At 39.3% G+C, this 975,767-nt stretch overlaps 4 protein-coding genes and 2 long non-coding RNA genes across 37 annotated transcripts; 2 read left to right on the forward strand and 4 right to left on the reverse strand.

Annotated features, from left to right (window-relative positions):
- ELL2 (elongation factor for RNA polymerase II 2) lies at nucleotides 32,498-105,309 on the reverse strand. The gene is made up of 12 exons (XM_003123796.5): nucleotides 105,011-105,309; nucleotides 87,626-87,673; nucleotides 66,221-66,342; nucleotides 60,927-61,090; nucleotides 53,400-53,659; nucleotides 49,776-49,900; nucleotides 49,534-49,621; nucleotides 46,175-46,742; nucleotides 43,028-43,094; nucleotides 38,784-38,955; nucleotides 36,544-36,588; nucleotides 32,498-36,453 (listed from the first exon to the last, which is right to left on the reverse strand). The coding sequence occupies exons 1-12, from the start codon at nucleotides 105,155-105,157 to the stop codon at nucleotides 36,337-36,339; spliced, it is 1,923 nt and encodes a 640-aa protein (XP_003123844.2). The 5' UTR covers nucleotides 105,158-105,309; the 3' UTR covers nucleotides 32,498-36,336.
- Nucleotides 105,481-766,951, forward strand: LOC106508433. Its single transcript, XR_002342060.1, has 16 exons — nucleotides 105,481-105,737; nucleotides 114,254-114,455; nucleotides 121,111-121,178; nucleotides 191,591-191,657; nucleotides 260,046-260,175; nucleotides 339,908-339,995; nucleotides 506,909-507,025; nucleotides 544,388-544,496; nucleotides 614,106-614,303; nucleotides 694,375-694,457; nucleotides 695,392-695,497; nucleotides 697,052-697,130; nucleotides 719,213-719,256; nucleotides 764,842-765,030; nucleotides 765,784-765,848; nucleotides 766,896-766,951. It is a non-coding gene; the product is annotated as an uncharacterized LOC106508433 (long non-coding RNA).
- PCSK1 (proprotein convertase subtilisin/kexin type 1) lies at nucleotides 518,687-564,600 on the reverse strand (the record flags this gene model as incomplete). The annotated part of the gene is given in 14 exon segments (NM_214038.1): nucleotides 518,687-521,745; nucleotides 524,239-524,400; nucleotides 526,253-526,386; nucleotides 527,752-527,909; nucleotides 533,647-533,880; nucleotides 541,463-541,563; nucleotides 544,044-544,256; nucleotides 545,533-545,705; nucleotides 548,382-548,470; nucleotides 553,752-553,828; nucleotides 555,142-555,288; nucleotides 557,213-557,323; nucleotides 560,973-561,077; nucleotides 564,330-564,600. Coding segments are annotated over 14 exon segments (2,262 nt in total). The 3' UTR covers nucleotides 518,687-521,367.
- Nucleotides 769,631-892,516, forward strand: CAST (calpastatin). Of its 28 annotated transcripts, none has more exons than XM_021080941.1 (32): nucleotides 769,675-769,885; nucleotides 784,287-784,349; nucleotides 806,870-806,941; nucleotides 835,495-835,554; nucleotides 838,592-838,657; nucleotides 839,246-839,287; nucleotides 840,708-840,764; nucleotides 841,146-841,259; nucleotides 842,554-842,637; nucleotides 847,000-847,068; nucleotides 848,244-848,342; nucleotides 849,832-849,912; nucleotides 850,574-850,612; nucleotides 851,088-851,180; nucleotides 851,319-851,411; nucleotides 852,791-852,892; nucleotides 856,086-856,169; nucleotides 857,172-857,219; nucleotides 861,704-861,799; nucleotides 864,128-864,220; nucleotides 868,350-868,448; nucleotides 868,937-869,020; nucleotides 870,703-870,753; nucleotides 870,925-870,996; nucleotides 872,616-872,711; nucleotides 874,592-874,699; nucleotides 876,497-876,589; nucleotides 878,513-878,557; nucleotides 878,956-879,048; nucleotides 880,339-880,410; nucleotides 888,879-888,945; nucleotides 890,224-891,978. In XM_021080941.1, exons 1-31 carry the CDS (start codon nucleotides 769,811-769,813, stop codon nucleotides 888,927-888,929), a joined length of 2,394 nt encoding a protein of 797 aa, XP_020936600.1. In that variant the 5' UTR covers nucleotides 769,675-769,810; the 3' UTR covers nucleotides 888,930-888,945; nucleotides 890,224-891,978.
- On the reverse strand, nucleotides 869,036-889,064 carry LOC110259691. Of its 5 annotated transcripts, none has more exons than XR_002342058.1 (5): nucleotides 881,832-889,064; nucleotides 881,478-881,530; nucleotides 879,473-879,691; nucleotides 878,628-878,744; nucleotides 869,036-871,086 (listed from the first exon to the last, which is right to left on the reverse strand). It is a non-coding gene; the product is annotated as an uncharacterized LOC110259691 (long non-coding RNA). The 5 variants fall into 5 exon arrangements; XR_002342055.1 differs by having other exon boundaries at nucleotides 881,478-881,543; XR_002342056.1 differs by having other exon boundaries at nucleotides 869,036-870,009; nucleotides 881,478-881,543; nucleotides 881,832-889,063.
- On the reverse strand, nucleotides 892,321-928,959 carry ERAP1 (endoplasmic reticulum aminopeptidase 1). The gene is given in 21 exon segments (XM_021085396.1): nucleotides 892,321-894,049; nucleotides 898,218-898,299; nucleotides 898,829-898,969; nucleotides 899,457-899,618; nucleotides 900,777-900,961; nucleotides 901,815-901,971; nucleotides 903,389-903,572; nucleotides 904,140-904,219; nucleotides 905,912-906,066; nucleotides 907,594-907,665; nucleotides 907,813-907,944; nucleotides 911,329-911,460; nucleotides 912,621-912,734; nucleotides 913,074-913,228; nucleotides 913,998-914,118; nucleotides 916,912-917,045; nucleotides 920,132-920,273; nucleotides 921,727-921,732; nucleotides 922,132-922,289; nucleotides 922,292-922,669; nucleotides 928,837-928,959. Coding segments are annotated over 20 exon segments (2,829 nt in total). The 5' UTR covers nucleotides 922,653-922,669; nucleotides 928,837-928,959; the 3' UTR covers nucleotides 892,321-893,893.

Here is a 975,767-nt window from a genome sequence, read left to right on the forward strand (position 1 = left end):
TTGATTTGCATTTCTCTAATAAGGAGTGATGTTGAACATCTTTTCATGGTTTTTTGGCCATCTGTATGTCTTCTTTAGAGAATTGTCTGTTTAGATCTTCTGCCTATTTTTTGATGGGGTTGTTTGGTTTTTGGCATTGAGCTGCAGAAGGTGTTTATAAATTTTGGAGATTAATCCCTTGTCAGTTGATTCACTTGCAAAGATTTTCTCCCATCCTGTGTTTTTGTTTTATTTAGGGTTTCCTTTGCTGTGCAGAAGGGATCTTGTTTTATATCAGTAAAATTCACTCTCTGCTTATCAATGGTATTTAATAGAGTCTTCTCAAGATATCCACACAAGCTACTTAAGAAGAGAATTTCAGGAGTTCCTGTTGTGGCACAGTGGTTAACGAATCTGATTAGGAACCAAGAGGTTGTAGGTTCGATCCCTGGCCTGGCTCAGTGGGTTAAGGATCCGGTGTTGCCATGGGCTGTGGTGTAGGTTGCAGATGCGGCTAGGATCCTGAGATGCTGTGGCTGTGGCTGTGGCTGGCGGCTACAGCTCTGATTTGACTCTTAGCCTGGGAACCTCCATATGCAGCAGGAGCTGCCCTAGAAAAGGCAAAAAAAAAGAGAATTTCAACTCACAGTGACCCACCCAGTTATTCCATGAAGCCTCTGATTCCTTCCTCTCATCATTATTTCTTTAATCCACTGTCTTCTCTTGAGCCCCAAGACAGCAAATTTTCAGGCTGCAAAGCTGACAGAGGTGAAGACATATCTAAAAGTGCAAAGTTTATCAATTCCTACTGTGTAAAGAGAACTAGACAACAGACCACTTTGAGCAAATAGTTTCTGCCTCAGAGAATAGTCACTCAGACAGGATTTAAAAACTGTCCGTTTGTTTCACCTGACTGATAAAGTGACACATAAATACAGACAGAATTACAATGTAGGGGATTTGAAAAGGAAAAAAAAAAAGAAGTTAGTCATAATCTCATGGTCCAAAAGTAGTACTATTAACATTTTGATTTATTTCCTTTTGGGTTTTCATTTATTCATTTACTTATTCATTTCCTTCCTTCCTTCCTTCCTTCCTTCCCTTTCTTTCTCTCTCTCTCTCTCTCTCTCCCTTTCTTTTTTTCTTTCTTTGCTTTTTAGGGCTACACTTATGGCATAGGGAGTTTCCCAGGCTAGGGGTCAAATCAGAGGTACAGCTGCTGGCCTACACCACAGCCACAGCAACACAGAATCCAAGCTGCATCTGCGACCTACACCACATCACAGCTCACCACAGTCAGATCCTTACCCCACTGATTGAGGCCAGGGATTGAACCTGCAACCTCATGGTTCCTAGTTGGAATCGTTTCTGCTGTGCCACAATGGGAACTCTTACTTAATTCATTTTCAATTAACAAAAGTGGCAGATTTCTTTTTTCTTTTCTTTTCTTTTCTTTCTTTTTTTTTTTTTTTTGTCTTTTTGCTATTTCTTGGGCCATTCCCGCGGCATATGGAGGCTCCCAGGCTAGGGCTCAAATCGGAGCTGTAGCCGCCGGCCTACACCAGAGCCACAGCAACGGGGGAACCTACACCACAGCTCACAGCAACGCCAGATTCTTAACCCACTGAGCAAGGCCAGGGATCGAATCCACAACCTCATGGTTCCTAGTCGGATTCGTTAACCACTGCGCCATAACAGGAACTCCCAGATTTCATTTTTGAAAGGACAATAGGATTGAAGAAAAATTGAGCAGATAGTAAAAATATTTCCCATATACGCTCCTTGGCTGCCCTCAGCTCCCTGTTACTACCTTCCTGCATCAGTTGCCACGGCTGTTACCATTGATGAAGCCATAGAGAAGCACTGTTATTAAGGTTCATCATTTACACTAAGTTCACTCTTTGGGTTGAGCAGTTCCACGGGTTTTGACCAATGCATAAGATCATGCATCCATCACAACAGTGTCATACCCACTAGGTCCCCGTTTCTCTGTTATGTTGTCCAACTGGAATATACTTCAGCACACAGCTGTTTTTCTCTGTTTTTTTTTTTTTTTTTTTTTGCATCAGAGCCTAACAAGCCTTCTTTTACCTTATTATCTTGCCTCTACGTGTTGATGAACTCAAAAACACCCCGGCATACACCAGCCTAGACTTCACCATTCCCCTCCAGTCATAGCGCTGATGGTATTTCCCTTATCATATGGGATATTTAACAGTCAATTCGTGGAAATAGCTTTCCATGAACAAGATAACATTCAGGAAAAAAAAAAAAATCAATTTAGGAAGAATCGGTGCTGTGTGGCGTCCCCCAGCACCTCCCAGACAAAAGCCTTTTGTCTGAAGGCTTGGGGATGGTGCCACCTCGCAAGCACCAGTTTCCGCGTGGCTGCCCCAGTGGCAGGGGGATGGGCCTTCCCTGGAGGCCAGGGAGCAGGGAGAGTGGCTGGGTCCCAGCTTCCTGGCTCCTCCCAGGTAGGCTGTGCTTCAGCATCACAGCCCTCTCACGCCCACCCATCTGCTCCCTCCCAGCCTCTAGGTGGACATCTGGCACTGTTTTCTGTTGCCTTTAGGACTGGTTGGCTTCATGGGGAAATAAGCATTGGCGTTAGTGGATGTGAACTCCAGCCGTATGGGATGGCTGTAAGGAACATGTCACTCGGATTACCCAGCCGGGTCACATTGCCTCCCAGAAAAAACTGTCACGCTGTCCAGAAGGTTTTCACTCAAGGGCAAAAGACTGGCAACATCTCTTTGCCAGTTTTCGTATAAGTGCACGACAGCATTTATGAGATAATAGTACTTGGTTTTTGTTGTTGTTGTGGAAGCGATAACCAGCCAACTCAGCCTCTGCAGAGCCTGGAGCAGGACAGCATGTCTGCCTGCAGCTCGGTGCGGAGGGCATTTTTGCTCCTGCACAGGGCAAAGCTAGCCTCTCCCAAGTCCTCAGAGATGGTGCTGCCATGTGTGGTTCCTTGCGCCTGCCCTGTGTTCCACAACTGGTATGTGGCCCAGTCCACAATGCTGCTTTCCTCATCCCCCTGAGAAGGGCCCCAGCCGCCCTTCGGACCCGGTGCCTCCCCTTCAGAGATGCCCAGGCGAGCTCCGCCTGTAGGTCCTCTCATGGCCCTGGGAGGCCTTGTTTGTTTTTGCTGTCAGAGGCCAGTCTGTCCCCTGACCTCTGACCCAGAACTGTTTGTTCCAACCGATCCCAGTCTGTTGCCCTGGCTCAAAACAAAGTGGATGAAAGCTCTTTCCTCAGGCCCTGCTTTTTTGCCCGAGATGGGGGCAGTGAAAATGAGTGGTGTGATCATGTGGCTGATGAGTCACTTGGGGCCATAAATGACCAGAAAAATATACTCTAGTTTAGGGCCGAGTAGGGCACTAACAGCTGAAAAGCAGTAGAGCAAACGTTAAGATCATAGTTTTCCAGCCAAAGAGAACTGGGCTTCGGTCCTGCCTTGGACTCCTCTGAGCTGTGTAACCTTAGGCAGACCTCTTAACCTCTCTGGGCCTCGGTTTCCAAATCTGTAAAACAAGGTTGATCATAGTGCATATCTTATAGAGCAGTTGTAAAGATTATATGAAAACAAACAAAGCATCAACAACAAAACCCACAAAGGTAAGGCACCTACTGCCTGGCATAAGGAAGCTCTCAAGATACTATAGTGTTTATTTGGTCGCCAGGAAAATCCCAAAGGATCAATGTGTTGGGTCACTGGTGCTCCTAGCACCATCAGCAAACATGTCCACGTTGCCAAAGCAGTATCGCCCTTCCTCCAACACCTTTGCTTTGTCTTTCAGGTCTCCTGCTTCCACAAATGTCCATGGATCGAGGTCAGTAACCTCTTAGGCAGGGAAGGTCACCTCATGATTGTGACATACGTGAGCACATCTCTGAAGAGCCAATGAGGTTCTGGCAAAAACCCCCACAGGCTGACTTGTCTGAGTTTCCTGACATGCCCACTACCAGCCGCCTGGAAGCCGCTGAGGTTTGATTGCAGGCTGCTCCCTCCCACAGCTGGCTGGAGTTTACTTCATTTAGGAGTCAGCCCTTGATCTCCACGATGACAGCCAGTCCTGCCTGGCTGGGGGATTGTGACAGCCTTTGTTTCCATGTGGGCCAAGTCTTTTGACAAGAGGGGAAAGCTCATTAGTTAGCTGTCATCCTCAAACGTGGTTAGGTTATGAGTAATTCTACTAGGAGAGCCAGGGAGCTGGCAGCTCGTTCCATAGAGATTGTTTTATCTATTTGTACAGAGTAGTGGGAGATTAACTGGGATATTTTATGTAAAAGTCTCTGTCAACTGTGGATGTGCTTACAGATCCAGCAAGGGGGACGAAGATGATTCCGCTTTACCTACCTCTGGGAGGTCAGTGCAGACACACCTGAATATGCAACCTGGCTGTGCCTCCACGCGCGCGTGCACACACACACATGCATACACACACACACACACATGCACACACACACACACATGCACACACACACACACACATGCACACACACCACCCACATTCTATGGTGAGGAAAGGATGGTGTGTAGCCTCGAGGACAGGTTTGGATAAAGGGTGCCTATTTCTGCTATAATGTTTTGGTTCTCCTTCTCGGCAGGGCCCGGCTGTTGCCTCAAAGCCAAAAGCGCCAACAGGACTTTTTGGTCTCCGCGGTCAACTCCAGTCTGCTGCTCCATCACTCGGCTTCCAGCAGGTGGCGCTGCGTCCCGCGTAGGCCTGGCCCGCCAGTCTTAGCTCCCCGGCAGGCTCAAAAGATACCAAGAAGTCGGGAAGTGGTCCCCGCTCACGTAGAGCCGCTGCCTTGGCGAACGCAATTGATGACACAGCGGCCTGACGCGGACCTTTGTCAGAGAGATGGGATTTGGCGTTTCCGCAGAACGGAAAACAAAGTGCTTCTGCCTGCCGGGCCAGAGTTGACATTTGCTCACCATTGATTCCGGGACGTTTACAGGCAGCGTGAGTTCATGTGAAATTGCAGGACTTTGCCATGAGTCAGATTCACTTTCTGTAAATCAGAGTCAACATTACACTTCCCCGCCCCTTGGGCCATTACTTGAATTTTTAGTTCACCCGTTGTATTTGTACTGAGGAGATTCAAGTATTTCATAAGCACTTTTTTTTTTTTTAAAGGGCAACACCAACTTGGGACAGATTGGTTGTTTGAGATTTTTGTCAACTTCTACCCTTCTTCACTCAGTGAAACATATGAAGGAAATGAAAGAATCAAAATTCTGCCCTAATCCACTGTCTACATTCTTGTCTACGTGTTAAAAAAGCTCCAGGCCGATTGCCTCATCTATGCGTCTTGCTCCCTCCCACGCCTGGTCCAGTCATCATTGTCTCCATGAACAACCCCACCTGGGCTTCCTGCCAGAAAATGTTTTTCAAGTTTCGCTTGAATTTCTACATGACATACTTCTGAACATGTAAATACTACATAAGGCCAACCTATATGGGGAGCTAAGAATGACAACTTAGAATTCTCATTCTTTTTTTCAGGGCTGCGCCTGAGGCATGTGGAAGTTCCCCGGCCAGGGGTCAAATTGGAGCTCCAGTTGCCAGCCTACAGCAACGCGGGATCCGAGCTGTGTCTTCAACCCACACCACAGCTCACGGCAACGCCAGATCCTTAACTCATTGAGTGAGGCCAGGGATTGAATCTGCATCCTCACAAACACTGTGTTGTGTTTTTTGATTTTTGTTTTCTTTTTAACTTTTTTTTTTGTCTTTTCTGGGGCCGCACCAGTGGCATATGGAGGTTCCCAGGCTAGGGGTCTAATCTGAGCTGTAGCCGCCAGCCTACGCCACAGCCACAGCATGTGTTGTGTTTTTAACCTGTTGAGCCACAATGAGAACTCCAAGAATTCTCATTCTTTATGTGTGTACCATGTGTGTGTAGGTAGGTATTTTATGTGTCAACAGAAACAAATGCAAACTGATACTTGGCGAAGTAATAGATTATCATGATGCATCAGGACAGTAAAGTCACACACACACAATTACCCATTCTACCCCATTTTGGAAATGGGAAAACTGAAACTCCCAAGACCATGGTATGTCAGATGTGCAATTAGGTCTTCCAATTCCTGCCTTTAAACTTTTGCCTCTTTTCCTTTGTGTGGTGCCTGGGGACAGCCAGATGCTAGCCTGATAAGTGCCTCATTCCATTTTCAGGGGACCTGAGGTCAGGTGCCACCCCCAATTCCAGAAGCCTTGCCAAGCCAGTGCCAAGTTCCCCAACGATCAGGTGAGTGCTCTTCCCTGGTGAATCTGGTGTTTGTGACACATGTGGGCTGAGAAGCTGGCTGGCCTCTTGCTCAATATTCTCAAGTTGACAGCGTGGGTTTTCTGTAATTTGAGAGTGTGGCAGGGCAGCCAGGCATTTATCACACACCCCTCTTCTCTTCCTGAGGATTGTTTGCGTTATGGAGATTTCCTGGTGATATTTTTAGTGCCTGATTCTTCATGGTTGCTCAAGTTTTGGTGGCCGTGTTCCACTGACTAGCACAGATGCCCCTGCTAAAACTGATGGTTGTTGACGGGAAAGCCCGGGTACGGGCCCACAGCTTGCCTTATTGGTGTCAGCTGATTTTTCACATGTTTTCAGAGTTAACCTTCCAGAGTTACAGATTTTCCTTAGCCATCTGTCCTCATGCTGAGACAGAAAAAGGATGTCTTCTGGGGTAAAGCAAAGGGGATAGAGGCGGCGGATATTTACCCACCATTTTTTCCGGCTGTCCCCTCTCCCTGATGCTTGTTTCATGCCAGTTGGAGTTCCCCAAGCCCTGCGTCTGTGGGCAAGACTGCGGGAGGAAACCGCTGAGTCACAGCTTTGCTGCTTCTCTGTAATTACAAATTTTATCACCTCATCTGACATAGAAAGGGTGTTGGTTGGAAATAAAGTACATGTTGGGAATAAACTCTTTAGAAACGGGGAAAAAAAGGGCTTTTATAATGTGAAGGCTTTTTTTCAAAAGTCTGGAGCTAAGGTTATGAAGAAACGAAGTCATCTCCCCTTCCCACCTGTATAATTATGGAAATTAACACATCCGGTTGATAGCACTCTACAGTTGCAGTTCTGTCAATACATCTTCTGGATATTTTGTGGCGTGTTCTCTGCACACATGCCTGGCTAACACAGCATGCCAACCACCCCTCCCTGTCCTCTCTCCCTTCTTCTTTGCTGTGTACGCCGTCAAGACTATTCAGAATCACCTTCGCTATGAAATCTTCCTGTTCCCCTAGTAGATATCCCTTCATGCTATATTCTTTTGCTCTTGGAACTTAAAAAAACATGTTCTCAGAGTTCCCTGGTGGCCTAATGATTAAGGATCTAGTGTTGTTGCTGCTGTGGTGAGGGTTTGAGCCTTCATCTAGAAACTTCCATATGCCGTTCGTTGGTATGGCCAAAAACCCCAAAAACAAAAAAGCTCAATGTTCTCAGGTTATTCTCTGTGTACACCACATTGTCCACAGAGAAGTTCTTCCAGCCCCTACGCAATACCTGCTAATTCATTTTTTTTTTCCTACAATTTTTATTTATTTATTTATTTTGCTTTTTAGGGCCATACCCGAGGCGAATGGAAGTTTCCAGGCTAGGGGTCAAATTGGAGCTGCAGCTGCCAGCCTACACCACAGCCACAGCAATGTGGAATCTAAGCCGCATCTGCACCCTACACCACAGCTCATGGCAACGCTTCTCAGATCCTTAACCCACTGAACAAGGCCAGGGATGGAACCCACATCCTCATGGATAATAGATTCATTTCCTCTGAGCTACGACAGAAACTCCCTAAATTAATTTTTTTATTAAAGTGTAGTTGGTATGCAGTGCTGTGCCAGTTCCTGCTATACAGCAGAGTGACCCAGGCATACACATATATATATACATTATTTTTCTCATATTATCCTCCATCAAGTTCTATTCCAAGTGATTGGATATAGTTTCCTGTGCTATACAGTAACATATCCATTCTTATCCATTGCTTATCCATTCTAAATGTAATAGTTTGCGTCTACTAACCCCAAGCTACCATTCCATCCCACTCCCTCCCCCCTGCCCCTTGGCAACCACAAGTCTGTTCTCTATGTCTGTGAGTCTGTTTCTGTTGTGTGGATAGGTTCATTTGTGCCGTATTTTAGAAGCCTTTTTATTCTCCTTGTGGCCCTTCCTTCCATGGGGCAGTCTTAAGTATGAGTAGCATCTGATCTCAAATCTCTCTCATTTCCAGCTTCAACCAACTGGGTGCCCTCCCAGCCAAGCTAAGAACAAAGCCCCCTTTCCAAATACACAGTCTCCCCACATGGCCAGGGCGCACAAACTGATTCAGTTTCCTCTTCCTCCTCTACCCATCTATGACCTTGCTGATACCATCTCCTATTAGATGACAGATCCGGATATTTCTATTGCATGGTTGCTATTTGCCACATGCTTCCTGGACAGGTTTCCAGGTAACCTTAATGGCTGTGCTTCTGGGGAAGGAGGAGTAGAAAATAACTCACCTCTTGAGTAAGTGGTTTTAAAAATATAACAGCATTTAAAAGCTTTTAAAGAGCAGCTCTCTCCTCCAGGCCAATCCGGGCCCTGTTTGCTCTGCGATAGGAGCGCCTGTGATGCTTCGCACTTGGCAACCTCTGACGAGGACAGAAGGCAGATTTAAAGGCCAGAAGATTGATTTTTTCTGTGGAGGGCTTTCCGTGTGGGGCGTGGGAGAAAATCTCTTGGGGAAACAGTGGTCAGTGAGGCTCGCTTCGCCATATGCTCTTCATTCATGTGTGAGGCTGAACAAACTCTTTGTCCTGACAAGCCAATCCCAGACCACAGAGGTGGAGCAATTTATCCTGGAGGCCCTAAGGCAACGGGACTTGGAGGTGGGGGCTGTCATAGCTGTTCCTCCCACTCACATTTCCATCCAAAACTTGCAGGGGAAATGTCCCCCAGTTGCTTGGTGGTTTGCTTTGGTGTGGCCACCCAGGCTTACTTTGGTGCCACTGGATCCTGTGGTTCAAACTGGGCCTGACTGTCCGGTTTTGGAAATGGGGAGGCGTTTTCACCACTGCCAGGGCTTGGGTTTACCTTCCCTAGAGGCTTGAGCAAGAACCTCATGTTTACCAAATCCCAGGCTCATGATTCCTTCCTGTTAGGGCAGGAGGCAAAGTAGCAGGCATGTAATACCAAGGAGACATTGCAACTTCCGTCCCTTCGTTTCTGCTCCAACATAAAGATCCCAGGGAAAGAATAGGTATAGATGGGGTATTGGGGGCCAGGGGATGGTCCAATTGTGTGAGCTCAGCAAATATAATTTAAAAATTCTCACTGCAGATCAGATCATTAGATCTTCCATGTATAGTTTTATTTTTTCAAAATAAAACTCTTCTCAAAATTTTAAACCTAAGAGTTCTCGTCGTGGCGCAGTGGTTAACGAATCTGACTGGGAACCATCAAGTTGAGGGTTCAATCCCTGGCCTCCCTCAGTGGGTTAAGGATCTGGCGTTACCATGAGCTGCGGTGTAGGTCGCAGATGCGGCTCGGATCCCGAATTGCTGTGGCTCTGGTGTAGGCAGGTGGCTACAGCTCCTATTCTACTCCTAGCCTGGGAACCTCCATATGCCACAGGAGCGGCTCAAGAAAATGCAAAAAAAAGACAAAAAAAAATTAAAACCTATACTATATATATTTATTTAGCATTTTTAAAATTGAAGTGTGGTTCATTTACAATGTTGCATTAGTTTCAGGTGCACAGCAAAATGATTCAATTATACATATATACTTATTTTTCAGATGGTTTTCCCTTATGGGTTATTACAAAATATTGAGTATAATTCCCTGTGCTATACAGTAGGTCCTTGTTGGTTATCTGTTTTATATATAGTGGTGTGTAGATGTTAAATAAAAAAGTATAGGTAAATCCTACACTACATTTTAAATACTCTGGGCAATGTAGTGTTTTTTTAAGAAGTGCTATTGTGAGTCCTCTGAAAGATGTGCACTCTCTACCTGGTTTATTTTTTGTGCAAATTTATATATCACTACATTAGAGCTTTTTAAAATCAAGCATTCACACAGTATTTGGTAATGTCTACTAGCTGCTAAATCAACCCCAAATGTTCTCTAGGATTTTTTACCCTTTGGTGTTGCCTTGAGCTTAAAACCCCTCAACAGCAGTTGCTGTCCCTCCAAGTTCATTGTCGTGGACACAGAGGCGATGGGCTTTTCCACCTTGGTGTGCACACTACTTTTCAACGTTTAAGGAAGTCTTGGTTAACATTGCATCTCCTGGGTCTCAAAATTAAAAATATTAATGTCCATTTTATGTAGTGGGTCTTATGGGACCTAATTAAAATATGCACATGAATCTTCAGGAGACCTGGGAGATAGGAGTCATGCAGTATTTACCTGTGTGAAGAGGCAACCTTACATTTTTTGGTGTTCATCAGCTCTGTGAAAATAGACTCCAATCCACCACCAAAACATCAATTGGCTTTTTTTTTTTAACTCAATGAATTTTATTACATTTATAATTGTATCAATTGGCTTTAAAGAATGAAGGTACTGAATTTCTACAATTTCTTTAGGTAATTGGGATGGGTGGAACCAGAGGAGCTAAAGCATTCATAGTAAGGCAGATTGAGGTTCAGCATGTGTCAGATTTTGAGCAGGATGGCACTCCCTGAGTCACATCCACTCTGGGTGGAAGATTAACTGGGGAGTGAAAGGAGCAAAAACCAGTCTGTCAGATGTTAGAAAGCAGGGCCTGGGAGTTTGTGTCATGCAGTAAGGAATCCAACTAGTATCCATGAGGATGCGGGTTTGATCCCTGGCCTCACTCAGTGGGTTAAGGAGCTGGCGTGGCTGTGAGCTGTGGTGTAGGTCTTAGGTGTGGCTTGGATCTGATGTTGCTGTGGCTGTGGTGTAGACCGGCAGCTGTAGCTCTGATTGGACCCCTAGCCTGGGAATCTCCATGTTCCATTGGTGTGGCCCTAGAAAGCGGGGAAAAAAAAAAAAAGCTGCTGCAGCTCTGATTCAACAACTTCCATATGTCATAGGTGTTGCCCTAAAAAAAAGCAAAAAAAAGAAAGCAGGGGTCTGATGATGACCTATAGACTCCCCACAGATCAAAAATAAAAGATTCATTTTCTATCACCATCTATAATTCAAAATAAAGATTACTCAGGGCAACAACACAAATGTCTCTCATGGTAACTACCTAATTGATTCAAATGCTTGTAATTTCTCCTTTCTCTCAGAGTTGCTGCTGTCCTAAGCTTGGTTGGCCTGTTCCCTTGGTACACTTAGTGAGGGGGGGCAGGGGAGGTGGTCATTTGAGAGAATGTATGTGCAAGGCTAGGGACAGCTTTAGCTGGAGGGCAGCGCTCCTGTCCAGCCACGGGACAGACAGAATAAAGAGACAGACCCAGTGTAAGCTCTAGAGTGGGTGGGTTTCAGGTTGTCTAGAGCAGTTCCTTCTAGGTCCCATGCACCGGGTACTTAGTGTTGATTTGCACACATTCATTTTCTGGCTGGAAGGCTGGAGGCAAACAGCTCATTAGGAAAATAACCAAAGAGCTAAATATAATGAAGGATGTAGGCAGCAGATCCCAGACGGATGAGCATGGCTCACAGTCCTTCACGGGGGAGCAGAGGCCAGGCCAAAGCGATGCGTCCGTCCCTCAAAGGCCACTTATCTAGGGCTTTGTCAGACCAGGAAGGGAAAAGAGTTTCAAAGGGCCTTTTGTGGAACACACACAGCTCTGGCCCCTGAGATTCAAATCAGGATCTGGCAACTTGTGTAGCAACCGCTTGTAAGCACAATGCTTAGAAACCTGCCAGGGGCCCTCCATCCTTTTTTTTTTTTTCTCTTTCTCCCCTTTTCTTTTTAGGAGCATTAAGATTTCCCTGTAGCTAGGAAAGAGATCACTCACAAAGAAAACAAGACAAAAATAACCCAAAGCTGAAGTTATTCATTTATTGTTGAATAAAACCAAGGAATGTCAGATAGCATTTTTTGTTGGATATTATTCAGAAAACTATACAGGAAATTCACTTTTAAAACTTCAAGACACTATTATTTGCGTGGTGGGTCATACAGCCTAATGGGTAATGGAATGGAATGTTGCCCTCTTTCTCTCTCTCTCTCTCTATATATATACATATACCAACCTGTGAATAGATCAGCGATAAGCTTGTTAAACATGGAAATGTAACTTAGATTCTCAATTATTTTTGACCTCTGGTTTCTTCTGCTGGATCCTATGTTCCATTATCATTTCTTTCTTTTGCTCAGAGTGGCCAAGAATGCTTTTATGTCCTTTTCTATCTTCAGTGAGTGTTATAAACACTAGGAACTCGCTCTCTCAAGAAAACCTGGGATTTGTGCCTGTGTTTACAGTCCTTCCCACTCCCCGTGTCATTTAGTTTTCAATCAGCACACAGTTCTTGTTTGTTTACTTAGTCTTCCTAGATCTGCACCCTCCCGGGCTCTGGGCGCTTCTGATTTTCTGTTGTGAGGAGAAGCCCGTGCCTCAAGGGAAAAGCTGAGCTCCCTGCCCTGGCTGGTGCCCACTTTCTAGTCTGGGGTCTGGGGCTGGTCCTTTAGGTTTTCTGAGCTTCAGGTTTTGTAACTGTTTACAGAGTTCTGGACACTGAACAAAATAATGACTCTAAAGGCCCCACTCAGATGCAAATGATGTGTTATTATTAGTAAAGTTTCTATTTTATTCCAAGACAAAGGAACACTGGTCGTCATTCGTTTGGTATTTCTTTTATTCCTAGCACTCGTTTTACATGTTTTTCTCTTCTATTTCTGTCCATGGTTCTCTTCAAATTTCATAAATTTAAAGTGATGTCGTCATCATTGAGTCAAGACTCTGAGTCAGCCATTGAGAATATGAATCAGCTGAAATTAAAAGGGGCATCATCTCCAGTCCAGTAGGATCTGACACTATGGAGTCAATGTCTCTTGAAGACAAAGAACTGTCTTTGGGTTGTAAAATTCCAAGTGAAACCATAAGTCAGAGTAATAAGCTGGAACTTCTAGGGCAAAGACCTAGGGAACTCAATAGGCAAAGAATAAAGAGAGGAATTTACAAATAGCAGCAGAGGGCAGTTTTGAACCTGTAGGCCTGGTAACCTATAATCATCCTTGAAGACAGGAATATCATAACCTCAGCAAGCTGAATAAAGGAGGCCAACCAATGAATGAAGCCTATAGTTATGCAATGGCTTGCCTTGCAGTTCAAAAAGCTTGCTGACAATAGGTTCTCTTTCTCTCCAGCCTTTCATTGAGGTTTCTTGACCCAGGAAGGTTGAACACCTGTTGGAAGGCCATGCCTAAACCAAATTCCTTAAATATTGGTCTTTATCATCTGCCATGTTTCAGTTGTGATTGATGTATTTTATAAACCAGTGATTTAAGTTCTTCTGTGAGACCCTAGTACAGAGAGTCTCCATCTGAATTTAAGCTGTAGCCCCTTTGGAAGTCTGGTGGGGCCTGTGGACTGCTTTTCAGAAGGATGCTCTTAAAAGTATCAAACAGGATACTTTAGACACTAAGAAAGTCATTTATATTGAAGAATAGTAGCCTGGGCTTATTCTGATTCCTAAGCCCGAGTGTCCCTGGCCTCTTCCTGCTCCCACTCTCACATCTCATCTTCATGTGGGCCTTTGGTTGCTTACCTTTATTGTGCTGTGAGTCCACTTTTGTACTAGCCTTCCTGGCTTCCTTAAGGGCCTTGGAAAACCTCACTTCACAATGACTCTGAAAGTTGATTTTGACAAGTTCTCTAAAACATCGACTACCTGCTGTAAGGCTATCTGGTCACCTTAACAAAATCACAAAACATGTATACCTCGCCTCTAGTTCCCAAATGAATTTTACCTTTACTACTTGCCATGAAACAGAAGTATGCCCTTTGGAAGGAGCAGAGAAAGTTGTGTTTTATATGTAGACACACCAAGAAGATACAAGTAATGCTCTTTGTCTTAGTCCATGTGACTGTTCTTTGGGCCAGAAGCACAGAAGCCACTCTGGTGGGGGCACTCATCTTGTGTCCACAGACATCCTAGGGGCTCTTGGATGGAATTCCTGGGATCTATATATTTGGATGGGGTAAAGACTCATTCATTTATTTTCACTAACCTGTAACGACCTGTAACTGAAATTTGACATTTCTCTCAATTCTGAAGATAGGTAACAAACCACAGTAGTTACTTGTGACTTTGTCACCAACCATTGATGTCAATACCTTGAAACCATTAATATTCATCACCACTTTGAAAATATAATACTTACCAAACCTACCAGTAGATCACATTTAATGTATTAAGTATCTATGTGACTTTATGACTTCTTTTTTAGATGTGTTTGATAACTATTCTTCATGTAATTTCAGCTGCAGCTCCCACGTCTGGGGCAGTCACAGAGTGTGGGCCAAACGAGGATTTTTTTTCTTTTTTCCCATTTCATAGTGAACATATTTGCAATCACCACCTCCACACACACACACATGAGTAGAAACAAAACAAAACCTACTGTTTTGATTTGGGGAAACTTGTTTTGTTTTAGGAGCTTAAAGGAAGCAAAGAATGTACTGATGTCCATGGTTAGGCAATATTTGTATAGAATGTATGCTCAGGGAAGCAAAGGGATTTTACATATCTTAGAAGTAAGATGCTTTAACCTTTCAGTGACATAGGTTTTAATTCTGGCCTCATTTTTTTAAGGAGATGTTGCTATGATATTTCTTTCTTTTTTTTTTTTTTTTTTTTGTCTTTTGTCTTTTTTTTGTTGTTGTTGTTGTTGCTATTTCTTGGGCCACTCCCGCGGCATATGGAGATTCCCAGGCTAGGGGTTGAATCAGAGCTGTAGCCACCGGCCTACGCCAGAGCCACAGCAACGTGGGATCCGAGTCGCATCTGCGACCTACACCACAGCTCACGGCAACGCCAGATCCTTAACCCACTGAGCAAGGGCAGGGACCAAACCCGCAACCTCATGGTTCCTAGTCGGATTCGTTAACCACTGTGCCACGACGGGAACTCCGCTATGATATTTCTCTTTTAATATGCACTCCTTTCGGAGTTCCCATTGTGGCGCAGCAGAAACAAATCTGACTAGGAACCATAGGATGCAGGTTTGATCCCTGGCCTCACTCAGTGTGTTAACGATCTGGTGTTGCCGTGAGCGGTGGTGTAGGTTGCAGACGCAGCTCAGATTCTGTGTGGCTATGGTGTAGGTTGGTAGCTGTAGCTCTGATCAGCAACCCTAGCCTGGGAGCCTCCATGTGCTGCGGGTACAGCCCTAAAAAGCAAAAAAAAAAAAAAGTACGCCTTCCACAGTAAATTATATTGGCTTCAGTCAAATTTTATATACAGACATATATAATATATGTCTCTGTGTATATATGGATATCTGTAAGCTTCTCTTTGTACATGTTATTAGCTACTACCTGAATAAAGAAGCATCACCTGTAGAAAATAAAGGATAGTTAATCAAAGGGATGATGTCCACATGCTCATGTTTATTACTCACTTATTTGTTCCTGAGTCACACACACAGGATTTCCAAACAGATCTCTGAGGGAGCAGCCCATGCTTTGGTAAAGGTTGGGTCGAAACTGGGTGAGGGAATTGCTATGAAAAGAAGAGGAATTCAAGTTGTATGGTAGGTTTAGGAAAGGTAGAAGTGCCATCATTATTTAGAGAACAAGTGTACTTCTGAAAACGACTGCATTTCTTTTCTTTCTTTTTTTTTTTTTCTTTGTCTTTTTGTCTTTTCTAGGGCTGCTCCCATGGCACATGGACATTCGCAGGCTAGGGGTCGAATTGGAGCTGGTGCTGCTGTGGCTCTCAGAGCCACAGCAACGTGGGATCCGAGTCGCATCTGCGACCTACACCACAGCTCACGGCAACGCCAGATCCTTAACCCACTGAGCAAGGCCAGGGATCGAACCCACAACCTCATGGTTCCTGGTCAGATTCGTTAGCCACTGCACCACGTCAGGAACTCCAGCAACTGCATTTCTGAATGACACTACCTCTTGCTGGTGATGGAGGCACCATCACCTCCATCTCTGGGAGATGGGCCTGCTTGGCTGAAGGTGGGGATCTGGGAGCAGTGGTAGCTCCTCAGGTGCAGTGGGAATGTCATGGGGGCAAGGGGCCGGCTTTCCAGGTCAGCCTCACTGTCATCTGGGCCCTGGGCATTCTCAGACTTCTTTTTGGTTCCTGTGATTCTGAGAAGTGGTACAGTCTCACTCTGGTCCCATTCGGAGGCTCTCCAGCCACGCGAATGCCATTCTCTGCACTCATGTGTGGTGACACTGGCCCGTGGCCTCCCTCCATGTCCATGCCTGTGCCCAGAGGCATAATGGTTAAAGTCCCAGCCATGGTTCTAGCCAGGGATGTGGTCTCAGAATTCAAATATTGGGAAAAGACTGCCATGAGCTTTCCCTAGAACTCATCTTTGCAGTGTTTTGAACGAAATTGTGAAATATTTGGGGTCCTTTGCTCCCGAGAAAAATTTGTTTCCTGCTTGTCTTTATAGGAGCCATTTTCTTCCTGGAATTTTTTTTTTTTTTTCAAACCGCTGCACACAGCGTTCTGGGAGCAGCAGGAGGATTAAAAATGACCTTTAGCTGAGGAACCAGGCAGCACAACTACAGGAGATTCTGACCTATTTTCTTTTTATGTGTGTAATATCGCACCTCTGTGAAAAACACTGGCAAGGTCCTAAACCAGCCTCAAGCAGACACTAAATATTCTCAGAGAGATGGCCTTGAATCGGTAGAGAAGCTGTTTAAATACACACCCAGGGAAACCCAGTTCAGATATTATAGGTGTCTCCCATTCAAAGCAGGCGTTGAGATTTCTTTTTAAAGAACAGAATATGGGAGAAGGTGTGCATTATGATAATACCATTTCCTTATGCCAGGATTACTTGACAGTTTGAGGAGCACTTTTGTGATTGTCGTGTTTGATTTTTTTTAGAGATAAGGTTAATAGAACAGAGGTGTAGTTGAGTTACACGGTTATATAACAGATGTAATTAATAAAGAGGTAAAACACTCATCTTAAAAAAAAAAACTTCCTTTGTATTAAGTAGTTAATAGGACAGAAGAGCTGTGGCAAAAGATGAAGTGTGTTGAACCAATAGAGTTAATTCAGAAAGAAAATAAACACCTCCTATGAGCTAGGCACTGTGTCGGGACCTTGACATGCATTATTCCATTTGATTCTTACAATAGATTGAAAGTACTTAGTATTTTGCCACAGAAGAAACTGACGGTCAGAGAGGAGTGATTTCACGGAGGCATAAAGTAATTGTACAATCTGAGAGGTGAGCCCGTGTTTGTATTGTAAAGCTGGTTGTCTTGCCATCATACCACCCTACCTCATGTTACTTATGATGAATGTGGCCCATCCTTTCTTCTCTTTCCTTTTACCTTTTTTTATTTTTTAATTTGTTTTGGTCTTTTTGTCTTTTCTAAGGCTGTACCCGCGACGAGGAATATGGAGCTTCCCAGGCTAAGGGTCTAATCAGAGCTGTAGCTGCCGGCCTATGCCACAGCCACAGCAACACGGGATCCAAGCCACATCTGCGACCTGCACTGAAGCTCACGACAACAGGATACTTCACCCACTGAGCAAAGCCAGGGATCGAACCCGCAACCTCATGGCTCCTAGTCGGATTCATTAACCACTGAGCCATGACGGGAGCTCCTTCCTTTTAATTTTTTTTTTTCTAATTTTTTTTTTCTGATGGGAACTCCTCTTTCCTTTTAACTTTTATGGTCCCTTCACAGGGTGTGATCACATGCTCCACGGTGCCTTTGAGCATCATTATCACCGTCATTGTAATGGTGAACATTTGCTGACCCCTTTCAGCATCTTACTGCTGTTACAGATTTCTCATTTTACCCCTGGTATACTCTCTGTTCTTTGGAAGTAGGTCTGGAGCCTTACTCGTTTATGTATCTTAAGCAGTCTTGTACATACTGTTCTGCATCTAATAAATACTCATTAAATGTTTTTGAATGAAACTAAGTGAAGCAAAATGCTCACAATCCAGGGAGCCTATTAAAAAAAAAAAAAAAAGTTCCAGGAGTTCCTGTTGTGGTGCAGTGGTTAACGAATCCGACTAGGAACGATGAGGTTGCAGGTTCAATCCCTGGCCTTGCTCAGTGGGTTAAGGACCTGGTGTTGCCACGAGCTGCGGTGTAGGTCGCAGATGCAGCTCTGATCCCACGTTGCTGTGGCTCTGGTGTAGGCCGGTGGCTACAGCTCTCATTTGACCCCTAGCCTGGGAACCTGCATATGCCGCAGGAGCGGCCCTAGAAATGGCAGAAAGACAAAAAAAATAAAAATAAAAATACTGTTCCAGCTAAAGAATGGTTGTGTAAAGTTATATATTCTTTATGCCCTTCCATGAAACCTGCAAAAGGGATGAAGTTTAAAAGGATGAAATTTGGAGAGAAAAAATCCATCTGCAATGAAATTAGGAGATAGCTAAAATCTCAAATCACATTATCTGCCAGGTATGGTGTATCAGGACCGAGTCAAAGGAGGCTATAGAGAACTGAAACACACCTTCTGGCTTCCAATTAGGATTCAGATTTCTCTCAGTGAGGGCTGTAAAGGGCCCAGGTGCTGCTCTTTTTCTCAGAGCAAGTACTGAAGATGTGGGTGGGACACAAGAGAAATGCACCCCCGGGGAGAGGGGGTTGTTCTGCATTGTAGGGAAGTGAGGATGGTCAAAGAGACGGAAGCAAGTTACTGGGTAAGACGTGTTTATGTTTCCCCGGTAGAATTCCTATTGAGGTGAGGCAGAGAGATGAGAAAATGGTTCAGGACAACCCGCTCTGCAGTGGTTGATCAGATTCAAACAAGGGGCTACCAATAAATGCAAATAACCAACAAAAGATTCAGAGTCTCTATCATGATCTTTACTTGACGTCACTCAAGAGGTCACGGAATAAGGTGAATGTGGCTAAAAACTGCTGGGAGGGATCAGACCAGTCTGAAGCCTGTAGCTGCCTAGGGTTCTCCAAGCCAGGGAGAGAACTACATTAATTTCAGAGTCTAGTTTGTGTTTTCACGGAGACTTCAGCATACCAACATCCAAAGCAAATTAAAACCAAAAGGAGGAAAGAAACTCAACAATCAAAAGGCTGATGGAGAGGGAGTTCCCGTTGTGGTGCAGTGGAAACAAATCCAACTAGTGTCCATGAGGACGCAGATTGGATCCCTGGCCTGGCTCAATGGGTTGAGGATCTGGCATCGCTGAGAGCTGTGGTGTAGGTCCCAGACGTGGTTTGGATTCTGATTTGCTGTGGCTGTGGTGTAGGCTGGCAGCTGTAGCTTGGATTTGACCTTTAGCCTGGGAACTTCCATATGCTTTGGGTGTGGCCCTAAAAAAGGCAAAAAATAAGGGAAAAAAATGGCAGATAAAGAATAATACTATTAAGGATTATTTCAGCAAACCAAAGAATCCAAAGAATATCAGGTATGTATTTATCTCCATTCCCAAAGAAACTAAAAAAAATATGTCAGTGTTCCCATTGAGGTGCAGTAGAAATGAATCAAGCTAGTATTCATGAGGATTCAGTTTCGATCCCTGGTCTCTGCTCATTGGGTCGGGGATCTGGTGTTGCTTGTGAGCCTTGGTTAAGGTCGCAGAAGCGGCTTGGATTCTGTGTTGCTGTGGCTGTCAGGCAAACTAGCAGCTGTAGCTACAATTTGACCCCTAGCCTGGGAATTTCCATATGCTGCAGGTGTGGCCCTAAAAAGCAGGAAAAAAAAAAAAAAGTCTTTTTGAAGCAATTTAAAAATGAAATATAAGAGATCAGAGAAACATAGGCAAAAGAAGATTAAATATATGAGTCATGAAGAAAAGGTGATTAAAATACCATCCTAGAAATGAAAATCATAACAGATGTTTTTTAGAACAGATGTTGTTAAAAACATATTTAGTGATTTCTGGCTTTAAAACCCCCAACCAGGAGTTCCCTTCGTGGCTCAGTGGAAACAAATCTAACTAGTAGCCATGAGGATGCATGTTCAATCCCTGGCCTCACAGGGACATTGCCATGAGCTCTGGTGTAGGTTGAGGCTTGGATCTTGCTTTGCTCTGGCTGTGGTATAGCCTGGCAGCTGTAGCATGGATTCGAGGCTTGACCTGGGAACTTCCATATTCTGTGTGTGCAGCCCTAAAAAGACAATAATAATAAAAAGACCCCCTAACAAATGAAATTAAGTAGAAGGAAGATGTCAGCTACAAAGAGAGCCAACAGCCAGTCAGGGTAATGGTGTTCCCTGAAGCAGGGAACAGAGCAAATGCAGCAGTGACTCCACTGGTATAAAATATGATCTGACTCTGCAGGTGAAGAGATTTGGGGGAGGGGAACCTGATAATAGAATAATCAATTTAAAAACATCGTTAAGTCTAGTTATTGAAATTTAAACACAATATAAGAATTCCTAGGCCTTTAGGCGGAAAAAGCAAATTTCCTAGAAGGGGGAAAAGAGCAGGCTGATCTCGGATTTCTTGGCTGGGATATTCAGTTAGAGAAAAGAGTGGGAGTTCCCGTCGTGGCACAGTGGTTAACGAATCCGACTAGGAACCATGAGGTTGCGGGTTCGGTCCCTGCCCTTGCTCAGTGGGCTAACGATCCGGCGTTGCCGTGAGCTGTGGTGTAGGTCGCAGACGCGGCTCGGATCCCGCGTTGCTGTGGCTCTGGCGTAGGCCGGTAGCTACAGCTCCGATTCAACCCCTAGCCTGGGAACCTCCATATGCCGTGGGAGCGGCCCAAGAAATAGCAACAACAACAACAAAAAGACAAAAGACAAAAAAAAAAAAAAAAAAGAAAAGAGTGGACATCAGAACCCAGTTAACCGTAAAATGGAGCAAAATTAAGTAAGTCTCAGGAAAGGGGAAGGTTTAGTGTCACAGGACTGAGGCAGAACCTTGAATCCATGTAAATATAGAGCTAAACCAAATGTGTGTAAAGTTACGGTGAAAGAATAGAATGTAACCATTGTAAATCCTGAACATGTAAATGTATAAAAGGAACATGTGATATAATATGATGTAATAGGCCAAAGTAGTGGGTAAGGAAATTAGCATTTTTCTTCTTTCCTCATTCATAGCATCAAAGCTTGCTGAATTCAAGAAACAAAATATGCTTGATTGCTTTTAGAAATTGATGCACAATATTTAAAATTTTTGCATTTGTAAATGATTTCTGAACATCCTGTAAACACTTTGTGTTTTTTTTTCCTGCTTTAAAAGAGGACTTAGTGAGTAAGGCAAGGAGGAGATCATCAGCAGGGGAAGTGACTAAGGTTTTTTTTTTTGTCTTTTAATTTTTAGGGCCACACCCATGGCATATGGAGTTTCCCAGTCTAGGGGTCCAATGGGAGCTGTAGCCACTGGCCTGCGCCACAGCCACAGCAACTCGGAATCCGAGCCGTGTCTGTGACCTACACCACAGCTCACAGCAACGCTGGATCCTTAACCCACTGAGCGAGGCCAGGGATTGAACCTTGGTCTTCATGGGTGCTAGTTGGGTTTGTGAACTGCTGAGCCACGAAGGGAACTCCAAAAGTGACTAAGATTGGAGTCACTTAAAGAATTTCTCTGGCCATTGTTGGTGATGATTTCAGTTTGCCACTATTAGGAATAATCTGAATCACATTCAGGAGTGGTGAAATTCTGAAATTTGCATATTAAATGTGGATACCATGCAGCTGTTAAAAAGAATGAAACAAAGCCAACAGGGACTAGCATGGAGTCATGTTAAGTAATGTTGTTAAGTAAAAAAACTACGTTGCAGACCTGTTGTTTGATAGCCTGTTTGAATGGAAGAAAAAACTGTGCATGGATATATACTCTTAGTGACTCCCTCTGGAGCCTGAGGTAGGCAAGTGAGAACAGGGACTTCTACTTTTTACTTTATTATGTACTGTCTGAAATTTTTACAAGAGTAGCAATAGCTTTTTTTAATTTTTATTATTTTGGCTGCCTGGCAGCATGTGGCGTTCCTGGGCCAGGGATTACATCTGAGCTGCAGTTACAACTTAAACCAAAGCTTCGGCAACACTGGATCTTTTAACCCACTGTGCTGGGCCGGGGATTGAACCTGTCTTCTGGTGCTGTAGTGATGCTGCCAATCCTGTTATGCCACAGCGGGAACTCCTAGCTTTTTTTTTTTTTTTTTTAATAGGAAAGGCACATGTATAACTGTGGAACTATTACATATGTCTGAGCCTGATTTTTCCCAATACCTCTCAATCAAACAATTATAAAGCGAATTATATGATGGATCTGCTTTAAGACTGTTGTTCTGAATGGCTTTATTATTCTCATTTATTGGCTTTATAATTATATTGTATACATTTATGAAAAAAAAGACAAAGGATGAACTGTAGTGTTTTTATTGAAGGACCATAACAGTCATGGTCAGTGAGTTAAAAAGATAATCTGGGGAGTTCCTGTTGTGGCGCAATGGTTAACGAATCTGACTAGGAACCATGAGGTTGTGGGTTCGATCCCTGACCTTGCTCAGTGGTTAGGGATCCGGCATTGCCGTGAGCTGTGGTGTAGGTTGCAGACGTGGCTCGGATCCCGCATTGCTGTGGCTCTGGTGTAGCCCGGTGGCTGTAGCTCCGATTCAGCCCCTAGCCTGGGAACCTCCATATGCTGTGGGAAGTGGCCCTAGAAAAAAGGCGAAAAAGACAAAAAAAAAAAAAAAGATAATCTGGTGAAATTGATTTTTTGAGGGGTGCCCTTTACTGTTCTCTTCCCACTTAGGTAGACACAGTCTGGCTCTGATTAGAATTCTGGAGGAGGGGCCAGTTACCATAGTGGAGGAAGCCTGGGAGGGCCTTCAGTGATCTGTGGAATGGCCCCCACTCAAGGGTGCTGGTAGCAGAGAAGGGTTTTTTTTTTTTTCTTTTAGGGCCACACCCAGGGCATCTGGAAATTCCAGGCTAGGGGTTGAATCGGAGCTAAAGCTGGATCTGACCCATACCACAGCTCACTGCAATGCTGGATCCTTAACCCCTGAGCAGGTCCAGGGATTAAACCTGTGTCTTCGTGGATCCTAGTCGAAATTGTTACCACTGAGCCACAATGGAAATTCCTGAGAAGGTGTTTTAGAGCAGATTGAGGTGTTTACCTGGTCGAGGAAGCCTGGGCAATGAGGAATACCTGGCCCAGAGCACAGGTCAGGGAATGAATATTTTTTACTTCCTGTCTAAAAGGGATTTAGTACAGGAGTTCCCATCACGGAGCAGCAGAAATGAATCCAACTAGAAACCATGAGGTTGTAGGTTTGATCCCTGGCCTCCCTCCGTGCGTTAAGGATCCAGCACTGCTGTGAGCTGTGGTGTAGGTCACAGACGCGGCTCGGATCTGACTCTAGCTCCGTTTCGACCCCTAGCCTGGGAACCTCCATATGGTGTGGGTGCGGCTCTAGAAAGCAAAAAAAAAAAAAAGGGGGGGGGGGGAGGGGGTTACTTCAGTATCAGAGGAAAAACAATTTCAAGGAGGCCGAACTGACAGGAAGTGGGGTACAGTGGGGCAACAAGATATGCCTTCCTGTCCTAGCGCTGATACTACATGACCTGCGGCCTCTTGTCGTGGGATGTCTCACCTTCATGCTGTGAAGGGTTTAAAGGGAGAATGGAGAACACTTGCGAAAATGCTCAGACAAGGCACAAAGCATTGTATATTGTGAAGTTATCTTTAGGGAAATACCCACCTTGCCTCCCTACGTAGCCACATTGTCATTCTCAAAAGAGCTTTTCCCCAGCCTTTTGGCATCTTTGCCTCACCACTCTTGGTTTCCTGCTTGCCCACCAATTCCCTTGTTAGAGCCACACCACACAGATGACTTCCCTGGCTGCTGAAAACAGAGAGAATGGGTTGGCTGGTTTATTTTTTTTTTATTAATTTTTTTTATTATAGTTGATTTACAAAGTTCTGCCAATTTCTGCTGTACAGCAGTGACCCGGTCATACATATATACACACTCTTCTTTTCACATTACCTTCCATCATGGTCTGTTATAAGAGATTGGATATAGTTCCCTGTGCTCTACAGCAGAATCTCATTGCTCATCATTCTTCTCTCTTTTTTTTTTTTTTGGCCGTTCTGCAGCCTATGGAGCTCCCGGGCCAGGGATCAGATCCGAGCCGAGCTGTGAACTAAGTTGCAACTGCGGCAATGCTGGATCTTTAACCCACTGCGCCAGGCCGGGGATTGAACCCACGTCTCAGGACTCCCATGTCACTGTCGATCCTATGACACCACAGCGGGAGCTCCTGCTCATCCACTCTAAATGTAGTAGTTTACATCTATTAACCCCAAACTCCCAGTTCATCCACTCCCTCATCTCTCTTGGCAACCACAAGTCTGCTTTCCATTGTCTGTGGACTATTTCTGTTCTGTAGATAGGTTCATCTGTGCCATATTTTAGATTCCACAAATAAGTGATATATGCCATTTGTCTTTCTCTTTCTGACTTAGTAGGAGAATCTAGTTCCATCCATGTTGCTGTAAATGACATAATTTTGTTCTTTTTATGCTGAGTATTATTCCGCTGCATACAACATCTTCTTAATCCATTCATCTATGGATGGACATTTAGGTTATTTCCACGTCTTGGTTATTGTGAATAGTGCTGCAGTGAACTTAAGGGTGCATGTATCTTTTTCAGTGAAGTTTTTTCTGGAGATATATGCCCATCAGTGGGATTGGTGGATCAAATGGTTGTTCTATGTTTAGTTTTCTCAGAAACCTCCATACTGTTTTCCATAGTGGTTGTATTAATTTACATTCTCACCAACATGTAGGAGGCTTCCCTGGGTTGGCAGTTTTAATGGTAAAGATGTTTTCTTTTTCCCTCAGAGAAGCTGCTTCTGGCTGATAGGACTCTATCATGGTGGGTGAGACTTCTTGCTATAACTCCAGCCCCCTCCAGCAATGGAGGACACCTGCCAGTCCTGACTCCCTGTGAGCACCAGCCTCTGACCTCAGGGGAGACGGTGGGCTTGCTAATTCCTGGGGAAGGCAGTCTCTGTTCCTCCCCAGCCCAGACATTCCCATGTGAAAGCTCACAGACTGGTTTGGGGGTCACTGGCCACTAAACTGATATCTCTTTATTTTGAAAACTTTTCTCAGCACTCAGTAGCAATACGAGAAGGCCCTGGCGTTCCCATCGTGGTTCAGTGGTAACAAACCTGACTAGTATCCATGAGGACGTGGGTTTGATCCCTGGCCACACTCCATGGGTTAAGGATCCGTCATTGTCATGAGCTGCGGTGTAGGTCTCAGACGAGGCTCGGATTCCTCATTGCTGTGGCTGTGGTGTAGGCCAGCACTTACAGCCCTGATTCAACCCCTAGCCCAGGAACCTCCATATGCTGTGGGTATGGCCATAAAAAAGACCAAAAAAAAAAAAAAAAAAAAAAGAGAGAGAGAGAGAGAGAAGGCCACTAGGAAAGAACCTCAAGTACCAAACGCAGGTAATTCACATTTTTGTTCCACGGTGCATTCCAGCACCTAGCTCAGTGCCTAGGTGCAGGTGAATATCTATTGGATGAATGCAGGAATGCTGTGACTGAGCCTATATGACAGGGTTTAACATAGGATGCTTCCTGACAGCCGTGGTTGAAGTCACAAGACAGTAGATGGCATCTCCCCCCACAGGATAAAGCTAGAGGCTGGGTGGTAGAGGAGGTTATCAGATAGCCTCAGCTTTGGGAGTTCCCCTGGTGGCTCAGCGGGTTAAGGATCTGTGGTTGTCATGGCTGTGGCTCAGGTAACTGCTCTGGTGCGGTTTTGATCCCTAATCCAGGAACTTCTGCCTGCCAGAGGCAGAGAAAAAAACAGAGAGAAAGAAAAAAGAAAAGAGAAGCAAGAAGGAAACCACACCTTCAGCTTTGTTCCCCATCACTCCTGGCTCTCGCTGGCACAAGGGGTTGAAGTTGAGATGCCAGCTGGTGTGGGAAATCAGAGGGTGTCTATGGGGAGTTGGGAGTGTTTCCTCTCATCATAGGCAAGTGGTGGCAGCTTCGTGGAGACTGCATAGATGCTGGCAAGGATGTGGGGAAAAGGAAATCTGGCGGTAGGAACGTAAATTGGTGCAGCTACTACAGAAAACAGTACAGCCGTTCCTTATACAGTTAAAAATAGAACTAACCTAGGATCCAGCAGTGCCACTCTTGGATGTTTATCCAAAAGAACTGAGATTAAGTTCTCAAAGAGGTACCTAAGCACCCCCCCCCACCTCCAAGTTCACTGTAATACTTTTCACAATGGCTGAGATGTGGAAACCATCTGAACGTTCATTGACAAATGAATGGATGAAGAAAATGTGGTGTATAATACAGTGGAATACTATTCAGCTTTAAAAAAGAAATCCTTCCGTTTCTGAGAACATGAAAGCACCTGGAGGATGTTATGCTAAATGAAATAAGCCAGGCCGAGAAAGGCACATACAGTGTTTTCTCAATTATACATGGGCTCGAGATGGTCGAACTTACAGAAGCAGAGTGGAATGGTGATTACCAGGGGCTGGGGCTGAGGGGGGGATGGGGAGATGATAGTCAAAGAGAACCAGGTTCAGTTATACCAGATAAGTAAGTTCTCCAGATCCACTGCATAGCATAGTGCCTATAGTTAATGCTATATTGTCGACTTAACATTTGCTAAGAGGATGGATCTTATGTATTCTTATCGCATGCGAGCACACACACACAAATAATGATAATAAACGGGGCATTGGGAGGTGATGGATATTTGTGGCTCTGATGGTTTTGCAAATGTGTATGTACACTTACCTTCAAACTCAATGGGTTGTACACAATATGTACAGCTTTTTACATGCAATCATACCTCAGTAAAGTTTAAAAAAAAAAAAGGAAAACCTGACTTGTGACTCTGCAAGCTTAGGGGTTAGGGAACACAGAGGGGGCTGGTATCTGGTTCATGTCTGAACCCCCCTCCCCTGCCACCAAGCCCTGTAGCAGGGTGGAAGATGCACTTGGAATCACTGCACTTGCATAGGTAGCAGGCCCAAGTGCTTATGTTTGTTTGTGGCTGGGTTGGAAAGGTGATCAGAGACTAGATAGAACACCTCTAGTTGGCATCTTGGCATGGATCTTTAAAAAGGGGCTCTAAGCAGTCAGCTTCCTACCTGGAGAGGTAGGGGGTGTGCTTTTGGAGGGCCAGCCATAGGAGATGCCCTGACAACTCCCTGAGAGGCAGGAGAGCTCACCAGGGCTCTGAGGCACTTGGGGACGGGCTCTGACAATGCCTAGGGGAAGCTAAGGCTGGTTTTGGAGCACCATCAAATATGCCCTTCTGTCTCCCCACTACCTCTGTTCCTTCAACCCTGGGGATACTGACAGGTGGGAGGAGGGAGGATGGCAAGAAGCACCTGGATTTCAGCCTAAAGCAAGTGCCTAAGCTGAAGAGGGGAGAAGCTTTAATTGTAAACACATTTAAGAGTTTTGTCCAATTGTACCAGATTAGACTCATTAGTTCCTGAAATGAGACCTATGCTAAAGGTAACCGCAGGACTTACCATCTAAGAGTATCTGCCCTGGAGGAATTATAAGACCTGCCAGAGATTTCACCTCTGGGGACAGAGAAACAGCCACCAAAAATGGGTTTGTGAGATTGCCCTACCCAGTCCTTCTAGTTGGATGCAACAGTCTCTATTTCATCACATAACCATGCTAGGTAGCTGTTATCCTCATTTGTTGGCGATGATGGAAGGGTGATTCAGGGGCTGAGGCTAATTGCCCTGGGTCACAGGCTGGTAAACCTCAGAACCAGGATTCCGTGTTGTGTTCTTTGCTCTCTACACCACAGAGCACTTTCAGCTTCACTTCCAGACCTGGCATGTCTTGCCTGCAGGTCCCTGTTCTCCGCTGGCCTTCTCACCATGTGTAAGCCAATCAACTTTAACCAAAGAGGGGAAAGGAGAATATATGCAGGTTAGCAGAAGGGAGGAGCTGTAATAGCTGATTCAGGTGAGAGCAGTGAGCGGTGAGAAGGGAAGAGCAGGTGGGGTGGTGCTAATTGGCTACGGCAGCAACAAAGACTTGTCAACAGGGGTGGAGAGGGGACGGGAGTGTGAGGGTAGACAGGAGGCGCTTTGCCAGCAGTCCCCAGTGCCCCCTTACAGCTGTTCTCAGCTGCAGAGTCTGTAGCTCAGGTGGCCACAAGAGCCCTGGAGATCCTCTTGGCACCCCCTTGACAAGGCTGACTTAAACCAACTCTCTCCCTTGGCTGAAGAAGGGAAAGCTTACAGGTATAAGAGAGTCATTTTCACAGAAGACTTTTCCCCAAGCTTTATACCCCTAATGAACGTGTCAACCCCTTCAGGTAACTAGAAGGCAAGAAGCAGTTGGACTTACAGACATGGCTCTTTAAAAAACTCTCCCCCATGAAAATAAGTAGAAGAGAACTAATAGGCTATTAAAGTGGAGCCTTAGTTTGGAACAAATGCATCAGCATGATATCTAGGTTACCAGTAGCTGTGATGTTAAGAGAAGCTAATGTGTTTGACTCACGCAAAAACCTCACAGGTTTTCAGTTCTGGGTGGCTGCTTGTTGGGTCAGATATATTGCGGAAAAACTCTCCAAGTTGAAATAAAAGATGGAATGAGGTAAATAGAAAAGGAACGAAAAAATACAGAACCCCCCTATAGGTGCCAGGCACCACTCTACCTGTACGTTATCTCAATAGCCCTCTGGGGCAGGTACTACCCTCTGGGGCAGGTGCGACTGTACTCATGGTGGGAAGGGAGGCTGGAGGGCTTTGTAAACTGGCCCAGGCTTCCCAGCCTGACTGTGTGCTCTCAGCCACAGGTGGGATGGCGCCTCATGTTTGGCACGCTCCCCCTCTTCCCCATCTCTGTGTAACTTTCCAGCAGTGGCTGCTGGGCTGTTCTCAGCGCCCCCCTAGGAATGGAGTGTAAGCTCTAGGGTCTCACCCTGCTCTGTTGACTCTGGTTTTAGAAATCTTCATCATCTACTAAATGAAGACAGTTGTTTGTTCCAGGTTCCCTGCTAACTCAATCATTCCAGGAGTCCCAAAGTCCTTTGATTATCCTCAAAATATCTACTGCTTGGAAGGTTATGGAAGTGCTAAGCATAAAAAAATGGTCAATTAAAGTACACGTCCGGAGTTCCTGTCTTGGTGCAGCGGAAACGAATCTGACTGGAACCATGAGGTTTCGGGTTTGGTCCTGGCCTTGCTCAGTGGGTTAAAAGATCCGGCATTGCCGTGAGCTGTGGTGTAGGTGGCAGATGTGGCTCCAATCTTGCGTTGCTCTGGCTGTGGTGTAGGCGGATAGCTGTAGCTCCAATTGGACCCCTAGCCTGGGAACTTCCATATGCCGCAGGTGAGCCCCCCAAAAGCAAAGCAAAACAAAACAAAAAAACTCTGGGAAGATAAAGGGGCAAGGTGCACAAACCTGAATGGTGTAGCAGAGGAGTCATCCAAATCCTCTGGCCACATGAATTTTAAATGACATATAGGAATAACCTACCTTGTTGACTCTTTCAAGAAATTATTTTTCAGCGCCTTCTATATGCCAGGCACTAGGCCAGAAGCTGGGGACAAACTAGCAAACAAGGCAGTCTTTACTTTCTTGGAATTTATTTAATTAGTAACACAATTAGCACTTATCTATAACTGCAATAAATGCTGCACAGGAGAAGTATAAGATGAAAGAGAACGTACACGAGGGTGACCTGAGTTTAGTCTGAGAGTCAGAGAATGCTTCCAGGAGGAAGCGATGTGTAAGGGGAGCCCTTAAGGGTGAGGAGATTGAGCTAAGTGAGGAAGGGATGGAGCATAGACCTGGGGGTCCCAAGGGGACCCCAGGCAAGCACTGGGTAGGGCCCTGGGATAGGAGGAACAGGGGTTGCTGGAGAACCTGAAGGCAGGCCTGTTTGATGGGGTGGAGTGGGAGGAGCCCGAGATGAGCCTGGCTAGGTAGGTCATGCTGCCTTTCTATACCACAGTAAGGGATTCTGTAAGCCCACTGGGATCCATGCAGTGTAGAAAGACAGCCATTGCTTAGAAGGCCCAGCTTTAGCACTTAAACATTGTGGCTAGTTATATGGGCTCATTTTTAGGCAGCATTCTCCTATATTTCACAGATCAGACAAGGAATTCTACAGATGCCCAAATTGTCCCAAGTATCTAATTACAGTAAACACTAACCAGCCTGGCCGCCCCATTGAATTAAACAGGCAGGGGTTGTAAATAACACATCTCCACCGTCACACAGCAGGATCATCTGACCCCAACCTGCGAATTAAGCAATCATAAAGCCTCAGAGCCACCTACTGCCACTGCCAGCCTCCCGCACCAATCTCAGAAGGTAAAACCAGTGGGGCAGGTACAGGTAGGTCTAGCATTCAATAAAACAACCCCCAAATACTCCACCTTGAAACTTCAAGCCTCTCTCAACCTTTGGCCCCTCTGTAGTCAATCAGAGTTCACTCATTCTCACCTCGAAAAATCATGCTCCAATGAACACTCCCTATTGCACTCAGCCAGATGGCTGTTTTTGGAACTCCCAAGTTCTCTACAAACAGCAAATGAGCTTCTTCTATTCCCCAGTAACAAAGTATATTTCCACTATACACCTGAGAAAAGAAGTTGAGTTTAAAGACAAGTACAATGTCAAATGTCCAGTGGGGTGGGAGGGCCGCTGACACAATTCTCACCCAGGGAACCTCGTTCATCCGAGGCTCCTCATAAACTCAGCCAGAATCATGGCTGGCACTGACCATTCTGGGTTTTTAATACCAGTGCTTAATGGAGGTTTGCCTCCTTTCCTCTTCCATTAGTCCTTCAGAAGACTTGCAGGAGCTGTATGTTAAGGATCCAACTAGAATGTTATGTCTAATTCACAATGGATACCTCTTAGAGCTTTGGTCTGTTACTAAGACAGCCTTTTAATATGAAGAGAAAATGATGTGATTCCAAGACAGTAACCCTGCTTCTTCTCTTGACCTGCACCGCCCCCACCCCAATCTCCTCCCAAGAGTCTGCTGTTAAGACAGCACACATTCAGGAGTTCCTGTGGTGGCTCAGTGGTTAAAGAACCTGACTCGGACCCATGAGGATATGGGTTCGATCCCTGGCCTCGCTCAGCCAGTTAAGGATCCAGCATTGCTGTGAGCTGTGGTGTAGATCACAGACTCGGCTCAGATCTTGCATTGCTGTGGCTGTGGTGTAGGCTGGCAGCTGTAGTTCCGACTGGACCCCTAGCTTGGGAACTTCCATATGCCGCGGGTGCAGTCCTAAAGCCCCCCCCCCCCCGCCCCAAAAAAGAGAAGACAGCACACATTCAAAAATAAAGGAAACCTATCTTTTCTCAAAAGTATTTTGGCCTTCCTTCAAATTTATCATTTCTAACAAAATCAACTTATTGAGAATAATCCATTAGGTATCACCCCAATTCCCAGTTCTAGTCTCCTTGAATCAAGATTTAGCCTCTGTGGTGTTACTGGAATTGTCACTTTGTGATGGTTACCCTAACTCTAAATAGGTACCAACATATGTGGGGCAGTTGAGGACAAAGTGGTTGATAACACAGATTCTGGAGGCAGGCTTCCCAGGCTCCACCATTTGCTAGCTGTGTGACAGGCAACTTCTCCAAGACTCAGTTTACTTGTCTATAAAATGGGGATAGAAGTGCTACTTTCCTGGCCCGCTTGCCTCTCTCACAAGTATCCTAGCTTAATAAATCTATTTCTTGCCTATCACTTTGTCTTTCGCTGAATTCCTTCTGCACTGAGACACACACAAAGAACTGGAACTTCAGTAAGTCCAGACACCAGAACTAAACCCCCCCAACAAATGGATTTTTTTTTTTTTAAGCAAATGGAAGATGTTAATGAAGCATTTTTCATTCTGGAAAGGATCACCATCTTTGAAAAACAGTGAAAGCTTGCAGCTACTCTGATCCTTATCTGCGCCGTTTTTTACTCCTAAACTATAAAACCACCTCCTATTCTCTCCGGGGATGGGGGGGGGGCGCACACAGTCTTTAGGGCATTTGCCTGCTGTGACCCTCCTTTGCCTGGCAAAGCAATAAAGCTGTTTTTCCTCCTTCAAAATAAATTTAAAAATGGGGATAACAGGGTCGTGGTGAGGAGAAATGGGACAATACATACAAAGTGTGTGACTCACAGAAAACCCTCAATAAAAGGTAACTATGATTATTGTTCCCTGAGAAGATGTTGCTCCTGGAGGGCACGTCCTGTACCTGTAAAGCAGGCCAGGGGTCGTGGAGCAAACACCCTGTGCTCCCTCTTCCCACAGTCACCAGCAAGTAGTATCTCTGTCCCTGGCTAATTGTTTACATTAGGGCATCAGAGAGAACTCAGTTGTGGGGTTTTTTTTTTTTTTTTTTTTAAAGATAAAATTAAGAGCCTTGAAATGATACAAAGGAAAAACAAGTACCAGAATTGCAAAGTTAACATTTTTATTGAACTGAAATTGATGTAGAACAACATGGGCCACCATAGCTGCTGAGCTCAGTTAACAACTGAAAAGTCCCCGTGACATTTTACCTTCCTAACATGGTTTGGGTGGAACAGCTGAGAAACAGCGTATATTATATATATGTATATATATGTATATATATACATACATATTTTTAAACACTTCAAAATATTTTGAATGAGCCTCAGAGCCTTATTCAGTTTTCAGGTTACAAAGAGCATTGATAACATCTTCTGTTGCCTTCATTTAGTTGTGTCAGTTAATATCTTTTCCCAAAATGTCCCTCTCAAAGCGCTGGCTATACCTTTTCCCCATCCAGGACACAAGAAAAGGATTTAGTAACACTTAGGCAAGTCATAACCTGTAAGAACTTCAAAAGTAGTAAAGGCAAAAACCACACATATGTGACTCCACACTCACACTCCCAGAAAGACAATGAGCTTGGCTGAAGATTTCAGCCAAGTTCCAGAAGCAAAGGATGCACTAATGGAAGGGGTAAGGCAACCAAGCCGAGTGTTGGAACTGATGGACCATTTGTGTCTAAACCTCCTTTCAACATCTTGCTTCAAACAGGAAAATATACATTTGCTGTACAGAATAAGGTGAAATATTTTAAGGGAAAAGAAAACCTTTCTAAAGCTTAGAAGATAGGTTGGAAATGAAGGAAAATTAATACTGGATTTTGATAATCAATGCATGGATCAATGATATCAACTGACCACACCAATTACTTTTGTGAGAACAAGTACTGTAACTACTTAAGTACTGAAAATTAACCCCTCTAAAAATAACCAACAAGGTAGGACATGAAATCCTCACATAAAATAAAACCACATCTAGTTAATATTGTTTTTGGTTTATGTTAAACCAGCTGTTCATTCAATCTGGAGTTAAATTTATGGGTATTGGTAAAAAAAAAAAAAACCTTCAAGAGTGCTTCAGATTATTTTAATGAAATGTGATGAACAATTAAGAACAACTCATTTTTGACAATGCTAATTTACACTTACTATTTCTCTCTCAAAAACAAAACAAAAAACAAACACCTAAATAAATTCTACCAGAGTAACTGATACTAAGTGGCCACCCATTCCTGCAGCAGTTATTTGAGAGACTCTAAAAAACCTTGCAGTAGGAGATGAAGAATGATTATAAATATTTTAATAGGCTCATGCCCATTTTTCAAAAGAGATGCAGCCTCAGGTAATAGCAGATTCAGAGATTTACAGCTCTCATATTTGCAACTGACAGATACACATTTTGCAAGGATCTTCCCAGTGTACACAAGGAACATCTAAATTAAGGCTTTTTATAGGTAGGTGGTCAAGTCTATGGGTGTGCAATGCTGGATTTTCATAAAGCATCTCCAGCTTCCATTATTACCCAATTTGTAAACCAGAAGATGTGCTGATGTAGGTGGGTAGGAGCTCCAAGGGCTAAGAGCTAACCAACTGGAAGGCTTGGCTTGTTTGTAAACAAGTTCTGAAATAAGAGTTGGCAGTGAAACAATTGAGAGGGTGCCTCATATGATGTAGAGGGGGAAAGTGATTTGCACCTGCTGAAAGGGATGGGCTTTAAAAAAAAAGCCAGTAGTTCAATTTCACTTCAAGGCATGGAAATTTAGAGACCTAAAGGTTTAGTGTTACTTCCAAGCTAGTGGTTTTCACACTTTAGCTCGCAAAAGTCACTTTGGGGATTACTTACGAAAATGTAGATACGTGGGCCCTATCCCTAGAGATTCCAATTTGGGATATGCAAGTGGTGCAAGCACCTTGCTTTTGAGAAACACCACTCATAGCAAGTAGCAGCACACTAGCGATGATTAAAAGGCTGCGATGTCCAAGAAATGACACCAGTACCTATAGACAAGTTCCTCTGGAAATTCCACCATAATGATGTGAGGATCATATTTATCCTCAGTTAAGTGTCCTTTCCTATTTTGTTTTTCCAACTAAAAGTTTGAAATCAGTGAACACTTAATAATGATTGTACCAATTCTGAGGTAAAAGGAAGAGCACCAGGGATCTCAATGCCAAAAGAAAATCGAATTCCCTAGGAGGTCCATGCTACATAGAAATCAAATTTCTGTAGTAACGTTACAGAGTTCTAGGGCACTGGGTCTTGTTTCAGTCTTTTGAGATAGCATACTTTTACTGTATCATCTACTCTTTCCTGTTAATGTTTTAGAAGAACTCCAAAGGGAAAGTTTCATCCACATGCTGTCTCAGGTTTTCTAGATACCAACATTTTCTGGTTTACAGCGATACACAACAAAGTTATTTATTTATTTTTTTGGATGCTGGAGACAAACATCTTTATTTAAGATACCACCAAGATTTTGGCAAACATTTCAAAACATATTTGTAAACATAATGCTTCCCTTTTAAACTGGCAGCACTTGGAAAAAACAATACAACATGACAACACAACTTGAATCAACATTAGTTCAAAATCCTTATACTTATGACCACATAACTTATGTTCCCACATGATAAAACAAATGATAGTTTAAATCAACGTCAACAGATAAACTCCATGAAATGAAAGTTTGTGCTGTTTGATGAATCACAGTATGTTATGGTTAAATATATCCGCTCTTTTTTATACTCCTGGCACCCAGGATGAAAAAAAAATCTTTAAATATACATTTCATGTAGGTAATAGCTTCTTTGCATATCTCTCTTCAAAAAATACTTTATAGAAGTATATAAATAGGTTACCTACATGTTTAATTTTATAATTTTGCCCCAAAACTATAGATCTGTTTCATTTTCATAACATCAATTTTGCCCAACATTAATAAAGCTGACAAACTGTTGAAATGGAAATGCTTTTGTCTTCCACAATAGAAGTAGCAATTTGACAGAAAAAACAAAACAAAACAAAACAAACCCTACAGTAACACTCGTCAGTTGTTTCACCTGAGCGTTTGGCCTACTGAGAGTAGCAGCTTTTTTTCCTCCATGCACGCTCACACCCACACCACCTCTGCACACATACAGGTCGAGCACACGTTTTCAGACGCTGGTAGGCCACAGTGTGCTTCCCATTGCTCTCATCAAGTGGGAAGCAGTGTAGCTAATGATAAACCACACTAGGTACACAACTAGCAAACACCTTAAGGCAACCATTGCAATGGGGGGTTAACTTGCAGGGCGGATTTACTGTTCTAGATCAAGTCAGCCTATATACATATGTGTATATAGATCTATACACACACACACACATACTCATATACCTATTTCTTAACCCTCCAAAACAATGTTTTAATTTTTTTTTGTATTTTGTGCAAATTTCTAAATATTCTACCATTTAAGGCAAAGAGTTTGCATTAAGAAAGGTCAGAAAATAGGCTTATGTTTATCCAAAAGCATTTCACCTTGCACATGACTTTTTTTTCTTTTTTTTAAACACATAACTTAAGTGTGGACACTGGATCCCCCATATCTAAAAAAAAAAAAAAAAAAAAAAAAAATCATTTCTAATGACAAACACAGTTTTTTAAGGAAAAAAATTGATTTGAAGTATAGACACTGGATCTTCAATATCTTAAAAAAAAATTATTTCTATTGACAAACACAAGTCTTAAGGGGGAAAAGAGGACCAGAAAAAAGCAGCTTCAAAAATGCAAGGAAGCAAAGTAAAATAGAAAAAAAAAAAAAACAAAAAACAAAACTCAAGTTTACTAATACTGAAACTTTCAACAGGCGAAGTTTCATGTTTTAGAATTTGAGAGCAACTCATTTGGAATTTTAAATAAATAAGCTTAAGTTTATTCACATCTTCTGGTCCAAGCAGAGTTCTAGTGCCATGACTCTGCTTGCTGTTGGTCAAATTCACCTATTAGTCTCTTGATGTGAGCCAGCTTGTTATGAAGATACTCGCACCTGTATTTTTCTTCATGGTAATTGGGACTAGACTGTGGAGAAAGAAACGGTGAGGAATTAGACTGAGGAGTTTATAACACTTCCCAAGTAAAGGTCAGAAAACCCACAGTGTTCGTACCTACCTGCTTTATCTTCTGATATTCCTGTAAGACTTCTTCATGAACATTCTACAAAATTAATAATTACAAATCAGAAAAGAACATTTGTTTTCTTGGCAACATCGCTAACGCACAACTGGCAAGGGGGTGGGAAATATTGATGATGCAAGTGTAAATTGGTACAGCCTTTAAGGAAGGCAATTTGGCACCTGCTATCAAAATAGCAAATGCAAAACTGACTCAGCACTTACACTTTTCTCTCAGATTTGCTTGTGCCTGAGTGAAATGACACATGTACAAGGTTACTTGCTGCAGCACTGTTTGTTAAGCAAAAGAAAGTAAACAATATCTAAATGTCCATTAATCTGTACAGAGGAATACTAAGAGGCCATTAAAAGCAGGGGGAGTGCCTTATGTGCTCAAATAAAAAAATTCTCTATGATATATACTTAGTGAAAAATGCAAACTCTGGAACAATTTATACAGTTTGATATCATTTGTTTATAAGGGAGAAATAGAACAGTATATTCTTAGAATTCTGAATGAAATCAGATAAATAATGTGTCCTACCTTAACTTACTGGAACACAAGACAGTGGTGCATCTTATTATTGACGATATCTTAAGACTCAATTAAATATATTTGTGAATTTGCTTGTGCATATACATCTTAAACTCACACAGACCTCTGAAAGAATATATTGGAAACCAGTAATACTGACGGCCTCTAGGAGAAAAATCAAGTGGTGGGGAAAAGAACTAACCCTCATGTACCATATAACCTGATATATTATGGATCTAAGCAGCTTCCCAACACTTATATTTATTCTACACAACTCTATATCACTTCATTTTATGGATGGTAATGTCGAGATTTTTTTTTTTTCTTTTTAGGGCCACACCTGCAGCTAGGGGTTGAATTAGAGCTGCAGCCGCTGGCCTATGCCATAGCCACACCAGATCTGAGCTGCATCTGTGACCTATGCTGAAGCTCACGGAACGCTGGATCCTTAACCCACTGAAATTTAACCCGAATCCTCATGGATACTAATTGGGTTCTTAACTTGCTGTACAACAGCGGGAACTCTCAGGATTTTGAGAATTTTGAGGCAAGTTAGGTAACTTGCCCAAGGTCATACAAGTGGAATAGAGCTGGGTATCAAATACAAGCATCTGGCTTTGAGGCCTGCTCCTAACCACTGAACAATCCTTAGAATTACATTTTAGTTTAAATATAATCATGGTACACTGACAAATAACTATGGAAGAAAAATAACACCCAAACTACCATATCACTGACCTCCCACACCCCCAACCACCAACTCTTCTAGCAAAGTCTTCTGCCCTAAGCAGCTGGTTTAAAAGGTTAAGGCCTACTAATAGAAGAAATAATGAAGCTCTCAGACAAAGATGCTCTCAGGTGGTTTTCCCCATCTTGGGAAAACCCACCCATTTTCTCATGTAGGCACCTGTGAGAGCCAGTGTGAGAAAATGCACCACGAGTGGTGGTGAAGGCACTGGAGGCACCCCTGGCAGCTGTGAAATGTGGCCAAGTTATTGTCCTACACAAGGAGGGAAATATCCATTTATGCCAATCCTTGGCTAGGAATTCTAAGATCATTCAGTGGACAGGTCAGGCCTCTACTGCTCTTTGTCAGCTGTAATAATATTACCAGTTACTGCAGGCAAGTGAAAAGAGATTAATACCCATTAATAAACATCAGTCTCTGCAATAGCTGGAAGCACCATGCTTTTCTTCACTTCAGCCCCAAACCTGTGTGGTATTAAGTCCCTTTATATTCTAGGCCAGATTGAAGTTTAAAAAAAAATTTTATTTGAAATAGTTTTGGGAAATAGCACGAGATCTAAGAGCTATAGTCTGAGTTGAATTGTTTAATGTAGTCAGATATTTCAATGAATCTCAAATCTAGCTTTTTCTTTCCTATTTAGTTGTCTACATTTTCTCAATATACAACATATTATGTTACAATAAGTATTCAAGTATGTATTATATACTTTATACATATTATACAAAAATACAGCTTTTTCCCCCCACTGGAGGAAATACAGGCTCATTGTGCTCACTTACTTTCAAGAACTATTTCAAATACTGATTTTCCTAGCTAATTTAAACGAAGGCCCAAAGCTGCAGAGAGGCTGATCTATGACTTGCTCTGAAGGATAGTAGGATGCTGGGGGATGGGCAGGGCAGAGAAAGGAAGGTAAAATATGAAAGTCAGTCCATCTAGGCACAAATGTGTTTACCTGATACTCTTTTGAGCCCGGAGAAAGGCGCTTTCGTTGTGCGTCCAGTTTGATAAATCTTCTAGCCACTGTCTCCATCCTGGCATGCAAGGCCCTGTACTCATCATACTCAGCATTGAAGTCATCCTTGTAATTCTGGCGTTGCTCATAGGAGACAATGGCAATATATTTTCTAATAAGAAAAAAGATAAATGGAGAGTAGCTACAGAATAAATGTAACGCATGAGTCTGAGATTTAAACCAAGTATTTAGAAACTATATCCATGCGTGTTTCCCTGTATTGAATGCACTGCTTGCTGCTTTATCACTCCTTCACAGAATTCGAAGTGAAATTATCCCACAGGAGAGCTTAAGAGCTTCAGTGAAGGAGAGTAAATGTGGATTAAAAAAAAAAAAAAAATGGTGGCAATGAGGTTAAAGTGCAACCAGAAAATGACACAGATGTAGCTTCCTAAACCCTTCTCTACCCAAAATAATTTACTACCTCACTAGCGGTTGAGGCTAACCCATCTGTTACATGTCACATGGACACAGAAGGACTGGAGGGGTAACATGAAACCAGGAGAATGTCACACAGTCACTAAGTGCTGAAGGAGAAGCTCTCTCTAGACCTGCTGCTTTACGACTCTTTCAGCCTTTCACACCTGCTGCCAGCAAGGTGCCTCAGGCTTGTTCTTGTTCCTTCTGTCCCTTTCCTCCCATTTCTGACTAGGCAAACACATACAATACAAAAGGGGAATTGTTTTATCATTTAATAAAAATGAGGGGCCAGAAGAAAAAAGAAAAGGTAGATTTCTCTAGTTCTTTTCAAATACTTAATCATATTATGTCTAACAGAAAGCCGATTTTATACTGTTAGTTTAATGTTCTTAATAAAGAGGCCACATGTTTTATTTCAGGGTATGAATATCTCTGGTGAGTGAAGGCCATCCTCGCAGAGTGTCAGTTTATTCAGTGGTGGTAAAGAAATTAAAACATTTTAATATTGAAGTTAATATTTATTTGCGGATCTGGGTCTGGATCTTTGCACTCTGTGCTCGTGTCATGGAATGCAAAATTCCCTCGACTGAGATAAAGAGATTTCAAGGCAATTCGAGGCAGGTGGCAGGGGTGTCAGGTGCTCTGGGGGGGGGGGGGCGGCAGACATGTATACTCTTCTCTGTGGGAAGACCTTGGGAACTCAGTCCTCTCCAAAATGTTTTGTTTTGTTTTGCTTAATTTTTTTTTTTTTGTTGTTGTTGTTGTTGCTGCTATTTCTTGGGCTGCTCCCGCGGCATATGGAGGTTCCCTGGCTAGGGGTTGAATCGGAGCTGTAGCCACCGGCCTACGCCAGAGCCACAGCAACGTGGGATCCGAGCCGCGTCTGCAACCTACACCACAGTTCACGGCAACGCCGGATCGTTAACCCACTGAGCAAGGGCAGGGACCGAACCCGCAACCTCCTGGTTCCTAGTCGGATTCGTTAACCACTGCGCCACGATGGGAACTCCTGTTTTGTTTAATTTTAATTTTATTTTAATTTATTTGCTTTTTAGGGCCTGGCATATGGAGATTCCCAGGCTAGGGGTCTAATCGGAGCTACAGCTGCCAGCCACAGCCACAGCCACAGCAATGCCAGATCCAAGACAGTCTGCGACCTACACCACAGCTTACGGCAACGCCAGATCCTTAACCTGGATACTTAACCCACTGATCAAGGGCAGGGGTCGAACCTGCAACCTCATGGTTCCAAGTTGGATTTGTTTCCACTGCACCATGACGGGAACTTCCAGAATGGTTTTTAGACAGTTTTACTAGTTTTATTTCAAATGCAATAGCACTGATGCCCAGTTGGAAAAGGGAGAAAAGTAATGCAGTGAGCAATCTTAATATCCTCATTAAGATTTTTATTCATGCGGAGTTGGTGTGGAGGTTTAATTTTTTTTTTCTTTTCTTTTTTTTGTCTTTTTAGGGCCGAACCCATGGCATATGGAGGTTCCCAGGCTAGGGGTCTAATTGGAGCTGTTGCTGCTGGCCTACGCCTCAGCCACAGCAACGCTAGATCTGAGCCGCATCTTTGACCTACACCACAGCTCATGGCAACGCCAGATCCTTAACTCACTGAGCAAGGCCAGGGATCGAACCCGAAACCTCATGGTTCCTAGTTGGATTCATTTCCACTGTGCAACGGGAACTCTGAGGTTTAATTTTCTAAGTGTAATTGAGATGTTGGTGATAAGCATATGTAGGGAGAATGGCTAAACCAACGTGATGTGAAACTTGAGTTTAACTTATTATATAAAATATTTACCCTCCTTTCTCAAAATCACACCTGAGGCCACATACTCAATATTTTATTTATTAATTCCCTTAGGGAAAAGTACCAAACTGGCCAACAGTTATGTTGCTATTATAGAAAATTATTTGGTTATACTGGCATTTTAACAAAAAGCATTTCGCTATTTTTAACAAAAAATTGTTATGGTTCTGTAGTTGTCTCTTAAAGTGATGGAATAAAATGTTAAATAATTTGGATAATTTGCAACCACAAGTAACAGAACTATTCTTTAGGAATATTGTGGTTAATTATGAATTATTCAGAGGCTGATCATGAAAGGTTTTATAGTATGTCCTTTTGGTTTTCTTAAGAAACAAGTTGAAATTCTGTATTTTTAGTGATTTTTCTGAAAATTCATGCTTTCTCACCATTTTAAGAAAATTTGCAATATTTACATAGGATAGCTTTTGGTAAAATAAATTGCTTTTGCTTAAGTAAATTAAGCAAACGATCTTAGAAGAAATGTACTTTTGTGATTTTTAAAAGAGCTAAAAGTGACAAACACATAGAAATGCACTGAGGTGGAGATGCAGCAACCATCCATACATCAGTAAATTTAAAACAAGTTTTTAAATGCTGAATTAACTGCTGCAGTTGGCAAAACACAGCAACACCGTGAATCCATAGGGGAAAGGTTAGAATTATTTTTCAGTCTTCCCACATGATTCTGTCCTATGGGATAAGGATATATACTATTATACATATATTAAAAAAGGAATCCAAAATTTGTCGCAAGAGGATGAGAGGACAGTACTGCAGTTGTTATTTGAGGGAGCCAACTTTTACAAGACTTTTAAGGAAAAACATCGGTACAGGTGAACCCCCACATCAGTGGAGCCAGGCACTGCCCCCCATCCATCACTTCCTGGGCCAGCTTTTCCAAACTCTCGCATGGAACTCTAAAGCCATTTACTATCCTAGATCGAGAGAGTACTTACCATAGTTTCTTGGGTTCCTTTTAGATAAGAAAGAGATGATAACAAGCAGTACGGTTTCATGCTATATCATTCATTCCCCAGTAAGTATAGCTTTTACCACTACAGTTAAGCAAAAGTAACACAATTTAAGTATAAAATATTCCCTACTCTGGAAATGAACATTTCATGGGACATGGAGCTCTAAACCACATAAACTTTGTCCACCCTGAGATGTTACTAATAAAAAATGTTCACACAGCTCAGATTCCATTTTCCAGTCTACATTCAAGCTACTGGCACATTTGTTTATTTTCAAAGCTTTCTCTAGTCAAATCTGTTTGCTCTTTCACTCTCCATTTTTCCAAGCTCTTGCAACTTAATTATTTTCTTCTTATAGAAACCCTTAAGTCTGTAAGAAAAGCTAGAATTATGTGTTCAAGTTATAATTTCTGAGATAACCATTTACAAAAAAGTCCCCAGCTCAGCATTTAGTACCTCACTGTTGTCGTAAGAAAAACATTATAACCAGTATTAAAGTGAAATGATCAAATTTTACTGCTCTCTCAAAATTAATTTGAGGACAAAGCTTTATTTAAATAAAAAATCCATCTATCTCTACTGTGTATTAACTGCAGGGGTTTAAGCACTTTATCAGTAATAAACTGTCCCTTTGGGGGGCCTGAGACTGTGCATTGATGGACTGTCAGCTTTGAAGAGTCAGATCCCTGAGCTCTTCCATAATCAGATGCTTGGCCTGGCCCCAGAACAAAGGACAGGCTTCTCTGTACTTAAAGGCCACCAAGCAGAGCTCAGAGCAGAGGGAGGCACAACCTGCTCAAGCTGACAAGGGTGGACTGGGGACAAGCAAGCTTAATGGCAGTCTTTCCATTGCAGGGGTGGCCCTAGGACTCTATTTCTGGATCTCTTCTGATTTGCAAATTATGGGAAAAGAATTTGAAAACTTTCCAAAATTAAACAGTTCCCTCCAATGAGCAGACATCTGAACTTACATCAAATAATCCGGGAGTTCAATTGTTGAAGAAGGCTCGGTGGAGGCAGTGCAACCCTCTTTAACTCCTACGAAGAAAAAAAATTCAAGCGTTCACCAAACAGTATGGTTACAAAATGCCTATAATTCTAAAATAGATCAGAAACATCTGGAACACTTTTCCTCAAATTCTATTCTTCCATCTCAATAAGCAACAGTGAGCAAGGAATACAATTGAACACGAACAATAGAGGCCCTATGACCAGAGCCAGCAGAACCGAAGCCAGGCATTGAAAGCACCCTGGCTACTGCAGTGTCTGCACAATAAAGGAATTCCATCTTAACCCAAGGTCAATCTTCTATTCTTTCAACAACAGTTGTGGCATCTGCCCAGCAATTCAAAGACTGTGGTGGCAGATGCAGCCAGACAATGGGAGATACAAACTTTACATCAACATCTACTTTTCATAGGATTTGAACAAGGCAGATGAGATAATGAAGTCAGGTAGCAGACTGCTTCGATCACTGTATTTTTACTGCTATTCTTTTTGTATGCAGACAGTGGAACGGCGCAGGAAATTTTCCCATTGGTGTGAAGTAATTTAAAATAAGTTATTAGTGAACACCGATTGCTGATTTACATTCCTCTAATCTCTAGCCCTTATAAGACTATGTCGATTTGTTAAGAGGACAAAATAAACAGAAAAAGAGCCAATCACTCAGGGCTGTGCCGTGATAGTGTGTAAAATCCCTCAGGGTTCCATGTGTACCATTTCCAGAGAGTATGGTTTGACTTTTTATTAGGAATTTTTTATCATTCAAGGTAGAATTAAACTAATAATTCAAACCCTAACCCTGCCTGTTGGCAAAACATACATGTTCAATATAAAACAGGAGTGAGAATTTAATAATTTCTCGGTTTAATATTTTAAAGGATAAAGTACACTAAACAAATTATGCAGAGTCTGTGGGCTTATTGTGTATTTGATTCAGGCTTAGGTTAAAGGGCTTGTTTTTACAACTGCATGAGTCTTAAAGGAAAAGGCATCAAGTACATATCACCTGGGTTCTCCTTTGCCACAAACACCAGACAAATTCCAACAGATGCAGAGGATGTGGGTCTGACTCTATCCTCAGTTTGTGATACTCTTGATTGGCTTTGAAAGGAACTATATCCTCAGCGAGGGATGCAGAGACTAAGGCTTCCAACTCTGAGAAGACTCAAACCCTGCTATGGGTCTCTAGATTCTGGGATCCAGTCCTCCCAGCACCAGACTCTGACAGGCTTACCATCTTGATGGTGGAAAGTGTAGAGAGTGGGGCATACCCAGGAGCCTGGCTTACTAACTCTGCACAGGAAGTATTATTACATCTTGCCTTTTCCTGATCTGGCAGATTCCAGTCTGACAGTGTTTGAGAGAAAAAGCTTACACTTACCTCTTGGGCCACTATATGCTATCATGCTGATCTAAATATTTCAACAGATAAGCTCTGACATGCAGTTTACTCAATCTAGGTCAATAAAGGCATCATACTATTCCATAATCAAAGCTTCTCTCCTATGGTAAAAATGATCAGTTAAATCTAGGGATTACAGACTTGCAGTATTATGGGCAAATTATAGAAAGATAATATTCCTCAAACTCTAAATGTTACAGTACTTTTTCTAAAGTTTTACTTTCCTGGGGATATTTTACCTTAGCTATGCTAGGTTTAAAACTGGCAGCAATGAGGGAGTTCCCGTCGTGGCTGAGGGGTTAAGGAACCGGATTAGCATCCATGAGGATGCGGGTTCAATCCCTGGCCTCACTCAGTGGGTTAAGGATCCGGCGTTGCCATGAGCTGTGATGTAGGTTGAAGATGAGGCTCAAATCCCTCGTTGCTGTGGTTCTGGCATAGGCTGGCATCTACAGCTCTGATTGGACCCCTAGCCTGGGAATATCCATATGCCCCAGGTGCAGCCCTAAAAAGACAAAATAAATAAATAAATAAAATAGGCAGCAATGCTAAATGATGGGCTTGGATCTTCTATACGCTGGTATGCAAGACATTAAGTTTTAGAGGAGAATATGTATATGTTTTATGCAAAAAATCTAATTGTGTCTAGATCACTACATATCAGGTAAGTAGTCTTTCTATGATTAGCTTTTCTTCAGAGGTGAACCATTACTTTATGCTTCTTTGGGTTTTTATTTTTATTTTATTTTTTGTTTTTTGGGCCACACCCATGCCATATGGAGGTTCCTAGGCTAGGGGTCCAATCAGAGCTATAGCTGCCAGCCTACACCACAGCCGCAGCAAGGCAGGATCTGAGCCGTGTCTGTGACCCACACCACAGCTCATGGCAACGCCAGATACTGAACCCACTGAGTGAGGCCAGGGATCGAACCCGTAACCTCATGGTTCCTAGTTGGACTCATTTCCGATGCGCCACGACAGGAACACCTGCTTCTTTGGGTTTTTAGATATTTGGCTTTTAAAGCTTCCAAAAGTGCTTGAAGTGGTTAAATTTATTAATAACAACTGATGTTAGTTTACTAAAAGTGTTCTCAAAATTGAAGAAGAAAAAAAAAACCCCAGGCCCTATCAAGCTGATCAAGCTCTATCAAGCCTTGCTCAAGACAAACTGTTTTCACTCTGAATGAAGATGATGTTATCGGTCTGCGTACGTAACTTTACCTTCCTTGTTTTATAAAGAATTTGACATTTCCCCTGTGCTATTATTAATTAAAGCAGAGTTGACCTGGTTTCTTTGGCGAAGAAGGAAATGAGTATTTTTATTGCTAATTGTGTGTCTGGTTAAATCAGTTCAAGAATGGCACATAATAGGTCATGTTGAGGTTGCACAGTACTGTGACAGCTCTCGAAAAGACCAACAAAATCCACCTCTAAAAGGGGGTCTCTGGAGGACAGCAGGGTCATTTTCAAATGTCACCATCTTATTAACAAAATACAGAAACCATGTTTAGTAGCTGGCTGAAAAGGGACAGAAAATGACTGCTGTAAAATGCAAGAAAAAAATTGCTCAAAGGCATAATACTAAGGAAGGTCATTTGATTAAAAAAAAAAGCGTCACTAATTATAAACAGCATAATCTCACACTCATGATAGTCCTCTGCTCTTCCTGTTCATTTAACCCAGCTAGTTGGTTTTTACAAATGTAAAATACCTTCATTGGAATCTGGACTGGAATTGTTCAGCTTGGCAATTTCCTCTTCTCTTTTAAGGTCTTCTTCCTTTTCCTCAATCATTTCAATGTCATGCTTTTTTATTTGGTCCTTTTCCTTGTGTTTTTTAGACTTCTTCTTGGACTTTTTGTGAGACGAATGGTTTTCTTCCAAAGGCTTTGGACACTTTAGTAGAACTGAACCAGGGGGTAAGGTTTCCAGAGAAGTCCTAGAGGTATATTTGTCTTGCTGGTCCTCATAGATCCTACCGTTTTGACTAAAACTGTCAACAGGTAGGTCTTGAGTCCCCCGGCCTTCTGGAGTGCTAGGGGAATTGGAGTTAGAATTTACAGTCTGAGGAGGATTGGAGACAGGCAGGTGGGTTGAAGGCAGCGGTGGAGGGGTGGGGATGGCAGCGGCTGCAGGGGGCGTCGGGGGGCCTGCAGCAGATTTTTCACTGGAGGGATTCAAATGACCATTTAATGTTGGTGGCACTCTATTTGTCAGGTGAGATATTCGAGCTTTTTTATTCATTAAAGGATCAATGAAATCTGAATCTAAAAGCCGTTTCTGAGGGGGAAAAAACAGGGGGAAAAAATGAGCCAATTTGTACTAAAATTCAATACATGTGTCACTTGTTATTCTATGAACAACTGAGTGATCTTATTCATACTTAAATTTATAACCAATTTAAATTCACCACCGGTGTTGCAGTGACCATTCTCCAAGCTTAAGCACAAAAGATCTACAATAAGTTTTCACATCTACTGTAAAAAAAGCACAACCTGGCAGATATATATTTCTTGGAGTACTTATAATTTTGGATCATATGGCTCCACCCTAAGTTCCTTGAGAGATTTGGCCAATTTATGTGGATTATACCATAGAGGGTATGTTCAACACAGGTGGCCTCCTTCCTCTGCTGGCCACAACTGACCTAGTTATATTCAGTGAGAGGAGGAAGCAGTTTGTACCATTGTTGGTTGACAGAACCAATGAGGGTAGGTACAGAGCGATAAGACTACACTCGTTTAATCTCTTCTAATGTGCTAAGATGCTCCTATTAAGAATATTTTGTCTGCAATTTATTATTTTACTTAAGATGAGAACAACAAGCACCTTCAGAATAATTTCTCTACATATTGCTATCATTGCTGAAATACTGTCCATTTTTCCCCCTTAAATATCTCTCTTCACTGGATTAGAAGATAAGTCACTAACTAGCCCATAACAATGATATAGAATTACTGCTTCAAAATTTCTTTAAAATCATGCTAATATTATCCTAGTCCAGTAACAACAATAACAGTATTTAAAATGAAAAGGAAAATCAGATAGTTGAAAAGTACAAAGCATACATCTAATGTTATAATGTGGCTTAAACTTCAGCTTGAAAGAAAATAATAATCACATTAATTTATTCTGTTTTCAATTTAGCGCCATTGATCTCATGCTCAGTATATAATTAGAGTATAAGTAGCTTTATAGTAGTTGGCATTTGAGGTTTCTATAGAGAACATACATGCAGGGCCAGAATTGCTTTTATTTTGTTCCTCCTCTATTCCTCACAATAGGTTTCTAACATTTTCTGACATGTGAATAGCCTTTTTGCCCAGGGCATGCTTACTGTTCTCCAAACATCTGTCTCGCCTTCCTAAGCCTTAGGAGGGGGGTCCAGTGAGAGGAACACTCTGTCAGCAGCACTAGGATAGAGAGGGCTGTCTCACTGCCAGTTCCAAAGACCTGAGAGAGTTCAAGGCGGCCTGAGAACCATGTGGGCTTCAATTCTTTTATTGCCAAGGGTCTCCCCACCATGTTTCAACTGAATCTTCTGGGGGAAATCCTAAGCTGGAATGGAGTCTAACTGGAATATTCTGGTTGGTTTCTAATCAAAAAGGGCTTTAAGAAAATAGACACGAACGGAAGTTTCTGTCTTGGCACAGTGGAAGCAAATCTGACTAGGAACCATGAGGTTGCAGGTTCGATCCCTGGCCTCGCTCAGTGGGTTAAGGATCTGGCATTGCTGTGGCTGGGCAGCTGTAGCTCCAATTTGACCCCTAGCCTGGGAGCCTCAATATGCCTCCCAGTGCAGCCCTAAAAAGTGCAAAAAACAAAAACATGAAAATGGCAGAATTTTAATTTGCTTATTTAAAAAACACCTTCCCCCAAGAATATTTTCCTAGAATGTGCTTCACAAAAATTTAAGTATCTTCAATTTTCTATGTAATCTAAGACCTGATAAATCTTCCAGTTAGGATTGAGTAGAAAAGTAATTAATCTTGTAACAAAATGTAAACTTTAAGAATTTGAGAAGTTCCTAGAGTTCCCATCATGGCACAGCAGAAACGAATCCAACTAGAAACCATGAGGTTGCAGGTTCAATCCCTGGCCTTGCTCAGTGGGTTGAGGATCTGGTGTTGCCATGAGCTGTGGCATAGGTCGCAGACCTGGCTCGGATCTGGCATTGCTGTGGCTGTGGCATAGGCCAGCAGCAACAGCTCCAATTAGACCCCTAGCCTGGGAACTTCCAAATGCTGTGGGTGCAGCCCTAAAAGACAAAAGACAATTAAACAAACAAACAAAAAATTTAAGAAGTTCCTGTTGTGGCTCAGTGGGTTAAGAACCCAACTAATATCCATGAGGATGCGGGTTTGATCCCTGATGTTACTCAGTGGGTTAAAGGATCCAGCATTGCTGTGAGCTATGGTGGAGGCTGCAGATGTGGCTCGGATATGGTGCTGCTGTGGCTGTGTCTGCGGCCAGCAGCTGCAGCTTTGATTCAACCCCTTGCCCAGGAACTTCTATATGCTGTGGGTGTGGCTCTTAAAAACAAAACAAAACAAAACAAAAAGAATTTAAAAGGTAGGGAGTCCCATCGTGGCACAGCAGAAACGAATCCGACTAGGAACCATGAAGTTGCAGGTTCGATACCTGGCCTTGTTCAGTGGGTTAAGGATCCAGCGTTGCCCTGAGCTGTGGTGTATGTAGGTCACAGACAGGGCTTGGATCTGGTGCTGCTGTGGCTTTGGTGTAGGCCAGAAGCTGTAGCTCCAATTAGACCCCTAGCCTGGGAACCTCCATATGCCATGGGTGTGTCTCTGAAAAGAAAAGAGACAAAAAAAATAAAAAAATAAAAAAAAAGAAGGTAGACATTAAGTACTTTGACAAATAGTGCTATATAGTAGAAAAGAGTTCTGGGCTGTGAGCTGGGACCTGAATTCTAGAGCGAGCTTTGCCATGACCTTGGGTGGGGAAGCTGTGCAGCTTTTTTGGGTCTCATTTCTCTCATGTATAAATCAGACAACCTAAATAAGATGAGCCCCACAGTCCATTTCTATGATTATATAATTCTATGAAATACCTGAGGAGAAGATGCAGAGTCTCTGCTAGAACAAACAGGAGATTCTGAACGGCTGGTGCTGGCAGCATTCTGAGATGAATTTAGTTTTCTGCAAAGGGCACACATGTTCCAGTTAGGGAGACAATTTTCAAATGTTCATGACAAAGCCTACCCTTCGTTTTTCCTAAATCAACACTAAAATAACAGTAACTTAAATAATTACTTATTTGCATAATTTTTAAAGGGAAAAAGTAAGAGCTTACCTGGAGAGCACTGACTCTAATGACCGTCTGTCTATTTCATTGTATCCAGGCCAGTCTCTCTGAAGCTCTTTAAAAACATAATCCTTTAATGTGTATGAAAGGTCCTTGGGATTCAGATTGGCTACCTGGTACATGGTGTAAAAACAGAACATAGATCTTTTTACTACTTCCTAATATAAAAAAAGGCAAACTTTTAGATTTTTACTGAAAATAACTATACTAGTTGGCCCCATGGGACTTCTAGTTTTGCACATGCCAGGTCTCAGTATCAATGTACATTATACAAAAAGTGGAATAAGAGTTTTTTTTAAAAAATCAATTTTTTTCTAGCCAAAGGAATCCAAAAAAGTTTTGTTAACAACTTGATTATTTATTTCTGGCCCTTAACTCCATTACTTTTGAGTCACAGTACAAGTCATTGATCACTTGTATTAAGTACAAACCAAACAATGCTCATATGTTGGTTTACAAACTGTCCCTTCAGTAATCAACAGAAATATCTCCATAAATAGTATCAATTCTGATAACCATGTCTATCATTTTCTTGGCTTGCTAGCTTGCTCCTGATAGCTTCCAGTTCTCCTGAAGAACTACTTTTTCAAAATCGTTGAAATGCCCTCAAACCAATAAAGGTAAACAGAAACATGCACAGATTCGAGGGCCAAACTAAGTCATTTTCAAGGCTGGCAGAAATGTATTCTTGTCAGTTCCTACTGAAATGGTCTTTTTAATGACTTACACTTCTTTCTGTGTCTTTTAAAAGTACTATCAAATATAATAGGATAGTTAATGCTTTTTTCACAGCTCAGCTGAATACTATCATTAATGGTGATATGAAGTAGAAAATGATAGGCTTATCTTAGAAGTCTAATTTGTAAATAAATTAACATGAGGTACAACCAGATTTCTCAAAGTGGAATACAATGATCTTAGAATTTCTATTACGCTAGCTCCTAATTTACAACACCAGCTCCAGGTGTCCTTTGAACCTTAGACCCTGTATATAATGATCTACTGAATGAATATCCATCTCCATTTAGATATGTCTAGTAGACCTTTTCTAAACAGAATGTATTTAAGACAGGATTCCTGATACCCCTCCATATACTCCTTTCTTTTCTATCCTTCTCCATCTCAGTCAATGGCTCAATATCCATTCAGTTGCTCTATTCAGTTAGTTTGGGGTGAAGCCCAGAAACTGGCATTTTTTAAAAGCTCCCTAAGGGATTCTTTTTTTTTTTTTTTTTTTTTTTTTTTTTGTCTTTTTGCTATTTCTTGGGCCGCTCCCGCGGCATATGGAGGTTCCCAAGCTAGGGGTCGAATCGGAGCTATAGCCACAGGCCTACGCCAGAGCCACAGCAACATGGGATCCGAGCTGCGTCTGCAACCTACACTACAGCTCACGGCAACGCCGGATCGTTAACCCACTGAGCAAGGGCAGGGACCGAACCCGCAACCTCATGGTTCCTAGTCGGATTCGTTAACTACTGTGCCACGACAGGAACTCCCCTAAGGGATTCTAATAGGCAGTTGGGATGAGACTATGCTCTGGAGTCTACCAAATAATCAACAGTAATGACACTCATGTCCCACTTCCTCAGGAATTAAGGACACATTTAAAAATTATGTCTATACACATATTCATGACATGACTACTGACATATATCAGCAGTAGCCTCTGTGTGAACTGCCTCTGCCATCATCTTGCCCTCTCATTCTCTAACCTAGAAGGTAATTTACAACCTTTCTGGAGATTCAGTCATCAGATATTTTGTAACTTGAAACTTGGACCTCCCCGTTACCCCCAAATAAAAAACTGAACACACCCATCCACACCCTCATCCTCATTCATTCATCCTGTCTCTTAGGCTCTTTAAAGCTGCTATGTGACATATGGATTTAAATTAAGTATTTCTAAAAAGTGCTCAAATGACTTAATAAGATCCTTGAGACTGCCCCAGATGCCTTGGGGATTGATTAACCCAGAACTAGAGATTATGGTTTTACACTGCCATGACATTTGGCATCATGTCTTGAATATAAGAGAAAATAGATGAAAAGATAGACTTAAAAATATTATTCTTTGAATAATAGATGAAAACCTGCTGGTTTATTTATTTACTTTTAATGATGAAATTTAAGAACAATTTTGGAAATGTTACTGCTTTAGAAAAAATAAAGTGGACTACCATTTATAGTGGATTTAAATACTAATCAAATTTACAACCCAAAGTCGTTCTGAAAAATACAGAAAGTTACACTCTGACAAACTGCTGACTTTAACAAAATAATGACCTACTTATATACTTAAGCTTGTGATTATAAGGTGGGTGATCAGAGCTAATACTTTATGCATTCATACCCTTTAATGAAGACAGGTGACTGATTTTAACATACTCAATGGTAGAAAAAGGCAGAGTATTACAGGCAAAAAAAGAGCATGCAGGGAAAGACACATTCAACACTCTTTAGTAGGTAAAAATACACTAGCTTATACCAACTAAAGTCCAATTAAAAAAACACTATAACTTCACCTACATAAACCAATAAAAATTACAGCAATAGTTTAGGTAATTCAAGACTAAAAGCAGACAATAAAAACTTGTTTACATTGTTTTATTTATTTTATTTTTGCTTTTTACGGCTGCACCTGAGGCATATGGAGGTTCTCAGGCTAGGGGTCAAATTGGAGCTACAGCTGTTGGCCTACCCCACAGCCACAGCAATGCAGGATCTGAGCTGCGTCTGTGACCTATACCACAGCTCACGGCAACTCCAGATCCTTAACCCACTGAGTGAGGCGAGGGATCGAACCCACAACCTAATGGTTCCCAGTCAGATTTGTTTCCCCTGCACCATGATGGGAACTCCTTGTTTACTTTTAAAAATGGAATTTCAGGGTAAAATTTATTTAAGCCAAATAATGATAATGACTAATGACTCTTTTTTTCAAGAAGCCTTTAACTTATAAAACCTAGCATAAATGTCTACATTTCAGTTAGCTTTTTTTTTTTTTTTTTTTGTCTTTTTATTGTTGCCATTTCTTGGGCCGCTCCCGCGGCATATGGAGGTTCCCAGGCTAGGGGTCCAATCGGAGCTGTAGCCACCGGCCTACGCCAGAGCCACAGCAACGCGGGATCCAAGCCGCGTCTGCAACCTACACCACAGCTCACAGCAACGCCGGATTGTTAACCCACTATGCAAGGGCAGGGACCGAACCCGCAACCTCATGGTTCCTAGTCGTATTCGTTCACCACTGTGCCACATGGAACTCCTCAGTTAGCTTTTTTATTTATTTATTTATTTTTTTGCCAAGCCCAGGGCATGTAGAAGTTCCTAGGCCAGGGATTGAATCCATGCCACAGCTGTAACAAGAGCCACAGCAGTGACAATGCTGGATCCTTAACCCCCAAGCCATGAAGGAACTCCATTTCAGTTAGTTTTTAATTAAATGTGTAAAAGAACATGATTTAACTTAATAGTCGGGAGTTATATTTCATATACCATCCATCAAAAGGATCCTGAAATTTCTCTACCTCAATAATAATGATAACAGCAAGCCCTTCTTAAATGAACTCCCCAATATGAAGGTAAGAGGAGCGAACTCTCTCTAGTTGTCCTCACCTGTTGCAGAATTGCTCCGAGGGAGTTCTTGTCTTTCTGATTGACACCATCTTTCTGTAGTCGAGCCAGCAGCTCAGGTTTCTTGTAGGCCTTCAGTGCCAGTAAGTGAATCACCCTGTCCCTATATGGCCGCTGAGAAACACTGCTGCTGCCGTGTGTCTTTCGAATTGTATTTGCAGGGTTCATGGGGGTTGACCTTTTCCTCTCAGGCACTGCATCTGAAACAGCTTGAGGTGCTTTCCGAATTTGCACTCTTTTCCCTAAAGTCCAGTAGAAATGACATTGTTTCAAATTTGTGGGTAATAAGATAATGAGCATCTCAATTTCCATAACTCTGATTTAGGTAACTCTTCGTTTCTAGAAGGAATAAAGTCCTCATATTTCAGTTTTTACTTATAAAAGATATGCAAAAGAAAGCATTCTGAATAAACAGTCTAAAATATGGATTTGGATTTTTTTTTTTTTTTGGTTTACAGGGCCACGGGTGCACAGGGGATCCCAGGCTAGGGGTCATATTGGAGCTACAGCTGCTGGCCTACGCCATAGCCACAGCAATGTGGGATCCTTTACCCACTAAGCAGGGGCAGGGATCGAAAACCCACATGCTCATGGATACCAGTCAGGTTTGTTACCACTGAGCCACAACAGGAACTCCTGGACTTGGAATTTTTGATGGATTCATTTACTGGAATAAATATGCATTATGGAAGTATTTTAGCCAGTTAACTACACATGGATAAATTAGTGACATACACCATAGCAACACACTGGAAATTTTAAGGTTGTAGGCACTTGATATTAAATGGAAATAATTTCCATGCTCACCTGTACTATTTACAGAAATCTACATACTGTATGTCATTTCTTTGGCAGACATGAATACTGCAATCCTGTGAAATGTGAGAAATACCTATCTCACTAAGGACACATTCTTGATTTTTAGTCATTATCTTAATTTCACAGATTCAGAATCCACAAAGAGGGGAGTCAGGCATAATTTGGGGTCAACATCCTCCAGAGTATCCACGAATGATTCTTCTTCAACAGACCATAACAAACTTTAGGAGTCAAAAAGCAAAAATAAATAAACAAAACCAAGCAAGCAACGATACAATCTCAGAGGGCCAGAGAAGCAGATCTCTCCTCTGCAGTACTGAGGCTATACAGGTGAGTTAGAGGAATGGAAAGTGCATTTCTGCACAAGTCAGGGCCATTCAGTTTCTCTGCTGAAACTTAACAATGATAAGTATTTGGCAAGTGATTATTTCTAGAAAATACTGTGGGCTGTAGTGACCTGCCTACTGTGTGGATGTGTGAAGCCATCAGGACAAGGCCGGCCACTGACAACACCTGGTACCCATTCCTTTCTGAAGAAACAGAAATTGAAATGAAACTGTATTAGACCCTTACTTTATGATTTCTGAGGTGGAATCTCATAGTTTATTACTGAAGCCTCCAACTCTATGCCCACTGGTTAAAGAGGGGGAAGAATTGGTAATGACATACATTGATGAGCAACTGCATCAGGGAGAAGACTAGCCACTAGAAACAACGGATAAGTAAGAGCAGTCTCTTAAGTACTGGGGTCTTGGGTGAAAAGAGCTTTAATGGGGCAGGAACTTTATTGAATGGTAGAGTTCTGCCCATGCTGGGTTCCTGAGGCCTGGCCAGAGGAGCTGTTTGTTTGATACAATCCTACCTAGGGTAAAGGAGAAAGCATGATCTCCCTGGCTCTAATATTTCTTTACCGTCTAGTCTTAACCAAACCAATTCTAAATATCAGATCAAAATACTGGACAGTAAAGGAACTCAACATTAAAGGATCACTGCCCAGTGGTAAGAAATGCTATTAAGTTACAATTAGAGTTTTGGAGATAGATTTAGATCTGTATTTTTCTTCATTTGGAGACTACTATTTAGATCAAGGTCAGTTGGGCAGGGAACTAATATTTAATTTGCACCAGTTATGGGGTGGAGGGGGGCACTGTGTTAAGTCTCACAGTAACCTGATGAGGTAGGCAGGCCTTGGTCCCATTTCACAGATGAGCAAACTAAGGTTTCAGTGGGAGAAGTTCAAATGGCAAAGTGCTCACTTAGCATATGGAAGTTCTTCAATTAATACCCAAGTTTTCCTACTTGTTCTTTGTTGGAAAGGTTTTATGAACAAATGCCTAATGACTGCCTTTGCTTCATGTTAGGCGGTAAGCTTCCTGTAGGCAGGGTTGTGGCTGTTTTGTCTATCAGCAGATCTCAAACCAGATTTTGATGACTCACAAAATGAATGACGAGCAAAGCAAAGTGTCAAAGTGAATGACAGCAAGAGAACAGGCAGACGGCAGGAGCAGAATCAGGGTGGCCTGTCCTGTATTTTCCCACATCCCCAGGCTGCCAGAGTCTGGAGACATATTGAAATGTGTCTAACGTGGCGAAGGCAAACCTTCCAATCTACCACTTCTTAGTTGCAATGGTGGTTAGCAGACAGTACTATTCCTGGAAATTTTAATAGCAATTTGTGGAAAGAAAGAATAGAGTTAGGGTCACAAAAGTTTAGGAAACGCTAAAATTTCATACTCCCTTTCTCCTTGAAACCTGTTTAACTGCCACTTCTCCAAACTAAACTGACTATGGAGGCCTCCCCAACACCCTTCTCTGGGGAGGGGGATGGGCAGAGAATGGTTTTTAGCTAAGCTCATACACATCATGCCTAGCCATTTATAGGTCGCAGACACAGCTCGAATCTCACATTGCTGTAGCTGTGGCACAGGCTGGCAGCTACAGCTCCGATTTGACCCCCTAGCCTGGGAACTTCTATATGCTGTGGGTGTGGCCCTAAAAAAAAAAAAAAAAAAAAAAAAGGGAAAGCAGTATTACCACTATGTCCCAGGCTGCCCTACCTCTTCTGTAGGTCTTACCACCTCTGATCCTCCATTTTAGGAGAGTACTAGGTCTCCAGAATTCACTTCTCCCTGAAGCGGACATAGGACAGACAAATAAGGGAGCTCACCTTGCTCTTAAGAGGGTCTAAGTATGATATATGACAGGAAATTAGATATGGTCAAGGATATGATAGTGCTGGAGTCTTATTGGGGCCTAATGCTGAGCTGTTATCAGTCCATGAATCTTCTGGCCCCAAACTCTTACTTCATCTTTACCTCATTTTAAACAGCCAGTTATTCTTTCAAATGATGAGAAGAATCCAGCCACACTGGGCCACAGAATTTTATGCAAAGGTGACTTGCTCCCTGCCTCCCCATCAATTTGTGCCTATTCAACCAGGAAAGAGTCCTCTGGTTTAAGGTAAGGAAGGGTACAAATGAAGAAAACACAAGTGCCATAAACAGAGAACTGAGATGCTAAAGGGAAAAAAAAGTAGAGCAGGAAAATGTCAAGTTCAAAGTGGGCAGAAGAAAAGCTTTATTTTTATTTTTTACATTTGCTTTAGAAAAGCCCTTTTAATAAAACCCTTGGGAGAATCTAATTCTCTTCCCAGACCCAACTGCTAATCAATTCCCTGGACTCCCTTTATAAACAGCAGCAGTGGGTCCGACAGAGTTGGGTAATCTGGGACTATATCTGAACCATTGTTTCATAACAAGAAGCTAGAAGGAGTCCTCTTCTAGCTTCTTCATCTAACATGCAATGGTAAAAGTACTTAACCTTCCATCTAATGGCTCTGGTGAATAATCTGAAAGGCAGATATTAAAACAGACCATCAGAAAGAGAGTAGGGACCACAGCGGTCTTCGGCAGTTGTTTTTCTGTTCTCTGAAACCTAACCAGAAACCCTGGCAACTCTGACCTGAGAGTTTAAAAACACTGGCAGGACCTTGATGATGGTGTGACTCTGTCATGGTTAAGTACATAATCCGCTGCGGTGGAATCCATTTCCACTATTTAGCATTTGTGATCAAAAGGCTTACTATCAAAACATATATATACAAAAGTCACAGAATGTTAGAACGACAAAGGACCTTAGATGTTATCTAAATTCAAAGACATTTAATATTTGAGAAAATTAAGGTCTCCAGATATTAAATGATTTGTTCCAGGTCACTTAAACATGTACTAACTCATCAAAGATAAGGATGATGGGGCAGTTGGAAAACTGGAAAAAGGAGCCTAGAAATGAGGTTGATTGGGTTATTTTATATACCTGCATAGATATTAGCATGTTTACAAATTTGCAATTCATTTAATTTCTAGAAGTCAGTGAACAGATTTAGGATACTGGTAAACTAGAAGTGATTTTTTTTTTTAAACAAAGGGAAAGGATTATAACACAACAGTGCTCATCATTGATATAAATGGCATGACTAGAAGTGGAAACATTACTGAAGAATAACAATGTTTTCTAGGTTAAAGCTTCTCCTGACCCTCTCCAGGAAAAATACTCTTTTTTCTTTTTTTTTTTCCCAGCCCACTAGAGGGTTGCAGAAGCTCACACTTCTGGGTGCCTAGGCTGGTTAACCCCTAGGTGCACAGTCTTCCTTCCCTTAAACTGGGCTTGTGCCCTAACTCAACTGTCAGGGGCCTGGCATTATGCCACCACAACCCCACAGTGAGACTATCATTATTCCCATTTGTCCTCCACCCAGGCTGCTGTTATTAAAAGAAACTTTGTTCTGCAGGGGCTTGTAGGCTGGCAAAGGGGAGCTTTTGGTATCATTTTATGTGATACATTCAATTATGAATGAAAGAGATATCTCCTATTATGAAAAAAACAACTTGTTAATGAGGCCAAATTTATATTATCTGCCATTTGCTGATACCAGCAACATGATATGTAGGAGAGGTAGTCATAACCTACCTCTTAGGATAACTGTGAGATTTAGGTAAGTAATGACATGTAAAGTGCTAACTAGTGCCTTATGCCCAGAAAACACTCAGTAAGTGCTGAGTAATATTAGTTTTAAAGGGTGATTGACTAACATTTTAAAGAACCGAATGAGTCAGTTTTGAGAACTGAAAAAAGTAGGATACAAATTGAGCTGCCTAGAAAGAAACACGGTAAAGGCCTGGCAGTGGATAAAGTTGAAAGAAAAAAGATCAAAACATGCCATAACAAGAGCAAAAAATAAAATAAAAAAATAAAAATAAAAAACAAACAGCAGAAAAGCCAGTCAGGATATTTAGTCTTTTGCTCTACTGTATTCAGAACTGATCAGACCTTTCTTAAGAGTGGCATATGCAGTTCTGAATGCTGAGGTGAAGAACTGGAGGCAGTCCAGAGGAGAGCAATAAAAATAATTAAAGGGTTGGGATACAGGCCATATTAAGAAAAGTTAAAAGGAGCTGGGGTTATTTGACCTACAGAATAAAAGGATGAGGAGGTTAACGACAAGATTTAAGACGAGAGAAGAACACTGTGCTGTGATGTGCATAGCCCAGGGCACTAAGGACATAGCACAGAGAAGGCTCAACAGAGCTCTTGGCTGGCAGTGGCAGAGATGACTGCAGGGCTCTTCAAGGGACACATATGTATGCTGATCTTCTTTTTATTTTTGTTTTTTTTTGCTTTTTAGGGCTGCACTTACCGCATATGGAAGTTCCCAGGCGAGGGGTCAAATCAGAGCTGCAGTTGCCAGCCTGCGCCACAGCAACAGCAACGCGGGAACTGAGCTGTGTCTGCAACCTACACCACAGTTCATGGCAATGCTGGATCCTTAACCCACTGAGCGAGGCCAGGGATTGAACCCACATCCTCGTGCATAATATTCGGGTTTGTGACCCACTGAGCCATAATGGGAACTCCCTGTGTGCTCTTCTTAAAAAGGGTAGATGTAATCTGGTTCAGATTTAAATTTAGATAACCTCAAATTCTACATAGTCACTCATATATAATAATATACTATATATACAATATATATATATAAATTATTTGTAGTGCCAATAAGGAACCCTGCGAATTCTACAATTCCCATACCATTAGGGAATTTATGTATGGCCTCTGTGATACTGGGTATTGTTGAGAAGTGTGTCGTAAGCTGCAAATGAACTGTACCAATCTTAGCAAACAAAAACTCATGAACATAGGGGACACCCAAGGGTCTTTTAATGGAAAAGTATGGTGATCATCACTGATTTTCAAACTTGGGAATAAATCAGGGTAATAGTTTTCAACTGGTTATACTGAGTGGAAAAAAACATCATTTTGATGCCTTGAGTCTTCTACTTCTTTGTCAAACACACCAATTTGTCTCACTGTTTATAAACCGGTGGTATTGCACAGAGTTAAAAAAACACTCTCAAAGCAACAGGGACAGCAAGTTCCTAACTTGCACTTAAATTTAAGATCTTGCACATTTTAGAAACAACTGGAAGTCTAGCCTAGTAAAGTTAAATTAAGTTACTTGTGAGAAGAAAGAATAAAGAAAGGAGGTTGGAAGTTGTTACTTCATTCAGCAGGAAGGAGAAGATGAAAAATCTCATTGGTAGAAATTTACTGGGCAGGGAACTGGCCCTGTGGGTACAAATACCTGGGGAAGCCATGAATTGTTGTTAAACCAAACTAAATGTATCTAAGCTAAGCACCAAGTCCCAGGAGCAATGGCTCCGTTCCAAAGAAATACTTATTAAAGATACTTGTGGAGCTTCTCAAAGATGAATATATCGTAGCTGGGCCAGCAATGGGAAAATACAGAAGTAGGATTATACCAAACCATGAAAAGATGTTGATTAAAGGATCTGGTTATTCAAGACACCGTTTTTGTGAGCACTTAAGATTTCAAATTAATATCCTTTCATCATTTACTATCCAGTGACTTGTATTATTAAACTGACCAAAGCCTCACCAGTAGTTCATTCTCACTCTGGATAATTCTATTAGTGTTAATAGTCACTGTGAATGCCTCTTTAAAATTGGCAGGGTCACTGCTCATAAAAGAGAGATCATTTTGGCTGGTCTGGTCTTACTTCCCTTCGATCTGATGGGGATTTGAGTGAGCTGATGATAAAGATGATGGTGGTGGGGCAGAGTCTTAATTAATGGATAGATGAGGATCCGTAACAGAGATGACATCACAGCTGAGGTACCAAAGAGGCATCACCCTAATAGTTTGCTATAAGCACATTTTATACTTTTGCAATAAAAATTCCTTGTTGTGCAAAGATCCTTTGAAATTCTACTAATAGAAAACTCACAGGTTCTACTAATAGATTTTACCAGAAAAATAACACTACAGAAGTGCAATATGAGAACCATACTGTCCACCACTGAAATTATATCATCCAGTAGCAAAGAAAACACTATGGTACCACTATTACAATCTCACATAGTAAAGTAACTTGACCAGATCCCAGTAATGTTAAGTAATAAATAGGCAACAGAGGATTCAGGATTTATGAAATAAGTAAAACTTTTCAAAGTTTTAGTTATCAGCAGTATGAAAAGAACAAACGGCTTTTGACCATGATTTTCAAAATGTTCTGAAAACTAATTTCTGTGCTTTAAGTTAATATTACCGATATTTACCTACAGTGATCTTGAATTATTCCAACCAATGAGCAAGAAGAAGATATCTATACAAACCTACATATGGTCCACCAGGTTTGATAACTTTTGTGCTTCGGTTGCGGGATTCCTCCTCTGCCTGGGTCATTCTTTCTCGTGTCATTTGATACGAGTCATTTGTTGCACACACTGTAATTTTATCTTGTATAAATCCCAGGCAATTGAGCTGGGAAGCTCCAGAGCTGTTAAGTAAGATGGTGGCTTATTAGAGATGTCCCCTCATTTGCACAATAAAGGCAAGCAAGAATTGTATAATCCTAAAATCAGCAGCTTTAACAACTTTGCAATTCAGAATAACTAATATTACAAGTAAATTTTAAATAAGTAAAGCTTATTTAAAAATTTTTGTGTTTCCCTTCTTCATTTCATGTCACGTGTTTTTGCTTTTCCATATTCTAGATAGAATGGGTGAAATGAGCTCTCAGAGACCAGATCCATGAAATTTTGGGGAAAAAAAAAAAATCATTATTTGCAATGAAGACCAAAATCTTAATGGGCACGGTAGTTCTACTTTTATTTTTTTTAAAGAATTATCTAACAATGATGTGAGAATTGTTAAAAGTTTACTTTTAATGGAAACATAATATGCATGTTTTAGAACTGACGAGGTGAAATAGACCCACCATAAAGCTTTTTATTTTTAATAAGATATTAATTTTAAGACTAAAATATTGCCAAATATCAGTTTAATTTATTATTATTTGCCCAAATACCTTAAAATTTTTAACTTTATATTTACCATTTTGTTAAATCTCTATAATATGATCTGTGTTGATACAGCAAATACTGAAAAAATACGGGACAATATATTTTTGTGGAAACATTAAAAAAAAAAAAAACCCTTTAAATAATCATGAATACTGACACTGGCCAGGAAGAGAGCTTTGTGTTCAAAGTATTATGCCAATATTAGGGGATTCTGGTGACAGTTTTATTAGTATTTTAAAAAGAAAATTATTATGGCCTTAAAACAGACTAGAATATGGAAGTAATGAAAATGTCACCACAGCTCTGATACTATACTTCTAAACTTAATTGGAAGTAGCCTTGTTATGATGCTAAGAAATAAAGGTTGATAAAAATTTTATAAATTGCTAATAACTGTACAGATGCTATTTTAAAAAAATCAGTTTGTTCATCTCATAAATATTTATTGGGCAGAGATTGTGTGCCAGGCAATGTGTGAGGTACACAGGCTATGACAAAGACAGATGTGGTCCCTCCTTCAAGGAGCTATCTAGTGAGTTTCAAGGATGAGAACACTGGAAATTACAATGCAGTGTGACAGATGCCAGGGAGCAGGGACCCCCTCAATGTGTGCAGTACACAGGCTGTGACAAAGACAGATGTGGTCCCTCCTTCAAGGAGCTATCTATCTAATGAGTTTCAAGGATGAGAACACTGGAAATTACAATGCAGTGTGGCAAATGCCAGGGAGCAGGGACCCCCAGGAAGGTACTTCACCTGGACCTGTGGGCAAGGCAAAGGCTTCTTAGGGGAAGTGATTATCGAGCTGATCTAGAGGGAGGGTTAGACAAGAAGGAAGGACAGAAGAAAGGGATAACCAATGTGTGCAGGCCCAGAGGGAGCAAGAAGGTTTTCAGTGACCAAAGAGAGCTGGAAAGGACAATTAGAGGTGAGGCTGAAAAGAGGGTACAAGAAGTGCATTACATAGGGCTTTGGAGGTCATGGTATGGATTTTGGACTTTATTCCAAGAAGAAAAGAGACTGAAAACAGGAGAGAGAAATCTCACTTATACTGCAGAAAGATCAGTCTGGATGAAGAACAGATTGGGAGGAAGGGGGCACTCTTGTGTGAGCAGGAGACCAGTTAGGAGACTATCGAAGGATTACAAGCAAGAAGGGTAGGGCAGTGTGAAGGCACAACAGTAAATAGATTCCAGAGATAGTGAAGAGGCAGAATTGACTCTGGCAGGATTTGATTGGTGATTGCCATTAGCCATAGTGGGAGAGAGGTGGTAGTTGTCCTGGGGGAGTAGTAGTGGTGGTGGGGTTATTAGGTATGTGGAGTTGCCATTTATTAAGACACTGGAGTAGAGCTGGGAGAGAGTAAATGAATTAAGTCAGTGTTGGACATGGTGACTTTGAAGAACTGAGGAGCAGTCTCAGGAAGGAATAGACTGTGAATAATACAGATATTTAAAATAATCGATAAAAAGATGAAAAGACCACAGGAGATTAAAAAGGTACAGCCAAAGAGGTAGCAATATTGCTATTATGCCAATACAGGGGATTTCAGAAAAGCAGTGTGCCATAGAAGCCATGGGAATAGAATGCTTCAATCAGAGAACGGTCCATAGTGGGAAATGCTGGCAACAAGTCCAGAATAATAGGAACCAATAAGCATCCACTGGGTTCACGGGCAAGGAGGTCAAGGCCAGCTGCAGGTAGCATGTTCCTGTGGAATGGTGGGGACTAAAGCCAGACTTTGGGTCCAGAAGTGAGTGCAAGGGAGGTAGTTTCTATTTTCTTTTTTAATGAGGCAAACCTGAGCATGTATGAGTGCTGAAAAACCAATGAAAGGAGGGAAGGAAGGAGGGAGGAAGGTTTAACCCTCAGGAGAAGTGAGACGGAGAAGAGTATGAAGAAAAGAATGCGGTAAAGACTGCATTATGAAGGTCTAGGGGCAGGAATTTCAACATTTCCCCCTATTATTTACTAGTTTACCTGGTAAGAATAAGTTGAACCTACTGCCAATCATGATGAAGTTAGAGTTTACACCCACCCAAGGTCAAGAAACAAATCTTTGCATGAAAACAAAATAGAGGCTATAAACTCTGTGGGCAAGAAGGTCCTATCCAGAGTTCTCCACTCATCCCTTTTCAACTGAGTTACCTTAAAAGTTTAAATACTTTGACATAAATGTATACTTTGACATAAACATCCTTATAGTCTTCCTCTAGCCTAACTTACTGTTTTTCATGCTTGAGTGTGTATTACTTAACAGGGCTGATGTCCCAAATCATGTATTTTTACTAGGCCTGTGAATGGGCAGATTTAAGGAAATTTTGAAAGGTAATTTTGACTGTGGGATTTCCTCCAGTTTACATATAAGAAAAGTGAGGACCAAGGAGATTGAAAAAGAAAGATAAGAAAGGAGCCTAGTTATTAGGTATTTTTTGAACATCTTATCTCCATAAGATGATCAGCCAGCCCTGTAAGACTGAAAAAAAGGTGTAAGAGAGCCCCTGCTTTTGAGGAGCATGCACAACTGCCAGGAGAGACAAGATCAATGGAAAATAAAAATCAAATTGACTAGAAAAGGTGGAGCCAGATTATAAAAAGGTTTGCTTGTCAAGTCGAGACCTGGAAGTTTGAATGCTTTTGTTTTTATAGTGGCAAATTTCACTTTATATTCATACCACACTTGGATCATACTAGTGCATTTGTACCAATTTTCTCACAATAACTGTTTCTTTTCTGTTGTTGCATCATGTATAGTTTTGTAAAGTGACCTTAAATTCTCCAAATAAGCAAGGTAGAAATAAACACAAGGTATTTATGATGTAAGGGAGAACCCATACTACCTATGATAATAGGATTGGTTTTGAAGAGGGGGATTAAGTCCCTTAATAAAATTCCTAATGGGACATAGTTCAATTTAATGTCAAAATGTTCTCCCTATAATAAAATAATTCTCTGAAGACAAGTATTATAGGAGACAGCACAATGAGAAATCAGTATGCTCTGTGCTGTGTAAAGAACAATGGACTGGAAGTTAGGAGAACTCAGTTCTTATTCAGCCCAGTCACTAACTAACCAGCTATGTAATTGTGGATAAATCACTTGTGAGGTGAAGGAGTTGAACTACACAATCACCTAGGACTCTTTTACTTGGTAATTCTTTAACTATTACAATGCTATCCTATAGAACTTTCTGTAGCTGTGAAAATGACCTCTATTTGTGCTGTCCACTATGTTAGCCACTAGCCATGTGGTTATTGAGCCTGTAAAATGTGGTTAGTATGAGTGAAGAACTATATTTCATTTTTATCAACTGAAATGTAAATAGCCGCATGTGGCCAGTGGCCATCGCAATGAACAGTGCAGAAAAGTCTATATTATCCATAACATATGCAATTTATGCCAAAAAGTGTAAGTTTGGAGGTGGGCAAGCTTTAGAAAGCAAAAGTAATTTATACTCAAGGAAAATGGCAGATTAAGATAAGGCAAAAAGTTACTTAGTCACCTTTAATGGGAGGAGAACTTTAGAACTCTTTCAGTGAGGTGTCTTATTTTGTGTCTCTGCCTCCCATGCTCACTTGGAACACAGCTTTCCCCTCCTCCTTCTCCCCCACACAGCAAGTGCTCACACAGTTTCAAGTACTGCACAGATGAGAAGATAGGGATGGACGGCCGGGGAACTCTGGGCCAATGTCCATGTTTCTCAGGATGCTGGGGGCTCTAAGGCCTTGTCTTTATCTACAGGCAGAACAAACTCCCCCTATTCAAGGGGCCCATTCTTTAATCAGAAAAACCACAGCAAAGAAGAGTGAAACAAGTAGATTATTGTTTACAGAGGACCTAAGTAGATAAGGGTTTCATGGGTAACCTGGGCTGTGGGTGTGTGTTCTTATCTTCCTCCCTCCTCTCTTTTTTTTTTTTTTTTTAATCACAAGTGATTGCTATATTGGAGTTGATTTTTTTAGTTTCCATTCGGCTGCTGAATAAAGCTTTTTAAAAAGTTATTATTATATTTTTTTGGCGGAGCCTGCAGCATGCAGGAGTTCTGGGGCAGGGATTGAACTGGCCCCACAGCAGTGTCAACACCTGACCCTTAACCTGCTAGACCACTGGGGAACTGCATGAACAAAGCTTAAAAAAAAAAAAAAAACTATCTTAAAACAAGCCTTGCACAGGGAAAGAGGAAAGGGATATACAATATACACAGATGTTTTCCTCCTTTATCCATGAGCATAAGCCTTGAGGATACTATAAAGCACTCTTATTAATATTCAGTGACAAAAACAAAACAAAAAACAACACTCTCTTAAACTTGTGTTTAATTAGAACAAACAAAATGGACCATGTTTTATAGGTACAAAATCTGTACCTTAAAAATTCTTCAAGGATACAAATCTTAACATTTTTGTGACTGCATCCCACAGTGACAAATACATTATTTCTAGCACATAGTATGTGCTCAATAGTTCTCAAATAAACAAATGAGCTCTGCAATTCAAGTCAATAAATAGTTATGGAATGAATACTATGGATTTTATTGTTTAATTAAAAAAAGTAACCTCCAAGAAAAACTATTTTCCCTTTAGCATACCTTGAAACACACTTACCTGGAGAAGGTTTGCTGGATGCAGTCAAAGCTGCCCTGAGGGTTGTCTTTACCCACATTTGATAAATAGAAGTTAAAGGTATGCACTTCATTGGGGGGATCATTTTTAGGAATTTTGACAAGCTAAAAGAGGGGAGAAAGAGAGAAACACCTCAAGTTATAAATTTGCTATAGAATGATCTGATAACTGACTTCACCATTTTTCAAGAGATATTCATTCTTACCCAGGCCCTCTTGAGCATTTAAATTTGCAGCACTTCAAGGAATCTGACAAATATGTCTATATCTTACCATGTTCTTATTTCCATTTTCTACCCTAAAGTGTCAGTAATCATGTTGGCTCAGTAATTAGTTTATAAGAGGAACCCTCTTTTCAAACTAGCTATTGGTTACAGTTCATATGGAAGAACTTATTATAAAAAGGTCTTCATTTTTTGAGATACACAGGTTCTGTCTTTGGCTACATGACCCCCTGCTAAATAACTTCCAGATATTCAGATGGTCTCTGAGGTAGTCCATATCCCAATCTTTTGCTGTCTTATTACATCAAATTTTAATTTTGCTTCTTTGAGAATAACTAGCAGCATAAGGTGAATGCCATAATTATATTCACACCAAAATGCAGCTGGATGCCCTGTGATTCCCTTACTCATCCTCATGTTGACAGAACAAGGTCAGCAGCCTATAGAGAGGATTCTGCGGAGCACTCCAAGGCCAAGCCCTAGGCAACGCTATGAAACAGGCAGATGTTGTCTATGCTCTTGCTCAAGGTCTGGCTTCTCTACTAGATGAGAAGCCCCATAAGCAAAGGGATAGGGTTTCTCTAAATTACTGAGCCTCTATACCGGGCACATTTTACTAGCACATGATAGGAGCTTAGTGAACATCTATGAATAAATAACTGGAAATTTCTTTCAACTGCTCCACCCTTTCCAGCTTCCCTTGGGCCTACAGAGGCCACCATGGTGTTAGGTGATAATTATGAATACTATTCATTGGAAAGAATATAAAATATGACTTCCTGCTCTCCAGCTTCCAAATACACGGTTTTGGCAATTTAGTAGACAAGTAGGGAGGGAGAAAGTGTTTTCTAATTCTTTCTTCTCCCCTAAATTTGCTCTTTCCATCACTGGAAGATTAAGACTAAGAGGTAACTGGCTGCCAGATAAAGATAGATATGTACGTCACACTCATGAATGTGCTAGTAAGCATAAGCATGTAAAACCTCTGCTTGGCCCTGCAGGACATCCTACAGCTCTGACTTGCTCACTCTAAGAGTCCTAATCTTTTATCTAGAGAAAGTAATTTAAAGCCACCAATTCCATCCCACACCTCTCTCCCTAAAAGAGTGAAGAATGCTAAGAAAGGAGACAGTGTGCAGTGCTGGCACATAGTAGACAGATATGCAATAAATGTTTGCTGAAGGAATGAACAAACAAGAAGTCAAACATAAACATCTTTTCAAAGGAGATTCATTCAGAGGAACCATGTAGAACTTGAGAGGCTAAATTTCACCAAACATATTACTAAATATTAGATATTAGTAATGGAGGAATAAATTCATCCCTTTATGGCATGAATTTAAAATTATCTTTGAATTCCTATTTTTTAATATTAGTTCTAACTGCTAGAGTAGTTCTAATAGCTAGAGAAACAAGCTTGTACATTTATGATCTACTCTATAAATTATGTCCTTTGGGGACCCTAAAGTTACTCTTTTATTTCCCCAGATTTCCCCTAGTTCTAAAATGCTGCAACTTTGTGAATAAGTCTTAATTTACTCTGTAAGTATCAATCAGGCTGTCTTATTGGGCATGCAAACTTAACACCTAGTCAGCAACATACATTGGTGACATAAAATGAAATAATTTACTTCTTAATCCTATAGTCAGACTAGCCGTTTGGGAGACTAGACTTTCAGAGGTAACTCACCACTCCTCTTCTGATATACAGGAACCTATTCCACAGCTCGTCTAGATAGTAAAATAGGAATCTGTCTTTTCTTCTAGAATGGTTACAAAGCATTTTCTTGTAAGTTGGCCTTTGCCTTTATGGAATATGATGAGGGGGAGAAGAAATGAAATGACTGTTATCAGCTTCTGGAGACTGGGCTAACCAGAGCATGGGAAAAGAAATTCTGAGATCTGATTTAGAGACAATCTTGGAAGATTGTTCCTTTGTAGGATAGGAACTTTATCCGTTTTAATTATAATACTTTGAGCTTTTCCTATACATCAATGGGAATACATTTATATTTAGGGACCCATGGTCTAGCTGAAATTTTTAGCTAAATGCCTTAAGAATGAAATAGTATTTTAGAAGTATCAAACACTATTTGATTCCAAACAGCTTCTTATTCATGATGAGGAATACAAAAAATAGAAAAATATACTACTATAATCTGGGCAACTGGAAAAGTAGATTTTAATTTTCATTCCAAATATGAGAGGCTGAAAATCAAAGAGTTACCACAACCCTCCTCCCTAACTCCAGTTTGTCTTTGATAAAAAAGCTATGGAGACAAAGTTTTAAGAAACTTTCAGACATTTATAATTAACATAAACACTGTATACCAAGATGTGTAAGTGGAAGCTTCTAATTATTCTGAGACACAAGTTTAGGCATGTGGCACTGGAATACTTTCTGAAAGGTCATTTCAACAAGTCACAAACCTCCTATTTACAGAAGGATGTAGGGCAGAAGTGCAGTGTGCACACTGCTGCAAATTTCTCATACAGGCATGCCAACATCTGCTTCAGACCCACTGGTACTTTTGCTGCAGAGGTTTCTTCACTGGATTGAGGTTCATAAAAGATTAAAAATAGGACTATCAAGGTTTATTTTTTTCACTTATTTAAAATGAATGCTTTGTTCTCTAATGGGTATTACAAATGAGTTAAACTTACAGAAACTTTTGACAGAAATATATAAATTTGTTTTTTCTTTCAATTCCATAAGTTTTAATATTCAGCCTTTTCTACTAAGGCGATTGCAAATTGCTCAATGAAATGTTCATGACCCAGCAATACCACTGTTTGATATGACAACTCTTGGTCCTTAAAGCAGATCCATAGTGCTAGCAGAGCCTTTGAGACCTTCTAATTCAATTTCTCCATTTTACAGATTTGGAACAGAGAGAGGCTAGGTGACTTGCTCAAGGTTACAATTCTGTTTAAAACTGTAACCCCTGTACTCCTGACCTCCCAACCCTGGCTCTGTCTAAAACACTTAGTAACTGTACTACTTACAAATTTTGTTTATTGTCTTTCTCCCCTGATTAGAATATAATCCTTAGCAGGACAGAGGCTTTTGCCTGGTTTGTTCCCTATGTTGCCAGCATCTTGAATAGTGTGTGGCATAAAGTATTCACACTATAAATTTCTGTTAAATGAATAAAAATGGTGACTAAAGCCTCACCCAGGACTAGAACTGAAGTGTCTGCATTCTATACACCAATATTTACAAAGCATGTTGAAAAGTTTCCTTTTAAAGGGGGTTCTCAAATTTGGGAAATGGCAGATTAAACAAAGTCATTTACTTTGCTATAGGTTCTTTCATACTGAATAGTGTTTTTCCAATTTTTTATGACCTCAGAACCCACTTCCCTTCATTCCTACAGTATCTCAGGATGCTGGCTTGTGTCTTAATATTATTTGACTAATATATATATTATTTTACTGTGTATAAACTATAAATCTGGTTTGGATATAAAAGTTACTATAAACACTTAAACATTAAAATTGTCTGTTGTTCTTAAATCCTTTTCCTGACTCTTCATGATTCTGTGAGTTCCTAACAATCTAGAACATTTGTTTTAGCTGGATAAATGTATTTGCATGTACTGTTCAGTTTCCAGACGTTAGGGGCAGAATAAACCTAGAATCAGAACAGAAAATAGAAACCTCAACCTGAAACCCACAAGTCCTATTTTTCAAAGTAGAGCTGCAGTTATGACTTTAGGCCTAACATTATGGGTTTAGGGAAGGGGAAAAAAAAAGTCTCTCAGGTCAGTCCAGATGTCAAAACCAATGCTGAGGGGGGTGTGGGGGCGGGGTGGGAAGGGCCTCTTTCACTGGCAATAGAAAAAGTTAAGTATTAGAGAAATCAGTAAGATATAAATATTCCTACTGACAAGGAACGGCAGGGAGTGGAGGATCCCACATATATTATAAACATCTGAAATTTCCACATGATAGAGGCTTTACTGAGAGCAGAGCAAAATGCTAAATTTATCTGCATTGAGAGAAATATTGGTAGTTATCCAAAAAACTCAGGCCATATACCAATTAATATGAATAATTCAGAACAAAGTAAGTCCATTTATTTCCTTGCATTCTTCTTCTTTAGCAAGATGTACTAAGGAAAAAAGTAAAATAGTCTTTTCTCTTTATTTCTTCATATAGCTCCTTAAAACCAGTGTTAGAACTTCTTAAAAAGTTCTCAATCAAAAGGTATAATAGGTGAATACCAAGCTATCTTGGTTTGGTTACTTCCATGGGATACAGTCTTATTAGAAAAGTCATTCCTTTGAACTGCATTCTCATCCCTAATGTATTCTTTTACTTATGGTTGTTTTGGGGAAAACATCATTGATGTCAATATTTCAAAACTAATTTTAACTCGTTAAAAGTAAGCAAGCAATAACATCTGCAGTAGTAAAGTACTAATTTTTAAAAATTAAAAACACCTGAGTTGATATGTAACTGAACCTGAAAAAAAACGGTCTTGGGTAATTTTTGGCTCTCTTAATATGGTTTCTCTTTAATATGAAACCAGCCTTCTGAATGTTGGTATATCCGTAAGATGACAATGATTGATTTGTTCATTAATTCATTTATTTCATAAATATTAGCTGACTGCCTACTTGTCAGACACTATTCTAGGTTTCTGTGACACATTAATGAATAAAACCACAAAGATCCCTGCCATCGTAGCACACATGTACAGAAATTCAGGAGTGAGATGATGAGGGCTTTGACCAGGAGATTGGGAGAAGTGGGGGGATTCTGGACATATTTTGCAGGTAGAGGCAGAAGGATTCCTAGACATACTACTGACTGTGAGGAATGAAAGTGAGAGAGAAATCAAGGATGACGCCAAGGCATTTTCCCCTGGAAAAATGCAGTTGTTTGGGAGTGTGTGTGTGCACATACGCATGTGTGTGTTTATATGTGCATTTATTCTTGAATATAATGATGAGAACCTTAATGTAAATGAATACTATCAGCTAAGTGCACTAAAATACAACTGACCAATGCTGGTTTCACCAGCTAAAAAGGGGTTTCAAGGTGAGTTTTGTTATGACTCATTTTGCAGCTTCATGGCCAAAAATTATTTATAAGGGTCCAGGTGGCTGGGTGTAGCTGGTTGGTAGCTGAGTATTTCCAGGAAAAAAGGGGGGGATGACAGTTAGTGGCAGGGGAAAGATGCAAATAGCAGATACTAGAGGGCAGGGAACACTTATAGAGGCTATAGAGCATGAGAGAACAGAAAATCTGTATTTAAAAAATGCCTGCAAAATTGAGCTAAACGCCAAAGGAGCTTTTAGAAGAAAAGTGAGAGAACCACCAAGAGAATCTGAGAAGCTTGTCCAAAGTTCATGGCTGGGGCAAATCCACAAGACTTTCTTTGGTGGCAAAAACTGTTCAGTTCCCTAACTCTTATCCCAAAACTGCTTTTCATTTTCATTTTATTAATCAGTCCCTTTAGAAATTTAACTACATTCCGCCATATCGATGTCAATAGAAAAAGATTCTCATGCTACGTCTATATCTCCCACATCATCTATCTCCCAGTTAATAAACTACATTCATCTACTTTACTGAGGTTATTGGCATCTTGGGGAGTCAACCTTGACTCTTCCCTCTCCCATACCACCCCACCTCCCTCAGCATCCAGAAAATCACAAGCCCCAAATTTTACTTTCCAAATTATCTCTCAAATGTATGTTCACATCTCCTTCCTTTGTTTTGGCTCAATATCACCTTTTGCTTGGACATCTTGTGTTCTGGTCTCCACTTTTGTCCACCCTCGATCCCATCCTCTAATTATTCAGCTCTCAAAACTAGTTTCATAAAATGCCAATCTGACCAGGTCAATCCCAAGCATCATTATTTCTTTGTGGCTCCCTACTACTGATTGACTATATAATCTAAGCTTCTTAATAGGACATATGTGGTTCCTTCCCAGTAGACCTGGGCCTCACTCTCTGCCTGGTATTTGATGTCCCCACTTCTTGTCTTGGCTTGTGCCACTTATCCTTTATTTAACACTCAGCTCAGGAGCCCTTCCCTTCCCCAGTGAGATGGGTTCCCTTTTCTGTCCTCACAGCCCCTTGGGCTCACCTCTACTGCAGCCTTCACTGTACTGCATGCTACGTACTTGTTTATGTGTCTTCCTCCCCACTAGATCATGAGTTCTTGGGAGGCAGGGGCCATGGTTTTATTTTCATACATATCTTGAACATGATAGACAACCTAATAAATTATTTGTTGGATTCATCTGAATAAACTTGGGACTGGATTAAATTCACTCTGAAGAAGACTTACACCAGGAAAACTAAAAATTAGAGAGATATCTGAATCATATCATTTAAGAGTCTGTGGAGGAGATACCATTGTGGCTCAGTGGGTTAAGAGCCTGACTAGTATCCATGAAGATTCAGGTTTGATGCTTGGCCTTGCTCACTGGGTTAAGGACCTGGTGTCGCTGCAAACTGTGGCATGGGTTGCAGATGAGACTTGGATCTTGCGTTGCTATGGCTGTGCTGTAGGCCAGCAGCTGCAGCTCCAACTGGACCCTTACCCCAAGAACTTTCATACGCTGCAGGTATGGCCCTTAAAAAGAAAAAAACAAACAAACAGAAAAGAGTCTGTGGAAAACAAGGGCTCTCCAGAGCAAACAGAAATAAATAACAGAATGAAAGGAAGAAAAAAAAATCCCTAACAGCAGGTGCCATGTGGTATATACCTCAGGATAAGCAAGTTTCTTACCTCCTTGTGCTCTATTTAGCCCCCAAACCTAGGCCAAATGGTTGCCTAGATCTGTGGAACTTATTTATTTATTTGTTTTTTAGGGTCGCACCTGCAGCATATGAAAATTTCCAGGCTAAGGGTTGAATTGGAGCTGCAGTTGCCAGCCTATACCATGGGCACAGTAACTAAGGATCCGAGCTGTGTCTGTGACCTACACCACATCTCACAGCAACCCCAGATCCTTAACCCACAAAGTGAGGCCAGGGATTGAACTTGCATCGTCATGGGATTCTAGTCAGGTTTGTTACCGCTGAGTGATGGTGGGAACTCCATGTAGAACTTAAATTTGTTATACATTTTTTTAAAAGTACCTTCATCTTTATTAAAATACTCACAGAATACGCTGGCCTTACCAAATTCCATTTGAAAATATGATCCAGCATCTCTAAAACCACTTTACATTTTAAAGGACTTCAGAAAACCATACCAAATATTTCTAAACTTAGTAATTCTGGTCAATTAGGAAGCAGAATTTTGTTTAAAAAAAAGTTTGTTTCTCGGAAACAAAGCCCAAAACTGAATTCTATAAGAGAAAAAAATCTCAAATATGAATGTCACTTTCCAAATTTATTGTCAATCTTCTCTCCTTCTTGTTCTTCTGCATTCTTGGGGAAAGCTCTTTGTAATAGGTCAGGAGGAACTGCTAGTGAAACGTGGGTGGGAAGAGAAGTCATGTATGGCAGTCAGCAACAGTTGCGTAAACCTGGTAGGGTGGCGAGACTGGTACTTGACAGATGTGAACACTCAAGATTAACAGAAATTGCTAAAAGTGGCCCAGGCCCTCGTTTTGCAAAACACGTGGTTTCACTCAACTCAATCAATGTTGCCATGAAAACTTTAAAGTTCAATAATATAAATGGTATTTAAGTCTGAAAATATTTTCATATAGATTTGAAAATATATTCAACTCAATTTTCTGTTTTTCCAACACCAATATATTAAACTTTTTTTTTGAAAGCTACAGAACACTTTTTTTTTTCCTTCCAAATAAATCTTTTGGGGAAACCCACCATGTATTATTATTACAAATAGAGTCAGAGCTACTCTGGTTGAGGAAAGGGCTGACGAGGGACTGGGACTGCTGAGACAGCCACGTGGTAACATCATTTGTGGCTCTGGGGACCAAAGACACAAAACCATAGCTCTACACTAAGGAAACAGTACAACAACAAAAGGTACAATAGTCAGAGAATGTCATTTTATTAATTACATTTTAGTCATATCTTAAATGACACAAAAGAGTATACAAGTATGAACTCTTACACGTCATTTCTTGATGGGGATCAGTGCCACATTTTTGAAGGATACTGAACATAGGAAATGGTGTTCTTCTGCCTTATTCCTTTCCTTTTTAAAATGCTTTCTTTTCTTTCTTTCTTTCTTTTTTTTTTTTTTTTTTGTCTTTTTGCTATTTCTTGGGCCGCTCCCACAGCATATGGAGATTCCCAGGCTAGGGGTCAAATCCGAGCTGTAGCCGCCGGCCTATGCCAGAGCCACAGCAACTCGGGATCTGAGCTGCGTCTGCAACCTACACCACAGCTCACAGCAACGCCAGATCCTTAACCCACTGAGCGAGGCCAGGGATCGAACCCACAACCTCATGATTGCTAGTCAGATTCGTTAACCACTGCGCCACGACGAGAACTCCTTAAAATGCTTTCTTTGCTATTGGATCCCTTCTATTTCTAGTTCTAAGTTGGGTATATCTCAATGGTTTGAGAAGAAAAAATGAGGACTTTTCTTTCACACACAGATGACAAGGGAACAGGGCAATCAGACCATGCTAGATTATAGGCTCAGGAGCAACCCTGCCCTGTTTCCAGTGCTTGCTCCAGAACCTACCATCTGTGCTACCTTGGACAAGCAAGTTAACCTCATTACTTCTCAGTTTCCTCATCAGTAAAATGTGGATAATGATATTAATCACTTCATATGACTATTGGAGTTTAAAGAGGTAACTCATCTAAAGTGCTTGGCACAATGTCTAGCGCATGGCATATGTCCCAAAGTGTTTGATGATACAAAGACAGTATTAGAGAGCTCCCGCTCTGATTTTAGTGTGTTTGAGATAAGTGCACACATGCTTTCCTCAGCATAACGATGTATTTGATTTTTAAAGTAATTTTCATATGACAATGGACTGATAATAAGCACCCTGTGGATAATCAAAAGTTGGTAATATTTATTCTGAATCTTTGGTATTTACAAAAGTCAAGGGCTAGAAGCTTTCAAGATCAAACCTTAAGTGTTAGCTTAAATAAAATCCGAGGAAGCTGTCTGGGAAAACAACAACCAAAGACTAGCAATATTTCTAATTGTTTCAAACTCAACATATACAGATATAAGGTACAAGAATTAATCAGTCACAACAGGAGTCCATGGAAGGCTGAAAAATTACACTTGTTTCTACTCTAAAAGGGTAGCAAACACTGCTTCCCAGGTGCCTAACCACAAAAAAAAAAAAAAAAAAAAAAAAAGGCTGCCTTCAGAGCCCCCAGATCTAGATACAGCACAATAAAGAAACAAAGAAAACAGAATTAAGGGTTCTCATGAGAACCACAACTTTGTGACTTTAAATCATTCAGTTTTCATAAATGCAAACAATATTTTAAAGTTTTGGGGGGGTTGTGTGTGTCAAAGCTATAGGGTACCCTAAACCTACAGTATTTTAATTTTTATAGATCTCTTTTCCATATACTCTGAAAATACATTCCTAGATTCCATTTTATAAAATCTAGTTTCTTTTTCATAAAACTTATACTCAAGTTTTCATAAGTCAAATTCACTCACTAATTTTCTCCAAGCCTTCAAGAAGTAAAACTATTTCTGATTTTACAAGCTATTGCTATGCACAGTGCATCAAGAACTAAATTAGAAACTGCAGGTTTGATTTCTAACAGACTTGGCAGATCTAATGTAAATAAGAAGGCCTATCAAGTCTCCTAGATCAATTGATTTATTATTGTAAGACATACAAGACTAAAAATATTCATTTTAAAGATGGTATGCTAAAGCCATCAAACCTAGTCTTTCAATTAGAGAAAGAGATATGCTGGTAAGGAAGGGGCAAAGATATTTACATATAGACAACTAAGGTAATTACAGTATTTGAATAATTCATATCACAAAACTGTTGATTATCTTCTAGATAGTTATTTGATTCTGCTAGGGGGTAGACATCAGAAGTCCCTCCAGAATAATGAAACTATATGAGGTAGCAAAACATTTTATCCCCTTGGCAGTAATTCACTGCATTGTCGCTTAAAAGATAACAATAAAAACTAAGCTTCATGACTTCATGAAAACTGACCCTCATGACTCAATCACCTTAAATATTTTTGAAAAAGAAATAGCTTTTATTTTTACAGAATCTGAGATTCTGAAATTTAGACTTTATCCAAAATTGATCTTGGATTCATAATTATCTTATTTTTCAAGTTCTCAAAGGAACAGAACACTAACTTCTTTAAAAAGTAAAACAAAACACCAAACATCTCTAGTAGAAAGTTTTTTGTCATAGCCAAATACAAAACTTTTAAACAGCTATGGAGATGTCAGCATCATCTTACTGTTCAGTAGAAATGGAACACCCTCAAGTTCTGTCCCTCCTTCCTAATCGTGAAAATTGACCTTTAAAAAAAATTTTTTTTATTGGAGTATAGTTGATTTACACTATTGTGTTAGTTTTAGGTGTAGAGCAAAGTGATTCAGTTACACATATACATACATCCATTCTTTTTCAGATTCTGTGAAAGCCGACTTTAATGAATTACCAATACAGCTAGACTAAGAGAAAACTAAAAAGCATTCAGATTAGTCTTAAGAAAGAATTTCTTAGTATTGATTAGTAGAGTATTACTTCATTAATAACTATGACTATGCCTTACATTCTCACTCTAAAATAAGATATCCCCAACATAACTTATTGGGTAATTATTAAACACTCTAAACTTCTAAGTATTATAAAAGACTGTCCTCTTCCTATGGCTGCTTAATTGAGTACCAACCCTCTACTACTGCAGGTCCAACTTAGTTATCTTTAATCAGTTCTCTGTTGCATTCTGACTTTTATTGCTTGACGCTCCCTAAGAATCTTATCTTTTCAAATTCAACTACTACTTTTCATTCCCATAATCTCTCCTTTCTAGACTGGACCCATTCTTAGGATGCTTCACAGTACCACTGTTCCAAAATGTTAATTGTTAACTCAGAAAGGAAAGTGGCCTCATCTCCCATGTTCTTGATAACACCAGCGACTCTGCCTTTACCTTCTTTCCACTGGGAGATCACAGACGGGAGAAAACTTACTTTCTCTGCTGATAGATGACAAAGCAACTCATTAAGTAGTTGACTAGAAAGATACTTAGCTGGTGTCTAGGTATAGATAACTTTGAGTCCCGCCTTCTCTTTTCTTTGTCAGGCTGTTTTTTAAACCTTGAGTATTTGGGCCTTTCTCTTTGATTCTTGACATATTGAAACCTGGCATCTCAAAACATTCCTTTTATGTTTATAGACCAATTAGAAAATGCAGATAAATCTACCTCATTAGTAAGGGAGTTAGTAAAGCAATGACATTTTGGTGTTTAGCATTTAGTATTTTTTGTAGGTTTATATTTGTGTTTGTATGTATATAATATATATATATATATATTATATATACACATATAATTTTTTTTTTTTGGTCTTGTCTTTTTAGGGCAGCACCTGCCACATATGGGGGTTCCCAGGCTAGGGGTCTAACTGGAGCTGTAGCCACCGGCCTACACCAGAGCCACAGCAACGCCAGATCCAGCTGCTTCTTCAAGCTACACCACAGCTCACGGCAACGCTGGATCCTTAACCCACTGAGCAAGGCCAGGGATTGAACCTGAAACCTCATGGTTCCTAGTCGGATTCGTTAACCACTACACCACAACAGAAACTCCAGCCTGCCATTGTTCTTAATTAGTGTGAACAATATGTGGCAAAAGGAGCTTCAAATCCCCCAAATGTCAAAAATTAAAAGTATCGACACATAAGTATTCACAACTAAACCAGTATTCTTAACAACTGAGAGAGAATGGCTCTTTAAATGAGCCTTATAGCAGAGTCCCACCTATAAATACACCTTTTTTTCCTTCTCACTGCTGGACTGCTAAGTATAATTAGATCCTATAAAATGTCTTTGAAGCTATTTCTTGAAAAATCCTTTTGTTCTAAATCCCCAAATGCCACTGCCTCCTGGACACCTCCATCTTTCTAGAACATGGTGTGGAATATTATCTGAACACCTTATGTATAGCATGTCCCAAACCAAACACCCTGTGACTCCTGCCTCAATCTGTTCTCTCATCTATTTTAGATCTCGAATAATAGCCTCACCATCCAACCAAATGCTCTGTCATAAACATGGTGTCATCTTCAACTTCTCCCTTTCCTTACTTTCCATATATAAAGAAAAATAAATCAAGATAAGTACTGGATAAGCATATTAAAATGCAAATCTGATCACAAAACTCCCTGCCTAAATTAAAGAAAAAAATAATAATCTCCTGCAGTGTTTTTTAAACCATAGATTGTCCCATTGGAATGTTATAACATTATCTTAGTGGGTTGTGACTGGGATTCTTTTAAATTGAAATAGAATAGAAAATGTCAGAGTACACTGGTAAAGGATAAATATTGTGCCATGAAACTTTTAGTTTAGCTGTGTGAATGTGTACACCTAATATGTGTAAAGAGTTGCAGTATTATATGTTTTTTCTTACTGTGAATTGTTACTAAATGCACTTGAAAGCATCTATTGCAGTAGTTTTCTAGTATCGGGGAGGTCAGTGGTCCCCTTCAGAAAATGAAATTTATAAACCTTCTTCTGAGAAGAGAATGTATACATATCTATAAATGTGCATATTCTTATCAAAGTCTTAATCATAGAGAACCTAGATATCATAAGGAAATCTAGGGGAAGAAAATTTAAATCCAGATTTCCAGACCACACCAGACCCCCATGGAGATTATATATATAGATAAGAACTGATCACCAAGATGAAATTCAAGCTCCTTAAGAAGGTGAGAACATTTGCCACACCTGCTTACCTCTTCTCTGAGAGCTCCCTGACTGTCCCCCTTCCCCTTGCTTCTCAGAGAGGCATTCAACAAATGTTATGTGAAGTGAGAATAAAATGATCACTGAACATTTATTATAACAGACAAATCATCAGTGTAGTGAATCAGATGCCTAGATTTGTGTGCAGGCTCCTTCACTCACTAATTGTGTGAGCTTTAACAAGTGGTTTAACTTTAGAGCCATAGTTAATACCAGCAGAATGGAAATATCTGCTTCATGGCATATTTGTGAGGATTAAATATAAATAATATATGTAAAGTGCTTAGTATAGGAGTCTTAGCATGTAATAAATATTCAATGCATTCTAGCTATGATTATTAAAATTAACTGGAATCTATAAACAAAATAGAATAGATAACTGTGGGAGTTCCCGTCGTGGCTCAGTGGTTAACGAATCCGACTAGGAACCATGAGGTTGCAGGTTCGATCCCTGGCTTTGCTCAGTTGGTTAAGGATCCATCATTGTCATGAGCTGTGGTGTAGGTTGCAGATGCAGCTCGGATCTGGCATTGCTGTGGCTGTGGTGTAGGCCGGCAGTTACAGCTCCGATTCGACCCCTAGCCTGGGAACCTCCATATGCCTTGGGAGTGGCCCAAGAAATGGCAAAAAGACCAAAAAAAAAAAAAAAAAAAAAAAAGTGTACATTTAAATTATAAGACTAGTTAGATTTGATAATCACTCACCTGACAAGGGCAAGTTCATTAGCCTCAAAACATGTCTATGGGCTTTTCATAAGTCTTTTTCTTTTTTTTTTTTTGCCATTTCTTGGGCCACTTCCATGGCATATGGAGGTTCCCAGGGTAGAGGTCGAATCAGAGCTGTAGCCACCGGCCTATACCACAGCCACAGCAACGCCAGATCTGAGCCAGATCCAAGCCGAGTCTGCAGCCCACACCACAGCTCACAGCAACGCCAGATCCTTAACCCACAGAGCAAGGCGAGGGATCGAACCCGCAACCTCATGGTTCTTAGTCGGATTCGTTAACCACTGAGCCATGACGGGAACTCCCATAAAAGTCTTTAAGTCATTTCTTTAAGTCAGTAAAACTCTTCTAAACTTATTTTCAAAAGAAGTTACTTTTATAAGGTTTTTAGCCTAAAAAGAATTTAAGAACAATTTAATTTCATATTCTTGTTCCTTTTCCAGTTTAAATTACAATTCAAGAATGGTTACAAAAATATACCTTCCCTGTAAATTCTCCAGATTATGTAATATATGGAGCTAACAAGCAAACCAGTCAAGGGTGGGGTCAGGAAAGAAAACTTTTGAAAAGATTCTAATTAGATAAAATCTTATTGTAGAATATAGGAACTTTGTAAACACATCCACTGCATTGCTGTACTTACTGAATCAAAGATGCCAGCAAGGGTACTTTGTGATTTTATGTACCACTGTATAATATAAAATGCTGACAAACTATGACATAATACTAAGATGCTGTTGATAATGAGATTCATCTCATTCCTAAAGATGTTAAAAGAAGAAAACATGAAAACTTGGAATCAATGACATAATAGTAATTTGTTGTTGTTGTGTTAAATATTGTTTGAAATAAGATCTAGGGTTTGCACATATTCTGCTAAATTTTTTTTTTCCTGCTTTAAACTTTGACTTTTCTTTTAATAAGAATAGGGTCTTGCACATAGAAAGAGGTCAAAAGATATTTAAATAATGCTTGTGGTTCAAATTTAGGGGTGAGTTAGTTTTAAGAACCACAGGTGTTATAGAATGGTTAAAGATCACTATTTTCCAGGCTTAAATAAATGAATATTATTAAAGTGACAATTAAGTATCAAAAATTACACTAAACTGTCTTCTCAAAAAAATTAAAAAGTGACAATGTCTATAACAGATAACTGAATGTTAAAAGCTTCAGTTTTGGGTGGGAAAACAAAAAGGCGAAGTCTTCAGTGGCAGATTTTATTGATGGATGGTTTCAAGAACAAGAGCTGGTATTTCAAGGTCCTATTTACCTTTGTCTACACACTGTCTACCGTGGTCCTGGTACACAGCAAATATTCATTAATGCTTGTTGAATGAAGAAAGGAAGCTTAACTGACTGCTAAGAATGTAATCTGTAGTATTTATAGCAAGTTCAGATTTCAATCATAGTTCCAAGAGCTGCTTTCCAAAGTGACTGCAGTTGGGTGAAGGACAGAGCAGGATGGTTTTGTCTTCAACTCCTTTGTGATCATGTGTTTTGAGAGGCTTGTCCTGCTGTAGCCCACACTGAAGCCTTTGCAGTGTACTATGAAATAGTTTCCTCAGCCACCAGAAAAACACAAGTTTCCCTCCCACCCTCACCATTTTGCACTCTTGAGGGCCAGGGGTAGGCCAGACCTACTTTATGTCACCAGTAGCTGTAGTGGTACCTGGCCATGATATGAATTTAGCTTTTTGTTTTCCTGATTTAGAAACCCCCACAGGTAGTTCTTTTTCAGAAACGAAAGGAGAGCAGAGGTGTGTAGCAACATAAAATAGAGAAGTTGGTCAATTTACAATAGCTTCAAACTATGATTCAATTACTATTTGAGATAATAGCAGTTTCCAGAATGTGAGTCCATATCCCTGGCCAAATATGACACTTCACAAATATATATATGTGTGTGTGTGTGTATAATTATGGAAGTTATATACTACATATCATACATAAAATTTTATAATACAAGCTTTGATATATATCAAAGTTAAATATTTCTTTCAAATTGGGCAATTTACTATTGAATACCTTACTATTCATGTGGTTAAAAGATTAGAATTCAATGCAAATATCAAAATGTTATCTACATATGCCAACCAGTAGAATATTGGAAAAGTTAAAACAGAACTGCCATTACAAAAGTATTTAACACCCTTCTAGTATTAACTACATTCAGAGCTGAGTGTATAAAAGTAGCTGTTAGTCAGCAACCTTTGAGCAGACTGACTAAACACAACCATTGGCAAAACCAGTGGATTAGCCAAACCAAAAACAGCAGGGGAAAGCAGAGTGCAGGCATATCATCTAAGAAGGAATGGCAGTGTTGGGGATTTATTTTTATCTCCAATGCTGTTTCAAGCTGATAGTTATCTTTGCTTCCCAGGTATCAAGTAGATTAGAGAAGGGTAGTCTGCGGGAAGTATTTGTAGGTGAGTTGAAATTGCCTACTAATTTCAAATACTGTATAATTTAGTATTTCAATCCCAGTCTTCTCCCCAGCCCCCACCCAAAGAAAAATGAATAATTAACAAAATATTTCTGAATGCTTTGCTAAGTTTGGAAGTTAAGGAAAAAAAGAAAAAAAGAAAAATCCAGCTCTCTCTCCTTTAGAGTTGATGTATCTACTGCCAACATTTTATAATATTATTTCAGACTTTAAAGTTAGTTAAATGCTGATTTCATTTTCAGAAGGTCACTGTGCCTTTTTGGAAGGCATACATTTAAAACTTGTTTGGCTGGCTGTTCCTTGCTCATTCTTGGAAAAGGGTGTGACTCAGTATTTTACAGGAGACACGACATGGTACTTATAGAAAATATTTTCTATTTTCAGTCTTCATTTTAAGGTTAACTTCTAAATTACATATGCAAAATGAACTTCTATTTTCTAAAGCCTCTTGGATGGCTGAGTCTGAAGTAATTGCTATTCAATTAGAATTTTGGAACAACATTCTCATAACAAATATTGAGTTAATAATACTGAAGTCTGGAAACCTATTTACTGTGACAAAGTTAACATTATTTCTCACTGCCCTGGGACAATCATTCCCTGGACATGAGTCCCTGAAGTCCCAGCCAAGTCTACTTTGCAAGCCCACCACAGGCCAACAGATGTGGCCATTATTTGCTATTGAAAACCTTGCCACATCAGATTTTATGTGAATTATAATCATACCACATATCTACCTTTTTGTGTAGCCTTCTGTAATTTTACATGCCTATGTCCAGGATATATTTTGCCTCTACTGAAACCTTTGTTTAAAAAGCTGATTTATATCAAGCAGAAAAACATAAGCCTTGATCCTGAGAGTCCCCTGTTTCCATGGATGTTCTGAGAGGAGGGGTCTGGATAAGTCCTACATTATTATTTCTTTCCTGAGTATTAGTCTATACGTGTTTGTCAGATTTGGAGCTCTCTGAGGGCAGAGCCCATATCTTACTGTCCCCATGTCTTTGCACACTAAGCACTCAGCAAAGTACTTGGCACCAATAAAGGCTGAAAGAATGTTTATGTAACAAGTAAGAAACAGAACAATAAACCTATTAGCACATCTACTGGTTAGGTATCTGTTTATAGTTTATTGAATAATTATGTTAGTAGATAATTACATCAATAACAGCTGCCATGACTGAAAATACTGAGTTAACTTGCTTCCAGCACCTTCTCCTTTCAGAACTGTGCAGTACAGTGGGGAAATTTTTCCCTGGTAGTGTCAGGACCTAGACAGTAGTTACAGCTCTGTCTCCATCAGAGCTGTGTGTCTTTAGACAGGAAACTTTCAACAAACATAAAAATACACAGTAATTAGCTTTTTAAAACTTTACTGGAGTACACATTTGTGGAAATTTTTCACCTGCCACATTCTCAGTACCCAGTTAGAATATAAGAGACAGAACTAACCTGATTTGTATAAAGTGTACTTGACAATAAACATGCAGCTTTTGGAAACCAGGTGTATTATACCAATATACCCCTCTGAATGCTATGACTTGAGCACCTCAACACTGTAGCCATGTGAATCTTACCAGAGACTTTTTCTATTCAATTGGAATGGTTTATAAAAATGTATAATCCTAGGAAAACTTTAGTTATGAGTATCCTAGGTATGGATTAGAGGACTGTGAGGTAACTGGTTGAGCCATACTCTTCAAATTCAACATGGTAAGAGTTCCCATCATGACACAGCGGAAACGAATCTGACTAGGAACCATGAGGTTGTGGGTTCAATCCCTGGCCTTGATCAGTGGATTAAGGATCTGGCGTTGCCATGATTTGTGGTGTAGGTCACAGATGCGGCTCAGAACGGGCGTTCACCGTGGCTATGGCATAGGCCGGCAGCTGTATCTCTGATTAGACCCCTAGGCTGGGAACCTCCATAGGCAGGTTTGGTCCTAAAAAGCAAAAAATAAAAAAATTCAATAAGGTTGGAGTTTCCTTGTGGCACAGTGGGTTAATAAGGCTATGGTGTTGTCACTGCAGCGGCGTGGGTCCCTGCTGTGGCATGGGTTCAATCCCTGGCCTAGGGAACTTCCACATGCTGCAGGCATAGACCCAAAAAATAAATAAATAATAGTTCAACAAGGTATCTTTGGCTGATTTCGTCAGCTTCTGATATTCATGGTTTAGAAAACACAATCAACAGTTCCCATAGATATGTCAATGACCATTCAATTTCCTAAGTACCCTCTCTTCCACTAAGAGTCAGATGAAGTGTGAAAGACCAATCTTGCATTATTTTATAAAAGCTGCTGCCCAAACTGTGATAAAAATTCAGATAGTCAATGATTCTCAGAATTTTTACTCTTTTATAGCATATTGTTATACTTTTGTTCAATATTCCAGTCTGCATTTTTTTTTTTTTTAAGAAGAAAATGTCAAAGATGTTTGGGCACAAAAGTGGATACGCTTAAAAGCTAACCTGCCAAGACCCAAATTCTGACCTTCTAAAGACATTACTGAGGGGAAAAAAAATCTTATAATTAGTAACAAGGAACAGCATAACCATGCAGTGCTTGGCATCAGAGAAGCTGGAAATAATCTTAACAATGAATGTTCACTTTTAAAATGGTATTTTAATAATACTTCAGTTATATTTCAAATATGCCTACTCAGGATACTATCATGATAGTTAATCACATTTGATGTAAATTTGATATATTTGCGAAATTCTTTCTAGGAAAACTTTTTCAAAGTGCCTGAAATATTGTATTAAAAGACAACTAAAATTTCTCATTAAGAAAAACTATCCTTTGGGAAACCTTAATTTAAACCTTCCAATTTAGAGTCCTAAAAAATTTCCATATATGAAAGCTGTCAGTATACATCTTCAGAGTTTCCAATGCCATTGGCATAGGCAATGTTAAATTATCGTGGCTCTCAAGAAAAACAGAAGAACACTGTACAGAAGACCCTCACATTTGTGGCTCTGTGTATTCCCTGTGGGCTGTGCCAACCCACTCTCTCCCCTGTAATGACTCTTTGTTTTTACTAAGTCCCAAAGGGCTGGTGAGAGCTCTGCAAAGAGAAGTGGGGGGGGAGGGGTGGATGGAATGCAGCTGCAGACTCAGAAACAATGCTGAGTCCATATATTTTGTTCCCAGTTAGAATAATAAAAAGGGGACTGCGGTGGGGGGTGGAGGGATGGAGGAGACAGAACCCAGAAAAAGCAAGGTAGGGCCAAGTATCCCTTAGCTCTCAGGCTTCAGCACTCCCTCCGCCACACTCATACTCTACCAAGTCTGACAACCACTCATTTGGTTAAAAAGCTTATCTGTTAAAATTCAAACACCGGATTATGATTTAAACCTATCAGTCATTTATATCTAAATTTCTTTATCAGTGAACAATACTCTGGCAAGAGAGAATGGAGCTTGCAAAGATAAACCAAAGAAGCTTAGATAGATGAGGGAGCAAAGTTTGGGGGAGGTAGATTTCAGAAAAGGAGGTCCAAAGTTTCAAATAGAAACTGCTAGCTTTTCAATGGTGCCTACAGTGCCTAGGGCCTGAGGGCAACTGCTGTGCCAGAGAAAACCATATTCCTCTGAGTCTGCTAAAAGCAGCATGTGTTTGAATCAAGAGCTTGGAAGCCTGCACATATTGGTTCCTCATTACTCAGTCTAAACTGGTGCCTAAAATCATGTCCTTCACTGGTATGTCTCTGGCCTACAGGTCCCAACTGGGAGAATGAGAGAATTAAGGGAAGAAGCAGACATTGAGCAAAGGGGTCAGCTGCTTGCTTAGGAGGGAAAAGAAGCTCAAACACTACTCTCCTTTCCTAGGTACTGCCCTCTCTTCCCAGATAAACCTTTGCTGATAATGGGTAGCCCTGCAGAGCTCATGAACTCAGACCTGTCTCTGGAACATTCCTTCAGGTGTTATTGACACCATTAAAATTTGTAAGAAAATGCAAGAAGCCTTAAGTAAACAACCAAAATTAATACCTCAAAAACAGAATCAGTGTGCACCAAAGACTACCTAAAAAGCTATAAAGCAAAATTCAGAAGAATGCTTGTTCCAATTAGGATCCCAGTCATGAACACTCAATTACTGGAGGCAGAAAATTAAAAAAAAAAAAAAAAAAAAAAGACTTCATTGTAAAACTACCATATAGAAGCAACCCTCTGACATCCATACACAAACATCACCTTCAAGATAGCCTTCTCTAAGATTTGAAGTACTTTGAGCTGGTATTGAATGTACAATTAATTGCTTGACTCTTAAAAGGTTTTCAAGTTGTAAAGTTTAGCAAGACTGTATTTATTTACACTGAATTTTTGCATTTTGTGACATCAACAAAAATTCTCAAGTGTATAAATTTATCGTAAGCAGAAATATGATCTCTCCCTGCCTCAGGCTGCCTTTTCTCTACAGCTCTAATACCCATTTATAGGTATTCCAAATCTCCATACAACAGACAATATAGAGACAAATTCAGAAATATATATTATTTTAAGAAATGACTGAGTCTACTATTAATGTTAAATAGTAATAGCAATAATTAAGGAATAATACTGACACCACTCCTGGAAAGTTTATCATCTATTATAAACACAAAATTCATAGGTACATTTTACTAGGAATTATTATACTTTTAAATGCAGCAAGAAAAAAGACAACATTTTGTTTATTCTGTGTACTAGAAAAATTCAATTTTCTATTTATACATTTCATTTCCTAGTATATACAAAGATATTTAATCTATTGACAGCAAAGATTTGCTAATATTAACAACAAACACATAATCATAACTTGTCTGAAATTCTTAATTCTCTAATGGTTGCTTAATTATGGTAAACAAAATAAAATCTCTTAATGCTATGATGAATGTTGATTAGAAAATCAATTATCAATGATAAACTATTTTCAATAACTATATCTGAATTATTTTCAAATAAATCAAGAATAATTCAAGTCTTAAAGGTGTAAAAAATTAACATTTAGTCACAAAGTTCACAAAATATTGGTGACATTATATTAAGAGGCACAGATGAAAAGAAATTTTAAAAGTTAAATACAACAGTGTGTAAGAAAATTAGATTTTCTAGCTAAAAACAATAAGAGTACTCACCCCTTGCAGGCCTTGGAACTGAATTGAAGGTCGAAATGGAATTAAATTCTATTAAAAGAAACATAAGAGACAAACAGGTCAACCTTAGTTACTGTGACACAGAACTAAATGTTTCAATCTTAAATCTATGTATTTGGTCAGTGCTATAGTCTGTGAAAACCCTTACATTACATACTTAGGTTTATTATGTGTCATTATGTTAAGATGCCTTGATAAATGATATTGCACTATTGACGTTTCTCTGAATCATAGAACCGAAAGTATCTTTTGGCAGTGTAGCTAACCAGGTTTTTGAAAACAAATGACATGATTTAGTGAAAAATGATTAGTATACTAATTCAATTTTACATTAAAAATGTTTTTGCTTACTTCCTTGATAATGTTTTTTTAAAAGGGTGAGGGAAAGCAAGAGATAATTACAGGAACTTAGCAAAACTCTAACAAGATAGTAGAAATATAAAATTAAAATATTTGAGAATTTGGTTTCTATTTTCTCATGTTTTACCAGAGATTAGTTTTTAGTTCATTTAAACAGGTTACCAATTTTCTCCCAGATTCTCACCAAGAGAATATAATTTTTAACACAATGTTTTTTGAGCTCTTTCCTCTTCATAATTTAATATATTCTCATAGAGTTGTGTATTTAGAAGAAAAGCTGTAACTGTAAATATCTACCATAGTCTCAGGCATGATTTTCTGTACCCAAAGTCACCCTTATGTTTTTCTGTGGAAACTCTTTTCCAAATTGCTAACAGAAATTCATGGGAAAAATCAGATTTGGGTAATATTTTAATAGTAATACATCAGCCTGTAAACTCTTCTTCACATCCTCTTATCCAAATCCAATGCACAAAAGCAGTGTCTTCTGGTCTCATCTCTACCTTAAAAATACAGAGGCACCTGTGTGCCCTTCCCTCAGCCACTGCATGTTAACTACTACTACCACTTACTCCCTCCAACTTCTATACAGACTTACAAGTTTGCTAATCAGGATTATCATAAACTAAAGAGAAATAAGGAAAGGATAAATACTTTAAAGACAGATCATCTGAACATAAAACCAAGTGGTAGCATTAACCGTTCCTTTATTATTTATAAAAATGGATAAACATCTTCCTAGAGAAAACATAATAGATACTGTTACCATTGTTCTACCAATAAAATGATGTTCTACCATCATCTAACTTTAGATTTATCAGCAGAATCAAAGTACTAGTGGGTGACAAAATTTATTTCTTTGTGTGGGAGAAGTAAGTCTTTAAAAAAGGAAAGATAAAAATTTCCTTAGAGGGAAAAAACCTCACCCAGACCTGTCTTCCATAGCTAAACCTGAAGTAACGGCAGCTTGCCTGCAAAAGCCCTGAGGAGGCTCCCTCTGCTTGGAAGCAGGTGGTCCTACAATTTAGGTAACACAGCTCCAGCCTTCTAGCTTTCAGAAAATTTCAATCAGCCCTGCCTCCTGCTCCCTCTTCAAATCACAAACCCTGAACATTTCCTCTGAGGCTGGTTACACTGCTCCCCAACTCCTTGCAACCCAAAAGTTATCTTCAGCTCATCACTAGAATCTGAACTTCTCTATTACGTTCATCAATTCTTCCTGGTCAACAGCAACAACAAAATGCTAACTTTTCTCAATTTTCAAATTGCTCACAGCTTCCTTACACTTGGAGACACCAACCCTCCTAGCTCTGGTTATGCCTTTCATTTCAAAAGCTAGTGCCCTTCACTTTCCTCTTTCTAGATCTACTCCCTCCAGGAGGCTCATCTTGCCTATTTAGTGATGACTCTGAGTCTCCTTCCTTTTCCTCAACTTGGCATCTCTCCATAACCTGCAATTTATCACTGCCTAGGACATTTTGCATTAGAAACTCTCAATGACAGCAAAATTGGCAAATTTAATAAACTTACCCTCCTCCCACCGAACCTGCCCCTCTTTCCTACTTTGTGGCAAGTGTACTTCTATTTTTTTGGTTCTGCAGCCTCACAACCTTAAATTTAACTTAGCCTCTTCTCCCTCTCCCTGCACCATATTCTATTAGGCATATTGCTAGAATCCCAGAATTCAGGAAGAGTACGTGTTAGAAAGGATACTAGAAGCGACAAAGGCTCACGGGAAAGATGGATTTTGAGTAGCAATTTTGAAAAGACAAACTAAACTCCAGGGAGAGAGTGCTCTAAGCAAAAAAGCTAAGACACAGGAATGGGTACCGTGTGGCCAGAGGGCAGGTCTCTGGGTATTGAGTTCTTTGACACGTGATACATAACATAAAGGATGAGAACTGGACCTGGGGATCCCTGCCTAATCTCTCCTTGACCTCAAAATTTGTCTTCAGTTTTAGCTTCTATCCACTAAGAGAATAAATAAGACAGTAATTTAAATTGCAGTCCTCAGCATTTCAAAAGGTTTATCACCCTGTGAAATAACCCTGCCCTAATCCCCTCCATTACCCCTTTAGGGATGGCCTTTAGGTCTTGCCTTTGACGAGATAAACAATTGGAGGCAATTCTGATTTTTGGAATAAGAAAGTGAGGTGCTGATGGAAATGTTTCAGGGAAAGCAGCCTTCCAGTCCTGTGTAATAAAGAGAGAGATGAACTGGGGCTAGGGAAAAAGGTTAGACATCAGCTTCAGGGGATGTTTTATTTAGGAATACTCTGGTGATAAAGGCCTAAATTAGCATGACTTCATCTAGAGCAAACAGGATAGATGGTGGAATGAGCAGACATTCCTAAGCAAGAATGATAAAATGTTTTCCAAAAGCTTGAATATCAGGCATTAAAGAAAAAAGAAGCAAAGGTGGCTCTGGGCTCTACCCTAGACTAGCTTAGTTTCTACTTTAAAAGCTCTTAGCTTGTTTTAGGCCCTTATCACCAAGAGCCTAGACAAAGGCCTTCCTTCCTTACTTCAATTCCTTATAAATGCTGCTCAAATAGCTAGCAGAAGCTCTTTGCGACACCACCCTCAGCTTGTCACACAGCCTGCAGTGGGTTCTATCAAAGCAAAACAAACTCCTCCACATAGAAAACAGACTGTCCAGCTATAGAACCAATCAATTTCATCTTCTATGTCGTCCTATGGCTCAGCAGTGTTAACCTTTTTCAGTCTGTTTTATAAAACAATTTCCTCTCTATTTCTACCTCCTACTTGTCCCTTCAATCTGGCATACCTTCCCAAAGGTATTTTGGCAATCCATACTAATCACTTAACATTCAAGCTTAAGATTAATCTCCTCAGCTAGGCCTTCCTTTGGATAAATTAGGAATTCCATGTGTTAAGGACCCAATGCAGGTAAATGTGAAAGAGAATGGGTGTGAAGCAACAAGAAATGGTGAGTAGCCAGACAGTGAATGCCCAACTGAGAAAGGATTCAGATTTTAAAATGTTAAGCCTTTTTCTAGCCAAACAAAACTCTGCTGCCACCATTTTGCTAACTCTGATCTATGTCCACTTTGAGTTAACTACCATTAGCTGTGGTTTCTCCAGATGCCTATGTCTCAAGGTCCTACTACATGAGGGATGTATCTTTCATAGGTTGTCTTACTCCTAGTTGGTACAGAAGAGTCTAACACATATTTAATTTACAGGCATTTATCTACATTATGCTAAGTATATAAAAAGTATTATAAAGTCATTTTGGCTATATTCTCTTTACATATGCCGTATACAACTATACATATTATATACTTACAGATTACTGTTCAGGGTTATATAGACAAAACAATACCATTATGCTTGACACCAATTTAGGAACTTTCAAAAATAATTTTGACATTATTCAATCCTTTGTCTCATGACATGAATTTATAATCTAACCTCCTGAAATGCTTAGAGTTCTATCTGTATTGCTTGATTCCTCAACAGAAACGATACTTTGTTTTTATTTACATAGTTTTGTAATGTACAGAGTGTTTGGTTGGTTTTTTTGCCACACCTGCTACATATGGAAGTTCCCAGGGAACGGATGGAATCCAAGCCTCAGCTGCAACCTGTGCCACAATGTCTGTGGGAAAGCGAGATCCTTCACACACTGTGTCACTGTGGGACCTCTGTACAGAGCATTTGTATATCCATTATCTCAAGTGAGCTTCCTAAAACCAAACTTGGGTGGTAGGAAGGGATCATTAACCCCCATTTCAGAGGCAGATAAATGAGTCTCTAACAGGCAAAATTCATTGCTTAGGATCAACAAGCAGAATTGGATCTGAAATCCAGTCCTATGAATTCAAATCCCTTTCCTTTTCTCTTGCCTCTCTGAAACAGGTTACTTCCTAGTGCTGAACATTAAAAAGCAGTTAAATGCTCATTTAGTTCTGGCATTTTGTTTCCAAGGAAAATGCATTTCATAGAATCATTACAATTTCCAAGGTTCAGTTTCTCATTATATAAAAACTAAAAAGTAGGAGTTCCCATCGTGGTGCAGTGGAAATGAATCTGCCATGAGGTTGAGGCTTCGATCCCTGGCCTTGCTCAGTGGATTAAGGATATGGCATTGGCTTGATCTGTGGTGTAGGTTGCAGACACAGATCGGATCTGGCATTGCTGTGGCTCTGGTGTAGGCTGGCAGCAACAGCTCCGCATTAGACCCCTAGCCTGGGAGCCTCCATATGCCATGGGTGCGGCTCTTAAAAAAAAAAAAAAAAAAAAAAAAAGACAAAAGACAAAAAATAGGTTTGTCTCTTTCTTGTCTATCTTCTTCTTTTTGCTATAAGGACCCCCCCCCACACACATTATATATATATCTAGGTTAACATTTTTCATTAAAAAAATAAAACCCTCATCTACATAGTTGTGGGTACTTATCCAAACAGGACAAAATAGGATCACTGCTACTGAAAAACTCCTTTGAGATATCTGACAATTTAGAAGAGAAAATACATAAGAGAATTTCAAATATTTTATTGATTTTAAACCCCAATTTTAGACAAGAAGATGTCAGATACTAGGCTACAGTTGCTGAATGTTTTAAAAACTGCAACAAGAGGAGACAGCTAGAATGCTACACCAATTACTATGCATCTGACCACTGTGTTAATGGGCAAGGTACCAGGAATAAGTTCTAAAAGTCAATACCATTATAAGCAAGTGTCTCAAGCATGTTAGTTTTCCATCTAAATGTTTTTTAGTCTAACTTTAACTACACAAACATAACCTCAACTCACTATATATTTTTTAATGCAATTGGATTTTAAAAGACAATGTAATTACAGGTGGCCAAATATGATATGGCATGTTTTAGAATAATGTTTAACTTACTAAGTACATTTCCACTACAAATGAGTTTCAATAGGACTTCAACGTTTGATTTTTAGCTTTAATTAAATATTTGCACCAAGTAGCTCTTTTGAAAATCAAGTAATTGTAGGGTTTAACTGAAGAGTAGCCAAGCTATATATATATAAGATGGTGATGTAGAATCTTCATCCATCCAAGAAACACAATGCAGGCTGGAAGTGACTACGGAAATTCTTTTTGACAAATGATTTAACAACCGGATAAAGGTGATGTTTTGCATCAAAAGATTCTGCTAAACTCTTAGTTGGTTCACTGCTTTCAGAGTTCTTTGAATTAACCCTCTGTATTTCTTAAGAAATGTAGGGCATTCTTAAGCTTAGAATAAAAGTATAGACAATACCAAAATGCTAAAAAGTTTGGTTAGTCTTAACCTCTGTCATTATAAGCCAATTCTAATGCAACAAAAATTGCTCTATGACCAAATAAATCTATGTCCACTTATTTTCAGGGACTATTCCTCACACTGTATCAGGACTATAATTTACTAAGTAATTTTACTAAGTGATCTTAATTGTACTGAGTAATATTAATTTCTGACATGATTCTTTTAGGGTGGGAGAAAAGGAGCAAACCTCAGGTTTCTTTGGAGATAAATGAAAGAAAATTACTTATCCTATAAAAGTGGTTATAACCTTCTCTTGATTATTTACATACTGATCTTCCACATAGACAACTTAAACCTATGGTTGCTTTTTCTATCAGTCACAATTGTTTTTGTCAATATATAACCACAAGAAATAGCATTCTGGGGTTAGAAAAAGTGATTTCTCTAAGAAACACACTATAGAGATCTTTCTAATTGTATTGCCTGAGGTTAGAGACATACTTGTAATACCTTCAGTTTCCCTTCTGAGCCCATCATGGAGCTTTGATTCAACCCAAAGTTAACTCTTGAATTATTTAAAATAACCTATAGGCATTTATTAAATACTTAGTATTTATCTGAGTATCTAGCTGCATTATAAGTCATGATAAGAGTGAAAAAAAAATTCCAAAGTCAAATATAATTTTGGAACTTTATCAAAACCAGAAAACTTTCTATAAATGGTGATGGGCCACATGACTGCTTTAGGTGAGATTGTTTTAGGAAATGATCATAGCTACCTAGTTACTATTTATTGAGTGCTTAAAATGTGTCAGGCCAGTGTAATCATTTTTACTATCACCTCTGGGAATTCCCAATACACCCTTGAGGGGTAGATACTAGTATTTCTACTTCTCATGTAAATCCTGTGAATCACCTAAAGTTACACCAGCTAGTAAGTGACCTGGAGCTCAAACCCTGGCCTGTATCACTTTAAGAAGTGTGCTCTTGGAGTTCCTGTCCTGGCGCAGTGGTTAACCAATCCAACTAGGAACCATGAGGTTGCGGGTTCGGTCCCTGCCCTTGCTCAGTGGGTTAAGGATCTGGCTTTGCCGTGAGCTGTGGTGCAGGTCGCAGATGCGGCTCGGATCCTGCATTGCTGAGGCTCTGGCGTAGGCTGGTGACTATGGCTCCGAATGGACCCCTAGTCTGGGAACCTCCATATGGTGGGGGAGCGGCCCTAGAAAAGGCAAAAAGACAAGTAGAAAATAACAACAACAATAACAAACTATGCTCTTGCCCATCACTCTATACAGCTAGCTTTTCTCCTCCTCAACAGTAGTTATATAAAATGTGAAATATCTGAAAGCTAGAGAATTAAGAACTGATAGCTTTTTGAAGGATAATTGTTTTTGTCTTTCACTAAAGCTTAAGGATACATGGATTTGGCACATGTATCAGGCACATGAATTTGTTCTTATGTAAATAAATAGTAAAAATTATTTATGATTTATTCTGGGATATAGTATAAGATAAATCATTCTTTCCTAAAAGAGGTATACTTTACCATTTTAAGAATGTGTGGTTATAATTTTTTTATGAAGTCATTTAATTCTGCTCCTTAAAATATCACCTGATAAAGAAACCAAAGACTATCCAATAATTACATTTTAACCACTGTAATATCTACATATATGAAGGGAGAAAAGAGGAAGAAAAAAAAGATGGAGCTAAAGCAGAAAATAGCAGAGGAAATCAGATAGTTAATCCTGAAGAAATTAAATATATTCAACTTTCATCAAAAGCTAGTTATACATTTAGAATGATAGTATGAATGTGAAACTAGGAGGTAATTCAAATCTATCTTAATAAATGGTATCTCCTTTTTTGCCCCAATCTTTTATTAGATGATCCCATTCCTACTCCCACCTCCCAAAAGGAGATGGATTCATTAAGGTTCACAAAATCTAGTATTTTGCTTTGTGAGTTAATCCAACCTTACATACAGGACAAACTCCTCTGCAGATTTGGAAGAACCAGATTAAAGAGCATATAGAATAAAGAATACTTTTTTTCTAGCCATAACATAGAAAAGAATGAAATATAAAGGAGACTATCAAAACAGTAGTGAGAAGTCTAAAACCTAATCTATTTAACACAATTCTTGTTTTAAAAGATGGTTTCTGGAAAATGTAATTATCTGATGTAGGCCAATTTTTACAAATGAATTATTATCTTAAACCTTATTATTTCATACAACTCCTTAAAGGAACACAGAAGGCAAAAATCCAAACTGAGCAACCAGCTAAAAAGTTAGTCACTGTGAACCAGCCTTTATAACAATTCTTGAAGCAGGAGTTCCCATTGTGGCTCAGTGGTTAATGAATCCGACTAGGAACTATGGATTGCGGGTTCGATCCCTGGCCTCGCTCACTGGGTTAAGGATCTGGCGTTGCCATGAGCTGTGGTGTAGGTCGCAGACACAGCTTGGATCTGGCATTACTGTGGCTATGGCATAGGATGGCAGCTACAGCTCCAATTAGATCTCTAGCCTGGGAACATCCATATGCCACAGGTGCAGCCCTGAAAATACAAAAACAAACAAACAAAAAAAACAATTCTTGAAGCATAAAATCTCGTTTTTTTCCAAGAGAGAGATTAATGTGGACTTTATAATTGTGTAATAAGTTTACATGTCAAATCTGACTCTAAATACAAATGAAGATTTGTTATATGGGACCACGATATCTAGTGAAGCAGAAAGAGAAGCAGCAAAATAAACCTGGGTTGTAAGATGGAGATTATTTTTTAAATATTAGAAATTTATAAAATGAAGCATCTAAAATAAAGGGAGCCATTAGAAGGCTTGAAACTTGGAAACTAAATGATTACAATGTTTTAAAAAGATGAATCTTGCTGCTATGTGGAGAATGGATTATTGGGGGATGAGCGGAAGCTTGGGGGCTGGCTGTAAGTCCATGGCAGTGGTCCTTAAGAGAGATGATGGTGGCTGGGACTGGAGGGGTGGTGATGGATGAGGTTAGATTTCAGATGTTTGAAGAATGACAGAACTTGCTGATGGATCAACTAAGAAAAGAGGATTGAAATCAAGGAATACTGGCAAATTAATAGGTAACTAGAGACAAGTGTTGCCACTTACTGAGATGGAGAACAGTCATGAAGATGCAGGTCTGAGGAGTGAAATCAACAACTGTGTTTGGGTTTGCTAAGTTTGAGATAACCTGTTAAACTTTTTTTTTTACCATTTATTTATATATATATATATACATATATTTCTACTGTACAGCATGGTGACCCAGTTACACATAATGTATACACTCTTTTTTCTCACATTATGTGATCCATCATAAGTGACTAGACAGGGTTCCCAGTGCTACACAGCAGGATCTCATTGCTAATCCATGCCAAAGGCAATAGTCTGCATCTATTTACCCCAAGCTCCCAGTCCCTCCCAGTCCCTCCTCTCCTCCCTTGGCAACCACAAGTCTATTCTCCAAGTCCATGATTTTCGTTTCTGTGGAAAGGTTCCTTTGTGCCGTATGTTAGATTCAACATTGATTAAAAGATGAGGTGTTGGAAATTAGTGCCTGGAAATGGAGGAAGGTCAAAGCTGGAGATAAATATTTGGAAGTCATTAACATACAGATGACATTTAAATCCATAGGACTAAATTAACTCACCTAGTGAAGTGAACAGATAAAGAGAAGATAGCTGGGGTCTCTAACATTCATAGGTCAGTCACGCAGAAGATAATCAGCAAAGGAGACTAAGAATGGGCAGGGAAGTGGGAGGAAAATCGGGAAAGATTTCCCCATAGTTAACGGGATGCTATGATGCTGAGGTCAGGTAAGACAGGTACAGAGAGATGACCACTGGATTCGACAGCAAGGAAACTAGTCAGGTGTATTCTCAGGGGTGTGACAGACACACAACACAACTGGAGTGAGCCGAGCAGAGGATGGGAAACGAAAAATCAGACTCTACTTCTCAGACACAACCTCAAACATAATCCTTCTCTCTTTAGGTGTCTACTTGCACACAGATTTTATTGCATTTATATACTTTTTAAAAAAATGTCTGCTTGTTTCTACTAAAGCATGAGCACTTTCTTGATGTCAGGGTCCATCTGTGACTTAATTCAGCTTTCTATCTCCAGTGCCTAGTTCTATGCCCGGCACATGTCAGAAGATAAATAAATGTTGGCTAAATGAATAAATGAATATTTGATAGTTATAATTCTGACTACTATCTCTTATTCTTTTGTTAAAGAAAAATATCTTAAGACACTTAATTGAGTTTTTACCACATGGATGTTTTCTAGTTTTCTGAGGCATCATGGTTTCCAACAGTGAAAACCAAAAGCCATGATACTAAGTACATGTTTTTTAAAAACATACTAACACTTAAGTTGATAGGTAAGCATCACTATATGCTAGAGTATCTCAGAGAATCTTATTAGAAAGTTAGCATTTTCAAAATGATCCTTGAACTGTAAATCCAAGAACATTATAGTGAGTTACTTAATGATTCAATAATCACTCAGGACAGGAACCACAGAAGGTCTGATCTTCATGTTAAAATCAAATTTGATTTTCATATTATCTACTCTGTGACAGTCTTAAGTACATTTATTGAGGTTACTGAATAAAGAAAGCCTATAAAAATACAAACCCCTGTTCAAAACCAAAATTTCTCCCACATAGTAATTTCAACTTCCCCCAAAACATCATCAATCCCCCAAATTTCCATCCAAATGGAAAAGTTTGAGACACGTAAATAATATGGCATTGTTCTGGTCTAGTCTCAGACCCAAATATACTTCTTAAATATAAAACATCTAATCAAACCTAAGTCTCCTGGTCACTAAACAGAAGACTGAGTGAATGTTCACAAAAATGGTATTTTATCTGTACCTCCCGGCCCCCCACCAACTGCTTCTGACTTTCCTTTTTCTATTAAGGGTACCCCCTCCTAGTGCTGATGGTCAGAAATCTCAATTTAACCCTATTCCTATAAAACCTGTTAAATTCTATAGACTCTATTTATCTGTACTGTCTTGTCTCCCACTAATATCCTAGTTTAGATTCCACTCATCTCTAGCCTGGACTACATACTTCTTCCTAAGTTGTTTACTTCCTTCCAGCTTCATCTTATGTTTGTCATGCATACTGAGGCCTGAATAATCCTAAAGCATTAGTCAAATCACCTTAAATTTCTACTCAATGTCTCACCAGTTTTGAGAGAATCCTCTAACCTGCTCCAGTCTCCCTTCCCTCTCTTAAATCCAACTCTGTTTTCTCCCATACTCCAAGTGCAATAGGGTCTTCCTTGCAATTCTCAAAGCCTGCTCTGGCTTTTCTACTGCTGTCTTTTTCTTGCCTGTGCCATTCCCTCTGCTAGAGATGTGGTTCCCCATCTAGTCTCTGCCTGTTTAAATCCTTTAAGACCCACAGATGCTTTTTAGACTAATAAACATGTGGGATCCCCAACCAGAAAGAAGCTTGTGCTAATTTGATTCATGAATCTTTAAGGAACATGTAGTCTAATAAGATTTTCTCTTTTTATATCCTGTATTAAACTGCTAACCATGGAAATTCTAGATTTGGCCTTTGCTGGCAAACTATTAGTGGAGGTCCTTAGACCAGTTCTTTGTAAAGATTTAACAGGGCTTTCAAGTGCCATAATGCCACAGCAGAAATTACATACAGTAGATAAATTAGAAGGAAGGGAGGGAAGGAAATAAAAGAAAATTAAGGAAAAGTAAAGAAAGAACAATTCTCTTTGGTAAAACCTAACTGACTCATTTGGGCTGTAGAGACACAGTCATTATGCTTTTTTGGATTCTACTCCAGACCTGCTTTTCTAGATTTTTACATTAAGTCATGGGAAATGTCGTATGGAGCTGAGGTATGCAGGAGAATTAAATGTGTGGTTATATACATACTGTTTTCTTTATTCTAAAACTTAGCTCATCTTATATGCAGAAACGTCCATATCAGCACATTTCAGGGACATCTTCTCAAATACTCCCAAATACATTCGACCCTAACTGGCAAATAACTGGGCTAAACTCTGGTGCCAGGTTCCTGAGCTTCTCTGTAGTCCTAAAATCTTATTTTCCTCACTCTGCTGGCTTTATCACAAATTACCTAATAAGCACTAGGAGCACAGCTTCCATAGTTCTTTACAAGTGCAAATGGAGCAAATGGAAAGGTTGGATCTGGTGATTGTCCTTGATAAGCTTTCCGTAAGTCATTCCAAGAATTCTACGCCCCTTTCCTTTTAAATTCTTTTCTTGAACATGTTCCAATCCTTCACATATGTTCTTTCTTTCTTTTCTCAATTCTGGTGCCAAGGTTCCCTGTCTATCTCTTTAGGCAATCTGGCTACTGCTTTTCATTAGGAGGAGTACTCTTCTTTGCACCCGAACACCTGATTATTTGAATAAACTTTTCAAACACTTATTGCAAAATGAGGTACAAACTTGACCTCACTTGATAAAAAGCATTTAAGATCAAGTTCAATCTGATGAAGATGTATCTAAGTTACACTCAGTAAAATTAACTTATTTAAATTTAAACCGACTATCTTTAAAAACTGCAACAAAAGGAATCGGGTAAGGCAAACCCCATTGTTGTACTTAGTAAACATGTCAGCAGCGCTGGCAGCTCTGTGCTGGCAGATCTGGATGCTTCAGTGGTGCCTTAAGGTGAACAGAGTTTTCTGTATTTATAAAGCAGATTATAGAAGGAACACACAGGTACACAATCAAAATTGTTTGAGGGCAGGCACAAAAAGGAAGTTAGGGAAAAGTAAGGTATAAGACTTTTTGTGCCTTAAACCACAATGAATCAAAAGCTGATAAGTTCACTTGGTAGAAACAAAGGGAAGGAGAGCAGATCACCTATCCCATGACCTGTGGGAACAGTGATTTTAAAAGATCACAGAACACATTAAAGGTAACTCTGGTAAAGGACAGTAACTTTGGAGATTTAATTAAATAAGACTTTTTTATGCTTTGTTTGGAAATAACAGCATCTGATAATACTGAGAGATCGAGTTCCTTATGCAAAATTAGATACAAGCGTATTTGTACAAATTTTCAAAACACTATTATTTGCCTACAAGACACTAATGAAACAGGAAAAATTATTTAAAGCCAATAATTGGAGTTGACATGAGAATGTGTTAACAAAATCCTTCTTAAAGGCATCTCCTTTCTCATCTTCAGGCATAGAGAATGAATGCTCCCTGCCCCCAGACCCATCTATGCAAGACTTTTTTAGAGTCAGGTAAAGAGGAGAATATTATTTGAGCCACCATTTTTGAAATTTTGAGTAAACATTAAAAAAAAAAAATTAGGTTCAGCAATGACAGAATCTGAAAACAATATTTTGATAAGATTTTTGTTACTACAAAATGAGTTACTCAAATGTCACGATAAAGCCAGCTACATATTATGGAAGAAATTAGCTAAGACAAAATGTTAGAATTTTGAGATTTAAATAGTTTTAGGATACATTTGGGAGAAGTATGTAATTACAGTAATATATGCTCACTTAAAAAATGCAGGGCTTATATAGAACACAAATTCAGACATCAATTTAGAATGACTATAAAGTTGTAATATGTGATCTTATTTAGTAACTTGTACCTTTATTCAAAATTATTTACAGAAAAAAAGTAGCTTTGCAATACATACTAAATATCTGTATTTTTATGTTTGAGTTCATTCTGCAAACCATGAAAATAACTTTCCAGTTAATACTTTTTTCTTATATATAATTAACTTGAAACTGTTTCTGTATTCAAACAGAATGAAAAGCAACTTTTAGGAGATATTTACTGGAATTACAACTCCTATTCCTGGACTCAAAATGTCTCTATCTCTTAGCCTAGTCCCTGTTTAAAAGATTCCCAAGTTAGCATTCTTCATTTTTTTTCTCTAAAAATAGAAAACTTGAGTTTTCTAGGTCATTTAGGTTTGTCTTTTGAAACAGTAAGGAATTGTTTCCAATGAAAGATTCTGTTTCCATGAACTCTAATAATTTAAGATATTTGCTCAAATATATCTAAAGAACTTCTGTATTTAGCCCAAATCATAGTTTCCTAAAATTCCTACATTTACCTCCTTGAAGTGGATTAATTTAGGAGAGCAAATCCAATGGACAAAATAATATGGATAAAAATAACTCTGATGCTTAATTTAGGAAATTAACCTGTTGAAATTTCTGGCTCTTAGATAGTCATTAGAAGAGGAGGAATAAGTCATAAACTTATACAGGCCAAAGCCACTTGTCAAGCATCAAGCACCTTCCTATCTAAGCAGAGTTATGGCAGGGGGAGTTTTATATGAGAAGCTAAAGCCATTTCCCCTACCCTGACTCCCTCACCAAACCCCTCCCAAGAATGGGCTTAACCACCAGAAACTTCTTTCCAATTAGCCGATGCCAACATATTTCCAAACAACTACAATTTAATGTTAGGAGCTCTACTTTGATAAGGAAAGAAAGTGTGAAAAACCAAGTTATGTATCCTACTGGAGGATAAAAGCTCAGCCATATCCTGCTTCTGGCAAATTACTGTGTTGATTGGGGAGCCCTGGTCTGGCCCTAGTCTGGAGGAGGGGCACTGAGGACACACTGGAGGGAGGCTTAGCTGAACACACCAGAGGTTACTGTGGTAAGTACCAATAGTATCTCATTTCTTTTTCTTCAGTCTCTTCCCACCTTTCAGCCATCTGAAGTTAACAGTCCCACCTCAATTCCTGCTTTTCCAAGCACCGTAAAAAGTGCTTTTGTGACCTAAGCGACAGGCCTGGGGAAAGGAACTGGTTAAGTCAGAAACAAGGCAGTGTTCAACTGCAAAGGCCCAATCAGCTTATTTCTTTCTCCTCTCCCTGCATACTACTTACTGTTTCTACTGCCAGCTTTTCAGAAGAAAAGGGATCCAAGGAATACCTTAATCTACCTGTGTCCATAATCAGAAGGATAAAAGGACTTTGAGGTCTTCTCCCTTTCCTTTCTCTGCCTCTGTACAGATTGACTAGACCCATTGATTTGCCTGCACAAAGATGGAAACCCAGAAGTAATGTATTAATAGGCAATAGAAGTAGTCAGGAGAAAGGAAAAGCCATTGATTTCAGTAACTTTGACTATAACTTTTTAAAAATTAAAAAATCAAGAACTAAGTGGTGGGTTGGAAGAGGAAGAATTTTTGATTATCTCTTAGAAAATACTAGTATATAAATGTGGGGGCTTTTATAGTCAAAGCATTACAATTTAAAAAAATTAAATTTAATTTTATTGGAGTATAAATGAAAAATCATTCCAATTTTAATCCCAAGTTTGTAAACACTAAGGTGTAGGAGGCAGAAAGGAAAGTAGGAAAACAAATAGCACTCTCTTCCTGGGCAGAACAGTGAGCACTGGGGGCCTGTCACCTCACTCTCCCTGGGTACCATTCCTTCCCTGTGTGAACCTCTTACCCACCTCTTCCCTGTCAAACATACAGTGTCTGTCAATCTTGCTGTAATCAGCTGTACAGTTTGTCAGTTGTCCCCTCAAGGTGGCTGGCTGACCAATAGATGCCTATCCCCACCCTGTGTGTCATTCTTTATCTGCTCTGTAGGTCCGTTTCTGACTGGAGGTTGGCCTCCTCCTGCTGCCTTCTTCTTTTCCAGCCTGAGCATTTTTCTCTTTATACACCCTGACCTACCTTCTTCCCATTGTCATTCCTTCCCATGCTCTCCTCTTGGAAGAGGTAAGCTTATCTTTCCATCTTGCAGAGAGGGCTGAGTTTTGCTTCAGTGTCTGCCCCATAGCTCTGTCTACCTGTCTTGCTTCCCCCATATGGGCCTCCCACTCCATGGTGGTGCTGGCCTCTTCCCTGTCTGGGAGTAGCTATTGACACATGAGATTTATTTGTGTCTTCTTGTTTTCCTATTGCTGAGTGTACACTGACCTACCAGTCACACTTGAGACCTTTTTTCCCCCTGAGATTTCATGGTGTGGAGGAAAAGTTATCTTTCTCCCTGTGTCTGCACTCCTTCCTACACTCTCAAGTCTGAGTGTTTCTACCCTGTGCTTCTTGCGGGGGGGGGGGGGGGTTGGAGAAATAACACATATGCCCTGGAATGTACATCCATGTGTCCACTCAATTCTATGAGTACCATCTTGAGGGCACACTCATCTCTGAGTCTCTCCTGCTGTTTACATGTACACTATCATGTGAATTCATGTATTCATCAAACTGTGTACAACTGTGTGCCTCTTCCTGTGTGGAGGCTTATGTAGGGGGCCTCTCTGAAGGTAAGTCTCCCTTGGCCCAGGTTCACATTTGTGCGGTTTTGCCTCCAACTCATGCCTTCCATTTAAGCATTTAAAGTGCCTGGCACTAGTGGGAGCTCAACAGATGTTAATTCCTTTCTCCACTTTTATCTGAATAACTATGACTCTGCGTCTGGGTGTCCCTCTGGCCCTCTCTGCCTGTTTTATGAGATCAGTTCCTCGGAGCTTCTTTCCTTGGTATGGACTCGATTAATTGTCGGGACGCCTTGCGGGTTCTCTCCTCCGACTGGCTCTCTTCTCAGAGCAAATGCTACCGGCCCCTCAAATGGTATATTCCTCCCCTTGCGCGATGCGTCTACTCACTCCCGTCTCCCTCGCCCATACACAGTACTGCATGTCCATAAACGGCTTGCCCAGGCACTCCGTTGCGGAGTCTCTTCGCTATGTCTCCTACTCTCTCCTTCACTTTTTTTTTTTCCCCTTCCCAGCATGAAAACGTGTCCCTGGGTTTGTTCTCCAATTGCCGAGTAAGTGAGCCTTTGCGGTGCTCGAGTTGTGTGTGTGTCCGGGATGCGCCGGAGAGTGCGAAACCCGAGTCTGCCGGGGATGCAGTGTATTCCCCCCGCCCCGGCTCCACGTCTCCCGGTCGGTGAGTCTGCCTCAGACGCGACGCGGCTTTCGGGTATAAGGACCACGGAGAATCGCTCTCCTCAGTAACCGAAGTCTGTGCTCCCGGCTGAGCGCTGGGTGTGTGTGATTCCCGGTACTCCGTGCTGTGTCTCTGGGAACGCGAAGCGCCCGTGTACTCGAGTCCCTGGAAGTGCAAGGTGTGTCCCCCTCCTCCCTGGCACGCCAAGCGTCCGTGTCTCAGCCTTTGAGAGTACACGGTGTGCCCCCCCAACCTTCGCGAAGCGCCTGTGTCCCCAAGTCCCTGAGTACAATGTGTGTCCCACATTCATACGCGGAGGGCCAGTGTCCCTGACTTTTCGGATCCACGGTGGTACCCTCAAACCGCGAACGCCAAGTGCCTGCGAGTCCTCTTGTAAGTCGTTACCGAAGGCTGCCCTCCCCCCCCAACCCCCGCCCCGCCGCCATGGGCAGCACAGCCATCTCACTTGTCTCCCTGGTGCCTTTCTTTCCCGTTGGGACAGAAAAGGCAGAAAACCCGCGGGCGCCGTCGGAAAGTCCCGCAGCGGCAGCGCAGCGGAACCGCGGCTGCGGCTGCCTCGGCCCCGCCGCCAGGGGCCGCCCGCCCGCCCGCTTCCAACGCCCCGGCGCCCGGCTGGCCCGGGACGGCGGCGTTAGCTACTCTGCCCGGCCCTGCCCAGCTCTGCCGCCGCGGGCGCTGACGGCAGCCGCGGCAAGCCACCGCTCCGCCGGCCCCAAGCCAGGTGCCAAGACAAGAGGAGGCGCGGTGGGTCAGTGAGGGACGCCCTTTTCCTCCCTAAGCCCGGCCGGTCGGCCGACCGCCCAGCTCACCTTGTGGCTCTGGTAGGTCTCGAGCGCGCGGATCGCCGTCTCGGTGAGCTTCACATGCAGTACGGTGATGTTGTCCTGTCCAAGTCTCCCGCACGACAGCCCGTAGCGCTGCTCCTCCCGCAGGCCCGCCGCCCCCCCTGCCGCCATCTTAAACTCCCCCGGGTGCCGCCGCCGACGCCGCTCGGGCTCTAGGCTCCACTGCGGCCGCGGCTGCTCGGGCTTCTGCAGCCGCCGCCACAGCTACGGCCATCCCGCTGCTGACGTACTGTCATATACTGCGCGCAGCCAGACCTCGGGCTGCCACCGCCGCCACCCGCCCCACCCTCCGGCCTCGCGCCCCGCCCCGGGCTCGTCTCATTGGTCCCAGTTCCCCTCGGAGCCTCCCTCATTGGCCGCCCTCCACTCTCACAGGGGCGGAGCCCAAAGTCGCTGGAGTTTTGCTCCCGGGACGGGACGTCCGAGAGGTGAGAGGCTGACGTTGGGGTGACGCGCCAACTTAATCACACCTGACGTCACGTCTGGTCGTCTTGGCTCACCGGTCGCGATTGGCCAGGCTCGTTTGGGGGATCCCCTGCTAATTGGGTGCCCAGGTTGCCTGGTCCTGTTACCTGGAGTCGGAGCTCCGCCCCTTGGGGGGAGAGTAGTGGAGAGTCGGGAGTGTGGGGGGAATATTTCCTGCGCTGGTGGTCCTTGGAGAAGAGGATCCCCACCCAAAATAAGTGGCCAAGTAAGCCTAGTAAGGACTTTGTCCCCCGACGGGCTGGGTTAGCTTGTGGAGTAGGGGGCGTGCTGGTGAGGGAGGTCGTAGTAGGCGGAGTCACTGGAGAGTCTCTCCTCAAAATTTAGCGCTAGTATTGAGCGGATGAAATTGGGGAGGACGCCCTTCTTCGTCATTTCGCCCTAAATCTGAAGTTAGTGATTTAGCCCTTGGCTTTAAGATTTGTGCTAGATTGTGTGGAGCATCTTAAGTACAACACCATGCCTTAAATCTCCTTAGTGCGATGGGCATGGTATTATAGAAAACAGAATTTAAAGGTTTTTTTTTTCCACGCCATGCCCTCTTGTGATCCAGAGAAAAATAAACTGGAGTTCGCCGTGGGGGCAGGGTTGTGCTTTTTATGGGACTTGGAGAGGTGCTTAGGGTTGAGATGACATCTCCTTTCAAAGGGTTGTTAGAAGGGTATAAGTGTCCTTGACCTAAATTAAGAGAAGCATGGACATGGTTCTCTGGTTCGTTTGGGTTCTGTCCATTTCATTTGACAGGGATGTAGGAGAACCTTGCTAGAGTTTAAGCAATTGATGTTAGGTGGAGGAGATGGGTGTGTGAGGGGGTGCGGAGGCTGGACGTGCTTTCCATTCCTCGCGATGCTCCGCGTGTAGGCGTGGCTAAACCAAGGAGCCTAATCACCGCCCTCTTCAGGCTGCGTGTGGATGGACCGACACAGGCTTCCAGTCAGAGAGGATGAATTAACTGGGTGATCAGAAACACCGGAGGAAAACAAACCGTTAAAAGTCTTGAAATTGTTGCAAGGCAGTTTTTTGAAAATTACTTTAAAAAAATTGAGACGGTTGTTGTTTCCCTCAGATTGTAAAACCTTGTTGCGTTTTATAAGGATTCCCCAGAAAAATTTATAGGTACTTAATTAGTATTTCCCATACGTTTCAATTGGATAGAGCTATGATTTTCCAGAAAGTGGGAGTTTATCATGATTTCCTCAGCCCCCTTAATAAATACTCCAGCCTAAATCTACATTACCTCTTGACTCGGACCCTCAAGCATTTTAAGTGCATAATACAAATTACGGAAGGAATTCTCCTTCCAATAGTATATGAGTTAAGTGGAAACGCCTGCATTAAGGGTTGTGGCATCACAGGAGAGCATTTTTAAATCTGACTTTATTTCAATCCAGTAGATTTGGCTAGCAGTTAAACATGATTAACACTTGTTAATTTACTTTACTAGAGTGTTATCTTAAATTCATTGAAAAAATTAAGGCAATCACAAATTTGAGAAGTAATTTTATACTTGAATTATTCTTTTCTGCTGTTTGCTTTACACTGATAGGGAAGGTGTGACCACATATCTAAAGCTTTAATTATTTGGGGGGCGGGGGTGGGGGGGAGTTTGACCAGAACAAGTAAAACCTGTATCCCATTGCTTTTCTGATGAAGATGGGTAAATCCCCACCCACATGGCATCTACACTTGGCCTCCTCTTACTCAGAACTTCTGATGACATCCAAGGGGTGGGGGAGGAGCAAGGGTGGTTTTCATTCTAGTTTTCAAATGTCTGACCTGTAGCCCCTTAATAGAATTTCTTTTCTTAATTGTGGTTGGAAAAGTTTTCTCGTGCCCTGTTTTAGTGAGTAACCTAATCTTTGAGTAATATATTATTGTAGCGAGTTATTGTTTGTTTGTATTTTTCCCCTTTCGAACATTTCAACTATGGAAGGAAGCCATGACCGTGTACAAAGTAATAGGGTAATCTAGTTGTGTGTCTCTTCAGTGCATAGTACATATTATGCCTGCCTGAATCAAACAGGCAAGTTGTGATACTGATAAGGATAATTCACGGAGTTGATGAAAGGTGCTCTTTGGGAAGCTTGCCATTTTATAGATATGTTCTGTCATTATTCAGTTTAACAAACACTTACTGAATGCTAAATAAATGTAAAATGCTGTGAAAGATTTAAAACTTAAACAGCAGTCTCTTATTTTAAGGGATTTTCTGTTTGAATATGGGGAATGAACCAAAAAATCCAAAGGAGGGTGACTGGAAAATTAGTAAGTGTTGGAGTTCCCATTGTGGCTCAGGGGTAACAAACCTGAGTAGTATCCATGAGGATGTGGTTTCTGTCCCTGGCCTCACTCAGGAGGTTAAGGATCTGCCAGTGCCATGATCTGTAGTGTAGGTCGCAGATGCTACTCAGATTCTGTGTTGCTGTGGCTCTGATGGAAGCCAGCAGCTACACTCTGATTTAACCCCTATCCTGGGAACTTCCATATGCAGGCCCTAAAAAAACAGAAAAAAGAAATTAGTAAATGCTAATTTGGGTGGTAGTGGTGATGAGCTTAAAACTTCAGAGAAAACATCATCACTCTCTGGAGATGTTTTGTGGATGTGTAGAACTTGAACATTTCTTGAGGGTTGAATAGATTCTAGATAAGTAGAGGTGCTATAGATGGAGGCCAATTAAAAGTGATCTTAATGATTATTCTGGCTGAACTCATTCAGTATATGAATGAAGAAAGTGAGATACTGTTAATTTAAAGGCAACCTGCATAACCTATTACAACCAGGAGAGGCCAGGTCTGAATCGACTCTTGGAAGTGTTTGTCTGGTCACTACACTGAGCAGCTATTGTTTGGATTTAATAACTGAGAAGAAATTCTGTCTTATATGATAATTCAGGGCAAGAAAAAGGCAAAAAGGAAGTAACCTGGTTTGGGGCCAGCTCCATCTCTGATGTCTAGTGTGCAATGCAGACAGGGGTTGTGTGAACAACATCAGGGCCTTCCCTGGCCTTTAAGTGCTAGGCCACCCCTCATTCCAAGTTGCCACGTATTTAATGGCCATTTCTCACTTCTCCTTTGGAGCTGAGGTCACCAATTCAGATGGCTTCAGGGACCATTAGGACCTGAAACGATTAAAGCAGCCCAGATACTATGCCACAGGGACAAAGGTGCTGGCCTGTGGTAAGCAGGGAGTGTTTACAGGGTTCAGTGATTTCCTGGTCTGGTTGATTGTTCCAGGTGATCTTCTCATTTTTCAAGAAAAGCTGTAAATCAAAGATTTTTACATGAGCTCTCTGATTTTTATCTGTTGGCACTTACCTAAAAATTTCAGTAAACATTTGGTGGACATTAAAAAAGTCCCTGAGCCTGAGTTAGCCTACAGCTTTCTAGTTTTCAGTCTCTGCTTGAGTGATTTCCAGTGCTGAAGGCCATTCTGTCTCATAACATGTCTTAGGAGTTTTGTGAGATATTTCTTAAAGCCATTTGTAAAACAGTTTCTACTAATGTCTTAATACCAGGCAGTGGCTTCTGTTATGAAAAGAGCACACAGAAATTTATAGAGTTAGAGAGCAGAGAAGCTCTTTGGAATTTCCAGGTGGAATTTCTTTTCCTTTGAAATTCTCTCTCCCTGATGTCTCCTGCCCCCATCATGTTTGACCCTATACCATTATGTTGCTCTTCTTTCGAGACTTTGTCCAGCCCTCTTCAAAAATCTCCTTTCCTTGGACACAACTGAAGTAGATGCTTTTAAAGGAACTTTACTAAATATTTACAGAAAATAAAAGTGAAATACTTATGGGGGAATGTAAATATGCGTTGCCAAAACACAGATTTTTAAGCTGAACAATTGTTCTATCATGTGGGATTATTTTTTACTCTATTCCATTTTAAGTGTAAGACATGTCACATTGCATTATTTATTATCATCATCCAAATCTGTCTCTGAGCCCCCATTTCACTGTATGATTGAGTGATATAGCTTTTTTTTTTTTTTTTTTTTTTTTTTTTTTTTTGTCTTTTTGCCATTTCTTGGGCCTCTCCTGCAGCATATGGAGGTTCCCAGGCTAGGGGTCAAATCAGAGCTGTAGCCACCAGCCACACTAGAGCAACATGGGATCCGAGCCAAGTCTGCAACCTACACCACAGCTCATGGCCACGCCGGATCGTTAACCCATTGAGCAAGGCCAGGGATCGAACCTGCAACCTCATGGTTCCTAGTCGGATTCGTTAACCACTGTGCCATGACGGGAACTCCAATATATAGTTTATTCTTGAGAATTTCCCTTTAGGAAGGTTTGGGATTAGGTGCAGTCTAGATGGAAGGAACCAGGGGACCTGAGTTAAAACTGTATTTACGGAGTTCCCGTCGTGGCGCAGTGGTTAACGAATCCGACTAGGAACCATGAGGTTGCAGGTTCGGTCCCTGCCCTTGCTCAGTGGGTTAACGATCCGGCGTTGCCAGGAGCTGTGGTGTAGGTTGCAGACGCGGCTCGGATCCCGAGTTGCTGTGACTCTGGTGTAGGCCGGTGGCTACAGCTCCCATTCGACCCCTAGCCTGGGAACCTCTATATGCCGCGGGAGCAGCCCAAGAAATAGCAAAAAAAAGACAAAACAAATAAACAAAAAAAACAACTGTGTTTACATAGCAAACATACTGGTTTTACTTAGATTATGTGCTTATTCGGTGGTGGGGTTGAGGGTGGCATTGATAAAGATTATGAGAAGGGAGGCTGAAACTTCCCTAGTCACTATTTGGCACTGAAACATTCATGATGATTGTCTACATGATTTCCTGAAAGGTATAGCTCCTTTGGGAACTAGGGTACTAGGCCTAACTCATCTATCCAAGTACGTACTGTCCTGGGAAGTTGAAAAAACAGTGGATTTGGAATGTACCCGTCCTGGAACTGGCAGCCTCTGCCCCTTCTCAACCTTGGGGGAAGGTGTCCTAGCTCTAGCCTACTAACTCTGCACTCTCTTAGTCTCCAAAGTTCTTCACTCCTCTAGGAACCCCCTGGTTCTTTTCAAAATTTGTAATCTGGGAGGAAGAAAAGCACCCCCTCCTGCTAAACCCTCTCACATCCTTCTTCAGTTCAAATTCCTTCTTTCTCTCAGTGGTGCTTTGTAGAAGGTGAAGGAGGTAGGGTTCTCTCTCTTTCTTTCAGATGTATGGAAAATACAATTTTGGCTTCCTAAGACAGGTATCCAGTCTTGACTGATACCTTTCGGGGCTTCTTTCCTTCTTCGTTCTTATCTTTCCCCACTTGAAGAGCAGTCTCTATGAAGTTATATGTCCTTTGAAAGCAAAAAGGCTCAGGCTTAATTCTCTGCACACTGAGAAAATTCTTTCCTTCTGTACTGATTGAAAAAAATATCCTGTCCACAGAATTGCACAATATGGGGACCGAAGTGTCCCTTTCTCCCACATGATAATTGTTTTCATGGCTTTTCAATAGAGTGCAAAGTGCCCAGAAAAGTGTCAGATAAACTCTTGAGAATGAGAGGAGTGGTAAAAAGAGACCTCACAACTCTTACTCTTTCCATGCTGTTTTGTACTGAAAAGAAGCACATGTATTTCTAAGTAAACTGAGGCGGTAGAAGGACTAGAGGGCTCAAAATATCTGCTCAGCTTTTCACTTTAAAGCATGCTAATAGTGGACCAAATGCCATCAACATCAAGAACAATATTGAATAATTAATCATAGCTTATTCCAGATAGGGCTTTGCATTTTAAAAACAAATAAGATATATTATCTCTTTGAATTTTCTCTCTACACTATGAGGTAGTCATTGTTTCATACTCATTTTACCTTTAAGGTAATGAAGCTCAGAGAGGCTATGTATCACCTAGTTAGTAAGTAACAAAGCTTGGTTAGAACCTAAAATTTTCTTTTCCAAATTTAGCACTTCTGTCTTTGAACATGGTTGTACCTCTAAGGAATTATACTGAATGTGTCAGGTTGTTGCAGTAAAATTAAGAAGAAAGTGGGCTTCCAGTCATGGTGCAATGGAAATGACTCTGACGAGGAACCATGAGGTTTGGGGTTCGATCCCTGGCCTCGCTCAGTGGGTTAAAGATCCATGTTGCCGTGAGCTGTAGTGTAGGTCGCAGATACGTCTTGGATCTGGCATTGCTGTGGTTGTGGTGTAGACCGGCGGCTACAGCTCTGATTAGACCCCTAGCCTGGGAACCTACATGTCCCTCAGGTGCGGCACTAAAAAGACAAAAGACAAAAAAAAAAAAAAAAAAAAAAAAAAAAGAATAAAGTAATAGTTGGTTCTACTTTTGGAGACCAGTTGGGAGTTGGTTTTGTTTTTGGTCTTGAAAGCCAGAGTTAAGTCATTGGAATCACTCCTTCCACATAAATACCAAATGTTCTATTAAATAGTTAGAAGGTAAATAAAATGATCCATTCCACTTTGGTTTATGATAGCTAGCATATTGATTTCAATGAGATTTATGAAAGCTAATTCTGTTTTGATGTATGGTATAGATAATTTGTGATATGTTGGAATACTTGGTATAATAAATATGTGCATTGGTGCCCATTTGAAAGTGCTTATCTTATGATTTTAAATTATAAGTATTTACAGTTGTGATATTTTTGCTTTTGTTGCATGTTGTTCATATATATGATTTATTTGATGAGTCTTCGGTCAAAAACACAATCCCCAATGATCTCACTTTTTCCCATGGGAAAATACCACCCACTTTATAACATGGTTTCCAGAACATAATATCGCAAGAAATAGAAAGTATATATATCATACATATGAACAGAGATGATTTTCTGTTTTTACTTAGAGAATTGGAATTGCAGTTGTCCTGATCACACTTGTTTTCAGTCAGCCATTTATTAAGGTATCATATTTGATTTTTTGATCTGTTATGGCCTACTCTTTAGAAGCTTTTGCTGTTGCAGTGGATTTTGGGAGTTTTAAGTACCAACATGACCCTTCCAGGATAGAATAGTTACAGAATTAGAAAACTCTTTGCCTAAGTGGCGATCCCACTTTTTTTTTTTTTTTTTTTTTTTTGAGAGTATGGGTTTCTCCGTGTACTTACCGATGCTTTGTATTGTCAACTTTTTGGGTTTTGTTTTTAATTTTAGTCATTTTACGGGATGCATATTAGTGTCTCATTGTGGTTTTAGTTTGAATTTCCCTAAAGATAATAATGTAGGATACCTTTTTTGTATGCTTATTTGTCATTCTTATATCTTCTTTGTTGAAGGGCCTTTTAGATTTTTGGTCAGGTTTTTAAATTGAGTTGTCTTCTTATTGTTGAGGTTTGAAAATTCTTTATATAATTTAGATACAAGTTCTTTGTCAGATATGTGATTTGCAGATAAATTTTCCCCACAGCCTCTGGCTTATTTTTTAATTCATTTGAAGTATCTTTTACTGAGCAAAATGTATTGTTCTGTAGAGAAAAAAAAGTTTTTAATTTTAGTAAAGTCCAACTTATCAATTTTTTTTTAAGGTAGTGCTTTTGGTGTTATATCTAGGAACTCTTTGTCTAGCTCGAAGTCACAAAAATTTTCCATGTTTTCCTTAAATGTTTTACATTTACATTTAAGTCTGTGTCATATTTCAAGTTAATTTTTGTAAAAGATGTGAAATAAGTATCTAGGTTCATTTTTGTGTGTGTGTACATATTTACACCATTTGTTAAAAAGGTGGTCTTTTCTCCCTTGAATTGCCTTTGCATCTATGTCAGAAATCAATTGGCCATAGTATTTATATGGGTCTATTTCTGGACTCTATTTAATAAAGATCATGTGTCTATCCTTTTGCCAATACCATACATTTTCATGATTGTTATAGCTTTATAGAATTAACTTTATTTATTTATTTATTTATTTTTGGCCACACCTGTGGCATATGGAAGTTCCTGTCCAGGGGTTGAATCTGAGCCATAGCCGTGACCTACACCACAGCTGCAGTGATGCAGGATCCTTAACCCATTGTGCCAGGCCAGGGATCAAACCCTTGCCTCAACAGAGACCTGAGCCCTGCAGAGACAGTGCCACTGGATCCTTAACCTGCTACCCCACATGGGAACTCCTATAGAATTAACTTTAAATATCTCTGCAAGAAAGAAACAAATTTTCTGTAGCATTCTAATGAATTTCCTTTTTAATCTTATTATCCAAGCAAATGGATTATTTCTCAGTAATTCCAATGTGCTCTGTCTTCATTTAGTTTATATATATATATATATATATATTTTTTTTTTTTTTTTTTTTTTTTTTTTTTTTTTTTTGGTCTTTTTGCCTTTTCTAGGGCCGCTCCCGTGGCATATGGAGGTTCCCAGGCTAGGGGTCTAATCAGAGCTGTAGCCGCCGGCCTATACCACAGCCACAGCAATGTGGGATCCCAGCTGCATCTTCGACCTACACCACAGCTTACGGCAATGCCGGATCCTTACCCCACTGAGCAAGGCCAGGGATTAAACCTGCAGCCTCATGGTTCCTAGTCAGATTCGTTAACCACTGAGCCACGACGGGAACTCCCATTTAGTTTATATATTGATTATAAATGCAAAATGGACTGTAGTCATACTTCCTATATCCCTTCCCTGATAGAAAAAGACCCCTGTGGACTATTACATTTACTAGAGCTTTTTTTGCATCATAGTCAAAATGCAAAAAATTTGCAAAAGAATCATTTACTAAGCTACTACCTGCAAAAAATTCCTTTGATGGGCTTCCGCTCCTTTCACAGGTCCCACCACCATCAGCCAGAGCTGCCTGGACAGTGACACCCTACCACCCATTGACAACCAGCTTCCTGTCTTGTGGAGTGGCAGTTGGTGGAAGCCAGCTGTTATGATTCATACCATTTAAGAATTCTGCTTTTTGAGAAGTGACGCTAATGGAGCCAGGCTGAATGATGTCTGATTGGGAGAATTTTCTTTGTGAAAGAGGTTTGATTTCTAGTGCCTATTTTTTTTTTTTTTTTTTTTGACAGGTACATTCCAATTTTCTGTGTGAGCTCAGTTAGATAGATAAATGTTGTTTTCATCAAATGTTTGTGCTGGCTATTATTTCTTCCCGGAAAACAAACAAGCATGGAAACTTCCATTAAAAAAAAGTTTCTTGCCATTACCAGTTCTTTAATAGTTTTACAAATTTTCAGGCTTCTGATATTCTCTGAAAGGCAAAAAAAATTCTTTGCCCGGGACAGGATTACATTTTGGATTTGTTAAAATAATTCTCATGTGCCTGAGACGTTAGCCTCATATCCCTTGAGGCATGGTCTTTCTCTTGGGCTGCAGAAGCCAATTTCATCCTTGAGGTTTGTTTGTCATTGTGTTAGCTCAGACAGACTTTTGAATACCATGTAAAAGCAGAATATTAGGAGGTCAAAGAGGCTTGCCCCCATAGAGACAAGTTATGGTGCTATTCAGTCATTAAATACACTGAAAAGAAAAATAAAAAATCTAAAATATTTTTAGGGGAAAAGTATACTGGTTTTTATGTGATACTCCCAATTAACATTGGTTTTACTTCAGAGAAGATGAGAGAGCTTATATGATAAAGGAGAAAGACAGTGATTAAGTTCAGGACATACCAATCATAGTACCAGTTAAGGGGTGGGGAGCAGCCTTGAACAGGATGGACCAGATTTCTATAGTAATGCTGTGTGGCATCTATGCTACGTGCTGAATCATGCCACTAAATATGAGAAAGTCACATTGTAACAGGAATTTTTATAATACTGAGAAGTGCTGATTTCCTATAGCCAATTAAAGTTGTGCCAAAAGTTCAACATTTTATATTTTTTATTTTTATTTATTTATTTATTTTTGCTTTTTAGGGCCACACCTACAGCACATGGAAGTTCCCAGGCCAGGGGTCTAATTGGAGCTACAGCTGCTGGCCCACACCATAGCCATAGCAACACAGGACCCAAGCCGCGTCTGTGACCTACACCACAGCTCACGGCAACGCCAGATCCTTAACCCACTGAACAAGGCCAGGGCTCAAACCCGAAACCTCATGGTTCCTAGTTGGATTCATTTCCACTGAGCCACAATGGGAATTCCTCAACATTTTATAGCGTTATGTAGTAACAGGTGATTTTTAGTTTTGGTTTGGCGATAACCTAGGGCAGAAATTTTCAAACTTTAAAGTACATAAGGATCCCCCAGGGAGCTTGTTTACATTTAGGTCCCTAGGCTCTAGCCCTGAAGGTTTGGATTTAGCAGGTTTGGGAAGTGGCCAAGAATCTGCATTTTAACAACAACTTCACTCCATTTGGCATCCTGAGTCATCTCTTAAGAAGTTGTAAAATTCTCCCAACAAAAACTATTTTCCCTCAACTGAGTTTTTAAAATACTATTTCACTTAGCACAAGTAGGCATTATGAAACCTAATGACTGAGTTAGGTCAGAGTTCCAAAGAGATTAACAGTAACTAGTTTAGATTCCCTAGGTGTGAACTAAGATATATCATGCAATAAACAGTATACAGAAGCTTAAGTTAGATTTCTTTCAATTAGAAGTTATTAGTTTCCATTTCCAGGTCATCTGTGCATCCATAGATGGTATTAGATAAGGGAGTTAGACTAGGCATAGATACCTAGGGAATTTCACAAGGTTTTTTGTAATCATTTATTGCCTACTGTGCCCTTAATGATATTACTCAGGATCCCATTAAGTTAGCTGTGACTATAGTAATTGGTCCCTAGACAATAGCCAGAGGGTGTTGAATCCTGTGTCTCCACCCCATTCTGGTCCTGTTGGAGGCAAGATAGGATTGTTACAAATAATCCTTTCTGGGGACAAGGCTGCCTGTGCTCCAAAAGAGATTTCTCAAAACATAGCAGTAGTCCTTTGAGAATTGTCTTCTAATTTGGGCAGGCACATATGACCTACTTTTAAAAGTAATTTGAAAATGCCATCGAAGACAAGCAGTCAAACTCCAGATTCTCCATCAGGTATTCTGTAGAACTAGCACTGCATCCTTTCCATCTGCTCACATGAACAGCTTAAATATATTTTGGTTAGGGTTTTCGCCTCCCTTTATTGATATTTAGGTAAGAAGGAGAATTTCTAGTTTCTACAATGCAAGTAGTTTCTGGACTCAAAGCAACTGTACAGTTGAATATGATACAATTTAAATTGGTTCTTCCTATACTTAACAAAAGGAATCAGATTTGCTGACTTGGTGTTCAAATTCATGCAGAGTTAGAACACCTAAGGCAGAGGTTCTTTTCTCTCCTTGGAAGCCCTGTGCTTGTGGTTTGTTTAGTATCTTATGAAGCTTTTCTAATTTTTCAAAGCAAAACTTTGATAAGGCAAAGAGATTCATAGAATCCTCACCAGTTGGAAGGTACTTTAAAGAACATCCAATCTCACTTCTTATGTAATTTTTTTTATTGGCGAACCCTGGTATATGGAAGTTTTCCCGGCCAGGGATTGAATCCAAGCTGCAGCCTCTATCTGAGACGCAGCTACAACAATGCCAACCAGGCTGGAGGCACCAGGCTGGAGATCAGACCCATACCTTCACAACAACCTGAGCTGCTGTAGTCCTATTTTTAACCCACTTTACCTAATTTCTGAATCTCATCTTGCTTCTACTGTAACTCCCCCACTTAATTGTCAGGTTCTTAAGGGAGTTTTGATTTTTCTCATATGCATTTTATTCAAAACCAGATGATATTGATAATCAAGTTTAGGTTGAGGAAGAAGGCTTCATTTTATACACTTGGCCTAGATAAATATTTGTGAGTTTGATCATTAAGTTGGATTGGTTTTCTCATCCCCTCTTTTCCAGTCGCTTGGGTTTGGTTGCCACATTTCCTCAATTCAGATCCCTGCTCTATCACTTACTACTTGTGTGGTCCTGGGCAAGTTGCTTAATCTCTCAATAAATGATAACACAATCCTGATCGCTATCAGCCAGACCATGCTCTCTCTCTCTCTCTTTTTCTTTTTTTTTTGGCCATGCCCCACAGCATGTGAAGTTCCCAGGGCCAGAGATCAAACTTTTATGGCAGCAATGACCCGGATCCTTAACCCACTGTACCACAAGGGAACTCCTCAGACCATGCTCTCTCTCTCTCTCTCTCTCTCTCTCTCTCTCTTTTTTTTTTTTTTTTGTCTTTTTGCCTTTTCTAGGGCCACTCCCGTGGCATATGGAGGTTCCCAGGCTAGGGGTCTAATTGGAGCTGTAGCTGCCGGCCTACACCAGAGCCACAGCAACGTGGGATCTGAGCCATGTCTTCGACTTACACCACAGCTCACGGCAATGCCGGATCCTTAACCCACTGAGCAAGGCCAGGGATCAAACCCACAACCTCATGGTTCCTAGTCGGATTCATTAACCACTGAGCCACGATGGCACTCCCATGCTCTCTTGATTTTCATTGTTTGAGGGTATCTTTTGTAAAATTTCTTTCATTTCTATTTTACTGTTGCCTTTAGCTCTCTGTAAAATCAGTCTACATTTTCTGCATTTATTCATTTCTGACTATATCTTCTGAATGCATATATCCTGGCTAAGAGTTATATGGCAATATTCCAATCTCTGTGAAGATAGCTTGAAGGATTGTGAAACTGCATAGCATAATGCAGGCTGTGATGCAGTCTGGATTGATCCTGGATCTGCCACTTACTTCTGTTTGCCTCCTTAAGCCTCAGTTCCTCACAAGTAAAATTGAGAAGATAATAATACACATGTCATGAGGTGGTGTATTAAATGATGGTGTAAAAGTGCTTAGAAAGGTGACTAGTTTATAAAATTATCCATGCCCAAGCCCCACCCTAAGAACCTGATTCAGTTGATCTGTGATAGGGCTCAGGCATCTGTATATTTTAAAAAACGCTGGGTGACTCAAAGTTCCAGTGAGGATTGGGAACCACTGGGCTGGATTATTCCCAATGTCTAGTCTAATTAGCAGTTGTACCAACTTATATGCTTATGCTTCCTGTCTTTCTATTTTATAGTTTAAATTCTGTCTAGAAAGTACTGTGGGAAGACAGAAGTTATTTGAGAACTGTTGAAATAGGACAAATAAACAGCTATAATTATTTAGTATGTGTACACTGAATATACTTTATTATGGTGAAGTCCCCATAATTCTAAGTCAAGGAGTTTTTCAATTGAAAATATAATGAGTTTTTAGGCTATTTCAACTCACTGTCCTTCAACATAATATGGAAATCGCTGGTTTTAAAAAAACAAACTTCATGATTCAGTTAACAAAGTCAGGATATGTATGCTCATGTAGAGCAGAAGAGTTAATTAATAGGGTGTTTGGAGTCTGATACCTTGCAATGAATTTGGTTATCAGGTGGCGACTTAATTGGGCTGTTGAATGAATTAGCACTCTTTTAAATGTGGGAAGTTCACACTTAGCTTTATCACTCCTGTTAGTGAACTGGTGGCAGCACCCAAAAGATCAAAGTACGTTTCTGAAAAAAATCCAAGTAGTTCATATTAAAGAATAATGAGCATCAGAGGTATTAGAGCCCTGTCATGGAATGCTGTTAATGTCCGCTAGAATGTTCACTGCAGACAAACTGAGAAAATACAGAGAAATAGAAAGAAGAAAACTAAAATCACCTATAATTCCATACCCTAAAAAAACCATTACTAAGAATTTTATATACCAGCTCCTCCCAGCTGTAATTATATATATTCAGAGATTAAAATTGAGGTCATACTACAGATTACATTAAACTCACTGAGGGAGTTCCCATTGTGGCTCAGCAGGTTATGAATCTGAGTAGTAGCCATGAGGATGAGGGTTTGATTCCTGGCCTCACTCTGGAGGTTAAGGATCCGGTGTTGCCATGAGCTATGGTGTGGGTCACAGATGTGGCTAGGATCCTGTGTGGCTGTGGTGTAGGCTGGCAGCTACAACTCTGATTCAGCCCCTTGCCTGGGAATTTCCATATGCTTCAGGTACAGCCATAAAAAAAAAAATACAAACAAACTCACTAAGAGCACCTTGCAAGACATAATAACTTTAAAACTTTTGCTTTCTCTTCAGTTATACATGAAAAATGCTAATTAATAATTTATAAGTTCAAGATAAAGGTTATAAGTAAAAGGAAGACTGACACTGCCCAGGTGGGGTAGAGAAACAAGATAATGAAGAATAAATAATGTGTGTTATTTTTTTTTCTTTTTCTTTTTAGGGCCGCACCTGTGACATATGGAAGTTTTCAGGCTAGGGGTCGAATTGGAGCTGCAGCTCCCAGCCTACACTATAGCCACAGAAATATAAGATCCTAGCTGCATCTGCAACCTACACCACAGGTCATGGCAACACTGGATCCTTAACCCACTGAGCAAGGCCAGGGATGGAACCTGTATGCTCATGGATACTAGTCAGTCTCATTGCCACTGAGCCACAATAGAAACTTCCATGTGTTTTTTATTCATAAATTATTTATGGGGAAGAGTTGAAAAAGGCCATGATTTAAATTTATTTTTAGAAAAAGTGCAGTATCTCAAAAATGCTTCAGAGGGAATTGGCTTAAGTTCATTAGTGGCCTTTTAGAGTGGTCCAATGAGTAATTATTTTATAAGTGAATTAAGGAAGAACTAAGCATATAGGAATATAAATATAGCTTCTACACCCTTAAATCCTTTCTCTCTCTCTTCCCAGATTTTCTTCAAAATACTACTCCCCACCACCCCACCCCCGCCACCCATATTCTACCACTTAGGGATTTTAATTTGTAAAAGTAGCCTAGCATGAAAAAGGCATGGCATGCAAAAGTTACAGGGCCAGGGACTGAACCTACACCACAGCAGTGACAACACTGGATCCTTAACCTGATGAGTCACCAGAGAACTCTTATTCTTCTGTTTTAAAATGTAGAAAATATGGGAGTTCCTGCTGTGGTACTGTGGGTTAAGAATCTGACTGCATCTGCTTGGGTCACTGTGGAGGAGTTGGTTAGATCCCTGGGGCAGTGGAGTAACTGATCCTGACGTTGCGACAGCTGTGGCTCGAGAACTGGCCAAGAACTTCCATATGCCATTGATGTTGCCTTAAAAAATAAAAAGTAAACTGTAGAAAACATGAAAGCACACCTGGGTACTAGTAGGTATGAACACAAAGACCAGGGAGAGCTGTGCTAATAGTTCTTGTTGCTGGCTGAAATTTTCCATTTGGGAAAGCCTTTAAAGAGAGGGACAAGGAGTTCCTCCTGTGGCGCAGTGGGCTAATGATCTGGCTTGTCTCTGGTGGTGCCAGTTCAACTCCCGGCCTGGCACAGTGGGTTAAAGATCTGGTGTTGCTGCCCTCGTGGCATAGGTCACAGCTGTGGCTGGGATTCAGTCCCTGACCCAGGAACATCCATATGCCATAGGTGTTACCAAAAAAAAAAAAAAAAAAAAAAAAGAGAGAGGAGACAAGTAAACCTTATGTTGCTGCAGGATGTAGTTTCATTTCATGTAAACATTTGTGTACCTACCACCACAATCAAGAACTGTTCTCTCACCACAGGGAAACTTCCTCATGCTACCCCTTTAATTCATGCCCTCCAAAGATGTATACAGTACACTGATATTCTTAATAATTCATATAATAATAATGCCTATTCTTTTTTCTTTTAGTGAGAATTGTTTCTAGAATGCAGCAGACCATGAGCTTGGCAGTTCCAAGTGCACTGAAGCAATGAGAGGTAAGATGAAGCTTGGGGGCAAAAACAACACTGGTCATTAGACGGAAATACAACATTCCTTGTCCTAGTGTCCTCCGATCATTCTGAAGTGTGCCTTGCATGACAAAGGTCAAATGCAAATTTTGGGAAATCATTTTACTTAAAGGAGCTATGATGAAAAATAAGAATGCAATACATCCACTATATCTCCAGGATTTAGTGTAGAAATTGATAAATATTAATTGATAATGATGAAGTAAGATGTTTTTCATCATCAAGTTTAGAGGACTTGCTAATTGCTTTATCTGTGCATCAGAGAGCTTTAACTTCACTCATAAACTAAAACTTGTTACCTAAGAAATGCCCTGTAAAAAGGCAATGTCTATTAGAACTTTGGTCAATATGACTCATAACTATCAGCAGTCCCAAGAGACTATGCCTGCTTCTCTTTGTATGTTGGTGGTATAGGCTAGTGGTTAAGCACATTACTCTTATCAGTTGTGTGACCTTGGCTAAGTGACTTAACATCTCTGTGCCCCAGTTTTCTTATCTATAAACTGAAGATGATTGATTAGAGGACCTAACTCTAATCAGGCTTGGTACAAGGGTGAAGCACATAGAATAGTGCCTTGCAGAGTGTAAATGCTCTGTGTCAATCAATAGTATCATTAATATTAGGATACTAATCCTAATTTTTTTTTTTTTTCCATTTCTTGGGCCGCTCCCACAGCATATGGAGGTTCCCAGGCGAGGGGTTGAATTGGAGCTGTAGCTGCTGGCCTACGCCACAGCCACAGCAACGCAGGATCCTAGCCGTGTCTGCAATCTACATCACAGTTCATGGCAATGCCAGATCCTTAACCCACTGAGCAAGGCCAGGGATCGAACCCTCAACCTCAGGGTTCCTAGTGGGATTCATTAACCACTGAGCCACGACGGGAGCTCCACTAATCCTAATGTTAATGGGGATAATATCCTGATATTAATGGGTCAGTCTTGTGTGCCTCTTCTAACAGTTCCCCCAAATCTTGCTTCTTTTTATCCAAATTATTGATCTCAATGACTTCTATATTGAACATATATAAATTCTTAAAGATTTTGTTTTGTTTTGTTTTGTTTGCTTTTTAGGGCCACACTCTGGGCCTATGGAAGTTCCTAGGCTAGGGGTTGAATGGGAACTACAGCTGCCAGCCTACACCACAGCCACAGCAACATGGGATCTGAGCTGCAGCTCAGGACAACACTGAATCCTTAACCCACTGATCGAGGCCAGGGATCAAAGGATAGAACTCACATTCTCATGGATGCTAATCATATTCATTTCCACTGAGCCATGACGGGATCTCTGATAGATGTTCTTTTAAATGTAACCCTTCATTGTACAGACTAAGGTTAAGCACATAGATTTTGGGTTCAAGTCTCAATTCATACGAATTACAGACTAATTTTACAGCTTGGGGAAGGCACTTCCTTAAGTTATAGTTTTCTTATCTGTAAGGAAGGGTGGTAATAGTACTTCCCTCTTAAGCTTATTGTAAGGATTCAATGAATTAATTCATTTAAGGTTCTTGGCACATAGTTAGCACTTCATTAATATGGGCTGTTATTTTTTATTGATTGCTGGTATTCTCAGTAAGTGTAGATAGCCCATGAAGTTCCAGAGGTACTTGGGAGAAGTGACATTGAAACAGATATAAAAGAACATTTTTCCGGCTTAGAGATTGGTCACACCGTGGGGACAAAGGATTTGGATTGACTAACAGTGAAGATGCATAGGTGCTGCTAATTGTCCCCCATATCCATCCTCTTCGTCCTCTTGGTAATTAAACCCTGCCCCTTGCCAGTGTTAAGAGGGCACATGGTCAGTAGGGTCAGAAACCACATGTTCCCCGCATGCCTTGCAACTGGCTGTGGCCATATATTTCTGGCAATGGAATGTGCACAACTTCTGTACTTCCTGATGAATTGTTTGCTTTCTACTTCCTTGGTTTCCCCTTCCCTCTGCTGAGAAAAGTGATAGTCTGTTAACATGGTCAGGGACCAGCTTCTCCTATGCAAGCAAAGCCACAACCCAAGGGTTGGCAGAGCAACAACAGGGCAGCATTAATTTGACTCCCTGTATAGCTTTATGAAGTACAGCTGCCTTCTCCACAGTGGCTAGCCTGGGCTACACTGGACTGTTGATGCCACTATATTTTGTTGTCTCTTGATTATAGCAGTTTAGACTGTATCCTAACTAATTTATTAGGCCCGTCTCCAAAGGTGTGAATGCTAAGAAACGTGCATTCTAGCGAGATTCTCTAATAACTGTGATGCTAGCAATTTAGGGACCGTTCTTTGAAAAAAAAAAAACAATACCAATGTGCTCTAAAGATGTCTCCTTGCCTCTAAGCAAAATGTAAGTTTTGGAAGGCAATCTAGAATTTAGAAGATAAGATCTCCCTGTATTAAAATTTTATTGAATCGGAAGTGAAATTTGTTTAATGAATCTGAAATAATTAACATGCTATCTCATTTCATTTTGTGTTAGTAGTAAGTTACTTTTTAAGTTAAAACAATTGATTTTTGAAAATGAGTGCCCAAGATGTGTTTTATAACATTATTCATAATGACCAAAAAGTGTGAAAATAATTTGTTACTTATAAGGCATTTGTTTAATTCTAAATCTATATCATGGAATTAAAAGGATGAGGTAATTCTCTACATATTGACTAAGATGCTAAAAATAAATAAATATTGCAAATAGGGTTTCCCACTGTTGCGCAATGGAATTGGCCGCATCTTTGCAGCACCAGGACAGGTTTGATCCCAGGCCTACAGTAGTGGGTTAAAGGATCTGGCATTGCCTCAGCTGTAGCACAGGTTGCAACTGTGGCTTGGATCTATCCCTGGCCCAGGAAATCCATATGCCATAGGGTGGCCAAAAAGGAAAGAAAAATATTGCAAATAAAGAAGCAAGACCCAAAAGAACCCCTATGGTATGATTACATTTGTTTAAAAATCTGAAAACAGGAAAATTTACAGTCCTTAGTGATGTGTGCTTAGGTGGTAAAATTAAAAAGAAATACAAGAAACTGATTAAGTCAGGATAGTGGAAACCTTTGAGAAGGAGCAGGTAGTGATTAGGAATTGTGAAGAGGGCTTCTAAGAGGCTGGCAGTGTTTCACTTTTCAACCTGGGTGGTGACTGCAAGGGAGTTCACTTTGCTGTTTTGAACACTTACCTGTGTATATATTGATTTCACAATAAGAATCATATTTGATAACTACATTAACATATATATATTCTTTATATATTCATTGGTATTTTGGGCAAGTATGTGTATGTGTGTGTGTGTATTCTTAGAAAATTTCACAAAGGGTACACACAAAAAGAACTTTTGGCATTTTTTTATTACCTTTGGGTAGTGAGAATGTGGGATAGGGAAAATTTCACTTCGTATTTTCCAATTTGTGTTTTGACATAATTTGCATTTTCTCCATAATCATGTGTTACTTTGTTTTAAATACTCCCTCAGGAGTTCCCATTGTGCCTCAGTGGGTTAAGAACACTGCATAGTGTCTGTGAGGATGCAGATTCCTTCCTTGGCCTTGTTCATTGAGTTAAGGATCTGGTGTTACCACAAGCTGTGGAGTAGGCCCACAGCTGCAGCTCTGATTTGACCCTTAGCTTGGGAACCCATATGCTGCATGTGTAGCCCTAAAAAGAAACAAAGAAAAAAATACTCCCTCAAATATTCTATTTGAATATGATCATTCCATTTTTATATGCATGTTATTTGAATTTTCTTCATAATCATGTGTTACTTTAGAAATACTTTCTTAAAATTTGCATATGTGTACATCTGTGTATGCATATGTGTATACTGTGTGCACATATTTATATATGCTTGGAGAATTCTAGGATGATATTTATAAAATTCTAAACAGTAGTCACCTCTGAGGGGTATATCTGGAATAATGCATTAAAAGAGGGGAAAACTTTCTTTTTTTTAAATTTTATTTTATAATGATTTTTATTTTTTCCATTATAGCTATACAGCAAGGTGACCCGGTTACACATACATGCATACATTCTTTTTTCTCACATTATCATGCTTGATCATAAGTGACTAAATGTAGTTGCCAGTGCTATACAGCAAGATCTCACTGCTTATCCATTCCAAAGGCAGTAGTTTGTATCTATTAACCCCAAATTTCCAATCCATCCCACTCCCTCCCCCTCCCCCTTGGCAACCACAAGTCTCTTCTTCATGTACATGATTTTCTTTTCTGTGGAACGGTTCATTTGTGCCACATATTAGATTCCAGATATAAGTGATATCATACTATATTTGTCTTTCTCTTTCTGACATACTTCACTTAGTATGAGTCTCTAGTCCCATCCATATTGCTGTAAGTGGCATTATTTTGTTCTTTTTTATGGTTGAGTAGTATTCCATTGTGTATATATATATATATATATATATATATATATACCACATCTTCCTAATCCATTCATCTGTTGATAGACATTTGGGTTGTTTCCATGTCTTGGCTATTGTGAATAATGCTGTAATGAACATGCAGGTACATGTGTCTTTTCCAAGGAAAGTTTTGTCCTGATATATGCTCAAGAGTGGGATTGCTGGATCATATGGTAGTTCTATGTGTAGATTTCTAAGGTACCTCCATACAGTTTTCCATAGTGGTTGTACCAATTTACAGTCTCACCAGCAGTGTAGCAGGGTTCCCTTTCTCCACACCCTCTCTAGCATTTGTTATTTTTTTTTTTTTTTTTTTTTTTTTTTTTTTTTTTTTTTTTTTTTTTTTTTTTTTTGTCGGACTTCTAGCATTTGTAGTAGCCTGTGTGGACTTATTGATAGCCATTCTGACTGGTGTGAGGTGGTATCTCTTGGTAGTTTTGATTTGCATTTCTCTAATAATCAGGGATGTTGAGCATTGTTTCAAGTGTTTGTTGGCCATCTGTACATCTTCCTTGGAGAAATGTCTCTTCAGGTCCTTTGCCCATTTTTCAGTTGGGTTGTTGGCTTTTTTGCTGTTGAGTTGTATAAGTTTGTATGTTTTAGAGATTAGGCCCTTGTCAGCTGCATCATTTGAAACTATTTTCTCCCATTCTGTAAGTTGTCTTTTTGTTTTCTTTTTGGTTTCCTTTGCTATGAAAAAGCTGGTCAGTTTGCTTAGGTCCCATTGGTTTATTTTTGCTTTTATTTCTGTTGCTTTAGGAGGACCTGAGAAAACATTTGTTGATATCAGAGAATGTTTTGCCTATGTTCTCTTCTAGGAGTTTGATGGTGTCTTGTCTTACATTTAAGTCTTTAAGCCATTTTGAGTTTTTTTTTCATGCATGGTGTGGGGGTGTTTTCCAATTTCATTGATTTATATGCAGCTGTCCAGGTTTCCCAGCAATACTTGCTGAAAAGACTGTCTTTTTTCTATTTTATATTCTTGCCTCCTTTGTTGAAATTTAACTGACTGTAGTATTTCTGGGTTCTCTCTTCTGTTCCATTGGTCTGTCTGTCTGTTTTGGTACCAGTACCACACTGTCTTGATGACTGTGGCTTTGTAATATTTCCTGAAGTCTGGGAGAGTTATGCCTCCTGCTTGGTTTTTGCTAGAGGGGAGAACTTTCACTTTTTACCTTATATAGTTTAGAGTTGTTTGAATATTTTCTTTTACAGTGAACATGTATTACTCTAAAATTTATAGCGTACACCTAAGGTGGTATTTCAGCCTATTTTGTTCTATAGGCAGAATAGAGATAAGGAAGGGTTCTACTTAAAAATGTGTCTGATTTGGGGGTGAGAAAAGAATTGTCTATAGGAAAAGATACCATAGGAAAAAACCCTACTCCCTAACCCCAATACATAAATGCCAGAACCTCTGATAATGGGCTATTCTGATGGAATCTTTGAAATTATACCACCAAGATAGGGATCCTCAAAACCAAGCACAGGTCCTGACCTGTGGGAGGTATTTAAGAGTAATTTGTTGAATTTATCAGAGAACAGTACTATGTTTATTTATTTGTTTGTTTTGTTTATTCAGTCTTTTTAGGGCTGTACCACCCACAGCATATGGAGGTTCCCAGATTAGGGGTCGAACTGGAGCTATAGCCACCAGCCTACACCACAGCCACAGCAACACCAGATCCAAGCCGCTTCTGAAACCTACACTACAGCTCACAGCAAGGTGGGATCTTTAACCCACTGAGCAAGGCCAGGGATCGAACCTGCATCCTCATGGATACTAGTCGGATTCATTTCTGCTGAGCCATGATGGAAACTCCAGAAAAGAGTACAATGTTTAAATGACATGTCACCTACTAAACTTCCATGCTTGGTAATGCTCTATGCTTTGTGATATGTTACATGTTTTCTTAGTGAGAGGATTTAGAGGTAGAGAACATTATTGATAAGATACAAGTGAGTGATTTAATCTGCTTTTAAAAGCATAGGATACTTTTCAAATTGTTAATTAACAATGATATTATATCCTGGAGTTGCTGTCGTGGCTCAATGGTTAACGAATCCAACTAGGAACCTTGAGGTTGTGGGTTCGATCCCTGCCCTTGCTCAGTGGGTTAAAGATCTGGCGTTGCCGTGAGCTGTGGTGTAGGTTGCAGACGCGGCTTGGATCCTGTGTTGCTGTGGCTCTGGTGTAGGCCGGCAGCTATGGCTCTGTTTCGACCCCTAGCCTGGGAACCTCCACATGCTTCGAGAGCAGCCCAAGAAATGGCAAAAAGACAAAAAAAAAAAAAAAAAAAAAACCAAAAAACCCCAATGATATTATATCCTAATTGCTCTGTGAAGCTCTGGGTAAATGATCTAAAATTCAATAGGAATGACTCAGCCGGACAAGCAAAAAGCACTTGAAGACTAAATGTGGTATCGGGAAACAGCACTGGTATTAATCAAAGCTCTCATACTGAAACTCTGTGAGTAGTAGAAGTAGATTCAACATTGTGTTATTAATAATTAGATATTGCCAACAAATGATAATCAGTCATAATGTTTTGTTGGCAACAGATGCAGTCAAGTGTAGAGATGCAGAAATGCGCCACTTGCCAAAATAGAACTTTTCCTGCAATAATGTCCAGCGCAGATATAAAATTGGAATGCTAAAAACAGTAGCAATTTTCTATGAGTGACTCCTGAACACCTGAAGTGTAGGTAGTTTGAACTGAGATGTCCTTTGTCAAATACCCACTAAATTTTGAAGACTTAGTTTGAAAAGTAGAATGTAAACTGTTAATATTACTGTTAAAAATTAATGTTTTAATTTTGATTATATGTTGAAATGATAATATTTTGACTATATTGGGGTGAAAAAAGGATTAAAATTACCTTCGCCTGTTTCTTTTTATTTTTTATTTTAATTTTATTTTATATTATTTTCTTTTCTGGCCACCCCAAGGCGTATGGGAGTTACTGGGCCAGGGATCAGAGCTGAGCCACAGTTGCAACCTACACCACAGCAGCGGCAATGCTGGATCCTTTAACCCACTGTGCTGGACCGGAGGTTGAACCTGTCCTGGCACTGCAGAGACACCAGTGATCCTGTTGTGCCACAGTGGGAACTCCTCTTTTTATTTTTTTAAATGTGGTTGTTCAAAAATTTTAAATTACTAATGTGGCTCACATTTGTAGCTCACTTATGTTTCTGTTAGGCAGCACTGATACAGAAGGTTTGAATTCAAAGTGAACTAAGAATCAGTGTTTTCACCTCCCTCACTTTCCAGACAGTTTCCCTGCACTCCAGGGAGGGATGTGTTTTGTGCAAAGGCACAGAAATGGTTGGGAAGAAGTGAGGAGTAGAGTTTCTTTCTTTTGATTCTCTCTCTCCTGTTTTCTAGCTTACCTAATTGGCCCTAGTAGAAAATTTGAGGCCAGAGAAACAGACTTACTACACATTGGAGAGGGTGTTTCTTTAACCTTTTAAAAGCTAGACAGTGACTGAAAAAAATTCTAGAGATTTGGAATAGGATTGAATAGAAGTTTTTATTTATTTATTTATTTATTTATTTATTTATTTATTTTTTAGGGCTGTATCTGCACCATATGGAGGTTCCCAGGCTAGGGGTCAAATTGAATCAGACTTGCAACTGCCGGCCTGCAGCAACCTGGGATCCAAGCCACATCTAAAACCTTTGCTGCAGTTTGCAACAATGCCAGATCCTTACCCCACTGATTGAGGCCAGGGATCAAACTTGCATCCTCATGGACACTGTGTCCACTTCTTAATCTGCTGAACCACAAGGGGAACTCTGCAGTTAGAAGATATTTAACATTTTATTTTACATACCTCTGTGTTATTTTAAAGCCTTGGGCATATTACTACTATTAAGAAAGTGGGGGTGGAGGGTAGGCACAGGTGGCAAGGAGGGAAGGCCTGGGGTGGGGACTAGGGTGAAGCAGACAGATATGATTTGAAAGAAACCTTGGCTTGAAATTCAAGTCTGGAGATATTTGAAGTGGCTTTTTCTACCATTATCTTCTTTCATATCTCTAAACACCCTTAGCTAATTCCTTCTGCACTCTTTGGGGTGTCTTACATTACTAAAGCAAAATCTAATGCTACTAATTTTTTAATCTGCAGCTGTAGCTCAGAAAACCTATGTTTTCTCTACTTTTGTAAGCAGCAGGCCAAAAGAATGATTGGTGATTTCGTTTCAAGAGAATTCAAGTCCTGCCTCTTAAAGGGCACTTGCCAACATACTAGATATTTCTTTTTGAAGCCATTTGCTATAATCATCCTTGAATTTTTTTGCTCATAGCTTTCAGAGCTGTTACTTCTAAAGGCGGAGTCTTAGAACACAAGTTCATTTAGCTTCAGAACATACACAGCCTCCTTATTGGAGCAGCTGTGCTGAGTTCTTGAATGAAGAGATGATTTTCATAGTGCATTTTATAGCCACACACCATTCCTGAGGATAATTTAAATCACAAATTATTTTCATTTGTGTTCCTTTATTGTAGGAGACAGAGACATACTTGGCTAGTGTTAAAGGTAATGTTTATAGCAGCATTTTCTATTTTCGTGGCAATTTCCTTTGCACTGCTGACTTTCTTTTTAACCCCCAGAACCAGATTTGGTGGTCTTCTAACCAAAGATAAGGATAAATGCAAGTTTCCAGTGCCTATTAGGACTCTTGGAGTATGGTGTAAATTCCTCTACTTAATTTTTTGTCAGTAGTCTCATTTTTCCTTCTTATTTTATCACTTTTAAGCCTTTTCTACCCTGAAGCAAAAAATACAAGTATATCTAAGAGATTACAGGTTTGGTTCCAGATCACCACAATGAAAAGAATATCAAAATAAAGTGAATCAAATTAATTTTTTGATTCCCAAGAAAATATAAAAGTTACATTTACACTATACTGTAGCCTATTATGTGTGCAGTAACATTATGTCTAAAAAACAAGGTACATACCTTAATTTAAAGGTATTAATTTAAAGGTACTATATTGGGACTTCCTACTGTGGCTCACTGGGTTAAGACCCTGACATAGTATCCATGTGGATTTGATCTCTGGCCTTGCTCAGTGGGTTAAGGATGTGTTGTTGGGGCAAGCTGCAGGGTAGGTCACAGATGCAGCTCAGATTCGGCGTTGCTGTGGCTGTGGTGTAGGCCTTAATTGTAGCTCTGATTTGACCCCTAGCCCTGGGAACTTCCATATGCCACAGGTGTGGCCATAAAAAGAAAAAAATAAAAATAAGGATACTGTATTGGAATTCCCACCGTGGTGTAATGGGTTAAAAATCCAACTCCAGCAGCTGTGGTCACTGCAGAGGCATGAGTTGGATACCCAGTCTGGTGCAGTGGGTTAAAGGATCCGATGCTGCTGCAGCTGCAGCATAGGTTGCAGCTATGTCTCAGATTTTGTCCCTGTCCCAGGAACTTCCCATGCTGCAAGTGTGGCCACAAATAAATTTACTGTATTGCTAAAAAGTGCTAATAATCATCTGACCCTTCATTACTCACAGTAGAACTTTTTCAAAATTGGAGTCAATACTAGGGGGAGGAAAGAATTGGGAGGGTGAGAATAATATTTACACACTACCATATAAACTAGGTGTATAGCACAGGAAAATCTACTCAATTGTTTGTAATAACCTATATGGGAAAAAAAGAATGGCTGTGTTTATATGTATGACTGGTTCACTTTGCTGTACATCTGAAACTAATACAACATTGTAAGTCAACTATATGCCAATAAGATTACATTTTAAAAAAATTGGAGTGAATCCTCTCAAACCCTGCCTCTAAACTAAGTTTGCATAATATTCTAAATCCTATATTGTCATTTCAACAATTTTCAGAGCATGTTCTTTCTCAAGATCTACTTCTACCAGAACTAGAATCCATCTCAAGAAACCACTCTCTTTGCTCATCCATAGGAAACAACTCCTCATCTGTTCAAGTTTCTTCATGAGATTGCAGCAATTCAGTCACCTCTTCAGGCTCCACTTCTAATCCTAGCTCTCTTACTCTTTTCACCACATCTGCAGTTACTTCCTCTGCTGGAGTCTTGAACCCCTCAAAATCATTCTGGAGGTGGGAAGCAACTTCTTCCAAACCCCTGTTAGTGTTGTTATTTTGATGTTTCCTATGAATTGCAAGTGTCCCTAATGGCATAGAATGGTGAATCCTTTCCAGGAAGTTTTCAGTTGACTTGGCCCAGCTCCCTCAGAGGAGCCGCTATCTATAGCCTTACCAAATGTTCTTAAATAGTAAGACTTGAGGGACAAAATTACTTCTTGATCCATGGGCTGCAGATGTACTGGCAGGCACGAAAACACCATAAATCTCCTTGTACACTTCCGCTAGAGTTCTTGGGTGACTAGATGTCAGTGAGCAGTCATATTTTGAAAGGGATCTTTATTTTTGAGTGGTGGGCCTCAACAGTGGGCACAAAATATTGAGTAAACCCTGTTGTCAACAGATGTGCTTTCACCCAGGCTTTGTTCCATTTATAGAGCACAGGTAGAGTAGATGTAGCGTAATTCTTATGGGCTCCAGAATTTTTGAAATGATCCATGAAATTCCACTTTGAGTGACTAGCTGCATTATCCCCTAACAAAAGAGTCCTTTGAAGCTTTAAAGCCAAGGGTTGACTTTTCCTCTCTGGCTATGAAGGTCCTATATGACATCTTCTTCCAATAGAAGGGTGTTTCATTTACATTGAAAATATATTGATAAAGTTCCTGTTGTGGCCTAGTAGGTTATGAATCTGACTCATTTCCATGAGGATGCGGGTTCAAACCCTGGCCTTGCTTAGTGGGCTAAGAATCCAGCTAAGGCCCATGAGCTATGGTGTAGGTCACAAATGTGGCTTGGATCCCTGATTGCTGTGGTTGTGGTGTAGGCTGGCAGCTGCAGCTCTGATTCTATCCCTAACCTACGAACTTTCATATGCCACAGGTTTGGCCCCAAAAAGCAAAAAAAAAAAAAAAAAAAAAAATGTTGTTTAGTGTAGCTGCCATTATTAAAGTTTTTAGCTAGATTTTCTGTTATCTTTTGCTATATCTTCTATATGAGCTCTTGCTGCTTCACCTTGCATTTTGATGTTATGGATATGGCTTCTCTTTTAAAACCTCTTGAACCAACCTCTGCTAGCTTGAAACTTTTTCCTCAGCAGCTTCCTCACCTCTCATAGCCCTCATAGGATTTTAGACAGTTAGGGTATTGTTCTTTTTTTTTTTTTTTTTTGTCTTTTTTGTTGTTGTTGTTGTTGCTATTTCTTGGGCCGCTCCCACGGCTTATGGAGGTTCCCAGGCTAGGCGTTGAATCGGAGCTGTAGCCACCGGCCTACGCCAGAGCCACAGCAACGCAGGATCCGAGCCGCGTCTGCAACCTACGCCACAGCTCACGGCAACGCCGGATCGTTAACCCACTGAGCAAGGGCAGGGCCGAACCCGCAACCTCATGGTTCCTAGTCGGATTCGTTAACCACTGCGCCACGATGGGAACTCCAAGGTATTGTTCTTTATTAGGCTTTGACTTAAGGGAATGTTGTGGCTGCTTTGATTTTGTGTACAGTCCACTAAAGTTGTCTCTATGTCAGCAATAATAGTGTTTTGCTCTTTTAACATTCGTGTGATCACTAGAGTAGCATTTTTAATTCCCTTTAAGAACTTTTCATTTACAACTTGGCTAAGTTGTGCCAAAGGGCCTAAGTGTGCAAGAGGCCCAAGTGTCAGCCTATCTCAGCTTTTAACATGCCTTCCTCACTAGCTTAATCATTTCTAGCTTTTGATTTAAAGTGGGAGATGTCTGACGCTTCCTTTCACTTGAGAACTTAGAAGTCATTGTATGGTTATTAACAGGCTTAATTTCAATATTGTTGTGTCTCAGGGAATAGGGAGGCCTGAAGAGAGAGAGAGGTTAGGGAACTATCAGCCAGTCACTTAAGTAGTCAGAACACATACAGCTTTTATCAGGGAAGTTTGCCATCTTAACGGTTTATGGCTCCTCAAAACAATTACAGTAGTAACATCAAATATCACTGATCACAGATCACCAGAGCAATTGTCATCATAATGAAAAAGTTTGCTGTATAGTGAGAAACCGAAATGTGACACTGAGACATTAAGTGAGCAAATACTGTTGGAAAGCTGATGCTAGTAGACTTGTCAGACACACGGTTGCCATGAACCTCCAATTTGTATAAAATACAACATCTATAAAGTACAATAAAAGGAGATATGCCTATAATCCTGCCCTGGAGACTGATGTCATCTTCTCTACCTACTTTTGTGAATTATGTGCAAAGGTTCTAAAAGGACTTTTTGGTTTGATTTTTTAAAAACATATTTACCAAATACAGGTTCAGACAGGAATCTGAACCCATTCAGAAGCTGAATAATCTGTCTCTTGAATTCCCAAATCTGCTTTCATTCATTTCATAGTCATAATTTTAAGCACCAGGAGTTCCTGTTGTGGCTCAGTGGTTAACGAATCCGACTAGGAACCATGAGGTTGCGGGTTTGATCCCTGGCCTTGCTCAGTGGGTTAAGGATCTGGCATTGCCATGACCTGTGGCGTAGGTTGCAGACGCAGCTCGGATCCCAAGTTGCTGTGGCTCTGGCGTAGGCCGGCAGCTACAGCTCTGATTAGACCCCTAGCTTGGGAACCTTCATATGCCATGGGTGCGACTCTAAAAAAGGACAAAAGACAAAAAAAATAATTTTAAGCACCAATTATATGCAAGAGTAAGGTTACCTCTGTTAAAAGTAACATTGACAGCTCATCACATCATACACACATAAAAGATTGTGTAATTATGTTTGATGATGGATGTTAACTATACTTACTGTGATGGTCATTTTGCAATATATATAAATATTGTATCATTATGCTATATACCTGAAACTAATATAAGATTATATGTCAATTATATGTCAGTATGAAAAAAAAAGAGGTAACCTTGGCAGAGTGCAAAATGCTGCATAGAGGCCCTCAGACCACTCCTGAGGACTTTGGAGCAGTAGAAAGAGGAGAAGGAGAAGATGAAGCCAACAAGTGTGGGAGAGCCAAGCATTCCCATCTCTAGATATAGTTGCATTCTAAGAGCATTCCCATCTCTAGATATAGTCGCATGCTACACACTCTCAGCCTTTGTTGTTATTGGGCTTCTGAGTTGCTTCATGGGGCTTTAAAATCCCTTAGCTGAGCTTTCTTGACTTTTGCTTGTATGCCGACCCCACAGCACCAAAAGCTGTAGCATTTACATTTAAACCCATACCTGGGCCCTGGTCTCAGCTGCATTAAAACACCAGCTAAGTTGACCTCACCCTAGCTCAGAGTAGCTCTGAGTCATTTACTTTGATCTGCAAAAGGCAGGAGTGGCACACCTGTTAGTATTAAACTGTTAACCATGCTTAAGAGAAGAGGTGCAGGTAGCATTTCATCGCAGCCCCCTTTTGGAAATGGTTGTCCACGGCCAAGAGGCCTTGGTCACATCAGTGGTGTTGTACAGTGGAAGCTTCAGAGATGTGCATTTGCCTGAGCCCTGCCCCTGACCAATTAAATACGAATTATTGGGGCATGAGACATGGGGATGAATATTTTTGAAAAGCACACCAGTTAATATGCAGCCAGTGTTGAGAATAACTGGTAGTCAAAGCATCAGGCTTTGAGAGGGACAGACATGGGTGTAAAATCCAGAATTTATCACTTACTAGTTGTAAAGCCATGACCAAGTCACTTAATCTCTCTTAGCCTCAATTTCCTTTTCTGTAAAATGGGTACACCATTGTACCTTCCTCAAAGGTAGCTTTGTAGTACATAACAGATACTCAGTAAATGGTTGTTATTGAGATGATTCTAGAGCTATTCTGCCCAAATGAGAGCCATTATCTGTACGTGATTTTTAAAATGAGATAAAGTTAAAAAGTTTGTTCCTCCCATGTCCCACTATCCACATATCAAGTGCTCAGCAGCCACATGTGGCTAGTGGCTTCTTCTTTTTTTTTTTTTTACTTTTTTTGGGTCACACCTGCAGCATATGGAAATTCCCAGGCTAGGGACTGACTTGGAGCTGCAGCTGCTGGCCTGCACTGCAGCCACAACAATGTAGGATCTGAGCTGTGTCTGCGACCTACACCACAGCTCTTGGGCAACGCTAGATCCTTAACCCACTGAGCAAGGCCAGGGATCAAATCTGCATCCTCATGGATATTAGCCGGTTTTGTAACCCCTGAGCCACAACAGGAACTCTGCTAGTGGCTACTTTATTGGACTGCAGAGATGTTAAACATTTCCTACATCACAATAAGTTCTGTAGACTGGAAAATGATAGTCTCCAGGATTTGCTTCACTAAGAGCCACGTTTATTTAGAGAAAATTCATTTTTAACTCTGTTTTAGAAACCTGCTACATTTGTTTCTGTCAGGTAAAGAGCAGACCTTTTGTCTTGAGCAGAGAAGTGAAGGAAATCCAGGATCCAGCTCTTCTGTGGAGACTTTTTTTCTTGCTCCTATATACCTGTAAATGCGTTTACCTAGAAGTAAACAAACAAGTGGGAACATCTAATCGATTGTTCCAATAAGGATCTCTCTTCCCTTCCCTACCCAACAAGTTCTGAGGTCACACTTAGTATTTAGTCCATTTTTTGAGGTAGAACATTAACTTTTTCCTGCTCTATTTTTTTTACTACCATAGGCACTATTAGTGAAGTTGTGTGTGTGCGTGCACGTGCAAGTGTGTGCATGGGTGCGTGTGTGTGCAAGTGTGTTATGGCAGAAGGGGGAGGAAAGAGCACTGGGAAGGGAATCACTACATACTTGTCAGTGGAAAAGAAGGGCCGTAGATAGGATTGTTTTATGATTTTATTATCAGCAATGTTTATTTCAGGTATTTTGACATCTCTTCTACTCTAAAATTTCTTTAGTGTCATTAAAAATTTTTTTTTTAAATCTTGTTCTTTTTTTTTGTTGTTGTTGTTCTTTAGGGCACCTGTGGCACATGGGGGTTCCCAGGCTAGGGGTTTAATCAGAGCTGTTGCTGCCAGCCTACGCCAGATCCAAGCCACGTCTGCGACCTACACCACAGCTCATGGCAATGCTGGATCCTCAACCCACTGAGTGAGGCCAGGGATCGAACCCAAAACCTCATGGTTCCCAGTCAGATTTGTTAACCACTGAGCCACAACAGGATCTTGGTCTTTAGTGTCACTTTGATTTGCCTGAAGTGGGTAAGAGTTCAGGCACTAAAGTTAGACCTCACAAGTTCAAACCATGTTTTGGTGTTTAATGTTGAGTCTCCGTTTCTCTATTTATAAAATAGGATAAATGTTACTCTCTACATCTCATTGGATTATTTCAAGGATTAAATGAAAGAATATATGTAAATTTCTTAGTATAGTGACTAAAGTCAGATAGATGCTAAGTGAATTTTTAAAAATTATTTAGAGAAATGAAATGATATTTTATTGTCAGTAAACAGATGACATGATAATTTTAGCTATAGTAAGTTTAAAATACATATCTTCCTCAGGGGAGTTTTCTCTGTTTTAAAATGTAATACTCTTAGCCCCTTGTCATATCTTCTAGAGTGAGTAGGCTTCTTTGTTTCTCAAAGAACATTTATAGTTTCTGTGTTACATAAATGTTCCACTTGCACTACTGTACTTGTTTAGTTAAGCACAGGCCTGGCAGCTGGGGAAGTGTCAAAGTCTGAAGAGCAAATGTATTGTTGATTTGAATTACTCTGTGTTAAAAATTGCTAATATACCCAAGCAGTCTTACAAGCAAGGAAAGCAGTAGTTCTTAAAGGAAAAGCGATCACAGCCTGCCTCTTAAATTCACTGTATTTGTTTTGTCTTCCTGCAATGATGTTTTTGTTGGCAAAACTACTTTATTATTTTTTTAAATCTGAAAACATCGCAAGTCTTTTGGTTTTTTTAAATTATTCAGATGTTTCACACTCTTTGGTTTTGTTATGCAGTGTGACGGTGTGACATACTTGAAAGCTAACTCCCCAGGGAGTGGAAAGTGTTACCATTTATTTTTAGTAAGGAAGCTGGTATATTGGATCATATAGCTGCTTTCCCAGCTGAAATAACAGCAGATTGGTGCTGTTTGCATACTGTTAATTGCTGAAAGTTCTTAAACTAGTAAATAGGCCTGATTAACTGGAATCCAAATAGTAGCCCAAAGAGACCAGACAACTTTTGATAAGATAAATGCACTGGTAACCTTAAACATTCCCTTTGGGTTATCTGCCAATGGTATGAAGTGTTAAACTAAAAATATTTTTTTTATATTTAGAAAGAGTTTAGGGCAAATTGTTTGGGAGCAGGTTAAAGGTTTTTATGTATGATTTAGCAGACAAAAATAAGTAATTTTGGTCCTCTATCATTTGGCACATGAGAATTGAGCAGTAAAGGTGAACTAGTTCAAAGAATAAGTCCTGATTCATAAGATCACATTGTACCCTGTCGTTTCTGTTTGGGCAACTACAAACAAATATTAGTAATTCCAACAAGGGAATAATGATCTTTTATTTATTTATTTATTTACCTTTTTTACTTTTTAAAAAAGGATTTTCATTTTTTTCCCTTATAGCTGGTTTACAGTTTTCTGTCACTTTTCTACTGTACAGCAAGGTGACCCAGTCTCACATACATATATACATTCTTTTTTCTCACATTATCATGCTCTATCATGGGTGGCTAGATACAGTCCCCAGTGCTATACAGCAGGACCTCATTGCTTAAGGAATAATGATCTTTTAATAAATAAAACGAGATATAGGCTCTTATTAGGCATTTTAAATTTCAAAACTGGAGTGCTTTCTAGAATAAAACTCCACTTTTATTTTGAATTTGATATATTCATCAGAAAAACAACCCTAAAATTCCTTCCAGTTTCCAGGGTCTAGAGCATTTATATTAAAATTAAGCTTGCTTGAGATGTTTTATTTAATACATTTTAAATTATTTTAATTAAATATTGTACATGTGAACCATGTCATCCCCTTAACCCTGGGAGTGGAGCCTGGAACACAAAATAAATGACCAGAATGTGATATTGTGTCCAAAGAGTTAGGAGACAATTGCTTTTAGAGCACTACCAACTCACTTTGTGGACTTAGTTAAATATTTTAAACTCTCTGTGCCTGCTATTGATAAGGAAATTTTCTTATCAGTGAAGTACAGGGGGTCAACTCGTTTTCTAAAGTTTTTTTTCCCCTGGAGTTCCTTGTGTTGAAGTGGGTTAAGGAGCTGGTATTGTCAATGCAATGGCTTGAGTTTCTTTTATGACATGGGTTTGATCCCTGGCCCTGGGAACTTCTCCATGCTATGGGTGTGGCCAGTAAAAGGGGTTTTTTTTGTTTTGTTTTGTTTTTTTTTTGTTTTTTTTTTTTAGCTCAGAAATTCAATGTTAAGGTAAATTTTTATAAAAGTTAAAAAAAAAAAAAAAAAAAAAAAAAGGCCAGCTTCCATATCTTGGTTACTGTAAATAGTACTGTAATGAACATTGCGGTGCATGTGTCTTTTTGAATTTATGTTTTCATTTTTTTTCTGGACATATACCCAGGAGTGGAATTGCTGGATTATAGTAGTTCTATTTCTAGTTTTTAGAACATCTTTACTGTTTTCCACTGTGGCTGTACCAATTTACATTTCCATTAACAGTGTGTAAGAGTTCCACTTTCTCCACATTTATTTTTTGTCTTTTGTCCTTTTAGGGCTGCCCCTGTGGCATATGGAGGTTCCCAGGCTAGGGGTCTAATTGGAGCTGTTGCTGCTGGCCTACGCCAGAGCCACAGCAATGCCAAATCCGAGCCACGTCTGTGACCTACACCACAGCTCATGGCAACGCCAGATCCTTAACCCACTGAGTGAGGCTAGGGACGGAACCCGCAACCTCATGGTTCCTAGTTGAATTCGTTTCCACTGTGCCACGGCGGGAACTCCATTTTCTCCATATTCTTTCCAACATTTGTTACTTATAGACTTTTTGATGGTCACCATTCTGACAGGTGTGAGGTGATACCTCATTATTGTTTTGACTTGCATTTCCCTAATAATTAGTGATGTTGATTGAGCATCTCTTCATGTGCCTGTTTGTCATTTGTATATCATATTTGGAAAAATGTCTCTATTCAGGTCTTCTGCTCATTTTTTGATTGGGTTGTTTGCTTTTGATAGTGAGTTGTATGAGATGTTTATATATTTTAGATATTAAACCATTGTCAGTTATATCATTTGCAATTTTTTTTTCCATTCTATAGTTTGTCTTTTCATTTTGTTAATGTTTCCTTGGCTATGTGGAAGGTTAAAAGTTTAATTAGATCCTGTTTATTTTTGCTTTTATTTCTTTTGCCTTAGAAGACAGATCCAAAATATATTGCTATAATTTATGTCAAGGAGTGTTCTGCGTATGTTCTCTTCTAGGGGTTTTATGGTTTCAGAGTTTACATTTAGGTCTTTAATCCATTTTGAGTTTATTTTTGTACATGGTATTAGAGAATGTTCTAATTTCATTCTTTTACGTGTAGTTGTCCAGTTTTTCTAGGATACTTGTTGAAGAGACTGTCTTTTCCATTAAAATTTTTGGCTTCCTTTGTTGTAGATTAAATGCATAAACGTAATTTTTAAATGGCTGTGTGAATATGAATATAATTATTGCATTTCCTATTGAACATTTAAGTAGTATCAGGTTTTTTATTTTTACATTATAAATAGTGTTTTAGTGAAAATATTTGTATAAGGTCATTCTTCCTCTGACCCTATTTAGCATTATTTTCATTGGATAGGGTAGAAGTGGAATCACTAGGTCAAAGACAATAATTTTAAAGCTCTTGTGAATTTGTGTTCCAAAAGATTAACCAGACTGTATTACTATTAAAAATATATTACTCTACATTTTTACCACATTGTGGATAACATTGAATACTTTTACCAAGATTTTAATATGATCCCATGTTTGACCTTTTAGGATTTGCAATTTTAACCACATATAAAGCCACCAGTTTCATATAATCAAATTTATTTAACTCAGAAAAATTTCTCTTTCGTGATCACCATCTGTATGTTTGTCAGTTACTGGTGAACTGTAAGATTGCAAGTTGGCTTGGGACAGATAGTGATTATGACTTGATTCTAAGGGTATTTTAAGGATAATATAAATCTGTCCATCTTTTTCTCTCTGTCTACCTTTAAAAGGTATTTGAGGCAATGTTGGGTTCTGGTTTCAGTAATGCCTGAGTTAGATCTTGCTGAATTGAGCTTCTCCAAATAACAACTATAGACTCTGCAACATGTAAATAATAACAGCAACAATAATGATAATGCAGATACTTGAAGGTACAGGGCAGTGAACAGAAGCAGGCAGATCTTGGTGTGAAATACATGTTTAGAGGAGGTGAGAGAAATTAAAGAAGACCTAAATAAATAAAGAAATAAACCATATTTATGGGTTGAAAAACTCCGTTATTAAGATGGCAATTCTCTCCAGACTGACATGGAGAGTCATTACAAACCCAATCAAAATCAGAGCAGCCTTTTCAAAAGGAAATTGACTTCAAGGTTAACATCATTGTGATGCCATGTGGATAGTAGGTATCCACTGATATTATGTAATAAGAAATACACTTAACCTTTGTGGCATTCTTTCTGAAAACCCATGACCCTAGTTTAATCATGAGATAAACATCAGATAAACCAAACTGAGGGACAGTTTGCAGAATACTTGACTAGCACTCCTCAAGACCATTAAGAGCATGAATGAAAAACATGGAGCATCTGAGGAGAAGAGAGATGGGAAACATGCTAATTCAGTGCATTGTGGTATTCTAGAGTGAATCCTTGAACAGAAAGAGGATATTCATAGAAAAAGCAGTGAAATCCAAATAAAGTCCTCAGTTTAGTTAATAGCAATTACCAATATTGGTTTCTTAGTTTTGATAGATGTATCACAGTAAGGTAAGATAGTAACATTAGGGGAAACAGAAACTGGGTTAGGGATATGCAGGAACTCTCCATATTATTGTTTTAACTTTTCTGCAAATCTAAAATTACTTGTAAAGTTTAGCAAAGAAAAAAAAGAAATCGACAAGCTTGTCTGAGGATGTATGGAAAGGCAAAGGACTTCGATTAGCTGGAATAATATTGAAAAAGAAGAATGAGGTATCTAGACTACCTAATTTCATGACTTATTTTAAAGCTACAATAATCAAGACTGTGTGGTATTGGCGCAAGGATAGATACATGGAAATGGGACAGAATAGAGAGATCAGTAATAGATCCCCGCTTATAAGATCAAATGATTTTGAGGTCTAGTGGTTAGGATTCAGCACTTTCACTGCTATGGTCCAAGTTCAACCCCTGGCTGGGAACTGAGATCCTATATCAAGCCAATGCACACTGAGGCCAAAAAAAAAATTAAAAAACCAAATGATTTTTGAATAATGTGCTGAGGTAGTTCAGTGGGGGAAAGGATAGTCTTTTCTACAAATGGTGCTAGAAAAATTGAATATTTGTCTGGAAAAAATGAATTTTGATTTGATTCTCACATCAACTTTACACAAGAATTAATGTGACATGTGTTGTTGACCTAAATGTAAGAGCTAAAGCTATAAAACTTCTAAAAAAAAAAAAAAAAACATAGGAGAAAGTCTTTGTTGTATTGGGTTAGGCCAGTGGTTCACAACCAGGGTAAACTTGTCCTTCAAGGGACATTAGGCAATATACGGAGACATTTTTTTTTTTTTTTTTTTTTTTTTTGTCTCTTTAGGGCCTCACCCCTGGCATATGTAGGTTCCCAGGCTAGGGGTCTAATCGGAGATATAGCTGCCAGCCTATGCCAGAGCCACCGCCACACCAGATCCGAGTCACGTCTGCGACCTACACCACAGCTCATGGTGACTCCGGATCCTTAACCCACTGAGCGAGGCCAGGGATCAAACTCGCAACCTCATGGTTCTTAGTTGAATTCATTTCCGCTGCACCACAGTGGGAACTCCTGAAGACATTTTTGATTGTCACACTTGGAATGGGGATCATACTATTGGTGTTTAATGAACAGAGGCCAGATATCCTGATTAATGTCTTACGACACATAGGACAACCCACACAGGAAAGAATTATCTGTTCCAAAATGTCAGTAGTACAGAGGTTGAAAAAGCCTGGGTTAATCAGAGAGTTCTCAAATGGAGTTTAAAAAACCTGGATCATAAAAGGAAGCAACTGGCAAAATCAACTTTATGAACATTTAAGCCTTTGGAATGGATTAGCAATGAGATCCTGCTGTGTAGCACTGGGAACTATGTCTAGTCACTTATGATGGAGCATGATAATGTGTGAAAATAGAATGTGTACATATATGTGTAACTGGGTCACCATGCTGTACAGTAGAAAAAAATTGTATTGGGGAAATAATTATTAAAAAAATAATAAGAAAATAAAAAAAACCAAAACACTTTTGTTCCCTGGGTTATGCAGTTAAGAAAAATTATGAAAAGGCATCTCAGACCAGAAGGAGGTAGTTGCAAAACCTATCTTACCCAAGGTTTGGATTCAGAATATATAAAGAAATTTTAAAACCAATAATAAGAAAACAAGCAAGTTAATAAAAATAGACAAAGACTTTGAACAAATACTTCAAAAAAGAATATAAAATTATGTCCAATAAGCACATGAAAAGATATTCAGCATTACTAGTCATCAGGGAAATACAAATTACTGCACATCAGTAAAATGTCTAAAGCTAAAAAGCCTGGCAACACAAAATGTTGATAAAGATATGGAGTAATTTGAATCCCCATACATTGCTGGTAGGACTACAAAATAGTTGGCTACTTTGGAAAACAACTCAGCATTAGCTTATACAAAATCATATATTTACCATAGGGAGGGCCCAGGAGTCCTACTTCTTAAGCATGTGCCCATAAGAAATGAAAACATACGTCCATATAAAAACTTATATGTGAATGCCTGTATTACATTGTTCATAATAGCCTCAGTGGAACAATCCAATTGTCCATCAACTGGTTAATGGATAAACCAGTTGTGATATAACTATGCTATGGAATTCTATTTGGTAATAAGAAGCAATAAAATACTGATACACAACCACATGGATATATTGTAAAAACCTTATACTAAGTGAAAGAAGTCATAAAAGTATATTCTATATGGTCCCATTCATATGAAATTCTAGAAAAGGTAAAACTGTAGTGACAAAGTAGATCAGTGGTTGCCTGAAGCTGGGTGTCAAAGGGGTCAGCTGCAAAGAGGAAATTTTTTAGGGTGCTGGAAATATTCTATAATTTGATTGTAGTGATGATCCACAATTGATTATATACAATTGTGAAAAGTCATCAAACCATACATTTAAAGTGAGACAATTCTATGTTAAATTTAGGTGGTAGAAATATAAATTTAAAAAATAATTTGAGACTTTGGAATTAACACACTATTAAGACAATATGAACCAAACAACAAAGAGAAAAAAGTTAATTATATCAAAAAAGCCAACTAAAGGTAATTATTGCAGTTGAGCACTTAATTTAGCTTCAAGGCTCCTGGTGGCTAATATAAAAATGAAGACTGCATGTGCCATATACTTTTCATTATGTCATAAACGGAAGAGTATTTGCCTGTCAGAAGACTACCCATGGGGAGTTCCCATTGTGGCTCAGCAGGTTAAGAATGAAACATAGGGAGTTCCCTTTGTGGCTCAACGGTAATGAACCCCACTAGCATCCATGAGGACATGGGTTTGATCCCTGGCCTCATTCAGTGGGTTAAGAATCCCGGCATGGCCGTGAGCTATGGTGTAGGCTGCAGACACATCTCAGATCCCGAGTTGCTGTAGCTGTGGTGTAGACCTGCAGCTGCATCTCCACTTTGACCCCTAGCCCGGGAACTTCCATATACCACAGATGTGGCCCTGAAAAAAAAGAAAAAAAAAAAAAAAAGAAAGGAAATGTAAAAGACTACACATTTTTACAACCAGAAGAGTAATTTTCTGTGAGAATCTTTACATAAGAACATTAAGTACCACACTGGAAAGTATTTTAGAAATATTCTTCATATGGTTGATTCTTATACTGACCATGAAGAAATCAGCTTTTTTTTTTTTTTTTTTCCTGGAGGCAAAAGTAAAGTGCATAGCTTCCCATAGTTCAACCCCTTGGAACAGCTTTTTGGATGCCAATAACCTGATCAAGACAAATGATATGCGCTCCAGAGCAAAGAAGGTGTGGTCTCAGTCCATGGAGAAGGGCTGAGGTCTTATCTAAAAAGGAAGCCTTATGTATATACTGCCATTTGTATAAGAATAGAAGACCTACCCCAGTGGAACTCATCTTACCCCACATGGGGTTTCATACACTTACAAAGACATGCATTCTGTTGAATTCCTAAATTTTCTATCACAAGCAGAGAAGACAAATTCCACTGATAAGTATCATTAGTTACTTGCTGCTTCTATAGAACTTTAATATAGATCATGTACAATGTTTTAGTTTGAGCTGGTCTGCAGCATGCTAAACCTGCCAAATTATCTTCAAGATATAACCTCAGATAATTGCATTAGTTGACCTATTGAATACTTGAGTATTTTCCATCTGAATGCTACTGAAATTTGTATGTGGAAAATGAATATTTGGGTCTGGGCATACTTGATATTGCATGGTTAATTTCTGAAGCAGTTTATCAACAGATTCAGTTACTTGTGGTCTCAGGTCATTCGCAGAAGGGAGGATTTTTGCATTCCCATTTATTGTGCTAGTTCAGATTGTTTAGGTATGATTAAAGGAGAAGGGACTTTGGAAATAGTTATGTCATGTCCATTTGGGGGGTTAGAATATCTTTTGTGAAATGCTCATCCCTTCCTACTCTAAATACTTCTGCAAGGGACTAAATGTTTATGTCTCCCTAAAATTCATGTGTTGAAATCCCAATCCCCAAATGATAGTATTAGGAGGTGAGGCCTTTGTGAGATGATTAGTTCAGGAGGGCAGAGCCTTCTTGAATGGGCTTAGAGCCCTTATGAAAGAGACCATAGAGAGATCCCTCAGCCATGGAAAAGACAGTCTATGAACTAAGAAGTGAGCTCTCACTAGATACTGAATCTGCTGGGGCCTTGATATTGGATTTCTCAGCATCCAGAACTGTAAAAATGGTATCTGTGTTATTAGTAAACCATGCAGTTTAATGTATTTTTGTTATAGCAACCAGAGCAGATTAAGACAACTGCCTACATTCTTTGCATGCAAGACTCAGATCTGGGCAATAGGATTCCTGCTTACTCCTGGCCATAGTACGAAGCAGTGTAGCGGTGGGGCTAAAAGCCAGGGTTCTGGAGTTAGCCTTGGTGGTAGATAAATGACATTATGCTGTTCAAAATCTCTTGACCATCCTCTCCATGTTTTGATAGCTCCATTGTGAATTTCTCCTTCCCAAGGTAGCATAAAGACAAAACCAGGAGTTCCCGTCGTGGCGCAGTGGTTAACGAATCCGACTAGGAACCATGAGGTTGCGGGTTCGGTCCCTGCCCTTGCTCAGTGGGTTAATGATCCGGCGTTGCTGTGAGCTGTGGCGTAGGTTGCTGACGCGGCTCAGATCCCGCGTTGCTGTGGCTCTGGCGTAGGCCAGTGGCTACAGCTCCGATTCGACCCCTAGCCTGGGAACCTCCATATGCTGCAGGAGCGGCCCAAGAAATGGCAAAAAGACAAAACAAACAAACAAACAAACAAACAAAAAAAGACAAAACCAAAAAGGAGGTCCCGTTGTGGCTCAGTGGTTAATGAATTTGACTGGGAACCATGAGGTTGCGGGTTCGGTCCCTGGCCTTGCTCAGTGGGTTAAGGATCCAGTGTTGCTGTGAATTGTGGTGTAGGTTGCAGACGTGGCTCGAATCCAGTGTTGCTGTGGTTCTGGCGTAGGCTGGTGGCTGCAGCTCTGATTGGAGCCCTAGCCTGGGAACCTCCATGTGCCACGGGAGTGGCCCAAGAAATGGCAAAAAAGACAAAACAAACAAACAAAAACAAAAAAAGACAAAGCCAGAAAGCCACATTTCCCATTCTCTTCTGTAGCTAGTGTCTAGATATGTAGCTTAAATGGTACCAGTTTGCTGAATCAAGGAAGACCTTGGCTCAGAAGCGAGCCATGGGAAGAAATAGGCTGGTCACAAGACGTCATTCTGCTGGCTCCAGAATGGATGGCAGAAGCTAACTCTAAAATCAGCAGTGGCAGCAGTTTCTTGATTCATCCAGTTCTTGAGTGTGATGCTTAGAGAATCCTAAGACAAAGCTTCAAAACTGGTCAACTCAGCTTAAAGCTCTAGCCATAAGACACAACACAAGTATTTCCTCTATGATACTTTTCCTGACTCTGGCAGACCAATCTCATTCTCCTTTGAGCCCTCCTTTAACAGTGATCATTATTTTCATGATATTGATAATTTTATTGTGGTTTCTTTGGAGACTGTTTATTATAGAAGCTTACATGTAAAAATTATCAGCTCTGAGAACATTATACAAGGGCATTCTGGCATATAATTACCACCTGAACCTAACGGAGACATCTGTTGTTCTACTGTGTCACATTTGTTTGTGATGTTGGTCTCTTTAGGAACACAGCAATGATTCTCAGATTTCAGTGTACATAAAGATCGCCTGAAGAGTTGGTTAACATGTATATTCCTGGCTTCTATTTACAGAGATTCTGATTCATTTGGGCTGAAGGGATCCAGGAATCTGCATTTTAGTAACTCTTCAGTTTATTCAGATGCAAGTGGCCCACTGGCAATACTTTTATAAAAATTGAACTATACGTGAACTCTTTTTTTTTTGAACTCTTTACTTGTCTTTTATTTATCTCATTTGTCAGTGTTATCCCAGAACCTGGCACATGGTACGTACTCTATAAGTATTAGCTTAATCGCTGAGTATGTTCATTGCAGGGTAAATAGTAAAGGACAGAAATATTGAAAACAGTGACACTTCATCTGTACATGTTTTGTTTAAAATCTAAGAGTTCTTTAGAACCAAAGAAGCAAATTAAGTAATATTTTGACATACAGTGCTTCAGCAGCTTCTCTAAGGGTCACACTTCTGGTTCAGTGGGTTTCCCAGTAAAGCAGAATTCATTTCCCATGCATGATCAAACATAAGATACTACATAGTGATTTTTGATTCACATTTATCAGGGGAAATTGTACATATCTGACATGTTTATCACTAAAGAAGATATCTTTTTCCACAGCTTTAGTGCTAGTGTTCTGGCAGGACTTCCCTTCCTCCTGCTCTTCTAGTCCTCCTTTCTGTGACGCTATCTCTGGGTGACAGAGGCTTAAGTTTGAGAAAATGAGCATTTGTGAAATAGTACCTTCGAAGACACAATTATATATTGAGGCTGTGGAGATAACAGTCCACAAGGCTCAAATGAAAGCTCAGTTCTTTCTCCAGCTTCTGCTCTTTGCCCGAGTATGTTGGAGAAGTTAGGCACGATTACAGAGCCAACAGCAGGTGAGCATGGTTTGGCAAGAGAAGAGAGAGATCAGGAACAAAGATCTTTAGCTCAAAGCACTCAGAATAGTTGCACTCAGCCCCTGGCCCTGGTCAAGGAGCCTTGTGCTGCTCATTTGCAGGTGTGGGAATCCTGTCATGCAGTGTCTTGTTTGGAAGGCACCTCTTGCAGAAAAACTTTTTCAGTTTTCTCCCATCTGCATCCAGTAGGAACTTGTTATCTTCAGAAACTCTATTTCATAGTTACTTATGTGAATCCTATCTTTTCTGAAAACCTATCCACATTCTGAGGGCCATGTACCTGAATGGAATGCGGGCTCTATAAAAATGTGAATGTCAGAGGGGACATATTTCCCTGCTCTGAATGGAAAGACCGGGACAGGTATGCTAAAATATACTAGGAGATTTTGAGAAAGTTTTGGTGGGGAGTGGGTGAGGGTAAGAATCTTAAAGATAAGGAGAATAGAGAGTTTCGGGGTAATTGGTGGTATAGCTGTATAACAGAATACTAAATGACAGTGAAGGGAAGAATCTTTTCAATGGATGCATTTGTCTTTTTAAAAACACATAGCATGTTGTTCAATAAGTGGTGCTGGGAAAACTGGACAGCCACACGTAAAAGAATGAAATTAGAACACTCCCTAACACCATACACAAAAATAAACTCAAAATGGATTAAAGACCTAGATATAAGACCAAAGACTATAAAACTCTTAGAGGAAAACATAAGCCAAACACTCTCTGACATAAATGACAGCAATATCTTCTCAGATCCACCTCTTAATGACAGTAAAAACAAAAATAAACAAATGGGACCTAATTAAACTTAAACATTTCTGCACAGCAATGGAAACCCTAAACAAAATGAAAAGACAACCCACAGAATGGGAGAAAATATTTGCAAATGAATTGACTGACAAGGGATTAATATCCAAAATTTATAAATACCTTCTGCAGCTCCATACCAAAAAAACAAACAACCCCATCAAAAAATGGGCAGAAGATCTAAACAGACAATTCTCCAAAGAAGACATATGGATGGCCAAAAAACACATGAAAAAATGTTCAACATCACTCCTTATTAGAGAAATGCAAATCAAAACCACTCTGAGGTACCATCTTACACCAGCCAGAATGGCCATCATCAAAAAGTCTACAAACAATAAGTGCTGGAGAGGTGTGGAGAAAAAGGAACCCTATTACGCTGTTGGTGGAATTGGAAATTGGTGCAACCACTGTGGAAAGCAGTATGGAGATGCCTCAGAAAACTAAACGTAGAACTACCATTTGATCCAGCAATCCCACTTCTGGGCATCTACCCAGAGAAAACCACGACTCACAAAGACACATGCACTCCAGTGTTCATTGCAGCACTATTTACAATAGCCAAGACATGGAAACAACCTAAATGTCCATCGACAGAGGAGTGGATCAAGAAGATGTACATATACACAATGGAATATTACTCAGCCATTAAAAGGAATGGAATACTAGCATTTTTAGCAACATGGATAGACCTAGAAATTATCATGCTAAGTGAAGTCAGTTAGACAATGAGACACCAACATCAAATGCTTTCACTGACATGTGGAATCTGAAAAAAGGACACAATGAACTTCTTTGCAGAACAGATACTGACTCACAGACTTTGAAAAATTTATGGTCTCCAAAGGAGACAGTGGGGGGTGGGAGGATGTGCTGGGGTTGTGTGATGGAAATCCTATAAAATTGGATTGTGATGATCATTGTACAACTATAAATGTAATAAATTCATTGAGTAATAAATACAAAACAAAACAAAACAACAACGTAATGTGGGAGTTCTTATTGTGATGCAGCAGAAACAAATCTGACCAGTATCCATGAGGGCACGGGTTCAACCCTTGGCCTCCTTCAGTGGGTCAGGGATCTGGTGTTGCCATGAGCTGTGGTGTAGGTCGCAGATGCGGCTCAGATCCCTTGTTGCTGTGGCTGTGGCATAGGCCAGCAGCTGTAGCTTGGGTTCAGCCCCTAGCCTGGAAACTTCCACATGCCTAAAAAAAGCAAAAACAAACAAAACAAAACAAAAACCCACATAGTGATATATATATTAGACATCATAAAATTCATGCATTTAAAGTGTACAATTTAGTGATTACTAGTAACTTCACTGAGTGTCACAACATCGCTATAAATTGGTTCTTGAACATTTTCATCCTCCCACCATTTTCATCCCTCCCTCCCTTATGCCTATTTGCAATTATCCCCATTCCCATTCCCAGGCTCAGACAACTCCTAATCTATTTTATGCCTATAAATTTCCCTTTTATGGACACTTCATATAAATAGTATCATATAATATATGGTCTCTTGTGTCTGTCTTCTCTCTTTCTGCCTAATGTTTTTAAGTTCATCCGTGATGTATGTTGGGAGTTCCTTCATTTATTTTGTTGAATAGGATTCCATTATGTGGATATACCACAGTTAGTATATCTATTTACCTACTGATTGACAGTCAGGTTGTGTTTAGTTTAGGGCTTCTATGAATAATTCTGCTGTGAATATTTCAATGCCAAGTTTGGTATAGACACATGTTTTTATTTCTCTTGTATAGATGACTCGGAGTGAAACTGCTGGTACTTTTGTAGTCTCATGTTTAGCTTTTTGAGAAAACTGCTAAACTGTTTTTCATAGAGACTGCACCACTTTTTATTCTTAGTAGCAATGTATGAGGGGTTCCATTTCTCCAAACCTCACCAACATTCGCTATTGTCTGCCTTATTTATTATAACCATTCTAGTGGATGTGAAATGATATCTCATATTTGTTTAATTTGCATTTCCCCAATGACTGAAGATGTTGAACATCTTTTCATATCTTAGCTGTTACCATTTGCATATATTCTTTAGCGAAATATCAGCTCATATATTGTGCCCATTTTTTAGTGGGGTCATTTGTCTTTATTTTTTTTCATTTTTTTTTTCTGTCTTTTTGCCTTTTCTAGGTCCGCTCCCATGGCATATGGAGGTTCCCAGGCTAGGGGTCCAATTGGAACTGTAGCTGCCTGCCTACGCCAGAGCCACAGCAACACTGGATCCGAGCTGCGTCTGCAACCTACACCACAGCTCACAACAACGCTGGATCCCCAACCCACTGAGCAAGGGCAGGGATCGAACCCGCAACTTCATGGTTCCTAGTCGGATTCATTAACCACTGAGCCATGACGGGAACTCCGGGTCATTTGTCTTTATTACTGAGTTGTAGGTGTTTATTTGTATATTTTGGATGTAATTCCTTCATCATATATATACATATATTGGCAAATATTTTCTCACAGTCTGTAACTTGTTTTTTTATTTTATTAATGATGTGTTTTGTACTGTAAAAGTTTTAAAGTTTGATGAGGTCCAGGTTATCAAGTTTTTTTTTTTTAATGGAATGTTGTTTTAGTGATCATCTAAAAATAAGTGCCTAATTTAATACCTCAGGTATTTTCTTCTATATTTCTTTCTATTTGGCTCTTACATTTAAGTCTATGATCTGTCTGAGTTAATTTTCATATATGGTATAAGGTGAGGGTCTAAGTTCATCATCTTGCATGTAATATTCATTTCTTATCACTTGTCTTATAAACTGCCATCTATTGAGTACTTGGCTTTTCAGTAGACACGGGTGATACAAAGATGAATGTTATCATTTCCAACATTAAGTACAGCCTAGGGCGGTATATGTCCATAACCAAGGTGCATAAAACAGAGGGCCACACCAAGTCAAGCTCTGGTGGCCTCAAGAAGAATGAGTTAAAGTTAAGTGAGTGACTTTGGTGTTCCCAGGGAAAAAGGCCTGTATGTATTAGTCTAGTCTAGTGTAATGGTTTAAGCTTGCCTGGTGTCTTAACACATTAGTTTGTCACCATCTGTTTTAAGGCCTATCTCAAAAATTTTATGATGAATAAAGAATTCAAATACTGATATATGCTAATTTTTATTAAAAAATGCATTTGATATGCTTAGAGTGGGAGTTATAGTGATATCTTAGAATTGACCACATGCTAACTTACACCCCAAGAACATGTCTCCTGGGTACATACACACACACACACAAGTGCCTGAAGACTCTGGTTTAGTGGATGAACATTAGATTACAAATCAAGAAACTTAGTCCTGGGACTAACATGAATGGCCTTATGTTCTTGGGACATTACTTAACATCTCAGACCCTTAATTTTGCTTCCAATATAAAGTGGCAGTTCATTTCCAGTGTCTTTTCCCTAGAATATTCTATTTGTTCATTCGGTCAGCATTTACTGAGTACTCACTTTGTGCCAGGCACTGTGAGGCACTATAAAATAAAGGTCAAACAAAGGTGCTAGATAAGGAAGGATGTGAAAATAAATCATTAAAAAATTATGTTGCACATTTTATGCTAGTTCTATGATTTCTTGGGTCTGGAAATGCATATCTGTTCTGACTGGAGTTAACTGGGGAGAATCAAGCAAGAAGGAAAATGCCCTGCAGGAGATAATTCACAAATCAGAGGTGACAGGAATTCCAGTCAATATCAGCTGCAACCAAACTTTGGACAATGAGTTTTTTTTTTTTTCATATTGTGGAAAAAATATACATTTATTTCCCTAACAGAAGTAAAGGGGACAGGTATATTTGGGACTATATACTGGGTATCCAGTTCTTTTTGTTGTATTGAAAGCTATAATGGCTCTTTTTTATATATCAGGTTTTCCCAAATAGCAACCCTACACTATAAGACATTTTGTTAGGGAGTATTTTTTTAATATATTGAAGGAACATGAATCTGATAGAAATTAACTTCATGCTCCTGTTCCCAAACTTTTCTTTCAGATTCTGAGTCATATTCTCTAACACATTTTCTGAACTTCCTTTTGTAACTATAGCACCTTCAGACTTGAACCTAAATAATCTAATAGTCTTTCCTGTAATGTCCAGACAGTGAGCCTATGACATTTGAAAGCCTTTCAGACCAGGGGTGTCTGTGCTCCTTCCTCTTGAGTTTCCCCTCTGACTCTCCACTCTTTCGTTTCACACACTTCATTTTCTCATCTTGACAACACACAGTCTGGTACTGCTTATATGTGAGTAGTGGAACTGTTTGCAAAGTTATAAGAAAATTAAGCTATCATTACATCACATTCATTTAACTTTATAATCTTTATGTGTCAGGTGCACCATTTAGGAGCAACTGTTGTTCAAGTGTACTTACATGTTTTAATTATACATTGTGTTTTCAAAAAGCCTTGCCTTGCTCTATTAGGATGCCTTGTTGCAAGTACAGCAATCCAACTCAATTTAACTCAAGCAAAAAGAGAATGTATGGCTTTTTTAACCAGAAAGTCCAGGTGTGGAATCAACTTTTCCACAGCTATATAGAGGGACTCAACAGAATACCTGGCTCTCTGCCCTCTGTCACTCAGTTCAGCATTACTCTGGGTATTGGCCTCATTCTCTGATAGATTCTCTGTGTGTGGCAGTTGAGGATGGTCACTGGCATCTGCAGACTTATCTGGTCTTTATAAGTTCAGGTCAGAGGAAGAGAGATCCCATATCTGGGTCTCATCAGGGGACTCTTATTGGTTCTTTTAGAAGCATATGCTCACTCTGCACTGATCTCTCTGAATGGCAGAGGAAGGTATAAAGATTTACTAGTCTAGGAACTATCCCAGCTCATGAAGCCAGAGAAGAGTGAGGTTCTCTGATTGACAAACTCTCTAGATCCACATGGGGTGAAAGAGGAGCAAGTGCCTAGTAGATGCCAGGCAGACACAAACAACAGATGTCTACTACATTTGGTAAGGTGTTATTAAACACTTTTAAGTGAAAGGAGCACTGGCTTTCATTTGCTATAAAAGTGTAAAGCTGCTATTAAAAATATTGCTACATCTGTTTACCTCTGAAACCATTTTAAATATTCTAGGGATCTGTTTAACTCATTCTCTCTCAGTCTTACTTATGGTAATATAATATCTTCACTGAATTAACATTCACTGTTAGTTCTTTAATATCAGCTTTTGAATTTCAGCAAGTTTTTGTAAATATTCTTATTGTGACTGCTTGCACAGACTATGCTCATTTTGCAATAAAAAAATCACATATGTCCTAGTTGAGAGAGATCATTTAAAAATAGTTCCTCTTTGATAAATGTGTTGATGGTGTTTGTCTACTTAAAATTAAAAAACTTTTTTTTTCTTTTTTTCATTCTTGGCTGCCTCATGGCCTATGGAGCTCCCAGCCAAGTTGCAGATCTGAGCTGCAGCTGCAACCTAAGCTGCAGCCTTGGCAAGCTGGGGATCAAACCTGTGTCCCAGCACTCCCAAGATGCCACTGATCCCATTGCACCACAGCAGGAGCTTCTAGAAAACTTTTTTTGAATGGAATTTGTCTTAAATTCTTGCTAAGGACTACAAAAGAGTTTTTAAGTGACTACAGTTATAAGCTTGAGGTAAATCTCATTTTCCTCATATAAAACATTTTCAATTCTCAAATCTTGACCCTGATAAACTTTCTGATGGGGGAAAATTCCAAAACACTTATGAAAGAGAGAATTATATCCAGGCATTTTAAATAGCAGGTCCAAATACAGTAATCTTTTTTTTTTTTTTCTTCATACTCATAAATTAGGACAGCTCCAGCTTTTAAAATAGAGTAAGAAGAAGGGATGGCATACATACAGAACAAACCAACATTTAAATATAGCACATTAGAATTCTTTGCATATCAAAGACAAGTAATAAAATGTAAGTTGATTTTGGCTTTAGAAAAACATACTGGATGTTGGCTGGTCATGCCGTGTTGCCATCTTCTAGAGCTTGGCATGAGGCCTCTGTTATATGAAGAAAGAAGAGGTGAAATCATTACAAAAAAACCCTGCTGCATCGTTATCATTAAATCTCTTTGGACTATGTCCAATGTGGATACATTATATACAGAATTCCTATGTATGTGGTTAATTTTAGCAAGAATACATCTTGTTCCTTCAATCTACTGGCCATAAAATTAGAATCATTATGTGATAGAGCGACTTATTCCTAGGAAATATTTACTGAAATATTTAGTGGTAAAGGGCATGATGTCTTCAACTTGTTCTCAAATGGTTTACAGCCATCATAATAGTAACAGGATGTTCTGTCATCTAAATGTTTCATAGTTTATTTTATTGGTTCTATGTAGGAAATTACATGTGAAAGCAGATGAGAAATCTGGATAACCTCAACCCAGGTAACTGGGTTTTCATCAAGTGGTTTTATTAGTTGGCTTTAAATGCTATTATACATTTCAAAACTTTAGACCATCTTCCAAAATCAGCATACATACAAGAATTTGATTATTAGCTTTTTAGTACCATTTGGTTGTATTATCAGTTATATTGATTAAAAATAATTACCAGTTATATTGATTAAAAATAAAGTGAAAATCAGAGTTCCCATCGTGGTTCAGTGGTTTATGAACCCTACTAGTATCCATGAGGATGAGGGTTGGATCCCTGGCCTTGCTCAGTGGGTTAAGGATTTGGTGTTGCCATGAGCTGTGGTGTGGGTTGCAAACTAGGCTTGGGTCCTGTGTTGCTGTGGCTGTGGTGTAGGCCGGTCTGACCCCTAGCCTGGAAACCTCCATATGATGCAGGTGCGGCCCTAAAAAGACAAAAGACGAAAGACAAAAAAGTGAAAATCATAGCAGTCCAAAGTGAAATAAACCATTGAGGGATGTTAATAAGGCAAACTGGGTGTAGAGTATGTGGGAAGTCTATTGTCACAATTTTTCTGTAAATCTTAATCTGTTCTAAAAAATAAAGTCTCTTAAAAATTTAATTGGAGAAACAAGAAACAAAGAAGAGAGTATAATATAAGGTATACTATATCACATATTAAATATAGTATAATAAAGTTAATGAACATCTAAAGTACAGAAAGTAAAATTTATTTTATGATTGATTTTCAAAACAAAATATTCAAATAAAATATCACATTATTGTTAATAAATATTTTCTATACCTGTATGTCTTATATTTTGATTTTTTCACTGTTACTAGTTAATTTATTCTTTTTCATTAAAACCTATATTTTAACTAGTTAATGAATATCCATGTTTAAGATTAAGTGACTAACGTTTTTTTCATCAGTGGATTACTATTGGTTTGGATTGTGATTATTTAAGTTCACCTCTTTTCTCTCATTTAAAATAAACATCCTGAATCACTAAGAGCAGACTACCTTGGAAGTTGTGTAGGACTGGTTGGGGGCGAGGTGGTCAGTGAGCTTACGTAGCTAGGTCAAAATGTTGTGCTATCGCTTGTTAAGCATCTTGCTCTCCTGTTCCTCTCCATCTCTTTGGGTAAATGACAGACTAGTTTCATAGGAATTAAATGATTTATCTGCTGATCTAGAGGTAGAGTGGGGCTTAGAAGTCAAGCCTTCTGATGCCAGAAGCAAATGTGTAACTGTCTTGAGGCACCAAAGATATGTAGTGTTTACTGTTGCTGTCATCAGATCAGGCACTAAACTTTGAAAGTGTAAACTCTAGGATAGTGAGACTGACTTTGAAGGAAAACCGTGGTGAGCATACGGTGCTTGGATTGGGCTCTCTAGTAAGTTTTAAGGCAGTTTTACTTATTTACTTAGTACTTTCTATACTTTAAAAATCCTTTTTTATATTTTGAGAATTAGACGTTGCAGGAAACTTCTCTCATACCTGTTTTCTCTCTGTAGATCCAGTAAATGAAAATGATAGCCCTGCAATAGCTAAATATCTAAGCTTTAAAAACATTTTAAAAGCCATAATTGGCATAATAACCTGTAATTTTTTCCTCTTTTTTGGCATCACCCATTTTATATCTTGTACTTCCAGTTTCCCTCAATCACATAATTATCAGATATTCTTGTGGATTGTAAAAGGTGGTTTTGATGTCATATTCTTCAATTAATTGACAAGTTTGCTTCCATTACCTGTAATCTCTTGTTGCTTGTGCTTCCTGCCTATGGGACATAGTTTAGTTCAGTGGTACCCTTGGAGGACATTTGTCCTTGATTTGTTAACTTCCATACTAGTTTCTGGTCCAAGTTAAGAATCTTAGAGGTATTACAAAAAATGTTTTTCTTATTATACATGCAAATGAAGCTTCCTTAGGAGTAATGGTATTTCTGAGTGCAAGACTGGATTGACCATCTATTCTGTTGATTTTTACTCAATAAATAGTTGCCAAACATACTTCGTAAACTTCATTCTCTTGGTCATCCCCTTAACTTTGGACTTGGTTATAGGTCTTTTGCTGCTTGTTAGACACTGAATGTGTATGTTCCCTCAAAATTTATATGGTGAAGTCCTAACCCCTAATGTGATAGTATTTGGAGGTGAGGCCTTTGGGAAATATTTAGGTTTACGTACAGTCAAAAGGGTAGTGCCCCCATGATGGAATTAATGCTCTTGTATGAAAAGGAAAGACATAAGTGCCCTCTCATTAGCACATACTACGGAAAGGCCTTGCGGGCACACAATGAGAACACGGCTGTCAACGAGCAAGGAAGGCCTTCCTCAAGAGGCGAATCTGCCAGCACCTTGATCTTGGACTTCCTAGCCTCCAGAACTGTGAAATAAATGTTTGTTGTTTAAGCCACATATCAGTCCATGGTATTCTGTTATAGCAGCCCAGCTGTCTTAAGACACAGGCCTTTCCCAACTTCTCCAGTTTTGAGATTCAGTATAAGTTGAATAAAGCAATTAAACCTTAGCCAGCATTAAGAATTTGGAGGTGATATTCTCCTACCTCTTTTATATTTAACACTCATTCATTTTTCCTGATACCATACTCTAAAATACCATACTCTAATTTAAAAATAAATTATTTTTAGAGACAGTATCTTTATATTTGTGTCTTGTTTATCCTTTCATTTAGCCATGCCCAGCATTTTTTTTGACAACACTCTAAATTACTGCTGTAGTGTAAATATTTCACTTTCTCTGGTGTCCATTCCCCTCTAACCTGGTTAGAATGCCTTATTTTCCTTGGGAAATTACCTTTTGCCATTCTCACTTCCCAGCCCATGTGGTTGGATGGAGGGTTATCTCATTCATTGTTCCAGACCAGGACAGTCAGAGAAACTAATTGGTTCTGGAAAGGACCTTTGACTTATTTCAGGCCAATGGGAGACAGGTCAAGATCTTACTGAAATCACTGGGACAGAGGTCCAAGCCCAAAGAGAGGAAAACAATGCTGAGATATGTACAGAGGGAGAACATTCAGGTGATTATATTTGATTACCTGGATCCAGTTGTACCTGAATCTATATTGGACTTTTTGATCATGTGAGCCAGTAAATTTTTTCTTTGGCTTAGGTCAGTTTTAACTGGATCTTTATTCATTGTAACTGAAAGAGTACTAAGTAACATGATTACTAAATTCATGGACAGTTAGAAGCATGTAGAGATAGATGAAAGAGTCAAAATAGCCAGAAAGATCTTGGCTAAAAAGAAGAGTAACAACTAATAAAGTATGCTAGTGATAAATATAAGATTCCATACTTGCTCCAGATCATCAACTGGCCAAAATTAGGATGAGTCTGACATGGATTAATAGTTGCCTGTATAAAAAAAAAATTAGTGGTTTTATTGAAATTACTTTATTGAATCACAATTATTATTACTATTATTATTTTATTTTAGGGCCACACCCGCAGCATATGAAGGTTCCCAGGGGAGGGGTCATATCATAACTACAGCTGCTGGCCTACATCTCTCACAGCAACACCAGATCCTTAACCCACTGAGCGAGGCCAGGGATCAAACTTGCAACTTCATGGTTCCTAGTTGAATTAGTTTCCACTGTACCATGACGGGAACTCCTGAATTACAATTATTAATGCGATGAATTTGTCAAGAATATGTTGCATTCTGTACCATTAACCTAATCACCTATCCTGTGCTCACGCCACACTACTATATTGTCTTGATTACTGTAGCTATATTGTAAGGCTCAGAAATCAGATAGTGTAACTCTGCCAACTTTGTTCTTCTAAATTGTTGGCTAGTCTATGTCCTTTGCATTTCAATATAAATGAAGTTGTGGATTTCCTCAAATTAAAATGAATTATGGGAAAATTGCATAAGTTTTCAAGCTGGTGGGCATAGTGAATTATAAATTATTTTTAATGCCATTTTATAATTAACTGGTTAAAAAAATAATACCTGTTCTTTTTTTTAACAGTCCTATGGGAAAATAAGTATTGAAACATGCCTGGTCTTTATGAACCTATGCTGCATTGTACATGTATGGAGTAACACGTAAGATAGTGGTAATAGCATTTTGCTCTGGTGCAGGGGGAAGGTGGAGTGAAGGTCTGGTAAAGAAGACTTACTTTTTTTGTATGTTCTTGAAATCCTTTAAATTAAAAACAAATATAATAGCAATTTGCAAAACAAAATGTAATATGAATTATTAAGCTTGTATGTTTGAGATCTATCTCTAAATCAGAATTCTTTTGGACGCATGAAATCCGATCTGTTTCGTGACTACAGGTGCTGTGTATATCACGGTTAATGTCATGGAAGTTTGCCCTCTTTATTCCCTCTGTCAGCCAATTACTTGGACTTTAAGGAAATGTTAATTAATCAATCTCATAGTATGCATCTTTGATATACCTCTCAAACCTCTTATGACTGCTCTTTATTCCAAATAATTATGCTTCAGGGCTTACAGTTTTTCTTAAGTGCTTCCTGTTGTTGCTCAGCTTATCTTATAGTTCCTTGTATATCCTAATTTTAATTTATCCTGGCCTCATCTGTGAAAGGTATTAGGTAAAGTGTGGTCCAAAGTCTCTTCTAGTCCTTTGAGATCATAAATCTGTCTTCCTTTTTATTTCATTCCATTTACGATACAGATAGACAGAGATGACACAGTCTTCAGGACAAAATGTGACTTTCATAGCTTCAGAAAAGTTATGCTGGAGTTCCCTTCATGGCTCAGTGGTTAACAAATCCGACTAGGATACATAAGGATGCGGGTTTGATCCCTGGCCTCGCTCAGTGGGTTAAGGATTTGGCGTTGCTGTGCACTATGGTGTAGGTGGTATAGGCCAACAGCTATAGCTCGGATTCGACCACCTGCCTGGGAACTTCCATAAGCTGAGGGTGTGGTCCTAAAAAGCAATAAATAAATAAATAAATAAATAAAGAAAGAAAGAAAGAAAGAAAGATCCTCCTTAGACCTGTGATTCATTGTTCTAGCACTGGACTAGTTAACCAACAGATATGATACAGTGAATCACTGGCCCCTCCCTGCATCCACACTCTTGTCATGACTTTGTTGTGGGCAGAATGTACTTCCTCAACCCTTGACTTGCTTTGGCTAATGGCATATGGGCAGCGGTTGTGCCTTTTTCCAACCTGTGACTTAAGAGGCTTTGCATACTTCCATCAGTCATCATGAGCTTCTATTTCTGCTGGTTCAAGGAGAGTGAGAGTCATGTGGAGCAGACCTGCAGATCTGAATGAGAAGCAGGGCTACCCTAGGCACTGAAGCCTGAGGCAGAGCCTCTCAGTTGAGCCTAATTTGAATCAGCTGAATCCCACCTGATCTGTAGATCTTCAAGAATAAATAATTATTATGTCTTGGTGTGGTCTGTGACAACATTTTTGTAGCAATTTACTGATACAGCAGGTGCCATTGACTGATTTATCAAAATGTATTTTTAAAATAGGAAACACATCCTCATGGTTCAAAAGTAAAAATACAAAAAAGGTGTACAGTGAAATATTTGCTCCTGTCCTGTCCTCCATTCACCTGGGCCCCATCGGTGTTCTGCTACTGTAGATCATCCATTTTATTTGTTCCTTTTGTATCCTTCTAGAGTTTCTCTTCTCTTTTTTTCTCTTTTCGGCTGTGCCCCCAGCATGTAGACATTCCTGGGCCAGGGATTAAACCTGACTTATGGCAGTGGCAATGCCAAATCCTTAACTGCTAGGCCACCAGGCAACTCCCTAGGGCTTCTTTATGTGAATACAAATAGATATGTTTTACACTTTGCTTTTTTCATTTTATATATCCTTGATATATTTATGTTGCCTTTTTTTTTTTTTCTTTTTATGGCCAAACCTATAGTATATGGAAGTTCCTGGGCTTGGGGTTGAATTTGGAGCTACAGCTAAGGCCTATGCCACAGCCACAGCAACACCAGATCTGAGCCACATCTTTGACCTATGCTTCAGCTTATGGCAATATCACATCCTTAATATTTATATATCAGTATATAGAAAGCCTCCTTATTCCTTTTATTGCAACATTATATAGAATACCTTAGACATATTGTAGGTTTTGTTCCAGACCACAACAATAATTATTTCAATAAAGTGAATCATACTATTTGTTTGTTCCCCAGTACATATAAAAGTTATTTTTACACTATGCTGTGGTCTAGTAAGTGACCAAAGGCATTATGTCTAAAAAAAAACTATGAGAGAGAGGGAAGGAAGGCTAGACTGTGAATTTGGGGCTAGTAGATTCAAACTATTACATTCAGAATGGATAAGAATTAAGGTCCTACTGTATAGCATAGGGAACTATATCCAATCTCTTGAGATAGACCATGATGGAAGATTAAGGTAGTGTATGTATATGTATGACTGGGTCACTTTGCTGTACAGCAGAAATTGGCACATTATAAATCTACTATAATAAAAAAATTTTTAAAAAATAAGCCATATACAAATATAATCCTCAATGGGGAAAAACTGAAAGCCTTCTCACTCAAATCTGGAACAAGACAGGGATGCCCACTCTCACCACTGCTCTTCAACATAGTTTTGGAAGTCTTAGCCACAGCAATTAGACAAACAAAAGAAATAAAAGGCATCCATATAGGAAGAGAAGAGATCAAACTGTCACTGTATGCAGATGACATGATACTATACCTAGAAAACCCTAAGGACTCAACCCCAAAACTCCTTGAACTGATTAATAAATTCAGCAAAGTGGCAGGATATAAGATTAACATTCAGAAGTCAGTTGCATTTCTGTATACCAGCAATGAAACACTAGAAAAGGAATACAAAAAAATGATACCTTTTAAAATTGTACCTCACAAAATCAAATACCTCGGAATACACCTGACCAAAGAGGTAAAGGACCTATATGCCGAGAACTATAAAACTTTAATCAAAGAAATCAAAGAAGATGTAAAGAAATGGAAAGATATTCCATGTTCCTGGATTGGAAAAATCAATATTGTGAAAATGGCCATCCTACCCAAAGCAATCTACAGATTCAATGCAATCCCTATCAAATTACCCATGACATTGTTCACAGAACTAGAACAAACAATCCAAACATTTATATGGAACCATAAAAGACCCAGAATCGCCAAAGCAATCCTGAGAAACAAAAACCAAGCAGGAGGCATAACTCTCCCAGACTTCAAGAAATACTACAAAGCCACAGTCATCAAAACAGTGTGGTACTGGTATCAAAACAGACAGACAGACCAATGGAACAGAATAGAGAATCCGGAAATAAACCCTGACACCTATGGTCAATTAATCTTTGACAAGGGAGGCAGGAACATCAAATGGGAAAAGGAAAGTCTATTCAGCAAGCATTGCTGGGAAACCTGGACAGCTGTATGCAAAGCAATGAAACTAGAACACACCCTCACACCATGCACAAAAATAAACTCCAAATGGCTGAAAGACTTAAATATACGACAGGACACCATCAAACTCCTAGAAGAAAACATAGGCAAAACACTCTCTGACATCAACATCATGAATATTTTCTCAGGTCCGTCTCCCAAAGCAATAGAAATTAGAGCAAAAATAAACCCATGGGACCTCATCAAACTGAAAAGCTTTTGCACAGCAAAGGAAACCCAAAAGAAAACAAAAAGACAACTTACAGAATGGGAGAAAATAGTTTCAAATGATGCAACTGACAAGGGCTTAATCTCTAGAATATACAAGCAACTTATACAACTCAACAGCAAAAAACCCAATCAATCAATGGAAAAATGGGCCAAAGACCTGAATAGACATTTCTCCAAGGAAGATATACAGATGGCCAACAAACACATGAAAAAATGCTCAACATCGCTGATTATAAGAGAAATGCAAATCAAAACTACCATGAGATACCACCTCACACCAGTCAGAATGGCCATCATTAATAAATCGACAAATAACAAGTGCTGGAGGGGCTGTGGAGAAAAGGGAACCCTCCTGCACTGCTGGTGGGAATGTAAACTGGTACAGCCACTATGGAGAACAGTTTGGAGATACCTTAGAAATCTATACATAGAACTTCCATATGACCCCGCAATCCCACTCTTGGGCATCTATCCGGACAAAGCTCTACTTAAAAGAGACACATGCACCCGCATGTTCATTGCAGCCCTATTCACAATAGCCAGGACATGGAAACAATCCAAATGTCCATCGACAGAGGATTGGATTCGGAAGAAGTGGTATATATACACAATGGAATACTACTCAGCCATAAAAAAGGATGACATAATGCCATTTGCAGCAACATGGATGGAACTAGAGAATCTCATACTGAGTGAAATGAGCCAGAAAGACAAAGACAAATACCATATGATATCACTTATAACTGGAATCTAATATCCAGCACAAATGAACATCTCCTCAGAAAAGAAAATCATGGACTTGGAGAAGAGACTTGTGGTTGCCTGAAGGGAGGGGGAGGGAGTGGGAGGGATCGGGAGCTTGGGCTTATCAGACACAACCTAGAATAGATTTACAAGGAGATCCCGCTGAATAGCATTGAGAACTATGTCTAGATACTCATGTCGCAACAGAAGAAAGGGTGGGGGAAAAAACTGTAACTGCAATGTATACATCTAAGGATGACCTGACCCCCTTAGTGTACAGTGGGGAAAAAAAAAAAAAAAAAAAAAAAAAAAGCCATATAATTTAAAAATACCGTATTGCTAAAAAAATGCTAACTTTCATTTGAACCTTCAGCAAATTAAATTTTTTTTTGCTGGTGGAGGGTCTTGCCTGAATGTTGATGGCTGCTGACTGATCAAGGTGGTGGTGGCTGAAGGCTGGAGTATGTGTGGCAATTTCTCGAAATAAGACAATGCTGAAGTTTGCCACATCAACTGACTCTCAAGTTCATGAGCAATTTCTCTGTAGTATGCAGTGCTGTTTGATAGCATTTTACCCCCAGTAGAACTTTTTCAAAATCAAAGTCGATCTGTTCAAACCTTGCCTCTACTGTATCAACTAAGTTTGGGTAATATTCTAAATCCTATATTGTCATTTCAACAATTTTCAGAGCATGTTCTTTCTCAAGATCTACTTCTACCAGAACTAGAAGCCACTCTCTTTGCTCATCCATAGGAAACAACTCCTCATCTGTTCAAGTTTCTTCATGAGATTGCAGCAATTCAGTCACCTCTTCAGGCTCCACTTCTAATCCTAGCTCTCTTACTCTTTTCACCACATCTGCAGTTACTTCCTCTGCTGGAGTCTTGAACCCCTCAAAATCATTCTGGAGGTGGGAAGCAACTTCTTCCAAACCCCTGTTAGTGTTGTTATTTTGATGTTTCCTATGAATTGCAAGTGTCCCTAATGGCATAGAATGGTGAATCCTTTCCAGGAAGTTTTCAGTTGACTTGGCCCAGCTCCCTCAGAGGAGCCGCTATCTATAGCCTTACCAAATGTTCTTAAATAGTAAGACTTGAGGGACAAAATTACTTCTTGATCCATGGGCTGCAGATGTACTGGCAGGCACGAAAACACCATAAATCTCCTTGTACACTTCCGCTAGAGTTCTTGGGTGACTAGATGTCAGTGAGCAGTCATATTTTGAAAGGGATCTTTATTTTTGAGTGGTGGGCCTCAACAGTGGGCACAAAATATTGAGTAAACCCTGTTGTCAACAGATGTGCTTTCACCCAGGCTTTGTTCCATTTATAGAGCACAGGTAGAGTAGATGTAGCGTAATTCCTAAGGGTCTTAGAATTTTTGAAATGATTCATGAACTTTACCATGAAGTCACTGGCTACATTAGCCCCTAACAAGAGAATCAGCCTGCTTTTTGAAGGCTTAAAGCCAGGCATTGACTCTTGCTTTCTAGCTATGAAAGTACTATATGACATCTTCTTCCAAATAGAAGGTATTCCATCTCCATGAAAAATCTGTTGTTTAGTGTAGCAACCGTCATTATTTATCTTAGCTAAATCTTCTAGATAACTTGCTCCAGCTTCTACATGAGCACTTGCTGCTTTGCCTTGCACTTTAACATTACAGAGATAACTTTTTTTTCGTTAAACCTCACAAACCAACCTCTGCTTGAAACTTTTCTTTAGTAGCTTCCTCACTTTCACAGTCTTCATAGGGTTGAAAGATTTAGGGTCTTGCTTTGGGTTAGGGTTTGTTTTAAGGGGGTATTGTGGCTGGTTTCATCTAGCCAGACCACTAAAGCTGTCTCCATATCAGCAATATTGCTATTTTAGTCTCTTATTTGTGTTTTCACTGGAGTAGCATTTGTCATTTCCTTCAAGAACTTTCCTTTGCAAACTTGAATATTTGGTGCAGGAGATGTAGCTTTCAGCCTATCTCAGCTTTTGACATGCATTTCTCTCTAAGCTTAATCATTTCTAGCTTTCATTTGAAGTGAGCCAAGTATGACTCTTCCTTTAACTTGAATCCTTGGAGTCCACTGTAGGGTTATTAATTGGCCCAATTTCAATATTGTTGTGTCTCAGAGAATAGGAAAACCAGAGGAGAGAAGAGTGATGGAGGAATAGCCAGTCAGTGGAGCTGTCAGAACACACACACATTTATCCATCAAATTTATTGTCTTATATGGGTGTGGTCTTTAGCACCCTAAAACAATTACAGTGGTAACATCAAACATCACTGAGCACAGAGCACCATAACTAATATAACAACAATGAAAACATTTAAAATATTGTGAGAATTACCAAAATGTGACACTGAGACAGGAATGAGCAAAAGCTGTTGGAAAAATTATGCCGATAAATTTGTTCTTACATAGGGTTACCACAAACCTTCAATTTGTAAAAATTGCAATACCGTGTGAAGCACAGAAAAAGAGGTGTGCCTGTTTACCAATAAAAAAAAAAAATAGTACCCTATTACTAATTACCTACGATGGTCACTTGGTTTGTTTTCTATCTTTTACTGAAATGCAAATATGTCTGTATTATAAATTTTCAAGAAAAAGAAGATGTATGCAAATGAATTTTAATTTGGAAGAGATATTGTAAATATCTAATATCTTTTGCTTTAACCTGGATGAAGAGTGTAGTATTTCACACAGGAAGCCATCCTATTGACCTTCCAGAAGGACATAAAATAATATTTTCAGAGAGCTGACACCTATATACTAGAAAGTTCTCAGCACTTTAGAGTTATCAGCTTTTAAAATCTTCTTGCTACCCTCATCTTGAAGATGAAGAGATTTATGAGAAAGAAAGATGAGTGACTTGCTTGTCATTCAGCCAGAAAACAGTAGAGGTAGGATTCTAACTTAGGTAGATTTACTCTAGGCTAAGACAGCTAAGACATAACTTCTCTAAAATTACTTTTTTTTTTTCTTTTTTCTTTTTGTCTTTTGCCTTTTCTAGGGCCGCTCCTGCAGCATATGGAGGTTCCCAGGCTGGGGTCTAATCGGAGCCATAGCCACCAACCTATGCCACAGCCACAGCAACTTGGGATCCAAGCCGCCTCTGCGACCTACACCACAGCTCACGGCAATGCGGATCCTTAACCCCCTGAGCAAGGGCAGGGATCGAACCCACAACCTCGTGGTTCCTAGTCAGATTCGTTAACTACTGCACCACCATGGGAACTCCTAAAATTACTTTTAATGAAAGGTATAATTAAAGTCACATTACTATAATATTCTAAAGTATTTTTGGGATGTCCTATTTTGATGTTAGTTTTCAAAAATTAATCCATAAATTGTGTGTGTGTGTGTGTGTGTGTGTGTGTGTGTGTGTGTGTGTGTAGTTGGATGCTATCTGACTCTACCTATAGGACTTTAGGGAATTTCCACTTATAAAATTAAAGATATATTAGAAACCATTATGAACTGGAGTTACTTTTAAAATTCTGTGATTATAATTTCTGGTTGAATTTTTAGAAAATGTGTATTCTAAAATATGATTTGGAAAATGTATGTATGTTTCTACAATTTGCTAAATGGTTAACTCACCTTTGGCACAATTTTAAAAAATCACCTCCAATATATAGTCATTTAACACTTACATCATTTCTGTGAATTGTAGATATTAATATTCTGATTTTTATGGATGAGAAATTGAAGCTTAGAGACAGAGATTGATTTGCCCAGATAATGAAGATGATAATTATGTTGGGTAATATTTACTGGGAATTTACTGTATGTTAAGGACATAGCTACCATTTTATGTGGACCTATTTAATCTTCACAACACTTCTATGAATAATTACTCTTACTCTCCTCATTTTACACATGATAAGGATTTAAAGAAATTTAGAGACTTTCTCAAGGCTCTATAGCTAGGAAGTGCTAGGTAGGCACTTAATCCAGGTTTGTTTGTTTTGATGGTCAGTTTAATGTGTCACTTTAGCTAGGCTATGGTCCCCACAGTGACATTCATTCAAACACTAGACTAGGTGTTGCTGTGAAGGTTTTTTGTAGATGTGATTGAAGCCCATAATCATGTGATTTCAGCTAAGGGAGATCCTAGATAATCTGCATGCGTCTGACTCAATCAGTTGAAAGGTCATAAAAGCAGAGCTGAAGTTTCCCTGAAGAAGCCATTCTGCCTGCAGACTGCAGCTTCAGCTGCCTGAATTCCAGACTGCCCTTCTTGATGGTTTGCTTTATAGATTTCAGACTTGCCTAGCCAGCCCCTTATTCTTTGCAATAAATCTCTTAGTATAAGTCTCCTATTAGTTCTGTTTCTCTGATTGAATTCTGACTGATCCATTTGTCTAAATCCAAAGCTCAAGCACTAACCAGAATGCTATAATCATTCTTTGTGTGTGGCAAGTTAGGTATTTAAACCCAAGTCCAGATCTTGTGTTGCTGTGCATATGAATTGCACTTAACACTTCTCATACCCTGCCTCATACTGTTAGCATTTATATTTTGTACCTTCCAGCTTGATAAGCATTTTGAAGGCAGGTTTTGCTTATTTCCTTTTTCCTATATGTATATCAAGACCCACATCCCTGTTCTCAAAATGATTTCTGTCATACCTGCACAACTATTTGTCATTTGCCTTCTTGCTTCTGTCCTCTCAAATTTGGGGGCCACTGTTATTTTCCCCTTTCTAACTTTCATTTTTCTCTTTTGGTTGTTAACTTATAAGCTTTTTATAAGAACTCAGAACTTCAATCAATATTGCTGTGCCTGTCTTACCCATTATTAGGGAGTGTCCTGGGTAATGTACAACTTTCATGAGAGCTAGAGGTGATATTCTTTGAGAGTTGGGTGGAAATTTGATTTAGCTGTTTTAACCTGTGCTACACTTCTTCCAGGGTTGGACCTCTGACAAATATTGATAAGTAAAATAAAAAATTTTCAATTCCCTAATGAGTACAATTGGAATGGAAGGAACATGTTCCTTACTGTAGATAAGCCCTAATCGCAAGGTCAAAATGTTATCAAAGAGCAGATCTTAAGGGCTGATTAAATGATAGGTCCCAAAAGATAACACTTTTCTGTTTCTCTCTCTCTCTCTCTTTTTCTTCCTTCCTTCCTTCTTTTCCTTTCTTCTTTTTAGGGCTGAACCCACTGCAAACTCCCTATGAGTTTACTTCAGCTATAATAAAGACTACAACTTAAATTTTGACTCTGGTTAGAGATTAACACATTAATTTTTATTGTGTAGATGGATCATAGACTATGTGAACTGAGGTACAAAATCTGGAAATGTGTCTCACTTTCCTACATTTACAAAATTTATATTACATTTTACTTAGGGTATCTTTATTTTATATAGAATGTAGAACATACATCACGTTTTGAAAAACCCTGAAGCCATATAAAAGTCAAGATAATTATTTAAGTTACTCTAGGTAATTTAGCTGCTGGAACTGTGTTGCATTCCTTACTTTGCCCTGTGGAAAAAGCAGGTATCTATGCATGTAGTCCCCTTGCAATCTTTCTTTTCTTCTGCAAGAATTTTGTAAGGAATATTTCTCTACATTGAAGTCATGCAGAAGATATGTAAACATCCAACACTCTTTTTCAAATCTGTAAAGTATAAAGTTGAGCATGTTCAGCTTTTTTCAATAGAGGCTACCAAGGGAAAGGTGCAGAAAAATGATTTTGAAATCTAAACCGGTAAGATCCAATGCAAACTATCAGGAAGAACAAAGAAGGAATCAAACCTCATTTGTTTACTTCCAAATACAAACGACTTGATAAAGAGGCTTGTTTAGATTAAGTAAGGGTTGACTTGTGGCAGAGATGTCAATGATTATTACTGTTGAGCACACAAGGTTATAGAATGCTTCATTAATACTAGAGCCAATTTCTTTTCTGAAAGCACTTCCATTTGTGTTATCTCTAGACAATACAAAAGGGGCATTTCACCCCCAGAAAGTAAATAAAAATGATTATTCTGCATTGTTTTCATTGGTGTTAAATGTAACTGCTAACCCCATGACTTGTGCAAAGGGCAAGGTTGCCTTGAAACATTATAATTTCCCCAACATGATAGCATTTAAATAAGATCTATTAAAGAAAACTTTTGCAAGAGAGAATGGAACTCTGTAGAGGATGTAGCCCATTCCTGTCTTCCCCTAGTTACTCTCCTTGGTAGATACACTTAAGAGACCTCTCTAGTCTTTAAACTCATCTTTTTAGGATGCCTGAGTTTGAATCCTACTCCTCCACATTCTAGTTATGTGTTTGTGCCTAACAGTCAGGAGGGCTGTTTACTAATCTTCTCATCTTCTCCTTTGGGCTCATGGTAGGTTTGTACTTTTCCTCTTTGAAATAGGTCATGGCCATATGACTTGTAGGGAGGAGTTAGGACATAAGTCACAGTCTTTCTCTTCTCCCTGCATGGCAACCAGTTTCATTTCAGACAGCAAATACTTCATCCTTCTACAAAGAGCAGGGCCCTTGCCAAGACACATGGATAGGTAGCATGAATGAAAAATAAAACTGTTCTCTTAAACCACTGAGATTTTAGAGTTGTTTGTTATTATAATCTCATCTACCTATCCTTACTAACAAAATGACTTTGAATAACTACTTACCCTGTTAGTTTTTTTATCTGATAGATAGGCATAATAGTAGTACCTATACTGGGGTTTCACATGAGGACCAAATGAAATTATCTAGGTAAAGCACTTAGCAAGGTGTCTGGCACGTGATAAATCCTCAATCAATGTTGACTGCTATTATTAACTATCATTATTGTTATCTAGAATCTTGCGGGGTAAGATATTATATACTTCGAGATAACCAAAATTATCCTTTAAATGCAGCCTCTTAAGAATTACTTTCCTGGAGTTCCCGTCGTGGCACAGTGGTTAACGAATCCGACTAGGAACCATGAGGTTGTGGGTTCGGTCCCTGCCCTTGCTCAGCGGGTTAAGGATCCGGTGTTGCCGTGAGCTGTGGTGTAGGTTGCAGACTCGGCTCAGATCCTGCGTTGCTGTGGCTTTGGTGTAGCCCGGTAGCTGCAGCTCCGATTAGACCCCTAGCCTGGGAACCTCCATATGCCGTGGGAGCGGCCCAAAGAAATAGCAAAAAGGCAAAAAAAAAAAGAAAAAAAAAAAAGAAAGAATTACTTTCCTTACATACCTTTCTAAAAAATATATCACATTCTTTTCTTCCTTAAATGGAAATCTTAAGGACCTAGGTCCATCATTACGAATACCAGTTATTGTACTATAGTGTGATATAAATAGACTTCCTAAGGACTTAGGGTCATCATTATAAATATCCATTATTATACTGTAATGTGATACAGTTCAGGAACTTTGACATGTATAGGACATCTACTGTCATATTTTTGAGGTTTTGTGTATTTTCATGGCATTTTTTTCTTCTCTGTCTCCTCTTTGCTATTTTCATTGTACTTTTGACAAAATTTTCTTTCTAATCCTATTGATGGCTTAATGTAAGGCTTTCAATCTGCTGTAATTCTGGAAGTGATTAATCAGTTTTGTTAGAATCATACACAGCTTAAAAGAAATGAGCCTGAAGTAAGCGACCACTTGGTAGGTATATGTTACTATAATTCCTTATGGTAGTTGACTGGTATTTATTTTAAAAGAAAGAATCTCATCTAATCCTTCATTGCTATTGGAAAAGTTTCCACTCAATTGTAGTTAAGAAGCTAAACAGAATCTAAATTAGATAGTGTTCATATTACATCAACTTTGCCATCCAACAGAAATATGAGATCTGCATCACTAGTACACCACAGCTCAAATGAGCTTGAGTGCTTCTGGGGGTTCAGGGACCTGCCATTATTCCCTGCCTTTCAAGCCCACCCAAACTGAAAGTTAGAACTGGAATATATTACTACCATTCCTGTCATTTTCAGGAACCAAGGTGAGAAAGACCAGTAAGTGGGGGAAAGGAGGGTGAGGAAGGAGAGCAGATTTTCCAGATGCACTCCTGTTGTACAAATGGAAATGGAAATTTGTCATTACCACTTTCCAGCTTATTTGGGAGTATTACATGCAGAATTCTGAGTTGCCTACTATCATTATTAGTGTGTTGTGTATATTGGGCATTAAGGAAATAACATGATTTCTAATACACGATTATGTTGAATTATCAGGGCAAATGATTTCTGAAAAACAACAAAGGGTATGCTTTTATACATATACAACATTTGTCTTCTCATTGGCACCCCTTTCTCCTTTTTCTACAATAGCCCTTGGACTTTGCTTTTGGAGGGTGGGGTGGGGCAAAGCAAACCTGAGACCTTGACATGTCTACTTTCCTTCAGCCAGTCTAGATGGCTTAGACTTTATGTCTTAGAATTGGAATCATAAATGAAAAAATGACTCTAACAATTGGAATGGAATTGTAGCAGCAAAATCTTGAATTGGAAAAGAAAAGTTCATGAGCTTCTGCTGTCTAGACCTCCAGAACAGCCTGATTATTGACCTTTCCCATGGCTTCTGAGGGTGTATCACACCTTTCCAGAAATTTATTTTCTGGAAGGCAGCTATGCTCACCACTATACCACCAACACTCAGAAATTTATTTTCTGTGTTAGTCCATTTCTATTGCTTATAACCAAAAAATTTCTACACTATACAGTTTTGTGTTTTATATTTCACAGTGATGATTGGCATAAGTAAACATTTTGAATGTTATTTTGTCCTAAAACATACTGAATAGGATTAGAACAGAACTTTAATGATTATGAGTAAAGACAATTTCTACATTAGAAGGATATCTACCATTTATTGAGCACCACTACTTTCCAAGTACCATGCTAAATGCTTTATGTATATATGAGTACGTGTGTAGAGTTACTTGTTTTTAGATTATGTATGTATAAAACGTACTTGCCATTATGATGACTCAGCAAGTAAGATATTACTGTCCCTATTTTACACATGAAGAAGCTGTTAATTTGGCAAAGTCATACAACTAGAAAGTGGTGGAGCAAGAATTTATACCCAGATCTGGTTGCCATAACCACCATGATATATTGCCTCCCATCTCAGAAATAATGTGATCTTTCTGGACTCAATTTTAAGCCAATATCTGCTCAGAAATTAGGTATGTATTCTTTCTTTTTTAAAAAATAGGGCCCTGAAAGCAAAGAAGAATAAATGTTAATTTAAAAAAAGCAGATTTATAACACATCTCAAAAGTTAAAATGGTTGTAAATGGATCAGTCCTCTAGTCTTGTACTGTTACTACATTTGTTTCACATTTTGCTTTCACAAGAGAGATATTTAATTCAGTTACCCTAGATGATTCTAAGATTAGTCAGAACTTTATAATTTAAAATTTATTTAAATTTTAATTGAATTAGAATTTCATTTCCTATTTTGTTAGGATCTGGTATTTTTTCCCCCTGTTTCTTTATAAACTATTGCAAATCTAGAATGTGCATAATGCAGCATAAAGCAGGGAAACGAGTGAGATTGTTCAACTAAGGATCATTAGTAACCCTGGTATCATGAAATGAATGGAGAGAATTTTATATAACTATGGACTTTCTGAAATTCCTAAACATTTTACAGTGGAAAATTAGCTGACATGACATTTTCTTTCACACAAAAGAATAATTAAAATAATAACTACCTCTTTGTATTTAGGGTTCTAGAAGCATGCCACAAGAAATCAGCTTTGTGCTTAAAAAGTCTGGTCTTTCATTGTTTAAAGCTAGTGTTATTTACAAATCCTTATTGATCGGTGTTTCCCACTTTGACAATTTAGTTAATTTTTTGAAGTTTTTGCAAAATTTTCTAGGAAATGGCTTATATTAAAAGATGAATGAATGACTAATTTTCAATTAACTCAGATGATCTAATTAAACTTAATTATATAAAATACATTAATACCCAAACACTATTAAAATGAATTACTTAGATGCCAAAATATATGTCACAGTGTTAAGAATTATGCGTTTATGTAACAAAAATATCTAATTTCTATTATAAATATTTGCCAAAATACTGAGGCAGAATTATGAGACTTTGCATATAGTGCAAACACAATTGCATATTTAAAACAAGGCAAAAAAGGTATAGATAAGGCATCTAATGCAGCAGTGCTCCATGTATGCATAATCAAACATGAGAGAAAGCTATGTTCTGATTGTTCCGGGAATCCTCCAGAGTAGTAAGTATAGTTCTTAGAACTGTAGTTCTTCAACATGAATAGGTGTGTCTGTTCTTGACTCCTCTTAATTCTCAATATACAACACAATAATGAAGGAACAGGAATGGAACAAGGTTCTGTACCAGTCAGGGTTCTTCAGAGAAAGAGAACCAATATGTATATTACATTTACAGCTAGCTGGCTAGATATATTTTAAGGAATTGGTTCATGAGATTGTGGGGACTAACAAGCCTGAAATCTGTAGGGCAGATAAGCAGGCAGGCTAGAAACTCAGTCAGGAGTTGATGATTCATTTGTGAGGCAGAATTCTTTTTTCCTGGGAAACCTCAGTTTTTGGCTTAAGGATTTCAACTGATTGATGAGATCCACTCACATTATTGAGGATAATCTATACTCAAAGTCTGTTTTTTTTTTTTTTTTTTACAAAGTCTATTGATTACAGATATCAACCACATCTACAAAAGTATTTTCACAGCAACATCTAGATTAGTGTTTGATTTGGTCACTTGGTACTATAGCATAGCAGAGTTGACACACAGAGTAACCTGTCAGGAAATTTCTGTGTGGCAAGCATGGTGGTGGAATGCAGTCTGGAAATTTTTCAGACAAAGCCCAACCTGCTCAAGGGTAGCTGGGGAAAGGAGGTAAAACAAGTGTCATCTCTTGCCCCTTCTTCCCCCCAGGAATCCCCCACACTTTTACCTAGTGACTATGCAGCCACAGTGGTGAGCAGAGGGGAAGATGTGGTCTACATGAGCTAGGAAATGATGGTTTAATCATTTCTGCAAAACCTGGGTGTAAAGGGTCAGTATCTAGATGATTTATGACTGCTCTTGACAAATAGTTCTTGTGGGTCAGGTGGAAGGGTCATTTTTTGGTAAAAATGTGATGAGAGTGTAGATAAGGTTTTACTTTGAAATACCACTTGTGGATGCCGTTTGGGCCTCCCCTTTCACTCACCTTGGCCCAATAATAAATTAATACTATCAGACCAATAGCTAGTCTTAATTAAGACTAGTGGGGGATTTGAGGTTTTCATCTCTCTTGCTTTCTGAATCTCCGATATGTTTTCCTCTTTGACTACATTATGCTAAAAACTTGTGAACTGGGACACAGAAAACAGGAACAATAATGGAAAGACTGGGTCCTGGATAAGCATACAATTATTCACTATTTAAAAGTCTTGAAGGTATAATCCAAAATGTGGGTCATGGAAATTTTTAAGGACATGGCAATGTTATGAGACAATCTTACAGTCTTCTTTTGTGTAACAGGTCAGTTAAATAATGAAGGGTAAGATTGAAAAGTAAGACTTAAGCAACATGATAATGAGAAGGAATTTTGTTTCCAACTTTACCTTAAGCAACATGGATATTTAATAAAATCCCTTGGAAGTTACTTTCCTATTTCTCCCTAGAATAACTTGACCAATGAGAAAATGCAACATATAACCCACTAATAAAATAGTTACAAATAAACACAGACTTTCCTTTGTTTCAGAGTGATTTCATGCAAGAAATGAAATAACTAACGAAAGCCACAGTTATTATCGTCCAGTGAAGGCAAAGTATTTACTAAAACCATAACCCTTAAAGTTAACTGAAAATACTGCGGGAAGACTGCTGAGTATTTGCCCCAAGTGACTTTTTAGCAGTCTATACATCTATAATACTGTCAGAGTTTATTTTATTATTTTAAAGGTTTTCAATTTACTACTCATATCAGGACCAACAGTTAACAAGTTCAGTCATTTCTTTATTTACTCATGGTTAAAAAATAACTGAAAAACAATCCAAAGTTGGGGGAGAGAGAAGGAAGGAAAAGCATGCTTCCATGATGCCTTTCTAAAGGCAAAAAGTTAAAACATTCCTACACTTGAAAATGACTGAAATATTTTAATAATCTTTCACTTCCCAGATGAGGCCAGGTGGAAGCAATATGGCAGTGTTACTGGGAATTCCTGGGGCTTGGACAAGGCTTCAGAAGGGTTCCTTCCTTGGCTCCTCTCAACCACAAAGAAAAAGTGCTTTGTTTGCTCTAAAGAGAATTCAGGAGAAATACCCGCTGTTTTACAGCAGATAAAACTACTGAGGTATGTCTCTTCTAGCTAGAAGCAAGATAATGGACAGTTATTAGACCTCTACTTCTATTATATTACCTGATAAAAACAGATGAATTAGGCTCTCTACTTCTAACATATTACCTTGATTAAAAAAAAAAAAAAAGATTGATGCTATTTTGTATGAAGTAAAGACCTCAAAGCAATTTTGGCCTTGTTTTCATATGCAGGAAGAAAAATATAGATTTTTCCCTTCTCTGTTTCTAAGGCTACAGACTCAGGGTGTGCAGTGTATGCTTTCTCAGAACTTGATGGTACACTTTTTTTGCCAGGATAATCTCATCGATTCCAAATAGAGGTCAAGCCTTCTGGATGATTAAAATGTCATATACATACTTATGCTAGTTTATTTCTTAACACCTTAACAAATTTCTTTGCTCGTGAGTCTCATTTAGTAAAGCTTCTGATTGAGCCAGTGAACTAGTGCTTGATCATTTGAGTTTGAATGTAATTAGTCTAATGCTTTCCCATATTTCTCTCCACTGACTGAGTTTAATAAAAATCTTTCTCTGCCCTTCAGATACTCTGGGTAGAAAGTTCTCTTGTTTGAGACAAGACTAGCCAGTCCTTCCAGGCCCCATGGACGCTCAGCAACTTATGAGAATGAGGTGCCCCATTTGACTGTGTCCATCTTGAATTGCCATTTCCATTATGCCATTGCTTAAAATAGATGAAGACTCAAATGAGAAAAAAAAAAAAAAATCTACTGAAAACCTTCACTGCTGATTCAACTTAACAACAGTTATTTTGTGGGTTGTGATGTCAATGTCTAATTATTATAGTCCAATTTTGCTGTCTTTTAAAATACAAGGAAAATTGTGTAAAGAGTCAGGGACCAAATATCCTACACGTGTGCAGAGGAAAGCAGAGGAGGCAGGAAGCTAAATAAAAGTTTGGTCTGTGCCCACTAAATATGGGAGAAGTGAGAAAAAGGAGAGAGACACGTTACCATCATTCACTGGTTTGTCTAGGTTTTCAAGTTCCCAGCAGAACCAGGAAAGTCATTCTATAATAAACAAATGATTTCATGGTAATGAAGTTAAAAGTTGCAAAAAAGGAGTCAAGAAACTTGTCGGTACAGTAGAAAATGGACAGAACACTGTAAACCAGGTATGATGGAAAAAATAAAAATCATTAAAAAACAAAAGAAACTCGTCGGAAATATTTGTTTGTTTCCCTGGCTACTTGGTGTTCAGGTATAATTGAATGCTGAGAATAGATCCTTTATTTCTACTTAAAGAAATGTGATCGTATTAGAAAATGTATTTCCTAGTTCTGATGCCAGTCCGTGTTCAAAATACATGATCAGAGGAAAATATACCTTTTTCTAAAATTGGCCATGCTCTGTGGCCAAACTTAAGATTTTGCTAAGCCAGTGAAAATATTCCTAAGATTGCTGTAGTGCACTTTGCCCACCACGAAGCCAGTCTTTTTAACAAGTTTTGCACAACTTTGGAGAGAGTTCACTGGAGTACAGGTGCTCAGGTGTAAACACAGGATGTGAAATCATGTCAGGAGGCCAACTGGAATTTACACTTTTTTCCCAACATAAAAAAGCAAGGAGATTTTGAGTTAGTACCAGAGCTCAGGGAAAGCTTTCCCAAGAAGATACTATCAAGCTGAAATCTAAAAGACAGATTTTCTTCAGCCTCATGATTGACCAAGGTCGAAAAGCAAGAAAGAAAACAGAATGTAAGCTGCAGCTGAATGGCTCCCAATTAATTAAATCTTGAGTGTTTTCTATGTGTACAGTATGGGCTAAGCTCTGGGGATATAACGGTGTGCCAAAACATACTCAGACATGGTCTTCGTGTCAGTTCCTCTCTATGGAGGGAGACAAACACTAACCACATTACAGAAATAAGTATAAAATCATCGATCTGTTAAATAGAACAAGATGCTAGGGAAGCATATCCAAAGGGGATTTGATCTAATTGGGGAGGCTAAGGAAGTCTTTTCTGTAGAGGTTACAACAGAGCTGTTAAATGAGTCAAATGTCTAAGGAGAGGAGAGCATAGTGTTTCAGGCAAGGGAACAGCATGTATAAAAGTTTGATGGCCCATCCTCACTAGGGAGACTTTTCTTCTCACAAAGAATGTTGTACAACTTGTGAGAGTCTGAAGAATTTTTTTCAGTTCAAATTCCAAATAAATCATGAAGTGGCTGAAAGAGTAAATTAGCCAAGGCCTTACACCGGGCATGGGCAATAGGGATGAGCATGATTTTTTTTTTTTTTTTTTTTTTTTTTAATGGCCGTACCCATGGCATATGAAAGTTTCTGGGCCAGGGATTGAATCCCAGATGCAGCTGCAACATACACCTCAGCTGAGGCAATGTCCAATCCTTTAACCCACTGTGCTGAGCTGGGGTTTGGCCCCATGTCTCCATAGTGACCTGGGCTGCTATGGTCGGATTTTTAACCCACTGAGCCATAGCAGGAACTCTGGGGGTGGGTAGGGGGGCGACATAGAAGGAGAGTGATTTTCAGGTGCATTGAGGCAGTGGACTAAGAAAGGAGGAGAGGAAATATGGAAAGCTGAACTCAGTACCATACTTAGATCTGGGAAAAAGAGGCTCTGAGCCCTGTGCTCCCACAGTATCCTCAGATCACAAGTATATACAATACATAAGCAAGAAATCATTAGAAAACTGTAAGCAGTTCTGTCAATAAACATCCACGCTCGTGACTGACATGCATTAGACTAAAGGGAAACTCTTTTCCACATCTTTGAAGCTATCTCTTGAAAATGAAAGCAATTGCATCTGAATGCTATGAAGTATTATGGGTTATGCTACCCTCAACATGAGAAAAAGAGAATGCTTCAACCATCCAGGAAGGATTTGGTCAGCAGAAACACTTAAATAAGAGAAACGATAGATTAATTAACTTGTCAAATCCTTCCCATATGAATACAATAGGTACTTGCTTTAGGAAGTTTTATTTCCCACTAGTGCTGAGCATCCATTTTCTTGCTTTTCTCCATAGAAAGCAATTCATGGTTGTGGACTTACTCCAGATATGCTCAGTATTTGCAGTTATTGTATATGATGTCTGAGGAATATTTTGCGGTATTAAACAACTCAAATTGTTCTTAAATTTGTATGCATCTATGTCTAGATGTATTATACTTAAAGTGTGATACCCAGTTGTTAACACTGGCAACTAGTTGGACATTGAATGCTAGAAATCCAAATAGTTTTCTTTTATAAAATTGTTTAATAAGATTAATTAAATTTCCAAATATTAAAATAAAAATTTCAGCAGTATTTAATTTTACTTTATAACTTGATCTTCATTATATTTTATATATATTCATTGTATTTTATAGTTTACATTTTACCTTTTAATTTTAATAATTTTGTATATTTTAGAAGAAAAATAACTATTAACACATGAAAAATTTTCATTTTACTGCATTTAAAATTTATATTTTTGATTATGATACATTGAAATTTTATATTCTATATAACATTTTACTTCTAAATCTTTTAGATCATTGAGAATGATGGATAGTGAAGAATAGAGAATTGTGATAGAAATAGAGAATTCAAGAATAGAGATTAAAAAAGAAAAAAACGAGAGTTCCCGTCGTGGTGCAGTGGTTAACGAATCCGACTAGGAACCATGAGGTTGCCGGTTCGATCCCTGCCCTTGCTCAGTGGGTTAACGATCCGGCGTTGCCTTGAGCTGTGGTGTAGGTTGCAGACGCGGCTCGGATCCCGCGTTGCTGTGGCTCTGGCGTAGGCCGGTGGCTACAGCTCCGATTCAACCCCTAGCCTGGGAACCTCCATATGCCGAGGGAGCAGCCCAAGAAATAGCAACAATAACAACAACAACAACAACAACAAAAGACAAAAGACAAAAAAAAAAAAAAAAAAAAAAAAAAAAGAAAAAGAAAAAAACATGGAACGAAAAAAGAAATAGGAAATGTTCAAAGAAGAATTCTAGTTAATCTAAAAATGAAAATATAGAAACAGTGGAAATGAGCAGATTCTGTTGAGCATAACCCTAATAGAATTTGCAAACAAGAGATTCTAAGCTCTTATTTAACTACTGATCAAAACAATGCAAATTAGGAGTTCTCCTATGGCACAGCAGGTTAAGGATCTGGCATGGTTGCTGCAGTGGCTTGGGTCACTGCTGTGGTGTGGGTTCAATCCCTGGCCCAGGAATTTCCACATGCTGTGAGTGTGGCCAGAAACAAAAAACAATGCAAATTAATAAGAATGTCATTCTCATAAAATCTACAGGTTAGGTGGGTCAGATGTAAAATCCTTGTGACTTTATACTCTATATTAAATGGGGATTTTGTTACTAATTAAACAATGAAAATGAAAAAGCATCAATTTTATGTCAGTTTTGTCATGGAGAAACAACAAAAGTAACTATGGCTTGCCGTTTAGAAGGTAGAGAAATAACTGGTCTTGAAATCAGCAAATTCCGAAGAAATCCTCCAGATCATTTGACTGGATGATGTTCTTGGAAATGGTGAAGGTATGTCCTTGTGACAGTTTGAGAATGTTGCTAGTAAAACATATCCAGGTTTAAATTAATGATTACTATTTTCCATTGCATGAATGTGGCAGAATTTCTAATGTTTCATTTTATTCGAAAATTCTTTCAAATAGAAGGAGATTGTGAAACTGGCTTTTATATTCTCTATTTAGAAACTCTGTTATCACTGTTAAAGTATTTTACAACCAATCTTCATGATTGACTTCAATTAATGGATGTATTTGTGATAAGAAACAATTAAATTCTCAATTAAAATACCATGAAATGTCCCTTGCACACAAAAAAGTACACATGGAATTACTAGAACTAAAAAAGGAGTCAAACAAACAATAAAGAAAAGATAATATTCCACAAATAAAAGTAAATGTCAAACTAGTACATGGAGATAATCTTACTTAAAAAATAATATTGTGTGCCAGTATTCAGCCAAGTTTAATGATGCCTTTCATGGCAGAACAGCAAAATATTTATAGAACATAAAGGCAGATGTCTAGAATTTGTAGAAATGACTTTGAACTTTGATGAAAGACTGATCAGAAACTTAAGATGGGTAAAAAAATAATGAAACAAATGATAATTCTCTAGTAAGGAGAATTAAAAAATGAATATTAATATAAGAGATAGTAAAGTGAGATTAAAAGGTCATTCCTCTGAAGTTCTCTTCGTTGTGCAGCGGAAACAAATCTGACTAGAATCCATGAGGATGTAGGTTCAATCCCTGGCCTTGCTCAGTGGGCCGGGGATCAGCATTGCTGTGAGCTGTGGTGTAGACTGCAGACATGGTTCAGATCCGACAGTTGCTCTGGCTGTGGCGTAGGCTGGCAGCCATAGCTCCGATTGGACCCCTAGCCTGGGAACCTCCATATGCCACAGGTGCGGCCCTAAAAAGCGAAAAAAAAAAAAAAGTCATTTCTCAAATTTTAAAAAGCAATAATTATTCAGTTTAACTTGATTGTACCAGGATTAAGTATTGCTACGTAGATAATGTTAATTTACATATATGTCCAATGACCAGGAGAAGAAAACAAGTTAGTTTAAGCTAATGAATATTTCATTGGTTTCAGACTTGTTTTTAGAAGTAGAGCTTTTTACTTGAGGGAAGAATTAAAAAACTTCAATTTAGGCTCTAATTTAAAAGATTGTTGAGAGTAAAACTGTGGTACTGGTAGTAACATGGTTGATAACAATAAAGGTAATTTTGGTGAAAAATCCAGAAAGATTCTTAATGCCATTTACAACACATGGTTTGATGTTGTTACTAAGAGACATAGTCTCAAAACTGCTGATATTGTTGACATTCTTTTGAATAGTTTAAACATTATGTACAGTATTTTCAGGGTCTGTCCGAAGGTGGAACATACTGAGGAAAACACAGAATTTGACCTAATAGGTACTCATGGATAAACAATGGGAGCGCTGGTCAAATGCTGCTAAAGCAGTTAGATTTAAACAAGATTCAAAATTTACCAGAACAGTTAACTGAAATAAGAGAAAATTTCCCAAATAGTGAATTGTGATTTTTGGCAGAAAATGAAATTAATTTTGAGTATGTCTATGCACATATTTACTTGCTATTAATAATATTAGCAAAAGCTTAGGGGCAAAAATCTAAATTTGGCTACTTTTAAAAGGATTGAAAAACTTAAAATTTAAAGAAAGTGGTTTTTTATAAATAGAAACTGCATGTGCAAATGCAGCAGAAATGACAATCCAAAAAACTATAAAATAAAAATGAAGAAATAAAAATGTTCACATGACTACAAAGAAGATTCACATACCAAAAAAAAAAAAAAAAGTCCCCAAATTAACTTCTGTAAAGACTATTCTCTGGCCATTGGAGACCAAAGAAAGATTTGAACAAATTGAGGAATACTGCGGTTTTTGTTTTATTTATTTATTTATTTTTTGGTCTTTTTGCCTTTTCTAGGGCTGCACCAGAGGCATATGGAGGTTCCCAGGCTAGGGGTCTAATCAGAGCTGTAGCCACTGGCCTACACAGCCACAGCAACTCCAGATCTGAGCTACATCTGCGACCTACACCACAGCTCACAGCAATTCTGGATCCTTAACCCACTGAGCAAGGGCAGGGATCGAATCTGAAACCTCATGGTTCCTAGTCAGAGTCTTTAACTACTGAGCCACGATGGGAACTCCTGCTGTTTTTAATTTTTGTAATATTTCTGAATTTAAAAAATGTGAAAGCAGAAGAATTAAGAATTATTGTATGAATCTACATATTGTCTTAAGAAATCCTGGAAGTCACAATGTGAGAGTAACCTATGTAATTAAATTAAAACACTTTGTAATATTTTTGAGATGATAATTTATCATATGCCAACCATTACAGTGTTTGAACATTATATGTGAAATGAATATTCACTTCTGAGCTTAATGTTGCTTTACAAATTTAATTGACGATTCCACTTGCCACTATCTCAGCAAAGTTTCTCTAATGGGAATTAATAAAAAGTATGTAATAATTTCAACCCAAGAAAGGTCATCTAATTTGGTATTTCCTGTCAGAACTTAAATTATATGAAAATCTTGATTTAACAACATAATTTTGGTGAGCTAAAGGAAAGAAATATGTATTTTATGTAATAAACATATAATATTTGGAGTTCCCATCCATCATGGCTCAGTGGAAATGAATCTGACTAGTAACCATGAGGGTGCATGTTCCACACCTGGCTTTGCACAGTGGGTTAAGCATCGAGCATTGCTGTGAGCTGGGGTGTAGATCACAGATGCAGCTCTGATCTGGTGGTGTTGTGGCTGTGGTGTAGGCCTGTAGGCAGCTAGAACTCCGCTTGGACTCCTAGCCTGGGAACCTCCATAAGCCACAGATGCAGCCCTAAAAAGACAAAACGAACAAACAAACAAAAATATATAATATTTTATAAATTATAGATGTCTTATTTACTGATCCAAATACCACAGATACATGCAATGATTACATTTAATAGTCTTGGTTATTTTCCTGATTTTCAGTTATATAAAATCCATAGCTTTGTACATATTTAAAAAATTTTTATTGTTATGAGGTTGTTGAGGTAGGAGGATAAGACATATTTTAATAATTTTGTTAGCCTGATTTATAACTTTTAAACATGGGCCTCCATTTGTGTTCTTGCTTCAGTGCTACAAATGTGAAAGATAGACCTGGGTAAACTGCTTCTCTCATGTGCCTGAGATTTACCAGGTGAAGGGCAATGGACCTGCCTGTTAGAAAGTAGCCTGGAGGCCCATGCTTGGTCAGCCTCATTTAGGTTAATGATTTGTAGGATTGTGGTCAGCTTGGATTTAGGCCATAAGGATGTACAACAAGCAACACTATTTTTGATTTCTTGAAAGATTTAAAGCAGGATAGAAAGAGCTTAAGAATACCAGATACCTGGGGATGAGGTAAGGGGGAAGACATCACTTTTAAGTGGTTCTCTTTACCACCTTTTTCCCCCTTTTTTCCACCCACCCCACTTCTGGGACTTGCCACGCTAAAGACAAGTGCCCAAGAGCTAGATAATATTACCCAGGTTTAGCCCCAATGTTTGCAGAAACCACTCTTGCACTTGTCTAGCTGTCGAAGTTCCCTCATTTAGAAATTGTGTTAGAGTATTAACCCATTATTCCATATTGCTTAGATAGTAGTAGGTACAAATAATTAAAAAATACTTGGCAAAAATAAAGCCGAAATGAGTTGGCTGTGGGATATCCCTATAATACAGTGAAAATTTATCATTTCATTATGACCTGTTTGCTATACTTTGCTTACATGTTAATTCCTGTCTTGGAAATATTTTTATATGGATAATCAAGAAATTATCAGAAATTTTTTTTTGTCTTTTTAGAGCAGAACCCTGGGCATATGGAGGTTCCCAGGCTATGGGTCAAATCGGAGCTGTAGCCATCAGAGATTTAAATAAACTTTTTTTAGACCTAATTATGGGCAATAGGCTTCTTTTCTTAGAACATTACAGACCAAAAAAAAAAAAAAAAAAGAAATGAAAAAGAGAAAAATTTGTCTTGGACAGAGGAAAATTCAGTTCCATTTATTTCATTTATTTTCTCTCTCCAGGTCCTCTGGTGGTAAGTAACAGATGGTCCTTGTTTTATAGTTGATAAACCCATGAGCAAACATGTGCTTCATCTTTAGAAAGCAGACATAGTTTGTCATCAGAGACTGTATGTCAGTCTAGCTCAGCACTGAGCTGGATTTACAAAACCGCTTCTCCCTCCCACTTGGTAGATTATTTTATTTTTCAGTTGTACTGGTTCAAACAGCAAATTCATGTAGATATTTATTTAGTTGAAGTGACCTTGCCCTGCTATTTTTGTTCTGTTTTCAGTACCAGTCCTTGATAAAGCAAAATAAAAAGTTACCGATGTTTGGAAAGTATAATAACAAAAATCTTTAAAAAATATGTCATTTATTTTTAAATTTATTTAGAGAAAAAATCTTGCTTTTTTTTTTTTTTTTTTTTTTCTTCCTTCAGGTGACTGTGGAATATATCAATACAATAGAGGCAGATATCTACTGTGTTTTGTTTTCTCAGTCCATGTAATAGAAGCCTATAGTAGAAGTTCCTGTCGTGGTGCAGTGGTTAATGAATCCGATGAGGAACCATGAGGTTGTGGGTTCGATCCCTGGCCTCGCTCAGTAGCTTAAGGATCCAGCATTGCTGTGAACTGTGGTGTAGGTCGCAGATGCGACTCGGATCCTGTGTTGTGGTGGCTGTGGTGCAGGCCGATGGCTGCAGCTCTGATTAGACCCTTAGCCTGAGAACCTCCATATGCCGCGGGAGCGGCCCTAGAAAAGGCAAAAAAAAAAAAAAAAAAGCCTGTACTAAACTGTAGTAGTTACATATTGATATGTAACAGATTACTACAACAGTTGGTGGCTTAAAACAATAAACATTTACTATCTTACAGTTTCTATGAGTCAGGAATCTGGGAACACATGTGCTTGGGGGCTCTGACTTGGTGTGTCTCATGGGGCTGCAGTTAAGATGTCAGCTGGGACTGTAGTCATCTGAAGGATTGGTGCTGAAGGAGCTGCTTCCAGGATGGCTCATTCCCATCACTGCTGGCAATTCTCCACCATATGGGCCTTTCCGTGGGGCTGCTCAAGTATCCTTAACCTATGGGAGCTAGATTCTCCCAGAGTGAGTGACCTAGCCTTTGAAGCCACATGTCATTGTGTCCACTATATTTTATTGGTCATACAGACCAAACCTGATGTAATGTGTGAGGCAGAATATCAGAGTATGAATACTGGTCTCTGGGGGCCAGCTTGGAGACTGGCTACTACAAGCAGAATTCTCTTCAGAGCTCCAGCAACTAGGGTTAAAGACAAAATATACCCAGGAGAAGTTGTGTTATTTGATTTTTTTCAAGAACATTCCTTAGTCTTTGAGATATATACTGGTTATCATTTGGGCCTGGGAACCAAAAATGTCAGTCAGATTCTAGCTCTTGACTCTACCTATGGAAAAGGTTTGGTCTAAATCCAACTATCTCAGTTTGTTTTTCTTTACAATGGAGAAAATAATACACATCTGTCTATGCTTAGTAGATTTTATGCAAGATAAAAGCCTTAGTTTTAAGTATATCACCAGGCATATAAGAGCTAAACAAATGCCATTTTTCTTTTCTTCTTCGCCTCAAGATAACTGTAAAGCAAAATTTCCCAAGCATTGTGTAATGAAATACCACTTTTCATTTTGCCATCCTCCTAAAAACCCTGAATCTGTTGCTTCTGGCTAACTCTGGCCTCTTCCAGTGTGCCAAGCAAGTGTTAACTTTTTATATGTTTATCATAGAGAAAAAAAAATTGGGGGAAGCTCTTCTCTAAAAGAATATTTCTCTAAAACAGCCATTAGAAAAGACATCTGTTAAGGTACTCAGCATCTAATTATAACGGCTGGTCCCTAAGAGATCTATTTCAACACAGGCATGAGAACGTGTTTAGCAACATCTTAAAACAGTCTTCCTAAACTTTTCTGATCCTAATAGCGAAGATTCAGACCTAGGTAAGAATATCCAAGGGATGGAACTGGGAATCTGAAGTTTTAAAAAGACTCCTAAAATTCTTGATATTAGATAAATCTAGGAAACACTGCATCTGGTGAATTTACCTGTGGAAAATGTAGTGTGTGGAGTTGGCATAGAGGGGTTGGGCACTTAGAGAAGAGAGAGGGAAGTGCTGAGATTTTTTCACTTAGGAATTCTGGCACTGTCACTGGTTTAGCATTTCTAGATCTGCGTGTGTGTGTGTGTGTGTGTCTGCATGCGCGTGTGAAGTGGGGAGTGGGGCAGCTAACAATCTGTGGCTGTTGTGCTTGCAGTTCATTCACTGTTAACTCATGTAGGATGTGCTCACTATGTTTAAGACATCTTACCATGTAGTGGCCTTCCCCACCCTGCTTAACTACTTTGATATGATGAACCAGGCAAAACAAGTCTTCTTTCCCACTCCTCCTTTGATAGTATCACTCTAGCCGATTTGAGTTATGCCTACCATGGCCGGGCATGAAACGCAATGAAGGTAATTGACTACTTTAGAGTAATAGAGAAAAAGATCTCCAAGTATAAATTCAGTGGAAAAAAAAGAAAGGCAAGATAAAAAGCAGCATATATAATATTCTGCCTTTGTGTAAAAAAGAGGGAATTAAGATTATCTTTACCTATTATCATTTGCCTAAAGAAACTCTAGAAGAATACACAGCAAACTAATAAAAGAGAGATTATCTTGAGAGAAGTTGGGGGCAGGTAGGAAGATAAGACGCAAAGGTGAGAGTGAGACTTTTCACTATATACCATTTTTAACCAATGAATTTATTACCTTTTTAACAAAACAAAATATAACAAAATGCAGGTCAAACCAGACAAGAATGTGGACTGAATGTGGTACATGAACTGCCATTTGATACCTCCCTTAAATTCTGAAACTTCAATTATTGAAGTCTGAACCTTCGATTCCTTCATTCAATTCACATTTATTGTATACCTCCTAAGGCCCAGGCCTAATGTTCAGGGTCTGTCTCTGGTCTCAGGGAACTTTCTTTCTCTAGACTCTAGTGGCCTTTCTTGATCAATATTTAATTTTTTGGAGTTACCGTCGTGGCATAGCAGAAACAAATCCGATTAGGAACCATGAGGTTGCAGGTTCGATTCCAGGCCTTGCTCAATGGGTTAAGGAGCTGGCATTGCTGTGAACTGTGGTATAGATCGCAGATGAGGCTCAGATCTGATGGTGCTGTGGCTGTGGTATAGGCCTGCAGCTACAACTCCAGTTGGACCCCTAGCCTGGGAACCTCATTATGCCGCAAGTGCGGCCCTAAAAAAGCAAAAAAAAAAAAAAAAAAAAAAAAATCTTTTTATTGTTTTGGCAACTTAGACTAATATATGCTTCCAAGTTGAATCTCCAGTGCATAGGTAAGACTTGCTTGTAGATTAACAGTATATACTTGTAGACACAGAGTTAATATTTTAGGCCAAATGTATTTTGATCTTAATTATTTTGAAATGAACTCTTCTTAGCCTTGTTTATTCTATTGTTAGGCAAATACTTTATTATCTCAAGACAAAGTTAAATCCAAGCCAAGTCAAATTATTTCAAATCTAGATAAAATGAATATGTAGTCTTGAAGCTTAAATATATTTGCAAATAAAATGAGAGCAAAGCTTCTCAATAAAAGACAGGAAATATGACTAAAAAGAGGAGAATCAGCAATAAAATAGAAATCCAATTTATCTTCCATTGAAGGGAAAAAAATAGATACGACGTCCTCTTTGAATCTGGTAATCTAATGTCAACACTTATCTCTTCTGGAAGTGTATTTGACTTCTTTCTTCACTGTGTCCCCATCTCCCCAGCACCCCACATCCTTAGCTCCTGGAAATGTATAGTTCATGTAGAAAAACAACATGTTATGCCTTCTGGTAAAATGAAGACCTGTGTTGTTCCCCATGCCCCTATAAAAGTGCCAGTAGAAGTTTAGATTGTCTCAAATGTAGAAATATATTTCCCACTGTGACACTGGAAAACATTTCAGATTTCTGGATTCTTAAAGATTCTACTGCCTAAAAATTCGATTCCAATGTCTGCTTTGTTATGACTAATTGTTAGGCAAGCGGCAGAGTTAATTCAGGACTAACGTTACTGGTTTTAAACTGAGATTAATATTTTGAGGGAGTTCTCATTGTGGCTCAGTGGAAATGAATCTGACTAGCATCCATGATGACACAGGTTCGATCCCTGGTCTCATTCAGTGGGTTAAAGATCCAGCATTGCTGTAACGTGTGGTGTAGGTCGCAGACCTGGCTTGGACCTGAAGTTGCTGTGGTTGTGGTGTAGGCCAGCGGCTATAGTTCCGATTCGACCTCTGGCCTGGGAACCTCCATGTGCCACAGGTGCAGCCCTAAAAAAACAATTTTGTTTTTTTTTTGGGAAAGCCTTGCTGTCTCTATAGAGCAATATTTCTGATCAAAATGTTACCTCAAGAGCCACAGAAATTAAATAACTTTGAGAACAAAAAGATTCATTAACATTTTTATCATATATGCCTGGATAAATGATTTCTTCTAGGCAATAAAACAAACAAATAAAAAAACCCTTCACTACATGTTGTTTATAAAACTTGTTCTAGTTTGAGAGTTAATACTACATATGGTAGATTTTTGCATCTGTTTAAGTTATCTTTTACTACATTCTCCCCACTCCCCCACTCCCCAATTTAGTGACTTAAAATAGCAATTCACTGCTATCACTCATGGTTCTGTAGGTTGACTGGGGTGAGCTGAGCTTGGAGTTCTTGCTTGGAGCCTCTCATATGGTTGCAGTTACATGGAACTGAGACTAGAGTAATCTGAAGGCTTGAGTGGACTGTATACCTAAGATGGCTTCTTGACTCACATATTTGGCTCCTTGGCTAGAATGGCTGGAAGAGCTATAAGGTGGTATCTTTCTCTTTCTTTTTTTTCACATTACCTCTTCATGTGTCTGGCTTGAGATTCCCCACAGCACTGAAATCTCCAGGTAGTTAAAATTCTTACATGGGGACTGTTTCTCCCAGAGCAAATTGACTCTGGCCTAAGGCAAATCATTGAATTTCATCTCCCTGACCAGAATCTCCTTACTTGCAACCAAAAGTAAGAGAACTGTACCGCTTTGCTACGAGATAGTTTCAGTGGGCAGTGACTTAAGCCAGGGCAATCAGAGTAGTTGTAAGACTGTTAGAAAATCCCTCAGGCCTTGAACTTGAGTTTTTGTGAAGTGGGAGCTGCTACCTCTGTTTTTGCCATCAGAAGGGGAGAACTTGGAGGTGCCAGGAAGCACCAACTAGAGTCTGAGAAAGAAGCAAACAAAATGGGGAGTAACTGGTAGGGGTAGAGCAAAAAGATGGAAAAAATGAGCTGTGGGATGTTATGGAGCCCAGAATCCATCCCTACTCAGAGGAGCTCTGCCTCTGGAGATTTCCCTGTTATATAAGTCATAGTCTCTTTTTGGCTTAAGTCAGTTTGATTTGGGACTTTTTTGGTCCCTTACAATAGAAAAAGTTGTAATATAACAAAATAGTGCTTGTCTTCAAGTTTATTTTTATGTTAAATATGATCAGACTATTAATTGATTTAAATATTTCTACTTTTTTGGGGGCTGCTCTTTTTATTCCCAAATAATTCATTATCTATCTGAAGATGAATTTGGCAAAGAGTAAATTGGCTAATATGTTTATAGCACACAGGATGTGCCCAATAAATGTTAGATATTATTTATAATTATCATTTTAGCTTACTTTAAAGGGTTAAAACTTTGTTATGGCATTTCCCATCTGCTACTAAATATGCATGTAGTTATCAGTAAAAAATTAGAAGAATCATATAGCAAAGTGGCTAAAAGTGTGTGTTTTATAATCCATAGATCTGGGTTCAAATCTGGCCCTTGCTCCTCACTTGCTGGGTAGGAGTGCCTCATTTCATTCTCCTTCCTAAAAATTAGAATAAAATAGCTCATAAAGTAAAATTAAATCATGCTTGTGAAGGCTCAGTTTCAGTGCCTAACATAGAATATGTGTTCCATATTCAGTGTAATTATATTATTTTAGACTATGTGAAGATAAAATGCTGAAATTTTAATTAACCTATAAAAGACTTGTAAAATAAGTCAAGAATCTATGCAACATTGTATCTCATATCCATGTATCACCCATCCAAAAACTGATACAACAAAATTGTTCTAAAACTTATGAAATATATTTATTATAGAAGACATGACTGTTAATGTTTTGAAAATTTTTGCCTAACATACATTTTGTAAGATACAAGATTAAAACACTGATTCAAATGTGTTATGATACCTTATTGCTGGCAGATCATATTTGTTCAAAGTAAACTACATTATTCTAAAATTATATATGAGAAGTTCCTGTCATGGCTCAGTGGTTAATGAATCTGACTAGCATCCATGAAGACTCAGGTTCAATCCCTGGCCTTGTTCAGTTGGTTAAGGATCCAGCATTGCTGTGAGCTGTGGTGTAGGTTGCAGATGTGGCTCAGATCCTGTGTTGCTATGGCTATGGTGTAGGCTGGCAGCTAAAGCTCCAATTTGACCCCTAGCCTGGGAACCTCCATATGCTGCAGGTGTGGCCCTAAAAAAGAAAAAAAAATTATATAGGAACAAGCTGTACAATGCTTAACTGTAAGTTGAGAGATACTTGTTTGTTAGATGCTCAGTATCATAAAATTAACACAGTCAATAAAGGGCATCAAGCTGAAATTATTTAAGGTAAAGGGACTGAGAAATGGTATTATAGGAATCAATTTTAAATATAAAATAGCTTTTAAAGAACGAGTCGATGCTAATGTTTTAATTGTTGTAATGGGACCATTTTGGTTGCAGGTAAATAAATCCAGTGAAAATAATTTTCTCATCTGTTGGTTTGGAGGTAGGGTGGCTCCTGACTTAGTAATGTCCTGATGGACTCAGTTTTTTTCATCTTTCATCTAGCTCCCTTCCTGGTCACAAGATGGCTACAGCAGTTCCAGCTGTCACAAGCTCACACACAAATATCCAGGTAAGAAAAAAGGAACTCTTCCTTGTGTTTTTGTAGAAGAGCTAAGATGTTGCTTCAAAAGAAGTAGCTTTCCCACTCTTCCATCCTGTACAGCCTTCTCTTCAAGTCTTATTGGCCAGAACAAGGTCATAAGGGAAATAAAATTATCATGATTGATTTGGACGACCTGAGAGTCTCCTCTGGAGCTGGAGCACTCATCCATGTGGAAGAGCACAGGTAGTTGTCAGGGTAGAAGAAGGGAGTGGGTGCTGGGCAGGCAAACAATAGCCTGCTACACTGAAAAGCACCATCCCCCAAAATCAGAAAATGAATTCAGGAGTTCCCATCGTGGCACAGTGGTTAACGAATCCAACTAGGAACCATGAGGTTGCGGGTTCGGTCCCTGCCCTTGCTCAGTGGGTTAAGGATCCAGTGTTGCCGTGAGCTGTGGTGTAGGTTGCAGACGCAGCTCAGATCCCGAGTTGCTGTGGCTCTGGCGTAGGCTGGTGGCTACAGCTCCAATTTGACCCCTAGCCTGGGAACCTCCATATGCCGCGGGAACTGCCCAAGAAATAGCAAAAAGACAAAAAAAAAAGAAAACGAATTCAATAGATAAAAGCATAACATTAAATATCATGCAGTGGTTAGAGGAAATACATGTGCAGTAACATATGCAGATCTTAAAATCATAGTATTCAGTGAAAACAGTTGGAAAGAGAACAAAATCTTTTGTGTAGTTTTATGTTGCTTAAAAGTAGGTGAACACTGCTGTTAGAAGTGTAAACTGGTATAGCCACTTGAGAAAACTATTGGACATGATCTACTAAAGCTAAATAAAAGCATGCCCTACTTCCTAGTAGATTCGTCTTCTAAGGTATATACACATGCCTGTCTATGTGCACCAGACATACTGGAAATATAGCAACACCATTCATGATAGTCCCCTACTGGAAACTGACCACACAAGTGTCTGTCAACCAGAGAATGGGTAAATAAATGACGGTATATTTCCACAATGGAAGACTGTAGTGGACTAAGAATTCACTGGAAAACTATACAATGATGAGAATGAATGAATGAATGATGAATGACTGCTACATACTACAACTAATGAAAGAAGTCAGGTACTATAGAGTACTAACTATATGATTCTATTTACATAAATTTCAGAAAGTAGGCCAAGTTAATCTATAATGATAGGAATTAAGATAGTGGTTACCTTTTTGAGGAGGTCATAGTTTTGGGGATGGGCTTCTGGTGAGCTGGTAATATTTTATTTCTTAACGTTAGTGTTAGTTTTGTGGGTTTATTTGTGAAATCTCACCTAGCTGTATAATTATGATGTTCCTTTTTCTATGTGCATGTTAGACTTTTCTTTAAAAAAAAAATGCACATGCACAATAGCATTTATAAATGGGAATACAAAGAAAACTCAATCCCTGCCTTGATGGAGCTTAATTCTAATAGTAAAAATAAATGTAATAGTAATAACAGAGAGTAATACTTCAATAGCATAGATTGTGGGCCTAGATTGAATTATAACATATGAAATAGTTATTATTACCATCCCCACTTTATATTACTTTATTTTATTTTTTGCTTTTTATGGCCATACCCATGGCATATGGAGGTTCCCAGGCTAGGGGTCAAATCTGAGCTGTATCTGCTAGCCTATACCACAGCCACAGCAATGCAAGATCTGAGCTGCATCTGTGAACTCCATACACTGCAGCTCATGGCAACACCAGCTCCTTAACCAACTGAGCGAGGCCAGGGATTGAACCTGTGTCCTCATGGATGCTAGTCAGATTCGTTAACCGCTGAGCCATGACAGGGAACTCCCCATCCCCATTTTAGAGCTGAGGAAATTGAGGCACAGGACTGCCTGCTAAAGATCACATAGTAAGTAGTAGAGAAAGAATGCAATTGTAGTAACTCTATCTCTAGGGTCTGGCTGTTAACTAGGATGCCCAGTTGTGCCTCATTCTACTGAAGGAAAAAGACAAAAAACAAAGATAGATATAAAAAAATGAGAGTTCCTGTTGTGGCTCATTGGAAACGAATCTGAGTAGCATCACGAGGAAGCAGGTTTGACCTCTGGCCTTGCTCAATGGGTTAAGGATCTAGCATTGCTATAAGCTGTGGTATAGGTTGCAGATGTGGCTTGAATCCCGAGTTGCTGTGGTGTAGGTCTGTGGCTACATCTCTTATTTCACCCCTAGCCTGGGAACCTCCACATGCCTCTGGTATGGCCCTAAAAATACAAAAAAAAAAAAAAAAAAGTATCCCTTTACTTTACAATAACTGTAACTGCGAAAACCCAAAATACAGAGACAGAAAGTGATACAGAGGATTACTATTTAAAATAGGATAATTAGGGTAAATTCTCTCCCTCCCCTTTTTAAAACCAAAGTGGCATTTGTACAGAGACATGAAGGAAATGAATGAGCTATGTAGATATTTGAGCAGTAAGTGTGTTGGGCAGAAAAAACAGCAAGAACAAAGGCCTGGGGTGTACATATTAAGTTCAAGAAATAGCTAGGAGGCCAGAGTGGCTAAAGTAGAATGAGATGGGGGAGAGTGTAAAGAGATAAAGTCAGAGTTAGTGGGCACCAGGTCATGGATGGCCTTTATACTTTGTACTTTATAAGGATGTATACATATCCAATGATTGACATTGTAAACATATTAGAGTGAGTGCTTAGCATAGGGAGGGGGATGGTTGAAAGGCTCTTGACAAGGGAGGGACCTAGCACCAACCTGTTAGGTCAGCGGGTCATACGTATTATTAGCTGAATTCCATACCTGAGTTGTAGGGTAGAGACGGGAACAACTCTGGTGTAGTCTTCAACCAAAGAGGACTCTATGCTCCATAGCCACACCACCATAAATTATCCCAAAATAAAAACAATTGCATCAAATCTCCACTTCAGAGAAGAAAGGTATGCCTAAGTGTGTTAGGATTTCACCATTTCTGATGATTCATTCCCACGCAGGCAGCTGTATTTATAATGGTTAGCACTGCCTTTGGCCTGACACGTGGTATATGACATAGTTCCTAAAAAAAATTTTAACATAAATCTTAAAAACTTCAAGACTTAATGGTTTAATTTTTCTTAGAAATGTCAGACGTATTGACAAACTACATAAAATGATATTTAGAACGTTGTGATTTTTTCAGAACAAACATCCTGCATGAATACCAGTAAATCCTAAGAACCATCAAGCATCATTATTTATATTTAAATTAAATAGATTATTTTTTTTATCCAAAAAAGTTTATACTCCATTGGTAATATGAAAAATCTTGCTTAAGGTTAGAGACATTTTTTATTTTATTCAGGCTAATTATTGCAAATTTTACCTTCTTCTTTATTTTGGGGTTCTGATAACCCCCAAAATAGTATCTTTTAAAAAAGAACAATTGTAACAATTCAGATGAAACAATATTTAAAAGCATTGTATCCTAGGGGTTTAGAACTTGTACTTTAGACTTTATTAAGGATTTTGAAAGAAAAAAAGAGTAGGAAGAGAACCATTTACTGTGATTTGACTCTCAAATGAATGTTTAGATTTGAGATCTATATTAAAATGAAATTGTAAAAAGGGTAAGCCCTCTGCACATTAATTTATAATGCATCTGCTAATCTGTTCACTCTTTATTGATTCTCTCCTGAATGTCCAACACTGTGCTAAGTACCTAGAGTATGTTGATGAGAGAAAACAGACACAGTCCTGCCTTCAGAGTGCCACAGGCTAGCAGGGCTGTGGACAGTGGTAAAGTCATTACACAAGCACATATAAAACTGCAAGTGTGACAGGCACGGTGGAGGAGAGGCTCATGATGCCATGGAAGCCTGTGTGGAGGACTTTGGACCAGTCAGGTTGGTTAGGGAAGCCTGGTCTGTATACATGATGGTTACATACGGTAGGAATTAACTTGGTAAAGGAGGAAAGAAAAGAGAGTGAAAAATAGAGGGAAAACTCAAGTGATTAGAGGGAACATGGAACTGAAAGAAAGTCAGGAGGACTGGAATTCCCATTTAGAGAAAGGAAGAGTGTAGATGAAGGTTATGTTCATTCATTCACTTAATCAAAATGTATTGAACTACTACTATGTGCCACATCTTGTTCTAGGTGCTGGAAAAGAAAGAGCATTGACTTTGTTTTAAAAGTAAAGGCAAGACATTCAAAAGTATTCATTTTGTAGGGATGGGGATGGATCATATGGGTAAGATGACTGTATTTGTGTTTTGCAAAGTTACCTAGCTCCAAAATGGAAAATGGCAGAGAAGAGGCCACAGTGTATTCTGTGGACCAGCTAAGAAGCTATCTTGGTATTCCAGCTGAGAGACAAGGGCAACTTTCAGGAGGAAAGTGATGTTAGAGATGACCAGAAGTGTGGGCAGTTTCGAAAGATAGTTTAGGAAGCAAAATAGGACATGGCGATAGATTGAGAAGGGAAGGGAGGGAAATGTCAAGGATGTGTCTTGGAGTTCTAGCTTGTACAGCTTTATGAGTTATATAAAATAATCTCAATAGTAATAGTCAACGTTACCAACTGCTTTGACTTGAATTTTGGGGTGGTGAGGGACTGTGGGTGGAAATTACTGAGGTATAGTCTTTAGTCAAAGTAGAGTCCTTCCTCCAGCTCACCATAAGTGAACAACAGTGGTTGCCTTACTCACTTTTTTAAAAAATTGGACAGAGTAGACACGTCCTATGTATGTTAAAACTTCACTGGTGCTTTATGAGCTGCACTACTTTGGCCATGCAGTGTTTCCAAGAGTCCTTTTCTCTTTAGACACAGCATCTTCTGAAAAGAGTAAGACATAGTTTTTGAAAATAAGTATCCAAAGGAGGGGGTAACGTGAGGAGTGGAGCAGCGCATACCCCAGATTATCAACTGGGAGACAGGTAAGATCAAAGCTCAGAGCATGGAGATACAGTCTCAGGCTGGAGCATAGCGTGGGACATCTGGCCTGGCAGGAGATGAGGCTGAAGGTGCACTTTGCTAAAGTTTGACTTTACCCCAAGGGCAGCAGGGAGACTTTGAAAAAATTTAGGAAAATGTCAGGAATAAGATTAGATTTGCATTTTAGAAAAATAACTTTATAATAATGCAAGCTGTCCTTATTTTATGAACTTTTTCAGAATATTTATTTTCACAATAAAAATAATAGAAAAAGAAAGCTGATTTTGGGAGTTCCTGTCATGGCACAGTGGAAACAAATCTGACTAGGAATCATAAGGTTGCGGGTTTGATCCCTGGCCTTGCTCAGTGGGTTAAGGCTCTGGCGTTGCCGTGAGCTGTGGTGTAGGTTGCAGACATGGCTTGGATCTGGTATTGCTGTGGCTGTGGTGTAGACCGGTGGCTACAACTCTGATTAGACCCCTAGCCTGGGAACCTCCACGTGGTGAGGGTGCGGCCTTAAAAAGACAAAAAGACAAAAAAAAAAAAAAAGAAAGAAAGCTGATTGTGCCTGCAGTGTAGATTGGATTAGACTCGCAATATGAGGCAAAATGTAGGGAAACCAGTTAGAAAGCTATTGCTACAGGAGGTTGCTAAAATTCAGGAGAGGATGCAAACTTCTGAGCCAGGAAGATTTAATTAAAAAAATTTTTTTTTTTTTTTTAAGGTCTTGTCTTGTCTTTTCTTTTCTTTCTTTCTTTTTTTGCCTTTTTTGGGCCATTTCTTGGGTCGCTCCTGCAGCATATGGAGGTTCCCAGGCTAGGGGTCTAATGGGGCTGTAGCCACCGGCCTGCGCCAGAGCCACAGCAATGCAGGATCTGAGCTGGGTCTGCAACCTACACCACAGCTCAACGCCGGATCGTTAACCCACTGAGCAAGGGCAGGGATCAAACCCGCAACCTCCTGGTTCCTAGTCGGATTCGTTAACCACTGCACTACTACGGGAACTCCTAAAGAAAGAAAAAAAAAAAAAAATTTATGGCCCCACCCACGCACATGGAAGTTTCTGGGCCAGGAATTAAAACTGAGCTGCAGCAGTGACAACACTGGATCCTTTAACTCACTGCCCTGGGATGGGATCAAACCTGCACTTCCATGGCAACCCCAGCCACTGCAGTCAGATTCTTAACCCACTTCACCACAGCAGCAACTCCAGGAAGATTTAAATTTGGAGAGACCTAGTTCTGCAGCTTCTTGACTGTGTGAGCTTGGGCAGCTGTTTTTCTCTGGGTCTCAGTTTTTTCATCTGTAAAAATATGGCTAACAGTACTTCTGTACCTTATTGATTCTCCATTGTGAGAATTATGTATGTTGAGTTCTCAGCATATAGTACTCTCAGTAAATATAGTTCTTATTAATTTTAATGAGGAAAAGAGTCTAAATTAAGGCAGAAGCAATGGGAATGGAGAAGCTGGGAATACATGGCAATGATATTAAGGAGGTTGATTGTATAAACATCAGGGACTGATTGATGAATGTGGGAGAGCTGCCATAACTTCTCAGGGATCCCACTTGGGTGGAATTAGGCAGATGGTGATGCCATTCACTTGGAAAGAGAAATCAGGAGGGTCAGGTTATTGGTTTTGGGGGGAAAGGTTGGGAAGGAGGGGAATTATGTACTCATTATGGGACTGCTACCCTTGGGATGCACTGAAGACAGTTGACTGCATGGGTCTATAGCTCTGTGAGGAGGTGGGGCTTTAGAATGGATATTGGGGAGATGGAACTTTCTAAGGAGAATATGCTCAGAGTAGTGAGAAGAAGGCCAAGGTCAGGGTTATAGAGAGCATAAGCATTTTAATAGGACAGCAGCAGAACAGGAGGTAAAACAGTGGGGATGAGAAAAGGAAAATGGTCATTTATGTTAAAAGGAGAAGCAGGAATTATGAGCCAAGGGAGAAGAAAATTTCAAGAGGAAGAGAGTGGTTGATACTGCCATTTCCTTCAAAGAGGTCAGCTATTGTTTTCACAGAAAGGAAAAAAACAAAACAAAACATTTGATTTAGCAGTTGGGGTTGGGGTTACAGCTTTGCTAGAGACCCTTGAGTAAAGTGGTAGGGCTGGCATCCAGGTTGCCGTCTGTGGAAAAGTGGACAGGGAACAAGAAGGGGACATGGGGTGAAATTGTCCTCTGTCCTTTTTGTGAGGGAAAGAGAAAAAGAGGGATAGTGAAGTTTTGTTTGTTGGTTATAAGAATGAACTCTTGGGTGTGCGAGGAAGTAGCCAGACTAGAGAGAGAAAGAATAAGGTGACTCTGAACAATGTGGGAGGAGTGGAATTTACCGGCACAGGTGAAGGAATTAGCCAGAAACCAAAAACGAGAGGTCACTTCCTCTGGAATGAGAGAAAAGCTGGCACAGATGGGCACAGATAAAAATAGATAAGAGCGTGGGCTGGGGAGGTGTGAACTATTGAGGAAGTTCACACTGATGATCTCAATAGTCTTTGTGAAGAGTAGGGCCCTGGCCATGGCACAAGAAGCTTAGAAAGAGTGGCCTTGGCTTTACCAAGCTGTTTGGGGGCCAGAACAGTAAGTTTTCACAGGTGGGCTCCGGAAGGGATGGTTGAGTGGTGCTCCAGTCCCTGCTGGGGTTGAAGTTAGTTTGCTGCCCAGGTATCCTCCTCCAGTGTCCCTGATGCAGCCATATGGGACTGAGGAAGGGGCTGCTAGAGTGAAGGGATTCACAGGAGCATGGAAGGGCAGGGCTGAGTGTGTGCAGGAGCCAACTGGGAGGCAAAGGTGGAAGGATGCTCCTGGGTCCAGATGATTTAGGCCTTGGTGGAGAGCAGCTCTGGTTAGTGTGTGTTTAGGAATTTGAGGCCATGGTTTTAGCAAAACACATATCCTCACACTTAACACCTGTAATCTGAACAGAAGGGTGCAGGGTGGGGCCTGTAGTTATATCTACAGGGTTATTTTTAGTTAAATGGTCCACTAGTTGGTGGTCCCTCTTCTTTTCTCTTTCCTGGGAGGGGGCAGCAACTTAAAAAAAAAAACCAAAAAACCTAATTGAAAAGGAAATGATTTCTGTAATTTAAGGTCTCCGGACAATGAGAACATCAGAAAAGATCGTTAAATACTGATGAGACCAAAGCAGTATTTACAGAGGCATTACAAACACTGGCACACTGGGGGCCCTATTCTAAATTAAGTTAAAAAAAATCATTACAAGGCAATGCTTAAGTTATTCTTTCTTTTTTTCATAAACTGCTCTAAATCTTTTATATCTTAGTGAGAGGAAATAATATGGGTTATATGTAGCTATTGATACTGGATTTTTTTTATTCAGCTAGTGTGTGTGTGTGTGTGTGTGTGTGTTCACTAGTCCCTCTGTGTATTTTTTGGTATTAGATGTCAACTATGAGTGCTAAATAATATCTGTGGGTGTTAATATCAGTAGGTAAAATTCTCTTTGCAGTTAAACTTTTTCAATGATAGGAATAAAGTATTGAATCAAAACCGTTCAGGAATTTATCTTTCAAATGAAAATATTTTTAAAATTCTGGCAGGTGGGCAAAGTAAGCAGCCAGTCTAGGGTTGGATGTAACAGGATAGTTCTGGAAGGGGCCAGTCATACCAGTATATGTTTTCTGCCAAGTGCTGCCTTCTAAAAGGAGTGCTTGCCTCTTTTATGAGTTCCCTCCCTTGAACTGGTCTGGTTAGGGTAGGGAGGGAGTGCAGAGAGAAAAAAACCTTTTAGGGGATCCCATCAATGATACTCGTGGATGATTGGGTTATTGTGATGGCAGCCAGATTTCCTGCCAGAAGTCAACTTGGTGCTACATAGATGTCAGCAAATCACCACTGTTCTTAATAATCCCCAAATGAAGTACAAAAAAGCTGACTGTAGGAGAATAGATAAATATATTATCATTATTTCTCACAATGGAATATTTACTTGCAATGCATGAAAGTATAGATATCCACAACACTCAGATGAATCTTACAAAATGTTAGTGAAAAAAAAAGAAAATCCCAGAAACTATATATAGTACGGTAACATTTTTGTAGCATTTAAAAACAAGCAAAGGAATAATAAACCCAGAGTTCAGGACAGTGGTTACCCCTGAGGCGGTGAGGATGGAGGGCACACAGAGGGTGGTATGGGGAGAGAGAATAAATAAGTACTAGTTATTGTTAACATCATCGTTTGGGTTTGATGGTGTATTTGTAAGTGTTTACATGTTAAGCTAATACAAAGGAAATGAAGAGAGCCAGGAATGAATTGATGGAGGTGGTGCATCAGAAACTGAAGAAATAAATGTTTTCAGCAGCATGACATTGTGGGCAGCAAATATAACCATAACATGGGCCCTGTTGGCAAGCCCAGCCCTTCTCACCTGGTAAGCAAGACCAAAGAGCCTCTTCCTACAAGGCTTTACCTTCTAATATGAAGATGGACTGCAAACAGAGAATTTCATAAAGTCATAAGTGCCATGAAAGAAAAATAAAACCGAAAACATAACAGTATCTCTTTGTAAGGGTATGTGCAGGTATGTCTCTAGGATAGGCGCCCAGAAACAGATTAGTTGGATGGAAGAGTATGAATATTTTGATTTTTGATAGCTACTGCCAAATTGCTTTCCAAAAAAAAGGTTGTACTAATTTATATTTCCACAACCTTCTTTTCCCACATTCTTGCCAACATTGGTGATTATCAGTGATTATTAATCTTTTGGTTTGGCCAACTGGCAAAATATGGCATCTCATTTTTGCTTCAAACAACCAATTTTTAGATGAGCTTTTGGCATGGGAGTCATCAGTGAATGGAAGACTGTGCATATTTCTGTTCCATTATTGACAAATGAATGGCCGTACTTGTATTTGCCTATAGAGTCTTTGGGAACAGTTGTGCACTGTGTTTATAGATCTATTATTCTCTAATCCATTTGTTGGAAGCAGTGCTAACCTAATACACTTGGAGGGATGGAAGGGGAAGGAAGGGAGATTTATTCACTGCTTTTTTTATGTGGCAGGTGGTGGGCTAGGTGCTTTCATGTGTTCTCTCCTTTAGTTTCTTCTTCCTGGCAATCCTCTGAGGAAGTCTGGAGACCCAGAGAACTGAAGACTTGCCTTCGTCATGCTTTTAGAAAGTGATTTGGCTAGCTCTCACTTCATTTTTATACTTTCCCTGTTAAGCCTAACAGAGGACAGCACCATTTTAAGGAATTAGTCTTTTAATGGTTCTGCTCCAGTTATTTCCAACCTTGGCTATACATTGAAATCTCCCGGGGAACCTGAAAAAAATATTCACACCTGGGTCCTACTCCGAGAGATTCTGATGTAATTCGTCTGAGGTACACCCTGGACATTGCAATTAAAAAAAAAAAAAAAAAAAAAAAAACTCCCAGTGGATTCTTCTGTTTAGCCAAGGTTGAGAGCCACTGGTCTAATTCACTGATCTCTGGATTTCTTTATAGACTTGCATTCATTACCTCCAATTCAATTTTGAGACACTCTTCTGCCACCTTATATCCTAAAGGTTTTGCAACTTTTTTTTTTTTTTTGTTTATTTTGAGATGTTTGGAAAAATTCCATAATAGATTTTGGACTAATTGCAGATATCCTAGTGTGAGATGGGTACAAAGCCTGCATTACTAAATTGAGGTCAGGAATTGCTGAGCTAATTATTTCTTAGGTCTTTATTTTGCAGTTTTTAAAATCAGTAAACCAAATGCAGTATGACATAAGCTGTCTTCATTCTGAAGAAGAATATCAGCAAAATATTAATATCATTTATGACTTTTCATAAATATATTTTCATCTGTTATTGAAGGCCAAATCACACAGAACAAGGGAGCTCAAAAAGGGAAATATGTCAGCTGTATAGGTGAAATCATATTCAAATGCTATTCAGTTTTTCTGGGAATATTTACCCACTGCCCTATAAAAGTAAAATGCCTATGGATTGCCTACCACATATATGATGAGCTTAGTAAAATCATTTCCCCGTCTATGATATCAAGATGCTTTTCCCTACCTGCAGTACAGCTTTAAAAAAAACTAGACATAATTATTTTGGTGGCTCACATGGGGATCCTCATGATTCTTACCTGTTCAGCTGTTGTGGTTTATTCTTAATAAGTGTTGATTTTTGATACTGCGTTTCTTGGTGGTGTGGGCAGCAGTTATGGGAGAGCTGTGTGGTGATTTTAGCAGAGACCTTGTTTTTTTTCCTTTCCAAAGCACTTATCTTTTTCTTTTTGTCTTTTTGCCATTTCTTGGGCCGCTCCTGCAGCATGTGGAGGTTCCCAGGCTAGGGGTCGAATAGGAGCTGTAGCCACCAGCCTACGCCAGAGCCACAGCAACTCGGGATCTGAGCTGGGTCTGCAACCTACACCACAGCTCACGGCAACACTGGATCCTTAACCCACTGAGCAAGGCCAGGGATCAAACCACAACCTCATGGTTCCTAGTTGGATTCATTAACCACTGAGCCACGACAGGAACTCCCCAAAGCACTTATTATTACTGTTACTATTAATATTTTAAGTTGTAGGTTTTTTCCAAGCCAGTTTAATGTAACTCTGATTATAGAATCCTATTGGATTTCCGTGTGTTCTATAAAATTGTCACTTCTCCTTCCAGTCTTTTTTTCTTTTTTCTTTCAGCCATGCCAGGGGCATATGGAAGTTCTCAGGCTAGGGATCAAATCTGCGCCGCAGCAGTAACCCAAGCCTCAACAGTGACAATGCCAGTCCTTAACCATTCTTCTACCAGGGAACTCCCCAGGCTTCTTTCTATAAGTCTCAATGATCATGGCCTAGTCCTCAGATCATCTTTGTGAAGACCATGCACCAGGAAAGGCACCCAGCATGGTAGCATAGAAAAAGCCAAATTTGGTGGACTTTATTTTTAATTAAAAAAAAAATGATTGGTGGACTTTGCTTTTAGTTCCACATCAATGATTTCCTATGGAATTTTGAGTAATTCTGTGTCACGATTTCCCTAATCTATAAAATGAAGATAACAGCTCTCAAGGAGTAAACAATAGACTATTATGTGAAAGCACTTTGAAACGTATAAAGTGTGGTGTACTTCTATTTATTTTTAACTAGCCTATTTTCCTTCTAGTATCTGCAAAGCTGGTAAAATAAACCAGAAACCATCTTGAGGCTATACTCTAGTGTGTGACGAGTGTGTGAGATTGGAGTTAAAAGACCAGATATGGGAGTTCCTATCGTGGCTCAGTGGTTAACGAATCCGACTAGGAACCATGAGGTTGTGGGTTCAATCCCTGGCCTTGCTAAGTGGGTTAAGGATCCCGTGTTGCTATGGCTGTGGTGTAGGCCAGTGGCTACAGCTCCAATTCGACCCTTAGCCTGGGAACCTCCATATGTTGTGAGAGCGGCCCAAGAAAATGGCAAAAAGACAAAAAAAAAAAAAAAAAAAGACCAGATATGAATCAGGGCAAATCATTTCATCTCAGGCTTAGTTTCCATCTTTATTATTACTATTTTTTTTTTTTTTTTTTTTTTTTTTTTTTTTTTGCTTTTTAGGGCCGCATCCACGGCATTTGGAGGTTCCCAGGCTAGGGGTTGAATTGGAGCTATAGCTGCTGGCCTACACCACTGCCACAGCAATGCAGGATCTGAGCTGTGTCTGCAACTTACACCACAGTCAGATCCTTAACCCACGGAGCGAGGCCAGGGATGGAACCCTCAACCTCATGGTTCCTAGTTGGGCTTATTAACCACTGAGCCACAAAGGGAACTCCAGTTTCCATTTTTAAAATGAGAATAATAGATGCTGTATCAGCAGGTGGATGGATTAAATACATCATCAATATGAAAGTAATTTGTAAAGGGCAAAGCACCTCACAACCATTAGCTAATTCCTCTTTTAAATTTTGGGTGCATGACCCATCCTTGAAGTCATTAAGACTTTTCCTTCAAGTCAGGCATATCTCTCCTCAGCTCCAAGGCCCAGAATCCCAGTGCCGCCTCCAGAATCCCCACACTGTCTCCCATTATGCTATTTCTTCAATAAAGTCCTCCCATCTGAACACCTCTATTGTCTGACTTTTTCTTCTTACCCTTCTTTACTCCCACCCCTCTCCCAGATTATAGTGACATTTTCCTTCCCTGGGTTTTATTTACTTCATTATGAAATTACACTTCTATTAATATAGATTAAGATTACACTTACTTTTTTGCAGCTGAGTTATAGCTGCTTGTGGCTAGCATTTTAGATGACTAATCTGTTGATTATCCCAAAATAAATGTTACTAAATTGTGTTGTTCTTTCAGAGAGGATACTGTATTTTAGCAATGAACAGAGTACCAGAATCCACAGTAATGACAAATATAAGTATTGCAGATCTGTGTTACTTTTAAGGTAAACGTTTAAGGAGGGATGTGCCTTTTGTTATGATCCAAGGTACACCTTCTAGTCAGCTCCTCACTCTGCTGACTAGAGTGCTGCTCCTAGACAGGGAAAAAAAAAAAACTTCCCTCCCGCCCCTTTTTTTTTTGCTCTTTTAGGGCCACACTTGTTACATATGAAGGTTCCCAGGCTAGAGGTTGAATCAGAGCTGTAGCTACCTGCCTACGCCACAACCACAGCAACATGGGATCCAAGCTGTGTCTGCGACCTACACCACACCTCACAGCAATGGCAGATCCTTAATCCACAGAGCGAGGCCAGGGATTGAACCACATCCTCATGGATCCTAGCTGGGTTCATTAACTACTGAGCCATGACAGGAACATCTTTTTTTTTTTTTTTAATTCAGATGAAAAATTACTTAATAACATCTTGATTAAGACCATTTTAATAATATCATATAATATATTTTCATTCTTTTGTTGAACTTTGATTCAAATTCAAGGTGATAAACTTTCAAAATATTATACAAATCCCCTGAAACACAGGTATAATGTGACATCATTTTCCTTTAAAAAAAAATCCCAGGCACTTCAGTTCTTATCTTAATAGCATTCTGTGTTTTCTAACACCCCCCCCCAAAATGTTCCCCAATGTCTTCTTTAAAAAAAAAAAAAATTGCTTTTAGGTGGATATTCTCTTTAGCACAGAGTTCCTAAACTCAGCTGACTTCCTCTAGTCTTGTATACCAATGTAGAGCAGTTGATTTTTGAAGCTTTTTTGTGCACTCACAGGAAAAAATAAAAATGAGTAAAATACCAAACCAAACAAACATCTTGGATTATTCTAGACATTTTTCTTCCTGGGAGTTCTTTATCTTTTGCTTTCTTCCAGGTGTTTTGCTAAGTCATAAATTTTAACAACAAACGGATCTTCTACAGCCACTTTGTATGGGGGGAGTTACTTCTGAATAACTAATGACTTTTAAGGCATTCTTAATAAAAGCAGTGCCTGCTTCCCTTGGTCTGAAAGTGATGGTTTAGCCCCTACTCCAGTATTTTTTCCCAGATGAGGAAGAGGTGACAGTTTCCTTGATTTTACACAATGGCTTTATTGGGGTATTCTTGAGAAACAGTATGGAAAGCACATCCAGATAAGAGATAAGAAACATCTGAGTTGTATTGGTTAGTGAGCTGTTGCCATTTCATCTTTCAGATATTATTTATCCATGCTTTTGTTCTCTTGCCAAGGGGAGTAATAGGAGCAGTATTCCTGCCCTATTACCGAGCTTAGGAGGGTTTACGTATCTATATGTTATATATAGATGTTTAAGGAGGGGTAAAGGAAAAATTAGCCTCTTTTTTTTTCTTTTTTGGAGATTTCCTTCTTCTCTGGCCTGGGATGGTCTTAGTTCTTAACCCCTGACTTAGAAAAATAAGATTTTCAAGTGTGTTTCTGGTGGGGGGCGGTCCCCGCATCCCTGAGGGAACCTTGGATCGGATGCTTTCAGGGCAGGACTATCACTGCTGACTCTGGTGTCGAACAACTCTAATTGTTTGAAAGTTTTTCATTACATTGAGTTGAGGTCGGTTCCCTGTAATTTCCACCCACAAATCCTAGTCCTTCTTTCTGGAAAAACCCAGACCCTATATATTCATTCGACTTCCTTCCTCCTCATGGAGGCCTCTTCTTTCTGGAGTAACCACTCTCATACCTTTCAGCTTTTCTCCATAGGGCATTATTTTCAGACCTCTAATTGCTATTCTTAGGACTGAGTCTGGTTTTGATTTGTGCTCTTTAAAATATGAGGTTGAGAACTGAGTATCTCTCCAGATGTGGTCCATTATGGAATATATGGCAGAACCATAACATCTGCTAGCAACTACATGTCTATTAATAGAGACTAAATACATTTGCTTTCTTGATAGTTGCCTTTATACTCTTGACACATATTAAGCTTGGAAACAACTAACGCCCCTAACAACTAACGATGTTTTCTGCATGAAATGTTATCATATCAGGTCTCCTCTAGTCTGTGTTTGTGCAATTAAATATTTTGAACTGACATTTATCTATGTTAGATGTTATATTTCGGTTTCATTGTGGCAAGAGTTCTTGACCTTGTCCTTGATTGAAATCATTTGTGTACTTTCCTTGGTGTAAAAGAATAGTCTTAAGCATTTTGAAGGGTGGGTACCTTATTTTTCTAGAAATATCTGGCAAAAGAAGCATTGTTACTTGACCTTATCCTAGGTCTCCTTAAAAAAAAGTGTGTGTGTATGTGTGTGTGTGTGTGTGTGTGTGTGGTGTGGGCTTATACTACTTGGTAGATACTATGGTATACTATCTAGATCTCCCTTCAGAAGCAAGTTACTGATTTCTCTAGTAACTGGAACAGATGCAGGCTGAGGGCACTAAGCTAAGTCCCTCTGGGAATTGCCCTCAGCCAAAGATTTTTCTCACACAAATCATACCGCCTTCCCATGGGCAGCCCACATACAATAAAAATAAAGGCTCAAGCTCTTTGCTTTGAGGAAGGGCCATCCCAGCTCCATAGATTCCGGTGTGACAGCTAAGTCCTTTGTTGTGACTGAAGTGAAGTTTAACATTCTGTCCACACCTACTTCTTAGACTCCCCCAAAGGCATGGAACTCTAGGATCTTCCTCAATAAACTCTTTGCACTCAAATCTCCTTCAGAATATGTTTCCCAGAGAAACAGACCTAAGAGATTTGGTACCAGAAGTGCTTTGAGGAAGCTTCTCTAAAGTGGGATTTCAGAGCTGGGTTAGTGCAGACGGCTGGCAATGGCAGATAATCCCTATTATGAAGTAGCCATGCATTTGTTTACACATTAACTGGCGATGAACTGGGAGGGAATACCCAGGGAAGGGAAAGAACTGAGTGACGCCAACATTTGAGACTTTTGAGAGGTGACAATTAGAAGGACAATGGAATTGGATGGCTCTTGCTGAGTGTCATTAATGCATTAGAGAAAGACCATGCTTATTTACCATTGGAAGAGGAAGTGTAAAATTCAGGGAGCCTCCTTAGCAACAAATAATGAGACCTCTCCTGCAAGCCGGAGGGCGGAAAACACTGAAACCACAGCCAGTATTTAATTTGAAGAGTAGCATGTTTCCAGAAAAGTTTTAAGCCCCATTAAATTCGCTCTGCCAAGGCTGTATCACAAACTTTGCTAGGCCGTTTTTTTTAAATTTTAATTTCTATTTTTTTATCTTTTATTTTTTATTTAGCGAATTGGGAAAAGAATAAGACCTTAAACTTGAGATGGAAACAAACTGGGTTAATGCATCTAACCTTCCCTGAACCTTCTAGGCTTTTGCAAAAGTAACTTTTTCTTTCTGTTAGCGACTCCACCCCTTACCTTAAAGCAACACAGAGGCCTTTGCCATGCAAAACCACTTAAGTCCCATCCCCCTCAGATCCTGACCAATAGCTAGCTAGCATCAAGTCAAACAACCTGACCAGAGAGGTGTTGAATTTGCCAAGAAGGAAAAAGGGACTAAACCTGAAAGGACTTGCAGGACTCTGGAGGATGGATAATCATGAAGCTGCAGGCAACTGCCTTAATAAAAAAACCACAATCCTTTGCCCAGGTTTTTTTTGTTTGTTTGTTTGGGTTTTTTTTTTTTTTTTTTTTTTGTCTTTTTAGGGCCACACCCATAGCATATGGAGGTTCCCAGGCTAGGTGTCTAATCAAAGCTGTAGCTGCTGGCCTGCACCACAGCCACAGCCATGCCAGATCCAAGCCAAGTTTCCAACCTACACTATAGCTTACAGCAACACCAGATTCTTAACCCATGAGTTAGGTGAGGGATAGAAACTGCATCCTCATGGATGCTACTCAGATTTGTTTCTGCTGAGCCACGACAGGAACTCCTGTCCAGGTTTTGGATCTGAGCCAGTTTTCGGACTTGGAAGCCGTGAATTGAAGAAAGGCTTGGTCCTCAAGAAGACAAACCCTACAATAGCATGGCAGTGCCACTTCTAGTCCTTGCCCAAAGAACCTAAGGCCACTTTTTCTGGTAACTGTACACTGGAAAATGGGGAATACTCACATATTGAGGACTGTTGAGACAGGGTCCAAATTGATATTGATACCTAGGGATCTCTTGTGCCCTGCTGTGGGAGGTGGTATAGGGTGTTTGACAGCCAGTGATAAATGGAATCCTGGCTTAGATCTGGCTCACAGTGGCTCAAAGATCCACTGTGTGGTCACTTTCTGGGACTCTGAATGTATAATTGGAAGGAGTATATAGGTAGTTGGCAGAGCATCCTAATTGGCTATTTGTCCTATGGGATAAGTGTTGTCATACTGAGGAAGGCCAAGTAAAAGCCTCTGAAATTACCTCTCAACCCCAGCCGAAAGAGTAAATCAACAATAATATTATATTGGAGGCAATGGATAGAGATTACTCTTACCCTAAAGATACCTAAAGGATATAGTTGGTCTCTATCATATTTGCATTTCATTTACCAGACTTGTCTGCTCTCTTCAAAGGCTGTATAGATCTCAGAGGATTAGAATGGACTACACCACTCCACCAAGTAGTACCCCAATTGCAGCAGCTGTGCCAGATGTGGTATCTTTGTTAGAACAAAATAACACAGATTCAGGTACATGGTTAGTCTGGTGTCGTGTCTGTGTTCTTTCTCTTCTTTTTATCTTTTGTCTTTTTAAGGCCATACCTGTGGCAAATGGAAGTTCCCAGGCTACGCGTCGAATCAGAGCTATAGCTGTTGGCCTACACCACAGCCACAGCAACGCCAGATCCAAGCCGTGTCTGTGACCTGTACCACAGCTCACAGCAATGCCAGATTCTTAACTCACTGAGCAAGGTCAGGGATCAAGTCTGCACCCTCATGGATGCTAGTCAGATTCGTTTCTGCTGAGTCACAACGGGGACTCCTGTTCTTTCCCATTTTTAACATGAAGAAGGGTTAGAAACAATTTGTATTCACTAGGATAATAATAGGCCTAGGGTTATGTTAACTCTCCACCTCCAAACATACATGGTTCAAGGGGACATGCTCCATCTGAACATTCTGTTGCATATTACTCTCATCCTCTATATCAGTAATACCACACTAATCAGGCAGGATGAATAAGAAATGACAAATGTTGAAAGTGCTATTGGATGTATGTGTTTTAGATGTTGGAAAATAAACTCTATGAAGATTCAGGTGCTGTCACAATAGTGAAGTTTTTTGGAGTCCATTGATTTGGGGCATGCTGGAATATCTGTGCAAAATAAATAAATAAATAAATAAATAAGTTCTTGCATTTCAAGCTTTCTATTGCTAGGAAGTAAGTACAACATCTGTCAGCCCTCTTAAATTAATTCTGGAGGCAGTATATTGCGTATTCGGGAACATTTCTTCAACACATTTTCTGAAAGATATAAAAGGCTGCCATCCTTAAGTAGGGCCCATAGTAGGAAAGTGCTCTCTGCACTGGTTTTAGGCTATAGTGCAGGTGGCTTAGCTGCTTAGGCCATATGACCAAGCAGAATTTATGATGTAAGAGGTATTGCTGGTGGGAAAAGATTGCTGATGTGGAGTTTGTGGAAAGCCCCCTGTATTAGACTTTTCAGGCTGCCATGAGAAAATACCAGAGAGTGAGTGGCTTAGTGGAAAGTTATTTTCTCACAGATCTGAAGGCCAAAATTTCCAGATTAAGGTCCAGCAGAATCAGTTTCTGGTGAGAGCTCTCTTTCTGGCTTGCAGATGCCTGCCTTCTCACCTTCTCACTGTGTCCTCATAAAGCCTTTCCTCAGCATATGGAGGGAAGGAGGGAGGGGAGAAGGGAGAGAGAGAGAGAATGTGATTGTGAGTGAGCATGAGCTTGCTGGCATCTCTTCCTTTTTTTTTTTTTTTTTTTTTTTTTAATCTTTTTAGGGTTGTGGGCATATGGATGTTCCCAGGCTAGGGTTCAAATCAGAGCTACAGCTGCCAGCCTACACCACAGCCACAGCAGTGGAGGGATCTGAGCTATAGCTGCCGGCCTATACCACAGCTCATAGCAACGCCAGATCCTTAACCCACTGAGCGAGTCCAGGGAGTAAACCCATTAGTCGGGTTCATTATCCCTGAGCCACAACAGTAACTCTTCTGGTGTCTCTTCTTGTATATTAATCTTATTAAATCAGGGCCCCTACTTTCTAATTTCATTTAACCTTAATTACTTTTTTAAAGGACCCATCTCCAAATATAGCCCCACTTGGGATTAGAGCCTCAACAGACAAATTTGGGGAGACATAAACATTCAACCTTTAACATCTTCAAAAGAAACTTACAATGCAAACCCCTAACACATGCCATGTAATGAATTATCCATTTAATAAACAGCTCCTGGGTGCTACTAGGCCCCAAACTATGAGAAACTAAATGACCATGCAGCCGGAATTGCCTACCATGAACTCAGTTGGGTCATACCACCAAGTCTAAAGTCTGTGAGCCCAGCAGCAATCAATGGTAAATGAAAGTTGCACATTAATGAAGCCCATGTCCTTCCCCATTATTACATTGCTGCTTCTTTCTTAGCTCACACATGGGAGAGCTTTAGGGACAAGGGGTCCTTACGACTAGCTTGCAGAGGGGGAAATAAAAGGCTGAGCTTGATTCATAGATGAGTGGGTATAGGCCAAAAGTAGACTGCCACATTACCACCTCGTAGAGGTGGCCCTGAAAGACCGTGGGGAGGAAAATCCTCCCGGTGGGTGGAGTTTGGGGTGGTGACTTTTATTCATTGTGTGTGGGAAGAAGAGAAGCCTGAAGTAAGAATATAAACTCATAGGCTATGGAAAATGGTTTATCTGGTTGTTGAGGGGACTAGAAGGACAAAGATTAGAAGACAGGGATAAGGGGGTCTCAAGAGGAGTCTATAGATGGACACATGGGAGTAGGCACATAGTGTGACAATATTTATGTCATATGCTAACCTCCACCAGAGAGCGTCCATCCTGGAAGAGGCAGTAAATAACCAAGTAGATCAAATTGTTGCCACCTTGGGTCTTTGGACTCTTTAATCAATAGAAATTATTAAGAGGCCAGGGGAGAAATTCAGGCAAGGCTGCAGCATGAGGGAGCGAGAACAAGAAAGAGGTTCTCTTACTTGCTCCTCCAGGGGTGATGGTGGGCTGGGTCCTTAAATAGGGTGAGGGTGGGGGTGGATCAGTGGGTCAGGCAAGAAGAGTAGCTTAGGTAGTCTGCCCACCCCCTTGATGGTGCCGTGTGCAGGCATCATGCATAATACTCTGCTTTTTCTCCCGGCACCTCAGAAGTAGTAGCTGGGTTTTGGCCTTTTTGTGTCTTGTTCTTCCTAATTTGCATGCGGTTATTTTTAGTCCCTTAGAGTTTCCTTGTATTCTGTTGCTCAAGGAGATGTTTGTCCAGGTACAAGCACTCTAGTAAAGGGTCCCAGGTCCCAGATTTCAGTCTGTCTCAGAATGACTTACCCAATATCAGCCAATCTCTGTCTTTGGTCTTCTCAGTGCTGATGTAAAGGGAGTGTAAGAGGAATAACCATGGTGGCCGTGATGGAGGCTATGCATGAGCCCAATAGCATGAGCTCTCCTTCACAACATTCAGTTACTGCAGCTGCTGTAACATGGTGCCATGGATGGAGTGACTTATAAACAACAGAAGTTTATTTCTCACAGTTCTGGAGGTTGGAGGTCTAAGATCAAGGTGTCAGCATAGTCAAGTTCTGGCCTTCTTCCAGGCTGCAGGCTGCCAACTTCTCATTGTATCCTTATATGGTGGGGAGAAGAGAAAGGAAGTAAGCTCTCTTGTGAATCTCATATGGGCACTAATCCTATTCATGAGAGCTTTTCTCTCATGATCTCATCTCATCCTAATTACTTCTCAAAGGTCTAGCCTTCTAATATCACATTGGGGGGATAGGGTTTCAACATATGAATACTGGGGGACCAAATCTTTCAGTTTATAGCAGAGACCAATGCTGAGTCCCCTGTATGGCATCATCCCTCAAGAATACCTACAAGTAACTGGTGACAGCTTGATTACATTGGACCCTTTTCACCTTGGAATCAGCCTATGTTCTGGGTGTGGATTTGTCTTACCTTCCTGCAGGGCAATTAGCACCACCATCTCACAGCTAGAGAGTGTTTGATCCACCAGTACAGGGTATCAAACCAAAGTGCTAGGAACCCAGTCCCCTCAGGGATGAGGTATGGGTCACTCCATAAATTTCTGACACCAGAATTGCTGCTAGTTGAGGGTAAGAAGAATCTAGAATTAGTAATAGAGGAGAGATACAACTACAACGATAGCCTTGAGACCAGCTGCAGTGAGTTTGTGCCATTAAACTCTTTCAGCTTCCTCAGAAAAAGAGACCAATCAGCATCTTGGAAGGCTTTTCCCTAGAATGTATCATGTGAAGCCCGTGGATACAAGCTCACAGGTAGTGGGTGTGTGCACTGCTGAGATCCCTCCCTGAGGACTGAGGTACTCAGTTGCTGGACTATTGATGGCTGATAGTTCTCAGCTAAGTCCCTCTATAGACATCACTTTCAGATAAAGGGAGCCTCTTCACCCAAGGTCATGCCTCTCCCTAGGAAATAACCTGCATTGAATGACTGATCAATGTGGGGTTATAAAACTCAGTTCCTTGGCTCAAGTGGTGTAACTCAGAAGGACCATCCTAGCTCCAGATAACCCTGTGGGGTTAGTTGAGTCCTTTGTTACAATTGCTGTGCAGTTCAACTTCTTCCTGTGCTCTTTCCTAAATCCTTTACTCCTCCATAATCATTGATGTTAAGGGCCTTTCTCATGAACTTTCCTGCATAGAAACATCCATCTCAGAGTCCACTTCCCAGGGAACATAACTGAAGTCATACGGTGTCTTATCCTAGTAGATCAGCAAAGATCAGAGACTACATATGAAGTAAACACAACTGTACTGCAATATGCAATCGTGATATGTGGTCTTACTTAGTTGGGGAATGTAGTAGCCACTTTATATGCCTTATTTTATTTTACTTAATCCTTTTTAGCAACCCTGAATGTTATTCCTCAGTTACAGATGAGAGACTGAAGCATAGAGAAGTGAGGTGTGTTGCTGAATTCATACTTTGTAGTTAGTACTGAAGTTGGGATTAGAGGGTCATTATTCTGCCTTCAACTATACTGTTATAAAGGCTTTTAGATCACAGATTGTACATGTTTGCTGGAGGCTCCTAATCTATCCTTAGAACTGAGTATGTGAGACTGTGGGTAACGGCCTCCCAAGCAGTACATTATCCATTCTTGTTTTCCTGTAGGAAAGCTACTCTAGTGGTCATTGCAGCTTATCCTTTGGTGGAAAGAGGGGAGTACTTTAACTTCGTAATTTCTTCAGGTTAGTTTTAGCTGTTAAAGAATTTTAAGTGATCTCGATCTGTGTGTCCCATTGGCCATGAGAATGAGAGAGAAAATAGTAGCCAAGGGATAATAGTTTTTTCTACCTTGACTCCAGTATTGCTTGATGCTATTGACCAGGTGGTAACTGGAAGTCAGCCTTGGTTCTGTTGGTCCTTGTTGCCGAGGAGGAGATAGAACAGAGATTATGAACAGGAAGCAGAGAAAGTTAGAGATCCTAGTAAACCCAGAGTCTCAAGCCTCTATCTAAGTTTCTTTGCTCAAAGCTTACTTTGGTTGTATCATGTTGCAAATAAAGTTGGCGTTAGAGTACCACAGACAGCTGTTGAATGATGGGCAAAATATGTAATTGCAGCTCTCGTAAAGTTTTCGGTTTTGTACTTGATGATAATTAAATTTAAAAACTTCAGCTTTTAATGATCATAGAATGTGCTTCAAGCCCTGAGCAGGGGAGTAGTTATTGTGGTGAAGTCTCTTGGTGCTGTCTGTATATAGTTTATTACATTTGTGAAACTACTCTTAATTCAGCCTGATTTTCACCAGTGATGTTTTTTGTCTGTGGTTTGTATTATGTGGCCTACAGGGGAAAAAAGCCACCTGCTTAACTATTTAAATAGTCACAAGTTGGTAGTTTCCTGAAATGACCCAGTCTTACTTTCTCAGAAAGGTGAGAAATTCCTTTTTCTGGGAATTGATTTTTGCTGCTGATTCTTGCCCTCAGTGACATCTATGCTGGTATCTTATTTCCATGCTAAGTGAGATAAAATTAAAGCATAAAAATCAACAAAAAACTGCACCACAAAAAATATCCAGGCCAGATGTCCCCTTTGTTCAACTCCCTTTATCCTCCCTGCCCTGACCTCACATATTGGTAATGGCTATATATTAGGGTGTATTTCTGGCTTAAAATTTTTTAAGGCTAATAATTGTTTTCTGGTAGTTGATATTCCTGTTATCAATATTTCTTAGATATGATATTCTTCTAAAAATATTTTTATTTATTTTTATTTTCTTGGTCTTTTTAGGGCCGCACATGCGGCATATGGAGGTTCCCAGGCTAGGTGTTGAATTAGAGCAGTAGCTGCTGACCTACACCACAGCCACAACAACGCAGGATTCTTAACCCACTGAGCAAGGTCAGGGATTCAACCTGCTTCCTCCTGGATACCAGTCAGATTTGTTTCCACTGAGCCGTGTCAGGAACTCCCTAAAAATATTTTTAAAAAATCTCTAACAAGTGAATTCAGGAGTTCCCGTGGTGGCGCAGTGGTTAACGAATCCGACTAGGAACCATGAGGTTGCGGGTTCAGTCCCTGCCCTTGCTCAGTGGGTTAATGATCCGGCGTTGCCGTGAGCTGTGGTGTAGGTTGCAGACGCGGCTCGGATCCCACGTTGCTGTGGCTCTGGCGTAGGCTGGTGGCTACAGCTCCGATTAGACCCCATATGCCGCGGAAGCGGCCCAAAGAAATAGCAAAAAAAAGACAAAATAAATAATAAAATATCCTATGAACAAGCGGCCCAAAGAAATAGCAAAAAGAAAAAAAAAAACAAAAAAAAAAACAAGTGAATTCAAAAGGCTGGGGTTTGATGAGACGGGTAGTACACTTTTCCTTGGTGTAACTCAGGAAAACAGATCATTTTTTTCTGCTCGATTTTCCATCACTATTTCTTGGGACTTTGAAAGCATATCAGTGAGTCAAATCAGCTTCCCCAAATGTCAGTGGATTGAGCATAGCTAAGAATTATCATTTCTAAACTTTAATTTTTATTTGAAAAAAAGCTTCAGTGCTATGGAGAAAAAAATTACTGAGAAGAGAAGAAGAAAGCCGTTTGGGCTTTATATCCTGATACGGAATGGTGGTTACATTCATTGAGCCACATGTGTGGGACTTGGGATCTATATTGTACATATGTTACAGTAAAATAGAGCAAATTAATGTTTTCTAGTTTTGAAGGGTCTTTTATTTAGAACATGAGATGAAGTAAGGGAAAGAAAATGTTAAATTGTAAAGCACTATGGGACTTAAAGATAACATGATCTAGAAATATAACTAGCATATTTGGTTTTCAAAGTGGATTGTCCTCCACCCTCTAGCCCTGGAGCTTTTAAACTCTGCTTTAGTCCTTCAGTCTGGAGCAAGAGAGGGAGTTCCCTTTGCACTGAATGCTTCTTACCTCTGCCCTGGCTATGAGATTTAAAGGTTTAATTCTAGGTCAGTTAACCTGCAGATCTTTCTACAAAGTCTGTCACCTTGCTACGATGTCATGAAATAGCACATGTTGTATCTTGAATAATCATGGACAAAGATTCCAACAGTTGTGAGGGATTTCAGTGTAGTCATGGGCTGTATTCAGGAAATCTATTACAGAGATAGAATATGTCATAAGAGTGTAATGAGGATGAGAACAGGCTGGAACACTTACATTCCTGTTAACACTTTGTTAAGCATTTGTGGCAGAAATCTGCTAGTGCTGGCAGATTAATGAAGGGAGAAGAAGAAAAACTGCCTGTGAGTTCCAGACTAGGTCCATCATTAAAACAGATTTGAATGTCACTCAGACACCGGCAAGTTATAGTACCATCTTAGTGTGAATCCTGTCGAGAGCCTGTTGCCTTTTACTGGTGTGGAGTTTGATCTCTTATGATTTCGACTCTGTTTTCACCTCTGACTTTGTACTGTTCCATTCTTTCCCATAGCTTACTATTTGATCATACTTTCTCTAACTACTTTTTCTCTATTTATACTTCACTTTCCACCTTCTCCCTCCCCCCCCCCCTCTTCTTTTTCGGGCCCTGTGGCATTTGGAAGTTTCGGGGCTAGGGGTTGAATCAGAGCTACAGCTGCTGGCCTACACCGCAGTCACAGCAATGCTGGAATCTTAACCCACTGAGCGAGGCCAGGGATCAAACCCTCATCCTCACAGACACTATGTCGGGTTCTTAACCCGCTGAACCACAGCAAGAAGCCCTCCATCCCATTTTCAAGCCTCTTCCTGGCCTTAAGTCAGCTTGGGTGTAAATTCTTGCCTTTCCTCCTCTGACATCTACTTCTTCAGCAGCTAGCTCAAGTTTCATCTCTCTCACTACTTCACCCCATTATGGTCTTCCCTTCCTTCCTTCTTTCCTTCCTTCCTTCCTTCCTTCCTTCCCTCCCTCCCTCCCTCCCTCTTTCTTTCTTTCTTCCTTCCTTCCCTCCCTCTTTCTTTCTTTCTTTCTTTCTTTCTTTCTTTCTTTCTTTCTTTCTTTCTTTCTCCCTCCCTCCCTCCCTCCCTCCCCTTTCTTTCTTTCTTTCTCCCTCCCTCCCTCCTCTTTCTTTCTTTCTTTCTTTCTTTCTTTCTTTCTTTCTTTCTTTCTTTCTTTCTTTCTTCCTTCCTTCCTTCCTTCCTTCCTTCCTTCCTTCCTTCCTTCCTTCCCGTGTTATATGGAAGTTCCCAAGGCTGCAGGTCAAATTGGAACTGTAGCTGCCAGCGTACACCACAGCCACAGCAACACAGGATCTGAGCCGCAACTGCCACCCTACACCACAGCTCATGGCAATGCTGGATCCTTAGGCCACTGAGCGAGACCAGGGATGAAACCCTCACCTCATGGATACTAGTTGTTCATTACCACTGAGTCAGGACAGGAGCTCCTGGTCTCCCCTTTCTTGTTTGCTATAACTTTCAGTGTAGCATTCTATAATTTCTGACCTTATTTCTTAAGTGGTTCATGCGAATGGCTTATTTCTTCAACTTTTTTGGTAGAAAAACCTCACCTTCATTTCGTATCCATTTCAAGGGACTGCACATTGCTTTAGAGTTATTAGGTAATCAAAATATATCTGTGGAATGAACAAATAATGTATTCAAGGCTTCTACAATATCAGGTACTCAGTCTTTTGTTTAAAGTTAATGCCAAGTATAAATGAGTGCAGAAGGATATTATTTTCAATCTCAAGTAATCTCCTTCTTAGGGAATACTTTCTTTATGTACTTTTAATTTTCCTTTTGCAATTCAGTCTCACAAGAGAGGCCATGTGTAGGAAATCCTTTGTCCAATTTAGGCTTCCAATAAATACAGGTTTTAAATAATGCAATATGGATATGGCTCATTATAGTCTCTAAATAATTACCTGGACCCTTCAATAAGGGAAGTACATTTCTGACGGATCATTAGAAACACATTTGTGGTAGACTTTTAAGCCATTAATAATCATAGGGATTGTCTTAATTGCTTTTGGAGTAAAGAATTCTTTTGTAATACTCGAAGAACCACTTTCTAATTCATCTGTTTTGCTAGACTAGATTTTCTTAAATTGGCTTGCTTTAAAATGGGCATACTTGTGCTTTAAAAAGCTCCAGAGACCTTCCATCTATCTACAAATACAAAAATAGCAATAATGACCGACAGTCACCCCCTTCTCCCCTGTCAGTTATGAGGACTATTTAAGGTTCTTTCTTTTTCATGCTCTAGAAGTAATATGAGGTTTAAATTCGACTCCCTTTAATCTGAAACAGTGACTGAGCTCCAAACCACTTAGCAGCCTACTATTTTTCAATGGGAGGGGAAAACAGCGATATAATTTACTGTCCACATTTTATAGTTTTCCTTTTAAAAAAACCTGCTTACACAGTTCCTGTATTTGTAGAGACTGGAGAGTGAGATGTCTTTTAAATGCAGCCCTGGCTGGGCAATGCTGGGAAACTGAAAGCAGCTGACAGCCTACCCTGGCTGGTGCAAGGTGATGAGAGATAAGGGGCGATGGGAATAAAGTTGTCAGGGAAAGTGTGAGGCATCACAACAGGTTTGAGGAGCCAAAAGGGGAGCATAGTATGCGAAGGACAGAGGGCTATGGCTGGCCTTTGCTGCTGAGCTTAGGTGTACAGCTAGATAAGAATCGTGTCATCGTTTTAGTCAGGCAGCAGCATTTCCTGGGCACTGACTCACTGCTTGGGATTTTCTTTACCGTTCGTTACCCTATCTGAACCCCGGTCTCTTAAGAGATGCAGTCAAAAGAATCTCTGGTTCCTGAGGCCCCACTATCAGGATGATGTTCTACCCACCAGGACTTTGCTCACCCTCCTTGCCCCCTGCTCAATTATCTCACATTCTTCAGTAGTTTTCATCTTATCCTATTCACTTTATCTGTTCATTTCCGCTCATCCATTCATGAAGCAGTTACTGAACATCTACCATGGGAGACGCATTGTAGAGAAATAGTGTATTAGTCTGGGTTCCCAGAGAAACAGAATAGGATAACTATATCCTTTCTCCCTCTTCATATGATATATATATATATGTATATATATGATAATAGATCTCTGTATCTATCCGTCCATCCATCTAGTTGACCCTTGAACAACAGAGGGGGTAGAAGTGCAGTCTCCTGCACAGTCAAAAATTCATGTATAATTTTATAGTTGGCTCTTTGTATTCAAGGTTCTGCATCCAACCAACTGCAGATGGTGTAGTACTGTTGTACAGATGTATTGAAAAAACTCCATGTATAAATAAATGAACATGCATAGGTCAAACCCATGTTGTTCAAAGTCACACACACACCCATAAGATTGATCAATTTGTCTTTTCATCTATCTGGCCGCCATCTATCTAGATTCATTTCAAGCAGCTGCATTGTGGAGAATGGCAAGTTCAAAACACTCAGGGTAGGCTGACAGGCTAGAATCCAAGAAGAGTGGTTGTTGTAGCTCAAGTCCGAAGGCAGTCTGGAGGCTGCCTTCCCTCTTCCTTGTGGGACATCAGTCTTTTTTCTATTAAGGTCTTCAGTTGATTGGATGACACCCATCTAAATTATGGAAGGTAATTTGCTTTTCTCAAAATTCACTGATTTGAATGTTAATCTCATCTAAAAGATACTTTCACAGCAACATCTCAATTAGGGTACCATAGCCTAGCCAAGATGACACATAAAGTCAACCATCATGGGTCCTGTGAATCTTATAAAGGAAAGTAATTCTTGTCCTCAATGAATATATGTTTAATTAATTTACTTATTTAATCACATAAATAATAAAATTACTATAAGTCAGGTTGTGGGTCTTGTGATGAATTCTGTATCAGCTATCCACAAAGAGCTTTGGGAATCAAGGAGAAAGAATGATCATTTCTGACTGGGGGTGGGAAGAAAGGCTTTGTAAAAGTTCCAATTTGCAATGAATATTGAAATCTCAGTAAGATTTTACTCAATGAAAAAGGTAAGGACTGGGGGAGGGGAATACAGTCTAGATCCAGTTCATGAGTTCATGTATTCTCTAAAATTGTATCCAGCACAATTTCCATGCCTTGTCTTGTTTAGGTGCTGCTGGTGTGCAGCAGAGAAGACACATCCCTACCCAGGATAGATAAAGATAATATTTACTATTTGTTGAGTTCTGTTTACCATGTATTAGGTATTATGGCCAGTGTTTATAAGCATTATTTCAGTTATCGTCCTGCCACTTCATGGAAATGGTTCTCAATGGTGAAGTACAATATGACATCAGCTGACTACCAGGGGGTCTATTGAGCATACTCCAGGGAATAGGAAGGAAAGGTAGTTGCTGGGCTAGGAGGCTTGAGCTGAACTCGAGCTGACTGGCATTGTTTTTTCATTGCCTCATTTCTTCTGGGGCAGGCAGGACTTGAGGACAGCCTTAGCTCACGTTGCTGGTGATTCGGCAGGTGTTTTGGTATAGATGGAAGATGTGTGACAGCATCTAGAAGAACGGAATCTGTAATAATCTGCCTTTGATTCTTCACTAAATGTACTTTGACTGAAGTAATCACTCTTGTTATCCCATGGAAATCAAGCATTAGAGATGTTAAGTGAATTTCTCACAATTCTACAGCTAGTAAGTTGAGGTTCAACCACTGGCTGCCTGACACCAAAACTTGTGCTCTTTCCACTGAGCCAATTCCTTAACTCCCAGACTAATGGGAAACACAGTAAAAACTCTTTCTTCTCTTTTTTTCCCCATATTTTTCCATTAGTTTGGGTTGAATGGGAATTGCTTTTATTCTCTTGGCTGAGTCAATTCGCTGGCAGCTCACGGAAGTAGAATGTACTCAGAACCGGAAATCTGAAAAAACTGTGTTCAAGTCCCTACTCAGTTACTAACTATAGAATTATTAAAAAGTCAGATTCTACTCCTATTTTATTCCAGTTCTGCCAGTACTTCATGTTCCAGAGCCCTCACCTGTACCCACCATTTTCCTGGCTCTAGGGCTGGTCTCAGTCTTTGTAGACTTTACTGCCAGCCTCTACTCTACTTTTCTCTGTCTCTCTCATTTCTAGTCCCTTGTCTCATGTTGGATGTTATTTTTCCTCAGGGTTATGTACTTTTGTACCTGGCCTTTCCCCTTATCTGCTAATTTTAAAAAATACATGTCTAAAGAAATTCCTTATCTTTCAGAGGTATACACTAAAGTATTTATTAATGCAATGCTATGACTGGGATTTGATTCAAAATATTTGGGATGGGAGCAAGAGGGTGGGTATAAATGGAAAAATGACTGTTTATGCATTAATAATCATTGACGCTGATGAGTACATAAGGGCTCTTTATTCTTATTTTGTATATGTTTAGAATTTTCCACAAAAAAAGATTTTAATGAAAAAAGTTTGGGAGTTCTCTTGTGGCTCAGTGGGTTAAGGATCCACCTGGCATTTTCACTGCAGTGGCTCAGGTCACTGCTGTGGTGTGGGTACGATCCCTAGCCCCGGAATTTTGCATGCCGTGAGCATGGCCAAAAAAAATTTAAATGTATATATATAAATAAATTGAACTGATATAAAAAATGATTATGTATTACTGGTATAGATTATGGCAAAAACATAATATGGCAAAAATCATGCAGGTGATGTTTGAAAGTCTAAAGTGGGAAAAATACTAAGATAATAGAGAAGGAGCTTAGAATGAGTGGGGATAGTCAGCACTAGAATGTTAGAAGAACGAAATCTCCAGAATTCCATCATTTGGGGCTGACCCTCTTTGTAAAGGACTCCCTATGCTTTCCAGGGACTGAGGGGCTGGGGAGCAGGTAGGACTTGAGTGAAGAATTTGGAGACAGCTGTTGTGGGGAAGGGGAAGGAAGCCAGCTAGAGATAAGCTGCAGCTGAGGTTGGAGAAGGCAAGTCTACAATAGGGCTGCTCGCCAGTACCTTAGCAGTCTGAACAGTCTTCTAAGTGACTCTAGGGACCCTCAAGGGTGCTTCAGGTTTTCTGCAAAACAAAAGAAATCTTTTCTGTAAAACAGTGATGATGTAAACTCCCTGGAGAACCTATTTGTCTAGAAAATCTTTTTTATATACTGGGTTTCAGGAAAGATATTTTTGAAAAAAGTTTCACTGCTAAAATGTTGGACTAAATAACCATTATTCCTGGCATAGCTGTTCATTTTCTGGTGTGTGGTATGCACTTGCTGCTACTTTTGTTGTAAATGTTAGTGGTATATCCTGTATGATGCATATTGAATCCATCTCAAAGGGAGGAGAATTTTCTATGTGGCTATTGCTCTTTGGAGTGGCTTGTAGGTGTTTATCTGCCCTCTGTTTGGTTAAGGCAGGGTTTTCTATTTGTTTGTACACGCGCGCGCACACACGCGTGCGCACACACACACACACACACTCAATGTTGCATATAATTTCAAGGGTTCAAGGATCAGAGATCCCAGTTTAAATGTTGGATCTGCTCCACCTGGCATGGGGAACATGTCCATTTGTATTTAGCAAACAGAAGGCTCATTTTGGCTCTTAGAGATGATGAGCAGTATTGTCACTGAGATTGTTTATTCTTCAGTCTCTAATGTCAAAACTTGACCTTCTTATCTTGGTCTGAGAATTTACCAAAAGTTATTTGTTTGGGTCTGACTCAAAGTCTGTTATTCCTTTAATGTCACATAATTGGCTAAAATACAAAATACTTGTAACAGTATAACATGTCTACATAGTACAAATTGTATTTTATTTTGTATTTTGAAAGTAATTTGTGCAAAGACTTATACACAAATCAGTAATTGTGCTGCACATATTTAAGAAAGAGAAAGGAGTAATTTGACATCTTTTGAGGATTTAGAACATATTAGGTCCTCTGTGTGTAACTTATTAGGTCAACACAATATTGTCATTAGACAGATATTACTTTTTCTGTTTGAATGATGCAAAAACTAAGGTTCAGAAAGTCTAATAAATTTGCCTAAAATGACCAGTTAATGAGTGGCTGATCCAGCATTGAAACTCAGGTTTCTTTTAAGTTTTGCTTAACAGAGAACACTGGGTATTTATTGCTTTTTGACTGTATTCATTTCTTTCTTTTCTGGAGACTTGGTGCATCTGTTCCCTACTTCCATCCCAACCCTATCTTATGTTGTGCCGTTAAAATTATTAATCAAGTTACCCTGCCTCAAGACTCAAGCTGAGATAATCACATTCTCTTTTCGTTGTTTGAATCTTTCATGGAGCGTCTCAAAGATGGAAAACTTTGTTGGAACAATTTCTTTCTAGTGTTAACACCACGAATGAACTAACTGTTGACTCCCATTGCCTACCATCCCAGAGCTACCTTATTGGTTCTCTAGACTTCTTTTTAATTCTGTGAGCTATTCAATATCCTTAATAAACTCATTTCTTTTGTAAGTTATGTAGTACTTTGGGCTGAATTTTGCCCCCACCCCCCCACTCTTAAGTTGATGCCCTGACCTCTAATGTGATTGTGTTTGGAGATGGGGCCTTTGGGAGATAATTAGGTTTCAGCGCAGTCACAAAGCTTAGACCCTCATGAGGAGGTTAGTATCCTTACAGGAAGAGATACCAGAGAGCTTGCTTCCTCTGTCTGTTGTGTGTGGACACAGTGAGAGTGTGACTGTCTGCAGGCCATGAAGAGAGCCCTCACCTAGGAACCGAATTGGCCAGCACTTTTTTTTTTGTTTTTGTTTTTGTCTTTTTGCCTTTTCTAGGGCTGCTCCTGCAGCATATGGAGATTCCCAGGCTAGGGGTCGAATCAGAGCTGTAGCCACCGGCCTACGCCAGAGCCACAGCAACGTGGGATCCGAGCCACGTCTGCAACCTACACCACAGCTCACGGCAACGCCGGATCCTTAACCCACTGAGCAGGGCCAGGGACTGAACCCAAAACCTCATGGTTCCTGGTCGGATTCATTAACCACTGTGCCACGATGGGAACTCCTTGGCCAGCACTTTGGTCTTGGACTTCCCAGATTCCAAAACTGTAAGAAATAAATTCCTATTGTTGAAGCCACCCAATATGGTATTTTGTTGTGTGGCATCCCAAACAGACAAATATGGATATTTTCTGTTGCTTGCCACTACAGAATTGATTGCTATACAAAATGACTAGTGAGAGGACATATTGGAGTTTTTAGTATCTTGGTTCTGAGATGGGAGAGAAAGGAGGACAAAGGTCATATGGTAAATTTAGTGACTTACTATCATTTCTAGGAGGAAAACTTTTGTGAATAAGGAGGGAGTTGAATCTATTTCATAGTGTGGGATTTGGGAATTATTTATGGATTATGCTTATTCTTACTCGCATTGTGTCTTGTTTGCACATTTCTCAGTTCTAACTTGATCACAATTTAGCCCTGCATGGTGATAAACCAATGCTGAGTTAGAAAGTAAATTGGCCCAGGATAACTTTTCCTTCAGTCTGCAGAACTGGTGAAATGAAAGCTTATCCCTAAAAAGTGATCTGCCAGGAAGAAAAGCTGCACTGAAATGGGCACCTAAATTTTTCCTTCCTACTTGTTTGCTTTGGTCTTAAAGAATGTAAGAAATTCTTACTGCAGGAATTTCTTGACTGGCTTCCAATCACCTCTTCCTGACATAGGTTCATCTTTTATTTTTAGAGCTTTGTTTTGACCTATAAGTCTTCTAGCTCTGAGTAGTACATTCCATGAGATAATTCAATTCTGAGAAATCAAGCCAAGTGAAAATGAAATGTAAGGTTTTCCAACTTATGCTATACTTTTTATCTGCTTTTAAAGATGTGTATCTTCCCTCCAGGATTTCTTGGCATCATCTATATTTTTTCCCTCTTAGTTACGGAACATTTTGAGTTCGTTGGTAACCTAGAAATCATGCAGCCCACCCTTCTTATCTTACAGAAGAGGAAATAGAGACCTAGAGAAGAATCTGACTTTTTAATAATTTTATAGTTAGTTAGTAACTGAGTAGGGACTTGAACACAGTTTTTCAGATTTCCGGTTCTGAGTACATTCTACTTCCGTGAGCTGCCAGCGAATTGACTCAGCCAAGAGAATAAAAGCAATTCCCATTCAACCCAAACTAATGGAAAAATATGGGGAAAAAAAGAGAAGAAACAGAGTTTTCAGAGTATTGAGTTTCACTGAGCAAAAGGGAAAGATTTCAAGCCATGTGTAGGAAAGAGGCAGAGAGATGATGCTTTTTGGAAGGATTGCTTTTAAGCCTGCTGCCAGATTGCCTTATTCTCTGGGCAAGTACCTGCATGTTTATTTCATGGGTTAAATGTTTCTTTCAAGGTGAATGAAATACTGTCTCATTTCCTTGTGAACAAAAATTTTTAAAAGAATTTTTTCTCCTTAGGGGGTTGGACACATTAAATCCACTTGGTTTGAGTATCTATGTTGAAAACAGGCTAAGGGGCACCAGGACTTTATCCTGTTTCTCTAATTGGCTTCTTGCCTTCCTGTCTTGCAAGAAGTGACGTTCTCTAGGCGCCCTGTTCTTCCCCAGCTTGAGACTGAACATTCACTGTCCGCTCACTTGGTAGCTTTTCTCTTTCTGGGCAACCACGCCCTAGGTCAGGATGGCTTGTTTTCAGTCTAGAGCCAGCCGTTCCAGGACTACTTTTTCAGGGTTGGAAACCACAAATTTGAACCCTGAGGCAAAAGGCTGAGAATAAAAATGTAAAGAAAAATATCAAAGGACTTTTTTGTCAGGTTATTGCCTTTCTGTTTGAAACTGAGTCTGTCTTTAGTATTATTCAGTATCCCTGCTCTAAACATATTGCTTTAAAGAACATAGGATGAAAAGTCATAAATATTAAGTGAATACACACATCCCTCTCCTTTCGTCTAGATGACAAAAGCAAATATTAAAAAGGAGTAGGACAGTTGAAATTTGTAATCTTCCTTCTGAAGAAAAAGGCATTTCTTGATAACATGAAGGGCTTGGGTTCTCGGCCTGGGCTCCGAAGTCCCTTAGTGTGCAAATAAAAGGCAATGATCAAAGCAAACATTTTGGTGAGGAAAATAACTTCAGAGCCATCCTTACCATAATGGGTTGCGGAAGTTGAGTAATTAGTAGCTACAGAATTTAGAGCAGGGTTTTAGGAAGTCAGTCTCTAGTTGAAAGCATATGCCATGTCATGAGAATTTGCTATGCCATAAGAATATCCAGTGAATTCTTTCAAACAAAGAAAAAGAAAAAGGAAAGATAAATATCAAGTAAAATAATTGAAACCTTTGTTGTATTTTGGAAAGTTGGCTTTTTCCCCCTTGTGTTTAGATTATACTTATAAACCTTTGAATGATAAATCCCTGTGATTTTTAATAAAGGTCAACAACAATATAAACACACATTTAAAAATAATTCACAATCACATTTCCCTATTCAATGATACATATTTTTGCATAATAGTTTCTGTAGTTCTTTTCGTAGGCCTGTGTGTTTTATAATATTTACAACCACACTATTTTATATTATGCTTCTGTCATGTAACATTCTGTCTTTGAACATTCAAATTTCCAATTTTTATATCATATTAAAATATCATTTTAAATGATTGCATAATATTTTATATTACTTAAATTACTAACTTACACTATTGGCCCCTTAAATAACTTTCAATTTATTAAATTTTGTTTTAAAAATATATATGATATATTACAAATAACATTGCATTGAGCATCTTCATGTTTATAGATATTTATTTTATTAGTTTTGAATTACTGTCTCATAATTTTTTTTTTTTTTTTTTTTTTGGTTTTTTAAGACCGTACTCCAGGCATATGCTGTGTCTGAGACCTATACCACAGCTCATGGGCAACACTTGGATCCTTAACCCACTAAGCAAGGCCAGGGATCAAACCCACAACCTCATGGTTCTTAGTTGGATTCGTTTCTGCTACACCATGACAGGAACTCATACTTTCTCATAATTAAATCCCAAATGATGTATAATGATTAAAGATTATGAACATCTTTACAGTTCTTGCTATAGAACACTGTAACATGTTGCTTTCTAAAGTAATATGACCATATGACGTCCTCTGCAGTGTTACACATATTGGATATTACCATTTCTTTGTTTTAATTTGCATTTCTTTGATTATTACCAGAGTGAATGTTTTCCTGTGTGGATTTTGCTCTATTGTCTTTGCTAGTTGTATTTATTTGGATGTGCATTGTCTGTGACAGTTCAATGACTTATTTTTTTCCTGTTTAATAGTTTCTGAGAAGAACAGTACACTTTGATCTCTGGACACTTGGTTGTCTATTCTAAAGTGGTCTTCAGGCCAGGAACATTAGAACAATTTTTTCTTAGGTAAAATGTGTCGAAACCATTGCACTACAATTTTAGCTGAAATAACTATTTGTACCATGAGGAAACTATTCCACTTTCTCACTGTGTCCTCTGAGAGAGAAAGAAACCTCTCTGGTGGCTCTTCTTATGCAAACATTAATCCCATCATAGAGCTCCACCCTCATGACCTCATCTAACTGTAGTTACCTCCCACAGGCTCCATTTCCAAATATCACCACATTGGAGGTTAGGACTTCAACACATGAATTTGGGGGGTATGGGGTGGGGACACACCAACGTCCAGTCCATAACACGCCCCTTCTCCCTCAGGTCTCTCCAACCTCTATCCAATTACACATCCTCTTAATTAAGGGGAACTTGATGAGTGTTAAAGACAGAGGTAAAATTTCATGAGCACATGATTGAGCTTGTAAAAATCTAATCAATAGATATGGAACAAAATGAAACAAATAAAAGAACAGTGTATAAATAAAGTAGTTGGAGTATTTCACATGAGGGCCAGTCTCTAAGCATGATTTGTCCTGTGGGTATTGATGGTGGCATGCGGTTTCAAGAGTCCATTTGAAGGAGTATTTTTATGTCTTATAACTCATGCGTTCTGAAGTTCAGGTCTCCATCATAAATGATAGGGATGGAACTTCCTAATGCAGGGATGTTAGCAGTACTAGGAATTACAATTCTCTTTGGTGCCTTCTCTCTCCTCCGCCCCTCCTCCCAACTTCCCTTCCCTTCCCTCCTTCCTACCCACATCCCTTGCCCTAAGCTCCCACATACCAGCTGGCATCAGGGTAGTTTCACATCTGGTTATTTCTTTATTTTCTTTTGTGAGTCAGAAATGAATCAATATCCTGGCAAGGAGTTAAGAAGACTGGTCTTTCCAAAGAGTGTTTTGTAGGTAAATACAAACATGATAATTTGAGTGTTTAAAAACTTAAGCTTGAGTAGTTATTTTAGGATTAAAAAAATCCCGTTATTGATAATTTTTAAAATGCCATTAGTATGTAGAATCTGAATAAATCTTACTTGCACATGGTAAAATGCAAGCATTACAAAAAGGTGCACAGTGGAAAACAAATTTTCTTCCCATTCTACAATCCCAATTTTCTTTGTCTCTCCTTTTCTTGGAGGCACCCACTACTAATTTCTAGCTATCGCTCTATGGAAACACTTGTTATATAATCAATCCTAAGATTATTTATATAGCCCCCTCTTTTAAAAACTCAAACAGGAAATACTATATACACCTTGACTTTAATTCTTTTTTTTTTTTTTTTTGTCTTTTCTAGGGCCACTCCCGTGGCATATGGAGGTTCCCAGGCTAGGGGTCTAATCAGAGCTGTAGCCACAGGCCTACGCCAGAGCCACAGCAACACAGGATCCGAGCAGCATCTGCGACCTACACCACAGTTTACGGCAACGCCAGATCCTTAAGCCACTGAGCGAGGCTAGGGATTGAACCCACAACCTCATGGTTCCTAGTAAGATTTGTTAATCACTGCACCACGACGGGTACTCTTTTTTTTTTTTTTTTTTTTTTTTAATTTTAACTTAACTATATTATGATTCTTAGAAGTTGGTCCATATCGGCACGTATCATTTTATCCCATTCTTTTTACTGGCTGTTTGATGAGGATGTGCTCTAATTTATTAAATTAGCCCCCTATTAATAGGTATTTTGGTTATTTATAATCTTTTAAAAAATGAACCTAGTGAAAAGCCTTTATGTATGTATTTGTACCTTCGTGCAAGTATATTTGTAATATATTTGCATGCTGAATAATAACATGAGGAGAAATGTGCTATTGTAGTGGTTACAAATGGATTTTAGAGTTTTACCATCTACTACCTGCTTACCGCTCGTTAGCCGAGGGACAAGTTACTTCATTTTCTGTACCTCAGTTTCCTCATCTGTAAAATTGGTATAAATATTGGTATAAACAGTAGTACATACTTTGGAGACACAAATATTAAGGGAGCTAATACAGTGCAGCATTCTCACATCAGCATATAATATGTTCTCTATAAATTATCTTGTTGGGATAACTTCCTTAGAAGGCAGGACCTTATCTTTTAGAAGCATCAATGCTATTATGGGAGAATAACCTTTTTTTCCCCCCAAACTTAATAGAGAGGAACTCATTGCTAAGCTTGCTATAAGTACTGATATAACTGATGCTTAATTTTGGCTCAGTGGAGATGGCTGGGAAAGTAAATTGAGAGTAGGAGCTCCTGCCATAGGTAGAAGTGGGTGACTGAATTTAGTCTCATTTGCTTTTGAACACTGGATTAAAAGTCATCATTTTGGGCCTCACTGTCCTTGTCAATTACAGGGATCAGATTAAATGATTCCTAAAGTAACTTCCAACACAAACAATTATGTCTGTACTTATTCCATTCTCCAAATGAAATGTGATTGATATGGCTTAGACAATTGTGAGAGGTACGTTTAAATCCTGACTCATGCAACAGTGTCACTTTGCACATGTTGTTCCTTCTGTGTGGAATGACCTTCCCTCAAGTCTGAGCTTGTAGCTGAGCCCTGACTCATCCTCATAGACTTAGCTCTGACTGGGCTTTCACTGTGAAAACTTCCCTGGGTGCCCCAGCTCAGGTGTTCTCTCCCTTTGAGCTTTCTTAGCCCCTGTGCTATGTGGTGGGATAAGAGCTTTTAATTATTATCTGGTAGTTTTTATTTGTCACCCCAGACTCAGCTTTGGGATTGTGCCTTTGATGCATCAAGAGGGTGAGATGACACAGTCTTTTCTTGGAGTTTAAGTTTCAAAATCTGGCCCCTTCGGGGAATGAGAAGGTGCATGTATGTAAATAAACCAGTCACCAGTAGAGGACATGCTGAATGAGTAATGCTCCCATAGACCAGGAGAGAGAAAGTGCCCTGGACAGGAGGGAGCAAGGTGTGAGAAGACACTGGGGCAGCCGACAAAGTGAGGCCGTCTGCTGGGTCTTCTGGCCTGGTCCTTTCCCTGAACTCAGCATGGGAATAAGGGAAGGTACAGAAACCCCCCAGAAGTGTGCAGAATCCGAGCCCCGAGGGAACCAGAGTTTCCTTTCCTGGATAAAGCCTCGCGAGGTAGAAAGAGCCCAGAGAGGGCATGGCTGCACAGGGGACCTGGGCGCGCAGGCCTGAGGGAACTCACAGAGGTTCTGTAGAGCTCTGTATGGCACAGGAGCAGAGGGTGGTATTAGTGCTCTGAGAAGAGCAGGGAGGTGGAGAAGGGCTGAGGGTGGTCGTGCTGCATTTCTTGGGGGCCCAATGTGGTGTGGGAGCCACTGAATGGTTCCATGTACTGTAAAACGGCAAGGGAGTTAAAGAGAGTTGGACCCCAAGGTACTTTAGTTGGGGAACATAAACAGAATCAGCAGTGACCTGCATGGACCAACTCCTCAAGATCAGATGGAGGACATCTTAGTAAACACCTGGACCTGCTATTTACCCACTCACAACCTGTCCCTGAGAAGTGAGGATTCCCAATTCAACTGTGACTCTGTTTCCATAACCTAGAGACATGGTAGAACTTAAGTTTGATAGAATTTAAAAATGTTTAATAAAGATTCCTAAGACTTCTAATTCTTCTTTATTGCATCATAAACATTCAATTCTCTATCTGCTTCTCTGGGTCACAAACTCTTTGAGGAAAGGAACTAAGTCTTTATTTTTTGCTTAATTTTTCCCTATGCTTTGCAAGTGCTGACACAGAGAGGCCTAGAGTGAGCTTTTTGAATGAGTAAATGGACATTTACTGGATGACTGTTCTGTGCCACAACCTGTCCGAGGTGCCCTCACAGCCCTGTGAACTAGGCGTCATTATCTCCATTTTGCACATGACAAAACCAAGTGATGTAACCATTCCTGGGCAGCCGGGGGCAGATCTCACACTCAAACTCTTGGTCCTTTGACACCAGACTCCTTCCTAGGTAAAAATGATTCTTTTCTCTTCCTGTTTGAATATGACTCTGGAATAAGGATGAAAATTAGTTTTTCACTTGTTGTAGTAAATTTTTGAGTATTTCTTTATTATAAAGAGCAGAGTATTCTGTTCACTTTACTTTGCTTTTTGATTATAAATTAGAAAAAAGTACCTATCACAGAATGACCATGATACTACAAGCATAATAAAGGTACAGATAAAGCTTTGCTTTTTTTTTTTTTTTTTAGGGCCTTACTTGTGGCATATGGAGTTTCCCAGGCCAGGGGTCGAATCCGAGCTACAGCGCTGGCCTGTGCCACAGCCACAGCAAGGCAGGATCTGAGCCATGTCTGCGACCTACACAACTGCTTATGGCAATGCCAGATCCTTAACCCAATGAGCGAGACCAGGGATCAAACCCACAACCTCATGGTTCCTAGTCGGATTCATTTCCACTGTGCCACAATGGGAACTCCCAGATAAAGCTTAATATTCTTGCTAACACTGCCTTGTTTATTTGTAACAGAAATATATGTTCTTTGTACATGATATGTGAAATCCAAAAAGTATAAGAAGTTAGAATTCACTTTTAATTTCACTTCCTACAGATATTTTCAAAAATATATATTAAATATATTAAAATATTTAAAATTATATTTTAAAAATTATATTAAAAAGTTTAAATTATATTATGGTTAATTTACATTGTTGTGTTAATTTCTGCTGTATAGCAAAGTGATTCGGTTAAACATATTCTTTTCAATTATGGTTTATCACAGGATATTGAATATAGTTCCCTTTACTATACAGTAGGACCTTGTTGATTATCCATTCTATATATAATTATATATATATAATCCACCTCTTCCCCAACTCCCTCCCCTTTGGCAACCACAAGTCTATTCTTTGTATCTGTGAGTCTGTTTCTGTTTGTTAGATATGTTCATTTTGTGTCGAATTTTAGATTTCACATAAAAGTGATATCACATGGTAGATGCCCACTATTAACCTTCAGCTATATTTCATCCTGATTTAAGAAAGTTAGAAAATCGATACTGACACTTTGTTTATATGTCATTATATCAAGAGTTTCTGCACAGTATAGGGTGTTTAATGTTCATGGAACCAAATCTATTTAGTTTATGATGATGAGTAGGAGAAGTTATTAGAGTTAGGGTTCACAGGTAAATTGAGATACTCAATATGCAAATTCTTGCTTTAGATACTCTTCCAGAAAACTTAAAATTTCAAGGAAGGCAAAAATATGCATATAATCCAAGAAGACTATCAATTCAATTAAAATTGAATTGTAATTTGAAAAAACAAGAAGCCAATAAAAATCACCTATTGCATAGTTTATAAATGGTTTAACAGTTTTTCTGGAGGTAAGAGGGGCCTCATGTCCCAGAGGGATTTGAACACCTGGCCTCATTGTACCATCCATATTCATGGACAAATTTGCCACTTCATCCGTTTTTTTTTTTTTTTTTTTCTCTTTTTAACTCAAGAGAAAGGCTAGAAAGTCGGTCATGGGGCACAAGAGTGATTGAACAAGTGTAGCAACATCTCCCTCCCACCCCAGAGATGGTGAAACACTGGGCTACAACAAGGAGTAAAAGCGTAGCACATAATTTCCACTTCAAACTTTCTAGAAAATTAACATTTCTGTTTCAGGCCAATTAAAGAAGAAAGGTACCACCAAGGTAATAGACTCTTCTCAGAGTGAATGGAAACTGCTGTAGAATTGTTTTGGCTTGTTTCCATGGTGTTTTAGAAAGGAGGAGGCCTGGAGGGCACTCTAAATTGACTTGATGTTTTTAGGTTTTTGACATGTGGGGACTAATCTTATTTCCATGTCAATGTACCCTGTCAGCTGCTGCAGATTAAAATATGATTAGCCCTTCCCTTTAATTGGCCATGTAATAAACCCATCGTCCCCAAACCATGGCTTGGTGGTTCAGAGCACAGACTTGGAGCCAGACTGCCTGCGTTTGAATCCTAATTCTTCTCTTCATGGGCTTTGAGACTTGGGGCAATCTTTATGCCTCATTTTCCTATTTGTTCTTATCTCAGGGGGTGGTTTATAAGGATTAAATGAGTTGAAATGTGTAAAGCACTTTGAAGAATGCCTGGTACAGAGTAAGAACTATAAAAGTGTTAAATAAGGAATAATAGAATTAGGCTCCGCATTTGTGATCACTGTTGAACCAGAGGTAAAACAACTAACTGGGAGTGGGCTAATGACATATGGCTGACTTGGAAATCTCATAATAATGAAAAAATGCCAATGTTTTTGTGGCAAGCAAGTAACAGGCCAGTTAGGGCTGTTAGGGCTGAGTACTGCAGGGGTCTTCAAGCCCACAGGGTTGCTTCACTAGATATGGTCTCTTGGCGCTGGCCTAGGAATGAATGGGAAAACTGGGTTACTTTAGGAATAGGATGTGTTTATGAATGGGGGATTGGAATTTCTCAGACTACTTGAGATAGTGGGTGAGATAAACTAAATCTGGGGATAGATTGAAGATATCCAAGGTTATTCCTTCTTGCTAGGCTTTTGGGTAAGTCAGATCAAATTTGCATCTTTAATTTAGTTTCCATCAATTACCGTTTTGTTGGCTGCTATCACATAAGTCACATCTGGCTGATTGAATCAGAGTAGCACTGTGTTGGAAGTGAGAAAGCTCAAACAACCAAGAGGAAAGGCAAGGCCAGAGGTTTAGAAGGGTCAGGAATTATGGCCACTGGGGGTCTGGAAAGTAGGGACTCCTGGGTGGTCAATTCAGGATCAATTAGCCTCTTGTCCCATGTTCATATTCCAGAGATGGGAAATCTGATCTACTTTGCTTGCCCTAGGTACCCACCCCTTGGCTAGAGGGTAGGGCATCTTAATTGGCAATCACACTTGACTGTATCTGATGGAGCAGTTCCTCCAAAGCAAAATTAGGATGCTATTACCAGAAGAAGGAAGAAAGGAAGCAAAGTAGACAAAAACAAACGTCTACTGCACTGCTCTATGTTGCTTCAAGCAACTGATGAGGAAGACAGAATGCATAAGGAAATAAGGAGACATTGAACAGTTTGATTTTGAATCTTTCTCCTCTGTTCTAATTGCCTTTTTCTCTGACCTTTAAAGTATAGACTCCAAAGCCTGGACTTACATCAGAAGAAATCCTCAGATTCTGATGAAATTATCTCCTGATCCTACCATAGTCTAAAGGAAACAGCTTAAAACATATGAATTTTTTTTTTCTTCAAAATGGCAATAGTTGTCCTCCCATTAGATACTTACTGGGTGTCTACTATCTATCAATAAAAGATAAATAGCCCTCTCTCCTGCCTTGAGAAATTTATATTTGGGGAGGTAAGACAGACATATAAATTACATGATTACAGTATAATGTGGAGAATAGTATAATAGAGAAACAAAAAAAGATCCAGCTAAATCTGCCTGGTGGTTTCAGAAGAGGTGGTATTTGAAGTAGGTCTTGAAAAGTGAAGGTATTTATAATTTTAAATTGAAGCATTTAGTATAAAGACAAAATTGTGACCCCAAATTATAAACATTATTCACTTGCTGTCAGTGGCACCAATCTCATCTGCTGGCAGCATAAATATTGTTCTTTGGTCTTCTGAGGTTAAGAAATGAGCTCATCAAAAGAAAGTCAAAGACTGAGGAACAAATAAGCTGTTGCATTCCTAAATGATAACAATTTTAAACAAAGCCCTATTCCTAATAACTAGATGTAAAATGTGCCACATTCCTCCAGGGCTTCTGGAACCCCTCAGCAGCTGTCACTCATTGACTGGGCAGCTTGAGGGTCAGAGCTTCTGCTGGATCCAGCAGAGGTCTTGGGGGCTTGGGTCAGCTATTGACTTTTTAGTAGGGGAGCTCCTTTTGCATTTAACATTTCCGTCTTGGCTAGAACTATCTATAATATGCCTTTGGGTTAGCAATATGTCTGGATTTCAGTCTTCTGTAGCAACTGAAATGAGAGTCAGGGATACAGTGGTTAAAAAAAAAAGGATCCCCCCTCCCAAAAAAAAGGACTCAAAATTTTTACAGATAAGAAGAATCTCATTACAAAATAAGATAACACCAATTAGTAGATTATTCTTAACTAGTAAAACTATTGTCAGAATTTCCTATAATGGGAGGGTGTTTTCCTGTGCCAAATGAATATTCCTAGAATGTTGGAAAATATTTTTTCTCTTAGGTTGACATGCATACTTCACCTTGTTGCATGACGTGTGTCTCTATTAACTACCTCAGATCACTTTTTAGACCAAGGTGGGAAAACAAAGAAGAAATAAATGAGTAAAGAAATAAATAAGCTCCAGGAGTTCCCACCGTGGCTCAGTGGTTAACGAATCCGACTAAGAACCATGAGGTTGTGGGTTCGATCCCTGGCCTTGCTCAGTGGGTTGGGGATCTGGTATTGCCGTGAGCTGTGGTGTAGGCCGAAGACTCGGCTCAGATCCCGCGTTGCTGTGGCTGTGGCGTAGGCTGGTGGCTACAGTTCCAATTCAACCCCTAGCCTGGGAACCTCCATATGCCTTGGGAGCGGCCCAAGAAATGGCAAAAAGACAAAAAGACAAAAAAAAAAAAAAAAAAAAAAAAAAAGAAATAAATAAGATCCAAAAAATAGTCTATTAAAATTGCATTAATTATCTAATTTGAGTTAGTGAAAACTATCCAAAGTCCTATAGTGGTTCATTTGACTCAATTAGTTTTCTTCAGATAGACTAGTAGTTAGAAGACCTGAGTTTTGTCTTGGCTTTCCTCTCACCTACCTGTGTGAGTCTAGCTAAGATACTAAGAGGACCCTGATGGACAAATTGACCTCTGTGGAAATTTCTACATGATATGGTTGGACCTACCCTTTTAATATCCTTTCAACTCACTTATCAATTTACTTCAAGTGGTACTACTATTTAAAGCTGTCACATTCATATAATTTGTGAGCTTTAGCACAGACATATTTGATGGAGATCTACTTTTCATTTTAGTAAAAATTCCTACTATCTGTTGTGGTTGAAACCTCTCTGAAATAAAACTTAATTTAATTTAGGGAGTTCCCTGGGGGCTCAGTGGGTTAATGATCCAGCATTGTCATTGTTGCCGCTCTGGTTACTGCTGTAACGTGGATTTGACCTCTGGCCCAGGAACTTTGCATGCCAAGGGTGCCCCCCACCCCAAATTAATTGGAAGGATGTGAAGGCAAAAATAGCACCTCTGAAGGCTGTTGGTGGGCAAGGATAGTTTCTAGATTACCTGTGGATTTCCCATTTGTAGAAATGTCAAACAACTTGCTTAGTAGTTACATGCCTAGATTTCAATACTACTATATTTGATAGTATTCTCTAAGTGCTAGTGGGCTGACATCCTGAAGCATAATTTTTTTTTTTGCTTTTTAGGGCCACACTTGCGGCATATGGAGATTCCCAGGCTAGGGGTCCAGTCGGAGCTATAGCTGCTGGCCTATGCCACAGCTGCAGCAATGCAGGATCCAAACCACGTCTGCGCCGTACACCACAGCTCTCGGCAACACCATATCCTTAACTGAGCGAGGCCAGTGATCAAACCTGCAACCTCATGGTTTCTAGTCAGATTTGTTTCTGCTGCACCACAACAGGAACTCCAATCATAACTTTCAGATAGATTCAGTTTAAGTATTAAATTGTTTTATCATCAGAGGTTTTACTTACATTTTTCCAGAGTCACGTCAAGGTGTATAACATAGCAGAGCTAAGAGTATATGTGCATACATACATTTTTTTAAAAAAAAAACGTATTCTACCTAAAACTTGGAAAGTAAAATTTGAATTTAAACTTAATTATTTCCTTTTTTAAGGGTTCTTAATTTTCTTAATATTTCTGTTTTTCATAGATTCTTCTTCATTCTCACGCATGAAAACTTTATATCAGAGATACAAAGTAGAGAAGAGGTTCTGTGGAATGGAGGAAGAGAGATTAATTACAGAAATCCACATTGAGCCAAATGCTCCCTGGAATGTGATTTGAAGATGAATGTTCCAAATTATTTTTTCTCTGTCTAGATGACAGATTAATAAGGGAATCAATCAGTCAATCAAACTCAATCAATGAGAATGGAGCCATGTCTGAGCAGTGATGGATGATACTTGAGAGTGAATTAGTGACTGATTTGGAGAGATTTCAGAGGAGTAGAGCTAACAATGGCAAATCAGGTTAGCTTGTATGTATTGCTGACAGGATGCAGGCTGGGCAATAGCAGTTTCTATCCAACAGCCTCCAACTGCCTGTGAAGCTGACCCAGAGATTCCTTCATATCTGATAGATTGACACAAGTCTATCTGAAATCGTTTTTTTCAACCCTTGTAATTTTTATAATAATATGTATCAAGCCTAGAAACCTACATTTAAGTATCTGAATATATCTGCACAGAGGGAAACAACTCCCAACAATGCCTCATGACAGTATGCTGTCAGTTGCTAATTGGGAAGAAGCACATAATAATTAGAAGGCATTCTATTGCTTGCTGGGGGCTCTTTCCCTAAATGGTTAAAATATTCAACTCTATTGGGCAACTACCTGGTTTAAAAATCTTTGACAGGTGGTGTTAGCAATGCTTATTTACTTGTTCTTTTAGTCATATACTGTCTGTGCAAAAGCTCAAAAATCATGCCAAGCTACCAATGGTCACTACTGACATCTCATCACCTCATTACCTCCTTTAAAATTCCTTCCATGTCAATTCATCCTGCACACCTATCTAAGCTGCTGTCCTCTCCAGGCTATAGTGCCAGCAAGATCTTTTCTCTAGGGACTGACAATCAATACTTCAGCAAGGTGATTGCCAAGTAGTGGAGGAACATTTTGTAATAGATCCTTAAAGGACATCACATGCTGACTTTTAGCAGATTCAAGTAAGCAAAGACAGAGAGAATGTGTGTGGCTCACATTCTTTCAGCCGTTGAAGCTCAGGAATCCTGCCCGGATCCTATAGTTTTGATTGGACTGCACCACTGGATGGAGATATTAGTGTTGCAAATCCATTAGGGATTTATTCACTCTAGAAAATTTTTACAGTGGAAAGAAAACTATAGGGTCTTTCATTTTCTACTCTATTCATTTCCCCCTCATTTTAGTAGTTAGGAAACTGTTCAATACTTGGCAGTTTCTCTTTAGTCTTACATTTCTGTCATATTGTCCCTTCCCACACTCTTTTTTACCCAAGAAATAGGCAGAGTGTAGATTTTGAATGTTCCTGCCTATGGCAGGCATCTTCTTCCTGGCTTATAGCCTGCCCTGTCCTTGTTGTGCAGCAGGCTGGTGGGGTTACTGGAATACCTAGGGGTGACTTATGTGGCTCTGAGAGCACCCTGATGGATTGAGCTGACTAGTGACAACTAATTGCTTATTTTCAGGGATTTTCCCACTTTGCCAACATCATCCAATTGAGGGCCAGATGCTTTTTTTTTGGCCACATGCATGGCATGTGGAAGTTCCTGGGCTAGGAATCGAACCTATCACAAAGGTGACAATGTCAAATCCTTAACCTGCTGAGTTACCACGGAACTTGAGGACCAGATGCTTTTAGTCAATATCTTCTGCAGTTCAAAGAGGTCTAAAACTCTTACTTTACTCCAAGCATCTAATACATAGGCTTGAACAAATATGTTTCTCCTATTTACTCTGAAGGAAGAGTGTGACTTTTAAAGGAGTAGGTGAACATATAGGGTGCTTTTCTTTTCAACACAGAATGGAATACTGTTTTGGAAATAGTTGGGGAAGCAGACATGAGTATATACTTTAAGGACTGTAAATTGGTGCACACTTGATAGATGCAATTTGATTCTGCTATAGAGATTTAAAATGCATGTGCTTTTGACTGAGGAATTTCACTTTTTACCATGTATCTGCAAAGTATACCAGCATATGGGTTTGAGGGCAAATGTGTATTTATATAGCATTGTTTACAGCAGCAAAATTGGAAGCTATCTAAATGTCCATTTAATAGAGAACTTGTTAAATTATTGCATATCCATACAATAGCTTCTTTTAACAATTGTTAAAAGAATGAGGCAGATCTGTATGTAACAATGTGGAAAATTTCTAAGATAGACTATGTATCCTAAGAAGGGGTAGACAATGCTGCTATTTATGGAAAAAAGGGGGGAGCTGTATGCATACATGTGTATGATTGTGTATATGTAACCTATCTTGACTTTTTTTTTTTTTTTTTTTAGCTTTTTAGGGCCACACGCATGGCACATGGAAGTTCCCAGGCTAGTGGTCAAATTGGAGCTACAGCTGCTGGCCTACACCACAGCCACAGCAACGTGGGATCTAAGCCACGTCTGCAGCCTACACCATAGCTCATGGCAACGCTAGATCCCCAACCCACTGAGCCAGGCCAGGGATCAAACCCACGTCCTCATGGATACTATAGTCAGATTCATTTCTGCTTCGCCACAACCAGAACTCTATCTTGACTTATTATCAGCAGTTGACTCCGATGAAGGAATTGGGGCACTGAGAAAAAGTTGAGAAAGAGTTTTACTTTTCACTGTATGGCTTTTTATAAAGCTTTAAATGCTTTCCTTGTGCATGTAATTCCTATGCAATTAAGATGGTAATTAAACAAACAATAAATAAAGAGGTTAATTTTTCATCTCTTTAAGATTTCTTCTCATTGCTTGCTTTCCATAGAAGTGATCCTTTTCCTGATCACTGGGGTCAGGTGAACATTTAGTTCTGGCCCCGCTGATAGTTTTGTGATGCTCAGCAAATTACTTATTGTCCAGATTAATAATATCTAAAAATGATTAATAATATCTCAAGACTTGTGGGGCTTAAATAAGACAAGTTTCCTTGCATATTGCCTAGGACACAATTCTTAATGGGTCCTTGATTAAAGGAGATGATTCTTTGGGATGGATATTTCTAGCATCTTGTCATAACCCTAAACCTTCCTTTGCCCTTCTTTGAAGGCAAGTCTTCTCCTCATAGGACACTGAAGGTTTTATGGCTTATGCTGTTAAAACCAACAAAAATAGAGAAGATACCATAAGGCAAATAAACAAAGCCTCTTCTCCACTGGTGGTGTGATTCAAAACATATCTCCCATGAGGGCCTCAAGCTGGCATTAAAGCAGGTGGGGCCATGGTCCCACTAGCTTGAAGCATCCTCCCCAGGGCCCCTGAAGCTTTACAGTTCTTTGTGGCTGTGACCCTTAGGCCCCTCTGGGGTCCTCTTAGTTTGGCAGCTGCTTAGTCAGCCCAGGAGGACCAAACAGCCACTGAGCTATTCAGAGTCTTTTATCCCCTAGTCTCCTGGGGTCTTAACTTTCAGGAAGATGTGTTTTTGTTTTTTTTCCCCCTCCTTCTTTTTATTTTTAGTTTTCAAACATGTTCAAAATATCATTTCTGTTTTGGTGGGAAGGAGAGGGTACTTTCTGAATGAAGTACTCTGTGGGGGAACTGCTGTGGCAATGGAGTGTGTGTGTGTATATGTGTGTTTGTTTTTGGAGATCAGCAGAGAATCTGAAGAAGCCGAAGTGTTTTGTGTTGGTCCCACTGTGACCTTGGTCTAGTTGCCCTATACCACATCCTGGGTGGTTTTAAACATACCAACTCAAGATGCTGATGAAGGCAAAGGCCATGGCCTTGAATACATAGTGCTTTTGAGCTTTTACGTACATAGTGCTCTTGCTTTTAACAAGAGGCCTGTTAGCCATGCATTTATTCCAGCTTTTGGAATTTGTTCTGGTTTATAGGTTCACAGATACATCTTGACAATGGATATGTCCCTGTGGGTAGCAGAGACCACAGTACTTTGCACCTATCTCCGTTCCCACTTACCACATTGCATCAGTGTGTAGTGTAGGGCTATGGTGAATGGTGCTGGCTCTGGAGACAGACTGACCTAGATTTGAAAGTCAGTCTTGCTACTTTCTAGCTGGGTAGTCATAGTTGGTTTTGGCTGCTTTAACAGAATACCATAAACTAAGTGCTTATAAACAATAGAAATTTATTTCTTACCATTCTGAAGACTGAGTAGTCCAAGGTCAAGGCACTGGCAGTTTTGACATCTGGTGAGGGTCCACTCCCTCATAATCTTTTCCTGCTTGTGATCTCATAAGGTAGAGGAAGGAGTGAGAGATTTCTCTGTGATCTTTTCATAAGGGTACTAATCTGATTCTAATCATAGGTCGCACCTCCTAATACCATTGTAATAGGGGTTCACATTTCAACATACAAATTGGGGGGCTGGGAATAGAAACATTCGGATCATAGCACTTGAGTAAGTGCTTTCTCCCAAAGCCTTAGTTTCTCCAACTGTGATATAGGAATAATAATGGTACCTGCCCCACAGGGCTAGTGTACTCAGCACAATGCCTGGCACACAACAAGCCCTCAGTCAAGTGCAGTGCTAACTCAGACCCTGGCTATCTTTCCACTGAAATATGAATTGTTGCAGGGCAGACACTGTGTCTTCCCCTTTTCTTATATTCCAAGTGAGACATTACCTATGCACTTGATGACTAAATGAATGATGAATGAATGAATGAGATCCCCAAAGCAGAATCACAGTGTGACTGATTTTGTGACATATTTACCATTCTTATTTAATTGGCATCCTTGGGAGAACACCTTTTATGGTCATTTACTTCTTAATTACTCCTCTGCCCTTGGAAAACTCTCTGCTTCTATGTATTGTTCTATAAGGTGCCTTATAGGCACCACCCTGCCACTAACTAGCTTTGTGATCCTGGTTAAGCCACACAGTGTCTCTGCAATGAAGAAGCTGGACTAGGTGACCTCTCTGGTATCCTCTAGCTCTCTTTTGCTAGTTGCTTTCTTTCTCCTCCTCCTCCTTCTTCTTTTTCTTATCTTAAAGATACTCTCATTCTCAAGACCAATTGAGAAGAAAAGAAAAAAAGATCTCAGAGATTTATATAAGATTTTGTTAGTATTTCTTGTTACTTAAAATATAAATTTGATTAGAAAGTAGGAGAAATATTTTCTCAGGATTTTATGTGTAAAATTCTCTTAGGGGTACTCTGTGGCATGCAATATATATCTTTAGACTCTTTCCTCTCTAAACTTAAGTTAGGCATCTCTTAAGTTTTCATGTAGCATCATGACACACAAATTCAAGATCAGCTACTACTAAGTTGGTTCAGACTATATACATTATGACTTTCAAAAAGTGAAAACCAGGAGTTCCTGTCGTGGCACAGTGGTTAACGACTCCTACTAGGAACCTTGAGGTTGTGGGTTTGGTCCCCGGCCTTGCTCAGTGGGTTAAGGATCTGGTGTTGCTGTGAGCTGTGGTGTAGGTTACAGATGTGGCTCGGATCCCATGTTGCTGTGGCTCTGGCATAGGCTGGCAGCTACAGCTCCAATTGGACCCGAGCCTGGGAATCTCCATTTATGCCACAGAAGCAGCCTTAGAAAAGATCAAAAAAAAAAAAAAAAAAAAGTGAAAACCAATTAGTTTCCTCTTTTGTATCTGACCTAAAAGTTATTATAACATACTACATAATAAATGGGAGTAATTTGTTACCAACTTTCTTCCCAAATATTAATATTGGGATTATAAAGAGAAGGCACTATAGTTTTTCTATTTCCTCTTTACTTCTACTTTTCAGACATGACCAAGTTAGGCTCTGATGTTTTGTTGGCAGCTTTAGAATCATAGAAGAAGAGAGCTGGAGGAGACCATAGAGGTCATTCAGTCCAACCCCTTCATTTTGCAGAGACAACTATGTGGCTTAACCAGGATCACAAAGCTAGTTAGTGGCAGGGTGGTGCCTAGAAGCCTAATCTCCTAAATCATCGTTCAGTGATTTTTCTTTTTCTTTTCTTTATTTCCTCCCTTCTCCCTTCCTTCAAGTTGAATGCTGGGTTTTTTAGTTTTAATTTTATTTAATTTTTTTGGCTGCATACACAGCATGTGGAATTTCCTGGGCCAAGGATTGAACCCACACAGTAGCAGCAACCTGAGCTGCTGCAGTGACAATGCCAGATCTTTAATCCACTGTGCCAAGAGAACTTCATAGTGATTTTTCTAATTAATACAGTGACTTTTCTCCTATACCCAAGATTCCGATGTTGTTATTCTTTTTTTTTGGTCTTTTATTTTTTTAGGGTTGAACCCATGGCATATGGAGGTTCCCAGGTGAGGGGTCTAATCAGAGTTGTAGCCACCAGCCTACGCCACAGCCACAGCCATGCCAGATCCAAGCTGTATCTGTGACTTACACCACAGCTCATGGCAACACCAGATCCTTAACCCATTGAGCGAGGCCAGGAATTGAGCCTGCAACCTCATGCTTCCTAGTCGGATGTGTTAACCACTGAGCCATGACGAGAACTCCAAATGTTATTATTCTTTATTTAAATAATTTAAGAATCAATGGCAAAAGATTGATTTTATTGAGGGAATCCATTGGCAGTGATAAGAGTGTGCCAAATTATTAAAATGAGAGAAAGCAAAAAATAAAGGATCAGACAAAATGTGTTCAGATCATAACTGATATGAGGACCAACATTTTGTGTGTTAATTTACTATCCAGTTAAGATGAGTCTAATTCCCATGAAATGATTTGGTGAAGAATATATAGACATTTTGTGAAGTGATAGATTCTATGGTACAGAGAACATGTTTATTGAGAAGTGCAGGAGTGAAAGAAAGCTTCATGGAGGATGTAAAACTAAATCCAGGCCCTAAAGAAAGAGGAGGGTTAGGATATGCAGTTGGAGAAGCAGGGCATTTTATACCAGTGCAAGCAGCATGTGTGTGGTAGTGGAAGGGACAGTGAAGCAGTGTGGGTGTGTGTCGTGTGTGTTTGTGGAAGACTAGTGAGGAAGCCTGTCTGACTGGAAAATAAGGACAGGTTGGTAGGGTGGAGTCAGATTCTGAAGGACTGAAAGTCAGGTAGAAGAGGTCAGACTTGTAGATCACTGAGAGCTCACCTTGAATTTTGTGCTGAAGTGTGATTCTCTGGAGACTTGTTTGAAATGGTCACTTGGGCAGTTTGGTTTGAAGAGTCTGGATGGCTAGTTACCAGGCACTTGAGTATATAGGCAGGAGATGGTAAGATGGCAGAGGCAAGTGGAGATGGAAAAGAAGGAGAAAATATACAGACTTTCAAAGGAATAATCACTGGGGTAACTGTTTACATTTGGTAGGTCAAGAGAGGAAATTGTTCAAAGTTGGGTCCAAGGATTTTAACCTGGGTGACCAAGCTCAAAAAAATTGGTCTGTGTCCCTGAACTTCTTTTCTGGCTGAGACTAGAACTTGAGCTGGTCTCTCTATTAGAACCTATTCCTGTTTGGCAATCCGTCTTTCCCCACATCTCTTTTCTTCTTTTTTTTTTCTTTTCTGTCTTTTGGGGCCACACCCATGGCAAATGGAAGTTCCCAGGCTAGGAGTCCAATTGGAGCTGTAGCCACTGGCCTACACCACAGACGCAGCAGGATCCAAGCTGCATCTTCAACCTACACAACAGTTCACAGCAACGCTGGATCCTTAACCCACTGAGTGAGGCCAGGGATCAAACCTGAATCCTCATGGATGCTAGTCGGGTTCGTTAACTGCTGAGCCATGGTGGGAACTCCCTCTTTTCTTCTTGTTTCAGGTTACAGTGCTGTTGTATTAAAGGTGTGTCTCATTTCCCTTAAGGAAAAACAATATTTGTAAAAAGGTTCTTGGTTCCTTGCACCTGCCTTCTAATGATTGTTGACTTTGCCACTTAGTTATCTCATGGTTAAATATATAGAGAAAATCCCTGGAGCCCATTAATCTTTGCAGGTGAGAATGTATTTAATCTATGGAAGAAAACAACATTACCTACCTGGAATGTTTATTCTCTGACTAATAATTTGGTTACATCAATCCACCCTCTATGCCCAATGAGTTGCCAAAGGATTTTGTATTGAGGGAGCATTAGAAATGGTTTAATTCATGTATATAGCTAAAGGAGTCATTTGGGGGACCTTGGTTATACTGACTAGGAGACTGATGAAATTTTAAAAGATATATCTGCGTAGAGCCCTGCAGGTCTTGTATAACAGAGTGACATTTTTTTTCTGGTCCAAGGGACATTTTTTTTTTTTTTAATTGTAAAACCTTTTTATTTATTTATTTATATTTACTTATTTTTGTCTTTTTGCCATTTCTTGGGCTGCTCCTGAAGCATATGGAGGTTCCCAGGCTGGGGGTCTAATTGGAGCTATAGCCACCGGCCTACACCAGAGCCACAGCAACTCGGGATCCGAGCCGCGTCTGCAACCTACACCACAGCTCATGCAACGCCGGATCCTTAACCCGCTGAGCAAGGGCAGGGACCGAACCTCATGGTTCTAGTTGGATTCGTTAACCACTGTGCCACGACAGGAACTTCGAGGGACATTTCATTCTATCACTGCCATATCTCCTTCATTCTGGGAGAGGCCGAAAAGAAGATACATTAGAAGAGGGCTCTTCTACAAGTTTTCCTAATGCCAGCAAACATTTATGTAGTATAAATATTTAATTATTATTTAATCCTCATAGTAACTTTGTGATTATTTATAGATATAATTATCATTCTCATTTTACAGATAATGATACTAAGAAAGGCTGAGAGAGGTAAAATGAGACAGGTGTTAAACCTGTCATCTGGAGTTACTGTCGTAGCTCAGCAGTAAGGAACCCGACTAGTACCCATGAGGACATGGTTTCAATCCCTGGCCTCGCTCAGTGGGTTAAGGATCTGGTGTTGCCATGAGCTGTGGTGTAGGTTGCAGATGTGGCTCGGATCCCGAGTTGCTGTGGCTGTGGTGTAGGCTGGCAACTATAGCTCTGACTTGACTTCTAGCCTGGGATCTTCTATATGCTGCAGGTGTGGCCCTAAAAAGAGCACACACACAAAAAAATGTCATCTGACTTTAAATCCTGAATGCTTCTCATTCCACTCCACTGTGTAGAGCATGGGCAAGAAGTCAGGCTCACAGAAGCTGCCAACTTGTTTACATGTTTTATTTTTCAATTATGTGAACTGGTTCTTTATGGATTGTTTGGACTTGTCTATTACAGCAAGAAATTCAAAGGGCTGTATATTTCTTTCCACTAGCTATTGGCTCCTCTGAACTAATTATGCTTCAAGAGTCATCCTTACAGCTATTTAAATTATCCAGTAAATCTAAATTCTTGTTTTGCTTCTTATAAAGACCTGCTAGACTTTGGAGGAAAAAAAAAATGGGCGTTCAATTTCTCTCACTCTATTTAGCTGCCTGGAATGGTAACTTCTACCTGCTCTTTGGGACTTTGGCTCAAAGCCAAGGTGGTTGGGCATGGGAAGGGTTTAGGCTGTATCATGTGTCAGGCATTTTCACAGGGGCAGCATTTTGAGAAAAATGTCCCCACATGGCTGCAGGAAATGCTGGCTTGCAAACACACTTGATGTGGTTTTCTGTGATTTTACTCATTTTCCCTCCCCCCATTAGACTTTCTTGATCAGTTTGTCCTTTTGCCATATGTTACTCTAAGGTAGCATTGCACAAAAGGTGGCATGTTCTTTGGTTGAACGTGTGGACAATCATCAACATCACTCCTTTTGAATTCCAAGAAGATATTCTAGTCATCAAGGAAAATTTATCTGACATTTCTTACCATTGCATTCCTTGACTGGCGGAGACCTCGAGAAGGCCAGTTTATACTTTCTGTTTTGCCCTATCTTCTTGACATGGATCCATTAAAAACATCCTTGGAGAAAGAATCACATTTCATTAAACCCTTAAAGAGGATCTAACTTCTTTTTACTATTAATTCCAATGTTTAGCACTTAGATTCTATTTAAATAACAGAAAAAAGCAGATGACGGCAAAGCTGACCAACTCTCTGTAGCCATCTTCCTGTTTGTTTTGGCCCCTACACAACCAGTTGAATTGATTATGTAAATATCAGCTATTCATATGGAAGAAGACTGGATTATGTGACACTCAGGTCACAAAGAAAGTCCTTATTATCAGTAATTCATCTTTTGCCTTATCTCAATTTCTGAGGGTGTAATTCAGGTCAGTGTCCTCTGCAGCTGCCCTAAATGGATATGGGAATACCTTCCTGCCATCTACTGTGTACCAAACCTCTATATAGATTCTTATAGATGAGAAGAGCAACTTTGGATTCTTAGAATAAATCCTCTAGAGACCTCTTTGTGGCTTAAGTCATCCTAGGGACCTAAAGTTGTTCATTAGATGAAATTGCTTATAAACAATTTAGGACAAAGCCCAACAGTTTTAAGGATTTGGCAAAAATTAGCCATTGTTCCTTCTTTGAATAAGAAACCAGAGCTTAAAATGAGTCCTCCCCACAGAGGAGGACAAAGGAAAGTACAGAACAAGTCCAAGGTGATGGGAGCCGAGCCAAGCCATTGGCCTAATGATTCCCTCTAAACAATTGTTCTAACTTTAGGGAAGAGGCATTCTCAGTCACTACCCAAACACACCTCTGTGCGATACTGCAGTGCTAAATGATTTCATTTAACTGCTTGGTAATCTGTTTCCCATTTACCCATAGTTGACCTGGTCATTCTCAAATCCTGTTGTTTGAAGACACTGGCTTTAAGACCCTATTCCAGAGTTCCCAGTTCCCGTCGTGGCTCAGTGGTTAATGAATCCGACTAGGAACCATGAGGTTGTGGGTTCGATCCCTGGCATTGCTAAGTGGGTTGAGGATCCAGTGTTGCCCATGAGCTGTGGTGTGGGTCACAGAGGCGGCTTGGATCCCACGTTGCTGTGGCTATGGCGTAGGCTGGCGGCTACAGCTCTGTTTAGACCCCTAGCCTGAGGACCTCCATATGCCTCGGGTACAGCCCTAAAAAAAAGACAAAAAGATTAAAAAAAATAATAATAAGACCCTACTCCATTACCCTCTGCAGCAGAAGTGTCTGAGGCCAGATAGCTTCTATCACCTGAGAGAAGGGCTGTTCCTGCTTGCATCCAGCAGATCCCTAGAGTACCTGTTTAGATAACATGAGGTGAGAACCCCATACCAATGCTCTGAACAGACCAGTGGCATGGACTCCATCAGAACTGGCAAAAGGATGCAGCTCTTGGGGAATATTCCCATCATTGGACTCCTGTTGGTGATGTTTTCCATGTGTTCATGCATATGAATTGCAAGGATCACCTAAGTTTATCCAGGAAACTTGAAAAAAACCCCACAATTTTCTGTGCCCTACTACCTGAAATTCTGATCCAGTAAATTTGAGATAGGACCCAGGAAAGATTTTTAAAAGTTTGGTAGATTGTTCTAGGAGCCTTTGATCTAAGTAATTAAACTTTTCCAAAGGAATGATTGATTTATCCTGAGTGAATGTGGGAAGCTCTTTGAGCTCTTTTTTAACATTTCACTCACCTGTCTACAAATGTAATATTTTCCAGGGTTTAGAGGGCTCTGATTTAATTCTGTTATTAGCCCTTAGTGAATGAGCTGTACCTCCTACAAAGTTAATGGCAACACCAGGGTCTTTTGGGATTTTGAGGTAGGACAAGCTCTTCTTTTTTTTTTTTTTTTGTCTTTTTGCCTTTCCTAGGGCCGCTCCTGTGGCACATGAAGGTTCCCAGGCTAGGGGTCCAATTGGAGTCGTAGCCGCCAGGCTACATCAGAGCCACAGCAATGTGGGATCCGAGCTGTGTCTGCGACCTAGACCACAGCTCATGGCAATGCCGGATCCTTAACCCACTGAGCAAGGTCAGGGATTGAACCTGCAACCCCATGGTTCCCAGCCAGATTCATTAACCACTGCGCCACGACAGGAACTCCAGGACAAGCTCTTCTTAAGTCACCTTTAGTTTCTGAGATGTGGGCTGATGAACTACGCACAGGGTAGCAGTGTCTGTTCAGCCCATCTTCCCAGTCCCCCCGACCCCCACCCCCAGCAGGATCAGTGTCTTTTTTTGCCATAGTCTTGCCCAGGCCTAGAAGTAGGTTGATGGCCTTAGTCTTTATTCTCCTAGGCCTAGTATGAGTTCTGCCACAAGCAGGTTGGAACTGGTGTGACAGAGTGTTGTGTGACCTCTCTGTTGGAACCTGTCTTTCCTCTAACATGCTGGCTTCTGCCTGTGTTTACCAGCTTACCTTTCCAGTTCTTCACTGGGTCTGCAGCCAACCCTGAGTGTTAGCCCACTGGCCCTGCCCTGCTACCTTACTGCCTGGCTCTTGCCTCTTTTCCCCTGTGGCCTGCTCTCTGGATTCTCTACTGACTGATCCTGCAGCACATGGAGTGGAGTGTCCTGTGGGGCTAACAGTACATCTCTAGACTTAAACTGCTTGTGTTGAAAGCTGGCTCAGGCACCTAATTAGTTGGATGAGTGTGGGCAAGTGATCTAATCATTTAGTTTCTTCACCTTACTTTCTTCTTCTTTCCTACTTTATTTATTTGTAAAATGGAAGATTAATAGTATCAACCTCACAGAATCGTAAGAATTAAATAAGACAACACGTAAAATAGTTAAAGTGCTTCAGTGTAAGCTGTTCTCATTATGTTATTGTTGGCTTACTTGGAGTCATGAAACCATTGCCTACTTGACTCTAAATTTTGTCTGCCATATCGAGTTCACCACATCCTTTGGACATTGTCTACTGTGTTGCCCAGCACATGGGTTCCCAGCTGCTTATCCTCTCCCACCCTCCAACAAAGTCAGCTGTGTTCCCAGGGACCTTGAAAATATTTTGCCCATCCAGTTTCATTTATAACAATTCATTCTAGGGAGTTCCCCTTGTGGTTCAGCAGAAAGTAACCCAACTAGTATTCACGAGGATGCAGGTTCGATCCCTGTTCTCGCTCAGTGAGTTAAGGATCCGGCATTGCTGTGAGGGGTGGTATGGGCCGCAGACATGGCTTGGATCCTTCAGTGCTGTGGCTCTGGTGTAGGCCAGTGGCTACAGCTCCAGTTGGACCCCTAGCCTGGGAACCTCCATATGCCGAGGGAGTGGCTCAGGAAAAGGCAAAAAGACGAAAAACAAACAAACAAAAAAGTAAGATATATAACAATTCATTCTCTTCAGTTTTCTTGCTTTTTTATGACTGACTTGACCAAGTTCCTTCAACTTCATAAGCTTTAATTTCCACTCATTCATCTTTCTGCCTCCACTTTAAACCTTTTCCAAATTCTTTTCTCATTTAGTTACTTAAACCAAATGCAGTTTAAAAAGGCTACCAACCAAGCTGAGGGTGGTGGAAAGATTGTCTTGGGGTTTCTTCGTGCTTTCCCTGATTCGCATTCAGGAACATGCTAACGTGATGAAACTCAGAATGCAGATGCTTATGTGCTCACACTAGTAACTGAGAATTTTCTGTTTCATTGCATTCTTTTAGAAATATAAATACAATTTTCTTAAGAAACTGCCAAACTATTGTGAGAGGATTAGAGATAGGCTGCCTCCCTTCCCTGCAAACCACTGCCCATCATCAGGGGTTGGATAAGGAAATAATGATGAGATGAGAAAGAGCATTGTTATTTATTCAGTAAATATTTAATTAACACCATTTTCCCCCCCTGGGGGCGGGGGGTGGTGGTGCAGGCATTGGTCTAGGTGCTTAGGAGGAAATAAATCAATAAAAAACAAAGATCCATGTCTTGGAAATTCTCCATCCAAAAAGTAAACAAAATCAATAGTTGTTTCTTAATCAAAAAGATCTTTGTTAAAATTTGGAGGGTAGAAATATTTTAAGATGTGTTAAGATTTAAACAGATGGTCAAAGATTAGGAATTATGACATTTTAGAACATGCTTGGCAAAATCCAGATGTTTGTGATATTTTAATTAGTTAGCAATAAATGTAACAAGTAATGAACATGATCAGCATTTACTTTGATATTTTTTACATTTTCAAAAGTTAAATTGAATAATGATAGGTATATAATTTTATCCTGGTGATTTGGATTCTTCTAGAAAATGTTGATTAGCCTATGAGACTCTAAGGTAAATTGTGTGTAGTAAAATTTACAAATCCCTTTTGACAGTGAATCAGTCATCCTCTAAGTCTTTTGGATTAAAAAAAATCAGATCTTCGTGTATGATGATTTTCTGAGTAGTGGCAGAGGTGGTGCCCCTGTTTAAGACATTAAAGGTGATGGCGGCAAGAGTAGTGAGAGGGCAGGTGTAATAGTGCCTTAAAGATCGTTTTCACACATCTCTGCTGCAGGGTTGTCTGATAGATGTAGGGGTTATTTCAGGACATTCTGGGGGCAATAAAACTGACAGAGGCTATGTAAGAGAGAAAGTAGTTCCTTCTAGCCTTTAAAAATACAAATCACTCAGGAAAGAGTCATATCTTAATTCTTTTAAAACTAACATCTTAATAACATGGGAAAGAAAACCACATAAAACTGTGTTTTAAAATGGTTCTGATATTTTAGTATATTTAAATTACATGTTAAAATATTAAAAAGAGAAAAATAAAGCACAGCTCTTAAAAGAAATAGAGTGGAAATTTAGAAATTCAGAGCAATTCAACAAAATGTTATTGAAAATCCAGCCTGTATCCAGTATTTTGCCAAGACTCTGTGAATACAGAAGTTGGCTAAGACTCATCTCTAATTCTCAAAGAACTCCCAGTATGGGAAAGGGTGAGGGCAACATACCCAACACCAAATAAATACTGTTCAATGTTGTAGATGGTCTATAAGGCTAGATTTCCTCAAATTACAGTGGGGCGGAGAATGGGCTGGTTCTGGGAGTTATATTATCTAATTATCTTTCTCTTTTTACTCTCTAAAAAAAAAACTTATGGTTTAATTATATCTGTGGCTTTTTGTTCAAGTCATTTCAAATTCTTTTGAGAAGTAGGAGATGTCTTTTAATGGTCAATCAATAAAGGTAATCCTCTGATAAAGTAAAATTTGAATATACAAATCATATGAATCTTAAGCCATTATATATGAAACACTCCTCAAACAAATAGGCTGTTCAGGAAAAGTCTCAGAGTGAATTAGCTGGAAGGCTTATCCAAGGTCATGGTTTTTCCTGATTCAAAGAGATTCTCATTGGGTAATTTCCTTTCATTCATATATCGTCAGTCTCCTGTTCTTTTCATTCTAGCTGAGGCACAATGAATCTGATGTGAACTGGGAAGGGCAACTGTGAAGAAGGAGGATTCTCCAGGTGGGAAGGCTGTTGAAATTATAGTTCTGGGGAATAATAGGAGGGGGACAATGTGGTCTGCTAGGAGGTGTTTAAAAAGTTGAATCCCCTGTCTGATCCCAGGAACAAAGCAGAATGAGAAGGTAAGGTAAGATATCACTCAGCAGCTCCAAAGCACATGTATAGCCCAAATATTTCTAATTCTAAAAATGAAGACAGGGAGAAAGTTTGTTGCGGACTGAGAAGCAGCAAGCCTGCATTAAATTAAACAAGTGGTAACAGGAGTCAGAGTCATGTGATGGAAGGCACCAACTTATTTGTGTCAGTTTGCATTTCTTTAAATCTTATTTTATCTAGTTTTAAGAATATTTTATATTGTTTACAATTAGCAATGTTAATGAGTAGCTTTCCGTTTATATTTTTAGTTTAGTCAAATCTTCTTTTATACAAAAATAAAAACATTTGATTGTGTGCTAAATATTCTGAGAAACCTGTCTGGTTGAGGAGAAAGCCCACTGGAATACATGACTGTAATCCAGACTCCATTATGTGCTCTAGTGGCAGCAACACAAATTGCAGGCACAGTGATCCTGTCCAGAAAGAGTTAGCTAGCCTTGTAAACCCAAACCTACTGAGCGTTAGTAAACAGTAAATTATGGCAAGGATTGATTGGCAACCACTTCAAATCAAGAATGGAGCATACTATATTATAATTTCTTATTCCTCTATTTCCCTTGGTGTGATAAATTTTGTGAGAGCAGGGACTGATTTGACTTAAAAGTACATGTCCAGAGCCTAATAGTGTATGATGTAGGGTTGATATTTGAGAAAAGTTATTAAATTAACGAGATACTTGGGTAAGGGGTGGGGAGAGAAGCAGAAAGAGGGAGGTAGGAGGACCTCACATTTTAATTGAATTTATTTCCCAAATTTGCCTGGAATCCTCTTTGACTTTTCCCATGAGCCCATCTAGAAGAGCTTATTAAGTACTAAAGAGAGTCTTAATCTTAGTTTTCAAAGTATTGGTTTGTCTTTCTATTGACAGCATGTTTCTTAACAACAATGTTAGCAATTTGGTAGTTTCTTTGCAGTCCTAAAACTAAGAATCAGGGTAAAGATGTGAGCTCTCAGACCAAAATATATTTTCCATCACCTAAAATGCACAAAATTGAATAAGACTGTTGTCTCTAGGGAATTCTCAGCATGCAGTCCTGTCCATTTTATAGAGTGGGTAATGTAGCACCTTTATGAAAGTGCCTATTTAATTCATCTGAATTAAGTGGGAACAACAAACAGAGGAGTTTTAACCGCAGAGATAAAGTAACCGTCTGAATTGCAAAGCCAAGAAGGAGTCCAAGTTAATGGACACACATTAGGAAAGGCTTAGGAGAGCCCATTAGAAGAGGCAATGCAAAAATACAAAGTGGGGCTTACAAATGATCTTCTCCATGAGGATTAAGGATTAGTGCTTTGAAAATATGATAGCACATAGAGAAATAGCATTAAGAACTGAAAAAGCCATTTTCTAAAGCAGCCATTCTCACTCAGAGTGCGAAAGACGCCTTTTAGCTGAAGTGGCTTTTGCCATTGCCTGGTGCCAGGGAGCTGCAGCATTGGCAGGCAGCTTCACACGGCTCCTTCCCTGCAGGAGTGCCAGCAAGCAGAGGTTTCCAGAGCATGTCTGCACAGGAGACCAGAAAGTTCAGGTTCCTTAGGATCTAAATAAGGAGATTCATTCTGACTAAGATTCCTCCTTAGTCAATCCTTGATGACTCCAGAGACAGTGGCCCTATTGGTTTCATTATGTTATTTAAATGAACATATTGAAAATGTTAGTGGAACCCCATGATTAACTATATGCCAAGATAAGGTCAATTTTCCACACCTTTCGTCATCCTCAGTCTCTCTATTTTATATACGATTAGCCAGACTTCTTAGAGCCTCCTAGAATTTCAGTGAACAATCCCAGACCTCCAAGAAACATCTTTTATAAAAGTACTGTTTTTCAGTAACCAGCATATGAAAAGAAAAAACAGTTTGACCATCACCTCTCGGCAAAGGTACAACATTTTTAGACAGTAAATAAACAGAAGGTTGTTTTAAGGTGCAGTAAACCTGGGCAAAGGAAAGTAGTCTGGAAATGAATGCAAGAGCAGGAGGGATGGTGGAAAGGAAGGAGAAACCTGGGTGGCAATTCTACAGCCCTATGACCAGTGATGTCTGTGGACCAGTGACATCTGCAACTAATGATAGGACTCCAGGGCCACTCGTCCCCTCAACCCACTGAATTGTTAAAAGGATTCCCAGGTGATTTGTATGGACACCCATGTTTGAGAGCTTGGCTCTAGGAGTCCTGAGAGGCTGGGTTCTGAGTAGTAAATCTCCACTTGCTAGGGCTCTCAGACTTTGGTATGCATGAGAAACACCTGGGGAAGTTGCTTTTGTTTTTTGTCTTTTTAGGCTGCACCCGAGACATATGGAAGTTCCTAGGCTAGGGTCGAATTGGAGCTGCAGCTGCCAGCTTACGCCACAGCCCCACAGCAATGCAGGATCTGAGCCATATCTGCGAACTACACCACAGCTCACAGCAATGCCGGCCTCTTAACCCGCTGAATGAGGCCAGGGTTTGAACCTGCATACTCATGGGCACTAGACAGGTTTGTTACCGCTGCGCCATGATGGAAAAAAGGCAGATTCAGGGCCCAGTTCAAACAGGTTCTGATTCCATAAGCTTGTGTTGTACCTGGAAAATCTGTATTTCTAACAAATTTCCCAGGGGTTCTGGCACAGATGGTCATTGGACCACACTTTAAGAAACCTCTGCCACTGATATCAAGATCTGGCAAAGGAAGACTTTGCTTGCCAAAGAGAATCTATTGCAGCAGCAAGCCATTAAAAGCTTCCTGTCTGGAAAACTAATGGCGTTTCTTGTCTGAGACATGATAACTGGTTGTAGGACCCCCAGGCATTCAGCTTCCTAGCTTTATCCGTGTTCTAGTCACACTGAGCTCTCTGCTCTTTTCCAAAACTCACTTTGTGCTTCAACACCACAGTCTTTGTTGTGCTTTTTTCTGTGCAGCTTTCACAGTCTGAAGAGCTCTGTTTAGATTCTAGCTTAAGGCACATGCTAGTTGGGTGACCTTGGGCCAGTGATCACAATCTCTGACACTCTGTTTCCTCATGTGTAGAATGGGTATGGGAGTACCTGTCTTATGGAGTTCTTGCAACAATTACAAGAGAAATGGCCTGTGTAAAATTCACAGCATAGTGCATAGCATTTAGCAGACTTCAGTGCTTGATCACAACTACTGTTTGTACTATTTTTTTTCTTCCAGAACTTGCTCTTTGTAGCATTTGTTCACGAGTTCCCCTTATTTCCACTATGAATTGCTCATGTATCTGCATTCTCATAGTCCTTAAATATTTCTTTCTTTGTGTTCCTTATTGACCTGGGTTATTTGTTTATGTTCTATCTTTTCACTGAACTGCGAGCTCATCAAGATAAATAAACAACAACAATGAAAACAAACTCTGTCTTATCCTTTGTAGTTTAAGCACCTTTCACATAATAATAGTTAAGGCAAGGTGTTTGTTTATGTGCTACACACTGTTCTAAGCACTTTCAATAGTTAACTCATTTAATCCTCAGAGCAAGTCTATGAAGTAGATACTGCTATTATCTCCATTTTATGGATGAGAAACTAAAACACAGGGCGGGGGCAGGGGATGTTAAGTAACTTGTCCAAAGTCACACTGCTCAGTGGTAGACTTGTAATTTGAACCAGGGCAGTGTGGTTCCAGATTTCAGAGCTTAGCAGACCCTCAGTGAATTTGTTACTGCACTACTCTTTGAATATATTGACTTTAGGTGAGGTCCTTCCTCAGAAAATGGTGTTCTGAAGATGACACAGGAGCAAGTCAAATCATTGTTCAGTTTTCTGATATATCTTGCTTGCTCGTTTAAGTGTACAATTTGAGGAATTTTGGTAATTATGGATAGCTGCAAAATCTCCACCACAATCAGGATATAGAAAAACTCCCTCACCCTAGAAAGGACCTTGTGTCCCTTTGTAGTTGATCCTCTTTCCTGACCCCTGGGTCCAGGCAACCATTGATCTGCTTTCTGTCACTATGGTTTTACTTCTTCCAAAATGTCATATAAATGGAATCATACAATATGGTATTCTCTTGTGTCTGGAAAGTTTTGCTTAGCCTAAAGCTTTTGAGATTTATCTTTGTTATTGCTTATATCAGTAGCTTTTCTTTCTTATTGATAAGTAGTGTTTCATATTATACAGCAGCTATGATTTATTTATCCATTCACTACTTGATAAACGTTTGGCTTGTTTCCGGTTTTTGATGATTATGAGTGATGTTGCTATGAACATTTATGTATAAAAGTCTTTGTGTGAAAATATGCTTTCATTTCTTTTGGGTAAATACCTAGGTGTGGGGTGGCTGGGTTGTGTGACATATCTGTGTTTAACTTCATTAGATACTTCTACAACATTTTCCAAGTGGTTATGTACTCTTTTTTATTCTTTACAGCAATGTACTAGTGTTCTGATTTCTTCTCTTCTTGACAGCACTTGATATTTTCAGTTTATTTACTTTAGCTATTCCAGTGGCTGTTGGTGGTAGCTCACTGTGGTTTTAATTTGCATTTTCTTTTTAAAAAATTCATTCACTAATTATTAAAGTATAGTTGATTTACAATATGCCAATTTTGGCTATACAGCATAGTGGCCCAGTCACACTATATATACATTTTTTTTTTTCATAATATCTTCCATCATGTTCTATCCTAAGATATTGGATAAAGTTCCCTGTGGTGTACAGTAGGATCTCATTGCTTATCCATTCTAAATGTAATACATTATATCTACTAACCCCAAATTCCCCATCCATCCTACTCCCTCACCTCTTCCCCTTGGCAACCACAAGTCTGTTCTCTATGTCTGTGAGTCCAAGTTTCTGTTTTGTAGATAGGTTATTTGTTAATTTGCATTTTCTTAATGACTGATGATGTTGAACATCTTTTGTGGCCTATTGGCTGTTTGCATATCTTCTTCTGTGATTATATATTCAAATTTTTTGTTCATTTAAAAAATTGTGTTATTTGGATTTCCCATAGTGGCGGAAACTAATTCAACTAGGCACCATGAGATTTCAGGTTTGATCCCTAGCCTCCCTCCGTGGGTTAAGGATCTGGCTTTGCTGTAAGCTGTGGTGTAGTTCGAAGATGCAGCTTGGATCTGGTATTGCTGTGGCTCTGGTATAGTCCGGCAGCAACAGCTCCAATTAGACCCCTAGCCTGGGAACCTCCATATGCCAAGGGTGCAGCCCTAAAAAGACAAAAGACAAAAGACAAAAAAAAAAAAAAAATCGGGTTCTTTATCTTGTTAAAAAATTGATTTGCATATGTGTTTTCCATATACCCGAAGCATGTGGAAGTTCCCAGGCTAGGTGTCAAATTGGAGCTGTAGCTGCTGGCCTATGCCACAGCCACAGCAACACCAGATCTGAGCCATCTCTGTGACTTACACCACAGCTCATGGCAACGCCAGATCCCTAACCCTCTGAGCGAGGCCAGGGATAGAACCTGAGTCCTCATGGATGCTAGTCAGGTATGTTTCTGCTGAGCCACAATGGCAACTCCAAGAAAAAAATACTTTTAATATGACCCTTTGTCAAATACATGGTTTGCAAATATTTTCTCACAATCTGTGGCTTACACTTTCATTTTCCTAATTGTGTCTATTGAAATACAAACCTTTCAAATTTTGCTTAAATTCGTCTTATCCATTTTTTGTTTCACACTTTTTTTTTTTTTTTTTTTTGTCTTTTTGCCATTTCTTGGGCTGCTCCCGCGGCATATGGAGGTTTCCAGGCTAGGAATCCAATCAGTGCTGTAGCCTCCTGCCTACACCAGAGCCACAGCAAGGCGGGATCCGAGCCACCTCTGCAACCTACACCACAGCTCATGGCAACACCAGATCCTTAACCCACTGAGCAAGGCCAGGGATCGAACCCAAAACCTCATGGTTCCTAGTCGGATTCGTTAACCACTGAGCCACAACGGGAACTCCCTGTTTCGCACTTTTTGTGTTTTGTTTAAAAAACCTTTTCCTAATGCAATGTCAAAAGGATTTTCTTCTAGAAGTCTAATAGATTTTTACACATAGGTCTACCACCAAGTTAGCTTTGGATTTGACATGGAGATTGAAACCCTGCTTTCACTACAGTCCTCTTCTTGCTGATATGCCACATAGCTCACCGTGTAACCATGTCAGGTTTGGATGACCGTGTAGAAACTAGTATAAGAGAGCATGTGGGTGTGAGACTCAGGAGACCTTTTAAAGCTGGTAGCTATTCAATTCTCAAATCTGACAATAAATGGTATTGTTTAAATTAGGCTTGTAATTTTGTGTGTGTGTGTGTTGTATAGAAAGAGTGAGAGAAAAATATCTCACCATAGATATGGAGTTCTGGTAAATTTTTTGAGATCTTTAAACCATGGGTGGACAGATAATGCTTGAATCCAAGTTAGCTAGGTAGAAAAAGGATTTCTATACTTATGATGCCACATTTTGTTGAATTTTCTAAATATCAGACCAAGTGATATTGTTTGCTTGATTTTTTTCTTTTCTGCCCATTTCCAGGAGGCACAAAGTTCTTATTTGAAGAGAACAAACACTTTTCTTCTTGCAGCAAACCTGTGGGAAACAGGGAAGGACCAGTCTCAGGAAAACTTTTTAGCCTGATGTCTTTTTTCCTAGCCTGCCTTTTGCCCATAACCACTCCCACACGTTCTGTTCCTAAGATAGTCTGAAGTTTCAAAATGCCAACAAAAAATTCTCTGTCTTTAGGTTGTTTGGGATTGTTAATTATTGGTGGCAATGGATGAGTGTTCAGCACCTTGGAACTTTTGCAAAAGAAACTTAATAAGGATACGCTTGCTGTAGTTGGAAAGTATTTGATGAACAGCTGACCTTTCAAATGTTTACATGAATTGAATCTCTGAACTGCTAATGTTAGGAAGGTCCAAATTCTAATTCAGACTCAGACACTGAATCCCTTTGTAGGGAAAGCTTTTAAATATCTTCAGTTTTCTCATTTGTTTTTTTTTTTTAAAGGCTGACTTCACTCACCAATTAATTGGTTAATGTTTGCGAATGTTTTGAGAGGATAAAAAGCACTTTCTCAGAGCAGTGCCCTATCGTTCCCTCTCATGATTGTGGTTTGTCATCCACCTGAAGTAAGTGGGTAAGTCATGTACCAAGTTTGCATTGTAGAAAGGAAATGATTCTACAGATCCTTAACCACTGGATGAAAAAAATATGTTTCTTTCACGTGGAGTTTGTGAATAAGGCTTCCTCTGTTCTGAGGAAAAAATGCAAAAGGAAGCCTGCTTGTGTGGATTAGGTCACTTATGAATACCTTAAAAATATTTACATAAATCTCCACTGACTAACCAATTCTCTGAGCACATTCTGTAAAAATTTCTTCTCAAGTAATTTCTTTTGGAAATTCATATATATATATATATATATATATATATATATATTTTTTTTTTTTTTTTTTTTTTTGTCCCTTGTGTCTTACATGAGGCCTGGTGTTCACCATACTCAGTTGAATTAAAGAAGCCAATCCATGCAGCTAAAAGAACTTGGGGGATGGGCTGAGGAAGAAAGTTGGGGTTGAGGAATTCAGAAGGGCCTCCTTTCCATTGTGGCTTTTTTTTCCTCTGAGAGCCCGTTTCAACATATTTTTTTCCTTTGACTCAGTTGCTTCATTGCTTGAGTTCCTCTTTCCAGTGACCTGCTTTCCTCAGCAGCTGCCCCAGTTGACATGGCTGCCTCACCCTAAAGCAGTTCCACAACTTTTGCTCCGTGGTTCTGGACGTTATACAGAGAGAAAATCAGGGTACTTCTGAGTCTTCATTGAACATGTCATTTTTAAATTGTTCTAAAAGCACTGATTATTGTGGTTGCATCTGGAGTAAGAAGGTAATTCTTAGGGAATCCATGCCTTTGTCATAGATGTCATCTGGCTCCCACAAAAGGAAGGATGGATTGTGTTATTTTTGGAAACAGGAAGAAGAAATCCAGGCATCCGGCCCTCCCTGTTGAGGTCTGACCACTCCTTGAAGGAATGGAGAACAGAGGTCACATTTACGTGCTTTGCTTGACCTATGTAGCGTTCAAAAACTGAAAAACTACCACAAAACAAAACAAAAGCCCCAAACAACCCCCAAAACCCAAACTAAAGTTTTCAGCATTTAAAATCTACAGTTTTAAAAAAAAAATTGTATTGGGGAAATAACAATAAAATTTTTTTAAAAAAATCTAGAACTTTTGCATAAAAATTTGGAAACTTAGCTTCTTTTGAAATGTGAAACTCTGATATCTCTGGATTTGCATTCTGACCTGGTGACATTAACTATACTGGGGTACTGGCTGTGCCTTTGGGAGGTCTAAAGGCTCATATCACCACCTTACCACCTTGTTTCCTGGAGATCTGTAGGGTTTTACACTCAAAATAAAGGTCCAAATATATTATTAAATTAAATTAATTTTTTTTTTTTTTTTTTTTTTTTTTAGGGCTGCATGTGCGGCACATGGAGGTTCCCAGGCTAGGGGTCTAATGGGAGCTACAGCTGCCAGCCTACACCACAGCCACAGCAACGCAGGATCTGAACTGCGTCTGTGACCCACACCACAGTCTACAGCAATGCTGGATCCTTAACCCACTGAGCAAGGCCAGAGATCGAACCCTCAGTGGTTCCTAGTCAGATTCGTTTCCACTGCACCACAATGGGAACTCCCAAATATATTATTTTAAATCATTTTTTTCACTCTCTCTAGATAGTACCTTTCCTTTGAACAGGAAATAGACATGATAAAGTATGATAAGAGAATAAATGACTTTCTACCTTATTTTCCCATGTCTATTTCCTATTCTAAGAGCAGAGATTACCTAGCAAGAGTGAAAGGAATGATTTAAAATAATAGATTTGGACCTTTCTTCAGCTGTTTATAGTCAGCAATTCACAACGTTATCCAAATAATACAAATTCAAATATACCGATTCAAATATACCTCCCTTGATTCTGCTTAATGGAAGGTGTACATGTGTTACATATTCTTTGGATTAAAAAATTAAATATTTTTCAAAATTGCTTATCTAGACATTTAAGGCTTTTTAAGCAAAAACTTTTGTGTGACCACTTGACAGCTAAATAATCTCCACTGTAGTCTCTTGAGTACCAGGAGTATATTTATATCTAGAGAGGGGTAAAATGACAATTGAACATCATCAGTACCTTTTTACTGAAAAGCATGTGTCAATTTATGAGATGGCTTTTATTCTGAGATACCTTTTGTTTATGATTCCACCTTTATCCGCCTTATATAAGTTGTTTCCTAGACTAGTCTTCCTGGTGTTCATTCTTTGTTCCTGATAGCATCTCAATTTCCTTTTGGGCTCTTGTTGCTCTCACAGGTAATGCCGTCCTGGGAGTCTGGGGTCTGATGGTGGTAAATCAAGTCACCTGGATCCCCTCTAGGAAAGCCTTTGGTTCCTAGTCCCTATTGCTCCGTATGTGCCAGGAAATGGGCATATGACTAAAACTTGGAAGGCTGAAGTCACCTGGTTGTTTGAATATTGAGTGGAGTAGTGCCAAGTTAAAAGCAATGCTTAAAATTCATGCATCCCAGGGGTATTGCTCTGATGGTCAGATAGTTCCTGGCCGTGTTTCTATCCTGTTCTCAAGTCTAGTTCTCTAGTCTCCCCGTCAATCTCATGAGATTCCCCAATATTCTGTTTAATCTTCCTTTCTTTCTTTCTTATTCTTTCTTTCTTTCTTATTCTTTCTTTCTTTCTTCTTTCTTTCTTTCTTTCTTTCTTTCTTTCTTTCTTTCGGTAGAGTGGTTTTCTCTTGCATATAATCAGACAGTTCTAACAGATATATCCTGTCTTGTCATTTTGTCTGCTACTGCCCTAGTTCATTCCCCACCGTCTCTAACCTGGAATACTTAAATAGCCTCCTCACCAATCAACACAGATATATCTACAAAAACATAAGTCAAATCAAGTCACTCCTCTGCTCAAATCCTTCTACTGGCTCCCCACTTGGCTCTGAGTTAAGGTCAAAATCTTTACAATGTCTAGAAGGGCCCACTGTGATCTGTCCCCCTCTTGCCTTTGTGATCTCATCTCCTGCTACTATCTCCCTCCTGCCTATACTGGCCTCCTTGCTGGCCCTTGAATGACAGGTATACTCTAGTCCCAAGCATTTTTCTTCCTTATGCCTGATTATTTTTTCTCCACATGGCCCCTTTGGCTCAATCTCTTACCTTTGGATTTTTGTTCAGATATCACCTGCTTCTTGAGACCTTCATTGATCACCCTATTTAAATGATCAAGACCTTCTCACCACTGGCATTTCCTACCCACTTCACAGCTTATTTTAAAGTGTTATAGAACTTTCTCACCATCTGAAATACCATGTGATTTTCCTATTAATTTTTTAAAAATTGCTCACTTATGGTCACTGAAATGCAAGCTTCAAAAGGGCATATAATGTTCACTTCTGTATCACCACCATACAGAATAGTCCTTAGCACATTAATTTGTTGCATAAATGATATGCCCCTTGGGGGAGCAGTTATGTTTTGTCTGATAACATAATCCTTAATATGTAGCACAGTGCATGGTCAGAATAGGCACATGATGTTTATCTTTGTTGTTGAGCCTAGCTTCTTTAACTTTTAAAGAGGATGGAGTCATCAGGATCTAATCCTTTCGTGGTTTTGCTTTTGTTGATAAATAGTTCGTAACAATCACAGGGATAACCCCACCCAGTATTTGAGCTTATATTCATTTCGATGAAAAACAAAACAAAACAAAAAAAAATGGCAACCTGATCAGGACAGAACTTGCTTAAAGAAAGGCTCAGATTAGTTTCAGCAAGTTTACGTAGTCAGCATTTTAGAGGTGAAGCTCAGAGGTTGAATCAAGCCAAGAAATACAATTGATCATCCTAGTCTGCAAATTTCATTTGCAAGTTCAATTGAAGTGTAAGTGGAATGGGATCATGTTATTAGTTCTCTTAGAGGCACAGATTTTCAGGCTAGGAAAATGTGTGTGTGCTTGCCTAGTTAGGCAGACATGGACTGTCAACACAGTGTTCCCAGGGATAGTCCTAGGAGGGAAGGAAAGGATACAAGAAGGGACTATTCTAAGCAAGACGTTTGATCCCTTCATCCTCTTCTCCACACTCCCCCCTCCCCAGCAGACACCAATTAAACCAAATGGTTTTGGTATCGTGACGAAAAGATAAATATAATTCTCATCTAAATTCAGTCCATTCTTTAGTCAGAATATTTCTTTTTTTCCTTTTGCAATTAAGCATTGTAATTTTCTTTTCCTATTGCAAAATTGTGTCTTTTTAGGTTGGCAAGAGTTCAAATGGTATTAATCATAACTTTCTAAGTATTTAAGCTATTTCAGTGATTGACGAGAACTTCTGTGATTATAGGATACTGTTGAATAATGGGGCCTTTCAAAATCTCATTGGTAAGTTTCAATTTAGTTAGAGAAAAAAATCACAAAAGCAAAAATATAAGTTTTGAGAAACTACTTTTTTTAGCTTCAGACAAACAAACACTAGGTTGTGTTTTTCTTGTCAGAAGCAGAGGAAAGGTTTTGTGCAAACTTGGAAGAATACTGCTTAATAACTTCCTTATAACATGATGAGAAATTTTCCTTCCTGAGTTTCAGCAATTTTGAAATGCTGAGATACTTTCTTTTTTCTTTATAACTCATCTCTAGAACCCAGAGTTTTACTTGGATTGTGAATTCCCAAATACCAAGAGTGTTTTGAATTTATAACTTACTTTTTTAAATAAAAATAATGAAATGGTACTGGTAATATTTGAGTTAGAGAAATCCCAGTTAAGGTCAAATTCATCTTGTTTGATACCCACTATTAAAATGAAAACCATTTTAATGGGCCAGGGTGGTTCTGTTTGACCATGTATCTGAGAAAACAAGTATGGATCCCGCTAATGGGGGTAGAGAGTTGACTCTCAGACTTCATCTCCATATATCAATTGAAGAAATAAGACCACTATACAAACCTTCACACAAGAGTTTACTGTTTTTTGAGGGGAGGGGAGTGTTGTTTGGTTTTTGTTTTAGTCAAGCTTACACATTTATGGAAGTGGAATTTGTTATGTGAGTTTTTAACAGATAGTGAGATGGCAGCATCAATTTTCCATTTTTATTTTGTGTCTACTTCAAGAAATGTTCTTGTGCATGTGAGGTCAAATAAAGTAACTATCCAGACAGTGTTGCCATTTTCATCATTTATAAGATAATGTATAACTATAGTCAATGGAATAATTTGAATTTCCATTCTTAGTAACTTTTCCATTGTCAGAGCCTAATACATTGCTCAGCATTCAGTAGGTGCTTTATACCTGCTTGATAGGAATTTACTGAACTAATGGAATTGATTTTTACTATAATCTATAGAAAGGCATCTGTTATCTCTTTGATATATTCTTTTTTTAATACATTTTATTTTTTCCCTTATAGCTGGTTTACAGTGTTCTGTCAATTTTCTACTGTATAGCAAGGTGACCCAGTCACATATACATATATACATTCTTTTTCTCACATTATCCCCATCATGCTCCATCATAAGTGACTAGATATAGTTCCCAGGGTTATACAGCAGGAGGATCTCATTGCTTATCCATTCCAAAGGCAATAGATTGCATCTATTAACCCCAGATTCCCAGTCCATCCCACTCCGCCCCACCCCTTGGCAACCACAAGTCTGTTCTCCAAGTTTATGAGTTTCTTTTTTTTTAAATTAATCAATTAATTAATTAATTATTTAAAAAATTTTTTTTGCATTTTTTTTTTATTGCTCAAATGAATTTATCACATCTGTAGTTGTATAATGATCATAACAATCTGATTTCACAGGATTTCCATCCCACAGCCAGGCACATCCCCCCACCCCCCAAACTGTCTCCTCTGGAGACCATAAGTTTTTCAGTGTCTGTGAGTCAGCATCTATTCTGCAAAAAGTTCAGTCTGTCCTTTTTTCAGATTCCACATGTCAGTGAAAGCATTTGATGTTGGTGTCTCATTGTATGGCTGACTTCACTTAGCATGATAGTTTCTAGGTCCATCCATGTTGCTAAAAATGCCAGTATTCCATTCCTTTTAATGGCTGAGTAATATTCCATTGTGTATATGTACCACATCTTCTGGATCCACTTCTCTGTCAATGGACATTGAGGTTGTTTCCATGTCTTGGCTATTGTAAATAGTGCAGTAGCCACATTGGAGTACATGTGTCTTTGCGAGTCGTGGTTTTCTCTGGGTAGATGCCCAGGAGTGGGATTGCTGGATCAAATGGTAGTTCTATGTTTAGTTTTCTGAGGAATCTCCATACTGCTTTCCACAGTGGTTTCACCAATTTACAATCCCACCAACAATGTACTAGGGTTCCTTTTTCTCCACACCCTCTCCAGCACTTATTGTTTGTAGACTTTTTGATGATGGCCATTCTGGCTGGTGTAAGGTGGTACCTAAGAGTGGTTTTGATTTGCATCTCTCTCATAATGAGTGACGTTGAACATCTTTTCATGTATTTTTTGGCATCCATATGTCTTCTTTGGAGAATTGTCTATTTAGATCTTCTGCCCATTTTTTGATGGGGTTGTTTGTTTTTTTTGGTATGGAGCTGCAGAAGGTATTTATAAATTTTGGATATTAATCCCTTGTCAGTTGATTCACTTGCAAAGATTTTCTCCCATTCTGTGGTTTGTCTTTTTGTGTTGTTTAGGGTTTTCTTTGCTGTGCAGAAACTTTGAAGTTTGATTAGATCCCATTTGCTTATTTTTCTTTTTGTTGTCAATACCCTGAGAGGTGGATCTGAGAAGATGTTGTTGTCGTTTATGTCAGAGAGTGTTTGGCCTATGTTTTCCTCTAGGAGTTTTCTAGTCTCTGGTCTTATATCTAGGTCTTTAATCCATTTTGAGTTTATTTTTGTGTATGGTGTTAGGAAGTGTTCTAATTTCATTCTTTCCATGTGGCTGTCCAGTTTCCCCAGCACCACTTATTGAACAAGCTGTCCTTTCTCCATTGTATAGTCTTGCCTCCTTTGTCATAGATTAGTTGGCTGTAGGTGTGTGGGTGTAATTCTGGGCTTTCTATCCTGTTCCACTGATCTATATTTCTATCTTTGTGCCAGTACCATGCAGTTTTGACGACTTGCTTTGTAGTATAGTCTGAAGTCCAGGAGCCTGATTCCTCCAGCTCCATTTTTCTTTTTCAGGATGTCTTTGGCTATTCTGGGTCTTTTGTGCTTCCAAACAAACTTTAAAATATTTTGTTTGAGTTCTGTGAAAAACGTCCTTAGTAATTTGATAGGGATTGCATTGAATCTGTAGATTGCCTTAGGTAGTATAGTCATTTTGATAATATTAACTCTTCCAATCCATGAGCATGGTATATCTTTGCATCTATTTTGTCATCTTTGAATTCTTTCATCAGTGGCTTATAGTTTTCAGAGTACAGGTCTTTTGTGTCTTTAGGTAGGTTTACTCCTAGGTATTTTATTCTTTTGGATGCGATGGTAAACGGGATTGCTTCCTTAATTTCCTTTTCTGCTTTTTCATTGTTAGTATGTAGAAACACTGTCGATTTCTGTGTATTGATTTTGTATCCTGCGACTTTGCCAAATTCGTGGATGAGCTCTAACAGTTTTCTGGTGGAGTCTTTAGGATTCTCTAGGTATAGTATCATGTCATCTGCAAATAGCGATAGTTTTACTTCTTCCTTTCCAATTTGGATTCCTTTTATTTCTTTTACTTCTCCGATTGCTGTGGCTAGGAATTCCAAAACTATGTTGAAAAGTAGTGGTGAGAGTGGACATCCTTGTCTTGTTCCTGATCTCAGCGGGAATTCTTTCAGCTTTTCACCATTGAGAATGATGTTCTCTGTGGGTTTGTCGTATATGGCCTTTATCATGTTGAGGTAGGTTTCTGTTATGCCCACCTTCTGAAGGGTTTTTATCAGAAATGGGTGTTGGATTTTGTCAAAGGCTTTTTCCGTGTCTATTGGGAGGATCATATGGTTTTTATTCTTCAGTTTGTTAATGTGGTGTATCACACTGATGGATTTGTGGGTATTGAAGAACCCTTGCATCCCTGGGATAAATCCCACTTGATCATGATGTACAATCCTTTTAAAGTATTGTTGGATGTGGTTTGCTAGTATTTTATTGAGGATTTTTGCATCGATGTTCATCAGTGAAATTGGCCTATAGTTTTCCTTTTTTGCGGAGTTTTTGTCTGGTTTTGGTACCAGAGTGACAGTGGCCTCATAGAATGAGTTTGGGAGTATCCCTTCCTCTGCAATTTTTTGAAATAGTTTCAGAAGGAGAGGTGTCAGATCTTCTCTAAATGTTTGATAGAATTCGCCTGTGAAGCCATCTGGTCCTGGACTTTTGTTTGTTGGAAGTTTTTAAATCACAGTTTCAATTTCAGTTCTTGTGATTGGTCCGTTCATCTTTTCTATTTCATCTTGGTTTAGTCTTGGAAGATTGTACTTTTCTAATAATTTGTCCGTTTCTTTTAGGTTTTCCATTTTATTGGCATATAGTTGCATATAGTAGTCTCTTATGATCCTTTGTATTTCTGTGGTGTCCGTTGTTACTTCTCCTTTTTCTTTTCTAATTTTATTGATTTGAATCCTCTCTCTTTTTTGCATGATAAGTCTGGCTAGGGGTTTATCAATTTTGTTGATCTTTTCAAAGAACCAGTTTTTCGTTTCATTGATCTTTTCTATGGTTTTCTTTGTTTCTATTTCATTGATTTCTGCTCTGGATCTTTATGATTTCTTTACTTCTACTAACTTTAGGTCTTGTCTGTTCTTCTCTCTTGAGCTGCTTTAGATGTAAAGTTACCTTGTTTATTTGGGCTTTTTCTTGTTTCCTTAGGTGGGCTTGTATTGCTATAAACTTTCCTCTTAGAACGGCTTTTGCTGCATCCCATAGGTTTTGGAGTGTCGTATCTTTGTTGTCATTTGCTTCTGTGTATTTTTTAATTTCCTCTTTGATTTCTTCTGTGATCCATTGGTTGTTTAGTAGCATGTTGTTCAGTCTCCATGTGTTTGTGTTTTTTGCAGTTTTTTCTTGTTGTTGATTTCCAGTCGTATAGCTTTGTGGTTGGAAAAGATGCTTGATATGATTTCAATTTTCTTAAAGTTACTGAGGTTGGATTTGTAGCCCAGGATATGATCAATCTTAGAGAATGTTCCATGTGCACTTGAGAAGAATGTGTATTCTGTTGCTTTTGGATGAAATGTCTTATAAATATCAATGAAGTCCATCTGGTTTAATGCTTCATTCAGGGCGTGTGTTTCCTTATTGATTTTCTGTCTGGTTGATCTGTCCATTGCTGTAAGTGGGGTGTTAACGTCCCCCACTGTGATTGTGTTATTGTCGATTTCTCCTTTTAACGTTGTTAGCAGTTGCCTTATATATGGTGGTGAACCTGTGTTGGGTGCGTAGATATTTAAAATTGTTATATCATCTTCTTGGATTAATCCTTTGATCATTATGTAATGTTCTTCTTTGGCCCTTAAAATATTCTTCATTTTAAAGTCTATTTTGACTGATATGAGTATTGCTACTCCAGCTTTCTTTTGATCCCCATTTGCATGGAATATTTTCTTCCATCCTCTCACTTTCAATTTGTATGTGTCCCTAGAAGTGAAGCGGATCTCTTGAAGACAGCATATATATGGATCTTGTTTTTGTATCCATTCAGCCAGTCTATGTCTTTTGGCTGGGGTGTTTGCTCCATTCACATTTAAGGTAATTATTGATATGTATGTCCTTATTGCCATTTTATTAATTACCTTGGATTTGTTTTTGCTGCTCTTGTTCCTTTCCTTCTTCTCTTGTTCTTTTCTGCTATAGAAGTTCCTTTAGTATTTGTTGTAAGGCTGGTTTGGTGTTGCTGAATTCTCTCAGCTTTTGCTTATCTGAGAAGGTTTTGATTTCTCCTTCAAATCTGAACGAGAGCCTTGCTGGGTAGAGTAATCTTGGTTGGAGGTTTTTTCCTTTCATCATGCTGTCACACTGAGTATATCATGCCACTCCCTTCTGGCCTGCAGAGTTTCTGTTGAAAAATCTGCCAATAACCTTATTGGGGTTCCCTTGTATGTTACTTGTTTCTTTTCCCTAGCTGCTTTCAAGATTTTCTCTTTGTCTTTAATTTTGGTCAGTTTGATTAGTATGTGTCTTGGGGTGTTCCTCCTTGGGCTTATTTTATATGGTACTCATTGTGCTTCCTGGATTTGAGTGAGTGATTCCTTCCCCATGTTAGGGAAGTTTTTGGCTATTATCTCTTGGAATATTTTTTCTGTCTCCTCTCTCTCTTCTCCTTCTGGCACCCCTATAATATGGATGTTGGTGCATTTAACGTCATCCCAGAGTTCTCTGAGACTCTCTTCATTTGTTTTCAATCTTTTTTCTCTTTTCTCTTCTGCATCTGGATTTCCACTAATCTGTCCTCCACCTCGCTTATTCATTCTTCTGCCTCCTGTATTCTGCTGTTAGCTGCTTCTAGTGAATTTTTTATTTCAGTTATTGTATTTTGCATCTCTTCTTGTTTCAGTTTGATATCTTGTATCTCTTTGGTCAGTGTTTCCTGTAATTATCCATCTTTGCCTCCAGTTTATTTCCAATGTCTTGCATCATCTTCAACATCAACAGTATAAAGTCTTTTTCCTGGAGGCTGAGAATCTCCTCATGGCTTAGCTGTTTTTCTGGGGTTTTTTCTTTCTCCCTCATCTGAGTTATAGTTCTCTGTCTTTTCATTTTTATAGCTTTTTGGTGTGGTGACCATCTTACAGATACTAGAGTTGTAGCCTCTCTTACTTCTGATGTCTGACCCCTGTGGCTGAAGTCAGAATGGGGGCTTGGTGTAGGCTTCCTGATGGTAGGGGCTGATGCCTGCCCCTTGTAGGAGGAGCCGATTCTAATCCCTCTGGTGGGTGGGGCTTAGTCTGTGGATGGGATTAGAGGCAGCTGTGTGCCTGAGGGGTCTTTAGGTAGCCTGTTTACTGAGGGGTGGGGCTGTGATCCCACCTGGGTTGTTGTTTGCCCTGGGGATTCTCAGCAGCTGGCTGATGGGTGGGGCCAGATTTTCCCAAAATGGCCACCTCCAGAGAAAGACACTGCTGCTGAATATTCCCGAGAGCTTCGCTTTCAGTGTCCTTCCCTCACAACATGCCACGTTCACCCGTTTTCCCAGGATGTCCTCCAATAACTGTGGTCAGGTTTGACCCAGATTCCTATGGAGGCTTTGCTTTGCCCTGGGACTCAGTGCACGTGAAAGTCTGTGTGCACCTTTTAAGAATGGGGTCTCCGTTTCCCCCAGTCCCATGGAGCTCCTGCACACAAGCCCCACTGGCCTTCAATGCCAGATGCTCCAGGGCTCTTTCTCCCAGTGCCAGATCCCCACACGTGAGAGTTTGATGTGTGGCTCAGAACTCTCACTCCTGTAGGTGAGTCTCTGTGAACCAGTTAGTTTCCAGTCTGTGGAGCTTCCCACCTAGGAGCTATGGGGTAGTTTATATCGTGAAATCACCCCTCCTACGTCTTGATGTGGCCTCCTCTTTTTCTTCTGGAGTAGGGTATCTTTTTTAGGGTTTCTGGTCCATTTTGGTGAAGAGTGCTCAGTCTTTAGTTGTGAATTTTTTTGTTTTTAGGAGAGAAGTTGAGCTCCAGTCCTTCTATTCTGCCATCTTAATCCCATCCCCCCATGAGTTTCTTTTTGTGGAAAGTTTTATTTGTGCCCTATATTAGATTCCAGATATAAGTGATATGGTATTTGCCTTTCTCTTTCTGACTTACTTCCCTCAGTATGAGAGTCTCTAGTTCCATCCATGTTGCTGCAAATGGCATTATTTTGTTCTTTTTTATGGCTGAGTAGTATTCCATTGTGTATATATACCACATCTTCTTAATCCATTCATCTGTCAATGGACGTTTAGGTTGTTTCCATGTCTTGGCTATTGTGAATAGTGCTATAATTCTTTGATATATTCTGTTCTCCTTATTATGTCATTTAGAAGTTCTTAGGATACATGTATTAGTCTTTAACAGATCCCTGAATTTGAATAACTTTATAAGAAATGTTCATATTCATTATTTTAGCATGTTCTTACCCCACCTCTATGAAGTCAGGAGAGAGAGAAACCTAGAGGTTGAAATTGTTCATCATTCTTTATTCTGACCCCCTAGAGCAGTTCTTTATTTTTTTTACTAACCACATAGTGGGCATAATGAACACTTTATTAACCTCTAATAAAATGATTTCCCTCCTAAATGCTTATTGGTTCATACTATTAAAATAATGATAGTCAATTCAGAAATGAAGCTTCTGATACCTTTACATTGTTGGCATGAGTTTAAGGTTATATTTCAAATAACCGTTTTCCAAATTAAAGTTCAGCATGATGGAAAAATTGGCTCAAAAATCAACTATCTGCTTGAGGATTGTTAACTTGGTGGATTAGTTAGAGAGTTGTTTATTCCAAGTTGGGATTCTCATTGAAGGTTGATATATGCTCACAGATTACAGAATAGTTTTAATAGCAAATAGCAGAAGACATAATGGAAATGTCTTCTGAATTGTTAGACTAATGCACCTGTTTAACTCCTTGATGAGGAAAATTGAGAATTCTTCTATGTTAAAAATCTTATTTAAGGTTTGTAACATTGAAAAATGGCCTGTCTTTTCTTAAAATTGTTTGTTTCCCTCCCCACTTTGCCTATTCTGTGGTCTTTTTTTATTCTCTTCTCTTCAGGGTACTAAGGCCCGTGGTTCTATTCAGTTTCCTCTTCTTTCTTTGAATAATTTTTTTCTAGTTGGCTCTTTCAATAAGACAGGCAATATTTATTTGGTTGACTGATTGATTTTTCAGAATTTTAGACCTGAAAAAGTGTTAAGTTTCTCACTAAAATGTAATCATCCTGATCATCAAGTTTGTCCTTATGTGTGCTTAGACCAAACTTCCTCCATTTCCTAAATTTTTTTTTGTAAAGACAGAGCTAATTAATGCCACCAAAAACTTATTATTAAGGCAGTTAAATGTGACCATAGTCTTTTGTTTTGCTCTAAATGATTTAACCCCAAATCTTTAAACATTTTTTATTCTTTTTCCTCTTTAATACCCTTTAATTTCAAATATATTCAACTAAACACCCAAAAATGTGTCACTATGGTTTGGTGAAGGGTCTACATTGAGAAAATTCTGTGAAACTTTATCTTTTGTAAGGATATTGTTGAAGATGGTTTCATTCCATTTGTTACCCTATTTTGAAAGACTCTTGGAAAACACTCCTATCTTGCTTTAGTGCCAGCTAATTATTGATTTATTTTCTATCATAGGAATAGTACTGTGTGTAACTGATGAAGCTCATCTTTTCTGACATTTTGCCTTTTTAAAATTAACCTCATCTTTGGAGTTCCTGTCATGGCTCAGTGGTTAGCGAATCCGACTAGGAACCATGAAGTTGTGGGTTCGATCCCTGGCCTTGCTCAGTGGGTTAACCATCCGGCATTGCCGTGAGCTGCAGTGTATGTTGCAGACACGGCTCGGATCCTGCGTTGCTGTGGATCTGGCATAGGCCGGCAGCTAAAGCTCCAATTGGACCCCTAGCCTGGGAACCTCCATATGCCGCGGGAGCAGCCCTAGAAAAGGCAAAAAGACAAAGAAAAAAAATTAACCTCATCTTTGTTATTCTTTCTTTTTTACATTTACATTTTGGTTTAGTGACTTGGTATTTTAAATATTCTTGTAAGCTACCTTAGCTATTTCCTAAAATCAAGGTAGTATATAAAAGCTGTCAGGTCTGTAGGTATTAGAAGTATGGTATTCTACACAATAATTGCAGTTATCTTTTGTTCATCTCTGTGTGCTACACACTGTGCAAAAATCTTTGTAAATCATCTCTTTTAATCCCCACAGCAGTGCTATGCAGATGATTTTTTTTTTCTTTTTAGGTGAGAAAACTGAAGTGTAGAACATTTAAGGCCATAAAATTAGTAAATTAGGAAGCCAGGTTTTGAAATCAGTTGGACCTAATCTTGAACCCCAGTCTAATTACTTGAAAAAGATGAGTTGGTCTTCCATGTTTTGAAGGCTCATTGATGCATAGCTTTTGCATACTAGAAGAATAAATATGTTAGCTATTGAAATCTTCATGGGCAATGATATTTAAACAGTTCAATATCCTGGGCCTTTAAAATATGTTAAATAAATTAGCATTATTATCAAATGTCAAATTATAGATTAAAGAGGGCATAAGAGATGTTTTTACTTGCAGTCACCTCCGCGATAACTTTACCTGAACCGAATTAAAATTTGTGGAGATTGGTCAGAGGAGATCATTAGATACATTACTGCAAATTATGATTTTTTTTGCTGTGCCCATGGGATGTGGAAGTTCCCAGGTTGCTGCAGTGACTATGTAGGATCCTTAACCTGCTGTGCCACAGGAGAACTCTTGCAAATTATGATTTCTGTGAAATTGTGAAATTCAATTGCTCCTGTGAAGATAGATATTCTTAGGGATCAACTTTTATTGTTGTTGGTTTTAAAAGTGAATTGTAAATTCATGTGAAAATGAGCTAATATACTTGAATGTTGCCACTTCCTGTGGCTGAAAGTTGAAGTGATTTAGCTCAGCCACACCTCCTGTTGTACTGATGAATTGCAAAGGAGAAAAAGAAAGGGCAGCCTGCTTTCTTCTGCCCTTGATTGAGAAGTCTTTAGTTCTTTTTCTTTATTTTTGAGTATACATTATGGTCTTGGTACAGAATATTAAGTGACAAGAATAAGATGGTTTTTTTTTTTTTTTTCAGTCCTTTCTTCTCAATTCCTTTTATTTATTTTTTTCCTTTTTCTAACAGTTTTGGAAAGCATGCTCCTTCCAGGCATTTAAAAGCTTTTTTGGCATCTGATGCTGCCAGTGTTAACACTGGCAATTGGTGCAATTTACAATAGTGCATTAAATATAAATCTCATTTTTACATCATTTGCTTAAAGTTGATTTGTGATACACCTTTACTGGTAATGATAGATATGTATTATGAATTATTATGCATGTTTAGTCTATGCATTTAAACTACATGGAAGTAAGCAATTACATGTTTATTTAAGAAGTATTAATGCATCTCTACAACTTAATTTCGTCATGTCTCTTAGCTTTGTAAAACGCCATGATGAGTTTTTATGTCCTTGAGTTAGGTCATTTCCGTTCTGGGAAAGAGACACCAAGCAATTAGAATAAATGATTTTAAGTCATTTTTAGAATTTTAAATTAACTTCTGACATAAACCTTTCTCATCTGGGTAGAGTCTTTGTGGCTGCCTTGTTATCCTTGTGTGATTAGAATAGTGTTTATAGGCTATGTGAGCATGTAGCAGTTTATTTCAGATGTTTTGGGGTCCCCTGAGCAGTAGAGAGAAGCATAATATTTTCTAAGCTTTTCTGGGCTCTTTTTTTGAATGGAGGCATTTGTTTTGGTTTCAGCTGCACTGTATTTGATTTTAGTCTAACTGATGTTTCTCTGCCCTGGCCTCTGCACAGTTCTGTTTTCCTTAGAGCACTCACCTTCAGTGAGTCTAACTTTTCTCTTTGATTCCTTAGTTCTCTAGAGAGTTTCTGGCTTCTGGTTTATTTTTTTATTGTTGTTCTAGGGTCCTTGCCTTTACCAAATTAGATCTTTCCCCCGATTTGACCTTGCTTTTGAAAATAGAAGGAGAAAGTGATACTGTCCTCCAGCTTTTCTTAACTTCAGCTGAGGTTTGTGTGAGAGAACTAAGCTCTACAGAAGTTGATCTGAGTGGTCGTTTTTTCAAGTCTCCCAAGAGTGGTACTTAAAAGTTGGTACTCCTCTGGGTGTAAGGGGAGAAATTCATTCACTTTGTCCAATGGATGCCTTTGGGCATTAGGACTTAATTCCCTTGCAGAACCCTAATTTAGAAGGACAGTAAGACTGGCTTTGAATGCATATCAAACAAAGGAGGGGGTAAGATGACTGACACTCCTTTAGTGGCTGTGCTGCTGGGGTCATGTATGGGGACTTTAACGTATCATCTCGTTTAATGTTAGATTTGGCTTTAAAAGCTGTGAAAAACAGTTGGGACCACTGAGAGCTCTTCCGTTAGACCTTTCCTTATTTATTTATTTATTTTTTTAAAGGCTTATAGGAAACCCAGGCTAAGTTAAGAATATTTGATTCCTCTTGCAGCAGAAATGATAAAACAAAGACCCTGAGACCTCTGAGCTGCCTGATTATGTCCATTTGTACTCTTCTCTCTCCTTAGCATCTAGAGTTCCTGGCCTATTACAAGTGTACAGTAAATATTTTTCAATGAAATAAAACATAATCTAGACCAGACATACCACATGTATTTATATTTAATCTCCTCCAAGATAGTTTTACATGCTTTTATTTAAAATTGTAGATATTTTAGGGAGTTCCTGTTGTGGTGCCATGGAAACGAATCCACCATTGTCCATGAGGTTGCTGGTTCGATCCCTGGCCTCGGTCAGTGGGTTGGGGATCCACCGTTGCTCTGAGCTGTGTAGGTCACAGATGTGGCTTGGATCCTGTGTTGCTGTGGCTGTGGTGTAGGCTGGCAGCTGTAGCTCCAATTCAACCACTAGCCTGAGAATTTCCATGTGCTGCAGGTGTGGTCCTAAAAAGCAAAAAAAAAAAAAAAAAAAAAAAAAAATTTAGATATTTTAAACAGGTTATGAGTCTGATTACGGTCTCTCTGAGCCCTCAGATCTTCATTAAAGTAAGAAAAGATTCAGAGAATGCTGGATGTGAATGGAGTTGTTTTGTAAACTTGAAGGTAAGAAATGCAACAATCAATAGAAGCATGTATTTTTCACTAGAAGTCTGCTGTGAGAAGCTAGGATATCTTGGTTATCCAGGATAACCTCTGACTGATGCTGCACCAGATGAGATAAAGCAGAGATTACATCAGGACATGCTTCCCATCAGGAACTGTCATGAATCACTGCTTTTATTGGGAAGAAATTGTTCGCAATAATATGAAGACTTGATACAAGAATGACCATCTCTGGTGCAGGAATACATGAAATAAAAGAACTTGGTACCATTTCTAGACCCAGTTGAAAATAGATTTGGAATGACATCAGAAATGTTTTTCTGCATTATATGTACCAAGAACAATGTGACTTCAGTGACGAGAACTCTAGTGAAAACATGAAATCATTTAGAAAATGTAATAAGGTTTTGACAAGTATAAACATGTATACAATTTCAAAAACTATGAAGCTGTTTCTAAAAGATATTAACTGTTATAGTATTGTATTGATTACCTTAGTTTTTTTTCCCCCCAGAGTGTTGTATTGAAAGGCATCCCTTACAATTAATGGGGCTTTGTTTAAATCAGTATGGTCAACCCTGTGACATTATGTATAGCCTATTAATTTTGCTTTGAATAAATGTACCAAATAGAGAAGCAAACATCTATTTTAAAAATAAAAGGATGAAAGGAAAAAGGTTGAAGGGTGAGATAGGAGATGAGGACACAGGAGACAGAAACACAGGACAATGATGAAATCCTAAACCCTTGAGAACAAAAGAGAAATCTTGGAGAGATCTAGTTCTCTCAGGCCATAGAGCTGAGGGTTCAAGGATGTCTGCTCTAGATCCCCGGAATCTGGGAACCTCCACTGAAGTCTGGGTAACATTAGTCAGTGTCCTGAGTTATTCTCCCAATATTGTACCAACTTCTCCCCTACTTCCCATCCAACCCCCACCGTATATCCCATCATGTACACCAAAACCTAAGTCATTCTCAACACTGCTTTTTCCTTACCTCCTACAACCAGCACATCAGAAATTCTGAGGTTCTGTTTCCAAAACAAACTTTGAAACTATTTTTTTGTCTCCCATTCTACTGTCATTCCTAGTCCTAGGACACCATCGTTTCCTTCCTGGACAACTGCAAGAGAATCCAAATCTCCATTCTCACTGCCCTTTTCTCACTCTTGCCATCTATGCTTCTTCCTTCCATGGCAGAGAGATATATGAAAACTAAATAAAATCAAGATCCTTTTTTTTTGGCCATATCCATGGCATGAGGTAGTTCCCAGGCCAGGGACTGAACCTATGCCACAGCAACAACCTGGGCCATTGCAGTGACAACTCTGGACCCTTAACCCACTGCACTAGGAGAGAACTCCAGAATCAAGATTCTTGTTTGTTAAAAATCCACTATTAACCCTCAGGATTGCTAGGGGGATGCTGGCCCCTCACTCTGTGCCACCCACTCTCAATAGGCTCCAGCCACACTGCCTGCCTGTGTTTTGGGTCCAAGCTTTCTCCTGCCTTAGGTCTTTTGTCCTTGCTGCCTCCTGGACACATCCTTCTCCATCTAACCTGTCTTCATTTCATCCTTCCATGTTGGTTCAAATGTCCCTCCTTGGGGAGGTCTTCCCTTTCTATCCTACTGAAAATTGTCCCCATTTACCATATTGCTTTATTTCTTTCATAGCATTTGTTAAGCTCTGTAACTTGTTTATATTCTATTTCTCTTCAAGAGGCAGGAATCTCTGATTTTTTCATTGCTCTTATCTCATTGCCACTGTAGTAGAGGAGTCACTCCATAAATATTAGTTGAGTGAAAGAATTCTTTATTTTGACACTCTCTCTCCTTATGCTCAGAGAATTCATGCCTTGATAGCTTATATTTTGACTTTCATATAGCTTTTTCTGCTCCCCACACCAAATAAACCTCCTACAAATTGACTTGTGCTTAGGCCTCCAGTGGGGTGGGGAGTAATCCCTCTTGTCATCATAAGGACTCAGTCATGGCTGAGTTCCAGCAGGAGAACATATTGGGCTGAAACTGGGACTCTTGATACACATGTTTGTCATTAATCTTTATGCCAGTTATCATTCTTTGCCTCCAAAGTAAAGTGACTTTTCAAAGATGTGATACATAACTTAGCGATTTCTGAAAAACAAACGAACCTGAGACCATACTGCCCTTCCTGAAATGTTTTAATCAGAGAAGAGTTAGAAGACACTTAGGTGGTTAAAATGTATTTATATATTTTTGTCTTTTTTTTTTTTAGGGCCACACCCGAGGCATATGAAGTTCCCAGGCTAGGGATCTGATCGGAGCTGTAGCCACCTGCCTACAGCATAGCCACAGCAATTCCAGATCCAAGCCGTGTCTGTGACCTACACCACAGCTCACGGCAACTCCACATCCATAACCCACTGAGCAAGGCCAGGGATCGAACCTGCAACCTCATTAAAAGTATACTTTTTAAATTAAATATTTTTTTGTCTTCTTTTTCTTTTTTTGTTTTTTAGGGCTTCATCAGCAGCACATGGAGGTTCCCAGGCTAGGGGTCGAATCAGAGCTGTAGCCTCCAGCCTAAGCCAGAACCACAGCAACTCGGGATCTCAGCTGCATCTGTGACCTACACCACAGCTCACGGCCAATGCCAGTTCCTTAACCCACTGAGTGAGGCCAGGGATCGAACCCGCATCCTCATGGATGCCAGTTGGATTCGTTAACCACTGAGCCATGACGGGAACTCCCAATTTTTTATTTTTATTTTTGTCTTTGTCCCAATTTTTTAAATTAAATTTTTAAAAATAAATTTTTTAATTAAAAAATTTAATTGAAGTATAGTTGATTTATGACATCATGTTAGCTTCAGGTGTATAGCACAGGGATTCAGATATATCTGAATATATATATATACACACACATACATATATACATACATACATAGTTATGTGTATACTTCAGATTCTCTCCCCCTATAGGTTATTAAAAATATTAAGTATAGTTCCCTGTACTATACAGTAGGTCCTTGTTGGTTATCTATTTTATGTATAGTAGTGTGTATATGGTAATCCTAACCTCCTAATTTACACCTCTCCTCACTCCCCTTTCCCCTTTGGTAACTGTAAGTTTGTTTTCTATATCTGTGCATCTCTTTCTGTTTTGTAAATAAGTTCATTTGTATGTCTTTTTTTTAGGTTCCACATGTAAGCAATATCATATGATATTTGTCTTTGGCCAACTTCACTTAGTATGGTAATCTCTAGGTCCATCCATGTTGCTGCAAATGGCATTATTTCATTCTTTTTTTATGCCTGAGTAATATTCTGTGTATGTATACACACACACACATATACATGCATATATATGTGTGTGTATATCACACATGATACACACACACATATACATGCATACATATGTGTGTATATCACATCTTCTTTATCCATTCATCTTTTGATGGATATTTAGGTTGCTTTCATGTCTTGGCTATGGTGAATAGTGCTGCACTGAACACTGGGGTGCATGTATCTTTTTGAATTATGGTTTTCTCTGGATGTATGCTCAGGAGTGGGATTACAAGATCATATGATAGCTCTATTTTCATTTTTTTTAAGGAACTTCCATACTGTCTTCCATAGTGACTATATCAATAAATATTCCCATCAACAGTGTAGGAGGGTTCCCTTTTCTCCACACCCTCTCCAGCACTTATTATTTGTAGACTTTTGATGATAGCTATTGTGACTGGTGTAAAAGGTAAATTCTTTTGGATCTGAAGTTCTAATGTGGTTTTTTTGTTGTTGTTTTTTTCCTTTAAAAAAATTGATATCGCTGAAAAATTGTAAAATATTTGAAGTGTATGTTGTGATGATTTGATATGTGTATATATTGTGAAAGGATTTCACTTCACATATTGACCTTTTTTGGGTGAAGTTCCACTTTCTTAGCAAAATTTAATTATATAATACAGTGTTATCAACTATAATTACCATATTATACATTAGATATTCATACTTTATTGATTTTATAATTGACAGCTTATATCCTTTTACTAACCTCTTCCTACTTCCCCCTTTCCTCCCAGCCCTTGCAACTGCTTTTCTAACCTCTGTTCCTATCAGTTGTATTTTTTTTTCTTTGTTTTTTTTTTTTTTTTTTTTTTTTTTTTTTTTTTTTTGTCTTTTTTCTATTTCTTTGGTCTACTCCTGCGGCATATGGAGGTTCCCAGGCTAGGGGTTGAATCGGACCTGTAGCCACTGGCCTACGCCAGAGCCACAGCAACGTGGGATCCGAGCCGCGTCTGCAACCTACACCACAGCTCACGGCAATGCCGGATGGTTAACCCACTGAGCGAGGGCAGGGACCGAACCCGCAACGTCATGGTTCCTAGTTGGATTCGTTAACCACTGCGCCACGATGGTAACTCCTGGTTTTTGTTTTGTTTTGTTTTTTAGATTCCACATATTAGTGATACCACACAGTATTTGTCCTTCTCTGTTTCTCTTATTTTAAGTAGCATAATACCCACCAGATTCATTCATATTGTCACAAATAGCAGATTTCCTTCTTTTTAAAGGCTGAATAGTGTTATTTTGTATATACCATATTTTCTTTATCTGTTGATCCACTGATGGACACTTAGATTGATTCCATACCCTTGCTATTGCGAATAATACCGTAATAAACATGGAAGTGCAGATATCTCTTAAAGACAACAGTTTCATTTCCTTTGGATATATACCCAGAAGTAGGATAACTGGATTATATGGTACTTCTATTTCTAACTTTTGAGGAACATTCCTTACTGTTTCCCATGGTGGCTGTACCAGTTTACATTCACAGCAACAGCATAGGAGGGATCCCTTTTCTGCATATCCTCACCAGCATTTTTTAATCTCTTGTCTTTTTAGTAATGGCATTCTAAAAGGTTTGAGGTGAGCTCACTGTGGTTTTGATGTGCATTTCCCTGAGAATTAGTGATGTTGAGCATCATTTAATGTGTCTGTTTACCATTTCTGATTTCTTCTTTGGAAAAATGTCTATTTAGGACATTTGCCTGTTTTTAATTGAGTTATTTATTGTGTTGCTCTTCAGTTATATGAATTCCTTGTATATTTTGGACATTAACCCATTACTGGAAATGTGGTTTGCAAATATTTTCTCACATTCTGTAGGTTGCTTTTTAATATGATTGATGATTTCCTTTGTTTTGCAGAAACTTTTTAATTTGATGTAGTCCTCCTTGTTTGCTTTTGCTTTTGTTACCTTTGCTTGTGGTGTCATATCCCCCCCATATCACTGCCAAAACCAAAGTCAAGAAGCATGTCCCCTAAACTCTTTTAGGGTTTTTGTGGTTTCATGTCTTATGTTCAAATATTTAAGCCATTTTGAGTTGATTTTGATATCTGGTATAAAATAGGTCTTCAGTTTCATTTTGCATGTGGCTATCCAGTTTTCCCAACACTGCTATTGAATGGACTTTCCATTCTCTCATTGTATATTCTTTGCTCCTTTGTTATAAGTTAATTGACAGTACATGCAAGAATTTATTTCTGGGCTCTATTTTCTTTGTGTATCTATATATCTGTTTCTGTGCTAGTAGCATACTATTTTGATTATCATAGCTTTGTAATGTAGTTTGAAATCAGGATGTGTGATAACTTCAGCTGTGTTCTTCTTTCTCAGGATTGCTTTGGCTGTTAGGGTCTTTTTATGTTCCATACACATTTTAGAATTATTTTTTCTATTTTTGTGAAAAATTGGAATTTTGATAGGGATTGTGTTGAATCTGTAGATCACTGGGTAGTATGGACCTTTTAACACTATTAATTTTTCCCTGAGCAAAGAATATCTTTTCATTTACTTGTGTCTTCAATTTCTTTCACCAACATCTATAGTTTTTCATGTATAGGCATTTTACCTCCTTCATTAACTGTATTCCTAAGTATTTTATTCTTTTGAAGCAATTATAAATGAGATTTTCTTTCTTTCTTTCTTCCTTTCTTTTTTAGAGCTGCACCTGTAGCATATGGAAATTCTGGGGCTACGGGTTGAATTGGAGCTACAGCTGCTGGCCTACACCACAGCCACAGCAACACCATATCTGAGCTGCATTTGTGACCTGTGCTGTAGGTTGCAGCAATGCTGGATCCTTAACCCACTGTGCAAAGCCAGGATTGAACCTACATCCTCATAGACACTATGTTGGGTTCTTAACCCACTGACCCACAACAGGAACTCCTAGATTCTCTTTTTTTGTTTTTGTTTTTTTTTTTTTTTTTTTTTTTTTTTTGCCTTTTTGTCTTTTGTTGTTGTTGCTGTTGTTGTTGTTGCTATTTCTTGGGCCGCTCCTGCGGCATATGGAGGTTCCCAGGCTAGGGGTCCAATCGGAGCTGCAGCCACCGGCCTACGCCAGAGCCACAGCAACGCAGAATCCGAGCCGCGTCTGCAACCTCCACCACAGCTCATGGCAACGCCGGATGGTTAACCCACTGAGCAAGGGCAGGGACCGAACCCGCAACCTCATGGTTCCTAGTCGGATTCGTTAACCACTGCGCCACGACGGGAACTCCCCTAGATTCTCTTAATGCCTCTTTCTTTCTTTTCTTTTCTTTTTTTTTTTTCTTTCTGTCTTTCGTCCTTTTAGAGCTGCACCAGTCGCATTAGGAGGTTCCCAGGCTAGGGGTCTAATCAGAGCTACAGCTGCCGGCCTACCCCACAGCCACAGCAAAGCCAGATCCGAGCCACGTCTATGACCTACACCATAGTTCACAGCAATGCCAGATCCTTAACCCACTGAGCCAGGCCAGGGATCGAACCCACAATCCCATGGTTCCTAGTTGGATTTGTTTCTGCTGTGCCACAGCAGGAACTCCTTAATGCTTCTTTCTGATAGTTCATTATTAATACAGCTAATTTTTGTACATTGATTTTATATTTTTCAACTTTGCTGAATTCATTTATTAGTTTTAAAATTTTTTGTAGTTTTTTTAGGGTTTTTCATATATAGTATCATGTTATTTGCAAATGGAGACAGTTTTATGTCTTTGTTTTTCTGATTTGGATGACTTTTACTTCTTTTTCTTGCCTAATTCCTCTGGCTAGGGTTTCCAGTACTATATTGAATACAAGCGATGGGAGTAGGTATTCTTGTTTTGTTCCTGATCTTAGAGGAAAAGCTCTCACCTTTCACTATTGAGTATGATGTTGGCTGTGGGCTTGTCGTATATGGCCTTTATTATGTTGAAGTACATTCCCTTTATACCCAGTTTGTTGAGAGTTTTTATCATGAAAGATTGTTGAATTTTGTCAGATGCGTTTTCTGCACCTATTGAGATGAACATGTCATTTTCATTTTTCGTTTTGCTAAGGTGGTGTATGACGTTGATTTTGGATGCTCAATCATCCTTGCATCCTTGGAACAAATATCAACTTATTACAGTGTATGATTCTTTTAAAGTCCTGTTGAATTAGGTTTGCCAATATTTTGTTGAGTATTTTTGCATCTATGTTGATCACAGAGATTGGCCTGTAACCTTCTTTTCCTGTAGTGTCCTTGTCTGACTGGTATCTGGGTAATGCTAGCCTTGTAAAATGAATATGGAAATGTTCCTTTCTCTTCTGTTTTTTAGAAGAGTTTGAGAAAAAGTGGTTCTTCTTTAAATGTTTGGCAAGTTCACTAGTGAAGCCACCTGGTCTTGGACTTTTCTTTGTTGGGAGTTTTTTCAATAACTGAGAGATTTTTAATATCTTTAATAGTAATTGATCTGTTCAGATTTTCTATTTTTTCATAATTCAGTCTTTGTAGATTATATGTTTCTAAGAATTTATTCATTTCTTCTAGGTTGTCCAATGTATCGACATATAATAGTTCGTATTAGTTTCTTATGAAGCTTTATAATTCTGTGTTATCAGTTTTAATAGTTCCTCTTTCACTTCTAATTGTATTTTAGTGAGTCCTCTTTTTTTTTCTTGGTAAGTCTAGCTGGCTGTTTGTCTATTTTATCTTAAAACATAAGCACTCCACATAAGTTTTGATATGTTGTGTTTACATTTTCATTTTTTTCAAGATTTAAAAAAATCTCTTTTGATTTCTTCTTCAGTCCATTGATTGCTCAGTAGCATATTGTTTAATCTCCAACTACTTGTGAGTTTTCTAGTTTTCTTCTTGTGATTGATTTCTAGTTTCATACCAGTGTGATTAGAAAAGATTTTTCTTATGATTTTGCTCGTTTAAATTTATTAAAATTTGTTTATTAAAGCTTAACTAAATTTATTAATAAATGAAGTTAAATTTATTAAGACCTAACATATGATTTGCTCTGGAGAATGTTTCATGTGCACTTAAGAAAGGTATGTTTTCTGCTGTTGTTGGATGGAATAGATGCAATGAATGGATTCTATAGATGTATGTTAGATTTATCTAGTCTAACATTTTTGTTTTTTTTTTGTCTTTTTTTTTTTAGTGCCCCACCTGCTGCATATGGAGGTTCCCAGGCTAGGGGTCGAATCGGAGCTGTAGCTCCCAGCCTATGCCACAGCTACAGCAATGTGGGATTAGAGCCATATCTGCGACTCACACCACAGCTCACGGCAATGTGGGATCCTTAACCCACTGAGCGAGGCCAGGCAATGTGGGATCCTTAACCCACTGAGCGAGGCCAGGGATCCAACCCGGAACCTCTAGTAGGGTTCATTAACCACTAAGCCGTGTTGGGAACTCCCACTGAGCCACGACTGGAACTCCTAGTCTAACATAGTTTTAATGCCATGTTTCCTTATGATTTTCTGTCTGGATGATCTCTCCAGTGTTAAAGTGGGATATGGAAATGCCCTACTATTATTTTATTGCTGTCTATTTCTTCTTTCAGATCTGTTATTATTTGCTTTATATATTAGGTGCTTCTGTATTGGGTGCACAAATTTATACAAATGTTTTATTCTTTTGATAAATTGACCCCTTAATCATTACAAAATGACTTTTTGTTGTCTCTTGTTACTGTCTTTGACTTAAAGTCTATTTTGTCTGGTTTAAGTATAGATTCTTCTTTCTTTTGCCTTCCATTTGCATTAAATATATTTTCAATCCTTACACTTTAAAGCTTAAAGCTGAAGTAAGTCTTTTAGACAGCAAATTGTTGGGTCTTGTGTTTTTATCCATTCAGCCATTTTATGCTTTTTTGATTGGAGAATTAATCCATTTACATTTAAAGTAAGTATTTATAGGCATGAACACTATTCCCATTTTGTTCATTGTTTTCTGGTTATTTTGTAATTCCTTTGTCTCTTTATTCCTCTCTTGTTCTCTTCCTTTGTGATTTAGTGATTTTTGTAGCGATATATTTTGATCCTTTTTCTTTTTATTTTGTATATCTACTGTAGGTTTTTACTTTGTGGTTACCATGAGGCTTACATAAAACACTTATACTAATAATAGTTTGTTTTAGGTTAACAACAACTTAATTTCAGGTATACACAAAAACTACATTTTTACCCCCATTCATTTTATATTTTTTGATGTCATAATTTATGCTTTTTATATTGTATATACACTAATAAATTGTTTTAGTTACAGCTATTTTAATTCTTTTGTATTTTAAACTTTATACTGGAATTATATTACTACCACCATTACAATATTAGAATATTCTGTATTTAACTACATATTTACCTTTACCAGTGAATGTTATACTTTCATATGTTTTCCTGTTACTAGTTATCATCTTTCCAATACAGCTTTGGTTTTATGTTTGTATTTTCATTTTGACAGTATTCTAAAAAAAAAAAAAATTTACATGAGCATATTTTCGATCACCTAGAAACCCTTTTTCCTTTTTTTTTTTTTTCCCCATCCCACGACATATGGAGTTCCTGAGCCAGGGATCAGATCTGAGCCACATTTATGACCTACACTACAACTGTGGCAATGCTGGATCTTTTAACCTACTGCCAGGCTGAGGATTGAACCTGTGTCCTGTGCTGTGGAGATGCCACTGATCCTTTTGCGCCACAGCGGGATCTCTTAGAAACCTAATTTATAACTGAATTGTAGCAGGCTTGTAGTGCCCTCCTTTAAAATTGTGTTTGTGATTAATTCACAGCAAGTGAAGGCCAAATGATATTAGTTCCCTCAGTGATGAAACAGAGGTTTTGCCACAGTTTAGAGTCCTGCTCCTCAATCTTTGTTTCCATTACTCCTTTGTGATAAGCTGTCACAGAACATCGACTTTCTTTGGGTTTCAATGGCTGTCCTCAGGAACTCCTGGAAAAGCACAGTGGGGAAGTAAAGTGAATAGAACTCTACCCTTCCTCCCCTATATCCGTCCCTCCCATACCCTCCTGCCCCTTTCAAAAAAGCAGCTTTCTTTTTCTATTTTGTATATCAGTCTTCTTTGTAACAAGGGTTTCCTGATCTCAAAACAAGTTTTTAAAGCACTGGCCTAGACCATTGCAGTACCAGGTGAGAATTTAAAATATTATAGAACTTTGTATTAAAAACAATTGGCTAAAATTTGACTTTAGCCTTATTTTAAAAAACAAAGTATGGGGAAATCAGAACTATAAGCACAAGTAAGTTTCCATTTAAAGCAAAACAGCACACATTTCAGTTACATGAAGTTTTGGAGTAGGATACTTCACATCTCTCATGTTACAGAGAATTTTGTAGAAAACTTCTGGGCTCCTCAGGGAATCAGAGGCAGAGCCAAGACTAGAACCCAAGGTTCCCCACTCCTATTCTAGCACTTTTCCCATTATTCTGCCTCTTTCTCACACCCTTTTCTCTCAAAATTATTTACCTTAAAATTTGTAGGGAAAAATATGTTTTTTTAATGAGTGTTTTGAGGCATAATAACCAAAAGTATCCTTTGAACCAAAGTAGCCACATTTGCAAATATTCTCATTTTTCTTTGTCTGGTCACAGCTTGTTCTTTTCTACCTCTTCTCTTTGCTGCAACAAATGTCTCACATATTAGTAAGGCTTTTTAAACATTTTTGTTAATTTGTGTGATCCTTTGGAATTAAGATGTATAGGCATGTTTACAAAAGAACACATTGTAATTTTGCTGCCTCTGAGGCCTGACTCTTGCCTGACTACTTCTTAATATTTCAGTTAATCTAATCTGAAATAAACTGATATTCTTATTTGGTATGTAGATTCCTCTTTACCCTGCTCCTTGTAGCATGTTGTCTTTGGTCCACTTAAAACTTCATATATGGTCCAGTAGGTATGCTTCAAGCATGTTAATAAAGCTCTCATTCAGGAGTTTACTATTACTGAGCATCTTTTTTTTTTTTTTTTTGTCTTTTTTTAATATTTGCAGGATCGGTGCTAACCAAGCTGGCTATAAAACTGTAGTTTTATTTCTGTTTGTTCTTTTAGTCTGTGAAAACTCCGAAATTCTTCTTTTTTATGTTCATAGCTTCAAATTAATATTAGGTGTTTTTCTCTTGAAACCTTTCGTTATTCTCTTTAATTACTTTATTTCTAATTAATTGCCTTCCTCTATCCCTCTCTCCTTCCCTTGCCTCCTTCCTTCTAAACACATTCATTGACACTGCTTTGTGTCAAACAGTGTCCAATTATAACAGTAGCCAAATGTTTAATAATTAGATTAGTAGCTACAGATGCCATCTTCCATCTGTGTTGTTGAATGAAGTTTTGACTGTGTTGAGTACAGAAGAAATGAAGCTGTTCTCAAGTATTCCACTGGCTTTTCTCTCTTCTGGCTTTTTTTTTCTAGATTTACCCAGTTGGGTTTGTATTTATTCATTAAACCCTGTGACGCTTACTAACTGGACTTCTGGTTTCAGATATTACTCATGATTGTTGATGTCACCTAAATTCAGTTTACTGGTTTTGGTTTTCTTGTGTATGATCTACTTACATACACTGGACTTCATTTTATTTTTGAAAATGCTCTTTCTCTGAATTGTCACAACCAATTTGAACTCTTTTCCAACTTCTTGGAAGTTAACAATTGTATCCCCATGGAGGAAAATACAGACTTACCGGTTTTGTTCTCTCATGTAGGTCACTGATAAAAATAAACAACTTGATGCTTTTTCTCTTGATGCAGAAAGTAGGTTACTGTGGGCCCATAGAGAATATCTTCCCTTTTTGTGTTACAGTATTGCTTCTAGACAGTGATCATGTGAGTTATTGCTGCAGTTTTGGGATTCATTTTTCCCTGCACATTCCCCAGTTAAATGTAACATATGATAATCATGCTTGAGGTTTTATCTAATTTTAGAATATGTGTATATAAAAACTCCATTTTGACTCTTTTGTGGCAACTGATGTTATCAGCCAGATGTGAAGAATTCCAAAAATATTTAAACATAAAGGCACATTCAGAGGGTTTTAAAAAATAATTTCACACCATACATACTATTCTGTAGTTTTCTTTATTTTAAAAATTAAAAAATTTTTTTTGTCTTTTTAGGGCCACACCTGCAGCATATGGAGATTCCCAGGCTAGAAGTCAAATCAGAGCTATAGCTGCTGGCCTACACCACAGCCCCAGAAACACTAGATCCGAGCCACATCTGCAACCTATACTACAGCTCATGGCAATGCCGAATCCTTAACCACTGATCAAGGTCAGGGATCAAACCTGCGTTCCTCATGGATGCTGGTCAGATTCATTTCTGCTGAGCCACAACAGGAACTCCTATTGTTTTCTCTAACCACTTAAAATTACATTATGGCATCTCTTGAGGTTAATAGATAAACATTATACTCTTTTTAATAGCTGCATAATATTTTACAATGTGGATAATATTACAATTTATAACATTACTCTATTGATAGAAATTAAGGTTGTTCCTATTTTTTTTGCCACTAAAAATATCATATAACACACTTATGATATTACAATGGTAATTTTTATGCATATATATCTTTTTATTCTGGTGCTTTCATTGCAATAGGATAGATTCCCCAAAGTACATTTGCTAAGTCAAGGTATATGTGTTTTTATTGCAATAGATATTGCCACATTACTTTACAAAGGTTTTACATAGCAATTCATGTTTCCATCAGCATGTAGGACAGCATCCGTTTTTCTGCATTTTTCTAAACACTGGATATTTTTACTTTTTTAAACATAGGCCCAAACCTGATAGTTAAGAAACAGTATCACATTTTATTTTCTGTTTCCCTATGTCCACTGATAAAGTCAGTGTCTTTTTTTGGTTTGTTTGTTTAAGTTTTATGGCCATTTGGACTTCCTCTCCTGTGAGTATCCTGTGCATAGCCTTTGCTCATTCTTATTTTGAGTTGTTTGTTTTCTTCTTTTCAATTTGTAGTTCTTTATATTTTAGAACTAGTAATCTTGTATTTGTAATATTTTAAAAATAAACTTTTAATTTTAGAACAGTTTTCGATTTATAGAAAATTGTGAAGATAGTCCAGAGTTCCTTTATTACCCTCACCCTCTCTACCCCTAGTTTTCCCCTATTATTAGCATCTTACATTAGTTTGGCACATTTTGCCACAATTAATGAACCCAACTAATACATTATTATTAATTAAAGCTCATGCTTTATTCAAATATCTTTAGTTATTTCCCCTAATGTCCTTTTTCTGTTACAAGATACCATCTGGGAGACCACATTGCATTTAATTGTCATATCCCTTTAGGCTCCTCTGTGCTGTGAAATTTTCTCAGAATTTCTCAGTTTTTTGATAACCTTGACAATTTTAAGGAATACTATTCAGGTATTTGTAGAATGCCCCTCAGTTGAGATTTGTCTGTTTTTATCACAATTAGATTAGGGTTATGGGTATTTGGAAGGAAGATGACAGAGATAAAAGTGCCGCTGACATTGGATCATATCAAGGGTACAGTCCATCAACATGAATTATTATCTTTGGTGATCACCTTAATCACTTGGCTGAGATAGTGTTTGTTGTGTTTCCTCATTGTCAAGTTACCCTCGTCACTCCCCTTTCCGTACTAACTCTAGAAAGAAGTCACATGTGCAGCCCAAAAATATAAGGAGTGGGAAGTTATGATATACCTCTTTTGAGGGTGCAGTATTTATGTAAATTATTTGTAATTCTTCTGCAAGGGAGATTTATATCTTTCCCCCATTCATTTATTTATTCATACTCCAGTCATTATAAAAAAAATAATTTTTTTAGCAAGAATACTTCCTTATTGGTTCTACAAGATGCTCCAGTGTCATCTTGCGTATTTCCTGCCCCAGTCCTAAATTCACACACTTCTCCAAGGGATGTTGGTTGCTTTAGTAGGCAGTGATATTAGAGAATAACATCTGGCCCCATGTGAGCTGTTGGTATGGGTTCATCTGAGAGGGCAAGGAAATGTATATACATTCTATAGAAATGAATACATTTTTCTATGTGTAACTATCTGTGTCTATGTTACACTAACTGTAAGTTCATACTGATGTCTCCAACTCTAATCCATTACCACATGGATCATTCTAGTCTCCTCTAATTATTTGTAACCTCCAGCTCCAACAATGAGAAACCTGGCTTCCCCCCCCCCCCCCAATGACTATTCATTTTCTTAATTGTTCTGTTGTGTATAGGTGTATCAGAATTGTTAACCTGTATTTACACCCAGGGGAGACATTTTATTAGCAAGAGTTCAGTGGTTATGTCAGGGTTTTTTTGTTTGTTTGTTTGTTTGTTTTTTGCCTTTAGGCTTATAGATTCTACTCATTTCCATTTTTTAAGTTTAGGTCAGCACCTTTTGCCTCTGTTCCCTTCTATGAGGCTGTCTCAGACATTTATAATGCAGTTAGAATATTTTGTCACATTCTTCATTCCTCCCTTTTTTTTTTTTTTTTTGTCTTTTTAGGATTGCACCTGCAGCATATGGAAGTTCCAGGCTAGTTGTTGAATCAGAGCTGCAGATGCTGGCCTAGGATCCAAGCCATATCTGTGGCCTACACCACAGCTCATGGAATCACCAACCCACATCTTCCTCATGGATATTAGTCAAACCTGCTTCCTCATGGATATTAGTTAGGTTCGTTACCCCCGAGTCACAACTGAATTCCTGCATTCCCTTCCTGAGATTGCCTGATCTACTAAATCACATTTTTAAAATTTGTGTAAAGGTTCACTCAGTGCTGTAAAAGGCTATGGATTTTGGCAAATTCATAGTGTCATTTGTCCACCATTACTATACCATACAGAATATTTCAATACCCCCAAATCCCTGGTGCCTCATTTACTCAATTCTTTCTCCCTCCATAATCACTGATCTTTTTACCATTTCACTAGGTTTGCATTTTCTGGAATGTGATATAATTGGAATCACAGAGTTACTAGCCCTTTCACACTGGTTTCCTTTACTTAGCAATATATATTTAAGATTACCATGTCTTTTCATAGTTTTCTACATTATATCTTTTTTAAAATTACTGAATAAATTTCCATTATATCATATTTTACTTTTCCATTTATGTATTGAAGAATTTCTTGGTTGCTTGTGAATACAGCTGCTATAAACATTCAAGCGCACATTTTGGTGTGGAGATAAGTTTTCAGTTAGATAAATATCCAGGAGAGAAATTATTGGATCATATGATAAAACTAGGTCTAGCCTTTAAGAAGTTGTGAAAATGACTTCCAGAGCAGCTGTATTCACCAGCAAGAGTGAGCATTCCTGTTGCTTTGCATCCTAGCCAGCAGTTGGTATTATTTGGATTTTTTTTTTTTTAATGTTTACTGTGGCTTTATTTATAACTGCCCGAACAAGGAAGCACCTGGGATATCAACAGGTAAAAAGATCCTATATGGGGTACATCCAAGCAAGAGAATGTTATTCAGCGAAAAAAAGAAAAAATAAATGAGCTATGGAGCCATGAAGAGACATTTGGGGAAAAGTAAATGCTTATTACCAACTGAAGGAAGCTCTCAGGAAAGGTTACACATTTTATAATTCTAACTGTACAAGACATTCCAGAGAAGAAAAAACTATAGAAATAGCAAAAAGATCAGTGAGTTGCCAGGGGTTAAGGTGGAGCGAGAGAAGAACCCAGGGGTTTCTCATCCTAGGGCTTCCATAGCCCTGGTAGATTTCCTGAGATCCTGGGAGATCTGGCTTCCTTTGGGAAGAGTGATCAAGGCAGCAGCACCTTGGGCCTGATTCCACCATTTTCCAAGCTGTCGTGATTGCTCAGAGCATTATTATTATTATTATTATTATTATTATTATTACTATTATTTGCATTTCAACCATGCTGATAGTTATGTTGAGGTATCTCATTTCTGTTTTAATTCACAATTTCCTAATAACAAATGATATTGGTATTTTCATGCATTTATTTGACGTCTTTGGTAAGATGTCTCTTCCACTGTTTTACCCATATTTTAGTTGGGCTTTTTGTTTTCCTATTGATTGTTAAGGGTTTTTGTATGTTTTGTATATAAGTCCTTTCTCAGATGTGTATCTTGCAAATATTTTATCACAGTCTGCAGCTTGTCTTTTCATTCTCTTAAAAATGTCTTTGCAGAGCAGAGATTTTAATTTTAATAAAGTTCAACCTATCAATTTCTTCTTTCATGAGTTGTGCTTTGGGGTGCTGTGAATAAAATTCACCACTAAACCTAAGAACACAGGTATTCTCTTATGCTTTCTTCTAAAAGTTTTATAATTTTGAATTTTACATTTAGATCTGTGATCTATTTTGAGTTTACTGTTGTGAAAGGTGTAAGGTCTGTATCTAGGGAGTTGTATAAATTTTTGGCAAATGATTCTATTTTTTTCTAGCATCACCTGTTAAAAGAATATCCTTTTAAAATAAAATAGTCTTTGCTCCTTCATCAAATATTAGATGTTTGTATTTGTATAGGTCTATGTCTGCACTCTCTATTCTGTACATTGTCTATTATTTTGAGAATACCGCACTATCTTGATTACTGTAGCTTTAGAGTAAAGCTTGAAATTGGATACTGTGAGTTCTCCAACTTCGTTGTTCTTCTTTAGTATTGTGTTGGCCATTCTATGTCTTTTGCCTTTTCATATATACTTTTGAATCAGTTTTTCAATATTTGTGAAATAGCTTGGTTCATGTTTTATTGAGAGTACATTAAATTCATAGGCTAAACTGGGAAGAATTGGCATCTTAATGTTGAGAGTTTGTACACAGAGTATTTCTTCATTTACCTAGATTTTAAAAAAAATTTCTTCCATTAGAGTTTTGTAGTTTTCCATATACAGATTTTGTACATATACATAAGTATTTTATTTTATTTTATTTCTTAGTGCTATTTTAAGTGACACTGTTTTTTAAATTTCAAATTCCAGTTGATCATTGCTGCTGTACAGGAAGGAGGTTGATTTTTGTATATTATCCTAATGTCCTGTGACCTTCCTATACTTTCTTATTAGTTCCAAGAGCTTTTTGTTATTGCTGGGTTTTTTTGTGTATTTTTTTTTTTTCTTCATAGTCAATCATGTCATTGGCAAATAAATATGGTTTCATTTCCAATCTTTTTTTTTTTTTTTGGTTTGGTTTAAATTTTTTCCTCATCTTATTGTACTAACTAGGACTTTTAGTACAATAATGAATAGGAGTGGTAAGAGAGGGCACATTTGCTTAAGATCTAAGGGAGAAAACAACCAGTTGCTTCCCAGTAAATATAATTAGTTGTAGGTCTTTCATAGATATTCTTTATCAGTTTGAGGAGGTTCCTTCTATTCCTATTTCTCATTGATTTTGCAACTATTATCCCCTTTCTATAATTTGTCTTTATATTTTATTCTATCTTTTGTCATGTACACATCATTTTATACTTGTTTCCCAAGATTGCCATGTATAAGTACTCAGATAAATTTGAGCTTCTTTGTATCTCTTCCATTCTTCCTTTATTTCTCTCTATGATTCCTAAGACTTCTAAGTGGTCAAGCAAGTGGCTTAGGAGTTAGACTTCTTGGTTCAATTCCTAGGTATCCCTTTACTAGTTGTTTGATCTTGGACAAATTATTTTACCTCTCTGAGCCTTAATTTTCACTTCTGAAAAAGTTGGTATATTGTATCTTTCTTAATGAGTGTTTGTAACATATTTATAAGTACTTGATAAGTGGTTGCTGAAATGGAGAAAGTTACTGTACTTTTTCACTCTGAAAAACATTAAGATTATGTTTTCTAGCTGTGTGACATTTCTAGGGAATGAAAATGACCAGAATACAGTTTCATTTACATAACTGTTTTCTTCTGTGAGCAGAGAAATATTTTGGCCAAATTCTTTATCCATCCATGTTATACCACTGTTATAAATAATTAATCTTCCTTTAATTATAGCTTTGACCTGAATGATAGAGTGGTATTAAATTTTTGTTGTAGGAAAGCCTGATAGGGTCAGACTTTCACAGATATGTTTAAAATGTTGTGGCTATCACCTGGAAAATTGATTGCTTAAATGCTTTATGGGAATTATAAGTCAATGAAAAGAATGTTGTTAATGAGTTACTAACACACAAAAGAAAATTCTTAGTGTACCATTACTTCATTATGGACATTCAAGTGAGATTTGTAGTACCTGTACACACAGGTGGGCTGAGGTAGGGGTGTGGGGAGAAGTTGGTAACTGCTGTATTTCTTTGTCACAGTACTTATTTTATATTTCTCTGATTGACATCACAAATTAGGAATGACTTGGCTAGAAATAGCTAAGGTTCTGCTGGGAAGAGGATTTAATTGGGAATGTCCTCTTGGAATTTCTGAATTGAAGAAGTATGATTGTTGAAAGCATACCAAGTATCTGGAAAGTAATACTCGCCAACCATGTAAAACCAGCATGAATCCTGGGCTAGGAATTGAGCCATTTGGGTACTTAGGAGCCCATTATTTCCCTTGCTTTAAATTGCTTAACCTTTCTTGGTTTATTCAGACTTAAAACAGTAATCATACTTTCCATTATTTAGCTCACAGAGTGTTATAAGAACTGAACAGAAATAGGATTCCTCATTTGTTTTCCATTACTTATAGGCTGAAATCCAAATTCTTTAGCAATATCATAGTGGCTGAAAACACAGATTTTGGAGTCAGATAGTTGTTAATGAGCCCAGATTCTGACTGCCACACGTAGCCATGTTACTCGACCTTTCTAAGCTTCAGTTTCCTCATCTATAAAATAGAGATGATAATAGTTTTTCTCTCTTAAGGATTGGTGTGAGAATTAAATTGAGAATTGTGAGTACAAGGTAAGCACAAGGTTTGGTACATTTTATGTGTTCAGTAAATTGTAGCTGCTTGTGTCCGCATCACCATGATATATAAGGCCTTTGTTAGCTGGTCTTTCCAATCTCTGACTTGCTAAATCCACCCCTTGTTTATGCAGAATACACTTCCCTATTACAACACGATCCACTTATCTCCTGACTTTTCTGTACCATTAGACTGTGTCTCTTTGATGTCAGAAATGTTAGCCTATTCATGGTTGGATCCTTGTTAGTTAACATGAGACTGTATCCAGTTTACCCAAGAAAATTGTGTAGAATTAAGCTAATATAGGGATAATCATAAATAAATAAAAATAGGTCAGTGTACTGATAAAGTGAATGAAAATCCCCATGTATATGAGACATCTTAAACCAGTGGTCAATGGGCCAACCTAAGTATATAGACTTGTTTTGTTTGGTCTCTTGATGTTAAATCAAATCCGAGGAATTGACAATAAAAGTTTGAACTTCTGGCTTCTCTTGAAAAAGTTGGAGATCTAGCATTTGAACCTCCTTTGCTACATAGAAATGCTTGGTGTTCTCCAGGTAGACTCATTCTCCACTCAAATGATAAGCAGTGTAGACACTCCACAAAAAAGACTGTGTGGCCACCAGTGGAAAACTCCTATTTTCCTCCAGAAAAAGTGACTTGATTATTGCAGAATAGGGAAGAGTACTGCTCTTTATTCATTCTCAGCTAGGTAAGGCATAACTGATTGACCTGAAGAAGCAACAGCAGCCACCCACTGGGCATCCCAGTTCACCTAACCATATATTCTTTAAGATGTTTTTTGGTAAATTGAAAATCGTATTCCATCGCTACTGTTGATTTTGTTCTGAGCTCTTTTGAGAAGCATTACAGTTTATGAAGATGAGTTTGAGTTATTTATGGAGAAGGTAGCTTGTGTTAGATGAGGCCTATTCTTCTAAAGCCCTATGACAGAGGCAGATGGTGTTGGCTGTATAGCAGCAGGGTTCGGGGGCCATGTCACTCATGTTGGGAGGCTGTGTAGGAGAGAATTTAACATGAGTATCAGACTAGTTTATAGGTGGGATGTCTTTTTGGGGGATATTCATTCAAATTTTGAAGACTTGAATAATTAAATTAAATGTTTGTCATCTCTTGTGGCTGCAAGTACATCCCATAAATTCCCATGCTTATGAGAATATCCACAAAGAACAAGTGAAGATGACTTAGCAATAATCTAGTTAATTTGGTCAATGTAGGCACCTCAGTTGGTTATATCATATTCTGTTTTGAAACTTGATTTGTTTACATTTTTTTATTTACACTGACTAAATCGAGCATAAAATTGCCAGATCAGTTTACTCCATGTTTTACAGAGAAAGCATAAAAGCCAGATTAAGCAAATAGATAGTATTTTTCTCTGAGCAGAGTGTGGGAATTTGAGGTTCTTATCAGACTTTGAAACCTGTAAATGTTAAATTGTACTAGGTTGGCACTTCCTGCTTTTACTTGTCATTAAATTTATTTTCTTCTCCTGAAGCCCAAAGCAGACTTTCAACTGTATACCCATCCTTCAATGCACTGATGTGGGCAGAGACGTGGTAGAGTTGCAGCTGGAAAAATATTTAAAAATTTAATCAAGAAAACTTTGTATTATTCAGCTCAAGTACAGGAACAAACATGACTTCTGTGAAATTTGGCAACCTCTCATTTCTCTTTCAAAATGAAGCACATCCAAAACACTTTCATGAGGTATGTACTAATTGGCTCTTGCTGCTTGCTACTTATTGTGTTATTACCTAATCTTATCCATTCGGGTATCCGAAAGGAGACCCACTTTCAAGAGACAGGATGATTCAATGGATTGAGTACAAACCCTGACGTTTCAAGTCACTCTGGTGCTGGTGACTTACTTGCCAGCCTCTTGGGAATATGGGTCAGCATTACAATATCTGAATTTCAGTAAGGAACCTAATGTTTTTTTTTCCCCCACCTCCAGCATAAAGATATTAAAAGGACTTAAAGGTATATATCTGTAAAAGAAAATAATACAGTTCAGTGAGTATAAGAAATAATTGGAATGCATATGTAGATAATATTTATAAGAGGATGTAATAACAGAGTAATTCAATTTTCATTCCCACATGTGCATCTTTCTTATATAAGTAGTAACTCTACACAAACACTCTTAACTTCTTGTCTGGCCCATGAAATGAATTTGGTCAGTTAACTTAAATTCCACTGAGATGGAGATAGTCCTACAGGTATGCACTTTTCATATATGGCTGAAATCTTTTCTGAGAAGCCTTCTCCTAGTAATCTCCCCTGTCATATCCCAGACCAAGTTGAATTGCTCTTTTGTTGGTGATACCACTTAACTTTTCTTTTAGAATCTGTAACCCAGAGTTTCATCTTTCAGTTTTATTTAGGCTAGTTCCTAAAAAGAGTGCCTCAAGGGCAGGACCCAGCTTCTTCATCCTTGTATCTGCTAGGCCAAGTAGAGTGTCTAGTCCCCATCTACCTGCTCAATGCATGATTATTGAATGGATGAATCTAGGCATCAACAGTAGTGTTTTGATAACCACTTACTTTAATAAGGTTAAGTCACTTCAACTCAATAGACCTCAGACTTTTGCATCTGTGAAGATTTAGACTAGCAAGTAAAAAAAAGTTTTCTCACAGCTCCAAAATTTGACTCCATGATACTATGTTTCGTAAAACATAGCAAATATACATAACCTAAAATGTCTATGGCACCCTAGTATGAATGACGTGAGAAAAGAAAAAGATTCTGAGTTTGACCTGCTGAAGTATTATTGTTCAATTTTTATTTACTGATGTATTTATACTCATTTTTATTTCAGAAAATATTATAGCATAATTAGGTGATCAGATATTTAGGGAGCTGTTTATATATAAACATGTACTTGATAGAATGCCTCTGAAGATTATAGTAAAAAAAAATGGACAAAGATTTAAATAATGTACTTACAAAAAATTAAATAGTGAAAAGAAGTTAAAATCATAAAACATAACTAGGTGTCTTAATGGCCGGCAAACATCATCCATGACTGTTAGGATATGACTATTGTCCTAAGTGAAAATTTTTCCCTTTCTTGGAAATCTTACTGTTTGAAAGTTTGATCATCAAGAGTTTTGATATATTAAAAATTCCAGATAGAGAGGCTTCTGTACATATGGAACTGACTTTCTCTTAAATCCATATGACACCACTTATTATGATATGACTACTGGTTACCTTTCCTTAAAGATGTGAGGGACTGGCCAGAAAGGAATGTTAGAGCTTCCTTTTTTTAGGTCCTTTTAAGGTGCTGAAAGTCTTGTTTCTTCTCTGCCCAGGCCTGACTTGCCTTGGGGAGCTCAAAGCTGTAGGTCCTGTTTAGCAGCTGCTATTTACATGGGCTAACCAAGGTTTATATCCCAATTGCTTAGGTATCAGAACTCTCTAGTTGAGAAAACACCTGTGAAAAATTCAGTGATTCCTGTTCCAGGAGGGTTTTTATTTGAATTCTTGCTTACCACTCCTTCCTCTTTATTTTGGTCTTTGTTCTTCCTTCACCATCGCTCTCCATTCATTTGTTCATTTGTTCCTTCATAAACACATACTGGACATTTTCTTGTGTACCAAACACTTTGTTGAATCCTGAGGATAGACAGTGAAAGATATGCTCCTCATCATCTAAGAGCTTATTCCCCACTGTCATTTTTGGGGTGCAAGGTCCTTGCAAGATTGGTCCTTTTTTATTTTTAATCACTGGACATGTACTTATACTTTAAATGCTTAGCTTTTGATTCTTAGCTGTAAATAATTGACTCCTAAATTCTGTTAAGTATCTGTGAATGTCTATCAGCTAAAGCTGTCTTTAGCCATCATTAAAAGATATAACCACTTAATATTAGTTTTCCCTTATTTTGCAAATGTCTCTTTCAGCCAGAATTTCAGAACTAGAATAATTCTTTTGCAGCTTTAAGCTTTCTCTTAATAAGTTTCTAATCTCATTTGGTTACTATATTTGAGGGTGAATGTGGAAAGAAATTTTTTGTTTAGGTTACAAAATTTGACTCCTCTGTTAAACTTTATTGAAATCCTCTGATGAGACTATAAACTTCCTGCTTCCATTTCCTTTTCTTTCTCCTTAACAGTTTATGGGTATAGGAAACAAAAGACTTAGATTACCATTTGAAATTTATGCGATAGTTACTAGATAAATTATTGCAAGTATTCAGAATTGAGAATGGAAAAGCTGCCTATTGTAGCTAAGCTGAAGCAGACGGACATATTAGGAAAAAATCATTATAAGGAACCATAGGAGTCAGTTTGAGCAAAAGACAAGATAGATAGAAGTGAATGTTTTGATTCCTTATTGCTTCATAACTCTCCTCTTGCCCCTAATGCGGTGTCTTGAAACAACCATTCTTTAAAAACTGTCTTCTAATTCTCTGGATTGACTCGGTTCAGCTGAATGGTTCTTCTGCTTCACATGAAGTCCTCTGGAGCTGTAGCTACTTTGGATCTCAAATGGGCCAGAGTACTCCAGATGACCTACTTAGATAGTAGTGATGCTGGCCATCAGCTGGTAGCTTACAGCTAGGAAGCCGTGATTCTGCTAAGCATTCTCATTGTGGTTGCGTAGGCTTCTGTGTAGTGTGGTGGCTGAATTTCAAGAGGCAGGAAGTGGAGACTGCAAGTCCTTTTAAAGGCTAGCCCTGGAGTTTCCATCATGGTTCAGCATTTAACGAATCTGACTAGCATCCATAAGGACGCACGTTTTATCCCTGGCCTTGCTCAGTGGGTTAAGGATGCGGCATTGCTGTGAGCTGTGGTGTACGTCGCAGATGTGGCTCAGATCCTGCGTTGCTGTGGCTGGCAGCTATGGCTCCAATTAGACCCCTAGCCTGGGAACCTCCATATGCCTCAAGTGTGGCCTTAAAAAGCCAAAAAAAAAAAAAAAAAAAAAAAAAAGGCTAGCCCTGGAAGTAGCATAACTTCACTTCCCTTATATTCTACTGGTCAAAGCAGCCACAGGCCCAGCATATTTCTGTGGGAAAGAAATAGACTTCACTTCTCAGTGGGGGCTTTGACAAAGAAATTGCTTAATCAACTATACTAAATCTATACGTAACTAATGAATATAAACGCTAATGTTTGAAAAAAAGAGAGGGGCATAAAAAACACAAGCAATTTCAGCAATAGGTATCTATCAAATGCATGTGATATAAAGGGGGAAATTAGCTGCATGGTGTTCACTTTCAGTTGGGTTTGAGCAAAGGATACCTTAGAACATTGGTTCTCAAATTTAAGTGTTCAGAATTTCCAGGAGGGTGTGTTAAAACACAGATTGCTGAGCCTCACCCCCAGAATTTCTGAGTAAGCAGCCTGGGGCAGGACCTGGGAATTTGCATTTCTAACAAACCCCCGATGATGCTGATTCCACTGGTCTTTGGAACTGCACTTTGAGAACTACTGTCTTAGATTATGCATGGCCAGAAAAAGTGAGAAAATTAAAAAAAAAAAAAAAGACAAAAGAAGGAAATAGATTGTTTTTCCTCTAACGGTATTTTTTAAAAGCCAGTAGTATACATTTAAGTTTCAGGCCACCATGAACAAGTTAACATAGGGCCTTTATGTTTGTCATGCTTATTAATTCTAGCCCTGCAACATCAAGCCCTGAAATCTCATTAGCTTAAAACCACAAAGGTTTATTCTTACTTATGCAAAGTCCAATATGAGTCAGTAGCCTCCCTCGCTATGGCACTACAGTATCTGGAACAGGTGGCCCTCAGTGCTGCTGAAGCAGGGAAAGAGGGAAGAGAGATGAACAAAGTACTCTGGCTCTGAAATGCCTCAGCCTGGAAGTGACACAGGTCACCTTCTCTCAGAGTCCATTGGTCCAAACTAGTCACATGCTTTCATCCTAAATGCAAAAGAAGCTGGGAGATGTTGGGAAGCACCTGGATAGGTGGCAAGCCCTATCTCTGCTCTAGCATCCAACTAATAATAGTGTCCCCTATTCTGTGATTAGGCAGGGCTGGAAGTGGAAATAGCCCACCAACCCTCAAAACCATCTGTATACCTCTGCTTATAATTAGTTAAACATTACTGCTACTATTTTAAAATATTTATTCTCTTCTGTGAGTAATTTATGGTTTTATTTCCACTTTTCTTGAGGCAGTAAACTGAATGCCTAATGATATCACTACCTCAAAAGAAAAATCTATTGTTGGAGTTCCCATTGTGGCTCAGTGGTTAACAAATCCGACTAGGAACCATGAGGTTTGGGGTTTGATCCCTGGCCTTGCTTAGTGGGTTAAGGATCTGGTGTTGCCATGAGCTGTGGTGTAGGTCGCAGATGTGGCTCAGATCCCACGTTGCTGTGGCTGTGGTGTAGGCTGGCAGCTGCAGCTCCGATTTGACCCCTAGCCTGGGAACCTCCATGCTGCAAGTGCGGCCATAGAAAAGACCCCCCCCCAAAAAAAAATCTGTTGTGAATACCCTTTTCCCCCTTTTACAGATAACTTGATATCAAACCATTATAGTTGTTCTGTTAAAGACTGGTGAACATCATCATCTCTTCTTCTTCCCTAGTTTTGCCCAGCACATAATTCTTTAGGTACTTGTTGAACTGATTACTTAGGCTGCCTAAGTCTCAACAGATTGTGCTTATTGGTAACAGGGCATTATCCAGACTTTAAAACCATCTTGGGGGTATTTTTGAAAACAAAAGAATGGAATTTATTTTTATTCTATCCATACAAATCCTCTTGTTAAGCCAAGTATCAGATAACATGGAACAGAATATTGTCAGTGAGAAACAAAGCACAGGTTTGGTTTAATTTCTTCATTAGCTTCCCTCTTAGTCCTGTTGCCTATCTTTGAAATTCTTTTACAGGGCCTCCAGAAATATTGATACAGGTAAGTAAGACTCCAGACATATAAAAACTCTTTGGTAATGGGAAAGTAGTCCCTATTTTCCTCTGTAGATAAGAAGACTTTATTTGGCAGATAAAACCTTATGAACATGCTACACACCCAGTCTCAGTAGCTTTGAGGCAAATTTCCATTTCAGTTTTGTCTCTTAAATTCTGCAGGCTTAATTAACACCTCTGATATGTTCAAACAGTATGATGATGAGAAGTTTTCTGTAGAAAAATGCTTGACTGTAGCAGTCACCTGTCTTTGTTTGGTAAACTAAAACACTGTATGTCACAATTGTTAGAAAGCATCCGAGTTATGTGCTTTGATGCCTTAGTTATATGGTCTTGGTTTATACTTAGAATATTTATAGGACTTTTCCCCCCACAATTACTTAGTAGCTACCAGACAGACAGCTTCTTTACATTAATAAGTGACAAATCAGCGCAATTCTTCCCACTCAACAGATGAAGAAACCGAGACAATTTTGTGACTAGCCCAAAGCATACTGCTGAGTCAGGGGCAGCTTCAGGATTAAACTTTATATGTTCAGGCCAACACACCTTGTGTAACTCTGAAGTTAAATTCCTGGAGGCAGGAACACTCTCTTGTTTTAATATTTACTAAAACAATCAAATGATGTGCAGTTAAAAAAACTGGAGACTGGAGTTCCTCTCATGGTGCAGAGGAAATGAATATGACTAGGAACCATGAGGTTGCGGGTTTGATCCCTGGCCTTGAGATGTGGTGTAGGTCACAGATGCAGCTTGGATCTGGCATTGCTGTGACTGTGGCGTAGGCTGGCAGCCATAGCTCTGATTCAACCCCTAGCCTGCGACCCTCCGTATGCTGCGGGTGTGGCCCTAAAAAGCAAAAAAAAAAAAAAAAAAAGGAGGCTATTTAAATTGAGTTACATGATTCATCTCAGAAGTGTGGCTATAATCCCTTTCTTGGATGCATGAAGAAAGGCTTGAGAATACACAGAAGGCTGCCTAATGTAGTGGGAAGAGAGAGGTGCTGGAAGAAGCATGCCCCAGTGAGAGATGTGGGACCTTGGTCATGTACCTTAACTTCCCTAGAACCTCAGTGTCTTTGCTTATAAAATGTGAGGACTCAGGGTAGATGTTCTCTAAGGTCTAAATTTCCATTGCAGATTTTCCAAGATGTTATATTTGTGTTAGGAAGGATCCTCCTTAGGTTAATCTTAATATAACCCCAATTCCCATTCTTTTAAAGATTTATTTTTAAGTGTAGTTGCTCTTAAGAGACAACTTCCTTGTCTCTGACTTGGCATCTGGAATCTTCTTTCTGTCATCAGCTCTGCTGAAGAGCTCAGAAGGGAATTGGGGACTGAGGCTTGGCTGTGAGGAGGCTGAGTGTGCAGAGCAAGCACAAACTTGTGAGGCCAGGCTCTCTTCACAGCTCTGCTTTCCATTTTCCCAGAGTTGGAGGCTGAATTCTAAACCACCTCCTCCTACCACAGCACTTTGCTGATGGATGGAAGAAATCTTTGCGTGGGGAGAGTGTTCACCAGGTTATTTTGGTAGCAGCACTTGTATCTACCCTCACCCCCATGTACTTGGTTGGGTTTGCCATGGAAAGAGTCTGGGGGAATTTGCTTTTTAGACTTCTTCCTTTTCTCCCATCCTTGTGCCAAGTGAGAAGAAGAATGTGGCCACTTTGAAATACAGTGGAGCCTCCCTATTTCTCTGCCATTCCCTGTGGAAGGGAGCTTGGTGACCCTCATCAAGGGCAGAGCATGGGAATTGGAGTCCCTTTGAAGAATATTTTCTGCAGAGGTCCAGGCTTATTGCTGAATATCGCTCACCCAGAGGCCAATTTCACATCCTGCAAAAAAGCTCTGAGAGAACGTGTCAGCAGAACCAGCATTGCATGTCTAGACAAAGAATTGATATTAGCATCATCAGCCAGCATCCAATCTGTTAACTCTTGTGTAAGCATTTTATGTCTGTGCCTCAGGCATTTTTTGGCTTAAAATGAAAACTGTAGCTCTAAGATTTAGACTTAGGTTTTTCAGGAGGTTCTTTAAGGGTAGGGAATCACAAGATGCATTATTTCAAGATCAGATATTTTATTGATTAATACAAAAGTCTCTTCTTTGTTTTTTTCCTTCTTCAGTAAAATGGTGGCTTGTGTCATCACCATCTTCATTGTTTTATATATTCATTATTTTAAGAAGTGTTTATTCATTTATTATTTTTTGCTGCACTCAGTGGCATATAGAAGTTCCTAGGCCAGGGATCTAATCCAAGCCACATCTGCAACCTATACCACAGCTGCGGCAAACCTGCATCCTTAACCTACTGGAGTGAACCCATTCCCTAGCAGCCACCTGAGCTGGTGCAAAGACATCACCAGATCTTTAACCTGCTGTGTCACAGTGGGAACACCTTAAGAAGTATTTATTAAGCAGTCTCTTAAAACCTATACGGGGCATTCTGCTAGGCTCTGCTGATACCTTGGTGAATAAAACAGCTAAGGTCTCTGCCCCCCTGGAGTTTATAGCTTAATTAGGAGACTGACCACAAACAAGAGTAACAGGATATTTCTGTCTCAGTTTCGACTGAGGCACCAAAGAACAAAGCAGTAGGTGTCATGTTCCTTGGCTTTCCAAATTGAGGTGCTAGACTACCTCTGCAGGATTTACAGAGAGGGTACCTCAGAACTGGTTCTGCCAGCCTAACCTATGCTCCTCCCAGGGCATTGAAGAGAAGGCTCAGTGTTCTTGGAGTTTCAAATGCTGATAGGGAGAGTTCCTTTGAGGAGAGTTGTTTTGTGCTGGGTGCTTCTCCCCACTTCAGGGAGGGGCTGTTTGTCCCCTCGCTCACACTGGGAGGAGGATTCTAGGGAACTACTCAGAAAGAGCACTGTCCTGGGTTGCCTGGAGCTGGAGAACGGGGGTACTAACATCTGAGGCATCTCAGAGCATAGGCCTGAGTAGAAGAAATGGGACGGGGGGGGGGGGGGGTGGTTCCTGTTGTGCCTCAGCGGAGACCAATCCAATAAGGAACCATGTGGTTGCGGGTTCGATCCCTGGCCTCACTCAGTGGGTTAAGGATCTGGCGTTGTGGTGAGCTGTGGTGTAGGTTGCAGACTCAGCTCGGATCTTGTGTTGCTGTGACTATGGTGAAAGGTGGAAGCTGTAGCTGCGATTCGACCCTTAGCCTGGGAACCTCCATATGCCACAGTGTGGCCCTAAAAAGAAAAATAAAAAGAAGAATTAGAAGGTGTGATGTGGTGGTGAGGTTTGCAGCAGAGAAGCGGTGGCTGCATTAGGAATGCCAGCACTTTCTGAGTTGACTGGGCAAGAATTAACTGTGAGGAAAAAACAGATTGGGTTATCTTGAAAGAGCTTGCCAAGGAGGACCATATGGAGGGGTGAGATGACCTTGGGGGAAAAAATGGACCTCTGGGAGTTCCTATGAACTGTGAACTGTGAACTTCCATACACTGTGGGCCTAAAAACTAAAAGCTGGGCTTTGGAAACTTGGTTGTCATCCAAGTACAGAGAAACCAACCCAGATTACAGCCAGATCTGACAAGTTAGATCTATTTGCCCTTATTCTAATCCATCCCCTGCCCCAACCTGGAAGGGCCTGAATCCACAGCTAGCGAGATGGTGGGAGGTGGAGTGAGGAGAAAGTTGACAAGTATGCCTCCTAGGACAGTCTTGCATGCCTAAAGCAGATCTGAGCTGGCAGAGGGGACAAACTACAGGTTAATTTAGCTTTGAAGATTTGACATTAAAATCACCTGAGAAAAGGGACTATTTGGTCAAGACCAGGAAGTGACTAGGATAGCTTTGGGACCACTGAGAAATATTCCTCTAGTGACATTGATAGGACATGTGGAGGGAGAATATCAGAAGAAGCAGAGGTAGGAGAGGGTAAATTGCTTGCAGGTTATGCCATACTGATCCTGGCTCCTTTCATAACCAGGTTATCCTAGTCATTGAATAAAATGTGGAATTATAAAACCGTGTTCTTAAAGGGTAGTAGGGGAGGGGTAGTAGTGGTAGGGGCCCTATTGAGAGAACTTGACAAGGATGACTTCTGAGGAAACACTAACTAATCAGTGAGAGGGAGCCGGCCGTGCTGTGTTTGGTGGTAGCTAGGGGAAGGAGGTGCCTGCAGGGTTCAGGCAGAGGGGACAACATTTGAAAGTTTATGTGGCGTCATCTGATCGGCATCCAGTCAACATTCAGGTGGCTTCAACCAAGAATATTTTCATTCTTTGTGCAGAGTACTGAGTTAAATGCCAGGACTACATCAGGATAAGTGCCTCCTTCACTGAGGTTTAAGGCTTAATTGGTCAACATTGCAGGGTGGTGGTAGTAGGGCTAGGGAGGCGGGGGACAAAAAACAACTTTGATAAAGGTTAACATCTAAAGGCCATGAGGAGTAAAGGAGCTCCTTGCCTCTGCCCTCAAGCTCCTGATGGCCCCAGATAATGCTTTTTTTTTCTAAGAATTACCATGACAAGCAGCCTCCTACTGCGCTGGTGACCTTTTATGGAGTGTGAGGGCATTTGGGTAAAGAAACACAGTGCTACCCAGCAGTCCCTGGAGGGAGGGGGAACCTCTAAACTTGTTCTACAGCTCTGTTGTGCAAGACTTAGAAAAGACTGTTGTAAGTGTGCCATCCAAAATAATAGAGGTAAATGTAGACCACTGTCACCGGGGGGCAGATATGACTCCTCTCATTGACCCAATGATTGGAAAATTGGCTCACCTTCACCAGAATGGCGGCCTGGAGAAGGTCTGGGGAATGTGTCTGCAGGAGTGTGGACTCCTCCACTTAAAGCTCAGATCCAAGGGAGACAGTGACCTCAGCTAGTGCCAATGTGAGTGATACTTTCCCAGCCTGGCAGGGATTCCAGGTGACACTCAGTCTCTACCAGGAGATGTAGTGTCTCAGAGCAGAGCGCCCCAAGACCTTTGGGGGCTCTCAGGAGACAAAGGCTAACAGCTCCTGCTTTCAAGGAATACTCTGGTTGGGAGATAGAACCACCGTTGCCAACGTATTTGTTAGGCACACGTTCAGAGCCAACTCAAGGAGGTGAGAAAAGAGGTGAAATATGCTTCCTTGAATACCGGGAAGAGACAATACAATCTCAGTTACCTGAGTTTTCCATGTCTCTAGCTTTTAATTTTGTCTGTTTACTCTCCTGATAATATATGCTCAGCAGAGAAACTAGAAAGTGCAGACAGGGTAAGAAATCACCTATTTTTCATTTTTAAAGAATATATATAAATAGGGAAGCGACTTCTGAATTTTCGAAGAAAACATTTGTACTGTGTCTTTCCTTTTTTCCCACTGGTGGGGAGAAGAAATTTCCCCATTAGAGCCTATGCCCCTTAGAGAGGAACCAATCTCCAAACAAGCTGCCTCGTTCTCAGAAAGTTTTCAGTAAATATATTTGATAATCAAAGTTGAGTGGTTTAGGGATCTAAGAATATCGTTTAAAAAAATTGAATTGGAGTACATTGTAACTAGTCTTGTCTTGCCAGTTTTGTATATGAATATCAGACCTTAAGATATGCTCTTTGATACTCTTTAATTTATAAATACAGTGTTTCAAGTATCAGTTTTCAAGTCGATATTGTTATCCTCACGCATCCATTTTTCCCTTGGCAACACGCAATAGTAGAAAGAACATGAGCACTCGTCAAGCAACCTGCCTTTGAACACCAGCCTTGTAACCTGTAGATCCAGAGTCTGGAACTCTGCTCTAGATTCCTACTTTGCAGGGTCTCTCTGACCCTGAGATAGCCCTCCTTAAAGAAAGAAGTTGAGAGTCTGAGAACACATTTCCATCTGTACCCTCTGTCCCTCCACTTTTAGGACTTGAATTCTCTGCCCAAGGACTGCTGGGGCCTGGACAGGCTGGCTGGGCTTGTCCACCCAAGCAGGATGGGGCTTGACAGGGGTGGGTGTGGGGTGAGAGGAAAGGAGGAGGGGCAGTGGGCTGGGGAACTTCCATTTGTCCTCTATTTTTTTTTTCCAAATTTTTTTTATTGATGTATAGTTGATTTACAATGTGTTGATTTCTGCTATACAGCAAAATGATTTATATATATATGTATATGAATATATATAATGAATATATTGAATATATCCCATTATGGTTTATCATAGGCTATTGAATATAGTTCTCTATGCTATACAGTAGGACCTTGTTGTTTATCCATTCTGTATATAATAGTTTGCATCTCTTAACTTCCAACTCCTACTCCATCCCTCCTCCACCTCCTCTCCCCCTTGGCAACCACAAATTTGTTCTCTATGTCTGTGAATCCACTTCTGTTTCATAGATAAATTCATTTATATTTTAGATTCTACCTGTAGGTGCTATCTATGGTATTCGTTTTTCTATTATTTAGTATGATAATCTCTGGTTCTATTTATGTTGCTGCAACCATTTGTCTCATACTGGATCCTCAAAGTTTCAGAGATGGGTCTCTCACTTCTTACTCTGGGTCACACTGCTTATAAGTGACTTGACCTCTCTAAAGCTCATTTTTCTCCTTCGAAAATGTGCATGGGGAGTTCCATTGTAGTGCAGTGGGTTAAGAAAATGAATGCAGGACTTCCCGCTGTGATGCAGGGGGATCTTTGGTGTCTCTGTAGCTCTAGGATGCAGGTTTTATCCCTAGCCTGGTGCAGTGGGTTAAAGGATATGACATTGCCGCAGCTATGGCATAAGTTGGCTTGGATCTGATCCCCGGCCCAGGAACTCCATGTGCCATAGCGCTGCCAAAAAAAAAAAAAAAAAAAATTTTTAAATTTAAAGAAAAATCCAACTACAGTGGCTCTGTTGGAGGTAGGGGTTCAGTCCCGGTCAGCACAGAGGGTTAAAGGATTTGGTTTTGCCACAGCTGCTGCTACATAGGTTGCAATTGCAACTTGGATTCAGTCCCTGGCTGGGGAACTTCTTTTTTTTTTTTTTTTGTCTTTTTGCTATTTCTTGGGCCGCTCCCATGGCATATGGAGGTTCCCAGGCTAGGGGTTGAATCGGAGCTGTAGCCACCGGCCTACGCCAGAGCCATAGCAACTCAGGATCCGAGCCGCGTCTGCAACCTACACCACAGCTCACGGCAACGCCGGATCCTTAACCCACTGAGCAAGGGCAGGGACCGAACCCACAACCTCATGGTTCCTAGTCGGATTTGTTAACCACTGCGCCACGACGGGAACTCCTGGGGAACTTCCATATACTACATGTATGGGTATGGTGATTTAAAAAAAGAAAAAGGGTGTAAAAATTCCTATCTTACAATTTAAGAGTCAATTAGATTATTTTATAAACGTAATTGTATGGAACATAGTAAACAATAAACTCTTATCACTGCTACCAGTCATGGATAGAGTTTCAGGTTAAACTGAAAATGTCTGCTAAAGCCACCATACAATTGGAATGCACTTTAATTATATTATTAGCAGTATTTCACTAACAATTTTCCAAATTTACCTTGACACTTTGAAGAGTAGCTGTCAGATGTTTTGTAGAACATCCCTCAGTTGGAATTTGTCTGACAGTTTTCTCCTGATTAGGCGGGGCTTATGACTTTGGGGGAGGAAGACCAAAAAGTGCCATTCTCATCACATTGGAAGGGTACATACTATCAATATGCCTTATACTGATGTATGTTGACCTTGATCATCTGACTGTGGTAGTGTTTGTCAGGTTTCCCCACTGTAAAGTTACTCTTTTTATCCCTTTTCACTTTGTACTTGGAGGGAAATCACTCTGCACAACCTATACTTAAGGCGTGAAGAATTATGCTCCCCCTCCTAGAGCATGGAGTGTCTGTAAATTGTTTGCAATTTGTCTACATGGGTGGCTGGTCTCCTCTTTTCCGTAAGTCAGATTTTGCTTGCCAAATGCATTAAGAAATATTTTTCTTTTACAATTTCGGTATGGTGGGTAAGGGGTTATGGATTAGAACCAGCATTATATCTAAATTTTAAAAACCTTACAATGCTCACTGTACCCCCTGGTGACAGAAGAGACTGAGTTGGTGGTTCCTTATAGGAAGAAAGAATGGAAGGGACTCGTAAGAAGGGATAACGGTGGACAATCTCCGAGAGCCGTGGATGGTCTCTGCCCATCACACATGGCTTGGCTTCACTTTCCTAAGCAAGAAGTACATTTAGTTGTTTCCGTACTTTCATAACAAATTTATGCTGAAGGGAAATACTGGGAAATATGGTGATAACCAAGTCAGGAGTGTAAGTTTTAAAAAATAAGGCAAATTTTCCCTTTCATGCAATTTTTCAGAATTTCGGATGCACATTTTCACAGAAACTCTTTTTTTTTTTTTTTTTTTTTTTTTTTTGTCTTTTTGCCTTTTCTAGGGCCGCTCTTGCAGCATATGGAGGTTCCCAGGCTAGGGGTCGAATTGGAGCTGTAGCCACTGGCCTACCCGAGCCACAGCAATGCGGGATCCGAGCCACTTCTGCAACCTACACCACAGCTCACAGCAAGGCCGGATCCTTAACCCACTGAGCAAGGCCAGGGATTGAACCCGCAACCTCATGAATCCTAGTCAGATTCGTTAACCACTGCACCACGACGGGAACTCCAACAGAAACTCTTGCATTGGGATTATTCAGGACTGGGAGGGGTGTATACAGAAGAAAATGTAAGTGGTTCTTGCCCTGGGCATGCAGTCACCTCCCACAGTCACCAGAGACCTGCTCCACCTTCCTGCATTCCTGCCTCCCTTGGAGGTACCCACCCGAGGCAGCTCTTTGTGCCACACGGTTTCTTTCTAAGTCCTCTTTCTCCTCAACTCTCCTCACTCACCTCCCCTCCCAGACTGGGTGAGACCCTTTGAAGATTTTTAATTGTTCAGTCCTAGGTCCCCTGTGGTCTCTCTATGGGTTCGTAACTTCCTTCCCCAAGGGTAATATTCGAAGTATCTGACAATCTATGCCCTGGAGCCAGTCAGTTGTACCTCTTTAGGTACAGAGGGTCCAATGGAAGGAGTCTCACTGAAGGATGTGTGAGGGGGCATGGAAATGGCTGGGTGCAGCTGCAATTTACTAATCTGAAGAGGAATCTTTTTATATTTTAGCATGCAGGGGAAGTCAATATTATTAATGTATTTTGTATCATATTAGTCATAGGAGCCTCCCAAAATCAAGCTCTAGCCTCTACTTACTGGTTCCTGACATAACACTTACACACTCTCAGGGTTGACTTCCTAGCTTTTGGAGTTGCTCACTGATGCCCACAAGAAGGCGTCCATTTAATTAGGGTGACGAGGTGACCTAATATTGATGTTACTGTTCCCACTCACCCCTAAAGCCTAATGGCCAATGTCACTGTGGTCCTAGGTCTCACTCACAAGATGGTATGAGCCTGGGGCAGCACCAGAATCATTTAAAATGAGTTGATGAGAGTGTATCCGTAGTGATGTTTTTCCTACTTCAGCCTTCAAAGGAGCACAGGTCAGGAAATTTCTCTTCTATCGATTCCACTTGATCCTTCTCCAGCCTATGATTTCATTGTCTACAATTACATGCATCTCTTTAGTATACTATGATGATCCTATCTCTTCTGTTTAATTTAGAGGAATATCGTGGATGTCTTGAAAATGGTGCAAACTTCTGAGGAAAAGAAGTTATATAATTTAGATGATGAATAATCTTCAAATAACTCCCTGAATTTGAGTTCCAATTAGGGAGAAATAATTAAGCATGTTGGCATTGAAGAAATAAAATATTTCAAACCACTCTCTGATCTTGGTCACGTTTCTTTTTCAAAGTCTAAAAATTAAACATAATGATGGACTAGATAAATAAGTTTATTATTCACCATCTGGTTATGCTCCTTGATGAATTGACTGGAGTTTCTCAGAGACTTTCTTTTCAAAGGCCCCCCTGGGGCACAATCCCCTCAAGCCTGCTTTCTGTGGTGTCTTTAAACCACATGTCTGTGGGTTTAATTGCCTATAGCAGAGGCCTCCTTTTTGTCAAACTCTTCTATCCATAAAAAAAATTTGACTGCTTAAGTCTTATAATAGATTTTATAGATTTACTACCAAAATAATAATGTATGTTATAAAACTGTCTGCATAGTTCATTTGGAAATTTCTTATGTACTGCCTTCTGAAAATTTTCTATTTTGAATTGTTTTTTAAACAGTTAATTGTGATTTACATTCTTAATGGTTTATGTTTTTTTCCTTTCTGTGATTAAATTTTAAAATTAAGGTCAAGAATTAAAAAAAATAATTCTCTACAACAGAACTTTTTGCTTAATTGGATTCTCGTCAGATTTTGCTCCATTTGTGTGATCAGCAGCAAGCCACTTAACTTCCATGAGCCCTGCTTATCTCATCTGAAAAGGAAGGGCTTGGATGAGATGATCTCTAACATCCCTCCAGCTTTATAATTTGGATGATATGGTTTGATTTGGCAAATATCCCAGAGAGATGTTCTCTGAGTTTGAGAAGGCTGTCCTAATTTGACCATGGATGTTATGAATTTAGAAAACAACAAAAGCTCTTTTAGAAAACTCTCCAGAGACAAAAGCTCTGGGGGCTTGGTGTCCTAAACCATCTTTCTGCTGCATGGCTCAGACAGTAGGTTGGGGGGTACCACTGTGGAATGCCACACGCACAGCATAACAGCAGCAGGATGCTGGCTGCACATGTGAATCATGAAACCGTTGGTAACAGCTTATTTGTAAAGAGAACTTCAGCTGAGAGCTGAGTTCAATAATTTTTAGCCCAATATGCCAACAATTGGCCTCTTCACTTTGCTTGGTTGCATTATGTTAGAAATCCTTATTTTATTGTCTAATCCTTTGTGTGTGAGCTGTGGTGTTTAGAGAAATAGATGCATAAAAAGATACAAATCAAAATGTCATGTCCTGTGAACATACCTTAAGCTGATTATTTTAAATGTTTTCTTTCCTCAAGCAGGTGGATTTAGGACATGACAGTAATAATAAACACTCATCTAAAGAACAGATTTTGATCAAGGAAGTCTCCCATTGGTTCTCTATATAATCTTTACTCTGTTGGTTTTCCCAGGGCAAAAATGACACAAAGAAAACAGGCTACACCTCTTGAAATATAATACCAGTAAAACAAAACAAACTCCCCCAACTGAAAAATAAATAAATAAATAAAACAAAAGAAAACAAAACCCCCCAAAGCAAACAAAACCTCAAGACAAAAACTGTCCTAACTATGCAAACTAGAACTTAAATAAGAGTCTACCACACCTAGGCCAGCACCCATATCCTGTCTGTATCCTGGAAAGATTTATGACTAAGGAAAAACAGGAGAAAACATGAAAAGAATCAGTCATGGATTTTTAATTTGTAAGCACAGACTGATCCAGGGAAGACTTACAGCAAATTTTATTCCAGTGCCTCTTACTGTTTTTTATCATAAAATCTGTCTGTCAGCAACAGCCTTTGATTGCTTCTTTGGCCAATCTGAAATGCTAGGAGGATCCTTGTTTAACCTGTTTTTAATGACTGCATCTCTATGCCACCCTCACCATCATTTCATTTGTTTTGGGGACCAGAGATCTTTACTCACATTATATTTAAAGATAATATGATGGGGGGGGGTTGAGCAGTAATTATACAGGAAATGAAAAATCAAGAATCTTATATTTCTGTCCTAGGCAGGGACCATAAATTACAGTTCTGCCACAGCAGTCCTCTTTTCCATGGAATTATTGTTATGATAACACTGATGATAACACATTTGACATATTGTGTTGAAGATGCTCTATATTTGTCCTATAGAAAATATGAATGTGCAGTCAGCGTTGTCATCTAATTGTAAGCAGATGTAGATGTGGTGGTTAAACATGGGGAGATTTCCTCTGAAAAGTGGACAATATGTATTACATGAAAATGATTGTCAGCACTACTTTAAATAGATAAGGCTACCCTTAGTGAAAAGAATGTAGAATTAGTGTCAGTTGTTTTTATTTCATGCCTACATTTGGGTGTTAAAAGTAAGTCAGGTTGATTCCTTGATCATATGATTTAAATTCTTAGACTGATTCAGTAGCACTAATAATTTTGCATTTTGTGATTGCAGTTGTTCAAGCCAGCTGTTTTTCTTACCAGAAGTCTAGGAGCCAATTAAAGTCTGATGTAGACTTTCCTTCATATTTAAGAAGAATAAATTTAAATCATGATATTCCATTGTGGGGAAATTTTACCCTACACTGTCGTTTTTTTTTTTGCATTTTAGGGCCTCACCTGTGGTGTATGGAGGTCCCCAGGCTAGGGATCCAGTCAGAGCTACAGCTGCTGGCCTACACCACAGCCGCAGCCACAGCCACAGCAATGCAGGATCCAGACCACATCTGTGACCTACACCACAGCTCACAGCAATGCCAGATCCTTAACCTACTGAGTGAGGCCAGGGATCAAACCTACAACCTCATGGTTCCTAGTCAGATTCATTTCCCACTGCGCCACAATGGGAACTCCCCCTACTGTCATTTTTAAAAATGCCAGCGAAATCCACACACCATGTTCAGGGCTAAATACACAGAGAAGATGAGGACCATGCTTATACTTTATAGTATGGGTATCTGGAAGACTCTCTAAGTCAGCACCCTTTCTTCTGAGCTTTCTTCCCTCCCTACCTGGGAGAGCCAGTGTAGGTGGAGTTAGCCTTACTGTGGAGATGGTAGGTGAATCTCTTAAAAATGCTATTGTCCCCTATTATTTTCCCTTTTTAGACTTTGTCTATCTATCTATGATGTATATATTTGTGTGTGTGTGTGTATATATATATATATATATATATATATATATATAGGTAATTTACTCAGTTGATTAAAATGTCCTGAGTACATTTATGTACAAGGTATGTAGAAGATAGAAAAATAAATATCAGTGACTCCTTTAGCTTATAGAGATGTGTGGAAAAGGAGACATAGTCACCTACAAATATAATATATAGTAGAAAATGTCAAGTGTGATAAAAGGGAAAGAGCTGAAGTATTTTTTCCCTTGTACTAAAATGAAGCTATATTCTGGGTGCGGCCTCATACTGCTTCCAGTCTGGATAATTGATCCAGCTAGCCCATTGTCTAGCAGAATCTGTAACATTAGAACCTATGAGGAGTATATTTGCTGGAGTTGGCATTGCAAAATCACATCAGTAAAGTAGTTGACTGTTAACAATCCATCTATAAATCTTTCTTGAGTACCCACTATGTGCTGGGCCATGGGAATATGGAAGAAAACAAGCTGGATATGCTTCCTGCCCTCCAACAGTCTGTACATTGTTTTAGTGAAGAGCACAATCAACCAGAAAGCAGGAGAGATTGCAGAGAGAATAAATTGGTGGAAAAAAAAAAAAAGTAACTATACCTGGTTATGGTTATGCTTTAGGTTGACCAAGAATGTGAATAAATGCCATAAGCCTAGATCTTACATTTTCCTTTTTTTTCTCTCTCTCTCTCTGCATTGAATCTGTGAATTAGGTAGAAGTACCAGGAATTGTAGTGGCAGATAGATTCCAGAATGGTCCAGGATCTGCCATGAGGCATTGGGATGGGACATGAAGAACGGGAAATCTGGAAAGAGGCATATACATGGTTCTGTCCTGAAGATGCTGCCATTTATAGTTTTATATGTATAAAACCATAAGTAAATAAAATATACACATACATATTTTTTTTGAGAAGATTAGAAGTGGCTAAGGAGGAGAAAATGAGAGCTCTGAGAAGGGTCAGGCAAGCGGGTGATAGGAAAGGAGAAAGCAGCAGTTGAATCTGACAACTCAGCAAATTCTTCCAGTTTTTTTCCCTATTAGCTAAGGAGATAGTGTCTGTGTTGGTGATTAAGACCAGTGGAATGGAGAAAGGAGGGCAGAGCAGAAATCTGAGCCACAGTTGGGCTAAATGCCCTTCATGGGGGAGGGTATATGTGCCGAGAGGGGTAGAGATGGACTAAGGACAGATTTTAAACCAAAGAAGTCTATATGGAAATGTGTTAAGAACTTTAAAGAGTTAAGTAATGTAAGAATCAATTGTATTCATTGTTTGCATTATGTCTCAAGTCTGCCCTCTCTTCCTTTTCATCACTTTTCTTTTTCTTTTTTAAAGTACTAATCAGGACATATAAGTTCTTTTTTCCCTGCTGAATAACTTCTCTCCACCTAGCAGTCAGTGTGCTGGTAAAGAAAAAAAAATTTATGTTCATACATTTATTATATACTTTTCTGATATAAAGGATGTATAGGACACAATTTATAAATAACAAACTATACAATACTCTTTACTATAAATTTCATATAGCCAACTGTTTCTTACAGACTGCTTTTATTGATTTTTGATGAATTTCTATATTCTTAGCCCATCTGTGCTGGCAATTGAAAAAGCATAGTTTTGACATGAGTGTTGGTTACATTTTCATTTGTAAACAAGTAAAAAAAGGTGGATCAAAGATGACAACTGTCAGAACTTTGCTCGTTTGAGAGTGATATGATGATTTTGCTGAACTAGCTAGTAATTTTTGAGTACTGGAAGAATAATTCCTGAAGTTTTTTTTTTTTAATTTTTGTTTTGTTTTTTGTTTTATTCACCAAGTGTTTACTACAAATAGGACACACTTTTAAGTTTAATCTGCATTATTAACATTTTTTCACTTTCATTCTTCATTATTAAAGTTTTCATCACTTTCTTAAATATAGATGATTAACAAAACAGTAAATCAAGCCCTGATTGGTAGTTTTTGCCTATTTCTGTGATGTAAATGCTTCCATCATGATGTCAACTACAGTTGGCAATCAATGGGCATTGGTAAACCATGACACAGTATTGCCTCCATTTCAGATACAACAGATGTAAATCACCTCAAGAGCATAGATAACAATAAATGTAGTAATTAATTAGGAAATGATGAATTTTCAGTGTTTATGACCTTTACTATAATTTTTGTACTTAGTTTTAATATAATAAATTTAGCTGTAAGTTTCTATAATTTAATTTTTTTGTAATGGCAATGTTTAACAAATGATTGAAAAATTCCTCAAACTGTAACAGTTAGCTCTCTGGGGCCAGAATGAGTCTGCTTTACTATAGTGATGCATCTGCTTATTCCTACAGCAATGTATGTCCTCCAGATCATGTCCCAATTTCTGTGCCTTCTCTACTCTAACAGACCATCTAGGGGCCACTGAAGCAAATGAGTTGTTTAAGTGCTTCACACAGGAATCTCCTCTTAGAAGGGAAGTCTTCTGAGTTATATTAAAAAATGAGTGAATTTATAATTAATTTTATTTTGAAAAAATACAGAGAAAAGTATCTATCGATTATTTAAATCTATATATCTTCATTGAAGAGTGGCATTGGCAATTATGATGATTTTGATTGAATAGTGATTGCATAGTGTAAATAGGAAGCCGTACATACAAAGCTCAAACTTTTTGTCCTCATTTATGAATGCAGATTTCCAGGGAACTAAGAGACATAATTATAGGCTTTGTATAAGCAGTCTAGACTATTGGGAATACAACATTCTAGATTATTTCATTAGTGATCCCAAATGTGCATGGCGTGTGGATATGTGTAGTTTCTCTAAAGTGTGAATCTTGAACATGGACCAAGTCTCATAGGAAGTGAGTGAGTACCTATACCAGTCCAGACCATTCCAGTTCTGTTTATAGGCCTCAGTGCTTGGAAAGAGAAGAACATATTTCCAGAAAAATTAGGCTAGCTTCTACCTCTAATGTTGGATGTATATGGAAAAGCTCTAGGACTAAGAAATGGTCTTTGTGCATGTCTTAAATATTTCAGAATAAGTTAAAAAACACAGATGGAATTCCTGTTCTGGCTCAGCAGTAACAAACCTGACTAGAATCCATGAGGACATGGGTTTGATCCCTGGCCTTGCTAAGAGGGTTAAGGATATGGCATTACCATAAACTGTGGTGTAGGTCACAGACGTGACTGGGATCTGGCGTTGCTGTGGCTGTGGCGTAGGCTGGCAGCTTCAGCTCCTATTCGATCCTTAGCCTAGGAACCTCCCTATGTCACAGGTGTGGTTCCAAAACAAAGAACAAAAACAAACACAAAACAAAAAACACAGAAAGAATAATAATTCATTGTCAGATATATTATTTATTAGTATAAGTTGCAAACAACAGATTCCTTTTCAGTTAATTTAAACAGAGAAGGAAGCTATTTTAGAATAGTGTGTGGTTTGTAGATTCTCTAGGAGAGGCAGGGAATCAGGCTTGGAGGCCATACATTCAGGAACATGCTTACATAAGACACCATTGATTAAACCAGCTAAAGCTCTACTGCCACCATTGCTGGACACAGACATCATAACTTTCATTGCTAATTCTGGTCAGTGGATGTCAGATTTCTACACTGCAGCTCCAAAATGCTGGGCACCTATGCCACTACACTCACCAGAAGATGAGTTTTGGATGGTTCTGGCTTATGAATCCACAGCATTCTCTTATGAAACCAAGTTGTATGTGAGTGTTTCTTATTCGCAGTGGTAATGGCAGAGATACCACCAAGAAAGTGAGTTTCTGGCCTCCGCATCATAGAAGTGTAACAAAAAACCCCAAGACTCCTCAAACTCAGGAAGGATGTTAAAAGGATGCGGGGTTGCCACAAAAAGCAACAAAGATCTACTGCATCAGAACTAAAAAGAGTGAGATGCCAAATTGGATATAATGCACCCTCTAATGAGGTAGAAATTTTATGCATGTTTATTTGCAGTTGTGAAATTTCACAAGAGTCTGGTGTATAGCCCTCATGAATGTCAAAGGTTTTCTGTGCTGTGATATACAACATAAACAATTTTCAAAAAGTACAAGTAATTGTCACTGGAATAATGGTATTTACAAGGAATTTAATTAAAACTCATAAATTTAGCATTTGAAGTAAAATAGATAATATAGCGGCCTAACCAGAATACCCTCAAATGCTAATAACAGAAGTTCTAAAAATATGGCCCAAACAGATAAATATTATGACAGTATCTAGAGGATATCGGTAACTATTTGGGACATGGGATAGTAATTTTCTTTGTGTGAAGCTTTTGCAATATGAAAAATACTTTATATAAGTTGCTCTTTTGAACATGAAAAATTATGTTGTGTTTAAGCTACTATTTTCATTGTTATAGTTTAGCAATCTAACTCTTAGAGAAGTAAACTTTTTTTTTTAAGTTACATACCTACTAAGCAATTCATCTTGAACCCACATTTTCTACTTCAGATCTCATGAAGATAGTCACTCCAGAGAATCTGGGTAAAGGGCACCCTATCAAATCCAACACAGAGAAAGTCATGCAGAGAGATTTTGAGATTCCCAGAAGCCTCTTTGGGCTACCTAAACTTACCAGTTTTCTCTGCTCTGGGCGTTTGGTTCTATTCCACTAAAGGAATTCCACTTCTGCTTCTTTCTGGACTTTACACTACTAGGTCAACTTATTGCTATGAAAGATATCCTCTAATTTGCACCATCTATTAAACAATTGATCCAAAAGCATTTTCCAAATAGCTGTGAACAAGAAAGGTCCTTTGTTGGGTACTGCATTCACCGCTCCATACACTTCTGACAAATCACTACATATTGGATTATAAAGGTTTAATGTTTGGACACAGGCTGCAATTTTAGTTTGGCTGGTTTCCATGTAGTTAGAGTTAACAGTTTATATTGGAATACTTTTTTTTGGGGGGGGATCCTAATTTGTTTAAGAAATCTTAAACATGCTTCTGGCTTATGATTTGTACTCTTGTTAATCTTCTCTTTTCTAACCAATCAAAATGAGTAAAATGGTGAGTCCATATTTTGCCACAGAATTAATGAGATCTGATCACATACAATCCTTGCAATTCATCCCCCAAATGGGGTGTATGGTATTCTAACATTTCACCAAAATATGTATTTAAGCATTTTTGGCTTTTAATACATTAAAAAGCTTTCCTCCGCAATCAGTTCTTTTTATTTCAGATTTATCTAGACAAACTGATATTAATAGTTTACTATCAAGTCAATCAGAAGATAACATTTCGACTGGATTTTTTAAGGTATATGAAAAGATACTTAGCTTCAGATATATCCTTTTATGTATTACACCAGAAAAAATCAATATAAGCTTTTTAACTTTATGACATAGACTTTACTGACTCTTATTAATTAGTACTCTAACAGTAATATTCAGAAAATGTAGTATAAACTAATTACGATATAGTGCACTTAAGCGAATGAAGTCAGTTCAAAACACAGTAGCGGCTTTTCATTGGTCAGGATTCATTAGTTGATGAGAAGAGCCCACTGGTACATATGAATTTTTGATGATGTGCAAAGAGTTACCAGTTCTTTTTTCTGGGCAAAAAAAAAAGACTGTGGCAGTAAAACCATCCTCCTGGCCAAGATGGAAATTGCTTTAATGAGGTTCCTTGTTGCACACTTTTTTTTTTTTTTTTTTTTTTTGTCTTTTTTTGTCTTTTAGGGCTGAACCAGCAGCACATGGAGGTTCCCAGGCCAGGGGTCTAATTGGAGCTGCAGCCATCGGCCTACGCCACAGCCACAGCAATGCACGATCTGAGCTGCGTCTGCGACCTACACCACAGCTCACGGCAATGCCAGATCCTTAACCCACTGAGCAAGGCCAGGGATCGAATCCAAGTCCTCATGGAGGCTAGTCAGGTTTGCCAACCACTGAGCCATGACGGGAACTCCTTGCACACGTATTTTTAAAAATATTGAGCATCTGCGGAATATTGCCAAGCAATCATCTATGTTTTGGTGATGTATGGAACTGAACTGCATATGCAGGGTTCCTGCTTTCATGGACACTGTCATCTAAAGAGGAAGAAGTAGGAGTTCCCATTGTGGCTCAGTGGCTGTGAATCTGACTAGGAAGCATAAGGTTGCGGGTTTGATCCCTGGCCTTGCTCAGTGAGTTAAGGATCTGGCGTTGCCGTGAGCTGTGGTGTAGGTTGCAGACGAGGCTTGGATCCCGTGTTGCTGTGGCTCTGGCGTAGGCTAGCGGCTGCAGCTCCAACTCGATCCCTAGCCTGGGAACCTCCATATGTTGCGGGAGCTGCCCAAGAAATGGCAAAGTCAAAAAATAAAAATAAAATAAAATAAAGGGGAAGAAGTAAAACAAACTAGTTAACATAGAAGTGATTAAGACAATATCAAAGAAATTGACATAAAATGAAGAAGGCAAGCAGGGCAATGGGATAGAAAGTGTTTGGGGTAACTTTACCCAGGGATGGACAGTTATATCCTCTCTGAGGAGGTGATATTGTTGCTGAGACTTGAATAATAAGAAGCAGCTATCTTTGGAGCAATCTGTTAGCATTTCATGCAGTAACCATGCTTGTTTATGTTTTAATGGTTAGACCAGTGTGATGCTTCTACTCAATAAGTGCAATAAGCTCAGAGTTGTGTTAGTTTCCTCAAACTTATGTGACTTTCTTCTGATGTATCCTGATGCTTTTAAAACATTTTATGCCAGTACTAAGAGTACAGAGTTAAGTTCCTTATGAACTCCCATTTGAAGCCTAACTACTGTGAATAATTTCACATATATCATTATGGCTCTAGTTACATCACTGCTTTGCAGTAATGAAATCCATGTGGGTAAATGCTATCATGGTGGAAATCACCAGTGCTATAGCCTGTATTGCTCCATTTTGGAGACCAGGTAAGCCTTTCTGAAATAAGAGGCTGCTAAACTGGTACCTGAAGGACAACGAGGAGTTTCCCAGGCAAAGGAGAAAGGGAATAGGAGAGAAAAGTCTTCCACACAGAAGAACATGTGCAAAGGCCTCCAAGGAGAGAGAACATGGTATATTTAGGGAACCATAAATAATATGAATTTGGCTAAAATCTATAGCATGAGAGGAAAAGTGATGAGAGAAGACACTAGTTGGAGGCAATTACAGAGGGGCTGATAAGCCTTGTTGAGTCAGTAAGACTTTAAACTGAAGAAAAGGACAATATTCATTCATTCATTCATTCAACACATTTTTATTAAGCGCTTCTTGTGCACCGTGGACTGTTCTGGCACTGGGAATATATCAGTGAACAGACACAAGTCCCTGCCCTCATTCAGTCTACATTCTAGTGATGGGGAAGGGTGATAACAAACATAAATTCTTAATCAAGTAAGATGCCAAGGTGTGGAGGAAATCTGAGTTTGACACAATATGGAAATAATTTTCAACTGGGAACACTCGAGAGATCATAGGTTAACATCAAAGAATATATACATTGTTGACAATAGCATTTGAGATTTTGACGTACTTTTCACTTTTCTGAGTGAAACTAAACTACTGTTTCTCGGACACATGAACTGTCTTTTCCTTCCTCCCAAACCCCTTCTGAACAAGATTGCTCTATAAGTTTAAAATTCTTGAATGCTCAATAGAAAATATTAATTAAATAGAGACTTGAAGGTATACTAAGTAGCAAGTATACCATTGATACCTTAAAGTTATTGATATCTTATTGATATCTTAAAAGTTACCTGGAACTCCCTGAAATTTTTTGCAGAGATTCTTTAGTGATGTGCCTTTAAGCTTAGGGCTGCAGTGTCCAAATTTCTCTGTCATAAAACTTTCCAAAAATTGTACTAAATTTGGAGGAATATGCTATTACAATACTTACCAGTTCAAGGGAACATCTCATTTTCCAGTGCATTTGCCCTATAGTAATTAAGAGTTAGTCACATATGTGAGTTGAATTTAAGAAGTGAAGTTTTGTGGTTAAGCATATTTTTGATTATTATTATTATTATGGAGACAGTGGAATTAAGTTTAGCTTAAAAAAAAAAAAAAAAGCTACCCTTTACCAACAGGGTAGATTCTGCTGAGGCACTAACAGATTGCTCTAAAGATAAGTTCCAAATTGCCATCAACTTCCTATTTTTGAAGAGAAGAAAAGAATCCAATTTTAAGCCCTGTCTCTTTAAAACAAAATGCGAGGTGGTGAACTACGTGGCACTTTTGATTATATGTTGAAACTGCACTAAATCCCTGAAATCCAAGAGAATATTGCACTCTGGTTCTTTGTGCAGAATGCTCACATGAGTGCTCACAGGAACCAATCCAGAAGCAAATTGCTGCTGATAGTAACTGACAGCGTGAATTACTGCACTCCCAGAGACTCTGCCAGCATCAACCCGTATGATCTCACTTTTGCTCATATGGCAAGCAGAATTTGTGCATGTACTAGAACCAGCCTCCCAAGTTCAGGGAACAGCAAGGTTTTTCAGCTGTTATTTGAAAATAGCCAACACCTTTGAGATGAATCACTGTGGCATCTCATCAGCTCACCCTTATAAAACTGGGGAAGATTTTCCTTTGCTAAGTTTCTGACCCTAATCATGTAGAGTCTTTTTAAAAAAGGAGAAACTGACTCATCTGTTTGTCATATGAAAACCAGACAAGTCAATGAATGCAGAGGATAACATCAATTTTTCTTCCGCAAGAGAAATTGCCTCTGGGTCTACCCTTTGCTATGGTCCAACTGGAAGCATTTTGCTGCTAGTAATTGCTCTGTTGATTCATAACAACCTTCAGAAATCCTTCTCTAATTTGGAATGAGAATATTGAAAGAACTATGTTCTTTATTAGTAATGCTCAACTGAATTAAAATATATAGGATAGAAAATTCTGTACAAATGAATTTGTATTCTTATATACCAACATAAACAAGGTCACTAAAATATAACTCAAATACGAGAGGAACTCATCTTAAATATATACGGAAACAAAACAAAACAAAACAAAAAACACAGAGCTGGAGACATTCTTCCAAAGGATGAAGTCATGGACCCAATATCTACAACCCAAGATCAATCTTAAGATTTCTTCTCTTCAGTTTATTACAAAATTCACCTAAATAGTACCAAAATTATAGGGGAAAAACCCTTATGGTTTAATGCCTTTGCCCATCCTTAGCAATATAATCTACTGTTTCTGGGAAAACATAGACCTTCTGAGGTCTTGAACTCTGTTCCTGGCAGGTAAGAAGCCTTCCAGGTCATCTTTAAAGGCATATTTATTTTTAATTCTTAAGTCTACACATGTTTTCTGTTAATAAGTTGGAATCTTGAAGATTGTTTTTCGCTCTATTTATTTACCTTCCAAAGTACTCAGTTTGTTGGAAACAATAGTCCCTTTGAAAATGGGTGCTATTAAAGTAGAGGGGAAATAGCTTTTCTTTTTTCAGTCTGTGTTTTTGCTTTCACTAGAAGGGGTGATGAACTCAAGTCCTTGTAGGATATTTCTTGTGAGTTAGCACTGCTCCATGAAAGACAGGAAAAAATGGAAGAGCCTTATTTTTCATTGGCTAGTTGAAGGGAGGTTTGGGGATTGAATGATTTTTCTTGCCTGGGGAACGTCAGAGGTAGAAGATAGACACACGCAACATGGTATCATGAGGTAATACAGCAGGGTAGTGAGCACACATAAGACCGAGCACTTACGGATGTGCCATAGGCCTCTCCTGTTCAACAGACTCAGAACTCAGCCAATCACTTCTTGCTCCTCTTCCTGAGTTTCTGATCTCAGTGACAGTCTCACTGTCCACTATGGCAAGAAAGCAGAGAAACCTGGGGCTCCCTCTTGACTCCTGTCCCCTGTGCACCACAACTCACCCATAACTAAGTCCTATCACTTCTCACTCATTCACTCCTCTCAAATTCTCTTCCATTTGGTTGAATCCCATAATAAGTAAGCATGTCATCGTCTTTACAAATAGGTCTCCTATCTATCGCAGCCTTGTTCTCTCCCATCTCATATCTATGCTAACTAAAAGATACATCTGATCCTCTCATTCTTCTACTTAAAAGGATCCCTATTGCCTTTTAGAAAAAAGCAAAATTTAAAGTCCCTTGAATAACGCATTTACTCCTCAGTCAGCATTCTTTCTCCCTACCTTGCTTCCTCATAGTTTCTGTTTTGAATGCCCTTCCCTCATCCTTCTTTCTCTTGGATGTTCTTTCTTGCATCCATCAAGTTTTGACTCAGCTATTACCCTCCAGGAAACCTTCCCAAACCCTTTTCCCAGACCCCATTACAAAGTGTTTCCATCATACCTCTTTTGACAACTGTACATCACATATCTTGATAGCAGGTGCATTGTTTTTATGTTATAATTCTGCATCTAGCATAGTGCCTGGGACATTGCAGGGGAATGAATGCAGGGAAGAATCAGAGGAAGGCGCAGAGAAGGTTGGAGTTGAACCGACTTTCTCTTTTATTTTTTTCACTTTGCTGGCAATATATAATATTAGGATTTGGCTTACTATAAACAAGGTACATATATTTGAAAATTAATATAGAATGTTTTTAATGAAAAAAATTTAAATTACAGTTAGCCCTAGTAAGAACAATTGGCCCCTTTTATATCATTTCAGTGGCTAAGTCCTATTCAGAATTAATTTCTCCAAATTTCTGCATGATGTATTCACAAGACTCATCAATGTTTATTAAAGTCATGAACTGACTCACTCTTGAGGGAGGAATAAGATGATGTAGAGAAGAGTATTTGAGGCAGACGGAATGACATGTTCAGGGGAATGAGAGAGTTGCCGTGTTTAGAGAACTACAAGTGGTTTAGAGCTGCTAAAGAAGAAAAGGTGAGATACAGAATTTTGTGGTGTGAGCCATGTTCAGAATTATGACACAGTTGTTAGTCTGTGACCAGCTTCTCCCAAGGGTTGGAAGGGCTTCCTGCTCCTTTTCTTTTTATGTATGTATGTATTTTTTTTTTTTTTTTTTTTTTTGCTATTTCTTGGGCCACTCCCGCAGCATATGGAGGTTCCCAGGCTAGGGGTCTAATCAGAGCTGTAGCCACCGGCCTACACCAGAGCCACAGCAATGCAGGATCCGAGCCGCGTCTGCAACCTACACCACAGCTCACGGCAACGCCGGATCGTTAACCCACTGAGCAAGGGCAGGGACCGAACCCACAACCTCATGGTTCCTAGTCGGATTCGTTAACCACTGCGCCACGACGGGAACTCCTGTATGTATGTATTTTTATTTAATGTTTTTTATTTTTTTCCATTATAGCTGGTTTACTGTGTTCTCTCAGTTTTCTACTCTACAGCAAGATGACCCAGTCACACAACATATATAATGCTCCTTTTTCTGAGGTGCTAGTTATGGTTAAAATGAAGAAGTATCTAAATGGAATTACACCAAATAATATTCTTATGTATTTATATTTAACAAATTAGCCCTTTTGACACACACACAAAAATTATAATGCAGTTTAATGTTTTTGTATGAGAAATAATAGGGTACATATATGAGAAGTAATAGTATATATATATCTCATTCATAAACAAACAGACATATATATGAATGGCTATTTGTTTATAGTAGACTACAGAGGTGTGATTAGGTAATGGGACACAGGTTTAGATTTGTGAGACAAATATCTTCTGTTAATATTGCTGTGTACTAGAGCTCTGTTATGGCACAGCAAATTAAGGATCTGGTGTTGTCACTGCAGCAGCTTGGGTTGCTGCTGTGATTTGTGTTCAATCCCCGGCTTAGGAACTTCCACATCCTACGTGCCATCCCTCCCCCCTCCAAAAACTGACCAAATAATTGTTGTGTATCTCTGGGACTGTATGTAGAACCTTCTTGGAATGTTATATCAAAAGTCTAACTTTGAAAATATGATCTGGGAGCCAAATGGCCCTTCATAGCTCCCAGTCCCTTTTCCCCTTCTTACTGGTCCTGCTTGTGAAATATGTCATGCTGGAGGGATTTATTCCTGTTCTCTGCTTATTTCCCTTTTAACTGCTTAGAAGATGGCAGGAGAGAAAAAAAAAAAGTAAAAATTAGAAAAGGGAAAATTTGAAAGATGAGAATAGAAAAAGACATATTAATGAAAATGTTTAAAGATGATTAATATTGCTGACACAATGTTTTAGAAAAAAATAAAGTATATTCACAATTTCAAGAGTAGATCACTGGCTCAGTGGAAATATTTAATTACTATAGTTGAAGAAAATTGGCAAAGTATAATTTCTTCATGCAAACAGTGGATGCAGGAACAAGTAAATCCAGCTTGAATCAAGCTGGTGAGCAGACAAACCTCCCTGACTTGGCAGGCAGGTTCAGTTGTCCATCCTCCAGAATCCAGGGCAAGTCCAAACTGCATCTAGAATCATGCCGCCAAGCAAATCAGTTTATTTAAGATAATTGTTCTATATGCTAATGGATGTTTATATGCAAAGTTATTTCTAAATACCTTTTCTTTTTGTTTTTTACATCCTATTGTACTTGTTTTATCTTCTTGCTATCAGATAAAGAATGCATGAGTGTCTCTGAGAATATTCACAACAGGAAACATGGTTATATTTATAAAATGCTCAAGCCGGTCTTTTTTCATTCCCTGGTAGACTCTCTTAAAATCTTCATCTGGGATGAAATTTTCCAGATTAATTTGATTCAGTTTCATTAGAAAAGTCCAAAAGTTGCACATCAGGATTTTTCTTGTTCTGGAGTCAGTGGCAATATTTTTTCTTTAAAAATGAAAATTGGGTAAACCAACTATAATGGAAAGAATAAAAAATCATTAAAAAATAAAAAAAAATGTAAATTTGGGCAAATCTTGATGACTTTCCATATTCTAAACATCAGGGTCTCCTTTTGTCCTTTGACTCTTTCCTCTACTCTTACCTTCTGAAGTGGATATGGGACACCAGGCATCAAATGGTCTTGAGGAGCCACAGTTAACCTCCCAAGAAGTTTACCAATATTGGTAAGCCACCATTTGCTGGGTTTTTTTTCTCATTTCTCTCTATCATGTATCTGTGACTCAGGTTCTCATTTCTCAGAAGGAGAAAAGTGAGGTGCAGACAGCTGGAGCATCACTGGTGATTCAAGGGTAGAAGCAGATTTAAGAAAAATGCAACTTCCCCAACTTTTGATCTTGTGGTTTTATTTTTATTTTTCTCAATATTTTTTTTGTGGTTATTTCTTTATTAGAGAAATGGGGGGAAAATATCATTTTATACTTTAAGCGACTTTATATACAAGTAGCTGTAAAAAGGGCCAAGCTTGCAACATTTCATTTTTAGTTAGTTGCATAAATACACAGACATTAAAATAGACAGTTTAGAGGTTATAGCATCCTTTTTTGGTTGTTGTATAAACATACCAAGGAAGATTAGAAGTGGCAATTTCATTTGTTGTTTTTTTAAACAATTGGAAAACCTCAGTGACACTGGTTTTCAAAATACAATATTTATCTCATTTCTATAAAATAGGGAAGATAAGAGCTGTGTTAACTTCCTATTTATATGCATAACATTTAAAGTCCTCATGGTTGAAAAATTCCATCTTTATAAAACTTTCTCAGTGAGGTTCTTAATATTCTTGATAAAACTTTTGAGTCTTTCTCTTTTTCTCTTTTCTTGCACATTTTATGCCCTGGCAAATAGCCCTCTGGGTTAGAATTCCCTTCATAATTCCTAGGGTGTCTCCTAATTAGCCTGTTAGTAGTTTGTAGGGCACTATTGAGGAGCATGTTGTGATTTGAACTGAAGACTCTCCGCCAAATAAGAAGTCCTCCCTTGTGCTTGGGAGTACGGTCTGAAACCAAGGATGGGCTTCGTCCCTAGAACCCGCCTCTGGGTTGGGGTAAAGAAAGGGGGAAAGCGGCATTCTACTTCTACATAGGCACTGGCTAGTATGTAGGATTTAATTATAGGTGGATCTAGAAAAAGACCTTTAATCATGGAGTCTTGTTTGGAAAAGGACAGATTGCTTTTAAATCAAGGGTAGCCAAAGTTTTGAACTCTTCCAAATGTTAGTGTTATATGTCAGATTTTTGCCGTATAAATATTGAACATAAATGTGTAATATACAAAGGCTGATGGAGGATTTTAATGTAATATAATATCAATTAATGTATTTATTCAACTAATATTTATTGCGTATATTCCATAAGCCAGGTTCTGTAATAGATGCTGGTAGATGCTGATAGTCAGAAGCAAACACAACACAGTCTCTGCTCTAATACAGTCTATTTTAAAAATATGTCTTTGAATGTAAATATTAAGAGAGTACCTATTTAAAAATATTTCCTGTTTTTGCTTTGATAAAACCAAAACTATATATAAGTGGAGATTAGCTAATTACCATTTTCCTGGCTACTTTAACAGAACAAAAATGTGTACTTTTAATAATTATTTAATAATATAAATAATGTAAAAATTAAAATAGTTTGAAAAGAAATATTGTGTATTTTGGTAGCCAATATGTATACATTTTGTCCAAGTAGAAAAAAGTCTCAAGAAAAATAGATCCCTTAAAAGCTGTTTAGATTTATTTCAGACACACTGATAATTCTACATCTATTGCCAATAACTTAATTAAGAATTACTTTTAATTTCTTTGTTATCTTTGATTCTTTTCATATCCTCTCATTTTTCTTTCAGCATGGTATCGAGAAGAAAGAGCTTCTAGACCTGCATTTGAAAACTTGATTTAAGTCCAGGCTTTGTTCCTTGTGGTTTCATAACCTTGGGAAGTCACATTTACTCTATCTTGGCCCCGTTTCTTCATCTGTAAAATGATAGGATTATATTGAATAATAGTCAAGGTCCTTTCCAATTTTAACATTCTCTGGCTCTTTAATCTTCTGGACTTGAGGGCAGATTGCAGACATATGGACATGAGTACATATTGACATATATTATTAAAAATAGAAACTACCCAGAATTTTGGATTTAGTTGGAGTTATGAATGAATTCTGGTTTGCTTATACCACAACACAGACTTTTCTCTGCTAGATTTATACTTCACCCATTTGTATTTTCCGAGGACAATGCGTGTGTGTTGGTAAGCAAGGCATTTGAAATGAATGTAGCATTTAATCACAGAAATTCAGAGCCACTCCAAATTAGGGATACCAGAATTGCCATTGGCTAGAGCAGGTACAGCTCAGATAAAATTACATCCCAAGTCACAGCTGCAACACAGCACTAGCCAGCAGGCATCCTGTTGCCTCAAGGCCCAGGATCCCAGCTCACTTCTGACATCTTCTCACTTAGTCTTTCCTGATGCCTTCCTAAGTTGGAAACACTTGCTTCCTTCTTTATGCTCCAATTCACTTGCATTCAGTCTTGTATTAAAACTAGGTGCGTACAATTCTCTCTCGCTCAGCAGTTCCTTGGCCCCCTGAGAGAACATATCTGCCTCGTTTATGCCATGATACTTTGCATAAAGTAGATGCTCAGTCATTTTTGTTGAATAGTTCAACTCAGTGGCTGAGACTACTGGAATTAAAAACAACTACAAAAGTGTTGTGTTTTATTTCCTTTAAGCTCCAATACAAGGTTACAGCTTATCAGAGGTACTGAAATCTGACCTTGATAGTGGTGAATGGCACCCCATGAACAGCCTCATCTCTCCTAAAGTATTGAAGTCTTGGCAGCTCAGTCAAGCTGAAAACAGATTCTTGCTTGGGGTTTTGGAAGGAGACTCCAAATGCCTTTGTAGTTACCCAAGGGATGACACTCACCTTCGGTCAGCCCAGTCACTGATCCACTCTCCTACCCAGAGCTGTCTACACTCCCCCATAGAGCCTGGCCATGGGTCATGCTGTTTCCTCACATGATTCACTACTTGCTGTCTATATAGGCCTTTATAGTCTTAATGTTGCACACAAAAAGTGCTAGCCTGAGTAAAGAGTGAGACACTAAGTAAAAAAACCCATCTAGTATAGAAGGATTTAGTATAGTATCGTAAAATATACTGTTCTCTCTCCTTTTTTTTTTTTTTTTTTTAAGGCCTCACTTGCAGCCTACACCACAGCCACAGCAATGCCAGATCCAAGCTGTGACCTCAGGTCATGGCAACGCTGGATCCTTAACCCACTAAGCAAGACCAGGGATCGAACCCATAACCTCATGGATCCTAGTCGGATTTGTTAACCATTGAGCCACGAAGGGAATGCCCTCTCTCCTTTTTACAAATCACATTCTTCTCAGTTGAAATGCTTGTAACTTTTTCAGTGGTTTATTACATAAACATAGTAATATTTTTAAACTGTTGTTTCTTGATTAAATCAACTTTGATATTTTCCATTTCTGAATATTGTGGATTTATCTTATTTAGACACTACTCATTCTTTCTCCCATTATTTGGCACTATTTATTAATTTTAGATTTTCTATTGTTTCTTTTTCCAGGTCTGAGATAATAGTATGTTTTATTTCTCATTCCCTCAACTTTAGATGTATTTCTTGAATCAATACTGTACACGATTGCAAGACGATGATGATATTTGTTGGCTCTTTCAGTGTGATGGTTGTATCTTTCTATGTTTTCCTCATTTTTTAAAAATACACTTAACTCTATTTCTCTATTCTCCTTCTGGAACCCCACCGTGTTGAACATTGAACTTTGTGGATTGATATTTTGTGACTCTTGTCTTCTCTGTCATTTGTTTCATATTCTAATTTTTCCATTCTATGTTCTCATATTCTTTTTATCTTACTATCCTCTTATGAATTTTTGATTTTCAATTTTAAAAAAATTTAAGAGCTCTTACTGTGATCCGTCTCATTTTTGTAGATTCTTTTTCTTGTTTTTAAGGTTACAACATCATTTGTAAACTAATGAGGAGTCTAATTAGAATGAGAAAAACACTTATTCTGTTTTTTGCACTTCCACTATATTCTCCTGGGTCTATGGCTCTGATTTTATCTTGATCGGTTTTTTTTGATGCTGTTGTTCTTCCTCATATGTGTGGTAGTCCTTGCTTATCAGTTCCTATTTTAGGCTAAATGTTTAGGTTGTTTATTCCAGATTGGGATGCAGATTTCCTAGGATGCTCTTAGGCCTGTTTCTTTCCCCAGGATGCCTCTTCCCTGAATTGAAGACTCTTAGTATATATAGGTAGGGCTTGTAATCTGCAGGATTTTCGTAAGGGTGAGTGTGTGAGACCGGGAACCCAGAGTTCACACTAGCAGTCTACACTTTTCCTAGGCAGCTTACTCAATTCCTTTAGGTACCTACACTGCTTTTCTCTCATAAAAGTGAACACCGGGTTGCCTTTTATTCTGCATGCAGAGGTCCTGGGTATATTAGATGTATGAAAGTGTGTGTGTGTGTGTGTGTGTGTGTGTGTGTGTGAACTAGTGCAGCTATTTTATTGAATATCTTCAGTGACTCACTGTTTTCACCGTCCACCACTGTATCTGTTCCCTTTGAGCTGGGAGCCTCTCCAACATTCTATTGGAAATTAGGCTCCATGCTTTGTTGTGGCCCCTCCTGCTGTTTCGTGCTGCTGCCTCCTGTGCTCCATTTCACGTAGCCCTAGGATTCTGTCTGCTTTCCATTCCTAGGAATTTGTTGATTCATCTTTCTTGTTCTGTTTGTTGTGAAGGCTTCATTCTCTTGTGGATTTCTTTATTATCTTCCTCATTGTCTCAGGAAGAAGATAAGACAACCTGAGTTGTCAGCCCACTCTTCTGATCTGGAACTCCTTTCTCATACTCTTGCTATTGGTACTGCTTCCCAGTTTGATGAGTACTTCAGTGATCTTTTAAAGGAATTATTCTATAGAAAAATACTACCCTATAAAACTGTAAGCAGTTATAACTTCTATATCCAGCAGAAGCTGAAAACTACCATGCCTGAGGCATTTTAACTATATGACTCAATATTAACCAGTACATAGGGCTACATATGTGCCAGGCACTGCTCCAAGTACTTTACATATATTAACTCATTCAGTTGTTACACTAATACTATAAGGATAGCACTATAATTGTCCCCATTTTTACAGATGAGGAAACTGAGGCACAGAAAGGTTAACTAACTTGTGCAAGGTCACACAACTTATGAGTAAAAAAGCCAAGGTTCAAATTGCATCTCCTGAGACTTAGCTTTTAACCTTTATGCTACATTGCCTCTGATAATCATGTTATTAAAAAAATAAAAACATGAGGATAGAATAAATAAGGAATATCAAGTAATAGCTGATGAAATATATTCTTTAAGAAATACAGATTTTTTTGGAGTTTCCTTATGGCACAGTGGGTTAAGGATCCTGCGTTGTCACTGCAGCAGCCTGGTACCTGCTGTGGCATGGGTTCAGTCCCTGGCCTGGGAACCTTTACAGGCCATGGACACTGACAAAAAAAAAAAAAAAAGAAAGACATTTTCAAGAAGAGACAAAAAAAATGAATTTAATTCCATGGTAATGAGGAAGGCTGAATTATGGAATTATGTCTACACAATTAAAAATACTCTCAATGGAAGGCAGATGAGGAGTCAGGTAGAGAACCTTGCATATTTGCACTCTAAGCTGTCTGATAAGGGTGATAGCTGTGTAGATTGTGGATAGGAGAATATACATACAGAGAAAAAGGAATAGGGAGGAATTTCAAGAGAGTTAAAGCCAAGGATTAGCTGAGGCTCACAAAAACCACTAGAGACAGCAGCAGCAATCTTTAGAGCTATTTTCAGAACAATAGATAGATGAAAATTATAGGTCCATTGCTTGAGAATGAGGGTGTCATGTTGAAAGAAAACACTGTACTTCCGCTTTTTTTCTGCCTATACCAAGAAGAGTGACCTTTAAGCTGGCAGCATTGAGAGATCATTGTGTTAAGAGGTCATTGACATCCACCATAAGAGAAACTTAATGATAACTTAAATATTTTAGAGGAATTCAAATCCCAGGCCCAGACGAATTGCATTGTAGGCATTAAGCAGTCTCATTGATATGACCATAGTACTATTACATTCTTTGAGAAATTTTGGGAAACAGGGAAAAGAATTCAAAAGATTGGAGAAAGATTTGTAAGACCCCAATTTTCAAAAAGGGGAAGGTGGAAGATGATAGGTTATATAATGTGTTTTAAGTATGTGCTACCCTTTCCTGCAGGTACCTTTCAACTGAGCCTTTCTGTACAGGAAGATTTTACTTCCCAGCTCATCAGAAGGGCTTGGCCATGTGTCTTACTATGGCCAATGGAATGTAAGAAGTGACATTATGCTACTTCCAAGCAGAATCTTTAAAAAACACTGTTTTCTGCCATCATTGTTAAAATATATGTTATCAGTTGTTTGCATGACTGCATAGATGTTATATTTCTCAAGTTTACATAAGAGCCATTACATAAGACACTCTCTGGAAAAGAGATTCAATGTGTTGGATGGCAAAATTAGAATTGCAAATGATATAATCTGTTGAAAAGATACTGAAGCAAATGTGATAGAATATATAACTTGAAGTTGTGTTACTTGAATATATATGTAACTTGAAGTATTTTCAAACATCAGTTGTACTGGATGAAGGAGATCTGCTTGCTGAATTTCAGGTTAAAGCAGATAGTATGGATTGTTTCAAACCTCAAGTAATATCAGTTTGCTGGTGAAAGTGAATATGATCTGAAGCTATAATAATAATTGTTTAGTGTTCAGATCATTAAAGGGATTATTATGTGTTAGTATTATGCCCAGTTCTGGGTCCTATCCTTTAATAGGTATATTGATAAGACCCAAGATGTTGAGGTCAGTTTGTTGGGTAGAGTTGGACAGGTAGAGCAAGTGTGCCTAAACCTAAAACAGAGGACACCTGGTCTGTAAGAGAAAGGCTATCAGAGGAAGAGAGGAAAGTAGTTGCAAATGTGTCCACACCTAAGGGAGGAAGCTGGTTAAACATTTATATATCAAGAACTGCCTACCTGCTTTAATGCATTTGACCATACTCCTGCCTTCCTAATCAGCCCCGCTTCCTGGTGATATTAAGTTCTGAATACATAGAAGGGATGAATAGTGAATAAACATGTATCATGAAAGAGCTTTCTAACCCTGGTTGAACATCAGGATCATTTGGGGGAGCTTTAAAAAATACAGATACCAAGCCTCACCTCAGACCTACTAATTTCTGGTGGTGGGCCTCAGGAATGTGTATTTTCATAAAACTCTATTGAATCTAACGATTTGTGAGCCACTGTGTCATGTGAAGTGGTAGGTGTTCCACAGGCAAGAGTTGAAGGAGAGAACATTGGTACATCAGTACAGGAGGCAATATACCTTTAGGAATATTGGTTACCTGGGGCAGTGGTTCCCAGATTTTGGTCTTCAAGTACCAGTACAACTCTTAAAAGAAATAGGACTCATCAACACTGGATGGCTGACTAGTATAACAAACCAACCAACCATGCAAGCTACCTATTATCCCTACAGTTTCATTTACAACAAAAATTAAATTTCTAAAGGACCTGGCAGAACATAATATAGAAAAAAAGCCCAACAATCTCTTAGATCGAATGAACTTAGCCACTTTTCTGCTTTTACCATGGACTGTTGACAATTTCTTCACATTGTGCCATCATTTGGCATGTCAACATTTGAGAGGTAACAGTGTAGGGTGTGTGCAGTTCTATATGATCTCTGGCAACATGTTGCTCCATTGTTAGGGGGGTGAAGTGGCTCACAGCTGGGTTAGAGACCCTAGTTCTGACAGTGGTGGAGGGGAAGGCTCTGAAAAGAGAGTATTGACGGTACAGGAGAGCACAGGGATACCTTGGATGATAGAGCAATTGCTTGGGAAACCGGCTCTTTAGCTATAGAAGAAAAAAAAAAACGTATGGGTACCTGAAGTTAAATGCATTAAAATGCATGAAGCGCTTTCATATACATAATACCCCTTATTATGCCAGAGGGCAGAGCTGTAGACCTACAGGAGGAAACTGAAGCTGACCCGTTTCAATTTAAAGTAAACAAAAGCTTTCTGACAATCAGACCTTTTCAACAGACATTAACACACTATATGGAGATGGGATTATCCCCTCTGGAAGAGCTCAAAACTTAGAAATATGGTATATTAGGAGTTTGGGATTAACATATACACAGTACTATATATAAAATAGGTAAATAATAAGGACCTACTATATAGCACAGGGAACTCTACTCAATATCTTATAATAATTTATAATGGAAAAGAATCTAAAAAAGAATGTATATATTATATATATAATATATAATTATAACTGAATCACTTTACTATACAATTGAAACTAATACAACATTGTAAATTAACTCTACTTCATTTAAAAAATAAAAGAAATGTGGATTAAAGAGTACTGGACTAAAAAAACTAAGTTGTTTTCTAAGCCTGGTAGGCCTCAATAACACCTGGAAAGCCTTTGTTGGGGTGGGGGGGGCACCGGCGGCATATGGAGATTCCCAGGCTAGGGATCTAATTCTTTATGGCTTCAATCAACTGAATATATAAACATTGCTCAATTTTTTTGAAAGTCTAACCCTTGGGAAAATTTTTTCAATTATCCATTGAGCCATTCAATACCTTAGAAATATATTCTCATAAACACATTTTCTGTCTCTTCTTTTAACAGCAAGGCTCTATTTGCATGTTATTCATTTACATATTCAACAAAAACCTAATGGGAGCTAACTTTATGCCAGATACAATACTGGACATTGGGTAAACAAGATCTCTGCTCCCATGCATCAATGTTCTGATAAAAGGAAAGAGAAACAAACTTATAGGAAAATATATAAAGAGTTTCAGCTAGGGACAAGTGCTGTAAGGAAATTAAACGAATCGGATAGCTATTGGGGTACTCTTCTTTCTTTTTTATTTTTATTTATTTATTTTTGCTTTATAGGGCAGCACCCATGGCATATGGAAGTTCCCAGGCTAGGTGTCACATCAGAGCTCTATCTGGCAGCCTATGCCACAGCCACAGCCACAGTAACCTGGGATCCAAGCCTCATCTTCACGACACCACAGTTCACAGCAACGCCAGATCCTCTACCCACCAAGCGAGGCTAGAGATCGAACCTGCATGGATACTGGTTGGATTAGTTTCCAATCTAATCAGTCTCTTTGTAGAGAACAGACCACAGTCAGGTAAAAGTGGAATGAGGAAGACCAGCTGGAAGGCTGTAACATTGGTTCAGTCTAGAGATGATGGCTTTTTAGAGTAAAGTTTTTTGTGTGTTTTGTTTTTTGTCTTTTTGCCATTTCTTGGTCCACTCCAGCGGCACATGGAGTTTCCCAGGCTAGGGGTCGAATCGGAGCTGTAGCCACCAGCCTACACCAGAGCCACAGCAACACGGGATCTGAGCCATGTCTGCAACCTATACCACAGCTCACAGCAACGCCAGGTCCTTAACCCACTGAGCAAGGTCAGGAATCGAACCCGCATCCTCTGGTTCCTAGTCGGATTCGTTAACCACTGCGCCACAATGGGAACTCCTACAGTAAAACTTTGACTGAGGGAATGTTTGTCAAAATCACATGTATGACTCTTACAACATGATTCTTGAACTTGTATTTTTCAACCTTAATATGCAGGTGTCCAGCAAATATCATTAGTCATTTCTCCCTGCTCTTAGCTTACTGCTGCCCTTAGTTGAGAATTCCTAGGTTAGATGATTGTGCAGGACAACTTGGGCATTATCAGGCCAAATGGTATACATCCCAGTTAAAATCCAGAGAGTAATACTCAAGTTGTTTCTGCCATTTCCGATTTTCTTCCTACAGGTTCTCTTTCCCAATTTCTAACACTTAATTTTCTGTCCCCAGAGGAACACAGACTCCCAGCATCTCCCCTCTCATCTGCCAACCCTAAAAGACACATAGATCTTAATTTTTATGCTGTTGTTTTGAGGGATTTTTTTTTTTTTTTGGTATATAGAGGAACACAGAGATTAATATAAATAAAAATGTAGAAAATGCCTCAATTTATTCCAAAATAGGAAGGGAGGGTGAACAAGTTACCTTTCCATTTCATTAAATCCCAAGTACAACTGGAGGGGGTGGAACGTATTTTCAACATCTTTTTTTTTTTTCTTTTTTTAAGGGAAGTAATATGTTGACCTGGCTGTTGATAAGAAAATAATAAAATCTGGGAGTTTCCATTGTGTCTCAGCAGTTTAAGAACCCACCTAGGAGTTCCCGTCGTGGCGCAGTGGTTAACGAATCCGACTAGGAACCATGAGGTTGCGGGTTCGATCCCTGCCCTTGCTCAGTGGGTTAACGATCCGGCGTTGCCGTGAGCTGTGGTGTAGGTTGCAGACGCGGCTCGGATCCCGCGTTGCTGTGGCTCTGGCGTAGGCCGGTGGCTACAGCTCCAATTCGACCCCTAGCCTAGGAACCTCCATATGCCTCGAGAGTGGCCCAAGAAATAGCAACAACAACAACAACAACAAAGACAAAAGACAAAAAAAAAAAAAAAAAAAAGAACCCACCTAGTATCCATGAGGATGTAGGTTTGATCTCCATTCTCACTCAGTAGGGTAAAGATTTGGTGTTGCCATAAGCTGTGGTGTAGGTTGTGGATGCAGCTTAGATCCTGTGTTGCTGTGGCTGTGGTGCAGACTGGCAGCTGCAGCTCCAATTTGATCCCTTGCCTGGGAACTTCCATATGCTGCAGGTGCATCCCTAAAAATAAAAAATGAAAAAGAGAAGATAATAAAACCTAATGTTTATTGAGTGATTGATATGTGCCAAGCATTGTTGCCCAGGGTCTTCTTGGAGTGTTTCTCTTATTGTTATCCCTCTTCACAGATGAGGAAACAGGTACAGAACTATTAAGTAATTTGCTCCAGGTCCCACAGAGAGTGAGGGACCAACCTAGAATATATACATTTTTTTCTTTTTGAAGTCCACATGTGTGGCATATGGGAGTTCCCAGGCTAGGGGTCCAGTTACAGCTGTAGCTGCTGGCCTATGCCACAGCCACAGCAACGTGGAATCTGAGCCATGTCTATGACCTACACCATAGCTCATGGCAACGCTGGATCCTTACTTAATCCACTGAGCAAGGCCAGGGATCAAACCCTCATCCTCACAGATACTAGTCAGATTCCTTTCCACTGTGCCACAACAGGAACTCCCCACCCCAGGATTTAAGCCAGCTTTTTCTCTTCCTTAGGCTCTGCTACCTTTCCTGGTAAGAGCACTTTAATCTGTAGAGAAAGGAGGAGGCTTTGCAGCTGTGATGCTAAAGATCCATTCACCAGGTATGTGCCCTGCCTTCCTAACTCCTCCTCCAGGCTCTCTGTGCTCAAGCCACCTTTTTACCTGGGGAGCATCGCTTTCAGTCCCAATTTGCATCAGTCTATCCTTCACTTAGGTCTTTATTGATAATTATGTCTTTAAGTATGAGGTTGCCAAAATTAAAAGAAATATTCCTCCTCTCCTTATTGTTGAATTTCTGACTTGCATGGTCCAGTACTTTTTTGCTTTAATGGCTGCTGTTTGCTTCTTGGTGGGTGTTCTCCTCATGTCTGAAGGGGGGACCGGGAAGGCCAAGTTCGCTAAGCTAGAGGGATACAAAGCTTTCTTCTTTGTGGTTTGTCCCCTTGAGTGTTGAGACATTCATTTATCAGCTTGTCCCTCTCACAGGTATACTCTTGGTCACAGCAGGCTCCAGGAGATTACTTGTCTCACTACTGAATTTTCTTTATATGTTTTTTTTTTAAGTATGTATGAAATTATAGTCTTGAGCTTTCCTTTTTCATACACAAACTAATCATTATGAAACCCAATAATGATCCCCGAGGGAAAAACCACATGGAGCGAAAGGGCTCAGACGTGGAGTGAGGGTGTTGGACAACAGACATCATTCCGGGACCCGTGGACACGATTCTTTCCAGGGGGTCGGTACACTGCATTTTTATGACCTGAAATTATTTTTCAGGATATTACACCATAGTTTCCACAAAGCACAACTGTGTGCTAAAATGTCCGTTTTGCATGCTCCATATTGTTCTTGAGCCTGAAATTGCAAGGTTTGCATATCATGTATTATTGATCTGATGTTTTGACTTAAAAAAGACAGGAGAGGGGGAAAGCTTACAGGACAAGAAAACTCATAAACACTCCTTGAGATAAAGGGACTGATTTTCTGTAATCTGTTTGACAAAAATGCTTTAACATTTTATCCTTGTGGATGATGTAACTAGAGGATGGTTAATTGATGATTTGCCTTTGAATATAAGAAAGGAGTGTGAGGGAGAAATTCTTATAAAATCAGAGATTTAAATATGATTTCTTTTCATAAAATGGAAGATGAGTATACCTCAGCATTTACTTTTGAGAAAGAAAGATTCTGGCATTCAGTTTTAAAGGAAAAGCAGTCCTGTTCTTGGGCCAAAATCAGGACAAGGAATGTTCTGGCATATTTGCCTTTCAGAAAAGGCGGGGTTGGGGAATAGGAGTGGGAATATTACTTTTTTTTTTTTTTTCTTTTTGTCTTTTTGTTGTTGTTGTTGTTGCTATTTCTTGGGCCGCTCCCGCGGCATATGGAGGTTCCCAGGCTATGGGTTGAATCGGAGCTGTAGCCACCGGCCTACGCCAGAGCCACAGCAACGCGGGATCCGAGCCTTGTCTGCAACCTACACCACAGCTCACGGCAACGCCGGATCGTTAACCCACTGAGCAAGGGCAGGGATCGAACCCGCAACCTCATGGTTCCTAGTTGGATTCGTTAACCACTGCGCCACAACGGGAACTCCGGAATATTACTTTTATCTTCTAGCAAAATCTATTCTTAAGAAAGACTCAAGAACTTATTTACACTAAAGAGAAAATGACTGAACACTGCTTAAAATACCACCTCTCTCTTCCAAAGCAAGTTATAGTTTCAAAAGGATCAAATCTTTAGGTGAAAGAGTAAACTCTTTCCAATTATGATTTATTTATGTATTTGTCTTTTTTGCTTCTTTTCAAAAAGTTAATATTGAATTTTGTTCCAAAAAGGAGATTTAAGGCCTAATACAATTAATAATAAATAATTGACAACATAATTGAGATTACTAATATTGGGAATTTGAGGTTTTAGGGCAACATGGGAAGAACTGTTTATTTTATCTTGAAATCTTACTGGAGCAGGAGTTGGGTGGAAGGATCAATTCCCTTATAGTACAGCTTTTTGGCACATGTGAGATAATTTTTGGTCTAAAGTTAGTGTTTTTTAATCTCTCAGCTTGCATGGGGCATTTAGTACAGTTTACTATTCTAGCGTTAGTTCTTTGATAGCCTTCTTTTTGGTTATTTATTAACCTCATTTTAAAGTATAACTTAATCATTCAAGGAAGGTACAAAGTTCAGTTAATGTTTTCTATTGTTCCTAATTATGATAACATATAAGACCGCTGTATAACTTGAAACACCTCCTAAAACATAAAATTCCTATATGAAGCAATTAGCCTGTGGGGCACTGGCTCTGGATATCAGCATCATTCAGGGTAATCCTGCAGTAATAGAAAAATACTGCCACGTCAGTGGAATGTTTACATATTATCTGTGTTGCAGATAGTCTATGTGCTTCAGTTCTTACCTTCTCCACCTCCTCCTGCCCCTGTTGCTCTCCATATAAGGACAGGATGGCAAAGGAGATGAAATACTCCTTTAGGGGAATCCAGAAGGAAGAGAGCAGTAGATTTCCTCTTCTCTAGAGATGTCTATTTTGCAACTAATCAAGGAGGATAAATTGCTTAGGATCCAGAATTCTAACTGAACACAAGGGTTCAGTTTTCACCCCATTTGAAATAGTGTAAAAAGGAGCCCTAGAAGACTGGAGTAAGTTTCTAGGTGCTTTATTTACCAAACAGGAAAAGATTGTATTTCCCTTACCTGTCTTCCCAGAACCTAGAAGAGTGGCTAAATATATATGCATTCAGTAAATACTTGTAAGGTGAACGGATACTGGAATCTTCCTTCTGAGACCTCATTTCTAAGTGTCCATGTAATAGCTCTGAGGTACTTTTCAGGTAGCGGAAATTGTTCAGTTCCTACCCTGTGGATTGACTGAAGATGAACAAACTCCTGCTCATTATACTGAGTTTATCCAAGGTGCTCAGCTCTGGAATCAAGTTGCTTGGATTCTAATGTACCTTCACTATTAGCTAGCTGTGTAAATGGAGAGAGGTTGCTTAGCTGTTCTGGTGCTCGATTTCCTCAACTATAAAAGGGGTTGTTAGGAGAAAGAACTGATGTAATAAGTGCACAGTACTGGACAGCCATGGTCTGATAAATATTAGCCAGCAGCTGTAGTACCCCTAGCTTTGGGAAAGATCAAGTCCTACCTGCTAAAAAGAAGACTCTATTTGGCTGGAAATAATAGGAACTTCAAGGAGTTAAAGAAGAATTTCCAACTACCTGTGGCTTTTCAAGTTATGTGATAATTAAAGGAACATTGTAAAGACTGCTTTCCAGAAAGAGGTAGACAGCCATGCAAAAGGTTTTGAGTTAGGAATAAATGCTAGTGGATTTCTCTCTTAAAAGAGATTTTTAGAATTTTTTTCCAATAAAATGAAGAGAATTTATGTGTCTAAAAAATTAAAAAATAAGTTTAAAAGCCTTAAGGATGAGATTTTACTTTGAAGTTATTTTTCTTTAACAAACATAACATTCTAGCCAAATATTTATTAAGAAACAACTACATCCTAAGCATTGTGTTAGGTTCTTGGGAAGATAAGTGAAAAGGTGTGGTGCCTATCCTAAATAGTCAGATAAATGATGCCCTTCAAAATCATTATCCTGGGATCCCATGTATTTATTGCTCTCAATACCTTCAAAAAACTTTTGAACAATGCCTTCAGAGTCATTGCCCAAGCCACACAAATACAGTGTGGCCTCTTGTTTTGGAAGGACTAATATTCAGCTGACATTAAAATACCACAAATCTCCTTTATTGGTTAGTTAATGCCACATCTCAGAAACCTCCACATGTAACTGCTACACTTTCCCCTATTGGACCCTCTAGAAATCCTCACAATCCTGCTACTAAAGAGTTAATACATGGATCTTGGTCAAAGTCCTCCAGTACCTTGCTCTAGTGACATCTGTTCTGATTGATCTGTTTCCTGCCAAACCTATTGCTGAATATTTAAAAATCACTCCTAATTTTGAGTGTCATATTGCATTTCCCCTAATCCTTTTGTCACATGGTGCACCAAGGGTCCCATCTCCTACTCTAGATTACTGTTAGCTATTGATGAAGACTTAATCCAACTTTAAAGGGTGATGCTTGGCTATCTTTAAAGACATTTGTTAAAAGCAAACAGAGTAAAGGCACATCCATAAGAAAGGTCCTAAGATGGTTCTGAACAAAGGCAAACGTCATCAAGATTTGTCTAGGGTGTCCCAAGATGACTTCTCTGAGGGGATTCATTCATTTCCTATGTGAATTCCAATGATTTTATGAACAGAAAGAATAATACCAAGCCAATCACTTTAGAGTCACATCTTGCATATTAGATGAATGTCTGCTTCTAAAAGAGTTGCATTTTGAAGTCATAAAGGGATATGATAGGCATTTTGGAATTACTAATACCCAGGTATAAAAATAACTGAATATTTCTTCTAATGACAGTGTGATTCAGAATCATTCAAAATCGCATAGTGTAGCACAATCATAGAGGAAAGAGAAGTTTTTGTTGGGGAACATGAATCCAGAAACATGTTATAAAATATGCTTATTTTTAATAGGTGGATTTGTATGTGGGGATCTAAATTTATTTTTACTTTGTTATAAGATGCTCAAAAAGCAAAAGTGCCAATTGGCAAAACAAAATAAAGCAAAAAGGAAACTAAATAAAGCAAAGACAAAACTATTTATTGATTGGTGAGACCCAATTTTGAAAGGAATGAATATCTGATACTTGTGCTAAGTGACAGTTTACTTTAGGTTGGTAAATGTAGAAGGTTGATAAATGGTGTTTAATAAAATTTCTACTGGTTCAACTACTAAACCATTCTTTGAAAATCAGTAGATTTCAATCAGTGTGATACACCATATTAACAAACTGAAGAATAAAAACCAAATGTCATCTCAATAGAGGCAAGAAAATATTTTGACAAAATTCAACACCCATTTCTGATAAAACCCTCAGAAAATAGGCATAGAGGAAACCTACTTCAACATATAAAGGCCATATATGACAAAGCCACAGCTAACATCATTCTCAATGGTGAAAAGTTGAAAGCATTTCTGCTAAGATTAGGAAGAGGACAAGGATATCCACTTTAAATACTTTTATTCAACGTAATTTTGGAAGTCCTGGCCATAGCAATCAGAGAAGGAAAAGAAATAAAAGGAATTCAAATTGAAAAAGAAGTGGAATTGTCACTCTTTGCAGATGACATGATACCATATGTAGAAAATCCTAAAAATACTGCCGGAAAACTACTAGCAGTCATCAATGAATTTGGTAAAGTTGCAGGATACAAAATTAAGACAGAAGTCTCTTGCATTCCTATACACTAGCAAGAAAAGATAAGAAAGAAAAACAAAGGAAACAATCCCACTTACCATTGCATCAAAGAGAAGAAAATACCAAGGAACAAACCTACCTAAAGAGGCAAAAGACCTGTACCTGAAAACTATAAGACGTTGATGAAGGAAATTGAAGATGACACAAACAGATGGAAAGATATACCATACTCTTGGATTGGAAGAATCATATTTTAAATGACTGTACTACCCAAGGCAATCTACAGATTCAGTGAAATCCCTGTAAAATTACTAATGGCATTTTTCACAGAACTAGGACAAAAAAACCTTTATGGAAACTCAAAGGACCCAGAATAACCAAAACAATCTTGCAAAAGAAAAACAGAGCTAGAGGAATCAGGCTCCCTGACTTCAGACTGTACTACATAGCTAGAGTCATTAAAACAATATGGTACTGGCACAAAAACAGAAGTATAGATGAGTGAAACAGGATAGAAAGCCCATAAATAAACCCATGCACCTATAGTCAATTAATCTATGACAGAAGAGCCAAGAATATGCAATGGAGAAAAGACAATCTTTTCAATAATTGGTTCTGGGAAAACTGGACATCTACATGTAAAAAAATGAAATTAGAACATTCTCATTGCCATTTTAAGCCTAGTTTTCCAGTTGACTCTATGTTTCTCTTTTCTTTTCTTTTTTTGGCTGGATGGTTTCCACTTATTTTATACTTGAGAACTTTTCAGTTTTTGTGAATGTAATGTTTGGCTTTGATTTGTGGTTGCCCTGTTTTTTAAGTATGTTAACACCTTCCTATATCTGCTTTCTTTAGCCTGATAATCGTATAGGCTCAAACACATCATTAAGATTAAAAAAAAAAATCTATCTTTTCTTACTTCCCTTATCCACATTGTATGATATTGATGTCTTCTTCTTCTTCTTTTTTTAATTAACATTTTCATGTTTGGATCTGTATGCTGCCTCATTTAAGTGACTGCTTTCCAACTGTGGTTTCCTCCATCCTAGTTCTTCCTTTTTTTTTTTTTTTTTTTTTTAGATTTAGAGAAGCCCTTTCAGTATTTCTTTTAGAATGGGTTTCCCATTGATGTACTCTTTCAGCTTTTGTTTGTTGGAGAAATTCTTTATTTCCCCTTCTATTTTAAATGATATTCTTGCTGGATAGAGTATTCTAGGTTGCAGATTTTTTCTTTTCAGCTCTTTTTGCCATTCCCTTCTGCCTGTAGTCTTTCTGTAGAGAAATCAGCTGATATCCTTATTGGGATTCCCTTATAGTTAACACTTTGCCTTTCTCTTGCTGCCTTTAGGATCCTTTTTAAATTTTACCATTTTTATTATAATATGTCTTGGTGTGGGCCTGTTTGGGTTCAACTTATTTGAGGCCCTCTGTGCTTCCCTTATCTTGATATCAGTATCCTATAGATTTGGAAAGTTTTCAGCCATAATTTCTTCAAATATATTTTCAATCCCCTTTTCTTTTTCTTCTGCTTCTGGACTTCCTATTATGCATAGATTGGCCCACTTTATATTATCCCATAGGTCTCTTACATTGCTTTCATGATTTTTTTCATTTGATTTTGTGTCTGCTGTCCTATTTGGGTGACTTCCATTATTCTATATTCCATGTCACTAATTCATTCCTCTGCATTATTCATTCTGGTCTTTATTGCTTTCAGCTTGGTTTGTACCTCTGCAAATGAATTTTCCAGTTTATCTTGGCTCCTCCTTATATTTCCTAGCTCATTTCTGAGGGAATCTGCATTAATGTTCATATCCTCTCTTAATTCCTTAAGTAGTTTCACTATCTCCCTTTTGAACTCAAAGTCTGTCAGACTGCAGAGGTCTGTTTCATTACTGATTGCTTTAGGTGAATTCTCCTGTTGCTTTAACTTGAACATTCCTTAACATAATTAAAGCCATTTATGACAAACCCACAGCAAATGTAATATTCAATGGAGAAAAGCTGAAACCTTTCCACTAAAATCTGGAACAAGACATGGGTGCCTTCTCTCACCACTGTGATTCAACATTGTATTGGAAGTTCTAGTCACAGAAATCAGACAAACAAAAGAAATTAAAGGCATCCAAATAGTGATAGAAGAGGTAAAATTGTCACAGTATGCAGATGACATGATACTATATATAGAAAACTCTAAGGACTCAGCCCAAAAACTACTCCAACTGACCAACAAATTCAGCAAAGTAGCAGGATATAAGTTTAACATTCAGAAATCAGTCACCTATCTATATGCTAAAAATGAAATATTAGAAAATGAATATAAAAATACAATACCTTTTAAAATTGCACCCCCAAAAAATCATATACCTGATCAAGGAGGTAAAAGACTTGTATGCTGAGAACTATAAAACATTAATCAAGGAAACTAAAGAAGATATAAAGAGATAGAAAGATACTCCATGCTCCTGGGCTGGAAAAAATAATATTGTAAAAATGGCCATACTACCCAAAGCTATCTACAGATTCAGTGTGATCCCTATTAAATTGCCCACAACATTTTTCACAGAACAAGAACAAATAATCCAAAAATTTATATGGAACCGCAAAAGACCCAGAATTGCCAAGGCAGTTCTGAGGAACCAAAACCAAGCAGGAGGCATAACTCTCCCAGACTTCAGGCAATATTACAAAGCTACAGTCATCAAGACAGTGTGGTATTGGTACCAAAACAGACAGACAGACCAATGGAACAGAATAGAGAACCCAGAAATAAACCCAGACACCTATGGTCAGTTAATCTTTGATAAAGGAAGCAAGAACATAAAATGGGAAAAAGACAGTCTATTCAGTAAGTATTGCTGGTAAACCTGGACAGCTGCATGTAAATCAGTAAAACTAGAACACACCCTCACACCATGAAAATAAACTCAAAATGGCTTAAAAACTTAAATATAAGACCAGACACCATCAAACTCCTGGAAGAGAACATAGGCAAAACATTCTCTGACATCAACTCATGAATATTTTCTGTGGTCAGTCTCCCAAAGCAACAGAAATAAAAGCAAAATAAACCAATGGGACCTCGTCAAACTGACAAGCAAAGGAAACCAAAAAGAAACCAAAAAGACAACTTACAGAAGGGGAGAAAATAGTTTCAACTGAGAGAACTGACAAGGAACTAATCTCTAGAATATACAAGCAACTTATACAACTCAACAGCAAAAAAACCAACAACCCAATTGAAAAATGGGCAAAAGACCTGAATAGACATTTTTCCAAGGAAAATGTACAGATGGCCAACAAGCACATGAAAAAATGCTCAACATCCCTGATTATTAGAGAAATGCAAATCAAAACTACCATGAGATACACCTCACACCAGTCAGAATGACCATCATTCATAAGTCCACAAATACCAAATGCTGAAGGGGGTATGGAGAAAAGGGAACCCTCCTGCACTGTTGGTGGGAATGTAAGCTGGTACAACCACTATGGAGAATAGTATGGAGGTACTTAGAAATCTATACATAGAACTACCATATGACCAGCAATCCCACTCTTGGGATATATCTGGAGAAAACTTTCCTTAAAAAAGACACATGCACCTGCATGTTTATTGCAGCACTATTCACAATAGCCAAGACATGGAAACAACCCAAATGTCCATTGACAGATGCTTGGATTAGGAAGATGTGGTATATATACACAATGGAATACTACTCAGCCATAAAAAAGAATGAAATAATGCCATTTGCAGCAACATGGATGAAACTAGAGACTCTCATCCTGAGTGAAGTAAGTCAGAAAGAGAAAGACAAATACCATGTATAACTTATATCTGGAATCTAATATGTGGCACAAATGAATCTTTCCACAGAAAAGAAACTCATGGACTTGGAGAATAGACCTGTGGTTGCCAAGGGGGAGGGGGAGGGAGTGGGAGGGATTGGGAGCTTGAGGTTAATGGATGCAAACTATTGCCTTCGGAATGGATTAGCAATGAGATCCGGCTGTGTAGCACTGGGAACTATGTCTAGTCACTTATGATGGAACATGATAATGTGCGAAAATAGAATGTATACATGTATGTGTAACTGGGTCACCATGCTGTACAGTAGGAAAAAAATGTATTGGGGAAATAATTTAAAAAAAAAAGAACATTCTCTTATGCTATGCTAAAATATAAACTCAAAATGGATGAAAGACCTAAATGTAAGAGTTTATACTATAAAACTCTTAGAGGAAAACAGAGGCAGCACACTTTAATGTAAATCACAGCAATATCTTCTCAGATCCACCTCCCAAAGTAATGAAAATAAAAACAAAACTAAATAAGTGGAACCTAATTAAACTTAAAATCTTTGTCACAGAAAAGCAAACCATTAAAAAAAGAAAAAAAGAAAAGACAACCCACAGAATGGGAGAAAAATCTTTGCAAACAAGGTGACTGACAAGGGCTTAATCTCCAAAATATGCAAAAATCTCATACAGCTTTATATGTTAAAAAACCCAATCAAAAAATGGTCAGAACGTCCAAATAGACATTTCTCTACAGAATACAGGCGAATGGCCAAAACGCACATGAAAGGATACTCAATCTCACGAAGGGAGAAATGCAAATCAAAGTACAATGAGGTATCACTTCACACCAGTCAGAATGGCCACCATCAAAAGTCTATAAACAATAAATGCTGGAGAGCGTGTGGAGGAAAGAGAACTCTCCTATACTGTTGGTTAGAATGTAAATTGGTGCAACCACTATGGAGAACAGCATGGAGATTCTTTAAAAAACTAAATATAAAACTACCATATCATCCAGCCATCCCACTCCTGGGCATATATCTGGAGAAAACGACAGTTCGAAAAGATAGGTGTGCCCCAGTGTTCATTGCAGCACTATTTACAATAGCCAGTGCATTTGTAGTAGCCTAAATGTCCATCGGTGGAGGACTGGATAAAGAAGATGTGTAATATATATACAATGGAATGTTTCTGGGCAATAAAAAAGAACAAAATAATATTATTTGCAGAAACATGGATGGACTTAGGACTTAACCATACTAAGTGAAGTAAATCAGACAAAAAGACAAATATTGTATAATATCACTATGATAAAATAATTACAAATGGGTAGAAAGTTTTTATAAATGAGATAAACAAAAAGATTACCTACAGTCCTACCACCTGTAACAAGCATCAGCATTTTTTGTGTATGTTGATATGCATTTTCTGTGTATGTGTATTGTAGGGATATATATATGTGAATGTGTGTATGATTTACAAAAATAATCATATTCATAACCTCTTACATGACATACTGTGATATCTGTCAATGTAAGCCACTAAATAGTACTATACATAATTTTGTGTAGGGATTGCATAATATTCTATCATACATAAATATCTTAATTTATTTCACTAATCTTTTTTGGGCATTTAGATAACTTTTAATCTTTTAGCTATTATGTTGTAGAGACTTTTGGCCATTTGAAGAATTTAAAATAATTTTTGTGCTATTATTTCCTTGGACAGTTAAGCCTATGAATCCCTTCTCAGAATATTTTTTTTTCATAAAATATATAGGGTTACAGAAGAAACCAATTATATTGAAAGGGTTATCAAAATATTTTTAAAAATTTGTGACTTATGTGCTTCCTTATCAACATATTAAATAACAGGATCTAGTGACACATCTTGTAATAACAATAATTTTAACTAGTGATAAACATAAATGAATTTTGAGATACTTAGCAATTAGAATAATAGTGTCTGCTATGTTCCTTTTACTTCATTGTGATTGTTGCTCACCTTAATAATAGAAGGAAATACCCAGTTTCAGTTAGAGGTTAATAAAAATAAAAGATGTGAAATTTGTTCCTGTCCAGACTCATGGATAGCTAGAATTTTATCTTTGAAACTTCATAACCACAGACCTCAGATTAAGAACCTTTGTGAACATATGAGATTAACTTGAAAGCATTGAAAATAGTAACAAGGGAGAAGCATGTATGTTCCCCAAAGATTAGCGATATGGACTTAAAATAACAAAATGGTACTAAACTTGGTGAAACCAATGGAGGTTGAGAATCATAATCTGTAACACAAATAGACCAGGATGATGAGTAATGGTGGAAGAAACCTAGGAGGAGTTGTGGGAAGCTAATTATGAGTAGGGTTTCAAAGGAATGGAAGAGCAAAGAAAAACCCTGCTATTTAAGGCTTCTAATGAAAAGACATCGTGTTATTGAAAAGGGGAGAGTGATCTTTTCTCTTAACTTGGTGAAACCCAAATGTCCCAGCCTCAACAACCAATGACTACAAAATATTATCTCATTTCCTCTAAATACCCGAGTGATATGAGCTTCAGCCTCACAGACCAACCTGATGGCCTGTAATTGGTTCTCCTACAAAAGGTCCACTAACTTTCCCTCTGTTTCCAAGGGTGCTCTTTTCAGCTTGTGCAGGAAAGAGCAGGTCTTCCTACTCTTGCATTTGGGCTTTCTGCAAAGCCATTGCACATTGCCTCTGTTGTCAATCACCCTTTTGAGGTTGATGGACATAGATTTTTACCATCTCTTTGTCTTGGTTTTGCGGGGACTGGGGTCTTCTCTGTGCCCTTAGCTAGTCAGTTCTAAGCAAAAACCAGTTCTCCTAATTCCACACAGCAGAGATCAGGCTGCAAGTTTCCACAAAACTTCAGCAACATTGGAGATGGGTTATGTTGGGAAGTACTAAACAGAATTAACTTACATCCACAGCAAGGCCTCAAGGACCAGCCCTGCCTCAAGGTGGCTAAAGGGATTTCTCACTCTCCAGCTCTCAGAGTACTTAAACACCAGAGAGAATTTTTCTTCTCTCTAGTGAAAATTCTACTCTCCACAGTCTCTACATTTCCAGTCCAGACCCCTCCTGGTATTGGCAGTGGGAATACCATATGGGAAAAACTCCAGCTATACCCACAGAGGTTGATAATTGATTAGTTAAGCATCTACACATTCTGGATTACCTACTCCTAAATAACAACATGAGTAGGAATTCCTAAGTCCAGCCTGTTTCTTTTTTCAGTTTCTCTCTAGCACGCAGTGAAGTTCATATCTGCATATATCTTTTCTTTAAGTCTTCTGCAAACAACTCAAGTGGCGAGAACAAACACGTATTTTCATCTTTGAGTCATGTTCTAATAGGATGGTTCTTTCTTTTTTTTTTTTACTGTTCAGTTTTGAGTTCTTTATGCATCCTATATAGTAGGCTTTTGTCAAATATGCATTTGCAAGTCTTTTCTTAAGTCTGTCTTTTTATCCTTCTTATGTTCTTTTGCAGAGAAAAAGTTTTCATTTTGATAAAATACATTTTATCAATTTGCCTGTTTAGGGGTTGTGCTTTTGGTGTCCAGGCTAAGAACTCTTTGCTTAGCTCTCAATTCCAAAGGTTTTCTCATGTTTTTTCCTACTAGTTACAAGGTAATATAGTTTTACATTTTACATTTAAGTCCATGTCCCATTTTTTGGTTAATTTCTGTGTAAGACATTTAGGTTGAAGTTCTTATTTGTTCATTTTTCTTGTTTGTTTTTTTGTTTATTTATTTATTTATTTTTATTTTATTTTCCAGTTTCTCCAGCACCACTGGTTGAAAAGATTATCCTTCCTCCATTAAATTGCTTTCGCACCTTTGTCAAAAGTCGGTTGGACATATCTGTGTGGGTGTATTTCTAGGCTTTCTATTCTGTTCCATTGATCTATATGTCTCTCTTTCTACCAATACCACCCCATTTTGATTACTGTAGCTATACAATAAATCTTAAAATCGGGTAGCCTTATTTCTCCTTATAATTTTATTCTCTCTCCCTTATTCTTCTTAAAATTTTTAAAAAAGTTACTCTAGTTTCTTTGCCTTTCCACATAAATTTTAAGAAGAATAATATTGCTTAAATCTATAAAAATTCTAGCTAGGGTTTTGATAGAAATTGGTTTAAACCTGTGTATTAATTTAGGGAGAATTAACATCTTTACTCTGCGAGCTTTCCAGTTCAGGCACATTGGCAAGTCTCTACATTTATTTAAATCTTTTTGATTTCTTTCACTAGCATTTTGTGGTTTCCAGCATACAAATCTTGTACAGATTTTCTTAGGTTTGCACCTACATATTTTGGGGTTTTTTTTGAGGGGAATGATTGGTATTATATATTTTAATTTTAGTGTTCATTGGTAGTATATAAAAGTGAAGTTGATTTTTGTATGTTTATTTCATATCCTGTACCCTTGCTGTACTGATATAGTATTACTAGGAGTTTTCTTGCAGATTGCTTGAGATTTTCTATGTAATAGTCATGTCATCTGCAAATAGATAGTCCTATTTCATTTTTTCTCATCACTATGCCTGTTTATTTCCTTTTCTTGCTTTATTGTACTATATAGAATTTCCAGTAGGATGTTGAATAAGAATATAGATATTTGCTTTGTTTCTGGTCTTTGGAGGAAAGTATTCATCTTTTATCATTAACTATAATATTAACTTTATCAGGTTGACAAAGTTCCCCTCTGTTCCTAGTTTTCTGAGAGTTTTTGTCATAAGTGGGTATTGAATTTTGTCAAATGCTTTTTCATAGCAAGTGATGTAATCATGTGAATTTTTTTTTTTTTAGAACGTTATTGTAGAAGACTATGTTGACTGTTTTCAAATATTGAACTCAGTTTGCATCCCTGGAATGAACTCTACTTGGTCATGGCATATAATTTATCTTATTTATTGCTGCATTTTATCTCACAATGTTTTCTTAAGGACTTTTACAAGAGTCACACTGACCTATAGTTTGCTTTTCATGTACTCACTCTGTCTAGTGTCAGGGTAATGTTAGCTTCATGAAATGAATTTGGAGTGTCCTCTCCTCTTCTCTTTCTGGAAGACATTATATAAAATTGGTGTTAATTCTTCTTTAAATATTTGGAAGAATTCTCCAGTGAAATCATCTTGACCTGGGTCTTTATTTTTTGGAAGTTTTAAATTATTAATTCAATTTCCTTTATAGTTGTTGGGCTATACAAATGATCTATTTAATACCAGATTAGTTATGGTACTTCGTGCTTTTTAGAGATGGTCCACTTCACTTAAGTTGTTAGACTTACATGCGCAAAATTATACATAGTACTCCTATGTTATCCGTAGTCTGTTGTGATATCCCTTGTTTAATTTCCAGTATTGCTAGTTTGTGGTTTCTCTTTCTTTTTTTAATTTCTGATATTTGTTTATGTCTATCTTTTGTGTTTATTTTTCACTTCTTTTTCTAGGTCCTTGAGGTAAGACCTTATATTATTGACTTGAGACTTTTCCTTTCTTCCTTCCTTCCTTCTTTGGCCACACCTGCAGCATATGGAAGTTCCCAAGCTAGGAGTCGAATTGGAGCTGCAGCTGCCAGCCTCCACCACAGCCACAGCAACATGGGATCTGAGCTGCATCTGTGACCAACACCACAGCTCATGAAAATGCAGGATTCTTAACCCATTGAGTGAGGCCAGATATTGAACGTGCATTCTCACCGATACTAGTTGGGTTCTTAACCTACTGAGCCACAATGGGAACTCCTCCTCTTTTCTAATGTAAGCATTTAGTGCTATAAATTTCCCTCTCAGCATTGCGTTAGTTGTGTCTCCCAAATTTTTATATGTTATACTTCCATTTTCATTCGGTTCAATGTTATTTGTAATTTCTCTTGAGACTTCCTCTTTGACTCATGCATTCTTTAGAAAAAACTTTTTTTTCTATTATTGATTTCTAGTTTACTTTCATTGTGGTCAGAGAACACACTCTAATGATTTAAATTCTTTTAAATTTGATGATTGTTTTATGGCCTATGGTAAGGTCTATCTTGGTGTATATTCCATGGCTTTTGAAAAAAATATGTGAGTTCTGCTGTTGCTGAATAGACTGTTCCATAAATGTTGATTGAATTTTATTGGTTCGTGGTATTTTACATTATTTTTATATTCTTCCTGGTTTTCTGTGTAGTTGTTCCACCAGTTGTTGAAAGAGAGATGTTGAAATCTCCAATTATAGTTGTAGATTTGTTTGTTTCTCTTTTTAGTTCCACTAGTTTTTGCTTCAGATATCTCGTAGCTCTGTTGTTTGGTGCATACATCTCCAGGATTGCCAAGTCTTATTGTTGAACTGACCCTTTTATCATTATGTCATGTCATTCTCTGTCTCTGGTAAATCTTTGCTCTTAATTTTACTTTATCTGATATTAATATAGCTACTCCTATTTTCTTTTGATTAATGTTTGCATGATTATCTTTTTATTTCCTTCTGCTTTCATCCTGCCTATATTATATTTGAGGGGAATTTCTTATAGGCAGCATATAGTTAGGGCATGCTTTTTAAACGACAGCTAAGCTTTGTCTTTTGGTGCATTTGAACATCTTTTTGTCTATAAAATTTATCTTCTTAGTATTAAATAATAATGTTCACAGTATACAAAATAAAAAAGATATCAAAGAGAATGTATTAAACAGTCAGTCTCTTTATCCTCTTTCCTACAGTCTTCCCATACTCTTCCCAAGAGGCAGCCATCTTCTTCTATTTTCTGTTGTCTCTTCCTTCAGAGCCAGTCTATACACATGTGAATATTAATAAGACTATCTCTTCTTTAGAAAGATAAAATACATCTTTAATACAAATAAGAACAAAGTATGTTACATATAGAGCATGCTGGCAGCATATCAATAAAAATATTTTCTTTTAGCTTTAAAAGCCAGTCTTGGGAAGTGTGCTCTTTTACACAAGAAGATTAAATCTGAAAATCTACATAAGTTGAAGGCATTTAAGAAACAGAATGGATAATGTAATTTATAATGAAGTATGTAAATTGCTAAGTTTACATATAGCTTGAATAAAAAATAATTTAGAATAAACATGGTAGAAATCTTAATATTTTATAAGTCATAAATTTATGGAGTTGTGAAGTTACTTAGAAGAAACTGTATATATAGCTAAGAGTAATGAAATGAGACTAAGAAAAGGAAAGGCAATATTTTAAGTCAAAATATAGTTCCTGGAAACTTTGTAGAATACTTTATGCTATTATTTTCATATATACCCAAATGAGGAAAGCCTAATATCTCATGAAATAAGATGGAATTTTTGTTCACCTTCTATGAATTCCAGATAAACAGATTTCTGAAGCAGAGATGAATTAATCTATTAAACAAATATATATTAACCGTCTACGTTGTCTCAGAGACAGTTCTAGTCAATGAACAAGACAAACAAGGTCTTTGCAACCTTGGAGCTCATATTCTTGGGAAAGTAGTGGGGAACAACAAAAATAAATAATAAAAATCAAGAAAAAAGCCAGGTAGTATTAGACATTTGACAGGAATAAAATAGAGTTAAGTGTAACAGAGACACAGGGAGAATGTTTTATATTTGGTGTTAGAAGATGCTGTTAAACTGAGAAGCCCAGGAAACCATATCCATAATCCAAGAAAAAGTCTTTTGCTTACATTGCTCTAGTTTGCTCTGTCCTCCTCTGACCTCCTTTTGGCCAAATCCTTAAAGCCACAGCATAGTCCCACATTCTTGGAAAAGCCTTCTGGGATATTCTTGCCAGGAGGAAGAAAGTGCACCTGATTTAACAGCCACTGTAAGTACTGGACTGGAGGGTGAACTGATTGGCCCAGTGTTGGAAGAGTTGGAGAGAAGAAAAAACCACAAGCAGAAAGGCCAGATGAGGAAATTAAGCTAAATATATACTATCTCAAGTATATTCCCAGAAATTACTGTTAAAATTAAATCCTTGCTCACAATGAAATACTGTACAGCAAAAGTTCTCAAACTTTTTGGTCTAAGAAACTTTATGCCCTTGAATATTATTGAGGACTATAAAGAGGTTTCGAATATGTAGATTATAGCTATTCATATTTATCATACTATTACTTAAAACTGCGAAATTTAAAAAATTATTTAGAGATCGTTAAATATAGTAATATTAAACACATTGCATGCTAACATAATAACATATTTTATTAAAAATCTGTTTTCCCCAAAGAAAAAAATTAGAATAAAGTTCTTGTTTTACATTTTTGCTATCTCTGTAACTACTACTTAGAAATCAGCTGGTTTATCATCTTTGCTTTTTAGTGATCTATTAGAATATGTTTTATTGAAAGCATATGAAGAAATCCCGACCTCATAGATAATTTCATGTTTTTTTTACAGATAAATGTGGTTATTCTTCTTTGATAGTACATTAAAACTTGACAAGTGGTAGTTTCTTAAAGGTTAGTTGTAATGTGGATTCTGAAACCATATCAATAAAATTTTTCATATTCTGTTACATTAACATCCATTAGTCAATCCTGAACTTCGAATGGAATTTTTACCCATGCATGATTTTGTGTAAATGTTATTTGAAAGCATTGGCTCACTGGATTATGTAGATTCTCTATGTGTTTATGCATTTTATCATATATTTTTTTAAAAATCACATATAGTTAAGTATGGGGAAGCTGTTAAGTTCATGGTGCTAGACATGTTTTCAAAATTCTAATTTTGGTTTGAAAACTCAAGTTTTGTCATTGGCATCAAATAGTGTCAGTCATTTTCCTTGAAATTTCATGCTGACTTCACTCATTCTTAAGAAAATGTTTGTCAAATGCCCAGGTCTCAATAACTGTAGACTTCCTGTCACTCATTCTTTCAAGTAAAAATATTGTTCCATGACAAAAGCGACTACTTTAGCTTACAACTCAAACAAATTGCTGTTCCTCATGAGTTCTTTTAATCCATTGTACTTTGGGATACAGAAGTCCTTTATGCCTACTTTAAATTGTATCACACAGGAGTTCCCATTGTGGCTCAGCAGGTTAAGAACCCAACTAGTATCCATGAGGATGTGGGTTTGATCCCTGGCCTTGCTCCACGGGTTAAGGATCTGGAGTTGCCTTAACTGTGGTGTGGGTCACTGTGGTGTAGGTCTCAGAAGCAACTCCCATCCCATGTTGCTGTGGCTGTGGTATAGGCTGTCAGCTACAGCTCCCATTGGACCTCTAGCCTGGGAACTTCCATATGCTGCAGGTGCAGCCCTAAAATAAATAAATAAATAAATTGTATCACATTGGATATTAAAACAAGTACTCAGGAGTTGAGAGTTAATACAATTTTTTTTAACTGAGGATAAGATTGTTTATTTATGTTTTGTTGAATGGTAGCACATGGTGTTGAACAATGATAGAAAGATCAGTAGAGTTTAGTGCTATTGCCTGGATCTGTGCTAAGATACCAGCAATTTCACCTACTGTTGTTTTTGTGCTATTAGTACAAATATCAACACAGTGAAAAGCCAAATTGGCATTTTACTATATTTGTGAAAATTGTTTACTACTACACTTATGAATAAGACTTTGAGAACTGGTGCTAGACAAAAATGAGAATGAGTGAGCTATAACTAGCTCATTATAACTATAGCAATGTGAATGAATCTCAGAAATATGTCAAGGAAAGAAATCCAGACACCAAACAATACATGATGTCTGACCCTTTTTATATAAAATGCAAAAACAGGCAAAACTTATCTATGCTATTAGAAATAGGAGTACTCAGCCATAAAAAAGAACGAAATAATGCCATTTACAGCCACATGGATGGAACTGGAGACTCTCATACTAATGAAGTAAGTCAGAAAGAGAAAACAAATACCATATGATATCACTTATATCTGGAATGTAATATAGGGCACAAATGAACTTTTCCATAGAAAAGAAATCCTGGACATGGAGAACAGACTTGTGGTTGCCAAGAAGGAGGGGGAGGAAGTGGGCTGGACTGGGAATTTGGGGTTAATAGATGCAAACTATTGCCTTTGGAATGGGTAAGCAATGAGATACTGCTGTATAGCCCTGGGAACTATATCTAGTCATGTATGATGGAGCATGATAATGTGAGAAAAAAGAATGTATATATGTATGTGTGACTGGGTCACCTTGCTATGTAGTAGAAAATTGACAGAGCACTGTAAACCAGCTACAATGGAAAAAAGTAAAAATCATTAAAAAAAAAAAAAAGAAAGAAATAGGAGTACTGAATGGAAGAAGTGTTGAAATGTTCTTTTCTTGAGCTACGCGCTTGTTACGTGCATGTATTTAGATAGCTGTAAATTTTCTATATGTGTAGAATACTTTGATAAAAATTTTAGAAAATAAGCCAAGAGTTATTTTCTTATGTTTTTTATCTCAATTACTTGAAGGTTGTAGGTGGTTTAGTCTGAATAATAGTAATCAAGAGTAATCAAGACTTTTTGCTTTTTTAAACTCTAGCTTTATCAGTTCTTAAAATATTTGGCCTGGGTTCAAATTTGAGTCTATCATTTTTGGGACACTTTGTAACTTACACTAAGTTTTTGTTTTTGTCATTTGGCATTCCATGTACACTTTTTTTTTTTTTTTGCACAGTCGTCTATTTTTGATTAGTTAACATTATGAACATTGACTATTTTTCTCTTGAATTTTTAAAAAATGCAGTATATATGATTAGATACAAGCTGTCCATAGGAATTATAACTTCAGTGCAATTTTATACATTTAATGGATTATCGTATGTGGAAAAAGATTATAATGAAGCAGAGGCCATATTTCATGCCTGTGGTCCAGGAGAAGGGGCTAATGACATGGAAATAATGTAATTTGCCTATTCATGTGTGGCAAAATGAACTATGTGACTAAAAATATTCTGTTGGAGAGGTAGAATTAGTACCCCAAAAACATTTTAGGTATTTGGCCTTTGCTAAAATAATATGCTTCTTTCAGAATCCTCTCTCATCTTCCCTACATATTTAACTCCTCTCCCTCTTCCAAGCTTGGCTCATGCTTTGCTTCACCCACAAAGCCTTTCCCAACCTCTGCAGTCAGTAGTTACCTCTTCTCTTTTGAGCTCAGTACTCCTTATAATGCCTATTTTCTAGTTTATTTGTTCATTAATTCAATTTATAGTTGTGTATTTATTTAAGTCCTACGTTGTGCTAGGTTTAGGATCCAAAGACAAATGGCTCAAACCATCTGAGGAGAAAGACCAGTTAAACGTTCAGTCAGTACAGTCTAAAGTGTAGCCCTAGAGATAAGCAGGGAAGCCTGGGGCCCTGCACAGGCCAGGCTGAGCTGGGACAGTATCAGGTGGAATTTACAGTGAGCTTGTGACAGGCTCCAAATCTCAGTTTCCTCAAGGGGAAAATGGAGATAATAGGCGCTCCTGGCTTAGGAGCATTGTGAGAAGTAAACACAATGAAGAAGAAATGTGTGTAGAGCACAGAGCATATGCCTGGCACAGGATAAGTGCTCAGTGAATATGAGATATTATGATGGTTACTCTTTTTTAAATCTATGTAATGCCATGGCCCACATGGTGAATTGTTTGAGCTATATAACAATAGCAAATACGTAATCTCAATTTAACTCGCAATTTTATTAAATTTCATTTCTTGAACTCACAACAGAGCAGGCTTTAGTGTGCAATCATACCCTCAAGAAAAATCTCTTTTTTTCTTCTTCTTCCTCATCTACTTCCATTGCACATGCAGGAGCTGGGCATGTCCTCTTCTTTCTGAGGGTCCCCATTCGAAACTATTTGTTGTTTCTCTTCCATGCTGCCTCTGTCTTATGGCTAAAAAGTGGCCATTGGGTGGGTAGGAAATGCTTTGAGGTTACCAGGGGAGATAAGTGGGGGGCTTGCCTAGCTTTGTTGCTGTACATGGTAGGTTCTCTATCAATGTTTTTGTTTGCTTAAGGAAAGTTTCTTCTAGTTACATGTGTCAATGCCCATTATCCTACTGAGATGAGAGATGGGGAAGGGGGATGATTTTTACAAATGATGGTATCATCCAAGGCTCCAGACCCTCCATCCCCTCTGGTTATCCTTTATCACTAATCTGGTTCCCTTATAATGATTGTTTCTGTACAGCATCAACAGATTAGCAACCTTACAGAGTCCTCCTGTCTCACTGTGTCCACCTCCTCAGGATGCCTTTCCTGAGGAATCTCACCAGGGAAAGGTCTGCTCAGTTTTTTCCTGAGAGAGTGGAGCTAGACATCACAATATAAACTCTGCCAGATCATTTATAGCTTACTTTTAGGGTTTGTTTTTTTTTTTAACCTACAGTTTCCTTCCAAGATGTATGTAGTTAGGAAATAGAGAGAGAGAGAGACAGAGAGACAGAGAGAGACAGAGAGACAGAGAGACAGAAAGAGAGAAAGAGACAGAGACAGAGAGAGACAGAGAGACAGATTATATGTAATTAATATAAATTATGTTAAGGGCTCTCTTTCTAAGAAAGGGGACTAGAAAGGTAAATTAGGAAAAGGGAGAAAGGGAAAACTAACATTTATTGTGTATCTACTGCATGTCAAGCACTACATAGGCACTTTATACATGTTCTCTCATGTAATCCTTAGAACAAACCTGCGAGGAAAGTATTATACCTGTGTTATAGATGAGGAAACTGAGCCCTGTCAAGACATGAAATAATTAATCCAAGGTCATATATCAAGTAAGTGACATTGCATAGGCCCTACCAAAGTTGTTGGCATGACTGACAAGAATTAATATCTCTGAAATCCTTCTCTCTCACTGAAAACACTGAAGACCCTGTTCTGTCTCTTGCTCAGAGGCTGTCAGTGTCTGTTACAAAGGTTCTAAAGTCACTTTCTTTGGAGGCCTCTGGCCGGCCGAATGAACAATTCTCTCTCCCCTTTCTTCCTTGCTATTTCTCATGGCAGAGGCTGAAAATGCTAAATACTGGTTTTTGCTTCCTCCTTTGTTGTTATGACATGGGCCTGTGACCCAATCCTGGCTAATGGAACCTGAGGAGAAGTTTGCTTGGACACTTTTGAGAAGGGTTTACCTTCTTAGTACAAAAATATGTAAGGGGAGTCTCTATCATGCCTATCCCCTGCTTTGGACATTGATTTGTGAAGATGTGAAGCTGTGACAGCCATTTTGTGACCATAAAATTTCATAATGCTTTTTCTTTTGGCTATGCCCACAGCATGCAAAAATTCTTGGGCCAGGGATTGAACCCATGTCCCACAGCAGTGATAACACCATATCCTTAACTTCTAGGACACCATGGAACTCCCTCCAAGTGCTTTTTATTCACCATGGTAGAAGACACCATCAGGCACATTAGGACTTAACTATAATTAATCTCTTTTATTGATCTGTGCAGAACAGTCTATGTAAATAAATTGACCATGGTAGAAAACAGAATTTTTTTATGCAAATAGTTTTCAGGAGAAAGGGACTTTTGAGATTATCTTGGTTATAAACCCCTCATTTTACAGAAAAAAAGAAACCCAGAGCAATTAAAGGTTGTTCCCAAAGTTATCGAGCCGGTTAGAGTCTGGGCTAGAATTTAGGTCTTCTGACTATATCCAATGTTAGTTCCATAAGACCTTCCCTAATGCATAAGACATCACTCATATGTAGCTCAGCCATTGAATATATTTGTGACTAGTAAGTGACCATCTGAAATGATTCAACTTATTTGCTTCATTTTTGTTTCTGAATAGTTCTAAACTTAGTTGACTATTTAATGATATTATCTGACATTCTTTTTTTTTCTGAGATTTTTCCTTGAGTTTAATAATTTATTTAAAATAAAAGTTCCATGATTTCAGTTACTCTGTGGAAGAGAAACCCAACACACTTTCTTTTTTCCTTTCTTTCTTTTCTTTTTTTTTTTTTTTTTTTTTTTTTTTGCCATTTCTAGGGCTGCTCCTGCGGCATATGGAGGTTCCCAGGCTAGGGGTCGAACAGAGCTGTAGCCACCAGCCTACACCAGGGCCACAGCAACACGGGATCCGAGCTGTGTCTACAACCTACACCGCAGCTCACAGCAACGCCGGATCCTTAACCCACTGAGCAAGGCCAGGGATGGAACCTGCAACCTCATGGTTCCTAGTCTGATTCGTTAACCACTGAGTCACGATGGGAACTCCAACCCAACACACTTTCTCAGATGCCCTTGTGCAGTATCATTTATCAGAGAAAGAAGAGCTATATCACTTCTCGTTGCCATTATTTATAATTCTATGCTTTATTAAAGGAGATTATAGTTAATTTCACTCACAGCATATATTTTAAGTGCTAAATTAAGCAGCATCAGGTCATTAAGAATGACTTGAATGTCATTTTGTCCTTTCTAGCCTGTTTGGGGTCGATTTGTGCCCCCCAAGAAGATACGTTGAAGTCCCAACTTCTGATACCTGTGACTATGACCTTATTTGGAAATAGGGTCTTTGCAGATGTAATCAAGTTAAGGTGAGGTCATGCTTGATTATGGTGGGCCCCAAGTCCAGTGACTGGTGTCCTTATGAGGAAGCAGAGATTTGTACATAGGAACACAGAGACACAGAGGAGACACAAGAAGAACTCCATGTGAAGATGGAGGCAGAGATCTTAGTGCTGTCTACATGACAAGGAACTCCAAATGTGCTTGCAACCACCAGCATCTAGGAAGGGGCAAAGAAGGATTCTTCCCTGGAGTCTTCAGAGCTAGCATGGCCCTGATGATGCTTTGATTTTGGACTTCAGACTTCTACCTTCTAGAACTGTGAGAAAATTTCTGATGTGTTAAGCCACCAAATGTGTGGTGATTTGTTGTGACAGACACAGAACACTAAGTTACCTTCCTGGTCATCAGAGCTTTCCTCAGGGTTCTAGTAGATTGATGAAGGGAGCATTTGTAATTGTGGCTTCCACACCAGTAGAATTCACTTTGAGGTGGCCAGCTTGGCTCACGTGTCCACCCATGAATCAGTTCATATGTCTAAGCAATGAAGTGTTCCAGTTGGCCAGATATGAGTCATGCATTCATCTCCTGTGTTCAGGGGTGAAAGCCCACTCATCCATGGACTGAGAATTGGTACAGCCTGGCTTCCCAAAAGAAGTTTGCCAACTAGCCCAAACCAACAAGGAACCTTACCAGAGTTCCCCCATGTCATGATGCTATCCTTTTCTCAGTCCTTAGTACTTTGCTTTATAAATCACTTAATTAAAATACTACATTATGGTTTGTTTGTATTTATCTGGTTTCTCTTCTTTTTAAGAAGAAAAATTCCTGTAAATTCCTGAAGGTCGGTGCAGTATTTTATTTTTAGTTGGTGGCCCAAACTGTATATTATACTTTCTTGTTGATGATGTTGAATTCAATATTTAAGGAATAAATAATGGTAAATTATGGTGTTGTAGTGCTATATATCTTACCATAATAGCAAAATTAGCTGGGAATATATCAGGATTCATTCAATGTAACATAATCTCAATTCTATAATATTTTATCTATTATATATTAAACTCACAGTACACAGTTTCTTTCTTTTTTCCCCTCGTCATATTATTTTTTATTTACCTACCCCACTGCAAGTTTTTTAATGATGTAAATACAATCAATATTTTATTTAATTATAGCAAAAACCAGAATGACCAGTAGAGCTTGTTTCCTTTAAATACATTTCATATATATGTGATTTTTATTTGTAAAAAAATTCATATTGATCAGCAGTTAGGGCTTTGGGGAAATCACTTGATTAAGAGTTGTAAGAGCAGCTTTGAAGACTGAAGGAACAATATAGCTCTCTTTTGAAAAGATGTCAGGGTCATTTGCCGGCTCTTTTCAGATTTCATTTGATCAGTGCATCTGTAACTTCTGTTCTTTGTGCCATGAAATTTATCATTTTTGAACAGTAATAGCTAGGCAGCGATGTGTCTTCATGGTCCCTATGACTCTGTTTTTGACCTCTAATATTTGTGCTGTAGGTGCCTCAAGAAACACATTTACTTTTCAACACTTCTGAAGCAATTACATCTGTACTGTCTAGTATTTAAATGACAGCAGACTGTTCTCAGTGACAAGGGAAGCTTGTTAGAAGCCCTTTTCTTCTGAGGTATGTGAACTTGACATTTATCTAAATTGTTGACTGATAATCGGGGAATGCATTTTTACAAGAGATGCCTCAGATCTGAAAAGTAGACCAACACCAGATGAATCACAAATGACCTAAAAAAGAATAAAAAAAATCAATACTAACCCAGTGGAGAAATGAAAAATCAAGTTCCAGATCTACTTGAATTATATTCTCTCATCTACTGTAAAATAAAATGTAAAAGGTGAATTTTCTTTCACACATTCAAGTAATCAATACTAGTAATAGTCTTATTTAAAAGAAAATAAGAAAAGCTCTAACACATTGGTTTATCTTTAACGTTTTGCACTCTTTAATTTTTGCCCAATTTAAAAAAAAAAGATTTACAATTGTCTATTAGTCTGTCAGAAGTAATGCTTCTAGAATAGGTAAGAGAACATGAGGAATATAGCCAATATTTTGTAATAACCATAAATGGAAAATCATCTTTAAAGATTGTATTAAAGAATAAACATGTTTTTTTAACAGAGCTCGCATTATGGCTTAGCAGTGACAAACCCAGCTAGGATCCATGAGGATGCAGGTTCGATCCCTGACCTCACTTAGTGGGTTAAGGATCCGGCATTGCTGTGAGCTGTGAAGTAGGTCACAGACATGGCTAGGATCCTGTGTTGCTGTGGCTGTGGTGCAGGCCCTCAGCTGTAGCTCCAGTTCGACCCCAAGCCCGGGAACTTCCATATGCTGCGGATGCAGCCTGAAAAAGTAAAAAAAAAAAAAAAAAAAAAAAAAAAAAAAAAAAAAGAAGAAGAAAAAGAACCAAATTTAAAAACAATCGCATATCACCATAATTATGAGAGATAATTCATTGTAATGTCTTGATATTTGAGATTGTTAAAGCATTTTTATAAAATTAATTCTAATGTATAAATGCATGAACAAATAGATAAACACACTTAAAGTATAAAGTGCCCAATACTGTTTAGTAACCAGAAGTGCTTTCTTTTTTCCTAACTGAACCAGAGTCAGACTTTGAGTAAGCTTGCACATTCACATCTCTAGAGGAGCAGCCATAAATAAGGGAGAATATGCTCTCCTTAAAGAAGGCCCTGCTCTAACGTCCCTGGGACTACAGAAGTCTGGGGCAAAGGAAAATGAGGCACAGTCGCTTATCTTACATGTTGAAGGCATGGAAGCAACTCTTCTAGTCTTAATCTCACATCAAACTCTAAACTCAAAATCATATCATACACAAAGGATGAAAATAAAATCACTGCACTTGCGAACATGAATGTCGAAGTAGTTGTACCACCTCCCTGCCATTTGCTGACAATGGTGTTCAACAAATTTATTGACTTAGCTTCCTTTCTTTTATCTCCTTTCTCCCCTACTTCCTTCTTTCCTTACTCACTCTTGCTCTGTCTTGTTTGGTTTAAAAAATAGATTTGTGGAAGTTTATAATAGATCTATACACAAGCACTTATTACATGCAAGAAATTATATATTATGGGGGGATATAGGGATGTAACAATTTGAGTAATAAACATACTTTGTGTTTTTAAGTGTAATAAACTTACACTTTAAAACACGTGAGGAACATACTAGATAGTAAAGGGTTAAGTGGGAGTCTGAAAATAAAGGGTGGAAGAAGCTCATTCATGCTGTTAGAGAAGAAGGGAATGTTCAGTTTACTTGGAAAGCAGCAAAAGCAAAATTATAGATATGTTAGAAATTTTCTAAAAAAATTTTATGAGTCACAGTTACCTCCTTGCTAATATATACATAGATAGCTATTTTTCCTTCTCAGCTGATTTTTTTTTAGGGATCTGTTTTGACTTCAGAGTATTCGTAGATCTAGCAGAAAGAGTAATAAAATAAGACAAATTGTTATTTAAATATGGGTACATAATTGATAAATATTATTGATGAGAAGTAAGTTGGCTAAACAAGGAACTTTATACTTAGAGACAGCTGTTCTATAACATGAACCTGTTCAGGGAGAAAAACCAACTTAATTTCCCTTCCCTCATTTTGCCCATCCTCTTCTTCCTTCCTCCCTTTATTTCTTTTTCTTTTCCTTCCTTCCTCCCTCCCTTCCTCCCTCCCTCCCTCCCTCCCTCCTCTCTCTCTCTCTCTCTCTCTCTCTCTCTCTCTCTTTCTTTCTTTCTTTCTCTCTCTCTTTCTCTCATTCTGTCTTTCTGTCTTTGTTGTCTTTTTAGGGCCTCACCTGTCGCATATGAAAGTTCCCATGTCTTTTGGAGCTGTAGCTGCAGGCCTACACCATAGCAATGTCAGATCTGAGCCACGTCTGTAGTCTACACTGTAGCTCATGGCCACTACGGATCCTTAACCCACTGAGTGAGGCCAGGGATGGCATCCTCATGGATACTTTTTGCATTTGTTATTGCTGAGCCACAGTGGGAACTCCCCTCTTCCCTTTTCTTTGTTTTTAAATGTCTACAGCTCTTTAGTTACTAAATGACTTACTTTAGAATCTTTTTGAGGAAGGTCAAACTCCTAATGTGGCATTAACTATAGTTATTTCCTAACCAGCCTCTATTTTTACCCGTCCTCACCTTGCACTTCTCAGACAGGGAGAGAATAAAAAATAGCATGAGCAAGAGCATTTCTGAACCTGAAGAAATTCCTACGCAAAGTCCTCTACTGCCCTTGGCTGTAGCAGCTGGGAAATAAGGAAGATCAGGAGTCATGTCTTGCCTCTGTATAAACTGGATGTCTTTCTTTAGTCACTTTATCAACTTGGTGACTGATCCAAAGGTGAGGAGCAAGACTTTTTAGCTTTTGGGACAATGCTCAGTAGGGACTCTTTAAGCACAGCTAGTCTTCTGGGTGATGACAAATGGAGGAGAAAAAATCAAATTTATTTTGGATTATAAGAATCTATTTTATTGCAGAGAGTAAGTGATGTTTTCACCTTTTCCAACTTCTTATTCTCTAGGTTTAACTTTTTCTTTTTTTTTTTTTTTTCTTTTTCCCTCTTGGTTCTGCCCAACAGCCGTCTTGGCAACTACTCCGTGGAATCATTTCCTGTCATGACATTTTTAGAAACCAAAATAACAGCATTTACAATGTTACAGCTAAATATTCCCATAGGGTATCTGGGAAAAACAAGCATTTTTGCATGCTAGTTTTGAGCACACCATTGGGTATGTGTTCAGGTGGAACCGCCTCTGGGTGGCCACGGTTTCTAGCTAACGAATAGGCTGATTGCAGTCTTGTTTGCTGTCACTCTCGAATCACATCTAGCATACACAGCTGGCAACATTCTGCTTCCAAGCTTTTTTCATGTAGTGCCTTGTTTTAATTTCAGAATGCACATTTATTCAGTGTTGAGGTGCTTTTAATAGTAAAGTACAGCTCTGTAATTTTCTGTAAAAAATGAAGCAGAAGTTCATTGTAACATTGCATGGGCATATGAGATACCATAAATGGAATGTCAGTTGGACAAATTCAATACATTTTGAATTCTTTGGATTTTTTTTTAAGAAAAAGATCACTCATGTTTTTTCCAATAGAACTATTTACTCAACCTTTTACATCATCATTTTTCCATTTTAAATTTAGTGCAGCATAAACTCAGAGAGGTGCTGGGAAAAATATCTAAAGTATCTGCAGACAGTCAGTGTTCTTAAACCACGATGGCAAGACCTCAAAAATAGATGCAGCCCCATCAAAGTTAAATTGAATGACTCAGTGTCTGGACCACTCAGAAGGTTTTTTTTTTTTTTTTTTTTTCTACTTAGGGGAGGGGAGAGACTGTTCACTTTGGAACTTCAGGATCATGGATGGAGGAAGTTTGTTTTGTTTTGTTTTTAGATGGGGGAAAAGTGCTATCATAGGAAATTGGAATAAAATCTGAAGACTCTTAAAAATATTTAAAGTAAAAGTCAGATGACTTGTTTTTCATTACTTTGTTTTCAAAAATTACTAATTAGTCTAGAGCTATGCCTGAGAGATCAGTTTACACAACTCCCACATTTTTTATACAGTGCCAAGAGGTTCCTTTCTACCTTGTCTGTCACCTCTCATAGAGGCTGGATAAGCCACATACTCACTTCCTGGTCTCTCTTGTGTATAGGGATGGCTATGTGACCTTGTTTTGGCCAACAATATAAAAAGGATAATATGCTGGATTTCTTCAGGGAAAAAAATCTCACTGTTAACAAGAGAAATTAGCTGGTTAAAAAATAAAAATTCTTTTCAACCTTCCTGGCTTCACGTTTTGGAATGGAAGTGTGATGTTTGGAACTTGGCAGCCATCTTGGGACTATAAGATAGCAAGACTAAGGATGGAGAGACAGTAGAGCAGGAAGATGGAAAGGTCTTAGATCTTTGATGACTGCAGCCAGCCACTTCACCAAGTCTACAGTATCTTATCCATGGATTTTCTCCTATGTGATACAATTAAATGTCTTTATTTTTTTTTACTTTTAGTCAGTTTTTCTGTCACTCTTATCTCTGCACATTTCTAATTAAAACATTCTGAGAAATTAATCTGCTCCAGTTCATAAAAAAATATAGTAGCATATAGTCTTGATTGGATTCAAGTCTTCTAATTTCTTGTTTCATAGCTTCTCCTCACTTCTTTTCCCCTGTTCTAAAATCAGATTATTCTCTGGATGAATAAATAGGTTATTACATGATTAAACCTGTTTTTCAGTGAGGTACTTCAGTAAATTTTATTTGTTCTGTAGATTAGTGTCTGCATTTGCAATGCATTTAGCCAAAGAAATTTTAATAGATTTTATAATCCATCTCTTCACAGAAAGGCTTGACAAAGTAAGTTCAGGATTAGTGGATGATTCATGTACATATTGAGAGCCTTGATATGAGACGATATCACTATTCTGAGTCACATTAATACTGAGAGAATTTAATGTGTCAATATGCTTGCAAAGTTGATTGTATTTCAAAACCTCACATTTCTACCCAGGGATTGTTTTAAAGAACAAGTAGATAACATTATATCAAAACGGAAAAATATTAGCAACTATTTAATGAAAAATTTTAAAGTAAGAAAATATGTAGGTATCAATGTCTCAAAATATAAAGAATACTAGATCCAAATTATTTGAAAAATTGAGCTCTATTCCTGGATCTATCAATTATTTTTCTGTAAACAAAAAACTTACCAGATTAGTTTAGTCTCTCTTTAAAACAACCATTTTATGGCACCATGGAATTCTAGAGTTGAGAAGACTAAAAAATTCAGGTTATCCATTACCTGTCTTTAAGAGAGGACCTATGAAAGCATTCCACTCAGGTGAGAATGGATTCTCTTCAAAAAGTTCTCTATTTCTGTACATAATAGAGAATAATCATGTGTTAAGAATACATATTAGGAGTTCCCGCTGTGGCTCAGTGGTTAACGAATCCGACTAGGAACCATGAGGCTGCAGGTTTGATCCCTGGCCTTGCTCAGTGGGTAAGGATCCGGCCTTGCCATGAGCTGTGGTGTAGGTCACAGACTCAGCTCGGATCCTGCATTGCTGTAGCTCTGGTGTAGGCCGGCGGCTATAGCTCCAATTTGACCCCAGCCTGGGAAACTCCATATGCCGTGGGAGTGGCCCAAGAAATGGCAAAAAAAAAAAAAAAAAAGAATACATATCAAATCAAATGTTAAGTGTTCTTGTAGATTATTTTATGAAGATGCCATCAGGTCATTAGAATACATTTTGTTTTCTACTAGGCTGGCAAATAACCTTTCGCATTGCACCATTGTGTTGTGATTGAGTTGGCTTTCCATAAATGATGGCTTCTAGAGTCCCTTCTCAGTACAGTGACTTAGTTCAGTTCATTTTGGAATTCAAAATGCCCATGATATTTGTTTCTTCGATGAAGTTCCTTTGACGGGTCATCACTAAGTTCTTTTCACCTGTGTTCCTTCTGTTATAAAATAATAGTATTTTTCTGTTCTTTCTTCCCATCTGGACATGGAGAAAAGTTGACCAGTGATTCTTGGTACTTGGCAGTTGTACCTAAGTGTAGTATCTGTGGAGTGCCAGGCTGGAGAATTAAAACCTCCCCTTCTCATGGTGACAAAATGCATGATCAAACCTGTGTGGTACCAAGCCTGTACTTCACTGTATAGCCTGGAAATGACTCTGTTCCCTCTAGCTGATGCCCTGCAGTGTGAGGGCAGGATTTAGGGTTCTCGATTTCTCCCTTATGGTTGCCAGCCATCAGAGCTGCTTTGGAGTGTTTCTCAGAGTTGTCCTGGGCAGAGGGACAAAGTACCCCTCTGACTTCTCACCAATCAAAGTTCCCTACCCACTCCTCAAGTCTTTTCAGGTTCACTGTGACTTTGCAGTTCTCTCTTTATTGTTATTTCTTCTCTTTATCAAATTATTTGTGGTTGGAGTTAATGCCCAGGAACTAGCCCATCATTCTAATAATTATTCTTTGTAAAATTAAGTAACTGAAATATTTTCCCTTGCCAGTTCTCTGACTATACCACTTTAAATCTCACTTCCCATTCATTCACATCTATAAAAATAATCATAGTAATAAAATTGTGGAAGAAAACACACAAGTAAATCTTCGTAATCTCAGGTTAGGCAACTATTTCTTAAATAGCAAAAGCACAAGCATTAAATATGAGTGTTAATTTGAATTTCATCAAAATTAAAGACTTTTGTGCTTTAAGGGACATCATCAGGAAGATGAAAAGACTGCCTTTGGACTGGGAGAAAATGTTTGCAAATCATATGTTTGAACATATATCCAGACTATATAAAGAACTCTTACAACTCCATAATAAAACGACAATACAATTTTAAATGGACAAAGGATAAGAATAGACTTTTCTCCAAAAAAAGACATACAAATCACCCACAAGCATATTAAAAGATGCTCAACATCACTGGCCGTTAGGGAAATTCAAATCACAGCCACACTGAAATATTACTTCACATTCACTGGGATAGCTCTAATCAATAAGATAGTCAACAGAAATACTGTCAAGATATAGAGAAACTGGAAGCTTCATACGTTGCTGATACAGCCACTCTGGAAAACAGTTTGGCAATTCTTCAAAACATTAAAAACAGAGTTAGCCAATGAGCAGAAATTCTCCTAGGCATATACCTATGAAAATTGAAAACATGTCTAAGCAATAACTTGTACATGAATGCTCATAACAGTATTATTCAAAATAGTCAAGAAGTGGAAACAATCTAAATATCCATCAGCAGGTGAATGGATAGACAGAATGTTGTATATCAATACAATGTGATATTATTTGGCCATAAAAAAAATGAAGTACTGATATATGCTACAACATGATGAACCTCAAAAATATCATGCCAAGTGAAAGAATCCAGTCACAAGAGAACACATATTGTATCATTCCATTTATATGAAGAACACAGAATAAGCAAATTGATAGAGACAGTAGATTAATGATTGACCAGGTTTTGTGGGAAAGGGAGGGAAAAGGGTGAGAAGTAATTGCTAATGGGTATGAGATTTCTCTTTGGGATAATGAAAACATTTTAAAATTAGATTGTATAATGGTTGCACAATTCTGTAAGTATTCTAAATATCATTGTATACTTAAACACACTTAGGTGAGGTTTGTAGCACAAATTATATCCCAATAAAGCTGTTAAAAATGGTTATGTTGCAATAACATGAGAACAATGACATTAAGTAAGACTTCATGATTTATTATTTTCATTGTGGAGCAGAATGATTAGATTATAAACAAAAAACATTTTAAAAAAGAAAGGCAAAAAATGCATATTGAATTTTGGCAGTGACCCAAGTATTTAGATGCTATTCCCTAAGGCTCTGCATGTCAGAACCAAGGATATTACCAGAAGGTTATTTAAAATATGAGCCTGATGGCAGGGTGCCAATCTCAATTACAAGTGGATGCTTAAACGATTTTTACTAATCAGGATTGGAGGGGTAGACGTGGGGTACTGATATCAGCCATTTTGCTTTAAAAATGTATTGTATATGTTGGTGAAAAATAGATGAGAAAAATCAGAGATTTAGTATAGTATTCACAACCTTGGGTGAACACTTTATCTAGAAAAGTGCTTCTCCATGAACAGAGGTTAGTTCCCATCAGTATTTTGAGGGGAGAGTACTTATTAAAAATGAAAATGTCAGTTCCACCCTACCTATGAATCAATATCTTTGTAGGGTGATAAAAGATTGAAGGAATTTTTAAAATGTTGCTTGGTTATTCTTTTTTTGTCTTCATCCTTACTGATGTAAAATTGACAAGTAAAAATTGCATATATTTGAGGAGCACAACTTGGACTTAACATTTCGATATACATATACATTATTAAATAATTGCCACATAAGCTAATTAACATATCCAGCACCTAATATAGTAAACTGGCTAATTCTTTTTTTTTTTTTTTAAGGGCCACACTTGTGGCATATGAAAGTTCCAAGTTTAGGGGTTGAATCAGAGCTGCAGTTGCAGCAACACCAAATCGAAGCTGCATCTGCAACCTACACCACAGCTCACAGCCAGATCTTTAACCCACTGAGCAAGGCCAGGGATTAAACCTGCATCTTTATGGATACCAGCTAGGTTCTTAAACTGCTGAGCAACAGTGGGAACTCCTAACTAGCATTTATAATAATGTTTCTATTAGAAAATGCTTTTCATGTTCACGATAATCTACTTAACAAATGAATTTTAAGGTTATTTGCTGCTCACAAGTGGAAGAGTATATTTTCGGGAAAGTGCAGGCAATAAGTTGCCCTTGACTTTAGTAAAATGGCTCCAAATAGATTAGAGAAGCCAGTAATAACAGTAAAGTAGGATATTACCATGTGTTTGCATTTTTTAAAAGTTGCTTTACATGTTTACAGTTAATTTATTTGCTTTTGGTCCTGTGAAAATGGTTATTTTTATTAATAGATGGCAGGTATTCATTACATGCTATTTCATCAAGTGAGATGACTGTTTAAAATTCCTGTTAAGGCCTGCTTGCCCTTTGAGGGGCTACACTTCCGCAGAGCAGCACCAAACACCACCAGCCCCCGAGAAAAGGCCTGCAGCCCAGAAAAGCTAGAATAAGCTTAGCCAGGCTGTGAATAGATCGGCCTAATTCTCGGACGGTTTTTCTGAGTCGGGTTGCCCCGGGGAGGAGCCTCTTGGGTTTCCAACGGCCCTGCTACCCGCCCAAGCCCCCAGGGAATGCTCTAGTGGACCAGCTGCATAGGACTGCCAGCTCCAGACAGGACCCCCTGCAGCCCAGAAAAGCTGCAACAAGCCTGGCCGAGTCGGGAAAAGATCTCAGACGGTTTTTCTGAGTTGGGCTGCCCTGGGGAGGAGCCTCTTGGGTCTCCAACGGCCCTGCTACCCGCTCAAGCCCCCAGGAGGTGCCCCACTCCCGTGAAATAACTGCTCAGCACCACCAGCCCCCTGGAAGAGCCCCTGCAGCCCAGAAAAGCTGCAACAAGCTCGGCCAGACTGTGAAAAGATCCGCCTACATTCTCAGGCTGTCCTTCTGAGTTGGGCTGCCCTAGGGAAGAGCCTCTCAGGTTCTCAGTGCCCCAGATAGCTGCTCCAGCCCCCAGGGGGTGATGCACCCCTAAAAAGCAGCTGCCCAACACCGCCAACCCCCTGCAAGAACCCCACAGCCTAAAAACACCAGAGCAAGCTCTGCATGACCAAGTGAAATCTGCTACCATAGTGGTGTGGACCTCCCAGTCCTGTCTGCCCTCAGGAAGTCCTCCTTTGCTTCAAAGAAACACTGTTAGCCCCATCAACACTCCAGAAAAGCCACACTGCCTCAAAAAAGATTGACCAACAACGCCAGCCCTCAGGAAATATTCCACGGCAGTGACAAGGCAAACACTGCCCGATCATGGAGAGTACAACTCCCTCAGGAGAAAGAAAACAACAAGCAAGATGAAGAAGCTGAGAAACCACCCCCAGTCAAACCAACAGGAGAACTCACCTAAAACAGTCAACAATGAAACAGATCTCTGCAGTCAGACAGACCTGGAGTTCAAAAGAGAAATAGTGAAAATACTGAAGGAATTAAGAGAAGATATGAACAGTAATGCAGATACCCTCAGAAAGGAACTAGAAAATATAAGGAGGAGCCAAGAAAAACTAGAACATTCATTTGCAGAGATGCAAACTGAACTAAGGGCAGTAAAAACCAGAATGAATAATGCAGAAGAACGAATCAGTGATATGGAAGATAGAATAATGGAAATCACTCAATCTGGTCAACAGACAGAAAACCGAATCAAAAAACTGGAAAGCAATATAAGAGACCTATGGGATAATATAAAGTGGGCCAATCTACACATAATAGGAATTCCAGAAGGAGTAGAAAAAGATAAGGGAATGGAAAATATATTTGAAGAAATTATCGCTGGAAACTTCCCAAATCTAAAGGATACTGGATCCAAGATACAAGAAGCACAGAGGGCCCCAAACAAACTGAACCCAAACAGACCCACACCAAGACACATCATAATAAAAATGGCAAAAGTTAGTGATAAAGAGAGGATCCTAAAGGCAGCAAGAGAAAAACAGAATGTTACCTACAAGAGAACCCCCATAAGAATATCAGCTGATTTCTCTACAGAAACACTACAGGCCAGGAGGGAATGGCAAGAGATATTTAAAGTGCTAAAAGGAAAAAATATGCAACCTAGAATACTCTATCCAGCAAGAATATCATTTAAAATAGAAGGGGAAATAAAAATTTTCCCAACAAACAAAAACTTAAAGAATACAGCAACACAAAACCCAGGTTAAAGGAAATATTGAAAGGGCTTCTCTAAACCAAAAAGAAAGGAAGGAAAGGGAAGAAAAAAGAAAAGAAAAAAAAAAAAAAGAAGAAGAAGAGGAAGAACTAGGACTAAGGAAACTGCAATCAGAGAGCAGTCACTCAAATAAGCCAGCATACAGATTTAATCATGAACATGCTTCAAACAAAATAAAATTAAAAAGAAAAAAATAAAAAAGAGTCATCAAAACCATAAAATGTGGGCAAGGGATGTCAGGAGGTAAATAACCCTTTTTGTTTGTATGTATGTCTCTCTTCTTAATTTTAATATAGTAATGAAGTGTTTGAACTTACAGGACCATCAGACTAAAACACACAATTATGGGAAGGGGTTAGCATACTAAAAAAACAGGGCAACCACAAGCCAAAACCAAATATTGCATTTGCAAAAAATGAAAAAAAAATACACTCAAGCAGATAATAACAGGAGACCATCCAACCAAAAAAAAAAAAAATGGAGAACCATAGAATCAACTGGAACGCGAGGTTCAAATGGCAATAAATAATCATCTATCAATTATCACCTTAAATGTCAATGGACTGAATGCCCCAATCAAAAGACACAGAGTGGCTGAGTGGATAAAAAGGCAAAAACCTTCAATATGCTGCCTACAAGAAACTCACCTTAGGACAAAAGATACATATAGATTGAAAGTGAAAGGGTGGGGAAAAATATTTCACGCTAATAGACATGACAGAAAAGCAGGAGTCACAACGCTCATATCAGACAAAATAGACTTTAAAACAAAAGACATAAAGAAAGACAAAGAAGGACACTATTTAATGATTAAGGGATCCATCCAAGGAGAGGATGTTACTATTGTCAACATATATGCCCCAAATACAGGAGCACCCAGATACACACAACAAATATTAACAGACATAAAGGGAGATATTGATGAGAATACAATCATAGTAGGAGACCTAAATACCCCCCTCACATCAATGGACAGATCCTCTAGACAGAAAACCAATAAAGCAACAGAGATCCTAAAGGAAACAATAGAAAAGTTAGACTTAATTGATATCTTCAGGACACTACATCCAAAAAAATCAGAATACACATTCTTCTCAAATGCTCATGGAACATTCTCAAGAATCGACCACATATTGGGACACAAAGCGAATCTCAATAAATTTAGGAGCGTAGAAATTATCTCAAGTATCTTCTCTGACCACAATGCCATGAAATTAGAAATCAACCATGGGAAAAGCAAAGAGAAAAAACCTACTCCATGGAGACTAAACAACATGCTACTAAAAAACCAATGGGTCAATGAGGAAATCAAGAAGGAAATTAAAAACTACCTTGAAACAAATGATAATGAAGAAACAACCTCTCAAAATCTATGGGATGCTGCGAAAGCAGTGCTCAGAGGGAAATTTATAGCAATACAGGCCTTTCTCAAAAAAGAAGAAAGATCCCAAATTGACAACTTAACCCTCCACCTAAACGAATTAGAAAAAGAAGAACAAAAAAGTCCTAAAGTCAGCAGAAGGAAGGAAATTATGAAGATCAAAGAAGAAATCAATAAAATAGAGACTCAAAAAACAATAGAGAAAATTAATAAAACCAAGAGCTGGTTCTTTGAAAAGGTGAACAAAATTGACAAACCCCTGGCCAGACTCACTAAAAAGAGGAGAGAAAGAACCCAAATAACCAAAATTATAAATGAAAAAGGAGAAATCACAACGGATACAGCAGAAATACAAAAAACCATAAGAGAATACTATGAACAACTGTATGGCAACAAGTTTGACAATCTGGAAGAAATGGACAATTTTCTAGAATCTTACAGCCTGCCAAAACTGAATCAAGCAGAAACAGATCAACTGAACAGACCGATCACTAGAAATGAAATTGAAGAGGTCATAAAATCACTCCCTACAAATAAAAGTCCAGGACCAGATGGCTTCACAGGTGAATTTTACCAAACATATAAAGAGGAATTGGTGCCCATCCTCCTTAAACTCTTTCAAAAGGTTGAAGAAGAAGGAATACTCCCAAAGACATTCTATGATGCCACCATCACCCTCATTCCAAAACCAGACAGAGATACCACCAAAAAAGAAAACTATCGGCCAATATCATTGATGAATATAGATGCAAAAATTCTCAACAAAATCTTAGCCAACCGAATCCAACAACATACCAAAAAAATTATACACCATGACCAGGTTGGGTTCATCCCAGGTTCACAAGCATGGTTCAACATACGCAAATCAATCAGCATCATACACCACATTAACAAAAAAAAAGTCAGAAATCATATGATCATCTCAATAGACGCAGAAAAAGCATTTGACAAAGTCCAACATCCATTCATGATCAAGACCCTCGCCAAAGTGGGTATAGAGGGAACATTCCTGAATATAATCAAAGCCATTTACGATAAACCCACAGCAAATATAATACTCAATGGGGAAAAACTGAAAGGCTTCTCACTCAAATCTGGAACAAGACAGGGATGCCCACTCTCACCACTGCTCTTCAACATCGTTTTGGAAGTCTTAGCCACAGCAATTAGACAAACAAAAGAAATAAAAGGCATCCATATAGGAAGAGAAGAGATCAAACTGTCACTGTATGCAGATGACATGATACTATACCTAGAAAACCCTAAGGACTCAACCCCAAAACTCCTTGAACTGATTAATAAATTCAGCAAAGTGGCAGGATATAAGATTAACATTCAGAAGTCAGTTGCATTTCTGTATACCAGCAATGAAACACTAGAAAAGGAATACAAAAATACGATACCTTTTAAAATTGTACCTCACAAAATCAAATACCTCGGAATACACCTGACCAAGGAGGTAAAGGACCTATATGCCGAGAACTATAAAACTTTAATCAAAGAAATCAAAGAAGATGTAAAGAAATGGAAAGATATTCCATGTTCCTGGATTGGGAAAATCAATATTGTAAAAATGGCCATACTACCCAAAGCAATCTACAGATTCAATGCAATCCCTATCAAATTACCCATGACATTGTTCACAGAACTAGAACAAACAATCCAAACATTTATATGGAACCACAAAAGACCCAGAATCGCCAAAGCAATCCTGAGAAACAAAAACTAAGCAGGAGGCATAACTCTCCCAGACTTCAAGAAATACTACAAAGCCACAGTCATCAAAACAGTGTGGTACTGGTATCAAAACAGACAGACAGACCAATGGAACAGAATAGAGAATCCGGAAATAAACCCTGACACCTATGGTCAATTAATCTTTGACAAGGGAGGCAAGAACATAAAATGGGAAAAGGAAAGTCTATTCAGCAAGCATTGCTGGGAAACCTGGACAGCTGCATGCAAAGCAATGAAACTAGAACACACCCTCACACCATGCACAAAAATAAACTCCAAATGGCTGAAAGACTTAAATATACGACAGGACACCATCAAACTCCTAGAAGAAAACATAGGCAAAACACTCTCTGACATCAACATCATGAATATTTTCTCAGGTCCGTCTCCCAAAGGAATAGAAATGAGAGCAAAAATAAACCCATGGGACCTCATCAAACTGAAAAGCTTTTGCACAGCAAAGGAAACCCAAAAGAAAACAAAAAGACAACTTACAGAATGGGAGAAAATAGTTTCAAATGATGCAACTGACAAGGGCTTAATCTCTAGAATATATAAGCAATTTATACAACTCAACAGCAAAAAAACCAATCAATCAATGGAAAAATGGGCCAAAGACCTGAATAGACATTTCTCCAAAGAAGATATACAGATGGCCAACAAACACATGAAAAATGCTCAACATCGCTGATTAGAAGAGAAATGCAAATCAAAACTACCATGAGATACCACCTCCCACCAGTCAGAATGGCCATCATTAATAAATCCACAAATAACAAGTGCTGGAGGGGCTGTGGAGAAAAGGGAACCCTCCTGCACTGCTGGTGGGAATGTAAACTGGTACAGCCACTATGGAGAACAGTTTGGAGATACCTTAGAAATCTATACATAGAACTTCCATATGACCCCGCAATCCCACTCTTGGGCATCTATCCGGACAAAACTCTACTTAAAAGAGACACATGCACCCGCATGTTCATTGCAGCCCTATTCACAATAGCCAGGACATGGAAACAATCCAAATGTCCATCGACAGATGATTGGATTCGGAAGAGGTGGTATATATACACAATGGAATACTACTCAGCCATAAAAAAGGATGACATAATGCCATCAGCAGCAACATGGATGGAACTAGAGAATCTCATCCTGAGTGAAATGAGCCAGGAAAACAAAGACAAATACCATATGATATCACTTATAACTGGAATCTAATATCCAGCACAAATGAACATCTCCTCAGAAAAGAAAATCATGGACTTGGAGAAGAGACTTGTGGCTGCCTGATGGGAGGGGGAGGGAGTGGGAGGGATCGGGAGCTTGGGCTTATCAGACACAACTTAGAATAGATTTACAAGGAGATCCTGCTGAATAGCATTGAGAGCTATGTCTAGATACTCATGTTGCAACAGAAGAAAGGGTGGGGGAAAAACTGTAATTGTAATGTATACATGTAAGGATAACCTGACCCCCTTGCTGTACAGTGGGAAATTAAAAAAAATAAAATAAAATAAATAAAATTCCTCTTAATATTTAAAATTGATTTTTTAAACTAATGATTTGGTTCTCATAGTTCCCCAAACTTTTAGAAGGAATATAGGAGTGGGACTTCAAGATATGACCGGAAGGATAGAAGAATTATTAACTCTGTTTATTTAGGACAATCACAGAATATTTCATTTTTAAAGAAATTTTTCATTATGGTCATTTATTATATATTCGTCGAAACACCCTGTTTCTGGAGTTCCTGTCGTGACTCAGTGGTTAACAAATCTGACTAGGAACCATGAGGTTGCGGGTTCGATCCCTGGCCTTGCTCAGTGGGTTAGGGATCCAACGTTGCCATGAGCTGTGGTGTAGGTTGCAGACGCGGCTCAGATCCCGCATGGCTGTGGCCCTGGTGTAGGCTGGTGGCTGCAGCTCCGATTCGACCCCTAGCCTGGGAACCTCCATATGCTGCGGGAGAGGCCCAAGAAATGGCAAAAAAGACAAAAACAAAACAAAACCCAAAAAAACAAAAACCAAAAAACATCCTATTATTTCTAAACATTGATATTGAAACTTGGAAAGTCTTACAAAATAATCCACTGATTAAAGATATTAACTCATAGCAAACTAAGATAATTACAGTAATTAGAAACATTTTTTAAAGGCAAAAACAAGACAAAGATGCTCTTTTTCAAAATTTATTCCATATGATTCTGTAAGTCCGAGTTAACAAAATATGACAGGTAAAAGAAATAAAGGTACAATGATTGAAAACAATTGGCATTGTCCTTATCCACAAATAATGTGTTTGTCTGAAAGAAAATTCACAGAAATCTGCAGACAAGGATAGATAAAAGAACCTTTAGAATTTATAGTGTTTACCAAGTTTGCTGAATACAAAATTAACAGAAATTCAATATTAAAAAAAAACTCAGTAGAGTTTGTGTGTAACAGCACAACCTTATAGAAGTGCGATATGAAAAATGGTATAACTCAAAAGAGAAACAAATTAAGAGCGTGGAGAGCAGTGGGGAGAAAGAAACATAAGATACCTAGGAAAAAATTTCGCAAAAACTTTTCCTTTCTTCATGCATGAAATTATGAAACTTTATTTACAGACATAAAAACACGATCTTAGAATTTGGAGAGACATACTGTATTCACAGATAGGAAGACTCCTAAAAAAATTAAATCTCCCCCAATTTATCTAAACATTTAATGCCATTCCAGTAAAAATTCCTACAGGGCTTTTTGCAAAAATGAACAGAAGTGCACGACAATTCTACTTTAAAGTATAATCATATATTTTAGAGAAACACTTGCATATATGTCCACAGGTACTCTTTACAGCATTACTGGGTGTAGTAAAAAGTGAGAAACAACCTATCTACCAATGAGAGAATTTATAAGTAGATTATTACTGTTTGACTGTTAAAATGAAGTGCTTGCATCCATCTGCATCTATCAATATAAATAGACTTGTAAAACAAAATATTCAATGTGAAAAGAAAAATTACTGAAAAATATGTACATACAATATAGAATAAGTGAAAATTAAAAACCAAAATGATACTATATATTAATTCCTGCATACATATGTGGTAAAATTATGCAGCTTGCATGTAACTGATTCTCCCAAACTTCAGGACACCTCTGGAGAAACAGAAGAGGGAAAGCTTGGGGTAGGATTAGTGCTTTAGCTGTATCTGGAAGACTTTATTGAAAGATTAAATAAATATGAAGCCAAGAAGAACTAACGTTAACATCTGTTAGGCCTGGGTAGCAAATAATTAACTCCTGTTACATTTGAAATGTTTCAAAAAACAAAATCAATAAACGAAAATTGATTTGTAGAGTTTTCAATACTGATCAACTCCTTTAAATGAGCTGACACAAAGCCCTATACTTAATCTTCTCAATATTTGCCATACCTGAAAGCTGGACAGATGGCAAATATAATATTATTTCTCCTTGACAGATGGGTGAACTGGAAGGTTTAATTACTTTCTCCTAGTTACATAATAAGTAGCTCTAGAAAAGAGACATTTTAGTCAATAACTTGGAGGTGTGGCCGCCACACAGAATATCAGAAGACAATACTAAGCCTTTATAGTTTCTACTATGAGACAACATGATACATTCACATATATGTTCTGTTAAACAGAAACTCTATTATCTTTGTGTATAATCAAACGCTATAGAACAGGAAAAAATATTCTCAAAATTTTGGATGTTTTTCATGACTGCTGTTGTAAATAAGCTTCTTCATTCTGCCATATTCCAAATAAATGATAACTTATTAATCACTTTTTAAAAGTGAGAGGTTTTTTGTTTTTGTTTTTTTTTTTGCAATTTCTTGGGCCGCTCCCGCGGCATATGGAGGTTCCCAGGCTAGGGGTTGAATCGGAGCTGTGGCCTCTGGCCTACGCCACAGCAACGTGGAATCTGAGCCACCTCTGCAACTTACACCACAGCTCACGGCAACGCCAGATCCTTAACCCACTGAGCAAGGCCAGGGATTGAATCCACAACCTCATGGTTCCTAGTCAGATTCGTTAACCACTGAGCCATGACAGGAACTCCCCAAGAGTGAGAGCTTTTGACATTAAAGAAAAGCTAAGCGTAAATTAGGTCTCTTATAAGAGCATTTGCTTTTCCTACTCCAGAAATGGGTATTTAGAGCAAAGAGCATCTGGCTTACATTCAGAGGACAAATTTTTTTCTCAAATTTTCCACTGGCCATTATGACTGACATCAATTCTTTGAAACTTCTAGGGTCTGTAAAAGATTATGGAAAAGAGATATCTCAGGTTGAGAGAACAGCATGAATCTGACAATACATAACTTGTTTGGAATATGGCAAAGAACCTGCTGGGGCTGCAAGGACATGTTTATGGAAGGCCATACTAGGAGATGAGACTGGAGAGGCTTTGGATCTTTCTATGTAGCAGTTGGAGATTTTTGAGGAATGGTGCAGTGTTCTCTTTGCTATGCCTTGATCGGGAATATTGTCATTCAGTAATTGCAAGCAGCATATGAAGAAACCATGCAATATCTGCTTCACCAAATAGACATTTATTTTGCTCACAAAGCAAGAAATCAGGCAGTGGACAGGCCAAAGCAGGCGCAACCTCTCCAGATAGTTATCAAGGACTCAGATTCCTTGTAGCTTCCTGTTTTACCAGCCTTAGCTTGAGGCTTTTGTCCTTATCCTCTCAGGATAGCTGTTTCACCTCTAGGCAGAAAGGAAAGGGAAACACAAAAGGCAAAATTTCATTTCAGCTGAACACAATAGCTTTGCTGGAAGCCCCATCTAGTAGACTTATGTGTACACTCCTGAAAACTTGATGGTAATTAAGACAGCAGATATTTCTAGTAGGTGAATGAGAACTTTGTCACCTGAATAAATCAAAGTTCTTTTAACAAGGGAAAAATAGATATTCAAGAGGCAGCTAGCAGTATTTGCCGCAATTTCTTGACTCATAAATCCTCCCCAGGTTGCCCTAAGTGGTTTTCCCGGTTCGGCTTGGTGGACTTCAGGAGAGTTTGGAGGGAGAGAGTCAGGGCAGAAGCTTGCTTTGGGTTAACTTCTGGCCTGTCTGCCTTGGCTGGCAGTGTGACACAGAGGCGAGTGTGGTTTTGAGAGTCAGACCAGGATTCAAATCCTAGCTCCTTCCACGAACTCATTGTGTGGCTTTGAAAGATTTAGTTTAATGAATATTTATTAAGTACCAGCTATGTGCCAGGCATTCTGCCATTCCTTGGGCATATGGCAGTAAAAAGGGCAGACACAGTCCATCCCTTCTTAGAGCTTACTTTCTGGTGGCTACTGAGCCTTTTCTATAAACAGGAGTTGTGGTAAGGATAAATTTAGTTCTTATAGCATGTAAATGCTAGTTAAATGGTAATTGTTCAGAAGCTGCCCTAGATTTGGTTTCAATTCTACTGAAACTAGTACTTATATTTGGGAGCTTGGATCACTCCACTAGAAGTTCTGCTTGCTTTTGGATTAATCCCAGGAGTTCTGGGCTTTTTTGGGAGCTAATTAAGGCCAACTATCTTCTCTCTCCCCCCACTGTGACCCTAAACCTCATTGGGTTAAGAGCACATGACCTAGTTTCTTCCCTCTGGGGGAAGAAAGTTCTCAAATATCTTCTTGGAATCTCAGAAATTCCCTGCCCCTGAAAATCCTATTTTGAAGTCGCTCAGAGACTGAAGCATGTCTCCCCACCCTCCCTGTTCTGTGGGTAACTCTGGTTTCCTTTTCTAACAGCAGGAACCTGAAAATGATCCTAGCACTCCAGAGACATTAGAATGCCTGGGGATGCTGGAATTTATCCTAGATTATGGGACTTTGATTCTAGACCACATGATTTCTGATTTCTCCCAATGGCCTAAGGAAATGCTGGGAAGGCCAACAGTTCTAAGTCTCCTTGTGTTTTCTTTTACCTTTTGATTATACCCAAAAAATATTGGAATATTATAAGCTTACTTCTTACTAAGTAAAGCTAGATACTTTTTATATATTATCTCATTTAATAACCTTGTGATAATTCCCATTTTACAGAAAGGAAATTGAGTCTGCAGAGATGACTTGGGCTCTGTCTGAGGTCACTCGACTCACAGTGGGTGGAGTTAGCATTCACACCCAGCTGTGACTTTAGACCCCATTTTTTTAAAACCACTATGCTATACTGTGGCTGTTTTTAGAATTACCTATTCTTGTGAAATATTTATCACACCCGTCTTTGGACATAGTTTTGTGGAAATCCCAAATGCCATAATGGTCAGCTCCATTTCCCTTTTAAAGCTCATGATTTAGTGATATGTCCAGGAAAAGTGGCTGTCTTTGCCAAACTCCTGGGTTCTCTGCCTTGAGCCTGGCTCTTTGCTCCCCAGCCTGGCCCCATGGGCAGTTGCCAGTTCTAAGAGCTTGGTGCTCACTCTGTCCTGATGAAAATAGGAGCCAGGCTCACTACACACTGGCCCCTCCAGGACTACCTTCTGCAGGGATGCTAAAGTCCTTCCCTTTTCTCAGTCCAGAGTTATTTGTGTCTGAAATATGTTTGGATGCATGCTTCCCTTGCATCCTTCTGAATTTTTAAGTGATTTGAGGGATAAGGAATGGCAAAAAGGCAAAAAAAAAAAAAAAAAAAAAAAAAGTCTATGAATGTCCAAAAAGCAGGTCACAGGCATTCCTTCTGAACTTTCTCATACTCTGTTTCTCATACTCTGTTTCTGGTAGTTTCTACCAAATAATGCATGTTTTGGACATACTTATACTAAAAATCATTTGCTTATCTAAAATTCAAACTTAACTGGGTGACCTGGATCTGATCTGTATTTATTATGCTTGTGACTGACTGGACCTGGGTTCTTATGTTTCTTTGACTTTGTTACATTCCTCTCCATGTGTGATGATGCAAACATGTCCAAATCCCTCTTTGCAGAACCAACTCAAATGCCACCTCTTTCCTGATGCCCCATCCTTCCAATCAGGAGTAGTATTTTCTTCTTGAATCCTCTAGCTTGCCTCTTATTTGTGTGATTTTAATATGGTTGTGTGAGCAATTCTCAAAGAAAAGCTTAGACCCAGATGCTGCTGGTGAGTGTGCAGTTAGATGACAGTCCTCTCTCCTTCTGTCACTTTGAGTTCACTTATGTACAATGGAAAGTAAAATGACTTGAGGTCTATCCACAATAATTCCTTTATCTGTACCAGAGGCTGAGGTGGCCCTCAAGAATTCCACAGGGAGAGAGGAGTACCGTCCTGAGAGGAGGGGTTTGGAATGGTGAGCCTCCTCAGAGCCTTCCTATTGGGGTTATAGTATCCTTGGTTTGTCTCTGCTAGAATTTTACTTACATGGATCTTTTTTCCAAAGGTGAGTTTAAAAAATTTCTTTGTTATATTTGTTTTCTAATTGAGTATAATTGGGCATTAAGGATAAATTCATTTCTTAAAATGTTGTCTGGAGGTTTTATATTCTTTTCTAGCCTGTTAAAGTGATTATAGATAGGCCTTTTTTATTATTTATTTATTTATTTATTTTTTAATGGCCCCACCTATGGCATATGGAAGTTCCCAAGCCAGGGATTTAATCTGAGACAAAACTGTGACCTATGCCGCAATTGCGGCAATGCTGAATCCTTAAATCCACTGTGCCAGGCTGGGGAGCAAACCCACACCTCCAAAGGGACCGGAGCCACTGCAGTCAGATTCTTAACCCAGTGCACCATGGTGGGACCTCCACAGATAGTTTGAAAATCATCAATTCCTTGGAAATTTTCAGTAATCTATATATAAAAACTAAAGGGGCGTTTCTGTTGTATCTCAGCGAGTTAAGAACTTGACATGGGAGTTCCCATCATGGCACAGCAGAAACGAATCCGACTAGGAGCAAGGAGGTTGTGGGTTCGGTCCCTGGCCTTGCTCAGTGGGTTAAGGATCCGCCATTGCTGTGAGCTGTGGTGTAAGTTGCACATGAGCCTCGGATCCCAAGTTGCTGTGGCTGTGGTGTAGGCCAGCAGCTGTAGCTCCAGTTAGACCCCTAGCCTGGGAACCTCCATGTGAAAAAAAAAAAGAACCTGGCTGGCATAGGCCAGGGATGAGGGTTCGATCCCTGGCCTCACTCAGTGGGTTAAGGATCTGGCATTGCCCGGAGACGTGGTGTAGGTCTCAGATGTGGCTGGGATCCCTGTTGCTGTGGCTGTGGAATAGGCCAGCAGCTGTGGCTCCCATTTGACCCCTAGCCCAGGAACCTCCATTTACTGCAGGTGCTGCCCTAAAAAGAAACAAAAAAAGAAAAAAACTAATGGGACCTGGAACTATATTCTGGAGATAAGCTTTGACTAAGTTTTAACTTCTTTTCATAATCATTGCTCTACTCAGGTTGTCTATATCTTCTTGACTGAATTTTGTAAATTGGTATTTTTTTCCTTTGGCGTATCATTTTATTCACATTTTAAGTTTATTTTTCATAAAAATGTATGTGCATATTTTTAGCAATAGGAAAAAACCTCCTCTATTCCTGTTGATTTGTCTCCTTATCCATTCTTAATTTTTCCTTAAAGCTTTTTTCATCCAAAAGATTTGCTTATGTGTTTGTTTTTAATGGTTTTTTCTCTTTTTTAATTTATTACGATAAGATTTGCCTCTACTTCTTTTTGTACTTTAGGTTTGCTTTAACTTCTAATTTATTGAAATTGTATGCTTAGTTCTATTATTTTTATTATTTCTTGATTTAATGATGAATGATTGTGTAAATATAACAAAAAACAGTTTAAACTATCTTCCATAATTAAAAAAATTAAGTGCAATGGTATTTTTTTTCAAAAGCTCTTGAGAAAATTAAAAACAATAAAATTAAAAATTTTAAATCCAACTACCAAGTTTAACAAATTTTAACCTGTGGGACATATCCTTTTGGATTGTTCTCTTTCCTCTGCTTTCTTTTTCTCTCTGTATATATATATTTTTTTAAATGGCACCATGCTATGTGCAGTTTTACCTTTCTTCAATTTTTGAATAATATTTTAATGTCATAAAATTAAAATCTATTGCATCATTTTAATAGTTGCATAGTTTTCCACAGTTTGGATATACCATAATTTATTTAAACTATCCACCGCCAATGAATATTAAAGTTGTTTTCTGCTTCCTATGTTAATATTTTTACTATTTAATAAAGGCTTAGAAAGTAATAAGGTGAGAAACAATACAAATAGTGTATTGGAAATGATTGTCCATACCTCTTTGTGTAGTAGCCTTATTATTTCTAATTTTCTTTTGTGCAGTGTCAATTCTCTCCTTACTGTCTCTACTCTAGATTACAGTTATGATGTTGCATCTTTTGGTCTTCTTACCTCCTCTTTTCTTTTTTTTGTTAATTTTTTTATTAAAGTATAGTTGATTTACAATGTTCTGTCAATTTCTGCTGTACAGCAAAATCACCTTTTTGCTGCCTTCTAATTTGTAATCTAACTCCGTTTCACCTTTCGTAGTTCATGTATTCTTAATTTTATGGAGGACATGAAGCACATTTTCTAACATTTACTTGTATTTCCTCTATAGTTGATAAATTTTAAATTTTTATTTTTAAAAAATCTTAAATATTATCTTTAATTTTTATGCATAAAGTAAAGCCCCATCTCCGTATTTTTTCTCCCTACTTCTCATTTTTTATGAGCCGTGGACTAACCATGTTTGTTGTCTGCCTATAAACTGGTAGGTTAGACCTCACCTTTCTATTTTTTTAATTTTAATTTAAGTTAATTTTTTATGGAAGTATAGTTTATTGACAGTATCATGTTAATTTCAGGCATACAGCAAAGTGATTCAGTTAAACATATACATGTATTTTTTTTCAGATTCTCTTCGCTTATAGATTATGACAAAATATTGAATATAGTACCCTGTGCTACACAGTAGGTCCTTATTGGTTTTACTATATACATAGTAGTGCGTATATGTTAATCCTAACATCTTAATTTACTCCTCCCCCCAACACTCCTTTTTTCCTTTGGTAATCATAAGGTTTTGTTTTGTTTTTTTTTCTTTTTACAGGCACACCTGTGGCATATGGGAGTTCCTAGGCTAGGGGTCAAACCAGAGCTGCAATTGCAAACCTATGCCCCAGCCACAACAATGCTGGATTTGAGCCACATCTGCAACCTACGCCACAACTTGCAACAATGCCAGATCCTTAACCCACTGAACAAGGCCAGGGATTGAACCCACATTCTCTCAGACTCCATGTCGGGTTTTTAACCTGCTAAACCACAATGGGACCTCCCCATAAATTTGTTTTCTATGTCTGTAAGTCTCTTTCTTTTTTGGAAATAAGTTCGTTTGTATCTTTTTAAGATTCCACGTGTAAGCAATGTCATATGATATTTATCTTTCTCTGTCTGGTTTACGTCACTTAGTATGATAATCTAGACTCCAGCTTTTTTAAGCTTGGTATTAGTTATATTGTTGGTTAACAGATTCATCTCCTGCAAACTCCAAAGAGAAGGAAGGGAGCTGGACACCTGGCTAGTCCAGCAGAGGAATGTTGATTGGGCAGTGTTTTCTCTCCATATTTGGTGAAGGTTCTGCGGAGATATCAGATTTCTGGGTCTAACTTTCTTGACTGCCTGTTTCTTAGCCAGCTTGCTTCATGCTTTATCTAAGCTGCAGCTGTGTCCAGCTTCCTTCCCATCTGCAATCTTACTGCTTGATATGGTCTCTGTAATAATTGAGGGGCTTCAAGAAACTCCTTTCAAATGCTGATGATTTGCCTCAGCAAACTGAAATACAAGGGATGTATTTACTCTGCTGTCTTAGAACACCCAGCTATCAGACCTTGTCCTTACAAATAAGTGACTACGCATTAGAGAATTTGAGAGTTATTCCATGACTGGTCTTATTTGCTTTCTATCTGATCTACCTTATATATAGCTGAAACTCCCCTAAGTTTCTGCTTTGTGGGTGATTGTCTCCATGGTTTCTAATCTGAAGGTAACTTTCTCTCAACTTCTATAACCCTCTGAACATTTCAGTAAAAATCTGAGAATAGAGGGTTTGAGGCACTTATGTTTTAATTCACATATCTGGTTCTTTTAACATTAGCCTGTTAACTTGAACCTCACGGACATTCGAAGAATAGCTAATGATAGGGAACTTTACTCAGTATTCTGTAATAACCTGTATGGGAAAAGAATCTGAAAAGTGTGTGTGTGTGTGTGTATGAATCACTTTGCTGTACACCTGAAACTAATGCAACATTATAAGTCAACTATACTCCAATATAAAATAAAAACTTTAAAAAAAAGAACAGCTAATGACTAAACAAAGAATGAATATCATCTTGAGCTTAAAGAATACTAACTGCTGTTATGTGACTTTTGTATTATTCTTTGTATGCTGAAAACGTTGAGGTTTCTTCATATTTCTAGATATATCAAATGGTTATAATGACCAGTTCTGATTAGGAAAAAAATTTGGGACTACTCTTGAATAAGTTCAACTATTTATTCCTTCATTTGTAGAAAAACTTTTGACTTCATTCCTTCAAAGTATAGTCCCTATGTTAAGTATAATGGATATAATGATGAATAAAATATGGCCCCTACCCTCCTGAAGGAACCTCATTATAATTATATGCTAGTTTATTGGCAGCAACTGTCATTTTTTTCTTTTCCAGGTCAAATATCAGAATTGTCTTTTGAAAATGGAAATACTGAGGATAATAGAATGTCTTTTTCTTTCTGGCAGTGGTAGTCTTATTTATTTGAGTAACTCAATGAAGGAATTATTTTACCAGGAGCTTATAAGAGACTGGGAGAATGTTTATCTCACTAATCCTGGGGTAATGGAGGGAGAATTTCCTCTTTTCTATGGCTCCTAGACTTAGCGGAGTCAGGAAAGTTAAACTTGACTAAATTACAATTTACTTTTAAGTATTTTTTGTTATATGTATGTATGATTTTTCATTTTATTAATAACTGGAATCAGCATGCAATCATGTATTCATTTTAAGTACTGCTATATTTCTATGCACACATATAATAGAAAACAGAGTATAACTTCCATTTCTGAAGGATAAGCATTTTATTTTTAAACTTTCCAAATGCTAGTCAGTGCATATCACTGATAGAAAATATTTTGCCAACCAGAAATAGAGACATGGATCTTTCAGAGCCAGGCATATGGGTTTTATCAAATGTAGTAGACATTTGGGGATTTTTGTCTGCCCAGCCTCATTTAACCCTTATGTTGCTAAAATTACCCTGGCCTTTCACTATTCCATCTTGTCTTGGTGGGGCTATCAAATGAGGTACCTTCTGACCCAATACATGGGAACAAAACTCAAGCTATACTGATGGACTTTGTTTATTCCTGGGAATTACCCGTCTCATGAAACTGCTGCGAGGATTAAGTGAGTTAATACATGGAAAGTACTTAGAAGCTTTACTGGCACAGGGTTAGCAATATACAAGTGTGAATTTTTATTATTTTGAAGCAGAATGACAGAAGATTAGAAAGTGATTAGAGTTGAAACATTCTGCCTGGCTGCCCTAAGACACACTCCTAGTTTCTTTGCTTCGATTCCCAGAGTGACCTAGTTTGTCAGTTCCTCCAAGGTCAGATTATAAAGCATTTCCTGCAATTCTATGAGCTACCCTGTATCCTTCTGATAAACTAATTTTGATTCAACTTTCTCTCCTTGCAATCCAAGAATCTTGATGGTTAAAGAGAAATTCTCAGCAGAGCTCCAAACACTAGAATGAAGTAATATTCTGAAATTTAGAAAATCATTTATATTTACCTTGGAGTGTTTTTTCTCATTCCTTCTGAATATGATGCTCTACTGCTCTGGAAAATTATTTCAGGCAAAATAATAAAATCATAGTAGGATTATCTGACATAGAAAAAGTTGGGACATGCAAAATAATGAAAATCAATATGCTCATAGTAGTATTAATTTTTAAAGAAAACTCCTTGTCACCATAAAAATTATATATGTCAGACACTGTGCTTAGAGATTTACAGATCTTATTTTTAATCTTTATAGTAACTCTGCAAATAGTATTAACCTCATTTTATGGATAGGGAGGCTGAATGAGGCTTGTCCATTGGTTAGCAGCTGACGAGAATTCTAGTCCAGTTCTACTCACTGAAAAGCCTGCACTCTCCCTCTGTAATGGCACACTCGGGATGTTAAGTTGAAAATTTTAAATGCTGTTTATTCATTCTTTCGTTAAATATTTATGGAGTTACTATGTAAATCTCCATGAATGTATGTAAATATAACCTTGGAGGATATACTCTAAGAAGTGGGAATGGCAAAATAGCATGTGGAAGGAGAAACTTTGTAGATTATTTAGATTAAACCTAAAATATGTCTACTAGGCAAGGTAAAGGATAATAGCTATTTTTCATCTTTGTTCAGATAGCCCACTCAAAATTTATTTTGACTCCAAAAAAATCTCATTTTCCCTTGTTCCCCTAATCCCTGTCTACCCTCCTCATCTAGCATATATTCATATTATGGTATGTTTAGAAACCTTTCTAAGTTATAGAGAATTTTAGCTCACTTATTTTGAGGGTATTTCTATGCAGTAATAATGTAAAAGGTGTTACTTGATGAAGAGATATAGGAAATTGTAGAAACCGAGTAGAATCCCAAGTATGCTAATCCTGCTTCTAATATCTTAGACACACCTGTATAGGACCAGAGATGAATAGCCACAATTCTGGTCTCTAAGGAACTAGAATTTAATAATTGTGCAGAAACTTTCATAGCATCTGTAGACCAACCTGGAAACTACATTATTCTTACCTCTTCTAGCATTCATAATGAGGATCTTGCAGAAAGATGCAGAGTATTGTAAATTTTAATTTTTTCCTCCCTTCAGTCTCATACTACATCCTACTCCTATTTAGCAATAGAAGGGAAAAGGTTAAACAAGCTGCCCCCATTGACAGTAGAGTTTACTTAGTTTGTGCAGAAGAAATTTTCTGTGTGCTCAGAGATATCACTGTTTGCTTTCCATGTAATGGAAAAAAACCATAAAGGTAATGAGTAGATAGATACTCCAGCAGCTGCAATACCAAACAAGTATTGCCAGGCTTTGTTTCTACCTATGCTGGAAGGTTTTGCATATTCAAATTCATTACTAATGATTCATTTTATTTTAATTTTAAAGACCTGGTCTATGTGAGTATTTGAAAAGTCTGCACTAGGTGAGGACTATAATATTTCTATGGAAAATTAAATTCATAAAAGAAAATAAAAGAAATTCATGAAAGAATGAAGCTGGCTAGAGAGTACAAATGCCTCAATAAATGATTCCGGACCAAACAGGCTAAGCAGTACCTAAGAGTGAGCTTTTATTATACTAAACAGAGTGGCAGAAGGTTAGAAAGTGGTTAGAGTTGGAACATTCTGACCACTAGTGTCAGCTTCCTAAAGAAACGTAAAAAAAAAAAAAATTCATTGTTCTTATAACTTCTTTTGATATAGTAAAATATCCAGTCTACATTTAATTTCTTTTCAAACACTTGTTATTGATGGTGGTGGGTGGAGATCAACTACCTTATAATAATAATAATAATAATAATAAAGTTATGGCTAGTTTTATGTTTCTCATTCTGTCTTAATCTCTTGGAACGCCTCTGGGTACTGGCTAGGAATCTCACCAGGCTCCGGTGGGAGAGGGTGAGCTCTGTATGTTCACAGGGGAAGCCAGGCTGAACTGAACAGGAGTGTATCCCGGAAGCAGCACCAATGGCCCTTTGGACTAGGATCCCTCAGGTGGAGGTGGCAGAACTGTCCAAGTCATGGTTCTAGACTTGGCTGAGATTGAAAAAATGCAGACTCTGGGGATCCAGCCAAATATGCCAAACTAGCATATCCTGGAACTCTGCCTTCTTAACAGGTAACCTGAAGATCAGCTCTGATTCCACACTACCTTTCTAAGTCCTTTGTGAAGAAGGAACCACCCTCCCTCCTTCAACCTGCATTGCTGCCACATATGGCACAAGAACGGCCACCAGTGTGTTCTGGAAGATTAGTCCTATCTTCAGGGCAAGTTTCTCAATACATTTGCCTTTTTTTAAGACTCCATCCATTCCTCTCAAATCCTTCACTTTGCTGTGCAGTAAAATCTGAATTTGACATTTTCATCCACTTTCCCATTTTCTTGTTTGGCTTTGCCCTGGCCAGTTACTAGGTGGCTAGTGATCATGTACGTTAAAGATAAATATTGGCACATAAAACTGTCAGTAATTCGTGGAGGTTCCAGAAAATGGAACTTTACCTATTGAGATGCTTAAAATTTTAAAAAAAGTGTTAAAACTTCTCTGCTTTCATAAGCAAAGTATTGAATCTTTTTCAATACTTTGTATAGTGACTCAGCTATACATACATATATATATATACTTAAATATTATTTTCCATCATTGCGTATCCCATGTATGTTTCTTGATGATTCAGAATTATCGTTACAATATGATTTACTCTACTGTGCTATGCAATATATTAAGGAAGTTGTTGAAGTAGATAGATCATTTTCTCCTGCATTTATATCTTATATTGTTCTTACTGGTTTTGGTTTGCCTGTGTGCTGCCATTAGCTCTGCCCTTTCCTTGAAGACCAGCTGTTTCTGTACTGCTGTCAGTATGTTTGCCTAGGCAGTACACATCCCTTCATACTTCTGTTTCTAATCTTTGTGGGCTGTAGTACCACATAGCTAAACTGCTGAGAACTAGGTCTTGATTAGAATGAGCTGGATTCTGGGCAAAGATCTGGTGGTCTCTCCTGGGAGTAACTGTCCAGCTTTGGGAAGGGAGGGGAATCATGTGTATTCTGGCTGCTCAGAGGGTTTTGCTTACTTGTTTGCTTTGTTTACTGTTCATGCTTTGTTTACTGTCTCAGAGGACTCTGAGTTGTTGGAGTGCTTAGTTCTGAATAGCTGGGGAGTTATTGTCTATTGCATAGGACTTGGAATGAGCATTTGTTCACATGGGTCAGCATGTTCCTTTTTCGCATGCTCAGACTACAGAGAAAAGATGAAACGTCCAGTTGGAATGTGGAGCAAACACAGTCAGATCATTGATTTTTCCTTCCCTTTCAAGATAACAGCCATGCTGGGTCCTGGGCTGCAGTAGGTAGGAGACCTGACTTCTCTCCTTCCTGTTATTTTGCCCCCCCTCCCCCGAAATTGCTTGGCAACTGGCATAATCACACAAACTCTTGAATGCTTGGTGGCTTAGGAAAATTCAACTCTTTTCAATATGCTGATAATCACAGCAAAGAAAAGCACCTGTAAGGTTATCTTATGGGAGCAAAGGACACCCTCCAAAGAAATGTGCCATATCCAACAAAAACTGCCACTGCCTTGGCTATTCTCTTGACCAAGCCAGTTGGTGGCACAGAGTGGCCATGTGAGAGACACACTGCTTGGTTACATTCCTGGCTTACGGGCTCAGTCACAGTGGCTCCCTTGGTGGCGACAGTCACGGCCACCACTTACAGGAGACATGTTTACCAAAGCGAGTAATTGATATGTATACCTTTGAGGTCAGTGAGAACAGCTTCCTCCTGGTTTTCTGCTTTTTTGCCATTAACACCATAAATCCACCTGCCAAAAATGATAATCATCACTGAGCTTTCTTGGTTTCTCCTTTATTTATCTCTAATCTTACTTCCTCTCTTTCTCTTTCTTCCTCTGTGCCCCTCTCCTTTGCTCCTTATTCTTTTTGGACCTAATCCAAATGTGTATTTTATTTAATTCCTTGATCACTTGGTGCATGTTGGCTGAGTGTGAAGAGAGGGAAAACTGTTTTAATGACCACTGGGCTTTCAGTGTCTGTAGTCAGGGTGGTACAGGCTGCACTAAATGGAATGGTATCCGTGGTGCAGGGGAAAGAATGCACCAGTCTTTTGTGTCAAAGGGAGATGAAACAAATGTCATATGTTTGGACATATTTAAAGTCAGTGGTTTCAATGTTCTGATCCTGAGTTTGTCCTTACTGATCAGCTTGCAAAACAGATTCAGAATATATCAGAACAAGTGGCAAAATGGAATAGAGTTTCAAAAAGACTTAAAAAATAAACCCAGAGAGAAATGGGTTAAAATAAAAAGATGCTTAATAATTAAATGAATGTTTAATTTGCTTAGTTGTAATGCCAGTGACTATTTTTTAAAATAATTAACTAGTTATTTCAGCTTTTAAGAGACAAATTTTAAATCCTAACAATGATTCACAGTGAAATAATTGCACTATGCCAACTTGTACGTATTTGTACTTTTGTATTCACAATGTTGTAAGAGAAAAGTTTAGCACCTTTGCCAAAGAGGTGATTTATTTTTCAAATATTGAGTTGACTTCAAAAGCTGACTTTTAAATGTTGCTGCCAGATTTTTTAATGAAAAATTTATTTTATGTTTACACTTTGAAGTTTTTCTAATCTGTGAGCTTCCACTCGGCTATCAGTGGGAGAAGATTCAGACTCCTGTTGGGGCTTCTTGGCCTTTTGAAGTTAATTATAGCTGTTTGTGGAGAAAGGTTGACCTCATAACCCCTTACTAATTTATCCAGGGACTAAATATTGTCCTTTGTCACATAGCTACCATATACCTTTTTAAAGTGTATTATTTCAGATTTGTTTTTCACAAGGTGATATTTAGAGACAAGGATAACATGACATTGACTATAAAAGAAGAAAGTATTAGTAAAGAAATATTCAAAATACACAGGACATTTGCCTTCATAATTTTTTGTTTGATTTTATGGTACCTGTAATTCATTTGCAATTTTATTATGATCCTTAGATGTCTGTGCCTTTTTGAGGCAAATATAGACTAGGTGTGGAGAGTATAGTATCAAGAGTTCTAGCGTCTGATTGCTGAGTTCCATTCTGGCATCACCCTTAGTTATGCGATCTTGAGAAATTATTTAAACTCTCTGTGCTTTATTTTCCTCCTTTAAAAAGGGAAATAGTAAAACTGTTTTCCTTCTAGGATTGTTGTAAAATTATAGATAATGAATTTAAAGCATGTAGTTCAGTGCCTGGTATGTGGTAAAGATGCCACGAATATCTGTAACTACTGCTTAGGTTGTTCTAGCTGCAAATGTATTACTTTATAAATTCTTGACAAACTGAAGATGCTTCCAAAATTAACTTAAAAGTCAGTCGTAGGAGGCCTATAAGTGGCATAAAAGTTAGGTAGATTAAATATAATGTACAAAGGAAGTAATAAAATCCATTTAATAGGCATTCAATAAATATTTGTTGTGTTAAAGAGGATCGTTATTAGGTATTAGCAACTCATAGAGTCGTAGACTCTCTGGATTAGGTGTGGAAATTTAAGTAAATAGCACCTTTTCCAACTGCCTCATTCAGTGTTTTCTTCTCTTCTACCATATTCCCGTGGAGTAGACAGTCATCGTAATAGTTGAACCCTTCCAGTGATGGAAGCCCATCCATAGGAGCCGGTTCCTATTACTAGAATGCTCTCTTAGGTTGGGCTGATATCTGCTTTTCTTGCTATCACTCACACTTCCTGGTTTGGCTTCTGTGACTCTTCATAAATCAGTGACTCACACATTTGAATACAGTATTCTCTATATTTTCCATTCCCTTGATGTCCCAGATGTAAATCGCCAGTTTGTTCAACTTTCTCAAGTGACATGATTTAAGTCCTCTCTTATGTTATGATTGCTAAACGTTGGAACTGGGCTTGTTTCAGTTAGAAATTGTATTTAGCTACAAACCAACAAGGACCACCAAAATAGAGGCTTAAAACTGAAAGGGGTTTATTTTTCTCTCACCCAAAAGAGACTCTGCAGTAGGCAGCTCAAAGGCAACATGTTGACTCAGCAAATTAATCAGGGACTCAGGACCTTCTAGGTTTCTTCCCTGCCAGTCTGAAGGTGTGAGTCTCATTCTCAGGCTCCAGACGTGGCCATTTGTAGCTACAGCTGCCACCTTTCAGGCAGGAAAAATGGGAAGGGCCCAGAACAACAGGGTGCATACCTCCTGAGTTCACCCCCTGCCCCTACTTTAAGGAGCTCTTTTGGACACATTAATGGCAATTTCTATTTCTTATTAGCAAGATTGTGTCTCATGCTTAACTCTAATGTAAAGAGAGGTAAGGACATATTTTTAAGCAAAGTTTCATTGTTACCCTAAATGAAAGGAGAGAATAGACTAGATGTAAGATAGGTTATGAGTAGTCTGCATTAGGATGTCCTTTTTAAATATCCTTGTCGAAATGTGACCCCCTTACCCCAACTTCAACAAACTCTAGATATGATGACCCTGAGAAGCAGAATGGGACTGTATCTGTCTCTGGAAACCTGACTTCCAGAATATGGTACCGATTAGTTAAAGATCAGAGGAAAAGTACAGAGCAGTCCTTACTTGGGCAGATCTTTGTTTATCCAACTCAATTTGAGCTCAGAGCTAGTAATCTTAATGTTTACTAAGGCTTCCTACCTGTTGAAAGTTGAACATTTGCTTTTTTCTGGAATGTTTTCTGCCCTGCACTATAATCAATGTACAAATATAGGAGGTCCACAAACCAGCTTCCACTTGTGCTAATGTCTTCATAAGGGCATGCCTTACTAAAAATTCTGTGAATAAATGGCATAATTGTAAAGTCATTTTAAGAAGGTATAGGTCACTTAAGAAAGTTCTTTATGGTGTGTGTTAGTGCCAATGATACTTAAAGAAATTACTCCAGAGTACAGTCTTGTTGGGAAGGATGGCACCTAGAAAATTCATCAGACTGCATTGTTATTAATTTCTTTCTGTCCAAGAATCACAGATTCACTGAAAGGAGGTTGGAGAGGGGAAGCATAGTAGTGGTTTTTGGGAAAAACTCTAAGTAAAAGCAAAGAAAATGCATGCTCACTATATATGGAATCCTGGAAGCTTGCGGCTGGTCTCTGAAAGTGAAAGGAGATGAAATAAGATGAATTGGTTCATCATAGACATCAACCAACACACACATTCTCTCTACAGGGAAACTCAGACCTAGCTAACTCAACTCTGGTTCCTAGCCAGACTCTTGTGGTAATAGTCAAGGGTCTTCTCGCCAGAGTCTAATGAATGCAGGTAATGCAATTAGTGACTGATTTTATTCCTCCCCCAAAAAACTGGAAAAATGCCTCAGTTGGTTTATTCTCTGTGGACTCTTTAGACCAGGAATGTTTCAGCACCAAGAATGCTGACATTTAATATCACTCGTGAGGCCACCTGAAAGGGTAAGCCCTTTCTCTTCTTGTTTTCTGCTTCATTTTTGTGCATATTAGAAATAGATAAGAGTGGAATGTAAGACACAATCTGAGAATAGGTGGACGAATGGAAATTGTGTCTGGTCTCCCCATACTGTTACTTGATTACGATAGAATTTATCTGACCATCGCTGAAGGCTTTCTCTTCAGCAGTTTTTCCATTAGCCCACAGGAAGAAGTGGCAAAACTATGATTGGATATATGGTTACTGATGTCATAAAAGCCTTGGTAACTTTTGTGGTAGAGTGCATTTTGCTTTTACCCTATGTAATCATTAGCCTGTGCTCCTTGAGAGTTCTGACTGCTATCATATATTTTTACATTTATTTTATTTATTTATTTATTTATTTAATATTACTAATTTACTTAGTACCTACAGTATTCTTGGTGTTGTGCTAAGTTCCAAGGGTGAAGAAACCTATGAGAAACTGTTTCTGTCCTCATAAAGAAATGACTAAGTGGCTACTGATAGCTTACCTTCGTACTGTATTTTGGAGTTTTTTCAAGTGTATAAGCATTATAAATAAATCCTTTAAGAAAATTTCAAGGGAGGTGGTAATAATAGCCCCATTTTAAAACTAAAGAAATTGAGGCTCGCAGAAGTTAAGTAATCTATCTGAATTGCATAGAAACTTAACATCGGAGAGTGTTAATTGTTAATTCTTGGTAAGTTTCACATTTTAATGTAAAGAATTATTTATATGTGAAATTTTACTACAAGAATCTTAGGTTAGATTTCCCTTTGTGGCTCTGCGGTAGCAAACACAGCTATTATCTATGAGAATCCAGGTTCGATCTTTGGCCCTGCTTAATGAGTTAAGGATGCGGCCTTGCCATGAGCTGTGGCGTAGATCGAAGAAGAGGCTCGGATCTGGTGTTGCTCTGGCTCTGGTGTAGGCCGGCAGCTGCAGCTCCAGTTTGACCCCTAGCCTAGGAACTTCCAAATGCCTCAGAGGCAGCCCTAAAAATAAAAATATAAAAATAAAAATAAAGAAACTTTGGTTAGGTGAAGTTGGGTGTCTGTTTTTAACCTCTTTCACTAATAGTATGTTCTGACCTAGATTCCTGAAATATAGGTATTTTATCCAGGTTGATTCATATACTGCAGATTTGAACTATTGAAAACATGTCATGAAAAGAAAGAGCAATTGAATTTGTTGGTTGTTGAGCCTATTGTGTAGTTGAAATTCTAATGGTCTCAGAATGACTGGAGTCTGACATTTAATTATGGTGAACTTGACAAAGACATACAGGCAGTTAGGGAAGTATATATTTCAAAGCAGTGAACCATATATAAATGATTACTTTAAAAATGGGATCATGTCTCCTGTATCCTAAAGAAGTCAGATAACTTTTTTTTTTTTCTTTTTGAGTAACCAAAAGTGAGGCTTTTTTTTCCCTTTAACCTTCTTTCCACACAACTTTCGTTTCTTATTTCAAAGTAGATTTTGTGGTGGTTATTGCCTCTTTTAACATGGCCTGCTATGAAAGAGTTTAATCTTTCCAGGATGAAAACCACAGAAAATATGGACATGGTCAGTAAATATTATTATTTCTTTTTACAGGAAGCAGAGAGTGTCTGGACCAGTGACTCTCAAGCTTGGCACATACCAGGGCCACCTGGGGAGCTTGTAAAATATGCTGCTGCCTGGGCCCTAGTTTACGTAGAACCACAGAATCTCTGGAGGTGGGGCCCAGGCATTGGCATTGTTTTGAAATATTCCTAGGTGATTTCTAGTTGTGCAACCAGGGTTGAGAAGAGATAGAACTTCCACAGTTCTATTGGAACGGAAAGAAATCAAATTAAGCTAATTGACACTAAAGAGTGGACAACTTAGAGTGTCATGTGAATTTCTGAAATCAGTATCTAATGGATATTATAATCAGTGTGACAAGTATAATGAAGACATTTAGGCAAAAGCAGAAAATATTTCAGGAAGAGTCTTCTGTGGTTCTTAAATTTCATCATTTAGATGGCTATCCTTAGCTTAGACTTGACTTGTGTCCCCCGGCTTTGAATTTAGCTTCTTAAAATTTATCTGATGCCCAAATTTGAGTATATTTTTCTTAAAACTGAAATTTATATAAACATAAATATATTTGATTACCCAGAGCCTTGTTGTACATCTTTGTCCCTTTATCATTACAGCTCTACCTGTACTGGGAAAGTAAAATGGACCCCCTGAAATAGTCAGTGGTATGTTAGAGCCTTTGTAACCTCACTGGCTTTTTTTTTTCCCTTCAGGTATTTCGGCTAATAAAGAAGGGGTTGGGTATCAAATCATTAAAATATTTCTCAGATTTTCTAGTTACCTAAAATGTATTCTCCTATTCATTACGTTTTTCTGTGCATTAACCTTAATATTTATACATTCAGATTGGAATGCTTATATTCTTCTTTTATGGGTATATGGTAGTGCCTATTACATTCATAAAATTCTTCTGTATAAGACTATGGGCAACTGGGTAAGAGAGCAGAATTTACATCCTAGTTTAGCTTTCTTACTAGTTGTGTGAACATAGGCAAATCATTAACCTCTCCAAGCCTCAGTGTCCTTATCTGTAAAATGGGAATGATGAAAGTTCCTGTCTCTTAAACTTGTCATGGGGTTTAAACAAGACAATGCATGTAAAGCACATAGCACTGTGTCTAGTACATAAGAGCTAACAATTACTTAACTATTACTTTTATTGTTATTCAGTTCTCTGGGGAAAAAACAAAGGTTGAGGGAAAATGAATAATTGCTTTGGATTAAAGATTTTTCAATGGAAAAGTTGTACCTTTTCCTATTGCAAGTATTTGAAATGTAGTAATTTGAATGTCTGAAATGTAAAATCAAAAGTTATGATAGCATATTTCATCTCAAAGGAATCCTGTAAAATTTCATCTATTTTCGTACATGCTTTATCAAAGTCAGTGTGCTTGCCTCTAACATTTTATGGGAGTAGCTAGGAAATATGCACCCATTAGAAGGAAGGAGAGAAATGCAGTTTTCTTCTAGCAAGTCACAGGAATTCCTAGGGATTGGGATGCGGTGAGGTGGGGTGCAGTGTGATCAAATCAGTAAAGTATTGCTAAAACCTCTACTTTTTTTTTTTTTAAATGTAGCTTCCAAGTCTTATTTGAATGTTAATAGTTTGATCTATCTCTGAACTAATTCAGGATGAGAGACAAAACCTTGGGAACAGAATGTACAGAGTCATATCTTCCAGCCACTGTACAGAAATGTCTATTTGCTGACCCTTGCCGTCACCTTCTCCAGAGCACAAAACTACTATCTATTTTCTCCTCTTTCATTATGTCTTAAGTGATATTATTTAGGTAACTTTATGTTTTCACTCACTTCAGAGACAAAATACAAACAGAAACAATAAAGGGCTTAAATCTAAAGATTAAATCAATTGACAAAGAATGGAATGGGAACTAAATCCCCCACCTTTTCTCCTCTGGCTTTGAATTTTCTTTCCCTTGGGGGTAGTTTTTATTTCTCTCTTTTCACTGATACTGACAAGTTACTGCAGTTTGTGTCTATCTTTACTATATTCCCCTCTTAGTAATCTCTCCTTCTGTGTCTACTTTGAATAGCAGTTTCCAAATTCAAGAATCATTACTTCCTAAGATCTTGCAGGTGAAAGCTGACCATGTATCCATGTATGTACATTTTCATAAAAATTTACTTTGAATTTTATGGATAGTGGCTGTAATCTTACTCAGAGTTATTCTGTTAGTTATAAAAGTAAGCATTGATTGATGTGTGATAGGAGAAGAATGTCCAATTTCAGGAATATTTTATTTTGGGAGCAGGTGAGAATTGAGGGGTTTTGTTGTTGGTGTGTGTTTTGTTTTGTTTTTTACTTCTGTCTTTGAATTCTTCATGAAAACACTAACTTGCGTTGTGTGTGTTTTTAGGACCACACCTGTGCAATATGGAAGTTCTCAGGCTAGGGGTCAAATTGTAGCTGTAACTGCTGGCCTACACCGCAGTCACAGAAATGTGGGATCTGAGCCACATCTGCAACCTACACCATAGCTCATGGCAACAACAGATCCTTAACCCACTGAGTGAGGCCAGGGATCAAACCCAGATCCTCATGGATACTAGTCGGGTTCATTACCACTGAGCCACAACGTGAACTCCAAAACACTAACTTTTATCTCTACCAGACTGTGATTTTTATATTCCTGTAGCTATTGGAGTCCATTCTCACCTTTTCTTTTCTATATTAGGTATAGTTGCTCATTGCTAAACCTTTTCAGTTATTCGTGATCCTAATTAGAATTTTTAGATGAGTTCAAATGCATTTCCTTGTAGAGTATGTTGCAGACATCAAATGATTAAAAAAACAAAATAATTATTCTACCATGAGCCAAATGAGTCATGCTCTGTGACAAAGTAGGGATTGGCAGGAGGAAGGAGGGAGGAGAAGAAAAGTAAAAAGTAAAAAGCCAACATGTATCAGGAAAAACTCCAGCCAGGGCTGATGGGCTGAGCTTTATTGATGCTGCTTTATGATATGTGTCAAAATAAATGCAGAAAACAGCTTTCACTTCAAAGTTTAGAATGTTGTAGTAACTGATACTTAAGTGAAGGAATGTTACAATTGGAAGAGCTGACTTAAACCCCTTTCCAAAACCATCAATTTATTTATTAAACTTACTGAAGGAAAGTGACAAGAAAAGGCATAGATCATTTATTTATGTGACAAGGTACTCAGAGTTCTTTTCCTTGGTATAGCAGCAATTAAGATGGATTTTATTATGCTCAGCATGTGTGTTTCCCTCGTTTACAATTGTTTACATATTACTGGCAGGGCATTAATGGAAATAAATCAGTCCAGAGGATTTTTATCTCCCTGTCCGTGGAACACTGTGAAAGTTGCATTTTTAATGGATGATGATCACAGTTGTTTTTAGGATTCCTGAATGAAGTCATGAAGTTTTAAGAATTTTGGAACCCAAAGTTTTGACTCACGTTACAATTTGAGGAACTGCTTTATAGAAAAGGGCCTGGTCTAATTTTGAGCCTGTGGCTGCATTCTCATAAGTTGGAGGCTGATTTCCTGAAGATAATATTTATAAGCTCCACAATCAAGGCAATTCTTTAGTTAGACTTATTTAAGTTGTGAGGAAAAAGATACATCCAAGTCACTTTAGGGGACCATTTCTCAAATCAGGTATCCTGTGCTACACTTTGTCAGTTATACATGTTGCGAAATAAAGACTATGGGGCCCTCTGCTAAATAGGATTAAATTTTGTTTGGAGCAAGATTTCTAAGAGACCACAACATGCAACATTCAGGTGGACATTGTGACTAATCAGGAAAGGACATGGCATTTCCCAGACTATCATCAAGCAGTCTTTTCTCATCTCATAGAACTCTGCTTCTCAGAACGTAATCAGGGGACAGCCGCCAGAAGTGATAAGGTTCCTCGTTAGTACACAGTTGGCAATCTGTCCCTCTGGGGCCTGGTTTTCCCAAAGGTGTTGGTGTGCTTGATTCAAGAGTGGGGCTTGTGACCTTCTTCTCTGTGCTACTTGCATTTGTACTTCCTGAAGGAGAGGATCCAGTTCAGTCAATTGGTTCCAATCCAATATGGGGCACTCCTATCGATCTATCTTAAACTAAGGTACCCCAGAGAACTTTGGCTTTTATACATGATCTTTTGGCCTTATGATGAATTTCTATACCAGTTAGCTGTGGCCAAAGTAGTGATATGAAATGGTCCAAACCACAAAATTTGCTGCTGGTTTTCCTTAGATGGAGGCTATGACAGGTAGTTAGGTTATAGGGACTGCTCTGTTTAGGTAGGATCTATCTTATGTAAGATAGACATTCATTCACTCAGCAATATTAGGTACCTATTATCTATTGAGCACTGTGTTAGGCTATGGGGATACAAACATCAATAAGATATCTTCCTAGTTCTCAAGTAACTTAGGTGTCATTTAAAAAGTTCATATAATGGAAAGGAACACAAAACACGATACATTTTAAAATTGTACCTCGCAAAATCAAATACCTCGGAATACACCTGACCAAGGAGGTAAAGGACCTATATGCCGAGAACTATAAAACTTTAATCAAAGAAATCAAAGAAGATGTAAAGAAATGGAAAGATATTCCATGTTCCTGGATTGGGAAAATCAATATTGTAAAAATGGCCATACTACCCAAAGCTATCTACAGATTCAATGCAATCCCTATCAAATTACCCATGACATTGTTCACAGAACTAGAACAAACAATCCAAACATTTATATGGAACCACAAAAGACCCAGAATCACCAAAGCAATCCTGAGAAACAAAACCAAGCAGGAGGCATAACTCTCCCAGACTTCAAGAAATACTACAAAGCCACAGTCATCAAAACAGTGTGGTATTGGTACCAAAACAGACAGACAGACCAATGGAACAGAATAGAGAATCCGGAAATAAACCCTGACACCTATGATCAATTAATCTTTGACAAGGGAGGCAAGAACATAAAATGGGAAAAGGAAAGTCTATTCAGCAAGCATTGCTGGGAAACCTGGACAGCTGCATGCAAAGCAATGAAACTAGAACACACCCTCACACCATGCACAAAAATAAACTCCAAATGGCTGAAAGACTTAAATATACGACAGGACACCATCAAACTCCTAGAAGAAAACATAGGCAAAACACTCTCTGACATCAACATCATGAATATTTTCTCAGGTCCGTCTCCCAAAGCAATAGAAATAGAGCAAAAATAAACCCATGGGACCTCATCAAACTGAAAAGCTTTTGCACAGCAAAGGAAACCCAAAAGAAAACAAAAAGACAACTTACAGAATGGGAGAAAATAGTTTCAAATGATGCAACTGACAAGGGCTTAATCTCTAGAATATATATGCAACTTATCCAACTCAACAGCAAAAAAACCAATCAATCAATGGAAAAATGGGCAAAAGACCTGAATAGACATTTCTCCAAAGAAGATATACAGATGGCCAACAAGCACATGAGAAAATGCTCAACATCGCTGATTATAAGAGAAATGCAAATCAAAACTACCATGAGATACACCTCACACCAGTCAGAATGACCATCATTCATAAGTCCACAAATACCAAATGCTGAAGGCGGTATGGAGAAAAGGGAACCCTCATGCACTGTTGGTGGGAATGTAAGCTGGTACAACCACTATGGAGAACAGTTTGGAGATACCTTAGAAATCTACATAGAACTTCCAGGAGTTCCCGTCGTGGCGCAGTGGTTAACGAATCCGACTAGGAACCATGAGGTTGCGGGTTCGGTCCCTGCCCTTGCTCAGTGGGTTAACGATCCGGCGTTGCCGTGAGCTGTGGTGTAGGTTGCAGACGCGGCTCGGATCCCGCGTTGCTGTGGCTCTGGCGTAGGCCGGTGGCTACAGCTCCGATTCAACCCCTAGCCTGGGAACCTCCATATGCTGCGGGAGCGGCCCAAGATATAGCAACAACAACAACAACAAAAGACAAAAAGACAAAAGACAAAAAAAAAAAAAAAAAAGAACTTCCATATGACCCCACAATCCCACTCTTGGGCATCTATCCGGACAAAACTCTACTTAAAAGAGACACATGCACCCGCATGTTCATTGCAGCACTATTCACAATAGCCAGGACATGGAAACAATCCAAATGTCATCGACAGAGGATTGGATTCGGAAGAGGTGGTATATATACACAATGGAATACTACTCAGCCATAAAAAAGGATGACATAATGCCATTTGCAGCAACATGGATGGATCTAGAGAATCTCATCCTGAGTGAAATGAGCCAGGAAGACAAAGATAAATACCATATGATATCACTTATAACTGGAATCTAATATCCAGCACAAATGAACATCTCCTCAGAAAAGAAAATCATGGACTTGGAGAAGAGACTTGTGGTTGCCTGATGGGAGGGGGAGGGAGTGGGAGGGATCGGGAGCTTGGGCTTATCAGACACAACTTAGAATAGATTTACAAGGAGATCCTGCTGAATAGCATTGAGAACTATGTCTAGATACTCATGTTGCAACAGAAGAAAGGGTGGGGGAAAAAACTGTAATTGTAATGTATACATGTAAGGATAACCTGACCCCCTTGCTGTACAGTGGGAAAAAAAAATGTATGTGTATATATATATATATATATAAGAAAAAAAAAAGTTCATATAATGGTTGTTCCTGCTTGCTTGCTTGCTTGTTTGGATGTAAAACCAGCACTTCATTCTTAAAAGTCAGTAGGGGTGATATAAATATATACATGTAACATCCTGTTTATTTTCCTGTTACTACTTGATTTTAGAATGCATCACACTGTTCTTAAGTATTCCCCAACAGAAACCAGCACCAGGCAGTGGCAGCATAAGCATGGGCCACCAGGAATGCACTGCTCGTTGGGTGTTTAATTGGTAATAAGGGTGGATTATGGCCTCTTTCCAATACAGGAGACATGATGCAAATCTGCATGATGCCATCTTCTTTTGCCTTATGCCTTCTCAAGACAGGGAGCCCACATGGCACTTGGCACTGATTGTAGGGCAGGAAAGGAACATGGCAGCAGCATCCATAGCACCAGTGACCTGAGGAACATGTCTATAGCAGTTGTGTGGATCTTTGCTGCCTGGGGGTTGTTTATCCCTTTGCTTCAGTGCAGGCCTTGATGAAGAATAGGATTCCAGGGCAAGAGAAAAATTACTCTGTTCTCTTATCTGAGGTTAGAAGGAGCCTGGAGCCCAGATCCCAGGCTTCCTAGGCCTCAAGTTTAGTACTGCCATGTAGTGGGATCCCTACACTGTTGGGTTCTGATTAAATATGTTGTAAATTACATGCAGGAACATCAGTAGATCATACATCTATTCGAGTTAAAAGAAGGAAAGTTTCCCCCCCGGGAAGTTAGATATATCTATTAGAATATACTTTACAATTAAAGAAAGCTGTAGGATATCTTGAGATAGAAAGGATATAAGGCGAGATTACTGAATTTACTAGCCACGTTGACACCAGTTGCTAAAAAGATAGTTTTGGATTATTTTTCATTCATAGCCAGACAGAGATAGTGAATGGGGAAGACATACTTTCTGGACCTTCTCCTCAGAACCTCAGCACCCATCCTTCTTTTGGTTAACATTTTGCAACGCTACAATCTGGCAGCTTCATTTTGCATAAACGTGAAAGTCACGTTATTGTATTTTTTTGGAACTAAACTTTGCAACTTGTGTGCACTCTTGAAGCCATGGCTGTGACACCATGGCTTTTGTTCCTTTTGGGCAAGTTCACCTTCTGGGAACATGGTGTATTGTAGGCCATCACCAGTGATAGTCTAGCCGGTGCTCAGTGTTTCAGGAGCAGGTTTATGATATACCTTTCTTTAAGGCTAATTGCTTTCTGGTTTATGATAATTTGATGAAGAGGCTTATAACTTTTATTACATATTACCTCATTTAAAAGATCATATTCACTTACCATATGTCACTGATATCACAGCACACATTCTTTCGCATTTTAACATTTTTGAAATTAGGTTGTGTTTTACTGTCAATGGCATGCCATCATTGAGTCACCAGTCTTCCTCCTTATTCTTTAAAAAAATCTTCTCCTTTTTTTTTTTTTTTTTTTTTTTTTTACAAAAATCTTCTTTAAAGAAACATGCCTCTGTTAGGGGAGCATTGGAGGCCCTCTACCCCACCTATGTTTCTGGTGCCTGACGCACTAAAGGAATTCAGGGATTCATACTACTTGGGTCCTACAGTTGTGGGAAAACCAAGGCATCTTATTTATATATTGGCATATTATTGTGTCCTCTCCTTTGTGAGAGAAGGAACAATAGCATAGATAGATATGTGATAAAATTGATTCATGAATTGGACTCTTTGATAATGACTTTGTCTGACATTCAGTGAATGCTACAAAGTATATATTCTTCCACATCTTGGAAGAATATAACAGGTAGAAAAGACACACCCATATGATAAGCAAAATGACTATGACAGGTGTAATAATAGAGTATATGAATGATACCAAATGACAGAGTCAGTTGATCAGTATAAATCCTGAGTGGGAAGAGGTTACTTTGGGTTAGGAAAAGTTAATGGAAGATATGAGAGGTGAACTGGCTTTTGAAAGCAATAAACGATTTGAATAAGAAGAAATGGGGGAGAGGGAAAATATGTTCTCTTCTCTAAATTTTTTTAGGGACATCTATCTACAGTAAATGAATTCAAAGTAGATGTGTATTTTTAGGCTCTGAACATGCACTTGCAAATGCAGCATACATTTATGAGACTGGCTGTTTTACTAAGAACCAATTAGAATATATCTGCTTTTCTGGGAATTTTGAATATTTTTCACTAACTTGGGGTGACAAAGGAAGACAGCAAAGCACTGACTCATCATTGAGAAAGCACAGAAAGGATTAGCTGGGCAGACTTAACTCCAGAGAGGCTTCAAGAGGACTGGCCATCCTAGACCTGAATGTGAACAGTGAGTATAACCTATGACTCACAAAGAACTCTTGAAATGGGTAAAATGACTAAGCCATTCTCATCAGAAACAAGCTGGACTAGGCCACACTTGGATTATTTAGCAGGAAATTATGAGGTCTTCTAAATAAACAAGCCACCGTTTTGGAAGATAGTCTCAGCTTCCCTTGTGGTTATGCCACTTACATTTCAAATCATCATACTGGGACTCTTCCGGAGCTAGAATTGTGAAATGCTGTGCTGCCTGCAGAACTTCGTTGAGAGCTCCTTGTCATACTTAAACAGGTCTGACTTCCCCTTTCCCTTCTCAGTCATTTCCTTCCTTGCTTCTTCTAACATTTGAAAGCTCAATTCGAGCACTCAGAAGTTTATTAATAAGGTTTGAAGTTCCTTCTTTACTGAAATTTGCAGCGTAATTCTAAACTTGAAAATCAAGTGATGAAGACCCTCTCTGCAATCATGAATACCAGTTCATGTGGCTTAATTAACGTTTTTTTCCTTTCTATTTTCTGCTTATCTTTTCTATTTTTCTGTTTATCTTTTCTGCGTATCCATCTAATGGTTAAAAGCCATGTTCAATACATTTTAAAACTCCTCTTCCATTTTAATAATTTTTTTTCTCAGACTTGGGGCCTCCGATTCCTCTCTTAACCATCTGTTCTATGCTCTCGAGACACTAGAGGAGCAGTTATCCACCCTTCTGCACTCTAGATACTTTTAAAAGATGCTGGTGCCCAGGCCCTGGCCATAGACATTTTATTATTTATTTATTTATTTATTTGTCTTTTTGCCATTTCTTGGGCCGCTCCCGTGGCATATGGAGTTTCCCAGGCTAGGGGTCCAATCAGAGCTGTAGCTGCCAGCCTACGCCAGAGCCACAGCAACGCGGGATCCGAGCCGCGTCTGCAGCCTACACCACAGCTCACGGCAACGCCGGATCGTTAACCCACTGAGCAAGGGCAGGGACCGAACCCGCAACCTCATGGTTCCTAGTCAGATTCGTTAACCACTGTGCCACGACGGGAACTCCTAGACATTTTAACTTATTGTTCTGAGGTAGGGTTCAGAATCAGAATTTTTTAAAATTGAAATACAATTGATTTACAATGTTGTGTAAGTTTCAGGTGTTCAGCAGAGTGATTCAGATTTGTGTGTGTGTGTATATATATATTCTTTTTCAAATTCCTTTCCCTTATAGGTTATTACAAAATATTGAGTAGAGTTCCCTGTGCTCTACAGTAGGTTACCTATTTTATATACAGTAGTGTTTGTGTGTTAGTCTCAGACTCCTAATTTATCCCTCCCCCCTTTCAGCCTTGATAACCATGGTTTTCTTCCTTCCTTCCTTCCTTCCTTCCTTCCTTCCTTCCTTCCTTCCTTCCTTCCTCCCTCCCTCCCTCCCTTGCTTTTTAAGGCCACAGGTGCAGCATATGGAAGTCCCCAGGCCAGGGGTCAAATCTGAGCTGGAGCCACAGCAACACAGGATCCAAGCTGCGTCTGCAATCTACACCACAGCTCACAGCAACACCAGATCCTTAACCCACTGAGCGAGGCCAGGGATTGAACCAGCATCCTCATGGATACTAGCCAGGTTCGTTTCTGTTAAGTCACATCGGGAACTCCTAATTTGTTTTCTATGTCTGTAAGTCTATTTCTGTTTTGTGTATAAGTTCATTTGTATCATTATTTTTTTAGAGTCCACATATAAGCGTCATCATATGTGATATCTTACATCATATCTTTGGCTTACTTCACTTAGTATGATAATCTCTAGAATTTTTTTTTTTTTTCAAACTTGGTGGTGGTACTCAGAGACATCCCAAGGGGTGCACCGGCTGGGAGAGGTTAGAGGAAGTCATCTTTGTTTTTGTTTGTTTGTTGTTTGTTTGTTTTTTGCCTTTTCTAGGGCCGCTTCCGCAGCAATGGAGATTCCCAGGCTAGGGGTCTAATTGGGAGCCGTAGCCACCGGCCTGCGCCAGAGCCACAGCGACACTGGATCTGAGCTGAGTCTGCAACCTACACCACAGCTCATGGCAACGCCGGATCCTTAACCCACTGAGCAAGGGCAGGGATCGAACCCGCAACCTCATGGTTCCTAGTCAGATTCGCTAACCACTGCGCCACGACGGGAACTCCAATCTCTAGAATTTTTTAAAATTGAGATATAGTTTACATGTAACACTATGTTAGCTTCAGATTTATAACGTAATAATTTGATACTTGTATATATTGTGCAATGTTCATCACAGTAAGTCTAGTTAACATCCATCATCACACACAGTTACAAATTTTGTGTGTATGTGATTGATCTTTTAAGATTTACTCTCTTAGCAGCTTTTAAATATACGATATGGTATTATTAACTATAGCCACCATGCTGCACATTATGTAATCTATGACTTATTTATTTTACAATTGGAATTTTGTATCTTTTGACCACCTTACCCATTTTGCCCACCCTCACGCTCTACCTCTGGTGACTACCAATCTACATTCTCTCTCTATGAGTTTTGTTTTTTAAACTCCTGAGGCAATTGTAGAGCCAGGTTTGAGAAGTACTCTGTCAGTTTTGAAACCTGGTCAGAACCAATGAAAACTAAATCAGAAGGCAAGGTTAGTCCAGTTTAGTGAATCATGAGTTAGAATTTCTCTGGCAGCTATTAGGACAAAGACTGTTACGGATATCCAGTCACCAATGCTGAGTTAGTCCTAGATTAAGGATTCTGATATTTGTCTCTTTCTGCCTTCTAGCTTCAGAGTGGCTTACCCAGTCACTCCTGTAGCTAACATATACAGTACCCTTATGAAAGATAGAAAAAGCTACCCCTTGTTTAAGACACTTTGCTGTTTTCTAGGAAATTGTCAGTATAAATATACAAATTTATGATAACTTTGTAAATGGTACCTAGCGGAGTTGTGCCATGCACAGCCTGAGCAACCACACCCTGTGACCCAATATGTTCTTGTTTTTCCTACTTAAACAAGTCATACCCTGATCTAGAACCTGGGGACGGTAGGCCCCAGATGACAATTGTATGCAGGCTGGTGTGGGCATAGCAACTAAGATAAAGGGCAATTTTAAAGTCTGAGATGGTGGGTTAGATGTTGTCAAAAGGCTCCCTTCCTCATGGCCCTGTCATATTGTTTAATTTAGCCCAGGTTGCTAGGGAAATGAATTAAAAATTGACCAAGCCAGTGTCTGAACGCTGTGTGTGAATAATGAATAAAACTCATGGCAGATATACCCTTTGCTTGACAACCTTGGATGGATTTATTTGCTTTTGCAGAGCTAAAGACTAACATAACCTGCCCAGCTTTGGCAAAATTGCTAAGTAAGTAACACTTATTTTAAGATTCCTCAGCATCTTCTTTTTATTTTATTTTGTTTATCTTATTTTTTAGAATGCTGATACTTTTAGCTTAATTTAATTATTTTTATTCAATTTATTTAAACTGAAAAAACAAAACAAATACAGTTCCTCCCCCCACCCCCATTGCAACCCCTTGCCTCAGGCAACTATATCTAGTAACATGCTTATTTATTTGCTTTTAGATTCCACATATAAGAGAGATAATGCAATATTTGTATTTCTCTACCATCTTCTTTTTTGTCCCTTTCTTCCTGGAAGTGAACACCTAGAAGAGGCAGCTATGTTACATATAGAATATTCTGATAGAACAGATGCTGACTCACAGACATTGAAAAACTTATGGTCTCCAGAGGAGACAGTTTGGGGGGTAGGGGGATGTGCTTGGGCTGTGGGATAGAAATCCTGTGAAATCGGATTGTTATGATCATTATACAACTACAGATGTGATAAATTCATTTGAGTAATAAAACAAACAATATAAAATCTTTTTTTAACAATATAAAATCTTAATCCATAAAAAAAAGAATATTCTGATAGGAGGATTTAGAGCTGCACCTCATTGCCCTGCCAGTGGGTTCCATGGATGATTTGTGTCTTCACTGTAGTTGCACTTAAGCAAGCCAGATAGTGTAGTTGTGCTATGTACTAGAACTTTCTGCAGTGATGGAAAATGTGTATAGTCTGTGCTATCTATTAAGATATGTATGTGTATATATATTGTGTGTTTGTGTATGTGTGTGTGATCATTAATTGCATGTGACCTTGGGGCACTTGAAATGTGGCTATGGAACCTGAGGAACTGAACTTCTAATTTTAAATACTTTTAATTAATTTCATTTAAAATTTAAATGGCTACATGTGGCTAGTGGCTACATACTGGACAATGCAGAGCTGAAAGACAGGTCTTATCTGGAGGGGGAGGAAACTAATATTTGTTGTGTACCTTCCCATTGTCTGGAACATTTTTAATGATCTTATTTAATCCTCATGAAATCTTGCGAGGTAGATATTGTTATCTCCATTTTATATATTGCACATAATTGCAGCTCAGAGAATCAGTTGCTTTTATCTTACGACTGATGAATGATCAAATCAACATTCAAACCTTGGTCTCTTTGGTTCTAAAGCCTGTGCTTGAAGCGGCTTTTTTTGGGGAGCTGGTCTTCACTGAGAAGACTTAGAAACCAAATGTGTAATGAAAGCAATAACAACAACCAAAATACTCCCATCAAACATCACTATGTGGTCAAAGGGGAATTGCCAAAAGAGAATGAAAAGGGAATGGGGGCTGGTGCTGGGAAGAAGCAGCACCCTTAGCAGATAGGAGGATGGTGTTGAAGGTGGGTGGTGATGGTAAGAGGATGGGGGCCGAAGCCACTGTACTGGCAAAAACAGGTTTTCCTCTCAGTGGCCTCCTCGCCTTGTCATATGCAGTCATATGCTCTGTCCTTATGACTTCCTTTCTCCATCAGATTAAAATTGGGCTTTAGTACTCTTAACAGAACCATCAGAAGCTCACTTACTAGTAACTGCTTAGGACTGAGTAGAGGTACATCTGGAAGTTGCCAGCTTCTCTTCATCAAAGCCCAAGCTCTGCCAAGGGCAGGACCTCTGCTGACCAGGTTCTCCCCTCACCCCCACTCCTTCTCTTCCTTTAGTCCTTAAGATGCTCAGAGTCCATATTTATTGTCCTTTCTCTTGTGTTCTGTTTATTCATGACTTTCCCCCACATCTAGTGAGTATGCATTTATCCCTTGGGCTGTGGTTCTTAGCCCTGGCTACATCAGAATTAACTGCTGCACTTTTAAAAAAATCCAGGTGCTAGAGATCCACCCAAACAGAGTCTGAATTTCTGGGAGTGAAGTCCAACCATCAACATGTCCAACCAGTTTCCCAAGTGACTTAGATGTGCAGGCAAGGTTGAGACGCATAGCCCTTCCTGATTAGCCATCTGCACACATCCCAGCATGCAACTGCTCCCAGGCGTTTGGAACCCAGGACACTAGGTGTGTGAGGGCTGTGGAAAAATGTGGGCAGGGTCGGTGGATGTTAAGAAGCAATAGTTTAAAAGTGATTCAGGGAAGCTGAAGGTGAGGCAGACAAAAGAGTTGTGGCAGAGCCCCACAGAGGGCTTCTGTCCCAAGCCATTATGGATGGGTAGAGAACAGGAATTCCTGATGGAAGAGAGAGCAGCCGGGTGAATTATCAATAGTGACATTTCTTTGATAACATTTGTTGAGAACCTTTTGCACCAGCCCCTGCTCTAGGGGCACAAACAGAGATAAAAAGGGCCCCTGCCTTAGAAGAAGTTGCAGGGTCTGGAATCAACAAAAAGAAGAGAAAAACTAGAAAACAAAACAAAACAAAACTCATTTGACAAAGTAAGAATAATCCTTGTTTAACTCATTATGTGTACACTTGCCATTTATTACCCAACACAATTAGCTTTCATTCACATCGTTGAATGTGTGTCAGCTTCTCATCACTGTGAGTTTCATTCAATGGCAGCAGGTTCCTCTGTTTATATCTTCTTTACCTTAACGTAGTCTGCTGGTGCACAGTTTAAACAAAGTGAAAGGAGCCTTTGGGCCATGTCCACCTGCATCTTCTCCAGAAAAGAATCTGGGTAAAGTACGTGCCTATAATAGTTTTTGGAAATGCGTCAAATAAATCCACTCATCTTGTTTTATACCCCGTTGCCGACCCATTCCCTCCACTACATCACACCCAATAGATTTCCTTTTCTAACCATAGACTAAATCAAAGTATTTTCTGCACCTTTGGTGGGGCTGTAAATGGGAAAATTGAAGAAACACTCTCTGGTTTCAGGGTCTCAAGGGTCTCTGTTTTGGGGGAGCAGCACTCTGTCCTCAAGTGTGTGTCTAGGGCTTTGTGCCCGCTTGTCACATGCTACAGCATCAGCATTCACTTGAAGAACTTAGTTTTATCCTAAGTACAGAGCTTTGGGTGGGGGCATCCCACAGGAGAAGTAGGGAGCTTGCAGGATGACAAGCTTGCCTCTTGACACATGGCTTCCTCTTTGCATCTTCACAAATAACACAAACAAAGCATCAATTAGTTTCATCTGTGTTTGTACTTTATATAAAACAAATCATCCAATGCATACACTTTTGGGTCTGGCTTTTTCTTTTAACACTATGCTTATGAGATTCATTCATATCATTGTGTGTTGTTGTAGATTGTTTACCTCCATAGCTGCAGAATTTCCCACTGTGTGCATATTTATCCATCCAACTGTGTGGATGGATATTTGGGATAATTTTCAGTTTGAGGTTGTTATGATTGCTGCTATTAATAATCTGATACATGTGACCCAGTGAATCTATATACAGATTTCTATTGGGAATATACCTAAAAGTGGAGTTTTCAGGTAATAGGGAGTGTGTGTATTCAGTTTAAGTAGATACTGCTAAACAAATTTCCATAGTAGCTGGTTTCTACTACTTTTCTATTTTTTTCGTTAGCATCCTGGTGTCTGTGTTGGATCACATTGGGATTTTTTTTTTTTTTTGGTCTTTTTAGGGCCTCACTCGAGGCATATGGAGGTTCCCAGGCTAGGGGTCGAGTCGGAGCTGTAGCTGCCAGCCTACACCATAGCCATAGCAATGCGGGATCCAAACCACATCTGCAGTATACACCACAGCTCATGGCAACGCTGGATCTTAACCCACTGAGCAAGGCCATGGATTGAACCTGTGTCCTCATGGATGCTAGTCAAATTCATTTCTGCTGAGTTGCAATGGGAAATTCTCACACAGGGATTTTAATTTGCAATTTCTTGGTGACTATTAAAATTGAGCACCTGTCATATTGGCCATCCATAAATAATTTCTGCTGTTTGTTTTATTATGGTTATTTTAATAACATATAAACAAATTTCTTATCTGACATTTTCACTAGAAATTTTCATAACTTAAATTTTTACTGCTGTAAGGTCATGGAGAAATCAAATTCCCTTTTCTTAGGCTAATGCAATACAACTGTTTTCTTAAATTGCTCAGTTACCTGGTCATACAAGGAACAATTTTGTCTCTCAAGCAATGAGGAGGATTTCGCTGAAATCAAATGATTTAATGTATAATAAGAGTGAACAGACTGAAGGAAAATTATGTGGTCGTTTTGGAATTTGTACAACTGATATGTGTTTAGATATTTTGCATCAATTATATCTTCCTCAAAAAACAGTCAGTCTTAGTGCTAAGAGAACAAGCTAGAGAAGACTATACCCCAATGGAGTTTGCTTTCTGAATGAGAATACTGTCCTAGAGTTGATAACGCCTTGGATAAAATTTGATTTAAATCAAACAAGCTATTGTTTAGGAGGCCTTTTCTTTTATTGGAATTCAAGATTGCCAACTGTTCTGTGAAGTACAGTGATGGAACTTCAGAGAATCTTTCCACAGTTAGGTGAGCTGGATAAACTCATTAAAAGAACAGATTCAGGAGTTCCCGTCATGGCGCAGTGGTTAACGAATCCAACTAGGAACCATGAGGTTGCGGGTTCGGTCCCTGCCCTTGCTCAGTGGGTTAACGATCCGGCGTTGCCGTGAGCTGTGGTGTAGGTTGCAGACGCGGCTCGGATCCCACGTTGCTGTGGCTCTGGCGTAGGCTGGTGGCTGCAGCTCCGATTCGAACCCGAGCCTGGGAACCTCCATATGCCGCAGGAGCGGCCCAAAGAAATAGCAAAAAAAAAAAAAAAAAAAAGGACAAAAAAAGAAAAAAAGAACAGATTCAAGTATTGGGGGCTTCACTCAAGACCACATGGTCAGTGTGACAGCTGAGAAAAGAAAAGCTGGAGAATAGCAGGACTCACAGAAAAGTAATAAGCCAGATTATCTGGCTCTATCTTCCTTTTTCTGTTCTAAGCAAATATGCAGTGAATTTATTGCCTGTCAGTGAGTGACAATGGTATATGTAAAGGACTGGCTCTCCCTGTTGGAGAAAAATATTTTAGTTGGTCATATATTACTGACTGAACCATCTTATCCTTTGAGATATCAATAAGATTTAAACAGATCCTAAAATCTTTCCAAATTGCTTGCTTAGATATTTTTCTACATAGAGAATATCTTATGAAAATATCTAAATCAAGGATAGTTTTCTCAAAAGCTTTAATTTCTTTGACCTCTAATCCATGGGGCAAGAGGGCAGACAGCGCGAATCTCTCTTCACCTGTCAGTTTTTGACCATGTGTGTCCTGCATTGGCCTCAGCAGTAAATGGATCAGTGATGTACTGAGGGCGCACTGAGGCTTCACCATCTACCACCTCTGCCCTGTCCTTGATCTTCTATCATAATTGCTGTATTCCTTTGAGTTTGGAAGGCTTGGGATTTTGTAATAAACTTTGCAAAATATACGTGTAAATTTGGGACAGGACGCACTTGAAACTTTTCTCGTTTGACATCTTAGCAAGGATTTGTTAAAATATATCCTGCATAGGAAAGAGGAAGAGATGGGAGGGAAGTTATGACAGAAGAAGTGAGTTAGAGCCCCAGTTTTAAAGTCCAGTCTTGATTCTGTCCGAAGAAGTTGCCAAAAGTGTCACTCCTAAAAAGTAGATATTCATTTACTTCTTATCCCAAAGACAACACAAATTTGAAAATAAAATGTATTTTAGAACAGACACCAAGAAATGTGATCAAATACAGTTTCTGAAAATATTAAATTTGTCCTTAGGCCAACATAGATTTGTGTGTGTTTGTGTGTGTGTGTTTTCACCCATTACCTCCTAAGATGGTAGGTGTGACAACAGAGAAGAAGGGAGATATTTAATTGTTTCTCCTTGTTACTTGCCTTTGACTCTAAAATTTCTTCTAGTTTATCAAATAAGCATATTCTGTCTGTCTCTAAAACAGCTCATGTTTAGAAAATATTTTGAAAGAATTTTTCCACTGTCTTTTCCATTCTATAGTGAAAACCCCTGGTTATATGTTCTATAGAACTTGATAAGAATGGTAAACAGGAAAAAAATAGTCCACAGAAAAGACCACTTGATAGAGCTCTCCTTGAGCTCCACACATAGGCTTTCTGCCACCCCCTTTTCTCCTTCCTTTCTGGAAATGCCTGAATTATACATTCATGGGTGGTAAACTCTTTGTGCTTCAAAGAGAGAGGTGAGGATCTGCTTGACTTTTGCTGAAGTTAGTCAATGGACACTTTGGGGTGGTAGCAGATGTTACTACCTGGAAGATATATTGACCTTTGATTTGAAAGAAATTAGGGCTTTAAAATTTCTGATAATCATATCTCGGATAATTCACGGCTGATCTGGGGCCCTTGGCTCTTTCATTGACAGTAAGCCATATTTTAACTCATCCCCAGATGTACAAAGTCTATTCACTGACTCAATGAGTCACTAATTGCCTTTAAAGTTTAATCAAAAACAGAAACATTATTAAAAAGCTCATATTAGTCAGACTTCAGTTACACAGTTGAGGCAAGAATGGACAACGTAACCAATGACGTCAAAAGAGAGAGGCTAGTGCAGCTATTGTATTCTCCACTGTTCAGGTCCAACAAATATGGAAAAATGTGAAGGACATGTCGGAATGGCATCTGGTTGGCCATTGTGACAGCGGCAGAAGATGACTGTGTAAACTCTCATGTTTGCTCTGTTTCGTCCTCCTTTCCCTGTCCTCACTTCTCCTATGTCATGCTTTGTTCTCACTTCTTCCAGGTAAATAACACCTCTGCTTAAGACATAAAGCTTCTTTGAAAGACACGAGTAATTCCAAAGCTATTTGTGTTCAGATATTACTTACCTATTTTAAACAGTCCAGCAATGATGAAAACTAGCATAGAATCTAAAATAGTTTGGCCCAGCTTATTAAGTTGTTATGATGCGCATTACAGGCTCATTTGCTGTAATGAATTGGTGAAGAGAGGATAGAGCCTCAGCTTTAATTGCTTCTATCTAACAAATGTTTTCAAGGAGAATTCATTTATTAAGAAGAGCACAATTGAAAGGAGTACATATGCAAAAACTCCTTTTGTTATTCCCTTCACTTTACATCCTTTTCCAATGCTATTATTTAAAATAAAAATTTTTAAGCTCTAAATAGAAGTATGCGTTGTGTTTCTTTGCCAGTGATCTTTTTGACTAAACTGACATTTCCATGCAGTGGGTTTTTTTTGTTCTTTTTTCCCCCTCCCAGTTGTTTCTGGCAGATCTTTGTGCTTTTAACTCTTTCAAATCCTTAGAGTATTTAGGGCATGGAGTTGGAGAAATGATGGGGCCCAATTTTCTCCCTCTCCTCGTCAAGCCTCCAAACGATAGATAACTTGCATAATTTTGTGGAGTCAAAATAGCAATATAAAACCCGTAGTAAAGATATACAGTATGTTGATATTTGTTTCCCAAACTAGCATTACTATTTTTTATGGATATCTTTTTTTTTTTTTTTTTTTGGTCTTTTTAAGGCCACACCCACTACACATGGTTCTAAGCTAGGGGTCAAATCAGAGCTGCAGCTGCCTGCCTATGCCACAGCCATAGCAATGCAGGATGCAAGCCACGTCTGCCACCTATGGTACAGCTCACCGCAGCGCCAGATCCTTAACCCACTGAGTAAGGCCAGGGTCCAACCCACATCCTCATGAATACTAGTTGGGTTCATTACCGCTGAACCACAATGGGAACTCCCAGATATTCGTTTTTTACATGTCAACCATGCAAACAGTAATAATTCTTTAAATATTTAGCTCTTAAGCGTTTTCAAAGTCACTATATACATACAATTTCATTTAGTCCTCTTCCAAACACTGAAACAGGCTGGGCAAAATGCTATTACCTTTCCTTTACAAATGAGGGAACTGAGATGAAAAGATGCTAAGGGATTTAGCTGAAAGCATACAACCATATTTCATGGAAACCAGAAACAGGCCTGGCCTTCTCATGGTCAGCCAGCCAGAGCATATTCCTCTATGTCACTGTTGCTAAAAATTTTAAACATACATAAAATAAATATTTCAGATACCCATGTATCCACCTCCCTAGATTTAACAAATGGAGGTCTTCTATTTGTTTGCTGTGGATCATTTTTGTTCTGGCATTTGTAACCACGCATTGCCATTGCATCTAATACTATCCGTTCCCCATCTCTTTTTCATCCTTCCTGCCCTGCCTTGAATGTCACCATTATCCTGAATTTGTTGGGAAGCATTCTCATGAAAGTTTTGAAACTTTTCCTCTGTGTGTATATATCTGTGAACATATATATTATTTTATAAAATTTCACATATGTGAAATTATGTATACCATTTTGCAGCTTCAAGTTGGTTCTGTCTCTTTGGTAATGTTTCTGAAACTTATCCATGTAGATCTAGTTCGTTCCTTTCAGCAGCTGCATAGTATTATATTATATGAATAAAACACTGTTCATCTATTCTTTATTTATGGACATTTAGTTTATTGTCCATTTTCCCCTATTTTAAATGGTGCAAAAGGAGTTCCCTCATGTACAGCAAGTTAAAGATCCAGCATCGTCACTTCTGTGGTTCGAGTTGCTACTGTGGGGCAGATTTTGATCCCTAGCTTGGTAACTTCCACATGCAGAGGACGTGGCCAAAAAATAGAAAACCGTGCAAGAAAGAACATCTTTGTGCACTTCTCCTTGGCCACAGATAGAGTGATTTCTCTAGGCCTAAAGATATACCTAAACATTTAATGAATGTGCTATGTACATTTTCAGCTTTTCTAGGTATTACCTTATTGTTCTCCAAGGTAGTTCTACAAATGTGTTCTCTCACAAGCAATATATAAATTCCCATTTTCACCATTCTCTCCAACAATTGGTGTCATCAGTTTTTTATAATGTTCTTCTACCGACCAATCCCGTGGTGTGTGATTTAGTCCTTATTTTAATTTAATCATAAGTTTTCTTATCTTTTCTGGTATTTATTTGTCATTGAGATATCTTCTTCCATAAGCTCATTATATTATTTGTTTTTTTTGTTTTCCTCTTAAACTTTTTGGTATTTTATTATTTGTAGGAATTCCATATATATTCTGGATACCTTAGCAATTCTATATTTTGCACATGTATTTCCCAACATATCACTTGTCTCAGCTTTGCTTATGGTGACTTTTTTGTGGTACAGAATATTTTGATTGTAATGTGCAATATGACATCGAATATTTTCTCTTATGTTTTGTAGTGTTCTGCCTCTTAAGAAATCCACCTTAAATTGAAACCATAAAGGTACTTACTCATCTGTGTTATTTTTCTAAAGTCTTAAAGCTTTGCACTTCACACACAGATTTAACATTCATTTTGAACTTATTTTTGTGGATTGTGAAAGGTAGAGAGATCTACTTTTATCTTTCCCTTGTGGAAACCATTATCCCAATGCTATTTACTTACTGAATAATCCATATTTAAGCTTTTGATTTTTAAAAATTTAGTTCTTTTTTTTTTTTGTCTTTTTTGCTGTTGTTGTTGTTATTGTTGCTATTTCTTGGGCCGCTCCCGCGGCATATGGAGGTTCCCAGGCTAGGGGTTGAATCGGAGCTGTAGCCACCGGCCTACGCCAGAGCCACAGCAACGTGGGATCCGAGCCGCGTCTGCAACCTACACCACAGCTCACGGCAACGCCGGATCGTTAACCCACTGAGCAAGGGCAGGGACTGAACCCGCAACCTCATGGTTCCTAGTCGGATTCGTTAACCACTGCGCCACGACGGGAACTCCTAGTTCTTATTTTTTATCAAATTTGTATATGGACAAAAATATAGAAATTCAAGAATTCTATAGTCTTTTTTAAAAATGAAAAATGGAAGTTTCCTGCTATTACACCTGTTATTATTTCCCTTACCCCAAATACAAGTTTTATTTTGCTTTTTTAGTCTTTATAAACTTAAAGCAAAAGCTTTTCGTCTCTTAATAAGATGCTTGTTTTACTAGCTCTTAAATTTGCATTTTGGGGCATTATTCTTTAACTTCAGACTTTGGAATGTGAGTGTTCTTTCCTGTTTTCACTTTTCTGAAATAGTATTATTGTAATTTCAGTTTAATAAATAGTCAGATTTAAATTATTTCAGTATGTAAACTCTATTTACAAATGAACCATGCACGAGTTCGCCTCATGGCTCAATGGTTAACGAACCCAACTAGCATCCATGAGGACGTGGGTTTGATCCCTGTCTTGCTCACTGGGTTAAAGATCCGGTATTGCTGTGAGCTTTGGTGTAGGTTGCAGGTGCAGCTTGGATCCTGTGTTGCTGTGACTGTAGCATAGGCCAGCAGCTACAGCTCTTATTGGACCCCTAGCCTGGGAACCTTCGTATTCCGTGGATGCAGCCCTAAAAAGACAAAAGACCAAAAAAAACCCCAAAAAACAAATGAGCTATATAGTTCAGTTTAATTACTCTTCCTTTCCTGCATATTTTTTTTTGGTTTGCTTTTCTTGAACTTATTATCTTATTTTATTCATATTTTTGTTTTTATATTACTTATATTTTTATCATAATTATCCCCAACATTTCTCTTATTTTTTTCCTTTTTTGGCCACATCCATGGCATATAGAGGTTCCTGGGATAGGGACTGAATTCCAGGCACAGCTGCAACCTATGCCACAGCTGTGGCAATGCTGGGTTCTTAACCCACTGTACCAGGCTGGGGATTGAACCTGCACTGCCACAGAGACAACACCAGATCCTTAACCTACTGCACCACAGTGGGAACTCCAGTAGTTCTCTAATTAAATAAATCTCCTCTTATGTTTAAACCTTTCCATTTTCTCACAATATCATCTTAAAATTTTTATTGAGATATAGTTGACATATAACATTATGTTAGTTTAAAATGTATTACATAATGATTTGATATTTGTATGTATTACTAAATGATCAACACAGTTAAGTCTAGCTAATGTCCATTGCCACATATAGCTAAAATTTTTCTCTTGTGTGGTTATGAAATATTTCTTAAACCACGATTACAATAGTACTATTTATAATAATAGCAGCCAGATGTAGTGAATGGAGTAGTTGTGATCAGGAAATATAATAAGAAAGTCCACACTTTCCCTTCTTGGAAGGCTGATGACATTCGTATAGACAGTTCTACCGTGGGTGGAGAGTGGAGAATTATGGCATTAAGTGAAAATAGAAATTTCCTTGTTTTGTTTTGTCTTAGACTGAGTTCTCTAGAAGCAGAACCTGAGGGTAGAATTCAGGGGCAAACAACTTTTTGAGAAACGCTCTTCAGAAAAAGTCAGTAAGTTTAAGGATAAGGAAGGAGGAAAAGCAGAGCAAGGGGATAATTTCAGAAAACGTCTAGTCTTAGTCTGATCTATGAGGGAAAGGTCTGCCGCATAACCTTTACAGCAGAACTGTTTCTCCTGGAGCCCTGGGCTGCCATCTTGTACCTCTGAAGTCAGCCAATGTATATCTATATGGTGATAAGTAGACTGGTCATGATTTCCCAGACAAGATGGCACCTGTTGGCTGAGAACAGTTCTCCAGAGAGTTCTCTGAGGCCATGTGTAGGCAATCTCCACAGTAGCTGATGGACGGGTGTGCAAGCTAGTAAACAGGATGGAGCAGTGTTCGGAACACCCAGCTTCTGTCGCCCGATTCATATATTGAACTGGCAATTCTGGCTTCTGAATCATGATTGTATTTTACCACTTAAGTGACTGCAGGATTTTCTGTATCCTAAGTTTGCTCAGAAAAGGCATGAGTTTGCCCATGTTTCTATCCAGGGTGGAGGGAGATGTCCCCAGACTAAAAAGGACAGCGGGATACAGAAAACAGAAACAAAATAGCTTTTTATGATTATACTTCATGAGTCCTATATGCTGATATGTGTATACACACATGTATATCATGCATATATGTATGTTTATATATTTTATTAGGTTTCGTATCATACATGAATGTACACATGTACATATACACATGTGCATACATATATAGATTTCACTTACTGTCTCATATTTTATAGCTCAGGAAAAAAGAACGTTATATTCTTTCAATGATAAGTAGCTACTGTTAACATCATTAGTGAATGAACACTAAAATCTATGTGGCTATTATTACAGCAAACGTATAGATGATACTTGTATATTCTAGTCAGCATTCTACTTACTTGAAATAGAGAAAGTTGAAAAGAGGGCATTTCTTTTTCTGCCAAAGATCTGGAAACACTTTGTCCCTGGAGTGGACTTCCAGCCAAATGAGGATCTCCATAGGAATGGAAGAAATCACACGCTCTGCTCCAGGATCCTGTTTGCCAGGTCACACTGCTTTACTTTGGATTTCTACCATCTGAGCGAGGGTCAATCCCAAGACCTGAGACCCACTGTGGTGCTGCAGATTGCTGATCATCGCCAGGGAAATGTGTCCTCCGGCATCTTTGCCAGGAAAGGATCTGAAGATGAGATGTTTGCATCCCTGGCGCCTCACATTTTGTGCCAAACCAAGACTGCACTGCAAGAAGTCTCCTTGCCAGTTTTCCTTTATTAAAGAGATACTCCTTTCCATGCCCAAGAATAACATTTTGGAAAAGGATAACCATTTAACTGTATTTGACCATGGTCCTGAGGAATTAGGCAGGATCCCACAGAATTCCAAACTACGCATTTTTTAATTCACAAGCAAAAGGTGAAAGAAACATCAATGATATGATAATAAAGAATATATCATTCTTAAGAAGACTTGACAATGTCACCAGAGTGCCAAGCATCAGTATTATGAAGGTTGTCATACATCATAGCTATATACATAGCATATGAGCATTATATTTCGAGCAATGGTAAAATATGCTTCTTTGGAAGTCGTGAAAGCTGAGCTGCCATTAAGATTTGGTGATTCATTTTGCTGTATGGAAAGACTTTAGCACGTGGTTTCACACCCAGCATTTGGGAGTTCTTCCACGTTCAGTGGTCCTCGACAGTTAACATCCTCTTCTTCTGGAGTTGAGATAGACCCACTAGCATTCGAGGTCTCCAGCCACACACTGCACCATTATTTACAGCACATCTTTTAGTGCCAGACAACAGGCAAATACCAGTGAAGTTCCAGGTAGAGGCATGTTTATTTGTTTTCTGTGGTTCAGAAACCATTTCCTTTTGCTTGAATAAGACACTGTCTAAAACAATTTTCTTTCTCTTTCCATGGCTCCTTAAAATGTTAAATTATTAAAATTATCAGGACTACTGGTATGATAGTGAGTGAGAGGTGATCTCACATCGGAGGAGGTACTGAGCATAGGGAAGTTTTGAATAAGGAACATACACCCATTCTGTGGGACTCAAAGTTGGTTTTTTTTTTTTTTTTTTTTGTCATTGGTAGTTCCTCTTTCCTCCTTCACAAACACATACACACACACACTCCTTGGTTCCATACTGCATTATAAAGATGATTTATCTCAGGATGAAGTTCTGTCTTTTAGTCTACACTGCTGCTTAGGAGAGGTTATGAGTATCAAGAAAACAGTGAGGTAGAATTCAAAACAAAACTGAATCAAGTTGCCAAAAAGAAAACTCTATTACAGGTGGATCTCTGTGTTCAGAGAGACCGGTACATCCATACTGGACTGCTGGTCAGAAAATCTAGATTCTGGACCCTGCTCTGACATCCACGTGACTCTGGACAAGACCCATGACCTCACTGAGCCTCAGTTCTCACTTCCATAAAATGGTGAAACTAGTCACCTGCTTTGCCTACTCCAAAGTATTATTGTTAAGTGTCAAGTGAGGTAACATACGTGAAAATACATCATGAACTGCCAAGGACTTTCCTAATGTAAAATACTAGCAGGAAAGGATATTTTTCTTAACAAAAGTTATTTCTATTTATTCCCACTGGCATTAGGCCCACATCATCTCAATTCCTACTCATGGCTGGTGTCCTGCCTCCAGCCCCATCCTTCAAAATCCTTTCAGTCCCTGCTGTACTTTGAATCCAGGTAAATCTTCCTCAATTACAATTTTCCAGGGAACTGTCTTAACTCCTGAAAACCAGTTGTGTTCCATGTAATATTTTAAAGGCATAAATGCAATATGGCACATTAAAGGAATAATGAAGATGCTAATGTAATATAGATAACAATTTAGATCTCTCTGTCCCTTAAGAATCTGGAGATCTAAATAAACTGATTCCTACTCCCAGTTCCATAGCCCACAAGTGGTCAAAACAATGTCATACACGTTACTGAGAACATACTTCCTCAAGGTTGCTAGGCTCATCTCAACTATTTTCTTTCCAAGTGACAGAAATTTAACTTACACTATCTTAAGCAAAAAAGTAAATAAGTTCATTTAAAAACTTTAAAAATGGAAAGTTAGGATGGCTTCAGGCATGGCTAGCTTCAGCGACTCACATTAAGTCAATAGAATCTGTCTTCCTTTTTGCTCTACAGTTCCCCTGTTATCTTCTCTCTTAGGCAGTCTCTCTTCATGTGATACACATGCTTATGAAGGCAGCCTGAATTAACTAAGATTAATTAGCAGTTAATTATTGCTGTAAGTAACAGAAAAGAAAATAAAAATGGCTTAAATAAGATACTCTCTTTCTCTCTCACAAGTGGGTCTGCATGTAAACAGTTCAGGGCTGGTAAGATGGTTATGTCCCATCCCTGGAGTGGGAGTATTGTTCATGGTCCAAGACGGAGCTCCAGTTATAATATCAGTATTCCAAGCAGCAGTATGTAAAAGGGGAAAAATAAGGAAGGATGCAAAGCAACCATCTCTTAAGAAAGATTTATGAAAGCTCTCACATGACATTTTCACTCACGTACTATGTGTTGACATGGTCATAAATTGCTGAAAGGGAGGCTAGAAAGAATAGGCTTTATTCTATAAAACTATTTGCCTAGCTAAAACTTTATTATTGTGGAAAAAGGAGAAAACAGATAGTGGAAAAAAGTAGCAGTCTTTGCCACATAACCCAACACACATTATATTGGCTTTGTAACCTCCATTAAAAGACAATGTCTTCTTTTTTTTGGGAGTTCCCATCATGGCTCAGTGGTTAACGAATCCGACTAGCAACCATGAGGTTGCAGGTTCAGTCCCTGGCCTTGCTCAGTGGGTTAAGGATCCTGTGTTGCAGTGAGCTGTGGTGTAGGCGGTGGCTACAGCTCCGATTCAACCCCTAGCCTGGGAACCTCCATATGCCATAGGAGCAGATCTAGAAAAGGCAAAAAGACAATGTCTTCTTTTTTTTAATTTTTTTCTTTACTCAATGAATTTATTAGATTTGTAGTTGTACAATGATCATCACAATCCAGTTTTATAGGATTTCCATCCCACACCCCCAGCACATCCCCCCACCCCCCAAACTGTCTCCTTTGGAGACCATAAGTTTTTCAGAGACTGTGAGTCAGTATCTGTTCTGCAAAGGAGGACAATGTCTTCTTAGGTAGGTTTGGAAGAAAACTCCTGAAAACTCTTTGATAGGCCCACCTTGAGTCACATGTCTGTTGTTCAGCCAATCACTGTCACTGGTAGGGATATAGGTGGGGGCCACACCAGCCATAGAAGACCACATGGAATGGCTTCCTCCAAGAGAAAAGCTATGGAGGGAGATTGTGATGGTTACTTTTATATGTCAAATTGACTGAGATAAGAGATGCCCAGACAATTGGTAAAACATTATTTCTGGGTGTGTTTTTGAGGGTGTCTCTAGAAAAGATTAGCATTTGAATTGGTAGGCTGAATAAACAAGATTGCCCTCACTAATGTAGTGGGCATTATCCAATCTGTTGAGGGCCTGGATAGAACAAAAAAGTGGAGGAAGGGCAAATTTGCTCTGCTTGAGCTGAGACACCCATCTTCTCCTGTCCTTGAAGAAGCATTCTGGGTCTTAGGCCTTTGGACTCGGACTGAATTATATCAACATTCCTAGTTGTCTGATTTGCAGATGGCAGATTGTGGAACAGTTTAGCCTCCATAATCATATGAGCCAATTCCTATAATAAATCTCCTCATACCATATATATATATCTCCTATTTATCTGTTTCTCTGGAGAACCTTGCCTAATACAGGGAGGATGCCTAATATCATGGAGAAGAGGAAGGAATGCTAGATGGATGTGAAGAACAGGTGTTCACCATAGCTTCTCTGTCTCCACTTCAACACCATAACATTTTATTTTATTCTTTATCAACTGAGAAGCAAAACTTATTTTCTTCACTGAATGAAAAAAATCTCTCCTACTGCAATTTCTGTACAAAATAGGGTAACATTTTACCATATATATCTAAAGATGACAAAAGCCTGAATATTCAGCTATGCTTCTCTTTCCCCAATGAGATGCATACATTGCATGAATGCAATCCTTTAGCATTGTGGATGCATAACCTGAACAATTTTACAAGGCATCCCTAGATGCTATCATCTGAAATTTTACACCAAGCCTCAATCACCCATTAGTATAATACAAGGAAGAGTTTTTATTTTCTATGACTCTTGTAAGTAAATATTCATAATCACTACAACCTAACTATATATTGTATTATTTAAAAATAGTCACCTACTAATGCCTAAGGAAGTCCATGCTTGTCATAATGAGGTTATCATAACTTTAGAAATAATTACTAAATCTGCTATTTTAAAAACTGCCAATTTTATCAGGCTAGTGTTTTCAACCTTAGCTGTTGTACTTACAGATCACCTGAGGAATCTTAAGGAAAAAAATTGATCTTAGGGTCTCAATGTCAATTAACTAATCGGAATATCTAAGAAGGGGCTCGATCTCCATCTTTTTAAAAAGTAGTTTTCCTCAGATTGGCCTCTGCAAGCAACTAAAATTAACATCAATTGAGGTCTATGTCAGCTTGTTGGTCTTCCATTAAAAAAAAAAAATTCCAAAATGGAGTCTGAGAGACTTCAAAAAGGCTCAGATATAAAGTAGATTTTTTGTTTGTTTTGCATTATATTCAGACACATACAAGACTCAGGTTTTCTCAGGTATCTTGGTCACCTGAAAATGTAGGAATTCTTCCTAGCCATGGGTACATGGATTCACTCCCAAGAGGGATACAAACTCCCTGTCCTTCCCACCGTCCGGGCTTTTTTTTTTTTTTTTGGTCTTTTTTTTTTTTTAGGGCTGCACCCACAGCATATGGAAGTTTCCAGGCTAGGGGTTGCATCAGAGCTGTAGTCACCAGCCTATGCCACACAGCAACACCAGATCCAAGTCACGTCTGTGACCTGCACCACAGTTCATGGCAATGCCAGATCCTTAGCCAGACCAGGGATCAAACTCGCATCCTTATGAATACTAGTTGGTTTTGTTACCACTGAGCCACAATGGGAACTCCCCATCCTGACATTTTAGCTGACAGAACTTATTCTTCTGTTTGAATCCTGTGGTTCATTTTGCTGATGAATAGTCTTAGCATCATTTTCATCTTGTCCATACTAAAACTTATAGTTTAACAATTAAAAGAAAAATCATGAGCTCAGGACACTGTTGAAGCTGCCATAAATAAGTCTTACATCAGGACCCAGAATTTGGCTTTATACCAAGCAAGTGTATCTTGCTTGTCCAGTGTCATAAATCCATCAATGAACTTGTGTTAATTTAACTTAGTTCCTTTCTCAAACGACATCACAGAATGTTAGCAACTAAAGGTCAGTTACAGAAAGAATTTATTTTCAATGTCTGATCAGCATTTTCTTTTCTTTTTTCTTTTTTTATCTTTTTTTTTTAGGTCTGCACCTGTGGCATATGGAGGTTCGCAGTCTAGGGTTCGAATCAGAGCTGTAGCTGCTGGCTTACACCACAGCCACAGCAGCACCAGATCCAAGCCCTGTCTGCAGCCTACACCACACCTCACGGCAATGCTGAATCCTTAACCCACTGAGTAAGGCCAGGGATCATCCAACCCTCATCTTTATGGATACTAGTCAAATTCATTCACCAGTGAACCACGACAGGAACTCCTGATCAGTGTTTTCAATGACAGAAACCTGATTGCCAAAATGTCTGGGTGCCCCCCAGATCCCTTCCCCGATCCCTTCCCTTCAGCCTGTTTAGAAGATGCCATTTTGACTCTAATGAGATGTGCTGCACCCATTTAGAGGCAGAGTTTGTACTGGCTGCTGGGAGGGACATAAGAGTCTTAAAGTATCACTTTCTGCAGATGCTCACTACTAGCTCTAAAAGGCATGGACTTAGTGTTTTACAAGAAATAAGGAAAGAGTAGGGAGTGGAAATAAAAGCACAGTATTGTTACAAAAATATTTTGTGTAGCTGGTGAAGAAGGGAGGGAAAAAATGTTGATCTATCCATTACCACCAGGGACTGCATCCATAGAATGACTGTTGTTTGGATCATTACCTTCTTTCTCATTCCAGCTCTAAATGTAGTTCTAGAAGATTTTCAGACACCCCGAATCATTCACAGACACTGAGGTGCCAATAATCAGGTCTCTAGTTGCCCACATAACACTCCTATGCCACAACCCCCCTGCATCTACCCAGTATGGGGTTAAGCTTTTACTGAGATCTCCTATCAAGGGTGCTGATGGATCTGTTCTGGGCCCCCTAAGAGCTGTTTCTAAGAGCTGTCTCTTTCATGACGGGCAGCTTGGTGGAGTGGAAGGACCTTGGGCTCTGGAGCCTGATAGATCTACAGCTTCCTTGTTGTGAGTGAACAAATGAAAAATGCCTAGCAGGGGTAAAAAGGCTCAATAAATGACATCTATAGGCTATGCTAATAACATAAGATAGAAAAGAAGATACAAGGAGAGCAATACAAAGTGGCTGAGGAGATAGCAAACAGCTTAGCAAGGTAATTTAATTTAGCAAAATGGTTAAAGACAAAAGAAAGCTGAGAAAGGTTGATAGCTATAGTTTGAGAGAAGGACATGAACTTCTCATTTGTTTCTCGCATAAATCTTTATAAAAAGTGAAAATGAACTGATTCTGATGGCAGTGACTCTTTGAGACCATAGTCTAGTCTCTTTGCTCAAATCAGCAAAGCAATACTAAAAGGGACTTGGAAATAGGAGTTAGATCTTTCTAATCATAACTGTGACCCCAGGTAACTGATTATATTGTTATGTTTTGAAGTCTCTGTTTTTTCATCTATAAAGAGAGTGACAGATACATGTCTGCCTTTTTCCCAGGGAGTTTCAAGGCTCAAATGAAATCATATTTACCCACTTACTCACCTCGTTTATTCATTTAACAAATATCTATTGCCTACTATGCACCAAGCACTGTTCTAGGTGCGGGGGATATAGGAGTAAACAAAGCAGATGAAAGTCCCTGCTTTTATGGGCCTTATATTTCAGCAGTAGGAAAAAGATAATAAAGAAATAAACAGATAAATGCACAATATATCAAGTATTGATAAGTGCTATAAAAAATAGTTATGGGGATGGATTACTGGAAAAGCTTTATAAACTGTAAAGGACTATACACATTTAAGATATCACCCTAGGAGTTCCCGTTGTGGCTCGGTGGTTAACAATCCGACTAGGAACCATGAGGTTGTGGGTTCCATCCCTGGCCTTGCTCAGTGGGTTAAGGATCCGGGGTTGCCGTGAGCTGTGGTGTAGGCTGCAGACGGGGCTTGGATCCTGCGTTGCTGTGGCTGTGGTATAGGCCGGTAGCTATGGCTCTGATTCGACCCCTAGCCTGGGAACCTCCATATGCCGCGGAAGCGGCCCAAGAAATGGCAAAAAAGACAAAGAAAAAAAAAAAAAGATATCACCCTAATTTCAGGATTGACTGATTGATAGGATTAAGCTCAAGGTCTTTGACACTGTAGAGTATATTTTATTCTTTCAAAAAAAGGGGGAATTTTCATTATTGTTCATTACAAGATCAACCTTTTAAAAAATGCCCTATTTCCTCATCTTGTCCTAAGTCCTTACATTGATGTGAGGCTTTTGGGAAAGAGATATCTAGGATTAGAGTGTTTCCTGAACCCTAGTTCTAGTCTTCCTCTTTTTTATGTCATTGAAAAGTTCATTTTTCTTTCTTTCTTTTCTTTTTTCTTTTTCTTTTCTTTTTTTTTTTTTTTTTCCCTTTTGCCTTAATTCCCATTCTGAAAAATAGGAGAGATCTTTTTTTGTGTGTGGAGTACTCAGTGCTTTGTTTTGTCTTTGGGCCTATAAAGATGTAATTATGTTATCCTTATAGGTGCTATGTGTTAAAGGCTAATCTTCAATAGTGGTTATACTCAGTTCCTTTTATGTAATTTCTTGATTAACGGTAAAAGCACACTTTTCAAACATTTATGAATGTGCCTCTAAATGGGAGACATGTCTTTGAATAGAGAGAATCACTCTATTCTTACACTGGGGTGTATACAATTGAATTACAAAGTGAGGCTGAGAAGCCAGTTGCAGATTTTATTTTAATACAGAAACAGAGCACTCTCAACTACAAGGCTGAATACTATCAACTCTAACTGGAAGAACTGTTTCCATATAGTACGAGTTGCCCTTGGGCATGAAGGTGGCAGTTTTGAAAAATCAAGGTAATGGAATTGAAATTAATTTAGATACTCCTTCCATTAAGCTGGGCTACTTTAGAATGAAAGTCCCTATGTTAACATTTAGTAGTAACACTTCATTCTCTCCCATTCTAAGATGTTTTAAATACTCTTTAGACATACCCTCATTGCCATAGGACTCTGACTGACAGAAATATTTCCCCAAGCCCTTTCAGCAGTGACAAGATATTACCTTTTTCTCAAAGGTCAAGGATGGGGGCTATGAAAAATTCCTATAGAGAAATCGTCCCTCTCTTGCTCTCTGGACTCAACAAATATTAAAAGGATTGATAGCGTATTTTATAGAAGAATACACTCCTAAAATTATGGGCAGGAACACTTTGCTTTGCCCCAGTGATCAATATCATTAGCTTTAAATTGTTCTTAAAGCTGAGGGATTTTTCCTAAGTTTGTTTCTCTGAAAATACTTGATTTTTCTAAAGTGGGAAAGACTTCTGCATTTTTATTTTAATAAACTACTAAGAAGGCTAGAAATTAAGATAACTTTGAGATCATAAAACCTGAAATCCAATTTAATAGTCCCAGCATGAGGGAGAATATTTTTTAAAACAAATCATTATCACTTCCCTGTCTTCACTCTATTCTTTTTTTTTTTTTTTTTTAACTAAAGGGAACTAAAGGTTTTATTTTGATGCAGTTTGATAGAAGAAAATAAAGGTTTACATGATAAAAACAACAAAATAAATAGTGATTTAATTAGATATTTAAATATTTGCTAAAACATTATCTATGTCTTTCTCAAATCCTACTAAAACCATCAGGTACTTCCTTTGAAAAATAGATTTTTAAAAAATGTTTGTGTGTGCTTTAATTTTCAGTGTGAAATTCAACTTGTTAAAGTAAGAATCATAGTCAAATGGTCCATCCCATTTCTTCTTTCTTATTTTTTTCTAACTTTCCTCTCCAGTTCTTAACAGTCTGTGTATCTGTGAACCTGAGGGAAAAGACAAACCTTTTTGGAATAAAGCAGTACAATTTGCCAGCAGAAGTGGGAGGAATTCTCTCAGGCATACTCTTTTTTGACTCCCACCATCTTGACCAGAGCCTCTCTCTATCCATACTCCAATCTCATAATTTGAAAAGAAAAAGAAAACATTGTTCCAGCTCATTCTGGCTTGAAATAGGCCTTTGAGCAGTATTTACAAAGAGTCATTTCCATGACAATATCAAAGCCCTCAATTTCTATTCCGTGTTATAAAGAGGAAAATCTCTTATTCAAGTGACCCTTCAGACCTGTATTTTTCCAAGGTGTGAGATCCGATGTGAAATGAACCCATAAAGAAAGTGGTTGGAAAAAACCAATAAGCATGCCTTGAGAGTCTTTCCTGGGATGTTAAAGGGTTCCTGTAACCTCAGCTCTATTTGCGTTAGTCCTATGTTGAATATAAGAATTATAAAGCACTTTACATAAGAAAATTGAAACTTTATCTACTTCTATTCTAGAGTCTATTGAAAGCCCAGACACATCTAATAAAATAAAAACACATTTGCATAGACAGTGGCATATTTTGAAGAGATTTTAAAAATTCAAATAACTTGGGAATTTGCTATTTAAAGAATAGTCATATCTGTTGTCTCTTTACAGCTGATGAAAGTTATTCAACAAAGGGAATTTAAGTATTTTCTGTAGCCTTAGAAAAATAAAATCTTTTTTTATGGTGGGATTTTTAAGTAGTAATCCTGCTTTTGGTACTTTTCAAAGTGCCTTAGGTAGTAAAATGAAAAATAAATACATTAAACTTAAAAAAGTTCTCTTCTAAAAAGCTGTTTTGAATTTCAAGTGGGATTTTGGTCTTTTTCCTATTTTGTGGGAAAGATTTTGGCTTTTAAACTGCACAGTGAATCTGACTATCAAGAGTAAGAAAATCTTGGATGCACATTGAACTAATGCTGTAAATTTTCTTACGTGTCTTCAAATACTTTAGAGAAATCTACAGGAGACAAGGGACTGGTTTTTTTTCCTCTTGCCCTTTTGAGAAATAAAAAAAATACTATTGAATACAGAGTTTCATAATAATTGCATAATTATTTTTGTTTTCTCACCAATGTTGTTGGTAAGGTGCAACAGTACTGAAAAGTAATTCGAGAACTGAATTCTAACCACTTAAAAATATTTCCTGTTCTAGGGAGTTCCTCTTGTGGCTCAGCGGTAACAAACCCGACTAGTATCATGAGGACTTAGGCTCAATCCCTGGCCTTGCTCAGTGGGTTAAGGATCTGGCATTGCTGTGGCTGTGGCGTAGGCCAGCAATAGCTCCAATTCAGCCCCTAGCCTGGGAACTTCCATATGCTGCAGGTGCCTCCCTTAAAAAAAAAAAAAAAAATTCTGAGCAGTGAAACAGCTGCACAGGATGAATTGATAAATAATAGTATTTATATAATCATAACTAGATTAATATTAACTCTGAAGTCAATATATTAAAATAATAAACTTCTGAATTGTTTCATAATCTTAAATTTTTGTGTGTGTGAACTATCTCATTTTCCAAAAAACTGGGAAACTTTGTGCATATGACTATGTTTCAAAGACAAGTACAGTACTGAACTTGGAGTCAGGAGACAAAATTCTTTGGCTGATTCCATTCGTATGCCTTGGAAAGAGTTGAATTCTTGTGCCTCAGTTTCTTTATTAAAAACGTGAATAAAGAGACCATTGGTTAACAGGCACAAACGTTCAAAGGTCTCAAAGCTGAGCTTTCCTTCTGAAGTTGCAACTAGATAAGATTGAGCAAAAAGGGAAGATAAAGAATATATAATAAAATGAAGGCCTGTGAGATTTTCTTTTAGGTGATCTGGTTAAGAAAGATGTTTTCCTTTACATCTGGCCTGAGCAATTTTGCAATTGATACCTGGGACTGCAAAGCCCATGTGTGGTAAAGGAGTTTTCATTTCGAGTGTCATGTTCCATCTTGCTGCAGCCCCCATGCCACATTGCTTAATTTTGGAGATATTTATATATATATGTATATGTATATATATATATATATGTGTGTGTATATATATATATATAAACTTTTAGAGTATGTTGGGCATTGTGGGTTCTTGTTAGAATTGACAGTGATTGTTTCCCTGTGTTTTACATATGATATTTTTTATAATGTTTCTATCATAAACATTTTGCTCAGTGTATTTGAAATTTGCTTTGTGTTTAAAAAAAAGAGACCACTGTACTGGAGATAGTATGCTTAGTGGGGTGAAAACAGGTTTTGAAGTCAGGAATTCCAGCCTGGCTTTATGAAATATCCTTGGATAAGTTATTTAAACTTTCTGATTCTCAGATTTCTCATCTGAAAATTGGAAGTAATCACAATTCTCTGTTTTGTTGGGAGACAAATGAGATGAAAAAATATGCCTATTGTGGTGCTTGGCATACAAATAATTTATTTTATTATTATTGCTGTTCTTAATAGAGGCAAGACTCTATTATACACTTTTGTTTAAAACCTTTGAAGATTTTTTTTTTAATTGAGTTGACTAAATGGATTAACCTAAATGGATTTTTACCCAATTTTTTTGTTTTGTTTTATGTAGATTGAATTAGTGCTATTTTTGTCATCTACTTCAAGTATTAGTATTTTTTTTTTTTTTTTTTTTTTGTCTTTTTAGTGCCACACCCACAGCATATGAAGATTCCTAGGCTAGGGTTCAAATCAGAGCTGTAGCCACTGGCTGAAGCCACAGCCACAGCAACGCCAGATCCTTAACCCATTGAGCAAGGCCAGGAATCGAACGTGCATCTTCATGAATATTAGATTCGTTTCCACTGAGCCACGAGGGGAACTCCTGGTTTCATTTTTATAAGAATACTTAGGGGAGTGGGTTTTTTGGACTTGTGTGAAAGAAACATAGCTACATTGTTTTTCTGCATCCTAATGTTAGCTTATACCTTCACTGTGCTGTTTGGGCTTCTAGCCATCTTTCTAGGGATATATGCAGGGTTGAGAGGCTTATATGGTACCAGAGCACAGGGATGGGAGTGGGCAAATTCTCACTTAGTTATTCATACACATAAGTCACTGCTGGGAACTCTTGGACAAAAATTAGGAAAAACTCTATTCTCTTTGCCAGGTTCTAAGTTAGTTGGCTATTTTCATAAAGCAATGAGTGAAAGTTTCAGGGTTTTAAGAAATAGATATTCATCTGAAGAGTTTTTATAGCAATGCCCCTTTCATTTTACATTCAAAATAAAATTAAATAAAAATCAGATATTATCCATGCTTTTTCTCATTTATTTACTTACAAGGTTTCATTTTTATTTCTTTGGTCTAAGCAAAAGCTTCCCATAGCTACCTGACATCTTGTCTTTGGGAAACAGGCAAAGAGAAATTTATTCAGAGTCAAGTTCAAAAGGCACAACCCACTCACTACTTCCTTTGGTTTTTTTGTGAGTTTTTTTTTTTTTTTTCTTTTTTTAGGTCTGCACCTATGGAGGTTCCCAGGCTAGGGGTCAAATCAGACCTACAGCTGCTGGACTACATCACAGACACAGCAACACAGGATCCGAGCTGTGCCTGCCACCTGCACCAGGGTTCATGACAATGCCAGATCCTTAAACCCACTGAGCAAGGTAGGGATGGAACCAGCAACATCATGGTTACTGGTTGGATTTGTTTCTGCTGCGCCACAATGGGAACTCCCACTACTTCCTTTTGAAAGTGAGGTGCACTGCCTTCCTTTTTTATGTCTGAGATGATTGATGAGGATGACATTTAAATAGGATATTTTCTTTCTTATTTGGGGCAAGCATCTTTTATTCTCTGGTGGAAATAATAACAAAGTAGCAAGTTGTGGTAGCAAGCCTCAAAGACTGTGTCTAATGAGCCATAACTTACAGTATTCTTGACCTGGGATAATCCTCTCCCACAATCAGTAGGCCTGACCTGTGTAACCAGTGGGATCCTAGAACAAATGACAGTGTACAGCTTCTGAAACTTTGTCATAAAAGCCACATTGTGGCTTCTGCCTTGTCTTCTCTTAAATCTCCTTCTGGGGGAAGGCTGCCACCATGTTGAAAGAATCCTCAAGCAGCTCTTTGGAGGAAAGTAATTGGGCCCTTCTGCCAAGAGCCAAGGTAAGTCACTCCCAAATCCTTGACTCACAGAAATTTTATGATAATAAAGAGTCATTATAAATTAAGCCATTAAGTTCTGAAATAATTTGTTATGCAGCAATAGGTAACTAACAAAAAGATATATAAAAATTCTTGTGAATAGATACCAAGACTTCATAATCCCTTGCTTCTTCCTTCCTTTTGTAAAACATACACATTATCTTTTGGACTGGAATGGCTCAGCTTTGTGGTTCTGCACTCTCCATATGATAGTCCATCTTTGTCAAGCCCATTTTTTTCCCCCAGAAGAAAGCATATGTCAGAATGTCAGATGACTCAGAATTTTAGTCAGCTGAGGCAAGACAGTCCAAAATTATCCTGTTTATATTCACATGGCTCTCTCGTTTCAAGTGCACTCTTGGTGGAAGTGGGTAGGTGGGGCTAAGGAATTTTTTTTTTTTTAACTGTTTCTGTGCCAGTTTTATCGGGGGAAGGGAGTAAGTATGGGATATTCTAAGCTTTCCATATTCTCATCTGTTTAGGTCCATCACAGTTATGCCTTCTTCCCAGGAATCATGCCATAGTGTCATTGTTATAGAATCTTCCAAAATATCTACTGTTATCATCAACTAGGGGACTTGCTTCTAGTGTTTTTTATGTGTGTGTGTGTGTGAGAGATGGGGGTGGTGAATAGAAGTGATCAATGTAGAATCTTCTTGTTTCTTCCAATATTTTGCCTCTACACTAGATATTTTCTTTTCTTTTTTTTCTTTGTCTTTTTGTCTTTTCTAGGGCATATGGAGGTTCCCAGGGTAGGGGTCAAATCGGAGCTGTAGCCGCCAGCCTACACCACAGCCACAGCAACGCCGGATCCTTAACCCATTGAACGAGGCCAGGCTTCAAACCTTCAACCTCATGGTTCCTAGTTGGATTTGTTAACCACTGAGCCATGGCAGGAACTCCAACACTAGATATTTTCTATTTAAATTTTTAAGCATTTGAAAACCAAAACCAGACTCTTACACTTTTCTGCTTTTTGCCTTGTTTCACCCCTCCTCTTAGGTATCTTCTCTGTTTGAATGAAGTGAGGGGAAGAAGGAAACACTGGGAGAAAAACAGGAACATATATTAATATTTTAAAAATAGGGGAGTTCCCATTATGGCTCAGTGGATTAAGAACCCACATAGTGTCCATGAGGATGTGGATTCAATCCCTGGCCTCGCTCAGTGGGTTAAGTATCTGGTATTGCTGCAAGCTGCAGCAGTTTGCAGATGTGGCTTGGATCCATTGTTGCCATGCCTGTGGAGTAGGCCTGCAATTTGCAGATCTGACTTGACCCATAGCCCAATAATTTGCACATGCCACAGGTGCGGCTGTGAAAAAAAAAAAAATTTCAAAAATATTCCAATACATTTGCAATAGTTAAAACAGGGGTTTCAAATTTTATCTGGATATTACTTTAAAATTAATGTGAATAGAAGTTATCTGAAGGTGGGAATAGACATTGAGTATGAAATTTAAGGAAAGCTTTGAGACTTCTGTGGGTCCTAGGTGTTTTGGAAAAACTTGAAACATCCATTCTTAGGACACCCCCCACTTCCCCATCAATTAAAAAGTTTTACAGTAGTGTAATTTAGATACAATTTTTAATATTGTAATAACTATTGAACTCCTTTAAACTTTCCACAAATTTAGGCAAGCTAGTTCTCATTGCTATTGTTGAATATGCAGACTAGTGATTTTACTCATAAGTATCATCTAGTGAGTTGCTAAAAATGCTCAAGCTCCACTCCCATGATTCTGATTCAGACCAAATAGCCTCTCTTTCATTTAAGGGTATGGTCATTTTTATCCCTCAAAATACTTATTTACTTACTGACCAAAATATTAATGTTCTCATAAGTTGATTATGTTAAATTTAACCTTAATAACAAAGGCAGGAGAAAATTATGGTTATTAACTGGAGAATTTTGTCTTTTAGTAGATGGTACAGCACTAAATAATTTGCAAATTACTAATAGAAGTCAGCACAGAGAAAGTGGAGTCAAGGAGTGGTAGAGACACACGGGATTCTGATGATGAGCTAGTCACCTGAAGCCAGTATACTCCTGGACTATTCAGTTATGTGAAACAATAAATTTCCTTTTTTGACTAAGCCAGTTTGATTTGGGTTGTCTGACATCTCAAACTGAGTCTCTACTGATGGAATTCTCCACAAATTGGATAATTGGTTGTTGAATAAAAGCTTGAATGAATGATTAAAGTATACCAGGGCAGGTAACCAGAGGAACAAATGGTATCCAACCCCTCCTGACATTTTTCTTTGGCTGGGAGACATCTCTGTCTGCTGCACAATTCCAGAGGTCATTGGTCACAGGGAATAAATATATAGGCATATGACCTCCTATTGGTCTTCACGTTATTGTGCCTAACAGATATCATGTTTCTTACATACTGAAGGTTTATGGCAACCCTGCATTGTCAGATGGTGGTTACCATTTTTTAGCAATAAAGTATTTTGAAAATCAAAGTATGTACATTTTAAGAGATATAATGCTATTGCACACTTACTAGGCTACAGTATAGTGTAAGCATAAGTTTTATATACTCTAAGACACCAAAAAAAAAAAAAAGCAAAAAACAAAACAAAACAAAAAAACAAACCCAGTTTATGTGACTTGCTTTATTGCATATTCACTTTATTGCAGTATTCAGGAATCAAACCCACAATATCTCTAAGGGACACCTGTTATATGAATGCTCCTCAGGAGGTGGGCAAAAGGTAGCCTTGAGGAAAGGTGATTGAGGGGTAAGAGAGAGAGTCTGTGGTTCTTAGTTCTTGAACATTTGACCTTGGAGTCCCATTTTCCAGAAGTGGACAGGCTCAGTTCTTTAGATTCCCAGGTGTTCTGGATCCATTACTCTTCCGAGGTTCCATCCAGTTACTTCTTCTTCTTCCAGAGAACTCCAGAAGCATTAAATTTGGCCAAGCTGAAATAGAATTTAGAATTTCTTAAGCCTGGGCATCATTACCATATACTTTATGCATAATTTAAGTGAATGTCAGATTATTTTTATTTTAAGTTTTATTCTATTAAAATACCCACTTTACTGAGTCAAGTCATAGTGACTCAGTCTTCATACTGCACTGTTCTATAAGATGTTCAACTGGCTACAGCTTTAAAAATTGGAGAACAGACTTGTGGTTGCCAAGGGGGCGGGGGAGGGAGTGGGATGGACTGGGAGTTGGGGTTAGTATATGCAAACTATTGCATTTGGAGTGGATAAGCAATGAGATCCTGCTGTATAGCACAGGGAACTATATATAGTCACTTGTGATAGAACATGTTGGAGGATAATGTGAGAAAAAGAATATATATTTTATATATATGTGATTGGATCACTGTGCTGTACAGCAGAAATTGACAGAACATTGTAAATCAACTGTAATAGAAAAAATTAAAATCTTAAAAAAATTAGAGAATTCTTGCTCTGTATTTATGCATTGACTTAGGTTATGTCTTTCCTACTTTTTGTTTGTTTCATTTCTGTATCTAGCTCCTTTGTATACTTACTCACGAGTGGTTTGAAGAGACCTACGAAAGAAATCCAGGAGAAGAAAACTGGCCTCTTGTTCATGTTTTAAATTTAGCAATATGCTTCTTCAACATAGATTACCTCGAAGTTTTCTCCTGGAATTCTGTGAACCCCATTGCTTTCAGTTTTTAAGTGATTGCTTTTGTTTAACTGGCATAGATCTGGTTGAACCAGCTCTCACCATAATGCCTGGGAAGTTGAGAAAAATATGACTTGTTTTTCCCTATCTGCAGAGAAGGAACACTTATTGCTGTGCACAGGAGATAATTGCCAGTCTCCAAAAACATCCCTTTGCAGTGTCTGATGGAGTAATATAAACAAGTATTTTTTTGTGGTGTCTGAAAATATTTTACCTTGTAATATTTTTGCAAGTGGCCAAGCCTAAGCAATATATTTCCAATTAAAAAACTAAGTCATCAGCCAATATTCTCAGCTTTTCATTGAATATTTCTTTTTTCCTTTCTTTTGAGTGTGTGTGTGTGCGCTTTTTAGGGCTGCACATGTGGCATTTGGAGATTTCCAGGCCAGGCTGGGGGTCAAATCAGAGCTATAGCTGCTAGTCTCTGCCACAGCCACAGCAACGCAGGATCCAAGCTGAGTCTGCGACCTACACCACAGATATGGCAATGCCAGATCCTTAACCCACTGTGAGAGGCCAGGGATCAAACCTGAAACCTCATAGTTCCTAGTCAGATTCGTTTCCACTGCAGCACGACAGGAATTCCTCATTGAATATTTCTAGTCACACAGGCTTTGGAAGGACCCTTCCTACTCAACATGGTAGAGGAAGGCACACAGTTCTGTGTAATGGCCAGCATAGAGACCTTCTCTCCTGGAGTTATCCTGCACTGAAATGCTCCATCTCTTTAACCTTTCTTTAAGATTTCAAAAAAAGGAGAGCAAGGCATAAACATATTTGCATATTCATGACACCTTGCCAAAGGCTGCTGGACACACAAGCATCTCCAGAGGAAAGCTTCATCAGCTAACAGGGAAACCTTCCTTAATGTTATGTTTCTCTATTTGTGGAACATTCACTACAAAGTGAAAAGATACTTCCCTACATCTGTTTCTATGGTGAATACAGAGGCAGGCAAACTACAGATATAAATGTCCAATAAGAGACTCAAATGCATAATGAAATAACTTTCTTTTCAGGAAGAAAAAGAATTGTCATCTTGAATAGGCACATTTTACATAATAGTACTTTTTAAATCTCTCTTTTGAATTGTATGCCCCCCATGGAGATGTAATGAAAATGAACTACTGCTTTTGGGTGCAAGTAGGATAAGCCGATTTTGGAAGGGGCATGCTGGACTTTGGTCCTTGTCACACTATTTAGGGAGCAAGGGAAGAGTGGTACAATGCCACATTTTGAACCAGTGGGCTCACTGGGGACTTTATGCCCTTGGTGTGACCCAGTTCTTTCAAAAATGAGATTTGATAATGATGCTGACAATGGTAAAGAAAATTATCTCCTCGTTAATTTGGAGATAAGACATCTAGTTCCCAAAGTGAAACAGGGACACACTATAAAAGCCCAGAAGAAATTTGGAGCAAGTAATAAGGGGTTAGTCTCTTATTGCTCCACAGAATCAGGATGTATCAAATATTTATTACCGTAAAGATTTATCTCTGAATATCTTAATCCTGAGAACCGAAATATGCTAATACCAAACTAAGAGATTAATTCAGCTAAGGGTTATTACTTCCAGACTATATAACAAGGGATTTTATTTGTAATTGCTCCTACTTACCACACATAATGGGAACTTAAAAAAAAAAAAGCATTAATGAAATAACAGAAAAGCATTAATGAAATAACAGAAAAAGTCCTATAAGTAATGGCAAATAAAGCAGATGTTAATTTTAACATATTGAGTGAGAAAAATGTACAAAAATATGTACATTAAGGTGTCCAATTTTGTGTATAATAAGTCATATCATGAAAACACATACATAGTAAAATGATGAAAAGGCTGTGTTAACAGTGATTATGTCTAAATAGTGGTATTATGGAGGATTTTAAACTTCTTTATACATCACTATATCTTTCACGTTTTTCTGCCATGAACAGTTGCTACTTTTATAATTAGAGGGAAAATAATTGCTATTAAATAGCTTAAGCTTTACACAAATTTTTAAATAGTATTTTTTATTTAAGAGAAGCTATACTGTTTCAAGAGTAAAACTACCCAAAATACAAAACTCTAGCTGGTTGGCAGATTCTACATTATGCCATTTCCCTCTACAGGGTTTGCTGCCTTTTTTGGTTTGGTTAGATCCTCTTTCATTGCTCCACACCAAGGTTTTTCCACTAGAAACTATGCCTAGTCACTTATGATGGAGAAAGATAATGTGAGAAAATAGAATGTGTACATGTATGTGTAACTGGGTCATAATGCTGTACTGCAAGAAAAAAAGATTGTATTGGGGAAGTAACAATTAAAAAAATAACTTGATCAAAAAAAAAAAGAAACAATACAATATCTTCTCTCTGAAAATTGATATCTTTAAGTCCCTTTAAAATATGTCCTAAAACTCTCACCCTTCAGAAAGTCTTTTCTGATTCAACCTATCCAAGTTTGATTGTTTTTTAATGTAAATCTTTGGCTCTTGTGTATTTAATTTACAAGATAACTTTATGGTTGTTCTGTTGCTTTATAATTCTTTGTACTTTTTTTCCATTGAAGCATCCTTCTTTATATCTAGGGGACAAATTATCAGAGTATAGAGTCAAGGACTTTGCTATTTTTGTTTCCTGTGAAACACCTGGAAGAATGAATCTATACTAATTAAGTAGCTGAAAATATATAGTAACAGGTGTACTGAGAATCCTTTGAGAAAAACTGAGCAGAGGTTTTTGAGTAAACTTCTAAACTCCTTGCTTCTGGTTGAATCAAGTCTCTCCTGCATATATCTGTTTAGCTGTGCTATGCTGATTATCTCCAAACTATTGCAATACTGTGAATTTGGAAGAAAATTGGCTGTTTCTTATTTTTCATTATGGACTAGACTAGTTTTCAGAGACAGGAATCTAGAAAGTTGGCCCAACTTCAGATTTCATAATGACTTGATGACCACTCTCATAGACCATAATTAATTTTCTATTGCTCCTCTACATCAGATAGTGTTAGGTAATTGAATATCCTGTTATTTTGAATTATTTGTATGTCTTTCAGTGTCAGATCTAAGTTTACATGAGTCGTAGGGTTAGAGGATATTTTCAGTATAAACAATTACTTATATTTTCTTAGAAAGCCTTTCAGTAAGAAACTCATTCTTTTTTATGTATTTAGGAAAATTTCTCTCTAAATAGATCCTTTACTTACTGAAGTGTGGCATTTGACAAAGTTTGAGCAGGGAGAAGAAAGTTTTGAGTAGGAAGTTAATGTGCTGGGTGCTTGTCCTTTCTAGGAGTGCTAATTTTTTCAAGAGGAAATTCAGGGAACAACTGCTTTATAACAAAAGAATAATCTGAGGAAAAAAATTGGACTTACAGAAGGAAGTTACCTAATAGGTAATTTCTTTTTTTGTTTGTTTGTTTTTTTGTTTTTGTCTTTTTGCTATTTCTTTGGGCCGCTCCCGTGGCATGTGGAGGTTCCCAGGCTAGGGGTCGAATCGGAGCTGTAGCCACTGGCCTACACCACAGCCACAGCAACGCAGGATCCGAGCCGCGTCTGCAACCTGCACCACAGCTCATGGCAACGCCAGATCCTTAACCCACTGAGCAAGGGCAGGGACCAAACCCGCAACCTCATGGTTCCTAGTCGGATTCGTTAACCACTGCGCCACGACGGGAACTCCGGTAATTTCTTATTTATGCTTTGTGCAAGGATTTTCTCCAGATGTGCTTATGCTTGTGTCTTATGGTTTGCTGCTGCTGTGGCATTCTGCTGGCAGTGAGGGAGACGGAATAATGCCTGCCTGCATTTCCCTCATCCAACCTGGATGATTGATGTGAAACATGGTTCTTGGGGTGGCAGTTTGCAGCAGCTACATCAGCTGGTGGCATATTTCTTAACTCTCTTCATGTCCGACTGTTAGCTAAGCAGGAAGATAGCCTGAAACAGTGGGAATTAGAAAGTTGTCCTTGCGACAGAAGAGCTGAGGATGGACTAGATAGTCTGAATACCTATCTTGTTTCTGTTTTGTTTTACTCTGACTTCCATTTTTCCTGTGAAGTGATATGGCCATGCCTGCCTTCCAAGTGTTCAAAATCCTAGTAGACACAAGAAAACATTTCTTCTTAGTTTATTGTATCTCCCATAAACTGGAAGCACTGAGATCAAGAGTTTCAAATATAAAGCTTATGAGCAAGTTAAAAATTATTGGAGTTCATCTCCTATGGTCCTTTCTGTAGTGAGTGTGCTTGTGCCCTCAGAGAATAGAGAAATGTAGAGGCATCTGACTCACACGCATTTAACTCCAGCCAGACCTAGTCTGACCACAAAATACAGATGTGTTGCCACGTGGCATCTGCTGGATGTGAAATAGTAATCTTGCTACACTTTAAGCATATGTTTACTGGCTGACCATAGGCCCACTGGACTCTTTTACAACACTTCTTAGATATTTTTGGAAACCAGGCTTCTCTGTATCAGTGACATAAAACCTGCAAGTGACATTTACAAAGAGTGGATGGAAACAATCCACGATATAGGGCCTCAGAATATTGTCTTTCTTCTCTTTTGACTCTAAATCTAGTCCTTTCAGGAGATCCCATGTAGTGAAGTGAGTTAAGGATCTGGCATTGTCGCTGCTGTGGTGTGGGTTTGATCCCTGGCCTGGGCACTTCCACATGCCATGAGTGTGGTCAAGAAAAAAAATATATGGTCCTTCCAGTTGCTCCTTGGTGAGAATTGCTTGTATCTAAATAATGCAGACCTTTCTTGCCAGCAATGCAATGAATTCATCATTGTTTCAAATCACTACTTGGCAGTTTGTGTTTCTTATTGTGAAATATGGGATAAGTATAACTGGTCAATTAGATGGCAGACAGGGTTATGAATGGACGAGGATATGTGACTTCAGTTCCCATCATTAAAGTAATTGTACCCACTTTTGTGCACTGTTGCCAAGTCCAAATAAGTTAGTACAAGTAAGTGCTTAGGACGGGACCTGACACATGGTAAAGCTTAGCTGTTATTATTGAATCTATAATTTGGGAACATTAACATCATTTTCCAGTGTCGAGAGACAAATCTAAATTGCATCTGACAAATATATAGACCATGGAAACCACTGGTTATGAGTTGAATGATTGGGAGTCTTTAATCTGTAAATAAACATTTAGGACTTTCAACATTGAAATTAAAACACCCAAAGTTATAATGCCAAATACTTGAATAAGAGGTCTAGATATTAGCTACTTTAAAAAATTTCTGGAGTTCCCGTCATGGCTCAGTGGTTGGCGAATCCGACTAGGAACCAGGAGGTTGCGGGTTCGATCCCTGCCCTTGCTCAGTGGGTTGAGGATCCAGTGTTGCTGTGAGCTGTGGTGTAGGTTGCAGACGCAGCTCGGATCCCACGTTGCTGTGGCTCTGGTGTAGGCCGGCGGCTACAGCTCCCATTGGACCCCTAGCCTGGGAACCTCCATATGCCACGGGAGCAGCCCAAGAAATGGCAAAAAGACAGTAAAAAAAAAAAAAATTCTGTGAGAGGGCAAATACAAAGCTCTCAAGACCTTAGGAGAGTGTGTGTGTGTGTGGGTGTGTGTGTGTGTGTAAGATTAAAGGCAGAGGAGAGGAATTCTCTGTTTATAGGAAGGCTATTCATTTGTTCATTGATTCAGTACAAATCAAATTCAATACAAAGGCACCAAAAGAGGGGGCAGTGTAAAAAGACTGAAATATTCCAATAAATTCACTTTAAAGTGGTGGCTTCAAGAAGCTAATTGAAATGACTGGGAGAGCAAATCACAGTGATGGGAAATGTTCTCCTCTTTGGTGAAGTTGTACCTCACGCCTGCCTGGCTCCTGTGCTCTGGCTGGCTGTGATCCCTTGCTGGCTCCACCATTCACTGCCGGCTGCTTTTTTGGAGCATGCGCATCCCTGAAGAGCCCTGCTACCAGAATCGCTGGGTGGAAGATACTGATCTAAAGTAATATTTATGACCAGTGGTTCACAAGTATCTTCAGAGCACAAGACAAAATTTTGCCTAAATAAGATTCTGCTTTATAATTTCAGTGCTAAATGGATTTTAAGGTTAATTTTCCTCCCTGCCTCTCATTTGATGAGTCCGTGGTTGTAAATTGTGCCTCATGTCTCCTGACATGCCTCAGATGTTGCCAAAGAAAATTAGTCTAAAGGTTACTCCTTTGTTGTATTTCTCAAGACTGACTAATTTTTTTCTTGTTCCTTTGATGAGCATTTTATTGTCTTAGATTAGCGGTTCAGGAAAGAAGCACTGCCCAGTCTTTTGGAGGAACACCTCAGAAATTTTATATCCCAACACCAGGACTCACAACACAAGGAAGATAAGAAACCCGATTTTTTTTTTTTTTTTGTCTTTTTGCCATTTCTTGGGCCGCTCCCACAGCATATGAAGGTTCCCAGGCTAGGCTAGGAGCTGTAGCTGCCAGCCTACGCCAGAGCCTCAGCAACGCGGGATCCGAGCCGGGTCTTTGACCTACACCACAGCTTATGGCAAGGCCTGATCGTTAACCCACTGAGCAAGGGCAGGGATCGAACCCGCAAACTCCTGGTTCCTAGTCGGATTCGTTAACCACTGCGCCACGATGGGAACTCCAAGAAACCCGATTTTGAAGGGAGAGGCTGGCTGCACTGATGAATTAGTTTTGCTTTTGTGCCTTGAGACTTGCTTCTGTCAATGTTCTTACACAGAAAGCAAAAGGGCTGGTGCAGAGAAAAAGTAGTAAAAGAATTCTTTCCATATTTCCCCTCCGTGGTATTCAGAACTGCTTCATAGGGAGTTCCTGTTGTGTGGCAGCTGAAACGAATGCGAGTAGTATCCATGAGGATGCTGGCTCCATCCCTGGCCTCGCTCAGTGGGTGGGGGATCCTGCGTTTTGGTGAGCTGTGGTGTAGATCACAGGTACAGCTTGGATCTGGTGTTGCTGTGGCTGTGGTGCAGGCTGGCAGTTGTAGCTCTGATTTAACCCCTACCCAGGGAACTTCCATATGCCTTGGGTGCGGCTCTAAAAAGCAAAAACAAACAAACAAAAAAACTACTCCATAAAATGAAGACATGCTTAAAATACACGATTTAGTTGGCTACCACTGTGTTAAAATTCCCTAGTGGTCTCTCTCTCTCTCTCTTTTTTTTTTTTTTTTTTTGGCTAGTTTAATCTCTGTAAGCTATAGGTTTATCTTAATTGAAGTTCCTCATCTTAACCATAAAACACAGAAAATTATTTTACTGACTATATCCTCAGTTTCCTCAAAGATGGTACATAACTAGGACCTCTCTAGCTGCAAAGAAGTTTTTTCATTGCATATGATGAGTGCTGTAACCTGTAGATTTTAATTCTCTCAAAATTGGTTAAAAATCACTGATAGATGTTTAAGTTTACTGTTGGATAAGACCTGTAGAAAATATATTATGTTCAACGAAAAGCTAAGGGTCAAAAGCCTGTAGAGCTGGAAACAGTCAAACTAATATTCAAATAAAAATTCAAAATAATGCCTCCCTCAACTCCCAGGGTTTTTTGGGGTTGTTGCTGTTGTTTTTAGACATCCAAGTTAATTTTGTTGTTGTTTATTGAGATATAATTTATAGATAGTAAAATTCACCCTTTTTAGGTGTAAAGTTTGAAGAATTTTGACAAACTTATGCAATCATATAACTACCACCAAAATTAAGATATAGGATAATTCCTCACGACTCTTTGTAATAAATTCCCTTCCCCCACCTCCAGCCACCAGCAACAACTGATCTGATTTTTTTCCTAGTTTTTTCCTTTTCCATAATATCATATAAATTGAATCATTTAGTATGTAGTTTCTTGAGTTTGAATTTTTTTCTCTTAGCGTTATACCTTTGAGACTCATTCATGTTATTGGATGTATCTGTAGTTCTTTTGTTAAATCGCTATGTGGATATAACATAATTGGTCTATTTACCAGCCGATAGACATTTGGGGTTGTTTTAGCTTCTAGCATTTGAGAATAAAGTAGCTGTAAACACTCATATGCAGATTTTTATGTAGGCATAGGTTTTCATTTCTCTAGGATGAATACCTACCCCTAAGTTTAACTTTGTAAGAAACTTCCAAACTTTTTTCCAAAGTAGAATTCCTATCGGCAATATTTAAATGTTCTAGCTACTTTGCATCCTCATCAGCATTTAGTATTGTCAAATATATATATATATATATATATATAATTTGAGCCATTGTAATAGGTGTGCAGTGGTATCTTATTGTGTTCTTCAAGTTTTCATAGTTTTTAAGATCAGTTTGAATTGCACATCAAATAATCAAAAGAATGTTAGACATCAGAAAGACAGTTTCTTTTACGTTTAGAATGGATAGACAATAAGGTCCTACTGCAGTACAAGGAGCTGTATCTAATCTTCTGGGAGAAACCATGATAGACAATAATATTTTTTAAAAAGAATGTATGTATTTTAAAGAAAGAATGTACATATTTTTTGAAAAGAGAGAAAAAAGACAGTTTGTTGTTTTATTAGCTTTGGACTCTGGCTCTTTGTCACGTTCTCCAACTGCTGTTGCACCACTGGGCTCTCGCTAATCATAAATTATTTAACTATGTGATTCCTAAGCATACATGGCTTCAGCATACACAGAATCTTTGCTTTCTAGCTAGTTTGGAATATTTGTATCAAAGGATTTATAATAGAATCACTGGAAGCTTTTTTTTTTTTTTTTTTTTTTATTCATACAGTATGTCAGGGAAATGCCTACCAGGGGAATATTTCTGCTCATCATCTCCAAAATGGAAAAGCAGCCAATTATTTTCTGCAGCCCTCCATGCTGACCTCACATAGAGAAGTGGCTCTGGCGATAGTAAGAGGAGAATAAAATAAAAGTTGCTGAAGCTACAGCAGCAATTTACTTTCCATTCTTGCAGAAGTTGGGCATCTTTCTTCTTGCCTTAATTTGATTATTTGTTGGGCCCCATGATCACTTGTTCTTGTTTCTCTTCCTCCTGTTGTTACTGAGCTTTGGCTTGGTTAGAGGCCCTCCTTCATCCTTTCTAGGTCGTTGTGGTATGAATGAGGTGGAGAAAGTGGAGCGCTGGTCCTTCCTCTCCAGCGTAGACTAGAACAGAACCTTCTCTGCTACACAAGCATAGCAGCTCCTTCAGGATCTCATGACTACCCCCCCCCTCCGCTTTGAATGCCTTTGCCCTCCTCTTCTGCCTGGAGAATTCCTACTTGTCCTTTAAGATCAGATCAAATGTCATCTCCTCTATGATGCCAAATTCCCTGAGTCCTGTTAGTCACATCCACTGAACTTTGTGCTTGTTTTGTTTGAAGACCTATCACATTGCCTTGTGATTATCTGTCAGCATTTCTGTATCTTTCCTAGACTCTGAACTCCTCCCAGGCAAGAACCATGTGTTAATCGTTGTTGGCTTAACACATGGTACACACTGAATAAATATTTTTTGACTGACTCTTAAAACTTGCAATGTGGCTTTTTAAATTTTATTTTTAAAAAGTTTTCTTTTTTTTTTCTTTTTTTTTGCAGTGCAGCTTTTTTAAATGCTGAGATTTTCTTCAGCTTAGAAAAGGAATGATAGAAGCATTTGTTGAACAGAATTTTTTGTTTAGTAAAAGCCATTCATATGTAGTTTGACAAAGTGCTGGTTAGAAGTGTTATTGATCCCAGAAATGGATTCCTCTCACCCTCACCCAGTCAATGTCATTATAAACCTCATGTAATGGGAAAGAAAAATCAAAGAATTAAAAGAATTTTCTGATTCTTTTCTCCATTATTAGCCTCTGATATGTGTATAAGTTATTGCTTTAGCCATGCAGCAAATTATTAGGTCTTGGGACTAAAGAAATCATTGTTTAGTATGAGTATATCCCATGCATATTTGGGACATACTTATACTTTAAACAGTCTCCTGCTGGAGTTCCCACTGTGGTACAGAGGGTTAAGAATGCAGCATTGCCACAGTTGTGGCATAGGCTGCAGCTGCAGCTCAGATTTGACCCCTCACCCAGGAACTTCCATATGCTGCAGTGCATCCAAAAAAAAAAAATTCTCTTTTATCTGAAATTTAAATTTAGCTAGGTTTCCTTTATACTATTTGGCAACTGTAGCCAATAGGAAACCTCTTTACTCCATATGATGGAATGAATGGTAAGGAATAGTCAGTGCTCTTGGAAGTTAGTCCTGAAATACATAATGGACAGTGTGAGGCTGTTATTCTCTCAGACTGGCCAGTATACATCAACTCACTTGGATGGCCAGCTTAGCCAGCTTAAGAGAAGAGAGATCAGAAAATACTTGGTGTCATGAAGAAACTTTCTTCGGTTAGAGGGAAGGGCTGAGAGGATGCAGAGGGGATCTGAAAACTCCTCACAGGGAGTGTAATGGGAATCTCAAAGGTGAATGATGCAAGAAGAAACTGACGCTCTGATCAAAGCCACTCAGTGCCAGACTTCACTAATTCCTTAGTGAGGAGAGATGAATAAGACCACACCTGAGTTATATGTGCTGTAATTAGTAACATTTATCAAACTTAATTGTCAAGTAAATATGTTTCTAGTTTTACTTAGGTTCTTCTTAAATAATATTGTATGTTTTCTGAAATATTACATGTAAGATCTCTGTTTAGATATTGTTGAATGAGAAGAACCCAAACTTGGCTGTTCTCAAAAGATTATCTAGTTATGTTCTTGTTACCTAAGGCAGAGCTAAATTTGAGTGAGCAAGGCCCCTGAATAACAGCTGCTGGTAAGAGAACAGATGCCTAAGGAGAGACTTGCCCATGTTGGGCATCACCAGCTAACCTTTTTACACACTCATCTGTTCAGAAAACCACTGTTTTTTCCATCTTTTTTTTTTTAAGTGAGGCACATTGCCTTAGAAAGATGATGCCATTCTATTTTAGAATTAAAATCTCACCTGTTTTATTCTGTATGTACTTGAAAAATAATTTCATTTAATGAATATGAATAATGACTTTAATAATTATTTAGTCATATTACATGAACCCTTCTTCCAAGGAAGTGCAAAGCCTTTTAAACAAGCCACTTCTAAAAACCATCACATCCTATTGCTCCATTGCATGCAGCAGCAATCAGAGAAGCTCTGACTCAGCACTTTATTACATTAACTTCACAAGCAGAGTGGATTCCTGGGTCAACCGAGATGGACCCCTTGGAGGGACTTACAAGAGTTTATTAGGAGGCAAAAAGCACATATAAAGCACATATGAAGTTTGGTAATATTTGTACATTGGTATTCATAATATACATTCACAGACTGCAAAGCTAGTGCTTCCTTCAGAGCCAATAATGCTACGTGTTGGAAAGCAGATCAGCAATGATTCAGATTTATCCTGAATCTATAATACTGACTGTGTAACAACAGAAACACAGTTATGAAATACTCTCATGACGTGGTCAGTTATTATAACAATAGCTCAGTGGCTTGACATTTCAGCAGTAAAATATCCAGGCATCTGAACTTCAAAAAATATCACAGCAATTTTTAGTCATAGCAGCAAACAATGTATTTGTAACGATAAGATGATTCATTTTCTTGCCTGTTAACCTTCCTGCTGAAGCATTTGCTCTCCTGCCTGGCTTGTTTGATGATGAGTGATCAATTTTGGGACATCTAGCAAGTAAGTCACTGTGTCTTTGCAAGTCTCCAGAGCAGGAGAGGGCAATTATTTTGACTTAAAGCACAACTTAATATGTTTGGTTGAACTCAAAGTAACTTCCCATGGGGAATGCGCCCTTCTTTGTTGATGTGTCAGAACACACATATCAGAGATAACAATGGTAGTATCTTGATGAGTTTATAGGAAAGTGTTTCTGGTCTAATCGACTCTCTTCCTCCTCCCTGTCTTGGCTGCAGAGGGCCATACTCTTCTTGTACCTCAGAACTTCATCAAACTCTCTTCACAGTGAGAGGGGACCAGATGCTGTGTTGTAGACATCTTTTCACTTTCATCATCTCTTCTCTCACACATGCTGTGATACCCAAGGATCACAGGGTAAAGATGCTGGATCTGGAATCAAGGCCCGGATATTTCATATCCTCCATCTCCCCTCACGTGATGGATGACCGACATATCTTTCGGCACTTTGTTTCTTGGTGTCTTCAGTGGGCGGCAGTGAAGTGATTATGAGCCCATACCCTGTAATGAGATTGCTGGGGTTCCTCTGTGCTTCCATTTCTTCATCTGGAAAATGATGATATTGATGGCTAACAGTATAGTGTTAACTTTGCGCCAGGCTATTTCCAAGTGCTTGACATGTATATGAGCTCATTTAATTTTCATGACAGCTCCACAAGGTAGAGTATGATACTACTAGTCTTATTTTTCAAATGAGGAAACTGAGGCACAGAGAAATAAAGTGATTTTTCCAAGCTTGTACAGCTGATATGGGTCAACATCAGGATTTGAACTCAGGCAATCTGGCTTCAGAGCCTGTGCCCCACTACCTGCCCTGAGGGTGTTATGTGGATCAAAATTTGGTTCTTCTATCCACGAAGTGGGTGTGATAAGACCACACCTACTGTCTTCACAAGGTGTTCTGTGCATCACAGTTACAATAGATGAAACAGCAAAGTGATGGGAGCTTAAAGTGTTTTTAAAAAATAGCACGGTGGTACTTTCTCTGCAGTAAACAACTATCACCTTTGGGTTCCAGAACTTGCCAGATGATGTTACATGACAAAACTATCATATGACCCAGCAATCCCACTCTTGGGTATATATCCTGACAAAACTTTCCTTGGAAAAAACAAATGCACCCGTGTGTTCATTGCAGCACTATTCACAATAGCCAAGACATGGAAACAACCTAAAGTCCATCAACAGTTGAATGGATTAAGAAGATGAGGTATATATGCACAATGGAATACTATTCAGCCATAAAAAGAACAAAACAATGCCATTTGTAGCAACATGGATGGAACTAGAGATTCTCATACTAAGAGAAGTAAGTCAGAAAGAGAAAGACAAATACCATATGATATCACTTAAATCTGGAATCTAATACACAGCACAGATAAACCTTTCCACAGAAAAGAAACTCATGGACATGGTGAATAAACTTGTGGTTGCTGAGGGGGAGGGGGAGGTGGTGGGATAGACTGGGAATCTGGGGTTAATAGATGCAATCTATTGCCTTTGGAATGGATAAGCAATGAGATACTGCTGTATACTTTGAGCTATATCTAGTCACTTACGATGGAGCATGATTGGAAGATAATGTGAGAAAAAGAATGCATATATATATATGTATGTGTGACTGGGTCACTTTGCCATACAGTAGAAAATTGACAGAACACTGTAAGCCAAGTATAATGGAAAAAATAAAAATCATTAAAAAAAAAAAAAAGAAAGAAAAGTGAATCACTGCATCAGTATTTGGTCACCTAAGAAAGTAAATGCCAAGTGCTCCAATGTGAAGGATCCAGTGTGTGAGTCAGATGACAGAAGCCAAGAAAAGGCCAGATGAAGATTCCATTAACATGTAGTGAGGAGTTCCTGCAGGGGTGCTGTGGGTTAAGAATCTGGCACAGTGAGTTAAAGGGTCTGGTGGTGCCACAGCTGATTGCAGCTATGGCTGGAATTCAATCCCTGGCCCAGGAACTTCCATATGCCATGGGTGTGGCCATAAAAAAAACCAAAAACAAACAAAACACATGTAGTGAGAAGTCTATGGCCAGCCTGATGGGTTTTAATTTGTGATACAAATGAAGAGCCACCTCAGTATGAAGAGATGGTAGTACCTTTTTTCTTTTCTAGGTATGCGAGAGATCCACTGGGGCTCACCTTGCTAAAATGTTCTTGGAGCCTCCAGATTTCCATGTCCTGGTGAAGCTGGAAGGTTCAGCCTGTACCACTCCTCCTGAGCCCAGTTTTGAGAAGGCTTTTGCCTCATCACCTGAGTTGGCTTGGGGCTCCCAGATTAAATCTGACTTGAAGAAAGAGAAAAGTCAAATATGCCTCAAAACCAAACCAAACCTGAGTGTGGGCTAAATTCAAGATGGGGGAAGAAACACGAGAATTTCATTTGCTGCTCCCCATCACTCACTGCATGTTCTATTAGTTACGCAATTGGCCAGTCCACTGCCCCCCCCCCAAAACCTCTCTTTAACCTAATCTTATAGGATTGCACTGTGGCTCAGATGGCTATATTTCTTTTGGAAGCTTTCTCTTTAAGGCTGAGGGAATGCTGAAAGTTAGTTTTTGCCATATAAGATTTAATATGGGGGTGGCAAACCGGCAGCCTGCAGCCTGACTCTGACCTCCCTTTTCCTTGCGCATAGAAGTTCAGTATTTTGAAAGAACTGATTAGTCATCACCAGGATTTAAAAGGCAGATGAGTTCAGTAGAAATCTCAAATATGACTCTGGAGGAACTGGAAGGCTTGGCAACAGCAGGCCTACATGGTCACAACCTGACAAAAGTGAGAGGTCACGACGCCTCTCCACGGTACCTCCCAGCCTCATCACTCAGCTACCTGCCCCATCTACACAGAGCCCCACCTCAGCATCAGTGCATTTGGAGCTAGATAATTCTTTGTGGTGGGAGCTTCCCATGCATCCTCAGATGTTTAGCTGCAGCCCCAGTCTCTACCCACTAGATGCCAGTAGCATCCCCCATCCCTCATCTCTCATGTCCCACCTCACCCCAGTTGAGACAACCAAAAATATTGTTCCTGGATGTTGTTGAAAGTCCCTCGAGGAGGAGGTGCCAGTGGACTCAGTTGATAACAGACCATTATATTAGCATCTGCAAACAAATGAAACAGTATTGTAAATTCTCATACATTAGCATCATTCCTTTTTATGCCCAAAGTGTCACACTGGGGAGTAATTGGCAAAGGCTGCCCAGGACTTGTGATTATTTTGAAATCCTCAATCACAGAGTTCCCACTGTGGCTCAGCAGGTCAAGAACCTGACTAGTATCCATGAGCATGCAGGTTCGATCCCTGGCCTCCCTCAGTGGTTACGGATCATGGTATTGCCGTGAGGTGTGGTGTGGGTCGCAGACACAGTTTAGATCTGGTGTTGCTGTGGCTGTGTTTGTGCCGTAGGCCAGCAACTTCAGTTCCCATTCAACCCCTAGCCTGGGAACTTCCATAGGCCATGGGTGTGCCATGCTCCCTGCTCCCAAATGAAATCCCTAATCAGGCTGGAACATTCTTCCCTTCCAAGTGAGCTTTCTTATAATTTCAGTCTAAGATTGTTTTTGTTTTGTTTTGTTTTGTTTGTTTGTTTGTTTTTATCTTTTTGCCTTTTCTAGGGCCGATCTCATGGCATATGGAGGTTCCTAGGCTAGGGGTCTAATCAGAGTTGTAGCCACTGGCCTATGCTAGAGCCACAGCAACACGGGATCTGAGCCGTGTCTGCAATCTACACCACAGCTCATGGAAATGGCGGGTCCCTAACCCACTGAGCAAAGCCAGGGACCGAACCCACAACCTCATGGTTCCTAGTCGGATTCGTTAACCACTGTGCCATGAAGGGAACTCCAGATTGTTGGATTATTAATTAACACTAGGAGGGATTTTAAAGATCCCAATGTCCTCATTTTATAGGTAAGAAAATTGAGTCCCAATGATGTGAATTGCCCAGGTCACACAAGTGGGTAATGGCTTGAACTAGAACCTAGATCCAAATTCCTAGCTTACTACTCTCTTCACAACATCAAACACTTGAGCCATAAGGAAAAAGATAAGTATGGTTTTCAGATGTCCTGGTTAGTATATTTAACTGTATTTGCCATGGCTGCTCTTCTAGGTGACTTCAGGTCAATTACAATTATTTTTGTGGACTGCCATGATCCATTATCTTACCTCTCCAAATAAACTTCCAAGATTATCTTTTCACTTCTTGAGGACCTGAAAGAATGGGCTCCCTTTGGAGTCCAAGCCCCTTCTTAGGGGGTTGGAGAGGGGACACTCTGCCCTCTTTTATTTGGGTATCTGCTCTTGGAATTTATATTCCCACTCAAAGCATGCCACAATGCTCTGCTTGGAAAACAAGAGTGTAAGGAGGACTTTGGGGCTGGGAATTGTGAATCTTCAGTGCTATTTGGGAGGCCCCTGGTTGACCCTGAGGGTGCTACAGAGGCTGTGGTCATTTGCAGGGATTATAGAGTCAGACTCCCCACCTGCCCCTCACCCCCCTCAGCCCAAGCCCCAGCCTTTCTTTGCTTACACATGCTTTGCAAGCTGCCTGGTGCCAAGTGACTCATTTCCCCTAAGAAAATTGCCCTTCATATTCATTCTTACCAAGTTCTACTGCTGCTCAGATGCTTTCAGGGAAGAGTGAACATGCCATCAGAGACTCTTGGAAGGGGTCTGGCCTTGAGAAATTTCATTCTTTTCCATCTTCCCAAATGCGCAGCAGCCTCCAGCCTGGAGGAGAGCAAGTGGAGAGCAGCGCTTGTTGTTCAGGGCAGGCAGGGACTTTGAAAAAGCGTGCACTCCCTCTTTGTCTTCTTGGCTTGTTCCTATGCTGCTGCTTCTGAGCTCTTTACATCCTAGTTCTAAAAACCTTCATATTGCCTCAAAATATCAAAAGCCATTACTTTTGTAGAAAGTGTCTCTCTGCCCAGCTCACCAGTGCGTGGATGACAGCAGACACCAGAGTGGACTCCCTCACTTTGTGTTCCTCCAGCAGGGTAGGTTTCCTAGGAGCAAGGAACTCTCAGCTTCCTTCTGCTGTTGTGCAGCTCATGTATGCTTTTGTTTTGTGTATATGGATGCTGGTGTTAGGGCTTTCACTGTCCCTTCCCTGTACCTTGCTTTTTGGTCTGAGAAAAATTTGACTTTTACAGCTAATAGATCTCCTCCAGCTCCCTTCATTCCAAGTGGAGTAATGAAACTTCAGCCCAGAAACTTCCAAGGATTTTCAGGAATTGAAGGATTTTGGAGAAGTGGGGGGCGTAGTGAAGTCCAGGAAGGCAGCTGTCTGTTTTCTCACTTCCTCTGCATGCATGAGATGTTTTATGCCTATCTTCATAGAAGTGTTCACTTAACTAAGGGGTATCTGTTAGCAAAGACTTTCTGGTTGAATAAGTTCCTGAATTTTTAAGCTTTGGTTTCCAGAGAACCTTGTCAGTAGGGGATTGAACTTTGACATGGATGCTTTATGTTGTTTCTTATAACAAGGGGCATTTTGTTGACAGTTGTAGCTAGACCTCTTGGAAGAGGAAATTATCTGCTTACAAGTACCAGGAGCCATAAAGAGAAATAAACCATAGTCCCACACTTCATTTCTCATTTTTTTTTTGTTTGTTTGTTTCCAGACACATACATGTCTTAAGAAAGTGGGACTATACCTTTTATATTTTTCTTTTCAATTTTTTCTTTTTTCTTTAGGACCCAGGACCCGGGCCTTCAATGCTTATCTATGGATGCCTGTTCAACATCCAGTGTCAACAATTACTACTCTTTGTTCTGGCCTGAATGTTCATATTTTAGGTTGTTGGGGTTGTCATTGTTAAGGAATTGTGTTTATAATTCAGATTTCAGAACTGCAAGGAACTGTAGAGGTCACAGGGTTCAATCATTCTGTTTGATGAATGAAGAAATTGAGGCCTTGAAATGAAGCACTTTTGTTCAGTTTATACATCTAATCTCTAGAGAGTAGAACCCAGACCCTTGCTCTAGACCACGTGCTATTTTCATATAGGATATCATTCCCCCTTTCCTTTTTTCCTCTTTCTGTCTCCCTTTCTTTGGGTTCTCTAGAACATGAAATTATAGGACATAAAATTCCAAGAAGCCCTGTTTGAGTTTTACTTTTTAACAGATGGCAGCAGATCCTAACCCTGGCTGCCTTAAAGAATAGCTCCTATAGTACTGATGGAAATCCTTCATGCTGATCTTTATTTAATTCGCTGTTTCCTAGGATCCTCATCCTTTCCAGCTGATTATTAATTATCAGGCAACATCCTCTTGAGCTGTCTCTATTTCTTAATTACCTTATTAATAGTATTCACATAAATTGATCTCTCTGACATTTTAAGTCTGACTCACTGAGGAAATAAGTCTAATATTCACGAGAGACTCCAACAATCTCATGACCTTAACTTATTATTTCCATTATGCAGACTGATATCACTAGGAGCCAGATGTGACTGCTTTGCTGAACCAGGCCTTTATCCTAATCATAATTAGCATGTTCTTTAACAGTTCTCTTTTTCACACCTTTCTTGCTTGCTCATATACACAAGAGACTTATCAGTTCGTTTCCACCCTACCTGTGCTCTTTAATCTTTAACATAGAAGGAATTTCCTCCCTTATATTACTTTGTGGTAATCCTTTATTTGCAATTCAAGGCAATTATAGGAGAGTAAACACGAATGTATTTTAGCTCTTGAGTTTTTGTAACACTGCACTCTCAGGGCCTGATGCCCAATTAAACATTTAAAAATGATTTTTAAGTCAAGTTTTTATATACAAAGATAGTTTCTTAATGTGTGCTATTTGAGAACTCATTTTTTTTTCCTTCATGATAAGGTATACTACTGTTAACCCCACCTTTTTGCCCAGGTGCCACTTAACTTTTATGAAGTATCAAGAGTAAACAGGTCCTTATGTAAAAGTTGGTCATTGTTTGATACAATCTTTTGTTATTTGTATTATAAATGGTTGATTGGCGAGAAATTAGAGCTAAAGACTAGAATTCTATGGGGAAAATATATATATATGTATATATTGAAAGGAGTTAGAGAATTCCTATGAATGTTTATTTTCAGTTGGGGGAAAGCTAGCTCCAAACTCTAAGAAAGAAGGGAGTAATATAAATTCAAAATACCAGTATTTTTCATGATGAGAAAATGGGTCACCTGGAGGCCACCAATGGGCAGATTTCATTTTGGCCGGGGATGCAAGGATCTGATCTGATCGTATGCATGGCTGAGACTTTCCATGTATATATGTACCTGTAGAACATTCACCAGAGGTTCTGCATATACCATTGTCTCAAACTCCTCCCCACTCAATTCCTCCTCTTTTCACTGCCTTGCCCATTCACTCATCCAACCTAAACCAAGAACCGGATGTCCTCCCGCTAACTTCCCTTCATCCTATGAGCTGCCAAACCCTTCTTCTTATCAGTCATTCAGTTCAGTTCTGTTGATTTGGCTTCCTTATTATTTCTCCTCCTTAAACTGCTTCTTCTAATGCTGCCACCTCAGCTCAGCTCTTCAATCTCTCTCTCCCAGTCTGTTGAAGTCATCTCTCTTCTGACTTCAATGGCATCTCATCTCCAATGGAATGACTTACAAGTCTTTCCATGACCACCTCACTAGTCTTATGTCTTTACTGCCCTTTCTCTCATCCTACATGTTAGCCCTGTTGAACTGTTCACATGTCCCCAACCCTTCCATGTGATTTTGTATCCCATTACTTTGAATGTTCTCTTCCTCTTTTCTTGGAATATTATTCCCACAAAAGAATTTTATCTGTCAAACTCTTACTCATACTTCAAGACCCAGCTCAAGCATTATTTTCTGGAAAGCCAGACTGGGACCCCAAACAGAGTTGATCATTTTTTTCTTTGTGCCCCCTCTTTAATTTGTATGTACTTATTTGCTGTATTTCAGTCATTTGTGTGCCTGTATTTCCTTTTAGAGTGTAAGTTCCTTGAAGGCAGGAAGTATGACTTTTCTTTTTTTTTTTTTAATCTATGGCATCAAGTGCATTATCTAGCACACAGTAGATTCCCAGCTAATACTGTTTGAATGAATGAAAAAGTCTGTGGTCTCTTGAGATTCCTTCAAGTTCTATTCTTCTGTTATTCATTATTTTATATTTATTTATTTATTTATTTATTTATTTTTTGTCTTTTGTCTTTTTGTTGTTGTTGTTGTTGTTGTTGCTATTTCTTGGGCCGCTCCTGCGGCATATGGAGGTTCCCAGGCTAGGGGTCCAATCGGAGCTGCAGCCACTGGCCTACGCCAGAGCCACAGCAACGCGGGATCCGAGCCGCATCTGCAACCTCCACCACAGCTCACGGCAACGCCGGATCGTTAACCCACTGAGCAAGGGCAGGGACCGAACCCGCAACCTCATGGTTCCTAGTCGGATTCGTTAACCACTGCGCCACGACGGGAACTCCTATATTTATTTTTTGTTTCAACGTGGATTCAAATGTCAGGGGCCAATTTGTTGCCCACCCATTGTTTTTGTCATCTTCCTTGCAAGCCTACACTTTCTCTGAAACTAGTGAGGATGGGTTGGAGGAGAAGCAGTCATCTTGTGCAGTGAAAATGGTATAGTGTACCATGTGTTGCAGTATAGCATCATGGGTACGGGATGGCTTTGGAGTAAAATTGACCTCAATTTAAATTTTAGTTCTGCCACTTATTCCATGTGTGACTTGGACAAGTTTAGTTGACTTTACCGAGTTTCAAATTTGCCATCTGTAAGGTGGTAATAACACCTGTTCCCCAAATTTGTTTTGAAGATGAAATTATGTAATGTGCGTAAAGCACTTATGATAGTCCTTGGCATTTAGTAAATTCTCACTAAATGACAGTTGTTATCATTATCATCACCTTTATTGTACATGCCTCTACAGAACGTAGGCAGGGAGAAGTATGGTACCTCCTTCTGGTTGCCAAGGGACTCCTTCTTCAAAGATAAGTGTACTACCAGGATCTGCATCCAAACCATAGAACACAGACATAGTTGAGAAACCATTTTCTCAGTTCTTTAAGGATGGTGGCTTACTAGTGCCACTCTGCACAAGAGAGACGTCAGTTAATTCATTATGTACAAAAGGTGGCTTGAAGTGTTAATTCTCTCCCTTTGGGAAAGGCAGGTTGACCCATACACACTGGGCTAAACTCAGCAGGCTCTTGGGGTGTGAATGTATTTTTAGAATCAGTAATGAAAATTTAAAAGCACTTAGGAACATCTTGGTTGAGCCAAAATAGAAGAGAAAGTCTTCTTTACATCCTTTTAACTATTTTATTTCTGTAAGGTAGAGGAAACAATTTTGTTGTCAAAAACCATTGGACTAAAAGTTGAAATACTGGTTCAATGATTTACTTTGGGAATAACTTTGGGTGGTTACTTACATAGGCATGGAGAGCTTCTATATTTCTGTAATAAGGATAAGACCCATCCTGTTGACCTCACCAATCTTGAGGGTTTTATTTATTTTTTAATTTATTTTTATTTTTATTTTTTTGAAGGTTTTAAAGTACCTCATGTATTTGAAAGTGTTTTACATTTCATAATAAGTGATATATAAATCCAAGTTACTTTGAAGGTGATTATTCTGCTTTACTGCCATCCCACTTCCTTCACCAGATAACACTAATAAGCCCAGATATCTAACAGCAATACAGCTGGTTCAGAAATGAGGAAATGAGTGGCTTTAGTTCAAATTGCCCAAATTTGTCTCTTCTTTTTCTGTCTTCTGTTCTTGTGCTGGGGGGCTTCCCTTGGTCTTTTTATTGACTATTTGAAGACTTATTCATGCAATCCCAGTTACTATTTCTAACTGCTTTTTTGAAAAATGTTAAAAAAAACTCAAAATATCCATCAGTTCTGTCAGGCCAATACCAAGTCACCAGACCACAGGGAATTCTGGAGAAGGCCCAGATGAATCTTTTGTTGTTGTTGTTTTGGCTGCACCCATGGCATGCAGAAGTTTCTGGGCCCAGGATCGAACATATGCCACAGTGATGGACCAAAGCTGTAGCAGTGACACCTTAACCACTAGGCTACCAGGGAACTCTCCAGACAAATCTTTTTCTGTGCCGGATGGAGTTATCTTTTCATTTGTCTTTGCAGGTTGGAAACTTGAGGGAATTTAGCTATTGTTTCCTTTCTTGGATATGAGCTAGCTGCTTTACAAAACTGAGTATTTGCTACTAACCCATGCTGGGACAAAAGTTACATCACCTCCCACAGAGTTTTGGACCCTGACTTAAGACTAGAGTTAGGTCTTAACTACTCCCAGAAAAAAAATCTAGCCCTTTATTCCAGCCAAACTGTTCTATACTCAGTTACTTCCAAACATGTCATTTTCTACTTCTTTATTTTTGCTTGTCCTGGCTCTCCACTTGGTACCCCCTACATTTCCTTTCTCACCATGGAAAAATGAAACAAAACAAGAAGCTATCACTTACAGCTTTGCCTTGTCAATGTTTCTTGACTCCTCCAGCCCCCATTTGAATTCTCTTTCTCCCAGACTTTTTATTGGTCCTATTATACATTTTAAAAATTGGTGCTACAAGTCCTATCTGTACCTCATTTGGTACCTTTTAAAATAATTTTATGAATTCTTTTTCTCCAACCCACATGGCAAGAATAATATCTTAAATTTTCTTTCTTTGTGCAGAATTCTAGCTGCACTTATAATTATTATGCAATTTTATTATCATGGCCATTTACCATACACTATTATAATTATTATTATTACTAATACCTATGGATGCACTGGTAATAACTGAGGATATACATGAAAATATGGGTTGTCCCGAAACTCACTTGTATATGTGGGACTGCAGTTGGCTTCAATATTGCACTGGGGGGAAAGATGCTCAGAGAACTATGTGACAAAGTGTATTTTAATCTTTTTAATCAAAAAAAAATTTTAATGGCTGCACCTGCAGCATATGGAAGTTCCCAGGCCAAGGATTGAAACAGAGCTCCAGCTGCAACCTATGTTGGATCCTTAACCCACTGCAGCAGGCCAGGCATCAAACCCACATCTCTGCAGTGACCCAAGCTACTGCAACCAGATTCTTAACCCGCTGTGCCACAGCAGGAATACCAACACGTATATTTTTAAATTGGTGAAAGTCATGAATTTTAAATTTTATGCATGTCAGCATACTATTTGTTTTAATTTTTTTATATTTATATATTTTATTTTTATTTTTTTATTTTTTCATCACTATTTGTTTTAATATTTTGACTCAACCACAAAGCTTTCTCTGATTAGAGAGTTCAACGTATTGTGATACTGAAGCTATCCCTGTATCACTCCTTCAGGAAGAAGCTGAACAAACAGAGAGGCTTTCCTCGGAATGTCAACCAGTAAGAGCCCTGCTCTTGCTGACAGGTTGTAAATTTTACTGGTGACCCCACTAGAATGTAGGCTCCACTGCTCGGTTTCCCTGGGAAGCTGCAGCTGGAAATAACAAAGCCAGAGTCTGTCTTTGTTGCCTTTCTTTAGAAGGCCCAATAGCGAGTAACACTAACACTGTTGAGTTGAGGTCTGCTCTTCCTGCCCTTAAAATTTTCTCCTACTAACATAACATTAATGATTACCGTCATGATCTAACCATTTCAGCTACATCAAACTAAAAAATTTCTGTACAGCAAAGAAAATCACCAATGAAAAGAAAACTTACAGAATGGGAGAAAATATTTGCAAATTATATATCTGATAAGAGGTTAATATCCAGAATATATAAATATACCAAGAACTCATATGACTCAATAACAACCAAATCTCCCCCAAAAGTACTTAATTTAAAAATGGGTGGAAAAATTGAATAGACAATTTTTCAAAAAATACATACAAATGGCTAACAGGTAGATGAAAAAGGTGTTCAGCATCACTAATCATAAGAAAATAGTGGGAGTTCCTGTCATGGAGCAGCAGAAGTGAATGTGACTAGGAACTATGAGGTTGTGGGTTTGATTCCTAGCCTCAATCAGTAGGTTAAGGATGTGGTGTTGCCATGAGCTGTGGTGTAGGTTGTAGATGTGGCTTGAATCTGGTGTTGCTGTGGCTTCGGTGTAGGCTGTGGCTGTAGCTCTGATTAGACCTCTAGCCTGGGAACCTCCTCCATATGCCATAAGCGTGGTCCTAAAAAAATCAAAAGACAAAAAAAAAAAAAAAAGAAAGAAAAGAAAAGAAAATAGTGAGAGCTCATAATCACGCTTATTAGAATGGCTATTATTAAAAAAACCCAAGGGATAACAATCGTTGGTAAGGATGTGGAGAAAAGAAAATCTTTGTGTACTGGTGGTAGAAAGAGTTTGGAATTTCCTCAAAAAATTAAAAATAGAACTACCCGGAGTTCCCTTCATGGCACAGGGGAAACAAATCCGGCTAGGAACCATGAGGTTGAAAGTTTGATTCCTGGCCTCGATCAGTGGGTTAAGGGTCTGGTGTTGCCATGAGCTGTGGTGTGGGTCGCAGACATGGCTTGGATCTGGCATTGCTTTGGCTGTGGCGTAAGCTGACAGCTGTAGCTCCAATTAGACCCCAGCCTGGGAATCTCCATATGCCATGGGTGTGGCCCTAAAAAGACAAAAGACAAAAGACAAAAAAAAAAATTGGAACTACTCAATGCTCCAGCAATTCCAGTTCTTAGTATTTATCTGAAGAAAATGAAAGCACTTTCTCAAACAGACATCTGCATCCCCATGTTCATAGCAGCATTATTTACAATAGCCAAAACATGGAAACAACCTGAGTTTCCATCAAGGGATGAACTGGATAAAAAAATATATATATGGTATATATACACAATGGAATATTATTTGGCCATAAAAAAGAAGAAAATCCTGCCATTTGCAAGATCATGAATAGACCTCGAGAACATTGTGTTAAGTGAAATGCAGAGAAAGACAAATACTGTATTATCTCACTTATATGTGGAATCTGAAATATTGGACTATACAAAGAATAGATTGATGGTTGCCACAGGCAGGAAGTAGGGGCTGGTGGAAGTGGATGAAGCTGATCAAAAGGTACAAACTTTCAGAGTTCCCACTGTGTCTCAGTGGGTTAATAACCCAAGTAGTATGCATGAGGATGTGGGTTTGATACCAGGTCTTGCTCATTGGGTTAAAGATCCAGCATTGCTGTGAACTGTGGTATAGGTCACAGACATGGCTCTGATCCCATTGTGCTGTGGCTGTGGTACACCAGCTCTGTCAACAGCGCAGCTCTGATTTGACCCCTAGCGGGGAAACTCTGTATGCCACAGCTGTGGCCCTGAAAAGCAAAGCAAAACAAAACAAAACAAAAGATACAAACTCTTAGTTAAAAGATGAAGTTCTGAACATATAATGTACAGAATGGTGACTAAACTTAACAATAATGCATTATAAATTTGAAAGTTTCCAAGAGAGTGGATCTTAAAAGGACTCATCATAAGAAAAACATGTAACTAAGTGAGATTATGGATGTTTTCATTGTGGTAATTATTTTGCAAAATATACATATGTGAAATCATTATGTTGTACACCTTAAAGTTATACAATGCTATGTGTCAATTGTATCTCAATAAAACTGGGGGGAAAATAGAGGTACTTAATGCTTTAAATTTACTGTTTGAAAAATGATCTTTTAGGGGGTTCTACTGTGGCACAGCAGGTTAAGGATCCGGCGCTGTCATTGAAGTGGCTCAGGTCACTGCTTGGGAGCAGGTTTGATCTCTGACTCGGGAGATTTCACATGCTGTGGGCACAGACAAAAAAAAAAAAAAAAAAAAAAAAAAAAAGGAAGACAGAAAAAATGACCTTTTAAATTCGTAAATTATCTAACGAAAACCTAGGAACTTTGAGTTGCAAAATAATTTAAATAAAAAAGTTGTAAAGCTAATTAAATCAGAGTTTCCCTTGGGTTCATGGGGACAAGGACCTTCCTTAGTCTCGCACCCTGTGTAAAATTTATTGGAGAGGAACCAATAGACTCCATCCTTGTGAGAGGCTGAGCAGCCCAGATGAAATGTTTCTTGCATCCATTGCTAAACTCATAGGAAACTTTAACTTTGACTTTTTTTTTTTTTTGTCTTTTTAGGGCTGCACCCCCAGCATATGGAATTTCTCCAGGATAGGGGTGGAATCAGAGCTGCAGCTTCTGACCTACGCCACAGCCACAGCAGATCTGAGCCATAACTGCGACCTACACCACAGCTCATGGTAACGCTGGATCCTTAACCCACTGATCAAGGTCAGGGATTGAACCTGCGTCCTCATGGATAGTTGGGTTCGTTAACACTGAGCCACCAGGGGACCTCCTAAACTTCAACATTTAAACTTTAGTAGCTGTCAAATTTCCTTGGCATAAAATAATCTTTTGCCAAACCCTACTATTTTTAGTATTGAAAGTATCATTACAAAAAATTAATAATTTTAAAAGATTAGAAATAACTTATATGTGTAGCAATTGGGAATTGGTTAAATTGTGGTTCATCCAGACTGTTGAATACTGTGATGGTATGTACAAAAGATTATTTTTTTAAAAAAATCTAACCATTTCAGAGAGGATGGTAATGATTCAGAGGCGCCTTCTTTATTAGCATATAATTCTTGAGGGATTAGCTATTCCCCACTCATGGAAGGATTTCTCTCTTCCTTAAGATTAATCCCAAGAAATCCTGCAAGTGTTTCTATACCCAGCAACTTATGCTTTGCACACAAGGAGTTCTGCATGGAGATTTGTTAAACTGAGTACTGTAAGAAAGGTAGCTCTTTTTTTATGGGTTGGCTTAAGAGATGTCTAGGAATTCGAACATTTCTTTCTTTTTAAAGCATTATTATGATCCTTAAGAGTGGATCAATTTCACAATGAATTAACCATCCCTTGTCTTTTTTTCCAGAGTCTTAATCGTTTCTGCCAACAAAAGATGAGTCAGGAACACCTGGTTAATGCCAAGTTGGCTAGAAGGTCCTGCTTTAGAGGTATTCTGTACACCTGAAGCATATGACATTGCCAGTATTTGACCAACTTTTTTTTTTTTTTTTTGTCTTTTTAGGGTCTCGCCTGTGGCATATGGAGGTGCCCAGGCTAGGGGTCTAGTCAGAGCTATAGCTGCCAGCCTACACCACAGCCACAGCAACGCCAGATCCGAGCTGCATCTGTGACCTACACCACAGCTCATGGCAATGCTGGATCCTTAATCCACTGAGCAAGGCCAGGGATTGAACCCTACCCTCATGGTTCCCTAGTTGGATTTGTTTCCACTGAGCCATGACAGGAACTCCTTGACCAAGTTTTATTTACAAAGGTATTAGTTTATATGATTCAACCTAAGACATCTTTTCTCCCTGTGTGTAGTAATTAGCTGGGCCTTCAGATGTGGACACAAAAGAGATGCTTCCACTGGCCTCCTCCCTCTCCCCTCTCTGTGCCAACAAGAAAGTATGTATGGGGGCTGCAGATAGTGACAGCTTGTTTCTCTCACTTAGCTTATTAAGTACAGGGTAAATGTGGTGGTGTCTCCAGGGGGCTTCACTTTATAGACAGATGTGCCAATTTAGGATTTTTAATTGCTATATCTTTTCAATAGCTCGTTATTTTATTATTGCTTCTTCTCATCCCTGTACTCCCCAAATCCCATTCAGATGATTGGCCTCTGTGTTTTTAGAAGACAATCAAAATTATGTTTATAATAAGCCTCTAGCCATCAACATATGGCTTGAGTCATTCTGAAGCTTCACTTGACAGTATCATGAAAGCTTTTCCTTTCAGTCAAAGCTAATGGAAATACTATATGAGAGGAATGGTGCAAAATTAGTTTGTGAGTGTCCAAGAATTCTTTTATGAATTAATAACATAAAGCATAGTACACTTTGTACTCTCCACACAGGATTCTCTTCTGAGGAGGGGAAGCCCATTATTTATAGGTACGTGGACCCTGGAGTGACCTTGGGAAACATGAACAACCCATAGTTACTCAACATTGGCAGCAGAATGAGGACATCTTCTATGCCTATCTTCTGTACCTCTGATCCATGCCTGATTATTGCTTCTTCTGATTCTCTGCATGTTGCAGTGATAAAATACAAGATCACGAAGTGAACTTAAAAGTCATCTAGGACAATGTTTTGTTTTCTTTGCCTTTCTTTTCTCTTTTTATGGCTGCACCTGCAGCATATGAAAGTTCCCAGGCTAGGGTCAAATCAGAGCTGCAGCTAGGGCCTATACACAGCCACAGCAACATGGGATCCAAGGCACATATGCAATCTACACCAAAGCTGATAGCAATGCCAGATCCTTAACCCTGAGCTAGGCCAGGGATCAAACCTGCATCCTCACAGAGAAAACGTCGGGTCCTTAACACTCTGAGCCACAATGGTTGTTAACAATAGTTTTTATCCAAATAAAAATTATGGATTCTTTACCCAGAAAAGTGAAATTATATATTTACCACATCTAAATTTGTTTTGAGAACTTTTAATGTTGCTCTTATAGAATCTGTGTATTTCAGGTTAGGATCCATGACTCAGCAGTCCCACCACTCTATTCACATGTGGGGAAACTGAGCACCAGGCAGATGCAGTGACTTTCCCCAGAAGAGAAACCTTTCCATCATAAATTGGAGAGACTCGAACTCAGTTCTACTTTCTCCACTTCTAGTTCTCTTCTTGTTCTTTGAGTGTCAGATTATATGCCTCCTTCTCCTTTCCAGTCTTGCATGCAGAACATCATAAAACCAAACCGTAGGAGAGTAGGTAGGAAAATTTGACAGAAGTGGAATTTTGTAGGATCTCTCACTTCTAAACCACACAACCGGGAGATGCAGGCAGGGACTACACCAAATATATTAATGGCCTTGGCTAACGTGTTGAAAATTTTCAGTTCTTTTAGCCAGGATATCAAATCATTCATGTTTTTATTTTTCAACTGGATCAATCAACTTGTGGTCTCTTGTAGCTTATTCTCCTTATTTATATATATGTGTGTGTATATATAAATATGTATATATATATATATACACATAATCACTAAATGGGTCTAACTCTTCTTGCTTTTATTTATCTTCTTCTGAAAGAAACTAGCTGAAATAAAGGTCAGAGTTTAAGGAAATTGTTTCATTGACAACATTAAATATTTACTAAATTTCAGCTTTTTCCCGGCACTGAACCAAGTTACTATCTCTGCCTGGTGGGTATGTAGATAAAAATGTCACCAAGGAAGGCTTTTCAATGCAGAGATTACTATGGATTAAATCCTCGTCTAACTGGTTTTGCTTTTACAGCCTTAACTGATGAAGAAATGACAAGGAAAGATGAGGGTATAACCATTCATGGACCAACATTTGTCTTATATCACAAATTGTGAAAATTAATGTGGCCTTCTTATTTGGCATTCAGCATGTCATTGGAAGAAGAAGGAACAGTCACTCCTCATACTTGGCTGTTTCTTTTGAAGGAGGCCTTTGTTTGGAACCAGAAGCCCTTCATGGCTTTCCTAATCACCAGCTCTGTGATGTAGAATAAAAGAGGCTCCAGAGAGTTCCCACTGGTGTGCTGTGGGTTAAGAAACCGACTATAGCAGCTCAGGTGGCTGTGGAGGTGTGCTTCCTATCCCCAGCCTGATGCAGTGGGTTAAAAAACTGGCATTGCTGCAGATATGGTGTAGGTTTCAGCTGCAGTTTGATTCAGTCCCTGGCCCTAAAACTTCCATATGCCTCAGGTGTGTCCATTAAAAACAAACAAACAAACAAACAAAAAAGAGTGAGAGATGTGATATGGGAAAATAAAATGTTCCTGTCTGGAAAGTTTAAACAAGAGAGCAATACAGATCCAGCCCCCCACCCCACCAAACAAAAACAAATCTCCAGGGTATCCACACAGGGCAGGAAAATTCACACCATTTATTATAACATGATGCTTCAAATCTTGCATTTCTCCATCACGGTTACGGTGAGGTTGCAGCTGACATTGCTCCTTGTTGGGAAGATCCTGGTCAGGGTTTCCCAGATGTGGGGCTGTTATATATCACTTTCATTATTTTTGTCAGGATAATTTTCTCTAAGTTGACTCCATATTTGTTTAAACTGGACTCAATTTTCCATCATAAACAGAAAACTAATATTCTTTGTTAGAACCAATGGGTGACTGCAAAAATAAACACATAACTATTAAAATGAAAATTCTTGTGCACCCTTAAAGTTATTTTGAAAAACAGAGCACTTTTGCCCTCCCTCGAGGTCCCCTGGTCTCGAACATCCTGGAGACTGAAGTGTAGGTCTCAGCTTGGGGATGGCAATGGTAGGGAACTCTAGGAATGACAGTGATGGAATGGTTTTATTTCTAGAAGAGCCTGTCCAGCCTGTTTTCTCCCTCCCCACCTAGCTTGGCCTCCAGGCTTGGGCCTCGTGTGTGCCGTCAGCTTCAGCTGCATGGTTCCTTTTTGGCCACCAGCTCTCACACTGTAGATTTCTGCTTTGGTCCTTGTTGTTTGGCCTTTCTCTCCTCAAGGACCTGGGGGCGTGGGGTGCCAATTTTATAGGGGAAGCCCCAGTCTTTTTATAGCTTCTCTCCCGGCCATTCCTTGATTCCATTAATATCCCATCAGCTAAGTACAGAGTGCAGCTCTCCCTCATCCTTCCTCAGTGTGAAGCGTGACCCAGTTAACGGGAGGTAGGAGCATAGGGTTCCCTGGCCTCTGTCAGTGCTTCCAGAGCTCAGCGTGCGCCGGAGTTAGAGTGACCTGGACAGTGTGTTCTTGGTGGGGATTTTCACACAGGGAGGCTTTTGCTGTTTTCTGCACAGTCAGAGGAGGAGCTGTGTGTTTGGAAAGGGAGCTTGGAAAAAGAAAAACCAGAATGAGCAGGCTTTTCCTGTTGATTTGGACTCCCTAGGTGTGTGGGCAAGTCCCAGCACCACTCAGAGACCTCAGTTCCCTCCTGTGTGAGGGGAGAGACTAAAGGAATGAAAGCCCGAGGGCCTTCTCAGTGCTGGGATTCTGCAGTCCCCTTCCTCCTTTCCTGAGCCAGAGCATCGGCCTTCTGCTGTCAGCTGGGGCCAGAAACTAGGCCCAAAGCTGAGGTGCCTTTGTCCTGCTGCTGGAGGGCAACTGTGGGAAGGAAGCTGGATGAACCTAGCTGCCCTCATCTTTGGGTGAAATGTGACATCAGGGCAACCTCTGTGCAGTGTAATAGCGGTAGGTGAGGGGTGCCGGCAGCACAGTCGTCAGCAGGGGATGCTGGATAGGGTGGCTGCTCTGATGATAGAATGAATGAGAGTAAACAGTCTGAAGCACTGTGATGCTGTGTGTTCTTAAATACCACCCTTAGCCTCTCTGAGTTTTACTTATTCTCATCTGCAAAATATATGTATGGAAGAGACACAGGAGAGCCTAGACCTGAAAGTTCAGCAGCTCTCTTCCAATATCAACATTCTTTGATTCCATGTTTCTAAAGACTCTATACTTAAAAATGGTATTATGGGAGTTCCCGTTGTGGCTCAGCAGTAACGAACCTGACTAATATCCACGAGGACACACGTTTGACCTCTGGCCTCGCTCAGTCGGTTAAGGATCTGGTGTTGCCGTGAATTGTGGTGTATGTAGGACGCAGATAAAGAAAAAAAAAAAAAAACTGATTTTATGTGTCTCAAACCCTCAACTCAACATCCATTCCATATTCTCCTCACTTTTAGCAAATTTTCTCTCTGCTTTGTCAAGAAGATAGTGGTGAACTGGGGATGAAGTTTCTCAGATGATGCTGAGGTGCAAGAAATACCATATGGCACTTTTTAAGAAATTTAAGTTCAAAATTCTCTCTCAAGAGCTGCGATGCTCAGTAGCAGTCATTGTTGGAGCTCCTTCCCTCTAGGGGCTGTCATGAATCCAGGGAGGATTGCTTAGCCCAGGAAATTTGGGAAGAGATCTGCCTTCTCTAAGCACTATCGTGGTCACAGTTTTTGTTTATTATCTGGGCCCAAATGGTCCATTGTAGGCTGGAAGCTCTATTTCCCCTACTCCACCCCTGGCCTGACTCAGGCAAGGTGGCCAGGTTGTCATGTCTTGGGAGCTCAGGACCCCTCACGACCATAAGCCACCTCTTCAGAGAGCCTGCCATCTTCACAGGACTGATTCAAGGAACTTCCTTGCTTTGAGGCACTTGTACATCCTGCTCCCACTGGCTCCTTTCTCCATTCCAGGAAGATCACCTCCAGGGCCTCACACTTACCTTCTTCAGCTTCAGTACCAGTTCTGCCTACTCTTATCTCAGCTATGGACCCGGTTACACAGTAGGGAGTTTAACGACCATGTGGAGAATCTCAGTTAAACACTTAAAGGAAAAGGCTGGGAAGGAGTCACCATCCTAGTATCCTAGAAGCTTGCTTTCAGCCCCAGGAGTACAAAAGTCATTTCAAGTGATTCAAGGCAAGACCAGGAAACACAACACAAAGGCCGACTTGTTCATTCGTTGGAAACTGCTACAATAATAAGAGCAATAAGTGATATCTTTATAATGGATTTTCCTGCTACAAAACAATTAAGCATGACCTTCCCGCATCTCTTGGCTCCTCCACATCCAGAAACTGAGTTGCACACCCCCCCCTCATGATCTTGCCTCAGTTTCATAAGACATGGTGCCCTCTTTTGTTCTGGGCCCACCCAGTTAGACTTGCCAAGACCAGGCGCCAAAGCTATTCTCCTTCTTGAAACATCATGCTTTCCTCTTGCAGGTGTGTGTTCCCTTCAAAGTATAAGCTTATTAGTTTCCCTCCCATTCATTAAAAAAGAAATCAGAGTTCTTGTTGTGGCTCAGCGGGTTAAGAATTCGACTGGTATCCATGAGGATGCAGGTTCAATCTCTGGCCTCACTCTGTGGGTTCAGGATCTGGCATTGCTGCAAGCCGTGGCATAGGTTGCAGCTGTAGCTCTGATTCGGACCCCCCCCCACCCCAGGCTGGGAAGTTCCATATGCCACAGGTGCCGCCCTAAAGATAAAAATAAAAAAAAAAAATAAAAAGGAAATCTATCTTTGGCTTCACATGCCCCAGAAAATGTCCCATGTCTTCTTTCCTCTTATCTAAACTTTTTAAAAAAGTAATCTGTGCTCACTGTGACCACTGGGTGTGCCATTCATTCACTCTGCACCCCTGCAGTCTGGCTTGTGCTCTTGTTGAGGCCACGAGTATCCTTCTAATTACAAAATCCAATGGACATTTTCCAATCTTTGTCTTGCTATACATTTGGGGGCATTTGGCAATGTTGATTATATGTACTACTGCCCTCCAAAGTAATAGTATATTTTCCAGTTTTCTCATTCGCTTCTGTTCCTTCTTAAAGGCAAGTTTTTCTCTCTCCACCCGTCACTTACATCCTTGTGTGCCCCAGGTGTCTGTGTTTACAGCACACTACTTCTCATTATGGAGACTCTTCTTGGGTGCATTTATCTACTCTCAGGAGTTCAACTACCACCTGTATGCTAATGACCCTCTAATTCAACCTGCTACTCAGATTTCTTCCCTAAGGTTTAGACTCACCAATTCCATTACCTGCCAGGTATCTTCAAGTGGGCGCTTATCAGATATTTCAGATTTGATTCCTCAAAAACTAAGCAGAACTTTCCTCCAAATTCACTCTCTTTGTGTCACCATCTCTCTACCCAGTGAACAGGGTTATAAAATATCAGCCCTGACCTTTCTCTCTGTCTCTTCATCCAGCTGATGCTGCACGTGGATGGTTTCCCCTCCTATGTGTTTCTCGAATCTGCCCTCTCCGCCCCAGTCCTATCATTGCTACCGTTCTCAGACACACCTCCTCTTCCAGGAAAGATACAGCCTCCTAACTGGCCTCCTGGTTTCTAGACTTGTTCTCAGTTCTGCTCTTTCCAGAGCTACCTAAATGGTCCCTATTAAACACAATTCTGACCCTGTTCCTCTCAGCCACGCCATTCCATGGTTCCTGGAATCTACACCAGCAAGTTCAACTTCCTTTCCTGGCACGCATGGCCCTCTGTGGCCATCTCTTGCCTAATTCTCAGGCCTTGGCTCCTACTACTTGGATTCCAGCAATACTCAACCAGCAGTAGTTCCCTGTACACACCGTGTTCTCCCTCTGTTCTTTGTTTCTGCTTTTAAGATTAAATATTTTACTTCGGAGTGTCAAGTTGGTATTCAAAGGGCCATTTCAAGTTCATTCGATATTCAATATTAGAGCCTCTGTTCTTGCAGAGGGAAGAAAGAAAAGGCTCATAGCTCCACCCCCATTTCTGCCCCTTTCTCCCCCACACAAAGAGGGTACTGGACCTGAGATGTTTGTGCATCCTGCCTGATTTAAAGTATTTATAAGCACATCAAATATTTTAGGTTTTCACTCCAGGTTGTTCTTCCAAGCCAAGGAGAATCTATTTGTTATGAAGAGTGTGCTGCCCTCTAGAGGTGGCGTTCAGGAAAGGAACATATCCTATCCATGTCACAGCGTTCTGCAGTTTCTCCTGTGAAAAAACTGTCATAGTAAGACCTTTATTCTTTCTGCTATTTGTCCAAAATATGCTTTACCAGATCTCTGAGGCACAATTTTTTAAATTTACTTCCATATTAGTGTTTGGGGAGAAAGCGCAGGATGTACCTCAAAGTGCACTCGATTTGGAGTTAGAAGATTCAAGTTCTAGTCCGGATTCTCTTACGAATGTCTGTGAACTTAGATCTCTCCTCTGTTAATCAAGGGGTGTGATACTCCATCCAGAAAACTGAGAATCATGTGAAAGAATGCTTTGGCAATAAAACTGGTAACAGGAGTATCAGTAAATATTTATTATACTCTAAGTATACACAAAATACCAGGCTGGGGTTAAGAGTTGTTTTGCAGAGGTTATGTGTTTACATTTGATCTTTAGAAAGTTAAATAAAAATATGTGAAAAGTTCCCATTGTGGAGCAGGGGAAATGAATCTGAGTAGTATCCACGAGGATGTGGATTCCATCTCTGGCCTCACTCAGTGGGTCAAGGATCCAGCGTTGCCGTCGGCTGTGGTGATCCAGGTTGCAGATGTGGCTTGGTGTAGGCTGGCAGCTGCAGCTCTGATTCAGCCCCTAGCCTAGGAACTTCCATAGGTCACAGGTGTGGCCCTAAAAAGAAAAAATAATAGTATTTGAAAAAAATTTGGAAAGTATTTGGGGTTTCTATTTAAATGGATTAGTTGAACCCTGATCCCATGAAAACCTGGAAATGAAACTGAGATAAAACAAATGTAAAACTTACAATGAAGTTTATAAGAGTCTATTATAATATGAAAGCAGAACACACAGACACACTTTAATTTCCCAATAAGCTCTGGTGTAAACCTCCTTTAGCCTGACTTCCTCTCCCCTATTTTCAACCAAGGGAAAAAAAAGGAAGTCTTTCATTTCATGATGTGCCCAACTATGGTGATCTCTATATGTCTGCGTAATAATGATTGATGATAGGTATAATTAATTTATTATCTTATAATGGCAATTGACTCCTGAGAATTTCTCTGAATGCTAGAGAAAGGGAAAAATGATTCAGACACCATTTATGTTCATAGTCGGATTGGGAAGAAGAAGCCACAAAGCCCAGAACAAAGCAGCAGGGAGATAAGAGGTCTGCATACCTGTGAGTCCATTTATGCTTGGAGGAGGCTGGGGACACCGGGTGAATCTCCTGTACTGCAGGGAGCCACATCTGTATACTATGCTTGCCATGTGCCTCCCAGGCTGGGTGACATTAATGCTTCCTTTGGCATCTGCCTCTTTAGATGAAAGATGATGCCAAGGTCAAATCTGGCCTGCTGTCTTAGGAGACCAGCAGCCCCAGTGGATGGACTCCTTTTCTCAGTTACATATCTAGATGGCTTTGGACATGATTTCTCATATCAAGCCATGGCTTCACCTCTCTTCAAGACTGTCTGTAACTTTCCAAACTCCTGTGGCCATTATCAGAGAGAGGTCGCTAAAAGAGTATCCCAAACCTTGTGAACAGATACAAGACATTATTACTTAAAATTCTCTCAAGATTCCATAGTTAAGGAACCCTATAAAAAATCTTTTGGGTGTCTCAGTCTACTTAGAATTCTTGTTGGAGGCATAACTAGGAAGGTAAGTCTTGAAATGAGAAATGAAGAGAGTAAATAGACTTTACTAATAGTGTCCATATATTTTTTGTTATCTTTTTTTTTTTTTTTGCTTTTTAGGGCCACACTTATGACATATGGAAGTTCCCAGGCTAGGGGTCAAATCAGAGCTGTAGCTGCTGGCCTACACCACAGCTACAGCGATGCCAGATCCAAGCCACACCTGCGACCTACACCACAGCTCATGGCAAAACCAGATCCTTAACCCACTGAGTGAGGCCAGGAATCAAACCTGCACCCTCATGGATGCCAGTAAGATTTGTCTCCACTGAGCCATGACGGGAACTCCAACAGTGTCCATATTTTTCTTCCTGAAAGTTGTGGCCCAACTAGACCATAATCACTAAGAAACTCTCAGCATGACCTTCCATATGTTAGGTGGAAAACCCTAAAACAAACAAAAATATAAAAACCAGGATGGAGTTTTATCCTGCTCTCATATTTTAAATGCATTTTGAAGTTCAGTTTCAAATATTGTTTATGTGAGGATCTTTGCTCTGATTTGCGACTTAATCACCCTATGCTATTGTCTCTACCCTCATCAGGCTTTGCTTTACTAATTATTCTCCTCTTCCCTTTCTTCTTCCTCCTTAGTCCTGGTTCACTCTATAAAAGAGAGCTTTAAATTCACTGGGCTGTGGTCACAGTAGAGGTAACTCATGAGCCCTAACAATGTATTTAGATAATGAAATGTGTTGAACCCTGAGTCTGAAGGAGGCAAAGCTGTTCGTATGGCTTCTCTCACAAAGAAAACTGCTCTGAGATTCAGTCTAAAGAGACTGAATTTTCAATATGTAGAAAGATGATTTTGGTGGATGGGCTTGCTGCCCTTCCCAAGGGAGACCCTATTCTCATCCTAGAGGTGATCCTGGCAGGAGGGTGCCTTATGAGCAGGGGATGCCCTGCCCTGAGGCCAGGGTAACTGGAAATGCAGCAGAACATCCTGTTCCTGGGAGAACTTCTGCCTGGTTGTTTATGCTCTAGATACTTGGCTCCTGGAGTTCTTGTGCAGATCTTTGGACCTTGGCAAGGCCATTTGTGTTTCTGTCTTGATGCATGTGCTATCCTGGCTCTGGTTTTGGGTGCCGTGTGGCAGGGAGGCTGAGCAGGCTGCCACACCATTCACTTGCCCATGGGCCCTCTGCTAAGTTTCAGAAGCAGCAATAGAACATGCACTTAACTTGGAAATAAAAACTATTACTTGAGCAAAAAAGTAGCAGAGTTCCTGCTGTAGTGCAGGGAATTAAGGATCTGGTGTTGTCTATGAGGGAGCACAGGTTTGATCCCTGAGCTGGCAACAGTGGGTTAAGGATCCAGCATTGCCACAGCTGTGGGCATAGGTCATAGCTGCGACTGGGATTTGATCCCTGGCCCTGAAACTTCCATATGGTGAAGAAAGAAAGAAAAAAAAAGTAACAAAGCATCTTCCCTAATTCTTGCTTAAATAATGAGGGTCCAGGTCTCTGGCTTTAATGGTGATTTTTAGGGTTTTTGACTATTGCCAGATATCAATATTTTTAGCTCTATAACTTGATTTGAATAGTATCAGAACACAATTGGAGGCTTTTTGCCAAGTGAGGATAGTAACATATGACCTAAGAAAATTTTTCAAGCAGCTTGGTGCCTTGGTATTTTAACTGTAAAAATGGAACCAAAATACAATGCTTAACCAAAAGCAATACAGCTAACAAAACCTTCCTTTCTGGGGTTTTGGGAAGGATACAAGGTAGTTATCATGAAGTATGTGAAGTCTCCTGGAAGGAGGACACATTTTAAATACAAGATATTACTATCACTAATTCTTGGTCATGACATTGCACACTATAAATGGGACATGAAAGAGTGGGTGAGTTAAATGATGAGGCTAAAACCACCGTGTTCTGGGGAAAACCCAGAAGAGAGAGCTGCAGATTTGTTTCATCAAGAGACACAGCTATATCTGGGCAAAGCCCCAGAGTTTAAAATGACGAGGACCCTTGACATAAACCCTGAAGTCACAGGAATGTAGACAATAATGCAGCGACACTGGTGCAGGGCACGTGGAGTCTTGTCTTTGAAGGAGAGCGGAGGTGAGTCCTGCTCAGATGAGACTCTTCTGTAATTGATTTGCTGGCTCAGGGAGCAGGTACTCTGGGAATTGCCCCGGAGTCCTGATGGAGGCTGGTGGAGAGGCTGCAGGTGGAAAGGGACAAAATGCCTTTAGCTCTGCATGGTGGGATCCTATCTTCATCCCCCAGACAGTTAAAGTCTTGCCTGAACTCATGGCCTTTCAACCAGGAAAGCATCAGAGGAAGACGTTATGGCAATCAGTTTTGAAATGGAAAAAGATGACTGGGCACGACTTTGTAAGCAGTCAGTATGAAAAGCAAGAAGGAAACTCAGCCAAGCAATGTCTTTGCTGTTTGCCTCAGGGTTATATTTTGCAACACATAATGGCTGCTATTAAACCAGGACACAGTATTATCTAATTTGTGCCGTTGTCTTCCTAGGATCTGGAACATTTTCTGCAGGAGCCCACCTTTATCTCTAGGAGACTCTGGCAAATAATTCCCGTTCAACTCAGGTCTTTCTGTAGAAGGAGCTTGATGCCAAAGCAGCTGGCTCCTCCCCTCATCTCTCTCTGGTGCTTAACATGCTTTTCGTCTTTGTTCTAAGTTGTACTAGTCTGGTTCAATTTTTATTTCGGTTAATTTTTAATGAGTTAGTAACTCAATGGTCCTGGCTTTGAATCTCTTGAACGTGGGTTGTTAGTAAGGTTTGAATCAGGTCATGGCTCTGAAATCCAGTAACATTCAGGATGTGTTTATTGACCTGTGTGGCTATTGGATCCCAGAAGGAGAAATAGCCAAAGAGTAGATCTAGTCAGAGCCACTTTGGTTGCCAAGAGAGTTCTAGTTGCATAAGCTCTGCCCTCACTGAAGCATTCACACTTCAAAGGAGGGTGTTACTACCCCCATTTTCTTATCACTTACTTTACAAGAAACTTTTACATCTTCGAAACCAGTAAGCATGTCAGATTTGGTCCAAGCGGTACAAAGTAAATGCTATGGTGACTTTCTAATTAGAAATGAACTAACATTAGAGCTATAACTCTAAATGCTGAACCTTATGCAGAATGATAATAGAATTAACTGAGTAGTCAGTAATTTGCATCCAAAAGTTACCATCATCACATATGCTGAGGGAAGCATTAGTGAGTATACCTGAGATGCATTTGCACAGAAAAAAAATAGGCGGGGGGAGTTCCCAATGTGACTCAGCAGAAATGAATCTGACTAGTATCCTTGAGGATGCAGGTTGGATCCCTGGCCTTGTTCAGTGGGTTAAGGATCTGGTGTTGCCATGAGCTGTGGTGTAGGTTGCAGATGAGGCTGAGATCTGGTGTTGCTGGGCTGTGGCATAGGCCAGCAGCTACAGCTCTGATTGTACCCCTAGCCTGGGAACCTCCATATGCCATAGGTATGGCCCTTTAAAAAAAAAAAAAAAAAGAAAAGAAAAAAGAGAGAGACAAAAATATGGAAAGAAATAGTGTAGTGGAGAAATTCTGACCCTAGGATCTATATCTATATCAATATATTTTGTCCATACCCTTGGCATGCAAAAGTTCCCTAGGCCAGGGATTGAACCCAAGCCATAGAAGTGACAACTCCAAATCCTTAACCTCTGGCCACCAGGGAACTCCTGACCCCAGGATTAATAAAACCCTATTTTTTTAAACCCAAATGCCTAAACAATTATATACAGAAGGAAAATTTGTTCCCAGGATGTAAATAATCATGATTCTCATTGGGAATTTTTTGCATTTTAATTGTCCCCAGTAATGAAGAGTTGTCTTATTTGTCCCCTTGCCGTTGGAAAGGATACCTTTACCATAAATTTAGTTCAAGTTTTTATCGTTAAAATATTATCCTAAAAAATAGTGGCTACAACCTCCTTTTGTAGGTTCCTTCTTTTTATCTGTTTGTTTCGTACCATTTGTTTTTGTTGTTTTTGTTTTTTAAAATCAGCTGTTGTAACCGATTGAGTAAAGCTTGAGATGGTATGCATATGCCTTTCTGAAAGCCAGGCTGAAGGTTGAATTAGGGCTAACAACTTTTTCTTGGAAGAGAGGAGCTGAATTTGAGTTCTCATTAGTCTAAGTGCCAGGGTAACAACCCACAGTCTTCCTTAATTTAGTGGTTCCCATTTACATACCATATCCTCACGCCACCTCTACTATCTTCCTTAATGTTTTTCTTTAAAATGACACATCTTTCACTTAAATACACTTTCTTTAAATGCAATTTTTAGACGATGACTTCAGATGAAAAACCAGAATGCCCGGGCACAACAGATGATAACCATGGAAAGAAATAATGGTGAAAACAAGACATATTGAATTCCAGCTAGAACCTGGAACCTCCCAAGACCCTGAGCCTAAAGTTTTCTCTCTTTTAGTGTCCACTTTTTTTTTTTTTTTTTTTTTTTTGGTAACTGGTTAAAGACACTGAACAGAACTTTCCCTTGGGGAGTGTAGAAAAACTGAAAAGGGAAGAACTTTCTCACAACGTGATTTGGTAGTGTTAATACCTTCCTCCAACTCCAAATCTCCTTCATCTTAGAGAACAATACGTAGTAAAAACCAGTCAGATCCCCGAAATTTAACAACTAGGAGTGATACGGGACAACTTTCCAAGTGAGACCAAGCTCAAGCTCTGGCTCTTATTCTCCAAAAGCCTTCTTCCTCTTGGGATCCTAACTGCCTCCACCACTACGATGGCCTCCAGGTGTGCCCTCCTGGACATTCTGGCTGGAGCAGCAGGACAGCCTGCCTGCTTTCCTTCTTTCTTTCCTTCCTCCCTTCCTCTCTTTTTTCCTTCCTACCTTCCCCTCCCCTGAGGACACCAGAGAAGAGAATGGACATTTAAATAAGACTTTATAAACAAATGAGATAACAGGAAGGAAATAAACAGAATAACTTAATTTGCCTTTTAACCTTTGGTTTGCAGATCCCCTGAGGCAGTAGCTTTCAAACTTTAGCTTGTATGGAAATCAAGGAGAGCTTGGGCCCAGCCCTAAATTTCTGATTGGCAGTCTGTGCTAGGACATGGGAAATAGCTTTGAACAAGTGCTCAGGTGAGGCTGAGGCTGCTGGTCTGCAAATGACACCTGGAGACCTTGCGTTTGGAGGAGAGGTTGGATGAGATGCGCTGTGACCTGACATCTGCCTGCCAGCCTTTAAGCCAGGCCCATATTTGAGGTATGTGGGGACACTCTTTAAGGGATGGATCCTAGCTTAAAAATGGAAAGACATTTTATTTCATAAATAAGATTGAAATGAATTCTGTTTCTCAAACCAGCATCAATCAGCTTTTCCCTGATTTAGCAGCCCACGTCTCCCTCTCACTGAGGTCACCCAGCCATATTTCCTCAAGGTGCACGTTTGCCACATTTTTTCATCTCTGAAGTTAGCATATGTCTCACAGGCATTGTTGGTCATGCTGGAAATCCGGTCATAGCTGTTCAAGTTGTCACTTGAGCGTTTTGGTACTGCATGAGTGGATTTCATTGCCATTTAAAATGTTTTTAAAAATTACGATACTGTGATTGAGCCCTGAAACAAAAACTTACTGTGTGAAGAAAAGCATGGGAACAGGGCAGTGGGGCTTACAGTTGGAATGGAAGCAAATATTTTGTCACTAGAAGAGTGAGAGTAATTCCACATTTTTAAAAAGAGCAATGGTATTACAGTTTATTTTAAAATAGTAGCAATTATAACACACCAATATAGTTTGCAGTTATTTAAATGATGGTGAAAATGTTAAACTCATTTGAAAAATAAGGCACATATAGATTTTTAAATTTCTTTAGGGAAACACCTAAGCAAAAAAAAATTGAAATTTTCGGCTCTAGATTGCAATTTCCCAAATGGTCCTTCCAGTACTGGCACCTGGCCAAAATAAATTCTTTAACCATGGCAAAATGAGAGAGTAAGGATGATTTATTGATTTTTTTTAAAATGAAGCTAAATGTTTTCAGTTTAAAGTTCCGGTTTATATACTGAATTAACTCCTTTCTACATTTTTGGAGAGGAGGAAGTTAACATATTCTTCAGTTTCAAAATAATGGTGTTAACACATACCAGCCTCCCCCCCCCACCTTTTCCACATTTCCTTTTAAAGCAACAAATGGAGGCTTTACAGGGCCTATACAACAAAGCTACCCATAAATAGATGAAGCTGAGTTTCATTTTGCTAGTGAGATCCACACAAAAGTATGGCCATAACTTGCTGAGCATTGCAGCGAAGCAGAAGAAACTGCCAGATCCCTGAGAAAGCATGAAATAAATTTCAAAGTCACTAAGGGTTATTTTAGGCATTGCATCACAGTTCAATTGGCATTAACCGCCCCCCCCCCCCCAAGAAAACAGTGGTGTGATATACAAATGATGATGCCTCAGTCATTTCAGCACCTGGATAAGCCCATGCTCAATACATATGTGCTAAATGAATTGATGACTGAAGGACTTGGATTGAAAGTCCTACTAGGATATCATGTTACTTTGTATTTACCCTTATGGCCTTGATAGGACTAACAGGCCTACCTTTGTCAGGGTGGTAACTTTAAGACAGACCCACATTTTAAGTGAATTGGGAGACTGGCCAAGAGCAATATGAAAGGTCGGTACAACAAATCTTAAAGCAACAAAGATTCACAAAGGCAGTTTCTGTTGGTGAGGCAGTTGTATAGAAGGGCTGGGTTGTTGGGATAGGTTATTCTTGTACAGCCTGGCATATAGTTAGTACTGATACGTGTTGATAAATGCGTGAGCAAATGCAGCATTTGAGCATTTCTCCCAATAAGAATTTTTTTCTTGTGAAGGAATAGTTATCTTTTTTGAGTATTAATCTCATGACTCCTCTGAGGCCAAACACAATTATCAATTAAGTGGTATGAGAAGCAAATCATATACTAACTACTAAAGGAAGCAGTAGCTCATGTCATGAAAATACTTCAGATAAGAGTGAATGAGAGGAGTTCCCGTCGTGGCGCAGTGGTTAACGAATCCGACTAGGTACCATGAGGTTGAGGGTTCGGTCCCTGCCCTTGCTCAGTGGGTTAATGATCCGGCGTTGCCATGAGCTGTGGTGTAGGTTGCAGACGTGGCTTGGATCCCTCGTTGCTGTGGCTCTGGCCTAGGCCAGTGGCTACAGCTCCGATTCGACCCCTAGCCTGGGAACCTCCATATGCCATAGGAGCAGCCCAAAGAAATAGCAAAAAGACAAAAAAAAAAAAAAAAAAAAAAAGAATGAATGAGAATCAGGCAGCTGACAGAGTTAATATTCTAACAATTGGACTATGACTTAATGAGAAATTAAACATAGTCTCCTTTTCCTTTTATGTCCTCGTTTAGTTTTCTTTGGATTTGTGGGTATATTCTGGCTTAATTTGCTTTTGATGATCATATTCTTTATGGGAGAAATGGAATAAGTGACTAATACCTGGAAAGCCCATGGCAGGTAGGCTTAGGTGAACACAGGAACAGTGACATATATTTTATGCATCAAGCACAAATTCCCAAGCTGAATCATATTTGAAAAATCATATTTGAAATTTGATTGTATTGGTTTTTTCGTTAGACAGCTGAAAAACCCTATGAAGTGATTGTGTGGAGTCACATGATTTAACGTCTCATAGACACAAGGGGTCAGCATTTCAACACAGATGACTGGGTTCTGCTGCTCTGGGCAGGCTTGATGTGTTTATGGATGCGAGGGTGGATAGGGAAATGAAATTCAATTTGTACTTTGCACATCACTTACTTTACCAGTTTAGGATTTTGACATCTCCGTTTTAGATTTAATCAATGTTCTATTGCTGTGGGAAATGATATCTAACAGCAAATCTTCCCAGTCTCACTGGCCCCTGTGGTTTCAACAAGCTTCAGTGACCTCTTGATTGATATTAATTTTCCTTTCCCTAAAATAGATTCTTAAATTGAAAAGTCATTAATCTTTGCTTGCTTAATAAATGTCTTGGATGACTTAGATTGCATTATTTTATTGGATGCTAATTTGTTAGGAAAAAGGGCTTATTTGGGGCTTTTGGCTTAAGCATTGGGTTTCATGATTATTGCTCTTGTTTTATTGAAGTATAGTTGATTTACAATATTAGTTTCAGGTGTACAGCAAAGTGATTCAATTTTATATATGTGTGTGTGTTATGTACATATATAAATATATGTTATTTTTCAGATTCTTTTCCATTATAGGTTATTACAAGATATTGAATATAGTTCCCTGTGCTGTACAATAGATCCTTGTTAATCTATTTTAGCAGTGTGTATCTGTTCATCCCAAACTCCCAATTTGTTCCTGTCTGCCTTTCCCCTTTGATAACTGTAAGTTTGTTTTCTATGTCTGTGGGTCTATTTCTATTTTATAACTAAGTCCATTTGTATCATTTTTTAAAGATTTCATACATAAGTGATAGCATACAACATTTGCCTTTCTCTGTCTGACTTACTTCACTTAGTGTAATAATCTCTAGGTTCATTTGTATTGATGTAAATGGCATTATTTCATTTTTTGTGGTTGAGTAACATTCCATTTTGTGTGTGTGTGTACCTTCTTTATCTTCTTTCTCCATTCCTCTGTCAGTTAATATTTAAGTTGCTTCCATGTCTTGGTTATTGTAAATAGTGCTGCTATGAACATTGTAGTGCATGTATCTCTTTCAAATTAGAGTTTTCATCTTTTCTGATTATATGTCCAGGAATGGGATTGCAGGATCAAATAGTAACTATTTTTCATTTTTTAAAACATTTCCAGACTGTTCTCCATAGTGGCTGTAGTAGAATTTACATCTCTATTAGCAGTGTAGGAGGGTTCCCTTTTTTCTACATCCTCTCCGGCATTTATTATTTGTAGACATTTGATCATAGCCATTCTGCCTGGTGTGAGGTGATCTCTCATTTGTAATTTTGATTTGAATTTCTCTAATAATTAGGAACATTGAACATATTTTCATGTGCCTGTTTGCCATCTTTATGTCTTCTTTGGATAAATGTCTATTTAGATCTTCTGACCATTTTTTGATTGGTTTGTTTGTTTTTGTTTTCTGTTTTGTTTTGTTTTGTCTTTTTGCCTTTTCTAGGGCTGCACCAGCAGCATATGGAGGTTCCCAGGCTAGGGGTCTAATCAGAGCTGTAGCCACCAGCCCATGCCACAGCCACAGCAACGAGGGATCCAAGCCTCGTCTGCAACCTACACCACAGCTCATGGCAACGCTGGATCCATAACCCACTGAGCAAGGCCAGGGATAGAACCTGCAACCTCATGGTTCCTAATTGGATTTACTAACCACTGAGCCACGACAGGAACTCCTGATTTTTTTTTTTTTTATATAGAACTGTATAAGCTGTTTGCATATTTTGGAAATTTATGCCTTGCTGATTGCATTGTTTGCAAATATTTTCTCCCATTCCATAGGTTGTCTTTTCATTTTGTTTATGGTTTCCTTTGCAAAAGCTTTTAAGTTTACTTAGTTCCTATTTATTTTTGCTTTTATTTTCATGACTCCAGGAGATGGATCAAAAAAAATACTTCTGCAATTTATGTCAAAAAGTATTCTGCCTGGGTTTTCCTCTAGGAGTTTTATAGCATCTGGCCTTACGTTAAGGTCTTTAATCCATTTTGAGTTTATTTTTATGTATGGTGTTAGAGAATGTTTTAATTTCATTCTTTTACATCTACTTTTATAGCACCATTTATTGAAGAGACTGACTTTTCTCCATTGTATATTCTTGCCTCCTTTATCGTAGATTAATTGACCATAAGTGCGTGCATTGTTTTTTGGGGGGCGGGGGTTTTCTATCCTGTTCCATTGATCCGTGTCATCCATTGATCCATGTCTGTTTTTGTGTCATTATCATACTGTTTTGATTACTGTATGATAATCAAAGCAAGCTTTGTAATAGAGTTTGAAGTCAGGGAGCATGATTCCTCCAGCTCTGTACTTTAAGATTGTTTTGGCTATTCAGGGTCTTTTGTGCTGCCACACAATTTTTAAAATTATTTGTTCGGTCAAAAGTGATTTTGGAATTGCACTGAATCTGTAGATTGCTTTCGGTAGTATTTTTAACTATTGATTCTTCCAATCCAAGAATATGGTATATCTTTCCATCTGTGCCACCTTTCAGTTTCTTTCATCAACAACTTAAACTTTCAGAGTATAGGTCTTTTACCTCCTTAGGTAGGTTTATTCTTAGGATGACCATTGCTCTTTGATCTGCCCTTTGACCACCATTCCTAACTCGATGCAAGTGCATGCTACAATATGTCCTGAGATATGCTATACTTTCCCCATAATTTAAAAAAAATACAGGAAGTTCCTGTCTTGGCTCAGTGGTTAACGAACCCGACTAGCATCCATGAGGACTCGGGTTTGATCCCTGGCCTCACTTATCAGGTTAAGAATCTGGCACTGCCATGAGCTGTGGTGGAGGTTGCAGACATGGATTGGATCTGGCATTGCTGTGAGTCTGGCATAGGCTAGCAGCTACAGCTCTGATTGGACCCCTAGATTGGGAACCTCCATATGCTGCAGATGTGGCCCCAAAAGACAAAAAAAAAAAATACACACAGTAAAATGCATTCCTTTTGGTGAACATTTCTGTGAGTTTGAACAAATAAGTAGAGTTGTGTAAAACTGTTGTAATGAGGTAAAATTCTATCATGCTAAAAAGTGGTGGTTTTTTTTGGCTTCATCTTTGTAGTCAACCTTTCTTTCCATCTGGATCCTTAGAAACTACTGCTCTATTCACTGTTCCCATAGTTTTGCCTTTTCTGATATTATATAAATGGAATCATATGATATATGACCTTTCAGTCTATATTCCTTTACTTAACACAGTGCATTGGTGATTTGCCCATGTGCATGTAGTGATAATTTGTTTTTGTTTGTTGGTTTTAATTGCTGGCTAGTATTCCATCATGTGGCTGTACCACAGTCTGTTTATCGACGTATCATTGAAGGACATTTGGGTTGTTTCTAGGTTTTGATGATTATGGATAAAACTATTAAAAATACTTACTTTCAGGTTTTTCTGTGAATATAAAATTTTTATTCCTTTTGGATAGAGGGATGATTTAAAATATCCTTTAGTTTCAAAATAAGAATGTGAATACATAACAGGCTTTTTTTTCTTTTCCACATTTCCTTTTAAAGCAACATCCATGTGATGTACAGGGCCTGTATGGGGGGGGGTCCCCATGAATAGATGATACCGAGTTTCTTTTTGCTCTTGAGATAGGCAAAAGTGGAGTCTCTGACTTGATAAGCACTGCAGTTGAAAACACCTAATGATGGAGTTGGTGGGTCAAGAACTATTTGCAATTGCTTAATGATTCTCTGCAAAACCCTCCAAACTCTCATGAGAATTGAATATATATACAGAATGTAGATTCCTTTGCTCAGAGCATGTTTATGCATTTGCAGTATTTAGAAGGAAACAGTAATAGCATTTTTAAGCCAGAAGAGATCTTATATGATATTTAGACATAGTTTTATAAGCAAGCAACTGAGGCCAAGAGAAAGGAAGGGGTTAGCTCAAGGCCATTTAGATAACTAGCCATACCTAGGTCCCTGGTCTTCTGGTATTATTTCAATTCAAATTTTTTATGATTTGGTCAATAATTACCTTGACCTCCAAATAGAAGTAACATAAATAATTATTAACAATATAAGTTTCATAGTGCTTTTACTTTATTAAGAGTGTTTTTACATTTGCCGTTACCTGTCCCTCCCTAGTCTTTCCCATCTCAGTTACCAGCATCATCATTCGCCCTAGTTACCCAGGCAAGAAACTTCATTATTATCTTTGACATTTTGAGCTTAGAAAATTCCCTGTCAAAGAGCAGACATTTACTAAATATTTGTTGAGAGAAAGAGTACTGGGACAAATGTATGTACTGAATGTCTAAAATCTGATGTAGGAGTTCCTGTTGTGGTGCAGCAGAAATGAATCCGACTAGGAACCATGAGGTTGCAGGTTCGATTCTGGCTTCGCTCAGTAGGTTAAGGATCTGGCATTGCCGTGAACTATGGTGTAGATTGCAGACGTGGCTTGGATCTGGCATTGCTGTGGCTCTGGCATAGGCCGGAAGCAACAGCTCCAATTAGACCCCTAGCCTGGAAACCTCCATATGCCGAGGGTGCAGCCGTAAAAGGAAAGACAATAAATAAATAATAAATAAATAAATAAATAAATAAAATCTGATGTAATTCACACTGCTTTCATATTACGGGTTATTAAGTCTTTCAGATGAACAGTCAATCTCAAACATGTGGCTCATGAAGCATTGGGTGCCTTTGGTGTGCTTCCTAATTTTTAAGGTGATTTGACATAATTGGGCATATTTTATAATGCAGGAAGATGGTATTTTTATCATCCATTTTGTCCATTTCTTCTCTTTCTTCATGAACTATTATAAAGTTGTTATCGTGTACCAGACTCTGTGCAGCACTGGTGATAAAGATGTGAACAAGAGTTGTCCTCCTTACCCTCAGGGCATTTATAGTTTGTCAGAAAAGACAGAATAAATAATGACAATGTCCCTTGTCATGTAAGTGATGTATTATGAAGTGTGCATGCTCAACTTATTTAATCTGGGATGGAATCCTGAGGGAGGTGACACCTGAAGGCATCTAAAAATAGGGTTGCAAGGAGCAGGTGAAGAGTGAGAGGTGCATATTCTGGGCAGAGGGAACAGTGTGTGTGAGGGAGGAAGGAACATGGTGCATTAAAAAAAGCAATTGAAAACCTAGAAAGCCTGTGGGGTTGGATCAGGGAAGAGTGATGAGCTGCTCATGGGGGGGGGGGGGCTCAAAGGCCAGAGTAAAAGTTTTAGACTTAATCCCAACAGCGATAGAAGGCAGATTAAGGGTTTAAATAGAAAATGACACAATTACATTTTTACTTTTAAAATCAGACTTTGGGGAGTTCCCGTCGTGGCGCAGTGGTTAACAAATCCGACTAGGACCCATGAGGTTGTGGGTTCGATCCCTGGCCTTGCTCAGTGGGTTAAGGATCCGGTGTTGCTGTGAGCTGTGGTGTAGGTTGCAGACGCGGCTTGGATCCTGCGTTGCTGTGGCTCTGGCAGAGGCTGGTGGCTATAGCTCGATTAAACTCCTAGCCTGGAAACCTCCATGTGCTGTGGGAAGCGGCCCTAGAAAAGGCAAAAAGAGACAGATAAATAAATAAATTAATAAATAAATAAATCAGACTTTGGCTTCTGTGGGGAGACTGATTAGAGAAGGTAAGAATGGACACACAAATGGAGACCAGTTAGGGGGCTGTATTCAACCTGTTACTGCATCACTAATCTCTCTAAAATTTACCACTTACAGCAAACACCGTCTCCTAGTTCACAAGGGTCAAGATCCCAGCACAGCTTGCCTGGTACCACTGGTTAGGCCTCACAAGGCTGCCACCCAGGTATAAGCCAGAGCTGCTGTCATGTCTGAAGCTCATTGAGACATGGGCCACATTCACGCTTACTCATGGGGCTAGATCTACTCCTCAGAGACCATTGGACTGGGGACTTAGTTCCTTGCTAGCTGTTGTTGGAGCCTTCCCTCAGTGTTGTGCCGATGGGTCTCTCCACAGGCAGCTGTCAGCACAACAGCTGGATTCCTTGAGAACCAGCAAGTGAGCAACTGAGAACAAAATGAAAGCCAGAGTCTTATCACCCTCTCAGAAGTGGCAGCCCATCATGTTTGCTGTATTCTACTTAAAGAAGTGAAAGGATGAGCCAGCTCATGTGGGGGCCTCAAAGGCCAGAGTAAAGGTTTTAGACTTAATCCAACAGTGATAGAAGGCAGCTTAAGGGTTTAAGTAGAAAATGACACAATTACATTTTCACTTTTAAAATGAGACCTTGGCTTCTGTGGGAGACTGAGAGGATCACACCACGGTATGAATACCAGAGGTGGGGGTCACTGGGGATCATTTTAGAGGCTGCCACTGTAGAGCTCTTGCAATGGTCCAACTCAAAGATGATGCAGATTGAACTTGGGTGGTAGCAGAAGGGATAGAGAGAAGTGCTGGTATTCCTCCTCTTGGCAGACAGGTGTAATATTTAGAAAACAGAATTGGCAAAAATTTATAGTTGTTTGGATATGGTGGTTAAAGGAATGAGAGATTTTGAAGAAGTTTCCAGGTTTCAGGCTTGAGCTCCTGAGTAGATGCCAGCACAGTTCATGTATAGTGATGTTCTACAGCAAGGGAGACGTGGTAATTCTGGACACATTGGATTTCAGGCGCCTCTGAAGTATATATTGAGATATTAGGTGGTTATATACTCAAATCTGGATCTCATAGGAAAGTTATGGGTCGGATGGTAGTTTCCATTTGTCACCTTAGGGATGGTAATTAAAGCCTATTTTAGGTCTGGTTCCCTAGAAGCATAAATTTCTCAAGTGACCAATAGGAATCAGGAGAGTAGACTAATTCCATCCTGGCTCCTGGATTCATACATCACATGTATTGAAGACAGAATATCACACAATGACCATTGGCATAACAGCATATCCTGAAAGCAACAACCCAGCCTCACTGGGTGTTCTCTCCAAGCTGGAACGTTAGCTCCCCTTCAAGAGGCTGTTCCAGGCTCTATCAGGAAAGCCATCAATGGGTTGTGCACTATGTGGGCCTGTTTTTAGTTTGTTCCAACATACAAAGTTGACCCTTAATGAATCAGACCTAGGTGTTTTTCCTCCTTAATCATTGGATGGGCTCGCAGTTATTATATAACAGAATATCCTAACATGCCTATGTTGTTGGGCCTTTAAATCTCCTCCTCAGAACTCTGCTGAGGCTGTTCTGACATGTTCGCCTCATTTAATGTGAACCAGCTTTTTTTTCCCAACAAGGTCTTAGGAGTCATTCCAAAAAAGCATTAGAGCCAGCTCCAAGGCTCCAAGGAAAAACCTATTTAAAAAAAAAGAAAAAAAAAAAGCAAACCAAAACCAGGGGAGAGGCATGTAGACTGCTAAGGTGATTTGAGGGGCTGCAGACTGCCTTTGGCGTCTATTGCAAAGCCATAGGAGTAGCTAAGTGGGGAAAGGGTAGGGGAAGAAGAGCACAGGCTTCAGACAGACCCCTCCCTACAAGACCCCAATATTCAGAGGTTAATGAGAACGGACTGCCAACAAATGAGACAGGAAAAGAGTTCCAAAAGAGATGATGCTCAGGTCGTGTTTTATTTTAAAAGGGATTATTTCATTGAATTGGCAGGTGCTGAGTCATTAAGTAAGCTGAGATCTCAAATACATTCAATGGATGTGGTGTCATGCGACAGCGATGACTTGTCAGTGGGACAGTGGGACCAGGAACCAGCTTTAGAATGAAGAGTGAGAGGGAAGAAAACGAAGCCAAGAAAAAAAAAATAAATAAACAGTGGAAGGAAGGAAATAAGGTGATGGTTGGAAAGGGCTATGGGGTAAAGGAGGGTTTTCTTCTGCATTTGATTTTTGTTGTTGTTGTTGTTGTATGTTTGGTTTTGACTGCACTCACGGCATTTGTAGTTTCCAGACCAGGGATCAGATCCAAGCCGCAGTTGTGACCTACGCTGGATCCTCTAACCCAGTGTGCAAGGTCAGGGATTAAACTTGTGTCCTGGTGCTGCAGAGACCCACCTTTATTGGATTGTTTTCAAAAAAATGTTGACAGAGACATGAGCATGGCTAAATGCCTAGTGGGAAGGAGCTAGGAGATAGAGATTAAGAGGGGAGAGAGGGGAGGGAGGAGGAAGGAAGGAGGGAGAAGGAGAAGAGCAAAAAATAGAGGGAAGATAAGTTTGAGGAGGTGAAGTTGTTTATCATAGAGCTAGGGTTTCTAGAGAGTAAAATGAAGACTTTGGGAGCAAGGATTGGAGCAGGGATGAGGTCAGGAAGGAGAAAACACAGAGCGTTACACAAACACAAATGCTCTGCTATAATTTTTTTTCCTGGTATCCTTTTTTTTTTTAATCTTCCAACCAATGAACACACCATTCTTTTATATTCATCAGTATGAACTGTTCCTCAGCCAAGGCAAGCCAATTGGGACAACTTGTAAAATGAAAAATAAATATCACCAGGAACTGAAGTTTACCAGTTTCTCAAGTCTATAACGAGGTATTGCTTTTAAGAATGTATTCATGTTTGAGCATTAAAATATACTATTTTTGCTATGATTATAACTAATTATGATCATCTCCTCTCTCTATTCTTGACCTCACTCATTCTTGATTATTTTGCTGTATTTTTTTTTTTTTTTTTTGGTCTTTTTAGGACCACAGGTGGAGCACATAGGAGTTCCCAGGCTAGTTGCCAAATCGGAGCTGCAGCCTCCGGCCTATACCACAGCCACAGAACAGCTCACAGCAACACTGGATGGATCCTTAGCCGACTGAAAGAGGCCAGGGATCAAACCTGCATACTTATGGATGCTAGTCAGGCTCATTACCACTGAGCCACGACAGGAAATCCTGCTGTAATTTTTTTAAGTGATCCACTTTTTGTTTTGAAATGTTAACACATATAATTATTCATGAAGAAATGGCTATAGATATTTTTGTCTTCTTTGACCTCTCTCTGATATGATTGTTTTGCTGTAATTTTTAAGTGATATACTTTTGTTTTTAAATGCAGTGTATATATCTTTTCATCAAGAATTGGCCAAGAGGAGTTCCCATCATGGCTCAGCTGTTAACAAACCCTACTAGCATCCCTGGCCTCGCTAAGTGGGTTAAGGATCCGGCATTGCCTTGAGCTGTGGTGTAGTTTGCAGATGCGGCTTGGATCCTGCATTGCTATGGCCCTGGTGCAGGCTGGCTGCTACAGCTCGGATTGGATCCCTAGCCTTGGAACCTCCATATGAGGCCCTAGAAATAAAAAAAAAAAATAGAAAAAAAGAACTGGCCAAGATATGTTTGTCTTCCATTTCTATCAGGTGGCTTGTTATGCATCTTTCAAAGATCATTTGGGTCAGAGAGACATATAAATTTATGGAGAAGAGTAAAAGTAGACATACCTATTGTTAACTGCATACTTCATTAAAGCTGAGGAAGTGCTTTGAAAAAGAAAGAATGAAAAGTAGGTTGACTTCAAGTTGTTGAGAGAAAGTTCTGTATTGTATCCTGTAAGCAATAAGGTGCCACTGAACTCCTTTTTGATGGTGACTTTCACCATCAGAGCTGAGCTTTAATGGGATAACTCTTGCTCTGTGGAATTTGGAGTGGAAAGGGAGAGATTGGAGGCAAAAGAAAGGGACATGGTGTAGATAAGAAATATCAAGAGCCTCATCTATATAAATGACCAGTCTACGGAGATGGTAACAGAACAAAGCCCTTTTCTGTTTGGCCTCTACTTTTGACACTTCTGACACCACACGTATGTGGGTTTTCCCTACACCAACCAATTTTCCCACTTCCTGGATACCAATTAGGTGTCCTATAATTCAATTATGACAGTAACTACCTGAAGTTAGCTTAGACTCCAGAGGTTAATAGCTCAGTCCCAAAAGACTGCCCTTCCCCATAACCTCAGACATTAAGCACAAGTCCATGTTGTCATCTATGCTTCTGACTGACAGCTATAAATCAGAGGTCCCTGTGACCTTCTTCAGGCTTGATAATTTGCTAAAACAGCTCCCAGGACTCAGGAAAACAATTTATTTACTATATTTGCAGTTTATTAGAAAAGGACACAGCTCGGGAATAGCCAGATGCAAGAAATGCACAAGGCAAAGTATGGGAGAAAGAGAGTGGAGCATCCATGCCCTCTGCAGGTGCACCACCCTCCCAGCACCTTCACATGTTCCCCAATCCAGTGGCTCTCTGAGCCCTTGTGTTAGGAGGTTTAAGGAGACTTCATTACACAGGCAGGATTGATCAAATTATTGGTCATTGGTGAACAGCTCAACCTCCAGTGCCAACCCTTTCCCTGGAGGTCAGGGAGGTGGAGTAGAAAGCCCAACCTGCTATCACACAGTTGATTCCTCTGGACCCAGCACCCATATCCCAATGGTAAATTTCCTCATTAACATAAACACAGGAATGGCTGAAAAGGGCTTATTATAAATAATAAAAGATGCTCCTCTTATGGGACCACTTAAGAAATTTCGAGAGTTTTAGGAACTCTGTGCCAGGACAAACCAGAGGCAAAGATCAAAATATTTATTTCTTATTATATCACCATATCACAAATGGAGATGAGGTAAACGATGGATATACAACCCACACTTGATTGGCAACTGACTAAACTGCGTAATTTGTCAAACTCTACTGGAAAGGTCATGATTCCTGACCTTATTTATTTTTTTACTACTCCCACTTCAACCTAATCCTTCCCCATAGGCACCCACATACTTTTCTGAGCAATGTAGAATTTGTGTTTAAAAGAACAGCATGGTTCCTGACATCCATAACTTTAGGGAGGAGTGATGGAAAACAATTGCATAGTTACCATTGCACAGTCGCAGTAGGAACTGATTCTTCCAGCCTGAAATTGGCCCTTGGTCTCCCCTGGTAACATTTCAGACCTTCATTATAAGAGAAGAGCCTTGGTAACTATGTCACAAATTTTCCTGTGCTCTTAAACATACTCATTTAATGAGATGATGACCTTTATTTATCTACAGAATGTGACACCATTAGCTGTTAGGCAAACATACAGAGTGAGGTTGAGGCAATGATTTGGCATCTCAGAATTTAGATGTTTCTCTAAAACAACTGAAATTTCCTCTATTACTAGCAATTTTGTTGTATGACCACATGCTTTGTAACTCTGCAGTTGAGTGTGTACAATAGGCTTACCTATATTCAGTGCCCTGTTTGCAAAAAATTTATACTTATCCTACCCTTTGGTCCTAGGACTTACTTTGGTCAAAGAAATGCAATGGCAGTGAAATCATGCCCTTTCTGGGTAGAAGTTTAAGGACCAGTGCATTTTTGCAATGTTGCCTTTCTCTTCTGCCTTGGAAACTGGTGATTGTAGCTAGCGGTTGCTTCTCTGGCTGGGTCACTGGGTGAAGACAGAGTGACATGAAGCAGAGTCCCTAGCTAGCATGTAAGGGAAATGTATTATGAGCAAGAAATAAACCTTTGTTGCTTTAAGCCACTGAGGTTTGGAGTTGTTTGTTACCACAACATAATCAACCTATCTTGACTGATAAAGGGTGTATATTTCTACTACACACCTTTATTACATATCTGGAGCCAGTTTCACAAGAAAGAAATGTTGGGGGGAAAACGTAGTGTGGGAGTAACAAGAAAAAATTGGTAGAAAATAGTCTTTAAATTGTCACTAGAAATTGGTGAAAATAACCTACTTGTTCTTTTATGTTTAACTATATGCTGCTATAAAAATGATCAAATATTTTGTTTTAAGTGCTTAGGGGTAGAGAAGGAGGTGGAGGAATTGGAACTTCAAAATAATAAGTGTACAAAGAAATGGAAAGTTCTCCAGAGTTTCTCAGAGGATCAAAGAAAAGTGAACTAATAGAAATGCCTCTAACCATAGAGACCAAAAAAAAAAAAAAAAAAAAAATATGTCGGCTGGGTATTTTCCTGACTCTTCATCTAGGATTAGCCTGTGGGTGTCACCCCACTCTGCAGATCATATCTTAAAGGATCATCCCAACTCTTGGAGTATTGGAGGGGTCTATTCCCATGAGGTAGGCAAAATAGGGCAGCCCCAAACTGGTTAGAACGCAAGAAAGAAGCCTCCCCCCAAAAGAGCCTTTCTCCAAGTTTCTTAAGACTTTATCAGGTTGTTAGATGTTTTCTTGATTAGAAAGGGAAGGATTTTTTTACATCTCTTACTTAGAGTGTTCCTCAAAGATAAATATGAATTGAAAAATCTGATGAAATATATTTATATATTGCAATGTGATTACCACCATAACATTAAGTGACACAATATATCAACATAATTTTTTTTTTTTTTGTGGTGAGAACAGTTAAGATCTAATTTCTTAAGCAACTCTGAAGTTTACAATATGGTATTGTTGACTGTCATTGTATATAAATGTATCAAATCAACATGTATCTATTAAACTTACAAAATGTTAGATGTTAATTATATCTCAAAAAACAATTCTGATGAGAGGATAAATTCAGGGCCTGACCTTACTGTTCTTTGAAGAAAGTAAACACATGTTGCTTCATCTGACTTGATTGTGGTCGTCTTTTGTTGCTTTGGGGAGTATTTATCTGTGGAAGGAGCTCCAAGAAATTAGGCATGATGTACTCGATCAGTCACCTGCTTCCAAGGGGTTACTTGAGGAACATGGCATCCATAATTTGGTGCAATGAGATCTGGTTTTAGATTATTCTCCAAGCAGGAAGTATCTGCTTCCACCAACAGGGTTTATAGCATCCTTTTAAGACAGTGTCTAGAATAGAATCAATTCTGCCTAAAGAAACCAAAGTCTACGTAAAAAGTGCTTAGGTTGACCAGATAGGTATGCAGTCTTACTTGGCCATGACATGCATTTGCTGATAAGGCCATAGACAAGAAACATTTGCAAATTATCAATTGATTTAAAAAAAAAAAGAATGCTTCAAAACTTGTGTTTTAGTAAGTGCATGAACAAAGACTAAAACTTGTTTATTACTATGTATAAAAGCAAGCAAAAAACAACCGTTCTGTTCAAGGACACAAACCCTAATTTTTTCTGCCGTGTAGCTAGAACGGAGCATCAGGTTTATGTAGTCTGCTCACTAGCCACGTCCACTGAGGTGTCTGACAGGCATCCAAACTTGTGTGTCCTAACTGTGCTTTTGATTTTGTCCCTCTCTTACCCTGCTTTCCTGGTAAGTCTCCTGATAAGTCTCCCCATCTCAGGAATCTGAAACTTCATTCTTCCCGCTGTTCAGGCCAAAAACTTTGAAGTTGGGTTTGACTTTCTTTCATATTCTAAACCCGATGTATCAGTAGATTTGCTCAGCTTTATTTTAAATATATATCCTGAATCTGACCACTTATCATCACCTCTGTTGTTCTCCATCTAGTCCAAGCCATGACCAATCGTGTTCTGGACTAAGCAAGAACCCCTACTCATCTTTTTCGCAATCTTATCCACTTAGAGACACTTTTCCACAAAGCAGCCAACAGGAATTTTTTTTTTAATGTTAATTTTTTAAGATGACGCACACATACATATAATTTAGAGTCAAATAATGTCAGGAGTTTGTTACTTAGGCAGTAGTCTCTTACCTCCACCTCCCCTCCCATTTATAGCTTCTCAGAGGCAGCCAGTTTGAACTCTGATTGTTTTGATATTGACCACATTTCATTAAATCACCAATGCCTTTGCTTATATGATGCAACAAAGGCTGCCAGTAATACTGTGAAACACCATGGGTTGAGACATATTCTGATTATGGATATGTTGAAATATGAAAAAATGTCTCAGAATTGAAGAAACATGGTATTTTCATTTCTTTTAAAACCATGATTATATATAAATGTATGTGTGTAAAGGAGTTCTTTTATACCCTCTTCCCACCTGTCATATCCCTCATGCACATATAATGTAATTTAATTGTATTAATATCTAACATCTTCATGGTATGACTGTATAAACATTTGATAGCTGGACCACATAATATTCTTTATTTTTTTTAATTTTATTGAAGTATACTTGAGGTAAAATGTAAGTTACAGGTGTATGTTATAGTGATTCACAATTTTAAAATTTCATTTATAGTTATTATAAAATTGCTGCTATATTCCTCATGTTGTAAAATGTATCCTGTAGCTTATATTCTACCTAATAGTTGGTACTATTAATTCTCTACCCCCTCTCACCTCGTAATTCTCTACCCCTATATTTCCCTTCCCCAACATTTCTCCTCAATCCATCCCTTTCCCCACTGAAAAACACTAGCTTGTTCTCTGTATTTCTTGAGTCTGCTTCTTTTTTTAAAAGTCATATTCGCTTGTTTGTCGTATTTTTAAAGTTCCGCATATAAGTAATACAATACAGAATTTATCTTTCTTGGTCATATTTCACTTAGCAAAATGCCCTTCAAGTCCATCCATGTTGCTGCAGATGGCATTATTTCATTCTTTTTTATGGCTGAGTAGTATTTCACTATATATGTGTGTGTGTGTGTGTGTGTGTGTGTGTGTATGGTAATACATATATTATTATATATATATAATATAAGTGTCATCTGTTGATGGACACTTAGGTTGCTTCCCTATCTTGGCAATTGTAAATAATGCTGCTGTGAACATTGGGGTGCATGTATCTGTTTCAATAGTGTTTTTGGTTTTTTGGGTTATAATATTTTTCTTTCTCTTTTCTTTCTGTTTTCCCCTGAAGTTACTAGTTATCTCTCTTTAGAAAATTGCTTACATTTCTATATAATTATTCTATGACTCGCTCCCCTGTGTATAAATATCAGAAACACTAAGTTCTTCTTCTCAGAGCCTTCTGACCCCTCCAGCCAGGAAGGGTGTTAGCAGAGCCCACTGTAGAGCTGTGAGCTCGGCTTTTCTTTTCACCATCGCCCTGGTATTTTGGTTCCCTCTCTCAACAAGGCCCTGTTCCTTGGATCCTACATAGTCGTTTTTGATTTGCTCTTTTGTATAGTGTCTATTGTATTACTTTTCTGAGAAAGTTTCAAAGTAATATTTTGAAATCTTGCATGTCTAAAAATAATTTTATTCTACCCCTGCATTTAATTGCCTGTGTATGAAATTTCAAGCTGGGAAGAATTTCTCCCAGTATTCAGAAGGTATTGCTCCATTTTCCCCCATAGTTCAGTATTGCTATTATGTGAAACCTGTCTTCTCCACTTTTTGAAAAGACTTACTTCTTTGAGACCAGAGTTCTGAAACTTCAGGGTTCTGAGTGATTTGTCAATAATTCCCTGAATTATTTAATTGATTTAATCCCCCTTTCCCCAGTATTCTCTTCTCTTTTTAAACTTTCACTATTTGGATACTGACATTATTTGTGGTTTACTGTCTTTTTTACTTACCTATGTTTTTATGGTTTTGATTTTTCACCTTTGTTACATTCCTCTATTTTCTATATTTTTAGTTATTTTCTGGAAGGTTATCATGCGACCATCTTTTTTCCATTTTCTCTAGTCTATTTTTTTTATTTCTTAGGATGGTGGTATTGTCCAAATCTGTCTGTATACTTTTCAGTATCCATTTCTTCTCCTCTCTCTCTGAAGATATCAACATTTTTTGACCTCTTCTTTTTGTGAAGTCTTTGTTTCCTTTAAGTTCTTATTTTTGTTTGTTGGCCTTGTCTTCTTAAGATTAGTAGCTATCCTCAAACATTTGTCAGTCCTGGATGCCTGTTTATATTGAAATATTGGACAACAAAAAGCTTTTTTTGGGGTGGGGGAATTCTCTCATGACCCAGAGAGTTCAAGGTCCAGTGTTAATGCAGCAGCTTGGGTCACTGCTGTGACACTGTCCCTGGTCCAGGAACTTCTGCATGCTGCAGGCACGGCCAAAAAAAAAAAAAAACTTTTGGAAGCTGTGCGGCAGGTTTCAATCTAGCATGCTTTGATTGAGATACTTTGTTAATGAATACCCAACATTAGTATCTTTAGATCTTTTCTCTTGGGATAATTACATTCCTCAGAGAAGGGTCTCCATTAATCCTCTTTCTGATGTTTAATCAACCCCCTGCCGAAAATCTGAGAGCCAAGTAAGGGAAGAAGTCTGAGAGGCCTCAACATTCAGTAGGTAAATTTCACTCACTCTCCCTCTTTTCAGTATGGTACCCCTGCTCTCAAGTGATTTTCTTTATTCTGATTTACTGTCCTTGTTAGTGCCCATCACTGCCTAATCCATTATATATCCATCTGTTTACTTCTTTTTTGTCTTCTATTAGAATGTAAGGTCAACGAGAACATGTTTATCTTTTTTGTTTACTGTTGTATCCCCTACATCTTACAACAATATGTTGCACATAGGACGTGGTCAAAAAAATGGGATAGGTTAAGTCATGTGAAAGTGTTGATATTTAGAAGACTTTGATCTTCAAAATGTACCTTCATAAAGTTCAAACTAGGTAAAAGAGGATCTCAGTGGCTAAGGATTAATGCCATTTCCTTAGCAATATGGGAGTGATTATAGGAGGTATTAAATATCTTTTATAGTTACTGCATGAAAGTAATCTAATAAATCGTAAGTGAGGAAACTCAAGCCCAGAGAAGTTAAATGACTTGCTCAAGATCAGACTATGTAAGACAGTAGTAAGACCAGGACCCAAACCTTGTGTGTGTGTACCAGACATTATTGGAAGCTCTGGGGATAAACCTAGTGACTGAAATAGACACGGTCCCTGCTGGGTATTTTTGGAAGTGAGAGAGGTAAAAGCCAAGCAAACAAGTATAATAGGACATTGAATGGAATTGTTCTTACTCTCTTGCATTTTCAGCTAAAGACCCCAAAGATAGGTAATATGGATCTTCATACACTAAAGAAAGCAAAGTGGAGCTATCAAACACCCTTCCAGGGCCAGAATGGTCCTTCACCTCTCACCCCACAGCTGCATCCAGACTCTATACTCAGAGTACTGAAGTTCACAGGGAAAGAGGTGCTGATTTTCACTAGAGGGTAGTCGTAGTAAGTGAGTGTACTGTTGCTTTATCTGCGCTGTCTCCATTGTCAGATGGGGCATAAAGAATTTCAACTGCCCAGCCTGAATGCTTTTACTACATGGTGCAACTATGACTCCAGAGAGGTTTAATGCTGTGCAATTAAGAGAGTATATAAATAATAAATGCCCAAGCAAAATGACGGAAGAAAGCACCTATCATTCCTATTTCTTCCAGAGAAGAGCAGTGAGAAAGCTTGAGGTGTTGAGTTACAGATTCACCTGTTCATGGTGTAGATCAGATTGGTGGGTTCTCCAACCACATAGGTCTAAAACAAACAAAGTTGATGTCCATCATAACACTCACATACACTGCCAGTTCCTCAAATCTGTCTTCATTTTAAAGGAAATGAAAAACATTCATTGAACAGATGGCAGTCTACACAAGGGCCCATGAAGTATACCTGTGTCTCGCAGGCCACAGCTACAATGGAAACAGCTGTTGACCTGGACCAGCATGTGTTAGTTTTCCATTAGCTCACAGCATTCACCAGGCCATCTGTAGCTCAGAGCTAAGTAAATGGAGTCATTTTTTCCATGGTTGGCTCATTTCCATAGGTCGTTATGTAGAAAACCTGATAAAACATGATTGCTTCAAGGGGGGAGAACCTTCAGAGATTCTGGCAAAGTTTCCAGGAAGGTTATCATTAACAAGCCTATTTGTTAAACTCCCTACCTTCTGTAGGTACTTTACTAATCCTAAGGCAGCCTGTAGGGGAGGGGAAGTCTACTTGGATTGCTGTCAAATGTCAACGAAGTGTGGAGCAGAGGCTTAGCCTATCCACATTTCTGTTATTTTTCAACAGCACACTTCCTCCTCTCTCTCTCCCTTCCATTTTTTCCTTCTTTCAGGAACATTTTTTTTTTTTTTTGCCAGTGATATGGTGATGAAGTGTTTTATAAGGTGACTGGGCTCTCAAGGTACAAAATAACACTTGCCTTCAACTATCTTACAGTAGGCAGTTCTGTGTCTCATCTGTTGAATTATGCTTTCAGGAAGGAATAAACCATTCTGAGTATTGGTCCTCTTTGCCTGTTATAGCATCCAGCACCTGGTAGGTGCTCGATAATACCCATTGGCTAAGAGTATGAATAAATCGTATACTTACAATGGGAGGAATTTAGGTCCTGAACCTAGATGGCCAATCTGTATTTCTTTAAATAGTGCACTACATATATGGCTAAAAATAGGGGAAAAAAATGAAGACAAGCAGAAAAAAAAAACTTTAACGCAGCAGACTTTATAATCAATACAGAGGTAAATGGCACTTTATAATCTAATACTAAGGCACTGTACCTGTCTGCCTTTGTTATCAATGATAGAAATTCCCTAGCCCACTTTGATTTTTTTCCTTCCAATTAATTACCTTTGATTAAGTTTCTTTTTAAAAAACGTATATTTATTAAGTATGGACATTGTACAAAGATGCTTTACCTATTATCCCCCCGTAAGTTACAAGAAGCAGAGATTATCACTATTCTGGAGATGGAAAAATTGAGGCTCTGAGAGTTTAAGTAATTTTCCCACAGGTAGTAAATGAACTGGCTAGGATTTGAACCTAGGCATGTATGACTGCTACATCACACTCTACTGAAACATCAGATGCTCCTTCATTGCTCCCTGAACATACCTTATCCCTTTGAGTTTTACTTAGGATAGAATTTCCTGAGAGCTTTCTTCTTCAATTCTTTATTTTTTTTTTTTTTTTTGCCCTTGACTTTGGTAACACCCAAGTTGCACCCGTGATCTTTAGAATTTGACTAGACCTGAGACAGAGTTGGCTCTTAAATTCAGTGAGTCCTGTGGCAGCTGACCTCAGAAGCCATGAGAATCTACAGGAGGAGGACTCGTGAAGGGTGAGCCCCATGTGTTGAAGGACACAGCCAAATATTCTTAGAGAAACTGGATTTCACCAGGGAGTGTGGCATTGCTCACAAATTTAGATAACCTGCACTTGGGTAGAAGATGAACAGGTCAGATGCCAAGGTGAGGGGTATCTAGGAGGTCTTATTTCCATACTTAAACATCATCTTTGTCCCTACAAAAGCAGCAAACCTTTCTAGGGCTCCCCTCACACCTTTCTGGCTGAAAAATGCCAGGTTTCCACCTTTCCTCAGGCCGCACCTTGTGAATCACTCTCTGATTTCTTTAACTTCTGTGATCTTTCTTCTCTGCTTTATGGATGCCCTTGGCCTGAGGGCCCACCAGTGCACACTAAAGAGAGAGCCCTTACCACCATCTTAGATTAGCTCCTTTATATCTTTTTCACCACTTTACCCTCAACCTAATGAAACAGAGCTTCACTCTCCTGACAAACCCAGTCTTTGCCCAGCTTTTGGAATAAGAGTGGAGCCCCTCCCTGATGCTTCCTGGAAGCTTATGGTTAGTCTCAGTTCCTTGTGTCACTGAAACCTCACTTTCATCCCAGCCTTCTCTTGGTTCTTCATGATCAAGCTTTCAAGCCAAATGGCAGTGGTTCCTCTCTCAGTGGCCTTGGCATTCCATTATGAATTTATTTAGTGTGGAGACCAGGCACAGCTAGGAAAGGAAATCAGTTGCTGATTAGGACATGTGTCCCTTTCTCTTTTTAGCTGATCCTCCATTTTCTTTGCCTTCTTCCTCCTGAGAGAATCTTTAGCATCTGGCTAGAATGCAGGCATGGATATCTTTCGGCTGTAATACTTTCCGTTTGACAGGCAGGATTATCTTACAGGGAAGAGCTAAGCACTCTGACAGCTGGTTACATTACGTGCCTTTTAAAATTTTGCTCTTCAGAGAGCACTGGATGACAGTGATGATGACCTATGAAAAGCAATTAAGGCTTCAGGATCATTTCTACATGTGAGCTAGGAATGAGATGGCAGAAAGCATCAAGGAACTCTTTATAATGGATAATAGGCTCTTTGGATAAGGCGCAGGATAGGACATGAAATACTGTGTTTAGGTTCTGTGACAATATGTTGTGGGTTTTTTTGTGTGCTAAAATAAGTAGACAAATGCAATAGAACTCTGAAATGCTTATAGAGCCACTTAATCTCTGTTTTTGACAATCTCTGTATTCCACAGAGAGTGTAGCCCTTTTGCTTTTGTGGGAACCCCAGGTTTTCCTCTCTTACTGAAGTGTAGGGCTTTTGGAAACTTGCTTCATATCCTGGAAGATTTGCAGCCCTATAGATATTTCCATATAGGATAAAACAGCTAATCCCTTGAAGGCAGACTTGTGAATAACATCACGTCTAAGAATGGGATTGTAATTTTCAGAGGCACAGCATAAGCAGTTTTGTCATCGGTCAGGTTGGTTTTGCTGGATCTGGAACATGAGATTTCCTATTGGTAGGACCTGAGTTGTTGGAGTGATAGAAAGTCTTGTTGCTCTCTGAGTCACTGGTGGAAGCAACTTGACAGACTATTGTCCTATGTGAGTGGTGGGAAGAAACCTGATTGAGAAATCTCAATCTATCAGAATTCCAGGAAACTTTGGTCTTGCATGCTGTCTTCTTGAACTGGTTGTTTTTGCTGAAAAGAGTTGATATTTTGCTTATTCTGAGTGTGGGCAGTAGGATCTGTGTGTCATTTAGCATATGAAGTTGATACAAAACATGTGTAAAAACATTAAGATTGGGCACCTTATGTGGAGAACTTCTTCCATGCCACTCACAATTGGATAATTGCCAGCTATTCAAATACACTTGGTGGGGAAAGGAGTTTCCATGGCACCAAAGCAATGTCTGCCTGAACCATATGTTTTGCAGTCCAAATACTTTTTTTTTAATTCAAAATATTCTGCTCCTTGCTTTATCTGCTGTTTGCTGTTATGACAAGTGAGAATACAGTAAGAAATATTTATGACCATATAACACAGATCCATTTCCAGAAAACAAGTCAGTCTTTTAGAAAAGGACATTTCACAAAAAAAGCCCTTTATATACTCATGAATATGTAATCTATTCTGAAACTTTTAACATAGAGCAGGTGTAATAGAAACCATCACAGACTGAAATAATTTCTTATTTCCACTCTCCAGGTTTAGATGAGGGAGATGGGAATGCAACACAATGAGAACAATGTTTGGAACCTTCTCTCTGGATCAGCATATTTTCAACTTCCGTCTGAATAATCCATGTGCCCATGGGTACAATGGGTAACTATGGCTGCTTAATATCTTTTGAAAACACCTTCTTGGATCTTGATCATGTCCACATTTTGAGTTCTGCCTTGTTGAAATTAGATGCAAAAAGACTGCCCCAGAATTCCTGGCTGCTTAAGGTACAAAAGCTCATGACATAGATCTTCCCATTCAGATGCGCCTGTACAAGAGATGGATGAGGAAAGGAGCAATGTGAGGATGAGGTCCCACATGGATCCATTTCCTAGCAAGCATGGTGGGGTGGCAGAGGGATTCTTATTTTGCAGTGGTGACATATATAGTACCCATCACCAGGTATACTCATTGCTGAGCTATAGGTGGGGCAGCAGTTGTGTTTTCACTAAGATGTTCCCCACAGGTGGATGCGTGTTGTTCTTGGGCAGCTTATTAGTCATTACTTATCATTGTAAGTTTAATTTTTTGTCTTACCTTAAGATGCTAGGAACCAAAAATAGTAACAGAGAAGTAGAACTTAAAATGAGCAGAAATAGATAAGAAGGGCTTTGTAAATGGAAGATTCCAAGTGTCCACAGAATAAAAAATCTGACAGATTTCAGAGGCCTTCACATTTGGATATTCTTTTCTGATTAAATTTGAGGATTTTTCTCCTTAACTTTCCCCATAGCTATACAAGGAAAGGTACTAGGGAAAAAAATCTTGAATATTTTCAAGAGCATGTAATAGCATGAAGGAAATAAACATTGTCTCAAATCATCATATGGGATAAGTTGTTATTAGCTTTTTTCCAATTTGTTGAGATATAATTGACATACAACATTGTGTAAGTTTAAGGTGTTCAACATGGTGATTTGATATATGTATGTATTATGAAATGATTCCCATAATAAGGTGAGTTAATATATCCATCAATTCATAATTTGTGTGTATGTTTGTGCAATAAGAACTTCAAGAATAAATATACAGTATCGTTAACTCTAGTCACCATGTTGTACATTAGCTCATCAGAACTTACTCATATTATACTAGAAGTTTGTACCTTTTGACCACTTTTATCTGCTTCCTCTGCCAGCCCCTGCCTCTAACTTATTTCTCTTAGCATAGTCCCCTCACAAGTTCATCCATATTGTCACAAAAGGCAGAATTTTCTTGATTCTTTATAGGTGAGTAATATACCTGTGTGTGTGTGTGTGTGTGTGTGTGTGTGTAACCTTTTCTCTGTCTGTCAATGGACGCTTAGATTGTTCCTGTGTCTTGATTGTTGCAAATAATGTTGCAGTGAATGGGAGGGTACAGATATCTCTACCATATACTGATTTCATTTCCTTCAGTTATAGACCCAAAAGTAGAATTGCCAGAGTGTATGATAGTTCCATTTTCAACTTTTTAGGAAACTCCATACTGTTTTCTACAGTGGCTTCACCAATTTATCTTTCCACAAGCAGTACACAAGGGTTTTCTTTTTTCTACTTCCTCATCAGTTATTATCACTTGTATTTCTGATAATATGATTGTTCATCGAGTAGGTGTGAAGTGACATCTCACAGTGGCATTGATTTGCATTTCTCTGATGATTAGTGATGTTGAGCACTTTGGACCTGTTGGCTGTTTGTATATCTTCTTTGGAAAAATGTCTATTCAGTGCCTTGGACCAATTCTTAACTCAATTATTTGGTTGTATTTTGCCTTTCTTTTTTGCTCTTGAGTTGTGTGAGTTTCTTATATGTTCTGAATATGAACCTCTTACTAGATAGATTATTTGTAAATATTTTCTCCCATTCGACAGGTTGCCTTTTCATTTCCTTGATCATTTCTTTGCTTTGTAGAAGCTTTTTAGTTGGACATAGTCCAACTAGGTTTTACTTGTGTTGCTTGTACTTTTGGTGCCATATCAAAATAATTGCCAACATCAATGTCAAGGAAATTTTTCTTTGTTTTCTTCTGGGAGTTGTATGGTTTCAAGTCTCAAATTTAAGTGTTTGTCTATTGAATTAATTTTTGTGAGAGGTGTAAGCTAGGTTCAGTTTCATTCTTTTGCATGTGAATATCCAATTTTTCCAGCATCATTTATTGAAGAGACAGTCTTTTCCCCATAGAGTATTCTTGGTCCTTTTATCAAATATTAGTTGACCTTCTAAGTGTGTGTCTATTTCTATACTCTTGATTATGTTCTATTGGTCTATGTAAAAGTTTTGATGTATTTACTATACTCTAGATTACTATAGCTTTGTAATATAGTTTGAAATCAGGAAGGGTGATGCTGCCAGGTTTGTTTCTGCTAGTATTTGAACAAAATACTGGCAAACTGAACTCAATAGTGCACTAAACTGATAATACACTATGATCAAGTGGAATTCATTCCTGGGATTTAAGGATGATTAAACATATGAAAATCAGTAAGTGTGAAACATCATGTTAATAGATGGAAAATAAAAAAATCAAATTTGTTTGATCATCTCAATAGATGGAGAAAAAGTACTATACAAAATCCATATCCTTTCTTGATAAAAACTCTCAACAAATTGAATATAGAAAGAATGTACCTCTGCATCATAAGGACCATATTCAACAAGCCCACAGCTAACATGATACTCAGTGGTGAAAGGTTGAAAGCTTTTTCTCTAAAGTCAGGAAGAAGACCAGGGTTCTCACTTTCAACACTCCTATTCATTGTAGCCATAGAAGTCCCAGGAGTGTTTTCAAAGAACTGTCCACAGACCCCTGGAAGTCCCCATGCCCTTGACATCTTCTAAGGGTGTATGCAAAGCCAAAAATATTTTCATAATAATCCTGACACTATTTGCCTTTTTAACTTTATCAATATTTGCACTAATGGTGCAAAGGCAATGGTGAAAACTTAGCAAGAATCAAAACAATGGCACCAATTATACCAGTAGTCATTGTATGTGTCACTGTCATGCATTTGTGGTTTAAACAAAACAAAACAAAACAAAACACAGTTCCCAATGGCTTAGTGGATTGAGGATCTGGTGTCACTGCTGTTGCTCTGGTTACAGCTATGGCACAGGTTCGATCCCTGGTCTGGGAAATTCCACGTGTTATGGGCACAGCCAAAAAAAGGAAAATCTGAAAAAAGCCCAAACCCAATGGTGCTCAAGAATACCCTTGATGAAGCACTTTGCTGTATCCCTAATTATCATGGTTGTCTTGAGGAAAAGAATATGTGCAATTGTTTGAGTACAGGTTGAACTTGCTATTTGTTTTTTTTGTTTGTTTTTTCCAAGACATACCATTTTTACTTGAAAAAAAAAATGACTGGCAGAAAAACTATGGTTATTCTGAATTGGATATTTGTAGAACTTCTTGAAAATGAATAGTGAGCCTGTCACTTGAAGGAAAACAACTGACTTTATTTGTTGCAAATGAAAAATTTGAGCTTTCTGGTGAAATTAAAATTTGTGGAAACTTGTATCTACCACCATGAGCTTGACAACTTTTTTTTTGATAGGCAAAAAATAGATGTATTAAGCTAGAACGCTTGCGAGAGATGCAAGCGGGCAGGCACGGAGGCTCTGCCCCGACAACCTTTTAATACTTAAAATAATTTAATGAGATTGGTGATTTTATTAGCTATGTGTTTTTTCAGAATATTGTATGATGAAATGTGCCTGCATTTGGAATATCTGCATAACTCATTGAATTGATATTTTCCAAATATCAATGCATAGTGTTATAAAATTATGTGTGGGTATAAGTTCTCTTTAAAGCTAAAGATAGACCAATGGATTTTAGTTTAAGTCAGTGAAAAGGTTTATTGATATCATTCCAGAGTATACTTTCTAAGAAAGTATCTACTCTTTAACAAAGTGCTTATTGAGTCTTGGTGTAGAATCAAATACTGAGTCGGTATAGAATCAAAGATGATCTCTCAAGTATATCATTTCCTTTCTTCCTTTCCATCTATATCTATGTGAGATACTACATTTTCTTTGTAACTTCAACCAAAACATAATTTTGTAGCAGGTTGAATGCTGAAATAAGTAACAGAATCCAGTTCTGTTAAGACAGAGATTAAAAGAGTTTTGCAAGAATATAAAACAATGCCATTCTTCTCACCAACTTATTGTTTTGGAAATAGTTTTTTTTTTTCATAAAAATGTTGTTTATGTTAGTACACAATAGCTTTATTACTGTAATTTGGGAAATAATTTTTTTTTGGTTAAAAAAAATTCCAGTAAGTAGAACCTACATCAACAAAAGCTTGTTATTATTAAAGAGTGTAAAATGGACTCAACTCCCCAAAATTTTAAAACACTACCCTGATAAATTATTCTTGGAGGATTTTACCCTTGAATATTGTGAATCTATACCAAGCAAGTTAATGTATTCAGCAATAGATTAGGATGACCTCCAGATATGAATGTAAATTTAGGACTAACCATTAATATCAGTCATGTAAATACTTAAGAGAGGTCAAAAAGAAAAACAAAGCTTTAAAAAGCCTCTTAGACACTTTGTTCATGTGCTCTGCAGACTGCTGATCTTGGTTACTGACATGAATGCAGCTCTCAGTCTCCCAGGGAAGCTTTTTTCTTTGCCAGGTGATATACATGCTTTTTTGATCTCAGATACTAGTCTTCTGTCTGGCTTTCTTGTGTTTAATACCTCTGACATATGACTTGTTTCTCTGTCTGCCTTTTATTATATCATCTCATTGAGGTACTTTGAAATCACTCTGAGGAATAATCAGACTACAATTCTGTTTTAAGGGCATTTCTTACCAAAATACCTAGAATTATATGGCATTTTTAGGATTCAATAATTCTACTGATGACATATAGCATAGAGTTGAATAAAACTATACAGCTCAACATGGTTAAGTCTATTATTACCTGAATGAGAACATAAAAACAGAAGAGGAAAAGCAGCTGGATGGAAATAGCTAGAGAAAGAAAAGAAAGATGTTTTCCTGCTGCTTTTCTGATGTCAGTATTTTTTTTTCTGAGCTTTGGTTTTATCTCCTCATTTCCTCTCTCCCTGGGACTCTGGATTCTCAGCTAGAGTTGGACAAAACTTAAGCGTGCTGTGAGTATAGTGAAGTAACCTGTGCTCAAATGTGACTTCACTGCTTCTTAGCTGCATGACCTTGATTGTGTGGCTTCAGCTCTTGGTGCCCAATCTCCCTTTCTATAAAATGAGGATAATAAAAATGCATCTATATCACTGAAGGAAGATGAAATGAAACAATCCATGTACCATGCTCAGCATCCCACGTGCCACCAGGGAGCCTTCCGTGGATATCAGCTCTGACTCTTCTGCCCTACTTGGACTCATTGGCACTTTTCTCTCAACTGTGCTCTAAATGGGTAGGAAAATAAAGAACTCTATTAGACACTTCCACAAATACCTATTAAACTATTGTATACCAGGCATAGTGGTAGATCGGGATACAAAGGTGAATGAAAACAGTGTCCACAAAGGCAGATGCCTTGTCCGTGTAGCACATTACTGTATTTCTAGCCTCTATCAAACATAGTAGATGTTTTAAAAATATGTGCCCCAAAGCAAATCATCAACCTATGAGGTTAGCATAATTACTCTCATCATTTTACAGATGAAGAAACCAAAACTTATTAAGGTTCACTTCTTCAGTGTCACCTATCTAGCAGCTAGAAGGTGACAGAATCAGAAAAGAAACCACCTCAGCTTGCCTCAACTTAGTTAGTACCTCGGCTGCCTCTCTAGGAAGGAGATGCTGACCCTGGATATCGGGATGCTTGACACATATGAATTTGGCTCCTTAATTTCTACTTTCCAAAGAATATCCTCACCCTGAAGATAAACCAGATGCACAACAAAATATTTCGTATGTATTTATTGAGTATTCACCTTCTTGAATATGGAACTGTACAAGTCTTTGAGGCTATAGTGGTTAACATGAGAGGTGTTGTGGAATTTACATCCCATCCAGGGAGACAGACACTAAACAATTAATTGTGTGATTGCCCTTGCAATGAATGCTGTATGGGAGCATATATCAGAGGTTCTAACTTAATTTGAAAGAATGGTCTGAAAGTCTACCCCAAGGAAGAGATTTTTAAATTGAGTTCTGAAGAGCAAACAGAGAGGAATTAACCAGACAGTAAATTGAGAAAGAGCATTTCTGGCAAAATAGCATGACCCCAAGACTAACTCGGGGCATTGCAATAAAAGAAAAAGTCCAGTGTGCTACACCCAGGCGGTGAATAAGGCTGTTAGGTAACATGCAACTATAGAGACAGGTTAGGGCCAGATTTTCCAGGCCTTCAGAACCAGGTTAAGCATTTTGATCTTCTTATAAATCCAGTGGGTTTCAAATAAGAGAGTGGTGCGATAAGATATACAATTTAGAGATGTCTAAGATACACAATTTAGAGATGTCACAGTCTGAAAGAACATGAAGGAGAACTCTGTTGAGAGAAGACGGCAGTGTGGACCAGGATAATGGATTGGAGGTGGAGAAACATGGGTAGATTTGACAGGTATCTGTGGAATAGAGTTCATAGACTTGGTAACTTAGATCAGGGAGATGAGAAGGCGGTCGATCAGGTTTTATGAGACCTGAAGCTTACAGAACAGGGGAGCTCCTCCAGAAATTGATCTTATGTATAAAGGAAGGCCCAAGATGGCTGGCACAGGCCCAGAGACATTGCCTACAGAATAAAAGGAAGTTTGGATGAGGAAGAGTAGGGGCTTCCTTTTCTGTACCTCTTTTTTTTTTTTAAATGATTTTATTTTTTCCCTTATAGTTGTTTTACAGTGTTCTGTCAGTTTTATACTATACAGCAAAGTGACCCAGTCACACACACACACACACACACACACACACACATATATATATAATGGGTGGAAAAAGAATATATATATATAAGAATATATATATATAAGAATATACACACACATATATATGTATATAATGGGTGGGAAAAGAATACACACACATATATATATATGTATATAATGGGTGGAAAAAGAATATATATATATAAGAATATATATACACACACACACACGTATATATATATATGTATATAATGGGTGGAAAAAGAATACACACACACACACACACATATATATTCTTTTTCCACCCATTATGCTCTATCATAAGTGACTAGATATAGTTCCCAGGGCTATACAGCAGGATCTCATTGCTTATCCATTCCAAAGGCAATAGTTTGTATCTGTTAACCCAAGATTCCCAGTCAATCTCACTCCCTCCCCCTCCCCTCTCCCTTGGCAACCACAAGTCTGTTCTCCAAGTCCATGAGTTTCTTTTCTGTGGAAAGGTTCATCTGTGCTGTATGTTAGATTCCAGATAGAAGTGTTACCATATGGTTTGTCTTATTGTCTTTTTCTTTCTGACTTACTTCACTTAGTATGAGAGTCTCTAGTTCCATCCATGTTGCTGCAAATGGCATTATTTTGTTCTTCTTTATGGCTGAGTAGTATTCCATTGTGTCTATATACTGCATCTTCCTAATCTATTCATCTGTCAATGGGCATTTAAGTTATTCCTGCACCTCTTTTTATTGAGGAGAAACACTTTCCCCCAGAATTCTTCCCAGCATTTTCTCATGTGTAGGAATTTGGATGGAAAAATAGATAATACCTTCCAATTCTGATTGTGGTGGGAAGCAAACAGTTTAGCCAAGTGCATTGTCGTCTGTGAGCCAAGAAGACCACTCACACATATATGCTCTAGCAACAAAATGCAATTATTATCCAATGGGAAACTTTTGAAATAATAACTTATGTTTGGACAATGGAGGTAAACTGAGTTGTACTCAACTGATTAGAACAATGGCCACTCTATTAGGGACATGTGTGACTGGGTAGGTTCCCTCTTTGCTTATCTCAGTGGTCTCCCCCCATGAAGAAGAGTTCCAGCTCTCCCTAGAGATCGCTGTGGGTGGGCTCTGACCCATCTCCTCATTGACAACAGTTGGCACCTGTTTTCTGTCAGCTGGCTGGTGCCAAGTATTTTGTACTGATGCAAGGAGAAGCACAAGTGGTACACTCTCAGAAATAATCAGCCATGTGGTAATCATAAGCCTTCTGATAGAACCCAAAATCACGCTGGGAAAGTCTTAACTGGAGATATTTGCTGGAAGATCATGTCTCCCCAAGTAGACTAAGAGAACACTGATCCCGAAAGATAGTCCAGGAAAAATGGATTCTGTCTGGTGAAATGAATCTCCCTCTTGAAGAATTAGAATGCACATCACTGTATTGAGAGGACTTCTGAGAACACCTGCAATAAAGAAATACAAAAATTCAGTTTTTCATTCACTGTTTGACAAATATACAGGGCCAGGGTATCCTTTTTAAAACACACACACACACACACACACACACACACACACCACTAATTAATGTGCTAAAGAATACACTTTGGGGAGAAAAGATATGCATCAAGGCAGGAAAGGCAAAGAATGGGGAGAAAAATTAAACGGCCCAACATAGCAAAAAACTCCTGGAGTTTGTGCCCAGGTTAGCATTATCCTGGTTTTCAGTATGTATTGGTAGCCTTTGCGCTGGACTACACAAAAATTTGTATGGAATTGCTTCTGGATCCAAAAGATGCCTGAGCTATTGGATTGGCCTGTTTGTCACCTAAGAGAAAGCTTTGGTTCATTTCAAGATAGGTCAAAGAGTGATTACTGATAAGGATAATGGCCTCTCTCATTTAAAAATTGATTGAGATTTGAGAAATTTGAAGTAAAGAAGCAATAGAAAATCTATCTAGTCATTTTTGGAAGCATAAGATAGTCTACTGTGGGTCAGTTTGAATAAATTGGAAGTAGAACCAAGAATTCGAACAGGATAGCATAGTGAAAAGTCCAGGTCACATAGACCAGTTATAAAATTCTGGCTTAGTTGTGTGACCTTGGGTAAGTGACTTAACTTCTCTGAATCTCATTTTCCTCATCTGTTAAAAGAGTTCCCTTATAGCATAGTGCAAGTATTAGAAATAAAACATCCATTATAATAAATTATTATCTCATTGTGAAAATATAGAATCTATGTCCTTAACATGTAGCAAATGTTCACTTAATAAAAGCTATTTCTGTTTCCTTTTTTTTTTAATTCTAAAAGCAAAAAAAGACACAATTCTCATTTGATTCCCATTTTTAAAATATTATATCACCTTTTTGTCTTGTTAATATAAGGCATAGCCTGGGGTCTGGAATTACTACCAGGTTAAAATCACACCTCTATTATTTGTTATCTATGTGACCTTGACCAAACCACAGTACCTCTCTCTGCCTCGATTTTTCTAATCTACAAAATAGGGACACTTACATTATTCATTTCCTATTACTTTTACAGTTCTCATGAGAACTTGATTAAACGATGCATTGTGCTGCAGATATGATTAAGGATTCATTGTTTTTCATTATTGTATATTAATATCAGTATTTTTTAATGCTTTATAAATGTTTGCACTTGAAAATTGGTACTCCAATTCATTGCACACATACAAAATGATGACATAAGACAAAATTAAGCAAATGATTTCCTTTTTTTCATAATCTCCTTTCTCTTCATTTGTCACTTCTGGCTTTCCTTGGCCTTAGGTAACTGTTCTTTGAGTCTGAACTATCCCTTTGACACTCCCATCTCCTTGTAGTCCAGTCTACACTGCTACAATTAAATGGTTTCCAAGTAGCTTCAGGAGAGGAAGATTCCCGTCAGAATGACAATTCCCTGAGCAACATCACTTTGACCAGTGATAATTTGCAGTATTTCCATCTTCTACATTGATTCTAATTTTTCTCCTTTCTTGATTTGTAGATAAGAGGTGCAAATTCTAATCTCTTTGGCTCTAAAGTCCATTTTCTTTTCACAGCACCATAATGATAATAAGAGCAACTGTCTCATTAATAATAAAAACTAACATTTATTGAATATTTATTAGTTGCAGGAATCATACTAAATTATTTATCTGCATTATCCCCTTGTTTAATCCTAAAGTGGTGGACTTCATTGTCATAAATGAAGAAATAAGGCCCAAAGAGGTGAAGTATCCTTCTCAAGGGCACACAGCTAGGCTGCAATAGAGCCAGAATTCAAATTCACTTGTGGCTGACTCAAGAGCCCACACCTCTAGCCACTTTGTGTTGCTATTACATTTTCATAATTTTTTTCCCTTTAATAATGATGATGCAAGAAGTAACTGTAAAGGACTTAAGGCGTAGCTGATCAAACATTTCTAGATTTATAAAGCACCCGCTGCTGGCACTGCTGGAGACAAGTATGAAGGAACTTGTGTGGAAGGGAACAATTATGGTAGCCTTGCAGGAACACATCTGAGAATGTTTCCGCCTTACCTTCTTCCATGAACAAGAACCATTTTTGAGCTTGTGGCCCCTTCCGCAGGTAGATATTCAGTGAAGATACCTACAACATGGGCTTCTGTAGAGGTGGAGGATGTGCGGGTGTGGATGAGAATTTATGAAAGTGCTGTGTGACATTCCAGGCAAATTGTCTGGAAGTAGCACACAGAGGCCCAGTATAGAAACCAGGAAAGTGATTTTTGCCTGCTTTGCACATTGCGCTGAGAATGGCAGACACACACATGACTCTGATCACCTCTTTGTACATACACTGATGATAGAGTAATGCTTACCTAATATCTATGTAGCAATGTACAGACAATACCAATTGTACAAGTACAAATTGCAAGCCAAAACCCAAGTGAACAAAAGTTAACTTTATTTTTTTTAGCAGAACTTTGTTTCTGTTAAAAGTTGCCTTTCTAGCAAGCAGTGAGAACTTGATTTGAGCCAATCAAGTCTTCTTCCCTCCCCTGGGGTTTCATCCAGCTTCTGATAGAGGCTAGTAGACTATGAAGGCACTGGATGGGGTGGGGGTGGGGGGAGAGAGGGAAGCATTTGTGTCTGCTCTGAGCTACCGTCTACCAAAGCCAGTATCAGCTATAGCACCCATTCTGGTCTTTGGGAAGTCTTATGCTGATCAGTGTCATTCCATGCTCCTTGCAGGTATGTGTAAGTCATTTTTACTGTCCACTGTTAGCTCCTAAATATCTACCTGTACACAGTCATTCATCATCTGAGGCTCTGCTTTCAGGAGGAACTAAGCTAAGACAGACCCTTAAAAATAAAAATTTCAGGAGTTCTCATTGTGGCTCAGTGGAAACAAATCTGATTAGCATCGATGAGGACTCAGGTTCAATCCCTGGTCTTGGTCAGTGGGTTAAGGATCCAGCATTGCCATGAGGTGTGGTGTAGGTCACAGACGTGGCTCATATCCTGTGTTGCTATGGCTGTGGGGCAGGCCAGCAGCTACAGCTCCAATTTGATCCCTAGTCTGGGGACCTCCATATGCCACAGGCCTATAAACAAAGTCATGATGAGGGACTGTTGAATGGGACTTCTCTCGCATGCACTAAGTCTCTGTAGTTTTTGTTTGTTTGTTTCTTCCCTCAACACTTCAGTTAAGGCTCAGTCATATAACTCTGTATGTTGTCAAAAAGCTGCAAGACTGGTCTATAAAGGAAAATGGAATACACCTATTTAAGTAGATTCTTAAATTGCCTTCAAGAAAGCCTGTCTTACTTCTTAATGTAAACCTTTTTTTTTTTTTTTTTTTTTTTTTTACAGTTCATTTGGGAAATAAAATGAGAAAAGAAGATCCTATTTTTGTTGGCAACATGAGCTTTTTTCTTTTTGACTTAGTGAGAAACCATTTATTCTTTTGATTAACAAGCATAGTGTACATATTCTTGTTAATACATCAAGTGTATAATGTAAGAATTCCCTTAAAAATGCTAGGACCATACATATTTATTTCAGCTACACATTATATTCGGTTGTTAGACAAATATTTTTAATATCATACCACATACATATTACACGTTTTTTTCCCACTGACAGAAGGACATGCCTTTCAAAAATATTTTATTGATGAAACTTTCTTATCCTCAGGAAAATTTTGGTTTTTAATATAATTTATTATACCTTTTAAAATTCTGTTTGATAAAAGCATTTGGTAAAGCATTACAAATACCTGTAAAGAAAATATAGTTTAAAATTCTGAGGGGAATATTATATAAGTTTCCTCTTTACATTTTCACAAAAATCCACACAGGCACTAAGAAAGACTGACAAAAATATTTTATGTCTGAACAATATATTCCAGGTTGGAAACATTCAAACAAGACTTTTATTTAACAATTAAAGCTTCTCTAGAGTGAACCTTTGTCTACAATCCAATGAGTTGGTTGGGGTTTTAACCAGGAAAAGATACTGTTAGAAGAATGAAAGCGAAAGTGCCATTCAATTAGCACTAGATTAGGATTGGGGATAGGATGAATTTTCATTTATTCCTATTGGCCTCTCTCGGCCTTAGCTTTATTTTTTCAGTTGAAAATGTATCTGATAACTCTCTGGTCCTTTTCAGCTTTATTTAATAGTTTTTGATGTGCTGCAATTTAAAAAATTCTACCCAACACTATGTGCCAAACGACATGATACTTTCAAGGATAGAGGGATGCTGCCGAATCTCCTTCAAGTTTGCTGTGTTGCCCTGGAAATAATCCTCATTCTGCACAAACACAAATGTAGAATAGGAGGTGAAAGTTTGTCTTACAAACACAGTTTAAAGCAACCTGCCAGACGCTAGGGTTGTCTTCCTGATCTAGCTCAAAGTAGTTCTCTCCCTGGTCTAGTACATAGGTGGCCAGATGAAGTTCAGGCTTCATGGAAGAACTGCAAACAGCAAGCTCAGTGGGAGGATGTCAGTGAGTGGGAAGCTAGGGAGTTGGCAGTTAATGAATTAGGATAACTAAGCATCTGAGGGAGGTGAGATTAAACATAGAAGTTAAACAGGATTTCAGAGGTACTTTCAGGAGTTTAAAATACCATTTTTTTTTGGCCTATAAATTAGTTGGATTATGACAAATTGTTATAATTATTATCATACAAATCTTGTCTGAAAGAAGTTGGGGATATTTTTTGCCAAATGCATTTACACTTTGTACATCTTCATTTAGTGCAAGAGTGGACAAAATTAAATGCCTATTTAGCTGACCTGTAAGGTGGCCACTGTAAACAGCATGGAACAGGGTATCATGGGGACATGGTGTTCAAGACTGGCTGGGTAGCTGCTACTCAGCTCCAGCCAACTGTTGCCATGAGGTAGGGTCTGAGAATCAGGTTTTACGGGAAATCTCTTATTTTCAATAATCACTCACATTTTAAAAACATTTAACAGGCCAAACAAAATCTACCTGAAGGACAAATGTTGCCTCTGGGCTGCCAGCTTCTGTCCTAAATTGAGGCTTGGAAGCAATGTGCTGAGAACTTGGATCCTATGATCTGGAAGATTGGAGAAGGGTGCTTAGTGCCAAGAAATGAACACTCAGTTTCTAACATCCAGAAGAACCTATTCTAATGAATAGAATTAAAAACAAAACAAAACAAAACAAAACCTCCCATCAGCTCTCCCTAATAGGAATAGTTTCCTGTTAGTACAGTGGTTTTCCAAGTTATGAGTTGTTTCTTATTATGATTATTACAAAAAATTATGACCAGGAACCTGCCAAGTCCCAGGTACAAGTTTATCCTAGAAAGTGGTGTAAATAGCTCTCTCAGTATTTAGTTTGTGGCTGAGAAAAGAGAAGGCAGGAGGAGAAGAGGAAGGCCAGAGCTCACAGCATGAGTCACCGCCACCTTTAGGTCCATGAAGACTTCTCCATGGCACACCAACCAAAGAAGAATGGTTTAAAACTGCTCAAACCAGGCAACGCTGGGTTGGAGGCCAGTTTCTGGATCTAAATAGCCAAGTCTTTCCCCCAGATGACCTCATGGCCACTTCCTGAGTGAGCAGTACGTAGAGAAGAAAAGCCCAGGGTATGAATCTGATATTGAACTCTATCAGTAGAGACTTTCCAAACCCTTCTCTGGCATCAAACCCAATAATGACATGGCAACGACAGGGGACAAGCTATTAACAACAGTCTTCCTTCCTCTCATCTTTTGCAGATTACTTTTTCAAATTAATCTACTGCCCAGGTTATGCCTTTTCTTTGCAGAAATGAAATGGGAGGGCCCGAGGGGGCGTTCTCATGTGGTACAGGGACCACATGAGAACCGTGGCTCCAGAAAGAACAAAACATTTTACTTGCACAGGCAGGGAAGACATGTTTTGAAAGAGCTATAATCAATTCAGGATGTTGGATTTACTGCTTGAGCTCATAGCTTTGAAATATCCAGTTTGGAAGGAAAAAGAAAAGGTACCACAGGGAATATTATAAGCAGAAGAGTCAATGACAAAACACCTACTTCAGACACAGGCAAAAATCTAAGGGGAAGGAAGAAGCATGAACATTTCCAACTTAGGACCACACACTTGTGTTAATTTTCCTCCCTTAGAATGTCCACCAGAGCTTGTAGCAGCCGGTCGTCCCTGTGCTTGTAAGGCTTCGTGTTGTAGAAAACATCCACATAGTCGTTATACAGACTGTCCTCAGAGTCTTTAAGCTGAGAAGGTTGGTTCAGCTTTTCCAGGGCTTCATAGAAATTTTCGTAAGGAATGTTGAGCTTCACACTTGCAGATTTCTTTGGTGATTGCTTTGGGGCAGAGTTTTTGCTGAAAGCACTTTGCAGGAGTCGGAGCATGGCCTCAGATGGGGCACCCTCTGCCAGCTCTTCCCTTCGGCCCCCCACACTGCTGCCACTGGGGCTTTTGGATACCAGAGGGCTCTCATTCAGGTTCTCCTGTGTGGGCTGCTCCTGAAACACAGAAAGCCACCAGCAAAGGGGAGAAGGCTCATTATTTAGGAGGAGGCAAGCCGTTATTACTTAGTAACACTATTATTGTTATATAATAAGTATTATATATAGTGTATAAGTATTATATATACTATATATACTTACATATATATATATATAAAGTAGGATTGTAAATATTATCATTATTGAGAAGCATCCAAGCTGTTGTTTTTAGCAGCATATGCCCACTGCCTGCCCCTCAAGAAGTGGGTGGGGGTGGGCGGACGGAGAGAGCACAGGGCTTGGACTTGCATTGACTCAGGTTTCAGTCCTCATTTTCTCACTGACGATGAACCTTTGACACCTTTCTAAACTCCCTGGACTTCAGCTGTAAAATGGCTATAAGAGTCCCTCCATTTATAGTGGTTTTGGAGAAGGAATGCGCTGATGTATGTAAGAACGCATACCTCTCGGCCTCCTTCACTTGTCAGTCTGCTGTAGGAGCACTCATGTTAGGAAATTTAATAATACTAAATTCATTAATTTTAATTTCTAAATTCTGTGTGAAAAAAATTTTAAAAAATAATAGGGTTTCATCCTATGGAAAATGAACAGTTTACCAGTCTTTCGCCTATGTTTTGGGAAGAAGCTGATATTAAATTAGGGAATAACTCACACAGAGGCACCAATAGTGCTGTCATGTGTAGGCAGCTTCCTGAAAGCCTCCTGCTCTGTCAGGAGCTACCCTTTCAGCCACTGAGATGTAAGAAGGGGACTGGGAAGAGGCTGGGGTGGTGGGCTGGGAACAGGGGAACTGGAGAGACCAGAGAAGCAGCTCTTTGTCAACTGTTGTGGAAGTATTTCAATATTTTAACATTCACAGAGGCCTCTTAATACTCCTTAAGGAATCTTGGAGGAAGAAATACCCATAAGGACTGTGAGGAGGAGGCCTCCAGGGTGGGGTCCCAGAGGAAAGCTATTCTATAGAATATAACTGGGGCCAGAATATGAACTGAGGCCTTCACACAGCTCATTTAAAAGTTTTTTGTTTTTTTTTTTTTGCTATTTCTTGGGCCGCTCGTGCGGCATATGGAGGTTCCCAGGCTAGGGGTCTAATTGGAGCTGTAGCCACCGGCCTATGCCAGAGCCACAGCAACACGGGATCCGAACCGCGTCTGCAACCTACACCACAGCTCACGGCAATGCCGGATCATTAACCCACTGAGCAAGGGCAGGGACCAAACCCGCAACCTCATGGTTCCTAGTCGGATTTGTTAACCACTGAGCCATGATAGGAACCCCTAAAAGTTTCTTGAATAAGAATGTATACATGTAAGTGTAAATGAGTCACCATGCTGTACAGTAGGAAAAAATATATACACATAAATAAAAGATAAAAAAAGGAAAAATGTAAAAAAAGAAGTAAAAGCATACAGATTGAAAAAGAGAAAACAAATTCAATATTGTTAAAAGAAAAAAAGTTTCTTGAATAAATAATATTTTTGTATCTTCCAACCCAGCACAGAACCAGAACTATTCAAGGAAGCTCATGCAAGAAATGCTGATAACCTACCTAACACATCTGAGCACTGGGGTAGAGGCTGGGGGATACAGAGATAAGGAAAATGTGTTTTCTGCCACCATCTGATAAGAGAGAAGCCAGAGGCCTTGGTAGGATGAGACGGAATATAACTGACTGACTAGAGGGATCCTCTGCAATTTCCTGAGAGAAATTGTGATCCCATTGCTCTCCTGGTGTTGCTGAGAAGTATAAGGTAAGGAGTTAGAAAAGAGAAGCCTGCAAGACTTGACCGCTTGACCCTTGGTCTTCTTTCAGCAAAATGGACATACTGAGGTCTATCCCTTCTAGGTTACAAGGATGATTAAATGAGAAAAATTTAAGTGTGAAAAATGCCTAAAAACTAAGTGCAATTCAAATGTTAGGTGTATGTGATCATACAAAAGGACAGCTCTCTTTAAAATTTGGTATTTTTATAAACAAAAAATTCATGTTAGAGAATTGAATGGTTTTGAATTCATTAATTTTTTTTTTTCTTTTTTGGTCTTTCTGTCTTTTCAGGGCTGCACCTGCAGCATATGGAGGTTCCCAGGCTAGGGCTCCAGTCGGAGCTGTAGCCGCGGCTACACCACAGACACAGCAACCTGAGATCTGAGCCATGTCTGCGACCTACACTACAGTTCACAGCAACACTGATCGTTAACCCACTCAGTGAGGCCAGGGATCAAACCCGTGTCCTCATGGATGCTAGTCGGGTTCGCTAACTGCTGAGCCACGATGGTTAACTCATTAATTTTAATTTCTAAATTTTGGGTAAAAGAATAAATGAATGAAACAATTTCCTATGAAAAATAAACAGTTTAATGCCTCCTATTCCTTCCTCTGGACACATGTTGGACTCACTTCCTGCTTAAAAGTAAGGGGCTGCCTCGCCCACTATGTTGTCTACTACGGTTCAAAAAAGAACCTTCCAGGAAGAACAGAGCAGCACAGACCTCCTCGGAATCCACCACCTTCTCCACGCCTCTGCGATCATTCTGCACCGTGTTGTAGGACGTGTACACTCGGGGCTGTTTCATGTGTTCTGGCTGGGAAGAGGTGCCATGCAGAATCAGCTTCCAGTTCACGATTCTGCCTTCATTTTGCATTCTTCCAGACTAAGGAATAAGCATACGTAATTTCAGTGTATGTTCTAAGCAATATGAAACAAACTCCTTCCAAAAAGCTAAAAGAGATTTTACAGTTAAAATCTAATTTTAAAATTCCATGTAATTCATGTGCTGAGCACTGTGTAGCAAGACGTAAATCACTGGACTCACTCCTGCTATAAAAATGGATAGCTGAGGAGTTCCCTCATGGCTCCATGGGTTAAGGAGTCAGTGTTGTCACTGATGTGGCTCTGGTTACAGCTTTGGCACAGGTTTGATCCCTGTCCTAGGAACTTCCACATGCTGCCAGTGTGGCCAAAAAAAAAGGACTCATGACAAGTTCAAGGATTTACAAACTGATTAACTATTTACAAACCATTAACATGATGTTGCAGGAGTTCGATCCCTGGCCTTGCTCGGTGGGTTAAAGATCTGATGTTGTTGTGAGCTGTGGTATAGGTTGCAGACACAGCTCAGATCCTGCGTTGCTGTGGCTGTAGTGTGGGCTGGCAGCTGTAGCTCTAATTCGACCCCCCTAGCCTGGGAATCTCCATATGCTGTGGGTGCAGCCCTAAAAAAGGAGAATTCTCTTCATGAACCTTATTTTCCATGTTGGATGTATTCATACCTTCTATAATGAGAATTATATTTACCAGTCATCAACCTGTAGAAACATTCCATTGGAAAAAAAAGTCTGTGGAGTATGATGAAAAGCCTTCAGCATTAACTAGTCCTTACAAACTGTATATTTATAGAAGGAGCGATAATTCACATTACTTTTAACAATTAGGTTAAAAGTAATGTGCTGAAATCTAAAATATCTAAAAAATCTAAAACGGTAGAGTCAGATATTGCAGACGATATAAAATAGTCCCATCTTGGTAAGCAGGTCTTCTGAGTTTCCTTCTGGTGAAATGGAGTTAAAAAATGGAGGCCAAGGTCAGGAACAGGACCATCAACTAAAAATGTTTTCTTGTTCTCCCTAGAGAGCAGGAATTCTCACAACGTGTGTTGCTAAATCACAATTTTAACAGTTTTTAGGTGAAAGCTATTCTCAGAGGAAAAAAGTAACAATGAGTATAGAATTTGTATTAATTTAATTGACATCTCCAGGAATTTAAAATCATTTACTTTTTAAAAGTTGTTTAGACATTAAATCCGGTGCTACTGATACTTATAGCACTGCCACCTTGGGAGAACTCAGACTGAAACGCCGTTCATTTGTATGCCCATTATATAGGAAATGAAGGAGAAATGATATGAAATAAATCAACTGCATTCAGCTTTTTGCTCAGACACTTCTCACTGTATTTGGGGGACAATATATTATGATTATAGAAGAATACCAGAGTGTTAGCAAAGCAGATAACTGAGGAATGCTTTTGTTTCCTAACTAAAACAAACCCCCAAAAATCTTATTAATATGACATATTGTCTAACAAGTGAGCTACTTCTAAATAGCCCCTGCAGTAAATATTGGTAAAAGTCTTCATATGACCCCAGCAGAGTGTCACAGTGGAGCATTTAAGTACGCATGTGTGAATACAGCTGATTCTGGTGGCTGAGTGGGTCATGTGGCTGGCTATGTTCTGTCATGGGAACACTTGAATTTGTCCTACACTATTGCATTGTGTATCAAATACCTTTTCTTCCTTCTTATATGACTAGTGCCTACTTTTTAAAAGAATTATCACTGATACAGCCAAGGGGACAGAACTTGAAACACTTCTTTCCTTCCCATTACCTCTTAATGAGTCGTCAAAGTTCCTATGGACACTTATTGATGACACAAACTTTACTACAAGTGCTTCAAAGTGTTTAAAAGTGAGCACGTGGTCTGTATCCTTTCATTCCTACTTACCATGTCTGTAATTCGCAAAGTCCAAGTGCCTATGGGATTCTCTCCCCATGTATGAACAGACATGAAGTCCCAATTCTTAAAGCCATTAGGAGATGTATCCCGCTCTCTTTCTGCCAACAGTACAGTGCCGGTTCCTAGTTTCATGCAACAAACACAAGTTAATGAGTGTCCTAACAGCACTGATACTAGCACACACTCTAGCATCTGATAACTGAAAATGGAAACTGGGAGAAATGAGTCCTCTTTATTTTCCCTTTGAGTATGACACTGGGATGAAGATATTCTCAAGGGAAAAAATGTTTTTATTCACAGTACTTAGTACATTGTCTGGCATATAAAAGTTCTCAATGAATATTGTAGAAAAATAAACAATGCGTAAATATATTGAGTAAGGTTTATTTGAATAAGAACTCAGAGAGCTATGTTTATGAATTACATTAAAGAAGAGAGTCAAAGACCTAACATACATTTTATTGGAAATGTCATTTTGAAATTTAACAGAAAATTTTGAAAATTTAACAGGTGCCTGAGGCTATAATCTAGCATAGACATAATAAAAAAATTAAACATTTACTAATCTCTTGTTATATTAAAACTGCTAGTAATAGTAACTTATTTTCAAATCAAGCTCTCCATAGATCAATAAATAATACTGTTGGAGAGAAAGTGTTAAATGAACTATGGGCCATCAGGATGATGAGAAGGCATTCATCAATATTTAAGGCCACTTCCAAGGTAGCAAGAAAGTATAATTCCAAAATTAATGATGCCTACTCCAAACCTCTCAGAAGTTCATATCCTCAAAGGACATCATGGGGATAGCTCATCTTTTTTTCAGACATCACCTATAGGTATTGAATTTAGTCAGTTGAAACCTACTAAAACTTGAACAAGTACTAGGACAGCTTCTCCTTGTTGTGTTTGGCTTTATGTTTCACAAGCTCCTTCCCATCCATGATCTTTTTATCTGACTTAGTATCTTCTCAGGAAAGGGCAAATGTTTGTATATCAAATCATATGGCCTTAATGATATCATTTTGGAAAATTTGTTAGTTTTTTTTTTTCCCCTCTTTTCCATGGATTAGAACTCTCAGTTTTTCAACCAATTTCTTGGATGTGTCTTATCTATCAGCTTAATTAATTTTAGAGTAACTTCCAGTAATGGATTACGTGAGAGAAATGATAGATTGGTGACCTGGGAAAATGAACACAGTTTGAAAATACATAACTCCAGAAGGGTTTATTAATTGTTATTATCTGATTAGACCTCATTCTCTGCTTATCCAAGGATCAGTTGGAATGAGCAGGGCAGAGTTCTGATGCCAAAAATAAAAAGAAAAGAACAAAAGCATATTTTAAGACCTGAAAATATCTTTTGGGAGTCTTAGGCCTATATATAAACCAAAAAAAAATCATTGATTTGAAATCCTTTAATTTACCCTTAAAAATTTAAACACATGGTTTAGAAAAAGTTCTTGAATTTTTTTCTTGAAACTTACCAGCAGCAGAAGTGAGGGTGACATGGAGGTCTCCTCTGCGGGAATACTCAATTGTTGCTTCAAATTGCACATGTTCCAGTGACTTGATAGCATTCTCTTGTCCTTCACAAGCTCTTGTTGGGATTTCAATAATAACTTCTCCATTAGCTTTCAGGGCTCTAAATACATTAAAGAATCATCGCTGAACAAAGTGTATCTCTGAATGTTATGGGAATAGTGTACATAACACTCTTAAGTACATGTTGTCTCTCCTTGTTATAAGTAGAACCCAGTTCAGGATTAGGTATTATTTTAATGTATAAGAAAACAAAGTTTTTACAGAAATAGAAAAAAAAATAACTCTGCAGTTTATATAGAACCATCTAAAGACACATAGTCAAATCAATCTTGAGAAGGAAGACCAAAGCTGGCAGCATCAAAGTTCCTAGTTTCAAAATATAGTACAAAGATACAGAAATCAAAACAGTATGGTACTGAAAACCCAAAAAACACTAATTTGAAAAGATATGTGCACCATAATATTCACAGCAGTATTATTTACAATTGCCAAGATATGAAAGTAACCTAAGTGTTTCTCAACAGATGAATAAAGATGTGGAATAAACACACAGCCATAAAAAGGAAATTTGGGCATTTAAACAATATGGATGGACTTAGAGGGATTTATGCTAAGTGAAATAAATCGAGACAGAAAGACAATTACTGTATGATATCACTTATATGTGGAATCTAAAAAATACAACAAACTAGTAAATATAACAGAAAAGAAACAGACTCACAGATATAGAGAATAAACTAATGGTTACTGGTGGGGAGAGGGAAGGGGTGAGGTGCAGTATAGGAGTAGGGGACTAAGGTACAAGCCATTACATATAAAATAAGCTATAAAGATATAGTGTACAACACAAGGAATACAGCCAATATTTTATAACTATAAATGGAGTATAACATTTAAAAATTGTGAATCACTGTATTGTACATTTGTAACTTATTTAATATTGTACATTAACTATGCTTCAATTAAAAATGTGGCACTAGAGTTCCTGTCATGGCTCAGTGGTAACAAACTCGACTAGTATCTATGAGGATGCAGGTTCAATCCATGGCCTTACTCAGTGGGTTAAAGCATCCAACATTGCTGTGAGCTGTGGTGTAGGTTGCAGATGAGGCTCAGATCCTGCACTGCTGTGGCTGTGGTATAGGTTTGCAGCTGCAGCTCTGATTCAACCCCAGCTTGGGAACTTCCATATGCCACAGGTATGGCCCTAAAAAGACCAAAAAAAAAAAAAAACAACCAACCAACCAACCAAACAAAAAAACCCAGTATGGCACTGGCATAAAGACAGACTTACAAGCCAACAGAACAGAATAGAGATCCAAGAAATAAACCCACCCATTAGTCCTAAAACTGTAAAACTCTTAGAAAAAAACACAAGGAAAAGTTTCATGACATTGGGCTTGGAAGTGATATAATGGATATGACGTGAAAAGTAATAGCAGCAAAAACTATCCAGAAAGTGGGCATAGAAGGAACCTACCTCAGCTAATAAAAGCTGTATATGACAAACCCACAGCTAACATCATTCTCAATGGTGAAAAACTGAAAGTATATCCACTAAGATGAGGAACAAAACAAAGATGTCCACTTTCACCACTTTTATTCAACATAGTTTTGGAAATACTAGCCATGGCAATTGGAGAAGAAAAATACATAAAAGTAATCCAAATTGGAAAAGGAGAGCTATCACTGTTTTCAGATGATATGACACTATATCTAGAAAATCCTAAGGACACTACCAGAAAACTGTTAGATCTCATCAGTGAATTTGGTAAAGTCACAGGATACAAAATTAATGCATGGAAATCTATTGTATTTCTACAATATACTAACAAGGAAAGACCAGAAAGAGAAATTAGGGGAACAAACCCATTTACTATTGCATCAAAAAGAGTAAAACACTTAGGAATAAACCAACCCAAAGTGACAAAAGATCTGTACTCTGGAAACTATAAGATAATGATGAAAGAAATCGAAAATGATACAAACACATAGAAAGATATACCATGCTCTTGGACTGGAAAAATCAATATTATCAAAATGATTATACTACCCAAGGCAATCTATAGCTTCAATGCAATCCCTATCAAATTGCCCAATGACATTCTTCACAGAACTAGAACAAAATATTTTAAAATTTGTACAGAAACATAAAAGACCCTGAATATCCAAAGCAACATTGAAAAAGAAAAATGCAACTGGAAGAATCAGGCTTTCTGACTTCAGATTATACCGTAAAGCCACAGTCATCAAACCAGTATGGTACCAGAGTTCTTCAGCTGAACTGAATCTGACTAGCATCCATGAGGACTCAGGTTCAATCCCTGGCCTTGCTCAGTGGGTGAAGGATCCAGCATCATCATGAGCTGTGGTGTACATTGCAGTTGATGCTCAGATCTGGCATTGTTGTGGTGTAGGCCAGTGGCTATAGCTCCAATTTGACCCCTAACCTGGGAACCTCCATATGCTTAGGTGTGGCCTTAAAAGGATAAAAAAATAATAATATGGTACTGACACTAAAACAGAAATATAAATCAGTGGAACAGGATAGAAAGCCCAGAAATAAACCCAAGGACCTGTGGTCAACTAACCTATGATAAAGGATGCAAAAACATATAGTGGAGGAAAGACAGTCTCTTCAATAAGTGGTGCTGGGAAAAATGGACAGCTATACGTAAAGTAATGAAAATAGAACAGTCTCTAACATCGTACAGAAAAATAAACTCAAAATGGATTAAAGACCCAAAAGTAAGGCCATATACTATAAAACTCCTAGAGGAAAACATAGGCAGGGCACTCTTTGACATAAATTGCAGCAATATCTTGTTTGATCCACTTCCTAGAATAATGACAATAAAATAAAAAATAAACCAATAGGACCTCATTCAACTCAAAAGCTTTTGCACAGAAAGGAAACCATAAGAAAAAGAAAAGACAACACACAGGATGGGAGAAAATCTTTTCAACCAATGCAACTGTCAAGGGCTTAATTTCTAAAATATACAAACAACTCAACAATAACAAAACAAACAACCCAGTTGAAAAATGGGAAGACCAAAATAAACATTTCTCCAAAGGAGACATTTAGATGACCACTAGGCATATGAAAAGATGCTCAACAGCACTAATTATTAGAGAAATGCAAATCAAAACTACAATGAAGTACCACTTGACACCAGTCAGAATGGCCATCATTAATAAGTCTATAAATAAATGCCGGAAAGGGTGTGGAGAAAAAGTAACCTTCCTACACTGTTGGTGGGAATGTAAATTGGTACAACCACTATGGAAAACAGTATGGAGGTTCCTCAGAAAACTAAATATGGAACTACTATATGATCCAGCAATCTACTCCTGGTCAAATATTCAAACAAAAAGATAATCCAAAAAGATACATGCACCCCTATGTTTATTCCAGCACTATTCACAATAGCCAAAACATGGAAACAATCTAAATGTCCATCAATAGATGAAAGGATTAAGATGTGGTACATATACACTATGGAATACTACTCAGCATAAAAAGAACAAAATAATGCCATTTGCAGCAACATGGGTGTAACTATAGACTCTCAAACTAAGTGAAGTAAATCAGAAAGAGAAAGACAAATACCATGTGAATCAATTATATCTGGAATCTAAAATATGGCACAAATGAATCCATATACAAAACAGAAACAGACTCACAGACATGGAGAACAGACTTGTGGTTGCCAAGGGGGAGGGAGGAGGGAGTGAGATGGACTGGGAGTTTGAGGTTAGTAGATGCAACCTATTACATTTAGAATGGATAAGTAATGAGGTCCTACTGTATAGCACAGAGAATTATATCCAATCTCTTGGGATAGACCATGATGAAAGATAATATGAGAAAAAGAATGTATGTGTGTGTATATATATGTATATGACTGGGTCACTTTGCTGTACAGAAGAAATTGGCACAACATTGTAAATCGACTATATTTTGATAAAAAGCACTAGCAATAAATAAATAAATAAATGAGTAGGACTACATCAAACTAAAAAGCCTCTGTATAGAAAAGGAAACAATCAAAATGAAAAGGCAACTGACAAAATGGGAGATCATATCTGATAAGAGGTTCATATCCAAAATATATAAGAACTCATACAACTCAGTAACAAAAAACCTAACCCAATTCAGAAATGAGCTAAGGATCTGAATAAACATTTCTCCAGAGAAGACACATTAATGGTGAACAGGTATATGAAAAAAAAAAAAAACCTCACCATCATTAATTATCAGGGAAACACAAATCAAAACCACAAATCAAAACACCCATCAGAATAATTATTATTAAAAAAAGAAAAAGACAAGTATTGGTGAGGATGTGGAGAAATTGGAGCCTTTGAACAATTGGTGGGAATGCAAAATGTTGCAGCCACTTTGGAAAATGCTATGAAGATTCCTTAAAAAATAAAAAATAGAGCTACCATGTGATTCAACAATCCCACCTCTGGATATTTATCCAAAAGGACTGAAAAAAGATCTTGATCTTGAAGAGATATTAGCACTCCCATGTTCACTGCAGCACTATTCACAATAGCCAAGATGTGGAAACCAACTAGATGTCCACCAACAAATGAATGGATAAAGAAGATGTGGTATTTATATACAATGGAATATTAGCTTTAAAAAAGAAGGAAATTCTGTAATATATGACATTACAGATAAATCTTGAAAACATTATGCTGAGTGAAATAAATCAGCCACAGAAGATAAATATGGCATGATTCTATTTATATGAGGATCCAAAATAGTAAAATCCATAAAGTCAAGGAGTAGAATGTTGGTTGCCTAATGCATACCCTCTAAGCCTCCCACCCTTGGGTGTTTTTTTGTGAGTGAGTCTTCAGTACAGTCATGATAGAAACAACAAAGCAGTTGAATCAGTTGCAGTTGAGACAACAAAGCAGTGAATCAACTGCAGTTGAGTCAACAAAGCAGTCTTCAGTATGATTGTAATAGAATCATGATAGAATCAACAAAGCAGTCATACCAGATTCTGCTTCTGTAGCTAGGTATAGTGGAAGAGGTGTAGTCTAGTGGAAAGCCATATGAAAAAGAGTCTTCATATGAGGGAAGTCATGAATCCCATAGCACTGCAGCCTGAGATGAGGTACTTTTGGAAGTTGGTTTTGGGTAACACTAGTTGGAAAGTATTGCATTTCATTAATTCTAAGATGCATTAAAAAAAAAAAAAAAACCCTTGGAGTTCCCGTTGTGGCTCAGCAGAAACGAATCCAACTAGGAACCATGAGGTTGCAGGTTTGATCCCTGGCCTCGCTCAGTGGGTTAGGGATCCGGCGTTGCCATGAGCTGTGGTGTAGGTCACAGATGCGGCTTGGATCCAGCATTGCTGTGGCTATGGCGTAGGCCAGCAGCTGTAGCTCTGATTCAACCCCTTGCCTGGAAACCTACATCTGCCACAGGTGTGGCCCTAAAAAGACAAAAGACTGAAAAACAAACAAACAAAACAAACCCCAAAACATCTTAACATCTTTGAATTTGGGGTGAATCTTAAAAAACTGATGATTGTTAATAGTTGACAATGGTTTTTCTTAGTGGTATATAAACAATAGTTCACCTTAACATACTGCTATGTGGTATGCAGGCAATGAGAAGAAAATAGAAATATGCCAAAATGATTTGCAGATCTTTGATATCTGATTCCCTATGGACCCACGAGGAAACTCTGGCAAATGCCATCTCCATCTACTTCAAATGAGTAGGCAATAAAAATTAGGTAGAGTGATAAACATCATACTCAAATAATGCCATGAGCACACATTTGTTTAAAATTCCTGGAGACACTTACCTGGGCTCAAAGTCATTGTCTTTTACAACACACTCCTTCTTCTCAGGCACGCTGCTCCAGGTCCTGGGATCAGCTAGATCCACCAGAGCTTTGGCATTTAGCAACCCAAATCCAAACCGACTGTTCACCATCAAGCCTGCTCCATTCTTTTTCCATCCAGGATTATTTGCCAGTGGGTCATACTCAGAGGTCCAGACAACCAGGTGTTGCATATCTCGCCAGGTGAGATTTGGACTAGACAGGAAGTAACCCAGAGAATCTTTCAAGGACAAAATGAAGTTTCCTTGCAAAAGTAGATGATAAAAACAAGCATTTTCATTCAGAGATTATGAGGTACTTTTTGCAACTGTACTTTTGAAAATCTAGTGTGTATTTCTTTTGGTATGTCTTTCATTCAGAATTAAAAATACAGACCTGAAAACTCCTCATACTACTTAAGATCTTAGTATAAGTAAAATTCGATTTTCAGCATTGTAGAAATGTAGGACTTGGTCCCTGATTTCTAATTACTTATATTTACCTGGAACAAAAATTAAAAATGACACTTTGTGTCCTCCAGTCTTCTGTCCATTAACAGCCTTAGTATTTTCAGCATTATGAAGAGGTCTTGACTTCCTTCTTAGGAAGACTCAGATTTAGACACAAGCTGGCTACCTACTCTTAATTTTTTGTGTGTGTCTTTGTACATCACAAGTGTCAGGAAGCTCTTAACTACTTGAGATCATTCTTATACAGTACTATGCTGAACAGTGTGGGGCTATTCAAAGAGGTAGTTCATGTCTCTAAGAAGCTTATAACCCAGTAAAAGAACTAAGTCTTTTAACAACCATGTCTGTTGAATGCTGTACTCTTAGCATAATGTATTTCAGAACTTTAGAGGAGAAAGAATTCTTTGTGGATGGAAAGATCTAGAAAGGCTTTTATAGGAGGAGATATTTGAGTTGAACTTTAAAGAGTGGGTCAAGAAGTGGAGAGAACAGGGAATGAGGCAAAGGAGTAAAACCTCCAAGGGGGGTAAGTTCAGGGTATGGCCAGACCACAGTGAGTGGTCTGGTCTACTGGATCAGGAGAGAGGAGAGGCAGAGCCCTGAGCCAGTAAGAACCATCGAGGATTTCTGAGCAAGGAAATAGGTAATCAAAACTCTTGATAAAATTAATTTTGCAGCAATATGAAGGTAAATCCATGATGCATGGGACTATTGGGTCTGTCATAATGAAGATGAAGCTTTTCCTGATCACTCTATTTAAGATTTCAATTCTCCTCAAATATTCCTGAGCCTTCTTAACCTACTATATGTTTGCTTTTTCTTTTAGAGTGCTTATCATCTTCTCACATAGTGAGCAACTCATCTGTTTTGTATGGGTTTTTTTGTTGTTGTTATTTTGTTTTTTTGGGGATGCACCACAGCATATTGGGGTTCCCAGGCTAGGGGTTGAATCAGAGCTGTAGCCATTGGCCTATACCACAGCCACAGCAGCACCAGATCTGAGCTGTGTCTGTGACCTACACCACAGCTCACAGCAAAGCCAGATCCTTAACCCACTGAGCAAGGCCAGGAATAGAACCTGCATTCTCATGGATGCTAGTCAGATTTGTTTCTGCTGAGCAAACAAGGGGAACTCCTGTTTTGTGTGTTATTAATGTCTGTCTCCCCTTCCAGAAGCAGCTGAGAAAAAGGCTGAAATTTTTTTTTTTGTCTTTTTATGGCCACACCTGTGACATAAGGAAGTTCCCAGGCTAGGGGTCAAATCACAGCTGCAGCTGCCAGCCACAGCAACGCAGAATCCAAGCCACATCTGTGACCTGTGCTTCAACTTGCAGCAATCCCAGATACTTAACCCACTGAGCAAGGGAAGGGATTGAACCTGTGTCCTCACAGACACTAAGTTGGGTTCTTAACCCACTGAGCCACAACAGGAGCTCCAAGGCTAAGATGTTTATTCATCTTCTTGTTAGATGTATACCAAGCACTCAGAAGAATGCTGGTCACAGGGTATGTACTGAGGAAATATTAGTTGGATGATTAAATGCGTCTAGGCATAACTTGCCTTAAATACAATTTTAAAACTTAACTGCTACCAGTTATTAGTTATTAGTCTTTCAAGATCTCAAGGTTTTCCTTACCTTTGAGAACTGTGCTGTTTCTATGAAGTCAGTCAAGCATTATTTAATAAATAAATGCCGAACTGTTTAGACCTCAGAGTTTCTGTCTTACCACCAGGTTGTGAAACAGCCATCAGGGGAATCTGACCAATTTGCTATTTTCTCCCCAGAGCCAACAATGTACTGGTTTAACAATCCCCTGGTGACAAGGAAGAGGTGGTGCACATCCTAGGCACTGAGGAGTCTGTTCCTTAAAAACCCAGGGCTCACCACAGGTATTACAAAGGCTCTATCTGGTGGGCCTCACCGGGAGGCAGTCCTTGCCCACCAGCCTGGGTGCACAGCGATCTCTGAAGGGAGCTGCAGTCAAATACTCAGGCCCTCCTCCTCCTTGGTCAAGCTCTTCCCATGTTTACATTCCTAGGTCTCCTTATCTGAGGCCTTGGGCAAAGGTCTTCTTCAGGCGCCTCAGCCAAGGCCTCCTTATGGAGGTAGGAGGGAGAAACCTTGAAGATATTTCTCCCCACTCTGACGCAGTACCCAGTACTTCTCCACTCTGAGGCCTTCTCCCTCCCCTCCCCCCACCCCACCTGAGACCATACAACTACCCCAGCCTGTTTTTGGAGCTCCCTCAACAATGATATGACCCTCAGAGTTCCCGTCGTGGCGCAGTGGTTAATGAATCTGACTAGGCACCATGAGGTTGCGGGTTTGGTCCCTGCCCTTGCTCAGTGGGTTAAGGATCTGGTGTTGCCATGAGCTGTGGTGTAGGTCGCAGACGCGGCTCAGATCCTGCGTTGTTATGGCTCTGTGTAGGCCAGTGGCTACAGCTCCGATTGGACCCCTAGCCTGGGAACCTCCATATGCCGTGGGAGCGGCCCTAGAAAAAGGCAAAAAGTCAAAAACAAAACAAAGCAAAAAAACAATGACACAACCCTCATGTCCATGCTTTCATCTGACCCTCACCTGGTGTGCTTTTCCATGAGGGATAGTGGAACGGTGGGAGTCAGTGTATGCTCTGATTTTAGATTCTGTCTTATTAATACCATCACATTAAGCGATGAAAGGCTTAACTCTTTCATTTTGGGTGTGTTGCTTTAAAGATACTCTGACACCTGGCAGCTCAGCACACTCTCTCTTAGCTCAGCTGAGCTACAGAGCAACATAACACTTAACCCCAGAGAGTGACTGACAGAGGCCTTAGAAAGACTCCAGTTCAGTGATTCTCATGGGTTCAAATGGCTCGCCTCATAATCACCTGGGACACTTGTAAATAATGAAAAATCTTGAGTCTCACCCTTAACTTACTGAATCAAAATATCTCAGGGAAGGGCATGATTTTATACTTATATTTGAAAAAAACTAGCTAGTTTTGTTATAGCTAAAATAAAAGGAGTTGAAGCATATAATTAATTAAGGCAATCAGAAGTCATTGGGGTCCAAATAGGGAGTACTAGAAGGTGCATTAAATTCTATTCTACTACCCAGGGCCTTTGTGACCTTAAGCAAGCCACTCCATCTCCCTGGACCTGAATGGACTCACCTATAAGATGAGAGGGCTGAACATGACAGTCTTCAGAATTCCTTATTATTCAGACCTCCAATCTGCCCAACATCATATATACTTCATTGTAGATCTTGTTTCTACAGTGGTCATCCCACACTGAGGAACAATTGAGCAGAAATAGCTATTTTCTCAATGTAGAAACAAACTCTGGCCTCAAGCACTTTATTGAAATGCTTGCTCCTTTCTAGTCTTTTAAAGGGAGCTTTAGGTAAAAGCCTCTTATTAAGGTAGTCAGTGGGCAACACACCGACTTCCCATTTGGACTATCAGTGTGAGCAGGGGTGGGAGTGGAGGTGAGAATGTGTCCTGAGGAGGAATACCACATGGTCTTGACAATCGTGATCAAACGCAAAGCACAGATTTTCTACATTTCTATAGTTAGAATATTTGTTTTATATCTAGTTGCAGGCTTTAAATTTTCTTTCACCTATTCTTTGCAAAATATTCAAAGAGGCTTCATTCTCATGCAATTAGGAAAATTAAGCCTATTTTCCTAAGTTATTTTTCATTTGGGTGATTGCGTTTCATAAATGAAGCTTCTAACAATAGTGCATCTCAGTCCTGACAGCCTTCCTCTGTTAATTAGCATCTCGCTCCTCAACAGCAGCCACAATAATTAAATTTTTAAAAACTGCATTGGGTTGCTAATCAAGGATATGTTTATAGAAAATAAAGGCTTTGGAATTAAACATTGAAATTAAGCATTGCTTCTAATTAGAACAGTGTAGGTAAAGTAATCTGGAGACAAAAATCTAAAGAGAAAAATCTTAGAGGCTACATGGTTTAGCCTCTAATCACAACTAGCTAAGCCTAGATGTTGAAGATTTTCTAACCCGCAGACTTTTCAACATTTTACAATCCACTGAGTCAAGGATTTCTTTTATGTGCTTTATCCAAACACAACAAGCAACCTTGAAAGTCTGTTTCCCTTCCTCCAGCCTTTAATGGAAACAGAAGATTGGCTAATCTATTTGTTTAATACTTCCAAAGGTGTGAAGGGATCCAATGTTTCACTTTTTCTTCTTTATTAAAAATTATTCTGATTCTTTCCCCTGCTCTCAAGACACATTAGTGTTTGCTATCTTTCTTAGGTGTAAAGGTACCATAGGCATTTAACCAAGAATTCCTGTGTGTGTCTGTGTGTGTGTGTTTCCAGGATATGCCTGTTATGTACCTCAAACACTTCTACATCTAGTTTCAAAGAAGTTCACAGACCCCTTGAAACTCATCCATGTATTTTGTCACAATCCATGGAGCCCCTGCTTTATATACAGCCCATTAGAAATGAATGAGACTAATGAAGCTAGATCATTCTTCGATCATGTTCTCCTTATACAGTAAAAGGTTTTAAATTTTAGAAATCAGAGACTACAATTTAAAAATTTCAATTCTTAGTCAAATTAACATTACATCTGTTCAACTAGATGGTTGTTTACTATTCTGGTCCCTGGACAAAGATGGGCTGGGCCTGCCTAATTATATCTACGTGCATCTATAGGTGTTGAGTAGGAAAGACAAAATTTTAAACATGGTTTCCTTTTAAAAGCTCCCTGGAGCTAAAAGCTTATATTCTAAAATCGTAAATATCATGATCTTGTTTCACCACCTATGTGTAACTACTTGCCTTCATAAAACCTTATTTTCTTCTGCTCTGGACCTCTTACCACCAACCTTAGCAATTCATGTTAGATGATCTATATATGCTGACACCTTCCATTTCAAACTGGAAAATCTTCCAAAGGGAAGAGGTTTGAAAAAAAAATGATATGACTGACCCCTCCATTTTATAGATGATAAATTGAGTCCTCAATTGGAGGTTAATCTGCCTAAAGGTAACACAGTGATATGCCCAGAACTTGAAGCCAGATGTTCCTTACACTTTTCACTGCTTAGATTATTTCCTCTTAAATTTGCTTTGGGTCTGCTGATACCAGTCTCAGCTTGTGTTCATAGACTTTGCCCTCTGTCCATCTCCTTCCTGTTACAACCGTACTCAGATTCAACAGAGCTTTTCTGTTGGCTCCAAGAGCTTCAAAGTACCCTGTGTTTCTCTTTTTTTCTTTTCTTTCTTTCTCTTTTCTTTCTTTGGTCTTTTTAGGGCTGCACTTGTGACATGGAATTTCCCAGGCTAGTGGTTGAATCAGAGTTATAGCTGCCGGCCTACATCACAGCCACATTAGATCTGAGCTGCATCTGTGATCTACACCACAGCTTGCGGCAATGCTGGATCCTTAACCCACTGAATGAGGCCAGGGATCGAACCCACATCCTTATGGGTACTAGTCAGGTTCATTACCACTGAGTCATGATGGGAACTCCCAGAGTACCCTCTCTTTCTGATTGGACACCTGGATTTGCTTTTTCCTTATCAGGTATCTTTCCAGCCCCTCTGCGTAGGTAAATTCTTGGTATGAGCTTTGCTAGGCTGTCTGTTTGGCCTCCGTGGCCATCTCATCCCAGGTCCCAAGTCACATCCCAGGGACTAAACCACAGCTCCCCAGGGCTCCTGGAGCCATGCCAGGCTCTCCTCAGCAACTTCAGAGCATTACCAGCTATGGCACAGGCCAAGGTGTTCTCCTGTTCTGCTATTGTGAACCTCATCTACTCAGCATGACAGGAGGGGACTGCTTTGCACTCTCTCTAGAGACTATGGATGTTCTTCTAGGATAACTTCCTTATTAGGAAGGAGAATAGTAATTGCAAGTTTAAACACTTTCTCTGTCATGCAACCATAGCACCTGACTTGACATTTAAAGATTTCTCACCATACAACATCAGAAAACAGGAAAGAGGATGAATAAAAAGCTGTGGATATACAATGTGAGAGAGACTTTTCCTCTCTATTAAGTATTGGACTTTTGGATAACTGTTATGAGGGAAAATGTGTTGCAAAATCCCTTTTTAATAACACACACTAAAATAAACTCCAAGGGGACTTAGGACATCAATATGTAAAGAAACCATAATAAAAGTCATGTAAATAAATGTGTATATAATTTGGGATTGTAAAGATTTTTCTGAGCATAAAAAAGGAAAAAAAGCCTTAAAGAGACCAACAGATATAACAATACATGTATTAACTTCATTACATTAAAAACTATATATATAAAATCAAAAGGTAAATGCCAAGCTAACCAAGCATTGATAGCTTTTCTAACTAAGGCCATAAAACAAAATCAAGGTCATAAATAGCAATCATAGATAGTAAATGGAATGGCCAAGGAATATAAAATACTGAGCATCATTATAATGAAATAAAAGCATATAAAGATGAGATACCATTTTTACCTATCAAAGTAGCAAACATTTTAAAAGATAATAAAAGTAGCTTTGATAAGGGTTTGGGAAACTGGTACTTTCATACATGTCCTACTGGTGCGAATATAAAATGGTACAGTATTTCTAGACAGTAACTTTTTAACATGCATCAAAATGATTAAAACATATGTGTGCTTTGACCCCCAAATTCCCAATTGTGAGTGTTTATCTTAAGGCAGCTATCAGAGAAGAGTTAATATCTATGGACAAGGGAGGTCATTTAAGCATGATTAGATGACTTTAATAGAATTTGCATTTATATCATGCTATATTACTAAAAGATAAAAATCCTGACTTTAATTTTTGTGTCTCCTGATGTGTTATATCAGCTCTAGGACTGGGCTTATGCAATATAAAAAAAAAAAAAAAAGAAAAGGATGCTTTATAAACTTGTTATCTGCTGATATTTTAGCTCACTGTCCTCTGTGTGCAACTTGTCTAATACTATCCATGGGAAATTATCTGGATAAAGTCTTTCTTGGTGGGAATAAACAGAAATGAGAAGGCCTTGCAGGTGAATGGGAGGAGGGTTGGGAGAACATGAGTTTTTAAAGGTCAAGGAACATTGATTAGGCATGAAAAAGTACTCTTAATGTAGAGTGGATTTTAAAAAATTACAAAATACTGTGTGAATTAAGATCCCAATTTCATAAGATAAGCTTATGTATTAAATCTATATTGCAATGTTAACAGGAAGAGAGGTTATTTTTAAAATTATGTTTTATAGTTTTCTACTTGACCATGTCTTTAGATAATAATAGATGCTATTAAAAAGAAGGAAGAGAAGCAGCCTTAGGACAGATGATGAGAAGCTCTCTGGGCCTTACTTTGCTTCCAGGGCCAGAGCGAAGATGCCAGCAGCCAGGGGTGCAGAGGCCGAGGTGCCTGTGTGGGTCTCTGTGCAGTCATTGTGCAGGTCAGCACTCGTCTGGGAAGCATCCAGGAAGGAAAGAAACGTGGGAGAACATGTGAGGAGTATGATCCTGTCCCCGGGGGTTAACCCTACCGAGGGCCGCATCTGCTGTGATCAGGAAGCCCAGCTGATTCGATTCCCTACTTCCTCCTCCAAACCACAGGCGGATGTTTGCCATCTGCTGATATTTTAGCTCACTCTCCTCTGTATGCAACTTGTCTATAATTCTGGCATGAGGATGCCTTTTCTGGGGATGAAGTACTCCCACTGTGAATATTTTCTCTTCTGAGATTCCCAAACGAAATGCTGTCTGTAAAAAAGGGACTGTTTCAAAAATCACTGTGAATCATGCTGGCCCATTAATCATCAGGTCCATTGTGTTTGGCCTGGCATATTTAGAAATTCTGCCTCACGCACCGTTCCCTTTTGCCTTTAGATTGACATTTGACTGCCTCTTCAGCACAAGGATGTAAAGCTGACCTGATTCTGGCCACTTGAACTACTTACTTGCAATGTCTACTGTGTAGTTTGCACTCACTGTTGATGTAATCTGATGGTCTTGAGTTAGTGTCATATTTGAACTTGGATGAAAATGGTGAATTTTTCAAGTGAAAGTGTGCTGAACTTAGATCCAGGCTTACATTCTAAACCTGCCACTCAGTAGATGTGTCCGATGGGCAAGTCACTTGGTTTCCCCATCTGTCAAATGAGGTTGATATTTCTTGACTCATATTCTGAAGCTGAAGTGAGATCCTGTCTGTGAAAGCATTTTCACGCAATGTTACTGCACATAAGGATTTACCCAGGCTAATTTTAGCTTAATGAAGAGGCTGCTGAGACAAAGGGAAGAAACCGAACAGACTTCCCATTAGTCTGCCATAAGGACCACTGTGTTGCTGGTTGAACAAGTAAGTTAGGCCAAAGGATTACTAACAAGATACCCACCCACGCACTCACACTATGGTTTTTAGCTAGCAACTTCAATGTGTGGGAGGGAGGTGTAAAAAAATAATTTGTTCTATTATCACCTCCTTTGGCTTCCCACTTGGAGTTGCTGAATATCTCAACTTATGGTGGCTCTGTTTCTCCGAGGGCTGCGGAAACAAGCTTGCCCTTTTTACCTGTTGACGCAAGTAAGCCCCCAGAGATGACTCTGCTGAGGAAGAGGTTTGCGTAAGACAAAGGCTATGTTATTGCAACTGTCTCAAATAGAATCCACCAGCTGTCTCTTCTGTGGCTGATTTACCTAAGGAGGGATGATCTCTACAAAGATGGAAAATCTTCCTCCTACTGCAGAGTAGAGTGGCTCAGATGAGAGATAGTCTATGAAACGGTGACTCTGAAATGCACAACAGGCCATGTTCTGAAAAGCCACTCTGGACATCCACAGGGACATCAAGAGTCAGGGGCTGTGCATGCAAGTGGGGCACATGGCCCAGAGGCGCCTTTCAAAGGCTACAAGATATGCCTGCCTTAAAGAACCCCTGGTAGAATGTCATTGTCTATTTGAGTAAATGGCGATGTGGGCATGAGAGGGCATCAGGGCTTCTAAGTTGAGACCACAATTTTACTGTCTAAACTAGAGTGGGTTGTAGAAACAGGGAGAGTTCTAGAATAGTGATCCAGTATATAGATCATAGTTCTGACAGTTTTGTTGAGATGCCATTAATATGAATTTTACACACATTCCAAGGGCTGATTATTAGGGGGTCTAATAATCTAACTGGATCATGATCTGTTATCTTATTGAGATTAGCATCTCTATCCTTTAGCTAGTTGGTTCTTTCTGTGTCAGCATTAAATTTGAAACTTTACATTTTTAAATTAAAACTGCCTTTGTTTTCAAAGCCCCCGAATAGCCCTTCATCACCATGCCCTTGAAGGCAAATCCAATAATTGCCCTTGGCAGTCTGACTCATGGAAGTGAAGGCACAGCCAAGCGTGGGCTGGAGATGCTCTCTGAGCATATAACCTTCCAGAGCTGCTTATGTGGATGCTGAGAAGTTCATCTCGGGGGAAATTTAGACTGTTATTTTTCTGCAGGTCGCCGTTCTTAGGAGACATAGTTGGTGTATGCGCTGTATTTTTATCGTCTGTTAAAGGGCAAGTCAGGCATTTTCCCTGCTATTAAAGGATCAACAAGTACAGGGGTGATAAAGCCCCTACAACTCTGAAATCTCCTTTAAGGCGGTTTTCAGGGAGGCATCACACAAGCTGAACAGACATTTGGAGTCTCGACTGAATATAATGACAGGTTGGTGGCTTCTCAGGGCTGAGTTTAGAAATGACAGAGAGGCAGCATTTTCTTGGCAGTAGCGTCATTATCCCTGAGAGAGATAACTTCCCAATATATTCTCCTCTTTCAAGTGAGTAAAATGTGAGTCTCCCCAACTGAGACATCAAGCTTAAGGAAACCAATTTACCAAAGGATCCTTTTGAAGACAAGCCATGCTCTCCTACATAAGCAGAGAGAATTAGACAAAAGCGCAACGTACGATTCGCTGGTCGGTGTAATCCCCACTGCTGTACGAGGTGGCCAGTGTGGAGGAGCACTTCTCAGCATACCAGGGGGATAGGCCTTGCTGCGAGGCACTGCTGATGGAGATGGTGTAGATGCTGTCTGTGTACCCATCACAGTCACAGTTATCTCCCTGACGTCCCCCATTTCCAGAAGCCCAGACGAAGATAGAGCCCTTTCCTTGTCTCCCCTAAAGGAAAAGCCAGATTATATCACATCTGTTATCATAGATTGGGGTCCGTGTCACACCCAATAAAATCTCTAACAAATAGATGCAGGAAGTTCCCAGAGACATTAACTTGGAGTCTGTTTCCACTCCAGGTACTCCAGCATCTATGTTGAAACTCTCGAAAGACTGCATGTTCTAAGCCCCTGGGCACTGGAGCTGCCAGAGCCTCCTTCATCCCCACCCTTTCTGGAATGGCACTGAGTGAGTATTTCTCTTTCTTTTCTTTTTTATGTGGATTCATAATGGCTTATAGCATATGCTTATAATTTTTTCACTCTTCCCTCGGCTTATGTCACTATGCTTGAATCTTTGAACTTCCTCTCTTTCTTTCTGCTTGAATCTTCTGGCTGACTGATAGAATGACAAAATCAGGCATTATTCAGATGTGCTTTGCAGCTGCATTAAAAGGGACTCTTCAATTGAATGGAACTCGTCAAGGCTACTCTTTCTATGATTTTTCAATTTGTGCTCTCCAAAGTTTCTACTTTTATTTCATCCTGCACAGAATCCTTAGAATCCTGGCGAGAATGCATTAAACCTCAGTGACAGAGCAACACAGCCAAGGCACAAGTAATCATCAGGCACGTGCAGAGAGGGAAGCGCCACATTGCTATAGTTAAGGATGCATTTTCAGAGTATTTGAAAGAAGTCTGGGTGATAGTTTACCTAGTGTAGAAATCCAAAAGCAGCAGGAAAATGAGAAAGGACATATCTGGAGTACTTTTTGAAGTAAATGTTCTAGGGGTAATGAATATCAGTTGAATGTCAGATCCATCTGGGAAAAACTCTCTTAACCCTTAACTTCCATCCCTCTCAAGAATGATTTGGCTTTCTAAATGCAGTTCAGGAGGTGCCATCATGGTGCAGTGGAAATGAATCTGACCAGGAACCATGAAGTTGCGATTAGATCCCTGGCCTCACTCAGCCGGTTAAGGATCTGGTGTTGCCGTGAGCTGTGGAGTAGGTCACAGACACGGCTTGGATCTCATGTTGCTGTGGCTGTGGCTGTGGCCGGTGGCTACAGCTCCGATTAGACACCTAGCCTGGGAACCTCCACATGTCGTGGGTGTGGCCCTAAAAAGACAAAAAAAAAAAAAAAAAAAAAAAATGCAGTTCAAATCATAAACAACAAGAAATTCATAACCATTTCTGTGCATATAAACTAAGTGTTCTTCCCTTCCCCCCATATTTAAACAGTCAAGTTTCACTTCAAGTGGGTTTATTTTAAGCATCTCACCTGTTTGACACCATATTCAAAAGCCTTCTGGGCTAGTCGGCCAGGCCCTTCCACAGTTTTCCCATCATCATTAGGGCCCCAGCTTGCACTGTAAATATCCACATGTCCAGGATTAAATCCAATTGAGCTGGCTTCTATAGCATCAGTCACAATGCCATCCAGCATTCTTATGCCTGAACAGCAAAATAGACAAATACATACATCAGTGTCAATGTATATGTAGAATGGCACAATGCTCTTAATAATTGTTTTAAAAGGACCCCCCAAAGAGTCAAAAACAGGGTAACCATTGTATGTCCCACATGCCTGTGACCCAGCTGCTAACAGCATGGCAGGAAGATACTAGTCACTGTCTCCATAAGCCTTCTTATCTGCCCTTTAGAGGTAACTCTATGCGCTGGGCAGTGGCCATAGTTGTGGTTGGTTAAGAAATGTCTCCCTTCCCTCTGCTGCCCTAATAACCTGAAAATGACAGGATCTCTTTCAGAAAGAGGCATAACAGCCGACTTTCAACATGTCTGCTCATAACTCTACCACAAATGGCTGTGGCCCAGACAGTGTCTTAGAGAGAATTCTGCACAGGAAGCTCTGCAGCTTGAAAAGACCTACTTACAATAGGAAACTAACAAATAGGGAAAGAACTCTTGTTCCTAAGCACTGATTAAAAATAACCCAGAGGCCATTCTTTTATGTGTTTGCTAAGAAACATTTTCAAGGAACATGCTTCCTTTTCTTCTAAATAATCTCAAGGATGAAATCATTGCCATGTATTTCACTCCTCAGGGGGAATCATTTTTCATCAGGGGAAGGCAGATGCGGTAGCTTTTTGTGCTTTCCAACAGGCTGTCACCCATCATCAGACTCATGTATTCAAGGGCCAGGAAGGCAAAAGCAATTTAGACAGATATAGGCATCTACCTGGTTATTCCTGGCTGCAGGCTAATAGTGCAATGGAGTGCACAGCCTTAGATTTTCACACTATTATTTACTCTGGAGCATAGGTAAAAGAACATGTAGTTGACATGACTAGTTGAAGTCATACTTATTTTTTAAAATTGTTCAAAATGTATTTGGGGGAAAAAATCCCATCTCTGCTATGTACTAGCTCTGCGATCTTGGGCAAGCCACTTAACTTCTATGTGCCTCAGTTTCTTCAACTGTAAAATGGGGATGATAACAGCTCCTGTTCATTCAGGATGTACTATATGTAGCAACCATTCTCAGGCCTAAAAGTATGAACTAGTCTATCCTTATGACAACCATCTTAGGTGGGTGCTGTAATACTCCCCATTTTAAAGGGAGAGAGGTTAAGACCAGATAGGGACAGTGATTTGCCCAAGGCCACACAGCTCAAAACTGGAGAAATGAGCCTTGAATCTCAGAAATCCAGAATTCAAATCCATGATTTAACCACTAGGTTACACTGCCTATAAGGTCTTGTAACATAAATGATGGACATATAGTAGGTATGTTTTAGTTTCCTTGAGAAATCTTGCTTCTGATTCCTCTTCTATAAAATGAAGGGATGAGATGATTCTCTCACAAACTATAGCTACTTAGTTCATCATGACTTAAAAAGTACATTCTTTTCCTAGATGATTATGTACTTTGTGGTCCTGCCTTCATTTTCTTTAAATTAACATGGCACTTTGATGATGATGGTATCAAAGGAATCAGAGATGACACTTAAAATCTAGGAGTGTGCTGTATTAGTGAGAGATGCATTATTTATACCAGGATGTATATATATTTGATTTCTGAAAAGAAATATGAAGCCAAATTCAAGGTCTACTTTTGTAGAGCTTAATGGAGTTTTACTGTCCTTGCTGTGTTCTACAATGTTGTTGTGTTTTAGAAAACAAACTAAATGTAAAGTTTATAGAGTAACCAAGAAAGCCTGAGGTAGGGCTTAGGGCTCGTGTGAAGAGGAGAGACAATTATTTTATTCTCTGTGAGCCCCTGGGGATTCACTCTGCACCCTTCTCCACAGGAAGGTGGATGGCAGCAGTGGCTTCTCTTGTCATCCCATTAGTTTCAGCCAACTGAAGACAGCGGCAGGAGATTGGGGGCGGGGCAAGAGTGAGGTACTCACTCCTGGATCTTCCCTGCCTAGAAGCAGCTCCACTGTTGTACTCAAAGCCATAGCTCCTGTCCAGTGGCTGTCTCCTGTGGCCACAGATTCTCTCTCTAGTTTCCATGACCACGTCCTCCCCTTGCTCCATCAGGCCTATAGGTAGTAACATCTGCTTGTGTTAATTAGTGCCTCTTTGGTGTCCTTTAATTCTTGTCAATAGTTCTTTTATTAAATTGCCCTGTGAAACTTACTATATGTTTACCCATAAAGACACTGATGAAAACAACCAGAGATTCCAAATTCTTGCTCTCATAGATATCGTTCTTCTTCTTACTATAATGAGTAGGCATTCTTTTTATTTTTAAAAAACTTTTCTTTGCTATAAAATAAGGGACTGTAGAATTGAGAGGCAATGTAAGTCTTTGCCTAAATTTACCTCCTCCTTCTGTTCTCTTAGCAAGCACTCAATAACAAACCCTTCTAAATCAGAACACAAAGAAAATTAAATTTGCTTCAAAAGCTATTCAACATTTCTATTCTACCTTACCCCTACAAAGAAGTATTGGCTATACTCAGCTACCATTTTCTAAGAATCCAGATTCATTGATTTGCCTGCAAAACACATTCAAGTCATGCAGCAAATTTTGAAAGGAGTTCATTTTTTCCTCTGGTTGTTGAGAAGTGCCCCCACCCCACCTCACCCCATCACCTTTACACCAGGTAATGCAAGAGTCAAATTAAGGTGCAAAACTACAGGAACAACCCTCTGCTTTACCTCCAACTTTGGAATTGTATGCAACTCCGACCCCACACTTGTGATTATTTGCTTGCATAGCAATTTCTCCTGCACATCTGGTCCCATGTCTGAAGATTAAAAAATAAAGTTTATAAAACATAAATGAGGAAAAACATTGGTTTTGCATATGAATCTATGGCACATGGATATATTAACATTTTGACAGCCTTGTTGCTGGTTTTCCTCTCATCAGTATTAGATGAACTGTAGGTATCAGATGAAGGGCCCAAGTATATGAGTTCAAATTCTAGCTTCTGCCACTAACTGCTGGTGTGACCTTGGGTAAGTTACTGGTCCTCAAAGAGTTGCGGCATCCCACATGAGAATACTTAGAACAGTGGCTGGTATATAGTAAGAACCCAGGATATGTTAGCTATTGATACTTACTATGAATAGCTCTGACACTTTCAGAAACCATCTCAAAGAAATGGCTTCTGCACCATACTTCGTTGCTGTTAAAGTGACTCCTCACTTCTTTCTCACTAGTGACTTCCTTGGATTAGGTTGTCCTGGACCAGTCCTAATAGAATATATAGAAGAGAGTCCCCTCTCAAGCCCTCCACTCCTCCTCTAACCATACACCAAGCTAAAACATCTGAAGATTTTCTGGTACCAAGGATTTGAGATTTTAACAAGATACTACAGGCTATTAGGAAAGTATGGTTCTCCTGCAACTCTGATTGGGAACAGAAGCCTGAACATGACTAGTTTTGCAATAAGAAAAAGAAGGTAATTATTATTGCAGAGCATTTTGGGGAAAAAAATCCATCTCTAAAACAGACCAAAGTCCACCATTAAAGCATCAATTCTGACGTTCTGAGGATAGTGATTGTTTTCTATCTTCTCCCTGACCTCAGGAGGGTCAATAAGTCAAGAGAACTTTAATGTGAACTTGTATATTTCATGACTTTTATTCCATGGTGCATGCATCTGGTAGCAGTCAGTGGAGCCACTGACCAGTTAGGCTGGTTAACTCTGAGCAACTCTGTCAGCCAGCTACTTTTAGACACTACTGTTCTAGACATCTTTTAATTTAGCCCAGCATGAAATGCAAAAACCCCAAATTGAATGGGTCATTTAAAATAAGCCTGTTTTACTTTTCTTATTTTCCCTGAAAACCAAAGATAATTTCCTGGTCTTCTTTCACCAAATGATGTTCCTCCTTTTTGTTAATACTGGATAGGAGTCAATTCAGAACAAAATGAGTATTTTTTTTTTTTTTTTGTCTTTGTTGTTGTTGTTGCTATTTCTTGGGCCGCTCCTGCGGCATATGGAGGTTCCCAGGCTAGGGGTCCAATTGGAGCTGTAGCCACTGGCCTACGCCAGAGCCACAGCAACGCGGGATCCGAGCCGCGTCTGCAACCTACACCACAGCTCACGGCAATGCAGGATCGTTAACCCACTGAGCAAGGGCAGGGACCGAACCCGTAACCTCATGGTTCCTAGTCGGATTCGTTAACCACTGCACCACAACAGGAACTCCCAAAATGAGTATTTTTAATTTGAGGTCTTCTCTACATCTGCTTCTTTTTGGTCTTCTAGCATTTCCCCCTTTTGGGAAATGGCCCTCACTCCTTATGATTCTCTTTCGGTCATGAGGCTTTTACCCCAGACAACTTTTGAGAATTGATACAGATTCTGGGGAAGAGAATTAGACTCTTTTTCCAGAATATTTGCCTTTAATTTCCATGTAGGCCATGTGACTCTTGCTACCATAGAGTCTATTGAGAATAAAGCTAAGTGGAAGTAAGAAGAACGAGGAGATAGAGATGGAGTAATTTGTGTCCAGATGGCATATGATTTGATCTTGCAATGACTGAACGCATAGCAGCATGGCACTTTATGCTTCTTTGATGGATTAGTCCTCTTTGCCTTTGTTGGAAGGAAAAAAATTGTTGCCATCCTCTGGGAAATGTGCTTCTGGAAGTCACCACCACCTGTATTTCCATTTATACAGTATTGGAGAGAGGTACCATGATAGCACAGTCTCCAGACAGAGCTTACAGAATCAACCTGTTGGCATACTTCCCCAGCATTGTACCTCTGGTCCTAAAAATGATGCAATGTGACACCTCCTATTATTGATTTCTCTTTACATACTGAAGACTCTATTCTTAAAAGGTACAGATTCATGATACAAATAGGGGTTGATATATTTTCCTCCTCTTATCCTCACTTCCCACCTCCGCACCTTGAGAAAAAGAGACTTTATCAAAGTGGTTCCTTGTCATTCTTTGTAGACCTGCAGATTTCTTTCCTTAAATCTGGCTCTGAGATAAAAGAACCTCTATTATCTTAGAATGAGAGCCATAACTGGCTTTTAAACAAATTGATTTAAAAAAATTATTCCACAGATAGTTTAAAAACTATTATTGTACCAATTAAAAATATCCTCACAACATGTTATTTAACTAGAAAAATAATCTGTAATTGGTGTTGAAATACTGAATAGAGATTCATGCCAGTTGCACTGTTAAGGTTTTATTATTTAGTGTTTTCTCTTTGGATTTGCAGAAGAGAATTCAAATGCAACTTTTTTAACCTTATTTACATAGTAATAAAGAACAGCAGCAACACAGATAGTTTGGAGAGACAACACCTTTGGAATTGGGAGATAATAGGTCTCTAATTGCTTATAACGATCAAGACAAAATGGGGTCATTCATTTTCTAAATGTAAGGGATTTATTTCTGACAACATGCTAGAAGGGCAAGTATTTTTCACTATACCTTTTGATAAATGACAGAGATGCTACCTTTTTGGTTGATAGTCAAGAGGACCATGAGAGGTATTTTTTGTGTAATTTTCAATAGCATATTCCAAGTTGGCTCAGAAAATTGACTTGTCTCTGTTTCTATTCTTATCAGATATTATTCTTGTCATGTTTCTCACTGAAAAGAAGTCTACTTTAGTTACTAAATGAGAGGACTTGATCATCATCATCATTAGTGTCTTTGTCACTGTCATCGACATCATAGCAAACACTTAACTTTTCCTATGTACCAGGCACTACGCAAGCTAATTACATATATAAACTCATTTAGTCCCCGTAATAATCCAATGACATAGATACTATTATTACCTCTTTTTAGTAGATGATAAAACTGAGGCACAAAGAAGTTATATAATTTGCTCAAGGTCACTCAGCTATTAAGAGGTAGATCTAAGATTTGATCCAAATGTATCTGCAAAGTCTGTACTCTTAAGTATGGGGCTGTGGCATACCACTTCTATGCTATATGAAAGGCCTGTGGTCTGCTATGCTCTGGAGGCTCAGAGTTTTCAGGCATAAAATGACACAATTTTGAGCTACTTCCTTGGGGTCTCTAGAACTCTTTGAGTTTGGGGAAATGTGGTATTTTAAGTATCATGAGTTGAGAATCCCTTTTTTAAGGGGAAAGAAGAGAAACATCTGAATTCCCCTTCTCATGAGTACAAAGACTCTAGAGAATATCACCTCACCAGGTATTCACTTATTATGGATCTACCACACAAGTTATCACCCACATTGGATCCTGGACCAAACCCAGGGCACACTGCCTAGGAGTGAGGTTGATACCGCCAGCTAACAGTCTCCTCAGCTGTACTAACATGGCTGAGAGCAGATTACCCTCTTAATCTTGACCAAGGGAGGTAGAATGAGAGTTGTTGTAATTTCATTCTAAGAATGGCATCCCTTTCTTTCAAGCACTTATTCCCTATTTTCTTAGGAAGTTCTTTTAGGACAGTAGGGACAGAGTCACCATTATAGGAACCAAAATAAAAAAATATAGGCAGAGTGAGGTGATTTCCACAAGGTTACCCTCCCTCCTGGTTATTGGCAAAGCCATCACTACCAGCCAGGCTAACATTACAAGGTCATGCTCTGAAAGAACAGATGTCCCTCTGGGTCCTGCCCTGCCCTGACTCAGAAATAGGGCTGCACGTTTGTCTGGGGACCCTGCTCCAAGTTATAGGACATCCCACTTTCCCCCAAGGCTGGCCCCTCCCAGTACTTTTTGTATTATTACTGGAATGTTCTAACGTCTATGGGTATTTGCTATTAACCCCTTTAAGAGATAAATCCTGAAAGAAGTAAATGATACTGAGAGAACCCTCCCTGAGCCTTCCCTTCTCCCCAAGAAAGAAATATACACCCAGATATTGAGGTCAGGTCCAAGAACCCCAGCCTTCCTTCCTGGGGTTTGTTTGCCTTTTGGAGGAGGGACGACAGTCCAGAGTAACAGCTTTAGTCTACATTATTGTACCAGCCACATGGGAATTCTGAGATAATAAGGGAGGAAGGAAGAGGGAAAGTGCGAATGGGAGAGAGGGAGAACTTGATTGACCTGCACTGAGTAATAGTCCAAGAGAGAGAAAGAAAGAAAAGGGAAGCACTTATGTGGCATCTGCTCAGAGATTTTCATTACTTGTTCTTTCCATCCCCACTTGTAGCAACAAGTGCTTGTTTCACCTTGGTTTTCATCTACTTTGGTGCAAGTCTCTTTTGGGTGGAACAAATGAAGAGGAAAGTGTGAATGTCTCCTTGAAGTCTGTGAGAGACATCATTATGCACAAAGATGAGTTCTCACATGGGCAGGGACATTTGAGGTGAAGTACCTAGGGGTGAAGTTTCTTTTGGGTCTAGGAAAGAAAGGTGATACTATCTCTTGTCTCTGGGTCTTTATTGGGCCTCTTGTTTGGCACATTTGGCTCTTGGTCTCCTTCAGTATCCTGTGGCTGCTATGGAGAGTGAATTTAGGAGTCAGAAAATATACTTTTTCTCTTCTCTTAAATTTTCGAATATCCAGCAGGAATTCCGGAATAGGCTACTATCTGGCCCAATGCCCTGGAGCCTGTGTGGGATTCGAAGGCCAGGCTTCAGTATACATTTCTCTTTTCTGATATCTGGCCATGCTTTTCTGGGGAAACTAGTGAGGATGGTTGTGGCTTCTCTGTGAAGTCATGGGGATGTGTTATCGTAGTTATCTGTATTTCTCTTCATGACTAACATCAAGCATGTTACAAATTATAAAAGATTTATACAGGAATTGTGGGCCGGGAGGATGACCCCCAGGTTTTTATTCTTTATGTCCCAAACATTTTTTCTAAAGCTATAACTATTCAATAACATTTGAGGGAAGCATTTCATAATATAAGAAGAAAGTTTAATTGAAACATGGTTCTATATGCCAAAAGGAATATAAAAATAGAAACTTTTGTTTCTGTTTTAAAAGCAACGAAATGTTGTGGTTTGGGTGGTGTATTTCTGAGAGCTAAAATGCGGATCATATTTATAGTGTAATTTTCTCAAACAAGATAAAAGCATGTTGAAGCACTTACCCCCGCCCCCAACCCACATTTACTCACTTGTTCTCATTTGTGGGATCATATCGGGGAAATGGATCATGGTCATTATCGTTAAAATCATAGCTAGCCTCTGGATCCTAAAAAAAAAAAAAAAAAAAACAAAAATAACACCATAGCATCATTCAAAAAGCAGTACTTTCCAAGCCTTCTAGCCCTGTCCCATTACCATACTACCTGATAACCGGAAAGCTTGCATTTCAGAGTTTCTGGCCCAGTTGCTGATCATTTATTATACCCATCAACCAGGCAGAGATGATGTACACAGAAAAGCAAGCAAATGTCCAATTCTCGGTGAATGTTACCAAAGCCATAGGTCATAGAAGCTCATAAGATATTAGAACCAGAAGGAGTCAGAGTTTATGTAGTTCAACCCCCTCATTTTCCAAATGAAAAATTGAAGCCCACAAAAATGGAATGAGTTAACTCAGCTATAGAACTAGTTAGCATTACTTTGACACTCATTTCTTAAGAATATAGGTGCAAGGAGCCTGGGGTAAGGCTCTGGTCTAAGTGATCTCCTTCAGCATCCCCAGTTACACTAAAATAAACATGTAATTTAACTAAAGAGGGTTAAGACTAGCTTCCAGGTCCCACCCCCTTTTTCAATCAGATTGCTATACTTAAACATCTTCCACATAGGAACTGTATTACCGCTATTGCTATTTCTCTATTATTTTCCAAATCTTTCAATAAGTCCTACTTTCTTTTAATCATTTTCATCTTTTCTTTGCCTTCCTGTTTCTTTTGCTCTTTAGCTGGGGAATGTTGATTGAGTGGAAGGGATGAGAAAAAGAGGAGAGGCAATTTTCAAGAGGAAAAACTGATCTAAAGACCTAAAACATTATGGAGAGCTTCATAAACAATTAAGTAAATAACTTTAATTTATTGATTTCCCATACCTAGTAATCTTTTCCCAGCTTGTTAATTTTTGCATTGTGTGGTATATACTTTGATGTGCATGAAAGGAATCACATTCATATAACTTTACAATGTGAGAGATATTGAGCCATAAGGGACTGAGGAGGAAGACTGTGCATTTGGCTTGATTTGATCATTTTCATGTCCCCAAATACTTAGTGGCATAGAGATAAATGGCTTTTAATAATTTCATTGGCTTAAGTGCCTCCTTTCACCCAAAGCACATGTGTTTGTATAATCCTGGGCTCCACTGAATTATTTCAATGCCCAGTGATACCAAAAAAAAAAAAAAAAAAAAAAAAGAAAGAAAGAAAGAAAGTTTATGTGCACTGGCAGGAGGGTGAGGAAAGTGGAAGAACTTTGAACCATCAGTCCCAGGGATGACATGAGAGCAGCCTCCTGCTTGAGGGAAGGAATGTCCTAACCGTGTAGGCCCTCCCTAAGTTGCAGCAATGGGAGGGCCCAGACTCACATAGTTGGCATAGATGTCTGTGTGATTCCACTCCAAGCCATCATCCAGTACAGTAATAACAACTCCTTTGCCTGTGATGCCTTTTTGCCAAACAGGTATCACATGGAGGTCCAGCTTGGGCAGGGCTGCAGTCATCCTAGTATCTTGCTAGTAAAGAAATAAAAGGAACATTGGTAAACTCAGGATTTGCTTGATGCAGAATGAGAACTGAAGCTCCAGTATGGAAACCCATCTTTCTTTTTCCTAGGGTCACTCTACTCTTTAGAAGAAGGCAATTAAGTGAGAAAAAAAAGTAAAAAGTTGAGGGTAGGACCAAGTGAATCATCATAGTGCTAGTCTTTTTCCAATCGTTCCAATGGAAATTCACTTGAAAGGATGAATCACCCTGTACCCCTTCTCTTTGAGCTATGTGGCTTTGAAGAAGTTTATCCCTAAGTTGCTTTCATTTTAATTACATGCTCGAGCTTTTCATTTACCAGAGCTTTATTTGATGCCCCGTTTCCATCTGCCCCCAAATCCCTAGCCTCCATGGCCACACCAAACATACTTAATTTTTTCTGGCTCACAGTTATTCATGGATGTTTTTATAACTTTTCTAAAAGAAAAAAGTAGAACCTGCAACACCCAAGAGGCTGTGGTCTCACTAGGACTTGCAATTTAACTGCCGGTTTCTCAGTATGAATGGTTTAGGGAGTAAGTTCTGTGATAGGAGATTTAGGATTTTTTCGAGTTACCTTTCCTGATAGTTCCAGTATGTGGACTGTAGGAAAGAAGAGCTGGACAGAAAAGGAACACAGATATGAGAACATCCCCAAGCATTTGAGATACGTCCTAGAAGAGTGCAGGTTTTAAGCGGAGTCAAAAAGAAATTTATAAATAAAAACAATCAAAAATATAAATGAATGCATTGCCCCCTGGCTGATGCCCCTCAGAAAGAGGTGGAGCAAAACAAAAATCGACTAGACCAGCATGAAGCTGAGTCACAGGAGTCTAGAACTACACACAGTCTTGGCCAAAGCCAGAGAAGAAGTCCTCTCTATCACTCACAAAAACAATTACCTAGTGTGGTTGTTAACAGTCTCTGGAGCCCTGAATTATGATCCCAACTGCTAGAAGCCGTGTGATTTTGGCAAGTGAATCAATTTACTAAGTTCTCTATTTCTTCATCTCTTAAGTGGGCATACTTACTATATCTACAACAAAATGTTGCATGAGAACTAAGTTAATTCATGTCAAACATTTAGAATAGTGTTTGTCACATAGTAATGGACCAGTGTTAGCTAGTGAGTCTCTTCTGCTACATTGAGCAAGTACTGCTTAGGTTAATATTTCAAGAGGAATTGATCCCTTTTCCCATTCACTGTGCAACAAGGATGTCTAAGCCTTAGGTTATGGTTGTCATGAAAGTTTATCTTTTACATTATTCTCAGCAACAAATACTCCTATTAACGTGTATTACTACAGTAGAGGCTTAATATTAAAACAGAAGGAGAGCACTCTACCGGCAAGCAGGAACACTTAGAATTTCTCCACTTGATGCCTGCATTCCAATAAGGACTTGGTAACTATCTTAAAGGTACAATGGTTTGCAAGTCTAGACACTTGCAGCTAGCTGCATTTTGCCTTTCTTTGTGTTCTTCCTAAAGCCTAGATCAGAAATTCTTACCTGGAAGCACATAAGAATTACCACTTGGCTATAAATACTGAATTATGTTCACTGTAGTCTTTGGGTAATTTAAAGTGTTCTCAAAAGTAACTTTGATAAAATGTGATTTTTGCCATGAGTACTGTTTTGGAAACTCTCACTTGCAAGACATGATTCTTCTGTATTTATTCCAGATAAATTTAAGAAGATAAGAAAGCAACAACCCTTCCTCACATAGTAACTAAAGATCTGTATTTCAGACATTCTCACCTAGTAAAATGGAAGATTCAAATGATGGGAGGGCCCATCAACCCTAATCTCCAGGTAATACATCTCTCTGCTGAATTATCCATCATTTAAAAAAAATCAATTGTGCAGTCATAATAAATAACCCAGGTCCTGCACAGTTATTCTGTAGGTACTTACCAAGTACCATTGCTGATTCCACATCGGATCATTAAAGAGATTTAGTGCTGAGTCTCTTAGAAGTGAACGTTTACTTCTCTCTTTTTCATACTGTTGTTCAGCCCATATCACCTACAAGGAGTTTTATAGCAAGAAAATCAACAGTCAAATAGCCACCTCTAGTGTAATCATCTTCCCTTTAACTAGCTCCAGTACCCTGTCCATCAGAGTTCAGGCTGCTCCACAGTGTTGTCGTTTGACTGCAGATCAAACTGACAGCTCAGTGAGATGAAGGGATTGCCCACTGAGGAGATGAGCATTTCCTCTATTATAGTAAAGTGTACCTTTAGGGGGAGGAGAAGTGGTCAGTGAAGTGATGATTCCTCAAATTATTTACACTGTGATTACAGTGGAAGTAAAAGTTCAGCCTGCTTTCATCAGCAAATGGACCCATTTTTATATTGAGGTTCCAGGGTTCTGTAGCTGAAAATTTGTCCATTTTCATGGGATGAGTCAACAAGCTAAGAGATCCTAGAGACTGCTGTTATGGTGCTCTTACAGCTTAATCTCTCTTTCTTTATACACAAAAATAGAAATCGAAAATGTGACAAAAGACAGAAAAGGTTCTGTGTCTTTGCAGATTTGAAATTCTGGTTCCCCTGTACTTCAGCCTCCTGCTTAAGCATATTTAACATGAGAAACAGATCCAGGGTGATGAATGAGCACTACTGACCATGCACACTTACCATTAATTTAGTTTCATGTATTATGCAAAGAGATCTGACAATACAAAAATTACCTTCCCCACATTTATGGCATAATCCTATTATACTTGAGGCCCTAAGAGGGTAAGGGGCTGCCTTGTGGTTATATTTATTATGAGATAATACCATGCTCTTATTTTGCTGGGCAACATAACTCTTTCCTATCCAAAACTTGTCCTCTCTTTTGTATACATGATGATAGACCAGTGTGTGATAGGATATTGTTAATGTGAGAATACTAATGAGTCAGAACCAAAAATAAAAACTGAAAAATAATTTGCAACTAAAGGATAAAACCATCCACTAAGACTGTCCTGAATTTTCAATTAGAAAATATATTGCAAATCTATTAGAAACATTGGGAGGGACTTGAGAGCTAGAAATTAGTCACTATAATTTATTTTTAAAGTGCCTGTGTTTTCAAGCTTAATTGTTTTGGCTCAAAATACCTCAGTGCTGGGAATATACTGCCTGCCATCTGAGTTGGTCTTTGGGAGCTGGCTGCTAGGGAACGAGTACTAATCTTTGAGGGCAAAAGTCACTTACAGTTGGAGATTTCATTAACAGACTTATAAAGATAGCTTATTGCTGTATTTCAGAAGGCTAATTTGAAAGAATATTATCCTATAAAAAAGAGCAATAAAATGAAAATCAAAAGCATTTTTTAAAAATGGAAGATAAGAAGAGGCACTCTGCCATCTGATCAGATAAATATCCAGTTGTTGGAAATAGTGTTATGATTAATGTCATTAACTCCAAATCCCGTATTAATCTCTATAAGAGCAGACCAAATGGAACAGAACAAATTGGTGGTGTCCTTCCATTATGTATATAATAGGTATCATGTACTTAATTGTAAATAATTCTTTTGATTTGAAAAGGACATTAAAAATTATCTAGTCCCACTTTTTTCTGCAAGATTCGATAGGTTCTAGGATTTTCCCTGAAATAAAATTATTCTGGGGATAACTTTTTATAGGATCATATAGACTCTTTTTTTTAATGACATTATGCTGGAGAGTAAATTCTTAGTTCTTCATTATGTTTTGAGATTTTCCCCAAATCAACTATTTTTTAAATTAAAAAAAATTTTTTTGGCTTTTTTTTTAGGGCCACACCTGCAGCATATGGAAGTTCCCAGGCTAGGGTTTAAATAGAAGCTGCAGCCGCTGGCCTATACCACAGCCACAGCAGCAAAGGATCCTAGCTGTGTCTGTGACCTATATCACAGCTCATAGCCAGATCCTTAATCCACTGAGTGAGGCTCAGGATCAAACCCGCATCCTCATGGATACTAGTCAGGTTTGTTACTGCTGAGCCACAATGGGAATTCCTACATTTTTAACTTTTTTAAAAGTTTTATTGAAGTATAGTTTATTTACAGTTGTAATAATTTCTGCTGTACAACAAAGTGATTCAGTTGTACACACATCCCCCAAATCAACTATTAAGGAAATGTCTAAAGAATAAAACTGGGCCATCTGTTCATTATATGAGATACTCTGAGTAATAATACCAGTTAGGTCTGCTCCATTCTATCCAGTCTTCTCCTATGAAGATTGGAAGGGAGGTCAGTTTGACTTCCTTGTGCAGTAATGTCAGGCATGCATTTAGGCAGACAAGGAAATACCTCTTGTTTTGTGAAGGACTATGCCTAGCCAGAATGCTGGAGGTTGTCCTACTTTCAGAGCCCACATACATTTAACCATCTGCCTTGGGACAGCAAAAGGAAGATTTCACTGGACAAGAAATGTATAAAGTAATGTTCAGGGCCTCTGATTTGGTCTTCACATCTAGCCTTCAACTTGAGTAAAAGCCAGCAATTGGTGTTATGTGAGCAGCTGGTCTCTGTCCATGGTCCTGATTCACATTCCTGGTGTGGGTGTCATTACTTCTTTCATGTTTGAATACTGGTAACCCAGGCCGAGTCCTTCCCCACCCTCATAATTTGTCTTCTTTTTCTTCTTCTTCTTTTAAAATTCTATCAGTTGCACAACAAATATAATAGCAAATTTTTTACAGGGTTCATGAATTCCATGTAGTTTCAACAGTTCTAGCACCTTTCTGTCACTTACACTTTTCTTTTGGGAAAGTTGAAAGGATGTATTTTATCTCTCACAAAGGGTCCATAATTCTCCAGAGTATCCTAGTCAACAGAAATCATGTATACAGATATCAAGCCAGCCAGGACAAATTTCCACCAGTATGGCACATTCTTGAGCAAAGGCAGCATTGTATATGCAAAATCCAATACTTCACATTTCTATTTCAAATCAACATTTCTATGGATATGTTTGCTGACCTTGAAAACAGATTTCAAAGATCAGTAGGTATATTAGATATGCATGAAATTGGCCCTGAAATTTACCTATGTTTATTTTAGATATTTCTTCCTATTGCCTGATTATTGAATATTATACCTATCAGGACAAAAAGAAATGGAATGTTTTGGGTAAGACATTATAATACTTATGGAAACATTACCTCATGAAGACATGGATTTAAAGCTCCCTCCAAAATATTAGTTTCCATATAACCAAATAAGATATAAATGGCAGATTTTTTTTTTTTTAGTTACCCTGAATGCTATTAAAAGCAGGGTTTATATATTATATTTCTTTGGCATCCCCACAATGAACATCAAAGTGCTTGGTACATAACAGGCATATAATAAAATGCTATCGATTAAATGTATTGTCAAACATTTTCATTAGTGCTGCTACTTGATTCTCAGTACTTATATTCATGCTCACAGACTGGATTTGTGATCTAACATTTTATGCATATAATATATATTTCATCTACATTATATGTTTATATATAAAAATTTAGTCAACCAATTCCATCCAATCCAGTTATTTTTATGTGCAAATATAACCCTCTGGAAACACTACAGACAAATTATTGTGATTACAATAAAAAAGAATCAAATTTGAAGTGCTTTTGCTCTTGTTGGCAATCATAAAGAAAGCAGGTAAATCAGGTTACTGGTTTGAAGACAAATGCAAAACACTTACACGGTCATCATCAGATAATCTCTTAGTGATATGAAGGGCACTCCTTCGAGATCTTCGAGGATGGCTTTTATGTTTGAATAAGTAGTGATTTTCAAGTGATCCTATCTATAAGAGAAAAAATTAAAATAAAAATCCTCTTTCTAGAATAAGTATATGTGAGTTAGATTGAAATCCATCTAACAGAGGCAGGCAACTTTTGTTAAACCCATTCCCCATATTTGAAGTTAACTTTTTTCTTCTCTAGGAAGGCACTGATAGAAGGCTTTCCTCTCTTCTCAGTGTGTTGAGTGAGATGAACCTCACAATATTATTACTTGAGCTCACAGCATACTTGAAAGCTGGTGATACTTCTGTTTCACACATTTCAGAGGAACTGCATTTGTTTTTCTAGGTGATATTATTGTGTAGACATTTCTAAAAAAATTACTCATTTTGTCAAATTTGTTCCATCAGAGAACATTAATTTGTGGAAAGGAAATCTGGCACTATAAAGGCAATGTCCCATTCGGCTAGGACAATTTGCTGTTGTTATAAAATACAGCCATTGAATCTATAGTGATAATTGTTATAAGCTGCTATTAGTGACCATTTGACTTCCCATAGGCCAGAGCTTTGAGGAAAAATCCAGCATGCCGCATTTAGACAAGTGTTCCACCTTAGAGTGTGTAAGCTTCTCTGGGTGACTATCAGTACATTTGGTCCATTCAGAACTCTTTACATCATTAAGGATAATGAACATTGTTATTCTTTTAAGCTAGTTTCCCTTTATTCAAAACAATATTTAATTTGAATCTACAAAGTACTCTAGCTGCCCTGTATTTTTTTTTAATTGAGACAATTGACAATGGGTTATTTCAGAAGAATTATATTCTTTAAATCGGTGGTTCTCATCATCCAGAGACTTTTTAATGGAGATGCTTAGGCCCTGCTTCAAGACTGAACCTCGGGGAATGAATCTGCTATGAGCTATAGGTGGAGCTGGGGAGAGAGAACAGTAGCCACATGAAAAGATCAGCAATGGTTTTGCTTCTGATGGACCCCTCCACCCCAACCCCTATGCACCATCCTAGCTTTATCTTGAAGCCTTAAGGATAGTGATGTTAAGCATCAGGTTTGTGATGCTAAGTTAAGTGTAAACAAAGGGAGGACTAAGCAGAACCATAAAAGTACCTTCAGTCTTTTACAAATAATTATTTTTAAAAATTTGTTATTTATGCCATTTAAACTGGAAATGTGCATATGTAAATCATATGTAAATATAAAAAGGAATTTTCTCACTCTATTCTAAAGCCTCTTGTGACTATGCCATCCCTTCCTAAAAGATAATACCAAGAATACTGATTTATTGTTATTTATTTATAATTTATTTATTGGGACTTGAGATTTTTAAAAGACAATTACCATAATGAATGGTCCATGTATGGATATGTCTGGGGGCTAATATGTGAGAAAAGAAAGAGGGATTTATTTTTTGCTCTTTCCTCCAATCTCCTTCCACACAGTTAACAATGCTATTTAGCTGCCCCAAAGATTAAGTCACCAGGTTTTTTTGTTTGTTTGGTTTTTTTGTTTTTTTGTTGTTTTTTTTTTTTTTGTTTTTGCCCTCACAGCCAGGTGAGATTTCCATGATGTTCAGGGTACCCACAAGGGCAATGTCACCACTCACTCTTTAGATCCCAACAATTCCTTGAAGTTTCTGGACTTACCAATAAGCTGCCTTCTTTGTATCTCCCTGGTTTCCCACAAGCTGTTTTCTGTGCCTAGAGTGGCTTCCTCAATCTCATCATGCTCCCATGGCAACCTTTGACTCTTCTTCCTAAACTCTGTGCAAACGTTTCCTCCCTGGGCTGTGTTCTTTCACCCCTCCCCAATCCCTTCCATTTTCAATTCTTCAATCAGCAAGTATGGAGACTCCAGAAACAGCTTCTGTTACTACACCAATTATGTCAATTGCAGTCATTTGTAACTAAACCAATCTCTTGGGTCTTGATTCCTTGCAAGTTTCTTTTTTTTGACTATTACCCTATTATTCTTCAGCTCCTAATGCCGAATCTGGCATAGAACAAGGACTGGGTAAAAGCAAAAGTCTTGGTCTCCTCTTGGGACACAGAGAAGAGAAGTTAATTCGTGTATTGACTTTCCTGCTGGGCATTTCAGACAGTTTGGCTCATAAATTTGGAGAATGAAGCCTCTGGCAAGGAAAGGCGCATTCCCCAGCGGATTGATCTATGGAATCGCCAACGCCCACGCCGATTACTCATCCGTGACTGTAGCTGCATCTCTACCACCACCTCTAGAAAAAACGCGCCAAAATGTTTTACAACTAACCCCCCACCCCCCGTTTCAGTGCACAACAATTTACTAGGCAAAGAACGACGGGCTAGATTCTAAGCCAAGGAAAAGGAAAGCTTAAAACTCACATGCCCTCGGGTTCATGTGAAATCACAAAGCTCAGCAGACCCCTTCCTAAAGCCTCAATGCCCCTCCCCCTCTCTTGCCCCACAGCTATCTGTTAACCCAGTCCTCACTTGGATGGGCAACAGTTTCCTTCATAAGCTGAAACCCCCAGAAAGCAATTACGCATTTGGCTGAGGAACCAGAAAGAAAGAAATCCTTTCCCATCACTTCGGCATCTTGAACCTTCAGGGGAACTGACCAATCAAAGTTGTTAAGCTCGGACTTTGCAAGTTCCCAGTGAGATTCCGGAGCTCCTGGTAGAGGCACAGAGAGTTGGGTCCCTGTATTTCACCCTCCTCTTCTCCCACTGGCTTCCCAGTCCACTCCGCGGTCCACCCAGCCCGTGGGTAATGAGTCCTGGCCTCTGGCACATTCCCAACGCTCTGGGCATATCCTCAAGGGCTTCTGTGAATAACTCCAAGCTTGCTTAGCCCCCTAGAATCGGGACTTGGATCTGATGCTGCCATATTGAAAAGAAGGAAACAGTCGGCTCCTGACGCAGCCCCACTGAGTCCCAAGGGACAGAGCGCACTGCATCTCCCGAGGAATACTTGGTTGGTAAGAGCTTGCGTGCATCTCAAGTTCTGTGAACAAGCGTGGAGGGATTTTTTCCAAACTGCGCGGGAACGGATTTCATTTCCAGAGTGGACAACAAACAGCAAGAATAAGCTCTACCCAGCTGCAGCAGCTTGGTTCTGCCTGGCTGCGCCCAGCCCAAACAATAAATAATGCAAGCCTTCTCTCTCCAAGCTCGCGCCAGGGGCGAGAGCTGGAGAAGCTCCTGCTCTTTGCCACTGGGCTCAAGAGAGTGCAACCTGGGACTCCCACTTGGGAGATAACATTCCAGTCCCGCCAGTCCCCTTGGGCCCCTGAAAGTTTCTTAAAAGTGCGAACTCTTACCTGACCCAAAAGGTCATAGCCTAGCTCCTCCGCTATGGCCGAGGCTGCCTCTGGTCCCCCGGGGATCTCCGCTGCCCATTCATTCACAAACTGCCTCTTCGCTTTTACACTGTTTAATGCACACCAAGCGCAAAAGAGAGTGAAAGCAGTACACTGCAGAGTCCAGGCTCTTCGCTCCATGGCTCTCACACTCGCCCGCATACAATTGGAAAGGAGAGGGGGGACAAGAAGCAAGGTAGAAAAGCCAGAAAGAATTGCCCCTTCCGACCCCGGGCTCTGAACCACTTCTCTCTCCCGGTTGTTCCGAGACGAGATAGAGAAAGATAGAGAAGCGCAGGAGAGGCTGGGCGGCGGCGAGCGCTCAGTGCAGCGCTTCGGTCTCCCGGCTGAGTGGAGCCCCAGCCCTTCCGAGTCGGAATGGAAATGAGTGTTTACACGTCAAATCGACGAAAGCCATCTCTTGACGTCAGATCTACCTGAACTAAGATCTGGATGGTATTCCCGGCGGGGTGGAGAAGCGGCTAAAATAAGCAGGGAGGGATTAAGAAAAGGAAACGGTTGCCGGTATTGGTTAAGTCTTCTCCCAGTCTGACTGTAAATTCTGTAGCGGTGAGAAACACCTTCACTTCTCAAAGAGAGGTGCTCCGTATAACTACCAAAAAACAAAGCTTGGGAGTGCAGCCCACTTTCCTTCCCTTCTCTCTGTTTTCTTTATCTTTTACTTGATTATTTCCTGTGTGGGGGGAGGGAAGGAGGATTCTTAAAACGCCCCGTGAATATTGGCATCTGCTACGAAGAACAGGGCTTTTAATAAGTCTTTCAAGTCGGACAGAGCCTGGGAGGGCAGAGATAAAGAGGGAAGCTTCTTCTGCCTAGATTCTGACCGAAATTGCCTAGGAAAATGAGCATGTCTGGAAGACAATGTTGAAGTAATACTTTTAAAAATGCGTATTAATCATTCAAACTAGTGTATGTCCTTTCTCAACCTCAGTTAAACAATACCTAAAATTTTATCCCAGGTATTGCAGAACCCACTATCACCCCCTTTACAGTGCTTATCAGAAAAAAAAATTAACACGCGATTTTTAATTTTTTTTATTCATATGATTTTTAAACAGAAAATTATTTTCTTTATTCATCAGCAAAGAAGTGTATGTAGGGACCCAAATGCTGATGAGTGACTTAGGGAGAGAAAGAGCAGGTTTCCTTAACTCTGAACTTTTCCATTCTTCCTTCTTCCTTCCATTCTTCCTTTGGTGTTGAACTGAAGCTATGCTGTTACTTTCCCATAAAATTCAGTTTCTTTCTGTGGAAGAAGGTTTTCCCGTGGGAAGAGAACAAGCAGATATCTAAATGATCCTCCCCCCACACCCCAGGAAAGGGAAATGGGTTCAGTGTCCTTTGTCAGCCTATTCTAATCCTGAGGGGTTGAACCTGGCGGGAAATGCTGGAAGGTGTAGTATTCAGCACTGAGGAATGGACAGCTCCATACGCACTTACTGCAGAACTGCCTTTGTGAGTTCTAATAACTGCGCCGCCCTTCTGCAACTGGCTAGAACCAAACTGTCTCTCTTTTGACCAGTGCCTTTCCATTTTTTAAAATAGAAAAATAGAAACTCGACTGCAGGGAAGAAGTATGATTAGCTCATGATCGTGACGGTTTGCGTCACAGCTCGCAGGAACGTGATGGATTCAGATCAAAAGTAAAACTGAGAGCCTTGTCTGCGAAAGATTTTTTTTTCCTCGCCCCCGCCCCTTCTTTTAAACTCCCAGCCGCCGGAGGGCGCAGTCTATTCTAGAGAAAGAAGGCAAGGGGTAAGAGTGGGAAGAAAGCATATGGGCTTGTGGAGAAAGGAAGCAAGAAATAATTACTGACAGGAAGCAAATCAGATGAAGGCTTGGTGGAGGATGAGGCTGAATAGTGCTAATTCTTCAATTGCCTTCATGTTTGCAGAAATGTGAATAGCTTAATAACTTCTTTAAACATAAATGTTCATACCAAAAACAAATGCCAACATGAATAAGCCATGTGATGCAATTAAGTCTATTACATTAATGTGCATAACTCTCATGAGATGCTGTAAAATGGGCTCATATTGATAGTTCTTCTGTTGGCTCTATAAATTCACATGTATTGAGTGTTGATGTCTGGGTGAACTGTCTTTTCCCTTCATGCTTAAGCCTGAATTGTGGCCTCAACCTCTCTAGGGTATTTCATTCTCACAGCAGACAGATGCCAATAGTGTGCTACCAAAGCAAAGGAAACTTGTGTAAAATGTTTAATAATGGTAGGAATGGTTAGAGCAGGAACATGTTTGCCCTTTCTTATTATTGTTCAAGTAAATCAGTTTGGCAGAGTGTTAGCAATGAGGCCAGTGTCTCATTAATGAAGCATTTGTCTTAAATTGAGCACTGTACATACACACCTGGCATAAATATTTGGTTGATACGCTTAGTAGTACAAACTAAATTCTCACAGTAAAAAGATAATATCCCCTTCCAAACAATATATATTATCTTTATTATTGTTATTTTATTATATATATTTTTACTGTGAGAAAAATATATATCAATAATTTATTCTGAATTATATGAATTTTATCCAAAAGGCCCTATTTGCCACAATTTCTGGAATGCAGAAGAAATGAATGTTTGCTAAGGCTAGGGGTGCTAACAGATGTAGAATCCATCTTCACTTTGTCATATCAAGGGTTAGCTCTATCCTGCTATGTGGATCATAGTAACAACCTCCAGGCCTATCAGTGTCATATTTCTGATCATGAATTAGAAGATACAATTATCACCCTTAAATTGGTCTTAACAGCATTTTATTCATCTGATTAATTTATATGGAAAACAGGATAATTCAGAAACCGAAGAGGACTATGTTTCTATTATGAATTATCAAGTAAGTCATGCCTTTCATGACTGCTCCTGGCTACCTAGTAAGAGAGCTAATCATTTATTAAATTTTCTTGGAGAATAATAAGAGCAAGGTTATTACGAACAGGCAGTAAGAGTATGTCCAGAGATCTATAGATTACCATATTTTTTGGTCTTGGAAAATAAAAATTTTAAAACTTTTGTTAGTATAAAATAAAGTATGTGCACTAAAGTGCACAAAACCATGTGCTTAATGATTTGTCACAACGTGAACACTGTGTAACCAACCATTCAAGTCAAGAAAAAGAGCATTTCTAGCCCTCCAGAATAATATTCTAGTATTTTCAAGAGCATAAGAGAAGGAGTAAAGAAATAACTTAGGTTTAACATTTTCCAGTTGTTATGTAGACTTAACTATTTCCTTTGGGTAATAGTAACTATTAACTAAAACAAATATGTACTTACTCTATAATTATACTAGAAAATATTTGGTAACAGAACATGTTATATAGGGAGGTCTACCTATAGCAGTGTTTCTCTAAATAGAAAGTAACAATATTTGTCTGACACACTAGGGTAAACCAGGGCCAATTTGGAAATATCTGTATGGGACTTGGTAAAGATATCCGTTACATTTTCTTTATATGATACAATTTTGACAAAAATAAAATATAAAACCCAGATAGGCATTCCCATCAAGGCTCAGTGGTTAACAAATCTGACTGGAAACCATGAGGTTGTGAGTTCAATCCCTGGCCTCGCTCAGGGAGTTAAGGATCCAGCATTGCTGTGAGCTGTGGTATAGGTAGTAGACACGACTTGGATCCCGTGTTGCTGTGGCCCTGGCATGGCCAGCAGCTACAGCTCCGATTAGACCCCTAGTCTGGGAACCTCCATATGCCATGGGAGTGGCCCTAGAAAAGGCAAAAGGACAAAAAAAAAAAAAACCTCAAACTTAGATAAATATATTAAAATTGAATATAGATAATATTAAATTGAGAGCTATGAACATACTTCCATCAAGATAGCTTTTAATCTCAGGTTTTATGCTTGAATGTCTATATACCATTTCTTTTTTTAATTTAATTTTATTTTTTATTCCCCCAGTACAATTTTTTTCTGCTATACAGCATGGTGACCCAGTTACATATACATGTACACATTCTATTTTCTCACATTATCATGCGCCATCATAAGTGACTAGACATAGTTCCCAGAGCTACACAGCATGATCTCATTGCTAATCCATTCCAAAGGCAATAGTGTGCATCCACTAACCCCAAGCTCCCAGCCCACCCCACTCCTTCCCTGTCCCCCTTGGCAACCATAAGTCTATTCTCCCAGCCCATGATTTTCTTTTATGTGAAAAGTTTCATTTGTGCCCTGTATTAGATTCTAGATATGTGATATCATATGGTATTTGTCTTTCTCTTTCTGACTTACTTCACTCAGGATGAGAGTCTCTAGTTCCATCCATGTTGCTGCAAAAGGCATTATGTTGTTCTTTTTTATGGCTGAGTAGTATTCCATTGTGTCTGTATACCACATCTTCCTAATCCAATCATCTGTCCTTGGACATTTGGGTTGTTTCCATGTCTTGGCTATTGTGTATAGTCCTGCAATGAACATGCAGGTGCATGTGACTTTTTAAGGAAAGTTTTGTTTGGATGTATGCCCAGGAGTGGGGTTTCTGGGTCATATGGTAGTTCTATATACAGATTTCTAAGGTACCTCCATACTGTTCTCCATAGTGGTTGTACCAGCTTACATTCCCACCAACAGTGCAGGAGGGTTTCCCTTTTCTTACACCCCCTCCAGCATTTGTTATTTGTGGACTTAATCATGGCCATTCCAACTGGTGTGAGGTGGTATCTCATGGTAGGTTTTTTTTTTTTTTTTAATCTATTCTAGAGCTGCTCCTGTAGCATATGGAGGTTCCCAGGCTAAGGGTCTAATTGGAGCTGTAGCCGCCAGCCTATGCCACAGCCACAGCAACGCAGGATCCGGGCCATGTCTGCAACCTACGCCACAGCTCACGGCAGCACTGGATCCTTAACCCACTGAGCAAGGCCAGGGATCGAACCCACAACCTCATCGTTCCTAGTCAGGTTCACTTCCACTGCACCACAACAGGAACTCTTCTCATGGTAGTTTTATTTGCATTTCTCTAATAATCAGGGATGTTAAGCATTTTTTCATGTGTTTGTTGGCTATCTTTTTCCTCGGAAAAATGTCTATTCAGGTCTTTTGCCCATTTTTCAATTGGATTGTTGGCTTTTTTCCTGTTGAGTTGTATAAGTTGCTTGTATATTCTAGAATTTAAGCCCTTGTCAGTTGCATCATTTTATATACCATTTGTAATCAGAACATTTGAATGTCAGTCTTCGAATTCTTTTTGTGTGTGTGTTTTTGCCATTTCTTGGGCCGCTTCTGCGGCATGTGGAGGTTCCCAGGCTAGGGGTCCAGTCAGAGCTGTAGCTGCCGGCCTACACCAGAGCCACAGCAATGCGGGATCCGAGCTGCGTTTGCAACCCACACCACAGTTCACGGCAACGCCGGATTTTTAACCCACTGAGCAAGGCCGGGGATCAAACCTGCAACCTCATGGTTCCTAGTTGGATTTTAACCATTGAGCCACAAGGGGGAACTCCGAAACATTTGATTTTAAATTTAGTAACTCTCTTAGTTCCTTGCCAAATTTACCATTGAAATTTCATAGGATGCTATAGATTTAGAATTTACCTAAATTTTATGTGTCTAGTATTACAAAATCATGTTGAAGGTCTAAGTTGAAAAATACGCATATTTTCTAGAGCTGTTACTATGCAACTTCTTTGCCACAAATGGATAAAAAATGTTTAATATATGGGAAGACTGATATTGGGGCCATCAGGTAAAGATACATCTTCCAACAGCCTTGCTTTTTCATTGTCTGTCCTCCCATGGCCAAATATGGGTGGGTACGCTGTGCTAATTAAGTACTTAGGACATGAACTTCTCCATCATACCCACAAATCCTTCTCCTATGATGAAAAGGGTCATGCCTGCTGCACGTTGCTGAAACATATGTCAAGGTGATAGACATTTGGCTTGGTTGAACTTGCTGCCTTGAGGTCAGATCAAAGAGTGCTAGGTATCACTAACTAATCATGATTGGCTAATAGCCAGTCTGGTTGGGTCTTTTCCCTAGGATCCCAGGATCAAGCTGCTTCCATGGCTTTCTCAAAGGATGAGAGAACTAAATATCTTGGAGGGACATCTATAATTCCACTAGTTGGGGAAGCTGTAATCTATAGAAATGGAGATAAGAGAATAATAAAGCAAAGTCTGTGTGCTGAAAGGCTCTGGCGTGGATGAATAATTATGAAGGACTGTAGTTGATTGAACTAGGCAAACACTTAAAGTCTTGAATTTAATATCGAATTGCATTATTAAAATTGAGGAAATGAGTGCTATTCTAATTATTGAATATGATTGGTCACTTCTAATGAAAGTAGATAATTAAAAGTAGTCATATACAAATATTAGCAATTTTTATTTCTTTAGCACAAGTTCTTTTAAGATACGCATTTACTGAGTAAGTTTTGAGATATGGTTGCTTTTTTCTCAGGCCATGTTCCTGCTTCCTCTGTGCTCTCAAACACTGCCATTTTCATATGGAAAACACAGCATATAAATGCTTTCTCTGTTCCTGAAGTGTATTTTTCTATGAAAATGATAGACCTCAACTATTGAAAAGCAGTCTTAACAGTTATCTGGTTCCTTGCTTCTCAAGGTGTTGTACGTATACCACATGATAGGCATCACTTAGAGCTTGTTAGAAATTCAGTTTCTCAGGCCCCATCACAAAACTACTGAATCAGAATCAGCTTTTCTAAGTCCATGTTGATTCATATACAATTAAAGTTTGAGAAGCATTGTTCTAATTAACAGCTCCCTAGCTACAGGACACTCCTCAGGAATATTCCTAGCAAATGGTTAGGTAATTCAAGGTCTCCCCAAACAGCCCATTCTTTGGTCTGGGTTGGCTCACATGGTTACAAAGACATAAATCTTCCCTCATTATCTGCCTCCAGTGATGCTAATTTTATCCTTTAGCACCAGATTGATAGTTCTCAATCTCTTTTCTATGTGACAGCTCTTCTGACTTTGAAGACAGATTATTCTATCTTGTCTTTTTTCTACTCTAGGTTAAACATCCTCAGTCTTTTTAACAATTTTGCATCCTGGTTATTTTTGTCTGCCTAGGATCTTTTTCATGTACTTTAAAAAATATGGCATTCAGAATTAAAGGTAGTATAAATGGTCAAATCTGTGTTGATTAGAGCAAGAATTTTACCTCTTTTTGGAAACTACCCTTCTGTCACTATAGCCTAAAACTAAGATAGCTTTATTTTTTTTGTTGTTGAAGTAACGGTTTACTAGAATTTCTAGTCACATGAGCTGCTATTAAGTCACATTTCTATCCTGACTTGCTTAGTTTTTATGTTTTATATCTGTGTGTATGGAAGCAGGGGACTAAGTGTAAGATTATTTTTTTCCTTGTTGAGTTTCAGCCTCTTAAGATGTTTGGAATCTTGATTTTATTATCCATTGATTTGTTCCTAGCTTCATGCTATATACAAATGTAGTCAGCTTCCCATTGGTATCTTTATTCAGGTTATTAATAAAAAGCTTTAAATTAAAGGAGAGAAGGCAGCCACTAGAAATTTCCCTACAAGTTAATAGGTTTAATAATCATTATGGTTTAGAACCAGTTACAAATTTACCTCACCAGTGACTGTTCAAAAGGATAGCAGAAAGACCTTGTCTCATGATATGCAAAAGTCCAGATATATAATGGCTATAGTACTGACTGTCTCAATGTCATGCGGGTGTCACTGATCAAAATTTATTTTGTGAGTAATACAAACCAAAATTTTAATACTTTGTTCTGAAATTGATGGTAGTCTACTGATCTAGTTCATACAACTTACTTTCTTTGCATTCTTGGAACCGAGAATTCTTGACCATCTCATCTTTCAGCATTGATCTTTATTCTGCTTTCTAATATTCCTCAGTGATCTTCGACACTGGTTCAGATGTCTCCTTTTTAGAATGAATTTATTTTTAATTGAAATTTACCTATTATTTGTTCCTTCCCCTTGGGTTGGTCCCAAGTAGTAGTAGTATAAACAATATCATCTGATACATGTAACATTTTATCTGTCAAGACAAAATTTGTCTTGGTTGAATCAAAATTATTTTGGTTTCAAAAGATAAAGGGCTACATTCTAACTAAAAGTGGCTTAAGCAAGAAAGGGGAAATATGTTGGCTTATGTTATTAAAGCATGAAAAAAGAAATATAAAACTGGCCCAGGAGACAGAGATTTATATAGTAGTATGGAGTTCCCTCCTCACCCCCTCTGTCCTCACTTCTCAGCTTCTACATCTCTATAGCTCTCATTTCTCGGACTTTCACACAGAGTAACACACATGACTTCTGGTACTTCTGGCATCACAGCTTTCTAGTTTATAATACAATATGTAATACATAATCCTTTCCATCCTCAACATGAAGTCCCAGAGCAAAACTATATTCACCCTGGGCAGGAAGTTTTAGTGTTGTGATTGGCCAGATATGGGTATTTAAAAATGGGTGAAGGGTATTAGCTTTACTGTGCCTTGCAGTCACATCATTATTTCAGTGTTTTCAGTAAGGATAGAGCAGTTTCCCAAAGGAATCATGAAGTGGAGATCCCCATAATAAAGGAAGAAAAAGTATTTAGAAACATAAACGATCACCATTTCCTTCAGCCGGCAGAAATCAAGTAAAGAACAGGCATTGACAATTCATATTTTCCTATTCTGTGTGCTACCTCTCCTGAGGTTCATGCATTTAAACACCATTCAACATTTAAAAGCAAATATTAGAGTTCCTTTGTGGCTCAGCAGGTTAAGGATCCAGCGTTGTCACTGCTACAACTTGGGTTGCTGCTGCGGCATGGATTCAATCTCTGGCCCAGGATTTCTATATGCCATGAGCATAGCCAAAAATAAAAGCAAATAGCAATGTTGAATTATTATAGCATGTAATAGGTTTAAATTCTTTAAAATTGTATAAAGAAGACTTAGGGGTAAAGTTATAAAAAAACAGGATAATATCTTCTCTAACTTTTCATTTTGAAATAATTTTATATTTACAAACAGTTGCAAAAACAGTACACAGAGCTTTTATATATCCTTCACTCAGCTTTCTCAAAGGTTTTTTTTTTTTTTTTTTTGTCTTTTTTGCTATTTCTTGGGCTGCTCCCGTGGCATATGGAGGTTCCCAGGCTAGGGGTCGAATAGGAGCTGTAGCCACTGGCCTATGCTAGAGCCACAGCAACGCAGGATTCGAGCCACGTCTGCAACCTACACCACAGCTCATGGCAGCGCCGGATCGTTAACCCACTGAGCAAGGGCAGGGACCGAACCCGCAACCTCATGGTTCCTAGTCGGATTCGTTAACCACTGCGCCACGACGGGAACTCCTCTCAAAGGTTTTTATCTTAGGTAGCTATGGTATGATTAGCTAAACTAGGACATTTAATATAATACAATACTACTAACTATTCTACAAACCTTCTTCAAGTTTTCTCATAAGTAGACTGGAGTTATGTATTTTTTAGTAATAAGTGATGTTATGTTGTTTTCACACCTTGTCTCAGGAGGTCCAGATATCCACATGTCTAATTACTAGTGATGCTGTCTGATCACTCAAGTAAAGTGGAATTGGCCAGGTTATTTTCCACTGCGAAGTTATTTGAGAAAGACGATTTCAATGCAAAAATAATTATTGAAGTCATGATGGAAAAAAACCAAGATCCAAATTTATTTTTTTTTTTAGAAAATGAAAATAATTTCACTTCCATGGATACTTGTAGTTATAATCCTCATTTTTAATTTCACATGTCAGGAGATTGCTTTTCGGGCTCACTGGTTGTATTTCTTGCTGATCATATCTGGGGTCACTGTTGGCCCACTCTTAAAATCACAGTTAGATACAATTGTTTTTCCTCGCCTGTTTACAGCAGTTTCAGTGCAATCCTTCAAGAATTACATTTGTTTAAACAATGAACAGATTAATTTCAGCATTCACTGGAGAGAAATGAGAAGCAAAGGAAAAGTTAGATTCAGTCCATTGTTGTTTATCCCTCAGTGGCCCTGCTGGAAAGAAAGCCTGAGGCTGACCAATCCTACAGCTTGATGGGGTGTTGGGGGTGAGGGTTGGGGGGGTGGGATGATGGGGCGGAGGAGGGTCTTAAATTGTGTCCCACCCTAGCACAGACAACTCAGTTCTTAGCTGCCATCGTTCGTCTCTTTGACCACCACCAACTGACTGGAGAGAGAAAACAAATCTGGGAAAGCAAAAGCATATTACTTTAAACGTTCTAAATTGGTTTCTGACACTTAAACTCAGGAAATGGCTCATAAAAATCTGATTTTCTGACTTCTTTTAAAAACTGGAATATATGGGTCTGAATCCCCACAGTTCTCAGACACTGAGACAAAGTTTCAATCTGTAATCATGTTTGCCCCTACTTTTTTTTTTCTTATGATAGAGCTCAAGTATCTTTAAATCTGTCCCAAAGTGGAAAAAACAAAATGTAGTAGAAGACAAATATTTGAGAACAACTTTTTCTTTTGCCTGACTTACTCTGTTCAGTTATTGTATCTGCCTCTCTCCTCTGAGCATTTGTGTCTGCAATACTTTCCCAGCAGCCTCCTGCAGACTCTTTTCTATATTGTTCAGATCTGACCACACTGCAGCCATAGCTCTTACTCACAAGAGAGCAAAACTCAGCAGGTCCAATATCTTAAGTAAACATGTGTTGGCCAGGTCTAGGTTGTTTTATCCCAGAAAGAAACTAAGAGGCAGCAAGAGTTCATTCCCAGCCTATGAACCTGGAAAGGAGATTGGTTTGTGGGTTGTGTGGCGGGGTGGAGATAGAAGGTGTGTTAGCAAGGCAAAGGGATCTGTTTGAAGCTACTTGTGTTCCTCTGACTCTCCAATCTAAATTAATCAGGTTTCTAGGGTAGGCCACACCTATGCATGGGGAAATGTGGGGGTTTGGCATTGGGAAAGCTGTGGGAAAATGGGTCTGAGAAAGTGTTTTGGAGTGTGGTGGCTGGCCATCCGGTTTCTCCTTTCCTGGTGCTCTGTGGCTAGCGAAAGCAGAAGCAGGTCCTTTAATTTTATTTGTGAGGTTAGTTGAAACTTGTCTGGAAAACTGGCACCATTTAAAAACTGGCCCAAACTCTACCTGGACACTTTTGAAAAGCCGTGAGCGCAGAGGTAAGAGCAGAGTCTAGAGCCACATTTGGGCATATTTTTGACACTTCTGTGCTTTAGTTTCTTCATTTATAAAAAGGGCTACAATAGTAAGCTACCTGATATAGTTATATATATACCTAGTATAAGTAAGTAATTATTTTTGTTGAGAAAAATAGCACCTTGGGTATACCATTTTGTTATAAAAGTGTTTTTCATCTGGGGAGGAGGTTATGCGGTTGTGGAGGTACATTGGTTGGGGAAATGATTTCAGAGCTTAATTGTGTCCAGCCTGGTGCCCAATTCTCCCATCATTTTCTCCTACTTTCCTACTCACTTGTGTCCCGTGTGTTCCCCTTCTGCTTTTATTTCTTTCTATCATAAGCTTGCATATTCTCAGTTGGTTTTTCCCATAGTCCCACTGAGAGAAGCAGGATAGATTTGGTTAGGTCCAGTTCGCTGAAATGTGGAAGAATGAAGTAATTTACCCATGGTTCTTGAAGCTGATCTCACACATTTGACTTTGGGTACAAGCTCCTTCCTCTTGAGCACATGGCATTTGATTTCATGAGGGAGAATAAATAGTGATCAAATTAAGGGTGATGAGAAGACCTAGAAAGTTGCTTCTCTAAACACAGTCTCTAAAAATGGCACTTGAAAAAAATAAAGTACTGTATTGACTTGATATGCTAAGTTGGATGGAAATGCATTGTGTGAAAGCTTAGCCATTGTGTCCTACCATCAGTATCGGGAGTGGTAGTCATATCTTGAGGCACACAGAGAAAACAGTCAAAGGGGGTACCTTATTAGAAAGATAAGATACATGAGGCTATCACCAGAGAAAACAGTCAAAGGGGTACTTATTAGAAAGATACATGTATCCCAATGTTTATTGCATCACTATTTACATTTAGACATGGAAGAAACCTAAATTTACATTTAGACATGGAAGAAACCTATCCATCAGCAGAGGATTGGATAAAGGCAATGTGGTGCATGTATACAATGGAATACTACTCAGCCATAAAAAGGAATGACATAATGCCATTTGCAGCAACATGGATGGACCTAGCAATTATCATAGAGTGAGGTAAACCAGACAAAAATACAAATATCATATGATATCACTTATATGTTGAATCTAATAAAAAATGATACAAAAGAACTTATAAAACAGAAACACAGATTTCAAAACCAATCTTATGGTTACCATTGGGGGGAGGGTGGTAATGACATATATACACTACTGTGTAAAATAGATGATTAACAAGAACTTACTGTATAGCATAGGAAATCTACTTGTTTGTAATAATTTATATAGGAAAAAAAGAATAGATATATGTATAACTGATTCATTTTGCTGTATACCTAAAACTAATACAACATTATAAGTCAACTATACTCCATTAAAAGTAAAAAAATTTTACTTAACCCCTCCACCTTGTCCTCCTGATATTAGAACCAGCCTATGATTCTGTGTGCATAATCGAATAGTATCACAATTACGTCATTTTCCTCACTTCGTGTGAGAAGGTTTAGATCTGGCCCATGTGTACCAGATTATAGGAATATATTGATAACTGGCATATATATGGTACTTTATACTTTTCATAAGAATTTCACATCTACTAGCCAATTACACCAATATCAACTGTCCCATTTCACAGACAAGTAACCTAAGTCATAGGCAAGTGAGGCCACCAGATTTTGCATAATTAATCTGATAGAGCTGAAAAAAAAAACACACACACACACAGAAGTGAGAATGCAGGCCTGCAGTGCTTCTATCTCCATTTGCATGGAATATTTTGATGTTTAATAGTTTAAGCAGTTGAAGCGATGAGTATTCTCTGTCCCTAACTAGAATTGTTAATAAACACAATTAACCTGAAACTTCAGCTTCCTTATCCATGAAGTAGGGGAAATAATACTGACTACCATTTGTGAGAACTGAAGGTGACTCAATCCTGTCCATCACTTAGAACACTTAGAATGTGGCACGTGGTAAATACTCAGGAAAATCTAGCTGTCAAGATCCCTGATCTCTCTTCTCTAGTGATTTTCTTGGCGTTGCATCAAAGAGAACTGCCCAAGGTTCGAGATTACTCCTAGAAGCACCATGTCACTGGGTTTATATTATCTTAAAATATTATTATCCTTTGCTGCTTTGGCCAGACTGGAAGCTCGAACAATAAATGAGTTAAATTGGACCACATCCCTGGCATGAGTACCCAGCATATTTGGGCCAGTAATTTTCAAAGGGTTTATTTTGCATAAAGCTCACCTGGGGTGCTTGTTTAAAATGCAAATTGCTAATCATCCCTCCTCCCATCCCAATTCTTGGATAGCATGAGGCCTAGGAATCTGCAGATTTTACCCCTCAGAGGTCATAAGGACCACTCTGAAAGGCCCTTAACCTGGTTGGATCCTACCCCACTACTGGCTACTGCTCCTGCTTCTCTTCCTTCTCTTTCTTCTACTCCTTCTTTTCTGTTTTTGTCTTGGTGATCGTCATCCTTTTCTTCCTCTTCTCTATCTCATTTCTTCCTTCTCTCTCTTTTTTTAGCATTTCAAAATAGACTGCCTGAGGTTATTTTCCGTTATTAAGCCGGCTCTATTATTATCACTTGAGAGAAAATGCCACTGAACCTGGGGGAAAAATACAAAGTAATTACTCAAAGGAAAAATAAAATATGTGTAACTTCCCTGGAGCCAATTAGGAAGACACTTATTAAGTTGAAGTGGTCATTTGCTCTAGCAGGGCTGTGGGGCTCTGGCCCTCTCACAATGAGTAAAATAGCTCATGTTTTCTTTCAGAGCTTATTAATGTTAGACCCAAATTTAATGTCCTAAGTTTTAAAGTCTTCCTTGTAAAGATGCATAACTAGATATAGGATTATTTTCCATACAATCCAATAGGAATCTTATTTATTTTGATCTTTTGCTTCAAGTCAGCCAGGTACTCCAAGAAAGATGTTCTCAGCCCTTACCCCACCCCTCACCTTATTGCACCTAAGTGCTGAGAGAAGAGTGCCAGGTGCCAACTATGAAAGCCGTTTAACAAAATTATACTCACCTATTTGGACACTGTACCTGTAGAGCTTCAAAGAAAGTAGATATTTAGCAGTTACCAGCTTTTAAAGACATATAAATAGCTAATCCCTAGCACTAGTTTCAAAATATTTTTTAGCCCAAATTATAGATTTGATGATCAGTGCTTGTCAGTTGTTGCTGCACATTAGATTTATTTTTTATTTTTTATTTTTATTTTTGTCTTTTATAGGGCCACACTCAGGGCATATGGAGGTTCCCAGGCTAGGGGTCTAATGGGAGCTGTAGCTACTACTGGCCTACACCATAGCCACAGCAACACAGGATCTGAGCCGTGTCTGCAACCTATACCACAGCTCACGGCAACGCTGGGTTCTTAACCCACTGAGCAAGATCAGGGATTGGACCCACAATCTCATGGTTCCTAGTCCGATTCGTTAACTACTGAGCCATGATGGGAACTCCTTGAATAGCTTTTAAACAATGCTAATGCCATGGCCCCATACTCAGAGATTCTGATTGAACTGGTGTGTCACAGAGCATGCTAGGAATTCTTCTGAGCACCAAGAGATAGTTATTCAAATACATGGATCAGATTCTCTTGACAGTTGCAGCCCTCTGCTCATCTCTGCAAGGCATAGGTAGAGATTAAGACTAGAGGAAGGTAAGGCAGAGAACTTTATGAACATTTTGGTGTCAATTCCTGTAGAATTTAGGAAAAGTGAAATATTAGGTTCAGATTTCTTCTTAATTGCCTTGATTCTCCATTTCATTTTGCTAGGCTATACTTGAGCTTGTCAAAATACTCAGCATCTAATAGCATCTGGACGTTCAAAGGCATTCCTAGTGAATTTTAGCCATTGAAGGAAAGAGGGTAGAAACCAAGTCAAGTCCGCTGGTCAATAATTTCTCATGGCTAAATCAGAGTAGTCATAGAAGCAGCCACAGGAGTTGAGAGCTCCTTCACCCCACCTCACCCTTTCTGGAGCTTGTAAAGTTCAACTGGAGCTATTTACATAAAGAGGCTGTTCTTTCCACTGGTCTTCATTTCTGGCTTAGGCCTTTTCAGCTCTCATTGAATCATATTGAGATCATGATTGCCAATATACTTCCTGTACAGATTTTTTTACTTTGTAGGTGCTAGGCATAAAATGTGTTTAATTTAGAAAGATCACTAATATAATTCTAGTGCTCACTGTCTGCCTGTTTGTTCTGGGAATAAACTTATCCTGTTTTCTGTATTTTAAAATTTAAAGGCCTTTTAGAAATTGAATTCTTTTAATATCCTGTTGCAAAATCTGCTGGTGTATGTAATTTAAAACCTTTCTTCCAAATATTTCTACTAAATAACTGTTTATACTAGATAAAAAAGATCTTTTCTCTCTTATTTACAATTTTATTTTACTATTATTTATGGAAAAATTTTCTTCCAGCCCTTCCACTGAGTTCCTTTCCATTTTTGCCATCATATTGTTAATTTCCAAGAGATCCTTTTTTAATGTATGTTCCTTTTTATTTGTCCTTGTTCTCTCATGGTTGCAAAATGTTCTCATGTCTTCGAAAATATCTATGCCAGTTTTTTTTTTTTTTTTTTTTTTTTTGCTTCTCTGAAGTTTTCTTCCTGCCGTGTAGCTCCCCCAAGTTGTTTGTTCTGTTTGGTTTCAGGTCCCTCTGTCAAAGCAAAGCCATTCCGCAGATCTCTGGGCATTCCTGATTGCCAGACCTTGTTTAAGAGTGAGGCAAATTAAGGATGTTGGAAGTTGTGATTTTTTTCAAAGGGGGCTGACCCCTATGAACTTGGCTATAGGATGGTCTAGACAGAGTTGGGGTGAGAAGACCTGATGCTGAGTTTAAGTCTTTCCTCTTGGGTTGGACAGATCCCATAGAGAAGACTCCTTAACCTCCCATCTGGAGGGAGAAGGTTGGCTCAGCAGAGGGAAAAGAACCCTGGGGAACTCAGCATCCATTACACCTCACTTAGTTCCATAGGAAAACTCCACCTTTGGCTGTGCTGGTGTCCTGGTGAATCCCTATTTTACTCAAAGGAAGAAACCCATGCAGTTCTTTGAGTTTAGTCTTTGCCTAGAGTGGCAAATGAGTGGTTCCTGGTAGTGATGAGGGGATCTGAGAGTATAGTTGCTTCTGAATCAGACTTTGGAGTAATCCATCTTATTTTCGCATCTCTTTTCATCTCAGTGTCCAGATTTGGTGTCCCCAGTTCCCAAGCCTTAGGGGAATTCTGAGATGTAGAGAGGGTTAGTTCTTAGCTTTCCCTGCTGCTGGCTTAAGATTCAGTTTTCTTGGGACTGCTAAATTGTTTTCTTTTCTGCTTCCATAGTTTTATTGCTATTGCTTCTACTCTTGATCTCATTCCATGAGTTTATGCCTTTTAAAAATTCCTTCCCTGTAATTTTTTGAGCGGACTGGGGAGGGAGTGAATGTAGATACATATATTTAATCAGCTAACTTTATCTGAAAGGATGATAGCCAAACAAATAACCACAATGTAAATGACTCCCGGCTCAGTGGTTAACGAATCTGACTAGGAACCATGAGGTTGCAGGTTCGATCCTTGGCTTCCCTCAGTAGGTTAAGGATTGGGTGTTGCCGTGAGCTGTACTGTGGGTCACAGGCACGGCTCAGATCCCACATTGCTGTGGCTCTGGTGTGAGCCGGTGGCTACAGCTTTGATTAGACCCCTAGCCTGGGAACCTCCATATACCATGGGAACAGCCCTAGAAAAGGCAGAAAGACCGAAATAAATAAATAAATAAATAAATAAATAAATAAATAAATAAAAACTCCCAATATTTGACTGGATAAATGAACCAAAAGACTCTTACAAAATGGAAAGCTCTTCAATCATTAAAAAATCATGCCAATGAATAGTTATTAACATAGAATATATTAATTTTCCTGTGGCAAATGCCAGGTTAATAATATTAATAGTAATAGCTAACAAAGCACTTTTTCTGCCCTCACCCTTTGCCAAGTACTCTAATGAATTTTTTCAAATAATTTCACAAAAGTGTTTTTAAGGAAGCTATTCTTACCCATTTTATAGATGAGGAAAAAGAGGCTTAGCAAGATTAAGCAATTTGCCCAAGGTCACAGTGCCTTGGCCCAGATTTGAAAAAAACTATAACTGGGTTCAAAATGACAGAAAGAGAACTTGTAGGCGCCAGTGAATTCTGTTCACAAGTTGTGTCAAGCTACAAAAACATGTGGGAACAACAATATTGACAGGTATGCCTCTAACCAACATAGCCTCTGGTGTTCCTCTTCTTCTCCCAGGGACAAGGCAATGGTCAGCAGTTTAGGCAGATGAGAAATCTGACAAGTCTGAGAGGTCCGGGGCAAAGGATAGTCAGGCTTATTTCCTTTTCTGCTTTCCAGGCCATTTCATTGCCCAGAGACAACATATTCTACAATGTAAGGTAATGATTTTGCAACTCAGCAATCCTGCAATTGAGCTTTGTTTAGGTTCTGGGTCAGAGATGCTTATTATGACAGACTTTTGTGATTTACTTTATTCTACAACTGCACTGTGGGAATCTTCTGCTTACATGTTATTTCCTGGCTCTCCACAAGCAGGTCTAGTCACAGGCTGTAGAATTAGTAAGCAAAATTTATAGTATATGATTCAATGTCTGTAAAATGAAAAGAAACACGTGTCCACAACCCATATGAAATTCCTTTTTTTTTTAATTCAAAAGAATGTGTCTCTAGGTCTCTTTGGGGGGTTGCACAGGGCTACTGGACACAGGGTTATCAGTTACCTTTCCTGTAGATTCCTGTGGATTGTCCTCTCTGAGCCTGAGCCCCGCCATGGATACATTTACCAATGTCCTTGGAAGAAGGAAATGCTTCCTTTCCTCTTTAAAGAACCGCCTTGCCCATTGGTCCCTAGACTGAGCATACAGACATATTTCTGGTGGTAAATTCAAAATATACAGAGTGAGGTTGGCAGAGGATTGAAAACAAAGGCTTTGTGTAGCCGTCTTATCTGCTTGCCTTGCAGAAGAGAACTGGCCCCCTTGTCCAGATACCCAGTGGGTCCCTTCTGAATTCTCACTAGATTTCCAAAGGCTGTCACTTTGAATCATTTCTGTCTTTCTAACCTTATCTTTCCCCTCTACTCCTTACAGTCCATCCTCTTTAAACCCCAACTCCATACCCAAAGTTCCAGTCTTCTCCCTATTTTGGGAACATTCTGTCTTCTTACCGTGGAATCCTCAAGTCACCAGTTTGGTCTTTGTCTTATAAATCTCTTCAGCTTCTGACATTTTTGCATGTCTTAGGCATCACTTTCTCGCCTTTTTAAAGGCTGAGTTCTAAGGAAAGATGAACCCAGGTCCCATTGTTGTATATAGAACCAGGGTGGGGGGGCGGTGAGGAGGGCTGGGATTCTATTTTGAATTACAAAATAATTTTAAGCAACATCAGAAAACTCCAAGGATTACCTCCCTGCCAGAACCATCCGTTGAGTCTACATAAGAAACCAATTCTTGTATTGTTAACTCGACTATTAAGATACAAGAGCTGTTTGTTGATGACCCTGAGTTATATTACAAATTGTTCTACCATTAACCACTAACTTGACTTTGAAGGGTACCATGGCCAGTTGTTTCTCTCTAATTTCTTGGCCTTTTGTGTTTGGAAAAAAGAAAAGACTGGACAGGCCCATCACTTTTATAGGTGTGGCAGGATAAGATTTTGAGATTATTAGCCGGGTCCAACAACCTCTATTCAGTCAGTTGCAAGCATTGTTTGAGAGTAGATGTGGGATTTTATGCCAGGAACACAAAAAGAAACACAGAAAACAGAGCTCAGCTTTTGAATCTCTAAAAATAAAACTTCAACCTCACTGCAAAGAAGGTAATCTATAAAGTCAAGGGTATAGATATTCAAGTTTCTTTTGAGCTCTAAGAGGCCAAGCCCCAAGGAAGTAAGGCATAATGTATATGCTATAAACAATAGAAAGAAAAGAAAATAGAGGAAGAGTCACAGTGCTTTATCCTGGAGACTAGGTCAAGGTTATCTAAGCTAGGGGAAATGTTACCTTGAAGAAAAAGCGTATGGCATATGGGCATGGAACTTCAGCTCCAGTCTCCCTCAGATCAGTGTCTAAGAGAGAGAAAGGATGACTTATCTTTCTGTCATTTGGGGGACTTGAGAGTAGAGTCATCATTCTCTGTATTTATCAAGCAGAATAGCACAAGGATTGGCCAACTATAAGAGAGGCCTACTCATTCCAATGACCCTTCTGGTGCATGCTGGCTCAATATCAGACTTGGAGAGAGAGTAGTAAGGCTTGGTTCTCGTTTGAGAATTCAGGGTGGCAGCAGCCATGCCTATGCGTCACAGGAGAGTGGAAGAGAAGAATAAAATAAAATGAGCCAAGGCATGAGAAAGCATAAGATACCACTTTGAGTTTCTTTCAGGCTTCCAGTAATATGGTGACAAGTGAAAGTGTGTAGCCCTAAGGGGCTAGGAAATAGCTGAGAACACCAGTGGATTCTAAGAAGCCTGAATCTGTTCCCACTGTGGCCCAGTGGTAATGAACCCAACTAGCATCCATGAGGACATGGGTTCCATCAATGGCCTTGCTCAGTGGGTTAAGGATCCAGGGTTGACATAAGCCATGGTGTAGGTCACAGATGTGGCTCAGATCCCATGTTGCTTTGGCAACAACAACAAAAAGAAGCCTGACCTAAGGCAGTAGCAGAAGTAGTGGGCATAAGGGCCAGTTTCCAAAAGGCAGGAAGACTTTTTTTTTTTCTATCTTTTCTAGGGCTGCACTCTTGGCATAGGGAGGTTCCCAGGCTAGTGGTCTAATCTGAGCTGTTGCTGCCGGCCTACGCCAGAGCCACTGCAATGCCAGATCCAAGCCGTGTCTGTAACCTACACCACAGCTCACAGCAACGCCAGATCCTTAACCCACTGAGCAAGGCCAGGGATCGAACCGCTACCTCAGGTCTCCTAGTCGGATTCGTTAACCACTGAGCCACGATAGGAACTCCATCATTTTTTTTAATTTAATGAATTTTTGTTATATTTATAGCTGTATAACTATCATCAAGGCCAGACATTTTTATTTTTTATTTTATTATTTTTTTAATTGGCTTTTTAGGGCCACACCTGCAGCATATGGAAGTTCCCACCCTAGGGGTCCGATCAGAGCTGCAGCTGCTGGCCTACACCATAGCCACAGTAACACAGGATCCTTAATCCACTGAACAAGGCCAGGGTTTGAACCACTGTCCTCATGGATACTGGTCAGGTTCATTACCACTGAGCCATGATGGGAATGCATGGCAAGACATTTTTAATAGCAGCTGATGCCAATAGAGAATAATGAATGCCTATTGACCACACACACACACACACACACACACACACACACACACACACCCCTGCCAATCCCTCTTTGAAATTTAAATGCCATCGAGGAGAGAAAACAGAGAAGGGCAGAATCTTAATTGCCTGAATTTAAAATTAAAATAACTGAGCAATAATTTAACTGTTTACTTGGGAAAATTTGACCAAGTTTTCTGCTTTTAGATGGAAATGTGGATTTATGATAGACATTACATTTATTTACAGAGAAATAAAGATGCACTTTTCCCATTGGGTGCCTAATCAGGTGTGTGTGTGTGTGTGTGCACACATATAGGAACACACATGTATATAAAACCCAGATGTCAGCTGAGGGGCCCTGTCCTTTGAAATTCCAATTAAATTGGCCAAAATGTGGTGAGACTGCATATCTCTTCCAGTCTCTTCAGAAATATGCAACAAGGAGTAGAATACTGCTCTACTAGGACAACATATTTCTGCATCAGTTGTTTCAAATGTTTTAAGTGGTAGAGATGTCTTTTTGGATGGAATGCTCATATGTGAAAAGAGATGAAAGCAGGACCATCCTGGATGAGCAGAGATGAGGGACCAGGGATCAACTTCAGGCCATCTGTCTCAAGTATTTTCATGAAATCGGAGTGTCCCTGTAAAGAACAACATTTTGAAAATTATTGTTCTGCTCGTTTGCCACACTGGGTGTGTTACAGAGTGTATTAATAGGTGTGTGAGCTGTAAATCTTAAAGGCCTGGGTTTAACTCTAAGTGGAACAGGAAATTTATGCATAAAATATTTCCAATTATGTCCCTTGGGCTTTTAACTTCAGTTAGGCCCTTGCTTTGCTGGATTTAAAGAAGTGAAAGTAAGTCACCAAATGTTTTATACCTTGGCATGTGCAGACCATTCTGTTAGCTGTCCAAAAATAATGTGCTGTATTTCATTCATTCATTCATTCAACATATGTTTATTATGCTTTTACCAAATACCAAGAACAGTGCTTGGAAACAATTTCCCTGCCCTCTATTGACTGATATCTTTATGTGAATTCTTGGGACTATAGATGGTTCTGTTGCTTGCTGCCCTTTCAGATTAGAACGAGCTGTGAATGTTTGGATGTGTTTCTGACAGGGCTTAAATTCTTTTTTTTTTTCTTCTAGGGCCACACCCATGGCATATGAAAGTTCCTAGTCTAGGGGTCGAATCAGAGCTACAGCTGCTGGCTTATGACATAGTCATAGCAATGCAGGATCTGAGCCACATCTGCAACCTATACCACAGCTCATGGCAAAGCCGGATCCCTGACCCAATGAGCGAGGCCAGGGATCAAACCTGCATTCTCATGGATACTAGTCAGATTCACTTCCACTGTGCCACAAGGGAACTCCTGACAGGGCCTAAATTCTTGAAGCTCTTTCTGTATTTAGTCCCTTTGGGGAAGATCGACACCAAAATTATATCTAGAGCTTGCCCAGGTTGTCATATTCACATGAGGAAGGACTCTAGTCTAAGACACAGGGACACAAAGATCACATCACTGATCCAAATAGTAGGCCAGCAGAGAGTTTCAAGAGCATTTCTGTTTGCTTCCTTAATTGGATCATACGTCATTTAAAAATGTAGCCATTTCCAAATGGATTAAAGACCTGGATATAAGACCAAATACTACAAAACTCTTAGAGGAAAACATAGGCCAAACACTTTCTGACATAAACGACAGCAACATCTTCTCAGATCCATCTCTTAGAGTAATGACAGTAGAAACAAACGAACAAAACCACAAATGGGACTTAATTAAACTTAAAAGTTTCTGCACAGCAAAGGAAACCCTAACAAAACGAAAATACAACCCACAGAATGGGAGAAAATATTTGCAAATGAATCGACTGACAAGGGATTAATCTCCAAAATTTATAAACACCTCCTACTGCTCAATACCAAAAAAACCCAAACAACCCCATCAAAAAATGGGCAGAAGATCTAAATAGACAATTCTCCAACGAAGACATACAGATGGCCAAAAAACACAAGAAAAGATGTTCAACATCACTCCTTATTAGAGAGATGCAAATCAAAACCACTAGGAGGTACCACTTTACACCAGCCAGAATGGCCATCATCAAAAAGTCCGCAAACAATAAGTGCTGGAGAGCGTGTGGGAAAAAGAACCCTATTACACTATTGGTGGGAATGTAAATTGGTGCAACCACTGTGAAAAACAGTATGGGTATTCCTCAGAAAACTAAACATAGAACTACCATTTGATCCAGTAATCCCACTCCTAGGAATCTATCCAGAGAAAACCATGACTTGAAAAGACACATGTACTCCAATGTTCATTGCAGCACTATTTTCAATAGCCAAGATGAGGAAACAACCTAAATGTCCATCGACAGAGGAGTGGATCAAGAAGATGTGGTACATATACACAATGGAATATTACTTAGCCATTAAAATGAAAGAATAATGGCATTTTTAGCAACATGGATGGACCTAGAAATTATCATGCTAAGTGAAGTCAGCCAGACAATGAGACACCAACATCAAATGCTTTCACTGACATGTGGAATCTGAAAAAAGGACACAATGAACTTCTTTGCAGAATAGATACTGACTCACAGACTTTGCAAAATTTATGGTTTCCAAATGAGACAGGTTGGGTGGTGGGGGGATGCACTGAAGGTTTGGGATGGAAATACTGTAAAATTTGGTTGTGATGATTGTTGTACACCTATAAATGTAATAAAATTCATTAAGTAATTAAAAAAGAAATTATATGTATATAATTAATATATATACAATGGAACATTAATTATAAAAATAATGAAATTCTGCCATTTACAATAACATGGATGGATCTAGAGGGTATTATGCTTAGTGAAATAAGTCAGACAGAGAAAGACAAACACACTATGTTATCACTTATGTGGAATCTAAAAACAACACAAATGAATATATATGACAAAATAGAAACCGACTCACAGATATAGAGAACAAGCTAGTGGTTTCCAGAGGTGACAGAGAAGGAGTGAGAGGCAAACTAAAGTTATGCAATTAAGAGATACAAACTACTATGTATAAAATAACTAAGCAATAAAGCTGTATTTCACAGTCCAGGGAAATATAGCAATTATTTTGTAATAACTTTAAGTTGAGTATAATCTATGAAAATATTGAATGACTATGTTGTATACCTGAAACTTATATAAAATTGTAAATCAACTATATGTCAGAAAAATATAAATTTAAAACAAAATGCCAGTTGATGGAGTTCCCACTCTGGTGCAATGTGTTAAGAACCTGACTACAGAGGCTCAGGTTACTGCAAAGGTGTGGGTTCAGTCCCCAGCCTGGCACAGTGGGTTAAAACATTGTAAGAGCTGCAGGGTAGGTTGCAGCTGTAGCTTGGATTTAGTCCCTGGCCCAGAAACTTCCATATGCCTTGGGTGAGGCCATTAAAAAATAAAAATACCAGTTTAATATTCATAAATCTGTTAATTTTCACCACAATGTATATGCACAAATCCAATTTTGATCCCATTGACATTGATTCAGGCAGAGGTATTAATATATAAGGAAAATATGTAAGCAATTAGATTTAAAATTGTATAATTTTGTTTTACAAAATTATTTTCAAGATTAACTTTATTTTGCCACTACCTATGTGTGCTGAATCTTAAAAGAGTTCTTCTAGAGAGAACTGTAAGTAAAGCAAACTGTGAATTTTAATTCTATTTAAGGGTATTTCTTTATGAAATGAAGAGTGGAACAATGCAAAAAAGAAAATGGGTCTCCTGGCTATATCACAATAATGTGTCGATGTAGCTACAGGAGGTATTTTAGGCATCACTATAAAGCACAGTTGGGGAAGATCCACGTGTGATTCTTCTATTGACCATGACAGTCTGAGCAGCTCAGACTAAGGTCTGAATGTGTAATTGTTTCCAAAGTATACATGGGGTATGATTCATTGACATTTCACGTATCTAGATTCAATCAAAAGCAAGTTGATCTCATCAGAAGAAATACTTTGGCAGCAAGTAAGTACCTTAAATCTAAAAATAATTCTTCAATATACAAAAACATCCCTGGAACACAAGTGGACAACATGATGCATCTGCTGGTGCACAAAAGAGCTGTACCCATGCTGCAAAAAGAGAGAATTTAGGAAATCATCCAGATAAATCAAGACAATTAAAGAACCAACATACACTAGACTTCATTAGTTCTAATGAGAAATATTTTATCTGGGGAATGCCTGTATAATTTATTAAAAATTTCTAATCTGTGTCCATAGAAATGATTTTTTTGACCTGGCCTAATTCTCCAAATATAAATTTTTTCTTTCTCAACTATGATGTAAGATAAGCCTTGGAATTATTGTAGCCTATTCTCTGTAGTATCCTTAAAAAGAGCTCCAAATTATTGCAACCCTACTCCGTGACAACCATAATATATGGGCTGCCTCATTAGTCTTGATAACATCTCTGTGAGAAAGGTATTATCAGAGCCGTATTGCAGACAAGAAAACCAAAGCCAGAGAAATTAAATAACCTGGCCATGGTCTGAAACCAGTGAGTTCTGAAGCATATATGGGAACATACGTCCAAAGTTAATTTAAAAATGCTGTATTGCTATTCTCATATGATTGTAACACAAAACAGGTTTTGGGGATGGATTCAGCGTCTACAGACCCAGAACTATGATTTTATTGTCCAGCACTTCAGCCATATTACTGTGCCTGAATCTTTGTAACCAAAAGAAGCAGTTTTGTGGATGTCTGGCAGAAGCAGGGGTGCGGTTGTCGTGGTAGACATGAAGTTGGCCATTATGAGGTGTCTGCCCTGCTCCCAGCTCTGTGTGGAGCCTAATGGGACATATAAAATGCTAAGGTCCCCAGTCCCCTTGCTTGGTAAACTAAAAAAGAAACAAACAAAAACATTGTTTCTTTGAAAAATTCCCGTTTCCCAAGTGTTTCACTAGTGGCAATTGAAATGATTTTAGGTGGTCCATTGACTCCTGAATTAAGTAATACTGAATCTCAAAGAGAGGTGTATTCCCCTTTGGACCCTTCCAATAATCATCAAGAAGAATGGCTCAGCTTGATGCTAGTATGCTTTTAAAACTCCTGCTAATCTCTTTTGCTAATAAAGTGAAAGCAGGCATTTGGTTCAGAAGCTTTGGCAAGCAAAGCATTTCTTTTATTAGTAGCTTCTGTTTGTGACAATTGATGCTAACTTTCCATTTGTGATAGTGATATAAATTGTTCTTCTAAATGAGTTGAGCTAAAAAGTACGTCAATTGAAATATAAAGATATTTTAAAAGAATAATACAGACATATGGTGATAATACATATTAAATAATAATACAATTTCTTGGCAAGATAGCCAAACCTGGAACCTGAATAATGGACTATGACCAAGAGAGAATAGGTAGGGTCTGAGGCAGCCCATCCTGCACTGTGTCCTGAATTAACACCCTGCCCCTGCTCAGTTGCAGGGAGACACTGTCATCAATAAACAGAGTGACCAAGAGGTGACTTTTATTCTAAGGCAAACTATAAATAACCTCTGGAAATAAGATGAAGTTGTTTGTAAAAAGATACAGGTAATAAACCTTGACATCATGGCTCTGCTAGTTAAAGGAATTTCATTTGAGGGGATAAACCAGAGTAAGCGGGTAATACTTCTGCCACTTAGTGGTCACAACCCAGGAGCATCATGCCTCCTGCACAAACTTTTTCCTTAAGATGAAAATATGACGGCCTTCCTACCCACCGCCAGCTGAGACTGTTCGCTCCACCTATGGCAAACATCCTATATATCATGCTTGGTAGTTTTATCCCATCATCTGGCTTTAAACACCTCCTGTGTGCTGACACTCCTATGTCAGCTGTGTGAGAGTAGGATTTTATCTCTCTACTACTGGAACATGTGTTGATTGAGTTTATGAAGCCTGCCATTAAGCTCCTGATTTTATATAAGCATTTCTGAAAGAAATCCCTCAATAATGCTTTTCACTTTTCCTTGATCTCTAAAACAGACTCTCTATAGCATGGAGCAGGGTTGTCACTATGAAAATTAAATAACTAAGACATAGCTATAGAAACACTGACCTTCTCAGGTGCTATGAGCCTCATGAAGCTGTTTTCCTCACTGAACGGCCCAGGTTGGTAAGCCTTCAATACTCTTGCCACTACTTTTTAAAGTATTTCCCTTTCTCTACAATCCTTATAAGATTGTCAAGTATTTATTATTTGCCATCAAAGTGGCTGATGTTAGCAGCTGTCTTTAAAACTTCTATGATGGCGGCTTCCAGATAACCAGAATTAGAATTCTGGTATACGTAAATATAAAAAAATGTATAAATAAATATAAATATACACACAGATGAACACATACATACCTATTTTTTTCTCTTTTTAGTATCTCTACTTTATTTCATTGATTAACTTTCTCAGAAATGTACATTATCTACCCTAGGGGCTAGGGATAAAATTACATGCAGTATAGATATGTCCTTGCCCCCCCCCACCCCCCGCCCTTGAGCTTCTGTCTTGTGAAGGCTTTGGAGAGGTGGACCACACAGAGATGTGACCACACAGAGCTCCTTGGTCGCCTTTATTTCTCCTTCTCCATTACTCCCCACACCACATCAGGCCTCAGGTTTAATTCCATCTCAGATCTCTCAAAACTCTTTCTCTTTACTTCTTATCCATTGCGACTGTGCTAGCCCACGTCAAGATAATTTCTATTGAAACTACCAAAACTACATCCTAATTCATCTCCCCTTTCCCATCCTTTGAGCACCTGCTACAGTCTGCCCTCCTCACAGCAGGCAGCATGATCCACTTTAAAAAATGAATCGGGGGATTTCCCGTTGTGGCTCAAACCCCGTTGTGTAACAAACCCAATTAATATCTATGAGAATGTGACTTTGATCCCTAGCTTCACTCAATAGATTAAGGATCCGGCATTGCAGTGAGCTGTGGTGTAGGCTGGCAGCTGTAGCTCCAGTTCGACCCCTAGCCTGGGAACTTCCATGTGCTGTGGGTATAACCCTGAAAAGACAAAAAAATAATAATAATAAAAAGTGAGTTGATTATGTCCCTCCTCTAACTCAAAACTCTCTTATAACTTCCCATGTCATTCCAAATAGAGACAGAGTTCTTACTTTGACCCAGATGAACACATACATACATACATATGTATCTGGGCACATTTCCTCATCTCCTACTGCCTTCTCCTTCACCTGTTCCTGCAGTCACCCTGACCTTCTCTGGCACCCCAAACACACTCCCTCCTCAGCACCTTTGCCCTCGTTCTTCTTTTTCTCCACCTGGCACAGTCTTCTCCCAAATGTCCATCTGACTTGCCCCCTCACCTTCTTCCGGTCTGTGCGCAGATGTCACTTTACGATGAGCCCTGCCCCAAACACTTACAGAAGGAGCACCCAGCCCCATTATCCTGCTGTACTTTTCTCCACCTCATTTGTCACTGCCTTACATGCTGCTCATTTACTTGTTTATGAACTTAATATCTGTCACCCTCCACTAGAATTTAAGCTCCACAAGAACTTAGACCTAGTTTTGTACACTTGTGTATTCCCAGTACCCAGAACTGTATTTGGCACTAAAGGCCCTCGATAAATGTTTGTGAATGGATGAATGATAGGGAGATACAGGATGCTATAGAAATATCTGACCCAGCCTTGGCACATCATGGAAGGCTTCTTGAAAGAGGGCTCATTTGATATTAGCTCTGAAGGTTAAGGAGGAGATGATGTTGGGCTGATGAATGTGTGTGTTTGTGTGTGTGTGTGTGTGTGTGACTGCATAAACTGTATACACAAATGACCAGTGTTATAGCTTCAAGGATCCAAGAGAAGTTTCTATGTGGCTATAGCAAAAAGTCAATGAAATGAGACAGATATAGATCAATTAAAAGAGTTTGAAACTGTGGAAAACTGGGTTATACATATTGTTTTCAGGTCATAGGAATGCTGGGCTAGTATTGGCAGATCTTCTAAATTCCCAAGAGAAACTGAATTTTGAAAGATTGTCTTAAACATATGAAAATGCTATATAGACTAAGCAAAACATTCTATGGGCGTAACTCCTGATATTTCCTTTTCAACCTCTGACCTCCACAGTAAGATACAAATCTGTAGCCCTCCTTAAGCTCTCCTCTTAACTGTGTTTGCAATTTTATCTTTAATTCTTCCTGATCTTAAATCCAGTCCTGTGACTTTTGCATTGTTTTTCAAACTCAACACATGCTCCTGGACCGAACTACTTTGCACAAATGAATCCCTTAGAATTCCTGACTCTTTTTACCTTCCTGCCTGAAGCAGGTTTCCTTTAAGGGGCCGACTGGTCCCTTGTCTTCCTGAACTTAATATGGATTAGTTACTGTCCTCCATTTAGAAGCCACCTTTCCCAGCGAAGGGATAGTATTGGGACAGACAGCTGTATTTTTTCTGTGTGGTGGGTTTATAGCTCATTTGTGCAGCTTACAGTTGAGCTTTAAAACTCAATGCATTTTATCCTTTGTATGCTACTGATTTTGCTCTGGAAAACTGATTGAAAATGATAGATATATTTACATGAAGAGAAGTTGTCAAGATAAGTCTTGTTCCCTGTTTTCAAGGGTTAAAACTTGTGCAGTCTCTTGTCAGGAAACTATGGACCAAGGGCCAGATCTGCCCAGTTACCTATTTGCATATAGTCTGAGCGCTAAGAACGGTCATTACATTGTTAAATAGTTGAAATGTTGAAAGAATAGTAATATTTTATGACACAGGAAGATTTTAGGAAATTCATGTTTGTGTCCATAAATAAAATTTTAGGAGGTCCTGTCATAGTACAGTGGAAACAAATCCAACTAGGAACCCTGAGGGTGCAGGTTCAATCTCTGGCCTTGCCCAGTGGGTTAAGGATCCGGTGTTGCCCTGAGCTGTGGTGCAGGTAACAGATGCAGCTTGAATGCTGCATTGCTGTGGCTGTGGTGTAGGCTGGCAGCTGCAGCTCTGATTAGACCCCTAGCCTGGGAACTTCCATATGTCACAGCTACTGCCCTAAAAAGCAAAAAAAAAAAAAAAAGTATTGGAATACAGCCACACATTTGTTTAGGTGCTGTCTGGGGCTGTTTTTGTACTACAATAGCAGAGTTGAGTAGTTGCAAGGGATGTAAAAGATACCAAAAGGGCTACAAAGCCTAGAATATTTACTATTTGGTTCTTTATAGAAATTAAAGTCTAGGAGTTCCCGTCGTGGCGCAGTGGTTAACGAATCTGACTAGGAACCATGAGGTTGCGGGTTCGGTCCCTGCCCTTGCTCAGTGGGTTAACAATCCGGCGTTGCCATGAGCTGTGGTGTAGGTTGCAGACGCGGCTCAGATCCTGCGTTGCTGTGGCTCTAGCATAGGCCGGTGGCTACAGCTCGGATTCAACCCCTAGCCTGGGAACCTCCATATGCCTCAGGGGCGGCCCAAGAAATAGCAAAAAGACAAAAAAAAAAATTAAAGTCTAGAGAAGTAATTAGTAATTACTAGACTTTGGGATTTCCTGAGTCAATATCATTAAAGAATTGGAGAGGAGAGTAAATGAACTCTTGCCAAGTTTTAGTTTTTTACCAAGATACTTGAACAAATATGGCTGTCATTACCAGAGTTTAATAAAAGAAAGGATAATACAGCACAAAGAAATAGGAATGAACACAGTCTTTGAATAAAGAAAATACTGTGCATTTAGGAGCATGGACCCTTAGGATTAAACCTAACTTATTTGGAGTTCCTGTTGTGGTTCAGTGGGTTAAGAACCCAATATAGTGTCTATGAGGATATGCGTTCAATCATATCCTGGCCTTACTCAGTGGGTTAAGAATCTGGTGCTGCTGCAAGCTATGGTGTCAATCACAGATATGGCTCGGATCCCATGATGTCAGTCACAGATAGGTATGGTGTAGGCTGGCAGCTGCAGCTCCAAACTGACCCCTAGCTTGGGAACCCTCACACGCCACAGGTGTGGCCCTAAAAAGAAAAAAAACCTAATTGGTTTGAGTCCAGGGTCCAGTTTCCTTTATTTCTGGGAAATAGTCCTCATCACTTAACAGTTTTAATCTTTAATTTCCTTCATTTAATTATATCATGTAAATTTTCAGCATCACTCCTTTTCAGTATTATTTCAACAAAATGACTATTTCCAGCTTATCTCATTTTGCCATGTTTTCTTTATGCAGCTCACACCCCCAGATCTCACTCTGCCAAGTGTGCCTATCACATGAGAATGTGTCCCATTTTTTGGCATTTACTGTCCATCCCCTTTATTTGCACAATCCACGGACTAAATTCATTTTAATATCTCAAAGGAAGAGACTACGATTTGTTATTTTTTTCATCATTTTAGTGCCTTGTATGATAGCAAGAATAGAGTCAGTGTTCCTATATGTTGTGTAATTAGTCCTCTCGATGGAACTCACTCCTGGCTCTCAATACTGCCTCTTCTGCTTTATTCATAGAAAATACTGAGATTGAGAAATAAAATTAACAGATTTTTTTCTGCTTACTAAAAATAAATGACTCTGCTTTGCAAGGGCTGCGAAGGGTGTTCCAGTGTTGGCAACACAAACATGGCAGAACGCCTCCTCGTATCTCTTTTTGTATAATTCATTTCTTGTTATGATCGTATAATACAGAGCACAAGTTCAGGAGCGTTTCACATATCAGCCATGTGGTACAAAGTCAAGTGAGGTTCCTATCCAAATGGGTAACAGGATTAATAAAGCCTGTGATTATTGAGAGGAAAATTAATATAGTAGTTGAAATATATAATTTGCTGGCTTAGGAAAAATGGGCCATGATGGCTCTTTAAAAAAAAAAAAATTAACTAATTACAGGATTCAGCTGCTTAAGCTTTAATTCGGCAGAAGACCAAAGAGCCCTCAGGCCTCCTATGGCGCTTTCTCTTTCCCTCTCTGCTGGAGCTAACCCTTCGAAGTAATTAAGAAATAATTTCAGAGTAGCCACACATGTAGGCAATCAGACCCAATGTAAGAAACACCTGTTTTTACTTCAATTCTGGCCTGCTTACTAATAGGGCATATTTGTCTTGGGACATTGTGTTTGCTTGTGTAATTGTGCATAGCACATTTTCAGATTTTACCACAGATGGGTCCTGAAAGCAATTCTGAGGGTGTGTGTCTGAGTAAGCAAGACACAAAAAGCCTTCCTCATCTTCTGTACACACAGACGTAAGCAGAGTGAGGCCTTGCCCTACTCTCTGCCCACATCATGCAGGGCAAACAGGAAGCAGTCCGTGAACAGCTTTGGTCTTTCCAGGCCTAGCAACCAGGCTTCTATTGTTTGATTAACAATTTCAGACCTATCCAACCAAGAGGGGTGGAAAATATACTGGGCAACGGTTAGACATCAAAAGTGCTGACACTGGTCTTGATGTCACAGAAGGAGAAGAGGCTGCATTCTAGTAGGAGGATATGTTTTGGGTATTTGGTGTTTCAATATCATGTGTATTAGCTGCACTTTGACAAGTGTTTTCACCACCTGGCCCAGAAGAAGAATGTTCTGAGAGGAGTTCCCATCGTGGCTCAGTGGTAATGAACCAGACTAGTATCCATGAGGACATGGATTCAGTCAAAGGATTAAAGGATCTGGTGTTGCCATGAGCTGTGGTGTAGGATCACAGATGCGGCCCAGATCGGCATTGCTGTGGCTGTGGTGTAGGCTGTCAGCTGCAGCTCTGATTCACCCCCAGCCCAGGAACCTCCATATGCCGTGGGTGCAGTTCTTAAAAAAAAAAAAAGAAAAGGAAGAATGTTCTGAAAGCCGCAAGAGAAATGGAGAGTTGCTTAAGGATATGGAGAACACAGAGACAGGAAGGAGTGCAAGGAGAACATGGTTAGAGGAGAAATAACACTCCAAAGAACTAGATCAGAATGAAAAGTACATCCAGTGGCCTTGTTTATGTTTATGTGAATGGAAATGAAGTGGAGAACACAGGCAGTGAGATGGAAAAAGTGATGCTTGCAAAGAGTAACTGCAGATATGTGCTAAAAATATTTTTAGGCTTGAATTATATCACATTTTCCTCAATTTTATACTTTGTTTTAGGTGGAAAGAAAGAAAAATATTACCTATATTCATGACTTCTGGATAAGCTGAATGTCATTAGACATAATTCCTTAGACATTTTCTTGAGGTATATTTCACATACTGTAAAATTTACCCTTTTAAAGTGGACAGTTCCATGGGGCTTTTTCATATGTTCCTAGAGTTGTCCAGCTATCCCCACTACCTAATTTTAAAACATTTCATCCCTCCTCTCCTCCAAACCCCATATACATCAGGAGTTGCTCCCCATTCCTCTCCTCCCCTCAACCTCTTCAACCGCAAATCTGATTTCTGTCCCGGTGGATTTGCCTATTGTGGACATTTTTTTTTTTCCTACTTTTTTTTTTAAATTGTTATTTCCCCAATACAGTTTTTTTTTTCTACTGTACAGCTTGGTGACCTAGTTACACATACATGTACACATTCTATTTTCGCACATTATCATGCTCCATCATATGTGACTAGACATAGTTCCCAGAGCTACACAGCAGGACCTCATTGCTAATCCATTCCAAAGGCAATAGTTTGCATCTATTCACCCCAAGCTCCCCATCCACCCCACTCCCTCCCCCTCCCCCTTGGCAACCACAAGTCTGTTTTCCAAGTCCATGATTTTCTTTTCTGTGGAAAGGTGTAAATGAAATCATACATTATGTGACTTTTTGTCTCTATAGCTTCTCTCACTAAGTATGATGTTTTCAAGATTCCCCCATGCTGTAGCATAGATCATTACTTTAGGCCTGAATAATATTCCACTGTAAGGCTAGCTCACATTTTTTTATCTGTTTATCACTTGATTAACATTTGGGTTGTTTCCATTTGGGGGCTATTATGAATGATGTGGCTATGAACATTCATGGGTAAGCTTTTGTCTGGATGTACATTTCCAGTTATCTTGGGTACATGGTGGAATTACTGGATCACGTGGCAACTACATGTTTAATTCTGGGAGAAGCTCCAGAATTGCTTTCCAAAGTGATTGTCCCATTTTCCATTTCCTCCAGGAAGGAATGAGGGTTCTAATTTTTCCACATCCTCTCCAACACTCGTTATTGTCCAGCTTTTTGACTCTAGCCATCCTAATGAAGTGGTAAGAATCAGTGATTCTCAGGGGCCCCTCAGAATGGCCTCATACAGGTGAAACAGGTCTGGGACTTTTATCTGGTTTTACCATCTAATCCATATTATTTGGGGGGGTTCAAACTAATTTAATTAAACTAAGAATATACATTTTATCCTAATTTAGGGCTGGTTTTACCCATGACTAAACCATCAGTCCATGGATATCACTTAATGTGGGGCATGTTTAATAATTATCATGGGCATGATACATGCAAGCTTTTATTTGGGAAGTCAGGTTTTCTGTTCAGTGCTGATATACAGCAAGTGATTAAGATGATAACCAAATAGAAGGAGATAAGCATTCCACTTACTGGGGCGAGACCAGTACTGACTGTAACTGCTTGGTAACCAATCAGTACAGCGCAAATAAATAACCTTAATAATGACTGGCTAGGCATTTTCTAATGCAGATACAATGAAGCAGTACAACATGAGGTATTGAAAAGAGCCTTGATCTGGAATTCAAGGGATCTGGCTTCCACTTCTGTGAATGAACTGTATCCTACCCTCTTTCCTACCGGGTGGATATGTCTGCTCCCTGCTTACTGACCTCTCCCTGTATTGACCCTAAGAGTGCCCTTGCACCCTAACATGTAACTCTCTTAGGTCATGTTATCCTTTCTCTTGAACCTACCATTTCATTTTCATTGCTTTAGCCCAGTTCTTTCCTTTAAGCACCCGGTTTGTAAATATTGTAGAAATCTTGGACAAGCCATTCAACTGCAACTTCAAGTTAACATTAGAATGGAAAGTTATCATTTATCTAACTAGTATCTCCTTCTACAGATAAGAATCCTTATCTGTAAAATATAGAATGGGATATTAATAGTACCTACTTCATTGTGGTATTATGAGGACTAAATTAAATATAAGTTAACACCTTTAAATCAGTGGCACACGGTAAACAATAAATATTTGTTATTATTTTGATTCACAGTCTGCGGTATCAGTTTCTCAATAAAAATTAAAAAATGAATGTCTCCCTAGCACGCCTCCCATTGCCATTCTAAAAGTATGTTCGTCATAATAATAACCCCTACCCATATTGTTTATGAATATTCCATTTCCAGGGCAGGTGGAACTGTTGACACATGTATGTAGGAGCTTGATAACAATGAATGTGCCCAATTTCATTCATGGTGACAAAAATTCCATTTGATAACTGATATTTTTCTCTAATTCATTTGTGATTTGGAACTCAGGTTTATTTTTATCTTGTACATTGATAATACACAGTGAAATATCAGGGTGGGTTTAGAAGAGTTTCAGAAAATGTCAAGTGTCCTTTTTGGTGAAATCAAATCCTGTGTGTTGCTTTCTGATTTAGAAAAGGTTATTATCACAGACTATTTCAAATTCCCAAAGTAACTTTCAGAGCACATTGCTCCTTGGAGGGGACCATGTTATAGGAAAAACAGTCTAGTTTCCTAACTGTACTCTGAAACTCTGAAATTTGAGTCACTGATCTGATCCAAGAGGAAAATACAATATTAATTACTGTTCTTCCAAACATATTTTCTTGAAAATATTATTATTATATAAACCCCCAGTTAGAGAAAATGGCAGTTACCCAATTTCAATTCATATTGATACTGATTTGTGATCAAGGAAATATCTAAATGGCTTTGTCAGCCAGAAATAATCAATGGAGCATAGGTGATGGTGCCTCAATTGAAGCCCATGGGCAAATTTCATTCCCCCTAATCTATCTCGTGTCTCTTCTTCCTCTTTCACCTTCCCTACCCAAGACTAAACTTGTCATGTCTCTTCTCCTTATGTTTGTCTTACCTTCTGGGATCACATGACTTTTGTTTCACCTCCTTCTTACTCTTTTTCTGAACTTCTATGCCTCTTTGGCCATTCTATTTTAATATGACAACTCAGAAAGTGATAGGGAGAAAAGGAAGGGAACAGTAGAAGATGAGAAGAAAAATCTGGAGGAATATGTAGAATCAAAGACAATTGTGATTGAGGAGCATACAGTGAAAGAGAGGACAAGTAACTAAAATACTTAGAGAACCATACATGACACAGTTTCTGGGAAGGCAAGGCTAAAGGGTTTAAAGGAAAAGCACCCAGGCTAGACATCAACACACTTCTTCCTGACGTTGAAAATGTTCTGGTAAAAGAAACATGCTATCTGGCTTTTAAATAAACCTCTTCCTTTTTGAAATAGTCAATTATGTAAAATGTATTTTCCTAAGTTGTTTCTCTCCCATTATTACTTGGAAACTCTTTTGTTCAGCCAAAAATGACAGTATTTACTGTTTCTGACATATTCAAATAGGGTTTCATATGAAGAGTAGTCATTTAATTGAATTCAAGAACTAGGATTATATTATATGTACATATAATCATACACACACACTACATATATATACATACATATAGACATGTATTTTTTAAATCCTAGGTTTCACATAGTCTATTCTTACATACTGTACTGTATTGTACTGTACTTGAGATTTCCATAGTTAATTCTACTCAGGTCAATAAGCATTTAGCCAAAATATCATTGAGCAAGTCGCATATGACATGGCATTGAGCCATTTGAAGCCCAAATACTTAATACCCATAAATGTATCTTGGTTGGAATGACATAAAGAGAAAACTTAAAAAATAAAAAAACCCTCTTTATTCAAATATCCCTTTTATTGTGAAACATAATACAATGGAAATCATGTATTCCAAAGTAAAGTACAGGGAGTTCCCATTGCAGCTCAGCGGAAACAAATCTGACTGGTAACCATGAGGACACAGGTTCGATCCCTGGCCTCACTCAGTGTGTTAAGAATCCGGTGTTGCTGTGAGCTGTGGTGTAGGTCGCAGACGCAGCTCAGATGTGGCATTGCTCTGGCTGTGGCATAGGCTGGCAGTTACAACTCTGATTCAACCCCTAGTCTGGGAACTTTCATATGTTTCAGGTGTGGCCCTAAAAAAGACAACAACAACAAAAAAAGTTTAAAAAAAATTAAGTACATAAACCTAAATATATAGCTTAATGTCTGTTGTAAACACCTGGATAGTCATGATATAGGTTAAGAAATCTGACATTGCCAGTAATAGGTTTATAGGAACCTTGACATCTGCCATAGTCTGAATGTTTGTGTCCCCCTCCCAAATTCATATTCTAGATCCACAGGTGATGGTCTGAGTAAGTGGGGCCTTTGGGGTTGATTAGGTCATGAGAGTGGAGCCCTCATGGATTTGTTGTTCTTATAAACGATCCTACAGAGCTCCCTAGCCCCCTCTGTCATGTAAGGACACAAATTGCCACCCAGAAGGGGACCCTTACTGGACCATGCTGGCACCCTTATGTCAGACTTCTACCTTCCTGAACTGTGAGAAATGTGTTTCTGATGTTGCCAAGCTCTCCTGGCTGTGTTATTGTTACAGCTGACGAAAGCGACTAAGACAACATCTAATAAAGTGTCCCCAACTAGTTCTTCTAATGTGGCTTAGTTCTTCTCCACCATTTGCTGTTCCATTTACATTTTAGAAATAAGATTTCAAATTCAAACAAAATTCCCGCTGGGGTTTTCATTAGAATTGCATTGGGTTTATAGATCAATAGGGAGAACATAGTATATTTATTAGTTATTTATTCAAGCCTTCATTTTTTCATAAAGTTTTATGATGCTCTCTGTAGAAGTCTGTCATATGCTTTGACAGATTTATTTCAAGGTATTTGATCTTATAAAAATTATGTGACAAAATTTTATAATTATATGTGCAGAAGTCTTGGACATACTTTGATAGATTTTTTCCTCTAGATATTTGATATTTTATAACACTGTAAATGCTCTATCTTACTCTTTTTATGTTTTGTCATTTAGAAAGAAAATTGATTTTTATAAATGGATTTTTTTATCCTGTCACTTGCCCAGCTGTAGATTCCTTTAGATTTTTTAGTGTACAAAACCATAATATATAAATAATAATTTTTGCTCTTCATTTTGAATCCTCATACATTTTCTTTTCTTTCCTTGCCTTACAACACTAACTAGGACTTCCAGTGCAATGTGAAATAGAAGTATTGATTCTGTCTTGAAAAAGAAACTTTCACTATACTGACTACTCAGCATAATGCGTGTGGTAGGTGTTTATAGATAATCTTTGTCCAATTAAGGATGTTTTGTCTTTTTTTCTTGTTTGCTTTGGGATTTTGTTTCTTAATCAAGAGAGATATTGAATTTTTGTCAAGATCTAGGTGCTAATGTGCTCCTTGTTGTCAGAGTTTCATTGCTTGTAGAACTTTTTAGTGAATAGAGGTAAGAAATGTAGGTATGGATGAACATATATACATGAATCTGTATCCATCTCTATATCCATCTGCATGTACATGAACGAGCATGTGTATTGTGTGCCTGTGTGTGTGCGTGTGTGTGTGTGTGTTTGTGCGCCTTTGAGTTTATATCTGTACCTCCAATTCCAACACCATAGGGTTCATGCTCACCTTCCTCCTTGTCTTATTTTTAATTCCTTTCTCCAGCAAGAGAAACCTGGATCTCATTATCCAGAATATATTTACTTATTTTTTAAATTCTAGAATATATATAGTTTTATATTTTCTAACCCATAACCCTGTAAAAAACACATTTACTAGCTAGGGTACTATCTGTGTCTATAGTCTCTCTCTCTCTCTCTCTCTTTTTTTTTTTTTTTTTTGTCTTTTGCCTTTTCTAGGGCCGCTCCCGTGGCGTATGGAGGTTCCCAGGCTAGGTGGTCTAATTGGAGCTGTAACCGCTGGCCTACACCACCAGCCACAGCAACTCGGGGTCTGAGCTGCGTCTGCGACCCACACCAGATCCTTAACCCTCTGAGTGAGGCCAGGGATTGAACCTGCAACCTCATGGTCCAGATCCTTAACCCACTGAGCAAGACCAGAGATCGAACCTGCAACCTCATTGTTCCTAGTTGGCTTTGTTTCCACTGCACCATGACGGGAACTCCCTACAGTCTCTTCTCCTTTGGCCTTGGAGTTACTGTGAAAATATAGTTCTACAAAGTTACTTAGGTTTCTTCCTTTCTTTTTCCCCCTGTCTCCTTCAGTGCGATTATTTTGTGAATTTGTTTTATAGTTAGGCACATTTGTTACCATTTGTATTATGTTTGGGGTAGCTTCACATCCATCATAGATGAATTTAAAATTTTTTGACATAAAATAAAATTAAATGAATGATTTGTAAGACATTGTCATGGTTCTAAAAACCAGAACTTTGTGAAGGGTATACTCAGAGCAGTGTCACTCTGATCATACCTTTTTTCTGTTACAATTCTCCCATTCTTTCTACCCTGTCCCCACCTACCCTTTGTAGATAACCTATCTTATTATTTTCTCTTTTATCCTTCTATATATTTTTTGAATAGATTAGCAGATAAACATATTTTATCTCACATCCTATTTCCATTACAAGATAGCTTACTATAGATATGCTTGCATTCTGCTTTTCTTTATTTAGCAATATATCCTGGAAATCACTCCATATCAGTTCATAAATCTCTTCCTCAACCTTCTAATTACTGCTGCATGGTACTCCATAATTTATTCAACCACTCTATAGGAGATGTATAATCTCTCCAATATTTTTCAGTGCAAGCAATGAAACAATGAATAATCTCATATACATCTATTTTTGTATTGTTGAGGATATAAATTCCTAAAAGTGGAATCAATTGGTCAAGAAATAAATGCATCTGTAGCTTTTTTAGAAATTGCCAAATTCTAGAATGGTTGTACCAGTCAATGATTGCATCAACAGTGTATGACCCTGTTTCTCAACAGATTTACTAAAAGAGTGCATTGTCATATATTTTAATACATGTTGATCTGATAAGCAAGAAATGTTATTTCAGTGTTTTAATTTTTATTTATCCAATTATTAGCAATTCTGAACATCTTTTCATATGCTGAAGGGATATTTTCTATTTTTTTTTCTGTAAACTGTTTTTCATGTATTTTTCCCATTTTCCTATTTGCTCTTTTTTGTCACTCAAGTGTTAAGAGTTCTCTTTATGTTAGGTGTGTAAATCCTTATGTTGAAAATATTTTCTCTTAGTGTATCCTATGACTTTGTTTATGGTAATTTTTTTGCCATGCACAAATATTCATTGCTGTTGTTATCAAATTTATTAATCACTTCTTTTATTCCCACTGGATTTTAAGACATAATTAGCAGGTCTTCTCCTGCAATGAGATTAAAGAGAAATTCACCCAAGTTTTTCTTCTAGTATTTGTATGGTTCATTTTCATATGTGTGTGTAATACCATATTCAGTATTTGTCCCTAATCTTCTTAGAATTCATTCTTATATATAGATCTAGTTTTAATATTTTTCCAAATGGCTACTCAGTTTTCTCAGCACCATATATTTATAAGACCATCTTTCTAAATGCAGTGTAGTACCCTGGAATGGATCCTGGAATAGAAAAGAACGTTAATGTCAGAGGCTCCATGTCTGCTTTGGTAAATTGTGGATAATATCACTTTCAAAATATTGATGTGCAACTTAAATGATGTAATCCACACACTATAGTGGGCACTTATTAAATGCTAGTTTCCTTCCTATTGTACAGTTACTATCTGCTTGTTTAATGTCTCTAGATGAAACACTACCTAGGACAGGAGTTCTCAAATACTAGTGTTCATAAAAATCACCTGGGATGCTGGATAAAAGGTAGATTATTTGGCTCTATCCTTTAGATATTCTAACTCAGTGGTCTGGTGTGGTTCAGGACTCTGCATTATGCCCAAACCCATGTGTTATTTTGAAGCCAAACCCCAAGAAGCATTAGCCTAAAGGGTGTATCTATCTCATCCAGTCACGTAGTAATGACTACAAATATGCAAAAAGTATAACCCAGTTAGGGTCATAAATCACTATATTCTTAAGACAAAATAGTTTTATGAGTATCCATTACAGACCAACTGTATTTAAAATACTGAAGATTTCAAAAATAAAAGAACAATTAAGAGTTGACTTTAGTTTGTTTAGAATAGGTAATTCTTTAGACATATTATGAAGAACATTAGGAATGAGGACATAAAGGGAGCACTTGTGCTGTGTGTTCAGTAACTCTTGGGTATAAAGTGTGCTGCTCACACTAGAACATCCTCCTCTAGCATATGGCAACATGGAGGAGAAAGAGAAAGAATGCATCTTTTTATTGACCTTCCGAAGCTAATTAGAGAAGACAAAAGATAAAGGGGATCTCTTCTAGAACAGATATTTTGAGTTCCAGTTAAGCTAAAAATAATATGTGCTGACTTACATATGAACTTAAATTTTCTGCAAGAAAATCTCTTCCCAGCTATCAACTTCAATAAACGGATTGACGCTAAAAGCACATTTATTGTTTAGAACCCATTACGAAAGAATTCTGTCTCTCTGTCTCTTACTCCACTACTGATATAGGCAGCAGGTGACAGGGAGACCATAGCTATGATTCATTCACGAGTATTGTGTCTAAAAGTAATTTTTGTGGCAGCTCAACCACTGAGTGATTTCAAATTTCTAAATAGATGGTAAAGTACATCAGCGTGATTAAATGCACTCCCACAAGAGCAAGTGTTTGTTCTCAGTATCATCATGTAGCCTGTACAACTCTAATTTGAGAGTCTAGATGTTCAAAAACACCTGTCACAATACATTGAACATGATTATGTTTTGTGTGGTGAGATAGTGTGTGACAAGCTCAGGCTCTTGACTAAAAACTAAAATATAAAGTGGCCTCCTTCTTCCGAAAAAAGGATTCAGCTGCCAAGGTGCCTTTTTCTTTTATCTAGGAATTTTTAAATATTACAAAATAATTTTGTATATTTATAAAATTCATTTTAGTCCAGTTGTGTGATTTCTCAGGTAGATGACTTAGAGGAGTCCAATACAAATTGCAGTAAGACTTCCCCTTTTCTGGAGTTCCCGTCGTGGTGCAGTGGTTAACGAATTCGACTAGGAACCATGAGGTTGCGGGTTCGGTCCCTGCCCTTGCTCAGTGGGTTAACGATCCGGCGTTGCCATGAGCTGTGGTGAAGGTTGCAGACGCGGCTCGGATCCCGCGTTGCTGTGGCTCTAGCGTAGGCCGGTGGCAATGGCTCCGATTCAATCCCTAGCCTGGGAACCTCCATATGCCGCAGGGGCGGCCCAAGAAATAGAAAAAAGACAAAAAAAAAAAAAAAAAAAAAAGAAAGGAAGAAAAAAAAAGACTTCCCCTTTTCTAATTCTAATGGAAAAAATAGAATGCATTGAAAATAACTCAAGATACCAAGCAAATAATATGCACTTATGTACATACATATATACATAGGATTTATACCAGACACTGTTTTTCAGTTTGGTGATGATATGCAGTCTTTTGGCTGGCTTTTGGCAGGGGTGGGGTGGGAGGCCTGTGCCTATGGCATGTCAAATTCATAGGCAAAGATCAAACCTGCACCACATAAAATTTATGGCTGAGCTTCTCATCTTGTGGCAACTAGGTATACTGGTCAGTATAACAGATAAATTTTATATGGTTGAGCTTGTAAATCTATGTTACATCTACTTTGTTCTAATGCATTACATCCAAATCAATATCACTATATCTCAGACATCTTCATTATATCCAGAGCCTTCTTGGTCTTCTTTGGAAGGTCTCAAGATCCTCTGCCATGCCTACCACCCTACCCATTTCCTTCTTCTCAAAGGAAAAAAAAAATTGGTGAAGAAAAGGAAGTATCACTATCTAAGCAAATACATACACAGGGAGAAAGAAAGAGACAGAGAGAATGGATTCTAATTTTAGAAACGGTAGAATGGATGATTCATACTGAAACTACATAACATAGATATGCATACAATCTAGTCATTACAGAAAATAAGGGCCATAGACCAAAAATGCTGTTGATGCATGTATGCATCACCATACACTATCGCATTAACCAAGCTCCCACATTAAATAGATAATAATGTAGCTAAAATAATGAAAAATTAGAATGGAAAAGCAAAAAGAACAGCATCTAAAATGGCATCTATTTTAAGATAATACTGGTGCTATAGCAATACCAGAGTTCTGGCATTCAAATTATGTGTATGCATGAAATATTCAAATCCTACTACATTTCAAATCATTGTGTAGAATACTGAATTTAAGTCCTCAATATGCTTCATGTGCTAATTTTCATATTTTGCAAATATCAAATTTAAGTAACTCTAATAGTTCATCCATTAATTTAACTGTAAACAGCCTATGTGAAAATAAAAGTCTATGGATTTGGAGTTCCCATAGTGGCTCAGTGGTTAATGAATCTGACTAGTATCCATGAGAATGCAGTTTTGATCCCTGTCCCTTTTCAGTGGGTTAAGGATCCGGCATTGCTGTGAGCTGTGGTGTAGCTTGCAGACATGTCTCTGATCCTGCATTGCTGTGGCTGTGGTGTAGGCCAGCAGCTACAGCTCTGATTTGACCCCTAGCCTGGGAATTTCCATATGCTGTGGGTGTGGCCCTAAAAAGCAACCCCCCCAAAAAAAAAGTTTATGGATTTATGTATCCCTTACGTGTATGAACTCGAGTGAGTAAAATGGATTAGGAACCCACTGATGGCCTCGGATCTCATGTTAAGAGTCATTGGTCACAGAACCAAAGAGAAAGTGCATATTTCTTTTAAGCAGCCATAAATTAGTGTATGCAGATGTCCCAAATTGTTTGGCCAGTTTGTTTCACACTGCTAAGAGCTTAATGAGATTCAGTGCTCAGTTGTCACTGATTAAGCTGACCTCAAGGCCACTTCACACAAAAACACATGACAAAGTTGAGAAGATCTATGAGTCATGGGAAAGGGCATTCCTTCCAATAACCCTGCAGGTGGATTAGACAGACTTGGGAGTCTTTGTAATTGTGTTAGGACCTGAGAGTTACAGTAGCTGTAAGTGACTTGATGGATGTCACGTGTCAGACTAAAGACAGGTCAGATCTGTACAGTTCCATAATGTCTGAACATCGAATCAGAAATTCCCAGAGTCATATTCCTCAGATATCAGCTGACCAAGAATAGGATATTTGCCAGAATATTTACCAGAAAATTCAAGCTATGCCTCACCTTGAACTGTTACTGGGTCCTTTCCAGATTCTTGGACAGCAATACCATAGAAATGAATATCACTTCAGTGAGACTCAGGCAAGCAAAGCTTGTGTACAAGGAGGTGGAAAAAACAATGCCAGCTCCCTGAGCAGAAGGGATGAGTTGCTTTTATAACAAAAGGGAGACTAGTTTGTCTCATGATCACTAATAATTTCCAGAAATAATCAAATTTCTTTGATGTGCAGCAGGTTACTCCATGGTGGATATTAGGAATAGGGAGTGCTTCTGTGAGGGGAAAGAAATGTATGAGAATTTTCTATAAGAAAGCATAGGAACAGGTAGATCAGGTTAAAATTTATGGTTGAGCTTCTCATCTTGTGGCAACTAAGTATACTGGTCAGTATCACAGACAAATTTAATCTTTTTTTCCTGCAAACCTAGTCTTTTCCCTCTGGGACTCAGGCCTGAGGGTCTTTGTTCTTTAGTTTGTAAGGCCTGTCTTGCCTAAGGCCAATCCCCAGTCCTTTTCCAAAATGGCTGTTATTTTGTCTTCCTATCTCAGAGCCAAAGCGTCCCCCTGAGACTATTATTGTAATATCCTCAGACTTCCTCAGTCTCCAGCCAAAGTTATGTCCCATTTCCTCTTTTCACAATCAGAGTGAAAAAAATTTTGCTTCAAATAATTGGAAAAAAACCTCAGTTATGGTCAGAGGAAGTGGGTATAACGTGAATTGAGGTGTTTGGCAAATCGATACATAAAAATGATTGCTCTATGCAGACTGGAGAGTTTAGGATTGTTACAGACACTGACATTCTATTAATCTGGAAAATGGATTTGCTTACATAGCATCTGAGTCTAGTTGATGCCTGACTCTCACCAAATTTTAGAGCCAGCTTGATTACGTTCGTTTGCGTTATCTTTTCAAATTGTATGTGTGTGCGTAATTTGCATTTGCATATTAGACTGGTTAAGTCTTGAAATTTAGCTGTGTTTTTTCCGTTATTTCTCAGAAGTTCAGCTAAAGACATGTTAAGCCTTATATCAGCCTTATTCTGGACAACTACCCACAGCTATTATTTTAAAGTTATTTATAACATGCTCCAACATCTAGCATCTACTCTCTAATGGAAAATGAAATTCTTTATTTCACTGAGGTGAACTCTGAATTTCGTGACTTTCTGATTCAGGCAAAAGAATGTCCTTAACTCATACCTCAGGCTTTAGCATCCGTTTGGTCTAGCACCAAACACTTAGCCCCCCTCTTCAAACTGGGGTCCGCCACTTCTGGTATGCTCTTACAACATCAAAATAAGAAAGAGCTTCCAGCGGACAGTAGAACAAGTTATTTGTATGAGTTTCAAAGAAAAAATGAAGACAATTATGAAACTGCCTGAAAGTCCAATGCCATGGATTTGGAAGAATAGCAAATATAAAATCACCTGTCTCAATTCTTCCCTCCCATGTAAATGAAAGACATCCTTACTTCATCAGAATACTCTTTCTCTCTTTTTTTTTAGAGCTGCACCTGCAGCATATGGAAGTTCCCTGCCTAGGGGGTCTAATTGGAGCAACAGCTGCTGGTTTACACCATGGCCAAGGTAATGCCAGATCTAAACCGCATCTACTACCTACACTGCAGCTTGTGACAATGCTATATCCTTGACCTATTGGGTGGGGTCAGGGATTGAACCCACATCCTCATGGATAATAGTCAGGTTCATTACCGCTAAGCCACAATGGAAACTCCCAGAATACCCTTTCTAGCATCAGCTCTTAGGAGACAGGAACTGATTGATTGTGCTCTTTTTGTGTTTTGGAATCTCAGGAAGGATCCAGAATAGTACTTGATAGTTCTATAAGTAGTATCTAATAGTAGGCCTTCTGTAAATAATTGTTGATTAAATGGAATGAATGCAGGTCCAGAATCTTAAGCAACACAATACTCTAGGCAATCAAAGTCTATTTCCCACTCTTGGATTCTGGGTTCTTCGATACTAACTTCATTGTGAGGATGCCAGGACAGAGAAAATGGAATTAGCAAATTGTGAGCTCACTAAGCAGGCCCAGTATCTCTTCTGGCTCTAATCTATCCCATGTTATGGCTCTAAGGTTGTCCTGCTCTAAGGGAAATGCTGGGATTGGTGACTCTAACATTAGGTGGGCTGGTGCAGATCTAAACAGTGCAGACCTGAGCATGATGTTAGATTTCTAGGAGTGCTGTAACTGTTTACCAACTACATATGGCTTAAACAATAGAAATGTATACTGTCTCAGGTCTGGAGGCTAGAAATCTAAAATCAAAGTGTCTGCAGTATCACACTCCCTCTGATGGCTCTAGGAGAGAAGGCCTCCTTGCCTCTTCCAGCTTCTGGAGGCCCCAGGTGTTTCCTAACTTGTGGCAGCATCACTCCCGTCTCTGCTTCCTTCACCCCCATGGCCGTCATCCTTGCATCTGTCTTAAAATCCAAGTCTCCCTTTCCGTTCTCTTATATAGACACCAGTCCTTGGATTTAGGACTCTAATCCAATAAGATTCCTCTTATCTTAACTATATCTACAAAGACCCTATTTCAAAATAATAACACAATTCATAAGTACAAGGGATTAGAATTAGAACATAACTTTTGGGGGAACATGACTTAACCCCTTCCAGTCCCTGTCCTCATGGAGCTTACCATTGAGAGTGAAGATACAGATAAACAAATAAATTCATAGGGAAGTAAAGGATTCCATGAGAACAACTAAAAAGTCGGAGTTCCCGTCGTGGCGCAGTGGTTAACGAATCCGACTAGGAACCATGAGGTTGCGGGTTCGGTCCCTGCCCTTGCTCAGTGGGTTAACGATCCGGTGTTGCCGTGAGCTGTGGTGTAGGTCGCAGACGCGGCTCGGATCCCGCGTTGCTGTGGCTCTGGCGTAGGCCGGTGGCTGCAGCTCCGATTGGACCCCTAGCCTGGGAACCTCCATATGCCGCAGGAGCGGCCCAAGAAATAGCAACAACAACAACAACAACAACAACAACAAAAAGACAAAAAGACAAAAAAAAAAAAAAAGAACAACTAAATAGAGCACCTTGTCAGAGTGCCTAAGGGTCTCCGAATTGCACTCAGAAATCTGACAACAATGACCTACTAAATAGAGATTTACTTTTATTACTTAACAAGAAGTTGGAGAGAAGCAGTTCATGCCTGGTGCAGCTGTGCCAGGAAGTCACTGAGAACCCAGGGTCCCTCTGATTTCCTTCTCCTCCAGTGTGGCTCTTATTCTAATGGCCACAGAATGTCTGTTTCAATGCCGGCCATCAGGTCTTCATTACAGGTAAAAAGGGAAGGAGCAGTGGAAGAGGCATCTGCAGACTGAGTCTAACCCTTTACTCAGGTAGACTTCTACTTGCAACTCATTGGCCAGGAGTGAGTCACAAAGCCATTCATAGTTTCAGAGAGACTAAGGAGATAAGTATCCCTCACCGGGTCCACACCAGTGTGTATAAAATTGGAGTTCTGCTAATGACATAGAGGGAAGAGGGGAAATAGCATATTTTGCATGGAAACTGACCCAATGATAGTGGTTCCAAAACTGAGACTCCAAGGACAAGCCATTGCAGAGGCAGAGAAGGGTGTTCCAGTCAGAAGGCAGAGGGTTTGTATAGTTCTGGAGGTAAGAAAGAGCCAGCAAGACAAGATGAAAGACTTTAAATATACTAAATTGCAGTGTGTGAGGTGGGAAGTCACATGAAGAGATGCATCTAGGGAGGAAAGTAGTGATCAAATCATAAAAGATCCAGTAAGCCACATGTATCACTTAGGGTTATGGGATGCAATTAGAAACCAACTTTGTTTAAAGCAGTCAGTGAGAGTATTAACATGTTCTTGGGTACCTCACAGAATTTTCCAAACCTAAAGAACCACAGAAGGCTGTATTGTTAGGAAGAAGGTCCAAATTAGGGTGCAGAACTGATGAGTGAGGCTGCCATCACCATTACTGCTGAGCACTGACCCCACTGGACACCAGATACCACCCAAAGCCCTGCTTCTGAGGGTCAGGAAGTCTCCCCACCTGAACTTACTTGCAAATTACAACTTGTGCCACCTCCCAACTCAAAGTCTGTGCATGAGGTGTTAATGGCTGGAGCCCCTGTCATGGGCCTAGGTTCCCACTTGCAAGGAAGTCAGAATATTTGGCAGTTGTTTACATCTGACTTGAAAAGTGGCTTTTCCTCTCACCAAGAAACAGGAAGAAGCTTCAGATTCTGGGCAACCAGTATGGCCAAGAGATGCTGTGATAATAGAAAGGGGTACAGGGAGTACCTGAGAGAAAGAAGACTGAGGTCAGGAAGCGGGTTGGGAGAGGTTTGAATTTAAGAGGAGGAACCGCCCCCGGGTCTGGCTAGGGTCTTGTTTTCAGGAAACACCATTGCATAAGGAGATGGTGTTGACACGGAGACCAGAAATGAGGTCTTATGGATAATGCCAGACTGCCTTGTGGAAGGAGATAATAACTGTGATCATTAGCTTTTCTGTGCCTGATTTAAAAACACCAACAAGAAAAACTTTGTTGTTGGACAAGAAGACAAAAGGGGCAAGACCTGGCTGGTGCTCTAGGTCAAAGGCAGTGGGCCTCTGCTCCCCATGGTGAGGTAAATGGTCAGTAACCTCCTCTTAGCCCTGCCTGCAGAGGAAGCCCTAGATACAGCATTCATTCCCAGAAAACAATACCCCAACCAGACCCAGAAGCTGGAAGAGGTAAAGAAGTCTCTGAAACTTCTTCCTGGCCAGTGGTGGGTCTGTCAGAGTGAACAGTCATCCCATCCTGTGGGGTAAGGAAGCACCAGGGTGAGAGAGCAACTGAGGACATGACCTGGGACCATGTTCCCTGCCCCCCCCCCCAGCTTTATCTCTCATAGTAGCATCTTCATCTTAAATGAGTTCATAAGGATTTGTCCTTGGTACTTTCCTCCCTCTGCCCCTGAGGAACTGAAGTCTTTGAATCCCACTAAGATTAAGCCCCAGCTCTAGGGGCAGTAAGACCTAAATAATTAAAATCTCGGGAGTTCCTGTCATGGCTCAGTGGAAACAAACCCAACTAGGAACCATGAGGTTGCAGGGTTGATCCCCGGCCTCCTTCAGTGGGTTAAGAATCCAGCGTTGCCGTGAGCCGTGGTGTACGTCGCAGATGTGGCTCAGATCTGGCATTGCTGTGGCTGTGGTGTAGGCTGGCAGCTACAGCTCCGATTGGACCCCCACCCTAGGAACGTCCATATGCCATGGGTGCGGCCCTAAAAAGACAAAAAAATAATAATGAAAATCTCTGGATATTCTCCTTTCCATCTCACACCAAATCATGAAGAAGGAACCTTGGTAGTGACTTTAGCTGCTTTCAGGCTCAGCTGCTTTTCCTGGCAAATAATAAGCCAATGCTGCAAGGCAGGTCAACAGGGCTGAGTGCCCCAGGATTGCCTGGCAGGGGAGGACCTGCCATAGTGGCCATGGGTGCCCTGCTGAGCACACACAATACCTTGTCAAATTCACTTGGCCCAGGTGTGACAAGCAGGGGTCCTGGGAGTTCCCACACCCTTCAGTGAAGGAATATGAATTGGCAAAGTTTTGGGGGTGAAATAAGAGGCTGCTGCAAAGAGACTGTGAAACAGGGACCAGGTGTCTAGATCTGCAAGTCCAAGAGTAAGGGCAGCTCACCTTCTCACATGGCCAGACTGAACCAATTGCAGCTCAAGGGTCACTGGTGCAGGAAGGGAGCAGAACAGCCACACCATAGTAGAGAGAAGCGAGGACCCTGGGGACAGTCAGCAGATCTAAGTCTCCAGCTACACCTGCCATAGGGACACAGCCAGTTTCCTTTCATTTACGAGAACTCCATTGCTTTCTCTTGGGCAGGAAAAGGGAGTCATCCAGAAGAGGTCATTTAAACCTTTCTTTATTTGCTCTTGAACATTGAAACCATTTAAACTAGAAGAAACTAAACTACTATTTATTAAAAAGTCTTTGTCCTGCTGATGGAGACCTCATAAGGAATATCATTTGAGCCATAGAAAATAAAGAATCTGCTTTTCTGGGTGCACATTTGGAATCAGAGTGAGTACATTTAAATGGAGGTATGTTTTTACATTAAATTTTATTTTTGCTGATTTTTTTCAAACCTGGGATTTTTTTTGTTTGTTTTTATTTTTAGATGGCACCAAATTCATTTTCCCCATGTCTATGCTTGTTTTCCGGGCTTGATTATTTCTTAACAATGTTGACTTGAAAGCCTGTCATGGTTATCTGATGTCAAGTTGACCATTTATCATCCCTCCCAGCAACACTTCTAGAAATTATCCAGAAAGATATTTTAACCAGAACCATAGTCAGCAATTCACCAGGACAGAAAAGTGCCACTCTGACTCCTTATTTCTTGTTCTGTCTTATTTCACCCAAACACATGAAACATTTTAAATAGAAGCTCCGAACACAATTATAAACGCATTTCAGAAACATCAGTTCCTTGGCTAAGGTAATTCTTTCTCTATGCTTAGCCTGAAAAACTCCCCACATGGGTATCTCTTGAGACGGTCCTCATGTTCATGGCCAATTAGTACAATTTCCAATAGACAGGAAGATAATTATGTAATATGATACTTTTCTTTTCTCTCTCTTTTTCTCAAACACACAGGTCCCCGCCCCCACTCCACACTTTACTAACACATCATCCTGCGTGTACACTTCACAGTTGTCTTAAAATAGGTGGACAGCTCTTGTCTTAGTATAGAAAGCAGCAATCTCAATGCCAGTCATGATGTGAACAGCTAACAAAGAAGTCTATTCTCAGGGCCCTTTTAATTAAGTCCAACGATCCCAGCTAGATATCAATCTCTATCTCCTTCACAGTTGTTGATCTTGTAACTGGTAGATCAGTGTGTTAATAAACAGAAGTTTTCAGTCTTAGCAAATTGACAAGACTGCTTTTTATATTTCATAAGGCAAACATGTACAAAGTCTGCTGAAATTTTGCAGGATCTCTTTAATCTAGGCAGGATATTTATTTTATCAGTTTAATGAGATTTTTGTAGTTTGCACCAGGGGATACATATATAGAAAGATATGGGTAGAGAGGGTTGAAGATACAGGCACACATACACACAATTTGAGGAACTCTAGACTGGCTCTGTGTGCATGTGGCCCATTAATTTCTTCTTTTTACTTTTCTAATGGATCTAGCAACCTAGGTTAAATAGTGTTTTGTGAAGTTTTCTTACAAAATAATTATTTCTTGGAATAATTCAACAACCACCTTTGCAATTTGCTTTCACAGACATTATTATCAGCAATTACTCTTACAGTAGTCACCAATATATTTTGACCTGCAGTTCTTCAACATCTAGTGATGGTGTCCAGCATTCCTAGGTTGATGGTACAGGCTGTCCATGCTCTCAGTGCAACCTCTGGGCTCTTTTAAGAGATGTTAACACAAAAATCTGCATGACTTTTTTTCTAGTCATCGTTATTCTACCTTGTTATTCTACAGTGTTATTTCTTTTGCAAGTGAGAATATTCATTTTCTCTCACCAATTTGATTCACTTATCCAGGTTGCAAGTACCAGATTGGAACATTTAATCAAAGGTTCTAAAATGAGAATAAAGAGCATCACAGAGGATGAGAAAGTGGGAGGGTAGGAAGGCTTGTTGATTTTCCTCATCAAGCAAACCTTGTCACAAGGCACCTTCAGGCACACATGCTGGAGATGATAACTGGGGTAGAAGGCATGAGATCCCAAAAGCTTGTGCTACTTAGAGACACAGACCAAACATTTAAACACCCATTTCCTTGTCCCTGATTCACATTACTAGTTTAAGCATTTCTTTTAAAGCAGTGATATAAGTATATTTTCCAGATAAATGATGGCTTTAGGCAAAAACTTCACTTTTCTTTTTAATAAACTTAAATCATTTATATTTTGCAAAAGTTCACCCATTTTATGACTTATTGAAATTTTCTTTATCAAAAAAAGCATTAATCCCTCTCTCATGCCCTTATCTCTACATAAATGAGAATATTATATATCCTAAAAAGGTCCCAATACGAATGAATAGTATCTCTAATAAAGGTAATATTTGTTTAAATCTTTGCTGCAAAAAACTAATGGAATAAAAAATAAGTGTATTTTATGCCTCATTTTACCCCACATCAAATTTATGCATCTTAAATATTACATATCATTTGAAACGAAGCACATTTGATATAAAATGCACATTGGCCAAATTATAGGATTTAGTTTCAGAGTGGAAGTTGTTCCATTGATGGTTTCCAGACTTCTCATCATAGTCATTTCTTGTTTTCTGTGTTACCATTTTTGTGGAAGGTCATTGGTCCTTAGTCTCGGTCAAGATGAACCTTCCTATCCTTTCATTCCTTGCTGTTTCATCTGGTTAATTATCTGAGCATGGTTGCAGATTGTGCCTAATGTACCCAAACACATTCATCCATAATAGAAATTAAAGAAGTGAACACTGGGTAGGATCCACACAGAGCAGGGTATCTGTCTATAGAACCCAAGTCAGGCCTGCAGGTAGCCTGGGAGGAGACTGCATTTAGAAGGCTTCAGGCTGACATCTGCCTAGTGCAGTCTCTTTTCAGATAACTTGGAGACCTCATTGCCATAGTGCATTGAAACCTCAGAGGTCAGTGTTGATAGAAGAACTCATGTCATTGGCAGCTGCTTCTGGATTTGATTGTCTATTTAATTGATTTACCAGACAATCAACTTAGCAACACTAGCTTAACAGATCTCCTTGAAAGTAAGTGTGTATAGTGAAGTTATTTAGGGAGAAAGTTGCTATGAAGTTAGCCTTTGAAATGCATTCAGTCATTGAAGAAAGATTTAGTGAGTAACCACCATTTGCCAAACACCCTTCTGTATTATGGCTGGGGGCAGGGGGGGAGAATTACTGTAAATTACAAGAGGGAAAATACAGCTGAAGCCTAAAGGGAGAAAGCCTAGTAGGCAAAAGAGGAGGAAAGAGCACACAGGCATCAAGGGCCGCCTGGCAGCCCCTCCAAGGAAGGGGAAAGCCAAGCTTTGAGGAAGAACGTTTTGGGTGGTGGCTGCTGGGTTTGTCAGAAGAGACTAGAGAATTAAGAAGCCACCAGAACAAGCAGACAATTGTATGTCTTGTTACAGAGTTTGCATTTTCTCCTAAGAGCTTTAGAAAAACATCAGTGGTTTTAAGTGGGGAAAATAATATGATCAGATTTGCAGGAAAGTAAGTTGACTCTGGATGCAGGGTGGAGTGTTGTTTGTAGGGAATTAAGGGAATTAGAAAACTCATTGGGGAAGCTAGGCAGGGGAATTTGGTGGCCTGGACTGGGGTGGTTCAATGGAAATGGGAAGGAGGGATTGAATACAGAAATAAGGTACAGACAAATCCAGATTGAATACTAGTGAACTGCTATAAATCGTGATGGATAGGGACCACAGGGAGAGTATGTTTGGAGGGGTTGGAATGGGAAGAGAGAGGATGGATTCTATTCTGGACAGGTAGACTTTTTAGTGCCTACAAATATGTCTAAGTTGATACGTCTTTTGTTTTTGTTTTTGTTTTTGTCTATTTAGGGCTGCATCAAGGCATATGGAGGTTCCCAGGCTAGGGGTCAAATTGGAGCAAGGCCAGGGATCGAACATGCATCCTCATGGATGCTAGTCAGATTTGTTTCCACTGAGCCACAACGAGAACTCCTAAGTTGATATGTCTTACAAGCCATTGTATCAGTGGATCTGGTACTTCAGCAAGAGGCCCAACTGGAGTTAAGATATGGAAATTATTGACGTTTATGGGGAATTGAAGTTAGCCATCTAGATAAGATCACCCAGAGAAAGGGAGAAGAAAGCCTGGGAATGAACTCTGAGCAGCATTTACATATAAGGAATGAGCAGAGGACGACTTCACAAAGAAGTGGTTACAGGGGCAGGAGGAAAACCAGATATGGTGGTGCCATGGAAACCAAGGGAAGAGCATATTTTAGGCAGGTCAGGGGGTCTATCATGTCAAGGTGTGCAGAAGAGGAACCAGTGATCTTTCAAAAGCAGAGCATCAGTGAAATGGAACAGGCATAAGGCAAACTAGAAGAGAGCAGATTAGAAGGTGGTGAGTGGATGGAGATAGTGGAAATAACTCTTCAGAACTGTGGCCACAAAGGGGAAAAAACAATTAGGGCAGCAGTTAGAGGGGGGCCAGATTTTAGGCCACAAATAGCCTCCCAAAGAACAGGATGGTCACTGAAGCTGAAATCATTGGAGCTAATGGATACCTTTCACAGTCCTTTCAGGAGGGGGGCCTACAGCTCAATTGGCACTTGGAGAGAGCTCTCAACCAGAAAAATGAATGTCTGTGGAAGCAGCAGTGAAAGGATATCAGGATCCTTCTAACCATTTAATAAGCAGGAAAAAGACAAAGAGATTTACATTTTGATTTGTGTTCTTTCCCTCTGTCTTCCCCCCGCATCCCCTTTTCTACTCCCCTTCAACACATGTATTCCATTTAAGAAGATGCTGGTCAAGAAAAAAAGGAACTCCTCTTCGGAAGAAATAATCACTAAGTCACTAACTATAGCACTGTCTTGTTTTCTTACCATCTTGATTTCCAGTTCTCATTTGTCACATTTTGCTCAGCTATTTGCTTAATAAATCAAACGTTTTGTGAATCTACAAAAGCCAAACAGCCAAATGACAGTAGTTCTAATTGAGATCAGAGCCTTCTTTTAGACCCATTAAAAGCACTTTTGATCATATTTTCTGGCATTTTAAATAAATATGCTGGTATCTAATTTGTAACCTGAGAGAGCCAATTTAAAAATTCTTTATTTCCCACTCAGTGTAAAAGGCAGGTTGAACTCAATCGTCTGTGGAGCTGGGTTATTGCTTGCTTGGGGTCTAATAAGAAACTGATGTATCATAAATGAGAATGTTTGTATTTATTTACTAAGCAGCAATATTTCAACCTCATCATAGCAGTACAGTTCAGGAACAGTCCTTAATATTCTCTCTCCCTTGGAATAAATCATCTTTTCATATGAGGAAATATGTATAAGCTATTTGATTTCAAGATGAACTCAAACAATTTTCTGATCTGGAGAATGCATGAAAAGGTAAATAAGTGGAAAGATACTCCTGAAAGGATTTTTGAAAGGAAAGGATTTAAATTAGTGGCATTCAATGACTAATGATAAAAATCCTCTTGGTTAAAAATTGCCTACTTGTGTCTGAAGGGAAAGTAATAAAATATCATACCAATAAAAAGTAATAACCACAATCACTGTGGATCTGCAAAACCTTATTAAATATCCCTTGACAACAATTTTGAAGAAAACTCTAAGTAATTATCGAACCTCATTTTAAATTAAAACCTGGCCCTGGTGCCCACGTCACTCTTATGCACACATGGTAACGAAGGAGACTTATGATGGCTTTGTGTATATTGATGTTGAGTTAGCTGGCTGGTCACCCTTATGATATAATCTCCTTCCACTGCAATTTAATTAAAACAGAAAGATCTGACCTTTGCTGGAGATTTTCTTATCCACCGTACTAAAAATACCCCCTGGAAGCAATCTGTCAATATGATCTTTCAAACACAACTCTGCTAGTACTAGAGAAGAAGAGAAAGGAAATGAGAGAAACCAGAACCCATAAAGTTTAGTACAGGTTAGCACATGGTTACTTGTAAAACCAGAGTCACAGGGTTGTCTACAAGGGAATCAGAAATATATTTATGCCACTTAATTACATGAAGTCAGGAATGAAAGTCTTCCATTCAGTGCCCATATATCATTAAGGACTTGAGTAATAGACTAAGGTAATGAGAATTGCCTCTGCTCCCCCACCCCTTTTCTAGGAAATATCTATCAAAGCCTTGATTTATAGATATTCATGGTATTTTCCTGTTCTGTAAACCCCAGAATTCATATATTCTGTAGCAAAAGATTTTGCAGTGAAGAAAGAGCTCCTCTCTATTGATCGTGACAGGGGTTCACTACCCACTCTGTTCTGATCATTGAGATGTTCCTGCCTGGTCACAGGATAAATGCTATTTATCTTCAGAGCTGTGATGAGAGAGGAAATTTTCTCTTTTTCACCATGTGAATGTGGGCTTCTAATTTTAAGTATAATCTGATAAATGAGAAATGAAAGTGCTGGAGAGAAGAGTATATCTCTCAAGGAGAAATCAAGCCCATGATGGGAAAGAAGTTATGCTAATCATGCTAATCATTCAATGGAGAATGGTGAAAAGGTCCAGATTTGAGGTCAGACAGACCCAGGGTCAACTCTTCACCACTTCCTAGTCACCACACCTTAGGAAATATACCCATCATTTATGAGCCCCTGGCTCAACCCATTAAATGAGAACAATATTATCAACTTCACAGACTTGTCGAGATAATAGGGATAATTTTACTATATCACCTGGTATATATTTGATGTTTAATAATAAATAGAAACTATGAACAATCAGAAAAATTGAAACATTACTAAAGAAACTGTGAGTCAAGATAGGAAGCCACAGATTCCAGTGAAACCCAAACTTAATTTAGATTCTAAAGGTCAAACTCCTGGTTGTCAACCAGTGAATCAGTCAGTACACATTGGTGAATAAACCTAACTGGTACTTCAACTATTTGTGCTTTAAATAGTGCCCACTACCAATTGTATATTTGGAAAACAGATGAATATAAGACATGGACAGGGGCTGAGAGAAACTATGTTTTATTTGTGTTTGTATTCAGAGCTAATCTTCAAAATCTTTAAAAATTAGTATGAAACAAGCATCGATTATAAGAATGAGTGCTAACTGCAGAAAAGTGTAAAAGCTGTGACAATATATACTGGATGATTATGGGCCTTACACTTCTCTGTAAGGTCTAGTATTGAACTTTATATATAGTAAGCACTCAATTAATATTTATCAAATTGACTCTATTAACCTGGTTATTTCACAAAAGTGAGATTAATTAGGAAAAAATAGAATTAACAATGATTAATTTGAGGATTTATAAAATATTTTTTTCTGACTTTTTTCCACATGAAAGTTTTTCAGTTTTTGTGGATCAGTTTGAGTGTATGTTGTCTGACTTAAATTTGGTCTTCACTATTTTTCTTTCCATAAAATAACATTTTAATTATTACTTTAAATAGATTTATTTTTATTGGTTGATTATTAAAATCCATTTGTATCTGATGCATTCTGAAAGGGTATGAAATAGCTCTATCTTGACTTAGAGTTTGCAAGGAGCTGTATCAGGATTCTTGTGATAACTATTGAAAACTTGAAATTAGGTTCAGGGAGGTCGAGTGACTTACCAAAACCAGACAACCAGTGTAGTGCAGAGTCAAGACTCACACCCAAATCACGTGGTTTCAAGTCCAGGGCTATGTTCTCTCTATGCCATGCAGCCTTTTGAAGTCAGTGCCAGGCTTTATTTGAGGCAGACTCCAGCCTTACTGACAATTAATTGTCCTATTAACATCTCCACCTTCTTGTGCTAGAACAGAATCTGCATGTTTAATGAGTCAGTACCTGTGTTTGAGGACTCTTATGGATCTTTTTACATTACCAGCATTCTTTGGTTCTCATGAGAGGCTAGAATTTCTCTGAGCCTGATCCTCTCTTATGCTTGTGCCTGTGGTTACCATCATCTATGTCTGTGCTCAAAATCACAACTGTTAAGTGTCTTCAACACACACCAGGTGTCACTCTTAAGCACACCTTCAGCCCAGCTAATTATTTTGTATGGATAGATTGGAGTTGTCTGAAAAGTTAAGCCATCACAGTTTTAGTTGTGATGAAACATATATACTTTGCCCTTCTACATCTGTTTTTAAATCAATTACAAATTTATTAATTGTGCTCAGCAGAGGCATCTGGAAGATGTGTTGATACTTGTTGGCAGTAGACACCAGATGGGTTATTCAATCTGGAACAGATGGTAAATTGATATTAAATAATGGTAAGCCTGGTCTTCACCATTCATGATTCTCATTATCTATTGATAAGTTTATCATTTTGGTTTAATTCAGTTTTCTAAATTCCTTTTTCCAATCCATGTGATTTAAGGAGGAAAAGACAATTTCTTATTTCTTTGATCAGAGAGTATCTCAAGTCCTTAAGACACTCCGGGGTTGATAAATGAGTTCTAATGAGCCCTTGACATTATAGTAGAGCTAGCCGACTCATTTTTTTTTTTTTTATGGCCGCAGATCTAGGGTTTTTCTATTCCTGCTTTGCCAGTTAAGGTAGCTCATTTCCCACAGTCTTCCTCCCCCTCCTTTATACTGTCAACAAAATTTCCAGGGGGAATTCTATGCAAAGGGAAACAGCCAAATAGGAGTAAAGTACACTTTTGTTAGTAGCTGCTTAAATATCCAGTATTCAAATGTAGCTCTCTCTGGAAGGCAGGAGTTGGAATAAACAAGTTAGAGTTAAATCCTGAATGAGACTTATTAAACTGAAATTTTGGGCTAGACGTGTGAAATAAGGAAATCTAAGAACAAAGGAGGAGTCTCCTGGTTCTGTGGAGCAGCTTCTGCTTCATCTCGAGAGTTCTAGTCACAGGGTCACCAAGGATAGGTGTGGATCCACTTGGTCTCATGGGTGAAAGAGTAAGAGCTGGACTGGTGACTTTCAGGGACAGCACACACATTACAAGTCAATGACATGCAAGTGGACCAGTCAGATCATTCATCCCTCTTCCCTGGAGGAGGGAGAGTATATAGAAAGGGGTAGAATTAGTGTAGAAAGATAGACAGTATCTACCTAGAGTTATATCCAGGATTCTAGAAACTTACTGTCACATCCATAAATCTTACCTCTCTAATGCCTGAAGTTCTACTGGCATAACCTGTTCATAATTTTATTTTAAATACTGTATAGCTAATGAAATATAGTTTAAAAATGATCAGAGAGCTAACTTGGTAGCCTAAAAAATAAAATAAGGAGGTAATGAGTAGCAAAAGAGGGAAAATAGAGAGAGGTGGGGAGAAGAGACACCCAAATCTAAACAGTTCAAAACTAAGACCATTAAGGAGTTCCCATCGTGGCGCAGTGGTTGACAAATCCGACTAGGAACCATGAGGTTGCGGGTTCGGTGCCTGCCCTTTCTCAGTGGGTTAACGATCCGGCGTTGCCGTGAGCTGTGGTGTAGGTTGCAGACGCGGCTCGGATCCCGAGTTGCTGTGGCTCTGGCATAGGCCGGTGGCTACAGCTCCGATTCAACCCCTAGCCTGGGAACCTCCATATGCCGCGGGAGCGGCCCAAGAAATAGCAGCAAAAACAACAACAACAAAAAAAAACTAAGACCATTAAAGAAAACCATTATTTGTCTAGAGGTGGCCTTAGAAGTCAGTTAAGGTATAGCAGAATCTTCTTAGTAATAGTCTTACTATTTAGCTTCTTCACTGACTGCCCAAAGTGGGATGAGATATCAGTGAACTTGTTCCATGGAGGTGGGGAGACCACCCAGAGAGAGTGCATCTTCTCGCAGTTCTACTTCAGTCAGAAGTTTTTCTTTCTGTATTAAAATAGACCACTCCTCCTGATTTTTGACCTATCCATCGTACCAATCAGCAGGGATATACAAAGAGCACACTGCAACCAAAGTTAAGCTTTTCTTTTGATCTCTTGGATGTTTTTGCATTTTCCCCTCTAATTTTACCTAGAAACAGCTGCAGAAGTTAGATGGGTGGGTCCTGAGGCCACAGTAGAACACCTCTGAACTTCAAGAGAAGTCAGAAATGGCCATGAGCTATGGGGTAGGTTGCAGATGTGGCTTGGATCCTGCGTCGTTGTGGTTCTGTTGTAGGCCGGTGGCTCCAGCTCTGATTAGACCCCTAGCCTGGGAACTTCCATGTGCGGCCCTAGAAAAGACAAACAAACAAACAAAAAACAAGGGAAGTCAGAAATGAATAATATTGTCTTTATGAAGTTAAACAGCAGGATGAATATATACTATATCAAAGCCAAGATATAAAAAGCCACCACAAAGATAGATAATATTTCCAAAGACAGGAGGGTGATCACTAAAGATATGGCCATTTCTAAAGTCAGAGGAGGGATGGGAGTCATGCATCAAAGGGCAGCTCATGGTCACAGAAAGGAGAGTCCCTTTCCAATAGAGGAGTAATGCAGGCCTCTGAGAGAAAGGGTCTGAATTCCCAGTTCTAGGAACAGTGGTCACCTGCCATTGTAGACTTCTGAGCACAAACTCTGGTTGGAGATGCACTCTCTTACTAAGTAGAGTTTTATCTTCACATGCATGTGTGATTGTCTACCTTAGTGGCAGGACCAAACCATGCATGGGCCTAGACCACCAGACTTTTGCAAAGAGTGTACCCTCAAGACTCTAGGCTTTCAGTTAGTAGAAACACTTTCAGACACTTTCCCATGGGTGCCTCGGGAAGTGTTCAAGAAGTTGAGCAGGCAGAGCATCTCCCTGTACCCCCATCGACATTTCCACCACAGTAGCTTGCTTTCATTTGTATATTAGGCTAGAGTTCTATGTAGGACCTCTTGGGACAGATTCTGCACCTTAAAGATGTACAAAAATTCACTGGCATTGATAAAGTCAACTGTTAGTCTGCTCTTTAGTTTTTCCCCCATGAGCTCTACCTTGGTGCAATTGAAGTCCCTTGTTATCTTATCCTATCTATGACATGGGCCTAAGAGATTCTCTAAGCAAAGAGAAGCACAGGGTCATATCATCTCAGAAATAAATCAATCCAAAAGTGGACATACAGTGCACAAGGTAGAGATTTTTAAAATTCTTGCTCTTTTTCATTAAAGACCAACCTGTAGATCTCAATGAGGAGTTGAGGCATGGAAACGTGGGGCATTGAAAAGTATGTGAGACTGCTTTTGGGTGTTATAATGATTGGGGAATATCACTGTAATCTTAGGAGGGATACTAAACATCTGTAATATGTAAGACAGTTCTGTGTAATGAGATTGGACCTCTCCATCAGAAGGCTAATATCATACTTGTTTAAAAATACTGAATAAAAATGGTCTATTTAGAACATAGGCAAAACATTCTCTGACATCAACCATACAAATGTTTTCTTAGGTCAGTCTCCCAAAGCAGTAGAAATAAAAACAAAAATAAACCAATGGGACCTAATCAAGCTGACATGCTTTTGCACAGCAAAGGAAATTAAAAAAAAAGGCAACCTATGGAATTGGAGAAAATAGTTGTAAATGATGCAACTGACAAGGATTTAATATCCAAAATATACAAACAGCTCATACAACTCAACAGCAAAACAAATAAACAAAAGAACCATATTAAAAAATGGGCAGAAAACCTGAATAGACATTTCTCCAAAGAAGATATATAGATGGCCAAAAGACACATTAAAAAATTCTCAACATCACTGATTATTAGAGAAATACAAATCAAAACTACAATGAGGTACCACTTCACACCAGTCAGAATGGCCATCATTAGTAAGTCTATAAATAACAAATGCTAGAGAGGGTGTGAAGAAAAGGCAACCCTCCTACACTTGAAGTCCTACGCTGTTGGTGGGAATGTAACTTGGTACAACCACTATGGAAAACAATATGGAGGTACCTAAATATAGAACTACCATATGATCCAGCAATCCCACTCCTGGGCATATATCCAGACAAAACTTTCATTGAAAAATATACATGCACCTGTGTGTTCATTGCAGCACCACTCACAATAGCCAAGTCATGGAAACAACCTAAATGTCCATCAACAAATGAACGGATTAAGAAGATGTGGTACATATACACAATGAAATACTACTCAGCGATAAAAAGAACAAAATAATGCCATTTGCAGCAACATGGATGCAACTAGAGATTCTCATACTAAGAGAAGTAAGTCAGAAAGAGAAAGACAAATACCATATTACCTATATGTGGAATCTAAAATATGGCACAGATGAACCTATCTATAGAAAAGAAACTCATGAACGTGGAGAACACATTTATGGGATGGAATGTAAGTTTGCTGTTAGTAGATGCAAACTATCACATTTGGAGTGGATAAGCAATGAAATCCTGCTGAATAGCACAGGAAACTATATCTAATCTCTTGTGATGGAACATGATGGAGGGTAATGTGAGAAAAAGAATATATATATTCATAACTGGGTCACTTTGCTGTACAGCAGAAATTAACAGAACATTGTAAATCAACTATAATAAAAAAATTTTTAAATGGTCTATTTGCTAACATAGTAAATTCATGGGGAATGCTCCTGGAAGTCCCCCTAGAGGTTAGAGAATGAAGATATTTGTTTATATAAATTGGCATATCATATTGTCATTAGCATAATAATGTTAAACATACAATTAAGTCACTATTTCCTAATTTCATACTTTCTAAGCATTTAGAAGCCCATATGGTTCTGGTGATTACTGTTCCATTCCCTACATCAGTTATAGTTTCATTGTAAATTAATGTATTAGCATCTGGTTCTTGGGCATTGGTGTCTCATGAGCTTGGCTTAATGTGAATTGCTCTGTGAGACTGATCTATTCTCAGACACCGATTTAGGTTTCAGAGCCTATAGAACAAAGGACTCCTAGATCAAGGATAACTCATAAAGGTTAAGCCACTTTAGAAGGCTGCGGATAGCCTGCTAGCCTTTCTTTGTAACATCCTTGGCTTAACCTGAAGCTTCTTTCAAACTGTAACATAAACATTCCTCTTGAAGGAAGTACTTAGACAAGAGAAGATTCAAAATTTAACTCCAGAGTAGGATTTTTGAAAGCATGTGAATCAAACTCAATTTTTATTCTGTTATTGCCATGAATTAGAATAGCAACAGGAAAATGGCACTAAACACGTGTTAAACAGAGAACTAAGGTGTATGACATTATACATGAGGAACAGAAAATGCAAACACTTTAGGTCAGATTTTCCTCCAGCATTCCACTCATCATTAATAACCTACTGCTTTTTCCTTTTATGTAGCTTTACTTATGAGAATCTTATATAATATGACTAACTCATATAATTTTAATAGAATTGGACACATGACTAAAAATATCACTTGTTACTATAATTATTAAGCAACTTTATGTTTCAGAGCAGAACCAAGTGGGGTTAGCAAAAACAGTCCCTTTGAGAAAAGCTATTTGTTTGCTAATTCAATGTGTTATGGGGAGGATTGCTCTTAACTCAGTAGTCCAATCCAGGGCTGAAGTGATTATAACAGACTCAGAGGATTTTAGTCCCTTTTCCTGGGAATTCAGTATTCTGTGGCAAACAGAACCAAGATATGTCTTCCTGAATGGAAAGATGTCATCACCAGTATTTGATGATATTCAGCATAAAAAAGCAACCATCAAAAACCTGAGTATTTGCAAAAAGCACACTGGTGAACCATTTTCTTATTTTTGTTACATCCTACAGTATATTTCCAACGTGGAAAAAATACAAGACCCTAAGATAATAACAACCTAATAATAACTGCCATTTTTTGAATCCTGGATGTGAACAAGGCACTCTGCCAAACACTTTACATATTGCAGAGTACCTAGTGAGATATAATGCTTCTTTTAATCCAGAGAAGTCATCAGATAGTTGTTTCCAGATGAATGTAGAGTAGATCTTTGTTGGAGAAGGCCTCGTTTCTTAGATTTTTTGAAGTTATGCAAATGTATAGGAAGTAAGTATTATAAGTAACTATTATCTTGGAGGAAGGACATAGTAGAACCTTTTGTGACCTGACAAAAGCTTCTCCTCCCAATGTCCCTGGCACTAGAAAAACTTAGTAAATTTGCTTAGACAATATTCTTTTGGGGAGAAATAAGGCCCCCAAACTCTCTCCTTTTGAGGTTCAGCTCTATTTAAGCTTCTACAATGGCACAAAGTGAGATTTCCAGGTAGGAAAAGCTACCAAGGATGCCAATGAGCAACTTGGCGTGAGGAAAGGGGACATAAAATCATGAACAGGATTCACTGTCAGACCCACCACTTTGTGCAGAGTTGCCCACAGAAAAACTTACTGTACCCAATAATCGGATTTGCAAAACCCCTTTAGTTTGTATGACATATGCTCAGCTATATAAAGCTCTTTGGACAGATTCACTAAGGGAATGAGAGGTTTTGAAAGGATAATTACAAACACTTGCCCTGCCTTTGCAAACAGAAATCTAGTTTTCAACAGAGACTCATAGGCATAACAATTTCTGTTCTGCTTTTTAAGCCAAATTGAGGCAGACAAGAGGGTGACTAGGGAGTAACAAGGATTAGGTTCTTCTGAGATCAAACCTCTCTTCTTCCATGGATTGAAGAAAAAAAAAAACTCATAATGGAGTTCCTGCTGTGGCACAGCAGATTAAAGATGCAGTGTTGCCTCAGCTGTGGAGTAGGTTGCGGCTGCAGCTCAGATTCAGTCCCTGGACTGGGAATTTCCATATCCTCCACCACACACACATACACCAAAAAAAAAAAAAAAAAAAAGAAACTCATTATGGCATGAGGGTTGCCATTTACAAACATGCAGACTGGTTGTGTACAACCACAGAGAGTAATGTCCTCACTGATTACAAAATGAATGGTTCTCCTGATGGTGTAGATTGTGTCTAGTTCACTACATTTCCAAGATTATATTATATTTTATAGTTTATATTATATATAATGTTAATATGTAATACATATCCAATATGTAGTAAACAATACACAGACAATACACAATTCCATAGTAAAGAGTGGCCATTTTTCTGGGTCTCCTGGATGCATCATGTGTAGGTCGTAGGATGACATGATCCTGTATGAGTCCTGGCTGGTAGTGGATGTCAGACATGAGATTCAATTTATGTGCTATCCTTCTCCCTTCCTGCCCTTCCCAACCTCACCCCCACCTCATTTGAAGATTATCAACAACAACATTATCCAGGGAGTTGGACCATCCTGTTTGTTGACAGGTTATGATGGTTATGATAGCACTTAGATAACAGGCCCCAACAGCTTCTAGGAGATGCCACCCTCTCTCCACATAGCTGGGCTTGGAGATGAGTTTCCTGTCACATAGAGACAGGCAATTAAACTGACTCTGGCTTATTAGTGCCACTTAGTTCAGGAACAATGAATTTGAGGCTTTGAATGAGAAAGAATCTAGTTCTTTGAGATGAGCTTGGTGACCTTTGGATGTCACTTCTATGTCACTTTGACAGTAATGAAAAGAACAATGCAACCAAAGATCAGACTTCCTAAGAGATGACATCTGGTTATACATGCTCTCTGAGTGCTTTAGACTTACACAAAGCAGAACTGAATCCTTACAGAGACTACCACTACGGGCCTACTAAGGGTCACCGGCAATTATCAAATCCCCCATGCAGTGGCTTTGCATTGCTCTTGGAACAAAGCTCAAAATACCTAACATGCTCTATTATGCCTTCCATACCTAGACCCATGTACCTCTCCACCCTCTTCCCTTCCCAATCTCCCATGTGCTACACATTGAGACCATAACATGCCATTACTCAAATTTGGTAAATTTCAACCAAAATTTCAGCAGAGATAGGTGTGTGTGTGTGTGTGTGTGTGTGTGTGCACTTGTATATGTGAGCATGCAGTTGCGTGCTTGCATAAACTGTCAAATTGACATGCTGATCCAAATGCGTGTGAAATGCAAAGGGCCAGAATAGCAACTGAGACTTGGTCATGAAGAAGCAAAATAAAGCTGGAGGAGATAAAATTTGCACTACCAAGACATATTATAGAGTGATAGTGACAGTGTGCTAAGGACATAATCATATAGAAATCGGCTAATAGAAAAGAAATAGGGAATCCAGAAAGACCCCACACACATGTGCGGAAACAAATGAGGACAAAAATCATGCTGCATTGCAGTAGAGAAAAGAGAGTCATTATACAAACATTGCTGAATTAGTTGTACATCCATACAGGAAAAAATGAACCTTAATTCCTACCACACTTTATACACAAAAACCAACTCTAGATGTTGTAGACCTAAATATGAAGTGAAAAACATTAAAACCTTTAGATAAAAACATGGGAGATTATTTTGGGGTAAACAAATTTTTCATAAATAAGATATGAAAAGTACCAGACATGAAAAAAAAAAACTGTTCATCAAACAACAGCATTAAGATCATAAACAGGCAAGCCACTAGATGGGAAATATTTGCAATATAAGTGTCTGACCAAAGACTCCTATATGTCAAAAATATATAACCCTTGCAGTTCGATAAGAAAAAGACAAACCAATTTAAAAAAAAAGGGGGGGTAATAGAGTCAACGAGACACTCTATATAACAGAGTATAGAAATGTGGAAAGTTGTTCAAACTTACTAGTCACCAAGAGATATGCAAAGTAAAATTAAAATATGATATCTCTGCCCACTTACCAGAATTACTGATATTTAAAAGCCTGACAATACCAAATCCTGGTGAGGATGCAGCACAGTTTGAACTTTTATGTACTGCAGGTGGGAATGCAAATAGAAGCAACCAAGTTGGAAACTGTTGAGCAATATTTATTCTCCCTGATGATAAGCAAAACCTGTGACACTACAATTCCATTCCTTGGTATCTATCCAGCAGGAGTGCATATATCGGAAATGTGCATAGGAATAGTTACTGTAGCAGCATTTGTAATAACCCCAAATTGAAAAGAACTCAAGTGTCTTTTAACAGTAGGGTGGAGAAATAAATTGCAGTGTATTCAGACCACGGCACACTATAAGCAACAAAGATGAAGAAACTATACAAAGCAAAGTGGATTAATTTCACAATGTCGACAGAAGGAAGCAAAATACAAAATAGTACATGCTATTCAAGTCAGTCTTTTATATAAAGTTCTAAGTTAACACACTGGGACAAAGTCTGTGTAATAGCTCCAGAAGGTCTGGTAATTAAGAACGCACAGGGTAAAGGTGAGGAGTTCTGGGATGCTGGTGATATTCTGTGTCTTGATCTAGGTGTTGGTTATGCAGGTGTGTCCAGCTTAAAAAAATCATTGAGCTATATGATTGATGTGTGCACTTTCTTTATGTACACAATGTTAGAGTAAAATAATTCACTTAAAAAAAAAAAGCATTTGGGGAAAAGAATCTTCAAAGCTGCCACTTACTCTTGTTTAAGTGAGACCCTGATCCTCTTCAAGCTCAGCCAAGGGAAGCTGCAGGGAAGCTCTGTTTAGAAGAAAAAAAGAGATCTCCAGAGGGTGATCACTGTTTAGGTTGTGCCATAGATGCATGTGATCGTATTGTATTATTCTCTCTAATTTTACATTTGTTTTTAATTTTCCATGATAAAAACATTTTTTTTCCTAAAAATCTGTGGAACATGAAACCAGATTTGCATCACATCCAATCAGCAGCCACTACAGTCTCTTTCTCCTCTATCTAGTATGTTAACCCCTAAGTAAACACGATCACTAAAGATTTTTGCTCACATAGAAAAACTGCCTTTCTAGTCACTTGAATCGTTTGCATTTTCTGTTTTTCTTTTCTTGGAACTAAAGATGGTCACTCTTTCCTCTCTCAAGAGACCCCCACCAGCCAATTATATTCTCTTCCATCCCAGTGCCAGAGCCCAAAGAATGACCAAATGACGCATATAAACTTCAGTGAAAAACGTGTAGGGAAGTAGATAAAACCAAAGCATATGAGCTGAGAGGAGACTAAATGTCAGGCTAATGAGAAGCCCCATGCCCTATCAACAAAAAGGAAGTGATTAATTATGGGACTGTAGCAATAGAGATGCCCCCAAATGTTTCAGTGAAGTGCAGTGACGCAGGTCAGAGTCCAAAATAACAGGCCAATTAATTTGGGAGTTGGAAAATATTTTTTTTAAATGTGTCTGTCATATAGGGATGGTCCTATTTTTACCACACACACACACACACAAAATCAAGAAATGCTTTAGAAGATCAATAAAGTAAAGTACTGATAAAAGCTACAGATAATTGTATTTTTTATATACCAAAATATTCTTCCTGAATTAGGGGATAGAAGCAGTGCTTTGTAAAAATGATTTATCTTTAAAGCCATGGAAAGAATAATTGCCATTCAAGAAGTCATGCACCAGAGTTCCGGTCATTGCGCAGCAGAAACGAATCTGATGAGGAACCATGAGTTTGTGGGTTCCATCCCTGGCCTCAGTGGGTAAAGGATTCGTCTTGCCATAAGCTGTGGTGTAGGTCACAGAGGCGTCTTGGATATGGCTTTGCTGTGGCTGTGGCTGTGGTGTAGGCCAGCAGCTGTAACTCCGATTAGACCCCTAGCCTGGGAACCTCTGTATGCCGTGGGTGTGGCCCTAAAAAGCAAAAAAAAAAAAAAAAAAAAAAAAAAAAAAAAAAAAAAAAAAGAAGAAGAAGAAGAACTCATGCACTGCTATATGTAAAAATACCTAATTCTGATTTAGTTTGACTTTGAACTTACTGTTTTTGTATGCCTTTTGATAATGCTATTATGCTGTTTTCACTTCTCTTCAAGGTTAAACTTCTGTTCATTTTTCTCTTCAGCCTAGATAAAGTACCCTGCTCTCCCAGGTACGGAGCAAAGTAAAATTTTCCTCTGTCCCCACAATCTAATTCTACCCACATCTTGCTCAATTTCTTCACCAGCTAAATGACAGGCACCAGTTAGAAGTTGGGCAAGCTACAAAAACAAACCTCAAATGCAGTTTAATCCCTTGGAACTTCTAAACCAGTACAGAGCCCCACCAACCCCAAGCCTCATGCTGCCCATACTATGAGACACGGGGCTTGAAACACGGCAGGGAGGAGGTTTAATGATGTTACACACAAGTGGCAGAGAATCCACACTTCTTTGCAATGAGGAAATCCACTGAAAATCACCCAGGAAAGAGTCAAAATATAAAACATCTCTTCTTTTCTGTTTCACCAGTGTCTGGACTTCTGCTAAGCACTCACAGCATAGAGGCAAAAGACAGGGCAGGATGAGGGGCTGTCCATGAACCACAGCCAGGCCAAGGAAACAGTCTGAACCATTGCCAAGAGGGTAAGAAGAGAGCCTCAGGATACTGAGTTCCCTTGTCACAACACAATACAAGGGTCATGGTGGCTTGTGCTGCCTGCATTTCAGCATGTATTGAGAACTCATCCTTACCCATACTTGGAAAGTATCTGGAACTTAAATGAAATATCATGGAGTTCCTGTTGTGGCTCAGTGTTGGGTTAAGCCCAACATAGTGTCTCTGAGGGTGTGGGTTTGATTCCTGGCCTCACTCAGTGGATTAAAAGTTAAAGATCCAGTGTTGCTGTGGCTGTGATGTAGGTCGGCAGCTGCAGCATCAATTCGACCCCTAGTCCAGGAATTTCCATATGCCACAGGTGTGGCCCTAAAAAGAAAAAAAAATGAAATATCAGGAATCACAAGAATTAGCACTGAGATTTATCTTTATCTGAAATTAGACTCAGTATAAGGACATAATGCCTTAGAGAGCATGGGACAGCAAGAACAGAGTGAAACCAGAAACAGTCCTCTTAAGCACACCTACTAAACCTTTTAAACCAGTTTCTTATTGTGGAAGAATTGGATGAAATTAATATCAAAATGAACATCCTTTCCCTTATAGATACTATGTTTTTCTTTATATAGTTACTTTAACTGTACAACACGTTTACAAATAGTTTCACTCTATAGCTCACAGATTCAGAGCTACTATAGGTAGAAGAATACTTGTCTATAATTGGCAGCAACAACAGGGTATGGATGTAGCGGCTTCCAGGACTGATTTATCCACAACCCAGACCCTTTCTACCTTTCTGCTTTCATCCTCAGCATGTTGATTTTCTTCTTCCAGCTTGTCCCCTCATGATCACATGGTGGCGATTTCAGTTCCAGGTATCACTTCTGGAGGTGATTACACCCCAGACAGGGCAGTAGTTTCTCCTCATGTGTCTCTTTCTCTTAGAAGTTTTTCTGAGAATCTCTCAGCAACTCTGCTGTATCTCCCTGGTCAGAACAAAGTCATGAGCCTAAATATAAAACTCATCACTGATGAAGAGAATGGGATTGCCATCCCTGGTAGACTAATTGTGATTTGTCCCTTGGGGCTGGGCCACCTTCCTTATGTGCCATGCCTATTAATATCTACACAGGACAGGGGTTCTATTAATATGAGAGAAGGGAAGGCTGGCTGTTGAACTGGCCGTAAACTCCATCCTCCACTTTCATAAAGGTCTGAATTAAGGAATCTACCAGGTATAATTAATATCTCCCAGGTGGATATTGGAATTAGGTAAATAAACATTAACTATGGCAGTGATGGTCCTGTGTCCCATAGTGGAACAACCAAATCATGGTAGTGTGTACATAAATCCACTCTGTTTCTGTCACCTGCGTCATGATCGGATACAGTGAAGAAGAAGTCAGTGTCAACCCTCAAGGAGCTCCCAATCTAACAGAGTTTTCAGATGTAATCAAGATTCTGGTAATCAAGAAATCAAGGTGGTAAGACAGGCAAATTAAAAAATGGACAAGATAGAATTCCCTAGGATGAAAAAGTGCCTGGCTGAGGCATTAACCTGAAAATTTAGGCACAGAGTCCTGATCCAGAGAAAAGATACAGGTCGGACACCAGTGGCATCAAACAGAAATAGGCTATTGAATGTGAAGGCTTGAGGCAAATATGCAAACAAAATAATAGGTTAAAATACACACACACACACACACACACACACACACACACACACACACACTCATATATATCACTGAATACAATAAATGTACACAAACTATGGAGTTTCCATCGTGGCTCAATGGTTAACAAATCTGACCAGCATCCAGAAGGCCTCGCTCAGGGGATCCCGTGTTGCCATGATCTGTGGTGTAGGTCGCAGACACGGCTCGGATCTGACATTGCTGTGGCTGTGGTGTAGGCCAGCAGCTACAGCTCCAATTCGACCCCTAGCCTGGGAACTTCCATATGCCATAAGTGTGGCCCTAAAAAACAAAAACAAAAACAAAAAGCAAAACAACAAAAACAAAAGACAAAAATTAGAAATATAAATTTTCCAAAATTTTATCTATAAACAGTTAATGAGAGACAAACCTAAAAGGTATGAAGAGGCATAAACTTGTCCTACTAGTTAAATACCAAACAAAAGAACACTTGTGTAAAAACATTACCATCTGGAAAAACTTATTTTAAGGCAAAAAGTTTTACTAGGAATAAAAACAATAATCACATAATCATAAAAGGTTTAATTCACCAGAAAGATATAAAAATATTGAATTTATAATAGTCATTAAAAATGCAAAAACTTGCCAGAAGAAAATGTTTTGTTTCTATACATGTCAAATGAATATCAAAGAATGTTAAATAAGTAAAGTCTAAAGATCAACAAGGCAATGAGGCAGGCCCCTGTATCCACCACTCAGCTTATTTAAAAACAAATGGACAAAATCCACCATCAGAGTAGCAAATGTTAATATGCCTCTTTCAGTAATTTTCCAAGATAAAACCATTAGTAAGTATTTGGAAGATTTGGAAGAACACAATCAGCAAGATTGATTTAATAATCCCATCATGGGAGTTCCCGTCGTGGCGCAGTGGTTAACGAATTCGACTAGGAACCATGAGGTTGCGGGTTCGGTCCCTGCCCTTGCTCAGTGGGTTAACGATCCGGCGTTGGCGTTGCCGTGAGCTGTGGTGTAGGTTGCAGACGCGGCTCGGATCCTGCGCTGCTGTGGCTCTGGCATAGGCCGGTGGCTACAGCTCCGATTGGACCCCTAGCCTGGGAACCTCCATATGCCGCGGGAGCGGCCCAAGAAATAGCAACAACAACAACAACAAAAAAAGACAAAAGACAAAAAAAAAAAAAAAAAAAATCCCATCATGTATATTTAACCTTTTCTCTCCCACAGCTCCTATAACACAAATCCTATACTTCAGGTCCTTGGCTCTGTTCCTGTGACCCCACTAAGAAAAGCAGCACAGAATTCTACGCTCTGTCCTTGGCCCACATTGCCATTCAGCCTCCAGAGGGACAGAATATCTTGACATGTACTGTCATTATTTTTCTCTGGTTGTTTTCTCTTTGTTTGTATTATTTGGAATAGTTTGCAAGCTGATTGATGGCAGAAATATGGTTCTGAATATAGCAGGGTCTCAACAAAGGGCTGAGTTCACAACTGTATTTCTTTTAATGAAATTCAATTTAAAGAATGACTTTAATTTTAATTAATTTAAAGAAGGTTCTTTGTTTTAATTAAAAAGTAATGTATGTCCATTGTTACAAGTGAGCAATCCAAAGATGTATAAAGAAAAAGTTAATACTTTTCTCTCTCCCCATTCTTTTTAAGGTAGTCAAGATTACCTAGTTATGTCTGTCTGTATATCTGTTCATCTATTCAAACTTATTTAGTCATATCATTTGGGGGGAGAAATATTTTTAACTAGGTATTAGATCTACTATATACATTTCTTAGAAATTTTCTACATTTAACAGATGATAAAAATTTTTTCCAGATTAATAGATATGGCTCCAACTCATTTCTTTTAATATCTGCACAACACTTTATAATATAGATAGACCATAATTCTTCATCCTTCCTTGACTGATGGCTTGGGGGTTGCTTCCAGTTTTTCTGCCAACCAACATACTGGTGCTTTTCATTTCTATAGGATAAGTTACCCAGAGGGGGATGATTGGGGAGTCCTATTTTGACTTTAAAAGTTATTCTTTGTTGCCTTACCAAAAGCCTCTTTTACTTTATATTCCCAAAAGCACTATGTTGAAGGGCCTGCTCCCTGCCTTTGGGTACTATTGTACCTTTTAATGTTTGTCAGTCTGAAATGTGAAAACCCATACCCCATAGTTGCTTTAGTCTGCATTTCCCTGCTTACCTGGGGTGTCAAGCCTTTCATATATTAACTGTAACTTACATGTTTTTGTCTGTAAGTTGTCTGTTTATATTTTTTGCACATTTGTCTCTTTTTTTTGCCTCAGAAATACTTGTTCACAGTATATTCTTTCATGTGAGATGGAAGTGAAGGGGGGCAGCCAGCACAAATCCTCTTTGGCCTGAATTATTAGAGCTTTGCCTCAAACCTCCCTTTCACTTCAGCTATGAAGACATGGTCCCATCTCTCTAAGAAGCTGAATGGCTTCCATTAAAAAAAGAGAGAGAGAGAGAGAGAATAAAGGGGGAGGAAAGCACTTCCCCACATCACTTAATCCTTTTTGCTATCCATGAAGCCTGCTGCTGCTGCACAATTCATGTGGGATTTATATTCCAGCAAGCAAAGAGTACAGCATAAAACCCACCTGCGGGGACCCTGTAGTCTGGAGTGCCACTGTTCAGGAACCATCCGCTTAATGTCATGCTGCTCTATTGAAAAATGTGGACTCCTTCTGATAGTCACACTTTAGGGAATAGAAGCCCCAAGCGTAGCAGCCAAAATGACAGGGCTTGTGCCCTCTCCTAGACCGTGCCTTCATCCCACCTTTTCACACACTTCCACATTTCTCTTTTCTTCCCCCGCCTGGCGCCCCACTTTTCATATTTCACAAGAGCGCCTCACTCACATTCCTAACCTTAATGAGCTTCAAGCTGGTTTTTAAAAAAATAGGAAAAAATAGAAAAAGAAACCTCATCCCGCCAGCCAATATGCCTCTAGCAGGCTTTCCCACAGAGAGAGAAGAGTGAGTCTCAAGGCTGCAGGGAGTCTGGCATGCAGAGCGGGAGGCAGCTGTCTGCTTTTCTTAAAATGCCACCTTGACCATAATCTGATTTCTTTGAGGACCAGTTGACTGTTGTTCAAATGCAGGACCCTTGCCACATGCTCTGCTGCTTTTGTCCCGAAGAAGCCCTTTTTAGCATGCCAGTTGTGGGCAAGAGATTAAAACCAACTGTGCTGCCAGCCCCCAGCCCCCACTTTCCCTCCCCTCCCCCACTCAGTCTGGCCCTATCGGCTTCTCTAAAAAGGCTTCACCAGCACATCCAGTTCAGCACAGTTCCTGTTAGTCTCTTTTCTGGTTTCCCAGGCACGGTGGCAGTTTATCCTCTGATCCTGTCAAAAAGTCCTCCCGAGAATTCCAAGAAGAGGGGGTAGCGTGAATATGCTTGCATATTTCAACCCACACAGAGACCAGCTTGAAATGTCAGATGATAGCTGTGTTTGAGCAAATATTAATCTATGAGCAGATTTTAAATTTAAATCATATCCCAAGAATATAGTTTGTGTTTAGGATACTTTTTTTTCTCCAGTCCAGTTTTTTTATATATATATAGAGAGAGAGTTTAGGCATGGTCTTCCATATATATATATATATATGTGTGTGTGTATATGTAAAAGAAATTGTTTAAATGATTTCCTCCTCCTCCTTTTTGTTTTAATTTTTAAAACTTTATGGCCATGCCTGTGGTATCTGGAAGTTCCCTGGCCAGGTATTGAAACCGAACCACAGCTGCCAACCTACACCGCAGCTGTGGCCACACTGGCTTGTTTAATCACTGTGCTTGGGATCAAACCCTGCCTCTGCAATTACCAGAGCCACTGCAGTCAGATTCTTAACTCACCATGTCACAGCAGGAATTCCCCACATCCCTCTTTTAAGAGCTTTATTGGGGTATCATTTTCCTATAAAACTCTGTTTTAAGTGCCATCACCACAACCCAGTTTTAGAACAGTTTTATCACCTCAAAACACCCCTCTTCCACTTGTATTTGATCCCTGCTCCCCTCTCCAACCCAGGCGACAAGTGATCTGCTGTCTCTGTGGTTTTGCCTTTTCTAGAAATTTTGTATAAATGGAATCACACAATATGTAGTCCTTTGTGTCTAGTTTCTTTGAATTAGCATAGCATTCTTAAGGTTTATCCATGGTGTTGCATGTATCAGTATTTTGTTCATTATTACTGCTGGATAGTATTTCATTGTGTGGATATACCACCTTTTATTTATCCATTCACCCACTGATGACCATCTGGGTTGTGTCAAGTTTATCCATGATATTATCCACCTAATATCCATGAGGATGCAGGTTTGATCCCTGAGCTCGCTCAGTGGATTAAGGATCTGGTGTTACCATGAGCTGTGGTGTAGGTCACAGGCGAGACTTGGATCTGGCATTGCTGTGGCTGTGGTGTAGGCCGGCAGCTGTAGCTTCTATTTAACCTCTAGAATGGGAACTTCCATATGCCACGGGTGCAGCCTTAAAAAAAGCAAAATAAATAAAATAAATAACAGAACTGAGAAAGGAAGTAGTCTTAAATACCATTTGATTCTTTCTCAGTCCTCAGCCAAGAACTGAAGACTTAAGAGTTCTTTAGAACTCTACCGGCACAGAAACAGAACAGAATCACCATGGCTCTCAGTCCTTTTGCCTCCCCCTTTCCTTTCCCTCCCTCTAGGAGCTACAGCTGAAGGTGCCACTTTCAGATTTCTTCGGGGTAAGAAGATTCAACTAAGCCTTCTCAGGGGGCAGGAACTGAGGATTCTGGATGCACAGGTCTTGCCAGTCCTAGGAACCCTGGCAAAGTTAGAAGCTGCTAGAGGGCACTTCCTCAATAGGGCATCTTGAAGGCTTCTTGGAGCTCCTTCCACAAGCCTTCCACATTCCTGCGAAATGATAGGCTAAGATTCCATCATCTTTCTGTAACTGTGGATTCTGGATCCCTGAGATCAGAAGAGAGGCTAGACTGCCCAGGTGGTTTGGCATGACAAGGCCACAGCCACAGAGGAAGAAATGTTTCAATTCCGGTTATGCTGTTTACAAGTTTATGACCTTAAGCAACCTATTAACCACTATAATTTTCAGTTTTTACCTGACAGGGTCACTGTGAGGATGAACTTGGATAATGATAGAATGCATGTAATGTAAGCTCTTTGATGGCAGGGGATCTTTATTTAGGTCCTGGGAGGCTAGAACAGTGCCAGGCACATAGTAGATATTCAGGAAGTGCTTATAGAGTGACTAAAGTGCTTAACGTAATGTGTAATACCTGGAGAGATTCTTCACTCATTTATTCATTCATTTACTCATTTAATCTTTTGTTCACTATTTATTGAGTACCTGCTCTGTGTTTGTCGAGAGCTGGAATGAGCCACCATGTATCGCAGTAGCTGATTGCAGCAACATGGATGGACCTAGAGATTCTCATACTGAGTGAAGTAAGTCAGACAAAGACAGATATCATATGATATCACTTAAATGAGGAATATAATAAAAATTACACAAAATAATTTATTTATAAAATAGAAACAAACTTGGAGATTTCAAATTCAATCTTTTGGTTACCATAGGTGAAACTGTTCAGGGGAGGGAAGAATTGGAGGGTGGGAATAACATATACACATTACTGTGTAAAATAGATGATTAACAAGAACCTACTGTATAACACAGGAAAATCTACTCAATTCTTTTTAATAACCTGCCTGGAAAAAAAGAATGGATATATTTAAATGTATGACTGATTCACTTTACTATATACCTGAAACTAATGCAGCACTGTAAGTCAACTATACTCCAATGAAATTAAATTTAAAAACCCAGAAAAAACAGAGGACTGGATAAAGAAGATATAGTGCATAAAAACAATGGAACATTACTCAGCCATGAAAAGCATGAAACAGTGCCATTTGCAACAACATGGATGGACCTAGAAATTATCATACTAAGTGAAGTAGGTTAGAACAGAGAAAGAAGGATATCATATGAGATCACTAATGTGTATAATCTAATAAAAATGATACAATAGAACTTAGAAACTCAAAGATTTCAAAACCAAACTTATGTTTACCCAAGGGGAAACATGGAGAGTGGGAAGGATAAATTAGAGGGTTCACAGTGATATATACACACTACTATGTATAAAATAAGTGGGTAACAAGGACCTACTAAATAGCACAGGGAAATTTACTCAATATTATGTAATAATCTATATAAGAAAAGAATCTGAAAAGGAATGGATATCCGTAAAGGGATAACTGATTCACTTTGCTGTATGCCTGAAATTAACACACATTTGTGAGTAATTATATGCCAATAAAATAAAAAAAAATACAGGTCAGAATTAAACTGTCGAGGCTTAAATCCCTTATTGAGATAGTATAAGCAGGAGATTAGAGCAGAGAAAGCATTGATTCCCCCATGCTTCAGTTTTTCTCCAGGGAATAACTCCATTGAGCGTCTCACTAGTTCTAGTGGAAAGACTTGTGCCACCTTAGGGACCTGGAGGCCGTTGGGTGGGAGGGCAGTGAGGGTAGCAGGAAAATAGCTAAAAGAGGAAAAGCACTGAGTACTGAGGAAAGTGGAGGAAATGTCTTTAAATTTTTATTCCCTACCCTCTGTGCTCTCAGAGGCATCTGATAAGGTCTCTACTAAGGGTTTTTTATAAAATAGGCTCCATGGAGACCGCCTGGCTACTAATATAAGTATATGTAAGAGCAAGAGTCCTTGACTGCAGCTCTTTTCAGAGGCTGCAGTGCACAGGCTATGCAAGTCTGGTGTGCAGGGGACAGACTTTCTCCACCAGGGCTCTAGGTAGAGCCTTTGTAAATGCCTGTGATCAAGCCTGAACAATCACACACAAATTATTGGCCAGGAGCCAAACTCCTCAGTGCTGCTCTTGGAGTGGCTGTGGCCTCTGCCCTTACAAAAGCATGCCAGCTATTGAGTAGGCAAAACATAAACAAACAAATCCGTAATTGCAAATTATGATGAGGGCCCTGAAAGTGCCACAGTGGGGTGCAGAGTCTGGAAAGAGAGAGAGAATAGCAAGATATCCCTTCATGCGCCTGAGCGCTCAAGCTAGAACTGAGTTAGGGATGGAGGCTGAGAGGAGCCACCACGTTAAGGGCAGGTGGGGATGGGTGAGGAGAGGTAGAGCACACAAGCTAAATAAATGTTCCTTGGTCCCCCACTTTGTTAGCTCAGGCTTTAACTAATTAGAGATGCTGTGTTTGAGTGGGCAATGTGACTTCTGCTATGGCTCATCCCAATCTGTGTAATGATCCACCACTCTAACAATTTTTTCTTTGATGTATAAAACTTCTGCATCCAGATAAATTGAATCTTATCTGTGGTTATGCAGATTTTGAACACATATGAGTCAGATGTTCCCAGAGTCTAAACAATCTTTTTATAAATTAGAAAGAACCCCTATTGTTCAGCTCTATGGGGAGAACCAAAATAATAGGTTTAGCTAAAACTCCTTGGTGTTCTGGATCCCTCTCTGTGTATTAGAGACTGGAGATGCTGCAGAAAATGTGGTAACTTTTGACTCTAGGAAGGAAGGGTCTGTGATTATTTTCCTTACATGTAGAGGGCTCTGGAAGATGCCCTGTACTCTTCAGCCCGTCCTCCATAAGCCTTGACACAAAGTTTATTGTTAAGAATGAACCAGACCTCCTGGTAATTGTGAAAAACCATGTACACACAGTAAAAAGCAACTAGCCATAATTGCAAATCTTGTTTTACCCAAGTTTATTTCCCTTTCTAAAAAAAAAATTGATTCCCTTTCATGATCATTGTGGAAGGGAGCTAGTCCTTCTCACAAAGCCCTAACAGTATACACCTAAAATTTCAAAGCTTGTTTTGATCAAGGTTTGTTTGAGCTCCTGAACAACTTTTTTTTTCCATTTTTTAAAAAATGTTATCAGAATATAGTTGATTTTCAGCATTGTATTATTTTCAGATGTACAGCAAAGTGAATCAGCCACTTTTTTTCAGATTCATATCCACTCTTTTTCAGATTCTTTTCCCATCTAGGTTATTGCAGAATACTGAAGAGAGTTCTCTGTGCTCTACAGTAGGTCCTTGTTAGTTCTTTATTCTCTGTATATAGTAGTATGTATTTGTCAATCCCAAACTCCCAATTTATCCCTTTTTCCTACATTTCCCATATCTGTGGGTCTGTTTCTGTTTTATAAATAAGTTCATTTTTATCATTTTTTAGATTCCATATAGAAGTGATATCATATGTTACTTGCCTTTATCTATCTGACTTAATTTACTTGGTATGAAATCTCTAGGTCCATTCATGTTGCTGCAAATGGAATTATTTTGTTCTTTTTTTATGGCCAAGTAATGTTCCATTATATATGTGCACTACATCTTCTTTATCCATTCTTATGCTAGTAGACATCTAGGTTGCTTCCATGTCTTGGCTAATGTAAATAGTGCTGCAGTGAACATAGGGGTGCATGTATCTTTTCAAATTGTGGTTTTCCCTGTATATATATCCAAGACTGGGATTGCTGGATCATATGGTAGTTCTATTTTTGGTTTTCTGAGGAACCTCCATGCTGTTCTCCATAGTGATCGTGCCAATTTATATTCCTACCAACAAAAGTTTTCCTTTTCTCTGCACCCTCTCCAGCATTTATTATTTGTAGACTTCTTGATGATGGCCATTCTGACAGGTGTTGAACTGTTTATATCCCTGATTTATTATTTGCTAAAGTAGGGGAAAATATGATGTAAAAAGAGAACAGTCTTAGGAGCAAGGCAGGCATGAGTTCTAGTCTTGACTCTGCCCCTTCTCTGTTGTGTGATGTAAGGTGGGCAACTTTCTTGCTATCTTGACCCTCGGTCTCTTCATAATTGGATTGACAACCTTTCACAGGGATGTTGTGAAAATGAAAAACTAATTTGTTCAGAGTCCCTGGCATGTAGTATGTGTTTAATAAATGGTAGCTATTATTATAAATAAAGTAGGCTGCTGACTGCTATGGCTGGGATTCAAAGCTTAGTGAACTAATCACCTATTAAAACATGAGATATCAGGTTGACTTGGGGAGATATCAGAAGATGAGTTTCTAGAACTCTATTCAGTTCTCTTTTGTCTCAAATGTGTGATTAGGAGAATGAACCTTGGAAAAAAGAAATTCATTCAAAGGCCCATAGATGCCTTTAGTGGGCAGGGTGGGGGTGGGGGGTGGGGGTGGGAGTAGTTATGGCCATATCATGGAGGGGGTATTATGGAAGTTGGAGGATCCAAGGAAAGCAGAGATAGCACTTTCTCTTTTGTCCTCTCCTGGGAAGAATGGCACCTTAGGGCCTTCCTCTCAATTGGAGATGTGAGTTTGTAAAAAGGAAATCTGGCAGAGCCCTTAAGAATGTAGACATTAACTGAACTGCCAGAAGCAAATTTTCCCTTAATTTTCTCTATGACCTGGGCTAAATTGCTTACTCAATCTGTGTCTCACCCTCCTTTTTTTTGTGGAAAAGGATTTGGGATGATAATATTTTCTACCTTCCAGTGTGGTTTTGAGAATTTAATTAATGGATGTGCTTAAAATAGTACTTACCTATTACTACTATTGGTTTCAAATTCCCTTTCAAAGTCAATTCCAAAATCTCCTTCCCCATAGTAGTGTTGGAGGTTTCCAAAAATGTAATTCAAAGAAACGACGTTCTCTAGAATCTCTATGACACTTCATGCAAATGAGAAATAACAATCATGTTTGCAAATAACAGATTCAGTAAGTGGCTGAGGCCTGTCATCCTCAGAAGAGAGCTTTGTAAGAGGTGGCAAGGAGATTGAACCACACAATCTCAGAGCACAGCTGCGGAGGTGTCAGGGTTAGTTACGTATTATAAGCCACCGAGTGGTTTAAATCCAATTTTAAATGGTCTGGATGTTTATAAAGCCTTGGTTTTTAATTTGGCTTTGACAAAGTGCTATCTCAATTTTAAAAATCCCCCTGAGCTCTGTGACTCATATCATCAGAAATCTGACCTTTCAAGAGAAGGGGAAAAATCTAAGTTGTTACCTTGACAACAAAAGGTAAGCAGGATGCTTTGAGCTCTGGTGTTTTTGCTATAAATAATCTGTCTTTGACCAGAGAATGGCCAGAGAAATATTAACATGATCATAGAGAGGAATGAGCTGTGTTGGCTATGGGGAGACTTGGCATTTGGTGAGACTGTTTTAAACACCATTTTGGGGGATCATTCCCAGAGGAACTTTTGTAGCAATTAACCAGTAAACTAATAAAAGGGAATGAATTCAATTTCTAAAAATGAGAATTCACACAAATGAAGACTGATAATGTTTTTTCACATGACGTCTTCTCTATATTTATGTGTACCATTGTCTAAATTCTGTTGTTTTCCTCCCGAGTATTTATTTTCTAGTTTCCCAACAGCCTATAAAACTGAACAAAGGGAAACTAACAATGAACTTTGGTCCTTCAACTATAATTTACATGATGTTACCCCTCACAGTGGCAGGAAAGGAACAGCAATAAAGTTGGATGGCTTTTAAGACATTGTGGATTATTAAAAAAGAAAAAAAAATCAAAGCCCTTTTTTGGTCAGAAGTAACAAAATACTACTCAATTTTTTTAAACCAGCTCTACTCATGGATAGGTTTTAAGATTTATGGCTGTGATTATCCTTTTGCTTGCTGACGTAAATTAGTCTTCTGGGAAGTCCAAGTTATTTCTCAATAAGCTTTAATAGTCTGTGAGTCAGAGTAGGTGCTACTGATAACGAGTCCTGCAGGATTTATAGGACGGCAAGTAAGATATTTAGGGGCACGTCCATCCAGTGGCCTTTTAAATAGTGCATAAAAATATTTCCTGAATAAGAGCCTTTGATTCAGTAGATCCTAGTGGCTTTTCAGTGAGTATGATTTATACTTTAGAAGATTTCCTAAAGTTATCTTCCAGTTGGATGAGATTCTATGTGACTATTAATGCTTCTCCTTAGTGTCTTGGGGTCAAAACGTATACCCTCAGACTCATGTGAGCAAAATAGGACTACGATTTGTTTTTTCCAGTTGATCTTATTTTCATCTTATATTCTTACTCTGATGATTGCAGCTCTAGACTAAAAGACACTTAAGAGATAACCAAATAGTAATGTCGCCCTTGATTAAATCTCGATTCAAAAGACTGAAACTGACAATCTCAAACTATCGAAGACATTTAAAATGGACCGCATATTAGATAATCCATAAAATGATGATTAATTGCTTCAGATGTGATAATAGCATTGTGGTACTATTAGAAATTGTATTTCTTGACAAGCCTACTGAAGTCCATAGAAGCGAAATTAAATGCTCTCTGAGATTTGCTATAATTGTTTTTTTCAAAAAAGAAGATTGAGGGAGTTCCCTGGTGGCCCAGTGTTTAAGAATTTGGTGTTGTCACTGCTATGGCTCAGGTTTGATCCCTGGCCCAGGAACTTCTTCATGCCATGGCCAAAAAGAAAAAGGAGGATTGGGCTACAGAGGAAATAAGAACACAGAAATCTATAATATGAATGATAGCTATGTGGAATTTATTATACTATTCTCTCTTCTCTATGTTTGAAAATTTTCATAATTTTTAAAACTTTTTGCTCACTAAAACAGTCTTTCTTTCCCCTTTTCCACAGGTGGTAAGGGTGGCTAGTAGAGCTTCTTGGAGCAGAGGGTGGTACAGAGTCTGACTCTTAGGGAATTTTCTTCTCTGTGTCCTACTGGGACTGCCTCCAAAGGGACTGTAGCTTATGCCATTGAGTCAGGTTAGCCCATCATGATTGAGGCCCATGGTTTCCTCTTGCCCATTCCGCTTTTGGTGGTGCTACCAATGCTTGGAGGCCTGGCTGTGACTCCCAGGAGACTTTTAGCTTGGGTAATCCATGCTGTGGCTTTCGGCTACAGAGCCATACTGGCCCTTTCACAGTGACCTCTCTTGTCTAGTGAGTATACCAGCTGATACCTTTGGTTATTTCCACACGCCACCCCCTCACCCCAAGACACTAGAAACTTCTAGATCCCTTACACTCAAGGGAAAAGCCATGGAGAATCAATGGAGTAGAAAGAACATTCCATACAATCTTTAATGCACTTTTCTCAGCCGATTTTCCTCTCCTCCCAGTGCCTTGTTGGATGCAGCAGATAGCGCTCACCCCTGGGGTTTTCAGGGAAGCATGCAGTCTTTCCAAATGGGCATTGAGAAGGAAAATCAGCTCAGATGTATCTGAGTCCTTCTCCTCCATCCAGAGGCTTGGTCCAAAGGGTGGCAGGGAAGCAGCGCATGTCCAACCTCCTATCCTTCTCTTCCTTTTCCTCCCGTCCTGGTTACCTGGCACAGAAAGGCTTCCCTAAGGGAATGGCACTTCCAGCCATTTGAGTATGTGCTCCTTGTCTGTTTCCCTCACTAAAATGAAAACTCCTTGAGGACAGAGATCTTAACCTGTTTTGTTTATGGCTCTATTTTCAGCACCTAAACCAGTGTCGGACACATATTAGGTGCATTAGTATAAGTATTTTGTTAATGTCAATATCGTCCACTAAAAGTTTTGCTGAAACTTGCCTAATAAAAATGAATTTAAATGCTTGCTAAATACTTGATCCCTGAGATTCTGATTCTGTAGGTTTAGGCTGAAGATTAGGAATCTGCATGTTTTACACGAGCAAAGGAGACTCATCCCATTAGGCAACTTTGGAAAACACTGCTCTAGAATATAAGCTCTACCCAGTAGGTACCTTATCTGGTTTTAGTTATCAGAGAGCTCTGGCACATAGCAGGACTTCAGTACATTTTTTGCTGAATGAATGAATGACCAACATACAGCAGTGAACACATACCTGCTTCTTTTTGATGTGGTATTCTCTTTTCAACAACCAGATTGAACTTTGCTATAAAGGTCAAATGGATTAGTTAATGAAAAAACCATCATTTGACTTTCTAGCATTATATTATATTTCAAACATTGTGGGTGGACTTGTAGTTTTTTTTATTGCGTTATTAACAAGAGACACAGAATGTAGTGATCCAGAAATCAGTTGAGTTCTCTTCTAAAGCTGAAATCAAAAAAGGTATTTATTAAACTGCAACAATTAAATCTTTAATATGAATAATCATAAAAGAGGCAGTAAATCTCCTGTCACCTTTTTAGATAGCAGGAATATGAATTAAGATTTTTTTCAGTTTTATTCTGAAAGCATTTAGCAGAGAAATAATTAGATGCAATACATAAAAGCTATCATTTCTCTATTACCATTTTGATACTTCTGTACTTAGATTCAAACACTATGATTATGTTAGTAGAGAGGAAGCCTGGAACCACAGAAAATCAGTGGACCAGTGGAGGGTGGGGAAGGGCAGGAAACCAGGTCCTAATCCTGACTCACTTGACTACCAATTGGTTCTATGACCTTTGTCAAATCACGTCCCCGCTCTCAGTGTGGTTAGTCTCCTTGAGGGTTAAAAAAAAAATCAGGAATGAATTAGTTAATTTTTGGTATTTATTATGGCTTTTGCATTCCATTGCTTTTTTGTTTTTGTTTTTGTTTTCCATAGTCAAGGCACTGCTCGAGACATTGGTGCTGCCATAGTGAATAAAAGAGACAGATACTGTCCCTAGGAGAACTGATATTCTACTGAAAATAGATGATAAAAAGTAAAGAAGCATTAGATAGATAGATAGATAGATAGATAGATAAGAAGAAAGAGAAAGAAAGAAGAGTAAAGCTAAGAATAGAGTGTGAGGTAGCAATATTAAATAGGTTGGGCAGAGAAATCTCCATTGAAATTTGTTGCCTTCTGAAAATACAGAATTCAGAGGTCAAGCTCATCGGGTGAGTCTGTGGCCAGAAGCAGAAAATAAAATTGGAGACAATGGGGTACAAATACAAAGGAGCCACACAAAAGTAAACCAGTCAACTAATGTAACTGGAGAATATAGTGGTTACTCAGGTGCAGTGCTACGGCCATGTAAGACCTGGGTCCAGTGCTGCCAGATCTGCTGTCTTCCAAGATAAATTGCAAATCTTATTTTTTTTAGTTGATTTGGTTTATTGTAAATAGTTGTGTTAGTTTCAGGTGTACAGCAAAGTGATTCCATTATATGTACGTATATGTATATGCATATACATATATGTATTGTCTGTGTATAAACATATATATATTTATATATTTCAGCTTTAGAAGAGAACCCAATTGTTTCTTGATAGCTATGTTCTGTGTCTCTTCTTAATAAGGTAATAAAAAAGCTGTTTTTCTACCCACAAGGTTTGAAATATAACGCGAGAAAGTCATATGATGGTTTTCCATTAACTAACTCATCTGACCTTTATAAGAAAGTTTAATCTGGTTGTTGAAAAGAGAATGCCACAGTAAAATGAGGCTGGTATGGGTTCACCACTATATGTCAGTCATTCATTCATTCAGCAAAAATGTAATGAGGTTCTGCTATGTGCCAGATCTCTCCAATGACTAAAACCAGATAAGGTACCTACTGGGTATGTGTATATATGTATATATATTTTCAATTCTTTTCCACTGTAGGTTAGGAAATCTGACTTTTATGTAAACATTTTTTTAAAAATTTAATGTCAGTTTATTATATTAGTTTTCCAAGACTGCCATAACAAAGTGCCAGAGTCTAGGTAACTTAAAAAATACAGAAATGTGGAGTTTCCATCGTGGCTCAGTGGTAACGAACCTGACTAGTATCCATGAGGATGCAGATTCAATCCCTGGCCTCACTCAGTGGGTTAAGTATCCAGCATTGCTGTGAGCTGTGATATAGGTCAGAGGCAGCTTAGATCCCACATTGCTATGGCTGTGGTATAGGCCAGCAGCTACAACTCCAATTAAACCTACAACTCCGATTAAACCCTGGCTTGGGAATTTCCATATGTCACAGGTGTGGTCCAAAAAAGACAGAAAAAAAAAAAAAAAACCCAAAAAACACAGAAATTTATTCTATCACAGTTCTATAGGCTAGAAGGCCAAAAGCGAGATGTTAGCATGGCCATGCTTCCTCTGCTACTCTGTGTAGAATTTCTTCATGCCTCTTCTTAGTTTCTGGTGGAGGCTGGCAGTCGTTGCCATTCCTTGGCTCATGGCTGCTTCACTTCAATCTGAGCCTCCGTCATCACATAGTATTTTTCCTTTTTGAATCTTCCTTCCCATAAGGATACCAGTCATACTGAATTAAAGGCCCATCCTACCAGTTGACCTCCTCCTAACTAATTACATCAGCAACGACCCTCTTTCCAGATAAAGTCACATCCCAAGGTATTGGGAATTTGGACCTCAACATAAATTTTGTAGGGAAGGACAAAATTTAACTCATAATAACTACCAATTGTTACGCATTTTAAAAATACTGCATTCGAGTTCCTATTGTGGCTCAGTGGTTAACGAATCCAACTAGGAATCATGAGGTTGTAGGTTCTATCCCTGGCCTTGCTCTGTGGGTTAAGGATTCGGCGTTGCCGTGAGTTGTGGTGTAGGTCACAGATTTCGTGTTGCTGTGGCTCTGGCGTAGGCCAGCGGCTACACCTCCGATTCGACCCCAGCCTGGGAACCTCCATATGCCGAGGGAGTGGCCCCCAAAAAGACAAAAAAATAAAATACTGCATTCATTAACACCCCAGAAAAAATAAGTCACACATGTGGCTCACAGGTTATTCACTGGTGATCTTCAGGCCAGGGGTTAAGGAGCCTACCCAAGGCCTGTGAGCTTGATTAGAGCAGGCATGGCTCTCTCTGTTCACTTCTGAGATCCTGGCATGTAGTTCAGTGCTTGTCCAAGTATTTGCTAAAATAATAAGTAAGTGAATGAATGAATGAATGAATGGTGATGCTTCTTTTATGTACCCAATAATCTGGAAAGCTATTATATTACCAGAGAAAGAACCTGACCTTACTTGCAGTTAATCAAGACTATACACAATATTTAATACTCTCTGCAGGTTTCTATCAAATTTGAACGGAGCTATATAAAATAGTAACCCCCACTCCTAACCTAACCCTCCCCCTCCTCCTTTCTCTGCCGTGGACCTCTCTGTGTCATGAGACTCGGGCTTGTGTTTGAGATGCTGCCCAGCCACCCTGTTCTATTTTCTGCTCCATCTTAAATGCCAGTCTTTCTTTTTCTGTGACAGAGATTGCCTGGGGTTTGCCCAGTATCCAATTTTCCCTTTCCTTGAAGGCAGAATGCAAGGGCAATCTGCCCAGCTGAAAAACCACGTTTTAAAGCCTAGTTCATCAGCATGAATAGCTAATTAGATGTCAGTGGCAGTCTTGGGGCAAGACTGCTGGAGAGCTCTTTATGCGATATCCAACCACCCTGTTTCCTGCTTCAAAGTAATGTGACACTGGGAGCAACAGCAGTCATTTGGGGCCGTAAAGGTTTGTTAGCCATGGAGCATGGGGGCTTGAGAGAAGCAGCCTGGCTTCCTGATCATATCTGGGAGCCACTGTATTATTGTGGGACAGTTTATGTCCAGACTCCCTTCATGTGAGGAGCAAAGCAAACCCCTGATTTGTTTCAACCATCGTGCACGTCATATCAAATTTTTTCTTCCGGAGTTCCCATCGTGGCACAGTGGTTAACGAATCCAACTAGGAACCATGAGGTTGCGGGTTTGGTCCCTGCCCTTGCACAGTGGGTTGACGATCCAGCGTTGCCGTGAGCTGTGGTGTAGGTCGCAGATGTGGCTCGGATCCCGCGTTGCTGTGGCTCTGGCGTAGGCCAGGGGCTACAGCTCCGATTTGACCCCTAGCCTGGGAACCTCCATATACCGCGGGAGCGGCCCAAAGAAGCAGCAAAAAGAAAAAAAAAAAAAAAATTTCTTCCCTTTTCAATTCCGCTCTGTATTTCAGAGAATGACATTTCCCAGGCTCCCTCGCCTTCTGCTTTCCAGAGAGGGCCAGCTAATGGGAGGCACGGGTTAAATCCTGGAGGCCAAGAGTAGGGGAAAAGCCAGAGTGTGTCTTCTCCGTTCTCTCCGCTTCAGGTGAAGCAAGGGCGAGGGACTAACTCTAACCAGACAATCTTCCCTCCATGGGGAAAGCTCCACCTTCTGTCCAGGGGACCCCGCTGCTGGGACCCAGCATCACCATCTCCTCCCCTCATCCCTGAGTAGGAGGAGAGGGCTTTCTCCACTTTCTCCTGGTAGTGGGAGGGGCTTTTTCTAGTTGCTAATCAACAGGTTTCCTTGATGAATCCTGTTTAGCTTCTCAGTTCTTCCATCATCTGGGCAACAAATTCCTGTATAAAATGCAGAACTATTTCCTTTTTGCAGTACAAACACTGGTTTCTCCTTTCTGGCCAGCCCCTGAGTGATCCAGCCACTGAGTTTTGCAGGAGGGAGGGCATCTGTTTCTCCCAGCTGCCTGTGATATCTTCCTTCAGAATTCATAGAGGCAGCAGAGACAAACCTCGAAGACCTGAATCCTAGGAGGCCCCAGTAAGGCCTGCAGGTCCTGGCCATCTACGGCTTCTGCTAACCAGATTGGAGCTTTTCCTGAATCTTCTGAACCGATTTAAGAAAATAAAACCGAAAGCTCTCATTGTCCCTTTGCTGGGCACTGCAGAGTATATGCCCATGATAGCCACATCTCGGTCAAGGACTCTCCTGGAAGCCAGCAGACCATCCAATGTGCACTCTGTTTCTCCCCTTTTGCCCCTTGGATCAGGTGAAGGGTAAGATCCTATGTTTCCTGCTCTTTGAGATAGTCTATTCCTAGAACATTTCCTAAACATGTTCAAGCAATACTTTAAAATCCTCCCTTGGCACTTGATCTACAGCCTCCACAAATACCATCAGCTCGTGCTGTCTTGGACCTGCTGCTTTGGAGCATGAGTTTCCTGGTTTTCCCACTTCCTCTGCCAGGGTCCTGGCATGGGTGTGCTGGAGGCTACGACCCCAGGTTTGATGGTGACAAGCCCTCCCACTGATTCCAGCGTTCTGCTTGTATAGTTTCCATCCTGCCAAGGACTACTTCACATGCTATATTAGATGATACAAGAATCCACAGTCCCTATTCCTCCAACATCTGCAGGAAATGTTTTGTGGACTCATACTGGTAAGCCCTCACATTAAAGCATAGTTCTAGATTGCTACTGAGACATTATCCGTTCCCTCATCTTACAGCATCACACAGCAAATTTCAGTGCTTGATCACAAATGCCCCCTTGACGTTCCTCTTCATGAAAGGATATACCAAGTACACCAAACAGCTCAGGCTGGATCTGCCCATCATTTGTCTACAGCAATACAGTGGTCCTGGCTTATTTCATTTGGCATGGCCAGTCCCTGTGTTAGAGTTCAGAGTGCCATTTTCATAAGGTATAATCCATCATAAGAATGAATCCAAATTTACTCATAGGTGATCGCAAATGTGCAAAGCGTTAAGAGGATGATTCAAATACTCATTTATTATTCCCATGGAAGTTGTCTTTGAAACCACACAGAACTGATCAGCCACTTATACCAGAAAGGTCATTTTCCCTTTGTACTCTGCCCTGTCCCCAATCTTTGCTGCCCCATGTGGTCAAGGCCAGCAAGACCTATCCTTCTTTCTAGCCCAAGAAAATAAAACAAAGATAGAGAAAGAAAGATCCTTAAATCCTTCAGTGGGCAGCACTTATATAAGACAAAAACTCTTTTTGCTACTATTGGCAAACTGAAGCCATAACATGACTTCAGTGTCTGCATGTTCTTGCCTTCTCCTTACAAGGGCAAGAATGGGGAGTTATTAAGAAATTGAAGGTGACAGCAGATTCCATCTTACTACAGAAGAGAATAAGCAATGGATTAATTTTATGATAATGAAGAAAAATCAATAAGATTCATTTTTTAAAAGTTGTAGGGAGGAGTTCCTGTCATGGCTCAGTGGAAACAAATCTCACTAGTATCAAAGGACTCAAGTTCAGTCCCTGGTCTTCCTCAATGGGTTAAGGATCCGGCGTTGCCGTGAGCTGTGGAGTAGGTCACAGATGAGGCTTGCATCCCATATTGCTGTGGTTGTGGCTGTGGCTGGCAGCTACAGCTCCAATTCAACTCCCAGTCTGGGAACCTCCATATGTCGAGGGTGTGGCCCTAAAAAGACAAAAAAAAAAAAGGTTGTAGGGAAAATAGAATTGGAATAAACAAAGATGGATAAGTCCAGAGGGTTTCTAAAAAAGTCCCTTATAATTAAAGGTCTTCCTTTAATCCTTCTCTAAATTTGTTTTATAAAGAATATTCTTCAAGATAGACAGCTAAAGATAAACAGATAGATAAAACCTGCAGGAAAACCCAGCTTGTTGATGATGAAACTGCTGGTGGGGTAAGGTTTCACAGTGGGGTCACCAAGTTTCAAAAGAATCATCTGTAAGAAAGAAGCCTCTCCTGACATAGTAAACATGTATTTGAGGTAAATAAAAGAATCTTGCACATAGTATTTCTACAAAATCAATTATTTTTCTTCACACAGAAATGGTTGCAAGGGACGTACAAATGCTGCGAACTGAAACAGAAACACCAATACATTGCTTCTATTCAAAATGTCTCTGCCCAGCTCACTGATCTCCACACTCCCAAATAACATAATGAATCTTCCAGTTGTGTGAAAATAAAAAAGATTTGTTCTGAACAATTCCTTATTTGTGGCATGTTGCTTTCTCTCTAGCTATGGAGCAAAGAGATACGTTGACCTTTCGACTTTTAGCATCCATTCTCATTTCTCAAGTGGAATTGGGAGAAGGCAGAAGTCTGCACACCAGTGAGTTTCTTACTGGTGGTTAGAGGTATTTTGCAGTGGCAGATGGATGTGCCCTAAACAATAAAATTGCTTTGAAAAATAAATGTCACTTATTCTTACCCCCTCCCCCAAAACAGATTTTCTTCATTTTGTGAAAATGTTAGGGAACAACCCAAATAAGAAAAATGTATATGATTTAAGTCAGTTGGCTAGGGTTTACAACTTGACTAGTTGCTTGACATCTATCACTTTTAAGCATATTCAGGTCTAAAACAAATGCACTTTTACTTCCAATATGCATTTATAATTGAGAAGTGAGTCAGGATATACCATAACTACAGTGAACTTGGGTGCTCCTAGGGAGAACACCCAGCTCTATTTTGTGTAATCACAAAACATTCAATCTAGAAGGAACCGCAGCAATGATTTTCTCCAGCCCCTCAGTGATGTGAAGAAAATTAGGACACTTAAGGCTGTCTTGATTTTGGTGCTAATGTCTCATGTGCCAGGAAATCCCTCAATCCTGGGATGGTTGGTCATCTTAAGATTAGGTCTAAATTTCAGGTCTCCTGATTATTGACTCAGGGATGTTTGTCCACACATCTTTGTTTTTACTGAGATTATAGTGTTTTATCATTAAAGACACTTTGTAAATAATTGTAAGTCTAATTATGTATTTCATTCAGGGATGAAATAAAAATTTGGGTTTTGTTTCCCCCATACATTTTTAAAGGATTATTCCCATATGAGACACACCCTAAATATTGTTTCATTTTCGTCTCCCCTTTCTTTTTATTCCTGGAAAAACATAAATTTGTGTTGCTATACATGGCTTAAGCTGATAAATCAAATCAGTAGACATTTCAAATAAACAAAATGAATTTGAGAGGTTAGAAGTGTTTGCAAGTGTCACCGTGGAGACCAGTGAATGGATCGTCACCATGGAGACTTGCATAAACACTCTGCCTGTAATGATTTCCATGTGGAATCAGACATAGAAGAGATTTGGGGAGGAGGATATATAAATGGAGCTGTAAGGCTAGAGTGAGTTGTATGAGAGGGCTAGAGGTGCTAAAGTAAGGGGACAGTTACAGCACTCACTCTACTCCAACAGTGAGCAGGAGAAAACCTTCAGGGAAAGCCCCCAAGTTCAGAGAATAGGAAGGATGCATTTCATCAGCTACCAAAATACTACAAGATCTGAGGTGATTTCCATTCACTGTCCTACTTTGATGACAATGGCTATCTGTCACTGTCATTATAGCAAGTTCTATAGACTTAGGATGTGATAGGAATGACAGCCAGTCTTTATTCAGACTTATCACATTGCAGAGACTGTGATAAGCCCTTTGTGGTTATTATCACATTGACTCGGAACACTTATGCAGATAGGACCCTCATTTTACCAATGAAGAAACCAGGGCACAGAGAAGTTAAGTATCCTGCTCAAGGTCACACATCTAGAAAATGGTGAAGCCAGGATTCATATCAGGCAGTCTCATGGCAGAGGCCAAGTTCTTAAATACCATATGCTGATGAGAAGATAATATTTTTGCCTTTGAAGCATTTCAAATCTAAATGAGGCAACAATACGTTTTTCTAGTACCTACACACACTTTGCCTAGTATTTGATTATACCTTAATGTCCAACATGAATCTTCTTCCTCTCAATTGATATTGATATCTCAGAATCATTTGGGGTTCTTAGTTGCAGAGGACAGGATCCACATTAGCTAGCTGAAAGAGAAAAGGAATGTACTAAAGGATGTCAATTTAGTCATAAGATATCAGAGAATCATACTTGAAACCTCAGAACTCAAATCACACCATCTTCCTATTTTAGGGTACTGAATACTGAGCTGTTAACAGGTATTTAAATCCAGTTTACCTTAAAATATACAATTAAGCTTTCAGGTGGATTGACTGAAGGGTTTGACTCAGTTGGAAGCACACTGGCTTCCCTCTGTAAGTTCTAATACCTCACAGAACACCTGTGGACAGCAACCCACACCAGGCTGTCCTGTTACAAAGCATTAGATAAGGGATTCCAAGGAAGCTTTGCGTTGGACCAATCAACACCCCCCTGAGAAGGAGTAATATGGAGGCCCGGCTGACAGCAAGCATCAGCAGAATGCATTGTCATCTGAAAGGATGGCTGTATCAGTAACCTTGGATGAAGTCCTTTGATTCCAATCTTGTAGAAGATTTCTTTATAAATTGTTGATACACACCGTGGGAATCCACCTTCATTATGCGCTAAGTACTTGGCAGACAGCCGGGTACACAGGACCTTCTTTTTTTCTGAGGGGAAGCAAAGGGCAATGTCAAGCCCACTGGATTTGGACTAAGAATAAAGTCGTTTGAATATTAAATTAGAAAATGGGAGGTAGGCGTTCCCATCGTGGCTCAGTGGTAATGAGCCTGACTAGTATCAATGAGGACATGCGTTCTATCCCTGGCTTTGCTTAGTGGGTTAGGTAACCAGTGTTGCTGTGAGCCATGGTTGCAGATTCAGCTTGGATCCTCCATTGCTGTGGCTGTGGCATAGGCCAATCAGACTCCTAGCCTGGGAACTTCGATATGGGTGTGGTCTTTAAAAGACAAAAAAAATAAATAAATAAAAAGGAAGAAAATAGCGGAGTAGTACCTAGCACCCAGCAGACATGGTATAACTGATATTCACATCCTCCACCACCTCTAACTCTAGGGCTCCTTTGAATGTGAACAGAATTCTGGACTGAATTTGTGTAAATCAGATTAAAAGAAGCTAATTTGTTTTGAACCCTTTGGTTTCTGGTAATTATGTAGAGAGATTCTGTTTCCCTTTTCTCATTGATTGAAAATATATAGCCAAACTTGTGACATACGTCTCTCTAGCAAGTGCATGGGATTTCATGGCATGATTTTTTTAATATACTACACACCCCCTTTCATCTTCTTTATAATCTTTATTTTCCTTACTTTTTAAAACTTTGTGTCCTATCTCACTGCTTTATATGCATAATTTCATGCTTAAATCCATTTTTGGAAAAAAGTGGCAAACCCACTTGGCCACTCCTGTGATACCCCAAACTCTCTGGTATTCCTCCAGAAGCCCCTAATGATCCCCATATTTGCTCAGGCTGTGTTTAGGTCTCCCTCAAAATGACCCCCGACATTTTGCCCAAGTTTTAGGCCAGCTACGATTATCTTCTTCAATCCAGTCCTTCGGCAGTCATCTCTCAAAGATTTCTCATGATTTTCAACCACTAAAGCCATCCCATCTTATTTCCCAGCACTGATTTACATGTATTTTACTTTCCAGGCACTTCTATATTTCTAGAGGTGAGTCAGGAGGAATGGAGTCCATGCTCCTCTGTCACCTTCCTGTGATTGTAGCCCCCCCTCCCTTCCACAGTCCAGATCTATTTCGCCAACAGTCCTCTGAACACACACACTCGGATGTGCTACCAGAGTCTCAACTCACAATGTCCATAATAAACACCTCACTAAACCTGTGCATGTGTTCCTTATGTAGACAAGAAAGAAAGTATGTTGTATCCTGGCTTCTCTCCCTCTATCATCCTCTCTTGCCTAATAAATGTCCAAGTCTTTAGCTATTCTGCATCGTAAATACTCAAATATATCCATTCTTTTTTCATCTTTTTACCACTATAACAGTACAGAATCCAGTTTTAGTCCTTTGGCCCATTCTCCAAACTCTATCCAAAATGAGCTGTCTAAAAGGCACTGTCTTCCTAAAAATCCTGCTGGCTTCCAGTGGCCTACAGGGTCAATCTCAGCCCTTTAGCCCAGTACCTCCTTCAGCTGGTCCCACAGAGCCCCTCACTTGCTTCAGTATTCACTTGTCCTCAACACATAAATGTTCAGCTATACGCCTTCTCTTCTTTCATCCTCCATGCTTTTGTGCATATTTTTCCTTCTACTTAAAATACTCTTCTTCACCTCAGCCCACCCTTCCTTCCTGCCTCCCTTCATTTCTCAACAAAGAACTGTAATACACCTACTCTGTGCAGGCACTCTTCCAGACCCTGAACAAAGCAGAGAAGTCTCTGCTCTTATTTTAAGAATGCATTTGATTTAACAAGCACTTCCCTCACACTTACCATGTGCCAGGAGCACATGGTAAGTGTATCACTTCCTGGAGGCTGTGAGATTCCATTCTAATAGAATCAACCCCATGAGTCCTTCAAGGTTCAGCATTGGTCCTCCTGAACCCCCTCCCCATCTCCCAGGTTGGTGAGCCCAGCACATCCTATATGGACCACGACCCCAAAAATGTTTATGGGGTCACCTCTGTCATGGAATTGTAAGTTCCCTGAGCTGTGCTCTTCCTTTTATCCCTCTACCAGTGCTGCGCACCTAATAAAAACTCAGTGAGTGTTGATTGAACAACTGCCCAGCTAAGCAAATTTGATCATGCCATTCCGCTGCTTAAAATCCTTTGATGAGTCACCACTATTAAAGGCTTGAGTCCAAATTTCTTAGCTTCACACACAGTGCCCTTCAGGCTGGCCCCAACCTATCCTTCCAGACTCACCTTCCCCAGCCCCCACTCACATTCCTTTTACTGCAGCCACACCATACTGTTTCTCATGCTCCCAAAGGAATGTACTCTCTAATTTTGCAGGGCCTACTAGGAAATATTCTACCTGACTAGTCTACCTTGAATAAAGCCTTATTTGCTGCTCATGACCAACTCCAAACTCACACATCCTCATGTGTCACGTATTTATCCACAGGACTTGTCACTCCTGTACTCACATTATCCCATTATATCGTGATGATCTATTTATGTGTCTATCTCTTCCCCTATTTATTTCATGTGCTTTGAGTTCTTCAAGGGCAAGAATTATATTTTATTCATCTTTGAGTTATAATTCCATATGGCCTATATCTAAACTCCTAGAATATAGCAGATGATCAGGTAGTGTTTGATTTAATGAAGAAATGGATGAATAGATTTCTACACTTTTTCACTGTACTATGTTGGATGAGAAGAGAAGGGTCAAACCTTAGTTTATTCACTGTTTCTGCAGAAGACAGAATTCAAGTTCTTATTCTCAAACCAAATAAGAAACAACTATTTTCAGGGATTTATTGGCTGACCACCTACTCCCCATTTCTCTTGCTTTTCAAATGCAGAAGATATTTATCCTTGGAACATTTTTCCCCATGTCTAGCAGAATAGTATGTCAGTCCTGTCACCTACTTATTGCCTCCTACATGAGACAGTATTAGTTTCTTGAAGGCAGATCTTTTATCCAATTTAAAATGCCTTCAGGTAGTTGGAAAGGATCATTTTAGCCTGTCTCAAGTCCATGTATAAGTAAACTGATTGCTGCACTGTGAAAAACAGCAAGAGACAGCTGTAAAGGGTCTTTAAAAAAATGTAACCTCTGCTTTCCCCAGGCCACATGAACCTCAGGATGAAACAAGGTCACATTAACAGTCATACTGTTTCTCTGCTCTGACCCCTGCTCAGCATTATAGGATCTCAAACTTGTTTTAAAATCTTCTGTTTCATCCTCAGATAATTTTGAGGGCCCCTAAGAAATGATTAAAATGTCTCAACAGTAAGTTCTCTCAGCATCCACGTCACATCTGCCACATTTCTCCTGGCTTCTCCTCTGCTGCTGCTGTGGATGCTCAGCTCCTGCCATCCAGGTTGTTTGACAGCTCCTGCTGTTGCTGCTGCTGTCAAGGAGCAGCTCTTTCACCTTCCAGGGATCCCAGTGCCAGTGGGAAAATGCAACCCTTAGCAATGTCTCTTGCTGCCTTTGAAGCCATCCTCTTCTTTTGGTTCTTGATACCCTGAGATGATGCCTTGTCTATTGTACACTGAACCACTGCTGCTTCCGATGTTGCTCCCACTGCCTGTCACCACCTGCTGTCACCTCCTCTTGATACTCATTATACTATTCAGGCCCCCAAATTCTGTGAAGGTGTTCCCAATCTACCATATATTTTAAAGAACGTAGTGATTTTTAACTTTCAGATCCTTATCACTCTGTGGCTTGAGTCTAGATCCAAGCAAGTCAGGAAATGAACTGAGCTTTGCATTTTGGGGATCCTTTTACTCATGCCTCTTGCCCAGTGGCTGCACCCAGCTTGTGGACCTGACTCTTTCATTGCTTAGGACGAGCTTGGGCCCACAGGCTCCACAGCCACTCAAGTACTTAAACATGCTGGGCCAGCCTATCGCTCCATCATAGACAGTCAAGCTAGTCTCTCTTCTACAAACATCAGCAAACTCATGCATACATAGGTACGTGTCATTATTGAAAATATCAGGGAAAACTCACAACTCACATGTTTTCTCTGGTAATGTGAAATTGCTCTCTTTTCCCCTGCTGTTGTGGAATTCTTCCAAAAAGATGAAACATGGTGTTACCTCATTTCCCTTGAGGAATATCTGCTGGGATAACTCATACTTTGAATTATGCTTTTCAAGTTAGGAGGTTATTTCTCTGCAAGGTGGGAGAAGTCTGAAGGTAGACTAGTCCAGGGCTGGTGGTGAAGCTCTGTGAGGTCATCAGGGCCTGGGCCATGCCCATCTTTCTAACCTTCCATCCTCAGGATGCAGTGTCACCTCAGGGCCCCAGGATGCTGCTTGTGCCTCACGCACCATAACTGCATGCCAGCCAGCAGGAAGGAGGTAGGTAGGACAAAGAAAGATAAGACCCTTCTCTTTAAAGACAATCTATACACATAGAATTTAACATACAATGGTTCCACTCACCTCCCATGGGCCAGAACTTGGAGGCAATGTCTCATTTAGCTGCAAAAGAAGCTGGGAAATGTAGTCTTTATTATAACTGTCCAGGTTTTCAGTTGCATGAGCAGTTCTGCTCCCAAGAAGGAAGCCAAGTATATATATTCAAGGAAAGCCAGGATCTCTACAAAGATATGTTTGGTTTTTTTTTTCCCCCTTCTTCTTTTTACAGATTTAGAACTGGTACCTAGAGGAGGAACTGTTCATTGAATTGCTTGTACCTCACATACCGATGTGTGACAGGACAATCTACTAATAATTTAATTCATGTTTCATGCTTGCAGCCATTGATAATTTATCTTCCCCATTTCAAAAAAGTACCTCAGGCTTTGTCCCCACGTCCAACAGGCTCTTATGTGTCAGGGCCAAGTGCTGAAGTTGACAGGTGTCTGGCAGGTAAACCCAGCCTCAGCTTTTCTTTTCAAGGCATAAACTCATGGAAACAATGGCAGTAGAATATCTGTAAGAGGAAGGGAGCTCCAAAGTTTGGGGAAAGCAAAACTGGGATCAATCTGAGGAGAAAAGAGGACTTGAGGTCAAAGGGGCCAGGGTTTTGGCTGTCCAGCAATTAGTAGGGACCAGTGCTGGGCTCATCCATAGGGAACTGGTGTCGTAAGAACGGCCATAGGCATTCCCATTGTGGCTCAGCAGTAATGGACCTGACTAGTGTCCATGAGGATGCAGGTTCGATCCCTGGCCTCGCTCATTGGGTTGAGGATCCAGTGTTGTTGTGAGCTGTGGTGTAGGTTGCAGATGTGACTCGAATCCTATGTCTCTGTGGCTGTGGCATAGGCCAGTGGATACAGCTCTGATTCAACCCCTAGCACATGTGCTGCAGGTGCGGCCTCTAAAAAAAAGAGAGAGAGAGAGAATGCCCATGTGTTGTGGCTCAGGCAGCCAGATGTAGGCCCTGAAGCACTTCTTAATATTGGAAATGAACCTCTGCCCAGGCGGTCCATTTCCCAGAGAGCATGACCCCAACAGTAGGGAGCCCTTCCCCTGTATTCTAAACTTACACGAAGTGAACTCAGACTATCTTTTGATCCTAGAGAAAGGAAGGTAACTCCCCAAATGAGACTGAGAGTGAATTTTCCACCCCAGGCAAATAGGAGCTTGGCAAGAATCTTCTTATTTTCCAACATAGTGTTTTTTAAACCACATATTGTCAGTTAATATTTATTCCTGCTATGAGGGTAGAGCTGGAAGTAGATCAGGCCTCTTGGGTATTAACGCTGTAGTACTTTTGTGTAGCTTTGCTGTCTCTGAGGGCCAAGTGTAGAAGTGAAAATGATATTGATCACTGAAGAGTGATTCATCCTAACTCCTCAGCTTGCTGCCTTGGTTCATCATGTGTTGTTGAATCCTGCATGGTCACTTTTTAGGCTATAAACTCCTTGAAGGCAGGTATTCGATTTGCTCTATGACATGGACCACAAGTGTGTTATGTTGCTCACACATCCTGTCATTTCATTGACCCTTTGTCAGGTCCTCATGGCTGCTGAAATTGATTAAGCACTCACCAGGTTTCTTTCCCTGAATCTGGGGCTTTTTATAGATTTATGCGCCAGAACCAAGTCTCCAAGGGGAACCCAAGGTGTTATAACCAGAGATATTGATGATTTAGTAGATCATGTTCTTTCTTAACTTCAAATAAAACCAGTGGGTTATGAGGATTCATCCTTCAGCTGAGTCATAAAAACAAGTTTCTGCCCTCTTGCAGTTAAAAATTCATGAAGCATTTTCAAAAGGCTATTGAGAATCAGGCTTCATTATATCCTTTCTCTTTCCTTACTTAAATATTATCTCTATGATTAAATGTCTTCAGAGGTCTTCATTTTTGCCAATGAATTGTAATCTGGTGTTTCTGCTTCATCAAGAATAAGTGCTGGGCCTGGTTATCATTTAGTTAAGCTAAAGAAAAATAAAAGCATTACAGGAAACCAAGCAACGAAACAAAATGTAAATGTCAGTTAGTTTTACTATGCTTTGCTTACAGAGGTTGGCAAGCGTTGAAAATTGGCATGCCAAGGTTGTCCCCCAAGGTGGATAAACCAACTGCTAACATGAGACTGGAGACATGCGTCAGCTACTGCTGTTACTGCCCCATGGTAGTTCCCTCCACCAGAGGGAACTTTGGTTTCTGGGAGGAAAGGGGAGAGTGAGAGGCAATTGATCCCCTGACAATGAAAGCTGGTGTATGTCTCATAATTGGCGCACAGGCCATTGATTGCTGGTGCCTACATTTGTACCCCATTACTGGGTTTCACATAGCAAGGTTTGCAACCGCAGTATTCTCAGAGATGCCATTGCTTTTGCTATTTGAAACTGGTAAAAAGATATCTGAATATTTCCCTCTTTGGTGGGCATGTTATTGGAAGAAAGGCAAGGACCATGGAGAACTTGGCTTTTTCAGGATTGTTGATATTGCATAACTTGCTGCCCTCTTGCAGTTAAACATTCAGGAAGCATTTTCTTTCTGTTCATTAATTGAAATATAGTTAATTTACAATGTTATGTTAGTTTCAAGTGTATAGTGAAGTGACTCAGTTTTATATGTGTGTATTCTTTTTTAGATTTTTTTCCATTATAGGTTATTACAAGATGCTGAATGTAGTTCTCTGTGCTATACAACACGTTCATGTTTTTTACCTACTTTATATATAATAGTGTGTATATGTTAATCCCTAGCTCCTAATTTCTCTCTCCCCCGCCAAAAAAAAAAAAAGAAAAAAATTATGAAGCATTTTCAAAAAGCTCTTGAGGTACAACACTGGGAGCCTCATGTTTTCCTTTATACCTTCCCTGAGACCAGAGGAAGACCTTACAAGGTGATAGGATTTTCTGTGAACAACATTTCCACAGGACAGGAGCCTCCTGCTGGACACCAGCGCCAATGTTCCAAGGGTCTTTACAGGATGAGGGGGAGAAAAGGATGCTTCTCCATCTCCTCCAGCAGATGGTTTCCTTTGGATGTGATAAGACAAGCTCTTATAACTATAGTAAATAGTAATAGCTGTTATTACTATATCAAATGCCTTCTTTACTTCAAAAAATGGGTTAAATGATCATTTCTAAGAATCTTTCTCCATGAAAACCAAGAATTACAGCATATAAAATATTCTTTTCCTTTGACTGCTAATAGCATTTTTTAAGGTTAGCCCAAGCGACTATTTCTAGTACTGAGAGATACTGCAAGGGTCCTGTGGTGATGACCAGAGTAGCCAAAATAGCATATCCACAGTCATTAATAATTTCTTCTGTCTGTCAGATCCCAGGACCTAGTTGTCTGCATAACCAGTTTTGTGTTTATGTGTCTTCTTTGATGAAGTGGGTGTTGGGAATCAAGCCAAGAATCTGAAGCAGGGCAATTAATGTATACCTGATGAATATGGCCCCTCCTGACAGTGACAGCCTCTAGATCCATCTGATCTATTCCATGACATTTTATTTGGCAGGTTTAAAGGAGTGAAATATAGAGAGCTTGTCTGGGCTGAGCTGGAAAGTCTTGCCTCTTTATTATTCCTGTGTTCTCAGGTGGAGTCATGATTCATAATTCATTTTGAACCAAACATCCAGGGCCCTTATCAAGCAAGGCATGTTAATTTCATAAAGTTGGGTCAAGTAAGGACAAGAGAGAAAGACTGAGAGAAAATTCATTTGGAGTTCTTAGCCTATAGATGGTTAAGAGTCCTTCTCAAAATGATCTATGCCAGTTCAAAGACACTCATAATGTTTTCTGGACTAAACTGTGTTCACAAGTATTACAGTCATCTGTTTTAAGTGAGTCACATTTTTAGGTTGCAAGTAAGTTTAAAAATAAGCAATAATATAAGTATAAAAATTAAATAACCAATAGGATACATTGTTACAGTATTTTGGGGGTCCTTTAAGGCAGTTTTCAAGTGATTATAAATAAGAAAGCTTTTTGAGATTTCAGTATTCATTTTAAACTGTATCTAATAGGACCTAGGAATGATCATGCTAAGTGAAGTCAGTCAGACAATGAGACACCAACATCAAATGCTATCACTTACATGCGGAATCTAAAAAAGGACACAATGATCTTCTCTGCAGAACAGATACTAACTCACAGACTTTGAAAAACGTATGGTTTCCAAATGAGACAGGTTGGAAGGAGGGAGATGCACTGAGGGTTTGGGATGGAAATGCTATAAAATTTGGTTGTGACAATTGTGGTACAACTATAAATGTAATAAAATTCATTGAGTAAATAAATAAATTAACTGTATCTAACTATTCTGCACCTGAGTTAAGTTCCTCCTATGGGTCAAGCACTATGATCATACTGGAAAAGCAGTGAAAAATATGACAGCACAGTCCCTACCTGCAGTGGGCCTCACCATCTAATAAGACAGGGAAGAAAAGAGTCATAACAGTAATAAATCTTTTCCAATTGGAAAGTTCTGTGAGGATTTATAGCAGGATGTCAAGAGGCAAAAACAATAATGTGGGAGGGAGTGAGCAAATTTATGAGGGTAATTATGGATGTCTTATCTAAGGATGAGAAGAAAGTAGCCATGCAGAGAAGAGAACAGCATTCCAGGAAGGGGAAACAGGAGTGGAAAGACCTGCAGAGGGTAAGCAGCCTTTACTGACATAGGGAAGCCTGAGCAGAGGAAAGAAGCTGAAGAGAAGGGATACTGGAAACCAACCTTTGAAGTATCTGTGAAACATTTGCAATTTCAAATAGGCAGTTGGATAAAGATCCTGGGGTCCAGAGTAAAGTTGGGGAGGGTGTTAGAATGCAGGGAACTCTTAGCATGTGGATAAACATGTTTAAATGATCCATTGTCTAGGAAGAGAGTGAGACAAGAAAGAGACTCTAACATTGAACTGTGAATGCAGAAAGGGAGCCAGTAAAAAAGAATCTGAAAGAGAATAGATGTGTGTATATATGAATAATTGAACCACCTCATTGTACAGAAGAAATTATCACATTGTAAATCAACTATGCTTCAATAAGACTTTTTTAAAAATTGGGGGAAAAAGTGGGGGGGGCAACCAAGAAGAACTGGAAGAGTGGCTTAATAGAAGTCAGAAGAAGAGTTACTTGGTTAAGAATGGTGAAATAATGGGCGCATTATCTCTAGCAAGACCCTAGGAAGCGATAACACATTTTTAGAAAAGACGTAAACTTTCAACAATAGAGACCTCAGGAAAAGCCATCAGTGCCTTTATTTCAGTGATTTCTCAAGGATGGAAAGTGGATAGAGGAGTGACTGCGAGTGACAGAGGAAGCCACAGCTCAGCGTTTAGGTAGAAGAGAGAGGGTTTAGGACAAACCCAACCTGCCCTGCAGAGTCCTGGAGCAGCCCAGAATGTACCAGGTACCACAGAGGATAGAAATGGGCTAGGGGCTGAACACAGAAGAATGGACTGAAAGAAAGGATTCTAAGTGTTGCTATCCTATCACACCCACCCCTGCATTCTGACTTTCTGGTAAAAAATGAAAAATCTCCTCTCTAGAAATGGAAGTCTATACTCTACAGCTTCTAGAAATTACCTTGTTTAAATAAAGTCTACCTTCCTAAAAAGCACTAATCTCAACCTAAATTTGTGAGATGACAAGGTCTTCCCATGTACCCAGAGCACCCAATTAGCATTTTTTGGATCATTCCTAAATATGAGTAAAGATCACTAGATTTTAAGAAAGTCCTCAACACAAAAGAAAGAGATCAGGGAGTTCCTGCTGGCATGTAGTGGGTTAAGAATCTGGCTGCAGGGGTTGCGTCACTGTGGAGGCACATGTTCGATCCCTGGGCCAGCTGTGGCTCAGATTCAGTCCCTGGCCTGGAAACTTCCATATGTCATGGATGCAGCCATTAAAAAAAGAGAGAGATCAAGATGAATCAGTAGGTAATGATGACAATGGAGGAAGTGAAAGTTTAATATATGGAAGAGAATAATCTTCCAAAAGATTGCAATTAAAAAAGGAATAATCAAAACAGAGGAAAGATGTCTTGAATAAATAAATACAACTGCCAAAATACACAATTCAATAGAAGGATTACAAACCAGGATGGAAAAAACAGAACTATTTTTGATAGAAAATATTATTTACAAATAAAATTAGAAATGTAGAAAGAAAACTAAAGAATATCTCCACATGTTTCAACAACTGACTAATAGAAGTTCTGGAAAGAGAAAAAAATTAATAAACCATTAAAGAAACGATGCAAGGATATTTCAGAGGGACAGACTTAAAGGTTTATTAAGGTCCCACAATGGATGAAAAATAAAAGACCTAAACCTAGACATATCTTGTTAAAATGTGAAACGGCAGGGATAGAAACATGATCTGAAATACTTTCACAATGAGGCCATGGAGGAAAAAACTCGTGAAGAAATAAGAATCACCATCTCATCAAGATTTTGCAACAGCAACACCAAGGGCTAGAAGACAATGGAGCAACATGAAGTTTCAAGGAAAAATGATTTTCAAACTACATTCCATATCTAGCTAAACCAGATAAGATAGAATTAAGATACTTTCTATATACAAGGACTCAGAAAACTTTCCGTTCCATATAACTTTTTTGGTGTGGTAATAAACCAAGGATAAACGCAACAAAAAGATGACATGGGATCCAAGAAACAGAATCTCTAATGACTGTTAAAGGAAATCCAGAACTTTTGCCCAGAAAGAAGGAAGTTAGAGGGTCTTCAGAGGGAATGTTCCTGGACGAGACTTGATTAATGACTTTCAAATTGGGCTCCACAGATCCCTGAGGAACACCAGGACCTTTTCAGGGAGTCTGTAAGATCAATCCCATTTTCATAATAATTCTAAGATATGCCTTTTGCAGGGCTTTGACATTTGCACTGATCATGCATAAGGAAAAGTAGTTAAAATTCCTGATGCTTTAGCATAAATGAGTGTGGTGCTAACAGGCAGTACCAGCAGGCACTGAATTCTTCTCTGCCACGCAGAGAAGGAAAAAATAAAAAAAGGAAAAAATAAAAATACAGTTTTTATTCTAAAATGTCATTGATGAGACAGTAAAAATTGTTAATTGTCAATTAATCGTGACCCTTGAGCACATCATTTTAATATTCTTGGTATCAAAACAAGAGTGCATTGGAGTTCCCATTGTGGTTCAGCGTGTTAAGAATCTGACTAGTTTGTCTGAGGATATGGGTTTGACCCCTGGCCCCACTCAGTGGGTTATGGATCTGGCGTTGCCTCAGGCAGCAGTGTAGGTTGCACATGCAGCTTGGATCCGATGTTGCTGTGGTTATGACTTAGGAAAACACACAAACAAAGTGTGCACAATCTTCCATCTTCCACGGTATGAAGATGTTCTTGGAGACAAGCACCTGTGCAATTGTTTATGAGCTAAATTAAATGCTTTGCCATGAAGGACTATTTTTACTTGACTGACGACTGGTAGACAAACTATGGTTATTTAAGCTTGGAGTTTTGCTAGACATTTCCTAAAATGAATGAAATGATCCCGTCACTTCAAAGAAAACAACCGACAGTATTTCTTGCCACTGATACAAACTGTCAAGCAGAAATGACAATTTTGGAAAACTTGTATCTGCTACTATGAACCTGACAGATTCCCAATACTCAAGATCTTTGTGATCATCAGTGGTGATATTAACAAATGTCATTTTTTGATATTGTAAAATAAAATGTTTCAACGTTTGGAGGATTGGCATAACATCAATATTTTCTAAATAATCAGTGCATGATATTACATCACATATGAGCAAAAGAGCCCCTCAAAGTATGAGATAGATCAATAAATCTTAGTGTAACAGAGTAGGAAAACTGCAGTGTTATGATGTAACAATAATGTAAATACTTTATTGATTTGCAATTTTTAGAATCAATATATATAATGAATAGCAAATCATATCACATACCAAGTATAATTCTATGAAAAAATATGGAAGAGGAAATGGGAATCATGCAATAGAAGTTAGTCTTCATTCATTATCACAGAAACAAAGAGACAATGTCAAAAATTTGGAAGTTTTCAGATAAAATTTTTAAATGGAGCTAACAAACAGAAGAAACAGCTTTATTTATTTTTTTTTTTTTAGGGCTATACCCACAGCATATGGAAGTTCCCAGGTTAGGAGTCGATCGGAACTGCAGCTGCCAGCCACCACAGCCACAGCAACGTCAGATCCGAGCAGCATCTGCAAGCTACACTGAAGATCACAACAATGCCAGATTCTTAGCCTGCTGATCAGGGCAAAGGATCACACCTGCATACTCACGGATACCAGTTGGATTTGTTATTGCTAAATCACAAGGGAAACTCTGAAACAGCTATTTTTAAAATTAGGATTTTATTGCATCTGGGGAATAGGACAAGGCGTGGGATATGGTGGTGTGAGTTGTCACATAAGATACAGGACACACAGTTAAGTTTGAGTTTTGGATAAACAACAAATGATTTTTTTAGTAGAAACACATCCTCAATATTACATGAGATATATTAAAAATTGCGCTGTTTATCTGAAATTCAGATTTAACTGGGTGTCCTATCTTTTTATTCATTAAATCGACAACTGCATGGACTATTTTTTCTTTTTTTAATGATAGGCCCTTTGGCATGTTTAAATTATATAACCACATGTTAATCACTATTTGTCAAATATTTAGGATTATTTTTTAAAAAGGAGGAGGAGGGTAGGAGAATAGTACCCAATGCCAGTGAAGGCTGAATAGATGAGGTTGTAGCTGTGTCTATTGGATTTAGTCACAATTGTTCTTTGATGAGAACAGTTTTAGTGTAGTGATGGGGTTATAAACTGGATTGTGGTGGATTAGCAAGTGAATAAAAATGAGGAAAAAGAGGTAATTACAGAATCAGAGAAGAGGAAAGTAAGGCACAAGTATGAAATTTGATGAAAACCTGTGGATTTCAGAAGTGATGGTACATTTTTCTTTCTGTATAACCATCAAATACCTCAAAGTAATCCCTTTTTAGAGCTATCATATCAAATCTGTGAAGCTTTATAAAGGATGTTAAATTCTAACAATGATTTGAGATAATGCCACAGGAAGTACCCCCTACCACCCCCACTTAGCTAGGTAAATACGGGTCTGTCCTTTTGGTGGGATGTTTCTAACAGTATGAACATTCTTTATAGAAAGGAAAAAGTGAATAAAAATGTAATATATGATTTGCCATATATTTAAGTCAGATGTGGGACTGGGGTGGGGACCTATGATCCCATTCTCACTGATTAAATTTACTAAACCAAACTATCTTCTTCTATAGGAACCTCTAAGTCTAACTTTCATACAATTTAAATCTCTACAGTGCTCATATGTGTGAGGTCTTAGGGAAATACAGATGTGGCTGAAACATGGAGCTTGCTTCCAAGGAAGAGAAGCCTCAGTGTAGTGGCTTGACTAGTCAAATTTCTTCTGACCACTGACCCTTTTCAAATTTCCCCTGGCTTATTAATTTCATGCCAGATTGAAGCCTACCCTTGCCAAGCTCTCTCCCACACACCCTTAACCCGACTCAGTCACTATGCCTCTTTTCCTCCAAAGCTCTTCTCAGACTTGGATTTCATCTGGCTTCTTCACCAAAAGATATAAAACCAACCTACCTCTTTTCAAAAGATTTTATACAAATGTCTGAGAAAAATTTTCCTCTAGTTGGAACAATGACACAAGCTGTCTTGTCCTCATTTAGGCTTTCCAGATATTCTCTGTTCCGTTTCAATTGTGCTATGGTTTAAAGAAGCCATCTACTTTGTATTACTGGAGTCACATATGTGCATGATGAGTCACTGATGGCCTTGGGATGAGAACTTCTTAAAACACTTTAGTTATATTTCTGTAAGCAACACAGGAAGAAGTGTTTTGTTTTGTTTTGTTTCTTATCTTGTCCACTCTCATGGCAAATAGCTCATCATTTCCTCTTCAAAGAGGTTAACTCATCTTGTTTCATGTTAGCTATGGATTCTGCCATCTTGGAAGCTGCAGAAAAATGAAAAAGCCATGAAAAAAGATGGACAACTTTCTCTTCCTTTGCTTGAATTTCTGAACTAAAAATATAATCAGAATCAGTAGGCAAGCCAGGAAATGTTCAAATAGCTGGAAATAGGTTCTGGACTAACCTAAACCTTAAAGTTTTCAACACAGGTCCTTTGAAATTAGAAGGAACAAAATATGTAATATTGAATTACCACATCATCAGTTATACCTAAGACCTCTCATAGTTCTCAGTTGTATGGTCTTCTGGACAGAAATGGAATGACCTTTGGGATATCATCTCTGTTTCACACCACTGGACAGAAATATCAGGTTACCAACACTCTGGCATTTGGGGCTTTAAAAAAATTCTTGGGAAGTGAAGATAAAAAATCAATATCAAGTGACTCAGAGAGGCACAGTTTTTAATGATTCTGCTGCTGTCATGTCACCCTAACAGGAAGCTCTTTGTTTGGTCAGTATGGTGACACCACATCATTCTGAATTTTATATGAAAAAGGCCACAGAACTTTTATTATAATAATCCTGCTAGATTGGCCCCATCAACCACTAACATTTGCAGTTAAAGTAAATGCAGACTCTGTTCTCTCTTATTTGTATTTTCTCATAAAATATGTATGAAGACAATCACAGCAAATGTCAAAATATCACCCTTTTTAAAATTCATCAGCACTGACTCACGCTGTTCAAAACTGAATAATACATTGGAAGGCTGTGAAAACCAACAAAACTTGAGAGTCAAATTTTTGGGACAACACACTTACGCTTCTTTGAATGGGCATGAAATCTTAATATTATATCAACTGTTTGAAAGTGAAAAAGTGGGATGGTGAGAAATTATATTTTGTAATTAGGTTCTTAAGTGTTCAGAATCAAATATAGTGTTGATTAATTGACATATTTATCATTACCAAGTGATGGACTTTAACTCAAGTAATAGTCTGCTCTGAAATCTTTGATATTAATGTAGTCATCCTAGTTTTCCTTTGATCAGTGTTAATATGTTAGTTTCTATTTATTTATGCTTTACTTGTTATGCCTTTATATTAAAAGTTTGGTCTTCATTTTTTCATACATAGTGTGATCTTCCTTTTTTTATACAATCTGATGATCTCTGCCTTTAATTGGTATATTTACACCATTTATATTTAATGTGAATATTGATATCATTAGGTTTAAATATACCACCTTGGTTTTTAGAGACATCTGCCTATGTTCCTTTGTTTTTTCTGCCTTATCATAGGCTAATTGAATTTTTCTATTTTTTTTTTCTTGTTACAGCCACACCTGTGGCATATGGAATTTCCCAGGCCAGGGATAGAATTGGAGCTTCAGCTACAGCCTATGCCCCAGCCTTGGCAACACTGGATCCTAGCTACATCAGCAACCTATGTTGCAGCTTGTGGTAGATCTTTAACCCTCTGAGAGGCCAAGAATTGAATCTGCATCCTCAACATTGGGCCTTTAACCCGCTGAGCCACAACAGCAAACTCCTATTTTTATTATTTAATTTTACCTTCTTTTTTGGATTATTAGACATAACTCTGTTGTTATTTTAATGGTTGTTTTAGGAGTTATAGTATACATCTTTACCTTATCACAGTGTAACTTTAAATTTGTACAGAATGAAAATCTTACGACAGTTTAGTCCCATTTCTCCCTTCCTGGCTTTTACTTTTTGGCATAAAACTTTTACAAATGTTATGAACTTCCCAAAACATTATTTTTTTGTTTGTTTCAACTTATTTTTTTTTGGCCACATCTGTGGCATGTAGAAGTGCCTGGGCCAGGGATTGAACCCATACTGTAGTTGTAACCTCTGGGACAGCTGCAGCAGTGCTGGCTCCTCAACCCACTGCACCACACAGGAACTTCTGCAATCGACTATTTTTTAAAGAAACTTACATAATAAGAAAAAAATCAACCCACTTAACTTACCATTTCTTGTACTTTTCACTTCTTTATTTAGATCTAGATTTCCACCTGGTATCATTCTCCCTCTGCCTAAAGGATTTTCTTTAACATTTCTTGTAGTACATATATGCTTTTGATGAATTCCTTCAGATTTTAAAGTCTAAAAGAGTATCTATTCCATTTCTATATATTTCTCCCAATATTTTTTATTAATAGAAAAGAGTCACAGGAAAAAAAAATAAGCAAGTAGTACCAAAAGTTCTCATATATCTATCTCTCCACACATAATTTCCCCTATTACTGACATTACATCAATATAGTACACTTGTTACATTAATGAAACAATACTGGTATGCCATTATTAAATAAAATTCATAGTTTATTCAGATTTCCTTAGTTTTACATAATGTCCTTATTCCATTTAGGATTCCATCCAAGATACCACCTAACTTGTAGTTCTCATGTTCCTTAGACTCAGTTTCTCAGACTTTCCTTATTTTTGGTGACCTGGACAAGTGTGAACAGTAATAGTTAGATATATTGTAGGATGTCTCTCCATTGGAAATTGTCTGATATTTTCTCATGATTAGATTCATGTTATGGATTTTAGGGGGAAAGAGCACAGAGGGAAACTGGCCTTTTCATTACATCTTATCGAAGTTGTATACTATGAATATGATTTATCATTGATGATATTGTCCTTAATCACATAAATGAAGCAGTATTTGTCAGCTTTCTCTGCTGTAAGATTATTCTTTTTTCCCCCTTTCCTTTCAGTACTCTTTGGGAGGACATCATAATGTACAAAATATACCTAAGAAGTAGAAGTTATGCTCATGTACTTTAGGGTAGTATATACACATAATTTATTTGGAATTCTTCTGTATGAGAGGGTTGTCTATTTATTTATTTACGTCAGTATGGGCTCACAAATATATATTTTGGATTATAATCCAATACTACTTTATTTTGTTGCTTGCCTTGTTCCAACTTTGGCTATTGGGAGTTCTTTCAGCTGGCTCCTGTGCCCCTTTACCATTCATCAGTGTAGTTGATACCTGTTTTTGAGCACATCCTTATTTCTGGTACTACAAGCTGAAAGTCACACTAAGCTCATCTTGTATATTTCCTGCCTGAGTCCTGGAAGCAGCCATGTCTCCAAGGAGCCGGGTTTCTTTTTATTGGAGAACAGCATTAGAAAACAAGATCTGGGTAACAGGTGTACTCATGCTAATGGGGTGCCATTTTGTTTAGACACTGTGAGCTGACAGAACAAAGAAATTTAAGTGTGTGTGCTAACATGTGTATAGATACAAATCTACAAATACTCCTAAATATAATCATCTGCATCTAACTTAAACATGAGTTCTAACTGATGTCTTTATTATCAAAAAGATCATTCTAGTCCACTCTTTTTGCTGATCTGTATATTTCTTCTCCAGCAGTGAAAAGCCTAAATCTCCCATCTGCCATCTATTTACTTAATTTTCAATTCCATTGTACACATATAGCAGAATCAAAATTATTAATACATATATCCTTGGGGGGACTTTATTGACTATAGTCAGTACTTATATGCAATTCCTTTGGGCTTTAGTCTGAAAAACTCCATTTCCACTGTTACTTAGGTCAGCACTTTTTCCTTCACCTCTTTTTTTTTTTTAGGTTGTTTCACACCTTTGTAATACATTCAGGTTCTCTTGTCACAATCTGCATTATTTCCAGGCATTCCCTGAAGTTATAAATGATTTTTTATGTGTATAAAGTTTTGTTCTTTATGTTACAAAATTCTATAGGGCTTAATAAACACATAATGTCAATATACCCACTATTACAGCATCATAAAGTACACTTTCACCTGTGTTTCACCTCTTCCATCTTGTGTTTCACCTTTTAAATCCTTTCTCTGCCTCCAAACACCTTGCAACCAATATTTTGTTTTGTTTTTGTTTTTGTTTTTACTGTTTGTATAGTTTTGCTTTTTCCATAATGTCATTTAATTAGAATGATATAGTATACAGCCATCTCAAACTTATTTTTTTACATAACAATATTATTTAAGATTCCTCTATGTCTTTTCAATAGCTTGATAGGTCATTTCTGAATTATATTGCTGGATAATATTCCATTGCTGGGATGTACAAAAGTTTATCCATTTATCTCTTGAAAGAGGTCTTGGCTGCTTCCAGTTTTTGTCAATTATGAATACAGTTGCTATAGACATTAATATGTGGACATGCTTTAAACTCAACTGGATAAATACCTAGGAATGTAACTCTTGGATAATATGTTAAGACAAGACTATGTTTAGTTTTGTAAGAAGCTGTCAAACTCTCTTCCAAAGTGAGATGCAATTTGCATTCACACCAGGGATGAAGGAGTGTTCTTGTTGATGTGTAGCATCACCACACTTGAGATTGTCAGGTTTTGGATTTTAGCATTCTAATAGGTGTGTGGTGGCATCTGATGGCCATTTAAATTTGCAATTACCTAATGACAAATGAAACTGAGCATCTTTTCATGTACTCACTTGCCAAATGGTTATCACACAATCACAGTCAGCAGTACTTAGCCAGTCAGCCCTAGTAAGAGGAAGTCCATAATCTTAAGGCCATGTAGAGCCTTTTCCATGCTGCCATGCTACTTATCTCAGAGGCCCCTTGAGAAAGAGCTGAAGTGGCTGAGAAAAGGCATTCCGCTGACATGCGGAATGTATCATTGTCTTCATCTGATTAGGAGCCTCCTCCGAAGTGAATGCCCTTTGGTGACCTTTTTCTTGGGATACAAATATTGTCACTGCTTGTGACATTCACCATCTTTAGATATTTATATTTGGGTCATGATAATAGAGCCAGTTGGACACTTGTCTGTTGAAATTCTAGCCAGGCCAAAAAAGAAAAAAATTTGAATTTCACTAGTTCCATTTGTCACTCAGCTGGTTAACAACCTCACTATGAGGATGCGGCTTCAATCCCTGGCCTCACTCAGTGGGTTAAGGATCCGGCGTTGCCACAAGCTGTGGCATAGGGTACAGATGCAGCTCAGATCCTGCTTTGCTGTGGCTGTGGTGTAGGCCGGCAGCTGCAACTCTGATTCTAACTCTAGCCTGAGAACTTCCTTATGTCACAGATGCAGCCCAAAAAAGTAAAAAAAAAAGAAAAGAAAAAAAGAAAAAAAAATTGAATTTCAGATTAAAAAATAAATAAGTAAAATAAAATGTAGCATAAATATATCCCTACCCTGGCCCTGAGTTTTCCTCAGGCCAGAGCTAGTTCAGAGCTGGCAAGCACAGTCTGTTGGACAGGGCAGGAAACTGAATGCAAGAAATCATACCACCAGGATGCTAGCGGACTAAGACTAGTGGAAAAAGAGTCACAGACCAGGCCAGGCAAGCTCGAAGGTAAGCATCACTGCGGAAGAGCAAGCCAAAAGATAAAAGGAATCAGAAAGAGTGCCTCTTCTTCCTGCGTTGACCCTCTAGCACCCTCTACTGGCAAGGAAGAAACACTTACAGGAACCAGCTCCAATATCACCAGCAAGACAATGAAGGATAGATATAGAGCCAACCTTAATAACTGACACAGATACAAACGGTAAAAATCCATGCTACTAGCGTGTGAATACACACACAAGTAAATATAATAGCTCAAAACACCAAAATAGACCCCCCAAAATTCTAGCATTTGGCGTACGGAAAACGGTATTTCAAAGTGCAGCAAGTTTGCAGAGTATACTATTTCTATAAATATTGATATGTATCTGTAAGCATGAAATCCTTGGAAGAGACATAAGAAACTGGTAGAAATTGAGGTTTTCTCTAAGGAAGTGAGCTGTTGAACTCTCAGGATTGGGAGTGGGGCATACTTGAACTATGTCTACATTCAGATACTTTTTGAATTTTGTGCCATATTACATAGATTACCTATACAAAATATGTCATTTTTATAAATTATTTTTAAAGATTGCAGTATACTGGTGATACTTGCTGCTACAGTTGCTGGATTCCAGTGTTAACTGGATTTTAAGGAACACAGTTTAGCCAAGAGCCTCCTCCCCATACCACACCTACGTCCTATGGTCAGGGGTCCAGGAAGAGGACATGGGTGAGGCTGCTTGATCCTACACAGACCCATGTCCTGATCTGATTTGCAGACATAGTGATGCATATTTTCTGCATTTCGCTGACTACGTTGGCAACACTCTTTGCTGTCGGCAGGCTATGGAGGGCATTCATCTTAGAAGGTGCTGCTTGAATATCTGAGCTACACAGTGATGCAGGCTCAGCAGGAAAGGACTTTTCCAGTCTGTGATAAATAGCATTTTGTTCCATCAAGAGGCCCTGGTCCATGATACATTTCATAAAGGACCCTGTCTTCTACACATGGCTTCATTAGGCTGTTGCCCCACTTGGAAGTAATGATTAATACACACAAGAGAGATGCTTTTATTAACCCCACATGATTACCAAATACCTTAATTTCATAGAAAATAGGTACAACAAGGAATCCTTTTATGCTTCACTAGCTAAAAGGAGCATAGAACATTTTGTTCCATATTGTTTCTTTTGTTTCCTTCAGAGATATAACAGATACCCCTCTCAATATATCAATTCCTTTTCTGTTGTCAGAAAAGGTTAACTGCCGACAAGATCTTCACATTGACTTATTCACTTGGATCTGCTCTGGTTCCAGAGTTTTTTTTTTTTTTTTTTTTCTCAAGCTTGCTTTGTTTTCCAGAGTTTTTCTTTTTTGGAATGGAAACCCATCCTGGTAGCCAGAAAGTAGTTTTTCGGGAAGATTAATACACACTGAAAGAGCAAGCCAACTTTCAACCAGGTCACCCTTTGCTGTCACAAAAGTCCTTCAGGCTCACCCCAGGTCTGAATCAGCAAGGCATTCAACAGGAGATCACATTCGTTAAAGAGTCCAACTTAACTATCACCTCCTCTCACCCAGAGTTACTCTCTCCTTCCTTTGAACTTTCACAACATGCCAGACCTTAACTAAAACATGAACCGCATGGTAGTCTAAGCATTTATTTATATTCTTTCTCCCCTTCCTCTCCCTCCCTCTAGCTACTGTGAACAGCTAGAGTACAAACCAGCAGCTAAATGTACTTTTTAACACAACACTTGGTCTCTTATAATGACTCTGCAATTAATAAATGAGGGAGTTAATAAATGAAGTGGTACTGTCTCAGAAGGAAGCTTTTAAATAGATGGACCCTTGGGTGAGTCAGGGAAGAACACTGAAAATAGATTGCCTAATTTTTCTGGAGCCAGCCAGCCAGCTTAGAGAAAGTGCAGAGCAAGTACATGAGAGGTCTGCAATCCTCCCATGAGAAGGACAGGGCAAAAGGGAATACCTGCCCTCCTACAGGATAATTGGTGCTCAAATCAAACCTAGAAATCCTATGTTCACTCTCCCTTTTAGTAGGAAGGCTCTCTGCCTGGCTAGAATTTCAATAGACAAGTTTCCAACTGGCTCTATTATCATGACCCGAATATAAACATCATGGCAGGAGCCCATGAGGTGGGAGCACAATTTATCCTAACTGAAAATAGAGGCAGAAAGCATCAGCCCTAGTATCCTTGATACTAGAGTGGGGTTGCCATAGCAACCAGCTGAGTCACTAATGAAAAAAGAACAGTTGCACCATGACTAGGCTGACATTCTGTGACATTCTCTTATTTTACTGTAGCTCTAATGATGTCTTCAGTAGGAATGACAGAGAGAAAAGGGTCTGACCTCTCTATTAAACCTGTAACTAGCTTGACAAGCTCTGCCTTTAGCCTAATGAATGTGAATTTCTGTGTGCAAATCCTGCCTCAGAGAAAAGCACTTTAGGAATTTATCTGATTCATATATTAGACTTGTTGATTCCATTTTTCCTTTAATGCAATCCCTTCTCTTCCAAATTAAGATGGCAATGAAGCAGATGAGCCCCAAAAGCAGAACAGGAAGGGAAAAAAAATTAGTGAAAAACATGTCAGGATGATGCTAATCCATCACCGATGACATAAAATTGGAGAAAACGAGCAGCAGTTTCTACCCCTTCTTCAAATAGGATGAACCACAGAGAACTGATTAAGCAAGAAAACTAGACACTTCTTCAAAGACAGAGGGAACCTGCTGGAAATAAGATCTGAGAGCAGCATTGCAATCCATATATTCACTTGCTAATCACTACTGTTTTCATAACACTGAGCTAGGCACTAAGGGATATTCCAAAGAAGAATATCATCAGAGTTCCCGCTGTGGAGCAGTGGGTTAATGATCAGGCTTGTCTCTGTGGCATTGCTGGTTTGATCCCCTGCTGTGGGTTAAGGATCCAGCATTGCCAGAGCTGTGGTATAGGTCACAGATTGACTCAGATTCTGTCCCTGGCCTGGGAATTTCTATATGCTGAGAGTGAAGTTGGACAAGGAAAAAAGAAGAAGAAGAAGAAGAATCTGACTGAAGCAGCTTGGGTTCTGCAGAGGCTTGTGTTCGATCCCTGGCCAAGCTTATTGGGTTAAAGGATCTGGTGTTGCAGCTGCGGCTTGGATTCATCCCTGGCCCAGGAACTTTGATATGCTGCTGGTGCATCCATTAGCAAAAATTAAAGAAAGCAAGCAAGCCATCCAAAGTCTAGCACGGACAGTGGGATGGAACGTGTTAGCCACTTAAAAATACATACTACCCTTGGATGATCCCTACTGCTGCCAGGAAACAGGTACACAGACCAACACATTTACAACTGCAGGTTTTGAAAACTGAAGTTGATAAAAAATTAAAATAAAAAAGCTGCCACTAATTGAGTACACAAATGGAGTTTAAGAATAGATACTGTCATTGAGTTTGTAAAACAGTGAGATGCTTTATTTATGTTTTTTCCCCAAATGTACTTGTTTGCAAACATATGAATTTGTTTTAAATCCAACATTGGGTTGCTTCATCTGTACAAGAAGGGCCACAAGAACTGGTGTCAGCATTTGCTGCAAATTATGTGGGAGTTTTTGAATCTGAGTGTAGGCATATACATCTCTTTATCAGCAGGAAAGAAAAGAGAGCTCATTCATTATTAAAGCAACCTTCTGGTGACTCTCTTTCGTCAGCATAACACTGCTAGACTAATTTTCTTAGTCTATGACTCGAATCATATTATTCCTCTCTTCAAGATCTTAATTTACTGATTTCATCATGTCACTCTCCTCGTTAAGAATATATGATGGATCACCACTGAAAACCAAATCACACCTAATTATCCCTGGTTTATAACGCCCTCTGCAGTATGGCCCCAGCATGTCTTTCCACATAGATGTCTATTCCTCTCAATGTCAGCAATTCCTTCCTGTCTGCCTGTCTCCTCTCCTCCCTGACCACAAAATGGCATTACTAATTCTCAGCTCCACACCTTCCCTCTCCCTAGCCAATCCTCATTCTTCTCTTGGGAAACTGCAAGTGCCCCTTCCTCGGGTGTCCTCTGACTATCATTTTCAAAAAACAGGGGCTTCCACTCAGTTGACTATTATCGATTTCCGATTTCCTTTTTTTTTTTTTTTTTTTTTTTTGGCTTTTTAGGGATGCACCCACAGCATATGAAAATTCCCAGGCTAGGGGGTGGGTGAATCAGGATCCAAGCTGTGTCTGTGACCTACACCACAGCTCACGACACTGACAGATCCTTAACCCACTGAGCAAGGCCAGGGATTGAACCTGTGTCCTCATGGATGCTAGTCAGATTCATTTCCATTGAGCCATGATAGGAACTCCTCCTTCTATGGTCTTGTCTCTTAACTAAAGTGTTTGTCCCTTGAGAGTAGGCTCTGCATCTTATCCTCCTTTTCATGTATATATATGCTCCCTTAATGCATTGGTTCAACAAACACTGGTTGACCATTAAGGGGTGGGGGAATGGGGGAGCAGGGTCAGAGGGGAGAACTAAAGACCTGGGGGCATCTTCCTGTTAACGTTTGAGTTTGCACTATCAGAAATGTAGGGAGGGTATGATACAGGTAGGAAATTTGGAACCCAACAATGTAGATGTTTTAGAGTCACCTAAGGATTTTGGTCTTTTATTAAACTCTGCTTTAGCAGAGCTTCTGAGTCCTGTGGAGGGGGAGGGGACAGTAGAGGAGGCAGGTGCATTTTCCTGATTAACCATAGCACCTTGGCTTTTATCGGCTCTATAGATTTAGACTTCTCTGACTTTGGGTCACATTTCTTTTGAAGAAAGGGCATTTTTTGAGTAAACACAGTGTGGAGACTTTTCTGGGTAGGAAAGAGCCTTTAATGTTTGTAAGTGGGAAGGGACAAGCAGGTGTCTGGCTCTGAGTCAAGACTGAAACCATACCAGAAAGTCCATGGATTGCTTAGCCCTCCAGAGACTCTTCCACCACCCTACACCTTTGACAGAGGCTCTTTCACTATTTGTTTGCCATTAAGAGGCAGGAGGTAAAGGTGGCTGATTTATCCTTTAATACTGAGAAGGTTGGGGAATATTCTGGCATTATGTTTTGCCTCCAGGTACCAAGAAGTAGGTGCTTCCTTCTTCCTTCTCTGCATATTTCTTTCATTTTCCTGGGGATGTTTCTTTCGTGTCATACAAAGAAATATTTTATAGGACTGGTAAAAGACAACTACATTGACTGCATCTCTGCCAAAATGTATCATAACGAAATCTGTATGTATGGAGAATATTGTAAACCAACACCAAGTGAAAGGGACAGTGGAAGGTTTTTGGAAAGGAAATAATACATGTGAGAAAAATCAGCCCAGAAACAGCCTTTGTTGTTGTGTCGGAGCCAAAAATAGAAGAGTGCCTTGGCACAAAGCACAGCAACACTTTGTACAGACCAGGTCTCTTCTGGACCCGCCACCACCGGAACACAGACCTGAGGCTGCCACCTCCTCAGCTGCTGCTATTACACATTTTAGGATAATGAGTGGAAGAAACTCCCTGAGGGTTTCTAGGTGTCAAACCAATAGAAATTAATTCCATTTTATGGAACACTCCCTGTTAAAATAGACGTTCAAAAATCATGCCTAATGCTCCACCACTTGAAAGAATCCGACACAGTGAGAGGCCTCCTCACAGATAGATCTGTTTCTGCCACAAGAATGTGACATGTGGAGCAATCAAGAAATACCGTGTCAAGAGTGGGATGCATTCGTGCTTGGGACACAGATGGAGCTGAGTTCAAATTCTGGCACAGTCACTTGGAGATAGATGAACAGTAAATAAGAGTAAGTGTTACTTTGCTCCTCATAACTTAGGCATGTAAAAGCAAAGCCCACTGGGGAAATCCACGAAACACTCTCTGAGACCCAGAGGCCAGTCCCCTCCAGCTGTCCTTGTAAGCCCCACCTCCTTGGCCCCATCACTCATGGTATTCCCTCTGCCCAGGCATATGGGTCTTAGACCTATTGCTGCCCCACCCCAGCCCCCACCCTGCCCCCAACCCGCCCCAAGCTCCCATTACACTCATCAGTTTTCACATGGATCTTCAATTTCCTCTTTCGTAATATTCAACTTATTTTGTTGTACTGCAAACTTAGGAATATTGAATTTGGGAGGTCTCATTTGAAGGGACTAAAAGTCTCAAAACAACCATAGATATGTCATCAATAGTGACAACATAATGACGGCTGCAGTGTAATATCTTAAGGTGCCTATAAAACACCCACGCTTATTACATTTTTTCCTTTGGACCCTCCTCAGCGCTGTTTTACTGTTGAATAGAATGGTTCACTTCCTGCCTCTCCTCTTATATGTGCACAAAGCAGGTTTCTCCTTGGAATCAGTAAACTAGACATCTGATTATGCCCCTGATTTGACATTATGCCTCACCTGTTTCATTCGCTTACAGCAGGTGGCAACTGGCTCTCAATCACATTTCTCTAAGACCTTCTCAGTCTAATTCTATCTGACTGACATCACAGTGACAGGTTGTATCCTCAGATGTAACAAAAATAAATTTATAGTTTGATCTAAAATCGGTAGCTCACTTGTGAATGTTGAACAGCACTGTGGTTGCGAACCACATTTATAAACGTGTCTGTCTGCTTCCCCAGACTGTGAGATCCTTAAGATCCTTGGGGAAAATGCTTCTTTCTTATTTACCACTGTGAACAAGTGCTGAACAGAGTAGGCCCTTAAAAACGTTTATGGCCTGATTTTTAAAACCAATTAAAACAAGTGTTCCCACTGTGGCACCATGGGTTAAGAATCTCACTGCAACAGCTAGGGTCTCTCTGGAGTGGGTTCCACCCTCCTCCAGGTACAGTGGGTTGAGGGATCTGGCATTGCTGCAGCTGCAGCATAGGTCGCACCTGGGGTTGAGATGCAATTCCTGGCTTTGGAACTTCCAAATGCTGCTGTGTGCAGCCATAAAAATTAAAAAAAAATTTAAAACGATAATGTTCATGGCTTCACGGACTCCTCCCATCATGCTAGCTTGGGAAGAAAGAAATTTTCTTCACTGGTCATGGACCTGGGTTATTGCTGTAGAGATCGAGGAAATGGAAAGACTAGCTGAATTGCAAGGATCAGGGAAAAGCTAGTTTACATGGGGATGGGCCTGGAATTCAAATAAGGACAACTGAATATAAAGATGAATATAAAGGAGAGACGGAATGAGGGTGAAAGACTAAAAAGATAGAGCTGGAGAAGGGATGGAAAAGAAAAGAGATTTGAATGAGACCCCTTCTCTATTGAATATTCTGTATTGCTATAGTAAAAATACAGTGAAGGTAAAAAGGGTCTTTAAGACAAGTGCAGTTATCCCGCAATGAATCCCCCTCTTTAGCATTTCTTTAAGCAACTTCAGTAAATATTTACATCAGTTTTCACTACTTTGGGGAGAATATTAAACTGGTATTTCTTTTGAATGGAGTACAATGCTGAAACTGACCACAAAGTGATCCAAGTTGATCTGGGTTGTAGACAGAATACCATGGTGAAGTGGAGGGATGAAATTAAGTGACTCTTAGGCCAACACTGTCATGGAGCAAAATATTCAATGTCAATGCTCCCTACTTTTGCTTAGCAGGGTCTGCTGATCCCCCATAGCTTTGGACACAGTTATGAATTTGGGGCTTTTCTGCATAACATCACACTGGCTGAGTCCATGCTCTGAGAAGCAGAGCACGGCCAGCAGATCTTTACTCTGGCAAGCTCTGGTAAGCATTGAGAAGTGGTCCAAGAAGTCAGAGTTGTCATCTTAATGGGTCCCTGTTCACAGTGGTATCTCAAGAATTAAAATCTGGTCCTCATTCTGGCTCCATGTTTTGCAGGGCCTGTCACTGCAGTAGGGCGATAGATAGGGTTTGGGGGTGCAGCCCCTGGGCTTGTAAAGAATCTGCTTAGTCATTTGGACTTAAATAACACCTCAGGGGGCTTAACTCTCTTTCTCATTAATACCTTTCCACTTTGATCAGAAAAAAAGATGGAAACTGATTCTCTCTTTTTGCACAAACATTCCCTGGCATCTTTTTGTTGTGGTGGTTGTTGACATAACAATACTATTCATTTTGAAAATATCTCATTTAATTATCAATGGGGATTGTGGAAGAATAAAATTGATAAAGAAATGTGTTGAATTCTGATCTAGGTCCATTTCTCCTGGGGATGGTTGTAATTGTCTGGGCAATCTATTGCATGGAGTCAGCACACTTGAAACATTTTCCGATATCAATAATCATTCTAGAAAGAAAGGGGGAAAGGAGCCACAGATTTTCAATCCATTGCTCCCTCACACCAGTCAGGTATAAGCTCAACAGAGGGGGATTTTGATTTAAAAAAATAGCATCTTATCCCATTTTGTATGCCCCTACTCTGCTTCACTTTCCGTTAAAGGTCTTATCATTCTCTGTTATTATATTATGTGATTATTCACTTACCTGTTCAGTGCCTGCCTCTCCAAATTGAATGTAAATTACATGAGGGCAGGAGATTTTCTTTGCTCACTGTTTATCCTAAAATGGTGCCTACCATATACTAGGTGCTCAATTTATATTATTGAGTGTGTAAATATAGGATTAATAAGTAAATGAATTGCTGAATGAATTAATGAATTAGTTAATAAGTGAATGGATATTTACCCTATGCCAGCAATGGTAGCTAGATGTTTCACAAATATTAAATAAACACTTAAATCCATACCAACCCTGTCGGGTATGGGCTGCTTTCTAGAGTTGACAGATGTGGAAACGGAGGCTCAGAGAAGTTAAAGAATTTGTCCCCAAAATATGTGCATAGTTAGGTTACAGATCTAGAATTTGAAACTGGTGCTTTCTGGTTATGTAACTTGTGCTATCTTTCACTTTGCGGAAAAAGCTTTTTACTTTGTAGAAAAGTCAGGTCATGCAATATGCTTCAAAGCTGTAACCCTGGAGAGGATTTTAAGGGAAACCATTCAAGAACACTTTTGTGTTGGGCTTGAGATTTCCTGGTCTTCTCTTCCTCTATTCCCTCCAACTATATCTGACTTTGGCATAAGAACAAGGCTTATAGGAGTTCCCATTGTGTCACAGCAGAAATGAATACAACTAGTATCCATGAGGATGTGGGTTCAATCCCTGGCCTAGCTCAGGGGGTCAGGGATCCAGTGTTGCTGTGAGCTGTGTATAGGTCACAGATGTGGCTTGGATCCCATGTTGCTGTGGCTGTGGTTTAGGCTGGCAGCTGTAGCTCCAATTTGACCCCTAGCCTGGGAACCTCCATATGCCGTGGGTGTGGCCCTAAGAAGACAAAATAAAATTAAAATTAAATTAAATAAAAAACAAGGCTTACATAGCTTGCATGGCTGAAAATAAAGCTTGCTTGCTGCTAGTCTCTGCACCTTGGACCGACTTATTCTTTCCTGCGTCATATGCTAGCCAGCAGAGCAGCTGTGAGCCTGCCAGAGCCAAAAGGAGTCTGTTTGTCTACCAAGTGCCTGCAGTCCTTGGGGACAGAGCTCACAGTGTTGCACAGCCTGGTGGGACTTAGTAAAGAAGCAGGAAGAAAGGTTAAATGAATAACAGATGTGTTCAGGACAAAATAGCAATAAATAAATAAATAAATAAACCAGGCAGGGCATTGAGTGGTGAAAGGAACAGGTTATGTGATGACTAACTGAGGAGAAGGACAAAAAAACTGTGATACTGAGGGTCAAGGATGTAGGTAACTGCTATGATTGCTGAGTCCATCCCGTTAAGGTGATTTTTCTTTTTCTTCTTCTTCTCTTTTAACATTTTATGGTTTATGCCCTTGGACTGTTCACTGGGTATGATGACTCAACTGGGTAAGAGCCAGATGGTTTTCTACCAGATCTTTATGGGAGTCCCCAGAAGAACAGAAATTTGAACTTCAAGGCATCTTCTGTCACCTTGAAATTTATCTTCTTTTTTTTATTTTTATGTTTTTAATGAGGTATAATTTATATAAAAGGACAAGCACAAATCATAAATGTACAATCCTGATGAACACTGACAATGCACATACCGATATAACCCACATGGCAAACAAGATAGAAAATATTGACTAAGAAAGTTCCCTTGTGCCCCTTCCCAGACAATACCACCCACCGCTCCCTCGAGCAACCACTCTTCTAATTCCATATAATAGATGAGCTCTGCCTGCTCTAGAGTAAAAAAAAAAGCATATACTCTGGCCTCTTTTGATCAGCATGATGTTTGTGATATTTTTTTCCCACTATATATTCTTTAGTATGGCAGTAAATAGTTCGTTGCTGAATAGTATTCCATTATAAATATCCAAAATTTGTTATCCAAACCCTCATATATTTTCCCATTTTTCTAACTGGATTTATAGGTTTTCTCTTGGGGTTTGATAATGCTTTATATATTTTAGGTACTAGTCATTTACTGAATATGTGGTTTGCAAATATTTTTTTCTATTGCATAGTTTATCTTTTCATATTTTTTTTCCTTCTCTTTTTAGGGCTGCACTTGTGGCCTATGGAAGTTCCCAGGCTAGGGGTAAAATCAAAGCTGTAGCTGCCAGCCTGTGCCACAGCCACAGCAACGCCAGATCTGAGCCATATCCACAACCTACACTAGAGCTCATGGCAACGCCAGATCCTCAACCCACTGAGTGAGGACAGGGATCGAGCCCAAGTCCTCACAGATGCTAGCTGAGTTCGTTACCACTGAGCCGTAACGGGAACTCCATCTTTTCATCTTTTTAAGAAGAGTTTTTCCATAGCAAGAGTTTTCATTTTGATGAGGTCCAATGTATCTGTTTTTCCTTTCATGGATTATACATTTGGTGTCAAGTCTAAGAACTCTGCTTAATCCTAGACTCCCAAAATTTTCTCCTGATTTTTTTTTCCTAAAAGTTTAATTACATTTTTGTCCATGATCCATTTTCAGTTAAATTCTATATAAGGTGTGGAGTTTAGGTCAAGATTCATCTTTTTGCCTACAGTTGTCCAATTGCTCTGGCAGCACTTGTTGACAAGGCTAGTGTTCCTCCATTAAATTGTTTTTGCACCTTTGTCAAAAACTAGGTCAGCATATTTGTGTGGATCTATTTCTGGGTTCTCTAGTACGTTTTCTTGATTTATGTTTCTATCCCTGTGCCTGTGCTTTCCAAATAAATGTCCAGAAACTTGTCTTGTCAGAAGCAAACAAAGAGACAAAAAAATAGCTTTGCTGGGGTCTTGAAAGAAATTGAATTAAACCTGTAGATCACTTTGGAGAGAATCACAATCTTCACTCTGTTGAGTCTTTCAGTCTAGAAACAGGATATATCTCTTCATTTATTTGAGTCTTTTTTATTTCTTTCATCAGTACTTTTTAATTTTCAGCATACAGATCCTATATGTATTTCGTTAAGTGTATTTTATAATTTAATTTGGTTTCACATATTATTAGGATATAAAAATGAGATTGAGCTCTGTGTGTAGATCTTGTATGTTGTGACCTTGTTGAATTCTTTGATTCTAGGAATGATTTTTTTTTTCCCTTGGGATTTTCTTCATAGCCAACCATGTCATCTGCAAAGAGAAATCATTTCATTTAGTCTTTTCCAATCTATATGTTTTCATTTCTTTTTCTCAACTTAGTTCAGTGGCTAGAAGTTCCAATAAAATATTGAATAAAATGATAAGGGTGGGTGTCCTTCCCTTGTTCCTGAGCTTAGAGGAAAAGCATTCAGTTCTGCACCATTAAGTAAGGTGTTAGTTGTAGGATTTTTGTAAATGCTACTTAACAAGGTGAAGTAGTTCCTTAACTTACTGAAAGGTTTTATCATGAGTGGGTGTTGGATTTGTTAAATGCTTTTTCTGTGTCAACTGACATGGTTTTTCTTGATTTGTAACAATTTTGTTGATATGATGAATTACATTGATCAATTTTGGAATGATGAACCAGCCTTGCTTACCTGGAATAAACCCACTTGGTCATAGAGTATGGTGTATAATTCTTTTAAATCATGCTTAGGTTTGATTTGGGAGTGTTTTATTGAGGATATCTTTCCTTCTTTCACTAAATTCACAAGAGAGATTGATCTGTAGTTTCTCTTTTTTTAATTTTTATTTTTTTCCATTATAGTTGGTTTACAGTGTTCTGCCAATTTTCTACTGTACAGCATAGTGACCCAGTCACACATATACACACACACATACATTCTTTTTCTTACATTATCTTCCATCATGCTCCATCACAAGTGACTATATATAGTTCCCAGTGCTACACAGCGGGATCTCATTGCTTATCCACTCCAAAGGCAATAGTTTGCATCTATTAACCCCAGAGTCTCAGTCCCTCCTCCTCCTCCTTGGCAACCACAAGTCTGTTCTCCAAGTCCATGTTTCTTTTCTGTGGAAAGGTTCATTTTTGCCATATATTAGATTCCAGATATGAGTGATGCCACATGGTATTTGTCTTTCTTTTTCTGACTTACTTCACTTAGTATAAGAGTCTCTGGTTCCATCCATGTTGCTGCAAATGGCATTATTTTGTTCTTTTTTATGGGTGAGTGGTATTACATTGTGTATATATACCACATCTTCTTAATCCATTCATCTGGTGAAGGACGTTTAGGTTGTTCCCATGTCTTGGCTATTGTGAATAGTGCTGCAGTGAACATGCAGGTGCATGTGTCTTTTTCAAGGAAAGTTTTGTCCGGATATATGCCCAAGAGTGGAATTGCTGGGTCATATGGTAGTTCCACATTTAGTTTTCTGAGACACCTCCATACAGTACCTCCATACTGTTCTCCATATGGTTGTATCAATTTACATTCCCACCAACGGTGTAATTTCTTTTGTGACTATATCTGTCTGATTTTGTTGTCAGTATAATACTGGCCTGATAAAATGAGTTGAAAAGTATTCCTTGTTCTCTTCTCTGAAAAAGGTTATGTAAAATTGGTGTTAATTAGAAGTGTTTGGTATAATTCTCCACTTAAAACATCCGAGTCTGGAAATATATTTTTTATTAGTGTTTTCATTATGAATTCAATTTTTAAAATTATTGTGGGGCTATTTGGATTATCTCTCATTTTGGTTGAATTTTGGTAATTTGAGGTTTTTCAAGTCATTGATTAATTTCTTCTCTAAGTTGCCCACCTTATGATCATAATATTGTTCACAATATTCCATTATCTTTCTTTCTTTCTTTCTTTCTTTTTAGGGATGTACCCATGGCATTCAACCCCTAGCCTTGGAATTTCTATATGCTGCAAGTGTGGCCCTAAAAAGCCAAAAAAAAAAAAGGGGGGGGGCAAAAAAGAAAAAGAAAAGCACTGTTTTGATTCAGATTCAATATTGATATTCAAATTCAATATTCAAAAAGTATACCATGAATTAGAATTATGAGTTGACACCAATATGATGGAATTTAATGGGAATAAGGGTAAAATACCATATTTAGGTACAAAATATAATTAATAAATACAGAGAGGAAAACAGTTTAACAACATTTTATTTTTTATTTTTTAATTACTTAATGAATTTTATTATATTTATACAACAACAGTGTATTGGAAAAGAAAATAAAAGACTATTATAAAAGTCTTTTACAAAAGTTACTATTATCTTAAAAGCCATGATAATCTTAACATAAATTTCAGAGCTGGGGCAAAAGGCAAAGACCTCTAATGCACTATCACAATGTTTCTCAAATTTTAATGTCCATGCAGATTACTTGGATATCTTGTAAAACAGAATATTCTGATTTCACACTGCGTAGGACTTGAGTTTCTAAGATCTAAAAATCTCCAGGTGATGCTGATTCTGTTGGTCAGGTGACCACATTTTTAGGAGCAAGCCCCTGGACTTTGCAGTTACTTCTAGGCTGAGAGGTTCATTTACGAGCAATCTTAAGAGCACATCTTAAGAGAATCACTGACAAATGGATTGTTCAGAGAGGATAAGGCAAGATAGTAAGAAGTTAGATGATAAGTTCCATGAGTAACAGTATAAAAATAAACCTTTAATCAGGTAAGAACTCTTTCAAATTTATAATACAAACCACCCAAAGACAAACAGGAAAACCATTCAACAACCACAGTCAAAAATCACAGAAGACCAAACACAGATAACAATAAACATTCAGATGGTGGATAGGCAAAAGTTGAAAAGTTTGATAAAATCCAATGGGAAAATAGGCAATTCATACATTGTTGGTGGGATATGAGTTACCACAACCTTTTCAAAAAGTAATCTGGCATTATCTGTTGAAATAAAAAATACACACATATACTTCGACTCAGCAGTTCTACCCATGAGAAACTTCACTAATGAAATAAACGCAGAAGTATGAATATAACTGTAGATGATAACTGTAACACTTTTTTTGTGTGTGAAAAGAGCTTGGAAGCAACCTGAATGTTCATCAACTAGTCTTTGACTATACTGTGGCATGTGCAGTAGAAGGAAGAACTTTCCATAAATTGCTGCCTTCCAAAGGAGGAATAATGAGGTAGTAAGCTCCTTGCACCAGACCATTCAATCAAAGACCACCAGAAATGCTATTTGGGGAATTCTTCTAGAGGCAAGACATCAGTCTGCGTGATTTCCGAATTTCCTTATGACTCTGCAGTTCTACAATTCCGTACATTGAGCACAGTGATCTCAATGAAAGAAAGGAACAAAAGGAAGGGAGGCAAGTTTTCTACCCTATTTTTATCTGCTCTCTTCATTTTAGAACTAACTTCGGAAGCAGGTTTAAGGAGGGCAATGTTTTCATTAGCATGCATAGAGGCCACAGACTGAAGTTATTTTGTATAAATACATAATAAGTAAAGAAAAAATGGTTATTGGTTTCTGTATCCCTAATTGTGGAAACAAGAACCGTATTTCAGAAAATACCTCCTTTATATTCACAGTCACTAACGGAAAGTGACTAATTTGCAACAGGGCAGAGACATGGTGTCAAACACCCTGAGCATATGGATAAGTGACTCTCTGTGTGTCTAGGATCGATGGAGCCTGATGCCTGCTGCTTTGCCAGGAGCGTGGGCCAGCATAAATGTACTCAGGAAGGGGAGAGAGCCATCTCATTATGTACTGGGTCGGGGGAGAAGGAGCGGCTGGATGCCTGCCTTTCCTATCATCAGTGGTTTGCAAACTGTGATGCTTCCTCAGAGGTACTTCTGGCCCCAAGCAAGCATTTGTTACAAGTGTTTCAAATATATTTAAATAGTTATTTTTAAAACTGTAATTAAAAACCAACTACCAAACCCATTCAAATGTGATATATATCCAATTTTAATACACTGGAAACCATAAAAATATTAATGTACGTTCTCATTGATTGGCTGCTTAACAAGTAAATATTATTAATGTTAATGTAGAAAATAAGTTTGTATATAAAAATACTCTTTTGTCCATTTTATGATTCAGTATAATATTTCATTTGGAAAGTAGGAAATTTCACTGTTAAAATTTTTTTTGATGATCTATGCCCCAAATCACAAGTTGGAGAAAACAGAAAAGGGTAGTGATACTGTCACAATTTCCTTGGTCCCTTTCTGGCCAGAACAAAGCATTGGAATGGCGGACATACAAATTTATTAAAGTGAAAGTACATTTTCAGAGAGGGAGAGAGAGAATTCACATGCATGCAGGTTAAAAAAGAGGGCCCAGCCCACTCTGCAATAGTCTTTATACCCCTCAGTGTGACCTGAGTGGAGACCCAGTTTGTTGTTCTGATTGGTCTTGGGCAGGATACCTTATTTGCATGGGGAACAGGTTATGTGATGGTGAGGTGAGGAATGGGCGACATTCCTTCTCTAGCAGGGAGTGAGCAGCCCAGGCTTGTCAAGGTCAGGGAAGGGGCATTACAATGAGACTTGGCCAGAGGCTCTTGGGTTTAATCTCCTTGAAGGGACTTGAAGCCTGTATCAGTAGAATGAGTGAAGCTTGAAAATTTACTATTAAATGACTACTTCATATAGTTCTCAGATCTTTAAAACATTCTCACCTCCTTCAGCACACCTTACCTTAAAACAAAAAAAGTGCTTAGAACACAAATTTATTTTGTTCTTTGCAGAACCTGATAATTTTCTTCTTCCCTCATTCTTATTTTTTACTGTCATTTTTTTGAGGGAAAGGGAGTACTTACTGGGAGTAGAGTGTTGAGTGTCAGTGAATGATTTCCATGACAGTTTCTGTTTGAAGGAAAGGGATTCTTCTAATAACGCTCAGTTCTTTTTCTATTGCAAACATATTTTGAGAAATTAAATGAGGTAGGAAACTTGCCAACACAGATCTGGAGTCTAAGTGCTTTGGTTCAAATTCTAGTTTCCACCATCTTTAAGATGAAACCTAAGATGGGCACATTTTCTAGGTGCCACCTCATGTCCCTTTTATGCAAGATAGGGATGACAGTATTGTCACCACACGGTTCTTGTGAAAATCAAAGGAGACAATATGCATAAAGTGCTCAGCATGACATCTAGCACATGATAAGCATTCCACAAATAGTTGTGCCACTATTGTTTTCATTCAGTTTTTTTTTTACCTATATTTACTCTAAGAACTATGGGTACCAAACAGAAAAATAAAGAGGAAGGCTTTAAATGTGTGGTCATTTATGCTGTAGACTTGTCATAAGACTTTCGCCTTTATTATTTGATTCTTCCATAAACTGTGTGAGTAGAAAGCAAGGTTCTGAGAAGATACCAAAGAGCAAGTGACCATGATAGAAGGGAGTGAATAGGAACAAGGTCTGTTAACCTAAATTTGGTACTCTTTGTTCTGTGGTGTCCCTTCTGTCATAATTACAAGACAAAGCTATGAAAGTTAACAGTGGGTTGCCAGTTTTTTTCTCTTCACTCTTTCTCATGATGTGGAGTTCTGATGTCCCCTAGATGATAACTCTGTTCGTTCCTCAGCCTCTAGTATTTATTTTGTGAAAAGAGAAGACAATTGGCAATACCTACATTGCATGAAGCAGAGGAGGAAAACATTTCACAAAGAAAGATGTTACTTCAGTCAGGAAAACAAAACAAAATCACCCCAGTTATTTTAACAAACAAAATGTTATATAGGAAATTGGTTAAACAGGCATTGACAGACTGAAAAGGCAAAGGTGGACACAGGGGCAACACAGAGAAAGTAAGCCTAGGAAGATTTCACCTCTAGGACTAGGGGAACAGATAGAATCTGGGGCTATTAGAACCCAGAAGTTTGGAGGAGTAGCCCCTTGAAACCCAGGAGGAGGTGCTTGCGGGAGGGTGTTGGTGTTTCTGAAAGGGGTAGGTTGGAGGGTGGGAGGGGGGGTGGTGGTAAGGAGGCTGCTTCTAAATGGTGCAATGGAATATGATAGAGGATAATGTGAGAAATAGAATGTGTATATATATGTGCAACTGGGTCTCTTTGCTGTATAGTAGAAATTGACAGAACAATGTAAATGAACTATAACGGAAAAAATAAAAATCATTAAAAAATAAAAATAAAACAAAATGTGCAAAGACAACTGGATGTTGGAACCTATGTGGGCTGCCAAGGTAAAGATGTATTATTAGAGTGATGCTTCCAGAACAAGCAGCAAGCAAGAACAGCTGTTCCCTCCCCCTTGTCTCAAGCCTTGTCATTTTCCTTCTAGCACCCCCTATCTACAGAACCTCAGAAGGAGCCAGCTGGCAAAGCAGAAAGTGTTAGGCAGAGTCCCCAGCCTTAGCATCGCAGGTAGGTTTGGAACTGAGAAACAATTACTTAATAACCAGCACAGATATATGCACATATCATTATGGTTAATTGCTATTAATATGTAAGATGTGTGTTATGGGCTGAATTGTGTTCCCCAGACTGGTATGTTGAAATCCTAAACTCCTTGTAACTGTCAGCTTAAAAAAATGCACAACCTGAAGGTTGAAAGTTTTAATTGGGGCAAAATTAGGACTTAAGCCCAGAAGATGGAATCTAAGATAGGCCTGATAAACCTCTCAGAGCTAGGATTTATAGGAGTTTTTGCAACAAAGGGCAGATAGCAGGAACAAAAGACACCTGGGCTCACTGAAATCATTCCTCTGATATGTACCTCAGCTGTCGGGGCCAGTATCCTGAGTCTTCACTGCCCTTGGAGCTCACCAGCTCACCCTTGAAAGGGGCTGCTTTCATAGAATACTGTGAAATACCGCCCCAAAGAGGCAGGAGGAGATAATGTCAGTGTATGTGATAAAGATGAGGAGGAGGTGCATACGGCCATGCATACTTTATACAAAAGTTTTTTGCTGGTCTTGTGAAGGTTACTACTAGTCACAAGGAGCAGTCATCACCATGAAGGATTTTAGTGCTTTTCCAGATATAAGGAGATGCAAGAATTGGGCACATAAAATCTTCTAAGAATATCTAGCTATCTGAAGATCCATTCTTCCAGTTTTCCAAGAGCACAGAGTGCCTCATTCCTGGTCTCCACACTGAGCTCTGCTCACGGGTGTTGCGGGTCAGCAGCTGCAGTGGCTCATGATTTTATCCATGGAGAGGCTGATGGCAAGTGCCAAACTCCAGTTCACATACCCTAGAATGTAACTGTATTTGGAGACAGGCCTTTAAAGAGGTAATTAAGTTAAAAGGGGACTGCTGGGGGGACCCTAATCCACTATGACTGGTGTTCTTATAGGAAGAGGAGATCAGGACACACGGGCAACACAGATCAAGGGAAGACCATGGAAGGATGAATCTACGCCAACTGAAACCTTGATCTTGGACTTCTAGCCTCCGGAACTGTGAGAAAATAAATTTCTGTTGTCTAAGCTACCCAGTCGGTAGTATTTTGCTATGGTTACCCTCGCCCACTAATGCAGTGTGCTGCAGAAGAAGGAATTATTTTATACTGGATGTCTTCTAGACTCCATTATGGCCAGTTGGACCTCATCTCCTGATTTACTACTTATATATTATTTCAACTCTTCAGCCCTTATCTGTCCTCATCCCCACTGGTCTAGATTCTTATAATGTCCTGTTTGAATTATTCCTAACTGATTTCCCTGCCTCCAGTTTTCCTACCTTCAGTGTATTCTAGTCCTATTGGCCAACACAGAATAATTCCTATTACTCCACTGCTTAAGACTCTTAACTTCCTATAACCTTAGAATAATGTTCTAACTCCTGTGCATGAACTACAAGCTGTCTTCCCTCCTTCCATCCTGCCCTGACTTCCTATGTCAAGTTCCATCTGCTAAAAATTGCTCAGAACCCTTGTTTTTCTATCATTCAGCGCCAGGTTGGTTGGCAGGGGGTGAGGGGGAAGGATTTGGGAGTCTGGAGCTATAGAAAAGCAAAATATATGTAAAATGAAAGAGTTAGTACAACCAATTAGGCCTATGATGAGCTCCACCTGGTATTCCATTTCTGGTGGAGGCGCTAAAAGTTGAGAGGCAGAAGAATATTCAGAGAGCTGGCCAGTCATCCAAGTATCACATAAAAAAAATCTACCAAGGGACTAGAAACATACATACCCAATAGGAGATTAATTCAGAAAGGGTGGAAAAGAGAAATTAATAAGAGCTACTCTTCACGAGGCACCTGCTATGTTAGCCAATCACTCCGCCCTCTCTCCATGTTATCTCATGTGAACCTCAAATGAACACCCTGAGGTATTTGAGGTTCACCCTCATCTATATTACAGATGAGGAACTAGAAGGTAAATTAGAACATGCTCAAGATCACCAAGGTAAGAAAACTGCCTTCAAACCCAGATTTATTAGAGTTTAAAGCCCATGATCTGTTTACTGTGTCAAACTGCCTTAGCTATTACTGAACATAGTGTTGTTTCTATAATTGTTCTGGTTATTTAAGCAATAGAATTTTGTTTTCAGAAAATAAGACCCTCATTTTCGGAGTTCCCATCGCGGCACAGCGGAAACGAATCCGGCTAGGAACCATGAGGTTGTGGGTTTGATCCCTGGCCTTGCTTAGTGGGTTAAGGATCTGGCATTGCCATGAGCTGTGGTGTAGGTTGCAGATGCGGCTCAGCGGCGTAGGCCGACAGCTGTAGCTTCAGTTAGATCCCTAGCCTGGGAACCCCCATATTTCACAGGTGCGGCCCTAAAAAAAGACCAAAAAAAGACAAAAAAAGACGAAAAAAAAGAAAATAAGACCCTCATTCTCAATTCACCCTAGGAAAGTAGGTAGGAAAGCAGCTCTTTGTATAAAAAGCAAAATTGGCCTATATTTAACAGCGACCCATGACAGCTGCCAGAGCGCAAAGGGCCTATTGCAGGTGCCTAGAATTTGCAAATCCTATACAAAAATGTAATAGTGCATTCTGTCTTTCAAAGGGTAAAGAGCTAGGACTGCAAGTGGTTCACTGTGGAGAAGGCTGAAGACTTCTTGACTAGTGAAAGGATGGTAATGCTGGTAAGTGTAGGAAGAAACCATAAGAAATATTATTTCTTGAATGGTTGCTACTCATCTAAGTTGGTAAATATTTTGAGTGTCCTCTTTTTAAAGAGAGAATTGTTGAGGCACAGAAGGAAAATGACTGCTTCTTTGATTTGTTAAGTGCATGTGTCTTAAGCAGAAAGATGGGTAGAAAATGAGTAACAGGAATGTGGAACGTAGTAGAATCATGATAAATGGTAAATCTACTGACAGTTTTAACTCTGTGGACAAGTTCAAATAGATTTTAACTTCAGAAATAGTGATATTGGGGAGTTCCCGTCGTGGCGCAGTGGTTAACGAATCCGACTAGGAACCATGAGGTTGTGGGTTCGGTCCCTGCCCTTGCTCAGTGGGTTAACGATCTGGCGTTGCCGTGAGCTGTGGTGTAGGTTGCAGACGCGGCTCGGATCCCGCATTGCTGTGGCTCTGGCGTAGGCCGGTGGCTACAGCTCCGATTCGACCCCTAGCCTGGGAACCTCCATATGCCACGGGAGCGGCCCAAGAAATAGCAACAACAACAACAAGACAAAAAGACAAAAAAAAAAAAAAAAAGAAATAGTGATATTGGAGTTCCCGTCATGGCTCATTGGTTAAGTTATCCAACTAGGAACCATGGGGTTTTGGGTTCAATCCCTGGCCTTGCTCAGTGGGTTAAGGATCCGGCGTTGTCGTGAGCTCTGGTGTAGGTTGCAGATGGGGCTCAGATCTCGAGTTGCTGTGGCTGTGGCATAGGCCGGCGGCTACAGATCTGATTAGACCCCTAGTCTGGGAACCTCTATATGCCATGGAAGTGGCCCTAGAAAAGGCAGAAAGAAAAGAAAGAAAGAGAGAGAGTGAGAGAGAGGGAGGGAGGAAGAAAGGAAAGAAAGAGAGAGGGAGGGAGGAAGGAAGAAAGGAAAGAAAGAGAGAGGGAAAGAGGGAGAGAGAGAGAAAGAAAGAAAGTAAAAAAAGAAAGAAAGAAAGAGAGAGAGAAAGAAATAGTGATATTCAAGTCAAGAGGAAACTGCTGATTGAGAAACATTGAAGATAGTTAAATTCCTGACACTACTAAGGTGAGAGAAACCCTAATTTTTATTCTAATTGTGAATGCTATTTAAATAAAGGGGTATTCTGAAAGCTTTGCTTAGCTGGTTCAGAAAACCTCCAATTGTTAGGAAAGTAGTCTTTCTTACAGATAATCTTTCTTGTGAATCATATATGCAAAGTATGCAGCCCAGTGCTAGTCACCATTGTAGTTCAGCTTTCTTTTCTGTATCAAAACTCTAGTTGTTCAGACTTTGGTTCCAGGATCCAGCCACCATCTGGGTGTAATTACCTAAACTGTAATCACTTCAGGGGAAATAATAGCTTCTAAAGGGCTGTTATTTCTTTCATTAACCAAAACCTATACCTACAATTAAAGTTGATGTCCTAACCCATGTTAAATTTATATTTTCATTAAAATAAGATATTAGTTCACCAGGTTTTGCCATTAGATGTCTAATTATTTCAATGCAGATAAGAAAAAAATGTGCCTTCACCAACTAGATGAAATTATAGTAAAATGGCCAGAAAAACGATTTATATTCAGATCTCAAGAGTAATCAATTTACACTCTGAAGCATGAAATCTGATTGCCCTTTTCTGTAATGTGAAACACCATGTACTACAATTTATTGACCATAAAACTACTCATCCACAGTCAAAGCATTTTGTTCCACGATTTCTCTATGCAATTTTCAAAGAAAGGATTGGTGTGAAGCAACTAGTTACTTCATATGGAGGAAGCCCCACCCATGTTTTTCAGCTCTGCTTGGAAGGAAGACCTCCATAAATTGGTAATGGAATTCTTCAGTTTGCTTTCATAATTTATCTCATTCAAAAATAGTAATTTTTTTTAGGCCTACAAAGTCATTAAGTTGTCTTCCTACACATTCTTTTTTTCTTTCCTGTATTGTAAAGTTAGACATTTTTTTTTTCCAGCTTTTCCAGCTTATTACTGTTGCAACTACCCTTCCTTCCAAAGAACTTTGCTTTCAGGAAAATAGTTCATTTACATTACTTTAAAGACAGTAGATTTCTAAATAATGTCAGATTCACTCCCTACTAATCAATTTATATTCAAACATCTCAACTACACTCATAAAAATTGATGGACTAAATTGCGAAATGTTCAGTAAACTTTTCAAAGAGGTTGAAAGAAGGTGTTTGGATTTTACATAAATAAGGACTTTCATAAAAATTTCCAAATTTTTCATAATATGAATTTAAATAGAGGTATATTTCACTTTCAATCTCATAGCATGCCAATGCTTTCTTTCATTCAAAAACCTGTATGTATAAAGATAGAAATTTTAACTTTTCATTTTCAAAACATTTTGAATCTTAGGAATTTATTTCCTCTTTCAAAAAAATTCTAAAGCCATTGAGCTTATCTTAATTGCCATTTTCAACTTTATCTGAAAGTCATTTTTACATTTGCTTTTAAATGTATTTCTATTTCGAAATGGAATATATTAGGTGAGTATGTGTTCACTGGCATTTGGAAAGAAACAATAACAGTTTCTCAAGCAAAAAGTTTTAGTCACAATCTGAAGAGGAAAGAATATTTTGTTGAAGGTCAAGGGATTTTCTTAATGGCAGAATTTCTCCACATCAAGGACCATGAGAATAGAATAATTTTTAACATAATTATGAGTTTTTTTGAGTATGTTCAATCGAGCATAAAAGCCTTGCTAAATAATCAGCTCTCACCTCTCTTTTACAAGAATCTTTCTTTGATTAGAAAAAAAGCCAAATTTAGTAGTGCTCTGCACTCCAGACAAGTGTTCCTTATAATAGGAACTGTCAGTTATAATCCCTTTACATAGGTTTTAAAGTGTTACCAAGAACAATTTGAAGCTCCTAATTAGATGTGTAAATTGGAATCAAGGCAGATTTAGTCAAATAAGAGTGTTGGACTTTACCTACAATTTGAAAGAGTCCATTTTATGCTGTTTACGGTGTCCTGGAAACTAATATTAAAAATCAATAAATATTTGAGTTATCATTTTTCAAAATTAATTTTTCCAAAATTGTATAATTTTTCCAGGACAAGTTGAGCTCATGAGCTCTCCGATTCCTTATTCCACCAAGTATGGTCCATGAACCCCCCTGACATTGCTCCCACTGGGAGTTTGTCAGCAATACAGGGTCTCAGACCTGTTGAATCAGAATATTTTTAATAAGACTCCCAGGTGTTGCATAAGCATAATAAGACATGAGAAACACCAAACTAGTTAATATTGATACTTAAAAGGGCTAATGACTCTTTATTACAATTTCCCAGTTTCCATGCTGACTCCCGCAGTCCTCAAAGCAGGTGGGTGGGGATAGCCAGAACCCCCACAGCAGCCCCTACAGCTGCAGGGGACTTTGCCCCTTAATTCCAGTGTGTCATACAGATATCATCATTTTCTGTGGGCGCTGCTACATCAGAAAGATCACAAAATGCTGCTCTGATGAATTAGATTTAATGGAGGAATGTTTTGATGGGAAGGATTAGAGATGGAACGTATATAGAACTAGAAAATCAAAGCTCTTGGGTACAGATGAATCAAAAGTGAGGGAAGCCAAGATGATAATGGGCTTCAGTTCTCCAACTCCTTGCATATTTAAATAAGTGGAACTTATACAACATCCAAACCACATCTGAAGAATAGCTCCTGCCTGGCAGATTATTTTTTATAGCTTTAAGATAAATTAGTAGAGCCAAAAACATGCATAAAATTGTTCCACAATAAACCCTTGTCAATGGCAACAGAAGGATCACAGAATAACAATAAAATATACAGTATAGATCACATTAGAAAAAAATTTCTTTTAGATATATTTGTCGACGTATTTGTCCAGTGCTTTGAAAAGAGTGGCTTAGACGTTGATATAAGAACCCACTCCGTAGCAATTATTATGGCTCTAAATGGCATTCACTTTAGTGAATTGTTCAGTTAATATTTTAACTCTCATTCCTTAATATGAGTCTGCCTTTTTCAATTTATATATATATATATATATATATATATATTTAATTTTAAAGGGACAAAATGAAAGAATCCCTTAATCTTGGCTCCTCTTGGAATATATCAATGACTTCCAATTGACTTCTCTTTCCCTTTTTTAAACCCATCATCTACATAATTATCAGAGGAAATGTTTGAGAGGACAGATCCTTTAATGTCATTTTTCTGCCTATACTACTCCAATGACCATTACATTATTTTCTGGTGAGTTTAAATTCCTTATTTCACACTCATGTTCCTTTAGGACTTCTTAAGGCTTAGCTTCCTTTGCTGCCCCACACTCATCATCATTCCAACCATATCACGCAGCTCTAGTTCCCCAAACGTGCATTGCTTTATAATGCCTCATGTCTTTGCACCTGCTGTCGCTCCAGCTATAATGTTCTTCTCCTCCTTTGTTCACTTGGAGAACCCTTTCTCATCTTTGGGGCTTCAGCTCCAGTGTCACCCCCCACCCCCTGCCTTGCAAAGCCCTCTTCCCTTCTTCCCTTATAGTGAGTGTTCCCATGGAACCCTGTGTTTGTTTTGATCATGGAATTTCTCACAGTTGTTATCCAGACTAGCTTCGTGGGTGTTGAAACTGTATAGTTACACAGAACTCTGCTCTCTGGAGGGCCCTGTACTTTACCTAATGTTCTGTTATATGACTGTTTTGAGATTCCTAATAATTTCATCTTTGAATATGTTTTATAAGTGAAGTCCATTGGGACAAGGGAGCATACCCCTGAGCAGAGGAGATACGTGTACTCTGTGTGTCATCCATTCCTTAACTGCCCCATTCACATAAAACATTTGCAGGGCTCCAAAAGCACAGAATTCCATTAGGCCCACAATGCCAAAGACATCAGCGAGACTCAAGGGAAATGCAAGATAAGCATGTTACGTCTACTACTGAGTAAGCCATGGTACCTACAACCCCAAGACAACATCATTTCTATTCCAACTAGAACTTGCTTTGAAGATAGGAAGAAGTTAGAGCTGTTCTAAGAAAAGTGAGTGAGCAAGAAACCCCATCATCTTTCCTACTCTGATCACTTCCCCTTGTCAGCCAACCACTTACACTGAAAATAACATAGGAGGAAAAAAGGTAGGCCAACCCACAGTTCCTTTACTCTCTGCCCTTCATTATTCTCCAGTTAGCTAAAGGTAGAGAGGATATGCCTATCGAGAAGCTTTAAATTTTAGTGCTAATGGTACTATTATCCTGATTTTTGAATAAGATGGTTCACACCTTCATTTTGCCATTGGTCAACTGCAAATTACACAGCCCCCACCTACCCCCGCGCCTGCCCATGTTAACTTCTGCTCTCCCTGTCTATGTACCATATTAGATTAGGGGTTTCTTAAGGGCAGGGAGAGTGTTTTTCATCTTGGTATCCTTACTGCTTACATCCAGCAAGCTCTCAAAAGATGAATTTCAAATGTCAAATGCAGCTAATTTTAATGTTTCCAGAAAGAGGAGACAAATTAAACAGCTCTCTTTCCAGAATGTGTCCCTAACAAAGTACATTTTGTCTTGAATGTGCCAACATGGTATAGGGAGAATAAAACCCATTCCCCAATCAGTTGGATGCTGGTTTTGAAACCTGCTATGTCTGTGGCAGGTATGTTAGGGAGATTCATGTTCTATATAGGAGACATTTGTGAGGTTAAGTCTGCTTACTCATGGAAACAGGATAAAAGATGCATGTGGTTAAGGCTCCCAGGAGATGTGTATACCTTGCAGCATAATAGGAGCTGGGAGATTCACCTCAAATGCAGAGGTGGATGTTTGTAGACATAGACGATGTCCTGCATGGGCAACTCTAGGGTAAGGTAGCAGGGTCTTCATATATGGACTGGGCTCAGCTACAAGGTCAGAGTGTAGCCTGGGTCCCTAGATTCCTATCAAATAGTTATTATCTGGAGAGCTTGTGTGAGGACTTAGTTCCTGGTCATGAGGGAAACCTGGAATCAGAAGCAGAATTCCAAGCCCGAGGGAAGGACAACCCAAAGGACAAGGTAAGACCCCAGCTCTAAAAAGTAGTAGATTCAAGGAAGGTTTCTAGAACAAGACCTCAGAAAGGACCAGATCAGGAGATTGATCCACAACCGAGGCCAAGAATGGCATGGGGAACAAACAAGCAGGAACACTGGTGGGTTCAAGCACATAGTTGGGGCATGACACAGAACCTAGGTGACCTAGGGGCCAAAGAAATTACAGGAATGGAGAGGAAGAACACAGGGAAGAAGTACAAAACTTAGAGGGGAAACATAATTCAGTTGGAGAAATAAGACAAATATATGTGAAACAAAATAGAATTGAACTCAGCATAATGTATTAGAACCAAATAATGGAATTCATTTTTTAAGTAGTATGGAAATCAGTGTGGGTTGGAGAAGTGAGTGAAGGCTTCCTGGAGGAGGCGGCATGAGACATGAATGTTCAAGGAAGAGAGACTCAGTCCAGGCAGGAGGAATGTAAGGAGCACACAGGAAACTGCAAATGGGGGTGATCTCGGTAAAGATCTGTGCCTGGGAGTGTGGAATACAGGGGAGAGCAGTGTGGTAGGTTGTAGAATGCTCTCCTGAATATGTCCATGTCCTTATCCCCAGAACCTGTGAATATACTTCATATGGCAAAAGCAACAGCAGATGAGGTCAAATCAAGAAGTAGGGCAAATATCTGTATGAGACCCATGTCATCATAGCGGCCCTTTTAAGAGGGATTCTGGCAGAGTCAGAGGTGATAGAAGCAGAGATTGGAGGGATGTTCTTTGAAGACAGAGGAAACAACCTCAAGCCAAGGAATATGGGTGACCACTAGTTCCGTCTATGGCACAACTGGATAAGCGGCATCTCTGGAGTACAGTGATGCAGGTTCCATCCCCCACCTGGACCAGTGGGTTAAGTATCCTTTGCCATTGCATCTGGATCTGATCACTGGTCTGGGAACTCAATGTGTTGCTGGGTTCCAAAAAAAAAAAAAAGAAAAAAGAAAAAAATTAAAAAGAAAAATAAAAGCTGCAAAGGGCAAGGAAAGAGATTTCCCCCTCAGAGCCTCCAGAGCAAGCCCTCCTGCCAACATCTTGACTTTAGTGCAGTCAGACTGATTTTTGACTTCTGACCTTCAAAACTGTAAGAGAGTAAATCTGTTATATTAAGTCACTATTGTGTGCTAATCTGTTACCACCATAGTAGGAAACGAACAGAGGTGCTAAGGAACAGGGACTAGGCTGCAGAGCCCTTTGTGATGACTGTAGCTGGACCACTAAAAACCAGATGCAGCCAAGTGCATGATGAACTTGCTGAGGGATACTTCCCTCTTCACTGTTCCCTAAGGATCCCAGCAGGGGCGTCAACATGTACCCTGGAGACTGGAGGCCTGACCCAACTGGCCCACAGCACTGCATCCACAGCCCTTGGTGCCCACAGGTTTGGAGTAGGTCAGGTTGGTTTGGAGTGACATCTCTGGTTTGTGGACAGCTACCTTGTCATTGCATTCACACGGCTTTTCCTCTTTGCACACATGGAGAGAGCTATCTCTGGTGTCTCCTTATGCTGACACAAGTCCCAGCCAAACAAGGTGCCACGCTTATGATCTCATTTAGCTTTAGATCTTTCTTAACGAGCTTATCTCCAAATACAATCACATTAGGAGTTCGGACTTCTGCAAATGGATTTGGAGGAGGGACACCATTGGTCATACCAGATGGTGACAATCAGGAAAGCACCATCTTTTACTTTGAGGGTCTGACCTCATAATTACTATTGTTATGAAGACCATATCAGGAAGCATTATGAAAAATACTTTCAGAACACCTTTTAAGGTGTCTGCATTCTCCAGACTTTCCTAAGGCCGCATTCTGCCCCTGGGGATTTCACCCATCTGCCCTAAGAAAGAGGAGACCATATCACATACTCTCACCTTTTCCTTGTCACCTTGGTGAAAGGCTAATTACAGCAAGTACAATAGAAGAAATATTATCTTTTTGTAAAAACCATGCAGCTGGAGGCCTGCTGTCAGGATGTAATTATACAAACAGGAATTGCTCTCAAGCAGGACATGAAGGTTACCATCCCAGCCACATGAAGTGTCTAGGGAGCTCCTCTAATTACCACCGACTAGAGATTCAGTCTTATATCTCTTTCCAATAACGTCAGCAGCAGCAGTGACAGCCTGCACCTTCCAACATCACACTCCTTCATTAGTTTGCTCTGACTCAGCCTCCTCACATCCTACCACCCAGTAAGCCTCATCGAGTGATTTATCTTTCCATGGACTGGGTAGCACTTAAGTCACTGCCTTTTTTCCTTCCTTATTTCCTACCAAATAATTATCAAGTGGCTCCTCCGTGCAAGGACATTCATATGTGCTATTTTTATTTTCTTCAGCCTCATTGTAACCTGACTCAGGAGACCTCACCCATCTATAAATGAGTTAAGTGAGGAGCAAAGCAGCTCTGTGGTTCAACACTGGCATTGAGTCATCCCGTGGGCATCTGCAGGGATGGAAGGGGAAGGGAAGAGGAAGAGAGGGATGGAGGAAGGAAGACAAGGGAAGAAATCTGGGGCATAGGGCAGGGGAGGGGGAGCAGCAGTACTGTCAGCTGAGCCTCATCTCTGCCATCCCTCAGAGTCAATGTGGGCTTTCACATCCCCCAGAGATGCTAAGCCCAAAGACTGATTTTATGGAAATTCATTGTAATAGGAACTCCTACAACTAGCTTGATGAGAATTGGTTAGACTGGCTGTCCAGACACAGCACAACTGTAGTACAATTCTATAAATAAGCTCTGGCTCCTATGCCTAATGAGAGCTCACAGTCAGCCTAGAGGGAAATACACTCTAGCTTTGCTGTAGATTTCCTCTTGTCCAAATTGCATGAAAAGAGACTTTTTTTCTTTGCCTATCTCCCATATGCTTCTCTCCATCCAAGTTGAGAAAGGTCCCCAAATCTCCCCACAGACCATCTAGTTCCCTGCACTAAGACCCCGCTATGTCCAGGACCAAAAAGGACAGTCATGTCCCATTCATGACACCCCTGGGGAAAACAGGCTCCTCCCCCAGCTGCCCCTTCACTAGGACTACAGCCTTGATATTTGGGAAGAAATGCCATGGCCTGCCTCTACTTTCTTCCTCTCTATGGTCTCATGGCTGGATGCTACAGAACAAGCCAATAAACATTGTCCTGGTTCTAATTTTCTATGAAGAAAGGTGATGATGATCACTGTTATGGACTGAATGTTTGTGTTCTCCCCAAACTCACATGTGATGGTCTTCGAAGGTAGGGCTTTTGGAAAGTAATTAGGGTTAGATGAGGTCATGAGGGTGGAACCCTCATGAATGGGATTAGTGCCCTTAAAAGAGTCACAAGAGTGCTGGTTTCCCTCTCTGTTCTGTGCCATGTGAGGATACAATGATAAGTGACTGTCTGTAAACCAGAAGAGGGCTCTTATCAGAACCTGACCATTCTGGCACCCTGGTCTTGGATTTCTAGCCTATTGTACTGTGGGAAATATGTATCTGGTGTTTACAAGCTACCTAGCCTATGGTATTTTTGCTATAGCATTCTGATATGACTAAGCACTGATACATAACTTTTGTGAGACTTTTAGAAGTGTGGTTATGTTTATTAAAAAATGTTAAGTTGTCAGATAAACATCAATGTACAAACCATGATTTGACCAAGACTTTTCTTAACTGAGGGAATTGAAGAGAAGGGGAATTCGGTGTTTAGTGCCCCAATCTGTCCTCAGGCTGACTACAGTCATTCTTGTCCCCAGTGATCAAGAAAATGCAAGTGGTATGATTTCCAGTCTCTAAACTCAGGGATTAAAAAAATATTTATTTCTATTTCTCTATTTCCTATAAATCAAAGGAAATATGAATTTAAACAAACATCTAGCCAAGCTGTAAGGAAAGTCACCTCAGGTACTATTGGGACTGACTCCCTATTGAGATCTGATAAGAACCTGCAAGTTCTACAGAGTATCCGGAAAACATCTCTTTTCTCCATTTGTCTTCCTGGGGTCTTCATTCTTCAAGTCATTATAGATGCTATGACATCTACATTCCTTAAACCCACAGCGGTCCCTTGAAATCAGGTCACATGGTAGGTACAGAAATGTTTGCAGAGGCTGGAAATCCCACGCCCCACCACCATCTGTGATGTGTTTCCACCCACTTGGGCAGAGGCGGGTGCAGGTATATCTCCTGCCCACAGACCTCCCTCCCTTTCTCACCAGAGGGAAATCTCTTTTCTTCCCTTCTCTTTCTCCTTCCAAGAGCTTATTCAGTTCCTGTATTTCCCCTTCCCCTCTTGCTTCATTGGGCTTGGATTTTTTTAAAAAAACCCAAAGTCACGACTTCAGACTGCAAGTGTGAAGTGATTCATGTTCTATCTTCTGGATGGAGAGGCTAAACTTAACTCTGGGTTTGTGAGTGTGCCTATAGAGGTTTGATTAGGTTTAATATAACATGGGAGTTACTGAAGCCATATGCGTCCCTCCCTAAAAAGAATGCAGCACCTAATGGGCAAGGGTGGAATGCATTGGTTCTATGAACCAGTATGCCTTTCAGTTTGATTCTTTCTCTTTCTGGATATCTGCCATATACACTACGTAATACACAAAGCTCTCTCACAAACACATTGTACCCCTTGGCCCTTCCACGTATTTGAAACATGAGTGGATACCTAACTCAAGGCCAGCCAGTCTCTGACATAGCCTCAGGCAAGACCTCTGCCCAGTAAGGGCACCCTAAATGCATGACTGACCAAAACATGGATCCTTCAATTTACCAAGTTTGATTTCAGAGACAGAGAAAAAAAATCATTGATAAGGGAAGCAAGGTGGGGCAAGGGGGTGGGGAGCAGCAGAAAGCAGAGCTGGAAACTGAAGTGATAGGAATGGAGAAAAACCAAAGAAGGAACAACAGATCTGTGGTACTGACCCAGTGACAGGACCCCTAGTGGCTAGAACTGTGCTCTCACCTGAGATCTTCCAGCTTCTACTTTTCTGAACAGCCTGGCTACATATGCTTCCTGTTTCTTTCCTTCTCTGCATAGCCCTTCCATGTACTCTAATCATCTGACTAAACCCAAGCCCCTCTCTGGTCCTTGCAACCGAAAAGAGGCTTACTCACATTTATTCGGAGCAAAACTTCCAAGGCTTAGGGACAAGAGCAGTAGGCAATGATTCACTGATGGATAAAATCTAGAAGGGCAGCAAATAACAGGTGATTTTATTCTGAAGTTTGAAGATTAAGAAGTCGTAGAGGAGTTCCCGTCGTGGCGCAGTGGTTGACGAATCCGACTAGGAACCATGAGGTTGCGGGTTCGATCCCTGCCCTTGCTCAGTGGGTTGACGATCCGGCGTTGCAGTGGGCTGTGGTGTAGGTTGCGGACGCGGCTCGGATCTAGCGTTGCTGTGGCTCTGGCGTAGGCCGGTGGCCACAGCTCCGATTCGACCCCTAGCCTGGGAACCTCCATATGCCACGGGAGCGGCCCAAAGAAATAGCAAAAAGACAAAAAAAAAAAAAAAAAAAAAAAAAGAAGTCTTAGAGAAATACTTGCTGATGTAAACATTTCAAAACCTATTAAATCTCTCCCTGCTCCTCCTTCTCTGGATTTTTCCTCCCTCTCTCTCTCTGTATTCCTCTGCCTTCCTTATATGTGTATCTGCTTCCCATCCCCCCTCCACCATTTATCTTTCTTTGTGTGACTCCCTTGGTTTCTCTCTGCTCCTTTCCTTTCTTTCCTCTCTCCCATCTCTCCATTCTGTGTGAATAAATCTCCCCAGGCTCCTTCATTACCTTTCATTCCCATATTTTTTCTTTCACCCTCTTCCTCCTCTGCCTCTCTTCCCATCACTTTCCTTACTACCACTCTTTATAGACTGCACATGGAAAGGAAAGATATTTGTTAGAATTTATTATGCTTGTCACATTTAGTGTTCCATTTTTCTTTAATAGCAGGTGATTTGAACATTTTTGATTAATTAAAAGAAATAACAAAATAATCTGCTTTTGCATGTAACCCTCAGATTGTTTTCTCCAATATTCTCTGGCCTTGGCAGGAAATAAAGGCTCTCCAAGTCCAGGACTCTGCATAGAAGGTTACCAGGGAAACAATAGATCCTCTGATCTGTTTCTACTTGAAAGACTTTAAAGAAACCATCTCCCTGGTGTTTAAGTTGGAAAGGGAAAAGAAAGAGAAAGATACAATCAATTATTTACTAAATTAGATTATTAATCCAAAAGGCACAGAACTCTTATTACAGTGAAAAAAAAGTAATTTTAGCTTTATTATATAGATATTATTTTTCTTGGCGGTACCCTGGAGCTGATACTAATCTTCCTACTAGATTGGTCTTTTATTCTTTCCATGTTGCACATTTCCTTTGCGAATCTGGAAGTAGAGTTTCAGAATACATCCTACTCTTCATAGACTCAGGCCGAAACCCTAATCATAATTCTTATCATCTACTGATTACAATTCCTGTGACATTAATGTCCCCAGGAAAAAAAGTTATCTAGCATTTGGTGTGCATTATAATGGTAATTGCTCCAGTTAGTAGCTGAGAACATAGTCACCTGCCACCTAGTGTCTTTAAAAAAAAACTGCAACAAATGATTCCTTCAGCCAAGGTTCCCTCTGAACTCCCCTTTGGAGTTTAGCTTCACACTCTTCTAAAGGTCAGGCTGCTCGTTCTATACGAGACTTTTAGACCTGACTTCTGCACTCTGAACAGCAGAATCCCAGCTGTCACTATCATGTAGGGTCTCTGTGGTCCATACGAAAGAATATCCGAAGGAGCACTCAGACTCAGAACTTTAATAGGAGAGCCAGGGATGGCTCAGAATGGCTGGAACATACCATGGCATGAAAGTATGCAAAGTACATAGACTTCATGCAATACTGTTACCCCAATGATAATTATATGTAGCACTTGCAATGATATTTTAATTTAGCACTTCATAAATGTTTAAATGTTTACTATAAGGTGGGCACTGGGAACAAGACAGTGTCACACATAACCCTTGGAAAGCCTATGTTCTGTGGAGGGAGATCGATCACAAACACACAAACAAGATAAATCCATATTCATATATATTTATAGAGGAAATAAACAGGGTCACAAATTAAACTTACAGGATCACTTTGTTTAAGGTGGTCAAAGAAAACCTTTCCCAGAAAGTGATATTTGGATGAGACTCAAATACTGAGAATATGCCAAGTATAAAAAGAGAGTCTTTCCAGGCAGAAGGATCAGCAAATGGAAAGACCTGGAAGAAAAGGGCCTGGCATGACCACGGGCCAGAGAAAAGGACGATGTAGCTGAAGTGTGATGGATGAGATAGAGTGGTACCTGTTCTCTAAAATAGCCGATTCGGGACAGAAAAAGGAGTAGCACTGCTCTCTGAGAATTAAATCTTGAAATCAGTACAAGATGGATTGAAAATATACTTATTGGGACTCTTTTTGGTTCTAAGAGAAAGAAACCAAAGTCAAACCGAATTAAGAGAAAACAAAGTTGGGAGGTGTTTATTCGCTTATGGAATCAGAAAGGACACAGGTGTGTCTGGAGATGCTGGAACCAGGGATTCTATGTCACCAGCTCTCTTTCTCTCATTCCATTTGCATGTTGGATCCAGTCTCTTACCACTAGGCTAGAACCATGGATGCTTGCAGTTCTGAGCTTATATATAGCATTCTAATCAAGCAAGAAACACAGTTTCTTTTCTCCCAACTCAGTTTGAAAAACCCAGGGAAGGACTCTGATTGTCCTGACTTTGTGCTCACCCCTTGAACCACTTGCCATGGTCAGGGAAGTGAGGGACTATGGCCCAGACAGCCTCTGTGCTGTAACCATCCCTGCGGCCAATTACTACAAATGGAGAAGATGTGTGGTAATATGGCTACAGACCCTGGGATGTCAATATCACTCTAATTTGTCTATTGGGAAAGAGAAAAAAGATATGCTACATCATATTAAGGCTAGCATACCAGTAAAGACATATATATATATATATATATATATATATATATATATAACACACACACACACACATATTTTATTAAAGTATAGTTGATTTACAATGTTGGCCAATTTCTACACATTCTTTTGATTGTATCACTCCCCATCATGTTCTATCCCAAGAGACTGGACACAGTTCCCTGTGCTATACAGCAGGACCCTATTGCTTATCCATTCTAAATGTAATAGTTTGCATCTACTCATCCCAAACTCTCTGTCCATCCCACTCCCTTCCCCTCCTCCTTAGCAACCACAAGTCTGTTCTCCATGCTTGCAAGTCTGTTTCTGTTCCATAGATAGATTCATTTTTGCCACATTTTATTTTATTTCATTTTTAATTTTTATTTTTTGCTTTTCAGAGCTGCACCCGCAGTATATGGAAATTCCCAGGCAAGGGGTCAAATCAGAGCTACAGCTACTGGCCTACACCACAGCCACAGCAACTTGATATCTGAGCTGCATCTGCAAAGTACACCACAGCTCACAGCAATGCCAGATCCTTAACCCACTGAGCAGGGCCAGGGATCAAACTGGCATACTCATGGATACTAGTTGGGTTCTTTACTGCTGAGCCACAATGGGAACTCCATTTGTGCCATATTTTAGATTCCATATATAAGTGATATCGTATGGTATTTGTCTTTGTTTTTCTGACTTACTTCACTTAGTATGAAAATTTCTCATTGCATCCATGTTGCTGCAAATGGCATTATTTCATTCTTTTTTATGGCTGAGTAGTATTCCATTGTGTGTATGTACCACATTTTCTTAATCCATTTATCTGTTGACTGACAGTAAGATGTCTCTTTAGGTTAAAAAGAAAAAGGAAAACCGGGAGTTCCCATCGTGGCGCAGTGGTTAACGAATCCAACTAGGAACCATGAGGTTGCGGGTTCAATCCCTGCCCTTGCTCAGTGGGTTAACAATCCGGCGTTGCCATGAGCTGTGGTGTAGGTTGCAGACACGGCTCGGATCCCGCGTTGCTGTGGCTCTGGCGTAGGCCAGTGGCTACAGCTCCGATTCAACCCCTAGCCTGGGAACCTCCATATGCCGCGGGAGCGGCCCAAAGAAGCAGCAAAAAGACAAAAAAAAAAAGTAAAGAAAAAGAAAAAGAAAAACCAAGGCAGTAATTAATACTACCCAAAGACGGAATATGCCCCTCTAGGAGTATTGTTCAGTCATTAAAATGCAGGAAAAAAAGTCCCAGAGGTGAAACCTGGCAGCTGTTACCTAAGTGACATCTGGAGGGAGAGAGTCTTGGCCAGTGTCTCGCATGCTGAGGTGTATTGTTGAGCCAGCCACTCTGTGAAATAGTCCCTCTGTGGCCCATCCCATTTTAACTGGACATGTCAGTGAGTTTTGATATTATTTTGAAGTACATCCTCACTGAAGAACTTAAGAACCTTTTAACGTTGCTAGGAGTAGTCTTAGTTCTTTTCCCAGTGAGGTGTTTTCTTCTTTCATGACCCAGTTTTGGTTGATGTACTTCTTTGTCTCATACCTGTTCACTTGGGATTTTGGTTTCTTGTAATATCATTAACAAGAATATCTAAGTCTCTGCATCCACTATTGCTGTTAGTTCACATAGAATTTGGCATCCTTTTTGCTAGGCAGACTTTCTTTACTTGTCTCTAAAGGGTTCTACAAAATACACTCCTGCTTGTTACTTGTTATAGGAGAATAGCTTCTCCTGAAATTTGTATGATACTATAGTTCAGGTAGGTGTGTGTGTGTGTGTGGTGTGTGGTGTGTGTGTGTGTGTATCCCTCTGGCTCTTAGCTGCCTTGTTTTCAGCATGATCAGCATCCCATTTTTTGGAGAAAGCTCCGTATTTCATTGTTTTTGACATTAAAAGAAGTAACATTTACTGAAAATGGGTCCAATCTTGGACAAAATTATGAATGGAAGTAAAAATCGAATGTAAAATATTAAATACCATGCTAGCCTGCATAGAGTTTTCTCTTAATTATTTCCCTCATGTATTCACTCACCAACTCAGCTGATGTTTACTGAGGACTTATGATATGCTGTGTACAGGGAATGCAATGGTAAATAGGATCTCATTCCTCATTATAGTCACAATATGCTATAATCACTTGATTCTCAATAATATCTTGAATCCACCATGTCTGAAATAAGATGATGAATGAGAATTGTACTTTGTCTTAAGACCTTTTAGAAATTTGGGACTGGAACAGATAAACTTGTGCACAGCTGATGCTGATGCTCAGCACTACGTGGTGAATTTTAAACACTGTGGCAGAGATGTGTTTAGAAGGAAACAATTGGTTGTCATTGAGATCTGGGGGAGGAGGTCACTGTGGTCATAGTGATGGAACTGGCCTTTGTAGGACTTGAATAGCTTGCACTGGTGAAGAAGCAATAGGAATTCCAGGGGATTGGGCACATAAAAGGGCTGAAGAGGAGTGCTAGGGAATCAGGTGAGAGAGTGTGGACCGATTTTGTAGGAATGAATCATTGAGTCACTGGGAAGGTAGTGGAGCAAAGAATTGGAGATGGATGGAAAATTAGGCTAAAAGTCACAGAAGGCAGAATGCAGGCCACCCAGTTTCCATGCATAGCCTTAGACTTTGTTGTGTAGCAATGGCCATCTATCAAAGATGTGTGATCAAAAAGATATCTTGGAGTTCCCGTCGTGGCGCAGTGGTTAACGAATCCGACTAGGAACCATGAGGTTGCGGGTTCGGTCCCTGCCCTTGCTCAGTGGGTTAACGATCTGGCGTTGCCGTGAGCTGTGGTGTAGATTGCAGACGCGGCTCGGATCCTGCGTTGCTGCGGCTCTGGCGAAGGCCAGTGGCTACAGCTCCGATTCGACCCCTAGCCTGGGAACCTCCATATGCCGCAGGAGCGGCCCAAAGAAAATAGCAAAAAGACAAAAAAAAAAAAAAAAAAAAGATATCTTTGTCAGCAACTTGCAGAATGAGCTTGGTAGGCAAGAGGCAGAGAAGGGTGGAGGTAAATGTATCCCTTAGCTGCTGCACTTGTCCAGGCAAAAGAAGATCAAATCTGACTTAGTTGGAGCCTGTGGAAACATAAGAGAGATGAGTTTGGGGGACCCAGGAGATGGAGAGAAGGCGGATGAAAAAGGGGAGGAGGCACTGAGGTTGACTTCAAGGAATCTCACTAGAGTGTCAAGGATGGTGATGTCACACATCAAGGTAGAAAACTAAAGATTAGGGTAAATTTAAGTTTCCGGCACAGCAAGCATGAAATTTTAGAGAAACATTCAAGTGGAGTTGTTCAGCTTTAAACTGTCCCTAGCACTTCATTGTACATACTAGTAGCTGCTTCTATGGACTATCTGCCTCGTGCTATGTGTTAAGCATCATAACATCCGGTCTAAGTAGATATCAACAGGCACACTTGCCAGATAAGAAAAATGAGAAGGTGGACCTTAAACTTGCCCGAGTTCACATAGCTAGTGAAGGGCAAAGCCAGAATTTGAATTTAGTTGTCTGATTCTAAACCCCTCATATTTTTTAAATACATCGCTCTCCTGCTTTTATAATGTCTCCTCCTTTTTTGAGGGACAATTCAGCTTAATTGCTTTAATTAGGTGTATAAAACTATTCTCAGCCTGTAAAGAAAAGTTGTAGGTTATTCATTTCATTCTTAGGGTAAAAGGAAAAATAATATTTGACATATGCTCAAAAGCATATAACTGAATTCTCCTGGGGGGTGATGAGCAAGCAGAACAAACAGAACGCAGGTTCTGTTAGGCTCTAGAAACAACTTTACCCAGAGGTAAAGTAGATATGTATCAATAAGTAGATATTATATGTGTAAGAGACAGTTATTTATCGAAAGTTGAATACTGATCTCATCATCAGTTCTATGTTTAACAGTAGACTCTATACAGAGAGATTGGGCTCACTTCTACTTCATTGCAAAAACTTATTATTTCATGATGCTAATGTCGCTACCTGTTAATATAGCCTGTGACAATTGTGTTCTCAAGAAGCTTTGGGATATCTTAGACAAAGCTTCTCCTGCTGGTGAAATTTGAAATTGCCCTTCAAATACACAGGTATAGGGATCATTCTACCATTCCTATTCCTTGGGGTCAATGTCAGAGTGTTGTGGGAGCAGTATCATTTTAAAAAACTATATGGATAGATAGATAGATAGATAGAAAGATAGATAGATAGATAGATAGATAGAAAGATAGATAGATAGATAGATAGATGAATGATAGATAGACAGTCTGTAATGATCTCTAATGGAGATATTCCTAAAGCAGTGGTCCTCAATCCTGACAGCACATTTGAATCATTTGAGGATTTTAAAAAAATACCACCACCCTTGGCCATACACTGAGATTCTGAATTAACTGATCTGTGTGGGGCCCATGCACCAGTATGATTCTCATAGGAAACTGATGTGGACAATCACTGACCAAGGTGAGTCATACAGAGAGATGAGCATTAGACCCAAATTTGAACCCTACTGCACTATCTATTGGTTTTGTCATTTTTCTGTCAATTATTTACCTTCTCTGGGTCTCAGTTTTTCATCTGTACAATAAGAGTAATACCTACGCCATGGAGTTATCCTAAGATTAGAGATAAGATATGCCCAGTACCCCATGCAATAAATGTTGACAGAAAGGCTGAGAACTGGATGAGAGGCTAAGATAGAAGTGAGGGGCTGGAGGAGGGGAGAAGGTAGAGCAGAGGCAGGAAAGGGCCCCACAGAGCAAACTCGGTCCTGCCTCCATCTTAGAAAGATTCTTTTGTTTCCTGCTTCTCACGTTTTTTTCTCTGAAGTCCAAACAGTCTCAGAAAGAATGAGAAATTTCACCCCGGGGAAGCCCTGCAGTGCAGAAAACCTTGATGCTCCCAATCCCCTTTCTCTCTTTTCTTCAACATGGGGAGGTTTACACCACCTGTGCACAGCTAGAAACCTCACTCCTGGGCTCTGATTCTTCCTTTGAAACATCACACCACCTGAGTGGTCCTGAAGATGCCCCCAGATGAGCAGCATCAGTATCCCGTGGAAATTCACCACAAATGTGGAACTTTGGGGCCCTCCCCAGACCTTCTGAGTCAGAGACTGGGAAAGGGCCCAGCAAACTGTTTAACAAGCTCCACAGATGATTTCCTTGCTGAAGTTCGAGCCCACTGTATTATATATAGCAGGCGCTCTCAGCAATAGAAATGGTTGCAATGAGTAAAACCACAGCGCTCTCCATTTCCTCACTATTGTGTCATGTTAAACCCCTAAGTCTTGCCTTCTTGGCTCAGTATATTTAATAAGTGAGAGGATATCCAAATAATTTAATTTTCCTTTGGAAAGAAATTAAAAATTATCCTTTAGACTTTACTTGCTAAAGCTTTCAGACAAGACTTACAGTTAACACTTTTCCATTTTGCTACTGGCATATTTGCCTGGGTGTGAATGTGTGTATGTTTCGATATGTATTTATTCATTTATTCACCTTTGCAAAGATTTCCTTTCACAATCACTTTTCTAGATATCGCAGGTTACTCAGTGGCTTCTCCCAACTAGATATGTTCCTCCAGTCAGGTTGGTCTGCCACCAGGGATCCTCATTTCCAGCCACAGTGCCCTTTACAACACAGGGAGAGACCCCCAGTGCAGGACGTAAAAGCTGAGAATCTGAAGTCGGCCAGGCATAGGTTTTATTGCATGCATATTAACAGAGCCACTAAACCTGTATTTTTGGATAAATGACTTAATCTCTGAGACCCTCGTTTCCTTATCTCTTGCAGTGGGATTAATAATAACACCTGTGCCTACCTTGCAAGGTTTGTGCAAAACATGTTAAATACTCAATAAATACTGCCTGTTGGTATTGTGACTTCCAGAAGTCTTCTAATAATGATAGGAAATACTTGTAGATGTTTGAAGACAGCATAAGTGGATAGTAGGATTTTTGTGGGATTTGAGATAAAGCATTCAAAGCAGTACTTTCAAACCTTAGCACATGGATACAAATGACCTGAGGTTCTGACTAAAATGCATACATTTGTTGATCCGGTGTGTCTGAGGTGGGGTCTGATATCCTGCATTTCCAGCAAGCTCCCAGGGGACAGTGATGCTTGTTCCAGTTAAAAGTCCTGGGCTTATGTTCTGGAACATGTTAAATACTCCATAAACATTATCTATTGGTATTGTGACTTCCGTGCTTTTAATAACAAGTTAAAATACTTGTGGAATTTTGAGGTCGATTATGTAAAATCTCCATCTTTCAAAACCATGAGATGATTACAAGATCAGCTATTCCTAAATACTTTGTTTAGGTTAGAAACAAACAAACAAAAAACCAAAAGGCATAGGGGGAGGAGAATATTTTTCCTCTTTATAATGAGCTACTTTGCATCCCAGTCAGAGGGCTTTTCTTCACGTGCTTCCTTTTCCCTTTGACCGAAAATGCTCTCCCCTCTTTGTCCCCAACTCAAATTTTTACCTGACCTCAACATCCAGCTCTTCCAAGAGAAACCTAGCTATCAGCACAAAAATGTTTTACCATACAACTTTGCAGGGTGTGATTCTATAGTAATAATAACACATTTTAAACAAGTCCACAAGCACCAATATGCTTGACAATCAATGTTGTCCTTCCTACCATTTGAAGAGACCATATGTTTATGACGCTGCTGCCATTGCTTAGAAGAGTTTTAGATCTTGTTTTATTTTTATTTTTTGAAATTGTCTCTATATTAGTACACACAAGGCTATGTTGCATGACAAAAATATCCTAATATGTCATTAACTTTTTTTTTTTCCTTTGGTCTTTTGTCTTTTCAGGGCCGCACCTGCAGCATATGGAGGTTCCCAGGCTAGGGGTCTAATCGGAGCTGTAGCCGCCGGCCTACACCAGGCCACTGCAATGCCAGATCCGAGCCGTGTCTGCGACCTACACCACAGCACAGATCCTCACCCACTGCGCGAGGCCAGGGATCAAACCTGCGTCCTCATGGATGCCAGTCCGATTCGTTTCCACTGAGTCACATGGGGAACTCCATAATATCTCATTAACTTAATAGTATAAAAGTTTATTTCTCACTCACCTCATAGTCCACAGCAGGTCAGAGGCCTTTCCTGGAGGTTCAGTTCCAAATACTGATTCAGGCATTAAGGCTCCTCCCGTGTGTGGCTCTGCTGTCGTAGAACACTTGGCGGTGGGCTGAGGAGGAGGAACATAGACAGTTGCTCAGGAAGTCTATGATCCAGACTGGAAGGCCTCCCATGTCCACTGGCCAAAGCCCCATCCAGTGTCCCCCAGCTAAGTGCACACAGGATCCAGAAAATCTCAGTGCCCAGATAAAGCAAACAGTACTGGTGCATGTCCACCAGGTCCTATCACAGACTGAGAGTCATTTTATAAAACGGTGCACGGAGAGCAGCAACACCAGTGTGTGAGGAACAGCCATGTGCGATGATTAGTTGCAGGTGTGTGGGTATCATCCACGTCAGCTCTCAGGGTGGCAGGGCAGAGATGGTGGCAGAACAGGCCACTCCCGGGGCAGCCACCTCTGGTCGTTATCAGCCTAATCTGTTTTATTTGTGTGCCATGCTGATATCATTTTGTGGTGTGGAAAACAAAGGCACTACAATTGGGTTATAACTAGTTGTTAACCAAAAGCCATTTATGTCCCTTGGCCACTCCTCCTGGCTCCTCTCCAAAATCAAATTTATCTCCCAGATAGCTTCCTAACTTGAGCAACTCACCTAGGTTTCTGTATACTCTGAAGGTAATTCTAACCACTGAGCCACGATGGGAACTCCCTCTAAGAGGAGTTTCAAAAATATTTTAATTACCAGTGAAATCACCAGGAATAAATGTCTCAAGCATGAGGGAGCTACTTTAAAAGAGATAACCTTCATTTTTTTTATGTATGAATAGTGTTCTTGTTAAAATAGATACTGTGCAAGTTGACTCTATCTTGCCTGGAATAATAATCCTTCCTTTCCGCCTCCTCCTCTTCTCTTTCTTTCTTTTTTCTTCTTTATTTTAGATATGTTACAGACCAGTTGTTCTTCCCCTTGTGGCCTCCCCACAGTAAGTAGCTTGCTGCTAGGCCTCCGAAAGGTGCCCAGGAAAAGTGATTGGTTGATTAATGTGTTCTATAGACATGTCAATAAGACAAAGTAAATGTAAGCTGGTGCAGATCTTTTAAGGTGAAGAACTTTTAAAATTCCCTTCCGGAGATAATTATTTAATCTTAGAATCATTTATTTGGAAGGATTGCAATCCTCTTTAATAATCCAAGCCACATTTTAATATATGTCTTTGAGTTTCTTTCTTTCTAAATTGTTTCAAACATGTAAAAATTCCAGAGAATATTACTTTAAAAGTATCCACCACTGACCTTAAATTATTAAATGCGACAGACCTTATTGAATTATTAAATGCTATAGATCATATTCCAGTAAGGACACTGCATCTGTGTGCCATCATTCTCTTCAGAAGCAGCTATTATCCTAAATTTGGCGGTTCTTATTCCTATGCCTGTTATTTGTTAGTTCATATGTTCATGCACAGAAATACTTTCAGTAATATTTTATAGGCTTCCTGTCATGGCTCAGCGAAAACGAATCTGACTGGGATCCATGAGGACACTGGCTTGATCCCTGGCCTCCTCAGTGGGTTAAGGATCCAGGCATTGCCATGAGCTGTTGTGTAGGTCGAAGAGGAGGCTCAGATCCCCTGTTTCTGTAACTGTGGCGTAGGCTGGCAGCTGCAGCTCTGGTTAGACCCCTAGCCTGAGAACCTCCATATGCTGTGAGTGTGGCATAAAAAGACAAAAAATAATAAATAAGTAAATAATAAATAAAATAATGGCGATGTATTAAAAAATATTTTATAGGTTAGAGAATTGTATAAATGGTATTATTTTATTCCTATATCTTTGACATTTGCCTTCTCTTTTTTGCCTAACTTTATGCTTCGGGTATGTTGTTATGTGCATGTCTAATCAGTCTATTAACTGCTGTATAATATGCCATACCATGAGAAAATGTATTCATCTATTCCGCTGTGTTAATATACCTCCAGGTTGTTTCCAATATCTTTGCATTTACAAAAAAAATAATAATAATAATAAAGCTTCAGTAAATGCCTTGTAAATGCCTTTTGGGTGTATGCCCTAGAATGTTTACAGGACAAGCCCATAGGGGCAGGATTGAGGCTTTACAAGGTCTCGCTGTTAACTTTACAAGCTCATGTCAAATGGCCCTCCAGGGGTGCTGGGTTAGTTTTTACTCCTCACCAATAGACTAGGAGAGCTCTACTGCTGCTTAACTGGGTATCATCAGACTCAAGCTGCTGGTTGTAAAATATATATATTTTTTTTTACTTTTAAATTTGTATTTTGCTGTAAAGTGCCAAGGCTGAGTACTTTGTCAATATGTCTGCCATGCATGGTATTTTATGTGTGGGTGTATGTGTGTGTGAAGAACAAATTCTTAACTTTTGTCCATTTTTCTATTGGGTTGTCTGTCCTTTTTCTTCATTTATAGTAGTACTTTATGTATAGTAGTCAGGGCCAGTCTTTTCACTCAGTTCATGGTGTCTTTTCATGCACAGAACTTTAAAAATTTTATATAATCAAATGTGTCAAAATCTTTTACTCCTAAGTTTTGGCTAAGTGAGTTTTTTTGTTTTGTTTTTGTTTCTGTTTTTGTCTTTTTGCAATTTCTTGGGCCGCTCCTGCAGTATATGGAGGTTCCCAGGCTAGGGGTCCAATCGGAGCTGTAGTTGCTGGCCTACGCCAGAGCCACAGCAACACGGAATCCAAGCCCGTCTGCAACCTACACCACAGCTCACAGCAACGCCGGATCCCCAACCCACTGAGCAAGGCCAGGGAACCCGCAACCCCATGGTTCCTAGTCAGATTCGTTAACCACTGAGCCATGACGGGAACTCCAGCTGTGTGAGTTTTTTAATATTTTCTTCCCTACACTGAGATCATGAAGAAATTCTGTATTTTCCCTAAGATTCCTAGTTTTGCTTCATACATTTAGATCTTTGATCAATCTGGAAATAATTTAACTTAATATATGATATAAAGAGGTCTAATTTCATATATGTGTGTAACTTCTATATGAATAGCCAATTATTGCAAGACCATTTATCAATTAGCTCTTGCATTTTCCATTGATATGTAATGCCACCACTGTCATACAGCAAATTCTCAAATGTGAGCAGGATTCTTTCTGAACTCTCCACTCTGTTCCACGGGTCGCTATGTCCAGCACTTTGTCACACCACACTGCCTTAACAATTAGTTTTATAGTAAGTCTTGATATCTGATAGAGTGCCTCTGCTATCTGGCCTTCTTTTTCGATGTTGTTAAAGCTATTCCTAGCCCTTTTCTTTTACATACAATTTAGAATGGACTTGTCATGTGCAACAAAAAGCCCAGCTGAAGCTGTCATTCGACTTGCATTAGAATAGATGAATTTGAAGAGGAGTGAAAGCTTTACAATATTGTCTTCCTAGCCTTGAACCTGGTTTCATCTCTCCCTTTATTTAAATCTTTTCAAATGTCTTTCAGTGAAATCTTATCCTTTTTTTTTTTCACAATTGAATACCTTTTGTTAGCTTTAATAGCAGGCACGTTAATTACATTTTCTGCTTCGATCCTCACAATGCTGAGTTAGATATTTTCTTGTCTATTTTATAACTAAGAAAATTAAAGTTCAGAAAGATTAAGTAACTCACCACATGTGATTAGTGGCAAATGACAGGGATGGGACACAAAATGAGTGCTGTCTGACCCCCAGTCCAATGCCCTTCACCTCCAGTCCACACTCTGTCCTGTGTTGAGTGTCTTCAATGAAAGCACTTTTTTTTTTTTTTTTAATCTTTTTAGGGCCGTTCCCATGGCATATGGAGGTTCCCAGGCTAGGGGTCAAATTGGAGCTGTAGCGGCCAGCCTACACCAGACACAGCAAGGCCAGAACTGAGCCACCTCTGGGACCTATACCACAGTTCATGGCAATGCCAAATCCTTAACCCACTGAGTGAGGCCAGGGATCAAACCTGTGTCCTCATGGATCCCAGTCAGATTCATTTCCCCTGAGCCACAACGGGAACTCCATGACAGCACTTTTTACTTGAAAAACTTAAGGGTGTTCAAAAGCTCAAAGTAGCAATTATAATGAGCATATATCTCCAAAACAGTGCTTTGCAAACTTTAATGCCTATGCTAATAACCTGGAGATCCTGTTAAGTGTATCTCTTGATCCATTCGGTCTAGAGTAGTCTAGGATTCTGCTTTTCCAAGGAGCTCCCTTTTTTGAGGTAATCACAAATATCTTTCAATGAAATATTATAACTTTTTCCATATTTACCAGTGTTTAGGTTAAGTTTAATACTAGGCACCTTACATTTTTTATTATTAGTGCTCCCGTTATTTACATTTTCTTTTTAAATTCTCACAATGCTATGAGTTAGACATTTTATAACTAAGGAAACTAGACTTGTAAAGATTAAGTAACTCATCCATTGTCATAGGTAATAAATCACCAGGTAACACCCATACTCCTGGCCAAAGGCGCTCACTTTGAGAACTACAGCTCTGTAGTTTCTCTGGATAATGACCCTTTAATTAACAATGGTTAAAGGTGAGAACTCCACCAGGTGGCAGCAGAAGCTCATTATTTTATCTAGAGTGACTTTCCACTTCCTTCTGGATTATTATTGGCAGATGCCTGACTCCTTACATTGTTTCAAGGGGTGGAATCAGGTTCCCTTCCCCTCTGGGTTCTGTGATAGCTTCCCTACCACAGTGCATCCTGTGGACAATGGACTTTCATCAAAAGCATCCAGCTTGGACATGGTTATCATGCCCTAAAGCCTCTCCCAAAAAGCATATTTCAAGAGGCTTATAAAATGAGAATGAAAAATTGTTTCCCATCAGTTGCTTTCTCATCATAGTGAGTTGTTCAATTTAGGCACCTACCCAAGAATGGGAGGTATGATGTGAAATGTTTGGCAGGATATGAGAGAAGGAAATGATTCATTCGTTATGGGGGAAGGGAAACATTCAGGCAGATAAACCTGAAGCCGAGTCCAAAGATTCAGGCAAAATCCAAGGAGCATGTCCATGGACCCTTAGCTTCATGCCTGAGGCCAGGCCCAGCTTGTGCCGAGAAACTTCATACCACCCCTCTTTGTTTTTTCTTCTTCTTCTGAACCTGAAAAAAAAAAAATTTTTTTTTTTTAATCATGGCAAGGAATCCTAATGTTCCCACCCTGAGCTTTGTAAAGCAGAAACAGTCCAGTCTTATTAAGACAGTTAATGCTCTTCTGATTTTTAGTTACTTACCAGCATAAACTTGTGCACTGGGGAGACTGCAGGGTCAGCCCCCAATGTACCCTGAGCAGCTAAAGTATTTAGTGTAATTTAGCAGTTCCTGGGAAAGTCTCCTGCACCCCCCACCTCACCTCTCCTTATTCTGCAGTCATCAATCATCTTGCAGAGCACATGGCCACTGTCTTTCAGATTGCTTTGTCAGTGGAGCAAATGGGCTCAAAGAAAAGCAAGCAAACTGCAAAGGGTAGTTTGAGGCTGTGCTTGGCTGAGACTAGCACTGACGGAGAACTTAACCTGCTCCACTGCTTGAGAGGCTAGGCAGGCCAGGGAGCCTAAGAAGGGCCGGCAGGATGGTCACGGTTACGATGTTATCAGTGGACCCATTAGTTAGGGGTTGCTCCTTCAAGGGTTTGCTTGGAAAGACGTCTCAGAGAACATGTTTCTTTACACTGAGGTCCAAAAGTGGAAACTCAGAGAGTCAGGGTCCCTGTTCCAGAGTCATATGGCTACAAAGTGTGGATCTGGGCTATGAACCCAGGACTCCAATGAGTGGACTCTCAGATACTGGGCTTCACACCCAAGAGATGTGTATTGAATTCATTTATTTATAAGAGAAGTTGTACTTTGTAAACAAACAAACAAAAATATAAAAGTGAAATACCAGAAAGAAAAAACCGATCATCTAGAGATAGGTAAGTGGCAAAGAGAATAAGAATGTTTTTCACCATCAGATCTGATCTCTGGATTTTCTCTGGGTCTGAGGATTCTGGTTCTATCACCACAGGGCGTGGTGCCCCAGCCACTGGAGCTTTCGGCCACAGCTCCCTGCTGCTGCCTTGAAACAAACCTTCCTTATGGCTCTCTGCCGTCTTCCTTCGAAGTATCAAGGGCATAGCCTGGATCATAGGTTAAGACACTGAGATTAGTTGCTGCTATTCTTTCACCAATGTCTCTCAACTCTCTTTTGGTCACAAAAGAATATAGTGAAAAGCTACAGACCTTCTAATCTATTAAAGAATATACACACACCAGGGCACACAGCTTCAGGGAGGTTCATGTACTACCTGAATCCTATCCAGAAAATCAAGCCATTATTTGGGTTATTTAAATTGAGACACATTTACAAAATGCCACTGGCACCCTTTAGTAAGAGATAGGCTAAAATAAGAAGGTATAGGACCTGGAAGTTGTTCATCATAAATGTGTACCATTACATGTGTCCTTTAGGTAGACATAAATAATAGTGCTTTGAAACTCTACAAAAAGAAGCATTTTTTTATTACTCAAATGAATTTATCACATCTGTAGTTGTATAATGATCATAACAATCTGATTTCACAGGATTTCCATCCCACAGCCCAAGCACATCCCCCCACCCCCCAAACTGTCTCCTCCAGAGACCATAAGTTTTTCAATGTCTGTGAGTCAGCATCTGTTCTGCAAAGAAGTTCCATCTGTCCTTTTTTCAGATTCCACATGTCAGTGAAAGCATTGGATGTTGGTGTCTCATTGTATGGCTGACTTCACTTAGCATGATAGTTTCTGGGTCTATCCATGTTGCTAAAAATGCTGGTATTTCATTCTTTTTAATGGATGAGTAATATTCCATTGTGTATATGTACCACATCTTCTTAATCCACTCCTCGTCGATGAACATTTAGGTTGTTCCCATGTTCTGGCTATTGTAAATAGTGCTGCAATGAACATCAGAGTACATGTGTCTTTGCGAGTCATGGTTTTCTCTAGGTAGATGCCCAGGAGTGGGATTGCTGAATCAAATGGTAGTTCTATATTTAGTTTTCTGAGGAATCTCCATACTGCTTTCCACAGTGGTTGCACCAATTTACAATCCCACCAACAGTGTACTAGTGTTCCTTTTTCTCCACACCCTCTCCAGCACTTATTGTTTGTAGACTTTTGGATGATGGCCATTCTGGCTGGTATAAGGTGGTACCTCAGAGTGGTTTTGATTTGCATCTCTCTAATAATGAGTGATGTGAAAATCCTTTCATGTGGAGTTCCCGTCATGGCGTAGTGGTTAACGAATCTGACTAGGAACCATGAGGTTGCGGGTTCGGTCCATGCCCTTGCTCAGTGGGTTAACGATCCGGCGTTGCCGTGAGCTGTGGTGTAGGTTGCAGACGTGGCTTGGATCTCGCGTTGCTGTGGCTCTGGCGTAGGCCGGCAGCTACAGCTCCGATTCGACCCCTAGCCTGGGAACCTCCATATGCCACGGGAGCAGCCCAAAGAAATAGCAAAAAGACAAAAACAAACAAATAAAATTGCAAAAAAAAAAAAAAAAAAGAAAAGAAAATCCTTTCATGTGATTCTCGGCCATCTGTATGTCTTCTTTGGAGAATTGTCTGTTTAGATCTTCTGCCCATTTTCTGATAGGCTTGTTTGTTTTTTTGGTGTGGAGCTGCAGAAGGTGTTTATAAATTTTGGAGATTAATCCCTTGTCAGTCAATTCACTTGCAAAGATTTTCTCTCATTCTGTGGGTTGTCTTTTTGTGTTGTTTAGGGTTTCCTTTGCTGTGCAGAAACTTTGAAGTTTGAGTAGGTCCCATTTGTTTATTTTTGTTTTTGTTGTTAATACTCTGATAGGTGGGTCTGAGAAGATATTGCTGTCGTTTATGTCAGAGAGTGTTTGGCCTATGTTTTCCTCTAAGAGTTTTATAGTCTCTGGTCTTATATCTAGGTCTTTAATCCATTTGGAGTTTGTTTTTGTGTATGGTGTTAGTGAGTGTTCCAATTCATTCTTTTCCATGTGGTTATCCAGTTTTCCCAACACCACTTATTGAACAAGCTGTCCTTTCTCCATTGTAATTCTTGCCTCCTTTGTCATAGATGAGTTGGCTGTAGGTGTGTGGGTTTAATTCTGGGCTTTCTATCCTGTTCCACTGATCTATATTTCTATCTTTGTGCCAGTACCATGCAGTTTTGATGACTGTTGCTTTGTAGTATAGTCTGAAGTTCGGGAGCCTGATTCCTCCAGCTCCATTTTTCATTTTCAGGATGTCATTGGCTATTCTGGGTCTTTTGTGCTGCCAAACAAATTTTAAAATATTTTGTTCAAGTTCTGTGAAAAATGTCCTTGGTAATTTGATAGGGATTGCATTGAATCTGTAGATTGCCTTAGGTAGTATAGTCATTTTGATAATATTAACTCTTCCAATCCACGAGCATGGTATACCTTTCCATGTTTTTGTGTCATCTTTGATTTCTTTCATCAGCGTCTTATAGTTTTCAGAGTACAGGTCTTTTGTCTCTTTAGGTAGGTTTACTCCTAGGTATTTTATTCTTTTGGATGCGATGGTAAATGGGATTGCTTCCTAATTTCTTTTCTGCTCTTTCATTGTTAGTGTATAGAAATGCCATCAATTTCTGTGTATTGATTTTGTATCCTGCAACTTTGCCAAATTTGCCGGGGAGCTCTAACAGTTTTCTGGTAGAGTCTTTAGGATTCTCTAGGTATAGTATCATGTCATCTGCAAATAGCAATAGTTTTACTTCTTCCTTTCCAATTTGGATTCCTTTTATTTCTTTTACTTCTCTGATTGCTGTGGCTAGGACTTCAGAACTATGTTGAAGAGTAGTGGTGAGAGCGGACATCCTTTCCTTGTTCCTGATCTCAGCGGGAATTCTTTCACGTTTTCACCATTGAGAATGATGTTGGCTGTGGGTTTGTCATATATGGCCTTTATCATGTTGAGGTAGGTTCCCGTTATGCCCACTTTCCAAAGGGTTTTATCAGAAATGGGTGTTGGATTTTGTCAAAGGCTTTTTCCGTGTCTATTGGGAGGATCATATGGTTTTTATCCTTCAGTTTGCTAATGTGGTGTATCATACTGATGGATTTGCAGATATTTAAGAATCCTTGCATCCCTGGAATAAATCCCACTTGATCATGATGTATAATCCTTTTAATGTATTATTGGGTGAGGTTTGCTAGTATTTTGTTGAGGATTTTTGCATCGATGTTCATCAGTGAAACTGGCCTGTAGTTTTCCTTTTTTGCGGAGTTTTTGTCTGGTTTTGGTACCAGGATGATGGTGGCCTCATAGAATGAGTTTGGGAAAAAGAAGCATTTTAATAGGAAAAAAATTTAAGGTATTATAATAGTTTTAAGTAGTTTCATCTGGGTAAAAAATGAGGGAGAAGGATGTAAATGATGTTTCACTGTAGAAAAGGACCTAGGCTCTGACCCCTGAAAGGGAAGGCTCTGCTCCCCACATAGTATGGGGCTCTCTCATTGGGTGTTAGTTACTGGGGGCGTCAACATGGAGTGGGGGGCAGAATCCTAGTTTGGATCAGGAAGACAGACCATAGAAGATTTTAGTACCATCTCACAGACCTGCTACCTCTAGAGAAGGGAGCAGATTCCCAGGCTGAAGGTGAACGTTGAACATCTTTAGGATGCTAGAGCATCTCTTAAGGAACTCTGTCTGGGGTCTGTGCTTCTTGGAGACTAAAGCTACTATAACAGAGCTTTGTGATCAGATGGCTAGAGTGCCATCTTGGTTTGCCTGGTACTCTCCTGAAAGTTCTGCATCTCAGAAGCCTCTCCGTCTTGGACAAACCCAAGACTGGTCAACCAACTTGAATTCTGGATAGTGATCTTGGGGCAAGATGTTTAATCTTTCTGAGCTCAGTTTGCATATCTGCAAAATAAGACTAAAAACCCCGTGTGGAGGGTTATGAAGATGAGGTTGGTGATAATGCATGTACAGATCTCCCTCAACTTACACTGGGGTTATATACCAATAAATCCATTGTAAACTGAAAAATGTCATTAGTAGAAAATGCATCTTTTTGTCTTCTGTCTTTTTAGGGCCACACCCACGGCATATGGAGGTTCCCAGGCTAGGGGCTGAATCAGAGCTGTGGCTGCTAGCCTAAAACCACAGCCCAGCAATGTGGGATCCAAGCCTCACCTTCAACCTACACCACAGCTCACGGCAATGCTGGATTCTTAACCCACGCAGCGAGGCCAATGATTGAACCTGCATTCTCATGGATGCCAGTCAGTGTCCTTTCAGCTGAGCCACGATGGGAACTCTGAAAATGCATTTAATACACCTATCTTACTGAACATCATAGCTGAGCCTAGCCTACCTTAAACATACTCAGAACACTTACATTAGCCTATACCTGGGCAAAATCATCTAACACACAGCCTGTTTTATAAATGAAGTGTTAATTATCTCATGCCATTCATTGACTACTGTACTGAAGTGAACAAGGGAATGGCAGTGAGTGTATCAGTTATTTACCTCATGGCCACATGGCTGACTGGGAGCTACAGCTGTGGCCACTGCCCAGAGTCTCCAGAGAGCCTGTTGCTAGCCTGGAAAGAGATCAAAATTCAAAGAATGGTTTCTACTGAATGTGCATTGCTTTCTCACCATCAGAAAGCCAAAAAATTATAAGTCAATCCATTTTAAGTCAGGGACTGCATGTGTCATACATCCAGGGTTTGGCAGGCATCACTAAGCAGAAGGGCAGTCATTGCTGTTGTTGTTGTTGCCAGGCTTTCAGGAATGCCTCAGGGCTACTAAAACACCTGCAGTTCCCTCCTCCAAGTCCCTAAGGTCTCTAGGACAGATTATCAAGCTCCCATTCCAGTGGGAGTCAGGAGGACAAGCCCAAGATTAAAATGTGATTAGTGACAAAGCCAACCTTTAACTCTCTCTTTTCTCTTCCTCCCCCCTCCCCCACCTGCTGCTTCTTCCTCTTCAGACCCTCCAACAGGCACCTCAAACGCCTGCCTTCTCCCTTAGAATCTGCCCTCAGGAAAGGAGCTGCCAGCAGTCATCTGTACTTTAAGTGATTTAAAAGAAACTCCGAAAAGTGTTGGCATTTTAAATCTGTCTTGTGAAATAAAAGGCTTTGTCTCCCACACCAGAGAGTCTGATGCTTTGATGGCTACATCTGTTCTGTGAGGATCAGCTACCCATAGGAGAAAACACGATTATCGTAGTTAAGTCAGATGGAGGTTGAATTTGCTTCCTTGTAAAAGGTCTGGTCTGGCAATTTTACAGCCCTCCTAGACCTAGGCATCTTCAGTCTTTCTCTCCCTCCTTTTTAGAGCTGGTTTCCATCCTGGAAGTCACTTCTTCATCCCAGAATGCTGGTAGAGCTCCAGTCATCACAGACCATTTAAGGCATAAGAAAGACAAAAGGTGAAAGGGCACTGAGGACATCTTGGGGGTCAGTCCTAAATGAGCAGCCCCCTCAAGTCCTGGCAACACTTATGTTGATGTCTCATTGGCTGGAGTTTAAATACACAGTCACCACCAGTTACAAAAGATAATGGGACATGTATGTTTTCTGGATAGAATTCAGACTTACAGGAAATCAGGGTTCAGATACTAAGGAAGAAAGGGAGAACGCCCCTAGAAAATGCACCAAATGGACAGCCCACAGCCAGTGAAAGATTTTGTCATTTTTCCTGGTGGCTTGTTGATCAGAATCACTGTAGCCATAGGTCTCTCTGTCCTTCATTTCTTCTGACCAGCCCAAATTTAGTCAACCCTCAGTAATGAACGAAATAAAATATACCAGTATTGGAGGGGTTTGCCTTAATTGCTAATCACCGGGTCAGATTTCAAAGGATGGTTGGTCTCAGGATTTTCATTTATCTGGGAGTTTAAGGATTGTTGTGTTCTCCTAGGTTCTATATATAGCTTCCTGATTGTGCCTCATCTCTGTAATGAAATTAACTTCTGATAGCAGCCAGGAACTCTTAAGAATGGAGGCTATTACTTTTCTAACATTTCTTGATTGTGATTCACAGAGGAAATATAAAATGACCAATGAACTTTCAGCTCATGTCTTAGAACTGGTAATATAGTGGTGCCTGACTGCTGATGAAAAATAAATCTTATGAGACAATTTCTAGCCTGTCCAAAGAGTAAATCATTTCAGCTTAGTTGCTACGTGCACACCAGAGCTGGGAGCTTACCCAGCTCAAGACATCGGCTGGGTGCAATGCACAGAGTACTGAGCTTGATGCTAAGATATTCTTCAGATTCTTTTCTTATGGACACATGATTCTCTCTAACATTCAGGTTTAATATCAGAAGCACAGGCAATGAACTAAATCAACCTTTTAGCTAAAAATAGTCCTGAGAAGTAAGTGCTAGACTTGGCTGCACAAATACATCAGCTATGACCCATGATGGAAGCATCACTAGATATGTGAGTCTGATTGACCTGAAAGGGAATCGTTGAATTCCCTATTTAGGGAAAACATTGAAAACAAAGTAAACCAGAGGGTATCTTCACTGTAAACTGAAAAACAAGAATGGACAGGCCTTTTTCTCAAGGGAGAAAAGCAAGATTTGAAATGTTTAAGCAGTTGCCATTTGCTGACTCATCCTTTGTGGAACCCTCTCAATGGCGACAATCCACAGGCAGGAGCAACAGTAGCAGCTATAGCACATTAGCCCTGATGGAGAAAGAGCACTTAGTGCTGTTTTCTGAATTCAAAGCAGTCATGTCCAATTGTGTCTCTTAGTGAAATGCCTCATTACATGAGGCATATAAATTGTTTTTCCTCCACAAATAGATTGTATCTCTGGCGTTTCATAAATTGCATCATCTCCAATGTACCTCAATAATTTTTATAACCTGATACTCTTAACTATCCTCTTCTGTACTTGCATCTAGGTGACAGGTCACAGAACCTGAAACACAGTAATAGCATTTGCTTTCATCAGTTCCAAAACAACCAGTAAAGGGAACATTAAAGCTAACTGACACTGCTAAATTCATAGTATAATACATGTGGTTGAGCATGGAGCCCTTGAGCTAATATTTTCAAAAGTCAGTAATAAAAATAATAGCAGCTAAGTGGATGACCCTCTCTACAAATAGATTTACATTCATAATCTCATTTAATTTTTTCAGCAATGTCTAAGGGAGTATTTATGTCCCCATTTTTCAGAATAGGAAAGCAGTCTCAAGGTCGTATTGAGATGAAAGTCTGCAGTGATAGAGGGGTGCATCCATCTTTTGGAATTAAATTTTTTTCTGGATATACGCCCAGGGGTGGGATTTCTGGATTATATGGTAGCTCTATATTTAGTTTTCTGAGGTACTTCCATACTGTTTTCTATAGTGGTTGTACCAGTTTACATTCCCACCAGCAGTGTAGGAGGGTTCCCTTTTCTCCACATCCTCTCCAGCATTTGTTCTTTGTAGATGTAATGATGGCCATTCTGACTGGTGTGAGGTGATACCTCATTGCAGTTTTGATTTGCATTTTTCTAATGATTAGTGATGATGAATATTTTTTGTGTGCCTACTGGCCATTTGTATGTCTTCTTTGTAGAAATGTCCATTTAGATCTTCCACCCATTTTTTTTTTAATTGGGTTGTTTATGTCTTCGATGTTAAGTTGTATGAGTTGTTTTTATATTTTGGAGATTAAGCCCTTGTCTGTTGCTTCATATGCAACTATTTTCCCCCATGTCATAGGTTGCCTTTTTGGTTTTTTTAATGGTTCCCTTTGCTATGCAAAATGTTGTAAGTTTGATTAGGGCCCATTTGTTTATTTTTGGTTTTATTTCTATTGCCAAGAGACTGGCCTAAGAAAATATCTGTATGGTTTATGTCAGAGAATTTTTTGCATATTTTCTCTTCCAGCAGTTTTATGGTGTCATGTCTTATGTTTAAGTTTTTAAGCCATTTTGAGTTTATTTTTGTGCATGGTGTGAGAGTGTGTTCTAGTTTCATTGATTTACATGCAGCTGCCAGTGCAACACTATTCACAATAGCCAAGACATGGAAACGACCTAAATGTCCACCAACGAATAGATTAAAAAGATGTGGTACATGTATACAATGGAATAATATTCAGCCATAAAAAGAATGAAATAATGCCATTTGCAGCAACACGGATGCAACTAGAGATTCTCATACTAAGTGACATAAGTCAGAAAGAGAAAGATAAATGTCATGTAATATCATTTACATGTGTAATCTAAGATATGACACAAATGAACCTATCTATGAAACAATAAAAGACTCACAGACATAGAAAACATACTTGTGGTTGCCAAGGGGGAGGGATGAACGGGGAGGGGTCTGGGGTTTGTGGATGTAAACTATTGCATTTAGAATGAATAATCAATAAGGTCCTACTGTATAGCACAGGGAAGATATTCGAACTCTTGGGATAGATCATTATGGAAGATAATCTAAGAAAAGGAATGGATGTGTGTGTACACATAATAAAAAGGTGTCACTTTGCTGTAGAGTAGAAATTGGCCCAAAACATTGTAAACCAACTATACTTTAGTTAGAAAACAATAATTTTAAAAAAGAGATCAAGTGACATTGTTATTTAAATTTGGGTCTGTCCGAATCCACATCCATGCTACATTTTTCTACATTCCGTTGCTTCATGAAGGTTCACATTGCTTTCTCCTCTGATATTATTTTAGCCTCCTTGGAAGAACAGGAGAAAGATGTTAGGATTTTCTAAAGATCACCATAATTTTGTTAATTTTTCAAGGAAACTTAAGCCATATTATTTTAAGCAGATCTAAGTAGCTCCAAATTTTTCTTTACATTTTTTCTAGATTATAATTGGGCCTGTCTTTTATTTATGTGCTATACCAAGGCTCTCCACAAATTTTGTAAGTATAATGAGGAAATAACGACTATCGCTTCAAGAGGAAGTGTTCTGATACCCACCCTGTGTGCATGTTTTCTAGGTACACCTTTCTGTGGGAAACAAACTACTCTTAGACACAGAGCATTTCTACCCACTGACTAAGCATAAGCATATATCACTGAACAAGTTTAGGACAGTCTGGGAAAACAGTATAGTGAGATGTCATTCTTGTAAATACACATGCATATTTAGTTTGTTTTATCATATGGGCATGTAATGATCTGGAAAGAATTATACCAGTATTATAACACTAGTTACTACTGACTGTAGGATTCCCAATGTTTTTTTGTTTTCTTTTCTTTTTGGTATCTTCCAAATTTCCTAAAATAAGTGGGTATTACTAATATAATACACCGAAAAGTGACACTTTTAATGGGCATGAAAATTCTCAAAGATGGAATGAGTGGCCGGAGGCACAGCCATAAATCATGAAGCCTCTTGGTATTACACTGTTTCTTGTTTATGAATGTACTCATTAATAAAAAGGATCTTTGGTATTGTCTTTGCCACTTTTCCATAAGCTAGAAAGATTAGTTGGTTTCAAAAAAGAAATGGCAGGATTGCCCATTGTGGCTCAGAGGGTTAAGAACCCAGCTAATGTCCATGAGGATGCAGGTTCAATCCTTGATCTCGCTCAGTGGGTTACGCATCCTGTGTCACTGCAAGTTGCAGTGTAGACTGCAGATGTGGCTCAGACTTAGCATTTCTTTTCTTTTCTTTTTTTTTTTTTAATGGATTCTTGATTTTTTTTTTTTTTTTTTTGGTCTTTTTTTGCTATTTCTTGGGCCGCTCCCACGGCATATGGAGGTTCCCAGGCTAGGGGTTGAATCGGAGCTGCAGCCACCAGCCTACGCCAGAGCCACAGCAACGTTGGATCCGAGCCGCGTCTGCAACCTACACCACACCTCACGGCAACGCCGGATTGTTAGCCCACTGAGCAAGGGCAGGGACCGAACCCGCAACCTCATGGTTCCTAGTCGGATTCGTTAACCACTGCGCCACGATGGGAACTCCAGATTTAGCGTTTCTGTGGCTGTGGCGTAGGCTGGCAGCTGCAGTTTCAATTCAATCCCTGGCCCAGGAACTTCCATAAGTCGCAGGTGTGGCTGTAAAAACAAAAAAAGAGAAAAAAGAAGTGGCAAAACCCCTGGGTTAGTCCCTATGAACCAGCATCATTTAGTGAGCAAATATTCTTATCCCTTTGTATGGTTTTATGTTTATGTTCCCTTTGTACAAGAATTGCTTCTAGAGGTAAGAAGTCATGGTCTCATTCTGGTTGTCTATTTCTGTGGCAACACATGGATTCAGGGAAGAGCTCTTGGAGTTTTTGCTGCTTATTGTGTGCAATTTTTATGGATACATGGTCCCACTAAATTAGTAAGGTTAATTCCTGTGAGACTGTCTCATTTATTGTAAATATCTGAAGAACAATTTGGATTCTCAGAACTCACATTAATATTTACAATTCTGTGAGCAGCAGTAAAGAGAACTAGTACTCTGGGGGAAAAAATCTCATTTTTCATGAAAGTTCTCTGTTAAAAAGATCTCACACCAAAGTTCTTGTTAGTGTAGAGTGTGACAATGATTGTGCTTCTAGTTAAGGTTCTATATTCCCTCCCCTCTCTCCCTCCCCTTCTCTCCCTCCCTCTCTCTCACACACACTTTAGAAAGTAGATTATGAATTATCCCTTTATCTCTACTCAAATAGGATAGACCAAATTTTTGTCCAGTATTCTCTTCCTGTAATGCTTTCCTGGTAAATGTATGAAACTAGCAACAAAATTGTGTAGAAAGCTAGGAGGCAAAATTCTAATCTCATTTGAGCACAATCTCTGTGATCTTGAGCAATTTCCCTAATCTCTCTGTGCTTCTAATTTCTCATCAGTAAAATCATCTAAGCTAATAAGAGTAAGGAAAATCAGTTTGAAAGAAGAGTGATAAAACAGAAAATAGTAAAGTAAGGTTACCTCTATCCCCATTCCAGCACAACTTGTATTCTTTTTTCCTCCATAAGGGCAGGGTTCATAGAAGGAAAAAAAGAATGAAAGAGGTCACCTTGCTTTCAGCCACGTATGCATGTAAACTCATAGAGAATTTTCAGGTTATTGTTTACTTCAAGTTCAAGTAATATATTCCCAGTCCCCTCCCACATCCATACAGTTGAGGGAGATATAAGCTGGCTTATCTAATGGTCCATTAAATTTGTGCTCCCTGAAATTACCTCCAGACATTCAGAGATGTAGTTTTAGATGTTTGAATAAATAACAACCCTCTCCTTTTTTCACTCTCCTTAGTATTTTAAGGGAATTAAGAAGAAAGGGAATGTTTTAAAGCATGATAGGAATTCATAGGCTTTCCAGGAGGGCCAGTCTCTGGAGCAGTATCTAACTACATTACTTTTCTCTGGGGACTACAAAGCCATGGGGAAAGGACAGGCACAAATTGGATTCTGCTGGCTAAGAGGACTGATCCCTGGCTGTATTTTGGGAAATCCAGGAAAGACAGAGTGACCTGGCCTTGGGAAGTCATGCTAATCTGCAGGTGAGCCAAGAAGAGGCACCTGAACCAAGCCAACTTCAGCTGCCCCTTGGCCCTCCACTAAAACTCCAGGCCCTCAGGGCAAGCTGATTACAATCTCTGGTATAGGGCTTTCAGGTGCTACTAAAATAGCCCACACCCACTTTCCCCCAGTAAGGAGCTAACCCAGTGTTCCAGTGCTCTAGGTCTGGGTCTCTGATGCTCCAAGTGATTCTGTGGTCAAGCTGTGTCAGTATCCTCAGAGCTTCTTACCTCACATTCTCAGCCTACGTCTCTTGACAGGTAAGAGGAGAGTAATACCTGCTTTACCACTTTAGAAGCTGGTTGTGAAAGGCGTTGATGAAGTTTTTACTGCTCTGCCAAAGAATGAGAAAATTCAGGAAAGTATAGTGAATTTTCCAAAAAGTCAACTTTAGGTTATTTCAAGGATGTGAAATTACTGCCTTGCCCCTTGGCTCTGATCAAGTGCTTTCTGTCATGAGTGATGGTGACTGTATAGGATAACTTCTTTTTCTCTCTGAAATATCTTTATTGGACAAAATATAAAGTCCGAGACCCTGGATACTCTTTTTGTTACTGTTTTTGTAATTTTTACTAGTTTCTGAAACCAAAAAATCTTCAATCCACCATGTGAAAATGTTTGGATAGCTACAGAAGCGTAAAAAAAAAAAAAAAAAAATGAGGTGTTATTCTTTTCTTTCTTTCTTTCTTTCTTTTTTTGTCTTTTTGCCTTTTCTAGTGCTGCTCCCGCGGCATATGGTGGTTCCCGGGTTGGGGTCGACTCAAAGCTACAGCTGCCGGCCTATACCACAGCAACGCAGGATCCGAGCTGCATCTGCAACCAACACCACAGCTCACGGCAACGCCGGATCATTAACCCACTGAGCAAGGCCAGGGATTGAACCCACAACTTCATGGTTCCTGGTTGGATTCAGTTCCGCTGCACCACTATGGGAACTCCAAGGCCTTCTCTTTTTTATGGTGAACTGTCACTCCATCTAGTTCATCATAAGTGACTTTTCTTATTTAAGCACAGAATACTTCCTGAGGAAATTCCTGTTTGACCAGAAGAAGGTTATCAGTGGTCAGAGATGTAAATGTCCTTACTGTCTCCTGGATTGTGCGGTTGTTGGGGAGGAAGGGAAGGACCCACCTAGGTGGTTAGTTCCTTGTGCCCATTGGATCCCACCAAAAGGCGTTAGGATCCTCTTCAAGCCCCATGCCCCCAGGCACCCTAAGTTTCCTTCCTGATCAAAAAGCAAACCTTGAAGGTGTATTTTACCTTCAAACTACCTTTTCAAATACTTTCCTTTTCATTTCACTGGGTATGTGCCTTATCCTATAAGGTGAAGAGAAATAGTTGTTTCTCCATTGATTGCCATTGGTGATTCTACTGTAGGAGCAAAATACTTGTTAAAAGTGAAAATAAATGTTGCCCTTTCTTATGCAAACATTTAGAAAGAAAAAATTCTTTTCAGCATTGCTGATTCTTTAAGGAGTCCTTTTAAAGTGATCATTTCAGGGTACTAAAACTCTCCTCCACATAATTATCTCTTTGTCCTCATCACTCAAAGGCTCCGTTTGTAATGATATGCCCTGGTTTTGGCAATTGTTTAAAAACGCTCTTTAGGAGTTGCTGTCGTGGCTCATTGGTAAAGAACCTGACTAGTATTCATAAGAATGCAAGTTCAATCCCTGGCCTTACTTAGTGGGTCAAGAATCCAGCATTGCCGTGAGCCGTGGTGCAGGTCACAGATGCGTCTTGGATCCCGAGTTGCTGTGGCTGTGGTGTAGGCCGGCAGCTGTAGCTCTGATTTGACCCCGCTAACCTGGGAACTTCCATATGTGGCCCTAAAAAGCAAACAAACAAACAAACAAAAAACCTGCTCTTTAGAAAAGAAAATTAATAAATAAATTACTTTAGCAGATCAGATAGCCCCCTATGGCTACAATGTTTAGAATTTAAAAGGGTATCACGCAATAATTTGCTGCGGAAGAATTGTCCTCAAAGATGGCAGGAGTCAGTTTTAACCCTTCTACAAATACCTTAGCAGTAAAACTGTGTATATAAAGCGAATAAGTTTTCTGTTTCTCTATGACAGGTATGCCCTGGCAACATATGAAACATTACCAAGGGAAGAAAATACAGAATCACCCAATCAGCCTCCTTGTTTTAAGAATCTAGGAAATCGATGGATATAGTTGAAAGTATGTCTGTTTAGAGCTGGGCAGACAGGTCTGTCAAGGCTTGGCCTGCCATTCACCAGCTGTGAGGCCTTAGGACAGCATTCATCACTCACACCCCAGCTTTCTTATCTGTAAAGTGAGGACAATAATATTCTGAGATAACCCAATCACAGAAACCTAGGAAGTTAAGTGGCTTTCTCCAATTAATTTAACCTTCAGAGCCCAGATTAGAAAGCATGTTTGGATGCTATTTCCCTGCTCAATGAGAACATAACGGATTAACCTTGTCACTGAAGGGACAGTTCATCTGGTTACACAACTGCTTTTATCTATACTGGCCTTCTTGGGCCCTGGTGAACTTGGAGTCTGTGCTGCATTTCACATCCTGACAAACTTAGAGAAGTTCAGCAACTATAGCAAATAATACTTCAACTTTGCAGTATAAGAGACAAGGAACATTTGACTCCTAAGTGTCAGTGACCTATCTGTGAAAGAATTCCTTCTAATTAAATGATACATAATATGGAAAGTTCACCTCAAAAAGCTAGGATTGGGACTTTAATGAAGTTTATTTCCTCCCTCCCCCTTCTTTTTCCCTCTTGTCTTTTTCTTTCTTTCTTTACTTTTTTTTTTTTTTTTGTCTTTTTGCCTTTTCTAGGGCTGCTCCCGCAGCATATGAAGGTTCCCAGGCCACAGCAACTCGGGATCCGAGACTCATCTGCAACCTACACCACACCTCACAGCAATGCAAGATCCTTAACCCACTGAGCAAGACCAGGGACCGAACCCGCAACCTCATGGTTCCTAGTCGGATTCGTTAACCACTGCGCCATGACGGGAATTCCTCCCCCTTGTCTTGAAGATAGTAACACTAAAAGTAGAATTAAAGAGTGTCCTCTCAAGCAGCATGGGCTTGCTTACTTCCTGTCTTTAAAATCCACTGCTCTACGGGGAACTATATCTAGTTACTTAGATGGAACATGATGGAGGATAATGTGAGAAAAAAATGTATATATGTATGGGACTGGGTCACTTTGCTGTACAGTATAAATTGACAGAACACTGTAAACTATAATGGAAAAAATAAAAATATTTAATGAAAAATAATTTAAAAATAAAGTAAAATTGGAGTTCCCATCATGGCACAGTGATTAACGAATCCGACCAGGAACCATGAGGTTGCGGGTTCGGTCCCTGGCCTTGCTCAGTGGGTTAAGGATTCTGCACTGCCGTGAGCTATGGTGTAGGTGGCAGACGTGGCTGGGATCTCCTGTTGCTGTGGCTCTAGTGTAGACTGGTGGCTACAGCTCCAATTAAACACCTCGCCTGGGAACCTCCACATGCCGTGGGAGCGGTGCTAGAAAAGGCAAAAAGATAAATAAATAAATAAAATAAAATAAAATCCACTGCTCTGCTGCCTTAGAGGATGGCCCTCCCACCCCTTTCTGCCCAACCCTGACTTACCCAGGCAGAGCCATGTGTCACAGCGCTTATTTGGTGTTGACTTTGGCAGAGATGAACTTCTTTTGCTATCAAGTGCTATAAATTTTGCAAGCACAAAGTTAAACTACAGCCAAGCCCTAGAGCAGCTAAGCCTGGGATATTGTAGGATGAGGCTCAACCGGAACAGTTTCAGAACAAGGCAAGACCATTAGGGGCCTGTACCTGGAGGAGATGGGTCTCCTGGTCACGGCTCTCTGCCTTTGCAGTTAGGCATTTATTCAACTCATTTTTATGAAGCACTTGTCCTAGGCCCCTGGAACAGATCACTGGTTAAAATGATGATGTTCTCTGTCCTCAAAACTTACTGTCCAGATTCCAGATAAAAACCCAACACACAAGCACAATCGTTCAGGGTACTAACAAAATGCAGTGGTGGAGAACAAAGGTGAGAAGTGGGAATCTACTCTTGGGGTTGGGGAAGCCTCTCTAGAAAGACATTTACACTGAGCATGAAAGATCGAGGGCATGGGCCATGGAGAGTCAGGGGATGACCATTCCAGGCAGAGGGATGGTACCCAGGCATCTTTCATTTATTGATCAATTAAGTTCTAAGTTAAGGACAGAAATAAATGAGGTAAGAAAACCTTCTAATCATACAAGAAAGTGACAAAAATTTCACCATTTTAAAGTATATACTTTAGTGGGTTTTAGTATGTTCATCATGTTTTGTAACCGTCTCCACTATCTGATTCCAGAATATTTTCATCACCCCAAGAAGAACTCTAGTACCTATTGCAGTTAGTCTCAATTCTCCTTTAGCCCCTTGGCAACACTAATTTGCTTTCTTTCTCTGTGGATTTGCCTATTCTGGACATTTCTTACAATTAGAATCATGCAGCATATGGCTTATTGTATCTGACTTCTTTCATTCAGTTTAATTGCTTCAATGTTTACAGAATAGGTTTGTACTTTATTTCTCTTTATGGCTAATAATATTCCAGTGTATAGATATACTTTTGTTTATCCATTCATCAGCTGACAGATATTTCAGTTGTTTCTACTTTTTGACTATTATGAATAATGCTGCTTTGAACATCTGCACACAAGGTTGTCTGTGACCCCTGTTTCTGTTCTCTCAGATATATATTTAGGAGTGGAATTGCTGGGTCATTTGGTAATTCTATGATTAACATTTTAGGAGCTACCAAGCTGTGTTCCACAGAGGCTATATATCACATTGCATATCCACCAGCAATATATGACTATTTGATTTTCCCCACATCGTTGCTAATACTTGCTATTGTCTTTTTTTAAAGTATTATCATAGACATGTTAGTTCTCATAAAGTAATATTTCATTATGACTCAAAGAGAACTTGCATGTCCCTGATGACTAATAACATTGAGCATTTTTCAGGCATATCTTCTTTGTAGAAGTGTTTACTTAAGTCCTTTGCCTGGTTTTACATTGGGTTATTTGTTTTTTGGTTGAGTTGTAAGAGTTCTTTATATATTCGGAATACTCGACCTTTATCAGATGTATGATTTCCAAATATTTGCTCATTCTGTGGGTTGCCTTTCATGTAACAGTGTACTTTGACACATACAAGTTTTTCATTTTTGATGAAGCCTTATTCATTTATTATTTTCAATTGCTTGTGTTTGGGGTGTCATTTCTAAAAACACCATTGGGTGATACCACGTCTTAAAGGTACTCACCTGTGTTTCCTCTGAGAGTTGTATAGTTTTAGCTCTTTACATTAGGTCTTTGATACATTTTGAGTTAGCTTTTGTGTACAATGTGAGAAGGGAATACACATTGTTTTGCATGTGGATATTTTTTCCAGACCATTCAAAAAACAAAAACACTATATTTCTCCCCATTGAATGTTCTCTGTACTCTTGTTAAAAATCAGTTCACCCTAGGAGTTCCTGTCGTGGCGCAGTGGTTAACGAATCTGACTAGGAACCATGAGGTTGCGGGTTCGATCCCTGCCCTCGCTCAGTGGGTTAACGATCCGGCGTTGCCGTGAGCTGTGGTGTAGGTTGCAGATGCGGCTCGGATCCAGCGTTGCTGTGGCTCTGGCGTAGGCTGGTGGCTACAGCTCCGATTGGACCCCTAGCCTGGGAACCTCCATATGCTGCGAGAGCGGCCCAAGAAAATGGCAAAAAGACAAAAAAAAAAAAAAAATCAGTTCACCCTAAATTAATGGGTTTATTTCCAGACTCTCAGTTCTCTTCCATTGGTCTATATTGCCATCTGCATGCCAGTACCACATTTTCTTGATTATTTAGATTTGTAGTAAGTTTTGAAATCAGGAAATGCATATCCTCCAACATTTGATCTTCTTTTTCAAGATTATTTTGGCTATTCTGCGTGGCTTGCAATTGGAAATTTTTAGGGATTGCATTGAATCTGTAGATTAATTTAAATAATAGTATTGCCATATTAATAACAGTAAGTCTTCTGATCAATTTATTCAGATTCTCTTTAACCTTTTTAAACACTGTTTTATGGTTTTCAGTGTATAAGCCTTGTTGTTCTTTGGTTAAAACTTTTATTACGTGTTTGCGTCTTTTTTATTTTAATGCTATTGTAAATGGAATTGTTTTTTTGGTTTTTGGATTAAGCATCTTAAGTTATGTAAAGCTTTTCCTTGACCCTCACTCACCCACAGTGAAAACCAGTAACTCTCCAATCATTGTTCTCTCTCTACCTGATGTATACCTGTATGCCCACCGTAATACCCACCACCATATACCCAAAGGCCTGAATCTGTGTAATGTCATGTCCCCTACTTGTTTGCAGAGACTGTGCTCTGTTCATCTTTTGTGTCCCTAAGACTTACTTAGGGGCAGTCACAAAATAGAAGCCCAGTAAATGGAAAATATGAAAGAGCCAATGATTGCCACCACTGAGGCTTTTACATAAGACCGAGCAGATCAGTTAGGAGTGTGTGTGTGAGAGAGACAGAGAGAGGAATGAGGCTGGAGATGATGGTAGAACAAGGCCTGGAGCTGGTCCTTCACTCTCCATACAAAAGGAAGTAGAGATGTGGAGATGATGCTACAGAAGACTGACAGGTGATTTAGATTAGAGGGATGTTAGTTGGGAGAGTTCCTGCAGGGAACTTACTCCTGTATGGTTGTGGGGAGGTGAGTTTTATACATGCTAATATAAGTAGAAATGGTAAAGAAAGAAAAGATGTGAGAGGTGTTGGGAATTCAGAATTCTTGGGACTTAATGGCTGGTTAAATATGAAGATGAGGAAATCAGTGATGTTTTGATTCTTGAGGCCAAGAACATAGAAATAACAGAGTCTTAGGGTGAGGCCAGGGGTGAAAATTTGATGTTTTATTGGTAATTTTAGCAAAAGGCTCAACTTCACTCAGAGACACATTCTACAGTGGTCTTTCTGGAAGATAGCATCTTAGGTCTTAGCTTTCTTAAAATAGATTGCTCTCCTTTTAATCACAGCCAATGCATATCTTTTCTCTAATTTTCCAACCAATTAGAACAACTCATGACTCACCCTAATTCTCCCATATTTGCAAATGGAGAGAAAGTATTTATTTCCTTACTATGTTTCTGATTTCAGGCTAGGCTGGTAGTATAAATTCCTCGAGCAAGCAAAATTTTATACTGTGTACACTATGACTGTGTTGTCTGCATACGTAATGTACTTACTAATCTTCAGTAAGGTCCCAAAGCAAAGTTTTCATTTTGGAAGAATCTGCAATTTTTTTTAGCAGAGAATGCATATTCCATTTAGTTCTTTACTGTGCTTTTAAATTGGTTTAAACTTTGCAATAGAATGAAAAGGAACAAAAGGGGTTCAAATCTTTGTTCTTTTATTCTTTGACCTGTGCACATTATCTCATTTTCATAAAAGTCAGTTGCAACAATGTAGGGTTATTGTAAAGATTCTGTGAAATCATGTGTATAAAGTCTCTGGCAAATAGATGCTTAACGTATGTTCGTTCTTCTCCCTTTCCTTCTTTTTCAAAATATGGTGTGCTTTCCACACTTAAACTTCAGATAAACTAAGTCTAGCAGAATGGATTCTTATCTTGAAATAGGGGACAAGAGAGCTAAGATTGGAGAGGACAGCCTCATTTCCTGACCATTAAGGGCATCTCCATTCTGAATTTCATTGGAAATTCTCCCTCTGACATAAAATGGGCTGTGCCCAACAGTTTGCATTTTCAACCAATTTCCAGTACATTCTACCAGGACAATAATTTTATAAATCTTGTTGAGCTTTTAAGCTCATTAAACCTCAAGGGTGAAAATAAACGTACAAAATTATAGGTGGTTAAAAACAAATATTTGCATGCTAACTGCTCAGCAATTTGGGGAATTCAGAAAAGCTTTGGGCAGGGTTTCTTAAAGAAATCACCATCTAGTTGGAAGGATAGATATTGTATAATGCAAAGAATCAGTGTAATTCAGCACTAAACTTTGTGATTCAGACTTTAGGTAACTCAGAAATTCTGAGATAAGAATGATCTTTAGAGGCTTTATGGCTAGAGTGAGACCTTGAACACTGAGTAGAATATGACACATTAGGTGGGTAAACTTCCTAAGAAAAAGAGCCTCCCAAGCATGGAAGAGCCATGTGAGCAGAGAAATTGTACTTAGAAATGTGTCTTGATGTTCAACAGAATGAGGAGATTGAAAATATCTTGACCTAATGGAGACATTTGTGGCGGGGTGTTATGGGCAAATAATAGAAGGTGGAATTAAGTGATACAGACTTTGCTATTCTCTTCATTTCCAAACCAAAACTATCTATTTGTTTTGTTATATTCTTGAAGGGGAGAGAGGAGAGGTCTAGAAGGAATAAATGTTGCTATGCACTCATTGAAAGAAAACCTAGATACAGTCACTCTCAGTTGATTGGGAACTGGGGCCATTTATAAAATGAAGAGGTTGCATGGGATCTTGAATGCATGGACTCCATCTCTCTGCTATGAGGCAGGATAAGGTGTAAGTCATCCTATGTTGATTCAAAGCTATATTTTAAAGTTTCTAGAGACTTTAAAGAGACTGTATCTCCTTGGTAACTTTCCAATTCTAAATCCATCTTCACATCAGAAAATCTTTCCTGTGGCGCACTGAAGTATCTCTCATCATGACCTAAGCCTCATGCATTTCTGTCCTAGTAGATATAAGGAACAGATGCTCACCATCCATTCTGCTTGCTACTCTTAAGATTGGGCTACTGCCATTCAGTTGCCTCTTTGAAAGAGTAAATGACTCTCCTCTGTGCTTAGTTAGAAAATTGCTTCTGCTTCAGATTGAAAATTCTTTGACTTGGCTTATAATAAATAAACTTGGATGGTTTAATTTCCTTTTTCCTATCATCAACTCATCCTCTCTCCTTCTTCCTAAAACCCTGGTTTCTCTTAATATTTAATCTTGGAAATGTTAGTTTTCTGTCTGGTACAGGTACACAGCCAGGAAGGAACAAGTGAGAGTCATAAACATTTAAATTCCCACTTTGATTTCTCTATGACTCAAGTTTCCTTATCTGCAAAAGGATGGTGGTAATAGTACCAACCTCTTTTCTACCTCAAATATTAGGCTTCAAGAAATTGAGATTTTTTTATTATTTCAGCAAAGCCTATGTTTGAAACTACCACTAAAATTGGGGGTGGAGAGTAAGATAATCTCTTGACCAAGGAGGTAGATTTAAATATTTATTTTAAAATATGCAGTACATTTACATATTTAAGATTCAGAAAAGGTAAAGTGATATATAGTAAAAACTCTTCTCACCCTGTCCTCCAGATACCCTATTCCTCCTCTAATAGAAAATTAATATGAGTGGTTTCTTGAGCATCATCCATGGATATTCAATATATATTCAAGCACACCCATACCATTTTTCTTTTTTCTCCCTTTTCAGCCAAATAGCAGCATCTTTTTTTTTCTATTGCTCTGCACTTTGCTTTTTATTGAATTTAAATCTTCCTCACTCTTTTTTATGGTTATATGTATCATCATTTATTTATGAATGCCCTAATGACAGAAATTTAGATTATTTCCAAAATGTTCTTATTAAAAGCAATACTTCAGTTAAAAACTCAGATGATTTTGTGCATGTGTAAATGTGTCTATAATATACATTTCTAGAAGTTAAAGAGGTCAAAGGGTAGGTACACGTATTTTTATAGATATTGATAATCATTTGATATCCTATTTCTCTATATTCTTACTGATAGATAATTATTAAAGTTTTCTACATTAGCCAGTTCTGAGAGGTAGAAAATGGAAAGGAGGTATAATTTTAATTTTCATTTCTCTTACCATGAGTGAAACGAGCATGTTTTTATGTGTAAAGAGCTAAGCTGCTCATAACATGCTTTTTTTTTTTTTTGTAGTTTATTTATTTATTTATTTATTTTTGTTTGTTTGTCTTTTTTTGCTATTTCTTGGGCCACTCCCGCAGCATATGGAGGTTCCCAGGCTAGGGGTCCAATCAGAGCTGTAGCCGCCAGCCTACGCCAGAGCCACAGCAACGTGGGATCCGAGCCGTGTCTGCAACCTACATCACAGCTCAGGGCAACGCCGGATCGTCAACCCACTGAGCAAGGGCAGGGACCGAACCCGCAACCTCATGGTTCATAGTCGGATTCGTTAACCGCTGCGCCACGATGGGAACTCCATAACATGCTTTTTAATAAAATTTCAATTAACAAGACTCAAAATGTAAAATCATGTCAAAAATAGGATTATATCACAGTGCAATGAAGTAAATAAATGCTTTCTGTCCGAGCATCTTTCCTATGCAGATGGCATAGTTTCACAAGAGTGACCAAAGAGTAACCTTTAAGAGAAACTGAATGGTTGGCCAATTATTTTAGGTCAGCCCAACATCAGTTGTATTAAGACTTATGTGGTTTTACTACTGTGTTTGCTATGTGCCAAGTACAATCCTAAACAGTTTACATTTCTTTTCTCAGTTAATTTTCATAGCAGCCATATTAGTTCCATTTCACAATGAGAAACTGAGGGCCCCAAAGGCCAGGTAACTGTCAATGTTTACTCAGCTAGGACATTGACACAGCTACGCACAGATTTTTTTGTTTTGTTTTGTCTTTTTATGGTTGCTACTGTGGCATATGGAAGTTCCATCAGGCTAGGGGTCAAATCTGAGCTGCAGCTGCCAGCCTACTCCACAGCCACAGCAACTCGGGATTTGATATGTATCTATGAACTACACCACAGCTCATAGTAGTGCTGGGTCCTTAACCCACTGAGTGAGGCCAGGGATAACCCCATGGATACTAGTCGGGTTCATTACCATTGAGCCACATGGGAACTCCGATACAGAGATTTTTAATTCGAGTGCCTCATGTAACAAAACATTCCTGGAGTGTCACTTTCCAGCATTCCAGTGTTCCAGTTCAAATAATCCCAGTCCATGGGCAAATGAGTTCAGCTTCTTGGGATGCATCTTGCAAGGCACTTCTCCTGGTGAACTGTTGTAGGATCAGTAACCAAAGCAATTTCAAGAACATAAAGTAACAATAATCAGATAAAGATGGGCCTGGCTTCATGAAACTTTGAGAGTGAGCATAAAGATAGCTCCCAAAAGAATAACATAAAAATAAACCCAATAAAAGCCAAAAATAGCTCATTTTTCTCATCTAAATACAAATTTGTATTTTTTATTAATTGCTAGCTGACATTTTTTTCAATAAAACAATCTTACAATATAAATAAATTTTACTATTTAAGCAAAATATGATAATGTACTGTTCAAGCAAGTAAATTTAAAGGTTAAGCTCTACAGTGTGAAGAGAAGTGTGAGTGGGCCTTGGAGAAGGATGACTGGACCCCTGGGCCACCACTGTCTTTGGTAAAGCCTTAATGCACTTTTGAGACAGCCTTCTCCCCTGGACGGACCAGCTGGAAAAGCCACCTTCCCTGAATGGATGGAGTGTCAGGCAGAGCATAGGGCTTGGCAAGGCAGAAGTAGAGCCCATCATCTGAGCATTTTTATGTTCTGTACAATATGCACAGCTGTAAACAATGGTCCTATGGGGTCCTACGCCTCAGTTGCTTCTCTTCCTTTGGAAAAAAGAAAAAAGGCTTTTCATCCTTCAGAGGATCCCCAAGACCTCCTCCGAAACCTTGGGTATTTTGTGCTGTGCCAGAGAAACAGATGGGATGACATAAGGCAGCTCGAGTTTCCTCTTCTCTTTATCTTTTCTTTTTTGTCTTTTAGGGCCACAGCCATGGCATATGGAGTTTCCCAGGCTAGGAGTCGAATCAGAGCTGTAGCGCTGGCCTACACCACAGCTACAGCAATGCCAGATCTGAGCCAATTTTGCAACCTACAACACAGCTCACAGCAACACCAGATCCTTAACTCACTGAGCAAGGTCAGGGATCAAACCTGCATCCTCATGGATACTAGTCAGATTGGTTTCTGCTGAGCCATGACCAGAACTCATCTCTTGATCTTCTGATCAATGGGCTCACAAACTCTATTCTGGCAGAGCCAGAAAGAACAGTATCAGCAGCCCAACTTGTTTACCCCCACCCCTACCCCCATGGCCAGCCTAGTCATGGCCATTATCAACACCAAGGAAACTTTCACCTTCCAGGGGCCTCTTAAGCTCACAGATCTCACTATTTCATAACTGCTCCATTTAATTCCGAGTGTTTCATCCTGAATGAAGCATACATATGTTGCAGAGAAGCCTTTCATTACCGAATATTTCCCTTCCTTTTTTCCTCTCCCTCCCTCCTCCAGCCCCCAAGGAGATTATCACCAAAAGGACCAGCCTGCTGCTAAGAACTTCACCCCTTCTCTAGACTGACTAGGTCTGGAATGTGGCTCCTGTCTTCTTCTTGAGAACTTTTTCATCTTTTGCTTTTGATCTATGTGTTGGCTCTCACCTTGGTCTTGTTCCATGTCCAGCATCAGTAACTCGTACACCAACATTATATAAGTCCTATTTTTGGTCCTATTCATGCAGTATTTCTGGGAAACAGGGAATTTATATAAGCTAATGAGATGTACAAAAGGAAGGAGAGGGATTTCTCAGAAAGCTCATAAAGCTTGAACTGCAGGGACCCACACTTTGTGATAAAGGTGGTTAAGCACCACGATCTATGCCTAGAGTTACAGAGGCCACAGTAACCTCTTCTGGGCTCTATGGGATAGAAAGGTGATGTCTCAACAAAACACTCATACAAAACCATGTTTGAGAAGAACGTAAGTTGGCTTTTCTTGGAATTTCCTCTGTGGTCTGCTTCCTTGAGCTGGTGGCTTGTATTAACCTGTGGGCAAGCAGGTACTATCAAGATCCAAAATGTATACAGAGGAATGTTCCTCCTGCTGCCTGACATTTGGGTATCTGTAGCTGGAGGATTCTTTTTGGTCAACAAAGCAGGATAGGTGCTCTTACAGCATTCTCTGGAGAGATCAATCTGATGTAATTGCTATTGAGGTCTTATTAATAGGGATGAGGGCAGTATCACACCTTAAAGGGCACAAGTTCTATTGTTATAGGGAGTTAGACCACTAGACAAAAACGTGTTGGAAGTATTTTAGATCCAATTAAATGTACTAAAATTCTAGTTCCTATCATGGCTCAGCAGAGACGAATCTGACTAGCATCCATGAGGCCGCAGATTCGATCCCTGGACTCGCTCAGTGGGTTAAGGATCCAGTGTTACAGCAAGTGGTGGCATAGGTCTCAGCTGTGGCTTGGCTCCCACATTGCTGTGGCTGTGTTGTAGGCCAGCAGCTGCACTTCTGATTCTACAGCCCAGGAAATTCCATGTGCCACAGGTATAGACATTAAAAAAAGAGGGAAAAAAAAGAATTAGGTAACTTTGGAAAACAGTGTTTTGACTAAAGACAAAGAAAACATCACCTAAACGCTGCACTATAGTCTGTAAAGCTGTTCTTCACGGGGGAGAAGATGAAGAATTCTGAAGCCACTGTACATGTAAGCTGGGATTGAGCAAGTAAGTAAATAGCGGCAGATGATAAGATGTAGTTTTCTCACTTTTGGAAATGAGAGTTACAGATACACAAAAAAAGAAGGCTAGAATGGACCCTGTGGAATGGATTAGAGTTGGATATATCAGTAGGAACTCTTGTTAAACTTAGTATAGATACAGTAATAATTGCAGATGTGTGTATAAACATGGGTTAGTATACATACGTACGTTTCCTAGCTCTTCTAGAAGCTATGACACCTCAGTAGCAATGCTGATGTTGGTTTCTAATATTATTGTCCAATAAAAGGAATCAGGACACCTTGAAGAAGTGGCTAATTCTAGTGCTGCTGCCAAGAATACCTAAGATGAGCCTGAAGCATCTTGCACTGCCAGAAAGTAAGGCAGCTTTCAAAAACAAAAAAATGAGATTGTGTCAAAGGGAAACAGGAGCTGACATAAAAGAGCTCCCAATAACAAAACTGGAACAATATGAGCAACAGAGAAATAACATAGTATTAGATTTAATCCAAAGTATAAAGTAAGTGTCTTTGAGTCTGCACAGATATAGATAAATGATTGAATAAATAAATAAGTGGGGAAGAAGAGATAAATATCCCGTATAGGAGAATTCCAACTAATGTGTGTAGATGGTCCCACCTCAAGGAAGTGGAGCTTAACTCTCCTCCCCTTGAGTGTGGCCTGTGTCTAGTGAGTTCCTTCCAAAGAGTATAGAAAAGTGTACAAAAGTAACTTTACAGTGGAGGAAGCTGGCAAACACTACAACAGCCGGGTGATCAAAACCATCATAATCACTGATCGATCATGTTAATTGATTGATCAGAGTCTACTTTTTAACTTTTTTATTTGGGGCCACACCCACAGCATGCGGAAGTTCCTGGGCCAGGGATCAAATCCCTGTCCCTGCCACACCTGCTGCCTGTGCCACAGCTGCAGCAAGGCCAGATCCTTAACTCATGGCACCACAAGGGAAGTTCCAATAGTGAATACTCATGATAGGATGTTATTAGAATGACCCTTCACTTCTCCAGTCTTTCCTCCTGCAAATCTATAATCTGAGACTAGAAAGAAAAAAAAAAAATCAGGTAAACCCAAAGCAAGGGACACTCTTAAAATACTTAAGCAGGAGATCCTGTCATGGCTCAGTGGTTAACAAACCCAACTAGTATCCATGAGGACCTGGGTTCAATCCCTGGCCTTGCTCAGCGGGTTAAGGATCCAGTGTTGCCATGAGCTTTGCTATAGGTCGCAGATGTGGCTCAAATCCTGCATTGTTGTGGCTGTAGCATAGGCTAGCGGCTACAGCTCTGATTGGATCCCTAGCCTGGGAACCTCCATGTGCCGCGGGCACACCCTTAAAAAAAAAAAAAAAAAAAACCTTAAGCAATATTTCTCAAGTTCATCAAAAAACAAGGAAAGTCTGAGAAGCTTTTAAAGCACAGAGAAAGCTAATGTGACATAATTACTAAATGTAATGTGGTGTCCTGGATGGGATTCTGGAACAGAAAAAGGACAGCAGGGAAAAATTAAGAAATTAGAATAAAGTATGGAGTTTAGTTAATAGTCATGTACCAATGCTGGTTCACTGGATGTGACAAACATACTGTAGCAATGTGCACTATTAGGAAGAGGGGAAATTGGATGCAGATCTATATGGGAACTCCATACTATTTTTGCAGCTTTTCATGCATTTGAAACTATTCTAAAATAAAAAAAATTAGAAATAGATTTTCACACAAATATATACTTGAATCAGAATTGCTATAGAGAAGTGAAGAATGGGGCCCAGTAAACACCAAGGCGAACATGAATTCCATTTGCTGGAGCCCATTATATTTTGGCAGGAGAACATAGTGGGTGAAACGTAAGAGTTATAGCTCCACACAGCTTTGTTCAAATGCCATTTCTGCCACTTTCTGACCATATAACCTTGAGCTAGTTACTAATTACTCTGAACCTCACTTTTCTTATTTGTTTCCTGTGGATAATAAAACTTAATACCTACTTCCTAGGGTTGTTCTGATAATTGAATGAGATAATGTCTAGAAGTCCTTAGCATAGTACCTTGTGTATGATAATTGTGCCAGAAATGCTGGTTGCAATTAGTACATGGCATCTATCATCATTATACATTGAAAAAAATTTAAACCATAGAGTGTCTTCCAGACAGGGACAAACCAATTTTGTCTGGATACCAAGTTAGAACCAACCTCCTATCAACTTGGTGAATGTTTTAGATCTGTCTGTTCAGCCAACATTACAGAAATTCTTCAGAGCATAGGATGAGGCATGGCTGAGCAGTTCTCTAAAAAAGCCCTATTCTAGACCCACATATTTGACTGAGCTGGCAGACAGAAGTCTCTCTGATGTGTTCATCCCTGAGAACAGGTGCTTTTCCATTTTCTTGGGAAAAATGAACTTGATGGAGATAAATGTTTCATTTGTGTTTGTGCTGATAGAACAGGTGGTTATTGGAAACAACTCCAGTTTCTGCAAGGCAGCAGGGAAACAAGTTTGGGATGATGTGTCCATGGTCATGAATACACAAAACCCCTAGTCCTGTAGTTCCCCTTCTTTCCAGTGACATGTTCATTATAACCCCTCGAGCCTGGAGGCAACACAGGAAACTGTCATGCAATTACAAATTCTGGCTGGCAATGGGATCTCTGGAAATTGAGTTATATTCTTGAAATCTCGTTGCTTTCCTGCAACTCCCATTCTTCTTCCACTCACAAACACCACTTTTATTGAGTTAATTTTCTAGATAGAAATTTTAGCAGCAGTCCAATGCTCTTCACATCAAACAGCTGGCTTCGAACCCTTAACAAAGCCAGATTAATCCTTTAATGTGTTGTTTCTGTCTGGAATTTACCAAGACAAAGTGGTTCATAGGAGTCGCCTTTTATTTATAAGAGTCATAACATTCTTAGGTAATGCATAATACATTCTTATGTAATGTAATAACAAAAGTTTTCAAATTAATTTTCTTATCCTTTCTATAGATCCTAACCTACCCCTCCCACTCAAAAAAATAGTCATCTAAATTTTCCTTAGGTCTGGCCCACAATTCTCTCAGCATGTCTTTCACCCATTAAGGACTTTTTCTTCAAGCACATCCAGAAGGTATTTAGACTGGGCTGATAGGCTGAGCAAACCATGTTTCTTCACTATAGAGAAAAATAATAAAACTACAATTGGTCATCAGCATGACTCACCCAGACTTCCACCACCACACCCAAACCACACAGCACTGCAAATGCTTTGGTTAGATTTAACCAAGAAAATAAAGCTATCATGCAGGGCAAGATTTTGTGTACCACCGTGTGCCTAATGTCACCTCTCTCTGGAGTTGGTAATAGTCTTAGTCTTTCTTGCTGCAGATCACTTTACATTTCTAATTAATGGTGATTTTATTGTTCCCTACATTTCTGTTTTTTTTCAGGCTCACATTGTCATGTGTGGACACTGTGCCCTTTCCAGGAGGTTTTACAATGGCCTGTCAGCTCATCATAGGTCCAGATTTCCTTTGTTTGAGAAAACAGTACATCTCTGATATATAATACTCAAAGTCATTTTGGGCACTTGCATAATCTTGATTTTTTTTTAAATTTTTTACACAGTACATAAGAGACCCCCTAATTTCTGGAGCAGAGAGAGTAGAGAGAATGCACCAGGGACTGTTTGGAGCATCCTTCTAGCCCGATCCGGTACTTCCTTCTCTAGGGTGGAAACAGAGCCCATTGGGGCCACTCAGTCTACCTCATCCCTTCCAACCCACAGCTGATTGGACCAAGAGTAGATCTAACTTGAATTGACCTAAATGGGTTTGCTCCCTTCACTGGGAGGTAAGGACTGGATAAAGAAATTAAGGAAATAGGAGTTTCTGTTGTGGCTTAGTGAGTTAAGAAACCAACTAGTATCCACGAGGATGCGGGTTTGATCCCTGGCCTCACTCAGTGGGTTGAAGTTCTGGTGTTGCCACAAGCCGTGGCATAGCTTGCAGATGTGGCTTGGATCCAGTGTAGCCATGACTGTGACGTAGTCTGCAGCTGTAGCTTGGATTCCACCCCTAGGTCAGGAACTTCCATATACTGCAGGTGCAGCACCCCGACGCCCTCCTACCACCCAAAAAAGAAAAAAGAAATTAAGGAAACAGAGAAAAACTTTCTGAGTGGCAAGAACTGTGACATGAAGCATGTAAATCTGAGATTTACTTTGGGAGCTGACAACTCAGCCAGGTAGTCTTCAGAGAAAGGACACACAGTCCCACCAGGGGAACAGAGGGGAACAATAGTGACAGAGGAGGATGAGCCATCCTTGTATCCTCCCAGCTATAAGTTCTAGAGTTCTAGTCCCAAGGAAGCACCCACTGCATTCCAACTCTGTAGTGAGGGAGTTCCCTTACATCCTTAAAACAAACCTGTCTCTTTTTTTTTTTTTTTTTTTTTTTTAGTATAGTTGGGTTTTTTGGTTACTGAACAATGAGAGTCTTAAATTCAGAGCATCAGTTGAAAATCCCTCCTCTCCTTCCTACAAGTCACATTCACAGTCCTCTTTCTGGGCTACTATTCAGACCCATTCCTCCCTGTTTAGTTCTCAGAGAAGATAAAGAAAAGTTGTCCCAAACCTTCCCTTGGCCTGGTCCCTGCTTCTCCCTGCCTTCCTCACCCTTCTCTGCAGGAAGTTAGCTCTCTCCCCACTGGGAGGTCTCCTCCCTGGGCCACAAGCCCTGCTTCCTTCCCCTTCTCTGCAGTTTTCCCTGTTGTTCTGCCTGGAGAGTCTCATCCCCTGACTACCTAGATCCTGCATGTCCTTCAGGGCCCTGCATAAGCCCACATACCATAAGGCCTGACCAATGACTGCCCCACACTGGGCTCTTCCTTTCCTCATCTCCTTGAAGTTTCTGCCACCTATTTATTGACACTGAAAAACATTCAGGATCCTGTGTTAGGTGAAGAATGCTTTTACAAAGCAGCATGTACATTACAGAGTTATAAAGATAAAGCTATGTATGCATCAATACATTGACTGTGTGATGAGATTTGGGGGTGATTTTATTTCAGTTTTTTTTATTTTAATTTTTTTTGTGTGTATTTTTAGGGACACACCCACAGCAAAAGGAGGTTCCCAGGCTAGGCGTCGAATCAAAGATACAGCTTCCAGCCTATGGCACAGCTACAGCAATGCCAGATCCGAGCCACATCTGTGACCCACACCACAGCTCATGGCAATGCTGGATCCTCAACCCACTGAGCAAGGCCAGGGACCTCATGGATACTATCAGATTTGTTTCCTCTGACCCACAATGGGAACTAACTTATTTCAGTTTTATTTCCCTAGTTTTATGTTTTCTTAGTTATTTCTACATTAAACATAAAATGTACAATAAACATAATAAAGGGAAAAGTCTAAGTTCCCTGATCTGGCTTTTAAGGACTTCCCATTTATGAGTTGTCTCAAAATTTACCTCAAACCTATATGGTCTTGAATTGCTTTCCTCTTATTTGTTCAGGTTAGCTTCCATTTCAACTGTGTTGTGATATTCAGATCATACTTTGATGTTTTTTCCTTACTCTTCATCCTTCTGTTGCTTTCATTCTGATAGAACAGAGTTATGGATCGATGAACTTATTCTTGATGATATCTGAGCAAAGCAGTGTAAAAGCTTATGCTGTGTACAAATGTGTACACTTCCCCTGAAGGATGCAGTCATCTGCCATTCACTGCTGGAGTCCCTGTGACAACTATTTCTGTCATCAGCACTTTTTGAGGGGGGCAGATACTTGAGGTATCACATTTTACATTTTGCATTGCTTTGTTTTAATTCAGGTAAGATGATCCATGCCAGAATAATGCATATCAAGTGGGAAGTATAAAATAAACAAATGGCATATAAGCCATTCCTTAAGTGGGTTTGGCCAGATGCTATATGTCAGGAAGCTCTATGACACAGGGTGTTTAAGTGGAGGCATCACAGGGGAGTCACCTAAATATAGGTTTTCTTCTTTGTGGGTGGCCATGAGCTGATTGTATCTGTAGCAAAACATATAATCAGGCACTGTGGATTACTCAGTCGATTTTTCTGCTTTATTTCCCTTCCCCAGGGTTTTAATTGAGCACTATTCAATGCTTTAGTTAAAATGATATTAAATCAGTTATCTTAGCTTAAAGATAGCCCTGTGACCCATTTGATCTGATTGTCAAAGAAAGCCAAAGAAAATATCACAACCAGAATTGGAAGAGACTTTAGGGTTGTCTAGACTTGTGTGACCTGAATCGTGTCTTTTTTTTTTTTTTTAGTATGTATATTATTTTTATTTATTTATTTATTTATTTCGTCTTTTTTTTTTTTTTTTTCTATTTCTTTGGGCCACTCCCACAGCATATGGAGGTTCCCAGGCTAGGAGTTGAATCGGAGCTGTAGCCACGAGCCTACGCCAGAGCCACAGCAACGCAGGATCCAAGCCATGTCTGCAACCTACACCACAGCTCACAGCAACGCCAGATCGTTAACCCACCGAGCAAGGGCAGGGACTGAACATGCAACCTCATGGTTCCTAGTCGGATTCGTTAACCACTGCGCCACAATGGGAACTCCTGAATCGTGTCTTCTGAGGACCATCCCTAACATTGCTCATCTGACCTCTGCCCAAGTTACCACTGCAGGTAGGAGTCTATACTGGGAAGGACATGGTATTTGGACTCAGTTGAATATAGGTCTGAGTCGCAACTCTGGTGCTTAGCTGTGAGCTCTTAGGCAACGTTTTGAATCTTTCTGAGATTCAGTATCTTTATCTATAAAAGAAGCCTACCAATCCATACCTTGCAGGGCTATTATTTTTTATTCTTCCAGTTCCTTTTTTTATTGACGAATAGTTGACTTACAATATCATATTAGTTTCAGGTATCTAACATAGTGATTCAATATTTTTATGGATTAGGCGTCCCCTTCGTGGCTCAGCAGAAACGAATCTGACTAGTATCCATGAGGATACAGGTTCGATCCCTGGCCTCACTCAGTGGGTTAAGGATCCAGCGTTGCCGAGAGCTATGGTATAGATCACAGATGCGGCTTAGATTCCATGTTGCTGAGGCTGTGGCATAGGCCGGCAGCTACAGCTCTGACTCTGATTCGACCCCTAGCCTGGGCACCTCTATATGCCACAGGTGCAGCCCTAAAAAGACAAATATACATATATATTATAGATTAAACTCCATTTAAACTTATTACATGGCTCAGTGGTAACAAACCCAACTAGTATCAATAAGGACACGGGTTTGATCCCTGGCCTCACTCAGTGGGTTAACAATCCGTTGTTGCCGTGAGCTGAGGTGAAGGTTGTAGATACAGCTTGGATCCCACATTGCTGTGGCTGTGGCAGAGGCCAGCATCTATAGGACTGATTTGATCCCTAGCCTGGAAACGTACATATCTGTGGATGTGGCCCTAAAAAGACAGAAAAAATTTAAAAATTAAAAAAAAATAAACTTAGTACAAAATAGTAGCTATATTTCCATGTTCAGTATAATATATCCTTGTTGCTTGTTTATTTATGCATAGTAGTTTGTATCTCTCACTCCCCTATATGTCTTACCCCTTCCCCCAACCTCTCCACACTGATAACCGTTAGTTTGTTTAAAACATGTTACAGGGAGCTTCTGACCAAATGCACAGATTAAACATGTGTCTTGATTTCCTTCCCTCCCATGAAACCCCACTGAAAAGAGTGTAAATGAATTTAAAACAAATAGGAAAGTTTTAAGCCCACAAGCATAAAGAGAACAAGAGACCTTTACAGACATGAGAGATCAATACATTCTTGGAAAATGGACAGTGAGAGCAGAGTAGTGGAAACTGACTCAAGAATGGAGAAAGCAGCAATCTGACCTCCTATAGAAAAGCTGCTCACAAAATTGAGCCAGGCTGAAGGCCAGGTTGACATTCTAAATTTGGAGGTGGAGCATAGGCTGAATTGAGGAAGACCAGTGAACATCTGTAGATTGCAGTGAGCACCTCCTTGCATCCCACACAACAGATAACTACCCCTTTCCAGCCTCAGATGAGATGGGAAACTCACAAAGAAAAGGACTGGGTGAGAAGATAAGAAAATTAGAGGAACAACTCAGGATGTATAATAGAGGAGAGCATATAATCAAATGGCATTAAAAAAAAAAACCCAGAAGAACTGACTGATAGTAGTTCACACACACACAACACACACACACACACACACACACACACACACACACACACAAGAACCAGATAGATAGGTCCATGGAAATTATATCTTATGCTGATAGGTAGAAAAAGTGGAGGAGAGAACTATACAAACTGCACAAAAAAACTCTGCAAAATGTTTTTGAGGAAGAAGCATTTTAGAGGAAATTTTCTGATTATTAACTTTAAGCGTCAGTCCAAGTACCAATTTATGATTTCTAGATGCAAAAAAAAAAAAAAATCTAATATATTTGCTTTACGAAGCAGTACATTAGTTAGGATAGGATAGGCTATAATTCAGTAACCAACAAATCTGAAACTTCAGTGGCTTACCAAATAGAACATTTCTTTTTTACGCAAAGTTTGCTGCAGGTCCAGCAGCTTCCTGAGGCAGCTTGCTTTCAAGTGATCTGTGCTATTTTTGTCTTAAAACATCATCATGTCAACATAGGCCTATGCAGGGGAGCGAAGAATGTGTGAAAATTTATAACCACTCTTTTTTATTGAAATATAGTTGATTTACAATGTTGTGTTAATTTCTGGTATAAAGCAAAGGGATTCAGTTGTATATATGTGTGTATATGCACACTCACACACACACACACTTTATCATGTTTTTTCCATTGTGACATTACAGGATATTGAATATAGTTCCCTATGCTATACAGTAGGACCTTGTTTATCTATTTTATACATAGTAGTTTGTATCTGCTAATCTCAAACTCCTAATTTATCCCTTACCTACCCCCTTTCCCTTTGGTAAACATAAGTCTGTTCTCTATGTGAGTGAGTCTGATTCTGTTTCATAAATAAGTTCATTTGTGTCATATTTTAGATTCCACATATAAGTGATATTATATGATATTTGTCTTTGTCTGACTTCTCTTAGTATGATAACCTCTAGGTCAATCCATGTTACTGGAAGTGGCATTACTTCATTTGTTTTTATGGCAGAGTAGTATTCCATTATAGATGTATACATCTTCTTTATCCATTCAACTGTCAATGGATGTTTAGGTTGTTTCCATGTCTTGGCTATTGTGCACAGTGCTGCAATGAACATAGGGGTACATGTATCTTTTTGAATTACGTTTTCCTTGCATATATGGCCAGGAGTGGGATGGATGAATCATATAGCAACTCTATTTTTAGCTTTTTAACTATGTTTTAGTATTTTAAGTTTTATACTGTTTTCCATAGTGGCTGTACCAATTTACATTTTCCGTATAGGAGGTATAACTTCTCTTCAATGCTTCAACCTGGAGTAATCCACATCACTACACTTCCAGTCACGTGTCCAGATCTGTTCACAAGGCCAATATAATTACAAGGGAGTCTGGAAATGAGGAGGTGCACTTGGGTATTCAGTGAGCATTAAATGTCTCAACCACAGGCTGTAAGTATGAATACAATGCCTGGCTCTCCTACATACTGTGTAATTTATGTAACCTCTTTTTAACCCAGTTTCTTCAACTATAAGACAGAGGGAGAGTTACAACCTCTAATTTATGATGTTCTAAGGATTATATGGGAATATTCAAAGAAAGCATCTAGAACAGTGTCTGTCACAGAGAAAGTTCCCAGTGACAATTAGCTATTGTATCCCCATCGTTATTACCTAACTTGTCATCTCCACCAGGGTTCAGTCAGTCTTCACAACTGCTGGTAACTTGAAGTTTAGGTGTAAGGCTAGAGAAGCACATCACATATGAACAGCATTTATCACTTTGAATACCCATAATAAATCTGTGAAGCATGCATTAGGAACATAATTCCCATTTAGTTGATTAAGAAAGAGTTCAGAAGGCTCAGCTGGGTCAAAATCCCAATGCTAGTTTTGAGAATAAGACTAGAATCCAATTCTCAGTCCTTGGACAGACTTATCACTGGTCCCAGACTGACTTATCAAGGCAGAAACCAAGGTGGCAAATGTTGCTTGATCGGGGCTGTGGAAAAGATCCCCTGACTTCAAATATTTAAGGGAAGAAAGTGATAAACAACGGATCCTGGGAAAGTCTGCATTTCCAATCCTAGGCACCAGTTGCCTTTCGTGGGGGAAGAACTTTAACTCTGTCTATTGAAATGACATAGTGTGAGACAGCCCTGCTGTCAGGAACACACAGTAACAGACATACGATAACACACTGTTCTGGTCAGAAACCAGGATTGCAGTGGGAGTCTGTGGCTCACGGATGTGGGAAAGGAATTTTTTTAAAAAAACAAATCAAGGAGTTCCGGCTGTGGCACAGTGGGTTAAGCATCCAGTGTTGCTGCAGCTGTGGCGTTAAGTCATAGCTGCAGCTCAGATTCCATCCCTGGGTTGGGAACCTCCACATGCCCTGGGTGTGCCCCCCCCACAAAAAAAAAACAAGCAGCAAGATACTGAACCTTCTATCAACTTAAATCCTTTTAGTAATTGAGGTTAAATGATATGAAATAGTGGAGTTCCTGTCGTGGCGCAGTGAAAATGTATCTCACTAGGAACCATGAGGTTGCGGTTCGATCCCTGGCCTCTCTCTGTGGGTTAAGGATCTGGCATTACTGTGGGCTGTGGTGTAGGTCACAGACGCAGTTCGGATCCCATGTTGCTGTGATCTGGTGTAGCCGATGGCTGTAGCTCCAATTAGACCCCTAGCCTGGGAACATCCATATGCCACAGGAAAAAGACAAAAAAAGACAAAAAAAAAATGATATGAAATTGTCATCTCTGTAGGTCAAACACTTTGAATATAGGTGATTTTACATGGTTCAACCTCATAATTGTAGAGGTTTCTTCCTCTCTGATTGTCTCTATTACTATAGCATAATCATACCTGTGCAGAGCTACAAATATCTCCTGTAATAAGGTGCTAGTCACCTACCATGTGCTGACATTCCTCTGGGCCCTGGGAGCTCTCAGTGAGCACGCTGATGAAGTCACTGCTCTATTGCCAAACTGGCTTAACAGGCCATTTTTACTGAGTGTGATTCCCAGGGGTAGGGCCTCAGAGTCAACCCAACTTGTGATGATTCCCGGCTCTGTGTGACCATGAACAAGTCTCTCTCTCTATAGGTAGGTAGATAGATAGATAGATAGATATGCTTTCCCAGGTTCATAGTACAGAAGCATTGAATAAATACCCCATCAATTGTAACCATTATATTTATGAGCATCTGTTGAAAGGATCCTTTCCTCTATGATTTTCTATTTAACAAAAAACGACATACAAAAATACTAATTAAGTGCTGAAACGTCAACCCAGAGAGAGAAAGGAACAGGATAGAAAGGGCAGGCGTGTAAAGGTGACACTGTGGAGCACAGGGGTGTTGCTGAATGGCCCTGTTTTGAGTGGGTTAGACAGTAAAGACCAACAGGAAGTGAGTGTCAGACAGGTTGTGAAAGCGAGTGTTGAAAGAGCAGAAGAAGAAACAACTTGAGTAAGAAGCTCCAGAGCCTTGTGATAAATCCAACCTAAGAGTGGATTAGTCCTCATGGAGAGAAGTGACATTATAGCCTTTTTTCCTAGGAATGTTGTAGAAATACAACCCAAGTTGACAAGGTAGTTACTCTTTTGAGACTAAACACCCAAATCAGAATTCAAATTCACAAGGGACATTTCCTGGTACAGGAGAAAACCGGAGAAGGTCTGAGTCATTTTGAGCTGGTATGCAGCATTCCCCATTCTGAGGGTATTAGTTTGTTAAGTCTGTGATAACAACAGCCACTGCTGGCTTAGACCGACAGAAATGTATTCTGCTGTAGTTCTGGAGGCTGAAGTTCCAAAAGCAGCAGGTCAGCGGGGCCACACTCCTTCTGAAGGTGCCAGGGAGGGTCTTTCTCAGACCTGTCTCAAGCTTCAGGTAGATCCTCGGCTTATGGCAGCATATCTCCAGTCCACACATGACATTCTCCCCACGTGTGTATCTGTGTTCCAGTTTCTGCTCTATGTGGCACTCTTCCTCCTGGATTAGGGCCCACCCTAATGACCTGGTTTTAACTTGATTGTGTCTATAAAATTCTATTTCCATATAAGGTCACATTCTATGGTATGGGATTAGGACTCCATCATAGTTTTGGGGATGGGACACAATTGAACCCATAACACATAAAAGTAATATTGGCTTGAATAGTACAAAGTGATATCTCTTGGAAAAGAATCAAAAATTCATGTAAGTTCATATAAATTCATATATTTAAAGTATAATTATAGTTAAATTCATATAATCTTACTAAAGCAAAAGAGTTTCACAAGCAATGAAACTTCTTTACAAGAAGGCTATTTCCATCACAGAACAGTGATCTGAATAACAAGTGATTCTCTAAGTATGATTTTCTGCCACTGATGCCTTTAGAGCATGCACTGGATCTAATTAACAAATAATAAAACCAAAAGGGTACTTTTGACCCTGGAAGTATGGAGAACTGGGCTGCTAACAGAATAATTTTTCCCTTCATGGTTCTCTGTATGTCACTAGGCAGCAGCAAAGCACCCAGCCACACCTCCATCTAACCCCATCACAGACATGGCATTGGTACCAGCAGAAAAAACAAGCCACTCACAGGAACAAAAACAATCCAAGTCTCAAAATTATTCCAGAAGGAGCTGGCAAGAAAGGGGATGTACATTCATTACAATTTTTCAAATGCTACTTCATGACAGATAAGCTGGGCCTCAGTTAAGCTTCACCTTCATTTCTTATCTTTCTGATAAGTGATTTCTAGAACAACTTGTGTCAGTGAAGCAAAGCAGGAAATTATGGGAATTTTAAATGATAAAGTTTAACCTGTACATTGTGCATGGACTTGATATATATTTATTGGTTATCTACAGTTATAATTGACAAAAATACTGTATATTTTTTAATAAGTTGAACAATTAGCATTTGGTACTCACCAAACTCCAGACTTTATTTGGATTTCACCAGTTATCTCATTAATGTCCTTTTTCTGTTTGAGGTTCCAATCCAGAACTACATTCACGTCTTCTTAGACTCACTGACGGTGTGTGACAGTTCTTCAAGATTTTCTTGACAGGCTTGCATGATCTTGACTGTGTTGAGGAGTGCTGGTCAGATTATTTTTCTTCCTGTGGGGGACTTGGCTTTTCTGCTGGTACAGTTGTATTCCACAAATATTTATTGAGGACATATTATGTGCCAGGCAGAGTCTCAAATTTTGTAAGATTGAAATGATCTTTTTTTATCATGGAATCTAGTGGAGGATATGGATGAAGAGTTATGACAGGGATCAAAGAACAGTAAACATTAGTATCAAAAACGGCTTTACTTCCATTGGACCCTTTAGGAGGAACAGCATCATTGCAGAAGGAAATAGGAAGGGGAAATAGGACAAGATAACATCTTCTGGCTGATTGTTGAAGAGTTTATAGAAGAAGCTTCTGACATGGGGGGAGATCCTGGGAGTAAGATAAAGAAAGGATTTTTTTAAGAGGTTTTGCTGAGTGTTCAGATTGTGTGTCCACTCAGGCACTTTCAGTTGTAGTAAAGGGACGGCAGTAAAGGTTAAAATGCATTTAATTACTTTTGGAACACTGGGCTACTGTTTCTTTAAATATAAGCCACATGTAGCATAGAGCCACAAAGATCATGGGGATTCTGGGCTTTATATGGGGTTAGATGGTCACAATATAATGCACTGCTGGACAGAGCTTTGGGAGTGGGAAGGGAGGAGTAATTTAGGAGAAGGAAAATGAGCAAAGGCAGGAACTGGGAGAAGCTGGGCATGTTCCAGGATCTGAAAGCAGGAAGGCATGGCTGAAACACAGCAGCATGAAGGTAGAAGGCTGCAGATGAGTCTGCCAAGGACAGATCCTGCTGGTCCTGGGAGGCCTTTTTTTTTTTTTTTTTTTTTTTTTTCCCAGAGCCGCACCTGCTACCCATGGATGTTCCCAGGCTAGGAGTCAAATCGGAGCTATAGCTGCCGGCCACAGCCACAGCCACAGCCACAGCCACAGCAACACATGATCCGAGCCGTACCTGTGACCTACAATACAGCTCACAGCAATGCCAGATTCTTAACCCACTGAGCAAGGCCAGTGCTTGAGCCCACTGCTCACGGCTACTAGTCAGGCTCATAACCTGCTAACTCCCCTTGGAGGCCATACTAAGGGACCAGAATTACATCCTGTTGGCACTGAGGAGCCATCAAGGACTGCAAACAATGAAGAGGGATGATTCATGCAGTCCTAGTTAGTTGTCAGCCCCCAGAGCATAGCTACTAACTATGCAAACTCTATTCTTCCCATAAGGGCAGGATGGAAAGCTGCAAATTTAAGGTAAATCAGCACAGAGAACAGAAGATGCTGAAGGCTCTTAGAGCTTTCTGGCAAGCAGGGGCTGCTTTATACCTACCTCCTTGCCTGCTGCTGGGCCTATAGAACAATATTGCTTTTTTTGCTTTTTTTTCTGGCCACATCTGCAGCAAATGGAAATTCCCGGGCCAGGAATTTGAGCAGAATTTGTGACCTACACCACAGCGGCAACAATGCTGGATCCTTAACTCATTGTGCCAGGCCAGGCCAGGGATTGAACTGCCAATGCCCCAGAGACGAGTTGGGTCATTAACCCACTGCACAACAGCGGGAACTCCTGTTTGTTCATTTTAATACCATAAGACAAAACTAGAAAATAAAAAATCTATTTTCTCTTTATTTCCACCCTTTCCTAGCAATAACAGTGGTTAAACTATTGTTTCTATAATCTTGATAGTAATATTCACAGCATGGCTGCTCTGTGAAACAAGATGCTCTTCATTTTTGCCTTTTAGAAGGCAAAAGCTGTTGTAAAAGGAAAAATTTAATTTTTTCAAGTAATTTTTTCAAGCCTAATCTTCTGTTATATAGCAGTGTGACAGCCTGTCTTTGCAATATTTATTCCCTCCTCTATTCTGTTTGCAACGTTTTGTGGTGTTACATAGCCTTGAGGGGTGCAGCGGATGAGATAAACTACCTGAATCCCCTTCAGGAATAAAAGAGCGCTACCCCAGCTCCTGGGAGTCCCGCAAGCATATAGCACTCATGAGCCCCCCTTGAGGAGTTGCCACAGCTTAAGGGAGGCACTGCCCTTCCTTAAAACCATGTTCCCTTCCCCCTCAACCATATCCAAGGACTAGCTGATGCAGGCTTAGAAAGGTTTAGCCCTCCCTTGCCAACCCCAGATATCTCTCAAGGGCATTGCATCTTTATCTTTCCCTACAAGATTATGTGAGTTTTCTCCTGGGTCTGCATCCCAGCTCAGCTTCTCCCTTTGCCCATCTTTCCTTCCTTCCAATAGGTGTGGATCCCAATAGCACTCTTCAGTGCAGCCCTGGAAAGCAAATATGACTGAGCCCTCCACGTTCCACAGAGACAAGAAGCAGGAAATTGTGTCATGCTGAAGAACAAGGCCGGATGGTGTTTTGCAGGTGCTTACCTAGCTGGAGGGATGTAAAGGATGAAGTAAAACCTGAGGGCCCACCTACAGGTATGTGTATGACTCTGGTTCTTGTTTGCTTGCAGTGAAAACGAAAACTACTTCATCTGCTGTTGATTCTCCTTCTCGTCTTCTCCCCTGGCCCCTGAAACCTTCCAATTCCACTCTTTCTCTCTTCCCCCATCCTATCCACATCCAAGCCCATTATGAATTGAGAAGTAGGGTATCTTAGTCCATTCTGGCAGCTATAACCAAATACCACGGGCAGGAGAGCTTAGAAACAACAGAGACATTTTGCTCACAGTTCTGGAGCCTGGAAATCTGAAATCAGGGTGCCAGCATGGTTGCAGGAGGGCCTCTTCCAAGTGGCAGATGTCTTAGATACTCATAAGTTAGAAGGGGCAAGGGGACATTCTCAGGGATCTCATATAAGGGCATTAATCTCATTCACTAGGACTCTGACTTCATGACCTCATCACCTCCAAAGGTCCCACCTACAAATATCACCAACTCAGGTATTTGCCTTCCAAAAGAGAGATTTGGAAGAAAACGAACATTCAAACCAAACCTCATGGCAAAGCTCTTGTGGTCTATGTATCATCTCCTACTTGCTGGCACACCTTCATCTCCTTTATGTCCACAATTTCACCAATGAAGCCATTCTTCTGGTTAATTCAAGTCAGAGGCATGAAGCTCCTACTCAGATACACATGTTAAAATGGAAAGGGGTCTCCAAGAGCCTCTGCATATTTGCTAATTAGTCTTTGCTTGCTTACAGCGATTTTTTTTTTCTGGTGTATTCAGGAATTTCGCACCACTATGGAGTGGAAAAAACTTGGCTGAGAATTTTGAGATGACAGATAAGACAGGTAAGCTTCAGCGGGATCAGAAGGCACTTGGGTGTCAGCCAGAAGGTCCAGTTTTTGGAAGGTAACTTCCCTTCCAGGGGTATGTGGTGTAGAAACAAGTTGCATCCAAAGTCAAGGGTGCTGCCCAAACAGTGGGTACCTCAGGAAAATGCTCTGCCTCCTTCTTTACTCACTGGCTAGGTTATCGAAAACCTCTCAAATGTCGTAGCAAACAAATGCTCCATGTGTTGTCTGCCCCAAGCTCTGAGTGACATTTTATACTGTGGGCCAGCCCTTCCCTTCAGAAGGCACTCCTCCTTCCGTCTTAGCACCCACTTCTCTACTATCTTCTTCTGCCCTTTTGCAGTTCCTGCTCAGGCTTCACTGGCATCTTTTCTGGATGCTGTCCTTCCTTTCTTTTTCTCATTTACACATTTCCCCATGAGAAGTGGTGAGTTCCTGCACAGCTACAGTGGGGATGGGGAAGAAGAGATATAACTTCGAGATTGTTCAGCAGAGGTTTCAACTCATTCAAGTCAAACATGGGGGGAGGAAGCAGCCCTTGAGCTCCTCTCTCTCCCTGGTCTGCCCACCCCTCAGTCAGAAAGAGGAGACCCTCTGGGCATCTAACAGCACTCGGGATACTTCTGCTGTCCACTGCCCTTACCACATGGCATTGTGCATGTCTTTCCTACTGAACTGTGAGATCTTTGAGTATAGGAAGTCCCTGCTACCTCCAGAGAAACTCACACATAGCAGGCATCCTGTTACTAAGTAAATAAAGGAATAAAATATAGGCATACCTCCAAGTTTTAGTGCAGTGTTATTGCACTTCACTTTATTGTGTTTTGTGAATATTTTACAAATTGAAAGTTTGTAGCAACCTTGTATCAAGTATGTCTTTTGGTGCCATTTTTCCAATAGCATTTGCTTACTTCGTAGCTCTGTGTCACATTTTCGTAATTCTTGCAAATTTTCAAAGTTTTTCATTATTATTCTGTATGTCATGATGATCTATATTCAGTGATCTATGATGTTACCATTGCATTTTTTTTTTTTTTTAATCAGCCATGCCTGTGGCATGCTGAAGTTCCCGGACTGGGAATTGAACCTCTGCCACAACAGTGACAATGCTGGCTCCTTAACCCTCGGCGCCATCAGGGAATTCCCTTGTTTGGTATTTTTAAATAAGGTATGTACATTATTTTTTTAGACATAATGCTATTGCACACTTAGTAGACCACAATATAGTATAAACATGACTTTTACATGCATTGGGAAACCAAAAAAAATTGTGTTACTCAATTTATTGTGAGATTCACTTCGTTGCAGTGATTTGGAACTGAACTGTCAATATCTCAGAGGTATGTCTGTACTTAGAATATGTGCAAATAAAAATGTAGCAAAAGTTTCCATATATATTTTTACACTTGATCTTAGCCAAAAGGCCGAGAAGCGATCCCATATATATTTTTAAAACAAGTTAATCCAAGATGCTCAAATGTTGGTCATGCTATCAAAGTTCCAAATTCCTCACTGACTACAAAAGAAAGTGAAAATATCACCCTCTTCTTCAACTTCTTTGAAATTCTTCTTTACCCACAGTCATCAGTGTGCTGTTTAGTCTGCAGTTGTTCTGCGTATATGAGTTCTGACTCTTGAGCAAAGGCTGAAGGCTAAGGCCATTCTAATACAGATTTTGGTATCAACTATATCACGAGCATAGTCTCACTACTTAATAAATAAGTTGAAATGTGGGTTAATTACTCCTGAACTTGGACTAGCCAGGTGGGTGGGCTCCTTTTTATTTCCTGAAGTGCCTCCACCCTTTCTTCTTCTGTCCACATCTCATTAGCCAACCAGCTCGCTCAAGCCTTCTTTCCTTTCCTTTAATCTCCCAAACCCACAGAACCCCAAATTCCCGAAGCACATTTGTACTTATTCACACAGTATGTCTTTCAGTGCCACCCAAGTGAGGATGTGTTAAAAAAAACCACATAACTTCAGCTAAACTCTAAGTTCCTAGAGGGCAGGGAATGTGTATTTTAACCTTTATATCACTCCCTCTACAGTTTCTTTCACTGTGCTTTACATGGAAGCCTTTCAAAATATAAAACTAATTGGTTTAAGTACAACTTAAAATACCTCATTAGAAAATACCTCAAACTTTAACTTCCAGAATTAGAGTAATGTACTCAGGGACCCTGAATCTAGGCCCTCTAGGATCCTGAGAATAATGGTTTCAGTTCACAGGCCTGGAGGTGGGCTATTACCTCCCCCCTTTAGTTTTGTGTTTGCTTAAATGACAGTAGGTGTTTGGTCACTATCACAAAAGCATTTTTCAGGCTTATGACACACTTTTTCTGATTATGAATGTAATTGATGCCACCAATCAATTTTTATTGCATGGACCATCATAGGCCCCACATCCAAGCTGATTCATTTTTAGGTATAAATTCCTGCCTTACCACCTTTTTTGGGGAAATACCAGATACATAGATAGTAAGTGGGGAACCCTTTTAAAGGAACTGTATATTAAATCACTCCTCCATGTACTCCCCATTAAGAATGAGCCTAGGAGTTCAGTCTTGGCTCAGCGGTAACTAAACTGGCTAGTATTCCTGAGGACTCGGGTTCAATCCCTGGCCTTGATCAGTGGGTGAAGGATCTGGCATTGCTGTGAGCTGTGGTGTAGGTTGCAGATGTGGCCTGGATGCGCTCTTGCTGTGGCTGTGGCAGTGGCTATCAACTGTAGCTCCAATTCTGCCCCTAGTCTGGGAACTTCCATATGCTGCAGGTGTGGCCCTAAAGAAATAAAAGACAAAGAAGAAAAAAAAAAAAAAAGAGAGAGAGAGAGAATGAGCCTAGCCTGTCCTTTGAATAAAAGGAAGTCAAAATCCCTAAAAATGAGAAAGAAGAAGGAAACAAGAATTCCCTTCTGCCAAGTTCCACATAGCATGACAAACCTTTCCTTAAAATCTGCCCACTCTCTATCCAACTGTCTAAAACAACTAGGCAGAAAGCTGTGACCCTGAGGCCCAAACTGGCAATGCCATTAGAGGTTTTCTTCTGTCACATCTGGTCACAAACCAGCAGCAACCTCAGGCAGAAAGTCTCAGCAGATGAGCGTTTTTTTGGTCAGGCTTACTGCATTTCACTTCAGGCTTCTTGCATTTCACCGCCCCAAACCAGGAAGTGCTGTTTAAGATGAGCCTAAGACAAAAGTAACCTAGCATCAGAAACAAAATTTGCCAGCCTCCAGAAAAAGGCAGTATAGGGGGTTAAGTTTGGGAATGTTCTTTATTTTGGTTTAGAACCTACAGCTTCCTCCCTGTAAAACATCATTAAACTTTCAAAACTGCACACACACACACACACACACACACACACACACACACCCCTGCCAAGTTAAATCACACACACACGCACCAGTTTGTTTTTGTAATATGCTTTTTGATCCAGAAGGTCCAGGCTTGGGCCATACTTCAGTTGGTAAATTCTTCTCCTATAGCAGAAAAGGTGTCTAATTCTTGAGATTCTTAGGCAGGAGGTTGGAGGCATAGACAGGCCACGCCCGGTCCCGCTCTCACATTGCACAATCTTAAGCCAAGTCTGGGCAAGTCGAAGGAGGAACCCCGAGACCTCCAGCTCCTCCTTTCTTGGGGATCTCAGCCGACCTGGGGTGTTGGGGAGAGGGGGCAACACTGGGTAGAGGTACAGGCTGAGAGTGTTAAGCTGCGGGCGGGAGCCCTGGGCCGCTGCAGCCCAGGCTCAGCCAGTGGCTGGCAGGAAGGGGAGGGCCCAGCCAGGAGAGGGGGAGCCCCCACGCAGGGTTCGGGGCTGGGTCGGAAAAGCTGCCTCACGGGCGCGCCCGCTGGGCCCTCCGCTCCCTCCCTCCCTCCTAGCGTTCCCGCCCCGGGCCTCCCTCTCCCTTCCAGTCTCCGCTGTGCCCTCCCGGAGGCAGCGCTCTCCAAGGCCTTACCATGTCCCAGCCGGGCCAGAAGCCCGCAGCCTCCCCACGTCCCCGGCGAGCTGCTGCGGCCCGCCACACCCAGGAGGTGAGTGGCACTCCTGCCAGAGCCACAGGGCTGGGCGCTGGGAGGACCTCGGCCCCAGGCCCCCGGAGCCATGCGCTACTTCCTTTGGGGTAGCCTGCCAGGGCCAGATGCCCCATGGGCCCCCTCCTGGGCCGGAGAAGGATGCGAGACTCTGTACCAGCCTCTGGGCAGGTGGTTGGAGGTGGCCAGGGGTTGCCGGGCCTCGGCCAAGCGCATAGGGCGTGGCATAAACCAGATTGAAGGTGGCCCACTTGGGGAAAAGTTGGTTGCTGAGACTGGGGTAAAAAGCAGATGAGGATAAAAGGGGAATAAAGTTCATCTGGACCCCCAGAGAGTGGGGGTCTTTTTCGTAAAGTGATAAAAGTCAGGACTGCAGGGCGTGGCTGCCTGGAGAAATAACACTTCTTCCCTAACCGGCCTAGAGCCAAATCGGGGTGGGGCGGGGCGGGGCGGGGCCGGCTCAACCCAGTGGGGGTGGGGCCCTACCTCGGCCCCGCCCAGATGCCTTCCTCCCTGGCAGCAGTGGGGCTTACAGAACTCAGGACCAACCAGGTCCAGGGCTGGAGGAGTGTGAGCCAAACCCCTTCTGCGCTGCATCCCGTGTTCTCGCGTCCTCTCCGGGTTCTACTCTGCGCGACTCAGAGCAAATTGGTTGTCGCCATGGCATTCGCAAGCTGGTGGTACAAGACGGTAAATAGGAGTGATCGTGCCTGGGCAGGACCGGGAAGGGAATGTGCTTTCTGGGCGTGCAGGCCAGTTTATTGTCCAGGGTTTGGTGAGGAAGGGGTGGGGACCAGTTGTGACCTCCTCTCAGACCTTCAGGTTAGGCTCCTGGAGAGGGTGAGACGCACCCTGCTGTGGTATGTGCAAGCTAGCTCAGACGTGCAAGTCGTTGGTGTGAGCAAAAGCACCAGGCTGTGCTCACGCTCCCAAGTTGAATGGAACAGGAATTGTTGCTGGAGGAATTCAGCCCTTGGACACGGATTCCTGAATGAACTCCTACTGGACTCAAGAGAGCTCAGATTTAGTGTTTGTTTTTAAGGCATAAGTAAAGCTCAAAACTTTTAGAGGCTTGTTGGACGTACATTCTCCACTGCAAAGGAGGAGAGGCAGCTGGAATGAGGGCAAGTAGAAAATCCAAAACTCCAAGGAGCAGAAGAAACTGACATCAAGACCGATGTTTAGAATGAGAGAGCAGCCTCTGCTCTGTGTTTTATTACTTTGGATGAGGGACCTAGATGTTTCATTTGTTTAATGCATTGAATGCCTTTCCAGACAATTAGGTGTGATAGCCAGTCAAGCTGGTGCTTGTAAGGCTTTGAATCAGGAAGTGTGACTTAATGTTACAATGCCCCCCCCCCAAAAAATACACAAAAGTTTTGTAAACAGAATAAAAATAGTTATATCCCATTGATATATGGTGAAAAATTTAAAATGAGTCCTCTCAGCATGTGCTAGGATGTTGTTATCAGATACTCTTTAGAGAGAAATCTTGTGTTGGAATCTGTAAACTGTCCCTTTTCAGCCAATGGGTGTTCACTGAGTATCTAATGTATGCCAGACCCAGTACTAGTCTTGAAGTACACAGTGGAAAACCAGACAGAATTCTTGTTCTCACAGGGCAATGGGTCAACCTTTTTGAAACTGTTTCCACATCTATAAAATTGGGGTGGTAATAAGTACCACATAAGAGTTGGTGAAGAGTAGATTCATGAATCAAATTACCATGCTTATATGCCTTTAATGATTGGGAATTCCTGTTTCCCCTAAGATGTTTCTTCATGAATGCTTCCCATTACACTTTCTGGGTTTTTAAAATGTTTCATCTTATTGATGTTCTAAAAGCAAATGTTTGCTTTGCGTCATTATTGTCCTAAGGTTCTTATCAAAAATGCCCAACTTGAATTACCTGCAAATATGGATGGCAGTGGTTCAGGGCTGACATCAGTCTTCTTTCAAATTCATGATTCTTTAAAGGAAATTATGCTGGAATATCTGGATGAAGATTGTTTAAATCTATGCTTTTAACCTTGTTATGTTTAGGCATAGTTTGACATTTTAGCTAAAAACTTCTCTTGTAATATAATTCTGGAACTATTAGAATTTTTTTTTTTTTTTTTTTTTTTTTTTGCTAGTAGGAACCTCCTGAATCAGCAAACTGCCTATGATCAAGCTTTGACTTTGCCCAAACTAGTGCTGTCCAGTAGAAATATAGTGTGAGCCATATATGTAATTTTAAATTTTCTAGTAGTCACATAAACAAAAGCAAAAAGAAACAGGTGAAGTAAATGCTAATAACATTTTATTTAACCCTCTATTTCCCAACCATTGTTATTTCAACAATCAATGTGCAAATCATTGAGATATTATACATCTTCTTTGTCATATTAATTCTTAAAAATCCAGCATGTATTTTATACTTAGAGCTCATCTCAATTCATACTTGATGTATTTCAAGTGAGCAATAGGCATGAGTGGCTAATAGATCGGGTATTGACCAGTATAGTTTTAGACGTGGGTTTCTAACTGGTTTTGCTAGGTGGCTATGAAGGCATGATCAGAGAACATTTTTAGAATTAAATGAAATTTGTGAACCATTTTTCCACAACAAAGTACACACATACACACATAAAAGCCCATCCATAAATCCGCTGAAGATCTATGGAGACAATTTATAACACACACACATACATGATATTTATGTTTTTATATACTATTATATATAAGATTTATGCAATTTATTTACACAAAAATTTTATACAAAAATACAATATATAAAAGATGTATGTATTTATATATATATGTATAATATATATAATAGTTTTGGTAAATCCTATAATTAAAATATCTTTACTGGAACCCTTTAAATACTGACAAAGATTGTGATTGACATAGCTTTCAAAATTTAGGTAGAATAAGGAGTTCCCATTGTGGCTGAGTGGTACCGAATCTGACTAGTATCCATGAGAACACAGGTTCGATCCCTGGCCCCGCTGAGTGGGTTAAGGATCTGGCATTGCTGTGAGCTGCAGTGTAGGTTGCAAACGTGGCTCAGATCCACATTGCTGTGACTGTGGCTACAGCTTTGATTTGACCCTTAGTCTGGGAACTTCCATGTGCTATGGGCGTGTGGCCCTGAAAATTAAAAAAAAAAAAATTAGGCAGAATATGATAAAATAATTAAAAGATGTATCTATGATGTGTTTTGTTTAAGGGACTGCCACCTGTAAAGCCAGTCAGTAAAACATTACAATGTCTATTTCCCCCCACTGCATACCATCAATATATTGATCTTATCTTTTGATGAATTAAGTTGCTTTGGTAAAAATTTTAAAACAAAACTTTACAAAGCTAGATTTGAAGAGCATATGATGAGCTTCACAATGAAGAAGTATGAAGAAGAGTAAATCTGGTTGGCTGACATACAGTAATCACACTGCTGAGTCATAAGCTGACTTTATTAGGCCATGTTAATTAAAGGTGTTTCTTAGTCCAGCGGCAGCGTGATCAAGAAGCCCAGTCATTTGGGAGGCTCCATCATTGTGGCCAGCCCAGAAAGAGTGTCACAAGCCTTCCCTGACAGGACAGACCACTTGGCTGCCGTGACTTTTAGGAGTAAGGAATTGTAGATTCCGTGAGAGGGGTATACGCTTTAAGGTGGAAGGAGAATGGAGGTCAGACATAACTTTCCTCTTTTGTTTGGCAGTTTCTGAATTGGCTTGCTTCCCATTGCAGAGAAGACTTTTAAATTAAGAATAACATCTGATGATATTATTCTTTAATAAGTTTTGACGCTTCCCAGAAAGTTAATTATATTCTACAAGTACTTTTTAAACAATGATGTAGTTTGCTGGGGGTAGAAACAGTGGGTGGCCATTTGAGATTCCAAGGTGAGCAGGTGGGTAATTACTTCTGAGTAGGCTGTCTCAGTGGAGTACAGACCTCTCTAAGCAACCTATCTTTATTCTACTTTTTTCCCTTGAGGGCTTTTATTTTTATTGTGGCAAAATACATATAATATATAATTTACTGTCTTAACCATTTGTAACTGTAAAATTCAGTGACATTAAATATATTCACACTCCTGTGCAACCATCACTATCCTCTATCTCCAGAAATATTTCTTTGTTGCAACACTGAAATTGTATACACATCAAACGATAAGTTCTCATTCAATTTACATACATATGTGTAAATACATAGGACTGTATTTAAGTTCCTGTTTTCCTTATCATTTTTTAATTCTGTTGTAGGAACACTTAACATGAGATCTACTCTTAACAGATTTTTAAGTATACACTGCATATAGGTTCAGTATTGTACAGCAGATTGTAAGGCTTATTCATCTTCCTTGACTGAAACTTAAGGCCCACTGATTGGTAACTAGCCATTGTCCTCTCCTCTCAGTCCCTGGCAACCACCATTCTACTTCCTGTCTCCATGATAATGACTGTTCTAGGAACCTCATATAAGTGGAATTATACAGTATTTGTCTTTTTGTGACTGGCGTATTTCACTTAGCACAGACCCTTAAGATTGATCCACGTTAAAGCATATGTCACAATTTTCTTCCTTTTAAAGCTGAAAAAAATATGCATATAGTCTATCCATTCATCAGTCAATGCACACTTGGGTTGCTTCCACGTTTAGCTATTTTTTAAGGAACCACCTTACTATTTTCCACAGTGGTTGTACCATTTCACCTTCCTCCCCCTTGTGCATGAGGATTCTAATTTCTTCATATACTTGCCAACGATTGTCCCACTGCCTGCTGACTTCCAACATCTCTGATGAGAAATCTGCTTATAATCTTACTGAATATGCTTTATATGTGACAAATCATTTTTTATTGCTGCTTTCAAGATCCTCTGTCTTTGTCTTTCAACAGTTTGATATATCTCCCTGTGAACTTTGAATTCATCCTACTTGAAATTTGTTGAGTTTCTCAGTTGCTTGTATTTTTGTTTTTCATCAGATTTGGAAAGTTTAAGCCATTGTTTCTTCAAATAATTTTTTTTTGGTCAAATTTTAAGGGTTGCACCTGCAGCATATGGAGGTTCCCAAGCTAGGGCTTGAATCAGTGCTGTAGCTGCCAACCTGTGCCACAGCCATAACAACACAGGACCTGAGCCACGTCTGTGACCTACACCACAGCTCATGGCAATGCCAGATCTTTGACCCACTGAGCAAGGCCAGGGATTGAACCTGTGTTCTCATGAATGCTAGTCAGATTTGTTAACTGCTAAGCCCTGATGGGAACTCCCTCTTCTTTTTTTGTAACTCTCTTAACATGTAGGTTGGTCTGATCATGTCTCTCAGGTCTCCTAGGCACTACTTACTTTTATTCAATCATTTTTTTATTCCTCAGAGTCAATAATTTCAATTTTCCCATCTTTAAATTCACTACTTCTTTCTTCCACCTACTCAAATTGGCTTTTGAATCCCGTAGTAGTTTTTCATTTCAGGTACCGTACTTTTCCACTCTAGAAGGAGCAAGCCTTTGATAGATGCCAGAATTTCAAAATAGTTCCATCTGATAGATTCTTCCAGTGGGATTTTTATCTAGGTAGGGAGATGGATTCCTTGTGCCTCCTACTGTAGCTTCTTTCTAGAACCTTCTCTTTAAAATGTTTTAAGGATAGAAATCTTATTCATGTGATTCTAAAGCTCTGTTATTCACATTGTCTCGATTTCTTTTCATAAAAAATTACCTGAAACCTTTTCAGTTTAAGGGGAAAAAACTGTAAAGTAAAAAAAAAAAAAAAAACAAAAAAAAAAAACAGGTGTTTTTCAGTTAATAAGAATCCTGGGAGTTCCCATTATGGCTCAGTGGTAATAAATCTGACTAGTATCCATGAGGATTCAGGCTCAATCCCTGGCCCCACTCAGTGGGTTAAGGATCTGGCATTGCCATGAGCTGTGGGATAGGTTGCAGATGTGGCTCGGATCCTGCTTTGCTGTGGCTTTGGCATAGGCTGGCAGCTACAGCTCTGATTTGACCTCTAGCCCAATTTGACCCCCTTTTGCCATGGATGTGGCCCTAAAAAGCCAAAAAAAAAAAAAAAAGAAAGAAAAGAAAAAATGAATCCACCCAAGGAATACCATTTATGTAAGTTGCCTCCTCATTTGGCTCAAGAATAAAAAGGGTCTATGGTTAGAGTTTTCTTAAAATCTATGGGATACATTTTGACTGTGGAAAACTTATAGAATGCAAAAATGATTTGGTAAAGGTCAAATATGGTCACAGTTGCTTCTTGTCCACCCACTATGTGTCAAGGTTTGTACAGGGTGCCATGGACACAAAAATTGTGCTGATGGTCCATGCCTGGCATTCTTTTGCATTTCTCATACATAAAAATCACAATCACATCCTAATGACTATTACAAAAGTAGCAAAGTAACTATTGAAATTCTCACGACGTTGTCTCTGACTTAGAGAAAATTCACAAAGTTTTACTGCAGGTGGATCCTGTAAGATAAACAGGGTGGAAAGGCAATCAATCCTACTTCTGAAAACTGGACAAAAAAGAAAATGTGCCCTTACACTTCCACTTGGGCATGTCCACCAGAAGGTTAAAATGTTAGGGAAAAGCATATAGAGATCAGGTGAAACATGGGGATTTCAGAATTATAGTTATGCAATTAATCCTTAATATGTGTCTACTTTTCTGTGAGAACCCCAAAGAAGGTTATCCTGTATTTTTATAGCTTGATAACAAATATTTTTAGAGAAGTAGAAATATATCATGTATCACTTTCATTTACTTATGTTTCTTTAATAGTAATTCTCCCCACAACACCTAGCACACAGTGGCTACTCACTGATTATTTTTTTAGTGAGTGAACTCTTCCTCTCACACTAGACGTCTCCATGTGTTTGGGGTTTTCAGTATTAAAATCAAGTAAAATGGCTAGGATGTTGCCTTTGGGTGACTCTAGAAAGCCGCATACTCTTGAGATAAGATTTTCAAAAATTTTAAACATTTTATCACAGAAGAAGAGAGAGTAATATAATGCACTCCTCGTGTATCCATTACTGTCAATAAATATCACCATTGTAACACTGTGCCCATCTTGCTTCATCAGACCAACTCCCAGCGCACCAACACACACACACACACACAACACACACACACGTACCACACCCTTACAAAGTATTTTATAGCATGGGAATTGTACATTGAGTGTTATCCAGGTGATCAGATTGGTGTATGTTGTTTGAAGAATGAATTCTCTCTCCCCTGTGTACTTTGTTTCCTTATTTGTAGCATGGAAGTGTGAGACTAGTACAGGGTCATGAGATAGACAAAATAAATTTATCAAACGAATCTGGTTCATTTGTACTTAGGAAAAGCAAAACACTAAATTCTCTGCTCTAATATTTACAGCCTTCAAAAAGGAAACCTTAAACCTTTGCTTATCTCTCATATTCACTTACTGTCTCATAATTTACTACTATCAAATTGATGCCAGAGAAAAAGAAGGGAGTGCAATAAGTTTTATTGTAGTCTTAAAGTGAACTAGGCAGTGGGCCAGGCTCCTCATTAAGTTGAGCTTGTTTTATAAGTATGCCAGCCCCATTACCTCCATTTTATATGGAGAAAACTGAAAGTTTAAATTATTTGCCCAAGGTCACGTAGACTTTCAGACCCATGCTCTTTCTGTCTTTTTAGAGTTTGTCAGGGAATCGAATGCAGGGAGTTGGTTGCCCAGGTAACAGAAGAGGCTGGGAAACCAAGGGGGGGGTGGGTTAAGCCATGCAGAGATTAGAAATCTCAGGAAGCTGCTACCATTCCTAGGCTGGAAAGACAAAGGAAGAAGCAGAAACCACCAATGGTTTGTCCTGCCAGACACCCTCTTGGTGGGAGCCAGCAAACATCCCTGCTACACCAACAGACCCAGGTCAAGGCAGGGAATCCACCTGAGAGCAAACAGATTCACATCCCCACTAGGGAGAGTGTCTTAAAGTAAACCTAGCTTTACATCTTGGGCCTTCTGCTTGTCTGCTGAACAATCTTGTTTTAGAAAACAGAACACATACAAAAAATAGATTTTACAGAAGTTTCTATGTGGCACAGTAGGTTCAGGATCTCAAGCTGCTGTTCCTGCTGTGAGGGTTTGATTCCAGGACTTCCATGTGCCATGGAGGTGGCCAAAAGAAGAACAGATTTTAAGAGATTTTGCAGGAAGTATCAGTTTGCACATTATCTCTTAATTTTTCAATCCATTTTCTTCAGCCTTTTACCTCTTATCTAGTTGACTGTTTAATGACCTGAAAAGAGTGAAAGTACTACTCAGGGAACATTTAGAGGTTTATGGAAATGCAGCCATTCAATCAAGAATTATTTGTCATACTCCTTCCGCAAGACTAGAAAAAAAAGAATATAATCTGCCATCTGGCTGGAAAGGCAAAATACACATTTATGAAGTAATCAATAAACAGGAGCATATGCAATAAAGTGCTAATTTGTTAGCTTGACTACGAAATAGACCAATGTGCAGTATGAAGGTATGATGTGCCATTAACATGGCAAGGCTCAGAACTAGTCAGGAACTGCTGCATTGAATACAGGGCACTGGATTGAACCGTTGGTCTCCCAGGAGGCCCCAGGCTGCCTGGCCTGCCTGATCTGGGAGGCTCCAATGCTGCTGGTTCCATGGGGTGGTTAGAGAAGCAGAAATCACTTCTTGTCGTAGTGCCCAGAGATCTCCTCTCCAAACAAGTGGCTTCCAATCCTAGCGCATGTTAGAATCAAGTGGGGGATTTTAGGAAAATAGATCTGTGACCAGGCCCACACTGGACAAACTAAACCCAAATCCCTGGGCTCTGGCTCAAGTGTTTCCAAAAGTGCTCTGGGTGCCTGTGATCTGTGCAGAAAAATGAGACCCACATCTATAAGGCTTTCTGTTCCTTAGGAAGCCTTTGCCGGGTGGTGCAGGGAGGGTGCTCAGCTATAGCAAGTCCAAGGGCACCAAGATAACCTTTCATTGTGTTGTGACTTTGCCACACCTGTCACTGGACATGCAAATATGGGCATTCTCTCTGTGGGCATTCTCCAAGTTGCAGAAGGAAAATCTCCAAGTTATTTTCAATAACTTTTACTGTTTTCTTGATTTTATTGAGATATAATTCATAATTCACCTATTCAAACATATAACTCAATATTTTTTAGTGTATTCACAGGGTAGTCCAAGCATCACCTCAATTTAATTTTTTTTTCTGTCACCTCCTAAAAGAACTTCAGTACTTTTTTTAAATTTTTATTTTAAATAAAGCAGAGCTATTTCTAAAGCACATTGGTTTTGGTGCTCTTTCACAGCTGAGCTTGGACTTGCAGATGCTCAGTTTTTTGTTTTTTGGTTTTTTTCCTATCTCCTTCCCTTTTTAATATGTGTAGAAGTTTGATTTTATCTTATCCTGTGATGTACACTCTTGTCTGTGTGTGTATCAGGGTGTGTCTGGGTAACATTGTTGGGGTGGGGGGGGTGCCCCAAAGGCCTCAGAGCTGAAGCCTGGCACTAGCACAACCCCTTAGCTGGATGAAAGCACAGCTCCAAGCTTTATTACTCCTTGCTCTTTTTGATTTCCTGACAGACTTATGAGTTTGCTCTGGCAGAACATTTTAAGCATGTTAATGCTGTCTTCTAGAATGAGGTCAAAGGGCAGCTGTACTTACCAAATATGTAGTGATACCAGGAAGTGGAAGCAGTTTCAAAAAGTGTTCCTTTTTGAGGCCAAGTAGGAAAGCCCTTTATCTGATCTCTTTCCTGTCTCTGAACTCCTGCTGCTCCATTCCTTCATCTGTCCTTCATCTCAGTGCCATTGTTTCCTGTCTTCTCTGCCCTTATCCTCCCAGTGAAATGTTCACTGCTTTAGGGCTGGCATCCTGCACTTCCTGTCTTTGCCTCCTCTCCAGCTCCTAAAACAGGTGAAATTTATAAATATTGTGTGTCTGATAAATTTTATAAAACAAACCAGCTTTAGAATAGAAAGGTTTGACTTTGATTTTGTTGGGGAATTTTTTAGTTGTTTTCCTCTTAGGGCTTTTTATTTGGTTTGGTGTTGCTTTTTCAGGCTGCATCTGTGGCATCTGGAGATTCCCAGATGAGGGGTTGAATCAGAGCTGCAGCTGCAGCCTATGCCCCAGCCACAGCAATACGGGATTCTTTTTTTTTCTTTTTATTTACTTTTTTATTACTCAAATGAATTTATCACATCTGTAGTTGAGCAATACAGGATTCTTAACTCACTGAGTGAGGCCAGGGATCAAACCCTCATCCTTATGGACACTCGTTGGGTTTGTTTCCTCTGAACCTCAATGGGAACTCCCTAGAATAAGGCTTTCTTGATGGGAAGCAAAAGATTTCAGCTAGCATTTAACTTGGTTCAGAGTAGCCCAGTCTCTGGTCCGTAGACTATGACCATGATATGTAGTGTGACAGAAGAGGATCTCATTTTTCATATCCTCAATTTCTTTATCCATAAAATGAGCTGACAATGTATATCCCTAGAGTTGCTCTGGCATTTAAGGGGACCTCGTAGTGGAAATGTCCGGAGCAGGGCTTAACACAAAGGAGATATTTATTTATTTATTTATTTTTGCTTTTTTTAGGGCCGCACTCACAGCATATGGAGGTTCCCATGCTAGGGGTCAAATCGGAGTTACAGCTGTGGGCCTGCGCCATAGCAATGTAGGATCCGAGCCATGTCTGTGACCCACACCACAGCTCAGGGCAATGCTCAATCCTTAACCCAATGAGCAAGACCGCAACCTCATAGTTCCTAGTCGGATTTATTTCCTCCGCACCATGACGGGAACTCCATAGAGGAGAAATTTAGAACACATTAGCTCCTGTTCCCTCTTGTGCAAGAGTCCTTGCTGGCTATTTCCAGTCTGTGTTCAGTTCTCTTTCCTGACCTATCACTCCTTCTCTTCTTCATGTTTCTCTCAGCTCTCCCCAAACCACCAGCTATTTGTGGAAGTAGACAAAATTTTCTCTCTTCACTTTTTGAAAGATCTGCTGTAGGTTCCTAAGCTGGATCAAATTTAACCTATATCATTCCCAAACATTTCATTCTACCGGCTCAGTTATATGGAAAGTACGCAATTATTCCATGAATTTAATAATCAGGCACTTGGAATCTCTCTTGGTGAAAAGCTAGAACTGATTTTACATCATTAATAGACTGCTGAATATTGAATAAGCCCCAAGAAATGGTCAGGGCAATGATTAGTTTATAAAGTTGCTACTCACTGGAAACTGAATGGCATTAGGTAATTCCTGGTAATTCTGTTAGAGTTTTGTTAGAGTGATGATGTATTGCAGTTATATAGGAAAAAGTCCTTAATTTAAGGAGATACTTGATGAAATGTTTAGGGCTAAAGTTTCAAACTATCTGAAATTTGCTTTCAAGTGGAGGTACATATACAAATAGATGATAGATAGATAGAGATAGATCTATGTATCTGTAATATGTGCAGATACAGCAACATATGGCAACAATGTTAATAGTTGTTGAATCAAAGTGGTAGGACAATTGACATTCACTGTATTACTCTTTTAACTTTTCTGTATGTTAGTAAAATATTTATAATAAAAAGCCAGATTTAAAAAGAAGGAGAAAAATATGATCCATACAGTTCCTTAAAAGTTGCTATTTGATTATATGATTTTTATTTATGTTATTATTATACTCATCATTCTGTTGAGAGCAAATATTTCTTTTGAAATTACAAAACACCAATTCTTATAGCATAATTTTTATAAGTTTTCACATTAACTCAACATTTTAAAAAGTGTTTGCTATATATGCCACTCTGAAACTATTATTTGAAAACTACATAACTGTGAGGGATTTTGAGCATTTTAGTGGACGCAAGTAACTAGTGATGTTGGTTAGTCTGGAGGACTGCAATTTTGAAACACTACAAGGAAACAACTTTCTAAAAATGTTTTAATGTAAAACATCTACCTATATTTTAGAGAAAAAAAGGCTGTCTGCATGTTGACTGTAGGGTAATAAATCATCATATATGTTTGCCACATGAGCAGGAAACAGAGTGGGACCTTGCAGAGAGCAAAAAGTCTTACCCCAGGCAAGAGCGAGTTGCCTCTTTTAAGTTTTCTCATTTGTAAAATGGAATATAAGTAATTGAAACAGTATGCTCAGTTAAACAGTGGATATCATTGCTGTTATGCATTACTTATATCTAATCTGAAAAAGATATGGAATCAGTGATAAGAAGTGAGTGTGGTATCGTGGTTCTAAATTTACCACTTTTGGAGCTCCTGTTGTGGCTCAGTGGTTAACAAACCTGACCGGTATCCATGAAGACTGGAAATTGATCCCTGGCCTCATTCAGTGGCTTAAGGATCTAGAATTGCAGAGAGCCAAGGTGTAGGATGAAGATGAAGCTTGGATCCTGGGTTGCTGTGGCTGTGGTGTAGGCTGGCAGCTACAGCTCTGATTGGCCCCTATTCTGGGAACCTCATGTGCTGTGGGTGCAGAAGTAAAAAGACAAAAGACAAAAAAGTAAATAAAATAAATAAATAAATAAATAAATTCCCCAGTTCTGGAAGGAGACAGATTGGTAAATCCCTGTCATTGTAGACCTCTCCCTCTGAAATTCTCTCTCCAAATGTTGAATAATCCTTCCCTCTAGGCTGGCCTTTAAGAATCTTTTGTTTACTAAGTATTCTAGAACTTATCAATTACCACCTAGCTCTGATATATAAATATACATATATAAAGCTTTTAAATGGCTTTTTATATATAAAAAGCTTTTAAATGGCTTTTCTTTTCTTCAAGATTCATTGATTATTCTATACTGATTGCTCTTAATGGTAGCCAAACTCTTAACATCTGGGTGAAACAAAGACTCTAGAGAGCTTCATTCATCAAGCTCTTGCAGCCTGCCTGCTTTTCTGTGGGGTCTACCCACTAATCCATGAGAGGCTTGCATTTGTGGAAGAATTTTCCATTCATGAAAGTGATTTCTTTTTTCTTTCTTTTTTTTTTTTTTTTGTCTTTTTAGGGCTGCACCGATGGCATATGGAGGTTCCCAGGCTAGGGGTCAAATTGGAGCTATAGTCGCTGGTCTACATCACAGCCACAGCAACCTGCAGAATCCGAGCCGCATCTGTGACCTACACCACAGCTCGCGGCAACGCCAGATCCTTAACCCACTGAACAAGGCCAGGGAGTCAAACCCTCAACCTCATGGTTCCTAGTCCGATTTGTTTCCACTGCACCACGATGGGAACTCCTCTTTCTAGTTTTCTATACAAAGACCTACTAAAAACTTTCACCCACATGTCTAATATTGCTTGGCCTTTTTTTTTTTAAATAAAAAAATCTGTTGATATGATTAAAGGGAATATGATCTTATTTCATTTATCGTGGTATAGTGACAAACAATAGATTTTAATTCAGAAAACCTGGTTTGCAAACTTTTTTCATTTACTAGGTAGGTGTCCTTGTGGAAAGTATATTACATGTCTTTTATTCTTAGTTTTTTCTAAATCCATGAAATCATGTGAGCCTATTTTTTTATATCAAATAAAAATGTATAAGAAAGTGCCTTGTAGATTAAAGAATGATGTAAATTATTATTACTATTACCATTATTGCAATTCTTCTTAATTTGGGTAATTTAAGTTACCTGCATATCCAGCTTGTGATTCTGCTCTAGGGAATATAATGGGATTTTATATTTCACTTTAACTGAAGGTAACTAGGGTCTAACACAATGGAGAGCCTCTTATTTTCTTATATTTAGAATTCCTTTTCTCACTTTCTTGCATATCCCACAATGTGCGAGAAAGGAAATAATTTTTTGTCCCCTTTTCAGGAACAATGTTTTTCTTTCATTCTCAAAAAGATCAATTCAGCGTTTATCTTTCTGAGTTCATAAATACTCAGATGGAAGAACTCCAGAGAATTCTCAAGAGCCACTGGAATTGATGGTTGACAAGAGGTGGTCCTCCCTGCAGTTCATGCTGAACTGAGACTGAAGTATGGCTTTAGGTTCAGTGTGGTCCTCAGACATCTCATCTCCACAAGGAACCAGATATCTCCCATGCCGAAAATTTGGGCTTTAAAATTCCATGAGGCATTTTTGTAGGAGGCAGAATGCCACACCGGCATCACCATCAGCATCAGATCTGTGTCTGGTTAATTACAGACTGACTTCCTACATCCCAAATGAATGTCTGTAGCGTCGCTTAATTTTGAAGGCCACATACGTCGGTGTAGAATTATCAACATTCTCAGGAGGAAGATTAAAGGGGCCCTTGTTTTTACAGTCTATATATTTAGCCCTTTGGGAGTGAAGTTATTATTCTATTATCTTGTATCCCCTCCCTCTATTAAACATTATCTTTTTAAATATTTTTGTAGCATGTCAGTGGAAAAACCAGTGGATCGTCTTCCAAGTCAGGAGAACAGAAAGGATCAGATGAGGTAATTTCCACAATACTGGGTTGTCATTTTCCCTTGTTCTTAAATTGTGAATTCTGTCTTGAAATAAATAATGAGGTAGCAAATATCTCCTAGCGGAATATTGGCAAATTTTGTTTTAAACTAAGATTTGATTCAAGGCTAAGTGGAAATCATTAAAAATAGTATTTAGAAAACTTTAAGTGTTCCTGGAAGAGGAACCTAGGGACAGTTTCCAAGTAGAAACAGAACTGTCGTTGAGGATGTTTCTCTTGCAGAGATTGGTGAATTGTAACTGTTTTTTGGTGAATAGAACACTGAGCAGGGGAAACCAAGTGCTGGAGTGGAAAAAGGAGATCTTTTTTTATGAGAGTCACCATGAAAGGACAGTGGTAACCTAGACTAAACCAGTCATTCAGGTTCGTGAACAAAAGGAAGAGAGAAAGAACTACTTTTCTTTGGATCCATTCTGTGGAAATCCTAGTAAAACCATACCTCCTCAGTTTGAGATGGGTTTTCTTCGAGCCCGTGAACGTCTCCTTTCACAGAACGATGCCTCCTTATATGCCCTGACAGCACGGCCTGGTTCCGTGGAAGGGTCATGTGAAAGTTCTGTCCTTCAAAGGGGTACTGGGGCTTGCCTTCCTTTTCCTGCATTTTACATTTTTAAATCTCAATGGAGATTTCTATCTTTACTCAATAGAAATCAGTATCAACATTTCTAGTTTGTAAAATAGCAAGGTCCTTATTTTTTCACAATATCCTTAACATGTTTCCAGAATCTAGCTTCTGTCTCTACTTATTTTCTGCTGTTTGAAATAGTCAATATATTTCAGTACCTTCAATATGAATTCTCACCCTTGTGACTAGAACTTGCTATGAATTTGGCACTGTTTGGTCGTCTGCTGTGTCTTACTATTTCTACGACCAACACCCTGAAAATATAGATTATTTCTTACTGTGCAAATTCATAGTGAAATTTTGTACCCATGGAAGGCAAATATTTCTTTACAAATTAAAAGTAAACTTGTATTAAGATTTATCCCGGGAGTTCCTGTCATGGCTCAATGGTTAACGAATCCGACGAGGAACCATGAGGTTGCGGGTTCGATCCCTGCCCTTGCTCAGTGGGTTAAGGATCTGGTGTTGCCGTGAGCTGTGGTGTAGGTCACAGACGTGGCTCAGACCCCACATTCTGTGGCTGTGGTGTAGGCCGGTGGCTACAGCTCCAATTAGACCCCTAGCTGGGAACCTCCATATGCCTCGGGAGCGGCCCTAGAAAAGGCAAAAAGACAAAACAAACAAAAAAGATTTATCTTGTTTCTTGGTTAAATTATTAAAAAAATAAATTTCCATGGGCAAAAACACATTTTCCCCTTTTTACTAGCGTGAAAATCTATATAATATCACTCAGTTCCCCTATCAACTCTACTCTTTAAATATAGTTCCAGAAGAGTTATCTATTAAATAATTTCCTGTTTGAAAACTGTAGTGTTTTCTTAACTCTCCAGACCAGGAAATAATGTTTTTAGATGTTATTATCTTAATATTAATCAAGCTTAAACTATCTGCACAAAAGAGGAAATCTTCTTTTCCAATACCATCAAGTGGTTGGTGACCTAGTTCCTATAGATTATTCTCAACAATTAAGTTCTTATGTGAAAGCTTAAATATTATGTCTGGAATATTGTTAGGCATTGTTAGTTTAGGCAACAGATGCTAGCCCAGTGTTAAGTCTTTTGATCATATCTGGATTTAAAGTGCCTTATTTTCATATTTATAAAGGGCTTGGGAAAACTGATAAGTAGCCCTGTTACAAATGCAGGAAGGGGGCAGTTTGAGATTTCTGAGTCAGTATGATGGCTGTACTTTAGTTTTTTGAAACTCAAAGGATGAACTTCCACCTTGAGAGAAGAAAGAGTTATTCTTTTTTTTTTTTTTTTTTTGTCAGCAATTCAAGCAAGGTCTGACATTGTTTCATAACATTTCTGAGAAATCCAAATTTATAGCTCTGGCACTTGTGCCACAGCCTGGACATACCCATCTGTCCTGCCCTGTCCCAGCTGTAGCAGAAGCAAAGAGGAGATGGAAGCTTTGTCCTGCTCCTATGGCATAAACCACTGCAGAGATTCGCATAGTCTGAGATTGAGGATTGTTTATTTTGTCACCAAATTCTGCCCACATCTATTCGAAAAGATGGACAGATGTGTGAGTGGGATGATTTGATAATCGAGTTATATTTCCGGTATAGTCTGTCTCTAAAGAGTCTCTAATTCTTTACGTTATGTGCAAAGAAGTCATTGATGAGATGCTGTGTCCTGGAGACAATTTAAGGAAATCACTCTGCAGTAGGCATTATGTTAGCCTCCCCCAGCCCCCTATTTTTAGGGCCGCACCCACAGCATATGGAGCTTTCCAGGCTGGGGGTTGAATCGGAGCTATAGCTGCTAGCCTACATCACAGCCACAGCAACGTGGCATCTGAGCCGTGTCTGAGACCTACACCACAGCTCATGGCAATGCTGGATCCTTAACCCACTGAGCGAGCCAGGAACAGCACCTGTGTTAGCCTTTCTGTTCATGATTATAAAACCACGTGCAGTCTGGATTTGTAATCTGCCCTGCCTACCCTGCACATTTGGTTGCCATCCTCTTTTCAAGATTACCAGAGAAATGTTTCCCCAAACTGATTCTTTCTCTCAAATATTTTCTTACCTATTGCTCTGTTGAATAAGAAGTGAGATTAAGAAGCTTAGTTTGGGCTTTTGGTAATCCATTTTCAAACTAGACTGTACCTCCAAAGGTTAAGCAACATGTTTTCCTCAAGCATATGCCAACATACTGGTTAGGCTTCCAAGGACAAACCCTAGCCTTTGAAATGCAGTCAGTTTGAAAATTTGCTTTCAGTGCTCAGAGGGGTCTCTTGGTGTTTTATGCTTCTCCCTTTATGGCTCTGCTGCATTAGATGTGAGAAAAAGATTACAGAGGAGAACTTTGGGAAGATAGTACCAGGAGAAGAAACTATTAGGGTTAGGCAAGAACCATCATTATGTTGTCATATGGAAGAATATCTGGGCATGAATGCAGCTGTATTAATTTCAGAGCTCTTTTTCTCCTGCTATCATGAGTTTTCTTACTCGTCTAGAATATGACCCCTTAAATAGCCACTAAATGATCCTAGGATGTCTGAAGCAATTTTAATAGACTCTTACAACTGAAATGTCATGTGTCATGTTGCATTTGCAATATAAATGCTTGAGGATGGAGTTGAATAAGTGTCTGTGAGAATGTATTTTTTTTTTGTTTTATGTAGCAACTATTAGGAATGTGCTAAGTCCTTCCCAGATGTAGAGGAATTAGAAGGCAAAAAGTTGCAAAGACAAATGAGCCAGAGGTAAAATGACTAGAGAGCAGGAAAAAGAAAAATGAAAGCATTTATCATCACCTTTAAATACAGTGGAACAAAGTAGCCTTTCCAAACTGGCAATCAAATCTATTTAAAGTATTTGACTGACATATCTGGCTACATGGGGAAGTGTGAGCATTTTAGCAACTTATTTCAGTAAAGTCCCTAGGAATGGAATTTAAAGCATGTGTTGGGCATGATCTCACAGAGCCTCTTTTAAGAACTTCTAATTTAATAATAGACATGGTGGTTTTTTTTTTTTTGATAAAGGGAGATTTATAGAATCAAAATTGCACCTTAAAGGAAAAGATATTTGATAAGTTTTCTTTAATAGCATTAGTGCCATTCTTTCCCTGAGTGTTTACCTTTCCTTCTTCTAAAGTATATGAGTTAAGTATTGAATGACTTCTTTTTAAAATTCTTTCTAACCTTTTTTCTCTTAATGAAATGTCTTTTTTGAATCACAAAAGTAATATGTATTTGTGAGATATGAAAGCATTACCCAGACTTACCATTTCAATTATTGAACTGCTGCTGTGAAATTTTGTGTGTATTCTCAAATTAATGTGATAGTGGTGTGTGTTTATAATCATTACATGTACTGATTTTAGTAACTTCTAAATAATCATATAGCTAAAATATAACCTCTGAAGAAAATTTAGAATGTACCAAAAAATTTTAAAATGAAAACACTGTCATCTATAATTCTAGCACCTAGAGAGATGACGACTCTTTCCATCTTAGCATTTTTTTTTCCATCATTTTTTCCTTGTGTGTAAACTCCATTTAGGCTGAAATAACAAAGGAATGACACTAACAGGGCCAAGACTAAAATGATAGACAATGGGCTCTTCTCAATTGGAGTCATCATTATGTGCGGCTTTTAAATAAGCAGGAAATAATTATGCAGGTACTTCAGCATTTAATATAGCATTTAATCTGGTCATTTTGTGCTGTGTTTTTGAGGGAAGAAAACATATTTCTTGTTCAAGAAGTCTTCTGGGACAGCGTTCTCACCAGCAGATAATAAAGCTGTCCTTAGCTGGTTCTGGAAGAGGACCACAGCAGAGGCGATTTTAAGGGTGATAGGTCATGACAATCTCTTGTGCATTTTAAGAGTGGGGAGTTGATTGTGGCTAGACAAGCTCATGCCCCACTGCCAAGAAGGAGGCAATGCTGAAGGGGTGCCCCAAAGGCAGTCCTACCAGGCTTACCTGGAGATCCAGAATCCAGCTGGAGGTCTGATTTGGAAAGTTAAACTCACTGAAAGAAATCCCTAAATCCTTTCTACTGCTGTTTCTCCACTTTTTTTTTTTTTTTTTTTTAGTTCTAAATTTTTCTTATTTCTTCATTGACTAGAATATATTTTAAGATGATTTTTTTTCAGTGAAGGAATGTGAATGGTGTTTTTCTCTGTCGGTGTGGATCCTAAGGATGTTTTTCTTCTGCCTTCACACAAGAAAATAGTACAATAGTACATTTGGGGGTAACAGTTCTGTCCCCTCAAAAATCTGTACCTGTTCTCCATGGTTTTTTGACTTTTTGTGCTATAGAGAAGATGTTTGAGGGTGCCTACTTTTTCTTTATTTTTAGAAAGCTTGTTTTCCCTACTTTTGGTGCATATGTGATTTTTTTTCTTTTATTCTTACAATTAAAAAAAATTGCCAGGATGTACCTATACGTGTGTTTTTCTGTTAATTTTTTTCCTGGAATGTCCATTATTTAATTATTGCTCTTATTTCAGTATATTTGATCTTTTAAAACATACCTAAAATTCTGAGATTAGACATTAATTAATCACCTGCCTCAGTTTTCTCTTTGACCTTTTCCTTCCTTCCTTCCTTCCTTCCTTCCTTCCTTCCTTCCTTCCTTCCTTCCTTCCTTTCTTTCTTTCTTTCTTTCTTTCTTTCTTTCTTTCTTTCTTTCTTTCTTTCTTTCTTTCTTTCTTTCTTTCTTTTTGTGGGGGCTGCTCCTGCAGCATATGGAAATTCCCAGGCTAGGGGTCCAATTGGAGCTGCAGCTACTGGCCACAGCCACAGCCACAGCAACACCAGATCCGAACCACATCTGCGACCTACACCACAGCTCAGGGCAACGCCAGATCCTTAACTCACTGAGGGAGGCCAGGAACTGAACTCACATCCTCATGGGTACTAGTCAGGTTCATTAGCGCTGAGCCACAGGGGGAATTCTTGTGAGACTTTCTGAAGTTTATCCCCCATTTTCTATTTCTGTCATCTAAATTCTGCTCCTCGACACTTTCAATACAGGTTTGAATTCTGCCCTTTTTTTCCTGTTTCATTGAATCCCTCTTAAATGTACTCTCCCCTCCCTTTGTCTTACTCTGTTACCTTCCCATCTCCATTTGCTCTGCATCTGCAACTTTCTACTGGGTTTCATGGAGCTAACAGCATCTTGTTTCCTACTAAGGATGCAGACTTTTCTTGCTGAAATTTTCTTCTTAGAGTATATCATTTGATGAAATTTGTTATCTCTCATTCATCAGGAAGATGATGCTCTCTTCTTTTGAATTTTCCTTTATAGAGACTAGGTTTCTTTATTCCTGTTTACTCATTTTTAAGTGGAGCTCTGTCTACATCTAGAGCTTACCAGCTGTCATGAGCACATCAGGTTTTTCTCATCCACTCTCCTCAGATCTGTGGATGAGGAGGGTGCACACTTCTGGTAAAATCCCACTATCTAGTGGCTTTCGTTTAGTATAGAACATCATCTGAAATGAAATGCGTGGAAAAACTTCGCTCCCAAAGGAGAAAGTGAGGGGTTAAGTTAGGAGTCTGGGATCAACATATACACACTATATAAAATAGATAACCAACCAGGACCTACTGTATAGCACAGGGAACTCTACTCAATATTTTATAATAACCTATAAGGTAAAGAATCTGAAAGAGTAGATATATTTGTATATGTATAACTGAGTCACTCTGTTGTACATCTGAAACTAATACAACGTTGTAAGTTAACTATATATTAAAAAAAAAAAAAACACTTCACTCCTTAGCAGGTACCGCTAATGGGGCTCTTCTGACCTCAGTCCCCACAAAGACCACTTCACCTAGGACATCTATTCCCCCAGGGTGCAGTGCACACACAGCCTGACCACAACCCAGTCCTCCCACATCCTGCTCCACTCCACAGAATCCACTCTGATTTTTGCTTATTTTGTTTCCAGGATTTGCAGTCTTGGCTAGTTTAAAAGGAGAGACACTGTTTAGAAAGAGAGGCACTGATGGAACTTAAAGGTAGGTTGTCTCTTAAAGAGGCCTCCTACCCAAGAGGTATTCTAGATGGTTGCATTTCTTTTTCTTTTTTTTTTTTTTTTTTTTTGGCTTTTTAGGGGACACCCACAGTATATGGAAGTTCCCAGGCTGGGGGTTGAATCAGAGCTATAGCTGCAGGCCTACACCACAGCCACAGCAACACTGGATCCTTAACCCACTGAACAAGGCCAGGGCTTGAACCTGCATCCTCATGGACATTAGTCGGGTCTGCTTCCACAGAGCCACAACGAGAACTCCTAGATGGTTGCATTTTTGAGTAAGGGGCCTGAGCATTCAGAAGAGAGAAAAAGTCTTTCAGGAATGTAAGTTTGCTCTGTTTCAGACCTCATGACACAAATGGTTCACCAACTGTGCTTTTCAGTACAGTTTCCCTGACTTTGATTATGTTACTGAACCAAACTTGGGTCCACTTGCCCAGGCACAGTAAAGCCAATCTACTGACCCTGGGTCATGGTGAAGGAAAGTGCAATGTTTATTGCAAGGTGCCAAGCCAGGAGTCTAGGCAGCTAGTGCTCAAAAGACCCATACTCCTGCATGGCTTTCAGGGAAATGTTTTTAAAGATGGGATAAGGGAACAAGGTTGTGCAGTGCATGATCAGCTAGTGGACATTCTTGTGATTGGTTGGTGGTGAGGTTATCAGGAGTCAACATCATCAGTTTTCTGGGTCCAACTGGTCTGGGATCTCCATGCTTATGGGTAACATATAGGTAACTTCTGCTTAGTGGGGGTTTCAGTATCTGCAAAACAGCTCAAGGGCTCAGAATATTATCTATGGCCCTTGAGAATGAACTAAAAGCCCTGGACTTTCTTTAATGACTAAAATATTATTATTTTGTCTTGCTTGACTGCTTTCCTTTGTTTCTGCATTTTCTCACTTCTCTGATTAAATGTATTCTTTGGAAGTTGGGGAAGGCATAGGAGGCTAAAGATTTTCTACAAACAAGAGGAAGGCAGAGGACACAGATGGCGGGAACCGGTAGTGGTGGGGTTGTCTGCCTGGGAAGGCTCATAGGTCCTTCTCAGTTGCAATTAGACTGGAGACTATGCCTAGATGTTGGCAATTCCCTGACTTTCTTTGTCGTTTAGTAAAATTCCATCCTCTTCTGTGAGAAGATGAGTAGAAACTGCTAGTGAGATTATTTTGTACTAGAGATTCCTGGGGTTGTATCATAATGACAGTGTTTAGCTTCTTGAATCACGTGTCCTCTTTTCTAGTTTTCTTCAGGTATAGGTTTTCATTTCAGATTCAGTTCCATTTATTAAATGCTTGTAGCTCCTCATGAGTTTCGACCAAGAGACGTGGGGTTTACAAGTTTAGAGGTAATTAACCATTATGGGCATTCCATGTCTCCTCTTTTCTGGATTTCTCTGAGTGGTTTCTGGTGCATTTGCCTTCTTCTCTGTGTATCATGGTATAATTTAGGTTACTGCTTGCCTTTCAGTGAGTGAAACTTGTTTACATAGGTATTAGAATTGGTATTTTCTTGTGTGGAGCCTATCATATGGGTCTTCATAAGCAATCCACAGATTTAAGTGCAAAACCTACAGTTAAAATACCAGGCATTATGTAAACATTCAAACAGCCTTATCCTAAGACCTGTATTCAGATTGAATTCTGAGAAAAATGCAGGAAGTTTATAAAATTCAGGACAAAATCTCTGTGCTATTCTGAGACCTTCGTGAGAGCATATTCTCTTCTTTCTCCTTCACTGTGGAAGCTTTGACGGACCACACTCACAGCCCAGTCAGCCGGCCACCCAGCCCCTGGTGCCCAGGGAGGCAGCATGTTGCACTTGCTGAGTGCAGGCTGTGGATTCTGACCACACGGATTTGTTCCCAGCTCTGCCACTTCTTCACTATGTGTTCTTAGGCAAATCACTCTGCTTCACTAAGGGCGCCTCATCTGTAAAATGGGGACAGTAATGGCCTCTCCATGAGCTAATGTGAAGATCAATGAAATCAAGCACATGAAATGTCCAGAACAGTGCCTGGGCCATATGAAGTGCTCTATTAGCTGCCATTGTTGTTATTATTATTACTACTACAATTATTATTATGGTTACTTTTATTTTATTACTGTTACCTTATTATTATTACAATTATTATTAGTTATTTTATGTTCTTTAATAGAGGCAAAATGCTTAACCTTATTACTGTTACCTTAATAGTATTACTATTATTAGTAGTATTACTAGGATCTTATTATTACTATTACTAGGCAACAAAGAGAACTTGCTTGGGAATAAAAGTGAGCCCCTTACTGATTTCTAAGCAGGACTCAAATGCTCTTGTTGACTATATATTGTAGAGTCTTTCCCTTGAAAAACGGAAGTTTGGTAGTTCATTAAGCATAGTAGTCCTTTTGTTTTAAAACAACTCTATGTAACAATCAGATACATATGCCAAGTGTTAGAAAGTACAGACTTTCTTCAACAAAGACTATGAAAATAATGTGCTTTTAAATTAAAAATTTGTGATATACAAACTGTTATATAAGTGGTAGGGAATGGCTAATAAAATAGTTAAGCATTTTGCCTTTATTAAAGAACATATGTTATACATAGCAACATTATATCAAACAGCAATAAAATATCCTTTATTATTTACTTTGAATTAAAAAGCCTAATTGCCTAAGACCTGAGATCCTACCAAAATTGTCTCTGGAGATGATACCTTATAGCACATGAAATTGAAATCAAAGTTAACAAAATCAAAGGCATTAAATAGAAGCTAAATTTACTGACTTTAGAATAAGTGCTGGAAATCTAATGGACAAACCACTTAAATATTATTCCTGTTTTTTCTCATTTCCTTTCTTCATTTTTTTTTAAATGCCCCACACCAACCCATCCCTCAGCGGCTCTGCGCTGCCAGCTCCTGGGACAATGTTATTCTGAAGCATGTCAGTGGTGCTGTAGTTTCAAAGAGTCACTGGACCATGTGGGAGGCGTAGGTTGCAGGTTCCCACTTTTCCTAGGACCTTGTTCCTGCAGCTCTTCCCTCATTCCTTTTACATTTTATTTAATGACTCTTCTGTCACCTACTTTAGACCATGTATTAGTTTAATCTTCCTCATCGTAAACAGTTTTAAAATATTTCCTTTGAAATTGCTCAAGCTCCCATCCTATCTTCCTTTTTCTAACCCTCACTGCCAAGATGCTTGGTTGAAATTATTGAAGAAAAGAGTGTTGAGAGAGAAGAGAGAAGCTAAAAGCAAGGGTCGATAAATGCCTACATGGAGAGGTAGGAAAGAGAAACCAGTGAACAAGTCAAAGAAGAAACACTTAAAGGGGGTCAGAGAAGCTGGATGTTGCAGTGTCATCAGTGGAAAGGCTGGATGCTAGCTCCAGAATTATGGGGCTGAAAAAGAGCCCTTGTTTGGAGATTGGGATGTTGTAGGTCCTCTTGGGAGCTGTTTCTGTTGTGACTGAGAAGGTGCTATGTAAGGAGAGATTCTGCGTAGATGACTTCTTTTCCAGTGTACATGGATTTATATAATAAACAACAGATAAAGCAAAAAAAAAAAAAGAAAGAAAAAGTTGAAATCAGTGCTTACTTATAGAAAAAGAGATGTGTGACCTAGGTGCATCATATGTTACTGAATCCCTGGATTATTTGCCAGTTGTTTATAGGTAAATGGACTCATTTACTAATTGAACAATATCAAATAAAAAAGACATTATTTGGAAAGAATTTAGGAGGGAATGCCAAGCATATATTTATCTTACTCATTAGGATTGTAGACTTCCTTGTTGGTTTTTCACAATAAGGTTTGTATACCTATTCTCTTTCTTTCTCCAATTATGCCCCTCATTCTTAAGTGGTCTAATTTGAGCTTCAAATGCAGAATTTTTGGACTTTACTATCTTCTAGAAGTATATCACTCTGAAATCTTCAAACACAGTCTCAAAGAAAAACATTTTTCTTACGGGAAAGCGAGAGCTAAAGTGATCTCATATTCACATTACAATTTTGGTTTCACTTAGTGCTTGGGATAAAAATCACTTCTGAATACAATTTTATTACTTTTGTTTGTTTGGTTTTTTTTTTGTTTGTTTGTTTGTTTGCCTTTTAGGGCTGCACCTGTGGCATATGGAAGTTCCCAGGCTAGGGGTCAAATCAGAGCTATAGTTGCCGGCCTACACCACAGCCACAGCAACGCAAGATCCCACCCATGTCTGCAACCTATACCACAGCTCACGTCAACGCTAGATCCTTAACCCATTGAGGGAGGCCAGGGATTGAACCCACGTTCTCAAGGATGCTAGTCGGGTTCCTTAACCACTGAGCCACAAAGGGAGCTCCAGCCATGACGGGAACTCCGTGTTACTTTTGTTCTTGCTTCTTTTCTTACAACACTGAGTTGACTCAATAAAGTCTGACACCATGCATCTATTTCACTGAAAAATGAAAGCTGAGTAAGCCAAATGACTAATGAATTTTCAAAATAACGCATTTAAAAGAAACTGATTTTTTACACTATCACACCAGCTATAAGATGAAAGGTTGCTGAACTATTTGTTAGATATGATGTGGTGATATCTGTGTAATTTTAAAAATATAGTTCAGAGGACACCCAGTGGTTAAAAGGAGTATATTCCTTGCTGTGGCACCATGTTCAGTTGGAATAAAATATTTCTTGTCTCAGCAGTGATAATACATTTTTGACTTTGTCTTTTTAAATGACCATACATTAGGGGAGTGTGTATTTGTGAGTGTTAAGGAAACAGACTTGATTTTGACTTCTGCAACTTTTCTTCAAATACTTGAAAATTTACAAATTATAAGATTGGAAATATTAAAAATATGATTAAATGTTTCCTTTAGTGAAAACATAAATGATATTTGGAAATGTGAAATAAATGACTGAGAGTCATGAATTAAAAAACATTGAAATTTTTTTGACTTGGAAATTCCAATGCCAGGAATTTGTTGCAAGTTCATAATCAGAGGTTTATTTGATGCCTAAGTACAAAGATATTCACCATAGCTTTATATATGAGAATAACAAACTAGGGGAGAAGTGAACATACAGCCATAATGAATTGTGAAATTACAGCACAGATGTAGTGACATGGCTTCATCATACCTTGAAGAACATTTAACAAGGGAAGAAAATACTTAGGTTATAAAATGAATAAAGACCAGAGTTCCCATTGTGACTCAGCAGTAACGAACCTGACTAGTATCCATGAGGATGCAGGTTTGATCCCTGGGCTTGCTCAGTGGGTTAAGGATCCAGCATTGCCACGAGCTTCAGTGTAGGTTGCAGATGCAGCTTGGATCTGGTGTTGCTGTGGCTCTGGCATAGGCTTCAATTTGACCGCTATCCTGGGAACTTCCATATGCCTTGGGTATAGACCTAAAAAAGATAAAAATGAAATAAGAGGGTAAAGAACAATAATTAGCATAGATAAAAGAATAATGGAAGACAGTGTTTTAGCAATAATCAGAACTAAATCTATGCATGTTTCTGCTTAGACCTTAAAGGGAGAAGTCTTTTTCCTTAGGAACCCAGAAGAGGTGCTTCCAGGGTAAGGCTTCTGCCACTGCCACTGTGTGTGTGTGTGTGTGTGTGTGTGTGTGTGTGTGTGTGTGTGTGTGTGTGTACATGTGTTTGAACAGAGGTGCATCTCTTAGTTATAGACAGAGAATTAGGATTAAGCACTAAGACATCTTAGAGGGCAAGGACAGTTAAATATTTTTAGTTCATGGTTCTTTTGGAATCTGATGAAAATTGATCTTTTCCTTCAAAAAGGATGCATATGTGGATACAAAAATGCAAAGAATATGTGACATACAATGTAAGGAGGTGTAAAGATACATACCCCCCCCGGGGGGGCACTTTTATTGAGTGGCTATTTTTAGGAGGCATCATCTAAGAATATTTTCCCAGTTGGTTAGTTGTTGATGTCTGAAATTCCACCATTCACAAGTTCCCTAACCTTTGAGTTAAGCATTGCCTTCCCTTGGGGCCTCTTTTAAATTGTAGGTGCTCCTAGGAGGAATAACACATTCATTAATACCTTGTGAGAAGTAGCTTAATAGGAGGGGATGCAAATTACATAAGCATTATTTTTGTGGATTTGGTAAGGTAGAGCACTGGAAGTTTTTTTTTTTTAAGGCTGCACCCCAAGCATTTTGAAGTTCCCAGGCTAGGGGTTGAATCAGAACCATAGCTGCTGGCCTACACACACCACAGCAACAGCAATGCAGGACCCCTGACTCACTGAGCAAGGTCAGGGATTGAACCTACACCCTCATGGATACTAGTTGGATTCGCTTCCGCTGAGCCATGACAGGAACTCCTAGAGATCATTTGATAATGATGACTAACACATATATAGGCATTTTACATACACAACACACACACACTCCTTGCAATAACCCCATTCTCCTGATGAGGAAATTGAGGCACAGCCTGATTAAATAACCTGTCCAAGGTCACACAGTTATGTAATAGTGAAGCCCAGCATGAAACTTAATTTAACTAGTATCCTAGTTTCTTACTGTTCATAAAATTACCTATTTCAAGAATTTGACCTAAGGCCAACTCCATAGCCTTTCTTACCACAGTGGTCAGTTTCTGTAACTCACTTCTCTAACTCTTTATTTCCTTTTCTTCCTTACCTTGTACCCTCTTTTCACTGAAGAGAATCATAAAACAAGGTTAAATCATTCCCATTCCCTTGAATCTAAAAGGTAAGACACTGTGCAGACAGCTGTTCCCTCTTTATGGATAGGAAATGAGGAAGTTAAGTCACAGCAGAGTTAGAGTGAGGAGAAAGCCAGCGTTCTCTTGACTCCCAGTCAATGCAGCCACTTTGAGGACTCCCATCTGGCAATGACAAATGGCATGGAATAATCAGAAAAAAAAAAAAAATTAGCAGAGTGACCACCGTGACGTGTTCGTAAGGCCACTATGGATGGGCTGTTTCATTCACTGAGTGAATTTCTGTGTGAAGTTGTGTGTTCATGATAAGACTTACCATTATGACCTATTTATCGGTGGTTCCTTGGGAGGGAGGGGGCAACATATTCTATTTACCTAATTGTGTTTGTGGTAGCACCCAATCATACTTCCTTCCATAGTAAAAGTGACTTGTACTTGTTTGTGGACTACTTACAACCACGGTGTAAAAGAACATTTGCAAATAAGCCTTATAATTACAGCCTCATAATTGCTGGTGTTGGGGAATCTGCCTCCCCTTTGATAGACAGTCTTTTTCTAGATACTTTTTTTCAATAAAGCCTGTGTTTTCATGTGGAAACACAATACTTCTTTTCATTTTGTAGGGTGGTGACTATTAAGTAATGGAACTGATTTGTTAACAAATATGTCAAAACCTATGTTTTAATGAGAGTTCTTATTCTGAACAATTCTCCGTTTAGTCAAGCCTAAGACAACACTGATCTAAAAAAGCACTGATTGGAAAATGCTAAGAATGAAAAAACTGTCAATTAATTTCTAACCTAAGCTTTCTTTTACTGATTTTAAGACGCATTTGTATGCAGGAGGTAAGCAACAGGAAGGAAAATGGTGAGTTCAAATCAACAAAATAAAATTCAACAGTAACCTGAAAATTTATACTTAAGTTGTTTACTGTTGTTCACATAACTCTGAGACTAATTTCACTTTTGCATTGAGAACACAAAACAGTTTCATCTTCCCGTTCAATTTTTTTTTTCATTAAAATCACTATTTTTCAGTTCCCACTTTTACTAGATATGAATCTGAGTAACTTCTGGTCATTTGAAACACTTAAATAGACATTCAGAGGATAAATATTTACTTTGCCTCTAAGCTTAACCAAATAATGTGTTGCAGTTTCTGAAGACCATTCAACAAACCAGGTTTCAAAAATATCGTGAGCAATTATTTAAGCATGTCAACTACCAAGATGAACCTCTGAGGGTTTCAATGCTAATTTAATGCAGAAGTTCTTATGTATCTGAGAGCTCAAAAACTCATATAACATCCAGTCTGTTACTTGCAGAGTATTGCATGCTGAAGAACACCTAGCTTGCTTTCTTGAGGGCTATTGTGTGGAGAGATGGACCAGCTCCCTTTCTCACACTTTGGGGTGAAGAGAATCACTGGATTGGAAGCTGCAGGAACTCTTACCACCCTCCTGGCAGGGAATGGCACTGTGTCTTAGGTGGGGCAGGAAAAGAGCTGTCACCCACAAGTTGATTTCATTATCCCTGAAATCTTTGGAGGCTAGAAATCTAAAACTCAGCTTGCCCCTTTCTTCATACCCAAATCCTCACTCTAACTCGGTATTTGCTGAGCTTCTTGGATTGGTGAATTTATAGTTTTTATCAAATTTGGAAAGAGTTTGACCATTATTTCTTCAAATATTTTGTTGTCTCCTCATTTCTCTCCTCTTCTTTGGAGGCTGTGGTTTAGCTGCTTGGAGTTGTCCCACAGCTCACTGTCCTCTAGCCCGTTACTCTGTTTCATTTTGGATGGTTTCTATTGCTATGTCTCCAAGTTCACTCATCTTTTCTTCTGCAGTGTCTCTTCAGTTCTTCATCCCAGTGTTTCTCTCATCTCAGACATTTTTACCTTTAGAAATTTGATTTGGGTGTTTTTTTTTTAATATTTTCTATTTCTCTCATTACCATATTTTTAAAAAGCTTTTTATTTTGAAATAGTTATAGATTGCCAGGAAGATGTGAAGATAGTATGGCTGGTGCCATCTATCTCCCAGTTTCCTCATTGGTTACAACTCCTGCAACTATCGTACAACATCAAAACTAGGAAACTGCCACTGGTACAACCTGTGTATTTAGTTCAATGCCATTTTATTACATGTGTAGATTCACATAGCCAGCCCTGCAAACAAGATATTATGATTTTTGAACATTACATTTTCCTGCATATGGAATATAAAGTTGCCTTTTTTCTGATTCAATGCATGCCTTGTAATTTTTTATAAGATGTGAATTTTATTTATTTATTTATTTGTTTGTTTATTTATTTTTGTCTTTTCAGGGCCACACCTGTGGCACATGGAGGTTCCCAGGCTAGGGGTCCAAGCAGAGCCATAGCCACCAGCCTACGCCAGAGCCAAAGCAACACAAGATCCAAGCCTCGTCTGTGACCTACACCACAGCTCACAGCAATGCCAGATCCTTAACCCACTGAGTGAGGCCAGGGATCAAACCTGCGTCCTCACAGATGTCAGATTCGTTAACTGCTGAGCCACACGGTAACTCTCAGATGTGAATTTTATGTTGTTGAATGTTTTCTGTTGTACTTTAAGTTTTCCTGAGGTTTTTTCTGGAATACAGTTAAGTTACCTGGAAACACTTTGATCCTTTGGAGTTTGCTCTGAGGCTTTGTTTGGCTGGATCAGAGCAGCCTTTAGAGGAAGACTAACTTTTCCTTCTACATTGTCTACTCAGCAATTCTAACTATTGGGAACATGTCCTATTCCTGGTCACTGGGAGCCCCTGTGATTATGCCTCTGTACCTCCTGGTATTGTTTCCCCAGACTCTGGTTCTCCTCACAGGCATGCACATGCAGACCTCTCACCTTTCTGGTGCCATCCCTTTGAGCCACTTGAGAACTCCTTCCCTGTGAACTTCCAGCTCCATATCCTCAACCCAGAGAGACAAACAGCCTCTATCTGGATCCCTCAGTGTTCCATGATCTGGAGGCTGGAAATTCTGTAGGCAGTAGCTGTGGCAATCATAGGGCACCCCTGGTTTGCTACACTTGCGAGGAATACTGTCCTCGCTGCCTGTTGTATAAAATTGTCTAGGGTTTTCTTTGCTTGTTTAAGGTAGAAATACTCCTCACTTTGGAATCTAATTCTCTTACATAAGATTGTCATTGATGTAAAAGAGACACAATGCTGTATTTGAAAGGAGGATATAGCCCATTCTTTGACTGAATGGGTTTGAGCACAGTTTTTGGAGTTTGAATTGTTAAATTTTTCTTATTCATTAGCCTGGTTACTGACTTCTTCATTCATGTACTAATGAATTGTAGTGTTCTCTAGATATTTTACTAGTATTTAAATGTACAACAAGAGCTGTTGAAATCACCTGTGTCATATCCTGACCTGATACCCTCCCATACCTCACAAGAGTCCTTACAACTCTCAGGAGACACGCTGAGGTCATGTTTATTCCTGCAGATCTTGACAACCCTAAATCTCTTCCCCACCCCCCAGTATATACATGTTCACATACCAGGTCGGTACCTGTGGTGTGTGAATACCAGGATCCAGAGGGGCCGTCATCTTTGACATCAGATGTGTGAATACCAGGACCCATTGCTCTGTCAGACCACACTCATTAGGGAGGCCTTTCAGCATTAACCCCATAAGTGGTCCCAGGCTTCCCTTAGCTGGCATTTATTGAATAATTGTAACATGTCTGGCTATGGGCTAAATGCATTGCATTTATAATTTCATGAAATCCCCAGAGCTCACACAAGACCAGGAACAGGACATGTTCTCACCAGTCAGCATCACTGGATAGAATACTCAGAAGGGAATCATTGCTGTTGAAAAAGAAAAAAAGTAGTTTTATTCTGAAGGCTTCTCTTGTCCAGTCTAACACAGTTTAAAGGCAAGCTTCAAAAGGATCAAACTGTTTCCAAGTAACTTAATTGTGTCCATTATCAGAATCATGGCTAGTCCTGAGGAAACTTCACTTTTTTCTATCCAGTGAAGAAACAATTATTTTTCTATTATATGTATAAACAACAAAAGCTCACAGAAAATTCTCAACAGCCCTTAAGAACCCTCATGAGTCAAAATTAGATGCACCAGAATTGCCATGGGGATATGAATCTGTCCAATTGCTGCCTGTTCAAGGCTTTGGGCCTCTCTCTTCAGGGCACAGATTTCCAACCTGTGGACTCCAGACTTCAGGCCATACCTCATCTCATTTAATCCTCTCAGTCTCTTTGAAGCACAGAGAGGGTTATTCTCCTTTTTCAAATGAGAAAATTAGTATTTAGAAATGCTGTATACTTGCCTGACATGTCACAGCTGGCATTTCATGTGGCCAGAATCTCTGCTGCATGTATCAAAAAGTGGGATCATTATTCTAGAGAATTTAGTGCTTATCTTTACAGAGTCACTAGGTTTCAGGATGTTATGAGGCTTCACTTAGGGGGCCTTTCCTGAGATATTATGAGATAATGAAAGAGCAACACTTCCTGGCTCTTAAAATGCTATTGTTACTTTGTAAACAGTTTCTAAGACTTGAGTTTGGATTCATTAAGTAAGAATTTTTATTATGAACCACAGCAGACATACAAAAAAGACATGTCATTAATTCCTTTCTGCAAATTCCTGCAACTGCTGATAGGATGGATCTAATCTGTGCATTCTTTCCTGATTTTGTCTGCTCAAGCAGAGGTGCCTCTTTTTTAAAAAAATATTTTATTGATGCATAGTTGATTTACAGTGCTGTGTTAATTTCAACTGTATAGCAAAGCGATTCATATATATATATATATTTCACATTTTTCAGTATGGTTTATTAAAAGATATTGACTATAGTTCCTTGTGCTATAGAGTTGGAGCTTGTTTATCCATTCTTTATATAATAATTTGCATCTGCTAGTCCCAAACTCCCAATCCATCCCTCTCCCCACCCATCTTAGCAGCCACAAGCCTGTTTGGCTGAGGTGCCTCTTTTACAGGTCTCTTTGCCAGCTGACTCTGAACCTCTTTTGAACTGAGGGAGGCTGCTTTCAGTAGAAGGTGTGGTTACATAGTCTATGGCCACAGGGCCTGCGTATGCTCAGGAGTTTGTGCCTGAGCAGGAGAAATCACAGTTTCTCTGTAAATGGACCCGACTTGGTGTCCTGGGGTTAGAGTTTGGTAGAGGCAAATCTGATGTGGATGGTTACACCTCTGCCCCTGTCAATTGTTAGAACTGAGGCCCTATGACAGGCTGGCCTGCAAGGAAGGAATGACTCAGCCAAGCCTGCGACTTGATACAGAGGAATGAGGGGCAGACTCTTCCTGACCATTTCCTTTAAATTAAACAAAGACATGCACATATGTATTAGTAGCAATGTGAATGAATGGCAAGGGAAGATCTGTTCAGTGGCTTTAGTCTGTGGGCTTATGGAAATGAAGAAAAATATTTTAACTCAAAGTTTGAATTATCCTCGGATTGGTGTTCTCATTTAACATCTTCATCTTTTAGAGATCAGAGCATGTCTGTATGTTAGGAAAATGCAAAATCATATATACTTGAGCTGGTTTTGATAGTTTCCACTGTGAGTAGGTGAATTCTGCTCTGTCTGAGGGTAGACCCAGCCCTATTACAGTTAATGGATATGCAGACCTGGCCAGGTGAGAGATGCGTCCAGGCCACAGTGAGATTCCTAAGGACTGATGCTGATGATGGGAGGGAGTGGGGGTGAGGGTGAGGGTGAGGAAGACACTGCAGAACTAAGCGCAAGGTGATGTGAAGCCAAAGGACTTTGACACCTTTTCACATGGAGGCCAGAGGGAACTCATGAGGACTAGAATGGTACCCAGAGAAGACAGGAAGCAGGCCAAGGCCTGGAAGAAACTGATGATCCTACCATGACTCTGACTCTAGGGCCATCCCAAACACACATCACTTCAGACTAAATACTGTGATCCAGCACCCCTGTATATTTCATGGCACATATGCCTGTGCCCAACAGGCTGCAGCTGCACCAACTTCTTTCTGTTCCTCCTCTACCCCATCCCACCTCAGTGCCTTTGCATGTGCTTCCCTGCCCACCTATACTGCCTCCCTTCCCCCATGCCATATATATGTATGGGTGGTTTATTTACAGTCAGGTCTCAGTCAAATGTCTGTTCTTTGTCTGTCCTGCCTGAAGGAACCCTCAGCCAGCTGCTCTCAGTTACATTACACTGCTTTATTGTCTTTACAGCACTCATCACTCTCTCAAATCATCTTGGTTTTTGTTGACTTATTTAGAGTCTGTGTCCATCTACTGGAATATAAGCACTATGAGAGTAGAACCTTTTTTGTTTAGTTTGTCATTATATCCATATCTGCCTAGAATAGGACCAGGCTCCTAGACAGGGTTCAATAGATATCTGTACAATGAGTGAATGAGTGAAGGATGCATGAAGTCAGACGCAAATGAAGAGGATGTCACGTGATATATTAGCCAAAACAATCTGTATGGTTATTACTCAGAGAATAAGGGGTCTGTATTCTGGTACATGTGTATATTTTTAGCTTTGTGTTGCTTTTTAAGTGCCTGACATTACTAAGGGCTTGCTAAATATTAGATAATGGAAGATCATTTTTACAAATTCTATTCTCACTTCGGCTAAACTAAATCAGTCCTTTGGATGCTAGGTAATTCAGGCAGCTCAGAGGGCAAGGCAAGCTTGCTTTTAGGTCATACCCACAGGAAAGCTGAGGTATCCTCAGTTGAGTTAAATGATAGTGAATTTATTAGTAAATTATTTCTTTAAGTAAACCTTAAGTTGATATAGAGGCAAAATAAAAATCAGTGTGTATGTTAAGTTTAAATTAAAAACCAGCATATGTATAAGTTTAAATGTTATTTTTAACTTAATAGTTTCATAACTCAGCCAAAGAGCAAGGTTTTAAATTCTCATGGGCAAATTCTAGCTAATACGCTGTAGTGGAGTTCATTTCCAGATGAATCAGGGCTGGTATGTGGGTTTTGCTGTATCAATAGAAGCTCTAGTTGTCATAGGATTGGAATGTAACCTTCCTTGATTACAGCTGAGACTAAAGGCTTATAGCTGGAGTCCAGGGCAGCTGTGGAACACTGGATGCTGATCTGACCTTTCTGGGTTTCAGTCTTCTCACTGAAAATGAGGAGGTTGAAATGGACAATGAGATTAAAATGGATAACCTCAATGCTGTATTCTTGTCTTCCTTTCTTATGTTGAGTCCCTTACACTCAATCCTCACAAACACTCTGGTTACCAGAAGCTGTTTGTTAAAACGCCTTGTATTTTGAAAAGGGACTTGTGATTAGGATAGAATTTAGGCCATCATCTCCAGGATCACATCCAAACTACTAACTTTTTAGCAGCTTTTTAAAATTTCTATCACATTTATCTAGGATTTTTTTTTCTCCCCTTGGTTGATGATAGTACATGACTGCTTAGGAGAGACTATTTATTCTACAGATGATGCCTGGGTACCTGGGGCTCCTGAAAAGGCCTCTGATAACCCTTAGGATACATATTTTATAAAAATATGTCCATCCTGATGTTTCAGTGATCTTCCTGAAATGCTTTGAGAATGGTTAACCAGTGGACATGTAAAGATTTTATACTTTGAGGACAGCAAATTAAGTTTTGTCTTTTCTTCTTGCTAAGGCAATACCTGCCTTGAAGGAAAAGAAGACTTCACCACAAACTCCTACAACAAGCATTTTCACAAAATTAAGCAATATAAATTTGCTAAATATTTTCTAAATGTTAGAGGATTCAACTAAGTTATTCTCAATTATATATTTTTCAAAATTTTACTGTATATACATACAACTCTTTACTGTGTTATATATCACCTAATTAGCATAATTTTCCCTCCTGGATGTGATGCTTACTGTATATTCTTTACATTTTATAGATGTTGGATCATAATCTCACCATTTTACATTATAAAATATTATAGTTTATACACATGCTTCTTTGAAATATAGAAATAAAGTAAAAGCTATGTCAAGTCCTTATTGAGAAAGAAACTGTGTATTTTACCTTTCTCTCCCATTTATTGTCCTTTTATCAGTTAAGTGATTATTAAGAAAATACAAAAGAAAAAGCAGAATGAAGAATATTTTTTAAAGGTCACTTTTAACTGTCCTGTCAGAAAATAACCCCATATAAGCTTTGGAGATCATACCATTCGTGCTGTTTTATAATCTGATATTTCTTTATATAAAATATGACTACTGTGTTTTCATTTAATGAAATGTTTTTCTAAACATGATTTTAAAATAACCACCTGGCATTTCATCCAAAGCTATTCATAATATAACCCGCTATGTGGGAGGCAGTGTAGGTTGGTAAGAGAATAGGGTCTAAAGCAACATCCTAATTTCTACTATCCGTGACCATGACTAAGTTATATACTCTTCCCATTACTCCTACTCCTTACCAATAAAATGGGGCTAACAAGAGTACTGGCTTTATACTGGACAATTTGAAGGTAGCATAAGCTGTTATGCATGTTACTTAAACACTTACAGCATTTACAATAGTGCTTAATGTATTCTTTTGTTAGAGCATTACTATGCTCCTTATTATCTATAATGTTATTGTTCTAATAGAATAATTACCTGGCACATGATAAGCACTCAATAAACCTTCGTTATTACCTATTTTGTTTCTTAGCTTTTGATGTTATAATACTGTGCTGAATATCTTTGAAGAAAAAAAGACTTGTGCTCTTGCCATATTATTTCCCTAAGATAAACTTTTAGAAGTAGAATTACATTTTTGATACTTGCTACTAAATCACCCTCCAAGGAAGCTGTACTCCGGTCTTTCCTCTAGAGCACTCACTGTAAGAGATCAAGGAAGCAGTCCACAATGAGCCATGTCCTGGCCACTTCCCATGTTTGGATTTTCGCCATTTTCCAAAACCATTGACTGTTGAACAACTGGGATTTATTCAATGTACTCTTTCTTTTTAATGGGTACATAGTCTTGAGGTGAAGATATAAAAAATTAAAAACTTTCATTTTTGTGTGCTGAGTATATTAGTCTGAATTTTGCTTGACAAGTTATTTGTATTGCTAGGAAAATGTGCACTTGCCTATGTTGTTAAGATGTCTTCCCCCACTGAAGGTAGTATCTTCTATTTTCAGAAAAAAGCAGCAAGCCTTGGGAGCAGTCAGCCCTCCAGAATTCAGGCTGGTGGAACAGCCCCAGTCACCAAGGTCAGTCATTTTCCTGAATAGGAAAAGATCCTTACACTACAGGTACACCATTAGTGGGTGGGGCTTATAAGGGAAACAAATAGTGCCCGTATATTACTGAGAGTTTTTGAACAAAGTATCATTTTTGTGCTCATGGGGGAAGTACAAGGTGGAGGCATGTAATTTCTTAGCAATGCTTTGAATGATTTAAAACCTAGTAAAGCCATTTATATTATTATTCTTACTGGCATGTAATTGTCCAATATATTAATTATTATCATATATATGAATAATATTTGGAGTTCCTGTTGTGGCTCAGCAGTAACGAATCCAACTAGTATCCAAGAGGACATGGATTTCCTTGGCCTTGCTCAATGGGTTAAAGATCTGGCATTGCTATGAGCTGTGGTGTAGGTTGCAGACACGGCTCGGATCCCATGTTGCTGTGGCTATGGTGTACGTGGGCAACTACAGCTCCAATTTGACCCCAAGCCTGGGAACTTCCATATGCTGCGAGTGTGGCCCTAAAAAGGTATATAAATAAATAGGAATAATATTTGACTTTTGCACATACCATGGGTAGAAATACAGCCTTCCCACTTGTTCAGAAGATAATTCATATTATCTTCATGATTATCAACCACATCAGGCTCTCTGCTAAGTATGCTATATAATTACCTTATGTAATTCCCTCACAACCTTATAATTATTATTTATTTATACCTGAGGAAGCCTGGGGTCAGAGAGTTTAGGAACTTTGACAAGATCACAGAGCCAGTAAGATGGAGGTAACATTTCTGGTTCTCACAGGTCCTGGAAACTTTTAAGGTCCGATTGAGGTTGCTTTGGTAATATAACACTATGAAGCTGTACACCTTATAAAAATCACTGAAATTTCACCTTGTATGATGAGAAACCATGCAATTTTAGCTAATAGTTTTCAGTATATAAAATAGTTGTATTTAGCCCATTTCAGCTTGTGATCTTCCAGTATATCTAAGATTGTCAAATACCTCAACCTATTTCAGGACTGCCTACACAACTATTGTGAATAAGTGTTTTGCCTTTAAAATTGGTCACCCTCCTGTGGAGGTCTATGGACTTTCTCATGTATGTTACTTGCTTAATAAAGACTTCATATTTTAGTGCCTCTTGGAGTCTCAGCTGCTCTCCATGCCCCTAAAAAGTATCCAAACCAAAACTCAGCTGAGAAATGAAAAGAGGCTGGGCATAGAGTTAAAACCACCCCACATTAAGTATGTGAGTTTTCCAGACCTTTTCAAATCTCCTTTTCTACCAGCTGGTGAAGGGATAGAAATCATTGCAGGATTATAAATTTTAAATACAGAGGGTGTATTCATGCTTGAAACAAACCAGACTCAAAACTGGAGTCTGCTTTTTTTCAGCTTTCTATGGTTACTGTTGGGAGCACTCCAGCATCAGTGCTCACGGTGGGTAAGAGAACTTCTGCTCAGCAAACTTGACTTTCCTTTTTGCCATTTATTGTAATCAAGGTTACCTAGCCCTTCTGAGCCTCAGTTTCCTTATCTGTAAAAGGGGGATAGGATTTCTCTTGGCAGGTCAGCTGAGAGGCTGAAATGAAGTAAAATATATAAAACACTTAGTTCTGGACCTCTGCTGCAGTTACCCTTATGAGTCCTCATACTCTATTGTTTGCAGGTCTCCAGCTAAAAAAAGATTTTCCAGACATGTCCTATCCTTAAAGTATTGACACCTTTATTTAACTTAAATTATGCTTCTAAAAGTGAGAAGCCTTATTAGCAAAACCCCACCCTCATGAGATTTAGTGAATTATTTGTAAATGGTTTCTGGAATTGTCATTACCTAAGCTCTTGGAGGGTCTGTACATTGAGGCAACATGCATAAAAAGAATTTGGCCACTCTCCCCAAATGCTGCTCTGTCTCTGGAAGCTGTGGAAGGGAGTGTAGCTGGGAAGTGGAGACATTTAGCCACGTAGTTATTGTTTTAATATTTACTGGCAAACTTGTAATACTTTCCTTGACTTCTGAAACATTGTCTTCTCCATTCCTTCTATCTCCTTGCTCTTTTTCACTGTTGTTTCCTGACTCATTTCCTTTACCAGTTATCTGAATATTAGTTCTTTGTTCCTTCTTTCTTTTCTTTTTACAGCTGCACCTGTAGCATATGGAAGTTCCCTGGCTAGGGGTTGAATTGGAGCTGCATCTGTGACCTACGCCACAGCTTGCAGCAACACCAGATCCTTTATCCACTGAGCAAGGCCAGGGATGGAACCCACATCCTCACAGAGACAATGTTGGGTTCTTAACCTGCTGAGCACTTCTTAACTCCCTTCCTTCTTATATCTTTAAACTTCTATTGTAACCACCAATGTGTTCAGGTGAGGAAAGCTAAGTTGAACTTGCATTAGGAATGTTTCTTCAGAAGACCAGAGCTATTAAGAAGACGTTTTGGTTAAAGTTAGCATTTCCAGTTGGAATCCACTCTAACTAGTTCAAACTTAAAAGGAACTTATTTCTTTCTTATTTTTTGGCCATGCCCATAGCATGTAGAAGTTTCTCAGAAATGCTTAGAATTGCACCACAACAGCAACAATGCCAGAGCCTTAACTGCTGGGCCATCAGTAAATTACCTAGAAGGAATTTCTTAAGGGATAGCAGGTAGCTCCTAGAAAAATTCGGAAGGCTCCAGCAGAAGGAATCTAGTTTCAGAGCCAGAAACAATACCTCATTATATTCTGGGAGCTTCTTCTTGCTGCTTCCGCAGCTCAGCATCTATCACATTTAGAACTGAATGCCAGAAAGTCTGGCATAGAGTTCTCCTTGTGGCTCAGTGGGTTACGAATCTGACATAGAGTCCACGAGGGATTCAGGTTCAATCTCTGTCCTCACTCAGTGAGTTAAGGACCCAGCATTGTTACAGGCTGTGGCCTAGGTCACAGATGTGGCACAGATCCACTGTTGCTGAGGCTGTGGCATAGCCCGGCAGCTGCAGCTCCAATTTGACCCCTAGCCCAGGAACTTCCATATGCTACATGTGGGACTCTTAAAAAACAAAAGCGAAAAGAAAAAAAAACAAAAAAACCAAGTTTGGCACTGACACTCCTGAAGTCTGAAAGTCCTTATGCTAACACAGATCCACTGGTAAGTGGTACCTCCACATATGCTTATTTCCAAGCTCATTCTTTTTTTTTTTTTTTTTTTTTTTTTTTTTTTTTGGTCTTTTGTCCTTTTGGGGCCACACCAGCAGCATATGGAGGTTCCCAGGCTAATCCCAGGTTTAATCAGAGCTATAGCCGCCAGCCTACGCCAGAGCCACAACAACGCCAGATCCGAGCTGTATCTGCGACCTACACCACAGCTCACGGCAATGCCGGATCCTTAACCCACTGAGCGAGGCCAGGGATCAAACCCGCAACTCATGGTTCTAGTCAGCTTCATTTTCGCTGCACCATGACGGGAACTCCCAAGCTCACTCTTTTAAGGCACAGCTGATTGGTCAGTGCAAGTCACATGCCTCAGCTCTGCCATGGGAAATGTGGGGTTTGGAATGCTCTGCTCCTACTCTGGGAAGGCGTATATTGATTAGGAGGGAAATTAACCATACACAGTGAGGGTTTTCAAATGTATTGTCAGCTACCAACTGACAGCTATGCATTACAGAAAGGAAAACAGAATTACCTAATTGAACTGGAGGAAAATCATTGATGATAGGTTGTTTAACAATATTAGGCCTTTTATTTTTATATTTTATTGAAGTATAGTTGACTTACAATGTTGTGTTAGTTTCAGGTGTATATTGAAGTGATTGGGTTTTATATATATATGTGTGTGTGTGTGTGTGTGTGTGTATACAATTTTTTTTCAAATTATTTTCCCATATAGGTCATTACAAAATATTGAGTATAAGTCCCTGTGTTATATGCTAGGTCATTGTTGGTTATCTATTTTGTGTATAGTGGTGTATATATTTTAATCCTAGACTCCTAATTTATCCCTTTCCCCTTTCTCTTTTGGTAACCATAAGTTTATGGGTCTATGGTTCTATTTCTGTTTTGTGTATAAGTTCATTTGTATCATTTTTAGATTCACATTTAAGTGATATATTTGTCTTTCTCTGTCTGACTTACTTCACTTAGTATGATAATCCCTAGGTCTTTCCATGTTGCTACAAATGGCATTATTTTATTCTTTTTTTGTGGCTGAGTAGTATTCCATTGCATATACGTGCCACCTTTTCTTTATCCATCCTTCTGTCAATGGACACTTAGGTTGCTTCCATGTCTTAGCTGTTATAAATAGTGTTGCAATGAACATTGGGATTCACAGAGAAGAGTACAAACAGCTTTTATCCCAGTTATCCCAGGAGAAAGATCTTTGAAGGAATAAGTACCCACCAGGGGTGTACTTCCATGGTTTTGATCCTGGTTCTGTAACAAATAGCTGTGTCAACTTGGGCAATACAGCTCTCCTCCCAAGCCTTTACTTTTTTTATCTGTAATATGAGTGAGGAGCTGAATATTTCTGCATATTGTGGAAAGTGTTCCAGGGTTCAATGTCAGCCTCACCTATAGAACCTTTGGACCATATTTGGTATGTGAGATGACTCTGTATGTTAACCAGGTGAGCATTTGTATTTTAATAATTCCAGATGTATTTTAATGTGCTAAAAAAGTAAACTAGCACTTCAAACTGATGATGCCATGGATAATTTTGCTTAAGATAAGCCTAGATAAATTGTTTTTAAAAGTAAATCTATTTTTTAAAATATTCAGTAAATATAGTTATGGCAGATTAAAAAATATTAAGCAGGTAGTACACAGATAGCTGTATTTTTTTCCAGAGCAGTAATTCTCATATTTTAATATGCATAGAGAATAAGTGGGAGTTTTATTAAAATGAAGATTCTGACTCAGGAAGTCTGGGATGAAGGCTGAGATTCTTTCTGCTTTTTAAATAAGCTCCCAGTTACAACTGCTGCTGATACTGCTGGTCTGGCAACCACAATTTGAGCAGCAGGTATGCTGAATTGTGTTAAATGTGGGTAATTTAGCCTAGTTGTACCTTAGATTTCCTAAACATTGATTAGAGAATCTGGTTAAAATGTAGACTCTTGGGTTCCAAGCCAGGAAATTCTGATTCACTGGGAAGGGTTAAGGTCCAGGATTTTCTCAAACAACCTAAATGTCCATCAATAGATGAATGGATAAAGAAGATGTAGTGCATGTATACAACAGAATACTACTCAGCTGTAAAAAAGAATGAAATAATGCCATTTGCAGCATCATGGATGAACCCAGAGACTATCATACTATTTGAAATAAATCAGAAAGATAAAGACAAATACTATTTATCATTCGTATGTGGAATCTGAAATATGACAAAAATGACCTTATTTATGAAACAGAAATAGACTGACACAGAGAACAAATTTGTGGTTGCCAAGGGAAAGGAGGAGTGGGGGAGGGAAGGACTGGGAGTTTGGGGTTAGCAGATGCAAACTAATATATATATATATGGAAGGGATATGTTACAGGGACCTACTATATAGCATAGGAACTATATTCCATATCCTGAGATAAAGCATAATGGAAAAGAATATAAAAAAAGAATGTATACATATGTATAACTGAATCATTTTATAGCAGAAATTAACACAACATTGTAAATCAACTATACTTCAATTTTTAAAAAAGGTCAGGATTTTCTGTATTTAATAAGCTGCCTCCCAGGTGTTTTAGATGTGCGTGATGTGAGAGCCACACAGGGAGAAAGGATAAGCCTCGTGGACTGGGACAGACACAGCATATAAGGGAGCAATAACAACCTTCTTCCTCTCCAAGGAAAGGAGCCCCTTTCTACCTGTCCTGCAGGATAAGAATCTTTGTGCTATTTATTTCATAACCCTTCAGGTACTCTTGAGGAGCACAGATATACCCACTCATTGAAGGCGATGTGCTGCTTCTCAGTGGGGCTGTGGGACCCAGAGCTCATCCCTCTTGGGGTGTGGCCCAAATAAGTAACCCTTGGTTGTTTTTGGTCATGAGAAAAATGAATGTCATCGAAACCTAGATAAGCTGAGGTTTTGTTTAAAAAGAGAGAGAGAAAATACTAACAATAGACAAAAAAGGAATTTTAATCTCTATTTTCATCAAGAAGAATTATAAGGGCAGGATGTTCTTGGAGATTATAAAATATTGGAGTTGGAAGGGCTCTTACTTCACCAGCTTTATTTAGTGGAAGTAAACAAACAAACAAAAAAACAAACAGAAAATGAAAATAAATAAGGTGGTTGTGAGGAACACCCTGCAGGGGAAGTCATAGGGACTACCTGCTTTGCCTGCCTGGTGGATGTGGGTACAAAGCTATGCAAATGAGCTCTGCCTTTTGAGTGTCAGCTGGCCTTCACCTCTGCCTTGGTTGGTTGCAGCACTGAGTCACTGCTCAGCTGTCACCAGCTACGCCTGAGGTCTCGGTCCCCACCCACTACCTCTTCCTCTGCTCACAGCCCAAGATCACAGTCCAGAGTCTTTACTGTAATTGGTTCATGGCTTTGGAAAAAGTTGACTTACGGAATTGCTTTTAAATTTTATAACTCTTTTCTCTAACACCATCATTTATTCTATATTTATTAGTTAGCATTCTTCTATGAGGAGGAGCGTTTCCTTTGCCCCCGTACCCTTATTTATTCGTTTATTTATTTAATAGCAATATGAACTCATGAATTCTTATTTTATTCAATGGCTCTAAATCCATTCTTAATGTATTTTGAAATGTTTAGTCGTAATGTATAATAGTGCCGTAGAATAGTGCCGTAAAATTCTGGCTTTGTTAAACTGCTCCTTGAAAAAAAATGTTATCCAATGTGAAATGTTCATTTACTTTATAGTTTAAAAAGCGGTATTTGGGGGTGTGTGTTTACAAAGAGCCCACTTTGGCTCTTTGGTGACAGCCTAGGTGCAGTCGACCTTTGCCATCAGCCGGTGGTCTGCAGCACAAACTGCGTTGTTCAGTCAGCCAGTCTGGGCAAAGCCAGCCCCGGGATGAGTCGGCAGAGCAGGCACCGCCCTCCGCCAGCTGCGCCGGGAATCCCGGGCGGCGCCACCGGGGGCAGTCGGGGGAGGGCGGTGGGGAGCCTGCGTTACGTCTTGGGACCGCCCCGCCGTAACTCTGCCGTAACTCTCTGCGGGCTCAGCCGAGGCCAAAACTGAAACCGCGGGGGCCGAGCCCAACCAGGAATGCAAACATCCCCAAACGCCGCTGAAGTCTCTCTGCCGGGAAGCCAGAAGCAGAGTGAGTACTGATTGCGGCCGCTTCTGTCCGAGGCTGCGGCCGCTTTCCAGGCAAGCAGCCCAAGCCACCTTCGCGCCTGCCCTGCACGTCCCCAGGCGTGGACCTTCCGCAGGCTCGGGTCTTGGACTGGTGCTTTCACCAGCCTCCTGACCTTGAACATCCATTTCTGTCCGGATGGGTTCGAAGTTCACTTGTGTTACTTGTGGACCCCTCCTGCCACTGTTGCTGGCTTCTAGGCTGGGATCGTATCTGGTGATCTGACATGGTAGGGTTACAAAACCAGGGATTTATGTGACCTGGGGAAAAATGCTGAAAGAGAAGAAAAGCAGCAGCTCTGTCGATATGCTTTGGCCCTTTTATCTTTAGGGTTAGACCCGATCTTCTCTCCCAGCCCTGCCCCCTCCACTGAGATGACCTCTGTTTTAGAGAGTGAGCTCACTGTGTATAACCTCCTCGTATACCTGATACATACTGGGTGTGGTGTGGCAACTGTTGTGACATGGTTTTGGTTCTGTTTCCTTGCACACGACTGAGAGTATGGGCAGATGGCATCACTGAGGGGTACTCGTAACTATCTGTCAAGAATGTAAATGTTTTCACAGAGATTTAACAATCTTGTTTGTACTGCTAGGGTCCTAGCGTTCTTCAGTTATAAATGGGTAAGAGGCGAGTTCTTTATTCCCATTTTACAGCTTGAGAAAAATGAGGCGGAGGGTTTAAGAAACTTTCTTAAGGGGCGGGATCTCGAGGCATCTGACTAGTCCTCTGGGAACCTAGCTGTAACTATGTCAGAGGAATGAGAATACTTAATTAGCAGCTCTGAAAAGTTCCTGCTGTCTGAGATGTTTTCTAGAGAAAACATCTGCATTGCAGGGAAGGTCAATAAGGAGTGGCATCAACTGTTCTAAGGGGAAAGTTGTTTTTCTAATGAGTACTTTAAAGAGTGCCTCCAACTAATGTTTGTGGGCACGGAATTTGATTTTTGCACACTGATTTTTTTCAGCATCTAAAGGATCTTTGTTGCTGGGAATGTGGTGCGGAGTGAGTGCTGCCTGGGTTCTAGGAGACAGTATAAGGTTAAAACAAAATAGTGTCATTTAGCCAAATCATACCCAGCCAGCAAAGGCCACATCTGCCGACTGATGGAGAAAGGGATAGGCAGCCTACGGCAGTGAGCATGGAGTGGGAATCCTGCACATGCAGCAAGGACCCTTGGTGACTGTTACAAAGAAGTGAGCTTTGCAGACTGGATGACAGTGTCCATGAAGCAGTGCACTAAAATATAAGTATTGGGTCTTGTTCAGTTCACATGCTTTGGAGAAGATTCCCAGTGCAGTGCAGTATTAGTGGTAAGTTCAGTTTCTTGGTGGTTCCATTAATTGGCTGAGTATAAGTCTTCTCTTGGAATGGAAATTTGAAAGGTATCATGTAAAATAAAAGTTTGCCAGAATGAAACATATTTAGGACAACATGAAGCATTAATTTGAGCTAACTTCTTATTTTTTTTTATTTTTATTTTTTGTCTTGTCTTTTTAGGCCACACCTGCAGCATATGGAGGTTCCCAGGCTAGGGGTTGAATTGGAGCTCGTGCTGCCAGCCTGCACCACAGCCACAGCAACATGGGCCCAAGCCAAGTCTGCAACCTACACCACAGCTCATAGCAACGCTGGATCCTTAACCCACTGAGCAAGGCTAGGGATTGAACCCACAACCTTGTGGTTCCTAGGCGGATCCGTTTCTGCCATGCCTCGACAGGAATGCCTCTTTGAGCTAACTTTTTAAAATCACCCAAATATTTGTGTTCCCATTTGTTGTTTATAATAACAATTATATCTTTCATGCATTACTACTTAGGTGGAACTATTTACTTATCCCAAAATATGAACCATCTAATTGTTCAGTCCTGTTTAAATAAAAAACCCACAACCTATGTTCTCCCTGTATATACAGATGTCTTTGTATCTTTTCCTTTGTTATACCTTACAGTGCCCTCATTTTGGAGACTCTGAATCCAGAACATATATCAAGGTGTCTGGCCTTATAAAAGGGACATATTTCATGCTATAGTTTTTGATATATCGAAGTAATAATCTGATTACTTGGAACGTACAGTGGGTTTTCACAAACAATCGTGTTTTATATTTTTCTCTGCAAATAACTTTTAACTTAAAAATGTCAGCTACTAGTGTTTCTCAACAGAGTGCTGTTGGCATTTGGGGTGATAGTTCTTACTTGGGCAGGGTCTTGTTCCCCCTGAATGCCAGAGCATGACAAAAACATTCTCTCTCACACACATATTTTAAAATATCCTTTAGTGGGGTGCCACTTCCCCTAGTTAAGAATAGTTGATACATTATTCTTATGAAAAGCCAAAAAAATAGCTTTGGCTGTTATTTCTAATAGCTATTATTTCTTAAGCCCCATTATTTCTCATTTTTAACAGTTACTTTACAGCATCTCTTAAAACATGCTGACTTCTGAGCAAGTCCACATATTTGGGCATTGGAGATTTGAGTGGAGGCTGTGTGTCATCCCACTGCTGGTAAAGTTGTTAACGTTGTGCCCTCCTGTCCACACTAGGCAATAATAATTATTAGCAAGTGACTTCAATAGGTTTCACCAGAAGAACATATCAGCACAATCTATGTTGGAACAGAGTATCAATAGTTAGAGCTGCAGTACTGACAATTTCTGTGTTCTAGGCATATGTTGGACACTTTATAGAATGTGATGATGATGCAATGATGAGGTGGATATCCTTCTGTCAATTAAGAAAGAGGCTGTTCTCTTAACACTGCACTGTGTTCTTTCTCAGGACAGGTTTAATTAACAGTTCTCCATAAAATACCTTCCAAAGAATGAGTTTCAGTGGGTGAAGTTTGAACCCAGTAAAGTTTCATTTGGTTATAGCCCTGTTTGGCTGTGGTTACTTTTGTTCTCAGAATGCCAGCTTTTTACTCTACTGTGAGGCCCTCAAAGACAGACTTCGCATCTTTGGACTCCCACTGCATCTACCATGGTGCCTTCCACATACTAATTGCTCAATAAATATTTATTGAATTGAAAAAGTAGATTGGTTTTATCTTAATATGAATAGAGTCCTAGGATGCTGTTGCATTAGTGTAGAGATTTAACCTGGGTAGGCAGAAAAGGTAAAATAATATTCATTTTTGTTCTCTGGGATTTACAAGTAGAGGTTTTGGAACTTAATATCTGTTTGTCCTTTAACTAAAGATTAAAGAGTGAATAATCAAAAAAGATTGATAATGAATCTTTTTTTTTTTTTTAAACTTCTACAGTGGCCAGACATGGGGCTAGGGATACAGAAGTGAAGTATGGTCTATATAACAAATATAAAAATACATAGTAAAAAGTGCTAAATGGCATTGCTATCCAAGTGCTATAAAATCACAGTGGAAGGTTGAGGGAAGGGGGAGGAGGTTAAGCTTGGACCTGTTTTTCTGGGAATAAGCATAAGGACGATGGGTCCCTTAAAGGAGATCTGCAACTGGCCACTGGGAGCCAGGGCTCTTCAGAAGTCTGAACGTATCCAATTTCCCAAGCATTGGTTCTCTTCATTCATCATTTTCTTAATCCCATCTTTCCAGACTTGCCCTTAACTACCAGTTGAGACCCTACAGCCTTTGCCTATATACTTTTCCATATGCTCTTATGTGGGACTGAGAGTTTTGGTTCTTTCTAGGGCTCTCTGATGTGATATTCTTGACAACTGTCCCTTGTAGACAGACTGGATTCCCATCAGGTGTCAGCTGTACCTGATACTTCCATTGTCCTGAGCTCTACACGGTTTAACTGGAGATCACACAGCTGGCTGAGTCTGTATCGTCAGTCTTCCAAGGAAGCTTTGAGGATGACAAGTTCCTGTTACTCATCTTCCTGTTTCTTTCTTCGCCACCCAACCGAGGTGCAGGGGAGAACAGACAAGCCCATCCACAGGCTAACCTGCCCCTGGATATCAGTTACTTATTTCTAAAGGCACATTGTCTCAGTCTAGTTTCTTGTTTCATATTTGGCAACTGTCACATGGTAGATCCATATCCTGAGCAAGACAAGGAAAACCTCAGATGCCTATCTACTTACCTTTTAGCATTTTCACTGGCTCCTCTTCCAGGAATGGTCAGCACACCTTTACTTACAAAGGTGCTGCTCAGTCTTTTTTGTTGCTAGTGTTCGTTTCTTTCCCATAGAGCCCTTGGCAACTTTAAAAAACCTTGCCAGGAGTTCCTGTTGTGGCACAGTGGAAATGAATCTGACTTGTATCCAGGAGGATGTAGGTTCAATCCCTGGCTTTGCTCAGTGGATTGGGGATCTGGCGTTGCTGTGAGCTGTGGTGTAGATCATAGCTGCGGCTTGCATCCTGTGTTGCTGTGTCTGTGGCTGTGGCTGTGGCCAGCAGCTGCTGCTCTGATTCGACCCCTACTGTGTGGCCCTAAAAAAATAAAATAAAAAAAAATAATAAGCAAAGAAAAAAAAAATGACCCTACCATTTAGTTTTATTTGGGAGGATTTTTTATATGTTGGAAAGAGGATGTAGGTCTGCTTTTACTGATAAATCAGGGTAACTTTAGTAACAGATTTTTAATGTATTGCTGATGCAGTTATATTTTCCTCAGTTCTATAGGTCCCGTGGTACATATTGAGCATGATGAAAAAGATATAGGTAAGTGATGACAGTGGTATGGCTTGTCATCATCAGAGTCCTGGAATATAAGGAGTTTCCCACTGAGTCTTGCCGATGGACTCCTAAGGAATGAGGAAGCTATTATCAAAGCAAGGCTTCCTTAGTTGCAGAGAGCTATGCTTTAACAATAGAGGTCCCCTTAGAAAAGAGATGTTTTTTGGCTCTCAAGTAGACAGTGAAGGCCAGTAGCATAATTCTGGATCATCCTATGGCCCTGGGACTCTCCGATCCTTGTCCAGGGATGTACTGCACCCCCTTGGAATTCTCTAATACAGTGTTTATGATATGTAGTCTGGAGAGCATCTGATATGTGTCAGATTCACCTGGATACCTGTTTTAAAATGCATATTTCCCAGGCACCACCTCATTCCTGCCCATTCAGAATCCCTGAGGAATCTGTGGCTTAATAAGCTCTCTGGATAGATCCTGACACCTGTTAAAGTCTGCTGTAAGAAGTGAATTGGCCTACCCAGAGCCTATCTGTGAGCCAGTCATCTTCTGGCCTTAGCCATGCAGTGAAATCTTGGTTAGAGTTCTAGCCATTCACAGAAGCTGAGACTTCTGCTTCACATTGAGGGGCCCCAGGAACTGACCAGATTGATGTCCCTGGCCCACTCTTAGAGCCTAAGGAAGGGCCTGGACCACTCTTCCAAATTCCATTCATAGTTGCTGTAAGAGATTGAGGCCAGTTTCATATGCAAACACACCCTCTGGACCCTGTAATGGATTGAGGCCCCCGTACAAGTGACCTCAGTATAAAGACCTAGATGAAATCTCAGAGCCACCAGAATTGCCCGGGATAGAGTTGTTAGGGGAGGTGTGAAAGAACATTCTTCCTATAGAGAAACCAGAGGCTCAGTTTCCTGCATATTATTTCTTTATCAGCTATACTCAGGGTGGCCAGACAAGTAGAAGAGAATAAATGTTTTTGTATATACATTAGTTTTTATATTATTTTACATCAGTGGTCTATCCCAGGAAGACTGGATATAGCTCCCTGTGCTATACAGTAAGACCTTATTTTTTATCCATTCTAAATGTAGTAGTTTGCATCTACTAACATCAAACTCCCAGTCCCTCCCATTCCTCCTCTGTGAGTTTGTTTCTTTTCTATAGGTAGGTTCATTTGTGCCATATTGTAGATTCTACATGTAAGTGATATCATATGGTCTTTTGTGTTTCTCTTTCTGACTTACTGCACTTAGTATGAGAATCTGTAGCTGTATCCATGTTGTTGCAAATGGCATTATTCCATTCTTTTTATGACTGAGTAGTATTCCATTGTATATAGGTACCACATCTTCTTAATCCAGTCATCTGTTGATGCACAGTTAGTTTGTTTCCATGTCTAGTCTGTTGTGAATGGTGGTACTGTGAACATAGGTGTACATGTATCTTTTTGAATTATAGTTTTGTGCGGAAGATGCCCAGGACTGGTATTGCTGAATCATGTGCTTGTCCTATATTTAGCTTTCTGAGGATCCTCCATACTGTTTTCCATAGTGGTTGTACCAATTTACTTTCCCACCAACTATGTGGGAGGGTTCCATTTTTTCCACACCTTCTCCAGCAGGTGAAGTTACCTGTAGTTTTGTTAATGATGGCCATTCTGACCAGTGTGAGGTGGTACTTCACCATAGTTTTGATTTGAATTTCTATAATAATTATCAATGTTGTGCATCTTTTCATGTGCCTGCTGGCCATCTGCATGTCTTTTTTGGATAAATGTCTGTTTAATTTTTCTGCCCATTTTTTCAGTTGGGTTATTTGGGTTTTTTGGTTGTTGTTGTTGAGTTGTATGAGTTCGTATATTTTGGAGATTAAGTTCTTGCTGGTTGCATCATTTGCAACTATTTTCTCCCATTCCATAGGTTGTCTTTTTTTTTTTTAATGATTTCTTTTTCTGTGCAAAAGCTTGTAAGTTTGCTTAGGTCCCATTGGTTTATATTTGTTTTTATTTCTGTTGCCTTAAGAGACTGACCTAATAAAATATTTGTATGGTTTATGCAGAGACTGTTTTGCCTATATTCTCTTCTAGAAGTTTTATGGTGTTATGTTTAAGTCTTTTAGACATTTTGAGTTTATTTTTTGTGAGAATAAAATTATTTGTGTGTTTTTCAGTTGTATATGCCTTTTCTGTTTTCTCCCTAGCATGAAAATAGTGTTTGTTTATGTCTGATGGAAAATAAAATCCTTTTATATAACTCCATTACCATAGCTTGGCGTCATCAGAGTCCTGGAATATAAATATCCTCATGCTTTTAGACATGAACAGTTTCATAACATTTTATTTACAAAGATGTATGTAGCATATTCAGAGGGCTTGTTCTGTAGTAGGGACTTGAAACTGGTGGCCAGAATGCAACTTTCTTATTTGCAATCTCCATGTTTTATCTCTTTAGCTCTTTATTTTTTAAATTAATTTTTAATGTTCACTTTTACACAGTATTTCTATGTGTCTGAACTAGAAGGGGGCTCTTCTACCAGAATTCAGACTAATTTTTTTTATACCTATACAGTGTATTTAACATATTTGAAAATTTTTAGACGAGGAATGCACAGTCTACTTTGTCACAAAGCCTCCTATCCCTTCTTCATACTAGCCTGATATACTCATTCACATCACCCAACACTTATTTTCATTTGAGTTTTATATCCGTGATCTACAGAGATAGGCAAATATTATTTTCTGAAAATTCAGTTAATAAGTCATTTGAAAATTACAGTCTTTTTTTTTAATTGTTATTTCCCCAATGCAGTTTTTTTTCCTACTGTACAGCATGGTGACCCAGTTACACATGCATGTATACATTCCTTTTTCTTGCATTATCATGCTCCATCATAAGTGACTAGACATAGTTCCCAGTGCTACACAGCAGGATCTCATTGCTAATCCATTCCAATGGCAGTAGTTTGTATCTATTAACCCCAAGCTCCCCAACCACCCCACTCCCTCCCCCTCCCCCTTGGCAACCACAAGTCTGTTCTCCAAGTCCATGATTTTTTTCTGTGGAAAGGTTCATTTGTGCCTTATATTAGATTCCAGATATAAGTGATATTATGTGGTATTTGCCTTTCTCTGACTTACTTCACTCAGTCTTTTTTCTTTCTTTTTTTTTTTTTTCCAGTCTTTGAAGCTGAGCTATATACTGGATGTGTGTATGTATGTAGCATTAAGAGTTTTTGTAGTGGTACAGAATATCTGCCTATAGAATGACAGCACTATTGGGATTGGTGATATCTACAACATTCTCTATTCTTCTAGTGTAAAAAATGTGTTCACTATAGGCATAATCACAAGTATCAAGTATCATCTGGTCATCCAGTTTCGGGGCCATGAGACTAGAGAAGACAAATATTCCTGAGGTACTCTTTATAGCGAGCATGTAAGTTCTTTTTTTTTTTTTTTCCTTTTTACATTCGCATTTGCAGCACATGGAAGTTCTCAGGTTAGGGGTTGAATTGGAGCTGCAGTTGCTGGCTTACACATGTGCTACAGCTGCAGCAGCACCAGATCGGGGCTGTGTCTGCAACCACCACTACTGCACATGGCAACACTGGATCCTTAACCCACTGAACAAGGCCAGGGATAGAACCCACCTCCTCAGAAAGACAGTGTTGCCGCTTAACCTACTGAGCCACAACAGGAGCTCCTTATGGGCTCTTTAGTATTCTGGGCTGGCAATATCAGCACCAAAAATTTTCCTTTAAAAACCAGATGGAAAGTACTTTTAAAAAGTAATTTTGTGAATCTATCCACATATCTTATGCATTCTGGTGCATTTTTTTTTTTTTTTTGACCAAATGGAAGCATGAAGAGATTGAGTTTGTTGCCAGATGAAAAATGCCAATAGGAAAGGTAGAAAAGAGTGGTCATTTCACAGACCCCCTATAGAGCCATCTTGTTTAAAACTACCTAAAAAGATTATTCTCAATGTCAAAGAGTTTCAGAATCACCTGAGGGGCTTACAGCTTTTTTAGGCTATAACCCTTTCCCCCTTTGTAAGTTTCTAAGTGTCCATTGCTACCCTCCCCCACCCCACACACTGCCTATGCCTGAACCTGTTCCTGGGCCAAAACCCAGTGAGCTAAGGTGTTAAAGCTTGGCCAGTCACATTGCCCAATAGCTGGACATAACATTTATTGCCAGCAATCATTATGTGTGTTTTTCGTATACAATAATTAAATTTGTATTAATTCCTGTGTGCATATAGTTTTACTGATTAGGATTGGTGATCATTTTTCCCTGGCAATATCTTCCATATGATGTCCTACTCTAACCAAGTTTTACATCAGTCGCTTAATTAATTATTAATTGTTTGAAATTTTAGCCATGCAGGATCCACTTCACTAAGAAACAATGTATCCTTTTGCTGACTATTTAGAGACCAAAAAAGGGAAGGCTTATCTCTTTTGGCTGCTGAATTTGAGCCCTCCCTTGGCTTTAAGAATCTTTTAAATTATTGTAGTAATGGATGCTGGATTAGTCTCAAACAGTATTCGTGTGGTAGGCCAGGGTTTCTAGCCTAGCAAATTAGAAGTGTTTCCTTCTTCAGCCCTTCTGACAATCATACTCTTCTATCTCTTTACATGTTTCCAAAAACTGAATGTGAGGAGCACTGATCTGTTTACATATTTGCAATTAAAATCTTGGCAAAATGTCCTGATTGATTTCCAGTTGAACTGGTAGTAAACTACACCTTCTGTGTGTGTGTAACTTCTCCACATTCTCCTACTGACCAGTGAACTGAAGATTTGGTTACTATTCAAAATGGAAAGACAACCAATAGGAAACAAATAAAAGCTTACCTAAGGATATTCAAGCCAGTTCCGACAATCTGAAAAGAATTCTGGAGTGCTCTGGGAGAAGGGTATATAGTTGGTAGAAGTTCTCCAGGATCTAGATATATGAAAATAAATGGAAAGAAGGAAAAAGAAACCAGCCAGATATTAATTTATTAAACAACTACTGTGCTCGGTGATTTACATAAATTTCATTTATTCCTCTTAAGCGTTGCATATTTTGCAACTAGGTGAGTGGGTATTAGGACAGTTTTATAAATGAGGAGACTATGCCCAGAGAGATTAGATAACTTACCCTGGGTCACATGGATAGCAAGGTTCTGTTTGATTCTAATGTTCTTTTTCAATAGGCCAGTCTTATAAAATCCTCCATTCCACTGGTTTATATCCAGGCAGTTTAAATATCTGAGAGAGGAATGTGTATCTAAATTTAAAAGGGCACTAGAAATTAATATTGTGCCATTTTATTATGCTCAGTATCTTAATGCTGTAGAAATTCTCTCTGATGGGTAAAATTTCCTGCTTCTGTGAGATAGAATATTGTACACTGATTGGAATTAAAAGATAAGAGTTTCATTGACAGAATTTCTTTAGATGTTTTAATAGGCAGTAGAGAAGGGCTATATTAGACGTCTTTGAATATAGTGAAATGTTTAAATAGCAGGATTAAATTACATAGCAAAAAACCCCCTCATAGTGTAGGAACTTTTGCTTAGGCTGAAAGATAAGCAGCAGTGTTTTATTTTTACATCAATTTTAAATGAAACCTATTTTAAAATGAAGTCTCCTGTTCTACTTTCATCCTGCGGGAAAGCGGGATGAAATGCAGTGGAAGGTATTGTGATTATTCCCATTTGACAGTTGAGGAAACTGAGGCGCAGAGTAGTTAGGGAGTTTGCTCAGGGTCATAGAGTGGGTAGCAGAGCTGGAATTCAAACTCAAGTGGCCTGGCTCCACAGCCATCCTCCTAACTACTGTGTGACACTACCTCTTTAACACTGGCAAAGATTAAGCTTGCTGTTAGTGTACATTTGTGAGTTTGTTTTTCTTGTTGGTTTCCAGAAGGACATTTTCTTTCACCTCACATTTTCATTTTGATTATTGGGAAATCAGTGTGGAGAAGGGAACCTTGTAATACTTCCTGTCATTTAAGCCTTCTTATTAAGAACATGCTTCACTGAGAAGCCAGCTACAGGGCTGGTCATGTGACAGGCTCCTCTCAGCACCACTTGATTGGCTCTATCTCAGTATTCCTCATATTTGCCCTCTCAGTTTCTGTAAGAGACACTTGAGTCTATCGTCCCTGTAGAGATTGAGACTTGCCTTTGGTCTTATAATACAAGGACCCGTATAAATTCTCATGTTCTCTTGCTCTCTGTCAGGTCTGCACCTACAGAATGAATTTGAACAGACTGTGAAGCTGAGCTAAAAGGCTCTGAGGCAACCATTCAGCAGAGCTCAGAATTTTTCTTAAACTATATCATTAGTACCCATGTATATGCTTTAGATGAGCTCCTGCTCTTTTAAGATAAACAAGTGATGCATATCAATCCAAAGAAAATGTCATGATGTGAAATAATGTTGCTTTTCTCTTTAAGATAAACAACATTAATGTGTAACTTCTCAAAATGGTGTCACCACAGACCTGCCCCATCATCTAACACTAAGGAGAACTTTTGAGGCTGTTATTTGTGAAATAATACAAATCACTGCTGTTTACTGCCTTACCAGGTGCCAGGCACTGAGCCTTTTAAACACACCCTCATTTAATCCTCACTGCCATCTTGTAAGTGTCATATTTATACCCATTTAACAAATAAAAAATACAAGTTTGGAAAAGTTAAGGGACTTCCCTGAAGTTACACAGCTAGAATGAGACCTCAGGTCTGTGGGGCTCCAGAGGCTAAACTCGTGTGTTCCCACTTGAACATTTATCATCAGGGTACATTATTTAATAAACTTTATCTCTTTACAGCATATTAGAGTTGCATAACTACAGAGTTTTCAGTCCTGACAGTTTAAAGATGAGGAAACTGTTCTAGAGGGGTTGAGACTAAGTTCAAAGAGCTTGTCTTGGGCCCTCTTCCTCATTGTTCATTTTGTTGCTTTAGCTGAAATTGCATGACTCACAGGCTTAAGTAAATCCAAGCCACACAAACTTCTCCAGGGGAGGGACTGCAAGGGGAACATAGGCTCTCTTTTCCGGGTCTAGTTTGCTTTGTCTTGGGCAGCCCAAGTCAGACATAGTTGGAGTTATTTCATGTATCAAGAAAAGCAGCAGGAACCCTAGAGGAATGAACACAACTTAAGAAGAAAAGGCTGCATTTCTACTCTTTAATGACTTATCCTGGCTGCCAGGTTTGCTATTTCCTTGCCTATAAAATAATCATCCGGGGGGATGGGGAACACTGGAAAACTGGAGTTCACAAAACAAAGAAAATTAAACAGTTGTTTTTGTAGTACCAAGAGTTCAACTTTATGACTTTTTGTGGATTTTTTTTTTTTTAAGTACTTGGGGTAGTCCTGTGCCAGAGCTCATAATCAGACACTCAGAGTGCAACCAAATGTTCTATGGTCTCTCTGGCTTGGGTTGCAATCACAGATCTGCTATGGCTACTGTCCCGGTTGCCAGGCAACATTTGGATGTTTATTTTGAGGTCTGCTCACATGTTGCATCAGAGGCCAATGCTGCATGTGCTCTCCACTTCCCAGAGCAAGTAGAGCTCAGGCATTCTATTTTTATTATGTTAAGGCTGTGTGTCCCTTTTAATATATTCCATGAATGTATACAGCATGCTGCGCTAAGATAGAATCACTTTCTGTTTCCTCCAGGCAATGTTCAGATTGCTTCATTTTGCCCTGTTCTCCTTCATCTGTTGCACCTGGACTGATTATCTCTGGTCCTTTCCCACCTCTAAGTCTTGCTCAAGTTGTTTTGCTCACCTGAAATGACTACCCAATCTCAGCCTCCATTTCCAAATTTTGTAAACCTGAAATACTTTGTTTTACTTCTTCAAAGTCAGCTTGTTATAGCACCAAGTTCATGGGCATTATTGTCAATGTCTGTGTTCAGATCCAAGTCCTACAGCTTCTTAACTGTGGAATCTTAGATAATAAGTAACCTAACTTCTCTGAGCCCCAGCTTTCTTATTTATAAAATGCAGATATATAACAGGTCGTAGGGTTTTATGAAGATATATTGAAATCAAATGTGTAAAACACGTGTCACAGTTCCTGGCATTTGGAAAATTCTATAGTCCTCACCTACCTCTCTGTCACATTGCCGTTAATACTGGGTAGACAGTTCCCATCTCCTCTAGGAAGTTTTTCCTACCCATCTTCAAACCTGCAACTCAGACATACAGTCCCACTCTTCTGATCTCGAAATTCTTGTTGTACTTGAGATCCTATCACAGTTGACCTGATCTCATATTATATTCATGTACTGAGATATAAGTTGGTGCCCTAACTAGAACTATTAGCACAGAGCCATATTCTCTCTGAAAGCGATGGTTCACCTTCATCTGTAGATGACTCTTCATCGGAATCATCCTTTTAGTTAGGATTAAATAGTATACTTTGTGAGGTGACTGTACTGCAGTTCTCTTTAGAAGCACCATTTTTATGGTAAATAATTAAAGGCATTTCAAGGCAGTACGTCATGGTGTGACAGCATGGCAAACAACAGACAAACATCTGAGCATTCAATTTCCCAAAGTGAATAATCCATCACTATAAGCCTGTTCTTACTGGGCCCATGAGTGGTATTTGTGAAGAATGTCACTGCTTTCCTTAGAAAGCCCCTCATCAGTTGCCTATTGTTTGTTCTGGGTATCATACAGGAAGCAGCCCAGGGGTTTTTTGGTATGTGTGTATGAGTTTGTTTTTTTTTTTTTTTTTAAAGTTATACTACTCCCCAGTACTGACAATGATGATGCAAATTATTAGATGTTTAAATTATGTTTTCCTAACCAGTTTGCTGACTTGTGCTTTGGACAGAATTTCTGATAATGAATAAAACTCATATCATGTTGCTTTTAAGCCATCAGATTATAGTCATGTTTACTCATGTACAAATGTATACATTTTTTAAGGACTATTGTGTGTCAGATGTAAGCTTGTGCAGCAGCTGAAATGCTCGTGGTCTCTGCCCTTGTGGAGTTCAAGTGTGGGTCCGTCTGACAGGTCCTGTGAAGAAAGAACTTTAAAAAAAATTCCATGACTTCTTTTCTTTCATTATTGGAGATGTCTTATTAAAATAAGACTCTCGATATGCTTCCGAAGCAAATTATCATTTCTCATGCATCTAGTAGCGCTAACTTTAAAAATTAAAAATCAGTTATTGGTGTGTCCGATTTTCTTAATTTCAGATTTTTTTTTTTTTTTTTTTTTTGGTATTTGTTGTGTGCTTTTGCCCAAATGCCCTAATATTTGGTATCTGATTAACTCTCACAATAGTCCTGTGGGGTGGAGGTTATTCCCACATGGGAACCCAGATGCTCTGCAGGTTTAATTGGCTTGCCTGGGACTCATGGCTACTAAGAGGTGATCAGACTGAAACTTGACTTCTCATTTATTAATTATATTCTTTATTCTAGCTTTCAAAAAACTCCAAGATATTAGAACTATACTTCCTTCTTTGTTTAAATGAAGCTTTGAGAATTAGAAACTGGAAAAGTATTGGAATTTTGAATTCCTTTCTGCTTCTAAACAGTATGGTAGGCACTGTGGGGATTGGAAATGACCTGCCTCTTGATTGGTTTACAACTTCGTTGATAAGATATCTTCTTAGAAAAGACTCAATAGGACTTCCTGTGTGGCTCACAATATAACTACTAATCATTGCTTCTGTGGTGGCTCTGGCTCTGCCCTCTACCCCTGGTTCAGGAACTTTAAACAGGTGTGGCCATTTGTTTAAAAAAGAAAAAAAAAAAAGATTCATAACCCTCAGCACAGCACATTGATTGAGTGTTCAAGTGGGAAGTACAAACATGCATGTGAGTTGAGAAGATACTAGAACTAAAGCAGATGCAGGTGCTATATCTTGAGCTAATCTTCAAGGGCAGGGCTGGGAGGGGCCTGAGCAGGGAAAAGGCTCTGCGGTGGATGCAAGCAAGGTGATGATGGTGATGAGAACACCGACTAGAATTTTCCAACACTTATCACTTGCCAAGCACCATTATAATGGCTTCAGGTCCATTAACTTATTCTTAAAACAACCCTATAAGGTAAGAATTGCTACGATGCTCATTCCATAGATGAGGACACTAAGGCACAGAGGTTAAGTCGTTTGCTCGAGGTTGCACATGAACTCAACATCAGCTGAAATTCCATTAATCTTGAGTCCAGAGCCCCCTCTCAGTCTCTTAACCAGCTGTCTGATGAGGTTCTCATGAGACAACAGGGACACCATCCTGGGTGGAGGGGAGACGTGGTGTAGAATGTAGTGAGAGGCAGTAGTGGAATAAGTAGATTAGGTCAAATATTGAAAGTCCAAAGTTCAGGTAGAAGACAGTGGACCTTATCTAGGGCACAGTGGGAAATTATTGAGAGTTTAGTATTTCATCAGAGCAGGAACATAGTGTGCATTTATTTCGGGTAATTAGGAAGAGACAGAAAGGCTTGGGAGCTAGAAGTGGTATTCCCAAACCAAACTTGGGTCCACTTGCCTTCTTGCAGTACAGCCCAATCCACTGACTCTGGGTTGTGGTGAAGAAAAGTACAGTGTTTATTGCAAGGAGTCTAGGCAGCCAGGGCTCAAAATACCTGAACTCCCTGATGGCTTTCATGGAAAAGGTTTTTAAAGAAAGAGAGAGAGGGGTTGTGGGGTGTGTGATCAGCTAGTGGACAGTCTTCTGATTGGTTGGTGGTGAGGTAATCAGGAGTCAACATCATCAGTTTTCTGAGTCCAGCTGCCCTGGGGTCTCTGTGCTTGGTAACATATAGGTAACTTCTCCTGGGGTGGGGGTGGGGTTCAGTATCTGCAAAACAGCTCAAAGGATATGGCTTAGGATATTATCTATGACCCTTGAGGATGAACAAATGATTCTTGATTTTGTTAATGGCTAAAATATTGTCATTTTGTCTTGCTTGATTGTTTTCCTTTCTTTCTGTATTTTTTCTTCTTTGATTAAATATACCCTTTGGAATGCATAAAGGCCTAGGAGGCTAAAGTTTTTCTACAAACAAGAGGCAGACAGAGGATGTGGGGGAGTCTGTTTTAGCAAGGCCCCATGGGGTCCTGCTTGGTTACGGTGGGGGTGGGAAAAAACAAGGTATGGAAACTATTAAAAGGCCTTGATATAATCCAGGTTTGGGAGATACCTGATTGGACCAGGAGTGTGGGTGGAAAAAGAAATTAAAAGGATGAAATGGTGATGGGGACCGGGTGCAGTGCTGCCCTTGATTCCAGGTAGTTTAGGGACAGGTGAGTTCCCTGCATTAGATCATTTGGCCCTCACAGCAGCTCCAGAGGCAGGTGGTATTACTCCCATTTTACAGATGAGGACGAAACTTCAGGAAGATAGTTAATGTGGATGAATAAGTGCTGCAGTAGGCATTTGAGCCCACAGCTGATTTTTCTCAGCTTCCTCCCTTTAAGGGGAAATAATGTCGGCTGGTAATAAAGTAGCCCTGCTGATAAGGTACAGAGACTTGTTCACTTAGTAAATGATGAAGACATGGGGAGAAATCAACTCTCCGAGGATGCAGCCATGTAAGAGAGGAGGCAGAGGGTTTGTGTCTGAATGTTAAAGATCACTGAGAAGAATGGAGCAAGTGGAAGAAGCTTCCAGAAGGAAACAGGTCAGAGGCTGGGGATTGAACCTGGAACCCCGTGTCACCACAGCCCTGGGGCAGAGGATGGTCTGTGATTCTAAATGAAACTGCAGATGAATTACCAGGTGGAAAAGGGCAGCACATGACGTGTGCTGGTGTCCTTAGTAACCCTCCCCAAACGACGGCAGAGGGTGTGTGTGAAGGTGACTGGTGCTGAGGGTAGGAGGCTGTGGGAATGCCAACGGGTGGGGAGAGAGGAAGCAGGGTCTAGGGGGAGGTGCAGCTGCTGACTCATTTACTGGCACACTGTGGGTGCACTTTATGAACCAAGCTGGGGGCCGGAGAAGATCAAGGTGAGGCTGGGTGACTGGAGGAGAGAGATGGGGGTTCCCCAGAACCAGCTGGCAGTGCCTAAAGAGAAGCTGATAGTCTTCTGGGAGCCCAGGCAAGTGAAAAGACTCTATAACGTAGTGGTAGAGGAGGACAGAGCCATGGGCATGACTTTTTCATCAGCCAGGTTTAATGGCGGCAGAAGGACAAGTAAGCCTTCTGGGACCCCGGCATCTTCTGAGGGAGCCCTTGCTCTCCCAGCCTGGACCTGTGGGTGAGCTCACAACCCTCTCCTCTCACATCCAGCATCGCATGATGTCTGGGATTGGTCCTAGTCTTGCTTCTCTTCTCCTGCAGCCTCACTAGGTGCCCTGCAGAATCAAAGGAAAGCCTTGGATAGAGACCTGTCCTAAGAATAGAGGTCAGCAGATTAGTGTATCCAACAGACAGTTCTTTTAAAGGGACCCCATGTGGTGGATTAATTAATGGCATTACCTGTCTTGTATATGGCACTCTGAGTGAGCGAGCGGGGATTGGTGAAGGTGGATGCCCACTGATGACTGATTTTGGAGTTACATGTTACAGTGCCAGGGCTGGGCGCTAGTGAGATGCACCTGAAAGGAAGGGTCTATAGGATTTGGATATTTGGGGAAGAGAAGCCTCCCAGCCAGTGGCACTTATGGGGTCCGGGGGAAACATAAAGGGAAAGATGAGTGGGGTGGGATGGGCTAGCTGCCTAGAGCAAATGTTCTACATTGGGAGATGGGGTGGGATTGGAGGCTAGGGATCTTTAAAAGCCAGAAAAGAGTTTTCTGTGTGATAAGGTGGGCAGCAAGTATCATCATCGTTGGTTCTACTTGAGAGAGAATTGTGTGCAGGAGTGACACATGGGAAGATGAGTGTGGCCAGGATGCGTGAGAGAGCTAGAAAGGTGTAGTCTGGGAGACATTTACAAAATATATGTGAAAAGGGAAAGCAGTTTCCATTTTTCAAGGGTCTTAAAACCCTCATATCTCTGATCATTTCCTACAGCTTCCAAAATTCTTACTGTAGCATGTAAACAAATTAAAGAGATTTTGTGAATAATGCCAGAGCATAAGATGCCCTATTGGGTAATAGGATTAAATATTAATTCTTTTCTAGGCTGTGATTATTTTATCAATATTGGTTTGTCTTAAGGGGACTTGCCAACACAGTTTTATTATTTGAGGTGGGCCTGCAACTTACATAAAACCAAAACATTTGTTCTGTTGCATAAGATTTTCTTCATCCCTGTTAGAGCACTTACTTGAAACTAAACATGCTTTATTTGTTTATCTCACTGGGCTGTGAACTCCTTCAAGACTATGATGGTGATTTAGGCGTTATGTACCCTCAGCCCCAGGATTATTTTCTTTTTTTCTCTTGGCTTTTTAGGGCGGCACCTGCGGCATATGGAAGTTCCCAGGCTAGGTGTCAAATCGGAGCTATAGCTGTCAGCCTATACCACAGTCACAGCAGATGTGAGCCGAGTTTGCAATCCACACCACTGCTCATGGCAACGCCAGATCCTTAACCCACTGAGCGAGGCCAGGGATCAAACCTGCATCCTCATAGATACTAGTCAGGTTCATTAACTGCTGAGCCTTGAGGGGAACGCCTTCATTACTTTTTAAAGAGCAATAGTGGGTGAGTGGGTGGAAAATGATTATATTAAAGGACTTTTTCTCTGTTCTTTGTTACTCTGATTTATGCCTTCATTCAAGTTTATAAACGATTAGTGAGGCTGGCTGTTAAGGGATTTGCATGGGTCATTTAGTAGGGAGAGGATTATGGACGCACGTTAGTCTGATATACAGTTCTAATCACATAGAAGGTTTGGTATTTGAGCGCCAATGGCACTTTAAAAACGACTCTCCCTTAATGTTGGGACCGTGAGTGGTGGATCCTACAGCAGAGAGTCACTGGTTTAGATATCAGGTGGCCTAGGCCCTGCCCTGGCACTGACAGCTCAAAGGATCCTCTTGGCCTTTTGCCTGGGTGATGTCCCGTATCCTTCCATCTCCACATTAACTGTCACTTCCTCCGTATCACTTGTCCCAACTCTCCCCTGAACTAGCTCCGTTGCCTAGTCTGTGTTCTCCTGGGACCCTCTGCTTTTCTTCTATAGCACTTGCCACAAATAGCTTCTGAAGTGGTGGTTCTATTAATGTCATCCCTGACCAGCCTGTAACTTTCACAAGGGCAGGGATGTGTTTATAGGTTTGTCCACTGTGTTTCCATCAGCTCACACAGGACTTAACACATGCTGTGTTCTAGATAATTATTTGTGGAGCCAATGAACTGTGGTAAACTTCGACAGGTCACTTAATCTTTATGCAATACTGTTTTCCTCCTCTGTTTAAAACCCACATATTCAAGATTTTTCTCTAAGGTTCTTCATGCATGTATAGACTAACCTTCACAATTTTTAAATTATTAATTATTCACACCCATGATGAGGAATTCAAACAACATAGAAGATTTACATTGAAAGTGCATATAATCCCTCACTAGAGATAAAAAATAGTGAAAGTTCCTTGTCTTTACAAATAGAATAAAAATTAAACACATTACAGTTAGCCAGAGTTGAACCTGCCCTTAATGAGGCAGTTCAATTTTGCTCATTTTCAGCCCTCATCAAGTGGTTTTTCTCTTTTAGTTTCAGAATGGTAAGTGCCTTAGTGATGAGATAAAACTTTCTTGGAGGAATCTCTGCCGAGAACAGGTGGGCCAAGGCCTTCAGCTAGGTTCCCATTATAACCTGCTCTGTGTTTATTTATAGGTGTTCCATGGAGATTTTACTGTTCTTGGTCAGCCTTTGAAAGCCTCCTTTCTAGGATTTAAGGATCACTTCCAGCTATTGCTTAATAAAGGAGTAAGGCAGATCGGAAAACCCAAGGCTATGTGATTAATGAATATTTAATAAATTGGGACGTTTAGAAAATGAATGTAAACCTGAAGATTGCAGCTTAAAAGCAGTTTCGTGTGGAGTGTTTGGTCTTGGGTGGTTTTAGATGGCCGAGTGAAATCATTGAAGCAGGGGGATGTAGCAAAATGGAACTTCTTGAGTTTGAATGGAAATTTGTACAACCATTCTAAGTGTGCAAGACAGAATTACATACATAGGATATGTTAATCTCCACAAATGAAAAAAAGTCTCGAGGAAAATGAACATTCACATATTTGTTTATTAACTTGATGGGGGTTACTCTGGTACATCTTCCAGTTCTTTACACTGAAGAGCATGGGAGAGACCATTCCATGCCTGCCACAGTGACTAGTGGGGTATGTGTGTATGTATGTGCGTTTTGGGGTGCAGGGGCCCAATTGCTGCCAATAGGTGCTCAGGAATAGTTAAGTTCACATGATTATGTTTGAAATATCAGTGTACTAAAGCTTTAAGGTTTATCTATGAATTGTGGCGTTTATGCATAAGCATCATAATGTTCTCCATTAATTGAGGTCAGTGGGGAAAGTGATTTTGTTCATGCGCCTTGGGTTATAGTGGGTTCATATACACAGCGACCTGAGTATAGTGTCGGGGGGAGGGGTAACTGGGGGACTAGCAAGGATGGGCTCCTCCACCCGCCCAGCGACTCAGCCTCCGAGGTGGCTCAGGGCCAGGCATCAGGCACAGGGCTCCAGGTGATGTTGGCAGGAAGCAGCTGTTTACTGACTTAAGAAGGTACCTCGTGCCAGGTGGAATCCCTGGGCTCTCAACCCTAACAACTCCAATGTTAAGGAGGTTTAAATGAGCCTGAGTTGGAATTCACGAGGATAGTAATTGTGAATTTAATAATAACCAGAGTGATGCAAGTTACATACTTGAGTACATGGTCCTCATTGCCATGCAAGGGTCCACATGCACACTCCCTGCTGGGCAGATTCTATTCTAAGGGCTGACTCCACAGCCCTAGGAAGGGTGTTTCTTGAATACTTCAGTTACCATTCATCACCGTTTGCCCTCCAGGGAAGAGCCTAGCTTATCCCCTTGCTAAAGCAGTACCCCCTCTGCAGCTCCATCTCCCACCTTCTCTTCTCACATGATAGTTCTCATCCACCGAGTCTATTCCCCAGAGCTATGCCTACTCTTGTATCTTGTACGCTACCTTAGGAATAATGCACCTGTCATTTAATGAGCACCCACAATGTGCCAGGCATTTTACCCACATTATCTTACATGACCCTGCAAAATAGACATGGAGGCCCCATTCTGTATACTTGGAAAACTCAGACTCAAAGTCACAGAGCTAGTAATGGGCAGAGATGTCCTTTTGAACAACATTCTGTAAATTTGTACTGTCTGAAAATAATACAAACGGTAATTATATTTACTGAGCACTTAATTACCAGGCAGTAACAAACTTAGTTGTTACCTACTGAAAAAAATTGAGAAAGGGGAAACTGAAGATCAGGAAATGTAAGGAACTTGCTCAAGATTCTTTACTCAAGAGCACACCCCAAATCTAAACCCTTTCGATCTGGTGACAGGGTCATTTATCAGTTGGGCAGCATCACCTATGGAACTTTTATGGAAGTGGTATAACTAAGGAAAAGAGTTAAGAGCAAGTATGGTTAAAAGAAACTGAAGGACACCATAGGTAGTAGGTTAACTAAAATCAACCTTCCTATTTCTTTTCTTTCTAGGTATCGCCTTCCTCTGCTTCAACGAGCAAGTCTTCCAGTATGAATCCCACAGAAACCAAGGTATGAAGAGTCCTCAAGGGTCAACTTTGGTGAATGCCTTTAAGTTAATTGTATTGTAAAGCAAAGCAAATGAAGGCTGATTGTTGACAGATGAGTTATGTGCCTTGGGAAACTTAGGCTGTGAAAAGAAACATGTTCTTCCTAATTTATGAGGGTCTTTGGAAACAGCTTTTTTTCACTATTGATCTCACACATCATCTATACACTTTTTATTTTCATTTTTTAATTTTTTGTTTTTGTCTTTTTAGGCCCGCACCTGTGGCATATGGAGGTTCCCAGGCTAGGGATCTAATCGGAATTGTTGCCTCCGGCCTACACCACGGCCACAGCAATGCCAGATCCGAGCCACATCTGCGACCTACACCACAGCTCACGGCAACACCAGATCCTTAATCCACTGAGCGAGGCCAGCGATTGAATCACAACCTCCTGGTTCCTAGTTGGCTTCATTTCTGTTGCGCCACAACAGGAACTCCCCATCTGTACATTCTTACATCGTTTTTGAAAATCTGGAAAAGAGTAGTCAGCCAGATATTTTTTGGTTCTAGACTTGGGTTTTTGTTTTTTAATTGTAAGACTATTTATCTAAGTACATTTTCTCTGCATCTAGATAAGAATATAATTTCTTGATTTCTTACTAAAATGGTTTTATTATCCTGGCCATTTAAAACTACATCTGAGCATGAAAAAGGTTACGCTACATGAACATAAAAAGAAGTGACACTGATAGTGGTTATTTCAGATGCTTTCTGAAAAGTTTCAGTCCTTGAGGGTACCATCTTAGTGATAAACCTTTGTCGAACTCTTCGGATTTATTCTGATGATAATTTCTTGGAATTTCAGAAGAAAACCATAAAAAGATGTCCTCCAGTGGGATTGCCACATAGAGTAAGCCTAGTTCTAAAGAGTTATCTGAGCTGCTTAGACCCTCTCCCCAGTTACCATGTCTCACTCTGTTTATGGGAAGAGTGTAGGGATGGAGGATTAAAGAAGGGGACATTTTCAAGATGCTTTCACCTAGTTCTTAGGAGCTAATATTCTTCAGTGCCTTTCAGAGCTATCCCAGCTGCATTGTTATCCAATTGCCCTTATTTAAAATCACCAAGATTCTTTTGCTGTTTTTCCATATTACGTGGCTATCCCAAGTAGGATCCTATGCCATAATTTACTTCTGAACTGTTTTTAAAGGGAAGGGCATATATATATGGAAACACATTGTCCAACTCTAAGCTCTGATAAATGTCATTTAGCCCTTATTTTAATTTTAAAATTTATTTTTAAATTTAAATTATGTTTTATTTAGTAGTTGACATTTATATTGATTGCTTAATTGTTTGTAAAATATACATTGTCCAATCCATAATCAATCTATTAGCTCTCACTAGTATTTATACCAAGCCTAATCATAAGAAAAATCTGATCTCAATCTTGAAATAATCTTGACTACAGTAGAAACATTTACCGCCCCCCCACAAATTCTTATTGAACTTAGACTCAGTGAAAATTAAAGAAATGTGATAAGAGCCAGAAATACAGGATTTCCTTTTTATTATTTTGGTTTGCCTTTGACACAGTGTCGATGCTTAGCCATCCCCACTGACTCTCAGTTTGAAGCCCAATCTTATTTCAAGTATTGCCTTGTTTTCCAGAGCAAGTGTCAGCAAAGTCTTCAGCCATGGCTAAGCATGAATCATAATTCTTGGCAGTCCTATAAAACTGGACGAAGGGAAGAGAGAGGGGAAAGTAGGAGAGAAGAGAGGGAGAGACAAAAATAAGATGCACATGATGAAGTGGCTGACTCAGGACCACTTTTGGCCTCAGTTCTCTTGCCTTGGTGGATTTTAATCGCACTGTTCTCATTAATCATGTTATTTCATGTGCCTCTAATGTTTGCCTCATAACATTTATATTGGCCTCCTCTTGGAGATTTTTGTGAACTTACGAGCATGTTTCTCTGCATATTTTGGTTTTTTAGAGAAAAGTTGCTAATTCAAGCTAATGCCTATATCAAATCCTTGTCATGTTCTCCACCTTTAAAATGAAAGTCAGTCTAGCTCCGGAGGTAATATGTCTAGATCTTTGTGTGTGTTTTTGTCTTTTTAGAGCCTCATCTACGGCATATGGAGGTTCCCAGGCTAGGGGCTGAATCGGAGCTGTAGGTGCCAGCCTACATCACAGCCACAGCAACATAAGATCCAAGCCACGTCTGTGACCTACGCCACAGCTCACAGCAACTCCGGATCCTTAACCCACTGAGCAAGGCCAGGGATCGAACCCGTGTCCTTATGGATACCAGACAGATTTGCTTCCACTGAGCCATGACAGAACTCCAAATCTCCTCTATTTTTTATTCTATTATTGTAATAGACTTATGCCAAATACTCTCTTAATTTATCATGTCTCGTGCTTCAGTAATAGAGGTACATGTGTTCCTCACATAATGGACCCTTGTTATGCCAACACACTTACGGTTTTGTGAAGGAAACAAAGTTCATGGTCAAACAAATGTTTTTAGTTTTAAATTTTGGATCCTTTAAAATAGATTCTTGTTAATGAGTTTCTGTGCATGCTACTATGCTTTTTTTGAGTTTATACAAATGCACTTTATTAAATGATTAACAAGGAAATTAAGCCAGCTGGTATTATAGTGGTTTGAGTCTATCAATAGCTTCTAATCTGTAATTTGTCAATCAATATTTTGCCAATATATATAGGTGGAGGTATAGGTGGGAAAAAATATTGCTCAAGCAGCCTTTGCACAGAGAAAGAATGGGAAGGAAAGGGATCAAAGATTTTTATAAATGGAGATCTTACAGATTTTCAATCACAAAAATAAGAGTAAATCCACACTGCAATCTTTGAGATCTTAGAATTTAAGTACTCAGAAGTTCTTGGAGCTAAGATATATGTTATATATGTGTAGAGTAGATGGAATCAATGAGTAGAATGTGTCCTGGTGCACATTTTAGCCCTGTTTATATGTTACTTATATGTCAGATAAAATAAAATCACACTTGGGGCTGTGCTCTTATATTAGGCCATTCCAGTCAGCAAACAGCTGGAAGGACCGCATTCTCCCAACAAGAAAAGACACAAAAAACAGGTGATGTGGTGCCTTGTGCTGGGGGACATTTCTCTTTACTAATGGTCACTTCAGCTGCTTAGCATGTCCTAGTAATTGCAGTTCACAATCTTTTGTAACCCTCTGACCCATCACGGACTTTCTGGCAGGCTTAGTTACCCACCGTTCACATTCTGGTTTTGGCACTAAAAATAAATTTCACTGTTTCCTGGGTTTCAAGTCTGTCACCATACCATTGTTTTACACCATCATTTAAACCTCTGGTGAGTATTTCATTCATAAAGAGACCAATCATACTAGTGGCTATGAAGGAGGAAGGTTTTTATTTTAGTTTGCTTGTATTACCTATAATGTTCACAGTAATAAATCTTTACATATCTTTAATTCCCATAGAAGTTGCAAATTGCCATCTGAGTAGTAAGAACAGACTACTAATTAGTGTTTATCTAAAGAGTTATAATTCTAAGAAAAGTATAGTAATCTTAACTCATATATAAAGTTTACATTTATAAATACATAAAAATCATCTTTTTAGTTTCCATAGTTGAAAATTTATGGTAAGCTCTTTGAATTATGTCCATTCATCCTTTCTTTCTTTTCTGAATTTAGGCTGTAAAAACAGAACCTGAAAAGAAGTCACAATCAACTAAGGTAAATGATTTAAGTCAACTCATGAGTTATTTGGATTCTTTGCAATAGTAATGAATAACCAGTTTCTCCCACTGGTGCAACTGAATGGTTAAAACATTTTTTTGTTGGCTAATTAAATTAATTTTGGATTACCCTTTTGAACATGTTTATATAGAGTGTATATAAAATAATTAAAACATTAAATCCATAATGTTAAAATGAATGTATAATATTTTATAAATGGAAACAGTATAATTCAGAAGGCATTTTGTTCAAATCTAGGTTTTTGTTATAGCCAAAGTAATTAAAAATAAGCCACAGGAGCAAAGGACGAGGGATAAAGGATAATGAGTATCCAAGTTAATGATGAGACATCAAAAATAAAGGTGTCTATTGAACCCAGCGCCTAAATAACTTCAAGATGAGAGTTTCTCCTAAGAGGCCCTGGGTTTATCTTGGTATTCTTGTTTCCATGGGTGGAACTAGTTATCTATTAATCAGGAGACAGCTCTAACTTTCCCTGGGAATGGCTTTCTTTGCTTTCCTGACACATGGCTGTCTAGACTCGAAGCCAGTCGCAGTCCATGTGGAGATGGGTCCCAGGTTGTCTGCAGGCAGGGCAAATGTTTCTCTTCAGTAAGGTGCCAACATTATTTCTTCAAAGACATTTGAACCATTACTCAGATAAGACCACACGGTTTCCTGTAAGAAAGCCCAAAAGATGATTTGGGCTGAAGTACTGTAAGTGCATGTAACAGTGGTGGTGGGAGGGCAGTGAAGGTGGAAGATGAGGCTTATATAATTGTGTGTAAGGCCTCTTGGTGGCCCCTGAGGATGGTAATTTACATAACCCCCTATAACAGAAGAATTCAGCAGCCAGGTGCAAGGTGTCTTTTTATTCAGTATTTAAATGTTCTTGGTTGCTCAGTCTCAAGAGAATGGGTTTCTGGTGATATGTGTGGTCTCTATTTACAATTCAGAAAAGACTGTATACATTATTTAATTGAGAAAATATGGTGTTCTTCATCTCCTATGAAAAGGGATTTTTTTGAAAATTAATTTTAATTTCTAAAGTAGGATCCACCGTCAACAAACTCACTGGTCAGAGTGATCATTTTACATCTCTGTAAAATTGCAAGGAGGGACTTGCAGTTAGCAAATGACCTGCTTGAATTGTCAAAAACAGCCAATAACTTAGAGATATATACCTATTTGAAAAATTATGCTAGATTAAATACTACGTTTTTTATTATTTTTTCAATAATCATCATTATCAGAGTATTGGTAGGATTGCTCTTGACCAGACAGCATCTGCTTCTCTACTGGACCTTTCCTGAGAGAGGCAGGATGATCTAATGGGGCTTTTGTTTTTGCGTCTGTTTGGAAATGTGAGAACTGTGGACTTCAATGTAATTAAGATTTTATCTTTTGAAATTGACAGCCATCTGTGGTTCATGAGAAAAAAACCCAAGAAGTAAAGCCAAAGGAACACCCAGAGGTAAATGATCACCATTGGGTCTTGATAACATAAGGTGAAGCCTTTTTTTTTTTCCTCCTGTGAAGGATAACATGCTGAACTCTAATCATTTAAGTCCTATGAAGGATGGCGGGCTTTATTTTCCCACTAAAATAGCACCACCCTGTGGCATCATCAGGATTTGCAACGTGCTCATGTGATTTTGTTGAATTTGGAAGGATTTGCATGGTTTCAAATTTTGCACTCAAAGTGAAATTTTGTCACATACATATCTTACTCATTTAAATTTACACAATTCAAAGCTACATAAAACACAATTTTGTGAATACTTTCTACTCCATAGATAAAAGTAGCAGTATTTGCCATGCTGTTAACATGTGGTGTTTGTGTGTGTGTTTTCAGCCAAAAAGCCTACCCACGCACTCAGCAGATGCAGGGAGCAAGCGTGCTCATAAAGAAAAAGCAGTTTCCAGATCTAATGAGCAGCCAACATCAGAGAAATCAACAAAACCAAAGGTAACTAAAGCAGATTGATAGAGAAAAAAACCCTAACATCACCTAGGGAAAAAGATAGAAGTCCTTGCTCTACACTGATATGTGTGGATGAATCCGCAGAGCTTGTGGAGTAATGATTTGGTGCTCTCATTTTGCTGGTGTCGCAGATAGCCTTGTGGAAACTTAGGGCTGAGAAAGGCCCGAGAAAGTCATCGGACGGGTCCGGGGATGTTCCATTGCACAATCCCCATTGCCGAGCAGCACCCAGTTGTGACATGAGGCAGTTGGCCCTGGTGTCACACATCCTGGCAGCTTGGGATTGAGGCTGCCTCCTGGACCTTCTTGTGGGCTATGGGAACTCAGATGCCTTGAATGATCTCTTTACCTGGAAGTCTTTGTGCTTTTAGAGTGTTACAGTAGGAGAGCTCAACTAACATGCCCAAAATCAGAAATAATTCTGTATTTTCAGAGCTAAAGGGCATCAACTATTAGAAGAATAAACAACTATGAGAACTTTTTCTTTTTTTTTTTCTTTGTTTCTTTCTTTTTTTTTTTTTTTTTTTTTTTTTTTTTTTTTTTTGTCTTTTGTCTTTTTAGGGCCGTACCCAAGGCATATGGAGATTCCCAGGCTAGGGGTCAAATCAGAGCTGTAGCTGCTGGCCTGCACCACAGCCACGGCAACATGGGATCCAAGCAGTGTCTGTGACTACACCACAGATCACGGCAACACCGGATCCTTAACCCACTGAGCAAGGCCAGGAATGGAACCTGCATCCTCATGGATGCCAGTCTGATTCGTTTGCGCTGAGCCACAAAGAGAACTCTGAGAAGAACTTTTTCATTGAGAGTTCTTAGAAGACAAGAACTAGACCTGCTTAGCAATCAATATACCTTGTATCAAAGATGGCACATTTGTGGTCCACCAGTTGTAGCTACATGTGTACTTTGAATTACAGCAGTGAAAATGATTTTTAATTAGCCGTCAACAATGAAGGTCAAAATATATCACAGAAAATTAAGTTTGTAGCTTCTCTTGAAAAATGAGAACATCTGACAACAGTGGGTTCCTGTGGCAACAAATGACTAGAGCCTTTACAATCCGGTACGTGCCTACGTGGCCCACCTCCCCTGTGTGTGTTCCCTGCATGGGCTCTGTAAGCTCTTGAGTCCAGCTTGATGGACCAGCCCTGCATCATGTTCAGGAGAAGCTATGACCCTTCTCTGGGAGAGACTGGCTCAGTAGTGACATTTGAAATGTATGATCTTGAAAACAGTCACTCAGAGGTACTTAGTTCTGTCAATCTTTTATCCTTAGGCTAAACCACAGGACCCGACCCCCAGTGATGGAAAGCTTTCTGTTACTGGTGTATCTGCAGCATCTGGCAAACCAGCTGAGACGGTAAGCACCCAGAAAAGATGGAACGTGTACATGGGCCATAATGCTCGTCAGGTCTCTTTTATGAGAAACACGCTCAGTGAAGCCTCATTGTACCTGAGTCTGGCTCTGTCTAACCATTCAGTGCTCTGGTGCTGCCACACCCAAACAGCCCATCATTTGCTAAAACTGAATGCTTCATATGTGAAACTTTATGAAGAGGAGCATGCATCTAAAGGTATAGAGGGAACAAGACACCAAACATTATTTTAAGATTCGTATATTCAGTAGTTACTGAGCACTGCATCGTATAAGGCCTGGTATCAGTACCAACGAAGTTAAAGTGTTAGTTGACGCAGATCCTGCCTTCAAGATTTATGGGTTTGAAATGAAGCACATAAAACCGCCATGAGCATCTGAATAAGCACTACCTTCAGCCTTCAACTTGGGACACTGCTATCTTGAAACTAGTAAGTCAGGTACTGCCATGACACCCACATAAATTGATACAGGAGGTTTTCAGAGGAGCATCTACAAGCCCTCTCAGGACGGAGTATATGTGCCCTGCTGGCCAGTGAGGGGCACCTTTCTGAGATCTTCTGAAGAGCTACTTCAGATTCCAGCCTGAAAAGGGAACACAAGAAATAGTCTATCATTTCTACCCATAGCAACACAGAGTTAGCGGTCAAAGTTAGTAATCAGTTTGGAAGCCATATCACCCTAGAAATGCTAGTACTTATTTCTCTTGAAGCTACAAGTAACTCACTGAAGAACCTTCAGAAGCTGGGAATGAAAACAGGAAAAAAAAAAAAAAAAAAAAAGTAGTGTCTATTTTCCTGCTTCTCAAAATGGAAGCAGTATCTCCTTGCAGACCAGATGCTAAGGAAAGCCACAGGATAAAAGTCTGACCTGACTCCCCGAAACATCAGTTTTTCTCAGATTTTGAAAAAGAAAAGTCACATTATTTTTTACAAAAACGAATGCGGATATCCCATGGCCATGATGGCAAAATTCACATAAACTTTTAAATGGAAATACTCAAATTAAAAAACTTATTTTTGTGCTGTATATTAGATTCCAGATATAGGTGATATCATATGGTATTTGCCTTTCTCATTCTGACTTACTTCACTCAGCATGAGAGTCTCTGGTTCCATCCGTGTTGCTGCAAATGGCACTCTTTTGTTCTTTTTATGGCTGGGTAGTTTTCCATCATGTATATACATACCACATCTTCCTAATTGAATCATCTATCAGTGGACATTTGTGCTGTTTCCATGCCTTGGCTCTTGTGAATAGTGCTGCAATGAAAATGCGGGTGCATGTGTCTTTTTTAAGGAAACTTTTGTCTAGATATATGCCCAAGAGTGGGATTGCTGGGTCATATGGTAGGAGCTTGGGGTTAATAGATGCAGACTATTGCCTTTGGAATGGATAGACAATGAGATTCTGCTGTGTGGTCCTGGGACCTATGTTTAGTCACTTACGAGGGAGCATGATAATGTAAGGAAAAAAATGTATATATTTATGTGTAACTGGGTCACCATGCTGTACAGTAGAAAAAAAAATGTATTGGGGAAATAAAAAAATTTTTAAAAAATGAAATTTTTTTAATTTTTAAAAAATTTAAAAAATTTTAAACTAAAAAATAAAATTTTAATTTAATTTTTTAAATTTAATTTAATTTTGTGCATGCCTCGAGATCCCTGCCCCCACCCCAGGGACTAAGACCAGAAAGACAGTTGAGGCACTGCTCTAGTGTTGATGAGGGATACGTGATGCCGTGGTTTGGAAAATAGATTTAAGTCAGAGGATTAGATCTCTTAGAATATATTTTAAGTTTAATCAAGATTTGAAAATGTATGCCACGTATTATTTAGGCAGGGTTATCAGTGAAATCTCAAGAATAAAATTAGGCGAGATTTATATGGAATTATGCAATGTGTTGACTTATGCTGCGATTTGTGGAAATTCAGTTCACTTTTCTTAGCCTTGGATTTGTCTCTCAGAGAAAAGGACTGATCAGATATGCTTTTTCATTTTAAGTCCCTTGCATGTTTAAGCCCTGTAATCTGTAGTCTGATTCTGCAGGACACTGAGCTTCACACTGGCCCCTCTAGGGATAGGAGAAGCCTGTGTACCTGGGGCTGCATTCAAGGCAGATTAATGCATTCAAGGCAGATGAAAACCCCCGGAGCTTGTGGTTTCAGGAACAGAGGGATTGTGTCTGGTTTAGGGAACCCGAGAGGACCAGCATGGAAGGATAGCTAGGATCAAGGGCTTGCAAACATAACAAGGCAGAAAAAAATATAAAATGTGATCTGGGCATAGAGTGCATTCCAGTGTGAATGGAGCACAGGAGAGGCGAGTGGTGAGACTAAGACCAGAAAGATAGGTCGAGGAGTTGCTATGGAGAAGGCTGAGTGTGTTAATCCACATGACAGTGATTCAACCGGCTGCAAATAGACATTGAAGACGAGAGAACAGGAAATGCACTTGTGTTTTTTTTTGGCTCCACTGGGGGCATGCGAAAGTTCCCAGGCCAGGGATCAAACTGGAGCCACAGCAGTGATCGTGCTGGATCCTTAACCCACTGATCCACCGGGGATCTCCAAACTGAGACAACAGATGGGGTGATGTTGCAGAAGGATTAAGCAGAAGGATTAAGCGGCCACAGTGGCTGGGATGAGATGGAATAGAGATAAGAAGGTGGGAGGCTTGTCAGGGGCTCTCAGTAGTGCTGGTGAGTCTGAATGAATTTAGACTGAATGAGAACTTGGAGGGAGTGGGAAGTGATGCCGTAGGCGTTGCAGAGGTATTGGGAAATGATCGGCTGCAGTGGGCAAAGGTGAAGTAAAATCTCAGATAACCTGGGGGGCCTCAGCATCTGAATGAACTAGGTGGGTAACCCTAAGATGAGGCAAGGAAGGCACCCCTGCCAGATTTGTGCCAGTACAGGGCCAGCACCTATGAGAGTGAGCACTTCCTTAAGCTGTGCACCTGCGCCCGGTGAGCACCTGACAGCCGGACAGAGGTCAAAAAGAAATTGGTGGGTTGAAAAAGTGATGCCTGCCTTTGGAATTGAAGTGTTTGAGGTGTCCCAAGAAAGATGTGTAGCAGGGAAATCAGGACATGGTTTTGGAGTCCAGGCCAATGGAGAGGGGGAAGCAGGGAGGGAGGGTAGAACAGACATGAATGAATATTTGCACAAGGTTGTAGTTGAATCAAGGAAGTGGAGTCAGTTGCCAAGACCAGGGTTCACCTGGTGGTCCTAACAGTATCTCTAACATAACAATGGCAACCATCTCTTATTTAGCACTTAACTTGCACATCAAATACATACATAGCACTTAACCAAACACTGGCTCTCACACTTTACTAGATGGATTTGTCTAATCCTCACAACCCCCTGTGGTAGGTGCTGTGACTGTCCTGAGGATAGAGTTTCAGAAGGATCAGTGACCTGCTGGAAGCCTTGTGCAGCCAGGGCATCTGGGCAGGTGTGCAAACCTAGACAGCACGAGACCTTCAGTAGTTTCCTATTGTCTTAAACCTGGCGACTTTACCCATTTAGTTCCTGTTGGTCCTGAAAGTGTTTGGCTCCTGACCCTAGAGAATGATTTGCTCAGGACTGCCAGCACAGGCAGAAACAGACACACTGGATGTGTGGCAGGAGGCAAAGCAGAAGAGAGGCTGGAGGTGGCAGAGGACAGAGGGCACAGATGCAAGCATGGATCCAGATGGTTGTGGCTAAGTGAAAGATGAGAATCAGGAGAGGGGTGCTCGCCAAGGTATTCCTCAAAGAGGATTGTATCTGGGTAAGGGCACAGAAATCGTGGATTGGAAAGTTACTGGCAATCATTGATGGAGCAACTGAAGTGGTGCTGGGAGGGACATTCCTTTGGGGAAAATTAAGGAAAGAGTGGGTGATGAGATGCCAAAGCAAGAGGTGTGGAGATCTGGATGTGTGGGGGTAAAGACCAAGAAGTCAAGGGCTAGAAGTAGTGGCTGCTTGTAATAAGAAAGAATTCTCAGGTGTCTTGCAAAGATGGCTGTGTGCCCTGTAAAAAAGAAGCCGAGAGCAGGGAGGGAGAGATGCACAGTCCTAGATTCAAATCTCGGTGCTGTCCTTTACTGTGTGACCTGGGAAAAGTTATTCAACCTCCCTGAATGAGAAGTTTCCACATCACTGACATGAGATGAATATTATTGATGCCATTCTGAAAAAGGATATAATGCATATGACAGTGTCTGGCACAAATCAGATATTCAGTATATGATAAATGTTATTAACAGTATAATGAATTCATTTAAAAATATGTCCTGTTGATGAATTTTTAAAGGTATGTAATAAAGAATTTTTATTTCTTTCTGAATCCCCACCAGAAAAAAGATGATAAATCATTAACATCGTCTGTACCAGCTGAATCCAAATCAAGTAAACCATCAGGAAAGGTATGAAAATAGCAGGGCATTTTTTCATAGATTTATTCAGAGTCTGTATTTATCAGGATCTGATTTCTTGAAGGCAAATAGCAGGAGGTGAGGGTAACTTAAAAGACCTTTTAATGAATCAGTGTTTTAGGTGAATATGACTGGGTTGAAAGTGTGATTTTCTCACATATAATTGTAACATTTTATATTATAGCCCTCTGTTCTGGAAACTCCAGTTAACATCTTGTGGAGTTTATAATTATATGCAAATGTATATTCTTTAATCAGAAGTACTCTCAAGAATGTCAGGCATATCTTCATTCTAAAATTCCCAATTGAATCAGTCTAAAGCTAAAAGGCCCCACATTTTAGCTTTATCACACAATCAGGTGAGTTCCTAAAATTGTAGTGGGAATGTGGTAGTTGCAAAAAAAAGGAAACAATCATTTTTTCAGCTGAGTTAAACAGTAAAGGGTCTTTCTTTGGATTGTTGTTTTCCTCTTTAAATGCAGCTTATTTTTCACAATGAATCATTCTTAACCTTAAGAATAGGATGGAAGCACTCTTTCATCTTTATTTCTGATTTAAGCCCCTACTGACAGAATAAACTGTCACTTTTATAAATTTAACATCCCTTTCAGGGAATTTCAGGAAAGGAAGTAAATAAACCAAAAAATCCACAAAAGAATACGAGGCAATTCATTTTTGAAATATATTCTATTTGGAAGTGGTGCCAAATAGAGATTTTGTTGGGATTCTTTATACACACACACGCACACATATATGTATGGAATATATGAAAACGACTGATAAGCAAAAAATACCAAACATTTCCCCTCTTGCATATAGCAACATGATCATAATTCTCTGTATTTTGTTTTTTTCTTTTTTTTTTTTACTGTTAGTACAGTGGTTGGCAGCTGTAATGAACTTTATACTTGTTCATATAAGTTAATGCCTTTAGACTTACTGAAATTCTAACCCAGATATGGCTTTCTAGCTTGCCAACCTAGAGTCTGTCCTCTGGGACTTTAAATATTAAGTTCTATTAAAGACCAGATTTTAACCATTTTGATAATTGAAGAACTTCTGGTGTTTGGTGTTTTTCTACGTAGAATATTTTTTTAGTAGTTAAAATCCAAAGGGAAATATGTATCACAAATAACATTTAAATACCTGCTCTCTTTCTTTTCCAGTCAGATATGGATGCTGCTTTGGATGACTTAATAGACACTTTAGGAGGACCTGAAGAAACTGAGGAAGATAATACAACATATACTGGACCTGAAGTTTTGGTATGTGACCTTGATGTCTGTAAAGATGGATACTTAGCTAATAGGTCACAGTCATGACATATGAAAGAATACGTAGTGTTCTGTCACTTGCAACGAAACGTGATCATGTCAGTGTCAGTAGTAGCAACTGCAAATTAGTGTTGGGGATGGAAACTGGCCTATGGTAGCTCTGTGATTCCATTGATTTGATCAGCAAACACTGATTGTCTCTGCTGAGAGGAGCTGGAATACAGCCTGTTGGATCATGAAAAGTTAGATTCTATCTTTGAGGTTTAAATCTAAAGGACTTGAACTTACTTTGATTCACAGATATTTCCATCCTCTGACTTGAACTCATTTTGATTTTTAGATATTTACCATCCTCAGTTCATACCTAAATAGCAAGATAATCCTGTGTTCCTTGGTATTTAAGAAAAAGGCATTCCATAGACTATAAGAAAATATTGCAACAGATCTAACAAAGGATTTGTTTCTAGAATTTATGAAGAGTTTTAAAAAATAAGAAAAATAGAACCCAGTAGAAAATTAGGAGAAAATTTGATTGGCCAGTAGACACAGGAAAGTCTCCCTAAGAACTGGAAAATGATAGAAAAACAGAGAGCCATACCACTTCACACTCCTGATGGGCAGAACTGTAAAATTCTGACAGCTGGCCTAGAGCCTGGGGCTGTCACTGGAAGATGTTTGTAGTCTTTACCCAGCATCTCCATGTCCCGGGGTGAGCCTTGCCCAGGTGTATAAAGAATTCTAAGAACAGGTGAAACATTTGGAAATGATTTTGTTCAACAGGAGATAGGATGATATAGTGGCATCCTTTTGGTGGTTAAAATGGGGTATTTATGTATCAACATGGATACATTACAAAACATAATTTTGAATAAAAATTATACACTATGCAATGATATATAGAATTTGATACCATTTATATACCACTTGAAAATGGGCAAAATAATGATATTTTTTATTTATAAATACCTGCCTATGGAATACTTGTTTTAAAATAGATTTCACTTTACATGGATGGATATGATAAACTTCAGGGTAGTGGCTATCTCTGGAAAACAGAAGAGGAATTTGGAAAGTACTAAAAAAAAAAAGAGGCATTGCTCCATCTGATTTTTTTTTCTTATAATTACATAGGAAGTAACTAGATCTTTTGAGTTGTATAGAAATTATTAACTGATCTTTTAAAGGTAGAGAAATATTAAATAATGAAAACTATTTTAAAATAAAATGTGTTTTATATGAGAATCGAATTTAATATACTGGTTTGAATATTTTATAGTATCATTTATGGGTTAAGCCAATTACATATGGGCAAGTATTTGTGGAAACTTAGACTTTCAGAGTTGTGTAAAATACTGGCTTCTAAGTGATTTATACTTCATCTCAATAGATCCATAAAATTAATAATGGAATAGTGCTTTGATTTCATAATATGCATATAACATTCTCAACTAATATCCCAATGTGTATAATTTTCTTCTAGGATCCAATGAGTTCTACCTATATAGAGGAATTGGGTAAAAGAGAAGTCACACTTCCTCCAAAATATAGGGAATTGTTGGATGTAAGTTAAATAATTGTTCATTTATAGTTTACTGTTTCTTTTCTGGAATTATAATTTTAACACATCAATATATTGAGTGTTTTAAATTTAGAAATTATAATGGACTTATGATACTATCATTACTCTGAAGCTCACCACGTTAGTTTGGTGGGGCTGCCATAACAAACTACCAGAGCCAGGATGGCTTAAACAACAGAAACATACCATCTCACAGTTCTGTGGGCTAGAAGACTGGCCTCAAGTTGTGGGCAGGCTTGGTTCCTTCTGAAGACCAGGTGAGAGGAGATACCTATTCCAGGCCTCTCTCCTGGGTCTTGTAGGTTGCTGTGTGTGGAGTCACTCCCCATCTCCTTTCTATGAGTTACACATCTGCATGTCATCTTTTCTCTACGTGTACCTCTAGGTCATTTCCCCCTTTTATAGGAACACAGGCCCATATTGATTGAAGGCCCATCCTAATGTCCTCATTGACCCTTGATTACCTCTTTAAAAGCCCTGGCTTCAGATAGAGTCACATTCTGAAGTATTAGAGGGTAAGACTTGAGCATAGGAATTTGGGAAAGACACTATGCAACCTACAGCAATCACTGAGCTCTACATTTTGTGGATCATAAGCATTAGTTGTGCCTTCTCAGCCTCCTCAAATTAATATTTGTTTCAGAAAAAAGAAGGGATCCCAGTGCCTCCTCCAGACACTTCGGTGAGTTTACATAGATGTCCTCCAATATCAGAGTTAACATTTTTATGTCTTTGGTTGGGGGGAGTGTGTTATCAATTCTGTGTATTGGGATTATGACTAAATCTCTAAATCAGATGCATTTTCCATCTGATCAGAGAAAAGGGGTGCGCATGGGGTTTGGCAATGCCTTTTCATTTCCCTTGTAAGTTTTTTGTTGGGAAGAAGAAAATTTTAGGCTAAAATAAATGTTAATAAAAATAGGATGAGACTGTCCTAGCATGTAATATGAGAAAAAAAACAGAAAAGTAATATTTATTGAGCACTCAATTCCTTCCCAAACAGAGGCTTTTGTCTGTATTACTAAACATCTCATTTGCTAGTAAAGGAATTGCCATAGCATGTTCTTTGTTTGCTGGGTTTATAATTGGATCTGTTACTTGAATCATTTCCACATGTGATTGCCCCATGTTACCTGTCATGCTGCCTGTTTCTTTAGAAACCCCTGGGGCCCGATGATGCCATTGATGCCTTGTCATTAGACTTGACCTGCAGTTCTCCTACAGCTGATGGGAAGAAAACCGAGAAAGAGGTATTGTTTTTAATATAATGAAGGAAACTTGTTAGAAACCATCTCAAACTTGAAGACACCTTTTTAGTTCTGGTTATCACAATTTGATTCATACATTCCCTTCATCTCTAAGTCAAAGCTTTTTATTTTGTTTTTCAGAAATCTACTGGAGAGGTTTTGAAAGCTCAGTCTGTTGGGGTAATCAAAAGCGCTGCTGCTCCACCCCACGAGAAAAAAAGAAGGGTGGAAGAGGTATAAATCATTACTTCTTTGCAACGAAGCATGGTCTGCCTGACAGCAGATGCTTTCCTGAGGCTTATGGAACTGATTCGGGAGAAGTCCGATTGTGCATCACACTTGATGAGTGTCTTTGCGCTCCTGGTCCTGTGTGGAGTAGTGAAACCAGTCAGGGTTCACTCGGTCATCTCCAGGCAGGCCTTCTCTTTCTGCAAATGCTTGTGGGTGATTTCAGCACACTTGCCTTGATTGTGGAGTAAGACTATCTCAAGATTCTACTGCTCAGAAGGGCAGGACCCCAGAGCAGCTGCACTCTTGCTTGGGGCATCAAATCTTCAACTTTCCTAAAGCATTTGAGCCCTGTGAATCACGAGGGGGCATTGTAGCTGCTTCTGTCCACTTCTCTTAGGCAGTCAGCTCTGCCTTGATCCTCGTGGATCCCAAAAGGTGACTCGGGGGGAAAAAAATAAAAGGAATGCCCTTCATGTGGCTCAGCAGTAACAAATTTGGCTAGTATGCATGAGAACACAAGTTTGATCCCTGGCCACTCAGTGGGTTAAGGATCTTGTATGAGCTGTGGCGTACGTCACAGAAGCAGCTCAGACCTGGCTTTGCTGTGGCTGGGGTGTAGGCTGGCAGCCTTAGCTCCAATTCAACCCCTGGCCTGGGAACTTCCAAATGCCTTGGGTGCGGCCCTAAAAAGACCAAAAAAAAAAGGGGGGGCTGTGGGGGGTGACTCTGGGCTGGATGAGAAACCATGCCCCACCTGCAGATAATGTAAGCAGCAGTTTCTGTTGGTGCTGCTCTGCCTCTCTCTCCTGGCGTGGACAGTTTGTTTTTTATCTGGCTGGGGGAGCAGTGAGAGCACCACACCCCTGAGAGCGGGAGTTCCTACAGCCCTCAGCCAATGTGTCTTTGGAGAAGGCGGCAGTGGGGCCCACTTCAGACACTTCAGAGCTCTCTGCTTCCTGGGCTTCCTGTTGTGCTGAAGGACAGGGCTGTCTGAAGCCATTTTTTAGGGACACGTTTTTAGAAAAAGAGAAACAGGATAGTGAAAGTTTACTTCTTGTAGCTTTTCTTTTTATATGAGTGTTTTATAATAAAGTTATTATTATAGTTACACTTCTAGCTTGCTAAATAAGAGGCAAAGTGTGCCCCTGAGAGCACTGTTACTATAGAAACGGGTCTGTCCTAGCCACAATTTTCATTCACTGGTAAGTTCTTTTTTCTTTCTCTCTTTTGCAAGGTTTCAAATAAAATTGCCTTTGTAAAGTCTTTCCCCAGTCCACAGTTCATTCTTAGAGATTTAAAATTTGAATTTCACAAAGAGGTGAGCGGATTGTTTGGGCTGAGGATATGTTTTCTCTTTGAATTTACAAAATTTATTTTTGCAGGACACGATGAGTGATCAAGCACTGGAGGCTTTGTCAGCTTCCCTGGGCAGCCGGAAGTCAGAACCCGAGCTTGACCTCAGCTCCATTAAGGAAATTGATGAGGTACTGACCTTGGAGTTCATGTACAAAGCCTGTTAGACTGCAGGTTGCAAGGTGACAAAACCAAAGGCATCATACATGTGTGGAATTCTTGCACCATTTTAATTTTATCAGAGATTTAAAGAGAATTGTTCTTGGTTCTGCCTTACTTTCTGCTAGTTAATTTAGCTATTTATTTCTGGGGAGTTAGCAAACCAGAAGGATATTTGAGTGTTTATCGTATAAACATCTAGAATTTTATTAATATTTAAAAGCAACACTAATCTCCCTTGCCAATTATTAAGACACCAGACTAAACAAGATAACATAGAGGCAGTGGCCTCATGGGAAGCAGGTTTGTCTGCTCTGATGAAATTTGGAAATTTGTATTTTCAGAAGGGTTCCAGGTGCTTTTCTTTCTTTTCTTTCTTTATAAGGAGAGAGGAATGTGGTTGCAGATAGGGTGGGAGATTATTTTATAGCTATGGGGAAAACTGTTGAAAACTGGTCTCAAATTAAAGTCAAGCAACAATTACTTTATAACTGGAGTTGCTATATGTTTATAGAGTATGGTAGTGGGGAGTGTTTATCTTATGACATGCCAAGACCTTACAGCCTTCTGAGCCAAAGCAAGCTTGTATTTGGTGAAAAGAAGTTTTCAGATTAAATTAACATTTAAAGAATTGCTCAATTGAGTCCTGGGCCAGGTGGTGAGTGGTGGTGCCAGGCAGAGCGGGAGAGCAGAGAGCTGCCCCAGGGGGCACTCTTGGGAGGCTTTGTGGTGGAGGGACCCTCAGGAGCGCCAGTCTGTCAGCTCAGGGCAGGAGCTGGCCATTGTCGCTGTCACAATGCTGCTGCCTCTGCTGTCACTTCCTGTTCTGAGTCACTGGGGAAGTTGAGTCTCGGTGACTCCTAGCAACTCCCTGAGTCTGGGACCGTCCTGGTCCGACATGGGCCAGTTTCTCTCTTCGACTTTCTTTGAGGGCTCGCCTGGCACAGTGTGGCAGGACACGCTTTACGAAGGCGAACACAAGGGAGCAGGGGAAGTGGTCCTTGTCCTCCAGGACCAAGTAATGTATTGTAATGTATCGGGAGGAGGGGAAACTTTAGTTACTACACAATGCGAGGCGCACAATGTCTCAAGGAAAAGGGTGCTCCTGGCAGGACCTCAGGGGTCCACACCCAAGGGCTGTGTGGCAGCCACCCAGCCAATGGCGCTTCTGCCTCAGGCTATTTCTAGAGAATTAGGGTGGTTTAATAAGATGGTAATTTGGGAGGGGCAAGTATAAACAAATCGCAAAACAAAAAGACTCGTAGATTGACTAAAATCTTACATTATTTATTAAGCAGTTTGGATTTAGGGATGCATATCAGTGTATTAAATTTCCTCTAGAAAATTGGCCAACTCCTAAAATTTGAGCAAAAAAGAACTTTTCTGCTCCTTCCACGAGTTTCTACTTTTCCACTCATTTCCACTAGTTTAATTATCTAAAATGTATAAAGAAGATCTTCCAATCCCTTGGGACCTTAAGCTGAATTTTCAGTATCTGTTGAATTCACTCTTCCTGGATGGTCTGATGTGATGGCTCATATAGTCATGAGAGGCTGTAGGAGTCCATGGCTACTCCAGCATGCTCTGCACCAGATAATGCTTCAGAAAAGAGGTCCATGCCTGGTTGTCATTGTTATAATGTATCATAATGTAAGATATTTATTCTGTAGTGATACCTCCTTATTCATCTCCCCTAGTCTGGTATTGTTTCAATTCAGGGGATGTTTGTTTTCACTTGCTACTAAATAGAAACCACAGCATTTAAGGAATGTAAAGATAAAAGAGGAATAGAAAAGATCTAACTGTGCATGTGTGGCTCTCACTGACCACAAGTCCAAGTGAAGAGAACAGTCCTATACAGGTGACCCTTTCATAAAGACTGTTTATAGCTGGAGACCTCACAAATCCCTGAATTGAGGAGTGCCAGTATATCATAGGACTTCCTCTATATCCTGCAGAGGAATATAACCAGAATTTTTTTTTTTTAAATCTCTTCATCCCTTAATGATAATTATATTTCTATAGAACAATAAAATTATAACTCCAAAGCCTAGAAGAGTATTTGGCTTATTAAAACGATTCAGGAGTTCCTGCTGTGGCACAGTGGGTTAAGAATCTGACTGTAGCAGCTCAGGTCATTGCAGAGGCATGAGTTCAATCCCCAGCCCAGCACATTGCCTTAAAAAATCCAGCATTGCCGCAGCTGTGGTGTAGGTTGCCGCTGTGACTTGGATTGAGTCCCTAGTCCAGGAGCTTCCATATGCCATGGGTGTGGCCATGAAAAAAGTGTTCAATACACATTTTAAAATTAACCAATCAACTAAGCATTCAGTGGAGAACCATAGTCTTAGGCTGAGATTTAGATGGCAGTGATAGAGTGAGCTGAAATCAGCTAAGTACTTACCTCCACACATTCTTTTGTGCCAGGAGTTCCTTGATTTGTGATTTAAATCCTTGCCTCGATATAGGTACAAATTATTAAGCTCCATGGAACTTTGCATTACGCAGCAGTAGTTTAAAATATAAACGTTATATCCTAGAAGCCAGAGATCTGCTATGGACCTGCGCTTTTATTTCTTCTGCGTTTGGTTGTTCATGATTCAGTAGTCCACTGACATCTTGGTGTTACCAAAGGGAGTTCTTTTAAAAGAAGTAAAACCACTTATCTGTGGATCAAGCCAAGATTGGCGATGGGCTGCTTCACGCTTTTCTGAATTGTTTTGGACATTCATGAGAATTGGTTGTTTTTTTCCCCCTTAAATAACAGCATCATTGAGTAAGACTGATGTCTTTAAAGCAATTGCAACTAACTTGTGCACTGTGTTTAACTTTCTTCAAAGGGTATTTTATTTACTTTTCTTTGGTGATCTTATAAATGAGTGAGCTAGATAAGGATTCTTAATAGCCCCATTTTGCTGCTGAAGGAACCAAGCCAAAGAAGGTCTTAAGTGGTTTCCCAGGGTGATAGAGACCAGGCAGGGGCACCTCCCCAGGACTCCTGGCTGTGTTGTTTTCTCTGTCACCCTTCACTGCCTTCCTCCTAGCTGCTCACAAGGCACCTTAATCTGATTTGGTCTTCTCTAGGACACTCAGGGGGTATGCAGAGTGATGTCTTATTTTACATGTGTTATCCAAATGTGTTTTTTTTTCCTCCTCTTTCATCAGGCAAAAGCCAAAGAAGAGAAACTAAAGAAGTGTGGTGAAGATGACGAAACGGTCCCGCCAGAGTATAGATTGAAACCAGCCATGGTACGTTGTCAGCTACGATGCATGACAGCAGCTCAGTCTGCTGCCTTCACATTACGTTTTGTCCTGTCTGTCCCATGATGCTTAAGGACATGTCTGTCCTAGTTCAGATATTAACTCTGAAAACCCTGAACCCTTTATTCTGTGTCCTCTGTAGTGGGACACTTCAAAAGAGGGCTTTCTAAGTAGTGACGATGTGGTCATTAATTCAAGTGTTTCATCTGTTAACCATGCTTGATACAGATCTTTAACTTTAAAGGACAAATTTGGGAATCATATTTTCTCTATCAGCCATATGAATAGAAGCATATAGATCTTCTAAGTGATAGATAAATATACAGTGATTTACCAGCATCCTCAGTGAAAGGTGGTTTTGTCGTTATTGGTTTTGGTTTGATGTGAGGATGGTGGACTTATTCCTGTAATTATATTTATAGTTAAGCTTTGAAATAATGCACATAAACAAATGATGGAAAATAGTTGTGATGCTTATGGATGCAAAGTTTCTCCTTTTATAGGAACATTCTAAATTGTGAGTATCCAAAAAGCTAAAACAGTTTTATAGAAATGAGACCTACAGAAACTAAAGCAGTTTTACAGAAATGAGACCTACCAAAAAGCTAAAACTGTTTTATAGGAAAGAGATCTACCTCTTCACCCTGAATTGGAAAATGGAAACTTTTTTTTTTGTCTTTCATTGATGTCACTGCATCTTTCTTGCCAAAGAACTTTTTTAAAAATTCTGTTTCCCTGTCCCAAAAGATGGAAATTTCTTTTAAAGAAAAGTAATTGCATTATATTTAATAGCATTTAGTCTCTTGATTTTTCCAGTTCAACTCATTCTTCTGATACTTTATTAAAAATTAATTTGAAACAAACTCATTCAGGTACATGGGAAAAAATAATATCTCCTCTTATATCCTGGAATTCCTAAAACAAACTTAATGGGATAAGAAAGAAAAATTTTCTATTTCGTTTTAAGTGAATTTTCAATTTCGTTTACAGGATAAAGATGGAAAACCACTCTTGCCAGAGGCTGAAGAAAAACCCAAGGTTAGGATAAGGTTTTTTTTTTCTGATACTTAAAAAACAATAGAACTATAAGGTATAAATTGAGACAATATTGGCAGAGACTTGCATGCCAGCCTAGTATTAAGAAGAGAGGAACTTCTGAGAGCAACACTTGGATTCTATTTCTGACTCCTTTTTACATATTTTCCTGACTATTTGCCTCATGAATTATCCCTACATGGTTACAAGTTTCTAGGTAATGTTTATTGAATATTAGGAGCTGATGTCAGGAGGGTCCTTAAATTAGGTTTTTAGCACTTGGTTTGATCCCAATCACAGCACCAAAAGCTCAATGATTCTGTACTGCCTTTATGTAATATGATGTTAACCAGCATAGTTACCTGTCAGGATGACACTAAGCAGCTATATTCAGTAGTCACTTACTGTGTGCCTGACACTGTGCTAAATGGTGTTCGTGTGCTACCGTTTTGAGTCCTTGCTGAATGAGGAGGGCACTACTATTACTCCCATTTTATAGATAAGGCAATTGAGACTTGAGTTCTGTTAATAACCCAAAGTCATACAGCCAGCGAGTTGCAAGGCCAGGAGTCAAAACTAGTCTGTTCAGCTTTGGGGTACAGCTTCTGGAGTACTTAACGTTTCATCATAGATTAGGGTCTGTAGAGATTTTGACTATTTACAGGAAGCCACTAAGTTCATTTCACCCAAAGAAATCAGGGATAGCAGAACTTTCCTGCCAAGATACCATGTAGTCAGAAGAAAGGAATATGGGATCCTTGTTTCCTCTGACTTATTCATGAGGGAAGTCATTAGGAAGTAGAAAAATCAATCACATAAGAAAAAATTGTAATACAGGTCTCCATTGGAATGAGTGGGCAATTTTTTTTTTTTTTTGCTCTTTTTGCCTTTTCTTGAGCCACTCCAGCGGCATATGGAGGTTCCCAGGCTAGGGGTCTAATTGGAGCTGTAGCTGCCAGCCTACGCCAGAACCACAGCAACTCGGGATCCGAGCCACGTCTGCAACCTACACCACAGCTCACAGCAACGCCGGATCATCAACCCACTGAGCAAGGGCAGGGATCAAACCCGCAATCTCATGGTTCCTAGTCGGATTCATTAGCCACTACGCCACGACGGGAACTCCCAGTGCAATTTTATTTGAGCAAAATTACTGTGAAATTGAAGAATCAGAAAACCTTTCAACTAAATAAATCATTAATGTTTTTGTGGTGCTGAGGTGTTTGGTATTCCTTATTTGTTGCATGACATTTTTTTTCCTTTTTTTAAAGTGTTATTAAAGTGCAGTTGATTTACAGTGATAATTTCCACTGTTCAGCAAAGTGATTCAGTTACACATAGACACATATCCATTCTTTTACAGATTCTTTTCTCATCTAGGTTACCACAGAATATTGGGTAGAGTTCCCTGTGCTATACAGCAGGTCCCCATTGACCATCTGTTTCATATACAAGAGTGTGCATATGCCAGGCCCAATCCCCTGATCCATTCTTCCCCACCACCTGTCCCTTTTGGTAAACCATAAGTTTGTTTGCAAAGACTGAATCTGTTTCTGTTTTGTAGATAACTTTGTTCGTATCCATTTTTTAGATTCCACATGTAAGTGATAACATGAGATGTTTGTCTTTCATTGTCTGACTTGACCTAGTATTGATGATGGTCCGTACATCTTGCTGCAAATGGCATTATTTCTTTTTTTTTGGTGGCTGAGTAATATTCCATTATATAATGTACCACATCTTCTTTATACACTCCTGTGTTAATAGACATTTAGGTTGCTTTCATGTCTTGGCTATTGTAAACAGTGCTACAGTGAACATCGGGGTGCCTGTTTCTTTTTGAATTATGGTTTTCTCCAGATAGATGCCCAGAAGTGGGATTGCTGGATCATATTGTAGTTCTATTTTTATTTATTTATTTAATTAATTTATTTTTTAAGATTTTGATTTTTTTTTCCTATTACAGTTGAGTTACAATGATAGTTCTATTTTTAATTTTTTGAGGAACCTCCATACTGTTTGCCACAGTGGTGGTACCAATTTACACTCCCACCAACAGTGTAGGAGGGTTCCCTTTTCTACTCTTGGTGGACTTTTTGATGATGGCCATTCTGGTTGGTTTGAGGTGATACCTCACTGTAGTTTTGATTTGAATTTCTCTAATAATTGGTGATGTTGAGCATCTTTTCATGGGTTTATTGTCATTTGTGTGCTTCTTTGGAGAAATGTCTGTTTAGATCTTCTGGCCATTTTTCTTTGCATGTTTTGGGTTTTTTTGATGTTGAGCTGCATGAGTTTTTTGTATATTTTGGAGATTAATTCCTTGTCAGTTGTTTGCAAATATGTTCTCCCATTCTTTGGGTTGTCTTTTGTTTATGGTTTCCTTTGCTGTGCAAAAGATTTTAAGTTTAATTAGATCTCATTTGTTTATTTTTATTTTCATTACTCTAGGAGGTGGACCTGAGAAGATTTTGCTGCAGTTTACATGAAAGAGAGTTCTGTCTATGTTTTCCTCTAGGAATTTTATGTATCTGGTCTTACATTTAGGTCTTTAATCCATTTTGAGTTTATTTTTTGTGTATGGTTTAGAGAGTGTCCTAATTTCATTCTTTTACATGTAGCGGTACAGTTTTCCCAGCACCACTTATTGAAGAGACTTTCCACTTCTTTCCATTGTATATTCTTGCCTCCTTTGTCATAGATTATTTGACCATAGGTTCATGGGTTTATTTCTGGGTTTTCTGTCCTATTCCATTGATCTATATATATCTGTCTTTATGCTAGTACCATATTGTTTTGATGACTGTAGCTCTGTAGTATAGTCTGAAGTTAGCCTTATTCCTCCAGCTCTCTCTTTCTTTCTCAGGATTGCTTTGGCTATTCAGGGCTTTTTGTGTTTCCGTACAAATTAACTCTTCTCTAAACATTTGATAGAATTCACCTGTGAAGCCATCCAGCCCTGGAGTTTGTTTTGTTTTGTTTTGTTTTAATTTTCTTTACTGTAGTTGATTTACAGTGTTCTTTCAATTTCTGCTGTAAAGCAAATTGGCTCACTTATTTATATATATATATATATAATATATTATATATATTCTTTTTCTCACATTATCCTCCATCCAGTCCTGGATTTAGTTTGTTGGAAGTTTTTAAATTGTAGTTTCAATTTCAATATAATTGAAATGACCAATATGTGAGTGGTCATATTTTCTATTTCTTCCTTGGTCATTCCTGGAAGATTGTATCTTTCTAAGAATTTGCCTATTTCTTCTATGTTATCCATTTTATTGGCATATAGTTGCTTATAGTAGTCTCTTCTGGCCCTTTCTATTTCCATGGTGTCAGTTGTAACTTCTTTCTCATTTCGAAATGTATTGATTTGAGCCCTCTCCCTTTCTTTTCTTGATGAGTCTGGCTAAAGGTTTTTTCCCTGGGACCCAGTGCACATGCAATCCTGTGTGTGCCCTCCAAGAATGGAGTCTCTGTTTCCCTCAGTCCTCTAGATCTCCCCACTGGCCTTCAACACCTAATGCTCCAGGAGCTCCTCCTCCCAATGCCAGACCCCCAGGCTGAGGAATCCAGTGTGAGGTTCAGAACTCTCACTCCTGTGGGAGAGTCTCTGAGATACAGTTAGTTTCCAGTTTGTGAGTCACCCACCCAGCAGCAATGGGGTTTGCTTATGTCACAAAAGCTTACTGTCCTACTGTCTCTTTGTGTTTTCATTTTTGTATTTGGGTGTAGGATATCTTTTTTGGTAGTTTCAAGTCTATTTTGTGTTTCCAGTTTGTGTAGTCTTTTTTGGTAGTTTCAAGTCTATTTGGTGTTTCCAGTTTGTGTATCTTTTTTGATAGTTTCCAGTTGGTGTATCTTTTTTGGTAGTTTCCAGTTGGTATATCTTTTTTGGTAGTGTCAAGTCTATTTTGTGTTTCCAGTTTGTGAGTCACCCACCCAGCAGCAATAGGGTTTGCTTATGTCACAAAAGCTTATGTCCTACTGTCTCTTTGTGTTTTCATTTTTGCATTTGGGTGTAGGATATCTTTTTTGGTAATTTCAAGTCTATTTTTTCAGTGGTTGTTCAGCAGTTGGTTGTGGTTTTGCTGTTTTCGTGAAAGGAAATGAGCTTGAGTCCTTCTACTCCACCATCTTGTCTCCAGCCCCGATGCTGGAATATTTTCCTTTTTTTTTTTGTGCTTCATCTAGTTCCACTTTCTCATATGGTACTGCAGGCAGAGGACTTGCACCTGGCACTTCAGACCAAAGTTCCTCTTATGAAGTGGCTGCGCCAACACCTCAGCTCATCAGGCCGTGGGCAGAAGCCTGTAGCATGACAAAATGAAACACATGCCCTGGATAAATTAGCTTTTGATTTTAGATCCTAAAGTATGACCTCACATATGTTAACCAGAAAACTTTCTTTGCCGAGAGCTTTTCTTCTTTTATCAAAATAAAAATAATTCTCTTCACATTATATAACATTTCTTATATTACAGCCCCTGAGTGAATCAGAACTCATTGATGAACTTTCGGAAGATTTTGACCAGTCTAAGCGTAAAGAAAAACAATCTAAGCCAACTGAAAAAACGAAAGTATGTTTCTAAAAATGAAAGATTTCTAGTTTTGGTTGTTGCCTTTTAAATGTTTTTCTATCATCTTAAAAATGTTGAGACTAAAACTATTTTAACATGATGTGGCCCGTTATGCCATTTTTCTTTTTTTTACATGCAGTTTTCATCCTGCCTATTTCTGGATGTGCTTTCTTTTCCCAATTTAACCCTGATATTCTTGCAGTTTAAGTCCTGTAATTACTCCTTCAGGAAAGCATTCACACCCATGCTTTTCTTTCCAGTCCTGCTTCTGTAACTGACTTAAAGTTGTCATCACCCTTTACCTCAAAATGGCCGTGGCCTCTATCTTTGGTCTCCTTCTGGCCCATCCTGTGTGTCCACCAGCATTATTGTTTCTCAAGCATGTTTGTAGCCATAGTATTCCCCTGCTCCCGCCCTCAGGAGATTTTCATTCCCTATAAAATGAAACTTCCTGCTCATCTGTTTAGAACCCAGCTTCCTTTCCTGCCAAGATGTGTCCCCTCATCCCTAAATTATGACAGTAAGTGCTTGTGTGTCTCTATGGCTTTTCTCATTGGTTCCTTCTGCCTGGAATAACCTTCTCTCCAAATTCTAGATCAACTCAAATCTTAGTCATCCCTTTAAGGCCCTGCTAAAATATGACCTTTGTCTCCTGCATTTGATATCCCAAACCTTACCACCCTTCCAACTCTTATTAAGCAAATTACAACACACCAGGGGGCTGCCTGTCATGCTTTCTTTGTATATCCCTGTTAAGGCATTTGTTACAAAGCAGGTCTTGTTTGCCTTGTGTTCTCTAACATTTATACATATTTTTAAATAGTAAGTTCCTTGAAAGAAGTGTTCATGTTGTATTCTAACATTTATACATATTATTTATTTATTTACTTATTTATTTATTTTTTGTCTTTTTGTCTTTTCTAGCGCCACATCTACAGCATATGGAGGTTCCCAGGCTAGGGGTCGAATCAGAGCTGTAGCCTCCAGCCTATGCTAGAGCCACAGCAATGTGGGATCCGAGCCACTTCTGCGACCTATACCACAACTCACGGCAACACCAGATCCTTAACCCACTGAACGAGGCCAGGGAACAAACCCGTATCCTAATGTTTCCTAGTCAGATTGGTTAACCACTGAGCCATGATGGGAACTCCTATACATATTTTAAAATAGCAAGTTCCTTGAAAGAAGTGTTCATGCGCTATTAATTATATCTGCGGAGCAGCTTTGCATATAGGATAGGCTTCCATAAATGTCTAAGTTAAAAAGCAATCACTTTTTTTTTTTATCTTTTTTTTAGGGCTGCACCTGCAGCAGATGGAGGTTCCCAGGCTAGGGATCTAATCAGAGCTACAGCTGCTGGTCTATACCATAGCCACAGTCATGTGGAATCTGAGCCGAGTCTGTGACCTACACCCCAGCTCACGACAATGCCGGATCCTTAACCCACTGAGCGAGGCCAGGGATCGAACCCGCAACCTTATGGTTCCTAGTTGGATTTGTTTCTGCTGCACCACAACAGGAACTCCAAGCAATCACTCTTGAAATTTGAAATTTCAAAAGCAATCACGTTTGAAAAGTTTTAAATTTCACTCTTGGACAAAATAGCACAGTGATTCTCCAACTTTAGCATTCATCAGGATGACCTAGAGGGTGTGTCAAATCACAGCTGGCTTTTCCCCACACCCAGAATTCCTCATTTAGTATGTTAGGATGGGGCCCAAGAATTTGCATTTCTAACAAGTTTCCTTGTAGTTCTGAGGCTGCTGGTCCAGGGACCTCACTTTTAGAACCCCTGGGATAGTCTTAATACCTTGCATTTGTGCATCACTATTTACACTTTACAAGGTTCTCTGAGATTTATAAAACTGATGTACTTAAATAAATACCATATTGCATTGTATGGTTGGTATATTATTGTTATATATTATATAATGGCAAATAATATAAATAATAATAAATAGAAATTAAGCTTGATGTATTACCAGGTAGTGTGCAAAGCACTTAGCATGCTTATCTCATTAAAAGCCCTTATCAACCCTTGAAATGTAGGTACTATTGTTATTCTCATTTTACGGATGTGGAGACTGTGTCTCAGAAGTAACCTACCTACCTACGGTAAGAGGTGAAACCCAGTTGAAGTAGTGGTAGCTCAAGAGTTTTAATGTGGCCCTGACTTATGTACTTACTCACAATCCTTAAGCATTCAAGAAAAATCATGTTCATAGCATGTAGTATAGCAGAGTGCATTGTTGGTCCACTGTTGTTCAGTTTTTACTAACCAGATACTTCCAAAAGTTTGTCATCATACCTGATTTCTTTCCACAGGAGTCTCAGGCCACTGCCCCTACTCCTGTGGGAGAGGCCGTGTCTCGGACCTCCTTGTGCTGTGTGCAGTCGGCACCCCCAAAGCCAGCTACGGTGAGTGATCCTCTGGGCCAGACGGATGTCTTGTTCAGAATGTAATGTTCTTCTTCCGCTGCCCTCCCTGCTGTGTGGTACCACCCTATTACTTTATTCTAACAAATAAAAATTAAATCTTAGAAAGCTATATCATCCTCCATCCTTCAAACTAAAGGGAGGAGCTAGAAATGCAGGCCAAGTTTAAAATTTGAATTCACCTACTGCATCTGTTATTATTTATTTATTTGTTTATTTATTTTGACGGTCGCACCTGTGGCATGTGGAAGTTCCCCAGATAGGAGTTGAATCTGAGCCGGAGCTGCAGGCTTACACCACAGCTGCAACAAACGCTAGATCCTTAACCCACTGAGCAAGGTCAGGGATCGACCCCTCATCCTTACGGACACTATGTTGAGTTCTTAACCCACTGAGCCCCAACAGGAGCTCCTGTGTTTCTTGTTTTTGTTTTTACTTTCTGAGATTCTTTCTAGTTGCTCAGCTGTGGTGGATAATTTTCACCTTCTGGTGCCTTTCAAGCCGATCGGGAGTCCCACAAACAGCTCGATGCTACTTTTTACTGGCTCTCTTGGTGGAATAACGTGCACCTTCATCATTATCTCCTCCCTTCTCCCACCAGAGGGGAGGGCAGATGGACTCACGTCCTCTCCCTTTCCTTCCTCTCTTGCCCCTCTCTCTTGCCAGTTGTCGTGTGAAGTGTAAGTAACTAGAGAATCTCTTTTCCTTTGAATTCAGTGAGGTTTGTTTCCATTAGTAGATAGAATCTGACTCAGAGAATAACAGCCGGTAGAACTAAGTTTCTTTAGTATAGACTTAGTGAATCAACATTCTGAATAACTAACCTCTCCTCGCTGCTCTGCCATATCTTCTCATTAAATTTGCCCAAGGACACTCATCTTTTTTGATCATCTCTCTCATACAGATGAGAGGAATGAACTTTGAGTTGACCTTGGGCCATTCACTTAACTTTACAGAACCTTAGTTGGGACAAAAGATAGGGCGCCTGCTCTCAGCTCCCTTCCAGTCTAGTATGGATATGGGTCAGGTCTCAAGCTTACAGTTCAGTTTGATTGTTCTCAGATGGAAAAGGGCAGAAGGAACATGGGGGCAAGGAGCGCCTTTCCAGGAGAGGCTTGAGGTGGAGGACAGGATACTACCGAGCAGTGGGAGCGGCACTGATTTCCTGGGGAGAATCGTAAGTTGAGGACAGGCCAGCACAGAGGTGTGGCACACGTGGGGTCCTTGGGATATGTGCATTTGGTTGTATGAGAAAAGGGGGCCTTGATAAAGGTGTAGGACACATGTCCTGGGTGCCCTGAGTAGGTTTGGCAGTTGGAGTTGAATTTGCCGTTGGCACCCAGGAGTAGGTGCATCCTGGGTGCCAACGGCAAATCCACCCACAGTCCAGGGACTTGCTCCTAGCCTGAAACAGGACATGACCTGCTGTTTTTGGTGGGGGAGTCTTGAGGTACTCTCCAAAAACTTACACATCATGGGAGCCAGGCCACAGGTCACAGTGATAGAACAGGAGAGGAGGAGAGAATCTGGGAAGAGGCTGGTGAAGGACAAGGGGCAGAGGCAGTGACTGGAATCAGAAGGACAATAGCCACTGTTCCAGGGCAGAACTCTTGTGACCTAAACACGTGTCATCTACTTCTCGTGCCAAGCGGAACTGCCAGGGCCTTCGAGAGCCCAGCTGATTCCTTCCCAACCTTACCCTGACTGTAGAGACTTGAACATTGGATTTTTAGTGGACAGGAAAAAAAGGAGCTCTTGTTTTTGCATTCTCTGCCCTCCTTTCCTGGGCCTCTACTCCCCTGACTCTGGTTATCATAGTTGCTGAGTTTATCATCACTGAGGTCATTTGGCATTTCTGAGCATTTGACATCCACAGGAGCCAGAAAGAATAGACACAGCGTGTGACAGAGGTCAGAGAACTCAAGAAAGGCTGAAGGATCAGTGAACAAAAAAAACCAAACAAACAAACAAACAAAAAAAAACCAGAAAGCCTAACAGAGAGAGGGGTGTCTGTCCTCTGCTGTTCCAGTTTATAGAAAAAGAAAGTTTATTGAGCAGATCCAGAGTCCTGCCTTCTTGCTCTCAATTTGACAACAGAAATACAGGCTCCAGTCCTTAAGCCTATTTCCAGATTCTTTAGCTCTTAAGACTGCTCCTTCTAGCGTTTCTAACTCTTTTTCACATATTTCTTGAGCCAAAGGGCACAGGCTTGGGAAGCAGGGTTTGCAAAGATTCTACAGCAGACAGTAGGAGAAAACAAGTGTGAGCAGGCGACTCATAAGTAAGTGTGGATCAGAAAGCAGTTCAGATTGCTGGGCTAAAATTTGGGCCCTATTGCAACTCTTACCTAGCTATACTCCCAAGCCTTTTGGATGCATCAGGGATGTTTGTTCCCCTCGGGAATAAAAACCTATACAATGTCCAGCCACTAGATGGTGATAAATCACTTTCCACTCAGCTGCCCTTTATCCACTGGAGAGCTTTTCTTTTGTGGTGAAGCTTAACAGAAAACCTACTTTTCTTACTTAGGTGGGGATGGCTAAGCTATATAAAACAGAAAGACACTTTTACTCTAAAATTCCAAAAGGTATTCCACATTTTTTTCCATTTTTAATTTTTTAAAAAATCTTAGTCACTTGTAATTTATTTTCCCCTGTGCAAAAGATAAATAACTGATAAAAGTCAAAAGGTACAGTTTCCTTTATACACAGCAGTTAAAAGTAATGCAAACGTACATGATACTTTCAGTGAGACTTAGATTTCCAGTTATAAATCAAAATGCATTTTAGGGTCTCTTTAAGGGAGAAGCTGAGAAGGAATTAGGTTAAAAAGGTCATAGGCTTTTGATAAGAATAAACATTGAGACTATTTAATTCAGTGGCTTTTGCATTTTTGACCAACACCAACAGTAGGAAACTACAACCTAGGGTCCACACAGTAGAAGGAATAGTTTAGTGTATGGTACTTATCTTTGATATGCATGATGTATTCTATTTTCTATTCTTTCATTAAAAAAAATTCCTGTCATGGCTCAGTGGAAACGAATCTGACTAGTATCCATAAGGACACAGGTTCTATCCCTGGCCTCACTCAATGGGTTAAGGATCCAGTGTTGCTATGAGCTGTGGTGTAGGTCACAGATGCAGCTTAGATCTGGTATTGCTGTGACTGTGGCATAGGCCAGCAGCTAGAGCTCTGATTCAACCTCTAGCCTGGGAACCTCCATATGCCGCAGGTGTGGCCCTAAAAAGACAACAACAACAACAACGAATCTTATTAAAAAAAATTCCTGGCCATTAATTACTGAATTGATTTTATAAGTTGCTACTGTATGGATTATGACCTGTGGTTTGGAAAAGCCAGATTTAGTCCTGTCTTTGAGCACAAACATAATTTCTCCTTTATTTTCCCTTTATACCATTTATGCCTGTGTTCATCTAGTTTCATTTTAAATAGTTACTGGAGCTCACTATGTCACAGGGATCACATTTCATTTTCAACAACTGGACCATAGGTAGGCTGTTCTCATTGTTCTGCTCCGGTTAGTCTTTCTTGGGCTGTCACCTGACTGGCATGAGTCCACTTTAACCAGTAGAAGCCACATGGAGAACACAAGCTTCTGTGCCTCAGAAGAGGCTCAGCTAGAGCCATCGTCTCTAGGATGCGCCATCCTGTTTCATTGGGAAGAAAGACCTCGCTGGGGCTTTTCTGAAAATCTCTTCTGTGTCATCTCTGGAAAAATCACAGAAAGACCACTTCCTTCTTCTTTCCTGGGGCTTTCAGCTTCTCTGTGGTGTTAGCCATTCCATTGACTCGCTTATTTCTAAACCAAAACACTGGTTAGGTCTTGTAAGTTTCTCAGTGTCCATAATTAAATTACACCCACTGAATGTTGACCATAAGAAACTTAACCTAACTTTTAACACTTTAGGTTCTTTAAACATAGATTCTATTCTAATTCAGTTGATTTTTCAAATTATGAAAAGATGACATGTGCTTCTCCTTGAGGCCTCAGATAAGGATGTGCTAGTCGGAATCGTTTGTTGTAATCTCTTTTAAGAGGAGTGATTAACCTTCTACTTAGTATACCCCCTGGATGTGCTTTTCAAAGGGCATGGTGCCAGATGATGCTGTAGAAGCCTTGGCTGGAAGCCTGGGGAAAAAGGAAGCAGATCCAGAAGATGGAAAGCCTGTGGAGGATAAAGTCAAGGTAAGGGCAGCTCACACACTTCTAGAAAGGAACTATCCTTCATTGCTCTGACTCCCAAATAAGGCAGTCATTTTTTAAAAATTTCTCATCACACACGATCCCCTGGCTTCCTCTATTACTGTGCTTGTCCTATTTAATAAGTGAAACTGAGGGAGCATGACTGTTGCAGGGCAGCGGTGATTGGCTGGCGTGCACGGATCAGGGTTCTCTGAGTCTCACCTTGGCCACCTGCAGGATTCAGGAGAGAAGAGGTGCAGCCTGCCACTCTGCATGACCATCTCTTAACCCAGCAGGCTGACAGTGGTGCAGACTGAGCCTGCCAGACCAGGGTACAGTGTGCAAGAGGTTACTGTAGGAACTCTATACCTACGGGCATGCATACATTTGAACCTAACAATGGATTTATTGACCTCAAATTTAGTCACTTGGGCATCCACTTTGGGAGGAAAAGATGAATTAACAATGCAAATGGTATGATTTTCCTTCAGGAGAAAGCCAAAGAAGAGGATCGTGAAAAACTTGGTGAAAAGGAAGAAACGATTCCTCCTGATTATAGATTAGAAGAGGTCAAGGTAAACAGGCTGGGATCTTTTTCTAATTTATTTTTATTCATATTGAATCTCATGTACATAAAGCAAAGGGACATGGGAACAGACCTGGGATATAAAGATCATGTTTCTTAATAATTTCAAACACCAAAGAGTATTAGTCCACTAATATCCTGTTGGGACACTAGCTATGAAGCTGAAAAATTCCTCAAGTGGCCTTTCGTGCCCTTAGGTCAAAGAAATCTCATGTCTTAGCTACATAATTTTTGCCAGTCTAATACATGGTTCACAATACCATAAATTAAAAAAAAATTTAATTTAGGAAACTTTTAGCCAGACAGGAAAACCAAATGAGGAGCAGTTATTTCCTGAGGAATGATCTGCAGCACTCCCAGGTCCTGGCTTGATCCTCGTTTAAATCCTCTTATGTTCATTAACTGTGTTCCCATCAGGCCTCTTCGGTAGATGCAGCTCCCTGTGATAGACCGTGGGTGTCCCCTCCAGAACGGACGGGCTCAGTGTGAGTGGGGAGCCAACATGCCCCCTCCCCTGGCCCTGGGTGTCACTTGGGAAATTTGCTGCCTTGGCAGCTAAAGGTTGGCAGAGAACAACCCCCCGGTTTGTTTTCCTTCCCTCCGAATAGTGGCCAAAAGGTTCACAAGAACCATAACAGAGCTGAGAAAAGGGGTAAAGGAGTTTGTCAGTCAAAAGGGCAGCTGGTGATAAGCTCAACCATTGCATCTCCTCGCATTTGAACAAAACAAACCAAAACCACCCCATCCAGTTTACCAGGAGAAATATGCAGTTGATCCTTGAGCAATACAGTTTGAATTACATAGGTCACTTAAATTCGGATTATTTTTCCAGTATAAATACTGCAGCGTCACACCTCCTGCATTTGGTTGAATCCACAGATGCAGAACCGTAGGTAGAGAGGGCCAGGTATAAATTATACAAGGATGTTCAACTGCCTGGAAGTCTGCTCCCCTAATCCTGCCTTTTCCAAGGGTTAACTGTGTATATAGAAAGAAAACCTCATGCTTATTTTCATGTGTATAGATAAATTAGATTTACCACTTACTTATAAATCTTTCACCAAAGAGCCCCAAATGCCTTACTTTGTCCTGTTACTCAGAAGTGGCAAGTAGAGTCATTTGAAGCTTGGCGTCATCTGAGCCATACATTTCAAGCATCGTACCCCCAGGGTGAGCTCCCCGAGGGCAGCAACTTTGTCTCATTTTTGGTATTCCTGGGGCTTAGGACAGGGCTTGGCATATTGTCAGTACATACTAGTTGGATGTGCTACCTGTCAAGTTAACCAGCTTTTTTCAGGCAACTTGTGCAAAGCCAATTCCCCAGGCCCGTGAGGGGTTCATCCTCTTGCTCCCTCAGTGTCCTGCAGATTGTCACAGCCTCATGCATCACACACTACACTAGCTGCTCATATGCTTCGCCTACATGAGTCTTTGGGCTCTGGGGTTCGCAGCCCCGTGCTTAGAATGCCTGATGTGTGCCAGCTGTTTGTTGACATGAGCTAATCAGAGCATATTTCCTGGTGAGAGAGTCTGTTTCCTGAAATGATGGATCTAATTTACAATGTACAACATCATCAGGTAGAGCCTGTCAATTTCTTAAAACGTTTACAAGGTGCACGCTTAGGATACACACAGAGTGACTCTGTGCCCTCTTCTTCTCCTCCTGCATAGGACAAAGATGGAAAAACTCTCCCGCACAAAGACCCCAAGGAACCAGTCCTGGTGAGCAAGCCAGTTTTCTCTGAGTGGATCTTTCTCCTTTCACCCTGATGACTAATTCAGAAAAGGCCTAGCTTTCTGTTTAATAAGTTGATCAGCACAGAAACAGTGGGGACATTTTAAGGAGGAGGCTGGTGAGGGGGTGTTTGTTGATACATGTCCTGGTTCTTGCAGCCCTTGAGTGAAGACTTCGTCCTTGATGCTTTGTCCCAGGACTTTGCCGGTCCCCCAGCCGCTTCATCTCTTGTAAGTCTTTGGAGATTCCTGGTTTAATTTCCTTAGTTTTAGAGTAGCAGAAATAGATGGAAACTTGGGACTTAGAATCTGATGTGGGAGCTGAGGAAACAAAATTAATGGCCCTCAACCCATCATAGCCATTAAAAATGTGTTCCAGGGAGTTCCTATTGTGGCACAGCAAAAACAAAGCTGGCTAACATCCGTGAGGATGTGGGTTCAATTCCTGACCTCACTCAGCGGGTCGGGGATCTGGTGTTGTCATGACTTGTGGTGCAGGTCACAGACACAGCTCAGATCCTGCATTGCTATGGCTGTGGCGTAGGCAGATGACTGTAGCTCTGATTTGATCCCTAGCCTGGGAACTTCCATATGCCATGGGTGTAGCCCTAAAAAAAAAAAAAAAAAACCACTGTTCCAAGTGTTCCATAATCATGAAACCCTGGCCAGCACAGTGGAACCGATGAGCAAGTACTCTACGAAGTATACCCATGAAAGAATTTTAAATTGTCCAATGAATTTGAAAAATAAGTGCATAAAAGTATTAAAAAATACTGAAAAGCATTTTTCACTGTTTTTAGGGAAGACTACCTCAAATAAAAACCAGGATGTATTATACAGTAATGATAAAAAATGCAGTCCTGATTCAGAAAGCAAAGCCACAAATCAATGGGGAAAAAATCCAGAAAGAACATAAATGATAGATTGAGTATATCTTTAAAGTGAGAAAAGAAGTCATTTTTTTCCAGAAAGATTCTGGAATAATATACTATTTAACATTAAGTAAAAAATGGGGAGTTCCCATCATGGCTCAGCGGTTAACGAATCCAACTAGGAACCATGAGGTTGCGGGTTCGATCCCTGGCCTTGCTCAGTGGGTTAAGGGTCCGGCATTGCCATGCGCTGTGGTGTAGGTCGCAGATACCAGATACCGTTCAGATCCCGAGTTGCTGTGGCTCTGGTGTAGGCCGGTGGCTACAGCTCCAATTCGACCCCTAGCCTGGGAACCTCTATATGCCGCGGGAGCAGCCCAAGAAATGGCAAAAAGACCAAAAAAAAAAGATAAAACTGAAACCTCATACCATATCCCAAGTATTAAAGCAATAGTAAGTACCACATAAATTTATACCTAATACCTTATCAGAATTAAAATATGCAGTAAATACCTAATTCATGCAAGCAAGGCCCTGAGAAACAGGCATGCCCATTCATTGCTGTGGCGATATGAATTTCCAGCAACCTTTGAGGGGGCAGTTGGCAGAATATCACTAGCACTGTAAAAAGAGCCACTTCTAGAACTTATTCAGAGTAGCTAGTTATAAAAAGAAAGCTAAAAAACTGCCAGCAGCCTAAATGTATAACAGGAAATGTACAGACCTTGAAACTCTAAATCATTAGCTTAGTGAACAACTTTAGAATAATGAATAGGGGTAGGAAATTGCATAAAATATTGCTATGGAGTAAGAAGAAGAATAAAAATGGCTCTTAAGATTCTGTATGGCTATGCTTCCATTTGAATCACAAGAATAACAGTCAGAGAGCTATACTGAAAGTTGTATTTAAGTGAGAGCATTGTGGGCATAATTTGCATACAACATATTACTGATGAAAACACTTTTCTCCAAAAGCAGTTTGAAGATGCTAAACTTTCAGCTGCCGTCTCTGAAGTGGTTTCCCAAACCTCAGCTCCAACCACCCACTCTGCAGGTCCACCCCCTGACACTGTGGTAAGCAACATATCTTATAAATATTTGGCTTCTCAGCAGCAACAAAAAGAAGAAAGAAAATAGACACAATTGTTAGGAAAAACAGGCACCTCTGGTTTCACAAGAGCTAAGACTGGCAAGTTAGGGAGATGACAATATCTGAATTGATTAAATAAATGTATATGAAAGTATTTTACATACAGTGAAGGAGCTTAATATTATGGTTGCTTTACTAGAATTGAAAGGACAATAATGTGGTTGTGTATATATTCAAATTATTAGATTTAAAAAAAATCATTTGGCTTTCCTGATAATTAATGTTCTCCTCCTTTACATTTTTCCTGATACATGATATAAATACTACCTGTTAGTTAACCTCAAGTTTATTTTAAGGAATTTCTCAGTGTTTGAGCCTCTCCCGACACCCCAGACTCAAACTCATCATGGAATAGCATGTTTTCCTCCCATTCACACCAGGGAAACTTGTTATTTTCGTGGTAAGAAGAGAAAAAACCCTCTGTGTCAATATTGTCTTAATCATTTACACATTCTGAGGCAAGACTGTGAGACTAAAGCTTTTCCAGACTTCCTTGATTAGCTTTCTGTGGGGTACCAAATTATACATTATCCAGGAGACCATGGCACATCAAAAGATAAAGATGTTGCCCTGAACCAGATCCCCATCTCCTTTGGTTGAGAATAAGTGCCTCGCCTCGTTTGCTAGCTGGAGATGAAGTAGCCTCAGTGAAGTCAGAGATACTGTCTTTCCTTTTGATGTTGCATCAAAGCTTACTTAGTGCTGAACTCAGAGATTCTGAGAGAATTTTCATCCTGTTGGGTCAGCCTTCGGATCATCTGAAAATATCCAGAGGCACAAATGACAAAGCCCAGACCCAGCGGTGGGTAGCACCACCGTTAGCTGCTCTTATCCTGGGCTCTAATGAAGCACTTAAAACTGGTAAAATGCCCTCTGTGTGTCTTGTGTGTATGTACACACACCACAATCACAGAAGTCCCTGTGACAGAAAAGGAAGAATCATAAATAACCAGGCTGCGGTTTACACTTTAGATCTTAACATTCAGGTTCTAGGTCCTGCTCTGAATGAAGCTATTAGTGAACATCCATAATCAAAAGCCTCATTATTGGGAGTTCCTGTTGTGGTGCAGCGGAAACGAATCTGACTAGTATCCATGAGGGTGCAGACTCGATCCCTGGTGTCGCTCAGTGGGTTAAGGATCTGGTGTTGCAGTGGGCTGTGGTGTAGGTCGCAGACTTGGGTCAGACCTTGCATTGCTTTGGCTGTGGCACAGGCTGGTAGTTGTAGCTCTAATTTGACCCCTACCCTGGGAACTTTCATATGCCACGGGTGTGGCTCTGAAAACAAAACAAAAGCCTCATTTCCTTTCACAAGGGTGTTTTAGAATGACACCTTTCCTATCACTTTTTCCATCAGAATCTGGTTTTAGTTAATATTTAAAGACATCACTAACACTAGGTATAAAACTTCATTTACATGAATACACTTGAGAACCAAAGGGTAAATGAAACTCTCATAATTCATGTACATTTTCTTTGCTGGGAGCATATTGTTACCAATACTGAAAGCATCGTAAGACATATTTTCTAGAAAATCAGGCCAAGAACTCTATCTTTTTAGGAAGGACTTATTTTCTTGGAGGAGAAAGACTTCTAGGGGTGGGGTAGAGGGCAGAGAAGTGCTGAGAGTGAAAGATGGGGGGAAAGAGCACAGCCCATGATGGCCGATCCAATGCCTTCTGCTCGCCTCCCTGGTGAACATCCCTATAAGCTTATGCAAGTTTTAGTGGCAGTTGTTGGGGCCCCACTCCCAACAGTTGACCTGATTTGGTTAACCAGTTGCTAATTCAGATTTACTTTTTAGCAGAGTGATGACAAAAAACTTGACGATGCCCTGGATCAGCTTTCTGACAGTCTGGGGCAAAGACAGCCTGACCCAGATGAGAACAAGCCCATAGAGGATAAAGTCAAGGTAAAAAAAAAAAAAAAAAAAAAAAAGTCATTAGTAAGTGAAAATTTTTGATAAGCATGGAATACTCTACTCTCCACACAAAGGGGAAAAACCACTCAGACTCTGCCTGGAGTCAGTGAACAGTTGGATAACTTCAGTCTCATATTTTTCCTATTCCATGGTCCCCATAATGTCTGTTTCAGATTCAGGCAGACATCCTGTTTGTGAGACCAGAGTTTGTGATGATGGAAGAGCATGGCTCTGCTGTCTTAATTTTATTCTCTTCCCACTTTAACTTCTCTTGGTTTTATCAGGAAGTAAGATTATCATATAGCTGTTACACATATGTGCAGTTTTTTGGGTTGACAAGTTATGTGAATGTCATGGCAGAGGCTTCCCTTGCAGTCTTTCCTGCCTCATAACTAACTGCATGTGAACTCCTACAGAAGAGGGCCCTGGACCAGGAGTTGAGCACGCAGAGGTGTCTGCAAATCAAGACTGTTAACACTATATATCGCATCCAATATGTATGAGTACTTACTTATACTTAATAATACATGGTACTTAGCTGCAAACTATTGCCTTTGGAATGGAAAAGCAATGAGATCCTGCTGTATAGCACTGGACACTGTATCTAGTCACTATGATGGAGGATAATGTGAGAGAAAGAATGTATATATGTATGTGTGACTGGGTCACCTTGCTGTATAGTAGAAAATTGACAGAATACTGTAAACCAGATATAATGGAAAAAATATCATTAAAAAAATAATAGTGTACAGTACTTAACAATCCATTTAACTTGGAAGCAGAAAGGTAATGGGGAGTTCCCGTCGTGGCTCAGTGGTTAACAAATCCTACTAGGAACCATGAGGTTGTGGGTTCGATCCCTGGCCTTGCTCAGTGGGTTAAGGATCCGGCATTGCCATGAGCTGTGGTGTAGGTCGCAGACACGGCTCGGATCTGGTGTTGCTATGGTTGTGTAGGCCATCAGCTATAGCTCTGATCAGACCCCTAGCCTAGGAACCTCCATATGCCGCGGGAGCAGCCCAAGAAATTGCAAAAAGACAAAAAAAAAAAAAAAAAAAAGAAAAAGAAAGGTAATGAGCATCCCAATCTGTCTCAAGGACAGGGCATTTTAAAGAATCTTTTTAGGTCTTTGAGTCTACCATGGTTGGAGGAATAGCGAGGTGAAAAATGAAATTCTAATGATGCCGAAAAACGAAATCTGTCCCCTAACCCTGGGGTGGGGGGCTGTCCCTGAATCTGTGACAGAGAGACAGCCATGTGCCACTGAGGTGGAGATGCTGGGGCGGGGGGGTGCTGCTTATGCAACAGCAGGTATTTTCTCACCTGCAACATAAGCAGTCAGCACGTCCCTTGAGGTTGGCTCCTCGTCCTGATGCTTCTGGTTCCTTATAGAGTCCAAATTGTCAGTAGTATCTCTAACTGCCAAGGTACACCTCAACTTGACTTTTTTTTAAAAAGTGAAACATTAAAAGGAAGGTATTTTATAACCTTGGGTTTTCTCTCCTTATGTGGTTTCTGAGCATAATCATTTAATCATTTAGTTCCATTTAAAATACAGGTAGAAAATGCCCCCACGTGACTTGACATTATAGAAGCAGTGGCTTTATGCTTTTTCATCAACTCAGAGTCTGTTGACCTCATTGTTCTGTTGTTTAAAAAATTATAAAAGACCTTTGTTTTGCCTCAGGAAAGTATAATAAATGTTGAATACTGCATTTTAGAATGTACTCTCTAAGGGAAGGCAGTAATTATATATGGATAGTAATTATATATGTTCAACATTTGCAGGAAAAAGCTGAAGCTGAACATAGAGACAAGCTGGGAGAAAGAGATGACACTATCCCGCCTGAATATAGACATCTCTTGGATAAGGATGAGGAGGTAAATGAGGGTTGGATGTATATTCCAAAGCTTTTGCTATTCAAACCTCATGTGAAATGATTAGGAGGGGCATGGTAACAGTAGCGAAGAATCGTAACATGACTGACTGCTTTTCACATCATGACTGACTGCTTTTCACATGTCCCTGCTGAGCATGCTGTCCAGAATTCTGTTTATTATTTATTTGAGCAGCATTGTTGGCTTAAAGAGAGTTGAACAATGTTTAGTCATCACTGATGCTTAACAGTGAGTCCAAGGCATGTACACAGATGTATTCTCCTTGCAAGAAAAGGTTGTAAAAAGAATGATGATATTTGTAATCTCTACTGAAGCCGAGTTTCTCTGTTGAAGGAGACCAGAAAAATGATTAATAGGGCAAATAGGACCCCTCCAAGTCCTGAGGTCCCTGTTTCTTCTCCTACACCACCACCGGTACTATTGAGACTGAAGCTAGGCAAAGCCATATTCCTAATCTCAAGTCCTATTTCTTTTCTTTTCTTTTTTTTGTCTTTTTGCTTTTTCTTGAGCTGCTCCTGTGGCATATGGAGGTTCCCAGGCTAGGGGTCGAATCGGAGCTGTAGCCGCCGGCTACGCCACAGCCATAGCAACTCGGGATCCGAGCCACGTCTGCAACCTACATCACAGCTCACGGCAACACCGAATCCTTAACCCACTGAGCAAGGCAGGGAACGAACCCGCAACCTCATGGTTCCTAGTCAAATTCGTTAACTATTGCACCACAACAGGAACTCCCTATTTCTGAATCTAAATATACGTCAAGAAGTCTCTGTCTTTTTTCTAACATGGAATCCAGTTTCTCTTAGGTTGACCTGGTCTGTACACTGCCCCTTCCTATTTGGCTCTTAGTTGCAAGTCCATTCCATATGAAATAACCCTCTCCAGATCTGTTCATCAAGTGAAACAAGGAAGTCCAAATAACACCTTTCTCTTTCTGCTTGGATTCACGTGGGGGTTTGACTCTGTGGCTCACAGAATGTCATCGACTTCAGTGTCTTCTGTTACGGGAGTCAACTCTCCTTGCTTGTGTTCATGATAGCAGTTCTGCCTCCAGCTTAGAATCTTCCCTGCTTCCATGGCCCCATCTGACCCTGCTGTATTCTTTGGGATATGTATTATTCAGTGTCCTTGCCTTTATAGATGGGAAAAATCCCTGATGAGCTGTCCTTGTAATCCTCACTGAAAAAGCTATCTCTAGGCCACGCCACTGCCTCAAATCCTTTCAAAGTGTAATAAGCTATAGTAGATAAGCACATAAGCATAGATAAATTAGTAAATAAGACATAAAACACAAGTTACTTTTTGTAATATTTTAAGTAAAGTAAAGTTATCACATACAACAGCAGAAAGTTACAAAGTGTTTCTTTCATATCTAGGTCCAAATTTACCCTTGCATTTTCCCCAAGACTATTGACATAATTATGGAGTAGTAATTAAGCAAAACTGATGAAGAAGTAATCGGAGCCCAGGTTTATCATTCATTGAAAATCTATACAGAACCCTTGGTATCCATGCAGGATTAGTTCCATGACTCCCAGATACCAAAATCTGAGGATGCTTTTAAGCCCTAATATAAAATGGCATAGTGTTTCCATGTAACCCTACACCCATTCCCTCTATACTTTAAATCATCTCTAGATAATGATAATACCTAATACAACATAAATTCTATGGAAATAGTTGCTGGCAAATGCAAATTTTGCTTTTGGAACTTTCTAGAATTTTATTTCCCCAAATATTTTCTGTCTGTAGGTTGGTTGAATCTGCCAGTGCAGAACCCACAGATGCCAAGGGCTGACCTAACTCAATTCCACATTGTTGGATGAAATATTACATAAACACTGACCACACCTAAGTAAACCTTTGCAAAAATGTGTTTAACCAATAGTCTGCTTTATTTCTAAGGGCAAATCAACGAAGCCACCCACAAAGAAACCTGAGGCACCAAAGGTAAATACTTTTTTTACACTCTTGCTGCAACTCTTAAATTTTAGAAATAGAAAATTTATTGAATTCTTACCTTGTGCTTTATGATCCCAAAGGGTTTGTATAAGAATGTATTATTTCTGCCTTCCCGAGAGCCATTCAAGATAGGCAGTTCCATTTTCCAGATTAGAAAATTGAAGCTGAGTGAATACTAAGCAATTTGTATAAAAGAGTAGAAGAAAATAGAGCTGTCAAGATTTTCCTGTTTTAATATCTCTTTTGTAATACACTACTTTGTTAGGAAAGGAATGACAGCAAGGCTTTATTTTAAACAAACCTATTTTCAGGGATATGGGAAAATATCCCACAGAGCATTCTCTCCTTTGCCTCTTCATTGATGGCCATTTCTATTAATATCTCAGAAACCTGAAGCTGCCCAAGATCCCATTGATGCCCTCTCAGGGGATTTTGACAGATGTCCATCAACTACAGAAACCTCAGAGAACACAACAAAGGTACTGTGCTTTTTCATACTGACTTTCCTTAAGTGTGTGGGTACATACATACAATTTTAGACTGTAAAATCAACTGATTGATGCCAAAGAGAACTAGGGGAAAAAAATCTGTAATTCTGCTACCCCACAAACACTATTGTTTGGTATACTTCTTGAGTTTTACCGTATGTATGTTTTATATAATTGTACTTAGAATCCATATATAATACATTGCTTAAACATGAAACAATTTTCATAAATGTTTTCCATGTTGCTTTATAAGTTCCATAGGCACCATTTTTGACTGCCACACTATATTGTTGTGCAACAATAATGCTTTGTGTTCATTTAATACGAGAGAAGCCCCTCACTAGACCATACCCTTTGCCCTCTGAGGCTCCCTCCCCTTTTCTGCCCTGCACAGCTGAGTGACTCTTCTACTCACCCTTCAGGGTCCAGGTCAAGCATCAGCTGCTCCAAGAAGACGTCTCTGTCTACTTTTCCCTTCCCAGGCCAAAGGCAGGGGCCTTTCCTCTGGGCGCTCCTGTCATTGTGGGTTACCTGTCGCATGTGGTCACACCACTTAGCTGTGTGCGTTACACAGCAGTGATGTGTCAGTACCTCTGTGCTCAGTATTAGCAAGATGCCTGGTACATAGAAGGTACTTAACACATGACCACAAGGAAAGGGGAAAAAAAAGTGCAATCCATCAAATAGAAAGAAAAGTGAAATGAGGGCCCTTCATTGTTCTTTTCAGAAGCGTTAAAATTGCACCTCTTTGCTTATTGTTACACCTGTGATTAAACGTATACCCAATCACTGAATTGTCAATCTTCCCTCATCTCTGTGAGTTAATTTCCAGATCACCTCAGCATCCGATTTCTCACTTCTGGAACCTCATAAATAATGCCTTTTCGGTGAATGGACTTTATTTTTCTATGCGACTTGCCCCAGCTCTCTCTAGTTGCTTCCATTGTTACATTTCTCTTCCATGACACTGAAAACTGTTCTGTTGGCACATAAAACCCAGTCCTGATAGAAACAATCTCTGTTTTGATGAGAAAAGTATAGTCTGGGTGAATCATACATCATCAAAATTGGCAGAGCAACAGTGTGGCTCTACTTTTCACTCTGCATTCACTCACTATTTTTCGAAAAACCATGACTAAAATACTCATTTGTCATTATTTAATTAAATTGGAGATTCCAGGCTGCTACAAAGAAAAGTCTGGATCAATTTGATTGCAGGAGCAGTTAATTGCTAGATGGACTGTTGATAGCCATAGCCTCATTATATTTCCTTTGCTTTAGGACAAAGACAAGAAGACGGCTTCCAAGTCCAAAGCACCCAAGAATGGGGGTAAAGCAAAGGATTCCACAAAGGTAACAGAGAAGAAAATAGCTTAGGCATTACATGGACTGGCATTTATCTATCCATAGTCATTTAGTTTCTGACCCAGATCTATTTAGAATAAAATAATTTTTAAGCACTCTCTCTCCCCTAACATGTCTTGCTAAAGAAACAAAGTTTTAAAGACATTTTTAAGTACTTGATACTTGAGAACTCTAAATGATCATTCTTAACACAATTGAAGTTTCCTGCCTTCCCAGCCCTTGTTGTGCAAAATCCCAATGTCAGCCACCCCCTCTGCTAGTCTGGAATGAGAGTAGCCCCTCTCTCCTTCATTAAACCCCACATATCTCACTTCTAGCTACTTCCCCCATGGTGTGCAGATAGCCTTGCCTTCTACTTCAAAGAGAAAACTGCGGTTGTCTTGTTGAATCACCATCTCTCCTTCCCACTGCCTTCCTCACAAACTCTCTCCCCTCCTTGCCCTGCAGCCCCTTCTTCCTCTCAGGGGGTCAGTAACTCACTCCCCTATCTTTGTCTCAATTCAGACATATTTGTGTTCTTTCACAACTTCAAAAGCCCCATTTTCCCTCCAGTCCTTCACCTCCATGAAATGTCTATAACTCCTGCCTCTACTTCTTGAGTTCGGCCAGAGAACAGCAGTGGCAGGTGGTTGCTGTCTCCATCCTAGTATCCTAGCAGTCCTTAATTTACTTGAGCCCTCCTCAGTGGTGTGTTTTTAGGCATTAGAATGGATGCTGTCATGGATTGAGACTTTGGAGGTTGGGATGAGTTGATCTATCAACTCTCTAAAGACCCAGACCACCACCTCCTACTGCACATTTCCACTTGGCTCAACATTGACCATACACTTTCATGTATTGTATTTTATCAAATCTAAATCACCATCAATTATATATCATTGAGAAAAAAGGTGGAAAAAAAAGTCATCATAAGAATCAACAAATTAAGACATGTTACAATGCAGGTATGTGGCAAGGGAGGTGATGCCACCAAAGAATGTGGTTTATATAAATCTTGGCACAGGGTTGTGGTACATAGAGAAGATCTTATAGTTTCTAAGATCTAATATACTCACATTAAATTCTAGTAGTCCTTCCTCCCAGGGAGGATCTAATTCTTCATGTTGCTCTAGAAAGCAGAACTAAGTAAGACTAATGAGTGGAAGTTATAGGGTCTGGTTTCTTAGAACTGGGCATTAATGGACCATAGCACTGGAAGTTTCCAATTAATAAAATTACTCAAAGTGGATTAGACAACTCCTAGGTCCCCTCCAATTCTTAAAAACATAGGATTCAAATGATTATGACTGTGATCCCAATTATGAGAAATAAGATTTTAAAAAAAGCAGTCCAGCTGCATCAAAACTCATAGGAAAACAAGATAGTGAGTTCCAGGTCAAGATGTGATGTAAGGAAAATCCGCAACTCACCTCATCCCATGGATACACCAGATCTACAGCTGCATATGGAAAAATTACCTCTAGAAAGAAAGAAAGAAAAAACAAATTAGCTGAGTGACTCCTATTCATCTGGAAAATGAGAGAAGGCCTGCATTGAAGAGGGTAGGAGAGGCAGGGACACAGTCTAACCATAAACCCCACCACCAACATGGCAGCCCACCATCAGCCCACTTCTCCTTAAGGAGCAAAAAATTGACCCCCACATCAGTACCCCAACCTTAAAGACCACCTGAGAAATGAGCCCCCAAAACAACTAGCTTTGAAAGCCAATAGAGCTTGTGTCCATGAAGACCCATAAGGCTATATCAAAGTGAGAAACAGAACAGGTCATGAGCTCAGACTCAACTGCCCACCCAAAGCATTCAAAGATACAGCTCCTAGCCTGCTACCATCCACAGAGTACTACACAGATAGCAGACTGAAACACATCCTCAGTATTTCTGTGTAAGAGGCCTACTTTCTTGTCCTGGAGCTTTGGCCTGAGGGGCAAGCTTCAGGTTTGGCACGTATCTAGAGGCCTACAAGTGTGCTCTTAGGGAACATAAGTTGGTGCTCACTGTCTTTGAGCTGTTTCTCCGCCTCACTCCGGGTCATCAGCATCACCCAGAAAGGAGCCTTTATACTCACCTAGAGGCCCGATTTTTGTAACTTGCACCCAGGGAATGGTTCCTGATGGTCTGGCTCTGTTAGCCATCAAGACTTACATTTGTAGTCCTGCAAAATTAGGTAGGAGACTCTGGTACTCAGATTCATCCCTTCAGGACACCAATAGATCTTAGCACACCCTCAGCTACTGAGAACCACTGAAAATAAAATAGGTTCCTTGGACAGTTGTAATAGTTAGATAATCAAGAGCTATGGCAGAGTCAAACAGTAAGTTTCATCTCCTACATGAGGCCACCCTTCAAGACTGGGAGAGGTGGCTATTCTATCTGATACACAGAAGCCAACACAGAGAGTCAAGGAAAATGAAGAAACAGAGGAATATGTTCCAAATTATTAAAACCCCAGGATAAAACCTTAATGCAGTAAGGGATTTACCTGATGAAGGGTTCAAAATAACAGTCATAATAATGCTCACTGAACTTGGGAGAGGAATGGATGAACACAGGACATCAAGAAAGAATAAAAAGTAAAAATACAAGAAAGTGACAGTAGAAGTCACAGAGCTGAAGAATACACTAATTGAACTAAAAAATACACTAGAAGGGTTCTAGAGTGCACTAGAAGCAGAAGAAAGGATCAGTGAAATCAGAGACAGAGCAATGGGACTCACCAATCAAAACAGCAAAAAGGTAAAAAAGAGATATCTGACGGGATTTATGAGATATCATACAGATTAACACAGACCAACATTTGCATTATAGGAGTCCTAGAAAGAGAAGCAAGAGAGAAAAGAACGAAGAACTTATGTGAAGTTGAATGGCTAAAACCTTCATCCATATCCAGGAAGCCCAGAGGCATCCAGAAAAGAAGAACCCAAAGACATCCACAACAAAGACACATTACAATTAAAATGTCAAAAGTTAAAAACAAGGAGAAAAACTTGAGAGCAGCATGAAAAAAACAACTTTATATATGCAACAGAATATCCATAAAACTATCAGCAGATTTTCAACAGAAACTTTGCAGGCCGGAAGGGATTGGCATGATAAATTCAAACTGCTGAAAGAAAAAGCTTCCAAGAGTATTTTTATTGGAAAAGTTGTCATTCAGAACTGAAGGAAAGAAAAAGTTTTCCTAATAAGCAAAAGCTAAAGGAGCTTATCACCACTAAACCAGCCTTACAAGAAATGTTAGCGACTCCTTTCAGTAGAAAAAGGTGCTAAGCAGTAATTAGAAAACTTAGCAAAGTACAAATCTCACTGGTAAAGGTAAATATATAGTACAATTTGGAATAATCTAGTGTTGTAATGGTGGTGGAATTAATCACCTATAAAGCTAACATAAAGGTTATAAGGCAAAATAGTAAAAATAACTGTAATGGCAATAATTAAGGGATACACAAGATTAAAAGTTATAAAATGGACATCAAAAACATAAAACATGAGGGTGGAGAGTAAAAGTGTAATGCTTTGGAATGCATTCAAACTTAAGTTGTTATCAACTTAAAGGAGACTATAGTAAATAAAAGTTGTTTTATGTAAGCCTTATGGTAACCGCAAAGTAAAAACTTAGAGTAGATACACACAAGAGAAAGAGAAAGGAACCTAAGCATACAACTATCGAAAATCATCAAATCACAATGGAAGAGAGCAAGAGAAGTAACAAAGTAACTAAAGAACAGCCAGAAAACAATGAACAAAATGGCAGTAAGTACATACTTATTAATAAATGCTTTAAAAGTAAATGGACTAACCTCTGATGTCAAAAGATAGAGTGGTAGAATGAATAAAAAAGGGTGCATCTGTATGCTGCCTACAAGAAACTCACTTCAAATTTAAGAACAGACTGAAAGTGAAAGAGGTAGAAAAAATATTCCATGCAAATGGAAACCAAAAGAAAGCTAGGGTAGCTATATTTATATCAAACAAAATAGTCTTTAAAACAAAGACTGTACTAAGAGACAAAGAAGAACATTAAATAATGATGAAGGGGTCAATCCACAAGAGTCAACATTTGTAAATATTTATGCACCCTACAAAGGAGCACCTAAATATATAAAGCAAACACTAACAGATATAAATGGAAAAGTAGAAATACAATAATGGGCAGGGAACTTTAATACCACTTTTTCATCAATTGATAGATCATCTTGGAGGTCTCTGGTGGCCTAGTGGTTAAAGATCTGGCATTGTCACTGCTGTGGCTTGGGTTTGATCCCTGGCCTGGAAACTCCTGCATGTCTCCAGTGTGACGAAAAAAAATTGATAGATCATCTAGACAGAAAATCAATAAGGAAACATTGGCCTTAAATGACACATTATACCACTTACACTCAATAGATATATACAGAATATTTGATCCAAAGCCATACATCTTTCTCAAGTATACATGAAAAATTCTCCAGGATATATCATATGTTACTCCATAAAACAACTCTTAATAAACTTAAGAAGACTCATATCATACAGGCATCTTTTTGACTACACTGATACGAAACTAGAATTATAAGAAGAAAGCTGGAAAATTCACAAATATGTAGATTTCATAAATAATATGCTACTCAACAACTAATGGATACAAGAAGAAATGGAAAGAGAGGAGTCTATTGTAGCTCAGTGGGTTAAAGGCCCTACATTGCCTCTGTGAGGATGTAGGTTTGATCCCCAGCCTTGCTCAGTGGGTTAAGGATCTGGCATTGCCACAAGCTGTGGCATAGGTCACAGATGTGATTCGAATTCAGTGTTGCCATGGCTGTGGCATAGGCCTCAGTCACAGCTCTGATTCAACCCCGGCCCAGGAACTTCCATATGCCTAAGGTGTGGCTGTAAAAAGAAGAATTAAAAAAAAAGAAAGAAAAAAATCACCTTGAGACAAATGAAAATGAAATACAATATACCCAATACAATTTACCCAAACTTCAGGAATACAGAAAAAGTAGACCTCAAGAGACAAGAAGAATTCAACCTAACTTTACATCTCAAGATAACAACGCCCAGCGGTAGTAGAAGAAAAGAAATAACAAAGATCAGAGCAGGAATAAATGAAAAAAATATATAAAAAGATAATAGAAAATAGAAATAAAACTAAGATCTGTTTTTTTAAAGAAAGAAAATTCACAAACCTTTAGCTAGACTCACCAAAAAAAAAAAAAAAAAGGATTCAAATAAAATCAAATGAAAAAGGAGACATTACAGCTGATACCACACAAATAACAAAAGATCATAAGAGACTGCTGTGAACAATTATCCACCAAATTTTGGACACCTGTAAGAAAGAAACATACAACCAACCAAGACTTGATCATGAAGAAACAGAACATCTGAAAAGACCAGCTTTTTGTAAAGAGATTAAATCGGTAATCATAAACCTCCCAACAAACTAAAGTCTGGGATCAGAGAGCTTCACTGCTGAATTCTACCAAATATTTAAAGAAGAATTGATACCAATCCCTCTCAAACTCTTCCAAAAATAGAAGAGAAGGGAATACTTCCAATCTCGTTTTACAAAACCAGCATTATCCAGTTACCAAAAGTAGGCCAGGGGACTAGAAGAAAAGAAAATTACAGGCAATATTGCTGATGAAAATGTATAAAATCCTCAACAAAATATTATAAAACTGAATTTAAGAGTACATTAAAAGGATCATATACCATGATCAAGTGGGATGTATTCCAGGGCTGCAAAGATGGTTCACTATCCACAAGTCAGGGTGATGATACACCACCTTAACAAAATGAAGGCTAAAAATCATATGATTATCTCAGCAGAGGTGGAAACAGATCTGAAAACCCAAAAACCGTTTATGATAAAAACTCTCAACAAAGTGGATATATAGGGTACATATCTCATCATAATAAGGGCCATACACGACCAGCCCACAGCTGTCCTTATACTAAATTGTAAAATGATGAAAACCTTTTCTCTAAGAGTAGGAAAAAGACAGATGCCCACTCTCACTGCTTATATTCAGCATAGTATTGGAAGTCGTAACCACAGCAGTTTCACAAGAAGAATTTAAAAGTATTCAAACTGGAAAGGAAGAAGTAAAACTGTCACTATTTGTGGATAACATATTATGTAGAGAAAACCTTAGAGTCTCCACCAGAAACTGTTAGAACTAATAAAGAAATTCAGTAATAGTGCAGGATACAAAATCAGTATACAAAAATCAGGTGGTTTCTGTATACTAATAACAAACTATAAGGAAGAAAAATTATCCCATTTACAATGACACACACACACCACAAACACTCTGAATAAATTTAACTACTATGAGACTCATCCACTGGTAAGTATAGGACAGTGATGAAAGAAACTGAAGACACAAGTAAATGGAAAGTTACTCCATGCTAATGGACTGAAAGAATATTGTTAAAATGTCCACATTACCCAAAGCAGTCTACAGATTCAGTGCAATCTCTGTCAGTATCTTAATGTCATTTTTCATAGAAATAGAAAAAACCATCCTCAAATTTGTATGGAACCACACAAGACCCCAAATAACCGAAACAATCTTGAGGAAAACAAGCAGGAGGCATCATGCTCCCTGTTTTCAAACCATATTACAAAGATATAGTAATCAAAATAGTTTGGTACTGGCATAAAAACAGACACATATAGACATATAGATAACTAGAAAGAATAAAGAGGCCAAAAAATAAACCCATGCTATGTGGTCAGTTAATTCATGGTAAAGGAGCCAAGAATACACATGGGGAAAAGATAGTCTCTTCAGTAAATATTGTTGGCAATTGGACCTCTCTTATCTCAAACCATAGACAAAATTAACTTAAAATGGGTCAATGACTTAAATATAAGACCTGAAAAATATAAAACTCCTACAAGAAAACATAGGCAGTAAGCTCTTTGACATCTGTCTTACAGTGACTTTATGGATTTGACACCAAAAGCAAAGGTAACAAAAGCAAAAACAAGTTTGGCTACATCACAACTAAAAAGCTCTGCATAGCAAAAGAAAATACCAACAAAATAAAAAGGGAACCTACTGAATTTTACAAATCAGATATCTGATAATGGCTTGATATCCAAAATATATTCAGAACTAATACAACTCAATAGCAAAAAAATAAAACATGGGCAGAGAATCGAGATAGACATTTTTCTAAAGACATACAGATAGCCATCAAGTAAATGAAAAGGTGCTCAACATCATTAATAATCAGGGAAATACAAATTGAAACCACAGTGAGACATCACTCACATTTGTTAGAATGGCCATCATGGGAGTTCCCATTGTGGCTTCAGCAGGTTGAGAACCTGATTAAGTGTCCATGAGGATGTGGGTTCGATCCCAGGTCTTATGCAGTGGGTGAAGGATCCAGCATCCCCACGAGCTGTGGTATAGGTTGAGGATGTGCCTCGGATTTGGTGTGGCTGTGGCATAGGCTGGCAGCTGCAGCTCTGATTCAACCTCCAGCCTGGGAACTTCTGTATACCACAGGTGTGACCCTAAAAAAGACAAAAAAAAAAAGTTCTCATCACAAAGAATTTTTTTTCTAAATATGGTGGTGAATGTTAACTAGACTTATTGTGTTATTTCACAATGTATGTAAATATGTAATCATTATGCTGTACAGCTGAAACTGTGTCGATTTATACCTCAAAAAGTGAAAACTAGGAGTTCCCATAGTAGCTCAGTGGAAATGAATTCAACTAGGAACCATGAGGTTGCAGGTTGGATCCCTGGCCTCACTCAGTGGGTTAAAGATCCAGCGTCACCATGAGCTGTGATGTAGCTTACAGACGTGGCTCAGATCCTGTGTTGCTGTGGCTGTGGTGTAGGCCGGCACCTGTAGCTCCAAATCAACCCTTAGCCTGGGAACTTCTGTATGCCATAGGTGTGGCCCTCCAAAGCGGGGGGCGGCGGGGGGGGGGGCGGCAGTAAAATCCATAAAGGATATAAGAAACCAGATTGATAATTAGTTGCTCATGCCATTATCTCAGATTAAATGTTTATCTGCTTATTACTTATTACAAAGGACATACTAACAAAAAAATTAAAGAGAGCACAGTGATCCAATATGCTGAGTGGGTTAGCTGCCCAGTGAGCCCTTGAATATGAGAGAAGGGTAGATCACTGTGGAATGAATGGATACCATCTCTGAACACGATGTATCTTTTTCTTCAGTGACACTGGCCTTCCAAAAAAAAAAAGTCTAGAGTAAAAGTTTTAGAATCACTATGGTCTATGCACTTGATGGGGAAGAATTCAGTGTTTGGGATAATGAGATACTTCGAAAGGACCATCTTATTTTCCCCCACTGATGGCTGTCTTTTGCTCTTTTAATTCTGAAAAGCCCATCTCCTCACAAGCCTCTTCTGGTTGGCCAGATTTTTGTACTTAATCCAGAAAATACAGAGCTCATTGATGGTTTTTGCTTGTCTTCATAGGCAAAGGAGGAAACTTCCAAACAAAAATCTGATGGAAAGAGTACAAGTTAAAAGTTCACACTATTTGGTAAGTTGGGTGTTTGTTTTAAGTTGGGTTTTTGTTGTAATGGTAAAATTGTGTTTAAAACAAGTGTACCTAAAAAAAAAAAAAAAAAACCAAAAAAAAAAAAAAAACACGGAGTTCCCGTCGTGGCACAGTGGTTAACGAATCCGACTAGGAACCATGAGGTTGCGGGTTCGGTCCCTGCCCTTGCTCAGTGGGTTAACGATCCGGCATTGCCGTGAGCTGTGGTGTAGGTTGCAGTCGCGGCTCGGATCCCGAGTTGCTGTGGCTTTGGCGTAGGCCAGGGGCTACAGCTCCGATTTGACCCCTAGCCTGGGAACCTCCATATGCCGTGGGAGTGGCCCAAAGAAATGGCAAAAAGACCAAAAAAAATAAAAAATAAAAAAATAAAACAAGTGTACCTTCTCCCAGCCTATGTTTACAGGTGAGAGAAGCTAAGTCCCCTTAAGTATTTCATGTTCTCTTTATACTCTTGGCATGAAATGCACATTGCAAAATCTATAGAGTAATTTCCTGAAAAGCAGTAAGTGTGGAATGATGGTGCTACTGGAATGTTTAAAAACAGTAATGTAATTAAGAGCTCTTTATTATTCAGGGAGGCTCTTAAAAAAATAGACCATCTAAGTATAGTTGACTCTTTGAAACCCAGATGCTCATGACTTCAGGTTACTGAAGCCAGACAAAATTAGCACGTTATATCTTACAGTGAAAAGGCCTTGTGATATTACACAAAATACAAACACATGGTGGGGTAGGGAGAAGGAGCCCCCTAGGATCTGGTGGTAATTACAGGATTTTGAGAAGAGGACAAAGGAAAAGATTGACAATTTTGGTTTATCTTGGTTTTGGAAAATAAAGCGTTATATTTGATTCTACTTAATGGTGACTGAAGAGCTGGTATAGAAGAGGGAATCTCAGATCTGTCTTGAGAGCTGGGCCCTTATTAACTTCAGAGAGAAGAGGTCTTGTTCTAAGCCATAAAAGCCTATAACCAGTTACTGCCAAAAACCTAAAAGAAATCAAAATGTAAGTTAAATTGGATTAGGCTCTCTCACCATGATCCCCTTGTATTTCCTATAAAGAAGGAAGGTACACTGATTAGAACTGCTCCAAAGATTTTTCTCCAAAATTATACGATGAAACTTTTATCTCCTCTCATGTCTACTTCTGGGAAATTCCTCTTGATCTGTTATCTAGTGCTTCTGCTAAACATAACATTTATTATGCCTCTGACAAGAAAGTTATCACATGGCTCACTGTATTTTCTTTGAATTTTTCAAGGTATCTGCATAGACAATCTTCAGCTGGTAGATGGTGACTTTTTGAAGAACAAAAGGCTTGGACAACAAAATTTTTCTGGGTGGCTTCTAGTGGTATTTGTTGAGTCTTTTGACATCCTCAACATTGTTTGTTATTCTTTTCCTGGAAAGAAACTGAATTTGTCTGGTTCATCTGTGTCATTATACTGAGTAGTGATAAATGTTGAATTTTTAAAAATTGCTTTCAGTTGGGAGAGAAAGGAACTTTATATTTCTAAGAGCTATATTTGATAGTTTCTTAAAGCAGCACACACAAAAGGAAAAACCTTTGCAAACTTTTGCACATTCTACCCATAGTGCCTGAAAATCTCATTTGTATTTTCAGTCTGCACTTAATTTTGTTGTTGTTATCATTTGGAAAACAATGCTTTACATATTCTTCAGTGTTCTGACTTCTCATTACCCCTTTCCTCTTGAGCTTTTGAAACTATATTTGATGTTTCTTTGGTTAATGTGGCTAAGTCAAACAAAATACTGTACATCGGGCACTTATCTCCTCTTGAGCTGCTAATAATAGATGACCTGGACAGATGAAGAAGCACCACATCTCTTTTCAGGCTGAACTCTTCTTTACCAGCGGCTAGGACTTCAGTATCTGACACCCAGCACAGGCCTGCTGAGGATAACTGATTCAAGTCAGAAGAGTGAAATGCAGACCGTCACTGCATAGCAACTTCCAAGAATAACAAAATCTCATTCTTAAAATACTCACATGACTTGAACTCTGGTTTACTGCATTAAGCTCTGCTTTCCATCCTCTCTACATAAAGCTAAGCAGCACTTGTTTTCTTAGAGCCATTGCCACATTAGTCTCTGCACTGTACAGCACTGGCTTCATGGAAGTTGGGTTTACCAAATACAAAAACAAACTTCTACATTAAAACACACAAACAAAAAGACCTAACATTTAAAAAAATCTGCTTTTTACCCCATAGCAACTTGAGAACTAGGGTCTGATATCCTACAATTTTTTTTTCTCAATATCATTGATGAAATTAAATATTTATCAAAATCCCATTTTTATATCTTGGTACTTAAAGCAGAAAAAGATATCAGGTACACATCCTAAAACTGATTTGGAGTTTCTTGTTTCAGAGAAGACAGCCTTCCTTAGTATCTGTTTAAACTATGTATTAGAACTTAGTTGACTTCACTAAAAATAAGTAACATCACCAATACTGTCTAATTGGAGGTGGGGGGCAAGCAAAAATAACGTATTGCTTATAATGGGCATCTGATTTTGTTAATACTCTCTAAAAATTCTCTTTAAAAATCATGTGTTTGGAGTTCCTTTTGTGGCTCAGAAGGTTACGAACCTGACTAGTATCTATGAGGATGCGGTTCAATCTCTGGCCTTGCTCAGTGGGTTCAGGATCCGGCGTTGCCATGAGCTGTGGTGTAGGTCACAGGCGTGGCTCAGATCTGATGTTGTGGTGGCTGTGGCTGTGGCGTAAGCTGGCAGCTGCAGCTCCAATTTGACCCCCAGCCTTCGAATTTCAATATGCCGTGGGAGTGGCCCTAAAAAGACAAAAATAATAATAAAATAAAAATCATGTGTTATACCAATGGGATTTCTCACTCACTTTAGATGTCTCTGTCCTATCAGAGATGCAGACATTATTCTAAATCTGGGAAATATAAGGCAGGATGATGGTAACTAAACAGACCTTTTCAAGGCACTACCAAGAAAATAAACACTTTTCCTGAGGGATTTTAACTATGTGTCTAATTCTTCCATTTGAGAAGTAAAAGTTGTTTTTTAAAAAAAGTAAAACCTTTGACATTGACAGATGTATTAAACAAGGATGTGGCTGCAGTATTACTCATTTCCATGAATATATACAAGTATTTTTAAATTACGTACCAAAATCAGACATTTGAGAAATGCCTACAGAAGTAAACATTTAAGGTATTTTGAATATGCCTGTTTATTACAAATGTCTTCAAGACTTGGGTATTTGCTGGTAATTAACGATGAATTGAGTAAGCTACAGGATCTAAATTAGTCCTTTTTCATCCATCTAATTTGGAGGAAATAATTACAAATATGTGCTTTGAGGTAAATAACAATTTTTTTATTGCCAAAAAGAGTTTTGCAATTGTTGTGGCAATACTGTGTCTATTTAGAAAAATGGCCTTCTTCAAAAGCAGATGAAAATAGGTTCCTCAGGTGACCAAAGCTAAAAACCACTATTTCCATGTTTCATTAATCAAGACATAATGATGCAATTAAAGAAAAATATTTTACATTAAAATCTTGGCTTTGTATTTTTTTAGAAGTAAAACATTTGGTTTATTTTAGTCTTCAAACCATTAAGCTATGCAATATGTACGAAAATAGAATTGTAAACACATTTATGTCCAGAAAAGTCCCCATTACATAGTATATTAGAACACATTGAGATTTTCCATATCATTTTCCTTTATCTTTCTTACATTGTGCAATGTATTTTAAAAATTCATGAAAGATTTCAATTCTAGCATAATACACTGTCTTCACTTAGCCTCTCATTTACTAGGAACTGTAATGCCTTACTGGCAATAAGTGCCAATAACAAGTTACACAGGGATTATAAACTAAGGCAGATAAGGAACGGGGAGAGGAAGCATCCACCTACCTAAGAATCAATAGCTTTCAGGTTCAACTTCAAATGAAAGATTTCTCTTCTAGACCTGAATGCACTCTGCCTTTTCAGAAGGGACACTACTAGTCAGGGTCCCTTAGGAAACAGCACATTCAAGTTAGGATTATCTGAAGAGGGTTCTATAAAAGGCAGTTTGTGGATTTGTGGTTTTGGTTTTTTTTTGTTTGTTTTGTTTTATTTTTTAATGAAAGCAGGGGAAGGATGTATGGAAACCCCAGATCCAGCCAGGACTAGTTGAAGCCAGGCTCTCACTTTACCCCCCACAATAAAGGGATGAAAGGAGGACGCACTTACTAGAGTGCAGAGGTGTGGGAGGCTGTGTGGAAAGAGGGCCATCTCTCTGGAGACCTTCAGCTGGGGGAGGCCAGCCTGAGGCAACCTGCAAGGGGACTGGGAGAAGAAACATCCCCATCTACTCCCTCTCACACCCCAGCCCGAATCTGCCCTCCGGGGTGATGTGCTGAAAGCCAGAGGACAAGGAAGCCTCAGGATGTGGCCCTACAACAAGTCAGCCCCAGGGTAGGCAGTAAGGGGGAGATGTGGAGAACAGATCAGGGCTGTTCTGGCTCAGTCATTGCTCTAGGTGTTCGTGATTCAGTGGCTGCTACTGTTCAAAGTCTTCCAAGGAGGCTGACAGAACTTAGGGATGACAAACACGGGAGAAGGCTGTGGGGAGTACAGGACTTGGAGATCACAGGGCTTAAGTATAAGGTACTTTACTTTTCCATAGTGTGGAACCCATCGCTTGGGTTTACATTTCGAGGCAATGCCTGTACATGGGACAATGCATGACAATGCATGGTGGCAGTAACCCACTGATGAAAAAGTCAACAGCCAATCTTCACAGGAAGGGTCACGTGAATAGGAGTTGAAGGGAAAAGAAGCATCTTCACTGGGTGCCAAGACAACCATCTCTAGTTTGAAAATATTCACCTTCAACAACAGTTTGGAGATGACACATCACAGGAACTGGCGGGGAACAAATTCTTACAGCTGTGTAAGCTTTTCATCTTGTAGCCACACTCTGATTTTATCAAAATTCTTATCCATCCAACGTATGTTTTCCTCAATGGTTTCAATGGTTTGTTGGACACAACGGAGCTGAGACCCATTTTCCTTCAAAGAGCTGAAGAATTCTTTTACCTTGTAAAGAAAAGTCAGGTTTTTAAAGATTTTATTTTATTGAGTCACACATATAAGTTCAGGGTAGTTAAAAGAAGACTGAGGCCAAAATTCCAACATTTGTCAAACTTCTACACAGAAGGTTGGGCCAGGTGTCTGGATATGATTATGTGTATAAGCTATATGAAATGAGCTCATGCCTCATGATGTCAAGTTTTGAGTTTTCTCTCTGCAGCTTTTTTATTTATTCGCAGTTGCCAGATTCTAAAAGACATCACTGTTTGACTCTTTTATAATTAAGTTTTAATCAAGTGTATATATTTAATGTGTATTCTGCTATGTACACACAGATGCAAACTTAATTTTTTAAACATATCTGAAAAAGCAGACGGTGCAGAGCATCTTCTTTGCCAAGCAAAACAGTTTCAGCCACTGAGTGTAGACTTTCTCCATGGGCCTGGCCTTGTATGTTATTATAGCAACACTGCGGGGAACAGGGTTCTTAGCAGTTTGTGGTGGTAATACCCTAAAACTTGCCAAATTTTTTTTTTACCCTAATCCGCAATTTATGCGTTGTTCCCTCAAGATAAAATCCACAAAAAGTTCCCCGTGATTTGAGAGAGATAGGAGACACTTGGCTATCTCCTTGAAAATGTCTTTGCTATTGTTTCACCGCTGGGTGTTTTATCCCCTTTAAGCTCATGTGAGGAATAGGCTGGCTTTGCAACAACATGGACCATTGTGCTTCTCTGTTTCACTTTTAAGGGTCCTTAACCTTTTTCCGTAAGTTGTCACAACATTAATCCATCAATTTTTGATTTCGTAGACAGGAAGCAAGTCTAGGCCAAGATGTATTATTTATTCAGCATAGATTCCAGACAGTTAATTCCTTAAAAATCCATGTCATAATAATATCATAAGTTTGGGAATAAGAGGGGGGTAAGAATAGGCTTTAGAAAGATCAAGTTCCAATTCTAAATGATTCAGGGTTGTTTTAAAGTTTTATTTCTGTAGAAACTTCCAGTGAGCTGAAGCCATGCTCCTGCTATAGCAACCCAGGAAACACCCCGCTTTGGTGTCCTACCTTCAACTGTACCTCAACCTACTGTTTCGTACTCTCAGAACTCAAGATTAGTTGCTAAGCAATTAAAAAATCACTCTGAGTACTCTTCAAACCACGTCACTAATTTTACTAACTGGCCCAATTAATTAATTAATCCTGAAGGAGTCTATCATGAGAGTGCCACTAAAAAACAGACCTCCAAGGGCTGTGACAAAGCAAGCTGTTAACCCCTGCTCTCCAGCTTATCCTGACCCCAATTTATTGCTCATTTTTACTGGCCTTGGGAAATTCAGCTTCTACACTGAGTATGTATTTGATTCAAACCCCCCTCCTTGAGAATTTTTCTATGCAATCAGAAGTGTGATATAGGGTAAAAAAAAAAAAAAAAAAAAAAAAAAAAACAGGCTTATCCTACTAATCTGTTTGACCTTGAGTAACTTGATTTAACTTCTCTGGGACTCAGATTCCTCATCTGTCACAGTGAAGGCTGTTAGTGAGGACGTAGTTATGTAATCTGTGTGAAGAGCAGGACCTAAAGCCCAGCCTGTACCAGGGATTCACCCTCATCCATTCCCTCATGAATATTTACTCTGGTACTTACTCATCCCTCTGGCTTAATTACTGTGCAAGACACTGAGCGTGGTCATGAGGCAAGCAAACACCCTACCCTCAGGGAGCTTATTCTATGTGGGAAGACAGGCAGTGAACTACAATGACTCTGACTGCACTACTGTGGGGAAAATAAATGGGGCTGTGACAGCAACTAGGGAGGGGTGGCCTGCTTTGGAGAGAGTCATCTGGGGAGGTGACCTTTGAGCTGGGATCTCTAAAGGAAAAAGCAAGCCTTTCCAGTCAAAAGTTAGGGAAAAGGCAAGCCAGGCAAAATAAGAAAAAAGTACAGAGGCTCAGAGCCAGGAGAAATACCTGGTAGCCCAGGAGCCGGAGGAGGCTGAGGGGCTAGATAGAGTGGGTGAGGGCGAACGTAGGAGTGTGTGAGAAGTGGCTGGAGAGGCGGGCAGGAGCCAGGTAAGCAGAGGTGTAAGGTTTTGTTGCAAGAGCAATAGGCAGGGTTTCAAGAAAGGGTCTGTCATGGATAGGTTTTCATTTTTTTAAATTTAATTTTTATTAGAGTATAGTTGATTTACAGTATTGTATCAATTTCTGCTGTACAGCATAATGACCCAATCATATATATATATATACATATATATATGTATATATATATATATTCTTTTTCTCACACTATCTTCCATCATGTTCTATCCTAGAGACAGTATAGTTCCCTGTACTGTGCAGTAGGACTTCATTGCTTATCCATTCTAAATGTCATAGTTTGCATCTACCGACCCCAAACTCTGCATCCATCCCATTTTTAAAGGTGGTTTTGGCAAAGTGGCAGGAGGGAGGCTAGTTGGGAGGCTGTCACCATAGGCCAAGCAAGAGATGAGAAAGGCTCAGCTGGGGTAAGAGCACGAAAGTGCATGGATACGGTGCAGCTACTGGGGGCAGAGCCAACAGGACTCAGGGATGAATCAGATGTGAGGGGAAGTAAGGGCTCAAGATGATGCCTACATTTTAAATGTCAGGAGGACACGCTCTGTTCTGACAGCATCTTGGGCTCTCTCACTTACATGCCCCACCTCAGGATTTTTGCACCTGTTTCCTCTGCACACAAAAGAGTTATCTGCATTTCCTTCCACATCTGCTCAGATGTCTGCTCTTCATAGTACAAGGCATCTCCCTCACCTGGTCACTCTCTCCGTACCTTATTCCATCTTCAGAGCACAGAACTACCTGATGTAGGGTGATCTGTCTGTAATTGTCTGACACCTCCATAGAATTTAAGCTCTATGAGGGCAGGGGCTTCGTCTATCCTATTCATCATTGTAGCCCTGGAAACTTAACCCACACCTGATGCAGAGTAAGAATGTAGTATGTCTTGAATTAATTGATGAGAAAATAAATAAACAAGTCAATGAATGAAATGTTTTGTTGCTAGTGGTCTATGGACACCTATCTTGCCACACCCTATGATGGCCCTACAATCATCACACAGAACACTTAAACTGTTGACCTCACCAGAGTTCAAGCTTGAATTATTATGTGCAAGTTAGTTTTACAAGCCTGGGTGAGGCTACGAAAAAAATGGAGGAAAGATAAGGGTTGTGATATTTCCTTTGCATTTTCAAAGCATTCTCCCTCCATCAAGCTAGATCATGGTGCAACAAGACTACACAATGGAACTGTTCCTAAAAAAGTTAATAACTCATAGTGTTTTCTTATCTTCCTTTGGTTGCTAGGAAGCTGTGATTAATTTAGGGTACGATTGCAATAAATTTTCCTAAGCATAAATCCCTCATACGACTACCTCTTTCTGAACACTATGTAGCTTAGCGTTCTTCATTTTAACATTATTTTATATATGGACCTAATAAATTGCCTGAAAATCTTCCTGAAGGTCAATGGTACATAAATAAGTAATAGGAAATCATGAACTTGGAGAACAGTGGAGAACCTAGCTTCCAGACCTGCCTCTTTCAAAATAACCAGATGATCACTTCAGTCATGTATACCTCTAATAATCACTTTTAACATCCCAACAGGGATGAAATATCTAAAGTAATTTTTTTTTTTGTCTTTGTTGTTGTTGTTGTTGTTGTTGCTATTTCTTGGGCCGCTCCTGCGGCATATGGAGGTTCCCAGGCTAGGGGTCGAATTGGAGCTGTAGCCACTGGCCTACACCAGAGCCACAGCAACGCGGGATCCAAGCCGCGTCTGCAACCTACACCACAGCTCACGGCAACGCCGGATCGTTAACCCACTGAGCAAGGGCAGGGACCGAACCCGCAACCTCATGGTTCCTAGTCGGATTCGTTAACCACTGCGCCACAACGGGAACTCCCTAAAGTAATTTTTTAAACCCTAAAATTGTAATGGCACAGCTAAGACTTAACATGTTTGGGAGGAGGCACCGTTTTCAATATTTTCTTTGTAACTCATTTTGCTCATGTCAAAAACACCATACTGAACAAAACATACATCCAAAAAAACATACACAAAACCATCTAAAAAGAACATTATTATGTGACAAAATACATTTCTAACTCAAAGTTGTTTTGTTTTTACCTCTTCAAGCCGTGCTCTTGTCGAGAATTGATTGGTTGTTCCAATTACCATGTGGGCTATGGAATTTGAGCCAAGTTCAAACCTAGAAACAGAAATTGTCAGAATGTATCGTGAAATACCCATTCATTTGACATGTATTTGAAGTGCCTCACATATGTTACAGCAATTAACTAAAAACTGGTTAGATACAAAAAAGACGTGATCCTGTGCTCCAAGGGGTTAAGATCTGGCTGAAAAAAAACAAGCACACCAGCCACTGAATAAAAGATTAAGTACCTTAAAGAAAATGATAAAAGTAGTTAGATAAGGGCTATTTAACAAGCAGAAATACTAAATGGAAGACAGGCTGAACTGTGCAGAAGAAGGCTTAAGACAGGTCACTGGGTACAAGAAGAGCCTATTCTGGATGGAAAATTTAACTAGCCAGATTGATTAGTTAGTGCTGAATTAGAGTTTTCAATTTTCTAAGGATATTTTAAGTATCTCTATTTCCTATCTTCTGAAAAAAAAAATCCCTTTAGGTTACCACTGTTATTTTTACAAACAGAGCTAAAACACAGCCAAGTTCAGGACTGTTTCCCAGTCATAGCACAGTTTTTGGCACTACTTACTTTTGTACAAGTTGGTTCCAATTTTCCCTCAGAAACTGCCAGGCCAATGGATATCCCACCGGGTTTCTGCCAACAGCTCTAAGGATATATGGAAACTCTTGAGTTTTTATTATGTCTCCCTTAAAACTTTGATCTAGTAGCCTAGAATGATTAAGACAAGAAGTGTTAGCAATGTATGGGCCCTGAAAAAGTTACAAACGACTTGAATGAAGTAATTTGTGAAAGAAAAAAGTCAATCTGCCAATAATAAAGACCCCAAGGATAAATAGGTTACCAGAGCCCTGAGCAACTCACTATAGCAACAGAATAGTAAAAACTAACATTTATGTAGTGTTTACAACACCCATTCACTTGTATTCTCTCATCTGCTCACAAGAGTAGTTAAAATAGGTACATTATCTATTTCCAAATGTATTATTTTAAAGATACACAAATACATACTCCTTTAAATATTTCTGCTAACATCTGCTGCTCCCTAATTATTTACCGTATACATTAGATGTGTGCCCTCTTACAGAAACATTCCCAGCAGAAAACAGTCCCTGGCCCCAGTAACAAAAATAGATGCCAGAAGGATCTGATCTAATTTAATTCCGCTTGGCTCCATGAACATGAATGAATTACTCACCACTGAAGCTTTTCTTTATTTTGGCTCATACTGAGAGCAAATTCAATGTGGTTTTTCTCGGTACTGGACAATGACGATTGATATTTACTATAAAGAAAATCCCATCCTTCAGGGTCCTGGGCGCCCACAGCAAACACAGCCACGGTCACGTCTCTGGGCAGGCTGTGGGAAAGAACACAACTGCTGAGAGACTGAGATGAAGGAAGTGTGTGTGCATGCCCAAGGGTGACCTGTAATGAAATGATCAGAGAAGCATGCCTGGAAATATAAACCAAAATAATCTCTTTCCTTCAGTTATAGTTTATGAAAAAGGCAAGAGAAAGTAACTAAAATTAGGTTTTAGGTAGCATTCTCAAAAATGTAATGTGAAATGCCACTTTTACAAATATCTCCATATCCAACATTCTTTAATGGTGTCTGGTGACATGACAGGTGCTCAGTGTTTAAGCCAAAAGAAGAAATTCAAACTAGACTCAAGATGTAGTCCCTGAACAAAAGTCAAGAATACAAGAGGACCACTGTCTGTAAGCACTTCTTTCTTTTTTTTTTTTTATTTTTTTAGGGCCACACCCTCAGCATATGGAAGTTCCCAGGCTAGGGGTCAAATCAGAGCTGCAGCTGCTGGCCTATGCCACAGCCACAGCAACACCAGATCTGAGCCGTGTCTGAGACCTACACCACAGCTCACGGCAACATCGGAACCTTAACCTACTGAGAGAGGCCAGGGATCAAACCTGCATCCTCATGGATACTAGTCAGGTTTGTGACTGTTGAGCCACAGCAGGAACTCCTGTAAGCACTTCTTTAAATGGAAATGTGTACGTAGTTGACTTAATATTTCCGGGATGGAATTTAAGCCCCCAATATAAAAAGACTTTAGTAGAGCAAAAATAAATTTCCAGATATAGAAAGATCCTACTTTGCATAGCAGTGTTAGCAACTCCTGTAAAATGTCCCCCCCACCCCAACTTCCTGTTAGGGGCTTGAGAAGCTTGAAGAAGCTACCATGAGAGGCAATGCCTCTGTTCCTGTCCAGTACAGCTGCCTCAGTTCTGCTAAGGCTTGGTATCCTTGGCTGTATGAATCAGGAACTATTCTAACCCCATTCTAACCCTACCGATACTGACTTTTGTCGCCTCCTAGCACTTCTTAAAACAGAAAGTTGAAAGGTACATAATCTTTAAAAAATCTTTTTTCCCAAAAAGAGCAGCAGGGAAAACTTGTCTATACTTATTTTTTCTCACAACATTTAGCACTGATAACGGAAAACAGAAAAGATACCCTTAACATGAGCAAACTGGTTGTTTGGTAAGAACAGACCTCAAATTTCCATCAGCTTCCTTCCACTGTCTGAAGTAGCCTTCTGCCAGCTGCACACACGGCTGATACTTGCGCACACAGGCGAGCAGGAGCAGCTGACTCCGCAGCAGTCGCTCTGAGACGGAGCCCTCGTCTGTCCAGGTCTGCTTATCAATGAGGTCCCTCAGCAGCCTGATGAGAAAGTCCTGCAAGAATGCCACACATATCACCAGTACTGCCCCAGGTCATCTCATGGTTTATATAATCCAATATATCCTCAGGTGTTGGGGATCATTATTATTTTTTTTGGCCCACCCGCAGCATGTGGATGTTCCCAGGCCAGGGATCAAACCCACACCACAGCAGTGGGGACCCAAGCTGCTGCAGTGACCACACCAGATCCTTAACCTGCTAAGCCAAAAAAGAACTCAGAGGGATTATTTTTTTCAAGCTTAATCTTGAAAAAATTTTTGTTTTTCCAAAACCATGCAATTCTGTTTATATTTCATTATAAAAGAGGTCAAAAGCAGGAAATAAATGATTTCAGTATCTGCCTAACAGTCTTTTACAAATATATTCTTATCTAATTAAAATCAGGATGAACTGCTACTTGTAAAACTAAAATAGTCAGCTAATACGACCAAATTTTGAGACTAAATTGTAAGAGCAAATTACACAAGACTTCATTGCATTTTGCCAAAAATAACACCTCTGTGCCTTTTGCTTAAGAACATGAGTCCCAGAAAACCTTAATAGCAACTGTTACAATACAAAAGTAAAATGAAATAAAGGATTAGTTAAAGGAAGGGAATTACAAATCTATGACAACTAAATTCAGAATCTAACAGTGTGGCGTCTATTTTTAGGGCCAAAATAAAACCAAATCTTTGTTGGTCAGTCCAAATACTGAGGTAATTTTGGTTTACTTTAATATATGTCAAGGGGTTTATACACACACACAACACACACAACACACACACACACAATGGTGAGAACTCTTCCACGCCTACACAAATGCAAACCAGTTACCTAATTATTCCACTTATTTCAGGCTTTTACCTTGAATTGAGTTTCCACTTCATTCATGTCTCTTTTCTCCATTAACTTATACATAGGTATCAGCTCATTCAAACCCTGGAACACTGGCATGATTTCAGTTTCACGTTTCAAGTACAGGGTTAAATCCAAGGCTTTTTCAATTGATAGCTTTCCAATGCTGGTCAAGAGATACCAGGGTTAGCCGTTTAAGAGAAAAATTAGGAAACCAACTCTTTGTTTCAAAAGATGTTTTAACAATCATGCAGCAAAATATTCAACCAGATATAAATGCCCCCACTTATACGTAATGACCTTTCTGTGGATATCCTTCCCGTCACATATAACACAACATCTGGCATGTTTACACTGTGAAGGTATTCTGTCAAGTAACAGAGCTAGGGTCAACTTGTGGTTCAGATGAAATGGGGGCACATCAGCATCTGTCCCTCTTTCAAACAGCATTGTGTGCTGAACTTCCAGAGTGAAATGGTCAATTTGATCAAAGACCCTTCAGGAAACCTCATCAGAGACTGCCATTCAGTCAAAAGTCTGATTTCCTGGAATCAACACATCCTTGTGTCCATGTTAAAAAGAAACTGAATATAGATATAAATTCTTCACAACAGAGGGTTGGCATTAAAGGCCTCAGTGGTAAGGTGCATGCTCGTGTTAAGTAGACACAAAGCTCCCTAAGATTTAAGCAGTAATAAACTTTGGAGGGGGATATATGTAGGCAATAGAATCAGGTAGATAAGCACACCACCCTTGATCCACTGTTGCTTTCTGTCACCTCAAGAGGCCCAGAAAAGGAAGAAGTCAACTGTTAGGGCAGAGGGACAGGGGGATGAGACTTAGAGTCTTCCCTCCCATTGGGGTGCCTGCCCTTAGACTTCAGTTCTGCCTGAATATTGAAGAAGTCTGAATTTTAGGCTTGGGGGACATTTCCTGAAAATCCATTGTCATAGGCAAATAAAGGAGTGAACACTATCCTTAACCACTCAAAGATCATCTGGTTGGGCCACATTTTATGAGCTGCTGTTATCCTTTTGATGAATGAACTGAATGCCATGGAATTTGAGTTCAATGCCATAAAGATGCTGTGAAGCTCAGGCATCCACTTTGGGTGGGGTGGGGGGGCCATCCCTCCTTTAATCCAAAAGAGGTAATGCCAACAACTTGTGCCTGGGCCACTTGGTCTTCTAAGAAGACTTCAGGGTTGTTAGAGACCCTGCAGGGAAGAAACCTGACCAGTTGCAGCAGGGCCAGGAAAAGCTGAGGACTAAGCTTTAGAGACCAGGTAAGGGGCTTCTCTCCAGGATGTTGGTCTCTTGGTTTTCTGCATGCTTGCCTGAGTCTGATCTGAGATACAATGAAAAAGACTGAAGTACAGATTCATTCCTTTCGTTTAGTCAGCAGACCCTGGTAAGAAGTTAATCCTAAGGCTAAAAGCAACCTTGAAGTGTGAGAAGAATTTAGGAGAAAACACTCTTCAATGTCTCATTAGCAATCAGTCATTTTTATCTTTAGAAATCAAGGACTTGAAGGATAACAGCAGCTTTCAGAAATAAACCAGGACCTTGAGGAGCTTGCATTACCTGACAAGCTGAAATGCATTGTTAATGAGACTGGCCCGATCATTACTGCTGATTGCCGTGTGTGTTGTTTTTAGAAGGCCAGTCAAAGAATCCCATCCGTCATCTTCATAATGCACAATGTAATAGCCATTCATCCCCACATTAAATTTGATCCATTCCACCTCTTCTGGGAGGATGAGCACATCTAGAGCAAATAAAATAAATCATAGCTCCATTTTTTTTTCTCTTGACTGGCAAAAGCTTTTCTGATCAGAGGCTGGACAAGGAGACTGAGGCAAGTTTAATATTGAACACTTTGAATCCTGAAATGAGTTTCATATTGAATGCATTCTTTTTAGGAACCAGAAAACAGCATCCCAATAGATAAAAACCAATATTAGTTCTAGACACCAATTTTGTGAGATAGATCTCTGAGAAGAAGGCTGCCATATTTCAGGCCATGCATATAACATAAACCTGCAATGTTAAAATAAGGGGCAATTTCCTCTATTATCCCTCCTCCTCAGCATTATATAACTCAGTTATTTTAGTCCCCATCCAGCAAGATACTGGCCTTCTTTTTTGCAACCAGACAGAACTTTCAACCCTATATTCTTCAGTAGAAATTGAAAATCAAGGATCTGCTGAGGATAACGATTGACCTCATCCTTTTTGTTTCAACCAAGATAAATACCAAAGAAAACTTTTCTAAATCTTCCACATTTCCATAGTTCCTTCTTAAAGTAAGCTAGTTAGTTCTACAAGAAATTACCTGTTTTTGTCTTCAGCAAAAATCTTTGGATGGAGTCTGATTTGCTGGTGATGAATGTCAATGGGACATGCCACAGGTACCTAAAAGAAAGGAGGTTGCTCTGTCCAGTCATGGATTCAATTCAGCAAGCAGTTGTTAAATCCCCTACCATGTGCCAGGCACTGGCCAGTTAAGGAAGGATGGCGCCAAAACCTGCTATAGTGAAGAACTCAAAACATCCCCAGCCTATTTTCCAGCTTTGAAGGTGTTGCCAGATTGGCCATGATACCTTCAACTTGGACTTCTTGACTAGAGCTAGGAATCTGGGCTCCAGTGAGCCCTGGCAGCCTTAGCAGCGATTGCCTAAAGGGATCTCAGGGGGCCTAACTTAAACAATGTGACCACTAGTAATAGCACAAATTGACAGCATGTGCCTTTTAAACCATACACTGAGAACACAGCGTCACTTCCATGGAATTCCTTCCAAGGATGCATACGCTAAATCTGATTATGAAGAACCAGCAGAAAACCTAAATTAAAGGACATTCTAAAAAATAACTAGCCTGTACTCTTCAAAAATGTCAAGGTCAAGAAAGGAAGACTAAGCAACTGTTTCAGAAAAGAAGAACTTAAGAGATGTGACAATTAATACAATATGACCCTATATTATATCCTGAACCAGACTTTTTTTCTTTTGCTATAAATAGGTTATTAGTGGGATAAGTTGAATCAGGTTTACAGATTTGGTAACAGCATTGTACCAAGTTCATTTCATAATTTTGATAAAAGTACTAGGATTACATTAGTGTGTGCTCTTGTTTTTTAGGAAATACCATACTGAAGTATTTCAGGGTAAAGAGGAATCATGTCTCCAATTCCAATCATGTATCCAATATTTATTTATACACCATACATAGAAAAATAGATACAGATAGAGCAAAATTTCTGGAAATGTTTGCTATATTAAGTTATATAGAAGGAAAGTAAGCAAATGTAGTAAAGATTAACACATATACCTGGGTAAAGAATATATGGGAATTCTTTGTACTCTTCTTACAACTTCCTCCTAAATCTGAAATTATTTCAAAATTTAAAAACTTTGAAATAACATCCATCTAGGGATTTCCCATCATGGCTCAGTGGTAACGAACTCAATTAGTATTCCTGAAGACGCAAGTTCGATCCCTGGCCTTGCTCAGTGGGTCAGGGATCCAGCATTGCTGTGAGCTGTGGTGTAAGTCTCAGATGCGGCTCAGATCCCGCATTGCTGCGGCTGTAGTGTAGGCAGGCAGCTGTAGCTCCAATTGGACCCTTAGCCTGGGAACGTCCATATGCTGCGAGTGTGGCCCTAAAAAGCAAAAAAAAAAAAAAAAAAAAAAAAGCATCCCAATGATGTCCTCTGCAAGCTAACCAACAGGAGTCAATCTCTAACTCTGACATCCAAAGAAGAGACTCAAGTCTCTTGAATTTCTCAGAAATCACCTAATAGTTACCTCCATGGCTCCAACCAGAATGCCAGGCACAACTGTAGTTTTGTAGCAATCACTTAGATTGGAGTTGATTTCAAGCCAGTAACTGGAAATTACCATCATATCTAACAATGACTCATGAGAATGGTAACATAATGGGATATCATCTTCATTTTGGTATAGAAGTCAACTTCATGGAATATATAGATTTGACTCAAATATATTCACAATAAAGGTAAAGGGCACAACTTCAAAAATAAGGTTTCATCCCACAGGGCCGATGTTACCTCGGCAACAAAATGAGTTTCTCCCTGCGAACATTACCCAGTTTCAGGGGCGTCATCCAGTCCTTTCACATAGTGCTCCTGCTTCACGTGTACGTTCCTTCCTCTCACTGTGACAGTTACCAGAGGAAAACCCTTCTGCAGGGTCCAGGTGTTCATCATGGTTTTCACATCAAGTCCTTCCTGTCGCCAGTGCTGGTTTAAAAGAAAGAGGCAGATGCGTGACCCACTTGGACCAACTTTAAGAGGAGGGAGAACCCAAACTTGTGCTCCAGTGAAGCTCTTCCTTGTCGCTTCCCCTGCTCCCTTCGCCCGCCGTCTGCAGCCACAACATGTCCATTAGAGCACCGTTTACTTTTCATTCTCCTCCTTTCTTATGCCTTGAGACCAGGTACTACACCTGGTTCTCCTGGGCACACCTTGGGCTTGGCACTGGGTACAAAGCAGGCATGTGAATGAATGAAAGGAGAGAAGGGAGTTCCTTTCATGTCTCAGTGGTTAACGAACCCAAATAGGAACCATGAGGATGCACGACCTGGACTCGCTCAGTGGGTTAAGGATCTGGTGTTGTCGTGAGCTGTGGTGTAGGTCGCAGAGGCGGCTTGGATCCCATGTTGCTGTGGCTCTAGTGTAGTCTGGCAGTTGTAGTTCCGACTTGACCCCTAGTCTGGGAACCTCCATATGCCACAGATGTGGCCCTGAGAAGCTCAAAGGAAAAAAAAAAGGAGGGAAGGAACAGAAAGTGGCCAGGTGTTCAACACCTACAGAACGAGGCTGGCTCTCAGACAAGCAAGATGGGGAAAATGTTCCATCAAGAGCCTGTAGTTTCCAAGTGGTAACACCAACATGGCTCACACTAACAAGACATCGTGATGTCAAGTGAGATCTATTCACTGATGCTAAAAGAGCTTTCCAAAAATACTTAAAAGCTAATAAAAGGATAAAATATGCTATAGGACACATCTAGAAACTACTGAATAAAGCCATCTCTAAAAGCAACAAAGCCAAAAAGATAAAACCTTGAGGCATAAAATTTTGTTCCATCTCCAGACTCACCATCAGCTACCTGTGAAAATATTCCACAAGTCCAGATAAAGAGATTCAGTCTTTTTGTGTGTGTGTGTGTGACTCAGAGGTTTTGACTTCTTTATAGCTTAGCAGTGAAAGGCATGAGTTACATCTAAATTCAAATCCCTGTTCTGCAATTTACTAATCATACGCCTTTGGATTTCATATTCCCATCTGTAAAAATAGGGATAATAGTTCCTGCTCGCAGGCTTATTGTGAAGCGCAAAGCAGGCAATACACATAAGTGCTTCACACGTGCCTGACACATAGTAAGTGCTCGAGAATGCTCACTGCCATTGTAGGTTTTTTCACAAATGAAGAGCTATGGACATGACTGACAGGGTCTGACGGATACAGTCCTAATCTGCCACAGGAAAAAAATGTCATAAATCCACTGTGTTACAAAGAGTAAAGCTGAAGAAATTAGTATCAGGGAGACGTGTTACCAAAGAAGGTTGGACAATTCCCTTGTGTAGATAGATTTAAGACAAACTGTAAAAAGCTGTCAAGTCTGGTATAGTTTAAACACAGTCTTATCTAGAGGGAGGTTGATCTAATCAAGGACCCCAGAAAGTTTGGCACAGAACTATCCTTCAAAGAACATGGTGAAAAAGAATGTGCTGCAGGGTAACACGTACAGATGTAAAAACTTACTGATGATGAAGATGAATGTTCACCACTAGAACAAAATCCATCCATCCTTTGTGTGCCATCTGTAGGGCAAATCTGAAAACCAAAAATAAACACATCACTCGGTTCTGCTGAAAACACTTGTGATTCCTCTCAGAGGGATTAATGTGGTACAGAAAAAAAATGAATTAAGATAATAAGCGTGTCAACCCCAAATGTAGAGAGACACAAAAACATACTCACACTCGCCATACTATTCCACAGGTCCTCGTTTTTGGTGTTTTTGTAACTATATTTCTGGAGATACTTCACAATACCACTTTTAAATGCATCCACACCGAGATAATCCCTTAGCATATTCAGAATACAAGCTCCCTGAAAAGACGATATAAATCACTGTTAGCTGTAGTTTGGTCTCCATCAAATCTACTGCCACACTATTTTGGAACAATTCTTTAAAAGGCAACTACAGTAACATTTTTAATGTCTGGCAATTTGTGGAACAATTAGAGAAGGTGGGTTAAGCTTGGACTTGTCAAGGCAGGAGATCAACCCAACTGTTCATGCTTTTAGTTCCTTGGATGGTTATTTTCTGCCAGCAACCAAGCCTCCCCAGTATTGGCCACTGCCATTATTCACAGGGGAGTAGATAATGTTAGAAACTAAGTCCTGGACTTTGAACCACCACGTGGCTCTCCCATCGCCACTCTGGGGCAGGAGTGAGGAGAGAGGGAAGCAGAGATATGTATCGGGAGAGGCATGGTGGAGCCAGGCAGCGTTGGACTGGGAGGGCAAGAGTAACGATGAAAAAAGGAACAGAATTCCTACTCACTCTGTTCCCCTGGTAAGAGCTCCTTCCCCTTCCACTCCCATGCTTGTAGATCATGGGTCACAAACTCAATTGCCTCCAGTGGCCAGAGAGGTGACATAATGAGAGCAGCAGTCCATGGTGAGAAAAATGCTATTTTATGTTCTTTCCCCCACACTTTTCATATAACTTAATAATCAAGAACTTTCTCTCAACATGCACCCTCTTTTAAGTCTTCTTTTTCTAAGGAATTGTGATTCCCTCTTTCTAGAAAACCATTCCTACTTCCTTTTTTTCCTGAAAAGTCCCAATTCATCTTTTAAGATGTAACTCAAAAATTTCCTCTGGGAGACTTTTTTTGGTCCCCTCAAGGCAAAGGTTCTCTCTCCCTTTCTCACTGGCTCTAGGGGATTGTGGGGCCACTAGAGAGACAAAACCTGGATCCCTGAATGCCCCTGAATGGGTGCATATTCCCTGCCAATAGGATTGGTATCTTTTCTTCTTTTTCTTTTTCCTTGTGTGTCTTTTTAGGGCACACCTGCGGCATATGGAGGTTCCCAGGCTAGGGGTCAAATCAGAGCTAAAGCCACCAGCCTACACCAGAGCCACAGCAACGTGGGATCCAAGCCATGGCTGCAATCTACGCCACAGCTCACAGCAATACCAGATCCTTAACCCACTGAGCGAGGCCAGGGATTAAACCTGCATCCTCACGGATGCTAGTCAGATTCATTTCCGCTGAGCCATGATGGGAGCTCCAGATTAGTATCTTTTTTACTGAGGTATAATTGACATTTAATATTAGTTTAGGTATACAATATAATTCAAAATTTTTATATACCGCAAACTGACCACTACACTAAGTGTAGCTGACATCCACCACCACACATAGTTACAAATATTTTTCTTTATGATCAAGACTTGTAAGATCTACTCTTAGTAACTTTCAAATACCCAAGAGAGTATCATTAACTATAGTCATCATGATGCACATTTAGCTCTATGATGAATTTTGTAACTGGAAGTCTGTGCCTTCGGATACTCTTTACCCATTTCACCCCTCACCCCTGGCAACCACCAATCCATGAGCTCATTTTTTGTTGTGTTTTTGTTTATTTTTAGATTCAACATATAAGTGAAATCACATAGTGTTTATCATACTTTCGGACTTAATTCACTTGGCATAATGCCTTCAAGACCCATCCACACTGTCACAAACATAGAGATTTCCTTTTTTTATGGCTGAATATTCCAGGGTAGAATGGACACTTATGGCAACAACTATCTTGACTATTGTAAATAATGCTTCTAGAAACATTGGTGTGTATATATCTTTTCAGACTAGCATTTTTGTTTTCTTTGATTAAATATTCCAAATTGGAATTGCTGGACATGATACTTCTATTTAATACTTTGTTTCCCATATTGTTTTCCATAGTGGCTGCAACAATTTACATTCCTACCACATGAGGTTCCCCTTTTTTTCCACATCCTTGCCAGCACTTGGGTCCTGTCTTTTTGAGAATAACCATTCTAACAGATGTAAGAAGAGGTCCCGTTGTGTTTTGATTTTCATTTCCTCAATAATTAATGATGGAGAGCACCTTATAATGTACATGTTATCCATCATGTCTTTGGAAAAGTTTCTATTCAGTTCTGCTCATTTTTGAATCAGATTGTTTTCTCTAGTTGAGCTGTATAAGTTCTTTATGTATTTTCACTATTAACCCCTTGTCAGACATATGGTTTGCAAATATTTTCTCCAATTCAGTAGGTTGCTTTTTCATTTTGTTCTTTCTTATACAGAAGCTTTTGACTTTGGTGTAGTCCTACTTAGTAATTTTTCTTTTGTTGTTTATGCTCTTATGCTTTTGGTGTCATATACAAAAAAAGTCATTGCCAAGACCATGTCAAAAAGCTTTTCCCCCATGTTTTCCTCCTAGGAGTTTTATGGTTTCCAATTTTACACTCAAGTCTTAAATTCATTTTGAGTTAGTTTCTGTGAATGTCTTAAGATGGTGGTAACAGTTTCATTTTTTGCATGTGGTGATGGGAGAAATAAACCATTTATTTTAGAGACTGTCCATTCTCCATTATACATTCTTGGCTTCCTTGTCATAAATCAACCATATATGTGTGGGTTGATTTCTGGACTCTATTCTGTTCCAGTGATCTGTGTGTGTGTTGTGTGTGTGTGTCTACATGTCCGTTTTATGTCTGTTTTTAGCCCCCCTGCACAACTGATGGAAACATCCAAACAAGAAATACTTTCCTGTCTGCTGCACATAAAAACAGCCAAGCATAATGATAAATTACACATTCTCTGCCTCAGTGAGGATAAGAGAAAAGGTTGGGAATGGAAGGAAAAGCAGAACCCGGAGCTCGTAAAGGAGATATGATTTAGCTCCTGTCTACATTGCCAAGGGAAATACAGGTCCGGTATGACCAGAACCTTTTTCCCCTCCAAAACAAGCCAGAAATCTGGATTTTTAAATAAAATCTCCCAGGTATTATATGTTGGTAATGACTTTGAATTCTTTTCCTGAATACATCATGTGGGACAATACTTTGCATTTCAAGAGCACAAACCATTTCCAAAGGCACCAAAAGTCAAGCTACACAAGGGCTGGGATTTTTTGCCAGGCTGGGTACAAACCTGATACTCGATTAAGACATATTCATGAATGATAAACATTTTCTGTAGGCCATGAATATTCAACTTATGACAGTAAATTAAGAACTGATGACAATATGACAACCTTTAGGATTTTAGGTCAAGCTTCAAGTTAGGCCTAAAAAAGTTAACTCTGGGCAACGTGGGTTAGAAGAGAAGGCATTAAATCTGGGTTACTCCTTATGAAGAGAAAGTCACCCACCACTCTATCTATACCTCTATGCCCCAGTACTTATAACTTGAGTGTCCAAACTGTACCCATATCACTATTTTTTACCTTTTCATAAGAAACTTCATCAAACATCTCCTTAATCTGAGCAGAATTCTCCACAGGTGTGGACACAGGGTGTGAGGAATTTAATGCATCTACTTCCATCGCATCAAAACACTTACCAAAGAAATAATCTTCCTATTGAGATGGGAAAAAAGACATTACTTATGATTTACATTTAGGTTAAAAAATATGAAATGAGGAAAGTATGACCTAGGGTATCAGGTTTATACTCCAAATTTCTATCTTCTAAAGAACAGCCAAGAAACTTTGATTTTAGATCAATATTTGAACTTTCGTTTAAATACCTTATCACCTTAGAATAGAAAAAATGTCCTATTAACTTTAGAACAAAACCATTATGTCTACAAACAATGCCAAAATAGAAAACCTAAAAAGTATAGTGATTTCAGTATCTCCAATCATCATCTCTATATTTTAAAGCAAAGAAATTTAGCTTTAAAACAATGTAGTGAAAAAAAAGTAATGGAGAACAAACCCCAACTATAACCTGGTTAAGACATATTACCCACTAGAATAACAGGCATATACAGTCATTTTCATTATTAAAGAGTATGTGGTAACAGGGAAGTATTTATAATCTACTGTAGTATAATCACTACATGTACATTATAACTACATATATGTTATGTGTGTACAAGATGATGAAAATAGGAAATGCATATATGTACAGAAAAAACTAAATATGGTAAAGGCTTGATTTTTATAAAAATTTTTATATAAAAAGTTTCTTTTTAATTGTACTGTATGTGATTTTCACAAGTTAAACACATGATTTTTAAAATTAACATGTAGAGATTCCAAATCATCAAGTAAGGCTGTGACTGATGAGTCTAGGTTCTTTTACAACCAAATGAGCAGTTACCTTAAACATAACATTTAACAAGTAGGATCCTATTGGAATAACAGCAATCTGTGCCTAATACTTCTTCAGTGAGCAATCTGAAGATTGGGAAAGTGATATGGAACAGACAGGGTTGCCCTTATTTCCATTTCTTTGAAATTAAGGGAGAATAAAATTTAATACTAACTTAGAAATTGTTATGAAGTGATTGTTAATGAGCAACTGAGTTGGGAAATAAGGTTTTGTGATAGATACTTCAAGTTCACTAGCATTTTTGGAAACCTGATTCATATCTTTCATATCTAAATTCCCAGGGAAGTTATCCATCTTTTTATGCATTCCATCATCAAACATCAGGAAATGTTTTCTAGCAACATTAAACAACATAACAGGCTAACGTAAAATGTAAGAACGATAAGAAAATATGTCTTACAACTTTCAGGTCTGGATGAGTCACGCTAACAGACACGAACTCCATAAACTTGGCAAATCCCTCATTTAGCCAAAGATCATTCCACCATTCCATCGTGACAAGGTTCCCGAACCACTGGAAGGAAAACCTTACTCAGGTTATTCACACATTTCTAAGGAGACTGGGATATCAACATGATCATAAACATAAGACATTCAGAAGGAAATAGATTTAATATGTATTATGTCAGTATATAAATGTTAACATATTCATAGAGCTAATATTTTTTCAAGGTAAAAAAAAATTTTTCGACATGGTATCTAATATTTTAAAGAAATAATTTTTCCTCGGGGGAAAAAGGAAAACTAAAAATCAAGCAATAGAATTCCTATATTAGTATGAAATAGCCTATGTCCCAGAAAAGCAACACAGATATTATTGATACTTTTTAAAGGTGTGTCTGAGCCTAGATACCTGGTGGGCAAGTTCGTGGGACACAGTCATCGTGATGGCAAGCTTACTTGACACAGAAGATTTTTCAGCATCAAGCAACAGAGAAGATTCCCGATACGTGGTTAGTCCCCAGTTTTCCATAGCACCAGACTGAAAGTCAGGAATAGCAGCAAGATCTTGGGAAGCAAACAAAAATATATTACCAATCTTAAGCTATACATTGCCCAAACACACTAACTTTCAGAACAGATGGGTGCAGGGATCAAAAACAAAACAAAACACTAGGCTTCCCAAATAGAATCATGGACTCTAGACTGGAAGAGCACTTCCCAATGGAGCAAAAGGGCACCATGACTCATTCAGAGTTACTTTGCTGCTGTGTGGCAAAGTCAGGCTTGGTTCTCCGACCTCCTGACTCCATTTCTAATTCTCTGACAAGATATTTGGGGCCGAACAATCTTAACCATTGCCTCAACAATCCACTCAACTTTGGATGCCCAAGACTCCCATACACCTAAAAACTCAAACAATAATTTTAAGGGCCATGTAAGAAAGGAATATGCAGCTTTTCTTATGCTATATCAATGCATTCGCTCAAAAAATTCATTGGGTATTCTAAGCTCCTACCAAATGTGTGTCAGTAATGAAAAAAATGCAGCTTCTATCCTTTGCTATCTGCCCACTGATATAGTTGTATCTGTCTTTAAAGTCAGAAGTCAAAATTATCCCCATGCCACATGCCTCTGGAATTGTATCACAACCTGCTTTTACTACCTGAGGATCAACCTGAGGCTCGACACCTGCCAGGTTTTTTTTTTTTTTTTTTTTTTTTTTTAATGTCTTGAGGGGCTATAGAGCTAAAGTGGGAGATGCCAATTAGGAGGATATAATCTACTGCTGGGGTCATTAGATGTTGCAATCTTAAAATCTGTGCAAAATCTATACCTTGTTTGGGTAAGGGATATGGGATGCTGAAATAATCCTCATAAAATTCGAGAAGAGTCACTGCAGCATCCAGAGCATAATTTGCCTGATTTATCTTGTCTGGAACAGCATATATGGAAACCTGAAAAGAAAGGCACAAAAAAGTTATCCAAATGCCCTAGGAGTGTCTCCAAAAGACTAAGAGCTTCATATTGTGGAATATGGCTGCCAATATTAAATGAGACAAGTATAAGTTCTATTTCTCATATTAATGCTGACTATTCCCCATTAACTCCCCTGCTGAAAACTATTACAAACACTGGATAACAAACAAAAAATGTCCTTTTAGATGTTTTCATTAAATAGTAAAGAAGTCAAGAAGACTTAGTTGCCAAAAGTGAAGTGACAGTAGGGCCCTGAGAAGTCAGCAGAGCACTGCAACCAGCCTTTGCCCTGAGGACACTAACCCAGCACACACGGACTTGAGCTTAGGTTTTCATGGCAATGAAGAACTTAGAGGATAAGGAGACAAAGTCCAGAGCCTGCCCAAGATAGGAAACCTAAGAGGAAATGTACCCTGCATAAAGCTGGACCCCAAAGGACTGAGCCCTTACTGTAAGGGGAAACTAGAAATAATAACTCCCTTCCTCAAGAAGACTGCAAGGGATAGAATGCCTTATTCAAACCTTCGTTCTGTATGGGGGAGAACAGGAGAATCTCCTCAGAGAGTCTGTGGCCAAAAGATAACCTTCATACCACTTATCAGCTAACCACCCCCCAATAACCAGAAGGTCCAAAAACCTGAAGCCATAATTTAAAGTGATCCCAAGGCTATAAAGTACTCCCAGTCACCTGACAGGAACAAATACAAATGCTCTCTGGAAAAAAAATCCAGCTTCAACTCAGGTAATAAAAGTTTACAGATGCAATGTACAATATACACAGAGGAACAAGACACTGTGAGCAAAAGCAAGCAAAAGCAACAAACCACAGAACCAGCTACAAAAAGACTTCACATATGACAATTACTAAACATAACATACAATATATGTTAATGTGTTTTAAAAAATAAAAAGACTAAAGATATGTGGTGCATAAAAAGGGGTTTGAGGACCCAGATCCAATGTGGGTGAAGGTTGGGGGGGTGGGTTTCCTCACACCTCCAAGACATTATCCATGGGGTGTCCTATATTTCAATTCAATTCTGACACAACCTGGAGATAGTGTCAGATTCCACAGGTCAAGGAGTCAGTCTTAACAAGACTGCTCCCTACCCCCACATCAGACATGAATGAAAAGTCCAGGTAATCTCCTGTGCTTCTGACCTAGCAGCTATAGGATGGAGGGTCCAAGGACCCCCTCCTAGGGTCTGACTGATTTGCTAGAGCAGCTCAAAGAACTCAGAGAAACATTTTGCTTACGGATTACCAATCCATTATAGACAAATATAACTCAGGAACAGCCACGTGGAAGAGATGTGCTAGGACAAGGTATGGAGAAAGGGTGTGGAGCTTCCATGCCTTCACCGAGCAAGCCACTCTCCCAGCACTTCCACTGGTTCACCAAGGTCTCAGAAGCCATCCTTTTGGGTTTTTATGGAGGCTTCACTGCACAGGCAGGATTGATTAAATCATTGACCACTGGTGACTGAACTCAGTCTCCTGCTGAAGGTCATGGTATAGGGCTCAAAGTTCCAACCCTCCAATCACATGGTTGGTTCCCTGACCTAGTCCCCACCCCTAGGTTACCTAGGAGCTGTCCAACTGTCACCTCATTAACATGAAAAGAGACACCGTTATCACCCTTACCACTTAGGAAATTCTGAGTTTTAAGAGCTCTGTGCCAGAATCAGCCTGAAGACCAAATGCGTATTTATTATTATAAATCACAATAGCACAGCATGGAAGACACATAAAAATGATCATGCATAAAGGGTTCATGAAAGTGAGCAAGTCGGTGGATGGGTGTTTTTGCTAATAGTTTCACTGCTGAACTGAGATGGCTCCCTACATCCAAGTCTCAAGCATCATCTTCATATCCTCAGGTCAGTAGAGATATCTCCACAAGGATAAGAAGCCTCAGCCCTACAGCAACAAAAGGCAATTCAGTGGAGGAACACTAACTACTCAGGCCTCAGGGAAAACCAGTGCAAATAAATGAGGTAATTCCAAATAAATTATCCCTCACCTCCTCTCCAAACATTTTATTTGCATTCAGAGCCACAGTATATTGTTGTGTAGGCTGTTCACTATGCAGTGATACCCAGATAATGGCAAGTGTTCCTTGAAAAAAAATCTTTTTCTCTAGTACCCCAGGGTTTCCCGGCCCAAATGCTCTCCCTAGAGCCATTTAATACTCCAACACGAGTTCTCTTGGGGTGCAGTGGTTTAAAGATTTGGTGTTGTCACTGCAGCAACTCAGGTTGCTGCTGTGGCATGTGTTCGATTCCTGGCCCAAGAACTTTCATATGCTGCAAGTGCAGTCTTTCCCCCCCACCCCCCAAAAAATACTCCAAGCAGACTGCTCTATCTTACTTTCTTCCCATGGCTAGAAATTCCCTGCTCAGATAGTTGTGACATTCACTTTCAAACTGCAGAAAGTTATAAACAGAAGCAACCTTAGAAACCATGGCAGGATCCAGTCCAACATACACATTTTAAAGAAGTATATGCTAACTTTCAAAGGGAGCTGGGCCCAAAGGAGCAGAAAGCCAGTTAGTGGTGGAGCCAGGACCATGACCCTGGCCAGGCCAAGCCTCACCAAATTAGAACCCCCACAGTAAACAGGAGCATCTGTGACAATGGGATGACCAACCAAATGGTTTTCCTAAGACAAAGGGGGTTCCTAGGATGAGGGACATCCACTTTCAAAATCAGGATAGGCCCAGGCAGACCAGGACAAGCTGGTCACCCTATGTTGACAATCACAGGCTCACCTTGACTCCACTCTTGGTCATCTTGCTAATAGACTTAAAATCTGAAACAATGAAGGCCACCAGGTAGGTGCTCATCTTCACAGAGACATCAAAATGGTCTTCTACAAGTCCTTCAGCAAGAGTTACGATTTCACCTAAAATCAAAATAACTAAAATCATCAAATAATCCAAATTCCCTAAGACATTGAAAGAATTTTATAAAGAGCAATTTCCTAAAAGATATATTGAAAGTATATGACATGACATGTGTATAATAATTTTAAAATTTCTCTTTCCAATATCTGACTATAACTTAGATATTAAGGCCAAACCATTCTACTACAATTCTTTTTTATTGAGATATAATCCATACACCATAACATTCATCATTTTAAAGTACATAATTCAGTGGTTTTTATTATATTCACAGTTATGCAACCATCACCACTTAGTTACTTTTAAATAATCCAGATGAACACAAACTGACTCATATTTGGCACATGAGGACTGATAACATGTATGGGACGAAGCACAACAAAAATTGCTGGTTTTTCCAAGATGTGGTCCACTTGCATTTACATACAAGGTATAAGAAGATCTAACTGGGAAATGTCTCACAGCAAAAAACAGACAACCTAAAATGAGCTTCTACTTTCCTAAACCACTGACAGTAGCCCGTGCCTGGGCCTGACCCTGAAAAGTCTCCTCCAAACTCTGATTTGCTTCATTGGAATCAGTTTCTCAGTGCATTGAGAGAGCAGCCTTGCGGAGTATGGAAGCGGTGTCAGGATTATGGTTTATGAGGCCAGCTTCCAGAGAAGCAAGCTTCATACTGCAGCCAACAGAAAGCACTGGGCAGGACCTTGGAGAAAAGGCCAGCCAGAACTAGTCTGAGAAATTGCATGTTAACACAAGCATTTTTCTAATTATTTCCACCTCTATTTCTGTGCTCTATCCTTCTTTTAATACCTGCCAGTCACAAGCTGTGATGCCTGTCACTCACCTTTTGATCATTCCAACCCTGACTCTGATAGTCAACCTAGGTTTACTCTTGAAAGAACCCAAATTACCTTTTTTTTTTTTTTAATTTTTAATTTTTTTTTTCTTTTTCTTTTTCAGGATCTACCCACAGCATATAGAGGTTTCCAGGCTAGGGATCAAATCGGAGCTACAGCTGCCAGCCTACACCACAGCCACAGCAACTAGGGATTTGAGTTGCCTCTGCAACCTACACCACAGCTCACGGCAATGCCAGATCCTTAACTCACTGATCGAGGCCAGAGATCGAATCCGCATCCCTCATGGATCCTAGTCGGGTTCGTTATCCACTGAGCCATGACGGGAACTCCTATCTTTCTTGTTATGCCTTCTACCCATCTCAAACAAAAATGTCTATTCCTAAAGTTGTGCTGATTTTTGTAGGAAAGTAGGCTAATTAAACAAACTCAAATTAAGATGTGATTAACTCCTGTCCCAAACACTTCAATGTTCCAAAGGTATATTTACTTTTCTAGCCTCCAAAATGAAACTTTGATACCCCACTGTCCTTCCCCTATACCCCACGTCTGCAGCCTGAGTTCAGCCAGTCCTGCTAGATTTCTGCCACGTGGAGGGCTTCCCTGTCCAGGGACAGGATTACATTAGAGATTTTACGATACTCAACACGTAGGTCCTGGACATGCCTGATTTAAACTCCAGCATCTTTGGGAAGCCTCTGTGGCTCGGCCTTTCCCATGCAAGCCTATAAATTATCCACAATCTTATTTAGTGGGTCGTCTCTCCATTTCAAAACCTCCCCTGTTCCTTTATTCTCCTTAAACTGTAATTTTCTAATTAGTAAACTCACTCCCACCCCAGGCAGCAATATCTTAATATTTGGTGGGCAAGGGGGAATATAATTTGAAAAAGCATTTTCTCTATCTCAAATTTATTTAGGAAAATGGCATAACTGGTTTTTGTCTCTCTAAATTCTAATGTGGTGGGAGAGAGATACAAGTTCTTGGCTGTTAGGGATTTGCAAAGTGAGCTTTTTTACAGCCTTCTGGTGGGGGTGTGTGTGTCGGAATCTGCTTTAAGATGTTCTTAAGGGTTTCAGCAATATAGATTTTTAAAGGTTGAGAAAAATTTTTAATTATTTTATTTCTATTAGAGTATAGTTGATTTACAGTGTTGCATCAATTTCTGCTGTATGGCATAGTGACCCAATCATATTCTTTTTCTCATACTATCTTCTATCATGTTCTATCCCAACAGATTGGATATAGTTTCCTGTGCTGTACAGTAGGATCTCATTGCTTATCCATTCTAACTGTAGTAGAGAGCCACAAACCAAGCTCTAGTACAAAACTTCTCAGAAACTAAAGGGTAAGAAATGTTGTACTAGAGATTGGTTTGTGGGTCTCTGTGTCCTTTCATGTCAAGATACGGCTTCCCTGGTCAGCACAGGGATGAGGTGCCGTACCCTTCTGCACTCTGGGCAAAACCTATTGCACCCTCAGTCTCATCTCAATGAGCTTCTTTGAACCAAGGATACATGTGCTTTAGGGCTTGTTATGTATAGTGGTACAATAATAGCTCAACTGATGGTTTCTCAATGGTAGCAGACTCCCAGGATTCCAGCAGTAGTAGTGGGCAGTTTTATTCATTACTGAATAGTTTTATTCATTTGGTGAGGTCTTCTTGCCACTTCTAAAAATCAGAGGGCACACTGTCCACATCTGCTTCGGAACGGGGGGATAATGATTTCTCTAAAGGCAACTAAACTATCTATAATTGCTTACTTTTACTACCCTAATATTCTTAAAAGATGCCATAGTTACAAACTGTATAGCTAATATTAGTACATATTATGAAAAATAACTATCATAGAAATATGGCCTCATTTGACAAAGGATTTTCTTTAAAATTCTTTTAAAAGATCCTATGATAAAATGAGAGTGAAAATGCTTTACTCTCACTTAAACCTGACCTGAATTCCTTACACAGGTTCCCTCTCATGAACATTGATAACCATCAATGTTACTCTTGCTGAAATTTTGCCTGTTTTAGGGACAATTTTTTTCTATGACTACAAATAAATTATTGCTTGAAACAATAGCATGGGTTGAAAGTGGAAAGAAAGTTAGTTGTCAGGTAATAAAACAAACAAAACAGGGACCTGAATGTTAACTATTGTTTGGGCAATGCAAATCACAGCAAATCAATGAATTTTTCTCTTGGGTAGATACACAGGAGTTTAGACTCACCAATGGCATATTGGAGATGGCAAGGTGCCTTGGTTCCCGTCTGATCTTGATTGAAAAGCTTGCTTTGAAAGCAGGTTCATCAAAGCAGGGAAAGGCCATTCTGGCTGAAGTAGGTTCAAACTGTGTTGATGCAATATCCTAAAATCATGGCATGTGAAATAAAAATACAGCATGAAGCATCAGGGACTGTGTGTTCATTTTTTAATTGACTAAAGTTATTATAAGCTTGATGAATCACACTACCAGAAAGTCTTTTATATGGCAAAAGCTATCACAGACTGAAAGAGAAGTAAAAAAACAGGCTGCTCAACTTCCTTGATAATCAATGTGAAATAAATTTAAAGGGAAAAGCCTCTTGGTTTTTTGGCTCTAAAGGAATTTCCAATAAAATTGCCAATAGTATTAGTTAGAGGAGAGGGCTAGGGCAAAATTTGTTGACCCTTTGACTTAGCAATTTTACTTCTAGGCACTTATTCTCAATAAATGATTTAGAAAGATTTTGTCAAAGTGTTGCTAATGCTGAAAGACTGCAAACAATCTAACATCCACCCACAAGGGATTAGTTAAATAAGTCAACACAGAAACATACATTTTAATAAAGTCATTAAATGATGTATAGTGATAGTCATCTGTATAAAATACATCTTAACATATTAAATAAAACCCCTTGTGAAACAGAAAATATAACATGGTTCCTTTTACATAAAATAGTGTATGCATGGTCAGAAAAAATCTAAAGGATGTTCTCTATAAGAGAAGTAGTAGCTATTTCTAGGAGCTATAATGAGGATATATTTTCCTTTTTTTTTTTCTTTCCTTTTTATGGCTGAATCCACAGCATATGAAAGTTTCCGGGCGAGGGGTCAAGTTGGAGCTGCAGCTGCCAGCCTACACCACAGCCACAGCAATGCCAGGTCAGAGCCGCAACTGCAACCTATGCTGCAGTTTGCAGCAATATCAGATCCTTAATCCACTGAGCGAGGCCAGGGATCAAACCCGTATCCTCAAGGATACTAGTTGGGTCCTTAACCTGCTGAGCCACAAGGGGAACTCCTACATTTTACTTAAAAAAAAAATATTTTCGGTAGTATCTGACTACTTTTACCTCAGAAAATCAGAAAAATAAGTTAGTATAATCTACTAATGAATGAAATTTGATTTTAAAATTTAGCATAAAAATCTCCCCAAATAAATTATCTTCTTAAACACAGAACTAAAGCAAGGCAGGAGAGGATCCCTACAAAAGTCCTGAGACAAAAATATTTTCTCTAACAGGCTGTTATGGGTTGAATTGTATTCTCCCAAAAGATATACTGAAGTCTTACTACCTAATATCCATGTAACTTTATTCAGAAATAGGGTCTTTACAGATGTAATCAAGTTTGGAGGAGGCTATAAGGTCAAGCCCCAATCCAATATAACTGGTGTTCTTATAAGAGGGAAATTTGGTGAATGGCCATGTGACAACAGAGGCAGAGATCTGATTGATGTGGCTACAAGCAAGGAAAGTCAAAGAGTGATGGCCCTCAAAGTAGCAAGAGGCAAGGAAGGATCTGATTCAGAGATTTAGAGAGCGTGGGCCCGCTGACACTCTGATCTTGGTCTTCTAGCCTCCAGAACTGTCAGAGAATAAATTGCTATTGTTCTAAGCCATCCAGTTTACGTACCTGGTTTTAACAGCCCTTGGAAACTAGCACACAGGCCAATGGAAATTCAAACATGTATTATAGCCCAGAAATCTAATTCAAAAAACAAGTATTTACTCTGATAGTGCTGGAGGATAGAAAATTAGTTCAAACAGAAAAAAAAAAAATGAGATTTCCCCCCCCCCAAAAGGAAAAAACTATAAGCAACTATAAAATCTACAAAGAGATACAAAACAAAAAGCAAAGAATTCAAGGGAATTTTAGAAGACAATACACCTGCAACCATAAATTCAGTATGGGTAGCCCTTGAACTTAAAAAAAAAAAAAAAAAAAGACAAAAAATACCTCACTTCCCCTTCCTTGGTTCTGTAGGTGCTTTTATAAAATCCATGGAAACTCTCAGAAAGATTGCCAGCATATTCTATGACAATGGTGTACAGGAGCCCAACCACCAGAGGCTCAGGAGCCAGGAGCGCGATCTGCTCCAGAGGCGGGTGTTCCAGGACTTCAGCGGCTCTTCAGACTGTCCCTCGCCAGCCCCCTTCCTCAGGGCGGCCTTAGATATTTGCAGGCGGTGACTATGCAGGATGATGGTACTGGTGGGCTTGCTGGCTGTGATTTCTATTTCTGTGGTTCCCGCAAAAGTCAGAGTGGTGAGGTTAGCGTGAATAATGAGATTGTAGTGAGCTGGGATGATGTGCTCAGGGAGCCGCATTTTATTCCAAGGAAACGGTACCCCGTTACTAGCTTTTGGAGGTGTAGTTTCACTGCTCTGACACCAGGATGGAGTGAACACAGTTATGAGACACAACAATGACCAAAGTAGAAAGGACATGGTTCCAAACGGCCATTTGATGGACAAAAATACCATCTTCTTGCTTGAACTACCTAGTGGCACAAATACATAAAAAGGAAAAAAAAAAGTCACTAAAGTATTATTAAGACAGCATCATTTCAGAACAGATCCACCCAGCATTAACAGACATAGATACAAACTTTCAAAAGTACTAGGTTTTTCCCAAAGTAAAATTACCTTCCCTATGTTACTGAGTCATAGAAGAAAGAAGTTAGTGGTTAGCAAGCCATTAACACCTACTAAAAAGCATCATTTGGCTTTCAAGGTTTAAATTAACTCTATCAGTCAGGGTTGTCTACTGAAAGCAAGAACAAGGTCTAGCTGCAGATCCTGAGTAGTTCACTAAATGGGTCATGGAGTTGCCACGTCATTTGGGAAACCAGGCACATGAAACAGGCAAGGACAGACAGCCAAAAACATAGCAGAGAAACAGCTGACCAGGTAACCACTCCCTATCCACCCTGGACCTTAGAGGAAACCGCCCTACTGCCTGAAGATTAGATGCTGACACCCCTGAAGCCACCACCAGAGTGAGGTCTCCACTGCCCCCACAACTGTGCACTGTTTCAGCAGTAGTGAAGTATCCACAGCACTAGGCAGGAAGGTGGATAAAGCAGGAATCTGAACTTCACAGCTTCTGCAATGGGAGACAGGCCTTGCTTCCCACTAAGCTTACAAAGTAGAGAGTTCCTAAAACGCAGGAAGCATAGGAAAGAAACATAGGTGCTCAGGAGTGAGAAGGGAAAAGGCAAGTATGCACAATAGTAACCCTTAATAACACCAGCATCTTTGTCAAATTGTCATGACCGAAGCTGATTTAATATTTATTTAGCCAAGGATGACTTAAAAGAATTTATGGTAACTTTCTTGATAGTTTGTGACAATCATATCAATCACCTGGACCGTCTCTTACAATCTATACAACAAATATGTGGTGGGTGCATGCTACACACAAGGCTGTGTCCCCAGTACTTGTGTGGGATGTGGGAATGCACAAGACACAAATCTCATAATCAAGGACTTAAAAAATCTGGAAGGGTAGAAAACATTTCTACATAAAGAATAAAACACAAGAGAGAAAGGGTGGGGTGGTGCTTTAAGAACAGCCCCATTAAAAAATTCTATTAAAAAACGTAAATAGACATTTACCCAAAGAAGACATACAGACGGCCAAAAAAAAAAAAAAAAAAAAAAAAAAAAAAAAAAGAAAAGAAGAGATGCTCAACAACATTAATTATTAGAGAAATACAAACCAAAACTACAATGAGGTAGGGGTTCCCATCATGGCTCAGCAGGTTAAGAAGATGCAAGTTGATTCTCGGCCTCACTCAGTGGGTTAAGAATCGAGCATTGCTGCAAGCAGCAGCATAGGTCTCAGATGTAGCTTGGATCTGGTGTTGCTGTGGTTGTGATGTATGCTGGCAGCTGCAGCTCCAATTCAACACCTAGCTTGGGGACTTCCATATGCTGTGGGTGCAGCCCTAAAAACAACAACAAAAAAAACTACAATGGGGCATCACCTCAAACCAGTCAGAATGGCCATTATCAAAAAGTATACAAACAATAAATGCTGGAGAGGGTGTGGCAAAAAGGTGGGAATGTAAAATGATACAACCAGTATAGAAAACAGTATAGAGGCTCCTTAAAAACTAAAAATACAACTACCATATGATCCAGCAATCTCACTCCTGGGCATCTGTCTGGAGAAAACCATAACATGCACCCCAATGTTCAGAGAAGCACTATTTACAGTAGCCAAGACATGGAAGCAATCTCAATGTCTACTTACAGATGAATCGATCAAGAGGACGCTACACACACACACACACACACACACACACACAAAATGGAATATCACTCAGCTATAAAAAAGAATGAAATAATGCTATTTGCAGCAACATAGATGGATCTAGAGATGATCATCCTAAGAGAAGTAAGACAGAGAAAGACAACATATGATATTGCATATATGTGGAATCTTCAAAAAAAAGATACAAATGAACTTAGTTACAAAACAGAAAGAGATTCACATAGTAAACAATTTATGGTTACTTAAGGGGAAAGTGGGAGAAGTGATAAATTAGGAGGTTGGGATTAGCATATACCCACTCCTATATACAAAGTAGATAACTAGCAAGAGCCTACTGTATAGCACAGGGAACCACACTCAGTATTTTGTAATAACCTATAAGGGACGAAAGTCTGAAAAAGTATAGGTATAGATATATATGTATCACTAAAGCTGTACACCTGAAACTAACACAACATTATAAATCAACTATACTTCGGTAAAAAATAAATATTTGCAAAAGAGTAATAATGAAAGAGAGGACTAAGGGAAAATGGAATGGTATTTCCAAAGGGACAGAGTGATGCTGAAATGCCTTCATATAAGTGCATCATTTAAGGGCACTTGAAAGGGCACTTGGGAAGGATATGTTGGATTTAGAAGGAAAGGCATCAAAAGCGCTGCAGGTAGAGCAAGCCAGAGCAGGAGCTACAATACCAAAGGAGTGAGTACAGGGCTGTTCAGGCCATTGATGTCGACAGAAGGGAATCCCAGCAGAACTTGATGGAGAATGACTATTCACAAGGCAAGGAGGGGAGTGACTCCAAGATGATGCTTAAGAACCTATGAGTCACAGGGCAGAACATATTTGCACTGTATTTTAAAGGCATGGTACACAAAAGGAATGAAAATTTTAAGGGAGGTGGCAATCCATGCCAGGGGAACCAACATACCCTTTCCTCTCTTAGACAAAATCCCCTCTATAATAGCTGTTTGCCAGGAGGGGTCCCCTGTTCATGAGCTTTGGGTTATCATAATGATAGTGGTATCCTGGCTTCTCCCTCTGTGTGAGTTGTTCTCAACTTTGACTGAATATTAATGTCATCTAGGAAGTTTTTAAAATGACTGATGCCTGGACCTCAAGGTAGAACAATTAAATTGGAACCTATGATGATGAAGTCAGGGCATCAGAATTTTTTTTTAAACTTCCCAAACATTCTACTAAAGAGCCAGATTGAGGAACCTACTAGACAATTCTTGTCACCAAACCATGGTCCTATCCCTTGATTCCTATGTGGCAGCCACTACTTCTTGGTAATAACTGATGTGCCATCCCCCCACCTCACTTCCTCCTGCTCCCTCCCCAAACACACAGCTATCGGTACTTACCTCCTGCTTTCCCAGGAACAGATCTGTTGGCTAAAAGGAAAAGATACCAACACCATAGAGACAGTCAAACTTGCAGACACCATAATCCCAGTTCAAAAGGAATCACCCAGAAGAAACAGAAAAGTGAACAAGGAGAACAGGTTTTTTGTGTTTCATGTTTTGTTTTTGTCTCAGAACCAACTAAAGGATGCTACCAGTCACAGAGATAGGAGCAAGTGGAGGAGAAGAATAAAGTTTCAACACCAAGATAGTAAAGACTTCCTGCCACCACTTCCTCAGGCAGAGCCCAAGAGTAGGGGCAGAATGATGAATTTGCCTTGAAGTTGGAAGGCCAGAGATAAAGGGAACTTGTACGATGCTTCCACTTGGACTTTCTGATGGCAGTAGCTTAGTGGGTGTGGACCACACCCCAAGATGCTAGAGGGCACAGTGAAGGTGACAGGTTCAGGCATGTGAGGACGCTGGGAGTCCTCAAAGATTTTCCAATAGCCCAAGAGGAGATCCAAAAACGTTAACTGGTTCTGAGCTGACAGCAAGGCTCATGAGCTGCTGAAGGGCTTGACAGTGGTACCTCACAGCAAAGGCTTTGCAGTGTTGAGTCCAGGAGAAGAAGAGGCCAAAGAGAACATGGTTGTGTCTCAGAAGGATGCAGTGCCAGGAAACCAAAATACAACATGTGATGTAGACAGCAGAAATGTTGGAATTTATACATACATCCATGTATAATTATAACTGAATTAATAATGTATTTATTAGGTTTACAGTCAGAAAAGAAAATCTGGCTGTGACCTTGGGCAGGTTCCTTAATCCCAGTTTCATTTTCTTCCTGTGTAAAATGTGATGATACCTGTCTCACAGGACAGCAGTTAAGATTAAATAAGTTAAACTATTTTCAATCACTCTTTCCAAAGATATTTATTGAGGGCCTATCATGTACAAAGGTTTTGCTAAGGCAATGCAAAGCAGCAAGATCCCTGACCTCAAAAAGCATAATAGTTGGGTGGGGTGATTTTTAACTAATTTACACAAATACAGATATACACAGATAGTTACCCATCATGATTAGCTATGAAGAAAACAGCAGCACATATTGAAAGAGAGTAATAGGGCTGACTCACACTGGGGCTTTCTGAGATTTTTAGCTGAGATTTCAAGGACAAATGCAAGTTAGCTAAGGAGAGAAAGAGACAGAGGTTTCCAGACAGAGGGAATGCTACACATCTTTGCAAGCTCTGAGTCAGGAGAGAGTGCAAGTTATTTACAAGGCCAGTGAACCTGAAGCACAACATGTGGCAGAAAGATGCATCTTTGGGGACAGACCACCACACAGCCTTATAAGCATCCAAAGGATTTTGGTTCTATCCTAGGGGCAATAAGAAGCCACTGGATTTTGATCTCGGGGACCTTAGGATCTGGTTGACGCCTTAAGAAAATCATCTTGGTTGCTGTGTGGGGTGTGAGGACTGAGAAGAAGGGAAGGCCAGTTAGAAAGTAGTCTAGACAGAGTAAGTACGATGGTGGTTTGTATTGGAGTGATGTCAACAGAAATCAGGGCAGGGGGCTGGGGACACAGAGAGATGGAGATATTCAACATCCATATTTACGGTGGATTAGAAGTGGCGAGTGAAAGGACAGGACTATCAGGATGGCTGCCAGGTTTCTAAAATGAACATCTGGGTGGTCATAGGTGCCCTTTATTGAAATGGGAAGGCCAGAGGTGGAATGGGTTTAAAAGAGAGGAGAGGGAATCAAGGTTTAGTTTTAAATATATTGAATGTGTGATGTCTAAGAGATATCCAAGGGGAAGCATCAAGAAGGCAGTTAAATATACACAGATTGAGAACAGAGAGAGAAGAGTTTTAAAAGAATTTCCTGTACTTGACTGCACTCTTTTAAAGTTTCAAAAAGTACCTTCCTTTGTCATCTGATCTTACTAAAAGCTTCTTCACAATCAATGTGGATGAAAATGTGGCAGTAACGGAGTACTTAACTTACCTCATAGCCAGGAAGAGTTCAAGACACTTTAGGAACCTTACTGCCTTTGGTGAGTGTGACTTTTCCCATTCACACAAGAAGTCAGGGGCAACTCATCCTGGGCTATGTCACCTTCCCTTTATTGGGACACTATGGGATGTGAAATTCATCATCAACAGGACCTTCTTCCAACATGCTCTGAACAATGAAATTAACAAGCCCTAATAACAGCATGTCACTGCTGGTAAATGATACAGATGTTGAATTAATTCGATATTTAACACAGTGGAATTTTTTTCTATTTAGACCCACCTGAAAATGTGCTACAGTACAGTTACAACGTCTTGGAAAAAGAGACAATGCTGGCCAATTTTTAGAAGTATTTTTTGAAATTATTGACCGCATCCTGAGTTGAGAGCAAATATTCTGTGCATTTAATAGAAAACAAAGCATTCTTTCTGAATGTGGCCTCAAACAAACAAACAAACAAACAACTCCATGAAAAGGGTGAGGAAGTGTCTGCACTTCCTCCTTCTTATGAAATTAACTTGCAGGTCCAACTGGTGAGAAAGGCACCCAAAGCGGAAATTTTAATTTGCTCAAACAGGAGTGTTTTAACTCTGAATAAACCCTGGCGGCGCCAGAGCCAAAGTGAGGACAGAAAACTGCTGGCAAGAAGTACAGGAGAAGCAAGGAGAGAAACGATCTTGAGGACACTCACAGAGGTTCCCACAACACTCCTGCGCCTGGAAGTAACCAAAGCCGCGTTCCAGTCTCTGACTACTAGCCACATGGTACCCTCCTTGGCCTAACCCCACCGTCCGTCCACCGGTCCCTCCACTTGGCCCTACTCAGGTGTCAGGTGGACCGGGCGCCGGCAGGAACCCAGGCTCCAGCGAGTGCAGAGGGAGGCTTCTGCCAGCCGCCTGGCCATGGGACTGAGTGGAGCAAGACCACCACCGGCCCTGCGCTCCTGGCCATCTCCCAGTAGAAAAGAGGGACAAGGACAGCAGCGGTACTGGGCTGGCGCCAACCCCGCCACCTTACCTGTGGACGCCACCCTCCCTGTGGACTCGATCCCCAGATCCCCAGGCCACACGAGACGCAGCCTCCTGGTCCTCCTCCTCCCCTTGCTCCAGGCCCCCGGGGCCTCCCCCCTCAGAGAGGATGCCCAGGTCATGCCCTTGCCCAGCCCTGTAGCCCCCTCCCAGCGGAGCGCACTGGGGAGGGGCTCCCTGTACCTGGGGCTCCGGACCACGCTGGCTGGCCCTTGCTCCTCTGCAGCCTGCCCTGCCCTTGCCGGCACAGGGACCGAAAGTGAAAGTAGAACCGGAGCTGCAGGCGGCGTGCGGGGTGCTGGGCCGAGCCGGGGCAGGCGCAGGGAGGCCCCTAGCCGAGGTGGGAGCTGGGGAAGGGAAAACCCGGGTATGGGGCTGAGTGGACACCATTGTTCCCCAGAGGCGAATTCACAAAACAGTGCTGTTTGCGTGTGGGAAACAGCAGGGTTATGATACAGGAGGGACCTGGCGGAGAGGGGCTCCCCTTTCGGAACGCAGATCATTTTCTCCGTCTCTGGACGGTTATTGTTGCTTTTTCATAGATTAGCCTTCGGTTCGGCCGAGGTTTGTGGGTTAGGAGGGGGCTAATGCGTTTAGAGGGCCATCCACTGACTGGATGCCCCCACCCAGAAATAGCTCGAAGCTCGTTGGACTCAAGGGATGTCCATCATCTCGCCTCTACAAATGGGCTGAGAGCTCTGAGAGCTCGTGGCCCGCCTCAGAGAAACAGAATCCGGAAGGACTCTTTGTTTCTGCCAAACACTGAATCCCCTGGGTCTCAGTGGGCTGGCCTTTGGGTTGTAGAAGGATTTGGCTAAGAGTGCGAAATAGGTGGAAGCGGGATGTAGCTGGTCCGAACTGCTCCACCATGACCCAGAAGTTTGCTGCTCCCCACATGAAAACGTTCTCCCTGCTTTTTCAAATCAGGTCACCGTTTCTATGCTCCTCTTAGAACACTGAACCTGGATGAAAGGTCGCCAAAAGCCCATCTTGAAACATTTGAAGGTAAATGCAGTAACAAGCCAAGAAAACACAAATATTTATACTCACCAAATGCTGGCCCCTCTGCGACTTATTCTCACTCTACTCAAGCTTTCTCCTTTCATTTCCTTCTCTGCCGCCCTGCCTTGGAAAACGGGGGGGGGGGGGGTTCCAAGTTGCTAGAATAGTATTTCTCAGCTTTTCTGTCTTCCATCTTATGCCTCCTTTTGAAAAAATATATTTTGTTCTGCATATTCTCTCCAGTCAAAGATATTCTGTAATATAAACTTAATACCCTGTCCCCAGGCCCAATCAGAGTGGGATCAAGGGAAATGTCTACACTTCTACAAGGAGCCAGTTTGGGATCAGGTAATTTGCACGTTTGAACTGCAGCAGGGCTGTCAGTGGCTCGCTATAACCTCCAAGGCCTCTGGGTGTCAGTGAGTGATCCTGCTTTGCTCAGATGAGAGATTTCTGTTCAGTAAACGCACGCATTTCTTTGTTTTCATATTTTTATTACAGGATATGCTGTTTTCCCTTCAGTTTCTATTTAGTGTCTTTTGAAATATTTCTTGAAAGTCAGGATGGAAGGAACTGAAGGCGCCCCAACAGACAGGAGGCTGCCAGGAGTGACATGTGAGAAGGCAGGAGGAGAGGAAGGTCTTTACAGACACCTGGGCAGAGGGATCAGGAATGAAATGTCAGCAAGGAGAAAGCTGACACCAGGCTTTTCTCTCACAGCTCCACCCTCACGCAGACTTTGGACTTGGTTACACCCGGCTAAGACTCCCTCTTCAGAATCCAAGTGCACTACAAATAAAGCAATAAGAGGATTTGGCAGCATTCCCTTCTAGTTTCAAAGTTCCAGCAGAGATACATTGGATGCAGAACTCCTCGGAGTGAGGACTTTAAATGTGAAGGAGCCCCAGTTGTAGAGGTTGTCAGATCAAAACTTAGCAACTACCAAGCTTAGAAATGCTGTTGGAGGGAAGAGCACAGGAAGGGCCTCTCAGTTTATTAATTACTTACAACTGTTAGATACTCTGCTAAATGCTAGCTGTATGCACTTGTGTATATATGTTTGTATAATTTTATCTTTTCAGTGAACATAAAATGTAGGTATCAGGCTTTATAAATGAGAAAAGTGAGAGGCTGGAAGCATGCTCAAAGTCAAAGAGAAAATAAAAAGTGAAACCTAATTTGAGCCCTCCATAGGTCTCTTTGACTCCAAAGTGCATGTTTTTTGCACTGACTCACATGGCTTCCTCAGCTAGCTGTTATTCACTCCCTCCCCCTCTTCACCTCAACCCCATTTCACTTGGCACTTCTAGCTTTGCTCTTTTCCAGGCAGCCCCTAGGAATTCCCCAGCCTGCAAAACCTTCCTGGAGCCTCTGGATTTCCTCCCAATGGATATTATGTTATGCTGCTATAACAGAGCAACTCTAAGACATCACTAGTTTAAGAACACAAAGCTTTGTTTCTCACTCATGGTGCAGAGCCATGGCTGACAGGCAGGGTACTCTGCCCTGCACAAGAAGCTCAGCATCATGTAGGCGCATTTAATGAAGCTTTTGGCCTTCCAGATCACCCTGGCAAGAAAGAGGAAGGCTGGAGAATGACACATCAGCCTGTTCCTACCTCAGCACTGCGTATCACACATGACTTCCACTCACATTTCATTGGCCAGAACTAACTACATGGTCTTCTGCAAATGCAACCAGGGGTTGGTAAACACTAATAGTATTGTCCACCACATGCTTTAAGAGACTCAGTTGAGCTTGTGCATGTTAGAAACTTCTAAGTGTCCTTAGTCTCAGATGGGAGCTGGGAGGAGGAGGAGGGAGTCCACCTCAGGCTTTAGCCATTGCACATGTATTTTGGGTTATTAATGATGAGTTTGTTTGTTTTTTTGTTTTTTGTTTTTTGTTTTTTTGATCAAGTGGCATTCAGTTCTGCCTTAATTAATTACATCAATTCTGTACTCTTAGCTTTTGTTGAGCAATGTCAGCATTTGGCTCATTTCCTCTCTTTTGCTGCCAAAGTTGCTGCCATTTTGACCATATCACTGTTCTCCTTTTTGATGTATCCAGAATCATGATGTAGAAAACAGAGAAAAGTGGGGCTGCTCTGATATAGTGGGATAATCCCACCCATTCAGTCCTTGCCATACCTCTCAAACCCACTCCTGCACCTCCTTCCACCCCTACACACACACACACACACACACACACACACACACACACACACACACCACACACACACACACACACTTTGGTCTCTGAGGCACCTCCACAGGCTCTTTTGGCCCCAGAACATTTTATTTTATTTTATTTTATTTTACTATCTTTTTAGGGCCACACCCATGGCATACGGAAGTTCCCAGGCTAGGGGTTGAATCTGAGCTACAGCTGCCTGCCTACGCCAAGCCACAGCAACGACAGATCCGAGCCATGACTGTGACCTACACCACAGCTCATGGCAATGCCTTAACCCACTGAGCGAGGCCAGGAGTCAAATCAGGGATACTAGTCAGGTTCGTCATTGCTGAGGTACGACGGGAAATCCCGGAACTTAATTTTTTTTAAATTACACCTTAAAAAAGAAGAGCGATGTCCCTCATTTTTGTTATTCTTGATAAAGAGGATGATCAAGCCAATTTGCAAAGCAGGCCTACTCAGCAAAATCTATGTCTTTTCATTAATAATCACAAACAAAGAAGAAGGTAGAGATGCCAGGTTAAAAGTAAGACTGTCGCAAAGGAGGCCAATGAGCTCAAGACAGCTAATAAATTCCTCTGAAACATTGTGGTTTGAAACATTTATATATACTTTATTTTATTGGAACTAGAAGCCACCTATAAAGTCCATTTTTCTAGAACGAGGAAACTCAGGATTTGAGATGCTAAGTGACTTGCCAGGGGCCTCTGTATATGGAGGCTGCTCTAAATGAAGCCAATTCAGAGGAAAGCAGAACTGACAGGGACAGACATCCATAATCCCATTAAGGCCCTCAGACCCAGCTGTCCCAAGTAAGCCGCACTCTTGGAGTTTCCATTCGAGAGAAGCAGTGAATTCCTTTCTTGATTCAGGTTTGAGTCAGGCTTCAGAAATAGTCCTGAGTCACCACTAGAGGACAGAACCCTAGAGGAGGGAGCGATGGATGCCAGCATCTGTGGTTCTCACTAAGTGACCAAAACCGTTGTCCGACTACTAAGACTGCTGGGTCCTAAAGAACTTTCTCAGTGACTTGAGGATTGATGACTTGTTTCCCACTTTCCCCTCTCTCCTTGGACATGTATTCGACAAACTCCTGCCACCAAGGGTAACCTGAGCATGTCCCAGTTCTCATAGCCCAACAAAAGCCAGGACCCCAACCCTCTTCCATCCTTCCTCAGGAAGACAGACACCCACCTCACTGCTCTCCAGCCTGCATTCTGCAGTCCTATCCCTTTTCCCTTTGCTCATTTCAACTAGGAGGTAAATCATCATAACACATGTTTTTAAAATTTGCATTTACTCCATTACTAATGAGACTGAACACTACACTGAACATATGCTGATTAGATGTTTTCAGTTTTTATTTCCTCTTTTGAGAATTATATGTTTATGTTTGCTGCCTATTTGTCTACTAGAAAATCACTACTTGGTTATATAAAAATTATCTATGACACTCAAGAGAACTCATGAATTACATTAAAAATGTAAACTATTACAGTCAGGAAGGCTCTGTTGTTTCAAAGCAATGCCATAAATATGTCTAAATGAATCATGTCAGTTTCTTAAAAATCCAGACCTTTGCCTTCTATGTTGTTATTTGAGATGTTGGAGTTTACCAGATATTGCCAAGCTGAACATTAAAGCAAATCTTGGTTCAGGAAGCCTGGTATCCAGGTTTGTTCTTGTTTAAGGCTCTCTTTGCCCCAGCAAGTGCACAAGGAATCGGTTATCCAACCCAGGAGTAAGCATGTTCTTTACATATGACTTAGGGAATAATACAAATATTGGGATAGAATCATAGGTGGGTTTGTTGACAGTGTTTTCTAAAGAACCATAGCATCATACTACCAAACAGTTTGCAGGCTCTCTCACATTCAAGGGCAAGTATAAGCTTTCTCTGAAAGAGTAATCTGTCTACCACATTAATGTTACTGTACATTGAAGGTATTAAATATGTTATTTTAATCATAGGATGTGGACAGTCTCTGTCCTTGAGACAGGAAGGATAGGTAGATCAGGAAAGTGATTGATGAAGGAATAATTGGGCAGAAACTAGGCAAGAACCTTGACCTAGAGACTAGAAAGATTTGCTTCTTCAATGAGCTGAAAATGTGACTATTTCCCAAATAAGATATGATAAATTAATAGCTGGCTGACATTTTTCACTTATGGAGAATGAGTCAGCTTCTGACTACCAGAAGAACTGATTCCAAACTCAGGAGAAAGATGACATCTGACAGTATGAGCAATAAAGAGACCAGGGCTCACTAACTGGATTTGAACATTTGATAAGAAAATGATTAAAAGTGGAAGGAGTTTTATAGGCTAGGGAACATGTTATAGGTCCAGTGAAAGTCCAAAGTCAAAGAGAGTTTGCAAGGAGAGAGAAAGGAAGATGGGCCCTTAGGGGTGGGCGTGAGGGCGAGACCTGAGAAGGCCAGGCAGCTGCAGATCTGAGTCATCTGGGCCTAACACCAGAGATTCTAGGAGACCCAAAGCACCAACCAGAATTATCTCAGGACAGAAGCTTGAGAGTCTTTGCCCCATGTCCACTGCCCACCTCCCAACTAGTAAGCCTACCCAGAGGGAGAGTCCACGACTGAGTGGGTGGATCAGCCAAAGATGTCAAAATGAAACTCCAGTTAAATTGGTGAGAATTATAGGCTCTTCAGTTTCTGAAGCACTGTGTTGGATTTTTTCCCCTGCTCTGGCCTGTATGAGCCTAGCTGTCCAGCAATTCCCATTCTAAAGAATGAATACGGCAAAATTATAATATAGTAAAATTTTATATGACTTATTTAACCATTTGTAGCACTAGTAAATAAAATTTCCAAATTACTGAAGCTCTTTTCTTTCTTTCTTCTTTCCTTTTTTTTTTTTTTTTTTTTTTTTTTTTTGTAGGGCTGCATCCACGGCTAGGGGTCAAATCAGAGCTGTAGCCACTGGCCTAGGCCACAGCCACAGCTACACCAGATCTGAGCTGCATCTGCAAACTACACCACAACTCATGGCATCAGTGGTTCCTTAACCCACAGAGTGAGGCCAGGGATCGAACCTGCATCCTCATGGATACTAGTCAGATTCATTTCTGCTAAGCCATGACATGAATGCTTGCTTGCTTTCTCCCTTCCTTCTTTCCTTTTTCTTTCTTTCTTCTTTTATTTATTTCTCTCTTTCTTCTTTCCTTTCTCCTTTTTTCTTTCTTTATGTCTTTCTTTCATCAGTCATTAATTGATGCAGTGAGTAAAGAGAAGCAAAGGAATGCATCAGAATAATTTAAGGAATTTGTCTTACAAAAAAATATTCCTGGAGTTCCCTTCGTGGCGCAGTGGTTAACGAATCCGACTAGGAACCATGAGGTTGCGGGTTCGGTCCCTGCCCTTGCTCAGTGGGTTAAGGATCCGGCATTACCGTGAGCTGTGGCGTTGCTGTGAGCTGTGGTGTAGGTCGAAGACGTGGCTCGGATCCCATGTTGCTGTGGCTCTGGCATAGGCCGGTGGCTACAGCTCCGATTAGACCCCTAGCCTGGGAACCTCCATATGCCGTGGGAGCGGCCCAAGAAATGGCAAAAGGACAAAAAAAAAAAAAATTCCTTATCTCCACCATGAGAAATTCTGATACTATAGATCTTAATGGATATATACCATAGAATTCAAAGGCAAGTATAAACTTTCTTTGAGAAAAAAAATTCCTTTGGTTCATACTGCTACACTGAGGGCAAACGGGATTCTACATACCTTGTCCAGAAAAGTTGGAGAATTCTCTGAGGGCCAGTCCTCAAAAGTAGGCAGCATCAGCTATCTGAGTTCTGGAACCTAGAAGGAACTGCTGGAGATGATACAGATAGAGGAGGGAAGAGAGGTGGACAGAGTCAGTAGTTAGCAGTGCTTGGTGATAACTGTCTAGATTATTCCACCAGACTCTTCTTCTTAACCAATAGGAAGAGAAAAATTGCAAGTTTGGAGATCAAAGTATGGGTACTTAGTGCAAGGAAAGAGAGGCCATTCTATTTGTGGGTTTTGATCTCTGAATCCTCAGTTTGCAAAAGAGATGGCACAGTGATGAATGAATAAATTTAACTATTTTGAGAGTATAAACTCTAAGGAGAAAGATGACCCATAAGCACAGACACTTCTGAGAGACTATATGAATGTCTACCTCATAGTCAAGAGGGATATGGAAGGAAAGACACCCAGGAGAAACCAGGTCTCCTCACTGGCAAAGCCCATTGCTGCTGACCAGTCCCAGGGCATGGAGTGTGATGAGAAGGGTGGAGAGTGGGTCTGGAGGGGCCATGGGAGATCTCTAGCACAGGCATATTGAATAATAGCATGTGTTTCCAGGAATCTAACTAAACACAAGTCAGTTAGGGACAGTGATCAACTTCCAAGTACATCTTCCACGCAACTTTCCACTGAAAGCAACAAATAACACCCATCTCAGTCCATGTTTTGTACCCACATCATTACAAAGATGGAAAAGGAAAAATTACCAAAAAGACCAGTGACATTTAAAAACCTAATTTCTATGTGGTGTCAGTCAGGGTTCAATCACAGAGAACAGAATCCATTCAAGCTATTTAATCAGAAACGGATTTATTGCAGGCTTACATGACTTACATAATCATTGGGGAGGCTTAAAAAGCACACACTAGAGGGAGCTTCCAGGAACAAATCCCAAAGCTGCCACAGGGAACCTGGCCACCAACGAAGCTGCTTCTCTTGCCATGACCCAGAAGCCATCTGCTACACTGGGTGGTGGCTACCATGGCTGCTGGCTCCATAAGCAGGTCATGGGATGCTATAATCTGTCCCAGCAAAATGAATATCTCAAGCTTTGCCTCTCTCCCTGCTTAATTCAGTTCCAAATTCGAGTTGCCCACCAGCACTTCTGTTTGGCAGAGACTCTGGAGCATCCAGCGCCTCAGAGCAAGGGAGTCTGGGAAATGAAGTATTTGCTCTGCACACTTGGCAGAGAGTGAGGAATCCTGAAAGGAGGCTGGAAGATGTGCCAAGTGAACCAATCATAATATCTACCACGAATGCTAAACTGTGATGAGGCTGAACAGATAAAATGGAAATAAGTACTTCTGAGGCCTCAGATAACTCTGAGTGTTTTTATAGACAAAATAAGTAATTGGGAAATCAATAGTAGATTTAGATTATAAGAGCACAGGGCGCTTGGGAGAGGGACAGATACTTTTGCGACATAAGCATATTGTCAAGCATCAAGTTAGGAGAGGTAGTACTGAAATGTCTCTAGGGTTTTTTTTTTTCCCCCTTTTGTCTCTTCAGCACCCTCCTTCCTCTCCTGGGAAATGCATAGGCACATGGCTCAATCTCAGGCTGGGATCAACAGAGCATCCTGACTCTCTAGTTGCAGTGATTGGTCCAAGGACTGGCATGTGACCAAAGCCAGGCAATCAGAGGCCTTGCTCAGGATTATTCTGACTGAAGCTGACAGGGAAGCCTCTTACTTTCCTCTTTATTTGTTGTTCCTCTTTCTTTGTGGATGAATGTGGCGTTAGAGTTAATGGCTTAATTCTCACTGTAAGGCAATGCCTAAGGACAAGAACCCAGCACCAAAGAGGAGAAAGGAAGTGAGAGTCAGGGCTCAAGAGATTCCTACATTTTGTGATTTCACATCACAGCCTGGAACAGCCTCCTTTCAGCACTTATTTCCTCAGTTCCATGACCCATCTAGCATCCTTTCTGATAAATCCTTCCTGTTGGATTAGGATTGTTTGACTGAGTGGGTATCAGTTGCATGCAATGTCAAGAGTTGTAACAAATTATATTCTCCATTTCATAACTTATTTTCTCCCTAGTCACTTGAAGGAAGGTCCTTGGTGTCCCATGGAAAAAGTGATATATATATATATATATATTTTTTTTTTTTTTTTGCCTTGCTTCCATATATTGTTTGAGGTTGGCGTAACTTCTACTGAAGCCTAAACTTGAACTAAAAGTTTAATCAACCAAACTTGATTTAAGTAATTTTGATAATGTCACTCAGTTTTAGATGAGCAGTCTTTAAGAACAACTTCACATTTTAAAAGACTCATTGGACAACTGCTGCAGCATAGTCACCTGACTTCACTCTGCAATCGCCACCTATGTGCTCTGGCAAGCCCTAGCAATTTCACTGGTGATGGGGAGGAGCCGAAGAAAATCTAAGGAATAAAATCATGGAGGAGTCTGTGGTTCCATGGGGCAGCTTCCTGTGCGTGTGCATATAACAGCAAGAGGGGATCAAAATCTTTCCCTACCAATATACTGTATTCCTTTGGCCTGCAAGCTTTCTCAAAGCTCAGTTATATTCTGAGTTTGAAATGGCAAAATATCTACTCCAGATTTACTTTTTTTTCAAGTGCTATAGACCAAGTCAGAAGAGCATTTAGAAATGTGCATGCAAAATAGTTACTCTCAAGGAGGGTTTAAATTAGGGACAAGTTCTCAGGATTGACATGCAACTTTCCAGGCACCATGTACATTTGCACAGTATTCTAATATTTTGTGTGTGATATCATCACCTTTTAAGACATCATCAAAAAAACTGAGCATATAATAAATTATCATCAGTCATGGATTTAATATTCACTGTTTTGACTATGTGGGGATGACCTGAATGTCTAGAACTTAAAGAAGTGAGACAAGGAACCACTTGACCTTGAGTATCCTGCTCAACCATTTAGAATCCACACCCCAAGCCAATTCTGCTGTTCACTCAGCATCTCAGGCAGTTAATTTCTGAAGTGATAAAATCTTAAAAAAAAATGAAGTTGCATTTCTACAACTTCATTAAGTATCTTAAAGGGCTCACTTAACATTCTAAAAGTCATTTTATGACACTTCATGGGAAAAAATACATACTCAGATGATATCTGAGATTGAAGTCTTGTAAAACTATGCCACATCTAAAAACATTAATAGATTTCCTTAAACTGTTGGTGATAGGATAACCCATGAGGAAGACCTAAGTTTTTCGAGTGAGTCCTATAAAACTATTCCTAATTCTGAAAAGGAGGTTTTCTTTCAGTTGTCAAAAAAGTAATAATTTTGCTTTATAAATAAGTAAGAGAGCTTGGCAACTTGCTCAAAGTTAAACAGAACCTGTGGTTCTTTACCATGTGGGGTCCCCCAAAACAGATGCCAACTTCCTCAAAACCAGAAAAGGATGGAGAGACTCATCAAGGTGAACATTACAGTCTTATGCAATCCATCACCTCTGCTGTACTCTATGAGTTAGAAGCAAATGGTAGATCCTGCCCACAGTCAAGGGTATGATATCACACAAGGACAGAGAAACCAGGAGGTATGGACCAGTGTGGGGCACCTCAGGAGTCTACCCATTACAGGAGACAAAAAGGTTGGACATCTTGTCTCCCCTTTCGTGTTACCATTATGTCCTCTCAACACCTTAATCCAGGCCCACATTATTTCTTGCTCATATGTTACAACAGCCTCCAAATTCTCCCCATTTCTCTACTTGCTTCCTTACAATGCACTTCGTACAGCAGCAAAATTGTCTTCTTACAGTGGACAAGAATCTTAGTCCCTCACTCAAGGGTGCAAAAATGTCATATTTAACATTTTTTTAATTTAAATTTAAAAAATCTTTGTTAAGCTCCTTTCTGCCAGTCTACTGGGATATCCAGTCTCAATTCTTGTTAACTTTTACCCTTAACTCAGGATCAACCATGGTTGCAGAGTCTTAAGCATAGTCTTGGGTTCCCACTTGTTGCCATGGAGGGAGTCACTCTCTAGGCTTCAGGTCCAGGGGAGGTACTGCCTCCAGGCCTTGCTGGGACATAAAACTTAGGGCCTAGTGTCCATCATTCCTAGGTGTGGCATGTGCCCAGCTGCTCTGAGGCTGTCGCAGGGATACTGATACCCAGTGGAACATGTGTTCTTTCTGTCTTTGGGATGGCCATACCTTCTTGACCTATGTTGGGAATTTCTATTTTCCCTCTCCTCTGCCCCTCTGAGTCGCCAAAATATTCAGCTTTTATCAGAGTCAGGAGATGTTGCTTTTGAGCAACTTATGATTTAGAATACATAAATGGCCCTAAGACAGGGAAATTAAAAGCCCAATTTTCTGCTTGAGATAGAGGGTAAACTACATGGAGAGAAAAGCACACACATTAATATTTCAATTAATTCTCTTGCACTTTAGTAAAGCTCAGTAAATCTGCATATCCATAGAGAAAGATTACCTCCCTCACTTTGCCTTACTAACTTCTCCCAAAAGGATGGGACTCAAGTATCTGCTGTGAAGCATCTTGCCCTGGATAGGAACTCCCATATACAAAGCAAGACCTGCTTGTATTCATTTTCCTGGGTTCCCAAATAAAGCAGGTGAGTGTAGGTAGAGATGAATTTCTCACTCCATCCCACGCCCTTCTTAGAGACATTCCCCTTGAAAAGATTTCTTCTCAGCACTGGCTGCATCCCACTGAGAGAATTTGGCCCAGACCCTTCATTCTCTGATGAAACTTGCCTACATCAGATGAAGCTACAACTAGGGGTCTGTATTCAGATCTGAATCTCTAGCAATGTCTAACCTATTCTGAGGACTCATCACTCACTAATCACTCATCTCCCACCCTCAAATTAGGAGGAAGGCTACACTAAGAAGGAAAGCATGATGTGGCTTCTGTGTAAGATGCTAGAGCCTTTTCCTATTTCCTTCTCTCCTCTACTAGACAAGACCTCGTGTTCCCTTATCCTCATCTGCACCACAAGAATCTCATTTCTTGCCTTCTTTTCTATGTGTCATTCACAATAGCCTTTTAATTTTTCTATTGTACCACACTTCTTGCAGCTCCACAATGTTACCACATGTTATTCTAATTCAGTTATTTCCATTCATCCAATTCTCGCTGAAATGCCCCAGCTTAACTCTCTGAGGGAAAGAAGGGATATAGGTGCCAGTAAAGAGTAGTTTCATTGTCCGATTCCTCTTTGATTTCCTGAGATCACTCCAAACCCTAGCATGACTTTGTTTTGTCATTGCTTGGAATGAGTTCCCACTTTTTAAAGAAAAAAATACTATGAAATATTTGAAAGACATATGACACATATTTGACTCAGGTAAAGATATAAAAAATGGTGAGAGTTCTCTTCAAATATGGTCTGCAATAAAATGCCCATCTCTCACAATTCTTTGGCACTTCCCTTACTGGCTGTGCTGAATTTCCCACAAGTCCTTGACATTTTATTTATTGGTTGTCTGGGATTTGTTTTGCTTCTGACTCTGAGGAATGCCATGTCTATGTGGCTCTGGTATCCCATACAAGTTACTTTCCCATCATGTGCTGCAATAGCAGATTAATAGACCTATTTGATGGGTTGTGAGACATGACGTCTGTGGCAGCTGGCTTTTGGGGAACCCATAGAAGGGTGGTTGCACTTTATAGCCCAGAGTTCAGCTCAGAAGTGGTCAGTGTTGCTTTAGCAACTGTCTTTCTGAAGAAACACAGATATGGTGGAGTTACTAAATGGACACATCTGCAATGTTCTCCTGTGCTTGAGGAGGTTATCCACTATTTCCTTCTCCTTCCCTTCACCTGAACAACTTCAGCTGTTGAAGGGGAGCATCAGAGGGGTTTTTAATCTATATTTATTTTCTGTGTCAGCACCATACTGTTTTGATGACTGTAGCTTTGTAGTATAATCTGAAGTCAGATTATAGAAAAGCCCAGAAATAAACCCATGAACCTGTGGCCAACTAATCTAGGACAAAGGAGTCAAGACTATATAATGGAGAAAAAAAAATCTCTTCAATAAGTGATGCTGAGAAAACCAGACAGCTACATGTAAAAGAATGAAATTAGAATATTCTCTAACACCATACACAAAAATATACTCAAAACAGATAAAAGACCTAAACATAATACCAGATACTATAAAACTCTTAGAGGAAAATATAGGCAGAACACTCTTTGACATAAACTGCAGGAATATCTTTTCAGATCCACCTCCTAGAGTAATGAAAATAAAAATAAACAAATGAGACCTACTTAAAAGTTTTTGCACAGCAAAGAAAGCCATAAACAAAATGAAAAGACAACCCACAGAATGGGTGAAAATATTTATAAACAATGTGACTGACAAGGGATTAATCTCTAAAATATCAAAAAACTCATGCAGCTCAATACCAAATAAACAACAAACACCACAATCAAAAAATGGGCAGAAGCTCTAAATAGACATTTCTCAAAAAAATGACATATAGATAGCCAGAAAATACATGAAAATATGCTCAACATAGCTAATGATTAGAGAGATCTAAATCAAAACTACAGTGGGATATCACCTCATAACAATTATAATGGCCATCATCAAAAATCTACAAACAATAAATGGTGGAGAGGGTGCAGAGAAAAGGGAACACTCATACACTGTTGGTGGGAATGTAAATTGGTATACCAGTATGGAAGACAGTATGGAGGTTCCTCAAAATATTAAAAATAGAACTATCATATGATCCAGCAAGCCCACTCCTGGGCATCTATCCAGAGAAGACCATAATTTGAAAAGATACATGCACCACAATATTCACTGCAGCACTATGTACACTAGCTAAGACACAGAAGCAACCTAAATGTCCATTGACAGAGGAATGGATAAAGAAGATGTGGTACATACGTACAATGGAATATTACTCAGCCATAAAAAGAATGAAGGCAGAGTTCCTGTCATGGCACAGTGGTTAACAAATCCGACTAGGAACCATGAGGTTGCAGGTTTGGTCCCTGCCCTTGCTCAGTGGGTTAACGATCTGGCGTTGCCATGAGCTGTGGTGTAGGTTGCAGACACGGCTCGGATCCCGCGTTGCTGTGGCTCTGGCGTAGGCCAGTGGCTACAGCTCCGATTCGACCCCTAGCCTGGGAACCTCCATATGCCATGAGAGCGGCCCAAAGAAATAGCAAAAAAAAAAAAAAAAAAAAGAATGAAGGCCATTTGCAGCAACATGGATGGACTTAGACGTTATCATACTAAGTGAAGTTAGACAAAAAGTGGAAGATAACCATAATATGATATCACTTATATGTAGAATCTTTAGAAATGATACAATTGACTTATTTTCAGAGCAGATACAGACTCATAGACTTTGAACACGAACATATGGTTACTAAAGGAGGCAGGCTGGGGATTTGGGACTGGCATATGCACACTGTGGTATATGGAATAAATGGTCAACAAGGACCTGCTGTATAGCACAGGGAACTCTACCCAATGTTCTATGATGATCTATATGGGAAAAGAATCTGAAAAAGTATGGATGTGTGTACATGTAAAACTGAATTACTTTGTTGCATATCAGAAATTAGCACAACATTGTAAATCAACTATATTTCAATAAAACTTAAAAAATTAAAAAATACTGCCAAAAAATGAGATGCCATCATTTTCAAATTTGTTTTGAATATGAAAAAGTGTGAGTCATAGAATTGATGAAATATAATTAGCTAGAAGTCTGTCTAGATGGAGCCACAGCTTATTGATCTTTGTAGTCCCAGCACCAAGCACAACATGTGATATAGAATAAATACTCAATAACATTTGTTTAGTTATTTGATACACCACTCATTCCCCACCACCAGCCACAGGACCTTCCTTCATTCCCCAGCCCTCATACCTCCTGTGTTCAAATGCTGTTAGTGTTCTGGGCTCATCAGAGATATTAATTTCTTTTGAAATGCATTTGCTCCACAAAAACTTGACATCCTTTCACTTTTCTCATGACCTTGCTGTAGTCTGTCATCTACATTACAGCTAAACATCTGCCAAACTCATGTTTGTGCTCTCAAAGCTACTGGGAGAAACTGACATCCTCCCCTATTCATTCCACTCCCTCAAAACAGCTGCACTGAGCCTAATGATGTTACCAATGTGGTTTCAGGTGCTGTGGCAAACCAGTAATGGAGGTTAGGTAGAGAGAATTTGGGGAAACTTCAAGTAAGTTGCTGTTTAGTCCTATTTATTAACTGGGCTGGCCTTTCTATAGGTTTTTTTTTTTTTTTTTTAAATAGGTATTTAGTAAAGGCAAAAAGAAGTAAATAAAACTGAGATCTTTACCCCAGTCAAATCAACCCTATTCCTTTTAATCCCTTTGATATAGGGCTTTACAAGAAGGATTCCAAATGGGTATTGTGGTGAAGTAAATGCAACAACTCAGTTCAGCTGGCCGGGTGTTTTTTAAGCATGTGACTTGGCTGTGCCTTCTCCAGTTGGCCAGCACATCACTTCCTAACGATTTTACTGCAGTAGTTGCCTATGTTCCTATTACCTGCTGGACTCTTGAATGTATCTGAGGTTTTAACCCCTGCCTTGAATGTGTGGTTTTTCTTTTCCAGAAGGACCTCCAGCTCACCATGTCCCCTTAAATTTTTCACCCTCATTTTGAGATTAATTGGTCATTAGAGATGGGTTAGTTTCTCCAACTAGAGAGAAAACTACATGTTGAAGTTGAAATAAACTGGTTATGGAAATATTTATTAGCCATATTTATCAGTGCAGGGTATAGCTATACAAGTAATCCCTGCCCTATTCCCACAAGGCTTCAATACCCATGGTATTTATGAGGCGGTATTGAAGAGGGGAGGGATGGAATAAAATATAATGTCACAATGTTAACATTTAAAATTGGATCCAGCATTTTGGGATCTGAGACCTCCCTCTAACCCTAGCTTTAATTCACACCTTCCAAAATAGATCTTTCCTGTGTTTTTGCTTGGACTTTAATAAAGCACAGGCAGGGGAAGACAGTGTTAGATGAAACTGCCAAGACTTGGAGTCGTGAGTCCTTTAATTCATGGCCACAAGGGCTAAGTGTTCTTTCAAATCCTTTTTAAAGCCAATTGGCAGTAGAAGACAAGTGATTAAGAAGTTAAAAATAAAACTGAAATGCTTCCCTCTGTTTATGGAATTAAAATATAAAAACTTTGTCTGGAATTGGCTGCTTTTCATCTTTTAAGAGTAGTTTCCATTTCACTTTTCCCCTCCATCTTACCTATTCCCCTGCCTTCTCTCCCCCACACAGCTACTCACCTCTTGAAAAAAAAAAAAAATGAAGTTCCCAAACCCTCACCTGAAGAAAACTGAGACCCCTGTATTGGTTGAAACCCCATGAGAGTAATAGAAGAGTATTGGGTTCTGAAACAGTAACTATTATTTTTTTCTACTGGGCCAATTTAAAGTCAAATTTATTAGGTTTCATAATTATTTTCCAAGTAAGACCTTTTAATTCACAGACTCACCTAGTAAAAGCTACTGTGATAAATTAGGCCTATTAGTAATGAACCATTCTCGACTTGTAAATTATTTTCAATTTTAACCTGAAATTCTCCTGGCATTTGTGTAAAAGTAAAAATTTTCTATTAAGTACACAAAGAATAGAACCAATGAAAACACAGACACCCTCTCTGCTACCATTTGGAATGTCTAACCCCAAGTACCTTTTTATTTTCTATTACAGAATCAGCCTTTACTTTATAGATATTTTGATAATTTTTATAATTGACATGAATTTGTGTAAATGAAGGTATGTTGACTTGATACACTTATATATTAAAAAAAATACTACCATCGTAGTACCAGCTAACACCTCCTTCCCACCACATAAGTACCATTTCTTTTTTGTAATGAGAATGTTTAAGATTAGTATTCCCTTAGTAAGTATATAATAATACAGTATAGTTAATTAGAATCACAATTTTGTGGCTCCCCATGATTACAGACACTGAATTGCAATTCTCTGAGAACACAGAATAAACCCCTCTTTGCTGGCATAATATTTGGCAGGCTATTTGGTTCAGATTTACAATAGTGGTGTTGGGCATTTTTTCATGTACATGTTGGCCATCTCTATGCCTTCTTTGGAAAAATGTCTATTCAGTTCTGCCCATGTTTATAATCAGATTTTGTTGTTATTGAGTTATGTGAGTTCTTTATATCTTTTGGTTATTAACCCCTTATTAGATACATGGCTTGCAAATATTTTTTCCCATTCTATATGTTCCCTCTTCATTTTGTTAACCATTTCTTTTGCTGTGCAGAAGCTTTATAGTTCGATGCTCTCCCAACTGTTGATTTTGGCTTTTGTTGCTTGTGCTTTTGGTGTCATAGACAAAAATTATTGCCAAGACCCATGCCAAGGAGCTTTTATCTATGTTTTCTTCTAGGAGTTTTACTGTTTTTGGTCTTTGAGTCTTTAGTCCATCTGGAGCTATTTCTTGTGAGTGAGGTAAGATAGGAGTTCAATTTCACTTTTCTGCCTGTGATTATCCAATTTTCCCAACACCATTTATTGAAGAGACTATCCTTTCCTGACCGACTAGTCTTGACTTCCTTGTCAAATGTTAGTTGCCCATATTCGTGGGAATTTGTTTCTGGGCTTTTGATTCTGTTGCATTGGTCAATGTGTCTATTTTTATGCCAGTACAAAACTGTTTTGATTACTATAGCTTTATAATATAGTTTGAAATCAGGAAGGGTAATACCTCCAGCTTTGTTCTTCTTTTTCTGAATTGTGTTGGTTTTTGGGGTCTTTTATGGTTTCACACAAATTTTAGCGTTTTTTTTCTACTTCTGTGAAAAATATCATTGGAATTTTGATAGGGATTCATTGAATTTATAGAAGGCTTTGGGTAGTATGGTTATTTTAAAAATATTAACTCAATCCATTAACATAAAATATATTTCCGTTTAAGTCTTTTTCAATTACTTTCATCAGAGTCTTGTAATTTTTCGTTTACACATCTTTCACTTCTTTGGTTAAATTTACTCCTAAGTATTTTATTCTTTTTGATGTTATTGTGAATGGGATTGTTTTATATCTTTTTTATATATTTATTTGCTGGTGTACAGAACACCATGATTTGTGCATGTTGATTTTGTATCCTGAAACTTTACTGAGTTCATTGATTAGTTCTAATAGTTTTGGGGTAGAGTCTTTAGTCTTTTCTATATATACAGTGGGAAAAGAAAAAAAAAGAATGGAAAAAATAAATAAATAAAGTCATATCACCTGCAAGGACGGTTCTTCCCTTCCAATTTGGGTGTCTTTATTTATCATGCCTAATTTGTGTAGCTCAGATTTCCAGTACTATGTTTAATAAGATTGGTGAGAGTGGGCACATTTGCTTTATTGCTTACCTTGAGGAAAATCTTTCAACCTTTTACCATTGAGTATAATGTGGGTTTGTTATGTATGGCCTTTATTACATTGTGGTAGGTTCCTTCTATACCCAACTTGCTGAGGGTTTTTATCATTAAAAAAGATGCTGTTTTTTGTCAAAGGCTTTTTTTGGGCAAACATTGATTGAGATGACCTAATTTATGGTATTTTATGGATCACTGCATTTTAACTACAAAATAAAATTGATGCATTAAAAAGCTTATAATCCAACTATTTAATGTAAATGGATTATTAAGAATATAAAAGGCTCTAGATTCAGTATAAATGTATATTAGTAATAATAATAATGCAAACATTTATTAGGTATTATGTTTCCAATATTAAATTCTCAATTACAAATACTACTTACTGGAATATGTATTAAGAGAAAAATTAAATGAGTATTGATGACATTAGCAATTCATGTAAAAATGTTTATACATTATAGGCAGATTCTTCAATTAAGCAGTTTTACCACATACCCAACGCAGTGACGCATTTACACTTTTTGAAGAGCCATTCGGGTCATAATTACAGAATCATCAGAGTAAAGAGAGAGCAAGAGACTTTTAGAGCCATCCTTCTGTGTGAGAGGGGAGTCATACTAACGTCATTCCTATGAATGGGAATCTGTCTTAGTTTTGAACATTCTAGGTTTCAGAAACTCTAGACACCTGAGGGAAAAGGCCAATAAACTTCCAAATCATCTAGATTATAAGAAATTACTCACTCATTGGCAATCAAAATTCTTCTTCTTCTTCATGACATTTTAATTCTGCTTTTATATGAATTTAAACAAACTCTTCAGCCCCCTAAGGTCTCAGTCCAAATAACTTACACATGTGTACAGATATTATTGCCTTAATAGGAGATTCCTTGTTTTTTATGTACAAAATAAAGGGCAATGGATTTTCAAAATTCAGTATGAATTTATTTACAACATTGGATCCTAAAGCTTTAGTACTACTGGCATGTTGACCTGTTTTGAATTTCACTAAATCCAAGAATGTCCTTAATGGGGAAGGAATTGAAAACATCATTTTCCCCATAGCAACAAATGAACTAGTCATTTCTCTGATATACATTAAGACTTCCTGATTGAATTTTTCCCATCACTGTGATCTTTTGATACATTCTAATCCAGCAACACTAACCATTTTAGATTCTGTGAATGCAGACATCATCGTGTATAAAAAAAATTTCCTGGCTTACATAATAATCAGCTCAATATTGAATTAAAGAAAACACTAGGCAGCAGGGTTAAAAATTGCAACATGTGGTTTAGTTCCCTTGAAGGCAAACTGCCTTCTAAATTAATGATGATTCACTCTTTCTACATTTAATGATTTTTATATGTATTTTTTGAATAAGTAATACATGCCCAGGGCATAAAAGGCAAAAAGTACAAAATGGTACACATGGGAAAGTAAGCCTCTCTCATCAGTGGAAATGCTGTTCACCATTAGTGGTTATAAAAAGCATTTTTGTTCAGCAAATTAGTATTAACTAGTAAAATTGGAAAGTGTGAAATTTCTGCCTCTATTAATGAAAGACCAGATAAAGTGGACCCATTCTCCCAATGATAACTAAAAAAGCCTGACAGTTTTTATTTTTATTTTTATTTTAGGGCCACACCCACAGCATATGGAAGTTCCCAGATCGAATCAGATCTACAGCTGCCGGCCTACACCACAGCCACAGCAATGCGGGATTGGAGCCAAATCTGCAACCTACACCATAGGTCACAGCAATGCTGGATCCTTAACCCAATAATCAAGGCCAGTGATCAAACCTTCATCCTCACTGATACTAGTCATTTCCAACCACAATAGGAACTCCAGCTTGACAGTTTTTAAAAAGAATCTTACCAAATGCAACAAAGAGCTAACAAGATGTTGAGGAAGGACATTTGGGATCACTTTGAAAGAAATCTTGAAGTTGGAGTCCACAGCCATCCAGAGGTGGAGATCTTGGGGAACCCTATCTGACTGTGGGATGAGAGCCTTGGGGGCTACACCCCAGGAATAAGGATGAACCTGGAAGGAAAGAAGCCACTGCACAGACCGCAGACCAGCTCTAGGTCCTCAAGGAGGCCCTGAAGTTGGATGGTGCTTCTGGCACCTGACAGAAGGAAGTGAAAATCCTCTCTGGAGGAAAATAACATCATCCTAGGCTCAGATTTTCTCTAGAAAAGAAGACATGCAGACACTATGATTCCCCCACTCTCATCCAGGTATGTGACTTAAAAAACTGTAGCAATATGTACCAGGAGACAAGCATAGGATATTCATGGCAGCATGGCAATGACTGAAAACTGGAACCAATCCCAATGTTCATCAACAAGATGGGATATTCATATAATTCAACAATATAGAGCAGTAAAAGTCAACTATTGCAGCAAGCATCAATGCAGATTAATCTCACAAATATAATATTCAGCAGAAGACTATATATAGTATGATGCTAATAATATAAAATTGTAAAGAAAGAAAAATGAACACTACACTGTTGAGGAATATATAACATAGTCAAACTTAAAAGCCAGGGAACAAACATGAAATTCAGAGTAGTGCTGGTCCAGGGAGTGGCCACGATATTAGTCATGTTCTCTCCAGAGACAACCTTCTTGATCCTTCAGATAAATCCTAGGCACATAGATTCACTTTAGAAGGGCAAAGAGTATATTCCTCTTATTGATTATAAGGCCAGTCTACAGTTTTTGCCATGGCTACTTCTTTCCAGGTTTATCAATACTCCTGGGCGGCAGCCCCCTGGGGTCCCATCCTACTTACAGCCATCTCTCAAATTACATCAGTTACATGTAGCCTATCGAGTCCTTTTCTCACCCAACAGTCCATGGAATATCATTTGTCTTGCTAGGGAAATGCTGGTATTGCTTCCTCCAGAATCCAGGATTATTGAGAGTAGAAGTGGAGCATGGAGTAGAGAAGCAGCCAGCCCATGCCCACATCCTTGCCCACTGCAGACTTCTCTCCTCCAGAGGGATAGAGCTGGGGTTGAGAAGAGCTTCAACTGTGAATTAGGTTCAGTTTTGTTTGTGTTTTTCTTTTTTAAACTAAACTGCTCTCATTGACTTTCACTGTGAGAATATTTGGAGCTAAAAGGGTTTTTGTTTTAAAAGTGTTTTCTTATTATATATGAATAATATATATTTTTTAAATTTTATGTGATTAATCAGAGGAAACTACAGAGCCTGCCTGTGATTTTATCCAAGATATGGAAAAGAGCTAGTTCCACGGAGTGAGTCTGAGTGTGCAGGAATGTTGAGGGTGAGTTTGCCTTAGTAAGAGTCCCACACCTAACATACCAACTTCACAATAACTGGATATAAAAATTGATTCACTAGGTTAAACCAAGCTCTCTATTCCCTCTGGAAAACATGCTGACTGATATCACAGCAAGCTTAGCTCCTGGTACAGCTGAGGGCTCTCTCTCCCCCACAGAGGGGAATGCCAGATTCAGTCGTCTTTGTTCCAAATCTGTTTATGTCAGTTGTGTTCTTCTTTTCTTCTTTTTTTTTTTTTTTTTTTTGTCTTTTTGCCATTTTCTTGGGCCGCTCCGCTACCGTGGCATATGGATGTTCCCAGGCTAGGGGTCTAATCGGAGCTATAGCCACCAGCCTACGCCAGAGCCACAGCAACGGGGGATCCGAGCCGCGTCTGCAACCTACATCACAGCTCATGGCAACGCCAGATCCTTAACCCACTGAACAAGGCCAGGGATCAAACCCACAACCTCATCGTTCCTAGTCGGATTTGTTAACCCCTGAGCCACGACAGGAACTCCGAGCTGTGTTCTTAATATAGTTACTTAAATTAATAAAATGTTATGAAACCAACAGGTGGAAAAACAAAGTTGTTGCATCTATGAAGATCAAGTTGAATATTATGGAAGGCCTTCATAAAGTTGAGCAGAGTTGGATGTGCGTGCAATTGCAAAAGACAGAGGAAAAAATGTAAGAATATAGAAGGTTTCTTTTTTCTGAGTGTTTCACAAATATCTGCAAAGTCTTCCTCTTAAATGAGCAATATATAAAATTAAAGAATCTGGGAAATGACTCCCAGGTCCTTTCCAGCTGTGTCATTTTATAATTTTTACACATAAAAATATTTGTATCACCTTTTAAAAAATGGACAGGATTTGTTAAAAGCATTTAGTCTCCGAAAATTTGCTATAAATAGCAGATAACTTTGTACATACAAAGGGAGAATTTGCTACAAGTACCTTATGTTTTAGGTTTCTTGCATACTGCTTGAATTACATTCATGATTCCTTTAGGCTTATAAGCTTTAATTTGAACTAAGAGATTTAGACAGAGGCTAAAATTATTGATTGCATTGTTCAATCTGCCAAAGGTAACATTTTTAGGACTGCTTTTGCCCAGCTGAAATCTTATTAGGTCCCATCACGCTTCTCCAGTGAGTGGGGTCCTAAGCTTCAAGGAGTATAAGATTTTCATTAATGTGTGCTTTGATAACATAAATATTCCTCAATAAGTTATTTTTGAAATGTGGATTTGTTTATTGAGATCAAAAGTGACTGGGTATATGGCTATTTTTTTTTTGTCAGTGATGATAGCGGAAAGACAAAAAGAGATGGTTCAAAGAACATATGTGTTCTCTATTATAAACTCAACTCAAAATGTTAATTCATTCAGAGCATACTATATTCAGGGCACTACTTTACTTCAGAGACTGAGAAGACATCAAGATAAGTAGGATTTTGTCACAAGACTCCTGACCTCATCTCGAATAAGAAAATGGCATGTGAGTTCTTTGATAGGATTTTCTTTTTTCCAGGTTCATTCCTCTATGAGGCTGTTTTTCCTGTCCACACAACTTTGTCTTTGTAAATAAAATAGGACGTTCCCAGCATAATGTTGTTGTCTTCATTCATTGCTGATCGTAACAAACTTTATATGATTGGCAATGATGTTAACAGTGGGGCAGCCCCAAGTAATTTGATATAAAAAAATCGAAACTTAAAATCTTAGCTATAGCTTCAAATAATGAATAAGGAGTTGCCTTAAATTGTTAGTATTATTGGATTTTTAGTTCTTCAGTAACTCAACTACATCCATAATTACAGTGGAATTTCATTCAAGAAAAATGTTTTGTTTTTAATTTCTTTATTGAAGTTTCTTTTTTCTTTTTTTTTTTTTGTCTTTTTAGGGTCGCACCCACAGCATATGGAGGTTCCCAGGCTAGGGGTCTAATCAGAGCTGTAGCCACCGGCTTATGTCACAGCCACAGCAACACCAGATCCAAGCTGCATCTGTGACCTACACCACAGTTCATGGCAATGCTGGATCCTTAACCCACTGAGTGGGGCCAGTGATTGAACCACAACCTCACCATTCCTAGTTGGATTCATTTCCTCTGTGCCATGATGGGAACTCCCTAGTATTGTTGATTTAGTTAATTTCAGGTATACAGCAAAGTGATTCAGTTTTTCAGATTTCAGAAAAGTGTTTTGATTACCTTGCTCTATTACAAGAATCTCGTTCTTTGGTAAAATAACTTTCTATTTGCCAAGAGATGTGTGTACTTTGACAAAAATGTTTAATTCATGCATTTGCAGTAAGCAGACTGGGTTCCTATTCCAGCACTGCCCCTGTCTATCTATGAGAGTTCATTAAGCTTTCTAGCCTGGGTTTTCTCATCTGTAAAAGGGAAATAATAACCTCAAACATAAAGAGTGCTGTGTGTAGCTGGTATTTCATTAATGTTGACTCCTTTCACTTCAACACATTTATCAGACCATGTTCAATTTGAAGAATTTAAAATTAATTGATAAATTGTGATATGGTGAGAAGAGTCTTAGGTTTGAAGAATATAAACTTCCACTGAGAACTTTCATATTTTCCTTGCTACACAGCAAAATGAACTACTTGAAGAAGAAGAAAGAAAGATTTAGGAAAATAATAGAAATAAAATCAATCAAAATAAGTAGCTGCAGTTTGCTGATATTCTTCTGAACAGAACATTGGGAAGAGACCCACGGATGTGATCATTGTGAGTGTTTGATGCTATGGGAAGAAATAATTTTTCTATTTTGCTGTTATTACTAAATTATTGCTGCATTGTGCTTAACTCATACTGTGTAAGTCATCTAATGAAGATTCATTTCTATCTAATTTTTCGTTTTGAGATATAAGTGCTGATAATGCCAAGAAACATGAGATCATAATTGCCTAGTAATATGCAGTTTTTCAGACTCATACTGATTCAAAATCTGATTCAGGGACTTTTATTTTTTATTGAATTATTTTTACTGAATATTGTTGATGTACAATGCTATGTTAGTTTCAGGTGTATAGGAAAGTGATTCAGTTTTCTGACCCTTTTCCATTATAGGTTAGTATTGAATACAGTTCCCTGTGCTATACACACTAGGTCCTTGTTGTTTATGTTATATATAGCAGTATGTATCCTAACTTATACTTCCCTCCCTACTTTTAAATTTACATTTTAAAGAAGCACTCCCACATGATTCTTATGCATACAGCCAATTTGGAACCACCAGAAAAAGGGCTTTTAGTAATCGCTATATGTTGTGAGCCACACGAGAAGTCCAGTAATCGCTGTATGTTAAACACTTCCAGATCTTAAGGAATACTGTAAAGCTGTTAGGAGTACACAGGTGGTTGAGAACTTTGCTTTGCTATCAGTGAAAAAGGCAGCTCTATGATATTGTCTGTGGCTTGAGGTATAATTATGACATTGCCTGCTGAGAAAGGCAAAACCATTCTGTTGACAATCCCAGAAGGCTCAAAGGTAACTGGAGTTGCCAAGTAGGTTACGAAAAGCAGCTTTGCTTTGGGGGTTGTTGAGTGATTCTTGCCGCAGATGGGGTTTTTAGGGCCTTATCAAGTTCCCTGAAGGCACCGAGACAGGACATTTCCCCCATTAAGTGGTATGAATCACTACAGGGATCATGAAAAACACAAATGAAAGCCAGATAGAAGTGCAAATGCGGGTCTCAAATATTGATCCTGTGGTCAGAATTTCCTATGATACATCTTTTATTCTTATTTCATTTTATTTATATGAAACCATGCTTAAAAAAAAAAACCCGCCAGATGCTTTTAAATTTTGTATTGCTCATTTTTCTATTATTTGGTGACTCTATGTATATGATTTTAAAATCTAAGTTTATAGTGTGCTCTTTTCCTGTATAACCATGTTTTAAAGTGTACAATGACAGCTAAGTTCAGTTGTAGAAACATCAATAAATCCTCCAGAGCCAGCAGTAGCAAGGCTCAGCAGTAAGGAAGGCCCATCCTCCTTGTTAGTTTCTACCAACCTCATTAGCTAGATCAGGGTCTCCAAAAGGAAGAGCCAGGTCTGTGGAAACACCCTATCCATGAGCTCCCCAGGCAGACAGGTGGCTCTCAGGGGATCCGTTTCCAGAACCTCAATCATACATAACATATCTCAACATTATCTGAGAACCTCCCAAGGTTCCACCTTTGCTTCACTTGACAAAGAAAGGCTAACCTCTCTCCAAGGCTAATCTTACTATGATGCAATTCCTAGATTAAGAAAACCTCCATGATGCAAATAAAGAGAAATGTGAACTATTTTGCTGATATTGAGAAAATGAATGCCTCTAATGACTAACATATCCTTTTTCATTTCTAAATGACTTCAAAATCTTTGCTTTCAGCAAAATTGAAGGAATACTAACCAATAGATAATTAAAAATGCTTCTTGGATTCCACTGTGGCTCAGTAGAAACGAATCTGACTGGTATCCATGAGGATGCGGGTTTGATCCCTGGCTCTGCTCAGTGGGTTAAGGATCCAGCATTGTGGTAAGCCATGGTGTAGGTCACAGACATGGTTTGGACCCCAAGTGGCTGTGGCTTAGGCCCATGGCTGCAGCACCAATTTGACCCCTAGCCTGGGAATGTCCATGTGCCACAGGTGTGGCCCTTAAAAAAAAACACTTCTTGATAGATTGTTGTGTGATGTTTGGCATGCAAGTGGCAAGGAATTGAAAGAATTGAGTGATTTTACCAGAACAAAATTCACTACAGTCTCAACTCACTGACATGAACAAATTTCCTGAGCCACTTACATAAAAAATAATTTAAAAGAGCAATGAAATTGATGTGGAATTTTCATTTATACTTATATATATTTTTTTGTTTCAGAAAATCAAGATTGGTTAAAGACTGTCAATCACAAAATATTTTAGGATAAATTCTGGGGACAAAGTGAAGTGGGGAGGAAGGAAGAAATTTTGAACTTTTAAAAAAGAATGTTTTCAACTTTTCAGTATAGATATGACAGCATCAAATCTTTGTGACATTTACATCCCACTGGACATATTTTCAAATGTAAAGTTAAAGTAATAAATGTCAGTATTTAAAACATACCAGAAAATATGTCATTTTCAACTACTGAGAGTGTCTAAATATGTTAAATGTTGAAAATTTAGATATAAATTTAATTTTTTTAATGTTAGGAGGGCACATAGTTTTTCGAAATTATAAGATAAGAAGCAAAACACTTACAACCCCTGATGGGGCAGTAATGATCTGCAAATGTCTGGATTGCTAAGTGGGTTGTCATGACGGCAGAGGGATCCTGATGCTGGTGGTTCAAGGACTGCAACTTGCCAAGGAGTACGTTTTCATCCTCCGAGTTTTGGGAAACAGTGGTTCAGAGGTGTGGCTTTATCTATATGCATATGCTAGTAATACAATAGTACTTCCCTTCCAGTTTGAATCCTTTACCCTGTAGGATAAAGTTTTATTACTTCCTTACTGGTATCCAGATATCTCCTCCTAAAGTCCATCATGATAGTAGCTTAAAGCCATAAAATCTGCTAAGTTCAAATGAGCAGAGCTTCACCTGTATTGCCTTCCACCTGAACATTCATTCATTCATTCAGAGTCTAGGATGGGACCTGAGGATCTGAAGAAGAATCAGACAAGCTCCAAGTCCTCAAGTAGCTCCCCATCAAATGAGCCATGGACACCAATATTTTTCATACATTGGATAAACAGCAGAACAGAGAAAAGACTGAAAGACTTTGGAAACACTGGTAAGGATTACAACTCTGCCTTGAAGACTTGGAAAAGTTTCTAAGAGAAGGCGACAGAACTAAGTTTGAGCCCAAAATAGCAACATGGAAGAACTGAATAAATCACTCACCATGACATACAGACACACAAACACACACACACCTCTACTGCAATGCAATTATTACAGTAACCATCTGTGGAGTTAGTACAGAAATCACAGGTCAAGAGTATAGCCTCCCACAGGATTCCCCTCACTTCAAACATCAGTCACAGTATGATGATTACCTTCCACCCACACATCTAACTAATTGTCTACAAATTCAAGGGTTCCCATGACTCCATCACATTTTATAATTTTCTAGAGCAACTGACAGAACTCAGGAAAGGACTATACTTAAGAATATGGCTTTATTGTAAAGGATGGAATAGCCAAGTGGAGAGGCATGGGGGCAAGGTCTGAGAGGGTCCCAATATGAAACTTGTGTATCCTCAGGACATCTCTTCATTGGGTACATTCATATGAAATACCAACCAGAAAACTCACCCAAGTTTTGTGCATCCAGCATTTTTACTGGACTCTTATTTCCTAGGCATGATTGATGGGATCACTGGCTGAGTGGCTGAGGTCATCCTCCAGCCCCATGCCTCTGCCCAGAGATCACATGGCCAAGCCCCAAAGCTCTACTCACATGACTGGTCTCTCTGGTGTGAGCAGCCTATCATAAGTCATCTCATTAGCATAAACTGAGGTGTGGTCCAAGGGGTCTGAATAATGAGGACACTCCTAATAGGACTGAATAATGAGGACACTCCTAATAATCAGGAAATTACAGGGATTTAGAGATTATCTCACAAGAACCAGAGACCAAGACCAGCCAAAATTTTTACTATACAGCATTATTCTTAAAAACCTTTCATTGTTTTTCATTACCTGTAAAATGTGTATCAACATGGTCTACATGGCCCTGTATGACCATTTTCCAGTTTTCTTTACCAGTCTTATTTCTCCCCTAACGCCTTGCCCAACAGATTGACTGGACTGCAAGAATTCATTCTTAAAATACATTAGCCACCTTCCAGCCAAACAGCCCTTTCCACAGGATATTTAACGTTCCTGAAACAATCTCCTTCCCTTAACGTCCCACACATATTTATATCTTAATTCAAATATCACTTCCTGAAGTCTCCCTTGACTGCCTCTATCTTCCCAGAATAGGTCTCACGTTTCAGGTCTTCCTGTTCACAGTCTCTCATAAAATCTGCCTTTCTCCTTCATGGTACTAATTACGTTTGTAACAAAATCCTTAATTTGTTTATTTCTTGCTTACTCTTCTAAAAGGGAAACTCAACAAGATCAAGTGCTTCTTTACCAGGGCTTAAGATAGCTCCTTGCATATACTACTTGCTCAATAAATAACCATTGGGTGAAAGAAAGAGTGGAATCAATAAATGAGTAAATGCTGCTTTTAGGCATTTCTAAAAACCCCTATCTTTCTAATAGTGAGAGCTCCATGATCTGCACTGTCTCAAAACTTATAAGATTATATATATAAGGACTATGTCATTTATTAACCCTAGTAGGGTGCTTGACACGTCAGCCAAGTTATCAGAGCCATCACTTTTCACTTCATCAGCCACAAATTACACTTTTTATCACCCTCTAGGGAGTGAGGTTGTCCCTGATCCTAGAGGCATGTCAATTGCTTTGTTTTCATTCTTTCCCCATGCTCCACAATGAATCATGATCCACTTCAGAATCTGTAGCATCATATAAAATTTAAGCCTACCATATGTGGTGGTATAAGTCTGTAGATAATAGTTCTGACCCAGAGAAAGTGACAAACATGTAAAGATTTCACTTCCTAAGGCCCTTAATAATGTCAACTCAAAATGTCAGTTGTTCTCAATTCTGGTTGCAGTTGGATTTATATGAAGTGCTCTTTTTTTTTTCTTTTTTAAAAATTGAGACATAGTTGACATACAACTTTGCATTAGTTTTCAGTGTACAGCATAAGGATTTGATACATGTATACATTGTGAAATTATCTAGTTCACATCCATCACCACATATAATTACAATTTACTTTTCCTGTGATGAAAACATTAAATATCTACTCTTTTAGCAACTTTCGAACATACAAAACAATGCTGTTAACTACAGTCACTTTGTTGGGGTGCTTTTAAAACATACTGCCATTCAGTTAAAGCAGAATCTCTGGTGGAGCCATGGGATTGGTCTATTTTTAAAGGTCCCAGGGGATTTTTAATAGGCAGTCGGCTGGGATTCACAGAGGTAGCTGTAGCATTCATCACAGTCATGGTTAGGTACGTAAATTCACTCCCACTGAGGGCACATGTCACACCTCCTAATTTCCTAATTGCTTAACCCCAGTTAGGAAACAAATATATTATCTGAAAAGGGATACTAACTGTGCAGAAAGCCCTTGTGTGGCTGCCCAGTTCATAAAAACCCCTTCCCTGAGGGCCCTCTTGATATACAGTGTTTGCTGTATCTGTATATTATAATCCTGTTCTCCTGGCCATACATAATTAACACGTAAGTGGATACTTAAACTGCATCATTCCAATATATCTCTTTGGAATTTGAAGTTTGGAACAAAGTTAGAGCTAAGTGGTAGTATGTCGGTAATGCTTTTTGTGACATTTGCCAATTTCCTTGGTGTAAATACATCATGGCCAATTTCAAAGTAGTAATGTAATGTCATTTGGTATGCAAAGCTCCAGAAAATTTAAGGACTAGTTCTTCCAAGCCACTATGAACCAGTTCCAAAACAGCCAAGGAGCCAAATCAGTTTAATATCAGTTCCTCAGATAAGATTCAAGTACACTTCCTGCACTGTTGCCTGTATTTCCCAGAACAGAGTGGTGCAATTCTTCCTTAAATTCTCTGAGACACCTCTCCCTCCCACTCACTTTTCATTTTTCTTCCAGTATTTTTTTGTTTAAGCTAGTCACAACCAATTTTTCCATGTCCCCAACATGTGGAAAAATGTGGTCCCTCATTAATGTACTAGTTAACATACATGACTCTCAATCTAAGTCTATCAGACACTCAAGTACCTGAGAGATGAGGGAAACAATTCTAAGGGCATGCCTGGTAGAAGAATTCCAGTGGAGGAACACTAAGCCACCAGATGGCAGTTCAAGGGCACTGTGGGCTTGCTGGGAGACACTGAGGGAGTCACAGGTGGCGTGAAGGAGAAGAGAGTCTGAAAAACTCTCTATTTTCAGAATTATGTCTAGCAAGGGCTGCCGGCATTCTCTACTTTCTTTGAAGATAATTGCTCACATGTTTTAAAAGGGCTATTGATCTGAACACTATGGAAGCTCGGTTTGTTTATTTACAAGTACTCATCTTCGATCTTGTAAGGAAGCTGAGATATGGAGGCTTTGAGGACCAGGGAAGAGAGCCAGAGGAGTCAGAGAGAGCAAATGGGGCAAAGACAATTATGCCTGAGACTCTTCCCAGACACGCAGGGGTAAGGTGTTCTACTCATCAAAGTTTACAAACTTGTCTCCAGAATTGCATGTATATTTAATATGACAAACTATGTACATGAATGGGGAAAAACTAAGCTCTTATGCTGACTGCATATAACACAGGCTTAAACTGGGAATTGAAAAATTGATAAAAATAGGATGTCAGTATAAAAGTAATACTATTTATAGCCATGTATTCAAACTCCTCACCATTCAGGCCCAATTGTGTTCAAGTTATTAATTACATGCACAGTAGTGAATATACTACCTACAAACATTGTTCTTTTTATTTAACTAACTTATCTTTATAATACTTAACCCATATAGTTTAGGTTGATGCAGCAGGTTTATCTCCTTGAATTTTTAAATATTTTCAGAACTTTTGCTCATACACTGCCATTCTCCTTGTGACCTTGGGGTACTCCTTCTAGTCTTCCCTTTCCTTGACTGAAAATGACAATTAGCTTAGGTCATTGCTAAGACCTAAGAATCTTAGAACCTCGGAGTTCCCGTCGTAGCGCAGTGGTTAACGAATCCGACTAGGAACCATGAGGTTGCGGGTTCGGTCTCTGCCCTTGCTCAGTGGGTTAAGGATCCGGCATTGCCATGAGCTGTGGTGTAGGTTGCAGATGCGGCTCAGATCCCGTGTTGCTGTGGCTCTGGGCCTACAGCTCCGATTCGACCCCTAGCCTGGGAACCTACATATGCCGCAGGAGCGGCTCAAGAAATAGCAAAAAGACAAAAAAAAAAAAAAAAAAAAAAGAATCTTAGGCTCTAACAGCCTATGAATTCAAGTATATTTGCATATGCAAATTTTCATGTAAGTTCTGAGAACAGAGGGAAGGAAATTATATCAACACATGATTTTAAATCTTTGAATTTTTTTCCTATAAGATTTCACATTAAAAACGTTTTTAGTAGTACTAGGCTAGCAAAAAATCAGGGCATAATTTAATCCCTGGAAGAATTAGTTCTAAATATATATTAGGTGATAAGAAGGTAATAGAATAGTCACACAGATGCTTGTATCAGTGTTCTACTTCAGTCATAAAAATAGAACCCAAGGGAGATCTTCAGGATCTTAAAAGAGGTCCTAAAAGCTGCCCTATCACTATGTATACTTTCGTGGTCATGGTTCTTAAATGTTGGTATTTGTCAGTACCAACTGGCAAACTTGGCACATAGCAAGGCTCAGGGTCTATCCTACTTCAACACCTGGCCCTCTGTACTGCTTTATTTGGTGGTGATACATACCAAAGATTAAAGACCACTGCCCTGGTCTATTTACCTTTCCACTCACCTTGACCAGTGATTCTCAAAGTTTTCTGCACACTAATGTGACCTAGGGTGGTTTTTACAAATCCTGATGCTTAAGCCAGATCCCATAACTGAATGAGAATCTCTATAAGGGGAAGCCAGGCAGCAATACTTTTTAATAACTCCTTGGGTTATTGCACTGCACCACCAAGTTTGAGAAGTGACCTTCTCTACAAAGTTCTTCTTAAACTTTAGGAATCTTGTTAATACAGATTCTGATTCAGTATGTCTGGGATGGGCATGAGGTTCTGCATTTCTAAAGAGCTCACAGGAGATGCTATTGTTGCCAGTTGCTGCAGGTCCAGGACCACATAATGAGTATAGTCGTGAATGACAACTGTATCTCTTATTCTCTTTCCCAACCCCCAGCGGCTCCTTCCCTACCCAGGAAATCAAAATTTGGAACTTAGAAATACAGAAGTCACGGAAAAAGAAGTTGTTGATTTTGAGAGTGCTGCTGATGTAAAGATATTTAAAGTTGGAATAAACGGTGAACTGAATGTCCTCTTTGGATGCTATGATTAGTTGGTCATTGGACTGGTATGATGAATATCCAGGAAAATGGCATTTAAAAGTTAAGTCCAAATGAGGAAAATCTTTTTTAAAGTGTTCAGCTCACTTAATATTTGGAAATAATAAGAGGTGAGAGAAATAAAATAATGCTAAAATATTGCTTATGAGAAACTTCTCCTGATGAAATCTTCCTATTTTAATAAAAAGCTCCAGTTTGAAAAGTGATCTATTAACTGTTTAAACTTAATTTCTTGATTACTATATTTTGTAACCTTGAAATAGGGAAGTTCTCTTAATCTATTTAAATGTATCTTGACTTGCTTGAGTAAGAAGTAACTAAACAAGAATGATTTCCTTAAACCTTAATGATTTTTTAAATAACTCATTGAATTTTCTCCTAAATGTACAGATACATGTGTAAATGAAAGCTGGGGATGCTGTACAAAATATGATTGCTTCAGTATACATCTTTATGTCTTTGTGTTGCTCTGTTATCAATTCTAACTGTCCTTTTAATGTAAATACATATTTAACTGTGTCATAATAATTATTTTTATTAGTTTCTGTAAGACTTTCCAGAATGTGTTCCATACAACATCAGAACAGCAACACTTACCATTGTATTCAAATAATACTTGGAAACACTATCTGTGTTTCTCTGAGATTTGTGCTGCATATGAGCATGTTAACAAAGGCTGTGTTACTAAAGTCTCTTGCAAAAAAAAAAAACAAAAAAAATACAAAATTAATTAAACTTCTCAACCCTCTCTGGGCCACTGCTTTCCCAAACTTTTAGTCCATATAAATCTCCTGAGTCTTTCCCTGCCTCAGCTACATCAGCATTCTTTGTCTCACATTTAGTAAAATGCAGCTCCAGGGCCATGGCCCTAATAATAGAGGTTGAGGGAGTCAGAAATCATCTTGATGTGCTGTTTCTCACAATTTACTTTCTACTCCTTCAAAAATATCTATTTGAATATATAAATATATATAAATAGTATGCATGAAAATGATTTCTGATAAGAAAGGGTTTCAGGTAATTAAAAACCTGGGATAATTAAATTATGTTCTATATTTAATTAATACTTTTCAGTAATTAAATGAACTTTTCTTCTAACTGAAGGCATGTCTTTAGCTGATTATTTGAAAGTGCTTTCCAAAGCAATAAGTATATCTGTTGAAGCAGGATTTTGAGAAGTGGGTGAAGTTGGACTCTACCTGCCTGACATCTGTATCTCATTCTACTGATGAAGAATAAGCAGGGACAACAGATTTACAAATTAATTATATTATAAACTAATCATTGAGGAAATCAAAAGTCTAGAGCCCTCTGCAAACTTAGGAGACATGTCAGACATCTTAGGAGACAAACTCACAGAATGGGAGAAACTATTTGCAAATGAATCAACTGACAAGGGATTAATCTGCAAAATTTATAAACACCTCCTCCAGCTCAATACCCAAAAATCAAACAACCTCATCAAAAAATGAGCAGAAGATATAAATGGACAATTCACCAAAAAAAGACATACATATAGTCAAAAAACACATGAAAAGATGTTAAACATCACTGATTATTAGAGAAATGCAAATCAAAACCACTATGAGGTACCACCTTACATGGGCCAGAATGGCCATCATCAAAATGTTTATAAGCAATAAATGCTGGAGAGGGTGTGGAGAAAAGGGAACCCTATTACACTGTTGGTGGGAATGTAAGTTGGTGCGACCACTGTGGAAAACAGTATGGAGATTCCTCAGAAAACTAAAAATAGAATTACCATTTGATCCAACTATCCCATTCCTGTGCATCTATCCAAAAAAAACCTTGGCTTGAAAAAATACATGTACTCCAATGTTCATTGTAGCACTCTATACAATAGCCAAGACATGGAAACAACCTAAATTTCTATCGACAGAGGAGTGGCTAAAGAAGATGTGGTACATATACACAATGGAATATTACTCAGCCATTAAAAGGAAAGAAATAACAAGCATTTGCGGCAACATGGGTAGACCTAGAAATTATCATGCTAAGTGAAGTTAGATAGTGAGACACCAACATTAAATGCTATCACTTACATGTGGAATCTAAAAAAAAGGACACAAAGAACTTCTTTGCAGAACAGATACTGACTCACAGACTGTGAAAAACCTAAGGTTTCTAAATGAAACAGGGTGGGAGATAGGGGGATATGCTGGGGGTTTGGGATGGAAATGCTGTAAAATTGGGTTATGATGACTGTTGTACAGCTATAATTGTACTAAAATTGAGTAATAAAAAAAAATGAGACACATCAGTGTTTGGCCTAGTCTACAACTGTAGTTAGATTGGAATGCTTGATTAGTAGATAATACCAATCTTTTTTTTTTTTTTTTTTGATCTTTTTGGCGCCACACCCTTGGCATATGGAAGTTCCCAGGCTAGGGGTCTAATCGGAGCTACAGCTGCCTGCCTATGCCACAGCCACAGCAACACAGGATCTGAGCCATTTCTGTGACCTACACCACAGCTCATGGCAATGCCATATCCATAACCCACTGAGGGAGGCCAGGGATTGAACCCACATCCTCATAGATACTTGGGTTCGTTAACCACTAAGCCACAACAGGAACTCCCTCAAACATTTTTTTTTAACACTCTTTTTCTTCTTTTGATTTTGTTGTGTCTTCCCAGCCTGGGTCCTATAGGCATGATACAGCAGATCAACACACAGATGCCACTTTTGCTTTATGTATGCAACCAGAACAGTGAGTACAGTCTCTGCTTCCTGACAGTCTGCCTCTTGAGCCCTGGAACTGGAGAAATTACAACATGCCTCCCCAGTATTGAAGCAGCAGATGCACAGTCAAGAGGAGCCAAATGCTATGCCTTACCCTGGAGCCAGTAGGACATGATCAGGCTGGTTGAAAATGGCAACAAAATATTAACCTTTTCTCAGGAAAGCTGAGATGCATAGAGAAAGAACAAGCGCTAGAGGAGATGAAAAAGAAGGGAAAAATGGAAAGAGCAAAGGAGACCAGAGGTAGGGACAGCACAGGTAAAAGGCAAGCAGCAAGTCCTCTGATAGCTCAGGAAAGAACAAACGGTAAATACACCTAGACCAACTCTGTCATGCGAAAGTGAGACAAAGAGCCTCCTGGTCCTCAAAACTTTAGCAATGGAAGCATTTACTCATTTACTCATTCATTCATTCATTAAAAAAAATGGTGACTTCTCTCTGAGGAAGAGCCTAAATTTGATTCACTTCCAAACTCCCACTTCTTCTACTGCAGTGGACCAAGGCTATAGATTCCCTGATCAGCTGCCACGAAGGAAGGGTCACTACATTTTTCTGACCATATATACTCAGGAGTAGGAAATCTGGCAATGATAACATAAATGAATAATATTATTTTTATGAGAAGGGAATGACAGCAAGGATGAATGGTATCTGAGGACCAAGCCCCTGTCTCCAACCTCCCACATCCATGTGTAACATAAAGCCCTCTCCCCACCTGTAGATAATAAATAAACCCTGAACAGGAAACAAAGAATCCCAGAATTCATAAAGAAAACTCTGCATTGACTCCTGAATTTCTAAAAGTAAGTCTCTTATCATTGGGTATCTTTAGGACTCAAGATAGAAAAAAAAAAATACAATTTTCACATATCTTGTTTGAGGCTTAAAAAAGGCTAGGGCCTTATGTTTGTTTTGAAAGAGGCACTGAAAAATATCCATTCCCAGAATTTTCTAGTTAAAATTTTGACAAGATATAGTACCTCTATTTAATACCAAAATGGCATTATGTTTCCATAAATATAATTTAGTTCTTTCCTACTTTTGAAAAAATAACTTATTTTAGACACAAAGTCTCATATTAAAGCCTGACAATAAAATTAGATTTTTCAAAAAACTGTATTACAATCCCATAGTTTTTAATTTAGTTTTACAATGTTCAGATAGTAATGTGAATAGAAATGGTGACTCAATTACTTTTCAAGTGAAATACCTTGATGAATATATTCATTTTCTTCTGACAGGGAATTATTATTGCCTTAAATTCAATCTTAGCCCTGCACATGCTGTGGGGATTTTCATGGCTAAACTGTTTTAAATTATCTTATGAGTCATTCACCTTGAAAAATGAATGCACTTTACCCATAATAAGGCAGAATAATATGTTGTAGGCTGTAGATGACTTCAAATTTGATTTTCTAGAGATATTTTATTAAAACATTTCCCTTAGGTGGCTAAGAATCATGCCTCTTGATTTACTTCAGGGTCAGGATTGGGACACTGGACTGAGCTATGTGTATTTGTTCATTCATTCAGCAAATAGAGAGTTTAGCAGATAAAGGATCAAGGCCAGAAGCTCTGTTAAAACCAAGATGAGCAAATCAGTCTTTAGGACTAGAAGTCTACTGAGGAAGGAAGGTCCAAGCAGTGTTCTTAGAGGTTAGGATTAGGGCCACTAATTTCATGATTGATGTTATTTGCTCTCTGCCCTGGTTTGAAACCACATATGGACAGAAGGCAGGGGATAATAGAAGCTAAGACTCTAGTAGAAATAGACCAGAAGTCTGCAGGTAAATCTGATTAGATGAGGCCAACAAAGAAAGGCTAAACTTGCCTTAGCCTCATACTTATTAAGAATGTGTACATTATAGGGTTCAAAATATTATTCCAAAAAATCAGTATCATTGCCTTGCATACTTATATCTAGTTAGAAGTATGTAAAGATGGAAAAAATGGCAAGAACTAGAAGCTATAAAAGCACCTTTTAGGTAAAATGGGAAGTTATGACCTGCTTAATTTGCTCAATGGACCCATTTTACCCTATCAATGATTTGGATAATATGAGTTGTATTTATTCATATTGTAAACTAGGGAACAAACTTACAAGGGCAAATTTACTTTTCTATATGGGCCAGTGGCAGACATAAATTTGGAACTCACAGTGAAGTGGTTTTAGAAAGATTGTTTTTTCTATGCAATATTTTAAATTTTGTTTTGTAAGCAGAGTGTCTAAGGTGGTAGGACATAGCATTACAGGTGTGAATATCCATCAACCTCAAAGTACTTAAAAGTTCTTAGAAAAGATGATTTTTCTGCACCTTATAAAGGTAAGAAAAGTAGTGCAGAATTTTATCAATGGTAGTAATTGTTTTGTGCCCAAAGGGGAGGAATCATTTACTTATAAATAATGATAAAAGATGGGTTTTTGAAGGACACCACCTAACTGGAAGAAATCATAATCATGATCATTTCTGACTCCTTCCTGCGAGTCTAATAATTCTGCTCTAACCAATGTCCCCCACCCTCATCTGAATAGATACATACATATGGGTATGTTACCTAAGCTAATTACTTAATCCTCTTCAATTTTACTTTCCTTATCTGTAAAGTGGTAGTAATAGCTTCAATCTCCTAAGTCTGTTGGGAGAACAAATGAGAAGATCACGCAAACACTCAGCATGGTGCATTATCTAGCAGGTAGTAAAAGTCAATAAATAATTGTAGCCATTGACACAACTTAGTACTATTTTTTTATTCAATAGATGCCCTAATCATGATAAAGTGTTCTATACCCACAATTTTACTTGGATGTATAAACAATCAGATTAAGCAAATCATACACATAAATCATTAAAGAACAGTGTTGTAAAAGAACTCTGAACACTCTTAGATTTTATTTTCATTTTTTTTCAAGTGAAATATATAGGGATTTACAATAACAAGATATATGTGTTTCTAAAAAACTTGAATTTTGCAAAAATTACACACTAAAAATAAAAGAGCCTATGGGAAATAATACCATTAAGGGCACAATATTTAAATACAATGGAACTTCAGATGTGAGAGAGAAAGTGGCAAAGAACACATCTGAAGACAATAGGCTGAAAACTTCCCCAACCTGGGAATGGAACAAATATCCAGGTACAGGAAGCACAGGCAGTTTCAAACAGAATCAACCCTAAGAGGACTATACTAAGACATGTTGTAATAAAAATTTCAAAAATTAAAAAGGAGAAATTAAAAGTAGCAAAGGAAAAGCAACAAGTTACACATAAGATAATTCTTGTAAGACTCTGAGTTGACTTTTCAGACAAACTCTTCAGGCTGGAAGATAGTGCATGATACATTTAGAGTGATGAAAGGAAAAACCTACAACCAAATACCCTACATGGCAATTATTCAGATTTGATGGAGAGATCAAAAGTTTTACAAACAAACAAAAGCTAAAATAGTTCAGCACCACCAAATCAGGATTACAATAAATGTTAAAGGAACTTCTCTAAGTAAAAAAGAAATGGGCCACAACCAGAAACATGAAAACGATGGAAAGGAAAAGCTTAAGGATAATGGCAAACATACATTAAAGTACTAAGTTGACCACAGACAAACCTAGTAGGAAGTTTGAAAGACAAAAGTAGAAAAATAATCTATATCCACAGTAAGTAGTGCACACAAAACAAAAAGATGTAAAATATGATGTCAAAAATAGTAATTACGAGAGAAGGAAAGTAAAATGCAGGGTTGTTAAGATGTGTTTGAAATTAAGAGATCAGAACTTAAAACTTAATATATATATATATAAAATACCTATATTTATATTTATATATATATTATACCTATAGATATAGATTGTTATATGTAAACCTCTTTTAACCATAAACCAAAAATCTTTAACAGATACACAGACACACAAAAAAGGGAAAGGAGTTCAAACATAGCACTAAAGATAATTATCAACACAAGATATGAGAAGAAAAGAAACGAAAAGAACTGCAAAAACAATGACAAAACAATTAATAAAATGGCAACATTTGCCTACCAATAATTACTTTAAGTGTAAATGGACAAGATGCTCCAATCAAAAAATGAAGAGAGGCTGAAAGGATACAAAAATAAGACTCATGGATATGCTTCCTCCAAGAAACTCACTTCAGATCCAAATACACACACAGAGTGAAGGTAGGGGATGGAAAAATGAATTCTTTTCAAATGGAAAACAAAAGAAAGCCAGAGTAGCAATGTTTATATTCAAAAAAATAGACTTTAAAACAAAGATTCTAACAAGAAACAAAGAAGAACATTACATAATATCAAAGGATTAAACCAAGTAGAAGATATAACAATGAGAAAAAAAGAGGAAATAAATACGTAAAATAAATACTAATAAACATAAAGGGAAAAACTAACAGTAACACAATAAAAGTAGGGGAATGTAAAAACCCACTTACATCAACAGACAGATAATTCAGACAAAATCAATAAGGAAACATTAGCCTTAAATTTCACATTAGACTAAACGTATATAAATAAAACATTGAATTCAAAAGCAGCAAAATACACATTCTTTTCAAGTGCACATGGAATGTTCTCCAGAATATATCATATGATAGGACATAAAACAATTCTCATACTCCAATTTTCTTAGGAAAATCAAGTATATTTTCTGACCACAAGGCTATGAGACTAAAAATCAACTACAAGGAAAAAACTGCATAATTCACAAACTTGTGATGGCTGAACAATATGCTATTAAATAATCAATGGATCACTAAAGAAATAAAAAAATAAATGACAAAATACCTGGAGAGAAATGAAAATGAAACACAGTAATAAAGTATCTATAGGATGCAGCAAAAGAAGTTCTAAGAGGGAAGTTTATAGTAATACAATCTACCTCAGGAGACAAGAAAAGTCTCAAATAAACAACCGTAAACTAAAGGAACTTCTTGAAAAAGAAGGAAAAAAAACAAAACTCAGAGTTAGTGGAAGGAAAGAAATAATAAATCTCAGAATAGAAATAAATGAAATAGAGACTAAAAAAAAAAAATAACCCAACAGAAAAGACCAATGAAACTAAGAGCTTGTTCTTTGAAAAGATAGACAAAATTGATAAACCTTTTGCCAGATTCATCAGAAAAAAAGGAGAGCTTCCAAATCAACAAATATCAGAAATGAAAAAGGAAAAGTTATAAACAATGCCATAAAAACACAAAGGATCATAAGAGACTGCTATGAACAATGATACAGCAATAAAATAGACCTAGAAGAAATGGATAAATTTATCCTAGAATAAATGGATAAATTCTTCACAATGTACAATCTCCCAAGACTGAACCAGGAAGAAGTAGAAAATATGAAGAGACCAATTACTAGTAATGAAAATGAACCAGTGATAAAACATTTCCCAACAAACAAAAGTCCAGGGCCATATGGCTTCACAGGTGAATCCTTCTCTCTTTATAAAACAGTTAACACCTATGCCTCTTGAACTATTCCAAAAAATTACATAGAAAGTAACATTTCTCAATTTATTCTACAAGGCCAGTATTACTCTGATACAAAAATCAGACCAAAGTACCATGGAAAAAGAAAATTATAAGCCAATATTACTGATAAACAGTTATAAAAATTCTCCAACAAAACATTAGCAAAACAAAAGCAACAATACAGTACAATCATATAGTACATCAATTGGTATTTATACCATGGATGCAAGGTTGGTCCAATATTCACATACCAGTCAGTGAGATACAATCAATTAACAAATTAAAAAATAAAATTCATATCATTATCTCAATAACACAGAAAAGCTTTTGACAAAATTCATTTTTTGTGTGTGTGTGTGTCTTTTTAGGGCTGCACCTGTGGCATATGGAAGTTCCAAGGCTAGGGGTCCAATCAGAGCTATAGCTGCTGGTCTACACCACAGCATCAGCAACAAAGATCCAAGCCATATCTGCGGCCTACACCACAGCTCTCGGCAATGCCAGACCCTTAACCCACTGAGCAAGGCCAGGGATCAAGCCTGCAAACTCATGGTTCCTAGTTGGATTTGTTTCCATTGCGTCACAATGGGAATTCCCTTGACAAAATTCAATATCCATTTACAATAGAAACTCTTCACAGGGATCAAGATGGCAGAGAATTAAGACATGGACTGTACCTTCGCACTTTCTCCAAAAAATACATTTGAAAAAAAACAAAAAAACAAAACCTACATATAGAATGTTTTGCACAGACCATCTACTGAATGTTGGCAGAAGACATGAGACTTCCAAAAAGGGAAAGAAAACTTCCATGTAACTGTCTAAAACAAAAGGAAAAAAAGACAGAAAAAGAAGATAAAAAAAAAAAAGGAATCAGGATGGGACCAGTGCTCCTGAGAGGGAGCTGTAGAAGAGGAAAGGATTCTCACACAACTAGCACCTCTGCCTGGCAGGGAGATCAGCCTGGATAGAGGGGGAGACTCAAAGCCTCGGAGAAAAGCACAGCAGCCAGTCTGAGGAGGGTGAAGAGACAGAGATCTTTACAGACTGTCAGTATCACACAACACAGTCTGAGACACCTGGGCAGGGGCACTGAGTGCTGAAACTCAGGCTTCAGAGGTAATTTCCGGGGAGAGGACTAAGGACTAGGCTGGCTGTGTGGAGACAGCCTGAGGGGCTGGAGAGCAATGTGCCAAGCTGAGGGATTGCAGGAGGAGGCTTAGCCCATCAGAGAAGCAAAGTGCTATGGTTAGGGACTGTGAGAGGAGAGGGGTGGGACCACCATAGTAACTTCTTTCTCTGCCCATGTGCAGGCTCTCAGGCATCAGGATGCCTCTTCTGTGGGCTACAAGGTCAGCTGCAAACTGCTGCAGCCATCTTGTATTCCAGAGGTGGGCACAGCCCAGCACTACTGAGAGTTTCATGCCAAGCAGTGCCTGCCATCCTAGTCACCCCAGGTGTTGCTGCTTCTGAGGGCCCTGCAACTGAGTGCCCTCCCACTGCCCCCACCTCCCTGGAAGAACACACAGGCCAGGCAGCTGCACATGCCTTATCAAACAGATAATGGCCTGCCCATACTGAGGAAACAGGCAGCAAACATCCACAACAAAAAGCAGCCCTCAGGCAGCCCTCAGGCCAAAAAAAAAAAAAAAAAGAAAAAGACAGGAAAATTGTAATTTTAGCTAAACTCACAGAGTAAGAAAAATATAAACAAAATGAATAACCACAGGCACCACTCCCAGTTAAAATAACAGGAGAATTCCCCTGAAGGAGCAAACAAGGAGACACACCTCTGCAGTCTAAAAGACACTAAGTTTAGAAAAGGAGGTAATGAAAATACTGAAGCAAATGAGAATGGTTATCAACAGTAATGCAGACTACTTTAAAAAGGACTAGAAACTAAAGGAGTTCTCGGAGGGCAATTCATAGTAATATAGGCCTTCCCAAAAAGCAAGAAAAATCTCAAATCAACAGACTAATTGCTACCTAAAAGAATTAGAAAAAGAGAAATAAAATCTAAAGTCAGCAGAAGGAAGAAGATCATAAAGATTAGTGAAGAGACGTTCCAGTTGTGGTGCAGTGGAAATGAATCCGACTAGGAACCATGAGGTTACAGGTTTGATCCCTGACCTTGCTCAGTGGGTTAAGGATCTGGCATTGCCATGACTGTGGTGTAGGTTGTAGAAGCTTGGATCTGTGTTGCTGTGGTTCTGGCATAGGCCAGCAGATTAGACCCCTAGCCTGGGAACCTCCATATGCCACAGGTGTGGCCCTCATAAGATAAAAGACAAAAAAAAAAAAAAAAAAAAAAAAAAAGGATGAGAGAAGAAATAAATAAGAGATTCAAAAAGCAATAGAAAATAAATCAATAAGTCTAAGAGCTGGTTCTTTGAAAGGGTAAAGAAAATTGGTAATGCTCTGGCCAGACTCATCAAGAGAGAGAGAGAACCCAAATAAATAAAATAAGAAATGAAAAAGGATAAATCTCAAATGATACTGCAGAAATACAAAAAACCATGAGAGAATACTATGAGCAATTATATGCCAACAATTTGACTACATAGAAGTGGGCAGCTTTCTAAAAATACACCCTGCCAAAACTGAATCAAAAAGAAACAGATCATTTGAATAGACATATCACTAGAAATGAAATTAAACATGTAATAATAATTTTTAAAAACTCCCTACAAACAAATGTCCAGGACCAGATGGCTTCACAGGTGTTCTATCAATATTCTATCAAACATATTAGGAAGAATTTATACCAATCTGTTTTTTCCAAAAGATTGAAAAAAAGAAGAAACACTCCCAATGACATTTATGAGGCCACCATCACCTTAATACAAAAACCAAACAATGATACTGTCATAAAAAAAAAAATACCTAGGAATAAACCTGACCAAGGAGGTGAAAGACTTATATACTGAGAACTATAAACATTAATCAAGGAAATTAAAGAGGATTCAAAGAAATGGAAAGATATCCCATGCTCCTGGGTTGGAAGCACCAATATTGTAAAAATGGCCATAAAGCTAAAGCAATGTACAGATGTAATGCAATCCCTATCAAATTATCCATGACATTTTTCACAGAAGTGGAATAAATAATTCAAAAATTTATATACCATAAAAGACCAAAAATTGCCAAAGTAATCCTAAGAAAATAAAAAACAAAGAGGGAGGAAATTCTTCCAGACTTCAGACAAATTACAAAGCCACAGTGGTCAAGACAGCATGTTAATGGCACAAAACCAGACATGCAGAGCAATGGAACAGAACAGAGAACCCAGAAATAAACCCAGGCACCTACAGTCAATTAATCTTTGACAAAGGAGGCAAGACTATCAAATGGGGAAAAAAGACAGTCTCTTCACTAAGTGGTGCTGGGAGAACTGGACAGCTGCATGTAAATCAAGGAAACTAGAACACACCCTCACACCATGCACAAAAAGAAACTCAAAATGGCTAAAGACTTAAATATAAGATAAGACACCATCAAACTCCTGGAAGAGAACCTAAGCAAAACATTCTCTGACATCAACCTTATGAATATAGTCTCAGGTCAGTCTCCCAAAACAATAGAAATAAAAGCAAAAATAAAACAATGGGACTAATCAAACTGACAAGCTTTTTCACAGCAAAGGAAACCATTAAGAAAAACGAAAAGACAACCTATGAAATGGGAGAAAATAGTTGCAAAGGGTGCAACCAACAAGGACTGAACCTCCATAATATAAAAACAATGCAAAAAACTCAACAACCGAAAAACCAAACAACCAAGTTGAAAAATGGAGAGAAGACCTAAACAGACATTTTTCCAAAGAAGACATACAGATGGCCAGCATGCATATGAAAAGATGCTCAGCATCAATAATTATTAAAGAAATGCAAACCAAAACTACAATGAGATACCACCTCACACCAGTCAGAATGGCCATCATTAATAATTATACAAAGAGCAAATGCTTGGGAGGGTATAGAGAGAGGGAATCCTCCTACACTGTTGTGGGAATGTAAATTGGTATAACCACAATAGAAAACAGTGTGGAGGTTCCTCAGAAAATAAATATAGAACTACCATATGATCCAGCAGTCCCACTCCTAGGTATACATCTGGTGAAAGTAAAAACACTAATTTAAAAAGATAAATGCACTCCTATATTCATAGCAGCACTATTCACAATACCCAACACATGGAAACAGCCTAAATGTCCATTGACATGAATGGATTAAGAAGACGTAGTACATGTGTATATACAATGGAATAATACTATAAAAAAGAATGAAACATTGTCATTTCATCAACTTGGATGTAACTAGACATTATACTAAGTGATGTTAGAAAGAGAAGGACAAATACCATATGTATTACTTATATGTATAATCTAAAATATGATACAAATGAACCTATTTATAAAACAGAAGCAGACTCACAGAGAACAGACTTCTGGTTTTCAAGGGGGAGGGGAGAGGGAAGGTGATGGATTGGGACTTGGGGGTTAATAAATGCAAACTGTTACATTCAGAATGGATAGACAATAAGGTCCTACTGTATAGCACAGGGAACTATAGTCAATCTCTTGGGATAAACCATAATGGAAGATATTTTTAAAAAAAGTATCACTGAGTCACTTTGTCAATGCATCAGAAATTGACACAACATTGTAAACCTACTAACTTTAATAAGAAAAAAAACTCTCCATAAAGTGAGTATGGAGGATACATGCCTCACCATAGTAAAAGCCATCTAGAGTAAGCCTACTGCTAAAATCATACTTAATGGTGAAAATCTGAAAGCATTCCACCTCAGATCAGGAACAAGAAAAAAGTGTCTATTTTTGGCACTCTTATTCAACATAGTATGGGAAGTCCTGGCCATAGGAATCGTTAAGACAAAGAAATAAAAGGAATCAAAATTGGAAAAGAAGAAGTAAAACTGCCATTGTTTACATTGACATAATACTATACGTAGAAAATCCTAAAGAAGCCACCAGAAAAACTACTAGGGCATGTCAATGAATTTGGTAAAGTTGCAGGATTCAAAACTAATATACAGAAATTTGAGCATTTCTATACAGTAACAATGAACTATCAGAAAGAGAAATTAAGAAAAAAATCCCTTTTACTATCACATCAAAAATAAAATACCTAGGAATAAACCTACCTAAAGAAGTTAAAGACCTGTACTTAGAAAAATATAAAACAATGATGAAATATATTGAACATGATACAAACAGATGAAAAGATATACCATGTGCATGGATTGGAAGAATTAATGTTAAAATGATCATACTACCTAAGACAATCTGTAGAGTCAATGTGATCTTATCAAAATAACAATGACATTTTTCACAGAACTGTAACAAATAATTATAAAATTTGTATGAAAACACAAAAGACCCCGAATAGCCAAAGCAATTTTGAGAAAGAATGGAGCTGGAAGTATCATACCTCCTGACCTCATATCATACTACAAAGTTACAGTAATCAAAACAGTATAGTACTGACACAAAAACAGACACATAGATCAATGTAATAGGATAAAGCCCAGAAATAAACCCATATGCTTCTGGTCAACTGATCTGTGACAAAGGAGACAAAAATATACAATGGGGAAAAGACATTTTCTTCAGTAAGTGGTGCTGAAAAAACTGGACATCTATGTTTAGTAGAATGAAATTAGAATATTTCCTCATATCATTTATAAAAATAAATTCAAAGTGGATTAAAGACCTCAATATAAGACCAGAACATAAAACTCTTGGAAGAAAACAAAGGCAGAATACTCTTTGACATAAATCATAGCAATATCTTTTTGAATCTGTCTCCTAAGGCAAAGGAAACAAAAGTACAACTAATCAAATGGAACCCAATTAAAATCTTTTGCAA

This window comes from Sus scrofa, chromosome 2, assembly GCF_000003025.6.
Source record: "Sus scrofa isolate TJ Tabasco breed Duroc chromosome 2, Sscrofa11.1, whole genome shotgun sequence".
NCBI lineage: Eukaryota > Metazoa > Chordata > Mammalia > Artiodactyla > Suidae > Sus > Sus scrofa.

Excerpts from the sequence above, each read along its gene's own strand:
- ELL2 (XM_003123796.5), bottom strand. The coding sequence starts at position 105,157 with ATGGCGGCAGGGGGGGCGGCGGGCCTGCGGGAGGAGCAGCGCTACGGG. Across the intron at positions 49,901-53,399 it reads TCGGAGCAATTCTGCAACAG|GTAGCCAATCTGAATCCCAA; the intron begins GTGAGGACAACT and ends ACCATGTACCAG. Across the intron at positions 36,589-38,783 it reads CGGGCTCAAAAGAGTATCAG|AATGTTCATGAAGAAGTCTT; the intron begins GTAAACACATTT and ends TTAATTTTGTAG.
- CAST (XM_021080930.1), top strand. The coding sequence starts at position 769,811 with ATGTCCCAGCCGGGCCAGAAGCCCGCAGCCTCCCCACGTCCCCGGCGA. Across the intron at positions 849,913-850,573 it reads AATATAGGGAATTGTTGGAT|AAAAAAGAAGGGATCCCAGT; the intron begins GTAAGTTAAATA and ends TATTTGTTTCAG. Across the intron at positions 874,700-876,496 it reads CCATAGAGGATAAAGTCAAG|GAAAAAGCTGAAGCTGAACA; the intron begins GTAAAAAAAAAA and ends CAACATTTGCAG.